Here is a 1,139,730-nt window from a genome sequence, read left to right as displayed (position 1 = left end):
CTTGAGCCGTGGGCACCCTCCTCGCTCCTCGGCCCCGGCCCTTTTTCCAGGCTCTTTCTGAGCATCCGTGGCCTCTGCAGATTCCAGCTCGTCAGACGTCAACTCCCCGTTTATAACTAGCTTCTCAGCCTCAACGGTTTTCTCCCTCTCCTGCAGCCCAGGAGCTCCTCTCCGTATAGATGTGGCTGTGTGTAAAGATGTCCTGGACGGCTCTAAGAGTGTGTCTGCGTTTTGTAAATTAGGAACTATTAGGGACACGCAGAAGAGTGCAGAAAATGATGTTAGCGACACCTACTCCCTGCACTATCAAGATTAAATGTATCAAAACATTTTGCTTCAGTTACTTGGTATTTATTAAAGAAATAGAAAATTAGACAGAAGTAAAACCCGACCCTTATTCTTTCTCCCTAGAGATTGTCACTGGGCTCAAGTTGGTACGTATCACTCACATTCATGTTTTTACACTTTTACTACATACGATGTACGGCTCCACCAACTGCATATGAAATACCAAATTTGGCTTTAAAATTTACAAAAACAACATCATGCTGAATAACCTTTTGCAACCTTTTTCATTTACTGTTTTTGAAATTCATTTGCATTGATTCATTTGTTTTAATTACTGTGTAGTATTTCATTGTAGTTTTCATATGTCTGAGTTTTTTTTAGAAAATTTAATATGAGAACATATCTCTATTAGCTAGAGGTTAGCTTGTTTTATTAAGCATAATTGGATTTATTTCTTCTGTTTTATTTTGTGCCATCTACCATCCTTTTTCTTTATATTTTATTTTCTGCTTTCCTGTTACATTGGGTTCAGTTTCAGAGAACAGAATTCATTCTAGATAGTTTAAGTATAAAAGGGTATAGGGTATAAAATGGCTTAAGGACTTGTTTGGAGGGCTGAGGAAGCAGACTCCAGGTTGAAAGGTTCAGAAATGACCTTGAGAGACATGCTGCAGAACCAGGGCACCAAAAGAGCCACTGCCTCTTCTAAAATCTGGAAGCCACCTACTGAATTGGAGAGCTGTCACTACACTTGCCACCTCCTGAACCATATGAGAAGAAGCCACTGTAGAAAAGTCCGACAGTCCTCACCAATAGAAACAGCACATACACAGTCTCAGCTTCACTGCCACCTTACAAATCCAATAAGAGAGAAAATTGGCTTGGAAGTGCCAAAACTGCATCCAGAATTCTAGCTGCAATAACATCTAGGAAGTGTAGCCTTTCAGCTTCTGAAATATAGGTAGGCACAGGAGGACACTGGAATGGGTGTTGAGCTAAATCCTCCATCTTCATCCACCAATTCACCAATGCAAGGATCTATCATATCGAATTCTATTGCACTGAATGACTGTTTTTTATTTCCATGTTTCTGTTATCTAATTTGGAAGATAGTCATCCTACTTCTATTCTTATTATGGTTAATCTAATCTTTCTCTATTTAATTTTTTAATCAAATAAATACATGTGGATTTTTTTTTTTTTTTTTTTTTTTTTTTTTTTTTTGCGGTAGGCGGGCCTCTCAGTGTTGCGGCCTCTCCCGTTGCGGAGCACAGGCTCCGGACGCGCAGGCTCAGCGGCCATGGCTCACGGGCCTAGCCGCTCCGCGGCATGTGGGATCTTCCTGGACCGGGACACGAACCCATGTCCCCTGCATCGGCAGGCGGACTCTCAACCACTGCGCCACCAGGGAAGCCCCATGTGGATTTTTTTAACAATTGTTTTACAAGGCATACAATTTTAAAAAGAAGTAATGCCCAATCCCACTGTAATAAGTTTTTCCTGCTGTTTTGTGATTATTTTTCAGTTTTAGATGTTGACTATTCATTTTCTATTATGGGAAAGGATGCTTTGGCTCTTTTGTGCCCCCAACAAAAATATGATTTTCCCTGCTCCCATTCTTTCAATGTAGTTATATGATAATTCTTGGTAAGTCAATATTAAGTGTTTACACAGTGTACTATAGTTCCATTTTTATACAACTTTTCTGAGTACTGCCTTTGTTTTTTATTTGCTTAGATTTCTCTCAACTCATTAGAAATGCTTTCCCAAACTCTGATTTATAGTATTTGGATTTTCAGCCCTGTCCCTCCCCTCTTCTGGTGTCTCTGGTCTTCTTTCTAAAAAGTTCCTGGAAATGTGAAAGACATTACTGAACCCATGAATGATCAGTTTTGGGGGGGAACTTCTCTCCTAGAGCACTTTGCCTTCCTGCTGCATCCTGGACTGGTTGCTCTCCAGGCCTGCTGCACTGCTATCTGCTGGCTGACCTCACCATCATCCTGAGGGCTCCCTTCATCTCCTGTCTTCTGACCTCTGCCTCCTGCATCCCAAGTTGTCCTCTTGCTCCGTGTACTGCTTCATGTTAGTGGAGGACATTCTCCAATAGTTTCCTGAGAAAGAAAGAATACATAAAAGATAAAATCCTTGAGAATTTGTGTGTATGCAGATGTTTTTATTTTTCCCTCAGACTTAATTGATATTTTGGCTAAGAATACTCTTCTTCATCGGAAATCCTTTTCATTTAGTTCTTTGAATGCGTTGCTTCACTGTTTTCTCATGTCCAGTGTTGCTGTTGGGAAGGCCACTCACATTCTGTTTCCCTTTCCTTTGTAGATGATCTGTTTGTTTCGGTTTTTTTTTTTTTTTGAGGGCTGTTATTGTTTATTTATTTTCATTCCCCCCGCCCCCCATTCTCTGAAGACTTTGTGTTCTGATATTTTATGATGCCGTGCCTTGGTGTGAGGATTTTGTTGTTTGTTGTTCATTGCACTGGCATTAGGTATGTGTGTGGAACCTGGACACTCATGCCCTTTAGTTCTGGGAAATTGTCTTATCTTTTTGATAATTTTTTTCTCTTTATTTTCTTTATGTTCTTTCTTTCTGGAAATTCTGTTGGTCAGTTAATGGATCTCCTAGATTGCTCTTCTAATTTTCTCATCTTTTCTCTCCTATTTTCTATTTCTGTCTTTTGTTGTTGTTGTTCTATTTCCTGATAAATTTTCTCAACTTTGTCTTTCAACCCTTCTGTTAAACTTTTATTTCTGTTAGTGTATTTTTAATTACTGAATGCTCTTTCCTGATTTCTGAAATTAAAAAAAATAGCATCCTGTACTCATTTCATGGGTGTGCTATTAATTATAGGTTATTTCTGTTTTTACATTTTCTTCTACTCCTTGTATTTTCTGTCTCTGTTTTGTCTGAGTTTATTTTTCAGTTTGTTTATTTTGGTCTCCATCTGGAGGTTTTCCTCAAACCTCTGGTGATCCTGACTCCATTCATAATTAAGACAGAGACACTAAATATGTATAGATTCCTTGTTTCTGGAAATTAAAATGTTTTTAAATAAATATTTTATATATTCTGTAGCAGAGATTGCTGATTGTCTCCCAATATTCATTCTTCCCTCCTTCCTTTATTAAAAGAAATACTGAGCTTTAGCTGGGTGCTTCACTGCCCAGCGAAAGTCAGCTAAAGACTACATTTCCCATTCTCCCTTGCAACTAGGTATGGTCATGTGACTGTGTTCCACCCAACAGATGTTAGCAGAAGAAATATAGGCAACTTTGGGATCATGCCCTTAAATGTAAAGGAGAATGGCCTTTTTCCTCTTCTTCTCACTGGCTGGAATATGGATGTGGTAACTAGATCAAGGGCAGCTATCTTAGACCATTAGATGAAAACTATGTGTTGAGAATGACAGAATGATGGTAGCAAAGGCACCTGGGTTCCCAGCCCTGGGGAACCACAATGTTAGCTCTAAACTGCTTCTAGACTATAACATCACTGAGAGATAACCATTGGTTTTGTTTAAAGCCCTGTTATCTTGGTCTTTGTTACAGCAACCAAACCAGTACCTGTTATACTTAAATAGAAAAAATTTTGTAAACATATCAAGATATGGTTAACAACAGTTGTCTTTGGGGATGTAGGGACTACTGGGAAACTTACCTTCTACTTTACACATTTCTAAATTATATGCAATTCTAAAGACAAGTGTGTATTACTAGTAAAATCAGAAAAAAGAAAGATGGTACAAATATCAATTATTTTTATTTTTTAAAAAATATTTATCTATTTATTTTTGGCTGCTTTGGGTCTTCATTGCTGTACATGGGCTTTTTCTAGGTGCGGCAAGCGGGGGCCACTCTTTATTGCAGTGTGCGGGCTTCTCACTGTGGTGGCTTCTCTTGTTGCGGAGCATGGGCTCCAGGCGCATAGGCTTCAGTAGTTGTGGCATGTGGGCTCAGTAGTTGTGGCTTGCAGGCTCTAGAGCACAGGCTCAGCAGCTGTGGTGCATAGGCTTGGTTGCTCTGTGGCATGTGGGATCTTCCCAGACCAGGGTATGAACCTGTGTCCCCTGCATTGGCAGGCGGATTCTTAACCACTTCGCCACCAGGGAAGTCCCTGGGGAGTTTTTAAAATTTGTTTTGTTTTGTTTTTTCTCTTGGGCAGTTCAGTTTCTCCCGCCTAAAGAATCTTCCAGTTGACTATCCAGGAGTATAAATAAACTGCTGGCATTCTGAGAGTCATGTGGGAAAAAAGAAGAGCTAAGGGTCTCACTATTTGATGTGTTGACTTGCTGTTACTCTCTCTGTTTTCAGACAGCACCTCACTCTAGCTTTTTCTTTGCCTCACCCTGAGTCCAGAACATCTCTGGCTCTGCTTCCCCAGAGTTAACCTCCTGTTTACACTCCTGGTGGAAAGGAGTCATCAGGTTGCTTTGAGCAGTTGGGGAGGAGATCTGTGTGTCTAACTGCTCCTCATATACACTTTTGACCAACATTTGTATTTTCAGCTCTATCCTTCCCCTCTTCTGGTGCCTCTAGTCCTCTTTCTGAAGTTCTTTGGTGTAAATCATCTTGCTTCTTATTAGTTTTTCCCCTTTCCCCTGGTTCTCAGGCACTTTGGTTTCAGCTTTTTATGTTCTGCTTTGTCAATTACCATTGGTCCATGGGATGGGGGGAGGGGAGCATGGCTAGGCCTGCTATGGGAAAGCCCCTAGCTGGACAAAACTTAAAAGTTATACATAGAAGTGCTGGGAGGGTTTAAAAAAAAAAATTAAAAGTAAAGGCACAGGCAAGGAGAGATTGCATAATTTGGACACACTAAGAATTTCAGGACCATGAACCTGGACCCAGAATCAGGACCCAAGTGACCTGGCTTGCAGAGTGGCAAAATTATTTCCCTATGTGCTACCGTAACCTAAGTTGGTTCCAAGCGCTGATATGGCAGCTCTGGCAGGAGTAGAATTTAAAACTGGGAGCTTTAAATTGAAGCTCCTCAGGCCTGTTGACCATTGCTACCGCCATCTGAGCATCCCCTAAGAGGAATAGAAGGGAAACTGGGAATCCACACTCACTGAGAGGTATAATTTGTCTAAGTCAGGGATTGGTAAACTTTTTGCTGTAAAGGGCCAGATAGTAAACATTTTAGGTTTTGCAGGTCATCTGGTCTTGTCCCCTTGTAACTACTCACCTTTGCCATCGTATCATGAAAGCAGCCATAGACAACACATACATAAATGGACATGGCTGAATTCTAATGAAACTTTATTTAACAGTGGGACAGATTTGGCCCATTGACTATAGTTTTCTGACCCCTAGTTGTCTAAGTTGTTCTCATACCTCTTCATTTTTCATAGAGATTGTAGGACTTCCCTGGTGGCCCAGTGGTTAAGAATCCGCCTGCCAATGCAGGGGACACAGTTTCGATCCCTGGTCTGGGAAGATCCCACATGCCATGGAGCAACTAAGTCTGTGCACCACAACTACTGAGCCCACACACCACAACTACTGAAGCCCACGCGCCCTAGGTCCTGCGTGCCGCAACTACTGAGCCTGTGTGCTGCAACTACTGAAGCCCATGCTTGTAGAGGCCATGCTCCGCAACAAGAGAAGCTACTGCAATGAGAAGGCCGCGCACCACAACAAACGGTAGCCCCTGCTCACCGCAACTAGGGAAAGCCTGTGTGCAGCAACAAAGACCCAACGCAACCAAAAAATAAAATAAAATAAAAAAATAAAGATTGTAAGAGAATTGCTCGTTATCTGTGAGTATCAGTTATTTTCAGATCAAACTCAGAACTTAGAGTTGTTTTTTTTTTGGTCTTCTGGTCTCTTTTGTTGCTGTTGCTCTTAGCTTAATTTCTGTTCCTTTGTAGACAATCTGTCTCCTCTCCTTGGTTACTTTGCAGTTTTGTAACAATATGTCAAGATATGGATTTTTTGTTTATCTTGTTTGGAACTCAGTATATTTCAATCTGAATACCTATATCATTTAGAATTAGATTTAGCTGTAACAGAAAACCTCCCCAAAAGTAACCTTAGACAATACAAAAATTTATTTCTCTCTTGTGTAAAAGTCAAGGTACTATCCTGTTGCTCTGCCATTCACACCCTCACCTTCATGATACAAGATGGTAGTATCTCCACGCTAAGCAGCAATACACAGGAGGGTGAAAAGAAAGGGAGAAGGGCACATGCATTCTGTATCTTTAAGGAAGGTTCTCATAAGCTGCTACATGAACTTCCTTCTATATCCATTCCATTGAACAGAACTTAGTTACATGGCCATACCTAGATACAAGGTAGACATGTCCAACTAAAAATCAGGATTCTATTATGATGGAACAGTGGTTCTCAAACTTTAGCATTCATCAGAATCAGTGGGGAGCTTCTTAAAACACAGATTGCTGACCACCTTCTGAGGCTCAAATTCTTCTGAGCTCAGAAACCTCTGAGTTTCTGACTCAGTATGTCTTGGATGGTGGGGAGAATTTGCATTTATTTAATATAAATTTATTTATTTATTTATTTTTGGCTGCATTGGATCTTCGTTGCTGCACACAGGCTTTCTCTAGTTGCAGCGAGCGGGGGCTACCCTTTGTTGCGGTGCGTGGGCTTCTCACTGTGGTGGCTTCTCTTGTTGCACAACATGGGCTCTAGGCACACGGGCTTCAGTAGTTGCAGCATGTGGGCTCAGTAGTTGTGGCTCACGGGCTCTAGAGCACAGGCTCAGTAGTTGTGGTGCACGGGCTTAGTTGCTCCGCGGCATGTGGGATCTTCCCGGGCCAGGGATCGAACCCGTGTCCCCTGCATTGGCAGGTGGATTCTCAACCACTGCACCACCAGGGAAGCCCAGAATTTGCATTTTTAACAAGTTCTCAGGTGATGCTGATGCTGCCTGCTCTGGGACCTCACTTTGAGGACCATAACTTTTAGATGCCAGGAGAAAAGATACTGAAGAACAACTGGAAGACCCTGCTACATGTCTTCCAAGTGTTCCAGAAATTTTTCTAAAATCTCTTTAAATATTGTTTCTTCTCCATATTTGTTCTTTCCCTGTAGAAGTTCAGTTAGATGCATATTAAACATTTCCATTCTATCCTTCATGTCTTTTTACCTCCCTTTTATATTTTTCTACTCTTTTTGTGTGTGTGTGTGTGTGCTACATTCTAGGTAATTTCATCAGATCTATCTTTCACTTTACTAACTTCTCTTTTCAGCCATGTCTAATCTGCTGTTTAACCTGTCCATTGAGTTTTTTCTTCCTCAAGGACTGTTTTCCCATCTACAAACTCCATTTAGTTCTTTTTCAAATCTGCCTACTCTTTACTCAGAGTCCTGTTTCTTATCTTTTTATTCCTTCTTTTATGCCTTTAGTTATACTAATTTTATATTTCCTTTCAGCATGTAGTTCTATTATTTCAAGTTTGGGGAGCTCTAATCCTGTTTGTTGTATTTGCTGGCTCTTGTTTATGATGGATTGTTTCCTAATGTTTTTAACTATGCTTTCATCTTTAGGAAGGTTCAATTATCTTACCCCATGGGGATTCTGGGTAGTGGAAATAGGACTCAAATATTGTTTTGTTTTGTTCCATGAGCTGCATGGGAATCAATTACTAGACCTGAGAATTTTATTACATAGAGACCATAAATTCAGCCCCTAAACCCATGTAGGGCCAAGTTTTTGGCTTTTCAAGGGGCTTCCCATCCCCAACCCCCCAGAGCCCAGACAGAGATAGTCAAGCTTCCTTATTAACTTTACCTGTGGTAGAGTTTACCCTTTCAGGCTGGGATTTTACCCTACTTACAAACTAGTACATTAACCTGTTACTACTTCATGGATGCTGGCAGGAGGCATGACATGCCTGGGTCAGAGACACTGCACAGCAAACAGCATGAGCATCATTTTTGTGTCAATTCCTCTTGCACACCAAGTCCCACAGGGGTGATGCAGAAGGGCCCAGATGGATGCCTACACATGCAGTGGCTTCTGTCACAAGAGAGGCACCAACCTGCTCTTTGATTCAGAAGAAGGCATTGCCTCATCCCTCAAAGTTGCTTGCTGCAAACACAGCCCTGAGAAGTGCCCCAGTAAAGAATGATCAGAGCTTTGTATTTGTGGCATAACCAGCCAGAATGTCCAGGAATGCTCAGGGCCCATAGAAGATCAAAATCACAGAAGGTGATTTTTATATAGGTGGTTTATGGGTCAAACCTTAAGAAATGCTGCCATTAAGAATGAAATCACAGACTGAATCAAAGAATTACTATGGGCTATGGTTTTCAAGTGGAAAGTAATCGACTTCTTGGTATGGCAAACCCTCCCTCCACTCTTCTTTCGCAGAGACCAGAAAGGCAGATGCCACTTCCAGGGCTCCCTCACAGATGGGCCTGGCCACATGACCAGCTTGGTTATTGAGACTTAAGGAAAAGGCAATTGGAAAGCTTCCCAGAAAACTTTGGTTTTCAGATAAAAGGGACATATTTAGCTGTAGCTAGCCCTTTCTCCTTTATACTTTGAATACAGACATGCTGCCTGGAGCTATGGAGCCTTCTTGCATCCATGAAAAGAGAAAGCATAAAAACAAATCCAATATTCAGAAAAATAGAAAACAACCTGATCAGTGTTAGTATTGTGAGTAGCTAAACAAACACTTGCAACTGTTTTCTTCTAGACTTATGTGAAACAAAGATAACCCTATTTGTTTAAATCACTGGAAGTCTGTTTTCCATTTCTTGCAGCCAATTCCTGATGCACTTCGGTAAAGATCCTCATTTCTTTTTTTCCTTTTTTTTTTAACTTTTAATGTTTTCATAATTTCAGATTCACAGAAAAGTTGCAGATATGTAAAGAATTCCCATATACTCTTTACCCAGATTCCCAAATATTAACATTTTACTGCACTTGCTTTATTATTTCTTTTTCTATATATATGTTCATTTTTCCTAAACCATTTGAGAGTAAGTTGATATGATGCCCCTTTATCCCTAAATATTTCAGTGTTTATTGCATAAAAACAAGGGTATTCTCTTACATAACCACAGTATAATTACCAAATCAGGAAATAATCTTTGATATAGCACTGTTATCTAATCTGCAGATATTATTTAAATATTTTGCAAACTGTCCCAATATAATATTATGGCAAAAGAAAATCTAGGATAACTCCCAATATTCAGTTGTCATGTCTCTTTAGTATCCTTTAATCTGGAACAGTTGTTCAGTTTTTGTATGTCTTTCATGATTCTGAAAAGTTTTGAAGTTACAGGCCAGTTATTTTGTGGAATGTCCCTTAGTTAGGGTTTGTCTTGTATGTCCTCATGATTAGTTTCACATTATGCATTTTTGGTAGGAATAGCACAGGAGCAATGTTGCATTCATAGTTTATCAATCAGGATGCACACGATGTCAACTTGTCCTATTACTGATGTTAAGTTTGGATCACTTAGTTAAGATGCTCTCTGCCAGGTTTCTCCACTGTAAAGTTTCTATTTTTTCCATTAGTAGTCAATACAACTCTTGAAGGGAGACAGTCTGAGACTGCATAAATATTTTGTTACTCAATAAACTTGCACCCAACTAGTTTTAGCACTCATTAATGATTCTTGCCTTTTCCCCATTTATTTGTTTATATTAGAATGGGCTCATGAATTCTTATTTTATCCAATTAGGTTATAATCCATTACTATTATTATTTTTATATTTAAATTATCCCAGCTTTAACCCTTAAGCTGGCTTCTGTATCCTTTTAATATGCCCCCATCCATTTTTTAGTATTTTTTTCTTTTTGGGCACAACAAGATATTCTGGCTATCTTGTACTTTTTCTTCCCAGCCGCAGATCCAGCCACTTCTCCAAGCAGTCCTGGTTTCTTTTAGTGGAAAAGCGTGTTTGGGCACTGGTTCTTTTTATTTTTGGAAGCTAGTCTTTCTGAGTTGGCTTTTTGTGAGAGGAATTATCCTTTAATTTCTGTTACATCATCCTTTCAGTTGTATGCCTTTTCAACCCCTACCTCCAGATTTCCCCTCACCGTCCAGATCTCAGTGCCTCTGTACCTATAGGAACTGGGAATGTGTTTCTCCAGGGACAAAGGCCAGTGACTGTGAGCAATATAGTGAGTTTAGCAAGCATACATTTTTACATAATCATATCAAATTTATTTTCTAGAAAATGGGGCTAATTTTAGAATAAATAACTGCAATTTAAGGCCAAAAGTGTTTCACAAATAATTTCACCAGACTCATATTGTTGAATGGGATCCAAAACTCTTTAGCAAAGGTGATATACAAATACATATTTTTGATTTTTTGTTTCCTAAGTAATATTTAACAGTTATTGAGAGCTTAAAGTCAGGTTCTATTCTAGTCTCCTCTTTTTCCAGCATTTCACAGAGTGTGTTCCATGGAACATGAGTGTCAGAGATGGCTAAGAGGAGCTTCCTGAAAAGTAGGAGGGGTGGGACTGCATAGTCAAATACATTTGGGGAAAGCTAGGCTACACAAAGTTAAGCTGGTCTCTTGACTGTGGGATTTCTGAAAGCTTTTTTATTTTTACTTATTTTTATTTTTAAAATTTTTGCTGCTCTGGATCTTCATTGTGGCGTGAGGGATCTTCATTTCAATGCGTGGGCTTCTCCAGTTGCGGCAGGCGGGCTCCAGAGCACATGAGCTCAGTAGTTGTGGTATGTGGGCTTAGTTGCCCCGCGACATGTGGGATCTTAGTTTCCTGACCAGGGATAAAACCCACATTCCCTGCATTGGAAGGTGGATTCTTAACCACTGGACCACCAGGGAAGTCCCCTCAAAGCTTTTTAATACATTCATGTGTGTTTTGACTTCTAAGTAGAATGGTGGGATACAGCATTTCCCAAACTTCCCTGATCATAGAATATTTCCTATAGAGCACTGGCTGTCCCAGTGTTCCACAAGGTTCCACTCTTCCAACATCCAATAAATCAACTCTGCTTCCTAAATATCTCTAGAATTTACCTACCTCTTTTCATCCTAACAACCACCATCCAATTCAGGCCACCAAATCTCTAACTGAGACCTTGATTGGTCAACTTGTGTATCAGTCAGGGTCCCAGCAGGAAACAAATGGCACGCTGAAACTGGTAATTTGAAGAAAAGTTAATAAAGAAACAGGGCAGTGTTTATGGATAATGCAGTACCTCCCGGGTCTAGTTACAGCAGGAATCATTAGCACTCTGGGCCTGAAGGGAATTGGGGAGGGATTGCTTACTGCAATAGGGAGAAGGTACTTATTTAGAGAGAGCAGCCTGATAGGAGCTCTGGCCTTTGGTAGGGAGAGGCAGCCAATTCACAGTGACCTGGAGGAATAAATCTTAACCTCACCTTATTTTAGACCTTTATTTTCCTTGTGGTGCCTGTCATTGGCCAAACCCAACCAGAAGCTGGAGGGAGACACTGATGCAGTCCATGAGGCCAGCTTCCCAGGGCACACAGAATGGAAGGTAGACGGTGGATCTGGAGGGACAAACAGGAGATAGCTAGCACAACCTGTCTTGAGTTTTGACTCCTTATCGCCATCCAGCTCCACATTTCTAAGGCCCAAATCTGATCATTTCTTGCTCTTCTTAAAATCCATCAATTGCTCCCTATTATTATTCTTGGAATAAAATCAGTAGTTTAGCACCGGCTCATGAGAGCTGCTGGTTAGCATCTTTTCCCAACTCTACATTCAGTGACCGATGGCGTCAAGCTTGAAATCAGCTATGGGGAGGTATTTACACCATGGAACTGGCAAATGCTACTAATCATTATTTTTTTCTTTCATAGAGCTGCATATTTTAGAATAAAAGCATTTTATTAAAAGAAAATAATGAATTCAGGAAATGTTCTTAAAAAACTATCTCCACTGAAAACACTCAGAAACAATGACCAACCTAATAGTGATGAGGGCTCCTAGCACCCAGACTATATTCTCTAAATACCCTTTCCCACTAAAAGTAACAAGGGCTCCTTGGAGAAATAGCTGATTCTGGGGTGATGGGGGTGGGAGGAATTGGGAAGTTGGGACTGACACACATATACTATTGATACTATGTATAAAACAGACAACTAATGAAAACATACTGTACAGCGCAGGGAAGTCTACTTAGTGCACTGTGGTGACCTAAATGGGAAGGAAATCCAAAAAAGAGGGGGTGTATGTATATGTATAGCTAATTCATTTTGCTATATAGCAGAAACTAACACAACATTGTAAAGCAACTGTACTCCAGTAAAAGTTAATTTAAAAAAAAAGAATTCTGTGGTGAGAAAAGTAACAAGATGTGGCTGGAACACTGGGGTCATGACAAAAGAACTCAAGAGTCTCCGCTAGAAGGTACTTCTACTGGCCCAAGAGGGGACAATTTGAGCATGTAAAAAATTAAAAATTAAAAAAATATATGTATATCTGCCATGAGTGGATTGAAAGACATCAAATATATCAAAAATCTAGGGCTTCCCTGCTGGCGCAGTGGCTGAGAGTCTGCCTGCCAATGCTCGAACACAGGTTCGAGCCCTGGTCCGGGAAGACCCCACATGCCATGGAGCAACTAAGCCCATGCGCCACAACTACTGAGCCCGTGCTCTGGAGCCCGCGAGCCACAACTACTGAAGCCTGCATGCCTAGAGCCCATGCACCACAACAAGAGAAGCCACCACAAGTGAGAAGCCCACGCACTGCAACAAAGAGTAGCCCCGCTTGCAGCCAAAAATGAATAAATAAATAAATAGATAAATTTTTATTTAAAAAAAATCTAGGAGTCATGTGATTGAAAAAAACAAAACCTCATTGGTCAACTTTAGTAGATGTTAGGGAACAGTCTTATTCTGAAAACTGGTAAATAAAGGGAGAGAAACAGCATTCATTATCTTTCCTGTATAGTCTTCAAGGTAACCAAATAATTAATGATAGGACATTCTTTTTAGAAAAATTCTGATAAATGAAGAAGGAATGATAGAATATCACCATTTTGCAACCCCTAATGAAATAAAAAATCTAGTCAGTCATTATCAGTGGCTGCCGAATCCATGTGATATATGATGAAAAGCTCATGGGAAACTTTATAACAAATGGGTCAAGCTGACATTTGAACCTAATGATCAGACTTTACATCTCAAAAAGATAAATCCCTGATGTGCTGTAACAGGAATTCTGAAATATTTTTGCCAAAAGGTTGAAACTGAGTCCGACCCACAACAATAATAAGAAACACCAGAATATAGAAATTCTATAGGATCAATATCAAATACATTACAAGACTTAAAAAAAAGAGAGAATTCATAGATTAAGGGATTTAAGAGACCTATCAACTAATAGATGTAATGTGGGGATCTTGTTTGGCACCTGACTCCCATATATGAATTGTTTAAGCAATTGTTAAGATGTCTGGGGAAATGTAAACACTGACTGCATATTCGATATTTCAAATTTATTTTTTAGGTGTGATAATGGTTTGGGGATTTTTTTTTTTTTTAAGTGTAAGAGTGTGATTTCTCACCCTTGGTACTACTGACATTTTGGACTAGGTAGTTTTCTGTTGATGGGGCTGTTCTCTGCATTGTAAGACATGCATTAGCAGGAACCCTCGCCTCTACCCACTAGATGCCAGTAGCACCCCCTTAGTAAGGACAGCAAAAAATATCTCCAAATATTGCCAAATGTCTCATGGGGGGGACAATTGCTCCCTATTGAGAAACGCTGTGTTAGAGATACATACCAAAGTATTTGGTACGTATACATACCAAAGTGGTTGAAATGATACTGTATCTGATTTGTCAAAATAACCCAAGGGAATGTGGGTGACTGTAGAGATATGAGTTTGACCCTGTATTGGTAATTGTAGAGGCTAGACAGCGGACACGTGGGAGTGCATTATACCATTCCTTCTGTTTGTACATTAGACGTTTTCTGTAATAAAAGTTAAAAAATTGTAGTGCCAAAGGAGTATTAAAATATTTCTATTTTTCCAAAGCATCATTAGCATATTAAGTTAAATAAGTTGTCTTTAAGTCAGAAGGTTTATGAGTATAGTTCATAGTCATTTGATGTCTTAGTAAAGCCCCTGGCCTACTTCCTAAGTCCCAAGTCCTGAAGAAGTGGATGATCTAAAGACTGGATAATAAACTCTTTTCCAAACTAGGTAACTTTTTTTTTTTTTTTTTGGCTTTCAACAAAACTAGAGGACCTAATCATGCTAATCATGTGATAATTTTTTATTATAATTCATTGAGATTTGGGAGCTATAACTAAGGAGTCCTAAGAAATGGGTGACATTATCACAAAACACCTTCCATTCCATATACTTATTATGACAGCAAAGGTTCTCAAAGCTTACATTTATAAAAGTGAAAAATAGGAAGAGAATTGGTCATGAGCCCTATCTCATTATAGCAAGTAATAATACTTATCCATAAGTTTTTTAAACCTTCACTTTAAGAACTTTATTAAGAAATGCATTTCATATGTCTTGGAATTCTTTGTCAAGATGATATATAAGATTACTTTGATCAAAAATGCATTAACAATAATTATGATGCAAAGTATGTTTCTGGATTGAGTTAACAGCCTTATGGTCACAGGAAAAAAAATATTTTAATTTTTTTTTCTGCGGTACGCACGCAGGCCTCTCACTGTTGTGGCCTCTCCCGTTGCGGAACACAGGCTCCGGACGCGCAGGCTCAGCAGCCATGGCTCACGGGCCCAGCCGCTCTGCGGCATGTGGGATCCTCCCGGACCGGGGCACGAACCCGTGTCCCCTGCATCGGCAGACGGACTCTCAACCACTGCGCCACCAGGGAAACCCTAGACACATGACTTTTAAAGAGAAAAAAAGATGTCAAGTTTCCAACCGACGAAGGGCTTTGTTCATGTGCCTTTTAAAATAGGGGGTTCCATTGCAGTGTTCTACTGAGGAGTTTCCTTCTCATACACAGTGGGGTGCTATCTTCAATTAATAATAATAACACACAAGTATTAAAAAATAAAATAGGGGGTTCCATTGGATACCTTTAAGAGTGAGGTAATTTTTACCTGGAATTTCACAATGTTGGCAATTACACATTATACAATTTAAACAAAAAATTTGGATGCCAAATTTAAAATGTGTGGAGGGGTGTACTCTTCTCAGATTCTCTTTGGTTTACACAGGTTTACAAGGCGTCTACAGCACTGCTGAGGCACCCCAGCTCCTTTCTGCGAGGCCTCACGGTGGCCACTCTCTTCGAGCATCACCCCAGGTGCTATCCACCTTTCTCCTCTTATTTTCCTCTCGTCCTGGTCTCCTTACTTAACATCGTTATACTTGATAAGCACCTTCCTAACTCCCTCGATTTCTCTGCAGGACAATGTAGAGCACGTTGTTAACGTGTATTTCAGGTTTCAGTAACACACGTACTCGATGGCATCTCCCCATTTCGGAATGAGGAAACAGGCTCCGAAGGGGTAACTTCCAGAAGGGCCCACTGCCAGGAAAGCCCAGGTTCTTACCACGTCTCTCTTCCTCAGAGGCCTGTGGGATCTCCAGCCATGCACACAAACCATCACCTCCAATTTTGCACTTATGTTTACTTTAGAATTATTCCGTTTTCCCCCCCTTGTTTCATATTGTCACTGATTTTCCAATATAGTCTGGCCACAATTTAAAAACACAACAGGATGGGACTTCCCTGGTGGCGCAGTGATTAAGAATCCACCTCCCAATGCAGGAGACGTGGGTTTGATCCCTGGTCTGGGAAGATTCCACATGCCGCGGAGCAACTAAGCCCACGCACCACAACTACTGAGCCTGCGCTCTACAGCCCGTGAGCCACAGCTACGGAAGCCCGTGCACCTGGAGCCCGTGCTCCGCAACAAGAGAAGCCCCTGCTCGCTGCAACTAGAGAAAGCCCACGCGTAGCAACGAAGACCCAACTCAGCCAAAAAAATAAAAACAAAACAAAAACACAACAGGATGTTTCCATATGAATTTGTATGTTAAGTAAGGGTGCCCCCCGGGGCCGTACTTAAAAGGAAACCATTTTTCCTCCCTTTTGCTGCTGTTTACTTTTTCCATATCCAACTTCCCCTAGTCTTTTCTGGTGACTTGTATGTAACATAGAAGTCCCCTGAGGGACACACTATGACCTAGGGTGCTACTGTCATAAAACATTTAATGCTGCTCTAATTTGAAACTTCCAGCCATTAGCTGACATTGAAGTGTCCACCAATAATGATTAAAAACAATTCTGGATTATTAAAAAAAAAACTAAGTGACATTATGTTAGTTCTCCACCTCCCCCCACCCCCCGCCCCAGTTCTTTTTATGTGGAGGCTACTTCAAGCATTTTACATTTAAGAAGGCTAAACTCACAAGTTAAAAATTGCTTTGAGATAGCTGACTTGCGTTTGTTCGTTCAAAAAGACTATGAAGGGGTTGTTTTTGTTGTGGTTTTCAATTATTAAATCTCACTCTAGTTAACACTGTTTTGCAGGAACTGCTAACAATGACACTGAGAAAAAGAAACACAAAAACGAACAAATGGCCTTTTATTTCATACAAAGATACAAAGGAAATTGTGTGCAGCAACAATCTGATGGGCAGTCCAAATTCTTGAGGGAGGAAATTCATGGTAAATGTCACGATGGCTGGTTGAAGAGAACGTCAAAGAAGGAGAGAGTTGAGACAGAGATTGCTATAGCTAATAAATTAAAATAAGAGCTACAAGGTGTCAATGCCATGACTTGAGCTCGTCTGGGCATCCTCAACACTGTTAACACGGTTAATTCTACATAGTTACCATCAAACTTCTTGAAGTGTATTTTGTGCTATTTTGCATTAGAAGTTGTGTTAAGGGAACTATATCCTTACAAATAATTGAAACATCATATTTTGTTAAAGGAGTTGTGAACTTTGCTCACTGTCTGTCATGAATGTGGCCTTTGGGGCATGACATGCATTTGGGATGAGTATCATCTTTTAAGGTAAAAGGGTTGACAATTTGGTTGGTCCCAGTTTTTGAGGCAATGCTACTTATATAACATCTTCTTTTAATCTGAGGAAAATATTTATTAAAAAATTGTCTTCCAAAATACAACAAAAAACAAGGTGAAGGTAGTGGAGACTCCTTCCGTGGCACTCCACACCTCACCTCTTCACCTGCCTGTGGGCTGCCTGGAGTGTGTAGACTCCTACAACTATTACATTTGCACCCGTGGACCTGACTGAGTAAACAGTCCGTCATGAAATCCACATTTCCAACACTTACATTTGTAATTGGGACACATCACATGATTTGTTATTAATGAAACAGTTTATTGGCTTTAAATATACATCAGTAAATTTTTATATGTTAGTTTATGTTTTACGATAAAAGAATACTGAACCAAAACATCAGAGAAAATAGAGGCTCAGTAGCATGATTTCAATATATTTTCCTGAATAAAAAGATTTTTTTTAAAAGCATATGACTTAATCTAAGAATGAAAGCTTCTTAAGCTCAATGTTTAGAATTGGATTGTTTGTGATTAAATTAAAAAACTGGAGTTCATAAAATAAAGGCACAGTGTGGGCAGCAAGAGAAAAGAAAAAGAAATAGGGAAAAATAGATTTTAATATCAAGTATAACATCAGTTGGCTGGTTTTGTTTGTTTTTGTTTCAGTCTATTTAAGGCAAGATTATCTCTCTGCAACCCTGCAGATAAATCCTAGTGTTTTAGCTATAAGAAAGTTTTAAGAGTTCAGATATACAGATAAGCCAATTAAAAAAAACCCTTTTCTTACAGTATTCTAAAGGCTTTTGAAGCATTATATAAATCTTTAAAATTCCTATCACCCACATTTTAAGAAATAAATCTACACTTTAATAAGACACTCTTAAGATATAAAACAGTTTTGAAAACAATTACATTCTACGCTAGAGCTTACCCATTCCTTTGCCACAGGGACAGAGTGGACTGTCTGAATCTAGTCAATCTCTGCACTAACACAAATGAGCAGGCGCTCAGACCATTCCGAATTTACCTAAATAGCTTAATTTTATCAGTGGGACTCTCCCATCCACTGAGGAGAGAGTTACACTAACAGAACTGCCCAAATTTAATGGTGAAACTTAAAAACAATATCCCCCTCTTTCTAGAAATGCTTCCTTTGAACACAGAACAGTGACTTCTATTAGCTCCCGCCCATAAAGGAAAACAGAATGGAAGAGAACCAATGACTCCCCGTATCCTTCCATTCTACGGATGAGACAGAAATATAAGGAACTTTACTTTTAAATGACAACCTAATAACTATGGATAACCTGACATTTTAATTATGTGTCTTATATGTATGCATGTTATCGGTGCTAATGGCTTCCACTTCTAAATAACAAGAATTCAAATCCCACCATCCCTATTGCTAATTGAAACAAACACGAAAGCTTACAATATAGTAATGCAACCTCTAAGACTGTAACAACATGAGAGATTTCAGGGGAGTTCTCACTCTTTCCTAAGGGACAGAAGAAAATGCAGGAATAAGAAGGGTCAGACTAAGCCTGAAATACAATTTCCCTACGAACAAGGGGCAACAAATGTCCCATTGAGCAGGAGGGGTTAAACATGTGGCACTGGGGGTGTATCAGATTGAGGCAATGGTGTGGGCTGGGTGTTTGCTTCCTATGAGTAGAGGAGCACCCCTAGAAAGGTAGCCGAGGGGTACTTCTTTCTTCATCCTTCTGGGCTGGCAGCAAATGATCAATTACTTCCCGTAGAACTTTTTGTTGAGAAGGAAGATCAGGAGGTTGACATTTACCTTCGCTCTATCAAATAATTTCATGACTGCGACGCCTTCATACTGTAGTTGCAGCAGGTCCTGTTCAAAAAATCATTCTGACAGTTAATCAGGTCTGTGGAACAAGAAAAGGAAGGACACAATGTAGGGAGGGATCCAGAAGGAATGAGGCATGCCTTGTGTGCCAGGTATGAACTGGGGTGAGAATCAAGTCCCCAACTATGGAACTGCCTGCCCGCAGCCTAGTTCGTCTAAGTGATGTGTCACCTGGAGAAGGTGATGGCATTTCAATCCGTGACGAAATATACTAACAATTGAAAACAAGATAAGGCCAGTAATGTCTCAACACCATCTACTAGAGTCTTAATTTCTATTTCAAATGACAAAGCTTTTATACCCTGAACGCAAGGGGAAAGAGAGGACTAAATGTTTTTTATGTGTTTACTATGTGTTCCACAACGTAGAAGCACGTTAGATAGTGTCTTTTCAAGTCCTGTCAAAAATCCTATCAGGTATGATTATCTCAAATTTAAAGATGAGGCTTCTGAGGCTCAGAGATGTTACATGACCTGCCCGACAGTACAGAGCTGGATGTGGTGAATCTGGATCTGACTGCAAAGCCCCTGCTTTCCCCACTACCCTCCACTGTCCAGAACAAATTGAGGAAATCTGAGTGGTCGCACCCCTAAACTTTGGAAGAGTGGTGATGACAAAGCAAGAGTCCAAGGGCTTGAAGGGATCCCGAAAGTTCAACCAATTCATCTTTTGGAAAAATCTTAGCAGCTCTATGAGGACGAGGACCCTGGTGCATCACCTGCACCTAAGACAATACCTTGCACCTGGCAGTCATTCTGCACTTAATGAATTTGTGCATGGAGGAATACACTACCTGAGGCAGACTGGGCGGCCTACATGAACTTGGTGAAACTGAGGGAATAATAGGATCTTTTCTGTGTAAGGACTTGAGTTATCTATGTGCATCACAAAATCATTTCAAATCTGTACAGTTAACGTGTTTTGAGGGTCTACTGGTCACTAAGAAGGAAACAAAGAAATACTACCTGTCCTTAAGAAGTCTGCAGTTTGGAAGTTAAGAGGAAAATAAGTCAATGCCTGTGGTGAACAGGGGTTGTCTCTACAGGTTATGGAAGTGAAGGAGAAAAAAACTGTGGCTTTGCTGGTGGGGCAAGCTTTAGGGGTTGTAACAACGTGAAAGTCCTCAATAAATGATGGAAGAATAAGAGGTTGGGGAGAGCCCCCATTTAAGGGAGATCAATGTGTGCAAGAGCCCAAATGCACGTTCAGAGAAAGGCCCCTGCCCAGCTTCATGGAGTGCAGCCCTGTGTGGGTACCAACGATGAAGCACTGTGTTCATAAAACTAACAGAGGCTGGACATTACCTAGGAATCCTTCTGATACCCTGACATTTTTCAATGCAATAGAGAGATTTCAAAATAAAAATTAGGGATAGTTATGTTACAAAATGATTCACTGCAGAATTCTTTTTGAATTTAAAATGGGATTCGGACGAATTCCCTGGTGGTCCAGTGTTTAAGACTCCGTGCTTTAACTGCCAAGGGCCCGGGTTCGATCCCTGGTTGGGGAACTAAGATCCCACAAGCCATGCGGCATGGCAAGAAAAGAAATATCATATTGCATAATAGTTTCAGATTGGAAATCCAGGTCCATCATTTCTTTTTTCATTCTGATGTAGCTCACGCTGTTGTTTGTTATTTGGTCTGTGATCCCTATTTATTAAGTCAGATTCCAGTAAAAAGTTGTTTTCTCTTAAAAAAAAAAATCCTCAAAAAATATATAAATAAATAAAATGGGATTCAGTTTTACAAAGATGCAATTTACACACATCTTGTCAGAAGTACACCTTTAAGCCCCTATATCAAACCAAAATGAGAGGGGAAAAAAATATATAAGATTTCAAGCTACTGAGAAGGTTTATAATTTTGTACTGTCAAGATACGTACCTAAGCATTTTGTTCAAGCCCGAGGTATAAGCTCAATTTAGTGGCAACCTTAAGTGTAAGCTTCAGATATGCTTTCTGAAGATTTACACATCTGCAAAAGCTCTCCAGCCTGTACCGCTCAAATCAGACACACAAAACTCCTCAGCTCACTCACTGCTGACTGTGGGCAGCTTTCCCCACATGGGTCTCCTTTTCAGCCATTCTCCTGACAAGAACACAACTACCTCACACCCAAGGCTTTCGGTTTTACCTGGTGCAAACCCACCTGATAATGTAACATAAACGTCTCCATCTGAACTCCCATGAATTTGGCTTTCACTTCAAAGTCTCCAACTTCTTCTGTTGGACTGATTTCAAAGATAACATTTTTAAACCTGTTGAAACACAACATCGTAAGGGTATGATTTCCGTGTTCTCATGTAAAAATATTCTGTGAAATGCAGAAAGGAGATGAATAAAGTCTTCAAGAGTGAAAAGGCATACAAAATAAAGGTGCAAAGTACTTCTGCAGGTGAAGCAGTGTGGGATTGCTACTCTAAGTACCATCTACTTTGGGATCTGGAGAGAAGGGTGGCAGCCTCTCCTGGCAGCATTTGCTTTCCACTGGAAGAGGAACCACTGAGGAAGGCCACAAATGGCCTCTGAAGGGATGATGTCAGGAATCCTGTTGGCCTTCCATGTGGCCACTGCTGAAACCTAATGATAAAAGGAGAATCAAGAGGAAATTGGGGGCTTCCCTGGTGGTGCAGTGGTTAAGAATCCACTTGCAGGGGACATGGGTTCGAGCCCTGGTCTGGGAAGATCCCACATGTCGTGGAGCAACTAAGCCCGTGCACCACAACTACTGAGCCTGTGTGCCACAACTACTGAAGCCCGCTCACCTAGAGCCCGTGCTCCGCAACAAGAGAAGCCACTGCAATGAGAAGCCTGCGCACCGCAATGAAGAGTAGCCCTGCTTGCCACAACTAGAGAAAGCCCACGCGCACAGCAACAAAGACCCGATGCAGCCCAAAAAAAAAAAAAAAAAAAGTAAATAAATGAGAGAACTAATTATGTTCTGCAAGTAAAATGTTTAAAAAAATAAAGAGGACATTGGGCTAGAAGGAGGAGGAAAAGATGCATGTTTGAATCCATGCATGTCTGAGGACTGGAAGAGGTAAGTAAACAAAAGGCGGGGGAGGGGGGGTGGAGTGGGGATGGTCAGAATGAAAAGAACCAAGAGAGGAGGTTTTCTGAAAGGAGTAGGTGCTACAGAATAAACATACTGAGTACCATCAAATATAAACTACTACTACTGAAAATATTTAGGGTATCAGTCACTCTGGACACCTTACATGCCCAGAAGTTTTAATACACCAGAAGGTGGGAGTATGCTGTTCCCCAGGTGATCAAAGTGTGTCACCCCAGATTTCCAGAACTCAACTACAGAGCAAACTGATCTATTGTGAACAGCGCTGAGAACCATGAAGGATGAAAGAGGGCCACTAAGAAGCTAAACGAGAGGTTACAAAATCCATGTACTAAAACACATGCATTTTACTCAATAGGAGACCCTTTATAAAGATGTTTATTTTATGTGATAAATAATTTTATTTTAACTGGTTTGGTTTGTCATCTGTTTCCTAAGCCCATGGTAGCAAATTAAAAAGAAGAGTCAAATAACAGTAGGCACTTGAACAGTAGTGGCAAATAATGACAAAAAAGAAGGGAGGAGATAATAAATTATAAAACAGATTTGAAAAATGGCATAAAGTGGTCAACTAAAAAAAAACCTCAAAAGACCAAGGTCCCCAACTGAAAAAATGATCAGAGAAAACATAGATAATAAGCCCTGTTTAAACACACACACACAGGGACTTCCCTGGTGGTCCAGTGGTAAAGAATCTACCTTCCAATGCAGCGGATTCGATCCTTGGTCGGGGAACTAAGATCCCACATGCTGCAGGGCAACCAAGCCCGTGTGCCGCAAACTACAGAGCCCATGCGCTCTAGAGCCCCTGCGCCACAACTAGGGAAAGAAAACCCACATGCCACTGCTAGAGAAAAGCCCCCACGCTGCAACTAGAGAGAAGCCCTCGTGCCACAACGAAGAGCCCACACGCAGCAACGCAAGATCCCGTGTGCCACAACTAAGACCCAACACAGCCAAAAATAAATAAAATAAATAAATATTAAAAAACAAATAAACACACACTAAAAAACTCAACCAGAATTCTAAAAAGTGCAAAATTTTAAAATGCTACCTTTTAATCTATTAATTCAAAAATATCAAAAACTGTTTTATTACTCAATGATGGCAAAGAAGTAGTGAGGTAAGTAAGCACTTTCATACACATTTTAGACACTGCTAGAAAATATATATATGAATTAAAAAATTTTTTCAACTGCTATGGAAAACAGTATGGCAGTTCCTAAAAAAATTAAAAATAGAATTATCATATGATCCAGCAATCCCACTTCTGGGTATACATCAGAAAGAACTGAAAGCAGGGTCTCAAAGAGGTATTTATACTTCCATGTTCATTGTAACATTATTCATAATAGCAGAAAGTGGAAGGAATCCAAATGTCCATCAATGGATGAATGAATAAGCAAAATGTAATACATGTACACAGTGGAAAACTATTCAGCCTTGAAAAGGAAGGAAATCTGTCACAGGTTACAACATGCATGAACCCTGAGGACATCATGCTAAGTGAAGGAAGCCAGACACAAAAAGACAAGCATTGTATGATCCCACTTATATGAAGCACCTAGGGAGTCAAATTCATAGAAACAGAGAGGAGAATGCTGGTTGCCCGGGGCTGGGGGGGGGAAGGGGAAATGGGGAGTTGTTATTTAATGGGTATAGTTTCAGTTTTATAAGATGAAAAGGTTCTGGATTGCACAACAATGTGAATATGCTTAACACTACTGAACTGTACAATTAAAAAATAGTTAAGATGGTAAATTTTATGTTTTGTGTTTTTTACAATAAAAAAATATTTTTATACTCTGACCAAAAATTACATTTTTAGGCATCTATGATACAAAAAAAAATAATAATAATCTGAGGCAGAATCAAAGATGTACATATAAAGGTGTTATCACGTGTGTAATAATGTAAAAATTAAAATCAACTTAAAATGTTCTACAACAGGTAAATGGCTAAATTAAAACTACAATATGGAATATTATGTGGTCATTAAAAAGGATACTTTCAAACTATGTGAAAAATGCTCACAATGTTATGAGGAAAAAGCTGGATACATGACTATAAACAGTATCATCCCAATTTATGTTAAAAAAAAGTAGGAAGGTAAGTAAGTAATCATAGATAATCTTTATGTGAATAGAGGCACAGAAGAAAATATACTAAAATGATTTCAATGGCTATCTTTGGCTTGTTGGATTATAGGTGCTTTTTCTTTTTCTTTATGCTTTACCACATTTTCAAAGTTCAACAGTGAATACATATTATTTTAGAATCAGAAAAATATAAAAGTTTTTTGAAGCAAAATTAAAAAAAAAATTTAAACAGACACAGTAACAGAAAGCTCAGCTGCCTGAGATCACAGGGTTGACTGAGCAGGTACTCAATAAAATGCTTGTTAATGGCAGCTGGGCCAGGACCTGAGGGAGGATGGTCAGGTCAGGTCAGGTCCATGAACCACATGTAAAACAAGCTGGTGCTTCCCAGAAAAGAAGATGAGGGTAAGCCCCTGGTTCATGCCTCAAGTGGAATAAAGTACACTCCTCTTCTTGTTATTCTTTATTTATCCTTGGTTTGGGCATAGAAAAAAAAAAAAAAATGGAAGGAATGGCTTCCTGCTTTAAAGAGGAAAAGTAGGATGTCCTGAGACAAATGTTCCACAAACAAGGAAAAGAAATACCTCTCTTCTATGACAGGCAAATTAACTGAGTATTAGGCCAAATTCTGTACATAATTAATTAATTACTTATTTTAATTAATCAACTATAAACACATATAAAATATAAAAATGATTATCCAGATAAGAGAAATAAAGTCAATAAGATGAAGATATGACAAATAAAAAAATCAACATATAAAACAAAGTTAAAAAGCAAATACTCACTGATTCACTTGCAGGTCCTCAATTTCCAGAAGAACTCCTTTTTCATGTAGTCTTGCTGCCGTGTATTTTAGAGAAATCTTTTTGCTTTTCTTTCCTTTCATTTCCCTAGGCTTTTTGGAGACCCTGTAAAAATCACATTATGTCATTTTCTATAGGTAACTATCTACTATGAATCTTTGTTGGTAACTCAAGGATATGAGGTCAGAAAACAAACTTCCTATACACAAGCGTAAGTAACAAACCAATTCTAAAATGGCAAATAAATGCTAGGATTCGCCTAAGCAATATCTCTGCAAAACAGGGAAACATTACTAAATTGCTTTTGTCTTTGATTTAAACTATACATTTGAGAACACAGGATGAATTTGACAGTGTCTGAATCCTTCTGTGTCCCTCTCAGAACCTAAGCACCTAAAGTAAGTGTGAGGGCTTCTAATGCCAGCCTGAGGGAACTGTACTGAACACCAAGGGAGTCACTCTAAGTCCCCTGGCTGTGCAGAGAAAAAATAAAAATATTTTAGAATACGAAATTTTTAAAAGCATTTAAGCCAGCATAGCAATTACAGAGGAATGGGAGCAAGGAAAAAGAAACAGATGTCAGAAGGCTGTTGGGATAATCAAGGCGAGAAATGGTAAGAAGAGTAAGCAAAGGAAGAATACAGATGAATGAGAATGGTATCTGGGACTCTCAAGGGAAGGGTCTCAAGAACTGGGGCAGAAAAGCTGGTAGTTGTGTAAAAGGTAATAAATCCCTATGGCTGGCAACTGAAATATCTATCAAAATCACAACTGCACAAAAATCTTAACCCAGCAATTACATTTCTAGAAATCTGTCTTCAAAAACATGCCTACAGGGGCTTCCCTGGTGGCGCAGTGGTTGAGAGTCCGCCTGCCGATGCAGGGGACACGGGTTCGTGCCCCGGTCCGGGAGGATCCCACATGCCGCAGAGCAGCTGGGTCCGTGGGCCATGGCTGCTGGGCCTGCGCGTCCGGAGCCTGTGCTCCGCAACAGGAGAGGCCACAACAGTGAGAGGCCCGCGTACAAAAAAAAAAAAAAAAAAAAAAAAGGAACCAGGGATGCTTGGAGAAATAGCTAATTCCAAGCCCAGGGAGGGAAAAGTACAAATTGAACCAGAAACATCTTGTGCCACAAAGTCAAGAAGTGCTCAAAGAATGATGGGGACATTTCAAAAGGACACAGGCACCAACTCTGCAAGACGGGTTAGGTGGACCTGATTTTCACCACTTCACAACAGCCCTGCCTCACTCCATGAAGCCTTCAGGGAGGGAGAGGAAAAGCACAGACACAAGAGTAAGCAAGCTATAGAGAGGGGAAGCTGATGTGGCAAAATGTTAAGTACAAGTGAATCTAGGTGAAAGGTATATGGGTGTTTATTGTTCTATTCACTGAAACTTTCTGGGGTTTCAAAATTCTCAAAATGAAAAGTGTGGAGTAAATAATAAACTAATCCTTCTAATACGCAGAACCTGTGCTTAATCACGTCACCTCTCTGGATTTTCAATTCCCCTCCCTATAAAATGGGCAGGCTGAATGGTTTGTGGCCAGCAACAAGGAGGCTGCATCAGATCTTCCTTGGCAGCTGAAAAAAAGTCATGGTCTGGGAGCCTGTGTCCAGGAGGTGTAGAGGCCAGGGAATCTAATTGTTTATGATGTTCCTTAAGTGATTTTTGAGGCACAACCTGGTTTGGGGGCCACTACATGATCCCTTTCCTAGATTCTTTAATTTCTAGAGCCAAGAAGATATTTTGGAACACAGGATGCTTAGAAATAGGCATCCTTGAAATCCTCCACACATTATTTATTTACACCATACCATAACAAATGGGACTAGGAAATTACACAAACAATGAGAAGAAAAATAAAGGACTATTGCAATAAATAGATCCAGTGTGTTGTAAATAAAATTTTCCTATGTCACTTCAGTTGCCTCTACTTCTTTTTCCCCTGACATTGACTCTTCAAAATAAAATACTCACTTGCCCTTGCTGGCTAAGTTATCCAAGCAGGTTTTGATGTAGCTTTTATAGTAGTCCACCTGCTCTCCATAAAAGGTGGCCTTAGAGTTCAGAGCAGCGTACGTCTGCTGCAGTTTCACCAGTTCAGCCTTTCTCCTCTGTCGGTATCTCCGCTGATTCCGAATATCCTGAGACATAATTATTAAAATTACAAAAATAATATCATGTGCTTCTTGAATCATTAACACTAGAACCCAGCAGCGCTCAACTTTGCCTTGCTTGACCACACATTTTTAATAGACAGCAATTCTTTTTTTCTTACTCACCTCGAAATTTTTTAAAGATTTTTGCCCATATATCTGGAGAAAACCATAATTCAAAAAGACACGTGCACCCCAATGTTCACTGCAGCACTGTCTACAATAGACAGGACATGGAAGCAACCCAGATGTCCATCAACAGAGGAATGGATAAAAAAGATGTGGCACATATATACAATGGAACACCACTCACCCATAAAAAAGAACGAAATAATGCCACCTGCAGCAACATGGATGGACTTAGAGACCATCATACTAAGTGAAGTAAGTCAGACATAGAAAAGCAAACATCATATGATATTGCTTATATGTGGTATCTAAAAATGTTAGCAATTTTATGTTCAAAAATTAACAAAGAAATTCAGATCTCATCAATTTTTTTCCCCATTTCTATTTAATGAGGCAGGGAAATGTGTTACTTTTACAGACCTCCACATTCTCATAATTGACTTGCAAAGCTGGTTTAAACCTCTTAAATATGTTGTTAGGAGAGGGAGAAAAAGATAACTTTAATATAACAATTACCAAGCTTGCAGTTGTGCATGGTGTGATTTTAGGGCGACAGCAGAGAATGCCTAAACTTCTCAGCCTGCGCCAGAGCCCCTTACTTGAGAAGATTCACACAAATCAAGATTTGATGATCAACTTGATGTTAATTTATATTTCACAGTAATCATTAAAAAGATCTGGAGGAATTCTTTAAGGCCAAAGACAAACTGAGACATAGGAAGCTCTAATTAAGGTTTTCTCCCTACTAATTTAATTTAGGCCATGGAATAAGCCATCAAAGGGCAGGCTAGGACCTCATGTTGGAAGAGTCAGAAACGATTCCCCAGAAGAGAGGACTCTAATCTCCTCTCCTGAAGGTACACTGAACTGAAGGTACGTTGTCACCGGAACAGCTACTGTCTCCTCATAAGCCTCTGAGACAGCTTTAAACATGGCCAGGCCGTCACTGTCCCCCAAATGCCGTACCCTGGCAATGTCGTTGATCAGTTCCTGGTATCTGTTCTTTGGGTCCACGGTGCCAAGCTCTGCTAGCTTCTTCAAGCCTGACTGGATCTTCTCCTTCTTCTCCTGAAGAGTGAGGTTGCTGTCTTCCTTTGCAGATTTTGACTTTTTCATCTTGTCAGGAGTTTTGGCGTCACGGATAGCACGTCTCTGCATGGCCCTCTGGTGTTCTGCTTCCTACAGTAAGAAAAAGAAGTTCGTGGCAAGGTCTCCACACTGAACCACACTTGAATTTATAAAGCTCTCAAACTCTATTCTGGGGGACTTCCCTGGTGGCGCAGTGGTTAAGACGCCACACTCCCAATGCAGGGGGCCTGGGTTCGATCCCTGGTCAGGGAACTAGACCCCATGTGCATGCCGCAACTAGGAGTTCACATGCCACAACTGTCTGACTCCAGTTTATGCATGCAGCAAAGGAGCCTGCATGCCACGACTAAGGAGCCCGCCTGCCACAACTAAGACCCGACGCAAGCAAGCAAATAAGTATTTAAAACAAACAAACAAACAACTCTATTCCGGAAATAGAGGGGAACAAACTTACCCCCACCCCCGACAACTGACAAAGAAACTGCATGAAGCAGAGACAGCTCTCTTTTCATCTAGAAGAGAAACATCTATGAAGTCAGATGTTGGCTTCTTAGGGCTTCTTTCCTGGACAGGAGATTGGACTCCACTGGGTACAAAATCCCTCGTTTTTTCCCTATCACACTGGGGACATGGAAATCATTTAATTTTATTTGAAACCCGGCTTGATGAACGTTATAACCACACCAATGCAACACCAGTGGTCAGTAAATTCTTGCTAATCCTTTTTGCTACCTCGTCCCAGTTGAATCACACTCAAGCCTTCCCTCTTTCAAACATGCTGCAAATGCCAGTAAAGAGACCCTTCTCATATCTGCTCTGTCTCCTAGTCACCAACCAACGTTTGTCTGTTATGTTCCCACCCAACAAACGATCCACACTTGTTGTTGCAGTCTTTCAGCACTTTCCTCGCAGTCTGGCTTCTCTCACCAATTCTCGTTACCATTCCGCCCATCCCCAATTCAGTGCCTTTTCTTAGTTGTTGCCTTGATCATCTTCTCTGCACTTTTTCCTTGCCCTAAGCATGCGCTGGTACCTCCAAGTGGCCCATGGTCATTTCTTTGTAAGTGTTCTCTCTCAAAACTTCAATGATCACCTCTATGCTGATAGATCCCAGCATATGGCTAAGGCTCTGGTACCACATTTTGAACTGTTTTGTACTGGGGATGTTTACATTTGGAAAGGTTTGTAGTTCAGACCTGTAATTTTTCCCGAACTGGAGCAATTCCTTTCCCAATATTCCCTTTTCTTCTAATGTCAAAATTACTCTTCATCAGATAACGCAAAGAGCAGAAACTGGAGTCAGACAGAACCCGATTCAAGTTTGGTTCTGCCACTACAAGTGAATGATCTTGGGCGAGTTATTTAACCTCTAGGGGTCTTAGTTTTGTCATCTGTGAAAGGAGGATGAAAAGACTCACCTCATAGGGATAGTGCAAGGATTACAGGAAAGAACACAGGTGAAAGCACCAAACTAAGCAGATTCTCAGTAAAGACCAGTTCCTTCTTCCCTACTTCAAATTTCCTTCCAAGTTTAACCAGTTGCAGTTACTGGTTATGCCTCTTTTCCTGCCCATCACACACAACTAATGAGTAATTAGTCACAGCATCTAAAAGCTGACAATTCATTTAAAACTGGTTTTCAAATAGTCCTCCCTGCAGCCTTAAGGGTTTCCCAGGGATGCCACGAGTCCTGGAGGGTGGGATTCCAAGGGCCCATCCCTGGGGCTGCCAGAGTAGCTCCAATTTTACCTCTTTTATATGTTGGGATTCCAAATACATTGTTACTTAATGAAAAGGATTCCCATGCTCAAAAAATTGAAAACGAATGACTTGACTTACTTTTCTCATTTTATAAACATGAAACAGAAGCCTTAAACGTGACCCATCCGTCCCTCCCCACTGCCGTGCCACCCCTCACCCAATTGGACCTGGAACCCTGTCACACACACAGATGACTCAACTACCATCTGCTCTGACAGCACTGCAAAATTAATCAATGTCAAATGGTCCCAAAGGTTACAAAGGCCCTTTACTCCTATCTCTCTGGTGCAAAATTCCTAAGTTTTGGGTTCTACATAATTTGTCCTCACGTTTAATTTCTCACTACTCACCCTCACCCACACCTTCATTCTAGATATGTAGGTCTGGTCACATCATGCTCTGCCCTCCCTTGTGCCTCTGTTCACGGGGACTCCCCGGTCTAGAACGTCCCTCTTGTCATACATGCATGTTCTTTGTAAGCTTGGTTCAAGTCCCATACCTCCCTGATGCTTTGCTCCTCACTGGACTCTTGCTTTAATTTCTAGCATTTTTAGGGCCAAAACCATAGTGAATTTTCAGTGGTTTTCTAACTGTTTCAGGGGCATATGTCACACGTCTCCAACTAAGTTCACAGAACTTAGGAGCCACATTCTATTCTTTTCTCCTATCTACCAAGGCACTTAACAAAATTCTAACTATATAGTATTCAATAAATTACTGGGCAGACTCACTGATTCTGCCGCAGGTTAAATTAAAGCACACACACAGACTGCATGTAAGTGCCAGTGAGCTCTGTGCCCTAGAAACAACCACCTCTGGATTTAGGAACCAACAACTTTCTCAATAAGCCCTAAATGCCACCACATCCAGGCCCACCTTCCAGTGACCACCTCTCGCCACCTATGTCCCACCTCCTCAGCCTTGTCACGTGCCTATCACAGGAGCACCTATGCATCTTACTGTGGTACCTGGTAAACCCCCAAACTTTACCTGTTCACTGGTGGCTGGTGTTTCTAGGATTTCAGTCAAGGTCTCTCCCGGCTGGAACCGGATGACATCCACAATCAAACGTTTTGTGCTGAAAGGAGGTGTGCGAAGCATTTAAACATTAGCAGGTGTCCTACTTCCTTCGAATGGACCTCAACAGGAGCAGAGCAAACACTACCTCACAGAGTCCCACTGGGCAGCCCTAATGCAAGGTACGCAAAGTCCCAGGCTTACTTACACAGTTATGACAGAGTGAGTACCAAGGTTAGGATTTCCAAGCTACAAATTCATTTCAGCATCTTATTAGCAAATAAGGCAAGTAAGCCCTGTGTCAAGTATAATACATGAGGTGACTGGAAATGTATGAGGCTTAAATGGCTGAGATGATCATTTTAGGGATGAACAAGAGGACTCATTCACCAAGACCAAGGGACAGAAGGGATCACTGGGTTACACTTACTCCGTTCCTCCTCCTTCCAATACTCACTTCAGTAAGATGGTCCGAGCGTCCATTTCTGCATTCTCATCTCCAGGCACATCAAACTTGTTGGTCAGTGCGAGGGACACTTCTGTCTTAGCGAGTGCCTCCTTATTTGGGTCATTTAAATTGCCAGAGCCTTCTCCTAAAGTTTTGGGACGGTAGAAAGAATCAATACCGTAAACAGAGGAGACATTGGAGAGCAGATAATAATTCAAGTAAAAGATAATGCAAGTTTAAGAAGGTAGTTGAATAAGCCTATACGTACACTGTGGTGAGGACACCTTTTACTGAGAAATAAAATATCATGCCAAATGGTAAAGGCAAAGGATCTATAATAAAATAACTTAACAAATGTTTGAGAAATCATTTCAACACTGTAACATTTCTCTCTCAAAATACTCTGTTCAGGGACTTCCCTGGTGGCACAGTGGTTGACATTCCACGCTCCCAATGCAGGGGGCCCAGGTTTGATCCCTGGTCAGGGAACTAGATCCCACATGCATGCTGCAACTGAGAGTTCACATGCCACAACTGCGGAGCCCGCCTGCCACAACTGAGGAGCCTGCCTGCCACAACTAAGACCCAGTGTAACCAAATAAATATCAAAAAAAATACTCTGTTCATTTCCTTTATAGGACTTATAAATTTCTAGTTACATGATTATATGTATCTATGCATTTAAAATGATCTCTTCCACTGGACTTCAGTTCCTAACAGATAGGGATCACATCTGTTTTCTTCCCTGATGTGTATTCAGAGCTTGAACAGTGTAGAAACAGAGAAGGTGACAATTACAGCACTCCTGCCAATCTCCGCTCTCAGCTTCTGGGCAGTTAAGTCAGAACTTTACCTATTAGGGACTCGATGGTGGGCACATCGCCAAGGTCATCCAGCAGCTCATGGATTGGATCATTGTGCTCCGGGGCAATGGCATCCTGGTGATCTAACAGGAGCTGCATCCAACATCCAGGGATCAATTCCATTTACACACTCAACCCACTAGCCCCCGTCCCCATCCACAATGCCTAACAGCACAAAAGAGGTTAGATAACAAAACTCCCATATTCAAAGCACTGAAAAACCAATCCTCAACAAACTAACCCAAATAAACAATATGATATATAAAGCAACACATTGGCCCGTGATGAATGACATATGTTACGACATATGAAGAGGAAATACTGGTACTCTCTCAACCTTACAGATATAAAGGATTTAAACGTAACCTATATTAGAAAGAACAAGGAAACTCACAGACTTCAATATCCAAGTCATCAATATTCCCTACAACCAGTTCAAATGACTCACATTCATACTTTTACTTAAAGTTTCCAGTATATAATATCTTTTAATTCAGAAAAAAAGTGCATCAGATCAACATTATCGTTATTTTAGGGGTATTCGGCAAAGCCTTAATAAGCTATTACCCCAGGTGACATCGTCAGAAATGACAATCCCTGAAATTTCATTTTATTTCCTTATTTCCTGTTCTATATGCCCCCAAGGGGGGATGAATTATAAAAAATTGGGGAGGGGGGAAGAAGTACCCAAGGGAAAATCACTCAAAGGTGACACAGAGGAAAAAGCTGGTATTCTAGATCATGTTAGAAAAGTAAGACAGAGGGCCAGGGTAAAAAAAAAGGACCAATAAAAACAGTATTTTATCAAGTCACTATATCAGGGGTCACAATGGAGATTCTGAAGCCCAGCCATGGGGATTTTGATTCAGCTGGCCTGTGGTGGGGTTCAGGAAACTTCATTTTTAATAACCAGCCCAGATGATTCTGATGCAGGTGGCCTGGGGATCACTTTAAGAAAGTTAAGGATAATAAGCAAAGGAAGATAAACAACAAGGCAGATGTGATGTCAGTAAGATCAAACTGAGATCTCTGGCTTCCAGATATAGCAGGCAGCAGCCGGAGAAGGCAATTAAGACAGAGCAATGAAATTAAATCATTAAAGAAAAATACTTACAGTGTGGGTGTTGATGATTTCACCAATGGAAATGTAGATCACAGGTTTGGTGAGGGTCACTAAATCAGAGTACTCATCCACATTAAATTTATCCTGAAGCTCTGGGACATCACAAGCAGTTTGGAAAAACCGTCTGAAAATAAACACAGGAGCCAGGCCCCAACAAGTGACACATGTGTGAGAAGTTGACGAAGGACATCCCACAAACCTCTGGGGCAGTGAGTTCAAAAGAAGCCAGTCAAGACAGTTAATTCTAGAGAAACTGCTGCATGTTCGTTGTGCTTGACAGCCTTGGGACTGGCTTGGTTCTGGTTGGTTCTCTTTCCACTTCGTTTTAGTTCTACCCACAAGAACTGCTCAACCATAATTTAAAACAGTTCTCAAACACCTGCGTTGTTAGCAGAACCAACTTTCTAAGACAACGTCCCGAACTCGAACTCTCAACTGAATGTTTAATTTACAAATATTAAAAGCACTCTCCAATTCTTCTCTGGTTACAAAGTAACACGTGCCTAACGCAGACCATTGTTTCTACGTGAAGTACAGTCTATTTCATAGGAATACATTTTAATAGCTCACACATCCTCTTCATCATCCCCTGGAGCTCTGAGCACATGAGATGTATACAACACTGCAGTCCAGGGAATGTTGGGTGTGGTATTTAATCTTGTCTTTACCTTCAGAGTTAGAAACACGCCCACAGAATCTTTCAAGTACCTTGTCCCTTTCCCCTTACCTGAATTTCTGGTAGGACTGGGAAAGATATTCGTTAATGATGCTTAAGTGAGCATTATCTCCCAGAAACATCTTATTGGAAGCTGCATGCTGAAGCATCTTTGCAATGGAGCCAAGATTTCGGCGTTGGTCTGTGGTAAGCTGGCCTCCTGCTGACAGGTCGATGATGTCAAAGGCATCAGGAGCAACAATGGCTGGATTCATGTATCGATAGTAAAGCAAGTTACCAATAATCTGGGAACAGAGGAAAAAGAAATGGGTGTTAAAAACCATTCCACCAAGTAAGCCATAAATGACTTTGCTAGCAAAGAAAACCAGAAAATGTGGTCCTGTGAGAAAAAATTAAACACTACACACACACACACACACAATTTCCCTCAAGGCCTGAAACTAAAATGACCAAACAGCCCTTGGCTGGATGCAGAAAAAAAGAAAATGAGAACAGAACTGAAAATCACGACAATGAAAGAGTAGATTCAGAAGGTAAAAATGATAGACTTAAAGTCTGTTACTGAGCATTTTAGGGCAGCCTTTGTTCACATACCATGGCAGCAAATAAGGCTGCTGTCAACCACATGCACTTTTCATTTTCAGGCAGATGGGCTTTCATTTTAAGAAGCTAATGAACATAGCTAAAATAAATCCTTGAACACGACCTAATTAGCAGAGCATAACCTGTCCAACCCCCATCATCCTCATGCTGAAGACTTCAAAGGTGCACAAGTTCATGCCTCTGAAATTAAAGTCACTCAACACACATCTCTTCCACAGAAGAATTCAAGGACAGTCACAGCATTTCCCCTAGAGTTTCATTCAGAAAAAAATAAAATTAATTCACCTGAACAGAAAGTCTAGAATCGAGGCCTCACTGTAGGAAAGCACAGAACTAGGAGAGAAGAAAAAAGCGTTCAGATTAAAAAAAAAAAAGAAGAAGAAGGAAAAAAAAAAAGGAGGGAGCATAGCTGAGTAAGAAAGAATTATCAGCAACAGCCTTAGTGGAAACAACTGTGCTTGCTACCATTCACCTGGCCACCAGCAGAGGGAGCAATTCTTCAGCGAAAAGATAGGACTCAAAGAAATGTATCTCAAGACAGGAAAATCCATCTTCTCTACTTGTTTGAGGTCTGTGTGCCATTCAAACAACACAGGAACTATATAGGAACTAAAAGAGGTATGATTTACTATTTACAAACACTTTCAAAATCTCACAATCAACGGCAAGCTACTGACAAAATCTAGGTTAAGGTCCTTAACGGAAGTCTAAGGTCAGGCCTAGTCTTAGAACTTTTTCCTCAAAGGGCTATTATTGGTAGGGCAAGAATGTGACAGCTTTCAGTCTTACCTTCAGCAGCTCATCTTCACCAGCATCAGGGAACTTCTCGTGTAATGAGTCCTTCAGCACTTTGGCAATGAAGCGCATCCCGTAACTGTGGGGTGGACAAAACGTAGTGAGAAGGGCCAGGGAGCAGAAGGCCACTAATTCTGGGCTCAACAGGGGGTCACAGCTGACAGCACTCACGGGATTTTGTCCACAGAGCTGATGATGGCTGACAGGAACTTGTCCGTCACGGCCCGCATGTTCCTGATGGAGTTGTCTAACCGTGTCCTGACTTCTTCATGAGCCAGAGCCTGCTCTGGGGTCACATCATAGGGTAGTTTGCTGGGAAAGCAGAAATTATCCCCATGTATGTTAGACCAACAGCCAGGAACAGCCTGAGGTGAGACTGTGTCTTTCATAAACAGAAAGACCCAGAGAGAGTAGATAATTTTGTTGTGCTCGTAGAGCTGGTAAATGGTGGGGCCAGAATTGGGGCTCAGGTTTTCAACTGTGAATTGGGTGCCTTGAACTATGTGCCAGGCACTTGGGATAAAAGGTATTGGAGACATGAAAGCTTCTCGAGTCTCTCACAGTCTGGTGGAAGAGACACACAAATAAGTATCTGTAAACACACTGCACTACAAAGAAGAAGCTGACCAGAAGTGCTACAGTGCCGCAGAGAAGAGGCTTTGATTCAGACTGGAGGAATCAAGGAAGACTTCCATAAGAAAGGGACATATGAACTCAGGAAAAAGGGAGAAGAAAGGTCTTCTGGGAAGGAAGGTCAAATGCGAAGAAAGGGAAGAGGAAGGAGAAATGAGGGTGGAAGAGTAAACAGGGGCCAGATCATGGAGGGCCCTGTATATGATGCTAAGAAGTCTGGACTTTCCTAGAAGCCACAGAGAGCTATTAAGAGACAGATCTGAATTTTGAGGAGGATTGCTCTGATCCACCATGAGAAATGAACTAAAGATGGACAGTCACAGATGAAAGAGCTGGAAGACTAGTGCTACAGCCTGATCAAGAAATGATGAGAGCATGGGACTTCCCTGGTGGTCAGGTGGTCAGGACTCTGTGCTTACACTGCAGGGGGCGTGGGTTCGATCCCTGGTTGGGGAAATAGGATCTTGCATGCCACGTGGCATGGCCCCCCCCCCCAAAAAAATATGATGAGGGCATGAACAAGGATGCAAGCAGTGGGGACCAAGGAGACAGATCTGAGAGATATTAAGGAGACACAATCAATGGGACATGGTGACCCTTTAGGTACTGGTGAGGGAGCTGACAGTTACATATAGGAACTGAAGACAGAGGAGCTGACGAGATCATTCAGGAGAAGGCCCTGAGTCAGAAGGAACTGACAAGAGAATAGTAGATGTGCTAAAACACTGGGCCTAGGCTTAATCAGGAAGGAAACAAGGACAGGAGGGAGCTGAAAGACAAAAATGAATTGCAGGGGTCCCAGTGTGGTACTTTCAATGAGGTCAAAAAGCAGTAATGATTATCTTGGTGGCCTAAATCCAATCACAAGCATCCTAATAAGAGAGAGGCAGAGGGAGATTTGGTGCACACAGAAGAGGAGGCAATGTGGCGACGGGGGAGGGCAGGCAGAGACTGGAGTGATACAGCCACAAGGCCAGGAATGCCAACAGCCACCAGAAGCTGAAGAGGCAGGGAATGGATTTTCCACTAGAGCCTCTGGAGGGAACACAGCCCTGCTGACACCCTGATTTCACCCCTTTAATACCAATTTCGGATTTCTGGCCTCCAAAACTGTGAGAAAATAAATTTCTGTTGTTTTAAGCCATCAAGTTTGTGGTAATTCATCCCAGGAGCAATAGGAAACTAATACCAGCAAATAAGGACACAACTCCATTCGTCATATGGTGGCTGAATTACAAACACTGGTAGACTATGAACACAAAGATTCAGCAAAAATTAACAAAAGCATTCTGTCTCAAACAATTGGCTGTATTGAATTTATAAGGGCATTTATATTTTGTAAGTTATGTACTTTACATCTTTTATATCAGTAAAATATAACTGTATACGTATATGACATTTTAAAAAAGGTAGCAATGAACAAAGAGAATGAAAGTGTTAAACTAAATGGGTGTAGTCAGAGAACAGAATATTAAATTTCAAAGATTTTAGAGGTGAACACTGCCAAGAGGGACAACGTCCCAGTTTGCTATGAGTTTCGTGGCTGAAGCTCAAGGATCCGTGATGCTTACATGCTGCATGGGCTCCACCACATACCACTACACCTCCCAGTTATCCACATTAAAAAAAATGTGTTAAAATCAATTTCCATTTTATGAAAAGCAAAATAAGACACGTTTCTGATAGGCACCTACAAGAAAAAATCTTGAAATACCTACTGGAATTTTGATCTAAAAATGACCAACTCATGGACCGGCAGAGGAAGTATTTTAGTACCCTTGAGCCTGTGTCCGTGGGGCTCCCATCTAGGGATGCCCTGAGCTTCAGTCAAACCTTCCCAGTCAACTACTGCAGTTGGCTGACCATATTCCAGGATTTGGGCCTGGTGCAGGTCAAAACAAAAATGGATTTTCCATCACACCCAGCAACGATCTGACTCTTGGGTGACAGGCTGACACAAAGCAGAGAACCAAATCAGGGTTGGTTCCCACACGATTCCCAATAGGGGATAAGCCCTTTGTAGGAGTGAGCAGAATTTTCTGTTCTCTATCCAGGGTAACCTCCCCCTTTGCCTGGTGTCCAGGTACGTGGAAAGCAGCATTATTCAACATGTAGACCATTCCACCAACCAGTCCAAGACAGGATAAGGAGCTTGAGCCAGAATGTAATCAACTTCAGAATGGATACTTCCTTCATTGAGAAAGTCTTGCTATGGAAAAAAATGTCAGCTGAACTAAACAGTGTGTTTAGCGACACTGATGATCTACAGTTACTGGCCCACAGATCAAACTCTGAGTAGCAATCATATGGAGAGCTACTCCTCCCCTGTCCTCACCCAAGCTGGATAAAAATATTTTAAACATTTTGGCCCTCTGAACTGTATTTTCCCAGCATTTCCCATATTCTACTGACACATTTTTCCTTTGGATGTGTTAACGCTGGTGGTGAAAACTACCGCCCTGGCACAGAACTCTCCTGGATTATGTTAATTTAGTTAGTCCAACTCTCAGTATTCCAGGGCAGCTCATCATTCGCCCACACCAACTCCTCTTCCCTTTAATGAAACACAGGGATCTCACTCAGATCTGTGCGAGTCTTCCCATCCAACTGCATCTCTGCTGATGCCCAGTGTCCTTCCAGGTCCTAGACTCTCCCAAGCTCCTTCCACCTGACAGCATCCAGACATGAAGACTCTGCACCTAGCTCTTAGCAAGGCTGGCCCCACTGTACCCTTCAGGCCTCCACCATGTGATGGTTCACCTTCTCAGGGAGGCTCTCCCTAACCCCTCTAAGTTAGCTCCCTCTTGAATTCTCCATTACAGTTCCCTACAAAACATCACGAAACTCCCCTCAGTTTGCAACTTTATTTCTATGTACCTGTGTGTCATCTCTCCCACGCAATAAACTATGAACAGAGGGCAGGGAGCATGTCTTCTTCATTCATTATTGTATGTCTCATTCATTATCGTATTATTGTAGGTGTATCTAACACAGTGTCTGGCACTTAGTAAGTACTCATTAAATATTTGCTAAATAAGTGAATAAATTACCAAGTCAACTACTTACAGAAGGGGTTTCTAAGGAAAACCTATTTAAGCAATTACTAATTTATAAATCAAAGAAATGTTCACCGTTTAAAAAAGAGAGAGAGAAAATAATAAAAACATGAAAGGTGTTGTGGTTACCATACCTTGCCTCTCCTGTCTGAGACTCCATCTGATTGACCCAAGATTTGTAAATATCCACAGGGTCAGTTTTGATATTGAGAGATTTGTCATCCATAATCTCCTTAACCACCGGGGCCAAGATCTGTCTCAGCGCATTCTGGCCCCTGGCCCCACGGTTGAAACTTACAACCATCTTAATAACTGTAGGATTTCCTGTCACGATTTCTTGAATCTGATCTACTTTTGACCTATAAAACATAAATACAAATTCAATTCAAACTAATCACAAATCTACCAACCTAAAGATCCTTCCTACCTAAAGATCCCATCTCCTAAAAACAGAAATATGATAGTTGGAAGGAAAGGGTTACAAGCTCTTTCTCTAGAAACACTCCCCAACGCTCATCTGAATACCGCACCTTCCTGCTGTTGTTGCAAACTCAATCATAGGAACGTGATCAGGTCCTTCACTAGCTAAAGATGTGAAATCTTCATGTTTGGACCAGCTTTTAAAAAATTCTATCTTAATACAGAATATTCCTAAAACTAATTTAGCGAATCTCTATCACCTCCCCAGAAACAGCGACACTTTATATTAGTGTTTATTATATTAGCTTATAATTAGCATATTAGTTTATATTGTGTATATATTATTAGTTCATATTGGTATACAGTATATATATAATTAACATATAATTAATTTGTATTTTCAGTATAATTAGTTTGTGTGAGTGCATAATCTATATTATTACATTATAAAAGGTAAATGCTTCTTTAGAGTAAGTATCTCACACATGTCACAGTATTGAGAAAAGGCACAGGCAGGCCTGAATCTCAAACTATGAGCACCTAGGACGGTGGGGAGGGGTCCCATGTATGCCCTGCAGAAATCTGTCCGTACTTGATTTCCTCCTGCAGTGCTGTCTTAAACAGCCGCAGGAGCAGGTACTCCTCTCGCTGGTTGGATGCATAGTTGTAGAGTGTGAAGATTACAGAGTCCATGAACTTGGTGGACTTGTTCTGGGGCATCTGAAAAATCAGCTTCGCCAGATAGGTGGGGTTGGTCTGAAACGAAAGCAAGCGATAAGTAATTTCTAGATGACATGAAGGCTGGCACAAATATTCAAGATTTTTCAGCTTGAAGGATTAGAAAGTACCTGAGTAATAAAGAAAAATAAGATAGCCCTTTGCTCATCTCTCAGTGGAAATCAGAAGGACTTTCACAGAGATCTATGCATAAGGTTTTCTTGAGAAAAGTAAATTAACTCAATTTTACAATACTAATTCCGGGAGCCACTCACCTGCAGTAAATAAAACAGGTGTTGATATGCTTCCAACTTCTCTCTCTTCTCCTTGCTCAAAGCCTTGAGACCTCCCTTCTGTTTATTTAACATCATCATATCAGACAACTGTTCCTTATTTTTTTTGGTAAGTTTTTTACTGTGGGAAACCACGTCCTATAAACAAACACATATACATAAATCAAAAAGCTTTCAAAGATGAAACTCTGGGCATTATGGAAAGGTCTTTTAGCACCTAAAAACTTTCATGAAGGTCTACTGCACTGGCAGATCCCCTAAATATTTTAGAATCACTACACTGTACCTTATTTTCAGCACATCAATCAAATCCATTCCTACTTCCATCTTCCTATAAAGAACCTCATCTATAAAAATGTCCATTGATTCAGGAAACCAACTTCTAGGAATCTATCTTACAAAGTCTTAAACACAATAAAAGCTACATATACATTGAAACATTAACTGCAGTGTTATTCCGTAATAATAAAAGTTGAAAATGTCAAATAGTCTAGAAAAAAAGAGGTAACTCAGATTATTTCCTGATAAATTATTACACTGCCACTAAAAATAATATTTATGATGACTTAACATATGGAAAGTATCTTATCCTCTATATTAAATAAAAATGTAGGATATAAAATGATTGTTAGGGTGGTGGAATTATGGGATGGTTTTTATCTACTTTTCTCTATTTAAAATTTTGTGATTAAATCACTTGATTTCTTATTTAACTTAAAAAAAAACAATGTATGGCGTTCGCTGAGAAGAAAGCCAGCCTCCTACCCCCTCCCTGCAAGTCACCTAGGGAGAGACAGGGGTACCAAGCAGGACAATGTACCCCAAGGCCCTTACTGGCACTGGACCATACCTGTAGTGTAATTTTATTTTTCACTAGCAGTCCAATTTTGATATCCATGAGATTGAGGTCATTCTCCAGCTGCTGGTTAGAACGGATGAGGGTAATGACCTCTTCCCTCATCTTCATAAGATCAAGCTCCTCCTGAAAATCCTGGTCACTTTGGTCGAGCAGGTGGACAAATTTTCGGACCACAACCATAGGGGGATCCTCAGCATTGACTGACAGAAAGAAAGCATGTGTCAGACAAGGAATGGAAGCGTCAATAAAATGGAAAACATCAGCACTGTCTTAAAAAAAAAAAGCTCTATTCACACGTAAGATATTTGTTTATTTTTGAGATGTGCAAAGACAACCACCAAGTGCAGTCTTCCCAGTCATGCTATTGCTATGTTGTTATGTGGAAGGCGAATACAGCAAGCAACAAGACATCAAGTCACAGGTGAGCAATGGGGCTTAAGTCACAAACAGCACCCTACCCCCCAAGCCTTGCCTGCAGGACAAGAAAAGAGATCCGTGGAGAATACTCAGAACCTGACGGCTCTCAACCACTGCCTCAACTGTCCTCTGCTGAGCCACAGTTACTCACTGAGAGTCTTGTAGTCATCACGAGCTTTGTTTGCCCGAATAAAAGCCTGGATTTTGATAATGTCGTTCATCTAAGGAACAAAAAAAAGAAATTCCTTTGTTCTTCTGTCCACCACAAACACAGCAAAACTAACTCTACTGGTCCTTGTTACCCAAGGGTACTCACATGGTCTCGGAAATACTGTAGGCGATCTCTGTAGCGCTTTCTAGCTTGATGCATCCTTGCCAAGGACTGAATCTGTGGAAAAGGAAAAGGCGGTCCTGGAAATTAGAAGAGCCCTTCATCTCCACACATATCATGCTCACGCCCCACGCTGAGAAACCCTGCCTGGGCTACACACCTTTATAACTTCATCTTTATGGGAGTGCAGGTAAGCTAAGCGGTCCTGATACGCCTTCTTCTGCTTGTATCCTCGCCACTGCGACTGAAACCATCAAACATTACATGCGACACATTATTTCCCAAGGGTCAGAGGAAGTTAAAAGATTCTGTCTTGAGATACCATCCAAGTACAATTCATGATGCAGCTTTAAAAAGGATCACGTCCACCAGTGACAGGGGAAGAGGGGCCTGGGCTGTACCTCTACCAGGAGAGCACACTGGCTAACTTCCACCTCCCTGATGTGAGCACAGCACTTCACACCTTAAAGTGCATCTGCACAGATGCTCTCATAGGCTCCTTACAACGAATCAGGTGAGGAAGGTAAGATAAATATTAGTATCCCCATTTATAGATGAGGACACAAACTCAGAGAAGAGGTTTACCACTACCTGGCAGTGCTGGAGCCATAATTCCTAACCCAGAATTGTTTCTGTGACATTGTGCTTCCCTGTCATTGAAGCAAAATCGCAGTTGCTTCTCTCAATATTCAAATCTGACACAAAGGAACAGTCTTAGAAGACAATGAGGTGCCCAAGAAGAACTGCCACTGAGCTGGACAACTCACCACACTAAACAGCAATGAGCACACATTGATTCCAATGGTAGGAGAGGAAGTGCTTGTCAGAAGAAGGACAAGACTAAGAGGTCAGAAGACAGAGGACATACTCAGACATTCGATCGTAGGAGCTGACTTTTTATTACCCCTGCTCTAGAAGCCCACTTGCTGTCTGCATAATAGGCTCTGAAATACCTGAATGCAGGTGATGGCAGGGATTTGTTTCTTTAGGAAATTTATCCTGGATCGGAATTCCTGCCGAACTAAGTATCCCCTGAAGCAAGCCTGCAGCTTGGTGATCAAGCCTTCGTTGGCCAGCCAAAGCTGTTCTCGGTTATACGCAGCAGTCACCCCAGAGATGGAACTCTGAAAAAGCAATGGTCACATGAGAAGACAAACACAGGTGAGAATGGACACAAATTTTTACACAGTATCACACAAACTAATGCTTAAGGCTTTCCAAGGCTATACTAGATCTTTAGCCAAGAAATGGGAATGCAGACTTCAGATCTATTTTTCAAGGCCAAGTTGTCCTCACATTCCCCCAAAAAGTCATAAACAAAAACTTCACCTTCTTTTACCTCATATGTTATTTCCTTTACTCACCTACCTAACACTGGCTGTACCAGGAAGTGTGCTTGCTGATCTGGGGTCATTGCTGACAAGAAGACAGAGTAACAGGTGACAACACCAAGGCCCAGATCCCCTGGAATGACACAGAGGAGGGCCCTGCAAGGGAGTGGACAGACTACAAATCGTCTTGAGAAGTAGCCTAGAGTGTTTGAACTGTTACTACAAGCACTGGAGAACCAGAAAACTTTCAAACAGGAATAAAGCCATCAGATTTATTTTTAGAAAAGCAGCACTGTTAGCGGAGTAGCTGACAGATTAGCCTGAGTGGATGAATTAGGATGCTGTTATCGTATAATCCAAGTGGGAGAGGACCTGGCTTGAATGAGGGCAGGAGTGGTGAGAATGGTTAGTGAGAACACCTGGTTACCCACCTAATATCCATGGTATATGGATATACCATGTATCCCCCCGTCCTTGGTATCAGAGCCTTGATTTTTTTTTTCCCTGGGCAACAACGTGTGCAGTTAAAGACTGCACTAAATTCTGGAAAGCACTGATCTAGGTTACATATTAGAATAATCCAAAAAATGAGAGGAGGTGGAGTACACGGTCTGCAAGGAACTGGGAGAGAATAAAATCAAGCGACAAGATAAATGCTAAGTTTGGGAAAAGAGACTTTTCTTTTGGGAAAAGAAAATGATGAAGGATTCAGTGAAAATCCAGATTCACTGAAAGGGAGGAAAGTGGAGAGTGGGAGAACCAATTTGATGGTCACTGTTTTTTGTTTTGTTTTGTTTTCAGGGAGGTAGGAGGTTAGGTAACGTGCTGAAGTGAGGTAACATCACTCCTCTGTTTAAAATTCTTAGGTCCAGGAGCCTGACTCCAGACTATACTACAAAGCTACAGTAATCAACACAGTACGGTACTGGCACAAAAACAGAAATATAGATCAGTGGAAGAGGATAGAAAGCCCAGAGATACACCCACACACCTATGGTCACCTTATCTTTGATAAAGGAGGCAAGAATATACAGTGGAGAAAAGACAGCCTCTTCAATAAGTGGTGCTGGGAAAACTGGAAAGCTACATGTAAAAGTATGAGATTAGAACACTCCCTAACACCAATACACAAAAATAAACTCAAAATGGATTAAAGACCTAAATGTAAGGCCAGACACTATCGAACTCTTAGAGGAAAACATAGGCAGAACACTCTATGACATAAATCACAGCAAGATCCTTTTTGACCCACCTCCTAGAGAAATGGAAATAAAAACAAAAATAAACAAATGGGACCTAATGAAACTTAAAAGCTTTTGCACAGCAAAGAAAACCATAAACAAGACCAAAAGAAAACCCTCAGAATGGGAGAAAATATTTGCAAATGAAGCAACTGACAAAGGATTAATCTCCAAAATTTACAAGCAGCTCATGCAGCTCAATAACAGAAAAACAAACAATCCAATCCAAAAATGGGCAGAAGACCTAAACAGACATTTCTCCAAAGAAGATATACAGATTGCCAACAAACATATGAAAGAATGTTCAACATCATTAGAGAAATGCAAATCAAAACTACAATGAGATATCATCTCACACCAGTCAGAATGGTCATCATCAAAAAATCTAGAAACAATAAATGCTGGAGAGGGTGTGGAGAAAAGGGAACACTCTTGCACTGTTGTTGGGAATGTAAATTGATAAAGCCACCACGAGGTTCCTTAAAAAACTAAAAATAGAACTACCATACGACCCAGCAATCCCACTACTGGGCATATACCCTGAGAAAACCATAATTCAAAAAGAGTCATGTACCAAAATGTTCACTGCAGCTCTATTTACAATGGCCAGGACATGGAAGCAACCTAAGTGTCCATCAACAGATGGATGGATAAAGATGTGGCACAGGCTTCCCTGGTGGCGCAGTGGTTGAGAGTCCGCCTGCCAATGCAGGGGACACGGGTTCGTGCCCTGGTCTGGGAAGATCCCACATGCCGTGGAGCGGCTGGGCCTGTGAGCCATGGCTGCTGAGCCTGCACGTCTGGAGCCTGTGCTCTGCAACGGGAGAGGCCACAACAGTGACAGGCCCGTGTACCGCAAAAAAAAAAAAAAGATGTGGCACATATATACAATGGAATATTACTCAGCCATAAAAAGAAACGAAATTGAGTTATTTGTAGTGAGGTGGATGGACCTAGAGTCTGTCATACAGAGTGAAGTAAGTCAGAAAGAGAAAAACAAATACCATATGCTAACACATATATATGGAATCTAAGACAAAAAAAAAAGATCATGAAGAACCTAGGGGTAAGACGGGAATAAAGACACAGACCTACTAGAGAATGGACTTGAGGATATGGGGAGGGGGAAGGGTAAGCTGTGACAAAGTGAGAGAGTGGCATGGACATATATACCCTACCAAACGTAAAATAGATAGCTAGTGGGAAGTAGCCGCATAGCACAGGGAGATCAGCTAGGTGGTTTGTGACCACCTAGAGGGGTGGGATAGGGAGGGTGGGAGGGAGGGAGACGCAAGAGGGAAGAGATATGGGAACATATGTATAACTGATTCACTTTGTTATAAAGCAGAAACTAACACACCATTGTAAAGCAATTATACTCCAATAAAGATGTAAAAAAAAAAAAAAAATTCTTAGATCCAGGGCTTCCCTGGTGGCGCAGGCAGTGGTTAAGAATCCGCCTGCCAATGCAGGGGACACGGGTTTGAGCCCTAGTCCGGGAAGATCCCACATGCTGTTGGAGCAACTAAGCCTGTGCGTCACAACTACTGAGCCTGTGCTCTAGAGCCTGTGAGCCACAACTACTGAGCCCACGTGCCTAGAGCCCATGCTCCACAAGAGAAGCCATCGCACTGCAACGAAGAGTAGCCCCCGCTCACTGCAACTAGAAAAAGCCTGCGCACAGCAATGAGGACCCAATGCAGCCAAAAATAAATAAATAAAATAAATTTATTTAAAAAAAAAATCTTAGGTCCATACACAAAACACCAAGTAGGAGTGTCTCTGTGGAGGTTAGTTAGATTCTCAAAGGTGTACACGACCCAAAAAGAGTTAAAAATCACTCTGCTGGAAGATCACCCTGGCTTCCTTCAAGTGGCCAGTCAGGTCCTTGCCTCTCTTCTCTGCCTCCTCCACTTCGCATGCCAGTCAAAGGACCACTCGTCCTCCCTGAAATGGCCCATGTTCCTCCAGTCCTTGATGTCCTTCCCCACACTGTCCTTTCTGTCCAGAATAGACTTCCCTCTGTTTCTCATCTGCTAAAATGTTATCTACGCTGTCTTTCTCCAGGATAGAATTAACTGCTTCCTTAATATTTCCTCTATTTTACTGTTATTAGAGCATCTATTTCTCTCTGTCTTACATTGCAGTACTCAGTTCTGTGCCTGCTATTTTTACCACAGTATTGTTAATAACTGGAAGGTAGAGACTCTGATACATCTTTATAGCCCCTCAACGCCCAACAGAGAGAGAGTTCAATGAGCTTAGTTAAATTTAATCACCTGTGAAACCATTAGCAGTGAAGATGAAACACTGGGAAGGTACGAGACTATAATTTCCCTCACAGGAGAACTTTAATAAACACAAGATAGAAACTCATTCCTCTGATAGGTGAGTTCTGAAGAAAGGGACTATTTCAGTTTTTACATATGTGAACGTTCCATTTTTTTCTATACAGGATTTGGGAATAACAGCCCAATGGAAGTAGATAACCTTTTTAAAAGTCCTTTACTGTCCCTTCTCTCTAGGAATCTTTGTGTGTATTAACCATGTGTCTAATCATGACCCACAGGAGCCTACTGAACAACTTCCCTCAATATATTTCCCTCTCCTTTCATGTACATTAGACAACTCCAGTTTGATAACCACGAGCTTAGCACCAGGTACTGTTGGAAGTGCTCAACAGCCCGTCAAGGACAAAGTAAGTGGCCATTACATACAAGGACTGCAAACTTAGTACCTCACCTTAAAAACTAACAGTGGGCATAAGGTAAGTACACACACGACTGAAACAAATCCAAGTTGGTTAAATTCTAAATGAATACAAAGACTATGGGCGGGGGGCTTGAAATGAAGATGGAGTGGGGAAGGAAAAGGAATTTTAATAAGCGTTGTAGAGGAGGTGACACTTTGAGATGGGTGTGCCTGGAAGGATAAAATTTTGACAGATGTAGATGGCAGGGGAGGGACATCTCACGACAGCAGGAACTTTGTTTCGTTTATGACTATATCTCCAGTGTTTAGAAGAGGGTCTGGTACATATAGGAGGTATTCAGGAACTGCTGAATGAGGAAATTCTAGTAAGAGTGAACAGCATAAGCAAAGACACGGGATGAGAAAGAAGCACTTTAAAAGCTGCTATAAGAAAAAACGCTAACTTTATGTGAAAGTGCAGGTTATATTCTAACATAGTACAGTTGGAATCTGTGGAATAGTCAGAAAAGAGATTAAAAATGTACACTGGGAAAGAGTAAGAGTAGTTGCATTTAATGAGAAGTCAGAGCAACTTTTTTTGTTCTTTGCTGGATCATCCAGTTTTCTTTAAAAAGCACACAATTCATCTGACTTAAGTCTATAATCCAGATGTTTTACTAATTTAGGCCTTAAGCACTCCCACTGGAAAAATTACTCCAAAGTAGTTTGTTATGTAGCCTTAATTTTAGTCTAGGGCTTCTGACCACATGCCCTGTTCCTCCTAAGTAATATTACCTCTAAAATACAGGTACTTTCCCTCAGCTTCTTCTTTTGTGAAGAAATGAGACCTACCTGGATCTCCTCCCGAGAAAGCTGCATAGAATTCTGCACAAAGTCTGGGGGTTCATCCCATCCTCCTGCCAGCGTCTTCAGATTGTGGTAATAATAATAGCCACCTTTTACCCAGTGCTTCACCCACTTGCTGTTATAATCTCCTGGCAGAAAATAAAGGAAAGATGAAAGAAACCCAGAGCCACACTCCCCACATTCACATGTCTGATACCACAGGATTGTTCTGGTAAGGGTTAACAAGCTGAATGAAGACCATTCCAAAACCTGTCCCTGGGTCTATGAGAGTAAAGAGCGATCCTAAGTCCCTCTTAAATTATGACTTTGGGGCTTCCCTGGTGGTGCAGTGGTTGAGAGTCCGCCTGCCAATGCAGGGGACACGGGTTTGTGCCCCGGTCCGGGAGGATCCCCCATGCCGCGGAGTGGCTGGGACCGTGAGCCATGGCTGCTGAGCCTGCGCATCCGGAGCCTGTGCTCCGCAACAGGACAGGCCACGGCAGTGAGAGGCCCGTGTACCGCAAAAAATAAATAAATAAATAAAATTTTAAAACTATGACTTTGTAATGTCTCATTTAGCTCATTCATATCCACAGTATAAAAAGAAAATACCTATGAAGTCCAAATGGGGAAATCAACCTTGACTGCCTCTGTTCCTTCCGAAGCCTATACCTAAGTAAGACCTTGTGTGTCAGAAAACTATTCTGATAAAAGACTTACAGCCATTCAGCCTCTCTAGTTAATTTTAAAAACAGGGCCATGAAACGGGATGAAAATTCTTATCTTTATTCCCCTCTTTTTGCAGATAAACTTTTAAATATCTACAGGCTTAGGTAATCAGAACTACTAACACCCTATGAAAGATAAACGTTTTCAGAAAACTGACCTTTTTATTAACATAGCCACCCTCAAGGGGAAGAAAAAGAATATTTTCAAAAATAGGAATATTATCTCCTTGGGTCTTTAAAATAAGCCTAATACTGTACTTCTGAATTTCCCTATAGCTTGTCCCTTTGCTCTACATCTGCCCTGTGATATTTTCAAGTTCTTACTTTCAGGGCACATATTTATTTACGCAAACTCACCTGCTGCCAGTTTTTTCTTCTTGGCTTCAGCAAGGTCACTCTGGTAAGTTTCACCACATTCGGGGATGACGCCATACAAGCCGACATCAGGGGAACGAAGGGCACTCAGTGTTTTTCCTACATTGCCCTTCTCCACTGCTTCATTAATGGCAAAGATTCCTAAGGCAACTATCCCAGAAGAGAATTGTTACTGGAATAGTTTAGAAGGTGTCTAGATTCACCTACTAGCAAACTGTTCCCCCTACATCTTTCTATCTTGGTCAAGCTGAGTTCTAAGATACGGAGCACCTCGCCACCCCCACTTTCCACCAGAGTAGAAATAAAACAACTGATACATACACTTTTGTGCTTCTTGGGTGTCTTTGTTGGACTGCCAGATTCCACCTTGAATTTCATCCAACCATAACACAGCTGACTCATCCTGGGTTTCCTACAAACCATTAAAAGCAAAACAATACTAGAGTTATCAAATCAGGGTACATGTCACGATGGCGGCTTCTGAGACTCAATTAGAGACAGAGGAAGAAGTTTCCAACATACAAGACACATGGAATAGTCAACTGGAAGAAGCCAGGCACCAAAAAACTGGTAAAGGGTTACAAGAGAAATATCACAGATGTAGGTGATGGATATAAGAAGATGGATTCAAGTTGTTCAGGAGGACAAGAGCTGCTAGAAGGGGCAAAACGTCCCAACTGGGAAGGGGCGTAGGGACTTAAATACTGTGACAAGCACCATGACATGAAGTACTTTTTAGAAAGCCTCCTTTGCCAACAATATTCAGAGGGAGTTAATATTCTCTATGACTACTGTTTTTAGGACTATCAAGATGTTATCACATGTGAAGCCAGGAGTCACTATAGGCAATTTAATCTTATCACCAGCTTATATTCTAAAACTTGAAAGTTATATCAGTTGTTGGAAACTTAAAAACACATTTTCACACAGAAACATAATAAATGGTGATTAGTTTTCTCAGCATGGCCAACAAAAGCCTCTCTAGTCCATAGTGTAGTTTGAGCTGAATACTAGGGACAGAGGTGAAATAGAAGTGGAGTCTTTTTCTCCTTCTAGACAAGGCACCTCAGGTTTTAAAGTGTCCAGGTTGAGAGTCATGTCTGAGGCAATCTTGACAGACCCAACGAAAGTAACTGTTTCTGAGGCTTGAGCTAATAGCAACTGGGATAAATAGTAGCTCAAAAATCCATTGAGACTACTTGATGTAAATATAATTTGCCAAGGCACCAATGAGGCAGCTGGGATCAGTAACTATAACTGTGTTGCCAGGTGAGGCAGGGTCTGGGCTGTGGGGCAAAATGGAAAGTTTCACTGCCTTCTGCAGGCCCAGCAGTTGAAGTGCAAAACCTTAGAGGAGGCTTGGTTTTCCTCCTGCATTACTGGGGAGAGATACACAATATTTCACTCAGCAGAGCCAAGCAGTCACAAACCCCTGCAATTTATAAAGCGCCTTGGAGACAGGGTAAGGCCAAAGGAAGGCATCTGAAATCGAAAGATGTCTCTGTAATTCAGAGTTTTAGAAAGATCATTTAACTTACAATCATAAGAGGCACCATCCCAACTTAAGAAGCTCATATCTTGGGAAAGGAAAAGAGTAACCCGATAAATAGAATGCAAGAACAAGTCACCTAATAGCTGCAGAACTTAGCACTTTTCTACCACTGGTCAGCTTCTGTTACTGAAAATAGAAAATGGCCACACACAATTCCCTAGAGTCATACGAATAAATACTGGCAATGCTAAGCAATAGTTTCAATACGAGACGATACAATGAGTCAGCAACAACTTAAAATGAGAAGTCATAAGCTAGACGGCTGAAGGTGCAGTCTCCAAGAGAAGTGGCATAAAAACCCTTGCACCCCCAAAGCAAGTATTTCCACAGAACCAGGCCACTTCTGGCTCAGTTTTAGGCTAATGCACGCGTCAGACGGCTCTGAGCAGAGTCTACTGTAAGCAAAGCTTGGGGGCTTGGCACAACCTTCCTTGCATCCAGAGAAAGGCGCAGCTTATCATGATTTCTGACCATTCAGAGTTCTGTCTTCTCTGCCCTGGACAGACTAAAGCAGAAGGATTAAAGCAAACACTTCCATACACACCCCCCCTAAGAAACAAGGTACAGAGCTGTGGTGTGAGAGGAGGAAAAAACAACAACAACAATGGAGCAGTACATCAGGGGAAAATGATATATAGAAATACCCCTCACCAGACTGAAGGAGGCAAGATCGGTGACATACACCTGCTCATCCCAGTGTGAGGAAAGAACAGGCTCTCTCTGCTCCAATTAGATCGAATAAGATGACAAAACCCAACGTCCTCCTGTTAAAGTTTGCTCTAAAGATTAACTCAAATCACTCAGTAGAGAGTTAAAACCCTGAACGACATATTGTGGAAAATACTGAGATAAAATAGATTTAATGTGAAGATGCTATATGAAGTATACTGAAATAACATCCCTAACAACTCTGACTGACACTTAGAAGCACACTGACTGCATTTTAGAAGAGGTAAAGAGATAGGGACCAGAGATAAGAACCAAACGAGTGGGCAATGACTAGAGGTAAAAGAGGTGGAGAAGCCACAAGATACGGCGAAAAGAAAGGGAAAAGAGATGAAAGAATGGCTACCATACATATATGTGTGTATATATTCGGAAAGCACAAACACACACACTTGCAAAGGGCACTTCTCACCCCTTAAAACCTCCTTAAAAGTCTCTCCTATTATATGTGGCATGGATGCGTGTGTCATGATTGATAAAATATTACACATATGTACTGATAATATATATGTAACATATTATAGATACATATATGTGTAACATAAATATAATGTTTTATCGCTCATCACATATGTAAACTATGCTATATATACATATAAACCACTCCATACCTACCATATACACATGTAAACACACACACATGAATCTATACAACATATTTATCAACACAAGCACTGATCAATCAGAGTGGAGCCGAGATCTCATGGCCCCTTGCTGGTTTAGGTGTTAATCCTCCAGTTGCTCATAGCGGAAGTTCAGGGAAAGAGCTAGAACTGGGGGTGGAACACATTTGGGAGGCCTGGGACAGGAGCAATGTACCAAACAAAAGTATTCAATATTCAAACAACTGGTACAGCCATGTCAGTGCACACCAGCTGATTTTTAGCTACATGCATGTATGCCTGTCTGTGTACACTCAGACTGTGGGGTGGGGGAGGAGAAGCCAGACTTAAAAATCATTCATATTTGTAATTATAAAATGAGTTCCTTGAGAATTCCTGATATCTCTGTCTTGGCATTCAAACAATACTACCCAGTGACCAGTAATCTACTTTTAACAAGTATTCCAAAGGCACTAAATTTAAATGAAGAGAGAACTGACAATGGTGAAAACAGTAGAGGAAGGACCTCTGAATATCCCCTCCTACATAAAAGCAACAAAAACACTGACAAAAGTCATCAGAATCAACTTTTTCAAAACTACAGAAATGAACCAAAGGCTTGCAGCAATCAGAGAGAGTTTATTCAAGAACAGTTGACTCTCAGTAAGAACAGTGAGGCCTATGGCACTTAAACTGCCCTATTCCCATTTGTGCTCTGCCCACCCCCCTCCGCCCCCACCCCATAAACACCTACCTCCTTCAAAGCCCTATCTATTCCCACAGAACTGTCATTAGTTGCCATGTTAGGTAGTTCCCTGGAAGACCACAGCTAGGCTGTCTTTATTTGACCTGACTTAGAGCTTGCCCAGTGCAAACAGCCTTTTCTCCAGGGGTATTTGTCCAAAACAGAGGTAACTGCTTCACATCACAGATGCCTGGGGCAGTGGGTAAAAACTTAGGCAAATAATAGGTTAACCAAAAAGCTTAAAAGGAAAAGCTAGAGAATGAGATGTCCACAGAGAGCTTTGAAAAGCTCTGACAAATTCCTGGGATGGGAATCTAGAAGGTCATAGTGCATTATGGGCTATGCACATGCTCAGAAGAGATCTGATAAGGCTGTAAGCTCTGACCTCTGGCTGACCTTGAGGCTCTGGGCAAGCATGAAGTGAAGGGTAAAGCAAAATTGTAAACTGCCTGGCTGAGAGTCGAGGGCATGCCCCAACACACACAAAGGCCCTCAGCAAAGGCTGGGAGCTTTATTGGTTCTAGGCATTTAAGGAAATTTCTGACTAATCATTAGCTGACCACTAGCTAACCAAGCAGAGACTTCAGTGGACACACATGACAAAGAATACAGACTTGAAAATCACTAAACAAACAACAGCAGAAACAAACAGGGACAACCATAAACCCTGAGGAGGGGGTAGAATCTGATTTCCAAAGTTGACCCATTATTATTAAAATGTCCAGCTTTCAACCAAAAATTACAAGACATGCAAAGAAACAAGAAAGCATGGTCCAAACAGGAAAAAAACAGACAACAGAAACTGTCCAAATTGAACTTAGTAGACAAAGACTTAAATCAGCTATCTTCAGTATGTTCAAAGAACTAAAGGAAACCATATCTAAAGAACTAAAGGGAAGTATGAGAACAATGTCTCACCAAATAGAGAATATACATTTTTTAAAAAAGAACCAGATTAAATTATGGAGTTGAAAAATATAATAACTGAAATGAAAAATTCACTAGAGGGATTCAGCAGATTTGAGTAAAGAGAAGATATATGCATAATGGAATTCCCTAAAGGCAAAGAGAAAGAGGCAGTTTACTTGAAGAAAATCTGAACAAACCTATAACAAATATAGAGATAGAATCAGTAATCAAAACATATCCCACAAAAACAAAACCAAAAATTCAGGACCATATGGCTTCAACGGTGAATTCTACCAAATGTTTAAAGAACTAATATCAATCCTCTACAAATTCTTCTAAAACATAAAAGAGGAAGGAACACTTCCCAATTCATTCATTCTATGATACCAAAACCAGACAGAAAGATATTACAAGAAAAACAGATCAAATTTAAATTAAGATCTTTTGCTTGCTAAATTTGGAACTCAGATGATTATTTTTAAAACTACTCCCAAGAGGAACTTAAAAGCTGAGCTGAGGCTTAAAAAAAGACAATTACACCTAAAGTATAGTCTACCCATCTGAGCACGGCACTGTTAAGCACATTTTCCTCTAACTCTCCCCTTCCTCTGCCTTTGATGAACTCTGAAAAGTTATTCCACAGCAAAAGGAAATGCTTCAAACTCTAGTCACATCCTCTAATAAAAGTTTAACTCCTATGATCCAAACAAAAGGAGCAGTAAGGCCCATCACATGCGTGAGAGCTGGTACAAATTATATCCTCAATCTACTTTCCTTTTTTAGACATGGACTCAGACCTAGCTTATTCTTTCAAAGCCCATTCCTCTGTCAGTTGGATTGGATATAAGACTCCTTTCGGACTAATAAGGCAGCAAAAAATAACACTACCACCACTGGCCTACAGAGAATCATAGCAGCCAGGCCCCAGGTTAGAGATTCTGAATTAGCAGAAATAGAATTAATGCTTAGGAATCTGTATTTTTAAAATGACTTTTCCAGCGTTCTAGTCATCAGTCAAGTTTGGGAAGCTCTGATCCAGTAAACTGATATCAAAGACAGGCCTCTATTTACAGCTTCCCTACAGCCAACCGCTTCTCACTTGAGTAAGTAAAATCAGTTAATGCCTTTGCCTAGATTTCCTCGCTACAAAATGGGGGTTGTGATTCAACCTTCACCACAGGATCAACTGACATGCAGAGCAATGACCCTCTTTTTTTTTCTTTTTTTTTGCTGTACGCGGGCCTCTCACTATTGTGGCCTCTCCCGTTGCGGAGCACAGGCTCTGGACGCGCTAGCTCAGCGGCCATGGCTCACGGGCCCAGCCGCTCCGCGGCCATGTGGGATCTTCCCGGACTGGGGCACGAACCTGTGTCCCCTGCATCGGCAGGCGGACTCTCAACCACTGCGCCACCAGGGAAGCCCAGCAATGACCCTCTTAAAAGGAACCTGGTACTTGCTACACTTATATGTTTAGGACACAGTAATGTCAACTACTCTCATGACAATGGAATCAAATGAGATCTATCAACATTATATTATCCACAGCTCCTCCCCCACAACCCAAACTTCTAAAGCCCACAAGGCTGTCGGTGTACAATAGCTCCCTTAACACAAAAGCCCTGATCTGTTTTACCACTTTTGGCTTCCCAGAAGGAATCTGACCCCCTGAATTAAGAATTTCTTTTAGGGCTTCCTAAAGCAACATGGCAACTTCCTATTCAGCAAGAGGACTAAAAAAGGAGTAAATCTCATCCATTTCCTCAACAAACTAGCTGAGAGGCAAGACAAACTTTTTAAAAGATGGGTTTGTATTACAATTACTTTGGAGAACAGATTCATAGCAGCATTATCCCTAATAGCCACAAAGTGGAAACATGATCACTGACTCATGAATAAATAAATAAAATGTGGTACAGCCATACAATGGAATATTATTCAACAGTAAAAAGAAAATACTAATACATGCTACAGCTTGGATAAACCAAGCTAAGAGAAAGAAGCCAGTCACAAAGGACCACACATTGTATGATTCCATTTATACGAAATGTCCAGAATAGACAAATCCATAGACAGAAAGTAGACTGATGGTTACCTAGGACTGGAGAGATTGAGAGAAATGAGGAGTGACTACCTACACAGGTTTCTTTTGGGAGTGACTACCTACACAGGTTTCTTTTGGGGGTGATGTTCTAAAATTGATTGTGGTGATGGTTGCACAATTCTGTGAATAGACGAAAAAACCACTGAATTGTATACTACAAAACAGTGAGCTGTATGGTATGTGAATTATATCTCAATAAAGCCATTATTTAAACTAAAAAAAAAGAAACTTTACGGCACTACCTACTAAAGCTTAACATATGTATTCCCTATGACCCACAAATTCCACTTCCAAATGTATACCTAATAGAAATGCATACATATATTTACCAAAAGACATGTGCTAGAATAAATCAGGATAGTGGTTTATTCCTGGGGAGTGGGGAGGTGAATAAGGATGTAAGGGGATATAAGGGGGTTTCTGTTAATGCTTTTTATAATCCGAGCACCAATTACATAGGTATGCTCACTTCTGAACATTTATACAACCGTACACTTAAATAACTGACACATTTTTCTGGATCTTATATTTCAATTGAGAATTTCTTTAAAGACACATAAGAGATGTGTCTATAACCATAACAACAAAGGACAACAAAAAAACCAAATATGTAAAATAGCATAAGCTTCTGGAGGGCAGAGTCTATGACTCTTATGTGTCCCTCCAGTGCTCTGAATCTAAGGGTGCCCAGGAAATAGTCATTGAGAGAACACCCCTACCTCTATCTCCGTTCTAGGAGGGATGGAGTTCTCGGAACAAAAAGGAACAATTTAGTGCCACTCACCTGGGCTTTCTCTCTCTTTGCTCTGATCAGCGTGTCTTGGTAATGCTGGGCCACTCCTGCAAGGACCCCCTCGAGTTTAGCTGCAGGAATCTGCAGGGCCTGCAGAGTCTTTTGGGCATCACCTTCATCCAGGGCTTCATTAATTAAACCAATGGCTAAAATCCCTAAATATGAGTGGACAAAAGGTTATTTTTTAGATTAAGAAATTGTATAAATAAAACAGTCTTTAAACATGGTAAGTGACCATAAATCCTCTATCCAAGAGTTACCATGATTCAAACTACAATTTGTCATCCATAATATTAAACAGCATTTAAATCTTTTTCCTTTAAATTTAGTGGTTTTTTTCAACTAAGTAAACTCCCTTATATCCATATTCCTATTGAAATCTCAAGTCCTTTTGTTTTATTTTTACTTGCCCTAACTTAAGAGTGATGAGGATTTTGATGAAACTGGCTTTATAAAGGATAGCTTTCAAGTATACTCCAATGTGTGATCAAAACCATTCTTGATTCACGAAAAGTCAAGAGTTCAAGGGATCTTAAAAGTCACCTAGTGGGACTTCCCTGGTGGCGCACTGGTTAAGAATCTGCCTGCCAATGCAGGGGACGGGTTCAAACCCTGGTCCAGGAAGATCCCACATGCCGCAGAGCAATTAAGCCCCTGTGCCACAACTACTGAGCCCGCATGCCACAAATACTGAAGCCCATGCCCCTAGACCCCATGCTCTGCAATAAGAGAAGCCACCGCAGTGAGAAGCCCACGCACCACAACGAAGAGTAGGCCCCGCTCGCTGCAACTAGAGAAAGCCCGCACACAGCAACGAAGACCCAACGCAGCCAAAAAAAGAAATAAATTAAAAAAAAAAAAAAGTCACCTAGTTCAACATTTTTATAGAAAAAAAAGATGAGTCTTAGGAATCTCCTCTCCTACACCACACAGCAAACAAGTAAGAGACAGAGAATCAAAGCTCAGGGTCTCCTACTCCAAGGGAAGACTCTTCCCACTAAATCACTGAATATTTCTCACAGGAAACACTAATTAAAACTAGAAATAGTCACTCCTCAGGTATCTCATCCAACTGGACTACTTTTGTAAAGACTCTGTTGTATAATAAAAAATTTGGCTGGTCTTTGTCCCTGGTTTCTGGAAAGGAGGCTCTAAACCCTTGGAATTTCCCAAGCGATAGGAGTATCTTCATTATCCATAGTGGGCCCCTAGGACCACACCTGAGTTTATGCCAACCAGGTGACTGCTGGTGGGCCCCTAGAAACTTTTGGGATAGGGGCTGGTCACGCTGGAAAGACCAACCATGTGATTAGAAGATTGGGGCTTTGAGCCATGTGATCTCAGAATATCAGCCCAGCTATTCCAGGGAGGAGAAGCAGACTGGAAATTGAATTCAATTACTTGGCCAATAGCTGGCCGTAATTCAATCCATTATTTGTATGGAACGAAGCCCCACTAAAAACTCTGGATATCCAAAGCTCAGGTGAGCTTCCCTGGTTGTGATACTCATCAATGGGCTAGGAGGGCAACACACCCTGAGGATACAGCAGCTTTGAATTTGGGACCCTACCAGACATTGCCCTCCTGTTCTCTTCTTTTGACTCATCCTGATTTGTATTCTTTACAATAAAACTATAACCGTAAGTATAGTGCTTTCCTGAGTTCTGTGAGTCATTCTAGCCAATTATTGAACCTGAGGGGATAGAGGGAACCCCTGAATATATAGCCAGTTTTTCAGAAGTGTGGTGACCTGGGAACTCCAGAGATTAAGGCTGGTGTCTAAAGTGAGAGGAGTCTTGGGGAGGACTGTGCCCTCAATCTGTGCAATATGACCTAACTCCAGGTAGTCAGTGTCAGAACCACTTCTTCTAATAGCATTTAAAAATAACAGATCATGTTCAATTCGCCTCCTGAAAATTTTAGTTCTTATTACATACTTATCTAATCATAGCAGTTGCCTGGTGTTTCGAAAACAATATACAACTGTAGCTTTTTGAGACAGATTTTTTTTTTTTTTTCCAATTTCCAAAAATCCTCCCGGGAGTAGTGTTTAGAACCAGCTCATGGAATCACATTATCTGTAACTGTGACATTATCTGGGGGGACGGGAAGTAGATTACTCACTCTCATGTTCCTCCTGCACCACAAGATTCACATGGTCCACACAAGCTTGGATGTCATTCCACGTAATAAATTCATTATTCTCTGCATCTGCTTGAGCTTTCAGTTTCATCAGCTCATCGAGATACCTGCTCCATTCCCCCAACAAAAGAGACAATGAAGTGCAACATAAGAAAAGGGACCTTCAGGATTATTTTGGTTGACAGGAATGAGAAGACATGGGGGCAAAGGATCCAAGGAACAGAGATAGCTAAGGAACCCCAACAGCTTGATGTATTCTAGAGGTCAGCTTTGGGACCGAGGAGTTACCTTGAGCAAAGTGTAAAAATGCAAGGATATCACTTATTCTTAACGGCCTATTTATATTACATGTTCTGAATTCCAAATAAGACCAACTCTGGAGTCAGTGGCAGCAGCTCAAGCAATCCCTCTAAAGACAAGAAAACAAGGCCATACACCAGCTAACAAACACAGAAGGAATGACAGATCAACAAATCACCATTCAGCAACTCTTACTGAAAGTATATGGATTTAGGCAAGGATTATCAATTGGGGTTAAAAATATTAGATGAATGGTTAATGGGGAACTGGACATTTTGATGCTGCAAAAGGTACAAAAATGATTATATTCTGGGGATTCCCTGGTGGTGCAGTGGTTGAGAATATGCCTGCCAATGCAGAAGTCATGGGTTCGAGCCCTGGTCCGGGAAGATCCCACATGCCGCGGAGCAACTAAGCTTGTGTGCCACAACTACTGAGCCTGGGCTCCAGAGCCTGTGAGCCACAGCTACTGAAGCCCGCAGGCCTAGAGCCCATGCTCCGCAACAAGAGAAGCCACCTCAAAGAGAAGCCTGTGCACCGCAACGAAGAGTAGCCCCTGCTCGCCACAAACTAGAGAAAAGCCCACGAGCAGCAACGAAGACCTGAGGCAGCCAAAAAAAAAAAAAAAAGTTACATTAAAAAAAAAAAATTATGTTCTGGTGATAAGGGAGAAAAATAAATATGCAATTGGAGGGATTAATGTCCCTTAGTATCTCTAATGGTGGGGACAAGCAGATTTTATATGCCTCTTGATATGAGAAAATATGAAACACACGTCGCCAAAAATATTTAATTGAATCTTGACAAGTCTTTAGACCTAATTTACAATTTACAGGAATAAACCAAATATTAGGAAGCAACCAGAACTGAAGATGGGACATTTTATAGGACAACTGGCCCCATCTCTTTAATATGTCAGTGTCATAAAGAAACGGACAATGCTAGATTAAAAGATACCAAAGGGACACAATAATCAGATGTTAACATGTGGTCCTGGATTGGATCCTGGTTTGAACAAACCAGCTGAAAAAACAAACAGTTTTGGAACAAGAAGTACGAAAATGGACTAGGTTTAGAAAGTATTAAAGAAGTACTGTTGATTTGTCAGGGTATAAGAGTGTTATTTTGGCTATATAATATCCTCATTGTTTTAAATAAGTATACTTATAAATTTAGGAGTGGAATGTTATATCTGTAATTTACTACAAAACCTTCAGCATAGTAAAGAATAAAATGTATCAAAATAGAAAAAATAAAAGACAATCACACTGAAGTCACAATGCCTGCAAAGAAAATAAGAGTGTTGGCACACGAAAGACAGAGGTGACAGCTACCTAACGGATTCAACCCAGCACTCTGGGCACCCACCTCTGGCAGTTTTCTTCTTCAATATTGGTAAGGCCTGTAACTGAACTGCTCAACTGTTTCCACACTGTATTCATGTCTCCGGATTCCAGCGCCCTGTTGATTAGGGCCACCGATGACAACATCTCCACTGCAACAGAGAGCTCAGGATGGGTGAGGCTATGCTGTACAGAAAGTGAGGGGGGAAAGAATAAGGAAAGACATTCTGGAATACCAAGGGAGGTCAGAAGTTTAATAAAACCATAACGAGTCTAAGTTTCCAGTAAAACAAAACAAACAAAAAAAACCCCTCTACCTAACTACACCAAGAAGTGGGTATTAAATTTTAAATTCACGTCCACTCTGTTTTGCTCACAAACAGCACAGGTTCAGTTAACTCACCTGAGGACTCTGTTGCTGCAGGGTAGCCAGTTCCTTCTGATAAAGATCGGCAGCAAATGGAAACACCTGGGGCAGCTGGGCTTCGGGATTCATTAGCTCCATAACAGTCTTCTCAGCAACACCCTTCTGGATTGCAGCATTGATCGCTGCCACTGCTGTCAGTCCTGGATAGAAAACAAGGAGGTCACAAAGGCAGCTGGCTTTGAGAGGCCCGAGGGGAAGCAGATGCCAATTTTCACAGAAGAAAGTTATATTCTGTGGATAAGCTATTAGCCATGACGTTTGAAGTAGAACTTTCATCTTTAGAAAACAGCCTCCTTTGTATGAGGGTGAACTGCATGGTATGTGAACTACATCTCAATAAATCTGTCTCTAAAAAGCAGCCTCCTCTTCTCCTCACCCCTTTTTTCTTTCCACTCCAAATCATCCTGCCTGCCACCACTACGCTCTACCTAAGACACCCTTCCCCTACAGAGGGGAGCCTGGCAAAGAACTAGCTTGTTAAGCTGCCATTCAAAGCTTCCCACAATCTTTCCAAGCCTTTATCTTACACAACTCAGCCTAAAACATCTACAAAAATTTTATTCTACCCACTGTTCCATAATACATCTTTCACCTTCTGTCCCTCTGCTCACACTTCCTCTTCCCCTGTTGCCCCATATTAGGAACACCCTTCTCTCCTGTCTCTCAACATACAAATCTTGCCAATCAATCCCTAGTCCTGTCTCCTCCAGATGCTTCCCTAACCAACCACGTAAGCACGAGCTTCCTAGCCAAAGTGAGCCTACGCTGACTCCGGTTCTACTTTTAAAACTGGAGGAACCCTTCTGCCACCAAAGGTACCTGGTAGTTGACTGCAGCTAGTAGCCTTGGGGTGGGGTGAGGAATGACAGAATCTAACCTCAGGTCCCTCAACGACACAAAGCCACTTTCCTCCCCTACTCAGGATCTCAGTGGACACGCAGCTGAGAGGACTCTTACTTCTCTGATACTGCTGGGCAGCAGTGTTTGCGGCATCCACTCCAGACTGTAGCTCCTCCTTCTGCAGGGCCTCAGCCTGACCACCATGAGAAAAGCAAAGAACACTTAGGTAAAGATGACTCCTGCCTAGGCCTCCGGGCCTTGTAGTTCTCATATCTCAACAGCAGTCACTAGGGACAGAGAGCCACAGGCATAAGAGACAGCTTCAGGCTACACACAGCCAAAGCGGCAGCCTGAGCGAGAGCCGAATGCCCTTGTCAAATCTCGGGTAGAGTGACTCTCCTGATATAAGCACATTAAAAAAATGTATTTTGTAAAGAGCATCAAAATGTTCTGAGATAAAATGTTTGTAGAATCATTGGCACATTAATGCTGCTTTCTCTGGCCAATGCTGAGGATTTGTAAAATGTATACTTGTCCTTATTTAGAAAAAGGAAAAAAAAAAAAGAAATCCCCTCATATTTGTTCTCAAAAAAGAAAACCATAAAGTCCCACACAGTCTACTCTTACTGCACATTAAGTACTTTCCCAGTGTTGGCCAGAGGAAACTCATCAGGTATGGTTTTTTAAAAGTGGAAATTCCTGAAGTAAGAATAAAAAATTTCAGGTTCTCCCCAATGGCTTTTAGTTGGGGATTTAAGGGACTTCAAGTGAAGGGGTGGTCAGATTCACTTGCCGGGATGGGCAATGTTTATTTTAAAAGACGATTTACAACTCTAAAAGCAAAAGAGAGCTGAAGACAATGTGTACTTTACCTGAGTATATTAAACAGCCTAATTCATCGAAAAAGTTATATTAGGGGGGAAAAAAAGCCCCATATATACCTTGACACAACAGCATGGGATTCAAAAGGATGTATATAAACTCTTGCAGGTGCAACTCAGGGTACTTTTACCTCTCTCTTCTGCTGTCTATCACTGAGGAGTTGCTTGAGGTACCAGTCACTATTCTGCTGCTGCAGTCCTTGAAGGCCCAGCGCTGGTGACTGCAGAATCTTGAACAAGGCCAGTGCAGATCCCTGCTTCAAAGCCAGGTCTATATTCGCTAACGCAGCAAACACTGAGGAGGAAAAAAGGCAAACGCTTAAGAAAAAACTATGTTAACATTATAGCCTAGAATATTTTTTCCTTCCTGAAAACCAATCCCAGTTCCAGATCAGGGAAATATAATTAGATAGCTTTTATTCTGGAGTATCACAGAAGCATTAGACTTTGGGGTTGGAAGAGAACCTTAAAGTCATCACATCCAGGGGTTCCCAGGTTGTTCAGATTTAACAGATTCCTGGACCACACCCCAGGCCTACTTAAAAGCTTCTAGATGCAGAGAGCTTGGCACCAATATGGGCAGCAATATAAGAGGCACCAATAACACATGCCTAAATTCCCTCTAAAATGCCAAGTCATTATCCAGACTAAACTACTATACAGGAGAAGGTATCCCACACAGCAATTTACTACATCTCTGGACAATTCTGTTTATAAAAATTGTTAAAGCTCCCACCCTAGAGTTGATACTTGAATACATCCAACCCCCTTCCCTGTGACTGTCTACTCCTGACTAAAGAACCTTAGTTCCTCCAACCATTTCTTATACAGCATCATTCTGAATCCCTTCATTATCCTGGTGTACTCTGGTGAATGTACTCTGCCCAAAGCAGTGCTTAGACATCAAGGCTGGTCTGACTGCGTGGAGTGGAAGGGGCTCTCTACACCACCTCAATATTCTCTACTTCTAGTCACAGAACCTGACGTCACACAAGGGCTTTATTATCCAACAGTAAAAATGCAGACTTTCCTTCATCTGAAAATGATAACAAAGATACCCTCCTCATAAGATTAAATAAAATCATATACATGAAAGTACTTTTATATTGTAAAATAAATAAGGTATTATTAAGTTGAAAGTCAACATATCGTACTTTCTGATTTCAGAAATGACAGCCACTGGAAAATCATAATTATTGTACTATTTTCAGCTTTCCTATTTTAGAAGAGAATATATAGAGTTCGCCCTCCCATGTCCCACCCAGGAATGACCATATGATTTTACCACCAAAGTAGCAAAAAAAAGTCAATAATAAAATACTAAAAATTAAAATATTTGGGGCATAGCAGTATTTATCAATTTTAACTGTTTTCATTAGTAAAGAAACAAAAAGAAAATTAATGTAAGCTGTTATAAAGAAACAAAACAGTGCAAGAGAAAACAAAGTCTCAAACTAGAACTAAAAAATAACACCAAGAGGTGAAAGGATGAAAAGGTTAGATTCCTAAGAGACTGTCTCCTTCTTCCCAACATTCCCCTGCAATTCAGCTCACTGATCACCACACGAAGGAGGTGAGCAGCTCCTTGAATCATGGCTGCAGGTCTATGTGGCCATTAGCCAACTAAACAAGCATTTTTCAACAACACAGACCAAGGCACCTGCTGCAAACACAGCCATGAACAAAGCAGACAGGTTATCTCCATCTTCAGGAAGTTTTTGTAGTAGTGGGGGACAGAAAACAAAAGCAATATAGGTAACAAGCAGGTTTCCTCTACGTATGCAATGCAGAATCTCAGACTATCCATCTGCAAAGGCATCTGGTCAATTATGCTTTTACTAGAAATGTAAACTTACTACTTAAATATGTAAATATTTAAATGAACATTTACTAATACTATAAAGTTTACAACATTATTTAAACACTTTCTCCCACTATGCTTTAATTACCTAACTCTAATTTTCCTTATCCTACTTAACAAAAAATAAAAACTTTTTCTCATTTTTAACTATCTGGCCTGCAGCTTTCTTCTGGGGCAGCGTGAATGGCTTCTCAAGCCCTAGGGAAAGAATCTTATCTGTTATTACATTAAGATGATTCCCAGGACCTAAAGTCCCTCTATCTTCCTACCATACAACTTTCCCTTGTCTCAGACTTTCTCTACTATTAGGAAAAGCTTGTCCCCCTATGGGGAATTCTGCCTTATCCTCACCTTCTTAACTACCCTAAGAACCCCAGTGAAGGTTCAGATACAAACCTCGAGGAAAAGTCATCATTCTTTTCTTTATTCTATGACTGTACTTCACACACCTTTGGTTGCCTTGAAATTACTCACTGTATTGTTCTAACCAAGTTGCCCTGAAATTATTCATTTGACTATTTACCTTCCTCACTATACTGAAAGCTATTTGAGGGAATTTTTACTATTTTGCTCCTCTGACCACATGAGAACAATATGCATGAAACACTTTAAAAATATATACATATGTTTCTCTCCTTATAAGTTTATAACGGACTCTAATACAATTAGCCAGGTAGGGCTATAAGGCTAAAAAATCCCAGACAACATGGTAGAGAAAAAATCCCTTAGTAAATAAAAGAGTATTTTACGCGGTGTATGCAGCAGGAAATGTGCTGGACTTTCTTCTCACACAGAGAACTAACTACAAGGGCATTCTGGTTTATACTTGCTGACTTAAGTAGTATTCATACAGATACAGCACAACAAATCACCCATACGTGAATGGAACTATCACTCTGTTCAGAAAGCTATTATCCTAAATGAGCCAGAATGGAACAGAATACAAAGACTCCTGGTCAGGATTTAGAACTCCCTATCACATGGAGTTGGTAAAATCTTATAAATTCACTCCAGTTATTCAGAGTATTAGTTCAAGTGAGAAACTGGGATCTCCAAAGGAACGAAGAGGACACTGATTACTTTTACTATTATTATTATCTTGATCAAGATAAGATCAAGTCTGGTTGAATCAAGCAAGGTTTTTTAGTTCTTTTGGTGAGTCTAACCCTATTATTCTAGGAATTATGAGGATTTGAAAAGCAGAACTCAGAAGTAAACTACTTTAAGTTTATAAATGTGTCAGAAACAAAAAGCAAGCAATTAAGACAATACATAATTAAGAACAAAATTGTGTGGTTTAGCATATAAATGCAGTAGGACATGTGAAAGGCAAGTATATTGTGAGCTAGGATGGGCACTGAGGTGAGAACTGAGCTGAATCTTGAATGATGGGTATAATGTGGATTAAGTAAGAGATGAGGCATGAGGGCATTACAATGGCGAGATTACATGATTAACAAAAGTGATAATAATATTGTTTACTGACTGCTTACTAAATACCAGGCAATTGACATACATTATCTCATCATTCTCATAATGATTCTATGCCACACGTACCCAATTCCCACAGCTATTAATACGAGGGCAAGAGATCAAATCCCAGTTCTGAACAACTCCATAGCCATTTTTCATGAGTCATGAAATAAACACAATGAATATGGGAGACAATTAGGCACATGAGTTTCTATAGAGTTATATGCATAAAATACTACATAAAGAACTCCACCAGGCTAGGGATCTGCCTTTTGTCTGGCAAGTAATAAGGAACTAATGCAGGTTCTTTTGAAGAAGAGTAACAAAATGAAAATGACACTTTCAAGAAATTAGTTTTTCAAAAGTGTGCAACATACACAAAATCAATATGAACAGTACAATCTCATTTTTGTTTAAATATATGTTTTGAAGGATATGTTAAAAATATCAAGAGTGGTTATCCTAGGTGATGGGGTCTAATTTTTTGTTTGCTGTTTATTTCTGGATAACTTGCATTACTCTTTAAAAGAAAAACAAAACTATATAGGAAAATAGGGACTTCCTTGGTGGTGCAGTGATAAAGAATCCGCCTGCTAATGCAGGGGACACGGGTTCGATCCCTGGTCCGGGAAGATCCCACATGCTGCAGAGCAACTAAGCCCGTGCACCACAACTACTGAGCCTGCGAGCCACAACTAGTGAGCCCACACGCCACAACTACTGAAGCCCATGTACTCTAGGGCCCGCATGCCGCAACTACTAAGCCCGTGTGCTGCAACTACTGAAGCCCATGCGCCTAGAGCCCGTGCTCTGCAATAAGAGAAGCCACCACAATGAGAAGCCCGTGCACCGCAATGAAGAGTAGCCCCTCTCACTGCAACTATAGAAAGCTCATGTGCAGCAACGAAGATCCAACGCAGCCAAAAATAAATTGTTCTTTTAAATTTAAAAATAAATAAATAAATAAAAACAGGAAAATGAAATCCCTATTCAGATTTAAGTGTCTAACACAGTGTGAAAGAGTGAAACTGTAGCCAAAAAATCCAGTTTGTAAGTTACAGTAGATGAATAGATGGAGGAGTGGGGGCCTGTCTGAGGGCAATGGTAGCCCAAAGAGAAGACGTATGAACACAAAAGACTTAAGTAAATGAGTAACAGTTCCTAAGCAAACCCATGAATGTCTGAAATAAACAAACTTAAACCATGCCATAGGTCCAAGAAGAGATCAACAGCTGCCACATTATTCTGTAACATTCTTTTAGGTGCCTGATGTGGGGACATACTTACTGTTGACTTTATTTATATTGCCTTGAATTTCAGCTTGAGTGAGCAGCTCCTCATAAACGTCCCTTTCTCTCTCAGAGCTTTCTGTCTGAAGATGAATAAGAAAGTGTAACTAAATTAGCTCAGGTCTCTAAGAAGACCACAGAAATATATTTGTGCTCCTCCCCCACCATTACAGAACCAACAGCAAGTAAGGGTGTGGCTTAAAATCCTTAATAAAGAACAGAGCAGAATGCTACACAACTGTAACTAAACACATAAAAAGCAGATCTGGGCTTCCCTCGTGGCTCAGTGGTTGAGAGTCCGCCTGCCGATGCAGGGGACACAGGTTCGTGCCCCGGTCCGGGAAGATCCCACATGCCATGGAGCGGCTGGGCCCGTGAGCCATGGCCGCTAAGCCTGCGCGTCCGGAGCCTGTGCGCCACAACAGGAGAGGCCACAAAAAAAAAAAAAAAAAAAAGCAGATCCACTTGTAAATAACAAGCCCAGGGGTTCTTCCAGAGTCAGGCAAGAGAAGGAAGCACTGGTGAACCCTGCCCTGCTCACTTGTGAGTCTGCATCCTTGCCTCAGACCTGAGCAGAACAGGTACATCCAGGGACTAGATCGCAGAGCCTGTCACTGGTTTGCACAAAACTCAAGAAGGAAGCAGAAGTCAAAATAGAATCTAATACCAAAAGACTACATACTGGGTAACTCCATTTCACTTATATAGAATTCTAAAAAAATAAACTAAAGTGATCGAAAACAGACTGGTAGTTGCTGGGGTCAGGGGTGGGGAGTACGAGGAGGTACAGACTGACTGCAAAGGGGAGACGTGGGAACTTTTGGGGTGGTTACACATCCATATACATTTGTCAAAACCCATCAAACTGTACACTTTAAATGGCTGAATTTTATTATATGTAAATTAATACCTCGATAAAACTGATTTTTAAAATGGAGTCATATCAAACAGTGAAAGAATATAAATCAGTTAGAAAGATCAAATGTTCCATTTTTACCCTGTTTTTAGCATTTGTCATTTTGTCCTGCTTGGCCTGGTAAAGTACATCCTGGTAAGTGGAAGCCAGGGGCTCTTCAAGGTTCACAAGCATGGCATTGGGATTTTTCAAAGCTGCAAACGTGTCAGCTGAAATTCTATGGTCAATAGCTTCATTAATGGCAATAACGGCAGCATGTACTAAAAAAAAAAAAATTCAAAACATAGAACACTAAGGTTATACAAAGTAAAGGATATACATTACACATTCAAACACTGCAACCCCCTATCACAGAAAGAGGCTCCTTTTCATAGATGGAGGGGTTAGAGGACCCCCAGATCTTTAAGCCCAGTCTTTTTCCTCTGATGCACAAACCCACAGCTCGGCCTGTGATCCATGTCTGGAATGCAGAATCTGAAATCTTAACAGGGAAATATTCATAAGAGACTCTGAAAGGAGCCTTTGAGCATTTGTTATGGAAATGTTCACCTTAATCATCACGTAAACACCATCAGAAAATAAGAAACTCCAAAAGGCACTGAAATGTAGAATTCACTTTCTAGTGCTTTTATTTTAATCAAAATCACTCACGTATTTCCAAATAACAATAGCATAGATAACTGTATAGTAGTGTTTAAATCTATATCTACTGACCTAAACTTGCTAGCAAAATTCCTAATGTCTAAGACCATCATTATAGTATTAATCATTAAAAGTAGTAGCAACAATCCCATTTGAACCCACAAAATTTCTCTCTTCTTACATGCGGCTTCATCCACTGACAGTTCATTAGCCAGAATGCCCCCGATCTTGCTAAAGGCAGGCATCTGGATCCCATACTTCTCCAGTTCAATCTTCATGTTGTTGATTTCTTCTTCTATAGGGAAAAATTAAGACCCAAACAAGCAAGTTAAGCACCTTTCCATAACACAGAGAAGGAAACATTCCTCAACTACAAAATGTATTGGATAAAATGACATCTACCTCTTAGGGTTGTTAGAAGGGTTTAAATAAGATAATATATGGAAAGCACTTAACATGATACCCGGTACATAACATGCACTCAATAGACACAGTATTATCAAGAGCATCAGAAATAACTATAACATGAGACTGGCTCTATTGAAAATAGTTCTGCCAAACTGCTACTTATGGCATTCCCTATGATGAACTTACGAATGCAGCAGCTTTAAAGGCAGCTCGAACAAGAAGTGAATCACAAGCCAGTTATCTGTCTTTACAATCCAAATCACTAGCTACTATTACACAATTTCGTTTCTAAGGCAGAAAGCCAAATGACAAAGAAAACAACATGTAAGGTTTGGCCCTTGCCCCAAGTCTGGGGAACAACTTCTCTGGAAGGAAAAATATCACAGATAAAAGTTTTATTTACAATTTTTAAAACTCCCCGGCCTACAAAAGATTTGACTCTATCTTACCCCTAACCAATATTATCATTGTTCTTTTTCTCCCCAAGCCCCCATCTCTTCAAGCATCTGACTATAGCAAACACCCACCCAAATAAGCTAAAGTTTTAAAATTAGTAAATTGTCATCTTTGTATCATCTCGCTCCCCTTCCCTTGCCTACAACTGGTGCTCACTGGAAGGGAAGGGGCAAGACTGTTATAAAGATTTTTCACTGTACATGAACCTTTAATGTTACATGTTAGTATTATATTATTTTTTACATACTATATGTTAATATTCTTTCTAACTTACATATAAGAAAACTGAGAATTATCAATCATACCCATGTCATAACTGAGAGAACAGAGCTTGAAATTCCAAGAAGAGGAGAAGCAGGAGAAGCAGGTTACTCATGCTTTTTTTTAATCTCTGTTGGCACAGTGTTTTTAAAGCCGTACGTCTTTAAGATTTGCACTGTTGACTCTCCAGGTTATTTCCACATAAATCAAGCACTTCCTGCCAAGTTTGTAACTTCTTACCTGTGAAGTCAACCTTTCCATATAGGTCTTGAATCTGAGGAGCCAGGCCTAGTTTGAACAGGTACAAACTAGAAGATATAATATGCAAAAGAGTCAGGCCTCGCAGCTGAACCTCCCTGTTGCTCTAAGTTCAAAGGGGAAAATTAGCATAAAGAACAGAAACACTCTGAACACAGAGACTCCCAGTACTCTACCATATTCCACATTGCAGTTACAATACTTTACCTCAGAGCCTTTTTTTAGTTTTACATAACAAGGAGGTCCTTAAAAAGTCACATAATGTAATGCAAAAAGCACTGGACTGGGAATCAGCAGATGCAAGTTTAAGTCCCAGCTCCAGCACAAATCCAATGTGTGATTAGATGTTAATATAAATGTTAACATAATAAATATAAGTGAAGTCTCTTCACTGTTTACCTTCCTGTGATCAGTAAGTTTTAAGTAACAGGACATTTTAGAAAAGTCTCATAAAAATGATTAAGACAGCAAATCTTACTTAAGCTGAATTCATATTACTGATGGAAAAGTTTAATTCAGGTACTTTAAGAGTTTTAAATAAAGTATATATTATAAATCTTTACTCTTTAAATAAAAATATCCTACACTCTAAGCTCCATGAAGGCAGGGACAATGAAAGTCTTATTTACCAATGCCTACCCAGAGCCTGGCATATATTAATAAATATTAATCAATATTTCACAGATGGATGGAAGTCTGTAACATGAGTTAGATTAACTGGATTCTAAGGCTCTAGCAGGTCAGAATCAATAAATTAGAAGAGATCAGAAGGGTGACTTCCCTCGTGGCGCGGTGGTTAAGAATCTGCCTGCCAATGCAGGAGACACGGGTTTGATCCCTGGTCCAGGAAGATCCCACATGCCATGAAGCAACTAAGCCTTTGCGCCACAACTACTGAGCCTGCGCTCTAGAGCCCGCGAGGCACAACTACTGAGCCCACGTGCCACAACTACTGAAACCCACACGCCTAGAGCCCGTGCTCCGCAACAAGAGAAGCCACCGCAATGAGAAGCCTGCGCACTGCAATGAAGAGTAGCCCTGGCTCGATGCAATTAGAGAAAGCCCGAGCGCAGCAACGAAGACCCAACGCAGCCATAAATAAATTATTTATTTATTTATTTATTTTTAAAAAAAAGAAAAAGAAATCAGAAGGGCACTCCACAGGGATTAACATGAGCAAGACACTGACAGACTATCAATAAGGGAGGAAATAAAAAAATATCTAAGAAATAAATCACAGAAACTCAATAGAGCAGTCTACAGTTTTTGCAGATAACCTATAAACCTCAATATTATCCAAATACAAATATGTATCATGCATATTGCATTCACAGAACTGATCAGAACCCAAACTGCATATAATAAACCCCAATGCATAATCTAAAAAAAAAAAAATCAAGTGTTCTAAAAATACATTAGAATATATACATCCACAATAACTAATCACTTTCTCAGATAAGTACAAATATAAATCATATGTATATGATTAAGGGCTTTTCTTTAGAATAAAATGCTCAAGATGGAAATACATGAAGTTCCTCTCTGCAAAGATTTTACATCTATTCAATAAAGTTTCCAAAAACAGCTAACAACTTTCTATACACATTTTACCTTATATACTTTCCCCACACAATGTTCCATCTGCATTCTAAATTAGTAGAAATATTTTTCTCCAGAAATTTCTTCCTCTTTTATTCCTACTTTAAAACAAGAAAGTGGCTGCCACACTTTAACAAAAGCTTGGGCATGTCACTTTCACAGCCCCAAGAACAGTGAGTTAGCTTTTAATGTCTTTCAACAGTAAATTAAAGGTGTTACAATGATATCACTAGCTGCTATAAAACGTAGAGGAGTGGTAAGCAGAAAACAGATGGGCATCATCTTTCTTTTATCTCATTTTAATTATTAGGAATATTTTAAGGATATGCTGGAGTTTTAAATGGAATCATAATGGCCACTTGGATCCTCTTATCCAGCATCCAAAGTATTTAACCTCACAGCTAAAACTTAAAACTCCTAACAATAAACACCACTTTCAATCTTTGTTCCTAGTCTCCTATGTCTGCTTACAAATAAGCTGTTAGGTACCTATAATAGTCAGCCTGTAATTGAGCTCAGATTTCTTTTTCTTTTCCTATCTAAGATATACTTTATAGCAATGAGGAAAAGGAGGTTGTGTTAGCCTATCTGGATTCCAATTACTGTTACTGATTGTAGAGTAACCTATGAAAGAAAGTTTTACAGTGTAAACAGCATTATAAAACACCCCCAACAAGCCTTGGGGAAGCACCCCTAATCAAATACATTACTTTTCTGCAAAGAGACATATGAATAATCATATTAAGTAGATAAACATTCTAAGTAATCTCAATTAATACTGATCAGATCTTGCCAACAAAGGAGTTTGAACTAAACCAAAACTCATTTTTCAGATCTTTCAGCATGTTTTTTTGAATTTAGGATAAAGGATTATGGGCCAATTTAATCCCAAAACCAGTTCTTAGAAAGATAAAGCATCAGAGGAAATGGAAAGGAAGTATACAAATATATTTGAAATAATGGAGAATTAGGGTCTTATCTGAGAGTGGAATGTAATCTACAAGAGTAATTTAGTCTCACTAAAGTACAGTAACTATCTCTGGAATAATGCCAGTCAAGACTGAGGGAGGAAAAAAAAAGATGGCAGGAAGGGAGAAAACAAGAAGATAAAGCTGCTCTATCACTGTTGATCCGAAAGGGAAACAGTGCCTCACCCAATACAGGTAAGTGAAGTGAAGAACCTGCCTTGAACACTGTTGCGTAAAGGTAAAGAAGAGGCTCAAGCAGTTACAAACACTTCCTACATACCCTTCAGGAAAAACACTGTAAGGGAGGAAAGAAATCATAAATCACCAACCAGAACACACTGCTGTGTATATACTTTCTAAGCACGAACTGCATATTGAACAGAAATGGAAAACAGTAGCAGGCTTCCTCCCTTTCTCATTTTGATTCCATCATTAGAAAGGCAGTTAATTCTTCAATCTGAGAATTTGAGGGCCTGGGACTCAGGTTACACTGCAGAGAGTAGTGGCTACAGAACTAGCAGAGAGGAATTCTGCCAGCTTAGTTGCTGTGCCTGCCAAGTTCAGATATCCATTGTAGGTACAGCCTTCACAAGGTTATCAACATAGACTTCACAGAACAGTAAGCCAATCACAATACTCAGAATTTAGCTGATTTTGGCTCAGACATATGCATCTGAAATTGCTACATTCTGAAAATTCTCCAATATATCACCTATTCCTAAACAATTTTTTTAAAATTCTCATTTTACCATTGTTTGTCCAATGTTATGTTATGTACCTTGGAGGGGGAAAAAAAGTAAGACATGACTTCTGTCCCTAAGATGCTAATAAATGTAATAGGGAGAAAAGATATGAAAGAAGCAATATATAACAAACAAACAACAAAACGAAAATCACACACACAAAACTAAACCAAAAAAAAAAACAAAACAAAAAAACCCCCCAGAGGTTTAGAAAAAGGAATGAGCTGAGGTCATTTGAGAAACTTCACCAAGAATGTGGGAACTGAGCTAAAACTTGATTGGATAAGCAGAGACAAACATGAAGAGCCCTTCGACAAAGTACCATTTCCTTTTTCATTTATAGGACAGAAAGTACCCCCTTGAGCTGGGGGAGGGAGAGGGAGATTTGTTATAATGTATAATTTTGACACACATTTATTGTGATTATAGGCTAGGCATCTAAGTGTTGATACTAAAGACACATGGATAAAGAACAAAGGAAATACTTCTTGTCCCTAAGGAATCCACAAGAAAGCAAGTTATAAGAACAAACAGTAACCAGAGTACAATGTAACAAGCACTATGCTTGAAGTAAGAGGTATGTTATAAAATGCTAAAGGAGCACAAAGATGGTAAGTAGCTAATTCTGCCAGAGAGGGAAAAAGTAAGAGAACATATTAATGGTAGCATTCTGAGGTGGCACCTGGAGAAAAGCATACGTTAAACCAAGGAGAAAAGGCATTTCAGGGCTTCCCTGGTGGCACAGTGGTTAAGAATCCGCCTGCCAATGCAGGGGACACGGGTTCGAGTCCTGGTCCACGAAGATCCCACATGCCGCAGAGCAGCTGAGCCCATGCGCCACAACTACTGAGCCTGCGCTCTAGAGCCCACATGCCACAACTACTAAAGCCCACGCACCTAGAGCCTGTGCTCCGCAATGAGAAGCCTGCGCACCGCAATGAAGAGTAGCCCCTGCTCGCCGCAACTAGAGAAAGCCTGCGTACAGCAACGAAAACCCAATGCAGCCAAAAATAAATAAATAAATAAATTTTAAAGAAAGGCATTTCAGGCACAGGAAACAGCAAAACCAAAGGCAAGAGTACATAGCCTGTTTGTTGAAAATACTAGAACATAGGTACACAGGAGAGAATGGCTGGAGGTGAGGCTAGAAAGGAAGCCTCAAAATATTTTATGAAGCGTCTGCTACCATTAGGGCTGTTTTGGAAAGAGCTCTGACAGCAGCATGGCAGATGGATCAGAAGGGAGAGAGCCTAGTGAGGGAACCCTCTAAGGAGGTTAATGCATTCATTAGTCCACACAAGAGATCTATTAGTCCTCAGTTATAGTCTCTCTTTTATGGGTTTCACACTGATTCCAGTGATACCAAGGATCTGGCAAACATTTGATCCAGAAACTGGATCTTGTGGGTCAATGTATATATTATACATTCATACATATAATTAACATTTATTAAGTACACATACAGGATGCTATATAAGAAGAGCAGCCCAAGAAAAAAATCTCATCCTCATGTCCCTTCTCATACTTACTTCTATCATCTTCTGCTTTAGGCCTACGGCCATCAAGTAAATTTGCACCACTCTGAAGTACTATACTACTAGCACCTACACCTCTCCCATCCCATCCTCCATCCAGACATATCACCTCTTCCCTCCAATTTAGTACTTCGTTCATTCTAAGAGCTGAGGACCTGAAATTAAGTCATCTTCCAAATTTACTATGAAGCTGTGATAAAATTATACCTTGTTTCAGTTCCTATTTATTATTTTTGCATTGACATAAAAATTACTTAATGAACAAATGACTTGTCAAGGTCCTAGATAACTTAATAAATTATCAATCAACCATTTGATATTTGCTGGTATTATTTGAAGATGTTGCCAAAATTTAACTGTACTACCAAAGAGTATCAAGACACAGTGTATTTAGTAAATCAGTTTATCAGCTTGAAACAAAATGAGAAACAATAAAAGTTTTCAAATGTATGTAGTTTTTATAATTTTTAAGAGACTTTAATTTAAAAGAAAGGGACTACATCTCAAGAGAAATGCATAGTTCACTGAAACACTAGATCAATAATGAAAGATTATATTATGTTTTTAGAGGAAGATTTTTTGTTATTATAGGAATAAATAAATCCTTTCTCCCTAGAAGAACACAGCTGTTTCTCACCATTTTGTTAAGATAATAGTGCTCTATTCTATTTGAAAATTCTGAAGCAAATGCAAAAACTTTTTCATCATACCCTGGACAACAAGCTACACACTCAATTCAGATGTGACTCCTAAACTGCTTTTTTTTAAAATTGAGATATGACTGACATATTAGTTTCAGGTGTACAGCATAATGATATGATCACCATAGTAAGTCCAGTTAACTTCCATCACCACACATAGTTACAAATTATTTTTCTTGTGATGAGAACTTTTAAGATCTACTCTCTTAGCCACTTTCAAATACATAATACAGTATCATTAACTGTAGTCACCATGCTGTACATTACATCCTCAGGACTTATTTATTTCATAACTGAAAGTTTGTACCTTTTGACCACCTTCACCCATTTCGCCTACTCCCAAATCCCCGCCTCTGGCAACTACCAATCTATTCTCTGTATCTATATACTGCTTATTCTACCAAGAAAATCTGATTACCTAAGTGCATGGATACAGTAGATACATCTTGGCATGTTCTTTCGATCATAGATGTCTGTAGTTTCCGGATAAAAAATCTAAAGAGAAATAAAAGAAGTAGAGTAAGGCATCCATCCACTAGAGTTCATTTAATCATTCAACAATCATGAATAATACAAGTAAAACTTTGGACAATTAGAAAACATTGTCAGCATTTGGCAAATAACCTCATTAGGGTGAACAGACATTTCATTATAAGTAATGTAAGGAACAAAATGATACAATACACAGTGAAAAGCACTACTTGGAAAAGACTTATTTGGGTCAACCCACTGAATTTTACTAAGTATGTGACAGTGAGTTACTTACTGCAGACACAGACATGGGCAAACAAAACTCAAGTTCCAGTCCAGCTTAAATCAGTGGCAAGTGTATGAGGCTCTGAAGGATTGCAATCTTCCTAGTTACTATCTAGCAGGCCTAGATTGAGTAATAATAGCTCAACAATGAACATTTACTAAGTGCTTCAGTATGTGTAAAATCACTACATTTAGACATTGAAAAAAACTACAAAATATTAAAATGTGTTATAATGCTTGGGGGAAGTAGAAAGATATACAGATAAAGTAGGTAGAATAGAGGATGTATATGGGAATGAGAGAGATGGGGAGTTTTCCTTGGTAGCATGTACCACAATTAATCAACTATGTGCACTGAAATTATCTGTCTGACTCCTCCAATAGACTATAAGCCACATGAAGGCAAGGACTAGGTCTATATTGTTCACTGCTGTATCTTCAACGCTAAGCCCAGAGCCAAGGTCATGGAGGGAGCTCTCTATGTTTGATGAATTAACGAATGAGGTAGGATAGGAACAGGGTAAGTTTAGATGGAGAATTGCCTTGAATTTCAAGACCTTTTCTCATGGTAATGTGGTACTATACAACTCAATCTGTAATTTAGAGGAATAAAGGGGTAACAGTGGATTAGAGAAGTGAGACTGGATTATGAAGCGATTAGAGGAATCTGGATGAGCAATAAAAGGCAGTGAGAAGAGTACTATAGCACTTTGTATCTAACTCTATTATAGAACTTAACACATTGTGTTTAATTACTTGTTTTTATGCTTGTTTCCCCCCACAATACCTATTGCTCCTGATGAGGAAGAACTGTGCACCCCCAAGAGAAATGGGGGTCTTTTTTGATAATTTTTCAAACTTTCCATGCTCATTTCCTAAGATTGAAATGTCTTCTCCTGAACGGTGAAAATCATGGTCAAAGTCAGTCACCCTCCCAAAAACAGTACAGAATACATTTTAGAAAGCAATAGAAAAAAAATAAGGTTGGGAGGGAGGATAGAGGCAGATTATGAGGACCTTGAAAGTCAGACAAGTTTGAACTTGATATTCAGGCTTTAGAGAAGTCCTAGCTTTGGAGCCAAGGCTAAAAACAACCTCAGGAAGATCTGACTGGAGACAAGACACAGGATACACCGAATAGTGAAGAGATTGAAGCTGAGAAAGCAGGCTGGGAGGTTGTTTCAACAGATAAAAGAGACATTGCAAATAACTGAGGAAGGCTTGGGGAATGACTGCATTTAGGAGTCCAAGGTAAATCCAAGGTTTTGAGACCGGATGACTGGGAACATAATGACATGGTACCATTTATGCAGAGGAGAGGAGGTTCACTTGGGGGAAAAGGTAGGTTTAGTTTTACATATGAGAAACTGTAGGAGATAGAAAGCTATCCAAGGGGAAATGTCCAGCAGCCAATTGAAGAAACTGTGTTTACCTTATAGCAAAGAGTCTTCAAAACAACTGAAACCATGAGAATGAGAGAATGTAGCTAAAATAAGAATTGCATCTTAAGGAATGCCTGCCACTAGGATGTAGAAGGCAGAATAATTGAAGAAAACAGAGGACTATTAGGCAGATTAAAAACAATTTTAAAAATCAAAACAACAAAATGTTTCATGTAGGAGTTGGCCAACAGCACCAATTATAATAAAGAGTCAAATGGATAAAAACCAAAAAATTATCCTATTAAGTCTCTATAATTTGTATGTACCATATAAAGAGATTAGGGAAGATATCCCAATAAATACTATTATTGTCAATTATCGATCACATGTTATATTATGAGCAAAAACACATTTTTAGGCTAAGTATCTTTAGTCTACATTACTCAGAAGTCTTCTGGACTTAAATCATATAGAGCAGACATTTCAAGGGTAATAGCCATAATAATCCTATTGTTCCTGATAGCCTCAACAGTTTGTTGAGATTGTGGTCCAGGACAATGCACCACTGTTAGTAAACAAAAAAGGTAATAAGATTAAATTATTAAAAAGGCATTTTGTAGTAACAGTACTATTAGCAATAGCAAATATTAACAAAGCTCTTAGTACCATTCAAAAGAGGTTAAATTGTTATTGCCCATTGGGCATACTATATAAAAAACAGGAACAGGAAGTTACAGGTGCATAGAAAGGCCAAGTAGCTGTAAGAACTTGACGTATTGCATTTCCTGACATTTGTGGGGCTTAATTCTCAAACATACCAGTGCAAGGAAGAGAACTTCAGCACTTTGCTCTGAAAAAAAGAGGACACAAGCTAGTCTGCAAAGACTTAGCTCTGAATTTACTCAGTTCAACAGGTATGTATGCAACAGTGAGCTGAGCACTCTGCTAAATGCCAAGTGTTCATTTCCAAGTGGTTTCAGCCGCTTTCTGATACTCCACATCTCATTTCTTTTTAATCTTTCTTTGGTTACAGAAATTTAGACTCCACAGAAACGTATAAAGAAAATAAAAACCACCCTTTAACCCCATCACACAGAAATGAAAACTATTTCTCCTTGCAGATTTTTCCCAAGAATACTCACTTTATTTTTAGACAAAAATAGTGATCTCATTTTAGCCAGAACACAAGCTCTTATAATCGTAGCCTGTTTTTTTTTTTCACTTAACACATCACGGTTATATATATATAGATTGACATCAACCTTTTCAACGGCAGCACTAGTATTTGACTGGCTGTAACACAATTAATACCCTGAGTGAAGGAATATGTGGTTTGCTATCAATTTTTTCTATCATATGCAATGCTGAAAAATCTTTACATATACATTTTTTGTGCTTGTCTAATTTTTTCTTTCTTTTTTTGAGCCGGTGGGGTGGGAGTGGGGATAAATTCCTAGAAGTAGAATTCTTAGGTCAGAGGATAGGGGGGAAAAAAAGCTGTCCATGCCTCTAACAGTGACACTGTATCAGGGCCTCTACGGATTCAAGGTAGGACTAGGTAGCTAGATGTATGATCAGGCCACCCAAGATGGCTATTCTCTTGCTCTCTGTACATCTCCTGCTCAACCAGTCCCTGCTTCACCTATACCCTACTCATATGGCTGACATTCCCTCTTAATTATACAGCCTAATCAGTAAATGTTAGTGATCTTTAGATCAGAATGGCTCCACTATGATAGCTTATCAAAGGGAAAAACTCTGCCCAAGGGGCTATGAGGGACATGCCCCTCTGCTGCTTTCCCTGGTAACTAACTGATGAGCCAAACTGACGTCAATTCCCCCATAACTGGTAAACTCCTCCTCCCCCTCATCCCCACCCCCCAGTAGCAAAGACTGCTGCCGTGTTCTGCTTGCTGTCTGCCGTCCACGGTAGGGTGTCACTCCAGAACCCTGACTCGGACAGCTGAGATCCCCTATCTAATAAACCAGTGATGTCTCTGTTGCTGTCTCCGGACTCCTCCCTCATTCTCAAGGCAACTACAAGGCTTGCAGGCCTGCAAGGTGCAGCCCAACACTTGAGATGGCAATTTCATTAAGAGAAGCACTAAATAAACTCTTGAGCAAAACACTCAAGGATGCACACTCCCGTATCAAAACTACAGCTATCATTCCAAACTCATTAAATTGTATACATTAAATATGTATGGTTTTTCTGTAATCAATTACACCTCAATAAAGCTGTCAAAAAAACAAAAACAAAAAACCTACAGCCACCTCCAAAACCAGATAAAAGAAGTAAATCTCATTATACTGCCTCTACAATTTGAAATGTAAAATAAACCCTTCATATTACCTACAAATTTGGTTATTCTGAAGCTGGAAGATGACATTTCTAAAATATTTCCTTATGTTTCCTAAAGTCAAACTTGAATGTAGCAACTTTGTGAATAAAATCCACTGAACTGTACTCTTTAAAATGGTGAATTTCATGGTATATGAATTTGTTTGTTTTGTGGGGGGGGAGTCACATTGCTCAGATTGCAGGATCTTAGTTCCCCAACCAGGGATTGAACCCAGGCCCTGGCAGTGAAAGTGCCGAGCCCTAACCACTGGACCACCAGGGAATTCCCTCATGGTATGTGAATTTTTTTTATTTTTATTTTTTATTTTTATTTTTGCAGTATGCAGGCCTCTCACTGCTGTGGCCTCTCCCGTTGCAGAGCACAGGCTCCGGACGCGCAGGCTCAGCAGCCATGGCTCGCGGGCCCAGCCGCTCCGCAGCATGTGGGATCTTCCCAGACCGGGGCACGAACCCGTATCCCCTGCATCGGCAGGCAGACTCTCAACCACTGCGCCGCCAGGGAAGCCCTGAATTATAATGTTTATAATTTGGTGTAGTAAAAGTAACTGACATCATAGGGAATTTCTCTAGGGTGAGGTGAAGCAGGGATGAGAAATATAAAAGAAAAAGAACAAAGCTATTTCCTAAAACAAACCGAAGAGATCCTTTAGTATTAAAATATAGATAGATAGATAGATAGATAGATAGATATATTACCAAAGAATCAATTGAGAATAATTTTACAGGTAGAATGAGAACTGTTATGCCAAACAGCCAGAACTAAGCCAGAACAATGAATATCACATAAATTACCTTAGGCAATCCAATCTCACCCATGGCATTCAACCACTGAATCACATTATCAGTGTGTCTAAAATGGAGGCCAGTTGCCTAGAACAAATAAAAGACCATTAGGCACTGTTTGGCAATATTGAAGCAAATACTAAATAAATACTCTGTATCAATAAAAGTTTCCCTGTAAGACTTTACATGGTCCCCTTAAACTTAAGGTCTGTCTGTATCATTACACATTCTAATCTCCAAAAGCCAAATCCACATCTCAGCTCTCCTCAGTTAAGAACCATCTGGAGAATCTTCCTGTGTACAGTGTGCTCAGCAGAACATGGTCTTTGGAATTCAATTATGTTGGATTCAATTCCTGACTTGGCTATCTATTGGTGACACTGGGCAAGTCACTTCACCCTACTGATTCTGAGTTTCCCCATCTTTAACACCTACTTTATGTTTGTTGGAAAGATTAACTAAGAAAATGTACATAAAGCACTCAGTGTGGTGTCTGGCAAGTAGAAGATACTCCCCAAATGAGGTATTTTCATACTACACATATAAACATCCCCCTCTTAACCTCTACACCTGTTGTTTTTTAGGAAGGTTTACCCTCAAGACGGTTAGAGGTGTAGGCTATTGTCTTTACTGTTGCTGGAGACTGCTCTGTCTGCCTGTTCTGCACACATTTTTTAGAGTCAACAGAACAGCTCAGGAGGTGTCTTCAGAATAACCACTTATTTAAAATTCAGCATATAAGTCTTTGCTTTTTGATGAAGAAAAGTTTCTATTTGGGATGTTAATTTTGGCTTAAGACCTATACTTTCCTTGTTTTCCTTTTAATTTAAATATTAAAAAGCCAAACAAAAAAACCAACTCTTTTGATTCTGTCTTCATCCTTAACTCATTCTGAGCTCTTGCCCAATTCTTACAGTTGACCCCTCTTACATTTGCTCTTGGTTTTGCAATCTTCCACTATCTTCTATACTCATCCTTTTTTCAGATAAGAGCTCTTAGGAAAGCTCCCCACAGAAACTCTGTGAGCAATGGGAATTCGGTCCTTGTCAACATCCCAACTTAATTAAAGCAGTCTTCTTTTTGAGGGCCCTGGGCCACAAGAATCAATCACGTATCTCAATTTTCTGAAATCGGATCACTGTCCCGTTTTACCTTAAACTTTAATATCATGGGGTGATTTTCTTCCCCCGAAGTTGCTATCGCTTTCAATTTGCCAACAAATCTCAGAGCTTGGTTAAAATTAGACTTAAAGTAGTAATTCCCCTAGTTACTTCCTCTACCTTCTAAGAAATAAAAAATTCATCAAGGACCATGAAAATTTCTAGATACAAATTACTCATTAGAATTGCGCCAGAAATACGGACAGCTGAAGTTCTTTTACTACTGTATCTTGACTTTGCACTAAATTTTCTCCACTCTGCCAGGTATTTTATTTTGTTGGAACAAACACACTTACACATATTTCTCAGTAACTCTTTCACAGGATAAAGTATGCTAAACTTCTCTCTCAAGTTTACAGAAATTTAAGCACCAAGCAAGGATGGACTCACCTTGTATCTGGTCTGCTCTCGATCATAGATCTTCTTCAGTGACACCACTTTAGGGGAGAAGAAGTTTCCTAGTTTGGCAAGATAGACCCCATTCCGAAGTCCCTCTTCCAGTTCTGTGGTGGGAGGCAGGTCTTCCCCCAGGCATGCTTCCATCCACCTGCACAGAAGGAGGGAGGACATGACAAAAGAGAGGGAAGGTATGAACCCCTCCCCTCTTCAGAGATTTCAAGCTTAATTTCCATTCTCCTTGGAAAAGTTTAAGTTGAACATAAGCAATAGTGTTTGAAGACTCAATTTCACACACATCCTTGTTCTGGCCCAGTCAGATCTCAGAGGCAGGGAACTTAGGAAAATTTCCAAGTATAAACGCCACCCTCTTCTCCACCCTACTTTCCTCTCCTGCAGCAAGAGAGCCAGCTGGCTCCCCAGGTCCTAAATGCCCCACGAGCCTCAGCCCAGACTGTCTCCCTTACTCCTTCAGTTGCGCCTTAAGAACTCCTAAGAAAAACCTTTTGTAACTGAAGCCACCATCTCTCAACTGTTCAGAAACTTACATTTGCAGCTGAGGTTCTTTTCTGGTTTGAGAATTCAGCATCCATAGTGAATTTCTAGGTTCAGATTTTAAAGTTGTTTTGGGGTTTCCAAAATAGTCAATCATCTCACCTAAAATACTTAAGGAAACTCCAATGGAAGCAGTAAAAGTGAATTCTTATGTGTTTTTTTAGAGGGGAAAGGAAGTTGTAACGGAAAACTATATTGTCCCCCTCGGACACCTCTCACAAGATTTCAGGGAATCCCAAGATAAAACAAAGCCAAGTTTATTTGCATGTATTTTCTACCAACAGAAATGTAGTTAACTAAAAAAGTCATTTAGGGCAATGGTTTTAAACTTTTTTTTGAATCACAGAATCGTTTGACTATCTAAGGAAAGCTACAGATCCTTCCCCCCCAAAATGTATATATACTTAAATTTAATATATAATTTCAGAGATTTCATTGACCCCGGTTTGAAAACCCCTAATTTATAAGTATGCTACTCAAATTTTACAAGGCTACTGTATCCCCAAATTCTTTACCATTCTTTATAGGGGTTGAGGGGGACCACTAGATGATGCCTGGTCTGTTTCCCTAGTAATAAATCTTTGAAAAGCCAAATGGGGAAAGAAAAAATCCAGAGATACAGGAGACTGAAGTAAAAGCTAGATTTACTGCCAAATGGGACAATACAAGAATGAAACATTTATAATGTTAATTGATACCTAAAATTTAAATTAAAAGACAAATAAAACTGAGCCACATTTAAATATGCCATATTTTATACACACACACACCCCCATGAAAATTTATAAGAAAACTCTAACATACCAATAGAAAAATAGACCAAATAATATATAAATGTATTTATAATCCCATTTATGTGTGTTTCTATATAATTCTTTACATTAATAAAATTGCCTGAAAAGATATACAATAGAGCTTGAATTTACATACTTTTAAAATTATTAGTTTTATAATTCAGAATAAAATTTCTTATATTAATTCTATCTTTTCAAACTGAGATTACCACTCAGAATCTTTAAAAAATAATGAGGGAACTCCCTGGAGGTCCAGTGGTTAGGACTCAGTGCTTTCACTGCTGGAGCCCGGGTTCAATCTGTGGTCAGGAGCTAAGATTCCCACAAAAAAAAAAAAAAAAAGGAAAAGCAACAATGTTCCTGTTTTTCTCAAGTTCTATAGAATAGTTAACTCAACCTCACTTTCAAGTCTATTCTACTTCTAAAGCAGCTAGCATACTGTCTGACACATAGTAGATACTTAAATAAATACTAGCTGGATAGATGAATGGGCCAGAGAATTTTCTGGTTATTTCCTACACCCAATGATATTAAGTTTTCTCTTCTGGCTTTTCTTTTAGGTAGTTGAATTGAAATGTCGTAAGGGGAAAAAGAAGAAACGAATTAATTTTCCAGAAGAGTTACCATAGTAACTAAATTAGATATCAATTTGTAGCAGCTACAAAATCCAAACTATGCTTCTCCAAGAGCCTACGACCATAGGACAATGTGGAAAAGAACATAGGTCAATGGTATGGAAAATAGCTGTAGTCTAAGGACACATCTCATGAAATCGTCCATCCAATATTTTACTGCTAAAAAGGATACAGCAAACAGCTCCTGGCAATCCCTGCTCTCAGGGGACAGTCTAACTTATGTTCTCATTAACAGGGACAAACCTAGAATAAATCTTAAGCCCAAAATATCCCTTTACCACATAATAGTATGAAGAAAAAGTTACTTATTTTCCTCTCAAAATGGGGAAGACTGTGGATAAACAACACAGTAGTGCTTTTGGCTTGAATCAGAGCCAGCTACCAGGGCTGTTTAGGTTCTCCTCTCCTCTGAGATCACTGGATTAAAATCAGAGTAAAAGGAGGGACCACAGCCACATCTCCCACAATCCTTTACCTTTGCCTTCTCTTGTCTAACTGCTATAAAACAGTCCTGACTGATGACAAGACTCACAAGCTTTCTATAGCGGAGTAGAATACCCTAAATATCACACAAGTGTCAGGCCTGAAGAAAAGCCACCTGTGATCTGGTGGAAAGGAATAAGCAGAGAGGGAGAGCTAGAGGAAACAGGCAAAGCACAGAAGTGTCTCTAAACAACCGCCGCAAGCCCAAAACTGCCCTCCAATTCCCTGTGTGGCTCACCCTCCATTCTAAGCTCTGCTCCACAGCAGAGAATCACCTGGTTTGTTTATAAGAATAAAGTTAGTTAAATTAGGACCAAACTGCTTGAAAAATTAACAGCATTAAGTAGGATGCTATATTACTAGATTCTTAATCTCAGCATCAGTTTGGATTCTACTATAATTCTGAGAAGATGCAACAAATTCTCCTGTCCTTCTCTACAGCCCATCTGAGATTCCCCCTCTGCCACAAACTCACAGCATCACAAAATGTGAGAGAAAGGAACTGAATGCACTTCTAGGGCAAATCCCTTTGGGGTTTTCCCCTCTATATAAAATCTATCCATTGAGGAAAATTACAAAACATTTCTCAACATTTTATGAATATTTTTCATGTTACTATACAGTTTCTCAAGACTTTCGAGTTACATTAAAATTCTACCAAATGCTAATCAGTCACCTATGTTGGGCATTTATATCATTTCTAAATGTTTTCAACCATTAAATAATTCTGCAAGGAACATCTCTGTACACAATGTTCTTCCTTATTTAGAATTAATTCCTTTGGAAACTCCAAAACAAAAAATGTTATTGCTCAAAAGCTTACCCAAAGGCTGTACCTATTTGTACAACTCTCTCATTTTACAAATAAGAGTAAGGCCTATCAAAGGTTACCTGCTAGCTAGTGACAAAGGTGCGATAAGAAGGCCCTGATTCCTAATTTAGAATCCTTCTCACTAAACCACTATTGCTCTTACCACATCACCCCCAAAGCCTAACAGAGCTGAGCTCCACAGGGCTGTCTAAACAGGACCAAGTTTCAGATATCCCATGCAGGAAAAAGGCTGGTATCTCTCCAAGTTCTGTCCACTTAATAGGGTTTTAAATATTTCAGTTTAACTGTAAGGCCACCAGTAATTCTCAACTCAGACACAAAGCTTCCTTATAAAACTTAAGCATTTAAATTAACTTTATAAATACACTTAAGAATAAATCTATGCATTGATTCTTATCTTACACCAGGCACAAAAATCCACTCAAAACGGATTAAAGACTTGAATGCAAGACTTGAAACCATAAACTCCTTTAAGAAAACACAGGGGGTAAGCTCCTTGACATCAGTCTTGGAGATGCGTTTTTTGGATTTGACACCTAAAGCAAAGGCATCAAAAGCAAAACTAAACAAGGACGATTATATCAAACTAAAAAAATGCAAGACTTGAAACCATAAACTCCTTTAAGAAAACATAGGGGGTAAGTTCCTTGACATCAGTCTTGGAGATGAGTTTTTTGGATTTGACACCTAAAGCAAAGGCATCAAAAGCAAAAATAAACAAGGACGATTATATCAAACTAAAAAAAGCCTCTGCACAGCAAAGGAAACCACCAACAAAATGAAAAGGCAACCTATGGAATGGTAGAAAATATTTGCAAATCATATATCTGATAAGGGGTTAAATCCAAAATATATGAAGAACTCATGCAACTCAATGGCAAAAAAACCCCTAACAATCCAATTTTTAAATGGGCAGAGGAACTGAATAGTTTTCCAAAGAAGACATACAAATGGCCAACAGGTACCTGAAAAGATGCTCAACATCATTAAATCATCAGGGAAATGCAAATCAAAACCACAATGAGCTATCACCTCACACCTGTTAGAATGGCTACTATCAAAAAGACAAGAGAAAGTGTTGGTGAGGATGTGAAGAAAAGGGAACCCTTGTGCACTATTGGTGGTGTAGACAAAGAATGTCCTCTGCCACTTCAGTAAAACAAAGAACGTTGAGGCCATCAAGCCATCAGCCACTGCAGCGGCCCATGACGGTGCACCCTAAGGGGAATTCAGGATGGAGAAAAACAGGTTGCCTGCCACCAAGCCATGAACCTCTACATCCAGCCCCAACGGTATATCCTGAGAGGATTCAAGAGAGAGAAAAAAAGAATACTGGCTCTACATAAGGTGAATATCAAAGGAATAATTTCAATAAGCCCAGACTCTTGCATCTTTCTGTAAGTAGAAAAGCACTTAATTCATTAACTTGAGATGTCTGGGTTTTTTGTTTTGTTTTAATAGCAGTAATCTTATGATGGTCTGACTACCTGGTTTGGGTTTTGTTTTTTGTTTTTTTTCTTAAAAAAACTCATTTATCCTGGTTCCTCCCTTACCTCTTTGGAACAGTCCTTCAGAGCTATCTGAGAGGCTGTCTCCTGGGCTTTAAGTCCTCATTAAAGCTGCCGAATAAAACGTAATTCTCAACTTTTAGGTTGTACATTTTTTTTCAGCCAACAGTGGGAATATAAATTGGTGTAGCCACTATGGAGGCAATATGAAGGTTCTTCAAAAAATTAAAAATAGAACTGCCATATCATCCAGCAATCCCACTTCTGGGTATACAGACATCCCTGGGTATCAACAGGGGATTGGTTCCAGGACCCACGTAGACAGGTACCAAATTCAAGGATGCTCAAATCCTGTACATAAAATGTCATCGTATTTGCATACAACCTAAGCACACTCTCCTGTATACTTTAAATCATCTGCAGGTTATTATAATACCTAATACAATGTAAACGCTATATAAATGGTTGTCTATATAATGTAAATGTTATGTAAATAATTGCTGCCAAGCAGCAAATTCAAGTTTTGCTTTTTGGAACTTTCTGGAATTATTTTTTCCCTAAATATTTTCAATCCACAGTTGATTGACTCCACAGATGCTGAACCTGCAGATATGGAGGGATAACTGTATAGTCAAAAGAAATGAAAACAGGATATCGAATATAAATCTGCACTCTCATGTCCACCGCAGCATTATTCACAATAGCCAAGATATGGAAACACTAAGTACCCAGGAATGGACGAATGGATAAAGAGGTTGTGGTATATGTCTACAAAGAAATATTATTCAGCCATGAGAAAGAAGGAAATCCTGCCATTTGTGACAACATCGATGGACCTTGAGGGCATTATACTAAGTGAAATAAACCAGACAAAGAAAACCAAGTACTGTATGTATCACTTAAATGTGGAATCTTAAAAAAAAGTCAAACTTTAGTGCTTGCCATGAGGTAGGGTGTGGAGAAATTAGGGAGAGGTTGGTAAAAGGATACAAACTTTCAGCTTTAAGATGAATGAGGTCTGAGGATCTAACATAAACCAGTGACTATAGTTGCTAACATTATATTGTATAATTAAAATATGTTAAGAGAGTAGAACTTAAATGTCCTCACCAAAAAAAAAAAAAGATAAACATGTGAGGCGATGGATATGTTAACTACATCCTTTCACAATGTATACATATATCAAATCACCACAAAGTACTTATTTTAAATATCCTATAGTTTTACATGCTATTTATACCTCAGTAAAGCAGAAATTTAACAAATAAATCAATCTATGCACAAAAGAAAAGTCACTGGTCAACACAATTCTCATATTACCAATTCTCATGTTTAAAACTGTCTTAATAGTCATAGAACTTCACAGTTGGAAGGCTCATTAAAGCTCTTCCAGTCTACCCCAACTCCTCCACTCCCCTCTCACCTTCCACTCCCTCCCCCACTTTAATGCCTGAATGCTTCCAAAACATCTTGGCCAAATCATGATGTAAGCTGACCCTGAACACTGATGCTGACATGGAAATCACACATTCAAGTTAACCCACTTCATCTCAGGATTCTAGTAGCCAAAAAGTTTTTATTAAGCCAGCAGTTAGCTCCCCATTGACACCCTAAGCTGCCTTCTGAAGCAAGACAACATATGGAATTAAAATATAATGTGACCAGTATTGGCCAGGGACTTTTAAAGACGTGGATTTATATCCTGTCCCTGTTACTTATCAAGACAGCAAGTCACTTACCCAGTTTCTTCATTCGTTAGAAGGGAATAACAATATTTTCCAAATAAGGCTGTTGTTGAGGATTAAATAAGATTACACGTGAAATACAGTGCTTAGCACAGTGCTTGGCTGGGTATTTAAAAATTTGTGCTTTTCCTCCTTTCCCCTCATATGATGAGTCACATGCTGACACTTTTGTCAGTAAAATGATTCCTTTTCCTTCAAGTACTCTTCATGAAAAGAGAACAGCACCTACCTCACAGGACGATTGTGAGGATTAAAAGAGATAACACACATAAAGAGTTAAGAACAGTGCCTGGAATAGAGTAAGCGCTCAGAGCGTTAGCTGATATCACTGCTAGTGTTAGACATGACTCCCTGCCCCTCACATCTTTCTCATTCATCTCTGAACACTATGCTCCAGGTGTGGTCTGACTGGCCTGAAATGGAACCGGAATATCACTCCTTCATTCTGAACACTCCAAAACCACAGACAAAGCCTCAATTAAATTATTTTACAACACTTTTCCACTCAACAGAGATTCTTAGTATTTTTTTCCCCAAATATGCAGCTGCTAAACCCGATCTCTACAGCTCCATATTAGATCCATTATTTGCACTCATCTCTACTATGTTTCTTCATGTTTGATTCAGCCCATTGTCCCGAAATGTCAACACCTTTTGGGATCCTAATTCTGTTACCCAAAATACCAACTTCTCTTCCAGCTTCACATTATCCACAAATATTAATGGGTTTTAAAGAATGACGAGGAGGAGTTCACCAAATGGCCAAGGCAGAGAAGGCCTCTAAGCAGAAGAAATACCATGTACAAAGGCAGGGAGGGCCGAGAAAAAATGGTGGGTTATGCAGTAGTTCAGCACTGTCATTGCTAGAAGGGAAAGTAGGAGGTGAAGATGAAAAAAAAGAGCAGGCTGGATGGTGCAAGGCCTGTTTGTCATGCTAAGAAACCTTTCCTTCTGTCACGAGAGACACTGAAGGATTTTAAGCGGGAGGTGATCTGATCAGATCTGTTTCAGAAAATCACTGTGGCAACAATGTGGGGTTTTAAAATTTTTCAAGTACGAATGTTTCTACGAGTACAAATGTTTTAACAAAGAAGTCACTTTAAAAAAAAAGTTCTGAGAATATTATACCAAGTGGTGAGACCAGCACACCCAATCTGTGAACAGGTCTCGCAGCCACGACCACAGATAGAACTCAGCAACAAAACTCTTATATGAAGGAAACGGAGAATAGAGTTGTTAGTCCTTCCTCCCACAAAAAGGGATTAAACTTTCAACATTTTCTCCTCCTCAAGTTTAACCCTAGAACTGCTTTAACAAATCTAACTCAAATGAAAATTACTAAAAAAAAAAAATTTTTTAAGTGACATCTGATCTGAAACACAACTATTAAACAGGAAAACAGTAACATCTGAATGGTTCATTTTCTATAAATAACACCAAAAAAAAAATCCCTAACACCACCTGGCAGATACTAAGTTAAATACTTTACATGTATTATTTCACTTGATCCTTGCAAAAACCCCATAAGGTAAGTAGTATTACTATTCTTATTTTACTGATATAAGAAAACTATGGGCTCCTCAAAGTAAAGTAACTTGTCCAAGATTACCCATCTAGTAAGTGGCTGAGCTCACACTTGAACCCAAGATGGTGTGATTCTAAAGTGCAAACTGAGGTGCTACATTCCAGCAATTTATTCAAAAATAATAAAAGCTACTACCCTCCTTAATACTAATAAAAGCTCAAGTTCTGGAGCTGGGCCTCCTGAAGCACCCTAAACCACAGTGCATGACCTCATTAACAACACTTACTCTACCAAGGACCAAGAGAGAGGCCTATAAAATATTAAACATTGAAGTTGACACAATTAGTGTGAAAAGTGCTTATATAAAAGTCTATCTTTAATATAATTGCATAATAATTCTTATAAATAGTCCTGATACAGCTTTCATATCTAGTGTATTTTGATAAAGCTTTGTTTTATTCATATTTTAAATCAATTTTCCAAAAAAAATCTACTCTGACAGCTAAATATCCATTTAGGAAACATTTCTAACGGCTCACTCTGTGCAACACTTATCAGTGGCATAAAATGCGCTAACTACCTGGAGATCACCCTCTGGGAACAGAGATGCTTAAACGACTAGCTACAATAGTAGATGATATTTGAACTAGGCTTTTAAGATAAATTGTATTTAGAAAGGTGAAAACGGGAAATAAAGACATTTAAAATAAAGGAGAACAGCATAAAAAAGAGGGCAAAAAGGCATGAAAACAAATGGCATATTTAGGGAATGACAAATCACTGTGGTAGAGGAGTAGGAGATGTACCTGGAACAATAGAATTTTAATCTGCAGGCAATGGGAACCACAAAAGTTTTTGAATAGAAGAGTAGCTTGGTCAGATCTGACACTTAGTATGGTAACTAGGACAACAGCACGGAAGATAGATTCAACAGAGCAATATTAGGCAACTACTTCAGGAATCCAGGTGAGAGATAATAAGGTCTCCAACTAGGGCAATGGCAGAAACAGAAAGAAAAATGATGAGTAATTTCAAAGGAAGAATTGACCCCATTTGACAATCTGTTAGATGGCTGGGAGTGGGGGTTAGAAGGGCACTGAGGAAGATGAGGTTTAACAGACAATTGGAAAAGAAAAGAAAAACAAAGTTAGCTCCTGACCTCACATTTTGCTACTGACTTTAAACATCAAGTGGATTAGAGATTTTAAAACATAAAAAAATGAAAGGAGGAAAAAAATATAAATGAATGGTTGTATAATCTTGAAATGAGAAAGGCCTTTCCAAACAAGACTGTGAGGCAGAAATCATTTTGAAAAGGGGGAAATAAACTGTCTACACAAAAGCAGTTGAACTTCTACAAGGAAATTAAAAAAAAAAAATTTGAAAGATAAGCTGGAGGGAAAATTTGCAACCTATAACAAGGGGCTAATAATCTCTCATAATCTTCATTTTTTAAAATTTTTATAATTTTTTGTCTGCACGGCATGCGGATCTCAGTTCCCCCACCAGGCATTGAACTTGTCCCCCACCCCTCCTGCACTGGAAGCGTGGAGTCCTAACCACTGAACCGCCAGGGAAGTGCCCTCTCCCATAATCTTTATTTTTTAAAAAAAAAAAAAATAAAGCTTTATTTATTTATTTATGGCAGCATTGGGTCTTCGTTGCTGTGCGTGGGCTTTCTCTAGTTGTGGCGAGCGGGGGCTACTCTTCGTTGCGGAGCATGGGCTTCTCATTATGGTGTCTTCTCTTGTTGTGGAGCACGGGCTCTAGGCACGCAGGTTTCAGTATTTGTGGCACCTGGGCTCAGTAGTTGTGGCTCGCGGGCTTAGGTGCTCCGTGGCATGTGGGATCTTCCCGGACCAGGGCTCGAACCCATGTCGCCTGCATTGGCAGGCTGATTCTTAACCACTGCGCCACCAGGGAAGCCCTCCCATAATCTTCAGATGCATATATATATATTTTAATGCTTGAAATAAATGACAAATATTTTCCTAGGAAAATGCACTAGAAACACAAACAGGCAATTCACAAAAGAATATAAGTAGCCAGCAATTATGGGAAAAAATCTTAATCTCACTACTAATCAAAGGAATGCAAATTAAAGTAACAATAACACCATTTTCAGCTAGCAGATAAAAAAGGCAAAGATAAAAAAGAATGATAGTAACTTATTATTGTCCAGTATGTGGGGAAACTCAACGTTCTCACACTGTTCCACAAGAAAATCTGGCAACACGTACCATCTATAGGAAACTTGCAAGAACTTCAATAAAAGGAAAAAGGTTGTTTTGTTTTTAAAAGATGATTTGGTGACTTGTGGCATGGATGACTAAATAAAAGATTATGCCATTAAACAAGGCTGGGAACACAAGAAGCAAGCCAGAATGATAAGTTCATGCCTGAAATATGTTCAGCTTGAAAGGTCAATGATACATTTAGGTAGAGACATCCTACCGGTTGTTGGAAATACAAGTCTGAAAAACTCAGGAGAGAGACCAAGTTTGACCAGGGACCCAGATTTGAAAAGTGGCACCAGGACTTCCCTGGTGGCGCAGTGGTTAAGAATCCGCCTGCCAATGCAGGGGACATGGGTTCGATTCCTGGGCCAGGAAGATCCCACATGCCATGGAGCAACTAAGCCCAGGCACCACAACTACTGAGCCCGCCAGCCACCACAACTACTGAGCCCACCAGCCACAACTACTGAAGCCCGCATGCTCTAGAGCCCATGTGCCACAACTGTTGAGCCCGTGTGCTGCAACTACTGAAGCCCGCATGCCTAGAGCCCGTGCTCTGCAACAAGAGAAGCCATTGCAATGAGAAGCCTGCGCACCACAATGAAAAGTAGCCTCCCTCTTGCCGCAACTCGAGAAAGCCCATGCACAGCAACGAAGACCCAATGCAGCCAAAAAAAAAAAGAGAGAGAAGAAAGAGAAGCGGCACCACAGGAGTGGACGAGCTCCCTAGAGAAAGACTGTAGAGACAAATTTTAAAGTTCAAGGACTGTGCCTTGGAAAAACACCAACACTTAAGAGGCGAATATTACAGAGAAAGAACAGTTACTATGGTAAAAAGAGAACTATGAGAGAATCACGTGATGGTAAGCAAGGAAGAAAAAAATTTCAGGAAGCTGGGAGAGGTCACCAATTTCAAATGCTGCAGAGAGATGGGTGGCAAAGAGAAAAGGATATGGCAAATAAGGAAGAAGGTCATCTGGGATCCCAATAGGGGGGAGTCTCAGTGGAGTGATGAGGCAGGAGGATCAGATTACTATAACTAGAGAAGTCACTAGAAGTAGGGAACTAGAGACAGAAAATGTAGAGTTCTTCTTCAAGAAATCTAAGAAGGGAAGAAGAGAAATTGGGGGGATAAAGAAAGGGTTAGTCTGAAGTGGCGGTATGTCTCTGTCTCTTTTTTTAAATAACTGAAGAATAGGCACATATTTGCGCCCTGCAAGAAAAGAATAAGGAAGAGGGACTAAAGACACAAGAAATAAAGGAATAAAAAAGAAGGTTCTGAAGAACACAATGGGCAGTTATCTATGAGAAGGAACATACCCACTTCTTCCTTGAGAAAGAGGGAAGGAAATAAGAATGAGCAAGAATGACGTACCTAACTAGCCTCTCTTGAGCTTCAGTTTCCTGTCTGTAAAACAGGATTAGGAACAGCACCTACTCTCATAAGATTGTTGTGAAGACTGAGATAACGTATAGAAGCACTAGTAGGCTCTAAATAATGGTAGCAACGTGTTTGTGTACGCGTGGGGGACAGCTAGATCCCAGAAATAAACGTACTTCTAGAGCCTGACACCCAGTAACTTGCGTAATACCTATCTACTTTGTCTTATTGATATCATTTGTCAAAGAGAGCATATACTTGACCCTACCCATTCCACCACTCAGCAAGACAAAAAATGACTATTCAGAGAACTCTAGTGTGATAAGCCTTAAAACAAGCCCAGACCAAGAGCATATGGAGAAAAGAATCAGGGTGGGAATCTGAATTAGGTGTCTGTGAAACCAGCTGAACAAGTCCTGCAGACCACACGACTTCAGTGGTTTCTCGGCTCTGTGCAATACAGAAGGGGAACATACCAATGCCGGAACTGACTACTCCAAACCACTGAGATTCAGTTCCTCCAGGAGCAGCTCCGCTGGCACCACACCCAGTTTGCAGAGCAAACGCCGCCCCCACCCCCACCCCCGCCGAATGTCAGCATTACTCACTGCTAAAAACCTCCCAAGTTGGGCCATCTTTCCTTGTAAATAGGATTTTACTAAGTCGCTAACACATTTGAGTACCATCTAGGCACTGGAAACAGCCTAGTAATTTCAATACAGTGCGGCAAAAACAAGTCTTGAGAAAAAAGACTTTATTATTCAATAAAGCATTCCTCACCATATGAAGAGGGAGGGGAATGAGAACTGGTTTCCCAGAGAAAATGACATTTATGCCTTGAAGGACGTGTGTGTGTGTGTGTGTGTGCGCGCGTGCATGGGGGAGAACATGTCAAGCTAAAGGAAGAGAATGTACAGACCTTTTGAAGGATTTCAAACAGGAAAGAAATGATTAGATCTGATTTAAAAGATCACTCCAAGCACAACGGATTAGGAGGGGGGACTATTAAGGGGTGCAGAGCTACTAAAGAAAGTACAGCAGTAACCCAGGCAAGAAATGACAAACGCTAGTCTTCCAAGCCATACAAGCAAAATGAGAAATCTTGATAGTATCTGTTTTAAAAGAAACTTCTGAATATGAATTAAACCAATCTGAACAGCTATAGGAATTGTGAGAAACAGAAGGGATTTTTTTTTCTTCGTCTTAAGTTAACTTAGTTAACCTCTGTGTTTCTTGATACCTAAAACAGACCTGTCCCTGAACAAATCATTTCACTCTGCTGAACTGGACAAGGTATGTCAAGTTTACTTGCCAATATTAAATGTCTAATTGTTATCATATTTCAAAAGGGTCCCTCGTCTTATTAGAGTGGTAGAAACTAGACTATGGTGATGGTTGCACCACTTGGTAAATTTACTAAAAATTGTTGACTTATACACTGAAAATCAGAGAATTTTATGGTATGTAAACGGTACCTCAATGAAATTTAAAAAGAAAAAAAAGAAGTCCCTGAGCGAATAGGATTAACTTACTTCCAGACCAAGTATTCAGAAGCAAAGCCTAGTGAAACATTACTGTGTTCAACCTATACACCCACCCACCTCTACTTTACCATAAATCATGAAGCATGAAACACCTTTTAACACTAAATGGAAAAAAAAAAGACTTCAACGTGAGCTCAAGTCTCAGCCTAGTCACTGCTGGTTGTGGGCAGCTCTTGAGGAAAAAAAAAAACAGGTGAGAGTCCTCTACTAGGTGGAAGACAGGCACATATTTCTTTGCAAAAAACCACTTCTCTGAGTCACTGCCTACTGCAGCAGCTGTCAGAGCCCAGGGGAACAAGGAGAGGCTGTAGAGCGAAAACATGCCAAAAAGTTAATTTTCAGATCTAGTCGTTAGTGAGAACGTATCAGGAGGCGGGTTAACTGTTGAGTATGAACCTCACTAAGGACATATAGCCCTTGCCCTCCAAGCCTCAGTCAATTAGGGAAGAGAAAAAAATAAAGCACTTACAATTTATTGTGAAAAGCTATACTAAAGATATGTGGGCGGGGGAAGGGGGACGATAGAGACACAAGAGAGGAGCATCTAACTCAGACCTGGGGTAAGGGTGGGTGTCCAAGTAAGCTTCTTGGAGGAGGAGCTGCCTGAATTTGTCTTAGATCGGCAATATATTGATACAGGTCAAAAATTTTTAAGTATAAAAAGATACCCAGTTAAAAGGAAGAAAATCTCATGAAGTGAATAGACAAAGAGTGTTGTATGCTGCATAGATTAAGTAAAATAAGTACTGAAAATTTTCCAATGGGCATAGCAATTAGGTCACTGGTGACCTGAGCAAGAGAAATTTCAGTGGGAGAAAGGAGGGCACACGAATCGCATCCATGTGAGTTAAGATTTTAAAAGTGTATATAAGGAATAAAGACAAGTTTTCCTTGAAGGAAAAAAGAAGGGACAATAATCCTAGACAGGGTCTAGGATTGAGGGAGTATATCTGGAATGGGTGAGGATGTTTATGTGCGAAAGAGAAAGAACTGGCAGAAAACAGCTCAAGTTATAGTTAAGAAAATAATACTGGACAAGAACCCTAGGAAACAAGGAGGGGTAGGATCCAGACCACAGAGAGAAGACTGAGTCTTAAGAAGAAAAATTGTTCTCCCGTTGCTACAGGGAAGGAGGTCAACATTGCATGGTAAACGAGATAAATTTGTTAGGGCCAGAAAAATGGAGGGAGTTTGTAGAGAAAATTGAGGTCATCAAGTTGTGATATGGGAAGCTAGGGATGGAGATGCCTACTAAGAATAAAGGTTGATAAAACTTTTGATCAGCCCCACCCATCTCTGACAATTCAAATGTTACTTCCAAAAGGCACCTCCTCCATGAACTCTTCCATAATCTACCACTGGAAATAATCTCTTCTTCCTCCAAATTTCCTCTAGACTTTCTTTTTTTAATTTATTTATTTTTTTTTTTTTGCGGTACACGAGCCTCTCACTGTTGTGGCCTGTCCCGTTGTGGAGCACAGGCTCCAGACGCACAGGCTCAGCGGCCATGGCACACGGGCTTAGTTGCTCCGCGGCATGTGGGATCCTCCCGGACCGGGGCACAAAGCCGTGTCCCCTGCATCGGCAGGCGGACTCTCAACCACTGCACCACCAGGGAAGCCCCTAGACTTTCTTTTTAATGGTTTTGTTTTTAGCTGCGTTGGGTCTTCGTTGCTGCACATGGGCTTTCTCTAGTTGCAGCAAGGCGGGGCTACTCTTCATTGCAGCACATGGGCTCAGTAGTCGTGGGCTCTAGAGTGCAGGCTCAGTAGTTGTGGCGCATGGGCTTAGGTGCTCCGCGGCATGTGGAATCTTCCCGGACCAGGAATCGAACCCGTGACCCCTGAACTGGCAGGCCAATTCTTAACCACTGTGCCACCACGGAAGTCCCTCCTCTAGAGTTTCTTACAGCACTTTGTATCTCTTTACCTCTTAATGTTACTTAAGGACATAAGGGTGGAATCCTTTTCTGATTTCTATTTGAAGCATGGTGCTCAATAAATAACTGCTGAATGACACAAACCATCCTTTCTCTCTTGCTTGAGGACCACAGTCCTGGTCTCAATTACAGCCAAATAATAAAAGAAAAAGAAATTACCCTAAATTCTCATCACCACCAATACTGAAGTTCTCTTAACCACCACAGCCCCCACATTCCACACAACTTTTCACGAATTCAGCAGAACAATATTCCTGAGCATCTACTTTGTGAAAAGCACTGTGGAAGGAGCTGCTGTTGGACACCAACAAGTAGAAAAAGACGGTCTCACTAAAGAGACTGTCTAAAGGAGCACAAAAAAGTAAGACAAACATACCTACAGTTATGCTGTCCCTTCTCTGCCATATAATTTCAGACTATACTGCAAAACTCAGCCATAAAATAATCTCTCCCTTAGATAAATTTTAACACATTAACTGCTTGCATCATTTCCTTGGCAATCTATATTGCCTTGTGACATTAGTTAGATCTTTCATCCTTCGATGGTGAGTAACTTTTCAAATGGTTATACCCTGACTGTCCAATTAATCCATAAGTCCCCTAAGGGCAGGATTGGGTTATACTTTCACATCTTCTCCAGTTCTACCAGAGGGTCCTGAACAATGGAGGAGCTCAGAAAATTTTTACCTGTTTTATTGTATTGGAGGTGTTTTTCCCGACTTTTTTAGCCGTGTCAGAAAAAAAAAAAGAGCAATGGAATATTATCAAGTCATTCAAAATAAAAATACCTTTTAATAACAGGAAATGAAAATAAAATCTATTTTAAGTAACTTGAGAAAGCACTTAGGTTAGAACATAATCTTCCATTAACCATTATATAGTCTATGCTTGAAAATCTGCAACATGGGTTTTCTCAAAGCAAGTTTTTGGGGAATTTTTTTGGAAACCTCTTATTGCTATAAAGTTCTTCCTCATATTAAGCAGATTTCCATTGCCTAGTTCTGTTCCTCTGGTACCACATATGATAAATTGAACCCCTTTACCATTTTTCAGGAATTTTAAAATAATATCGGCAAAATATTAACAGTTGAATAAATTCCTATACTGGATGAGAGGTTGATCTTCTTAGATTCTATGATTCTATATTCTCTCTAAATTTTTAAAATTTTTATTTATTTATTTATTTTTATTTATTTTATTTTGCGTTGGGTTTTCGTTGCTGCGCACGGGCTTTCTCTCTTGCGGTGAGTGCGGGCTACTCTTCTTTGCTGCGTGGAGGCTTCTCTTTGTGGTAGCTTCTCTTGTTGCGGAGCATGGGCTCTAGGAGCACGGGCTTCAGTAGTTGTGTTACTCGGGTTCAGCAGTTGTGGCTCGTGGGCTAAGTAGTTGTGGCTTGTGGGCTCTAGAGCGCAGAGTCAGTACTTGTGGTGCACAGGCTTAGTTGCTCCGCGGCACGTGGGATCTTCCCGGACCAGGGATCAAACCCATGTCCCCTGCATTGGCAGGTGGGTTCTTAACCACTGTGCCACCAGGGAAGTCTCAATATATTCTAAATCTTGTTTCCATATTAAATGATTTGTTCAATAATTCCTCATACCTCATAATCTCTAGACCCTTTTTAATCCTGGACATGCTCATCCAACATGCTCTAGTCCTGGAGCAACAACCAAGTCTCAACTAGTGGACCAACACCCACTGCCTGGAGTGGCTCCTCAGGTAAGGATTCTGATGTATCAGCAGTGCCTGCCATGGGTGTGAAGGAAGCCCACCACATATCTATCATCCCTGCTCTAGACTAGCAAGGTCCCTCTTAAAGTATGGCCTCCAGAACTGAAAACCAACTTCAGGTAGCCTCTCATCAGTACAGAGGACAATGGAACCATCGTTTCCTTTGCTGCATATACCACATTTCTATTAGTGAGTTAATAAACATCTCAGGTTTGTTTCATTTTGTTTTTTTTCCCCACTAATCCTGTCCCTACTAATGCTACTTCTCTCTCTATCCTGTATTTAGACACTCCATTTTTTGAACCTCAATGCAGGATGACACATTTCTCACTATTAAATATCATCATTAGATTCAAGGTATTTTGAAAGCAAAATCTTTCATGCAGTGTATTAACAATCCCAGCAACACAACTGAAGATTTGATCAACATACCACTGATGCATGCATAAGTCCCAACACAAATGTTTTACTTGTAACATGACCTACTGAGCTTTCTTTGAATTAAGGATCTAGCAGCTCGGGCTTCCCTGGTGGCGCAGTGGTTGAGAGTCCGCCTGCCGATGCAGGGGACACGGGTTCGTGCCCTGGTCCGTGAAGATCCCACATGCCGCGGAGCGGCTGGGCCCGTGAACCCAGCCCGTGGCTGCTGAGCCTGCGCGTCCGGAGCCTGTGCTCCGCAACGGGAGAGGCCACAGCAGTGAGAGGTCTGCGTACCACAAAAAAAAAAAAAGTTCTAGCAGCTCCTTTTTCTGAGCTAAAATGTATGTAACATAAATTCACCATTTTTAACATATTTAAAGTAAGCAATTCAGTGGGTTTTAGTATATTCACAATGTTGTGCAACCACCATGACTATCTAATTCCAGAAAATTGTCACCACCCAAAAAGGAATCCTTTGCCCATTAAGCAGTCACTCACCATTTAGCAGCTCTTTTTGAATATGATTTACTCATCTGGCTACAAATCTTAATTACATTACAGTCTAGTCCACATTTATCCAATCTGTCTGCAAAAGTATCACAAGACATACTTTCAAATGCCTTAATGAAATCTAGACATTACTCCGTTTCTCTGATTCACCAATCTGGTGAGTCTGTCCAAAAGGCAATGATGTTACTGTGACAGGGCCTTTCTCAGGGAGTCCTGGTTGACTCTTAAGCACCCCTTCTTTTCTCTCCATAAGCCATCTATTTGACAAAATACATGCTACAGAATTTTGCCAGAAACTAGTTCACTAGACTAGAATTTGTGGTATCTTCTCCTTTTTAATAACTAGTACATTTTCAATCCCCTATTTTAAAAAAAAACACACTCTTGTTCTTCACAATGTCTTAAGATCACTGGCGAAGTTCAGCAATTACACCTACCCAATTAATACAATAATGGCTTTAATTTAAGCTCTATCAACCAAGAACATGAGAACTCAATGGAGAAAGGAAAGAAACTACAGATAAAACATAAAACAGTTAATTTAAGAACTGACCATGAACAGGTCTCAAATTCTTAGCTGAAACAGTCCCACAGATCCAATATTCTGAGAGAGCTCCCAAACAAGTATACCCTGGAACACTAGTCCTAAGAAAGACGACCTGTGAGGAAAGAGTCTGATAGTAAACTAGGTTGGAGGAATATTGTTTACACTATCCTCTCCCTTGGAGATTCAGAATTTACAGCCCATGACAGTCTAAACAGTCCACCAGCTAAATAATCTGTTTACCTTGGTTTAATCCAGTATTTCTGAAACATATTTGACCACCAAAAGCTTTCCTCCTTAATGAGAGGAAATTAATAGAATATGCCTCAAAAGTGGTTAAGAATCCACCTGCCAATGCAGGGGACATGGGTTTGAGCCCTGGTCTGGGAAGATCCCACATGCCATGGAGCAACTAACAACTAAGCCCATGCGCCACAACTACTAAGCCTGCACCCTAGAGCCCGCGAGCCACAACTACTGAAGCCCGTGCGCCTAGAGCCCATGCTCCACAACAAAAGAAGCCATGCAATGAGAAGCCTGCGCAACGCAAGGAAGAGTAGCCCCTGTTCACTGCAACTAGAGAAAGCCCGTGTGCAGCAATGAAGACCCAATGCAGCCAAAAATAAATAAATAAATAAATTTATTTTAAAAAAAAATAGTGATACAGAAGTCAGCTACACAGTTTTCAAAAGTTCTTCAAAACTATACTCTCCTTTAACACAAAGAATAAATTGTTAGTTTGACAAGTCTATTCATCTCTTCACAGTATATATGTCAAAGTTGTTCATCCAAAACCTGTTTTCTCAATGCCAACTTCATTACACTATTAATCTTTTAAACATAATACAACTTGCTTGAAAGCACTCTGGGGACTTCCTTGGTGGTCCAGTGGGTAAGACTCCATACTCCCAATGCAGGGGGCCTAGGTTGGATCCCTGGTCAGGGAACTAGATCCCGCATGCATGCCGCAACTGACTCTGCATGCTGCAACTAAGAAGCCCGCATGCGGCAACTAAAAAAAAAAAGAGAGATCCTGCATGCCTCAACAGAGATCCCGCGTGGTGCCACAGCTAAGGCCCAGGGCAGCCAAAAGGAAGGGAAGGAAGGGAAGGAAGGGAAGGAAGGGAAGGAAGGAAAGGAAGGGAAGGAAGGAAAGGAAGGAAAGGAAGGAAAGGAAGGGAAGGAAGGAAAGGAAGGGAAGGAAGGGAAGGAAGGGAAGGAAGGGAAGGAAGGGAAAGAAGGGAGGGAAGGAGGGAGGGAGGAAGGAAGGAAGGAAGGGAGGAAGGGAGGAGGAAAGAACTCTGGAAACTTCTAGCTAATTTTTCTAAAAGGATATTTAAGCCATATGTTTCAAAAAATCTCAGAAGTTGAAGCTGCCTTGTTCTGAAAATAAAAAATTAAAAATTAAATCTCAGTTCATAGACCCAGAGAGTTTGGCAAATTCCAGAGCACATTTCATAAGAGAGCCATTGCTGGTGCTCAATATTTAAGATACTATCCAAACACCAACTAGAGAAAAAAAAATAAAGCAGGAGCTCTACCTCACTCTTCACACCAAAATAAATTCCAAATGGATCAAAGGGTCAAATGTTAAAGTTCTTTATATCCTAAAAATACTAGAAGAAAGCCTGGGGGAATGTTTTTGTATAATCTCAGTATAGGACTCTCTAAAAATGATACAAAGCCCAAAAGCTAAAAATAAAAGGAATAGAGACATAGATGTAGAGAACGGACATGCGGACATAGGTAGGGAAGGGGAGGGTGGGATGAATTGGGAGATTAGGTTTGACATAAATACACTACCATGTGTAAAATAGATAGCTAGTGAGAACCTGCTGTATAGCACAGGGAGCTCAGCTTGGTGCCCTGTGACAACCTAGATAGGTGGGATGGGAGGGAGGTCCGAGAGAGGGGATATAGGTATACATATAGCTGATTCACTTCATCGTACAGCAGAAACTAACACAACATTGTAAAGCAATTATACTCCAATAAAATAAATAAATAAATAAAAATAAAAGATTTAGTAAAATCAGATGTTTTAAAATTCTAAATTATTTTAAACACCTTAAAATCAAAAGTTAAAAGACAAGCTAGAATAATTATTTACTACACATAAATCCAAAGGATCAATCTCCTCAGTATAAAAAGAGCTTTTACATCAGTAAGACCAATAACACAACAGGGAATGAGCAAAGGATTCTGCCAAAACAGCTGACAGAAAAGGAAATACAAATAGCTTTTAAACATATGTAAAGATGCTTGGCTTCACTCAGAGTAAGATAATCTGAAAATGAAACTACAATTAAAATACCATCTTCACCTATGAAATTCATAAATATGACAAAAAAACTTATGATACTCTAGGTCAGTGAAATCATAGGGAAAGCAGCCCTCTCATGTATCATTGATGTACATATAAACTGGTACAACCTCCAAAGAGAGCAAACTGACAATATTTATCAAAACTAAATGTAGATATTCCCATTAACTTAGAAATTCTACTTTTAGAAATTTAACCTAAAATACTCACAAGTGCAAGATGGCACACATACAAAGTTGCTAACTACAACACTACTAATAAGAGAAGAAGCTGGGGTGGGGGGGAAACGTCCACTGATGGGTTAAACCCATACACTGAAAAACTATGCAACTGTGAAAGAAAAAAAATGAAGCGCTATAACATATTCATGTGGAACATGTTACAAGATGCAAAGCAGAATGTACAGTGCTATCATTTCTATAAGAGGAAACAAAAGGTATTTGTATTTAGATGCACAGACTCTGGAAGGATATACAATCATAACAGTGGTTCCACCTGGGAAGATCTGGGTGCCTGGGAAACAGGACTAGGGAGACTTTTTTCTTTTTTTTTCTTTTTTTTTTTTTTTTTTACTGAATATCCTAGCAGAGCCTCTGAATTAAGTGTCATATATCCATATATTACCTATTTTTAAATGATTAAGAGAAAGTTTTAAAAGTTGAGACCAAATCTACCTAAAACACATTTTTGTGGGTAATTCTCAAGTTTTTAAAGGAAAACTCCCAAAGTCAAGCCACTGTCTAGCACTACCTCTTCAAACTAGCAATGATTAAAAAGCACTCTCCAAAGTAATGACATAGTAATATGTCTTCAGGGCAGAAAAACATTTTGTTGTAATAGTCATGTAAGTGGTAAGTAACTTTTGTCTCCTTTTAGCTGTTTTAAAGATCATCTGAGATGTATGTTATTTGTAATAAAATGATCTGCTATACCACAAGACTTTTTCTATTAAAAAAAATTTTTTTTCAGCCACGCCTTTCAGCTTGCGGGATCTTAGTTCCCTGACCAGGGATTGAGCCCAAACCCTCGGCAGTGAAAGCTTGGGGTCCTAACAACTGGACCACCAAGGAATTCCCTTAAATTTTATTTTTATATCATTTTTCTATTTTTAATGATCATAGGTATTTTTCCTTTTCAATTTTTCCTTTTCTAATTTTGCCCCATTCCCTCTTTTTACACTTCAGTTCCTCTGCTTCAATTTTAAAGGAAGACTAATTAATCCTATTGAAGAAAATATCCTTAGTTTTTTATGTTGCTGATTAATGACTCCTAGCAACCGGCTGATACTTTCTACCTTATGGATAAATACCTATCACAACAATAGTATTTCCTTCTACTACAAAAGTCTCCCAATTTTTCTTAAAGCCAGAGTTCTCTCAGTCCGCAGACATCTGCCCCAACAGAAGCCAAGCCCTGGGCTGGCAGCTGCCTCTCCAATGCTCCTTCTGCTTTTTGTTATGATTTCCAATGAGTCAACAGGAAGGTATTCAGAATAAGGAAGAAATAAAGGCCTTGAGGCAGGCCTTTCCTCCACCCACAACACCAAAAAATACAATTCTTGCCAAACAATCCAAGGCAATTTCCAATGCCACTCCTGTCTGCATGAGGTCACTACTGAAAAAACAAGCAATTGGGAAGAAGGAATGCCTTTCTAAACTGAATCAAAAATAGGTGCTAGAAAGAAGAAAACCAACCAGGCACTCTCTAGTCTCCCCAGAGTCACTGTATGTAACCATATAACCTCTACTGCATCAATTTCCAACTCCAAGAGACCTCTTAGTGAGCAGGAGTTAGGTCAAAAAAGTTAAATATACACATTTATCACAGACCAGTTATGTTTCTAGACACCTATAAAAATCACTTAGATTTTATGTTTACTGTATTTCTTGTAAGCATTCATGCCCAAATTTTTCATCAATCAGTTAACTGTTACTTATTTATGTCTATCACTATCTTTAGCTCTGCAATGAATAAGAAAAAGTGTAAGACAGAGTCCAACAACTTGTTAGACACAAAAATACATGAGACATGGGACTTCCCTGGTGGCACTCCAGGGAAGTGGTTGGGACTCCGCACTCCCAATGCAGGGGGCCCAGGATTGATCCCTGGCCAGGGAACTAGATCCCACATGCATGCCACAACTAAGAGTTTGCATGCCGCAACTAAAGGAGCCCGCGTGCCGCAACTAAGACCCAGTGCAACCAAATAAATAATAAATAAATATTTTTTTTAAAATACATGAGACAAATCAGAGAACTGTCCTCATATAGGCAGACTGGCAGGTAAAAGAGACTGCAATTAGAAGCAGGAAACAGCTCACATTCCCTCACCCACTTGACAGCTAGGCAATTGTTTAATGTCTGGGAACTAGGTGACTTAACTTTGGAGTTAAATGCTGTCCCTTTAGTGCCTGTAGAGGTTGACAGCAGTAGTGACGGTGTCACACAGACCTGGGCTTGAATTCCACAGTTACATGACCTTGAAACACGTGATACTAACTCATTTTTTTCCTTCTTTAAAATAAAAATAATGCCTATCTCACCATAATGTTGTATGTAAAGTACATCATCGTTCTGTTTAATTACTGGTAGATACTGTTGTTGTAGTTATTATTTTTAGAAGCACAAGTAGTACTGCAGTGACAGACTGATCCAGGGAAGAGCAAAGGCTTTGGAGTCTTTGCCAAGCCTGAAATCTGGATCTATCACTTAAGAGATGGACGAGTCAACCTCTCTGAGCTTTGCTTTCTTTTCTGTTAAATGTAGATAAGAATAAGCACCTCATGGGACTTCAAGAATAGCTAATTAGACAATGCATATGAAGTGCTTAGCACAGTGCCCAGCACATGATAAGTGCTCAATAAATGGTACTGATGATGATGATGATGATGATGATGATGATGATGATGATGATGATGATGAAGGAGGAGAGAGGGGAAAGACACTGACCTTGGGTCAGACAGGTAATATTGTATATCATGATGTCCTTGCAAATCGCAGGGTTGGTTTTTGGTTTTGGGGGTTTTATTTTGTTTTGCTTCCTCTTAGCTGGTGTAAAGGTATTTGAAGTATTGAGGTTTATATAATAAAATACCTTATTGAAAAATAATTCTTCCCAATGTACAATTATATGGAAGAAAATTTTTAAACATTCAAACTTAAGCAAGTAGACTTTCTCTTCAACATAAACCATTAACCAGATCTTTCATTTATATGTTTAAGATTTTTTGATTCACACACTGTCAAAGCACAGGGATCAATGAGATTACCAGAAGCTCTGTCAGAAGAAAAATCAAACAGCAGTCCTGATTTGATCAGGTAGGCAATGGGACCTCTGCATTCATGTGGCACTTCACTCAGCTTGCTCAAAGATATGGTCTCTAGGCAACCAAGTCCCAAATTAAACAAACAACACCAGTCATATGAATCACTTCCGGATGGTCTCACTTTGCCTACTAGCACTTTTTTACATAAATACTTCCTGTGAAAGGGTTTATTTAGCAGCCACAATTGGAAACAACCCTGAGTCCATCAAATACCACATGGCTTAAAAATGTTCAAAACAGGTCCTGCTACCAAAAGGTATCCCCATTGCTAAACTGTGAAACTGAAGGAATTATACAGAAATCAGAGACAGATCATCACGCAAAGCCAGAAAAATCACATTCCTAGAACAATGCCAACTTAGGCCCTCAAATATATTTTTACTGTTTTTTCAATTAGGAACATCAAAATATATAAACAATTGTTGCTTTGACATTTAAGACTAGAAGAAATATATGCTAGATTAGGTCAAACTGATGGTCCACTTAGCCCACCCAGACTTTCCTAACCTTGACTGGTGGACAATCCAGTTAACACAGATTTCCTATGGTGACATCCACTCCAAGACTTAATGAAAATAAGGGGAATTGGTAAAGTAAACAACTCTCTTGGCTACAAGCTCCTTTTTTCCACCTGAAAAGGGTCCTGTATGTGTCACACTATTCTTCATGAGCTAATCAGAGACCGTTTGATCTATTAACAAGAATAGAGAGGGAAAAGGAGTTAATAGTCCAAAATAAAAATTGCAATAAGACAAAGCAACTACCATTAACAGAACCAAAGAGGAAAATCAAGTTAGTCAAACAGAAGATATATATGTAGGACACATATCTAGAAAGCTGACTTAAACAAAATGAAGATCAGCCATAAAACACTGTGCAGATCTAACCTACCAACAGGCACCCCCAAGACAGAACTACTGAATTAGAACCAATTATTAAAGATATAACAACTTCCTAGAGCTAAAGTAAACAAACAAAAAAGATATGTCAAAAAATAAAATAAAAATAAATAAAAGTCAAGCAGTATTAATAATCCCTTAAAAAAAAAAGATATAAATCAAGAAGAGTCTCCACAGTACAGGCTAAATTACTAAGCCGGTATCAACTCTAATATGTAACATGGGGAAACTTCTAGAAATAAGAATTTTTACAAGTTTCAAACTGTGAAAAAATATTTTAAAAATGTTACTTTTCATGGAAGTAAAAATCAAGCTAGTTTCAGATGTTGTTTCTCATTAATAAGTACAAGAAAATGAAGTCACACATTTCTTCAAGAAAAATGAAGGGAATTCCCCAGTGGGCCAGTGCTCAGGACTCTAAGCTTTAAGAGTGCTTTAGGGCTTCCCTGGTGGCGCAGTGGTTGAGTCCGCCTGCCAATGCAGGGGACACGGGTTCGTGCCCCGGTCCGGGAGGATCCCACATGCCGTGGAGCGGCTGGGCCCATGGGCCATGGCCGCTGGGCCTGTGCGTTCGGAGCCTGTGCTCCGCAATGGGAGAGGCCACAGCAGTGAGAGGCCCACGTACCACAAAAAAAAAAAAAAAAAAAAAAAGAGTGCTTTAAGTGCTTTCATTGCCGTGGGCCCAGGTTCAATCCCTGGTCCGGGAACTAAGATCCCACAGGCTTCATGGTACAGCACTCCCTACCCCCCCACCCAAAAAGAAATACAGTTCACCATAAAAGAATAAAAAGTCTAGAAACAGAACTTTATGTAATTTAATATTTAACATCCTAGATGTCAGTTGCTAATAGGTAGTAAAAGATTATTTTTAAGTAATATCAGAATAATTTAGAAACACCATGAAATTTAAAGACTTAGACGCTTAAAAAATTAAATAACTATATCATAGGAAAGTTAACAGAATATAAAACTTCAAATTTTAGCAAGGCCTTACAGAAATTAAACTATCTAGATAGAAGAAATTACAAAGAGAAAGATTAACACTTAAACTGCATAAAATTTAAAACTTCCATACAGTGAAAGAATAAAATGGAAAATCAAGAGAAAATGTTTGTAGCAATACCACAGGTTGACACCCATATTATAAGAGAGCTCACAAAAGTCAACATCATGACCCTAGAAGACAGACAAACGTCATCAACAACTTGCATAAAATAAAGATGGTAAACAAATATATGGGAAAATGTTTACTCTTTCCAGAAATCAAAGCAATACAACTTTTGGAATAAGCCTAAATAAATTATGGACATTATGTATCCATTGAAAATAGTAATTAAGATGACAATACAGCAATTTAAAAATCTAAATTCATGATAATCATTATCTAAAAATTATATACTAAGTTTTTCCTTTTTCTTAATCCATTCCTTTTTTATTATAAAATTCATGATTATTGTAAAAAGCATTTAAAATATACAGAAAAGCATTAAGTAAAAAGGAAAAGTCTTCTCATACCCTCCAATCCCTAGAGGGATTTCTGGTGTTTCCTTTCAGACAACAGCTTAAGTATGAAGTGAAAAAACTAAGAGCTACCAACATTTAGAATCTTGAAAATGCCCAGAAAATTCCCCAGAAAAGTTTATGAATGCCTCTTCATCTTCATATTAAATCTGCTTTTGCCCCAAGGACCAGGATAAAGAATACATTTATCGAGTGCCTACTGTATTTCAGACACTGTGCCAGGCACTTAACCCTCTCAGCAACTCCCTAAAATGCACAGTATCTCCATTCTGTAAAGTACAAGCTTAGGCTCTACTCCCTAAGGTTAAGTAACTTGCAAAACCAGAATCAGAACTTGCAGCTGCCAAAACTGAAAGTCCTCGTTCTTTTCACTTTGTGTATCTCAACAGTCAAGATTTTCAAAGACGTTTTATTCAGGCTTTTAAAATTTGTTTGACTTCATCATAAGTGTTATGAGATTACAGTAATATGACTTTTCTTAGTTATCACAGCAGCTACTAACTAGTTGACTGCCTAATATATACCAGAAACTGCTCACATTTCTCAGCTGTAAATTTTGCTAAGTGTCTCAGCTACACTGTAGAGTCGCTTTTCCTGGCTGCTAGGAACACATCCCCCCATTTGTAACACTGTAACAATATGAAAAAAGCACTCTTGGTTTGAATCACTTTTAACACTTTTAAAGACAACCCACTTCTTACCATAGAGTCTGTCCAAGGCAGTTGTACTAAGTTTCACAAAAAAGAGATTTTCTATTATTCAACATAGTTTTTGGAAGACCTAGCCACAGCAATCAAAGAAGAAAAAGAAATAAAGAAGCACAATTGGAAAAGAAGTAAAACTGTCACTGTTTGCAGACGAAATGATACTATAATAGAGAATCCTAAAGATGCCACCAGAAAACTACTAAAACTAATCAATGAATTGGTAAAGTTGCAGGATACAAAATTAATGCACAGAAATCTCTTGCATTCTTACACACTAATGATGAAAAATCTGAAAGAAAAATTAAGGAAACACTCCCATTTACCACTGCAACAAAAAGAATAAAATACCTAGGAATAAACCTACCTAGGGAGACAAAAGACCTGTATGCAGAAAACTATAAGAAACTGATGAAAGAAATTAAAGATGATACCAACAGATGGAGAGATATGCCATGTTCTTGGAAGAATCAATATTGTGAAAATGACTATACTACCCAAAGCAATCTACAGATTCAATGCAATCCCTATCAAATTACCAGTGGCATTTTTCACAGTACTAGAACAAAAAATCTTAAAATTTGTATGGAGACACAAAAGACCCCGAATAGCTAAAGCAGTCTTGAGGGAAAAAAGCAGAGCTGGAGGAATCAGATTCCCTGACTTCAGACGATACTACAAAGCTACAGTAATCAAGACAATATGGTACTGGCACGAAAACAGAAACACAGATCAATGGAACAAGATAGAAAGCCAGATATAAACCCACACACCTATGGTCAACTAATCTATGACAAAGGAGGCAAAGATATACAATGGAGAAAAGACAGTCTCTTCAATAAGTGGTGCTGGGAAAACTGGACAGCTACATGTAAAAGAATGAAATTAGAACACTCCCTAACCTCATACACAAAAATAAACTCAAAATGGATTAGAGACCTAAATGTAAGACCGGACACTATAAAACTCTTAGAGGAAAACATAGGCAGAACACTCTTTGACATAAATCACAGCAAGATCTTTTTTGATCCACCTCCTAGAGTAATGGAAATAAAAACAAAAATAAACAAATGGGGCCTAATGAAACTTAAAAGCTTTTGCACAGCAAAGGAAACCATAAGACGAAAAGACAACCCTCAGAATGAGAGAAAATACTTGCAAACGAATCAACGGACAAAGGATTAATCTCCAAAATATATAAACAGCTCATGCAGCTCAATATTTAAAAAACAAACAACCCAATCGAAAAATGGGCAGAAGACCTAAATAGACATTTCTCCAAAGAAGACATACAGATGGCCAAGAAGCACATGAAAAGCTGCTCAACATCACTAATTATTAGAGAAATGCAAATCAATGAGGTATACAACGAGGTATCGCCTCACACCAGTTAGATTGGGCATCATCAGAAAATCTACAAACAACAAATGGAGAGGGTGTGGAGAAAAGGGAACCCTCCTGCACTGTTGGTGGGAATGTAAATTGATACAGTCACTATGAAGAACAGTATGGAGGTTCCTTAAAAAACTAAAAATAGAACTACCATATGACCCAGCAATCCCACTACTGGGCATATACCCAGAGAAACCCATAATTCAAAAAGACACATGCACCCCAATGTTCATTGCAGCACTATTTACAATAGCCAGGAAGCAACCTAAATGCCCATCGACAGACGAATGGATAAAGATAAATGGATAAAGAAGATGTGGTAGAGATATACAATGGAATATACCTCAGCCATAAGAAGGAACGAAACTGGGTCATTTGTAGAGACGTGGATGGATCTAGAGACTGTCATACAGAGTGAAGTAAGTCAAGAGAAAAACAAATATCATATATTAATGCATATATGTGGAACCCAGAAAAATGGTACAGATGAACCGGTTTGCAGGGCAGAAATTGAGACACAGATGTAGAGAACTAGCGTATGGACACCAAGGGGGGAAAGCGGGAGGGGGTGGTGGTGGTGGTGTGATTAATTGGGAGATTGTGATTGACATGTATACAATGATGTGTATAAAATGGATGACTATAAGAACCTGCTGTATAAAAAAATAAAATTCAAAAATTTAAAAAAAAAGAGATTTTCATCTATGTCACCATTTTAAGAGTTAAGAATAAATCCCACCCCATACTTCTCCTTGATAATCATAAATACATGAATGCACCTAGCTTGTAGTCCCAAAGTACCATTAAAAAGCTACGTTTTTTGTGGCCCCTTAATCATACTGGGTCTCATGAAGCGATTAGTTTTCTCATCTGCAAAAGGAAAGCTTGGGTCAATCTAAAAATGATTCTCCTCAATCTCTTAGTGATATTCCTTCATTATTTGAGAATTCTAGAAGCTGGTGGGCAAGCTTCTAGTTAAACGTCTTTAATTTCTCTTTTCATGATCACAGTGTGCCAACCTAGATATATCCAGATGTTACTGGAATTCTGATTCCACTTAGAGGAGAGGAGAGCTGATGAGCCCATCCTGGAAAATGTTCGATGCCAACAACAAAGACATACGCACAAAAGAGAATTTGTTCTCAAGAGCTGATTTCTTTCCAAGATACTTTTTCAATTCCCCTAAATTACAGAAGGTAAAGTGCCTCTACTTAGTGTTAAGCTCTTGTTAACATCACATGGTTTTTGACAGTCTCCAGCCAGCCACAGGCTTCACTTTCCACCCCTTGTGGGGGGAGGGGTGTGCCCTGCCCTGTGAGCTGGGGTATGGACACTGAGCAGGAGGAAGGTGGCCCATGACAGGCTCAAAAGGACATACCAGCAAGCCTCTGAAAGAAGGAATCCTAAATTAAACTCGGGGAGTGCTAGAATTAACCTTCCTCCTGTGACCTTTAACCTAACTTAATTTTCTCCCATTTCTAGTACTACTCATACATTCTCCTCCTCTGCAGACTGCCCTCTTCTGCCCTGCCTGTTATGTTCTCTTCTTGGTTCTTTTCACCTGAACCTTCTAATCTTTCTTTTCTTTCTTTCTTTCTTTATTTACTTATTTATTTATTTTTGGCTGTGTTGGTTCTTTGTTGCTGCTCCTGGGCTTTCTCTAGTTGCAGCAAGCAGGGGCTACTCTTCGTTGCAGTGCGCAGGCCTCTCATTGCAGTGACTTCTCTTGTTGGGGAGCACGGGCTCTAGGTGCGCGGGCTTCAGTAGTTGTGGCTTGCGGGCTCTAGAGTGCAGGCTCAGTAGTTGTGGCGCATGGGCTCAGTTGCTCCACAGCATGTGGGATCTTCCCAGACCAGGGCTCAAACCCGTGTCCCCTGCATTGGCAGGAGGATTCTTAACCACCAGGGCAGTCCCTGATCTTTCTATTACTTCTTCCTGTCCAAGACCTGAGCACCTACCATATCTCACATATTTAAATCTCACCTCTTTCAACTGAGTGAAAATGCTATTTACCTCTACTATACAACTGCTCTTTAGCCAAAACAAATGTAAAGTCCAATCAGAACAGGCAAAAGGATAAAACTAAACCCACATTTAAGCATAAATACATAATTTAAGATGTCTTGCTTTATAAAGTCCTTGGTCTGCTCTGCAGCCCTTAGCATAAAACTCTGAATCCTTAGATGATACTTCATTAGACCAATAACTTAATTTCCATATTTAAACTACTCTCCAAACAATATAGAAAAGCAGAATCTCTATATTTTCTATTTCGCAAGCATTCGCAAAGTGCATACTTTTATAGAATCACTCCTAAATTTTCCCGCTTAACCTCTTAGGGAAACACAAATTCACAACACATTCTCATTTCTCTACATACACTCTTACTTATACTCCCTGTCTGCACACATTTATATGCTCTCCCTCTCTACACACTCTCCTCTCTTCCCACAAAAGAGCTGTTACAGGTACAGGAGAAAATGGAGTGCCCTAGGATACACAATGGGGCCACTGTGCTATAAGGTGGAGCTTTTAGTGGGAGGAGTAGCAGTATTATAAATAGAACTAAAGAGGGGAACTTTTTCTCCCTTGGATCTCTTCGATCTTTCTTCCTGGCCTTGGAGTGGGTGTAAATTCCAGACCTTGGGACTCCTCCAACTTGGGAGGGGTGGAGGTTATGAAGGAAACAGGATGGGGCCAATCCAAAAAGGCAAAATGGACTTGTGCTAGAGGGTAAAGAGGGGCCTCAGAAGCACACAAGGTACAACCCAGCTCACCAGGGTAGAAGACACAACTGGGAGCTGAAGTCGCAGCTAATAAGGAAGAGCATGTGATTTGTCTGCGGTGCACCTTGAACACTTTTTAGGGGTGGCAACAGCCACATCAGGTGGCCAGGAGGGACCCCGGTCTTCTTTTTTCAGTATGACATTCCCAGGCTTCTTTTCCTAGCCCTCTCTAGTTGTAAAGTCTAAATAGGTGCTTCCAAAGTTGATTTTCTAATCAAAGCTTTAAACAAAAACAAAAAAAAATATCACTGCATCCAGATTTTATATGATTGCCTCCATAAAATAAACCAGGCACATTTCCTTGATGCGAGGCCAAAGTGCAGATTGTACTAGGACAATATGCCGCTATTATGCTCTCCCTTATAACCAAAAGTATGGAAAATAAAGACTATCACAAATGTCTCACTGCCTTAGTCACTTCCTAAGTATGCAGAAGCACCCAACGAAAAAACGTCCCAGGGGATCATGGTCCCTGGATGGATTTTAAAGGAAATGGGATATTCTTCTATTCTGGGGAAAAAAACACCTGACAGAAAAGAATATGCTCTGGAGTAGATGGAAATGAAGTGCTCTTGTAGTACAGCGCTTGAAGAAGGAAATGTGATAAAGGACATCATCCTATTCAGGCTATCATAACCTAGCATAAGGTAGAGTTCTAAAATGTTTTCAATCTCATTTCTCTACTCGGGGGGTCCATCAGAACCGCTAGAAGCATTTAAAATATACAGGTATCTGGACCTTCCAGCCTAGATCTACTGAACCAGAATCTCTGTGGTAAGGCTCAGATAGCCTTTTTTTTTTTAAAGTTCCCCAGATGATTCTAATGTACACACCTGGTTAAAAACCATCGTATAAAATGATGAAAACTATTCTTCAATCAAGAAAACTACAAGTAGACTGTGGACACTCAGGCCTCAGTTTCCTCACTGAAATGAGATGGCTGAACTAGATTAGTAGTGGAACTGGGGAATTCCCTGGTGGTCCACTGGTTAGGACTCTGTGCTTCCACTGCCGAGGGCATGGGCTTGATCTCTGGTCATGGAACTAAGATCCCACAAGCCGTGTGGAGTGGCCAAATTAAAAATAATCATAATCATAATCATAATAGTGAAACTGAATTAGTGGTAGCAAGGGGATGTTAGCCAAGATACCCTCTTTAAAAAAGGGAATTTTACTGCGGAAACCCAATATTAAAAGCAGAAAAGCTTTTGACAGGGGGAGGAAGCCCTTTTCTCCCACCCCTAGGTCACCCCAACAAAGACACCAAGACTCCACAGAGCCCAAGATGGTCTCTCATACTAGCTACAGCTTTCAAATTGTTTACCTTCCAAAACTAGATCTAGTCCATAATTTAAGTAGCAGAGGACTTAATATTTTTGTTCACGGGATCCTTACAAACTTTGTATGAGAAACATCCCCCTTTCTACTAACACATTCACCTCCTTCGGTCTAACCTTCCATTTAGAAAAACAAGTGTTATTACCATTCTCTCCACCTAAATCATCACTAATCTCCTCACAACCCTCTCCCAATCTAATGGAAGGGCTTTAAGCTCAGAAAAGAAGCCCGGATTCAAGAAGATGCACCAAATGCATGTTAGTGGTATCCCCAGGAATGCAAAGGAGAATGGGACCAGGGAGGTGCACAAAGGGGACTCCAACTGTGTCTTTTGAGAGAAAAGGGAAAAAATCTGAAGGGTTAACATTTGCTAGTTTTGGAATACATGGATGTTTATTGTATTGTTCTCTGGACTTTCCTGTAGCGTTTAAGATTTTCAAAACTAAAAAGACAAAACAAGACAAAAAACACTCTTGATTACTAGCACCATTTGAAACATCCTTGATTTTCATTAGACTTTAACCACAAAATCTCTCATTATCCCTTGCTGGCCTTTTCCACCAAAGCTCACTCATAGGGGGCTTCCCTGGTGGTGCAGTGGTTGAAAGTCCACCTGCCGATGTAGGGGACATGGGTTCATGCCCTGGTCCGGGAGGATCCCACATGCCTCGGAGCGGCTGGGCCCGTGGGCCATGGCCGCTGGGCCTGTGCGTCGGAGCCTGTGCTCCGCAACGGGAGAGGCCACAACAGTGAGAGGCCCACGTACCGCAAAAAAAAAAAAAAAAAAAGCTCACTTATAGGATACATGATCTGTAATTACATCTATCTACCCTGGGACTTTGCAAAGAAACACAAGCACCAGAACAAAAGAAATGAACTACTGATAGCAAATCAACACTCTAAGAATAAGACCACAAGGTCTTCGAGCATCTGAAAAAAGAAAACAGCAGTTGTACATTTACTTCACAAAGAATGCAGAGGACGCTGCCTTTGGTAAACAGACTTTGAATATTGCCAAATGCATGGACCCATACCCAGAGCACTACCAAGTGGAGAATGGACCCAATTCATATATAAATCAAAACCAGTGAATAACTGGTGAAACATTAAGGCCAAAAACTTCAAACCTTAAAATTGCTTTTCTTCCCTATAGCTGGTTGTGCCCAAAACATGCACCATAAGCATAAAACTGAACAACACAAATCTGGAAATTTTTCAGTATACATAGGTGCCCATCAGACTGTTTCATGATAAACTGCCATCAAGGCTACTTGCTCCCATGAAAAAAATATCCTACCTGTACTTACTTATTCCTTCAAACTACCTGCCTCTCACAGTCACACCTACAACATACTCAGAGATCTTTATCTTTGTTCACACCAGATCAGCTCCCTTCTCCCAATCTTCTCTCCAGCCAACCTTTACCTCTTTGCTTCTTCCAAATGACAAAGGTACTCATAAGCCACATTCTGACGTCTCCTTTCATCCATCTCCTCTGCAGTAAGTCTCTCATTATCCAGGACCGCTAAAACATGAAAGAAAGAATGTAAGCGCAAGAATCTGTACCCTTCCTGAGAGATAAAAGAATGCCATAGCATCAAATTCCTGCTAGTCACCTAGAGAGTCAGGGTAACATGTGGACAGCCAGCGGTACTATCAATACAATGACTTTCCTAAGACAGGAACCATGGGGTTTCAACTATATTCATCCTAATCTTTGTTTAAAAGTACAATATTATGAACATGTACTAAATTTCAGTGTGACTTGAAAAATACTGACTTGAGATTCTGGTCCAAATTTGTGCTGGTCTATCTGCCAAACTCTCTCTAAATCCAGAGCTGTTCATGGTCTTTTTTTTCCCACTCTTTTATGAATCACTAAAGCCAGCAGTCATTGAGAACTAAGTGGCAGTAATTGTACTATGCATTTTACATGCATTCTTTCATGGAAGTCCCACAACAATCCTGTGATTATCACTCCTGTTTTACAAATGAGGAAACTGAGGCTGGTTGACCTTTGCCCCACAGCTAATAAATAAATGATGGGGCCTGGATTCAAATCCAGGCAGTCTGTATCAAGAGCCTATAAGATTAACTTCAAGGCAATCTGCTTCCTTTAATGGGCACCCAGGATATGGAATAAATTCCTAACTCCTGCGGTTGGCATTCAATGCCTTTCCCAATTTAGCCCCAACTACTTTTGGTAACTCTTCTCCCTCTCCCTCCTCCCCCTCCCACCACTGTGCACTCCACACCACTCAGTTCCCAACACACACAGTGCTCTTCTACTCTTCAGTACCTTAGTTCCTGCTCTTCTCTCCACGTCCTGTCTCTTGCCCCACCCTACCCTGTCAAACTACACAGCATCCTGCAAGGCTCTGATCAAAGGTCCTATCTGTGTTCCTACTGCCTTCCCCAAGCCCCTCCTTCTCACCCACATTACTGTTTAAGCCTAGTTAGTTCACACGGCATCTTTATTTCTATCCCTTCTTATTATCATTAGATAATACACCTGCCCGCCTCTCTGATTAAAACGTTCTTTGAAAGCGGGACCTGCTCTTACTAATCTTTAATGTCACAAACGTGACACAATACCTCGCATGTAACTGCTGAGTGAAATTATCCTAAAACATAACATCATTCGCAAGAATATAAAATAAAACGGAAAACCTCAAGACTCTCAAGGACTCTCCTTTGGCCAGTGGTAACTATCCCGCCTGCAGTTCAGTGATGTCCCAGGACAGGGACAGAAAATGAGGTTCGGAAAATGAGGAAGTCAGAGGTTTGGGTTTTTTTTTTTTTTTTTTTTTTCACTTTTGAGATCCTGACGAGGGAACTAAGCCCGAGAAAGCTGAAGTGACTTGTCCAGGGCCGCACCTCTCAGCTAGCCTAGGGCCGGGGAGGTCTGGACCCTGGGTCTACCTCGCAGGCAGCACTCGGGCAGCACCTTCCCAGGAAGCCCGAGCAGAGCCCGCGTCTCGGGTCTCCGGTCCCCGGGACACGCCCTGCACCGTCCTCCTGCCACCTCACCCTAGGCCGTCTCCCCAATCTCGGTCGAGCTGGGAGTCGGGAGGCGCTGGGTGAGGCCCTCCAGCCGCCGCGCCCGGGACAAGGCGGGGAGGCCGCCTGGGTCCTCCCCGCCGCCTCGGAGACCGAGAGGGCGAGGGCTGCGGGCCTCGCCGCCCGCCACCTCGCCGCACCGGCTCTTCCGGGTCCGCGCGGCCCACAGCAGCCCTGCCCCACCCGCCCGGCGAGCCCCCGGGAAAACGGCGCCTCAGAGGCAGCGAGCCCGCCCCGAGACCCCAGTGCCGCGGAGCCCACACTCACAGCCATAGTGTGGCCGAGCCACACCCAGTCCGTCAACCTCGTCCGCTGCGGACATGGCGGCCGAGCCCGGGTCTCTGCTCAGGAAGCCGCAAAACCTTGGAAGCGCAGGCGGCGGCGGCTGCAGCCCCTGCAGACTGCTCGAGCTGCCCCGGTCCCTGTGGCCCCGCCCCGCGCCGCAGGCCCCACCCTCAGACCCCACCCCAGCGGCCCCGCCCTGCCGCGCCGACCGCAGCAGACGGAAGGAGGCGGGGCCTGGGCCTCCTGACCCCGCCCCTAGCCCCGCCCTGCGCCCGCAACGCCCTCAGGAGGCGGAAGAAGGAAAGCGGAGCCTGCCCGCCAGTTGTACTCGCTGTCAGCGCCGCCCGACGGCAAGACCCGCCCCGGTCCTGGATACTTGCCCTAGCCGGCGGCCGTCCCATTCGCACCTCTTCGCAAAGACCGCCAGTGTCCGTAGCTTGGAGTAAAAAACGTGGGCACTTTACCTTCCCCTGCCTGCCTAGCCAAACTCTTCTGCACCAAAGGGCTCAAGGAAGGCCTCTTTTGAAGTGGCCCAGTGTGTTCTTGCGGGCACATGCAGGACCCAAACTCCCGTAAGGGGCCGCACAGCCTGGCAATCTGGACGCAGCCTTCTCCCGGATTCGCCAGCAGTCGCCAGAGTTGAACTGCTTAACCCCGCTAGCATTTGAGAAGTGGATATGCTAAAGCAGGAGAATTGTGTTTGTCCAAACTTCCTTCCCTTAGATTCCTTGCCACTATTCTTTGCAAGTTCTTCTTTTTAGAGGACTCTTTGCCCCTTTTAGGGATGCGTCTTCCCCTTGCAACTTGTGGCCTGCCCTTAACATATTGGTACTCAATGGAATTCCGTTCTCAGCCGTCTTCCGTTTTTTCTTTGCCCACTCTTTCTGAATAACTTTATCCACGCTCACCTTAAACTGCTGAAGAGCCCTAAATATATATCTCAGACCAGACTTTCTAGAAGCCCCAACTCATTATTTTCAGCCGTGTAATGGACATTTTAAACCTGTGAATCCCGCAGACACTTTAAAGTTAACGTGTCGAACACTGACCCTGTTCCCGTTATTATCCTATTAATAGTGCTCAGTTCCTCACGCCCTACATGCAATTGGTATTATTACTGAAGTGTCTAGCTTTTGTGTCTGTCTCCACTGTGATTACATCATCTCCGTTCTCCCTCTGCCAAACAACTCCCTGCAGTCACCCGCGTGTTCTTTCTAAAGTGCAAATACGGTCGTGTTCTTCCTTTTCAAAGTCTTTTCCTAATATTTCCTTCAGGATATGGTCCAAATTCCTTACCATGCCAAATAAGCCACTTCACAACCTGACTCCAGGCTGTTTGCTCTAGCAATTTTCAGTTTATCCATTCTTCCTTCAAAATAGTAAAGTGAAATACTTGAAAACCTGTAAAAACAAAACACCCCCATTAAAAAATGGTCAAAGATTTGTTACAAATTCAGAAATTAGTTCTTTCTTAAGCTTTTAAGTTTAGCTTGCAAATTTTATTATTCTATTTATAAGTCTAGCATATTTTACCAATCACTTTGCAGAAACTTAGAATAATTTTTGGTCCCATTCACAAACTTAGTTAATTCAACATCTTCTGACATTTAAAATTGTCTATAAACTTAATCTATTAGATTTTCTTTTTAATGTCTTCAGGTGTTTAGCCTAGAATCTTCTCAAGGCTTAGTAATCCTTACAAATCAAATATACTTACAAATATAATGAATTTAAAGTTTTCTTAGATGACCCAGTTCCATGTGTAAGCAGTAAAATTTCAACTCAAACCTTAAGTCTAAAACTAACTCAATTATACATTTAAAATAAGAGTCATAAGACCATCACTCTAATAAGCCAAATTTTCTTAAACATTGCAAGTGCCTAAAAAGTGAAATATGCACATATTTCTTCTAAACCCCAACATATTAATCACATAGTTTTTACCCCCATTAAAGCCTTTTTGTGCTTAATTCTAAAGCTTCTGAGTTGAAACACACAGAACTGCTAAGAAAGACAGTTTCAGCCTAGTTAATTAAGATTACTTTTGATCAGACGTTTTTTTGTTTGTTTGTGTCATTCCCCCACCACCACTCCACACCGAGCGGCTTGTGCGATCTCAGTTCCCTGACCAGTGAGAGCGCTGAGTCCTAACCGCTGGACCGCCAGTGAATTCCCTGATCAGAGGTTTTCTACCAAACATAAGTTCTGGAGCTACAGACTTTCAGAGCCATTCTTCTCACTATGCCAACTGATATTTTGAGCCCCTTTTAAAATTCTGTTATGGACTTCAAAACTCATTACCTCATCCTCTGACTACTCTTAGAAATCTGCAAATCCTACCCAGTTTATCTTTGGATTTTATTTTATATTTCTTGGCTTTTAAGATATATACATGTTTTTATTTTAATTCTAAAGACCTTTGTAATGGATGAAATTCAAATGTGTAAATGCATTTCCTCTCTAATCATAAAGGTTATGAAACTAATGGGCTCTTGCATTCTTTCTTATTCCTAGAACCATACAATTCTAACAGGTATTTAAACTAATATCCCATTGAGTTTCAGATATCTCAAATAGCTTTATCTGATTGTCACAAGTTAAGTCATTCTTCATAACTATAATAACTGAAATGTACTGAGGCTTTACTGGACTCTGTGTTTTGTATTTATTTTCTAATCTGAGCCTTATAATAATCCAACAAAGAACTATTATTATCTCCAATTTACAGATGAGAAAATGGAGAACTACATAACTCAACTGAAGCCACACAGCAAGAGGCAGAGCTGGAACTCAAACCCAGGTCTGTCTAGTGACAAAACCCACATGCCTGGTCAATAAATACAAGTTTCATAGAAATTCACATTAAGGTCATAACTGACATCAGAGTAGCAATGTTTTCTTTTGTTTTTTTAATTGATACTATTGGCAAAGGGGTGAAAAAGCAACCTTTCTCACGCACTGCTGGTTTGGCTATAAACTGGTATAACCTTTCTGAAGTCCAACTTTGTGTTATGCAGTCATCCTTCAAACAACAAATTTTACTTCTTGGAATATATCGTAAAGAAGTTATTTTTTAGTGTGCAAAAATTAGTGATGAAGATGCTCTTTGGAAATGTCTTAAATGCCTGCCACTGGGTTGTTTTTCTTTGTTTCTTTGTTTTTTACTCAGTGATGGCAACTCCACACAATGGAATTCTATACAGCCATAAAAGTCATGATTTGTGGTTCTGGTCAGGCTTGAATGGCTACAAGGAATAGAGACCCACTTTTCTTTTTCTTTTTTTTTTGCTGCCCCGCACGGCATGGGGGATCTTAGTTCCCCCACCAGGGAAAGAACCTGTGCCCCCTATAGTGGAAGAGTGGACTCCTAACCACTGGATAGCCAGGGAATTCCAGAGACCCACTTTTTTACCTCTAGAGGAAAATAGGCTGGAAGGGAGGTATTTATAATAAAGCTATATATGGACTAGAACTGGAGCAAGAAAAAACAGGACTAACAGAAGCCTGAAGGCATGGCTCTGTCCCTCTGGGCATCTCGGCTTCTCCACAGGTCTAATCTACCCTCTTCTCTTTGACAACCAGCTTCCTCCATTCTAATATTTTGTGCTCCCTCACAACTCTGCCTTCTATTTGGTGGAAGGCCATGGTATCCTTACACCATCAGCTCCATTGAGGATATCAGTTGCCCAATTTCATAATCCAGTGGCATCTGATTGGATTAGCTCATCCTTCCACCCCATGAGTATGTCTCTGACCACCTACAGGTGGGCTGTTCTTGGATCAGATGCCAATCCTTTAGTTCAATTAGCTGGGGTCAGGGAATCAATCAGTTAAGAATAGAAAACTGTGAGCTGGCATTATTTCCTTCAATGGGAGACTGGGTAGGCAAACAATGATCAGTATTTTAAATGTGATGGTTAAGTGAAAATAACATTATGAACTAATAAATATATTATGATATCACTTTTGCTTTAAAAATATAGATAGATATAGATGTACATATAAATAGAAAAAAGGCTTGAAGCACATACACCAGTATAGTAACAGTGGTTTCTCCAAATGGGGAATTACAATGGATTTGTGGCTTTGTGTGTGGGATTTGTTTATTTGCTTCTTTATATTTACCATACTTTCTAAATGAGCTACTCAAAATATTATTTTGTCAGTAAGTATATATATGAATAAAGTTAGTAAATATGAAATGAATAAACAAAAATTAAATGGCAAAATAATGAGCTAATGGGTCGCTTTGGAGATAGAATTGGTTCATGACCTCAACGAACTTACAGATTCATGGGAGTGGAGCAATATTAACAGAATAGCTTCAGATAAGCACCATAATAGAGATTTCTCTTGGCCTGGGATACCTTTTAGCCTCTTATCTGCCTGGGAAACTCCTACTCAACTTCCCAGACTCAACTCAAATGTCACCTCCTCCCCAAGCAAAATTAACCACTTCCTCATTTATTTTCCATAACACTTAGAAGCATATGTCTTCCAAAAAGATGTCCCAATTCACATTTTTAATACTTCTGAAATCAGGATAGTCTTACAACCAGTAATAAAAGAAACTAGCCAGGGCTTCCCTGGTGGCGCAGTGGTTGAGAGTCCCCCTGCCGATGCAGGGGCACGCGGGTTCGTGCTCCGGTCCGGGAGGATCCTACATGCCACGGAGCGGCTGGGCCCGTGAGCCATGGCCGCTGAGCCTGTGCGTCCGGAGCCCGTGTGTCCGGAGCCTGTGCTCCGCAGCGGGAGAGGCCACGGCAGTGAGAGGCCCGCGTACCGCAAAAAAAAAAAAACAACAACTAGCCAGCTGCCAGGTAGAGAAGTAGTTGGGAAAGTACCATAATTGTCATTGTAGATGTGTTAATTTAACTAATTTCTCAGAAAAGATCAGAGAATTTTCAGAGCTGGAATCCATGACGGATTCATGCTTTAGGAATGGCTAAGTGGATCCAAATAGAGTTAGACTCTTCACAAAAAGCTTGGCTCCAACTTTGATTTAGAGAAGAGGCTAGTAAGTAATCCCAGTGATAAATGTACGCTACTGTCAATCAAGTTTTTTAAAACATATACATTTGATAAGATATTCTCAATGTCCCAAAAAGCTGTTGGAATTTGATGGTGTACCCCACAGTCAAAAGTATCTTCAATTCCAGGAAGTGTGTACCTTTATATGGCTCTATTATAGCACTTAACTCATAGAATTACAATTAGTTATTTACCTGTCAATCTTCCCAGAGAGATCATTAACTTCTCAAAGACAGAAATTTGGGTAAATAAACCCCGTGTGAATAGTTAACAAATGTAGCATCCTTACTGTTGGAGTTTTAAGATTTGCTTTTTATATAGTTCATATAGAAAATTTCCAGAAGGATGGATTCCTTAGGACAGATGGCAACACTTTGGACTTCTTTGGTTCTTTGTCTTGTATGAATACATGTAGGGCTTTTGATACATATAGCCTCTTTTATAAAAGGCTGGAAAATCTGAGGTTATAGCTTCTCATCACTCTTAAAGATCAAATGTTAAGGAATTAATTTGAGGGATAGCTTTTCAGGAGGTTGTAGCTATGCTGGGGTAGGCAGAATTTTAAGATGATGCCCAAAATTCCATGCTTGGTTATCCATTCAAACACTAATCTAGGTAATGTTTTGAAGGGCTCTTGCTGGTGTGATTAAGGTTACTAATCAGCTGATCTTAAGGTAGGGAGATTATCCAGGTAATCACGTGAGCCCTTTAAAAGCAGAGAGTTTCTTTAGGTGGTAGCAGAAGAAGTCAAAGAGGCTCAAAGTACAGGAAGGATTTGATGGGCAATTGACAGTTTTAAAGATGGAGGGGGCCACATGGAAAGGACCTGAGAGCAGCCTTGAAGAGCTGAGAGTGACCCCTGACCAGCAGCCAGCAAGGAAACAAGGACTTCAGATCTACAAATGCAAGGAACTTTGACTCTGTCAACAATTTAAATGAGCTTGGGAGAAGATTCTTCCCCAGATCCTTAAGATAACAGCCCAGTTCAGAGAACGTTTTTACTTTGGTCTTATAAGACTTGAGCAAAAAATCCAGTCAAGCTTGCTCAGACTTCAATAGAAAACTAATACATATGTCCTAGGACATTTGGGTGTATGGAGAGGGGAATAAGGTTGTTCAAAGGTAGTATTGCCAAATATGCTGATGATAAAATTTTGCATTAGAAGAACTATGAGCTAGCTGGGCACTCTGCTCCGCTCTGACAAGTCTGTCTCCATATATTCAATGAGTCTTTTGAGCAGAAGTAGCTACAGGACTACATGGCTGGTGGTTGGTTGAATCCCTGGATGCTGAGGAACCACGGATACTGAGGGCTGACTATATATTACATGAAGATTAATCTAGGAGTTGTTCAAGGGTCAACTATAGTAGAATTCTCCAATTTAAGGATGAGGAAACTGAGACTCAGAAAGGTTAACTAATTTTCCAAAGATTACACACCTAATTAGTGACATAGGCAGGATTCGAAATGCGTTTGACCCAAAACCCATATATACTATATATAAAATAGATAACTAATAAGAACCTACTGTACAGCACAGGTAACTCTACTCAATACTCTGTAATGATCTATAAGGGAAAAGAATCTAAAAAAGAGTGGATATACGCATATGTGTACTGATTCACTTTGCTGTACAGCAGAAACTAACACAACATTGTAAATCAACTATATTCCAATAAAATTTTTTTTAAAAAACCCATGTATATGAACACTACTGTGCGCTGATGTGCCAATCCTTGTTCACGGTAGGGGCTACCTAGTGAGCTGAGTTGAGAGATTTGTGAGGCCCCATTTGCCAAGAACATGATGCCCAGACATGGCAAAGCACTCCCAAGGAACTTTTAGACATCAAGACAGATTAGGGAGTACAGATCAGAGAACAGTTGATTTTTACTAGGTGATATAAGAAGATTTTCTAGAAGAGGTGTCATGTAAGCAAGGCTTCCAGGGAAGGCCAGTGGAAAGGATGAGAAAGCACAAGTTGGGGAAACAATGTAAACAAAGTCAGGAAATTGTGAAAATGTATGGTGTATGGGGCATGTGCATGTGTGTATGTGCCCTGCTTACTTCCTAACTCACTTCACTGCAGCCTCCTCAAAGAGCAGAAGCCACATGATGCTTCAAAAAGTCCAAGTGGGGACTTCCCCGGCGATCCAGTGGTTAAGACTTCGCCTTCCAATGCAGGGGGTGTGGGTTCGATCCCTGGTCAGGGAGCTAAGATCTCACATACCTCGCGGCCAAAAAACCAAAAACAGAAGCAATATTGTAACAAATTCAACAAAGACTTTAAAAATGGCCCACATCAAAAAATCTTTTAAAAAAAAATTGTCCAAGTGGAACCTCTTTGGAAAGACACCCCATCTTTGCAGAGGGTATAACCTTCTCTTTCCTTGGGTACCACGGATTTTTGGTTGGGGAATGGGTAGACCCTTTTGGTGAGAGGGATTATAAATACCCTCTTCCTTTGTCACTCCTCATTCCCTCTGATTGGTATGCAGATGGCAGAATGCTCACCTCCTTTGTGGAATGCCACTTTCCTATGGGTTCCTCCAGAAGTGGAGTATGGAAAAATCTTCCTGGGCCTCTCATGAGATTACAGGCAAACTGGGGACATTTCTACTACCATTTGTATATACAGAACAGGGCAATGTAGAATACTGTGAGACTCCAAATATATGTAAACTATCACAGAAAAAAAATGGGAGAGACACACACATATGTAGCCATGTTTCTCCCTAAGACAACAGTCAGTTAACTGACCCATGTCCAGTCTGGTAGGAAAATGGCCAAGTTGGAACTGCCTCCTCACGATACAGAGATGGGCTTTCCAAATCATAAGTACCAATCACATTATTCAGTTCAGGAATCACTGGTAACATCCCATGAATCAGAGTGTCTTATGTGGCAGAATTCATGCGTGAAGTTTAAAGAAAGTTTAATTTCAAGATCATGCCTTGTATTCATCTACTCATTCATATACCAATTGCTCTAAGTGACATCTCCTCCAGGAAGTCTTCCTTGACTCTCAAGATAGCACTTCTGTGGCTCCCATATTCTTCTTTGTATTGAAAATATGTGTCTGTTATGTCTGTCTCCTTCAACTACTCTATGTGCTCCTCGAGAGAACGGTCATGTTTATATCTGTATCCCTAGCACCTTGGACTGAGCCTAGATGTAATAGGTAAATAATAAGTGTTTACTGAATTAAAATGAATCAGTTGGGAAAATGCAATGTGGGTTGGGCATGTATTCATATATTCTGTTTGTGATATGCCTCTGACTCTGAAGAGGTAGGACAGGCTGCATCCAGGCCTAGACTCTAGGCTAAGGTGCTGAAGTTAAGTGCTTTGGGTTTTCTTCATTTGAACCCAAGCCACCTAGATAAAGAAATGTATGAACTCTTAGTACACAAATGACAGATTCAGGGCAAAATCCCTGCTCATTAATAAAAGCAAGCTTCTAACTTCAGGATCCCTAGATTTTCTCTTATAATCTGATGGGCAGCTAAAACAGGTGGGATCAACCTGCCATCCTGACTGCAAGGAGAGAAGCCAAACATTTGAGTACTGGGACCTCATTGTGGACAAAGAACCCAGTATCTGGGACAGAAGGCAGGGTCATACCAGGAGAAGAGTCAGGAAAGGAAAGTTGCTGCCAGAGCCCACATAAGGGTCTTAAATTCTATACTAAGGAGATTCGACTCTCCCCTATAGACAACAGGAGACTAAGATTTTATAAGCTGGGAAGGAGTATGACTTGATTCAACAAAGATTTATGAAATGTTGTACTTAGGTACTAACGTGGTCATAAAGTTGAGTTAAACATAGTCTCTGCTCTTTAGACAAGTATACAAATGAGAGTACAAGATGGAATAAAAAGTGAGTGAAACCCAAGATATGGAAAGGGTTATAGAGATCCAAAGGAGAACTCATCTGCTTGATGGAGGAGATGTAGAAATATTTCCTGGAGAGGGAATGTTTTAAAGGGGAGCTAAAGAATGGGTACTTTATGAACATAGAATTCACTCAACAGCCAATAAACCTGTAAAAGTTGTTCAACTTCCCTACTAATCAGGGAAATGCATGTTAAAACCACAATGAAATGTTATTTCATACCCATCAGATTGCAAAAATTCAAAAGTCTGACAAAACTAAGGATTGACAAGAAAGAATAGTAATGGAAATATTTATATACTTCTGGTGAGAATGGAAATTAGTACTACCACTTTGGAGAATAATTTGGCAATATCTAGCTAAAGATGCACTCAGCCTGTGACTTCAGAATTTCACTTCTAGGTATGTATACCCAGAGAAACTCCTATCTATGTACACAAGGAGACGTACCAAAATACACAGAAATACCTGTGACAGCAAAAACCAGAAATGACCTAATAGCTATCATCAGGAAAACAGATGAATTGTGCTTTGATTATACACTGAATATTAAAGCAAGGAAATTAAGTATATGTGCCAACATGAATGAATCTCACAAACATAATATTTGGGGTGGTACAGGATACTTACCTTGATACTCATTCATATACAATATAAACAAGTTTATGCAAAATAATATTATACATTGCTTAGGGATCTAAATCAATATCTCCATACAAATATACACAGAGAGACAGAGAGCATAAATAAATATAAAGGCATAAGAGTGAGAAATACCAAATTCAGGAGAGTGAAATATGGGTTGGAGAAGGGCTATATTTGGGGAGGGGTTCACAGGAAACTTTAGTGTATTGGTGTAAACTTTAAGTGTAAAATCATTTTTCTTTCTTTCCTTCTTTTTTGAAATTTCTTAAGCTGCATGGTAGGTACATGGTTGCTTTTGCTCTACTCTTTATACCTTTTGTATATCTTTTTTTTTTTCTGGCCACACCACATGGCATGTGGGAACCTAATTCCCCGACCAGGGATTGAACCCTGGCCCATGACAGTGAAAGTGCTGAGTCCTGACCACTGGACCACCAGGGAATTCCCCCTTTTGTATATCTTACATATTGAATTAAAAAAAAATAAGTGAATACTTGTTTAGTCTGAAGAATTGAGGCAGCAAGTCATTCTAGAGAGAAGCATGTTCTGGAGAGGGCAGGCTACATTCAGGGAACAAAGTGTCACCGTTCTGTTTGGCAGAATAAAGGGTATTTTATGGAATAAGCACAGCAACTTGCATTTATATTTATATAACATCCTGCAGCATATAGATCATTTTCACATACACCAGCTCATTTAATTATCAACTTGAAGAAAAGTATTCTCATTTTATAGATGGGGAAACAGGCTCAGAAAGGTTATGTGATATGTTTGTGAATATCTTTGTTAGAGAAAAAGTTTAAAAGGATGTACAATAAACAGTAGTGATTATCTCTGGAAGGTGGGGTAATAGGTGATTTTACCTTTCTTTTTTGCTTAATTATATTTTCTGATATTTCTAAAATGAACATGTGTAATTTATGAAGTAAAAAAGTAATAAAGCAGGGAGGGGAAGGGAAGGGAGCAGGAAAAAAGTAACTTCCTCAAACAGTGGAGTTCTTTGATTCTGATCCTATACCCTAAATACAAGAATGACAAACAACAGAAGAAATAAAGAAGCTAACATAGGAAAAAATGTTCAACTTCACTGATAAAGAAATGTACATTAAAACAAGATGTAAGAATCATGTCTATTAAATTAGCAAAAATGTTTTTTGAGGGTGAGGGTGTGGTGAAATTGGTAGTCATTTATTGCTGGTAGCATTGTAAATTGGTACAGTTCACTCGGAAGATGATTTGGCAGCAAGCAACGAGAGCTGTAAAATGTTCACACCCTGTGGAAATAATCTAAAATGTGGAAACATTTTTTTCTGAGAGGAAAAAAAAAAGGATGTTCGCAAGAGCATTATTAATATAGCAGGGCATCCTCCATTCAGACAGCAGTATGAAGTTGGCTATTTATAGGAGGGTGGGCTTGTAATCTTCTGAACGGTCATTTGCACTACTTGATATACATAAAGGGATGGTTTGTTTTTTAGCTGAAGGAAAAGTGAGAAAGTGTGAGTGTGTGATTGAGAAAAAATGGAGGAGATTGGCCAGGTGTCTGTTCAGACCCAGGCATTTTGGATGGTCTTTTTTTATTTTTTTCTCTCTTCTTTCTTAGTGTAACTCAACTCTACGAGGTTTAAGTGGAAAAGGTCAGGGACTTCCCTGGTGGTCCAGTGGTTGAGACTCTGTGCTTCCAATGCAGGGGGTCCAGGTTCAATCCCTGGTCCGGGAACTAGATCCCACGTGCCGCAACTAAAGATCTCACAGGGCCGCACACGGCAATTAAGACCTGGCGCAGCCAAATAAATAAATAAATAAATTTTTTTAAAAAAAAAAAAAGTGGAAAAGGTCAGTCTCTGGAAGACTATTCTGTTTTCCTATTTGCTTTTTTCTTTTGAAATATCTTGTAAATAAAAAGTATATAAATAATGTATATTAAAGAATTATAATAAAAAGAAACTCTGTGTGCTCAGCACCCAGCTTAAGAAATAGAAACTTAGCATCCTTCTTCCCCATTCTAGTTAACCTCTACCCTGAATTTTATATTAATAAATCCTTTTCTTTTCATTACAGTTTGTGTGTCCTTATTACTTAAGCAATATAATATTTGGTTTTGCCTGTTTTAGTCTTTGTTATATTTTGACATTTACTGTATGTATTTTCTGTGTCTTATTTTTTGTGCTTAATATTGAGTTATTGAGGTGTATCTGTGTTAATGCTTATAACTGTAGCTTGTTCATTTGTCCTGATGTATTCAACATTTCCACTGTGTGAATTTACCAAATTTGCTGGAGGTGGGGCCACTAAATCTGCATTTTAAACAAGCACCCCCGAGTAGGACTAATGCAGGTAGTTTTGAGAAATATTCTTAGAGGATAAGTCCAAGCTGTTACTTTTTATTCTTCCAGCTCTCTAAATTTACCTTTTAATTTCATTTAAACTGCTTGTCTCTGCTTTTCCAAAAATATTTTCCCATCTTTCTTCACCTAGGTAATTCTTATTCTTCAAGTTTCCTCATTAACCTATAAACTCCTCCAAGGCAAAGATTATCATCATTATCATTGTTGTCATTGACATTTATAGAGCAGATACAATGTACCAGGCACTATGCAAAGAGTATTCTATGTATCATCTCATTAATCCTCATCCAACCCCATAAAGAAGGTACTGAGCTTATCCTCATTTTACAGATAAGGAAGTAAGTGTCAAAGAAAGTAACTTGCCCAAGTACAACAGCTTTTTAAATGTGGACCTCTTTCACTGTTTTGTCTTTGTACTTCCAGTGTCTGGTGTAGGACTTGGTACATAGCACTCAATAAATGTTTTTCAAGCTGAACTGAAGGGAAAAATCAAAGAGAAGAGGTGGAAAAACCATGCCTTTAGTTCAGATACTGGAGTGCGGATGGAAAAGAGGAGCTAGGAACAAGATTTGGGATGCCAGATTATCACAGAGTTGAAATCCGGGGAGTGAGGTTGTGGGAAGGAATGAGGAAAAGACAAGGCATTTCCATTTTTTTACTTTGGGCGCTTCTGTATTTTTTGGAAATTTTTACAGAAAGCACGTGGTGCTTTTACAATTAAGGGGGTGGGGGCAGTGTGGAGGCAGAAGCTACGTGACTTGGCACCAGCAAAATACAGGAAACGGGGAAAGTGAAATCTAAGCCAGAGGCACGCTGGAGGTGGGAAGCCTGATTAAAAGAGCCTAGACATGACAGCCCTGAGAATATAATATATATTAATATTAATGGAAGTTTGACAAAAAGGGGAGGGAAGGAATGTGACACTAGGGTTTAGGAAGAATTCTTCTGAGGTAGAAAGGTTTATTGATCTTGACTTTTTGTTCTGTATCTCCCAGTGCCTGCCACAGTGCTTGGTGATAACATTCATTTATTGGAGACTCACTATGGGTCAGACACTAAGCTCTTTATGTCATGGATTGAAGCAACGTCTTTAATTTTTCTCTCTTGAATATGACTTACACATGGCTGCCAAATCAAACTTCCTCAAATGCTGACCATGCTTCTCCTCTATTGGAAAACCATCAATGACAGACACTCCATTCCCCAGAGAATAATATCCAAACTCAGTTTGGCAACTAAGAGCCTTCTTGGTGTGACCCTCACTCACCTGTCCCGCTTTGTCTCACACTGCTGCTTTTCTAGCACAAGTTCCTTGCCTGTGAGCACGCCTTCATTAATTCATCCAATGAACATTTACTGAGTACCTACTACATAGCAGGCACTGTTTTAGGTGCCAGGGAAAGAATGGCAAATAGGAGAAATGGCTCCCTCCCCCCAGTGAAGTTTACCAAAACAAATAAGTAAACAAGAAAAGATCAGGAAGGTGTAAAGCCTTTGATGAAAATAAAAGAGGATAAGGGCTTCCCTGGTGGCGCAGTGGTTGAGAGTCTGCCTGCCGATGCAGGGGACACGGGTTCGTGCCCCGGTCCGGGAAGATCCCACATGCCGCGGAGCGGCTGGGCCCGTGAGCCATGGCTGCTGAGCCTGCACGTCCGGAGCCTGTGCTCCGCAACGGGAGAGGCCACAACAGTGAGAGGTCTGCGTATCGCAAAATAAATAAATAAATAATACATACATACATAAAAACAAAAATATAAAATCAAATCAAACCTGCGACGTCAGTTGGGAGGCCACTGCAGGAATTCAGACGAGAGATGGTGGTCCCCTGGGACAAGAGCTTAGTGGTGGAGATGGGACGGCTGACAGATGGGGTTGAGAGGAATCTGGGAGGTAAAGCTGATAGGGCTTGGTGATGATGTGGATTCTGAAGTGAGGGAGAGAGGAGGTGTGGAGAATGTGCAAGAAGCCCAGTCATAGGGTAGAAACAAAGGGAACTATGAAAAGTCAGTCATCTTGACTCTCGCCAATACCATTTAAGTATTCCCTGCTCATGGCTGGGGGGCGCGGGGTAGGGGGCAGGTAGCAGAGCCGCAAAGCAAGTCATGCATCGCCCCTCAAGAGCTCACATCTTATAAGGTAGACACATCTGTACAATATGAGAAACAGGGTGAAAGAAAAAGACTATTTATGTTATAAGCCAGTGAGCTGTCTGTTAAATACTACTAGGAAGTCTGCATAGGAGGGGCCAGAGCCTGGGGAGGGCCGAGGAGTGGGAGAGAGAGAGGGAGCCAGGCTATCGATGACCTGCTTTTATCCCCTCAGAGCTTGAAGGTGTCCGTGTGGAAGCGCTTGCTCTCGACGTGGACGATCCTAGGGTCTGTGAGAGCCCCAAATTTGTAAAGTGTTAGAGACAAAGATGTTTTTTCTGATTTCTCAGATAGACTGAAGCCTAGAGTGATCAACTGACCTGTCCAAAACCAGATGGCTAGTAAATAACCTCACCAAAACCAGAGGCTGGCTCTTCAGACCCTTGGTTCTGTGCTGCTTCCACACCCTGCCTCCTAAATCTAGGGTTGCTCACAGACCATGAGCACACATCACATTCCTAGCTGGGGTGAGGGTTATGCCTGCTTGTGCTAATAATGCAGCTTTTGTGTCCCTCCATGTCCTCTAACTGACTCCTTCTTGCAGGACACTCTTCTAGGACATTTCACATTAATCCAGTGCCAGATTCTCAGAATGTCCGAACTTTCTCATTCCCTGTTGTACCCCCGCCCCAGGCCGAAACACTTCCTCCCCTGGAGAGATGGTACCCCTGGATTTCACATGAATTACCCCGTACCTCTGCCTGCCAGTTTTTTTCCTTACCTTCTGATCTGATTGTTATACCTTATTGCTGTTATTATTTAACATACTGATCATATTTGATTTAGAACAATGCTTGGGTAGATAAGATAAATGAAGATGGTATACTCTCATATTACCATGAAAGGGATGTAAAACCATTCCCAGCTAATGGGAATGTAATTTCCTCTCCTGTTTTCAGGCCTGGATAGTATCGGGAAATATTAATTGGCAACTTAGCAAGTCCATCCCTGAGGAATCACTCAAGTATTTAGTGAGCTCTTCAGCACAATGCTTTCTGGCGAACCTAGACAAACTGGAGAGGGGTAGGCAGGAGAAAAACATCAAAGGCCATGAGAAAAGTTATTCTGAGTTGTATGCATGTATAAATGTCCTGTCAGAGAAGAGTCTCTCACTGGAAGGGGCTCCGAAATCTAAGGCATGGAGGCCAAAATTTATATAGTGATATTAAAAGAAAAAAATCAAAGGAGTCCTAATCAAGCAGCTGTTGAGCTGTTCCTATACAAACTGTACCTCAGGGAAAAACCAAATAGTTGATTAGGGGTAGTTCTCTTTATAGAAGTATTTCAACTAATAAATGAAGAAGGAGCGACGGATTTAAAATATCATCATTTGGCAAACCGAAGTGAAATCAGGGCTTATCGATGGCTGCTAACATTACAAGAAAAGAGACAGAAAAACGAAAACAAAAACAAAACGCCAGGTACCTCTTGATAGAAGTTACATAAGATCACTATGGAGTATTCTTGCCCCCCCTCTCCCAAATCTGAACCTGATCATGTTTACAGATCCAACTACCAATATTAGGAAAGCAGAGGATAGAGGAGCATGTTAAAGGACCCCCATAGGATGGAATTAGCCAAATACAGACCTGTGGGAGACAGTTAAAGGACAAGGTTTTTTTTCAACAAATGAAATACAAGAAAAAGTGAGAGAGAGAGAGAAGAGGGAGGATTTTGTGAGGAATATATCAACCAATTGAATGTAGAGACCTTATTTGGTCTCTAAAAAATAAAAACAGGGAATTCCCTGGCGGTCCAGTGGTTAGGACTCGGCACTTTCGCTGCAGCGGCCCAGGTTCAATTCCTGGTCGGGGAACTGAGATCCCGCAAACCATGCAGCAAGGCCAAAAAAATAAATAAATAAATAAAAACAAAAAACACAAGATAATTAGGGAAACGTGAATATTGACTGGAGTATTTGATGATTACAAAATCACTGTTCATTTTTGGTAGGAGCAATAATAGTACTGTGTCTACATTTAGTAGAAGAGCTACCTTTTAAAGCAGTGGTTCTCAACCTTGGGTATGCATTATAATCACCTGGAGGGCTTATTAAGCCACATATTGCTGGACCCCACCCCTAGAGTTTCCAGTTCAGTAGGTCTGGGGTGGGGACTTAGAATTTGCATTTCTAACAAGTTCCCAGGTGATGATAATGCTACTGGTCTGGGCTCACATTTTAAGAATTTACATCTCTGGATTAACCAGATTTTTTTTTTTTTTTTTTTTGCGGTACGCGGGCCTCTCACTGTTGTGGCCTCTCCCGCTGAGGCGCGCAGGCCCAGCGACCATGGCTCACGGGCCCAGCCACTCCGCGGCATGTGGGATCTTCCCGGACCGGGGCACAAACCCGCGTCCCCTGCATCGGCAGGCGGACTCCCAACCACTGCGCCACCAGGGAAGCCCCAGATTTTTTTTTTTCTGATAATTACCTATTAAAGAAAGAGTTTAGGTTATCAGCTGAGTTCTATCCCCACATGAGTTACAGCACTCAGGTGGTACTCCATATAATGGAAGAGAACTAGTGTTCCAAGGCTGATGTATTAATTTAGTCTGTATTGACACAGGAAAGCTTGAAAGAAAACACCTTCAGTCCCCCACTCTTCTCTCTGGAGTGTTCAACACCCAACTCCCTCCTTAACCACTTATATCTGCCATGAGGATCGAGGACCCCAGCACAGGACCCTATAAAGCTCTCGGGCATGTAGGCTACATCCCTCCATCATTTCCAAATTCAGAGTGGTTTGATGGATATAATATGGGTCCTCCAGGCCTGTGGTGTCTCAGAGACACTCTAACAAATCCTAGAGCTGGTCTGTTCCATGTTGTTGAAGAGGAGACCTGCAGAGATATCCTGGCTCTTCCGTTAGTTCATCACGTGACCCGTAATGAGTCACATAATGAGTTGAGCATTTGAAGGCCTTAGGTTTTCAATAGGTAAAAAAAGAAGTCCCTCAATATGAGAGAAAGTGGGACACCTTCGGAAACATTAGCCACAGCTCCTTGGAAGAAAAGACACTGGCAACAATACCGTAACATTAAACTTTACAGGTATTACACTTTATAGTTTAACAACAAAGTGCTTGCGTGTGTGTGCACGTGCGTGTATATATATCAGATCCTCACAGTAACCTTGTGAGGTAAGTAAGGTAGGGCCTGAGAGAAGGGGAAAGTCTGGCCAAATTAAGTGTCAAGGGGCCAAGACACAAACACCTCACCTTCTCAACGAAGTTGGTGTGCCTTCCAACACACTGCCTTCCCTCCATTTCTTCAATTAAATAGAGGACTATACTAGTGCATAAAATGAATGACCCTAAAAGGATCAGAGACTTGCCTTAACTTACAACTAAAGGGCCAGTGACCCAGCAAATTACAAAACAAGGGTTACATCCTTCAGCTAAATGCCAGGAAGGATCCCTGCAATATCATTTAACATTCTCAGCAACTTTGCTTCCAGAATTTTACAGTCCTCATCCAGGTTCCTCTGGACTGTTCATCACAGGATATTTTCTATGCCTCAGATGGCAGCAAACTTCCAGGGGGAGTACCTCATACACTGCTGTACAAAGAGCTTCTAAAATTCTTCTAGTCTCCAAGTCACAAGACTGCAGACATCCTCTATGATAATTCTGCCTTGTCATGGCAATGAGACATCTGGTGACTGCGTAGCACTGGATTAGGAGAGTGTTTTCTGTTTTATTAAATCTATGTGTTCACACCCCGAATCTTCTAGTTCCAGTCTAATTTCTTGCAAGTTCTGGGCTTGTGGGGCTGCAATAATAAATTCCTCATTGAGTAATAAGGCTGATGAAAGCAACCAACCCTGTACTGAGTGTCTTTTAAAGGCCAGGCATTGTATCAAGGGCTTTGTATAAGATATCAAATATGAATCATTAACGATGAGAATGTGACTACATTTATCTCACTTCTCTTTTAGTAACCAGGCATCAAGCATTAAACTCACATTTTTCTGTCCAAGAGTCAGTCAAAAACACTGAAGGAATGCCTTTTGTGTTTAGAACATTATTTGGACCCTGTAGGTTTATCCTCACCATTAAAGCACGGAAAAAGAGAACAGATCAGGGCCCGACTTGAGCCGCCGACACCCAGTTTCAGGTTTTCTCTATTTGGAGCGCTTAAAGATAATAGCAATGGAAATTTGAAAGGGAGGAGAAGAACCATTAAAGACTATCTCCTAGATCAAATGGGTGTTCTGATGGCATAAAAGGTGTGCCTTCTGTCGGAAGCTCTTGTCACATTTACTACAGTGAAACGGTTTTTCTCCCGTATGTGTTCTCTGGTGTGTGAGAAAATGCGAACGCTGATTGAAGGTTTTGGCACACTCAGGACAGCGATAGGGTCTGTCTCCTAAGTGGATTCGTTGATGGGTAATGAAGTGGGAGCTCTGATTGAAGCTCTTCCCACACTCGCCACATTTATAGGGTCTTTCTCCTGTGTGGATCCGTTGGTGCTTGATGAGGGCAGAGCTGTCGGCAAATCCTTTCCCACAGCTGTCACACTGAAAAGGCCTCTCACCTGTGTGTGTCCTCTGGTGCGTGACCAGATGCGAGCTCTGACTGAAACTTTTGTGGCAGTAAGGACAACTGAACGGCCTTTCTCCTGAGTGAGTGCTCATGTGAGCCACAAAATGGGAACTATCTCTAAAGCCCTTCCCGCACTCCGGGCACTTAAAGGGCCTTTCTCCTGTGTGGGTTCGCTGGTGCTTAATCAAATCCGAGCTCTGGCTGAAACTCTCCCCACAGTCATTACACCTGTAAGGCTTCACTCCCGTGTGGGTCCTCTGGTGGGTGATGAAATTGGAGCTGCGACTAAAGCTTTTATGACACTCGAGGCACGTGTAGGGCTTCTCTCCTGTGTGGGTTCTTTGGTGCATTATGAGGTGTGGTTTCCGTCCGAAAGTCTTCCCACACTCCGGGCACTCATGGGGTCTCTCACCTGTGTGGGTTCTCTGATGTTTGATGAGGGTTGAGCTGTCGCTGAATTTTTTCCCACATCCATGGCATTGGTAGGGTTTCTCCCCCGTGTGTGTTCTGTGGTGGGTGACAAGGTCTGAACTCTGTTTGAAGCCTTTCCCACACTCCATGCATTTATAAGGCCTCTCACCGGTATGGGTTCTTAGGTGTCTTATGAGATAGGAACTCTGGTTAAAGCTTTTTCCACATTCTGCACACATCGGCTTCTTTCCTATATATCCTTCCAGGAGCTTGTTTAATTCCTTCTCCTGTGAAAAGGGCTCCTGCTGGCCCTTTCCTAGAAGGGTTCCATGCTGCCCTTCTAATTCAAGACCCCTCTCCCAGTTTCCTCCCCAACGAGGAGCATGAGAAATATCTTTCTTGGCCCTTTCTGAGGATGTTCCACATTGTTCTGCTGTTTCAGAAATGTCCTGATTGAGTTTTACCACCTGATTCTTAAAGTCTGAAAAATTAACAGAAGTAACAGAGAATAAAGTTATCACTTATCAGGAAAGATCATCAGAAAGCAGCAAGAAAGATAAAAATTAGTGTTTTTGCAACAGACCACATTTAGTTTGACTACTCTCGTTTTCACTTTGTGAAAAGTTTATTGAAGATCATTGAGCTTACAGAAAACATGAATTCCTAATCCCTTTTTATTTTAAGATGGTCAGGTGAATCTTGAGGGGACCTTCATATCAAGAGTATACCATATATTGTCAAAATTGGGCAACTCCTTTCAAAGATGTTAGAGTCTAGACAAAAGTGAAATGTTTACTTAAAATGAAGACTTTATCTGGTCAATGACTGATTGCCCAGGAAGTCAAATTTAACCTTCTAACAGTAAGAACAAAAGTCTAGGGCAGCATTCCAAATTCCTCATTTAAACAAGGGCTGAAACGCTAGATTTCTGCCCACTGGGTAACACATCTCACCTGTGTGACTCTCCCTCAGTATCTTCCTAGTCTCAAAATTTTGGAGTGGTAGGACCCATGGCTCTTCCTTCTGCTCTAGCTGGGAGATTGCACTTGGTCTAGAAATCCTATAAGGAAGGTGAACACAGGATGTTAATGTGAGCCATCACACAAGGCCTGAGCAAAATGCAATCCCCCCTTCTTCCCTAGGTGGAGTAGAACACCCCAGGAAACTCTAATGTGTGTTAAGTCTCTTTAAAAGGGCAGCCATGATGAAGTGATAAAAAAGGGTGCTCTCCCCAAGAGGCTGAGAAAAAGCTCTTTTCCTCCCATTAAAAAAAAAAAATCAGACTTGGGTGATAGAAATTCTAGAATAAGCACAATAACTCATCTCTCAAGGCACAAGGCTAAACCCATGTGGAGATATAATTTGGTTTTGTTTTGTTTTGTTCGGTACGCGGGCCTCTCACTGATGTGGCCGCTCCCGTTGCGGAGCACAGGCTCCGGACGCGCAGGCTCAGCGGCCATGGTCACGGGCCCAGCCGCTCCGCGGCATGTGGGATCCTCCCGGACCGGGACGCGAACCTGTGTCTCCTGCATCGGCAGGCAGACTCTCAAACACCACGCCACCAGGGAAGCCCACGTGGAGATATAATTTTATCAAAACAAAGCTGCCATGACCTCCCCCTTAGAAAGAATCAAGGAAGTTAACTATAACTATAATGTTTACTTTTTATTTATTTTAAAAATATTTATTTATTTTTGGCTGCGTTGGGTCTTTTTTGCTGCGCGCAGGCTTTCTCTAGCTGCGGTGCGCGGGCTTCTCATTGTGGTAGCTTCTCTTGTTGTGGAGCACGGGCTCTAGGCATGTGGCTTCAGTAGTTGTGGCTCGCGGGCTCTAGAGCGCAGGCTCAGTAGTTGTGGCGCACGGGCTTAGTTGCTCCGCCGCATGTGAGATCTTCCCAGACCAGGGCATGAACCCGTGTACCCTGCATTGGCAGGCGGATTTTTAACCACTGCGCCACCAAGTAAGCCCCATGTTTACTTTTAAATTTTCCCAGAAGGGCAGCAGTCGGTATTGCCATGAGAAAAAGACAAACACTTGTAAGAAAAAACAAAAACAAAAAAATGGACAAAGAACATGAATAGGCAATTCAGAAAAGAAAAAAATACAAGCAGCTTATAAATATGTGGAAAACTTTTAACCTCAACATTAACCAAAGAAATTCAAATTAAAACAATGATACGGGCTTCCCTGGTGGCGCAGTGGTTGAGAGTCCGCCTGCCGATGAAGGGCACATGGGTTCGTGCCCCGATCCGAGAGGATCCCACATGCCGCGGAGCAGCTGGGCCCGTGGGCCATGGCCGCTGAGCCTGCGCGTCTGGAGCCTGTGCTCCGCAGCGGGAGAGGCCACGACAGTGAGAGGACCGCGTACCGCAAAAAAAAAAAAAAACAAAAAACAATGATACACTTAGGCAATATAGTGTAGAGGTAAAGAGTGCAAACTCAAGAGTCATATTGCCTGAATTTGAATCCTAACTCTGCCTCTTACTAGCTGTGTGACCTCAGGAAAGTTACTTAAACTCTCTGTGTCTCAGTGTCTTCATCTATAAATTAGGGATAATGATAAAACCCACCTTACAGAGTTGTCGTGAGGATTAAGTGATTAAGTCCTCAGTAAATGTTAGCTATTACTATTATTTTATCCAGACTCTTAGATTATGATACCTACCATGATAGAATATGAAGAAATGGACACTTTCATACAATGCTAACAGAAATAAATAGCTTGGTTCAATCTTTTTGGAAGGCATTTTTCAAAAACACCAAATACCTTAGAAATCTATTCTCAAACCCAGCAATTCTAATTCTGGGAATTCTAAGGAAATGAAAAAAAGTAAAAAAAAAAAAGAAAAGAAAAGAAAAAGAAAGAAAGTTGTGCAAAAGATATATTAGCTAATTATTAACTCATTACGCTTCAATAAACAATACTTTCAAAAAGACAATTAGCTAAGAGATCATCATCACAACATAGCTGAAAATTTGAAATAACCTAAATGTCCCTCAACGAAGAAATAATTACATTTGATTGAGCCATATGAAATTGGCAGTTTATAGGTAAAAAGTGGTCAAAAAATGGTCACATATATGGTTCAATTTAATGTAATTGCTGTATTCCATAAAACAAAATACTAAGTGGTTATTTTAAGTAATGTACAGATATTTATTGTCAAAATATATTCACAATACAATGTGTAAGAAAGTAAGATTTACAACTGAATATTCAGTATGATCCCAATTTTTTTCTTTTCTTTTTTTTTTAATTGTATATATGCTTAGGAAAATGGCTGGAAGGATCGTAACTCTTCAGCAGTGGGATGGATGACTGTTGTTTTCATTTTGCTTGCCTTTTTTTGTGAGTACGTATCACTTGTGTATTAGATATGAAGTAAAGCAGGGAGAAGGCATTGCCATGGTATTTTTTCCCCCCTTTTTTTCGTTTTTTTTTTTGGCCACACGGTGCAGCATGCAGGATCTTAGTTCCCTAACCAGGGATTGAACCGGCGCCCCCTGCAGTGGGAGCATGGAGTCTTATCCACTGGACGGCCAGGGAAGTCCTGCCACAGTATTTTAGAAAGAGCACTGGAGGGTTTTTTTTTTTTTAAGTGACAGGAAAAAAGCCATGGGGAGAGCTCCCCCTTTTCCACAAAGACCTGGGTTGAACTCTCACCTCTGCCACTTAACTTTTTGAGTCTCAGGATCCTGAGCTGGAAAAGGGGGATGAAAATATATCAAAGAGTTATGGTGAGATATCAGTAAGACAATAAATATCAAATAAATCTGCAAACTACTAAGTGCCATAAAAATGGAAGTCATTCTTTTTCTGCCAGGGAGGTAACAATTACTCTCACAGAGATCTGAAGCTCTAAGAGACCAACAACCCTCTCAAAATATCTAAGATAAAGGAGAGTAGCATCCTTACCCTTTGAGAGCCCATTCTTCTAACTGTGCTGGGTGGTATCCCTGAAGAGGACTCTCTAAGCAGTGTCCAGGTAATCCACTCGTCCCTGAAGTCCCCAGCCACATCATCAGTTCCTACAGCAAGAGACCTCAGTATGCATCAAGAGCTCTTTAGATAGTCTCACCATTGTCTCAAAACCAAAATACAGCCACTATGGCCCCAACATACCTAAAGAAAACCCGCTGACCAGAATAGATAGCTCTGAGGTAAATGCTGTCAACCACAGAAGGGATGCTTTCCTTATTCTGTTTTAACATAACCTTTCCTTTGGCCAACTTTCTCATCACAAAATGAGTCCTGGACCTCCCAAACACATCTGCAGAACGCTCAGTCTTTTGGAGACATTAACTTTTTGAGGAACAAATTGTCCATGATGGACAAGATAAACAGAGGAGAGAGTGCACAGGTATAACTCAATTTCTGGAAAGCTTTGGATTCTCTCCAACTACATTTTCCTCAGCTAGGTAGGAAATTGCGGACTTCATTAGACTCATATTAGTTATGAGAATAGCTGACTTTTCCTGGCTTGTAGATTTAGTGTCAACTTCAAGGGACAAACTATGCAGAAGCCCAAAAGGAACTGCCCTAGGTATCATTCTATTTCAAGGTTTAATGCAGTCAGAAATGGGACTTAAAAAGACATGGATTTTAAAAAACAACATGGATAAGCTGTAAAATTAAGTGAAATTCAATGGCGATAAGCACAAAACAAAATGCTTGGGGGCTGAAAACAATCATTAACACATTAATAAAATTAACATCACTATCATGAAAAAATTATTTGGGGGGAGATGGTCAGGTTACTGGATGGATCAGTAATTTATTCAATAATTAATATTCTGTTAGGCATTAGGAGTCACAAAGTAATATAGGATAATGTTTGTTTTTTTGTTTGTTTTCCCCCTTGAAGAGTTTCCACTAAAAACAAATATAGTCAGCCAGCTGATTGAATAGATGAACCTTCTACAAAGAATTCTGCATTTCAGTGGAGGATGGATCATACCGGGGTGAGGAACTTTTACTCTTTCACATCTTTTGTCTCACCAATCAGAGCACCTGTGCATTACTAGAATACACACACTTTTCATGGAAACATTTATGCATTCACACATATTGCTATTGGTCACTTATAAAGTACTGGGGTTTTAGGAGCCTAAAAGCCGTGGGAATACATTTCATCTCTCTGGTTTAAAACCTTAACAAACAAAAATAATGTCATTAGGAAGTGAAAACTGTAATGAGTTTTGAGCATACATTTTATTTCTCCGTTCATTACAAAACCCAACAGCAGGGCCCACCTGCAGGAGACAGCGGGATGGAGAGTTCTCAGCCAAGGTTAGAGAAACCCTGTTTCCCACCCGGTCTCCTGCCACCCGGTCTCCTGCCCCCCCGTACAGGAGACCTCAAAGGCCCTAGACCGCTGAGGTGCTGTGACTAAGTGCCATTGTGAGAAGCACTAGTTTGTTCACTGGGTTTATTAATAGGAACATGACCGCACGGGTAGGGCCGACACCCATTCTCCTCCCTCGCGGTGCTGTAGGCCCTAATCTAGGTGCAGCGGTCAAAGGGTCGCAAAGCTAAACTGAAACCAGAGGACCACCACCGAGGAGCAAAAAAATTAAGAGGATGAGCTATCCCGACGCCGGCAGAGAAAAGCGCAGCTACCTCTCCCCACTCCTCAGCAAGACCCGCGGGCTCGGAAAGGCGAGCGCGAGGACCCGGCAGAGACAACGCCGGGGCGGCGGGTGAGCCCCATCCACGCCCCTCAGCGGCGCCCGGGCTGCAGCCGCAGTCTCCTTCCCCGGATCACTCACCGCCCCGGGGCCCAGCCCGGGATGGAGCACGAAGTGAGAGTCCTCCACCGCCGAGCCGCACCCGGCCCGCAACGCCGTGGCAGTCCCGCCCAGAACCCGACTGGGATTCGTGACAGGGCTGTGGGGACACAGGTGGGACTCTGGACAAGACAGCCAGCAGCCGGAAAATACCGCCCCCGTCCTCTTGCCATTGGCTTCTCAGTTTCTGGGATGAGAAGTCTCCCCCGTCCATAGGCTGATAGAGCTTTCAATCACCGCGGAGCCTTTTGGGAAATGTAGTCCTGAGCAAGACCTAAAAGGACTGGGAGTCCCGGGACACCCAGTTCCGAGCGGTGACAAGGGCTAAACCCAGTTCACCCGAGATACCCGACCGCTGGAACCGCCTCTTCAGAGCTGAGAAGAGGATCCAAAGACTGTACACCCAAAGATGGATCTGCAGATGCGAACCTCCAGGCCTCACCTGACTAGCGCCGAGCAGCCTTTACCAACCACAGCATCTCCCGCGCTCTGGCACCTTCCAGAGCGTGGAGCAGCTCAGCGCTATAACCTTGCGGTGCAGTCGCCTCTGCTGGGTCCCCCGCCTTACCCCGGGGCGGCCAGAGCCGCGGCCAAGTTCCAGGTCAATTCAGACTGGGCATAACAAACCCCAATCAGGAGCCGTTAGTGGAAAACAGACGTTCTGCTTCCTTCTATTAGCAGCACAGTTCCCAGGCATATCCCTTTTCCATTATAGCCAGAGGAGGCCTGCGAGGGCGTCAAGTATTCTAGGAAATGTGGTGTTGGGTTCCAAACTGCGGAGACTCCTGGATCTTACGTGAGAGCCAGTGTTGGCTATCTTTGCGGGGGTGCTGGGGCAGAACCTAAAAAATAATAAAAGCCTTTCCTCACAATGAAAAAAACATGCCTGTCTACTCTTGATTCACTCCAACTGAAAAAAGGAAAGTACATTTTGCGATGAACTGTAAAAAGCTTAGAATTACCAGCCAATGGGCTAATGTATTAGACTCCTTTGATGCCAATTCAACCATTCCTTCAACAAACATGTATGGTGCATCTTCTAACAAATATTCACTGGGAATGTTCTGTACTCAAGACTGTTCTGGGCACTGTGGTTACCCACAGGAATCACACGTGATCCTTGCTTTCATGAAGCTCACAGTCCAATAGGGGAGATAAACCATAAAAGACACTAAATACGAAGTAATATTTTGTCTTTTCTTCTTTTTTTTATATAACCAGTGGCGTCTCAGTATTTGCTGTATAATTGTAGTCATCTGTGAGATAACCACAATCGCAGTTTAGGGAATTCTGTCCACTATAAACAAATGTCTGGTCTTGCTTTGCAGGAACAGCAAGGAACGTCCAGGAAACCTAGAGGTTTCCAGGCCTCATGTGACTGGAACATAGCTCAGGCCCTAGAGAATCAAAGGTATCTCTAGGCCTCTCAGAAATCTTTCTGGTATTCTGCCATCAGGGGAGATTCTGTAGTTCTTCAATCAATCAGCAGGGAATGTGGAGGGAAGATGAATGAAGAATCACAGAGTCTGGCTGATGCCTATCACCTGCCCCTTCTCTCTCTCTCTCTCTCTCTGGCTTATTTCTTTTGCCTCAGTCTCTTATTTACCATTATCAGGTGTGTGGGGAGAAGGTGGAAAGGGTGGGAAGGGGGGCAGAGAAGCTTGGTTTCCACAAGGAAGTCAGTAGAGAAAACAAGACCGTGTACCTCAGGTGGCCACTTGGAGAGAGGACCATAACCTGTTTTTGTTTTGTTTTGATCTTTATTTTATTTTATTTATTTATTTTACTTTTTTTTTTTTTTTTAAGGACCATAACCTGTTGGGATTTGGGTGCTTAAGAGTGTGGCAGAGAGGAACTTCCTTAGTGGTCCAGTGGGTAAGACTCCGAGTTCCCAATACAGGGGGCCTGGGTTTGATGCTTGGTCGGGGAACTAGATTCTGTATGCATGTGTGCCACAGCTGGGAGTCTGCATGCCACAACTAAGAAGTCTGTGTACCGCAACTACGACCTGCCGAAGCCAAAATAAATAAATAAATATTTAAAAAAAAAAAAGAATGTGGCAGAGAGGAGGAAGTGGGGGAGGGAGCGAAACTGTGAAAGGACCTCCTGGAGAATGAAAAGAGAAAGATTTTTGGCAGGTGCTATAACTGAAATTTTTATGAGAGGGAGTATATTCGTTATCTTTTGTTACATAACAAATTACCCCCAAACTTAGTAGTTTAAAACAACAAACATTTATTATCTTACAGTTTCTGTGAGTCAGATTAGCTGAGTGTCTCTAATTGAGGGTCTCTCATGAGGTTACAGTCTGGATGTCAGTTGGGGCTGCAGTTATCTGAAGGCCCTACTGGGGCTAGACCTGCTTCCAAGATCACTCATATGACTGTTTCCTCACGCAGGCCTGTCTTCATAACATGGCAACTGGTTTCCCCAGAGTGAGTGATCTATGAGAGATAGGAACCTCATCTTGGTAGGGATACGCCACCCCTCTGCCGTATGCTCTTGGTCACACAGACCAACCCTGGTACAGTGTGGGAGAGGGCTACACAAGGACATGAACACTAGGAAGCAAGAGTCATTGTGGCTGGCTCCCACAGGTCTAAAGCAGATTTTAGGACATTTTCCTTGTGACATAATGTCAAACTCCTGTGACACCTCTTTAAGGAAACTTATAGTAGAGATCTATATGTATGGGGAACTTGGGGTTGGGGGGAGTCACAATGCATACACTATGAGCCAAATGTACAAAAATTTTAAAAATATCTCTATAATTGAACTTAGATTTCTCAGGAGATTCTCTTTACTGGGCAGTTCTTCAGCTTACCAGTTAACAGTCTCTTCTGGGTTAAAAAAAAAAAAAGTCTACTTTTGGGTAAATCTTAGTCAATTTGAAATTCATATTCCCTCTGAAAGCTGTCTCCTCCAAAGGTCTTCCCTCCACTTACTCCCTTCCCAAGATGTTATTTAGGTGCAAGGAGAAAGGACCCTAGTTCTCCAGCTGATCTTCTCCACCAGCTCCTGCTCACTCCACTTGAGGTGCAGCTCACGCCTAACCAGATCTCTGCTCTGGCCTCTGTACTGGTCGCATCCCCTCCTTCCCCATTCAAGCCTGGTGGTCTTTTTTCTCTGGTGCCTTCTTTGTCTGCTACCCAGAAGCCTAGGGTCACATGGTGACGCTTTGGGATGCTTCCTAGCTCCAGCTTCAGCTACTTCCATCCCTCTCACTGGGAGCTCTTAGGGACTTCTGGAACCCTTCATGCTACCTAGCATCAGAGAAGCCTTGGGTACTACCTCTAACCCTCTTTCTGCTCAGTTCAGCTGTGGCTGCCATTTCCACCCTGCTGTAACTGCCTCAGGTTGACTCAGGGATGCTTTATGGGTCAGTTTCCTTTAATAGTTCAAAAAAAAAATAGGCTGTACTTTCCATTATTTCAGTTTCCCTTTCAACCTCTCTGGGGTTTTTATCATCACTGCCATCCCCCTTCACTGATGATAAATTTCCTGGCCTACTTTTAATGGCTGCCTGGAAGTACATTTATAGGGAACAGCACTTGACCACTGTGGTTTAGCCAAATCAGGTGTTATTTTTCTCAGGTATCAGGAAGTGTAGGACTTCCCTGGTGGTGCAGTGGTTAAGAATCTGCTTGCCAATGCAGGGGACACAGGTTCGAGCCCTGGTCCGGGAAGTCCCACATGCCGCGCAGGAACTAAGCCCGTGCGCCACAACTACTGAACCTGTGCTCTAGAGCCTGCGAGCCACAACTACTGAGCCCATGTGCCACAACTACTGAAGCCCGCGCACCTAGAGCCCGTGCTCTGCAACAAAAGAAGCCACCGCAATGAGAAGCCCATGCACTGCAACAAAGAGTAGCCCCCGCTCGCCGCAACTAGAGAAAGCCTATGCACAGCAACGAAGACCCAACACAGCCATAAATAAATAAATAAATGTATTAAAAAAAAAAAAGAAGTGTAGGGCTGGACTTCCCTGGCGGTCCAGTGGTTAAGACTCCGTGCTTCCAGTGCAGGGGACGCCAGTTCATCCCTGGTCAGGGAAGTTCCACATGCCCTGAGGTGCGGCCTAAATAAATAAATAAATAAACCAAAACCCAAAAAACAAGAAGAAGTGTAGCGCTGGTGCAGCGACTCTGAGATGATATCAAGAATCTAGGCGTCCTCTCTTCCTGCTCTGCCAACCTCAGTGTGTGGGTCTTGTCCTCATGGTCACTTCCAGTTGTCATGTTTGCATTCCAGAATAGAACACTATTCTGCCATTATATTCTATTATCATTGAAATTATGTTGTAGAACATGGAAAAATGAAAATTTTTTTATGAGTCACAAAACAGTTACTGAAATATAATCCCATTTGTATGTAGTGAGTATCTGTCATTTGTCTACCAGCACACTATCCTTCTAGGGACAATAGCACCCGATCTTTCTTTAGGAAACAACACCCAGTGGTTCAGATGGGAACTGCCATCTGATTACGTGACCGTCCCTCTGTCACAGGGTTTGGATTAGAGGTGGCACTTGACCAACACTGAGGCAATCACAGAACTGGGCCAACTTGCCCATGACAATTTGTCAGGGAGTATGCGAGTAACCCAAGCTGAGCCTATCAGGGACCTTCCCGGGGACTTTTTAAGCTAGAAGCAAAGGAAAAAGACCTTTTCCTTCTTGGAAGTGAAAATGGGAAGAGGTGAAGCTGCAGGCTACTGGCAGCCTTGTTTCCCACCAGCCGAACTGCAGTCTGAGAGAATGAGGTGAACGCAGAGAGAGGGAAGCAAAGAGCAGAAGCCAGGAGGCAGCCCCGAGAATACTTGAGTCTTTGGTCACTGAGGCCAGAAATAACCCTGACTTTTCTTAGGTTTGTTTTACAAGTCAATAAATATTCTTTTCTTGACTAAGCCAGTTTGAATGATACAGTTCAGGCACTCAAAATTTTAAAATTCCCCACTAATGCACCATTTCTATTAAAAAACATATCCAAGCATCTGTACGCACATACACACAGACACACACACGTGTATACACATAAACATAGAAATACTTTTTGCTCATCTGTATTTTAAATATTCCTCAGTGAACACATTTTTTTAATGCCATATTTTAGAATGACCCATTTAAACTTAGTGAAAAAGGTTCAGATAACTCACATAAAAGGGAATAAAATTAGAAACAAAATGAGAAACTTAAATTAACTTTGTTAATAATAAAGAATAGTAAAAAAATTTTAAGCCCTTTTAAGCCGAATCACTTCTAGGATAATTAACCAATTCAAATCCTTGCTAGAGATTCAAAACAAAGCATCTAGTGCCTAGGTCTATGTGATAAAAAGGATCAGGCATGGATTCTCACCAATTGGTGTAATAATGGGGTAGTTCTCTTAAGAACCCGCTCTTTTACTGAAGATAGAGTTCAGCATGTCCTCATTTAGAGGGAAGCCTGAGATTTCTAGAGGGCCTCCCCACCACACCTCCTGCCAAGATCTGGGAACCAACCTCATTTCCTGTCTCTGGTAACCCTACATCCCATATAAAAGACTTTTCTGTGTACTGTGAACCATATGAGGAGGGCTTTGTTACCCTCAGAGGCCAATTTTTGCAAGACAGAAATTCGCTACTTAAAAATGTATGTTGAAAACACATATTCCATCATCATGGGGAGTTTCTTATTTCCTCTAACAAAACACTTTATTTTTATGAGTATATAAGGAATATGCATTCATTCATTTTTGAAAAACTAGAAATATAGATAATTAGAAAGAAGAGAGACATCCTGTCACCCACTAAAAAACTACTGTTGATACTTTATTGCATGTCAGAGTGTGTGTGGGGGTGTGTGTGTGAGATAGAAAATTTTAGCTGGGCAGAAGCTAGAGTTCAGATATCTCAGGGGAGAAGAGGAGACTCCTCCCTTTCTTTCCCTACTCCATTGCTTATTAAGCGTGTGGGCATCTGGTGTCTTTTCCTTTTTTATTTGAAGGAGGAGAGAGGAGTGTTTTGATGCAGAGGTGCCTGGGGAGGAGGAGAAGAGAGGAAGACAATTTAGGGAATAGCGAGGTGTCTGCCTTATTTTTTCTGCCACTCCATCATGACAGTAGACCGAGAAACAGAGAACCATGTTCCACAGAGGCTGACCTTGACCTTGGCCACTGGCAGTGCTCTTCAGGGCACAGGAGAAGCCATACAATCCAGACCTGGAGCAAGGACGGTCCTCTCCTAACCCGTGGGCGATGGTAATGCTGCCTGGTGGAGCAGCTCTCTGACTCAGGGCTGTTGCAGACAGGCCAGGGGTAAGGAGGAGGACGTGGGATGCACAAAACAAGTGAAATAGTGCCACATCTGGGGATTCTGAGGAAAAAAAGGAAGAGTTTTCCGGGTGAGGGTGGGGAAGGACACTGAGGTCTTGCAGTCAAGGAGATGGGATTTAGAGCAATGTTTTCAAACTTGAACAGGCATATGAATCACCTGGGGATTGAGTTTTTTTTTTTTTTTCATTTTTAAACACCTTTTATTATTTTGATCATTTTTCCTTCAATGACGTTACGACAGCACTCTATTTATGGGGGAATTTTACTTTACATTCACTTACATGGAGGATCCAAAATAAATCCCAAAGGTTTCTAAGTTGTACTACTTGGGGAACAATAAATATCAGATGGCATTTCTTTCTAACATAATGATTTAAGCAGCATTTTCTTTTCCTATCCTGTGCGAATAAAAGGAAACAATATATGATTTTTTTTAAAGGTTGCAGGCAATGTGCTACATTTGGCTTCATTTTTAACACTTTTTGGAGGTAAAATTTATGTAACATAATATTCAAAAAATTTAAGTGTACAACTCAGTGGTTTTTAGTATATTTACAATGTTGAGCAACTATCACCACCACCTAATTCCCAAATATTTCCATCACCCCCAAAAGAAACCCCTTACCCATCAGCAGGAACTTCCAATGCCTCCTTTCTCTCATTCCCTAAGCAAACACTAATCTACTTTCTGTCTTATGGATTTGCCTATCCTGGACATTCATATGAATGGAATCATACAATCTGTGGCCTTTTGTGTCTGGCTGCCTTCACTTAGCATAACGTTTTCAAAGCTTATCCACATCACAGCATGTATCAGTACTTCATTCCTTTCTATGGCTGAATAATATTCCATGGTATGGATATACCACCATATTTTGTTTATCCACTCAGCAGTTGATGTGGGAGCTTGCATTTTATTTTATTTATTTTAATTGATTAATTTGTTTATTTTGGCTGCACTGGGTCTTTGCTGCGGCACGCGGGCTTCTCTAGTTGCAGTGTATGGGCTTCGCTAATTGTGGTGCGCCGGCTTAGTTGCGGCATGTGGGATCTTAGTTACCCGGTCAGGGATCGAACCTGGGCTCCCAGCAATGGAAGCGCGGAGTCCTAAGCACTGGACCACCAGGGAAGTCCCCGTGAGCTTGCATTATTTTTAAATACATATTTGGATTCAGCAGGTCCAGAGTGGGGCCTGAGATTCTGCATTTCTAGCAATCTCCTGGGTGTTGTCCAGTACTGCTGGTTCAGGGACCGCACTTTGAGGAGTGAGGATTTAGTCTCTAAAGACTACACTTTAGAGCATCACAATTTGGGATGTTAATATAAACACACACCTGGAACATAATGGTTAAACACACTCATACACACTTTTAAAAAAAAAAGAGTGGAGTCATGTTGTCACACTTCTTTTGTCAAGGCTAATGAGGTATTTATTAATCTTTAGCATGGAGTTCTGCCTTCATTAAAGCCATTACTCACCATGAACACATGAAAGAACTTCTGTTTCACAGCTCGGACTTGACCTAAGCAAACGTTTTCAGGCACGGATACCTATAAACAACGAATGGTCATATTAACCATAAGGACAGTTTATTAATCGACAATGGAAATTCGAGATCCCTGATTTATGAATTTGCTAATTGCTCTTCCCTGTTAAGGGTCTTTCCCATAGGAAGTGGGAGTGCCTCTTTTGTGAGAACATTTCTGGTCCCAGGGTATCAAGAGACGCATTGATACACATCAGCCTAAAGAAATTAATGTATTTCATCTAACCTGCCACTTATGTACTACCAAGAAAGGGAACAAAACTGCTAGTTACACTCAGACATGCTGTCAATTGTAAGACGCATCCTGATTTCAATGATGCTAAAAGGTTATAAATGTACATCCCAGGGTCAGTGAAATATGGCAATGTTCCCACCTGTATCAGACTCAGTTTATGTGCCATTACAAGTCCTGCATTTGCCTTGCTTTCTGGCCAGAACACTAGCAATGAATGACTTGCTCTGTGGCGGCTGTTCCATGTTCCTCATGTGACATGAGGGCATGAAACAACAATGCCAGGCCTCATACCAGCATCTATGCTTCTATCCTCTGCCGTGTGGGTTCCCTACTGCTGCTGATGTAAGAGACCCAGTGGACCACCTCAGAATCCACGGATGCACACTGACTCACCCGCAGAGTGGCACTGGCCACAGAGCTTGACCCTGCTGTCTTGGGTTCTAGCTTTCTCTGTGGCTGCCCGAGTAGTGCAGCTCCACTCATAAGAGAGGAAGAGTTGACACAATGAGGGGCAAACTTTGACCAGTGGGAGACGGCAGCCTATCGATCAGTTTATCCCTCCTCCTTGCCCCTCCTCCACAGGGTGCCCCCCACAGAATGCTCAGAGATGCAGAAGCTTTACCTGGCTTCTCAAAGATGTCTTGTGATTCCCAGGAAGCAAACTGTGCTTGCAGAATCAGTGGCTAGCACGGCGCTAACACGTGCTCTTCTATTTGCTCTTCCTCGTTCCTTCACCCCCTTTCCCCTTCACCCCTGTTTCCCTGGGATACACACCCTCATAAGGTGCCGGTATAAAAACTTTGCCTCAGGCCCTGTTTTCTAAGGAACCCAGGCTGAGACACCATCTCAGTGTCAGTTGAGGGATGGAATTGAGGAACTTTGTGGGAATGGAGTCATGTGCCACTGTGAACAGGGAAAGAAGGAGGGTGTGGAAGGAGAGAAGTAGCAGAGGCATCCTAGAATTTTCCAAGAGGTCAGCACCAGGACTTAATGACTTCTTCCTCACAAAGGGCACAGATGTAGATCTCTTTATGCTTAGGTGAACAGCTACTATCTGCCTTCAGAAAGGAAGAGTGGATCCAACATCTGACTTCTTAGAGATTAATAATAGTAATAATAATAATTAAAGATAATAATAGCTCCGTTGACCCAGTATTTCTACATCTAGGAATTTATCCTACAGACACACTTATGAATATGCACAAAGATGTGTATACTAGATAATATTATATTGTTTGCCATAATGTTTCAATTAACCAAAGACTAGAAACAACCCCAATGTCAATCAGTAGGAGATTGGCTAAAGGAATTATAAATCCCCAGACCAGGAAATACTATGTAATCATTAAAAATAACGAGGCAGATCTAAATGTTCTGGTGTGGAATGCCTTCCAAGATAGAGTATTGCATGAAAAAAAATGTTATCAGCAGAACAGAATGTGTAGTCTACTAACATTTATATTTAAAAAAGGATCAGTTGGGACTTCCCTGGTGGTCCAGTGGTTAAGACTCCATGCTCCCAATGCAGGGGTCCCAGGTTCAATCCCTGGTTAGGGAACTAGATCCCACATGCATGCCACAGCTAAGAGTTTGCATGCCACAACTAAGACCTGGCACAACCAAATTAATAAATAAAATAAATATTTTTTAATAAAAAAAAGATCAGTATACATATTCCTATAATTCACAGACTATCTCTAGAAGGATACACAAGAAACTGTTAAGAGTGGTTACTTCTGGGGAGGAGACCTGTGTCCTGAGGGATAGAGGTGGGAGTGAGATTTTTCTCCATTCATTGTATTTCTACTTTTTAATCATGTGTATGATTACCTAATTGCCTACTTTATTGAGTGCTCACTAAGTGCTTATTTCACTCTATGAGGTGGGAAATATTATTATTCTCATTTTACAAGGAAGAAACTGAGGTGTAAGAGATAAAGTGACTTGCCCAGTGTCACACAGCTATAGCAGCTGAGCCAGGATTCAAAACCAAATCTAACTCCAAAACCTAGGGGGCACAACTCATCCTGATTTGCTTAGAATTTTCCCAGTTTGAGGAGTGATTATCCCCCATCCTGGAAAACTCTTAAAAACTATCCTGGTTTTAAAACTAAAAGCCCAAATTTTGGGGAAACCGGGAGAGGTGGTCCCCCTACCAGAATCCCAGATCTTGGCTACTTCGCTCTGCTATCTCCCTGATGAACTAACATGTTCTATCAGATCCAGCATTTATAGGGCCTGTAAACGTGTAACTTGCAGCTGCAACTGTGGAGGCTTTTTGAGGCCCCTCCCCAGGTCACACCCTCCATCTCTGAGACACGCCCACCCTGCTGCGGTGGGGCCCGGGAGCCAGTTATGCACCAGGGGATCGCATTTTTCCCTTGACAGGTGGTTGAACGGGGAGAGGATATTTGGTCCAGCTCAAGAACTCACTGGCCACAGTCGAATTCTCTCTCCCAGAAATACCACTTACCAGACTCCTACTCGAGGGTGCAAGAGGCCACAGAAACCCCAGGCGTGAGCTGAAGAAGCAGGCTTACCAAGGAGAAGAATGAATCAAGTGTCAGAAAGCAGCAGATTCAGGAGGCCAAGGAGGCTGGCTCTGGGGCCAGGCCACATGGCTTTTAGCATTTACTTCTAGTCCCCTGTGGGCCTGGTTTCATTGCTGCCGCGGGATGCTACCAGATTGCTCCTTCCTACCAAATCCTCCTTTGGTCTAGAGCTGTTTTTTTGTTTGTTTGCTCTTGGTCACCCAGCATGTGGGATCTTAGTTCCCCGACCAGGGTTGGAACCGCACCCCACTGCATTGGAAGCGCAGAGTCTTAACCACTGGACCGCAGGGAAGTCCCGGTCCAGAACTATTTTGAGTGGGTTTATATTGCTTGAAAACAAACATTCTCTAAATAAGTAAAACAATGGTAACTTAAAAAGCAAGTTAGAGGCACTTCCCTGGCGGTCCACTGGTTAAGACTCTGGCTTCCAGTGCGCGGTTGGGGTGGGGGGGGGAGTGCAGGTCCCATCCCTGGTTGGGGAACTACATGCCACATGCCATGTGGCACAGCCAGAAACTGAAGAAAAAAAAAAAAAAGGGAAGTTAGAAATACAGATACAATCTTTGCAATCTAAGGCAGAGGGCACTAATACTGCCCAACCTCAGGGGCCACAGGAATAATACTCAGCCCTTTAATTCATAGGGCTTTTTTCCCTTTTAAAGTAGATAATATATAACTATACTTTCATGGCCAAGGTCTCAAACAATACAGAAAAGATGAAGACCCACCCCCTGCCTTCAACAACGCTATTCTTTTCCTCTACCCCGAGGTAACCACTGTGAATGGTCTGGTGGATGTGTATCTTTTCAGACATTTTTTCTGTTTATATCTGTACTTTTCTCATACATACTACCCCACACTGGGGAATACAATCTGGCAGCTTGTAGGCCAAATGTAGCCTATAATGGGTTTTGTTTGACTCACATAGAATTTTTTTAAATTTGAAATAAGTTGTCAACATTTTAAATTGGGATATTTCATGAAAATCCTTTCTTTTTTTTTTTTTAAGATTTATTTCTATTTATTTGTTTAGGCTGGGCCGAGTCTTACTTGTGGCATGCAGCCTTCTTAGTTGCAGCATGTGAACTCTTGGTTGTGGCATGTATGCGGGATCTAGTTCCATGACCAGGGATTGAACCCAAGCCCCCTGCATTGGGAGCAAGGAGTCCTACTCACTGGACCACCAGGGAAGTCCCATGAACATCTTGAAAACCTGGAAGATAAGGCATCACACTTCTTCTACCGGGAAAAAATTGACTATCAGTGAGCAGTGGGCTGCCCCCTGCAGGTGGGATGAGCTCTCCTCTTCCCCAGTCTCCACTCTTCCCAGATGTCTTCCCCGCGCCCACCTCACCATTTTACATTACCTGCATGGCTCTTTTAAGCATTTGCTTTTTTCACCTTTATACATGTTGTTCTGAAACTCTTTCTTCACTTAAAAACATACCATGGGCATCCTGCTAAGCAAATACAAACTGATCTTATTCTTTTTTCAAAAAAAAATTTTTTTGGCTGAGCCCGTGCAGCATGCAGGATCTTAGTTCCCCCACCAAGGATGGAACCTGCACCCCCTTCAGTGGAAGGACTGCCAGGGAAGTCCCTATCTTATACTTTTTAATAGGTACAGTTCATCCTCATTATCTACAGATTCCATATTTGTAAATTTGCCAACTCTTGAAAATTTATTTGTGACTCCAAAATCAATACTCATAGCACTTATGGGGTCATTTGCAGACACGTGCAGAGCTGCAAAAAATTTGAGTTGTTTGATGAGCGTATTCCCAGCTAAGGTTGAACAAGGCCATGCTCTGCCTTCCAGCTTCAGCTCCAGCTCTCGTACTGCAAATGAGTGTCCTTTGTGTGGTCTATTTAATGCCAGGTTTGTGTGTGTGTGTGTGTGTGTGTGTGTGTGTGTGTGTGCTTTTTGTTGTTGATTTCACTTTTTAAATGGCCCCCAAGCATAGTGCTATAGTGCTATGTAGTGTTCCTAGGATCAAGAAGGCTGGGATGTGCCTTATGGAGAAAACATGTGGGTTAGATAAGCTCCCTTCAGGCATGAGTCATAGTGTCCTTGGCTGTGAGGTCTGTGTTAATGAATCAACAATACCTTACACCTAGAAAAAGGAAGCGGAATTTGGCCAATCTGTACATGAGGCTGCTCCAAAAAGTGCTAAAGTATCATTTATAGTGTGTGATGAAGCTATGGAAAAGATAGACAAGTAGTTAAATTTATAGATTCATGAGATGACAAGCAATAAAATAGCATAATTGACAGCATTGTTGTGAGGCTTGAAAGACAAAGAAATTTATAGTCACGTTGAATCAGGAAAATGTTAAATCCTTTCAGCAAATGATGGCTGGTTGAAACATTTCAAAGGCAATAGGGCATGTTGCCTATTGCCTAAATGTTAAATTCACAGGCAAGGCTAGTTCTGCAGATCAGGAGGCTACGGAAGAATTTTTTAAAAACCTGCTAAATGTTATACAGCAAAAAGGTTATGTGGAAGAGCAGGTTTACAATGCTGATGAAAATGGCTTGTTTTACAAGGACGTTGGCAAATGAGCCCGTATAACTCAAATAGCCTCAAAAGCTCTGCCTCTAAATCATTGAAAGACTATGCAATCAATTATTTGTAAGAAATATATATTTAATAAGGTGTCTTTAAATAGAAACACACATAAAACAAGGTTATATGTTGATTAGTTGATGAAAATGTTGTGACTAGAGGCTCCAAGGAACCTAACCCTGTATTTCCGGTAGGAGAGATGGTTCTATATTTGCTAATTCAGTGTTTGCAGTGGCTTTTTAGAACATAATGACTGTTGTTAAGAAACAAAATTTGACTGAGTAAATCTTTTTTTTTTTTAATTTATTTATTTTTGGCTGCATTAGGTCTTCCTTGCTGCGCACAGGCTTTCTCCAGTTGCGGCGAGCGGGGCTACTCTTCGTTGCGGTGCGCAGGCTTCTCACTGCGGTGGCTTCTCTTGTTGCGGAGCACGGGCTCTAGGCACGCAGGCTTCGGCTCCGTAGTTGTGACTCGCGGGCTCTAGATTGCAGGCTCAGTAGTTGTGGCGCATGGGCTTCCTTGCTCTGCGGCGTGTGGGAACTTTCCGGACCAGGGCTTGAACCCTTGTCCCCTGCATTGGCAGGCAGATTCTTAACCACTGCGCCACCAGGGAAGCCCTGATTGAGTAAATTTAAAAATCAAATTGGCTTTATTCAATGATGGATGAATCAAGCAGCATCCCATCTAGCAAACAGAAAGGAGCTCCAAAGAGCTGCTGAAAAAGAAAGGTTGTTATAGACAAAAGGGGGTAGTGACAAGGAAAAAAGTGGATGACCTTATCTTTCTCGGGGATGGAAGGGGTCTACCAGGAGATTACCACACTACTGTTGACCAGGAAATTCCAAGAATTAATTAAATTCTTAAGACTGACCAGTTAAGATGACATTTCCGTGGGAGACTGAAATTGCAGTTAGGTTTGGTACTAAGTTTTGGCTTGGTGACTTGGGCTTAGCACAAGTAACTCCATTTTGGGTCTCTTTTTTAATACTGTAAATAGTGAGAATCGACTGTACTTAGAATCAAACAATATGCCTCTATCATAATCAAAGTAATCACTCCACTATTGAACAATATTTAGGTGGATTCCAGTTTTTTTTATATTACATCCAGTTTGTACATGTCTTTATATGCATGAATATTTTCCTATGATACCGAGAAGTCCAAAGCTGATTGAAGGGTTCTGCCCATTTAAAATATTGATAGATACTGCTAAATCATATTCCAAAGGCTCGCTCAATTTATACTTCTACCAACTGTCTATGAAAGTGCTTGTTGGGAGTTCCTTGGTGGCCCAGTGGTTAGGGCTTGGTGCTTTCATTGCTGTGTCCCGGGGTTCAATCCCTGGTTGGGAACTAAGATCCCGCAAGCCGTGTGGTGTGGCCAAAAAAAAAGTGCTTGTTTTTCTGAATCTTCATCAGACTGGGTATTACCAACATTTTTTTTTTGTCCAATATTATTGTCACATAATGATATTTCGTTTTAATGTGTATATTTGGATTATTGGTGAATTTGCATATCTTTTCATATGCTTAGTGACAAATTCATAAGGTTTTACTTGAAAAATGTAATAGCTGGATTCTCATATAATATCCTGACATTACAGACATTATAATAAACCTACATATTTATTGAACCATACACCTCACCTTACCCAGGGCTGACATGATCTTGCATTGGTCTTAAGGAAGCTCCAAGTTTGGCACGAGCAGTGGCTTACTGATGTCATCAAAGACCTAGGTTCTTTCTATTTTTCTGCTCTGCCATCTCAGGCTGGCTTCCCCTTTTGCCACAACATGGCTGCAACAGTTTCAGACATCACATCAGCTATAGAAAAGTCCATAGATAGAACAGGACCATCTCTCCAGATTATGGAAACCGTTCCCAGGAGCCCCCATGCCGATTACATTTCTCATCTCACAGGTCAGAATTGCGTCACTGTTCACCCCTTAAACCAGTCGCTAGAAAGGAAAATAGGACCACCACGATTAGCTTAGAGTCTTCAAATAGGCCAGGCCCTTGCACTTACAGTCTTCTGCCTGGAATGCTCTTCCTTCAGATATCAGCAAGGCATGGTCCCTTTCCTCCTTCCAGTCTTTTCCCACTTCTCACCTTATCAGCAAGGCCTTTCTTGACCATCTTGTTCACAATTACACCTCCAGCACCCTCCATTTCTCTCCTCTGTTTTAGTTTATTCTAACATACCACGTGCTTTACTTATCTTTTAAAATTTATTGTCCATCTCTTTCAACCAGAATGTAAGCTCGATGAGGGTAGGGGTTTTGCTATTTTATTCATTGCTGAATCATTGGCACATCCTGGCACATATAAATAATAATAAATATTTGTTTTGCAAATAGGTTCATCTGTACCATTTTTCTATATGCGTTAATATGAAATATTGTTTTTCTCTTTCTGACTTACTTCACTCTGTATGACAGTCTCTAGATCCAACCACGTCTCTACAAATGACCCAACTTTGTTCCTTTTTATGGCTGAGTAATATTTCATTGTATATATGTACCACATCTTCTTTATCCATTCACCTGTCAATGGGCATTTAGGTTGCTTTCGTGACCTGGTTATTGTAAGTAGTGCTGCTATGACTATTAGGGTGCGTGTGTCTTTTTTTTTTTTTTTTTTTGCTGCATGTGTCTTTTTGAATTATGGTTTTCTCAGGGTATATACCCAGTAGTGGGATTGCTGGGTCCACAGACACAGAAAACAAATGTATGGACACCAAGGGGGGAAAGAGGGAGTGGGATGAATTGGGAGACTGGGATTGATATATATACACTAATATGTATAAAATAGATAACTAATGAGAACCTACTGTATAGCACAGGGAACTCTACTCAATGCTCTGTGGTGACCTAAATGGGAAGGAAATCCAAAAAAGAGGGGATATATGTATACATAGAGCTGATTCACTTCACTGTACAGCAGAAACTAACACAACATTGTAAAGCAACTATACCCAATTAAAAAAAAAAAGGAAAAGAAAAAAAGCCTAGAAAAAGATAACTAAAAAATATTTGTTGAATGGGAGTAATCCATCTGAATGAATTCCTCCTGAATCCATCTCTCAATGAATGCTGAACTCAGGTGAGGGAAAGAGGGGAGTCGTTTACTGACCTCCCCCAAACTCCAGCAATAGTTACATATCAGCAGGACGGCTACACGGCCTCTCCATCGTCACCCACCAATCTTTGCCGCCCCCCAGCACTGCCATCTAGATTTGGGGTTGCAGCTGCTCCATGGATGGTGGCACAAGTCAGCTGAAGCACAGCTCCTGATGCTGGTTGTGCTGCCCCAACATTCCCCTCAAACTGATCTCAGGCGGCCTCGTCCTGCAGCGGCTTGAAGCAGAATTTTTGTTCCCGGCCAGAGACTGAAGTCAGGCCACGGCAGTGAGAGCGCTAAATCCTAGCCGCTAGACCACCAGGGCCCAGTGACCACTGACAAAGCCCTGGCCCATCAGCTGTGTAGAAATGAATTTCCACATAGAGACAGAAAGTAGTGAAACAAGTGAAGTGTTTATTAGAAGGAAAAAGAGTATGTGTGGATAGACACATGGGTGGGCTCAGAGAGAGAGGCGTGCCCTCATGGTAGTTTGAATCACTTATAGGGGGCATTTCTTCCAGGTTTCCTTTGGCCAATCATCTTGCTTTGCCTGATTCTGAGTCCACATTTGATTTATCTCAGGGTCCTCCCATGTGTGCATGCATCTCTTAGCCAAGATGGATTCTAGCGAAGAGGCCTAGGGTAGGTTGACGTCACTTACTATGGGGTGCTGCCACCTCCCTTTTGACCTCCAAGGAACCTTTCTGTGCATGTGTAGTCGGGAATGTCTTCCTGACCTCGAGAATGAAAAATATGTGCTCTTTTATCTCTTATCTGGGCAGGGGTCATCTCCGCTCTCGCTCCTCTTTTTTTTGAGTATCTGTCCACAGGGGAGAAACTCCAGCTGCTCAGCATGGGGCCCATCTATCTCCTGCCTCAAAATGACCACACCATGCCTGGGCACCACACCTTAGCTGAGAACCTCTGCTCCTGGCCTCTCTGCAGCCTTCGCTGATGGCTTTGGGACCTGGCTAGCCGGCTCCTCTCATCCCAGTGTCTTGCCCTCATCCTCAGTGACCTCAGATGCATGTTGATGACATTTCCACCACCTGTGCTCATGGTCCCTTGGCCTCCACTGCTCCAGTGACTTCCACCTCCTTCTACTCAACCTCCAAAGGCCTGGCCGCATCGCAACCTGCTTCTAGTTCAGGACCTCACCTCCGTTCTCCTTATTCCATCTCTCCCCCACCCTTATGATAACTGGGACCTCTTTTGCTTCCTTGCTTATTGTTCCCTTGCTGCCTCTTACTCAGTCTAGACTCTGTGGTCGGCTTTTTACTCATGTTCTTGCTAGTGCCCTGGAATTCCTGTTTTTCAACTTTCTAATTCACCCACATGCAGGGGGTTTCCTGCCTTTACTTGTGCAGCTCTCAGTCTGGCAGAAGTGGCCTCCACACTGCCTAGCCAGAGGGGCTTGTCTTCCTACCCCGGTTCCATCTGTCACTCTTTTTCCTCCTGTTGTGCTGGGTTCTGCCATCTGACTTGCCTGGGGAGTGGGACAGAGATGGGGAAGACAAGGGAGGGACAAACATCTGGGCCTAGTGCCCTGGGCTGTCCGCCTGTGGGGTGTGGGGGGAGAATCTTCTCTCTCCTTCCTCCTTGAGGCCCATCTGATTCCGTTACATAAAAACTTTCACATCATTAGGGAAATTGCTTAATTTCACAAATGTTTTGAGTCAACTGGGAGCTCACTACTAGATATGAATGAAAATAGTGCTTGCCTTCCAGGAACTCCCCAACAGCTCACTAGAGTTTTAAGCCCTTGAGAAGAGGCTGGGGTGAGAAACAAAAAACAAACAAACAAACAAAAAAGACTACAGTGTATGGACTTCACCTTGTTTTATTGGAAATTTGGAAATGTACATGAATACATTTCTTTATGTTTTCTAAGCACAAGAAGGAATTCTAGCTTTTGGTGATGATTCATAGTTATGAACTGTTAAGTCTTGTCCTAGCCTTTTTATTTTATTTTATTTTATTTATTTATTTTTTGGCTGCGCGGCATGTGGGATCCTAGTTCCCTGACCAGGCGTGGAACCCACGCCCCCTCCAGTGGAAGTGTGAAGTCTTAACCACTGGACCACTGAGGAAGTACCTGTCCTAGCCTTTTTAAGACTCAGTTTGACCTTGAAAATAAACTGTCTCCAGAATGAATCCAGGCCATAACCTATTAACCCATGCCTTGAATATGGATGATGTTTAAAGATAATTTTTTAAAGAGGGTGGGCTTCCCTGGTGGTGCAGTGGTTGAGAGTCCACCTGCCGATGCAGGGGACATGGGATCGTGCCCCGGTCCGGGAAGATCCCACATGCCATGGAGCGGCTGGGCCCGTGAGCCATGGCCGCTGAGCCTGCACGTCCGGAGCCTGTGCTCCGCAACGGGAGAGGCCACAACAGTGAGAGGCCCGCGTACCGCAAAAAAAAAAAAAAAAAAAATCAAAGACGTGTACATCAAGTCATATATACTTGTTGAAACTCTTTGTCAAGCAGCATCTTTATTTTTTTTTATTAGATATCGGATCTGTGCCTTTCATTGTATATAAATTTTATCTCAGTTGAAAATATTTTTTTAATCTTAAAAAATTACAAATTGAGAAAACTTGTGGACATTAAAAATATTGTTAATAAAATTAAAAATTAAGCAATACACTGAGACTGGTGGGGCTTGAAAGGGCTGGAACTAAGAATGAAGGCTTGGGAGCTGGTAAAAAACTCCTGAGGGAGTGGAATCCCCTAACAGGCCTGTCTGAAGGACTGGCCTGCAGGGTCACCTTGGTGGGAACCTGCACGGGCATCGGAGAGCGACACCTTGTGGTGGTGAGGAGCAATTGCAGAAACAGCCACCATCCAGAGCTTGGGACGTCTGGGCTTTTATCCCACTGGTGTTAGCTTCCACAGGACTCCTTTGTCGGTTACATAAACCCCAAGGCCCTGGGCAGTCCAAGAGAAGGGGAAGCTCCAAGAAAGAGGTGATGGGCTAATTCAGTAGTTAAAGGCTAGAGCTAGTTTTAGTTTCATTTACTTTGGAAAATGTTCAAAGACATCCTGATTGGCCACATTCATATGTATAGAAAAAAGAATGAAAGGAAATCCACTACAACGGTAACAGGTTATATTTGGGTTGAGATTATATATCATTTTTATTACCTTTTTAAAGGTTTCTGTATCTTCCAAAATTTCAACAATAATTATATATCACTTTGCTTTTTTGTTTTGACAGAAATATTTATTTTTCTCATAGAGGGTGAACAATGGTATGCTACTATAATTTTTAAATTTTTTAAAAAAGTATTTATTTATTTATTTGGCTGCACTGGGTCTTAGTTGCGGCTTGCTAGGGATCTTTTAGTTGTGGCATGTGGGATCTAATTCCCCGACCAGGGATCAAACCCAGGCCCCCTGCATTGGGAGTGTGGGGCCTTAACCACTGGACCACCAAGGAAGTCCCTAAATTTTAATTTTTTTTTTTGAAGACTTAATTTTCTAGAACAGTTTTAAGTTCACAGCAAAATTAAAAGGAAGGTGCAAAGATTTCCTGTATATGCCCTGCCCTCACACATGCATAGCCTCCCCCGTTATCAACATTCCCCAACAAAGTGGTACATTTGCTACACTTGATGAACCTACACTGACATACCATAATCACCCAAAGTCCATAATTTACCTTAAGGTTCACTCATGGTGTTGTACATCCTATGAGTTTGGATGTGTCCATCATTATAGTATCACACAGAGTATTTTATTTCTTTTTTTTTTTTCTTTTCTTTTTTGTTTTCAACACAAACTTTCTTTATTTAGGAAATAGATGGAATTGTTAAATTGCTGCTAGGATAGAATAAGATACTTTTGGCCTCAAGTCGCAGAAAATATAACTAGCAGTGACTTTACAAAATAGATGTTTATCTTATATAACAGAATTCTAGAGGTAGTAAGTTTCCAGATGAGTCCAGCGACTCTGTGATGTCAAGTTCTTTCTCTCCTAATCCACCATCTGTGTTGACTTCTCACCTTCAAGCTTTTCTCCTTCACATGCCAAATGGCTACTGTAGCCTTGGGCATCCTATGACCTCACAGGACCACTTTCAAAGCAGGAAGCCGTGAGGACAAGCAACAAGAGAGCTTTCCTTCTTTGTCTCTCTCTTTACCGTTTGTCAGGCAGCATCTTTATTCTTTTTATTAGTTATCTATTTTATACATATTAGTGTATATATGTCTATCCCAATCTCCCAATTCATCCCACCACCACTCCCCCACTCCTCGATTTCCCCCGCTTGGTGTCCATACGTTTGTTCTCTACATCTCACACAGAGTATTTTCACAGCCCTAAAAATCTTCTGTGCCCCATCTATTCATTCCTCCCTGCCCTAACTCCTGTCAACCACTGATCTGTTTATTGTCTCCATAGTTTTGCCTTTTCCAGAGTGCCAAATAGTTGGAATAATACAGTATGGAGCCTTTTCAGATTGGCTTCTTTCACTTAGTAATACGCATTTAAGGTTCCTCCACTGTCAACACTGCTGTGTATTATCACACATTTTCATGACTTGATAGCTCATTTCTTTTTAGCACTGAATGATATCCCATTGTCTGGATGTGCCACAGTTTATCCATTCACCTACTGAAAGACATTTTGGTTGCTTCCAAGTTTGGGCAATTATGAATAAAGTTACTTAAACATCTGTGTGCAGGTTTTTATGTGGACCTAAATTTTCAACTCCTTCGGGTAAATACCAAGGAGTGTGATCGCTGGATCATATGGTAAGACTATGTTTAGTTTTATAAGAAACCACCCAACTATCTTCCAAAGTAGCTGTACTATTTTGTATTCCCACCAGCAACGAATGAGAGTTCCTGTTGCTCCACATCCTCATCATTACTTTCATTTTAATACAAAAAGTTTTAAGAAGAAATAACACAAAATTCCTCAACATTTTTAGTGAAAAAAATAAATAAATGCACACACATGGTAAAATGTCAAACATTAGGAAACTATAAAATTAAAAGTAAAAAAGTCTCCCTCCTGTTTTCTAGTAACTCTTGGTAGAGCTACTCACCATTCACACTTCCTTGTATATGCAACAAGAAAAATTTCTGCATGTATAGTAAATGTTTCTTTCCTTTACATTTTTTTCCACAAAATGTATCATATTATGTGCACAGCATTTTGCGCCTTGCTTTTTTCACCCACCTGGAGATCTTTCTATGTTAGCACATAGAGATAAATCTCATTTTTAAAAGGCAATAGAATTCCACGGAAAGATATTCCAAACATTATTTATCTAGGCCTCTGTCTAAAAACATTAAAATTATTTCAAACTTTGTTATAAATATTCAGTAATAAACATTCTTGTATATACCTTGACATATCTTTATTATTATATCAATGGGATATATTCCTAGCAACAGAATTGTTGGTTCTCCTTCCAAAATGACTGTACCAATTTATACTACCACCAACAGTAGGAGAGTGAATTATTTTCCTCGCTGTCAACACTACTGTGTATTATCACACTTAAAATTTTTGCCAATACCATAGGAGAAAAATGGCATCTATATTTGTTTTGATTTGCATTTAAAAAATTATTAGTGGGGCTTCCCTGGTGGCGCAGTGGTTGAGAGTCCGCCTGCCGATGCAGGGGACACGGGTTCGTTGCCCCGTCTGGGAAGATCCCACATGCCGCGGAGCGGCTGGACCCGTGAGCCATGGCCGCTGAGCCTGCGCGTCCGGAGCCTGTGCTCCGCAACGGGAGAGGCCACAACAGTGAGAGGCCCGCGTACCGCAAAAAAAAAAAAAAAAAAAATTATTAGTGGGGTTGAGCGTGCTCTCTCCCTCTCTCTCTCTCTCCCTCTTTCTCTGTGACCTGCTTATTCTTATCCTTATCCTTTACCCATTTTCCTATTGAGTTCTTGGTCTTTTTCATACTCATTTGTATAAACTCATAGTAAATTAGAAATTAACCCTTGGTTTGTCACATGCGTTACAAATATTTCCCCCACTTTTTCATTTCTTTCTGACTTCATTTACGGCCTACTATGCCTTGCAGATGTTTTTATTTATTTTTTAATAAATTTATTTCTTTATTTTTGACTGCACTGGGTCTTCGTTGCTGCGCGCGGGGGCTACTTTTCGTTGCGGTGCATAGGCTTCTCATTGCCGTGGCTTCTCTTGTTGTGGAGCACAGGCTCTAGGCACGTGGGCTTCAGTAGTTGTGGCACATGGGCTCAGTAGTTGTGGCTTGCGGTTTCTAGAGCACAGGCTCAGTAGTTGTGGTGCACAGGCTTAGTTGCTCCACAGCATGTGGGATCTTCCCGGACCAGGGCTCGAACCCATATCCCCTGCATTGGCAGGAGGATTCTTAACCACTGTGCCACCAGGGAAGTCCTTCGCAGGTGTTTTTAATTTTGTGTTTTCAAATTTATTTTTCTTCCTGATTCTGAGTGCATTAGTTTTATAATTTACAGAAATTCAAGTTGGTTTTGTGTGTGTGTGTGTGTGTGTGTGTAAAGCATATCAAACACACAGTAGTAAAAGTCCATTAGGGGAAAGTCTATGGCACCAAACCATTCTCTGGGGATTTCTCTACCTCCCAGGCCATGTGGCTCAGTAAGTATCATAGTCGGTGGCTAAATAATTTTGTAAAGAAGTATCTAGGAGCAGCAATCTGATTTGACAAGCCAGTTAGACTCTGAATCCTCTTTTAGGTTCCAAGTGCATTGGAAGCTTTTACTAAAGGTCTCCAAAAAAAATTTTGTTTTCTCTTTCCAATGGTCAAGTAAGTATTTTAGTGATAATTTTCCTCCTATGAACTAGCCTAGGGATACACTAGTGTGTGTAGTGTGTGATGTGTGTATAGTATGTGGCGTGGTATGTGTGTGCACGAACATGCAGGTATTTAATTTTTTTCCTTTTTTCTTCCTGTTTTTTGTAATTAGTCTTTACTTGTAATAGCTTGGGGGACACTGAAGATTATGGAGCTAGATTTCCTCTAAAACACCTCTCAAGCCACCCCTGATGCCACCCGGGCCTCTGTGTCCTGGCAAGCACCACCCCACACTGAGGCCACCTCCCGAGTCATTATGTCCAGCCCAGAGCACACTTGTGTCTCCCCAGAAATATCCTTGAATAGAGCAGTTCAGAATAGGGCATGGGAACGGGCCGGAGGTTGTAAATCCATTTTCCTTCTTGGCACCAGCGGGCTAGAGGAGCCCAGGCCAGCACAAGACAGCTGAGAAAGAGAAAAGTCGGCATCCGCCGAGGGGCAACACAAGGTCCAGAGGGCCTCCCTCTGCCACACTAAATACAAACCATTCATAAAAAACAGGAAAAGATACTGGTCTTGGGGGTAAAAAAATTCCATTCTAAAAAAGAAAAAATCCTCCTCTAGCCCTTCTTTTTACACAGGTATGTGTCATGTGATACTTAATTTCACAATTGTTCGGTAACCCTTCCTTGGACCGAATTTCACCTTTCTCTCTTTAAAATAAACATTTCCCTGATCCCATTCTCTAGTTTCTCTTCCTGTCTGGGCATTCCTACGATGGAGCCCCTCTTTAGCCCTTTCTTTTTCTTTAGGCTGGTCTTACAGCATCCTACAACATTGTTCCTTTAAATGATCTTTTCCCAATCACACTTAGTGGCCGGGCTCTGTGGCCACTAAGTAACAATGAGACAACTAGCAAAAATGAGACACACCTTTCGCACAACCAGAGCAGTCTCCCTTCTTACTCTGTCACAGAGGGCAGATTAAGCAATGATGGGGGTCTTGGGTAGGGGGAGTTACTTCCTGCATCCTCAAGGCCCAAAGGCCCCTCTGCCTCACCTGCTCAGGTGTCATTGGCCCTGCTTTTTTTTATTATTATAAATTTATTTATTTATTTATCTTTGGTTGCATTGGGTCTTCGTTACCGCGTGGGCTTTCTCTAGTTGCGGTGGGCTTTCTCTAGTTGCAGTAGGCATGGGCTACTCTGTCGTGGTGCACGGGCTTCTCACTGCAGTGGCTTCTCTTTGTTGCGGAGCACGGGCTCTAGGCACGCGGGCTTCAGTAGTTGTGGCATGAGGGCTCAGTAGTTGTGGCTCCCGGGCTCTAGAGCGTAGGCTGAGCCATTGTGGCGCATGGGCTTAGTTGCTCCGTGGCATGTGGGATCTTCCCGGACCAGGGATCGAACCCGTGTCCCTTGCAATGGCAGGCTGATTCTTAACCGCTGCGCCACCAGGGAAGTCCCCACTGGCCCTGATTTTAACTAGGTGTTACAGAAAGCAGGATCTGCCCATCCCCATCTTTTTCACCTCCATCAACTTGAGATGAGCTGGGAGCTCCCAAAAGGCCTTAGGCCGAGCATTCCTTGGGGTGAGTTTCCTTCTCGCTCAACATCTAAAGACAAGTAGTGACACATGTAGTTTCTGCCTGTCCAGTTTTTCCTAGAGGCCTTCAATCTCCAGATTGGAGAACTCACCTTTGTGTGGGAGTAACAGTAACGAAATCTAGGAGCCAGACCCAATCCCCTCTCCCCTGGTGGGTCCAGGGAGTGAGCATGTGACTTAGACTCAGCCAACCAAATACTCTTTCCCTGGTCTGGAACCTTGAGAAGAAGGCAGGCAAACAGAGATGGCTGTAGCATCACTAGGGCTCATGGGGTGGGCAGACTGGGCTGTTTGTGCTAAGAGGTTGTTGCTGTGGTTTGGGGGGCCTTACTCTCCTTTTCTTGGCCCCTAACTATTTTCAAGCCTGATACTTTACCTCCCATTTACTCTGTAAGTTCCCTGATATTCTTTCAATAAGTCCCTTTTAAGTTAGCCAGAGCTGTCCTTTGAAGCTTTTAGTCAAGAGTGCTCACTAGTAGAACGGAGCCTCTGTCATCCTTGTGGTTTGGTGGATGGAGAAAGGAATCACTTGGAGGACCAACCCTACCCACTGAACTGGGCTGTGTTTCCGGGCTTGCTTGCTGCCCCAGGCTGGTCTTAGGGCACTGGCTTGGGTACCAGAACCATTATGCCAGGAATTTGGTCTTAAATGTGACTTGCTCTCTATCTAAATGTAGGGAAGTTCACACTGGCCAGGACCAACTTCTCAGAGAATCAAGCACAGGACAGAGATGGCTGGGTCCAGGATTCTCCTGTGACAAGATGGTGCCAGTTTCTTGTGGTCATGAGTTGGCTTGGGATAGAAGCAGAGAAAAATGAACCCTTAGGCTGCTGGGAAGTTTCAGCTGTATCCCACCCTCTAACCCCCCACCCCAAGCAAACAAATATTTTCCCTTTTGTGTAAATTTCCATTCCTCATGAGGATGAAAAAGTGGAGAAACAAACTTTGTTAATATAAGATCATGTCCAAGAATTATCATCCTCAATCATTTTGGAGATCTTGCTTTCTAGGAATGCTGACCACTGGAGAGGTGGTGGCTGGAAATTCTGCATCCGGGCACTCAGTGCAGACTTCTTAGGCCAGCCTGGAGGTGGGGCTGTCTGCATGTGGTCACTTTGGGCTAATAAATTAAGATGCTACCCTACCAGGGATGTAGCATTCAACAGCTGAACCTCACTTTGCATTTTTATACTTAGAGGGTTAATTACTGAAAAATGGATAAAATTCAAATAATCTTTAGAGTGGTGGACAGAACTTTCTACGAGTGACACAAAACTCAGAAGCTATAAAGAGACAAGACTGACAAATCTGACGCCATGTCAAAACATGTCAAATTTCTATATTAAAAAAAAAACAGCAAAAAGCGAACAGCAAAGTGAGAAAACTAGCAGCAACTTCTATGACAAACAAAGGAATCATTTTCTTAATATACTAAGAGCTTTTACGAGTAAATGCAATTTAAAAAAAGGGAAGGAGATAGGAACAGTCAGTTCATAGAAAATGAGATTAAAATCACCAATAATCATGAAACATGTCTCAAACATTCATGAAATGAAATTTTCATGAAAATGAAATTTAAATGAAAATTAAAACAAATGTAGTCATTTAATTGTGCATGCCCCCAGTAATTGCTCTGTACAAAAATACACCACTGTTCTATCACAGGCCGTTAAAAGTGTCTTTCTCTCTTTTCTTATATTTCTCCCTTGGGTTTCCAGGCAGTTACTCACATGCTGTCATGGGACAGCCATTTCTTTAAAAGCGCCAACCGTGGGAACCCCACAGTAGAAGCCAATTTCCTACTCTCACCTCCCTGTGCTGACACTGACAATAAGTAACACTGGGTAATTATTGATACTAAAATGGAGACTTCGAGCATGTGTGCTAGGGGCGGTGTCCCTGCGAGGGAGGTGATGATGGGGCGGGTTCCATGCAAGAAGAGATAGACGAAAGAATGGGAATTCTGCTGCAGAAGAGGCGGGACAGGGCTTTCCTCCAGACCCTGAAACACCACGTGCGAAAACAAAGGGGTGTGCAAAAGCCAGGTGCAAGTGTGGATCTGCAAGCTGTGGGAGGGGCGCCGAGCTCGGCGGGAAGGGACTTCTCCCGAGCGTATTCCTTTCCTGCTCAGGGACTACTTTCGGCCGTCGAGGGGCCTGACAAAATTACTTGCCTCACAGTTCACGGCTGAAAGGGAGCGTCCATTCAACTTTCCCTTTTCATAGAGAACTATATGGAGGACTTAAAGAAGTGAAATGACCCGTCCCAGGTCACAGCTCTGGCCCACACTGGGGTCCTGACTGCCAGTCGGCAGATTTTCCTTCCTTTGGCCCTACCGCACTGCACAGGGTATCAATCCCAAACTCTGCTCCGTGCCCCGCGGTCGGAGTCTGCTCGATGGACTACACCTCCCACAATGCCTTTGGCCCAGGCTCCCTCCCTCCGCCCGGCTGGGTCCGTATCCGCCAATAGGAAAGCAGAGTTTCCAGGGGCAGTTCTCGGTGGCCAATGAGCGCGGCGGAGGGCGGGCCTCTCCCGTCCATTGTTCTCGGTGCCCCCTCGGGCTTGAGCCACCTAGACTCCGGAGGTGCCGGGCACTGCCCGGGGGCGTTTTTGCGCGCGGAACGACCGCGGGATTGGCATCTGGTCTCTGGAGAGGTGAGCCCGGAGAGCCAGAGCTGGAGCCGCGCGGGCCGAGAGAGCAGCCCGAGGCAAGGGGATAACGGGCCTGGAGCCAGTGCGGGCAGCCCTGTTGGGGGAGGGGCGTCGGGGGCTCTGTCCCCGTCCCGCGGGCCCCCGCTCTCCCGGTTTAGGCGCCCGGTTAGCTCAGCGACCGGACATGGACTCTTCTCCCTAGCGGTGAGCTCCGTGTACATCCAACCAGGGGCGCAGAGTTTAGACTGGAAGGCACAGTGGACGACATCCCGAGCAGCTCATTTTACAGATGGGGAAACTGAGCTTCAGAGGGGGCGTGGCTTGCCCCAGGTGAGACAGCAAATTAACTGACTAGGAACGGTTTTCCCGGGCTCCCAGTTAAGAGTTGTGTTATACCTGTGTTTCTTTTAGCCATTTGGTGAATACATATTGAGAGCTTCGGTGTTTCCACTAGCTTTTCTTTTTTGTTCTTTTTTAAAAAAGTTTTTCCTTCCCTATTTTTTTTGTGTGGGGGGGTTATCTGAGTCTACGATGTAGTGACGATTTTTAAAAATAACTTTTCATTGCCTTTTAGTCTTTATTTTAAATAATTTGTCATTTCACTGCTCTCAACATTTTGTAGAATTTCTGTCCAGGTTTTTTTTTTCCTTGTGTATGTGTTCATTTTTAAAAGGAATTGGGGTCATACTGTGTCTGGTTTTTTTGCCTTCCTGGTTTTGTTTTTATCCATTAATTTTCATATTATGAGGATTATTTTAAATAATTAATGATTAATAATTATTGTCAGCATAATTTTAAAATTTTAAAAAATACATAGAGCAGAGTGCACAAATCTTAAATTTCATATGTATGCTCTTATGCAACCATTGTTAAATCAAGATATAGAACATTTCCAGCTCCACTGAGCCCCTTCTCAGTAACGGTCCCTCAAAAGGTAGCCATTATTACATTAGCACAGATTATTTAATTTTATTTATTTATTTATTTGTTTATTTATTTATTTTCGGCTGCGTTGGGTCTTTGTTGCTGTGCGCGGGCTTTCTCTAGTTGCTGCGAGCGGGGGCTACTTTTCGTTGCAGTGAGCGGGCTTCTCTTTGCGGTGGCATCTCTTGTTGGGGAGCATGGGCTCTAGGCGCGCGGGCTTAAGTAGTTGTGGCACACGGGCTCAGTAGCTGTGGCTCTCAGGCTCTAGACTGCAGGCTCAGTAGCTGTGGCGCACGGGCTTAGTTGCTCCGTGGCATGTGGGCTCTTCCTGGACCACGGCTCGAACCCGTGTCTCCTGCATTGGCAGGAGGATTCTTAACCAGGGAAGTCCCACATTAGCATAGTTTTTAATATATTTTACTGTATGAATGTGCCATAATTAACCATTCTCCTGCTGCTGGAATTTTAAGGTGTCAAGTTTTCTTTTTGCAATTAGAAACAATGTTATGGTTGTGTGTCCTTGCAAATGAATTTCTCTTTACAAAGATGGTTATTTTAAAAAATAAATTCCTGAGGGGCCAAGGCTGGATCTAAGAGTACAAACATTTTAAAACTTCATATTTTAAAATATGGTAATAATGCAGTTGAGGTATTTCCTTCCTTCCAGTGAGCGTCAAAGTGTCTTGACATCTGATCCTTTGCACATCCTTGAGAGGTCCCCTTCAGATAAGAAGGATAGGTGTTATTATCTCTACTTATTAGGTGGTCAGTGAGGTTGTGTGACTGAGTTGTATGTTAGGTCAAGGTCACTCTGCAGCAAGTCTGAACTGACTTAGGGCAGGATAACTCAGTCCTGGGTTCTTGCGAGGACTTTGAATTTCTGTTACTCATGCTTTGGTCTTTTGGAAAGAAAAATACTCTATTTTTTGTGCTTGTGATTCTTCTTAACTTCTCTTGCCATAGAGATGTTTTCAGGAATAAGCCATTTTTCCTTTAAGAGGGACAGGAAACTTCTGTTGATTTGCGGATGTAAGAATCATTTGGTGGCCTGACCTGGGCTGCTGTGAGTTAGATTGTTTTAGGACAGTTTACTTATTGATTCTAGTTCTCTTTCTCATTCTTAGCCAGACTCCTTGTTGAAATTTGAGGAGGGTGCTGTCTTCTCAGAGAGCCTGGCTGGAGAAGACTGAAGGTCAAGGTTAGAAGCCTGAGTGATTCCCCCCAGAACGTGGATCATGGCCTCGGAGGTGCCGAGAGTAACCACTCCCCTGAGCCCCTTAGTCCGTGTCCCTCAAGAGGAAGATGACCAGGAGGAGGAGGTCGCCACCATGATCCTGGAAGACGACTCCTGGGTGCAGGAAGCTGTGCTGCAGGAGGATGGCCCTGAGTCGGAGCCCTTTCCCCAGAGCGCCGGCAAGGGCAGCCCCCATGAGGAGGTGGCCGGAGGGCCACAGGGTGCCCTTGGCCGTCTTCGAGAGCTCTGCCGGCGCTGGCTGAGGCCAGAGGTGCACACCAAGGAGCAAATGCTGACCGTGCTGCCAAGGGAAATTCAGGCCTGGCTGCAAGAGCATCGGCCCGAGAGCAGCGAGGAGGCGGTGGCCCTGGTGGAAGATTTGACCCAGACCCTTCGGGACAGTGGTGAGATGCAGAACCTCGTAGGGAGAGGGTGGGAGCAGCCCTCTGAGATGGAAGAGTGTGGTGTTTGCAGAGGAGAAGGTGGTATCCAGGACTGAGTTCGGGTCAGCCCCATCCCTCTACTCTGTCTGCAGGTGATCAGCCCATTGTCACCCCAAAATGCCCTGGTTGTGTGCAGTGACAGTTCCAGAATTTCGGTATAAGAGGGGCTTAGAGGACTATTCTCAGAGCCAGATTTACGTAGTTAGCACAGTTTTTTTGTGTGTAGTTGGAGCGGTTGGGAAGCTGATGGAGGTTATGGGGTGAGGGGCTGAAGACCCCCATAAACCACCCCTTGGCACTTTCACCCAGTTGTGCAATAAACTTCCAAATATTTAAGTTCCAGCAATTAGAAAAACCAAATCCTGTTTTAAAAAAGTGATTATTTTTGTGAAATCAAGGTGAATGACGAGTAAGCCAGCTAATAACTAGGGACTTATCTGTGGTACAAAGTCATCCCAGGCTCTTAAAAGAGTAATTCCAAACCTGAGCTTTTTGCAACAGTTAATATATTTGTCTCTTGTGTTATTAATACGTTGTGGGACCCATGCACGCCGTTCAACCACTCTGCCTCCATTCTGGTCTTCAGTTGTAAACTGGACTGCCTTGCTTACCAGATATTTACTTCAGATCTACCTGTGCCCCTAGGACTGTTTCAGGACCCCCAGGAACCAATGGCTGCCTCTGTGAGGATGTTCAGGGAACGGAGTGGGGAGAGGAGAGGAGAGGTCAGAGAAGGCTTCACAGAGGATGTGACACTTGAGCAGGAGTTGAGCTGGAGGGGGGTTTGGAAAGGCGCAGGGCAGGGGGAGGGTGTGGCATCCCAGTGGAGCTGAGGCTCAGAAGGGTGGACCGGTGTGGGATGGGTGGGATGACCACATAAGGAAGGCTGGCTGATTGGAGTGGAAAGTGTGTTTTTAGGAAGGGGTAGGAAATAGGGTCTGGGGGAAGGGTGGGTGAGGCTTAGACCAAATGTCTTTGGCCTCAGCAAATTCTAAACTAGGGCCCCAGGGGCATGGGAGGAAGCTGAATTTAGCAACAGGATGCAGGTTTGATTACAGGAGGGAGATGCCAGAGGGAGGAGAGCAGCCAGGAAGCCGTCTGGATGCTGGATGGGCAGTGATAGGGGTGGGTCCAAGGTGGGGACTGCAGGGGAAGAGGAGGAGACTGGACGCATGTGAGAAAGAACTAACAGTAACCCTAGCCAGCACTGATGGATCCTTTTTGTGGGCCAGCCAGCGTGCCTAGCATCTGATATGCAAAACTCACGTAAACTCTCAGAGAGCCTGGCTGGAGAAGACTGAAGGTCAAGGTTAGAAGCCTGAGTGATTCCCCCAAGAACGTGGATGATGGCCTCAGAGGTGCTGAGAGGAACCACTCCCCTGAGCCCCTTAGTCCAGGTCCCTCAAGAGGAAGATGACCAGGAGGAGGAGGTCGCCGCCATGATCCTGGAAGACGACTCCTGGGTGCAGGAAGCTGTGCTGGAAGCTTGGAGACAAGCGGAATTATCATCACCGGGGAAGATAAGTGACTCCCTTAAGGTCGCGCAGCTAGTACGAGGCTGAACCAGGATGCCAGCTCAGGGGTCTGAGGACGTGGCTAATGTTCTTAAGCATTTCATCACATCTGATGCAAAGTCATAGTTGCCAGTGGGATGTTGGAAAGAGGGGCTGCAGATGAGGAGTAAGACAAAGGTGACTAACTCAGAGGCATCTAGTCTAGAGGATTCAGAAGGCTGGAAAGGGAAGGTGGTTTGGGGACAGAGTTGTAACAATGCCCAGGGACTTGGGAGATGTGAGTATAAAGCTGTCCTTTGGAGAAAAGGGTGGTCATGGAGGGCCACCTGTGAGCCCAGGCCTTCACTGAGCACCTCACATGTCCATCTTGCTGATAATCCCGTGAGGTGGGTGGAACTGTCATTTTACAGATGAGGAAATGGAAGTTCAGCAAGGTCAAGCTCTTCCTTGAGGTCACACAGCTGGTTAGTGATGGAGCCGGCCTTCAAACTCCAGTCTGTTTGCTTCCACGTGTGTTTGGTAGATCCCAGGTTTTATTTGAAGCAAAATACCTGATTTTCTTTGGCCCTGAAAAATAGCTTTTAATTTTACTCTTCCTACTTAAAAAAGCAAAAGCCTCTCATCCTGTTTAAAAACCTGTTTACTATGTAACGAGTTTGTGATGAACCTCAGGCTCTTCAGTGAGATGCTAAAGAGAGGCCAGAGGGGTGGAAGGCTGAGGAGAAACCTCTGGGGTTACTGTTCAGTTGGGGAAGTCACAAAGCAGGGCGTCAAGTCTCATCAGGTGTCTCTGAGGCAATGACAGGCTCCCACTGTGACAGCCCTCCCCACCTGGCTTGCTGGAGGGGCTTTGTGCCTTTCATCTTTCACGGAACGTCCCGGATGGGGAATGTCCCAGACTGAGTGGGTTTGTCAGTGCTCTCATTTCTGCCATTGAGATCGTCTTTGTTGGTTTTCATTTGTCTAACACATGCTCCTGACCTGCCTTATGATTACTCAGAGGAACCTCTTCAGTGATCTCCATCCCTTCTCAAACATTTACTCAACATAAGACCACTTGATCTCTAGTCTGTTTGTCTAGCTCGGGACCTTTGGTCACATTTACCCAGCACATTTTCAAGGCCTGGTTGGACAGTGGTGGTTTAATATTTGACTAGCAGGCACCTCTAGGTGTTCACAGTTAAAATATCTTACAATTCCAGTTGAGATTGGACCTATATTAATAGTTTAAGTGGTAAAGCTCATCTCTCTTTGTGTTTCCCAAGGGCATTTTGATCCCCATACCCAGCCCTATTTCAGGCTCTTGGTATTTCACCTGATCTCTCGCAGCAGCCTCCAAAGGGAACCTGCCTTCAGCCTCTTTCCCCTGCATTGCTCCACTCCTACCTGAGTGATCGGGCACTCTCCTGCTTAAAAATCTTCTTGAGTTCCCCAGTGTCTCCAAATCAACCATGACCTCTTTGTCCTGCTTGCAGCCCGTGGCCCTGTGTGACCTGGCCCAGGTGCCCATGGCTGTTCCTCCTCTGATCCCCTTGCCACAGCTCTTGCTTCATTCAGACCAGATCTTGCTGTTTCTTGAACATAATCTGTATTTGCTGGCATTCACCTGTGCTCCTGAGTTTTGACTTGGAATGGCCTTGTCCATCCCTGTGTGATAAAATCCTGGTCTTCCTTTGAGTGCACACCTTTGGAGACCTGCTCCATAAAGCTGTCCCTCCGGCCCCTGTTTCCTGTCCCCAGTTCCACCCGCCTGAGAGCATCTCTGATCACCTCTGCTAGAAGTCATCTCCCCCAGAACATTTGGATTCTCCTCCTCTTTTGGCTCTGTATCGTATTCTGTCTTGTTTTCTATTTGTATGAATACTCATCTTATTTCTTCTAGGAACCTATAAAATCCCCAAAGTCAAGGAACCTATCTTTTTCTTAACCTTTTTCTTTTTTTTTTTTTAAGCTCTCGCAGTACCCAGCACAGTGCCCTATACATAGTGGGGACCCAGTAAGTATTGTCGGGATGAGGAAATGAATCCTTCGAGCCTCCCTGCAGGTGTGGAGAAGCTCACCTGCTGGGTCCAAGAAGGAGGCAGATAGCTGCTTCCTTCCAGGCTTATCTGCCTCTCCTTGAGAAAGCCAAGCTAAGTTTTGTTTTAAAACAAAATGGGGTTGGGACTTCCCTGGCGGTCCAGTGGTTGGGACTTCGCCTTCCAATGCAGGGGGTGCAGGTTCAGTCCCTGGTTGGGGAGCTAAGATCCCACATGCCTCGTGGCCAAAAAACCAAAACATAAAACAGGAGCAATGTTGTAACAAATTCAATAAAGACTTTAAAAATGGTCCACATCAAAAATATCTTAAAAAAAGGTCAAGCCCAAAGTTGGCAGAACGTAGCCAGGTATATTTCCAAATCTAGAAAGGGAGACTAGGTAGGACTGCAGCTTAGACCTGGGAGAATTCTTAGGCTGGTAGGCAAGTCAAGCAGCTTAGTCCAGCAAGAGAGCACCTACTCTTAGGTTTTCGTTCTTGGAAGCTCTGTATTAATCCTTTGTTTATATTCAGCAAACTCAGTGAATATTATCATATTTATGCTGTTAACCAAGATGTTTATAAACATAGAGAACATGTTTCTGAGTATGGAGGTGGGTACTATTGCCGTTTCTCAAATTGCAGAGGCTCAAGGATATCTCCCTTCATGGCCTGAGAATAAACCAGTAGGTGGCCTTTTTCACCTCTTGTTATCCAGCCAAACTGGTAGGAGTAGTCCATGGGACTGGCAGCATTTACTTGAAGGGACAAGCTTTGGATTTGGAAACCTAAGGTATGGTGAATCCACACCCCAGGGAGGACAGTTGCCTGGAGGTCTCTTGCACCGGGGAGCTGGTCTTGGATGTGGCCACCAGCGCACAAATGCCAGAGAAAATGAAACTGTCGTGGGCTGGACTTGGAAGCCGCAGTAGGGCATCACTGGTCCTGTGGAGACCATCCATCCAGTGATGTGCTCTTTCTTTTTATTTTTTAAAAAATAAATTTATTTATTTGTTTTTGGCTGTGTTGGTTCTTCGTTGCTGTGTATGGAGTTTCCCTAGTTGCGGCGAGCAGGGGCTACTCTTCGTTGCGGTGCATGAGCTCTAGGCGCGCAGGCTTCAGTAGGTGTGGCTCGCGGGCTCTAGAGCGCAGGCTCAGTAGTTGTGGCGCACGGGCTTAGTTGCTCCGCGGCATGTGGGATCTTCCCGGACCAGGGCTCGAACCCGTGTCCCCTGCGTTGGCAGGCAGATTCTTAACCACTGCACCACCAGGGAAGTCCTGTGCTCTTTCTTTTTAGATGAGATTGGCCCACATGGTTCACGCCTGGCAGCTGTGTTTTTAGCCTGTTTCACAGGCCTGTTGAAAGACCATTTATGAAAAGCACTAGTTACCTGTGTTGCTGGTCACAAATTACTGATGTAAAACCCAATACACTTCCTTTTTTTTTCTGGTGACTTGGAGAATGAGAACCCCAGTTTTCCAGGGCAATCTTGAGTATTTGTCCTTGTAAAGCATCAAAATGTCTCAAATTCCAATAGCTGGCAGCCAAACCATACCTCTCAGAATGTCTCACATCGGTCTGTAAGAGGCCTGGGCCCTGGGGCCAGAAGTCGTTTCTCAAATTGTATGGCCTCATTTTCGGTTCAGAAAGTATAGTCACTAGAGTTGAGACAGCTTGTCCTTGAACTGTTCTCTACTTGCTCTACCCACCCTCATCTCACTTTCTGTATGAAGTAAGCGGAAAAATACCTTTAGAGCCCGGAGACCAGTGGACTAATGCCGCAGCAGCCTCCCCAAGATAACCCCAGACCAGTGTGGTTGCAGCATCAGGCTGAAAGGGGAAATGCTCCTCTCCTAACAGATTCTTTTTTTTTTTTTTTTTTTGGCCGAATAGCACGGCTTGCAGGATCTTAGTTACCCGACCAGGGATCGAACCCAAGCCCCCTGCAGTGGAAGCTCGGAGTCTTAACCACTGCACCGCCAGGGAAGTCCCTAACAGATTCATATTATCTCATAGAAGCCCCACCACCCGAAAAAGAAACTGCTGCCATCAGAGGGGAGCAAAGGGGAAATTATGGGGCTCAAAATTGATAGATTCGTGACATGTAAATCCTCTGACCATTAGTGTGGGGTCCCTGTGCCATCAGCATCATCTGGAAGTGTGTTAAAAATGAAATCCCCGGGCCTCCCTTCAGACCTACTGAACCGGAAACTCTGGGGGCGGCGTCCAGCACGTGGGTTTAACAAGCCCTCCAGGTGATCCTGATTCAGCCACCAGTTTGAGAACCACTGTGCTAGGCCTATGGTTCTCAGACTTCTCATTGGGGTCCTGGAACCCACTCCAGGGATTCTGATTTTCTCATTTAGTTGGCATGGGGGTGTGGCCCAGGCAAGGGAGTTTTGAAAGCTTCCCAGGTGGTTCTAAGATGCAGTAAAGTTTAAAAGCCACTGCTCTAGAGCCTTGTTACTCAGAATGTGGTCCATGCACCGAAAACATAGGTGTCACCTGGGAGCTTGCTAGAAAGGCATACCTCAGTCTCAGCCCAGCCCCACTGAAGCAGAATCTGCATTCACCAAGATCTCCAGGTGATTTCATATGCACTGTGAAGTTCGAGAAGCACTCCTCTAGACTAGTCAGGAATGGAGATTATCAACTTCAAACCTACTCTTGTCCAACAGGTGAGCTGAGTCACAGCTGACCTCTTCAGCCATCCTCAGCATCACACCTGGCTTTTGGTGGGCACAGGCAGCAGCTTCCCTATTTTGAGCTTGCTGGCCCAGCAAAAATGCTCCCTTGGTGACAGCAAATGAACAAATACTTTCATGTTTGTTAATAAGGGGAGTGAAGAGCGGTGCAGGGTTGTAAAGGTATATGTCTTTTTAAAGCCACAATTCTCAGTTTCAAGACAAAAACACTTTCAGTTCACTTAAATATTTGAAGTGTATACCATACAGAACTCTCAGAGAGATGTAACATTATAACCGTAACTGTTTGGCAATCATTCATTTAAACCAATAACATCTCCTTGCTGTTTTGACCAGTGCTTTGTCTTTCAGGCAGTCAGAGTTCAGGGGGAACAACGGTCTCAGTCACTCAGGCGCTATCAGGTTCCCGTCAGTCTTGCCAGGGCAGCGCCCCGATAGGGAGAGCCCCACTTGGGCATCAGCTGTATCAGAATTACAGACCCACTTCTGCATTTTAGACCAGTGGCTCTGACCATGGTGTTGAGACACAGCGGTATGTCACAATCAGGGGGGAAGGACCTTACAAGAATTCTGAGCTTAACACACATTAAAGCACCAAAGTTTGTGACCAGTTATGTCACTGTTACAGATAAATTACAGCAAATTCAGGCTTATCCCCATATTGACAGCAATTTTTCTTACACTTATTCTGGTACGCTTTGTAGCATGGGAGAGAAAGCAGAGGCCTCTGACCAGGCAGGAGGACACACGTGGCCCAGTTCAAGGACAAGCATTCCATGGGAATGTGCTGTGCATGTGAGTCTAGAGCCCATGTCAAGGGCAGGAAAATACAAGATCCATTGATTTAGACCGAGCTGCAATTGTCTAGTAACCAATAAGGGCCCTATGGCAATTCAGGAATCATTCAGTGGATGGACCGTTCAGTGGATGGTGTTTGGACAGTGTTCTGACCCTTTTGAAAAAACTAAAACTGGATCTCTACTTCACAAGTTACACAGAAATCAATTCCACATGAGTTATAGATCTATACTGTAAAAGATCTGGAATCAGCTATAGGAGAGGATTTTTGTAATCTTGCAGTGGGGTGGGACTTCTTAATCTTAAACAAGACAGAAATCGTCAAAGCTAAATTGAACTCATGGAAACAGAAAAAGTCTTTTATATTAAAAAGATACTGTGGACACTTCCCTGGTGGCGCAGTGGTTAAGAATCCACCTGCCAATGCAGGGGACACGGGTTCAAGCCCTGGTCCGGGAAGATCCCACATGCTGCGGAGCAACTAAGCCCGTGCGCCACAACTACTGAGCCTGCGCTCTAGAGCCCGTGAGCCACAACTACTGAGACCGCATGCTACAACTACTGAAGCCCGCATGCCTAGAGCCTGTGCTCCACAACAAGAGAAGCCACCACAATGAGAAGCTTGAACACCGCAACGAAGAGTAGCCCCTGCTCGCCGCAACTAGAGAAAGCATGTGTGCAGCAACGAAGACCCAACACAGCCAAAAATAAATAAATAAGATACTATGAACAAAGTTCAACGAAAATGCACAGACTGGGAGGAAATATCTGTAACAAAGTCTGCAGTGTAGCAGATAAGAGTCAAAATCTTGCTCTGTAAGAGCATCTATAATTCATAAGAAATTGTCAACCCAGTAGAATAGAAGGTAAAATATATGGTCCGGCAATTTAGAAATGAATAAAAACAAATTATATCCATATGAAAAGATGTTCAACCTTACAAATTACCAGGGAAATACCCATTAAAGCAAGATACTCTTCTTTTGCCTGTTAGTCCATCAGAAATTGAATAGTGTTTCTAAGAATTCTCTGCCTTTTTGAGCATTAACTTCATCTTTTAAAATTAATTCCAGAATTTTTCTAGTAAGGTATCAACTATTTTAAATTTGGTAGGAGTACATAAAATGATATATAAGGGCCATAAATTCTTTTTTCTTGTTATGGTGGTAAAATATATAACATAAAATTACCATTTTAACCATTTCTAGGTGTATAGTTCAGTGGCATTAAGTACATTCACATTGTTGTGCAGCCGTCACCACCATCCATCTCCAGAAATTTTTCCTCTTCCCAAACTGAGACTCTATACCCATTAACAGTAACTCCGGGCTTCCCTGGTGGCACAGTGGTTAAGAATCTGCCTGCCAATGCAGGGGACACGGGTTCGATTCCTGGTCCAGGAAGATCCCACATGCCGCAGAGCAGCTAAGCCCGTATGCCACAACTGCTGAGGCCCGCGTGCCTAGAGCCTGTGCTCCGCGACAGAAGAAGCCACCGCAATGAGAAGCCCACGCACCGCAACAAAGAGCCCCTGCTCACTGCAACTAGAGAAAGCCCGCGCGCAGCAACGAAGACCCAACACAGCCAAAAATAACTAAATAACTAAATAAAATCTATTAAAAATAAACAAAACACTAACTCCCCTTCTCTCCCCACAACCCCTGGCAACCACCATTCTGATTTCTGTCTCTATGAATTTGCTCTAGTAGTTTCGGGGGAGATCAAAACATTTAGAAAATGAGACCGCGTCTTTCCTTTTTCCTTAATGCCTGACTCATCTCTGAGTTTTCTCTACTGGAGATCTGGCCGTCCAACCGCTTGCTCACAAGCCTGCTTCCTCAGAAGCCTGCCTCCCTGTATCCAGTCTCATCCACAAAATATGCTCATTTTGAAATAGCAAACACTTTCTACTGGTGAAGTTCCTTTTTAAAGAAAATTCCCAGCTCCTACCATCTCATCCCATCTCTACTCATTAATATGTTGATATTCCCCTTTTATCTGACCACATCAGCTTCTGAGTTTTCACTTTCTTAATTGACCACCCACAAAAAAAGAGAATTGCCCGCAGTTGAATGTACTCTATACTCTTGATTTCACCAGTGTCACCTTTTCTTGAGGAGGAGCTTGGGAGGAACCAGGATCCCTCATCCTTCCCAGCTCAGTGATTTTTTTTTCCCATTTGGAGGCCCTCGTTAAGTCAGATCGTCCGAAGGGTGCTCTTTTCTGTCCTTTAGAAAGGCTCCCGTGCCTCTGTGTTATCAGAGACCAACCTTAAAAGAACTCTCAACCTTCCTTTGGCCTTCCCTGGAGTATAACAGTCTTGAATCTTTGTCTACGTAAAGGAGGATAGGACTGGTCCTTAAGCAGCAGACAGTGAGGGGGTTATGGGGTCAGGATTCTGCTCAGATGGGCCTCTGCAGTGAGGTGGCAGAGGAAGATAATCACACAAATTAAGCATCATGTCTAAAGGCTCCCAGATTATAAAGGAATTCTCGCATATTCTTGTCTAATAGTTCAGTACTAATTTTTTTCCCTTTAAATCTTTGATCTATTTGAGATTTGTCCTAGTATGGGTCCAACTGAAATTTTTCCATTTGACTTAACTGCTTGTTCCCAGCATCATGAATGCTGGTGTCTTTTGGATGTGGTGTCTTTTCTCCATGGATTGGAGAGGCTACCCTTATATTCAACATATGTGAAATTCCCATGGTCATAGAGATTATTTTTTTCTGTTCCACTGGTCTGTCTGTTCACGAGCCACCTGAATTAAGTTCTGAATTCACATGTATTAAATTCTGAACTCACATGTCTACTGAGTCTATTTCTGGAGGTTTGGTTTTGTTTCATTGGTCTGATTGTCTATTAATGTTTTAATTACAGTAAGTCCCCTACATACAAACAAGTTCTGTTCCGAGAGCATGTGCGTAAGTCCAGTTTGTTCATTAGGTCCAACAAAGTTAGCCTAGGTACCCAACTAACACAATCGGCTATGTGGTATTGTACTGTAACAGGTTTATAATACCTTTCACACAAATAATACATAACAAACAAACACAAAAAATAAAACATTTTTAATTTGAAAGGACAGTACCTTGAAAAGTACAGTAGTAGAGTACAACAGCTGGCATCCAGGGGCACGTTCATGTCTTTGAAAGTTCGTAACTTGAAGGTTCGTATGTAGGGGACTTACTGTATTGAGATTTTATGTTTTAACATTTGACAGAGAGAGTTGCTCCCCGCCTTACTCCCCTCATTTCAGTCAGTAATCTTATCTACAATAATGTTTATTTTTGTACTGTTAAAGACTCTTATACTTCAGTTACATGATTTGCCAGTTTTAAATAACCTTTGGACTCCCAGGTATACAGATGAGGCAGTTAATGAATATATCCTATATCCCAGTTTCTTCCCCACAACCCCAGTTTTGGTTAGCATGTCATTTCTACATGTCTGTGTAACATTTACATTCTCTTTTTTCACTCTAATTGCCACAGTACTTTTAGACGTTGTTCTAAAGTTAAATGTATCTGTTCAGCCCCAGTCCTTTTGCTCTGGCATTGCCTTTGTCTCGTGGTTGACCGAAATTCATCTCCCAATAGTTTCCTCAAGAAGGGTCATAGGAACAGTATTCTGCGAACTTGTGTATATTCAAAGCTGTTGGCCTGTAAACTTTATGCTTGAAGGACAGTTTTGTTGAACGTAAAATCCTTCACATCCGTTTTCTTTGCTTGCATGTCTTGTAGCTTTTGCTGTATGATCTGCAGGGATTGAATGTTACCGGAGAGAAATTTGAGATGGTTGATTTTCTTCCCCCATATAAGTGATTCGACCTTTTTACCTTGTTGTCCCCTGTCTCATTAGTAACCACCCTGGGTTAGTTTTCCTTGGCACACAGTGTACCTTTCAAGGGTTCCTCTTTTTTTTTTAAATGTATTTATGTATTTAATTTTTTGACCACGGGGTACATGGGATCTGAGTTCCCCGACCAGAGATCGAACCTGTGCCCCCTGCATTGGAAGTGCAGAGTCTTAACCACTGGACTGCCAGGGAAGTCCCATCAAGGGTTCTTCTATCTTTATAGATTATACTTGAAGGATTTGTTCTGTTCCTTTGGCTTAGTTTCCTTTTTTGAGAACTCTAGTTATATATTTATTGATTCTCCTTTTATCTCACTTTGGTTTCTGTCATTCTCTTTAATCTTTTTTTTTTGAACTTTATTTTTTTTTATACAGCAGGTTCTTATTAGTTATCTATTTTATACATATCAGTGTATACATGTCAATCCCAATCACCCAATTCATCCCACCACCACCACCCCGCCCCGCTTTCCCCCTTGGTCTTTAATCTTTCTAACTTCTTTCTTTGTTTCCATCTCACTCCAAATCTCCCTTTCCGTTCCTGTGCTTTCCAAGGTGCCTATTTTCCGTTGAGTTCCTCCCCGTTTTGTCTTCATTTCTCTGGATTTTTTTCCCTTCTTCCCAGATCACATTTCCTCTCTTCCTGTTGTCTCTTCTCAACTTCTACTTTGTGGTCTTCCTTCACAGAGGCGGTTGCTTCACTTAACATTCTTTAGGGATGAAAAATGGTCATTTTTCTCAATAACAATAATTCCTGTGATTCACTTGGGAGAGTCAAGGCTCTCTCCGCTGCTTTACAGAAACAGAAAGCTTCCTGCACACACAGCTCATCTGTGTGATTCTGTATAATTGTAGCCTCACCTCCCTTGCTTCTCCAAACCAAAGAAGCCAGCCCTGCTCACCCCAGTTCCCAAATGTACCGATGTACTTGAGGGTGAGTCCCTGACCCTCAGGAAGTGATTTTCTGCCTGAGCTTTTTGAGACACTGCCCCCAAGAGCGCACCCCTCCTGCTTTCCATGCTTGTTCTCTTCACGTTTTCCCTCCTTGGCTTCTGCCCGGTCTCTGCTGTTTTTGGAAGCCCTTACATGTATTTTGTTGTCTGCAAATTGATCTCCCTCCTGATCTCACTGAAAATGAAGTCTGAGTTTTTGTTTTTCCTGTTGCTTCTGAGCTCAGCCTGGAACATACCAGTTCTGATTTTAGGGCAATGAAAAACCTTATTAACTACTGTCCCTGTTTGGAAGAGAACAACTACAAAGGTCATCACAAAAGGGTTTTGGGTCATGTTAGCTTGAAGAAAATGAATCAGGGCCTCAGCCTGGAGGTTCTTATAGAAGAGATAATAGCAGAGCTCTGTGACAGAAACTTGCAAAAGAGCAGTCTTGCAGGATGTTGAGGAAGCACAGAATTTCTGGCCCTAGCCAGGCAGGAGCTTGCATGGTGCCCCTCATTCCTGTATCCATCCCCTGGAGATCTGGGGGAGGGGGGCCCGAGGGCACTTATAGGAGTCCACAGATTACCAGCAGCATGTATGTCAGTGTGAGCATGAAATGTAATTATATGCTTAATTGCAAGTTTAAGTAGATCTTATTTTGACTAAAGACATGAGTGGAACCTAGGTTCAACCTGAGAGATGTAGGCCACATTGTATCATGTTCATACACGGAAATTTACATTAACTTATAGAGACTAATAATCACTGAATTGAGCCTCTAACCTTGAACAGTTTATCAGCATTAACAATGGAAATGTCACTAGGACTTCGTGTAATTATTTTGCTAATTGTCTTCCTTGCTATGAATGGAACTACTTTCTTATGAGGTCTGATGTGTGATGTTAGGTCTTAGTAATAATCAGGCTATCACCTTTATCAGTAAAAGCATTGACTGACTTCTGTATACGCTATAGAATTTTTAAAAAGGGTTGAAGATAGCTTACAGAAATAGAGCACAAAGAAATTATAGTAAAGAAGAAAATATTGGGAAGGAAAAAATGAAAGAACACAAGTTGCATGCTGTAAAAACATCCAGTATTCCTGCTCTGGGCTTTTGGCTCCAAGCTTCCAAGCAGGCAAGGCAGAGAGGGAGCCACAGTCAGGGGCGTGAGGCAGACACAGATCACTCAGAAGAGAAGCTCCTTTTGATACTTCCATCAGAGAGAAATTTCCTCCTCTGGCCGATCAAGAGGATATTGTGTGGTATAAACAATGTCGTCAACAACTTCCTGGCAGCATTAATGTTCCTGACAGCTGCTGACTTAAAAAAATGCACAATGTGAGAGTTGAGGGTTAAGTTTTATTTGGGAGAAAATGAGAACTATAACTCGGGAGACAGCATCTCAGGTAGCACTGAGAAACTGCTCCAAAGACGTAATGGGGGAGGTCAGTATATATGTGATTTTGGTGAAGGGGGAGTATACACAATCAAGCACATATTTTTTTGCAGAAGGTTTCTGCTAGTCTCGTGAAGGTTACTGCTAATCCCGAGGAGCAGACGTCACCATGAAGGAATTGAGTGCTTTTCTAGATACGAGGGGATGCAAGAATTGGGCTCATAAAATGGTCTCCTGAAAATATTAACTATCTGAAGACCTGTTCTGCCAGTTTTTCCCAGAGCATGGAGGGCCTCATTTCTGCTCTCCACCCTGAACTCCTTTCAGGGGGAGTTGAAAGTCAGCAGCTGCAGCAGCATGTGATTTAGTCCTTGTAGAGGTAGATGGCAAGTGCCAGTTTGTAGCTGACACAGCCATTAATTTCTTTCTTTTTTTTTTTTTTTTTACTTTTTTTTTTTTAATATTGATTAACAATGTAATGTTAGTTGATAGAAGTTCATTTCTTTCTTTTTTTTTTTTTTTTTGCAGTACGTGGGCCTCTCACTGTTGTGGCCTCTCCCGTTGCGGAGCACAGGCTCCGGATGCGCAGGCTCAGCGGCCATGGCTCACGGGCCTAGCCGCTCCGCGGCATGTGGGATCTTCCCGGACCGGGGCACGAACCCATGTCCCCTGCATCAGCAGGTGGACTCTCAACCACTGCACCACCATGGAAGCCCTCATTTCTTTTTAATTTTTTACTTTTTGGCTGTGCTGTGCGGCATGCGGGATCTTAGTTCCCCGACCAGGGATCGAACCCGTGCCCCCTGCAGGGGCAGCACGGACTCTTAAGCACTGGACCACCAGGGAAGTCTGTGATTAATTTCTAATGACCCTTCTTAGAGTGTTCATCAGTGTCAGCCAGAGTCATTAAACCAACACACAGTTCAGTGAACACAGTTCTGCCAGTGTCAGAGCAGTGTGATCCAGGCCCACAGCTCTGCTGGCTTAATCCTGGGATAGACTTTAGAGTCTCTCATTTGAGGAAGGGCATGCATGTTCTTCCAGCAGTCCTCCCTCATGATTTGTTTCACCCAAATGTTTGATAAGTATTGGGCAGTAGTTTGGCAAGTTTCTGGAAGGTAGATATTTTGTATTACCGATAGGAGATCTATCTGTAGACTCTCACTGCAGGTAAATTTGAGGGCTCTTTTGGTTTTTTTTTGGCTGCGTAGCATGTGGGATCTTAGTTCCCTGACCAGGGATCAAACCCGTGCCCCTATAGTGGAAGTGCGGAGTCCTAACCACTGGACCGCCAGGGAAGTCCCCAAATTTGAGGGCTCTTTTAACTGCCCACTTACTTGTTTCCAGTCATGTGTATAGACACATAGAGTCCTTGTTGCTGGTGCCCTGTCATCTTGTCTGTATCTTACTTAAATGCCAACTAATAAGATTATAAGCATCAGACATTTTAATGCACAGAATTATTATATAAGCTCCATTTGAAAGGAGACTGAGCTTTAGGGGAATATCTGTGGTACCAATAAGAAACTCATTCATTCATTCATCAAATTTAATAGAGCACCTACTAAGCATCGAGCACCATGGTGAGTATCGGGGACTGTGTACCCTGTTGCTTTCCTTTGATCAGGAATTTGAAAATTCCCACCTGATCTCATTTCCCAGTGGAGAAACAAGTAGAGACCTGAAACCCACATCTTTAAGACTTAGAAATTCTGGGTGATCACCATAAAGATATGAGACCTGGCAACTGGATAACCAGTTAGAAGGAAATAAACCTGTCTTTTTTTTTTTTAAGTTTTGAGGGTTCTCTAGCCTTTTTATTTTCACTCGAAGTTTAATTCATTTTAAATTTCCCCTTTGGTTTTCTTTTCTCATCATTACAGGAAATTGAGTACAAATTATACAATTTTCTTCATTGTTTCAGATTTTGAGATCCAGAGTGAAAATGGGGAGAACTCTAACCAAGACATATTTGAGGATGTTGAATCACATGAAATGTTCTCTGAAATGCCTGAAGGGGAAGGCATTCCACAATCTGACTGGGAAAGTGACTTGGAGAGAGACTGCAGCTCCCGGGGGCCCCAGAGAAACACCCCGGGGGAGGACCATGGGGAAGTGCCACCCCAGAGCAGGGAAGTTGGACAGCTCATAGGCCTTCAGGGCACCTACCTGGGTGAGAAGCCCTATGAGTGTCCCCAGTGTGGGAAAACCTTCAGCCGGAAATCCCACCTCATCACGCACGAGCGGACCCACACAGGAGAGAAATACTACAAATGTGATGAGTGCGGAAAAAGCTTTAGTGATGGTTCCAACTTCAGTAGACACCAAACTACTCACACTGGGGAGAAACCTTATAAGTGCAGGGACTGTGGGAAAAGCTTCAGCCGGAGTGCAAACCTCATAACCCACCAGAGGATCCACACGGGAGAGAAACCCTTCCAGTGTGCTGAGTGCGGCAAGAGTTTCAGCAGGAGCCCCAATCTCATCGCCCATCAGCGGACTCACACGGGGGAGAAACCGTACTCATGCCCCGAGTGTGGCAAGAGCTTTGGAAACCGGTCCAGCCTGAACACGCATCAGGGGATCCACACGGGAGAGAAGCCCTACGAATGTAAAGAATGCGGCGAAAGCTTTAGTTACAACTCCAACCTCATCAGGCACCAGAGGATCCACACAGGAGAGAAGCCGTACAAGTGCCCCGACTGCGGGCAGAGGTTCAGCCAGAGCTCGGCCCTCATCACCCACCGGAGAACTCACACGGGAGAAAAACCTTATCAGTGCAGCGAGTGCGGGAAGAGCTTCAGCCGCAGCTCCAACCTGGCCACGCACCGGAGGACCCACCTGGTGGAGAAGCCCTACAAGTGCGGGGAGTGCGGGAAGACCTTCAGCCAGAGCTCCAGCCTGATTGCACACCAGGGGATGCACACGGGTGAGAAGCCCTACGAGTGCCTGACATGTGGGGAGAGCTTCAGCTGGAGCTCCAACCTCATCAAGCACCAGAGAATCCACACGGGTGAGAAGCCCTACAAATGCAATGAGTGTGGGAAAGGCTTCAGCCAGCGCTCCCAGCTGGTGGTGCACCAGAGGACCCACACGGGTGAGAAGCCCTACAAATGCCTCATGTGCGGCAAGAGCTTCAGCCGGGGCTCCATCCTGGTCATGCATCAGAGAGCCCATCTGGGAGACAAGCCATACAGGTGTCCCGAGTGCGGGAAAGGCTTTAGCTGGAATTCAGTCCTCATCATACACCAGCGAATACACACCGGGGAGAAGCCCTACAAATGCCCTGAGTGCGGCAAAGGCTTCAGCAACAGCTCCAATTTTATCACACATCAGAGAACTCACATGAAGGAGAAACTTTACTGAAGGGGCAGAGAGGGAAGGTGAGGGACTGGCCCAGGAGGGCACTTGCCACTCTGCCCCCAGACAGGGATGTGTCTGTAGAAGAGCCATTCTTCCTAAAGGCTTGTTGGGGATCTTTGCCAGAATCTTACCCCTGCTCACCCTCATTTCTAGGATCCCATCGTCTTAGTGGTCAGAGTCAAACCCCGAGAACAGAGCGTAGGAATGGAAGGTCGGAAAGCTGGGGCTTTTTCTGTCACGTTTCTCGACTTGATTGGCTCCTTCTCTCTCCATCCTCTGTGCCCCAGTTTCCTCTTCGGTAGAACAGGGGGGATATTTCTCTGTGTGGAACGGAAGACAGCATGGCCCACATTTTAGAGAAATACCAGAAACCTGTTGGTGTTGTCTGGTCGTTCTGCTGCCAGTTGTTGGGCTAAGGTGCCTTCACCCGAGCTGCTAGCATCCCAGGGCCCCTGCCATGGCAGAACTGGCCCTTCCTGCCTTTGTGTCCTGGGGTTTGATTTCGGGTCAAGGTGGAGGGGCTTCTCCCTTTCTGAGTCATCCGCATGAAGCTAAAGCCCTTTTCTCGTTCTAGAAAGTGTCAGGAACACCAGAACACGAGGGAGTCTGGCCCAAAACCAGTGTCCCAGTACCTTCCCATTGATAGGAGTTGCCCGGGGCCTGCCAGGGAAGGCATAAATGGAGGAGATGTATGTGTTTGCTCTTGTCTCTGCTTACTGTCCTGGGGTAAGTCGGCTGTGGGTCGGTGGGGACACATTTATTCTTGCAGGGGTTTAGTTTTTGAGTGTGAGGTGAAGTCAGAGCCGCCAGCTGCCTCCCCCTGGTGGGTGGTATTTCTGTCTTCTTCAGGGTGAAACAGTCCTGCACTCTGCAGGGTTGCCTTGTGTCTTTACCCCCCAGATACATGGCCCTGTAATCATCACTCTGTGCACTTGTCGTTTTTATCTTATATATGCAGGTCTAGAATTCTGTCTGGTAGCTTTTGTATACAAAGAACGTTATTTTTAAGGAAGTGTTGATTTTGAGGACACATCACCTGTACCCTGGAGAGATTTGGGCTTGAATCAAGAGTTGTCCTACAGATGTCGCCCTTGATCTTGGGATGCTACCAGGGCTTTGTTCTTGGGTCCTTGAGCTATGAAACAGTAAAGACAGGATGATAGCAGGTGAAGGGCTTTGTTAGGAGGGAAGAGGAGGGTAAATAGGCTTTTCTCTCTTAATCGTAGGGCCTGCCTTCAGAACGCACCTTGGTTCTTACAGGGTGGATGCTCCAAATTGCCTAATAAAGTACAGTCCCACTCTTTTCCTGAGTCTGTCTTTTCACATGTGTTAAAAACCCGAACTTGACAAACCCATATCTCACTTCCCCACCCAACTCACCTCCTGCCCCAGGCTGGAAGTGGTCCAAGACCTTTAGGGGGAAAGAAATCACTTGCTTCAAAGAGCACACCTTTGGGTGAACCTAGTCCTGTGTGCTTGACCAGTGCACCCACCTCTCCACTGCTCTTTGCTATCTCTGCATCCAGTCTGTCAGCCAACACTTGGAGAGGCAGCTTTGGCTAAGGTGCCAGATGATTCCCAGTGGTCTCCTTGGGAGGCCATCTCCACCCAGAATCAACCAAGTTAGACACAAGGAAGCTCTGGGCAGTAGTAGTAGTTGTTACACCAAACCACGTAGGCTGTGAAATCCCCGTCACCGATTCCATTCCTTCACTTACAGGGCAAACATTTACTGAGGGCGTGTGTACCATCACCATGCTAGGTGCTGGAGAAAGGTTGTGAACAAGAAGTTCCGTTACCCGTCGTCATGCCGCTTTACTAGGAGAAAGATTTCCATCTGTCTGGGAAGATACAAGAGCTGCCCTGCCTGTAAGGGAGAGTGGACAGGCGGGTTTCCTAGGTGGCATTCAGTTCTGGAATTTGGGTTGTAGAAATGGTGTTTTTTCTCTTTCCCTTAAGCTCAACTTGAGAAAAGAATTGGTATTAAGGTTTTTAAACCTTTCTAACTAAGTTTCTTTTTTTATTCCTCCCTACCTGGTATAAACACAAAATGTCCTGGAAAGAAAGGAAGCCAGATTAGCTGAAATTGCAGAATTAGACTGGAACCAGGTTGGGGAAATGACAAATGGTGGTTCTAGAAAGGTTGAGAGCCCATTGCTTCCTGTCCTGCTTGCACCTAGAGGGGGTCTGCAGAGGCAAGGAGGGGTCTTCATGCTGGATGTGTTGGATGGAAGGACACGGCCTTCTTCCCCTGAAAAAAGTCAAGAAGCCCCAGCCCCCTCGGCAGATCTGCCTCTGCTACATCTTTGTTCACAACTCAATTACACCTGTGTCTCTGTAACAAAGACTATTTCCCCTTCAAGGTACATATATTTAGGGACCGAGTTTTTGTTACCAGTTTGTTTCTAAGTTCATGGGAACAGCTTTGGGACCATTAAAAACCTACAGTAAGTGGTTTTTTTTAAAGGCATCTGCTTTACCCTCAGTGTGGCCCCCAGGCCCACCTCAGCAAGTCTTTCACGTGACTTTGGTCACTTCCCTCTCCCCGGCCCCGCAGTGGCCGCCCTGTACCCATTGCCCCTCAGACCCACGCCAGCCCCCAGGCTCTGCTCACCTCTGAGAACCTTGAGCCTGCCAAGCATGGCCTCCCTCAGTGTCCCAACCAGCAAACTTCTGTGTATCAAACCCTGTCACTTCCTTGCCTCTGGGCTCAGCCGAGATGTGTGCTTTTGGTTTAATAGTCATCTATCTCCACCTGTCACTTGTCTCCACCTCCCTCCAGGACTCAGGACCTTGCTCATCTGCTATTTCCTCTCTCGATTTCCAGTCTATCCCTCTCTACTGGCTTCTTCCTGCAACTTACCTCCTGCCCTTGTTCCTAGAGCCTCAAACTTGCATGTTCAGAACTCAAGTCCCCCACCTGCCTCCCTTGATCAGGGTGCTGGTTCCACAGGTGTGTTTCCTCGTTGTGAGTAGCACTGCCATCCACTCAGTGTCACCCAACCCAAAAACCTAGGAGTCGTCCAAGACTCTTCTTCCCTCGAATCCCTTAGAGCCGTTTGGAAACCAAGCCCTTCTCAACTTTTCCCAGACCCGACCCCCCTGGCCTAGTTCAAACCCCTGCCCGACACTGCAAAAGCCCCCTTCCTGGTGCCCCCCAAGCTCCCTCTGGCCCTGCTTCCCGCTACTCCATCCTCTTGTGTTGTAGCCAGAGTGAGCGTCCTTCCACAGCAAAGAACTGAGCCTGTCACTACCTAGCTTAAACCCTCCGGGGCTCCCCCATCCCCCTAACGAGGCCACAGTCCTTGGAGGGCAGATGAGGTCTTCCTGATGGGGGCCTCTGTGGAACCTTACGTTCATACCTGGCCTTGCCCTCGTCACCACACCTCTATGCCCTTGACCATCCTCGCCCCCTGGCAGCTCCCCTCAATGAGCCCTGCTGGGCCTCGTCTCTCTGCTCCCTCTGCTCCCTCTTGTGGATTGCTGGGCTGCCCTGTCTGCCCAGGGCACACCTGCACATCTTTGAAGACTCAGCCTGGGTACCACCCCCTTCGTGAGGTCTTCCCTGCACTTGCCTGGCGGACGTGATCCTGCCCACCACACCCCTGAGCTCTCCAATTTCGGTGCCTGTGACTCTCATTGCATTGACCTGTTTCGTGATTCTGCCCTGTCCCTCTTCGAGTTTTTATGCTCACACCCCTACTGAGGTTCCAAACTCTCTCTCCAGCACTCAGAGCAGGGCCTGGCATGTGATAGGAAGTCAATAAATATATGCCAGTTGGGTTCTCTCCATACAGTTGTATGTAAATGCAAGAGGCGGATGGAGCCCAAAATTCTGACCTGGAAAATGGGTTAGGTTTCCTACACTTCCCTTTGGTAAGATGATTAAGTTATTTTTAACTTCAGTGACCTTTCACCTCAGTTACAATTTATTGGTATCAGTGAATGGAGACACAGCGAAAGACATAAAAACCAACCCACCAACCAGAATCCTAACGAAAAAACTTTTGTTTTCAAAATGTCACAGATCATCAAAAGTCAGTGAAAAACATGCATCCCCTTTCTTATAGCTAAGTCCGTAGTACACCATCTATTTCTCTTCTCTCTGGGCAAGCAGTGAAGCTTGGAGACTATCTTACTCTCACCCTTTTAATCCCAGGGTATTCGTATAACTATATCCTGAGACAGTTCTTGTTTTAACTTTTTGTTGAAACATAACACACAGTGACTTCCCTGGCGGTTCAGTGGATAAGACTCCATACTTCCAATGCGTGGGGCACGGGTTCAATCCCTGGTCAGGGAACTAAGATCCCACAAGCTGCCCGGCACAGCCAGAAAAAAAAAAGGAAATATAACACATAGATAAGTGTACAGCTCATATAATTTTTACAAACTGTATACACCTGTGTAACCAGCACCCTGGTCAAGAAACAACTTAGCAGCACCCCAAAGTCCCCCCATCAGGTCCTCTCTGGGTCAGTAATTTGTCTCCTCCTGACCCTGTTCTGAAGTTTGCAGTGGGGCAGGTGGAGTGTTGGGAGCTGAACCGACCTGGCTCTAGACACACTTGTGCCACTTGTGTCACTTTTAATAGAGATTTTACATTTTGAGGCAGGTCATCATGAGACTTCCTCTTGTTTTTCATGGAATTTTATTTCCTTTTGGGTTGCATTTCTGGTTTACAATAAGCCATAGTAGCTTAGTGTAACACAATTTATGGTTCAGTATGGACCTTGCCCTGCACCTGTGGCTTAACACGCTACTCCTGAAGTCAATTAACCCCGCTGCATTATTACAGCCACGAGAAACACCTAAGGAACCAATGGAGAGAATAACAAAACACTAAAATAAAAACAGCATATTGGCTACTCCCCTAGTATCAAGATGATCCACAACTGTAACTGGTCCTTCCTTGCACGTGACTGGTGGTCGCCCTCCCCAACCCTTTATCCCTGATGGGAGTCCTGTCTCATAACCAGGGAGCTGTGCAGGGGCCCGGTGTGCTGGGCTTGCCCGTCCCACAGTCTTTCACAGACAGACCTGGAGTTTTTCAAAGGCAGGGCCATTTTAACCTCCCTGCTGCCTGGCCCTGTTAAGCTATTTCAAATCTCTGGACAGAATATTAGAGTCTTTCCTTTCTCTCACCCTCTTGACTTGATAAAATAGCCCGTGGCCACAGAGGAGGTGAAGGTGGAATCGCACGGATGATGCTCAGGTCGTGAGACAGAAGGTTGTAGAGCCCGGTGGAGAGTAGGGGCTGTGGTTAATTCCCTTTGGTGCTCCACCCAGCCACTGGTGCAACTGAGCTCTTGCCTCTGGCATCAGCAGAGGCTGTGGCTCCTGGGCCTACCTGCCCCTCACTCCCTCTCCCCTGCTCACTCTTCCCAGTGTCCCAACTCTGTGAATTTTCCATCCATTCAAAGGCCCACGGCAGCTGTAGAAGAATGGCTGCTGGGAGGAGGAAGGTCTGGCTCCGAGGAAACACTTTGCCCAGGCCCCTCACCGCTCACAGGCCTTGGCAGGCACAGTGTGTCTGCCGTCTGTTTACACTGTCGGTGTCGGGGCAGGAGGCCTGCCAGGATGCCTCGGGGTGGCACATCTTGGCAGATTTACCACTCACGAGTTCCAGTCCCCAAGTTTCATGGTGCAGGCACCCAGAGATGACCGGACACTGGGTGGGAGGCTCCTGGTAACTAAATTTCCAAGAGACCAATATTCCAGAAGCCCAATTATTATTCATGTACTTGGGGATCTCCAATCCCAAGCCACTTTCAGAGCACCCCTTGTTCCTGGTCTCCAGGGACGGAAAACCGAAATGGTGGCTTTGTGATCAGACAGTGGCTGGTGATGGGCACGGATTGAAAGAAAGGGGTCACGTGACGCACCCCCCTCAGGTGATGAATGCTGCACTTCAAAATCCCCTTCTCTTCCCTACCCCCCCAGCGCTGTCGGCTCCGTCCCCAAGATTGCCTCGTTAACTTTTTTTTTTAATTTAATTTTTATTTTTGGCCGTGTTGGGTCTTTGTTGCTGTGCGCGGCTTTCTCCAGTTGCGGCGAGTGTGCGCTGCTCTTCGTTACGGTGCGCGGGCTTCTCATTGCGGTGGCTTCTCTTGTTGTGGAGCACGGGCTCTAGGCACCCGGGCTTCAGTAGTTGTGGCTCGCGGGCTCACTAATTGTGGCTCGTGGGCTCTAGAGCACAGGCTCAGTAGCTGTGGCGCACCGGCTCAGTTACTCCGCGGCATATGGGATCGTCTCAGGCCAGGGCTCGAACCTGTGTCCCCTGCATTGGCAGGCGGATTCTTAACCACTGCGCCACCAGGGAAGCCCTCGTTAACACTTTCTTCCAGGTTTCCCTGATGAACACGCCCCCTTCCACAGACAGGTTAGTGTCACTGGTTAAGTTGGAGTTAAGTGGACGATCCAGTGGGCTTAGGAGACAGTGGTCTCCACTCAGTACACGTGGCTGTAATTAGTTGAATTCTTAGAGCATACGCTTATTTCTTTCATCTCAAAATCCTTGTCTCCTTACACACTGCTTGTAAATCCCTCTGTGCCTTGTTTTTCTAAACATATCAATGGTCTAGAAACCACCCTCTTGCTGAAGAGTTTCAGCACTATTGTCACTTGCCTCTCTCAGCTGTCCCATGTGATGCCGCCTTTCTGAGTCACTAGCACCTGCCTGTCTCCCTCCTGTTCCTGTCCTGAGATCTGTGGCGCAGCGGATGGGGTATTGGGAGCCAAAGAGACCTGACAGGCCTGGTTCTAGACACACCTGTGCCCCTAACTAGCAGCATGACTAGGGCAAATCACTTCTGGAGATCTCGTTTTGCCTCACCTGCTCAGCTGATGCCCGTACTTGCCCATCCCATTCCAGAAGGCTGCTCGAAATCACTCGGTGTGGCGGTGAACGTTGAAATCCTACTGTCTGTGGTAATATTGATAAGTCAGATCGAATGGAACCTGCTTTCACCAAAGAATGGACCTTTCTAGGTTTCTGAGACCAACTGTCCTCTGAGGAACCAGAAAGCTTTAGCTGGGAAAACATCTCATCTGTGTAGACTCTTCAGGGGCCTCTAGTCCCAGTCCTTGGGGAGTGTGGCTTGCAGCTCTAGGGCACGTATGCAAGTCTTCTCGTTTGGAGGACTGGATGTGGTTTTGACAGTGAAGGTGATAGGAGCTAGGTTTGGGACGACCCTTTCCAGGTTTGATTTTGCTTCCAGTGAAAGTTCCATTAGCTCAGGAGATCCCTGAGTTAAGGGAATGGCGCATGGAATACTTGGATTAGTCATTTTCCATTTTCTTTTTGTAACAGTGGAACCACTTTTTCAAGTGAAACCTTGAAATAATAGAAAACATGTAAAAGCAGAGATGCTCTGGTGACTGGACGGTGAGAACCCAAAGCGCTCTCCCGGGCTGGGTCTTTGCCCCACCTCACTGGTCCCTGAGGCAGCTCTCTGGAACTTCTGGGCTGGGCTGGTTTGAAAGCTAGCTGTGTGTGCATGCTGAAAGCGCTGGCCTGAGTTTTCCACATTAGCCCTCTTGGAACTAAAATCAAGAGGCTAGAAGGAATCTCCATGGCCCAGACTTGTAACTGGATTTAGGACTCTACGGAGAGCCCCTCTTGTTGTTCTGTCCTTCCCTTGCCCCACCGCAGGCTGCCCCTCCTGGGGGGGAATTGTAGCTTCACCCACCTTCTGTTGAATTTTAGACCTTTTATCTGTTAAATAGGGAGTGAGACCTTACTAGGCAAAATTTGTTGTCAGAAGCAAACCAGATAAAATATGCAAAAGTGAAGTATAGTTTCCTGCCCCCTTTCCCTGAGGGTGCACCTTCTTTCCTCCTGGGCTGTCCCAGCTGCTCTCCAGTATTTCCTTCCAGTCATTTACTTTGAAAGCACCTCCATTTAGCATTTACCACACTGCATTGGAGTTGTTCACCATTTCATTTTAGAAAATGCATCCTCTGCCAGACTGCACTCCTTAAGAGGAGTGCAGAGCAGGGGCTGCACTAAGAGGAGGAAACTTTTCACTTGTCCCAAAGTATATGCTCTACAATTGATTGTGAAATGAATAAGCGTCAATGATATTCATCTTGAATCACCCAGGACCGTGCACACAGGAAATAAGTGTGTGCGTGTGTGTGTGTGTGTGTGTGTGTGTGTTAGGCTAGGGGGAGGATAGTGGTGAAGTATTACCACAGTGGGCAACTATGCCAGAAAAGTACTTTAAGAGGCAAAACATCTGAATTGGAGTCTCAGCGCCACTCTAAGAGAGACCTGGGGTCCAAACTGCCTGGGTTTATTCACCTGTATAATAGGATTAAATACGGATTAACAGGGATAAACACCCGCTTTCAGCTGTAAGGGAAAACGCTTTGGAAAGGGTCTCTCTTTCAGTGGTCCCCGGGCGGAGTAAAGCGAGAAGCCGCCACCTCCCCAAATTATCACGGGGGTGGGAGAAGCGAGGCAAGACTACCCGCTCCACGTGCGACGATTATAGTTGCGGCTCCGCACCCCCAAATCCGGCGTGTAGGAAAGTCCCACCCGTCGTCAATGATTCGTCTGAAACAAATGGGCGCCCAAGCCATCCGCATAGATTACTGGTTAATCGTGCTGTCAGTCTGCAGGGCCTGGTGGAGGCCTATGGGAAATGTAGTCCGGCCAAGCCCCAGTCTTTCTGGGGCTCGCATTTCTGCTTCCGGTGTTTATGGCTTTCCGAAGGTCCGGACTTGGGCTCTGGTCTCGTAGTGGGAGTGTCGTGTGGGGAATTTGCGTGCCCACAGAGAAGGTACCGCGGAGTCGGGGCCCTCCAGTGGTCGCAGGGCCTCGGCGGACAGGAACGGCCCTCACCTCGGGCCTGGGCCCGCGCGGGTTGGGCGTGACCGGGCGGAGACCCCGGGTCCCGCGTCCCCGCGAGCAGACCCCAAGGCAGGATGCGCCCCTCATGTTGGCGGCGTCCTCCTTCTCCCTGTCCACCTGGCCCGGTGGGGATGACCCTGGCCTCGTAGCCAACGAAGCGACCCTGTCCCCAGGGCCCGCGTTTACCCCATAAAGCTTCTAAAGAAGGTCGCCCGCGGAGCAGAGTAGCCTTCCAGTGTAAGTCACGCTCTGCGGGCCAGTCACCCGGTCCACCGTCACCGGGCTGAGCCACTGCCCATTTCCTGCCAACTCTGTGACCTTGGGCAAGGTCCTGGGGGTCTCTGAGCCGTGACTGCCTCAGCTTTGAGGGAGTTGAAGCCTGACTATCTCTTAACTTTCGTTCCAACTGTAACATCCTGTGAGTCTGTGATCTTATTATCCTTGCTGTTACATCTTGTAACCTTAACCAGGGTAAATCTCCCTGTTTGGGAGAGAGTTATGATGCCAAGACTGAGGAATCCAGAGAGGGCCCGCCCAAATCTGAGAACCCACCCAGAGGCGAGGAGAGTTGAGGGTTGGAGCGGTTGAATCTCTGAAGCTTAGAGCGGGCTCCACTCAGGCTCTGCTCTCCAAGGTGCTGCTACCTTGTGTGCCGTCTGCCTCTTGTACTGCATGTACTTGGCAACACTCTGAAGACCAGTGGCTTGGGAGAATGAGCAGTTTATTGTCCCCATTATCTCCATCAGCTCATCCTCATTCTTCAGTATGGATCATTGGCATTTTCTTGGCGTTGAGTAAATCGCTATGCAAACACAGCTTCACGCTCCTCTGCTTTCCAACTAGACCACCAGACCTTGACCCCTACTGTCAGACTTCTGGAGCTGCGTCCCCAGTGACAGAGGGCCAGACTCCATGGGCATCAGGACATGGGGAGGGAGGAACAGGAAGATTTTTCTTCACCTCAATCCCACTGGGCTAACCCTTGTGATTTTCACTAGAATTCACTCTGTAATGTATGTCTCTGGCTCTAGAATTTAAAATTCTACTTAGACTCCTATCTAAAGGTGGCTTCCCAGTGAAGTAAAGGAAGAGGTTTGAACTTCAGATCACAGCTGCAAGGTTCTTCTCTGATCTGAACAATGGCTGTAGCTGTGGATGAACAAATCCAGACTCCTCAAGTACAAGAAGAGCTCCAAATAGTGAAGCTGGAAGAAGATTCCCACTGGGAGCAGGAAATTTTCTTTCAAGGGAGTATCCCTGAACCAGAGACCTCCTGCCAGCACTTTTGGTACTTCCACTATCAAGAAGCATCAGGACCCCGGGAGGCACTCCATCCAACTCCAGAAGCTCTGTCATCAGTGGCTGAGACAGGAGAAGTGTACAAAAGAGCAGATCCTGGAGTTGCTAGTCCTGGAACAGTTCCTGGCTGTCCTTTCCCAGGAGATCCAGATCTGGGTTAGACAGAAACATCCAGAGAGTGGAGAGGAGGCAGTGGCTCTGGTGGAAGACTTGCAAAAAGAACCTGGAAGACTGGGGCTGCAGGTGAGATATGGAAACTTAGTTCTGAGTAGTTAAAATAGAGGAATGTGAGAGACAGAGCCACCTTGGGTTGCCAGCAGTATGGGTGATGTGTACACTTTGCTGTTGGTGTCGGCATGGAATTTGCTTATTCCCTGGGCCTGGTAGCTGCAACTTTCCTTCCATTTTCAGACTGACTTTTCAGAGGACGCACAACATTGGTTGCTCTGAGTGTTGGTCCCCACCAGTAAATAAGAGAATTGTTTAAAATAGTTTGAGCACCACTCTGATCCAGGAGGAGCAAATACAACCTATTTTCTCTTTGGAGAACAGCTCTCATTCAGCAGCAGCCAGCCTGAAGCAAGGGGTTTCACTGGTCTTTATTGACATTTTTGAACCTTTAGGTCCTATTGCAAAATAGCTGCCTTGTTGCTTGCTCTCTCTGTATTGTTAGTTTTGCCTAGAGGTTGACAGGAGCAGCCCTGGGAGAGCTGGGTGGGCAGATTGCAGTGGGCCTGGGTTCCAGATCTTATCTCCATGGCATCTCCCACACATCCACACTCCTTACTGCCCCTGCAGTGATTTGCATAAGACTGAGTTCCCCCTTTGCTTCTTTATGTCTGGGGATGATTAAGTTTTAGTGCCTACAGAATTCTGACTATTTCCAGTCCTTGAGCAGGGACAGGAGGTGCTGTCAGAGGAGAAGGAACCCTCAGGATCAGTACTAGGTTCCCTAACCATCCATCTGAAGCAAACACAGGCAGAATCCATGTATCTGTTCCAGGCAGTGGTGAAGAACTCACAGCCAGAACCAGAAGACCAAATGAACCACAGCCCCAAAGTAAAACTTGGATCCTTCCACGAGAGCGGTAAGCAGCAGCGGTGTAGGGAGGGAGAAGGGACCCTTCTGTGGGGAGGGCGCGAAGCCCGCTCTGAGTGCAGGAAGTGGGGTAGAGGGTACAGCTCCTTTCCCTGGGAGGATGTGGCATATAAACTGGGCTGACCACATGAATCTGTGGAATCCTCAACAGGCACCTCCAAAGGGAAGAAGAACCTTGGTCGGCATGTTTTGTAAAACTACACAGCAGAGCTGGTGGCACCTCTCCTTATGTGAGTGAGACCTTACTGGTCCCAGGAGGTAAGGTGTGGGTACCAATTTTAGGCCTGGGTGGTAGGAAAGGCACAAGGTAGGGCTAAACTAGAGCGCAGTAATTCCCAAAACAGGTACGTGTCCCCAGACCAATTCGGATGATTTACCTGTGTTATCAAAACTGAAGAATAAAAGCATAAAACGCTGACTGTCAGTAACGTGGATGGATATGGAAGGGAAATCTGGAACTCTCCTTTGAGAAATGTGTTGTTTTGCTTTTTCACCAGTCCTTCTTTGATGGGACAAAGCAGACAATAAGAGGAGGAGGAAGACTCTTCTGTTTCCAAACCCGATGGGCTGGTCCCTGGTGAGGGGGGGGGCGGCCAAGAAGCGTTCCCTCTAATGGCTCCTTTCTCTCCCCCGAGGCCTGCCTGATTCTCAGGCTCTGGCTCTTTCTCCGGAGCACAGCTGTGACCGGGGGAGGCCATAAGCAGCTTCCAGGTGGGCCAGACATTCCTCTTACTCAGCACCTTCTACTACTGAGTGGGGCCCTTTGCACCAGTTCTCTTGCCTATCGGAAATTACAAAGGGATTTTACCCAGCGGGCAGGCCCAGTAACTTTATAGATGAGGCTCCAAATTTCATCAGCTTGAAAAATGTTGCCCAAATCTCCTTCCTTGTGTAAGGCAGCGCCACAGCTGAGGTAGTGAGGGGTTGTATTAAGTCATTCTTTCCTTGACTCTAAGATTGCTTGTTTGTCTTAAAAGTAATGGCTACTTCCTTCTTACGGTATCTGGATCTCGTCCTCATAGTATGCAGGATTGTGTAGTGGGAGAAAAAAGCTTCAGATTCAGACAGTCTTGAGTTCAAATCCCAGTTCTGCCGCATACTAACAGGAATTTTGAGCAAATGTGAAGTTTCCAGTGCAGTGCCTGGTGTTCAGTAAATGGTAGCTTAGTTTTTCCTTTGCTTTCTCTCCTCCCTGTCCCACTCATTGCATTTATTTATTTATTTTAATTAATTAATTAATTTTTGGCATGTGGGATCGTCCCAGACCAGGGCTTGAACCCATGTCCCCTGCATTGGCAGGTGGATTCTTAACCACTGCGCCACAGGGAAGCCCGCCCTTGGACTTTTTTTTTTTTTTTTTTGCGGTATGCGGGCCTCTCACTGTTGTGGCCTCTCCCGTTGCGGAGCACAGGCTCCGGACGCGCAGGCTCAGCGGCCATGGCTCATGGGCCCAGCCGCTCTGCGGCATGTGGGATCTTCCCGGACCGGGGCACGAACCCGTGTCCCCTGCATCGGCAGGCAGACTCTCAACCACTGCACCACCAGGGAAGGCCCCCCTCCCTTGGACTTAAAAAAAAAAAAAAATCTCCTCTCCCTGGCATATAAAGTGGTTGGGATTATTAGATTCACCCAACCATTATGTCTTCTTCTTGTCTCCCTGCAAACAGCCTTTCCAACCCACAGCCCCTGTGTGAGCTCCCATGTGGAGCAGGAGGAAGAGCCACAGAGCCCAGGTCTTCAGCGCTCCAGAGGGAAGGAGAGTGTGAGACTCCCTGGTGGGTTGGGGCAGAGTCAGGCCTGGCCAGGTGCCCATCTTGAGAAAAGCCAAGATGGGGGATGAGCTGGAGTGGCAGGGCCTGGAGGATGAGAAGGTGGCAGGGATGCATTGGGGCTACGAGGAAACCAAGATTTTCCTGGGAATTCGCAGTGAGTCCTGGATTCATGAGAAGCTCTGTACGTGCCATCGGAACCGCCAGGTGTACTGGATTGTGGCTGAGCGGCTGCGGGAACGGGGCTTACTGCGGACCCTGGAGCAGTGTCGCTACCGGTTCAAAAACCTCCAGACTAACTACCGCAAAGCCAGGAGCACCCACACTCCAGGCACCTGCCCCTTATACGATGAGATGGATGCCCTGATGAGTCCCTGGACCCTGGCCAACACCTTTGATGCCTTTGAGGTGGCAGGAGGCGTTCTGCGGACTAGAGGGGACTCCAGTGAGAACCAGAAGGCAGTGATGGGATGGTAATGAGGTGACAGAGGAGCCCCAAGAGGATCCCGGGAGCCTCGGCCCCCAGGCTTTGAGGGGGTATCCCAATGGTAAGCTCTCTTCCCCGAAGTGCACTTCAGAACAGTGGGAGAGAGGAAGCCCCGCGGGAAGATTAGGGACCGTGAATCAGGAGACATGCTTATGTCTTTCACTCTGCTATCACTAGTCTGTATCTGAATGGGCTTGTCAGGAGGAAAACTGTTGATTTCTATAGAGGAATACTATTTACAGCCTATCTTTAAATACTGATAGAAACCAATAGTCCAGGGTGACTCAGGAAGATGATTGAGGATTTTGCTCTGCTCGCCAGCAAAGGGATCTCCCTGCCTGCTTTTAGTAACAATATTAGAGAAACAGGAGAGTTACTTAAAGTTTCAGTTGTTTGTTTCCACCTAAAGTGCCCCATAGATGTGAACTCTGCATATATTATATGTAACAGTCTGCCACTTTAAAGACTTGTCTATTCCCGGGTACATTGGTTAAACACCCTGAGCCCCCATTTTCTTATCTGCAAAATGGACACAGTGATGGTAACTACCTCCCTGGGTTGTTACATTGTTTGCATTCAGCAAATGTTAGTTCTCATTGTCATCGTTATAATTATTGTTAAAATACATAAGCACATTGCCCTGTATGCTGAACTTAAGGGGGAAAATTTCCTAAGTCATTAACTTTTTCTTCTGAAAACTAGACCTTTCTGAGGCGTGCTTCCATTCTCATCCCACCTACCACTTCCACATATGAGAACAGAAGGCAAATTATGTAAGAACCCCATGTCCCTTCTTGCTTTTCCTTGGGCAGGACCTCCAGTTCCCCCATCAGATGGGGTCTCAAGTCTGGAGGGAAGTGAAGAACTTTGGAAGGACAGTCTCCAGGATTTCAAGGAAATTCAGAAAACTTCCTGTGCAGGTGGGAAATGAGTGAAAGCTAGTATCTTACCAACAAAGAAGTCAGACCTGGAATTCTGAACATGGATGAGCCAGCACTGGACAAGGGCGGGAGAGGAACCCAGGCACTTGATCTTCCCGGGTTATTGTTCTGTGGTGCTGAAACCACAGGAGTTGTGAGAAGAACAGAAAAGAAAGCCTGGTCTCTTTAGTTACCTTGGAATATGTAGCTATAAACAAAGTATTAGTGTTTATGATTTCTCTCTTAAATTTCTATCTGAATTATAATTTTAATTAACTATCACTTAACCAGGTTAGTAGAAAAAGGGAACATGGATGACCCCAAATTAAAACTACAGTCAACCTTAGATTATTGGAGGGGTGAATTTCTCATGATTAAGATGAGCTCCCTTCCGTGGTGGGGCTCAGTCATTTTGTTGGAATTTCAGGTGATCTGGTAAATAGAACTGTTCTCCTACTCAGGTTCTAGACTGACTGAGAGAGACATGAGTAAGACATTGAGATCAGAATGGTAGCTTTCTAAATGGTGGAGCTCTTGAGGGTGTGGCTTAGCTGTGGGGTCACACAGAGCCCCAGAACTGAGCCACAGGCAGCACTGGACAACCACCACCTCGCCCTGCAGGGATAGAGCCTTCACTGCTGATCTGAGCCACGTACACCAGCTGCTTGTTAACCAAGGAAGTCATTCCTCCCACCTGTAAGGAAGGGGATGGAGAATGGCCAGGAGAATTATTCTAAGGCACGTCTCTCTACCCAGAAGACAGTATCAGGAAGAGAAAGGTGGCTTTTTAGTACCGATTGCCAGTTCGTAGGTGATGGGAGGAGAGGGGGAGCTGAGCTTGGCGACAGAGCCTCTGAGGAGGGGGGAGCAGCTCTGACTGAAGAGGAAGAAGTGCGCCTGGACCTGCCTCCAGCCTTTCTCCACATGACCTTCCTGCTTAGAAGCTGGGGGAGTGAGTGAGGCCTGGATGTCTGCTGGTCTTGACAATGGTTCAGCCATATTCCAGCTTATTTGTTCCTGGTTAATGGAAAATTGATTAAGGTCTGTCACCACCAATAACTTGTTTTTAAGTGACCAGTAAGGACCTCTTTCACATTGTTTCCATTCTTCTGAATCAGAAAATAGGTAACCTTTGCAGTTTCATTTCATTCTTTCAGATCTTGAAACAAGGACAGAGAATGAGGAGGATTCAAGCCAGGACATTTCAGAGGCAGTAAAACTACCTGGGGTGTTATTAGGAAGATCCAGCATGGATGGTTCCCAATACCTCAACTGGAGGAAAGACTGGGAGAGTGAATATGGGGCAGAGAAGCAGTGGGAAATATCCTTAGAAGATGGACAAGAGTTGCTCTCTCCTCCAGAAAGAGACTTAGGTAAATTCATACGTCCTCAGGGAACCTATGTTGGAGAAAAACCCAATGTATGCTGTGAATGTGGAAAACATTTCAGCCTGAGCTCACACTTAGCTGTCCACAGATTAGCCCACACTGGAGAAAAGAAACCCTATAAATGTGGCCAGTGTGGGAAAAGCTTTGGCCAAAGCTCATATCTGGTTTGCTACCAGAGAATCCACACGGTAGGGAAGCCCTACAAATGCCCCAAATGTGGGAGAGGCTTCAGTGATAATTCTGACCTCATCACACACCAGAGAATCCACACAGGAGAAAAGCCCTATAAATGTGGGGAGTGCCGCACAGGCCTTATTATGCACCAGAGAATCCACACAGGAGAGAAACCCCGTAAGTGTAGTGAGCGTGGAAAGAGTTTCACCAACGGCTCGCGCTTGGGGACACACTGCTGAACGCACACTGGCGAAAAGCCCTACCAGTGCCCCGAGTGTGGGAAAACGGTCAGTAAGAGTTCCATTCTGACCAGCCATCAGAGGAGAGAAACCCTTTGAGTGTCTGGAATGTGGGAAACGTTTCATTGACTGCTCAAACGTCATTACCCACCGGCGAATCCACACTGGAGAGAGACTCTATAAATGTGGGGAACGTGGGGAGAGCTTCAATCAGAGCTCAGGTCTTATTACTCACGAGAGAATCCACACGGGAGAAAAACCCTATGGATGTGCTGAGTGTGGGAGCCAATTCAACAATAGCTCACGTATTAGTGCACGTCAGAGAGCCCACGCCGGGGAGAGACTCTAGGTGTAGGGGACCTATCTTGAAAACACTGCAGAATCTACCCCCAAAACGGGTTTGTATGGCCTTTGATTCTATACCACGACACCCACAGGAGAAGGAGAGAGAGCTCAAAACCCAGTCCAACAGACCGTATTTTGTTTCTCTCACTCAGTACCCACTGGGCTTATGAAATACCACTCAAGGCTTTCCTGTCCATGCTGTTAAAATGGAAGCTGATTTCCAGAGGTTTCAGAGACTAGTTCTGAATCTGACTGTATCACCATCTCAGTGTGTCTTCACTGTGATTCTGTGCCTTAATTTTCACAGCATGGTAATGTGAGGGTGAGATCCATATCCTCCTTCCAGGCCGGAGGCAGCTCTGCCCTCCCGTGGTGATGGCATTAAAGATGTAGAACCAGCAGTGGCTGAGCAGTTTCCTCCCGGCACTGGGCAGCTAAACAAGGATTTGTTTATGAGCTAAATACATTTCTAAAGGTCTTCCCCTGTTCTGCCTCTGGGAGGACTGGAGCCTCAGAACTGTCTGTGTTTCCCTACATCCCCTGTCTTAGATTTACATGGAGTTACTTGAGAGGAAAGCATTCTATTGGGTTATTTGGAGGAGGGAAGAGGAGGAAAGATCAATGCTAAAGTCTGACTTTCTAAACCATACCATACCCTACTCTTCCTCCAACATATTAGGTTGAACCATGGGAGATTGCCATTTTTGGTCTATAAAACTAGCGATTTCATGATTCAACCGAAGTAGAATTTTTGCATGGTTGAATTACTCCAAACTGCCAGCAGGGCTGCTGCAGAGCTTTAAAGCTTATACCGTATCCTACAAATGTGAGACCGGGTCGAGAAGATCGTGAACCAGGGTGATAAAGTGGGTGAAGTCTCTTCTGTTTGTAAATATGTCCAGAGCAATAACTAGGAACCATGGCGTTGATTAAGAAGACTCCTGGTTGGAGGAGTTACCGCTCTATCACCTGCCTCTGACGAGCTCACTAGTTCCCGTCTGTGCTCAGGTGTCCAGGTCCTACGGGGGAGGCCAAGTGCAGGTCAACAGGTTCTGGTGATTTGGGCATCTCTCTGGGAGCAGAGTCCCTGGAGGGCCTCTGACATACACAGCAAATGGTGCTTGGAAATAAATGGAACACAGTTTCTCCCTCTTAAAATAATTTCCTTGTGTGTTTGATTTTAAAGGATTTTCCCACAACTTTCCAGAAACCCATCAATTATAAAACAAAGTGCAATCTACACATAGTACAATTTTATCTAAGTAGATTTATAAAGTATGATTATGAAGTAATTAGTCTTTCTTTAAAAAAACATAAAAGAACTTATCTAAATAAGTATCTGTCAAAAGTAGTCATTTTGATGCACTGTGGACTTTATATGTTGTTGCCATTGTTGAAGACATCCTTTGGGTTTTCCTTTAAGAACTGTCTTCAAGCCACCTTAGAAAGCCTCGTGTCCGTGTATCTCCGGCACACAGAGATACACGTGGGGAAGGCTGGATAAACACTGACAGAAAAGACAGTTTGCTTATTGTCTAGCCTGATCACCTCCCTTATCCACGAGAGGTGACTCTGCCCAGTATCTCCTTTCCAAAAAGGGACTGACATCCCTTCAAAGCATGTCAATCTGCTGCCATCGAGGAGACTTTTCAAAGAGCCTTTTTTGGAAGATCGTTTTTCCAGGTATCCCTGGGAGTTCCCTGGTGGGCCAGTGGTTAGGACTCCACGCTTCCACTGCAGGGGGCACGGGTTCAGTCCCTGGTCGGGGAACTAAGATCCTGCAAGCTGTGCAGCATGGCCAAACAAACAACAACAAAGGTATCCCAGAAATCTGAGCTTAGAGTTTTTTGTATAGCCAGGAAATAAATCTGATATGGAATATTTTCAATAATTTCACTCTTTTCAATGAGAAAGTCTTCACTTAGGTGGAAATTCATCATACTAAAACCTAGTGTAGCTCTGCATTATAAAAATACTTTGGAAGTAACCAGATTTCCTTTTAGAAAATTTGCCATCATACTTTGGAATGATCCAGAAGATTCAAATATAATATCCATACAATTTCATCTCACATGTGTTTTCCCCTTAGCAAAATAAGGGAACGTTGAGCTGGAGATTGTAGATATTTCATATGTATTTTATCATCCTTAGAGCAATGTGACATGTTAGTTGCTTTAAGTAACGTTTGCTGTTAGTACTCCTACATGGAGTACTTACAACAGTGAGTTAAGCGTGGGTTAGTAGCCGCATGGAGATGTTTCCCAGTGAACCAAATGTAATATGATGATTTTTACAGTGTCCTAATTTTTTATTTGAAACTGTAGCCATCCATTCTCTTGCTCAAAAGTGTTTTGATTTACCTTTTCGCCTGCCACTGTGCTCAGCATGAGCTAAGCTCTGCAGGCTCTTATTTTTAACTCAATTCAAACTCATAATTATGCCTTTAAAGTATCTGAACCAGACAAGCAGGGTGGCTTTTGGAAGCTACTTGAAAATCCCTCAAGAAAAAAAACAAAAGTTATAACTGGGGATGCATAAAATTCACTTATTATAAAAGTTGCAATTAGGTGACACAAATTATGCATTGCCAAATTTTTATCGAAGAAACTCATAGCAAAAATACCTGTCCTTATTCTCATTTACAGATAGCAGGAAACACCGGAGTTGGGTCTCAGGGCACTGATCCTGCTTAGACAAAGCTGATGCAAAATATTAACCCATCAAATAAATGAATTCTAAGTGAATCCTGTGAGTGGAACGGTCAAAGGGAGAGACATTTTAATCAAATGTATTATGAGACTCGAAGCCCCAGGGCAGAGACTTGTGTGAGACTGATGTCTCCAAAGAGTATAAATAAGCCACGTGGGACTTGCAGACACGACTGTCTGGTGAGCGTGACCCAGGCCTCCCAGCTGACTCAGCCCAGGGCAGGGGGCTCCCACTCGCCTGCTTGGATAACTTTGCACCACCCTCAGAGACCATGACCTTCTCCCTTCACTTCTCTTCAACACAGCTATAATCAGTCCTCCAGTCAAGAACGCAGAGTGAATATTCTAGTAGGAGCCAAGTTTTCTGACATTTCTTGTGTGTCAGGCCTCTAACCACGTTATTGCAGGGGCTCATTTACCCATTTCAGCCACTTCATGAGGTGCTACTATGATTAGGCCCATTTTACAGAGGGGGAAACTGAACACAGAGCTGGGACTTGGGCCCTGAGCTGTCTGACTCCCAACCGTGCAAACTGTTGGTAGCTACAGCGTATGTGGGGTCGGGCAGTGAAGTCAGTACATAAGGGAATTATTGTGTATGGTCAAAGTTAGTCTGTGGACTCCCTTCCATAGCCCATGAGGGAAGGGCAGCCTCTCTCAGGCCTGTGAGGTGCTTGAATGCTGAAAGCCCATAGGACAAGGGCGCAGCCAGAGGAGGGCTGGAGTGGGGCTGGGCCTTCTGAAGCACAGAGCCCTGGCATCCACTTTTTAAAAACTGTGGTAAAATAAACATAATCTAAAATTTACCCTTTTAACCATTTTTAAGTGTGCAATTCAGGGGCATTAAGTACAGTTGCACTTTTGTGCAACTATCACCATTATCCAACTCCAGAACTTTTTTATCATCCCAAACTGAAACTCTGTACCCATTAAACAGGAACTCCCCATGCCTGCCTCCCCCAGCCCCTGGCAACCACCATTCTGTTTTCTATCTCTATGAACTGGCCTATTTTAGGTTCCCCATGTAAGTGGGATCATATATTTGTCCTTTTGGGTCTGGCTTAGTTCACGGCATCCATTTTGCCCAAGTCTAAGGGTGGCACTGGGCAGAGAAGATCTAAACCACTCATTGGCTGGCTACACTGAAATGAATCCAGAAAAGCAGATGAGCCATACAGGCAGGCTGCCGCAGGTGTGAGCGCTGTATCACGTGCCCTCGCTCTTCCTGCCTGGAGGAGGTCTCCACCCCCTCTTCCAGGCCATGGCCGCGGCCAGCCGCCCTCTCACGCCGAATCCTTGAGGGACTCCCAGCTCAGCGCCTGGGCACAGCACGCAGGGCCAATGCTGACCAGCTACGGCCCATTTTCTCAGCTGCAGTTCCAACTTCCTGGGGCTATGCCTTTTTCCACTTGTCCTTTCCTTTGATGTTTCCTCTGCCTGGAACACCCTACCCTCTCCTTGGCCTGAAGGAAAGATGCAACCCAAATATCACCTTTCCTGATCACACCTGGTCTCTAGCCAAGCGGAGGCGGATACTCAGCCCTCTGTGCTCCTACAACACATGACCCCTTCCCTCTATGGGTTTTCCCCCCAAACCCCCCACCAGTGGGGCTATATTTCTATATCTCTGTATCTCCTATCCCAGCATCCAGCATGGTACTCGGCGCACAGCAATACTCAGTAAATGCTAGTTGAGAGAATCAGAACCTATAGCATCACCTCCTTCTCCCACGGCTGTGGGAACACCTGCTTCCCTCCCTAACCTCCAGTGACTCGACTCGTTCACAATAACCAATCATGGAGATCATGTGTGGGAGGGGCGATTCATGTTTCCTTCATTCATTCAACCTGTGCTGTGCTCTGTCTCAGCCTGCCAGTTTCTTTCTCACCTCTGCTTTTCTCCACAGGTGTCTCAGTCTCTGAGGCATGGCCTCTTCCACAGACCCTTGTTCCTGCTCCCCAGAAACCCAGCCCCACCCACGCGGAGCCGACCCTGGCCCTGACTCCATTCTCCCTGGTGGACTGGAGTTCTGTGTTATGTTGTTCAAATTCTCTGAGAGAAGTTCAGATTGGCTCATCCTAGTGAAAGGATTTGGGTCCCTGGGTCACACGTCCCTCCCTGGGCCAAGCCGCTGTGGCCGGGCGGGGGTGGCTGACTCACACTTTCAGAGGACCTGGAAGAGTGGGAGGCAGTTCCAGAGAAGGGCCTGGGCTGAGGCCCTAAAGACACAGCCTTTAAAAGTATCCCTTGCTCCCCTGGACACGCCTCAACATGCCTCCTCCTCTGGCCTGGTGACACCCTTCTCACCTTGACACATTCTGTTCTGGAACACATCCTTCTGAGCACACATATGCAAGAGCTGCCCCAAATCGAATTACTCACCTTCTTTACGTTGCTATTTGCAGGGTTTCTTGCTTGCTCCTCTTTCATCCTCTCTAAATAGCTGCTTGGTCTTTCTTGTATCCTTGAGCTTTTGTGAGGCCAAAACAGTTCCTAAACTTTCTCTGCCGTCCATGCTGCTGAGTCTTCTGTCCCGCTGCCAGAGTGGATCCTGTGCTGATGTCAACGTGAATCGCTTATTTTCTTTCGGTCCCTTAAGGGGTTCTCTGGGGCATCTTCCTAGAATTGCTGAGAGAACCCCAGGAGTTCCTCCCTGTGGAATATGTCCGTTCTCAAAGAAGCATTTTGGCAGTTGGAGGTGGGGATTTGTGCTTGTCATAAAAATTGGGGGCACACCCGGTGTGCGGTGACGTAGATGCAATGCGATTGTTGAGGCAGTCCTGCACTAGAGTCCTGCCGGGCATTCTTGGAGGGCGGTGATCCTCAGCCTGGTCCACAGACTTGCAGCGTGCGCATCACCCGGGAGCTTATCTGAAGTGCAAATTCTCCAGCCCCACCCTCAAACTTGAGGTGGCTTTTTAATGTGGTGACTTGGCTGGGCGGAACCACATGCTCCAGAATTCACTCCCCTGTGTGTTTCCGGGTAGAGTGGACCACGAGAGACGTTTCTGAGTGAGACGTGGTGGGTGGAAGGGAAGCCGCAGCCGTTCTGGTTTTACGCTCGGGCGTTGGGGCAGGTGTGGCTGTGACTCACCGGTCAGTGTGGATTATCTACCTGCAGCTGCTCCACCTTTCCGTGACCTTCCTTAAGCTTCTCCCACCCCTAGGCCGGGGGCGTGTTTAGCTCAGTGATGAATCGTGCAGGTGACCTGCATCAAGACTGGAGACAGCGAGAGTTGACAGGTTCCAGCTGGTCCTTACCATCCCCTTCCTGCCTGCCGTGTGGGCCCCAAGCTCCAGCAGCAGATGGACAGGAAGACAGCAGCCTTACAGAGACTGTGGGCCCAGCTCCCACAGGTACCGTGTGTGTGTGTGTGTGTGTGTGTGTGTGTGTGTGTGTGTGTGTGTGTGTGTGTGTGTGTGTGTGTGTGTGTGTGTGTGTGTGTGTGTGTGTGTGTGTGTGTGTGTGTGTGTGTGTGTGTGAAGTAACTCCTATTGGTCTGCTTCTCTCACAACACCCTGGGTAACATTCCTACTGATCAGAAACTCTGGGAACGGAGCCCAGCAGTTTGTGTTTTAACCAGTCCCCTAGGTGATTCTTATGCATATTACAGTTTGAGAACCACTGATGTAGGGGAAAACCTTTTTACAATTATGTGTGCCTAGAACCTAACTTTTTTTCTCTCTCTTTTTAAAAATTTTATTTGATTTTATTTTTATACAGCAGGTTCTTATTAGTCATCAATTTTATACACATCAGTGTATACATGTCAATCCCAATTGCCCAATTCGTCACACCACCCCCACCCCCTGCCGCTTTCTCCGCTTGGTGTCCATACGTTTGTTCTCTACATCTATGTCTCAATTTCTGCCCTGCAAACCAGTTCATCTGTACCATTTTTCTGAACCTAACTTTTTACAAATACACAAGGAAAGTTTTGCACAGCTTTAATACACCTGAATTTCCCAAAAACTCAACTACTGCGTAAAACTGGAGAAAACAGTACTTTCTTTTGTTTAGAACTTTCCAAAGAGTTGTTCACCAATTCAGAAAAATCATGTTCTTGACTCTTGGGTGTTAGTCACAAATGCAGCACACCAGTCTGGCTGTATAATCATGGCTGTCCTGCTCTTGATGATTTTACTACATACATGCAAGCATCTGATTACCTCATTATGTGAAAGAATGAGCATTTACACTGAAATACAGAATCTTTTGTATTTTATTCCCTTATAGTGATTTTGATATTAGGTTTGTAAACAATCAATATTCCCTGTAAACTTTTATTTCAGGATAGTAAAGGGGTGTTTAAAATACTGGTTATATACCATACGACCCAGCAATCCCACTACTGGGCATATACCCTGAGAAAACCATAATTCAAAAAGAGTCATGTACCACAATGTTCACTGCAGCTCTATTTACAATAGCCAGGACATGGAAGCAATCTAAGTGTCCATCGACAGGATGAATGGATAAAGAAGATGTGGCACATATATACAATGGAATATAACTCAGTCATAAAAAGAAACGAAATTGAGTTATTTGTAGTGAGGTGGATGGACCTAGAATCTGTCATACAGATTGAAGTAAGTCAGAAAGAGAAAAACAAATACCATATGCTAACACATATTTATGGAATCTAAAAAAAAAAGGGGTCATGAAGAACCTAGGGGCAGGACAGGATTAAAGACGCAGACGTACTAGAGAATGGACTTGAGGACACGGGGAGGGGGAAGGGTAATCTGGGACGAAGTGAGAGAGTGAGAGAGTGGCATGGACATATATACACTACCAAATGTAAAACCGATAGCTAGTGGGAAGCAGCCACATAGCAGAGCTCGGTGCTTTGTGACCACCTAGGGTGGGATAGGGAGGGTCGGAGGGAGGGAGATGCAAGAGGGAAGAGATATGGGGATATATATATATATATATATATATATATATATGTATAGCTGATTCATTTTGTGAATAAAACAGAAACACACCATTGTAAAGCAATTATACTCCAATAAAGATGTTTAAAAAAAAAAGTGTTTTCACCAAAATCTTAATATAGTTTGTCTACGGGGAATAAACAATAAAAATGTTCCTGGTTTGTAATAATAAAAAAAAAATCCAGAATGAAGCCATTTATTTCCAATACATTAAAAGCTATTTGTGTATCCTTTCTTTTTAGTCTTTTTGTAGCTTGTGTCTGTTTCTAATAACCTATGCCTGTTAGGCTATTTTATTTAAAATTATACTATCTTTTGGAATTCCATTAAAATGAGTACATTTCTCCCCATTGAAAAAAAAAATATTGGTTATAAAAGGACCGTTGTGGAGTATAGTGTTGAGGCCACTGTCTAGTGTGAAAACCTGAGCTTAAGAGAGTGTGGTGTTGTGTTTGAGCACAGTTTCTTGGCCAAGTTTTGTTATTAGGATTACAGTACCTTCATAAAATGAGTTTTTAGATTTTTTTATGTGAAATAGTCTCTATAGCATGGGAATTTTCTGTTCTTTAAAAGTTTGAAAAAAAATTATTTACAAAATTGTCCCCCCTCCCCATATTCTTTTTGGTGTTATTCCTTGAGTAGTTTTTTCTTTCTTATTAGATAATTCAGATTCTCTACTAAAAAAAGAAATTTATAAAAATCAATGTATATTTTCAAGAAAATTAACTGTTTATCTTGAGATTTTCAAATTAATATTGTGCACACTATATTCTCTTATGATTCTTGTTCTCTAGATCTGTTGTGATATCCTTGTTCTATTTTCTTTATTCATTTTATTCCTTTTTCTTGCTTGAGGAGGTTTGGCTGTGGTGCCAGTCATTTGCCTGTTTGTCCTCAGATCCATCCTGGCCCCGTACCCTGCTTGCTGCATTTCCCAGGCTCCCTTGCTGACAAGCTCCTGCCAGGTTTGGTCCATGGCACAGGCAGGATGTTGGAGGGTGGAAGGAGAGAAGCCTGGGGACTTCGTTCTCTGTACTTCCTGTAGTCTAGCTGTTTGCAGTCTCAGATCCTGCCACGGCCCCAGCCACAGCCCGGCAAGATCACTGTGCTCAGTTCCCACTGGGAGGCCCCATTCCTGGGCTCTGGGCAACACACCCACCACCTCCTTTAGGGCCTCACCTTCCCTTGCATCCTCTTTCAGATTCCACATAATGAAATTCCCTCCACTGAATTATCTGGTGTGGATTCAGTCTTCCTGGCTGGACCATGACTGACTGATGTATCAGTATTTTTCAGAAAAGTAGCTTTTCTTCTTTTAAAGTTTTTTTTTTTTTTTTTAATTTGGCTGCGTTGGGTCTTCGTTGCTGCCCATGGGCTTTCTCTAGTTGTGGTGAGCGGGGGCTACTCTTCGTTGCTGCTTGTGGGCTTCTCATTGCGGTGGCTTCTCTTGTTGCAGAGCACCGGCTCTAGAACGTGGGCTTCAGTAGTTGTGGCTCATGGGCTTAGTTGCTTCAATGTGGGATCTTCCCGGACTAGGGCATTCCCTGCATCGGCAGGCGGATTCTTAACCACTGCGCCACCAGCGAAGTCCCTAGAAAAGCAGCTTTTCAATTCATGTATCAATTCTACTATTTTCTAAATTATTCATCTCTTTTACTTGGTGAAATAATATAGTTTAGCCAGTGCTATGCTGGTAATCCAACTCTCTTGAAAAAAAAAAAATCCCTGATTTGTCATATAGGTTTCCTCTTCTATCTGAAAGCAGAGCGTTCCTGTTAAGCTTAAGCCGAAATGGCGCACAGCAAAGAATTACCTTTTTCTGGAAATGAATCTATAGAATCAGTTCTCATGGGGCAATGGAGGGGAAGAAAAGGATTAGAAAGAAGACTCCAGACGATGGTAAGAAGGATCACATCTTGAGTCTGAAATTGTTTAATTACATCTCTCCAAAATGTAATGCTCGGGCTTCCCTGGTGGCGCAGTGGTTGAGAGTCCGCCTGCCGATGCAGGAAACACGGGTTCGTGCCCCAGTCCGGGAAGATCCCACATGCCGCGGAGCGGCTGGGCCCGTGAGCCATGGCTGCTGAGCCTGTGCGTCCGGAGCCTGTGCTCCGCAACGGGAGAGGCCACAACAGTGAGAGGCCCGCATACAGAAAAAAAAAAACAAAAAAAAAACGTAATGCTCATTCATTACATTTGTTAAATTAAAAAAATCATTTCATTGGAAAAATTATTAGGTTTTTCTTACTTCAAAATAATTCCTAAATGCTATGGGTCAAATTATACCCCCTCCCACCCCCATAACCCCCAATGTAACTGTATTTGGAGATAGAGCTTTTAAGAGGTAATTAAGGTTAAGTGATGTCATAAGGGTGAGGCTCTAATCTGAAAGGACTGGTGTCATAAGAAGAGGAACAGAGACCAGGGCTTTCTCTGCAGGAGCACAGAGAAGAGGTCATGTGAGCACACAGCAAGATGGTGGCCACCTACAAGCTAAGAGAAGAGGCCTCAGGATGAAACCCACCTAGCCCGCACCTTGATATTGGACTTCCCAGCCTCCTGAACTGTGAGAAGGAAATCTCTGTTGTTTTAGACCCCAGTCTGTGGCATTTTGTTATAGGAGCCCAGCTGAGAGCCAAAAAACCAGAGCCCACAATAGTCAGTTTGTTTGGGGTGATGAAAAGTTTTGGAAACAAATAGTGGTGCTGGTCATGCAACATTGTGAATGTAATTAATGCCACTGAGTTGTACACTTAAAAATGGGGAAAATGGCAAATTGTTAGATATATTTTACCATAATCTTTAAAAACTAATAAAGTAGTATACCAAAACCCATTAAATTGTACATTTTAAATGGTTGAATTGTATGGTATGTGAATTATGTCTCAATAAAGCTACTTTAAAAAAAAATCAGAGCCCAAACTGACTAGTAATCACATAATTTCAACAAGAAAATTGCTGAAAATCCTTTAACAAATGTGACAGTGAGGAATCACATGCAGGTACACTTTCATATTTGCTACGGGCCACCAAAAAGAAATGTCCTTTGGGCCTACTCCCCTGGGGGGCAGGGGTTGGAAAGCATCACCCTGGTGAAGGCCGTGTTCCAGTGAGAACCGCCCAAGAGGAGGGTGGCCAGTCTCTGCCTGAATGCCAGCTGCAGGTGGTACTGATGAGAATGCCTAGCTCCCCACCCTGGCTGTTACCACCTTTAAAAACAGCTGCCCCCAAAGAACTAAGATGCTCCTCTGTACCTTCTGAATTGTGTACCATGTAACCTCTAACAGCTGTTCAAGGCAAAAATGTTTTAAAATTTGGCAATTTAGTAGATAAAAATGGCATAACCTTATTTTAATTGCTATTTCCTTAATTGCTACTGGGGTTGACTTTTTTCATGATTATCTGTCACTATACATTTTCACTTCTGTAGAAAAGTTCACAGAACCTGTTTACATTCGTTGGCTCTTCAGATTCCATGATGTTGTGAATGCAGACAGGGGTAAAACGCTGCCATTTTACACTTGGGGGAAATGGGGCTCCCAGATCTAAGAGTAGCTACGAAATCTTTATTGTGCCATGAATCCTACCAGTTATTATTATTATTTTTTATTATTTATTTGGTTGTGCTGGGTCTTAGTTGCAGCAGGTGGGCTCCTTAGTTGTGGCTCGCAGGAGCCTTAGTTGCAGCACATGGGCTCCTTAGTTGCGGCAGGCAGGCTCCTTAGTTGTGGCATGCGAACTCTTAGTTGCAGCATGCATGTGGAATCTAGTTCCCTGACCAGGGATTGAACCCGGGCCCCCTGCATTGGGAGCGCGGAGTCTTAACCACTGTGCCACCAGGGAAGTCCCCTTACCAGTTAGTTTTAAATATGTTACTTCTAACTTTCCCAACAGTCCTACCAGGTAGTTATTACCAGTCTCATTCTACAAATAAAGAAACTGGGACTGAGGGGCTGGTTAACTTGCCCACAGCCACTCAGCTGGTAACAGGGCTCTGTGGTCACTTGAATCTTGAATCAATATCCTTGCTACACAGCAGCTTCCTAGGGCCTGGGCAGAAAGATGCTGGAGTCAGCGGGCAGCATGGAGGTCCACCCAGTCCCATACGTGCAGAGAGGCATCACTTGCTGCAGACAACAAAGTCCTCGGTTTGCAGGGGTGCCAGGTGTGGGTGGTGACCAGTGGAGCAGTGTCCATCCCATTGCCGTCTAGGAAGATGTGACCTTTGTGAGTGAAGAGAGGTTCTACTTGGCGCCCCATTCCACCCCAAGACGTGACGTCATAGACCTGGACCGTCCCATCAAAACCTGAGGAAGAACAAGAAAAGCGAGCATTGACGCTGAATCTCTGAATGCTCTACGGAACCAAAACAGGCTAGAGGATGATGAATCAAATAGCCACAAGATACTTAAAGGCCAACTGAGGGAATTCCTTGGCGGTCCAGTGGTTTGGACTCTGCGCTTTCACTGCTGAGGGCACGGGTTCTATCCCTGGTCGGGGAACTAAGATCCCACAAGCTGCGCAGTGCAGCCAAAAAAATAAATAAATAAAATTAAAGGCCAACTGAAGGGCACGTAACATCTGCCATCAATGTCAGCAGCTGATGACTCCAAGGAGCTATAACAATAAGCATCTGTTGTCCATCTATCACGTGCCAGGCCCAAGGCTAATCTTGCACTCTCTCTTTTAACCCTCACAACTGTATGAAGTAGGTACTATTATTTTCCCCAAGAAACGGAGGCTTTAGAGACTTTTCAAACCTCTTCCACTTGCCCCCAATTCTAATCCCTCCACATGTGAGTCCCTCTCAGCAGAGGGCCTTGTCTCCTACTTGATGGGGGAAAGAGAAGCCTTTAGAGAGAACTACCCAAGCCTGGTTCTGCTCTTCTGCTCTTTCTGGATCCTGCCGTGACCAATGACCCTCTCCTGCTCTCTCAACTATTCTTTCAACCTCTCCCCCCGTCAGAAGATCCTTCCATCGGCTTTCAGATACCTCATTACACACCCTCATTCAACTAGATACTGCCGGGCCAGACCCAGGAGCCTGCTGACCTAGCTAGCTTGCTGTAGTTCTAAAAGCGAGTAGACTGAGCGGCACCGCTGAGACCCTATCGCCTCTCCCTGGTGCAGCCCGTGGCTGTCCTAGTGTCTTACCATCCGCAGCCTCTCCACCAACCTCAGAACTGAATTCCTGCTGCGACAGGAAAGGCCTGCTACCAGCGTGGGGAAGTCTGGTAGCCAGGATGTGGAAGGGCCACCACTAAAGAACCTGGAGAGCTAATATGGAGCTTTTCTGTGAGCAACCTTAACTTCTGGGGCCAGATTTACTACAGGACTACGGGCTCCTTCCTGAGCACCCAAGAGTCCTCGGAAGAGAGAGATCAAGTGACAGACACAAAATCCTCTCAGCGTACCTGAAATGGCCAAGCAGTTGTCCAGGCCTGGAGCCCAAGTCACTCGCAGCAGCTCTGGGTCAGGGCTAGGCATGGACACTGGGCACTGGACCAAGCTCACCGGCTGGCAGAGATCCCGGGGGTCAAGAAGACAGAGCTGCCCGTCCGAGCCAAGGCTGGCAATGCTGGGCCCAGGGCCCCGGCCCCCAGCTTCTGCACACCACCTCCCTCCAGCGGACCCAGAGCCGGGCCTGAGGTTCTCTGACGGGGTCCACTTCTGGCGGGTGTCGACAAGCCCCAGGCGGCCCGAGGTGCAGCAGAAGGCAAAGGTGTCTGCATCCAGGACCTGCAGGCTACTCAGCAACTCGTCGTCACTGACACCTGGACGGTGGGGCGAGAGGAGAAAAGTGGCTGCAGTCAAATGGGTCCAGTGGTTTGGCGCCGTTGGCTGGTCCAAGCCCCTTCCTCTGGGCAGCTCCCCACCAGCCCCCCGCCGAGTGAACCACATCCTGCCGCCTTCTCATCTCACACGGTCCGCCTGGCTGGTTGGGTGCCGGTCCCGGGACTGCCTTCCCCAGCCCCAGAACAGGGGCCCCCGAGGCCTGGCCCTGCCTCTCACTCATCTCGTTTCCCCAGCAGCTGGCACACAGGGTTGGATTCGGTTTCCAGCGTGGCTGGGTGGGGCTGGTAGGAGCCGGCAAGGGGCTGCGGTACCTGAGCTGTAGGTGGTCTTCTGTGATTCCAGATCCACCACCTTCAGACTGCTGAGCCTGGCCCCGTGGAGGACTCCGGGCGCCGCCGACGAGAAGATGGCCATCCTGGGCCAGAGACGCCCCTCCTTCTCGTGCACATCAATGGTGCTGACAGCCTTAATGACATCTGGGGGAAGATGGAAGTGGCTGAAGTCCAGAATGTTAATGCAGGTTTGAAACATTCCATGGTGAAGGCCTGCCAGAAGGTCAGGGGAGACAGGGCCTCACGGCTGGTGAGAGAGGATGTGGAGACATCATCACTGTGTGTTGTGTTTACTTTTTGGAAACTGTCAGAAGCACTGTAGTTTCTCTGTAATTTGTCTTATGAACCGTTTTGCAAATGGGAGATAATGAATCATAGCAGCCATCTCAAAACCTCCCCAGCAGTTCTGGCTTTTTATAGTTTTGCAGAGAACAAATAAAGGAAGAGAAAAGGAGAGCACACGCCGATGATGTTATTTACCCCTTAACTGGAAATAACAGGAACGGAGTTCATGAAGTAATATTATTTCTTCAAAAACATGTCCCATGACCTCAAGCAATTGGACGAATCCTAACAGGTCAAGGTTATAACACAGATGTCTTTGTCTTCAAACGTAAACAGGGCAAGAAAGCCCACATCTTTTTTACACTGAACGTTAAAAAGACATACTTGCCCTCAGGTTAAATCAAATTTTAGCTTTGTTCACCTCAGTCTGCTTCGACAGCAGACAGGTTCCCATCTCTGCATTCTCCATTTATAACATAGTTCAGAACAAGTAGTTTGCTGTACAAACTACTTAAAGGGAGATGCATATTTTCCATTTTATATTTTCTTGCTCCAAGAGGGAGCTCACTGTTTGGTTTCACATTCTCTGAAGAAAATGGAGATCTACGTATTTTTAAATTCTAGAGGATAGGTAAGAGGATGAGGAAGGGATGGATGAGAGAAGGAACACTAACGCGGCTTATCAAGCGAGCACGCGGCAGTCAGTTCCCTGGAGACAGTTCACATACAAGGAGTCACAGAAGGTGCGGCCAGGCTGGGCTAGGATGCAGAGGCCCCTTGGGTCCTGCTCCCCAAACCACAGACTCTCAGTGCACTTTGTCTAGACTTGCTGAACATAACTGCTCTACCCTAGGAGCCGCGGAGGTCGGAGCAGACACAACAGCTGAGCCTCAGGACCGTGTGTCTCCGGGGAGTGCCAGTGAGGCTGCGATTCAAACCAGACCAGCACAGCTTGCCTCACTCCCCCGGGCCCCACTTAAGCGGCTCCCTTTTCCCTTTCCAAAGACTTAGGAGCCTGGAACAGATTCCCCAGGACCTGCTGCTCTGAGCCAGGGCTGGTTCTCAGGTGTGATTTGTCCCCTGACGGCGGGGAAGGAGGAGGTCAAGGGACAGCCTGCAAAGACCTATTTCAAAGATGCCGTAGAAAACAAAGGCTTCAGAGCTCCTGACTGGAGAGTTGTGCTCCGTAGTTACAACAGGAAAGCAATGCAGGTTCCTCCTCATCCCCTCTCTTGTCAGTGTTAAAATGCCCCCTTTAGGAAATCCACACCAACTAGCCAAATGAAAAGAAAAACTACTACAAAATCAAAGCAAAAGATGCAGTGAGGCACCTCCAAGAACTGGGCAATAAAAGAAAGAAGGCTGTCTGAAGATTAAACCAACAGAACAGGTCGGAGCTGCAGTGGGCACACTCCTTAAGGAGTCAGAATGGCTCCACACCTGCAGTACTGAGCTAACGTATTACCACGTCTAAAGGAAAAGTGGTGCCCATGAGAGGGGGCTGTTCTGCCACAACGGCAAAGAAAATGCTGGGGCCCGTCCACGGCAGAGAGAGCCACTCCAGACTGAAGTTAACTTCAAAGTAGAGGCTGCGGGAGACATTCAGCTGAGGCTGTTAGGTATGTCTCCACCTAAAGACCTTCTCAGTGGACTCCTCAGCCCCAGAGCTGAGAGGAGAGGCCACAGGCCCTCCCTCCAGGGGCCTGGAGAGCCAAGCCTTCACAAGTTCTATACCCTCTGCCTAAGAGAGCTTATGAAAACACCATTTGGAAGCCTCGGAGCTGATTCCTCTTGTTATGGTTATGTTTACCATGCAGGCTTTGACTAGGTTAGGTCTTCTATAGGAAAAGAATAAGGATCTGGAATATTCCACTTTTAGGGACACTTATTTTTTCATTATAAACTAATAAATCTGCGTTCTGGTTTATACAGCAGTCCTGTGAGTCTGGTGAGCGTGTCTGCCCCTAATAACAGATTAGATTTGTTCTGGGTGTGCTGACAGAATCAGGTTTCTGAGATACCAAAGCTGTGGGTCAAACCTGGACCTTGGAAAATTCACCAAGATAATGCTACATTTTTAGGCGTCTAGGAAAACAGCTGGCCAGCCTTCCCCAGATTCTGGAATATTCTGCACTAATATCCAGGGGAAGGTAACTATCTGATTTCCTACTCTCGTATGAGTGTCAGAGCAAGTCTCCTTGGGCCTAGCTCTCCTGGGCCTGGGGCTACAGGTTCTATACGGCATCTGGTACCCCAGGCACCGTCAGGACAAAAGAGCTCCAAGGCGCCCCCCTCATCTTTAAACCATTGCTGCCCCACGCAGCCTATTTTTAGGGAAAGATAAAAAACAACTATAAGTTACTGACATAAGGATAGACATAGAGATCACCGGAACCGAACGGAGAGTCCAGAAATAAATCCTTATATTCACAATCAACTGATTTTCACCAAAGGCACCAAGGCAGGTCAGTGGAGAAAGGCCAGGCTTTTTGACAAATGGTGCTGGGACAACCAGACATTCATACGCAAAAAGATGAACTTAGACCCCTCCCTCATACCTACCATACACAAAAGTTAACTCTAAAGAGATCACAGACTTAAATGTTGGAGCTAAAACAATAAAACTTTTGGAAAAAACACTGGGGAAAATCTATGGATTAAATAAAGATTTCTTAGATATGACACTGTTTTATTATTAAAACGGACCTCATCAAAATTTAAAACTATTATGCTTCAAAGGACACTATTAAGAAAATGAAAAGACAGGAAGAAAATATTAGCAAAACATATATCTGATAAATAACATGTATCTAGAATGTACAAAGAACTCTCACAAGTCAATAAAGACAAAACAGCCAATCAAAAACTGGGCAAAGTATTTCATAAAATATAAGCACCAAGAAAGCAAGGAACATCTATGTGAGTGCTTGCTGTTATATCCCCAGAACCTTGCCCAATGCTTGACACACCGGAAGCACACAATGAATAACGACTAAATGATGAAATGTTAGCTATTGCTACAAATAACAATAATAATAATAATAATAATTATTATTATGTGCCCTTTCATAAGTAGATCTTACTTCCAGGAACCAGATCTAAGCAAAATGGTGGCACAGACTATGTTGCCAGTCAGTAAATACCCTATGACCTTTTTTTCAGAGCCCCTACATACTATACTGAGATCAATTATTATCATCTAACTATAGTTACCACCAGGCAGAGTTATAAGCAGACTTTGAAGTCAGACTACATTTAAGTCTTGGTTCTGCAACCATCTTTGTGACTCTGAACAAGTTAGCCTCTCTGGGAAAGAGTTTGTTCTCAGACTTATGAGAATTTAATGAGATCACACACTGTGATTAGTACAGTGACTGGAATATTATATACACTCATTAATATTACTGTTACATCTTATAGATTGTTAATTAATCTGAACAAGTATCTATTAAAATGTACAGTGAAACTGGCATATCAAAGGCCCTGTGACAGCATGTTATCTCAGCCTGCTAGGGGGGAAAAAATAACAACAAAACACCCTTAGGAAGATTTGAATAGGCATTTTACCAAAGATACATGAATGGCTAATAAGCATATAAAAAGATGCTCAACATTATTAGTCATTAAGGAATTGCAAATGAAAGCCACATGATATACAATTTCACATCCATTAGGACTGCTTTAATAAAAAAGACAGATAATAACAAATGTTGGTGAGGACATGGAGAAACAGGAACCCTCATACACTGCTGGTGGGAATGTAAATGATGAAGCCATTCTGGAAAAGAGTTTGGGAGTTTCTTAAAAAATCAAACAAACAAAAAACAAAAAAAAAATAAAAAAAAAATCAAACATAAGTTTACCACATGATCCAGCAATTTTATTCCTAATGTCTATCCAAGACATATGAAGACATAGGTCCACAGAGACTTGTACATGAATGTTCTTAGCAGCATTATTCCTAATAACCAAAAATCAGATCCATCAACTGGTGAACAGACAGACAAATGTGATACATCCATAAAGGGAATACTGTTCAGCCACAGAAAGGAACAAACTGCTGATACACGTTATGACATTGTATGACAGGGTGGACCTCAAAAGTACTATGCTCAGTGAACGAAGCCAGATACAAGAGACCACATGTTGTATGATTCCATTGATATGAAATATCCAGAAAAGGCAAATCTATCACAGAGACAGAAAGCAGATTAGTGGTCGCCTGGGGCAGGGTGTGCGCACGGGGGTTAATCGTAATTGGCATGATGGATCTTACTGGGGTCATGAAAATATCCTAAAAGTGATTATAGTTGCACAACTTGTTAAATTTACTAAAAAGAAAAAAATCACTGAACTGTATACTTAAAATGGGTGACTTTCAATAAAATTATGAAAAAATAAACAATCATAACTACAAATAAGTATATACACACACCTGGAAGCTACAGCATAAGACAAGTGACAAGGAAGAAACAACAAAGGAAAGTCCACAGGGTCAGTGACCTCAAAAACCAAATGAGGACCAGAACCACATTCCTGCAGCAGTGAAGCTTGGGGAGAAGCCAACAGCTGCTACCGGTTTCTGGGAAGCATCCAAGTGAGGCAGAGGACCACACAAGCCAAGGGGCAGTTCCAAGAGCGGCTGCCTTTGCCTCTGAGGCCCGCTTCCATGCTGGTCAGCAATGCTCTAACCCAAGGAGGGATGGCAGGGGCTGGATCAGGGCTGCAGGCTTCGGTGCCTGCCTGACAGGGGAACCGCAAACCTCCTGCTGGAGGGGATACTATGAGGGAACTCCCCCGACTCCCAGAGGAACAGGACTAACGCTTCCTGCGCCTTTCCCAACTTTCCTGTTCCTGTTGGGCAGCAGAACTCTGTCTCTGAGTGGGAGACTGGTCAGCCCAGCCTTGTGCTCACTCACTGTTTTCCCTCCCTGAGAGCAGCATGCCTGCAGTGAGAGGTGACCTCCCTGCTGCCTTTGCTCTGCCCCTGCCTGGGGTGGGAGGGGCCTGAACTTCACCAGGTGCTCTGCCTCTGGCTGGGCTGGTAAACTCAATTCCTGAAGCAAGCTATAGGAAGCTCCACCTGGGGCTTGTGTGCACTGCTGTGGCTGCTAATTCACCTTTGCTGCATTAAAGTAGATACTGCATTTAAAAAAAATTTTTTTGGCCACACCATGTGGCATGTGGGATCTTAGCTCCCCGACCAGGGACTGAACCCGTGCCCCCTGCAGTGGAAGCACAGAGTCTTAACCACTGGACAGCCAGGGAAGTCCCAGTAGATACTGCATTTTAATTCCCACTGGCTCTGAGTCTGTTTCTTAACTGGCTCAGATTAGGGATTGGGGGTGTGAGAATAACAGGCTTTCCTACAAACCCAACCCCGCCGAGTCAAAGTCACTTACCGCTGTCCTCCGCAACCTGCCACACCTGCAGGTAACAACCGGGAAGGCCACTGGTCACCAGCAACCTATTCAGGATGGATAAGAAATCTCAGCCCAGAAGTGGGGAGCTCACCCACACAGCCCTCAGCCTCTCCCTCTCCAGCCCACTCAGCTTGGGATTCCTACACTCCCTGTATCAGGAGAGCTTACGCAGGGAGGGGGCATCAAGATCAGTCACCCTCATTTAACAGAGGAGGAGCAGGCTTGTTCCCCTTTAGGGACAGGTCCACAGCTCACAGAGAGTCGTGGGACTGAGCCCTGGCTTCCACGTGGCATGAAGTGTGCTAGAGGACCCAGCAGGGAGCCTGAACACAGAAGCCTCACCCAGAGGCTCTGGCCTCTGCCAACTGAGCTATTAGCCCCAACTACCCACCACCAGCTCTCTGAGAAGCTAAGAGCATCCCTTCTACTTTATATCTATTCCCTAGAGCAACACCAGCAGTCTGTGGGTTACCATTGTCAAGAGGTCTGTGAGGGACCATAAAGCCACCGAGCACTGGTTTCTTTGTATTCCAGATCTGTGTGTGCACATGCCCTCCCACGTGCCCCTGTGCTGAGGTGGGATGGGGAGGGGTGGTGATAAAGATACAGGATACCCCTAAAGTTCCAGCCACTCCATCCTGAATGGAAGGTCTGGGTCACAGAGCTGACCATACCTGGTGTCTGGCACATACTTCAGATCAAAGACAGACCTGTCTGAAAATCCTCCATGGCGTACCTTGAAATCTCTTTCAGGGAATAAGCCCTAAAATACAAAGGGGTGGCCAGTCAGATAGGGGACCGCTCTCCAAAGGAACGTTTCAGACAAGTTCTAGGTAAGGAGCCATATCGCAGCCTGGCAGGAAGCCATGGAAGCCGCTCAGGTGGCAATGATGCTTCTCTGGGCAGGGCCTCAGGGTGCTGTTATTTGCAAATATTGGTCTCAGCTGCTCACACAGATAGCTTCCTTTCTTTCCTGCACATCCAAAACCTTTCTTCTAACCTTTCACCACAGCACAAGTGTTATATTCCAAGCCTTCTTAGAGGAGTCACAGAGGCTTAACAGAGAAAGGTGGAATGTATCAGCCAACTAACACAGCCCCATTCCTCCCCACACCTCGCACTGGAAGTTAGGTGGGTTCTTCCAGCAATAAAAATACAACTGCCAGGACTTCCTTGGTGGTTCAGTGGTTAAGAATCCACCTGCTAGCGGTTAAGAATCCGCCTGCCAATGTAGGGGACATGGGTTCGAGCCCTGGTCCGGGAAGATTGCACATGCTGCGGAGCAACTAAGCCTGTGCACCACAACTACTGAGCCTGTGCTCTAGAGCCTGTGAGCCACAACTACTGAGCCTGCGTGCCACAACTACTGAAGCCCGCATTCTAGAGCCCGTGCTCCGCAACAAGAGAAGCCACCGCAATGAGAAGCCCACAAGCAGCAACGAAGAGTAGCCCCCGCTCACCACAACTAGAGAAAGCCTGTGCAGCACCAAAGACCCAATGCGGCCAAATAAATAAATAAAATAAATAAAATAATTAATTAAAAAAATACAACTGCCAATTATCCAGTGCTCACTGTGTCAGCCACCCTGTTTATATGACCTGGGCAGTATAATTATCCCTGTTCTAAAATGACAAAGCCAAGGCATAGGGAGCTTAAGCAACTTTTCTAAGGTCACAGGGGTTACGTTATACATCTGAACCCAAGTCTGTCTAACCGAAGGCCATGCTCTTAGCCACTAGACTCTACTATCTCCACGTGAGGAACCAGAGGCAGGGGAAGAGGAGGTGGCCACAAGAGAACAGAGGGAAAGCCAGGGGTGAGGCAGGAGGTAAATCAGGTCTCTCATCAAGGCTCAATTTTGGTGAGCTCCTGACTCAGCTTGAGGGGTAGGGATGAGGAAGATCAAGAACATTAGGAAGGAAATTTACCCAAGGGCAATAAAGGCAGGACTGATCTAGCCAATGAGCCTGAGTGATTTTATAGTAACATTAGGCAGCTATCAACTCTTCGTGACACATTCTTATCTCTTGGCTTCTGGATCACTGGCCTTTTCTGAGACTCCTCCTACTTCAAAGACTATTCTTTCTCAGTACTCCTTGTGGCTTCATCATCTTCCTCTACCCATCCATTTCTTTTCTTTTTTTCTGTTTTTTTTTTTTTTTTTTTTTGCAGTACGCAGGCCTCTCCCTGTTGTGGCCTCTCCCTGTTGTGGCCTCTCCCGTTGCGGAACACAGGCTCCGGACACGCAGGCTCAGTGGCCATGGCTCACGGGCCCAGCCGCTCTGCGGCATGTGGGATCTTCCCGGACCGGGGCACGAACCCGTGTCCCCTGCATTGGCAGGCGGACTCTCAACCACTGCACCACCAGGGAAGCCCCTTTCTACTCATTTCTTAAGTGTTCTCCCTGATGTTCTGTCTTTAGCCATCTTCTCCTCTTATTCTTTATATACTACACATTCATCCTAGGTGATCTTAACCATTCTAAGGTTTCAACCACCCTTCATACTCTAATTGCTCCCTAAACTTTCTTTTTTTCCGGCCGTCTGGCACGGCTTATGGGATCTTGGTTCCCCGACCAGGGATCGAACCCGGGCCCCCTGCAGTGGAAGTGTGACGTCTTAACCACTGGACCACCAGGGAATTCCCCCTAAATCTATTCTTGATAAAGTATAATTGACTTCTTGCTCTAGGAGCCCTCTGTAAATCACAGGATTTTCTGTACAACTTACCTCTGTGCACATTTGCCTCCCTTTGTTAGACTATAAGGGCAGGCCCAGGGCTTACAGTTTCTCTCTTTCTAGTATCCAGGACAATATTTAGTAGACAATAGGAGCTCCATAAAGATTTAATAAATGAGTAAAAGTAGACACATATACTCAGCACAAATATTTCAAGTTACCTGGTTTTCTTTTACAGAAAGTCTGAGAGGTAATATCAGATGAAGAATCTCATTTTTTTTCAGGCGTTCATAGCCAGCAACCAAGATTCCTGGAAAAAGAAGCAGAATAAGCTGTGACAAAGTGCTAGAAAGATTCTGGACCACAGCTGGGTCCAGACACTCTGCCAAATCTCCCAAAGCAAAGACAAACTCTTCTGCCATTGGTATGCAGCCTTGTACTGAGGGATGGAAGAGATCTAGATCTTCATAAGAGAAATATAATGCTGATGGGGCATGAAATTGCTACAAGTGACCAAGAGGCCCTCAAGCTCCCAGAAGAGGGGTTGGGTCCCTCTGGGCTGAGCTCCTGAGTTCCAGCTTGAGGATTGGTTCTTCAGGGCCAGGCAGGGCATATCACCTTTGTCACCAATCCATTCAAGGACTCGAGTGGCTCCCGAGAGGTCGAATGCATGGAAATCCTGGTACCTGCATGATAGGGACACAACATCACACGATGCATTGCACTTTACAGCTGTTAAAGAACCTGAGATGTTAGCATGGTTCGGCAGTTGGGGACCCAGGCTCTGGAATCAGGCAGAACTGGGATCAAGCCTTGTTACACATTTCATCCCCTGTGTGACTGGGGGCAGGCCAGTCACAGTTTCCCTGAGTCTCGTCCTCATCTGTAAAATGGAACTCCTAGAGTACTCAGACTTCCCAAGGTTGACGTGAGGAATCGAGATAATCTTTGTTTAAGGTTTAACCCAGAGCCTGGCGCAAAATAAATAGTCACTTATGTTATTATTATCCTCCACAAGCACTGCCCCTACTAGTACTTCACACAATTTGCGCACACAGGAAGGTGCCATTTCCCAGCTGCGGGAGTCGAGGCCCAGGTGGAGTCCTCCGTACAGGTCCCGCCCCACATGCCGCGGGTTTCCTGCGTGCTCCATGCCGCGCCCGTCCGCCCCCAAGCCAGCTCCACACCCGGATTCCACGTCCCAAGCCCACACGATTTACAAGCGCAAGGATTCCACCAGCCAGTCCTCCGCGGGCTCCATGGCAACTGTCGCTTCCGGTACTCCACTTCCGCCTCTGAACCTTCCTGGGCAAGAGCGGCCCTCTCGCGAGGAGTGCGGCGCGGCCTGGTCTGACGCGGGGGCGGGGCCTTAGAGGTCCCTTAGCGCCGCCGCGGACCTGCGGTACCCTTAGCTAGCTATGTGCGGGATTCTCCGGATAAACTCTGCTGGAAACAAGACGAAAATTCAGGGATTCCCAGGATGTCAGTTCCGGGCGGGGCCTGAGGGACCAAATACACCCTCGTTTTATGACCGGGTATTTGCAGATCAGAGGAAAAGGCCAGATAAAATACAGGACGCCCGGTTAAATTCCAATTTTAGGTAAACAACGAATAATTTTTTTCGTTTAAGTATGTCCATGCAATATTTAGGATATCTTATACGATAAGATAGGGGCATCCTGCCATTCCTAAGTGCTAGGCATCCACAGAGGTAGGCAGGGGCAGGCCCCCAGTGCCTTTCTCCCTGAAGGGCCTGGGAGGGGTCAGAGTAGTGGTTTTCTCAGAATAACAGCCTCAACCTCACAGAGTGGTCATGACAGTCAAAGGAGATCATAGAAGTAAAGTCCAAGTACCATGCCTGGCCCTGGGCCGGACAGTGTTTTTACTTCCCCACCTCCAGCTCTGCCCAAGACCTCACTTCTGAAGTCCCACCCCCTAGGGCTAAGTACTGCTTCCTCTGAGATTCTCTAGTTGGTCTTCATGTTTCAGGCCTTCGAGACCAGTGGCCCCGGAGGGGACATTGTCTGCCTTCAGACTCAGCCAGCCCGAGCACCTGGCCCTTACATCTGAGGTCTCCAGAGGCTGGTGGTTCTTTTTTTTTTTTTTTGGCCACACTGCGCGGCATGTGGGATCTTAGTTCCCCATGGGGCTGGGGATGAACCTTTTGTAGGGAATGCCCCTCCCTTCTTTCAAGATGTACATATTATATGCTAGGCATGGTGGGGGACACAAAGTTAAGTCAGCCACTGGTGCTGCCAGGAAGCTCACAGACTGGCAACAGCTCCTGTTTACTAAGTGCTTTCTATGCATTAGGCATCATGCTCAGCATGTGACACAAATGGTCTCATTTAAGAGGAGAGGGGCACTACTGTTCCCATTTTATGGATGAAGAAGATGAGGCTTGGAGAGGTTAAATGACATTTCTAAGGTCACACAGCTACTAAGTAGCTAGCTTATGAACCCAGCATGCTGTCACCAGAGCCCCCATTCTACCACATTACACTGCCTTCTTCACATAGCAACGAAGTACCAGGGAAGGTGGTGTGGGATGGGGACAGCGCCAGGGACAGAGAATGGAGGAGTTGCCCCTCTGCCAGGCTGGAGATGAAAGCTGGCTTGGCTTCAACTCTGGGGCCTTGAACCCCATAGGTCAGTGGTTTACAACCCAGGGTGATTTTGGCTCCCTCCCCTGTCCCCTCCCCAGAGGACCTCTGGCAATGTCTGGAGGCATTTTTGGTTGTCCTAACAGTATCTATCCATACTCTAGTGGATAGAGACGAGGGACACAGCTAAGCGTCCTACAATGCACAGGACAACTCCCACAACAGAGAATTGTCCAGCCCAGAATATCAAGTGCTGGCGTTGAGAAACCCTGCCACTGGTCACTGAGGCAGACGAGAGACTGGGAAGAGCACTGGTCAAGGTGAACAAGGTCTAGACTCTGTGTTAGCTGCTGACTAACTCTTTTCATCCCTTCTCTGAGCCTCAGGGTCCCAACAGGCACATACAGGGCACAGCAAAGGTGGACAGCTGGGGTGGGGCAAGTCTGTGTAGACTGGGGTGGAGGTAGGGGAAGGTCCTGCTGGATAATCCCAGGCTGTGACTTTAGACTGGGCAATGGGTGAGGGGAACGTCTTCCCTTACTTTTTGTTCCATGGGGTTTGCTGGGAAGGTCAGCTTTCTTTCTTCAGAATCCTCTCCGTTTGAGCTCTAGATCACAGGGAGAGCCTAGAATCGCTGACTTTCTTGGGTAGGCCTATCACACCCTGGCTGGGCACTCACACCGTAAGCCCAATGCTGGATCCAGGGGCAGCCCTGACTGAGCCTCTCCCGGGCCTGGCTCACCTGGGTGTGAGGTGCTGGGCCGCTGAGGCTCATGCCCAGAGCTTTCTTTTGCAGGAGGATCCTGAGCAGATCATGACTCAGCTGCAGTCTCTGGTCCCTCAGGGAGATGTGGGGAGCTGTCCCCAATAGGGATGGGCTGGGGGCTCCAGACTCTTCTTGCCCATGAAGTGACCTAGAAAGGAGGTGCCGAGGCACAAGGAAGTCAGGGAGCAAGGATCCTATCCCAGTGGGAAAGCTCCCCATCTCTCTCACTTTTCAGTTCTCATGGCAGGAAGATACACAACCTTCCTCCTCCTCGTCACCAGGAGCTACAAAGACCGCGGGTGGTAGCAAAGCCTGTACCTCAGCTTTTCCTGAGCAGGTAGATGGGGTGGAGGGGACGGCACAGCTGGAAGGAGGGTGGGATGCCCCAGGGCCAGGAAGAAACTCTGCCAGTTGTGCTGTCTGCTTAGAAGAGGGACGGGAACGGCAGAGAAGGAAGTGGAGAACAAGAGGTGTCTGGAAGGTGGAGGTGCAGAGAGAAGACACACCAGAGGTTAGAAGATTCAGTAAAGTCTTGTCTAAGAGAAGGGGCACGGCGGGCTGGCAGGTAGATTTAGGATCCAGCCCCAGCTCTGCTTTAAACTGGCTGGGTGAGTGATTTAACCGTCATTGGGTCTGGGTCTCAAGTTCCCCATCTGTTAGATGAGTTCCAGGGTCCCCTCTAGCCTGGACACTAGTGTCCATGGCTGAGGAGAGGCCAGAGAAGGAAAATGGGGTCAGAGCAGGGTGAGGGGCGCTTGCCCGTACCGCGAAGACTTACCGGTGGCCCAGAGATTGCCCCGCGGGTGCACTCGGATCTTGCTGGCCCGGCTGCGGGGCTCCGGGAGATCCCAGCTAAACGGGGCGGCGCCGGCAGCGAGCAGAGCGAAGAGCAGAAGGCCTCCGAGCAGCCGAGCGCCCCGCGCCCCGCGCCCGCAGGGTCATGGCTGTGTGCCGGCCGCGCCTCAGTTCAGGTGCACTTAGCCACGGCTCAGGTCCCTGACGCGCGCCTTCCCTCCTTTTAAACCCGCGCCCCTGGGGGCGGAGCCTGCCCCGAAAAGCCCGCCCCGGCGCGCTCGCTGCCGCTCCTGCCCCGCCCTCCTCCGACCCTCCTGTCCTCGCCAGCCCTTGGGTGGGGGTCTCGGTCAGGGGCCCCCTCCACAGCCCGCACGGCCGCACTCCTAACCCCACGTGGGCACCGTTTCCTCAGGGCGTTCGGGCCCAAGCCCACCACCTTCAAGCTGGGGACCTGGGCAAAGCCGGCTCCCCTGGCCCTCCCTCACCGCTCCCAAGGGCTTTCGGCCAACGAGCGGTTCCTTCACCTCTGTGCCTCTTTCTAAGGGTAGAAAAGGGGGCGAGGATGCCTCCTGTGTAACACAGGCGTTACAGTGCCCAGCATAGTGCCAGGCACTAGAGGAGCTCCATAAAATGCCAGTTGGCCCTTCCCTCCTGGGGAATCTGACCGGGTTCACCCAGCTCTCTGCCTTCTCACAGCCGGCACTCACCAGGTGCTGTGGAAATCACAGCAGGTGCTCAGGGTAGGAGTGCAGAACGATGGATGGCCGAGCCCTCCCCTCCCCCACCCTCCCCCCACAAATGGGCGCCCAGCTTGGGAGAGACTGGCTTATCAGTTGGCCAGGAGGCAGATCTTTGGGTCAGGGGAGTGAAAAGAGCACTGGACCAAGAGTCCGTATACAAGCTGTGTGACCTCACTGACCCTCACCTTCTTCAATTGTAAAATGGCAATAACCACATTGCCCTATTTTTAATAGTTTTACATTTTTTAGCCCAATTATTTTGTGGCAGGAAGCAACAGTCCTATAGGACTCCCTCTCAAAGTCAGCACTCTCCTCCTCCAAAGGAGCTGTCCAGACTTGTCTTGGAAATTTTGGGTCAGTGGCAGCACTTAATGAATAGAAGACACTGTGCTCCAAAATAATACATTTATTTTTGCTTAAATGTTTACTAAACACCAATGTTCAGAGCACTATGCCAGGCACAGGAGGGCAGGGACACAAAAGATAGTGCCCTGCTCCCACAGGAGTTTACCATCTCATCAGAGAGACAGAGTACAAAAGGAGTGAATGATGGAGGAGCAGGGTACTGACCAACCCCTGAGCCCTGGACTCTTCTCAGAAACACTGCACAGTGTGGCTGTGACCGAACCTACTCCCCAGTCTGGCTCAAAAACGGTACTTGCTATTATTATTCTTGCCATATCTAGCTCAGCAAGGCCTGCTAGCCCTGTGGATCACCATCTTAAAAGGGGAAGCGTGTATGAGAAGCTGGTTGTCATGCTGAGCTCCCAGAAAGCACGACACACAGGACAAGGACATTCCATTTCTGGCTTTTTTCCCAATCTCCTTCTCATCTCCCACCCTGGCATTTACACCTCTCTGTACTCTTGTCACTGCTTAGCCATGGTGTACAGATATAGCTCTTATCACCTTCCCATAATAATCATTCCCTTTTCAACCCCCTCCCTCTCCTCTGCATCAATCACAGCACCCATCCTATCTTCTCTGGCCCTCGGTCATAGAAATTAGGAGGTGGTACTGAGTGCCGCCTCACTTAAATGCTTGAAGAAATCTTATTTGGTAGGTTTATCTCTCATTTTATAGCTGGAAGCTGGCTCAGAGGTTGAGTCACTTGCCCAGACGTCACACTGGAATCAGACTTTGGGTCTGTTCAGATCACTCTGTCAGGCCCCCAGAGTCATCAGGGACAGATACTGCTTTCCCTAAACCACACCCACTCCCGTTTTACTTTCCCATTTAAATATCAAGTTGGTTTAGATTTCTCAAGGGGGAGAGGGAGCAGGCACTGAGAGTTTCATCTCTCTTCTGCAGGTGACCCTGGGACCTTGGTTCTGCTCTGACAGGTTCATTTATACTTAAGCAAGCCTCCCCTGACATAGCCTGCACTCGCAGCTCCAACCACAGCTGTGAAAATGACCCCAGATGCCCCTAGGATCATTTTATCTGTCAGCTTAGCACAGGAAAAAAGGGGCCTCCGAGGACCCTGGGGAAAGAATCAGGGCAGCAGGTCCACAGCCAACTATCAAACACTGTCCCAGGAATGTGAAGCATCAGGCACTGCAGAGAGGCGGGCTTGCCCAAGACAGCACTTCCAAGTCGGATCCCTCATGGAGTGCTAGGCTGAGTTTAGAATGAGGATCTCCACTGCAGACTGCCTGTTCCCCAAGTCCTCTCTCCCACCAGGAAGAATGACAGTGAATCACATGCACGTGCATGGAGAAGCTCTTCAGAGCTCACTCTTTTTAATAAATTTATTTATTTATTGGCTGCGTTAGGTCTTCATTGCTGTGCACGGGCTTTCTCTAGTTGCGGTGAGCGGGGGCTACTCTTCGTTGCGGTGCGCGGGCTTCTCATTGCCGTGGCTTCTCTTTGTTGCGAAGCACAGGCTCTAGGCACGCAGGCTCAGTAGTTGTAGCTCACGGGCTTAGTTGCTCTGCGGTATGTGGGATCTTTCCGGACCAGGGCTCGAACCCGTGTCCCCTGCATTGGCAGGCAGATTCTCAACCACTGCACCACCAGGGAAGTCCCCAGAGCTCACTCTTGACCCTCTGAGGTTTCTACAACATTCAAGGACATTCAAAGACGATGTAGAGAAGATTCAAAGGTCAACCCAAAAGATGATTAAGGGGTGAAAGATACACAGCAAATCTTCTTATAACCAACACCAACAAAACATTTAAACTGCACCATGTTTTTAATTAAAAATTGCTCGAAATAAAGGACATATATATTATTGTTTGCTATATTTCATTAAATTGGAATCAATTACAAATAATGTCTTTTCACAGCTGAATCTTTTTTGTTATTGTTTTCCAAAAGCACTTACATGCATGCTCCTTTGATCACCAACACTATTTTGATGTAGTAAAGACTAGTATTATGCCCATTTAATAGATGAGTTAACTCAAGTAAAAGCAAGTTAGCTGCAGACAAACTAAACAAATGGAGAAAACCAGAGTGTAGACATCAAACACATGAAAGGTACAGAGGACAAAAGAGAAAACAAAAAGCAGAAATTTAAATTAGACATAAATGAGCCTAGAGAAAAAGGATGACAAACCTGTTAGAGCTGCTCAGGATAGGATGGTGTAAAATCACTCTTCTGGCAAACCTCTGAGCACAGATCCCATCTGTATGGGTTGCAGAGAGAAAGAGGAATATCGTGGGGTATCTCAGGTCCTGCTCTTTAGTTTCAGAAAGGGGAAGGGGCTGTAGAATCGGAAGAAGAGTGTAATCTTTAAGAGAGGAAGAAAAGAATCAGGGATATTTGATGCAATTTCGCAAAGTCAGAGGGAACACATAGGAACTAGCTAGAATATCAGAACATTAACCATTGATAAGGAACTATTTCAGAAACTTAAATTGCCAAAATACAAAAAAAACCTTTTAAGGCAATATTCAAAAGAAAAGAGAAGATACATCTAATGAGAAAGTGATGACGATGCCAACAGTGGCTAAGCTAAGCAGCTGCTGCTCAGCTAAATGCCATAGACGCTCAGGGAAGTTATGAAAACCTAACGAAGTGAGAAGCCCCAGGCCCAGCATTCATAAGATTATTTGGGTTTAACAAGCAGGTACTTCAGGGAGGCATTTCAGTAACTGAAAGAAATAATCTTTAAACTCCGAAGAGGTTTAAATGCTTGGAAATCTACCTGAGAATCTCCCTATTTCTAGGAGATTTACTAATCTGAGCAAATCGATGAAAGAACAACCTAGGGCTTCTAAAGAAGAATACCCAAGGGCCTTGCAATTGTGGGGTTTATTCCAAATAAGAGAGTCTCATTAGATTTTACAAAGGTAGAAGAACTGGGTATGACAGCCAGCATTGTGAGGTGATAAAAGCAAGACTTCTGGCTCTGCCATCCATGGACCAGAAGATCCTGGGCAAATCTCTTAACTTCTAGTTTCTCTCTTTTGTAAAATGGAGTTATTCTGAGGACTAAAGGGGAAAAAATTAAAATCTGTTATAAATTCAAAAGCATTTAGCAGAGCACTGGAAACTTCTAAGTACTCAGTATTATTAGCTGGATCCTAGGAAAAGCAAAGCCTGCTTTAAATCTGAAGCCCATTACAGGGAAAAAAGATTCCCTGGATAGCAGCTAAGACCATGGTGTTGACACAACAGTCAACAAAATGCCTTGGCAAAATGCCTATTACATTGTGACTCATTTGATAAACTAAAATGCTGGCGTATCCACCTCGACTATTGACCAATTCCAAGAAACGTGTTCTATACAGCATTCTCTCTTTTCTTGCTTAAATAAGTTGTCAGGCTGACAACTCTGATCAAAGCTTCATGCTAGCTGATTTACTTCCTTGCCTGATCTAAGTCCTGAGTACAAATTATTTTAACTAGACTCCTTGAATTAAAGCTGGGATCCAGCTTAGCAATCTAAATAAACCGGCCAATTAAAGTAAGGGTTCTACAGATATGATTCTTGATGGAGAGTAGGTGGCATTCCAGCAACTCCTAAGATTAGTAGAACAAGGATCTATAATTTGAAAGTCATATTGAATATAACTGTATATGAGAGATGAGTAACTAACGTTTTTATAATGCAAACTTAAGAAAAAGCAAGATAAAATATTCTTGGCTGCTAAGGATAAGAGGTTGGATATAACAGACCTGAGAGGAGGTTTACCAGAATGGAGAAGAGGTATGAAATTTTGTTTCTTATAAAAGACCATGAGTTTTTAAAGATTAAGGAACACTGTTCTACAGGAAAACTAACTGAAGGTTCCTGGCTGATTAGATGGGTAGCTGATCTTTTGTGAGGTGGCTTTCTGCAGAAGTAGCCAAACTACACCTATACTAAAGGAACATTCTCTGAAACAGCTCTATGAAAATCATTAGGCTAATTAATATAGAGATTATTGCATAACATTACACAGTGTCCTTGCAGTGAGGTCCCAGAAGAGAAATTTCTTGATCTTCGGGTATCATTACAAGTTTTAAAAAATTTCCATTTTATATCCATTCCATGAAGCATAGACATTAGCCCCTAGGAGCTGAGAGCTGATGCTGTGGATCTCCTCCAGCAGACAACAGAATCTTTTGATGTGTCTTGCAGGTACTAATCTAACCTTTGATTTTAACCTTTTCTCCTCCCATGCTTATTTCAACACCAGATTCTTCAGTTGTTTTATGTTTTATCACATAGTACTGGATGTATCTTTATGAGCCACTCCAAATCTTTTTTGGAACAAAGCAGCGTATAAATAAATCTAAAATGTATAAAAGCACTGTGATAGGGACTAAGGGATATACAAGGATGAATTAGAGGCTGGCCCTGTCTTAATGCCTTCAAGGAGCTAGTTGTGGAGCAGGACACAAATAAGACAAACCACTCTGAGGGCGATGAACAAAGTACTTAGTAGGCAGCACCGAGAAGGAGGCACTATATACTTGAGATCTTGTTTGAGAATAAAAAAAAACCCTCTTTGAGCTCCCTGTGAATCTCTAACGTTGCACTTATGATCCTACGTGGAAAGATTTGTATACACGTTGCCCCTATTAAGGCACTGAGTTCCTGGCAGAGGAGGGACCCTGCCTTACTCATCTTTGTATCCCCAGGGCCTGACCCAAAATCTGGCAGAGCAGATGCTCAATAAATGTCTCCTGAATGAGAAAGCTTTTAGCGAGTAGAGAAGTGAGCAGGCACTCCAGGCAGGGAGACCTAGCGTAAGCAAAGACTGGATGTCTGTATAGTGAGACCAATATCAAGGGTATGAGAACCTGGGGTCTGCTGGGAGCTGAGGTTGGAAAATTCCTGAGGGCCTAGAATGCTACATAACTTGGAAGGCAATGTCCTCACTATTTTTTGATAACCCCTGCATATTCTAGTTCCTAACACCTCTTGGTTACACAGAATTCTTTCTACATCCAGACTCACCATAATTACCTGTGAAGAGTCATATTTGTTTATTTCTGAAACTTCTCTGGTATTACTTACGGTTATAGTAGGGGAGAATAGTGACAAAGATATACCTGGACAGAAAACAGCTTGAGTAGGCCAACCCGACTAAGGAGCATCTTGAGGAAGGAGGACAATCCAGTTAGTCAACTAGAATTTCTGAAGCACAACAGAGTGATAAATGTCATAACAAAGGTACCCTCAGAACCTGGGGTAGCTCCCACACCTGAGGAGTTATTAGGACTTGGTAACACCCTTATGCAAATGACTAAGAAATGCACTCAGGGATAACAGCCTTTATTCCAAGCCTAGGCTCTTTGAGAAGCCTGTCACTCCCTAAGAAAAGTGACAAATGCCAATATTTTTCCCACTGAGAAAGAGAACACGAGAAGAGACCAAGGACACACACAAAAGAAGAAAACAGGGTTAACATCAAAAATTCTAGAAAGGCAACATGCTGTTTTAGATGGAACCATAGGGAGATAAAGTTTTTAGATTTAAATGTGGCCAAGACCAAGATAAGGTACTTACTAAATAACAGGCAAATAAAAATCACGTTAATGATTCATACGCTCTGCTCCAGAATAACAGCACAACAATAATGCTACCCTTAGTTACTGCCTCTGGTTCCAATGCATGATTATACTGAACATTTAGTATATGCTGCTAGATGCTACTGGGAAAACAGAGTACGGTGTCTATAAAATGGGGCTCCTGCACTGGAGGAACTTACAGTCTGATGAGGAAACTTGAGTCCAGATCCACAAACTTAACACAAATAGCATAAGTCTGCAAATGCTGAGTGACAGAGAAAGAACAATTACTTTGTGAAGAAAGTGAGACTCAGACAAGCATAAATGAGAGTGTAAGATAATATAAGGGAAAACATAGTGGTATAGCAAAGGCTGCTTCATGTTAGCTGAATTCAAAGTTTGAACTTCAAATGTAGGTAATATGTAGGGTAAATACAAAACTTATGGTCCAAAAAGAGATACTTTTTAAAGGTGAAAGGAGTAGTAAAATGAACTAACAGGTGGAAATGATCTAAAATAGGTACAGACTGCCATGTTACAGGAAAACTGGGACATAAAGACACACAAGCAACAGGGAGCCCCTGAGTATGTTTCTGGATTCGGGGGATGGCAATGAGAATGGAATGACAGGGGTAGATGTTGGCTTTTAAGTGACTAAATATGGTAAGAAAATGAAAAAAATCTAGGTGAATACTCCTTCAAAGGAAAGTGGAAATTTGGAGGGGAAGCTTGCAGGAACTGCTAAGAGCTTAAGTTTAAAGACAGGACAATCAACTGGAAGTGTCCAGTGGGAACAGAGAGAATATAACTGAGGACAGGCACTTGGAGATAAGCTGTAGAGACTAATGAGAGTGGATGACTAACAGCCAACAGAGAATCCCATTATTATGTTCTCATTTGAAGTTTTATCAATTCTCATCCTCTTCCATTCCCTTCACTCACAATGGTTAAACCCTCCTAACTTCCCACTTGCCCTGTGAAATCTCAAAGAGCTTATAATTCCATTAAAACACCAAATTAAACATCTCTGGCATTTCTTACATTTCCAAAGAGCTCTGAAATACATTATATTTACTGGGACTTCCCTGGCGGGCCAGTGGTTAAGACTCCACACTTCCACTGCAGGGGCACAGGTTCAATCCCTGGTTGGGAACTAAGATCCCACAAGCCGCTTGGCATGGCCGAAAAAAAAAAACAACCCACAAAAACCACATTATAGGGCTTCCCTGGTGGCGCAGTGGTTGAGAGTCTGCCTGCCGATGCAGGGGACATGGGTTCGTGCCCCGGTCTGGGAAGATCCCACATGCCGCGGAGCGGCTAGGCCCATGAGCCATGGCCACTGAGCCTGCGTGTCCGGAGCCTGTGCTCCGCAACGGGAGAGGCCACAACAGTGAGAGGCCCGCGTACCGCAAAAAAAAAAAAACAACAAAAAAACCCAAAAAAAACCCCACAACACATTATATTTACTAATAAAATCTCCCAGTTTTAAGTCTTATGTTTTAGCACTAGACAATATAAAAACTGGGAACACAGTACCTGTCTCCACAAATAATCTTTTTATTTTTGGCTAGTAGAGTGATTGAAATATTTTTAAATGATCTGGTTACTTTTCAGAGAATTTAGCTGTTGCTTCAAACTAGAGCATCCAGCAAAGGAGGAAAAACAGTAATTTTACAAAACTAGGTGTGAAAATATGCAAGTGAGGAAAATATTAACATTTCTCTCCCAACAAGTGTAACAGGAGGAGAAATCTGGACAGCGGAAGATAGAAGCACAAGGATGTTTACCCTCTGGCAAGCTAGGATCACAAAGAACTTTGGGATCCCAACCTTTGCCAAGAGAACACACACTGCTTCTCTCCCAGAGAAGTCTCTGAAAGGCTGGTACAAAACCAGCCAGGGCACCATTTAGGCTGAACAATTAACCCCGTCATCTGCAGGTTACTAGGAGGGAAAAATGGAGGAAGCAGCAATTTTCGGCCACACACGGAGGTGGGAGAGGGGCGGGGCGGGGGGGGGCGCATTTCAGCACTCTCCTTGGCTCATGAGAAAACATAAGCACGATACAGACTTCAAAGACAGGTTCAAGAAGCACCTGTCAGCAATAATTTGCCAAGTTTCATACTCTGTTGATATCATTAAGAGCCCATATCCAAAGTTTGAAGGCTAAAGCCTGGATAATGGATTTAGGATGGCCCATCTCTACAGGGGAGGGTTTCAAAAGATTAACTGTCCCTATTCTCATTCCATTAGCATTAAAGTACGGGCTGATTTCCACCTCAGTTGAACAAATAATAGAAACCATTCATTTAGCCCAACATTTTGCTTACTTTGAGATTTCACACTAATACAAAAAGAGAACAGAGAGGATTAAGAGTATTTTGTGCTTTAAACACACTGAGTTACCCCATGCTCCCTATTTCCCTGTCTCAATATTAAAAGAAAAAACACAGGTGGGCTTTGCCTTTACTACTTTAAACCTTCCCTTCTTAAAGTCTGCATTAGAGAAAAGCAAAGTCAGTCACCTACAAGAACAGGTTCAGGCAAATTAGAGTCTAAAGAAAACAAGTAGCACACTTGCCCTCCAGCACCTTCCTCATGCCTCCCCAGATGCTAATACTCACTACCATCTTGTAGAAAGAGTTGAGAACGTCTCAAGTGTAGAAAAGGTTATGAGTCTACAGCAAAGTGAGATTTTCTGAACCTCTCGGCAACCAGCTGGGTTTATACATATCTGAGACCCCCTAATGAAGAATCAATTTTATGACTAAGATTTCCTACGAATATCAATGGCTACTTTTGCTTCACAAAAACAAAAACAAAACAAACAAAAACCAGTTGTCAGTATTAGGACAACCTTCTTGGCTGAAGAATTGTTCACATCAAAGCCTGTATCTCCCCAAGGGCGCTAAGAACCAGCACAGGAAAGCAAATATCAAAAGCTTTCCCAACAAACACAAGTCAGGGATAAGGGGTTTCGATATGCAAAGTCTTTTATTTAAAATTTTGAAAAGTTAAGACGACGACCACCTCAGTATATGCCATTCCCATTATAAGGAGGAATGACAGTTTCAAACTCGTGCAGAGCTGCATTTTCATTTACAGAACTCTGTAGGCACTTTAGAAGTGAAGCTTGGCTTCAAAATACAAACACTGGGGGCTTTGGCTCAATCTTTTAATATAAAAAATTCACTGATGTACAAAAATGCGAAAGTATGACAATGACAACTTATGAAATTCTGTGATTAGAAGTCCCCTCGAGTGCACGCTGTGGTGCACATGCACCCGCCCACACGTACTCTGGTGTGGAAACATAAACTAATGCAAACCAGTGCTACCAAGAAGCGCCAACATGTGTTCTCCATTCCACCAACCACAGATTGATATCTACTCCAAACATTCAGGAACAAAAAGTACAGCATCTTCCAGGAACAGCAAGGCAGACTTCTTACTCACGATGGACCAGCACAAATAAACCCAGCAAAAACAGTACTGCATACTAGAAAACAAACACAGAACCACAAGTCAGAGAAGCTTTTAAAAGCTCACAAATCCTCAGAGTTAATTAACAGACTGGTCTTTGTGACTATGATAAATCACGAAACTATCCAACTGGTCTTCCATCTTTTAACTGTAATCCATTTAACGGTTTCCAAAATTAATGAAACATATAGTACAGGATCTTACCTTAAATTTAGGATAGTCATTCATGAGGATCGTCACAATCCCAATGTAAGGAACGAATCTAAACAAACAAACAAAAAACTGATCATCACAGAACTTTCTAAGTAGCTGTTATCATTTACTGAACATTCTCAATATCTTCCATAGAATACTAATTTTCAGCTCACAAAATCCATTTGTATATACTGTCCTATTAGACACTTTCAACAGCCCATGTGATAGGGAAGTTAGGGGTATAGCCATTTTATAGATGAGGAAACAGTTGCTCATGCGCAAGGTACATGGTGGAACCAGTACCAGATCTGAGGTCTCTGACCTCTAGTTGGTGACTCTAAAGCCACCTGCTGATTCAGTGTTAGCGGTTGGGTTTGTTGTTATAACCTGTGTAGAGTTGTCAATCTAGTTGGGGAGACAAGGCAAACACAGCCAGAACATTACAAGGTACTTCATGTTAAGTGTCCAAAAAGTGAGTGTACAGCTCTATTATAGTACTTATGATTTCACCACCCTCTCATTTTTTAACCACGTGTAATCTGGCTTTGGCTCTCTTAATCCTGAAACTTCTTCTAGAACAGTTTAAATCATTGTATGCAGAAGACCAGTCTCAGCTCCTACCTTCCTTTTCATCTCTGCAGCACTTGACTTTGATGACCAGAAACCTGCCCTTGAAATCTTTCTCCTTGGTTTCTGTAACATACCAGTCTCTTTCTCTACCTACCTCTTGGCTGCTACACCTTTGCTTTTGCACTAGCTCTTGCTTTCCTCTTGTCCCTGAAGTTTGTCCCCTCAAACTAGGTAAAACCACTTGTTAAATAATCTCATATCACCTCATATATTTCCTTTGAAGTCTTCATCATGAGTTTAATTACAGAATTAGTTGCCTAACTAGCTGGATAGTGTCTGTCTCCCCTAGTAGACTCTAAGCTCTATAAAGGCAGAAACAGTGCCAATCTCTTCTCCACTGTATCTTCAAGGCCAAACTTGACACTTGGCACATAGCAGGCATCCAGTAAATACTGCCTGATTGAATGCTGGAATATCCAGGCCTCTTCTTTTCTCTTTCCCTTGGGGATCTCACTTCCTCCCAGGACTTCAATTCTCCCCGCAAAACAAAAGACTCTTCAACATCATAAGAATTCAGGGTAGAGAGAGATGTGGGAGGAAATAGCAGTTAGAAATATACAACTTTCTTCTTTCTCTTCCTCTTCTACTGTTGGATTCCAGAGTGGACTGAGTGATACCATCCTCGAGCCTGTCCTAGAGAAGGGAGGTTGACCTTTGCATACTTTAAAATATCCCAGATACTTTTATTCAGGGCACCCACGACCTTAGCACACACCGAAGGTACACAAACAGAAATTACCTCCTATATAACACCTCTAACCATCAGAGGATTTGGCAATCTTGAAAAACAGAAGCTTTGTCTTTGGTGCATTTTACTTCCTTTTAAGAGCTCTCTTACTTCCCGTCTCCTGTCCTCACCCCATCCTGCCCCTCTCCCTCTGGCAGCACTACCCAGACTCATCTCTCTCTCCCCATCCCCAAACTCCCATTCGCGTAAGTTGATGTTTCTTAAAACCTACACCTCCATTGTGAGAATCACTTGGACAGCTCATTAAAAATGCAGATTGCGGGGCTTCCCTGGTGGCGCAGTGGTTGAGAGTCCGCCTGCCGATGCAGAGGACATGGGTTCGTGCCCCAGTCCGGGAAGATCCCACATGCCACGGAGCGGCTAGGCCTGTGAGCCATGGCCGCTGAGCCTGCATGTCCGGAGCCTGTGCTCCGCAACGGGAGAGGCCACAACAGTGAGAGGCCCATGTACCGCAAAAAAAAAGAAAAAAATGCAGATTACGGACTTGCCCGGTGGCATAGTGGTTAAGAATCCGCCTGCCAATGCAGGGGACACGGGCTTGAGCCCTGGTCCAGGAAGATCCCACATGCCGCAGAGCAACTAAGCCTGTGCACTACAACTACTGAACCTGCGCTCTAGTGCCCGCGAGACACAACTACTGAAGCCCACACTCCTAGAGCCCGTGCTCCTCAACAAGAGAAGCCACCACAAAGAGAAGCCCGTGCACTGCAACGAAGAGTAGCCCCCACTTGCTGCAACTAGAGAAAGCCTGCATGCAGCAACGAAGACCTAACGCAGCCAAAAATAAATAAATAAATATTTTTAAAAGTGCAGATTGCTCTATCTTCCCAGATTTATTGAGTCAGAGCACCTCTGGAAGGTCGGGCCCAAATGACGCTTCTGCACATTAAAGTACAAGAAGCACAGTTCTAGCAAGCAAGATATATGGAACAGGCATGTGGTGACAAATCATATTCCCTTTTAGGGCCCATGCTTTATTTTCAACCTGTGGGACCTCTAAGAGCTGAAAAGTAACAGTCACTACAGAATGGCCTAGCTAAGCTCTAGGAGGGTAGATAAAGGTTTTCTATATTTTTAATACACATATTTTTTCTTTTTAATGCAACAACTCTATTTCTTTTGTCTCACTTATAACATCTTCATAAAAGCAACAGTTTCCAGTCCTTCAGAAGGAAAATCGTCTAAATTTAAGAACATAAAGGCAAATGCCTTACAGTAAAATGCAGATTAAAAGCTATAAAAGCATCTGTGACTTCTATTAAAACAACATCAGGGGCTTCCCTGGTGGCACAGTGGTTAAGAATCCGCCTGCCAATGCAGGGGGACACGGGTTTGAGCCCTGGTCTGGGAAGATCCCACATGCCGTGGAGCAACTAAGCCCGTTCACCACAACTACTGAGCCTGTGCTTTAGAGCCCACAAGCCACAACTACTGAGCCTGTGTGCCACAACTACTGAAGCCCGCGCACCTGGAGCCCGCGCTCCGCAACAAGACAAGCCACTGCAGTGAGAAGACTGCGCACCGCAACGAAGAGTAGCCCCCGCTCACCGCAACTAGAGAAGGCCCATGCATAGCAATGAAGACCCAACACAGCCAAAAATAAGAAAATAAAAATCTAAAAAAAAAATTCTGTTTTAAATAAATAAAACAACATCAGACTGCTAATTCTGGCCTGATGATCAATCAGCAGCCATGCTCATGGGTAGAGACTTTCACTGTTACCTCCATACAATGGTATCTATGCTCAAAGAAGCACAATGATCACATAGTCTGTTTATGGGTTATCCATGGAAACATATTCCCCCCCTACGGTGGTTTTTCCTTGCCCACCGTAAGTGTGAAATAGAAGCAACTTGATCTTTAGGAGTAATAGAAGCAAAACATAAGGTTGCCAGAATATGACAGGCAGTCCAAAGTCAAACAAAAGATTTAATTACCTATACTACTGTTTTCCTCCATGGACAAAGACAGTCAAGAGTCGCTAATCAAGTGCATGATGCTGCTATCATCAGTCATCTTAAATTCAAATCAGTTGCACTTTTTTCCTACTGAGTTCAGATAAACTCTGCTAAAGCAGAGTTGATAACAAGCAGAGGTTTAAAATAAGTAAAACAAATGCCATCCACAAAGCCAACCTCAACACCAGCCTGTGGCAAGTTAACATCTAGGAGGTACAGTAGGGGTAAATACGTGTCCCTGGGAGTTCTTGGAATCAAAGGTGCTGCCAAGAAAGGAGCCTCAGAAGGAAGAACTATCTGCTGATGCTCTGGGTGAAAATAATCTGTCAGATGTCAAAAGGGATCTACATCTGGGAAGTTTGGACCCCAGTAGCTGCCTTAAAAAGGAGCATTGTTTCTATCCTGGAACAGTCTGTTTCAAGCTAAGTAAAAAGTACATTGTAAAAGACTCCTCCAGGATTTCCCCGGTGGTCCAGTGGCTAAGACTCCATGCTCCCAATGCAGAGGGCCTGGGTTCAATCCCTGGTCAGGGAACTGGATGCCACATGCATGCCGCAACTAAGAATTCGAATGCCACAACTGAAGATCCCGCACGTGGCAACAAAGGTCCTGTGCGCCACAACTAAGACCAGATGCAGACCAAAAAAAAATTAAATAAATAAATAAAAGCCTCCTCCATAAAACTGATTTCAGTCAACAGACAGCTCAATTACTCTGCTCCTTCCTTTATTTTTATTCTTCTTTTCGCTGTCAATATTTCTCTATTCCCTGATCTTCTGCCAGGTTTTCATCCTCTTTTCCTGTTGCTTTCTACTCGTCTTCGACTAACAGGTTCTCTTGTGTTTTTCAACTACCTGAATTTAGAAAGAATCACCCCTATTCTTACTTGGTTCAGTATTAGTTTCACTTTCTAAAAGTGTTTTATTACATGCTATAACATGAATGAACCTTGAAAACATTACGCTAGGTGAAAGAAGCCGGACACATTGTAAGACCACATATTGTAAGATTCTGTTTATATAAAATGTCCAGAACACGCAATCCATAGAGACAGGAAGTAGATTAGTGGTTGCCAGGGGCTGCAGGGAGAAGGGGATGCGGAGTGACTGCAAATCAGTACCAAGTTCTCTTTTTGGGGTGAGGAAATGTTCTGGAATTAAACAGTGGTGACGGTTTTACAACTTTGTGAATATAATAAAACTCACTGTACTGTACACTTTAAAAGGGTAAATTTTATATCCTAATATATGTGAATTATATTTCAATAAAAAATTGTTTAAATTTGTTTTTATTTAGGGCTTTAGGCTTCAGTGTAAAATTTTTTAGTGTGCAGCTGTTTGAAAAAAAAAATTCCAAGGTTTGGGTACAGTCTGACTCTGAAATATAGTTTAGCATTTTATAAACACAATTTTCACAAAAGGAGATGATGTGCCTCATTATGTGTCAAGGTAAGTGGTGACATAATCAACGGAAAGTGAATTTGTAACAGTTAAGAGTCTGTGCTCCTGCTGTTCATGTCCCAGATGTTTATACTTCATGCAAAGTTATTTAATTAAGAGAGTACCAGACTATAACATTTTTAAAATTAATAGCCAGAAAAAGGCCTATAACTTTCAATGCTGGGATTTTAGAAATAACACTGTACATAGTTTGGGACTTTTAAAAAATTCTTTAGAAAAGACAAGTTACTTGAGTAAAAGAAAGCCTGGTTCCTCCACCCTTCCATAGGATGATGCATTTTTTACCCAAACAGGGGGCCAGAATGAGCAGACAGAGCTGCACTAAACACCTAAGAATCAAGATCCAGATAAAGGGACCCTCTGTGAGGAGTACAAATAAAACTGTACAACAAAATTTGTCCAAAGCCTTAAAATATGCTTATGTTTCACCAGGTCATTCCAAGTATAAGAATTTACTGTGAAGAAATGACTGGGCAGAGGCACTGAGATATATGTAACAGGGATGCTCATCATAACACTGCTCACAATCAAAGGCATCTGACAATAGGAGATTTTGGCTAAATAAAAATATGGTCTTTGCACACAGTAGAGTAGCATACAGATTTGAAAATGATGATATGGAAATAAATCTTTTGATTTATAGATACTAATAACATTGGAGGATAAAAAAGAGGTTATAAGCAGTGTGACCATTCTCTCCCCGTACACAAAATGTGTTTATGTATACACACTTACACATTAAGATCTGCATCTTTACACATATTGGCTAAAAGAACACAAACCAAAAAATTAAATATTTATGGAGGAACTGAAAGGAAAGAAGTGACTCTGCTTTTTGATGACTGTTATTTCCTTATGTTTCTACAAGAATCTGTACATTTGCAATTAAAGGAAAAGCAAAAAGACTCTAAGAGGCTGATATTAGCAGCACCTTGGGAACTGAGGGAAATGGGGACTATCACTTCTCAGAAGCACTGATAATCTAATTTGAATTATAAAAGTATGTTTAGCTCCATCATAGGAAATCAAGTTCCCTTGAACTGGAGGTGTGCACAAAAAACCCGGTCTGCTGAAGACAAAACACATGGGTGCTTTTTCTGATCCGATCTCTCTGGCCCCAAACTGAACATCTCTTCTGCTGTAACCAAGGCAGCTTTTACTTAATAACTTGAATTTATTTCTTTATGGGAACACAGCTCCTCAGCTCCACTGTTCACTAGTGGAATCACTGAATCCACAGTGTCTGTTCTAGGTTAGAAGGAGCAGGTGTTCTGACAGTGGATAAGAGTGCCATGTAGCATCTAAAGTGAACAAGCAGCTACCCATCTCAGAAGTGTTATACCAGTAATTTTGCTATGATGGTAAAAGGGTGGGCTCTGGAGTCAGCCAGCCACTTACTATCATCAGTGTGACTTAGATAAACAACCTAACATGTCTGTGTTTCCTCATCTGTAGAATGGAAATATTAGGGTTGTTCTCAGGTTAAAATGAGGTAATACTTGTAAAGAAAGCACTTAGAATGAGTCTCTGGCACAGAGTAAGCCCTAATAAATGTGAGTTATTGTTAATAGTATTAATAACATGAAGGTAGTAATAATCCCATACTTCCTCATACCAGTAACTTACAATTCCTGTCCTTCACTGATCTGTTCTCCTGATAAAATCTGAAATAAACAGGCTTAATATAACTTTTAAATTTCATTTGACCTCAATAATTTCAAAACTAGAAATAAAACAATATGGAATAAATCAACATGATGAAATTAATCTAGATGAACACTTTAAGTTGTTGACTCAGTAAACACTTAAGAAATGTAAGTTTCAAGAAGCAGGATTAATACCGCTCTGGATCCCCAGAGCCTAGCACAGTATTAGACGTCAGAGTACATGGAAGGTGCCCAGTAACATTTCTGAAATGAATTAAACAGACAAATGAATTTTTTAAATTGTCACTCTAATTCATCCTCATCACTAATATTCTGTTCTTTTATAGCACCCCATATCCTCCCTTCTGGAGCAGTAAACCTGAAGTTTCAGATGCAATTTAAGAAGCATACTTTTTCAAAGGACACAAGGTGATTTGGCCGAACCAGGACCAAGCCATTATATTCAATTGTGTATGATCAGACAATATGATCGAGAGAGCCAATGTTTCAGTAAATCTCCCCTCTATACTTACCCCCTCGCTCTCCCCACGACATCTTTTTTCTCTAGCCAATGTTGTCCTTGTTTATAGAGGCCTCGGTCATCAACCGCATTATTATCTCCTTTGGTCAAAAACTTGATATGTCCATTTTGCCTTAAAAGAGTAAGGGAAACCCAAGTCACCAAATACCTTCCTGCCATTTGAAAGTACAAAATTTGTTCATGTTAACTGAAAATTCCTGTGGAACTGTGGCATTTTATCATCATTCCCAATATCAAAATAATTATTTATTTAGCTAAAAGGATGTTCATAGCTATATTATTTACAATAAGAAAAAACTGGAAGCAAACAAAGTCTAACAGGAGTTGAAATCTATGCAAGCATTAAGGCCGGTGATACAGAAGAAAATTTAATGACATCAGAAGATCATACAAATTTTATTAAGTGAAAAAATATTACAAAATAGCATGTACAGTATAATATCATTTTCATATTAAAATAAACACAAACCACCAATATTTTGGAAATACAAAGCGCAAAGGAACACATTAAACTACTTCATTTGGATATAATCTTCCAAACGAAGACTGTGGGAAACTACAGAATGACCCAGTTTCTTCAACCAATAAATTGCAAGGGACAAAGAAAGTTAGAGAAGGAATTTACAGATTTAAATAAAAGACATTATAAAGCCATATCAACCAACTGCAACTGAGGACCTTCTTTGAATCTGGATTCAAACAAATTGTTAAAAAAAGTTAAGACACAATTGGAAATTTGAACAAAGATTGGAAACTTAATGATACAAAGGAATGATTGTTCATGTTTTTAGGTATAAGAATGTTAATTACAGTTATACTCTTTAAAAGCTCACTGGTTATGTTTTATAGCTATTTATTGAAATATTTACATATATACCACATGATATCTAGGATTTAATTCAAAATAATACAGGCAGGAGAAGGGGAAGAGGTGGCAATGTAGGCAGAATTGGCTATAGATTAATAATTATTGGAACTAGGTGACTGGTACATGGAAGTTCATTATACTGTTTTGTCTACTTCTGTGCATGTTAGAAATTCTCCATATGAAAAAAAAAGTAAAAAAGAAAAATATTAAACAAGGTCTAAAATGATAGACCAAGGTGTAAACAGCAGCTATCTATGGCTTTTTTTTAGCTGGCTTTTAGCTTCTCATTTTTTTTCTCCAACAAACATGCACTACTTTTACAAGCCAGGGTCTATAGAAACATCATCCTACTCGATCAGATAACTATTAATTTAATTCTACTAAAGAACCATGAGGCTTCTAGTAATCTTAAAATTTAACTGAAAGCAAAGTGCATTTTACAGTTGATAAAGACTATCTTAAAAAATTAACTCAAGGGCTTCCCTGGTGGCGCAGTGGTTGAGAGTCCGCCTGCCGATGCAGGGGACACGGGTTCGTGCCCTGGTCCGGGAAGATCCCACATGCCATGGAGCAGCTGGGCCCGTGAGCCATGGCCGCTGAGCCTGCGCGTCCGGAGCCTGTGCTCCGCAATGGGAGATGCCACAACAGTGAGAGGCCCGTGTACCACCAAAAAAAAAAAAATTAACTCAAGTGAGTTTGGGTTAACAGCTACACTAGAAAGAAGAAAAATAGCTTTAACTCCTACTGACTAATATCCACCTAGATTCTAAGCCAGAAAATGGCTCACTAGACACTAAATCATCGGCAGATAAAACTAAATTGGGAGGTGCTGCAACAACAAAAACAGTTAAGTGCAAACAGTCTCATTAAAAATGAGATTCCAATTAGAAAAAATGCTAATATATACAGAGAAAAATAATCTGTAGCTGACAACTCAGTAAGTGAAAGAATGTCTGAAAAATCCTGGAGGGTAAAAGAGGACAGGTGCCAAGGGGGGGCTAGCTGCAGAGTGAAAGTCAGCAGCAGCAGGAAGAAGAGTCCATTCAACCAGGAAATAACACCAAGAAAAGAGGCAGAAAAGTAAAGTATGAGGAAAGAAAAGCTGGGAAATGGGAAACTCCCCAGGAAAGGAAAGGGATGCTACGAGAGATCTGAGCTATTCCCAAAGACTAATTTGTCAACAAAACAAACAAACACAATTTCCCACCCTCTGGGATGTAATCAGGACCCACTATAGCTGAAAAAGCACAGGTTTCCTTCATCTACTTAATAGTGCAAGAGGGCTTCCCTGGTGGCGCAGTAGTTGAGAATCTGCCTGCCAATGCAGGGAACACAGGTTCCAGCCCTGGTCTGGGAAGATCCCACATGTCGTGGAGCAACTAGGCCCGAGAGCCACAACTACTGAGCCTGCGCGTCTGGAGCCTGTGCTCCGCAACAAGAGAAGCCGCGATGGTGAGAGGCCCGTGCACCACGATGAAGAGTGGCCCCCGCTTGCCCCAACTAGAGAAAGCCCTCGCACAGAAATGAAGACCCAACACAGCCAAAAATAATTAATCAATTAATTAATTAATTAATTTAAAAAAATTTTTAAAAAATAGTGCAAGAAATATTCTCTGGTGGCAACCAGCTCCTATTAAGCCTACTATGAAGACCTATTCTAGCACTTCACGACCCACGAGCACCGAATCCTGATTGACAACACATTTATATGGGACTTTTCCCTCGCTAGCATAGGGACCAAATATTTAGTATTATCTATCTCCAAGGAGCTCAAAGCACTTAAAATTCAACCATTACAATACTGTGATGTTAGGAGGGAGGAAATAACTTAGATAAGATAAAGTAAGACCCCAAGAGCCAAATGGGTGCAAAATAATGTATCTATCTGCACAGAAAAAGCAAAGCAAAGGACTAAGTCACCCCAATGGAGAATTCTCGTTCTAAATACTTGATCACATGCCAGTATTCAATATCATCAAATTATAATACTACCTATAGGCTGAACTTACTAAATACATATTAGAGTAGGCTATACAATAAGATAAAGTAGGAGTTTATATGTGGGGAAAATGTAAGTATTACGAATTTCTGACTAACAGGCTAATACGAGGAGCTATCCATGAAAATTAAGTCAACTGATAAACATTTAATAGCTATCTCACCTTTTAAATTAAAAAACAAACTTCACTATCTCTGCTTTCCTAACTCGTCCATTTTGGAAGAAAATGGAAAGCAAAAAATAGGCAAGGGGAGCGAAGGATTCAAAGAAGATGTTTTTTGCTGTTTGCCACAGTACATATAACCTTTCTGCATGCATATCTCATAGCCCTCCTTTTTTTACTTAATTAAAAATACAGTATTAACTATAATCAGTGCAGGAGGTGGTTAAGTCTTTTTTTTTTTTTTAAAATAACAATGCCGGGGGTAGGGATAAACTGGGAATTTGGGATTAACAGATACACACTACTACGTATAAAATAGATAAACAAGGACCTACAGTATAGCACAGGGAACTATATTTAATATCTTGTAACACGTTTAGTTTAAAAAAACAAAATAATTTTTAAAAAGATAAAATGATTAAGGGATAACACAATCTCCAAACAAAAACAAAAACTCCAATGCCAACCACTTTCTCACAATTTCCTATTGTCCCCAAATATCAGAAATTACTTAATGTTTCTGTTAAGGGAATTTTTCCTGAGCTCAGTAGTGCACTAGAGAGAAGCCCTTGATAACGTGCACTTTTCCATTGCCTAGTCAGATAGCTCAGGACACAAAATTAGTCTCACGTGCATAACAGGCAGGACTAGATGAACTACACTGGGCACAAAGAACAGATTCAGATTCATGGACCTAGTACCATCGTATTAAGTAGTACTTGGCAAGGTCATCTTTTAGTTCAGGAATTCTTTGCATATGTGGTAATACCAGGTATATTCTACCATATGCTCATGAGATAATCATGTTACAAAATAGTACTGAGGACACATCTGACTCCAAGTTTCTGGGAAACAACTGAGGCAAACATCTCATTGTTTAGGTTATGTGCTGCTTGGGGGGCAGATATTCTACAGCTGGAGAAGATGGGAAAAAGTCAAGTATGGATTTTTCCAGATAGTTGCACAAATAAGTTCTGATGTCATATCAGAGCTTTTCCCAGGTAGCTGAAGTCGTGCCCACAAACCTTGCCTGCCACGGTCACGGTGATGGAGAGCCAGTCAACGCAATGCCGTGCAGCTGACAGGGTCCTGGTGCTCCGGCCTGGTGTCACGCCTGAGCCTCTGAGGTGGGAGAACCAAGTTCAGGACATTGGACCACCGGAGACCTCCCAGCCCCACGTAATATCAATCAGCAAGAGCTCTCCCAGAGACCTTCATCTCAACGCTAAAACCCAGCTCCACCCAACGGCCAGCAAACTCCAGTGCTGGACGCCCCATGCCAAACAACTAGCAGGACAGGAACACAGCCCCACCCATTAGCAGAGAGGCTGCCTAAAATCATACTAAGTTCACAGACACCCCAAAACACACCACTGGATGTGGCCCTGTCCACCAGAAAGACAAGATCCAGCCCCACCCACCAAAACACAGGCACCAGTCCCCTCCACCAGGAAGCCTACACAAGCCACTGAACCAACCTTACCCACTGGAGGCAGACACCAAAAACAACGGGAACTATGAACCTACAGCCTGCGAAAAGGAGACCCCAAACACAGTAAGTTAAACAAAATGAGAAGACAGAGAAATATGCAGCAGACGAAGGAGCAAGGTAAAAACCCACCAGAACAAACAAATGAAGAGGAAATAGGCAGTCTACCTGATAAAAAATTCAGAGAAATGATAGTAAAGATGATCCAAAATCTTGGAAATAGAATGGAGAAAATATAAGAAACATTTAACAAGGATCTAGAAGAACTAAAGAGCAAACAAACAATGATGAACAACACAATAAATGAAATTAAAAAATTCTCTAGAAGGAATCAATAGCAGAATAACTGAGGCAGAAGAACAGACAAGTGACCTGGAAGATAAAATAGTGGAAATAACTAGCACAGAGCAGAATAAAGAAAAAAGAATGAAAAGAACTGAGGACAGTCTCAGAGACCTCTGGGACAACATTAGTTGCACCAACATTGGAATTATAGGGGGTCCCAGAAGAAGAAGAGAAAAAAAAGGGTCTGAGAAAATATTTGAAGAGATTATAGTTGAAAACTTCCCTAACATGGGAGAGGAAACAGTAAATCAAGTCCAGGAAGTGCAGAGTCCCATAAATCAAACTCTTAGAGGAAAACATAGGCAGAACACGCTATGACATAAATCACAGCAAGATCTTTTTTGACTCACCTCCTAAAGTAAGGGAAATAAAAACAAAAATAAACAAATGGGACCTAATGAAACTTAAAAGCTTTTGCACAGCAAAGGAAACCATAAACAAGACGAAAAGACAACCCTAAGAATGGGAGAAAATATTTGCAAACGAAGCAAATGACAAAGAAGTAATCTCCAAAATATACAAGCAGCTCATGCAGCTCAATACCAAAAAAACAAACAGCCCAATCCAAAAATGGGCAGAAGACCTAAAGAGACATTTCTCCAAAGAAGATATACAGACTGCCGACAAACACATGAAAGGATGTTCAACATCACTAATCATTAGAGAAATGCAAATCAAAACTACAATGAGGTATCACCTCACACCGGGTCAGAATGGCCATCATCAAAAAATCTACAAACAATAAATGCTGGAGAGGGTGTGGAGAAAAGGGAACCCTCTTGCACTGTTGGTGGGAATGTATATTGATGCAGCCACTATGGAGAATAGTACGGAGGTTCCTTAAAAAACTAAAAATAGAACTACCATATGACCCAGCAATCCCACTACTGGGCATATACCCTGAGAAAACCGTAATTCAAAAAGAAGCATGGACCACATGTTCATTGCAGCATTATTTACAATAGCCAGGACATGGAAGCAACCTAAGTGTCCATTGACAGATTAATGGATAAAGAAGATGTGGCACATATATACAACAGAATATTATTCAGCCATAAAAAGAAACGAAATTGAGTTATTTGTAGTGAGGTAGATGGACCTAGGGTCTGTCATACAGAGTGAAGTAAGTCAGAAAGAAAAACAAATACCGTACGCTAACACATATATATGGAACCAAAAAATAAAAAATAAAATGGTTCTGATGAAGCTAGGGGCAAGACAGGAATAAAGATGCAGACATAGAGAATGGACTTGAGGACACGGGGACGGGGAAGGGTAAGCTGGGATGAAGTGAGAGAGTAGCACTGACATATATACACTACCAAATGTAAAACAGATAGCTAGGGGGAAGCAGCTGCATAGCACAGGGAGATCAGCTCAGTGCTTTGTGACCACCTATAGGGATGGGATAGGGAGGGTGGGAGGGAGGTGCAACAGGGAGGGGATATGGGGATATATGTATACATATAGGTGATTCACTTTGTTATACAGCAAAAACTAACACAACATTGTAAAGCAATTATACTCCAATAAAGATGTTAAAAAAAAAAAAAAAGGTAGTTATTGAGCAGATCCCAGTGTTGCACGGGGAGGAAAACGTATGTTTATAAGACAAAAAGAAAATGACCCCCAACTTAACATTTTGTCTCTGGATGCTAGGATTACAGGCAATTTTGTATTTTCCAATTTCACACAGCATCATGTGTTAAGAATAATAATGTAATAAGAATGTTCATAAGATGGAGATTCAATACATGAAAAAAAAGTTTTATGTTATATTTCCAAATTTACATAAGAAGCAGATGGAACTTTTAATCTGAGGGCCCAGGGTTCAAGTCCCTGTCCAGGTTCCAAAAAAAAAAAAATTAAATAAATAAGTAAAATTTATTAGAAAAAAGAGTAGGGCTTCCCTGGTGGCACAGTGGTTGAGAATTTGCCTGCCAATGCAGGGGACACAGGTTTTAGCCCTGGTCTGGGAAGATCCCACATGCCACAGAGCAACTAGGCCCATGAGCCACAACTACTGAGCCTGCGCGTCTGGAGCTTGTGCTCCACAACAAGAGAGGCCACGATAGTGAGAGGCCCGCGCACCGCGATGAAGAGTGGCCCCCGCTCGCTGCAACTAGAGAAAGCCCTCACACAGAAATGAAGATCCAACACAGCCAAAAATAAATAAATAAACAAATTTATATTAAAAAAAAGTAGATGGAGAAGGAGGAATGAGACAAGAGAGAGGTTAGCTGAACAATTTCTACCTCTATATATATTTTTTTCCTACCTCTATTCTTAAAGCTCAGGATTTCATTTCTTAAAACAAGGTTCAGATGACAGAAACGTGTTAACAGTGCAAAAACCAGCTTGAAAACGTTCAGGACACATTTACTACAAAAACTTAATCCAGGGCTTCCCTGGTGGCGCAGCGGTTGACAGTCTGCCTGCCGATGCAGGGGACACGGGTTCGTGCCCCGGTCCGGGAAGATCCCACATGCCGCGGAGCGGCTGGACCCGTGAGCCATGGCCGCTGAGCCTGCGCATCTGGAGCCTGTGCTCCGCAATGGGAGAGGCCACAACAGTGAGACGCCCGCATACCGCAAAAAAAAAAAAAAAACTTAATCCATTTTGGTTGTCATTTGGTCCCATAGTTAAGAACAATGTTAATACTATTAAATCAAATCATTATTACAACCAGGTATTTTAGTCTTTCCCCCACCCCAAAAAAGGAAATTTGAAACTTCAGAAGATTAATAGGATCTGTTATTTAAACAGGCCTGCTAATTGAAGGCATCTCAAATGTTTAAAGTAAATGACCAATAACGTCAGATTACAAACACCATACAGTTTAAAATGTTCACAATTCTGTTAAATTTAAGGAATCTGTAATTGATATATCTGTCAGTGAACCTGTCCTGAAATAAGATAACTGTTTTAAAATAAAAAACTTGGGACTTCCCTGATGGCACAGTGGTTAAGAATCCACCTGCCAATGCAGGGGACACGGGTTTGAGCCCTGGTCTGGGAAGATCCCACATGCCACGGAGCAACGAAGCCCGTTCACCACAACTACTGAGCCTGCGCTCTAGAGCCCACAAGCCACAACTACTGAGCTCACCTGCCACAACTACTGAAGCCCGTGCGCCTAGAGCTGGTGCTCCACAACAAGAGAAGCCACTGCAACGAGAAGCACGTGCACCACAACGAAGAGTAGCTCCCGCTCGCTGCAACTAGAGAAAGCCCATGCGCAGCAACGAAGACCCAACGCAGCCAAAAATAAATATAAATAAATAAAAACCTATTCTAAAATAAATAAATAAATAACTCAATGTCAAAAGATCACACATAAAAATGGACAACTTCTGCTCTACCCAAAGCAGGGCGTGATTTTTTTCTGATAAATTCAGGGGAAAGTTGGTTTTGATTTGTTCACAACAGGTAGTGCTGAGAACAAACAACACAAATATACTTTGAGAATGTGGAAAACACTACCTGTACTGAATAACCTTCACAATAAATAAAAGTAAAATTAAAGAAAACTAAGTTATTCCTTCCTAGTCACTAATAGAATGCAATATAAAAATTATAATCTTCCAATATACTGAAGTATGGAAAAAAAAGAGCAGTAAGGTCTTTATTTATTTTATTGATTGATTGATTGATTTTTTTTGCAGTACGCGGGCCTCTCACTGCTATGGCCTCTCCCATTGCGGAGCACAGGCTCCAGACATGCAGGCTCAGTGGCCATGGCTCACGGGCCCAGCCGCTCCACAGCACGTGGGATCTTCCCGGACCAAGGCACGAACCCACGTCCCCTGCATCGGCAGGCGGACTCTCAACCACTGCACCACCAGGGAAGCCCAAGATCTTTATTTTATCAGTGAAGAAAGAACTCTTCTAAGCTAGAATGTTTACAGGGATTTTTCAAAAACACAGTTGTCAATTCCCTCTTCTGGAAGTGGAGAATGTAAACCACTTGAGAGGGTGGTAAACATGAGGTAGTATCTATTTAGGGCTTCCTCATACTCAAGAACCTACATCACTCCCACTGTTTTACTTCCCTCTGTATGTCCTCCAGGACACTCCCTTTTCCTTCATTTCTTTCTTTCCTTCCTTCTAAAAGTTTTCCTTAACTAGAAATATTACAGACTTGGAATGGAGGGGGTGAGGAATATGTAGCTGCACAGGGAAGCATAGGCTTAGAGCCCAGAGATCTTTTTTTTTCTGCATACTTTATTATTATTTTTTATTGAGGTATAGTTGATTTACAATATTATATTAGTTTTCAGGTATACAACAGAGGGATCCAAAATTTTTACAGATTATACTCCATTTGAAGTTATCTTAAAATATTGAACCCAGAGATCTTATAGTTCATCTTCCTGAACCTCTTTCTACTACAGACAGGGAAACTGAGACCCAGAGAGGTGACATTTTTTGCTCATCGTTATGTCCCTCCTCCACACCAGGGGATTCTCAAGGTTTTACATATATCCTTTTCAATTCTAAAACGCAAGAGTCTATATTTACAAGAATAACTTAGATTTCAGAAATTTTCTTTGGAATTTGAAAAAGTTGACAAACTTATTCTTATTTAAAATATCTGTGAGATTGCCTTAAAGATTTGTTTTTGAAAGGCTAGGGCTACCTCGTCCATTATATCAGAAGATTCTATTTGGGATCAACCTTTGTGTCATGTTTTTTCTGGGGCTATATACAAACAGGGTTACTGATCTGGTTGGGAAGTGGAAGGGAACCAAGAAAACCCTCCAGAAAAGCCTTCAGGGAAAAATGAATTACTAAATAAGTATTTAGTCTTCCAAATGTTCACCAAACCTTCAGACATTCATAAAAATGGACTGGAAGAAGGACCTAGGAGTTCCCCACCCTTTCTTAATCTTTAGGCTATCAAAATTAAATGCTGCAAACACTAAAACATAAAAATGTTTTAAAATAGAGAAGATATAGTTTGCACATACTTTTCATGAATCTTCAAGACTCGGTGAACTATAGGAATCTCTCTTCCTTCTATCCTAAAAACAACAATTTCTCCCACTCGTATGGGATCTTCAACTCGATTTGTTAGAAAGAGAAGATCTCCTCTATGAAATGCAGGTTCCATGCTGCCACTGGGAGGGAAAGAAGAATATAATAGCAAAAGAAAGCCTGAGATTAAATTTACTTTCAAAGTTAGATATGCAACAAACAATTAGAAGTATCACCTTTGGAATATACTTAATATCTTAACAAATATATCAACATAAAATGTGTATTGTCCTCCAAATATGGTTTCCTCAGACTAGTTATACTACAGGTTTCCTTTAGTTAATAGCCTTCATAACTAGTTCCATTTCAACCATTACTATTCAAAGGAGCTTAAATTTTGAAAAGGGCAATGTTACTAATTCTTTAACCTTTTAAAACTTCAAGTGACAAACAATATATAAAAGAGTGAACTTTATAATCACTGTCCTTATTCTCACTTCATCTGAAAACGCTAAAGATATTCAGATGAGAACTGGATCATCCTTTCCTGACATTTATAAAGATACAGACCAAGATGACCTTATGGTTTCAACCCAACAAGAAGGAAAACAGCTCATCAAGTCAAAGAACAGTCAGCGACAGAGATAATGCTTGCGCTATCAATTTATTTATTTAAAAAAGAGAAACAAGAAACAAAACCAAGGACAAGACCAGAGATTTTTGCCTAAGAATTTCAGAAACAAGCAAAGAATTCAATTCCATGGTAATTACTGATGACAAACTTCTAGAGTGTCTTCTTACCTTTCACCTGTTCTACCTTATACCAAGTTCTTCAAAGGTCCTAAGATATTTGCACTAATTAATGAAACTTTTCTTTCTATAAAGAAGTAGCCCATCAGTATTGTTTTCAGAAACTCAAGCTCCAGTTTTCATTAACAATAAATTTAGTAAGAAAAAACAGAAGACAAGGAAAAAAAATTCAATACAGCAAAAATGACAAAGTCCAAACACTTCTGTTTGAAGACTCTGGTCCCTCTACATACATAAGGGAATATGGCAGTGGTTCCCAAACTTTGGTGCACACAAGAATCACCTGAGAAACTTAAAAGTCCCCACGCTCAAGTCATATCTCAAACCACTTAAATCAGAATGTCTGTGGATGAGAGAAGCAGGCATCAGTATTCTGTAAAGATCCCAAGCGATTCTAATATGAGCAAAATTCGGGAACCACTAGAAATATGAATTTTCAGTACACGTTTATTCTTAAAAGTTTTGTTTAGGTTCCTCTTGGGGCAATGAGTTCCCTTTCTCAGAAGGTGTTCAGACAAAAGATAGAACATGTGTTTGGTGAAAATATTACAGAAGGTATTCTAGACATGAAATTTTCAAGTTTTTATTTTGGCTCTTTTTTAAAATCAGTGACATCCTTTGTTCAAATAAAACCTTGCTTGAAAATGATATAAATGAAATAGATAAAAGCTGAGTTGTTCTGGGTGAATGACTCATCTTTATCGAGCACTTATTATATGCAGAGTGCCAATTTTAAGAGTTCTTTTTTTTTAAAACTATCTTCAGAACAACTCTATGATGTAGGTACTATTATTATCCCAACTTTATAGATAAGGAGACTGAGGCTTAGAATGGCCTAGAGTTGTAAATTAAAAAAATGATAAAGGTGAGATTTGAACCAAGGAGGTTCACTCTCACTGTGCTAAACTGCTTCTGAGATACTCTAGAATTTTAGCAGAGAGTATCATTATCATATTTGCATTTAAGAAACATCACTTCAGAAACTACAGAGTACACAGAAGACATTCAAATATTTATTGAATTGATGAGTAAACTGAAAAAGATGAGAAGGTAAATTGGGAGACCAGTTGTCCAGGCTATTACTTACAAGTGAATACTTGGTAATTATTAAAAGTGTTATTAAAAACATGGACACTGGAGAATGATAAGGGGAAAAGATTGAGAAAAGGATACACATACAGAATTACCTCAATTATGTAAGAAATAATATACATGAAAAAAGAGACTAAAATGTTAATAGTGATTATATCCCAGAACTATGGGTGACTTAGTTTCATCTAGATTTTTTCTGTGATTTCAACATTTCATATAATGAAAGTATATTAACTTTTTTCTGATTATAAAAGCATTTTTTTAAAGGTTGTTACAACAGCCCAGGCAGGAAATGAGGGCTTGAAATAGAATAACAGCAGGGAGGACAGCTAAAAAAGGGTAGAATAGAGAGAGGGATAATAACAAATTCGATGGCCAACTGGCTATGACAGAAGAGGGGATCAAGAATGACTCCTAGGTTTTTAACACTGGCAACTGAGCAGATGGCTGTGATAGTCACAGAAATAGGAGGAAGAAGAACAGGTTTTTGGGAAAAGGAGATGAATTTTACTTTTATTAGGTGGAGTTTCAAATGCCTGGTCAACATCCAGATAGAGATGTTAGTGTAGGATGAAAACAAGAGTGTAGATTCAGGGAATAAAGTTGGATTAGAAAAAAAAAAAGATTTAAAAATTCAGATACAGGATTTCCCTGGTGGCACAGTGGTTGAGAGTCCGCCTGCCGATGCAGGGGACATGGGTTCGTGCCCTGGTCTGGGAAGATCCCACATGCCGCGGAGCGGCTAGGCCCGTGAGCCATGGCCGCTGAGCCTGCGCCTCCGGAGCCTGTGCTCCGCAACAGGAGAGGCCACAACAGTGAGATGCCCACGTACCGCAAAAAAAAAAATAATAATAGTAATTCAGATACAGATGGCAATTAAAAACAGATAAAAGCATGTGGTAAGAGGATCATTAAAGAAATAACCAGGGGAAACTTTTAAAAAATTAAATAAATTATTTATAAACATCTTACTGTTATGTGATTAAACTATACTTTCAAATTTAATACATCAATCATGATCAATTTTATAAGAAGTTATATATAAATAATTTATATATAAATTAAACTGGGGAATTCCCTGGCGGTCCACCAATTAGGACTCCGCACTTCAACTGCAGAGGGCCCGGGTTCGATCCCTGGTGGGGGAACTAAAATCCCACAAGCTGCGCGGCTTGGCCATAAATAAATAAAAATAAAAATAAATTAAACTGACTTCAGCTTCACAAAGGGGGAAAAAAATCAGTTTTCAATGTTCCCTGAAACTTCAGTTAATAAAATAAATAATAAGAAAGTATTTTTGTCTTTATCCCCAGTGGTTTCACGAAAGTCCTAAAAGTGGATTCTCAGTTGGCCTGAGTCCTCTGAGGCACATTTGGTTCCAGGTAAAAATTATATTCCTTGAAGTTTTATGAAATCACATAAATAACACCCAATCACATAAATTACCATTCTCTAATGACTACTCCCTCCAGTCTTGACCAGATTCTCTTCTAATATGACCTGTCTCTTTTCATTTTTTTTCTTTATTCCAAACCAGCAATCAGAAAAGTTTAGTATACAAATAACCTAGCTACCAAATAACTTATCCAAACACTCCTTTTAAGCCCCAACTGGTATTTTCAGGACCACCAAAATGTTCCACAGGTGCTTAGTCTAATCTCCTCTTCACTCCATCATTCCCAGTTTAAAGGTCATTAGATTGTACTTAAACATCTCCACTGAACAGAACTCACTCTGAAATAATTCCAGAAGAATCTTCAAAAGAAGCCTCCCTGGGCCTTCTCTCTACAGCTTTTCCCCACAGTGCCAATTAGTGTGGCTTCTCCTTCTGTTAGTGTTTGAACACTTCACAAATTGAAGCTCTCCACTGAGTTCAAGACTGGGAACTTAGGGCCACATAATTTTAAAACTGGAAAAGTCTTCTGACATCATCTAGGTCTAGTCTTCATTTTACAGATGAGGAAACTATGGTTCAGTCTATAAATGACTTGCCCAAGGCTGTAGTTAGACAATGAAAAAGCTAGAGACCCAAGTCTCTATACCCCTAGAATAGTACATTAAATGTTTTCCCAGGTAATAAACTCCAGACATTTCATTGTATCTCTAAAATCACAGTTGCATTTGATTACTAATAAATTCAGACCGAGGGTATGGGTATGAGTAAGGGAGGAGTAAGATACTGGGCACCCAGTGCTTCCAACCACTTGTTGCTGGAAGCATATCCTAGTATGAAAATGAAAGAGTCAAGTTCATCTTGTTAAGAAAAATGTACTATTATCTAGACTTTAGGTAATGTTAATGATTCAATTTATTTTATAGTTATACTCCATTATCTCCAGAAAAGACTTGAGATAGCTTACATAATTAAGCCCCAAATAAGACAGAACTACAATGATTCAATTAAATCACCAAGTGGTAATTCTCCAAAAATGAATTGCTAAATTAGGTTTTTAAATCCCTAAGAGTATGAGTACAAGGATAGGGAAGGAAGACAGTGGAGAAAAAAAAGCCAGTACTATTTGTCACTTTAAGAGATGGCATTAATATACTCAGAATTCCTTAAGTCTATTTAGAAGTGATATTTAAAGGTCAGCAGGAAACATGGAAATAATTAGTGATGCTTCTATACTGACACTGAAAACATGCTGTAGAAAAATTCTTAATTTGTAAAGATGATATATAATCTTGTAAATCTTGTAAATTAAATTTCCTGATATTCCAAAGTAAAGAATGTAAGAAGACAGAAGGATTTCAGGAAAATAAAGTATACCGAAATACTTTCTTAACAGATGTGCCAAAAATAAAGCTCACATAAACATTTCATAGAAAAGTCATGAGCCCTTTGGGATCTGAATGGAAAGTGCCTAACAAGGTTTAGAATTTCTCACAAGTGAGAAAGACTAACAAATTTTCTTCCAGGCCGTCTTCTGGGAAAGAGTAGTGTCTAAAGGAATGATACATCAGTTATTAAACATTTCAATTTTTCTCCCAAGTAATGCCATGCAATTCCATGCCTTGAAAAGAAAAACTGTTACCTGAGCACCACTACAATTGGACTTTCACTTCCAGTTATTACCATTAACCCCTTCCAGATCATTAGTGCCGAGGAGACAATCATTCCAAAATTTAGGACTTGATAATAGAGCTGTAAGAACAAGAGAAGATATCAGATCCATAATTATCCTCGCCTAGGAAAGCACTGAGTAGTATCAATTTTAAAGTTTTAAGTAGTACTATTAGGGCACCTGAAGTTCTAAGAAACTCTTTAAAATACTGTAATGATTACACCATCAGCATCCCAGAACATCCCCACCCACTCACCCAAAGAACCCTGCTGTTTTGTTTGTTAAAATACATTACATTTATATAACGTTTTTTCAGAACTTTTCACATAAATTATTTTACTTGGGCTTCACGACCATTCAGCTTAAATTCAATCACATACATGACACATACCAGCCAACAGCAACATACCTCTGCTTCTAAACTCTAATACTTACTTTTCTACAATACTTATCCCTTGATAATTATGGGCTATTCAATGACATTTAACTTGACCCCTCATTTTACAGCTGAGGAAACTTAGTCTCAGAAAGGAAATGACTTATCAAAGTTATACAGCTTGTCAGTCACATAGTTAGGACTTGAAGGCCACAGTTAGGACTTGAAGGCCAGCCTTATGCCCTACAAAATTTACACTGCTCAACAAATTGTAAAATTCTATGACTTAAATAAGCAAAGGTATTTCAAGTGAGGGAAACATATGAGCTAACTGTGTTGGACTAATGCTGGATAATGAATAAAAGTAGAGAGGATGACTGGACACCATGGCAGATAGTTCAGGAGAGGAAAAGATGGTGCTGGAGAGCAGTGACAGAAATCTGAAAAAGCATATTAAGCTCAGATTATGAAGACCTCTGAATGTACGAACGAAAATGTGAACTTATAAAGACAGTCATAAAATACTTTAAAGTGAAAAAGCAGAAGTTTCAAAAATATGTCCAATGTTAAGTTCACTTTCGTTATTTTAAAAAATATATGTGCTGGGACTTCCCTGGCAGTCCAGTGATTAAGACTTCATGCTTCCACTGCAGGAGGCGCAGGTCACGGGTTCGATCCCTGGTAGGGGACTAAGATCCTGCATGCCGCGTGGTGCGGCAAAAAAAAATTATTTACATACATATATATATGTATATATATATATATATATACATATATATATGCACACACACATATATATATATGAGTATATGGGCATTCTACAAGACAACTGTTACAGTCTTCAAAAATTCAATGTCACGAAAATAAAGGTGGGGTACTGGACTAAAGAGACGTAATAACCAAATGTAACGCATAAACTCTGGTTAGATCTTGGTTCAAAAGAACAAAATACATGTAAGAAAAAACCCTAACTATAAAAGACATTTTGGGGTCAATTGGGGAAACTCAAATTATGACTTAAATGATACTAGGAAATTAGTGTTAATTTTCTTACATATGATAATGGTATTGTGGTATGTAGGACACTGTCACTCGTAAGAGATGCATGCTTAGCAGTAATTAGCTAGTAGTAGTAGTTAAGGGTGAACTGTCATATCTGCAATTTGTTTCAAAGGATTCAGAAAAAATTATATATATATATACATATATATATACACACACACATACACATAAGTACATACAAAGCAAATATGGAAAAATGTTAAAAACTGTTAAACCTGTGATAGCTTACAGGTGTTTGCTGTACTATTCTTTCAAACTTTCTTTTTTTTTTAGCTTTATTGAGGTATAACTGGCAAAATTGTTAAGATAGTCAATATTCATAGTACAATGTGATGATTTGATATACCTTGTGAAAGAATTCCCCCAAGTTAATTAACACATTCATCACCTCACGTATTTACCTTTTTTTTTTCCTTGGGGGTGCGGGTGATACCTTTCAATTTTTCTTATTTTTTAAAGTATAGACAAAACTGGAAGAAAATAAACTGGTTACACCTGGGGTTACAATACCAGGCAATTTTGTTTCATTTGTTTATCCACATTTTCTTTTCTCCTTTTAAAATTAATTTTTATTTTTATCAAAAGATTACATAGAGTCAAGAGATACATATTTTTTAAAAAAAACCCTGCATATCCTGGCCATGGCAAGCCACCCCCAGCAATCCTTTTCACCTCTTTTAGCTATTTTACCCTCATGCTTCTAAAAATTAATTGCTTCTCTTTTCATAAATTTGGAACATCATCTATAAACTATTTATTATGATGAGGATTTTAGCTCTCATACCACTTTCTACTTTTTCCCCTGCAATTAACCTGTTTTTCCTGCATACTCTAAAAAAAGTTTCAGGTTGCATATTATTATAAACATATAGTTAATCTCTGGATGCACACACAAGAAACTGGGGACAATGGCTGCCTTTGGAAAGAGGAACTGGAACTCAAGGTGGAAGGAAAATTCTTTCCAATATACATGTGCACGTTTTTTAAGTTCTTACTAAATGCAAGTATCACCTATTCAAAAATAAGTTGTTTAGGTTTTTTTTTCTTAAGTCCATGCTAATGGCCAGAACATACTTCCAACGAAGTATGACATATTCTATCAACATAACATCATGCACAAAGGAAGAAAGAAAATATGGACGTTTTCTTGCGGACACTTAGAAATACCTGCTGTTCTTTGAGTAATATAGTAATATGACTATACAGGTGTGATTTGAAACCTAGTTTGACACTCCCATTTCTGGTGAGAAAACTGAGGCACAGAGAAGCTAAGCGATGCACTCATGGCTGCACAGCTCTTGGCAGGCAGAGTAGCAACTAAAACTTAGGTCTCCTAAATTCCATCTCAAGACGGTAGCTTTTTTGTTTTTTTAATAGATCTTTATTGGAGTATAATTGCTTCACAATACTGTTAGTTTCTGTGGCACAACAAAGCAAATCAGCCATATGCATACACATGTCTCCACATCCCCTCCCTCTTGAGCCTCCCTCTCATCCTCCCTATCCCACCCCTCTAGGTCACCACAAAGCAGCAAGCCGATTTCCCTCTGCTATGCTGCTGCTTCCCACCAGAAAACTACTTTACATTCCGTAGTGTATATATGTCGATGCTACTCTCACTTCGCGTCAGCTTTGCCCTCTCACCCCATGTCCTCCAGTCCATTTTCTATGTCTACCTCTTTATTCCTGCCCTGCAACTAGGTTCATCACTACCTTTTTTTTTTTTGATTCCATATATATTTGTTAGCATATGGTATCTCTTTTCTCTTTCTGACTTACTTCACTCTGTATGACAGACTCTAGGTCCATCCACCTAACTACAAATGACTCAGTAACTTTTTATGGCTGAGTAATATTCCACTGCATATATGTACAACATCTTTATCCATTCATCTGTCAATGGACATTTATGTTGCTTCCATGTCCTGGCTATTGTTAACACTGCTGCAATGAACACTGTGGTACATATCTTCTTCTGAATTATGGTTTTCTCAGGGTATATGCCCAGTAGTGGGATTGCGGGGTCATATGGTAGTTCTACTTTTAGTTTTTTAAGGAAACTCCATACTGTTTTTCATAGTGGTTGTATCAATTTACATCCCCACCAACAGTGCAAGAGGGTTCCCTTTTCACCACACCCTTTCCATCATTTATTGTTTCTAGATTTTTTGATAATGGCCATTCTGGCCAGTGTGAGGTGATACCTCATTGTAGTTTTGATTTGCATTTCTCTAATAATTAGTGATGTTGAGCATCTTTCATATGCCTCTTGGTCATCTGTATGTCTTCCTTGGTGAACTGTCTATTGAGGTCTTCCGCCCATTCTTTAACTGGATTGTTTTTTTTGATATTGTGTTCCATGAGCTGTTTGTGTATTTTTGAGATTAATCCTTTGTCTGTTGTTTCATTTGCAAGTATTTTCTCCCATTCTGAGGGTTCTCTTTTTTGTCTTGTGTATGGTTTCCTTTGCTGTGCAAAAGCTTATAAGTTTAATTAAGTCCCATTTGTTTATTTGTTTTTATTTCCGTTACTCTAGGAGGTGGGTCAAAAAAGATCTTGCTGTGGTTTATGTCAAAGAGTGTTTTTCCTATGTTTTCCTCTAAGAGTTTTATAGTGCCTGGTCTTACATTTAAGTCCTTAATCCATTTGGAGTTTATTTTTGTGTATGGTGTTAGGGAGTGTTCTCATTTCATTCTTTTACATGCAGCTGTCCAGATTTCCCAGCACCACTTATCGAAGAGGCTATCTTTTCTCCACTGTATGTTTTTGCCTCTTTTGTCGTAAATTAGGTGCCCATATGTGCACAGGTTTATCTGGGCATTCTATCTTGTACCACTGATCTATATTTGTTTTTGTGCCAGTACCATACTGCCTTGATTACTGTAGCTTTGTGGTATAGTTTGAAGTCGGGCAGCCTGATTCCTCCCCCTGCAATTTCCTTTCTCAAGAATGCTTTGGCTATTCAGGGTCTTTTGTATTTCCATACGAATTGTAAAATTTTTTGTTCTAATTCTGTGAAGAATGCCATTGGTAGTTTGATAGGGATTGCACTGAATCTGTAGATTGCCTTGGATAGTATAGTCATTTTCACAATATTGATTCTTCCAATCCAAGAACATGGTCTATTTCTCCATCTGTTTATGTCATCTTTGATTTCTTTCATCAGTGTCTTATAGTTTTCTGAGTACAAGTCTTTCGCCTCCTTAGGCAGGTTTATTCCCTAGGTATTTTATTCTTTTTCTTGCAATGGTAAATGGGAGTGTGTCCTTAATTTCTCTGATTTTTCATTGTTGGTATATAAGAATGCCAGAGATTTCTGTGCATTAATTTTGTATCCTGCGACCTTACCAAATTCACTGATTAGCTCTAGGAGTTTTCTGGTGGCATCTTTAGGATTTTCTATGTATAGTATCATGTCATCAGCAAACAGAGGCAGTTTTACTTATTTTCCAGTTTGTATTCCTTTTATTTCTTTTTCTTCTCTGATTGCCGTGGCTAAGACTTACAAAACTATGTTGAATAAGAGTGGTGAGAGTGGACATCCTTGAATTGTTCCAGATCTTAGTGGAAATGCTTTCAGTTTTTCACCATTGAGTATGATGCTTGCTGTGGGTTTGTCATATACGGCTTTTATTATGTTGAGGTAGGTTCCCTCTTTGCCCACTTTCTGGAGAGTTTTTATCATAAATGGGTGTTGAATTTTGTCAAAAGCTTTTTCTGCATCTATTGAGATGATCATATGGTTTTTATCCTTCAGTACGTTAACGTGGTGTATCACATTGATTGATTTGCATATATTGAAGAATCCTTGCATCCCTGGGATAAATCCCACTTGATCATGGTGTATGACCCTTTTAATGTGCTGTTAGGTTCTGTTTGCTAGTATTTTGTTCAGGATTTTTGCATCTATGTTCACCAGGAATATTGGTCTATAATTTTCTTTTTTTGTGATATCTTTTTCTGGTTTGGTATCAGGGTGATGGTGGCTTCGTAGAATGAATTTGGGAGTGTCTCTCCCTCTGCAATTTTTTGGAAGAGTTTGAGAAGTATCAGTGTTAGATCTTTTCTAAATATTTGATAGAATTTGCCTGTGAAGCCATCTGATCCTGGCCTTTTGTCTGTTGGAAGATTTTTAATTATGGTTTCAATTTCATTACTTGTGATAGGTCTGTTTATATTTTCTAATTCTTCCTGGTTCAGTCTTGGAAAGTTGTACCTTTCCAAAAATTTGTCCGTTTCTTCGTGGTTGTCCATTTTATTGGCATATAGTTGTTTGTAGTAGCCTCTTATAAGCCTTTGTATTTCTGTAATGTCAGCTGTGATTTCTCCTTTTTCACTTCTAATTTTATTGATTTGTGTCCTCTCCATTTTTTTCTAGACGAGTCTAAGGGTTTATCAATTTTGTTTATCTCCTCAAAGAACCAGCTTTTAGTTTTATTGGTTTTTGCTATTGTTTTCTTCATTTCTATTTCATTTATTTCTGCTCTGATCTTTATGATTTCTTTCCTTCTACTGACTTTGGGTTTTCTCTGTTCTTCTTTCCCTAGTTATTTTAAGTGTAGGGTTTACTTGAGATTTTTCTTATTTCTTGAGGTGAGGTTGTATTGCTATACACTTCCCTCTTAGAACTCCTTTTGCTGTGTCCCACAGGTTTTGGGTCATTGTGTTTTCGTTGTCATTTGTTTCTATGTATTTTTTAATTTCTTTGATTTCTTCAGCGATCTCTTGGCTATTTAGTAGCACACTGTTTAGCCTCTATGTAACTGTGTTTTTTACAGTTTTTTTCCTGTAATTGATTTCCAATCTCATAGTGTTGTGGTCAGAAAAGATGCTTGATATTATTTCAATTTTCTTAAATTTACTGAGGCTTGATTTGTGACCCAAGATGTGATCTATCCTGGAGAATGTTCCATGTGCACTTGAGAAGAAAGTGTATTCTGCCACTTTTGGGTGGAATGTCCTATAAATATCAATTAGATCTGGTCTATTGTGTCATTTAAAGCTTGTGTTTCCTTATTAATTTTCTGTTTGGATGATCTGTCCATTGGTGTAACTGGGGTGCTAAAATCCACTACTATTATTGTGTTACTGTCGATTTCTCCTTTCATGGTTGTTAGCATTTGCCTTATGTATTGAGGTGCTCCTATGTTGGGTGCATAAACATTTATGATTGTTATATCTTCTTCTTAGATTGATCCTTTGATTATTACGTAGTATCCCTCCTTATCTCTTGTAACTGTCTTTAATTTAAAGTCTATTTTATCTGATATGAGTATTGCTACTCCAGCTTTCTTTTGATTTCCATTTGCATGGAATATCTTTTTCCATCCCTTCACTTTCAGTCTGTATGTGTCCCCAGGTCTGAAGTGGGTATCTTGTAGACGGTATTTATGTGGGTCTTGTTTTCATACCCATTCAGCTAGTCTGTGTCTTTTGGTTGGGGCATTTAATCCATTTGCATTCAAGGTTATTGTCGATATGAATGTTCCTATTACCATTTTCTTAATTGTTTTGGGTTTGTTTTTGTGGGTCTTTTTCTTCTCTTGTGTTTTCCACTTAGAGAAGTTTCTTCAGCATTTGTTGCAAAGCTGGTTTGGTGGTGCTGAATTCTCTTAGCTTCTGCTTGTCTGAAAAGCTTTTGATTTCTCCACAGAATCTGAATGAGATCCTTGCCGGGTAGAGTAATCTTGGTTGTAGCTTCTTCCCTTTCATCACTTTAAATATGTCATGCCACTCCCTTCTGGCTTGTAGAGTTTCTGCTGAGAAATCAGCTGTTAACCTTATGGGAGATCCCTTGTATGTTATTTGTCATTTTTGCCTTGCTGCTTTCAATAATTTTTCTTTGTCTTTAATTTTTGCCAGTTTGATTATTATGTGTCTGGGTGTGTTTCTCCTTGGGTTTATCCTGTATGGGACTCTCTGCGCTTCCTGGACTTGGGTGGCTATTTCCTTTCCTATGTTAGGGAAGTTTTCTACTATAATCTCTTCAAATATTTTCACAGGTCCTTTCTCTCTCTCTTCTCCTTCTGGGACCCCTATAACGCGAATGTTGTTGCATTTAATGTTGTCCCAGAAGTCTCTTAGGCTGTCTTCATTTCTTTTCATTCTTTTTTCTTCATTCTGTTCCACACCAGTGAATTCCACCATTCTGTCCTCCAGGTCACTTATCCGTTCTTCTGCCTCAGTTATTCTGCTATTGATTCCTTCTAATGTATTTTTCATTTGTTATTGTATTTTCATCTGTTTATTTGTTCTTTAACGCTTCTAGGTCTCTGTTAAACATTTCTTGCATCTTCTCCATCTTTGCCTCCATTCTTTTTCCAAGGTCCTGGATTATCTTCAGTATCGTTATTCTGAATTCTTTTTCTGGAAGGTTGCCTATCTCCACTTCATTTAGTTGTTTATTTGGGATTTTATCTTGTTCCGTCATCTGATACATAGCCCTCTACCTTTTCATCTTGTCTATCTTTTTGTGAATGTGGTTTTTGTTCCACAGGCTGCAGGAATGTAGTTTTTGCTTCTGCTGTCTGCCCTCTCCTGCCACTCCCTTCTGGCCTGCAGAGTTTCTGCTGAAAAATCAGCTGTTAACCTTATGGGGTTTCCCTTATACATTATTTGTTGCTTTTCCCTTGCTGCTTTTAATATTTTTTCTTTGAATTTAATTTTTGTTAGTTTGATTAATATGTGTCTTGATGTGTTTTTCCTAGGGTTTATACTCTATGGGACTCTCTGTGCTTCTTGGACTTGGGTGACTATTTCCCTTCCCATGTTAGGGAAGTTTTCAACGATAATCTCTTCGAATACTTTCTCAGACCCTTTCTTTTTTCTCTTCTTCTTCTGGGACCCCTATAATTCGAATGTTGGTGCGTTTAGTGTTGTCCCAGAGGTCTTTGAGATTGTCTTCAATTATTTTCATTCTTTTTTTTTATTCTGCTCCTCTGCAGTTATTTCCACCACTTTGTCTTCCAGCTCACTTATTCATTCTTCTGCCTCAGTTATTCTGTTATTGATTCCTTCTAGTGTATTCTTCATTTCAGTTATTGTGCTGTTCATCTCTGTTTGTTTGTCCTTTAGTTTGTCTAGCTCTTTGTTAAACATTTCTTGTATTTTCTCAGTCCATGCCTCCATTCTATTTCCAAGATTCTGGATCATCTTTACTATCATTACTCTGAATTTTTTTTCAGGTGGACTGCCTATTTCATCTTCATTTATTTGGTCTTGTAGGTTTTTACCTTGCTCTTTCATCTGTGACTTTTTTTTTTTTTTTTTTTATTAGTGGGATTGTGTTCCTGTCTTACTGGTTGTTTGGCCTGAGGCTTCCAACACTGGGGTTTGTAGGCTATTGGGTAGAGCTGAGTCTTGGTGCTGAGATGAGGAACTCCATGAGACCTCACTCTGATAAATATTCCCTGGAGTCTGAGGTTCTCTTGTTAGTCCAGTGGTTCAGACTCAAGAGTCCCACTGCAGGAGCTTCAGCCGGACCCTGGGCTCGTGAACCAAGATCCCCCGAGCCGCCTGAGGCGTAGAAAGAAAAACCAAAAAACATACAAAAAACCAAAAAACAATAACAAAGTAAAAAATAAAATTAGACTAGGAAACTAATAGATAAGTTAGGAAGAATATAAAAATAAAAGTATAGATGAATCAACAACCAGAAGGTACATCAATACCACAATAGTAAAAAAGAGAAGGGGAAAAAGAAAAAGGCAGGGGGAGGCCTTGGTTGTGGAGGGCAGGGCCTAAGCAGGGGCGAGGTTTGGGCGGTAGGTGGGGCCAATGTTCAGGACCCACAGGACTGGAAAAGGCCCTGGGGGCTGTGGGGGGTGGGGCTCAGGCTCAAGGGACAGAAGGGGCCCAGGCGTGCCCCCACCTCTAGTCTCAGAGGGCAGGGGACCTCACCTGGGAGCCCAGCAGGCTTCCTGGTCTTGAGTGGGTAGGGCAATCGCCCTCTGCTCCTCTCTTGCTCCTCCTGGAGGGCCCCTCCCACTTGCCTCTCCTGATCTCCCAGGTCTCCTTCCTATGCCCTCAAGGACCCACATGGCCTGGAGGGGGCTTTGGAGAGCAGGGGACCCGCCTGGGAGCTTAGCAGGCTCCCTGTGCCTGAGTGGGTGGGGCAACCGCCCTCCACTCCTTGCCTGCTCTTTCCGGGGGCCCCTTCCGCCTGCCACTCCTGATCTCTCCGGCCTCAGGGGTGCTGATCCTGTCTGGCCTCCACTTCTCCTCCCCCCTCAGTCCCCCTACATCCTACCGGTTCGCTTTGGGGTTCCTTCCGTCTCCTTGGGCGTCAGAGTCCCCCACCAGCAGCTGGCAGGCACCCTAGTTGTAGGGAGATGCTAACTCCATGTCTTCCCACACCGCCATCTTGACTCCACCTCAAGACAGTAGCTTTTTAAAAGACAAAAAATGGTCTTTTATTCCAAAGACAGATTTGAGGAAGTAGAGTGGGAGAGGCTAAAAGCAGGAAAACTAGCTTCTAAGAAGTGATTATGGTCAACCTGTGGATCAGCAGTCAGGAATTCAGCTAAAGGCTCTATTTTCCAAACTTCCCATGCTAAGAAAGCCACCTATACTACTGGTTAGGACAATAGATTATGGGCCCCGATCCAGAATCACTGAAGGAAGGGCTGTGGGATTCCATAAAAACTATAAACTATAGTTTCATGATTCCTTATTTAACACCCTTGGGGGTCAGAAATGCTTCGTAATTCAGAATTGTCCAGATTTTGAAAAGGTAACATACCATATAGCACATAACACCCCAAGCAGGCAATATCCCATAATCAACCATATTAATATTTCTCCAGCAAAACATAAAAAATTCACACTGAAATAAATAAAACTAAAAATAGCTACATGTCAGCCAGTTCAAATCTGTTTTGTTGAGGAAAATCTTTCCATTTTCAGAAGGGCACAGATGTAGCATTGTCAGAACAGGTGTGCAATATCTAATAAAATAACTGTTCTTTTTTTTTTTTTTGGCCATGCTATGCAGTGTATGGGATCTTAGTTCCCCAACCAGGGATGGGACCCGTGCCCCCTGCATTGGGAGTGCAGAGTCTTAACGACTGGGCTGCCAGGGAAGTCCCTAAAATAACTGTCCTTTAAAAGAAAAATGAAAGACTTAAAAAATCGTGATTTTCTCTGTCCCTGCCAGGAGGTCACTATAATTACCCTTCTCTTTTTCTTCAGACATGTAATACTACTTTTTGCTATAGAATCATTGTTGTGAAATGCATCTAATCATCAAGATTATCCTCATCATTCTTATTAGAGAAAGAGGTTAAAAGTCCCTCAATACATGTAACTGGCAAATGTTCCTTAAAAGGTGCCTGTTTGAATACTGCTAAGTCAGTATGTGAGCCAAAACCTAGACAGAAGCACACTATTTGCTAAAACAAATACTCTACCTGAGCAAGTTTGAAAATGTCCTATTTTTCTCTTTCTTTTCTCCCCTTTTTCGTGACAAAAATCTTTACTGAAAAGACAAACATATTGCCTCCCTAGTCCCTGCTTTCTTTACCACTATATCTGAATGCTAATGAATATACAGAATCAATGTACAGAAAGAAGTGCTTTTTTGGGTATTGGCAGAAATAAGGTGGCAGCTACCTAACCTTCTCATACCATTTGGCCACATCAAGCTAACTATTAATAAGACATTGTGACATAAGTAGAATAATAACCACAGAATTGAATAGCCCCATTATTTTTTCTAAGAAGTGACTGGAACATTATATCCCTCAGTGTTCAAGGTGTAACTAGAAAAGAATGTTATTAAAACCAGTCAAAGCTCTATGTAATATCTTTCAGTAGCTATGGTATAGGGAGATTTGTGTGTGCTATTTTTCTTTTGCACTTTTAGGAAGTAGTGTGTGGAGACTTCCCCCAAAAGTTCCGTGACTAGAATAATCCACATGACAACTTAAAATAAACAGTAAGTAATAAATAACAAGAATTTAAGAAAAACCTACAACAGAAAATTCAGCAAAATAAAGCTGATAGTAAGTTTAAATATTATAATTTAACAAGCCACAATCTGGAAATTATATACTGTGCATTTATCCTTTAGTTATCAAATATACCATTATATTTTCTGTTCTTGTAAGAGGTACTTGAAGTTCAACATATAGGATATTTACATAGAAGTCAGACTTCTAGCCATCTCAAGCAAAGACAGAAGTGACCATGGAAGCAAAAATGTGTCTTAGAGCTACAAAATAGCCATTGGCCTAAGTCTTAAATTCCACTTACCATGCGACCTCAAACTAAGAGACTCATTAATTCATAACCACAATTCCACTGGTTTCTAACTCATAGAAGCAGCAGCAGAAGCTAGGGCATTAGAGGCAGATACACGGACAGCAGGTACAAGTGAAACTGATGGTGTTGGAAAAACTGAAGTGTATTCAGAATAGACACTGTTATTATGGTCCAATAAAGTCACTGATAGTCCCAGTGAGGATCTTAAAAGATTAACAACGATAACAAAAGTTCCTGAATAGTCTAAACAGGCATAATACCAATAAGATAATTTTCATTTTAAAAAATCCATTAAATCTTTTAAAAATCTGACAAATGAAAACACAACACATGTACAGCAGTTTCATTCGTAACAGCCTCAAATTGGGAGAAAAAAAAGACAAAAACCCAAATGTCCATCAACAGGTGAATAAATAAATTACAACATTTCCAAGTAATGGAAAACTACTCAGGAATAGAAAACATGAACTACTGAAACACACAACATAGATGAATCTTGAATATATGCTATTCAGGCCAAACTGGAGGAATAGGGACCAAATTTACCTCTGAAATAACTAAAACACTGGACAAAGTATATGAAACAAAGGTTTTCAGACACTGGACATGTGACTGTGTCCAGGTAGCATAGGACTATGAAAGGAGAAACAAGGTGAGCCCTACAATTGCCCCAATTTACAGAATGGATAGTTTCCAGGCCACAGGGCAAAACAGAAATGTAGCCAGAGCCTAGAAGTCTCCTCGACTTGAGGATAAAGAACTGGGAGTTGGGGGAAGTGAAGGCAACTTAAGATTGTAGGGCAGTACAGAAATGAGAACTACACAAAGATCTACAGATGGTCTCTCCTCAAGTCTTCAGCTGAGTGATGATCAGCAATGATCAGCACATGCATTTCAGGGAAGTACCAAGGACGGAAAAAGAACCAACTAAAAGGAGCAGATAGGACAATTCTAAAAGTTCATATGCGGCAGGGATAATTTGCTTCCACCAGCCAGAGTGGAAATGTTCATAACACATGGGCTTTGGATAGCATACTCAAAAGTTATTGCTCAGTTGTGGTGTAAAATTAACCTTAGACTGAAGGCTGCTCTGGACTTGCCTAACAAAGCCTTTTAAAAAAGCCTTGAGGGCTTCCCTGGTGGCGCAGTGGTTGGGAGTCCGCCTGCCGATGCAGGGGACATGGGTTTGTGCCCCGGTCCGGGAGGATCCCACATGCTGTGGAGCGGCTGGGCCCATAAGCCATGGCTGCTGAGCCTGTGCGTCCGGAGCCTGTGCTCTGTAACGGGAGAGGCCACGGCAGTGAGAGGCCCGCGTACCGCCAAAAAAAAAAAAAAAAGCCTTGAAACAGGAATTCCCTGGCAGTCCAGTGGTTAGGACTCAGTGCTTTCACTGCCGTGGCCCAGGTTTAATCCCTGGTCAGGGAACTAAGATCCCACAAATTGGGTGGTGTGGCAAAAGAAATAAAAATAAAAGGTAGGGGGAAAGACTAAGCACATTAAATAGACTTAGATGATAGAAAATATATCCAAGACCCAGCCCAAACCTCTGGAGATGAAAAAGAATATGTCTGAAATGAAAACCACACAGCATACCACCCTGAAAGCACCCAATCTTGTCTGAAAACCACACAGAATGGAATAACAGCAGATTAGACATCACAGAAGAAAAGTTTAGTGAAACTGAAGTCATAGCAATAAAAAACTATTTCAGGATGCAACTAGAGATTATCATACTAAATGAAGTCAGAAAGAGAAAGACAAATACCATATGATATCACTTATATGTGCAATCTAAAATATGGCACAATGAACCTATGTACAAAACAGAAACAGACTCACAGACATAGAGAACAGACTTGTGGTTGCCAAGGCGGGGAGGGGGAGGGAGAGGGATGGATTGGGAGTTTAGGGTTGGTAGATGCAAACTATTACATTAAGAATGGATAAACAACAAGTTTATGTATAGCATAATGTATACTACAGGGAACTATATTCAATATCCTGCGATAAACCATAATGGAAAAGAATAGGAGAAACAGAAAAATCCATAGTTATAGTCAGAAATGTCAACACCCCCTTTCAATAACTGATACAGCAGGAAGACAAAAAAATCAATAAGCATAGAGAAGATTTGAACAACACTACCAACCAATTTGACCTAACTGATATTTACAGAACATTCTGCCCGACAACAGCAGATACACATTCCTTTTAAGTACACAGAGAACATTCACCAAGATAGACCATATTCAAGACCACAAAACAAATCTCAATAAATAGAAAGGGATTTGAATTATGCAAAGAGTATTCTCCAATCACAATGGAATGAAAATAGAAATCAGTAACAGAAAGATACCTGAAAAATTCCCCCAAATGTTTAGAAATCAAATAACACTTCTAAATCACCCATGGTAAAAGAAGAAATCAAAAGAGAATAAAAATACAACATTTCAAAATTTGTAGGATGCACCTAAAGTAGTATGTAAAGGGAATTTTATAGTAGTAAAGGCCTATGTTAAGAAAACAGAAATGTCTCAAATTATATGTTGTGTTTTTGTTTATACTCAGTTCAAAATATTTTGCAATTTCCCTTGTGATTCTCCTTTGACCCATGGGTTATTTAGAAATGCACTGTTTAATTTCCAAATATTTGTGGATTTCCCAAATTAAGCTTCCACCTTAAAACACTAGGAAAGCCAAATGAAATCCAAAGTAACTCACAAAAAAGAAATACTAAAAATATGAGTAGAAATAAGTGAAACTGAAGACAGGAAAACAGTAAAGAAAAGCAAACCAAAAGTTGGTTCTTTGAGGAGATCCATTAGCCAGACTAATGAGGAAAAAAAGAAAGATATGAATTACTGATATCAGGAAGGAATGAGAGAGGTGACATCACTAGACTAATACTTATTAATTTGTATTAATATACAAATATCAAGAGGATAATAAGTATTGTGAATACCTTTATACCAATATATTAATTCTTGAAATACACGCTACCAAAGCTCACTGAAGAAGAAATAGATAGACCTGAACAGACCTATTAAAGAAACTGAATTTATGATTTAAAAACTTTCCCACAAAGAAAAACTCCAGGCTCAGACAGTATTCACTAATGAATTCTACCGAGCATTTAAAGGAAAAAATCATAATTCTATGCCAACTCTTCCAGAAAACTGAAGAAGAGGGAATACTTCCCAACTCACTTTATGAAGGCCAACATTACTGATACCCAAATCAGATAAAGATGTTACAAGAAAACCACAGAATGGTATCACGGATATAGACATAAAAAGTATCTGTAACATTTTAGTAAATGTTTAGACCAAACAATATATACCTTATGACCAAGTAGGATCTATCTCAGGATAGAAAGTTAGAGACTTCAACATCCTCTTCTTAATAGTTGATAGAATAAGACAGAAAATCAGCAAGGATATAGAAAACTTGAATACCTCAACCAACTAAACATCTATAGAACAGTCCACCCCACACAGGAGAATACACATTCTTTTCAAACAAACATGAAACATTCTCCAGAGACCAGGCTCTAGGCAAATTTTAAAAGGGGACTCAATTTTAAAACACTGTAATCATACAAACTATTCTCTTCAACTACAATATAATTAAATTAGAAATCAGCGCTGGAGAGAAATTTGAAAAACCCACAAATACATACTTAGAAACATTTTTTCCCAAATAACCCATGGTTCAAAGAGGAACCACAGGGAAATTACAAAATATTTTAAACTGAGTGTAAACAAACACAACATGTCAAAATTTCTGTAATGTAGCTAAAGTACTGCTTGGAGACAAATCTATAGCTTTAAATACATATATTTGAAAAGAAAGACCTTAATCCAATAACCCAAGATTCCACTTTAAGAAACTAGAAAATATAGCAAACTAAACACAAAGTAACCAAGGAAGGAAATAAAGTTTAGAGCAGAAATCAGTGAAATAGAAAACAAATAATGAGAAAAAAATTAATAAAAGCCGAATTCACAGAGACAGAAAGTACAATGGTAGTTTCTATGGGCTGGGGGAAGGGGAGAATGGGGAGTTTTTAAATGAGTACAGAGTTCTAATTTTGCAAGATAAAAAGAGTCCTAGAGACGGGTTGTTCAACAATGTGAATGTACTTAACATTACTGAACTCTACACTTAAAAAATGGTTAAGATACAACAAGGACATACTGTATAGCACTGGGAACTATATTCAATATCTCATAATAACCTATAATGGAAAAGAATCTGAAAAAGAATAGATACATATATATTTGTGTATAACTGAATCACTTTGCTGTACACCTGCAACTAACACAATATTGTGATCAACGACATTTCCATTAAAAATAAATAAATAATAAAGTTTAAAAAATGGTTAGGATAGAAAATTTTGTTATGTATATTTTACCACAATTTAAAAAAATCATGTGAAATGAAAGCAATCAGGGACTTCCCTGGTGGCACAGTGGTTAAGAATCCTCCTGCCAATGCAGGGGACACGGGTTCGATCACCAGTCCGGGAAGATCCCACATGCTGCGAAGCAATGAATCCCATGCTCCACAGCTACTGAACCTACACCCTAGAGCCTGCAAGCCACAACTACTGAGCCCACGCACCACAACTACTGAAGCCTGTGCACTCTAGGGCCTGACTGCCATAACTACTGAGGCCATGTGCTGCAAATACTGAAGCCTGTGCACCTAGAGCCTGTGCTCTGCAACAGAAGCCACTGCAATGAGAAGCCCCACACACCTCAACGAAGAGTAGTCCCTGCTCGCCGCAACTAGAGAAAGCCCGCATGCAGCAATGAAGACCCAACACAGCCAAAAATAAAAAAGCAAGCAACCAGCTACAAATGACTACATTTTATAGGATTCCATTTATATAAAATGATTTAATAAAAGCTAATTGTTGATAAAAATAAAATAAAAAAATAAAATGTCTAGTAAAGGCAAATCATAGAGATACAAAGCAGATTAGTGGTTGTCTGGGGCTGTGAGTGGAAACAGGCATTGACTGTAAAAATGCACGAAGGATCTTTCAGGGATGATGGAAATGTTCTAAAACTGGATTGTGGTGATAGGTGCACAACCCTATAAATTTGCTAAAAACCATGAATTATACACTTAAAATGGGTGAATTTTATACTTTATATGCCAATAAAGCTGTTTTTTTTTAAAGCACATAGTCACAAAAGTAATAGAAGAAAATAAAGTAGGAAAGGCCTTGAAGTAAAGGAGGTTTTTTAAACTGACCTGAAATCCAGAAGCCATGAAGAAAAGATGGGTAAATTTGGCTACCCAAAACAAAATAAAAGAGCAAATAACCAAAAAAATCTGACAACTATGCATGGCAAATTATACTATAAGCTAAATCAAAAGACAAACTGGGAGAAAATATTTACAATATATACGACAAAAGACTAATCTTCCTATAAACAGCTCCTAGAAATCAATAATAACAATCCAAAAGGAAAATAGGCAAAGGATTATGAACTGCTAGTTCACAGAAAATGAAATAAAAACAACTCCAAAATCATATGAAAATATGTTCAACCAAACTGATAATGAAGGAAATACAAAGTAAGACTGTCCTGAGATACCACTTTTCATTTATTAGAATGGCAAAAATCTAAGTCTGAAAACACACAATGCTGGCGAGACTATAGGAAAACGTCACTCTCACTTTTTTGTGGGGGTGGGGGAGAACAATGTAAATATATTACCTATTTAAACTATTCATTAAAAACCAGGAAGAGGGGGACCTCCCTGGTGGCGCAGTGGTTAAGAATCCGCCTGCCAATGCAGGGGACATGTGTTCAAGCCCTGGTCCAGGAAGATCCCACAAGCCGTGGAGCAACTAGGCCCATGCATCACAACTACTGAGCCTACGTGCCACAACTACCGAAGCCCACGCACCTAGAGCCCGTGCTGAAGCCACCGCAATGAGAAGCTTGCGCACTGCAACAAAGATTAGCCCCGGCTCGCCACAACTAGAGAAAGCCTGCATGCAGCAATGAAGACCCAACACAGCCATTAATCAATCAATCAATTAATTAATTAATTTTAAAAAAACGGAAGAGGGAGTCCATGAACTTATTTTAACTACCTTGTCTTTCTGAGTCACTTGACACTTGATTAACTTTCTTCTAACTCCCTCACCCCTTGGTTTCTATGTCACCGACCTCAGACCCTGACCTCTTCTCTGGCATTCCATTAAATACAAGTGTTCTAGCAGTCCAACCTTTGCCCTTTTCTCTTTCCATTCTGCATGCAATCTTGTCTATTCATGGTTTCAATTACAACATATATGCTGATGACACCCAAATCTCTTCTCCATACCAGACCAATTATATCCAATTGGTATGTATATCCAATTACTTACTAAAAATCACCTAGATGTTAAACAGACACCTTAAATTCAACACATCCAGAGCTGAACTCAATCCTTTTCCTCAAATCTCTTCCTCCTCCCACATTCTCTTGGTGATTAGTATCACCATCCACCCAAGTCCTCTAAATTTTATCTCCCCAACATTTCTCACATCCATCCCATTGGCTTTATTTCTATGACTATTGCCTTACTTCACATCTCATCTCCTCTTACACAGACTACTGAAACAATCTGAGAGTCCTACCTCTAGACTTGTATCCTTCTAATTCATCCACCTATATATAATTATTGTTCGCAAAGTGAAAATAAAATTATTGAGGTGTCTGCTCAGAAACTTCTCTCAGGGCTTCCCTGGTGGCGCAGTGGTTGAGAGTCCGCCTGCCAATGCAGGGGACATGGGTTCGTGCCCCGGTCTGGGAAGATCCCACATGCTGTGGAGCGGCTAGGCCCCTGAGCCATGGCCGCTGAGCCTGCGCTCTGCAGCGCGAGAGGCCACAACAGTGAGAGGCCCGCGTACCGCAAAAAAAAAAAAAAAAAAAAAAACTTCTCTCACTACCTATAGGATAAATTCTGAACCTCCGAGTATACAGGGCCTTCCATGATCTGGCTCTTGCTATCTTCTCCACTCCTATTTCTTGCTACAAGTGATATTCTAGGCTCAAACCATAATTTAGCTTGTAATGCAGAATATCATAGTCCTTAACAATGCTACTACATGTAGCAATAACTGCATAACCAATCAAAACTAAAAGTTACATATTCTTAATAAGTCTAGATGATTAAAATAAAAAGTTAGGTTCCCTGTCTTAGTAAGACAATCATCACCTTCTAGCAGTTCCAACTTAAGAGACTCATTCCGCGTTTTTGACAGTTTCCTATCCCTGAGGACTCCTATAGCAAGAGAAATAAGACCACCAGAAGCAGTATGCTTTTGGTGGCAGAGCCTACTTGAGGGCTCAATTAGCCCTAGAGCTTTCTATCATAAAGGTCCATGGGGACCTTGATTGGTCCAACATTCACAGAGTAAACATGTTCACTATATTGATGATATCACAGTGACTAGACTGGGTGGTTGAAGCTCATGACCTAGACACCTTGGTAAAACACATATGTGGCCAGAGCGTGAGAAATAAATCCCACAGAAATTCCTATCCCCATGAAAATTCTTGGGGTTCAGTGGTCCCAGTCATGTTAAGATATCCCTTCCAAGATGAAGAACAAGTTGCTGCATCTGGTTCCTGTTACTACCAAGAAACTTAAAGCCTAGTGGACCTCTTTGGATTTTGGAGGCAACATATACCTCATTTGGGTGTGCTACTCCAATCTATTGACCTAGTAAACCAATTTTGATCCAGTTTTGAGGAGGGCTGTGCAACAGGTCCAAGCTCCCATCAAGCTGTTCTATCACTTGGACGATAACACCCAGCAGATCTCATGGTAACTGAAATACCTGTAACAGATGGAGAGCCTCTGGCAGTCCTCTATGGGTGAACAACAGCACAGGTCTTTGAATTTGGGGGCAAAGCTATGCTATCCTTTGGAGAACTATTCTCCTCCTCTGTAACAGCTTCTAGCTAGCTGCTGAATTCTAGAAGAGACTAAACACTAGACCATGGATCACCAAGTTACCATATAACCTGAACTCCTCAGCATGAACTGGATGCTGCCAGATCCACCAAGCCATAAAGTTGGGCATTCACAGCAGTACTCCATCATCCAAAGATTGGGCTCAAGCAGGTCCTGAAGACACAAGTAAGTTGTATGAGCAAGTGACTCAGATACTCATGGCTCCTACTCATGCTACATTGCTTCTTCTCTCTCAGCTTACACCTCTCGCCTCATGGGGAGTTCCCTATGACCAGCTGACTAAAGAAGACTTTAGGCCTGGTGTTTAGATGATGGTTCTACATGAACCATCTAGCACCAACTGAAAGTAGACACCTGTGCCATGACATCCCCATTCAGGGTTCACCATAAAGGATTATGATGAAGGGAAATCCTCCCATGGGCAGAACTTCAAGTGATACAATAATTGTTTGCTTTTCCTGGAAGGAGAGATGGCCACAGGTGTGGATTTACACTGATTCAAGAGTGACCAGCAATTTGGCTGGATGGCCAGGGACTTGGAAGATATATCACTGGAAAGTTAGAGACAAGAGGTTTGCGGAAAAGGTATGTGGATGGAGCTTTCCAAGTAGGTACATAGAATGTGAAGATATTTGTGTCCCACCAAAGAATTACCCCAGCAGAAGAATATCTTAATAATCAGGTGGATAAAATTACCTGTTTTGTGGATGTCAGTGGCCTCTTTCCCTAGCCATCCATGTCTTACCCAATGGACTCATGATCAAAGTGGCTGTAGCAGCCAAGATGAAGGTTAGCAATGTGGACTTTCACTCACCAAGACCAGTTTGGTTCTAGCCAATGATGAGTGCCTAGACTGCCAACTGCAAAGACAACAATGCCACCATTCCTGATACTGGATCACTTCCAGCATGGAAGGGGCAGCAATTTCTTCTATCTAGAATAGACTCTGTATATGGATCTGTCTTCCTTGTCCTCAGTATTTCTGTCAAAACCACCATTCATGAACTTACAGAATGCCTTATTCCGCATCATGGTATTCCATACAACACTGATTCTGACCAGGGAACTTATAGGTAATTAAAGCACAACAGTGGGCACATGGTCATGAATTTCACTGGTCTTACTGTGTCCTCCATCATCTTAAGTGGCTGGCCTGAAAGAACAGTGGAACAGTAGGCATTATCAATTTATTGTCTCTCAGCACCAAATCCATCCTTCTTTGTGTTACCAGGCTGAGCCTATAAACAAGGGCACCTTTTCCAGTTGGCTCAATGATGTTAGGTTTTATTAATAAAGGGACTGCAGGGCCACAGCAAGGTGATAGAGTGTGGGAGGGGCTTCTCTTCCCATGGAGTGTTTTTATTTCACCCAGTAGCTAGTGGATCTGTGTACTGGAGGTCTCTTATTACTCACTTCAGAGACCATCACAGACTGACTCCTGCCCACACACACTCTGGCAAATTTCTCAACCTCCCAGCGGGCCACTTCTAAGGACCAGCTCCAGCTCACTGCTCTGGCAAATGTCATTGCAAGTCCCTGTGACAGCCACACCCTCTCCAAAGAGGTCTACATCTCAGGTTAAGAAGGGGTGAAGGGGGTTGGAGGGAGGTATTTTGCTAGTTCTTTCTTTGTTCACTCCCTTATCCTAGAAGGTAATAACTGTTTTCTGCATACGCTATTTCTGAACACCTTAAGAGTCCTCTTTTACACATTTTAGTGGTTGAGCATCTTTGCCAGTTAACAATTCTTTGTATTTAATTTTTCCCTGTTCAATTACTGGTGTTGTTTCTATCTTCTGAGTGATACAAATGGCCTTTTGAAGACAGCTACAGTACCAGCCAGAGAGCAGCAACACTTTGTTGGGCTGGGATAATGTCTAATGTCCTCCAGTATGTGGTATATGCTCTTAATCAGCAACCAATTTCTTCTGTAAGTAGGATTCACTAGTCCAGAATTAAAGGGTGGGAATGGAAGTGACTCCTCCCACTACTACTCCTAATAATCTGCTAGTGAAATTTCTGCTTCCCAGCCTCATAGTTTTGGCTGCTGGCTTAGAAGTTTTCATTCCTGGGAATTCCCTCGTGGTCCAGGAGTTAGGACTTGGCGCTTTCACTGCCATGGCCCAGATTCAATCCCTGTTCGGGGAACTAAGATCCCACAAGCTGCCCAGCGCAGCCAAAAAAAAGAAGTTTTCACTCCTAAAGGAGATTTCCTTCCACCAGGAGACACAGTGGTTCCATTAAACTGCAAGTTGAGTCTGCCCCCTTGCCACTTTGGGATACTCATGCCAGTGAACCAAAATGCAGGGAATGGGGTGGTTATTTACTGGCAAAGGGGATTGACCCTGACCATCAGAGAAAAACAGAGGTTTGTTACTACATAATGAGGGAAGTGAATATATAGGAATATAAAGAATCCTCTGAGGCCTTTCTTAGTACTTCCATGTCTTACAATAAAAGTTAGTGAAAACTATAACAATCCAGTTCAGGCAGGACTCCTCATGACATTACCCTTTAATAATCATGGTTTGGGTAAGGCAAGAAACTATGACCAACTTAGGATCCTGCTGAGAGCAAAAGGAATGTGGAATGGTTAAGAAGAAAGATGACAGCTACAACCATGTAGCCAATTACAGAAACAAAGGAAAGCTGCATATTAGACAGAAGTATAATCTTGCTTTTATGTTTATTTGAAAAGTGAAATATGATTAAAAGAGGTGTGTATAAATGCTGAGTTGACAAAGGGTAGACTATAATAGTTTTGAAAACTACAGTAGTTTTGCCAAATTGGCTTAGCTAGAACTAGGCTTCCCCAAACCCCCCTCCATGTATGGTTCTCAATTAGATTTAGCAAAGAGAAAGCTGCCCAAGACCTAGAAGGTGAAAGAGTAGCAGCTGCTATTATGCTGAAGGTCACTGTGGTTAGACATGGTGAGAGACAGACATTAAAGGCCTGGCAGAATCCAGTTTGTCCTCGCATTCCCCTGCTCCACATCCAGAAACGAGCTGTAGAGGCAACAGCCTTCCACAGACTTCATCTACTCTCCTTTGGTGTGATTCCACTCCATCAGCCAGATGTGGAATCTAGCCCCAGATTCCATGGCAAGCTTCCGTCTACCCACAACAGTGCTACAGAAGAACTAGTGACATTCTGTTTCTGCATCTCTGTTTTAGACTCCTGACTCATCCAGCTTCTCCTACAATTGTATAAAATCTTATTCCTATAATAAATCCCTTAATTCTAAAATATTCATAGTGGTTCTGCTTCCCAAACTAAACCCTGACCGATAAGCCAAATTTTTCAGACAAAGCATTCTATCCCCATGAACATATTCTGTGTTTGGATACTCTACCTCACCTCCTTCCTTGAAGTCAGAAAAGACAACTCTTTTTTTTTTTCTTTTTGTCTACACTGCATGGCATGCAGGGTCTTAGTTCCCCAACCAGGGTTCCAACCTGTGCCCCCAGCAGTGGAAGCACAAAGTCTTAAACCACTGGACTGCCAGGGAAGCCTCAAAAGACAACTCTTTTGAAGAAGAGTTATGGTCATAATTTCTGCTTAAGTGGAATTTGTCTTTATTGTTGGAGGCTTGTGCCATCTGGCATGAGAATAAATAATCATGCTTGTCTGTATGTCCATGGAGAGAATACTATGGGGGAAAAAAAACCTAAAAAATATGAAGTATCTAAGAACCATAACAAGTAAATGCCTTATCCTTACTATGGCACTGTATTCTAGATTTGCTCAAAGTTATACAGGATGAAGAATGATTTTTGGATGCTCAAGAAGAATATATTCGAGGACAGTAAGTGCAGTTTTTAACATAATTTTACTTGTGATTTCCTTGTGTATATAACAGAGACTGATGTTTCTACACTGAAACTTGACAATTTATTACTGAATTTTTATACCATGCCAGTGATAAAGAGTTTCCTGATCCTAAACAAGACCAGATTAGTTTTCAATAATCAAAAAAAGTAATGGATCTGTCCTCTGTGCTGTATATACCTCCTATTCGCAGCACACTTACTCATATTAGGTCCAAGCCTAGGAAGAATCTAGGCTTCTATGTGCTTCACCAGAGGGCCAATTCATTAAAAAAAAGTTACCAAAGATATCCAGAATTCAATCAGGTATCACTACAATAGCCATTAAGAGTTAAGTGAACAGGACTTCCCTGGTGGCTCAGTGGTGAAGAATCCGCCTGCCAATGCAGGGGACACAGGTTCGAGCCCTGGTCTGGGAAGATCCCACATGCTGCAGAGCAACTGAGCCCGTGCGCCACAACTACTGAGTCTGTGCTCTAGAGCCACTGAACCACAACTACTGAAGCCCGCATACCTAGAGCTTATGCTCTGCAACAAGAGAAGCCACTGCAGTGAGGAGCCTGCACACCACAACAAAGAGAAGCCCCGGCTCGCCACAACTAGAGAAAGCCCGCGTGCAGCAACGAAGACCCAATGCAGCCATAAAAAAATAAATAAATAAATTTATTTTTTTAAAAAAAGAGTTAAGTGAGGGACTTCCCTTGTGGCCCAGTGGGTAAGACTTCGCACACCCAATGCAGGGCACCAGGGTTCAATGCCTGGTTGGGGAAGCAGATCCCACATGCATGCCACAGCTAAGAGTCCACATGCCACAACAAAGACCCTGTGTGCCAAAATGAAGACCCAGCACAGCCAAAATAAAAAATAATAATAAGTTAAAAAAAAAAAAAAAAAGAGAAGAGTTAAGGGATCCTAAGAGACTGAAAAACATAAAAAGAGGGACTTCCCTGGCGGTCCAGTGGTTAAGACTCAGCACTTCTACTGCAGGGGGCAGGGGTTTGATCTCTGGTCAGGGAACTAAGATCCCACATGCTGTGAGGCACAGCCAAAATATTAAAAAATAAATAAATAAATAAAAAGAAAGGATCGTGCCAAGTCCTAGGGTCTTCAGATTTACGTAGGAAAACATACAGATAATTAAAATCCAAAGAAATGCAAAATTCAATCAAGTAATGCAAAAGGCCTAAGGAGGAGCTAATAAAGCAAATTCTGTCAAAGTCAGATTAGTCCCATCAGGGCTCAAACATGGATCTAGTCACATGCTGGCCAATATCCTCTGATCATTAAGAATTCTCAGCAAGCAGAGAATTACACATGAAAATAATATAAAAATTACTCGGCATGACATACTTATTTAGTGAATAAGCATCTTTTCACTCCAGGAAAATTCATAATTAAAAACAGAAATGCTTAAAGAAGATTATGTATAGTATTAATACTTTTATGTTAAGGGTACTGTGCATATTTGGTATCTTAAGTTTTTGTAAGTTTTGTAAGTTTTTCTTAAGTTTTGTAAAATTTAAGAGAATTTGGAATATAAAAGTAATAGGTCAGGTTTGTAATTCCAATTTAAAATGTACAATCAATTGTAGATTTATTATTTTAATCAGAAAGCTTACTATTTATACCTTATATTCAAATGTTGAAACATTTAGGAGAACCTAAGCTCCAGATTTATAAAAATTATATAAGTATGCAGTGGTGTTTGTTGAATAATCGATGTTCTTAAAAAGGAAATTCTTTAAATTTATAAGTTAAATTTAACGTTTTTAAGATGTCTGTTTATAAATTAGCCCAAATATTCAAAGGCCCTTAAAAGTGATTGTTAAAATTTGCTAGACCTGGGAATTCCCTGGCGGTCCAATCTGGCGGTCCAGTGGTTAGGACTTGGCGCTTTCACTGCCGAGAGCCCGGGTCCAATTCCTGGTTAGGGAACTAAGATCCCACCAACTGCTAGATTTTAAATAGGATAAGATTTGAAAACTGATTCTGAAAGGTTTAAGAACTTTGTTTTAAAATTTTAGGTTTTACAAATTGAATATTATGTTTTTAAATATAAGAATTCTAAACAGGCTTTTCTGCACACAAAGGTTACCTCAATGGGCATCAAGACACTAACCTACAACCAGAGGTGTGCTGGAGCCAACCTGCTAAATTTTCAGGAATCTTGCAAGCTGGTTGTTAAACACAGTGTTATTAAAAATTAGTACAATTAAATTACTTAAAAAACAAAGTCAATAAATACTCTAAATCAGTTTCTAACTATTTTACTACATTTTACTATTATCTGTGTTCTTGAGATTATTTTTTAAATTTTACCTGTAAGGTGGAAATTACAGTTGCATGCTACCACATTTCTTCCTAATTTCACATTCAGTGATGTCATGTTAGCAGCTTGAAATCAACCATGTTGGAAGTATTTACCACAGAAACAGGCAAACTACAAATCAGGGTTTCATGGATTAAGAAAAGCCTCAGGAACACTGTGCTCTGACACTACAGTAAAAGAGTCACACTGCAAAGGGGAGAAGACAAATAGAATAGTACATAACAGCTAAAAGGCCTTTAGAGATCACCTAATAGTCTAGGGCGGTCCACAAAGACTCAGAAATAGTAAAAGGGGAGTTCTGAAGACAGTTAAGTACACAAAGTTTGAATAGAACAATGTTCATATACACAGTGAAATGAAACAGGCAGGAAGAGTAAACTGGGACAAGACTGAAACAGTGAGAAACGGCAGACTGTAAAATGACTGGGACTTACTTCAAATGCCATTCTAAGGGGTTTGGACTTAACCTACAAGGCAATGGGATCTACTGAAGGTTGGAGGGCAGGAGAGAAGACATTAATCTGGCAACAGTGTATTGGATGCCACGAAAGTAGTGAAACACTTTAATTTTGAAAACTGTGAAGGAGACAAAAATAAAAATTACATACTGTAAACAAAAGTCTTGAGTAAGGTCTTAAAAATCAATTAAAACTTACAGCTCAAAAGAATACATACTCTGTGATTCCATTTCTATCAAATGCAAACCAGGGACTTCCCTAGTGGTCCAGTGGCTAAGACTCCACGCTCCCAATGCAGAGGGCCCGGGTTCGGTTCCTAGTCGGGGAACTAGATCCCACATGCCACAACTAAAGATCCCTCATGCCGCAACTAAAGATCCCACATGCCGCAATGAAGATCCCATGTGCAGCAACTAAGACCCAGTGCAGCTAGCTAAATAAATAAAATATTTTAAAAAAAAAAGCAAACCCATCTATACTGACAAAAAAGCAAATCAGTGGTTGCCAAGTGCTAAAGAAATGAACTACAAAGGGATCTTGTGGGTGACAGAAATGTTCTGTATCTTGATTGTAATGGGTGTATATAATTGTTTGTTTGTTTGTTTTTGGCCACGCCACACAGCTTGTGGGATCTCAGTTCCCAGACCAGGGATCAAACCCAGACCCCACCCAGTGGAAGTGCGGAATCCTAACCACTGGACCACCAGGGAATTCCCCTGGATGGAGTTTACTGTACTAAAGTATTCCTCTATGAACCTGATAGGAAAAAAAAATTACAACTCAAATTAATCAGACATTTGATGAAATTTCTAGTTTCCCTCTTTTCATCTAATTAGCTCTTGGTACCTACAGTCAGTATCAATTTTTTCCCCCAGATATTATGTGCAGGTAAAACCTCATTTCTAACTTTCCCTCATCCCATCCCCATGCTATCCAATCCTTCACATCCCCTCTTAACAATCTCTGGGAGGTTGCTCATTTTCTCCACTTGTATAATGGGAATAACATTATCTACCTCACAGATATATAAAGCATTTCACACATAGCAAGAGCTCAAAATAGTTACTGTTTTGCCTTAGTCATTATCTACATATTTATGCTCCTTGAAGGCAGAATCTGTCTTATCTATCTTCGCATTTCTCTCATTGTACCTAGCACAGGGTACAATAAACAGTAGGCCCAAAAGAAGAGTTTCTTCAAAGCAATGTCTCTGCACCTAGAAATTCAGATATGGATGAAAAAAAAACACTATACAAGTGAGAATCTAAAACGTTTTGTGCAATTTGGGGAAAAAATGATCAATTATGACTGAAGGAATTAGCAAACATGTCTAAGAAGAGGTCTGAAGGGGAGTAAGGGGAAGTTGTATATCTTCTTCCCTAAATGGTAAATATAAATAGTGCATAATAGAAGTCCAAGAGAAAAACCTTTAATAGTGACATCAGGACAATTCTTAACAGCAAAACACTGTAAAAAGGTCCGAGGCAAGCAAAAGTGGGCTCCACGGACACACTTGGTGTAGAAGACAAAAAGGAGCAACTTTTTCCAATGACTAAATAATTACAACAGTATTCCCAGTACCATTTGGAATATGATCTGTAAGTTCAAGACGGAGTAAGATTTAAGGACAAAATCAGGAGATGGAAGTTTCAGGATCCCGGTACCACTAATACTGGGAGGTATACCCGAGGATCCTGAGGTATACCTTAATGCTAAGCGGACTCAAGGACAAAGGGAGTAAACGTTTCAACTCTGAACTCGGAGGTGGTTCAAGGAAGTCAGGACAGCCCGCTGAGACCCAGCTGTACTAGAAGGGTTGTAACGGGCTCAAAGTAGCCAAACGGCTTTTGTGGGGCCTTACAACCGCCTTCCCGAGCATCCCAGAGTAGCGGTGAACTGCTAAACCTAGCTACTGGAATCCATCGGAAGTCGCTGCGACTAGAGAAATCACGAGTCTGCCGCCTTACTAAGCCTAAAACAATAAGCAACCCCAACTCCCACTTACAAAGAGCCCTACGGTTTCCACTTGCTTCCCTGCCACACAGCGGGCAATGGAACGTGAAGACCAGGCTTCCCGCTCCGCCCCTAGAAGGCCCCGTATCAGCCAGCGGCTAAAAATATGGGGCGGATAAAGCCACCTCTGGACACAGACCCCACAAAGAGATGGAATAATCCAGGCGTCAGACCCGCTCCGGCCCTCACACTGGGGCCCAGAGGTCCGCGGGGCACCGCAGTGGCAGCGTCGAAGGGACAGAGGGAACAGTGGGCGGCCAACCTCACCTGCCGCTTGTTCATCCGCCGCACATCGTCCAAAAAATCTAGAGACAGCATGGCGGGGCCGGCGAGGGGACACGGGCAGAAGAGACGGCGAGATGTGACCGGCAGGAGGAACGGCTGGCGCACGGTCCAAGATCTCACTGGACAGAACCTCAGGGTGCCCGCACTTCCGCTTCCGGGGCGGAACCGGGGCGGAACCGGCGCGGCTCCGCCCCTTCGCCGGGGCGAGCAGACAAAGGGTCTCGCGACCGTCCTAATCCAGCCTCCTCGCCTGACCTCGCTGTAGGAGGTCTCTCGTACCCCTAACCTCGTCTGCTGAGAAGAGAATGAAGCCCACTTCCCGCCCTCAGCCCCGTGGCCCCACACGGAGGCCGCCACTAGGGGTTAGATAGGAGGCCGCCCTGCAACTTCCAGAAGGCGGGCCCTGGTGCACGCCTGGCCAATAGGGAAACGTGTTTCTGGAGTCTGAGGGCAGAAAAGGCCCCTGAGCGGCCGGCGCGGGGCCCCTGAGCGGCCCCGGTCGTGGGTCTGGGTGTGGCCCTGGATGTTCCGACAGGCCTTGCTTCCTCTGCTGCGGCCGGTCTTCTGCGCTACGGGAAACTGACGGCTGAGGTGTTTAAATAAGTGCTGTTGGGTAAGGGCGGAGGATGTGACTTTCAAAGCACTGCCTGACACTTTCAGGAGTTTAAGAAACTCGTGGCTGGAGAGAAAACAACCCGGTACGATTAGAAAACTACCAAACCATACAACCGTGTGATGAGACCACCAGTAGTGCGGTTTGTGAGGTAGTCCCTTCCTCCCCGAAATTGACCTTGCTAACAGGATCTGATTGTCTACTAGACGTAAACCTCCTGGTTTTGTTACCTCGGGCACCATAATGTGACCCTGTTATCGCTGACTTCTGTCTCTATACAGCTCTTCCTTGACTTACCTCCCAATAAACCCATGGTAAATTGAAAATACCATAAGTCAAAAATGCATTCAATACGCCTAATCTACTGAACATCGTAGTTTGGCCTAGCCTACCTTAAGCAAGCAGAGCACACACTAGCCTACGGTTGGGCAAAATCATCTGACGCAAACCGTTTTTTGTTTTTATTTTTTTGCCGCACTGCTGAGCATGTGGAACTTTCCGGACCAGGGACCGAACCCGTGCCCCCTGCAGTGGAAGTGTGGAGTCTTAACCACTGGACCACCGGGGAAGTCCTACACAAGTGTATTTTATAATAAAGTGTTGAATATCTCATGTAATTTATTGACTACTGTACTGAAAGTGAAAGACAATGGTGGTGTGGCTACAAAAGGTTGTAAGTATACTGGTTGTTTGCCATCTGTGCTCATGTGGCTGACTGGGAGCTGTGGCTTGCTGCTGCCGCCCACCATCAGAAGACAGTATCATACTGGGAAAAGAAGTACAGTTTCTAGTGAATGCTTATCACTTTCACCATGGTTAAAGTAATACAAAAATTGTAACACACCTAACACACACCTAGGACAAGAAAACCAGAACTGGTCTCTGGCTATTATTTCTATCTTTTTCAAAATATTGATTATCTCACACCAGGGGAAGCTGAGTGAGGAAATATCACTGGAACTCTTTGTACTATCCTTGCAATTCTTTTTTTTTTTTTTTTTGCAGCACGTGGGCCTCTCACTGTGTGGCCTCTCCTGTTGCAGAGCACAGGCTCCGGGTGCGCAGGCTCAGCGGCCATGGCTCACGGGCCCAGCCGCTCCGCGGCATGTGGGATCTTCCCGGACTGAGGCACGAACCCGTGTCCCCTGCATCGGTAGATGGACTGTCAACCACTGCGCCACCAGGGAAGCCCTATCCTTGCATCTTTAAATTGAAAATTATTTCACAATAAAAAGGTAAGTATATTTGAGGATGGTTATAATAAAAAAGACAGTTTTTATTATGAGTTTGGGGGAGGATGGAACACTGGTGGTGGGTATGTAAAATGGTGCAGCCACTTTAGAAAATAGAGCAGTTCCTCAAAAGGTTAAACATATTAACTATATTACTGTAATTACTATCTTGACCATATTAACCAGCAATTCCACTCCAAGGTATATATCTAAGAGGACAAAAAACATAGGTCCACACAAAAACTTGCACATGAATGTTCATGAGAGCATAATTCATAATAACCAAAATGCACAAATAACCCAAATATTCATCAACTGATGAAGGGATGAACAAAGTATGGTATATCCATACAATGGAATATTATTTAGCAACAAAAAGAAATACTACAACACAGATGAACCTTTAAAACATTAGGTTCTTAAAACATTTCTTCTTAATGAGAGAAGCTAGTCACAAAAGACCATGAATTATATGATGCCATTTATGTAAGATGTCCAGAATAGGCAAATCCATAAAGACAGAAAGCAGTGGTTGCCTAGGGCTGGGAGCGTTGGGAGAAATGGGAAGTGATATTAATGGGTATAGGGTTTCTTTTTCTGTGGGGTGTTGAAAATGTTCTAAAATCGATTGTGGTGATAACTGTACAACCCTATGAATATACAAAAAAAACACTGAATTGGCACTTTAAATTGGTGAGCTGTATGGGATGTGAATTATATCACAATAAAGCTGTAACAAAAAAAGAAAAAAGAACCATTGATTTCTTGTTTGTTGTTAAATTCCCAGTGGCAAATGTACAACCTGACAAGTATTGGGCACCCAACAAATATTTGCTGAATTTAAAATACATGTGTGTGTTGGGGGGGGGTGAGGTATCCCTAACTGTTGCCCATAGGTAACCCACACTTACTGAGTTGAAATATGAATTCCTGATTTCTCCAAATTAGGAAGGCCTGTGGAGGAAAATACACATAAACTCTGTGAGGGCAGGGACCTTTTCCACCCTTCTACCCCCAGCTTTCTTAACAGTACCTGACTCTTTTCTCCATATGTTTTAAATTATACAAATACATGAGTACATTCTCACCATAAAAGATTAAAACATGACAGGCAACCTAGCCACTCCACTGCTGGGTATATACCCAAAAGAATTGACAGCAGGGTCTTGAAGAGGTTTTTGTACACCCATGTTCATAGTAGCATTATTCACAATACCCAAAATGTGGAAGCAACCCAAGTGTCCCTCAATGGATGAATGAATAAACAAATGTGGTATAAACATCCTATGGAATATTATTCAGCCTTAAAAAGGAATGAAGTCCTGACATATGCTACCACATGGATGAACCTTGACGATGTTATGCTAATTGAAATAAGCCAGATACAAAGGGACAAATATTGTCTGATTCCACTTATATGAGGCACCCAGGGTAGTCAGATTCATGGAGACAGAAAGAAAAACAGTGGTTAAGGGGTTAGGGAGATGAGATGGGGAGTTACTATTTAAGGGATACAGAGTTTCATTTTTTCAAGATAGAAAAGTTCTGGAGATTGGTTGCACAGCAATGTGAATGCACTTAACACTGCTAAACTCTACACTTAAAAACAGGTAAGACGGGCTTCCCTGGTGGCGCAGTGGTTAAGAATCCACTTGCCAGTGCATGGGACACGGGTTCGAGCCCTGGTCCGGGAAGATCCCACAGGCCACGGAGCAACTAAGCCCATGTGCCACAACTACTGAGCCTAAGTTCTAGAGCGGGTGAGCCACAACTACTGAGCCTGCGTGCCACAACTACTAAAGCCCGCACGCCTAGAGCCCATGCCCTGCAACGAGAAGCCACCACAATGAGAAGCCCATGCACTGCAACGAAGAGTAGCCCCCACTTGCCACAACTAAAGAAAGCCCGTGCAGCAATGAGGACCCAACGCAGCCAATAAATAAATGTTCCTTAAAAAAAAAAAAGATAAGCATATATAGAGTATAATGTGATGGTTCCCTTTGCTCTCCTAGCCTCTCCCCTCTCTAGACTGATCACCACTACACACTTTTTCCTTCTAGTGCTTTTTTCCTATGTACTTAAAATTTACGCTCACATTTTAACATAAATGGGATCACACTGTACATTTCCTTTTAGTTTTTGCTCTCCTTTCTCTTTTTCCCTTCAATGAGTCCTCTAGTCATCTGACTGCAATTTTCTCCCAATCTACCAGCACTTTTCCAACATGAAGTCCCTGAACCAGTGATCTATCAAGTTATCTACAGGATATTTTAGTGGGATGAGAAGCTTTTATTCACATCTACTTCATAAATTTTAAATGTCAGATTAATCATGATTTTCTCAAATCATGTAAAATCTCAATAGTCGTTTCATTCTTAAAGTTTAGGTTGCTCTATAGTTTGTCTCAGCTAATAATGTTCAGTTGATGTGATGCAGTTAATCTAAACTAATGTATTTTTTCATAATATGTGTTATTGTTTATGTGTTAAATTTTAAATTTCATTGTGTTACATTTTATTTTCAATTCACAAAAGTGGATCATTAATTCAAATCAGTTAGTTGAAAGTTAAATCAGGACGCTGAATACTTTCAAACTCAGAAAAAAGTTGTAACTGAAACATTGCCCAGGAATACAGTGCAAATACATATACTGGGTGAATCTGACTGTGCAGGGGCTGGGTAATCCACAAGTGTAATGAATTATGATGAAGAGCTGAAAAAGAAAAGTGCTAATTATGGGACTTCCCTGGTGGTGCAGTGGTTAAGAATCCACCTGCCAATGCAGGGTATGCAGGTTTGATCCCTGGTCCGGAAAGATCCCACACGCGCAGAGCAATTAAACCTGTGCGCCGCAACTGCTGAGCCTGCTCTCTAGAGCCACTGAGCCACAACTACTGAGCCCTCGTGCCACAACTACTGAAGCCTGTGCACCTAGAGCTGGTGCTCCACAACAAGAGAAGCCACCACAATGAGAAGCCCATGCACCGAAATGAAGTATAGCCCCCATTTGCCGCAACTAAAGAAAGCCTGTGTGCAGCAACGAAGACCCAACGCAGCCAAAAAAAAAAACCATTCTGTAATGACCTATACGGGAAAAGAATCTAAAAAAGAGTAGAGGGACTTCCTTGGTGGTCTAGTGGGTAAGACTCCATGCTCCCAGTGGAGGGGGCCCAGGTTCGATCCCTGGTAGGGGAACTAGATCCTGCATGCATGCCACAACTAAGAGTCTGCATGCTGCAACCAAGATCCTGCATGCCACAACTAAGACTCAATGCAGCATAAATAAATAAATAAATATTTTAAAATGTATACATTTAAAAATTTTAATAAATAATAAATTAATAAATATTAATTAAAAATAAATATTAATTAATAATATAAATTAATTAATAAATAAATAAGAGTAGATATATGTATAACTGATTCACCTTGCTGTACACCTGAAACTAACACAGCATTGTAAATCAACTATTCGTCAACAAAAATTTTTTTTAAATAAATAAATAAACTGGTAGTCTACTTGCCCCTGGTTCCTAGTACACTACATATGTTTCATTATATAGATTATGAAACTTGGTCAAATAGTGTCATACAGTCAATGAAGTTTTAGTGCCATTTTTTAAAAAGCACAGTGGCCAATCCGATAATCAAAAATATTTTTTTCTAGAGGAAGAAAAACCCACAAAATAATGCTTCCTAATGTAACTTTGATAAGATTTCTTCCCAAAGATAAGAGAAGGGATCAAAAATATAAAGCTATCGGGCTCAACCACTGGTGGCGCAGTGGTTGAGAGTCCACCTGCCGATGCAGGGGACACGGGTTCGTGCCCTTGTCCAGGAAGATCCCACATGCCGCGGAGCGGCTGGGCCCGTGAGCCATGGCCGCTGAGCCTGCGTGTCCGGAGCCTGTGCTCGTCAACGGGAGAGGCCACAATAGTGAGAGGCCCGCATACCGCAAAAAAAAAAAAAAAATTATATATATATATATATAGAGAGAGAGAGAGCTATCCTTTAAATTTACACTTTTTGTAGCCAAAACAGTGATAGGTCACATTCCGGCCAAAAAGCTTTTAAAGTCAGTCATAGTGTTAATGATTAACAGCTCAGTAAGAAAGCTAAATAAGATTTTGGAAAAATCCCTTTATCAAAAGATACTGTTGAAAAAAAAGATACTGTTGGACATTGCATAATATCAGTGGCATATGAAGTAGACAAACACATGGTCTGGAGTTGTCTAGGGCTGCTGGAGAAGTCATCCAACCATGCTGGGTCCTGGAAACCTATCACACCACTTTCCCCTCATTTTCATTGATCTGATGATTAGTTATCTATTTCTGTATAAGAAATTACCCCAAAACATAGCGACTTAAAACAAGAAACATCATCTCACAGTTTTTGTGCGTCAGAAATTTGGAGCTCCCTGGTGGTTAAGGTTCAAGGTCTCTCATAAAGTTATAGTCAAGCTGTGCAGAGGGGCTGCAGTCTCATCTGAAGGCTTAACTGAGGGAGGATCGCTTCCAAGCTCACTCATGTAGTTGTTGGTAGGTCTTGGTTATTCCTGGGCTGTTGGACTGAAGCCTCAGTTCTTACTTGGCTGTTGCTCATAGGTCTCCCTCAGTTTTATGTGGACCTCTCTTTTGGCAGCTTATAACATGGGAGCTAACTTCTATCAGAGTGAATGATCAAAGAGAGAAAAGAACAGGATCAAGCCTAGGATAACCAACTCATCCTGATTTTCCCATAACTGTCTGGGTTTTTACACTGAAATTTCTGCATCCCAGAAAATCCCTCAGTTCCAGGTAAATCAGGATGGTTGGTTACCCTATCAAGACAAAGGTTGCAGTCTTTTTTTATAGCCTAATTTCTGAAATGACATATCATCATTTCTTTCATAGTCTATTCATGAGAAATGAGTCTGGTACAGACTCAGAAGGAGGAGATTAAGTTCCACCTTTTGAAGGGAGGAGTATCAAAGAATTTGTAGGCATATTTCTAAAACCACCACATTTGGAGTCCAGTTTCATGGGAAAAGAAAGTATTAAAGAGAGATTCAACTTACTACCTTACTTCCTATCCAACTTATCCACTTCCATAAACATTCCTTTTCCTCATTTCTTCCTCTTATCAGTGAAAGAGGAAGGCCTCTTTCTAAAGCTAATCCCTTGTCTAAAGCTAATCCTTCCACCTGCTCAAAGCTTCTCTCTTCCACCTCCTCAGGACCTTTTCCCCTTAATCATCCTTTCTCTCCCTTAATTTCTTTCCCTCAGTATGCTCTTCTCCCAGCATATTTGATCACATTCAAATTTTCTTTCAAAATGTTTATGCTGAGTGCTTTATTGAGGTACAATTTACATACAATAAAATGCATAAATAATATGCATACAGCTTGATTAATTTCAACAAATATACATATCCATTTAACCACCATTTACATCTTTCTTCAATTCACTGAAAGCTCATTCGTGGCCCCATCCTGCGGCTAAAAGTCATAAAATAACTGATTGAAACCTCGAGGTCCATTAGGTCCCCTTTTCCAACTTGCCTCCTATCTCTCTGGCTTGTCATTCTCAGCCTCCATCATGGACTCTTTCGTTCACTCCTTTTTTTTTGGCTGTACCATGCAGCGTGCGGGATCTTAGTTCCCTGACCAGGGATTGAATCCGTGCCCCCTACATTGGGAGCATGGAGTCTTAACCACTGGACCGCCAGGGAAGTCCCATAGCTCGCTCCTTAAATGGTGAAATCCCGCACCATCTTCTCATCCTACACTGCCTCTGAGTGATCTTATCTGTTCTCATGACTTCAACTATCTTCTCTATGCATTCAACTCTCCCATATCTACAGCTCTGATCTCCTCCTGGAGGTCAGGCCATTATATCAACTACCTCTAGACAGCTCCACTTGGATGTCCAGCAGACACCTCAAATTCACTACGTCCAAATGTCTCCATCCTCACTATTCTCCATAAAACAGCTATTCTCCATAAACATCTTTCAGTAGATCCTCCTGACTTGTGGGATAAGGTTCCTCCTTTTATGTTCCAAATCTCCACAGAGGCACCACCCAATCACAGAAACAAGAAATCGGATAGTGGTGGTCCAGTGGCCAAGACTCCACGCTCCCAATGCAGGGGACCCGTGTTCGATCCCTGGTCAGGGAACTAGATCTCACATGCCTCACCTAAGAGTTTGCATGCCGCAGCTAAAGATCCCACATGCCACAACTAAAAGATCCCGCATGCCAATGAAGATCCCTCACCCGGTAACGAAGATCCTGGGTGCCTCAAGTAAGACGTGGCGCAGCCAAATAAATAAATATTTTTTAAAAAATAAAAAAGATCACAGTTTTCGTTTAAAAAAAAAAAGAAATTGGATTGTGATTCTTGATTCTTCCCTCTCCCTCAACTCCCAAATCCAATTAGTTACCAACTCTTATTATTCTACTTTCTTAATATCTCTCTTATCCGACCACTTTCTCTATTCCCACTGTCACTAGTTTGGTTCATGCTGCTGTCACTTATCCTGATTATTGCATTGAACTCCTAATCGGTCTTCCAGCTGCAGTCTTGTTCTATGTATTGCCTCACTCCAGTCTACTCTCTATACTGCAGCCAGAGTGATTTATCCAAACCATTAATTTGATGTTACCTCCTTACATAAAATCTTGCAGTCGATCCTCCTGACTTGTGGGATAAGGTCAAATTCCTTAGCATGCTCCAAAAGGCACTTTGTGATCTGGCCCCTGCCTACCTCTCCGACTGGTCTCATTCCTCTCGCATTTAAGAGCGTGTAGTTCCCTGAACGCTGCATACTCTCACTTTTGTGTAAGTTGCTTCCTGTGCCTGAAAAGACCTCCATCTCACCCCAGTGCTTTTTATTCTTCCTTGTCTTTCAAATTCAGCTCATGCATCACCTTCTCTGGGAAGCCTTCACTGCACTTCTCCTACCTGCATACTTACCATCATTTGTGTATTGTGTATCGTGTATCTGTTGCTCTCACCAGACTCTGAGTTTCCTGGGGGCAAGAGCCTTATTACTTATCTTTTTACTCCTGAAAACTTACGTGAAACGAACACATAAAAAAAGTTGTCAAATGAATGAAGGGAGGTCTTAAAGCCGAGGAGGTCCAGGCATTCCAGAGACAGATGGATCAAGAATAATTCTTCTTTTTTTTAACTGTTAATTTTATATTGGAGTATAGTTGATTAACAATGTTGTGATAGTTTCAGGTGTACAGCAAAGTGATTCAGTCATACATATACATGTATCTATTCTTTTTCAAATTCTTTTCCCATTTAGGTTGCTACATAATATTGAGCAGAGTTCCCTGTGCTATATACTAAGTCCTTGTTGGTTATCCATTTTAAATATAACTGTGTGTACATGTCAATCCCAAACTTCCAGTCTAACCTTCCACCCACCCCCAGACCCAAGAATGATTCTAAGGATAGGATTATCCTCACTCAGATCCACAGGGAGAGTGGCCCACAGTGTGTGCTCTAGGCTGAAAATGGATTTATCAAAGTAAAAAACAGAAGATATAGCCCTAGTTCTTGAAGAGCTTTCAGTATCATTTGCAGCAGAAAGAAAAAAAAGGTATCTTTATGAAAGAAAACTAGTTAAGGTATAACTGCTAGTCTATACATGCTGTTGAAACTTAGAGAAGAAAAGAATCTTTCAGGCATGCCTTAGTCAAAGGAGATTCCTGAGGGAAGCTGGGCCACAACTGGGCCATCTTTGCACTGTAATAGAGGAAGCATAAGCACAGATTAGAAATGGGGTTAGGTATGGGGAGATGGCTAACAACCAGGCTTCGTTCCTTGGAGCTTACAGTTTTGAAGAAAAGATAGGCTGAGTAAGAAATAATTGGGCTGAAAAGAATTTGTTAGGAAGGAATAGGACCTGGAGAGATTCATATAAACTGGGTGGATCTGGAAAGGCTTAAGGAGGTTTCCCTGCAGTGCTGGGGTGGAAACAGTATCTCTTATGAAAATAATTCAGATATTTAGGACAGGTGATCCCACACTAGATAGAGACGTAAAGACTAAGGAATTAACTTTTCCGAATGTGGGACTCTAACATGCTATTTTCTCTGCTCACTGGACTGCCAGTCTTTCCAAACACATAAGTCTTTTGGACCCCATCAATCACAATGGCATGCCTAGTATTTTCCTTTATATCAATATATGGCCTGCCTGAAGGAAGCATCTTACAGAGTGTGTCAGTCCCAGTTGACTTTGAATTACAGATCAACCACCCACTAGCTGTGTAATCTTGGGCCAGTCAGTTAATTCTTTTTATCCTCAGTTTTTTGATGTGTAAAATGGGAATAAAAATCATTTTCATCATTTGACGGTTAAACAAGATAGTACATGTTAGTAAAGCTGTTAGCACAATGGATGACAAATGGTAAGTGGACAATGAATGATAGTAATTATGAAAAATAGGAAGTGGGTTCAAACTGATGTCCAAATCCGCAGGCCTGTCATTATATAACTGAGCCCCAGTTAGTCACTTCTGTACAAATCAAGGGTGTCTACAGCAGAAGCAAAGTTGACTCTATTTTTGAAAACCCTATTCAAAAAATCTATGATCTCACCAGTTTCTCCTTGACCTTCCCAATGAAGGAAGTGGTAGGTGGAAGGAGAAGGACTCTTTATGACCCTGACAGGGAAGGAAGTGGCCCAGGCATATCAGGGAAGGCCAGTGCACGGACCACACTGGAAGCCTAGCTCTTCCCCGGTGCCACCTCCCAAAAGGATCTATCTGGGTTTGCTGGGAGGACCCATCCACACAGCCTCCCCAAGGTCAGGTCAGGGGCTCAAAAGATGAGACTTTCTGCCCACCAACCCAGTGGCTATGGTCATCAGAGACCATGGTTTTAAAAGATGCTGTAGTTTGGGACTTCCCTGGTGGCGCAGTGGTTAAGAATCCGCCTGCCAATGCAGGGGACACGGGTTCGAGCCCTGGTCTGAGAAGATCCCACAGGCCACGGAGCAACTAAGCCCGTGTGCCACAGCTACTGAGCCTGCGTGCCACAACTACTGAAGCCCGTGTGCCTAGAGCCTGTGCTCCGCAGCAAGAGAAGCCACTGCAATGAGAAGCCTGCACACTGCAATGAAGAGTAGCCCCCGCTCGCTGTAACTAGAGAAAGCCCACGCGTAGCAACAAAGACCCAATGCAGCCATAAATAAATAAATAAATAAAAGATGCAGTAGCTCTGTATAACATGGGGCGTCAGGAAGAAATATCATTCCTCGAAATCAAAGGTGCCTTCTGTGCAGAGAGATTACTAGAGTCACTCAAGTTTCCCTGGAAGATTTTTGGAGCGCTCTCTTTAAAAAATCCTGGACAGCTGCAAGGGCAGCTGGGAGAAAGAAGCGCCGGCTTTCCGGGTTGGTATGTGTGTACAAGGGGCCGGGGGGGTGGAGGGCACCAGTTTCCTGTTTGCCCATTCTACTTTGGCTAAAAAGAGAAAGGGGCCTTGCTGTTTGTTTTTTAGTTCTTAGAGAGGAAAGAGCCGTATTGTGAATGTGGAGGTCCTGTGGGTGAAGGGCCAAGAGTGGGGGCAACTGTAGCCTCTCCCCCTAACTTGGGCTTATACCTCCTCTGTCAATGATGAGTTGCCTTTTGAGCTTTTGCATCTTACAGCTAATGACAGGCGTTGGCTCTTCTTGATAGCTTAGGGATCCTGTGGGAATCTGTTGAGGCAATAATGAATCACCACTCGAAATGTGGTTTGTGTAAATCTGGATTTGAATATAATGTTCTCTTAATGTAACTACATTCAAAGATATGATCACTAGCAATCATTTATACATGCACTGAAATAGTAAAAAACATTAACCTAAAGGCTATTCTGAGCCTGTCTTCAAGGTGCTCGTGCTGAAACTCTGCATGGTTTGGCCACTGCCTCTCTCATCAGTCTGATCTCTGATTCTTTGTCAATGCTTCGCCATACAATCCAGGCATATGCAAACACCTGCAGCCCCAGGATGTGACAGAGGGGTTAATGAAGAGTTCTGGAGCAAACTGCTTTACCCTCTACAAACTGTGTGACTCTAGACAAGTTATTTTACTTCTTTGTACCTCAATTTCTTTATCTGTAAGCAGGGATTGTGGTATCTAAACCTTTTATGAAGATAAAGTGAGCTAAGAATGTAACCCACTAGAACGGTACCTGATACTTAGTAAATAATGGCTATTAAGTGTCATCTGCTGTGTGAAGCCTGCTCAGACCTCCCCTGGGCAGGATTAACACTGCTTCATTAGTTCCACTCCTGAATTTTATACGTACTTTTATTTGTCCTTTGGTACATGGAACTTCAATCATGTTCAATTTTCTGAATCAGAAATACAGTATCAAGGCCTGACATAATCTGAAAAGAGAATAATCACTGTAGGAGAAATTCTTGCTTTTATAAAGAAGAGCTAGTTAACCCACTTGAGTCTGTAACTAGTAAAGTTGAACTGAACTGGTGAAGGAATACTTTTGGGGTGGAGTACTTCCTGTGCTGGGCCTGCCTATTCCAGATTTGTCAACATCCTGCCTTCCAGCTCCCACTGTTAAATAGGCTGACCAGAGAAAAATGCATGATACCAGCCTTACCTCTCACCCTGGGGGCCCCAATCGCACCAAGCTTTTTTCAGTTACACAAAAAGCTTCTGGGCCTTCCCTACCTCTGCTCTTTCTGCCTCGAGCATTTTTTAGCCCTCCCTTCTCCCTTTTCTTAGCCACTCTTTAGGCAATCTTCATTCCCTCCTCCACTCCAAAGGCCTTCTCTTATCTCTCCAAGATGGGTCAAATTATTCTAAGTAGCCACTCAGCCCCTCCCTCATATCTCCCCTATCACAACACTTACTACATTTTATTTTACTTATTTGCCTGGATTTTCTGCTAAATTGTAGGTTTCACAAGCCAGGGAATATGCCTGTAAAACTAGCCCTAGGTGCAACTGACCCTTGGTTGGTGTTTAGTAACTGTTGTTAAGAGGAAAAAAATAAACGAACAAGTGAACAGAAGGAATGAACATTTGGTAGCAGGCACCTGCATCACATTCCCTGCCTTTTTAGCTTCCCAAGCGATTCTGTGCACCGTGGATCTAAAAACAAACAAACAAATAAAAAAAGCCATTTCTCAGGGATAGAAAGAAAATCAACTGGGAGTGCTGTACCTGAAACATTTAAAATTTCAAACTGGAAACTCTTAGAATATGAGAGTTTTCATCCACTTCTTCATAATTCAGTCCTACCCAATTCAACATGTTTTGAAAGAAAGAAAGAAAAAAAGAAAGAGGAGAAAAATATTTAGACAAAATAATTCAATTTTCTTTAAGCTTGGGCTGCTTGATACATGGTTCACTGAGCACTTGAAATGGGGCCAGTCTGAACTGAGATGTGTGCTGCAAGTATAAAATACATCCAAGATCTGGAAGATGTTGGATGAAAAAAGAAATGTAAACTATTGGCAATATTGGTTAGAAGTTGTAGTGATAATACTTTTGATATATTGAGTTAAATAAAATACATTAAATTTAATTTCACCTATTTCTTTTTACTCTTTTTAATATGGCTATTAGATAATTTAAAATTGCATTTGTGGGCATGTAGAGGTTAATTTGCAAGCTGGGTCAGGTGGCTACCTCTTTTCTGCTCAGATCTGCTTTTTCAGTCCTTTCCTGGTCTACTAAATACCCATGAACCCTGGCATTTTCTCCCCTGCCTTTGTTGTGACCTCTGGGGCTGGGACTTTGGTGTGGCAACAGGGTCTGCCCCCTGTGTCCTGACCTTAGGCCCTAGTTGCCCAGTTTGCTCACCAAAGCTCTGTTTCTATCCCTGGCCAGAGCCTGTGACCCGACCATAACACTACACAGTTCCCTTTGGACTATGGTTTGGTTTTGGTTTACTCTGTGTTCATTGCACGTGGGAGTTTAGCAAAAAGAAATGAGATCTGTTCTTCAGGCAGATATTTTGAAGTCACCTCTCAGAAAACATTCATAGATGAGAATATACTACAAAAGGTCTCAGGTTGATAATCGTAATAAACAATTTGTCAATATGTGAAAACTGTTTTCACCTCCATTCCCTTGAACTAGGAGATTGATGCTCCAATGAAGCAACCATTTGGGTAGAGGGTTGGGTGAATCAATTGACCACGCAGTTGTCCTGAGTCTTCAGCTGTAACTTTTTAGACCATGCCAACAAATCCTCTTACTACAGAAAGGTCACCTCAGTTCTCTGGCTTGAATTTTCTCCTATGTAAAGCAAGGCTTTCTCAATAATGCCAACTTCAACAGTCCATACATTTACATATGTGAGTGGGAAGGAGAGTAATTCTAAATAAACACAAATCATTAGTACACACATCTCTCCCAACTCTTTCTTCCTTCCCTCAGTCCCTCCTCCTGAGCAGTGCCAGCTTTTCTGCTTATCTGTGGTATACGAGTAGACAAGCATTGGTGCTTTAGAGCCATAAGACCTGGGTTCACATCCTGACTCTGCCCCATACTAGCAGTGTGATTTGGGGCAAGTGACTTCACTTTCTAAGCCTCAGTTTCTTCCTCTATAAATTGGTGATAACGTCGTCTTATGGAAAACATCTGGCTCAGAGGAGCTGTTTATTACCATGTTATGCTTGTATCATACCCCTGCTGACTTTGGGGAGCCCTAGTACAATTGCTGCCTTTGCCTTATTAAAAAATAGTAATTATTAGGGAATTCCCCCGCGGTCCAGTGGCTAGGACTCCACGCTTCCACTGCAGGGGGCTCAGGTTCAGTCCCTGGTTGGGGAACTAAGATTCCTGCAAGCTGGGCGGCGCAGTGAATAAATAAATAAATAAATACATACATACATAAATAAAATAATTATGTATACAAAGCTTTCCCGACCTTTAGAAAGAAAAATACACCTCACTGACTTAGTCACTTTCTTTGGTTAACGTCTTACTTTGCCCTTTCATTTCACAGTCAGTATTCTTGGAGTGCATGTGCTTTACTGCCCTGCCGTTTTTTCTCTCCATTCTTCTCTGCCATGTGTCATCTGCTTTGACACTACAGTGACCCTCCAGACCCTACTTCAGTAATGACCAGTCAGCTGGCAAATCCAGCGGTCCCCTATCCGTCCCCATTCTCCCCAACTTCACCACCGTGACATTTGGCACTCACCACCCCTTCTTTAGATGCTTCCCTCCTCCTGGAGTTCCCAGGACCACTGGAAGTTACCCAACCAGGCAGATCAGTACCCTTACAAATTTACCAGCTCCTGGCAGTCTAGTCTGCTTCCTCTAGTTTCTGACCATCCCATTTTTAAATGGTATGGCACAATTTTTTCTTCTCTCTCCTCAGACCTCCCACCAGCCGCCGCTCCTCGCCCCTCCCCCACTGGTGACATTCCTTCTCGCTTGCCTGTGGTTACTTCTGAGCCGGCACCTGCAGCCAGGCAACGCTCAGCGCCACTCCTCCAGCTCGCCAGCGGAAGTGGCTTCCTAGCTAAAGCCGGGCCTTTCACCTTTGCCAGAAAGCCCTCCCCTCCCGACATCTGGGTACCCTTAGCGGGAAGGAACAGATTATCAGTGTTGTGTCTTTAGCCTCTCCCACTCTACTACATCCTCCCTGTGAGCATTTAGGATATCTTTTCATCTTAAAAAACAACACAAACAAACAAAAAAACCTTCCTTGGCCTCACTTCCCCTTCTAGTCTTCTCTCTCCTCTATTTTAACAAAAGTTCTTGAAATCATGCCCTCTGCTTCCTCCTCTTGCTCTCCACTCTGGTTTCTGCCTTACAACTCTGCTGAGGGCTCCCTGCATGTTGTGAATTCTAAGTGCTTTATACAGATGTAAGATCCCCTTAATCACGAGGGTGGTGATAGGACTGTCTCTGTAAAACACCTGTGGGGTGTAGATGACTTCAGTAAATTAGCCAAGGTCCCAAACCTCTGGCAGGGGTTTGCAATCAGACCGTTGGGCTCAGAGTCTATGCTCTTGGCCACCATGCCATAGCATACCCCACGCCTCAAACTGTTCTCAGCACTCAGCCCAGTGCCTTGCATGTAGCAGGTGATGGATAAACATGTCTGAATGAATGAACACATCCTGGCCCCATAGTTCAGGTTCTTATTCTCTCACTCTTAGACTAACAAACCCAAGAGCAAAGGGTTCTTAAAAAGTGCATGGGCTTGGGTTTATGCCTATTTTTCTGACAGAAACATAGTTCTCATGTTTTTCACGGGTGCCTATGTCCCCCCAGAAGTTAATAACTTCTTGATTCATTCATTTTTCTGTCTTCAGTTTCATTTTCCCCAACCTCCTCCGCTTTACATCCTGTACATTGCCATTAGATGACTGGATTGTCAATGTTTTGTTCTAATCCTCTTGCTGGTAAAAACATAAGAACAAATAACTTCCCTCCACCTGAAAAGTCTTGAATGCCTCCCTGGATGACTGCCTCCAAGATAAAAATCAAACACTTTGGCCTAACGGCCAAGACTTTTGGTAATCAAGCCCTAACACATTTTACCACTGCTATCTCCCACTTTTACTTGAATCCTCTGTTCCAAACTGAAGTCTTCTTGTAACTTCAAATTTTCTGTTCTAACCCAACTTTCAGCAATTCATTCAACAATAATGTATTGCGTTCCAGGTCTAAACCAGGCACTGTGCCTGGGCCTGAGGATACAAAGATGAATACAACACAGTCCTTACCCTTGGGAAATTACCAGTCTAATCTGGGAGAAAGATGTGACAACAAAATCCTCAAAATATGGGATGGCAAACAATTCATGGGAATTATTCCTACTTGGAGGTGGGCTGGAGCTGACAGCAAGGAAGACTTTCTCAGTTAAACATGTCTGTACTCTTTACATGTTTCTTTTACAACAAGCATGCATTAATTTTGTAACCAGGAAAAAGGTAATATTCAGTGAAGATTATGGTTAATTTGATTTTGAGCTTCTGAGTTTCAAAGGAGAATAACCATAACTGTAAAAGAATTCGTAAAATTAATGAGGAAAAGACAGTCAAGCAATGGAAAAATGGGCAAAAGCTTTGAAGAGACATTTCCCCAAAGATGAAACATTTGTGGTCAATAAATATATGAATACATGTTCAACCTCATTAATCATCAAGAAGTACAAATTGAGACCACAATGAGATTCTATTCGATATCTATTTGAGAGGTGAAAATTAAGAAATCTGACAAAACCAAGTGTTGAAGAGGATTTGGATCAATAAGATCTTGTATACAATGTTGTTGAAACCATTAATTGGTAAAAACCACTTTGGTAAGCAGTTTGGAATTATCTTGTAAAGCTGAAAGTTCACTTAGTCTTTGACCCAACAAGTATACTCCTGTATAAATATGCAAGAGAAATTCTTGCACTTGTGCACCAGTGGGTTTTATACGAATATTCTTAGTAGCACTTTTGCAATAGCAAAAACCTGCAACAATCCAAATGCTCATTATCAGGAAACTGGTTGTATTAGTTTGAAGTCCTCAAAAGCAGAGACTGGGATGAGGACTTGGGTGCAAGTTGTTCATTTGAGAAGTGACCTCAGGCAGCAGGGGTGAATAAGAGGGTGAGATTGAGGCAAAGTAGCAGGAAACACCAACATAAGGAGTGTGATTCCATGGAGACCTCTGAGAAATATACAAAATGCCTCCCAGGGACTTCCCTGGTGGTTCAGTGGCTAAGACTCTGTGCTCCTAATGCAGCGGGCCTGGGTTCGATCGCTGGTCAGGGAACTAGATCCCACATGCTGCAACTAAGAGTTCACATGCCGCAACTAAGAATTCACATGCCACAACTAAAGATCCTGTGTGCCGCAACTGAAGATACTGCGTGTCACAACTAAAAGCCCTCATGCAACAACTAAGAGCCCATATGCTGCAACTAAGATCCCACACACAGCAACAAAGATCCCGCGTGCTGCAACTAAGACCCAGCACAGTCAAATAAATAAATAAATAAATATTTTTAAAAATCCCGTATTAAAAAAAAAATGCCTCCCAGAATTGTCCATCTGAAGAAAGGGAGCTTGGGGCATCTATCCCTTGGCTCACACCCCCCATTGGTTGAGGGTTAATGCTCTTTACTTTCAGTCTGTGTTTGGGAGAGGGCTGAGAAGGCTCTTGTGGCTTTTGAGAAGGCCTTAAAGCAGAAATTGGAGAGGCCCACGGCCTAGCACTTGCGGTGGGCATTGTCAGTAAATGGGAGGCCCCACAAAACTGTCTACCACATATTTGGCTAAAACCAGTTGTGGGCCAAAGGGAAGAATACAGGCCACCAAGAGCCTTTGCTGCCAGCAACAAAGTAACATTAGCATATTTACACATTGAAATAGTCGACAGCAGCAACCATAAATAAACAGCTCCAGGCAACAAACCTGAGATGGATCTTAGCAATACAACATGAAAAGTGAAAAAGAAGTCCCAGGACACACCACTATGTATAAAATATCAATACATAAAGAACAAGGATTTACTGTATAGCACAAGGAACTATATTCAATATCTTGTAATAACCTATAATGGAAAAGAATCTGAAGCTATACACCTGAAACTAATGCAATATTGTAAATCAACTGTAGTTAAATTAAAAAAAAAGTTCCCAGGTTATTATGTAGGGAATGATACTACTTTAATAAACAAAACAACTAAAATTAATAATATATGTTTTGGAAATATGTATGCATGTTCACACACACAAATATATACTTATGTATGTATGTAAATACATAGACATATACAAATTAAAAAAAAATTATTTATCTTTGGCTGCATTGGATCTTTGTTGCTGCACACGGGCTTTCTCTAGTTGCGGTGAGCAGGTGCTACTCCTTGTTGCGGTGCGCAGGCTTCTCATTGTGGTGACTTCTCTTGTTGCAGAGCACGGGCTTTAGGCACACGGGCTTCAGCAGTTGCGGCAAGTGGGCTCAGAAATTGTGGCTCATGGGCTCTAGAGCGCAGGCTCAGTAGTTGTGGAGCATGGGCTTATTTGCTCCGCAGCATGTGGGATCTTCCCTGACCAGGGATTGACCCACGTCCCCTGTATTGGCAGGTGGATTCTTAACCACTGTGCCACTAGGGAAGTCCCTCCACTCTTTTTTAGATTCTATTCCCATGTAGGTCATTATAGAGTTCCCTGTGCTATGCAGTAGGTTCTTATTAGTCATATATTTTATATATAGTGTTGTATATAGGTCAATCCCAATCTCCCATTTTATCCCTCCCGCCTCCCCGCCTTTACCCCTTGGTAACCATAAGTTTGTTTTCTACATCTATGACTCTATTTCTCTTTTGTAAATAGGTTCATTTGTACCATTTTTTTAGAATCCACACACAAGCAATATCATATGATATTTGTCTTTCTCTCTCTGACTTACGTCACTCAGTATGACAATCTCTAGGTCCACCCACGTCACTGCAAATGGCATTATTTCATTCTTTTTAATGACTGAGTAATATTCCATTGTTTATATGTACCACATCTTCCTTATCCATTCCTCTGTCGATGGACATTTAGGTTGCTTCCATGTCCTGGCTATTGTAAATAGCACTGCAATGAATATTAGGGTACATGTATATTTTCAAATTATGGTTTTCTCCAGATATATGCCCAGGAGTGGGATTGCTGGATCATACGGTAGCTCTATTTTTAGTTTTTTAAGGAACCTACATACTGTTCTTCATAGTGGCTGTACCAATTTACATTCCCACCAACAGTGTAGGAGGGTTCCCTAAAGAAGCAAGACTTTTTAACTTTAAGTTTTTATAAAGCTAGGACAGTTTTTAAAAAGAATTTTTTTGGAATTCCCTGGTGGTCCAGTGGTTAAGACTCCGCAGCTATCACTGCTGAGGGCATGGCTCCAATCCCCGGTTGGGGAACTAAGGTTCTGCAAGCCGCATGGTGCAGGAAAAAAAAAAAAATTTTTTTAATAAAATGTTTTCTGTTTTTTTAATTTTTTTAAATTTTATTTTTTTTAATTTTTGGCTGCGTTGGTCTTCGTTGCTGTGTGCGGGCTTTCTCTGGTTGTGGCGAGTGGAGGCTACTCTTCGTTGCGGTGCACAGGCTTCTCATTGCAGTGGCTTCTCTTGTTGCAGAGCACGGGCTCTAGGTGCGTGGGCTTCAGTAGTTGTGGCACGCGGGCTCAGTAGTTGTGGGCTTAGTTGCTCTGTGGCACGTGGGATCTTCCTGGACCAGGGCTCGAACCTTTGTCCCCTGCAATGGCAGGCGGATTCTTAACCACTGTGCCACCAGGGAAGCCCTAAAATGTTTATTTTTTACATAAAAGTATTTTTAAGAGCAAGAAAATGATAAACACAAGATTAAGCAATGGGGTGGTGATCATTCTGTAATGTATAAAAATATCAAATCACTGTGTTGAACATCAAGAACTAACGTAGTGCTGTAGGTCAGTTATACTTCAAAAACCCCCCAAAGAAACAAGCAAACAAACTCTAAGAAAAAGAGGTCAGATTTATGGTTGCCAGAGGCAAGGGGATGGGGAGGGGATGGGGAGAGGAAGGGGAATTGGATGAAGGTGGTCAAAAGGTACAAACTTCCAGTTATAAGTACTAGGGATGTCATGTACAACATGAGTAATATAATGAACACTGCTGTATGTTATATATGAAAGTTGTTAAGAGAGTAATCCAAAGAATTTTCATCACAAGGAAAACCATTTTTTTCTTTTTCTTTTATTATGTATCTATAAGAGATGATAGATGTTCACTAATCTTATTGTGGTAATCACTTCATAATGTATGAAATTCAAATCATTATGCTATATGTCTAAACTTACACAGTGCTCTATATCAGTTATATCTCAATAAAACTGAAAGAAAAAAGATTAAGCACTGGATGGGGGGATATATGTAAGTTGTCAATTCTAGTTTTTAGGTTGAATAAGTAACAAAAGATGGTCACACATGAACAAAAGAATATAGGGTCCCTGACCTATGGAACATATTTAACCCCATCATGTACACCTGAGCTCCAAGAACTAGAATTATATGGTATGATAAGTACATTTAGAGGTACCTATACAGTAAGATGTACTGATAACACAAAGGTGGGAACTGGAAGATACTCCCTCACACCAGGGAAGGTCAGGGAAGCTTGACCAAAAAGGTGGCAGTTAATGGGCTTAAAAGAATAAGAAGATTGCCAACCTTGGGAGGAGGTGGGAAGGTTCCAAATGGAAAGAGCAGTATGGACAATGGTACAGAAATGAGAGACAGTGCAGTATTCAATAGACTACAGACAATTACAGTTGATAGGAGAATGAAAGAGGTACATGCAAGTGATGGATCCAGAAGATAAGGTCCATGATAAGGAGGTTAGGCCTTATTCCACATGGTAAGCAAATAAGAGCATTGGAGGGTACTTTTTACTGATTATTTAAACAATCTTTTTAAAAATAAATTTATTTATTTATTTTTGGCTGCACTGGGTCTTTGTTGCTGCGTGCTGGCTTTCTCTAGTTGCAGCGAGCAGGGACTACTCTGTGTTGCTGTGCATGGGCTTCTCACTGTGGTGGCTTCTCTTGTTGCAGAGCACAGGCTCTAGGCGCATGGGCTTCGGTAGTTGTGGCACGCAGGCTCAGTAGTTGTGGCTAGCGGGATCTAGAGTGCAGGCTCAGTATAAACAATTTTTTTTTTTTTCTGGCGGTACACAGGCCTCTCACTGTTGTGGCTTCTCCCGTTGCGGAGCACAGTCTCCGGACGCGCAGGCTCAGCGGCCATGGCTCACGGGCCTAGCCGCTCCGCGGCATGTGGGATCTTCCCGGACCGGGGCACGAACCCACGTCCCCTGCATCCGCAGGCGGACTCTCAACCACTGCGCCACCAGGGAAGCCCTCGGCCATATGTTTAGATGGTTCTCACATTGCTATATGATCACATACCTGCTAGATAATCTGCTTCCAGATCCACTCCTCTCCGTCCTTCTCTAGAGGCTGACCTTGAAGGGCAGTGTCATCTGGGGTCACTTGCCCTTAGGCTTTCTCTTGGGTTCAGCCAGTGGGAGGTACCACAGGAAGAGAGAGAGAGAGAGAGAGAGAGAGAGAGAGAGAGGGAGAGAGAGAGAGAGTGCGCTGTATTCCTCAAAGTTCCTACTGGCCCTCCCTCTCCTTCAGCTGTTGCTCTGAGCACTGGTTCCATCTCTTTGCCCCTTCAGGCCTATGGTTGATAATGGCTTCTCAGCATTAGCCCTGGGGTATTTCATTATCCCTTGTTGGTTTCGCTCAACCCTGCCAGCATCTTTATACACTGTCCCTTCATTAACTTTCTTCAGTTACACACATTGAGCAGGCCATCTGTTTTCTGCTGATCTTGGCTGACACAAAAGTAAAAATGGAGAATTTTATCTTTTTAAAATAAATTGATATGATTCACAAAGTTCACCCTTTTATTTTTTTATATTTTTTTGACCACACGGGGATCCGACCAGGGATTGAACTCAGGCCCTGGCAGTGAAAGCACAGAGTCCTAACCACCGGACCACCAGGGAATTCCCAAAAGTTCACCCTTTAAAAGTATATAGTTCAGTGGTTCTCAGTATAGTTGAGCAAATTATATCTTTTTTCATTTAATACGTAATCAAATGTTTTCTGTTACATACTCAGTGGTAAGTTACACAATGTTGCATGCCGTAAGTTACTTATTCATATGTTTCAAACTTTCACTATCACAAATAAGGTTGTAGTAAATATTAGGCATGTGGCCATTCTCTTTTTTTTTTTTTGTGGTACGCAGGCCTCTCACTGTTGCGGCCTCTCCCATTGCGGAGCACAGGCTCCGGACGCGCAGGCTCAGTGGCCATGGCTCACGGACCCAGCCTCTCCATGGCATATGGGATCTTCCCGGACCGGGGCACGAACCCACGTCCCCTGCATCAGCAGACGGACTCTCAACCACTGCGCCACCAGGGAAGCCCGGCCATTCTCTTTTGGATAGAACTTTCTTTCTTTCTTTCTCTCTCTCTCTTTCTTTCTTTTTTCCTTTTTTTTTTTTTTTTTTTTTGCAGTACACGGGCCTCTCACTCTTGTGGCCTCTCCCATTGCGGAGCACAGGCTCTGGATGCGCAGGCTCAGCGGCCCTGGCTCACGGGCCCAGCCGCTCCGCAGCATGTGGGATCTTCCCGGAGCGGGGCACGAACCCGTGTCCCCTGCATCGGCAGGCGGACTCTCAACCACTGCGCCGCCAGGGAAGCCCTCTTTCTTTCTTTCTTTCTTTCTTTCTTTCTTTCTTCCTTCCTTCCTTCCTTCCTTCCTTCCTTCCTTCCTTCCTTCCTTTCTTTCTTTCTTTCTTTCTCTCTTTCTCTCTTCTTCTTCTTTTTTTTGGGAAAACTTTTATATTTAGAATTAGCCAGCTGGACTCAGTTTAGGTGATCCCAATTTTGTTGGCAACATCCAAAGCATCATAGTCAGGAGCCAGGCGAACATATGCCTTCTTTTTTCCATCAGACCTGGTCAAGTTGTCCACCTTGGCCACGTCAATGTCATAGAGCTTCTTCATAGCCTGTTTAATTTGATGCTTATTGGCCTTGCCATCCACAAGGACCACAAGTGTGCTGTCTTCTGTCTTCTTCATGGCTGACTTGGCGGTGAGGGGGAACTTGATGATGGCATAGCGGTCAAGCTTGTTTATCCTAGGGGTGCTCTTTGCAGGATATTTGGGCTGCCTCCTGAGCCTCAGTGCTTTGGGCTGTGGCAAGGTGGGTGACAGGCGAATGTTTTTTTTTTTTTTTCTGGCCGTGGACACATTTCAACTCTGCTTTCTTGGTCTTCAAAGCCTTTGCTTTGGCTTCGGCTTTGGGAGGGGCAGGGGCTTCCTTCTTTGCCTTTGGTGTCATCTTTGTGAAAAGGAGGGAGGACTTTTTCTTAAGGAAAAGTTTCTAGGAGTGGTACTGATGAGTCAAAAGAGAGTCACATCTCTGTTAAGGCTCTTTGCAAGTACTGTCAAATTGCTTTTTAAGAGAATTATACCAATTCCCATTGCCACAGCTTTCTCTGAATGGACCAATTGCATCATCTCATTACCACTGGAAAGTACATAAGGTGTGTGTATATATATATGTATATATATATATATATATATATATATATATACACATATATACTGTTAATGTAGTAGGTGGTATTGTGGTATTACCATGGGGATTTCTGTGATAGCCATGCCAATCCTAAGATATTTAAAGCCATTTTTTAGCTAAGTGGGAATGGAGGGACAGTGATTTTGAAGGGATAGAGTAGAGAGAAGGTAAAGGGATTTGCTCCTTAACATTCCTCCTTCTCCATCCTGCCTCTTCATCCTGTTTACATACCAGTTTCTTCCTTTTCAGTGAGCTGTGCTTCTTCAGGGCCTAGAATAGTGCCTGGCACTATCCTGAATATCAGTAAACATTTATAAAGTGGATACATAATGGAAGAAGAATGTTAAGATATATGCACCCAGAGTTGGTTATACTAGTATATGAGCATTAACCGGTTTTGTTTTAATGAACTCTCTGGAATCAACACTTTCCATTCCCTCCAAACAAACATATTGACTAATGCCCAAGCCTGCTAAATGCTTTGGATTAGTGAGTCCATCTCTGGAATATCTACATACTTCTTCCTACCAGTTTTGTTAGATGCCTAATAAGAATCTGTTGTGTTTGATCCCAAAATTGCTTATGACAGCTGTTTGCCAGAGTATAATTAATTTAATTAAAATTACATAAACTGATGACACATAAGCATGAAAAAGAAAGAGTTGTTTCTATGAAATGTCAGTTGAATGTTTTGGAAATATTAGATGGAGACCAGTTGAAAATTACTGTCAAACCAGACGTGAGTGAGAGAATTAAGAAGGAATTTTTTTTTTTTAAGAGGGAGCCTCTAGTTATATTGCTTTGCAAGAAGCTCTAAGTCCTCAGTCAACTTTATTTTTTTAATTTTTAATTTTTGGCCATGCTGTGGGGCATGTGGGATCTTAGTTCCTGGACCAGGGATCAAACCTGTGGCCCCTGCAATGGAAGCATGGAGTCTTAACCATTGGACCGCCAGGGAAGTCCCCCTCAGCCAACTTTAAAAAAACGAATTGGAAAGCATAGAAAATATATCATGGATATGAATTATGTAAGAAAGACAACTCAAGAATTCTAATCACCACTATTGCTCACATAAAAGGTTTGACCTCACATCAAAAGATTCGCAAGTGGGTATTCCTTATAGGTTTGAAATGAAAATGAAATATTAAGGTTTGTATTTGTCACTTTTTATAATTCACTGCTTTAATATACTTTTCCAATTAACTGACCAACTACTGGGCTAGGTCCAATTTGTTTGGGCAGGGATAAATCCTTATTCCCCATTCTTTTTTTTTTCCCCCCCATAGGAAGTCAGGTAGGAGAACTTGTCCTGGTTCTTCCAGGTGACCTACCTAATTGGTGAATTTGGATCTGCTTGCCCTTATAGAGAGGGCAGTCTTCTCTAATCATACATGGTTAAAGTTGCTAGACCTCTGCAAGTTGTAGGTTGGAGTTTGGGGGGAGAATATTTTAATTCAAAGAATAGTAAAAAGACTATTGGTCATCAACCAGAACATTCTTCAGCTCAGCTTTATTGGTAATAAAGTTGATATTTTCAGCTTTTCACTGGTTCCAAACTTCTAAGTAAGGATAAAATTTACTGTCCCTGTAGTACTCCAACAGCGTTGGATCAGATGGCTTCTATGTGTTGCCACTATCCAGACATATTATTTCCCTTTTATTTTAGTCCATGATTCTGTTCATTCAAATAAATAGTTGTCTCTGGTAGTCTGCAGGCAGTAGTCTAATCTTGTTTGAAGTTCAGTCTGTATCGCAAGCTAGACAAAGGAGAAAACATTTATGCCTCCTGAGAAATATTGAAATCAGGAAATATTTACTGAGAAGGGAAGAGAAACTCAAACATGGCTCCTGCCAATCCTTCTATTCTCTCCCCCACCACATCCTGAGAGAGTCTTGCCTGTCCTGAGGCTTTCTGGGACATGTAAACATGGCAAACTTAAGGTCACTGCCTGTATGGATATTTAAATGAGAACTGCAAACATAAGGAATAATAGTCTAGCCTTTTTTCAATGTCCTTTAAGGCATTTTGGAGCCCTATAATGGGTCATAAGATCAATGACCAGTATTTAAAAAGAAATAAAAATAATAAAGTTGAAAATATCAGAATGCATTGCATACAATGGTAACATTTCATGAAATGTTTTGTTTCAGATGTGTGTGTGTCTGTGTGCACATGTGTATATATTCTGGGTTGAGATGTGGAATATATTTCTTATGGAAGTTCAGAGTCAGAAAGAGTGCAAAGAATATTATTCAGCCATAGAAAAGAAGGAAATCATGCCATTTTTGAAAACATGGATGGATCTTGAGGACATTATGCTAAGTGAAATAAATCAGAGAAAGACAAATACTGTGTGATTTCACTTATATATGGAATCTAAGAAAAAGCTGACCTCATAGAAAGTTGTAAAAAAACAAAAAAGTTTTTGCAAGCATTGGTTTAAAATGCACATTTCTTCTTCCTTTCATTTTCACTCTTTGCTAATTTGTTCTCTGAAACTTCTGCCTTGTGAATAAAAATTGTAGTAATGAATAACCAGAGAAGCAAGGGCCAGTTCTCACTCTGTGAAAAGGGAATGCAAAAACTGTTGCCCCTACCGCTTCACTCTGAGTCAATCAGATGCCCAGATATCATTAGGGTAGAAGGGTTAAGATCTAGAATCTCATTAAGGAAGAGGATACAGGAACATTTATTTTAAAATTTATCACCTGCACAGTTCAAGCTCCAGGGTTCTCCCAGCTGTCAAATTACAAAGGGTTCAACTTGGCATTCAGGACTATTGCCCTACTTGTCCAGACTGATTCACCTCAATTTCTTCCACATGAATCTGTGCTCCAACCAAACTGACCTCTTGGTGTTTGCTGAACTTCTCATTCTGTATCATTGTACTGTTCCTTCTGCATAGGGCAGCCTCCTCAACTAGCCCATCTCTGCTTGTCAAAGTCCCATCCATCCTTCAAATATCCATTTCCAATTTCCTTTCCTGACTCCTAATATCTTTCTTCTGAATTCCATAAATATCTTTTAAAAATACCTTTCATAAAAATACACTTTAAAATATCATTTTTCCTGATTTCAAGGTAAATATTAATGTACTACTGTAAAAATAAGAAAATAAGAAGTCACAGAAGAAAATAAAAATACCATTTAAAAATCTATGTGTGATATTATTTTATATTACGTAGCTCAAAAGTACTATTGCCTCCGTTTTACCGAAGAGGAAAGGGATGATCAGAGAGATGAGGTGACCGGTCCAGGGCAGCACAGAGAGTTGGTAACAGAGGCTGGACTTGAAGCCAAGTCTCCTGATTCCCTCTGTGATGTTCTTCGATGGACACCATGCAGCCTCTGGGCACGGGAGGGGACTTTGGAAATAGCTAGGTCTGGGACTTCCCTGGTGGCACAGTGGTTAAGAATCCACCTGCCAATGCACAGGACACGGATTCAAGCCCTGGTCTGGGAAGATCCCACATGCCGCGGAGCAACTAAGCCCGTGTGCCACAACTACTGAGCCTGTGCTCTAGAGCCTGTGAACCACAACTACTGAGCCCGCGGGCCACAACTGCTGAAGCCCGCGCGCTCTAGGGCCTGTGCTCCGCAACAAAGAGAAGCCACTGCAAAGAGAAGCCCGTGCACCACAACAAAGAGTAGCCCCTGCTCGCCACAACTAGAGAAAGCCTGCACGCAGCAACAAAGACCCAACGCAGCCAAAAATAAATAAATAAATAAATAATTAAAAAAAAAAAAAAAAGAAATAGCTAGGTCTGCTGTCCAGAGCCCTGCTTTATTTTCCTGTTTATACCTGGTGATCCAGAACAGTACTAAAAAAATATATGCGTTAAAAAAAATTAAATTGCATTTATTTGTTCTTTATTGGTAAAGCACATAGTATAAAATTCAAAGGGCACAAAAGGGCATACGGTGATAAAAGGTCTCCCTCATGCTCCTGTCCCCCAGCCATCTAGTTTCCCTACCCAATCTCATTTGTGTCCATCAGATATGTGCTATGCTTGGATAAGCAAATATATATGTGTGTAAATATTAATTATATATATAATTTTTATAAAAAATGGAAGTATATTCTACCCTGCTCTCCACCTTGCATTTTAAAAAATTTGAAGGGAAGGGGCAATATTGGGGTAGGGGAGTAATAGGTACAAACTATTAGGTATAAAATAAGTGACAAGGATATATTGTACAGTATGGGGAATATAGCCAATATTTTATAATAATTATAAATGGAGTATAACCTTTAAAAATTGTGAATCACTATATTGTACACCTGTAACTTGTATAATATTGTACAGCAACTATATTTCAATTAAAAAAAATAAGCAGATTCTGGGATTAAAGATATTCAATATGGTGTTATCCAATAAACCCAATGCAAATAAATGTAAAAAAAAAGTCTTTGTGTGATACACGTTTATGTATATTTATATATTACAAGCTGGTATCATATCTTTTAAAAAAATATTTATTTATTATTTAGTTAGTTTTGGCTGCGGCATGTGGACTCCTAGTTGTGGCATGCATGTGGGATCTAGTTCCCTGACCAGGGATTGAACCCGTGCCCCCTGCATTGGGAACACAGAGTCTTACCCACTGGACCACCAGGGAAGTCTCGGTATCCCATCATCTTATGATGTGCTTTTTTTTTTTTTTTTTTTGCGGTACGCAGGCGTCTCACTGCTGTGGCCTCTCCCGTTGCGGAGCACAGGCTCTGGACACGCAGGCTCAGCGGCCATGGCTCACGGGCCCAGCCGCTCCGCGGCATGTGGGATCCTCCCGGACCGGGGCACGAACCCGTGTCCCCTGCATCGGCAGGCGGATTCTCAACCACTGCGCCACCAGGGAAGCCCCTATGATGTGCTTTTTAATTACAAGTATATACCATGTCATTAATCTTTTTCTTCAACATGATTTTTTTAATTTTTAAATTTTATATCGGAGTATAGTTGATTTACAATGTTGTGTTCAACATGATTTTTAATGGTTACAAATGAACTATAATTTAACAATTATATAACACTGGGCATTTTGCTTGTTTTCACAAGCATGGTACCGTATTTGGGGGGAATATACCTGGAGAGTATCCAGGGAATAGTGACAAATTTCCTAAAAGAGCACAATGGAGTATAATTTTGGAAATAAGAAATTGGGGCCAGTGATAATTTGAAGAAATGTTAAGTTCTCCCGTGAATCTTTGGAAATGTTGGCAGGTATGCTGCGTTTCCTACTCTAAGTGGAATAGGGGTTTGAGCCAATTGCACTTAAATTGCAAAGGGCAGTGACCCCCCAGCAGAATTATGGTTGACTTTGGGGGTCATCCAGGCAGCTGACCCATGGAAACATGCAGGGCTGAGTATGCATGCCTCCCCACCTCAAAATATTTCTATCTTTGTGTATCCTTTAAATCTAGCAGGAAGAGGTGTGCCTCTTCTCTGATTTCTTCCTCCCCCTTCCTCAGCCCTATTTCCTTTTTCTTTTCTGAGATCACGCATCATTAATTATCCTATCCCTTATCTTTTATTCTCCCCTCTCAGCTCCTTTGAGAGCTCGTCCTCAAATAGGAAAAAATAAAAATAGGGCCTCCCTGGTGGCGCAGTGGTTGAGAGTCCACCTGCCGATTCAGCGGACATGGGTTCGTGCCCCGGTCCGGGAGGATCCCACATGCCGCGGAGCGGCTGGGCCCGTGAGCCATGGCCGCTGAGTCTGCGCATCCGGAGCCTGTGCTCCGCAACGGGAGAGGCCACAGCAGTGAGAGGCCCGCGTACCGCAATAAATAAATAAATAAAAAAATAAAAATCACCTCTCTCTTTTACTACCCCTGGAGCTATAGGCTTACTCTTTTCCCCCTCTTCCTGCCAAACTTCTGGAATCATCACCCTTTACTGCCTTCATTGCTTCACTACCACACACCCCCTACCCAAGTGGTCAACTCAGCTTAGAGCCTGGCCCACAGCAGGCCCTGGCTGAAAATCAGTTGCACCCCTCGAGCAAATTGGCGTCTCTTTCCCGGTTCTTCAGAGGGCATTTCTCCGTGGTTAGCAGTGGGTGCTCACTGCCAGACACCAGGGCCTCATCTCCGTGCTCTCACACCCTCAACCTAGTTGCCACCTTAACACCACCAGTTTCCAGGTACTCTAGGTTCTTGGAAGGTCCTGCCCTGGCCATCTGCCCGTCTCTCCGAGTTCTCACCTCGCACAGTCATAGCTTCCCCTGTAACTCAGAGATGTTGCAGTCTACCCCTGGGAGGCACCCGTTGCCAGGCCTCCAACTCTGTTCGCCGCGGGTCTCACGGTCATCCCAGAGACAACATGTCAGAGCGCCCCGCACCTCCAGGCCTGCTTGCAAGTCCCTAGATCCAGCGATGACCGAACATTTAGGGCGCACCTACTAAGTGCCAGGCCCACGCCACCTCTGCTACCTTTCACTTAACAGCCTACTAGGCCCCACTAGGTGCCAGATCTGAGGGAAGAGGACGCCGTGCCGGCTCCAGAGGCGCTCGCTGTCCGCTGGGGCGACACAGCCGCGTAGGCAGATCGTGGCCCTCTAGTGGGGGACCTCGGCCCTGACCGAAGGCCCCTGCCCTGGAGGCCGGTCAGAGAACGAGAGGCCCAGGTTGCAGGGAGCGGCCGCCGGGCCGGAATCGCGCCGGGCGCTCGGCGGGGCAGACGGGTCAGGCGAGGGCGGGGGCAGGGTCTGGGTCTGCGAGGTCTAGGGTCCAGCTCTGCCCGGCACCGCCCCCGCCCCGCCCAGCCCGTCGCTGTCGCCACCGCCGGGTCGGTGCCGCGCAGCCCGCCTGGGGCGGGAGGCGGTAGACGGTAGGCGAGAGGCGAGAAGCCGGGCCCAGGCCGGGTCAGCCCCTCAGCCGCACCGCCCTGGGCGGGTGCCCAGGTCCGAGCCGCCTTCCGCCTGCCCCCCCACAACCCCCGCCCGCGGCCCCAGCCAGGTCCCGCCGCCAGGCCGGCTCCCGCCCCCGCTCCGCCCCCGGAGCCGCAGCCCCGCCCGCCACCGCCGTCGCCATGTTGTGGCTCCCGCAGCCGGCGCTGGGGACGCGCGCGGCCGAGCCCGGGGCCTGCAGCCGCCGCCGCCGCCAGGTAAGCGCCCCCCGCGGGCCGGGCCGGGCGGGGCTTGTGGGCCGGGGCCGCCGCCGAGGCCGCTCCAGCCCGAGCTGGGGGCTGAGCAGAGCCAGGGCCGAGGCCGAGCCCGCGCCCGCACCGCGGCCCGGCCCTGCAGCCAGGCGGACCCTGCTCGCCGCCTGAGGCGGCAGCCACTTCCCCTGACCGCCGCCTGGCGGGCCCCGGCCGCCACCCCACCCCGCCCCCGGCGGACGGGCAGCCTGCCCCTTCCGCCACCCCGACCCGCCGCTACCCCGCCGGGCGGGCACGCTGCTGTCCTCCCGGCGCGGGACGGGCGGCCGCCCTCGGCGTCGGCCCGCGGCCCCCCGCCCAGGCACGGATAACGGTGCCACTTTCCCCCGCTGGGGCGCCCTGTCAGCTGGACTGTCCCGGTCGCCCGAAGAGCTGGTGTCGTCACGGGACAGACATTTGGGGGATCGACCTTTTTTGGCGCCCCTCAGTCCTTCCCCCCACCTCCGCCCAAGTTCTGACCCTGGGGGAGGTTTTTTCGGGAGCAGACGGGTATTCCTGCTCCAGAGTTGGGGGCCCAGGGGGTGACCAGGCCTGTTGATCAGGGTGGAGATTGTCTTTCTACAGGGGCTCTTCCTGCCAACCCGGAGGGGAAAGGCTCAATGTGACCCGAGGGAGGACGGGGAGCGTCTGCTGGACAGATGGCCTCCTGGCCTTGGATCAGCGCATGTGAGGGGGAGGGGTCCGTACGACCTTAGGTATGTCTGCTTCTGAGAACCCCAGGATTATTCGAGCTGCTCAGGGATTTTTAACTTTTTTTTTTTTTCTTTTTTGAGTAGGCTAGAGGTGGCATTAAAAATCCTAGATTGGAATAAATCCATGGGCCCACCCAGGGTAACATGTCTGGCACCCAGGACTAGCCTAGAATAGGACTGGCAGTCAGGGAATGGGACTTGGGGTAAGGTGGTATTTGGCTTAGGGTTGGCCCACTTGCCTTCAGCTCTGTGTTCTGGAGGGCCTGTACAGTGCATTTGTTGGTGTGTACAGTGTGGCTGAGGATACAGGATGTGGACAGATAGATGCCTGGCAGGTGCTTGGTGGGATTTCAGGGGTCTGTTTCCTCAAACTCACAGGTACATTATACAGTGAAAGAGAAGAGGAAGCAAGGTGCTAACACATATTTTGACCATTTTCCAATTTTTCCACTGGTCATGGCTTTGATTCATTTAGTAAAATTTTACTGAGCACTTATTATGTGCTAGGTACTGGACTAGGTGTTGGGAGTACAGTGGGAAACCAGATAGACGTGTTTTAGCTTGAGCTCATAGACCAGTGAGAAGGCCCGATAATAAATAATCTTGAAATTTCATTCAACAACAGATATTTGTCAACCAATATGTGCCAGCCATTGTTAGATGTTGTGAAGAAAGCAAGCAAAAATAACTGCCCTTGTGGAGCTTTCATTCTAAGGGGCCAGACAATAAAATATATAATAAAAATATAGTCTGTTAATAAGTGCTAATGAGAAAAAGAAGATAGGGAAGGAGGATATGAGTTACTGGGTAGGGACTGAATTTATATTTGAGTGGTCTGAAAAGGCCTCCTGAGAAGGTGTCTTTTAAATAAAACTTTGAAGGAAGTGGTAAACTAATCATTTCAGACTGTGATGAATACAAGGAAAGAAAGGTGAAGAGAGTGGTAAGAGATATGGGCCTTGATTTGGGTTGGAGGCTCAGGGAAGGCTTCCCTTGAGGAAGTGACATTTAGGCTGAGACCTGAAGGAGGGTGAAGAGTTAACCATGTGTGGAGCAGCAGAGAGCTTGGCAAGTTGGAGGAAGTGAAAGAGGCCTGTATGGCTGGAGGGGGAAAAGGAGAGGGGAGATAAGTTTATAGAGAGGTGTGTCTGATCACTGGGGGCCTTGGGGACTGAATGCCTTCCCTCCTTAGTTTGGATTGTATCCCCGGTGTAATTAGGAACCTTTGAAAGGTTTTAAGTGAGTGACATGATGATATTTACATTTTGAAAGGACTCTGGTATGGACAGAGATAAACAGGTAAGGCAAGGCTTTCTGTGTTGAGTGGCCACACTACTTGATCTGCTTCGAAAAGCCTCACGCAGTCTGGGGGAGGATCCTTTTCCTCAGAGAGACTATTTTGCCCAGCTTTTATGAAGGGAAAGGAAAATAAATGAACATTTATGGAGTGCCTGTTAGGTGGGAGAATCCATTTTAGAGACTTTTGCAAACATTATCATATTTAACTTAATCCTCCCTGCACTCTAAGAGAAAGGGGTTGTCCTGCCCCCCTTACATATACAAGCTCGGAGGAGTTAGATGACTTATCCAAAGCCATATTTGTAACATAATCTGTATTAAAACCTAGATCTTCCTGATTCCAGAGCGCACTGGCTCTGGAGCCAGACTACCGAGTTTGTGTCTTGCTTTTGCCACTTACTAACTGAATGATTTTGAGTTATTTAAACCCTCTCGTGCCTCAGTTTCCTGTTTGGAAAAGCCTCAAGCTTTTCTCAGCTTAAATGCAGAAAAATGTATCTACCTCCTAGCGTTGTTGTGCTGATCAAATTAACTTAGTACAAATGTTAGCTGCTATTATTACTTAAAATTTTAAAACGCCCATGCTGCCTCCGTGCCCTATTGTCATTTTGGATGAGATTAAGTATATAGACAATTTAATTCTTGAATATTGTGAGACTCTTTTCCTCTAAATAACTTAATGCCAATGTTCCATGTGATCAGTCCTTCAAGGTTGATCTCTTATTTCAGTCTTGACACTGTGCTAGGGCTTATGGATACAATGTGAGTTCCTTGCCTCAAGAAGCTCAGGGTATCCAGGGGAGGTTAGATAATTAAAAGAATGAGCTACAATGTATTTAACAAATTCTCTAAAGCCTTTGTAGTTAGAGAACTACAGTTGGGGGCAGTAAGAACTAAATGCCTGGGGAAGTAGGGAAGGCTTTAGGGCCAGGTGACTTCTGAACTGGGCTTTAGAGGAAGAACAGAAGTTTTGCAGGCAAGCAAGACTGGGCAAAGGGCAGTCTATGAAGAGAGAGTCATGTGTGAAAGCATGGAGCCATGAGAGACTTGGCTTGTCCAGGGATGAGGCTGGGAAGCTGATTTGGGCTTGTGAAAGGCAGGCCAAGTTTGGATTTAATTCTGTAAGTTACAGGGACATATCAGAGACTATTGGGTGCTTCAAATACATATCACGTGATGGGTGTTGCTGTTAGTGGAGACAGATGTCATCCTGGGAGGTGACTTTAGTTTGGTGGGATCTCTGTGCTTCAGGATCTTGTTCTTAGTTTCATAAACCTGAAATTCAGTTTGTAGGGCACGCAGAGCTGATTGGATCCAGGGAGGCTGATTAACCAAACTTGGAAGAGACTGATGCATAAACTCAGGGTATTAACTAGCCTTGAGAAATGAAACTGCAGAATGACAGATGTTTCTCTCCTCTGGCCATGGCCCTCCCCACCCCCACTCCCTGACTTCTGGCCAGGGCTGGGACAGACTAACAAACTCTTGCTCCTCAATTCCCATTTGTTTTTCTCAGGCTCCATGAAAACTAACCCTTTTTGTTAACATAATCTTTCCTGAAGCTCTATACAGTATAGTTAACAGTGATTATTTAATTGATAGAATGAATGATTCTGTACTGTTTGGGTGGGATCCTGTGTTTGTGAGACTTAAGGAAAAGGAGGAATAACTTTTTTAGAGATAAAGTATTGGAAAAGGGGATTACTGGAGAAGGTATGCAGATACCAAGTGGTGTGGGTAATTTTGTGGCCAAGGGGTGGTTGTGGACAGATGCACTGGAAATTGTTCGGAGAGTAGAGGTCTGTGAACTCTTGGAAGAGGTGGGGCAGGGGTGGTTTCTTTTGGTTGCACTTGAAGGAGAGATTGGTTTAGGATTTTCATCTTCCCTACACATTGGAGACAGAAAAGAAGGTAATAATTCTTGCTCTCTATTCAGCGTGGTCATGGTGAGCTTTCCTGTTGGATTGCAATCTTCATGAGGTTTGAGCTTCGTCTTAACACTTCCTTCTGCTTCCACAAAACTGAGAAGAGTTGTGGACCCTCTAGAGTTTTGAATCTATTTTTCTACAGCAAAAAATAAAATCCAAATAGACCAACCTAGATTATGGATTAATTATTTTTCTTTTAAAACTCTAAAGAGCATTCATGTAGAAAATTTAGGCAATTCAGATAGGTATACAAATGAAATAAAACTGATAAATCTTATACCCTAGAGCTACTGTTTTAATATTTAGTGTTTTTATTAGATGTTTATCTCCAGCGCTGTCTTTATATACGTTTGTTTTAACTTTTTCTTTTCCTACAAAAATAGGAGCATCCTGAATAGGAGAGAGTTCCTAGTGTTGATGCCTGTGAAGTGGAGCAGTTGCATGTACCCACAGTCTGTGTATGTTTCCATTTGTGGGCATCTGGTCCATTGTTCTCTCCCTTCATGCTTTAGGAGTGTAGGATGGGATATCCATTAGCTTATTAATTTGGGGAAATGTTTTTAGGGATAAAAGTGCTACTTCAACCAACCATTCATTTTTATTTGACAGTGGGAAGTGTTTATGTATGTGTTGAAATGGCACATTGGATCCTTTTTATGACTGAAAGAAAAGTTAATGAACGCCTTTTGAGTTTGGTGTCACCACAGAGTCATTCCTCAAATCCATCAGCAGAGAATAGGTGTCCTCTGTTTGCTGCGTGACTTTGGGTAAAGTCACATTTACCCACATACTCCATTTCAGATTCTAAAGGTATTGTATCAAGAGGTAATGGTGTCCCCCTTCCTCTCATTTACATGCTCCAGGAGATAAAAAGTATGATGATGTCTATTTATGTGATTGATTGTAGAAAGACTTATGCTATGTTGAGTGAAAAAAAGGGGTATGTCTGCTGAACAGATGAACTCCTGGCCTCAAGGCAGTATGTGTGTGGGGCAGGGAGTCTTTATGACTTCGTTAATGTCCATTTGTGAGCTCCAGAAATATTGGAGACCCCTGAAATTTTTTCGAGTAGTTCAGGGGTGGCATTAAGGGTCTTCTGAAAACTAGATCCACAGACTTTTCCAGAAAAGCAAGAGCAACACCCTAGGTTTAACTCAGAATAGGTTCACTTCTTCTGCAGAGCAGAGTTATGTCAGATCTTACCTCTGAGTGGTGGGATTAGAGTGGTTTTTACTTTTTTCTTTATATTTTTGCCTGTCATTTGAATTTTCTATAAGCTTATATGTCATCATTACAAAAACAATGGGTAAATCTGTTTTTAATTTTAGAGACAAACATTGAATGCCCTAAAGCAAAAACTCAAACTGCCCAGAAATATGTCCCTCTAGAAGAGGTATGATGTTGGAACTGGCTATCTGTCCTTGGTAGGCAAGGAGGCTTGCCTTTGGTAGATATGCAGTAAAGACAGCTCTCCCCAGCAGGTGACTTAGGCTAGAAACTCTGATCGGGATAGTTCCTGAATTCAGGGAGCCACAGCTGCACCCATCTGGGAGGAGCTGATGAGCAGAATGAATTGGCTTCTAGCTTCATTTGTTGGGTGTTTTTTGGGGGCATGCTTCTAAAGAAGTCACTTCTTTGGGGCATGGCCCTGGGCCCTCTCCCATGGACCACAGCGCTCTTAGTCTCCTACACATTGACATGGGGGACGGTAAAGAGAGGGGTTCCTATGTACGAACCTCACATACATTCCTGGAATTTCCCTCCTACTGGAGGTTCAGCCCATCCTGGGAGTGAGGCAGGGAGCTACTTCATCCTTATATCCATCCAGTCATTGGGCATAGGAACGTTTACCCACACTGCCCTTAGCAAGCTGGAGCTGAATGTGAGCCAGTGGAGCGGGTTCTGGCTCCGCTTTTATTCCCCTGGTTTGCTGCAGTTCACAGCATTCTACTCCTGTCTGCCAATTCAGTTCTGAAGTTAAAGTTGTTCTTTAGCAAGCCAAGGGCAGAGTGAGACCTGAGAGAGAGATCTTGAAGGTAGGTGACCTTCAAGGTGACCATTGTAACTGCAAGCCTCTCAAGGCTATTCCAGGGCCCGAAAACACCTCTGAGGCAGAGCTTTGGCATTTTTGGAGGAGAAGGGAGTCCAGGGGTGGGCAGCAAGCAGCTGTTCAGATTCTTCTGGGGCTTGGCCCAGCCGAGGCTCGGGTGTGTGTGGACAAGGGCTGCTCTCTCCCTTTGCCTTGTTAGACAGACGCTCCAGACCTGAACTGAACTGGCTGAGGTTGTAAAAACTGCTTCACTGTCTGAGACTTCATTAAGGCTATAAATCTTCAGGCCCTTAAAAATATTAGGTGTGTGATTAATACTACTGTTGTTGTTAGTTAGAATGCTTATGTGTATTTAAAATCCTTTGGAAAAAAAGTCCTTTGGAGCCTTTTTACAGCTGGGCCATCAATGATCAATTATCTACAGTTGTTTATGAAAGGCCCACCCTGGGCCCAACACAGAGCTGGATGCTCTGTGGAGCATAAAAGAATCATGTGAGATGAACTTTGCCCTCAAGGAGTTCCCTCACTGAAAGCAATTGGAGAACAATTTGCTTCCAGACCAGAAGTGTCTTAAGGGGGCTTTTCTTTCTGATGGTGGTAGTTACTTTCACACAAGTCACCCCTCTGAGATGGCTGGGGTTACCTCTGGGGAACATTCTCTGGTACCCAAAATGGACTGAATGGCCATTTGGGAGGAGAGAGGTGGTGGCAATGACGTAATCTCATCTTTCATTACTTCACTTGTCTCCCTTTGACATTGCTTTTCTAAGCACCTGTACCCTTTAGGAGAAGGTAGCCACCTACCCACAAACTAGGCACCCCAGTGCCTATCGTTCCAACATTATAGCTGCATGCCTCTGAGTCTTAAGACGTTTGCATTTCCACTTAGTGTCCCCATTTAAAATATTTACACCTGGAACTTCCTTGGTGGCGCAGTGGTTAAGAATCCGCCTGCCAATGCAGGGGACACGGGTTCGAGCCCTGGCCCGGGAAGATCCCACATCCTGTGGAGCTACTAAGCCTGTGCACCACAACTACTGAGCCTGTGCTCTAGAGCCCACGAGCCACAAATACTGATCCCGAGTGCCACAACTACTGAAGGCCGTGTGCCTAGAGCCTGTGCTCTGCAACAAGAGAAGCCACCGCAATGAGAAGCCTGCGCACCGCAACAAAGAGCAGGCCCCTGCTTGCCTCAACTAGAGAAAGCCCGCGCGCGGCAACGAAGACCCAGTGCAGCAATCAATCAATCAATTAATCAATAAAATTTATTTTCAAAAACTGTATAAAGAATTTAAAAAACTGTATAAAGAATAAAAAAAAATTAACACCCCTTGAGAGGTCAGTCTTTTAGCAGTTCATCACTAAACTGTAACTTTAATTACCAGGAATTAATTAAGTTAATGGAGAGAAAGAGTGGGACCCAGGCCGGCACTTGGGGCAAGAGTGTCCGAAGGGACATGTTCCTGCATGACAGGAGAGAAGTGAGGGGAGCAGAAGAAACTTTCATGAAAATTAGTTGCTGTAGGCCGGTACTGCTAACACTGGGGCCACCCCAGTGGTCCTGATGGCCAGGGTCTAGGGTACAGCATGGCCTAGCACTGGTACAGGGGGCTTTGAGTGGAGGTGGCATTTGGGCTCAGTCTTAAAGGATTAGGAAGATTGTTTTTCCTTCATTTAAAAAATATGGTATGGCTACAAGGGGGTAAGGGAGTGGGGGAGGAGGGATAAACTGGGAGACTGAGATTGACATATACACACTATTATATATAAAATAGATAACTAATAAGAACCTACTGTATAGCACAGAGAACTCTACTCAGTACTCTGTAATGGCCTATATGGGAAAAGAATGTAAAAAAGAATGGATATACGTATATGTATAACTCATTCACTTTGCTGTACACCTGAAACTAATGCAACATTGTAAATCAACTATATTCCAATAAAAATTAAAAAAAAAAAATTGGGGCATTCCCTGGCAGTCCAGTGGTTAGGACTCGAAGCTTCCACTGCCGGGGCCCAGGTTCGATCCCTGGTCGGGGACCTAAGATCCCATAAGCTGTGTGCTGCAGCCTTAAAAAAAAAAAAAGAAAAATATATCTTCAGTTTAGAAAATTTTGGAACACTCAAGAAGAAAATAAGTCCCTCATAATTTTACTACCTGATGATAGACGACAGAGAGGAGTAATCCTTTTACAGTGAAAGTCAGAGTGTGTCGCTCCTTTACCCCAGGTCCTCCTATAGCCTTCAATCTAAGAGTGAAAGTCAGTCCTCACAGTGGCCCTCCATTATTTGCTTCCCACCCCCATCTCCTGTGACTGCCTCTGCTCTGGTTTGGGTTCCTTGAATGCATCAAGCATTTCCCTGCTTCAGGGCTTTTCTACTTGCTCTTCCCTCTGCCTAAAACCTCTTCTCCCCTGTATTCACGTGGCTTGCACTCTCACTTGCTTCAGAATTGAGAATGTAGTCGTTCCATTTTATGATTTCCTACTGAACTCCTATTGAGAAAGGCTGTATGACTACCTGACATATCATGAATTTGCTTGTTTGTGTCCATTTGTCTCCTAGTGGAATGTCAGCACTGCATGGGGAGGGACTTAGTCTGTTCTATTCACTGTGGTATCCATAGGACTAGGATAAGGCCTGGCACCTAGGAGGTGCTCAACTAATATTATCAGTTGAATGAATGAGCATGCATGTATGTGTGTAGTGTGTGTGTGTGTGTGTGTGTGTGTGTGTGTGTGTGTGTTGTGGAAGTCGAGTGGGAAAGGACAGTGTGGCTAGAAGCTGTTGTGGGGGGATGGGTATGGATGGTGTGGAGAGTGAGGATGCTTTGGGCAGGAATGGAGGTTGGAGATGTGGTCCAGTCTGTTCCAGGCTCTAGGGTCTCATCTCTTACTGGTGCTGTTGAAGGTGAAGGCAGTGATTTGGTGCTTTTAGACGGGTGAAGAAGCAGCTCCTGAAATTTAAAGTCTAGGCCTAGAGGACAGAGGTTCTCAAAAGTCTGGCCCAAGGGTTGGAGCTGATGTGATGGGCTACAGGAAATTATTGTAAGTTTTTGAGCAGAGTGAATGACCCGTGAAAATGGTGATGGGGAAGATTGGTCTTAGACATATAGGATGACTGTGGGAAGAGACCAGAGGTGGCGAGGAAAGCGGTAACAAGGACAAGGATGGAGACATGGAGCAGAACAGATGACATCTGTGAGACTTAGTAATGGCAGAATTCTCCCCAGCTGCTGTGTGGCCTTGATAAAAGCTTCTAGTGCTCCCGACTTGGTAGAGCTTAAAGTACTGTCCATGGTTTCAAATGAGTTTTGGAAGCAGGTGGGGAAAGCAGGCACAAGGGAAAGAGGACGGGTCCTCTCCAGGTTCATTAGGTTGATGGATCTGGTGGGAAGCGGGCCGTCGTATCCTGCACTGGGCCTGCATCTCACCGACTGTAACCCTGGATGGGAGCCTGTCCTTTCTGGTCAGCTGGAAACTTTCCTGTCTGAGAGTAGCTGTAAGTGCTCTCAGGTTTTCTTCTGAACCTACACATATACCAGGACAGTATCTGAAATCCATTTGTTCGATTACCTTCTTTCAACTCCATTTTCTGTCTCCATAGTTTTATCTGTTCCTCGGAACAAATTGTCTTTGACTGACAAACCCATTTGGATTGGATTAATTGACGGGAAGTACTTATTTCTAAATGGTTTCTGTTTCATTAGGCCTCTAGCCTGTTTTTAAAAAGGCTTCTGCCAAGATGAGATCAGTGGAGAAGTGATTTCGGTATAATCAGCTTCTTTGATCTTTTGGTACAAGTTATGTTTTGAGATTGGTGTTCCTGATGTATTAATTCCTAGAATAAATATTTCAGTGCCTGCTCTGTGCCAGGCACTATAGGCACTGGGACTATAACCGGGAACAAAATAAACAAAAATCTTACTTTCATGGAGCTTGTAATCCAGTGTGTGAGGTCTTATAGATAATAAACAAGTAAAACATAAAGTATGAGAGATGGTGAAAAGTATTACAGAGAAAAACAGCAAAGCTGGGATGGAAGATAGAGAGGTTTGGTGGGGAGGCAGATTTTCTGCTTTAAGTAAGGAAGCCTCACTGATAATGGACGTTTGAACAGAGTTCTGAAGGAGTAAGAGAGGGAGCCATGCATTTATCTGAGGGAAGAGCAGTCAGGGTGGAGAGAAAAACTGGAGTGAGGAGGAGGAAGGTATAGGAGAGGAGGCCAAGGTGGTCCCACTGGGCTTGTAAATCCTAGTGGGGGCCTGAACCGAAGCTCTGAGTGAGATGGGAAGCCCCAGGTGGCTGTGTAGAACCACGATGGACTCCAGCTCTGTTTTTGAAAGGTTTGCCACAGCTGCTGGTGATTGAAGCAGTGGGGCTTCTGCAGGGGCTCTTAGCTTAGAGTGGGCACCAGAGTCTGAATCATCTGGGAACCTTTCCCAGGCCAGCTACTGGGGCCATCCAGGACTCCAGGGTCAGCCGGAGCACAGGTGTGACTTCTGAGACTCACTCAGTGCCACTGCTGTAATTCTCTAACCACTGGGTGACTGTCACAGCTTCAGATTCCTGAGACCCACTTTCTTTCTTCTTTTTTTAAAAATTTATTTATTTTTGCTGCGTTGGGTCTTCATTGCTGCGCATGAGCTTTCTCTAGTTGCGGCGAGCAGGGGCTACTCTTCGTTGCGGCACGTGTGCTTCTCATTGCCATGGCTTCTCGTTGCAGAGCACGGGCTCTAGGCACGCGGGCTTCAGTAGTTGTGGCACGAGGGCTCAGTAGTTGTGGCTTGCGGGCTTAGTTGCTCTGCGGCATGCGGGCTTTTCCCGGACCCAGGGCTCAAATCCGTGTCCCCTGCATTGGCAGGCGGATTCTTAACCACTGCGCCACCAGGGAAGTCCCGAGACCCACTTTATTTCTATTGAGTCAGTCTGCAGGTGGACTTAGAAGTCTGCATCATTAACAAGATTTGGGGGTGATTTTTGAGGCCAGTGGTCCCTGGACTATACTTTGGTCTAAAGACTGTGGTTCCCAGCCCCAGACAACATCAGTCCTCTAGGTTGTTTTCTAAAAAATGCTCAGCCCCACCCCTGAAGATTCTGATTTAATTGGCCTGAGGTGGGGTTAGGTATTAGCACTGCTCCCCATGTGTTTCTAATGTGCTTCCAGGGCTAGAATCACTAGTCTGCGGGTTAATAAGCCTTATACTGGGTGTTTGATGGAGAGATTTGAATGGGTAACTGTGAGTAGGAGACTTCAGGTCCTCTGGGAAGCTAAGGCAGGGCCAGTCATGTTGCCAGGAATAACAGGAATCTTTCACAGTAATAAAAACTCTCCAGTTTATGTACTTTATCTCATTTGATTACCTCACCTCTCTGGGCCTTCATTTCCTTGCTTGTAGAGTTAGCAGCTTAAATTTAATGGTTTCCTAGAATCTCTTGGGCTCTTAATCTTTCTGGTGTTGGAAGAACCTCTAATCCAGAACAGTGTTCTAGTACGTTGTTTCCTAATCTCAGTCTTACAACACCCTAAGGTGTGTCATAATTGTGGCAAGGGCTGTAGTGAATGTCTCAATACCAGTTGAAGGAAAATGTGTGCCATATGCAGTAGCACCTTGGGAAGATGAGGATGTTGGGAAACTGAAATGTGAAGTCAGACCTCCTGGTTCAGAATTCCTGAGTGGAAGGGCAGTCTGGTTGTTGGAGGCAAGCAGGAGCCTCAGTATTAGTCTTGGTTCTGGCGAGTTCCCTGTGAAGTGGCAATAATGTTATATAAACTGTAAAGTTCCTATAAATCCACATGTGTGTATGTGGCCTGAGAGAAGCAGCCAGCCTGGGCCAATGGAGCCTGATTCTCAGGTTTGCCAGCCCCTCTCTGCAGCCAAACTGTGTTATTGGGCACCAGAGATGGTCTGAATAACCCTAAAGAATCCAGTGTCTGCAGGAACTGAGGTTACCCTGGAATAAATAATCAGGCACACTCATTGGAGCACCTCAGAACTAACTTATTTTGGACATCAGATCTAAGACACTCCCTACCCCATCCCCTGGTTTCTGACTTTATCCTCATCTGGACAGCACAGGGTCTGCTTGTTAGTTTATGTTTTGAAATGTGAAGATCCAAATAAGAAAAGGAAAAAAGTTTTCTGTATTTCCCTTCTATAGAATTGGAATAATGAGTTTCCTTCCATTCCCTTGTAAGTTTTTCCATTAATATTGTCTATATCTCTATTTAGAATCCAAATAAATGCTGGTCTGTCAAAGTTAAGACAAATGAAGTCAAGCGAGGGAACGCAGAATTACAGTGAGAGTGAGCGGAATTAGAAAAGAGACTCTTTATTCTGTCATTTGTGGGTACATGCACCTGATGGACTGTTAACTAGTTTCTCCACATGGGCCTCTAAAATTGGAATCTTGGGAGGTTATGGCCAAGCATTAGTAGTTTCCAAAGTTCCCAAGGTGATTCTGATGTCCAGTTACAATTGAGGACCACTTAGATTAAAAAAAAAAAAAAAAAAAAGGGTCTGCCAGCTTTCCCCATGTCTTCTCTTATTCTCATCCCCTGCTTGGTGCTTGTCCCTTCCCTGCCTCTCCCCCACCTGTGACTTTCCCCCAGCCTACCTGCCCCTTGGTCCCCTTGCTCACTCCTTGATCCTCTGCTTCTTCAGCCCTCCTGAGCACTGGAGGATGAGCTGTGAGGAGGGGTAACTGACCTTCACTTGCCCTGTCTCTGTCCCCTGTGCATGCATCCAATCAGCCTGACGTTTAGGGATTCAGTGGTCTGCAGGGGCACTCTGAAAAATTATGAGGTAAAGCTTGCTGGCCACTGAGGTTGGTGGCAGAATACTTAACAAACATGTGTATTTGCTATGTTTAAGGCAGTGTTGTAAGAGCTTTACAAATATTAACTCATTTAACCCCTATAACCCCCATTTTACTTATGGGGAAACTGAGACACAGAGGTGGAGGAACCTGGCCAAGGTCACATGGCTAGTAAGTAGTAGAACTGGGATTTGAACCCACGTAAAGTCTGGGCTCTGAACCAGCACACTATGCTAGGCGAAAGGGAGAAGATCTGGGACTGGGGATAGTACTATCTTTGACTACATTTGAGGCCCGCTTTGAATTAGGTTTGGAGATTCTTCTCAGGGTCTGACCTACACTTTATTATTATTAACTTACTTTAATTACATTTGCCTTCAGACCTATTAAAAAACATTTTATTTTTCTTCTTTCCTTAGGTGGTGTTTGGAAACTAGACCATGTGCCTATAGGTAGAAGTTATTCCTTTCTCCACAGCTGTACACTCCCAGCAATATTCACCACACCCTTGTTTTGAGAACCTCACTGAGGTATGATGTCTAGGCTGACCTGAGCTGGCCTTGAAGAGCTGAGAGTTTGGACACAAGTGGTCTTTTTTTTTTTTCAATGTTCCTTGGTAGTTATCATTATTTTTAAAAATTGTGGTAAAACATACATAAGAAAATTGACCATTTTAACCATATTTTAAGGGTATCCAAGAATTTTTTATTAGTGTTTTTGTTATTATTTTTATTGAAGTATAGTTGATTTACACCATTTTAACTATTTTCAAATGTACTGTTCAGTGGCATTAAGGACATTCACATAACCATCACCACCGTCCATCTCTAGAACCTTTTCATCATCCCAAACTGAAACTCTTCACCCATTATATAACAACCCCTTTTCCTTTCTCCCCTTTATCCCCTGGTAACCACTGTTCTACTTTTTGTCTCTATGAAATTGACTGCTCTAGGTACCTCATTATCAGTGGAATCAGACGATATTTGTCCTTTTGTATATGGCTTATTTCATTTAGCATAATACCTTTAAGGTTCATCTATGTTTTAGCATGTATCAGAACTTCATTCCTTTTTAAAGGCTGAATAATATTCCCTTTTATATTTATGTCACATTTTGTTTATCCATTCATCCATTGATGAATACTTGGGTTGTTTTCACCTTTTGGATATTGTGAATAATGTTGCTATGAACATAGATGTACAAATACCTCTTTGAGACCCCTTTCAATTCTTTTGGGTATATACCTAGAAGTGGAAGTGTTATATCCACTATGTGTAATTTTTCTTAGGAACTGCCATGCTGTTTTCCATAGTGGCTACAGTACATTCCCACCAGCGATTCACAAGGATTCCAGTTTCTCCACCACATTCTCACCAACACTTGCTATTTTCTGTTTTGTTTGATAATAGCCATCCTAATGGGTGTGATCTTGGTGGTTAGCTAGTTGCACCCATAGAGTCCACTATCCAAGAGTCTGGTTCCTAGTGTGCTGAAATGTGCATATGTAGAGAAAAATAACATGATAAACTCCCATGTACTCCTCATGCAGATCCAACAGTTATCATTTCATGGCCAATCTTGTCTCATTTATACATGCCCTCCCTGCTCTCTTCCTCCTGCCCTGTGTTATTTTGAGCCAGATCCCAGATACCACATCATTTTATCTGTGAACATTTCACAGATAATATCTTAAAAAGATATTCCATTTTTTCTGATGGTGGAAGGGCACATAGGGATGTCCTTTGAACACGTTATTTTCTGTCATTCCCTTGGATCACCAGGGACATATGCAGTGGGCACACATTGCAGATACCTGGATGTTGGGTCCGTTGCCATGCTGGGTTTTTGGTGAAAAGCTGCCGTGGCTGGCGCCCTGCTTTCCTGCAGGAGGCTGGCTGCACTTGGGTCTGAGCAGTCATGGTGAAAGAGCGCACCCAGATCTCTTTTGAGAGGGGAAGGAGAGAAGAGAGAGGAAGAAGGGGATAAAGAAGAACATCTGTGAGGGAGACAAGAGGGGGGAAGAGAGAAAGGGACGGAAAAATGGAGAGGGGCATGGAGGAAGGAGTAGGGGGAGAGAGAGGAACAGGAAGGAGAAGAGTGTGTGTGTGTGTGTGTGTGTGTGTGTGTGTGTGTGTGGAGGTGTGGAGGTGTGAGAAAAAGAAAAGGGGAGTGAGAGTAGAGTACCTGGGAGAGGCATCCTTTACCAGGCCCTTGACTCAGCAGCTCCTAAACTCCTTAGTGACCTAAGGGAACTGAAGAGACACCCCAATACTAATAGTACATTTGGCCCCCACCCCAACCTTTTAATTTCGGGATATTTGGGACTGTGGTTTGCCTGTGGTAGATGAGATTGGTGGCACACCCAGAGCCACCAAACACAGGGGTACCAGAGCTGGGGAAGGAGTGATCTGCGGAATGGCCACTTTTTCTTTTCTGGGGCCCTTTTATTTGGGGAGTGGAGGCTTGGTTCCCAGCAGGTCTGAGGCTACTGGCTTCCTACCTAAATTTGGGGATCCCTACTACCAAGAGATGATGCTTTTACAAAGTTCAGTGGGGGGAAACTCCTCAAGGATGGTGTGTGAACAAGAGGAGTCCTGTCTCTCTTTTTTCTGTCTCTGGGTCTTTTTCCCTTTTAACAAAGTGCAGTGTCCCTTAGTGCTGAGCTCTGTTTCAAGTAATGAAAGGAAAAGGGGGTACTGGTTACAAAGTATCAGTTTTTATCTCAGTTCTTAGCTCTGCTTAAACTTTGTTGCCTATGCCTAGTTTCCACTTGTATCATCCCAGTCAGTTGTACAGTCTTTTATAATCCCAATTCCTTTCAGTTCTATCCTCTTTTCTTCCTTTTTATCTTTTCTAAAAATCTAACAGCTTTATTGAGATGTAATTCACGTGCCATACAGTTTACCCATTTAAAGTGCGTAATTCAATGGGTTTTGGTATATTCACAGAGTTGTATCCTCTTGTCTTAAGACTCAAGACCACCTTGTGTTCTCCTCTTCCCTGCGGTTCTCAGAGCTAGCCTTCCCCCTCCACTGGCGTCACACTGATCCAGTCCTCAAGACAGATGACCTTATTGTGGGGACAATGGCCAGTAGGCACTTAACACCAATAAAATATAATATTTAACTTAGTCCTGCAGGGGCCTAGGGTTCATAGACAAGTGTGACTTCAGATAGACCCTTTCCCACTGGCAAGGCCCCATCACCACTCAAGGTCTCTCTATTTATAAAAAGTTTTCAAAAGCTAAATACAAACACTGTAGCAAATTTGCCAGCTGCTTGACTGGTAATAAACTTGCTTAGGAATCTGCGACTATCCTTGAACAATCTTCGTTCTGGACAGATGAGCCTGTCACATCATTCCCCCTTTCTAATGGTGGATTACCGTCTAGTAAACATAGTGGAGCTTACACACAGAAAATAAATAAATGAGCAGTTATATAATGTGTCAGATGCTATAAGGGCTGTGAAGAAAAACAAAGCAGACTAAAGGGACAGAGATTGATGGTGAGGGTGGGGATTGGTATCTTATGCACAATGGTCATAGAAGGCTCCTGACAAAGTGGTGTTTGAATAAAGACCTGAAGGAAGTGAGGAGTGGGTCCACAGAGATCTGAGGGGAAGAACATTCCAAGCAGAGGGGATAGTAAGTGCAGAGGCTCTGAGCAGGAGTATGCCCTGCTTGGTTGAGGAGCAGTAAGGAGTCTGGAGCAGACTGGCAACAGAGAGGTGTAGGAGACAGAGGGCGGTTAGATTGTCCTGGCCATGTAGGCTGGGGTGAAGACTGGATTTTACTCTGCGTGAGGTGGGACGGTGTTGAAGGGTTTTAAGGAGAGGAGGAACATGATCTGGTGGATGATTTAAAAGCAGCACTCTGGCTGCTGTGTTGCGAGTGAGTAGTAGAGGCAAAGAGGAGAGACAAGGAGACCAGTCATCAGGCTTTTGTGGGAATCCAGGAGAGAAAAGAAGATGGTTGGAGGTGGTGAGAAATGGTTGGATTTGGTTACATTTTGGAAGTAGAGTTGACGGGATTTGCTTATGGATTGGATTAAGGGTATGAGGGAAAGAGAGGACTCAAAGATGCCAAGGTTTGGCCCAAGCAACTGGAAGGACTGAGTTGTCATTTACTGAAATGAGAAAGAATGTAGGAGGAAATCCAAGAGTTAGATTTTGGACATATTAGATTTGAGATGCCTATCCAAGTAGAAATCCAAGTCTAGAATCGAGGGATACCAATTAATTAATGATTCAGTGAGTGCCTGTCGAGGGGCTTATGAAATAGCAGAAGAGAGAACATTTTACTGGTAAGCTACATTAAAGGTAGTTTAAAGGTACTACATTAAAGGTAGAAAATTATGAGGAGAAATAAGTAAAACAAAAGGGAGCACAAGGGAGGATGAGATGACTTCTGACAAGGGCAGTCAGAGAAAGTCCCTTTCCCTTCCTTGCTTGTAGGAAGCCTGTGTCCCCTTGATGAGCCTTTTTGGTGGCACTCACAGGTATGTGGTTGAGAGGTGTTTTCAGTGGGTTGTGGAGGGGAGGGCACTCAAAAACAGGGTCTGGGCCTTCCCTTTGTGTCCTCAGTGCCTGGCATAAGTCTTGGCATTTGGTAATTATTTGATGGATGAACTTCCCCTTTCTGAGCCTCAGTTCTTCATGTATAAAATGAAGAGGTTGGACTAGACCAGTGCCCTGGAATCAACTGGGAAGCTTTTTAAAAAAATGCAGGGATCCATCCGAGGCCTACTGAATCAGAATTTCCACAGTGGAGCCTGGGATTCTGTGTTTTAAAGTCACTCCCCATGTTATTCTTTTGCAGTCAGTCCAGCAGCAGTCTGCAGACGGGCATTTGGAAGCCACTGGACCAGGTCATTTCTGAGGTCCACTTCAGCTCTAACATCCTGTGAGTCTTGTTAGAATGCTTGCAATGCAATTCTGTTCTTGGGAAATGGAATTTTTGGTTGGGGTGGAAGGGCTTAGACAGGGAGAAGAGAAGCTGCCTCTGGGTGACAGACATCTTGGGCAGGGCAGGCAGGGACAGGTGTATCAGCCAGGGTTTGGAGAGGCTTCAAGGAAAGGTTCTGGGAGGGGTGGGAGCAGTGACAACCCCCATAACATTGGGAACTAGGTGTGTTAGGCCCTGGGCATAGAGGTAAAGGATATGACCCCAATTTTCGGGAGACTCACAGACTGATGAGAAAACTTAGGATCCCAGCCTACTGTGGGAAGTGCTGCCATAGAGGAAGGGAGGAAGGGAAGGGCAGAGGACTCAGAGAAGGCATCCAGGAGGAGGGGCCCTGGAACAGGAGCTTGGGGATGAGGAGTTCTCGGGCAGATTTATGTTTGGGGCCACTCAGGAGGAACAGCTCAAGCTCTGACACCAGTGACTGAAATGTACCCTGGGAAGTGGCTGGAGAGGTGGACACAGACCAGATGGGAATGGCTTCTGCACGCTGGAAGAAGAGTTTACTTACTGAAGGTGATGGGGATTTTGAACTGGGACGTCTCTGTGATCAGATAAGTGTTTTACAGCAACCATTCTGGCAAAATATGCATTGGCAGGACTAAGACCAGATAGAGGAAAAGACAAGTGAAACGCTTTGTTGTTTTGCCTGGGTCTGTTGGGGCATCTGTTTTCTTGTATACTGCTGAGAATCTCTTTGGGCTGTTCTTTGCTAATGATTAGAATGCCAGGTGCCTCATGAAATGAAGCATTGACCACTGATTGACTCAGAATGTCTGTGACTTGGGATCACTTAGACCTATAAGAAGGCCTCAGATGTGTATTCAGGAGGGCAGTAGTATGTATGTGGCAGAGAGTCTGCTTGTCTACTTTAGGACTTAAGTTTTATGTAGAAATCCAATAGTTCTAGATTAATTTGCCCAGCTGTTGTAGCCTAGCCTGTTCAAGGTCTCAGAGACCCTTCAGGTTAGTTTAATTTTACATATTAAACCAAGGCCTGCCTAAGATCCTTACATAGGTAATTGGTGACAGCATAGGGGTGAAAGCTAGTTCTCCGTGGTTCACAATTTCTTATTCTTTTAGCTCTACTATTCCCAGTCTGGGGCTTCATTCTGGGTCCAGGAAATCTTTTTTTCTGTTCCCTTTGATCCAGCTAAAGTTTCACTGAGCTCCCTTCTCCACCACCCATAGAAGCAGTGTCTCTTTCTGATCAGTGTTCCAGCCAGAGTCCAGATTGAAGTTCCTGCAAGTCATGGGAGTAGCAGCTTGCTCTTGTGCTTGCTTGCTCATTCTCTCTTTCCCCTTGCCCAGTTTCCATTCCTGGTACAGAAGTTCTCCCACCTGGGAACAAACTCAAGTACTTTCTTAGGGTCTGCTAAATAATCTCTCTCTCTCTCTCTCTCTCTCTCTCTGTGTCTCATACAGTTTGAGTTATTTTTTGCTTTATTATCCCCTGGGATGTTCCTTCTGAAATAGAAAGCTGGGGGAAATTTTATTTATCCATTTTTATTTATTTATTTATTTTTATAAATTTATTTTATTTTTGGCTGCATTGGGTCTTTGTTGCTGCATGTGGGCTTTTCTCTGGTTGTGGCGAGTGGGGGCTACTCTTCGTTGTGGTGCACGGGCTTCTCATGGTGGTGGCTTCTCTTGTTGTGGAGCACAGGCCCTACGTGTGTGGGCTTCAGTAATTGTGGTACGCGGGCTCAGTAGTTGTGGCGCGCGGGCTCTAGAGCGCGGGCTCAGTAGTTGTGGTGCGTGGGCTTAGTTGCGCCGCGGCATGTGGGATCTTCCTGGACCAGGGCTCGAACCTGCGTCCCCTGCATTGGCAGGCAGATTCTTAACCACTGCGCCACCAGGGAAGTCCCTATTTATCCATTTTTAAACTCTTAACTGTTATAACAATAATTGAACACAGTTTATGTCAGTATCTACGCCATATTCAGTCATGTGGGGCAGTAGGGTAAAGAGTTCACCTACAGGTTGTAAAACATACATACTCATCCTTCCTTCTAGTCCTCATCCAACAAGGTGGCAAATAAAAGGAAACAATTTTGTTGTTTCACAGCCCAGTGTTCCCTAAATCATGTGGTCTTTCATTTTCATCGTATAAATCTGTGATGTTATTTGTTTCCGTGTTTCATTAGACAGAATATACTGAATAGAGATCAGACTTTTCTTAAATTTGGAGTGTATCTGCCCCCTTGATGTTCTGTTATTGCTGAACTTAATATTATTAAGAAAAACAGGTGGGGCTTCCCTGGTGGCGCAGTGGTTGAGAGTCCGCCTGCCGATGCAGGGCACATGGGTTTGTGCCCCGGTCCAGGAAGATCCCACGTGCCATGGAGCGGCTGAGCCCGTGAGCCATGGCCACTGAGCCTGCGCGTCCGGAGCCTGTGCTCCGCAACGGGAGAGGCCACAACAGTGAGAGGCCCGCGTACCGCAAAAAAAAAAAAGAAAAAGAAAAAGAAAAACAGGTGACCAAGTTTAACGTTATTTGAAATTCAAAGGCTTCAGTGCTGAGGGAAAGAAAGCTCATGGATTTAGTGACAATTCCTTGTTTTTAGTTTCTCAGAGCCTTTAAAAAAAAAAATTATAGATTTGAATAAGTGTGGATGTTACTACATTTATATATTTTACCTTTAACAATATCAGTATATTTTCTGACTAATGGATTAAGTTGTTGTTGTTGGTTTTGGTCTATATCTTTTATTTACTTCAAACTTCAAAAATGCTGCCCTCTGCTCTCTAGTGTTTGAGGTTTGATGAACAAACCTATATTTCAATTATGTTCCCCCTTTCCCCTAAATCTTCATCTCTCTAGAATAAAATAGAGTTCTAATTTTTAGGCTCTTATTAGAAAGCTCTTCCATCTACTCAGTCTCATTTCTCAGGACCTTTTCCAACTCTCGTACATCTTTCTATTTTTTTTTTTTTAAGAAGATGTTGGGGGTAGGAGTTTATTAATTAATTTATTTATTTTTGCTGTGTTGGGTCTTTGTTTCTGTGCGAGGGCTTACTCTAGTTGTGCCAAGCAGGGGCCACTCTTCATCACGGTGTAAGGGCCTCTCACTATTACGGCCTCTCTTGTTGCAGAGCACAGGCTCCAGACGCGCAGGCTCAGTAGTTGTGGCTCACGGGCCTAGTTGCTCCGCGGTATGTGTGATCCCCCCAGACCAGGGCTCGAACCCGTGTCCCCTGCATTAGCAGGCAGATTCTCAACCACTGCGCCACCAGGGAAGCCCTGGTACATCTTTCTTAAAGTGTGGGGAGCCAAAACTGCTCAGCACATCTCTCTGTGGACACTGAGTGGTTGTGAATAAGGGCAGGATCACAAGTTTTATTTTGTTTCCAGTGTCCTTTCTGATAATGCCCAGTGTTTTCTGGGCCTTTTGTGATGAAACATACAACGTGGTGTCTTAAGGGAACAGTCTAAGCTGATGCTTCTTTATTGAACAGTTTAGCTTAGAACCCATTAATCTAACCATAACCATATATATTCTAGTATAATTGGAATTGCTTTTCCCTAAACGTTCCTTCACATTTGCTTTCACTAATGCTACTTTGCCATAATTTCGCCTATTCATACAGCCTCCTTAGAACTTGTCTTTTAATTTCGCATTTTCATTTCTGGAACAGCTTTTAGGCCATTTGCAGTCTTGAAGGTTTCATTTTATTGCTTCAACAAATATTTATTGACTGCCTAATGGAGAATGCAGTGGTGAATGAGACAGATAAGTCTCTTCCCTCATGAATCTTACAACCTAATGTTTTTCTGCTAGATTATTGGTTACCAAAGCATTGAGACCTCCTTTTCAAATTAATTTTTTCATGGACTCTCATTCAGTAATGGTGTTTTTAATGGCTGGTCATTGGGAACATATTTGTGGATATGAAGTTGGGTCCCCAATGGGTTGGGAACTATCATTCTAGGCAATTTATGAAAGCATTGCGCTCCAGTCCAGAACTGGTCAATGGGTTAAAAAACACCGTCGTTCATGGTTTCCCATAAATGACAATCACATAAAGACAAACATACATGCAACATGGAATTCAGTGTGTTGTTTTTTTGGTGGAATTTTGGCATTAGAAATTCTGCCTACTAGTTCTGCCATAATCATATTGTTTTTATCTCCTCAAAGAATTCGAATAGGTTAATTAGGCCTGATGAGGCCGTTTTAAAATTAAGGTGTTCTTCCCTCCCTCTCACCTAGTTGATATGTTTACTTAACTGGCAAAATTTCCTGGGCAGCTAGTAGACCCTGTAATAAATACTGGGTATTTATATTCACTTTAACATTTTTTTTAGTTTCCAGATCTTCCCTGAATAGAAACTTACCCTGAGAGGATACAGCGTCAGTCTGCCAGTTCACCCCCAAGGGGGTTGTATGTATCGTAGCATGGTTCTACCTTCTCACCTTTGAGTGAAATTTGCTCTTGGCCTAGGGCTCAGAGAACCGGGGAGCCTGCCTTGTCTGTTGACTAGGCCATTCTAGATCACTGGGTGAGCTCACCATGCGTGGCTCTAGCTTGTTCAGATGCTTCAGGGTAAACCCTGCTGAGTGCTCTGCAGGGTGAGCCATGGTTCCTAGGCTGGTATTTGTGGGCATGGGGCAGGGGCCATCACCTCTGGGTCCTGAGGACTGCCCCCAGGCAAGGTAGGCAGGCAGCCGTCTGTGGTTTGCTCTTTCCAACTTCGGCTGCTTGCAACAAGTTGCAGACACTGGTGTATGCTGAAGCTTTTTATTTTGACTACACCTTTAATTTTAATTAAGTTACTTCACCGATTTTTCTAGCTGGCAGTCCCTTGCTGAGTCATGCCAGATGTGCTTAAAGAGTTTTACAGTGATGATTTTTAGAGTCCTCTGTAAGAAGCTCCCCCAATTTTTTTTTAATATAAATTTATTTATTTTATTTTATTTATTTATCTTTGGCTGCGTTGGGTCTTCGTTGCTGCATGCGGGCTTTCTCTAGTTGCGTGGGTGGGGGCTACTCTTCATTGCAGTGCATGGGCTTCTCATTGCAGTGGCTTCTCTTGTTGTGGAGCTCAGGCTCTAGGCACGAGGGCTCTAGAGCACAGGCTGGTAGTTGTGGCGCATGGGGCTTAGGTGCTACGCGGCATGTGGGAATCTTCCCGGACCAGGGCTTGAACCCGTGTCCCCTGCATTGGCAGGTGGGTTCTTAACCACTGCACCACCAGGGAAGCCCCAAGTGCCTCAAATTTTTTTGGCCTGCCTAATTTCTTCTTTTCATAGGTTAAAAATATAATTTAATAAAATTACTTAAGCAATAAAATTTGAAATAAATCGTTTGAATAAATAATTTGAAAATGTAGATAAAAAGGAAAGAAAATAATTTCATTATCTGTTGAGATATTTTTGACATTTTAGAGTATTCCTCTAGGCTTTTTCATAAGAACTATGTATAGTAAAAAAATTTTTTTGTTTTAAATAAAGATTGTACTGTGTGTACACTTCAGTATCTTTTTTCTTCATTTTAGGAGCATTTCTCATAGTCGTAAATATTGATCTATAATGATGCCTAGTATTTAATTGTGTAAATAGACCATAATTTATTGAACCAACTTCCTATTGTTGGGACTTTAGGTTGTGTCTCATTTTTTGTTATAAAATAATTTTGTTATAAATAATTCTGTAATGATTATTTTTGTCACATGCATCTCTATTTCCTTAGGATAAATATCTGGAAGTGGAATTATTGAGCCTTATGTATGTATTGCTAAATTGCTCTTTAGACAGGTTGTATCAATTTCTATTACTTTCAAAATGCTTATTTTGCTACATCTCTGCCAACACTGGGGATTATTAGTTTTTGAAAACTTTGGTCAATTTAATAAGCCAAAAATGTTTCTCATTATTTCAATTTGTGTTTCTCTAATTTTTTGTGAGGTTGCAACTTTTGTTATGTATGAATTGTCCGTTTGTGGTTGTTCTTTTTTTAAGTGCCTGCTCATCACTTTTGCTTATTTTTCTAATATGTTGATTATCTTTTACTAACTACTTTTTAAGGGCCTTTTACATATTAATAAAGATATTAATGATAGTAATTATTATATGTTGCAAATCTTCCTTTTGGTTGTTTGCTTTTTAACTATGTGTTGGCAGGTTTTTGATGAAGAGAACTTTTTATTGGTAGTCTTTTTCTTTGCAGTTTCTCCTTTGCTTTTTTTTTCTACTTTGTTTTTTTTTGGCTGCGTTGGGTTTTCTTTGCTGCGTGCTGGCTTTCTCTAGTTGCGGTGAGCAGGGGCTACTCTTTGGTGCGTGGGCTTCTTATTGCGGTGGCTTCTATTATTGTTGAGCATGGGCTCTAGGTGCACGGGCTTCAGTAGTTGTGGCGCACGGGCTTAGTTGTGCCACGGCATGTGGGATTTTCCCGGACCAGGGATCGAACCTGTGTCCCCTGCATTGGCAGGCGGATTCCTTTTTTTTTTTTTTAACCTCTTTATTGGAGTATAATTACTTGACATTGTTGTGTTAGTTTCTGCTGTATAACAAAGTGAATCAGCTATACATATACATATATCCCCGTATCCCCTCCCTCTTGCATCTCCCTCCCACCCTCCCTATCCCACCCCTCTAGGTGGTCACAAAGCACCGAGCTGGTCTCACTGTGCTATGTGGTTGCTTCCCGCTAGCTATCTATTTAACATTTGGTAGTGTATATATGTCAATGCCACTCTCTCACTTCGTTGGCAGGCAGATTCTTAATCACTGCACCATCAAGGAAGTCCCTCTCCTTTGCTTTTATAACAGGGTACATTTTGATTAATTTCTACTTTCTACTTATAAACAATGCGATATTTACTTTAGAGCAGAGTTTAAAGAAATACAGACACTTGGGCACACTGTGAGTCTTTTTTTAAAAAATATTTATTTATTTATTTATTTGGCTGCACCAGGTCTTAGTTGCAGCGTGCAGGATCTAGTTCCCTGATCAGGGATCGAACCCGGGCCCCCTGCATTGGGAGCACGGAGTCTTAACCACTGGACCACCAGGAAAGTCCCCCACTGTAAGTCTTTTAACAGTTATCGATTGCTGCTGATTTTGGTTGTCCTTACTAGGGCTAAATAGAAAACAGGATTTGATCTTTGGCTTTTAAAAAGTATCAGCCTTGGTATTTAAAATTCAAAGGTTATAAAAGTTTTTCCTGCTGCTGATGTTGAGCTGCCACACCATTTATTAGCTCTGATTTTCCTAGCAAAAGATACCTTTTGCTCTGACCTCTGACCATTCTTGGCCAATCCCTGAGATTTCTCTGTGTGGAGAACATCATTACTTTCATGTTGTATCTCTCTGCTTCAAGCCTCTGTGACTTGGAGTTAAACAGTAGTAGGCTTCTCGATAATCCTTGCACACACTGCCAACTACTACCCCTCCTCCCCCACAGGCTTTTCCCAGCACCTTAAGAAGACTAATCTATTCCACCCTTCTCCCTCAATCTTTTTTTCCTAGACTGAAGGGGGGTGGGGGGGAGTTGGAGATAAGCTTATAAAGCAAATACCACATAGGTGTTTCCTTATAGTTGGGATCAGCCTGCAAAGTAGTTCACTTGGTATTGGGATGCTGATTGCTTCCAATGATATCCAGTATATTCCCCTCGCTTATGGGCTCCAACAGTTTTATTCCACCAAACAATCATTTGTTGTCCAGAAACTTTACATCTCATTTCAGCGAGATATTCTGCCCACTCATATTTAGTTAACTGGTATTTCACTTTATTAGTATCTACCATAATTAGATATCTTCCCAATGGGACGGTCTGTTTCATTTTCCGTGAGAACTCTCTTAAGAAGGCAGATGTGTTTTGTTGGGGCTTGGTGGGGTGGGACAAGAAACCAAACCTGCAAGCCTGTTGATCCCATGGGATGGCAATAGATATATCTCTGCCAGCTGTTCCCCTGTGGTTCTAATTTTTGTTCTTTTCTTTATTTTCCCTTTTTAAAATTATAAAGGCAGTCTACCAGCACACACACACAAAAGTTGTGAAAAATTAACACACCAGTGATCCCACCACCCTGCATAAATTACTTTTCTCTTTTAATCTTGGCTCAAGTGGATACTTAGTTTTACATTGTCATAGTTTGACAACATTTTTGTATGTGTTTTTTATTTTAATCTTAACACTGTAAGTAATTTTTCATGTTGCTACATAGATTTCATAATTGGGATTTTTAATAACTACATAATAGTCTATCAGTTACTTAACCATTCCCTGTCCTTGGACATTTAGATTCTTTGTGTGTATGTGGGTGTCTCCTTTTTGTGTTGTTTTAATAATGCTGTATACTTTTGCATATAGCTTTTGGGAATTTTTGTTCTTAGGATAAATTTCTGGCAGTGGGGTTCCTGGACCCAAGGATTTGCCCCTGACCTGGTTCTGTGCAGCTACTGTACTGCTTTCTAAAAGAGTTGTGTCAATCTGCATCCACAAAGGCTTTCAGTACAAACATGGTGTAGGAAATACTGAAGCAAATAAGGCTCTGGGATGCTGAAGCAGATGCAGGATTTATGGGCTGAACAAGGGAGATAGTGGGTTTTTTCTTCCTCTTTCCAGCAGGTTTGAGCCAGGCAGCTTCATGTCTTATCTAAGTGTGAGTATTTTAGTAACTTCCTAAGGGAAGGCCTCTTTCGTAGGGCCTTGGGTTTCCTCCTTTGCAGTAGTTTTTGTAGCTCTGCTTCTACAGATCATGAAGGAAACAGGTGGATTTTCTTTCCTTTGTGTATTAAGTTAAAATAAAATTTAGGGCTTCTCTAAAACTATTCTCTGGCCAGTTTGATAACTGTGTGTTTCTTTGAGAGTCACCCTGTCCCTCAGGTTTAGTATCCATTCACCAACCAATAACAGATTTGGGGTGAAAATTAAGGAATCAAGCAGACACTGACTAGAGAAAAAAATACCTAGGGGATGACATAATCTGTTAGAGTTTGTTTAATTCTGGCAGTGGTAAATCATTTTGGATTTGCTTGGATTCATGCAGCAAAAAAACAAGTTATACAAAGTTAATGATTAATTACTAAGTAAATTAGCAGAAGTTATAGCCAAGTCTCATATGAATCAGAAGTTTTCTAAAGAACGGAGGTGCTGAGCCATGCTTTTTTTTTTTAAAAGGGCTGAGTGATTGGTTTTTTGCTAATGCTTATGATCATCGAGTGATGATATTCTCTGAGAAATTGAGGGAGTGTGGTGTGAGTGTACCCTCTTTTTGGCTCTGGAGTGTGGTGTGAGTGTACCCTCTTTTTGGCTCTGCAACCAACCAGGAATTTCAAGGTATTATTGTGTAGAGCCTGCCAGGCAGACTTGTCACTACATACTAACTTTTCTTTCCACTCCTCCCGCAATGTCCCCAGCATTTTGGAAACCTGTTGGGGTAAAACTCAGGTGTGTGACTTCCCATAGCGTGGGGATTTGTGCATGTGCGTGCTGGCTGCATGTGTGTTAGCGAGATGGGTTTGTGATGAAGATGATGCTGGACAGAGCCCAGTGGGATCCTGGTGATCACTGATTCTGTTCTCTGTTTCTGTTACAGCCCTTGCCAGCATCCAGCCATGGGGGATATGAAAACTCCAGATTTTGATGACCTTCTGGCTGCCTTTGACATCCCAGACCCCACCAGCCTTGATGCCAAGGAGGCCATCCAGACCCCCAGTGAGGAGAATGAGAGTCCCCTCAAACCTCCAGGCATGTGTATGGATGAGAATGTGTCCTTGTCTCACTCAGGATCAGCCTCAGATGTGCCAGCCGTGAGTGTCATCGTCAAGAACACCAGCCGCCAGGAGTCATTTGAAGCGGAGAAAGACCACGTCGCTTCCAGCCTCCTACACAATGGATTCCGGGGCTCGGACCTGCCTCCGGATCCCCACAACCTAGGCCACAACTGTGGGAAGTTTGATTCCACTTTCATGAATGGAGATAGTACCAGGAGTTTCCCCGGCAAGCTGGAACCTTCCAAGTCAGAGCCCTTACCAACCTTTAACCAGTTCAGTCCAATCTCCAGCCCCGAACCCGAGGATGCCATCAAAGATAATGGGTTTGGGATAAAGCCCAAGCACGCTGACAGTTACTTCCCACCCCCTCCTGGGTGTGAGTCTGTGGGGGGCCCGGTCCTGGAGGCTCTGACTAAGTTTCCAGTCCCAGAGCTGCATATGTTTGATCACTTTTGTAAGAAAGAGCCCAAGCCAGAACCCCTGCCCCTGGGGAGTCAGCAGGAGCACGAGCAAGGTGGGCAGAAGGCAGTGGAACCTCACAAGGAGCTGGATACCAGTCGATTCTTTGGGGAAGCTTTGGAGTTCAACAGCCACCCCGGCCACAGTATCGGAGAGCCTAAGGGGCTTGCCTCGGAGCTAGGTACCTGCTCGTCAGTGCCCCCTAGGCAGCGTCTTAAGCCAGCTCATTCCAAGCTGTCCTCTTGTGTTGCAGCCTTGGTGGCCCTGCAGGCTAAACGAGTGGCCAGTGTCACCAAGGAGGATCAGCCTACCCACACAAAGGATCCCTCAGGGCCCACAAAAGAGGGCTCCAAAGGCAGCCCCAAAATGCCCAAGTCACCAAAGAGTCCCCGGAGCCCTCTGGAGGCCACTAGAAAAAGTATCAAGCCATCAGACAGCCCTCGGAGCATCTGCAGTGACAGCAGCAGCAAAGGCTCCCCTTCTGTGGCTGCCAGCTCCCCACCAGCAATTCCCAAAGTCAGAATCAAAACCATTAAGACATCATCAGGGGAAATCAAACGGACTGTCACAAGGATCCTACCAGACCCTGACGATCCCAGTAAGTCCCCTGCTGGGTCACCTCTAGGAAGCGCCATTGCTGAGGCCCCGAGCGAGGTGCAGGAGGATGAGGTCACTGCCCTGTCTGGGGCGGAGCACTTTCTTGAGGTGGGCACAAATTCAGGGAGCCCTCAGGGTGACAGGAAGGGGGATGAGAGCATGACAAAAGCCAATGAATCTTCAACTTCCTGCTGCAGCTCTGGGTCCCGGGGCCCAAAGGGGGCTGCCTCGGGCTCACAGATGGGCAAGAAGCAGCAGCAGAGCACAGCACTGCAGGCATCCACCCTGGCCCCTGCCAACCTCCTGCCCAAAGCCGTGCACCTAGCCAACCTGAATCTGGTCCCCCACAGTGTGGCCGCGTCCGTGACGGCCAAGTCCTCAGCACAGAGGCGGAGCCAGCCACAGCTCACGCAGATGTCGGTGCCCCTGGTCCACCAGGTGAAAAAGGCCGCCCCACTGGTTGTGGAGGTCTTCAACAAGGTCCTCCACAGCTCCAACCCCGTGCCCCTCTACGCGCCAAATCTCAGCCCGCCTGCGGACAGCAGGATCCACGTGCCGGCCAGTGGGTACTGCTGCCTGGAGTGTGGGGATGCGTTTGCCTTAGAGAAGAGCCTGAGCCAGCACTACGGCCGGCGGAGCGTCCACATCGAGGTGCTGTGCACACTGTGCTCCCAGACGCTGCTCTTCTTCAACAAGTGCAGCCTGCTCCGGCATGCCCGTGACCACAAGAGCAAGGGTCTCGTCATGCAGTGCTCTCAGCTGCTTGTGAAGCCCATCTCTGCGGACCAAATGTTCGTGTCGGCCCCCGCGAACTCCACGGCACCAGCAACCCCGGCTCCCCCCTCCTCCCCCAAACACGGCCTCACTTCAAGCAGTGCCAGCCCCCCACTCCCAGCTTTGCCGCTCTACCCAGACCCTGTGAGGCTCATCCGGCACAGTATCAAGTGTCTCGAATGTCACAAGCAGATGCGAGACTACATGGCTATGGCTGCACATTTCCAGAGGATGACGGAGGAAACCGAGGGGCTGGTAAGCAGACCCTCTCTGTGATAGTTGTCAGGCCCCTGGTTCGCACGGTTCCATGACTGGGCATGGAGAGAGAAGCTCATTGATGTGGGGCAGTGTGGCATCTTAAGAGTCCTAGAAGAGGAATCTGGCTTGCTGGTTAGCGACCCACCTGGATATTTAGTGCTTGGTGTTTATTGGGAAAAGCATCCTGCCCACAACTGAGGGGAGACCCTGAAGATTTAACGAGTGTATTTACGGACACTCCGCTCCCACTCCAGTGGGCTCTCAGGGTCCATTGTTGGGCCGGGGCTAGGGCTCTGCTGGATGGTCCCCTGGTCTCTGGCAGCTGTCAGCACAGTCCTTGCACGTGCCCAAAGAACTTGGGGGCAGAGGTAGGTGCATCACTGCCCTGCGCCTCAGTCTGTACTTCTAAGAACCTTGTCTTTACCAAGTTGTGCCCCACGGTGGACATAGCTGTTTTTGCAGAATCCCTTTGGGGAAGCTGTCACAGGGCCAGTAGCAGGGTTGATGTGGAAGGAGAGTAGACTGACATGTGGGCCCTGAGTCAAAGGCTTTGGGGCCTCTTCCCTTCATCTCTGTTCTCACTACTAAGAAAGCAGCTGCCCTTATCTCTTGTTCCGATTCTTGGTTATGCGTGATGAGAACTTGATGAGTGTGTGAGTGTGTGTGTGTGTGTGTGTGTGTGTGTGTGTGTGTGTGACTTAAGGCATTCCATGCTGAAAACACCCTTTGGCACCTTGTGTGTCGGTTGTTGTCTGTATTAGCAAGGTACTCTGAAGAAGCAGGCCTCCAGAAGGCTCTTCTCTTCCCTCTTCAGGTGGCTCCCTTAACAACTTAGCCAAGCCCAGCCCCTCACCAAGCCTCCCTAAGCCAGGGCCACAGAGGCCTGGAAGGAAAGCAGACCAGCTCTTTTTACTTCAGTTCACAGTGACCCACGCACCTGTTGGTGTCTTGATGAGCTCTGCCCTTGTTTATTGAGTGTTCCCCGCGTGCACAGAGGCTCTGTGTCAAGAGCAGGGTTGCCCGTAGGAGGAAGTCACACCATTCTTCCAGGAGCTCACGATGGCTCAGCAAGGGCAGGGCTCCCCACCCGAACTGCTAGAGTGTGCGGCAGGCTAAGGGCTGAAAACAGGCTTGTAACATAGTTGCATAGAGTTCCTCAGAGGGACTAATTCCTCGTGGTTCCAGGCATAGGGAGGGTGCCACGTGGACATGACATTTGAGCTGGACCTGCAGGGATGAGTTTGGAGGAGGGGGAGGGGCAAGGGGTGTTCCAGGTATAGGGCAAAGGTATGGGAAAGTGCAAAGTGGTTTGAGGAACAGGGAGTTGTTGGGAGGGAGACCAGCCTTGGGAGTGTTGGGGTAGAGACAGGAGGTAGAATTCAGTAGGCAGCCCCTGAAAGGGGCCAGCAAGCTGCTGTAAGTCCCTGTTGCCTCTCATCTTCACCTTCTCTGTTTCAGTTTGCATTTTCTTTCTAATGAGTCAGGTGGAGTGTGGGTCCCCCAGGCCCTTTCCTCTGGGGCTTCAGGTATTCCTGCTGTACCAGCATGATTAACTTGGACAGGATCACTTCTTCTGGGTCATCTGATCAGAACCTTTGCCAGTGAAGGTCTGATACCTGTGCCTGTGGTTTTTCCCCCACACTTTTCTTCACTCGCCTTTTAAAATCTGAGCAGGCTAAGGTCTGGGTGTAGAATCCCAGGCTGGCACCCTTCTCATCCTGCATCTTCTCTGTGTCATTCTCCTTCAGTGGGAGCTGGACAAGAGGGCCCCCCCAGAGGGAAAGGGAGGGGCTGCTGTGAGGCTTCTCTCAGTCCAGCTCTGTTCTCTCACAAAATCTCCTGCCAATAAATGTGGCCTCAGAGTCTCAGGGAAAGGGGAAGGCTTGAGTTCTGGGATCAAAATCTAACCTTGATGGCCGTTGGCTTTGGGTTTCCCAAGATGGTACCCAAGCTTTAGGCCATATGAGGGGCAGGCAGTGGACCAGTGGGTGGGGTTGGGCTCCACTCTGCTGGAGGGACTGTAGGACAGCATGTTTGGGCCTTTGACTTCTTCCTGGGAGTCTGAACCACTTATGCCTCCCTCTGCAGTGGCTGGAGGGGGTCCTTCCCCTTACATTCCAAGCCACCTTGTTGGGCAGATGTCAGCACAAAGAGATTACTTCTTCTTGTTCTTAAGCTTTTGTTTAACTATGTCATTATCACACCTAACAAAATTAATAACAGTTCTTTAACATTGTCTAACACAATTCATATTCAAATTTTCCATTCATGTCAAAATTGTATTTTTACAGTTGAGCTTGTTTTGAATCAGAATCCAGATGTGGACCAAGTGTTGTGTTTGTTTGTTATATCTTTGAAATTTCTCAATCTAGAGCAGTACCTTTTCCTACTCCACCCAACAAGGGCCCCCCGCCCCCCCTTATTTTTCACATCATTGTTTTGTTGAAGAAACTGGTTCGTGTGTCCTGAGAACTTTCCAGGACAATTCTGGGTTTCACTGATTGCTTCCTGAGAATTTTTCAGGATAATTTTGAGTTTGATTGCTTCCTCATACAGTTAATTTGTTCTATACCCCATATTTTATCTGTAGACTAGAAGTTAGCAATGAAGACTTGATTAGATTCATCTTGAGGAATGGGAAATCTGTGTTCTTCATAATTCATTACTTCAGGGAGGCACAATGTGCTTGATTGTCTCCGTTTTAATGATGCTAAACTTGATCAGTGAGTTTAGGTTGGTGATGTTCAGATCCCTTCCTTATAAAGTTTCCTATCTTTTTACCTAATGATTTTAGCAGCCGTTAATAATTGCTGCTTGAGACAGTAATTTTATTAGGAGTTGCAGGAGGTTGTTTTAAATTTTATTATTTCTTTCTCATTTATTAGCTGGAATTCTGTATAAAATCTTTTCCTCTTCCTTGAGGGCTATTAGGTTACGCTGAAATACAGTTTATGTTGGAAAAGTGGATAAATTTGTTTCCCTCAGTTAACAGTTTTCACAGTAGTGAATTGATGCCCCAACAATCTTAAATGGTGTTTTGAGAGTCCCTCCTCTATTATTTTTAAAAATTGTGGTAAAATACACGTAACATAAAGTTTACCATCTTAACCATTTTTTAAGTGTACAGTTTAGTAGCGTTAAGTACATTCACATTGTTGTGAAGTCAGTTTCCAGAACTCTTTTCATCTTGCAGAGCTGAAACTCTAAACTTATTAAATAACAACTCCCTATTCTCCCCTCCCCTTTCCCCCTGGCAACCACCATTTTACTTTCTGTTTCTATGAATTTGACTATTCTAGGTAGCTCACATAAATGGAATCATACAGTGTTTGTCTCTTTTTGACTGGCTCATTTCACTTAGTATAATATCTTCAAGGTTCATACATATTTTAGCATTTGACAGAATTTCCTTTCTTTTTAAGGCTGAATAATATTCTGTTGTTGTATATACCACATTTTGTTTATCCATTCATTCACTGATGGACACTTGAGTTGCCTCCAGTTGTATTATGAATAATGCTGCTATCAACATGGTGTACGGATACCTTTTCAGGACCTTACTTTCAATTCTTTTTTTGTGTGATCAAGTATTTTATTTTATTTTATTATAGTTGCTGTACAATATTATGTTAGTTAGAGGTGTACAATACAGTGATTCACAATTTTTAAAGGTTATACTCCAAAATTCATAGTTATCGTAAATTACTGGCTATATTCCTTGTGTTGTACAATATCAGTTCTTTTGGGTATATATCCAGAAGTGGAATTGCTGGATCATATGGTAATTCTATTTTTAATTTTTCGGGGAGCCCCCATACTGTTTTCTACAGTGGCTGTACTATTTTACATTCCCACCAGTAGTGCACATGGGTTCCAATTTCTCCACATCCTCACCAGCATTTGTTATTTTCTGTTTTTTTCATAGTAGCCACCCTAATCGGTATGAGGTGACTTCCTCTATTATTTTTAGTGGTAGTGTTATAATGAACTTATTGGTTTCTATATATTCAGTATGTTTATATGTTCAGTCATTCTTTTTTTTTCTTTTCCATTAAGGTTTTATTACAGGATATTGAATATAGTTCCATGTGCTACACAGTAGGACCTTGTTGTTTATCCATTTTATATGTGATAGTTTGCATCTGCTAATCCCAAACTCTCAATCCATCCCTCCTTAATCCCCTCAGCCCCTTGGCAACCACAAGTCTGTTCTCTATGTCTGTGAGTCTGTTTCTGTTTCATAATAAGTTCATTTGTGTCTTGTTTTGGATTCCACATATAAGTGATATCATATGGTAGTTGTCTTTCTGACTTAATTCACTTAGTATGATAATCTCCAGACCCATCCATGTTGCTGCAAATGGCATTATTTCATTCTTTTTTGTGGTTGAGTAGTATTCCATTGTGTGTGTGTGTGTGTGTGTGTGTGTGTGTGTACACGTGTGTGCATACATACATACCACGTCTTCTTTATCCATTCGTCTGTCCAGAGACATTTAGGTTGCTTCCATGTCTTGGCCATTGTAAACAGTGCTGCTCTGAACATAGGGGTGCATGTATCTTTTCGAATTATAGTTTAGTCTGGGTATATGCCCAGGAGTGCGAATTGCTGGATGATATGGCAACTCTATTTTTAGTTTTTTGAAGAACCTCCATACTGTTTTTCATAGTGGCTGCACCAATTTACATTTCCACCAACAGTATAGGAGGGTTCCCTTTTCTTCACACCCTCTCTACCATTTGCTATTTGTAGACTTTTTAATGATGACCATTCTGACTTGTGTGAGGTGGTACCTCTTTGTAGTTTTGATTTGCATTTTTCTAATAATTAGCAATGTTGAGCATCTTTTCATGTGCCTACTGGTCGTCTGTATGTCTTCTTTGGAGAAATGTCTGTTTAGGTCTTCTGCCCGTTTTTTGATTGGGTTGTTTGTTTTTTTGTTATTGAGTTGTATGAGCTATTTGTATATTTTGGAAACTGAGCCCTTGTTGGTTGCATTGTTTGCAAATATCTTCTCCCAGTCTGTAGGTTGTCTTTTCGTCTTGTTTATGGTTTCCTTTGCTCTGCAAAAGCTTATAAGTTTGACTAGGTTCCATTTGTTTATTTTTGCTTTTATTTCTATTGCCTTGGGAGACTGACCTAAGAAAACATGGGTACAATTTATGTCAGAGAATGTTTTGCCTACATTCTCTTCTAGGAGTTTTAAGGTGTCATGTCTTATATTTAAGTCTTGAAGCCATTTTGAGTTTATTTGTGTGTATGGTGTGAGGGTGTGTTCTAATTTCATTGATTTACATGTGGCTCTCCAGCTTTCACAGCACCACTTGCTTGAAGGGACTGTCTTCGCTCCATTGTATAGTCTTGTCTCCTTTGTCAAAGATTAATTGACTGTAGGTTTGTGGGTTTATTTCTGGGCTCTCTATTCTGTTCCGTTGATTCATGTCTGTTTTTGTGTCAGTACCATGGTGTTTTGATTACCGTAGCTTTGTAATATGGTCTGAAGTCTGTGAGGGTTATGCCTTCTGCTTTGCTCTTTTTCCTCAGGATTGTTTTGGCAATTCTGAGGCCTTAATGGTTCATATAAATTTTAGAATTATTTGCTATTTCTGTGGAAAATGTCCTGGGTAATTTGATAGGGATTGCATTAAATCTGTAGATTGCTTTGGGTAGCGTGGCCATTTTAACAATATTAATTCCTCCAATCCAAGAGCATGGGATATCTTTCCATATCTTTGAAACATCTTCGGTTTCCTTTATCAGTGTTTTATAGTTCTCATCACATAAGTCTTTCACCTCCTTGGTCAGGTTTATTCTTAAGTTGTTTTGTTTTTGTTTTGTTTTTTTAATTAATTAATTTATTTATTTGGCCGAATTGGGTCTTTGTTGCTGCACGTGGGCTTTCTCTAGTTGCAGCAAGTGGGGGCTACTCTTCGTTATGGTGCATGGGCTTCTTGTGGAGCACGGGCTCTAGGCGTGCAGGCCTCAGTAGTTGTGCCTCGCAGGCTCTAGAGCACAGGCTCAGTAGTTGTGGCGCACGGGCTTAGCTGCTCCGTGGCATGTGGGATCTTCCCGGACCAGGGCTCGAACCCGTGTCCTCTGCATTGGCAGGTGGATTCTTAACCACTGCTCCACCAGGGAAGCCCCCTGTTTGTTTTTTTTTAATGTGATTTTTTTTAACATCTTTATTGGAATATAATTGCTTTACAATGGTGTGTTAGTTTCTGCTTTATAAAAAAGTGAATCAGTTATACATATACATATGTCTCCATATCTCTTCCCTCTTGCGTCTCCCTCCCTCACACCCTCCCTATCCCACGCCTCTAGGTGGTCACAAAGCACCGAGCTGATCTCCCTGTGCTATGCGGCTGCTCCCCACTAGCTATGTATTTTACATTTGGTAGTGTATATATGTCCATGCCACTCTCTCACTTTGTCCCAGCTTACCCTTCCCCCTCCCCGTATCCTCAAGTCCATTCTCTAGTAGGTCTGCATCTGTATTCCCGTCTTGCCCCTAGGTTCTTCTGACCATTTTCTTTTCTTTTTTTTAGATTCCATATATATGTGTTAGCATATGGTATTTGTTTTTCTCTTTCTGACTTACTTCACTCTGTATGACAGTCTCTAGGTCCATCCACCTCGCTTAAATCTGTAGATTGCTTTAGCGTGGCCATTTGTGGCCTCACTGCAAATAACTCAGTTTCATTCCGTTTTATGGCTGAGTAATAGTCCATTGTATATATGTGCTACATCTTCTTTATCCATTCATCTGTTGATGGACACTTAGGGTGCTTCCATGTCCTGGCTATTGTAAATAGAGCTGCAATGAACATTGTGGTACATGACTCTTTTTGAAGTATGGTTTTCTCGGGGTATATGCCCAGTAGTGGGATGGCTGGGTCGTATGGTAGTTCTATTTTTAGTTTTTTAAGGAACCTCCGTACTGTTCTCCATAGTGGCTGTATCAGTTTACATTCCCAACAGTGCAAGAGGGTTCCCTTTTCTCCACACCCTCTCCAGTATTTATTGTTTGTAGATTTTTTGATGATGGCCATTCTCACTGGTGAGATGATATCTCATTGTAGTTTTGGTTTGCATTTCTCTAATGATTAATGATGTTGAGCATTCTTTCATGTGTTTGTTGGCAATCTGTATATCTTCTTTGGAGAAATGTCTAATTAGGTCTCTGCCCATTTTTGGATTGGGTTGTTTGTTTTTTTGATATTGAGCTGCATGAGTTGCTTGTATGTTTTGGAGATTAATCCTTTGTCAGTTGCTTCATTTGCAAATATTTTCTCCCATTCTTAGGGTTGTCTTTTCGTCTTGTTTATGGTTTCCTTTGCTGTGCAAAAGCTTTTAAGTTTCATTAGGTCCCATTTGTTTATTTTTGTTTTTATTTCCAGTTCTCTAGGAGGGGGGTCAAAAAGGAACGTTCTGTGATTTATGTCACAGTGTTCTGCCTATGTTTTCCTCTAAGAGTTTGATAGTTTCTGGCCTTACATTTAGGTCTTTAATCTATTTTGAGTTTATTTTTGTGTATGGTGTTAGGGAGTGTTCTAATTTCATTCTTTTACATGTGGCTGTCCAGTTTTCCCAGCACCACTTATTGAAGAGGCTGTCTTTTCTCCACTGTATATTCTTGCCTCCTTTATCAGAGATAAGGTGACCATATGTGTGTGGGTTTATCTCTGGGCTTTCTATCCTCTTCCATTGATCTATATTTCTGTTTTTGTGCCAGTACCATACTGTCTTTTTTTTTTTTTTTTTTTTTGCTGTACGCGGGCCTCTCACTGTTGTGGCCTCTCCCGTTGTGGAGCACAGGCTCCGGATGCACAAGCTCAGCGGCCATGGCTCACGGGCCCAGCCGCTCCGTGGCATGTGGGATCTTCCCGGACCGGGGCATGAACCTGTGTCCCCTGCATCGGCAGGTGGACTCTCAACCACCACACCACCAGGGAAGCCCCATACTGTCTTGATTACTGTTGCTTTGTAGTATAGTCTGAAGTCAGGGAGCCTGATTCCTCCAGCTCCGTTTTTCTTTCTCGATTGCTTTGGCTATTCAGGGTCTTTTGTGTTTCCATACAAATTGTGAAACTGTTTGTTCTAGTTCTGTGAAAAATGCCAGTGGTAGTTTGATAGGGATTGCATTGAATCTGTAGATTGCTTTGGGTAGTAGAGTCATTTTCACAATGTTGATTCTTCCAATCCAAGAACATGGTATATCTCTCCATCTATCTGTATCATCTTTAATTTCTTTCATCAGTGTCTTATAATTTTCTGCATACAGGTCTTTTGTCTCCTTAGGTAGGTTTATTCCTAGATATTTTATTCTTTTTGTTGCAATGGTAAATGGGAGTGTTTTCTTGATTTCATTTTCAGATTTTTTATCATTAGTGTATAGGAATGCCAGAGATTTCTGTGCATTAATTTTGTATCCTGCTACTTTACCAAATTCATTGATTAGCCTAGTAGTTTTCTGGTAGCATCTTTAGGATTCTCTATGTATAGTATCATGTCATCTGCAAACAGTGACAGCTTTACTTCTTCTTTCCAATTTGCATTCCTTTTATTTCTTTTCTTTATCTGATTGCTGTGGCTAAAACTTCCAAAACTATGTTGAAAAATAGTGATGAGAGTGGGCAACCTTGTCTCGTTCCTGATCTTAGTGGAAATGGTTTCAGTTTTTCACCATTGAGGACGATGTTGGCTGTGGGTTTGTTATATATGGCCTTTATTATGTTGAGGAAAGTTCCCACTATGCCTGCTGTCTGGAGGGTTTTTATCATAAATGGATGTTGAATTCTGTCGAAAGCTTTCTCTGCATCTATTGAGATGATCATACGGTTTCCTCCTTCAATTTGTTAATGTGGTGTATCACGTTGATTGATTTGCGTATATTGAAGAATCCTTGCATTCCTGGGATAAACCCCACTTGATCGTAGTGTATGATCCTTTTAATGTGCTGTTGGATTCTGTTTGCTAGTATTTTGTTGAGGATTTTTGCATCTATATTCATCAGTGATACTGGCCTGTAGTTTTCTTTCTTTGTGACATCTTTGTCTGGATTTGGTCTCAGAGTGATGGTGATTTTGGAAGAGTTTGAGAAGGATAAATGTTAGCTCTTCTCTAAATGTTTGATAGAATTCACCTGTGAAGCCATCTGGTCCTGGGCTTTTATTTGTTGGAAGATTTTTAATCACGGTTTCAATTTCAGTGCTTGTGATTGGTCTGTTCATATTTTCTATTTCTTCCTGGTTCAGTCTCCGAAGGTTGTGCATTTCTAAGAATTTGTCCATTTCTTCCAGGGTGTCCATTTTATTGGCATAGAGTTGCTTGTAGTAATCTCTCATGATCCTTTGTATTTCTGCAGTGTCAGTTGTTACTTCTCCTTTTTCATTTCTAATTCTATTGATTTGAGTCTTCTCCCTTTTTTTCTTGGTAAGTCTGGCTGATGGTTTATCAATTTTGTTTATCTTCTCAAAGAACCAGCTTTTAGTTTTATTGATCTTTGCTGTTGTTTCCTTCATTTCTTTTTCATTTATTTCTGATCTGATCTTTGTGATTTCTTTCCTTCTGCTAACTTTGGGGGTTTTTTTTTGTTCTTCTTTCTCTAATTGCTTTAGGTGTAAGGTTAGGTTGTTTATTTCAGATGTTTCTTCTTTGTTTTGTTTTGTTTTGTTTTGTTTCTTAAGGTAGGATTGTATTGCTGTAAACTTCCCTCTTAGAACTGCTTTTGCTGCATCTTTTTTTTTTTGATGTGATTGTGAAAGGGTTTTGCTTTTTTTTTTTTTTTTTACTTTCCCTTTCTGATATTTCATTGTTAGTGTAAAGAAGTGGAATAGATTTCTATATGTTAATCTTGTATCCTGCTACCGTGCTGAATTTGTTTATCAGTTCTAGTAGTTTTTTGTTTTTTGTTTTTTGTTTTTTTGCAGTACGCGGGCCTCTCACTGTTGTGGCCTCTCCCATTGCGGAGCACAGGCTCCAGACGCACAGGCCCAGCGGCCATGGCTCATGGGCCCAGCCGCTCTGCAGCATGTGGGATATTCCCAGACTGGGGCACGAACCCGTGTCCCCTGCATCAGCAGGTGGACTCTCAACCACTGCGCCACCAGGGAAGCCCAGCTCTAGTAGTTTTTGTGTGGAGTGTTTAGGGTTTTCTCTATATATTATCATGTCATCTGCATATAATGATAATTTTACCTTTTCTTTTTTTTTTGTGGTACGCGGGCCTCTCACCGTTGTGGCCTCTCCCGCTGTGGAGCACAGGCTCCGGACGCACAGGCCCAGCGGCCATGGCCCACGGGCCCAGCTGCGCCGCGGCATGTGGGATCCTCCCAGACCAGGGCACGAACCCGCGTCCCCTGCACCGGCAGGCGGACTCCCAACCTGTGCGCCACCAGGGAAGCCCAATTTTACCTTTTTTTAAAAAACTAAATTTATTTTATTTATTTATTTATTTTTGGCTGTGTTGGGTCTTTGTTGCTGTGCGTGGGCTTTCCTCTAGTTGGGGTGAGTGGGGGCTATTCTTCATTGCAGTGTGAGGGCTTCTCATTGTAGTGGCTTCTCTTGTTGAGGAGCGTGGGCTCTTGGCCTGCGGGCTTCAGTAGTTGTGGCACACAGGCTCAGTAGTTGTGGCTCATGGGCTCTAGAGTGCAGGCTCAGTAGTTGTGTCGCACAGGCTTAGTTGCTCCGTGGCATGTGGGATCTTCCCGGACCAGGGAATGTGTCCCCTGCATTGGCCCGCGGATTCCTAACCACTGTGCCACCAGGCAAGTCCCAATTTTACCTTTTTTGAAAACATTTTTATTTATTTTTAGTTTTTGGCTGTGCCCCATGGCTTGTGGGATCTTAGTTCCCCAACCAGGGATCAAACCCATGCCCCCTGCAGTGGAAGCACGGAGTCTTAACCACTGGACCACTGGGGGAGTCCCTATCTATTTCTTCTTGATTCGGTTTTGGTGAGCTGTATGTTTTTAGAAACTTGTTCATTTCTTCTATGTTGTCCAGTTTGTTGGCGTATAGTTGTTCATAGTATTCTTTTATGGTTTTTTGTATTTCTGCAGTATCAGTTGTTATTTCTCCTCTTTTACTTTTTACTTTGTTTATTTGGGTTCTCTCTCATTTCTTCTTGGCGACCTGGGCCAGAAATTTGTCAATTTTGTTTACCCTTTCAAAGAAACAGCTCTCGGTTTTATTGGGTTTTTCCTATAATTTTTTAAATCTCTATTTTATTTATTTCCTCTCTGAACTTTATTATTTCTTCTGTCTGCTGACTTCAGGTTTTTTTGTTCTTTTTTTTTTTTTTTTTTTTTTTGCGGTACGCGGGCCTCTCACTGTTGTGGCCTCTCCTGTTGCGGAGCACAGGCTCCGGACGCGCAGGCTCAGCGGCCATGGCTCATGGGCCCAGCTGCTCCGCAGCATGTGGGATCTTCCTGGACCAGGGCACGAACCTGTGTCCGCTGCATCGGCAGGCAGACTCTCAACCACTGTGCCACCAGGGAAGCCCTTGTTCTTCTTTTTTTAATTCTTTTAGGTGGTGGGTTAGGTTGTTTATTTGAGTTTATTCTTGCTTTTTGAGGAAGGCCTGTATCACTATGAACTTCCCTCTAAGAACTGCTTTTGCTGCATCCCATAGATTTTGTATGGTTGTGTTTTCATTGTCATTTGTCTCAGGGTATTTTTTTTTTTTTTTTTTTTTTTGTGGTACGTGGGCCTCTCACTGTTGTGGCCTCTCCCGTTGCGGAGCACAGGCTCCGGATGCGCAGGCTCAGCGGCCATGGCTCACGGGCCTAGCTGCTCTGCGGCATGTGGGATCCTCCTGGACCGGGGCACGAACCCGCGTCCCCTGCATCGGCAGGTGGACTCTCAACCACTGCGCCACCAAGGAAGCCCTGTCTCAGGGTATTTTAAAATTTTCTCTTTGATTTCATCATTGACCCATTGGTTTTTTAGTAGCATGTTGTTTAGTCTCCATGTAATCTTTTTTTCTCATTTCTCTTTCTGTGGTTGATTTCTTGTTTCATGCCCTTATGGTCAGAAAAGACGCTTGAAATAATTTCTATCCTCTAAAATTTGTTGAGGCTTGTTTTGCATCCTAGTATGTGGTCAGTCCTAGAGAATGTTCCATGGGCACTTGAAAAGAATGTGTAATGTGTGTTTTTTGAATGTAATGTTCTGAAAATATCAATTGGTCTACCTGTTCTATTGTATGTCATTTAGGATCTCTGTTGCTTTATTGTTTTTTTGTCTGGAAGATCTGTCCACTGATGTGAGTGGGATGTTAAAGTCTCCTACTATTATTGTATTCCCATCAGTTTCTCTCTTTATGTCTGTTAGTATTTGTTTTATACATTTGGGTGCTCCTGTATTGGCTGCATATATGTTAACAAGTGTAATATCCTCTTCTTGTATTGATCCTTTTATCATTATATAGTGTCCTTCTTTATCTCTCATTTTGGCCTTTGTTTTAAAGTCTGTTTTGTCTGATATATTACTACCCCTGCTTTCTTATTATTTCCTTTTAAATGAAATATCTTTTTCCATCCCCTTACTTTCAATCTTTGTATGTCCTTCACCCTAAAGTGGGTCTCTTGTAGGCAGCATATTATAGGCTCTTGTTTTTGTTTTGTTTTGTTTTTTAATCAACAGTCTGCCACTTTGTGTCTTTTGATTGGAGCATTTAGTCCATTGACATTTAAGGTAATTACTGACAGATATGTATTTATTGCCATTTTAAACCTGTTTTCCAGTTGATTTTGTATTTCTTCTTTGTTCCTTTCTTTTTCTTTTTGTTTTTCCTATTGTGGTTTGATGGTTTTCTTTTGTGTTATGCTTGTGTCCTCTTCTTTTTGTTTTTTTGTGAATCTGTTGTATGTTTTTGATTTGTGAGTCATTCTTTTTTTAAAAAATATCTCGAGTATTTATTTTATTTTTTTATAAATTTATTTATTTTTGGCTGCATTGTGTATTCATTGCTGCGTGCGGGCTTTCTCCAGTTGTGGCATGTGGGGGCTACTCTTCGTTGTGGTGCCCATGCTTCTTAGTATGGTGGCTTCTCTTGTTGTGGCGCGTGGGCTCTAGGTGCACAGGTTTCAGTAGTTGTAGTGTGTGGGCTCAGTAGTTGTGGCCTGTGGGCTCTAGAGCGCAGGCTTAGTAGTTGTGGCACACGGTCTTAGTTGCTCTGTGGCATGTGGGAACTTCCTGGACCAGGGATCAAACCCGTGTCCCCTGCATTGGCAGTCAGATTCTTCTTTTTTTTTCATTGTTGTACACAACATTTATTGTTTTTGCATTTGCTGCCAGGAATGTTTGCCACGAGTTCACAGCCAAGTTGTAGATAGTGATCTGTGACCCTCAAAGCATGATGGTGTCCACTCTTCCTGAGTCCATACCTGGACTCAGTCTCCACTTGGCTTGTTTGGGTTGGTTTAAGCTGTAAGCTGATTCAAACCTTTCTACACAAGCTGTGTATACATTCCAAACACAGACCATCTATCACCCTGGTCGTGAAGTCTGAGAGGAACAACATAAAGTGGTTTATAGCACTTATTGATTTTAACTTGGCTAATGTCCCAAACTAGTTAGGAGATAAGGCATTCCTCAGCAGGCAGGCAGATTCTTAACCACTGTGTGACCAGAGAAGTCCTGTGAGTCATTCTTTTTGATGCTCAATTGTCCCATCTTTGATCAGTGGGAGCCCCTTCAAGCTGGCTCCTATGTCCTTTTGATATGAACTCATTAAACCTTGAGAAGCTTTCTTACTTTGAGCCCCAACAAGATGTCCTGGGCACATTTCTTGTACTAAACCTAGAGTCAGTTGTTTTTCCAAGAAGCCGGGGTTTTTTTGTGTGCATGTGTGTGAGAAATGATATTTAGAGGCCACATTCTGGGCACCAGAGATGCTTATTCTGCTGGATATATCTGTTCCTAGGCCTTTTCAGTGGTCAGAGCTAAAAAGTATTTTTTGAAAAAGAGGAAAGGAAGATCATGAGTTTATGCAGGTATTAAAATGTAAGATTATCCTTTTTTTTTTTTTTTTTTTGCGGTACGCGGGCCTTTCACTGTTGTGGCCTCTCCCGTTGCGGAGCACAGGCTCCGGACGCGCAGGCCCAGTGGCCATGGCTCACGGGCCCAGCCGCTCCGCGGCATGTGGGATCTTCCTGGACTGGGGCACGACCCCGTGTCCCCTGCATCGGCAGACGGACTCTCAACCACTGCGCCACCAGGGAAGCCCAAGATTATCCTTTTTATGTAACTGATTTTATACTGAAAATCTTGGTTCCTAAGATTTTCTTACTACACACATAAACACAGACACACCCATACACACCAATTTTTAAATATCAAAATCAATATTGTTTCTAATGTTAGGACAACTGCATAAAGTTGAAGGTGTATTTGCAGTTCTTTTTGTCCTTAGAATATATCATATTAAGAATGTATAAGTCAAAATACTGTGTTTTAAAAGTCACTGGGGATAATTTTTTTCTCTACATGGTTATGTCACCTACTTGATACATAGTTAGGTTGTTTCTGTTTTTCAGTTTTTACGGAATGCTTTTGTTTATTTAGTTTAATTTTGTATATGTATTTGAAATTATGTAAAACATTTATGTGATTCCAAAATTACATAACAAGGTATATGCAGAAAAGTCTTGCTTCCATTCCTGTCCGTTTCACCCTGTTCCCTCCTTCCCCATAGGTAACCATTTTTTATTGACTTTTGGTTTACTGCTCCATTGCTCCTTTTTTGCAAATATGAACAAATGTGTGTGTGTATGTGTGAGAGTGATTATTTCCTCCATTTTTACACAAAAAATAGCATACTTGTTTACTGTTTTGCACCTAGAGCAATAGTGAAAAAACAACAACAAAACCTTTTATTATGGAATGTCCCAAACATATATAAAAGTGGAAAGAATGGTATAATGAACCTTCTTTTAACAGTTACCAACTCAGTGGCCCATCTTGTTTCATCTATGTTCTTACTCACCTCTCCCCCAGTGGATTGCTTTTAAACAAATTCCAGCATTATAGTATCTATTTCAGTATATATATCTAAAAGATAAAGTTTTATCCTCAAAAAATACCAAAACATAGACATAATATCATCACATCTTAAAATTAATAATAATTCCTTATTATCAAATCTTAATATCAAATGGCAGATGTCTCAGTATTGTCATCATTAAGTTAGGGTTAAAATATCTGATTGTCTCATTTCATTTTACACTTGGCTTGCTTGAATCAGGATCCAAATAAGGGCTATACATTGCAGTTGTATACACTGAAAATGTCTTTTAAGTCTCTTTTAATCTGTAAATTCCTCTTCCCTTAATCTTTTTTTTCCATTGAAATTTTTTTTGTTGAAAACGCTGGATTGTTTGTCCTGTAGAGGCCCTATATTCTGGATATTGCTGCTTAAAGCAGAGATCTTTTCCTGACCTCCCTAACAACTTATCCCTCTAAGCACTCCTCTGACCCCAGGTCAATGGCCCCCTTAGTGAGTAGTACAGTTGTCCCTTTTTTCCTAAGAAGGGCCTCTTCAGATGCAGGCACCAGATTAGTCTCTTGCTTTCCCCCTCTGGGCTGTCTGGGCTGTCCCCATTAGAGAGCTTCAATGAGTCTGCCTGTAGGACTTGTTAGCCTCTGGTTCTCTCCTGGGACTGAGAACAAAGGAGCTGCTACCTATCCTATGCTTTCCTGTGGGTGTATGTGGTCAGTTGTGGCTCAGGGCACCCCTCAGAGTGGGCTGAGGTTATGGAAGCTCAGTTAGTCTGCACTGGGGCTTCTGAGCATTAACCAGGGTAGGCTCAGGTCTACTTTGGAAGTCCCTGAGTCAGCTGACTAAAGCTGTTGAGTAGGAACCTGCTGAGCTAGGGTAGAGGCCCTGGTGAGTCTGGCAGTGTAATGAGGTCTTAGAATTCAAGAAGTGCCTTGGGCCTCTGAAAAGGAAAACGTGGTCCTCTGCTAAGCCAGAGGAAAGAAGTACACACAGTCCTACATGTAGGACTAACCTTTGGGAAAATACGGTCAGGTCTGTTTTTGATTAATAAGGTGAGAGACAAAGCTAGCTTGGGTGTCAGTGTCAACACTTCATGAGGCCTGGGGATTTCACTAGTGTCCTAGGAGAGCTGGAAGAGAGAATGGTTGGGGGAGGAGGTCATTCTGACCCATGTCCTAGGAAAGCCAGACAGCTCTGATTGGAGAGCTACAGGCCTGTGGCTCCTGCATGAACTGCTTTCTTGCTGTTCTTTCCTAGACTTGCCAGGTGTGCCAGATGCTGCTGCCCAACCAGTGCAGTTTCTGTGCCCACCAGCGGATCCACGCCCACAAGTCCCCCTACTGTTGTCCGGAGTGTGGAGCCCTCTGTCGCTCTGCCTACTTCCAGACGCATGTAAAGGAGAATTGCCTGCACTATGCCCGCAAGGTGGGCTACAGGTGGGTGCTACCTGACTCACTGTCCTGGGCTTGCCCAGTGGCTGGTTATTTTTCTGGACCAGAACTCATTTAAGACTTGACCTTTGGGAGTTCCCTGGTGGTCTAGTGGTTAGGATTTGGTGCTTTCACTGCTGTGGCCTGGGTTCAATCCCTGGTTGGGAAATTGAGATCCTGCAAGCCATGAGGCATGGCGAAAAAAAAATGAGTTTTGATCTTAAGAGGCCTGGGCTGCAGCCTAATAAGAGAAGAATGTTGATTGGTATGTGGACAGACATTTTTAATCTTGTAGGGAACCAGAATAGCAAGGGGAAGAATAAGGAGTTAAAAAGTTAAACATTTAAAAAAAAAAAAAGCAGCTTTGGGACTTCCCTGGCTGTTCAGTGGTTAAGACTCTGCGTTTCCACTGTAGGGCACATGGGTTCGATCCCTGGTTGGAGAACTAAGATCCCACGTGCCATGCGCGGCACAGCCAAAAGATAAAAGATAAATTAATTTAAAAAAAAAAAAAACTTTAAATGGGAAGATTTGGGGGAGATTAGAATATATATAAGCATTCACTTTGTCAGTTTGTTTTTTAAAAGTATATAAATTTGTTCACAAAGTTATCATGTTTGGCATATTAATTTTCAAGTACTATTTCAGTAATAAATTTACAACTGTCAATACTTTCAAATGTTCTCAATTTTTGTTAACAAATGGCAAGATGCCAAACTCAAAGGACTGTAGTATCTTTGTGTTGATTAGTTTTTGTCAGTTTGTGAGAAGCAAAACCTAAGCATGGAAAAAATCATTAGCTTCATGGTAAAACTGAGAAAACTCTTATTTTAATTAAACTGAATCTTCTCCATTGTGTTGAACAAATATAAGCAAGAAGTCATTTTCAGGAAAAAGATCAAAATGAGGGAGAACACTCCCTCCAAAACTCATTGATCCATCATTTTACATTGACGCAATCAGGTCTCCTTTACTGGTTTACTGGTTGCTCGGGAGTTTCTACATCTTCTCATGCTTTACTTGATTATTTTTACTTCAGAAACATAATTTTGCCCAAATTTATTAAGGTTTTCTTCTCTTTGGTATTAAATTTTTTTTATTGATTTAGTTCATTTAATAAACATTTCTTGAGTACTTACTGTTGTCTTTAGCATTGTGCCAGACACTCAAGATACAAAGATGATTAAGACCCAACTCCTGCCCTCAAGGGGCTTCAGTCTGATAGGTTACAGACATGCACACAAGTAATTACAATTCAAAATGGTAAGTCCCATAGTTGAGGAATGGTCAGGAAAGCTTCATAGAGGAGATACTAGGAGGTTTTAGGTAGAAGAAAGGCGGAGAGCATATCTGGCAAGAGCATAGGCAAGGGATACCAGCACACATAAAAGGGCTTACAGGAATGATGAGCATTTCAATAGATGTAGGTCAGGATGAACCGGAGGAAGGGTGAGAAATGAGACTAGGGAGTTGGTAGAGGCCAGGCCATGCAAGACCTTGTATTCCTTGGCAGACGTTTGGACTTTATCCAGTGGACAGTGATGAGCTACAGAAAGATTTGCAGCAGGGGAGTGATCCAACTGGATCTGTGTTTTAGAAAGATCATTCTGGAAAGCTGACATGTATATTAGAGGGGAGAGATTAGAGACTGGTTGTGTGGCAATCCAGATGAGAGACCGAGGGATTCAGCTAAGGCATGGCTGTGGGGATGGAGAGAAGGTAAATTTGAGAGAGATTAGGAAGTAGAAACATTAGGGCTTGATGATAGTTTGTATACTGGGGTGAGGGATGGGGAGTGGTTAGTGATCTTCCAGGTTTCTCTCTTGGTATAAGCATTTCCAAATGTAGACTGATTTCTTTTACATGTTATGGAGAATGGAGAAGCTAAAGTGTATGGGTCGAAAATAATCCAGAGATGGGGTTATACAAAGCCCTTGCCTCCGTGTTGCAGAAGAGCATTGCTGGGCAGCATCCCAGGCTACATTTTAAAACCAAACACCTGAACCTGTGTTTTTTGCAGTATTCATAAGTTTGAAAATACCTTTCTAACTTTGACTTAAGTGTATGCTGCTTGTTTCAAGATCAAATCGAATCCAATAGCAATGCAATCAACACTTTAATTTTTGTATTTGAATCTTGAATCCAAGAAATTTTCAATAACACAGATGGATTAATAGCATATTTTGTCTTTTAATTAAATATTTTACTTTCTTCTGTAAGAGTGGAAAGAAACCTAATGTCTCAAAAGGAATTTAGTTTATCAAGCCTTTGTAAGAAACGTCAGACAAAAAAGTATTATGATTCAGCTAGAGGTATTACTGAAGATATCGACATTAAAATTTTCAATGATCTGTGGTTGAACTCAGAAGATATACACACTAATACAGTATTCATTATACTTAAGATCTTCAACTATTAATGTGTTTTTCTGGTAACAGTTTTATTCAGATGTAATTCACGTACCATCCTATTCACCCATTTAAAGTGTCCTATTTGGTGGTTTTTACTATATTCACAGAGTTGTACAATCAGTCACCACAGTCAATTTTAGAATATTTTCATCACCCAAAAAGAAACCCTATATTTGCAATCCTCCCATCCCCCCAACCCTAAGCAACTACTTTCTGTCTCATAGATGTGTCTCCTTCGGACGTTTCATATAAATGGAATCATATAATATGTGGTCTTAGCCTAATGTTTTCAAGATTCATCCATGTTGTAACATATATTAGTATTTCATTCCTTTTTTGTTTCTACCTGTTGGCTGTTATGAATAATGCTGCTAATGAACATTCATGTACAAGTTATTATGTAACACATGTTTTCAGTTCTTTTGGATATATACCTAGCAGTAAAATAAGGAACTACCAGATTGTTTTCCAAAGTGGCTATACCACATTTATATTCCTATCAGCAGTGTATGAGAGTTTTGATTTCTTCACATATTTGTTATTGTCTGACATTTGCATATAGCCGTTGTTGTGGGTATAAAGTTGTATATCATGATTTTGATTTGTATTTCTCTGATGGATAATTATGTTGAGCATATCTTCATAAATTTATTGGCCATTTGTATATTTTCTTTGGAGAAATATCTATTCAGATCCTTTGCCCATTTAAAAATTGTGTTATTTGTCTTTCTGTTGTTGAGTTGTAAGAGTTCTTTATATATTCTGATTACAAGTCCCTTGTCAGATGTATGATTTGCTAATATTTTCTCCCATTCTCTGGGTATTAATTTTTTTTTTTTTTTTGGTACGCGGGCCTCTCACTGTTGTGGCCTCTCCCGCCGCGGAGCACAGGCTCCAGACGCGCAGGCTCAGTGGCCATGGCTCACGGGCCCAGCCGCTCTGCGGCATGTGGGATCCTCCCGGACTGGGACATGAACCCGCATCCCCTGCATCGGCAGGCGGACTCCCAACCACTGCGCCACCAGGGAAGCCCTGGGTATTAATATTTTTTAGGAAATTCTCAGAAGGTACCTATGTTCCATTTCACTGAGCTCTACTACAGAGTTTTACAATATTATATTTTTAGAATTCTATAAATTATTCTGCTCTTTCTTGAAAATTTGTGACCAGTGTCGTAAGGGAGCAAGTTTAGACTGTTTAATAATGTGTTATTTTCTTATTATTTGTGGTTATTGGCAAAGCTAAATATTTTACTGCTCTTTATCTTTTCTGAAACTGTATATGTTTGACAGCATATGGTTCTATAATTGTCTGTTTTCTCTTTTTCTCTTAAACAGTTGGTAAAGAGCTGTGTCATTGGGTTGGATTTCTCTTCTGCAGATTTTTTCATCAGTTTGTAAACCCTGCTTGATTCAGTCCTTCACTGAGGCTACTTGGCACATGTTCTTTTACCCCTTTATATTCTTACTTTCCATGAGGTTTCTTCCAGGAATGTCTTCTGGGTAAATAGAATGGATTTTCAGTTGCATTTACATTGCTCCTGTAGGAGTTTGGTCAAACTGCACAAATAAAACCACTTAAGAGATTCCTTACACGTCAGGTGTATTTGCCACTTTGGATGAATTTGGAAATATGTGGATTTTTTTCTCCTCATAATTACTTGTGGTATGGATGTACTTCTGTGTGCTAGGAGTTGGTCACTATTTTGTTTAGCAGGAGAGAAAAGAAAATATAATTTAAGTGTAAGTAGTTTGTATAGTTGCTCTAACACATGTACACATTTAGTAACGAATGCTCACAGACCTCAGTTGCGAACAGGCTTTGAGTTCTGTGCACTTCTCCTCATTGCTAGTTAAGTTTGCAAAAAGTGATTCTGTCCCCCACCCCCACTCCCCAACACACACAAAAGGAAGAAAAACAAAAAGGACTGGTCAGGATTCTGTGATGAGTTATGTGGATTGCAAAAATGGGCTAATGTATTGAAATGCAGGCTAATATTGGGAGTCAAAGAATTCTTAAGTGAAGGGATGTCCTTTCAGTAAAGTAACAGCCTCTCTACTAGCCTCTATTTAGCCTACTGGGATGTCAAGGTTATAGGAGCAAGCAATATTGCAACAAACGGAAAATAATAGTTAAGAGGAATAGCTGGGAGCAGGGAAGGTGTTTTCTCATGTAGGGGAGACCTGTGTGTGTTTATAGGCATGAAGAAAGACTGAACACATGAGAGGGTCTAGGAACCTGAAGAGATGCAGGTTAGCCTGGAGGAAGGTCACATCATTTTCTGATACTGAAGGAAGGAAACACAGTATTTATAGAGAGATATTCTGAAGTTGAAAGAAGAGTACAACAGACCTCAATTTCAGAAAAACGGTTTAAGACAGTTGATACTTTACAAAAATAATATATGCCCTAAACAAAACTCAGAGAATTTGAATTGGTAGGGAAAAAAAGAAAAATGTTATCCATAGTCCCACCAAGGAGACACTAGAACACTTATGAGCTGCACGGTCCAAAATGGTATCGGGGGACTTGCCTGGTGGTGCAGTGGTTAAGAATCCGCCCCCCCAATTCAGGGGACACGGGTTTGATCCTTGGTCTGGGAAGATCCCACATGCCACAGAGCAACTAAGCCCGTGCGCCACAACTACTGAGCCCATGCGCCACAACTACTGAGCCCGCACGCCTAGAGCCCGTGCTCTGCAACAGGAGAAGCCACTGCAATGAGATGCCCACACACCGTGACGAAGAGTAGCCCCCACTCACCGCAACTAGAGAAAGCCCGTGCACAGCAACGAAGACCCCCCCCCCAACGCAGCCAAAAATAAATAAACAAACAAAAAATACATTTATAAAAAAAAAAAGAAAACCCAAAATAGTATCAGGCACATGTGACTACTGAGCACTTGAAGTGTAGCCAGTGCAACTGGCCATTTTATTTTATTAATTTAAATTTAAATAGTCACATGGACAGTGCAATATAGAACATGTCCATCATCACAGCAAGTTCCATCAGAGAGTGCTGCTCTAGAGCATTTCTTCTTGGGCTTTGAGGGCTGTTTATTTTAATGTGGTTGTTATGGCGAGTGTAGCATTCCGTAGTTGTACATTTTATTCAGTGAACATCCCTGCCTGTTCGGCTCCAGCTTGCGGAAGACACAGGCTTTCTGCAGTCTCCTTCTGAGATTCCTCTTCAGTTGTTATCTCACGTAAATGGATACTGTTGATGTCATTTTTGAACCATTCTCTACCCTCTCCACTCCCACCAGATTCTCTTGGCTGTGTTCAAGTTTTTGGTTTGCAGAAGAATATTTTCTGGCCAGTGAGGGGAGGGGAGGCTGTCTTCCCCCTTTTCTACCAGGTTGGGTGTTGGGCTTGGGGGACCCTGGATGACTGCATTGTGCCAGGCGGCAGCAAGCAGGCTCTCGAGGTGTACATGTGGAGGATAGAAGACTGAGTGCATGAGGGAGGAGGAGAGGGAGGGTCCCTGAGATGGCCCTGTTCCTGTCTTCCATTCCTCCTTTTCCAACACTACTTCTCGGTCTGACATGCCTACTCCCCCCGCACCCCCCAACATCTGTTATCCAGGTGCATCCACTGTGGGGTAGTCCACTTGACCTTGGCCTTGCTGAAAAGCCACATCCAGGAGCGACACTGCCAGGTTTTCCACAAATGTGCATTCTGCCCCATGGCCTTCAAGACTGCCAGTAGCACCGCGGACCACAGCGCCACCCAGCATCCCACCCAGCCCCACAGACCCTCCCAGTGAGTGCAGCTCCAGGGCCAGCAGGCCTGTGGAGCAGAGCTGATAGATTGGGTGCTCTGTGGGGAGGTGTTGGGATGGACTGGGAAGCCTGGGCTAGTGGCAGAGATGCCTGGAGTCCTCTAAAGACATCCTGAGTCTGCTGAGTATCAACGTTGGCTCAGAGTATTGCTTCCCCAAACCTGACTCTGGTTCAGAGAGATCAGAGATGGGGTGGAGGGGCCTTGTGGTTCTGCCAGTGCAGCCTTGGGTACCTCACACGCTGGGGCTTGTCTCGTCAGGCTCATTTATAAGTGCTCCTGTGAAATGGTCTTCAACAAGAAGAGGCACATTCAGCAGCATTTTTACCAGAATGCCAGTAAGGCGCAGGTGGGCGTCTTCAAGTGCCCTGAGTGCCCGCTCTTGTTCCTGCAGAAGCCAGAGTTGATGCAACATGTCAAGGTGGGACGCCTTGGGGAAGGAGGCTGGGGAGAAGGGCACATGCCTCAGGCCGGGGGTCTGACTCTGTGCATCTTTCCCCTTGCCCAGTCAGTAATCGCTCTCCCCATCCCCAGAGCACCCACGGTGTTCCCCGAAACGTGGACGAGCTGTCAAGCCTCCAGTCTTCAGCAGACACATCTTCAAGCCGCCCTGGCTCTCGAGTTCCCACTGAACCCCCAGCCACTAATGTGGCTGCTCGGGGCAGCTCCCTGCCCTCTAGCCGCTGGGGCAGGCCAGAAGCCCATCGCAGGGGTGAGGCCAGGCCCCGGCTGAGGAACACTGGCTGGACCTGCCAGGAGTGCCAGGAGTGGGTTCCTGATCGGGAGAGCTATGTGTCCCACATGAAAAAGAGCCATGGTCGGGTAAGTGTAGCCACACGGGCACAGTGCAGCCCCAGATTCTCTGGACTTCTGTCCTGTGGGGTCATAGCCCCCTTGTATGGATGACTTCCTGGTGCTTTGGGCATGGTGGGTACTACAGATCTTGAGGTCTTGGGGCATCCTCGTTTCTGCCTTCATCATCTGAGAAGAAGGACGCACCCAGAACTGTCTTACGGTTCTGATGCTTTGCATCCTGTCATCTCCCATAGACGTTGAAGCGGTACCCATGTCGGCAGTGTGAACAGTCCTTCCATACCCCCAACAGCCTGCGCAAACACATCCGCAACAACCACGACACAGTAAAGAAAGTCTACACTTGTGGGTGAGTCCCTGGGGGCGGGAGCCAGGAGGCCTGAATTTATCAAGACTGTCCATAGTACCACTGGGGCTTTTCTCTGCTGTGAGATTAGGGCCCAAAGGCAAGAGATAAGCAGGTTTCTAACGGGAATATGCTGTGGCTAGGTCAGAAATGAGGGCATTCCGGAAATAAGCTGCTAGAGCCTGGTGGCTCTGGAGCCCTCCCCCTTCCCAACTCCCTAACCCCAGGCTGGCCTGCCAGTCAGCAGTGGAGGGCCCTGAGGTTTGAGAGGAGTGGTGGCAATGTGAGCATGTGCCCCGTTCGGCTGTGAGGCTGCAGCACCATCTGTCCGAGCTTTAGGACAGGACAGGCCACTCTTTCAGGCTGACCGCTAGCCCAGCAGTTGGGTCTCTGGACCCTGATACCAGAGAGTGGAGAGTGCAGTCATAGCTCAGGGCCAGTACAGATACTCTGATATGCTGTTGTTGTCTGCCACCTTGGCTGGCTTGCTGGCTAGATTTCTCTGGGGAGTACCCAGCACCACCCAGCCAGCCTGAGGGCCACTCTGCCTGCTCCAAACTCTCTCCCCGCTGGAGCCAGAAGCAGTTTTGCCTCTGCCTGCCTGCCAGACCTGCCTGGCCCCCCTGGGCCCCGGAGCCTGTCATCTTACATGACCTCTTTCGGCTGTACTTTTGCAGGTATTGCACAGAGGACAGCCCCAGCTTTCCTCGGCCCTCCCTCCTGGAGAGCCACATCAGCCTTATGCATGGTATCAGAAACCCTGATTTGAGCCAGACGTCCAAAGTCAGACCTTCGGGCGGACATTCCCCTCAGGTGAGTGTGGGGCCCCTGCCGACTGGAGCAGCTTGCCCAGTGCGGCTGGAGCTGGAGGGGCACTAGGAAGGCTACAGGGAGCCCATTTGTCCTTGTGGCCATGGAGCAGCCAGCAGTGACAGCGTCCCTCAATGCCAGTCACTCTCTAGTCTTGTGTGACCTGCCTGGGGACTGCACACAAAGAAGGGACAGGAACAAAGACCCACGAGGCAGCCCGTTGGCCGTGTTTTCTTTATGTTTCCCTGTCACTGCGACCCCCTTCCTTGGGTGTATGCTGCATTCTGTGGCCATCGGAGTACTTGCACACATACCCTCCTACTTCTGCCCCTCTGCAGTCCTAGGAGGCAGGGGTAGGCAGGGCTCACTGTTAGGTGAGGGTGGCCATGCTTGGCTGAGTCACCTCCCCACCCCCACCCCCAGTTACAGAGGAGCCAGACCTAGACTCCTGCTCTCCTGGACCTTCGTCCTCTGGCCTCATCCCTGTTTCATGCCCTCGTCCATTTCTGGTCAACTTCTGGAGCAGCCTCCTCACAGTAGGGTCTTCCCACTCCACGGCGAGGGGCTGCTCCTCAGAAGGGCAGGCATGTCTGGGAAACTGCCTGGATTTTGAGGAGTTTCTTTAATGGCTATTCAGAGAAGGGCCCTGGTCTGCAAAGGCCCTTTCACACAGCAGGAAGGGTGTCAATTGACATTTTGGCAACATCTGTTTATGATTAAAATGCATACCCTCCCTTCTCTGCCAAATGCATACATCCTCTGATCTAGCAATTCTGCTTCTAAGATTTATCTGTCAGATATCTTTGGCCTTGGGCATAAAGAAATGTGTCAATATATGTTTTTAAGTGAAAAAAGCAGGGTGAAGAGAAGTGTGCGTGTAATGCTATCATTTCATAAAAGGCAGTAGTTTTATTTCTGTGTACGGATAGAATATCTTTTGGAGGAGCCACACAGAACCCAGGTAATACGGTGTTCTCTGGAGAGCAGGGCTGGGGAGCCGGGTAGGAGGGACTTAATCTTTTCTGTACCCTTCCCATATCTTTGGAATGTTGTGCCACATGCATATGTTACATTAAACAAACAAACATAAGAAACAAACCAAACCTAAACCAGAATTTAGGGCTGCGGTGAGCCTGTCCTGGGTGGTGATTCTGTGAGTCCTTGGGCTGCGTTTATCCTGTTTGGGGGGCTCGTGTCTCGGGCTCACATCGTTTCCCCTTTCAGGTGAACCATCTGAAAAGACCAGTCAGCAGAGCAGGGGATGCTCCAGACACCAGCAATGGCGCGACTGTCTCTTCCACCAAAAGGCACAAGTCCCTTTTCCAGTGTGCGAAATGTAGCTTTGCCACAGACTCAGGGCTCGAGTTTCAGAGCCACATACCTCAGCACCAGAAGGACAGCTCCACAGCCCAGTGTCTCCTCTGTGGCTTGTGCTACACCTCTGCCAGCTCCCTCAGCCGCCACCTCTTCATCGTCCACAAGGTGAGAGACCAGGAGGAGGAAGAGGCAGAGGCGGCAGAGCCAGAGGAGGGCTCTGGGGAGGAGGTGTCCGTGGAGACCAGGGAGAACGGACTGGAAGAGTGTGCCGAGGAGCCTCTGTTGGGTGACTCAGAGGCCAGGAGGTCACTGGGCCTGGCCCCTGACGAGGATGGTGCCCAAGATGCTCAGAGTCAACCACAGGCCTCTCAGGACCGGGACAGCCACACACCGTCCCCACAGGTGTGACTGGAAGCTTTGCAGTGTGCAGTCGGGTGGTGCCGTGGTGTCCTCCGCCTGCCACGCGGACAGTGGGAAAGAGAAGGCTCCACCCCGGTGTGAGTGTGGCTGGCTGGGCCCTGGAGCAGTGTCTGCCCTGAGCTGCTGGGGGCTGGGTGTCCCCCAGCCCCAGGAGATGGCGGGGTCGTCCAGGACCCTCACAGCTCTGAATTTGCTTCTGTTATTTATGGCTTTGTGCTGCTTCCTGGTACCCCAACTTTTGTCTGCGTCCTTCCAGCCCCAGGCTGCTTAAGTGGCCCAACCCCGATGCTGTCACCTCAGCTAGAAACCCCTCAGCAGCTGTGCTCTTCTGGGAGGCTCCCCGCTCGCTGCCTTCAGCCAGGGGCGCCTGACAGCAGCTCTCTTTCTTGCCACTGGAGCTTGAGAAGGGGGATGAGGGTGCTGGCGCAGTCCCTCTCAGAGAGCTCGCCCAGCCTGGCTTGCAGAGGGCCCTTGGTCACCATGCCGTTCCTTTCTGTCTTCTCTGATTCGTTCCCCAAAAAAGAGTCCTGGAGAATTAATTGTCACACTGGCCCATCCTGTCTGTGTGGGGGGAGAAACTTCTGCAGCACACCTCTGTCTGGAACCCAGGAGAGCAGGAAACGCAGCCAAGTCAGGCAGGCACCGAGAGGCAGACCCCCTTCAGAAGGAGCTGTGCGTCCTTGTTCTGCTGCTGTTCTGCCTTTCCTGACGAGCGGGGTTTGGGGCACAGAGACACTGGGATATTTGTACTCTTGCTCCTGTGCCATTAGAGAGGCTGCTGCCCCAGGCAGGCCAGCCCCTCCTCCTCTCGGCTGCACCCGTGTTGCTCAGACTATATTTCAAATAAAAAAATCTTCTTACCATGCAGGTAGGCTCTTGTATTCCTCTTCCAGTGAGCCTGGCCCTACCCTACTCCACCTAAGACTTCCCTCACTGTCCCATCTCTGAGGGAGAACAGTGTTTCCTGCTTCCCAAGGACAGTCCTGTCTAGATTTTGGAGCTGTGGTGTGGAAACCAGGAGCTCAGTACTTCTGAAGGGGTGAGGGGAGGGTCTTAATGCTGGTCAAGAGTCACCTCCAAGTTCTCCCCTGAGCTAGCAGCCTTGGTTTTTAGGGCTTATTGAAATTTTCCTGGGCACCTCCATCTTTCCTACAAACGGTTTTTCAAACTTAAGAGAACCCTTTACTGGTGGGAGGAGGGAGAGGGATAGAAGGGAGGAATTCTGTACTTTTCTTGCACTGTTCAAGAGGCCTTCATATCACCCCTGCCACAGGGAACTCGGGCGTGGCAGAATTGGGATTAGACATGGGAGGCTGGGCTGTCTTTTCTCTGATGGCAGAGTTAGGACCTGACCTAGCACAAGGAGCCGGCTATGCGGAGGTGTCCTCTGACCTCTGCTCCGAGTAGCTGCTGCAGCCCTGCATGGGTGGGATGTGGGGCTGGGCCCAGCAGGATCTAGTGCAGCAAAGGGAAGTGGGTGCTGACTGCATTCTTAGAGGTGATCCTTCAAGGAAGACATTGAATATCAATGATAAATTATTAAGTCAGGTAAATATGCCTGACCTTTTCACAATTGAAAAAAAAATTTCTTCCTCTATCAAATGCCAGATTTTTAGTGGAAATGCTAATGGCATTGGGAAAGGTTAGCGCTTGCTTCAGTTTCAGAGAAACAGTGCTTCTTAATGATTGCCATACCTGGCAAGGCCACCATGTCCCTGCTTCCCAAGCAGGCAGCGAGGGCAAACCGGGCCTGATTCTGGCTGCATGCAGAGCCAGAGCTGGCCCCAACTCAGCTGTCATCCCTTCCTAATTCCAGTTGCAGGGTGCCTACCCTGCACCCGGAGCCATTCACAGGAACAGATTATAGAGGAGGCTGATAGAAGCGTTTGAAATGGATGGCCGAACCACTTTCAGAGACAGTATAGCTGGAGCTGGGGGAGAGGAGGTGGTGAAATCACAGGTTTGACCTGTCCTGACCTCAGATCTATCTCCTTCCTGGGAATGGTATGGAGTGGAAAGAATGTCGAGCCACTCACCAAGAATCCTGGGTCACAGCCTGGGTTCTGCCCTCAACCAGCTCTTAACAAACCCTCTTAACTTCACCAGCCCCTCCCCTTCAAGATAGACCTAGTATTTCCCATCCAACTCGATTCACAGGCTTTTGTGAGGTGATAAGTATGGAAGCATTTTCTAGTTTATGAAACACTATCAATGTCAGGGATTATTGACTATGAAACACTATCAATGTCAGGGTGGAGTGTACCTTGCCGGCTATTCAGACTTGATGCTGATGGTCAGTTATGATCGGTCTGGGACATCTCTCCACTGTTTAGTAAGAGTGATGATTAACAGCACTTTAAGTCCTGCTTGTGGGCCCAGCATCTTTCTAAAAACACTTTGCAGTGATTCTCACTTTGTCCTCACAGTGATCTCACAGTTAGCCTCCACTGTACAGAGAAGAAAACCGAGGCTCAGAGAGGTTAAATAAGTTGCCGGGTGACCTTGTAAGTCAAGCCCATCTGGTTCTAAAGTCCATGATGTCAGCTGCTGTGTTGCCTTAGTGACCCGGCTACTTTGGCTGGCTGCCAGCTTATCAACAGTTTGCAGCCATCCAGACAACTGCTTTCCTACCTCCCCTGCAGTTGGGGTGCCCCACTGAGCACCAGGTTCTCTTTGGAGTCAGTCTGTGCCTTTTCACCCCAAGGAGGGCCCTGTGCATCACATTTGCTTGTGGCGTTCCAAAGCACATGCAGTGTCTCTGTGACCTTTCATTCTCATTGGGATTTATCTTGCCATTTGAAGATCATTATTTTGGTGAGGCTATTACAGAAAAAGTGGCCCAACCCTCACAGGGAACATGGTTCCCTCAGGGTCCAATATCTTCTGATCTTTTTTTTTAAAGATGTTTTAAAATAGTTGTGCTATCATTTGTTATCAGAAAATGCTTGCTGTAACAAGCACTTATCTGCTGGAGTGAATGCTCTACTGATCAAGTTAAACAGATAAGATCCCCACCCTTGTAGAAACTACAATTTAATACACTCTAAGGCTTGACAAATGACTAGTATTTATTTTCCAACTCCTTTATCTCTGTAAAATGATATGCCGAATTACTATAAGCTAATTGGTGTAGAAAGAGCTCTTCCCTTAACTTATGTAAACAGTCTGGCTTTTGAAAACAGCTGTGGTTCAGCAAGTTCAACACACTTTGCCTTCCCCGAGACTGCAGAAAAACCCCTCTGCCTGCCCTGGTCATCACTGTGTATTCAGCTCTGGGCACACTTTCTTTTACTTGTTTTTAATTTTTTTTTTCATTTTTGGAAAAAATTAATACACATACATGGTAAGACGTCCAAACAATGCAAAAAGAGAATACAATGAAAAGTAAGCTTCCCAATGGAGGTCAGCCTTCAGTTCCACATCCCCCTCTCCAGAATTAATCACTGTTTCTATATCTTATGTATCCTTCCTGAGCAATTCTATGCATTTACAAGTTTTTAAATATGTATATTTATATATCTATTTTTAATACAAATGGTAGCATTCTATACACAGTGTTCTGAAGCTTGCTTTTTTTTTTCACTTATATAATGGAGATTGTTCTAAATTCATCCAGTGGGTCAGTCTAATTCATTAAAAGCTCGTAGTACAGTTCCTTGTATACACTAGTGGTTCAAAGAATGTTTGAATGACTGAATTAATGCATGTATGCGTGACTGAAAGAATCTGATTCAACTGGTAGCTACAAAGTTCTCTCAGGGTCTGATCTGAGACAGAATCTTCTGGATTCTGGAACATTTCTCCCTGTCTTTTCCAGGGGATTCAGGCTGTTGTCCAAAGCCTGACCTTTTCCACCAACAGTTGCCACAGCAGTCTTAGAAACTGGGAGCCTTCAGTCCCTCTGGAGGAAAGAGCAGACTAAGACTCAAGTCCCAGTATGGGTTTGTTTTTTTGTTTTAGGTCTCTATTTAAAATGCTTTTTTCTTGGGGAATTCCCTGGTTGTCCAGTGGTTAGGGCTCCATGCTTCCACCACAGGGGTCTGGGTTTGATCCCTGGTTGGGGAACTAAGATCCTACAAGCCGCGCAGTACGGCTGAAAAAAAAAAAAAAACAACACCGTTTTCTTATTGGAAAATGATATAGCATTATTAGAGAAATAAAAAACATGCATATTTATAATCCCATCTTTGCAGTTGTTTTCATTTTTGCATATCATTTTCCAGTCCTTGTTCTGTTCACAGCTGAGTTTATGGTATAATTATGATAATAACCGTGGTTAACATCAAACATTTCTATATGACAGACATTATTCCCACATTCCTTCTCCTGTTTAGTCTCATAACAATCCTATGAGATAAATATCAATACTACTATTATTCTTTTGGAGGTTCAGAGTGGTTGACCCTAAGGTCATGGAACTAGTAAGGGGCAGATCTGAGATTACTCAGGTGTGACTAGCACTGCACTGCCTCTGATTTTGTATCCTACTTTTTTCTACTTAACATTATGTCTGGACATTTTCCCTGTTTCTACATAGCCTTGAGAATAAACTCACCGGCAGTGTAATAGAAGGAAGAAATCCAGGGACTAGAAATCAAGAGCCCTAGGTTCCAGTCTGGATTCTGTAACTAAGTCATTTGATCTCTCTTGGCCTCAGTTCTTGCATCTGTCAAATTGGGGGTGGGGGGGGGCGGGAGTTTTAAATTCCTGGGGATCTAGAATTGAGCCTGGTTAGATTTTATCTTCTTGATCCTGTATATATTTATGTAAAAATAGAGGGGACTTTCCTAAAGGCAAGATCTCTTATTGAATTTCTTCCTTTGTTTAATTGTTTTATTTATGGATTGACTTTTGGCCTAGATATATACAAAAATGGAAGACCCACCCCACTGGCCCCCTCCCCCAAGGCAATATCACTTTTATTTGCATTTATTTATATTTAAATTTGCATCAGATTTCTGCTTTTTCAATTAGAATTCTAGTTCTTTTATGAGTAACTATTTCTTTTGGCTTTTGTCAAGCCTTTCCAAGTTTGAACTGTTTATTTTGTAATTCCAAAGCATCTTCAGATTCTTCTATTTCCCAGGTATCTATTCATTAGAGACCTAGGTCCAGATGAATTCTTGAACTAGTTCATTGTGTCATGTACTGGCCTTTTAACATGCTCTTATTTTTTATAATATTTACTATTATTTGCAAATTGAAATTGAGTTTTTAGTGCATGAATACTGAAAACTCAACAAATGTGTAAGTGATTGTATGGAAAATGTGTCAAAAGGATACGATAAAGCCATTTAAGTCAATTCTAAAATTGGAAAAGCCTCCACCGTAGTGAGTGCTCATGTGACAGTGGGTCAGTAGCACCATCTCATTTCATGGATGGGCATGGTATTATTTATAGATAGATAGATATAAATAGACTAAAGTCTACTAGATATTACTTGTAAAACTTAATCCCATAGTCTCTGCCTCTATTTTCTGTGAAAACGGAGAAAGTTGATTGTATCTTTGATGCTTGAAGTGAGTAATTTAGCTGCTCTTTGATATTTTAAACTAGGATCTCCACTGTTTCCAGGCCTCCCTTTTCAGTTATAGCCCAGGGCACACTGTATACAATTCCTATTTTCCTCCGGGGGTTTTCTAGTCCTTAGACCAAGTTGCTTGTAATTTTGCCCTAAGACCCATTGTGCATATAGACAAGGTTGCATATTTTTGGTATCTGAGGAGGAAGGTGAGTTCTGCTTTCTAAGAAGCTCTTCGCCTGAGAAGGAGGTGTCGCATTTCTACCCTCGGCTGGATCTGAGGAGGGTTTTGAATATGATTTTTAAATGGGGAAAAGGAGAACATGAGGTGAGGGGAGTGGGGAGGTGATGGTAAGGAAAGGCACAGAAAGTTGTGAAGGAGCAGGCAGGAGAGTTAGAACAGGCAGAGAGTTTAGAACCTGGAAATAACACTTGCCTTTTAGGATGGGTGATGATGGTGGTGGTGGGGTTAGAAAGTAGGAGTAGCTGATTAGAAGGAAGTGTGGCAGGTGCTAGCAAAAATGGAGGCAGTGGCTTGGTTTGTCAATGGCATCCCTTGGGTTGAGCAGTAATTGCAGCAACTATTGCCAGGAGGTATTGGCATGTTTTAAAGAATGAGAAGATATAGCTGTTGTGGAAAAGGAGGGCTGGCTGAGATACAGAAGGACCCTTAAAAAAAGACTTGAAAGGAAGGAAAAGGACCAGTTCACTCTGCAAGAAGACCCGGAGAGGACTGGGCTGGGATGGTGTCTTTCTAAGAATGTGGAGTTTGTGTCCTGGGCCTGACCACCTAACTGCTGCCCCCTGACCACAGAGTCACCCTCTCATGTAATGGTAACTTTATTCTGGAAGGGACCTACAATTTGAGGCAGAAATTCCTGGCCCCTCTAATCGGATGTTGAATCAGAATAGGTGGACTGGGGAGGGCACCTGGCTGGGGCAGCTCTACACTTGAGTCCCAAATTCCCTGTCCAATCAAACCAGAATCAAGAGTGGCTTCTTGTTGCCAGTAATCCTTTAATTGGTGTCCACTTACCCCAGCATGGCTGTGGCCACATCTCCAATCCCTGGAGTGCCAGAGTGGCCAGCTCATCCCAGAGCAGCAGGACCTAGAGTCTCCACCCTCCAGCATTAGGGACTCAGCTGCCTTGAGCTGGGAGCTGTGGGAGCTCTTGGAGGGAGGTCAGACAAGCAGTCTAGAGCACTGCAGATTGGCTGGCAGGAAGGGCAGCTTGCAGCAGAAGGGCAGAAGTTTCCTACAGGAGGGCAGGGCCAGCAGAAATCTAGGGCTTTGTTGAGCTCAGGGCTGAGACCTTTAAAACGAGTGGAATCAAGAGAAGGAAAAATAGAGCAAAGTGGGGGGATGGACCTGTGTTTGATTAACTTACTATGCTACTAATGACTTGCACTGAGATGGGCCATAGGTCTGGGGAGCTTTGATAACTGGTGTGGAAGCTGATGATGCTTCATAAGGAAGGTGTCACTGACCTCTGACCTCAATTCCTGTGCCAAAGCTTGTGGAAAAGGGTACTTGAGCCTGAGTCCACACAGGTGCCAGAAAAGCAAAATAAGATCTTGAAAGTCTACTGACCAGAGTGAGGTTGATGATAGTTGTACTTTCCCTTGAAGAGCTCACCTGTGAAGTGTGACATTCATGGCACAGTAGCTTAAGGTGGACATTGGCAAAGTGGACATGTTCAGAGGGGACCATCCAGCTTGGTGCGGGACCCTCAGTGCCATTTCACTCAAGGCGCTCTTGAAGGAACTTGAGGTTTCATCAAGAAAAGAGATGTTTCATGATCACTTTTTTTATACCTTTGCAGGGCTATTATATCAAAAAGGAGTCTAGATTTCCTCTGTGTGGCCTCAGAAGGCAGAACAGAATTAGACTCCATAAAAGGAAGATCCTCCTAAAAGTGAAATGGGCCACCTGGAGGAGTAGCATATTTCTAATCCCTGGAGATGTCCATACACAGGCTGGGGGGACCCCCAACAGAAGTGTCCTAGAGAGTGCTGAGGCTTCACAGTGGCAGGACAAGGCTAGAGGTAGAGGCCAAGTTCTCTTCCTGCCAACCCTGAGTGGTCCCTGCCCCCATTTCCTCCCCTCCTCACAGCTGGGGCCACATGTGCTTCCACTCAGACTTCTTCCTACCCCCGGCCAGGGACCTCTTCTGACCCCTAGGAGCTCCATGGTGACACTCAGGCACTGGCATCTGGCCACTCTTGTTGGGCAGGCCTGGCTCTGACGTCTGTTTCAGCTCTGGTCGTGGGGACGCTTCTGCTTTGTTCAGGAGGCCAAAGTTTGCACTTTATCACCCAATTCTGGTAACCCATTACTGCTTGAAAACGTGACTGGTTTCCTTTGATCTCTTTTGAGAAGTAAAGGTAGTAAAGGGAAGTGAAAGATAAGGTAAATATTTCAGGGAAAACAAACGTGATCATCCTCACAGGTTGTGAGGAAGGAGGCTGGGCTGGGGAGGACGGGAAGAGCTGATAGAGCAGAAGTTGGAGCGCCTTGGAAGGAACAGTATACATTTTGAAGCAGAGGTTAGTGCAACTCAGGAATGATACAGCTGACCTGTCCTCCTTCAAAGTGGAAGTTCTCACCAATGGTCTCACTTGTCCCTCTATTTTGAAGGAATAGTTGACCACTGCAAGCGAGGAAGGCGAGGGGAGGTTGGAATCTTGTTTGGAACAGTTGCTATAGGGAAAGGAAAAGGTCAGACTGGGGAAACGTCAAAGGATTGCCAAGCTGCCTGAGCTCGGACTCTGGTTGGAAACCAGAAATGTTGGCCAGCCTCAGAGCAAGAAGCCCACAGCCAGACTCCAGGTTAAGAACCAGCAAGGCAAACTTAGTAGAAGGTCAAGGGGCAAGTGAAATGAGATCCCTGAGGAAAGTATAGTTGTAGTTGAAGTTACTGTCCACTCTACACTGTGTCTGTGTGTAGATGGGGATGGGATGGGCATCATAAAGAAGTCAGGAGGGAACTCATGAGCGGAGAAGTTATGGGGGAGTTGGAGACTGGAGTTGCCCTAAAGCCGAAGGCAGGCTTGGTACATGGAAGGATAACAGGATGGCATTTGAGAGGTGGAGAAATTCCTCTGACGAGGTTCAAGTGGTGAACATTTGATTGGGTTGCTAAAGGGAGGGGGGGGTGAAGGCCTCTGAGAGGATGAAGTCCATGGACCTGCTGCCAGGTTGTTGGCTGAGTTATTAGAGAGGCAGGGGACCAGAGCCTGCTGCATGGTGGCACTCAGTGTGAGGTGGCCTGAATTCAATAAGTTCAGGTAGAAGATGATGAGAAATGTGGAATGGTGTCCTGATAGCTAATAAATATGAGGTAACGTATGCCCTTGGCCAGTGCTTCAAAGGAAGGTGGATTGTTCCCTTGGAATTTTGTTAGAAGAGAGAGAGCTGAGTAGGAAGGGCAGGGATGGGACTAATTCAAAATAAAAGTCATGTTCAAACTCATCCAGACCTTGTTGAGAGGAGCTAATGTAGTTGAGTCGGAATGTCCCGGGAGACCCTGTCGTAGTCTGAGAGTAGCTTCCCTTGTTACACTGAGCTAAGGATGTTAATTAACAGTAGCCCAAGATTTTCTTACCACGGGCACCCAGTTTACTCTGGGGCCCCAGGAAGTTCAAAACAATCGGGAGAGGGGATCCTGGCACCAGTAGCAAGTTCCTACAACGCTTCATCAGTACTCCTATTTAATAGCAAACACTGCCTGCCTTGTATTATGGTTATTTCCAAACACAGAACCACAGCACGCGCTCCTCTGTGCTCTCATGTGCAAACCTCTATTAGAGGATTGATGGCGATTCTGTTTTTATTTTCTGTCTTTCTTTCAGGCTTGAGAGGTTCTCAAGGGTAGAGACTAACATTCATTTCTGTACCCTCAGTACTGCCATAATGCCTGGCGTGTAGTAGTCAGCAGTGAGACTTAATAAATACTTGCTGAATCAACAGCTATGACCTTCAGGATCATAAAGGATCATGACCTCACTCCTGTTAACAAAGGAGAAAGATAAAGCTCAGGGATGGTGAGCCACTTGCCCAAGGTCACACAGCCACTCAGTGGAAGAGCAGGATTACAACCTGAGTCTCTGGATTTCTAGCCTAGTGCTTGTTAAAACAACACTTTACATATCCTCTCTCTCCTGCTAGGCAGTAAATCCAGGAAAGAGACTGTGCCTTTTCCATCTCTCCATCCTTGAATGCCTTGACACTCCTTACTCAGCTGTGCCCGTATCATCATGAAAGTCTGCTTGTTAAATTGGCATATAGCAAGAAGCTGGGAAGGACAGATTATACAATGGATGACAGGAGCAGAATTCAAAAAGAGTCAGATAAGAAGGAAAGGGAATGTGTGATGAAGAACATGAGATTTAACTTTAAAAAAAGGTGAAAGTTTGCACTTATGATAAAAAAAAGACTATAAGCAGGAGTGGGAAAGACTTAGAGGAACAGTGGTTCATGTTGAAACTTTACAGGCTCGGGATCAGTGAAATAATTTGGCTGCCAAAAAAGTTGTTGCTGGGACTTCCCTGGTGGTGCAGTGGATTAGAATCCACCTGCCAATGCAGGGGACACGGGATAGATCCCTGGTCTGGGAAGATCCCACATGCTGCGGAGCAACTAAGCCTGTGCACCACAACTACTGAGCCTGAGCCCTAGAGCCCGTGAGCTGCAACTACTGAGCCTGCAAGCCGCAACTACTGAGCCCATGTGCCACAACTACTGAAGCTCGCGCACCTAGAGCCTGTGCTCCACAACAAGAGAAGCCACCGTAATGAGAAGGCGGTGCACTGCAACGAAGAGTAGCCCCCGCTCGCCGCAACTAGAGAAAGCCCGCAGGAAGCAAGGAAGACCCAAGGCAGCCAAAGGAGAAAAAGAAAAGTTGTTGCTAATTGTGTGGAGCCCAGACCCAGAGAGGTGCTAATTCAATCGTGGGCTGCTCTGGTTTAACCTCTGTGGGGGTATGTGTGTAACATTTTCAAAAGGAAATTGATAAATTGGAGAGTCATTGGCGTAACTAGCAGCACCATATCCACTGTCGTGAGAAATGGCCTGAAAGGGAATTCTAGGTTCTTCGTTGTACTAGGCAAGGCCTTCAGGATCTGGCCTCTGCCTAATCCACTTCTCTCTCTGTTTGCTCAAATCCTTTACACTTGAGTGACATGAATGCCAAGCTGCTTCACACCTCCATATCTTTGTGCATACTAGTCCCTCATCTGGAAAATTCTGTCCACCTGCCCCCACCCACAAGAGTCTATTTGTGAGTCTATTTGTGATAATTGCCTACGCAATTATCAAAACCCTTCTTCAGCTTTAGTTTCTTCCTTGTAAACTGTCCTAACCAAATCCCCAGACAGAACTAACCACTCTTTCTTCTATACTTTATGCTCCCCTATGCATGGCTTTATAATTGTACATTTCACCTTGCATTGTATTTTGCTTATACTCCTGTCTCCCCTATGAGACCATAAGATTCTTGAAGGCACAGATCCTGTGACCCTTGCCTCTAGCACATGTGCTCTAGCCCGATACATGGGTAATCACTTAAACAAATGAACCAAAACTCCAAGCAGGCTTTCAGATATGTGCAGGACTGTCCTGTAGACAACAGAAGAGATTTTAATATGCCCACCTCCAGAGAGCCAAGAACAAGGATGAATGGGGTCATGTGGTCAAATTTGGCAAATTCGGGCTCATTAGAAGACGAGGCTTTAGTATTGGTTAGGACTCTTAGATTCCACTAATAGAAGCCTAACTTGAATCAGCTTGAGCAAAGGGAGAACTTTAGGGGTATGGATTCCAGGAAATGGTTGAACTGCCAAACTGCAGGAAGGCCATGGACAAAGGTGGATCACAGGAACACTTGCAACAAGGCACCTGAAAGCCATCAGGACGCTGTACCCCTTGCCTTTGCTTCTCTCTGTGTCAGCTTCCTTCTTCCTCACTGCAGACTGGCCTCCTCCACATAGCAAGAAACATGGCTGCTAAAAGCTGGGACCTTGCAGCTCACAGCTTTCCACCACAGAGGGACAGGTTTTCTTTCCCAATTCCAGGTGAAAACATATTGGTGAAGAACCTTGATTGACACAGCTTGGGTCTGATGCCTGCTTCTGTAGTCAGGGAGATGGGTACCATGAATAGACTGGCTTGAGTCAGAAGGGAGGGTGTGGGGAGTGGGGGGAAGGGAACATGTAGGATCAAGGCAGTTGCCATTGGAACCACACAGTGAAAGTGAAGGAAGAGCCATTTCCAAAAGGAGTGGGGATGTGAATGTAGCTTCTAGAACAGAGGGGTTGTACTCCTTTGCTCCAACTTTCTTTCTTTCTTTCTGGCTGCATTGGGTCTTTGTTGCTGCGTGCAGGCTTTCTAGCTGCAGTGAGCAGGGGCTACTCTTTGTTGTAGTACACAGGCTTCTCATTGCGTTGGCTTCTCTTGTTGTGGAGCACGGGCTCTAGGTGTGTGAGCTTCAGTAGTTGTGGCACTCGGGATCAGTATTTGTGGCTCATAGGCTCTAGGGCGCAGGCTCTGTAGTTGTGGCGCATGGGCTTAATTGCTCTGCGGAATGTGGGATCTTCCCAGACCAGGGCTCGAACCCGTGTCCCCTGCATTGGCAGGCAGATTCTCAACCACTGCGCCACCAGGGAAGCCCTCCAACTTTCTAATAATTATAACCATCCAGCTCCAGGTACTTTCTGGATGCTCTCAAGGATGTAGGAAACGAAAGAATGGGTAAACAGACTGTGGTCATTCCCAATATTTACAACCAGGTTTACACAGTGATTAGAATTTTGCTCTCAGAAATTGTTGAATGATTGTTTTTCTGGGCATTAGGACTCAGCCCATTTCCCCCTCGGGTGCTGGGAAATCGAGACTGAACAGGGTGGAGAAGGAGGTTCAATTATTCTAGAGGTGTTTACTGAACCCCTAATCTACTAGATAATGGAGAGGAACATTCTGAGGAGTACTGGCCTCCTCCTCCGGAACTGAGGTCACTTATGCAGGTATGTGGGTTTGGGTTTGTCTAAGTGCTGCATCAACAGCCACTGGCAAGGCCAGGGTCAGTCAGGGCTGCTACCAGCAAGAGGGGCGGGTCCCTGGCTCCCTGGTCTCCCACTGGATCCAGCACCCCAGGTTCCGAGCAGCTTTTCCGCCCCCTCGCGCCCCCCGCCCCCCGCTTCTTTGGCCTTCCAGGGCTTTGGGTCGCACACCCCACGCAGCTCCTTGGGTACTTCTGCACCTTCCCCTTGGCAAAGGCCGAAGAGCCCGAGCTTCCACACCTGCGAAACGGGGGCGCGAGCAGGAAAGGAAAGTTGGCAGGAAGCCTGGGTCCTAGGGACCTGGTGAAGGGCATATGCTTGGTCTCCTTTCAAGAACCGCACCCCCCTTTCCCCTCTAGCTCCGGGAGGCCTCCCTGGGCGGCTGGCCCCGACGCCAGGGCGGCTGCTGGTGCGGAGGGGGCGCTCCACACACGTCGGGCGGTGGGCTGAGGGAAGGAATCGACGGACCCTCGCGCACGGCCTGGCGGGGCTGGCGAGGCCCCCGCGGCCCGGCGCCCCCCGGCGCCTCGGAGGCCGCGCTGGCCGGGCCGGGGGAGGGACAGCAGCAGGTGACGACGGCCTGGCCCGCGGCTATAAATAGGGGCGCGCGTCTGCCGCGGGCGGGAGCGGCGGCCGGCGGCGCGGTCCTGGCGGGCGGGGGCCTGGAGAAAGGGCAGGGGCCGGCGGCGGGCGCGGGCCGGCAGCAGCATGGGGTCACGGAGGGCCCCCGGCCGCGGCTGGGGCTCGGGCGGACGGTCCGGGGCGGGGGGCGACGGCGAGGACGACGGGCCCATGTGGATCCCCAGCCCCGCCAGCCGCAGCTACCTGCTCAGCGTGCGGCCCGAGACGAGGTGAGTGGCGCCCTGGGGGCCTGGCCGGGCCGGGGCGGCGTGTGGGGAGGGCGGAGGCCTTCGGATGGGCCCTTGGAGCGCCCGCCCGAGGCCTGGGGACATGGTCAGGCCGGACCGGCCCTCACGGCCCCTCACGGCTCCCCTGACCTCTCATGGCCCGTGGGCCTCTAGCCTCCGGCAATGCGAGGCTCTGGGGAGGAGGAAGGCCCTACTTTGGGGTGATTTCACAGGGGCCTGAACGCTCTCCTTATCTCCCCTACCTCACTCTTGCCCCTCGCTCAGCTACTCCCGGGCCTCGGATTCCACAGCTCGCGATAAGGAAAGCCAGAGAGGCTGACATTCCTGCCGGCTGGAAGGGAGGGGGAGAACATTCTCGGGGGTGGGCAGGGGAGAGGGGGAGGTGGGGGGCGCTAGGGGCACTGCCCTGAAGGGGGCTGCTTCGCTCCGGATTCAGCGGAAAAAATAAACTCTTTAGAGAAGGGTCTTCCCCTGGGCCCAGGACTTTGGTCTTCCCCGGGATCTCGGTGGGAGCTGGTGAGGTGAAGGGGTTGCTCGAGGTGCTGGTCGGCCCGGCCTGAAGATTCAGAGCGTGTGGCTCTGAGGAAGCCAGTTTCCCTGCCCAGTCTGGGGGACTGGGATGCCAAGGGAAGGGGCCGAAATGATGAGCCCTTTACTTCTCTTCCAAGAATTAAAGAGGTGTGGATGCTTTGTTTTGGGAGCTAGGCTACCCACCCGTGTAAAGACTTGCAGACAATAGAGGGGCATTTTGGCACTCAAAGGCACCCAGACACACAGGAACACGTTCATTACCATGGAGGCGGACACTTCCTGTCCCCTCTGGACAGCTTCGTTTCCCTCCAACTCTGGAGTCTATTCCAAAGGGAATTGTGATGGTTGGCTATTGGGTTAGTGGTTGTGTCACAGCCCCAGAACTTGTCTTACCGTAGGTCACACAGAAAACAGCCAGTCCTCTGAGAAGCTGTCTGGAGACTTCTTGTCCTCCGTTCTTAAAACAGCACAAAAACAGGCATCAAGGACATTCAGGAAAAGTCCCAGGCACTTCCTCGTGGATTGGCTGAGTTCTGTTGACCTTGGAGTTGGAAAAGTTCAAATGTAACCGGAACCGGTTTCTGCATAAAACTCGTCAAATGGTGTCACATGTCTGGGACAGGGCTGAGGGCTGGTGTTAGTGATTGAGTCAGACTCAACAAGGTCTCTGGCTGCCAGAAAGAATGCCCCTTCCTCCTAGCCACTGGCTCTATGGAAAAACTGGAATGACATTTGTATATTTACTCCAGTCCATGGTGAAGCTGACTGCCTTCCAGGAGCCTCACGCTTGTCTCATACTTGTCACAGTGATTTGTCTGGGCTTTGCCTCCTGTGTCTGGCCTTTGTCAATACCAGTGGAACAAGGAGAAGCGGGAAGCAGGGCCCTTCTCAGAGACAGCATTGGGGTGGATTGAAAACCAGGCAGAACTGGGAGGGCAGGGGGTCTGGGCTGTTAGGAAAAAGGCTGGAGAGTGGACACATGTCCACTCTCCAGCTGCCGCCTGAGAAGTTGTATGGTAGATACAATTGCACATGTGATGAGTGCAAAGCAGCGTGTCAGCCTGAGAACTGCAAGTGGATTAGAAATGTCTGGCTTCAGTCCCTTTGGACCTAAGTGAGAATGTTCTTAAATGGAGACTCTTTTCATCAAGTGTTTGGAGAGGCAGGGCTGGGGCAGTGGGAGAGAGGGTTTTCTAGCCCAGGACTGTGGGCTGTGGTTTTGCCTCTGCCACCTGGCCACAGACCCCCGCCCCGTCCCCGGTCCTGAGAGACAAAGAAGGCTAGGTTTCTCTTACCTCTGGAAAAACCTCTGGCCGAAGAGGGGAGACTGTGAAAGTGAATGGGGCTGTGTTGGGTACTTGGGGCGGAGGCAGTTCACAGCCATCTATCAAGGCCTGATTCCTGTGTTAGAGCAGGCAACCATATAGTCTTCTGTCTCTCAGAGCAACCTGACTGCCTGTGGGTGTGGGAAGAGGGCCCAAGAGATGGAGGAGAAAGAGGGTCCCTTGAGGACTTTGCCAGTTAGCCCTGGCTCCAGCCTAGATGAGCCCTGACTATCCAAGAATTCTGATCAAGAGGCAGGTTCCGTCCCACTCACTCTTGACTTCAGTGTTTTCGGGTCTACCTTGATACACAGCTATCACAGAGCTTGTGAGTCATCATTCTCATGGGACCTTGGGAGGGTAGGCTGCCCCTGGGAGCCGATGGACAGCTGGGCTGTGAGCCAGGCCACCAGAAGCCTTGGCCCAGGTCTAGAACCTGTCTTCCCGTGCATACCTTTCCTTCCTCCAACCCTGGAGGGATTTCCAGTCTGTAGTCAGCTCAAGGGTATTTCCAGTACCCCTGGGGTCAGAGGTTCAACATGCAAGTAATCCCCCCAAACTGTAGGCCCTCCCTCCTAGGGCATCCAGCCTCTAGGACCTCACCCCTATAGGAAGGTGGGGCATGGGTAAGCTAGAGTAGGTTAAGGAACCACAGTCGGGTGGTTGCAGTTATTACTACCTTGCTTCCGAGGGACACTTAGAAGTTCCAGAAATCTCTGACCACTCATTTCTTGGACACTCTGGTCCAAGTGGGCTCGGAGGAGCAGCAGAGCCCATGATATTTGCTATAGCTTTGTGACACCTCTTCTGTTCTGCTTGGGTCAGGCAGGTTGTCTAGGGCTTTCAGGGAAACTGAGGCAACAGGCCAGGACTTTCTGAGGGCCTTTTATGTCCCAGAATATATGAAAGCCAGGAAGAATGGGAGGCCCCAGCTTCCAGGGCCAGTCCTGGTCCCCCACGCTGCCGCCCCCTCTCCCCCCAGGCCTACTTTTCTCCTTTATGAAGAGACCTTTCCTTCCTGGGCCCTGAATGTCCATTCTATAAAATGAAGGTATCATTAAGAACTCTTTTAGCCTTTCTACCCCAACATTTGATGCCTCTAATTCTGACCCACTCACAGTCAGTAAATGGGGAGTTCCCTTCCTGGGTGAGAGCCCTGAACCTACCTCTGGCCCAGTCAGCAGCGCACAGGCACCTTCTGAAGACAAGGTGCCTCCACAGCCCAGGACTCCTCCTGACATGGCTAATTATGTAAGGGTGAGGCCTAGAGAAAGCAGGATGATGGAGCCAGGGAGCAGAGCGTTACAACCAGCCCTAGAGAGAGCCAGGGAGGGGTCACTATCACAGTTCAGACCCTTGCCCACTTGCAGGTGGAACCTATCGTTTTCTGTCTGAATTAGAGAGCTGATTCTCTCCCTCTCCCTCCTAGGGAAGAAATCCAGACCCAACAAAGGAGAAATCTCTCCACTCTGAGGAGAAAGGCAAAGGAAGTTCATGGTCAGGAAAGGATGGAGTTGGCTAGTGCCTTGAAACCACGGGAGGTGTGCCCTCTTGGCCTCCAGAGGGTTTTTGAAGCTGTGAGCAAAGGCAGCTGCTTTCTGGAGCAGCAGCTCCCTCTGGGGGGCAGGACCCTTCCAGACTGAAAGAAATACTTCCCTTCTCTCCCTCCCTCCTCCTCCCTCTTTCTCGCTCTTTCTTCCATAAAACAGAGGTTGAAGACCCACTGTATGCCTAGCACTGTGCCAAGAGCTACAGAAGCTACAAGAGCTAGGTTTGAAGGCTGGGTAGGCAGGATTTAGATGAGCAGAAGGAAAGAGGGAGGGCTTTCTGAGCAGAGAGGACGAAAGTGAAGTCTCAGAGGCCAGGAATGGACCTGTCCATGCCAGTTAGGCGACAGGTCTGGTTACAGTGGAACCTGAGTATTGGGAAGTAGAGAACCGTGTGTGATGGGGTGCGAGTAGGTGAGGGAGGGCCTTAAGTGCCCAGTCAAGGAGTTGAGACTCAATATAATACACAGTGGGGGGATTGTAGCTTTTTTTTTTCCAGAGAGGTGGTGTGATGACGGGTGAAGGAGAAGGGGATTGTGTGCTCATCCAATATGGAGGCACGAGGGTCTAGATCAGAACACAGCAGCAGGAATAGAAAAGGAGAAAGAAGGGCCTAGAATTATGGACTAACTGGACTTGGGAGGGAGAAGGAGGAGTCCAAGATGGCGGATTTACAGCTTCAGGAGAGTGCTGGTAGTATCCACAAACCCAGGAGCCCTGGAGTGGAAGCCATGTTTTGGGGTAGAGGATGAGTTTGGTTTTTTTTGTTTATAAAGATACAGGCTGTCAGTGGTCAGAGATGCAGACAGAGTTCCACTGAGCAGACTGGACTGCTGATAACGAAGGGAGAGCTATTCTCATGGTGGGGACAGACTGAAGGGAGTGAGTGTGGTTGGGTGGCCCCTGAGATCTCCCAGAGAGCAGTGGGAGATGGTGGCCCTAGACTCCACTGGAGATATTTGTGTTAGGAAAACTGGAGGCAGAGGCAAAAGTTGACTCATGTCAAGTGGGCTGGATCTCCACTAAGGGGCAGCTCTGTGTGAGTCCTCACCCCCCAGTGGCCTACACAGCCCCTAGCTGGTGTCCGCTTCAGCTGCCCCGGGGCAGGAGGGATGATCAGGGCCTCAAAGTGTAAAGGGCCTTGGGCTGGTCTGACCGAATTGGGTGCCTCCTGGCTCCTGTTGAATTAACTGCTTTGTTCTTCTCCTGTTCTTCACACTCACAGCTGGTTTGCCTTGCGTGGTCTGTTTAACCGTACTTTAACATGTTAATGGGTGTTCTCCAAGCCACCTGTCTCCTTCCCAGCCTGTGAGGGGATTTCCAGGAACGGGGTCTCTTCTCCCCATAAAGGCCGAGGGTTGAAGCAGGAGCTGCCCCCAAGCTGGCATGCTGTGGAGTGGGGAACCGTGCCAGGAAGCTACAAGTGATTCAAGGACCTGGGACACACCTTTCTCAAAGCTCAGCCCCTGGGGGCCTCCTTCCTGCCTAACCATTTCCCAGGACTCTGTTGCATTTAACGAGCTCTTGGTTTCAGATACATTGTGTCGGGTGGTGAGGCCACTTGCTAACTGGAGCTGGCCAACTAAGACAGCTGGTCCCTTTTAATAGAAAAGCCCCTGGGCCCCAGATGGTGGCCGATTAATACTTTGCCGACTGTTGTTGATTTCTCCTCCTCCTCTCCTTGCTTTTTTGGCCTAATGATTCCATTTGCTGTTTTTGCTTAGCTTATCAAGCAACTGGTTGTCTCACCCCAGCTCTGGAAGGTAAACGCACCATTGCATTACATTTCTCTGACTGCTTTTTTTCTTGGGTGTGGGCATTGAGGGGCCTCTGGGTGACTGCTTTTGCACTAACCAGGCTGCATGGGGTGAGGGGAAGGTGGAGGGTGGTTGGGGAGGGTGTGAGAGGGCACTCACGTGAGCATGGGTCTCACAGGGGCCAGAGTTGATGCCTGCATGCACCATCCGAAAGGGGTGCTGGGACCCAGAAATAGGCCAGGGTCCCTGAGATGCCTGCAGCTGTATCTCTGTGCCCCTGGGAGAGGCACCATGGGACCAGAACAGAGAACCACCAGTCATGTGCCCCATTTCTCCCCCATCCTAGGCTTTCATGGTTTTTGTAACCACATATCTAGGTTTGACACCTTATTGTTTATCTTCTAACCATGGATACTTCCTTGAAAAAAATTTTTTTTCTCAGTCCCATAAGTTCTCCTTCTGTCATCTCTTTCTCCCAATTACCCTCTCCTTTGGCTCCTCTCCACCTCTGCAGGCTGTGAACCCTGTAAGGTCAGGGAATACCATGTTAGTGTATTCCTGCATTAACTTGTTCTCTGAATCTGCTTCAGAGACAGATCGGGGCCTGAGCAGGCCCACGGGCCGGGTTTGCCCGTTGAATGACTGTCCTCTTGCCTCCTTAGCTGGGGACAGCTCTCCACCCCTGGCAGAACTGACAATTATGATCAAAATGGGAACGTTTCCTGGCTACTTCCAACCACTTAGGCCTCATCCCCGACTCTGGCAGATTTGGGGAGAGTTGGCTACAGTTTCTTTACACAGAGAAAGATTTCTGCGTAGCTAACTGGTTTCTGAATAGCTAATAATTAGTGCCTACCATGTACGTTTCCTGTGATAGGCAAGAATACTGAGAGACCTTTGTTCTGGGTGGCTCACTGTCTGAAGGGGTAGAAGAGAGGGTATCACAATGAATTCAAAGCAGAGTGTGGTAAGTGCTAAAAGAGAGAGGGTCTTGGAAGTCTACTTAAAGCAAGGTAAATAACCAAACCTAAGGGCAGGGTTAGGTTCCTTTGAACATGTTGAAAACCAGTGGTGATTCTGGTGTTCTATAGAGACACATGATTAGGCTGTGATATCCTTATGAAGTCACAGAATTGGAAGGACCTGGAGGTGTCAGGGTGGGACCAGACCATTTTCAGATGCATGGACTTCCTGGCTTTCCAGGGGGCAGGAAGCAGCAGACTCAGAGTCCATCCCATGTCTGAGTGGTTTGGAAAATGGGAACAAAAAGTGGGTGACATTCAGTAGAATATGATAGTATATGCAGTGACTCTCCCTGTCCCCCCAAATGTACCCCAGATCCACTCTCCTAGAGGGCATTCTTCTAGCTATACTTTTCAGCAGTTAATATAGTTAATAATATAGTTAGGACCTAGTCTGGAAAGTTTGAGAAGATAAGCATTCTTTCTTATTCAAAAAAAGTAATGAAATAACATAACTACCTGTTGTTGAATATCTAGTGTGAGCACTGCAAATTTTCTTAAAGCATAATTTTCCTGTTTTCTCACTTACCCAGTAGCTTATTTTCTTAGATTTTTCCCAAGCAGCTTCATCCCTAAGAGCCTAAGCTGAATATGAGATCCAGGCTCATGTTCATGAGTAGGGTAGGATTCAGATTATGTAGGGAGGACATAATTAGGTATGTTTTGAATTAGTTGCAAAATCGTAGAAGTCTGATTACTTTGGGCATAGCACTTTCCTTTAGAAACTGTTGGTTGGGATCTGGTATTCCCCAAAGTCAGAAACTGCTGCTAGCATGAGAGCAACGAGAAACGTTTTCAGATGAAATTCCCGAGTGTCAGGGAGTTGATAGTCTAGATCCTGAAGGACCCTCTATTTTGAATGGATTAAAAGGGAAAGGAAAGGACAGTAAGTTGTAAGAAGACAGTTCTTACAACCATCTAATAAGTTACTTAGGTTCCAGGTGAGAGCGTGGCAGGGAGTGTTATGGCAGCCTTAACTGTAGTCCCAACTCAAACGTTCAGGCACGTGAGAAGTTGGGATCCCCTTTCTGGGTAGTCTTTGTGGGGGAGGACTCCTGTCAACTGCTCAAAGGGCCAGGCATCTGCATTCTGTACAGAAACCATGGCTGGACCCCCTCAGTCCAGAAGTCTTACTTGATCCCAGATACTCTTCCTGGGATGTGACCTTTCTCCTCAAACTCAAGTCCAGAATGATAACCACAGAAATGATAAATTGAACGTGGAGCCCTCCCCACAAAGTAGGATTTAGCTTCTATTTGCTTGTGTTCCCACAGACTCTTACCTGCCCCTGGTGGAGAGATTACAGGCAGACACACACTGCCGGCGGGCGACTACCCGTTCCTCTGAGGCTCAGAGAAAGGCAGCTCTGAGTGATTTGTCTTCCCCCACAGCAGTTTCTCCTGCTCCCCTTCACATTACCCCTTGCAGTCCTCCCTGCTGCTCACAAGAGGGCGTGTGATTTGGGAGGGGGAGGAGGGCTGGGCACGGCTTGTGCCCCACACAACCTGGCTATGTGGTTACACGTCACGCCTAGGGATGCATTGTGTCTCTGCTGGCCCATGGAAGGGTTTGGCATGGTGGTTTGCTCGTGTGTGCAGGCAGGAGAGGACTGTAAGTGCTGAGCAGTGCTGGTGAGTCTGTGCTGGACTCAGTGAGCGCACAAATGCCCCTGAGTTCTGGAAGATGGGCTATCACGAGGGAACTGAAAGCCCTGGCTTTTGCAGTGGTGTATCTGTTTGTGATGTGGCGGTCTTGCTGGTTGGTCCTGGAGCTGCCAGCCGTGTATTCACTTGAGCATGTGGATCTAAGGGGGGAGCAAGGGAGCCATGACTGGCTTTCCACTGGAAGTCCATAGCCCTCTTTAGGGTGAGAATTCATTTGAGTCTTTCTTTTCTGATACTCCTAGGAGCTAGAGGCCACCCTTGGATCTAGACCCCTGGCATTGACCAGCTTATTCTTTGTCTATTATGGGTCTATGCTCACAAATGCAGGGGCTTTTCTTCTGAGCCTAAGCTTTAGGAGAGGCCCCTGAGCTCCTAGGACCTATGTATACATGGGGTTGGCTGGCTTTTCCCTCTGTGGCATGAATGGAGGCTCTGCTGTGCTGGGGTCTCCATCTCTGAGGCTGGGCCTATCCATGTGTGTGTATCCCCCATGCACAAGCTTCCCTGAAAGGTGGAGTGTGAAGCAAGATTCCACAATAAGGATGGAATGGGGATGCCAGGACTGGTGGTCTGGCATGCTCAGGAGTCTGGTCCATGGTCAGATGCTGCCTACTGTAAGGGGTCTGGGTCAGGATCCCATTCAGCCCCTTGGTAACTTCCCTGCTCCCAGCCTGGCCAAGAGGCCTAGGCTTTCTGGAGGAAAGACTTGCCCAGGTGCTGGAGCCATGGCCACGAGATGACGGATGGACATGGTAAGATTTAAGCTACCTTGGGCACCAGGGTGTGGCATAATGCGGTGGAGGTGGGAGAAAGGCTGCTCTGAATAGTTCTTTGCCTTTCCTAGGAGCACCTTCTGCTCCGTCATTGCTCAGCTAACAGAGGAGACCCAGCCGCTTTTTGAGACCACGCTCAAGTCCCGGGCTGTGTCCGAGGACAGCGACGTTAGATTCACCTGCATCGTCACAGGTAATGAGGCCGTCTGTATGATCCATGCCAGGGTGCTGCACAGGTCGGGGTCTAAGGGGGCTGTGGGGACAGGCACGGAGAGGGGTTGGCTGTGTGCACGAAACTGTGCAAGTTGACATTTGTCTTCTTAGCTTTCTCTCCAGTTTCATCTCCCTGTGTGGGCTGGGGTCCCTTTCTCCTCCCATTCTGGAGCCACATATACACCCTGCTCTTCTTCAAAACCTGTCTTCTGTAAAGGTTCCTCACCCTCAGGCATACATACACGACTGATGAATCTTATTCCAAGGAAAGAAGCTCTCCAGTCGAAAGAGGTTTTCAAGGCTACTCCTCAAATATCCCCATTTTACAGTTGAGTAGTTTGAAACTTGGGAGTCTCAAGCCTGAGAGACAATAATGTAGAGTGATTCTGACCGCAGACCCTGGAGACAGACTGCCTGGCTTGGAATGCTGGCTTGTCCCCTTTCCAATTATGTGATGCCGAGCACCTCACCTGCAAAGTGGGGACGATAATAGTATGAATACATGCAAAGCATTTGGAATAATACCTGGCGTACAGTAAGTACCGTATAAGTGTTAGAAGTGAAGACTGTCATGTGTGCATTTCACTGAACTCCGAGATGGAATTTGAAGCAACAGTTTGGCAGAATAGGAAGCAGAGACATACTCCTTGGAAGGGGGGAATAAAGGGGTGAGGGTACTGGGAAGCTGGCCCTGGGCATTGTATCCCTCCCCCAAACCTCCCAGCAGTGGCTCCATTGCACTAACCCGACCTGCTTCAGGGCCTGCAGGACTCACCAATGGGTGCCTATCTCTCCCAGCTCTGCAGCCACCAGGTCAAGATTCCCTCCAAGAGCCCATTTTTTTCAGTAAATCAAGGGCGTTGGTGGTTTCCAGCTACGACATGTCTTGATTCTGGGGAACCTGTCTGCCCCAACCAGCTAAACATCTTCTCTGAGACTGGGTTCCCCTGGGCAGTTTTCACCTTGCCCAGAACCCTCTGTGCTCAAAGCTGAGAACACTTCCGAGGGATGCAGAGATGCGCCTGCATCCCGTCACTTTGTACAGCATAACACCTTTTGCAACGTGTATCTGTTTCCATTGTTGTCAAATTCTTACAAAACCCTGTGAAGTCAGTGCTATTATTAGTCAGATTTTACAAAGGAGGAAACTAGAATAGGTTAGGTGACTTGCCAAAGCCCACAAACCTGGTGAAGAGGAGAAGCTGCTTTTGCTCTCTGAAGCATCTGATGCTGCTTGCTTATGCCTGCATCTGCTATGTTACTGTGCTTCTCTGCTTCCCCTCACTTATCTCCTTTATTTATTTATTTATTGGGTCTTCATTGCTGCACACGGGCTTGTTCTAGTTGTGGTGAGCCGGGGATACTCTTGGTTGTGGTGTGCGGGCTTCTCATTGCGGTGGCTTCTCTTGTTGTGGAGCATGGGCTCTGGGCACGCAGGCTTCAGTAGTTGTGGCACGCGGGCTCAGTAGTTGTGGCTCGCGGCCTGTAGAGCGCAGGCTCAGTAGTTGCGGCGCACGGGTTTAGTTGCTCCGTGGCATGTGGGATCTTCCCAGACCAGGGCTCGAACCTGTGTCCCCTGCATTGGCAGGTGGATTCTTAACCACTGCGACACCAGGCAAGTCCCTCTAATAGCCTTTTAAAATAACTTTCCACAAGATCAATGCCATCGGTACCCTGTCAGTTACTTTCCTTAGAGACATCCCTATTCTATGTGAACTGGTGGGCTTTTAGGCCTAATACACAGCTGTTCTACTGGGTCTTTCCTTTGCCTTTCTTCTGGGTTTGATTCAGTTTCCTGGATCTCATGTCTTCCTTTTTCTTGGCTTACTCTCTGGCTTTATTGAGCTGCATCCTCCAGTGGCTTCATCAGGTCCCAAAGATGGTACAAGAGCAGAGGCATTATGATGACAAGCTCTCAACCTATCTCTCCTTTGAGTCATTCCGCTCCAGTATGACTTAGTTGTTCTCTGCGTCTGGTACACAGTCGTCATCCTAGGATCTCCCTTCATCATCATGCTGTGGATTTCCTTTTCCCCTCCTGTAATGGATTTCTTGTTTATTTGTATTCCACCTTTGTCTCTTTCTTGATTTACATCCTTGTTTTGGTAGCTTCCTAGGAGGAGTACATGGTAAGTAAATGTTAGACAACTTTTGTCTGAAAATGTCTTTTTTTCCTGCTTTACTCTTGATGGAGAGTTTGGCTAGGTATAGAATTCTAAGTTGAAAATAATTTTCCTTCAGAATTTTGAAAACATTACTACACTGCCTGCTTCCAGTGTTCCTGTTCAGAGCAGGAAGACGGTTTGATTCCTGATTCTGTGCATGAGACCAGCTTTCTCTCTGGAAGCTTTTAAGAGTGTTTTGATATTTCATAATGATGTATCTTGTTACGGGTGTCTTCATCCAGGGGCATGCTTGGATGCTTTCAGTCTGGAAACTGATGGCCTTTAGTTCTGAGAAATCTGAGATGATTTTGATGTTGATTTCTTCCCCCTGTTTTATCTGTTCTTTCTTTCTGGAACTCCTGTTATGTGCATATCTGCTCCCCTGGACTCATTCTCTTATTTTCTTATCTTTTCTTCCCTTTCATCTATTTGTCTTTTTGTTCTTTCTGAGATTTCCTCAGTGTTATATTTCAGCTTTTCTATTGGGTTTTTTATTTATAAGAGCTCTTTTTTAATCCTTTTCTAGAACATCCTGTTCTTTTCATGAATGTAGTATTTTCTTTTAACTCTCTGAGACTGGTAATGATAGTTTTCTAAACGTTTCCTGCATGGTTTGTGTTTCTTCCAGTTTGCTTTTTTTCTCTTTAATTGTTTTGGTCCTGAATCTCCTGCTTATAGGCTTTCCTCAGATATCTAGGAATCTTTGGTTGTCAGATAATGAGTAAAAGCAGGAGACTAAAAAGCGAATTGGAAGTTCTGAGCAAGTAGGAGGGGCCTGAAACCTTGGGTCTTCACTCTAGGGTGACCTGGCCACCACTAGAGTTGGGAACTGACAAAGTGAGTTTCTTTAGTTCCTTCCTCTTGGACTAGCCAGATTCCCTAGTGAGTATTCTTCTAGTGTCTTGCCTGAGTTTTCTGGAAGCTATGCAGATGAGAGAATTGGGTGGGCTCTCAGCATAAAGCATTTATTTATTTATTTTTAAAAATAAATTTATTTATTATTTATTTTTGGCTGCATTGGGTCTTTGTTGCTGTGCGCGGCTTTCTCTAGTTGCGTCGAGCGGGGGCTACTCTTCGTTGCGGAGCTCGGGCTCTAGGCACGTGGGCTTCAGTACTTGTGGCTGTGGGCTCTAGAGTGCAGGCTCAGTAGTTGTGGCACACGGGGTTAGTTGCTCCCTGGCATGTGGGATCTTCCCGGACCAGGGCTCGAACCCGTGTCCCCTGCATTGGCAGGCGGATTCTTAACCACTGCGCCACCAGGGAAGCCCAAACATTTATTTTATAGATTCGTTTTTCCATAGAATATTTATGCCCTCCACCAAGCTGGCTTACCCTCAGAGGATTAGATGAGATAATACATGAAAAATGTACAGGTCAGTTACTAAACTGCATCTTTGGACGTAGGGGGAAGGAGCAGTTAGTTACACAGTGGTATGGAGTGGGGAGGGGATCCAGAGATCTGACTGTTTTCCACACCTCTTTTTACCTTTCCTTCTTTCCCTTTACCCCCAGTTCCAGAGATATCTGGTTGCCAGTTCCTAGGCCCTTTGAGGATTTTCTGTTGTTCAGAGGGTAGTTCTCAGTTTCTCATTGGGTTAAGCTGTCTTGGGTCTGCTAAGTCAGTTTCTACTTGTCCATCTGCTTTCCAGCTTTCAAAATGTTGTTGTTCCTATTGCTCTCCTTCCCCTTATTCTCCCCTTTTTTAGTGGCTATATATATACTACATATACACACACACACACACACACACATTTTTTTTTTTAAATAAAAATATCTCATTAATGTAGCTTAGTGGTTTTGGGTGAGAGAGTGAAAATAGATGGTATGCTCATGCTGCCTTTTTACCTAGAAGCCTGGCAAGTTCCTTATCATCTTTCAAGGCCCAGCTCAAACAGCTCATCCTCCAGGAGGTCATCTCCAGCATTTCCACAGAGAGCTCTTACTCTGTCTTTCACAGTACAGCTTCTTGGTCCATCTCTCTCCCCAGTGAGCCCGTGAGATCTGGGGGGTAGAGCACACACCTGACACATCGTGCCTCTGGAGCAGGCACGAAGAAGGCACTCAGTACATATTTGCCAGTGTGACCACAGTGACCCTGACTGTGTGGACAACAAAATCAGTGTCTTTTCCACTTTCCACATTGCCTGTTCATTGCAGCTGCAGCTTCAGTGCCTTGACAGCAGCAGCTGCTGTGGGGGCCTCCCTCCTTTCCTTCTTCCATTCTGTCCTTTGTAGCCATGGACTCTGAGAGCAACATGCTGAAGCCGACATGAGTCTGACTTACAGAGTCTTGGAGTATTTTACTGGATGCCCCCAAGGTCATCATGGGAGTAAGCTTTTCCCTGTCTCAAGCCCAACTCAAAGGAACAAACTTTTATCCCCTCAATTGCTATAATACCCATGTCTCATGATGACCAGCCAGGCCCATGGTCTTCTGCTCAGGAGCACCTGCCATGATGAGATCTACGACTCTGCTGAGTAAGGCTGTAAGATTTCTAGGGCTCTAGCTATCTCTAACATCCACACCTTGGTCCACTGTCGTACCTAGTTCCCTCCTCCTCCCTCCTCATCCCCATGTATATAAAAAAAATCTCAGGTTACCTGAGTCTTTTGTAGCAGATTAAGAAAGAATTCTCTGTGATCACCATAGTACACTTGGTAAGTAAGCCTTTCCCAATTAACAAGGAGAAAAGGTAGACTGTAAGAGAGGGGCCAGGGGGAGGGGAAAGCATTATGCAGAAAGATCAGAGAACAAAGGAAACAGGGCTAGAAACTGGGTCTCCCCTCCGCCCCCATCTGGAATGGAGGATCGAGGATGGGTGTATGGCTCAGACTGGCCTTTGTATGAGACTGGTGTGGTGATCCTGGCTCGTCCCATGGAGATGGAGTGACCTCACTTCCTCCCACCCTGCTGGTAGCACTCCTTGAATGAGGTTGTGATGAGTCAGTCTAAGCAGGGCCCTGCCAGGAGTAGGTGATGCTTTCGTGGTGGGTCAGGATCTAGTCCAGGTGAGGAAGAGGAGTCTGTGCCAGTGCCCCTGCTGGCTGAGCTCTGAGGGAAGCCCTTCGGGACTTGGAGAAGTGGTATATGACCCTGGGGTTCTCCCCTCTCAGAGTGGGCATATGCGGGATAGCAGGCCTTGATTGGACCTTCTGGCTCCTGTCTCCCCCAGGGGCCCCTCTGGCCAGAGTACAACTGTCCTCCTTGAGGCTGCCCATCTCTGTCCAGCATGGTGACCCCTTTCCCCCACTCTCCTCAACTCTGTTGTAGATTCTGTGTTAGCCTGTGTATGTGTGTGTGTGTGTGTGTGTGTGTGTGTGTGTGTGTGTGTGTGTGTGTCAGGACAACTGGGCAGAGGGACTTAGCCTTTAGACAGAACCAAGTTCTTGAAGAAACTCGTTTTAGAGAAATAAGTCTAAAATAATGACTGCTGGGGGCAGAAACTTACATATTAGTCCCAGAGTCCCCAGGGGAAAGAGCAGTGGAATAAGGAAAAGGACACCAAGGGCTTTGTCATGTGCCAGCTGTGTGACCCTGAGTAAGTTATTGATTTCTCTGAGTCTCATCTTCCTTTTGTGTAAAAGGAAGGGATTGTGTAAAAGGGATTCAAACACCTGCCTTACCTGTTTTATAGAAGAGAGGGATTTGAATTTTGGCTCTTCTGTGTACCAGCTGGATGACTTTGGGCAGGAGCTTTAATTTCCTCTTCCTTAAATTGAGGATTAATAACAGTACATTCCTCATAGGATTTATGAGAGGATTAGATGAGATAATACATGAAAAATGTACAGGTCAGTATCTGGCATATAGTAAGTCTTCAGTAAATGTTCACAATTGTTTTCACAGGTTTGTTATGAAGACCAAATGAAATTTTATATTTGAAAGCTCTTTGAAACCTCTAAATTTACATTCATCATTATTCTTCTCCTGAATCTGAGCTTCTCCAAAATGGGAATGGTTAGGATGAGGCTGTAAGTCTCCGAGCTGAGTTCTGGACTCAGGCATGCTGGCTGTGGAGCAGAGGTGTCAGTGTAGGAAGGGGAAGAGGGAAAGCCTCAGGCTTCAGTACTGCTGTGGGCTCTCCTGGTCAGGGCCAAGTGTGTGTGTGTGTGTGCATGCGTGCATGCCAGCCTGTGGGCACACATACGGGCACACGTGTGTGTGCAGCTGGGAGTGAAGGACCTCCCTTGCTTTTGTGTGTTTCAGAATACAGTTCTATTACCCAGGGCACAAAGAAATGTTTTCTCCCCAAATAAAGTTGTTTCCAGAATCCATTGTTGCCGTGGAGCCCTAAGCTGTCAGGTTGGCCCCCACCTAGTGAAGAGGCACCAAAAGGTGGCATGGTGGCTGAAGCCCCAGCCTTGTGGCTGTGGGCTCCATTCAGCGTTCCCTTCTTGCCCCATCCCTGCCCTCTCGCTACAGCCTGACTGGACTCGGATGCCCTGGAGGCTGAGGCCTGACTGGGCAGATCATGGGGCAGGGAGGCTCTGAGCCTGGCCCTTGTAGGAATGAGATCATCCCATGGGATGGTGAGGACATGCACGGTGATGTAACCAGGGGCTTTAGCTCACTGTGGAAACATGGGGCTCGCTTTACAGTCAGGGCTGCCCAGAGTTTGTTCCTAGCTGACCCAGCTGCAGCCTCACCTCCCTTGCTCCCTACTCCTGTACACAGTTCCCCAGTGTGTCCTCTGCTTTCCACCCCACACTCTGCTGTTGTGGTTCCTTTGTCAGGCATGCCCTTCCCACTCACCTCTTGTTTGCTCACTTATTCCCTTCCTCATTTACTCACTCATCCAGCAGATTTTTATTTTTATTAAGTAACTACTCTGTGCCAGGTGCCATCTTAGGTGGTAGGGATACAGAAGTGAAGGAGAGATGATGCTGACTTACATGGGACATAAGTCTAGGAGGGGAGACAGACAAGGGGATAGTCAGTTACAGTATTGTGATTAGTGCTATGAAGGGGGGAAGTACAGGCACTGAACCCACGTTTTCTGAAATTCTACCCACCCTCACAGCCATTTCAAATGCTGCTCATGCCATAAAGCCTTTCCTGATTCCCCAGCCAGAGGTGCTCATTCCCTTCTCTGTACCCTGAGCCGTTAGTGCATTGCTTCATTCATTCACCTATAAATATTTAACGAGTGTTGATTCCATACCAGGCACTATTCTAGGAACTGGGGACATAGCACGAATAACACGGATGAGTCATGGAGCTGTTCTTTCCCCAGGGAGTTGGAGAAGATGGATGTAAACCAACAACCTCATCAGGGTATAATATGTCAGGCAGCAATGCATTCTATGAAGAAAAAGAAACATAGTAAGAGGGCTAAGAGTTTCCAGGGAGACAGAGTCGCTGTTTCACAGGGGCTGGTAGGGAAGGCCTCTCCAAGGAGGGAATGTGTGAACAGAGGCGGGAGGAATCCAGATGTGATTCTCACCTGCTTTTAGAGGCCAGCCAGCAGGGCCGTGTGGCAGGGGTACCGCAGGCAAGGCAGAGAACGGGAGGAGCTGAGGCCAGTGCGCTAGCGCGGCCCACGTCATGAGGACCTTAATGACATGGGAGCTACTAGGGTGTTTTGAGCAGAGGAGTGCTATCACTTGACTTTATTTACTTCATTTTAAAAGGTTCACTCTGGCTGTGCTGAGAATGGGCTGAAGAGAGGCCAGGATGGAAGTAGTGAGATCAGCAAGGAGGTTGTTGCAGAAACTGAGGTGTCAGATGATGGTGATGGACCAGGTTGGCGGTGGGGAATGGCAAGAAGTGATCAGATCCTGGATACAGTCTGGAGGAAGGGCCCATAGAATCATCTGATGGAGTGGACGTGAGGAAAAGAATAAGGGATTGCCTCCAGGTTTCTGGCCTGAGCCAAATTAGAAGGATGAATTTGCCCTTTACTGATATATGTGGGACTTGGCTTGGAGAGGGGAATACGGAGCTTGGTTTGGGACTTGTTAAGTTTGATCCCTATTAGACCTCCAAGTGGAGATGTCAGGTAGGCAGTCAGAAATAAGAACCAGGAGTTCAGGGGAGGTCTGGGCTAGAGATACAAATTTGGGAGTCAGGAAGATATAGCTATTTAAAGGCTGAAGGACAGGAGTAGATCCCCTAGGTTTTATGGCTAGAGAATGGAAAATTGTTCTGAGGCCTGAGCCCTGGCCTATCTAACACTTATAGTCTTAGGTGGTGATGGTGGGGGAGCGGTGGAAGAAAGAGATTAGGAAAAGTGGCCAGTGGAGTAGGAAAGGCTCTCAGAAGGAGTGGCATCCAGGAGCAAGCGAGGAAAAGGTTTCAAGAAGGGACGGTCAATGCTGACAGATCGGGTAGACGAAGCTTAAGAAACGCTAGTGGATTTGGCGATGTGTGACTCATGGGTGACCTTGCCAAGAGCAATTCTGGTGCAGCGGTGGGTACAAGAGCCTGATTGGAGGAGACGGAGTGAAGACAGTGAATACAGACAACTCTTTCAAAGAATTTCTCTATAAAGGAGAGAATAGAGAGATGGGGGCAGGAGCTAATGGGGGACATGGGGTCAAAGAAAGTTCTTTTAAAAGAAGGGAGACAGTACAGAGGCTTGTATGCTTATGGGAATGATGTAAGAGAGGAAAAGCTTGATGATGCAGGAGAGGAGGAATGATTGTTGGAGAGATGTCCTTGATGAGGCAAGAGGAGATGAGATGCAGTGAGGGTGTCTTTAGATAGGCATGGGGGTAGTTTATCCATAGACAGTAGGGAAGACAGAGAATGTGTACCCAGATACAGCTGCATCCCTCCCTTGTGCGGAGACCTGTCTTATCTTCTCTATAGTACAGTCAGTTCCCTGATAGCAGAGAGCTGTCTGTCAAGCTCCTATATCTTCATAACCCTTGCTTGGCAGTCAGCACAAACCTAAGGGAATATATGTTAGGAGTCTTTAATTTCTAATGAACATTACAAATTAATTGGAGTCAGCTTAAGAAATGAAGCAGAATTTTTTGGTAAGGCTTAGATGGGCTTCTTATGGAATTGACAAGTAGGAATGTACCTGTGCCCAGGCAAGGAATGGAGCCAGTATTTGGAAGGATATTGGGACTCCCTCTGTCTTCTTTTTTTAGTTTTGGCTGCACTGGGTCTTCATTGCGGCGTGCAGGCTTCTCTCTAGTTGTGGTGTGCAGGCTCAGTTGCCCCGCGGCATGTGGGATCTTAGTTCCCTGAACAGGGATCGAACCCACATCCCCTGCGTTGGAAGGTGGATTCCTAACCACTGGACCACCAGAGAAGTCTCTCTCTCCTTTTTCTTATTCTATCCTGAACATCAACTTCATTTTCCATCTCACCGTCGAGCAGCTTTGTCTGCTTCTCAGTCCATGTGGCAGAACATGGCTGTAACCCTTCCAAGTTATTTCCAGACACTAGGGTAGACCGTCTCTAGGTTCCAATTCCCAAATACTAGGTCAAAGAATTGGATTAGATTAACTGATTATGTGTCCATTACTGGACAAATCAGCCAAGTGTCCAGGGAGGAAGGGACATGTGACTTTTACAGTTGGAAGCTCTTTGTGAGTAGGGCTGGAAGTCCAGAGAGGAGGGGCTGGGAAAATACCTCAGTCAGTTTCACAGTAGTGAATGGATGGGAAAGTAGGTGTGGATGGGTGGATGGATGGATGGATGGATGGATGTTTTAGCTGTGTCATCGAATAATACTAACAGCTCAGGAACCTGGAATGAAAGAAGGAGGGCTCTTGGCAGTGGTGTTGATATTGGGTATTGGTGAGAGACCTTCGAGGATAGAGCTGTTACTATTGTTGAGGATGTAGAACAGGCCACTGAAGAAAGGAAGCTTATTACTACCAGCCAAAGCTTTCTGGAGACTCCTTGCTTCCCTTCTTACCAGAAGCTAGGCAGTTTCTCCTCTATATTTGCCTTCCAGCTGCTGAAGGGGAACAGTTTTAGGCTTTGACAGGGCCTAGCTTCTAAAAATAAACTGAGCCATATGATAGCCCTCTTCTTGCTACAAGCCCCGGGGGCAGGTGGGCCAGTCCAGTCTCTTCAGGTGGTCTGGGGAAGCCATGGCATCCTGTTCTCTCCTCCCACTATGTTGGAACTGGTCTCCCTGCAACCCAATCTCCTGCTTCCCTCTTAGGATACCCAGAGCCAGAGGTGACCTGGTACAAGGATGACACAGAGCTGGACCGCTACTGTGGCTTGCCAAAATACGAGATCACTCATCAGGGCAACCGCCACACACTGCAGCTCTACAGGTGAGGGAGAGGGGCCTGTTCTGCTCTCTCTGCCCTCCTGAAGGTCCTATGGCCCACGTCTGCCCTTAGAAATGAAGTCAGCTGGATGAAGACGCCCAGACAGGATCTGGGGGTGGAGGCGGGGTTCTGCGGCTAAGCTGAGCCACCTGCTGAAGCGTGTCTGCCTGCTAGTGTCTGGGATCTCCTAAGGCCAGGGCGGGAGTATCTCTGACAGCCAGAGAGCTGAGTGTAACCAGAGGGGGTCCTGACCCATAGCAACATTTTCCATGAGGTCAGCTTCCCAAAAAAGCTCCTGTGTCATCCTTACTTCACAAGGGGCTGTGTGGGTCACCTGCTTCTGAAGGGAGCTCTCCTGGGCCCCAAGTCTAATCTGTCCTGGAACAGCATGACCTTGGCCAGCTCCCACCCTCTTGCCAGCCTCAGTTTCCTCAGCTGTAGTCGGAAATTTTGGAGGTGGTGCTGTCGGAGGTGGGGCGTGGCACTCGGGGCAGGGCTGGCAGGGGGTGGGGCGGGGCGCTTAACTCTGCGAGGCTCTGGCTGCGAGGATTGTGGGCTCTCACCTCCCATCTCATGCTCCTGCCTCTAGGTGTCGAGAAGAAGATGCCGCCATCTACCAGGCCTCTGCCCAGAATGCCAAGGGAATTGTGTCCTGCTCGGGGGTCTTGGAGGTGGGCACCATGACCGAATACAAGATCCACCAGCGCTGGTTCGCCAAGCTGAAGCGCAAGGCTGCAGCAAAGATGCGTGAGATCGAGAAGAGCTGGAAGCACGGGAAGGAGGCCGTGGAAGAGGCCGACACCCTGCGCAAGCTCAGCCCCGACCGCTTCCAGCGGAAGCGGCGGCTGAGTGGGGCCGAGGTGCCAGTCCCCTCGGCCCCTACCCGGGAGGTCGAGAGCGGGACACCAGTGGCTTGGCAGGAGGGAGAGACGGAGCCTGGTCAGCTCCCAGGTTTGGGCCTGATCAACAGTTTTGCTTCCGGAGAGGTGACCACCAACGGGGAGGCTGCCCCTGAGAACGGGGAAGCTGGGGAGCATGGCCTGTTGACATACATCTGTAAAGCCATGGAGCTGGGGCCTCAAAGAGCCCCCAAAAAGGAGTCTGGGGCCAAGAAGAAAAAGAAAGATGAGGAACCTAAGCAAGGTGTGCAGAAGCCAGAGGTAGAGAGGGCAGCTCGAAGCCACCGTTCCTCTGAAAACTGTGTCCCCAGTTCAGACAAGCCTGACTCCTGTGGGACACAGGGGCCCATGGACGTGGAGCAGGTTCAGACCCAGCCCAGGGGCAGGGCCGCACAGGGGCCTGGATCCTCCGGAGCAGATGGCACCAGGAAGCCAGCCTCTGCTGTGGGTACTCAAGACCAGGCCCAGAATGCCCCTGTCCCAGGCCCAGACCAGGAAGTGTATTTCTCCCTGAAGGACATGTATCTGGAGAGCACCCAGGCAGACAAGCCTCAGGGGGAGGAGGGGGCCCAGGCCCCCAGTGGCAGGACACCTGGAGAGCTGCCCTCAGGGAAGGTATCCAGCAAAGCCAGAGGTGAGAGGGAACCTGCTGTCCCTGGCCAGCCCACGCCCTCAGCCCCCCAGCAGACTAGGCCCTTCAACAGGAAGAGATTTGCTCCTCCGAAGCCCAAAAGGGAGCCCACCACCAGCTGCAAGCCTGATTCTTCCCCAAGTCAAGATCCAGAACCTGGGGCTCAGAGCTCAGGGAAGGCACCGCCTCAGGCCTCTGCCCAAGTGCCCACACCCCCCGCCCGGCGGAGACAGAGCACCCAGGACAGCCCCTTGCAGGGGCAAGCAGGCCACAGGACTCCAGGAAAGGTAAGTGTGGGTGTTGGGTGCCTGGAGGCCTCGGGAAAGATGACCTCATGGAAACTGTTGCTGCAGCAGCTGGGCAGCCAGTGAGCAGTGGGATATTTATAGAAGGGGGTGGGGTGAGGTGGAGTGCTGGCCAGGAGCAGGGGACCACAGGCCTGGGCCTCGCCCCAGGCAGTCCCCAGATGCCAGGCGTGTGGGCAGCACAGCCTGACTGCGACCATCTCCTCTGACAACATGGAAGTTCACTGCCAAGGGGACTATGTCGCAGAGGGGGGCGGAGGAAGAGGATGTTCTTTGGGGAGGAAAGAGAATGGGGAGACTGAGGAGTGGTCTGTAGTGTGCAGTGGGTCTTGACCTGGGTGCTTAGAAGAAGATTGAAAAAATATCCACTGTCCAGAAAATTCTGACTTGATCTGGGGTTTTATCTAAGATTTCGGAGTCAGGTATACCTATGTGCAAATCTGACTATCCTTAACATTGTGCGATCTTGGGCAAGTCATAAAACCTTAATAAAAACAGTGCCTACTTCAAAGGGCTGCTGTGAGAATCAGGGTGCTTGGCCCAGGGCTTGGTGCATGCTAAGAACGAAATAAACGGCAGTAGGTCTGAGACATTACTGTGGTGGGAGGTAGAGGGAAACTGTTTTCCCTGAGAACAGGAGTGCTGGCATTCTTCTGGGGATCAGGTAGCCAACAGAGGACAGAGGTTTTGTGTGGAGACAGGGGAGGGGAGGGTATCCAGGTGGCAGCATTGAGGAGTTTGATGGGGGTAGGGGGCAGGGGAAGAGGGAAGAGGGGAGCGGAATTGAGAGGATTAACAGAAGGAAAACAGTTTATCCCGTTTGGTCAGTGTTTCATGTTTCAGAGGCAGAGGGCAGGCAGTATTTCACAGGAGTGTAGAGAGAAGGAGTGTTTTATGGTGGGGCAGAAGGAAAAAGTGTATCAAGACTGGGGGTGGGTTGGATAAAATAGATGGGATATACTTATACTAAGAAATGATTGGTTGTCTGTCTGAAATTCAGATTTAACTGGGTGTCCTGTATTTCTCTTTGCTAAATCTGGCAACCCCAAGTGGAGACAGCATTTTGGCGGGAACTAAGATGAAATTGTTTCTTGGGGCAGAGGAAGCAGGAGCATGGGTCCCAGGAGACAGGAGGAGCAGCTGAAAGCAGTGTTTCACAGGGGTCAAGGCAGAAGACAGACGGTTTCTTGGAACAGTGAAGGGAAACATGAGGGACAAGCTGCTGCAGTACCTCCTGGAGGGCAGCGGGAAAAGGATGCTTCCTGGAGGGACTGCCTTTCCCACACAGAGAGCTTTCATGGGGGCAGGAGGGAGAGACCAGTTTCAAGGGTGGCCAGGGGAGATGGTTTTCTTTCAGTGTGTGCTGAGGGTACTGAGGTTAGTCTGTGGGGACGGTAGTTCAGAGGTCTTTGGAGTGGGGTGAACCTCAAACCAGACTCTCTGAATCTGTTCATGACTCTCAGCCTCTCATGCCTGGTCTCAGGAGATTTCAGCAGCTGCAGTGGTGAGTTCCTAGGAGCCCAGATGGGGCCGCTCCACATGTGGACAGCAGGGCATATGGTAGGGATGGCCCTCATGGGCCCCTAGGGAGCACATTTGGGAAGAGATCAGGCTGGCGGCCAAGTCTGTGAGTGAATCTGGCTTCTCTGCCCACAGCGGTGGGGAATACCACAGCCAGAATGGCTGCATCCTCCTGACAAGGCCCTCCTTGCCTCTTGCAGGTGGGACGAATGGGCTGGGGCACTGCAGGCACAGGAGAGGCTGTCTGTAGAGGTTCTGCTGTTCCTGCAAAGAGCTTTTGTGGCTTTTTTTTTTTTTTTTAGTACTGAAAAAAATTGTGAAATGTATCATACATGTGAAAAATGCATTTAACAGCTATATGTATTTTTGAAGCTGTTGCTTTTTAGTAGCTGAATTTGATTGGTTTTTCATATTCTCATTCTACCAAATCTTTTTTAAAAAATCTTTTTTGATTATGAAAGAAACACATGACCATAGTAAAAAATATGGGGGAAAATTCTAAAAGCTGAAAGGAAAAAGTAAAAATTCACCTATAATTCTACCATCCAAAGACATCTTGATATATCTACCAATCTTTCTGTATACGTATTTTGTTATTTAAAAATTTGATTTACATTGTTATTCTGATTCAGTTTTATATTCTCCTTTCGTTACTTCTCATTATTTCGTGAGCAGTTTTTCATGGTTCCTGAAAATTATCTGAAAAACTTCATTTTTAGTGGTTATGTAAGATGCCACAATATGCATATTTTAACCATTTCTTCAATAGTGTTTATGCTTTTCTTCCTTATTCCAAGGTTAGTTAAATATATATCTGTATTTTTATAATTTTTGTTTGAATTTCTTCATTTGACTTTTAAATTAATCTGGAATTGATTTGTGTGTATAGCATAGTATCAGTCTCTAGCTCAATTTTTGGTTAATAAGTATTCCCCCAAATTCAACCTTTTCCTATTAGTTTGTGATTCTTTCTTTATACACTAATTTTATACCCACTGAAGCCTATTTTAGTTCGCATATATACATCGATCATAATCCGTTAATCTGTTTGTTGATTCTTACAACAGGATGATCTCATTTTAATTGTTGTAGCTTTAATTTCTGGCAGAGCAACCCTCTTATGCTTCTTTTAAACATGTTTCAGCTATTCTCTCTTGTTTATTCCTGTAGGAAAACTTTAGAATCATTGTTTGAATTTTTCCAAACTCCCAGATAACATTGTTTTTTTACCTTGTATCCTTATATTCACCATTTTAAAAAACTACATTTTCAAAAAGGGATGAATTATTTTTAACAAGATCAAAAGCATATTACATCCTTTCATGGAAGACTAGTCAGATTTGAATTTTGAATGGTCTTTTAGTAAAATTTGTTAGGTTTATATTTTTAAACAGCTTGATCGAGGTATAATTTATACACCAATAATAGTCACCTATTTAAAATGTACAGACCAATATACACAATTCACAGTTGTACAGCCATCACCACAATCCGGTTTTAAAACATTTCCATCGGGCTTCCCTGGTGGCGCAGTGGTTGAGAGTCCGCCTGTCGATGCAGGGGATGCGGGTTCGTGCCCTGGTCCGGGAAGATCCCACATGCCGCGGAGCGGCCGGGCCCGTGAACTATGGCCTATGAGCCTGCGCATCCGGAGCCTGTGCTCCGCAGTGGGAGGGGCCACAGCAGTGAGAGGCCTGCGTACCGCAAAAAAAAAAAAAAAATTCCATCACCCTGAAAAGATCCTTGTTCCTTTTTTGCAGCTAATCCTTGTTCCCACCCCCACGACCAGGCAACCACTAATCTGTTTTCTGTCTCTATACCATTGGTATTTTGATTGAGACTGCATTAAGTATCTTTACATATAAGAATTAATTTGGAAATATCAATATCTTAATATTTAGCTTTCTTATCCAGGAGCATGGTATTTTTTTCTATCATTCAAGCCTTCTTTCTTCTTTCTTTTTTTATTTTTAAATTAAAAAAAAAGTTTTGGCCCGAGCCACGCAGCTCGCGGGATCTTAGCTCCCTGACCAGGGATTGAACCCAGGCCCTCGGCAATGAAAGCGCAGAGTCCTAACCACTGGACGTTCCCTCTTATTTCTTTTTAAGCTCTGTTATTTTTTCCATATGGGTCCAGCATGCCTCTTGTTAGCGTTAGATATTTTAAAGGCCTCTGCTTCTGGGATCTGCTGCTGCTTCCCTACACTGCCTTGATTTCCTTTCCTGGAAATAAGGGGCATCTCTGACAGCTCAAGTTAGGCTTTCGTCTTGGATGTGGATGAGGAGCAGGTGCTAAAACTGAGGCCTCTTGGGTTGTTAAGAATGTCCAGGGACCCTCTCCTTGAACCCAGCCATGCTATTCAGGGAGCTCTTTCCCTGGGCAGAAGCAATCTTGCTTAAGGTACTTGGTGAATGGGAACTGGCCTTCAGTGTCCTCAAAGGCTGCTTTCTAGTGCCCTAACCTGAGATCTTCTCTGAGACTGGCTCAGATCTCTGGAGCTGAGGTACAGGAGCCTGGGGATATGGTGGAATGCCCCATCTGCCCAAATCCTCAGAGTGGGTGGTATAGACATGAGAGGGCTCTGCTGAACGCCTCGAGACCTCACAGTACTTTACATCCTGTATGTCCTGAGGATGATCGTCTCAATATGCGGAAACTCTCCTTGCATAATTAGGGTGCTTTGGTTTTCAGAGACTACGTGAATATAAGTATTTTCTGAGAGCTGTTGAAGGGAGGAGGGCTTAAGGAGAGACATGATCGTTGCCTTAAGAAATTATCTAATGAATTCAGGGTATTAGACTTGTACCAAACCATAAGCGCAAAGAGGCTGTGGTGAATGTTATTGCAGTAGGTTTCTAGGGACGGAGAGTGGGGTGGTCTGCAGTCACGAGAGAAGGCATCTGGGAAGAGGCCGGTTGGCAGCATGTATAGGGTTTATTACTGGAAATACCATAGTAGAAAAACATTGAATATAATTTTTTTAATATAAAAGAATGCCCAGGGCTTCCCTGGTGGTGCAGTGGTTGAGAGTCCGCCTGCCGATGCGGGGGACGCGGGTTTGTGTCCCGGTCCGGGAAGATCCCACATGCCGCGGAGCGGCTGGGCCCGTGAGCCATGGCCGCTGAGCCTGCGCGTCCGGAGCATGTGCTCCGCAACGGGAGAGGCCACAACAGTGAGAGGCCCGCGTACCGCAAAAAAAAAAAAAAAAAAAGAATGCCCATAATATCCCCAGATAAAAAGAAATTAGATAGGTTAAAGAGAGGAAGGAAGACATTCTGGGAAGGACAGATAGCATGAAGCAAGGGTAAGTGGTAGGTAGGAATGCACACCTGCCTGTCCTAATCTTTTTTAAATTAAAAAAACAAAATTTCTTTAAAATTTTTTTTACCATACCACACAGCACATGGGATCTTACTTCCCTGGCCAGGGATCACACCCATGCCCCCTGCATTGGAAGCACAGAGTCTCAACCACTGGACCGCCAAGGAAGTCCCCTGCCTATCCTCACTCCCAGTCTTGGGAGTGAGACAGAAAGGGGAGAGAACTAACATTTTTTGAATATCAGCTTCCAGTAATGCTGGGTTAGATAATTCCAACCAACTTTCCTACTGAGGGCAACTAATAAAGCTGAGCAAAATATTAAAATGGCTGCTTGAAGGCACTGGAGAGCTAACAAAGTGAAGAATCACTTGCCCAGGATCTGGGAAGAGATGGAAATCCAGAATGGTGAGCTCAGCCTTTGGCATAGCTTTTGTCCTGGGGTTGTTTGCCACTCCAGAAGGGGAGAATGAGAGACTCAGCAGTGTTGTAGACAGCCTCAAGGGACTTGGGAGACCAGAATTGGAGCCCATGGTCTCAAGAGTGGTAGCCCTGATAAACCCCCTTGTCTTTGGGTTGGGAACCCTGAAGGTTTGTACCATAGCATTAAGGGAACCAGAAGCAAATTACCCTCACGGGGGTTGAGGCTTAACTCTGAGTTACCTGGGTGACCAAGAAATATCTCAATCCTTGAAATCAGATTAAGGTGGTTCAAGATACCTTGCTCCCAAGCATCTGGAGGATGATAACATCATCTAAAGCCACAAATTATTTTTGAAAAATGTTTCAAATATAATATTCAGCACCTAAATGAAGATAACTAGGCACACAAAGAGAGGAAAACGTGAAAAAGGGGACTTGCCCAGCAGCCCAGTGGTTAGGACTCAGCACTTTCACGGCTGTGGCCCTGGGTCAATCCCTGGTTGGAGAACTAAGATCCTGCAAGCTGCGTATTATGGCAAAAAAAAAAAAAAAGAAAAGAAAAGAAACATGAAAAAGAGCTAGCAAAAACAGCAGACAATATATTCCAACTTTTGGAATTATCAGACATGAACTATTAAAACTAAAACTATACATTCTATATTCAAGAAGATAAAAAGGCAAGATTGAAGATTTCAGCAGAGAACTAGAAACTATAAAAAGTGGCAAAGACTTTAAAATGAACCAACTAGAAATCCAGAACTAGAGAATACAGTAACGAATGTTAAATTAGTTATCGTGGTTATGGTAGTTCCAGTTCTGGATAAGATGGAGTAAATACCATCCACCCTGTATCTCCCACTGAATGCAACTAAAAACTTGGGCTAAATGCATGGTGCAGCTACTTGATGACTTTTTTTTAAAATATATTTATTTTATGTATTTATTTTTGGCTGCGTTGGGTCTTTGTTGCTGTGCGGGTCTCCTTGTGGTGAACGGGGGCTACTCTTCGTTGCAGTGTGTGGGCTTCTCATTGCGGTGGCTTCTCTTGTTGCAGAGCACGGGCTCTAGGTGCGCGGGCTTCGGTAGTTGTGGCTTGCTGGCTCCTGAGCGCAGCCTCGGTAGTTGTGGCACACGGGCTCTAGAGCACAGGTTCAGTAGTTGTGGCCCAGGAGCTTAGTTCCTCCGCGGCATGTGGGCTCTTCCAGGGCTCGAACCCATGTCCCCTGAATTGGCAGGCGGATTCTTAACCACTGCACCACCAGGGAAACCCTACTTGATGACTTTGATAAGCAAATAGTAGCAGACAGACTGAGGAATTAGACCAGAATTAAATACCACTGATTCAGCAGTATTTACCCTTAAAAAAATCTAGTATTACCTGGCCTGGTCTTAATGCAATCAGAAACTCAGAAATAAGCATCAGGATGAACAGAGAGAGCTTTAGGAGAAGCCCTTTTGAACAGGCTTGAGGAATAGGAGAGGAATCTCCTGGTAGTGACAGTAGCAGAGGCCACAGGGGTCTAAAACTTTGAGGGAGGACTGGAAAAGGGAATCCTAGGGACCCAGAAAGTAAAGGGTAGATCATACACAGGAAGAAGTTTGGGAAAGTGACTTCATAAGCTGTTTATAAATTCCTGGGCTTATTCTCACGCTGTTCATGCATGGATCTGGTTCTGAACATTGTATCAAAAAAGAACTAAGAGGCCATCATCCAAGTCCCAGACTGGCCACTGGGTGGCACACACACAGGACAGATCTGAATAGCACTGCAAAGACTTTGAAAATGGAACTGACACTGAAACTACAACCTCAGAATGTCGAATGGAACTTGCAGCCTGAACACAACCAAGTAGAGTGTCTGCTAAGACAAAAATATTAACGTTCTCTATAGGATTTATATAAGAAACCAGAATCTCATAATATTCAAAATGTACCAGATATAGTATTATTTGGCATATGAGAAAATCAGGAAAATCTCAACTTGCATGGGAAAAGGCAGTTAAAGAATGCCAATGTCAAGACGGCAGATATGTTGGAATTATCTGACTTTAAAGCAGTGACAAAAAGTAAGGTTGAACACTCTGGAAATAAGTGGAAAGATAGAAAGTCTTGGCAAAGAAATACAAGATATAAAGAACAAATTGTTCATTTTAGAACTGAAAAATAAAATAACTGAAATAAAAAAGACTTGCTTTTTGGGCACAACAGCAGAATGAGGACAATAGGGAAAAAGTCAGTGCACTTTGAAGATAGGTCAATCAAAAGTATTCAATCTGAATAACAGAGAGAAAAAGACATGAACAGAGCTTCAAGGATCTGTGGTGCAATATCAAAATGTCTAACATTCATGTCATTGGATACCCAGAAGGAGAGAAGAGAGTATGGTGCAGAGAAAATATATGAAGAAATAATGGCTGAAAACTTCCCAAATTTGGCAAAAAAAACCCCACAAACTTACAGATCAAGAAGTTCAGCAAACCCCAAATAAGAAACACCCACAGAATTCCATGCCAGGGAACAGCATAGTCAAATTGCTGAGAACTGAAGACAACAACAGCAATAAAATCTTGAAAGTAGTCAGAGAAAAAACGACGCACTATTTATAGGGGAACAATAACTTGAATGACTGCAGATTTCTCATCAGAAACAATGGAGGTTAAAAAGGAAGTGAAATAATATTTTTTAACTGCTGAAAGAAAATGCTTTTCAATCTATAATTCTACATTCAGCAAACATATCTTTTAGTATTGAAGGTGAAATAAAGACATTCCAAGATAAAGGGAAACTAAGAGAATACAGTACTAGCAGACCTGTTCTAAAAGAATTGCTAAAGTAAATTTTTCAGACAAAGAGAAATGATACAAGGAATCTTGTAAATACCTGGGTAAACATAATAGATTATTCTTCTCTTCTTGAATTCTTTTTTAAAAATTATTTATTTATTTATTTATTTGGCTGCGTTGGGTCTTCGTTGCTGTGCGCAGGCTTTCTCTAGTTGCGGCGAGCAGGGGCTACTCTTCGTTGTGGTGTGCGGTCTTCTTGAATTCTTTAAAAAATGTTTGAAGGTAAAAAGTACAGATTATAACGTTGTCTGCTAAAGTTTTTAATGTATGTAAATGTAACATATAAAGAGGGAGAGGGTAAAGGGACCTATGTGGTGGTAAGATTACTACATTTCACTTGCAGTGGTAAGATGTTGACTCTAAGTAGACTGTGGGAAGTTAAGTGTATGTATTGCAGGCCCTAGAACAATAATTAAAATACAAAGAAATATAGTAAACATCACAATATGTAAATTAAAGTGGAATACTAAAAATTTTCAAATAATCTACAAGAAAACTGGAAAGGGGAAACAGGAAGAAATAACAGAGGGAACAAATAGAAAACAAATAATAAAATAATTGATGTAAATTCAAACGTATAAATAATTATATTAAATATAAGTAGTCTAAACACATGAAGTAAAAGACAGAGATTGTGAGACTGGATCAAAAAAAAAATTCCCAACTCTATACTTTTTAAAAGAAATTGACTTCAATTCCAATGGTATAGGTAGGTTAAAAGTAAAATAATAGAAAATATATACAATGCAAACACTAATCAACTGAAAACTGGACTGGTCATATTAATATCAGACAAAGCAGACTTCAGAGCAAAGAAAATTACCAGGGAAAAATAGTGAAGTACATAATGATAAAAGAATCAATTCAAGAAAATGAAAATGAGTTTGCCCCTAACAACAGAGCTTCAAAATACATGAAGAAAAACTGGCAGAACTGAAAGGAGAAATAAACAAATCAACAATTATAGTTGGAGACTTTAACACGCCTCTCAATAACTCAATAATTGAACTAGTAAACAGAAAATCAGTAAGAATAGAAAAGAACTAAATAGCTTTATCAACTAACTGGATCTAATAGACACATAGCATACTCCACATAACAACAAGAGAATACTCATTCATTTCAAATGCATATAAAACATTCACTAGAATAGATCGTATCCTGGGTCATAAACAAACCTTAACAAATATAAAATATTTGAAATAATACAAAGTATGTTCTCTGACAAAAATGAAATTAAACTAGATATCAGTGACAGAGGATAATAGGAAAGTCTCCAAACACTTTTAAATTAAATATCACACTTTTATGCGTCAGAGAGGAAGATCTTAAGGTCAATTGGGAAATATTTTGAACTGAATGAAAGTGAAAGTACAACATATCAAAATTTTAGATGCTGCTAAATCAGTGTCTTGAGGAAAATTTATAGCATTAAATATTTATATTAGAAAAGAAGGTCTGAAATCAATACTCTAAGCTCTCATATTGATAAACTAGAAAAGGAAGAACAAAACTAACCCAAAGCAAGCAGAAGGAAGGGGAAAATAAGAAAAGAGTAAAAAATGAAATTGAAAACAGAAAAACTATGGAAAAAAATTAAACCAAAATCTTGTTATTTGAAAAGATCAATAATATTGATAAACCTCTAGCAAGACTCACAAAGAAAAAAAAAATAAGAGAAGACACAAATTACCTGTATTCAGAACGAAAGAGGAGCTTGATTGTGGTGATCATTTCACAGTATATAGATATATCAAAACACAAGTTGTACACTTTAAATGTGTACTGTTTTGTCAATTATACCTCAATAAAGCTCTTTAAAAAAAAAAAGAATGAAAGGAGATATCACTAGTGACCCTGCAAGCATTAAAAGGATAATAAAGGACTATTATGGGAAAAAATGCACTCACAAATTCAACAACTTAGATGAAATAGAACAATTCTTCTTAAAAAAAAAAACTACCAAAACTCATGTAAAAATGAAACAAGATAATTTGAATAACACTATGACTGTTAAGGAAATTGAGTTTGTAATTTTAAATCTCCTCCCCAAAATCTTTAGGGCCACATGGTTTCACTGGAAAATTATACCAAACATTTAAAGATGATGAAGCCTCAGTATGAGCCCTGGGTCTGGGTTTCATCAAGGAAGTAGACTCCAGGTCCTTGACAATGCCCTGCTCCATCCCTGTTAAGCCCCTGGCTTTGTATCCTGCTTCTCCAAACCAGCACTCTCTCCTCTTAGAGGGTTACAAGCCATAGTACTTGCCATTCAGTGGCTCATTCCTGTGAACCTCCTATGTGCCTCGGTCTGTGAAGGATGCAAAGGTGATTCAGACTGGTTCCTTAATCTCAAAAATTTTACAGAGAAGACAGAAAGACAGGATGGAAAATTAAAACTGCTAATGTTCTTTGTAATGAAAAAGCCCACAGAGAACCAGATAGGTTCACCCCAGCTCACACAGTTTTTTATTTTTAAGAAATACATGACATTCCTCCTCACTTCTCCATACAGTTCCAGATGCAGACACACACACCCACCCCACAAAGTGTTTAGATAGGTCAGTCTTTATAGTTATTGCACACCAAGTCTAACCCTGGGCCTGTGCTGGGCCCTCTTTGAAAGGGAAGAGTTCACAGATTAGCAGGTGACACGTGCACAACTGCCACAGAGAATGAGGGTACAATAATAGAATTAGGTACATTTGCCATGGGTACATAGGATAAGAAGCCACGTACATTTTGGGGGGTGGAGAAGGGAACTCAGAAGTCTTCTAAAATGAGAAGAAACTTGAGTGAGGTCTTCAGGGAAAAGAAGGAGGAGTTCTTCAGGTGAACAATGAGAAGGCTGAGAATGTCCAGCAGAGAAAAACAAAGTGGTTATAAAATAGCACAGTAATCAGCATGGTACGTTAGTGTTGTTGGATGGAGGGACCCAAGAGATGAGGCTGGAGAGACAGACCTGGGTTCTCTGCTGAAGGACAGCCCTCACTGATCACACAAGGGCCTATTTACTTATGCATTTTCATTCTTAATTGGATTTTGTTAAATATGTGTCATAGGCACATAGTATAAAATCCAAAAAGTATAAAAAGTATTTAGAGAATATTAAATCTTCACCCTTTCCCTACCGCCACCACCCCATCCCTCTTCCTGAAATAAGTTGCCATAACTGGTATCTTGGGCATCCTTCCAGAGCTGTCTTCTGTACATTTACAAATATGTGTCTCTGTATTTTCCACATAAAGGTGGTATATGATACTTTCTGTCCTATACCTTGCTTTTTTATTTGGGTATTTATTTTATTTATTTGGGGTGTGGATATACCATAATTCATTGGATCGATCCTGTATTGATGTAATTTAGATATTTTCTAGCCTTTTGCTGTTATAAACTATGAGGCAACGAGTATCCTTGTATATATGTCAATTTGCACATGAAAGTATATCTTTAGGGTAAATTCCTAGGAGTGGAACTGTTGGGTCAAAGAGTATAAGTATTTTTAGTTTTACTAGATAATGCCAAATTACTATCCATAGAGGCTGTGCTGATGCCTCTATGATGCCTCTATAACAGCATCCCTCTAGATGCTGATGCTGATGGGGTTTCCCCATACCCTGCCGGGCAGGGAGTATTCTTAAACTTTTTGCTCTTTTAGGCTAGGGCTTTTAGGCTTTAACCTGTAAGTGATGATAAGCTGCTGAGAGGCTTTTAAGGAGGGGAGTGTCACAATCAGATTTATTTTTTATTTTTGTATTATTATTTTTAATTTATTTATTTTTGGCTGTGTTGGGTCTTTGTTGCTGCACGCAGACTTTCTCTAGTTGCAGCGAGCAGGCATTACTCTTTGTTGCGGTGCATGGGCTTCTCATTGCGGTGGCTTCTCTTGTGGAGCTGGGGCTCTAGGCACGCAGGCTTCAGTAGTTGTGGCACGCAGGCTCAGTAGTTGTGGTGCACGGGCTTAGTTGCTCCGTGGCATGTGGGATCTTCCCGGACCAGGGCTCGAACCCATGTCCCCCGCATTGGCAGGCAGATTCTTAACCACTGTGCCACCAGGGAAGTGCCCAGATTTATATTTTAGAAAGATCACTTGGGCTGCATATTTGGCAGAGGCAAAGACTAGAGTCACGGATACCAATTAGGAGGCTTTACTATAGTCCAGGCAAGATAGAATTGTTGGCAGCTTAGATTAGGGTGTTGGCAGTGGAGACAGAGAGAAGGGAATGGATATTGAGATACTGAAGAGGCAGGTTCAGTAGGACTCAGGGACTGATCAGTCTGCGGGTGAGGGGGAGTGAAGACAGCTTTAATCAAAAGTTCTGTTCACATGAGCCTTGTGTGTAAAGTCAGCATTTTCTTTGTAAATGTATAGATCTCATGTCCATATTAATACTTTCTAATCCTGGGACTTCCTTGGTGGTACAGTGGTTAAGATTCTGCGCTCCCAATGCAGGGGGCCCAGGTTCAATCCCTGGTCAGGGAACTAGATCCTGCATGCCGCAACGAAGATCCCGCATGCTGCCACTAAGACCCAGTGCAGCCAAATAAATAAATAAATATTAAAAATATATTTCTTAATCCTAGAATATCAGAAGTTAAAAAAAGGTTCTAATATATGCTGTTTGTTGGCTCCAAGGTTTTTTTTTTTTTTTAATTATTTTTAAAATTTTATTTTTGGCTGCATTGGGTTTTTGTTGCTGTGCGCTGGCTTTTCTGTAATTGCGGTGAGCACGGGCTTCTCATTGCGGTGACCTCTCTTGTTGCAGAGCAGGGGCTCTAGGCACACGGGCTTCAGTAGTTGTGGCACACGGGCTCAGTAGTTGTGGCTCGCAGGTTCTAGAGTGCAGGCTCAGTAGTTGTGGTGCATGGGCTTAGTTGCTCCGTGGCATGTGGGATCTTCCTGGACCAGGGCTTGAACCCATGTCCCGTGCATTGGCAGGTGGATTCTTAACCACTGCACCACCAGGGAAGCCCAGCTCCAAGGTGTTTTTGTACGTGTCTTACTGGTTCTCAGAGAAGTTGGAGGAGCGTTTTTACTAACATTCTTCGGTCAGTCAGACTTACATTTGATGGCTCCTGTTATTCACCAGACTCTTCTATTTCTTTCGTATTCATACCATTCATTCAGAATTCCATACGCAGTAAAGTAACTTTAAATTTTATATTTAATTTAAATATAATTTAATTAAATACATATTAAGGTCTCATACGTTCCGTTTGCTTTGGTTTTGTGTGTGGTTCTTCTGATACTTAGAAATATTTGTACGTAGTACTTTATAATTTAAATTTTATGTAATATCATCCATAATTTTATGTTTAGTCAGTGTGTTTTACTTTTTTATGATGAGCAGTGATCGTGCTTCCACTTCCTCCCTACCTTTTTTCCCTTTCATTTTCTATCTCCTATTTTCCCAAAGTTTTATTTCTAAGTGACTATCTTTGTATAATTGAATATGCTGTATTTCTGTTACCTGGGTTTTCAGCTTTGAGTCATGCCTTTGATTCCTGGCTTGTATAACTGATACAATTAAGGCATTTAACTCCACTTGTCATCTTCTTCCCCCTTCCCCTTCTGTGCTAGTTGTATCGTTTCTGCATTGTCAGGGCATAAACACTGACATTCTGATCTGCCACTCTAAACTTTTTTGGTTTTAGTCTTGGTTCTATGGTTAAATATATGTTCAGCGTTCACCATCAATTCTTCTGCTGTGGTTTCCCCAGTCATCTTTTGGTTGACCAAAGTTTGTTCTCCAGTAGTTTCCTCCAGGGCCACGGAACACTATTCCTTAAGTTCTCGTATGTTCAAAATCTATTTTCTTAGCAATTTTCCTGTATTTTTGCTCATGTTTTTTGAGAACTGCCTGCGGTAGGCTGCTCCACTGTTCTTTTCCTGACTGTTGGACGTCTCCCTTGTATGTCTTCTGCTTGATTTCCACCCAGTCCTCCATGATCCTACAGCTCTTGCAACCTCCCAGAGTTTCATCTATCTGCTTTTGGCAGTCCTTCCCTTTTTTTTTTTTTTTTGAGACTGTAGGTTTTATTAGCCTCCATTTCCACTAACAATGGAATTTGCTTTGATTTTTCTTGTTTACTTAGTTGGTTTTGATTATATCCAACATGAAAAGAGGCAATTTACTGTTTTATGCCAGGATGTTTAGATAGAAGGTCCTTTAATTATATTTAAATGTGTGACCATATAGTGTAACAACAAAGAACATGAGATTTGAAGCTAGACACACCTGGCTTCTAAACTAAACTCTACCGCTTACTCTCGGGTAATGGACAAACCATATTCCTTCTTTGACCATCAGTGTTCTTATCTCTAAAATAGAGATGATTCTTGCAAATTATTTGGTATTGTTGTGAGGAGCGAGGCAATACATATGTGATAAGTAGGGGCCCAGCATGGTGTTTTGCAAATAGCGGGTGTTCGGAAGGGTAACGTTATAATGTTTCACGGATCTCCTGGCACAGGTGTCATTCGTAATGACTTTAACCCTCTCTGGATGGCATTTTGTAATTGCCGCTCACTCAGCATTAATGATGATGCTGTCCCTGATGCTATCAAGGAGACCCCCTGGCACTCTCCCACTTCACCCATAATTCTATCCAGGACAGTTAGTGCCACAAGAGAGGGACAGATTGACTGCTCGGAGGCCCTGGGGAGAGGACACTCTCCTCCGAATGGCAGGGTTGAGGGGTGGGGTAGCACGTGATCAGGGGCTGTCAGGAGAGGCAAAATTTCTTCGGGGAGAGGTGGGGAGGGCCAGAGCTAGACCTGGATTCTGGATATTCCCTGGTGTAGACTCTGGGATCAGGGTTTGGGTGGGTGGGCTTGGGACTCTGTCACCCCCAGCAGGCCTGAGAAACCAGGTGGCAGGATTCTCATCATGGCAGTTCTGGATGAGGTCAGAGAAGGCTGGGATGTTGGATTGGAAAGAGATCCTAAGGCACGTGTAGTTAAGTTCTTGCTTCTGTCCATGTGTTCTCAGGTCCAGGAGTCCCAGGCAACCATGGCTCCTACCACATTGGCCAGCAGCAGCTCTGATATGGTCTCCGCTGGTTGCAGCACCTCCAGAAGTCAGGACATCATTGAGCCCATGGACACAGAAACCCAGGAGGATGGGAGAGCATCTGCTGATCAGAACACTGGAGGCAAGAAGAATACAGAGATGGATAGGAAGATGCAGGTGGATGGGAGGACGCAGGGAGATGGAACACAAACCACCCAGAGGACACAGGCAGATAGGAAGACACAGGTGGATGTTGTGACACAAGAAAGTGAGAGGTCAGAGTCAGGCAGGAATTCCCAGGAGGATGTGATGGCACAAGGAAAGGTGGGGACCCAGGCAGATAAGAGGACACAGGCAGACAGAAGGGTGCAGGAAGGCAAGGGGACATGGTCAGAGGGGAGCATTCCCACAACTGTGAAATGTTGGTCAGAGAAGGCATCCATGACCGGTATCAGCCCACAGTCCAGGGCCCCCAAACGCCCACCTTCAGAGGATCCTAGGTCCCCTCAGATTACTGAATGCTTTGAACAGACCCCAGAAGAGTTCTCCATCCCAGACAAACCTGAGTTTATGCTCAGATCTGACGAGGCAGCAGGAACGGCCTCCGGAAGCCGTGAGGAAACTGTGCCAGGTCCCCTGGCGGGGGGCCTCACACGCGGGGCACAGCTGCCTCCTGAGGGCAGTTTGGAGCAGGTGGGAGGAGAGAGATATCGAGGGCCAGAGCAGTCGGGTCCAGTTAAGGACAAGGCCAACGAGGGCCTGTCCCAGGGCCCCAAGCAGGAACAGCCGGGAGAAGTGCTGCCTGTGGATCTGGGTGGCTGTCCTTCAGCGGGCCTGAGCCCCCAGGTGCCCACTCTGCCCTCTCTTCCTGGGGCTGGCCTGACGGATAACTCACAGCAGCGGCTGCCCAGCACCCCGGCTTCTCAGCACATGAGCACAGCTGCCTTCCTACCCTCTGGGGACAAGGCCTCGCTGAGTTCTGCCCCCGCACTGCACCTGGGGCTGGGCGCCCCCAGCCAGAGTCACCCGCCAGGAACCAGGGCAGCAGACGCTGAGGGGGCCTGCGCCAAGGTGCCCGGTGTGGAAGGGAGGACTTCAGGCCCCCAGACCTGTGACCCTGGCCTCATAGACTCCCTGAAGAGCTACTTGCTCCTGCTGCTGAAGCTATCCAGCTCAGAGACGAGTGGCAGGGGCCCAGGGGCCCAGGAGGAAGCTGCCGCTGGGGATCAGGCACCCTCACCCTCTCTGGCCCCCACCGTGGAAGTGGCCGGTCTGAGTCCCCGGACGTCACGGCGCATCCTGGAGCGTGTGGAGAACAACCGTCTGGTGCAGAGCGCGCAGACTCTGCTGCTGAGCCCCTGTACCTCCCGCCGCCTCACTGGCCTCCTGGACCGCGAGGTGCAGGTTGGCTGTCAGGCCCTGGCTGCTGCCCGGTGCCCTGGCCCCAGCCCCCTCTCTGTCCCTGCCATCGTGGTAGGTGAGGAGGAAGGCCCCGGGGTGGCCTCAGGAGGATCCAGTGAAGGTGAGGGAGAGGTTTCCCTTGAGGGGCCTGGCCTCCTGCCGACCTCCCAGGAGAGCGGCATGGGTGGGCCGCTGGGGGGCGTGGGTGGACAGGCAGCCCCTGGGCAGGGACTGCTGTCAGCAGAGAGCAGAGCCCAGGAACGCTTCCGAGAGGAGGAGATCCCAGGGGAAGCTCTGACAGATCTCCCCGCAGCTACGCCCGAGGAACTGGCTCTGGGGGCCCGGAGGAAGAGGTTTCTCCCTAAGGTCAGAGCAGCAGGAGATGGGGAGCCAACCAAGCCCGAAGAAAGGGAGAGCCCCTCGGGTTCCCCCCGGGGGCCCCGGAAGGGCCTTGCACCGGGGCCCCCGGGGAGTCCAGGGCGGCAGAAACGCTCCCCTACTCAGGGCAGAAAGGCAGACCTGCTGGAGGTGCCGCGGGCAGAGGAGGAGCCGGCAGCAGGGGCCCTGGGCTCCAGCCCCAGAGCCAGCAACCTGGAAGCAGAGCTGGCCCTGGAGGAAGGCAAGCAGGGCACTCCGGCCAAGCCAAGGAGAGCCAAAGACCTGCTAAAAGGTGAGCAACAGGTACGGCTTCCCAGGAGCAGGGCCCTGCTGGGGTAACCCTGCTTGCTAGAGGTTTAGCGTACCTCTGTAAAGGGTGTTCTTACGTAATAATCCCGCAGGCTTTGGAATCGGAAAGGCCGCTTGGAGTTGGAAATAGTACCAACTTTGTAACATTGTGAGGGTTACATGGGATAGAATAAATCAATTACTCAGCACAGGGCCTGGCTTCAATAGTATCCTAGCTCTATCATCATCATCACCACCGTAATCTCCTTTTTGCAGACTTGTCCCGCGAGTACAGAGTGGAACGGACAGGATTCAAACGCAGGGTCTTAGGTTTAGGAGCCTAGGCTGCAAACTGAAGTTCCTCTCTTGACTGCTGTCTGCGGCCTCAGCTGTGAGGCTCTCCCTGGCCTGGAGTGGAGGTGTCATACTGTGTTCTTTCTAGCTAAGAGGTGTGCTTTGAAGTCAGGGCAAAAGCCTCAGAGATACAGGTGGGACTCAAGTGGGGGCTGTGTGGAGGCTTGAATCCTGTTTTCTCTCAGCCTGTGCCACCACGGACACCCAGGGAAGCAGGGGTAGGGCCAGAGAGGGCACACGATGGAGGGGAAGTGGCTTGTTCCTCTCAACTGTGCCCCTGCTTCCAGCCCCACAGGTGATCCGGAAGATTCGGGTGGAGCAGTTTCCTGATGCCTCGGGCAGCCTGAAGCTCTGGTGCCAGTTTTTCAACATTCTTAGTGACTCAGTCTTGACATGGGCCAAGGATCAGCGCCCAGTGGGCGAGGTGGGCAGGAGGTAAGCCAGCTGGGTACCACCTCCACCTGTCCTGGCTCCCTAATAAATTGTAGCAACAATACTGGGGGGGAGATTGTCCCAGCACTTTGGATCTACCTCCTCATTTAATCCTCACAAGAACCCTATGAGGGAGATTCTAGTATTCCCATAGTGAAGGGGAGAACATTGAGGCTCAGAGGTATTAAGTCACTTGCCCAAAGTCACACAGCTAGTGCAGTCCTGACCTGTGTGATGCAGGCCCAGCTCTTCCCAGAGCTCTCGGAGACAGGGCTCACAGCATTCTCTGAGAGCGGGATCTGCGAAGCCTCAGGACCACAGGGTGGCCCTGGGCTGTGCCATGGTGATGGCCTCACGGAGAGGGTCTCCTCTCTGCAGTGCAGGGGATGAGGGGCCAGCGGCCCTGGCCATCGTGCAGGCGTCCCCCGTAGACTGTGGCGTGTATCGATGCACCATCCGCAATGAGCACGGCTCGGCCTCCACTGACTTCTGCCTCAGCCCCGAGGGTGAGTGTGAGCTCTGCCCCCCCTCCCCGGGGTCTCTGCCTGGCCCCCACTGGGGGTGGGGCGGGGAACAGTCGTCTTTGCAGAGGTGGAGCTGTCTCTGGGCAGACCTGCCTGAGGATAGCGGCTTTCTCTTCTCTTTCTCCACACAGTGCTGTCAGGATTCATCTCCAGAGAAGAAAGTCAAGGTAGGTGCCCCTCAGGGGGAGGAATGGGTGGGCCTGTGTCCCTACCCTGCTATCTACAGGGGCTTCTTTAAAGACTTGGAATCTGTTCTAAATGCCATGTTTATCTCCACATACAGCCACCCTTTGCCTCCTAGTTTAGGATATGGTTTGTGGAGGAGGATGGGGGAGGACAGCTGTTTCAGAAGATGAGGGGGGAGGAGGTGGCTAAGGGGACGTCCTACAAGGAGTTCATTCAGCCTGTGCCCTTTGCCCATGTCAGAGCCCTTGATCAAGAGCAGGACTGTCCACTTGTCACCCTGCCAGCTCCCTCCCCGGAGTTTCTCACGGTGGTCTGTGGACTCCTGCATTAGAGTCACACAGGGAGCTTGCTGAAAATGCAGTTACTTGAGCCCTACCGCAGATACTCTTAATCACAATCTCTGGGGTAGGGCCTAACCCAATTGCGTGTCAGTAGATGCCCTGGTGACTGTGATATACCCCAAAGTTTGATAAGCATTTGAAAGGCTCAAACATTAGGGGAAGAGAGGTATTGCTCCTGCAGAAGACACACGGAGGATTAGGACCGTGAAGGCGGCTGGTGATGGCAAGGTTTCTGGAGCTTCATTTGCCAACTAATACCTTAATTCTTTCCTTCATTCACTTATTTACTCATTCATTCAACTAGTGCCTTTTGTTCAGTTATCAAATCAGATTTAATCAAATATAACCTCACCTAAAAACTAAAAAAGCCTAAAAACTTAGTAATAATACTTAATTATCATCAAATATCCAATCAGATTTTCCCAACTTTCTCATAAGTGTTGGTTTATTTCAATTAGGAACCACTCAGTGCTTTTGGCTAACATAATCTCTTAAATCTATCAAATGTATAATAGTTCCTCCTCCCTCATTTGTTTTCCCTCCTTGCCATTTATTTGTTGAAGAATTTCTTACATTTTGGATTTTTATTGATTATATCACCATTTAACATGTTGCTTCATTGATGTGCTTCCTCTAAACTGGTAATTAGCTTGAGATGCTTGCTCCAATTCAGGTGCAAATTTTGGGGGTGTGTGTGTGGACATTTCACAGGTGTGCTGTGTATTTCCTTTGCATCCTATCTGGAGGCATGTGATGTCTGACTGTTTTAGTAATGTTAAGAATGATCACTGGGTTCATTCAGGTGTTTTCTGCCTGATCTATCCCTTTTAAACTTTAAAAAACTGTATCTGATATAACCCCTGTCATCATCTAGGGGTTTTAGCAGTCACTGATTATCACCTAAGTCCTTTATTTCATTAAGGTTTGCAACATGGAGTATTTTAATTCTGTCATTTCTTCTTTATTCATTAGCTGAAATTTTTTGGAAAAGAAGAAATGGTTATTTGGTAATCCTGATACATATAGGTCCAACAGAAAATGAAGGAAAAAATACTTTCTTTTCCTCCTTGCTCTTATTAGATTTCAGAATAGTGAGTTGGTGCCCTAACATCCTCCAAAGGTCACGAATGAGGGTTTTTTTTCCCAGAGGGAAGGGTTTTTTTTTACTTATAATTATGAAAGTATGGCTTTTTAACACATTTGAATGTTCAATACTTTGCAATTATTTTGCTGTTGTTGGTGGTAAGATTGTCTCATTTTTTGCCAGTAGAAGCCTCTTCAGGTTGGCTCTTGTGTCCTTTTGACGAGTTGCCAATTGTTTATGATACCTTACTTGCTTTCTGGTCCAGAGATGTTTCAGGTCAATCTAGGACACTTCCTGCCCTAGACCCGGAATCAACCATTTCTTTAGGGAGTTCTGGTTCCTTTTAGTGGAAAATGGTATTTAGTGATCCCAATTTGAGCACTAGGAGTGCTCACTGCTACTGGATTTGTCTCACAAACTTTTTGTTTCAGTCAAACATGTTGGTTGACATGGAGTCATTTATTCATTTGATCAAAACACTGAATTCTAAAACAAAGTAATTCTGATATTCTGTATTGATTGCTGCTTCCTCAGAAAACCCCTGCCTTCCACAGACACTGGCTGAGCCCTTACTCTGCACACGTGAGCACTGTTGAACGACGGCGGTTTTACCAGATACAGTGTCTGCCCTCAGGAGGTCATAGTTCATAGGGCGCCCCCCACAAGTGCACACCCAAAGAGAAGTCATGGACAGAGTGGTGGGGTGCTACGGGTTCCACAGCAGTCGGGGGGGAGCTTCTAGTTTTCCACATTTCTCCTGTTCCCCCTCAGTTGGAGAAGAGATTGAGATGACCCCCATGGTGTTTGCTAAGGGTCTGGCTGACACTGGCTGCTGGGGGGACAAGCTCTTTGGGCGCCTGGTGAGCGAGGAGCTACAAGGTGGTGGACACGGGTGTGGCCTTCGGAAGGCCTCCCAGGCCAAGGTCATCTACGGGCTGGAACCCATCTTCGAGTCAGGCCTCACGTGCATCATCAAGGTGTCCAGCCTGCTTGTGTTTGGGCCCAGCAGTGAGACTTCTCTCCTGGGCAGAAACTATGACGTCACCATCCAGGTACTGTCCCATCCCCCTGCCCCATCCTTCCACTCTCTCATCCCTCCCCTTCCCAGCCTGGGTCCTACTGGGAAGCCCAGTATGGAGGAGGAAGCCACCTTAGTCTCAACTTTACCTCGACGAGAGCCTGAGATGTAGTCCAGGCTACATCTTTGGGGCCATAGTTTTCAAACTGTATTTTTCAGCAGAAAACTTTCTTCACTGCCCTCAAAGATATCTTTCGCAGAAGCCTTATTTGGGAGTTAAAAGGGGAGTGACTGTGGGCGGGGTCGGTACCTTGCTCTCCTGCAGTGGGGCCCCTGGGGCATTGCCATCTATCACTAGGACTCCAGGAAGCACACTTTGGAAACCACTTTGAAAACAAGTCCAGAGCCTCTTGTTTTACAAATGAGAAAAATGAGGTGCAGAGTAGGGAGGAGGGTAGGAATGAACCCCACCTCCCCCAGGGCTGGAATCCTCCCTGCAGCCTCTAGCAGATGGCCTTCCCACTAAGAGCCAGGCAGATAGAGAACCGGGATGCTTCCTTGCTGATCAGAGTTGCTTCTCTTCAATCCACAGGGGTGCAAGATCCAGAACATGAGTCGAGAGTACTGCAAAATCTTTGCGGCTGAAGCCCGGGCTGCACCTGGCTTTGGGGATGTGCCTGAGTAAGTGCACAGGGAGGGGGCCGTGCAGTGTGCAGACCGGTTGACTTGAGCTTCTGCAGAGAACCATGATTTCACAGCCTCCTGGGGGCCTCCTGCGTCATAGTCACGTGTAAATGGGCCCCCAGCTAACCCCATGCTCAGCTCAGTGGTTCCACAAAATCTAGAAATAAAGACCTCAAGATTCACTGCCCACTTTAGAAAAGCTTCTGCTCTGGTCTTCAGTCTCCTCCCACCCACCCTAATTCCCCACTCCTTTGCCCAGTTTTTGCTGATCGCAGGGTTTGGGCACAGCAGGTTCTGGGCCTCTCTGAAGGTGATGGGGTGGGCTAAAACTTCCAGGCAAACTGGTCAGGATTCTAATGTGGTAGGTGGGCAGGGTCCGTGTGGATTTTTGTAGGAGTCAGCTACACATGGAAACTGTTTTCATTTTGAGACTTGGAACTTCAACTCTTGAGTATTAGGGTCTAGCTGGCATTGAGCACAGTCTGGTTGGATCCTCTCAGAGGTATTCCTTTCTGTTTGGCACTTACAGGTCTTAGTCCCTCACTCAAGCACAGAGGCCTCCTGGGGCTATAGCAGGGTTCAGTTCTAATCCCACTGACCTCAGAGAATGGAGGAGGCCACCATTTCCTTTCCTGAACTCAGGGTGGAACCCCCCCTTCCTTGCTGTCCTCCAGGCTCAGAGCTGAGAGTTCTGTTCTTGGAAGGGCCTTCCTTTTGGATCCAAGAGTGTAGAATTGAGGTGGAGGGAGGAGCTCTCTGGGGCCATACTTCCTGCTCACTGCAGGGTGACACTATGTTTAGGATCATCCCACTGTATCTGATCTACCGGCCTGCAAACAATATCCCATATGCTACCCTGGAGGAGGACCTGGGCAAGCCCATGGAGTCTTACTGTTCCCGGGAATGGGGCTTTGCTGCGGCTCCAGCAGCATCTAGCAGCTCTGAGGCCGTGCAGAAATGCCAGACCTTCCAGCACTGGCTGTATCTGTGGACAAATGGCAGCTTCCTTGTCACAGATTTGGCAGGTATGAGGGTGTGGGGTGTGCATGTACATGTGCAGGAGAGCATGCGGAGGGGCAGAGTCACAGTTCTCGTTTACTAGTGTGCAGCGCACTTTTGCACATATTCTCCTTTGCTTTCACAGTAACCTTGTAAAGTGCGCTGGACAGGAACCACTTTGTATGCAGCGCTAATACGTATCAGGGCCTCATGGTGCCTAGTCTATAACTGCAGCTGTATCTAAAGGAGTACACTCCAGGCTTCACTTAAAATTAAAAAGGAATTTACTTCAAAGACCGTTCCATGGGATCTAATTCAAACCCGCAACCACGTTTTCAAAATCTCCCTTTCCTTCTTCCCTGCAGCTCTGCTGTGAACTTTCTTACTCTCTAACTTCCTAACCTCTCTCTTCCATCCCTGTACACATAGCTTTGCAATCTCCTCCTTCCCTGCTCCCCCCTCTGTCTTTGGTAGCTTTTTATTATGTAAACAAACTTAGTCTCTCTTGCTTCTTTTTAGTTTATTTCTATTTCTCCCATTACTCAGATTCTCCCCAACAAAGGAAGGCCAGCAAGCATGAATTCTCCTTCCTTCTTTGACCACTCCTCTCCAGGCCTACTCTCTGTAACCAGACAGGGCAGGGGAGAGGAAAAGATAAAATCCTCTCTACAGTGAGAGGACTGGAATGCTGCGAATATCACACACTATTACATTTTATCCCTGATGTAAATAAGTGACAAAACCAAGGGCCAGAGATAGAAAACTGGCTTAAATGTGCTCTGCATTGGGGTTAAAGAATAAATATTAATACAATAAATATTGTATATACAACTCTATATATTGAAGGGAGGGGGGCTAGTAACACATTAAACCATTATCATTCACTCTATTTGTTAACTCATAAATTTTTCTTTCCTTCCTTCTTTCCTTCCTTCCTTCCTTCCTTCCTTCCTTCCAACATTACTAAATATTGGGAAGATAAAAAGGTGAATTAGGAATAGCCATTGTCCTCAAGAAGCTATGATAAGTATACCAATTTCTACAATGAGATGATAACATAATATAGTAGAAAGACTTGAGAGTCAAAGAAATTCAAGCCTAGGTCTCATCATTTTCTAGCTGGGTGTCTGTTTTACAGAGAAGAAAACAAGCTCAGACAGGTTAGGTCATTTAATCTCTCCGAGCTTCTGTTTCCTTTCCCTCTCTAGGAATAACCATATCTTCCCTGCCTATCTCTCAGACTTGTTAAGAATATTAAATGAGACTGTATTTATGAAAGCCCTCTGCAAACCAAAATTCTGTGCAAGTGTAAGGGATCATCATTATTATAATGCAAAATGGAATGTGATAAATGCTGAAAGAGAAATAACAAAGAAATTAATATTTATTGCATAACTACTGTGTTTCAGACACTAAGTTATAGTCCTACACATACTGTGATCTTCTCAATTCCCCTGCAAGATGGGCAGCATTATCCCTACTTTTACTGTTGAGGATTAGAGATAGTAAGTGACTGGCCAAGCACACACAGCTCCAAAGTGACAGAGCTGAAATGCAAATCCAGGTGTGCCTGGTTCTCAAGCCCACATTTGTGCCACTCTATCATCCACGGGTACTCAGGCCTGTTAGTGAGAGGTAGGTTCCTGGAGGAAGGCAACCGGACGGTGTACAAACAGGGAAGGAGAGTCACAGACCTGACGCATGAATGCTAAGATGCTGGGGTGGCCTGGACGGGGTGGGAAATGCCTCCTTTGTCGCCACTTGCCTGGATCTGTCCTTCAAGGCTGTCTTAACCTAGGAGCCCATCTGGGCTTCTTGGAGTGCTTGCTTGCTGCACTGTATGAGTAGGTGGAAGCCAGTCTTATCCAGTGTTAACGTTTCTGCTGGCCCAGCCCTGAAATACCTTCACATTTCCACCTTTCTCCCTCTTGCCCAGATGGGCTAATCTGTTATGAGGAAGGAGAAGGTTTTAGCTCAAAGCCAGAGGCCAGCTCAGTTTGTGACCTAATCTCATCCAGTAGAGGCAGGATTGCACAGCTGGAAGACTTTTGGATCTAGGAGTAAGAAAGACTGAACTTTGATTCACGGTGGTCATTGCACACAGACAGTGTTCAATTATTAAATGAATGAATAAATGTGACTTTGCTACAGTCACTTAACTTTGAGCCTATCTCCTCACCTGTGAAAATGGGAATAGTATTACTACTAATAATACAGAGATACCCACACCACTCATGAGACAGGCCAGGGTGATGATGCCCAATGAGAGGGTACCTGAAGATGTGCCCTGCAATCTGGCAAGTTTCCATCTAAAGTGATATCCATCTTGGAGACGTGGGGGCCCTAGAACCAGCCCAGGATGCCCTCAACTCCCCACTCTCTCTCTTTTCAGGGGTTAACTGGAAAATGACTGATGTGCAGATTGCTACCAAACTGCGAGGGTGAGTGCTCCTTGGGGACAGAATGCCCTCTGAGAGTCTGCTCAGGGTGGAAAATGTCAAAGTTCTTCTGGTTCTCCATCCCTGAGGTGCTAGACCTGTGACCAGAGAGTCTCACTTGCACCCATGGCCATATAGTAATGTCTCAGGGGCCACTGATCCCCACCTGCTGTGCCCCTGACCCCAGACCTGGACCAGTAGCTCTTGACGCCCATGCACAGGACCACCTACATCCTGGGCTCTCAGTGTACCTGCTCCCCTTCCTTCTCACTTGTGAAAACTCATCAGGGTGCAGATAAGCAGGGCCCTGTGAGTAGAGTGGTGAGCTGGAGTCTGCTCTTATTTATGTTAATAAGGCAGATCGTCCTCACACCGAGTGACGTCCCACCCGATGAACTCCATGGGCCAGGGTGTAATGAGACCTCAGTTTAGAGTTGAGGTTTCGGATGCTGCCGTCTGAGGTGGCCCCAGGTGGACTCCCCAGCACCCCGAGGTAAGGTAGGATGGACCTTGGGCACCACACCCTGGTTGTGGCCACCCCACAGTCTGCCCCCCAAGGACTCTCTCTCTGGGTGGGACTCCTACTCAGCTCTCACTGTTTGGCTGCAGATACCAAGGCCTCAAGGAGAGCTGTTTCCCTGCCCTGCTGGACCAGTTTGCCTCTTCCCACCAGTGCAACACCTTCTGTGAGATGCTGGGGCTAAAACCTCTCAAGGGCCCTGAGGCTGCCCATCCCCAAGCCAAGGCCAAAGGCTCCAAGAGTCCATCTGCCGGCAGGAGGGGCCCCCAGCTGAGTCCTCAGCCCCAGAGGAAAGGCCCTCCCAGTCCCCAGAAGAGTGCCCCAAGCTCCAAGGCCACCCCTCAGGCCTCAGAGGCAGTCGCCACCCAGTTACTCGGACAGCCTCCCGTCCGAGATGGAGACTCCAAGGCCCAGGGCATGCGGTAGCCCCCACAGGAGGCTGGGGGCCTCCACCCAGCAGCAGACCGACAAGGAAGCAGCTCGAACCGATGGAGACGTTCCCAGTACGGGACTGACCGGAGCAGGTGCACTGAGGCGGCACCCCTCGGGGCCTCTGCCCGCAGCCTCTCCTCATCAGATGCTTGGTGCCTGACACCCAGCCCGGTGGCCTCTCCTGGTGCCATCGTCCCCGTGGCTCCCAGGCCCTACCTCCCGGGGCCTGCAGCCTAGCCCTCCTTGAAGTTTACACTGGCCACTGCTGGAGGCTCCCTGAGTCCTCTGCATGAGTTCTGCAACCAACCCCTTGCCCCAGGCCCTGCCGTGAATGTTGCACTCTGGGGGCACGCAGGCCAGCACCTACCCTTTTCCCTTCACTTGGCCCTGATCCCTCCCTATCCTCAGGGCTCCAGACTTCCTCTGCGGTGTCTGGCCTGGTGACTCTCAGGGTGTCTTTTCCTTCCAGTCATTTTGCGTCATTCATCCCAGCTTATCTTGCAACTAACCTGTCCCTGAGCCCGAATGGTGCCAGGGCCCTTCCAGAGACTGTCATATCCTTGTGCAGTGGTCTTTGGTGATGTGTGTTCATGCTCTTCCTTCCCCCATCACTCAGGCACTCAATCACCTGCCTACCATGCTCCCTTGCACCCCATCCCCCATCCCTGGCTTTGAGCCCAATTGCAGCCTGCTGCCTGCCTTTCACTGAGTTCTGTTTGTTCCCCTACCTGAGGGCTTCCCTAGCCTGACCCCCACCCTACCCACCATACCTAGGTGAAGAGCAGACCCTCTGGCCTCTCAGCCCACCCCAGGACACTCCTCCCCTACTTCTCCCAGGCCCTCTGCCCGTGAGGTGAGAGCTGGCATGAGGGTTGCATCAGCAGCTGTGGCCAGACGGAAGGTGTTGACTTTGTGGGACCTTGTGCTTCATACTGAAACGAGGTGGGGTCACAGTGAATTTCACATCCCCTCTTGACCAGGGATAGAGGGCTGGGACTCTTCTCCAGAGGGCGTGCACCTGGGAGCTGTGGGAAGAATGCAGTCCACCCATGTGCAGGGTGGAGGAGTGTCTCTGTGCCTGGGAATTAGGACCCCCTGCCCCTAACCATTAGCTCTTGACCCTGGGACTCCAGCTCTGGGCCTCAATATAGGCTCCCAAGGAATTGCTGTGCTCGGCCCAGCACCCTGGGCCCTTCCTGAGAACCCTTCCTTGAGGCCTGGGATGGGGTGGGTCTCGAGCTAGCCTGCTCCCCCTGGAATGCAATAAAGGCAGCAACTGTGTATCTTGCTCGCCCTTATCTGGTGTGGTTGTAGGTATATGGGGTCAGGGTCCCGTCTCCCCAGGCGGTTCTCTGAAGGCGTCCTGCAGTCCCTGGACCCACTGGAAAAGTGAATCCATGTTTTGGATCCTAGATTGGCATTCAGCCTCAGCCTTCTGTGGCCGCAGCTAGACAGTCTGTGCTGCTTGTACTAATGGAATGATGGCTTGTGCCCCTTACGAGGGCGCTTAGGCCTTTGGAATTGCTCATTCATTTGGAAGAGGAATGCAGAGGAAGGAACCCAGGAAGGAAGAGCAGAGCTGGGGCTCTGGGGAAACGCCCAGTGTCTTTGGCTGCCTCCACTGGGGCAAGACCAGCCCGGGGGAAGACCAGCTCCTGCCTCTCAGCTACTCACTGACTGTTTCCTGCCTCCCAAGCTGCAGAGGCTTCTCATTCCCAGCCCCACCCCATCACCCAGGCCTTTCCTTGCCTGACCTTTACCCCCCTCCGTTTGACATTTCTGACTTCTCTACCTCCTCTTGTGCTCAGGTGACTCTGCCCACTTTTTCCTCTTGCTCCCAACTCTCCCAGCCTGCATATCCAGATTGCCGTGGTGAACCGAGAGCTGGAATATTGTTGATTTGTTTATTCATTCATCCATTCATTCGGCAGACATACTGAGCAGACTTACTTTATGCCAGACCCTGAGCTGACCACTGCTGGGAGGCAAAGATGCATGAGGTGGTCTCAAAAGAGGTGCTTTCCGTTAGGTTTCTTGGGTTTTGAGCAACAGAAATGGACTTGGACCTTCATGGGAAGGGTGTTGGGGGTAGTTCACAGAACCAAAGGAATAGCTGAACAGTTGGCCTTTAGAAGGGCAGGAGCCAGGGTAGCTCCAGAGCTTGCCTCCCAGGAGCTGCTGCCGTTGCTCCAGTGGATCTCCCTCCACTCAAGGTTCAAATTCCTGTCCTGGAGCTCCGGGCATCGTGGACTGGGAGAGAGGTAGTTTTCCAAAGGCTGGGGATTCTTACCAGAAGAATGGTGGAGGGTGGAAGGGTAGAAAGGGCTTGGCAGGCAACCACAGAAGATACCCTGACACACACAGATACAGACACACACACACACACACACACACACACACACACACCTTTCTTCCCATCTGATGCACTACAACTCTCTTACATACAACCAAAAGCAAATCGCTCTCTGCTTGGGGAGACCATTCAAGGTAATAGTCAATGACTAAGTCCAGGGGTAATGACCAGGGCTACCATTCTCCAAAGTCCAGTGTCACTAATGATACTCTTTCCTCTTTTATCACAATCTCCTTTTGAAATTCTGCAACCTGTGGAAATTATATAACCCAACAAGAAGGGAAGTATGAGTAAAGGCTACGGTCCATTTCTATAACTGGTCATGAGAACTAGTATTTATGACTAGGGATTTTTTTGCCCTTTGGAGTGACCCAAATCTTCAGTTCCAAAGTCGAGTTCCTAAGCGGTCCTGCCTGTGTGGCAAGCATTAGCCACTGGACATGGCAGTACCAGGAAGCACTTTAGGAAACCCCCACGTCCATCTGTACCCTGCCCCCTTTTAAGTAGCCGCAATCATATTTTCCCTTGATAGAGTTAATCATCCCAGCTACTCCTACGTGTCACTATATTTACTCGTATCCTAGATATACTCCTATCCTAGCTCTGTGTGGCTCAGAGGTACATGCAACCTGAGACGGCCAGGTGCCTAGGCTTCTAATTCACTTGAATCATTACTATGAATTTTTGAAGAGGTGTTTTCTTGGGAACTAAAACCTCTACACCAGTCTGGTCCTCAACCTCAGATATGAGAAACGCATTGAGATGTCGTGATAACATGCCCCTCTTCACCCTGCTTCCTGGCCTGTAGGAGAAATAGCACCATGAACTGGTTGCCGGTTTGGAGCTTATGCTACATCTTGCAGGCCTTACCCAGCCTTGCAAGGTATTGTTTTCAGCTGGTGCCGTAGCTGAGTTTTCAACAAACCGTTTCACCATATTATCAAGCTAACTGCTTCTAGACTGTGGGGATCCTGAAAAGATGAGCAAAGGCCATAGGCATCAACCCATTACTTTGCTATAAAGTGTATTCCCTGGTTGAATGCAATATGTGGGGATACCGAAATGCTGTTTACAACAGTTGATAATTCCATGGATTTTTTTTTTTTTTTTTTTTTTTTTTTTTTGCGGTACGCGGGCCTCTCACTGTTGTGGCCTCTCCCATTACGGAGCACGGGCTCCCGACGCGCAGGCTCAGTGGCCACGGCTCACGGGCCCAGCCGCTCCGCGGCATGTGGGATCTTCCCGGACCGGAGCACGAACCCGTGTCCCCTGCATCGGCAGGCAGACTCTCAACCACTGCGCCACCAGGGAAGCCCAATTCCATGGATTTTGATGGGAGAGGCATGATGGGTAAGGAAAGCAAATCCAAATCCAGAAGAAGGGCCCCTCATGGTCAAGATAAGTTACTGCCCTGTTAAAGCCATAGCATAAGTGTAGACTGAGGCGAGCTCAGCCGTAGGGCAGGAGGAGGCATTATGGGAGAGTGAGTGATGCCCACACACAGCTTGCCTGTGCCTCCAGAACCCTATCCTGGAGCATTCACCTAATGACGGTGGCCATGCCTGATTTTGGCTGGGTGGATCCGACAACCCCTGTTCATAAGGGCCAGCATGGCCACCTGGTAGGCTGTAGCCAAGCAGTTAGACTCCCCAGAGCCCAGTGGCAAGTCAGAGGGCTGTGTGTCAAAAGGATAATAGTTACTTGTTGGCCAGCGTATCACTTGATTCCAAACTCTGGGTTTTCCTGCCATATTTTTAATTTTTTTTTATTTTTAATTTTTTAACATCTTTATTACAGTATAATTACTTTACATTGTTGTGTTAGTTTCTGCTGTATAACAAAGTGAATCAGTTATACATATACGTATGTCCCCATATCTCTTCCCTCTTGCGTCTCCCTCCCTCCTACCCTTCCTATCCCACCCCCTTCTGCCATATTTTTTAAATCAAGACTTGTCACAATCTCCATGTGCCTCCCCAATATGCCACAGACAGACCCCTCAAGCACCACTGGCTCTGCCAGGTCATGTGGCCTCGTGGCAGAATCATACGTGCTCAAGGCTTTTCCTGCTGGAGAGCCTTCACTTGCTCTGCGCCCTGCCCAAAGCTGGCAGTCTTCTGGGTCAGTCAGTAAACGGGTTGGAGCAAGATGCCCCAAACTGACAATTTTGCCTGGAATTGGGCCTTCGTGGTAAGGAATTCAAAATGTAGGAATTTGTCCTACATTAATGGAGGAACTATTCTGACCTCAACAGACCCCTTGATCCCCAGGAACTTTATTCAAGGAACAGACATTTGCATTTTCACATGCTTTATCTCCCACCTCTGACTCACATATATATGTCTTACCAAAGCATCTAGGGAAACTGTTGATCTCCAGACCCTATCAGCATGATGCCATCAGCGTGCTGGAACATTGCATTGCTGAGGTCAAGGTCCCTGTGAGGCAGTCTGTGGCACAGAGCTGAACAGCTAAGATAATATATATCATTCAGCAGGACAGCAGTGGAGTACTGCTACCCTGCCAGCTGAAGACGAATTGCTTCTGATGTTCTTTGCTCATGAAAATCAAGGGAAAAAATGAATTCACTGGATCAAAGGGTTCATACCAAATGCCAAGAGCTGGATGAATTTGCTTTAGCAAGAAGACCATTTCTGGAACAGCACCTGCAATTGGAGTTAACACGTTTTAAAGTTTACAACAATCCAAAGACCTCCTGGCCAGGCTGAGCTGTGGTAGGAATCACTATGACTTCACTCTTAAATCTGATAGTAACACTGATTTCTACAATTCCCTCCCAAATACGGAAGCACTTTTGATTTACCATTTCGGTCAGGAGCGGGAATTCTGATGGCTTGTGCTTCTCCTATCCTATTATAGTCATTCTTACCCCACTAATCAGAGCCATCGTGGGGGTTATGCGTGTTTCAGAATATATCCATTTCAACTGTACACTCAAAATAACCTTTCATTGGCTTTGAGATTCCACTGGGTCTACTGTGGCGCAAAATTTAGTCTATTAAACATCTCTATGGATTGGGAGACCACATGCTCTTCTACTGTACCCAGAAATTGGACTTGGCTTGGAGCCAGTGTCCTACAAAACCCCTCTCCCCAAGTCTGAGTACTTTCCTTTCCTTTCCGTTCCCAGATAAGTGAACACAGATCCCTTTGGGGAAGGTTGCAAGGAAGGTTAACAATATGCATCTAAGTGTTAAAATAAGGTTTTTCTTCAAAGATATTTGACTTCCTCTCCCTTGAAAGTCTGGAAATTAAGTGGGAGATTTTGACTCTACCTTGGCAGCTGAGACAGACCTCTTTGCCCAACCAGAAACCTTTGGTTACAGTAGTAACTAGCTGATATCTTAGGCACTGTCTGGTCTTTTTCATTCCTGGGGCCCAGTGATTAATTAACCACAGCTAGAGGTTTGGTTTCCATGCCCATGTCCATTATGATAACTCCTCTACTGTGTTCCTTCTGTCTATCTCTGCTGCTGAGATCAGGAAGTTCATTTCATAGGAGCTCTTCCAACCAGAATTCCAGGCCTAGAGAGGAAAGCCAGCAGAGCCTCGCCAATTTCTCATGGCAGGGAGTGAGACCATCTTCTGGGTCATGTCAGAGGCCAGAGGGCAGATGGGCTGGATGCATGTCAGGGACCCAATAAAGCATTCTTGTTTCCTAAAATCTGTGAGTTCCTGCCTTCCTTGGAATTTTGGTCTTTTGTTATAATTTAGCATGGGTCAGTATTTAGTCCAGATTTGTATTATCCACCCTCATCTATAGCCCCCCTCCCCCTGCACAAATGGTAAGAACTGTATCTGTCTGTATGAGCTTCTATAGAATCTCTGGTGAGTGAGAACATATCAATAAACAAAACCTGAATCAAAATTCTGTTCCGCTATCTTGGTCAAACAGCCTTAAAAAGTTTCCATAAATTTCCCCTATATTTTTTGGCAATGTATATTAGCTAGCTCATACAGTTTCTTCTGGGAGTAACTCTTATTTTTCCTGATTTGATTCTGCCTTTTATCCCCTGGGTTATGTTGACTGTGGATTCTGGTTACTGGCAGACCAACAGTGTTGTGTGGGACGGGGTCTGGGTCTCAGTTTTGTACCTTGATGTTGTCAGTACCCCTGAGCTGATCGCACTCAGGGAGCCTGTTTCATTCATTAAACGTACAAGGAAATGGAATTTTCACACTAAAAACCCACCTTGCTAATTTTTTATGAGACATGTAACCATCCAGAAGACTGGACACTTTACCTGACAAGGGAATTCTTCCCTTCTTCTGAAAGGAGAACTTCAAGGGAAGCCAAATTATCAGAAGGTTGTTTGAGCTGAGAACAGACAGACCTCAGTTCAAATCCACCTCTACTAGCCATGTGAGCTTGGGCTTGTTGCTTAAGCCCTTGGAACTGAGATGCACCTGAGTGATTGGAGCTAGCTCTAGGTAGGAGTGTTAAGAAAATTCAGCTGAGTAAAGATCTAATTGGCCTTATTCACGAATTGGGCAGCATCGCATCTGGCAAGTATCAATAGAAAGGAGCTCTGAGGAGGTGTACAAAGTGGAAGGTTTTTAAAGGCAGAAGGAGGGTGGGACCATAAAGTCATAAAGGAAAGAACGGATTATTTCAGGCAAGGTCACCTTCCCTTGGGGGAAAAGGGGAAGTCTATCATCATGCAGGTGAGATGACCTCACTGTGCTCATCAGGTAATTCCAGACTGATTGGTTAAAGGTTGCAGTCCTGGGAGTGGCTGAAACTATAGTAGAGTCTTGGTTTGCTCTCCTAGGGACAAGTGACTCCATTTTGTGCCTGTTGTTCCTTTTTCTAATAGAGGCATCCCCTACTGACACCCAGAGGTCCTGGAATCCACGAGGCACTGTCCTCAGACCTCAGAACTGATGTGGTTCAGAGACGGCTCTTTCCTATTATTTCCAAAGGGCAGCGAGAGATAACAGCTACCGTCTACTCAGCCTCAGGGGATGCATCACGCGTGAAGATGAAAGACCTTCATGCATGATGTACGGAGTAAATAACTCGAACGAGAATCCCCATCTCAGGCCAAGCAATCTGCTTAAGATGCATCAGGTGTCCTACTGTGTAGACTGTGTCACTGGCAGAGAAATTTCATTAGGGCTCTTGTTTTCTAACAGGGCAAAATGTATATTCTTGGAGCAGTTGGAGTCAAATTATTCAGATTATGTGGCTGAGTGCCCATTAAATCAACCCCTGTGGAATTTGTGCTGGGTCTTACTCAGGAAGTTGCTCAGAGACACAGTATCCCTGGTTTTGTGGAGTCTGACTAGAGAATACAATTCACAGCCATTAGGTCTAAGTGTGGGCCCAGAATCCATCCTGCCTGCCAAGCTGGGAGACCCTGGTGCTTCTCCCTTCCTTCAAGGTGGGGTGGCTAACGACATCTCCACCCCACCCCTGAAAACCGTCTTTCCAGCTCTCGTCCCGTGAGAAACAATCAGTACTGCCTCCTGACCCACTGGCTGGTCAGTGATTAGCCCCTGGGCTGGGTCAGGCTCTCCACGAGCCCCAACAGGCATAGAAGTGAAGGGACTGGGACACAGCCTTTGGAAGAGGAAACCTTGCTCCTAAGGCACAGTGGCATGGAAAGCAGTGTCGCACAGCAAGGCATGATACAGGCTTGGCAGGCCCATGCAGGAAGGAGAGTTGGTGCCAGTCGGGGAGGAGACCGTGCCTTGCGTCCTGAGGCACGATGTTACTGGTGGAAGCCCACCTGGGTGGAGGGAAGCAAGCACCTGGAGAGTCTCAGTGTCTAGATGTGACCCTCAGAGGCGTTCATTTTTGTTCTTCCTGACCATTGTATTTAACTTGTGATGCCCATTTGTCAGCACCTCCCCTATGACACTACTGGTCTGCGGTAGATTCATCTGAGCGGCTCCTCCCAGGAGGCCTACAGCCCTCCTCATGGAAACTTTTATAAAAATAGCTGGCTTTGTTCTAAGTGGGTGCTACATCAGACCACTGCCCCGACAGAGGGAAAAAATGGAACAATCAAGGAACTATCTTTGCCTATATAATTAACCAGCTTATCAACTGTGACTCCGTGTCAGGCTCTGGGCCAACAAGGCAATGGAGATCCAAATTAACAGCTCCCACAGCCCCTGCCAATGGCTGGCAGGAAATACTGTGCCTCCCAGAGGAGGATATAGCCTTTGGTATAAAACCCACAAAAACCACGGATATCATCCTTGAATCACGTCCTTCACAGGATGACGTGAATTAAGACCTACCTTTGTGGAACATCTTAACCTGCTTCAAACTGAAAAAGGAAGCATCTCAACCTCTCATTATATAAAAAGCTAATATGAGATGGAAAGGCAGGAGGGATAGAAGGTAAAACGAAAACAGAGACAAGGGAAATACACTTCACAGTGTAGCAGCCAGTTAAATATTTGGCAAGAGAGATCTCTTAGCTGTTTGGGGAAAATCCCCCTGCCTGGTGGCCATGGGCCCTCATGGGCATGGGACCAGGCATCTTACTTTACCAGCCCTTCACTGTTGCTGAGATAGATGAACCCCCAGACCCATTCTTTCATCTTGTACTGGATAATGGCCGTTTGTGCCCATCTGTTCCCAATGAATAGAAAGGGTCAAGGGGTGGACTCTAGCAGGAGACGCTGGGATAGTCACGGCAAGTAAGCTGGGGCAGGGGAGTTTGGCGTTTTGGGTGTTTGGAGTATTTCCTTCCTCTGTGAACACCTGGACTTGCTGTATAGGTGCTAGAAGAGCACTGTGCTCTCAGTCTCGTGAGGGTCCCTTCTTACGGAAAGTGTGTAAGAGTTACAAGCAGAGGGCATACGCGTCTAAGATATTTCCTCAGTTTTTTTTTTTAAATACATTTATTTATTTTTGGCCGCGTTGGGTCTTCGTTGCTGCGTGCGGGCTTTCTCTAGTTGCAGCGAGCTGGGGCTACTCTTCGTTGCGGTGCACGGGCTTCTCATTGCAGTGGCTTCTCTTGTTGCGGAGCATGGGCTCTAGGCACGCAGGCTCAGTAGTTGTGGCTCGCGGGCTCTAGAGCGCAGGCTCAGTAGCTGTGGCGCACGGGCTTAGCTGCTCCGCCGCATGTGGGATCTCCCTGGACCAGGACTCAAACCCATGTTCCCTGCATTGGCAGGCGGATTCTTTAACCACTGCGCCACCAGAGAAGTCCCCTTTCTTCAGTTTTTGTATTTTGCTCTGTGTCATCAGAATTTGTACACTCTTTCTAGTTTAGCATATTTCTTCTAGGACTATAGGAATCCCATCTTCCAATGCCCCAAATGAGAAAGGAACCATTGTATTGAATGTCCTTTCTGCTAACCGCCCAGGTGTAAGAGAGAGAGAAGCAGGTTTAGGAAAGAGGAATGACAAGCTCATGCTTACGGAACTTGACCAGGGAGGAGCCTCTCTTTTTAGTCACTGCTTGGACACATGAATAGGTGTGATGAAAAAGGCCTTATCTGTGAAGAGCCAAGAGGTGAGAGCAGGCAAAACTGTGAGAAGAAAACAAGGGGACTGTTGAACGTCCCTTCTGACGAGGTCTGCCTCTTACAGTTCTGAATGTTTCACTCACCCCTTGTAAAAATATCCTCTTCATTATATCAGAGTATGGCAAGGAGAAGGGACTCTCTACCACTCAGACCAAGAATTCCCCTGAAACAGGAGTGGCCCCAGAGAACTGAAGCCAGAAACAGGTAAGGGGTTGCCTCTGAGGAGTGGGACAGGGATGGGAGAGGTGGAGCAGCCTCCTCATTATAAATCCTTCTAAGTGCTTCTGTTTTGTTTTGATTGGAAGGGGGGAAAGATACACGACACACACACACACACACACACACACAAACACACACACACTGATATATATATATATATATAGCAACGTGCAGGCCTTTTTTTTTGTTTGCAGTTTCACATTTATTTTTGGCAGGAAGGAAATCATTGCAAACCTCTTGACTGACAATGTTCGCCCCCTGGAAACGTGCACATTCCACATGTAGTATTTCCCCAGTGATGCTGGATTGTTTATCACATTCAAATGTCCAACAGAAAACCACGACTACCCAGACACCAGCATCTCCACCACTTGGTGGGTGGTGCTGTTAGTCTACAGAGAAGCTCCCTGGAGAATGGAACAGGAACAGACACTATCAAATCTACAGTAAAATAGGAACAGAGGCAGCCACTTGATTTTGCACAGGCAAAGGCAAGCACTTCAAACCATCCACTCTTCTCGAACCCTGGCACGCCAGCTGTCCATCACAGCACCTTTAAATGCAGAGGCACAAATGTCACAAGTGTTTGACCATAGGGCTGTGTGGTTCTGGATTTCTTGAGAAAGCCATCTTTAATATACAGCGTTGTAAAATGTTGCCAAGTTATAGATTTACAGATTTCCTTTTTATACAACAAGTTCAGATGCTGCAACTGTGACAAGTCTGTGTCATTAGATATATATATATTCCTTGCCTCGCCCTGCTCTGGACCTAGCACCCCAGCCCTGGCTCAGTTCCAGGCCTCACTGTACCACCCCAGTGAGATCATCTCCTCAGGAAACAGGTCACAGGGGGTCAAGTGACACGCCAAGGTCACACAGCTGGATGGGGCACAGCCAGGACCCATGAAGTCCTCCGGCTCTTGTTCTTTCCCTGGGGGCTCATCCCAACCCACCCAGCCTCCCAACCGCCCAGCCTGTGGCTCTCAGCCAAATTCCACCTGAAAAGAGCACTTGGTTTCTGGGGGCCAGGATCGCTGTTGGCTGCCCCTCCTTCAGGGCAGGAGCAGGGGAGCAACACAGGGTCTCCTGGCCTGGAGGAGGGGCGCAGTGTGTCCAGACAGCCCTGAGATGGGACCTGTGACAGCGATGACACCGGCCAGCCTGATGGTCCCAGCCTCTCTGCCAAACACCTCACCTGCATTCGCTCATTTAATCCCCATCAATATTTATTTATGAGGTGCGTACTATTACCTCGCGTTTTACAGATGAGGAAACCAGTTAACTTTCAGAGCCAGGACTGAATCTAGACCTTTGGGCTCTAAGCTCCGGGTTCATTTCAAGACACACAGCCTATTAAATCCTTGTTTGAGAGATCAGGGCACACGAAGATGTCAAGGCTCTAAGGTGCAGCGTAGGGAATGTTTTGGAACAAGTTTGGCTCCTCCTGGATGTGTTGTGCCTCCTGGCTTCTCTCTGGGCACCAAGAGAGGAGGGGGAGGAGAGAGGAGAGGATGGAGGAGGGGGGAAGGGGAGGGGAGAGGGAGCAGGAAAGGGGGGAAGGAGGGGAGGAAGAGGTTAGAAGTGGGCAGAGGCAGGGAAGCAGGTACAGTCCCGTCTGCCCTTCACTGGGGCTTGATGAGGCCCCCTGCCAGGGCAGCTGCAAGCCCATCCCTGTGGAGGCTGCCCATGGTGGCAGGTGTTCTGCTCAGGATGAACCAGATGATGCCACGAACGTTTAGTTTATAATCAAGGCAGCACACAAGCCTCCAACAGAGTGAGTGGGGCACAGTGTGGATCTCCACCCAAAAGAGCAAATTGCAAAAAAGCTGGTATAGTATAAGTCTCTTTTGTAAAATGAATAACCCAAAAGAGTATTCACTTATGAAAAATGTCTGGAGAAAAATTCCACAAGCTCAGTGGTGGTCATATCTGGAAGGCTCAGATTAGAGGGATTTTTAACTTCCTGTGTTTTGTATATTTCTATAATGTTTAAATGTTTGCTGATGCATGTGTAATACTTTGGTAATCAGAATGACAAAAAAAATGTTTTTAAAGAGAAGGGGTACCCCCCACCCTTCATCCATCTTGGTTCCCAAACTTCCAAAACAACCAGCATGTGCTGGTAACTCCGCCTCTGTATTACCAGGAAGTGTTTATGCATCATAAAGGATTTTGTCCTGAGTGTGTATGATTAATTATTAAGGAGATGTTGTCAATCCTGTCAGATAAGTTTAATGTTTAGTTTGAGGACTGAAATGTTAAAGGCTTTGTCCATTGACTTTGCACACTGTTGCTTAGGTGTCAGTTAAAAAGCCATGGAACCAAAGGGCAAGCTGTGATTTTGTTTTGTTTTCAAGACCACTTAGACCTGAAACACTTTTATTATTTACAGCACTACACTGCTTTCCTTATCTTCAAGCTCAGGAAAATAGGTTGCTGTTATAATTACTGATCCAGTGAGGAAAGGGAGACTGTGTAAGATGCAAAACGAACGATAAAACACATGATCCAAAAAACTGAGTAGCACTGATGGCAGGTGGAAAAGGAGGCCCCTGGAGGGGATATGGGGAGAGTGAGAGTAATAAAGCTGAGCTTCCTGGAAGAGGTGGGCCTGTTTGGGAGCAGGAAAGAGTGGAGAGGAAGGCGTCATTGAGGAGGAAGGCAGATTCAGTTATGAGGCAGGAGCTCCGCAGGCCAGGCCTAGAGTGAGGCCCACTTGCCCCGTTTCCTCTTTTCCCTGAGAGAGGCCAGGGTCCCTGCCCCAGCCGTGGCCCTGGGCTCTGGAGACCGTGCTGGACAAAGCCAGGTGGGAGGCCCAGCCAACTCCAACTCTGGACTCTGCCCAGGAATTTCCACTGAGATGAGAAGACAGGCCAAAACGCAAGCAGGTTGGATCCAGCCCGTCCCCGTGGAAACGCGCTTCCGTCTCCCTGAGAGGGACTTGTTGACCACAAATATGTGAGTAGGAAGAAGAGCCTGCCCCTCTCCGTGCAGCTGTGTGTCTGTGTTTGCGTGTGTGCATGGGTGGCTGGGCTTTCCCAGGCTCTGCCTGTGTGAGTACTTCCCTACGTGGGCCTGCTCATGTGTGCCCTTGCATGTGTTCTCCTGGGTATGTGAGCTTAGCCAGTCTGGCGCTTGGGCAAGGTAGGGTGCTACCCAAGGGGAAGAAAAAGAGGGGGGACAGGAGTGAAGAAAGATGGAGTCGTTGTTAGGGCTCTTATTTACAGATGAGTTTAGGCCTATGAACTGAGCTTCAGCAAAGAACAAAAAAAAGAAAGAAAGAAAGAAAAAGAAAAAAAAAAAGGACTATATTGGCTCCTGTAATTGAAAAGCCCAGGGGTAGTACTGGTTTCAGGTATAGTTGGATCCAGGGACTGGAATGTTGTCTTCAGGATATTGTCTCTCCATCTTTCAGAGATGGGAGAGTGTAATACAATGAAAATATCACTTAATGGCAGTGGTTTTAACCTGTTGCGGTGAGTGATGAAAGCTAAGCCCTGTCTTCAGAAAAATGCCTTTCACATACATACACATGCTATACATAATTCCTTCCTTTCCTTCTCTATGAAGTGGGCAGACCTTGCCCTGTTTCAGCCTGACCTCCCAGATTTACAAGGACTTGCCTCTCACAGGTTCAGGAGTGCAGGGAGCGGGGGCCTTCCTCTGTCACTGGGGCCCCTGGCACAATGAGGGTTGAGCTCTGGGACGGGAGAGGCTATGCCAGGCCACTGCTCCCCGCTCCCCGCCTCCTCCCTTCCATCCTCTGCCCTTCACCCAGCCCCTCATCTGGGTCCTGCCTAGCCTCCCCTTTCAGCTTTGGGCCCTGACTTTGTCTTTCAGCTGCAAGGTCTGGCGCACGGAGGACGACACACCGAGCCTAAGAAAGGCCAGCTCTCTCACATCAGCGGCTGGTGGTTTGGAGAACATGGGGGCTGAGCTGTTGGAAAGCCTGGCCTGTCCCCTCCCCCACGCTGGTTTGGCCCCGCCTGGTGAGAGGGGCCTTTGTTCATCATCTTCCTCCCGCCGCCACCTCCTCCTCACCTCTTTGCTTGAACACTTATGACCCCCCGCAGTGTGTTGACCTCCTCCACACAGAGCAGCCCCCTTAATCACTCATTAAACATCTGTGCACACCTATCATGTGCCAGTAGAGCCTGCCCTCGTCAGAAAGGTCAGGGAGGGGCTCACCCAGGAAGTGACATTTCAGCTGTGATCTGAATGATAAGGAGGAAAGTACTTCCCTGGCCATCCAGTGGTTAAGACTCTATGCTTCCACTCTGGGGGGGGGGGGGGTGCGGTGAGGGGGGCGCGGGTTCGATCCTTGGTTGGGGAACTAGGATCCCACATGCCTCGCCGCACAGCCGAAAAAATAAGAAATTAAAGGATAAGTCCCCAGTCCACTCCCGAGGCGACTGTGGGCACACTGGTGGCAGCCTGGGTCTCTCCGCACTCCAGGCCCCCAGCTGTAATTCTCGCGTGAGGCGGGAGGCACACTCCGGTCCATCTCTGGTGGCTTTAGGAGGAAGGCCGGGATCCTGGCACAGTGACTCAAGCCCTGCAGAAGTCAGGGACAGCGGGAGCAAGGCTGGCCCGGAGCCCTCCTCAGGGTGGTAGGTCGTCTCCAGGAAGGATGTGGGCTGGCCCGGGGAGGAGGCCCCTGTGGGGAACCTGGCCTCCTGACAGGGAAGGGGCTCACTGGACCTTTGCTGAAGAAAGGAGTAAACGTGTTTTAGCCAACAGATGAGTCCTGCTGACCTCGGCCTCAGAGGTGAGCCAGGCCAGAGGTTCCCAATCTGCTTTGAAGCGGCCAGAATGAAAATCCCATGGGGGACCCCAATTTATACTGAGGGGCTGCTCTGGTTGAAGTTGGATGGGGGCCCTGAACCAGCCTGGTCCCCTCTTTACTCCCCATCTGCCTTCTACCCCATTCGGTCTCTGGGACACCTCAGGGAACCTTGAAGCTTAGTTTGAAAACCCCTAGACTGGGCCAGGCCCCTCCTTTCACATGGGGAGGCTGAAGCCCAGAGAGGGAGAGAGATGGACCCAGGTCACACAGGCAGCAAATCGAACCTAGAGCTTGGCCTCCTGACACCCAGGCCTACTGGGGGTGGGGGGTGGTGGTTCCTGACTGGCCAGATCCTGAGCTGATGAGAGCGTGTTGCCCAAAACTTGGCTTCTGCGCACCAGTGCCAAATCGAATCTCGGAGACAGAGTTTTGGGTGAAGTAGAAAAGCATAGCTTTATTGCTTTGCCAGGCAAAGGGAGACACAGCCGGCTCCCGCCCTCGAAAACTGTGTGTCCCCACCCAGGAGCATTTGGTGAGGAGTTTTATAGCAATGGTTCAAGGGTGGGGTGGCTGACAAGACTAGGGTGTGTGCAGGGCCTGCACCCCTTTACTTTTGTTTCAGGTAATCTTTTTTTTTTTTGCGGTACGCGGGCCTCTCACTGCTGCGGCCTCTCCCGTTGTGGAGCACAGGTTCCGGACGCGCAGGCTCAGCGGCCGTGGCTCACGGGCCCAGCTGCTCCGCGGCATGATGGGATCCTCCCGGACTGGGGCACGAACCCGCGTCCCCTGCATCGGCAGGTGGACTCTCAACCACTACGCCACCAGGGAAGCCCTCAGGTAATCTTCTTGATGAGCTTCTATGGTTCCTTTAATCTGGGCTCAGGTGGTCTTTTCTGGAATGAAGAACACTGACATTTCCCATCTGTTGGGTTTTAGTTCTGTAAAGAGCTCAAAGATATTGTTATGTGTTTCCCTTGAAGGGGACAAAGGGCCCTGCCCCAAGGCTGCACTATTGTTTCTTGGCTGTTCCTCCCTTGTCTCTGCATCCCTTCCCTTCCCTGATTAACCACTGTTTGAATCTGCCCTTTGGGACTCAGGGAAGGTCATGGAGGCTGGAGTCTGTTCCCTACAAACAAGAAACGGGGGACATAGGCTTCTGTGCCCAGAAGGCCCATAGGGTCCTGCTCGGTCTCAAGCATTGAGCCAGGTGGGGTTGCGGATTCCATCTGTCTGCCTTGGGATGAGACTGAGGAAAAATGCCTTACTTAGGAGGTGGGTGGTGGGGACAGAGAGAGGGGAGAGAGTTTCCTTTAAAAAGTGACTGGTGGCTGAATGAGTGTGAGTGAGCATCTCCTACGTGCTCAGCCAGGGAGACCTCAGAGGTATTCAGGTACCAGCCTTTCCTCCAGGGACAGACAAGTGACCAAGTGACCCGACAAGAATTGGCATTTGCACCGGGTCCGGAAGACAGTGGGGCTGTGTGACGGCTGCCAGTGGACTGTTCACACTTCCTCTCTCCGGGAGGTGCTGTTGACTCGGAGGATAATGTCCCACAGGAGTAAATGCAGAGCTGGGCGCCTCCCCACGTGGCTCCTCAGACAGTTGGAAATGGGACAGGGGAGGGGAGGCAGCCATCGTGGTTTGTGCATTTCTGTATGTTGGTAAGGTTCTTCCTTATTGTCTCAGTGGGTTCCTTCCCAAACCCTGGAGGCAGGATTATCACTGGGGTAGTGGTGCTCCTCCAGGCTGAGACACAGCTGGTACAGACAGAGGCCGGAAGGAGTGGACGGCCTGAGCCATTCCTTAGTTTGCTCTGGGCTAGGGTTGCCCTGTAACCATGTGGGATGTCAAGGCCAGTGCCTGGCTCGCCCCATGTTGCCATTTTACTGGGGACGTACCTGAGTGGCTTCTACCTGGAGGTGTTGAGAATCCCCACAGGGGTGGGAGTCAGGGGCGCCACTCATAGACCCTGCTGGTCTTCTCCCCAGGAGGAGCCTGCAGCCAGCCCTGAGGGTGAGACGCTTCTGCAGGGAGCACGCACAGCTGCTTCGATGGATCTGCACAGGCCTGCTATGTACTGGTGAGCTTGGGGCCCAGCCCCACCATGGAGACAGACACTCCTGCTTAGCCCCATGGCTCCCACCACCCAGGTTTCAGCCACCTCCACCCCAGCCATCCATGTCTCAGGGCAGGGTCATTCACTTACCCAATAACTCAACAAAGGTTTGTTGAGCACCAACTCAGGGCCAGCTCTTGTTCCAGAAGCTGGGGAATGAGAATTGAACCAGACCAGATCTTGTTCCCAAGGTACTCTCTGATCAGTAAGGGAGAGGGGAACAAATATTTCCACATGATGCCGAGAGCCATCTGGGAGCACCAAGGAAGGATGTGGGGGTGATCAGGGAGGACTTCCAGGAGGAGGTAACATTCCAGTCTCACAGATTGAACAGGAGTTAACCAGGTAAAAGGGGAAGGACAATAGGAGTGAGAAGGCGAGGAACACACAAGCAAAGGTGAAAACCTGCAGTATGTGGGCAGGCAGCTGATAAACATTCAAGTGTGGCTGGAGGGTAAAGTTCTAGACCGGGAGTGCCAGAGGATGAGGCTGGAGGGATGAGAAGGGGCCAGGTATTGGGAGGGAGTTGGAGAAACTTGGATTTTACCTCCAAGGCCAGAGAGAGCCATTGAAGGATTTAAACCGGGAAGTGTCAAGTTTGGATTCACATTGTGGAAACCCAGAAGAGGCAGGCAGGAAAGACGGGAGAAGGAGATGTTCAGGACCACGTTCCAGATGGGAGAAGATGAAGTGCTGGAGGATGGAAGGGGGCGGATCTGAGAAATCTTTGAGAAGCCACACCAGCCAGACTTGGGAGCTGATCACCTGTGCAGGATGAAGGAGGCCCTGGAATCCAGGATGCCTCAGGGTTCTGCTTGGACCACGGGGCTGGGTGAGCCAGGGAACAGGGGTGGAGGAGGGGATCTCAGCAGGGAGGGGGATGGCGAGTTGTTTCGGACAGTGTGTTGGAGGTAACCGCTGCCAGGCCCTCCAGGAGGAGAAGAGGTTTCCCAGGGGTGCGTGGAGAACGAATTGAGAGGTGGTTCGCAGATGGAAACCTGGGGACCGGCCACACGGAAGGAATTAGAGAGGGAGAGGAGTCCTGAGACAGCCTGAGAAGGCGTGCAGGTGGGGGCAGCAGCAGGACACCAGGAGCAGAGTCGGTGCAGAAGCCCAGGGAGCAAAGGGTTTCAAGAAGGAGGGGAAGATCACCAGCATCTCTGCGGTAAGGGGACCAGCGGGCCAAGGATGGAGCAGTGTCCGTGGGATTTAGGGACAAGGAAGTCATGGTGACTTAGGGTGGACTTGCAAAAGCTGGATGGCGAACAGGAGGAGAGACAGTGTAGACAGTAAGTCTAGACAGCTCTTGTGAGAAATTTTTTAATGAGAACTGGGCGGGAATATTAAAGGAAGGCTGTGGCAGTGTCAAGGAAGGGGGTGTGTTTGTGAAGAGAGACACTTTGACTGTGTTTCTGAGCTGAGGCAGGGAGTTTGTAGAAAGAGGGGGAAGAGCGAGGAGGTGGAGATGACCGGTGGAGCAAGGTCCCCTGGGCACGGGGAAGGAGGGGTCCAGGGCCCAGGCGGAGAGGCGGGTCCTCACAGCTGGAGGCTCGATTTGGCTTGGCAGGTGGGAGATCGACAGGGGAGGTGGGTGTGGATGCAGAGGCCTTCGTGGGGACTACACAGGGGAGAGGACATGGAGGCATGACAGCAGGGGCCCCAGTCTTCATGATGAAATCAAAAGCAGGATGCCCTGCTGCGATGGGGCTGGTTCATGGCCCTGGCAGCTTCCTCCTCAAGATGTCGGACACCACGAAGTCTTCCTTTGGCAGGAGCTGAGCAGGGCCGTCTTGGTTCCCCTTGTGTCCACCTTCACTCAGACTCAGATTTGTTTCTCTTGAAGAAATGATTGCATTCCTTCTAGCAGATAATGGAAATGACCTACCATGTCCTATTTCCACTTTTGTCTTGGCTGTCAGGAACTCAGTCTCAATCATTAAATCCTCCCTTACTTTCTCCATGTTCGGGATTTTGATTCCCTCCAGCTCTTTGATATCTTTGTTGTATCACGTCTTCTATGGCAAGGCTCTTCACGTACTTCCTGAAGTAGGTGTGGTAGAGAAATGAAGCTCATGCTCTCAGCACTTAGTCTGAGCCATAGCAATGGCTTCCTCGCCTTAGGTGGGCTTTCTCCATGGCTGACTGACAGGGAGGGCCTCAGCGTCCCCAATCTCAGAAGAGTGTACCTCTTGCCCATATTTCCAGCCAGGTCCCTGGAGGCCTCTGATGGGCCTAGCTCGGGTCATGTGCCCATCCCTGGGCCCAGGGGATGCTGTGGTCTCCCACCCCTGAAGTGGGTCAGACACCGCGGGACCACATGGGCTAAGAGTAGGGAGGGGTGCCCAAAAGGAACAGAAAATCCTATCACTGGAGAGGTGAATGGATCCTAGAAGGATGAAAGTACTTCCTAATACATGTCTCTCCCGTGTCCTGCCTGGAGGACTTGTCCACACAGCCCTCTCTCCTACACGATGTGCTGGTCCCTGCTGGCCGCAGACAGACCCAGGTTGGAATTCCAGTCCAATTTCCTCCCTGTGTGAGTCACTTCACTTCTCATCTCTAAATGGGGATCACCACAGTACCGACCCGTGAAATGGGTGTGAGGAGTAATTCTGGCAGTGCTATAAATCGTGCTGACCTTGGTGCCTGTCTCCCACCAGCTCCCCCTCCTTTGACTTCCCACAGCCCTATGCCTGCATCCCTGGCGCTGCCCTGCAGAGCCTCACCTGTGTGCTTCTAACTAACCCCCATACAGGTGTCCCAGCCCACAAACTTCTGCGTCAGAGAAAAGTAACTTTATTTTTCATAACTTGACTTATGGAAAATAAAGTTTCTATTTCAATTTCATTGTTCCAAGTGAGGGATAGGAACTGAACGTCTGTCAGTGTGGAATATGCCTTCACCTCTTTCTTCAGGAGTCCCTGGGGTTGATTATCCACGATCAGTTCTCAAGGGTCTGCTAACCTGTCCACTTCCCCAACTGGTCCTGGGTTCTCTGCCACTGCAAGTAGCCATGGAGACACCCCCATCTCCATCGTGGGCCTGTTCTGGTCTCCTTTCTGTCTGAGACACTCATAGAGATCATTTCCTCTGCTTCGGTGCCTGCTGAGGTGTGCGGAACCTTAGAAGCCTTCTGCCTGCCCATGCGTTCCATGCATATTCCCCTCCGTGACATTTTGCTGCCTCCCTGGGGCAGGACGCCTTTGCTTGCAATGCCACAAATATGCCTGGGCTTTTGACACCTCCCCTGGCTCAGAGTCCTCTTCTCTGGGACCCACGGGTATCCTCTAACTAGTTTGGCAGCAGAGGGGGAGGGGGAGGGATTACGCTTACTCAAAATGTCCCATCCTACATTTTTTATCCAATGGAAATGTTATAAGTCCTTTCCATTCTTCAAGGGCTTTGGCTCTTGAAATTCATAAGCCAGGGAGAGATAGTTCCCCTCTGCTATCTGCTATCATATTCCTCTCTTGAGGTATAGCACAGACTGGCCTAGCAGCTCAAATGGGGAGAAGGGCAAAGGGGGAAAAGGAAATTCCAGGAAGAAAAATGGTCACTGATGAATATTCAGAACGGGATCCTGACACACAAGTGAATGCCTTCCTGGAGCCACTGACTTATCCATCTCTGTCCTCCTCGGAACCTAGTGTGGCTCTGGAACATAGCAGGCGCTCCGTTGATGCTCAGAGATTCATGCTGTCTTGCCTCCTCCTTAAACATCTCCCTCAGCACTTTGGTCAGCACTTTATAGTTTGCAAAGCCCTTTTACACACATTCTGTCAATTAACTTCATAATGACCCTCTGACAAAATAGAGACAATGGTGCTCATTTCCAGACGAAGAAACTAAGGCTCAGAGAGCTCTGGCTGGAGGAAGGTGGAGCTGGAGGATAGGGCTGCGGGGTCCTGCAGCCGCCAGTGTCATTATGGATGACCCCGTCTCTGTTTCATCCTCCACCTACTCCCAGCATTTGCTGCCTTCCTGCTGATGGCCTGCCTCCTGGATTTCCAGAGGGCCCTCACCTGTGTGGTGAGGTGTCCTCACCCGTGTGGACCTCGTCTTCCTGGCCCACAGCCTGCTGAAGAGGCTGCTGGGGCCAAAGCTGCTGAGGTGTGTCAAGCCTCTGGGGCATCCCGGCCTGAACCTCTGGTTTAAGAGGTAAGTGAGGCCCCAGGGGAGTATGGGGGTGGGCAGGCACATTGGCAGAGGGCCGCTGAGTCAGCTGTGGGGTCACAGCCAGGGCTGGGTGGGGAGGTCCTTTGTCCTTGTCGCACCAGAGGGCTCCTGGGCCATGGAGAGCACATGTTACTTGCCTGCCTCCTGGGAGCCCCGGAGCAGGTGTTGCTGGGTGGCTTCAGAGGCATCTTTGTGCCATCTTTGTGGCATTTTGTCAGTTCCCACCTGATTCTCTGCTCCAGTTAAAACAGGTGCCTATGATACCTGAGGACAGGAATCAACAGTTTCCTAAATTCAGATATCCCAGCCCATTCAAGCAGGGAGGACCCATATCAGTGCCTCCTATCAGATCACCTGGAGCATGCGTGAGACATACAGCCGCAGGGGACCACCCCTGGAGTCTGATGCAGCAGTCTGAATTGAGGTCCAGGAATCAATTTTTTTTTTAACTTTTTATTTTATATTGGAGTATAGTTGATTAACAATGCTATGATAGTTTCAGGTGTACAGCGAAATGATTCAGTTAAACATATACATGTATCTATTCTTATTGAAATTCTTTTCCCTTTAGTTAATGTTTTTAGTTAGCCACCAGGGAATTCTGATGTAGCCGGCCATGTTCCTGAACAACAGTTTGGGATCCCCTGGTTTTTAAACTGGGTTCCTTAGAGCTCTGGAAACCTTGGAGGTACCACAGGGCAGGTGAGGGAGATTGGAGAGGGGAACATCAGACACCCTGCCTCCCAGTCTCCATTTCAACCAGACAGCTCTATTTTATCTGTTTTATAAACAGGTTTACAAAAAAAAAAAAAAATTAGCTGGAAAAAAATGTTTCTATGGCTTAAAAAAGGTACTCTTTTTTTGTTGATGAAGAAACTGGTGCCCAAAGATAATCAATGACTAAGCCAGGCAGGTGCAGGGCATAATGGTGTTTCCCAAAGTAAGACCCCCGTACCACAGCAAAATGCTTTGAGCCAGCCTATAAACAAAGTTTTAGTTTTATTTATACATAGATTTGTTTTTACATTTGCCTTCTCTTTATTAAATAGATTTATAAAAGGATTTATTTTTACAGTCATCTTCTGTTTATGACAAATCACTGATACTGGTTTTCCATTTGAGGTATTGTTATAAAGTTTCCTTTAAAAAAACATATGCAGGTAGGGAGTTCCTTGGTGGTCTAGTGGTTAGGATTTGGTGCTTTCACCGCCATGGCCCCAGGTCCAGTCCCCAGTTGGGGAACTGAGATCCTGCAAGCTGTATGGCATGGCCAAGGAAAAAAAGAAAAATACATGCAGATAAACTAGACTGTATAAAAACTAAAATGTTTTGATTCAGAGGACACCATCAACAAAGTGAAAAGACAACCCACAGAATGGGAGAAAATATTTGCAAACTATATACCAAAAAAAAAAAAAATCACAGCAAGATACCACTTCCCATCTACTAGGATGGCTATAACAAAAAAGATAAATGATAGCAAGAGTTAGCAAAGATGCAAAAAAATTGGAAACCCTCATAACACTCCTGAAAGAAATGTAAGATGATGCAGCTGCAATAGAAAACAATGTCAGTTCCTCAAAATGTTATACATGGAGTTACCATACCCAGCATTTCCACTCTTAGGTATATACCTAAGAGAAATGAAAACATATATCCAAAAACTTATATGCAAATGTTCATAGCATCATTATTCATAATAGCCAAAGTGGAAACAATCCAAATGCCCATCAACCATTAAATGGCTGAATAAATTGTGTCTATACATATAATGGAATATTATTTGGTCATAAAAAGAAGGTAGTACTGATAAATGCTACAATAATGACAAAGCTTGAAAACATTATGCTAAGTAAAAGGCACCAGTCACAAAGAACCATATACTGTAGGATTCCATTTATATGAAATGTCCAGAATAGGAAAATCTATAGAGACAGAGAGTAGAGTAGTGATTTTTTAAAAATATTTATTTATTTATTTGGTTGTGCCGGGTCTTAGTTGCGGGAGGTGTGCTCCTTAGTTGCGGCTCATGGGCTCCTTAGTTGTGGCATATGAACTCTTAGTTGCTCATGCATGTGGGATCTAGTTCCCTGACCAGGGATTGAACCCGGGCCCCCCGCATTGGGAGCTCAGAGTCTTAACCACAGCACCACCAGGGAAGTGCCGATTAGTGACTGACTAGGGCTGGAGGGGGATGGGAAGATGGGGGTGATGAGTAGAGGTGTGGGGTTTCTGTTTGGGCTGATGAAAATGTTCTAAAGTTGATTGCAGTGACGGTGTACAACCCTGTAAATATACTAAAAACCATTGAACCATACTCATTTTTTTTAAATTAATTAATTAATTTTCAATTTTGGCTGCGTTGGGTCTTTGTTGCTGCACCCAGGCTTTCTCTCTAGTTGCAGCGAGCAGGGGCTACTCTTCGTTGCGGTGCTTAGGCTTCTCATTGCAGTGGCTTCTCTTGTTGCAGAGCATGGGCTCTAGGTGCATGGGCTTCAGTAGTTGTGGCACGCGGGCTTCAGTAGTTGTGGCTCGTGGGCTCTAGAGCGCAGGCTCAGTAACTGTGGCACACAGGCTTAGTTGCTCCGCGGCCTGTGGGATCTTCCTGGACCAGGGCTCAAACCCGTGTCCCCTGCATTGGCAGGCGGATTCTTAACCACTGCGCCACCAGGGAAGCTCTGAACCATACTCTTTAAATGGGAAAATTGTATAGTATGTGAATTTTGTCTCAATAAACTGTTTTTAAAATACATGCATTTGATTTCGGCTTCCAAAATCAGGTCAAGATGGAGTAACAGAGACCAGGTTTATCCTCTCGCTTGAAGCAACTAAAAATCCAGAACAAATAGTATATGGCTCTTAAGAAATTGGGCATCAGGCAACAAAGGACAGTGATCCTTGAGAAGTAGGAAACAAATGAGATGAGCTCTATGATTGCCCCAACTTACTGCATTGAGGGGGTTTCCAGGCCACAGTGCAGGAAAGAGGGATTAAGGTGAGGCCAGTAGATTTCCTGAGTTGAAAAGACAGAGCTTGGACTTCAGGAAAGCCAAGGTGACTAGAGTTCACAATGCAGAGTACCAGAGGGGAGAGATCTGTTCCCGGGATCTGCAGAGGGTTCTCCTCCAGTATTCAACTGCGTTCTGATCAGTGAATGCGTATGAGGAAACTATGCAAGGCCTAGAAAAGAACCACTGAAAAGGATTAGAGAACAGTGCCCAGAGATCACACAGCGTCAGGAGTAGTGTTTGCTCTCAATAGTCAGAGTGGAAAACCTCATGATTCACCAGATATTGTTTAGAGTACTAAGAAAGATCTTGGGTCAGTAATAGGGAAAAATTAACCACAGAATAAATGCTGCTCAGGCTCTACCTAACAAATTTTTTAAAAACTTGAAAGAGTCAAACAGAGCATCAGTTAACCATGGCACATTAAGTAGGCAAACAGACAAGTAATTGAAATCTCCAAAGGAGAAGGAGGGAAGAAAAAATACTTGAAGAAATTATATCCAAGAAATTCCAAATCTGATGAAAATTATAAACCCAGACATCCAAGAAACTCTACAAACCTACAGCACAAGAAACATGAAGAAAACCACACCAAAGCACATCCTAATCAGAGAAAGCATTTGACAAAATTCCACTCCCGTTTCTGATAAAAATTCTGAGCAAACTAGGAATAGAAGGGAACGTCCCCAGTCTGATAAAGACCAGCTACCAAAAATCTACAGCTAACCTCATACTTAACTGGGAAAGACTGAGTGCTTACCCACTGAAATCAAGAACAAGGTAGGAATGTCCATTCTCACCACTTTTATTCAGCATTGTACTGGAGGTTCTAGCTTGTGCAGTCGGGTAGGAAAAAGAAATAAAAGGCATGTAGATTAGAAAGGAAGAAGTAAAGCTGTCTTTATTCACAGACAACAGGATTGTCTACGTAGAAAATCCTATGGAATCTACCAAAAAACTAGTATAACTAATAAGTGAGTTTAGCAAGTTTGAAGGATACAAGCTCAACATACAAAAAACAAAAGTATTTCTATATACTAACAACAAACAATCATAAATTAAAATTATAATGTTATTTAGAATAGCATAAAACATATGTAATACTTAAGGATAAATCTGACAAAAGACCTGCAAACCTGTGCATGGAAAACTACAAAACATTGCTGAGAGAAATTAAAGACAAATAAATGGAGCAAAATATCAAGTTCATGGATTGAAAGAGTCAATGTTTTTAATATATCAATTCTCCTCAAATTAATCTATAGATTCTAAGAGTATTCAATCAAAATTCTAGCAGACTTCTGGGATAGGAATCAAAACATGATTCTAGAATTCATATGGAAATGCAAAGAACCTAGAATAACCAAGATGACTTTGAAAAAGATGAACAAAGTTGATGAATTTACACTACCTGTCTTTAAGACTTATTATAAAGCTACAGTAATCAAGACAATGTGGTATTGGCATCAAGACAGACAAATAGATCAATGGAATAGAATAGAGAGTACAGAAATAGACCTACATATATATAACCAATTGATTTTTGACAGGGGTGGTAAGACAATTCAGTGAAGAAATAATAATCATCTCAACAAATTCTTCTAGAACAATAGGATATCCATATGTAGAATAAGAAGGAGGAGAAGAATAGGAGGAGGAGAGAGAAACAAAGGAACTTTGATCTATGCCTCACATTATATTAAAAAATTAACTGAAAATAGATCATAAACCTAAATGTAAAGCCTGAAGCTATAAAACTACTATAAGAAAACGTAGGAGAAAATCTTTGTGACCTTGAGTTAAGTAAATTTTTTAGATACAGAACCAAAATCACAATCCATTTTTTTAAATGATAAATTAAACTTCATCAGAATTCAGGACTTTTGCTCTTCAAAAAGACTTGGTTAAGAGAATAAAAAACGTAAGCTATGATTAGGAGAAAAGCTTTGAAAGTCATATACCTAACAAAGGACTTGCATCCAGAATGTATTAAGAACTCTCAAAACTCAAAAATAAGAAAACCCAGTTTAAGGGTGGGCTCAATATTTTAACAGATGTTTAGTTAAAGAAGATATATAAGTGGCAAATAAACACATGGAAAAATGCTCAACATCGTTAGTCATTAGGGAAATGCAAATTAAAACCACAAAGAGATACTGCTGTATGTCTGCTAGAATGACTAGAATTCAAATGAGTAACCATACCAACCATGTTGGCAAAGATGCAGAGGAACTGGAACGTTTACATACTGCTGGTGGGAATGGAAAAATGTACAATGACTTTGGAAAACAGTTTGGCAGTCTCCTAAAAAGTTAGATCTACCATATGAGTCACCCATTCCATTTATAGTGAGAAAAGAAAGCGTACTTCCACATAAAGACTTGCACATGAATGTTTGAATGTTCATAGCAGCTTTATCCGCAATAGCCCCAAACTGGAAACAACCTAAATGTTCATCAACAGGTGAATGTATAAGCCAACTGTGGTATATCCACACAATGGAACACTGCTCAGCAATACAAAGAAATGAATGCATGCAAAAACATGGATGAATCTCAAAATAAAATAATTACGCTAAGTGAAAGAAGTCAGACAAAAAAAATATGTACTGTATGATTCCATTCCTATGAAATCCTAGAAACTGCAAACTCATCTAGTGACAGAAAACAGATCATTTGCTGCCTGGGGATGAGGGAGGGAATTACAAAGGAGTATGAAGAAGCTTTTGAGGGTGATGGATATAATACGCTCACTGTGATAGTGGTGATGGTTTCATGGTGTATACATATGTCGAAACTATCAAATTATACACTTTCAACATGTTCTATTTATTATGTCAATCATACCTCTAATACCAGGCGGGGAAGGGTGGAGGGAAGGGATAGTTAAGGAGTTTGGGATTGACATGTACACACTGCTATATTTAAAAAGGATAACCAACAAGGACCTACTGCGTAGCACAGGGAACTCTGCTCAATGTTATGTGGCAGCCTGGATGGAAGGGGAGTCTGGGGGAGAAAGGATACATGTATATGTATGGCTGAGTCGCTCTGCTGTGCACCTGAAACTATCACGACACTGTTAATCGGCTATATGCCAATACAAAATAAAAAGTTAAAAAAATCATATCTCTAATAAAGCTATTAAAAACAACCCCCTTCCAAAAAAAAATAAAACCCCAAACATGCATTTCAGTTTTTATAAAATGAGTTAACTTCAAGGAAAATAGTACAGGTGGCACAGAGACAGGGCAGAAATCGTGCCAATGGAACTGGGATGATAGGAGTTTGGGAAACACACCAAAAATAAACAGTCAACTCTGGGGTTAGCCTGATGGATTTCAGGTCCTGGGTCCTCCTCTTACCGGCTGGTGAGGGTGTACAGAACTAGTTAAGGGAATAGATTTGCTGCCAGAGTGCCTGGGCTAAGATCTCAGCTTTGCTACTTTCTAGATGGGCAGCTGTGGGCAAGTCATTTAACTTCCTGGGCCTCCGTTTCTTCATCTCTAAGATGAGGACAGTTACTGGAAGTCTCTCAGCACCCAGCATAGTTCCTGGCACATAATAGGTGCTCAGTGAACCTTATCTGTGGTTATAGTACCCAGTGAGTTGAAGACTGGGTCGGGGCTAGACCTTGAACACCCAGTACCCAGACCTGGGCTCTTGAACGTTTCAGGCTGCCTCCTGGATAAGCAAATCCCAGCCCCAGGGAGGGAGGTGTTGCTGTAAAAGTTGCATCCAGCCCTAGGTCTCAGGTGCTCAACTCTGCATTCCAGACTGACACTACTGCTTCTGGGCTTTGGGAGAGCAGAGCCCATGGTCCATGGTGCTGAGTTCTAGCCCACACAGGCCCCACCTCACCCTGGCAAGGTCAGAGGCTGGGCTGAGCTGAGCATCATTGAGGCTTTGAGAATTCCTGCCTCTCGATGGGGCCATGTGCTCGGCACCATGCTAAGCTGAGTGCACACATCCCCTGATTTAGTCCTCTCGGCAACCTTGAGAAACGGGGTGTCTTTGGCTTTGTTTACCCAATGAGGAAACTAGACTCAGAGAGGCTATGTGGCCTGTCTGAGGTTACACAGCGTTCTCTCTCTGCCCTCACCAGCCCTGAGTACCCTTTCTCTGGGGCCCTGGGTGCTATTGTGTGGGGGTGAGGAGATGCTGACAGTGATGACTTTCTGCCCCTCTCCCGCAGGGAGCCCTTTCTAGCCCTTGCTGCTTTCCTGGCCCTGATCCTATGGCTGGTTCTGGACACCTCTCAGCAGCCTGAGCAACTGGTGTCCTTCGGAGGAATCTGCATGTTCATCAGCCTCCTCTTTGCCTTCTCAAAGCATCACCGCGCGGTGAGTGCTTAGCTATCAGGTCCAGAGTGGGCTGCAGTCCCTTCTCTCTCTGATATCAGGTCCCCCCACCACCATTTCACAGTGTGGTTAACACCTTCCCCCAGACTCCAGCCAAGCCTCCCAGAGATCCTGATGCACACCTGGGTGTAGGGATCACTGCTAAGGAGTCATTAAATGCTGAGAGGTAGCAGCAGCCCTTAGGAGTCCAGCTCCCTTCTGCTGGGGGAGGGGAGAGTGCACTGAGGGAGAGAGAGTGGGGTCAGAGTGGCTGGGAGCCCTGACTATATAGGAGGGATGGTGGAGGATCCAGACAGACAAAAGTTACATGGAAGCCGGACACTGATGCCACAACTCCAGCTCCACCTACCCCGTGATGACCCAGGACCAAGTGCCATGGCACACTCCAGGCTGGTCCTTGGTTAGATCTTGCCCTACCCCTGCCCACTTCCCAGGCGCATTGCTGCCAAGTGTGGCCTATTCTGAACTTCATGGGGAATGTAACCATTGGCAACTGGCCCAGAGCTCTGGCTGGGTCCAGCCCTCATCCTACAGACTGGCCAAATCTCCCATAGCCCCTCAGCAGTGCTGTGCCCTCTGCCCTCACCCAACTGTTCCCTGTGGATCTCCCGAGGAGCTGAGCTCACCAGGACCTTTCTATCGGGTGGCAGGTATCCTGGCGGGCTGTGTCCTGGGGTCTGGTACTACAGTTTGCACTTGGACTCTTCGTCATCAGAACAGAACCAGGATTTATTGCATTTCAGTGGCTGGGCGACCAGATCCAGGTGTGTACATGGGGTGCAGTTGCCCAGGGCGTGTTGGGTTTCCAGGGAATGGAGGAGAAGCCTCTCTGCTGGAGGGAGGTGGGCTGTGAGGACATAGAGAGGGACCGTGACCAGGATGGTGGGTGTGTATGGGGCCCCAGACCAGCTGGGCAGCTGGGGGCTGAGCATTGCAGCTGCTACTTCTCTCAGGCCTGGTGCCACCTGCCCAGACAGAGCAGTCCTTTCAGAGGCTGGGTCTGATGTGGAAGAGAATCTCAAAACAGGTAGGTTCCTTGTGGGAAAGCCCACAAGGCATGTGGCACTCAGTGGTCATAACAAAAGGAACTTATAATAGTCAAAAGTGCTTTAAAAATTGCAAATGATTTACTTTGTATGTGTATATGTGTGTTTAAAAATAATATTCATTTTGGGCTTCCCTGGTGGCTCAGTGGTTGAGAGTCCGCCTGCCGATGCAGGGGATGCGGGTTCGTGCCCCGGTCCGGGAAGATCCCACATGCCGCGGAGTGGCTGGGCCTCCGCGTCCGGAGCCTGTGCTCCACAACGGGAGAGGCCACAGCAGTGAGAGGCCCGCGTACCGCCAAAAAAAAAAAAAAAAAAATCATTTTGTTGAAGTTATACTTTTTTAATTCCATTTTTTTTTATTGTCATGAGTACACATAACACAAAATTTACCATTTTAACCTTTTTGTTTTCATTTTAACCATTTTTGAGTGTCATTAAGTTACTTCACATCATTGGGCAATAATGGTTTACTTTTTTCTTTATAAGTATGTTTCATATTTATTTATCTTTTATTTATTTATTTATTTATTTAGGTTGTACAGGGTCTTAGTTGCAGCACGCAGCATCTTTAGTTATGGCATGCAGACTTCTTAGTTGCAGCATGCAGACTCTTAGTTGCAGCATGCAGACTCTTAGTTGCAGCATGCAAACTCTTAGTGCGCCATGTGGGATCTAGTTTCCTGACCAGGGATTGAACCCGGGTCCCCTGCATTGGGAGCGTGGAATCTTACCCACTGGACCACCAGGGAAGTCCTATGATTTACTTTTTAAAATATAAATTATCAAGGACGCAAGGTTGATCCTATACTCACCCCTCTCTCACCATCTCAAATTTCCATGTGCTCTCTACAGGGAGAAGGAGGGGCACGCCAAGGGTATCTGCATGGGTGTCGTGCAGGAAAAGACAGTGGCTGCTCTGGGCACACCCCTCATTCTATAGATGAGAGCACTGAGGCCTGGACAACTGAAGAGACTTGGCCCTGCAGTCACAGTGCTTGTTCTGGTCCTAAATACAGGTCTCTTGTAGAAGCATAGCCAGATTGCAACACCAAGGCCAGGAGCCCGGGATGGTGACATCGGTGGGGAGGGGAGTGAGCAGACACAGCGGGCACCACCTTTGATAGCCTTCTCCAGGCAGCTCACTGTTTGCTTCCTCCTTTGTCTCTTCTTTATCGTTCTTGTCCTAACAACTCTCATCTCTGAGTATTTCTTTACAATTTATTGAAAATGTGTCTCTTCTGGAGGACGTGCTTGGAAGGAGCAGGCGCCCATGAGTGTGGCTTTAATGACACACGTGGTGCCCTGGCCCCTGTAAAGCCCACGACCTGGGCGGACTAGTCCTGCAGCCTCCATGTTTTGCTTTCTCCTTTCAGATCTTCCTGAGATACAGGTCCAGCTTCTTGTCTGGGGAGGCTCTGGTCAAGGATGCCTTTGCATTTCAGGTCAGCTTGACTCTTGGCCCGTAAAGCCTTTAACAGCCTCTGCCCTCCCCCTCCAGCCCAGGCGGAGGGGGAGGGCTCCTGCAGGCAGAGCCCTGCTACTGGAAGCTAATGAGGCTTAAGCCTCGGGGTCCTGAGAGGGGCCCCGGCAACGCACTCACCTGGGGGTATGTTTTCAGTATATTTTGTAAAACTTGCAAAAGTAAGATATATCTGTATTCTTTTCCAAAAAAAAAAATGAATCCCCAAATCATAGAATTGCTGGGAGGCTGAGGACAAGAAGAGAGGGTGAGGACATGGGGATAGCACCTGCTATAACCTTAGCCCCTGACATGCTGCAGGGACCTAGAACTGTAAAGGACAGTTTCCAGGAATGCTTACGCTCCAAAGATCCTCTCAGGGTACTCCTCCTTCAAGGCCCCTCACAGGTTACCTCTGCCAGGAAGCCTGCCCTTATTAGTCCAGCTGCAAGCTCTAAGTCGCTCCTCTGGACTCTCCTAGACCTACAGTCCCTCCCTCCTTCTTTCCTTCTTTCCTTCCCTCCTTCCAACAAAAATGTGTGCCTTCTGCAGTGCAAAATATTATAGGGGAAATTGAGATAAAGACTGAAAGACTTTGTTGTGTACTGGTAGAGCCCTAACTGTAATTTAAAACAAGGCAGGCTGTGCTGAGTATGCGATGGGGTGACTGCTTCACTGTTCTGGGGTGGAACTGTGGTTATATTTCTTCTTTCCCCGACTGACCGCCCAAGCACCCAAGTGCCTCCTTTAGTAAGATCTCGAGTGTAGCTCCTCTGCCTGCCTCACATCCACATTGTCTCAGGACCCTGCGGCCGCTCCAGGCTTAATGCCAGGTAGAGAGAGACGGAGACGTGGGCCCCACTTACCCAGTAGCTCGCCCCAGTTTCTGCCCTGTTACCATAGCAGCACAGATGGGAGTTGGTGCTGCCCACTCCAGCACGTCCTGGACCACAGTAACCATGGGGCTGCCGTGCAGGATCCCACGCGTAGGTTCCAGAGATTTCTGCTTTTCGCCATTACTCAGCCATCGTTCCCAGAGCCTCCCCACCCTGCTTGGGGGAGTTGGGGCCCAGAGGCTTCCAGCCCAAGCCATGGGTTTGGCATGGACTTCTGGGTGTCAAGCCAGTTCACGAGTCCAGACACCTCCAGCCCACCCCCAACCCTGAATCATGGTGAGGTCCTCTGGGAGCTTTGGTCTCTGTTTGCGCCAGCAACTCTCTGGGAAACATCCACTCCATCCAAGGGGTTCCAATAATGTCAGCCCTAGGAGGAAATGGGGAGAGACCAGGTTCCTGTCCTCTCAGGACAAATTTGTCCATCATGTTTTTCTGAGATCACTTCAGTGTAGGGAGAGGATCACTTCTGTGTAGGCCTCTGTCAGCCCCTCCAAAAGTTCCCTAACACCATTCTTGTAGGGCAGAGGCGGGGAAGGGCTGCTCCCTTTACATTTGCATTTCCAAGTAGGGGCCACCAAGGTTTCAGGGAAAAACAGTGAAGTCCTGCTCCAGGGTGGCTTCTTATGTCCACCAGACAGAGAAACAGTGGCGGTGGCTTCTCACACTTTACAAGGCAAACTACAACACTCTGTGATTCGACCTCCCCAGGCAGCCAGGTTCAGGTGTAACTGGCATGAAGGAAAGTGTCTGGGGAGTCCATTTAGGGAGACATTTTAAAAAATAAGGACAGTGAGGATGCCCCCTTAAGGAAGTGGCATTTGAACTGGAGCCTTAGGACAGGAAAAAATTGGAGGCACAGAGATAGTCAGGAAGAAGAAATGGCTGGGCAAAGGCGTGGAGGTGAGAGAGTTCTGGGCTGTCTAAGGTACAGGGTGTAGTTCAGTTCGACGGGCATGTAAGCTATTTGAAGGAAAGGATGGATTGGAGGATAAACTGCAAGTGTGGTGGGGCTGTCTCTTGAAGAGTCTTAAATGCCAGGCTGAGGCACCTGGATTTGGTCCCCAGGAAATGAGGGGCTATTGAAGATTTTTGAGCAGGGAGGGACTTGATTGGAGCTTTGGGACAGTTGTGATTTCAATAGTAGGTAGGAAGGGTTGTAACCAGGATGCTTGGAAAAAGGGACCAGGGAGGAGGCTGCCTCACACCCAGGTGATGACGCAGGGACCACCAGACTGCCACAGTCCAGAAGGGAGGCCACCGTGGGGAGCGAAGTGGGGGTGTGCAGCTGAGAGACCAGCTCCATGAAGCTCGTCACTTAGCTCCACACATTGCAGCTGTTACTTTTAGCTGTTTGAGGACACAGCCTGGGTCTTACTCATTCTGGTGTCGGTTAACTGACCCTGAGCCCAGCAAAGCCCTGCCCAGTGCCTGGTACGCTGCTTTTTGCTGAATGAATGAGATGGATAAATGATGGTTCTTCTGTGCAAGTGGGAAGTCTCTCTGCCTGCTGGGAACGTCTGGCTCTTTGAGGCCCTGGCTGTGGGTTGGGCTCCCACACAGCCAGCCTCCCCCTGGCTGGGCCACCGTTCCCATGACTGTGTGGTCCTGAGCAGCTTGTCCTTTGGCCCAAAACCAGGGCTGAGCTCTTCTTTCTCCAAACCTCCCCAGCAGAGGCCAGAGCTTCCCAACCTTCTAGAGCCAAAAGCTACACACAGGCTTTGCAGCAGGATCCAGGGCCCCCAGAAACAATTGTGTCCCCCTCTGACCTGAGATTCTGGTGGAACAGTGAAGAAAAGCTTAGGGAGAAGGAAGTCATAGTAACAGCTACTAGTTCTGGAGCAAGGACTCTATGCCAGGCACTCACTTCACCTTTACAACCCTATGGGGAAAAGAATATCATTATCCCCCTTTTTCAGGTGAGGATACTGAGGCTCAGAGTGGTTGTTGCTTGTGCAAAGCTCATAACGCTGGAGAGGGTTGGAATCAAGATTGGAATAAGCCCGATGCTCTTGCCTATTCACTTCTGTGCCTTGATATCAGAGCCCTTTCCTTGGTAGACAGTGGTAACGAAGGGGCCTCCAACCTTGGATCTTTGTTTTTCCCTTGGTTTAGAAGAAAACAGTATATCTTTGGTTCATTTGAAAGGGACAGAAACCCATTTGAAACTTGCTTTAAAGGGAGGAGAGAGGGAGGACTGTTTCTTGGCTCACAAGCTGGAAGGCAAGGTAGAACTGGTGCCAGCTGGAACCAGGGCCCCAGAGCTGCCAGGCTCATGGCCCTCAGCCTTGAATCTCTGCTCATCCCAGGGTGTTAGCTTCATTCTTTCATACCAGATCTTCTCCTGGCCCCCAGCAACACCAGATACTCATTCTTACATGCGTGTCACCCAGCACGGGGGAAATTCTTCTCTGCCTGCTCAAGTTAAAAAATCCCAGGGTGGGTTTTGGATTGGTCTGCCTTGGGTCATGTGACCATTCTTGACCCAATCAATCACTAAGGCCAGGGCAGGGGATACTGAAGTTGGAGTGACCGGAGTCTCATGTTCCCACCCAAAGCCAGGGAGTCAGTTGCTCTGAGTGAGTGGAAGCCACCCTCTGAAACTCACCATTTGAAGGATTATTGCCTAGGACCGGGAGGTACTATTAACCCCCCATTATAGAAAACAAGGCAGACAGCTCCCTGTAGGACCTGGATTAGCTCTGTTTTCAGGGTGCCCTTCTATTCTAGGTGAGCATCTGTGGTCTAGTATAGGAGCAGAGCACACGTGGCAGATAGCATACCTGCCTGGGAGAAACAGCAATGGCATGGACCCTTTGATCTGGAGTCCCTCCCAGCTGTAACGTGGGGCCACCTTTGGGAGTCTAGGCTATACTTCCTGATCGGGGTGCTTAGCTCCTGAGTTCATTGGTCGTAAATGACAGAAACACGGCTCAAATTGATTTAAACGAAAAGATTAAACAGAAAACAAACAAACAGAAAGATTAATTCTGATAACTGAGAAATCCAGAGGCTTCAGGTCCTGCTGGATCCAGGTATGCAACATCACCTGGGATTTGCCTTGCTTATATCCTGGTTCTGTGTTCTTAGACTTGGCTTTAGTCTTAGTCTTAGTATTGGATAGGCTCTCTTGAGGTTGTGATAAAGAGGTACCAGGCTTACATCCAACCAACTTAGCAACCCTAGCAGAGAGAGAGAGAGCCTGTTTTCCACTAGCTCCAGCAGGAAAACCAAAAGTAGGCTCTTTTTAGCCTGGCTTGGGGTATATGCCATCCTTGAACTATAGCCAGGGAAGATACCTCACTTTGATGGGCCAAACCTGGAGCCTCTGGGCTGAGAGTAGAGGAGGGGTGGTTTCCTAAAGGAAAGTCAAATTTTTTACCGAAAGAAGCGAGGGAAGGGGCATCCAAGCAGCTGCCGTCCACCAGAGCCACCACTCAACTTCTCTCCCAGTTCAGCAAAGAAAGTATCACCTGGCTTGCTGCTCTGTCCATCCCCTCGCCAGTGTTAGCTGTGTGTCTCTCCTCCCTTTCTAGAAGAATATGTACACACCTGCTACTTGCATCTCTCCCCGAATCACCCTTCAGAACCATGGATTCATAGACCGTTGGGCTAGGAGGGAGCTCATTGATCTTTGGGCCTCCTGTTGATATTACAGATGGTCAAACCATGCCCCAGAGAGGAGCAGTGACCTGGGCATAACTGCGCAGTGAGTTAAGGTAGAGGCAGGGCTAGAACCAGGTTGTTGGACTTCAATTAAGCGATGTTTTCTTCCTCATACTCTAAGTAGAAGTCAGTGACATCAGGTATCCCTTCCAAATACAAAAAGCATCCCTAATAATAACAATGATAAATTTAAAACCAGTGAATAGCTGCTAAAGACTTTAAGATTGGATGTTCAGTCAAGAGAATAAAAACAGGAGAGGTGAGTTTATCATTAACCAGGCTTAGCATTTCCTAGTCGAACGCCAACTATTCCCTGGCCCCGGGGAGGCCCTGTCCTCCTCTGCACAAATTCCTGGCCAGTGTATTATTAGCCAGTGGTCTCCTTAGCAAAGGCATGCCGGAATGAGGGAGGACTTAAGACAAATGCTCCATGGCCACAGAACTCCCTTTCTCAACAAGATTTACTTATCACAAAGTTTCATTCACACCCTGCACCCCTGCCTATCTCTCTCTCTCTCTCACACACACACACACACACACACACACACGCACACACTTGCCGAGCTTGGGGCTTATCCTCAAGCTGGGGGTAACTTTGTTAGTGCTGAGTCGAATGGAAGACTCAAGAGTTTTCTTTCCGTCCTTTCCATGAATCATGTGGCCCTAGTCCAAGGTCTTTGGCCCATGTCAGCCTGGGGAAATCTCTGAGCTCACTCAGATTTTCAGAATCCAAGCTGCTTCCTGCTGGGCCACAGTCCAGCTCATTGCTCCTCCAGGAAGCCGAATCTCCCTGGGACTCCTTCAGCCCTCAATGTCCTCTGGCACGGTCGACGTGGCAGCCACCTCCTGGCTGTATGGTCTCGATTAGTCATTCCACCTTGGCTCCCTCTCCCTTCTAGTAACTTTCCACCCACACGATCGCCTCCCACCCCCCCCCCCCCACTCCCACACCTTCCTGGGTCTGGCCGACCTGGGAGCACATGCTCACTCACTCACTCGTTCCTTCACTATCACTCCAGCCTCTGGAACACACACCCACTCACGAAGCTCAGCAGTGCTGATGAAATGTTCTCCCCGAGGAACCCCTAGGCAGAAAGTGTTTTCATCTCCCAAGGGTTTCGGGGTGTCTGCCTGATGCAGCCTCTGCAGTCCCCAGTGGTCATCAGCGCCAAATGTGGCCAGAAAAAAACACATCAAGTAAGATAAGAACTGACAGGTGCCCTTGGATTTAGTCATTAAGGGGTCACTGGTAACCGTAGTGAGCGTGATTTCCAGAGGAGGGAATGGAAGGGAAGTGGAGAAGGGGTGGGTGCTGAAAGGAGGGGGACGGGATGATGGAACTGGAGAGATCTGATGAGAATTTGGCATCTGCAGAGGCCTCTGAAGGAGACTTTGACAGGCAGAGATAGACAGGCATGGGGGCAGACTGGTGAGGTCACTCTGGGTGAAGGGAATGGCATAAGCAGGAAATCAGGAGGCATGCGGAGCTTCTGTGGCCTTGGAGTAAGTCCCTTCCTCCTTCTGCAAGGTCGGTGGACATTGCAGCAGTGTCCTCCGAGGAATTTTCCAGCTTTGGGTATTTTTGGTTTACTGTGGCCTGGGGCTAGTGACAGGGCTTAGGCCTTGGGGGCTGGGGGTTTGGGAGCTGTTGGGACAGCCTTAGGAGGGCGTCAGCAGCCCTGGCTCAACTCCCTCCATAGAGAGGAAGCGGCAGGACCAGGCCCTGAGTGGGTTTAGCCCTGCCTTCAGAGCCTGTTTCCTGGGAAGAAGATGGCGTCTGCTCGGAGAGTCTGCTCTACACTCTACAGCAGTGGTTCTTAGAGTGTGGTGTCCACGGGAAAGGACAAACTCTCAGGTGCACCCCAGATCTACTGAATCTGAAACTCTGGGGGTGGGGCTCAGAATGTGCATTTCTGACAAATTCCCAAGTGATGCTGCTGGTCAGGGACCACCCTTTGGGAACCACTGGCTTAGAGGCGCTATGCTTTCCTTTTCCCTTGAGTAAGGGTGAGTGCTGGTACTAGCAGGACCGGCCTGCTCTGAGTTTCCACAAAGTGGTGGTCAGGACTTACTCGAGGCTGCTACACCCTGGGCTGAGGCTCTGCCTGGGAGGGGATGCCTCTCCTGAAGACAAAGAAATGAGGTTCCAGGACAGGCACTAGGGCAAACCTCCTCAGGGTCATGGTAGGTCCTTGGCAACCTGCTTAGTGGTTGTCTCTTTGCAGGTGTGTAACCTTGGGCAGGTAACCAACATCTCACAGCCTCAGTGTCCCCACTGTGAAGTGGATTGACATCGACCTCAGTTGCTTTGAGGATCCGTGAGGCACCACACGTTGCGTACCTGGCTCCTAGCAGGACTGCATAGTGCACGAGTGGTAGGAATTAAGGGCACTTTCCTCCCCCTTCCCACAGCCAGCTGCCTGCCCTGTCTTCCGCCATCTCACATGCTACAGGGCCCAAGGGTATTTCCTGGACTGTCAGATCATATTGGCCTCAGGGCCCTTATTTAGTATTAAATGTCCCAGCTTCTCTTCCACCAAAGATCCCCATCTCCCAGCTAGAAAATGTCTCTTGGTTGCTGCCAGGAGAAAGTCCCGATTCTGCAGTCGGGTTCTGCTGCCCCGGGCCCTCTCCTTGCTGGCCTGAGCCATCTGTGCTAACCTGCCAGGCTGCCGAGCGGTCCCTCGCGTGATAAATTGAACAGGCAGTCTAGACAGTACGTGATCCTCTCTGCATTTTTCTCCCAGGGAGAGCAGGATGCTGTCACCACCCTTGTGTTGGGGGGTGTGTCCAGCACCAGGCGGCCTGGGGAGTCACAGGGCAGGAAGAGAGTTGCTCCACCCAGTGCCTGCATTCCCTGTCAGGTGACACTCCCATGCAGTGAAGCTGGTGACAGGGATGTCAAGTGGAGCAGATCCAGACAGAACCCGCGGCATTCATCTGGGACGGGAAAGGGAAAACAACCTCAGCAGGGCTTGTTTCTCTTCTCCAGGGGAGCTGCCTAGGCAGAGTCTCTGTTCTCATCAGGGACCACTCTGTAGTCCCGATTCATTTTGAACCAGAGCTTGAACTTGATTGCTCTACATTCTCCTTCTGAACAATGAAAACACCTCTTCCTCCACCCCTCACCCCTCTCGGCAGCCCCTCTTCCTTCCAGCACAGCTAAGCTTCTCCTGTTGTCTCTATACTTCCTCGGGTCCCACTCCCTCCTTGGTTCGCTGATACCCGGCCTCTGTGCCCATCCCTCCTGACACTGCTCTCACCTAGGTCACCAGGGAGCCCTGAATCGCTAGGAGCCAAGCATCCATCTCAGTCCTTACTGAGTTCTCTGATGCATCTGGCACAGCTGATGGACCATCCCTTCTAGAAAAGCTGCCCTCAATTTCCATCGCACCCCTTCCTGGAAGTCCTTCAACCACTCGGTTTCTTCTTTGTCTCCACCACGCGCTCCTCCTCCTTCTCTCACCCTTCAGGGATGCTCACCCCAGGGCCCTGTCCTCAGCCACTGCTCTTCTCTTCCAGGGCAGTTTCCTCAGTGAACTGCATCTGCCCCGTGGCTTCAACCTGCCCTCAACCGAGCCCTGGCCCAGAACTCTCCTCAGAGCTGCCGGCCCTTCTGCCCACCTTCCCAGTCCACAGTCCACTCAAACCCACAGGCATCTCAAACCCAGCAAGTCCAAAACTGCACTGATGAGGTGCCCCCAAAGCTCTCCTGTGCCTGTGCTCCTCCCTTGAGAAGTGTCCACCTCTTATAGAAAATTATAGGAGCAGATGAGAAATTAGAAATGGAGAAAGAAGAAAGCAAAGCTTCCACAGTCCCAGCACACAGAAGCAACTACCTTGACTATTTGGGTGTATGCGTCCCAGCCTTCCTTCTGTGCTTTTAATATTCCATTTTCCCCACTTAACATTCTAGCATAAGAATGCTCCCATGTTATTACTAATTCTGCATAACTTATTATTTTAAAGCTATTTGGAACAGATAGCACATTCCAACTGTACAAAAGGGGATTTGGTAAAAAGTAAATCTCCCTCCCACCCCTGACCCCCAAGTCATCCAGTTCCTTCCCCAAGGTAGCTGCCATTCCTGGTCATTTGCGTATCTGTCTAAGGATGTCTGTGCCCACACAAGAGCACCTGCAATGCCACCCGCACCTTTTTTACTCATAAAGTAGCACACCATGCACCCTGTTCTACACCTTCTCTTTTTTCATTTATTTTTAAAATTTTTTAATAAATTTATTTATTTATTTATTTACTTGGCTGAGTTGGGTCTTCGTTGCTGCACGCGGGCTTTCTCTAGTTGTGGCGAGCAGGGGCTACTCTTCGTTGCGGTGTGTGGGCTTCTCATTATGGTGGTTTCTCTTGTTGTGGAGCACGGGCTCTAGGCGTGCGGGTTTCAGTAGTTGTGGCACGTGGGCTCAGTAGTTGTGGCTTGTGGGCTCTAGAGTGCCGGCTCAGTAGTTGTGGCTCACGGGCTCTAGACTGCCGGCTCAGTAGTTGTGGCTCACGGACTCTAGAGTGCAGGCTAAGTAGTTGTGGCGCGTGGGCTTAACTGCTCCGCAGCATGTGGGATTTTCCTGGACCAGAGCTCAAACCCGTGTCCCCTGCGTTGGCAGGCGGATTCTCAACCACTGTGCCACCAGGGAAGCCCTCTTTTTTCATTAACAATCTATCTTGAAAATCATCCCCAAACTACTCCTAGTGAGTTTCCTCACTCTTGTTTCCTGACTTTGAGTGCACCACTGCACAGCCACACCATAGGTTATCAAACTAGTCCTCCACTGAGGGACATTTAAGTTGTTGCCAGTCCTTGTTATTCTAAGTCAGACTGTAACAAGGAAGTGCGGGGCAGGGAAGGGGAGGCCCTGGGGAGAAGGAAATGGACATGAGGAAGCTTTGAAGGAGAAATTGAAGAGGCTTGGAGTAAGTGAAAAGCAGTCATAAGCCTGGTAATAGGAAAGAGGGTGACAGGAGGAAATGCAGATGGCTGGTCCACAGTGAGTGTCGTTCGGAGCTCACTGGCACCGAGTGGAAGTAGAACACTAGAAAGATGAGGGCCTCTGATTCAGGCCCGAAGCACAGGAGGGAGGTTAAGGCCAGCGTCATGGGCCAAGGATTGAGCTCAGGGTGGAGGACGGACCCTGTGCTAGGAAGGTGCTGGGCCCTGAGCCAGCTCCCAAAACCCTCACAACAACCTGAGAGGTAGTCACTTCCTCCCCACTTTACAGACAAAGAAGCAGGTGATAAAAAGTGGTGGACTCAAGTCCTGCTTCTCTACCACAGCCCAAGGGGTGCCTGGGTGGATGGTTAATGTTTAGAGGGGAACAGAGAGGACAGCTGCCTCCAGAGAGGCCCCATATGCGATTTCATGCACTGAATTCAGAGCTTCTTCCCTGACCCCGTTGGGGCTCTGAGTGGCAAGCCCTTGGATGAAGTGGCTGTCTGGGGCCTCCGAGGCCCTGCGTGGTACCCTGCCACCTCTCTGCCTCTAACCCCAGGGTCTGTGCTCTTTGCTGGCAGGTTTTGCCCATCATTGTTTTCTTCATCTGTGCCATGTCCGTTCTCTACTATGTGAGCCTCATGCAGTGGGTGATCCTGAAGGTGAGTTCTCAAGGTCCCAGCCTGGGCCCTCCCAGAATCACAGGCTGACAGGAACCACACTCTCCCAGAATGCCTTGCTCCCAAGCCCACACCCTCCCCAAATCCCCTGCTCTGAGGGCCTGGACCTTCCAGCATCCCCTGCTCCCCAGCCTTCTCTCAGAGTCTACTACCAACAAAACAACTTTTCACAGAGTCTCTTGTCATGCTACTAAGGAGAAATGGCACCAAAATCCAGTGGGGTCTTTGGGGGAGGGAAGTTTACAGAACTGGGGCTGCATTGAAGAGAAGTGTTAGGGGAAAAAATAATTTATACCAAAAAGATCTTGAGAGCAGTGGGTCACGTGGGCCAGACTTAGCTGATATAAATGTCAAATCCTGTGCTTATGTTCATAAAATCTGCTGCACAAAACCAGGATGCAGGAGACAGACAGCATTGGACAAGAGATTCTGAGGTTTTTAGCTGATTGAGCTCAGAATAAACCAGTATCATCAGGCAGCTGCCAGAAGTGCAGCCTGTGGTTATGTTAAGAGTGCACAGTGCATGGCCTAAGGGAGACAATTATCCCCAAATCTGGAGAATGTGTTCAACCAAGGGGCTATGACAAACTGAACTATCAGTGGGTTCAGTTTGAAAGGGCCTGAGACCATACATTCCATAGAATGGCTGAAGGAAGTAGGGATGAAGGGCCAAAAAAGAGAAGGCCAGGGTGAAGAAGGTTACGGGTAGGATTCTAAACACTTATAGAAGGTTAGGGAAAAGGCAGCCTGAGAGGTACCTGCAGTGGAGAGAAATTCCAGGGAAGCAGATTTCATGTTGATTAAAAGAAAGAACTTTTTAATACAGTGTTTCCCAAAGCCTTTCACAAAACTCTAGTTTCACAGCAAGTTAATAAATGCTACTAGGTAAAGGGATCCCATGGTCAAATTATTTATTTTATTTTATTTTTGGCCGCGCCATATGGCCCAACCAGGTATCAAACCTGCGCCCCCTACAGTGGAAGCGCAGAGTCTTAACCACTGGACCGCTAGGGAAGTCCCTTGGTCAAATAATTTTATGAAGCTAAGCTAGACACCAGGCTAAACAAATTTAAACAAGTTTTGTGCAGGACTTCTCAGAGCCTTTAATAAACTGGTAAGTATTGGTCATCTCCAAGGTGTGTGTGTACAGCAATTCTCAAATATATTTGACCAGGGAATCCTTTTTTCATGGATGATAAGCCCCCATCAATGGAGGTGTGGAAGGAGAAGATGAATGGACCTTTGGGGAAATGTAGGTAAGGGAGTTCTACCTGGGTTGGGAGTTGGAAGGAAGACTTTTAAGGTACTTCCACCCCTGACTCTCTCTGTCCCTGGGGCTTGCTGATACCAATCCACAAAGAGCACCCTGCTTCCTTCTAGATCTCCTGGCTGATGCAGGCCACCATGGGCCCCATGGCCACGAAGACCCTGAGTGTGGCTTGAACCATCTTTGTGAGCCAGGTCAGTATTGCAGCCTCCTTCCCTCAAGGAGGGCGGGTGCCCTGGGTCCCTAGAGCTCTGATTCAGTCAGCAGAAGAGCCAATCAAACCTTCTCCCAGGGTCACCAAAGGCTGCTGCCCTAGGGATGCTCCATTTGGGGATACACTCCTTGCCTGGGTCGTGCCAAGGAGGATAGTATCTCCCTGGTACCCCTTCCCACCCTAGGTCTAGGCTGTCTTCATCAGCTTAGAGACTCACAAGTCCTACAGATGGAGTCCAATGTTCTCCTCTTAATACAGGCAGAAACTGAGGCTCGGGGCTGGGAATGCCTTGCCAAGATCCCACAACATAAGCCAGAACTTAGAATCCAAGTCTTCTTCTTCCTGGACAGGGTTCCTTCCACAACATCAGTTTGTCTTTTTTTCCCCCTCCCTCTTTCTGAAAATGTATTTTCCAATCTAAGTGTGACTCTGAAGGGACTATCAGTCCTGAGTCCCTTGCAGAAGGCCGGACCCTCCTAGGGGTAAGACTCTGGTGACTGTTCCAGAATCCCGGCCCATCTGCCCAACACGTAAGTCACCAAAAAAACATACTTGCCAAAGTATGCCATATTTCACTGGGCAGTTTAGGAAACTTTGGAGGATATTTGCATCTTTTTTGCTATAATGCAAATGTGTAGATTTCAAAGGTTTTTTTTTTTTTAAGCCAATTAAGACAGATGTGCTCTGAGATAAATAGTCCAAAATCCCTTAGTTGTTCAAAATGAGGCAAAAGAGAAAAAGATATTTCAGTATCAGCATTTATTTTATATAAAATGCTGCAAATGTAATCAATGGTTTTTGCTGAGAAAAGACAAATCTTAGGTGAATATGACACGATAACCGAAAGAGCTCCAAAGGTGAATTAACTTTCACGGGGACGGGGAACCTTCAAGGATTAGTGGTATCATTTCAAGCTCAGCGTTGGCAGGCCTGGGCCCTATTCTCTTCTCTCGCCACAGTCTGTCCCCAGGGGATTGCCCCAGCCCCATGGCTTAAATACTTCCTCTCCCCTAAACTCCAGTCTGATATATATCCAACTGCCCCCTTGACCCTCCACTTGGATATCCTTAGATAATTTACTAGGCAAGTCCAAACAAGCAGAACCCTTGATTCCCTCCCTCAACACACATGCACGTCTCCAAGATTTTCCCTTCTCAGTAAATGGCAACGTCTTCAATGAGGTTGTTAGACAAAAATCGAGGAGTCATCCTTCCTTCCTTTGCTTCCCTTGCTCCCAGCTGCATCCAGTCCATCAGCAAGTCCTGCCAGCTCTGCCCCACATCACATCCCAGACCTGCCCTGCTGCCCTTTTTCTTTTTCTTGCTATGAGCCACTCTTGTCTCTTACCTGGACACGACAATCACCTCCTCTCTGTTCTCCCTGCCACCATTGCTGCCCCTACCCATCCTTCACACACAGGCTGGAGTAGCCCTTTATTTATTTATTTATTTTTAAATTTATTTATTTATTGGCCGTGTGGCATGTGGGATCTTTTTTTTTTAATTTATTTATTTTTGGCTACTTTGGGTCTTCATTGCTGTGCGCGGCTTTCTCTAGTTGCAGCGAGCGGGGGCTACTCTTTGGTGCGGTGCGTGAGCTTCTCATTGTGGTAGCTTCTCTTGCTGCAGAGCATGGGCTGTAGGCATGTGGGCTTCAGTAGTTGTGGCTCATGGGCTCAGTAGTTGTGGCTCATGGGCTCTAGAGCACAGGCTCCGTAGTTGTGGCACATGGGCTTAGTTGCTCTGTGGCATGTGGGATCTTCCCGGACCAGGGCTCGAACCCGTGTCCCCTGCATTGGCAGGCGGATTCTTAACCACTGCACCACCAGAGAAGCCCAGCATGTGAGATCTTAATTCTCCAGCTAGGGATCGAACCTGCGCCCCTGCATTGGAAGCGCAGAGTCTTAACCACTGGACAGACAGGGAAGTCCCCCGGAGTGGCCCTGTAAAAACCCAAGTCAGATCATGCCTCTGCCTGCTGAGGTCCACTGCTTACCCTGCCTTGTCCATCTGCCCTCCACCTCCCCCATCTCTATCCCTATTCCATAGCACAGTCTGGAACATAGTATATACTATAATTATTTATTGAATGAATAAACGAATGGCTACAGGCTTCCCCACGTGCCCTGAACTAAACATGCCATCGAATGCCCCAGTTCCTTTCTCTCTGGCAACTCCCATGGCTTCACTAAACGTCAGGCTTGGAGTTACATCTGCTTCTGGTCCTTTGCACGAACAGAGGTAATTCTTTGAACCCCTCTGACCTTCTGCTCTCCTGGAACGTGGAGACGACCACTTCTTTCCTAGAAGGTTGTAAGTGATGTGTGTGAGGGGCTTAGCTGGGTGCCTGGACGTGGGAGGCACTTGACACAGGGGAGCGTTATCAGGCCCAAAGGAAGGGCTGGGGGTCCTTCCACAGAGCTGGGCTGATGCTGAGGTTCAGAGAGGCTCAGCCAAGTACAGACTCTGGTCCTCACCCCACCCTGCTGTCTCTTCCCCTGGGGTCCCCAGCCCTCACTGTGACCTGCTCACTCCCAGGTGGAGGGGGTACGCCCCAAGTGCCCGTGCTAGCCTGACCAGCGCTGCTTGTTTGACATCTTTCCCGTTTGCTGACTGAGGCTCCTCTACTGATCCGGCCCTACTTGGCAGACATGACACTCTCTGAAATCCACGTTGTCATGACCAGAGGCTACGCCACCATTGCCGGCAGCCTGCGGGACGCCTGCATCTCCTTTGGGGTATGTAGAGCCCTCCTTCCGCTTGCTGAAAACCAGGAACCTGAAACCCACCTTTGTGGGAGCCCCACACAGCTCCTGGCCAGAGCGACCTGGGGTCTTCTCTCATGGGCTACGTCCTAAACCAGGGCTGCTGTGATGGTGGGAGGAGAAGCGTCACGTGAGTAAGGCAGGCCAGGTGGGCTGGACCATTTGGGCTTCTCAAGTGGCTAGTGGGAACAAAGGTTTCCAGTATTCTGCTTACTGAGGCAAAGTGCTAAGTGTTTTAATATCCACATTTCAAGGATGAGGAAATTGAGACTCAGAGAGTAAGTGAGATGCCTAAAGCCAGGATTTGAGCCCAGACCTGTCTGACTTCAAAACTCAGACACACAGTCCCCCACCTAGGCCACCCCTGGAGCTTTGTCCTACTCTTCCTGTACCCCGTCCTGACACCTCCTCTCCTTTACACCCTCTCTGGGCACAAGTCCTTCCTCTACTCCTCAACGATTACTTGTGTCGCTTTCTGAGCACAGTACGTTTCTAAATCAAATTCCAGTGGTATGAATCAGGCCCTTAAACCAATCACAACACTAGTGCATGGCAAGCAGAGATGAATCTTCAATGTGTCCCCTACAAAGTGCCCGGTAATAATGCATTACATTTGTGTAAAACACTGTACTTGTTTGTGTTTTCACATGCAAGTCTTTCAAGATCTTATTTTTTTCCCCCTTAAATATCGAAGAAATTCTTCCTTCTTACAGAAGTGAATAAAGTAAAAAAAACAAAACACTTCACTCCCACTTCCCATGGATAACTGCTCTTACTAGATGAGACCAGCAGTGCTCAAAGTGTCCTCAGTGGGCCAGCAGCGACACCTTCACCTGGGAACTTGTTAGGAATACAAATTCTTGGGCCCCTCTGTAGACTTGCTGAATCAGGAATGCTGGGGATGGGGCCCAGTGTCCTGTATTGTAACAAGCCTTCCAGGTGATTCTGATACTCGCTCAATTTGGGAACCACTGACTTAAAATATGTCATTCCAGATATTTCTGTGTAAAAAGTCATTTAAGTACATATAACTGAATATACATATACTTGTTTTTTTGTTTTTTTTTTTACTAAAGGTGAGGTAATTCTATTCACAGTTTTCTGCAACTTGCCTTTTTCTTATAAAATTCTGAGCATGACATGAAATCCGAAAGTGTAAAGGAAAAAGTTGACAGAGCTAACTAATAAAAATGAAAAACCTCTGAAAGGTAAAAAATCACAATTTTTTAAAAGTTTAATGACTGGGCTTCCCTGGTGGCGCAGTGGTTGAGAGTCCGCCTGCCGATGCAGGGGACACGGGTTCGTGCCCCGGTCCGGGAGGATCCCACGTCCCGCGGAGCGGCTGGGCCCGTGAGCCATGGCCACTGAGCCTGCGCGTCTGGAGCCTGTGCTCCGCGGCGGGAGAGGCCACAGCAGTGAGAGGCCCGCGTATCGCAAAAAAAAAACAAAAAAACAAAAAAACAAAAAAACAAACAAAACAAAACAAAAAAAAAAGTTTAATGACTGATCAAGAAAGAAAAGTTCATAAATGATAAACAGATATTCAAGCTCACTGATAAATTAAAACAATAATAACTTATGTTTCTTCTCAAGGATATGCAAAATTTTACATGCCTCTAAACGGCAAGGCTGAGGGGCATTCATATACTCTTTTTTTTTTTTTTGGCTGCGTTGGGTCTTTGTTACTGTGCGCAGGCTTTTCTCTGGTTGCGGCGAGCAGGGGCTACTCTTCATTGCAGTGCGCGGGCTTCTCATTACAGTGGCTTCTCTTGTTGCAGAGCACGGGCTCTAGGCACGCGGGCTTCAGTAGTTGTGGCACTCGGGATCAGTAGTTGTGGTTTGTGGGCTCTAGAGCGCACGCTCAGTAGCTGTGGCACACGGGCTTAGTTCCGCGGCATGTGGGATCTTCCCGGACCAGGCCTCGAACCCGTGTCCCCTGCATTGGCAGGCAGATTCTTAACCACTGTGCCACCAGGGAAGCCCCACATACTCTTTATGCGAGTGCAATTTGCTCTAACCTTTTTGGAAAACACCTATCAGTCAATTTAAAAATACTCCTCTTTGATCTAGTTAGGAATATTATGATACAGAAATATTTTCACAAGTGGTCAAAGGATGCAAAATTCCAACATTATTTGTAATAGCTAACAACCCAAGAAACATAAATGTAGAGCAGTAAGGGAATGAGCTGGGTAAGTTCATCTGTGCAATGCACGGTCACAGCCCCTAGGGTGAGGTGGGCCTCCGTGCGCTGGTTTGGAGAAGGGCAGCCTGCCTCTCCCAGGGCCCAGGCTCTCCTGATGCTGTGTGTGAATGGGTCGGGGGATGAAAGAATGACCAGTATTGGTCTCAAATTCCACCTGTCTTTCTCATCTCTGTGTTTGAGGATGGCCAAGAGGATGAGCTAACCTGCCCCTCAGTCCCTCCTTCCCTCAGGACACCTGGGCCACACCAGGAGGCTCAGCTCCGCATACCCACAGAGCTGTCTGGGCAGGATGGCTGCTGCCTTGTGACTTTTCAAGAAGGACCCTTGCACTCTGAGGCTTTGTCTTCTCCGTCCAGCACCCTCCACCTAGAATTTTAGAGGTCATCTGGTTTGCACCTTTTCTCACCAAGGCCTAGGAAGGGCCCATCAGAGCTGATGCATGCCACACCCCTCCCCCATACCTCACCACCAATTGATTTTGGAAGGAATTTGATATTTCAAAAATGAAAACTTGAAACTTTGTTCCTGAAACTTTTTTCATGGTGGTGTATTGGGGGAGGGGTTGCCCTGCTATCTTCGGGACTTAGAGCCTTTAAATGTCTTAACCTTGCTTTGGGTCCCACAAGCCAGTTAAAAGAATGGTATTCTTTCTATCGCATAAGCGTCGTTGCCATTACTTAAGACTAAAGTACGGAAGAACTCTCTCCCTTTTCCACAATCGCCTTACAGCTCAGCCTCCTTTCCTTCCCTGTCCCAGGCCAGAGTCTAGGCCCAGCCCCAGGCAGGCGGGCCTTCCCACTGAAGGGGCCTGGTACCCACTTCCCTTTAGCTCTACAGAATGTGCAGAGGCCACCAGGATCAGCCTCGTGGTCGCGGGTCTCCATCCACAGCCTCTGGTACGGAAGCCCCAGGCTACCACCATAGCTGGCCTGGTGAAAGGCACCTAGTCCACCTTCCTTCCCTGGGCGTCTGGATCAGCCTCCAGGCTGGTCACAGAGAAGCTCTCTTCTGCCCCCGCCTGGCTCTTGGCCGCCACTACAGCAGCCCCCGGGCTTCCTCCCACAGCCCTTCCCACCCTCTCCCCTCTCTCCTTTCATGCCCTCTTCCAGGCAGTTCCTCACTGTATCTTGGGCTCTGCCCTTAGACCCTGAATTCCAAAGAGAATCCCCCCTTTCTCTCTCCTCCTTTCTCTTTGATGCTCAGCTTCTGGCTGGTTCTTCCCTGCACCCCTCCTATTGCTAAAATGTGGATATTTCTAGACCTGTGCTGTCCAACACAGCAGCCACTAGCTATTAAGTGGCTATTAAGCCCTTGAAATGTGGTCGGTCTGAAATGAGATCTGCTGTGAAACTTAGTATGGAAAAAATCAATATATTTTATTGGTAAGTTTTACATTGATTACAAGGGTAGAAAATAATATGTTAGGTATATTGGGTTAAATTAAATACATTAATGAAATTAATTTCATCTATTTCTTTTTACTTTTTTAATTGGCTCCTAGAAAACTTAAATCACAGTTGTGCTATATTTGTATCAGATGACACTGGTCTAGACCTTCTCCCTGGTCTGAGGTCCCAAGTGTTACTTGACTGAATCCTTTCACTGTGACCTCCACATACATGTCCCTTTTCAGTGTGTTTCCCAAACACTCTAAGGTAGGCACGAGCCCTCTCTGCTAAAACCCCAGAAACTGGTCTCCCTACCCACCCCTTTGGCTCGGGATCATTGTGAGTAGAGATCCAGATGTGTGCCTTGGGCTGTGAACACAGGATGGGTTGAGGGGATGGCCACTGATGTTTCTCAATCAATTGTGCGAGAGTGGGAGCCCCTGGGGCAGGGTCTGGGAGGCCCAAGCAGGGCCAAGTAAGAGTCAACCACATGCTTAGTTTCTACACCTGTAAAATGGGTGGAATTACTGCCCACCTCACAGCAGTCTAAGAATTAAATGCCATAATAAACAGAAAACACCTGGCAAGGGACTTCCCTGCTGGTCCAGTTGTTACGACTTTGCCTTCCAATGCAGGGGGTGAGAGTTCGATCCCTGGTCTGGGAGCTAAGATCCCACATGCCTCACGGCCAAAAAACCAAAACATAAAACAGAAGCAATATTGTAACAAATTCAATAAAGACTTTAAAAATGGTCCACATCAAAAAAAATCTTAAAAACAAAAAACAAAAAAACACCTGACATGGTGTTGAAAAAGTGGTTGTTCTTTCTCTGACATATTAGGGTCAGAAGTCCAGCCTTCTAAAACTGGCCCATTTTATGCTTTGGAGTGTCTGGATTTATTTCTTTTCTCAGTAAAGACCTTTTTGAAAGTTCAGATGGATGGCTCCTACCCTCTATCCCTCTTCACATAGGACACCTTTAGGTAGAGGAAGGAGGGCCTTGGGCAGGAGTGGGCCCTGTCATGCTGGGACAGAAGGCATTCCTGACCTGGTGTCTGGAGGCAGCGCTGGAGAATGTCATGGCCCTGAGGCATAACTGGCAGCAGAGAGGCCGTGTGTGGGCTGACCCAGTGCCCCCGGGAGCCCTGCCAGTGCAGGACTCAGCCCTTTCCAAGATGAGCAGGAAATGACTGCCTGGGGCATTTGAGGCAGTGGCCACGACTGGTCCATTCAAAGGACAGTGTCCATGAATGTGCAAGGTGTGCTCCCCACTGAGACTCGAGTTGACAAACCAGATGCAGCCTCCAAGCTGGAGGAAAGGGGAGGGTCCTGGCTGGTGGAAGGGAAATTCCCAAGATTCCAGATGTGGTATTGTGCCCGCTGGAGCTGGGTGGCTGAGGAGGAGGCCAGCAAAGTCCCAAAGCTTGGCCTGGAAGGTCCAGAGAGGACACCTGCCTGGGGCTGGCTATTTCCATGAGGAGCAAGGCCTGCACACCCAGTGGCTGTGATGGGGGCGCGTGGCAGGTGGGTGCTGGACCTGGTACACATCTTAAGTGGTTTCTGCTTACCGCTGAAAGGAAACAAAGGGGCTTTAAAAGAAGAAGGAGGAGGATATTACAAGGCTTTCAGAGCCTCAGAGGGTCTCTGAGGCCTGGTTCCTCATCAGTAGTTCCTGGTACTTCCTTGGGCTTCATTGGCCGTCTGTTTTATTCGCCTGAACATGTAGCTTAAACTTACCTCCCCTCCTTTAGTTCCTTTTTATTTAAAATTTTAAAACTGCAGTTGATTTATTACAAACTTTAAGAAGAAGTCTATTTTACTTTTTTGCTTATAAAGACAGTATATATCATGTGGACATTTAGAGATATACAGAAAAGCTGAAAGAAAAGAAAATCACTCTGGCCCCACTAGCCAGGGACAGACAACTGGTTGACATTTCAGTGTATTTCTTTCTGATCTTCTTTTTATGCATAGTTGTGGAGTTTGTTTTTTTCCCTATCATTGTGGGTATGCTCTATATGCAAGTATGCAGGCATTTCTCCACAGTATTGTGAAGCCTTGGTAACCATTGTTTTTGATGGCAGCTTGACAATGCATAGCCATCCCCCCATTGTCAGATGTTTGGGTTGGTTCTAATTCTCCCATTTGGTAAATAACACAGTGGTGAAAAAGTGTTCCATCTCTGTGAAGAGAACAGGGAAGCAGGGGGTTTGGGACCACAGTGAGAATGAAAATTCAGGAAGGGAGAATCCCGGGGGTCTGGCAGCTCCAGCATCTTGCTGTGAGGGCTTCTATAGCGTGGCTCCAGGAGACCGACCCAGGGTCAAAGGGTGGGTGTTGTATGTTGTAGGGGCAGATTTCCTTAGAAACAGCTCTCGGACCGCAGGAGTAGAGGTGATGGGCTGCCTTGAGGTGGTGAGTTCCCTGCCACAGTAAGTGACAGGAAGGATCCTCTAGAGGGAAGGCTTTCCTTTACTATGAGGTCAAGTTAGGTCACATCTTGGATCCATTCCAACTCTCAGGTTCTGTGAGCTTTGTCTGAAACCATCACAAACCCCTCAGCCAATGATGAACCAGCCCTCAGATCAGTGGTCAAATAGAGACAGCCTAGAAAGGGAGGAAGAACCTTGAACTTGGAGCCGAAAGACACAACGGGTCTAATTCCTTTCCTTCCTTTATTTTGGACAAGTCATATTTAACCCTTTGGGGCCTCAGTTTCCTTGTCTGTCAAGTGAGATAACAGTACTTGCCCTGCCTAACTTCCTGAAGTCCTGGGGGAGGTGTGGGAATAGAAGGTTTTGTGCATACAGCCTGTAACCCTCTACACATAAAATGTATTACTATTATCAGTGACAGTGACAGCAGTACTGATGATGGTGATATACCAGCAGGGTAGAGTACCATGTCCTCCTGCTGCCCTGGGCCACACTTCTTGACCTCCACATTTTCCTGACATCTCTCTATAACCCTCATTCTCACTCTTGCAGATCGATGCTGCCTCCTTAATTGCTGCCTCTGTGAAGGCTGCCCCTTGTGCCTTAGCCCTCTACACGGAGGTGGAGGAGTCCAAGTTCAGGGGTGAGGAAGGAGTGAAACTGACCTACAGGTGAGCACAGCAGGAGGGTCTGCAGAGAGGGGAGTGGGGGGGAGGGGCAGAGACAGGAGCAGAGGTGGGGGCAACAGCAGGTCCTATTTTCTCTGCCCATCTCTGTCTTTCACCAAGCGCAGCCCACTTCCTCTCTCTCTCACTGCCCTGGTCGCAGCTTCACTTGTGAAGATACAGACTCCAGTTCTCGCTTCTTATTTTCCAGTCTCTGACCAGCAGGAAACATGGACTAGTCAAGGCATGGGCAAGTGACCTGGTTCTTGGGGATGTGCCTGGTGTGTGTGTGTGTGTGTGTGTGTGTGTGTGTGTGTTTGTGTGTGTATGTGTTGAGGAGGGTCGTTAAAAAGTTCCACACCACTTTCTCTACATGCCTTGAGGTCTGATCCCCAGTGTCAATCGCATTGACGTGTTGAGCACTGTCCTTGATTTCTCTCACCTCCTAACATCTCTTTATCATAGTCTTAGCAACCTTTGTGTAACATTTAATTCTTAAAAAATGTTGAAAGACACGACTTTTGACAAATGTGCTTGTGGATACAACGGGCATCCCCAACCGCACAACTTCCTGAAGGTCTAGAGCAGCACTGCCCTAGAGAAATATGAGTCACATCTATAATTAAAATCTTCTAGTAGTCATCTTTTAATAAGTAAAAAAGAAGCAGGTGATTTTAATAAAATGTTTTATTTAACTAAATATATCCTAAGTATTGTCATTTTAACATGTAATCAATATAAAAATTATTAATAAGGTATTTCATATTCTTTCTTTTTTTTTGGACTCAATCTCTGAAATCTGGTGTGTATATTTGCAACACATTTCAATTCAGATCAGCCTCCTTTCAAGTGCTCAAAAGTCACACGTGGCTTGTGGTTTCTGTCTCGGACAGCATCTGGGCTAGGAGTCTGGGTCTTATCCTAGTGCTTGGGCCAGGCTCTTTCTGTCTCTGGCCTCAGAGGGAAAACAAGGACCACTGGCTCTGAAATGCTCTGTCCAAGGTTCCTCTTTGAGCCTGTAGGGTGGGGAGCCCTGCTGTTTGTGGAGATAGGCCAATAATGATGGCTCTTGATCCCATCAACAGAGATGCTCAAAACCTCTTAGAAGCAGCTAGCAGTGGGGCTGCCATGTCCGTGAGGGTCGTGACCAACATCGCAGCCAACCTGATTGCTTTTCTGACTGTGCTGGCCTTCATCAATGCTGCCCTCTCCTGGCTGGGAGACGTGATGGACGTCCAGGGGCTCAGCTTCCAGGTACAGTTCCGGCCACCCCCGCAGCCTGTGGAGGTGGTGGTCCTGGTCGGTGGGTGATGGTGGGTGGACACCCACAGAGCCCAGGCCAACCCCAGTCCCAGCCACTCCTCTTGCCTCATGCCTAGGCTCATCTGCTCCTACATCCTGTGGTCAGTGGCCTTCTTGATGGGAGTGGCCTGGGAGGGCTGCCCGGTGGTGGCTGAGCTGCTGGGAATGAAGCTGTTTCTGAACGACGGGCGCCGAGGAGTGGGCCGGTTCCAGGAAGCAGTGGATCTCTGTGAGTGTCCCTGTCCCCTCCCTGGGGCAGGGCGTGATGCAGCGGCTCCCCTGTGGGCCCGGCTGAGACACACTGAGGGTCTGCTCAACCTCCCACATCCCGTTGCCCTGGGCAACAAGACAGCTTCAGAGGCCATCTTTCTCAAGGCCTCTTAGGAGGCTGAGGTTGAGAAAGAGCCCCGTTGGAGGTATCTGAGCTCCAGCTGTAGACAGGCCACCATCCTGTGCGGCCCTGGGCCAGCCGCTGCACCTTGCCTCTTCTGTTGGAAAACAAGTGTAGAACCTGCCACACCTACCCCGAAGGAATGGATGGCAGCATCTCATGAGCTAAGAGAGTAAAACGGGGAGACCTCACCACCACATTCATCTTCAATATATTGGATTCAGTTCAGGGGTTTGTTTCTTCTGTTAAGACTTATTTGTTTATCTATCTATCTATCTATCTATTTATTTAGTTAGTTGCAGCACGCGGGATCTTTTTCTTTAGTTGCAGCATGTGGGATCTTTTAGTTGCGGCATGCGAATTAGCATGCAAAGTCTTAGTTGAGGCATGTGGGATCTAGTTCCCGGACCAGGGATCAAACTGGGCCCCCTGCATTGGGAGTGCGGAGTCTTAGCCACTGGACCACCAGGGAAGTCCCTGTTAAGACATTTAAAAAAAGAAAAAGACTATAAAACTTTCTAAAATGAAACTCTCTAAAATAATAACAGCTGTATGTAACATGATTGAGAATGACAAAATTACCCATCATCTTATCATCCCCAAATTACAGCTATTATAATATATAATATAATTATAATTACTTATATTATAATAAATGTACCAATATAATATATAATTCCATTATCTGGCTACTACCCACAACGCTGAAATGAACAGCCTTTTGCACAGGACTTCTCCCTCCTCTCCGAGCACTTCCTCAGGAGCTTTCCCAGATGTGGGATGACTGAATCCCATGGCACGGATCCTCGTGTGGTTGCTGCCAGTATCTTTCCCGAGGGGTTGTAACAACTGAAACCGCCCCAGCTGTGCCTGTGAGCATTGATTTTACCACACACTGAACAGGGCTGAGTAGCCTCTTAAAAAAAAAAAAAAAGTTTTGATACGTTAAGGGGCAAGTAATAGTTCATTGTTTTCATTTGTTACTGGGTTACTAGGAACTTTTAATAAAAAAATTTTTTCTTGCCTTTTAAATTATTTTTTTAATTGTAAAGGAATGTACTCTTTAGTTTAAAAAAAAAAAGTTTGTATGGAGTAAAAAGCCCAGGTTTCCCCTCACTCCTCATTTTCAGCTCCAGTATCACTCCCTTCTCTAGAGATAGTGGGTGGTATGTGCCTTCGGGATCTTTTTAAATGAACTTCATTCCTTCAGCAAGTATTTGTTGAGACCTCTGAAGTGCCAGGCCCTCTGCTGGGTACCAGGGATAAAAAGGGGAATTCGACAGACATGGTCCCTGGTGACATGGAACTTACACGTAGTGAAAGACACGAGCAAAACGCAAGAAAGCAAAGGAATAAAAAATTTTAAAACCACAATTTGTGGTAAGTTCTCTGATGGAAACAATAAGAGGAAACAGGGAGGGGGTCTTCCTTGACTGAGCTGGTCAGAAGAGGCCTCCCTGAGATGTGGTTATTAGGCCAAAACTTGCAGGGAGGAGGAGGGGCCAGGAGAAATTGGGAAGAGCATTCCAGGCAAAGAAAGAGGCACGTGCAAAGGCCTTGAGGTTGAAAAGCACTTGTTTGGAGAACTGAGAGGAGAGCAGTGAGGTTAGAACAGGTGGTAATTGTAAAAGAGAGTGACACAGGCCAAGGAGCAGTAGGAAGTTACTGAAGATTTGACTTTTGACATTTTAAGATTACTTGGGCAGATTGGGAGGGTGATTGTAAGTGAGTAAGCAGAATGCAGGTACCTTAATATTTTTTCATCAATTTGTATAAACTCTGTGTGTTATAAAGATATTAACCCTTTTCTGTTACATGTTCTACATATATTTTTCCTAGTCTTTTTTTCTCCCCTTCATTCTGTATTCAGAGATTTTTTTAAACACAAAATTTACACCAAATCTTTGCATTTCTGCTATAATATCTAAATTTAGAAAGTTATCTCCATTCCAAAAATCTGGCAAGGGTTAAATTCCTGAAACAATATGGTGAAGTAGTTAAAATCATGAGCTTTGGAGTCAGACAAAACTGAGTTCAAATTCTGCCACAGCTGCATTTTTGCTGTGTGAACTTCCTCAGTCACTTCTGTGAGCCTCAGTTTGCTCCTCTCCAAAATGAGAGTAATAATATTATTTTGTAACAATAATAATTATTCGATATTTCCTATTATTTGATGTTTAAAATATTAATCTGCTTCAGTGATTTAGAATTAATTTTTTATATGGTGTGAGGTATGGGTCTAAGCCAATCTGTTTTTCCAAATTGTTCCATTTTGGCTCTTAACACTTCTAAGGAATTACACAACCGTTCAGAGCAAAAGGGAAGGAGAATTACCTTGCTTAACTACCTCCCCTGTGCCTGGTACTTCCTGTACATTAGATGATCGTTATGACAGTCTCTCCAGGCAGCTACTATTACTCCCACATTCCTGATGGAGAAACTAAAACTTAGGAGGCTATCGACTTGCTCAACCTGAAATAGGCCGTGACAAGCCTGGAACCCAAGCCGACTGGGCTCCGAATCCCTCCCTCTCTTCACTGGGCCACCATCCTGCTCTTTGGGCATGACAGCACCTCAAAGGACCTCAGCCTGAGCGCATTCTCCGTAAACAAAGGTGTGGGGCTGCAGCATGTCGGGAAGGGCCGTTCGCCCACTGTTCCTGGGTACAGAGCTTAGTAGGGCCAAAGTGAGAAGACTGGGCCAGGCTGAATCATACCCAGAAAGGCTGGTAATTAAGGAGATTCAAGGGCAGATGAGGAGGGGGCTATGTTTGTGAGGTTGTGCAGCTTGAGGTGACTTGGAGGTAGGTGTGGAGGGCTGGGAAAGGGCAGCACCGAGTGCTTCAAAGGTCAAAGGCACATAGGCAGTGGGTGAAATTAAGGCCAGGGTACGGGGTGGTTTGAGCAAACTCCCATCCCATCTGAGGGAAGCCCCTCCCCGCTCATCTTCTGTCTTCTCAGGTCAGAGCAGAGATACGTTTGCCCTCTGTGGATTTGCCAACTTCAGCTCCATTGGGATCATGCTGGGAGGCCTGAGTGAGTCCTATAGGGGCCTCTCGGTATCCTGGAGAGTTGGGGATGGACACTAGTCCTGCTCTGAGATATTTCTTGGGGATCTGTAGGTCTCAGTTCTCCCATTAGTCTAAGGCAGAGCCTGAACAAGGCGGCCATGGAGCTTCCTCCCAGCCCTGGCATTTCATGATTTCTCTGCTGCTGGGGTAGCCCAGGAGGTTAGCACCTTGGCCTTGTAGGCCAAGCCTGGCTCAGGGCTCTGGGGAGGGTCGGGAGGTGCGGTGGTGACCTGCCCTCTGAGGCTTTAGTTCCCGTACCCACAAGGGACAGGCAGGCCTGGAGGGGCCTAGGGGAGAAGGCTCTGCACAGCTCTCAGCTCTTTACAAAACACATTTCCACCCCTGCAGTTCCCTGCCTGGTGGTGTAACCATCCCGTTTTGCTGAGTCTTGCAAAAGTGAATGATGGCCCAAGTCACTCAGCTAATAAGTGGCTGAACCTGTGTTTAATCCCAGGTCTGCCTGACTCCAAACTCACGTTCTCTTCCTACAGTTGCCACTGATGGCATGTGGGGGGGGCGTGGAGTGCTACCTAGGGGCCCGACTCAGGCCAAGGAGGACTCCCAAACTCAAAAGCGTCAGGAGGACAGCGTCTGTCCCTCTGGCCACCCAGAAGAGAAAGGGGTGTCAGCAGATGCAGCCGGAGGCACAGATACAGGCAGAGGGGCATGCTGAGTCCTGGCCCTGAGCACTCCTGTCCTCTTGCAGCCTCCATGGCCCCCCAGCAGAAGAGCAACTTCTCCCAGATCATGCTCTGGGTGCTCTGCACGGGGGCCTGTGTGTCTGTCTCTGGTGAATGCCTGCGTGGCAGGTGAGTGCAGCCCTGGTGGGCTCAGGACTCAGAGCCCTGATTCTCCAGCTGGCCCTGGTCCAGGGCCAGGCACTGGGGCTCTGGCCTCTCTGGAAGTCCTTGGGTGAGGTTGGAGGGTAGTGAGGGGCTGGGCCCTGCCCACCAGCTGCTTTCCCTGCGCAGGGATCCTGTACATGCCCGGGGGGCTGAGGTCGACTGTGTGTCCCTCCTGAACACGACCCTCAGCAGCAGCAGTTTTGAGGTGTACCAGTGCTGCCGCCAGGCCTTCCAGAGGTGAGAACCTGGGCCGTGGGGCGGAGGGACCCTGACAGTGATGGGGTGCATGAGGCCCGATTTCCCGGCGGAGGCCTTTGGCACCAGGGCAAGGGATAGAAATGTCATGGCTGTGGCTGATGTGACCAAGGGAGGAGGAAGTGGGGCTTGAGGACCAAACTTAGAGATGAAGTTTGGACCAGAGACATGGAGCAACTTCCCCAAAGTTGCACAGCCTTTAGTGGCTAGCAGAGCCAGGCCTAGAGCTCAGACTGCAGCCTTTGCTTCTTTTCAGCACCGACCCGGAGTTCACCCTAGAGGCCCTGGACAACTGCTGTTGATTTTATAATCACACGATCTGTGCATAGCAGGGACAGAACATCTCTATGCCTTCTGGAGGCTATTCTTCCCCAGGAAGCAGCTGTCCCCATCTCTCTCTCTCCAGGCCCACCCCCTTGGGGAAGCCGCAGGGTTTAGACCCACCTCAGTCATAAATTGGGAAGGGTGACAGGGTGAGTGGGCAGAGTGAGTACATAAGTAAATGAGGGTTGCCCCCCCACTCGTCACCACATTTCTGCTCTCCCATTTCCTACCTCCCCAAGTGTGAATTCTCAGGGTCACCTCTGCCTCTTCTCTCCTCTCTATATCCAAACAGCTCCCTGCTCTTCCCTATACCCCCTGCCCTGGGTCTCCCCCATTCACCCTTCCCTTCTGCTCCAGGGCCCTCAGCCCTGGCATTTCAGCTGATTCCTTCCCCCTCCTCTCTAGGTGCTGGAATCTTGCTGTGGTTTAGCCCCTGCCAGGCAGCTTCTCCTGGAGACCCCTTCCTCTATGTCCAGAGACTCCCCATGGCCTTCCTCCATAGCACTTCCCACACTGGTGTCCTGTGGAACACTGTCCCACAAGGTATGCAGAAGTTTCCATGATCCACTCCGTTTGGGAAACACTAAGCTAAAGAAAGTTAAGGGTTTATTGTTTGTTTGTTTTTTGTTTACTGTGGACTCATCAGTTTGATGTGGGTATAATAGGAGACATTTTTCAAATTTGGCTATAAGAATCTTGTTGATAGAAGTATCTCTTAGTTGAGGATTCCATGGAAAACAATTGGGGAAATATTGGTTAATGTTCAGACTGCTTTACTCTACATAACTGTAACACTTGCAAATGTAACAGAGCACTGTGTGTCAGTGCACTGTTCTCAGTGCTTCATACTTTGTAACTCAGTCCCTACAACAACCCTGTGAGTCAGATACTATTATTATCCCTAGTTGAGGAACAGAGTCCCAGAGAGGTTAAGTAACTTGCCTAAAGTGGCACAGCTGGGAAGAGGAAGAGGCAGAATCCCTGCCATCCAGTTCCACAAGCTGTGGTGTTTCATCTCTCTGCTAGGCTGCTAACGTTCAAGGAGCTCGGTTGTGTGACTTGCTCTGACCCCCTCTGCTTGCCTTTTCTCCCCAGCCCAATCCCTCTCCTCCAGTAGGTCAGGCATCTGATGTGTTTTCCCTGCCTGTAAGCCTTTGTTTCTGGAGTTCCTGTCACCCAGCACATCCTGCCCTATGCTCCTCCCACCTCTATCCTCATTTCCCCAGCAGCTATGGCTGCGGGGAACTGCAGTGCACCTGTCCCTGAGGCCACAGGGCACCTGTTCCCTCACCCACCTCTGTTGGATAATGCTTCCCAGCTGGGGCCTGAGGCAGAGGGAATATGGAGCCTGGTCAGCAGTTACCCTGCTCGGTCAAGGATTTGGGCTCTACTGGGCACTGGTCTTGCTCCTTGTGACCCCCACAGGCTAGCCCTGGGTCCCTTCCTCAGGGCCTGAGTCCTTGCCCTTAGCTCTGCACAGCAGAGTCTTGGCCTGACTCCCATACCCCATCGCTAGGCTCTTGCCTTGTAGCTTCTGAGTCAGGATTGGCCCAGATACTTCCACTCACCCCACCCACAGCCGTGACAGGCATTGCTAATCAATCACAGGACTCCTTGCACTGAATCCAAAAGGGGCTTCAGAATCCATATCAGCTCAGTGCTGGATGAGCCCACCTCCAAGTAATTCTAGGTGCCTTTTCTAGGTGGCACACTATTTGCCACTCCTGTGCTAAGAAACAGACCCTAAGAACCCAAACTGCCATTGATTTTGTCTCGCTGGCCTGTGAACGTCTAAGGTTTTTGTCAAAGACTAGAAATCAAAGGGGGTTGGAGCAAAGAGGGATCCTTGCAAAGAATGAATCCTGTGTAAGTGGTTTGTCCACTCCGGGTTTATGTATTGTTTATTTATTCAATCAAGGGATATATATTGAGTACCTACTTTATTACTTGGCTTGGGCCACCATAACAAAGTACCACAGACTGGGCAGCTTAAACAACAGAAATTTATTTTGTCACAGTTTTGGAGGCTGGAAGTCCAAGATTAGGGTGCCAGCATGGTCGGTTTCTGGTGAGGTCTCTCTTCCTGGCTTACAGAAGGCCACCCTCTCACTGTGTCCTTTTATATGGCAAAGAGAGAAAGCAGCTCTCTTGGTGTTTCTTTTTTTTTTGTGGTATGTGGGCCTCTCACTGTTGTGGGCTCTCCCGTTGCGGAGCACAGGCTCCAGATGCGCAGGCTCAGCGGCCATGGCTCACGGGCCCAGCCGCTCCGCGGCATGTGGGATCCTCCCGGGACGGGGCACAAACCCGTGTCCCCTGCATTGGCAGGTGGACTCTCAACTACTGTGCCACCAGGGAAGCCCTGGTGTTTCTTTTTATAAAGGCAATAATCCCACCACCCTCCTGACTTCTTCTAATCCTACTTACATCCCAAAGGCCCCATCTCCAAATACTGTCACATTGGGGATTAGGGCTTTAACATATGAATTTAGGGGGCACACAGTTCAGTCTGTAACACCTACTATGTGCTGGACTCTGAGCTAGGCAAGGGGACAAGCAGTGAACCAGACTCTGTAATGAGCTAAAGAACTGGAAACTTCCTTCAAGAAGAGGGTCAACTGGGGAGGAAAGCCCCAACAGAGACTGGATGGAGGTGGCTCCTGGCAAGGATTGCTTGAGAGGAGGGAAGGGGAAAATGACTCCAGCAGGGCTTGTGGGGCACCCATATGTGGCCTGGCCAATGGATTTTTTGAGGCTCTTAGTAGATTAGAAAGTGAAAATAATGCCAGAATAGGATTATACACATTGCCATTTAAACTGTTGTATATATTAACACAGAATACACTGTAGTATCAGGTTATCCACTAGATAATGAAAAGATGTTTTTTTCAAGGAAAGCCCAGTTCAATCGTTTAAAAAGCCATTTTTATTCATATTTGAATATTTTTATTTCATATTTGAAAGCGCCAAATCCTAGTCACTAGACCACCAGGGATATATCAAATATTTGAATGTGACTGCGTGTTTTTACATAAATTAGTTTTCTTGAAATACATAGATTCTGTGTTGTTCTATATTTAGTGTAATAACCATCAACATAAAAGATATATTCATCATTTTAAAAAAAATTATTTTATTGAAGTATAGTTGATTTACAATGCTGTGTTAGTTTCTGGTATACAGCATAGTGATTCAGCTCTACATATATATATAATAGTTTGCATCTGCTAATCCCAAACTCCCAATCCATCCCGCCCCTACTCCTCCTCTCCCTTGTTTTCTATGTCTGTGAGTCTGTTTCTGTTTCATAAATAAGTTCATTTGTGTCATATTTTAGATTCCACATATAGGTGATATCATGGTATTTGTGACGTACTTTTTGTTTTACTCTTTCTGACTTCACTCACTATGATAATCTCTAGGTCCATCCATGTTGCTGCGAATGGCATTATTTCTTTATATTTTATGGCTGAATAGTATTCCATTGTATATATATGCCACCTCTTCTTTATCCATTCATCTGTTGATGGACATTTAGGTTGTTTCCATGTGTGGCTATTGTAAATAGTGCTGCAGTGAACATAGGGGTACATGTATCTTTTCGAATTATAGTTTTGTCTGGGTTTATGCCCAGGAGTAGAATTGCAGGATCATATGGTAGCTCTATTTTTAGTTTTTTTGAGGAACCTCCATACTGTTCTCCATAGTGGTTCCACCAATTTACATCCCCACCAACAGTGTAAGAAGGTTCCCTTTTCTCCACACCCTCTCCAGAATTTGCTGTTTGTAGACTTTTTTTTTAAAACAAATTTATTTATTTTATTTTATTTTATTTTTATTTTTGGCTGTGTTGGGCCTTCGCTGCTGCATGCGGGCTTTCTCTAGTTGCGGCGAGTGGGGGCTACTCTTCATTGCGGTGCATGGGCTTCTCATTGCGGTGGCTTCTCTTGTTGTGGAGCACAGGCTCTAGGTGTACGGGCTTCAGTAGTTGTGGCATGCGGGCTCAGTAGTTGTGGCTCGCAGACTCTAGAGCACAGTCTCAGTAGTTGTGGCGCATGGGCTTAGTTGCTCCGCGGCATGTGGGATCTTCCCAGACCAGGGCTCGAACCCGTGTCCCCTGCATTGGCAGGTGGATTCTTAACCACTGCGCCACCAGGGAAGACTGTTTGTAGACTTTTTAATGATGGCCATTCTGACTGGTGTGTGGTGGTACTTCACTGTAGTTTTGATTTGCATTTCTCTAATAATTAGTGATGTTGAGCATCTTTTCATGTGCCTATCGGCCATCCGTATTTATCATTTTAAATTAAGCCCTGGCAGGATGGCCTGGTCATGGACTCCTTTCAGTCACATGACTATATGAATGACCTCATTTGGAGAGATTAGTAAAAGTCTACATTGTAAAAGTCTACCCCTGTCCCCCTCCTGCTGCCCTCTGCTGCCCCCTGCATGTGCCTGACCATGAGCAAAAGGAATTGGAAGGGCTTCACTCATGGAAAGGGCTGGATGCCCAGAGCATGGTGAGAGTAGGGCTGGCTCTTTCCCAGGCAGGGCTGGCTGTGGCTGCCCACGGAGCTGACCACAGACAGGCTCAGAGCAGCCAGAGATGCTGCCCCTGGGGGCACCGCAGAGGGGCTGTTCTGCCGGGGCGACGGGGGGAGGTAAGAACAATATGCCCTGTAGGGAAGGTCACTGTCATAAGCTCAGTGGGATGAGGCCCAGACAGGAGCCCATTGGTGGGTCCGGGCTTCACTCTGATGTCTGGGAGTGAGGGGTACATGCAGAGCGGGTGTGGAGAAGGGAGCAGCCCAGAACACCAGAGCCTGTGTTAGGCCACACCCAGTGGGGTCCACTCTGTGCTGAAGACCGTTTCCCCCCCAATTCGTCCTGGACCAATACTTGTATAAAGGACAATACAAGTGAATTACTGGGAAAATAATAATAAAGGCATCTTTATTGTTACATTCAACACACATAAGATTACTCTGTCAAATTGCTATGCAGTTTCTGCATGTCACTTTCAATATTGATATTTACATTATTATAGATCTAGAAGCAGATGTGGACCACACCAGTCCATGCTGTGAATAGCTCTGTCCTATAGCATTTTCTGTTAATGAAAACTCTTCAGAGAATTGTTTCCTCAGATGATTTGTCCTGCATTTCAGATTCTCTAAGGGGAATTGGGAAAAGGCCATGGAACTCTGGTTGGAATCTATGAAACCTGCCTTTCATATGAGAGAATGCATGCAAAATTGCAAGGACAATAGCAGAATTCCAAATAATTTATGCAAATGCTCCCCACTCAAGGAGTGAAGCATAACTCCCCATCTCGTAAGTGTGTGCTATGCTTAGTAACTTTCTTCCAAAGAGTACAGTATGGAAATGAGGGAACAAGAAAGGAACTTTGCTGTAGAGAAGTCTGGTAAACACTTCCTTAGCCAGGTGGTCATGGTTAACCTCATCAGTGGTAAGTCCAGTTGCTAACACATACCCTTGATATGTTGTGTTGAGAAGGGGACTTCACCTCTGTGGTCCTCCTCCCTGAAGCCCATAACCCCAGTCTAACCATGAGAAAAACATCAGGCAGACAAATTGAGACACAGTCTACAAAATATTTATCCTCAATAATCCTCAAAACCAGCAGGGTCATTAGAAGCAAGGAAGGTTTGAGAAACTGTCACAACCCCAAGAAGCCTAAGGAGACATGATGACTAAATGTGTATTGTAGGGCTTCCCTGATGGCGCAGTGGTTAAGAATCTGCCTGCAGATACAAGGAACACGGGTTCGAGCCCTGGTCCAGGAAGATCCCACATGCCGCGAAGCAACTAAGCCCATGCGCCACAACTACTGAGGCTGCACTCTAGAGCCCATGCTCCGCAACAAAAGAAGCCACTGCAATGAGAAGCCCGCGCACCCCAACGAAGAGTAGCCCCCGCTCGCCACAACTAGGGAAAGCCCGCAGGCAGCAACGAAGACCCAACGCAGCCAAAAATAAATAAAATAAATTTTAAAAAATGTGTATCGTAGTGGGTTGAATTTTGTCCCCCCCAAAGCTATGTCCATAGAGAATGGACTTGAGGACATGGGGAGGGGGAAGGGTAAACTGGGACGAAGTGAGAGAGTGGCATGTACTTATATATAATACCAAATGTAAAATAGATAGCTAGTGGGAAGCAGCCGCATAGCACAGGGAGATCAGCTCAGTGCTTTGTGACCACCTAGAGGTGTGGGATAGGGAGGGTGGGAGGGAGATGCAAGAGGGAGGAGATATGGGGATATATGTATACGTATAGCTGACTCACTTTGTTATACAGCAGAAACTAACACACCATTGTAAAGCAATTATACTCCAATAAAGATGTTAAAAAAAAAAAAAAGCTATGTCCAAGTGCGAGCCCCCAGTACCTGTGAATGTAACCTTAGTTGGCAATAGGATTTTACAGATGTAATTAGGTTAAGGATCTCAAGATGAGATTATCCTGGATTTAGTGTGAGCCCTAAATTCAATGACTGGGTGTCTTTATAAGAGAAAGGAGAGGGAAATTTGAGGCACACAGGCACGGAGATGCACAAATAAGGCCATATAGAGATGGAGGCAGAGATCAGCACTATCAGCTCCAAGATATAGCCCACCCCATGGTGACAAGCCAAGGAGCACCTGGGGACACCAGAAGCTGGAAGAGGCAGGAAGGCTTCTTCCTTGCAGCCCTTAGAGGGAGTGTGGCCTACACACTTAGGACTTCTGGCCTCCAGAACTCTGGAGAGAATACATTTCTGTTGTTTTAAGCTACCAAATTTGTGGTAATTTGTTCCAGAAGCCCTAAGAAACGAATACAGGTATCTTGGATGTGATCCTGGAATGGAAAAATGACATTAGGGAAAAATTAATGAAATCCAAATATAGTATGGAGTGTAGTTAAAAACATATTAATAGCGGTCCATTAGCTGTGACAGTATACCATGGTAAATGGGTGAGGGATTTATAAGAGCTCTGTATTATTTATGCAGCCCTTCTGTAAATCTAAAACTATTCTAAAAGTTACAAGTGTATTTTTAAAAGTACATGGGGAAAAAAGCCACATTTACTCCCTTTCCACCAATTCTTCCCACGGCGCTGATCTCATCTCTCCCGACCCCTCACTTTATTTCAATAATGTGCCTTCAGCTGAATATGGATTAGTCCTGGCCTCTTTACAACCCCATGAAGAACATCATCTGCTTGAAATTACTTTTGACTCAGAATTAGTGAGCCCTGAGTTTGGACAGGACCCTATATATCATTTTGAGGGTGTTTGCCCCTCCCAACTTTTCTGAGAATTTTTATACCCACTGCATGGATGATCTCTGTCATCATGCTTTTATGTTTGAATCACAAGACTCCACACCCATGACTATCGTTGATTGAACAAGTACTGAATACCTGACTCAGGAGAAGCAAAGCTACAGTCTTGCCAATGGTCTTTCAGATTCTTGGGAAAGAGTTCAAACTGAAAAAAAAAAGAAAAAGAAAGAAAAAGAAACAGAGCTGAAAGCTGAGTCACCACAGTGGGCCTGGCTTGGAGCTGATCTCATTCCCACCCTTCCTACAGCCTAGTTGCTCAATTTTTCATCTGATTCAATGAGAGCTGAATTCCTTCCAGAATCCCCTCTAACCTGAGCTAATGTGAGAAGGTTCCTTTTACTCTGCAAGCAAGAGAATGCTGCCTAGGAGAGCCACATTGTCAAACTCCCCATTCTGCTTGGAATCAAGTGGTCATCATCATTTCCTTGAATACCATCCAAACAAGAATCTCATTACCTCTCTGTGCAACCCATTTCATACTGGACAGCTCCACTTCTTAGAAGGTTCTTTTTGATTTTGCATCAAAAAGGGTTTGCTTTTGATCCCAGTTTTGCCATTCTCGGATACTCAGAACAAGTCCAATCTCGTGTGTGTGTCTTTTTTTTTTTTTTTTTTACCAAAGTAATACTTGCTCATTGGTTTTATTTATTTATTTATTTATATAAATTTATTTATTTGTTTTTATTTTTGGCTGTGTTGGGTCTTCGTTGCTGTGTGCGGGCGTTCTCCAGTTGCGGCAAGTAGGGGCTACTCTTCGTTGTGGTGCACGGACCTCTCATTGTCGTGGCTTCTCTTGTTGCAGAGCACAGGCTCTAGGCACGCGGGCTTCAGTAGTTGTGGCACGTGGACTCAGTAGTTGTGGCTTGTGGGCTCTAGAGCTCAGGCTCAGTGGTTGTGATGCATGGGCTTAGTTGTTCCGTGGCATGTGGGATCTTCCCGGACCAGGGCTCAAACCCATGTCCCCTGCATTGGCAGGCGGATTCTTAACCACTGTACCACCAGGGAAGCCCGCTCATTGGTTTTAAAAAGTCAAATTTTGGGACTTCCCTGTCGGCCCAGTGGTTAAGACTCCGTGCTTCCAGTGCAGGGGGCATGGGTTCAATCCTTGGCCAGGAAATTAAGATCCTGAATGCCGTGTGGTATGGCCAAAAACCAAACAAACAAAAACAAAACAATAATAAAATAAAATAGCATTAAAAAAATAGTCAAATTTTATAGAAACCTTGTGGAAATGTTCTACTTCCTCTTCCACAAGACAGCCCCTTCAACTGTTAGAAGATGGCAACCATCCAGTCTTCCTTTCTGTGAGCTGGGAACCCTGAGTTCTTTTAGTTGTTACTCACACAGCATATAATAGTTTCAAAAATTGCCCCAGATCTGATCCGTAGTTGTTCTGTACTCATATACAGACAGTTCATGAGTCACGAGCAAATCCAAGGTTGAAGCCAGAGCACAGGGTGGTAAATATGGGTGTAACCAAGATGGTGTGTTGGGACTAAAGACTAGATATAGCCTTGGGGAGGTATTTAAAAGAGGCAGACCTATTAGGAAGGAAGAGTGTTAAGAAGCTACATGCCTGCTTCAGAAATCCTCAAAGCTGATGGCTTGCGTGTTGAGAGTGAAACACCAGGAGGAGTTGTCATGGATGGAGAGAATGGAAGAAAGTCTTGGCCTAGATCGCAAAGGGGACCAGAGATAGGATAAGAATGGTGTGGATGGGACCTCATCTATTGGGACATCTATTATAACTCCTACTTACCCACAATCAAGGGTACAACAAGTTCCTAACTTGCCTGGGAAGTGATTTCCATTCCAGACGTGGAGGGAAATTGCTGCTTTGGACCAAGTTCTGATGAAGATGTGGAATGGTGAAGTGGGAGTAACCATGCCAACAGGGACTATGTGAGTGGAAGTGAAGGAGGGGCTGACATAGCCAGGCACTTATTCCACACTTGAAAGTACAGGCATTCAAGAAGATGGCTCTGAGTGAAATGTCAGAATGGAACTCTAGTTCTGCTGTAGTAAAATATCCCAATGAGGAAGGGAAGGCAGAGATGACAGAAGAAATCAGCACGGTTATAGTGAATATCAGGAACCCGGCTTACAAGACTTTCAAAATAACAGGCACCAAAATCTGACCGAAGGACACATGACCCAGCATAGGAAAGATGGTTGGTTGTCCTCCAATAGTCATTCTCCCCTTTTTCCCTTTAGTAATAACTACATATCTAACTGAGCCAATGGCCTACCTTAAAGACTACATTTCTCAGTCTTCCTTGCAGCTAGCTGTGGCCATATGACTAAGGCCTAATCAATGGAGTGTGAGAAGTCCAGCAGGCAGCTTCCAGATCATGCCCTTAGAGAAGGGGCCAGCAAAATTTTTCTTAAAGGGCCAGATAGTAAATATTTTGGCCCATATTATATCTTTTGCAACTACTCAACTCTGCCCTTGTAGTTTGAAAGCAGTCATTAGACAATACTAAACAAATGAGAGTGGCTATGTTCCAATAAAACTGGGTTTTCAGAAACATGGCCTACGTGCAGTCTGTAGTTTGCTGAGCACTGCCTTAGATGAAGGGATTCATCCTCCATATCCCAGGTACATTGCATAATTTTGCTCCATGCCAGTTGGAGCACAGATGGGAAGGTGAGCCCACTTAGGCAATGGAGACAAAGGCAACACTCTAGGGACAGGGCACTCACCAGTTAGAAGGAGCTTGAGCCCCAGAGGTCTTTGTAGAGCAAGGCTGCCGTGACCATGCAGACTTTATGTGAGTGAAGAAGAATGTCTATCTATCTTGTACATATTATGTGGGATCTCTGTCACACACACCCTGCCAATGGACAAGAAGAGCAAGACAGGCAGGTAGAAAGAGCAGGTTTGCTGCTCTGTGGGGTTCTTGATGAACAAATGGGAAACAACGAATGAGAACCAGCCATCAACCCTGGCTGGTTCTCTGGCAGTGTGGGGTGGGTGCAGTCCACTGGAGCCTGAAAAATGACCACTCCCACCAATAAAGTCCAAGTCTGAAATATAACACTCACTGGCCACCCAGACTTAAAAGAAGAAAGAGAGAAAAGAAGAAAGAGAGAGTCCTGATACACATGTGAGAGGAAATGGAGAGAGAGCTACGTGGCCAAACTGTAAAGTTTTCCAATTCAGCTTCATGACAGGAGAGCATGAGAGAGAGAGAGAGAGAGAGAGAGGGAGGGAGAGAGAGAGAGAGAGAGAGAGAGAGAGAAAGGAAGGAAGGAAGGAAGGAAGGAAGAAGGGAGGGAGGGAAGGAGGAAGGAAGGAAGGAAGGAAGAAAGAAAGAAAGAGAAAGAGAGAAAGGAAAGAAAGAAAGGAAGAAAGAAAGAAAGAAAAAAGAAAGAAGGAAGGAAGGAGGGAGGGAAGGAAGAGAGAAAGAAAGAAAGAAAGAAAGAAAGAAAGAAAGAAAGAAAGAAAGAAAGAAAGAAAAAGAAAAAAGAAAGAAGGAAGGAAGGAGGGAGGGAAGGAAGGAAGAGAGAGAAAGAAAGAAAGAAAAAGAAAGAAAGAAAGAAAGAAAGGGTCGTGGTAGGGTCATACCAACTCTGCGCCTCAGGCTTCGGGAAGCAGGCAGTGGAAAAGAGGCCAATCAGCTGTACAGAACCTGTGACTGTACAGTGACCTAGCCCACTAGTAAACGTGGCCTGATCCATAAGGTAGACTCAAACCAAATAGACCTGCATTCCCTCCTCTTGGAGAACAGCAGGATGGAGCTAGAAGAAGGGCATTCCTCCCCACTCCTCAACCAGCTCCCCTCCTGCCCGCCAAGTGTTGCAAATTGTGTATAGAGCTTAAAAGAACAAGGAAGAGGTAAACTCACAAGGACTGTTTGGAAGAGATTTTAAATTCTCATACAAGTTTATGCTGCCATCTGACTTCTCTCCAAACAGTCACCTTCCATGTCTTTTCAAGGTGGGGCTCTTTTTTCTTTTCTTTTTTTCTTGGCCACACCTCGTGGCTTGCGGGCATCTTAGTTCCCCAACGAGGGATTAAACCTGGCCCGGCAGTGAAAGCACTGAGTCCTAACCACTGGACCAGCAGGGAATTTCCAAAATGGGACTCATTTTTCATCTGTAAGTAAGATAGGTAATAACTGACGGATCCCGACCAGCACCCAGAATGCTACAGCTCTCCCAGAGGTCAGTACACACTTTGCATCCAGTGACTGCATGTGCTTAAACCAATGGGAGTGAGTCTGACGAGGCTTGGGAAGCTACCACACGGACTGCTTCTGTCATTCAGCTCCAACTGACAAAGGACACATGTTTTCCCAAGCAAAAATTTTGTTTTTCTTTCCAAGAAAAAAAGATAAGTCATTTAGGGTTGGGATGGGAAACTCACTTTGTAAACTAAAGATTGCTTTTATCTCCTGAAAGTTAGTTTCTCAATAAGATTCTTTTCTACTTTTAGAGGCATCACTTATTTATATTCTAACCAGAACTGGTTTTTTTCAAAGCCAACTCCTCAATTAGAAGAGAAATAAACTGTATCAAAGCACACAGCTCTCAAGGGATCTTTTCTTCCCAGTGCCCTGAGGGCAAATATCTCTAATCTCCTCTAATCTCCTTTGTTGGGGCCTGGGGCAAGCTGGGTTTTGCAATGTCAGCTGCTCTGAGCCAGAGTGTGGCCAAATGCCGGAGGCAGGGACCAGTGTCATACTGGTGAGAACAGATCCCATAGGTGAGAAAATCTGGTGGCTCGTTTGGGAAAGGAGGTGGCCCTCCAACTGAAAAGTTTCATCACTCAGTGAATCAATTTCATCTGTCTAAACTGGAATGAATTGCAGGCAGCTCAATCCAGCAGCTCTCAACACCCCCGTGGGCTTTATCACTTGGGAGGTGTGTCACAGTCATTTATTTGTTTCCCTATAGCAGCGAAAGTACTGGAGTTTATGAACAATTTAACTTTTTAATAAAAACTATATAAGTCAGAGTGGTATTTTACTCAGAATTCTTTTGGTTGTAAATGACAGAAAACAAATCAAATAGTTTAGGAGAAAAGGAAATGAGGGGCTGTCTAACCAGGAAGTTGCAGGGGGACAGCTCCAGGCAACGGGACTCAGGGGTGGGTCCAGGCCTCTCTCTGTACCTCTCAGTCCCTGCTTTTCTTTGGATTTGTTTCTTCCTGTGTACACAGTGACCTCCTGCTGTTGACCTGGCTTTCTCCCTAAGGCTGGGATCCTGGCCATCAGAAAATCATGGATTCACATGGGAGCTCACTTCCCTGACAGCTAGTTGGGAAAAAAAAAGGGCAAATCTTCAAGAGTGTGATTGATCCTCTGGGGTCATAGGCCCTCCTCCAGAGCAACCACTAAGGCTTGGAAGGTGGGGGTGTAATGGTGGGTCCAGTCTGGCTCTTTGGTCTGCTCCCCGATCTATCACTGTGACCCAGGAGGCAGAAGATGGTAGCTCCTGTGGGACAGCATGGTTGGAGACAAGGGGTTGGACAATTCCCTCAAAGAATGGGGGTGTTGTCCCCTGAGGAAAGGCAGCTATTTTTTTCTATATATCTGTAAAGACTTGCAATGGTAGCACATCTTTTAAAAGTTTTGAGATAATAGAAATAATGGAAATTCAGCTTTTGAAATCACCTAGAGAAAAGGGACTAACCTTTTCTGAATGCTTACTGTGGCATAAGTTATTTGCATATGCCATCCTGTGTAATCCTCAAAAACAAAAACAAAAACGAACACAACCTATGAAGGAGATATTACTCTCCCCATTTGGCCAGAGAGGGAACTGAGGTGCAGAGGAGTGAGGTGGTGTCCCACAGCTCAATTTTTTGAACTCAGTTCTGTTTGACTTTAATCCCAGACTCTTAACTATCATAATGCTTTGGCTTCCTCGTTAATCTACCCAACGAACGGATATATGTGTAAAATACTTTAAATTATTCTCGTTCTGGTTAATAGTATTGGACTTCTGTGGCAGCTTACAAAGACGGCTGCACATTCCCTTTCAGAGGCCACTCTATGTCCCCTCTCCTTTCATCTGGGCAGGCTTGTGACCACGTTGACCAATAGAGTCTGGGGGAAACAATGCTGTGGGACTTTGGAGGCTGGGTGTCTCAGTCAGCTTGGGCTGCTATAACAAAATACCACAGACTGGATGGCTTAAGCAACACACATTTATTTCTCACAGTTCTGGAGGCTGGGAAGTTCAAGATCAAGGTGCTGGCAGATCTGGCGTATGGTGAGAGCCCTCTTCCTTGTTTACAGACGGCCACATTCTGGCAGTGTCCTCCCTTGACTGAGGCTGGGGGGCATGCTCTGGTCGCTCATTTGTCTTCTTATAAGGTCACTAAACCCATCATGGGATTCTACTCTCATGACCTCATCTAAACCTAATTACCTCCCAAAGGCCCCACATCTAAATACCATCACATTGGAGATCAGGATTTCAACAAACGAACTTCGAAGGGACACAAACGTTCAGTCCATAACACTGGGTCATAAAAGGACAGGCAGCTTTGGCCTTGTTCACTGGGATATCCGCTCCTAGCACCCTGATCTACCAGATAAGAGGTTTCACGACTCTGAGACTACCATGCCTTGAGGAAGCCCAACCCACAAAGAGGGGTCACATGGGGGCACTAAGCCAGCCATCCCAGCTGAGCCCAGCCTTCAAGTCATCCAGCCGAAAACGCTAGATATAAGTGAAGGAGCCTCCAGGTGGTTCCAGCCCCCAGCCATTTGCATCTTCCCAGCTGAGGCCTCAGACATCATGGAATAGAGAGACAAGCCAACCCTGTGGAACCCCATCCAAATTCCTGACTCACTGAATCCTAGAGCATAACAGACAGTGGTTGTTTGGTGTGACTATGTTTGGGAGGGTTTATTATACAGCAGTGGATAGCTGGAGCAGCTCCGGAGTAGGAATCAAAGATGTTTGGTCACAGAGTGTTTGAATTAAGAGGAAGATGAAATTGAGGACTAGTTTGTAACAACCAAGTAGCAAAGTAGTGCTTCTTCCCAACAGGGAAACTTGCAAAAATCCTGGACTCCGGGCTGCAATCTCCCTTCCTCCACCAGGTGGAGTGGGTGCATCTGCTGTTCCCTCCCGGCCGGTGCCCAAGGCACTGTAAGAGAACAGGTCGGTGCTGCCAGACTGTGATGACCCCACCCCAGCCTGGATCCCTGGCTCCAAGGCTGCAGAGAGCAGAACCCCAGGAGGGCCTGGGTGAAGCCGCTGCTGGGAGCCACCTCCTTCTTTTGAGGAAGTCAGCGCCTCTAAAGGAGTGCAGGACCTGAAAACAAAATTCTCCTGGCAGGATCTACCATCCCACTACAGGAGGGTTCAATCTCCCCATAATGGGAGCCCCTTCCAATCGCTCAGTTTCCCCTCCCATCAATCGGATTTCATAAAGGGGCATCGTCCCCAGCCATCCTGATTCAAGGCTGGGATCCATGGAGAATTCCCGATTTATTCCCTCCTTCCCTCATTTCCTTTTTTCATTCCATCCAAACCAGAGTACTCCATATACATGATTTAAAATGCCAGACAGTACCATAAGGTTTATAACAACAACAGAAAAGAAATTCCAGCAATTCCCTACCCCACTTTCCCCATCCCTGAATCCCTCCTTCAGACTCTCAGTTGCTTCTTCCGGTAGTTACCTACATATTTCTAAATAATGTACTCATATTGCTTTTTTTTTTTGAAGTATTGATTTTAGATGCTGTATTTTTACTCCCCATTATGGAGGATGAATCATTGACTATTTTATACCACTCATGCCCTACTTTTCCTTCTTTCATCCTCCCAATATGGTAATATCACAATTTTTGGTAAAGACCATATTCCATTAATGCTTATTTACCTCATTATGGCTATATGTCTTGTTCATTCATGAACCACTATAATTACATTTCCTTCCTTGCACATCTTTTTATCCTTCTGGAGATATCACTATAATTCTCTTAATCTAATATTGTAAGATGCACCATTATTTATGTACCACGAAGAAACTAAACTGTGACACTCCATAGTTTGCAGGATGCATCTCAGTATCAGAAATGTTATAATGTGTACATTTTCAAGTTCATATAATACAATGTTTGCCTCCTCTTTGTTGCTGAGTTTTCTTTGCAGTTATCATTAATTCTTCCGAAATTTTTAAAGAATACTTTTTTTTTTTAAGCCAAAGACCTTGAGACCTAGTTTCTATAGGGTCAAACACATCAGACACTATATCTGATTCACCTTTTATTTTAAATTAATTAATTTTATTTTTGGCTGCGTTGGGTCTTCATTGCTGCACATGGGCTTTCTCTGGTTGCCACGAACGGGAGCTACTCTTCGTTGTGGTGCGCGGGTTTCTCATTGTGGTGGCTTCTCTTGTTGCGGAGCACAGGCGCTAGGCTCGCGGGCTTCAGCAGTTGCAGCATGTGGGCTCAGTAGGCGTGGCTCTTGGGCTCTAGACCACAGGCTCTGTAGTTGCAGCGCACAGGCTTAGTTGCTCTGCAGCATGTGGGATCTTCCCGGACCAGGGCTCGAGCCCATGTCCCCTGCATTGGCAGGTGGATTCTTAACCACTGTGCCACCAGGGAAGTCCCTGATTCACTTTTTTCCTGGAGATATTCCTTTTGGAGCCTTCCATCCACTGACTCCAGCCTGCTGTACAGCCGTCACCTGGGACTTTCCTACACCTCCCTCCGGTGTGGATCAACTATTTTCTTGTCTTTCTCATTTTGGTGGAGAATGCATACACAGGAGATAACATTTTCTGAGGCATCGCTTACCTGAAAATGTCTCTCTTCTATCATTATGCTAGGTTGCTAGTTTGGCAGGGAATGGAATTTAAGTTTGGAAATAATTTTCTCTTACAGTTTTGAAGACTTTATCCAGCGGTATTCTGGCTCCCAGTGTTGAGGCTGAGAAAGCTGATGCCATTCATGCTGATTTTTGATCATCTCTATATGAATGGCTTTTTCCTGCCTGGAAGCGTTTAGAATCATTTCTTTATCCTTGGTGTTCTAATGTCATAATGAATCTTTTTCCATTCATTGTGCTGGGAATTAGGTGGGCCTTTTTTTAATTGATGTATAATATTATATAAGTTACATGTGTACAATATAGTGATTCACAATTTTTAAAGGTTATACTCCATTTATAATTATTATAAAATATTGGCTATATTCCCTGTATTGTGCAATATATCCTTGTAGCTTATTTTATACCTAAGAATTTATATCTCTAATTCCCCTACCCCTCTATTGCCCTTCCCCCCTTCCCTCTCTCCACTGGTAACCACTAGTTTGTTCTCTATATTTGTGTCTGCTTTCTTGTTATTTCACTAGTTTGTTGTATTTTTAGGTTCCACACATAAGTGAGATCACACAGTATTTGTCTTTGTCTGACTTATTTCACTTAGCATCATACCCTCCAACTCCATCCATTTTGCTGCAAATGGCAAAATGTCATTCTTGTTTATGGCTGACTAGTATTCCACTGTGTGTGCGTCACACACAGTGGAATACTAGGTCTCACATCTTCCTTATCCATTCATTTATTGATATGGGTACTTCCATATCTTGGCAATTGTAAATAATGCTGCTATGAACATGGGGGATATGTGTATCTTTTCAAGGTGGGCCTTTCAATCTGCAATTTTGTGTCATTAAGCTCTGGGAAGTTTTGTTTTGTTTTGTTTTGTTTTTAAATTTATTTATTTAGTTTTGGCTGCATTGGGTCTTTGTTGCTGCGGGTTTTCTCTAATTGAGGTGAGCGGGGGCTACTCTTCATTGCGGTGCGCGGACTTCTCATTGCGGTGGCTTCTCTCGTCGCCAAGCACGGGCTCTAGGCGCATGGGCTTCAGTAGTTGTGGCTCACGGGCTCTAGAGCATGGGCTCAGTAGTTGTGGCGCACAGGCTTGGTTGCTCTGCGGCATGTGGGATCTTCCCGGACCAGAGATCGAACCCATGTCCCTTGCATTGGCAGGCGGGTTCTTAACCACAGTGCCACCAGGGAAGTCCTCTGGGAAGTTTTTTTTAATCATTCCTTGATAATTTTCTTTCACTTCCTCTGTTGTTTTTTTCTGGAACTATTATTTGGCTGTTGGACCCTCTGGATTTATCGTCTACTTTTCTTACCTTTCTTCTGTGGTCTCTTTGTTTGTGATTTTGTTTGTTTTCTGGAAATTGTCCTTAAACTTATCTTCCAACTTCTCTCTCAACTTTTTTCCTGCTGCTATGATTTTAATTTTCAAATTTCTTCCTTATGATTAGATTTTCTTTGTTTTTAACATCTTGTTTCTGTTTCATGGGTGCAATACCATTCCCTATGTCTCTGAGGATATTAATCATTCTAAGGCATTTTTCTCTGTCCATCTGTGTTGTCTCTGGGCCCTCCATTCCTTTTTGTTTTGTTTTTTTAATTTATTTATTATTTATTTATTTTTGGCTGTGTTGGGTCTTCGTTGCTGCACTTGGGCTTTCTCTAGTTGCCGCGAGCTGGGGCTATTCTTCATTGCGGTATGCAGGCTTCTCATTGTGGTGGCTTCTCTTGTTGTGGAGCACAGGCTCTAGATGTGCGAGCTTCAGTAGTTGTGGCATGTGGGCTCAGTAGTTGTGGCTCGCAGGCTATAGAGCACAGGCTCAGTAGTTGTGGCGCACGGGCTGAGCTGCTCCGCGGCATGTGGGATCTTCCCGGACCAGGGCTCAAACCCGTGTCCCGTGCATTGGCAGGCAGATTCTTAACCACTGCGCCACCAGGGAAGTCCTCTAGGGTCATCTTTATCCAGTCCCATACTCCCCTTCAACTCAGAGAAGTTATGAGTGACACAATGAAGCATTTCTTTGAAACAAGAACTGATGTCCATCACTGCGTGAAGGGCTCACGCAAAGGGGTAAAGGGGTATATGGTGGGAGAGAATGCAGCAGCTTGGGGTCCTGGCTCCACCACACGCATGGTGTGGCCTTGGACAAGTCCCCTCTTGCCCCTTTGAAAAGAGGAGCTGGATCACAAAATGTTAGATCTAAAAAGGACAGGGAAGTTCATCGGGTGGCCTCATATGTCAGGTAGAAGGCTTTGGGCTGCAGATAACGGAAGGCCCAACTAAAAATAGCTTACACAATGAAACTGTTTTACGCCACCTAACAAGGAGTTCAGATGTTGGGCGGTTATGGGATTACACTCAGGATAGCGAGGACACAGGTTCTGTCCATCTTTCCACTCTGCCGCCCTCAGATGTTGGCAGCTCTCCCTCACGGTGGTCAGGTTGCTGAAACAGCACCAGGCATCCCTTTCTTGCCCAGCCATTCTGTAGGCAGAAAGCAGTCAGGTGTCTCTCTCGTGTCTCTATTTTCAGAGTGAGGAAAACCTTCCCAGAAACCCCTTTCCGCACCATCCCCCAGAGACCCCCTACATCCCATTGACCAGGGGTGTGTCGCGAGCTCATGACTAAACCAATCCCTGACACGGGGAAAGGAGTGACTGCGATTGGCTGGAACCCATCAAGCATCACCCCATGGGCTGGGAAGGGCCTGGGAAGCAGGTGAGAGGAGAACGGCTTCCCAGGCCCTTCACAGTGTGTTGGGGAGGAAACACACCGTGTCTGCCATGGCTCAGCTCCTCCTTTCATAGGTGGGGACTGGAGGGGGAGGGGGACTTTCTCAAATCAGGTCACACAGGAGCTGGTGGCAGTCAGGGGTGAATGCAGTTCTGACTCTTGGGCAGGCTGTTTCATCACAACCTGTTGGTCCTGGCCTAGGTGATCTCGAGTCTGGAACTAAAAATCTGATTTTCTCTGAAAACTTTTCTCTCTAGAGTCACCTTAAGTCCATGGCCAGCCTGGGACATAATTCTCCAGAGTTAACTCAAGCCCTTGATGTTTGGCTCAGTAGGAGGCAGACAGGCTTCCCTGCCTTAATGAGAAGTTGCTATGGCTCGGTACTTAAAAGCTCTGAAGGCAGGCAGAGCAAGATCAGACCCCATCCCTGCCATCCCTGCCTTATCCGCTGTTTGTTGAGCCCAGCGGACTACCCCGGCAGCAGCTGGCAGTAACACCTTCTGCCAGTGAGACTGTTCATAACAGTCACCCCATCAATGATTACATCAATCCATGGCCAGCCAGCAATATACAAACCACTCGAGATATCTCAGGCAAAGCAGTGTTGATGAGAGGAAGTGGCTAAAAGGTGTTGGAAGAGCTGGAGACACAGAAGCATGACAAGGGTGTTTCCAAAGGGATCAGGAAGCTGCCAGGCTCCAGGAGGACACACACCTTGCTGCTGAGCTGCTAGAGGTGCCGCCCCTATGCTCACCGCCAGCTACTGTTGCCACCAACCCAGCTGCAGCCACTGCCGTGATGCTGCCAGAGCCAGACTGGCTTTTCCCTTCCTCCTGCATTCTAACCTCTTCTGTGCCTCCATGGGCTGAACCCAACTAGAAACCAGCTGGTCAGAGGAGTGGGATGGAAAAGAAGGGACGGAGGTCCCGTTAGATCGTATGTGGGACAGAAACACGTGAGATGAAGGTCAACAGCGTGGATCTCAGAGTCAGAGAGGCCTGGGTTGGTGTCTTTATTCTGTGACCTGGAGCAGGTCACCTCCCTGTGTGAGTTTTAGTTTCCTCATCTATAAAATAGGAATGGTAATACTCATCTCAGAGTTCTTGTGAAGGCTCAAAAGGAAATGATCGTAAGGAGCTTCAGAAAAGTGGCCAACAGCTTAGAAGGGGCTAGTTCCTGAACCTACCCTGCTCCTGCCTCTCACTTCAGGGCCTTTGTACTCTGTGCTTTCTCTTACCTCTGCCTGGAATGTTCCTTCCTATATACTTTTTAATGTGATTACTTTGTAGCCCAGATAGGACATTTTTAATTGCAAGAGACCAAAATTTAGACCCAGAGAGGCTTAATCAAAAGCAGAAGTGGTTAAAGCCGAAAAGGCCCAGCATAGTTCGGACTTCAGGTATGGCTTGATCAGGGGTTCAAGCAGTAACATCAACACACATTAACTCTGGATTGGATCACGTGCCTATCTCGAAATCAATTTCTGTGGCTGGGGATGTGGTACATACTAAACATTCCACCCAAATAATTTGAGTTGATACTAGGCGTGACTGTGGTATCCCAGAGGAAAATTAGGTAGCTATAAGGATGAATGGGTGCTGGGCAGGAAAAACAGCTGTCCATTCATATTTCAGCTCAGGGAAAACATCCTGGTGCTCACTCTCCTCTGTTCAAGGTTAAGTCATTTCCCACTGTGCTACACAATCAGAGCTCCTTGGACGTCACAGCATTCATCAGCTTATAATTATACTCTGATGGAGTTGAATGAAGGAGCCTGCCTTCCACCCCAGATTATGAGCTCCATTGATAGGCAGGGGCTATTTGGCCATCACTGTATCGTCAGTATCCAGCCCAGTGCCTACACTTGCTAGACGCTCAACAGAGTCTGTACATGAAGGGATGAATCTGGGACCCCGGTTATTATGAGGCCCAGCCTGCTACTGTGACTTTTTCCAGCTGCACTGCTTCTTAGGCTGGAGTCTTTCCCCTCCAAAGTCTTCTCTCCCCTGCAAGCAGGCTTGGGCACACTTATACAGGACACCCCTCCCGAGAGAAGGGAATGACAGTTTTCCCATGGGACCTGGGAGGCCTGAGACCCAGAACTCAGGGCGGGTGATTCAGGCCATCAGAAGCAACTTGATGAATCAGGAGAGAGGCCAGAGGAAAAAGGAGGGTTACTTTGGATCAAGAGCTTTAAGAGGAGTGATTCATGATCGTTGCGGCTGACATTTAAAAAGCCCCAAATACTTTTGGTGAACAGTGTGCTGCTTTGCATTTTGCCTCCCGTTTATCCTGGGACTGAAGCAGCCCACAGTCGCTCTGGGGTGTATCATATTTCACTTTCTGCTTCTCAACCATCAGTGATGTTTGGCTCCTCAGTTTCCCATGTGTAACTTGCTATCGCCAAAACTTACTTTCTTGGAAGTGCTTGCACAGTAGAGACAGGTTGGGCTTTGGCGTCAGTTAGCGCACAGTGTGCACCCAGCTTCCGCCATCTGCTCTCTGTGTGACCTAGGACAAGTTACTTAACCTCCCTGAGCCTCCATGTTCTCTCCAATAGCGAAAAGATGACCACATCAACCTCTCAGGCCTTTGGGGATATTTAGACGGGGATGCTTCTTTGTAGTGCAAATTCCAGGTTTAACCAAAGCTGTGGCAGGTGGATGGAAGGGGTGGGAAGGAGCATGTACGTCAGGGGAGGGAGGAGAACGGGGAAGCCGCAGGGCTCTGGGGTCTCCCTGCTCTACCCAGGGGTGGGCGTGAGTCTGAGTCCCCAGTAGAAAATCTGTGAACTGACGCTGGAAGGGCTCTTTGCCCAGATATAAACTCTGCCAGACACAGGGCGCAAACAGCATGCCTTCAGGGCCTAGGAGACAAAGTGAGACACTGTGTGTGTGCACACACGCGTGTGTATGAACGTGTAGGGTGACCGGTCGGCCTGGTTTGCCTTGGACTGAGGGTTTCCCAGGGTGCAGGACTTTCAGTGTGAAAACCTGGAGAGGAGAGTCTTGGGCAACCTGAGACGCGGCTGGTGACCCTGTAAGTGTGTCTTTTCCCCGACTTGTGCCTGGAGCCCAGAGGAGCTTCAGCACCCTGAGGACTCCAGGGCCTCAGCTTTCACAGCCTCAGGATTCGGTGCCAGGGCCCAGCTGTTAACATGGTGTGGGGTGCCAGCAAAAGAGAGAGAGTGGGGGGTGATCTCACTGCCTCACCCCAGACCCCCTCAGACACTCCCAGAAGCAACTGGCTGAAACGTTGCAGGAGGCTGGAGGCCTGCCTTAGTAGAGGGGGAGAGAGCCAGCAAAATGTGGGTCATTACCACCATGGTGACCAAGGTGAGGTCTGGGGAAACATGGGTTCCATATAAGGGCCGAGCCAGAACCTGGCACTTAGTGTGATTTTTGTCATTATATTTTCTATTGGGCCATTGATAGTCTAGAGTACTACTTTTTACTTTTAATCTGGTCACTGTAGGGAAACCTTTCATGTTGGTAACTCTTGAATTGATTTCTGAGTATCCTGAGTATAAAGCGACATTACTTGCCATTAATGATCAATTTTATCTCCAGTTCCAATATCTGTGCTCTAATTTCTAAGCCACGTCTCATTGCACTTCTCAGACCATCTAGATAGCATTGGCTAATAGCAGCGCTGGTTGTTGCCTTTCGTTTTATTTCTGAATCCATTAATTATGCTCTAGTCAAGTGCTTCTTGGTCTTGGGGCACTCTTTAGAGTAGACCCGCTGAGTCCCAGCCCTGGGGAGTGTTCTAGTGCTTCACTATTAAATATCTTGAAAGCTCTTAGCTGGAAATAAATATGCTTCATTGTATTAAAGAAGCATCTTCTGTTTTTAAGAGCCTTTGTAAAGGGTGGGTATTGGGTTATTAAAGACCTGCATCAGCTCTCGTTCTAAAAAAACCTCAGTGTCTTCGTCTGTAAAATGGGGGCAGGGGTAGGGGAGCGGGAGGAGCAATAGTAACCACTTCATGGGGCCGTTTCGAGGAATACGTGAGCTCACACACGTGAAGTGCTTGTCACACAGGCTGGCCGGTGTCATCGCTGTCACAGGTCCCATCTCAGGGCTGTCTGGACACACTGCGCCCCTCCTCCAGGCCAGGAGACCCTGTGTTGCTCCCCTGCTCCTGCCCTGAAGGAGGGGCAGCCAACAGCGATCCTGGCCCCCAGAAACCAAGTGCTCTTTACAGGTGGAATTTGGCTGAGAGCCACAGGCTGGGCGGTTGGGAGGCTGGGTGGGTTGGGATGAGCCCCCAGGGAAAGAACAAGAGCCGGAGGACTTCATGGGTCCTGGCTGTGGCCCATCCAGCTGTGTGACCTTGGCGTGTCACTTGACCCCCTGTGACCTGCTTCTTGAGAAGGCCATTCCTGAGGAAACCTGAGGCCGGTCCCACCTACCCGGGAGGTGGAGTGAGGCCAGGGACGGAGCCAGGGCTGGGGCACTGGGTCCAGGGTAGAGGGAGGCATGGACTGTTGTTATTAAATAACAACATGACCTGCAGGGCAGACCCTGTGAATTTCCCCCAAGATACCAGATTCCTCCCCTGCACTGCCCCATGTCTCCCCCTGCACACACCTGGACAGTGCACTTTTCAGAGGAGGAAGGCAGAACTGGTCACAGAATTTGTGGGATCCAGTGCGACATGAAGAGAGCTGAGGTGTCAGGACAGCGAGACGGTCCTAGTGGCATCTGGGTCCCTGTATTCTTCCCTTCCGGTATTCTTGGGAAATGAAGCAGTAAGTACCTACCCTGGCTGAACTAGTGGAGTTGGTCTCTGACATTTACAAACAAATACAGCAGTGTTAGGAATTTGGGACTTTCTCCAGTAGGTGGGAGAGTATATGACCCACTGGTGTGGTGGGAAAGTGTGGATGGAGCCAGGGAGCTGGCACTGGGGGCAGAGCTCCTTGTTGGGAGTGGAGGAGTCTGAGACGGCCGGAGCTAATAAGGTCGTTTTGAGGAAAGGGGTCCACATTAGGTTGTCAATCCTGAGCTCCAGGAGAACCACGAGTACCAAGGTCTGGAGCCAAATAGAGGAGAGAAATGCAGGTGTACGTCTGAATTCTGTAGCAAGAGGACAGCATCTGGGGGCTTCTCTCTACTGTTCTCACCTATAGGAAGTGCTGCTCCCTCCTTACAGTTCTGGCCTAGGGGCGGATCATCCAGTCCCTCCCTTATCTGAGAAAGGCTGGAACATTCAAACACTTTACTAAAGGCTTGGGAGTACAGACAGAAATAAAGATAAGGAGGCCAGGGGCCTGGAGAGGATGATCAACAGAGGCCTTGCATCTGGGGGTGGCTGGATCCCCCTTATCCAGGAGCAGAGGGCATGTCCAAAGAGCTCCCCCTTCTCAGTCCCTCAGCTCAGCCAGGCTCTATGTTTTCATTTCCCCTCATCCCTTCTGGAGCTGCGGTGGGCTGAGGGGTACATAACTTTTTCACCAAGCAATTCAACTTTTAGGAGTCCACCTTACAGAAAAAGATACATTCAAGGATGTTCACGGCAGCCCTGTTTGTGATATCCTAATAGCTGTGTGTGTGTGTGTGTGTGTGTGTGTGTGTGTGTATAATATTTAACATAGAAACAGGTCTGGAAGCATATGGTCCAAACTGTTAACAGTAGTTACCTCTACGGAAGGAAGGGAGTGGGAAGGAAGAGAGACTCTCCTTTGCCTCTGCACACTTTATATACTTCTGCTAAGTTTGATTTTTTTTTTTTACTATTTTTCTAGCATGTATTAATGTGTAAATATAAAATGTGTAATTTTAAAACAATTTAAAAATTACATTGTAGAAACCTAGGGCAGGACAGGAATAAAGACGCAGACGTAGAGAATGGACTTGAGGACACGGAGAGGGGAAAGGGTAAGCTGGGACGAAGTGAGAGGATAGAATTGACATATATACACTACCAAGTGTAAAATAGATAGATACCTGGGGGAAGCAGCCGCATAGCACAGGGAGATCAGCTCGGTGCTTTGTGATCACCTAGAGGGGTGCGATAGGGAGGGTGGGAGGGAGATGCAAGAGGGAGGGGATATGGGGATATATGTATATATACAGCTGATTCACTTTGTTATACAGCAGAAACTAACCAACATTGTAAAGCAATTATACTCCAATAAAGACATTAAAAAATTACATTGTACAAAATTTTGAAAGCTAGAGAAATGAACCTGGTGAAGTCTGATGCCACAGATTTGTAGGGGTATTGAACCTCGGGGTCATTTCATTTCCTCCAGCAGTTGCTGGCAGTCTGTGGGGAGGCCTGGAGGAAGGTGGTGTGGAAAGGACCCAGGAGAAGGTGGGAGCTAAGTTGCAGGCGCTCAGTTATTATTCTAGGCACCTGATGTCAGTTAGCCCATTTAATCCCTGAGAGGTAGATACCCTTAATCCCAGATTTACAGTAGAGGAAAGCAGCTTGGAGAGGGGATGTATGGCAGGGTTGGGGTTCACACCTCAGGGTGCAGGATCTCTCCCACTTGTGGCTGCTTCAAGTCCAGTTCAATGGGGAAGGTGAGGAGATGAGTAGAAAACTGAGTGCCAATAGCAGTCTTTGTACGCTGACTCCTGGGTGGAGGAGGAAATAAAGCCAGGAGGGAGCATCGGTTGTAAAAAGGGTCAGCTTAAGTGTAAGAGGTGTGGAAACGGAGTCGGTTTGGGTTTTAGATAGAATAAAGCTGTGTGGGACCCTGCATCTTCATGTCTCTCATGAACTGGTGAAGCGGCCATGAGGACTGAGGAGTCTCCTGGGAATGGCCTGTGCTAGTGGGTGGGTGGGGGCCCAGGCTGGCCTCTGTCCCTTGGGTGACTTCTTTCCCGGCCCCACTGACCTCATGCCTGAGACCTCAGAGTAAGAACTGCTCGAGGGGACTTCCCTGGCGATCCAGTGGTTGAGACTTCGCCTTCCAGTGCAGGGCTATGTGGGTGGGGTGGGGTGGGGTGCTGGTTGGATCCCTGGTTGGGGAGCTGGGATCCACTTGCCTCCGGCGAAGGAGCCAAAACACAAAACAGGAGCAATATTGTAACAAATACAATAAAGACTTTAAAAATGGTCCACATTAAAAAAAACAAAAACAAAAACCAAAACCAAACTGGGGGCTTCCCAGGTGGTGCAGTGGTTGAGAGTCCGCCTGCCAATGCAGGGGACACGGGTTCGTGCCCCGGTCTGGGAAGATCCCACATGCCGCGGAGTGGCTGTGCCCGTGAGCCATGGCCGCTGAGCCTGCGCGTCCAGAGCCTGTGCTCCGCAACGGGAGAAGCCACAACAGTGAGAGGCCCGCGTACCACAAAAAAAAAAAAAAAAACCACCAAACTGAAGTTGACCTCCAGCTACAATTCTGAGCCTGGTGGGCGTCAAGCACCTCTGCTTGGGGGAATGGATTGGGGGTGGTGGAGGAGTATGTTCTCCTGCGTGCCATGGAACTTCCGGGTACCCACATGGCTGGGGGTGCCTCTCCTGCAGCAGGAGTGGGATGGTTCGTGAGCCCCCTACATACCGCACGGGCTGGGATTCTTCACAGGGAATCAGGAGTCCTGGGTGAGCCAGTGGGTGGCCCATGCCACTGAGGTTTGGGTTAGTTCTGTCATTGTGACCCCTTTTGTGTCCCATGTCACTGAGGTCTGGGGAAACTGGGTAGAGAAGTGTTCAGGGACCTCAAGGTGCAGATTATGGCCAGGGAAGGAGGGGTGGGGTGGAACTGATGTTAGGCAGTTGAAGCTTAGATGGGGGGTGGCAGGGAGAGACTGTGACTTCCTGGAGTGTCCCAGGCTGAGTTCCAGAGTATGGATGAAAGTGAGTGGGCGGTTGTTCCTTGTGACCCCAGAAGTGGGCAGAGGACTCCTACCGTTGCTGTCTGCTCCTGCTTTGTTCTTAGCCTTAGCTTTCTAAGTCTAGAGTCTCCAAATTGCAGAGCTGGAAATCAGTTAACGCTGCTATCCAACAGGTCTCTGGCAACAGAGAGGGCAAGCGTTCAGCTCAGGACAGCAAAGGGCAGCGCAGGAGGCCAGCGAGGCGGGGCTGGGGATAAGGGTCCTCACCCCGAATTAGAGCAGGGCTCAAGGATTTCCAAGGTGAGCCCAGGAAACCGAGGTCCTACCTGCGAAGGGGAGCCCAGAGGGCAGCCTGAAGCCCCTGGAGGAGGCAAGGTCAGTGCCGGGAGTCATCAAGGCCCGGCTTCTCAGTGAGGTGGGGAGGGGAGGACAGAGGGCGTGAGATAGACTTTCAAGCACTCTGACGGTTCAAAGCGTTTTCTTCAGCAATTACTGTTTATTTAGAAGAGTGCAGATTCTGCCTGGAAAAATTACGTTCAAAACCCAGCAAAACAGAGGCAGAAAACACTACAATTGATGGTAAATTTCTTTTTCTGTGTCTTTCAAGACATCTTCTTTGAGCCGCTGGTACTTTTATAAGGCATGGAGGCACACATAAGATTGCTAAATGTGCTTATGCTAAATGTGCTTAAACTTGATAGTGTAAGTCAGGTGCCAGTGGTTTGGGCCCGCTCGGGCTAGTAAAGAGGGCCAATAGCACAAAACTGCCCTCGGGTTACCCGGCCTTTGAGCTCTGCCGCCCTCGGGAAACTGCCCGGTGCGCACCTCCGGCCCGGAATATCCCGGCTCGAGGGGCGCCAGGGCTGTGGACCTTAGGCTCGTCTTGAAGCCCTAGTCACCGCAGGGAACCCGCCTCCCGAGCCCGTCTGGCAGTCTCAGCGCTGCAACAGGGACTCCAGCCTGGAGCACGCGTCCGGGTCTTTACAGTAGCCGGGCTGGAGGCGAGAGCCCTGGCACCTCAGGGTCGTGCCAGGGCCGCGCTAGGAAAGGTGTGGACGGCGGGAGAGGAAAGGGACCCGTCGCGTCGGGGTCTCGGCTGACCGGGAGCCGCAGGGAGGGCGGGAGAAAGGGCGGGTCCGAGGTGGGCTGCTCCGGGGTCCTTGATGGACGCCCAGGAGTGCCACCCTCTAGCTGATCGTGGGAGGAGACCCAGGCACAGAGAGGCTAAGTGATTCGCTCAAAGTCACACAGCGAGCCGCTGGCGATATGTGTGGGATATAGTTCTGCCAACGCGTGTCGCGTCATCACAGGCCGCGCCCGGCACGGCGGACGCCTGGTTCTGCTCCCGCAAGCAAGGAGCCTTTGGGGCCTTGGGCGCCCCGTCCTTTGGTTAAGAGGAGAGTGGGACGGCGTCCCCAGCTTGCCCCTAAATGTAGCTTCTTAGCATCCCAGCATCACAGCCTCCCGGTCGCCTGTGTAGGCGGGGATGGTGCTCCAGGTCTTGGCGCCAGAGGGAACGCACAAGGACTGCGGCCCCCGACAATGACGCCCGGACCCCACCTGCCTGGGACCACCCGAAACAGAGGTCCTTCCACCGGCCTTTTTTAATGGCTCCGAGATAGTGACCGTTATCTCTACTGATGTATTAGTCATGCAGCTGCTAAGTTACAAGCCGGAGCCGGTTTTCGAACCCATTGGTCTGGGTTTTGGTGGCCGCAGGCCCGAGATCAGAGCCCACCGGCCCGGGGTGGCTGTGTGTGGCCTTGGGCAAGTCTTTCTCCCCGCAGCCAGGCAGCACCCGTCCCGTTGTGGCCGCGCCTGCTCAGTGGCGGGAGGGGCCCGGGAGGAGTCGGCGGGCGCCCCAGCTGCTTTGCATTGACGCCAGCACCCGCTGGAGGTCACAGCTGGGGGCTGGGCGCGGCGCGCTGCCGGGAAGACCCGGCCCGGCAAACGGAGCCGGAGCCGCTCCGCCCGCAGCTCCCGGGTGAGCGCCGCCGCTTCAGCGCTTCTCGACGGCACGGCTTCAGATCCGACTGGAGCCGAGGACTCTCCTTCCCTACCCGGGCGGACGCTGCCTCGCCGCCCCGACCGGCTTCCTCCGGCCACTACCCCTCAACGGCGAGAGATCTAGGCTAGCTTTCTCCGCCACCAGCCCTGGGACCAGGAGCATTTATTTATTCGCGGGGCGGCAGGCGGAGCGGCGTGGGTGCCCGAGCCTCGAGAGTCGGCTGCTAAAGCGCCGCGGAGCGGGAACGGGCCGTGAGCGGGCGCAGCAGGGAACTCATCTCCCTCGGGGGTCGTGCCGCCCCACGGCGCGGACTCGCATGCTCTCGCGTCCGTAGAGCTCAAATCTCCTCCCCCGAAATTCCCCGGAAGCGCGGCGCGGCCGAGGCGAGCGCGGCGATGTGAGGGAGGAGGCTAACGGCTCCTGCTTCAGGAAGGGCACGTTCGGAGGGGCGGCCGCGGTGTGCTGCCCGCCCCACCGCCCCCTCCCCACCGGCCCCTCCCCACCGCCGCAGCTGCTGCTCCCGCACCGCGATAAAAGGTGCGGCCGCACTTCCTGGCGCGAGACCGGCGCTTGCCGCCGCCCGCTCAGGCGGCTGCGAGGCGCCGGGCTGGCCGTTTACTGACCGTTTCGCGGCTACCCGCCAGCGTGTCGGCGACGCCTCCTCCAGCATGGGCTGTGCCCAGAGCATTCACGCTTCCGAGAGCCGGGTGGTGTACCACGGCGGCAACGAGGCCGAGGACGCGCCGGGCCCCGCGGCGCCGCTGTTGCAGCCCGGCGGGCCGCGCCTCCCACCCGGCCAGACGACGGCTGCCTCGGCCCGGTCCTGCGGCTCCAGCCTCGTGGAGTCCGAGTCAAGCGTTGGCAGCAGCAACGGCAGCACGGTAAGGGGTGCCGGGCGGGCAGGGGCTTCGAGTCTTTGGTCCGCGGTGAAATTCGGGCTCCGTGGCGCGGCAGCTTTCCCACAGGGACGGGTGGGGCTCCCTCCCGGGCCGCGGTGCCCTGTCGCCCGGCTTTGGATGACTTTGACGGACGCCAGCGGGCCGTCTTGCCAGGGCAGCGACTGGAGGCGGACCAACCCTAGTCCTGGGCACCGTGCTTAGTAGAGTTGTGCTTAAGACGCTTTCCGAGCCGCGGCTTCGGTTCCTGGGACACATCCGACCCGACGTGTGGAACAGGAGGGACCTCTGTGAACTTGACCCAGGCTCTTGAATCCATTACCTCCCAAACAGCGGGTACAGAGGAACACCCCCCCCCCCCCGCCCCAGGATATTATGGAGCGACCCTGAACGTTAAATCAGTGTGAACTTTGTTCCTTTGGTTCTCGTGGTGGAAAGGGAAGGTCGGCTAGCACTGTGAAGCCGGGGTACTGGACCCTACCACCGTGTTGCGTTTTCCCTCTGTCAGCTTTGCACAAGCATGCAGTTGCAGTTTTCCATTTTCTTTGGGACTATTAAAATGTAATCTGGAACATCAGCTTTGCTTCATTGCACATGTATTTGAGGTTCACTTTCATTAGCATGCATGTTGTACCTGAAGCATATGTAATTAGAAAATAGTATCAGAAACGCGATTTTTGAAGCGTTCAGCAGAACAAAGTTAATTTTTTATTAAGCGGTCTTACTGGGACAGTTTGTGACTGTTTTTAAATTGCATGTCTTCTCCAGCGCCTATTGCCTTGCCTATGTTTTGTCAGAGTTTCTGGGCTTAGTCTTTGTTAAGGTTTTCTAAAGGGAAGGTATTTTTCCTTTTTAAAAAAAGGAAAACAATGTTCATGAAGGCAGACTGCAGCAGCTTTCGGGTTCTCTGATTTGAAATGTTAGAGCTGGAATTCACGCGTTTGTTTATGTGTTGTTAAACTAGGGGAAAATATTCCTGTATGAATGGCTGCAGATTGTTGAGGATCATCCCTCTGGTTGCTGCTGTGTTTTAAAAGAGTCATTTGCAAAACTGTCTTGATTTTCTTGCTTATTGAGTACTGCTAGACCTCCCAAATTAGAGGGATAGAAATTGGTTCATTTTCTGTCTTAAATTACTAGCAGTCATCATGCCTTTTCTATAAAAGTGAAAAGTCTTTTTCAGTGTTGCATAACACAGATGAAGTGATTACTCCCCCTGTCTTGCGCTATCTAAAAATTCAAATTCATTCTGATGATCAGATTTGGATTCCTTCTCCTACAGAGTCTTTGTAGAAACCTGTGATAGTTTTAAACTATTAACCTAAGCTGCTCTTAATGTCACTGTAATGCTTGTATGTTAAGCTGCCTAACTGGCTTAAAAAAAAAAAAAAGACGTCACAGGTGAAGTTGAATCTGGAAGCTTTAACAGCTTTCACGTGTTTGACCCAAATCTGATATTGGTTATCTTGCATTAAGTAATATCAAACTTTTAGTCACTAACATAGCTTTTTAAGAAAGAGTCCTGGGTCCTGGGTCCCGAATTCACCCAGGTGTCTTGTAAGCATTTCCAGTGTAGCAGCTTGCTCTTCTGCCATCCACATTGCCTAGAGGTCCCCTGTGTTTCTAAGAGTCTCAAGTATTCTGCCCATTGTCAGACCATTGTCTTGAGTTGGGGTCCAGAAAAATACATTCATCATTACAGTGCTTAATCCACTGGTATGCGTATAGTAGGTGTTAAATAAATGTTTGTTGAGTTTTATTTTTGTTGTTAACTGAAGAAAGTTTTTCAGTCCCTGGAATTGGATTCCATGAAACCTCCAATGTAGGCTTTAAGGTTAGGTTTTTCAGGAGGAGGAGTCAAATTATAAATATCCCCACAACCATAGAAATAATAGTCCCATGCTTGTTATTCATGAACTATATATGTTGATACCACATCTCAGTTACAGATATTTGTAATTAGGCATATCAGTTAATAGGCAGAGGTAAATATCAGCATTCTTTTAGTTCAGTATTTTTTCTTTAAGGAAATGAATCTTTTGAAATTAAGATATTCAATATACTTTGGAAATTTAAAAACCCATGTTTAGGGAAGATAAGTTTTCAGCAGTTTAGCAAAGTCAAATTATTGTATAATGAATTTGAATTCCTTTATATTAACATATCAAGATCCAATTTTAGTTCATTAAAAATATTTTTCTTAAAAATATATTAAGTTAGCTTATTGTTGAGTGAATTCCAGTCAGAAATTCATTGGGGAAGTTTTTGTATTTCTGTAGCATATAGTAAACTCCAGTTCATCAGAATGCTTGGGAGTTGATAATCAATTGCGTTCTCCGATTAATCATCCCCTACACCTGTAGCGTATCCCACATGTGTTCCATGAAGCAATTTGTGGACTGTTAATAAGTATTAAATGAATAAAGTGTCCGTGGTCAAATTAGTTTGGGAATTACTGGCTCAGACTAAGTTTGGCAGATTTCTTTCATACAGGATTTGTCAGAAAGCTTAATTTCCTAAAATGCACTGTGAATCTCCAAGTGGTGTTTAGAGTGTGCAACATTTCCCAAACGTGTTTGATTATGGAGCCCATTTGTTGAGGTATATCTTAGGCCACATGTTAAGACACGATTCCTAACATGAGATACCGATATTCAAAGTACAAGAAATGTACTTAACAGTAAAACTCAATAAACATAATCTGCTTCTTAATGATTCCAAAGGTACTTTAGGATCTTGTAATACATTAGACTGGGTCATCTTTATGAACGTATTTAAGTATTACTAAAAAATACTCTGGCTGTTTATCCATTTCAGGAGTTACAGTCTATGTGGTTACAGATAATGAATGCTGTGTTCAGTTTGAACACTTACAGTTTTGTATCAGGATGCACTCTAAACTGTAACATTTAATATTTTCTTGTCAGTCTTTAGATTTACTCCGTTTTCCCTTTCCTTAGCTAGGACTTTGTGTTGCCCTTGAAAGATTTATGTGAGTATCCGAGGAGACCCTACGCTCACCCTCCCTCCCTTTTTGCGAACACCTAGTGCACTGCTAAAGACGGATGCCCTCCCAGTGTGTCACTGATCAGCTCTGTGAGGGGCAGTCACGTCTGTTTTGTTCCCTTTTGTGTCCCCCCACACATTAGGCCTTCCACAAACACTGGTTGAATTGGAGAATTGTGTGGACTAGACAGCCAGCCCATATAAAGGAGAAATAGAAACCAGTTGTAACTAGAGTGGAGGCTGTAGATTTAGATTTGGTTTTTGGAAGTCTCTGGTACTGCTCTTTCAGAGCATTTGTGCTCAGGGAATAATGTATTTCCACCCTGGTAAGCCCAGTAGATTTCCCTATAGAAATTTAAGGATTAGGGCAGCTGGGTGGGCAGAACACAGCAGGTGACAGATGATGGCGTGGTCACACGCTAACCTCTAACCAGGGGTTACTGCCTTCAGCTCTCAGACCGATTCTCCATTTGTATATCTCTAGTATTTGCTCGTGTCATTTTTTTCCCCCACGTAGTTTTCTCTTATTTTTCACCACCTTCCCCTTCTTCCTAGTCTTCCTCCCTCCTTTTCCCTGGCAGCCCACCATCCTCCACAAAACTGGTGAAATTACCCACCCTAGTCCACCAAAGTTTAGTGGTTTCTTGGTGTTTCCTAGCTATGGAATAAAATTTGTTGCCTGCTCTTGACATACAGCGTGGATTAATCAAATTTTTATATTTTCCTAAAAGAAAGTGAATTTTTCTTTGTGTGTGACCTGAGTGACCCCCACCCCTGCAACTAGGGGTCACCGGCCCTTCGTAGATTATCTGGAGTTACTGAAAGTTTCCCTGTGAAAGTGTGGTTGAGAAAATGAGACCCAACTTTCTGTTCCTGAAATAGTGACTATAATTTTATCTTGAGCTCATGGGCTGTGAGTTCTGTCATCATTGTGTTCTTATGCCTTTTGGTGTATAGAATCTCATTATCTTGCCAGGCCTAGCTATGAAGATAACTGCTTTTAAAATTTTTCTTGAATGCCTATTATATACATAAAGTGCTTTGTATTTTATATATATATATATATATATATTTTTTTTTTTAGTGCTTAATATCATTGCCACCATAACTCTAAGTTTGGTTCTTAAGAGTGATGTTATGAATGTCACAGCTCTATCGGCTCAGACCTGCCCTGGGCTGGCCCTGACCCTATCCTTGCTGAAGCGAGTGTTGGGATGGGACCTGTGGTCCCTTCTGGCACAAATGTTCCCTGTGAAGTGGCTTATGACACTGGTTTTCCCTTGGACGGCTTGCCTGTTTGGATTGAGTTCTTCAGTAAGGGAAGGTTTGTGATGTGAGACCGCAGGGTGAGGCAGACATCTCAGAATAACCTAAAATGCCTTAATGGGCAGAGTATTTTTAAAAATTAACATAAAAAGAAATCAAAGAACAGAGGGAGAAGTTGCTTAGGACATGCGTAAGCCCTTGGTGGTATCCAAAGTCAGTGGCTTCAGCCTGGTTTCTCAACACGGTGGGATGGTAGGAGGCATTGGACTCTGAAGTTCTTGGAGAGTAGACTGTTCATATGAGTAATATCCCCCTTTCCTTGATGCCTCCCACGTGGTAGGCACTGTGCTGGATGCCTTTCAGATATAATCTCATCTCAACCCTGTGAGGTGGCTAGTGTCATTTCCCTTTTGCAGATAAGGCGCCAGAGGTTAGAAACTCACCCAAGGCCGTACATTAAGCTGGGATTCAAAGCCATTGCTCCTGGTGCTTACCTCCTGGCTTGTTGCTCTGAGAACCACCTGTCTCTATTACATCTACCATTCTGTGGCCTTCTGCTAGGCAACAGACATCGCAGGTCCACCTGGGTTTTAAGCAGGCATCCTGAATCTGTGTTATTAAGATTTTGTTAAGTCTTGACTTACTGGGGCAGTTGGTTCCAGCCCTACCTTAAGGTTCCGATGTTTGTGGAAGTCGCAGCCATATTCAGCCCTATCCCAGTTAATTCCTCAAGTAAGGCATTTTGTGAGGCCCTCTGATCTGTCCTCTTCACTCTCTAAAATGAGTTGGCAGGCATCCCTCAGGGGTACTTTTTCCTCTCCCTCGTGCTCAGGCTGCAGGTAGCCTTCCTTAGCCAGGACCTCTGTAGGAGCCAGCCTGGAGTGCAGCCCCTCGCCCCCTTCTTCTGCCCACAGTTCTGCACATACATATCCTCCCAGACTTAGGCCCAGCTGAAGTCTTTCTTGAGGCCCTGGTTATACTTGCACTCTCTTTCCCCTGCTCTTGGGACTTTCTCCTGTAGCCCTTGTGGGCTCGGTTTTCTCTTTCGAGCCTCCGGCTGGATTATAGGCCACTTGAGGGCAAGGACTGTGTCCTAGTTTCATTACGGTTCCCCAAGTGTCTGGCATACTAAGTAAATGTTCGGATAAATACACCAGTCTCTAAGGCTGAAAGGGCTTTTATTCATATTCCACGGGTCTATCTCACCTGTTTAAATTTAACCAAAATTATTGGAGTGTGTTGTTAAATGTTTTAATAAAAAGCCAAAATACCCTGAAGCCAGTGATTCATCTGTGGAGGGATTAGTAAAGCTTTTGCCTCTCATTTTGGCCGTGTCAGGGTTGAGCAGTGTTCCTGGGTCTCGTCCTTCTCTTCTACTTTTGTTCTGCTCTGGTAAGAAGAGTGGTGGAATATCTTGTCAGAGAGCTGTTTTGACAAGTTTTGTGTTGCAGTTTCTTAGCTACAGGCCTCGTATGCAGTTTGCCCATCTATATAGACAGGAAAGATATCACAGATTTCCCCAGACTTTGGGGATGGCCTTAAAGAACTCAGCAAGGGGGGCTTGCCAGTTCTTTTATTCTGTGTGGGTTGGAAGCACACCTTCAGTCTGTTGAGTTCATGCTCATTTACTGTCTGCGTGCCTCTCCCTTTCATGTCCTGCTAGTGTAAGTACAACAGCTGCTTCAGCCTTGTCACTCTGCTCATGGGACAAGCAAAGGGCTGGTGGCACATCAGCAGTTTCCACGTGGTCTTCAAATGTTTGCGGTTGCCGGCAGGTCCCTCGTGAGGTGTGGTTTGAAAGAACGGAGGTGGAGGAGCCGGAGGTGTTTGTTTTTAAGTCCAGCACTGTGAGGTACCGGCTGTGTAATATTTGGCAAGTTCTGATCCTAAGTTTTCTCAAGCATAAAATGAGACTAGAATACCTGGGTTTTGGTGAGGATCACTTAAAATAATCTGTGTGAAAGTGTTTTGTAAACTCCAAAGCACCAGTACATGTAAGGATTGATCTTTTTCTTTCAGTTACCTTTTTCAAAGGCAAACTTCGCTCAAATATATATGCTTCTTTTTGTTTTTTGCTAAATTTTTTAAAAGATTTTTGGTTTTTGATGTGGACCATTTTTAAAGTCTTTATTGAATTTATTGCAACATCGCTTCTGTTTTATGTTTTGGTTTTTGGACCGCGAGGCATGTGGGATCTTAGCTCCCCTACCAGGGATCGAACCCACACCACTTGCTTTGGAAGGCAAAGTCTTAACCACTGGACCACCAGGGAAGTCCCTATCTGCTTATTTTTTAAAGCACATCTCTTCCTTTTTAAAATATATTTTTGTCTTTTCCCTAATTACCTACCACCTAGATTCTGCTGTTAACACTTTCTTTTATTTGCTTTACCACTTCTCTCTATCCCTTTATCCACCCAGAAATCCATTTTACTTTTGGAGTCATTTCCAAGTAAGTTCCACATATCAGTATATGTGACTCCTGAACACTTCAGTATGCATATCACCTAGAATTAAAACTTTACCTTTTTTTTTTTTTGTACAAGTGTGTATGCTCGTGTAATGCAAATCTCTGTCAGGATACAGAATATTACCATCACCCCAGAAAGTTCTCTGTTCCTCTTGCATTCCTAACCCCACCCACTAACAACCACAGGTTTTTTTTTTTTTTAACATCTTTATTGGAGTATAATTGCTTTACAATGGTGTGTTAGTTTCTGCTTTATAACAAAGTGCATCAGTTATACATATACATATGTTCCCATATGTCTTCCGTCTTGTGTCGCCCACCCTCCCTATCCCACCCTTCTAGGTGGTCACAAACCACCTAGCTGATCTCCCTGTGCTATGCGGCTGCTTCCCACTAGCTATCTATTTTACGTTTGGTAGTGTATATATGTCCATGCCACTCTCTCGCTTTGTCACAGCTTACCCTTCCCCCTCCCCATATCCTCAAGTCCATTCTCTAGTAGGTCTGTGTCTTTATGCCTGTCTTACCCCTAGGTTCTTCATGACATTTTTTTTTTCTTAACTTCCATATATATGTGTTAGCATACGGTATTTGTCTTTCTCTTTCTGACTTACTTCACTCTGTATGACAGACTCTAGGTTCATCCACATCTCTACAAATGACCCAATTTCATTTCTTTTTATGGCTGAGTAATATTCCATTGTATATATGTGCCACATCTTCTTTATCCATTCATCCGATGATGGACACTTAGGTTGTTTCCATTTCCATCTCCCGGCTATTGTAAATAGAGCTGCAGTGAACACTTTGGTACATGACTCTTTTTTCGAATTATGGTTTTCTCAGGGTATATGCCCAGTAGTGGGATTGCTGGGTCATATGGTAGTTCTATTTGTAGTTTTTTAAGGAACCTCCATACTGTTCTCCATAGTGGCTGTACCAATTCACGTTCCCACCAGCAGTGCAAGAGTGTTCCCTTTTCTCCACACCCTCTCCAGCATTTATTGTTTGTAGATTTTTTGATGATGGCCATTCTGACTGGTGTGAGATGATATCTCATTGTAGTTTTGATTTGCATTTCTCTAATGATTAATGATGTTGAGCATTGCTTTCATGTGTTTGTTGGTAGTCTGTATGTCTTCTTTGGAGAAAGGTCTATTTAGGTCTTCTGCCCATTTTTGGATTGGGTTGTTTTTTTTTTGTTATTGAGCTGCATGAGCTGCTTCTAAATTTTGGAGATTAATCCTTTGTCAGTTGCTTTATTCGCAAATATTTTCTCCCATTCTAAGGGTTGTCTTTTGGTCTTGTTTATGGTTTCTTTGCTGTGCAAAAGGTTTGGAATTTCATTAGGTCCCATTTGTTTATTTTTGTTTTTATTTCCATTTCTCTAGGAGGTGGGTCAAAAAGGATCTTGCTGTGATTTATGTCATAGAGTGTTCTGCCTATGTTTTCCTCTAAAAGTTTGATAGTTTCTGGCCTTACATTTAGGTCTTTAATCCATTTTGAGCTTATTTTTGTGGATGGTGTTAAGGAGTGATCTAATCTCATACTTTTACATGTACCTGTCCAGTTTTCCCAGCACCACTTATTGAAGAGGCTGTCCTTTCTGTACTGTACATTCCTGCCTCCTTTATCAAAGATAAGGTGACCATATGTGCGTCGGTTTATCTCTGGGCTTTCTATCCTGTTCCATTGATCTATATTTCTGTTTTTGTGCCAGTACAATACTGTCTTGATTACTGTAGCTTTGTAGTATAGTCTGAAGTCAGGGAGCCTGATTCGTCCAGCTCCGTTTTTCGTTCTCAAGATTGCTTTGGCTATTCGGGGTCTTTTGTGTTTCCATACAAATTGTGAAATTTTTTGTTCTAGTTCTGTGAAAAATGCCAGTGGTAGTTTGATAGGGATTGCATTGAATTTGTAGATTGCTTTGGGTAGTAGAGTCATTTTCACAATGTTGATTCTTCCAATCCAAGAACATGGTATATCTCTCTCCATCTATTTATATCATCTTTAATTTCTTTCATCAGTGTCTTATAATTTTCTGCATACAGGTCTTTTGCCTCCTTAAGTAGGTTTATTCCTAGATATTTTATTCTTTTTGTTGCAATGGTAAATGGGAGTGTTTGCTTGATTTCACTTTCAGATTTTTCATCATTAGTGTATAGGAATGCCAGAGATTTCTGGGCATTAATTTTGTATCCTGCTACTTTACCAAATTCATTGATTAGCTCTAGTAGTTTTCTGGTAGCATCTTTAGGATTCTCTATGTATAGTATCATGTCATCTGCAAACAGTGACAGCTTTACTACTTCTTTTCCGATTTGGATTCCTTTTATTTCCTTTCCTTCTTTGATTGCTGTGGCTAAAACTTCCAAAACTATGTTGAATAAGAGTGATGAGAGTGGGCAACCTTGTCTCGTTCCTGATCTTAGTGGAAATGGTTTCAGTTTTTCACCATTGAGGACGATGTTGGCTGTGGGTTTGTCATATATGGCCTTTATTATGTTGAGGAAAGTTCCCTCTATGCCTACTTTCTGCAGGGTTTTTATCATAAATGGTGTTGAATTTTGTCAAAAGCTTTCTCTGCCTCTATTGAGATGATCATATGTTTTTTCTCCTTCAGTTTGTTAATATGGTGTATCACATTGATTGATTTGCATATATTGAAGAATCCTTGCATTTCTGGAATAAACCCCACTTGATCTTGGTGTATGATCCTTTTAATGTGCCTTTGGATTCTGTTTGCTAGTATTTTGTTGAGGATTTTTGCATCTATGTCCATCAGTGATATTGGCCTGTAGTTTTCTTTCTTTGTGGCATCCTTGTCTGGTTTTGGTATCAGAGTGATGGTGGCCTCGTAGAATGAGTTGGGGAGTGTTCCTCCCTCTGCTACATTTTGGAAGAGTTTGTGAAGGATAGGTGTTAACTCTTCTCTAAATGTTTGATGGAATTCGCCTGTGAAGCCATCTGGTCCTGGGCTTTTGTTTGTTGGAAGATTTTTAATCACAGTTTCAGTTTCAGTGCTTGTGATTGGTCTGTTCATATTTTCTATTTCTTCCTGATTCAGTCTTGGCAGGTTGTGCATTTCTAAGAATTTGTCCATTTCTTCCAGGTTGTCCATTTTATTGCCATAGAGTTGCTTGTAGTAATCTCTCATGATCTTTTGTATTTCTGCAGTGTCACTTGTTACTTCTTTTTCATTTCTAATTCTGTTGATTTGAGTCTTCTCCCTTTTTTTCTTGATGAGTCTGGGCTAATGGTTTATCAATTTTGTTTATCTTCTTAAAGAACCAGCTTTTAGTTTTATTGATCTTTGCTATCGTTTCCTTTATTTCTTTTTCATTTATTTCTGATCTGATTTTTATGATTTCTTTCCTTCTGCTAACTTTGAGGGTTTTTTGTTCTTCTTTCTCTAATTGCTTTAGGTGCAAGGTTAGGTTGTTTGTTCGAGATGTTTCCTGTTTCTTAAGGTAGGGTTGTATTGCTATAAACTTCCCTCTTAGAACTCCTTTTGCTGCATCCTATAGGTTTTGGGTCATCGTGTTTCCCTTGTCATTTGTTTCTAGGTATTTTTTGATTTCCTCTTTGATTTCTTTGGTGATCACTTCATTATTAAGTAGTGTATTGTTTAGCCTCCATGTGTTTGTATTTTTTACAGATCTTTTCCTGTAATTGATATCTAGTCTCATAGCATTGTGGTCGGAAAAGATACTTGATACAATATCAGTTTTCTTAAATTTACCAAGGCTTGATTTGTGACCCAAGATATGATCTATCCTGGAGAATGTTCCATGAGCACTTGAGAAAAATGTGTATTCTGTTGTTTTTGGATGGAATGTCCTATGAATATCAATTAAGTCTATCTTGTTTAATGTATCATTTAAAGCTTGTGTTTCCTTATTTTCTTTTTGGATGATCTGTCCATTGGTGAAAGTGGGGTGTTAAAGTCCCCTAGTATGAATGTGTTACTGTCGATTTCCCCTTTTATGGCTGTTAGTATTTGCCTTATGTATTGAGGTGCTCCTATGTTGGATGCATAAATATTTACAATTGTTATACCTTATTCTTGGATTGATCCCTTGATCATTATGTAGTGTCCTTCTTTGTCTACAACTACAGTTTTTTTTTCCCATTGTAAATTATTTTTGCCTGTTCTAGGTGTCATATAAATAGAATCTTAAAGAATGTATTCTTTTGTGTAAGGCTTTTTTCATTCAGCATAGTTTTTTTTTTAATAAATTCATTTATTTATTTTTGGCTGAGTTGGGTCTTTGTTGCTGTGTGCAGGCTTTCTCTAGTTTCAGCGAGTGGGGGCTACTCCTTGTTGCGGTACATGGGCTTCTTATTGCGGTGGCTTCTCCTGTTTCAGAGGACGGGCTCTAGGCACGTTGGCTTCAGCAGCTGTGGCTCGAAGCGTCTAGAGCGCAGGCTCAGTAGTTGTGGCGGACGGGCTTAGGTGCTCCGCAGCATGTGGGATCTTCCCAGACCAGGGCTTGAACCCGTGTCTCCTGCATTGGCAGGCAGATTCTTAGCCACTGTGCCACCAGGGAAGCCCCAGCATAGTATTTTTGAGATTCATCTATGTTACTCTTTTTTCTTGCTGAGTATTATTCTGTTGTGTGACTAGATCACGATTCACTTATTCATTCTGTTGTTGAGGGATGGTAGGGCCGCTCTTAATTTTTGGCTATTAAGAATACAGCTGCTATGAATATTCTAGTATAAATTATAATGTGGGCATATGCTTTCATTTTTCTTGGGTAACTACCAAGAAGTAGAATTGCTGGGTCATAAGATAGCTATTATATTTAGCTTTTTAAGAAACTGCTTTACCTCTCTCCAGGGTTATACAATTCCACACTCCTGCCAACAGTATATGACAAAAATGCTGTTGGTCTACGTCCTTGCCACCATTTGGTGTTATCAGTCTTTTAATTTTAGCCATTCTGGTGGGTGTGTAGTAGTATCTCCTTGTGGTTTTGATTTTCATTTCCTTGATGGCTAATAATTTTGAGTATGTTTTCATGTGCTAATTGATTGTTTATATAACTTCCTTTTTGAAGTTTTTATTTTAACTGTTTTTTATTAAAAGGAAATATAAATATTTTCATGATCTCTGGGTAGGGAAGGACTTATTAAACAAGTTACACAAAGCAGTTACCATAAAGGAAAGGGTTAATAAATTCAACTAAGTTAAAATAAAGAACTTCTCATCGAAAGAGAGTGAAAAGGAAGGAAACCATAAACTGGAAGAAGATATTTGCAACACATAACACCAGTGAAGGATTGGTATCCAGAATAAATATAGAACTCTTACAGTAGATAAGAAAAGGACAGCCCAGTTGAAAAATACACAAAGACTTAGGGAGCTTATCAAAGAGGAAACCAAATGGCCAATACATGTGTGAAAAGATGTCAGCCTCACTGGGGAAATGCAAATTAAAACCACAATGAAATAACATTTTACACCCACCAAATGGGCAAATGTTTAAAAGCCTGACAGTATTTTTGAGGAATTCTTCAACACTGTAAGTAAAAGCATAAATCGGTTGGAAAACCAATTGGAAAACCATTGTCATTACCAAGTAGAGTTAAACATGTGACCCTATGACCTTGCAATTTCAGTCCTAGAGACACATATGTGTATTGAAACATGCATAAGAAGGTTCATAGGAGCATTGCTTTTAATAGCAAACTTTCTGATAAAACCCAAATATCTCTCAGCAACATAATGGATGAATAAGTTGTGATATGCAAAGGAATGCTTTTCAGCTTTGAAAATGAATGGCTTAAAAAAAAAAAGGAAAGAAAATGAATGGCTTATAGGTACAGATATGAACATAGATCAATCTCAAAAACAATGTTGAAAGAAAGAACTTATAGAAGAATTTATAAAGTATAATTCTTTTTATTTAAAGTTTAATAGCTAAATTGTATGTTATATAGGAATATATGTGATGTACCTATAGATATTAAAACTATAAAGAAAACTAAAGAAATAATTACAATAAAATTCAGTTAGGCAGAGAAAGTTTATTTTACAGACTAAAATGATTAGCAGGTTAATTTGAGTGCCTAGTACAGAAGATACAGGAGCCAAGCAGGAGGCCCTGCCCTCAGGGCAGAAAGAGTCCTCTCTGGAAGTGTGGGGCAGGCCTCTGACCTGGAAGTGAGGATGACGCCTGAGGGATGGAGTGGGTGTTCAGAGAACTGGCAGGAGCTTGGTCTCACTTGGTCAGAAGATGCAGAGGGAGGAAGGGAGGGAGGGGTTTGGCCTGGGCTAAGAAGACTGGGAGGACCTGGCTGGGTAGAGAATGGGGGTGTGTATGGGGTGGGGTGGGGTGGGGGTTGCTGGCTTGTTCCACAAACAGCGAGGAGGTTGACCAGGGATAGGAGGGAAGGCTTGAAAGCCAGGTTAAGGAGTTTGAAGTCCATCCTGTAAACTTCAGAGAACTTTCATTTTCAGCATTGTAGTTACAAGATGAATGTATTTTATGAAGATTAAATTTTAGGAGGAAAGTGCACTGGGTGGGGTAAGGAAAAGTTAGAGGCGGGGCATCACCCAGGGGGCTATCATGGTGGTTCAGGCACAAGATATGACCAGGTGTAACTAGGTAGTACAGTGGTTTGGGAAAGGAAGGAAGGAAGAGCTGGCAGGCTAGGGAATGGATTGGATTTGGGGAGTGAGGGATGAGGGAAGTGGAGGGTGACTCAGAGGTTGGGATTTACCAGCTTAGAAGGACTGTGATAACATGCTCAATTTCTACAGTGCCGTATAGTTGACTGGGCGCTATTTTTTTTTTTTTTAACTGAAGTATAGTTGATTTACAATGTTGTGTTGATTTACAATGCTGTGTTTTCTGGTATACAGCAAACTGATTATATATATATATATGTATATATATATACACACACACATACACACACACATATATATTCTTTTTCATATCCTTTTCCATTGTAGTTTATTACAAGATAGTGATTATAGTTCCCTGTGATATACAGTAGAACCTAGTTGTTGATCTATTTTATATGTAGTAGTTTGTATCTGCTAATCCAGAACTCCTAATTTATCCCTCCCCCCTTCCCCTTTGGTAGCAGTAAGTTTGTTTTCTAATGTCTGTGAGTCTAAGAATTGTTTCTCTCCATGGAAATCTTTAGTAAAAGGCGAAAGATTTATTTGATCTGAAGAGAAATCAGAGTATACTGAGTGCAATTTTTATACATCATCTCATTTGATGCTCACCAAACTCCTGTGAGGTAGGAAGGAGGGATTTTATTTTCCCTGTTGAAGACTTAAAAGAAGCAGAAATTTAAAGAGATCAAATGACTTGCCCAAGTTTGTGGTGACTGCTTACAGAAACAGGTCCACTATAATAGCATAGGGTAGAAGTCAGAGGAAAGAGAGGTTAGGGAATTTTTAAAAGCCTTTCTTGTATCTTGGTTCTGGATTTATTTTATAAAAGTAAACTTTTATTACTTTTTCTCTTACAAAAGTAATGTTCATTTTAGAAAACTTGAAAAGAACCTTAAATTGCATAATCAGGAGATAGCTACTCATAAAATGGTAGTATGTTTCCTTCCATCCATGTAGATCACTTTAAATAACTGTAATTAAAAACTATTTTTTAAAATGGTTTTATTCTTTTAGTTCTAGGAAACATTTAATAGTTATTTCTTCAAATGTTGTCCCCCCCTTCCGTTTCCTCCCTTCCCTTCTGCAGGTTCCTCCAAATGATCGGATTTAGGCACATCTTTGATCTGTCCTCTGTATCTCTTCAGTTTTCTTCTACTTCCCATCTCTGTGCTATAGTCTGGGAGGGTTCTTTAGCTCACTCTCCTAGCTCATTGATTCATTCCTCAGGGTCTACTCAGCTATCTAGCCCTTTGAGTTTTTGTTTTTTAAATTTATTTTATTTTTGGCTGCACTTAGCCTTTGTTGCTGCGTGTGGGCTTTGCTCTAGTTGAGGTGAGCAGTGGCTTCTCTTGTCGCGGAGCACGGGCTCTAGAGCGCAGGCTCAGTAGTTGTGGCACACGGGCTTAGTTGCTCCGCCGCATGTGGGATCTTCCCGGACTAGGGCTCGAACCCGTGTCCCCTGCATTGGCAGGCGGGTTCTTAACCACTGAGCCACCCTTTGAGTTTTTAAATTGGACAGTTTTTGTGTTCAAGATTTATGGTGTGTTCTTTTTATAACTGCTTATTCATGGGTTTTTTTGTTTTGTTACAGCATACTCGTTATCTTTTTGAGTATATTAATTATATACACTTTTTTTTTTTTTTTTTGGTGGTATGTGGGCCTCTCACCTTTGTGGCCTCTCCCGTTGCGAAGCACAGGCTCCAGACGCACAGGCTCAGCGGCCATGGCTCACGGGCCCAGCCGCTCTGCGGCATGTGGGATCTTCCCAGACCGGGGCACGAACCCGTGTCCCCTGCATTGGCAGGCGGACTCTCAACCACTGCGCCACCAGGGAAGCCCCTTAATGAGACTTTTAACTTTACCATACCCAAGTTCCTCACTTTATGGAGGAGGGAAGGGCAAAGTATTCTCTTGTCTAGCGGTTTTATTGTATCAGAAGCAATAAAGAAATTGAACACTTGAAATTTCTGGTATCATTTGGTTATCAGAATTTGGATATCATTAGTGAAGTTGCTTGATTATTGCAAAATGGTTATTTTTTCATTTTAAAGTCATATACAGATACCTATTTTTTTCTTCTAGGTTTGTAACCCATACATTTGGAGTTGGAGTTATGCAGTATTTATGTAGTCATTCACTACATATTTGACTGGCTTCCTTTACTGCCCTTTTATTTTTTATTTTTTAAGAATCAATCAATAAATGAATACTTATTTATTGCTGGTGTTGGGTCTTCATTGCTGACTGTGGGCTTTCTCTAGTTGTGACGAGCGGGGACTACTCTTCTTTGCGGTGTGTGGGCTCCTCATTGCGGTGGCTTCTCTTGTAGCGGAGCACGGGCTCTAGGCGCGCGGGCTTCCGTAGTTGTGGCACACAGGCTCAGTAGTTATGGTGCACGGGCTTAGCTGCTCCGCCGCATGTGGGATCGTCCTGGACCAGGGCTCGAGCCCGTGTCCCCTGCATTGGCAGGCAGATTCTTAACCACTGCGCCACCAGGGAAGCCCCCCTAACATTTTTAGATAAAAGCAGGAAGTCTTGTTCCTTTTGCCTCCCGAAGCATTTATGCCATATCTTTTTGTTATTCTAGTGTTAAGGGTCCTAACACTAGGGTCCTGAAAAGCCAAAGATTCCAAGTGAGGTGAGGCTTTATTGCAATAAAGCCTTGCCTGGGATGAAGGCAGGCATGAGGTTGGCCTGGCACTGCGGTCCAGCAGTATTATCAAAAGTTCAGAACACCATTATGGGGGTAACTGATAGTTGACGGTATGAGCCAACATATACTTGTTTTTAATACTGACAAAAATCAGTACTTCTATTAGACACTCATCTCTACAGTGAGATTAGTTTTCAGAGACTGAGTTAGAAAGTGTTTTAGAGGCCTTCTAGTCTCACTTCTCCCCATTGTAGGAATTCACGCATCAACTTTGCATCTACACAGAGAACTCTGGTTTGGTAAGTTTACGTGATAGTCACCGATTCTTTATTAGACAACAAAGTATTGTATCACAACAAAATCTTCCTTCATTCAAGCCACATTTATTTAGAGCTTACTGTGCACTAGGAACTGCACTAGGCATTTGCAGGTAATGTGAGATGAGTGACGTAGCCTCCCCTTTTAGATGATACGCTTGTTAGGGAATAGGCTTGCCTCTATTTGTATGTGTCTCCCTGACCCGATTCTCCAGTGCTTGTTCAGAAATCTGAATATACCATTGCTGTGATACAAAGAGGGCAGGAGAATTAGCATCAGACTTGGATTTGAATTTTGGCTTTGGTACTTACTCAGCTGTGAGCTGGGGCAAGTCATGGAACTCATCTGTGAGCCACAGTTCCTTGTATATAAAATGAGCGTATGGGGACTTCCCTGGTGGCGCAGTGGTTAAGAATCTGGCTGCCATGGGCTTCCCTGGTGGCGCAGTGGTTGAGAGTCCACCTGCCGATGCAGGGGACGCGGGTTCGTGTCCCAGTCTGGGAAGATCCCACATGCCGCGGAGCGGCTGGGCCCGTGAGCCATGGCCGCTAAGCCTGCGCGTCTGGAGCCTGTGCTCCGCAACGGAAGAGGCCACAACAGTGAGAGGCCCGCGTACCGCAAAAAAAAAAAAAAAAGAAAAAAAGAATCTGCCTGCCAATGCAGGGGACATGGGTTCGAGCCCTAGACTGGGAAGATCCCACATGCCGCGGAGCAACTAAGCCTGCGAGCCACAACTACTGAAGCTTGCGTGCCTAGAGCCCGTACTCCACAACAAGAGAAGCCACCACAGTGAGAAGGCCGCACACCACAACAAAGAGCAGACCCCACTTGCTGCAACTAGAGAAAGACGGCGCACAGCAACCAAGACCCAACGCAGCCAAAAAAAAAAAAAAATGAGCGTATGAGAGAAGGTGTGAGAAGATACCTGTCACGCACCATAAACATGACAGATTTTTCTGGTTTCTCTTTGCTTATTGATCAGAATTGTGTTTTCTCACCAGTAGGTCAGGAGAGAAGGAAGCTCTGTTAAATCCTTTCAGTGCTGCTGAATATACTGATAATGGAAAAATAAACAGGGGTGCAGTGGTTTTCTGGCCTGTAAACCAAAAAACAGTTTTCAGTGCCAAAAGCTATGTTTGTCTTGAGAGGCCAAGAATATTTCTGCAATGTAGGACAGCTTCAGATCCCACATGAATCTCTCTGGTAATGGCACCGTTTTGGTTTGGGTTCACTTGTTTACAAGGCTAGCTTTGCTACAATGTCAAGTTTTGCTTACTGTGCTCAGTTTTTTGCTGGAGTAAAATAACGTAGGCTGGCTGGAGAGGGTCTCTGGTCAGGGCTAGTAGGAATTGAACTTGTTCTTCCAGTGGGCAGTCTCTGGCCAATCGGAGCAGCGTGCCTGTCCCATTGCCAGGCTCTAGAAAGCCCTGTGAGCATGACACTTTCTCTGGGCCCTGGCTCTTCCCCACCAGGTTGCTTTGGAGTCAGTGGTTTCTAATCGGTGGCATGAGGGCTTTCCCCGCTCCCAGTATTCTCAGCCTTCCCTACTACTCTAGAGCCAGGTTGCTAAAATGATCTACCTTCTTCTTATTTCTCCGTCATGAGGAAAATTTCTGGAATTTCTACCCTACCTAAGCTATTCTTCTGAAAAACATGTCTTCAGACCTTATTTCTCTGGTTCCCAGATAAGCTGATCCCACATGTAGACGTCTGAGACATCTGCTACCCTGCAAGCAGAGGTGCAGAGGAGGTGCAGGGTGATCAGATGCAGACCTGATTATGCCATTCCCTGCTTCAAACCCTTCCCACTGCCAGATTCAGACTCCTTTCCATGATCTCAAAGCCCAGCCTGATGTACCTTCTGCCCGCTTCTCTAGCTTTATCCCATGCTTTTACAGACTGAATGCTTCAAATACTTACTTATACTTCTAGGCACTTAAAGACCTCTGGGCTTTTGACTGTGCAGTTTCCATGAAAGTGCTCTGCTGAGACTTTCTCCCCAACTTAATCAGCAGAAATAGCAGAAGAACTTTGGCGAAGGTAGAGCTCTGTAGGAAGTATCGTGTGTCTGGAAAAAATGCCGTCAACTTTTTGTGTTTGTGAAATTCCATTACTAAAAAAAAAAAAAAAAGACAAGCCTAAGATGGGGCGAAGGGTTCTAACTGTCAAGGTCATGCATGCTCAGAAGATGGAGAGGTCCCTATAGGCTGCGCTGGGGCAGCATTTACCCTCCTGCCTGTTTCACTGTGGCCCTGAGGGCCCGGGGAGTTGAAGGAGGTCGGAGAGAATGGATGTCCTAGGGAGCAGAGGAGCGTGCTGGTGGCTGATACAGCTTATCCTTGCTCACCTCCTGGAGGGGTCTGAGACTGCCGAACTGGTCTTTCCTTGGTGGGCCCCTGAAGAAGTCCCTTCATTACAAATGAAAGAGCATCTGGATTTGATGGTGCACTGCTGAGGGTCAGGTTGTGTGGGACAAACATGCTTTTTCTCTGGTCAGCACCTATTTTCACCTGGCTGGTTCCACCTTGACTTACTGAAAATCAGCTCAGATTGATCAAATGTAACAATAAAACCATCATGTATTGAATGTTTACTACATACCAGGTACTGTTCTAAGTACTTTATGTGTATTAACTAATTTAATCTTTAAGAAAACCCAGTGGGCTTGGTGTCACCCTAAAGGTTCACCTTTAAGAGTAAGAAAACTGAGGCAAGTGGGAGGTTTAACAATTTCCCCGAGGTTTCCTGGCTAGAAACTGGCAGCACCTGGATTCAATCCCAGTACACTGATTTCTGAGTCCATACTCGACATTGATACTTCTGTACTTTTCATTTTACTTTTGGAGATTTGTGAGATATTGTGAATTTTTTTGTTTATCTGTTTTTTGAGGCAATTTTCCTGATTCTGTTGGTCAGGATTCTTTTGATTGCAAGTTACATCAACCTAATCTAAACAAGCTGAGGCCCAAAGTGAAATCTGTGGGCCACCATGGCCTGGCTTACGTAACCAAACCATGGGAAGGACAGGGGTGTGCCCGCCTCTGGGCCACGTGAAACCAGGACCCTTCTCCATCTTTCCCTTTCCTGTGGTGTCATCTTCATTTTCTTGGGCTGCTGCTTTCTGCTCAGCAAGAAACAGTGCCCACCAATAGCTCCTGGCCTCATATTTCACAGCTTCATTAATGGGGAGGGACTGAGCCTCTTCCTCTGATTCCAATTTAAGAGTCCCTGGGAAGAGCCAGGACAGCCTGGCTTGGAACACCTGCCTGCCCAGCGGCCCCTGGTGGCTTCTGTGATGAGCAACAGCTTTCACAGAAGTAGGTAGTTGGATGGGGAGCAGCTCTCAGAGGAAGGGAGGGTGCTGGTCAGACAGATGGTAGCTGCCCCTGCACTGGGGTTCAGCCCAAGCCCCACAAATGCTTTTCAGCTTGAGAATTAATACTGCTTTTTATGTGTAATGACAGTTATTATTCCTAATTCTGACTCTGAGGCAGTTTGCACTCTCAGTTATCAGAGAAACTTTCCAGTAATTCTGTTTGCTAAGAGAAGAATGGATAACTTGTGGGAGATAACTTGTGGGAAAATTTCCACAAGTTTTGACATAGAAAGGGCTTTCCAGTTGACCCGCTTCCTTACTTGTGCATTCTGCCTAAAAGATACTTAGTGATGCTGTATTGCTCATTACGTCTCTTTTTATCCTGTGGTTTCATAACTATTACTTTTTCTATTCTGTTTTTGCATTCCAGTGGCAAGATCACTGCATTCTGTGTTTTTGTGTTTGTTTCGTCAGTTAACTGTATCTTGGGCAAGTCATCCAACCTTGTGGACCTTAATTCCTTCAACTGTTAGGATAGGCTGACTGTTGTAACAAACCCCCAAATATACAAAAGTCTCAACTTGAAAGAAGTTGCTCAGTCACATGAAGTTTAAGATAGGTGTTCCTGATCAGTGGAGGACTCTTCTCTAAGTGGCGATTCAGGGACCAAGGCTCCTTCCATCTTGTGGCTCTGCCATCTTCAACACATGGCTCCCCAAGATCATTGTGCACGTCTGCACGGACAGCTTGCAGAAGGGGAAAGAGCATGAGGGACTGTGGGTGAGAGGTTTTTAGGGACCAGATCTGGAAATAGTCCATGTCTGTTCCATTGGCCACTTGGCCACACCTGACTGCCCTGGAGGCTGGGAAATGTGATCCATCTGTGTCTGTTTGTGCCCAGGAAGGAGAGGAACTGTCTTTGAACAGCCAGCCAGTCTCTACCACTTCTCTTTGGTAACTTTTGTAATTCTTCTCCTTTTCCCCTCTCCTGTGCGTAGCAGTTGTGAAGTTTGGGTGGGATTGAGCCCACCTCCAGCGCCAGGGTGGTCCCTCATGTCCTTATTGCCACAGTTATTTATTCAGTAATAGATGCATAACCCAGGCCTAAGTCAGACAGGACATGAAGTCCTCTGGTCCCAGTCACTGGTTCAAAGGCAGGCATGTGATATAAACTGTCTCAATTGGACTGGAGTGGTTATGGGATAGATGTCCCCACCCCCACCCCACCCCCCAGTGAGGACAACGCCAGCTCCTGGGCAAGAACAAGCTCGGAGAATTGCAGAGTCCCAGAGCCAGAGTCCCTACCGAACCTCTCATGAGGCTCGAAAGATCTCACTCTGCACTTCGTGTTTGCATGAGTCGATAAATCGACTTTATCACACAATAATTTGAGGTTAATTTTCCTTACTTGCAGCCAGAAGCATCCTGACTGATAGAACTTAAGAAAGGGAAGGGGAGCAGGGAGAAAGGATAGAGTCTGGATGTCTAAGTTCTGCTTTGGCTGGTTGCTACCACGTCTGTGATGTTTCTCCAAATACTTGAACACCCAAGCAGGCTCCGAATGGATGTTATCCTAGTTTGACTTCTGAGTTCCCTGGAATTACAGCTGAGATAACTATTTTTTAACATTCTTCTTTTTTCTACCTTTAAACAATAATTTCTCTCTGGATTGAATGACAGTTTCATTGAAGAATCAATTTGGACATTTTATTTGTCTTCTACCAAAGTGAACAGAGCATAGTTCATATGCTTTCTTTTCCCATGTTTTATTTCAGCAACTTCTCTAAAGTTTGCCTTTTCATCAAGAAAATATATGGAATAAATGTACACATTGCAGAAGACATTTGGTTTATATAGCTGGGTATTATCTCTGTATTATATAGGCCTTCTTTATTTCTTGAGTTGAAATGTTCCAAGCCCTTTTGAAATTTGAACAGTTTATCAAATTTGTTGTTTTATAGCACCTCCATCTTGAAAAAGAATGCCACATGGTGTTCCTGAAAGAACATTTTGAGAAAATTATATGATATTCAATAAGGCAGTTGAAAATAACCTGTTAAGTATTTAGGAATTGTTGTTCAAGAAACTAACTTGCACAGCCAGAAGCCATTAGCTCAGTGCACAGACACCTCATACTGCTGTGGTGACAAATGTGAACCTGAAGGTCCAACCTGACTCATTCAGAGTATGGAGAACAGCAGAGGGCTGACGACCTCTTCATTAGAACTGCCCTCCTTTGCTTATTCAAAGAAGATTTGAGGTAAAGAATACTTACTGTAGGATTAAAAAGGAAGCAGATAAAGAGAATTGGGGCCAAGGGAACACAGGGGTAGACTAATCAGTTGAGTCAGGTGTCAGGTCGTATGTGGCAATGCACGCCACAGAGACTTGCATGGTTGTCAGGGGGTGGGTCACACATTTGGCTCTGAGCTTCTACAGCCTCAACAGATAGGAAAGCAGCCCCAGAGTTCCTGCGATTTAACAGAAGCCAGTGACTCAGGAGAAGTGTAGTTTCTGAGCCTAGGCCTGAAGAAATCACTCTCCCTTTTTAAGGGTCAAGGCTGTCAACAATGTTCCCATAATAAATATGGTGGTGAGTGTCCCTCAGTGTAAGCTGAGGGCGTGATAACTTGTGGACTCCAGGTCAGGCCACAGCAAGTGGACCCAGGCACCCTGCTAATTGGATTCAGGAATTAAAATTTAGTCTGTTTGGGAGAATGTGACATTATCAATTTTTAATCTTGGCCAATTTTATTTACATTTATTTGATTAGAAGTGAAGATCAGTCTTTTTCCAAATGTTTATCAGCAATTTGTAATTTCTCTTTTGTGTATTGTCTGTTACTTTGGCGATTTCCTATTGGAGAACTAGAGGGTTTTTTTTTTCAATTTGTATGTCATTTTTTTTAAAGTTACGAATATTATGAGTCCATTTGCCACTTATGGTTAATAACTTTTTTTTTTTCCTAGTTTGCCTTTTAAATTTGCTTATGGCAAATGTTTCTAGGATTGCTTACTGAAATGGGATAAGCAGTTGTGCTGGGAGTGGGAGGATGGGGTTAGGGAAGCTGGCCTGAGAGGGGGAACGTTTGGAATAGCCTCTCTAAGGAGGGGAGAAGGTGTGGTCGGGGGCGTGGAGAAAGCACCCTGGGCAGCACGTGGCACCCAGCTGCCTTTGGACGTCACGCATTTACATTCCATTCTGCAAGGTCGTGTTACTCTCCAGCAGGGCTCTGCCACTCTTGTGTATGTGGGCATGAGCAGGACAGTTGGGCTGATCTGGAATTGGAGTTTTGCATTTCTCAGAATGTCCACTAGCTATTGACAAGGCACACAAGAGAGCAAGGGTAAGGGCTGTGAGTTTGGGTTTGACAGAAGTAGCTGACCCAAGAAGAGGTCTGGGAGTTTAGGATAACAGGTGAGCTAAGGCCTGGTAGTCTCAGTGAAAGGCACACAAGCCTCGTGCTCAGCACAGCGCCTGCCATGTAGAACTGCTCAGTACCACTAAGTCTCCCAGCAGCGTGCGCTGGTGGTGAGCAGTGAGGACGACAGAAGAGGCCAGCCACAGAGGCCCAAAGACGGGTAAACAAATCCTGCTGTCGGAGGGCACAGGGTGGCACTGGAAGGGGGGCCCAAGGAGCTTCCAGTATGCTGGTAGTGTTGCTTCTCCATCTGGGTGCTGGTTATACAGGGGTCTTCAGTTTGTGAAAATTCATCTGTTTGTACACTTATGATATATGTACTTTTCTCTGTGTTCAATAAAATGTAAAGAAATGAAAGAGAGAGCGAGTGCACACTTCGGTGCCAGGCCACCTGTTTTCAAATCCCAGCTCTTTATAGCCACTTTATAGCTGTGGGACCTTGGGAAAATTACTGAACCTCTCTGTGCCTCAGACTTCAAATCATGTAAAATGAGGATAATAATAGCACTTAGACCCTAGGCGTGCTGTGAGGATTAAATGACTCAATACGTGTCAAGCGCTCTGAATAGTGCCTAGCAAATAGTAAACACTCCCTATTATTAGTTATTTTGGTTAGTAATGGTTATTGCTATTATAAAGCGAAGAGGTATGAGAGAGAACTGATGAACTGGGAAGTTGTGGTCAGAGAAAGCTAGTGGACATTCTGTCAGATGATGTCCTGAGTGTGGCCATGCAGTGGTGCCTGAGTGGGGTTGGGTGGACCGGACCGGGGGTCAGTCAGAACTAAACGGAAGGAACTGTCGTGGGGTGGCGTCGCCACGTGAACCTTGACCTTGCCTAGGACGTGAGGTGGAGAAGACTGATGTCAAGTCCCAAGGCCCCTAGTGAGTGTGAGTAGCCGGTGGCCTCGCGGGGTGATGTGAGTCTCAGAGGGTCAGAGCTGGGGTGGCTGTCTGGGAGTGACAGTGGGGGCATCAGGAGCAGCCTCTCTCTGACAGAGTGGTCTGGAGGCGGGCAGCTGTGGGCTTTGCGGAGTTTTATTCCAGGGCTTTCCCAGCAGTCTCTCTGTTGCGTAGTTATGGTACAGAGAGGTGTCAGAAGCCAGGTGACATTCGCTGTGTTGTGACAGTGAAATATAGGTTAATTACATCTGCTCCAGTGTATTTTCTGAATTCCGTTCTCAGTCGGCTGATACCTGTGGTGGTCTGCCTGGCTCCCTGTCACTGCCTTTCTCCTTGGACCTTGGCTAGATTTGTTTTGACCCACCAGACAGACCCTTCCTCCTCACTGTGTAATGCCCCCCCCCCCCACCAATTTAGTTGCAGGAAATTAAAGTCATCCTATTTCCACGCTCTGGGACAGTCTCATTTCTAGTAACTGGCCCTTGTTGCTGCGGACACACTGCCATCTTTAATTCCACTGCCGGGTATGGGTCTTGCTCTTATATTCTATCCTAGTTCCCTGCCAGTGCCCTGGCTTCCCCACAGCTGAGGCCTCCTTTGCATTTGGCCATCCCCCTTTTTTGACTGTAGGCCCCAAGGATGAGATCCTACCACCCAACCGTGACTCTCCGCCCTCACTTGACTGTCTGCCCGAATCCATGGTCAGGGAACTAGATGCCACATGCATGCCGCAGCTACAAAAAAAGATCCCACATGTTGCAACTAAGACCTGGTTCAGCCTAAATAAATAAATAACATAAAATATTAAATTAAATAAAATAAAAATGTTTTCAGTTAGCATGTTTGACTTAGTGGGTGACACAAAGTAGAGTCAATAATCATCAAGCTACCTTAATCTTTATCCTCTGACAGAGTAGGTATACTTCCACATTTAAATAGATGTTTCCTTTTTATAATTCAAGTCGCAAAGTTACATTTACATACATTTTGTGATTGCAGTCCATTAGGAGTCATTTAATTTCATAACAGAGTTGATTTTTATCACATCGAAAATGAAAAAAAACTGCATTATTTCATTGCAAGGTTGGAAGCATAGTATGCTAAACATTATATGGTTGTAAACCACTAAGACTCTGAGTTTGCCTGTCACTGCAGCATAATGTAACGAAAGCTGACTAATACAGCAGCAGCCTAAGGGGGTCCGAGTACCCCAGGATGATGTTGGGTGAGGGAAGCTCCAACCAGGGAAAGTCACCAGGTAAGACTGGCAGATGACAGAGCCAGGAAGTGTGTGAGACTGACAACAGCAGTACCTGTGACAGTAAGAGACGTGCCCTTCCTCATGCAGAAGAGGCCAGATGATTTGTGGAGATATTAACTTTGTATTCCTCCCTCCCCTGGCTCTTTCAAGCAGGGAGCCAGTCTCTTGGTATTTCCTTGCTTTGGGTATTTTGGGTGGTCAGAGCACAGAAGCTTCTGGAAGTCGATGGCTCTCTTTTGTAATAACCTTGGGTCTGTGGAGATTCTGTGACACATCCTAGAAGAGGAAGAAAGGGTGGGCTTTTAAGAGCTAAAAGGAGGGAGAGAGAGAGATTTCTACCCAAGTCGGGAAAGGGGCAGAGTGTGATTAGGGCAGGGAAGGGTAGGGAGAGTCCCCACGCCTTGATTCTAGGCAGTGTGCAGAAGGTGACAAGGCCTTGGAGGGAAAGGCTGCCAGGTACACTCAGGGAGGGTCCGCTAGACGCAGAGTGCACACCTCTTGCCTGCAATTCCCACACCCCGAGGGGCACCCCAGATCAGCTGAGTCCCCACACCTGAGGGGGTACAAGGGCTGGGATAGGGGACAGTCCTGCAACCACTGGTATGACCAGAGGGGTCACCCCAAGGGTTTGGTACTGTCTAAGAAGACCCCTGGCACCTTGACAAAACATTGGAGTTGGGGGAGGGAAGCTCAATGATATGTCTGAGATTGAATTTCTTACCAGCTCAGTGGGATAGTGATTTAGAGTCAGCTTTAAATTGAATTAGAAAAAATAAAGAAGTATGCCAGACCGCTGCAGCTTTGCAATCCCTCAGGCAGTCCCTAACCCCACCGCTCGCTCCCATGCCCGCCAGCAAGCAAGTGGCTACCGGACGGGAAGCTCCTTGCAACCCTCCCCCCAGGAGTGGAGGCCGACCAATTGCATGTCCCTGGGCGAGGGGCCCCCAAATCCTCCATCCTGAGGTCCTGCTAGAATGGGCTGTCAGAACATTTCCTGACCAGAGGGAGGTGGGGAAGCAGGGCCCAGGTCTGGGAGCAGGGGAGAGGCTAAACCACCCAATGGTGGGCATGGGGCACAGGGTGGGACATCTGTCACCCCACAGCGTGGCAGTGGGCAGGGCTGGCTCATCTTCAGCTCTGGCCTGACCAGGCAGGATACCTTCCTAGGGGTCCAGCTACACTCTTGTCTTCTATCAGCCACTGCCCACCAGGCCAGTTCATGATGGGATTGACCCAGGACAAGCCCTGGATGACAGCTGAGAGTACAAGGGCAACTGGGTGGTTAAGAGGCAGATGGCCCAGGTGGTCCTTTCAGGCAAAGTGCCAACTCCTCATCATGGCTCATGAGGACGGTTGTGATCCAGCCCCTGATGACCGCCCTCATTTCATCTCTAGCCACTTCCCAGCACAGCCCCTCCCTTCTCCTAGTTCCAACCTCCCTGAGCTGCTTCCAGTCCCTTGAAGGGACCACATTCTCTCCTGCCTTGTGGCTTTTCTACAGGCTGCCTCCTGTACTGGAACACTCCCTTCTCCCACTTAGCTCATTCTACTCATCCGTCAGGACTCAACCCCTACTTGTCCCTCAGGACCAAATTTGGTCTTCTGTTCTAGGAAACCCTCCGAACCCCCAAATCTGGATTGGGGATCTGTTCTAGGCACCCCACAGCACTGGTTTTCTATCTTGGTCCTTGTCATACCTGTTATACAGGATTGTTTCACTGTCTGTTCCATAGGCTATTGTGTAATCTCTTGGATGCAGGAACCGTGTCTGTTTCATTTATCATGGTACCTTTAGTACCTGATGTCTGATAAGGAGGATGGAAAGGGAAAGGGAAGGAAGAGAAAGAGAAGGGAGGGGAGGGGAGGAAAGAGACCGCTGTTTTTGCCCTTCTTGCCTTGCTGACGAACCTTGAGACTTCCTTGCCTTTGAAGCTCTTCAATAAGGAAGCCTAGCATCCGGCCTGGGTGGCAGTTTAGTTGAGGTGGTTCAGGAGGCTGTGACTCCAGCAGTCCAGTCTCCGGCCTGGATTAAGCACAGGCTGGGGTGACGATACCCAGGGCAGCTGGGAGCCACATTGCCGGAGGGAAATTTTAACTGCAGCCAAGCAGAAAAATAAAAGTCAGAGGCAAGGGGAAAGCCTGCATCTGTGTGAGGTGCAGCAGCAGGACGTGCTCAGAGGGCGGGTTGGGATGAAGGAGGGACACCAGCAGGGACTGCTTGTTGATCCCAATATCTGTTTCCCCCTCTTTTCTTATATTAAGTGTTTAACTGAACATATGGCCACCAGAATAAAATCGCCATTTCCCGGCCTCCCGTGCAGCTAAATGGGGCCACGTGATTAAGTTTTGGCCAGTGAGATAGAAGAAACATGTTGTATGACTTCCACAAAGTGTCCTGAAGGGAGGGTCCGTGCCCTTCGTCTAGGGTGACCCACTCGTCCTGGTTTGCCTGAGACTCTCCTGGTTTTAGCACGGAAAGTGCCACGTCCTGGGCCATCCCTCTGTCCTGGGCAAACCAGGGGAGTCAGTCACCTCCTTCTGGCCAGCATGTGAACGTGAGAGAAAGCGGCCTGGAACCATGAGACGCAGCCACGTGCTGGGGATCGAGAAGGCTGGGCTGCTAGACCGGTGCCTGCACAGTGAGTTCCGGCCACTCAGATGGTCCTGAGTCTGGATCACCTGAGCCTGCATCTCTGATTACTCCCTTTGGGCTTTGTTGACCAGTGAGAAAAATCAACGTCTGTGCTGTATAGGCTGCTGTTAATTAGGCTTCTCTGGCACATGAAGCTGCACCTAATCCTAATGGTAGGGAAACAGAACTAAAGCCTTGACAGATGCTGGTTTGTTGCGCTGCCAGTTGTGCAGGGGGTGGGGGCTTGGTGGGCAGTCCTGAAAGTGCTCACTGTTCTCTGCAGAGCTGCCTCGGGGGCTGCCCCTGGGAGTGAGGGACTGATGAGTGGTCAGGTTTCTACTCCCATCTCGCCAAAGGCTTCAGTGCTTCCTGCGCTTATATCCTTTGACAAAATTGTTCCCTTCCTAAGAAGCAACTTGAAAGCCACTGGTTCTCCAATGAATGGTGACAGCCTGCCCCACTGTCCTTCTCCGACCCTACCGCTCCCGGCTGTTTAGCTACTTCTTACCCGCTTACATAGGAGTTGCACAAAACTCATTCAGACACGGGCATAGTAACGAACATAGAGACCAAAAAAGAAAAAGGAAATTAAATCCTAGAAAGAGTTGCATAAGCCTAAACCCCCAGGAGAGACCTGGCACCAGACGATGTCGCTGGCAGCAGCCCTGTATGGGCCTTGCTGTTGTAGGGACCTCCCCGAGGGCCACTTTGGGATGGAATCTACTCCTGGGGGTGCTGCATCATGCCTCAGGTGGCCTTGTTTCTAACAAAGCATCGCTGTTCCTGGACATACTGCCTTCAGGAGCACCTGTGCAACCCGGGAACTGTCTGGGTTTGTGGATAAGGCTGAGGGTGAGTTGTCAGCTCGGGGATGCACAAGGCAGGGGTAAGTGCAGACATGGATTCAGCGAACCTGGGAGTAAAGATTTCCCACTGGCCCCACCAGAAAGCTAGGCAGTTTGGGAGGTACTAGCAGAGCCCTATACTGGAGGAATAACTGGGGTCCAAGACACCCAGGGCAAGTGGCCTAGAACAGGGGGTCCCTGAAGTGCTACAGTTAAGCAGGAGATGGGGCAGCTCTCCCAGCCTGACCCCTAAAGGGAGGGCTTTGTCTTATCCTATCTCAGCCACCTCCTGGTTGTGCCGTTTCCTGCTCTGCAGCATGAGGAAAATAATAATGCCTACTGCATGCACGTGGTGAGGGTGATGTGCAGAAACTCAGTCCAAGGCCCAGCTTGGTGTGGCTAAGCCGGTGGCTCCGGTCCGGTTCTCTCACAAGGTTGTGGTCAAACTGTTGGTCGGGGCTGCAGACCGTCGAAGGGCTGATCAGGCCAGAGGATCCACTTCTAAGATGGCTCACCCACGAGGCTGTTGGTAAGAGGCCTCAGTTCCTCTCTACATGGGCCTCTCCTACAGCTGCCTGAGTGTCTTCACCCCACAGCAGCTGGCTTCCTCCAGAGCAAATGATCCAAGGGACAGAATGAGGTGGAAACCACAGTGACTTTTACCATGTAGCCAGCCTTGAAGTCACATGCCGTCATTTCTGCAGTGTCCTACAGGCCACACAGCCCTGCGCTATTTTTTAGTATGTTTTTTTTTTTTTTGCCGCACCGTGCAGCACACGGGATCTTAGTTCCCCAACCAGAGACGGAACCTGTCCCCCCTGCAGTGGAAGCCCAGAGTCTTAACCTCCAGACCACCAGGGAAGTCCTCACAGCAGGGCAGGGGCTACACAAGGGTGCAAGTACCAGGAGGTGGGGCTCGTCAGGCTCTGTTGGGGGTTGGGACCACGTGACCGCACAACCGCTGAACCAGTCCTGGAGCATCTGTTGCCTGACTTCTTGTCATGTGACATAAGAAGTCCTGTTGTTATTCTGCTGCTTACAGCCCAAAGCATCCTGATAGCCCTTCCCCAAAAGTCCTTCGTTTTTTTGCTTAAAACAGCCAGTGTTGGATTCTGTGACTTACAAACTAAAGTCCTTGACTGATACCAGAGAGTAAGTTTAGACCATCAGCCTTGAAGAGGGAAAGGTGGGCTCCTGGGCTGCAGGCATCCTCTGTGACTGTCACTCCAAACCTCACAAATGTGACCTGGTTGTCCAGGGTCTAAGAATAAGCACTGTGAGGGGAGAGACAACCCGGCTTTTCTCTGCCTAAATAGTCATAGTTAGGTAAAAATACTAAAGAAAAATCCTTGCTGCAGTGACACGACTTTGATTCTGCCTGATTCTCCAGCTAGCTCTGTGGCTGAGTCTCTGTGGAGGGATGGAATCCTTCTCCTTTCTCTCCGGGCTGAGATTCCCTGCTTCCCTTTGGGATGGGGCTGATTCCAGCAGAGATTCCCAGGTTCTATCCCTTGGGTGGCCAGCAACCAGGAGGATCTCACAAGTTGCCACCGTGGGCCAGGAGAACACTAAATTTACACAAGTCTGGTCTCCTACCAAAGGGAGGCAGAAATCAGGATTCTCTGAGCTCTCTGTAGCCTTCATGTGGGACTGGCAAGTTTTCACATTTCAGAAGGAAGAGGAGCCTCTTTGAGCTCACCCTCTCTGATCTTCTGGATCAGCTGCAGCTGGGAGCACGGTAGTTGGGTGGCCCATGGACGCTGGCAGCACCATCACTGCCAAGCTTAGTAATTATGTGCTGGGAAAGAGTCAGACCCCACCCAGACTTCTGTATTCTGCTGGGTCCCAAGGGCACCCATGCAGAGGGACAGGCTGCAGGGTGGCAAATTATATAGGGTCATCTTTTTTCATTTTAATAAATTTATGTATGTATGTATTTATGTATGTATGTATCTATTTATTGTTGGCTGCGCTGGGTGTTCGTTGCTGCGTGCGGACTTTCTCTAGTTGCAGCGAGTGGGGGCAACTCTTCGTTGCGGTACACGGGCTTCTTATTGCGGTGGCTTCTCTTGTTGCAGAGCACGGGCTCTAGGCATGCAGGTTTCGGTAGTTGTGGCGCAGGGGCTTAGTTGCTCTGCGGCATCTGGGATCATCCTGGATCAGGGCTTGAACCCGTGTCCCCTACGTTGGCAGTCAGATTCTTAACCACTGCGCCACCAGGGAAGTCCTCTAGGGTCATCTTTATCCAGCCCCATACTCCCTTTCAACTCAGAGAAGTTGTGAGTGACAAATGAAGCATTTCTTAGAAACAATAAGTGATGTCCATCACTGCGTGAAGGGCTCGCGCAAAGGGGTAAAGGGGTATATGGTGGGAGAGAATGCAGCAGCTTGGGGTCCTGGCTCCACCACACGCATGGTGTGGCCTTGGACAAGTCCCCTCTTGCCCCTTTGAAAAGAGGAGCTGGATCACAAAATGTTAGATCTAAAAAGGACAGGGAAGTTCATCTGGTGGCCTCATATGTCACGTGGAAGGCTTTGGGCTGCAGATAACAGAAGGCCCAACTAAAAATAGCTTACACAACGAAACTGTTTTACGCCACCTAACAAGGAGTTCAGATGTTGGGCGGTTATGGGATTACACTCAGGATAGCGAGGACACAGGTTCTGTCCATCTTTCCACTCTGCCGCCCTCAGATGTTGGCAGCTCTCCCTCACGGTGGTCAGGTTGCTGAAACAGCACCAGGCATCCCTTTCTTGCCCAGCCATTCTGTAGGCAGAAAGCAGTCAGGTGTCTCTCTCGTGTCTCTATTTTCAGAGTGAGGAAAACCTTCCCAGAAACCCCTCTCCGCACCATCCCCCAGAGACCCCCTACATCCCATTGACCAGGGGTGTGTCGCGTGCTCATGACTAAACCAATCCCTGACACGGGGAAAGGAGTGACTGCGATTGGCTGGAACCCATCAAGCATCACCCCATGGGCTGGGAAGGGCCTGGGAAGCAGGTGAGAGGAGAACGGCTCCCCAGGCCCTTCACGGTGTGTTGGGGAGGAAACACACTGTGTCTGCCATGGCTCAGCTCCTCCTTTCATAGGTGGGGACTGGAGGGGGAGGGGGACTTTCTCAAGTCAGGTCACACAGGAGCTGGTGGCAGTCAGGGGTGAATGCAGTTCTGACTCTTGGGCAGGCTATTTCATCACAACCTGTTGGTCCTGGCCTAGGTGATCTTGAGTCTGGAACTAAAATTCTGATTCTCTGTGAAAACTTTTCTCTCTAGAGTCACCTTAAGTCCATGGCCAGCCTGGGACATAATTCTCCAGAGTTAACTCAAGCCCTTGAAGTCTGGCTCAGTAGGAGGCAGACAGGCTTCCCTGCCTTAATGAGAAGTTGCTATGGCTCAGTACTTAAAAGCTCTGAAGGCAGGCAGAGCAAGATCAGACCCCATCCCTGCCATCCCTGCCTTATCTGCTGTTTGTTGAGCCCAGCGGACTACCCCGGCAGCAGCTGGCAGTAACACCTTCTGCCAGTGAGACTGTTCATAACAGTCACCCCATCAATGATTACATCAATCCATGGCCAGCCAGCAAAATACAAAACACTCGAGATATCTCAGGCAAAGCAGTGTTGATGAGAGGAATTGGCTAAAAGGTGTTGGAAGAGCTGGAGACACAGAAGCATGACAAGGGTGTTTCCAAAGGGATCAGGAAGCTGCCAGGCCCCAGGAGGACACACACCTTGCTGCTGAGCTGCTAGAGGTGCCGCCCCTATGCTCACCGCCAGCTGCTGTTGCCACCAACCCAGCTGCAGCCACTGCCGTGATGCTGCCAGAGCCAGACTGGCTTTTCCCTTCCTCCTGCATTCTAACCTCTTCTGTGCCTCCATGGGCTGAACCCAACTAGAAACCAGCTGGTCAGAGGAGTGGGATGGAAAAGAAGGGACGGAGGTCCCGTTAGATCGTATGTGGGACAGAAACACGTGAGATGAAGGTCAACAGCATGGATCTCAGAGTCAGAGAGGCCTGGGTTGGTGTCCTTATTCTGTGACCTGGAGCAGGTCACCTCCCCTGTGTGAGTTGTAGTTTCCTCATCTATAAAATAGGAATGGTAATACTCATCTCAGAGTTCTTGTGAAGGCTCAAAAGGAAATGATCGTAAGGAGCTTCAGAAAAGTGGCCAACAGCTTAGAAGGGGCTAGTTCCTGAACCTACCCTGCTCCTGCCTCTCACTTCAGGGCCTTTGTACTCTGTGCTTTCTCTTACCTCTGCCTGGAATGTTCCTTCCTATATACTTTTTAATGTGATTACTTTGTAGCCCAGATAGGACATTTTTAATTGCAAGAGACCAAAATTTAGACCCAAAGAGGCTTAATCAAAAGCAGAAGTGGTTAAAGCCGAAAAGTCCCAGCATAGTTCGGACTTCAGGTGTGGCTTGATCAGGGGTTCAAGCAGTAACATCAACACACATTAACTCTGGATTGGATCATGTGCCTATCTCGAAATCAATTTCTGTGGCTGGGGATGTGGTACATACTAAACATTCCACCCAAATAATTTGAGTTGATACTAGGCGTGACTGTGGTTTCCCAGAGGAAAATTAGGTAGCTATAAGGATGAATGGGTGCTGGGCAGGAAAAACAGCTATCCATTCATATTTCAGCTCAGGGAAAACATCCTGGTGCTCACTCTCCTCTGTTCAAGGTTAAGTCATTTCCCACTGTGCTACACAATCAGAGCTCCTTGGACGTCACAGCATTCATCAGCTTATAATTATACTCTGATGGAGTTGAATGAAGGAGCCTGCCTTCCACCCCAGATTATGAGCTCCATTGATAGGCAGGGGCTATTTGGCCATCACTGTATCGTCAGTATCCAGCCCAGTGCCTACACTTGCTAGACGCTCAACAGAGTCTGTACATGAAGGGATGAATCTGGGACCCCGGTTATTATGAGGCCCAGCCTGCTACTGTGACTTTTTCCAGCTGCACTGCTTCTTAGGCTGGAGTCTTTCCCCTCCAAAGTCTTCTCTCCCCTGCAAGCAGGCTTGGGCACACTTACACAGGACACCCCTCCCGAGAGAAGAGAATGACAGTTTTCCCATGGGACCTGGGAGGCCTGAGACCCAGAACTCAGGGCGGGTGATTCAGGCCATCAGAAGCAACTTGATGAATCAGGAGAGAGGCCAGAGGAAAAAGGAGGGTTACTTTGGATCAAGAGCTTTAAGAGGAGTGATTCATGATCGTTGCGGCTGACATTTAAAAAGCCCCAAATACTTTTGGTAAACAGTGTGCTGCTTTGCATTTTGCCTCCCGTTTATCCTGGGACTGAAGCAGCCCACAGTCGCTCTGGGGTGTATCATATTTCACTTTCTGCTTCTCAAGCATCAGTGATGTTTCGCTCCTCAGTTTCCCGTATGTAAGTTACTATCGCCAAAACTTATTTTCATGGAAGTGCTTACACAGTAGAGACAGGTTGGGCTTTGGCGTCAGTTAGGGCACAGTGTGCACCCAGGTTCTGCCGTCTGCTCTCTGTGTGACCTAGGACAAGTTACTTAACCTCCCCGAGCCTCCATGTTCTCTCCAATAGCGAAAAGATGAGAACATCATCCTCTCAGGGCTTTGGGGATATTTAGACGGGGATGCTTCTTTGTAGTGCAAATTCCAGGTTTAACCAAAGCTGTGGCAGGTGGATGGAAGGGGTGGGAAGGAGCATGTGCGACAGGAGAGGGAGGAGAACGGGGAAGCCGCAGGGCTCTAGGGTCTCCCTGCTCTACCCAGGGGTGAGCGTGAGTCTGAGTCCCCTGTAGAAAATCTGTGAACTGATGCTGGAAGGGCTCTTTGCCCAGATATAAACTCTGCCAGACACAGGGCGCAAACAGCATGCCTTCAGGGCCTAGGAGACAAAGTGAGACACTGTGTGTGTGCGCACACGCGTGTGTATGAAGGTGTAGGGTGACCGGTCGGCCTGGTTTGCCTGGGATTGAGGGTTTCCCAGGGTGCAGGACTTTCAGTGTGAAAACCTGGAGAGGAGAGTCTTGGGCAACCTGAGACGCGGCTGGTGACCCTGTAAGTGTGTCTTTTCCCCGACTTGTGCCTGGAGCCCAGAGGAGCTTCAGCACCCTGAGGACTCCAGGGCCTCAGCTTTCACAGCCTCAGGAGTCGGTGCCAGGGCCCAGCTGTTAACATGGTGTGGGGTGCCAGCAAAAGAGAGAGAGTGGGGGGTGATCTCACTGCCTCACCCCAGACCCCCTCAGACACTCCCAGAAGCAACTGGCTGAAACGTTGCAGGAGGCTGGAGGCCTGCCTTAGTAGAGGGGGAAGAGCCAGTAAAATGTGGGTCATTACCACCATGGTGACCAAGGTGAGGTCTGGGGAAACATGGGTTCCATATAAGGGCCGAGCCAGAACCCGGCACTTAGTGTGATTTTTGTCATTATATTTTCTATTGGGCCATTGACAGTCTAGAGTACTACTTTTTACTTTTAATCTGGTCACTGTAGGGAAACGTTTCATGTTGATAACTCTTGAATTGATTTCTGAGTATCCTGAGTATAAAGCGACATTACTTGCCATTAATGATCAATTTTATCTCCAGTTCCAATATCTGTGCTCTAATTTCTAAGCCACATCTCATTGCACTTCTCAGACCATCTAGATAGCATTGGCTAATAGCAGCGCTGGTTGTTGCCTTTCGTTTTATTTCTGAATCCATTAATTATGCTCTAGTCAAGTGCTTCTTGGTCTTGGGGCACTCTTTAGAGTAGACCCGCTGAGTCCCAGCCCTGGGGAGTGTTCTAGTGCTTCACTATTAGATATCTTGAAAGCTCTTAGCTGGAAATAAATAGGCTTCATTGTATTAAAGAAGCATCTTCTGTTTTTAAGAGCCTTTGTAAAGGGTGGGTATTGGGTTATTAAAGACCTGCATCAGCTCTCGTTCTAAAAAACCTCAGTGTCTTCGTCTGTAAAATGGGGGCAGGGGTAGGGGAGCGGGAGGAGCAATAGTAACCACTTCATGGGGCCGTTTCGAGGAATACGTGAGCTCACACACGTGAAGCGCTTGTCACACAGGCTGGCCGGTGTCATCGCTGTCACAGGTCCCATCTCAGGGCTGTCTGGACACACTGCGCCCCTCCTCCAGGCCAGGAGACCCTGTGTTGCTCCCCTGCTCCTGCCCTGAAGGAGGGGCAGCCAACAGCGATCCTGGCCCCCAGAAACCAAGTGCTCTTTACAGGTGGAATTTGGCTGAGAGCCACAGGCTGGGCGGTTGGGAGGCTGGGTGGGTTGGGATGAGCCCCCAGGGAAAGAACAAGAGCCGGAGGACTTCATGGGTCCTGGCTGTGGCCCATCCAGCTGTGTGACCTTGGCGTGTCACTTGACCCCCTGTGACCTGCTTCTTGAGAAGGCCATTCCTGAGGAAACCTGAGGCCGGTCCCACCTACCCGGGAGGTGGAGTGAGGCCAGGGACGGAGCCAGGGCTGGGGCACTGGGTCCAGGGTAGAGGGAGGCATGGACTGTTGTTATTAAATAACAACATGACCTGCAGGGCAGACCCTGTGAATTTCCCCCAAGATACCAGATTCCTCCCCCGCACTGCCCCATGCTTGTCTCCCCCTGCACACACCTGGACGGTGTACTTTTCAGAGGAGGTAGGCAGAACTGGCCACAGAATTTGTGGGATCCAGTGCGACATGAAAATATGGGGCTCCTCATTCAGCACTTATTAAGAATTTTAAGATGGTCACAGCTGAGCATTAAACCGAGATTGGGACCCTTGTAAGCATGGGGCCCTGTGATGGGGGCCTGGGATTAGGGACATAACAAATTAGGAACTTGGGACAAGGAACTCCCTGTGGTGTGGAAAGCAACGGTGTTGCTGTGGGGCTGTGGAGGTAGAGACTAGGGCTCCCAAAGGCCATGCTCGCAGCATCACAGCAAACTGCATCTGGAGACTGAGGTGTCAGGACAGCGAGACGGTCCTAGTGGCATCTGGGTCCCTGTATTCTTCCCTTCTGGTATTCTTGGGAAATGAAGCAGTAAATACCTACCCTGGCTGAGCTAGTGGAGTTGGTCTCTGACCTTTACAAACAAATACAGCAGTGTTAGGAATTTGGGACTTTCTCCAGTAGGTGGGAGAGGATATGACCCCCTGGTGTGGTGGGCAAGTGTGGATGGAGCCAGGGAGCTGGCACTGGGGGCAGAGCTCCTTGTTGGGAGTGGAGGAGTCTGAGACGGCCGGAGCTAATAAGGTCATTTTGAGGAAGGGGGTCCACATTAGGTTGTCAATCCTGAGCTCCAGGAGAACCACGAGTACCAAGGTCTGGAGCCAAATAGAGGAGAGAAATGCAGGTGTACGTCTGAATTCTGGAGCGAGAGGACAGCATCTGGGGGCTTCTCTCTACTGTTCTCACCTATAGGAAGTGCTGCTCCCTCCTTACAGTTCTGGCCTAGGGGCGGATCATCCAGTCCCTCCCTTATCTGAGAAAGGCTGGAACGTTCAAACACTTTACTAAAGGCTTGGGAGTACAGACAGAAATAAAGATAAGGAGGCCAGGGGCCTGGAGAGGATGATCAACAGAGGCCTTGCATCTGGGGGTGGCTGGATCCCCCTTATCCAGGAGCAGAGGGCATGTCCAAAGAGCTCCCCCTTCTCAGTCCCTCAGCTCAGCCAGGCTCTATGTTTTCATTTCCCCTCATCCCTTCTGGAGCTGCGGTGGGCTGAGGGGTACATAACTTTTTCACCAAGCAATTCAACTTTTAGGAGTCCACCTTACAGAAAAAGATACATTCAAGGATGTTCACGGCAGCCCTGTTTGTGATATCCTAATAGCTGTGTGTGTGTGTGTGTGTGTGTGTGTGTGTGTATAATATTTAACATAGAAACAGGTCTGGAAGCATATGGTCCAAACTGTTAACAGTAGTTACCTCTACGGAAGGAAGGGAGTGGGGAAGGAAGAGAGACTCTCCTTTGCCTCTGCACACTTTATATACTTCTGCTAAGTTTGATTTTTTTTTTTTACTATTTTTCTAGCACGTATTAATGTGTAAATTATAAAATGTGTAATTTTAAAACAATTTTAAAATTCCATTGTAGAAATCTAGGGCAGGACAGGAATAAACACGCAGACGTAGAGAATGGACTTGAGGACACGGAGAGGGGAAAGGGTAAGCTGGGACGAAGTGAGAGGATAGAATTGACATATATACACTACCAAATGTAAAATAGATAGCTAGTGGGAAGCATCTGCATCGAACGGGGAGATCAGCTCGGTGCTTTGTGATCACTTAGAAGGGTGCGATAGTGAGGGTGGGAGGGAGACGCAAGTGGGAGGGGATATGGGGATATATGTATATATACAGCTGATTCACTTTGTTATACAGCAGAAACTAACCAACATTGTAAAGCAATTATACTCCAATAAAGACATTAAAAAAATTACATTGTACAAAATTTTGAAAGCTAGAGAAATGAACCTGGTGAAGTCTGATGCCACAGATTTGTAGGGGTATTGAACCTCGGGGTCATTTCATTTCCTCCAGCAGTTGCTGGCAGTCTGTGCGGAGACCTGGAGGAAGGTGGTGTTGAAAGGACCCAGGAGAAGGTGGGAGCTAAGATGCAGGCGCTCAGTAATTATTCTAGGCACCTGATGTCAGTTAGCCCATTTAATCCCTGAGAGGTAGATACCCTTAATCCCAGATTTACAGTAGAGGAAAGCAGCTTGGAGAGGGGATGTATGGCAGGGTTGGGGTTCACACCTCAGGGTACAGGATCTCTCCCACTTGTGGCTGCTTCAAGTCCAGTTCAATGGGGAAGGCGAGGAGAGGAGTAGAAAACTGAGTGCCAATAGCAGTCTTTGAACGCTGACTCCTGGGTGGAGGAGGAAATAAAGCCAGGAGGGAGCATCGGTTGTAAAAAGGGTCAGCTTAAGTGTAAGAGGTGTGGAAACGGAGTCGGTTTGGGTTTTAGATAGAATAAAGCTGTGTGGGACCCTGCATCTTCATGTCTCTCATGAACTGGTGAAGCGGCCATGAGGACTGAGGAGTCTCCTGGGAATGGCCTGTGCTAGTGGGTGGGTGGGGGCCCAGGCTGGCCTCTGTCCCTTGGGTGACTTCTTTCCCGGCCCCACTGACTTCATGCCTGAGACCTCAGAGTAAGAACTGCTCGAGGGGACTTCCCTGGCGATCCAGTGGTTGAGACTTCGCCTTCCAGTGAAGGGCTATGTGGGTGGGGTGGGGTGGAGTGCTGGTTGGATCCCTGGTTGGGGAGCTGGGATCCACTTGCCTCCGGCGAAGGAGCCAAAACACAAAACAGGAGCAATATTGTAACAAATACAATAAAGACTTTAAAAATGGTCCACAATAAAAAAAACAAAAACCAAACTGGGGGCTTCCCAGGTGGCGCAGTGGTTGAGAGTCCGCCTGCCGATGCAGGGGACACGGGTTCGTGCCCCGGTCTGGGAAGATCCCACATGCCGCGGAGTGGCTGTGCCCGTGAGCCATGGCCGCTGAGCCTGCGCATCCGGAGCCTGTGCTCTGCAACGGGAGAGGCCACAACAGTGAGAGGCCCGCGTACTGCAAAAAAAAAAAAAAAACAAAAAAAAACCCACCAAATTGAAGTTGACCTTCAACTACAATTCTGAGCCTGGTGGGCGTCAAGCACCTCTGCTTGGGGGAATGGATTGGGGGGGTGGTGGAGGAGTATGTTCTCCTGCGTGCCATGGAACTTCCGGGTACCCACATGGCTGGGGGTGCCTCTCCTGCAGCAGGAGTGGGATGGTTCGTGAGCCCCCTACATACCGCACGGGCTGGGATTCTTCATAGGGGATCAGGAGTCCTGGGTGAGCCAGTGGGTGGCCCATGCCAGTGAGGTTTGGGTTAGTTCTGTCATTGTGACCCCTTTTGTGTCCCCTGTCACTGAGGTCTGGGGAAACCGGGTAGAGAAGTGTTCAGGGACCTCAAGGTGCAGATTATGGCCAGGGAAGGAGGGGTGGGGTGGAACTGATGTTAGGCAGTTGAAGCTGAGATGGGGGGTGGCAGGGAGAGACTGTGACTTCCTGGAGTGTCCCAGGCTGAGTTCCAGAGTATGGATGAAAGTGAGTGGGCGGTTGTTCCTTGTGACCCCAGAAGTGGGCAGAGGACTCCTGCCGTTGCTGTCTGCTCCTGCTTTGTTCTTAGCCTTAGCTTTCTAAGTCTAGAGTCTCCAGATTGCAGAGCTGGAAATCAGTTAACGCTGCCATCCAATAGGTCTCTGGCAACAGAGAGGGCAAGAGTCCAGCTCAGGACAGCAAAGGGCAGCGCAGGAGGCCAGCGAGGCGGGGCTGGGGATAAGGGTCCCCACCCCGAATTAGAGCAGGGCTCAAGGATTTCCAAGGTGAGCCCAGGAAACCGAGGTCCTACCTGCGAAGGGGAGCCCAGAGGGCAGCCTGAAGCCCCTGGAGGAGGCAAGGTCAGTGCGGGGAGTCATCAAGGCCTGGCTTCTCAGTGAGGTGGGGAGAGGAGGACAGAGGGAGTGAGATAGACTTTCAAGCACTCTGTCGGTTCAAAGCGTTTTCTTCAGCAATTACTGTTTATTTAGAAGAGTGCAGATTCTGCCTGGAAAAATTACGTTCAAAACCCAGCAAAACAGAGGCAGAAAACACTACAATTGATGGTAAATTTCTTTTTCTGTGTCTTTCAAGACATCTTCTTTGAGCCGCTGGTACTTTTATAAGGCGTGGAGGCACACATAAGATTGCTAAATGTGCTTATGCTAAATGTGCTTAAACTTGATAGTGTAAGTCAGGTGCCAGTGGTTTGGGCCCGCTCGGGCTAGTAAAGAGGGCCAATAGCACAAAACTGCCCTCGGGTTACCCGGCCTTTGAGCTCTGCCGCCCTCAGGAAACTGCCCGGTGCGCACCTCCGGCCCGGAATATCCCGGCTCGAGGGGCGCCAGGGCTGTGGACCTTAGGCTCGTCTTGAAGCCCGAGTCACCGCAGGGAACCCGCCTCCTGAGCCCGTCTGGCAGTCTCAGCGCTGCAACAGGGACTCCAGCCTGGAGCACGCGTCCGGGTCTTTACAGTAGCCGGGCTGGAGGCGGGAGCCCTGGCACCTCAGGGTCTTGCCAGGGCCGCGCTAGGAAAGGTGTGGACGGCGGGAGAGGAAAGGGACCCGTCGCGTCGGGGTCTCGGCTGACCGGGAGCCGCAGGGAGGGCGGGAGAAAGGGCGGGTCCGAGGTGGGCTGCTCCGGGGTCCTTGATGGACGCCCAGGAGTGCCACCCTCTAGCTGATCGTGGGAGGAGACCCAGGCACAGAGAGGCTAAGTGATTCGCTCAAAGTCACACAGCGAGCCGCTGGCGATATGTGTGGGATATAGTTCTGCCAACGCGTGTCGCGTCATCACAGGCCGCGCCCGGCACGGCGGACGCCTGGTTCTGCTCCCGCAAGCAAGGAGCCTTTGGGGCCTTGGGCGCCCCGTCCTTTGGTTAAGAGGAGAGTGGGACGGCGTCCCCAGCTTGCCCCTAAATGTAGCTTCTTAGCATCCCAGCATCACAGCCTCCCGGTCGCCTGTGTAGGTGGGCATGGTGCTCCAGGTCTTGGCGCCAGAGGGAACGCACAAGGACTGCGGCCCCCGACAATGACGCCCGGACCCCATCTGCCTGGCACCACCGGAAACAGAGGTCCTTCCACCGGCCTCTTTAATAGCTCAGAGATAGTGACCGTTATCTCTACTTATCTATTAGTCATGCAGCTGCTAAGTTACAAGCCGGAGCCGGTTTTCGAACCCATTGGTGTGGGTTTTGGTGGCCGCAGGCCCGAGATCAGAGCCCACCGGCTCGGGGTGGCTGTGTGTGGCCTTGGGCAAGTCTTTCTCCCCGCAGCCAGGCAGCGCCCCTCCCGTTGTGGCCGCGCGCCTGCTCAGTGGCGGGAGGGGCCCGGGAGGAGGCAGCGGGCGCCCCAGCTGCTTTGCATTGACGCCAGCACCCGCTGGAGGTCACAGCTGGGGGCTGGGCGCGGCGTGCTGCCGGGAAGACCCGGCCCGGCAAACGGAGCCGGAGCCGCTCCGTCCGCAGCTCCCGGGTGAGCGCCGCCGCTTCAGTGCTTCTCGACGGCACGGCTTCAGATCCGACTGGAGCCGAGGTCTCTCCTTCCCTACCCGGGCGGACGCTGCCTCGTTGCCCCAACCGGCTTCCTTTGGCCCCTACCCCTCAACGGCGAGAGATCTAGGCTAGCTTTCTCCGCCACCAGCCCTGACACCAGGAGCATTTATTCGCGGGGCGGCAGGCGGAGCGGCGTGGGTGCCCGAGCCTCGAGAGTCGGCTGCTAAAGCGCCGCGGAGCGGGAACGGGCCGTGAGCGGGCGCAGCAGGGATCTCACCTCCCTCGGGGGAGTCGCCTACACTCGGGTCGGGAGAGCTCAAATCTCCTCCCCCGAAATTCCCCGGAAGCGCGGCTCGGCAGAGGCGAGCGCGGCGATGTGAGGGAGGAGGCTAAGGGCTCCCGCTTCAGGAAGGGCATGTTCGGAGGGGCGGCCGCGGTGCGCTGCCCGCCCCACCGCCCCCACCCCACCGCCGCAGCTGCTGCTCCCGCACCGCGATAAAAGGGGCGGCCGCACTTCCTGGCGCGAGACCCGCGCTCGCCGCCTCCCGCCCAGGCGGCGATGACAGGGCGCTCGCGGCAGCCGCGAGGCACCGGGCCGGCAATTTACTGACCGTTTCGCGGCTACCCGCCAGCGTGTCGGCGCCGCCGCCTCCAGCATGGGCTGTGCCCAGAGCATCCACGCTTCCGAGAGCCGGGTTGTGTACCACGGCGGCAACGAGGCCGAGGACGCGCCGGGCCCCGCGGCGCCGCCGTTGCAGCCCGGCGGGCCGCGCCTCCCACCCGGCCAGACGACGGCTGCCTCGGCCCGGTCCTGTGGCTCCAGCCTCGTGGAGTCCGAGCTAAGCATCGGCAGCGGCAGCAGCATCGGCAGCGCGGTAAGGGGTGCCGGGAGGGCGGGTGCTCCGAGGCTGCGGTCTGCGGTGAAATTCGGGCCCTGCGTTGAGGCAGCTTTCCCACAGGGATTGGTGGGGCTCCCTCCTGGGCCGCGGTGCCCTGTCGCCTGGCTTTGGATGACTTTGACGGACGCCAGCGCGCCGTCTTACCAGGGCAGCGACCGGAGGCGTACCAACCCTAGTCCTGGGCACCGTGCTTAGTAGAGTTGTGCTTAAGACGCTTTCCGAGCCGCGGCTTCGGTTCCTGGGACACATCCGACCCGACGTGTCGAGCAGGAGGGACCTCTGTGAACTTGACCCAGGCGGTTGCATCCATTACCTCCCAAACAGAGGAACCCCCCCCCCTCCCCGCCCCAGGATATTCTGGCGCGACCCTGAACGTTAAGTCAGTGTGAACTTTGTTCCTTTGGTTCTCGTGGTGGAAAGGGAAGGTCGGCTAGCACTGTGAAGCCGGGGTACTGGACCCTACCACCGTGTTGCGTTTTCCCTCTGTCAGCTTTGCACAAGCATGCAGTTGCAGTTTTCCATTTTCTTTGGGACTATTAAAATGTAATCTGGAACATCAGCTTTGCTTCATTGCACATGTATTTGAGGTTCACTTTCATTAGCATGCATGTTGTACCTGAAGCATATGTAATTAGAAAATAGTATCAGAAACGCGATTTTTGAAGCATTCAGCAGAACAAAGTTAATTTTTTATTAAGCATTCTTACTGGGACAGTTTGTGAAGTAAGCCTTTCTTCTTCCTCCCCTGGAAAATTACCCCAAGCAACTAGGAGGGGGAAGAAAAACCCAGAAATGAAAACTCTGTCTTTGAAGAAATTAGGAGATGTCTGAAACCCCAAACCAGAAAATAAGTGGAAAGGGTTTTTGAAAGATTGGACCAGGAGTATGAGAGGAAGTAGACAGAAGACACTTGCAGCTGCAGAACTTAGGAAAAGAAAACTCAAGTAGCAAATAGTACTTTCTAAGGTGAGGGATGCACCCTGGGGTTCAAAACCAAAATGTTTAGTTTGAAATGGTGGAAATGAGTGCACAGGCTGGTGGCAGAAGCTTCACCGGGTGCAGTTTGATACCAAGATGCAGAGGAGCATGGACTGAAGGAGGACTTATCTCAAGTAACATTTGTGGGGAGCAGGCTGAGCTGTGACAACAGGAAGGAGAGGACTCTGTGCTGTGAACAGCCCTCACAGCTGCCTGTCTCTTTGGAGAGAGAGAGAAGCTCAGGAATACCCGTCCCCATTCTGTGTGTCCACGTATACCATCCCGCCAGAAAAAGAAAGAACACTCCCGTTCCTCTGAACATGGCTCTGGCTCTTCTCCCAAGTGAGTCTTCTTCAAATAACTGGTCTAGAATAAACCACCTTCAAAAATGAGTAATCAAAAATGGACCAGTTCAGGATCTAGTCAAACATAATTACTTAAAAGAAGATGAAGAAACATGAAAAAACAGAAAGATGATGATGACCAGCACTCACTAGAAAAACACTGGCACAGAACAAGTGAAATTATGATGAAATATTTCACAAATTAAAGAAAAATGTCAGTTTACTGCTGTAAAGAGCTGGAGCACAAATCGGAAGTACAGGAGCTCAGGGAAGAAGTGGCAAGTCAGTAGGCAAAAAAACCTAAGTTCAAGAAAGAAAGTGAAGGGAAAAATAAAACCCATCAAAGAAATGAAGGCAAGTTAAAAGTTAACCAAGACAGGGCTTCCCTGGTGGCGCAGTGGTTGAGAGTCTGCCTGCCAATGCAGGGGACACGGGTTCGTGCCCCGGTCCGGCAAGATCCCACATGCAGCGGAGCGGCTGGGCCTGTGAGCCATGGCCGCTGAGCCTGCGCGTCTGGAGCCTGTGCTCCGCAACGGGAGAGGCCACGATAGTGAGAAGCCCGCGTACTGCAAAAAAAAAAAAAAAAATGTTAACCAAGATAGTGTATAGAAAACAGAAAAGGAGTGAGCAAAGTGAAAACAGAAATAGTTTAGACTTATGAATGAAAAGTACAAAAATTCCCTGAAGAAGGAAACAAATAATAGACAAAATAAAAATTTAAAGGTTTCCAGAAAGGAGAACTTGAATCTACAGTTTGAAAGGGCGCACTGTATACCCAGGAAAAATTAACATAGAACCGTCAGCATTGCAGTGTATCCCAGTAAAGTTATTGGACTTAAATTAAAGAATTTAATTTAATTTAATTCTTTAAATAATTAAAGAATTATTTGGACGGCCAGGCCAAAAGATCAACTAACTTATAAAAGGGGAAAATTTGGCTGTTCCTTATCATCAATCAACATGGGAGAAGACTGACAAAATCCTTAAGAAGAGTAAGATTGACCCAAGGATTTTATATTCATTGAAATTGTATTTTTTTAAAAAACAAGTTTTGGGCTTCCCTGATGGCGCAGTGGTTGAGAGTTCGCCTGCCGATGCAGGGGACACGGGTTCGTGCCCCAGTCTGGGAGGATCCCACATGCCAGGGAGCAGCTGGGCCCGTGAGCCACGGCCGCTGAGCCTGCGCATCCGGAGCCTGTGCTCCGCAATGGGAGAGGCCACAACAGTGAGAGACCCGCGTACCGCAAAAAAACCCCACAAAAAAACAAACAACAAAAAAACCCAAGTTTTTAAATATAAGATCTTGAGAAAAAATATCCCCATGAACTCTTCTTGAGGAATCTAGTGAAAGACAAACTTCAGTCCACCAAGCGGTAACTGGAAAAACTCCAGCAAAAGAACCGTTAAAAGCATTGATCAAGTCTGTTTACCTGTAGATTAAAACAAATTTGGAGATTAGTGCAATAGAACAGAATGTGACAGTTGTATGACCTGACAATATGAAATTATCTAACCGAATTTGAGAGGAGAAGAGGAAAGAAGATGGTAGTAAATTTAGAATATTCTTTCCTCATCTTTAATAGGTAGGGTTCAAAGGGTATCGTTTAAAGCTAACAGACAAACTACTGGAGGTTTAGGTATATTTAAGAGTACAAAGTTAAACAGGATGTAGTATGATGGACTAAAATAGGACAGTGGAGGGATGGTGCAAGAGAAGAAAATACCTTAATTTTATTATTTCTCATGGGGGATTAAATAGATACTGTCTAAAGAAATAAAGGCTTTCAGATATTAAAAAAGTAACCAATAGATTAAAAAATAAACCATCTGAAATATCAAAATATACACACAAAGGAAAATGAACAGTCTCTACAAAGGATAACAAAAATAATTGATAGAACTAAGGCCACTATCTGTCATATCAGTAAATATAAATGGAAATTGGAGGTCATCAGCTTGGTCATCAGGAAGTCGAATCACATACTCCACTAATATGGTTCCCTAACAGAAGAGGCACTGCAGTGGGAGGGACACAGCAGGACACTCCAGAGAAACCACAAAAATGCTCCCTCCATAAGAGGAAAAGCTTTAAAAATCCATCAGGCTCCTAGAGTGAGAAATCGTCTAATAGAACCAGTCGCATGAGACCTTCTCCCTGGTCCTTTCTTATGCTCCCTGCCGCAGAAACAGCAGCTGGCAGGTAGGGGAGGAAGTGAGGGGGAGAGAAGCAGCACCTGCTTCTCCAAAGGCGTGCTGCCCCGCAACTGGCCCTGCTGGTGGAGAGAGAATCTTCTTCAGATGAAAACTGAAGTGCTGTTAAGCTACTGGACTGATCGTTTTCTTTTTAAAGTACCTAAACTCTTTTTGAAAGTTAATGCAGTTAATGCATAACTCATCAGTGTACAACTCGATGAATTCTTGTACATGTAACTAGCATCCAGACCAAGAAGTAGAATATTCCAGGAACCTATAAGTCTTCCTGATACTCTCTTTCAGTCACCTACTAGGCTACCCCCACCCCCGCCAAAATATGCTGTAGATTAGTTTTGCCTGATTTGAACTTTATGTAAATGAAGTAGACTGATCACTTTTAATTACTAAATTGAGGCTGTATTTGTGACTTAATGAGTGTACGGGGTTGAATAGTGTCCTCTCAAAATTAATGTCCACTGGAACCTCAGAATGTGACTTATTTGGAAATAGTCTTTGCAGATGTAATTAGTTAAGACAAGGTCATACTGGATTAGGCTGGGCCCTAAGTCCAGTGACTGTTGTCCTTATAAGAAGTTCATGCCATGGCAGAGGCAGAGATGGGAGTGATGCAGCTACAAGCCAAGGAAAGCCAAGTATTCCCGGCAACCACCAGAAGCTGGGAGACAGGCGTGAAATAGCTTCTCCCTCAGATCCTACAGAAGGAAGCACCCCTGCCTACACCTTGATTTTGAACTTCTGGCCTCCTGAACTGTGAGAGAATAGGTTTCTATTGTTTTAAACCACCTAGTTTGTGGTAATTTGTTACAACAGCCTTAGGAAACTAATAAAATGCAACTCTAGGACTGAGTATTAAGAAAGAGAGGGCAGAAAATTTATGAGACTTGTCCTCATTTTAGGAGTGGAGGAAGCACTACTTCCATTAAACAGGTTTAAAGCCGGAAAATGACTTAAAGACCCTTTTGTTTACCCTGCAAGAGCTTTGCATATTCAACGTACCAATTATAGAAGCAAACTATTGGCTCACTGGAATATCAGACTCTCAAATGTTCACCTTCCAGAAGGGCAGTGGAGATAAGACTTTCCCCAGATTTATTTCATGCATTGCATTCACTACCAGGCTCTTTATTCTGAGTCCCATGTTCCCAAGCACATTCACCTCTGGAAGTGGGTTCTGTGAGAAGTTCTTCAGGGATTCCTGATGGGGCCCTGTCCTCAGACCCACCACAGGTCACAAGCCCGCAAGTTCACATGCCCTCTCTGCCATGCAGTACATAAAGCTAATCCAAGTTAAAAGGTCGTAAAAACAAAACCACGTATTCAAACTTTTTGTTCTCTCCTGTTAAAAGTCTTTCTTCAAACCACCTGTGGTATGGTGGGTTAAGCCAGCCCCATGGACCTGTCCCACAGTGTCATTCTCTTGAAAAGTCTTCAGTGTGCTAGGAATCTGTATGTTTCCTCAAGTCCTCAGCTACCTGTTTACTGAAAACTATTTAGGAAAAAGTAACATATAATAGGTGAAACTAGCTACTTACAGAAGTCATCTGCCCTAATTTCATTTCTGAGGATAATTCATGAATATAGCTTCATGTTTTAGATTTATTCCTTATCACTGCCATGTATGTTTGTTACGTTATCTAATACTTTCTCTAATAACTCTTTTAAAAATAATTAATTTTTTTGGCTGCTTTGGGTCTTCGTTGCTGCACGTGGCTTTCCTCTAGTTGCAGTGAGCTGGGGCTACTCTTCCTTGCGGTGCACAGGCTTCTCATTGCGGTGGCCTCTCTTGTTGAAGAGCATAGGCTCTAGGTGTGTGGGCTTCAGTAGTTGTGGCAAGTGGGCTCAGTAGTTGTGGCTCATGGGCTCTAGAACGCAGGTTCAGTAGTTGTGGCGCATGGGCTTAGTTGCTCTGCAGCATGTGGTTTCTTCCTGGACCAGGGCTCGAACCTGTGACTCCTGCATTGGCAGGCAGATTCTTAACCACTGTACCACCAGAGAAGCCCTCTAATAACTCTTTTTACTGGAAAAATTTTAAGTCAGCATGATAAAATTAAAGTTTCATTTAGCTTGATACATAAAGATATTTTGAGTATATATAGATATACATTCAAAATTTATTATTAATCTCCAAAATAGTTTTGCTGTTATTTGTTATTGGTCTTACAAATTTTTCTACAAAATCACGTGGTCACATCCTAACCTTTTTTTTTTTTTTTGGGCCGTACGCCGGCCTCTCACTGTTGCGGCATCTCCCATTGCGGAGCACAGGCTCTGGACGCGCAGGCTCAGCGGCCATGGCTTACGGGCCCAGCCGCTCCGCGGCATGTGGGATCCTCCCGGGCCGGGGCACGAACCCGTGTCCCCTGCATCGGCAGGCGGACTCTCAACCACTGCGCCACCAGGGAAGCCCACATCCTAACATTTTTATATGAGAATTGTGCCTTTGAATGAACTAGAGAAGGCTTACTTCCAGTTTTTTGTATATCATGCTTTCTTTTGAGATTCAATTACGTGTGCTCAAAACCAGTGCTGTTTTTCACTTATTATATGTTATAATTTAATGGCAAACAATTTTTCAAAAAGAGGTCAGGCACTTTCTATGATATCTAAACAAAATGTTGACAATAGCAGTTGACCTGGGGAGCCAAAATACCCAGAGTAGCAACAAGATAAGAATCTAATCAAGCAGAACTTCTCTTGAGTATTTGGCTAATTGAGAAGACACTCAACTGTAACAAAATTAAAGATTGGATCATTTCTTTGGAGACCTTTGAGAGAGAGGTAGAATAGCCATTCAGCTGGAAAGATCTCACAGTGAAATTGGAAAGAGAACAGAATGATATAATATAAGCCTATCAGGAAACCTAGGCAATCTTGATTTTACTCTAACAGCTGGGATTTATTCTTTTCTTTTTTTCCTTAGGTATTTCCTTTAGGAACATTTATTATGAAAACATGGGGAAATGTTGGGGATTATAGTTATTTAGTAATTGAATTCAGAATTCAGTAATTCATTCAGCAGTTACTGAGCACTGTACTTTCCTAGGTTCCAGTTTTATGAAAGTGAATAGAACTCAGAAGCCAGTCTGGTAGGTGGGGAGACAAGTGCATATAATCCCACTGTGATGAAGATAAACCCAGGATGCCTTGGAAACACATAGGTGTGGCAGCTCATCCAGATAAGGGTTGGGGCCAGAGGCATAGGTAGGGTTTCCCCATGATTGGGTTTAGAAAGATGAGGAGGAATTAGAGGAGAAGAGGAAGAAAGCAGGAGTGTGCCACACTGAATGAGTGACGTGGCCACGGCAAGCGACGTGGGCTTTCAAGGAGTTCTAAGTGGTTGGGGCAGCTGAAGCTTAGGCTTCAAGCACTACAGGAGCCTTGAATGCTATATCAGAGTGTCCAGGCTTTATGTAGGGCAATGTGGAGCCCCTGAAGGATTTTACATGTACTATATTTATGGGTCATATATTTCCCTCCTTTTGAAACGTAACATTCTGATGTTTTTCTGCTTTGGATTAAATGCATTCCTCACCCCCTCCCAACACCGACAGTATACAGTTTATCTATTAAATTCAGGTAGTGATGACAGAAGGAAGATAGAACTGACTTTTTTGTCTTGCTGTTCACACCGTTAGTACAAGAGACTGTTTAAGTGTAATAGATATGAAATGAGCAGAAAGATATTTTGAAATGTTCTGTGTTAGTTCTTTATGTATTTTTGTACATCCTGTAAAAATGTCATTCCCTATATGTTTTCAGGCACTTGTGAAACTTTAGGGGTATGAATTCCTTTTTAGGACTTGTGTGGATGTATTCTCATTATTAATTATTACTGAAGTGAAGAGGAAATGATATCAGCAGATGTGTGGAGCTTTTATTCGCACTGAATACACTATTCATTTAGACAAAAGGATCATTTCTCAATTCAAATCGGAATATTCTAATTTAAGGCCTAAATCAGTTGTGTCATAATCTCTATGGAAACAAAGCTTTCTACTGTGTAGTAATTGCATAAATAACTCATTTCCCCTGGTAGATACACAAATTGTAGATGCATATGCTTCTTTTTCCATTCTGTCAAGAACTCCCTTAAAATAGAAGAGACTTTAGCCAATGACATTTGTTTATATGTTTTATATATAACTTTAAACTTTATATAAAGTTTAAAATAACTGTTCAGATTTCCTGCTTACATGGATTTTTGTAAAATTGTTAAGACTTAAAAATTGTTGATGAGCTCACTTTCTTTTCCTGGTTGAAATTCTGACGCAGAGGATTGAATTATCCTTCTTAGTTCTTAGCGTATTAACATCATCTGCCTGTGCAAGGCTCTCTCCAGTTGGGTTGTCTAGTTTTGTCTCACTGATCTTCAGGCATTCATTATATATTATGGGTATGAGTCCTTTGTCGGTTATATGTTTTGCAAATACGTTCTCCCATTCTGTGACTTACCTTTTTAGTCCCTGACTGGGGTCTTTTGATGAACAAAATTCTTAATTTAAAAATCTAGTTTATCAATCTTTTCCTTAATGGTTATTGCTTTTTGTGTTTAAAAATCCTTGCCTACTTCCCAAGATTCCTCTCTTTTTTTGTTGTTTGGTTTATTTATATCTGGTTCTCCACTCCCTCCGTGCCCACCATTCTAATGTGTTTAATGTATGTCATTTTGTTTTTATGTGTTCTTATAAAGTATGTACTGTTAATGTGCTTATGTATTTTGATTTATGTAAGTGGTATTGTATTACAGATCCCATTCTGTTTTCTTTTTTCACTTAGCATATGCTTTTAAGATCTACCATATTGGAATTCCCTGGTGGTCCAGTGGTTAGGACTCTGAGCTTCCACTGTAGGGGGCACGGGTTCAATCCCTGGCTGGGGAGTTAAGACCCCGCATGCCACATGGTGTGGCCAAAAAAAAAGAAAAAAGAAAGAAAAGAAAAGATCTACTATATTACTGTCCCCCAGTTAGACATACCCATATTGCTTGCAATTCCTTGCCACCACTACGCATAACCCTGGACAGGCATCTTTGCTCATGTCCCCTTAAAGATCTATGTGAATAGACCCAAAATTCTCACTTCTGGGACATAGGGTATGCATAGGCAGTTTTGGCGTAACCTTAGTGATTGGTTCCTGAACATCACATACTCTAAGTGAAAATTTCAACTAGGAGTCATTTCTTACTGTTTTGAATGGGAAAAATTACAATTCATTATAAGTCAACTCAAAACCCTGAACTTATTTCCTAAAGCATAACTGTAACTTACTAAACCACTGTACATGAATAAGTCTAGCATATTAGAATGTAAAATGCTTAAAATAACACTTTTTAATCACCAATAGTTATTAACAAGTGGTTGCTCTGAATGCGCTAATAAGGTCAATTTGCCTGCCCCCCTTCCCCTCCCCCCCATAACCTGTCAAAGGAAGCAGAGAGCGGTCTCAGGGAGGATGGTGCTGGGATGCTCTCTGCACCAGTTTCAGAGATGACATTCCCTTTGACACTCCCTGCTTTCCAGCACTCTTATACAGTTATGACTACTATGATCTAACAAGTATATTCGGACTGTAAATTGAGACTTCCTGCACATAATTTTGTTCAAAATGTATTAGACTTCTGGTTTCCAGTTCTGTACATAAGGAGCTTGGAAGTCAACACTCTGTCCTAACAACAATTAAAGCTGAACAGACTGAAAAGTTAACAACTGTTCTTAAATCCATAATAGAGGGGAAGGCACAGGGTAAACTGTTGCCCCCGAGATTGGATAGCTAGGCAAATACAGGGAGTCACTGCTTACCAGAGACTCATGCAGAGAAACCTCCACACCAAACAGTGCCAGGTAGGAAAACCTGAACTGTGACTAGTGAATTGCTGGCAGCTCAGTGCAGGTAACTCAGAGTTAAAATCTCCAGGGGAACCGTGGCATGGCGGCCCCCACGACATTGTGAGATTTATCTGCAGGAGCTTGAGCAGATTCCCACAGTAAATAGCAGAAAAAAATGTTATCTACAAGAAATCCACTTTAAATATAAAAGCGCATATACATTAAAAGTAAAGTGGATAGAGAAAGATGTACCACGCTAACACTAATCAAAAGCAAGCAGACTAGCTACATTAATTTCAGACAGGGCGGACATCAAAGTAAGGAAAGTTATCAGGGATAAAGAAGGGTACTACATATGACAAAGAGGTCAGCTCTCCAAGAAGTCACAACAATTCTTGATGTATATGCACCCAACAACAGAGCATCAAACTGCATCAGGCAAAAACCATTAGAACTGCAAGGAGAGATAGTGGATTCTTCTATCACAGTAGGAAACTTCAGCACCCCATTTCAGAAATGGACAAATCCAGCAGGCAAAACTATGGAACGACATAGTTGAACTCGACAGTACCATCAGTTAACTGGATAAAATTGACATCTATTGACTACTTTATCCAGCAACAGCGGAATGTACATTTTTCTTAAGCTCATATGGAACCCTCACTAAGATAGACCACATTCTGGGCCACAACACCTTAACAAATTTAAAAGAATAGAAGTCATACAATGTCTGTCCTCAGACCACAATGGAATTAAACTAGAAATCAATAACATAAAGGTAACTGGAAAATCCCAAAATATGTGGAGATTAAACAGTACACTTCTAAATAACACATGGGTCAAACAAGAAATCTCAAGAGAAATTTTAAAATATTTTGAACTAAATGAAAATGATACAATTTATCAAGATTTGTGGGATGCAGCAAAAGCAGTGCTTAGAGAAGAATTTGTGGCATTGAATACATATATTGGAAAAGAGGAAAGATCTAAAATCAGTAATCTAAGTTTTCACTTTAGAAAACTTAGGGAAAAGGAAGAGCAAATTAAATCCAAAGTAAGCAGAAGAAAAGAAATAATAAGAATTAGAGCAGAAATCAATGAAATTGAAAACAGGAAATCAGTAGAGAAAATCCTTGAAACCAAAAGCTGGTTCTTTGAAAAGATCAATAAAATCTATAAGCCTCTATAGAAGGCTAACTAAAAAAGAAGACACAAATGATTAATATCAGAAATGAAGGAGTAGACTTCACTGCAGAGCCCACGGAAACTGAAAGGTTAGTAAAAGAATACTGTGAACCAGCTCTGTGCCCACACATTTGATTACATAGATGAAATGGACAAATTCCTTCAAAGACGCTATCTGCCAAAACTCACGTGAGAAGGAATAGATCTGAATAGACCTATATCTATTGAAGAAATTGAGTCAGTAGTTAATAACCTTCCACAGCAGAGAGCACCAGTCCCGTATGGTTTCATTGGTGAATTCTACCAAACATTTTTTTTAATTTGTATTTTCTATTGGAGTATAGTTGATTAACAATGTTGTGTTAGTTTCAGGTATACAGCAAAGTGATTCAGTTATACATATACATGTATCTATTCTTTTTCAGCTTCTTTTCCAATTTAGGTTATTTCAGTATATTGAGCACAGTTCCCTGTGCTATACCATAGGTCCTTGTTGGTTATCTATTTCAAATATAGCAGGGTGTACATGTCAGTCCCAAACTCCCAGTCTATCCCTCCTCTCCACCCTTCCCTCCTGGTAACCATAAGTTTGTTCTCTAAGTCTGTGAGTCTGTCTGTGTTTTGTAAATAAGCTCATTTGTATCGTTTTTTAAATAGATTCTGCACATAAGCAATATCATATGACATTTGTCTTTGTCTGACTTACTTCACTTAGTATGATAATTTCCAGGTCCATCCATGTTGCTGCAAATGGCGTTATTTCATTCTTTTATTTATTTGGCTGCACTGGGTCTTAGTTGCGGCTGCTGGGCTCCTTAGTTGCGGTTCGTGGGCTGTTTAATCGCAGCTCACCAGCTACTTAGTTGCAGCACGTAGGCTCCTCAGTTGTGGCAGGTGGGCTCCTTAGTTGCGGCTCGCCACCTCCTTAGTTGCAGCATGCGGGCTCCTTAGTTGTGACATGCGAACTCTTAGATGTGTCATGCACATGGGATCTAGTTCCCTCACCAGGGAGGATCGAACCTGGGCCCCCTGCATTGGGAGCATGGAGTCTTATACACTGCGCCACCAGGGGAGTCCCATTATTTCATTCTTTACAATGGCCGAGTAATATTCCATTGTATATACGTACCACATCTTTTTTTTTAAATTAATTTATTTTTGGCTGCATTGGGTCTTTTTTTTTTTAAACATTCAATTTTTATTTTTATTTATTTATTTTTTTGTGGTATGCGGGCCTCTCACTGTTGTGGCCTCTCCCGTTGCGGAGCACAGGCTCCGGACGTGCAGGCTCAGCGGCCATGGCTTACGGGCCCAGCCGCTCCACGGCATGTGGGATCTTCCGGGACCGGGGCACAAACCCGTGTCTCCTGCATCGGCAGGTGGACTCTCAATCACCGTGCCACCAGGGAAGCCCTGCATTGGGTCTTTGTTGCTGCGTGCGGGCTTTCTCTAGTTGCAGCAAGAGGGGGCTACTCTTCGTTGTGGTGCGCAGGCTTCTCATTGCAGTGGCTTCTCTTGTTTTGGAGCACGGGCTCTAGGCGCTTGGGCTTCAGTAGTTGTGGCACACGGGCTCAGTAGTTGTGGCTTACGGGCTCTAGAGCGCAGGCTCCGTAGTTGTGGCGCACAGGCTTAGTTGCTCCACGGCATGTGGGATCTTCCTGGACCAGTGCTCAAACCTGTGTCCACTGCATTGGCAGGTGGATTCTTAACCACTGCGCCACCAGGGAAGTCCATGTACCACATCTTCTTATCCATTCATCTGTCAATGGACATTTAGTTTGCTTCCATGTCTTGGCTATTGTAGACAGTGCTGCAGTGAACATTGGGGTGCATGTATCCTTTCAAACCGTGGTTTCCTCCGCATATATGCCTAGGAGTGGGATTGTGGGATCGTATGGTAGCTCTATTTTTAGCTTTTTAAGGTACCTCGATAACTGTTCTCCATAGTGGGTATACCAGTTTACATTCCCACCAACAGTGTAGGAGAGTTCCCTTTTCTCCACACCCTCGCCAGCATTTATTGTTTGTAGATTTTTTTTTTCTTTTGCGGTACGCGGGCCTCTCAACTGTTGTGGCCTCTCCTGTTGTGGAGCACAGGCTCCGGACACGCAGGCTCAGCGGCCGTGGCTCACGGGCCTAGCCACTCCACGGCATGTGGGATCTTCCCAGACCGGGGCACGAACCCGTGTCCCCTACATCGGCAGGCGGACTCTCAACCACTGCGTCACCAGGGAAGCCCTGTTTGTAGATTTTTTGATGATGGCCATTCTGGCTGGTGTGAGGTGCTCTCCCATTGTAGTTTTGATTTGCATTTCTCTAATAATTAGCGATGTTGAGCATCTTTTCTTGTGCCTCTTGGCCATCTGTATGTGTCCTTTAGAGAAATGTCTATTCAGGTCTTCTGCCCATTTTTTGATTGGGTTGTTTGTTTTTTTGATATTAAATGGCATGAGCTGTTTGTAAATTTTGGAGACTAATCCCTTCTAGGTTACATTGTTTGCAAATATTTTCTCCCATTCTGTGGATTGTCTTTTCATTTTGTTTATGGTTTCCTTAGCTGTGCAAAAACCTTTGAGTTTAATTAGGTTCCATTTGTTTATTTTGTTTTTATTTCCATTACTCTAGGAGACGGATTGAAAAAGATATTGCTGCGATTTTTGTCAAAGAGTGTTCTGCCTATGTTTTCCTCTAAGAGTTTTATAGTATCCGGTCTTAAATTTAGGTCTTTAATCCATTTTGAGTTTACTTTTGTGTATGGTGTTAAAGAATGTTCTAATTTCATTTATTTTTAAGTGTAGCTGTCCAGTGTTCCCAGCACCATTTATTGAAGAGACTGTCTTTTCTTCATTGTATAGTCTTGCCTCCTTTGTTGTAGATTAATTGACCGTAGGTGTGTGTGGGTTTATTTCTGGGCTTTCTATCCTGTTCCACTGATCTGTATTTCTGTTTTTGTGCCAGTACCGTACCATTTTGATGACTGTAGCTTTGTAGTGTAGTCTGAAGTCCGGGTGCCTGATTCCTCCAACTCTGTTTTTCTTTCTGAAGATTGCTTTGGCTATTCAGGATCGTTTGTGTCTCCATACAGATTTTAAGATTTTTTTGTTCTAGTCCTGTGAAAAATGCCATTGGTAATTTGATAGGGATTGCATTGAATCTGTAGATTGCCTTGGGTGGTATAGTCATTTTGACAATATTGATTCTTCCAAAGAAGGACACTACATAATGATCAAGGGATCAATTCAAGAAGAAGATACAACAATTATAAATATATATGCACCCAACATAGGAGGATCTCACTATATAAGGCAAATATTAACAGTCATAAAAGGAGAAATCAACAGTAACACAATAATAGTGGGGTACTTTAACACCCTACTTTCATCAATGGACAGATCATCCAGACAGAAAATAAATAAGTAAACACAGGCCTTAAATTACACATTAGACCAGATGGACTTAATTGAGATTTATAGAGCATTGCATCCAAAAGCAGCAGAACGCACATTTTTCTCCAGTGCACATGGAACATTCTCCAGGATTGATTGCGTGTTGGGCCACAAAGCGAGCCTCAGGAAATTTAAGAAAATTGAAATCATATCAACCATCTTTTCTGACCACAGCACTTTGAGATTAGAAATCAACTACAAGAAAAAAGCTGTAAAACCCACAAACACATGGAGGCTAAACAGTATGCTACTAAACAACCAATGGATCACTGAAGAAATCAAAGAGGAAATCAAAAAATACCTAGAGACAAATGAAAACATAAGCACGATGATCCAAAACCCGATGGGTTGCAGCAAAAACAGTACTAACAGGGAAGTTTATAGCAATACTGTACAATCTTATCTCAGGAAACAAGAAAAATCACACATAAACAAACTAACCTTACACCTAAAGCAACTAGAGAGAGAAGAAGAAACAAAACCCAAAGCTAGTAGAAGGAAAGATATCATAAAGATCAGAGCAGAAATAAATGAAACAGAAACGAAGAAAACAATAGAAAAGATTAATGAACTAAAAGCTGGTTCTTTGAAAAGATAAACAAAATGGATAAACTTTTAGCCAGACTCATCAAGAAAAAAAGGGAGAGGGCTCAAAGCAATAAGATAAGAAATGAAAAAGGAGAAGTTACAATGGACACCACAGAAATACAAAGGATAGTTAGAGACTACTACAAGCAACTATATGCCAATAAAATGGACAACCTGGAAGAAATGGACAAATTCTTAGAAAGGTACAACCTTCCAAGACTGAACCAGGAAGAAATAGAAAATATGAACTGACCAATCACAAGTACTGACATTGAAACTGTGATTAAAATACTCCCAACAAGGGAATTCCCTGGTGGTCCAATGGTTAAGACTGCGGTTTCAGTGCCGAGGGCCCGGATTCAGTCCCTGGTCGGGGAACTAAGATCCCGCAAGCTGTGTAGCAGCACAGCCAAAGAAAAACAAAAGCCAAAACCTCTCAACAAACAAAAGTCCAGGACCAAATGGCTTCACAGGCGAATTCTATCAACATTTAGAGAAGAGTTAACACCTCTCCTTCTGAAACTATTCCAAGAAATTGCAGAGGAAGGAATACTCCCAAACTCATCTGTGAGGCCACCATCACCCTGATACCAAAAACAAAGATACCACAAAAAAGAAAATTATAGGCCAATATCACTGATGAACATAGATGCAGAAATCCTCAACAAAATACTAGCAGTGTGAATCCAACAATACTTTAAAAGGAGCATACACCATGATCAAGTGGGATTTATCCCAGGGATGCAAAGTTTCTTCAGTATTCGCAAATCAATCAGTGTTACACCACATCAACAAACTGAGGAATAAAAACCATATGATCATTTCTACCAAACATTTAAGGAAGAAATTATACCAGTTCTCTCCAATCTCTTTCAGAAGATAGAAGAAGAGGGAGTACTTTCTAACTCATTCTATGAGGCCAGCATTTCCCTCATGCCAAAACCAGACAAAGACGTTACAAGAAAAGAAAACTGTAGACCAACATCTCTCCTGAAAATAGATGCAAAATTTTTCAACAAAGTATTAGCAAATCAAATAAAAAAGATATAAACAGACCCAGGTAAACAAGACTGCTCCTACATCAGAAAATTAATCCACAACATCAACTGACTAAAAAAGAAAAATCACATGATCATATCAGTAGATAGAGAAAACATTTGACAGAATCCAAAACCCATTCATGATAAAAGTTGCTCAGCGAACTAGGATTAGAGGGGAACTCCCTCAACCTGATAAAGAATATCTGCAAAAAACCTACAGCTCATATCATACTTAAATGGCGAGAAACTTGAAGCTTTCCTGTTAAAATCAGGTACAGGGTAGTGATGTCCCCTCTCACCACTTCTTTTTAACATCATACTGAAAGTCCTTGCTAATGCAAAAAGTCAAGAAAAGGATATAAAAGGTATACAGCTTGGGAAGGAAGACATAAAACTGTCATTGTTCACAGATGACATGATTGTCTGTATAGAAAATCCAAAACGACAGACAGAAGAACTCCGGAAACTAGTAAGTGATTATAGCAAGGTTGCAGGATACACGACTAATATACAGAAGTCAATTGCTTTCCTATATACTAACAATGAGCGAGCACAATTTGAAAATAAAAACACAATACCATTTACATTAGCACCCAAAAAACAAAAAAAAAACTTAGGTATAAATCTAACAAAATATGTGCAAGATCTATATGAGGAAAACTAAAAAATTCTGAAGAAAATCAAAGATGAACCAAGTAAATGGAGAGATATTCCATGTTTGTGGGTAGGGAGGCTCAATACTGTCAAGATGTCAGTTCTTCCCAACTTGATCTATAGATTCAATGCAATCCCAGTCAAAATCTCAGCAAGTTACTTTATGGATATTAACAAACTGATTAAAGCATTTACATGGAGAGGCGAAAGACCCGGAATAGCTATACAATATTAAAGAACAAAGTTGGAAGCCCAGAAATAGACACACATAAATATAGCCAACTGATCTTTGACAAAGGAGCAAAGGCAATACAATGGAACAAAGATTGTCACTTCAACAAATGGTGCTGGAACAACTGGACAGCCATATCCCAAATAATGGATTTAGATACAGTTGTCACACCCTTCACAAAAATTAACTCAGGGTGGATCATAGGCCTGAAAGTAAAATGTAAAACTATAAAACTCCTAGAAGATAACATAGAAGAAGACCTAGATGACCTTGGTTATAGTGATGCTTTTTTAGATACAACACCAAAGATGTAATCCATGAAAGAAATAATTGATACACTGGACTTCATTAAAATTAAAAACTTCTGCTCTGTGAAAGACAATATCAAAAGAATTAGAAGACAAGCCACAGACTGGGAAAAATATATGCAAAAGATGTGTCTGATAAGAGACTGGTGTCCAAAATACATAAAGAACTCTTAAAAACGCAACAGTTAGAAAATGAACAATCTGATTAAAAAATGGGCCAAAGACCTTAACAGCCACCTCCGAAGAAGATATACAGATGGCAAATAAGCATATGAAAAGATGCCCAACATCATGTGTCGTCAGGGAAATGCAGATTAAAACAACAGTAAGATACTACTCTACACCTATTTAAATGGCCAAAATCTGGAACACTGACAACACCAAATACTGACAAGGATGTGGAGCAATGGGGTTGGAGGGTGCAAACAGTGCTAGGGGGAATGCAAAATGGCATAGCCACTTTGGAAGACAGATTGGCAGTTTCTTACAATACTAAACATACTCTTATCATACGATCTAGCAATTGCTCTCCTTGGTATTTACCCAAAGGAGTTGAAAACATATCTATACAAACACCGGCGTAAGCATGTTTATAGCAGCTTTATTCATAAGTGTCAAAACTTAGAAGCAACCAAGATGTCCTCCAGTAGGTGAATGGATAAATTTGGTACATCCAGACAGTGGAATATTATTCAGTAGTAAAAAGAAATGAGCTATCAAGCCACAAAAAAGACATGGAACCTTAAATCCGTATTACTAAGTGAAAGAAGCCAATATGAAAAGGCTCCATACTTGTATGATTCCAACTATATGGTAGTCTAGAAAAGGCAAAAAACTATGGAGACAATAAGAAGATAAATGGTTGCCAGTGGTAGGGGGTGGGGAGGGATGAACAGGTAGAGTACAGAGGATTTTTAGGGCAGTGAAAATACTCTATAGGATATTATAATGGACACACATCACTGTATATTTGTCCAAACCCATAGAATGTACAACACCAAGAGTGAACCCTAAGGTAGAGTATGGATTTGGGGTGATTATGATGTGTCAGTGTAGGTTCATCCTTGGTTAAAAAATGTATTGTTCTGGTGAGTGATGTTAATGATGGCAGAGGCTGTGCCTGTGTGGGGGCGGGGGTATAATGGAAATTTTTGTACCTCCCTCTTAATTTTGTTGTAAACCTAAAAGTACTCTGAAAAAAGTCTTAAAAATATATTTAGTTTGGTGGATGTAGATATACATTTTAGAAACATAAATACCAGACAACTTCTGGTCAAGATTTTACCTTAGGACTTCCCTGGTGGCACAGTGGTTAAGAATCCGCTTGCCAATGCAGGGGACACGGGTTCGAGCCCTGGTCCGGGAAGATCCCACATGCCGCGGAGCAACTAAGCCCGTGCGCCACAGCTACTGAGCCTGCACCCTAGAGCCTGCGAGCTACAACTGCTGAACCCACACACTGCAACTACTGAAGTCTGCGCACTCTAGGGCCTGCGTGCCACAACTGAGTTTGGAAACCCACTTTCTGTCAAAACCTACGTTTTTAGCTTCCATACCTAGTAAGGATTTCTTCATTGCTCTAGAACCAAACCAGGGGCATCGTGAATGCTCATGCATCCCCTTTCACTAGTGATAATGGCTGCTCGCTATGGAGCACTTAACTGTATGCCAGGCACCATGCAGAGAGCTGCATATCTGTTACTCATTTCATCTTCACAGTCACTAATTTCCAGGTGAGATTTAGCAAAGTGAAGAAACTTGCCTAAAGTTACAGTTTTTCAGGGGAGAGGAGTCAGAGTTCAAACCCATATGTGTCCCACCTCAGGAGTACTGGTGAAGGGAAGTTTGGATGATTCTGGATAATTCACTGTGTTGCGTGGGTTGTCATTCTCAGTGTAATCCCCTTCAGACAGCACTGCGGTCCATTAAGCAAACCCAGTAAAATCTAGGCTGGGGCTTGCAGTCGGGTTTGAGGGAGTGGTCATGTGGGCGGGCAAGCAGCTGTGGAGCCTTCTGAATAAGGCTCACTGCTGTCTGAGTGTGCAGGGTGTGAGATAAACACGACTGATAAATGTAAATACGCCTGAAATAGACTTGTCCCAGAGAGAGGCAGGATGCTAATTTATTAATTTATAAGCTAGGAATATTCCTTTTGATATCTAGATCATCCATGCCTGCTGGATTCAGTTTTTCTCTGGGAGGGAGCTGAATCAATAGCACTGAGTTCTCAACCTCTGGCTTCCCTCTGCTGGGCTGCCTGTACACCCTCCTCATTCTGACGGGAAGATCCAAGTGGTCAGTCTTCTCTTTTTGGAGGGGGTGGGGAAGAAGTAGATTCTGGTCTTGCCTCCATGATGTTATAGCTAGATTTCTGCAGTTGGATTTGAGGATTCTTAAATTTCACTGACACAGTGAAAGAGAGGCTCATGGGTTGGGTTAATCCTTCAGTTGGCTATCCTCAATTTTTCTGGGTTGATTCTGTTTTCACCTTCCGAGGCAGTCTCCTTGCAGGGTTTCTAGAAAACCTTTATTTGTCCCCTGTATCAACTACATTAACATAATATTTAAGAAGTGGGTCCTATTTTGTACAGTATTTCAAGGTACTGTGATGTTAATGGTTCTTATTAGAGATTACCTAAGTGCTCTGAAAGAAATAGCTCTGTGTGTGTAAAATTATAGTTTCATAGCAAAAACTTCTTGGAAAACCTTTTCTGTAGATATTTAGAATTTATTGGGCATTTGCTTACTGTCAGGAATTGTGATAAGCTCTTTATTTTATTTATTTATTTATTTATTTATTTATTTGCCTTACGCGGGCCTCTCACTGCTGTGGCCTCTCCCGTTGCGGAGCACAGGCTCCGGACACGCAGGCTCAGCGGCCATGGCTCACGGGCCCATGCGCTCCGCGGCATGTGGGATTTTCCCAGACCGGGGCACGAACCCGTGTCCCCTGCATTGGCAGGAGGACTCTCAACCACTGCACCACCAGGGAAGCCCTGTGATAAGCTCTTTAAATAGTTCATTTAATCCAGACACCATTTTTTGCCCAGCACTATGGGTTTGGGAAAAAAGGACCTGAACTGTTTCACCCTAGCATGTGACTTGATTTTGGCATCCAAGGTAACATAAAAGCCTTCTTGTAAATATGTGCTGTTTAAATTGACTGAAGGGCATATTAAGACCAGGTAAGGGGAGAAAAAAGAGACTGGGACATTGAGGATGGATAATGGAGTATTTTGCTTGCTCTGGGAGAAGGACCAGGGGAAGCGGCTAGGAAGGAGCTTTGCCTCAGGGTAGATCTTGGTGCCATCTTGTGGGTGGATCTGGAAAGGACCAAGCAGATCCACACCAGCTTCTACTAGGATGCCCTGCAGAACCCCAAATTTCCACACAGCACTGACGTAAAACTTCAAGTCAGATATCAGAAGTCTGGTCTTGGAATCGGTGGATTTGGTTGTGTTCTGTCCATTAGCAAGTCCTGATCACTCCACCTGCAAAACACACCCCAGATTCATCTACTCATCTCCGTGGCAACTGCTAGGCCAGGCTACCATCGTCTCTCACTTGGACTACTACAGAAGCTTCCTTACTGTCTCTTTGCCTCTACTCTCACTCTCTCACTGACTGTTTTCCACAGGTAGCCAAAGGGATCATTCATTCATTTATTTTATTATTATTATTATTATTATTATTGGCTGCACTGCACAGTATGCAGGATTTTAGTTCCCCGACCAGGGGTGAAACCTGGGCCCCCTGCATTGGGAGCGTGGAGTCTTAACCACTGCACTGCCAGGGAAGTCCCCAAAGGGATCTTAAAAGAATAAAAATCAGATCATATCATTCCCTTGTATAAAACTTTCTAGTGGCTCTTCATGAAATTTAGAATAAAACCCAGTTTTCTTGTTCTGGCTTAGAAAGCTCCGCATCTTACAGCTCCTGCCTAGCCGTGAGCTCATCTCGGCACTCTTCCCTCTCCTTTCCTCAAATGTCCACCCTGTTCCCACCTTCAGTCCTGTGCTCTGCCTGGTGCTCCCTCCTCCACTCCTGGCGTGGCTGACTCCTCGTCATTCAGATCTCGCCTTCCACAGTTCCCCCTCAGAGAGGCCTTCCTTGACTCTGATTCAAAACAGTAACCCAGTTACTCTCCATCAAACCCCTCCGTGCTGTGTAGCAATATTATCTGTCTTGTTCTCTGTTGAATGCCCAGTGCCTAGGAAACCATCTGATACATAGTGAGTGTTCAACAGAGATTTGTCAAATGGATGGATGCTGCTTTCCAGGTTCTTGGTCTTATTTCAGCTAGATACAGGTTAGGGTCAGGTAACTTTAGGCCTTTCACAGTGAAGCATGAAAAGACCACAGGGGGCCTCCCTCGTGGTGCAGTGGTTGAGAGTCCGCCTGCCGATGCAGGGGACACGGGTTCGTGCCCCGGTCCGGCAAGATCCCACATGCCGCGGAGCGGCTGGGCCCGTGAGCCATGGCCGCTGAGCCTGCGCGTCCGGAGCCTGTGCTCCGCAACGGGAGAGGCCACAACAGTGAGAGGCCCGCGTACCGCAGAAAAAAAAAAGAATCCACCTGCCAGTGCAGGGGACACAGGTTCACACCCTGGTTCGGGAAGATCCCACATGCCACGGAGCATCTAAGTCCGTGTCCCACAACTACTGAGCCTACACTCTGGAGCCCGCGAGCCACAACTACTGAAGCGCACGCGCCTAGAACCCGTGCTCCGCAACAAGAGAAGCCACCGCAATAAGAAGCCCACGCACCGCAAGGAAGAGTAGCCCCCGCTCGCTGCAACTAGAGAAAGCCTGCGCGCAGCAACGAAGACCCAACGTCTTTTTAAAAAAAAAGACGACAGGAATTAAGTTCCTGTGAATTGGGCCCAGTTCCCACCATTGCCACTTACCAGCGCTTTAATAATACGGCTCTGAGCTTCAGTTTGGTCATCAATAAAATGGAGTTAATGAGCTTCCCTTACTCATAGGGTAAGGACTAAATTGGATTTAAATATGTTTGGAAGCAAAGTCTTTAGCACATACTAGACACCTTCTTTCTATATTAAATCTGCACCATGTTGTCATAATTTACGTTTTCCCCTTCTCCTACTCAGGACAGGGTAGGCATTTGGTCTTTGCACTCTCAGTACCTACCTCTGTGCTTGGCTTATAACATAGTAAGTAGGTGGTCCCCAAATGTCTGGGTTAATTTTGACTCTCCCCACCTAAGAACTGGTGTCTCCTGACTCTTGTCCAGGCTGTGCCCCTTTGATCAATTTACCACTCTTTGCCCAGAGAGAGACAAGATGGCCACTGGCTGTACAGGGAAAGCCTGGAGGGACAGTATGGCTCAAGACAAAATCTGATTTATGTCTTTGCTATAGTTCCTAGGTTTGTAAACAATTAATATAAATTGATCCCAGCATAACTTTCTGTTTCTAATAAAAGGATGTAGGAAAAAGATCACATGATTCATTTGTGGTTCCTAGTGCTTAGGCTTTTCCTAAGATTGCTTCCTTCCTTTCTGTTCCTTTACAATATAAAATATATATGAAAATACTCTGAAAACTGGAAGTGCTGTATTATATACATGTGTATATGTATAAGCTGGTATGAGTATGATTTTTAGATAAATGATTGGTTCAAAAAGATTAGCTCATTGTAAAGCAATTATACTCCAATAAAGATGTTAAAAAATAAATATATTACATTTTCAAAAGACTTAATAAAATAAAAATTTAAATACAGAGATAAAAAAAGATTAGCTGTTGGGCAAACATTCATTCAGAAATATTTTTTGAATGTCTGCCATGTGCTAGGCACTGTTTTGGGTATTGGAAATATAGCAATAAATAAAGCAGATAATCCCTGTCTTTGTAGAACTTGCATTCTCATGGGAGAGACACTCCTTTAATAAGAAGAGAATAAAATATGTAGTGGGGCAAATGGTAACTAAAGCTGCAGAAATAAAAAAGCAGGCAAGGGATAAGGGAGGGTCAGAGGAGTAGAATATTTAGACAGGTTGGAATTATATATCTCTTTCCTCTCCTACCCCCACTGGTGATCAAGATTGGTAACATAGTAACTTTGCCCCGCAGTTAGGTCAGTTAGGCAAACAAAAGAAAACTGATAGGTGGTTCATCAAGGTGTCTAATAATAATGTATTTCAGATTTCCATCAGCCATTAACAAAAAATTACTTTAAAATAATAAAATACAAACAGACATCATTCTTATCTGATATCCCAATTTAACAGTCTTTTTTTAACAATAAATCTTAATAAATATATAAATATTTAAAAACCCAAAAGACTAAATTCAACAACTTGTATAATTACTGATATCAGTTCATGAATATATTATTGCTCCTGTGTTACCTAAAAATATCAGTTGCTTTTGAAGCTGAAAGCTGTTATTAAAACTGATTTGAAAATGACTATTCCCTTCTAAATATTAATGTGAAAAATAAATAATTATTAAGAGGGCTATGGCCTGAAGCATTAGGTCAGTTTGATTCTGATTTTCATACACAAAGAAAGGATGAATGCACGAATTCTAGTAGTTCCGATCCCCTTATCCAGAGCAGTTGGGAAGTTGTTTACTCTTTGAGGGCCCACTGCTGACGTCTGCTCACTGAGTAATGTCATCAGATTTCCTGGTGGTGGTTATTTTGGGGGGGGCAGTGGTGTAAGTAATTGTCCGGCTCTGCTGGGACACCGCTTGACAGAGGTCCTGAGAGCCGGATATACCCCGTAGACAGGATGTAAGGTTAAAATGCAATCTAGTTAAGTAAATAAAGAAAGTATTCAATGGTAAAATAGAGTTGCTGAAACATTAATGTTTTAAAATGATACTGCTAAAATTATACTGAAGTAGAATCCATGCTCTTTAAAAAAATTAATCTATATCTTCTTTTATTTCTTAGAATTAATGCGGCGGTGAGTTATTTTTACAAGTTGAGATCATAAAGTTACTCTGTCCTTTGTTTGTAAAAGTTATTTCACCCACTTTGGGTGTAGACCATGTACTCAGAATTGTTTTCCCAGGAAGAATGAGACTTTTGCCCTTAGCTGTCCATTCTTTTTATTTATTTATTATTTATTAATTTATTTAACATCTTCATCGGAGTATAATTGCTTTATGTTGTTGTGTTAGTTGCTGCTGTATAACAAGGTGAATCAGCTATACGTATACATATATCCCTATATTCCCTACCTCTTGCGTCTCCCTCCCACTCTCCCTATCCCACCCCTCTAGGTGGTCACAAAGCATGAGCTGATCTCCCTGTGCTATGCAGCTGCTTCCCACTAGCTATCTATTTTACATTTGGTAGGGTATATATGTCAGTGCCACTCTCTCACTTCGTCCCAGTTTACCCTTCCCCCTCTGTTTCCTCAAGTCCATTTTCTACATCTATGACTTTATTCCTGTCCTGCCCCTAGGTTCTTCAGAACCACTTTTTTTTTTTTTAGATTGCATATATATGTGTTAGCATATAGCTGTACATTCTTTTATCTCGTCCCTCAGCTTGTGACCGACACTATATAGTATGTGTTTTTTAAAATCAAGCTAGTCGTTAACATTTTAAAGTTTTATTAATTATTATAGCCTTTAGCTTATTTTTCTCCTCCTGGTTTCCTTAAGTTTGTACTGTTGACTTTCTCAAATTTAGTGATTTGAAAGCTTAGTATATTAATTCTTGTTTCATGACAGAAAGATCTAAGACTGTGAATTTTGCCTCTGAGTAAAATTTACTAGTATCCTGTAGGTTTTATTACATGACATTCTCATTTTTATTATTTTCCAAGCAATCTGTAGGCATAGTTTGCATTTCCCTCTCTGATCCGGCAGTTACATGAGTTTAAAAATTTCCAAGGAGGGGGTATTTCTTCTGTTTTTAATTTTGGTTTGATTGCCTTATGGTTGGAAATAAAGGCTGTACAAGGAATATGTTTTAAAGTTTTCTTTGTGACCTAGTATATGTTTTTACGATATTTATAAATATTTCCTTTCTGTCCGTTCAGACTTTATCTTTTGTCTTCTTGATCCTTCATAGCAAATTTCATGAGTATCCTCTGTGAGAGGATACTGCAGCCGCCGTTTCACACAGAGGACCCAAGTGCTGTCCAGCAACCGCTTCATCCTAGGCAGTGGCACAGCGCTCCTGTTGATGGGTTTTCTGGTTTCTTTTGTGCAACTCCACCCTGCCCCAACACTGTAGAAAATCAGCAAAATGATTTCCCTTCTTTTTCCTGTCATTTTCTTCCTTCTCTTTCTTTTTCCTGAGTAGTTTCACTGTCTTCTCCAAGCAGTAGGCCTGTATCATTTCTTGTTCTTTCATTCATTCATTTCTTTAAACTTTGTTCATAAAAACCAACAAAATAGTCATTGTTCAGATTGGTCTCTCTCGGTGCCTCTTGCCTTCCTTCTCACTGCACTGTGGGAGTATGATTACGTAGAGCACATCTCTCTCTTTTAAGACTCTCTTGGACCTCCTGGATCATATTCCGTCAGAAATTCTGGCTTTGGCATCCAGCTGTGCCTCTTGATGAGGCCGGTGACTGCCCAGCTCTGGAGGATAGACGGTGTTGTGGGATGTCTGTGCTCACCCTTCCACCCTACTGCAAAGCCCTCCTCCTCAGTCTCAGGTCTAGAGTAGTAGCGACCCTCATTCTACACCTTCTGAGAGATGAAGTTACTACAAAGCAAATCAGAAACTGAGCCAGTGTCCCATAATTAGTAGATATCAGCTTCTAGCAGTTAAAAATATACATGGACTTCCTCCATCACTAAGCAGGTTTTGTTGCATGTGTTTACTGTAGGAGAGATCACTGCTTGAGGGGAGAGATGGGAGGTGGCAGGCAGTTAGGAAGTATCTTGTGGGAAGGTTTATAGATCTAGTTCTGCTGCTGCTGTGTTTTAGGTATGAAATCACACCCGTCACCCAGCGGCCTGGAGTAGGATAGGGATCCCCTCAACACATATATACAGTGTTTCTGGAAAAATTGCAAAATGTGTCTCTTCCTCCAGGTAGCAACCCAAGGCCAGGGTTCATGGCTTGGGGCTGGATTTTAGCTCTCCATTCTCCCTCCCTTGTGCTCCTTTGTGCAGTGCACAGACTTCCCAAACCTTCCAGTGGCCCTGGGTTTGCAGCACAGTTTATAAAACTAAACAGACTGGTCAGTGGAATCCCAGATGCCACTTGCTGCTGTGTGGCCTTAAACAAAGTACTTGGAACTTCAGCTTTCCAAAGTAAACTCTCAGCATGTTGCAAAGGTTCAGCGAGATAACGTATGTTCAGCCCTTAGCACAGTGCCCAGTATATGCCGAGCCCTCCATTGGCGCTATGATTCTATTACTTGTTGGGGTTTGGTTATGACACTGTATTTATCTTTGTGTGTTGGTGTTAAGTTCTCAGATAGATAAGCTTTTTTTTTTTTTTTTTTTTGGCCGCACCACGAGGCTTGTGGGATCTTAGTTCCCTGAACAGGGATCAAACCCGGGCCCCCCAGCAGTGAGAGTACAGAGTCCTAACCGCTGGACCACCAGGGAAATTCCCAATAAGCATTTATTGATAAGCACCGTGCTTGTCTGTAAAATGAAAGTGTTAACCGTTTCTCAACAAGGAGTCTTTGAGGTCCCATGGTTCTGATAGCTGGATTTCTTTTTTGTGTGTGTGCCATTTTAGATGTAAGATTTCATTGTCCATCAGGGGAAAGATGGGAGTAGACGTGGAAGAAACCAATGTTCGTTCAGTGTCTAATCTTTGGGGGCTCTTTATATTGTAATCTCACGTGATCTCTTTAACACATGAGGAATTGAGGCTGAAGGTTGGGTAATTTACTTAGAGTCACACACAGCTAGGAAAAGAAAAGCCGGGATCAGACTCATTTTATGTGTCCTTCTCTGCTCTCCACCTTTCCTGGGGTTTATAAGGAGATAACTGAGATCCCTGTGTCTAATAAGTATTTACATAATTTTTCTCTAGAGTAGAAATTTCATTTTCATCTGTGGCACTGATGAGAGAAAAATTTAAGCAAGCTTATCTTTTTTTTTTTCTCTTTTCATTTTTAAGCAGATCTTTTTCTTGCAGGTAGCAGTAGCTGATATACAGTTTGGCCCCATGAGATTTCATCCAGATCAGCTCCAGGTAATAATATACCATGCTGTAATTTTCACCTTGATTTTCTTTAAAGACGGGGAGGGAGAGGATCTAAATTTATACATTGAAAATAATCTTCTGTTTTAGATAAAATATTGGATCAATATTGAATTCCCTGAACTTGATAGCAGTACTACAGTTATATCAGGGAATGTACTCTTCTTAGAAATACACATTGAGGTATTTAGAGGTGAAATGTCTGCAACCTACTTTAAAAGGTTCAGCAATAAAATAATATGTATAATTGTGTGTGTACGTACGTGTGTAGTATGTATGTGGAGAGAGAGAGAAAGCAAAGGTGGCAAAATGTTAACAATTGATGAAACTAGAAGAAGGGTGTTCTAGCATTTATTGTCATTCATGACTTTTTGTAGGTTTGAAATTTTCCAATACAGAGAGTAAAAGCATGGTCTCCTGTTACTGAATCAGCTTTAGCAGAGAGAAAATATCTATAAATTTTCTAATCCAAAATATTAAAATAACCAATTGAAATTTAGCTCCAGTGTTACTTGATGCTTCCTGTACACAAGCGCATGCTCACTGTTACATTTTTTAAAATGTGAAAAGGACTGGCAGAAATGTGCTCTTGGGACTTCCCTGGTGGTCCAGTGGTTAAGACTCCACAGTCCCAATGCAGGGGGCCTGGGTTTGATCCCTGGTCAGGGAACTAAGATCCCACATGCTGTGCAGCACAGAAGAAATGTGCTCTCTTAACTCTTTGCACTTGTGGTATTTATGCACCTGGGTAAGCTTAGAGGGACTGAGTCTTGGGGAATGGGGTTTCTGTCAGCTTTGCAGTCTCTTTCCCTTAGGCTGTCCCACCTTGACTGTACAACGTACCACAGTTTCCCCCTGCTAGTCAGTCTGAGTGTGAAGGGATGGAGCAGTGCGCTCCTGCCCCAGGTTTGGCGTGGTGGCTTGGCTGCGCAGGGGAAAGGGCAGCAGACGCAGGCCTCGCCCATCCAGGCCAGGCGCGAGGACAGCCAGCTGTCTCTTGCACCTGGTTCTATTTTTGTGTCACTAAACGGGCAGTTTTTGAGTTGTAACGTTTTGGTCTACTTTAAGTTTCCTCTCTTATAATCAAAGGAATTTTTTTTTTTAACTTGGAATTACATAAAGTCTTGAGTCAGAATACTTAAATGTATTATTTAAAGTATTAAGTATTCTGGGAGTTTGACTGAAATATTGGTGTTTGCTATCTAAGGACTTACCTAGTTAACTTACTGTTAACTAAAATAAATATTTGTGTTTTTTAATTGATTCAGTTTTAAGATAAAGTACTTAATCAAGTCTTTGTTGAGTTCTTCCAGTGGGCTTATTAGCAAAAGAAATAAGCCTGTGATCCATGCACTGACTTCCAGACTAAGAACAGATAGGATAGCACTCATTTCAGGGAGCTGAGTGATAACGTCCCAGGGTTACATGTAGGAAAAGGATTTACTCAACACATCGTTATGCTCACATCTGTGTACTTGCCTTGAAAACACTTGGGAGTTTTCTGTGGCTTGTTAAGAAATGACAATTCTAACGACACCTTTCTTTTTTTTTTTTTTTTAAAAGTGTTCATGCTTTTTTGATTCAGGTACTTTTAGTGTTTCCCAAAGAAGATAAGCAGTGTAATGGATTCTGTAGGGCATGTGAAAAAGCAGGGTTTAAGTGTACAGTTATCAAGGAGGCTCAGACGGCCCTTGCCTGTTTCCTGGACAAACATCATGACATCATCATCATTGACCACAGAAATCCCCAACAGCTGGACGGGGAGGTGCTGTGCAGGTAAGCCTGAGACTCAGGCCTCAAGAGTCCCGCTGGCATTTGTGACAGTAAACGCAGCCCCAAATACATTAGGTTAAATTCAGTGTCTTTTAAGTTGCCTTCCATGCAAATAAAATAAGCAAGACATTAGAATATTATTATTTCTGGGAGGGATCTCTATCTCTTTTGTTTTGTTTTGCTTTGCTTAAAACAGTAAGAAAATCTGAATGTGAACCGTTAAGGGTTAAGATGAAATCCTGTATGTAATTAACCACAACTGTCACCTGCATAGTACTGCAACAAGAGTTATTATAGTTTTCTAGATGTTTTTAAAGTTATAAAAATTTTGAAAATTGTCTTCTAATGTTAGGTGTATGTGCCTTGTTTCTCATACTTGCAGAATATCAATATCATGAGAGAATTTGGGTAGCAGACATAAATCTAAGAAAAGTACTTTCTAAAGAAAGTCATTTGCTGCTGATGGAAGCAAGGCGAAAGTGAAATATCAATTTTATTTGAAAGAAAACTTTTATGTTGGGGAAGACAAATCATAATTTCAATATAATGTAAAATTTTATAATGTATTAATTTTAAGGACATTTAAATGTTGACTTTTAGGAGATAGAAAAGGTTGAAAACCAAATATAACAGGAGTTAAAAACTGAGCTGACAGGAAAATGACATCCTCTCAGAAGGTTGTTTACAGGTACATGGTGATTTCCATGTACTTGAGAGTTCACCTTTCAGGTAGTCAGATGAGGTGGCTTTTACCCAGGTGCAATCCACCTCCAGTAAAGCTTCGCTCGGGCCTTGCTCTGTGTTGCCTGCCATGCTGCCTGTGTTCCTTTCCTGTTTCTGTCTGGTTGATGGCAGTTAGCCATTGTCACTGTAGCCCAGACTTGTTTGACGTGTTATCTGACAGCACACCCATGAGGGATGTGGAGATGTGGAGAGAGCTCTGACCCTGGGTCCTATGCTCGGCTCTTCCCTTGCCCAGCTGCCTTTGGGTAACTCTCTGTCTTCTCTGAGGATGTGTTTTCTCAGCTGTAAATTTGGAACACTTGGTTTCCACGATCCCTTCTCTCTCTAGCATTTGATGGATAGCACTCAGAGGAAGGGAAGAAAATATCTTAGTTACGTGGTGCTTTTAGTCTCGGTAGACTGCTGCTAGGCCGGAGAAATATCTAAGGAGAGCCAAAGAGCCCAAACAGAAAAGGTGAAGGGGGGTGAGGTGCTGAGGACAACTTGGCTTCCTTCACAGTCTTGTCCTGGCCACAGGTATGTGCTGGACAATGACATTCATACTCATAAAGATGGCTCTGCTAGACCGTCCTGTGTTATAAAAGAAAAACTAAGTTGTGGTAGTTATGGTCTACTTTTTTTTTATTGTGGTAAGGTACACATAACATACAATTATGCTCCACTTTTTGAAGGAGGAGAAAGTACTGTTGTTACACATTTTGGGAATATTCTAAACAAATAGGGTAACTCATTCAGCAAATTTATAAATTTACAACTTATACAGTTTTAAAACAGAGAAAGTGACCTGGGTTGCTTAACGTGCGGTTTTAGAGAAGCTTAGCCTGTCATGAGTGCATGTCTTCTACCAAGTCCCCACCACCCTCCATCCAGCCTCTGATGGGGGTTAGGGTTTCCCAAGGGAGAGTTCTGAGTTTCACAAGTTCTCCTCCATGTTGAGTCCAGCTCTGTCCATATTTGGCCCCAGATTTCCAACATTTGAGGACAGGAGTGGTCTTTTCTGGTTGGAGCACATCCTCACTGCCGTCAGCGGCTTCTCACAGAGTGTGGTTCATATTCCAGCCCCATCAAGGAGGCCTCCTCCGAGTACCTTCTTCCAATCAAGACCTCTTGTAGGCGTGGCTCCCGAACCGAGAGGCTCGCGGGTTTGGGCAGGTGAGCGCGGAGTAAGCAGAGCCGTCACCCCGTGTTAGCCAGAGAGCAGACCTCTACAAAGGCACCCCGGTCACGCTCCTTTCCTGACAGCTGTGTCACACCTGGCCAGGAATCGGAAGTCTTTCTTGCTAGCTGTGTTCTGCCACGTCACTTCTGTCTTGTTGGCTGAGGATTTGGAGGACAAGGGGTGGGGGGAGTCCTTGTGCCATTTGTAGTGAGTTTTCTAGAGGCAAGAGTGGGCCCTGATTTACTTTCCTAGTCAGTTTCATCTCAGTTCTGGCCCTTACCTGGTTTATCTCCCTTAAGATCATCTGCCCACTGTGGACTGTTCCTTCAAGGAATCTTTCCAGGCCGTCCCTCCTGAACCTGCTCGCCCTCTCTCTCCACTTACACTGCTCACTAAGAGACCTTAGCCCTGGCAGAGCCCCGTCTGTCCCTTCTTCTTCCTTTTGGGATACCTGATCAACACCCCCTGTGAAGGGTTTTTCATCAGTTGCTGATGTGTCTAAATGATTAGCATTCAGCTGTATCTCTCTACTGGGGGCATGTGGAACTCCTTACACTCCTTATCAGATGCCTTCCTAGAGGTTAGATATTCTGTGTCTGCGATATTTTCAAACTCACCAGTTGAGAGAACCCTACTTGGCAGGTCTTCTTGGTTCAGGACACTGTGCTTGTTACCAGAGCTACACAGGTGAATAAGACATCGTTCTTGCCTCTGAGGAACAAATGCTTTTGTTGGCAGGGGCAAGCGAGCGATTTCAGCACAGCTCATAGATGCCCACAGAGGAGGTATGCTGCGGGTGCCTGTGTCTCAGAGGGCTTCACAAGGGGGTGTTTGAGTTGAGTCCCAAAGGATAAGCGGGAGTTCTGAAAGGAAGGATGGTGGAGAAAACATTCTGGGTGGAGGAAGCAGCATGTGTAGGACCGGGCAGGGTGTCCAGGGCTCCTCTGCCTGGTGTCAGGTGGCTGCTAGATCCAGCAGGTACGGGCCCTGCCTCAGGGTGAGGCTGGAGCAGCAGATGAGCCTGATCTGGAGGGCCTTGTGTGCTGAGCCAAAGGCTTTGGAGTCTGCCCTGTAGGCAGTTGAGACCCTGGGGTAGTCTGCGTATTCTATGCAGGGGAGTGTCCGGAGTGCACTGCCAGAGCACTGTGGCTGCCGCCTGGAGAGTGGAGAAGGAGATGGAAGGAGTGGAGGCCTGTCAGCCAGCTGTGAGGCTGAGGTCAGGGCCTCCTCCCAACTTTCTGTAGAGACAAAAACTGACCACAGCAATGAACGAACCAAAGATAAGATGACAGATATGTCAGAAGTTGGGAGACTGAAAAGGACAGGGATTCTCACTGTATCTCTTGTGCTATGGGGACCAATAAAGAAGCCTGTTCCTGGAATGTCCTCTGCATACTTCAGCCTCTGAAGCTGAAATTCCAATGGCCCTGCAGGAAGGAAGTGGGAAGAGGCTTTGCTTTACTCCCACTGTGTCCTGAGCCTGCGAAGCTGGAGTTGCACCGACCAGAGCCGAGCACCATCACTTCTGTGATTTACTTTCTACATCCACTAGGAACCCAAGACAGGGAGCAGAGGGAGATGGACAAAGACGTGGTTTTTCCTACCATGTTGTAAGAAGGGGCAGAGGCATAAGGAGCCTGGGAACATTCCTTCACATATTGCAGTTTCAAAACAGCAAACTGCATCAGTTGTCAGGTTTAGCCAGAGAATGGCAGAGGGCAGGCCAGGAGTCCCCTCTGTGCAGCAGAGCCGTTCATGCCTGCTGGCAGCGCTCTCTGAGCACGAACTTGCACCTGTTGACCTGATCTGCAGGTCCAGACCTCAGAGGAGGACGGCTGCTAACCCCAAGGGGGGTGCAAGGGAGACTCCTCTGACCATCTCTGCTGCAGACAGTCTGCCTGGGTGGATGTTGCTCCCGTTCAAGGATAAAGAAGGGGACCAAAAAGCTGCCAAATTATGGAGGGGGAAAGAACAGCCTGAAGACAAAGAAAATTGTTTTCTATAAGAAACTGAAGAACCTTTTAGTAGACATATGCTTAGTGTACTCAGAAGAAATGAAGAGCTAGTCCTCTGTGCAACAGGAGCAGGGCTCTGTAATGAAAGGGAAGATTTTTATAAAGGGAGATGGAGGAAGTAAAGCACTGCGTAGAAACCCAACATAAGTTAACAGAATTAAGTCTGTGTTGGCGTGAAAGGATGCTCAACATCACTAATCATTAGAGAAATGCAAGTCAAAATTACAATGAGGTATCACCTCACACCAGTCAGAATGGCCATCATCAAAAAATCTACAGACAATAAATGCTGGAGAGGGTGTGGAGAAAAGGGAACCCTCTTGCACTGTTGGTGGGAATGTAGATTGATACAGCCACTATGGAGAACAGTATGGAGATTCCTTAAAATACTAGAAATAGAACTACCATACGACCCAGCCATCCCACTACTGGGCATATACCCTGAGAAAACCATAATTCAAAAAGAGTCATGTGCCACAATGTTCATTGCAGCACTATTTACAGTTGCCAGGACATGGAAGCAACCTAAGTGTCCATCAACAGATGAATGGATAAAGAAGATGTGGCACGTATATACAATGGAATATTACTCAGCCATAAAAAGAAATGAAATTGAATTATCTGTAGTGAGGTGGATGGACCTAGAGTCTGTCATACAGAGTGCAGTAAGTCAGAAAGAGAAAAACAAATACCGTATGCTAACACATATTTATGGAATCTAAAAAAAAAAAAGGTTCCAATGAACCTAGGGGCAGGACAGGAATAAAGACGCAGGTGTAGAGAATGGACTTGAGGACACGGGGAGGGGGAAGGGTAAGCTGGGACAAAGTGAGAGAGTGGCATGGACATATATACACTACCAAGTGTAAAATAGATAGCTAGTGGGAAGCAGCCACATAGCACAGGGAGATCAGCTCGGTGGTTTGTGACCACCTAGAGGGGTGAGATAGGGAGGGTGGGAGGGAGACGCAAGAGGGAGGAGATATGGGGATATATGTATATGTATAGCTGATTCACTTTTTTTTTTTTTTTTTTGTGGTACGCGGGCCTCTCACTGCTGTGGCCTCTCCCGCTGTGGAGCACAGGCTCCGGACACGCAGGCTCAGCGGCCATGGCTCACGGGCCCAGCCGCTCCGCGGCATGTGGGATCTTCCCGGACCGGGGCACGAACCCGTGTCCCCTGCATCGGCAGGCGGACTCTCAACCACTGTGCCACCAGGGAAGCCCCTGATTCACTTTTTTATAAAGCAGAAACACAACATTGTAAAGAAATTATACGCCAATAAAGATGTTTTTTAAAAAAAGTCTGTGTTGAATGCAGAAGCAAGATTGAACGCAGAGTGCTGGGTGCTTTCATAACAATCTCTGGATTTACCTTGGTCTGAACATCCTTTTTACTATCGTAAATTCCATTCTTTTCAATGTGAAACTCATTCCACGTGGCAGAGGGAACAGTGGCATAGTACAAGTAATGGAGTTGTGGTTTTGTAAAATTTAAGTCGTTGAAGAGCTTTGCTATGTTCATACAGTAAGCCTCCAGCATGTGGCCTTTTTTCCAGTTTTGTATCAAGACCATCATCAGAATTACTTGTAGTTTCCTAGTGTATCTGGAGACTGGTAGTTGCCCCCCAATATCCATTTCTACTCTTTTCTTAATAGCAGAATATCTAGTGTTTAGGTGGGAATACGACCACCTAGAAAATATACTGCATTCCCTAGCTTTTCTTGCAGCTGGCCAATGGAAGTGTCATGTGCATCTTCTGCAAAGTGTCCATGAAGGGAATATGCATGTCCTTCTTCCTGCTGTCTGGAATGTGGATGTTATGGCTAGAGCTCAGCATCTGTCTTGGACTATGAGGAAGAAACCACGTACAGACAATAATAGAGGAACGTAAGACAGAAGGAGCCCGGTTCCTGATGCTGCAGAGTTCCATTGCAGCTTGGACTGCTCACCTCTGCCCACCTTGCATGTGGGAGACAAGTCTTGTTTAAGCCACTTTCTCTGGAGTTTTCTGTTGTGCATAACCAAATCAAATGCAAATGTTTCACCAGGTAGCATGGTTCTGAGAGCTTCCCAGTATGCTTGTGCAGCCTTTCAGAATCTCATGCTGTAGACTCATGGCCCATCTTTCTATTTTTACTCTTTTTTTAAGATTTTTTTTTGATGTGGACCGTTTTTATTTTTTTTTTAAGTCTTTATTGAATTTGTTACAATATTGCTTCTGTTTTATGTTTTGATTTTTTGCCCAGGAGGCATGTGGGATCTTAGCTCCCTGGCCAGGGATCGAACCCACATCCTCTGCATTGGAAGGCAAAGTCTTAGCCACCAGACCGCCAGGGAAGTCCCTCACGCCCCATCTTTTTTTCTGACTTCTTGAAATCTTCCTTCCGAATGTCCGGGTGTATATTTTGATGACGCCATGTCATTTCTTTCTTAGTTTTCATGAATTCTAAAGTAAAGGATGTTATTTTGCAACCCGGGTTCCTGACATTTCTATTTTCTAGCCAGTTCTTCCTTCTTATGGACCAGAGAAAGTTAAGAGTACACCTCTGCCTTTTCATACCGTGTTAGACCTCCTTTGCAGGGACCTGCTTGTCTCCAGGAAGCATGGTCTTTCCTTCTACTTTGTCCTAGCCCAGTGCCCCTCATCTCTGTATTCAAATCTACTTAACTGAGACCATCTACGTGGTTGCGTACTTGCTATTATACCACTCAGATCTCTGTTTTTCTTGTAAAAAGATGAGAGCTAGTTTGAAATGGCTGGCTGCATACTTAAATTGCCTTTTCTCCCTCTAAATCTTCGTGATATGATAGAAGTATAAATGTAAGAACAACTACAGTGTCCTAAGAAGTCATGGAAGTACCATTCGTGAGTCCATGTCTTTCATTCCCTGTCTAAGATTAGTGCTAGGGTGAGTATTAGCCAACAGGTTTGAAAAGTGACCTGGCCTTGTCTGTTGTGTGAGGGTCTGCCATGCCAGTCACCCTCCCGAGCCGAAACAGCCCTTCCCATGGCTCCTTCTCCAGGAAGGTGAGCTTGGCTATTTTCTAGGCAGGGAGACCATGTTTGGACCAGGGCCTGGCACCTGGTCAGCAGGCCCTTCAGCGACCTGTCAAGAGGGCTCTTCCGGTAGAACCAGGTAGCCAGTGCCCTTTAGGTTGGCTCCCTCTGGAGATGGTAGGCAAATAGAAGCTGGAGGAGTACAGTGGACCCTAGGAGAAGCAGAAGTGTTGACACAGAGAGAGAGAGAGCGCGAGAGAGAGAGTGTTACGAGCTACGTGGTCCAGGAGAGAGACTGGCTGGTCCCTAGGGCTGCTTTTCCATCCCTGAGCAACTTCCCAACCCCAGAGCTAGTCTGCATCTGTCATTGGACTTCAGCCTTTCTCACCCTGAGCTCCATGGGAAAATTAAGCCTCAGTGCCCTGAGGCAGGGATAGGCAAAGGGGAACACAGTCAGGCCCATTCGTTTACGTATTGTCTGTGGCTGCTTTCGTGCTACAATGGCAGAATTGAGTAGTTGTGACAGAGTCTGTATGGCCCAAAAAACCTAAAATATTTATTATCTGGCCCTTTACAGAGAAACTTTGCCAAAACTGAGGCATCCATTGTATATGATGAATTGACTTTTCTCTTATGCATCTGGAATTGTTATGTTATGAACCATCCTTGGGAGAATTGAGAAATAGTCACTCAAATCAGTTTCCGTGTTTAGTGATTCAGAAGTGACACAAGTGATTCTTGAACCAGCAGAACTGAAGTAAGGCAGTAAGTCTGGGCTACTCTCTGTCCCATCCCGGACACATTGTCCAGGGGCCAGCGTGCTTCTGACTTGGCTGGGGCAGTCTGGATCCAGTCCTCTCCATCTCCTCTGTCTGAAGTCACCCTCCGGTGTGAGTCCTCTTCCTTCCCGGCCAGGGGCCGAGTTCCTCCCTCCCTCCCTGTGGCCTGGCTCCTCTTCTCCGGATAGATCAGCTTTCTTCCCCAGGGTAGGATGGGCCAAAGCCATTGCATATCTCCAGTGGAGCAATTTCTTTTCCTCCTGCTCCTCTCTGTCACATTTATCTCTGCCCTCTCTCATCTTTTGGCTGGATTTTCATTCCCCGTGACTTTCTGGGAAGCTGCTTCTCCGGAAGGTTAAATTCAGTCCCTGCGGGCAGACTCATACTCCGTGGGTCATTTAAGTGGAGCAGTGTCTTCTACTTTTCTCAGCCAGTCTTCCATTCTTAATTTTTCCTGTCAGGTGTTGATTCTCCTCTTTCTGACTGATAAGAATATCTTGCATTTCCAAGCTTTGAATATTTATTGTTACTGTTTTTGCCTGCATTCTACTTGGGAACCCTTCTTTGCACTGCTTAGAATACAGTGGAGAGCTGACCCTTGGGCTTCTTCACCCCCACTGGACTTGTCGCCATCAGCTAGTGGTAATATACATAAACTTGCATTTTCCTTTGGTAGGAAGAAATGAGTAACCCCTTTCATGTAAGCCCCAGGTAGGGAAAATTTTCCGCCTGAAACAGCTTAGGTTAACAAAGAGCAGAACAAGTAGAAGGCACATCATTTGCACTATCTTCACACTCCATAATTGTTAGGGTTACCATAGGCCACTGGTTAGGAGTTTGTCCTCCAAAGAGAGAAAGATCAAGTAGCTAAGAAGGTGACTCCAGCATATGAAGGGATCTTTTGCTCTTCCTTCTCCCTCTCCCCCAACTTTAATTGGTCTACCAAAATCGTTTAGGTATATTTAGTTTTTAAAGAATTGCTTTAAATTTATTTTAAAACCTTTTTTTAAAGGTCTATCAGATCATCAGAACTCTCAGAAAACACAGTTATTGTTGGTGTAGTACGCAGGTAAGATACTTCCTTCTTTCCTTCTTTTTTGATGTTGAAATTCAGGTGTCAGTGTAATGTTTGCTTTTAACAGAGGCCCAAATAACAGCTTGTGGGCCGTGACAGGCCTCACCCTTTTTAGTTGGGCCTTTTTTTTCTTTACTCTTTCTTATTTTCTTTCATTTTGGCAGTTAAATTCATGGCTGGAGTTTGTACTCTCATACTAGGTTTTGTGATTTTGGACTGCCTTTCCCTTTAGAAATAGGCAAACCACGAGAGAATTCCATTCCTAAAGTATGAATGTTTTCCAGGCATATTTCCTAGGGACTTCAAACTCCAGATATCTATGAAGATTTGAATTATACATAATTGGGGGAAATCTTATATTTCATTTTAAAATTGGAGGTAAGGAAAGAACAGAAGTAATTTAGTTTAAGTTAAAAGTTTTATGTATTAAATAGATATACAGTCACTCCTGTGTCCTGGCTGTTAGTGTAATCTCTGTATTTCAGGCATTAATACACACTGCCAAAAAGCCTAGTGTGAAACTAAAACAGAAAACTGTTTTCAACTTTATACGTTTGATTTGTATGTTAATCTAATTCATCTAAAAGGGCTCATTATGTGACAATTATAATATTATGTAAATTAATGAGTAGTTAAAGATGTGAGATGTAATTGATAAAAACTGTCTCTAACCATTTACTATATTCTTTTGAAGGGCGGTTAGAGAAGAGTCATCTGTAATGTCCCTCATTGAGGCTGGCTTTACAAGGGTAGGTACCCACTTTTTTGTTATACAAGTGTAATTCAGCATGAGAAGGTATTTTATCTCAGTTTAGAGCCCAGCAATAGTTTTGAATTAATTTGAAGAAAAAAAATTGTCCTTATGCTGTGTTACAGTTTGGTTTAACTTTATAATCTGGTAATCTCATAATCCACAAAACTTTGCTTTCTTAGTCTCTCAAAACTATGCCTGCTAAAGTCATCTAAACATATTAAAATCTCCTTTAATGGCTTACTCATTAAAAATTATACCATAGGGTGTGTTGTTATAATGCTTACATGTATACATGCAACTTTAAAGCCAGTTTAAGGATTCTGGAAGTAAGACCTCCCCAACGTGGCTCCCTTTCTTTCCACCACTGGCTCCAGTCTGTTGGTTTCTCTTAAGCCAAAAAGCTTCTGAAGGCTTTGGTCAGCTGGTTGGCAATGAGCCTTGGGAATCATGATGGAGAGAGCTTATGTAAGGCTGATTGTTGGGCAGATTTGTAGCCCAAATTAATATTATCAGTGAGGTAGTCCAGAGACCTCAAGCCTTGAACTTAGTTTAAAGTGATTCTGGGGCTTCCCTGGTGGCACAGTGGTTAAGAATCCGCCTGCCAATGCAGGGGACATGGGTTTGAGCCCTGGTCCGGGAAGGTCCCACACGCTGCGGAGCAACTAAGCCCGTGCACCACAACTACTGAGCCTGCGTCTAGAGCCTGTGAGCCACAACTACTGAGCCCGTGCTCCACAACTAGTGAAGACTGCACGCCTAGAGCCTGTGCTCCGCAGCAAGAGAAGCCACCACAGTGAGAAATCTGTGCACCGCAATGAAGAGTAGCCCCGCTCGCTGCAACTAGAGAGAAACCCGTGCGCAGCAATGAAGACCCAACGCAGCTAAAAATAAAATAAAATAAATGAATGTATTAAAAAATAATAAATAAGGTGATTCTGGATGGTAGCACTCCCAGGTATTTGGAAGAAGCAAATTACAAATCCTCCCAGAGAAAGACACCTTCTTCTTTGGCCTCAGAGAATCTCTGCAAATAATCAGTCAAGGGCAGCAGGCAGCACTCAGCATTAACCAGTCCACCAGGAGACAAGGCATTGCAAGTGAGAACTAGCGGGGGGAGAAAGACAGCAGAAACAGACCCTCACAGTCACAAGGAATAAGAAAGTATAAAAAGTGACAGTACATTTTAGGTAGAACGTAATTGAATTTTGAGAAGTGTACATACAATAACTGAAAATTTGAAAACTTAGTAGGTCAGAAGAAGTTATCCAGCATGTAGCACAAAGTTAAAAAAAATAGAAAATAAGTTACAGAGGTTTAGAAATGTGGAGGGTAGAATGTACGGTTTAGCATATATATAACTGGAGTTCCAGAAGGACAGGAGAGAGAATGGGGCAGTGTATTTGAAGAGAATTCTCCAGCAATGATGGAAGACTTCAGTCCACAGATTCCAAAATTCCAAAGTAGAGTAAATAAAAAGAGAGGACACATCATAGTGAAAAAACAAAGAGAAGATCTTAAAATTAGCCAGAGAAAAAAGATTAACTTTCAAAAGAATAACAGACTAACAGCTAGCTTCTCAGCAGCAATAAACGGAAGATAGAAAACAGTGGAATAATATTTTCAGTGTGATAAAAGAAAATAACTGCCAACCTAGATTGTTATACCAAGCCTAAATACTTTCAAAAATGAAGGTGTAATAAAGACTTTCAGAAATATGAAAATTGAGGCAGTTTGTAAGTAGCAGATTCTCACAAGGAAATTCGTAAGGAGGTACTTCAAACAGAAGCAAGGTAAATCCCAAGTGGGAGGCCTGAAAGGCAAGAAGGAATGAGGAACAAGAAAATGTGAATGTGGGGTCATTATACACACATATTTACTGTATAAAACAGTAATAATGTCTCATCTGATTAGAGATTATGGTGAGAAAAGGACTGTAACCTGAGAGTCACACACCCAGCTCAGTTATTGTTCGTGCCCTTTAGGGCAAAAGAGATATTCCTTTTGGGGGATATACATAAAATTCAGAGATGTATTTCCCCAGTAGCCCTGTCTGAGGAAAATAATTGAGTAAGGACTTCAACCATAGAACAAATGAACTGGAACAGAAACTCTAAGATGAGGGAGAGAGCAGTAGAGAGAAGTGATGGGAGGTGAGCCTGCCCTGCGCACATGCTCCCCTACTCCTCCCTCCTTCTCGAGCCCTCCTTCTTTCTGTGTCTGCGTGTGTACATACACAGGTACGGGTATGTGTGTGCAATGTAGAATATATATGTTTAATTATCATTACATAACATCCAATAATATCTCAGTATTTAAATTCTAGACTATCTGAACAAACCCTAGGTGTCTTCAAGGTTTGGGGGGAGGAAGTAGAGGTAAAAGGATTCTCGTGACCTCACCTAGCAGACAGGGAATGGGGGTGGGCAGTGAAAGTATTCTGAAGTTTGCTTCTTTATGGGAAATGTGCTGGTGGGAGATACTTTGTTCTGGAGGTAATTGGTATTTTGTTTTCAAATAATAGTAAAGAAATCTATGTCTGCTTTTGAGATAGGTGAAAAGGAAAGCAACCATTAATAGAGAAGTTTAAGTAAACTTCCAGATTAACAAAACATGGAATTTGCGGGAATTCCCTGGCGGTCCAGTGGTTAGGACTCCACGCTTTCACTGCCGAGGGCCCGAGTTCAGTCCCCGGTCAGGGAACCAAGATCCCGCAAGCTGCTCAGTGCGGCCAAAAAACAACAAAAAAAACCATATGGAATTTATAGCAACTTGATCAAATTGGCAGATCCAAGGAAGGGGAAACAACAGTGTGAAAGCAATCATAAACACTAAGATAAGAGTAAAATCGAGTGCATGGGAATGGGCTGAATTCTTCCATTAAAGGATAAGCCATTAGATTGGGTTACAAAAGTACAATTATATGATGTTTATAAGACAGTGATAAAAGGAGCTTAATAATAAAGAAACAAAGAGGTAGCAAATAAATGCAGACAAAAGGAACAATATTAACATCAGATAAGGTGGAACTTAAGACCTTGTTTTGTACACACATAATTTTATATAAAAATTTTAGATTATTATTATTACATAGTTTTTTGGTTCTCCCTTTTTGACACTCCCACAACATTCACACGTATCAGTGCCTGTTCCCATTCCCTGACCTCCAGTAATCCACGTGAGCTAGTATGAGAAAAACCACATCAGCCAGCGTGAAGGTGAGCATTCCTTTAAGAATCCCAGGTTAGAAGTTGTGGATCACCTATTCCCAAGAATCGTTAGGTCATCCCTCCTTAAACTGCTTAGGGAAGCATTCACAAGAGGCAAAAAACTTTCCCAGATAACTTTGAAGATCTTTATATTATTACTCTTAAGCTGCAGAACTGGCTATCCTTTTTTTTTTTTTGCGGTACGCGGGCCTCTCACCGTTGTGGCCTCTCCCGTTGCGGAGCACAGGCTCCGGACGCACAGGCTCAGCGGCCATGGCTCACGGGCCCAGCCGCTCCGCGGCATGTGGGATCTTCCCGGCCCGGGACACGAACCTGTGTCCCCTGCATCGGCAGGCGGACCCTCAACCACTGCGCCACCAGGGAAGCCCAGAACTGGCTATTCTTAACAAAGACCTTCGATGCTTCCACTTTGCAGTGAAACTAGTGAAACTTGTGGGATAGATTATTCATCTTGCCTTGGGTTGTTTGCTTACCTACAGCCACCAGCAGTCATTAAGCTTTTTATTTGTACGAGGTCATAGATGCAGTGTTAGAAATTGTGTGTTTGAAATTCTGCACAAGGAAGTCCATCAGCACAGCTTCGTGGACTGGGAAGCGTGTCCTGGTAGAAAGTCTAGTTAGCCATGGACTTTGTATTTTCCTAGTATAATTGAGTTATCATGAAACTAATTTGAAAATTCAAAAGTAACCGACATACACACTTTGCCTGCCCCTCTCACCCGTACAAGTTAATCAAGGTGTCCCCCCGAAGCGTTTGCTGGGAACCACGGTTAAGTGCATGTCTCTGCGAAAACACTCCCATGCAAAAAACACAAAGGGTTTAATTTAAAGTAGTCATTTTAGAGGTCTGTGACTTAGGAAGTATGGAGATAGCAGCAGCCTCACCACTTTATAAGTGACGAATCCAAGTCAGTGACCAGTCCTCAGAGACTACACGTGCTAACTCTTCTCATGCAGAGTCCTGTACCCTCAGGTAACAAAAGGATAGTGAGGTGACAGAGGGCACGGAGACAGAGCAGAGCATCCAGACCTGGAGGGAAGGTGATTCTCCAGAGTCTCATGGCTGGGAGGCAGTGGGGCCCATGCTTGAGCCCAGCCCTGGACCTGAAAGCCATCACCACAGTGAGAACTCTGGGATTCAGGGGGCAGTCAGCTCTTCTGTGGATTGGCCGTAGTTCAGGAGTTCAGGATGGATGGATGGATGGATGGAGACCTACTTGCCTCCTCAGTTGGACTTGGCAGCTGATCTTTTTCTGACTAAAATCTCGAAGGTTAGGGTTTGGTATCTCTCAACTCTGGTTGTACGTTAGAACCCCCTGAAAGGCTTCCCCGGAGACCCTGTTTCAGTTGGTGTGGGGAGGAGCCTGCACGTTGGTATTATTTTTTAAGATTGCAGGGAATTCTAATATGCAGCCAAGGGTTGAGAACCACTGGGTGGGGCCCAGCAAGGTGGGTGTGGTATGCTCTGGAGAAAGCAAGGCCCAGTTGTCTCAGGAGTCTGCAGGACTTGTGGCCCCGGCCCCTCTTGTGGGATGGGTTGGGGAGGGGAGACCAGCTGCTGTTCAAGCAGAGGGAGCAGCAGCCTGATGCCTGAAGATCCCTGGACCTGCTGCCCTTCTCCACCCTCCATGCCCTGTGGAATCCTTGGGACATGAATGGAAGGTGGAGAAGGGCAGGAAAGACAGGATATTTAGATACACAGAACAAAGCAGAGGTAGTGAGGGGGAGGGGCAGATAGCAGGAGCAAGATGCTGTACTTTTAGTCACATGTGCTTGTTTTTTAGCCATGATGTCCACCTTTGGGGTAAAAAAGTTTGGATATGTACATTCACACCCAGTGAAAACTCTGGTTGCATGCATGGGAGGCCATGACACATAATACACATGGCTCCGTGTCCCAAGATGTCGCCTGCAGAGCAGGTGAAGCCAGGCAAGTGCATGGACAGCTGGAGACACCTGTCCCCCACCCCTTGTCTCCTGGAGTGGCACAAGCACTATACCCGGAAATCTCTCCTCCCTATTCCTGCCTGGTCCGCAGTGGGCGCCTCTGTAGGTGGGCAGTGTTCCTGGATGTGCCTGAGGGGTCATGGCTGATTGAGGAGGGAGCGGCAGGGCCAGCACTCTCCTCCCCTCTCAGCAGTGGGGAGCTGGTAGGCATGTCACCTCTCTCAGACTTCTGTGGGTAAGAAGGGCTGTGTTTGGCCTGCAGACCCGGGAACCATCATGCCCATGGCCAGCAGGCCTTGCCTTCCCTCCCAGGGGACGGCAGTCCCTGTGCTTTATGTTTGTGCAACAGTTTACAGTTAGTGCTTCCTCATGGTCGTCTGTGGTGGAGCAGGGTGTCTTGTTTTGCAGGTGAGGAAGCAGGCTCAGGTACCAAGTTGAGAAGCCTGTTGGAAAGAATTATTTTTTATATATGTATTTAATCATTTAAAGGTACACATTTGTTTATCCACAAAATCCTCTTTCTGTTTGTAGAGGTATGTAGAAAACCCCAGCGCCATGGCCTGTTACAATGAACTGCTCCAGATGGAGTTTGGATTGGTGCGCCCACAGCTGAAACTCAGGTAATTCTGCTTCTTCTGGTAAGCCGCCCATACCACACAGAGCATTGTTGCAAGTGAGGACTTCGGTTGTGGGCGGCTATATTTTGGCTGTAACTGACCTCCTGCTAAAATGGGATGGGGTGGTGGGAAGGCATCTCTCCTCACAAAATGCTTTTGGAGTCTGCCTGGATGTCTAATAGGTGGTCATGTTAGTGATTGGAGACTCAGCATTTAAAGATGGGGCTCCAGTGGGGACTTCCCTGGCGGTCCAGTGGTTAAAACTTGACGCTATCACTGCCGGGGCCCTGGGTTTGATCCCTGGTTGGGGAGAATAACACAAGCCACATGGCGTGGCCAGAAAAAGAAAGAAAAAGATGGGGCACCAAAATAATAGCAAATGAAAAAGCAGGATGCGAAAGTATATATCCTGAATTATCTGTTTTGTTTTTTAATTAAAAAATTACTTTTAATATACACATACACCCAACCCGTTAACATTATTATCTCTGGTAGGTGACATGTTTTCTTCTCTACAATAAGCATTTTGTAATTTGCCCTTGCTCAACAGTTTTTTGTTTTTTTTTTAACTGATGAGTGGAAACCTAGCTCTTTGTAGAGTGAGAAAAGCAGAAAAATTAGTAAAATTATATGAGGTTGACAGAAGTGAAAAAAATGTCAGTATCTCTGTATCATCCTAGGTCTCTTCCTTGGGTGGTCTACTATTCTTTAACATTTCCTTTACCAGGATCCAAGAGAGAATGAAATCATTCTGTTTGTATGTGCCCAAGGCAGAGATAAGGGGATTAGAATTTGGGGTATTAACATTGGTAGGGACCAGCACAGGGTATCACATGCAGAGAAGAAAATACTTCATAGACAAAATGAAGTGTGATGTAGCAAAGAAGTGCTACTGAGCAGAGATGTTTCAGGGCTAGTGAGGTCTACAGAAGAGCTCCTTTTTATTGCCAGAGTTTTCAGGGAAACTTGAGATGGATAGTTGGCCTTGGGCCTGCCTCCTTCTCATTCCTGGGTCTTCCGCAGCCTGGCTGCAGCACTCCCACAGTGAGTTGGGCTGCTGCCCTCTCTGAGAGGAGAGCGGAACTGTGGAGCAGGAGGTGATGTTAGAGCTTATTTCATCAAATCACGAGTCACGATGCAAAAACCGAGACCCAGGGAGGTTAACTGACTTACATCCAAGATCTCGCACGCGGCACGTGGCAAAGGTAGTCCTTTAGGTTGTAACCCCCATTTTCAAAACTGCACTCATGGTCTCTCCTCATGCTCTACTTTGTTCTCTGTGTGCCAGCTGACAGCCAGAGGGAGACGTCCACTATGAAGGGAGGTATGAAAATATTGATAATGAAGAAAAGGGGTAAATGTGGGGCTAGAGAATTGGGAGCAATAGAGAAAGACTTGTTCTGAGAGATATTAAAATGCACTAAAAAGCTATAACAAGCATCTTTGTGTTACTGGTAGATCAGTAAACTAGAATGTAAAGTCTAGAAATAGACGTGCGTGTATTTAAGAATTAGGAACATAAGTATATGTGTTCAACATGGCAATTTAAATCCACACAGGAAAGGGTGGACTTTTCAATGAATAGAATTGTGACAACTTATTAACTGGAAAGAAAATTAAGTTATATCCCGATCTCACACCCAGTCCCAAAATAAATTCCAGTGTGCATAATGTTAAAAAGTGTGGCCACATAAGTACTAAAAATGTAAGTGAGCATATGTATTTGGATAATGAAGTCTTTTTAAACTCAGCATGGTGTGAAAGCCAGATTTTATAAAGAAAGAGAATCAGATTAGACAACATAAAAATGTTAAGCTTGTCTCATCAGTAAGTATACCTTAAATAATGTTAAAAATTTAGACAAATAACAAACTGGGAAAAATACATTCTTAACATACAGGACAGATAGGTTAATATCCTGAATATGTAAAGAGCTTTGATGAATCAGTTTAAAAATGGAAACACCCAGTAGAAAAAATTTAAAAGGACATGTTGTGAACAAGCAGTTTGTAGGAGATATTAATGGCCAATAAACATGAAAAAAAAGTTCAGCTTCACTAGTAACCAAAGAAATGAAAATGATATACCATTTTATATTTACCACATCTGCAAAAATTAAAAAAGAGTGATAAAACCCAGTAGGGCTTCTCACAGATCCATCTCCTCCAAGCTTGTTATATCAGAGGTGGGAACTTACTTCTCGTTGTTTTTTGGTTCTTGTTTTTTTAAATAACAGGTTTATTGAGGTAATTCACTTGATTTTTATATGCCAAGTAAGAAGAGCTAATTTTTATTGGCTAAAGCTGCTTTGTCGTATTTAGCTAGACAGGTTAGTAATACCAGGAATAAAGTAAAAGCATTGTAATTATTGGTTTTATAAATGTAATCTCTGCACTTTATGAACAAGTAGACAGTTGCTTTCTCTTTTTCATCTTCTGAGGCATATACAAGAAAAAAGCTGAAAGCATTCCCCAGTTATGGGGAATTTGTTTGACTAAATTATGGTATAATTTTACAATAGAATATTATATAGTTATTAAGAGTGATGCTAAGGAACTAATTATTGATATGGAAAGATGTTAATGTATATGGTTCAGTGGTATAAGCAGATGATAAAACTGTCGACTATGATCCTATTTTTATAAGTATATGTATTACATGTATATTTACACAAGAAATTGCCTAGAACACCAGTTGATATGTGTAGGTGTTGGGATTTCAGATGATTTAATCTCACTTATTTTTAAACAGATTTATCGAGATAAAATTGACATTCTATACAATTCACCTATTTAAAGTGCACAGTTCAATGGCTTTTAATGTATTGTGCAACCATTGCCACAATTTTAGAACATTTTCATTACCCCCAGCCCTAGATAACCACTAATCTAATTTCTTTCTATACATAGATTTGCCTCTTCTGGACATTTCATATAAATAGAATCATACAATATGTGGTCCTTTTAACTTAGCATAATGTTTTTCAAGGTTCATCCATATCTTGGCATGCATCAGGGCTTTATTTCTTTTTATATCTGCATAGTATTCCATTGTATGGCTATACCACATTTTATTCATCCATTCATCAGTTGATGGACTTTAGGGTTGTTTCCACCTGTGGGCTATAAGTTTTTGTGTGGATGTATGTTTTCATTTCTGTAGGGTATCTACCTAGGAGTAAAATTGCTAGGCCATATGGTAACTCTATGTTTAACAGCCTGAGGAACTGCCAGACTGTTTTCCAAAGCAGCTAGCTGCACCATTTTGCACTCCCACCAGCAGTGTATGAGGGTTCCTCACCAACACTTGTTTTTATCTCTGTTTTTGATTGTAGATATCCTAGTGGGTATGATGTAGTATCTCATTTATTATTATTTTCTAATTTTTAAAAAATAAACCTTTAGTTACCTGTGCAATTTAAAAATGTTTTCAAACACTGAGGACAAGGGAGAATGCTCGCAATATAAGGCTAAGTGGAAGCAGAAAACAAAGCTCATGATCCCGATGATCCCAGTTTTGAGCAAAGGATTTGTTGAAAGTGATAATAGCTACAGATGGTGGGCCGCCTCCTTTCTACCCGGCTTCGTGTGGGCTTCTTGACTCCATTTTCTCATTGAGTCCTCACGCGGACCCTTCAGATGGTGAGAAGGCAGAGACCCAGGGTGGTTCAGTCATGTCCCACAGCCAGCGAAGGGCTGTGATCAGACCCTGGGGTGTGTTCCACTGGGTCCACTTGTCCTTAGAATGAAGGAAAGGCACCAGATTGTGCATAGTCATGATCCCAAGTACTGAGGTGGCAGGAGGTGCTTATTTCTTCCTTATGCTTTTTAGTATTTCCCCCTACTTTTTCTTGAGTTAGCATTAGTTACCTTTATAATCAAAGAACACATTTAAGTAAGTTAATGTAATATTCCAAGATTGTATTACATTTTATAATATTTACATTAAGCAGTCCTTTTTCTTTTCCACCCATAAAGGGCTTGTAACTCAATGTTCACTGCATTAGAGAAAAGTCAAGAAGCAATTGAAATTACAAGTGAAGACCACATTGTACAGGTTTGTTGTTTTGGAAGCTTGTCCTGCTGAATTTCTGGTTTGTTTGCATTTTTAAGACTGAACCCCTTCAGTATGTTTTTTTGTTTTTTTTTTTTCCTCTCTTTGAAGTTCAAGGGACCAGTTTTTCCTTAGAGGATTATCAGAACAAAATCTATAAAATATATAATTTAAAATAAGTTCCCTATAGGTAAGAAAAGGTTCCAATAATTGCTTAATGTGCTAGAAAATATTCTGTAAATGCAATTTACATTTGTTATTTCTCACTTTTTTGTATATTTATTTACTTAGCAAGGAGGGACTTTTATCCAGAGGATGGTTTCTGCGGCGGAGTGGGGTAGAGAGAGACTGCTGCAGCAAGGAGAGGCTCTGCCCATAAGGGCTGCACGCTCTCACCTTTCTTACTGTTTTTGAAGATAGTTTACACCTATAGGAATTTACTAGAAGCTACTCAAAATTTCAAAAATAAACTAGGAATTACTTCACAAATTATCCATTATTAGAAAAGTGGCTTCATATAAGTGACTGAAGATAACATGGCTTTCAGATAACAGCAAACAGGTAACATGTATTTTCATATAACAGCAAAAGAGGGAGTTGTGCCAGGGGAATGTGCCTTTTGTCTGAGAATGAGCCCCACTTTGATTTTAGTTCTGAGCACTCCAGTTCTTCACTTTAATCGAACTAGTGACTTTCTTGGTAAAGAGTTGATGATGTTAGCATTCAGGATGGTGCCCTGACAGGCGACATTGGCCGGTGATTGAGGGCACAGGCTTGGTATCAGTCAGGCCTGGCTTCCAATCAGCCTCGGCCCCTTCCTAGCTGGGCATCTTCGGGCAGGTGACTTAATCTGTCTGAATTTGCTGTTTCATTTGTACAAATGGGAATAATATTAACGCTAACAACGACTTACCTTTTGTAAGGATGTTCTGAGGATTAAATGTGTTACTGTGTGTGAAGTGCTTTTACTACAGTGCCTAGCAAGGAAAACAGACCTTAAACAGTATGATTATTGTTTTATCATCGTCATTATTTGTTATTCCTATCAGCACATGCACAGCTTTCCCATACATTTTCTTCTAGTCTTACAGCCCTATTTGAAATTTAACCATAAAGCCTTGCATTTGTAAACACTTCCTAGTTCACAGCCTGCTTTCCAAACTCATTATTCATTTGCATCATATGAGAGAGGCGACATAAGTGTTTCATTCCCATTAAACAGATGTGCAGACTGAGACTTGGAGGGGTTAAGTGACTTGTGGGAGTAGACCCTGGGTTTGCAGACTCCCAGTCTGGTGCTTTCTTCCACTGTATCATAATCTCAACAGCCCTTTTGTAGCAGCCCTGGGTCTGTCTCCATGCAGCTTCTTTCCTCTGCTGGTGTTTAAGTGGAATGGGCCTGCTGCCCTCCCTGCAGCCTCAGGAGAACAAGGCAGCAAGCCCAGCCCGGTGTCATCGGAGCAGAGGCTTCTCCAGACTCCAAGGTTTTTCTGGGGTTGTGCTCTTGTGGCTTTAGAACCGTCGTAGTGAGCGCCAGGCTCCTGGGCTTTCTGGGGGGGAAATATGATGGTTTAGGTTGAACATCTCTGATTGTCCTCTTTTCAAAATTTCTTTTAATTCACATGATGTTTTTTCCTTTGTCTCCCCCCAGTATGCAAATCCAGCATTTGAAACAACAATGGGCTATGAGTCAGGTGAATTAATAGGGAAGGATTTAGCAGAAGTGCCTGTAAATGAAAAAAAGGCTGATTTGCTCGATACTATAAATTCATGCATCAGGATAGGCAAGGTAAGTAAGAGGTCACTACCCTTGTTACTCTCACATAACAAAGAGGGAAGGAAGGAAGGAGACCTAGCGCTCACTGAGCACTGCTAGAGCCAGGTGATCTCAGTCTCACTCTTCCCAAAAGCCTGGGGAAGTGTAGGTAGTGTTATCTCTGTTATGCCCATTTTGCAGATGAGGAAGTTGAGGCCAAGAAAGTATATAAATCCTGACCAGCCAATAAGAGTAACTTTGACACTTAACATCATTGTTTTCATTTTTGTAATAAGTGAGTAAGTTGATCTTTCTAATAATTGATCTTCTAAGTGGTAGCTGTTGGCAAATGGTCTGGGTAAAGGATTGCCAGTGAGTTAACACATTCTCAGAACACATTGGAGCCCATCAGTTCTCTGAGCCTCGTTCATTCATTCAGCATTTTTTGAACGCCAGGTGTGCTAGGTTCTGGTATAGAAAGAAGGGCAAAACAAAAATCCCTTAGAGAACTCATTCCAGGGTGCAAAACAGACAGATAAAAGTAGTCATTGCATTGTGATGTGAGAAGTTACAGCACCCTGGTGCTGAAGGGGTAGACAAAGCAAGGCAGGGTCAGTCTGAAAGGTTATTTCTCTCTCTGAACTGTGGCTTCTGACAGCATCTCACTGTTATATTAGGTTTTAAAATATGATGAGAAGGAAAAGGCTACTGCTTTCCATAGTCATTCTTAGGCTTTTCTGCTGGGCTCTTTTTAACTTTTAGAAGTTGGGACTGTGAATCTGATTATTCAGAACATTTGAAAAATTGGTGACCTGCTCTCTTGCTGGCTGTCTGGAGGCCCTGCGGAAGTGATGCCCTTTCTCTGTGGCATTTGACCCGTGCCTATCCCTTAGCACACAAGGGCAGTCTGCCAGAGGGGGCAGAAGGGCTATGCAAAGCTTATACCCCCACTTGGCTTGGGCCCCTCGAAGACACCGTGAGTGGGCTGGTGTCCTTTGCTTTCCCGCGGCTCTGAGCACACGAGATGGCTTTGCAGTGAGAACAGGGAAAGAACAGGCCAGCGGCGGGGCCCGGGGATGCACTCTCAGGGGAACCACAAAAATGGGCACTGCTTGAATCCTATTTTGCCTTCGGCTTTTCTGTCAGGATGATGATTTTCTTGCTAGAGAGAGTGGCAGGTCCTCTGGATAGAGAAATGAAGGCTGAGATGAATGAAGAGACAGACCCTTAGGTGTTCAGGCCCACCAGTGTTCCCTGCCTGGGCCGAGAGGGGCGTCCTCGGAAGGCAGCTCCAGAACGGCAGCCATTCCAGACCCCCGCAGCCTTTGAGGGGCTTTACCATGGCCTCCCCAGTCCTGGCGGTTTGGTCCAGTGCTGCCACTGGGTCAGCCAGCAGTTCTGCTGTGAGGTTCAGCAGGGTGTGAAACAGATGGTGGCTCTCATGCTCCTTGATCTGGCAGCTGCCCTTGCAGTGAGGAGAGCAAGTTGAGATGGGGGTGGGGGCACCCAGTGGATTAGCTGTAGGCCCTGGGATTCACCCAGATCCCTGTGAGCAGCATCTTGCCTCCTGAGGTATGCCGCTGGGCACCAGGTGCAAAGGGCCTCGACAGCCGGACACCTGTTCTCTAAAGTCTGTATTTGCTATGAGCAGAGAATACGAAAGGTTATCACACTGTCAACCTCTGTACTGCTTTATTTCAAAAAGAAACCAGGTGGGAATATATGTATATGTATAGCGCTGATTCACTTTGTTATACAGCAGAAACTAACACACCCTTGTAAAGCATTTATACTCCAATAAAGATGTTTAAAAAAAAAAAAAAAGAAAAGGAACCAGGGCATTTGTTTTGCATGATTGCAAGTTCTTGGGGAGAGTGCAAAAGCTGCTGTTTGTCCTTTGTTGGTACCCTGCTGGTTCACGGGCAACACTGCCGCAGGACAGACCACTTAGCTGGGCAGTTTTTTGGGGAGAAAGATATATGGCCTTTCTAATCAAGTCTCCCTCGGGAGAGGGAGGGCTTGTTGAGAATCAGCCAGCCCTTGGCAAACAATGGTACCATGGTCAGTGGAGAGAGTTCAGACACGTGCTGGGAACCAGGATGGAGCCTTTGGAAGTGGTCAGATGACCGGGAGGGGCCTTGGAATGTCAGATTCTAGGTGTCCAACCAGTTGGATATTCTTGGGGGCAGAGGAGAAATTCTGATGATGTTCAAACAGAGAACACTGCGAACACCACTCTCTATAAACCTCCTCTGCCTGCTGTTCTCAGCCACTGGCTCCCCTTTCAGGTAAAACTGATACTATGAGGCACCTTGATTTTCAGTCCCACACTCCTGCTTCCTTCCTCCCTTTATGTATCCTTCTTGGCTCTCCTCCTGTTTCTTCTTCCCCAGGTCTTCTCTGTCAGGGCCCTAGAACCCCTGGCCTCCTATCTTCTCAGATACCTGAGCCTTATATTGCCTCTTCTCTTTTAGAAATTTTGCATTTTTTTCCCCTCAGAAACTGTCTTGCAGGTGCTGAAGGAATGTTGGCTGCTCGGCTGGCTGCCTCCGATAATGATGTGCAGTCGCAGAGCCCTTTAGCTCTTCGCACCTTTTACCTTCCCCAGCTCCTGGGAAGCCAGGAGCCTTCCTCCCTCGCCGCCTCCCCTCTTCTCCCACTTTTCCCCCATCTCTTTCCTCCCAGGTTTACCAGGGCTCTTTGTCCCCTGCTGGTTCCTCAGAAAGCTCCCTTTGTTGTTGAGCATCTTTCCTGCTCTGCGTAGATGTCTCCCACCTTCCCAGTTTTAGCCACAGTGTCTTTTCCAAGGTCTGTTTCAACATCCTGCTGTCATTTTGGTATCACCTTATATAACGGTGATTTTCTCTCATCCCCCATTAACAAAAAGCCCGATCCCCCTCCACCTCTTCTGTCTACTGCTCGTTGACCGTCCACACAGTTGCCTGGACTTTGATTCCTGGAATAGTTTTGGTTTCTCCCTACCCTTTAGCCCCCTCCATCAAATCCATCACCAAGGCTTGATGTCTGTTAAACCCCTGCCTTTGAGGGTCCACTGCCTGGGCCTGACTGTGTTCAGGGCCCTCTTCCCACACCCTGAGACTGCGGTGGCTGAATGTAGTTAGGCCTCCCTGTCCCAGGACCCTCCACTTCTGGCCAGTCCACCCTACGCTACTGGAGATTTGTCTCACCAGATCACCACTTTGATCATGTCACTCCCTCTGTGTAGAGCTCAAGTCCCTTATCCTGGGTGCCAGGATTCCGTGATCTGACTTTGGCCTCACTTTTCCATTCAGTAAACAAAAGCCCCAAGTGTTCTTTGACTGTTTACCACCTGCCAGCACAGTGCTAGCCCCTGGGATAGGACAGCTGGATGATGATGATTTAATTCTTAAGCCAGTGGGCACACACCAAGAAGGAACTGTCTCAGTAGTCAGCGAAGTCCAGCTCGGTGCTGAGCTTGCCCCGGAGTAGAAGGGAGGTGCACGCCTCAGTGTAGTTCTGAGAGGAGCTCAGCCTGAGAGAGACAGACAGACACCTGTGCGAAACCAAACAGGCCACATACTGGACATTTGCCGTGTGTCAGGACTTGGCTAAGAGTTTATGTGTGTTACCAGATTTATTCTTCATAACAGCATGCTAGGTAGGACTTTACTATTTTTAGGAACTGAAACTTCGATTTTTGATGTATTTTTGATAAGAAATATGATCTGTGTTAAGTGAATATTTTTTGTTTCCATTGTTGACTGGAAGACTTACAGGCAACTCTGTTATCTAAGCAAAGTCATTGGCTAAGTTGTCCTCCATTAGCTGGACCGTCCAGCGCTGGCTGACGTGGCTTCTTACACCTTGACTTGGGGTCCGGCAGCCACCCACTCTGTTCAGAAAGGATTGAAGGAGAAAATCCTGAATATGTGTTTTGAAGTGCTGATTGATTGACCGAATCGGTCTCCCGTATTTTCCTTCTCTTTTTATGTAACAGCTCTGTTGAGAGATAATTCACATGCCATACACTCCATCCATTTAAAGTATACAGTTCAGTGGTGGTTAGTATGTTCACAGAGTTTTGCAAATATCACCTCAGTCAGCTTCCCGTATTTCTCTTGATAGTGAGCTTCAGAAGTAACTCTTAGACCTGTCTGCTGAAGCCTTCTCTGGTGGCTGCATGGGGCTGTGGACGTGGAGGACAGGCTCCAGATTCCTGCCCAGGGATCCCTGTCTAGTCCTTGCCCGATTCGGGCCCAGGCCACTCTCCCCTCAGAACTGGAGTGAGGAAGGCCCACACCTCCCTTCTGCTCCAGGGCAAGTAAGCACCTAGCGGGCTCTTGGGCTGTTTTTTAATTTAGTCCTTTCTTGGCGCCCATTGTTTTCAGAAGGACGTCGGGAAGCCCCAGTAACCATCCTTTGCTTCTGTCAGTGTCCTGGTTTCTCTTGGATCCACTTTGCCAGAGGAGTCTGAAGATGGGATTTTACCATTAGCATTTGCATGCAGGTCACCACGCCCCAAGCACAGATTCCAGAATTGACTTTGTGTAAGAGTATGGACAGGAGACTTGAGCCAGGCTGCCATGGTGTTCCCCTTCCCACCTGGGTCAGCTTTAGCCCCTGTGGGACTCTGGAAGGTCGAGAAGGGTATGAAACGCCCTGGGAGTTCAAGGTCCTACAGAGGGTTTTAGGGATTTTTCTAGCTTAAGGACCTTGGTGACTCTTGGAGAAATTCAGAACGTTTTAGGTGGTCACAAAACCCAGCTCCGTCCCACGCTTGTCTCCACCACCCTCAGAGTAGGGGAGCCACCTGTAGCCCCTGTTTGCTCGCTGTGGTCATAGCCTGGGCACACCTGCTCTCCCAGTGCAGCTCCATCCTGAAATGGCAGCTCTGGCTTCTAAGGTCTCACTTGGTTATTCTGCCTGAGCCCAGTCCTGGCTGTTACCTCATCATCCCCACCCTGCCTGCAGAGGGTACACAGCACAGAGGGTGGCTCCTTCTCTGCCCCAGTCTGAGACTCTCCCCCTCCCAAATGCAGGGGCAGAGGCCACACTTCCCCCCTCCACTGCGGCAGGTAGCAGCTGTGAGAGGAGGAACCTGGACGAGAAGGGTGTTCCTCATTCATGGGCCCAGGGCCTCTCTTGCCGGCAGAAAGCCACTGAAAACATATGGCCATTTAGACTGTGGTGACCTGGCTTTTGTTGTCAGTCTAGGGAGGAGATGGACTTGGGAGGTTGAGAAAGAATTGTCCGATTACCCAAAATTGCCTTTGGGGTTGGGATGATTTTATTATCCTAATAGCTTTAGTGGCCATGGTAAAGGTGTGGAAACCTGAGGTGGAAAATGCTCTTGGGTTTATGTTTTGAACACAATGTATAATGATGTCTACATTCCATTTATAGGAATGGCAAGGAATTTGCTCTGCCAAAGAGAAGAACGGAGATAATGTACAACAAAATGTGAAGATACTACCTGTCATCGGGCAGGGAGGGTAAGTGGAAAAAACGAGTACTTCAGTCAACATACCATGTTCGGCTTATTGCAAAATGTGTTTTGAATACTTAAGTAAGTTGAGAACTGCATGCAGAAATTTATAAGAAAGACTTGTAACAAGGTCAGGTACCATCAAAGGATGGCCTTCCAGGGTGGCTTCCTCATAGTCACAGCCTGACCCTCCAGCTGGTGACCCAGAGCCGCCACACTCCGACAGTCTTAAGCTGTGTGAACACATAAGAGACTAAAGTATTTCAATCTGAATGCCACTTTACTGAGCTGTGTGCTAAGAACACTCACTGGTGGACTCCCTGTGTTTAAAAGATTTTTATCTAATTTGATAGCCTATGTGTTATTTCTGCACAGAACTATCAAATTAGATAAAAGTATTTTAAATACTCTCATTTACGGAAACGCACATGAAGCAGATGTGACCACAGATTGGAAGGCAGTGTATATCAGGAGCCTGAAAATGTCATATGGTTTGTCTCAGAATCTATCTTAAATAATACGAACAGTGGAAAATTATGAACGTGAACTGTAGAATACCCAACGATAAAATACGCAACCATTAGAAATGATGATCATAGAAAATTAAATTATAGGGGAAAATGTTTTTGATAAATGCAAAAGTCAAAATGTAAAATCGTACCTAGTGTACGCTCTCAGTCATGAACGTGAACGAGGGACAAAAAGACCAGGAGGAGGTGTAGCGATGATGATTGTAACAACTGCCGCTGTCCGTGAGCCCTTCCCTCCCTGGGCAGGCTCTCAGTGCCTGGTAGGTGTCACTTCATTTCATCCTGGCCACAGCCCCATGATGTCGGCACTGTGACCGTCTCTGTTTGACAGACGAGGAGCCTGAGGCTTAGAGAGGTGAGGCTGGCCCAGAGTCCGGCCGCCAGCGCTCAGCGGAGCCGGGCTGCAGGCCTCTGCGTTGACCGCATGGCTCACGTGCTTGGTCACCAGGCTCTGCTGCCGGCTGGCGATTGCCTCAGGGAGACGGCTCTGTGTGGGCTCTCTGTTCTGATTCTCTGCCTTTTTTGGCCTTTCCAAATTGGGGGAGGATAACTGTAGGGATTGGATTATCAAGGGGAAAAGCTGAAAAATCGAAAATAAGTGAGGAGAGTCAGCATCTTCTGAGATAAGCCCCAGTTGCTTTGTTCTAGACTCGCACATTCGGCCCCAGTGTGGCCTGTGGCTGTTTCCATGAATGACTGTGAGCAGATTGTTTGCTGAAACTTCAAGAAGAGCATCAAAAGAGAGGGCTGTGAAACTGTGAAAACATGTTAAGGAATTAGAGGCTTTGGGTTGGTTAACATGTAGTACATTTTTAAAACCTAGTACTTTTTATTGTGTGTCGTGATGACTCAGAAGGATTTTGTTGTTTTTACTGAAGAGTCAACTTCTCTTCTACAGAGACACCAGAGGATGCTTGTAGACTCTTGTTTGTTTATTGGTGGCCTTGGCCACACACAAATAGAACTGCTGTCCTCCAAGCATTGTATGTATTGTGAAAGAGAGATGCTCCTTTCCTGATGAAAAATTAGCTAGATATCCACCAGAATAGAGAGCCAGGAGAGAAATAATACATTGTTTTCTACTTGCAGAAAAATTAGACACTATGTGTCCATTGTCAGAGCGTGCAATGGCAACAATAAGGTATGTAAGGAGAGCCCTTGGGACCCCAGGGACCCAGCAAGATTTCCCTGACTGTATAACTAGGCACTCAAAACTAATGTCTTCTAAAATTCATTTTTAGGCTACGAAAATAGCTGAATGTGTTCAGTCTGACACTCATACAGGTATGGTGCCCCATATTCATTCTTAGGGTTCACTGAGCTTTTGAAAAAATAAAAAAATAAAAACAGGCCCTGCCTCTGACGAGCTTGTCTGTTGCGTAGGTGGGACTGTATTTTCCTAGCACCGTGGCAGCATTTCTCTCCCTGACTCCCAGGCTGGTTTATGAGTCAGAGGACCTGAGCACAGGTGGGCGATCTGACAGGTGTCCTGGGGTGGGTCTCAGCCTGTGGGGAGAGAACTGGTCACCTCCATCGCATGAACTTTTGTGAAGATGTGTTGAGTGGAGTGTGGTCTGTTGGCATGATCTGTGCTCGAAGAGGCAACTGTGTTGGTTTCAGACTACAGTGCTTTAGCAGGGATGCTTTCACCACCAGCCTACGGGGAGGTAGGTGGACCCCATCAGACCTGCCTCACGTCGTATCCGTCTCGTGAGGACTTGATGTGCTTTGGACACCATCCGCTCACCCCATGTCTATGTTTTTCCCTGGCCTGGAATCACCTGTTTCCTTCCAGCATATATCATGGCTTCAGCAAGCCACTTTCCTACTCTGGCCGTTACCTGTGATGGTGCGGGTCCTCTCCGGCTCCATGCCAGAGGCTCTCCATCCAGCCTGTGTGGATGCTTTATAGCACCCTGCCATGCCCAGGCAGTGCTCTGGTTGCCCAGCTGGTCTGTAAGAGCCTCCAAGGAGAAGACTTTGTCTTCCATACCGTCAGCCGTTGATGGTGTCCTTTCAGCAGTACTGGCACAGTTCACTCATTCATTCTAGGAATGTTTCCCACAAGTTTTTCTGAGTGTTTGTTGTGTACAAGGCACTGTGCTGAGTGCTTAACTTACGGTGTATTTAGTTGAAGCCTTGCAATAACCCAGAGGGATAGACGCTTAATAGATGAAGTTCCCTTTTTACAGATAAGGAAACTGAAAGGCTACCTAATTTGCCCAGGGATATCCATCTAGGAAGTGGGAGAGTTGGCACTCAAATCCAGATGGCCAACTCCAGAAGCTCTGAAGCACATGCTGGAACAGTTCTTGTGGGCGCCCCAAGAGTAATCAGGCTTGAATCGGAAAAGAGGAGAGACATACTGACACGAAGGGACACATAGCAAGTGATAAGAAGTGATCATTAGTGGGTGAGAAAGGCAGAGGAAGAGGGAGGGGGACGTTCCAGACAGGGAGAGGTGGATTTGAGTAAGAAGATGGGTGTGAGAGGAAAAGCATTCCAGAAATACATACAGTTACTGAACAGGGAAAGTACAGAGTGTGTTCTAGAAAGAGCAAGAGCAGGGTTAGAATTCTGACTGGTATAAAAAAGGTCAGTGTGGAAGGGAGTTGGGATCGTGAAGGATCCTTAGATGCTAGGTGGGAAATCAGGATTTTCATTGGTAGACAGTGGGAGTTTGAGGATTTTTGAGCAAGGGAATAGTATAATGACGCCTGAGCTCTAAGCTTTTAGAGCCTGTATGTAACAGATTACATGGAAGGAGGGACCAGAGACGAGAATACCAGCATTGCCATCGTGTAGAGGAGAGAAAACAGGCCAGGGCATAATTCATCCAAAACAGTGCACGGGCACCACGTGCCAGGCCAAGTGACTGTCTCTGCTTGGCGAAGCCTGCTGTCTGTGCTTCTTAGCAGGGGGATGGGTAGCACAGGGGAGGAGGAGGGGGTCCGGAAGGGCCTTGCCAGCAACGTGCCAGGTTCCGGGTCGGGTGGTGCGGAGCAGGGCTTCAGCGTATTTTACAGGTGTCCTCGTGCGCTGCCAGGGTGGGGGCTGGGCAGACCTGAAAGGAGTGTTACTCTGGATCTGGAGAAAGTGAGCTTTCTCGGGCGCAGGAGGAGGGAGCTCCCCGTGTGCGAGGCCGCAGGGAACCCGCGGTTGGGCAGCGGCTGGAGGCTTGGCAGTGTGGGGTCGGTGAGACCCCGAGGCGGGGGGAGGGGGTGTCCCGGTGCAGGGCAGGCCCTCCTTAAAGGCTTGGACGGTTGAGAGTGTCTGAGAAAGTTCTCTGAAAGTCTGTTCCCAGCAGAGTGACTTTGGGGCAAGTCATGCAAGAAACCTGGTTCTCTGCTTCCTCCCCCCCGGGGGACCACGGTGTTGGTGTTGGGATGGAGGCTGCCTGTTCGCGGGGCTGCGGGATGGTTCCTGTTCCTCACGGCTTCTCCAGGGTCTCCTGGATTTGCCCAGCAGGCCAAGGAAACCCTGCTAACCTTCCTCTCCTAAAAAGATGGGCAGTGCGAAGGATCGCAATTTTCTGGAACAGGAAGCTGAGTGCAGACACGTGAAGTCGCGGGCGGTGCTGACAAGGCCTGTTGAGCGTTCCCTCCTGCGGCGCGCGGCTGCCTCAGGTCTCGGGTCATTCGTGGGCGCGGAGCCCTCTCGAGGCAGGAGGGCCTGTGCGCGGGCTCGTTCAGGCTGTGGGCTGGTTGAGAGGTCAAGGTCACCCTGCTGCGAGCCCCTCGGCCCTCCCTGCAGGAGCAGCAGCCCAGCAGGTGGAGGTACCTTAAGAACCAGCTGCAGAGCTCTGCAGGGACTCAGACAGAGGAAGAGAAGCAGGCTGAACACGGCGGTCACAGGAAGGTCTGGTCTTGCCTTAGGGGAGTCACTTAAACGCTGAGTAGAAGTTCAAGCCTGCTTCGCCTCCCTCCACACCTGCCACAGCCCTGGCCTTGGGACACGTTGCTCCTTGCTTCCCTCCAGCCAGCTCTGCCCCGTCTGCGCAGGCAGCGTCCTCCAACAGGAAGTGCCTTCCTCCTCTGCCGGCCTCCCGCTGCAAAACATGCCTCATCTCCTCTCTGCCCCCCTCCCAGAGGAGACCTGCCCCTTCCTCCTGGGGCTCCTTTTGCTCCCCAGCATCACGACTGTCACTCTTAGTTCACCCGTGTTTGTTCCCCTCCGACTACCCCCTTTGAGGGCATGGACCCTACTATATTCATCCTCACACCCCTAGCGCCTGGCTTAGAGCCTGACACGTGGTAGGTGCCCAGTAAATGTTTGTTGAGTGCCCTCGTGTCATTCACAGCTAGTGAGGAAGTCAGTCAAGTCAGTAAAGCAGGCGGTTACCGGCAATGTTGGGGGTGAGGCATTAGGGCAGGATTTCCCAGAGGTGATGATACCTGAGCCGCATCTTACCTGCATCTTCAAAGAGGATCGAGAGTTAACCAGGTGAAGGAGGCGTCAAGGGAGGGGTGCCTTCCTAGGTGGGGGTAAGCAGTTTGCACCAAGGCAGAGAGGTTTGGGAGGTGAACTAGCACATCATAAATAGTTCATGATGGCTGGAGAGAGGAGGTCCAGATATCACAGGACTCTGGGTGCCACACTGGGGAATTTAAATCTGATCCTAAAAACAGTGATGAACCATTAAAATGTTTTAATTGGGAGAGTGATCTGATCAGATTTTTGTTTCAGAAGGATCACTTGGCTGCCTATGGAGAATGGGTTGAAGGGGGCAAAGTTGGGGTCGGTAGGACCAATGAGGGGAGGCTGTCATTATAATCCAGAGGTGGATGACAGGTGTCTGAGCCAGGACAGGGACAGAACAGGGGTAGATTAAAGAGGTGTTTAGGAGGTCGAATCCATAGATTTATCTGACCACTTGAGGGCAAGGAACAAGGAGGAGTCATGGATGACTTGTCTCCAACTTAAGCAAAAAGGTAGATGCCGTTCAGCAGCCTGGGATAAGCAGTGATTTAGGAGAAGATACTGAGTTCATCTGGGTAGTGAGCTCGTGTGAAATTCCCGAGGGTGTCCAGATGGAGGTGACGAGTGGCCAGTTAAGATGTAAGTCTGGAGCTCAGGAGAAAGGCCTGGCATTAAGACAGCAACACAGGAATTGGGAAAAGCTGTAGAAAAGGATGAGGTCTCCTGAGGAGATTGCGTTGTCTGAGAGGGAGGGCTAAGAGGACTGAACCTTTGGGAACACCAGGGGTGCTGAGGAAGAGAGAATGAATCGTGATGGAAACTAGGAAGGAACAGTAAGAGGTGCAAGGAAAGCCAGCGTTGGACTTGTGCAAACCAGGAGTCTCCAGGAAGCATGATCAGTTGTGTCTAGTACCACAAGTCAGGTAAGAAGTGAACGGTGTCCTTCAGATATAGCAACAGGGAGGTCATCAGTGACCTTGACAAGGTCACTGCCAGTGCCCACATGGAAGAGAAGGTAGCAGATAGCAAGTGGAGAAGGTTCCGGATGGTGGGGAGGAGTACCAAGGGCCTGCCTTTGGATCCTGTTTGTGAGCAGGAATCCAGATGAGGAAGCCGGGAGAAGGCAGAGAAGACAGAAGCAGCTGCAGGTGCGGAGAGCTGAGCTCGAGCGCCGGCTGTGTGCTCACTTGTCCGCACAGCGGCTCCCAGTCTCCTCGTCTGTGAAATGGGGACGGGTTGGGGAGGCTTGCCACCACGTGTGACACGTGGCAGGTGCACAGAGGAGGGCACGAGAAGGAAGGTCAGCTTTGCCTTGTCATTGATTGGCGTGGAGTGAGGGAGAGAGGAGTCAAAGACAAGCCCTGTTTGGGCCTCGAAATGCAGTGGTGCCATCCACGGGAGGAGGGGCAGAGAAGTGCGCCCCGGACTAGTGCTCCTGTGCCACCCTCCCAGAGAGAGGCACATTCCTCCCAGGGACATTTTAGAGCTTGTATTGTAGGAAAAAAATACAAAAAAAGATTTTTGTTTTTTTTTTTCCCTTTGGGGCAAGGGTGGATGGAGATGAAAATTTTCCCACCACTTTATTCAATTACATAGAAATATAATAGGTGAAATTCTCTTGAGTTCATTTCTGCTAGTTTTTGCATCGTGGGACTCTGTGATTACATAATCTGGAAACTGAAAAGCACTACTTTATGACTGTACCAGGTGGGACATTTTGAGAAAGTCAGCGTCCCTTAAAACGTAATTGTTCACAGCCTTTATCTCTGTGCACTCCGTTGATTTTTGTGGCTTCCTAAATGGTATTCTAATGCTTAAATTTTGTTTTTTAAAACCTTTATATTGGTAAGTTTCCTAATATGTTGTTAAAATCCCTTTGCAGAGGTAATGTATAATTTAATTGTTTCCACAGATCATCAGTCAGGCAAACATAATGACAGGAGGAAAAGCTCACTAGATGTCAGAACTGCTGCCTCTCGAACAGGCAAAGGTAGGTGACAAAGACAAGAGGAGAAAGCATGGTCCTGTGAGTATTGAACCCATGGAGACGTGTGACACTCCCTCCCCAGTCTGATCTCTGGGTCACTGCCCCCCTCCAGCTCAGGAGAGGGAAGGGGACCCTCTAGCAGTCTGTGTCCATTTCTCCCTCACCCCCAACTCCTTTGCCAGTGGGTTCCATTCTGACCGTTTTGATGGAGTCAGGGAATAAAGAAAAAGAAAAAGATACATTTTACCGTCTGTTCTCTAGTTGATTTTTTTTTTAATTAATTAATTTATTTTTGGCTGAGTTGGGTCTTCGCTGCTCTGCGTGGGCTTTTCTCTGGTTGCAGCGAGTGGGGGCTACTCTTCGTTGCGGTCTGTGGGCTTCTCATTGCAGTGGCTTCTCTTGTTGTGGAGCACGGGCTCTAGGCACACCGGACCTTCGGTAGTTGTGGCGCGAGGACTGTAGAGCGCAGGCTCAGTAGTTGTGGCGCACGGGCTTATTAGTTGCTTTGCAGCATATGGGATCTTCCCAGACCAGGGATCGAACCCATGTCCCCTGCATTGGCAGGCAGATTCTTAACCACTGCACCACCAGGGAAGTCCTCTAGTTGATTTTCTAAACTGTAACAGCAGATGTCAGTTTATCTGTTGTAATTGTATGAGTAATGCATTTGGAAGTTCTCAGCGATATATTCCATTGTGGGTTGCAGTTTGCCATGGAAGCTTACCTTTTGGTGGGGAAGTAAGTGAGCTGCATTTGGGGATGTGAAAGACTTTTCATAAGCAAATATTATTTAAGTTCTAAGTGGAATATAATTTTTTAACGGTTATGTAGATATGTGGCCTGAATGATCTAGAAGTTTTAAAAATGCAATGGAAATTATCTATAGATAGTGTGGAGGCAAATATTACTGCTAGCTATGTACTTTCTTTGACTCAGAGATGAATTGGGAAGCAATAGGGAGCTGATTGTTACTAGATAAACAGCGAAAATTTTGCAGATGTTACAGTGGAGATCCAGTGCCTCACTTCTCTCATGGGTTGGTCGTGAGGACTGGAAAATATGCCGTGTGTCCCTTGCACTGAAAAGACGAAACGGATCCCACCCCTGCTGCAAGGGCAGGGAGCAAAGTGGTGTTACAGGGAAGAGTATGGACTTCGGCCTCAGCATTGCTTTGATTCAGGTCCCAGCTTCATCTACTTTCTGTGCAACCTTGGGGGTAGACCTTTGTGCTTCCATTTCCTCATCATCATATGGGGATCATTATGCTGTCCACAGAGGACCACGTAAGGATGAAATGAGTGAGCGTGGTGCCTGGCCAGGGTCGTGGCAGCAGCTGTCACCGTCCTCACTGTGGCCCTCATGGTCACGGCCCTCGGGCACAGCAGAGCAGAGGCGAGGTCACTCGTGCCCCAAACTGTCTTTACCGCCACACTCTGACTTCTGTTCATCCTTTGGATTACTTTGTCCATTTCTGTATTTTTGAGAGTTAAAACACTTTTCTTTTAATGTTTGTGGGTTTTAACCACTGTTCTTTTTAATTGACTTATAATTTACATATAATACAATTCATATTAAGTGTTGAGTTCAGTAGGTTTTGACAGTTCTGTACATTGAACTGTATAGACTGTAACCACCCAGCCCAAAATAGATACAGAAAATACACACGTGCAGGCCTGCACTTGCGCACATATTTCACCACACAGAGGCATCCACTGATTTCTTGCACCATAAGTTAATTTGGCCTCTTCTTGCGCTTCATAGAAATGGAGTCGTATAGTATGCACTGTCTGTGTGTCTGGCATCTTTCACTCATTTTAGTGTTCTTGAGATTCATCCTTGTTGCTAGGTGCTACCGTTCTTCTTTATAGCTTGGTAGTACTCCACTGTATGACTGTGCCACAATTTGCTTATCCATTCTGTTATTAATGGCCCTTTGTGTTCACCTTTTCACTTTGGGGCTGTTCAGAGTAAGGCTGCTGTGAATATGTTTATGCAAGTATTTTGTGTGTGTGTGGACATGTGTGTTCATCTCCTACCTGGGAGTGGAATAGCTGGGCCTTTGTGCAGCTGCAAACAATTCTCCAGTGTGGGTGGTACCATGTACCATCACTAACCTATGAGAGTTCCAGTTGCTCTGCATCCTCCCACACTTGGTTATACCAGGGTTCTAAACTCTAGCTATTCTACTGGATGTGGTTTTAACTTTAATTTTCCTGATGACTAATGAGGTTGAGCACTCCTTTCGTATGCTTACTGGCCATTGGATATCCTCTTTTGTGACGTGAATGTTCAAATATTTTGCCCTTTTTTTTTTTTTTTTTTTTTTTTTGCGGTATGTGGGCCTCTCACTGTTGCGGCCTCTCCCGTTGCGGAGCACAGCCTCCGGACGTGCAGGCTCAGTGGCCGTGGCTCATGGGCCCAGCCGCTCCGCAGCATGTGGGATCTTCCCGGACCGGGGCACGAACCCGTGTCCCCTGCGTCAGCAGGCGGACTCTCAACCACTGCGCCACCAGGGAAGCCCCTTTTGCCCATTTTTATCACTGGGTTGTTTATCTTTTTCTTGTTGGTTTGTAGGAATTCTTTTTATATTCTAGATATAGATATAAGTATTCCAAATATACTGTTCTTAGTCTGTGGATTGCTTTTTCACTCTCTTAATGGTCTTTTAATGAACAGAGGTTCTTAATGAATCTTAAAGTTCATTTTATCAGTGTTTTCTGTTATAGCTAGTGCTTTTTTTGTGTCCTGTTTAAGAAATCTTTCTCTATGAAGAATATTCCCCCATGTTTTCTTCTAGAAGCTTTATTGTTTTATCTTTCACTTGGGGTCTGTGATCCATTTCAAATTAATTTTTACATCTAGTGAAGGTAGAGATCAAAGATTAATATCCCCCCCCCACTGGGAAACCCAGCTGGCCCATCACCATGTTGAAAAACCATCTTTTGCAGTAGTATCATTATTGTAAACCAGTTGACTATAAATATATGGCCTGTTTCTGGACTCTATTTCATTGTTCTGTTAGTCCTTGCTTACACTGATACCACGATCGATTACTACAGTCATACGGTAAGTATTGATATCTGGTAGTATAAAGTTCTTCAAGATTATCTTGGCTATTCTAGGTCCTTTGCATTTCCATATAACATTTAGAATCAGCTTGTTAGTTTACACACACACAGCTTCTTGGTAGTTTATTTGGGAGTGTCTTAAATCTATAGAACAATTTGGGGAAAATTGAAATCTCGGTAACACTGAGTCTTCCAAAACGTAAACATGCTCTTTGTCTTTATTTAGGTTGCCTTTTATTTTTTCTCAGCAATGTTTTGCATTTTCAGTGTATAAATCTTACATATCTTTCCATTAGATTTATTCCTAAATTTTTTTTTTTTTTTTTTTTTTATAAATTTATTTATTTATTTTTTTTTGGCTGTGTTGGGTCTTCGTTGCTGTGAGCAGGCTTTCTCTAGTTGCGGCGAGCAGGGGCCCCTCCTCGTCGCGGTGCGCGGGCTTCCCATTGCTGTGGCCTCTCTCCTTGCGAAGCACGGGCTCCAGGCGCGCAGGCCCCAGCAGTTGTGGCACGTGGGCTCAGTAGTTGTGGCTTGCGGGCTCTAGAGCTCAGGCTCAGTAGCCGTGGCGCACGGGCTTAGCTGCTCCGCGGCATGTGGGATCCTCCCGGGCCGGGGCTCGAACCCGTGTCCCCTGCATTGGCAGGCAGACTCTCAACCACTGCGCCACCAGGGAAGCCCTATTCCTAAATATTGATTTTTATGATGCTGTCATAATGGTGTTTGTTTATTTCCGTTTCCAATTGTTTGTTGCTAGTATATAGAAATATAATTGAATGTTTATGTATTGGCCTTGCACCCAGTAACCTTGATGAACTAGCTTATTGATTATAAGAGCAGCGTTTGTAGATCCTTTCACTTTCTGCATACACAGTCATGACAATCTTTATACCTTTTACTTCTTTTCCTTACTTTATTGGAGTCACACTATTGTTTGGTCTTTGTAAGTATATGTCACTTTCATTATATTTTTAAATGAGAACAAGTCTTTTTATGACATAGTGATAGAAGAGTGGTTTTTATTTTTGGTTTCATGACCTTGTTGGGTAAAATGGCAAGATGGCAACCATGTGCTGATCACCAAAATTAGATTTAAGGAGTCCGTTGGTCTCTGAAATTTAGAGCATTTGAGAGCCCCCGAGTTGGTTAATCTTGGTTGTTTCTCCTTGGGCCCCAGTTTGGTAAAATAAGGCTGACGCATCAGGCTGTGGAACAGTCTGTGGTCCTTTAAGACCTTTGGTAAACAGCATTTGGCCTGACAGTGGGGCTCTCAGGGAGAGACACAGAACACTATGTGAATATGTTTTCCTGCCAGTTCACTGCCCAGGCTTCTCCCCACCCCAAAGGAACTGGATCTTGACAGGAGCAACAAAAAAATTAACAAACTTTAGAGTCTAAGATTTGCTGCCTGCCTCACTTAAGATATTTACCTAACCCGTCTAGATTGAGCAGAACAGTGGAAAGCACCAAAGGATGCCTCGAAAAATTGAACCAGAAATTCATGTATTTCAGTTAATTGAGTTGTATTTATTGCTCCCGCCATATATGAAACAAGGAGCCTCTGTGGCATTGTCTTTCAGAACATTTTCACTCCTGGAGAGCAGCAAGCTGAATAATTATAAAGCCTTATTGTTAGAAACACAAAAAGAGGCTAACTGTTTGGCCCTGACTTGCTAGATTGTTTCCTCTGTTTTCTCCCTGGCCTGTGACCTCAGAACTTCAGTCTGTGGGTGCACGTGCAACCTAGTGCCTAGAGCTGAAGGAAGCAGGGTTGGTGATGCCAGAATCCCAGGCTTGTTAGGATGGGAAGGAAGCTCAGCGACCAGGTAGCTCTGGTCCTACCCCTTCATTGTGCAGCTGAGCACGCTGGGTGGGGCCTGGGGCGGGAAGGGAGACAGATACCCAAGGCTGTGAACACCCTGATTTCTGTATCACGTGATCTCTCCACAGTTTCCAGCCAGAGACGACGCTCCTCCACGGCCCGGATACATTCCATGAAGATCGAGGCGCCCATCACCAAGGTGAAACAGTTTGTGGTCCGTCTCCATTGAGCATGGGAGTCCCTTGTTCTCCTGGTTGATTGTTTTCAGCAAGAAGAACCACCAAGGGACCCACAGCAATAACGATGCTCCTAGTTGTATGGAGCTGCCTCGTCTGAAGAGAGAGGATGCATGACATGAGCACTTTAACTAGCCTTAAGTTAGCGTTGAGCCCTACTGCCAGCCTGACTCTCTGGATTGCTTTCCCACTGTCTTTAAGATTATGAAACTCAGGTCGTTTTCTTTCCGTATTATAGGCAATCAATATCATCAGTGCTGCCCAGGAAAGCAGTCCCATGCCTGTGACAGAAGCCTTAGATCGTGTGCTGGAAATTCTAAGAACCACTGAATTATATTCACCACAATTCGATGCTAAGGACGATGATCCTCATGCCATCGACCTTGTTGGGGGCTTAATGTCTGTAAGTATATTTGACCAGGCTGCTGGCTAGATCCTGCTGTTCTCATTTGTTTTCTCAGAGGTTATTTGTTTACGTGCTGGCCTACACAGCGCTCTTTGTGTGGGGGGCTCAGTCAAGGCCTAAACCCTCCATTGCTGCCCTCTGGCCGAGCCATCACCCACCTGCTGCCTGCCGCCCAGGGGGACCTCAGCTTGAAGCAGAGAAGGGAGGAGCACATTCTAGACAGCTAGCTAGTTTTAAGATTTTGAAGATGGGCAGAAAAGAAAAATTTATGAAATATTTCATACCATAGTACAAAACAGAATGACTGTCTATGTCTAAAGAGGCACCAGGGGGACTTCCCTGGTGGTCCAGTGGTTAGCACTCCATGCTTCCGTTGCAGAGGGCATGGGTTTGATCCCTGGTCCAGGAACTAAGATTCCCACAAGCCGCACAGCGTGGCGCCACCCCCCAACCCCCCCACCCCCCCCCCAAAAAAAGAGGCACCGGTGAATGGGGCGTGGTTTCCCTCTAGAGCATCCTATACAGATTTGGTGACTTCATGGGAAAGAGGGCCTTGGAACCATTTCATTAGAAGGAGGCTTTATACCATGGGCTCTTGAGGGGTCTAGATGCCTCCTCCACCCCATCTAGTACAGAGGCCTTACAGGGGAAGAACAACTTGTGGAAAACAGATCATTCCATTGCCATCTGTCACCTTTTTTGTCTTGGTGACAAAATTCAGAAGTAAAAATTCATCCCCCCTCCTAATTCCTGCTTTCTAAAGTCACTTGATTTCATAAAAATAAGGTTTTAAGCAAACATCAGTTGGGTAGAGGGTTCCCAGCGATGATGATGTCTAGTTGTGGTCTTGTCTGTTTGAGACAGAGGCTCCTCCAGCCTGTAGGTGAGGGGGTGGGGAGAAAGGATGAGGGGCGGGGTGGGATAGTGCCCGGGGGTGAGGGGTGAAGAGAGGCAGCATGGGGAGAAAGCACCGCAGGGCTGAGGAGAGGGGCCGCTCCGGGGCTTGGGGGTGGAGCAAGGGTGCTTAGAGAGCAGGGAAGAATCTAGTTTTCCTGAGGAAGGCTGGTGTCCACGAGCGTTGAGGAGGGTGGCAGGAAACGGGGGAAGGGGTTGAGGGCAGAGGGGCGTCATCCGGTCCTGAGTGCCAGCAGGACGCTGGGCTCTGGGGAGTCTCCCGAGCTCGCCGTCCTGGTGATGCCCCTACCCCCGAGTTGAGCAGGTCCGTGCAGCGTCAGGCTGTGTGCTCCTGGGTGAGTGACTGAGCTCGGGGTTGGCCGCAGAGGTGAGCACAGGGAAGCCTCGGCACGGCACGCACTGACGGGGAGGGCTGCCCGCAGCGTCCTCTGGGGCCCGCTGTCCTGGGGTTTTCAAGGAGTACAGAAGAGCTGTGACTTCCCTTTCTCTTCTTTCCTTGATTTTTATCAGGACGTTTTTCGAAGACCGTCCAGGAATGAGTATGTTCTTTCAACAAAAAGTAAGTTTCTCCTTTTTAGTTTTTTGGACCACTATTACTATTATAGCCATGCTTAAGTGATGAAAATAATTTTTTCAGGTAAAAGTTTTAAGATAATTTTTTTTATCAGTAAGAAGTTTTTTGGTGTATCATCAAAAATGAGAAACAAAGCAACCACCCCCTGAAGCAGAACTGTTCTCCCTAAGGAACAGTTAATGCTGTAAAGCCTCTTAATTTTGTTCTCCGAATCACATCACTTTGCAGACCTTCAGCAGGCTTCCAGCAGTGTGATCACCCCCACCTCCCTTCACGACATCCCATCACAGATAACTCAGGCCATGGAAAATGAGGAATCCTGGGACTTTGATATTTTTGAACTGGAGGCTGCCACTCATAAAAGGTGAGTCCACGTGGAGCTCGGCAGACAGAGAGCTTGATTCCAAGGGCCGGTGTGGAGAAAGCCACCCAAGGAGTATGGTTTCTGCACAGAGCCAGTCCCCGGTCAGGGAGGAGGCTCAGGAAAGCGCAGCAGGGCAGCAGGTGCCCTGAGTCACCAGGGCCTAGGCCTCAACGAGGGGATCAGTGAGAAGCCAAGGGGAGCCTGCCTGGCTGTGACTTCTGCAGAGAGAGCAAGCGTGAGATTGAGCAAGTGATTTAACCTCTCCAAATAGCAGAGGTTTTTTTTTCTGTAAAATATGGTTATTAATTTCTCCTGTAGGTAGTGGTATGTTGAGATAGCAGCAAAGAGCCCCACTCAGAGCCTAGAACTAAAAATTAGAAATACACAAACATACACATTGTTAAGAGCTGTCCCCAGATCTTGGTTGCTGTGTTGGTGACAGGCATGGGGACACCCCAGACTCCAGCCATCCTGATCTGAACGTGGTCACCGAGAGTAGGGTGGGATTGGGATTTTACCTTCAGTTTTGTACCTTGCTGGAGAAGAACGGTCAAGCAAAGGCGTGTGGTTGGCTTGGCACACAGGAAAGGGTGTCCCGGCCTGCTGCCAGCCAGCGTTAACCTTCAGGAGGGTGAGGTCCGGACCCTGGCAGACAGAAGGCCACTGCAGGAGAGGGGTGCTCTGCTGGCCGTGGGATAACTCATCGGGTCTCATCCCAGTCTGGGTGACGGTCCCCGAGCCAGCCCCTACCCTTGGCTCATATGCTCACAGTGAGTCGACCCTCTAAAACATTCTGCGTCCAGGTACCCCACACAGCCAAGGACTGTAGAAAAGAATATGCCCGTGGCAAACAGAGCTTTGGGTACCTGGTTTACATACTGGTACGTTGTATTCGTGTGAACCTGGGACAAGGCAGGTCTGTTCAAGTCCTGTGAGCCCGACCACCTCTGGATACTGCCTCAGCAGAGCCAAGTTTCTTGATCTTCCAAGCAAAGGCCAGGTGCTGGATGAAGGTGACTTCTCAAGGAAGGGCCTGATTTGCTGGCCAGTTCGTCACCTTCTCTGGGGAAACCTCCTCATACTGTAACACCCACTTCCAGATTGTCGAGACCATCACATGACATGTGACAGCCTCTGGCTCACAGGCTGTCATCAGGAACTGTTGTTTTGTCCCATACGGGACATCTGGCCAATGACATAGGTCCAGCAGGTCCAAAGGAGAGGATAGGGTTTAAGGTGGAACAGGTTTAGCCTGGCAGCATGTTGATTTGAAGACTCTACTAGTGTCAGTAGGAGTCTGCATCAGGAAGGGCAGGGTGAACAAACCTCGCCCCAGCCAGTGGGGCGCACCAGGTGAATGAATGCTCCCAGAATTGGAGCTGGGCCCCACCCAAAGGTTGGCATTGGCTACCAGGAGAGAGGACAACAGAGCGCCACCCGTGTGCCACCCATGTGCCACCTGCACAGGCTCCACTCTGCTGCCCTGCACACCCTCTGAAGCCTGGCTCGGGTTTGCTTGTTGGATCTGAGTAGATCCAACACTTTGCCTGTTTCTTTGCTTTGTTTTAACACTGTGGATGTTTTTCTCTGTAGGCCTTTGATTTATCTTGGTCTCAAAATATTTGCTCGCTTTGGAGTCTGTGAAGTCTTAAAATGCTCTGAGACAACGCTGAGATCGTGGCTGCAAATTATCGAAGCCAATTATCATGCTTCTAACCCCTACCACAATTCTACACATTCTGCCGACGTGCTTCATGCCACTGCCTATTTTCTCTGCAAGGAGAGGATAAAGGTGAGCTGTGTTTGTGCTCCACGCCTAACAGGCAGGAGCAGTGGGGCGGGCTGCTGTGCAGTGTCACTGCTCAGGAGGGCCCGGCACGGGTGCAGCCTGGCCCGGGAAAGGGACGGCCACAGGAGAAGTCAGGCAGGAGGCCACGCTGTGGCTCTGGGGAGTTGATAATGAATTCATGACATGACCCCAGCCATTCCTGGAAGAATAAGGAGCAGGGTTCGTTCTCCAGGGAGGAGGCCAGCAAGAACAGGAGAAGGCTGTTTTTCTGAGGGGTCTTAACTCTGACCCTGCAGGCAAGGTTGGATATGGCCCCTTTAGGGCCCCCCGCATCCCTCAGAGTCAGCGGGGTTTGAGACCAAGTTCATCATCTTTGCCCAGCACTGCTCCCACCCAGGGTCACCTGCCTGGCCCAGAGTCCCATCATCCCAGCAGATACCCATGTCAGAAGCCTGGGGTCATCTTCAGTTCTCTCCTCTCCTCCAGCCCCCAGCACCTGGTAGGTCATCTGACCTTGCTGACTACAACCCCTAAGTGTTCTCAGAATCGTCTTCTCCTCGCAATGCCCCTGCCGCCGTCCCGGTCAGGGCCCCGTCATTTGTCGTCTAGATGGTGCCAAACAAGAACTCCTGGCTGCCCGGCCTCCTAGGGAACTCGCTCTGACCATGTGGGTCCCAGGAGCAGCCTCCCATCTCCCACAGGATTTAAGCTTCAAACCCCACAGATGGTGTGCACCGCTCGCAGCACACAGGCCATGTTTGGGCTGTGCTGAGCCACTTTAGTTTCTAACGCTCCTGCCCTTGACATGCCGTTCCCTTTGCTGGTGCTGGCTTCCCTCACATCTCCCCCTGCCCTTCAGGAATCAACACCAGCCTTCATTCCTCTAGGAAGCCCTCCCTGGGGCACCCTCCTCCGTGTCCCCACACCCTCCTGGGTACCCTCCTGATTGTACCGTCCACTTCATTTGGACGGGTGGCTCCTTTCGTAGCCCAGTGCCTGTCCTGCGCCATCTCGTCTGCACAGGGGAGGAAGGGCGAGGCTCCTAGCATCAGGTGCAGTGGCCACTGGCACCTACTGGTGGCCGTTCACAACTGGCCCAGGGTCTGCCTGGGGGCCATGTAGCAGCTTTAGCTCCAGCTTTGAGGCCATAGGGGGATGGGAGTAGGTCCCAGTAAGGAGGGCGTCATGGGAGAAAGGTTCCATTCAGGGAATGTTACTCACTGCCCACTCCCAAACCAAGCTTCCTTAGAAAGCCTTTTCACGTTGTCAGTTATTTCATTGGGGAAATTTTCGAAGCAGCAACTAGACCTTCACTGATTTGCCAAAGTATTTATGTTATTTCCTTCAGCATCCATCATAAAATGGCACAGAGGGTCCAGGGAGCTCTAGTGCGTGGCCATTTCACTTTCAGAAGTATTGTATACTTGAGAGCAGATGAATCAAACTGTTGGTTTTGTACCTAAGGAAACAGGGCCTCGTGAGGAATGAGACAGCGAGGCATCACTGCCTGATGTCCTGGCATCTGAGGAAGGCCACATGGTGGCCAGGACCAGCCCTGGCAGTCAGCAGAGTGAGGGCCAGTGCATCCCGGTCCCACTACCTCATCTGTACCTGCGACTAGTTAGTTGTAGGGAGGAGAGCAGCGTGCGGGGATGATTCCAGCACGTGGTTGTGTTGAGTCACTCCCCACCCTGAAACCCTATCTTCTCAGAGCTGGGTCTCTCATTTGCGCTTTCTCTTTCCCTCTAGTTTGGTTTTTCGGGTTTTGTTGTTGTTGTTGTTGTTTTGATAACAACAGACTGTAGGCATAATAAGAGTCCAGAGAGAGGGCTGTTTTTATAAAGCATGAAGACAAATGGCAGAGGAGAGATGTCTGTGTCAATATGGTTCAGCATATAAAGACAACCTAGCTTTTGCTGTAATTTATTGATTTTGAACTCCTCTATAGATAACATACAAATATATATTCAGAAAGCTAAATTATTAATTTTTAATAGCATTTATTGATATAATTCACATCATAAAATTCACCCATTTAAAGATAAAACTGTTGAATTTCAATTTAAATAAATTTTACAAGACTGATTTATTAGGTATACACCTTGTTTTCAAGTGTTTGTAGAATATTTCCAAAAATGATCTTATACTAGGACACAATTACTGTCTTGATAAACTTCAAATCTATATTTTCTAACCACAACAAAAACTAGAATTTAATAACTAAAAGTTAAATAAAAAATGTCAGTCACTACAAATGAGAAAATATTTCAAACAATTTAGGGATAAGCAAGGAAATAAAGCCAAAAATAACAGTTTAGAAAACAACAAACTGAGAAGCCTATGTATCAAAACCTGTAAAATGGGAAGAGCAAAGTGATAATCCAGAATGATTCTATGAAACAGCAAGAGAATTAAGTTCTAGCCAAACTAATCAAAAACACAGTAAACACAGAAATACACACATTTGAAATGGAGATTAATAGAAGAAAGTACCATACGCTTCTGTACTTAGAGTTTTAAATCAAATTAATGCTGGAAGTAGAAAACCAAGAGAGAGGTCAGTACCATGGGAGTTGTTTTTAAACTATCAACTAATTTCTTCAAAACCTGGCTCCTGACCCAGATGGACAGGTGAGTTCTTTAGCCCTTTAAGGAATTTTTCCATGTTACATAAACCGTTTCAAAGTCTTGAAAAAGACGGAAAACGTCCAGATCATCTTATAGAGTCACGAAACCCTGAAATCAACCTGACAAAGGTAGCAGCAGAAGGGGGGAGAAAACTATAGACCAATCCCCAGTTAATGTAAGAGATGCATAACTTAAAAAATTATTTCTCTCTTTTATTCAGTAATACTAGTTTATGTTGGTCTAAGTCAGTATCTCAGACTAAAGGCCTTTTTTTGTGACGGGTCTAGAGACAGACTTTCTGAGGAGGTGACTCCTGTCTGTTGAGGACACCCTGTGTCTTGGTAAGTCCTTAACTTGTGTGAGACTGAGAATCAGATAATGTTTCCTAATAAACATGCAAAGATGAAACCGTGTCTGAGTGGAGATGGGAAAACTGAGTTTGCTCAACATTATGCTTTTCTCAGAAATCCGAAATATCCTTACCTTAAAGTAATAGGGCAGAAAGAAAACTACTACCCAGAAGGCTACCTTGCTTTCAATGCCTTGCCCCAATTTTTAAATGATCTCTTGTTTTCAGCAAACTTTAGATCCACTTGATGAGGTCACTGCCCTCATTGCAGCCACTGTCCATGACCTGGACCATCCCGGGAGAACCAACTCCTTCCTGTGCAATGCTGGGAGTGAGCTGGCCATTCTGTATAACGACACTGCTGTGCTCGAGAGACACCACGCGGCCTTGGCCTTCCAGCTGACCACTGGTGATGATAAATGCAACATCTTTAAAAACATGGAGAGGTAAGAACAACGAGTTGGAAAGTATGTTTCCTCTCTCTTTTTTTAAAAAACAATTTTATTAAGATATAATTCACGTACTCTACAGTTCACCCGTTTTAAGTGTACAGTGGTTTTTCTTCTATTCAGAGTTGTGTGACCATCACTACAGTCGAAATTTAGAACATTTCCATCACCCCGCAAAAGAACCTCGAGCTCATTGGCAGTCTCTCCCCATTCCCCCCTCAACTCCCACAGCTCTAGGTCTACTTTCCCTCTCCATAGATTTGCCAGTTCTGCACATTTCATATAAATGGAAGCATCCCCAATATGTGTCTTTTGTGTCTGGCTTCTGTCACTTAGCACGATGTTTTCAAGGTTCAGTTCCTTTGTATCTTGACATTCCAAGACGACAAAGTATAAGGCAGACACCTCGAGAGACCCAGAGAAGCTGTCACCTTACATCTCTGCCTGGAAGACTCCACTCTGCCCAGCAGACGTCTCGTCGTTGTCTCTTTTCACACGTCACTTCTTTGCGGAAGCCTTCCCTGACCCCTCACATTAATTGTTCAGTCCCAGGTTCCTTCGTCTGCCTGATTCTGGTTTGACTGTTAAGCGCTGTAAGATCACAGTGTCATATGTCTTCTCTTCCTCACTGTGCCCTCAGTGTCTAGTGTGGGGCCTGATAACTGTTAGGTGGAAGAAGTGATCTGTCATGAGGAACACTTACCAATTTGGATTTTTAAGGAAGGCTTTTAAACTTCTAAGGGATTTAAAAAATAACTCCCTTTTGCCATGTTTTAGAATTTCATACGTGGACTTAAAGTTAGTTTATTCATAGTTGCCTGTATATATATCAGTTACCTCTGGAAAATTCACAAGACCCTGATAACTTTAGTTGTCTCCAGGGAAAGGAGCAGGGTAGCTGGGGCTGAATGGAGGTTGCAGTTTATGTACCTTTTGAATTTTTAATTATATCATTTCCATCCTCAAAAAATAAAAATTTTAAAGTAATTAAATAAAAACAAGGGCTGGAGGAAGAGGTAATCAAGTATGCCCTGTGATTCTCTCAGCTTTCAGAAGGTCTGCCCTCTACGTTTCTGGGCACTAAAATTATTGGGTCTCAAGGTTCCTCTGTGTAGGGTACATTCTTCATAACCCAGACCTCCGTCTTCATTCAGAGAGCTGGCTTTGGTCACCCCTGCTGCATTCCATCTTTTTTTATCTTAAGAACTATGTGCTTTTTACTTCAGAACGACACCACCATGAACATTGTGTCTATAGTCTTAGCCATAAGCTTCTGATTTTAACTTCTGTTCAGGTTCCCCTTGCTAACAGCAATCTAGGCAGTAAAACCTTTAACTTCCACATTCTTTTAAAGTGTGCCCTGCCACTGACTTCCAGTGCATTAGAATTTTAGCCACAGTGGACATGTGTCCTAGATAATAGCTTGTTTTCAGGAACATCTGTCTGGTCTGGATCAGTAACCGGCAGCAGCCTCTCTCGTTTGTTGTCTGAAACAGGAATGACTACCGGATGCTGCGCCAGAGTATTATCGACATGGTCTTAGCCACAGAAATGACAAAGCACTTTGAGCACGTCAACAAATTTGTCAACAGCATCAACAAGCCCTTGGCAGCATTAGAGGAAGATGGGGTAAGCGAGCTGGTTGCAAAGGGAGCCTGTGTTTGGGGCCCTTATTCCTATGTGTTGTGGGGAAGCATGGGCCTAGGATATCACAAGTGTTATCATTACCCCCATTGGGCTCACTGAATTTAATTTCCATTGGTTAAAAAGTTAAAGTACAAAAACTTGGAAGGAAAAAAAAATAGGATATACAAAAATAGATATGAAAACTCTGAAAGGAGGGTCAGGTTTTAGATAAACTACCTTTAGATGGGTGGGCCATTCCTGAGCCCTTTCTCAACAGTCGCCCCCTTCCCCTCTTCTTGCGCATTTTGGGGTCCGTTGGAGCCCATGAGGTCTCTCACCAGCCACGCCCTGCCGTGCATGTTCTGTGGTAGCAGCAGCTGTCCTCTGTTGGTCTGTGTCAGAGGAGGGTGGGGTTGGGAAGGATTCGGTATTTGGACCACAAGGGTGACATTATCGTTGCTCCTCAGTTTTGGATTTGAGGCATGGAGCCCAGAACAACTTCCTGGCAAGGAGAACATTAACCCTTTCCCCAGGCAGGAGACCACGGCTGAGGAAGCAGCCCAGTCTGAGTTCTCATCCTAGTTCTCCTTCACCACTTCCTTGTCTGTAGAATGGGTATAACAGGTCTCAAGGCATAGGACTGATGGGCATGGCACAAGGTAGGCACTGAATAGATGGTATCTGTTATACTAGATTCATGGTGAGAGCAGCACCTAGAGAACATGCTCTTCTCATGAACCCTCTTCCTTTGAGGCCCACGTGCCTGCCCTACCACCCCATGTGCACTGAACATCTCGGCATCAGCTCACAGCCTTTTCCACATTCCTCCTCCCCAGCGCCTGTCACCACGCACAGGGATGACTTATCCTCAGGCTAGGATGACAGCTCCTTGAATTCTAACTCTACTTCTGCAACTCATGTGTTAGGCCATGGCTTTTGACTATCCCTGGCTTTCTAGCTTATTACCCTTCACCCTTGTTCCTGTTTCACCTGATTGGAAACCTGTTGAGAACTCTGCTCCCTTCACCCTTCCCTGTTCTCCAGTTTGTCAGTCTGCCTTTGACTTCACTCCCTTCCCAAGGACTTGCAGAGCAGAGGCACCCACACCAGCCTCTCACTGACTCATGCCCTGCCATCCTGGAGAGGGCTGGTTATTGCCTGGGCTACTGCTCCTGGCTGACCCCATTCCCCCAGAAAGAAACCACATACCTCGTAGACTTGGGTTTCCTCCATCTATTCTGGGAAGTTCCTAGACTTAGCTGAGTCTTCCATTCCACTTGACAGTCAACGTTTCTCATCTCTTTTGTCGGTACTTGGAGTTACTTCTGAGAGACTGGAAATCAGTATCCAGTGGGTCAGAGCAGGGACAAAGTATCATGAAAGAAAATAGTTTCCAGCTGGCAGTACTGTAGTCAGTGTAGTCACACACCTGAAGAGAAGAGGGGTCAGCACAAACCTGGTTGGCAGTGGGAAACAAGGAGAACTACTGAGGACACTCGCAGTGTCCACTCTGGCGCTCTCCAGGAGACTAGGCAGCCTGGGCTCGGGATGCCTCCTACCCATCTGGATGGTAGGTCTGTCCCCACTGACATAGGATCATCAGGCCTTCTTAGACTACTGTGACTACGCACAGAACTCACATGACTGACTCCTCTGGAAAGTTGCCCGATGGGCACAGGATCAGAATGAGGAGATGCTTGCTCATGCCTTTTACCATGTTCTTTGCCCCAGGTCTCCCTCTTCCAATCTGAATTTGCTTCAGGGGGCCAATAAGCAGAGAGTCCCTCACACCCTGGATTGAGATTCCATATCCAGAGGAGCTCCTTGTGAATCAGATAGCATGTGGTACTGTGAATAGACAGAATCCAGGACTAAAGGCAGAACTTAGGTTCTTATCCTGGCTCAGCTGGGTAGCTTTGGATAAGTTTCTTCACCTCTCAGAGTCCCAGGGTTCTCATCTGTAAAATGTAATAGTGTAAATAATACTGATTTTCATGCCTACCACAGGACCTTTTTGTGAGTGCAGACCAAAAGAGAATGACTAAGTCCTCTGTACACCATAAAATGTTAGGGCAGTGTTGAGGACGTATCACTATATCTGACACAGCCTTGGTACACGGACAGCTAGTTCCCAAGATCATACCTCTCACAGAGCTAGGTGATTGGAGATTGGCGTGTGAGAAGCAGAGCCCCTGGTGGACTATAAGATGCTTTGTTACGAGGGCAGAGAAATCTTTTATTTTTCAGTTCACTCTGTTTTTTAGTGAATATAATAAAAGATAAAGCCAGTCTTTTGAGTGCTTACCAAGGGAGCATGATAGACATAATAGAACAGAAAGAAAAGGTAACTGTGAGAAACAGAGTGAGAGGAAGAGCCAAAAAGAAGAGGAAAGGCAGATACGCCAACCTCCAGCGCTACCCTCTACTTCTGGGTCCTGCTGGAATCTCACTAGGCCTTGGTTTTCCCGTTTGTAGAATAAGGGCCAAGCTCAATCCGCAGAGTATCCTCCGCACTGTTTGTGAGATCCTAACTTGTAGATCCTGGAAAGTGCCTTACCGTGGTTACAGTGGGACCGCAGGAGTAAACCAGCTTGGTACCTGGGGCTCCATTTTGATTGCTTTGAATTCCACTCATGTTTTAGGAAACTGATAAAAATCAAGAAGCCATAATCACTATGCTCAGAACTCCAGACAACCGCAGTTTGATCAAACGAATGCTGATTAAGTGTGCTGATGTGTCCAATCCCTGCCGACCCCTGGAGCAGTGCATTGAGTGGGCCGCACGTATCTCAGAAGAATATTTTTCTCAGGTAAGATGCAGCTTCTTAATTCCTTAAGTTAAAGAGAGAGAAACACCATAAGGACCGTAAGAAGTAATGGACTTAAAACTAGGAAGTAGAGTTCTAAATGCAATTCTGTCCTTGAAGAACACTGCCTGTATTACAGGCTTACTGGTTATAATTCTATTAGTTTTCCCTTGTCTGAAAATGTATTTTATTTTGCCTTCATTCTTGCCAGATATTTTCACTGCATATTTGACATTTTCTCCTAATAGGACTTTAAAGATGTTAATTACACTGTTGTCTGCCCTTCATAGTCTCTCTGGGTAGGAAAAATTTCTTGTGAGGCAGAAAAAAATTTAGAAAATATAGTGGCTAAAATTTTTCCAAATTTAGTGAAAGATACATACATACAGATTTAAGAAACCCAACAACTCCTAACCCATGCCCAGGCACGTCACAGTCAAGCAGCTACAAGCCAAAGATACAGAAGAAATTTTGAAACCACCCAGAGAAAAATGATAGATTACTTATAAAGAGAACAGTGATTCTCATCTTTTATAAATTCATGTCAGAAACTATGAAGGCCAGAAGACACTGTGGAACAACATCTTTAAAATGCTGTTAGGAGAAAACTGTCACCCTGGGATTCTGTATCCAATGAAAATATCCTTCAAGAATGAAGGCAAAAGAAACACATTGTGAGACAAGGAAAAGCTAACAGAATTCATCACCAGTAAACCTGCAATGTAAGAAATGCTAAAGGAAGTTCTTAAGGCTGAAAGGAAATGATACTAGATATAAACTTGGATCTTTAGGAAGGAATGAAAAGCACCAAAAATGGTAACTAGCAAAACCACAATGAAATATCACCTCATATCTGTCAGAATGGCAATTATCAAAAAGATAAGAAATAACAAGTGTTGTCAAGGATGTGGAGAAAAGAGAGCCCTTACGCATTGTTGGTGGGAATGTAAATTGGTGCAGCCAGTATAGAGGTTCCTCAAAAAATAGAACTACCCTATAATCCAGCGATTCTACTTCTGGGTATTTATCCAAAGAAAACAAAAACACGAACCCCAAAAGCTGTACACACCCCCATGTTCATTGCAGCATTATTTACAATAGCCAAGTTGGAAACAACCTAAACATCTACTGATGGGTCAAGTGGGTAAGAAGATATGTGTGTGTGTGTGTGTGTGTGTGTGTGTGTGTGTATGTGTATGTGTATGTATACACACACACACACACGCAGTATTTAGCCGTTAAAAGAGAATGAACTCTTGCCATTTTTGACAACATGGATGGACCTTAAGGGCTTTATGCTAAGCGAAAAAGACAGATACCATATGATCTTACTTATGTGTGGAATCTTACAGAGAACAGATTGGTGGTTGCCAGATGAGTGAGTTGGGATGCAAAATTGGTGAAGGGAGTCAAAAGGGTACAAACTCCTAGTTATGAAGTAAATAAGTCATGGGGTTATAATGTATAACATGGCAACTGTAGTTAATACAGTACTGTATATTTGAAGGTTGCTAAGAGAGTAGATGTTAAAAGTTGTTATTACCAGAAGAAAATTCTGTAACTATATATGGTGTCAGGTGTTAACTAGGTTTATTATGGTGATCATTTTGCAATATATGCAAATATTGAATCATTATGTTGTACACCTGAAACTAATATAGTGTTGTATGTCAATTATGACTAAATAAAAATAAAAAGACAAAACACTTTAAAAAATGGTAAACAGCTGGGTAACTATAAAAGATTTTTTCCTCCTTTTAGTTTCTCTAAATACATAGAACTATTTTAAGCACAAATTATAACATTGCATTGTGGAGGATAAAATAATTGAAATCATACAGAATGTGTTCTCCAGCCGCAGTGGAATTAAATCAGAAATCAGTAACAGTTAGGTATCTAGGTAAACACCGACTATTCAGAAATTGACAACACATTCCTATATAATCCATAGGTCAGATAAAGGAAATTAGAAAATATATAGAATTAAATGTTAATAAAAGTATATTAAAATTGTGGGATGCAACTAAAAGTGATTAGAAGGGACATTTATAATTAGAGAAAAAGCCCTAAAGTTAATGACTTAGATTTCTCTTTAAGAAACTAGAAAAAGAAGACAAAGTAAAGCCAAAGTAAGTAAGAAATAATAAATATAAGAGCAAAAAATGAGGAAATAGAAAACAGACAGTAGAAAAAATTACAGGAGAGAAGATGGTGGAGTAGAAAGGACTTGAGTGCATCTTCTCTTACGAAAACACAAAAATCACAACTGACTGCTTAACGACCATCAACAAAAAAAGACTGGAACCTACCAAAAAAGATATTCAACATCCAAAGACAAAAAGCCACAACGAGATGGTAGGAGGGGCACTTTCACAATATAATCAAATCCCATACCCACCAGGTGGGCGACCCACAAACTGGAAAATATATATCATGGAGGCTCTCCAACAGGAGTGAGAGTTCTAAACCCCACGTCAGGCCTCCCCAGCCTGGGGGTCTGGCATCAGGAGGAGGAGCCCCCAGAACATTTGACTTTGAAGGCCAGTGGGGCTTGAGTGCAGGAGCTCCACAGGACTGGGGGAAACAGACTCCACTCTTGGAGGGCACACACAAGGTTTCACATCCACTGGAACCCAGGGCAAAGCAGTGACTCCATATGAGCTTGGGCCAGACCTACCTGTGGGTCTTGGAGGGTCTCCTGAGGAGACGGGGGTCATCTGTGGCCCACTGCCAGGGCAAGGACACTGGCGGCAGAGGCCCCTACGGGATATTCCTTGGTGTGAGCTCTCCTGGAGGTTGCCATTTTGGCACTGAGACCTGGCCCCACCCAATAGCCTGCAGGGATGCCTCAGGCCAAACTACCAACAGGGTGGGAACACAGCCCCAGCCATCAACAGACAGGCTGCCTGAAGCCACCTCTAGACACACCCCTTGACATGGCCCTGCCCATCAGAGGGACAAGATCCAGCTCCACCCACAAGTGGGCAGACACCAGTCCCTCCCATGAAGAAACCTGCACAAGCCCCTGGACCAACCTCACCCACCAGGGGGCACACACCAGAAGCAAGAAGAACTACAGTCCTGCAGCCCAAGGAACGGAGCCCACAAACACAGAAAGTTAGACAAAATGAGATGGCAGAGAAATATGTTCCAGACAACGGAACAAGATAAAACCCTGGAACAACAACTAAGTGAAGTGGAGATAGGCAGTCTGCCTGAAAAAGAATTCAGAATAACAATTGTAAAGATGATCCAAGATCATGGAAAAAGAATGGAGGCACAGACTGAGAAGATACAAGAAATGTTTAACAAAGAGCTAGAAGATTTAAAGAACAAACAGAGATGAACAATACAATAACTGAAATGAAAAATACAGTAGAAGGAATCAACAGCACAATAAATGAAGTAGTAGAACAAATAAGGGAGCTGGAAAACAGGTTGGTGGAAATCACTGCTGCAGAACAGAAAAGAGAAGAAACAATGAAAAGAAATGAAGACAATCTCAGAGACCTCTGGGACAACATTAAATGCACCAAAATTCACATTATAGGGGTCCCAGAAGGAGAAGAGAGAGAGAAAGGGCCTGAGAAAATATCTGAAGAGATAATAACCGAAAACTTCCCTAACACAGGAAAGGAAACACTCAAGTCCAGGAAACGCAGAGAGTCCCATACAGGTTAAACCCAAGGAGGAACGCACTGAGACACATATTAATAAAACTGACAAAAATTAAAGACAGAGAAAAGCAACAAATAGCATACAAGGGAATCCCCAATTTTTCAGCAGAAATTCTGCAGGCCAGAAGAGAGGGGCAAGATATATTTAAAGTGATGAAAGGGAAAAACCTACAACCAAGAATACTCTACCCAGCAATGCTCTCATTCAGATTTGATGGAGATATCAAAAGCTTTACAGACAAGCAAAAGCTGAGAGAATTCAGTACCACCAAACCAGCTTTACAACAAATGCTAAAGGAGCTTTACAACTACAAACAATTACAAATGGGAGAGCTCACCAGTAAAGGCAAACATACAGTAAAGGTAGGGAATCATCCACACACAAATATGATATCAAAACCAGCAAAGAGGTTTTGAGGAGAGTACAAACACAGGATATTGGAAATCCATTTGAAACTAAGAGACCAGCAACTTAAAACAATCTTGTATATATATAGACGGCTATATCAAAACATCATGGTAACCGCAAACCAAAAAACTACAATAGATAAACAAAAAAGAAAAAGCAATCCAAACACAATACTAAAGATGGCCATCAAATCGCAAGAGAACAAAAGAGGTACGGAAGAAAAAAGACCTACGAAAACAAATCTAAAACAGTTAACATACATATCGATAATTACCTTAAATGGATTAAATGCTCCAACCAAAAGACATAGACTGGCTGAATGGTTACAAAAACAAGACCCCCTATATATGCTGTCTACAAGAGACCCACTTCAGATCTAGGGACACATACAGACTGAAAGTGAGGAGATGGAAAAAGGTATTCTATGCAAATGGAAATCAAAAGAAAGCTGGAGTAGCAATACTCATATCAGACAAAATAGACTTTAAAGACTGTTATAAGAGACAAAGAAGGACACTACAGAATGATCAAGGGATCAGTCCAAGAAGAAGATATAATACTTGTAAATATATATGCACCCAAGATAGGAGCACTTCATGATATAAGGCAAATTGCTAACAGCCATAACAGGAGAAATCAACAGTAACACAATAATAGTGAGGGACTTTAACACCCCACTTACATCACTGGACAGATTATCCAGACAGAAAATCAGTAAGGAAACACAGGCCTTAAATGACACATTAGAGCAGATGGACTTAATCGATATTTATAGAGCATTCCATTCAAAAGCAGCAGAATACCCATTCTTCTCAAGTGCACATGGAAATTCTCCAGGATAGATCACATGCTGGGCTATAGAGCAAGCCTCAGTAAATTTAAGAAAACTGAAATCATATCAAGCATCTTTTCCAACCACAAGGCTATAAGATTAGAAATCAACTACAAGAAATAAAAACTAAAAAACACAAACACGTGGAGGCCAAACAATATGTTAGTAAACAACCAGTGGATCACTGATGAGATCAAAGAGGAAATCAAAAGATACCTAGAGACAAATGAAAACGAAAGCATGACAATCCAGAACCTATGGGACATAGCTAAAGAAGTTCTAAGAGGGAATTTTATAGGTATACAATCTTACCTCAGGAAACAAGAAAAAAATCTCAAGTAAACAACCTAACCTTACACCTAAAGCAACTAGAGAAAGAAGAACAAACAAAACCCAAAGTTAGTAGAGGGAAAGAAATCACAAAGATCAGAGCAGAAATAAATGAAATAGAAATGAAGAAAACAGAAAAAAATCAATGACACTAAAAGTTGGTTCTGTGAAAAGATAAACAAAATTGATAAGCTTTTTTCTTGATAAAACTCATCAAGACAAAAAGGGAGAGGGCTCAAATTGATAAAATTAGAAATGAAAAAGAAGTTACAACTGACAACACAGAAATACAAAGGATCATAAGAGACTACTCCAGGCAATCATATGCCAATAAACTCGACAACCTAGAAGAAATGGACAAATTCTTAGAAAGGTACAACCTTCCCAGACTGAACCAGGAAGAAATAGAAAATATGAACAGACCAATCACAAGTAATGAAATTGAAACTGTGATTAAAAATCTTCCAACAAACAAAAGTCCAGGACCAGAGGGCTTCACAGGCAAATTCTATCAAACATTTAGAGACGAGTTATTGGAAAAGGTACTTTGTATGATTTTGATCTTTTAAAATTCATTGACTTGTTTTGTGGCCTAACATACATATATTCTATCCTGGAGAATGTTCCATCTGCACTTGAGAAAAATATGTTCTGTTTTTGGGTGAATGTTCTCTATGTCTATTGGGTCCAGTTGGTTAACAGTGTTGTTCAAGTCCTTAATTCCTTATTGATCTGGCTGTTCTATCCATTATTCAAAGTGTGTTATTGAAGTCTCCAACTATTACTGTAGAAGTGTCTGTTTCTCCCTTCAGTTGTCAGTGTTTTCTTCATATATTTTGGAACTCCAATTGTTTGGTCCATATGTGCTTATAATTGTTAAATCTTCTTGGTGAATTGACCCATTTATTAATAATGTCCTTTGTCTCTTAGAACCATTTTTGACTTAAAGTCTTTTTTGTCTGATATTACCAAAGCCACCTCAGCTTCCTTTTGGTTATCTGCATGGAATATCTTTTTCCATCCTTTCACTTTCAACCTATGTCCTGGTATCTAATGTAAGTGAGTTTTTGTAGACAAAATATAGTTGGATCATGTGTTTTTATCCATTCTGCCAGCTGTGCCTTTAGATTGGGGAGTTTAATCCATTTACATTTAAAATAATTACTGACAGAGAAGGACATACTTTTGCCACTTTGTCTTATGCATGTCTTATAGCTTTTTTGTCCCTCATTTTTTCCATTACCGCCTTTGTGTTTGATTCTTTTTGTGGCACCATGTTTGATCCACTTCTCATTTCCTTTGCAGATACTCTATGGGTAACTTTTTTTTTTTTTTACTGTTACCGTAGAAATTACATTATAACATCCTGAAGTTCTAGCAGTTTATTTTAAGTTGATACCAGCCTATATTTCAGTTGTATACACAAACTCCTCTACAGCTCTGTTTCTCCACCCCACCTTCTTTTTTTTTTTTTTTAATACATTTATTTTTTGGCTGCATTGGGTTTTCGTCACTGGGCACAGGCTTTCTCTGGTTGCGGTGAGCGGGGGCTACTCTTCATTGCAATGCGTGGTCTTCTCATTGCGGTGGCTTCTCATTGCAGAGCATGGGCTCTAGGTGCGCGGGCTTCAGTAGTTGTGGCTCAAGGGCTCTAGAGTGCAGGCTCAGTAGTTGTGGCGCACAGGCTTAGTTGCTCCGCGGCATGTGGGATCTTCCCAGACCAGGGCTCGAACCCATGCCCCCTGCATTGGCAGGTGGATTCTTAACTACTGCGGCACCAAGGAGGTCCCCCACTTTGTTCTTGATGTCACAGTTTATATATTGTATGCCTATTAACACAGATTTGTAATTTTTATGCACTTGTCTTTTAAATCCTGTAGAAAATAAAAAGTGGAATTTCAAGCCAAAATTGCAATAATACTCTTTTTCATGTGTGCTATGTATTTACCTTTACTGGAGATCTTTATATCTTTATGACTTTAAGTTGCCATCTAGCTTCCTTTCACTTCAACCTGAAAAGACTCCCTTTATCATTTCTTGTAAGCTAGATCTAGTGGTAATAAATTTTCTCTGCTTTTGTTTATCTGGGAATGTCTTCATTTCTTCCTCATTTTTGAAGGACAGTTCTGCCAGATGTAGAATTCTGGGTTGACAGTTTTTTTTTCTTTTAGCCCCTTACATAATTATCCCAGTGCCTACTGGCCTCCAAGGTTTCTGCTGAGAAATCAGCTGATCGTCTTATTGAGACTGTCTTCTTGTGTGTATGTGATGAGTCACTTTCCTCTTGCTGCTTTCGAGATTCTCACTTTGTCTTGGCTTTTGACAGTTTGGTTATAATGTGTTTCAATATGGTTGTTTTGGGGTTTATCCTACTTGGAGTCGTTTACCTTCTTGGATTTGTAGATTTGTGTTTCTCTTCAAGTTACGGCAGTTACAGGCTATTATTTCTTCCTCTTTTTTTTGAATTTATTTTTTTTTATAAAGCAGGATCATTAGTTATCTATTTTATACGTATTGGTGTATATATTGTCAATACCAATCTCCCAGTTCATCCCACCAACACTATCCACGCCCCCGCTTTCCCCCCTTGGTATCCATACGTTTGTTCTCTACATCTGTGTCTCTCTTTCTGCCTTGCAGACTGGTTCATCTACCATTTTTCTAGATTCCACATATATGCGTTATTTTTCTCTTTCTGACTGACTTCACTCTGTATGACAGACTCTAGGTCCATCCACGTCTCTGCAAATGACCCAGTTTCGTTCCTTTTTATGGCTGAGTAATATTCCATTGTATACATGTACCATATCTTCTTTATTCATTCGTCTGTCAGTGGGCATTTAGGTTGCTTCCATGACCTGGCTATTGTAAATAGTGCTGCAGTGAACACTGGGTGCATGTGTCTTTTTGAATTATGGTTTTCTCTGGGTATATGCCCAGTGGGCTATTATTTCTTTAAATAATCTCTGCTCCTTTTTTTTTTTTTCTCTTTTCTCTTTCCTACACTCTGATAATGCATGTATTTGTTTGAGGTTTCCTGTAAATTACTTAGGGTCTTGTCACTTTTATTTCTTTTTTTTCTCCTCTTCAGACTTGATAATTTCAAATGTCCTATCTTCAAATTTTTATTGATTCTTTCTTCTACCTGCTCAGATCTGCTGTTGAACCCCTCTAGTGAATTTTTCAATTCACTTTTTGTGTTTTTCAGCTCCAGAATTGTTATTCGGCTCTTCTTTATAATTTCTGTCTCTTTATTGATACTCTCATTTTGTTCATATATCATTTTCCTGATTTCCTTTAGCATTTAATCCATGTTTTCTTTTAGCACTAGTGCATATTTAAGATAGTTGTTTTGAAGTCTTTAATAAATCATTGCAGGTACCTCTTTAGGGATGGTTTCTGCCAATTTATTTTCTTCTTTTGAATGGGTTATGTTTTTCTGTTTCTTTGGGCTTGTGATTTCTTTTGTTGTTGAAAATTGGACGTTTGAAAAAACAGCCACCTCTCCCAGTCTTTGCACTTTGGCTCTGTGCCAGGAAAGTCTTTCGCTAATTATCTGGGCATGCTCTGAGTCTTGGGGTTAGCCCAGTGTGAAAGCTTATGGTCTCTTCAGGTCTTTTCTGAGCATGTCTTCCCCTCTATATACAGCTGCTTTTGAATATCTTAATTTCCCCAAGAGCCTTTTCCTTGGGGCCTTAAATGGTGCATTTGTTTGTCTCCACCTGTAATCTCTTACCCCAGGCATCTGTGTGTCTGTCATCTCCATGCAGCTTTCCCAGGCAGTAACCATTGCTTTTCCACCTGAGAGCTGGATTAGGTGAAAATGAGGCTAGTCCTTTAGGCAAACTCCAGACAGGTTGTAATGTTGTAAATGAGGTCAGCTCTACACTCCTTCCAGTTCGATTTAAACAGTTGAGAGCTGGGCTGCTGTCTCATCCGGACCAAGACTGTGCTAGGGAGGAGTGGGGCAAGGGTGAGTAAAAATACCATGACACTTCCTACCATTTTGAATATGACTTTTTCTTGATTGGAGATTCACTTGGTTACTGTAGAATCTTTGACTGTCTCCCAGGCATGGAGATCTCATTGGTGGCCTAGAAGTGGGGCATGGGCACGGAGGACTTCATTGGCAAACAGTGGTCTTCAAAAGCGAATAAGGGCCTGAGAAGCTCCATGTACCTGTCACATTGGGCCAAAGAGAAGAAATACAAGCATGAGCGTTTTCATTGCCCTTCAACAAGGCAGCTGCTTCCATGTGGAGGGGAGGGCAGGCCTAGAGTGCAGCACTGACAGAAAAGCCTCTGGAGCCATGAACTGCTGAGCTCAGTGAGCCTCTGCTATGGCTTTCCCAAGAGAGCTGGTTCATTATCCAGCACGACGAGGGGGGTGTGCCAGGAGAGCACCCACCCTGTGGTACTGCTCTCTGAGCCAGACAGGCCAGTGGGCTGTGAACCTGAGGCTATTCCTGCACCCTCCACCCCTTCCCATACACACCAGGGCAGAGACTCACGTAGAGCTAACCCTGCAATTTTCTGCGACAGCACTGGGGGACGGGGCTGCCAGCCTGTGGCCTAACAGCAGAGGCTTCACCAGCCAGCAGAGGCCAAGACTTGTCAGTATTCCCTACTTAGTCTCTTCCCAGAGCACCCTCACCCTACCTTCCACACCTCCTGGAGTGTGTTCCTGGCCGGACAACTGGTGTAGATGGTCTCTGCCCTGCCTCTCAGGGCTCCCTGGCCTGTACAATCCTAGTCAAGCGTGTGCGACTTGGCTCCCTGGCCTGGAGCGGCAGGGGCTCTTACTGCTGGCTTCTGCCCTGACCCATAGTCTAGCACCATCCACCTGAACACAGGGAGCACAGGCCTCTTTCTTAGCCCTGTCCCCGGCACCCTCAACACCCACCTAGCATAAGTACATCTCTGCAGCACAGTGCTAGGTACAGTCCCTCCTAGGAAAACCCCCAAAGGTTACCTGCTGCCCCCAAGTGGCGATTCCATGTTGAGAGCTGTAGTGAGTCATTGTCACTTCCAGGGAAAGTCACCTGCCGTTAGCTGTGGGGCCTAGTTCTTCCAGTCGCCCGGGCCTCGGATCCACCTTTGTGCAGGGCAAGGTGACTTCTAACCAGTCCCTGCGGCCCTGCTGGTGATTGCCAGGCCTCGGCCAAGACAGCAGACCAGAAGTGGAACGGAACAGGGGAGGCAGCTGCTGGCCAGTTGTCAAGGTCAACAAGGGGGACTGGCCCAGTTTGCCCTGTGAGAACAGTTCCAGGGGTAAGAGTTGGATGGATAGGCTCCCAAGCCCCAAGAGTAGGTTTTCTTTTTGTCCCGCTGAACACCTGAATTCTTGTCCCAGTGCTGGCCGCTCAAGAAATGTCCTCCACTCTCCCACAGCCCCAGATGGCCCACAGAGTTCAGCCACCAGAGTCAGGCTACTGGCAGATGGCCGAGCACACCACGTACCTCCTGTCCTCAGCTCTTGCTCTCACTGACCGGCCCTCCACAGGCCACGACTGGTCAACAATTTATCTCGTCCCAGGATCGCCACCCCTCTGTCATCTTCTCACTATGCCTGGCCCAACAGGGCAGCCTGCCCGGACCATCAGGAACAATGATCCAGGTGCCCCTGAGGACAGCTGTGCCTTCCAGAGCCAGAGGATGGCTCCAGCCCTTCTAGCCAGGCCCGCCCCGGCCTTACTTGTCCTACACTCAGTCCCCCTCATCCTGCCCCTCGTGTGACCGTCTGCTTAACTCTCAGCCCTGGTTGCCTGCTCCAGCAGGGACCTCTCGGTGATTCTAATCGCACCTCATTCCCACCTCGTTCCAGGAAGACCTCCTGCTTCATCATCACCCTCCAGGCATCCCCTCATCCTTTTCTCCAGGACCCTTTGATGAAAGCAACCTTATGAATAAAAAGAACAAGAAACTCCTTTATATCTTTCAAGATATACTTGCCTTTCCCCCCAGGATCTTAATTATATTTTCAGTTTTTTACAAATCTTTCTGGAATCCTGAAGATGTTCTGGAAGCGTCTATCAAAGTGCATAAAAAACTCATCCCAGAGCTCTTTTTTACCTCAAGCATGTTCATAACTTTTTCAAGTAAAATAATGTGGCCCAAGATGAGAAGCAGCCACTTGTCCCTTCTCTGTGAAGGGGGCTGTTTCTCACTCACCATTGCCGCCGTGGATCAGGCCCTTGAAACGCCTGCTGGGTGGGAGGATGGCTGAGCTGACTAGGTGCTCATGCACCGCGGGTACCATTTGCAGTCGTACCTCAGGAGCTTCAGCAAGAGGGTTCCAGATGTTGAAAATGTGGGTTGGGTTGGGGTGTCCTTGGTGCCCCTGGCATAGAGCAGCCCCCATCGGGGACGACGTGGTATGTAGTGGCAGATCCGGGTTGTTGGCTGGTGCTGTGATCGGCTTCTCCCCACGAGCACTCTGGGCTGCCAGGAGAGGCTTTTGGCAGAGGGGTTGCTGCTGACGGGGAGTGGAGCCAGATACTGGAGTCTCGTAATTCTAGCATTTTCTGCTTTGCAGACTGATGAAGAGAAGCGACAGGACTTGCCTGTGGTGATGCCAGTTTTTGACAGAAATACCTGCAGCATCCCCAAATCCCAAATCTCTTTCATTGACTACTTCATCACAGACATGTTTGCTGCTTGGGACGGTAAGAACGCTTTGAGCATATTTCCCTCAGTAACGGGGAACTGCATATTAAGTAGTGCATAGTGTAGTTTTTGACTGTAGATATATGGTTGGGGGCTCAGACTTTGAAGAAGGGCTGAGGAGAAGCAGTGAGCTGACACCGAGGGCCGTGAGGGCGGGGTGCTCTCTGTACTCCTCCTCCTCAGCGGCCCCTGGCCCCAGGGGCTAGACGTTGTTGTGCCGGTTTCATAGATGAGAGGATTGAACTTGGGGCTGCACAGCCGGTGGTGGAGAGCCCAGGATTCAGAAACACTTATGTTGACTCCAAACGCCACGTCGTTCTGTGGGAGCCCTTTTGCCACCTGCTCCCCCAGCTTCTCCCGCCTCACGTGGTAGCCGACCCGAGAGCAGGCTAGTCTCTGACGGGTACACGTCCCTCTTCTTTAACCTCAAGTGCCTGCAGGAGCCTGTCACGTAAAGGACTCTCAGGGAAGGGGCCCCACTAATACTCCCTGTCCAGATCCATGGGCAGGAGACAAACCCGCATCTCAGGGTGCTGGGAGGTGGGGGAAGGATGACTCAGACGGTGGAAAGAGCTGCAGCTTTGGGGCCAGACTGCAGGCTCTGCAGCTCCTTGAGTCCAGATTCATGGCCTCTCCCGGCCCCATTTTCTTCGTATGTAAAATGACTTGCTCCCCACTCATGCCCTAGGGCATGTGCTGCAGGTGGAAGATGGTGGTATAAATTGGGGGGGGGGGAGCAGGGAGACACACCCAGGAGAGCCAGTCAGGGCCTAGGGCCTGGCTCCTGGCACCCTGGGCCCCAAAGGTGCTGATCAAATGGTGAGTATGCAGATGAGCTCCCCTTCTGCTTCACCTACCAGTTGTCTGCTCACCAGGTGGTTACAGAGGAGCTGCTGGCACTGAGCACAGGACTTGGCTTTAGTTCATTCCGGCCACTGGGTTTGCTGTGTCTGCTGAGCACTGTGCAGTTGTCTGCTCCTGTCTGCCCCTCTTCCGTAAAATGCTCTCTCCTTAGAAAGCCTCAAAGTCTAAATTTACTGAGGCTGTGAAAGGGTATCACAGTGCCATCTTTTTTCTCTAGCCTTTGTAGACCTGCCTGAGTTAATGCAGCATCTTGACAACAATTTTAAATACTGGAAGGGACTGGACGAAATGAAGCTGCGGAGCCTCCGCCCACCTCCTGAATAGTGGGCAGCACTGCCTGGGGCCCTGACGCTGTGTCCCTCCAGTCACTTGGGATTCCTGAGGGCAGTCAGATTTCCTTGGTCCTTTCGTCCCCCGGTCTGCAGAGCCTGTAAGAGCACACAGGGACGTCGGCAACCTTCTGTAGCCACCATCTGATGCCATTGCCATAAAGTGAGACTTAGTCCACTCAAGGTACCTGGGCCTGCTGCGGGGGCGCTCCAGAAAGTCACGTGAGAACCATGGTTTGCATTCACGTCCGTTAAAACATGAGCTCGGGACTGCCCCCGCGAGGGACGGTGATGGATTTCCTGCCAGTGACAGAGGGTGTCTTGTTGCAGTTTCTCTGTTATGTTCAGCACTTAAGAACAGCTAATGGCAATCGGATCTTTTTTCACATCGTAGAAGGTGCAATGACTTCTCTTTTAAAATTGAACAGAAAATGCAAAGAAATTTTGAAGTTATTAATATCAATTATTAAAATGTTTTATTTATTTTATTAGAAGTTCAATATTTTCTATGAATTTAAAAATACTTCAAAGCCAAAGCCAACTTTTAAATGCCATAACCAAATTTACATGATTCATATTCATTAAATATGTATTACTTTGTGTACAGACTTATTTTCATAATGCAAATTTAAAATACAAAATGACACATTTTTACTGCACTATAGAAATATTTGTGTATGTTAAACTTTCCTGATTGATGCTAATTGGGAAAAGCTGTTTTGTGGGTGGGTCTGATTCTAGAAGCACTCAACGAGAAGGGCTCCTGTACAGCAACCAGAGCTCAGAAACTGCTCTAGTTGTCTGACGGGCTCTGCAGGTGACTCCCCAAAGTGAAAGAAACTAGGACTTCACACTTTTTCCCTAAAATTTTATAATTGAATTTCCAAAAGTCTGCCTTATTTTATACAGTGTTTCTATGAAATATTCTCCATAAAAACAGAGAAAATGCAGTATTTAGTGAATTGACATTTTATAACCAATCTGTTTTCATCTGCATTTTGCTTCCTGAAATTTATAAAGGTTCTGTATCTTCACATTTTGAACAAAAGTAGTACCATAAAAAATGACACATGATGACATGTCAAAGCGCTTGCTGTTTCCTTTTAAACTTGTTTTGTTCCAGATAAAAGTGCAATTAAACTATTTGTTTTTAAGACAAAATGTGCCACCTTTTCTTTGAAGTTTTATACTACTTAAAATACTTTTTTTTTCTCCCTGTAAATAAAGAAGATACCTTTATTTTACAGAAAAAAGATGAATGGTTAAATGACTTTTTCAGGGTCACAAAGGGCCAGGTGAATATGTTGACAGATTCTCAGATACCTTAATTAATTCACCAGTTGGTACCCATTCAGAGAGATCATGCACCCTGGAGGGGCTCTCAGGGATGGGTCCTGGGTACCTGATGCCCATTCAGAGATGTCAGGGCACTCTGGAGGTCTGACAAGGCCAGCCCCTCAGGGGTCTCTTTGTCTAAAGAAACAAAGGCCCCTTTTTCCTGTGTGGAGACATGTGACCTAAGTTGATAACTGTGGACTGATGTGGGAAGAAAGCCCTCTCCGCTCCTCTAGGTGCCAGGAAAGAAAAGGAAATGATCCCACAAGGAACTCAACCATCATGAGGTAGAGACAGAAAAATCAGGAGACTTTAAGTATCTTAACATGTTTGAAGAGGTACAAGAAGCAATAGAAACCATAAGGTAAACCAAAGTAGTTTTGAAAAAAATAAGATTTGAAAAAGAACCAAAGAGACATTCTAGGTATGAAGGATACAGTCATCAAAACAAATGGAGGGACTTCCCTGGTGGTCCAGTGGCTAAGACTCCACTCTCCCAATGCAGGGGGCCCAGGTTCCATCCCTGATCAGGGAGCTAGATCCCCCATGCATATCGCAACTAAGAGCCACATGCCACAACTAAAGATCCCACATGCCACAACTAAAAGATCCCTCATGCCACACCTAAGACCAGCACAGCCAAATGAATAAATAAATAAATAAATGTGGTTTTTTTTTTTTTTTTTAAAAAGGAAAACTTCTGTACAGGTTTAACAGGAAACCAGACATAACTAAAGAGAGAATTAGTAAATTGGAAGACTTAAGGAAATGACTCAGCATGCAGCACAGAGATTAAAAATGGAAAATGTGAAAGCAAAGTTAAAATATGGAGGGTAGAATGAAATGCTTCAAAATGTGTCGAAACTAGGTGATCCAGAGGGGAGAAGAAATGGGGAGAAGCACTATCCAGTGAAAGCCTGCGAGTCCCCCAGGACTTGACAGATGCAAGTCCGTGTATTTACAGGGCACATCAAATCCCAAGTAGGAGGAATAAACAACACAGTAAAACTGCAGAGCATTGAGCTCCCAGAGTGAAAGCTGTGAGAGAAGACAGACGGCTTACAAAGGAGCTAGTGTTAGACTGCCGTCAGACTTCTTCTCGTGTGCAGCAACCAAAAGACAAAGGAGCGATACACTGTGGAAAAAACTGCCGGAAGATACACTTCTTTAACATGAGTCCAGAAGAAGTAGGGTATAGAAAGCAGTGGTAAACAGACACTGGTAAACATCCAGACAAAACTAAGCAGGTATATACTGAGTGGGGGAAAAAATAACAGCAAGAACTGGGTCACATCCTGAGGTTCCAGGGTATCTGAATTTTGGGGGACACTATCCAGCCCATTACAGACAGTGATATCCATCTTGTGCACACACTCTTGTTCTTAGCTCCCTGCTCTGATGAAGCAAGCTGCTGTGCTGCGCGCCGCCCCGTGGAGAGGCCTAATACATGGCAAGGAAGCAAGGGCAGCCTCCAGCCCACAGCCACCATGGAACTGAGTCATATGCCAGCAACCACAGGAGTGTGTTAGAAGCAGATTCTGCCACAGCTCCAGCAGACACACTGACCACAACCTTATGAGAGACCCTGAGCCAGAGGACCCAACTCCGCCACACCTGGGTTCCTACCCACAGAAACCGTGAGAGGGTAAACAGCTAATTTTATGCCAGTAAACTACGGTAATTTGTTACAGGGTAACAACTAATACACATACGATACACAGCAGTTAAAAAGAATGAAGCAGAGCTACAGATGTCAACTGGGAAAGGCTTAATAATAATATTGAATGAAAAGGCTAAGTTGCATTATGACAGCATTTGCGTGCATTTTTTGAATACCCAAAACAATACACTATTGTTCATGGAAAAATTAATAGTAGGAGCATTCAAATGTTCAGGGAGTTTACAAATACTGTGAACTGGCTTGTGCGACACTAAGCCCCTGGTGTACACACAAACTAGAAAACCACGAAATTTCCCTCCACACTCCCTTGCACCAGGTTTCTGTATCTAATTTAGGTTCCCCTGTCAGATGCAAGGCTCTGATTTAGAAATGCGTCAACAACGGAGAGCACACGTAGAGGCATCGGGTTTTGAACTTTCTCTCCACCAGCAGCTCTGACTGCAGTAGAAGCAGTGAGCCTCTGGGGCTGCAGCAGCTGCCTGGGCGTCCCAGCCCTCAAGTGTGGTTTAGGGAGACTTTCCAGGAAACTCAGTCACGAGTCTGTTTCTTTAGCCCTTCCACTGATAAATCCCTTCCACTTCAACTAGCCAGAGGGGGTTCTCCAGTCTCAAAGGCTCTTGACCATGACCACTAGGACACACACTCCAACTTCACGAAGGCAGTTACCTCAGGGGCAGGGGAGGCACTGGTACTAGGGAGACGTTCAAAGGGAACTATCTGTACCTTTTGGTTTCAAAGGCAAAAAATGTAAAGCAGACACACCAAAATATTAACTAATTCTGGTGATGGGTACATCAGTTTTTAAAAAATATATCACTATACTTTTCTAAATGTTGAAATATTTCATAGTCTTTTTTTAAATGTGGAGATCATGCCTGGTGATAAGATGGCTAGGAGAATATTTTATCTTTGACAAAGTCTAAGTAGTATACAAAACAGGGAAACCATATGAAAAAACAATAATGAACTCAATTATAAAATAAACATATTCTAGATACCAACCACAATAAAAGAAACAGGGATGTGACCAAAGACTGAGTTCTCCACTGGATATAATAGTAACTTGATAGTGCTATGTTTTCCGGATGGAGATACAAGCCACTCATACCCATGATTAGTGATGTGGGAAAGTAAAAATAAATTTAAGTATCTTCCAACTTTAAAAAAAAAAAAAGAAAAAGAAAAAAGAAACAGGGAGGGGCTTCCCTGGTGGTGCAGTGGTTGAGAATCTGCCTGCTAATGCAGGGGACACGGGTTCGAGCCCTGATCTAGGAGGATCCCACATGCCGCAGAGCAGCTGGGCCCGTGAGCCACAATTACTGAGCCTGCGCGTCCGCAGCCTGTGCTCCGCAACGAAAGAGGCCGCGATAGTGAGTGGCCCCTGCTTGCCACAACTAGAGAAAGCCATCACACAGAAACGAAGACCCAACACAGCCCTAAATAAATAAATAAATAAAGTTTTAAATAAATACTCCTGTTCTCTGTTAAAAAAAAAAAAAGGGAAATGTTTGTAATTCATTTTACAAAAAGCTTACTTCTAGAATACTGATTTTTTTTTTTTTTTTTTTTTTTTGTGTTACGCGGGCCTCTCACTGTTGGGGCCTCTCCCGTTGCGGAGCACAGGCTCCGGACACGCAGGCCCAGCGGCCATGGCTCACGGGCCCAGCCACTCCGCAGCACGTGGGATCTTCCCGGACTGGGGCATGAACCCACCTCCCCTGCATTGGCAGGCGGACTCTCAACCACTGTGCCACCAGGGAAGCCCTACAATACTGATTTTTGGAAACTTTTAACATAAATAGTAGGAAGAAATAGGATATGATATGAACAGAAATGACATGAACAGAAAGTTCATAGAAAAAAGTATAAAAGATTCTTAACGTTTATGCTAAATCTAATAGTAATTGAAATGCAAATTAGAACCAATTTGAGATATTTCTCACTTTTAAGATTAGTAAGGAACAAAGAGCTTGATAACAGTGTGTTGAGAAAGGTGTGGACACAGGCACGCTCATACATGGCAGGTGAGTGTAAATTAGTACAACCTCCATGGAGGGCAACGTTGCCAAATCCAGCCAAATCACAAATATATGTGTGTTGTGGCCCAGCAACTCTACTTCCAGAAATCAATTTCCAGAAATATCTTCCAAAGATATACTCACACATGGGAAATGATACGTATACAGAATTATTTATGGCAGCCATGCTTGTAATAGTAAAAGATTGGAAACAGATGTCTATCATTTAAGAAGAGTAATTACGTAAATAAATGATAGTATGTCCCTACAATAGAACCCTATGCTTTTTTAGGTATGAAAAAGAATGAGAAGGGGACTTCCCTGGTGGTCCAGAATCTGCCTTCCAATGCAAGGGAGGCGGGTTCGATCCCTGGTCAGGGAACTGAGATCCCACGTGCCGTGGGGTGACCAAGCTCGCACAACACAGCTACTGAGCTCGCGCACTTCAACTAGAGAGCCCGCATGCCACAAACTACAGAGCCCACATGCCCTGAAGCCTGTGTGCCACAATTAGAGAAAACCCACAAGCACAACTAGAGAGAAGCAGCTGTGCCACAACAAAAGATCCTGCATACCTCAACGAAGATCCTGCGTGCCGCAACTAAGACCCAACGCAGCCAAAAATAAACAAATAAATAAATAAATAAAGAACGAGAAGGTTCTTCGTGTGCTGACATTAAGAGATTGCCAACATATATTAATACGTGGAAAAAGAGCATAACACGGAATATACATATATGCTAGCATTTGTTTAAATGCTAAATAAGCTTAAAATCTCTGGATGTGCACACAAGAAACAAGTGACATGGATTGCCTCTGGTGACTAGCAGTCATAGCCTAGGGGAAGACTCTTCATTCTATGTCCATATGTGAATTCTGAACAGTGCTCCTGAGGAATACAAAAGGTTTGAATAAATGAAAAGGCGCAAACCCTATTTTCACGAGTTAATTTTGTAAAAATGTCAATTTCTCCCTAAATTATTCTATGAATTCAGAATGATTCCCAATTTTAAAACAATCTTTTTAATCTAGCCGTCATTCTAATGTTCATCTATTGTATGAAGGAAAGGAAAATTCTGAAAATGAAGAGTAAAGAGAGAGGACTAGCCCAAGACATGCAAACATATCATAAAGCTGCCATGATTAAACCACTGAGACACTGACCCCTGCAAATGAGTAAATGGAACTGAATAGAGCCAGAAAGATAACCAAACACACCCAGGAGTTTAGTAGAATATTAAAGGTGCTGCTTCACATCACTGGAGGAAAGATGGATTTATTCAATAAATGGTGTTGGGATGACTACGTGGCTATCTGAGAAATTGATTCTTAATGCACCAATGCTTTAGAAGTGAAAATTAAACATAGAAGTATTAGAAAAAACCATGAAGAAACTATCTTTATCATCTCACAGTGGAAAAGGCATGATATAAAATCCAGAGTTTAATTCACTTTGTTATACAGCAGAAACTAACACAACATTGTAAAGCAATTATACTCCAATAAAGACGTTAAAAAAAAAATCCAGAGTTTATTTCAAAACAAAGCAACGAAACCCTGCTAATTTCACCCGAGTTTAAGAGAAAAGACAGTCTGCCCCTGGGCCAGGGCCAGCAGTGGGCAGAGAGAGATGGTGAAGTTGGCACACGGCACTAACTCAAGCAACCATGGGCACCATGCAGAAAACTCATGGGTGTGCATTACAGCTGTTCATAAGTTTGGAAACAACCAAAATGCCCAGCAATAGGTGACTATTAAGAAAAGTTTGGTATGATTCCAAACTGGAGTTCTTTGCAGCCAGTAAAAAATAATGATTTAGAAAATTATTCAGTGAAATGGGGCAAACTCAAGGTGGTATTATTAAGTGAAAACTCGTTGAAGAATATGGAATGACCCATTTTGGAGGAAGAGGGGAAGATACATGTGATTAGGAAAAAAAAAAAAAGACTAGAAGGAAATGTACCGGCATGTTTGCAAGGGTTGTTACCTCTGGAGACTGGGGTTACTGGGGCTTCATTGCCCACCTTGTGCTTTTCCGGGTTTCCCCAAACTTAATACATGTGATTATTTCTACCCTAAGGTTTGAAATCTGAATGACGGAGAAGGTGGTGTGAGTCACGTAACTAGGACTCGAGAGGGGAGACGGCCAGTCCAGACTTGGACGTAACCGCTCTGATGGCCTGTGGACACCCAAGGAGGGAGCCAGCTGGAAGTGAGGCCTGGACTCTGTAGTGAAGCCTGTGTCGTGTTTAGCTCTGTGGACATGACACAAGCCTTGAAGTAGTCAAGGGCAAGGTGGGGAGGGAACAGCTGAAGGGCACAGCTGTAAACCCTGCTGTCAGGGTCCACAGGGCAGCCACAGATGAGGCCTGAACCCCCAGGGCCTCCCAAGGCTGGAGAGGAGCAGAGCAATGACAGTGTTCCAGATTTTTCACCTCCTGTCTGAGCAACCTCACAGAGGACTGTGGCCTCCCAGCTGGAAAGGACAGTGGCGAGTGGGCTCTGCTAGCATGTCCTTGGGGGCAGAGAGGGGCCAAGCAGTGAAGCAAAAGTTACCAACCTGGGAGGAGAAGGTTTGTGTGCCCACCTTGTTTGAGCTGAACCTTTCCATAAAGGAGAGGCCAGAGAAAAGTAAGAAGTAGTTTTGCTCCCCCATGTTCTTCAAAGAAATAATTTGATGTGGAAGAACTGGCTTCTGAGTCACAAGGAAACCTTTTCCCCAAGGATTGGGATCAGAAACAATGGGGAAAGGAATTATTAAAACCATCAGTTCACAACAAGCTCAGGAAGAAGCTGAATAACCTTTGAACAATTTGTCTCATCCTGCTATAAAAAGAGGAAATTTCGGAAAGTTAAGAACTATCACGCGTGTACAGTTACACGCCCTTTCATTCCACTGACACGGTCTCGAATCACGAGAGAAACGAGAATGTCTTCACTCCTTCCCAAAGGCCTATGCGCAAGAAAACAAAGCCCTCAGCCCCTCACCTCTCACAGTGGGGGCAGTGCACGGGCAGTGTGGGCGCTGGCTGGACACGCAGCCCTCTGGGCCCACAGACCTGCTGCCCAGAACCTGCATTTCAGCAGTCTGTCTCCCTCGGTCCCGAGCACACTGATTTTGAAAAGCGTGGTTTAACAGATGCTCTCTGTGCAAAATGAAAAGCACCCTGCAACAAGGTGTTTTCACAAGCCACCCTTCCCACTTCCTCTCACCCCCACTTCACCAGCGCCTCAAACCCCAGCTGAAAGGCCCCATTCTTGTCCCAGGGAATAGATCCTATTTAATCTAGAAAAGGAGGAAACACACTCGGCCATCAGGAAGCAATAGCGTTAACTTAGGGGCCAAAAACAACACTGCAGACGGAGAACAATGCAAGAGGCGGCGTGGGGAGGATCAAGGCAGCTTAGCTGGGCGGTTTTGGTCACTAAGACAGAAAGGAGGCCCGAGTGCAAATTACATGTGGAGGGTGGACTGGGCAGTGTTTTTATAAAAATAGAAATAATGGTTTAAGAACTTATCTGAGGATTTTCAGATATTAAAAATAAGTTTCCTTCCAGACAGAGAGACTGGCCTCACATGAGGCACTGGTTTCTCACTCTATTGTTCAGCTCAAATTATCCCAAAGTACCTAGCAATTTGGCCACAAACCTGGTTTAAGGCCATGGCCTGTAGGCGGGGTGGAACTCTCAAAAAGAAAATGATTTCAGAAGGAAAAAAGTGATTTATGTTCGAAATGATTTTATAAAAAGACTCAAGTTTCCCTTAAGATTAACTTTTAAAAATTGAAAATTAAGTATTTTTTAGTATGCTCCATTCCAAAAATGTATAGTTTCCAGAATTTCACACAAGATTAAAAATGAAGATTAAAACAAGCTAAAGGGAGGATAAAACATGCTACAATGTTTCATAATTGCTACAAGTAGCAGCAAATTTAGCTTGGAGTTTCCTAGCAGCCAAAGTAACAATTAGAACAAGATCAGTTCAAAATTGATAACAACACAATAAGCAGGAAACTCTGGAAGTCTTTTCTTAGAGATTTGAGAAAATTTCTCCTGTGGGATACTCTGTAAGGTAGTTCTGGTACTTCTGACTAAATGCTGTACTTGTACTATGACATCAAGACCTTAGAACAGGGGACTTCCCTGGTGGTCCAGTGGGTAAGACTCCCTGCTCCCACTGCAAGGGGCCCAGGTTCAATCTCTGGTCGGGGAACTAGATCCTGCGTGCATGCCTCAACTAAGAGTTCACATGCTGCAACTAAGAAGCCTGAATGCCACAACGAAGATCCTGCATGCTACAACTAAGACCTGGCACAGCCCAAAAATTAATTAATTAATTAAATACACACACACACACACACACACACACACACACACACACACACACACACACACACACACACACACTTTTTAAAAAGACCTTAGAACAAAAGCTCCAAGTTCAGGTTTAATGTTGACACTCACTGCCTGCAGGAAGTCCACCGTCTCTGCTTCACCGACACTGGGGTTACCTCTCCCACCAGATGATTACCCTCTATGTACCGCTGACTGCTCCAGCAGTGGACAGGTGACCCTATTCTGCCCAATACGCCACAAAGAGAAGTCTACAAGGATGATTCTGAATCAAGTCCTCACTCCCACCAGAGAGCTACAGGAAAAGACCATCTCCTCTCTCTCTAGGTGGGCTGGGTCTGGATGTGACACTTGGGACTGCTGCAGCCATACTGCAGTCCAAGGATGAAGCCACCTCCAACAGTGACAGTGCTGAAGGATGGAAGAAACCTGGGTCAGTGTTTATCAACCACTCCCGGAACCCTCAAAACTCTAGACTACCTGTTCAGTGAGATAATTGCCTGTCCTTATGAATGAATGAATCCTGTTCATTCCTGTTCATGAATCTTGTTTCCACTAGATTCATTCAGGGTTTTCATTTCTATGGAAACAAAATGTAAAAGCCCAATTTTTAGAGGGCAAATACAGAATCAGAAATGGGAATTTTCGACACACAAGAGAAATCTTGCATAAATAAGACTATTTCATCCCAGCATTATCTGAAAGAGCAGAAGACTGGATATAATCTTAAAATACATCGTTAAGTGAGTGGAGACAGATATCCATCATAAATCATTAGTCAGATGCATGCACAGTGGAATCTCAAAGAGCCATAAAAAAGGAATGGGATAATCTCCAAAATATACAAAGCAGCTCATGCAGCTCAATATCAAAAAAACAAACAACCCAATCAAAAACTGGGCCGAAGACCTAAACAGACATTTCTCCAAAGAAGATATACAGATTGCCAACAAACAAGTGAGGATGCCTAACATCACTAATCATTATAGAATGCAAATCAAAACTACAATGAGGTATCACCTCACACCCGTCAGAATGGCCATCATCAAAAATCTACAAACAATAAATGCTAGAGACAGTGTGGAGAAAAGGGAATCCTTTTGCACTGTTCGTGGGAATGTAGATTTGATATAGCCACTATGGAGAACAGTATGGAGGTTCCTTAAAAAACTAAAAATAGAACTACCACACGACCCAGCCATCCCACTACTGGGCATATACCCTGAGAAAACCATAATTCAAAAAGTCATGTACCACAGTGCTCACTGCAGCACTATTTACAATAGCCAGGACATGGAAGCAACCCAAGTGTCCATCGACAGATGAATGGATAAAGAAGATGTGGCACATATATACAATGGGATATTACTCAGTCATAAAAAACGAAATTGAGTTATTTGTAGTGAGGTGGACGGACCTAGAGTCTGTCATACAGAGGGAAGTAAGTCAGAAACAGAAAAACAAATACCATATGCTAACATATATGGAATCTAAAAAAAAAAAAACAGGTTCTGAAGAACCTAGGGGCAGGACAGGAATAAAGATGCAGACGTAGAGAATGGACTTGAGGACACAGGGAGGGGGAAGGGTAGGCTGGGACGAAGTGAGAGAGTGGCATGGACATATATACACTACCAAATGTAAAACAGATAGCTAGTGGGAAGCAGCCGCATAGCACAGGGAGATCAGCTTGGTGCTTTGTGACCACCTAGAGGAGTGGAATAGGGAGGGTGGGAGGGAGATGCAAGAGGGAGGGGATATGGGGATATATGTATACGTATAGCTGATTCACTTTGTTATACAGCAGAAACTAACAACAATGTAAAGCAATTATACTCCAGTAAAGATGTTTTTTAAAAAAAAAAGGAATGGGAAAGAAACCAGTATTCACTAAGTGAAAAAAGTGTAGGGCACTGTGTATAGTGTGCTCTAATATGTATTTAAGGGACTTCCCTAGTGGTCCAGTGGGTAAGACTCCACACTTCCAATGCAGGCGGCCCAGGTTTGATCCCTGGTGGGGGAACTAGATCCTGCACACATGCCACAACTAAAGATCCCGCATGCTGCAACTAAGACTTGGTGCAGCAAAAATAATTAATTAATTTAAAAATAAATAAATATTTTTTTAAATAAAAAGAAATATGGGGACTTCCCTGGTGGCGCAGTGGTTAAGAATCCACCTGCCAATGCAGGGGACATGGGTTCCAGCCCTGGTCCAGGAAGATCCCACATGCCGCAGAGCAACTAAGCCTGTGCACCACAACTACTGAGCCTGCGTGCCACAACTACTGAAGCCCACGTGCCCAGAGCCCATGCTCCACAACAAGAGAAGCCACTGCGATGAGAAGCCCGCGCACCATAACAGAGAGTAGCCCCTGCTCACTGCAACTAGAGAAAGGCCGCGTGCAACAACAAAGACCCAAGGCAGCCAAAAATAAATAAATGAATTTATTTTTAAAAATGTATTTAAAAAGAGAGAAATATATGTATTTTTTTGCTAATGGTATTAATAATCCATTGCTACATAATAAATTACTCAAACACTTAGCAACTTAAAAGAACAAACATTCATTATCTCAGTTTCTGTGGGTCAGGAATTTGGGAGTGGCTTAATAGGTGTCTCTCATGGGATTATAGTCAAGATGTTGGCTGGTGAGTGATACCAGTGAAAATGGAGTAATAAGGACCTTCAAAAATTATAACCTCCATAAACGCAATAAGAAAACTGACAAAAATTGTCAGAACAAATTTTTCAGAACTCTGGAAGTTAACCAAAAGATTGCAGCAATCTGAGGAGTTTTAATCAAGAAAAGTATCCAAATCTCAGTAACAACAGCGAGCTTTGTGGCAATTTAACTTGTCCTATTTTCATCCCCCTCTCTCCAGCTCCATGACAGCCTTGAAAATCAACAGTCACAAGTGAAAAATAGCAGCCTGGCAGACAACAGAAGAGGTGAATCAGGGTTGGGAGCTACTTAAAAGCTTCATTCCCGTAGAATTGTCATTATATGACCTGTCTGGTGGCTCCCTGGAAGACTCTACTTGCAAGGCCGTCTTTATTGATTAGACTTGGAGCTTGCCCAGTGTGAAAAGCTTTTCCCTGGAGGTGTTGGTAAAAACATTTCAATGCAATTGTTTGATTTTACGGCTGCTGTAGGCAGTGGATAACAATTGGGGCAAACAACAGGCTACCCAAAAAGCTTAAAAGTTAGATCTAGGGAAGGAGATGCCCATAAGGGCTGTGAAAATCTGACATACTCCTCAGAACCTATAAGGTTAAGGTATATGTAGGATTGTGTGCATGCTCAGAAGAGAACTGAGAATGCTGTCACCTCTAGCCGACGTTGAGGCTCCTTACAAGGAGAGAGTGAAGTCTAAGGCAGAGTTGTCAAGTGTCTGGCCGAGCGTTGAAGGCATGCCACAACAAGCATACAGAACCCATTGGCAATGACTGGGTGATTTACTGGTTCCAGATATTAAAGGAAATCTCTGACCAGTCATTAGCTGGCCACTAATCTAACTAGGCAGAGACTTCAGTGGCCACACACAAAAAAGAATACAGACCTTACAAAAACAGTTCAGAAAAATCATTAAACAAACAACCCCAACAACTACAAAAAACCTTTGAGGATGAGGGAAGAACCCGATTTCCAGAGTTCCCACATTATATCAATTTAAATGTCCAGTTTTCAACAAAATGTTACAAGACATGCAAAGAAAAAAAAAGTGTGATCCATATGGGGCAGGGGAAGCTATCAACAGCAACAGTTCCTGAGGAAAACCAAAGACTGACTTTATTTATTTATTTTTTGGCCACACCACATGGCTTGCAGGGATCTTAGTTCCCCGACCAGGGATTGAACCTGGGCCCTCGGCAGTGAAAACCTGGAGTCCTAACCACTGGACTTCCCGGGAATTCCCCAGACCAAAGACTTTAAATCAGCTATTTAAAATATGTTCAAAGGCTTCCCTGGTGGCGCAGTGGTTGAGAGTCTGCCTGCCGATGCAGGGGACACGGGTTCGTGCCCCGGTCCGGGAAGATCCCACATGCCGCGGAGCGGCTAGGCCCGTGAGCCATGGCCGCTGGGCCTGCGCATCCGGAGCCTGTGCTCCACAGCGGGAGAGGTCACAACAGTGAGAGGCCCGCTCACCGCACAAAAAATAAATAAATAAAATAAAATAAAATATGTTCAAAGAACTAAAGGAAATACTATCTGAAAAACTAAAGGAAAGTATTAAAAAAATGTATTACCAAAGAGAATATCAATAAAGAGATAGAAATTATAAATAAAGAACCATATAGAAATTCTAGAGTTGAGAAGTATAATGACTGAAATGAGAAATTCACTAGAGGTGCTCAACAGCAGATTTCAGCAGGTGGAGGAAGGAATCAGTGATCTTGAAGATAGGTAAATTGGGCTTACCAGTCTTGAGGAATAGAAAGGAGAAAAAAAATAAAGAAGACTGAACAAAGCCTCAGAGACCTCTGGGACAGCATCAAGTGTACCAACATATGCACAATGAGAATACTAGAAGGAGAAAAGAAAGACCAGAAAGAATATTTAAAGGAATAATGGCAGAAAATTTCCCAAATTTGATGAAAAACATTTTCCTACAGACCCAAGAAGCTCCATGAACTCCAAGTAGGATAAACTCAAAGAGAGCCATACCAAGACACATTGTAATCAAACTATTGAAAGCTGGAGACAAGGAGAGAATCTTAAAGGCCACCAGAGAGAAATGGCACATATCATGTGCAAGACATCCTCAATAAGATTAGCAGCTGATTTCTCATCATAAACTGTGGAAGCCAGAAGGCAGTGACATGACATAGCAGTGAGATGTGGATGGGCATCCAATATATAAAGATTTAATGTGGATGATAATAACACAAAGGAAGGGAGAAATAGAGCTATATAGGAGCAAAATTTTGTATATTACTGAAATAAAATTAATCTTAACTATTGAATAGATTATTATAAATTAAGATATCCAGAACAACCACTAAGAAAATAACTCAAAAGATATTATATAATAAAAGAAATGACAAGGTATTAAAATGGTGCACTAGAGAATATGTACTTAACACAAAGAAGGCAGTCATGGAGAAACAGAGGAATAAAAAAGACATAAGACATACAGGAAACAAATAGCCAAAAGGAAGGCATAAGTTCCACCTTTACATTGAGTACACTCAATATAAATGGATTAAACACTACAATTAAGGTGGAGATTGTCATAAGGGATTTTTAAAAAACAATCAAACCTTACGCTATCTACAAGAGACACACTTTAGATTCAGACACAAATAGGTTGAAACTAAAAGGAGAGAAAACAATATACCATTCAGACAGTAACTGAAAGAGAACTGAAGTGGCTATACTAATATCAGACAAAATACACTTTAAAACAAAAATTGTTACTAGGGACAAAGCAGGACATTTTATCATGATAAAAGGGACAATCTCTCAAGAAGATATAACAATTATAAACATATGTACCTAATAACAGAACACCAAAATACATGAAGCAAAAACTGACAGAACTGAAGGCAGAATTAGACAATTTAACAATAATTGTTGGAGTCTTCAATACTCCACTTTCAATTATGGATAAAATGAGTACACAGAAGATCAACAAGGAAACAGATGATTTGAACAACACCATAAGGCAACCACTTAGAATGCATCTATAGAACACTGCATCCAACAACAGAAGTATACACATTCCTCTCTATTATACATGGAACATTCTTCAGGATATGCCATATGATAGGCCATGATGTAAGTCTCAATAAGTTTAAAAGAACTGAACTCATACAAAGTACTTTCTCTGACCAAAATGGAATGAAACTAGAAATCAGTAACAGGAAAATTTGGAAATTCACAAATATGCGGAAATTAACACAATCTTAAATCACCAATAGATCAATGAATAAGTCACAAGAGAAATTAGAAAATACTTTTGAGATGAATGAAAATGAAAACATAAGAGGCTAAAATTTATGGAATGGAGTGAAAGTAGTGCTTACAGAAAAATTTACAGCTGTAAATCATACAATAAAAAAGAAGACAACTCAAATCAATAGGTTCTTAATACGTTAGTGTTTGGGTTGGCCAAAAAGTTTATTCAGATGTTATGGGAAAACCCCAATGAACTTTTTGGCCAACCCAATAAAAGAAGTGCAAACTAACCAAAGCAAACATTAGGAAAGAAATAATAAAGATTATAGCAGAAGTAAATGCAATAAAAATAGGAAAACTATAGAGAAAAATCAACAAGACCAGAAGCTGATTCTTTGAAAGAAGAACAAATTGAAAAACTTCAGGCTAGACTGACAAATAAAAAAGAGAAAAGACGTAAACTGTTAAAATCATGAATGAAAGATGGGGGGGGTGTGGTCACACTGCTACCAACCTTACAGAAATAAGAAGTTTTATAAGAGAATACTATGAATAACTATTTAACAACACATTAGATAACCAGGTGAAATGTACAAATTCCTAGAAAGACACAAATTAATGAAACTGACTCAGTAAAAAATAGAGAAGTTGAATAGACCTACAATAAGCAGAGATAGAATGAGTGATCAAAAAGTTTCCCACAAAGAAAAACTCCGGACCAGATGGCTTCACCCCTGAATTCTACCAAACACCTAAAAAAGAATTAAGACCAATCCCTCTCAAATTCTTCCTAGAAACAGAAGAGGAAGGAACACTTCCAAACTCATTTTGTGAGGTATTACCCTGATAGCAAAAGCAGACAAAGATATCACAAGAGAACTATAAACCAATATCATTTATGAATATAAATGTAAAAACCCTCTACTAAAAAACAGCAAACTGAATGCAGCAACATACAAAAAAGTGATATTTATCTCAGGAATGCAAGATTGGTCCAATGTAGGAAAATCATTGTAAAACATTTTATTGATAGAATAAAGAATAACTACATGATTGTCTCAATAAGCACAGAAAAAGCATTTGACAAAATTCAACTCTCTCTTATGATAAAAACACTAATAAACTAGGAATAGAAGGGAACTTCCTCAACCTGATAAAGGGCATCACAAAAAACCCACAGCTGACATCATGCTTAATGGTGAAATACTGGAAACTCTCTCCCTAAGATCAAAGATATCTGCTCTCACTACTTCTATTCAACACTGTTCTGAGGCAATGTACTGGAGGTACTCACTAGGACAAATAGGCAAAAAAAGAAAAAAGAAAGAAAGAAAAAGCCTACAGATTGGAAAGGAAAAATTATGTCTATTTGCAGATAATATAATCTTGTATATAGAAAATCTTAAGGAATACACACACACAAAAACCCATTAGAGCTAGGGTTGGGGCTCAGAGCAGGCCACCACAAGGTATGTCACACGGCATATTCATTTTTTTGAATTAAAATTACTTAAGAAACAGCTAGCGGAAAAAATGATATAAAAAATACTCTGACCTATTTCCCCCTGAAAGGGGGGGAAAAATCTCCCATGTGTAAGTATCCTCCCTATACCAAGAAGATAGAAAGCATCCTTATCATCAGAGCTAGAGAATTCAAGGCTAAGAAAGCTGTATAAACACATTTTGCTAACTTCTTTCTTACTCTGCAACCCCAAGCACAAGACCCTTTTTTAAATTTTCACAAATAATTGTTTCTTTGTTTAAAAATAATATATAAACAGCCTGCTTTGGTCACTTTGAGGGTCCCATTTCTATGAGACCTCCACGTGTACAAATTATTTTTTTTTCCTCCTGTTAATCTGTTTTGTGTCAATTTAATTATTATACCAGCCTGAAGAACTCAAGAGGGGTAGGGGGGAAATGTCCTTCTCCCCAACAGTAGCAAGGATGCAAGATACAATTTCAATAATATAAAAATCAAGTGTAGGGACTTCCCTGGTGGTCCACTGCCTAAGACTCTGTGCTCCCAATGCAGGGGGCCCAGGTTCGATCCCTGGTCAGGGAACTATATCTCACATGCGGCAACTAAGAGTTCACATGCTGCAACTAAAAGATCCCGCATGCTGCAAATAAGACCTAGTGCAGCCAAAAAGAAAAAACGTCAAGTCTATTGCTATAGAATCAAAAATTGAAGTTAAGGAACTATATTCAAAATCTTGTAATAAACTATAATGGGAAAGAATCGAAAAAAAGAATATATATACACACACATATATATGTATAACCGAATCACTTTGCTGTACGCCCGAAACTAACACAATATTGTAAATCAACTACACTTCAATTTTAAAAAATGAAATTAAGAAAATTCCATTTATAATAGCATCAAAAAGAATAAAATTACTTAGGAATAAAGAAGTACAAGGCTTGTATACTGAAAACTACAAAATATCACTGAAATAAATAAGTTGAAAAATATCCCATGTTCATGCATTGGGAGACTTAATACTGTTAGGCACACAGTAGTCCCTGTTAAGGGTTGAACTGTGTCCTCCCCAAAACGATACGTTCACATCTTAACCCTAGTGCCTCAGAATGTGACCTTATTTGTAATAGGGTCATTTGTAAATGTAATTAGTTAAGATGAGGTCATACTGGAATAGGGTGTGCCCCTAAATCAATATGGTTGGTGTCCTTATAAAAAGATGCCAGGAAGAGACAAGAAAGGATTCACCTATAGGTTTCAGAGGAAGCATGGCGCTGAAGACACCTTGATTTCAGACTTCTAACCTCCAGAACTATAAGACAATAAATTTCTATTGTTTTAAGCCACCCAGTTTGTGGTTTTTACTATGGCAGCCCTAGGAAACTAATAAAGTCCACAAATTGATTTACAGATTCAATGCAATCCCTTTTCAAGGCCCAACTGCTTTTTTTTTTTTTTGCAGTAATTGACAAGCTGATCCTAAAAATTCATATGGAAATACTGAAGACCTGAATAACCAAAACAATCTTGAAAAAGAATAACGAAGTTGGAATACACACAGTTCCTGAAACTTTCTATAAAGCTACAGTAATCAAGACTGTGTAATACTGGCATAAGGATAGGCATAAGTTAATGGAATAGAATTCAGAGTCCAGAAATAAACCCTTACATTTATGATTAACTGATTTCCTACAAGGGTGCCAAGACCTTTCAATGGGGAAAAGAACAGTCTTCAACAAATGGGGCTGGGATAACTGTATATCTACACACAAAAGAATGAAATTGGACCCACTACCAAAGAATGAAATTGGACCCACTACCTCACACAACATACAAAAATTAACACAAAACAGGTCAAGAACCTAAACATGTGAGCTAAAACTACAAAACTTTAAAAAATATAAATTGGATTTCATCAAAACTTAGAACTCTGTGCTTCAAAGGACACTATCAGAAATGTGAAAAAACAACTGATAGAATGAGAGAAAGTATTTGCAAATCATGTATCTGATAAGGTCATAGAAATCAGAATATATAAAGAATTCTTACAACTCAACAATAAAAGATAAATAATCCAGTTTTTAAATGAGCAAAGGATTTGAATAGACATTCCTTCAAAGAATATATACAAATGGTCAATAAGCACATGAGCAGATGCTCAACATCCTTAACCACCAGAGAAATGCAAAACAAAACTACAATAAGATACCACTTCACACATATTAGGATGGCGTCATCAAAAAAGGCAGTTAATAACAAGTTTTGGTGAGAATGTGGAGGAACTGGAATCCCCATACATTGCTGGTTGGAATGTAAAATGGCGCAGCTACTTTGGAAAACAGTTTTGCAATTTTTCAAAAAGTTAAACATCAAGTTACCATGTGACCCCAACAATTGCACTCCCAAGTAATATACTCAAATGAAATGAAAACATATGTTCACACAAAAATTGTTATACATTTCATAGCAGCATTATTCACAATAACTAAAAAATGGAAACAACCCAAATGTTCATAAACTGATGAATATATAAACAAAATGTGGTACTATCCATACACTGGAGTATTATCCAGCCATACAAAGGAATGAAGTACAACATGGATGAACCTTGAAAACATTATGCTAAGTGAAGGAAGCCAGACACAAAAGGCCATATATTATACAATTCCATTTATATGAAACTTCCAGGCAAATCCATAGAAATTAAGAGTAGATTAGTGGTTGCCATGGGCTGGGGGTGGGGAAATGGGGAGTGAATTGGTAAGAGGCTTCTTTTGGAGGTACTGAACATGTTCTGAAGTTACACAGCAGTGAGAGTTGCACAATTTTGTGAATATACTAAAAACCACTATATTTATACTTCAAAAGGGAAAATTATATGGTATATGAATTGTATCTCAATTTTTAAAAATAAGATGTTGGGACTTCCCTGGCGGTCCAGTGGTGGGGACCCCATGCTTCCACTGCTGGGGGCACGGGTTTGATCCCTGGTTGGGAAACTAAGATCTTACAAGCTGCACGGCGTGGCCAAAAAAATAAAATAGAAACCCGGGAACTCTTTAAAAAGAAAAAAAAGGTGTTATCCAGGCTGCAGTCATCTGAAAGTTTCACTGGGGCTGGAGGGTCTGTCTACTTCCAAGATGAGTTTCTTACATTGCTGTTACCGGGAGGCCTCAGTTCCTCAGTGTCTTTGCAACATGGCAGCTGGCTTGCCGCAGAGCAATTGATCCAAGAAAGAGCAAGGAGGAGGTCACAAAATATATTGATGACTTAGTCTTGGATGTTAGACACTATCACTTCTGTCATGTTCTATTAGTTATAAGGGAGTCACTAAGTCCAGCCCATAACCAAGAGGAGGGATGAAACCTACACCTCTTGAAGGGAGGGGGCCCTAATAATGTGTGGACACACTTTAAAACCCATCACATGTACATGTAACATATCTAGGACACAAAAGAAACTGACAACAGGGCTCCATGTGCAAAGGGGGAACCAGAAGCCTGGAGGACATGAGTTGGATGGAGATTGCTCACTGTAAGCTCATTTTTATCTTTTGAATTGTGAACCATGTGACGTGCTGCCTGTTCAAATAATTAAAAACAATCTTAAAAATTAAAAAAAATTCATTTTCTTTTAAGAAGGAAAATATCTTGCTTTGCTAGCTGAATTTGTTAGGTTGAAGTCCTAAATCAAATTGCACTTTTATAAATAAAAATACATTTTTATATATTTATATTCAACTATCCATGCATACATACACATTTTCTCACTCCCTAGCTCCTAATAGCCAAGGTTTAACAGAAGAAAAAACTGGAGGGCTTCCCTGGTGGCGCAGTGGTTAACAATCTGCCTGCCAATGCAGGGGACACGGGTTCAAGCCCTGGTCTGGGAAGATCCCACATGCCACAGAGCAACTAAGCCCGTGAGACACAACTACTGAGCCTGCGCGTCTGGAGCCTGTGCTCCGCAACAGGAGAGGCCGCGACAGTGAGAGGCCCGCGCACCGTGATGAAGAATGGCCCCCACTTGCCGCAACTGGAGAAAGCCCTTGCACAGAAACGAAGACCCAACACAGCCAAAAATAAATAAACAACAACAGCAAAAAAACTGGAATCCTTCTTTGGGTTCTAAAATTGGATAACCTAGATGAAACGGACAAATTCCTAGAAACACGCAAATTACCTATATTGACTGAAGAAACAGAAAATCTCACTAGACCTATAACAAGTAAAAACATTGAATCAGTAATCAAAAATTTCCCAACAAAGAAAAGTCGAGGACCACATGGATTCACTGGTAAATTCTACCAAAAATTTAAAGATCAATTAACACCAGTCCTTCTCAAACTCTTCAAAGAAATAAACTAGGAGAACACTTTCCATCTTGTTCTATGGGGTCAGCATTTCCCTAATACCAAAGCCATATTAAGACCATCACAAAAAAGAAAATTACAAATCAATCCGTTATGAGTATCAATGCAAAGATCCTCAACAAAATACTAGCAAACCAAACTGAGCACATTAAAAGGATTATATACCATGACAAAGTGGAATTTATAATAGAAATGCAAGGGTTCAACATAAGAGAAAAATGAATGTAATATATCACAGTAGTAGAAGAAAAAAACAACATACTGTCATCTCAATTGATACAGAAAAGGCATTTACAAAAGCCAACACTCTTTCATTATAAAAACTCTCAGAAAAACTAGGAATAGAGAGAAGATTCCTCAACATGATAAAGGGCATTTATGAAAAAAACCACAGCTAACATTATGCTTCACGATGAGAGATTGAAAGCTTTTTACTTGTAATTTCATGAATGAGACAAGAATGCCTGCTTTCACCACTGCTATTTAACACTGTACTAGAAATTCTAGCAGAGCAATTAAACAAGAAAAGAAATAAAAGGCATCCAAATTGGGAATGAAGAAGTAAAACTATCTGCAGGTGACATGATCCTACACATGGAAAATCCCAAGGAATGTACAAGAAAGTTACTAGAGTGAATCAACAAATTCAGCAAAATTGCAAAAATCAGTTGTTTCTATATACCAGTGATGAATAATTAGAAAAGAAAACTGAGAAATCAATTCAATTTACAATAATATCTATGTGTGGGTTTTCCACACCAAGCAATTTGCCAGTTCTCTGTAGACACCAACTGGGTGCCCTACAACTTATTTCACTTCTGACACTCACTACCCAGAGTTAGCACAGACCCCACAGATTAAAATCTCAATCCCCCTACTTCAGAGGCTAGTCACAAGTTTTGAGTCCCCAGGTTACCCATACTTCTGTCTGATTTGGCTACAAACTGGGGGTTCCCATGACTCCAACTCAGGTTCAGTAATTTGCTATAACAGCTCACAGAACTTGGAGATAAACTTTACTATTACTGGTTTACTATAAAGGATACAAATGAACAGCCAGACCAAGAGGTACATAGGGTGAGGTCTGGAAGGATCCTCAGCACAGGATTTTCTGTCCCCAAGGGATGTGCCACCCTCCCAGCACACATTCACCAACCTGGAAGCTCTCCAAACCCCATCACTTAAGAGTTTTTATGGAGGTTCAAATATGTAGACGTGATGGATTAAATCATTGGCTACTGGTGATTAACTCAATTTCCAGCCCCCTCCCCTCCACAGAGGTCGGGGGGGGGGTGCTAAAAAGTTCCAATCCTCTATTCACATGGTTGGTTCCTCTAGCAACTAGCCCCCATCCTGAAGTGATCTACAGCCCACCAAGAGTCACCTCATTAGCATAAACTCAGGTATGGTTGACAGGGGCTTATTATGAATAACACTCAGGAAATTCCAAGGGTTTTAGAAGATTTTATGCCAAGAACTGGGGAGAAAGACCAAATATATATTTCTTATTATACCACAATAGCACAATCTAAAAGAATAAAATGCCTGGGAATAAACTTAAGCAAGGAGTGAAAGGCTTGTTCCCTGAAAATTACAAAATATTCCTCTAAGAAATTAAAGAAGATCTAAGTAAGTGGAAAGACATCCCATGCTCATGGACTGGAAGACTTAATACTGTCGAGATGTCAATACTACCCAAAGCCATCTACAAAATTCAGAGCAACTCCTATTAAAATTCCAGTGGGCTTTTTTTGCAGAAATGGAAAAGCTGATTCTCAAATTCAGTGCATGGAGTCCATGTAATAGGCTGAACTGTATTCCCCAAAATTCATATGCAGAAGCCTTAACCTCCAGTACCTCAGAATGTGACTATATTTGCAGACAGGGCCTTTAAAGAGGTAATTATGTTACAATGAGTCCATTAGGGTGGGCCCTAGTCTAATCTGACCGGTGTCCTTATTAGATGAGGAAATTTGGATACAGAGAGACCAGGGCTAAGAGCATGTGAGGACATAGCAAGAAGACAGCCAGCTCCAAGGCAAGAAGAGAGGCCTCGGGAGAAATCAAACCTGCTTACATCTTCATCTTGAACTTGTAGCCTCCAGAACTGTAAGAAAATAAATCACTGTTTAAGTCTGTGGTATTCTGTATGGCAGCACTAGCAAACTTATACAGCCCAGGTAGACAAAAAAAAAAAAAATCTTAAAAAAGAACAAAGTGGAAGGACCCACACTTCGTAGCTCACTACAAAGCTACAGTTATCAAAATGCTGTGGACTGACAAAAGGACAGACTTATAGACCAATGGAATAGAACTGAGAGTTCAGAAACAAACCCATACATTTATGGCTAACTGATTTTTGACAAGGGTCTCAAGTCCAATCAATGGGAAAGGAATAGTCTCTTTAACAGATGATGCTGGGACAACAGGACTTCCATATGCAAGAGAATGAAGTTGGACCCCTACCTCATACCATATACAAAAATTAACACAAAATGTATCAAAGGATTAAATATAAGGGCTAAAACCATAAAATTCTTGAAAGAAAACATAGGAGTAATTCTTCATGCCTGTGGATTTGGCAAAGGATTCTTAGATATGACACCAAAAGCATAAGCAATAAAAGAAAAAAATAACACATTGAACTCCATCAAAAGTTAAAACTTTTGTGTATCAAAGGACGTTATCAACAGAGAGAAAAGACAACACACAGAATGAGGGAAAATATTTGCAAATCATATCTGATAAAGAATTAATATCCAGAATATACAAAGAACTCCTACAACTCAGTAACAACCAATTTAAAAACTGACAAAGAACTTGAACAGACATTTCTTCATAGAAGATATACATATGGCCAATAAACACCTAAAAAGATGCTCAGTATCACTAATCATTATGGAAATGCAAATCAAAACTACAATGAGATACCACTTCACACTCACAAGGATGGCTATTATCAAAAGAACAAAATCAAAACCAAGAAAAACCCCAGAAAGTAACAAGTTTTGGCAAGGATGTGGAGAAACTTGTACACTGCTGGTAGGAATGTAAAATAGTGCAGTTGCTGTGGAAAATAGTACGGCATTTCCTTAAAAAATTAAACATAGATTTACCACATGAACTAGCAATTCCAGTTCTTGGATATACTCAAAATAACTGAAAGCAGGGATTTAAACAGATATTTGTACACCCATGTTCATAGCAGCATTCTGCACAACAACCAAAAAGCAGAAGCAACCAAAATGTCCACCAAAATATGAATGGATAAACAAAATGTGATATGGGGAATAGGGAGTTATTGTTTACCGAGTACACGGTTTTTGTTGGGGATGAGGAAAAAGTTTTAGACATAGTGATGATGGTTACCATAACACCGTAAACATATTTATTGCCTCTAATTATACAATTATGAATGGTTAAAATAACAAATATTATATGTTAAGAAAAACTTTACCACAGTTAAATACAACTACCAAAATTCATGGAACTGATGATGGTCAACTCTATGAGAGTAAAATTCACTGCTAACAGTACTGGTTCAATAATTGAAATTTAGATATTTTCTACAGAATACGTATTAATGAGTAACATAATGAATAACACAGGTTTTAAACACTTTACGTTTCTGCAAGCTTTGAAGTCTGTCCAAATAAGCCCTTTCTGCTCTGCATGTATTTCTACCAAAATCAGCTGTAACATTAGCTCAGCCAATCCCCACTTCAGGTTATACTGAATCAGTGATTTCTCATCTTTAAAATTATTCTCACCTGTAGCTGTTCTACGCAGATTATTCTAGAGGCTAATTCTTTACTCTTCAAAGTTGGCATTGACCCTTGCATAACAGCTGAGCAGTATTGGTAACATTTGACTCATCAAGAACCAAGGAAAACCATTCCAAATCATTTGCCTTGTTTTGAATTGACTACTGATATTGCTCCCAATGTTCTCAACCCTTTAAGCAACGATTCTCACCCCTTTAAGCAACCATTCTCACCCAAAGGCTAATAGTTTTAAATAAGTTTACTTACTCTGCACACGTTTCTTCCAGAGAAATTAACTCACCATTGGTAAACAGCTTCCCTTGCCTACCGAATGAATGGGTTACTCATACCTTAAAAACATGACATTTAAAGCCCAGTTTTCTTTTTCTTTTTTTTGATGACACAATTGCATATATATTGTTTAAAATGAAAACAGGCGAGTTCACAAATTACTTCGGGACACTGAAAAATGAACTCTGGTTGCTTTTCTTCTGGGCAGCACCTAAACTCTGTCTGCTTTTCTTCTGGGCAGCACCTAAACTCTGGCTTTGCAATATTTCAGGTACATTACAGTCTTCTGAGAGAGGCCCAGTACTTCAGAATCCCTGGGGTGGCCAGAATGCCTCTGGTTTCTTCCGCATCCCGCAAAGGGCTCTCTCCGTACTCCTCCTTCAGCCACTGGCGGAAGTGATGGACCTGGTGCTCCTCAAACTCCTGGAGCTGCCTCTGGAAGCCCAGGTTGGGGTTTGCACAGGACCTCCCTGCATGCACAGTGCACAGGGCATCTTCCCAGCCGAAGTCGGTGACCGTCATGATGTATGCAACCACCAGACTCACACTCCTGGAGACGCCGGCCAGGGAGTGAACAAGGCAGCCCTCACCTCGCAGGCGGCACTCGTGGATGAATTTAACACTTTCTTTGAAATGTCTTGTCAGGTTTTGAGATGGTGAATCCGCTGCTGGTATGCACAGGTATTTAACCCCCTCCAATGTTGGCCTGGCGCCGTCGTGCAGAGACAGAATGTGTGTCATCTTGTTCTTCTCTGGCATCTTTGAAGTTGCCGATATACAGGCCAGACAGGATTAACCATTCCCCATGGCGGCCGCGCGGTCTAGCGCCTGGGGGCGCAGCGGCAGGCGCACTGAGGGCATGTTGGAGCCGACGGGGGAGCAGCGGGCTGTCGGGCGGGCGGGGGCACTGCGCGCCCGCAGCGTAAACAGCAACATGAACCGGCGGCGCCCAGGCCTCTCTGTCCGCTGCGCTCCTGTCCCCCGCGATCCCCAGCCGCCGGTCCGCGGCACAGGCGCCCCAGCGGGAAGGGGCTCGCAGCGCCTGCCGCCTCCCGGAGTGAGCCCAGCACCTGCCACGCCGGCCCCTGCCACGCCAGCCCCTGCCACGCTGGCCCCCGGGACTTGTAGACACGGTTCCTAGGGGCCCAGCCGGGGCGCAGGGATTATGTCTCCCGGGGGCCGGGGCGCAGGGACATGACTCCTGGGAGCGGGTCCCTCCAGGATTATGGCTCCCGGGGGGCCCGGGCCCAGGGCACACGCGCACCCCCACCCCGGCCGCCGTCGCCCTGCGCGTTCTTAGACCGGGGGGGGGGGGGGGGGGGCTCTTTTTTAACGTTAAGTATGCACCAATAATTTTTAAAAAATTAAATGTCACGATATGGTGATAGGTATGGCCCTCATAACACTATTGAGTTATAAATGTATAACTGCAGTCTGTACTGCAAAGTGATAACACTGCTGCGTACTGTCTCTGTGGCAACTATTTAATTCAGCCAGTGCATCAGGAAAACAGCCATCTACAATTTGTAAACAAATGAATGTGGTTGCACCCCAAGGAAACTCTGTATGTAGACACTGATTTGAATTTCGTATAGTTTCCACAGCCCACAGTATTCTCCTCTTGTTGTTGCTATTGTTTTAAAGCATTTAGAAATGTGAAAAACCATTCTTAGTTCATGGCTTACCCATAAACAGGCAGCTGCGCATAGTTTGCTGACCCCTGCAGTTGAAAAAGAAAATGAGCTTTACTCACATTCCTCACAATTGAATCCATGTTTTTTCCAGTATCTAATGAGGAAAGTAAAAGTAAAGTAAAAAGAAAGTTACACCTCCAAGTGCTAGTTCTTTGAAACTATGGATAAAATAAATATCTGACAAGTTTAGTTTAGAAAAGAAAACAAACATAACATTTAAAATGACACATAACAACGGAGTTTTCCTAATTATGAGAAAACTATAATTATATACTAATAAAATTAAAAATATTAACAACGTAAGCAATACAGAGAATATGAATTTACAGATAGAGGGGAAAATTTGTGCTTCAACTGGTAAGAGCAACAACCTGGGTTTTGATTTGGATTCTATAGAGAGGCTCTGCACCTTTCACTGCCTTGGAGCTATTTTACAACTCTGTAAGTTATAGATACCTGATAATACAAATAATTCTTATCTATAGACAAATGCAAATAAATAAATTCTGTTGGGTAGAGGTTCAGCTGACTTCCCTCCTGTGGAAGAAGTCAGTCTCGTGTCCATTTATAAATTCATTTCAACGTTCTTTTACTCCAAATTTGTCCTTGACTTCTCCTTTGAACTGACTGTAACATCTCAGTTCTTTGAGTTTTTAAAAATGCTTAACGTGTTCATTTTATATCCATCTGTATGAGAGCCATTTCACTTTGTTGAAAATTATACTTTAACACAACTAAGGGCAATATAGAAAAAAAGAAGATAATTACCTCCAAAACTTTCCTGGGGCCTTTCAAATCTTGAAGAAGCAGAATCTGTGACACAGAAGGCAGAAGACTCTCTTGTCTATTTTACACGAAGAGCATTATCTGACCCCAAACATGGGAGACTGCACCGTGGGCCAGCCAGTGCTAGTTGCTAGGCTGGCAGTTTCCAAACCCAACTGGGATTGGAACTGCCAGCAAGTACCTGTGGAACACCCACGCAGGCCCCACCCACCTCCTGAACACACAAATCACGGCCCAAATCAGGGGCAGGGCCTGGCCACCTGCTTTTAACAAGCTCCACAGGAAGTTCTAATGAGCACAGGTCTTGTTTTACAGATGAAAGAACTAAGGCCTAGAGAAGCTCCTCAACACTGATGGAAGATAAACAGCTGCTTCGTGCAGCCCAAGTCGGCTCCCTCCTCCTCCCCCAACCCTTCCCATCCCTCATCTTAAGTTATCTAGAGCACAGGGCCTAGAGGTAGAGCCAGGCAGATGTGGAATAGCAATGACACTGCCTCCTAGTAGGCGAGTGTGGCAAACATCACAGCAAACGGCCTTGTTGCTGGTTTGGCGTTTTGTTAATTTTCTTACCCATTGGTAATTTTAACCCAGCTCTAATTTCTCCCCCCATACAGAAAGCCCACCCCTTTCCTCATCATTGACACCAAAAACCAAGAGGAAAGGCTTCTTTATACGGAGCTGTATTTAGAAGGCAAGAGTATTTGCTGAGAATGCCCGACTCCACATCAAAAAACGGAAAGAAAAAGTTTTAAGAGAAAGCTCTTCCTTACTGTACATACTAATAAACAGAAAGGTAATAATGGAGTTAAAATATTAATAGATGCTATTAACTAGTGAGTGAAAAGTTTAAGAACAGGATATTTAGCCTCGAAATACCTCCTTATAACTTACAGTGGAGAAACTTGACAGATGCCCCTTAATCCAAGTGCTCAAAGTAAACATCACTAAAACTCACCAAGTATTCTGTGCCTCCCAATATGATGCATCAAGTACACAGTATCTCCTCTGTGGTACACATCTTCCTTGACTTATGATGGGGTTATGTTGCAATAAACCCATCGTAGATTGAAAATACCCTAAGTCACAAATACATTTAATACACAACCTACTGATCATCATAGCTTAGCTGAGGCTACTTGTAATGTCCTAACACATTAGCCTACAGTTAGGCAAAATCATCTAACACAAAGCCCATTTTATAATAAAGTATTGGGTATCTCACGTATTGAATGCTGTACTGAAAGTGAAACAATGTTTGTATGGGTACAAAAAAAGAGTTGTGTATTGTTGGGTTTACCTTTGAGATCACATAGCTGACTAGGGTCTGTGGCTCACTGCCACCGCCCAGAATCATGAGCCCTACCACGTATCACTAGCCTGGGAAAAGATCAAAATTCCGTATTTGAAGTAGTTTCTACTGAATAATATCACTTTCACACCATCCTAAAGTCAAAAAATCTTAAATCGAACCATTTTAAGTCAGGGACCATCTGTATTCCTACACAAAAAAGCTCAATTAAATCTAATTGTGAGCCGACATCAAACCCAAATTGAAGGACATTCTACAAAATCAGCCAATACTTTTCCAAGACAGACATGGAAAGAAGGCTGAAGGACATGAGAACTAGATGTAGTAATTCTGGGTTGGATTCTGAACCAGGAAAGAAAACTATGGAAGATATTATTGGGAAAATTGGCAAGATTTTACAGTGGACTATGGATTAGGTAACAGTATGATATCAATGTTAGACTTCCCGATTATGATCATTGATCTGCAGTTATGCTTGTTCTTAGCAAACTGACAATAAAATATTTGGAACAAAAGGGCCCATCTCTAACTTGATCCTAATGGATCAGAAAAAAAAAGTGTGTATAGAGACAGAATTAAAGCAATTGGGGCAAAATGTGAGCTGAGGTCGGGTAAGAGTATTTTAAAGTTCTTTGTGCTATATATTCTTGCAACTTTTCAAGTCTGAAATTGAATCAAAATTGTTACAATTTTTGTACTGCTACAATACACATTTTTAGGATGTTTGTTGCACGTATCTGCCTCACAGAACCAGATGTGCAAGGATCAATGGAGAGCCAGACTGACCTAGGTCCTGCCACTACCTTGCAGAGATCTTGACATGCACATGTACACAAACAGGCCCAGCTCAGCCCAGGACAGTCAAGCAGAGGAGCCTGTGCTGCAAGCTGTCCTCCCACTGCTCAGCAGGGACCAGCCCAACCCAGCACTCTCCACAACAGAGTTGGACCCACAGCCTCAGCAGCTCCCCAAGCTCAGATCCACCCACCCGGGATCCACCCACTGAGCTCAGCCTCCCTTGAACTGACACATCCCCCTTGTGTTTCACTGATCCTCCCCCACACATCCATTCACACTCATTCAATCTCCTATGCTCCAGGTACTGGCCTCCACACACGTCCTATCTCCCACCCACAGAAAGCCCAACCCTCACACACATGAGGAGCGTTACCCTTTCAAGACCGGCAGGTTCATTAACCCAAACTGCATGTACTCGGAGGAGGCTGAAGCAGGGCCTACAGGGTGAGGAGGGAAAAGCATCTCCTGACTTTTGTCTGAAGCCAGAGTGCGTGCTCAGGGCCTGGGAGGACCAAGAAGGGTAGAGCTGGCAACCAAAGAAGTGATGCAGGTGTCCAGGCTCAGGCCTCCTACCACATCCATAATCTGTATGGGCGCTGCCCATAGGCCACTTACAGATGCGTCACACTGCAGACCGCTCTTCTTCAGGATACATCTCCCTTGAGAAAGAATTCCTGCCCTTAGCTCCACCGGCACCCAACCCCACAGATGACACAGGCACGGTTGTTGTCCGAGGTTTATTGAAAATATTACAGCACAGCAGAAAGATTCAAACGGCTCCACGTGGTGTTTTGAAATTCATCCCAACTGTAGGCTGAGTGACCTGCAGGTTGGACAGACTGCCAAAGTCCTGGAACAATAAAAAGGGGCTTAGTGTGGCTGTACTGGTGAGATCTGTGTCCAGAGCCCCGGCACCACCATTAGGCTATGCTTCTGTCAGCCTCCACAACCTTGGGGTCAGATTGGTGGGACCCTGCAGAAAACCAAGAGAGCCTTCTCCTCCCCACCCCAGAGCAATAAAACTCTGTAGGGGGTCTACCTGCGATCTGAAGGATCCTCCACAGTCAGCCATGAAGGAGCTGTCCTGTGCACTTTAAGACGTTTGACAGCATTCCTGGACTCTATGCACTAATGTCTGCTAGTATCCCCCAGTTGTGACAACCAAAAATGTGTCCAGATATTACCAAATGTTCCCTGTGGGGTGCAAAATCTGTCCCTTTGAGAATCACTCCTCTAAGGCATATACAGTGCCACTTCATTTCCAAGACCAGCCCTCAGGTAGGAGGCATCACTTATGCAATCAACATTTGTGAAGGGCCCAGGTAGAATAGTGGTAGGACAAGGTCAGGGCCTGCCTTTAAGGTGGCTCAATCTAAGTGCAAAGAACCCAAGAGCATGTGTATAGCTGATTCACTGTTATAAAGCAGAAACTAACACACCACTATAAAGCAATTATACTCCAATAAAGATGTTAAAAAAAAAAAAAAGAACCCAAGGGCCCACCATATAACCAGAATTTAATTCCTCATTTTATCCTCAAAAACCAATTTTACAGTTGAAATTAAAAAGATGCATTCCAGAGTAGTATTTCAGGACAAAATGATCTGTAGCAGGCGTTAGCTGTACTGGTTATGTTTTTCTGAGACCAGGTGGTAGTATATGGGTGTTCACTCTATTCATTATCTTTCTGAACGTCTTAAGACGTTTCATAATCATAAAAAGGAAAAATAAAGTTGCTCTAAATCACCAACTGCCTCCTGGACTTTGAAGCTCTTGCTTTCACCAAACTACTAAAGTACTAAGATATGTCACAGAAGAGACACTTATCAGATTGTATTGAAGATAGCTGAACTACCCAAGTAGTGCCCAGTTAGCAACTGGAAATGAGACCACAGCTCATTTGAGTGATTAGCATACAGATATAGAAGTAAGGAGGCAGACTGAAAAGAGAACTAAGGATGGAACCAAGGGGGTAAATGTGAGAAGCCAGCCACAAAATCGAGAAGAGAACAGAAGGAACTGAGAGAAGGGGTGTTCTGGAAGTCCTGGAAGAACAGCCACTGGATTTGGCAGTTATCCTCGTGTGGAGAGCAAAATGAACCTTCACTAACTAGCTAAACCCACTTTGAAGGCAGTCTAGGTTAGTGGTTAGAAGGGTGGATGGATTCCCATCCCTGCCACCTACTCACCTTGAAATTACCATTTCATCATCTATAAAATGTAAATAACAGGATGTGCCTCATGGGACACACTGAGGAAAAGGGAAACGCCATATAGAAACATTGAGATTACTTGATATATTTTAAAGACTCAGTAAGTGTTACCTAGAAGTATTACCCACAGTAGAAAGCTACTGATGGATGGCGACCAGGGAAGCCCTACTTTAGGAATTCAGCAAACACTTACCAAGAGCTTCAGCATTTCCTTAGTGTCAGGATCTACTTCAATGATTTCCTGATCCAGGGCTGAGACCTGTAAGGAACAAGGCAGGCCCCAAATAGCAATGAGTTATCTCTCACCTTCCCTGCCTTTTCTCTAAGATTCTTAAATGAGGAACAAAAAAAGGGGGTGGGGGACGGGGATGGGTGGCATAGAGAGGATACAGTAGGATCCCACGAATCCAGTATTTAGAAAACCTTAAGATTGGGTTTATACTGCAGAAATACTATGCTAGGGCAAATAATCAAACCAGAAGACATAAGTCACCAAACATCATTAAAAGGCTCTCATGTATAAAACAGAATGGACTTACATGATCCCAACAGGGCAGAACAGAACCTAACATACAGGCAAGTAAATTATAGGCACCTACAGCTGGTCAAAGGGTATATGAAGACTCAGCTGAGGTCCCTTTGAAAACCAGGTACCTGAAACGGTTCTCAGGAACCTGCTTTATCTTTCAGGATGAACAAGAGATCCAGAATAAGACCCAGAAAGTTTACCTCAGGCACGTAATTATCCCTCCTCTCTCTCTCCTCCTCCTGCAGCTTGATGGAGATACCTCTCACTGGGCCTCTCTGAATCCGCTTCATCAGATGTGTGACATAGCTACAAAGAACAAATGCCCAAGAACACACATTGGCTCCCACTGGTACCCAGAACGTCTGGATGTATATTTTAGTTCTCTTCCCGCAGTGAGAAGGGAGAGGATTCACCTTGGGGACCCTGACTCTGAACCTCCTACATACACAAAACCTCCACACGCAGCTCCACTTACCTAGGCATGCCTGTCCCTTTGGTGTCGCACATCCTCTCTATTCAAATTCGCTTTCAAAGCTATCAAGTACTCCCAACAAACCTTCACGACCCCTCCTCCCAACCTTCATTTCCTTTACTTCGAATTCCAGTGTACATAAGTTAGCATTAAATCGAGTACACCCTTACTTAACGTTAGTCTTCCAGAGGTCGACTGTGGCTAACCTCGTCCAAGCGCCCCCGCCAGTCAAACCGCCAAATACAACGCGAACATAAGACAACCCCACCAAGAAACCCGGCAAAGGCACACCTCCAGCGCTCTTCTCGGAGCAGCGGGAGACTAGTGCTAACCCAGCTCCCACGACCCACCCGCGGGGCCACGACTCTCCGTCTCCCAGCAGGCCCTGGAGGCCGAGCGCCGGCTGAACTCACCCTGCGATCTTGTTGCGGAGCTTCTTGCTGGGAATGATGGCGATCTCCTCGCACACGCGCTTGTTGGTGTGAAAGTCGTTGCCCAGGCGCGTGTAATACTTCTCAATGATGACCCGGGCCGCCTTCTTCACGGTTTTGGTGCGAACGCGGCCCTGCAAGTGGAGAACACAGGGTCACTCGCGACTCAGGAACCCCCTCCGGGGAACAGCACGGCGTCACGCCCTAACCGGAGCGGGGTTCGTGGGCTGGGCCTGAGCCCAGGAGGGGGAGAAGGCCGGCCGGGCAGTGCTGGAGCGCGGGGTCAACGCGGAAGCCAGCGGCCCACGGAGGCTTCGGCCTCACAGGGTACTGCGCCCCTCCTCGCGGGCTGGGGGCCGTGCAAAGCGGCGGATGGAGGACGATTGTGGGGGGTACCAGATTGGAAACAAAAACACCTACCATGTCGGCGGGTCCTTGGTAAAAGAGGAAACAGGAAGCACGAGAGGCCTATAAAGCGCAGGCCAGAAAGCCGCTTCCGCCTAGTCTGAAATGCGCTGAGCCGACTGTAAGCGCGGCACAGCGACCCCTAGAGGGGCGGGGCGGAATGGAACGGAAGTATGGCCAATTGCCATCCAGTGGGCGTAGCGAGTGGCTGACCCGCCCCACCCCGCCCCAACTAGGGTGGTCTTACGCAGGTTTCTCTAGACCCTTCTTCAGTGGTTAGGTAGCCCATTAAAGTGCCCTAGACTAAGAGCGGCGGCGTATCTCTCCCACACATGATGCGGAGAGGGATGAAGGCTTAAGAGCCATCAGGAAGGCGGGAGCGCGGAAAAGTGAGGAAGTAGGGGATGGCGCCGTGCACAGGATCCCCACCCAATCCATGGGTCACAGACTTGTGTCTAGCCTGGTGGAGACACAGGTACAACTGGGAAAGAATTCTCTCACTTCTTCCGAGTCTTTGCTCAAACGTCACCTTATCAGAGGAACTTTCCCTCCAATTTATACAAAGTAACACTGCTATCCTTTTATCATTTTTTTAGCATTGCTAGCCTTTTAAAGTTGCTCTAGTATTTCTTAGCACGTCACAGTGACTTGTCTCAATTTTCTCAGCTAAGGATGAGTTCCATGGCAGTATTTGCCTTGAACAGTGCCCGGCACAAAGCAAGTTCTCAAATGTTTAAGTGAAGGGCCCAGTTCACCCGTAGCGCTCCCAGCTGAGGCACTCTCTCCAACCACCACCGTCATAAGGCTGTTCCTGCTGTACCCATCAGCAAACCAGGTCCTTCTGAGGCCACCAGCACAGGCTACCCCTGGTAGCCTCATTAGCCTCGGGAGTGCCCTGCTCCTTATCTCCAACTTGGCTTAAGTGGGTTCCAAGTCCCCGCCTGACTTAAAGAAAGACTGGGCTGCCCAGTTTGGATGAGTTAAGGGGCACCAGGCTGTGCTTCATCCCCCAACTCAACTCCTGGTCACCTTGGACAGTCCAGTCAGTCTCTGAACTGACTGAGAATGGAAGGCTGAAGGACAGGAAGCCCTTGCCCTGAAAGTAGCACCTGGACAAAAGAGGGACCAAAGGGGAGAAGAGATGACTCTCTGAATAGGATAGGACAGGACAGACCAGGACACCAAAAGGGAGAGTCAGACTCTCCTTCAAGAGAGATGCAGTTTACTTTACCTGCACACTTCAAACTATGCTGCTGCCATCAGGCCTCAAGGGAAAGATGAGGCCTCTCATTCTTTGCTGAAGGGACTCCCCACCCCCTAAGATAGTGACTTCTTGCACCTCTCACGGAACGGATGCTTCAGTGTGCAGGTCTCCCTCCACCGCAGACTAAAATGGAATCTTCCAAAGATCACTCCAGCAGCTGGGCCCAGGAACAACCTACCTGAAAAAATCATCAGCAGACCCTTTCAAAAATCCTGGCATCCCGCCTGTGAGAAAGAGTCCAGATGACAGTCCTGAAGAACAGCAAAAATTTACTCCCACTCAGTAAAGAACTGGGTCAGCACAGCTGACTCCAAAAGATAGGAAGCCTCCCAAGAAGAAAAATCAGCTCTGAGGCTTACAGGAGAAGCTGAGAACAAGTGGCTCATGCCGACCTCTGGGGAGCTATGCCTCCAGTTCCTCCAAGCTGAGTCTAGGATTATGAAAAGAGGAGCCCCAAGAAGTTTATTTGTGAGGGCTTTTTACATACCTAGACTAGAGGTACCCACTTACTAGAGAGGCACCTCCGAGGTGCATTTGACCACGGAAGTGACCAAGAAGGACTTACAGGGGCAAGTCCCCACATGGCCCCACTATCAACCTGGGCTGGAATCTCATCACAGAAGATCCAAGGAAATGTGGGTTTTTACTCTGGAATCTTGGTGTCCCACTGCCCCCTTTTTCCCACAGCTCAGACACAGAGACAAAACCAGAACTCTGCTGCAACGTGTTTATTATGTGCCAAAAAAACTACACCACAGCTTACTCCACACATCTGTAGGAGAGTGCAGTCTTGCCTGCATATACTACAATGAGGTAGAGACTTCACACACAGCTTCACAAAACCCACAGAGTAGCTGGGATATGCAACAATGCAACGTCAGCTCAGCAGGAGGGAGGAGGGGGGGTTATGACACTGGTTCTTTGGCACACAGCTTCCCAAAGAGGGGCAAGTCGTTTTTTTAAAAAAAAAAAAGAAAAAAAAGAAAAAGTCAAGTTTTCAAATTCCAGTAGCATTTCAGTCAACTGCAACTGTTGCTTCATACATTTCTCAAATGAAAGAAGTAAGGGAAGGGTACTTGTCCCCTCTGAGAGAAAGGGCTCCTGTGAGCCTTCATCTGCCCCCACCAAAAAGCAGCCCTTTTTAGCTCAGTTACAAAAGAAAAAAGTCCTGTGACTTTGTGATTAAAAACTTCTATCAACCCTCCCCCCCCAAGTAAGTGCAACTTAAGAAGGTGCAATAAACCATTTAAAACTATATACAGCAGCCACTCAAACACCGTTTATCCGGTCCAGTTTCAAATCCAAAAAAATTTTTTTTTCTTGGTTGCAAATGCCTTGATTTGCAACTCTGAGAAACAGTGACCAGCAGTCCCCAGACACAAATTTGCTATAATGTTAAAAGCTGCCAGGAAAGAAAAAAAAAATCTCTTGTTCCAAACGACTTAAAAACTGTTTTAAGGAGTGTAAAAAGGAACCGGTAAAAACCCTCGAGCGTAAAATATGAAATATGATTTTGGTTTAAATGAAGAGCAAAGTCTCCTTGTTGTTTACAGTAAAAAACACCAGCTGAACACTCAGTTTATGCCGTTCAGGTGGGGGTTAAATAAATGGAAAGGCACTGTATGGCAACTGCAAGAATGAAACCAATGAGACCTGCACATCATCACCATCAGTATTGCAAGGAATGTAAAAAAGCGCTTTTAATAAATAAACCTAGATGTAGGCATCGTGTCAATACCTTCTGGACACGTAGTTCTTTTTTGCTTTTTCATCGGCAAAATGAGGAACTAAAATCTGGGAAAACTACAGAGTCGCTTGGAGGGTGAGCCTAAGGGTCCTTGCCCTGGTACACCCCCTGAAAACAAAATCCGACAAAACTCATTGTGCATTAATTAGTGCAGAAACAAAGACAGATTCAGCAAGTGCAAAGGTGACTACGATTTTCCCTTGTCCTCGGGAAGCCAGCTCCCTGGTGGCCAGTGGCAGCAGGGTGGTGCAGGCTACTGCCTGACCTGCCAGCCTCAGGCGCCACAGGCCACTGGGCAAGGCCAGCTCCTCTAGCTGGAATCTCGGTTCTTCTGGTTCCGCATCAGGGGGCTGTGATGGCGCAGGCCCTCCATGCTGTGCCGCCAGTGCCAGCAGCTCCGGCAGAAGTACTTGAAGCACACCTGGGTGGAGCGGAGAAAAACAGAGAGAAGCCAGGCCTGTGTCAGCACCAGCCAGGGGGGCAGCTGCATGAGCTGCCTGCTCTGCCCAAGAGCAAGTGGGGGATTCCCGATGGCCTCTGTGGGGTTAGAAGAGATGGTCCTGGGGATCCCTCTCATCCCCAACAGAGGCCTGACCAAACCATGGCAAATCCACTGCCTGTTTCTATGGGTGCCCAGACTTAATCCAGCATGCTGGGCTCCTATTGTGTAGAGACTGTGCCAGCTTCCCTCATCTCCTCTTAGCACCACAGCTGCTCTTCCAGTCCCCTGCCCTTCCCACCTCCTATGGAGCAGCTGTAGCACACGCCTGCTAACATGGGAGAACATTGAAAGACAGTGACTCCAGATCCTAATGCCGGGCAGCACGGCTCCCTCGTCACACTAAGTGAGGAGAGGTCACTGGGCACTACCTCAGTCCCAGGCCCACACTCCCGCTGGCTGTGTAAGCCCGGGCAAGCCACTAAACTTCTGAGCCATTATCTAAAAATGGGGATCATCTGTGGAAGATACACACACACAAAAGCCTGCTAGAAGAGGCTATTCAGATACACTTATTCTCCGGCTTTACCGAGCAACCCAAACTTACTTCATATCCTCATTCTGCAGCCTCAGTTTAACTACTGTCTACCCAGAGACTCCAAACCTGAGTGACAGCACCACTGCAAAAATAACTAAGTATGGATGCACTGCTAGTATTCGAACACATCCCAAACTTGTCTTGTTGCCAGCAACACTGGCACTACTTGGAAACTTGTCAGAAACAAGGCATCTCAGGCCACACTCCAAACCTACTGAATCAGAATCTGCATTTACACAAGATCCTTAGGTGATGCGTATATACGTTAGACTATGAGAAGCACTGCCCAAATACATCCAGATCTGTGCTCCACCACCCAGAAACACTCAACAAAAACTGCCATGCTGCTTTCTGCCTGCTTGTGACAACTGGGTACAAACCAGGTACAAATATCAAAACAGTCCAGAGGTTCAGAAGTAAAAAAAGCAAGCTTCCATGCATAGGGGAAAATCCATCTAGAAGGCCTTAGACTTAGAACAACAGTGCCTGGCTCATAGGTACTGCTGACCACGCCCAGCAGGTTCCTATCATCCTCAAAAATCACCATTACCAATAGTGCCACACTGAAAACCAACATCCCAGGCAAGGAGAAGGCCAAAGTATCAAGACTCAACAAGCTTTCCCAACAAGTTTTGGGTCAAGTGTGTCTCTGGGTCTAATCATCGGCAAACATTACTGCTGCCTCTTCTATGCTCTTAAGACAACCGTGAGGCACCTGAGAACTCCAACATTCCATGTGACAAATGAGACATGACAATCTTTAACTGAAGGCGGGGATTTTATAAACATCTCAAGTGCCCAGGGGACTCACCTGATCTCGACAGAAAAAAGGACCAGGCTGAGAACTGCAGATATGACACAGAGAATCTTCTAAGTAGGGGTCAATCTGAACCTGCACAAAGCAAAACAGGATAATGAAGTGGTTGCTTCTCACCAGGAGGCCAAATGGGCCAGAAGAGAAGGGCATGTCATGGGCCATCCATATGAATACAGGGGGCTTCCTGTTTTAAGGGGGGCCCAGAGAGAACTATAGGCAGAGAGTACAGAGATCCTTGACGGTAGGTGCCCAAACTGCAGAAGCTGCCAGGCTGGCTCTACAAAGTGTGTGCAACCACACACACTACTGCCTGGTCTTCTCGGCAAACCGGACCATGGCACTCTATCATCCAGCAACAAGTAAGCAATCAGAAAATGCAGGTCAGGCTGGAGAATAGAAGTCAGGCTGCCTTGCAAAGCTGGCCAAATAACACAGCACAGGAAGGCACCCCACATGTTGAGGAGGCTCAACAGTCCCAAGCTCCCATCCCCCCGAGTGGACCAAGACCAGGCCCCTCCCAAACCCAAACCTCACCTCAAGTGTGTCCTCAGAAGCTTGGCTCATTCCCCAAAGCATATCCAGCACAGGGACAGCTTCCGTCTCAGGCCTGCCCTGGGTAGTGGCTGGCCCAGACCCCTCTCAGATGGCCCAGAGTGAGGGTACAGACCAGCCCACTCACCTTCTTGGTGAACTTGGTGGTTTTGATCTCCACAAAAGCAGCACTGACTGCTTTCAGGTAACTACGTTGGTTATTGAAAGTCACGCGACCAGACCCTAGGAAAAACAGGAAAACTTACCTTCCAGCCAAATTCTCCCAAACGCCACTTGTCAACGCTCAGGAAACCCTGTTCCTAGATCAGTGCTGTGCTGTCCAATAGAAATATAATGTGGGCTACTTAGGTAATTTTAAGTTTTCTAGTAGCCGCATTTAATGAATGTAGTGGAATGAAGAAGAAAAATGTAGTGGAATTAATTTTAATTAATTTTCTTTACCCCAATATATCCAAAATATTATCATTTCAACATGTGGCATTAGGCACACTTCAAGCACTCAGAGTCACATTCAGCTGGTGGCACTGTATCAGACAGTGTAGCTGTAGACCATGATGGCCCAACCCCCTCAGGAATGGGGGGAGGACTTGCTGACCACAAGGAGGAGGGAAGAGACTCCTCCGTGTAAGCAGATGCACAGGCACGGTTACAAGGGTTCAGAGTGGAAAGCAAGATGCAGATAGAACACCTCTCTGAAGGCAGGCCCAGCAGTCAAGGCCCTTCTGGCCTGGAGGTACTCCAGAGCCTAGCAGGGGAGCCGGAAGCAGCCTCATCCTGCCAAGTGCCGCCTCTGCCCCTGCAGCCTCTGAAGTCCCTGTTCTCAATCTGCGGTGCGGCACTGAAAGGCACAAGATGCTCCTTCCTGACCAGATTCTGTGTGGGTGGGCAGACGAAGAGGCATGTGGGAAGGTGGATTAGCCATGTGTTGATCAGGAAGCTGAGGCTCTGCTCCACCTCCAAACCCCACCACTAAGATTATTCTACCACGACTGGGAAACTGCCCTCCTTTCCCAGTGGGGCTGACCAAAACCCAGTGGTTAGGCCCCCAGACTCCCCTACACTAGGACAGCATAGGCCATGACCATACTCTGTTGGCTGAGTCACCCAGAGTCTTCCTTCAGCCTCATGTGGTCTCTGACCCTAGACAAGGCCGCTTTTCAAGGCCTCTTAACAAAGGAAACCAAGCAAGTTCAGGAAAGTCCTGGCCTTTTAATGAAATATTACCTGTTGTCTGTCTCAGACTGGTTTGGCTGTTAACTCTGAGCTTCCAACCAAAGTTCCTGTTTCATTTTCACCTCCTATCAATTTTTCTCCCCTTCAAGGGAAGTGGTGGGAGAGGGATGGGTACAGAGGGGTCAGTACTGGTGGCTTATCTAGAAAAAGATGCTATACTGCTGGTATATGCTGATCTGCAGGTCTGAGTCAGGTCTCCCCCTCCACTCCCATAGGGAAGTATCACAATCTTGGTCTACATCCCAGGGGCCACCCAGCTTTCCCACACCGAAGTGGGACACTTACCAATGGGATACTTGTGCTTATCTGTGTCAATCCCAGCATACACCACACCACCAAATAGGTCGTTCAGAATGGCTGCCAGGGCCTCGGCATTCAGCATCCCGTGCAGAGCACCAACAAATACCGTCCTGCTGGGGTCAAGTCTCTGAGATGGGCTCTGAACAAAGTTGCTGTCGGCCAAGACCCAGGGGATCACTTGTACCTAAAAACCACCCAAAGGTATATCAGCCCTGGTAGGGAGCCAGAAAAAGGCTCTCGTATGGAGAGGCACATGCTCTGGAGATGCTAAGCTGAGCCCCATACAGTCCCAGGCACACAGGTACTCGGCAAGCCACCCTCACCCCAACACAACTAGACTTGAATTTTACTGAGTCCGTGAGTCCAAAATGGTTTTTTAAAAAAATGGTAGAGTAGTAGTCTACCCATTCTGAAGAGTAAGCAAAATAGTCCCAAACTGTCATACCCAGGAACCTAGCACTGTTACAACCTTCAACCATGTGGTTCCAACAAAGGACCATGGACACTGATGAACAGACAGCATGGTCTAGAGTCCTTGGGACAGGAAGGATTCACAGAGAACGACAGGATAGGAGCTTGAAGGACAGAGGGTAGGGTTGCTGAAGGTATCTGTGTGAGATGGTTACTGGCCCAATGTACTCACTAGAGGGCTTGTGACAGGAGCAGTGGGAGTAACTGGAGAGAGGTAGTGTGAAAAGTCACACACAGGAAAACACTGAGGTTCTGCAGGGCAGAGTGACACTAGGGCAGGAACTGACCATGTCCTCTGCTTCCAAATCCTGAGCCTAGAACAAAATCTGGCATAGCAGACAGAAGGCTCCAGAATGAAGTGAGATGACAGATGATCAGTTAAGTGTTTTTGGAAGATTAATCTGTGAAGATTTTTTTTTTTTTAAAAAAAAAAAAAGGCCTCAAAGCAGGAAGAGACCTGAGGCATAAACCAGCAAGGAGGCAGAACAGTAGTTCACAGGACAGCTGAAGAAGACCTGGAGAAGGCTGGTGGTACTGGGCAAAGAACAGGCCAAGATCAAGAAGATTCTTCAACAGGAGAATCTGCAGAATTCAGACTGCCTGGGCATGGTGGGAAAACAAGAATCAGGTCTGATGGGTTCTAGACCTAGATAACCTTGAGATGAGAGAGCCTGGGAGAAGTTACCGGGGGAGCCAATTTCATTGGAAGATGCAAAAGCCCATCTTGCTTTTTCCATTACCATGGGAAAGTATCACAATCTTGGTTCACATCCCAACAGCCACCACGCTTTCCAAGCTTTCTTAAAAGTAGGAGTTTATAATTATAGGACATGCCAAAGAAAGGCCCCACAGGAAGGGGGGGCTCAAGTAGGACATGAGACTAGAGAGGTGAGTGTGGTCTAAAGGTAAGAGCAGAGCCACACAAGTGAGTAACTTGTCTGACATGGGGAAGAAGAGGGGGGGGAATCAAATACCTACTACTCTGGTGTGGAGGGGGAAACACAAAGGAAATAGAGGGTCAGAGAGAGATGAGAACCAGAGCTGCCTACAGCCCATGCATCAAAGAAAGCTATTCAAACACTGTGCGATGCGGTGACGAGGGACTAGGAGCAGGAAGGTGTCTGCAGGGCACTGAGGAGGGTGAGGGCCTGTGGTGCTGCAATGGCAGCCTCTCACTGTGAAAGCAGGGGATAGGGAAGAAGGAGCATGTTGTTAAGTCCCAGAGCATAAGTTGTGATAACTACATAAGCTCCACACAGCAAGAAAGAAGGCAGGGAAACTGTGGGGCACCGTGCGCAGCCAGAGGACAAAATCAATGTGAACTAACACCAGGAAACATCGTAGAACAAAGAGCCAACTTTGTCACATGCATCATTTATTTTAAATCCAATGTGACTATCTCAATAAAACAGGCATTTTCTCTATTACCCTACAGATTTTAGTAGACTTTACTTTCTAGAGCAGCTTCCAGTTCACAGCAAAACTGAGCTGAAAATGTGGGGTTCCTATATAACCGCCCCCCGCCTCCATACACGAACAGCCTCCCCCACTCTCAACACCCCTCACAGGACTGGCACACCTGCTGCAATCAGGAAACCTACCCTGACACGTCAGTACTGTCCAAAATCCATGGTTTACATTAGGGTTCACACCTGGGGTTTGTTTTACCACTGTAACTCTATGGGTTTTTGGCAAATGTATAATGGCATGTATCTACCATTACAGTATCACAGAGAGTATCTTCACCATCCTCAAAATCCTCTGTGCTTTGCCTATTCATCCCCTCTACCCTCATAACCCCTGGCAACTGCTAATCTTCTTACTAAAAGAGGCATTTCAATTTTCCATTTTATAGATGAGGAAATGAAGTTTCATGATATTAAATATCTCATCCAATATCACAAAAGTAATGTACTCTGGAACCAAATTTTAAAAAATAACACTGATTCCTGAGTTCAAAACTTCCTTTGACAAGTGGTTCTCAAACACCACCCACTAGCACCACTGGGGAACTTGGTTAAAGTGGAGATTCTTTTTTTTTTTCTTTTTTTGGCGGTATGCGGGCCTCTCACTGCCATGGCCTCTCCCATCGCGGAGCACAGGCTCCGGACGCACAGGCTCAGCAGCCATGGATCACGGGCCCAGCCACTCCGCGGCATGTGGGATCTTTCCGGACCGGGGCACGAACCCCAATGCGTCCCCTGCATCGGCAGGCGGATTCTCAACCACTGCGCCACCAGGGAAGTCCTAAAGTGGAGATTCTTAAACTCCACCCAAACTGACTTAGTAAGCCTGAGATAGGGTCCAAGAATATGCAATGAGGCTCCCAGGCAGGATGGCTCTATGCTAGAGACTCACGATGCTGAGGTTGATACCAGAGACGGCCTAAGGAGAGAGAACCAGATGGAGGAAACTAGATAGTAATAAAGCCCTGAATGGCAGTGAAGAAGTCATCCATGGATAGATGTGGGCTAAAGAGGGGTCTACCCACCACAGATTAGGAGGTGAGAAGGCACATCCTGAGAGCAGGACAAGGGAGAAACAACTGTAGATTTTCAGTTAAGTCCAAGCAGAGAAAGCTGCTAATTTCAATTTCATTTCTAAGACAAGAGGTCTGGGACAGAAGCACTGGCTAGAATAGAAGGAGATCTGGGAGACAGTTTGATTTCCATGGGCAGAAGCACATACATACCATTATGGCCCAAAGGTGCGGGGTGGGGGGTTAATGCAGCTGAGAGTGTTCTGTTGTATTCAACGTGGGGCAAGAGCAGCAGCCCTCTTGCCTCAGTAGGGATACTTGTCTGTAGCCTGTGTATCCACCCACCCCATGAAATCCACTGCCTCATATGCCAATCACCCGATCCAGAAAGGACGCTGTGCCAACTCACCTCCTTGCAGCGCATCCTCCGGCTGGACATCTTGAAGTAATATTCACTCAGGCCATCTGGGCTCAGCGGGTCATGAGAGCAAGCCTGAAGCAAGGCCCGGACAGACTTCTCTAGTTCGAAGACCAGATATACATACCCTATATCCAATGGAAGGAGAAACTGCATTAACATCCCTCAGGTGGCTAACTCCTCAGCCTTGGTTTTGTGGCAGGGAGTTTCTTCCGAGAAAGATGCCTTATGGGTGAAACACGTTTTTGTCCTACTCCTGAAAGTCTTGTTGAATGGAAGCATTTGCTATGCTGGACAACCAGGCCAACGGAGGGAGAAGCACACCATCTCCCACCCTAGTAAGGGAAGGGATTGGCAAAGTAGGACAGAGGATCCTATCATTACCACATAGCTCTTTATCCCACAACACAAAGCATGTTTAGGTCAGCAAGCCTGGCTTTCCTGGGGGCAGGAGCAATGACAGGTCTGGGGCCAGGGGATGGAGGTATTCCTTTAAAAGCCTAGTTAGACCACTGGCTCAGTTCATCGGAACACTTTCAGTAAAGATGGGGCAGAGTGAAAATAGCACTTGCTCCTTTCTACAGGGAAGGGATCTCATTTCAGACCAGTGAGAAATCAGATGCTTGGTCCTCATTCCTGCTAACTCCAAAGGGAGCTCAGAATTAGGTCAGGCAACAACGTAACTGGGAAGGAAAGGCAAGTAAAGGAAAGCTTTTCAAACGCCTCATTTTGAGAGGTCAGGAACGGCTGGGGTTCAGGTTTGGAGGGAAGTGCACAAGGCCGTTTCACAGGGAGCTCCAACTGCAGTGTGAGTTTGGACAGATGGAACATTGGCTCAGAAGAAACAGAAGGATGTGTGAGGTTGAGAAGGAGTGCCGAGAGCTGAAAGTTCTGTGCTGTGGAGTGCCCAAACCTTGTTATCATCATGCAGCTGTGACACCCCAGCGTCCCTCAGTGCAATTACATACTAAGGAGGGAAAAAAAGCTCCTACCATGTCTTTATTACCTTTAGGCATATTACCTTTGGGAGGACACCGGGGGTGCTTGCCATCCTTACCAGGCCACTCCACACTCAAAGAGCCAAAAACACGGAAGGTGTTAACCAATCCAGCTGCAAAGAGATGAAAAGAATGACAGAAACTGAGACACCATCCTCCCGAGGAAGGCACAGGGCCACTAGTATTCTCTTGGGCTCATCCTCCTTGACAGACAACTCAGAATTGACCTTTGGTCTCAGGTGACAACTGTATGCAACAGACACAGAAGCACTGTAGGAGTCTATGAAGTGCACCTTTCCCATCACAGTTGCTCCTGTAATACCCTGTGCCCAGGCAGAGGTTCAGTTCTTGGCCTCAAGTCCAAGTCTCTTGTTCCTGAAAGACATGCCCCACCTTCAACACTTGAAGCAGAAGGTCTCAGAGCTCACCTTCCGTAATATCCCAAGGGACACCTCCTAGGAACACCTTGCAAGAGTAGATGGGGTTCTTGTAGTTCCGGGGAGGAAGCTGGCCACTCCAGGTACAGGTGGCTTCATTCACAGCTTTGGCAGAAGACAAAGAGAAACAGGAGTCAAAGAATTAACAAAGTCACTGCCCTTCTCTGTGGTGAACTTTTATCCAGGAAGGGAGGATAGAGGCCACAGTCCTAGTCTGGCTGCCTGGGAGAACATCCATGACTACTCTGAAAAGCAAGAAAACTTACACCTCACCAAACCAGTCAGCCCAGTATGATAACCCTAATTCACTAGTTCTGACTCCACTAAAACTGAGAGGAATAGCAAACCAGATGTGTAGGGTAAAAATGATCACAACTCAAGCTATTTTCATACATATAACATATAACCAGAAAGCAGTTTTATCTAGTCATTGCTTACAATACTAATTAATTTAAATTTGTAATTATAGGCACACCTCAGAGATACTGCAGAGTTTTGTTCCAAATCACCACAATAAAATGAATATTGCAAGAAAGCTAGTCACACAAATCTTCTGGTTTTCCAGTGCATATAAAAGTTACATTTACACTATACTGTAGTCTATTAAGTGTGCAATAGCATTATGTCTAAAAAAACAATGTACCTACCTTAATTTAAAAATACTTTATGGCTAAAAATCGCTAACCATCATCTGACAACACAGGGTTGCCACAAACCTCCAATTTGTATATAAAAAAACCAAAATGCAGTATCGATAGATTGGGAGTTTGGGATTGACATGTACACACTGCTATATTTAAAATAGATAACCAACAAGGACCTACTGTATAGCACAGGGGACTCTGCTCAATATTCTGTAATAACCTAAATGGGAAAAGAATTTGAAAAAGAATAGATACATGTGCATGTGTAACGGAATCACTTTGCTGTACACCTGAAACTAATATAACATTGTAAATCAACTACACTCCAAAATAAAATAAAAAAATTTTTTTAAATGCAGTATTTGTGAAGTGCAATAAAGTGAAGCTCAATAAAACAAGGTATGCCTGTACTTGAAAGTAAACAGGACAATTTTTCATACAACATCCTAAATGCTTACTGGTCCAAATGGACCTTCTCCCCAAATGTTCAAATAAGGAACATTATACTGTTTCCCTGAACTCATCACTCACAGAAGTTAGGACATTGCCAATAAAAACCAGCACCAGCAACCCAAGATAAGAATGTCACAACTGTTCCAAGTCAGAACAATTCCCCATCATTTCCAAAGCTATCGTTATGGTACCTAAAGAGACACCACCGGGCCTTCTATCGTATCGGTCTTTAATCCTGTCCCCACTCAGTCCGTGCCCTTCCAGATCAGAGACTGACCTTAGTGGGAACTGGCTAGTCCTCGCCTATTTTACTCTCCTCCTCCAGCACTGGAGCAGACAGCTAATGAAATGAACCACCATTTTCATTCAGGACAATAACATGGAAGGTCATTCTCTAAAAGGCATAGGCCCAATGTGTTGCTACAGCAAGAAATTAGGCACCATCAGCAATATTTTGCAAACAAAAACAGAAGTCGATATAATGGCCTCATCCAGAAGCACAGTAAAGTCATTTCACAGGAAAACAATGGCAACAGAGAAAGTACAAACACAGATTGCCGAAACCATTAAAATAGGGCAGGAGCACTGCTAGGGAGAATGAGATCAGGTCTAGCTCTGTGAGTAGAAAGACAGACATATTGAAACCTATGGAAACAAAGGGAATGGAGAAACTGAACATTCATTTAATCAATCCCAGAACCTTACAATAGTGGTCAGTGAGCATCTCCCTGAAGCACTAGTAAACAATGACATATACAGCTCATTTGCTTCCAAGTACTGGTATAAGATGAAGAACAGATTTAATAATGGATTTTAAGGTAACTTAAACGACAGAATCTAAGGGTTCCTGAGAGACCAGTACACCTGGGGACATCCCTTACCTTGGAGGTTGACAAATGGACCACCCACCCCCAGTGCATCCCTGTGTATACCAATCAGACAGCCCTGGGGAAGAAAGCTTCAGCGTGGGTTGTGCGTGACCTGTCTTTGAATTAGAAAGGGGGAGGGAGACAAAATTCTAGGCACCATTTCCAGGGTTTCTCTTGAACACATGCACCTGTGAAAAGAATCAGAAGCGAGAGCAGTGCACAATCTCCACAGAAGAGCAGAAGTCAGAGATGGATCCGACCCCTAATAGGCACAACCCAGTGTGCCAGATTATCTATTGTTCCTCTCTGCTCAGCCTCAAAAAGGTTACCGAGTGTGTCCGCATTAGCACTCACTCCTCAGAATAGACCACTCTGTGCAGACGCAGACTTCACCATGCAGTCAAGTCCTCTTGTGGACAGTTCCCCTGTCTGTGAACTAAGGTCACTTTTATTCACTGCCCGAGAACGAGGCCCCAGGCCCCCAGCAGGCCCACAGCCACACTCACCTGCAGCTTGCCTGTGTAGCCTGGCCTCTCTCTCTATGCTGAACGGGTCTTTGGGGGCTTCAAGGAGGTCCCAGGACGGCCACACAGAAGCTCCTGGCCATCTCTTTGATGCGCTGGTTGGGGAGGGCGTGACTGCAGCCAGAGCAGCTTGCTCTTGGTCCAGCCGGGACCCAACCCCCATCTTTAAAGGGTCTCTGGGACCACCCCCCGTCAGAGACAGGAAGGGCAGGGGAGGAGAAATTCGTAGGCTTGACTAGGGAAGAAGAAAGGAAGATAGGTTTTTAAAGGACAGTTGTTACAAAAGTAATAATCACACTATAGAAATTATGAAAAATACCAATATTTGATATATTTTCGTTTAGACTTTCTTCCTATGCGTTCTTAAGATTAGCTGTCCTTATACCATAATTTAAACAAATTCTTTTCTCCCCAGTTCAGTCTTTTTCTCCACGTTGCCAGTCTTCATAACCATTTTTAATTAATTTATGATATTCTATTTCGGGAACAAGCTACACTCCACTGACCTATTCCCCCTACTGTTAAACATTTAGATACTTTGCAAGTTTTCAGGATTATAAATAAAAGCTTTAAACTTTATTTAAAAAACATTTAAATAAAACGTAGCTTCTTCATATTTTGTGTGTTCTCTGGTCAGATTCCTAGACGTAGAATGCCAAAATGCTTTCTATGAAGGTTCTGTGTTCTATTAGAAATGTATGAGAACACAAGTTTCTAAAAACAACAAGCTTGTGTCAAGGCTCTAAATTCTACTAATTTAAGTGGGTAGAAATGATACCACATTATCAAAAATAAACTAAAATAATCACTCAATAGAGTATTTCCTGTAAGTTCAAATACTGCCTCTATTTCCTCTTCTGTGACTTGTCTGTTCATACCCCTTCATCAATTAACCTTTGGGGTGGGAATCAGAGAAAAGTTCTTTAAACGAAATCCCAAAACATTAAAGCTGGTTATGAGGCATATTTCCAAGACTAAGGCCCATATAAAGTAATGAAAAGAATTATAAAAATATATATATATATATATAAGCATCCCATCTAATCCCATTTTATAGGGGAATAAAAACTGCAGCCCAGAGAATCAAAGGAGCCCTGCTTATAGTTACCTTTCTGGAAACACATCCTGAACAGATAAAACCAGGGAGTAGTGGGGACACCAATGCCAGCTTTCATATCCTACGACAGACTGGCGGGAGGCAAGGTGGGACCTAAGAGGTCATGCTATGAATGGGACATGGCAACAACCAGCGTTGCCAGTCTTGGATACGGAAGAGAAGGGGGAAGGAAAATAGCCATTATATTCATTGAACAGTCAGCTCAGTGGCTTTGGTAGTAGAGAAGAAGGCTCAGAAGGCACCTTAAATTGAATTTTACTTTAGGATGATTTCTCCCTGCCATTCCTATATATTTACTTCTAATATCCCCTATTCCTCGTCTATCGTAATCCACTTTCCAACCCCCTTTAGCACGAGTGCCACACATGTCACACGTGGCTGTAGATGCAGAGTAGGAGATGCAAAGATTAACTCTGAGACATTATTTCATGGATTCGTCATGGCCTCTGAAAAAGAGCTGGAGTCAGATCTGGATTAAAACCCTAGCCCCACTGATTACTAACTTGTGATTCTTAAAATCATCAGTTAAAATATTTGAGGTATCATACATAAAGGTACATAAATGATATTGTTTAAAGGCTAAGAAAACACCCATGGAGGTCAAGAAACAGAACACTGCCAGGACTCCCGTATTTATTTTTGAAACTAACTTTCCCAAGGGCTCTTGGAGTAACCTGTAGAGTCCTCAGGTCAGGTCCTGAAATGTACTGCTCAATGCGCATAATGGGTATACGAGGCACCCTCTATTCTGTCGAGGACGGAAAGTTCTATACATGTCTCCACACCTCCCATCATGCCACCTCGCGGCCTGCGTTCTAGTGGACATGCATCCCACCTCCAGCTCACGTGCTCTCCCCACGCCACTCTGCAGCAAGTTACATACAATCAAATCTGAGAGATGATCTGATCCAGAGCTGAAGCCACTGGTGTCTGAGTCAGAGGGGCTGCTAGAACGGGAGTCCAGGATGGGCCGGGTGTCCAGGCGGGATCCTCTAACGGAGGGTGCTGGAAACTTGTCCACCAAGTCAGATCCAAGGGGGTCCAGAGGCAGGAAGCTCAAGGGGGGTTTCCCCAGGACACTGCCCAATGGATTGTGGAGCATGCTCAATACTAGGAAGAGAGAAAAAAAAAAGGGAGGAAATAAAAAGGAAGTCTCATGACCTCTTAGTTTTCTTTCCAGCCAAGAGCCCTTGCCTTTCCCTCCCACAGCCACCCAGCAAGATGGACCAAGCCACGACCACCGAAAGCATGACAGAGCCGCAGTTAAGAGTGTAACGAGCAGACAGACACCCGGGGTCCATGAGCGGAAGGGACAGGATGGCATTCTGAAGACCCAAGTTCCTGCTGCAACAGAAGCAGCAAAACTCCTGCTCTCTGCCACCCAGGCTTGCGGGTCAGGGCCAGCATCTGGGAACCTGTACCACTGGGGACCCTGGTCACAACTGCTATTAATGTCTGGACACACATGCCCGTGTTGCCATAGGAGATGCCTTCAGCACAATTAGGAAGCCCAAACCATACTCCTTCCTTACTGTGTTTATTAGAGGAACTCCCACCTTTCTAACACTACATAGCTAAAATACAGAACTTCATGGCACATCCCAGAAGTCTGGTAGAGCATGACATACCATCTCATCTGAGAGATTCCTTTATGCAAAATTCTAGCATATGCAGATTCTCTTCTATGCACCCTTGGACTTCACACATTTAGGATGGAAGCAGAGTGATGCTGTGGTTAAGCCGGCTCTGGCTTACGACAATCTTGGGGTGAAACCCTGGGTCTGACGCACCTTTATATGGCTGCGTGCTCTGGGAAGCTCTCTGAGTCTCCATTTTCTCATGGCATCTTGGGTGGAATACCAACTATTTCATAACATTGTCAAGAGGGTTCAATAATTAAGACAGCAGATGGAAAGTGCTCAGCACAGCAGTACCCAGTGCACAATATTTAAATATTAAACATCAAAAAAGAGTGAAGCAGAGGCCAGGAAAGATAAGGGAGGTAAAGAGGACGGCAAGGGAGAGCAGCATTTTCCCACACTTGGCCTTGGGGAAATAAGGAATCCAAAGCAAAGCAAAACACCCTTTTATCCATGAGGAGGGGGTGGAAGAGGGCTTTGGCCACGGAGCTATGGTGGCACCAAAGCTAGGTAAGAAAGAAGCCATATTAATCTTTGTTTTTTCATCTGGAGAAAGGGGAAAACATCCCCCTCAAAAAGGCTGTGAGGTGAAACCAAAATAATGCGTTTACATATGAAAGTGCTCAATAAACGGTGGCTGTGACTGGCTCTACCTCACAATTACTCACCAGTACCTGAGTGAGACACAGGTCACCAAAGCTGGTTTTCTTTCAGGGTCCAAGTCAGCCTGAAAGTCAGCCTGAATGTCTGGCTGGGGCTGTGGTGAGCCCCCTGAGGCAGGAATAAACCTCTCTAAGCATGAAATCAAAGTGAAAGCATTCTTTCAGGGTATTCATGACAGAGGGTATGTGCAAGATCAGACCAACCTGCTCTCCGTTGGCCAACCACCTCCCTCTCAGCTCAAAATAAGGCAGGTGTATTAATTTTTTTTTTTTTTAATGCAGGGAATAGTGTGGATGTGTTTATTTTATTGTGTTTATTTATCCTTGATTTTTAAAGAAACTGTCCTACTGTTCTCCAAAGTAGATGTACCATTTTACCCTCCCACCAGCATTGATGAATTTCAGTCCCTCCACATGCTGGCCAACACTCAGTAGGGTTGGTTTTTTAAATCTAGCCAGTCTAACATGTATGTGTGCTGGGGAGGGGGGAGCTTTACCATCTTCAGCAAGGAGTTTATTACCTAGTTTATGACTTCCTTTCTTAAGGAAACATTCTTTTAAAACTAGGACTTTCAAAGCAGTTTCCCAAGCACAGGCACTGAATATGCACAGGTATGCTGAAACTAAGTGTCCCTCAACGCTTAGATTCTGACACCCATCAGAAATACTTTTGTCAAATTTCTCAAATACTCCTGACAAACCCCTACCTCAATGAAACACCGAGCCCAAGCCCCTGGAATTCACGCCCTGAGAGGGCAGGAGATGTGAAGATTTATTCCAGGCTCCTACTTGGTGCTGCAAGACGTGTCAAAAAAAAAAAAAAAAGCACTGTGAAAACTAACATATCACATGTATTGGTCTTAAAAGTGGTACCATTGCCCTAAGAGGGCCTCATCTTTCTTCACATTTTACGGAAACAAGGTTAGAGCGGTGAATGATGAGGTAACAATCACATCACAGAGAGCTTCGAAAACCAAATTAGGGTGTTTAGATTTTATCCTGAAGGTAAGTGGGAGATACTGGGGAGCTGCCATGGGGACAGCCAAGGAGGCTGAGCAGGGACACTGGGGAGGACAGTGCCAGTACCCAGTGCCCGGCTGGGACTGAGTATTAAATCAGACTTGGGTGACTCTCTCCAGCAGCGTCGGGAACCTGGGTGGACACTGCACCCATACAGGGCTGCGGGTTTTTCCCAAAGAGGGTGTGAAGGAGGAAATGAGACAACAGGGTTGATGGTCCCAGCAACAGTGATGAAGAAGGGGTCATGCATTACAGGTGAAAGACAGGAGAGAGTCAAGATGCTGGAAGCAAATGGAGAAGCAGCAATGGCCATGTGCTGACAGCTACCAGAGGAGGGGAGGGGCAGACAGGAGAAACAGGAAGAGGGGAACAGTGAAGTCCAAAGTCCTGAGGACGGTGCGGTCCAGGGTGTGCGACCACAGGTGGTTGAGGTGGACTGTGTGGAGGCTAAAATACTGGATAGGTCATTCACGTGGACGTTAAAGGGACCCACAGTGACAAGTGGGCCTGGGGTTAAAACAAACAAAAAACACATATTGAGATCTTCAGAAAAGGGAAAGGACTGGGGAATTGGTAAGAAGAACAAAAAGAATGACCCTGAGGTAGATAAGGCTGGGAGAACATGCAGCCTCCACTTGAGAAAGTGACATCCTGAAGGAAAAAACCTTCAGCGGAGGCAGAAGTTGGCAGAAGCGTTCGCCAGAGACAAACAAGATAAAGGGCAGTTTGTTAATCCTAGGAAGGGTGGCACAGCAGAGCTCCAAGAGTTGTCAGGGAAACACAGCATTAAGCAGGATGCAGAAAAACGCTCAAGGAGATGGCTGGCCCAAAGGACTTGTGTCAGGGGGGCATCAAGGAGCATAAATATGGGCCACAGTAACTACGTCTTTACCCAAGATTTTAAAATAGTGTATTTGAAAGAGTCAAAAAGCAATATGGGTGCCAGTGTAGACCACCTTTCTCATTTACAACAACCTGTATTCATGACTGTGTTGATACATCTGTTCTGACACCCACAAATCCATCTACCTCAACTAACGTACAATTTTTTTTGACATGCCCACAAAGGTATATCTTGAGGCTTTGTCAAATTCCTGTGTCAAAGCTAGCGATTATGTCTGTAACACTCCTCTAATCTGATAATAAGCCTGTCTAAAAAGAAAATGGCATGACAACCCACAATGGCCACTAATGAACTCCACTTCCTTAAGTGCTCAGAGTTCATGGTCAATCAACTGTTCTCCAGCCTGGAACAGGTGCAGTCAAGCTCCGACCATTCACTAATAGCAGCTTCCACATGCTGCACATCTAGTATATGCCAGATACTGTGTCAGAAGCACTTTAGGTAAATAATCTTCCCTGCATCCTAAGAAGTGGGTATTATTACCCCATCTTAACAAAAGGAAACCAAGGCTTAAAGGGCAAGTGTTTGTAGTGAGTTTGTCAGCTAATTAGTGACAGAGTGGGACCCAATTCTTTCTGATTCCTTGCTTTATCCTTTGTAACACACCATTCCCTACTTTTTTTTTTTTTTTTAATACTCAGGACTTTACATCTTCTTGTCTTCATGTTCTTGACACCTCTCTTTTGTTCAAATTCCTGTAAGACCATCAACTACAGACAAGCCATCTCGGGTTCCAGAGGTCAATACCTTGGGATCTAAATCATCCAGGTCTTAGAACTTCTCTAGGACCTTGCTGCTCCAGGAACTCATTAAAAATGTATCTTGGGCCCCACTCCAGACCTACTGAATCAGAACCTGCATTTTAACAAGATCCCCAGGAGATTTGTGTGCACATTAAAGTCTGAGAGGCACTAATCTAGAAAAATCTGAGGCTTGCTACTTCAAGCTTCTAATCAGTCCCCTTACCACACCCCAGAACCTTTCGTATGTAATTATTTCCTTGACTTAAAAAACTGTAGGTTATTCAAATACAGCTCTTAGAGCACGATGGTAACTAATACACAGGAGGAAAAAAGAACCCAAGGTGGCTATGTAGGACATTTGCCAAAGAGTCTGATCTCTGAAACATGCCCCCCAACCCCCCCGACCCCCACCGGCGTGGGGAGGGGGTGCTGGAGGAGAGGAGGGAGGGAAAGAGAACCAGGAAAAATAATTAATATTAAAAAAATTGGCACGGACTGTGATAATTTCAGGAAAAGTGACAGCCAGAAAGAAGCTGAACATTGTGAAAAACATTCAAGACAAGAACTCTGTAAGCTTATATCAAGCAAATACAAAGAGAGCGTGGGCCTACTGCTTGAGGCAGACAACTGCTAAGAGACAAAGGAGAGAAAAGTGCTATTAAGGACACTATTGGGTCACCAGAGAAAACTGGAATATGAACAACAGTTTAATGAGAGTATTATATCAATTTTAAGTTGACTGAAGTTCATAGCTTTTGCTATACATGAATGTACGTTAGAACATTATTCTTTATGGTACAGAAAGAAATTATAGAGAGAGATATACATATAGAGAGAGAATTGCAAATGATAAACCAAATGAGGTAAATGTCAACAACAGGAGAATCTGGATAAATGAAATACAAAATAAAAATTATACAAAGGTTACTTGTATTTCAGTTATCCAGATTCTCCTGTATTTGTGACTTCTGTAAATTTGAAATTTTCAAACAAAAAAATTTTTTTATGACCGAAGGAAAACCAGTCAATGCCCATTTGACTTTCTTCACCTTCTTCAAGGCAACTGATCCGACCAGAAAACAGAAATCAAGCACAACCAATAGGGACTAGAATCCCAGGGGAAAAAATGGTAACTGAGTACCTTTGGAGTCTCTACCTACAAGAGAAATCATCTTCTTTTAAACAAGCTTTTTAAAGCATCAGAAACACTTGCACAGATATTTGCAGACACACATAGGTACAAAGTTCTGCCTTCTCAACCAAGCACACCAAGGGCCATCCTTACCACCCCACTCCAGCAGTAATTAGCTCAACACCTGGCAGAAAGCAGGTGATCAACGCTTGCTGAATATGAATAGTACTGAAAGAAAGGGAGTATCATATCCCTAGGAGCCAGTATGCTCACTGAGGCTACTCCCCTTCTATCAAGGTTATTCAATTTAAGGACACAGTGCTGACTGAGATGCTATTCAGAATTAGACGGGAAAAAACCTTAGTTCATCCCAGCCCAGCCCATCACCAAAACAGAGGCTGAAAGTACTGTTACTTGCCATACCAAACTTGTGACAATATTCCTTCCACTAGTTTCAAATACTTTCTTCAAAGAGAACTAAACATATATAGATACAGGCTGAAGAGAGTCACTCTCCCTGGGATCCTCACAACCACTGAAATATACTTCTACATTCAAATACAAGGAGCAGGGAAGAGCATCCACTGAACACTAATTCCAACCACAAAGGAAAACGGGAAAGGGGCAGTGCTGTCAGACAAACATGAAACATCAGAGTGTACCAGAATTAACACACCTGGGTCACATCAGCACCTCCACATCAGTTTTCTGCAAATATTAAATTGGAAGAGGCCAAGAATTCAGGAGTTTGACTAGAAGATACAGGGAAGACAAGAAAACCTGTATCAAGAGGCCAAGGATTTTCTAGGTGGTTTGATAGTTTCTTCAACCCACAGAAGGAGCCAAGTTCTGGAAACTGTCACTCATGGTCAGATGCCCTACAGTGACCTGACTGCCCCTCTATATAGCCCAACCTCACAAAGGACCTGGCTATGTAGTTCTCTGAGTATCTACAGATCAAAGGGAGGAAAGCAGCAGAGACAGTGGGCTTCTTGGAAAGGTGGGACCTCGTTTCAAGAGACAGAGCCTGTCTTGCTCCCAGCTCAGCCCATGAGACTATCTATATTCCCCTATATAAGGTTGCTGAGTAAGGAGCATTGATTCCCACCAGCTGGGAATCAGGAGGGAAGGAGCAATCACGTCTTCCTAACTTGAAGTATAAAGTATACCTCCTGGGAAGACACACTCTTCAAGCCATATAACCCAAAATCCAGTGGAAGTGACAGGTTCCTTATGCTGTAGGCCAGTGACCGATCTCAAACTACACTCCCCATCGTACGGCATAGAACTTCATCAAAGTCAGATGTCGAGTATTAACCTAGATGGACTAAGCGGGGGGAGAGTGTGGGAGAGAAGTCCCATAGTCCCTTTCAATGGTGGCCAAGGCCCTGACCTCTTTGCTCTGCTCCTATCTTGACCTCTACAACTCAGGGATCAAAGGAAGTCTGAGGTTTACCAGGTGCCTCCAGCCCTGGTGGCCAAGTGTACGGCAAATCCTTATCTTCCAAAAGTGACTAAGAAAAACAGTATGCTCTCCCTGGAGCACAGACACCCATCCCCACTCACATGCCGGCAGGAATCCGCATCAGCTACAGACAGTTCTAACGGAAGTCACGGGGAGAAGAGGACCTGGCAGAGGGTTCCAGCTCATTAATGCTACCTCAGAGGGTACAAGAGACCAAATCAGCAGTAATATTTTTAGACTGATTGTTAACTTTCTCCACTTTCACCCTTCTGTGCCAGCTCCTGTGGGTTTTACAGCTGAGTCACTGCTGGAATTTTCTGAAGCCTTCCCCAAGAGTACAAAGGCACCCAAGAGTGATGGTGGCAGCAGCAATGGCAGCAGGAGCCAGGCACCGGATGCCTGCACTGCAAGACACTGAGCTTGAGCTCAGCTCAGGGAGAGCCCAGGCCTGAGACATCATAGTCTGTCTAACAGGAGTAATCATGGGAAAAACCCAGACCAGGAGCCCTTATTTCCAGCCCAAGACACAAGGCTGCACCTGGAACCCTTCTTCCCTAACCCAACCCTTGGTCCTGGGTTGCCTGCTCAAAATCTACCTAAAGGCATAAGTGAGGAGCACTCATTGCAGGTATAACAACGCTCTCTGCCTATGACCCCAACCCTGCAACTCTACAACACACCCCAACTCAGGCGGTGATCCTGCGAGTCTGAACTCCCTCCACCAACTCTGGATCCCACAGGTCCAAGGTGGTACCCGACATAGCCTTTCTCCCCGATCTTGATCACTGGACAAGTTTCATTAACCTGAAGAAATGACATGCTCAAGTCCCACGTAAGGTCAGCAATACTCGGTCCCTGGACCCAACCACCTCAACTTCTTTCTCACCTAGGAGGTACCACGTTGTCACACTGCTCCTCAGGCCCTCCCTCCTCTCTGCACTAAAAGCTATTCTCCTCAGTAGACTACCTGACTCCGTGACAGAATTCATGCTCCGGTGTGTGAAAAAAACTTTCTGTAAATGCATCATCATGCCCTAAAAGCTATGAGGGCTCAGAGATACTGATCACTGAACCATCTGTCCGTCCAGATGATCAACACAAGTAGGAAGCAGAAGAGAAAGAGACTTTGTCTGAACTGTGTAGTTCAAACTTACCCGGAATTAACTCAGCACTCATCATTCGCTCAGTAAATACTTACTAAAAAGACAGGAGCCAGGCTCTGTGCTACATACTGGGAATATAAGCAGTGAAGACTTGGACAGCTGAGGTAGACTTGCAGGAGAACTTGTTTGGGCCCAGAAGTCCATGTTCCACAGAGAAGGAACCCAACCCTACTTTGAACGTTGCCTCAGAAAGGTTATTTGGAAGTAGAGCAGCAGCAGAAGCAAAATGCTGAAGCAGAAGCAAAATGCTGAAGACTCCCCTCTCAGCCCAGGCTGATTCAGCCTGCAGACCAACGGAGAGCCGGTAAGTGACAAAGCACAGGGAACATCCTCTTCACTGGTTAGGGCAGAAATCAAAGAGGGTGAACAGGTTAATCTCCAAGGGACTTCTAAGGAGAGTGGGAGGAAACAGGACATGTCCTCTGGCATCCTTAGACTGAGCGTCTGGTCTGCCCACTGGGCTTCTGCACAAGGCCTTCATTAGGAGTCCTTGTTTCCAGGTCCCCTAAAGTAGGTTCTCAGTCACCCCACTTCCTGCTGAGTAATGCTGCATGCAAGAGTCACCGGGGGAAGGCAGGAACACAAATGCATCGGGGGGCACAGCCGATGAGCTGAGACTCAGGGTGAAGAGGGAGTCAGAACTGTCTCGTGCCCTAGCCTTGAGGGACCCTCGGCAAAGGAAAACATCATGGCTGAACAGCCCTGGAGTTGTATATACAGAGATACCTTCCCGGAAGTGTTCTTGCTCAGAATGTTAGGGTTCTGCCCACAGGAACACAGGTGTGATAGGAAGCATAAGAGGCTTGGAATCAAAGAAACCCAGGCTCGAATTCTGGTCGTTGTTTCACCTTTGGCACTTCACGAGCTCTGTGAGCATTATTTCCTCATCTTTCAGACAGGAACAATAATAGTACCCATTTCACAGGATTGTGAAAGCATTAAATCATGTGATATACTTCACATAGGAAGTAGTCGATAAATGGTGATTAGTCACTCTCTCCCCCATCCCAGGACATTGAGGATAGCTTTCATAGCCCTCCTGTTCCATTACAAGACTTAGGACACTGCAAGTAAGACAAAGGTAGCCCCAGACACATGTCACTGGGGTCACCTCTAACATTCATCTTGCCCTGATGGGAAGAAGGCCTCCTTTCCCAGCGTGAGATGAGGCCTTAGGGGTAGGCAGAGTCTAGAAGGGAGGGACCTCACAGAGTTCCACACCCAAACCAATGCTGGCCTTACAGGCACAACTCTCGAAAACAGATTACACCCCAGGGTCTTCCTGCAGGCCTCCCAGGCCAATGAAATCCATGTAGCAGAAGGACCTTAGCCCCTGGAGACAGGTCTCCATGTACCAGTCTCATGCTGAGAATCCAATGAAATGTTGCCCCAATGCCAAAAAAATCCTTAAGGGAGAAAATGAAAGCCCCCAGGCACAGCAACTATCATGCTGCATTTGGTATTTGTTCTCATCTATTTCCCCTTGATAGTTAAGGGGATTTTTAAGGGCAATAATTTTATTCGTTGATGTATCTTCAGTGCCTGGCACACAGCCAGTGCTCAAGTATTTGTTGAATGAATTTAGCCAAGATTTTTCAGGCAAGAGCCCTGCTATCTCCAACCTTGCCCCCTACACATTGCTGAAAACTTAAAGAGTTGTGGAAAATGGTCAGATGTAAACCCATAGCCACATGGGGCAATATATCCCCCAGCAGGGCCAAGGAAGAAGCTTGCACCAGGCGCTCCATGCAGAGACAGCAAGCTACCAGGCTGTCTGCAATGATGACTCCCAGACTGTCCAGAGCTGTTGAAATACCTCCTCCCTCCCTGAAGAAACTGAGCTAGTTGGTCTTCAGATGGGGAGGCAGTGTAGGCACTGGAATGTGGGCTGCATGTTCCTGCATTGCTGGCAAGGGTGCAGCTGGCTGGTGGGAGGGCTGCGTCCTACTCCAGGAGGCGGCACCCTCATGTGGGCTTTCCAAGAAGGCCCAGAGCTCAGAGAAAGGAGAGAGATGGCCATCACCACAGCTCCCAAGGATAACGTGGGGATCAGGGATGGCTGCGCCCTCAACCCTCGGAAAGGAAGACATACACACACTAACCCTGCCCTGGGCTAAGTCACACCTCTGGGGCAACTCTCTGGGTTCCCATGAATGCCAGGGCCACAGATTACAGGCCCTCCCTGATCCAAAAAATCATGTAGTGTTTATTACCTAAGTGCCTGACACAGAACATGGAGAAGTAAATCCGTCCCCACTTCAGAGACAAATAACTACAAACAGGCCTTTCAGGTGGTGGGGAAACTGAGGAAATTATGGCTGGGCCCAAACATTTTTTTTTTTTTTTTTTTAACAGCCTAATTTCAGAATGACTTTCAGGCCCTCTCCAAGCCCCAAGTTGGCCCCTCCTGCATTTCTATTTGTTATAATACATTTCAGAAGGACCCCTGCAGCTAAGAGAAACCAGAGCCAAATAAGGGCCACACCCAACGTGATGCCAGTGAGAGACACTGTCTTGGTCAAACAGTGATCACCACAGACACGTGCCTGCCTCCTGGGTGGGCTCCCCTGTCTTTTGCTCAGATACAGCAGTGAGGGTGGGGACAAGGTCAGCTTCACAGGCCCCCCACCCCACCCCCGGCTGGCTTTGGAATACCACATAAAAGAAACTACCACTACCTCCAAGCCAAGATCTCCAGGCACAGGATACCAAACAGTGACACCACACTTCCCAGCCCAGGGAAAAACCTGAGTCAGCTAAAGGCTGGTACTTCAAGAAATTCTACCTCAACTCAACTAAGGTGAAGCTCTTCCCCACCTGCAGCCAAATAAAAAAAATCCACCCTCTACCCCCAATCAAATGGGATTTACCAAAAAACCGGGCATTAAAATGCCAACAGACACAACAGTCCCAGGCTCTGCAAAGCATTCTAAAAAAAGACCTGCGCCAAACAGGGTGGAGGCCAGAGAAATCAACAAGACAGTACCTTGCTGCCATGACTGCCAGCTTCCGGAGATGGGAGGCAAGGAAGGATGGCAGGCTCTGTGAACCCCACTGTCAGCACCAACAGCAAATGGCCGCCCCCACCCCCCCTTTCCATCTTTTTAAAGTACCTGCTGCCAATATTCTTTTTATTAAGGTGTAATTTACATAAAGCGAAATACATAGATTTTTATGTATAGTTACAGTATTTCTTAAGTTCACATTTCTTCCTGAATACTCCAAGCCTTGCATCTGGCCAACCCTCCCCCTTGAACCACAGGAGGGAAATAAACGGGCAATGGGAAGGTCTGAGCAGAAGCAGTTCAAGGGGTTGCCAAGAAGCCCCTTCAACTTGTCCCCATCGAATCCTTCCAAGATGACAAGGGATCCTAAAGGGGAGTGGTTCTTCCTTCATCTACTTGGTCACCCTTAACACAAAGAAAGAAAAAAAAAAAGCCTCCGCAGCTGAGAGTTACTCCACCCCACTTACCCTGCTTACCCCTTTCCAGGATCAATGCTCTTAACCTTATGTTAAGCCAATTCCAATATCCCAGTATTACCCAGCCTCACTTATGGTTAAAATTCTTCCCTTGCCATGATTCAGGGACCATACATCCTTCACACATAGCTCCCTAGTTTTAAAAGCCACTGAGAAATAGAATCTGGACATCCAGTAATCAGCCCCTTAAGTCCCCTCCCCCACCTAAAAGTGTTTTGCTTCATCATCTCCAAGACAGGCCTGGGCACTAGGGGGTTAGCTGGATCTTTTCTGCATAAGACTGTCACCTTGTGGACCCTTCTCGGGGCCACCTCAGGTACAGACTAACAACTCCAGGGAATTTATCAGGGTAAGTGGAAAAGCCATGCCTGCTTTTACAAGCAACCATCTGTCCTGCCACACTCACAGCCAGCATTTCCATCTTTTGCAAAACAGCTCCATGTTGTATGGGGAGGGGGGGAGATGCAAAGGTGAACAGAACAACTGTTGCTGTGGATATCTTCACTCACTACCCCATACACCACCACCACCACCCCAAGCCAACTCATTTTCTGGCACTCACCTGAGTGTGTGCTGCTCTGGGCTGAAGAATCTGAGTCCTGGGTGCTCCAGGGTCGGTCCCAGCCTGTGAGACTGAGGGACTGCAGGCCAAGGCACAAGTCATTTGCATCTGGGAGGCCACGGGAAGAATCTTGCGCAGAGGTGGGGAAAAGCATCCTGCTTGTAACTGTTTCTTCAGAGTCCTGGAAGTCTGCTTTGGACAGGAGGACAGCAGAACCCCAGAGTTAAGGGCTGTTTTCCCCAGTATTATCAACAATAAATAATATTAATAATAGTTTCCTTAGGCTCAAGGACCAGACATCCAAGCTGGCTGGATGCTGCAGCCGCTGCCCCTGCACTTCTGGGGGTATCAGAGGAAGAGCAGTTGCCATACAGCCCCCCTCCCCACATACACACCCCTATCCCGTCTGCATTACAGACTGGGCCAGCATGTGATCAGGCTGCTGATGCTTCCCGCTGCCAGTGACATCAGCCGGCTGAGCCGTGCAATAGAGAGCGGCATCATCCCTCACAGAACGGGGGAGGAGCAGGAGGGGACGACAGGGAGGAGACTTGCCTCCCAGGGAAAAGACAGCACAACAGCTACTTGGAACAGTCCGGGTGCAGTGCCGGTAAGTCAGGGTTGCGAGGCAGCGCCCTCCGGTCTACAGCAATAGTGGCCAAGCGGCCCTCAGGCACGACTGAAGTCCTCTCTGCCGACAGCAAAGCCAAAGCAGCAGACTGCCTGCTTGTGTAGCTCTGCCCTACTGCCCCTCCCTTTCCCTCCCTCTGCTCTCCACCCCCCAAACCCAAAAACACTCTAGTCCTGGACTCTCTCCAGCTGCTTGCTCAAGCCCTGGTTTTGCAGCCCGATGCAAAGCTTCACAATTCTGCTAGCAAAAATCTACGTGCTCCAAGTGGCCCCTGAGCAGTACCCTGACACAGCAGTGTTTACCACTGAGGATGGGACAACCTTCAGAAAAACACTGTACACTCAGACCCTGGGGAACAACACTTGGTGCTCCAGGCCTGTCAGGAGCAGCTGATCAGAGAAAGGGGGTCAGCTTCGGCAGGGGGAGGGGAGTCACTGGGCAACCCACATGCCAGAGTAAGATCTGTCCTGACTAGGATACTCCCTGCTCCCAAGTTCCCTCACCCCAAAAAGGATGGGCATCAATCACGAGCAGGTACAGCAGGACCAGCTCCTCCCTCCTGCAAGTGTAGGTATAGACTGAGGAAACACTCCCAAAACAGTGTCTGACAGACCAAAATAAGAGAAACAGTCTCAGAAGCAGGACTATGCCTTATCAGAAACCCCATGTGCAGGAGTTCACATCACCTGTCTCTGTCAATACTGTTTCTCCTGCTTTTTTCCAGGAGCACTCAGGATACACTGGCCAGCTGTAAGGATCACTGATGCCTCTGGCTGCCCAGGCCCCCTCTCAGGGGTGCTGCCCAGGACCAAAGCCCTATTTCGGTGACCACTCACAGCTCCAGCACCAAGTCCAGCTCTGCCCAGAGCTTCTGGAAACTGCCATTTCCTGTCTGCCAACATACTCTCCTGCATCAGTCCTTTTCCAACATGCCCTCCAGTCACAAGGCTTCTTCCTCAGAAAGGAGGGTAAAGCGAAGGTCCCAGCTTCAGCAAGCAGGCCGCTCGCACCTAGACCAGGTAGGCAGCACTCCACCCTGCTTGTTTTCCCATGTTACAAGAAGAAGTAACCAGATACGGGAAGCATGCCCACCTGGGACCGCCCAGGACAGGGTTACGAAGTGGGCAGAGTGGAGGATAATGCTGTTATCCACAGGAACAGCTGGCCAGAGCCTCCTGAGTATACCCTTCTGTCCACAGGCACTCAGGCATAGCCTAGAGGGGGAAAATGGCCAGGCTGTGGGAGGGACTCCTCCCCTTGGTTTTTTTTTTTTAAGAGCTTTGCTGCTGTGTCATCCATCCACATTATTCCTGTCTGGCTGTAGATACTCTGCTTGCTCCCTGTCTGTGTCTATCAAAGCCTTCTTCACCACTGCACAGGCTGAGCAAGAACTCACCCATGCTGGTGTTGCCCCCACCCCAGACCACTCCCTCCTGCTTCTCTGTCCACCTTTCCCCTAAGCTAAGGATATACTTTAAAAATAATCCATAAGTATTAATTATAAAAACACAATGCTTCCTTTAAAAAATCCATATTTAAGTACCTATTCCCCACCTACACCAGCTATCTATGTAGTCCCTTCCACCACAATGTGAGCACATCTACAACTAGAAGCAATCGTTCCTCCCTTCCCCATCTAAAATCAGGGCATTTGTGGATATGGGTACCCTCATGCCCCAGGCAGAGAGAATCTAATCAACTATACTCTTGCTACCCAAACTACAGTGTGGCAGACCAGCAATATCAGCATCACTAGGTGCTTGTTATAAACACAGAATCTCAGACTCCACTTGAGACCTATGGAATTGATCTACATTTTAACAAGACTCCCAGTTGATATTAATGCACATAAAAGTTTGAGTAGCACTGATCTATACAACTACCATGAACTTCCAAACCCAAGCAGAAAGACCCCAGGCCTGAGCAGCACATCAGTTTAAGTCCATTTAGAAACAAATGGCTACAAGCATCTAGGAGCCTGGAGATCTAAATACAGTGTAACTCTCTCCCTTTAATCCCAGCATTGCCACTAAGACATCACCGTTTTATCTTTATCCAGACATTCTCCATTCCACTGTTTCTTTTAGGTAAAGGCTTGCACTACCATTGTAGGATTCTTTCACTAGTTCCTCAAATTAAGAGAAGACCCTGTTAACCCCTTGGTGTGGCAGGCTGGGAAAAATTAAGTCGCTTTAAAAGTCTGATAGAGCTTGCTTTACTCACCAGGTCTGCCACCGTGTGATCTTGGTCAAGTTACTAAACCTTTCTGAGCATCTTTTCATCTGTAAAGCAGCAACAGCAGCTACCTTTCAGGTGTTTTGCAAGGATTACATAAAGCATTTGGTACAGTGTCTGGCACAAAGTATTTTATCAGTATGTTGCTTTTAGTAGATGACCACATAAGTTATCATCCAAACGAAGGCACTTTTGAGAGAGAAAGGGGGCAAATATTAATAATCATACCAGGACAGCAAGCTTGAACAGAGACAGTCCTAGGTGAACTGGTAGGCATGATCACTCTTATCTGCGGCCATTTGTGTTCAAAAACATTTTACCCCAAAAAGCCTCTTTTCTAATGGCTTCCTGATCCCAGCTCTCCAAACATGCCCATTCTGTTCTACCTCTTCGATCTACATTGACAGGAAGTCTGAGAAGTTAACTGTCAACACAGGATAACACTCAGTAAGTTGAAAGGTCTGAAACACAAAGCCTGATTTTACTAAGTAAAGCCCATCTTTGCTTCTCAAACTCACACCTGATGCTGGACAGGAACTTGACCCTTTTTATGGGAGGATATTCTTTATAACCTTTAGCCAAGCACAAACTAGACACTCCGAAGATACTAAAAACTGGGAACGAGCACATGATGAAGTGAGACTTCTCCTTCTAAGGATATCTATTTGAATAATGTCTCAGCTTAAATGCTTTCTACATCAACCCTAACCCTAGCCCTACACGTTTCTCTATCAGTACCTACACAACATTTCCGATTTAAGTTTCTTAATTTGGTTCAAAAATTTAAAAGCATCTCCCTTTGAAAATATCAGTTATCTTCTTTATAGTTAATCTCTCAAACTTCTTAGCAACTGGACAACTCATGGAAACAAGTAAACTGACCCAAAGTCTGCCACAGTCTAAAATACAGTAACCCCTGGCAGACTCAAAATGCAGAGGTGACCCAGGGGCTCTGGCTCTAGGGCTCAGAGTAGTATAGCCTCAACTCTAGTCATTTCCATCCTCAGCATAAGAACATGTCTGTCCTCTGATGACTCCTATGCCAACAAAACTTAGCATGAAGCTGCTCAGGGTTCTCTGCAGCTATCATTCTTGAGCATCTGCCAAGTAGGGAAATGAAACAAGAGCAGAGCAGTAAGCCCCCATTTATGAAACCATTAAGTCAGGTTCCATTGTATAAAGGTAGATGGTGACTGCAAGAAGTCTGTTGAGGCCCCTGGGAAACCAGAGATGGCTTCACACAGCAGATGCATCAAGAGCTGATCCTCGGCAGAAAGGGACCTGGTTCGGAGGAGGTAATAGGGGAGAAGGTAATAAGCAACGTGTGTTTGGGCTAGCCAAGCCAGGAAGAACTGAGAACTGAGGAATATCAAACTGATGCTCAGGCATGCAGTGGAAAATCTCTGTACACTCTTAAATAAGAAATAATGTGGGGCTTCCCTGGTGGCGCAGTGGTTGAAAGTCCGCCTGCAGATGCAGGGGACGCGGGTTCGTGCCCCGGTCCGGGAAGATCCCACGTGCCGCGGAGCGGCTGGGCCCCTGAGCCGTGGCCGCTGAGCCTGTGCGTCCGGAGCCTGTGCTCCGCAACGGGAGAGGCCACAGCAGTGAGAGGCCCGCGAACCGCAAAAAAAAAAAAAAAAAAAAAAAAAAGAAATAATGTGGTAGAGGGCCCAAGATGAACCAGAGATCCAAGCTAGGGAGGCCAGCCAGGGAGGTAAGGGATGAGAGGAAAGAGAAGGAAGAAGACGGCAGAACAGCTGGATAAGGAGGGAAGAGGAGGAGCTGGGGAGCAGGGTAATATGTTAAATGACGTAAAGCAGACTACAAAGTTGCATCTGTATCATGATTATATAACTATGTGAAAATTTTGTATGTTGACAGATGATGGTGGTAAAGGAGTACAGAAAAATACAAACAGTTTATGTGTGAGGGTAGCAGGCTGCTAGTGGATTTACTGTACTTTAGTTATTGCACAAACTGTACAACGAAAGCCGTCTTCTCCTTTCTTTCTCTTTAGACTTTCAACAAGCGCACTATTACAATTTGTACAGCAACCACACTTGAAATCTTCTACAAAATCTCAACTTCATCTCCAAATTCCAGTCCCTGGGAATAGCAAAGGACATTGAATCACTTGTCCCCATTAAATTTCTTTTAAATAACTGACCTTACAGTCTGTTGAGGCTACTTAAATCAACGATATATGGTTCCTGAAGTTTTAAAAAGCCCATAAAGTAGCATTTCTAAGAATGTATTTCTAAAAAGACTGTTTGAAAGACTATTCCCCTGCCCCCACACCGCCAACTCAAGAAAACAGAAATGATTCTAAACATCCATTTTGACAATCTAAAGAGAAAGAGCCAACATGCAAGAAGTCAGACATCTGCCACGATCATGTCAACTGTTGTGTGCACTGGGGCCCTTTAACCACTCACACCAGGGGGACTGAACGTTTCCCTAAAGCAGTACTTCTCAGACTTTCATGGGCATAGGAATGACTTGGGAATCTTTACAACACTGACTCTAACTCAGTGGGTGTGGGTCAGGTCCCAGAATCTGCATTCTTAACCTACTCCCAAGTGATATCTTACACTACTGGTTTGCTGAGCACACTTTGAGCATTAAGAGTTTAAAATGGTCTTCCTGCCCCAGACTCTCTCTTCCAGGTAATTCATCCCATTCTTACACAACACCCCCTCTTCATGGTGTTCATTCTCCTAAACAAGTGCCCTTCAACGGCTCCCTGTAGCCTCTCAGATCAAAGCCAATCTCCAGGCTTACTAACTTTCTCTCACACTATTCATCAAACTTTAAAGGCTGAACTTGAGTCAATCACAACTCCCTGGAAGTTCACACTCTAAGAGAACCATGTACTGTTAACCTGTGTGTTAATAACAGTAGTTCAGAAGAGAGGGAATGCATGATGCCTAGGATGTTCAAAGAAAGCTTCCTTATAATTTCAGCTATACTTTAACCACATTACAGATTAAGGTATGAGAGAATATTAGGTTTACTTTGTACTTCCCACCATAAAAATATGATCATTGGCTCATTTTAGTCTCAACCACATTAATGATCTTCAAATGAATTCTGTAATTTATTTCAAAGCAATTTCTATAATGTTTCTGAAAATAAATATTAACAATGTTTAGATTTTAAAATGGCATATAACATGTTTACATACCGGAAAATTCAATATTATTATTATTATTATTTTTTTTTTTTTTTGCGGTACGTGGGCCTCTCACTGTTGTGGCCTTTCCCGTTGCGGAGCACAGGCTCCGGACGCGCAGGCTCAGTGGCCATGGCTCACGGGCCCCGCCGCTGCATTGGCACGTGGGATCTTCCCGGACCGGGGCATGAACCTGTGTCCCCTGCATTGGCAGGCAGACTCTCAACCACTGCGCCACCAGGGAAGCCCTCAATATTATTAAAAAGTCATTTCCCACCAAATTGATCCACATACTCAATGCAACCCCAGTAATATACACGCCTTCAAGCAATTCAATGACGACATTTTTAACAAATGGTGCTGGAACAGCCAAATACCCATATGCGGTGGGGGGGGGGAATGAACCTTGACCCCCCTACCTCACACCATTTACAAACATTAATTTAATATTAATCAGAGAGACCTAAAAGTAAAAGTTTTAACTTTTTAAAGCTTCTCTAAGAAAATACAGACTATCTTTCTGACCTGGGGCGGGGGGGTCAGGGGGATGCATAGCAATGTTTCTTACGGAGGACACAGAGAGCAACGATCATTACAGAAAGTTTTGATACGCTGGACTTATCAAAATTAAAAACGTCTGCTCATCAAGACACCATTAAGAAAATAAGTAACCTACAAAATGGTAGAAAGTATCTGCAACCATACCTGACAAATGGCTAGTATGTGGAGTATATAAGAAATATTAACAACTCAAAAGTAAAAGAAAAAATCAATTTTTAAAAGGGCAGACAAATCTTCAAAAGGCATTTCACACAAAAATACAGAACTGGACAATAAGCACTAGAAAAAATGCTCAATACCATTAGTCATCAAAGAAATGCAAATTAAACCACAATGAGAAACTACTACATACCCACCAGATGGCTAAAATTAAAGACTGCTCCACAGTTTGCCAACATTTGGTGTTGCCGATCAGAACTTCCATATATTATTTTATGATGGTACAATCACTTTTGAAAAAGCTCTGCCAATTTCTTATACAATTATACATATACTATCCTATGACCCAGAAATTCTACTCCTAGGTATTGAACTAAGAGGAATGCAAGTGTATGTCTACAAAAAGACCTGTACGTGAATGGTGATAGCAACTTTATGCATAATCACCAAAACCTGGAATGAATCCAAGTGACCATTAACAGAAGAATAAAATGTGGTGTATACATATATATACTAGAAATTACTCAGCAATAAAAAAGAATAGACTACTGATACATACACCAACATGGATGAATCTCAATTACACTGAGCGAAATAAATATGACAAAATGTTGACTGCAGAGTCTAGGTGATGGGTATTATGGGTGTTCACTTTATAATTCATTCATGTTTTCTGTATGCTTGAAAATGTTCAAAATAAAACGCTGGGGGAAAATGAAGTTAGACTTTTTCTGACTAAAAGCAGTAACTGGTTTGATGATAAAAACCAACTTCATTAAATTAGATTTTATGGTTGACATTTTCCATAAACAGAATGAGTTAAGATCTACAGACCCAAGGTTTTGACAAAACATAAAGCAAGTGATAAGATAAAAAGTATTTTAAGGGAATTCCCTGGCGGTCCAGTGGTCAGGACTCCACACTTTCACTGCCAAGGGCCTGGGTTCAATCCCTGGCAGGGGAACTAAGATCCCGCAAGCCACACGGCACAGCCAAAAAAAAAAGCATTTAAAAACACTGTATTCGTAAGGGCATATTTTTTAACTTAACAGCCTTTTAATTTTCTCAATCCTTCAGGTAATGAGTTAAACAGGTCTCTAAGTGAAAGAAAAACACAGTCATCTGAAATCTCCATAAGCATTCTTGGAATACTTCCAAAAAACTGAGAAATTGAATGACTGATGCCTCAGGTAACAAATCTTTTCACAACTTAGATGGTTTCCAGTTCCTTCTTTTCAACAAATATGAAGGAGTGAATGGAACTGCTGGCAAGTAAATGACTGAAAATAATGATGGATGACTGATTTTTTGCATACAAGTCAAGGAGTTCAAACAACTGAATGACACTGCTCTATAACAATACCTTCATTTCCCATCTACTTATTTATGTGAACAAGTTTACTCAGTAGGGCACAGATCTATAAAAACAGAAAAGAGGAATGTATTTGGTGTTGAAAATGCTGAGTCATTCTGGCAATAAGTGAGTCATCCAAAATTACATGAGTTATAAAAACGCCTCATTTCTCTCATTAAAAAGCATTTCCAATAAAGTCTTAATCAATTGTCCTAGCAATCAATGGCCACAGCAATCCAAAACACTTACAGCCTTTTAGTCACAGGAAATAATTTAAATTTTCAATTTATGTAGTTTTTGTTGCAGAGAAGTATAACACGTGATCAACAGAAGACTAAAACTGTAAAACATTTCATTAGTATAATGTTCTGTGGGAGAAGTAGACTAGAAATACAAGTAAAGGAGAAAAGGAATAATGAGAAATTTCCCACTTTAATTAAAGAGCTTTAACTTTAATTAAAGAGCTAATTTACAGTTTTTTAAACAGATATTATGGATAAAAATCTCTACAAATTTTGATTCCACTGGATACATTTTTCGATGAAATTTTAGATACCAAGTTAAATGTGCAAGGAGTACATTGTATTTTTTTAAATGTTTTTTATTGTGGTAAAATATATCTAACATGAAATTTTACCATTATAACCATTTTAAAGTGTTCAATTTAGAGGCATTAAGTACATTCACATTTTTGCGCACCTATTACCACTAACCATTGCCACAACTTTTTCATCTCAAATTAAAACTCTGTACCCATTAAATACTAACTCCTCACTAACTCTTCCCCCAGTCTCTGGTAGCCATTTTCTGCCTCTGAATTCCATTATTTCAGGTACCTCCAAGAAGTAATGTCATGCAATATTTGTCTATTGCGTCTGGCGTATTTCGCTTAGCAGAATATCTTCAAGGTTTATCCATACTGTAGCATGTATCAAATTTTCCTTCCTTTTTAAGGATGAATAATATTCCACTGGATGTATGTACCACATTTTGTTTATCCATTTATCTGTCCATGGACATTTGGGCCATTTCTTTCCACCTTTTGGCTACTGTGAATGAATAGTACTGCTATGAGTATCAGTGTACAAATATGTGTTCCCGTCCTGAGTTCACTTCTTTTACATATATATACTTAGAAGTGGAACTGCTGGATCATACAGTAATTCTATGTTGAATATTTTTTTAGGAACCACTGTATTATTTACCACAGCATCTACACCATTTTGCATTCTGCAAAGCGTAAGTGTTTCAATTTCTCTACATCCTTGCCAACACTTGTTATTTTCTGGTTTGTTTGGGCTTTTTTTTTGTGGAGGGCAGGGGACAATGACCATCCTAATGCGTGTGAACTGGATCTCACTGTGGGGTACATTGTTTTTTAAAAATTGGATAGATACAAATGTTTGAAGACTGCTGCTGCTTAGTCCATGAAACCCCAAGATCATGTTTTTAAAAATTTCCAACACCCCAGGTTTTTGTTGAACTGTTTTTCTTTCTATACCATCCAAGTGGTCCTAATGGCAAATGCCATCTTCTTGCTGGATTCTGCATCACTGATTACAGTGATGGTCCACAGATGGGCATCTGACCCAACCTGGGTCATAATAACTCATCCCTATGACTACAGAGACCAGTCCTGGTATGGGCATAACTCAAGCCAAGCTAATTGAGACTTTTTCCCTAAGATTTTTCTAACTGGGTATTGGAAAGAAAGAATCATTTCCTGACTTCATGATGCCAGAGGATGTGAACACAGCCCCTTCCTTAGATAACAGAAAATTATGCAAAAGGAGAAAATGAAACTCACACTGGAAGAGAGGCAGCAAAGAGATACAACCTCAACAAAATTTCTTCCTGTTCTGTGAGCTATATACCAACAGCCTTCCAACACATCCCACGTTTTGCTAAAGTTAATTCTAATTAGGTGTTTGATCATTTGCAAATAAGAGTGTTCTGTGTAATTCAAGCCCTTCAGCAAGGACTGACCAAACAAGTAATTACTACAGGCAGGATGAGTATCTCTGGACAAAGCCCCTGATGCCGGCACCAGATGAGAGAGTCAGCGATAAAGGAAAGCAAGAAAGGAGCTAAAAAGACCACCTGGTTAAATCATCATCTTCTTTTTTTTTTTTAAAACTAGTGAGCCAACAAGGATCAGATAGGACCAAAGCAAGAAAGCTACTAAGTGGTAGAAGTGGGATCCAAATCCAGGGACCAACCTGCTTTCCTGCCTCTCCCCTGCTCCAGGGCACTTTCTCAGGTCCAGGTCTACACTCATACTACCCCAAATCAGACTTGCTTTATCAGTAAATTATTAATGGATTCTGTTTTCTCCAGTTAGGTCCCTATGGAGCTCTGTTCTAAACCTATCCCATCCTACCAGGAGTTCAACTCTCAATACTAGCTCCTCCCCCTTCTTATCATCCTTCCCCTAAACACCCACTTATTCAGTAAAATGTCAATTTCACATTCTGGTGTTTCCAAGATTCCATTGCCATGTACATATATAGTTTTTGAAGGTGACAATTTCTTCCTCATGGAGAACAAAAACGAAAACTGCAGATTTAAGTCTAGCTCCACCTCATCTATGGCTCTGGTGTGGGAGTTCCTGAAGCAGAATGTTTTGAAGACTCTGGTACAGAGTCCTGGAATACAACATGCTGTCCAGGTGGTGTCCCCAAGTTGTAAATAAAACTAGCATAATCTAAACACAACAAAATGTTACTATGCCTGATGCTATACTGGTTCAAATGTTGGGATCTGCAGAAGTTCCTTGAACATTACACCAAATTGAAGACCCATTACAGTGCCAATCATAACAGATCTAGAGAATATAAAAGCTAATGATTTAGAAAGAACTGGGTGCTTTCAGATAGTTTAGTAAGAGAGTAAACTAATACAACATTTCTGGAAGCCAATCTAACTAAATGCTTTAAAAGTACTTATCTGATGAAAAAATTTTGCTTTTAGAGATTTATCCTATGTCCAAATAATCACAGATATAAGCAAAAGTTTAACTTCAGGTACTTCTACTAGTGTTTAAAATAGACACCTATTTAAGCAAACTATCTCCAACAGTTTGAAATTCTTAACTTTTCGTTCCATGAACCATTTGGCAATGTGCTAAAGCCTATGAATGGATACCTTCTAAAAATAATGTTAAATATGTAAAATAGTGATCATAATTTTGTAGTGATGAATGTACAACACCTCAAGATATGTACAATGACTATAAAGCAATCAGACAAGAAATGTCTAATCATCCTACTGATGATTATTATTATTGCCGAAGAATTAGGTCCGGCTAATATTATTTTGACTTTTTGTCCACATTTAGAAGGAAATGCTACATTTCAGTTAAACGCTGGTGAAAATAAATATCTAAGTGTTTCCCTGCCCAAGATACTCGACTCCCTGAATTCTATCCACAGACTCAGGTTAAAAATCCCATAATGCGTCAATCTTACAAAGTAAAATGCTATGTAACGTTGCAAAAGACATGGGAAGTTAGTGACACAAAAAGATAAAAGAAGAGAAAGAGGCAAATTACTACATAGTATGTTCAGAAAGCTTTCTCTTTAGTAAATATAAGAAAAATACTGGAGAGATACACTAAAATGTTAACAGTAGTTGTATCTGGGTAGTGGGATTACCTATGATTTTTTTCCTTCTAATTATCTGTTTTCTTCAAAATTTTTACAATGCACATATTATGATAATAAGAAAAAAATACATGTTACTAAGAAGGGTAACTCAGACTTAACATCCCCTAAATAAATTTGAAAAATTAAAAATTTCTACAAAGAAAAGTTCATGTAGAGAGATTTTAAATTTGACATTAGGAGTTCAATGACAATATAAAATTAGGATTAAAATTCAATTAAAGTAAAATAAACCACAGAATATTAAAAATAGAAGAGACTTTGGAGTCTACTTAGTCTAAGCCCCTCAACTCACAGCAGAAACACCCTCTCTTGGATTGATTCCAGAAGCCTTAATCCTTGACGTTTCCCTCTTCCCCCATTAATAGTACTCATTTCTTTTTCAGTCAAAAAGATGTAAAACATCTACATTCAGAAACTAGAATGCACACACTAAAGTGGGAGTAATCTTACTTGTGATCAAGACATAATCAAGCCTTAGGCTTTTAGTGGCAAAGCCCCGACATTGCAACAGATGGGGATGGTACTATGCAGACCAAGGATATCAGAAATTAAACATCACATTCCCTACTTCAAAAAGTGAGAAAAAGAGGAGAGTCTGTGGAAAGGCTCTAGAACAATCGCACAATTTTCACAGATTGGCGTCTTAAGGTTGCACACACACACACACACACATCCCTCCACTTTCCACTGCAGCTCTTTCACACTTGTACTCCTCAAGTCCAAGTATTGTTCTGTCCCGCTCTCCACAGGGAACTGTGCCTGGAATTGGCTGAGAAAGTAAAAGAACATCAGGTCGGCAGCGCTGACACAGTGAGGAACAGACACTGAGACGCTGGCAGGTTCCAGCTCTGCTTGTTCTCCTCCACTCCACATCCAACTCCTCCACCCTACAACAGGCCCTGAAGACAAAAGCAAGCCCAGGCCCACCACCAGGTGCAGTGGCAACAGCCTTCTACAGACTCTCCACCAGCAACCCTTCAGGCCTGACTCTAGCAGCTAGATGGGCCTGGCTTTCTGGAGTGCCCTGTGGGCCCCAACTGTCTACCTATGCCAGTGCTTCAGGAAGGCTGGTTAGTGCAGCTTCCCTGATCTTCCAAACCCCGCTCCTCCCTCAACTGTGTAATGAGTTAAGTCCTATAATAAATCCCTTAGTCCACAACACTCATTGTGGTTCTGCTTCCTGATCAATGTCTGTCGGGACACTGGCGCAATGGAAGTCATCCCTACAGTAAATATGGTAGCTGGGAATTTCTCTTAGAGAGCCAAGGACAAGAGCAAACCTGGATTGAAGAGCCCTAGCGAGAACAAAAGGACACACCACTCACTGTCCTGTCAATCTAATACATATTCCTCTGGAATTGTCATGTCCAATTCGGAACCCACTAGCAACAGGAAGCCACTGAGCACTTAAAAAGTAGCTGTTACAAGTGGGAAATGAATTTTAAATTTTAACTGATTGAAATTTAAATTAAAAATCTGGTAATTCTAGTCTGTTACTGGAAAACTTTTAAGTATGGTTCAGAACAACCTGAATACGTGAATCTACATTTTCAACATTATGACACCTAAATACGTACCATCTACTTCAGATGAAAACTTATAGTTCAAATCAAGATGAGCTGTGAGTATAAAATATAACGCGTATCAGGAAAATAAGCTGTATATCATTTCACAATAAACATGTATACAATCACTATGTTGTACACCTAAAACTAATACAATATTGTACATCAATTATAATCTCAAAATTTTTTAATTTCTGCATTTTGAAGACTTAGTATAAAAAATCAAATCATAAAATACCTCAATTTTTATATAAATCACATTTTAAAATATTTTATATTAAATAAAAAAATGTTTCAATTGAAGTACAGTTGATGTACAATATTATATAAGGTATACAAACAGTAATTTACAATTTTTAAAGGTTATATTCCATTTATAGTTATTATAAAATATGGCTATATTCCGTGTTGTACATCCTTGTAGATTATTTTATACATAATAGTTTGTACCTCTTAATTCCCTACCCCTACCTTGTCCCTTCCCTCCCCCACCCCCTGCGCTGGTAACCACTAGTTTGCTCTCTGTATCTGTGAGCCTGTTTCTTTTTTATTAGCAACCTAAGTGTCCATCAACAGATGAATGGATAAAGAAGATGGGTAGATATAAACAACGGAATACTCCTCAGCCATAAAAAAGAATGAAATTTTGCCACTTGCAACAACATGGATGGACGTGGAAGGTATCGTGTCAAGTGAAGTAAGTCCGACAGAGAAAGATAAATACCGTATGATATCACCTTTATGTGAAATCTAAAAAAAAAAATAATAAATTGATGAATATAATAAAATATACTATTAAAAATTTAAAATACCATATGGAGAAGGCACTACATCCATTTTACAAGTATTGATACCAAGGCTCAAAAGAAGTAAAGCAATGTGAGCAAGATGACACAGCTAGCACTCAATGTAGACGTACACTTTATGTGTTAAAAAAGAATAAAAAAGGTAAAAATCAAGACAACACACAGTAAAAAGGAAAAGATCATTTTCACATTCTTGTAGCACTCCTCCATCCTCAATCTTATAGTCTCCTCTGAATTAACAGTTTAATATATATTCCTCTCATACCATTTTCTATGCATTTGTGAACACCTTTATCAACACTGATAATATCCAACGTTTAAGCTCTGCCAAAATAATAGGTTAAAAAAATATTTACCTATTAAATGAGAGTCTCATGTGTCAGGCACTAGCTAGGCAACAGGAATATGATAAGTAAGGATAACCAGCTACAGCTCTTGCCTGTATTGACTGACAATCTAGTGGCAAAGACAATCTAAATAATCATACAAGTGATAAACTATAATGTGAGTGAAGAGCTAGGAAGGAAAGAGATATGATGATATTAAAGTATTAAGGGGGTTCCTGGCCTAATGGGGGAATGTCGGTTAAGATTTCCTTAAGTATGCTTTTCAAATATCTTGTTAATCTAATTTACAACATCTGATTATTAGACAGTTGAAGCATTTTTTTCCAAACAAGAAAAAAAACAGCCAGTAGCTATCAATTTCATTTCCTCTGCCCTCTTTTCTTTGACGATGAGTTCTTATCCAGTGGCCTTTCCTCTACATTAGCAAGCTGGTATTATTGTGCTCTGTAAGGATTAAAAAAAAAAAAAAAAAGAAGAAGAAGAATATTCTAAAAACATTATGACTACATTTTTCTAAGCACTTGGTAAGACTTAAAGCACTTTAAAACTATGGCACTGTCTGTAGAGGTCTCTGGTTTTAAATATTACCTCCCTTTGGGATTCCCTGGTGGCGCAGCGGCTGAGAGTCCGCCTGCCAATGCAGGGGACACGGGTTCGAGCCCTGGTCTGGGAAGATCCCACATGCCGCGGAGCAACTAAGCCCGTGCGCCACAGCTACTGAGCCTGCGCGTCTGGAGCCTGTGCTCCGCAACGGGAGAGGCCGCGACAGCGAGAGGCCCGCGCACCGCGATGAAGAGTGGCCCCCCGCTCGTCGCAACTAGAGAAAGCCCTCACACAGAAACGAAGACCCAACACAGCCAAAAATAAATTAATTAATTAATTTAAAAAATATATTACCTCCCTTTAAAAAAAAAAAACGGGCACATTAAATAAATTTGATCTCTCCCTCTCTGGGTTTTGGTCAGAACAAAAAGTTAATTAAGTTACATTTTGTCTAGGATAGCCAGATTGCTAGTAATAACCAAACTGATCCGCATAAGAATAAATAGTACCACTTATAAGTTAGTTTGTACTTTTGTGTTTATGGGGAAAGAATCTAAGGACATATGTTCAAACTGGTTTCACAGCTATTCTAAATTTGGATTCTCCCCTGTACACACACCTTTGTACACAGAGATATAGAACTACACAGGTGTTAATTTAAGATGATTACTATTCCTAGCCATCATTAACATTTCAGAGTTAAAGCTGCCTGTAAGGAATATTTGCCAGTCTAAACCCATTTTAAAGCATTTCCCCCTGGGATTTTATTCATTAGAAATTATATAACAATGAATTAAAAAGCTACATATCTTCTTTTAACTTCACTACAAAGGAAGGAATCACAACTATCTTTAAGGTAGTCTGATTTTTCAGATTGCCTGTGGAGTTTCCACCCCAACAGGAAAAAAAAAAAAAAAAGGTCTGGGGGCTTCCCTGGCAGTGCAGTGGTTAAGACTCCCTGCATCCCCTGCAAGGGGCGCGGGTTCGATCCCTGAATCCCTGCAAACCACATGGCACGGCCATAAAAAAAAAAAAATGTCAGCAGGAAATTCAACAAGGAAAAAGATACAGGACTTGTAGTGTTTTTCTAAAAAAATTTTATTCCACTTTGTAAGAAATGGATGGGCTTCTCTGGTGGCGCAGTGGTTGAGAGTCCGCCTGCTGATGCAGGGGACATGGGTTTGTGCCCCGGTCTGGGAAGATCCCACATGTCGCGGAGCGGCTGGGCCCGTGAGCCATGGCCGCTGAGCCTGCGCGTCCGGAGCCTGCGCTCCGCAACGGGAGAGGCCACAACAGTGAGAGGCCCGCGTACCGCACAAAAAAAAAAAAAAAAAAAGAAAGAAATGGAAATTAAGAATTCTGGTTACCAAACTAGGAAAATTAAAGGTATAATATTCAACGGTGCTCAGTCATTTTGATAATTTCCTTCTCTGCATATATGGTGAGATAAGCATTCTAACCTACTAGAGGGATCATAAAAAGAGAGCATTTCCATAAATCATCAAAAACGTTAAAAATATTAACTGTTCAACCTAGTAACTTTACTGCTAAAAATCTCTAATTAAATACTCATAAATGCAGAGAAATATCTACCTATAAAGATATCTGTCACAAAGCTATTAATGGTGAAAAACTATTTCTCTCATAATGGAGTAGGAACTTATACATTAAAATTCATATCTCAGTACATGATAAAGAAGAATGCTCAAGTGTTGGGGAAAGAGATCACAACTGCATGAAAATATCCAGAAATATGTAGAAAGACACTCTAACAGCATCTAAACAACTGAAGTAGACTATAGGTAGTAGGATATATCTGTACTTGAATTTTCCAAATTGTCTATAGCAAATGTAAATAGCAAATAGTCTATTTGCTATTGTCTATAGCAAATATAAATTACAAAAAAGAATTCAGAAAATGGTTTTAAGAATTTAAAATCTGGGTATGGCTCTCTGACAAAGGAACTCACAATATGGTAAAAAAAAAAAAAACAGAAACAAAAACAAAACAAAAACCACACACAGAACATTTAAATAAAAACAAACCGCCTTCTTTAAAAAAAAGAATTTGGTAAAACTTTTGGGATGCTCTTCATCTCTTTATGTTTATATCCAGAACAAATGTTAGTAGTCTAGTACTTCTAGGATTCTATTAGGAGAATGAGATACAAAGACTTACAGGGAAGTTCACTGGCACATTAAAAGTTACTGATAATAGCATGCACAACATCATATTTTCCTTTCTTACCTGAAGTGAGAATCATCTCCTTCCTCAAATTCCCCAGCCCCAAGGTGCCTTTTGAAGATTCTTTCATACACACAAACATGTAAATGCACAGTTTCTTTAAAAAAAAAAACAAAAAAAAACCCGGGACTTCCCTGGTGGTCCAGTGGTAAAGAACCTGCCTTCCAATGCAGGAGATGCAGGTTTGGTTCCTGGTCGGGAAACTGAGATCCCACAGGCCACGGGGCAACTAAGCCCAAGTGCCACAACTACTGAGCTCACGTGCCTCAACGAGAGAGCCCACATGTCACAAACTACAGAGCCAATACCCTCTGGAGCCCATGTGCCACAACTACAGAGCCCACAGGCCCTGGAGCCCATGCACCACAACTAGAGAGAAAACCTGCACGCCACAGCTAGAGAAAAGCCTGTGCACCGCAGAGACTGTGTGTCATAACGAAAGATCCCACACGCCTCAACGAAGATACTGTGTGCTGCAACTAAGACCCAATACAGCTAAAAGAATAAGGAAAATAAATACTAAAAAAAGTTTAAAAATATACACCAAAAGTCAAATATACTATTTCACAATTTTTTCAAATGATGTATTTTGGATATCTTTCCAGATGTGTACATAGAGATCAACTTTCTTCTTTTGTGACAAGTAGTCCATTTTATGAACATAATAAATATATTCAACTATTTCTCTATTGATGAACGTTCAGGTTGTTCCCAGTAGTTATTTCTTCTTCTAAAATAATAGGGCAAAAAATAATTATAGGAGTAGTAAGATCTCATGCTTCAGGAGGTTAGCAGATAACCCAAGATGATATAGGAAATTGTTTCTTTTGTTACTTCCATGTTGGTCTACCTGAAACACTGTAAATTCCATTTACAGTCTTTTAAAATACTAGACCCTAAGGGCAGGACTTCTGCGTTAACTAAATTGGTAATATGATTAGGTGTATGGTAAAAACCATTTGCTCACAGAAGCAAGTTATTTAATTACTATAAGTCATAAAATAATTGCATAATGAGGTATCATCTGGAGTATTTTCAATGTATCAAAGGTGGGATTAGAATTTATAATAATGGTACCCCAATTTCTCAAATCTATTTGTTGGGAAAAATCAAATTTTGGTATCATGTTATTGCCACTCCAAATCAAATAAATCATGTGTCTTTGGTCATGTTCTTCAAAAAACTAAATAAATAAATAAAAATAGGGCAATAAACATCTATTTATTTTTGACTTTCTCAGGCAAACATACTTGATAAGTGCAAATACCTCATGATCCAATAGGTTTAAATCAATAAGACATTGGCCAAAACTGCCCCAAGAGTCATAGCAGTTTACATTTCCAACTACAGGGACTTCCCTGGTGGTGCAGTGGTTAAGAATCTGCCTGCCATTGCAGGGGACACAGGTTCGAGCCCTGGCCTTGGAAGATCCCAAATGCCGCAGAGCAACTAAGCCCACGTGCCACAACTACTGAGCCTGTGTACCACAACTACTGAAACCCATGCCTAGAGCCCATGCTCCACAACAAGAGAAGCCACCACAATGAGAAGCCCACGTACCAAAACAGAGTAGCCCCCACTCGCCGCAATTAGAGAAAGCCCGCATGCAGCAACGAAGACCCAACACAGCCAAAAAATAAATTAATTAAAAACTTTTTTCCAACTACTAAGGACTATTTCTCCACACCCTTGCCAAACTTTACTTTTTATGAATCTGACAGGTAAAAAATAAAATCCCATTGTTTAAATTTGTGATAAGATTCTGAGACTGAATGACAAGGGTCTACCATATCTCCTTAACTTACTTTTACAAAATTCAGCATTCTTTCATTTGTTATTTGTCCCCATTTCCCCCAATAGTTCCCATTTCAGAAAATGGATCCACTTAAGTTTGCCAGACAAAATTTGATTCTGCTCTCCTTCACCCCCCACAACTGGCAAGTCTTATTAAACCTACTTCTGAAATTCATACTAAATCTGTCCACTTACCTTGTCTCCATTATTACCATACTAGTCCAAGCCAAACACACTTTTCACCTGGACTACTGCAGCAGTCTCCTAACCGTTCTCTCTGCTTTATCACCTCCCACACCCTTAAAAGCCTTGCCACCCCTTAAATATACCAAATTCAGGCCCATCCACCCACTCCAAGGCCTTCCTGTTCCCTCTGCTTATAACAGTTTTATCCTGGTGTTAAACCAGTTTCTCTACATGGCTGGCTCATCGTGCAGGTCTTCAGCTTAAATGTCACCTCCTCAGACAGAGGCCTTCCCTCAATAATGTGTGGAGAAATAATTTATGTAACCACTAATCCCCTACCCCAGTCATTCCTTATCACGTCACCTTGTTTAGTTTCTTTCCTATTACTTAGTGTAACCTGAAATATTATTTGTTCCTATTCCCCACCATACTTCTGTAGTTACATATAGTTCACACCTCTTTTATAGGAGCGTATCTGTTCACAACTGTATTCACAGCATCTAGAGCAGTTTATTATACGCTGACTAAAAGAACTGTCTCTTCGTGTGTGTTTTAACTTTTTACAGGGTTGTTAGTCTCATTAAATTCGTAAGAATACTCTAATTTAAGAAAGTTAATCCTCTGTTATGTAGTACAAATATCTTTTCTCCTTGATCACATATTCACCCATTAAAAGCATACAATTCAATGGTTTTTAACATTTCCACAGAGTTGTGCAATGATCACAATTAAATTTAGAACATTCCATCACCCCACAAAGAAACCCATACCCTTTCAGCAGTCACTTCAATTCCCTCCTACCTCTCCCAGCCCTAAGCAACCCATTAATCTCTGTATTTGCCTATTCTGGGCAACTCATATAGGTGGAATGATATAATATGTGATCTTTCTTAACTAGCTTTTCTCACTTTAGCATATTGTTTAAGGTTCATCCATGCTTTAGTATGAATCAGGTCTTCATTCCTTTTTACTGCCAACTATTCCTCTGTATGGATACACCACATTTTGTTATACCACTCATCAACTGACATCTGAATTGTCTCCATGTTTTGGGTACTATGAAAAATATTGTAAACATTCATGTACAAGTCTTGCATGGACACATGCTTTCATTTCTCTTAAGTATACTCCCAGGAACAAATTTCTGGGTCATACAGTAACTCTGTGTTTAACCTTTGGAGTAACTGCCAAACTGTTTTCCAAAGCGGCTGTAATATTTCACATTAGCAATGTATGAGAGTACTAGTTTTTCAATAACGGTTATTTTCTTTTTTTTTTTTTCTTACAGCCATCCTACTGGACGTGAAGAAGCTCAACTGTTCAAAGACTAGATAATCTGAGCAAAAAAGGATGACTGCAATGGATCAAGACACATCAAACACACTAAATCCATGAGTCCACAGTGACACTGAAAAACAATTTACTGGTCAGCTTTGAAGAACTCTGGAAAATCAGGTCAATATTATGAAAGAAAATAGAGAATAATCATCAAGCGTTTATCTGCCTTTTCTAAGTGTCCTATTTTTCAGGTTAACCAAACAGTTGATGAAAGTAAGTTTACTTCTGTAAAAGTATACCAGCTAATAAATGAAGGCATGAGAATTAGAAAACTGCTATTTGGCAACCCCTAATAAATTAATGCAACTAGGTAGTAATGATCAATAGCTGCTAAGATCAATTTACAGAAGTACCCAATATCACCTATGAAGTATTCTTTCCATTCTGAGGGCAGGCTGGAGTAAACTTACACAGTGCATGCAAACACACCTTCAGGCAATCTCAAATACAAAACCCATTTTAAAATACAAATTACAACCGGTACTGACCAAATATTTTCAGAAAACCAACAGATTCAATGAGGCAGCAAATCTTAACATAAAACCTATACTTGACGGAATAAAGGAAAATAAAGCCAAGAACAAGACTTTAAAATAAATATTGTATTCCCAGAAAGATCCTAGAAGATCCACTGGAGACACTGAAAGTTAAAATGTGATTATGTAAGTAAAGTCAATATGTGGTCTGACTGATAGAAAAGATAGAGCCTGAAAACTTAATAGTGAGGTGAAAAGACAAAGCAGTTTTCCCAGAATTATATTAAGCAGGAGGACAATATATGTTGAAAAATGAAAGAAAACTGCAAAACTACCATTCAACTGGACACTTCCTAAGCTCTTTACATGTACGATCTCACTTCTCTTTATAGCAACTGTTCACAATAGGTACTAGTACCAGAGGACAATTAAAATAAGAGTTAAAAAAATTTTAAACCATTCAAGTTTCATCTGCGGTAATGACGAGGTTATTCAGATTAATCTTCTTCCTAAAAATAGAAAATCCTGAATTAATAAAAAAGACATCTTAGATCTTAGAAGATAGTGGAAAACCAGTCTAATTCTGGGGAAAAAAGAAAAGCCGAAATCCAGAAGAGAAAGCAAATTACCAGAGCACCAAAATCACTGATCCTATGAATGTATCTGCCCATTCAGCAAAGTTGGGTTTTGGTTCTAAGGCCTGGAGAGGCAAAGGGAGAGAAGATTCAAAGCATGCCCCAGCAGGGAGTCTAATAGGACACTGTATCTATTGAGCTGAGATCCCCAAGAATACCTCAAGGTAAAAATGAACCAGAATGAAATCAAGGCCCAAAACCTCTGCCAAGATACTGGAAATTTAAATCTCAAAGGTGGAGTTTGGCAGCAAATGAGGCACAGTTTGGGAAAAGAAGTGAACTAGAACATAGCACCAAAATATTCAAAATGAAGGGGAGAAACAACAAAAAAAGAAAATACCAAAGAGAGGATGCGAGAAGGACAGAATGAGAAAGTAGAATAAATGAAAGTAGACTAAATGTTTAATTAGAGTCACAGCAAAAGAAAACAGCAAAATGAAACAGAGGAAATATATGAAGAGATAATGGCTGTAAACTGAGTACCGAAGATACCAATCCATACATAAAAGAAGACCAAGAACTCATAAGCAAAAAAAAAAAAAAAAAAGGTATCACATGTAGACTAAGAGTGAAATAGCAGAAAAAACACAGGGAAAATTAAAACAAACAGAACAAGAGACAAAGACAAGAGATCTCAAAAAAAAATTGATTTGTCAACAAAACCTTGAAAGCCTGAAGATAAACAACAAATACAGACTGAATGATAAATGCCAAGCCAGAATTCTACAACCAGCAAATATAGCCTAAGAAAGGAAGATGAAATAAAGACATTTTCAGTGAAAATAAAAAAGAATTCATTACCAGTACACTCACACTAAAGATGTTCCTCAGCCAGAAGGAGAATGAACCCACATGAAAGCACAGAAATTCAGAAAAAAAGAACAATGAAAACAGGAAATATGTGAGCAAGACTAAGTAAATAATGATTATATAAAATAATTCCTTCTGGGATTTAAAAAATATATATACAGGGCTTCCCTGGTGGTGCAGTGGTTGAGAGTCTGCCTGCCAATGCAGGGGACATGGGTTTGTGCCCTGGTCCGGGAAGATCCCAAATGCCGCGGAGCGGCTGGGCCTGTGAGCCATGGCCGCTGAGCCTGCGCGTCCGGAGCCTGTGCTCCGCAACGGGAGAGGCCACAACAGTGAGAGGCGCGCGTACCGCAAAAAAAATATATATATATACACACACACACACATATATATATATATATACACACAATTAAAATGCTTAGTAACGACAACATAAAAACTGTGGGGACAGGCTAACTGGAGTTCTATAAGGTCTTCACATTTTCCAGAGGTGATGAAAGCACTAATTTGTGAGATACTAATAAGTCAAAGATGTGCGCTGTAATCCCTAGGGCACCCAGAAAAAGAACAGTAAAAGAATGTTTAATCATACAACAGGGGTCATGCGCGAGCGTCCTGCACCAGCCTCGCGGGCTTCTTCCGTGCGCGGCATGAATTCGACAGCCTTTCCCTCGCACCTGACTGGGCCTCTGCGGCGAGGAGGTGCTGCACGAAAGGAAATCTGAGGCACAGAGAAGTTAAATGCCTGGTCCAAGATCACAGAACTAAGCTGTGAGACTTGAGTTGGTGTCCTTCGTGCATCACATCTTCCCCATCACTTAAGAAGCCACTGAGATACTTGCATATTTAGCTGTCTCCTACCTGTGGGAGACTTCCGGGAAGATGGCGGAGGAGTAAGACGCGGAGATCACCTTCCTCCCCACCGATACACCAGAAATACATCTACACGTGGAACAACTCCTACAGAACACCTACTGAACGCTGGCAGAAGACCTCAGACCTCCCAAAAGGCAAGAAACCCCCCACGTACCTGGTTAGGGCAAAAGAAAAAAATAAACAGAGACAAAAGGATAGGGACGGGACCCGCACCAGCGGGAGGGAGCTGTGAAGGAGGAAAAGTGTCCACACACTAGGAAGCCCCTTCGCGGGCGGAGACTGCGGGTGGCAGAGTGGGGGAGCTTCGGAGTCGCGGAGGAGAGCACAGCAACAGGGGTGCGGAGGGCAAAGCGGAGAGATTGCAGCACAGAGGATCAGGGCCGACCGGCACTCACCAGCCGAGAGGCTTGTCTGCTCACCCGCCGGGGCGGGCGGGGCTGGGAGCTGAGGCTCCGGCTTCAGTCGGAGCGCAGCGCCGGGAGAGGACTGGGGTTGGCGGCGTGAACACAGCCTGCAGGGGGAAAAGTCTGGACCTGCCGAAGAGGCAAGAGACGTTTTCTTCCCTCTTTATTTCCTGGTGCGCGAGGAGAGGGGATTAAGAGCGCTGCTTAAAGGAGCTCCAGAGATGGGTGCGAGCCGCGGCTAAAAGTGCGGACCCCAGAGACAGACATGAAACGCTAAGGCCGCTGCTGCCGCCACCAAGAAGCCTGTGTGTGAACACAGGTCACCATCCACACCCCCATTCCGGGAAGCCTGTGCAGCCCGCCACTGCCAGGGTCCCGGGATCCAGGGACAACTTCCCCGGGAGAACGCACAGCGCGCCTCAGGCTGGTGCAACGTCACGCCGGCCTCTGCCGCCGCGGGCCCGCCCCGCACTCCATGACCCTCCCTACCACCCCCCCCACCCCCCACCCCATCCCCCACCCCCCGGCCTGAGTGAGCCAGAGCCTCCGAATCAGCGGCTCCTTTAACCCCGTCCTGTCTGAGCAAAGAACAGACGCCCTCCGGTGACCTACACGCACAGGCGGGGCCAAATCCAAAGCTGAGCCCCTGGGGGCTGTGAGAACAAAGAAGAGAAAGGGAAATCTCTCCCAGCAGCCTCAGAAGCAGCGGATTAAAGCTCCACAATCAACTTGATGAACCCTGCATCTGTGGAATACATGAATAGACAACGAATCATCCCAAATTAAGGAGCCGTGTGGATGAAAGGCTCTTGGTGCTGCAGCCAGGAGTTAGTGCTGTGCCTCTGAGGTGGGAGAGCCAACTTCAGGACACTGGTCCACAAGAGGCCTCCCAGCTGAACATAATATCAAACGGCGAAAATCTCCCAGAGATCTCCATCTCAACGCCAGCACCCAGCTTCACTCAACGACCAGCAAGCTACAGTGCTGGACATCCTATGCCAAACAACTAGCAAGACAGGAACACAACCCCACCCATTAGCAGAGAGGCTGCCCAAAATCATAATAAGTCTACAGACACCCCAAAACACACCACCAGACGTGGACCTGCCCACCAGAAAGACAAGATCCAGCCTCATCCACCAGAACACAGGCACTAGTCCCCTCCACCAGGAAGCCTACACAACCCACTGAACCAACCTTAGCCACTGGGGACAGACACTAAAAACAACAGGAACTACGAACCTTCAGCCTGCAAAAAGAAGACCCCAAACACAGTAAGATAAGCAAAATGAAAAGACAGAAAAACACACAGCAGATCAAGGAGCAAGATAAAAACCCACCAGACCTAACAAATGAAGAGGAAATAGGCAGTCTACCTGAAAAAGAATTCAGAATAATGATAGTAAAGATGATCCAAAATCTTGGAAATAGAATAGACAAAACGCAAGAAACATTTAACAAGGACCTAGAAGAACTAAAGATGAAACAAACAATGATGAACAACACAATAAATGAAATGAAAAATACTCTAGATGGGATCAATAGCAGAATAACTGAGGCAGAAGAACGGATAAGTGACCTGGAAGATTAAATAGTGGAAATAACTACTGCAGAGCAGAATAAAGAAAAAAGAATGAAAAGAACTGAGGACAGTCTCAGAGACCTCTGGGACAACATTAAACGCACCAACATTCGAATTATAGGGGTTCCAGAAGAAGAAGAGAAAAAGAAAGGGACTGAGAAAATATTTGAAGAGATTACAGTAGAAAACTTCCCTAATATGGGAAAGGAAATAGTTAATCAAGCCCAAGAAGCACAGAGAGTCCCATACAGGATAAATCCAAGGAGAAATATGCCAAGACACACATTAATCAAACTGTCAAAAATTAAATACAAAGAAAGCATATTAAAAGCAGCAAGGGAAAAACAACAAATAACACACAAGGGAATCCCCATAAGGTTAACAGCTCATCTTTCAGCAGAAACTCTGCAAGCCAGAAGGGAGTGGCAGGACATATTGAAAGTGATGAAGGAGAAAAACCTGCAACCAAGATTACTCTACCCAGCAAGGATCTCATTCAGATTTGATGGAGAAATTAAAACCTTTACAGACAAGCAAAAGCTGAGAGAGTTCAGCACCACCAAACCAGCTCTACAACAACTGCTAAAGGAACTTCTCTAGGCAAGAAACACAAAAGAAGGAAAAGACCTACAATAACGAACCCAAAACAATTAAGAAAATGGGAATGGGAACATACATATCGATAATTACCTTAAATGTAAATGGACTAAATGCTCCCACCAAAAGACACAGATTGGCTGAATGGATACAAAAACAAGACGCATATATTTGCTGTCTACAAGAGACCCACTTCAGACCTAGAGACACATACAGACTGAAAGTAAGGGGATGGAAAAAGGTATTTCATGCAAATGGAAACCAAAAGAAAGCTGGAGTAGCAATTCTCATATCAGACAAAATAAACTTTAAAATAAAGACTAATAGAAGAGACAAGAAGGACACTACATAATGATCAAGGGATCGATCCAAGAGGAAGATATACCAATTGTAAATATTTATGCACCCAACATAGGAGCACCTCAATACATAAGGCAAATACTAACAGCCATAAAAGGGGAAATCGACAGTAACACATTCGTACTAGGGGACTTTAACACCCCACTTTCACCAATGGACAGATCATCCAAAATGAAAATAAGGAAACACAAGCTTTAAATGATACATTAAACAAGATGGACTTAATTGATATTTATAGGACATTCCATCCAAAAACAACAGAATACACATTTTTCTCAAGTGCTCATGGAACATTCTCCAGGATAGATCATATCTTGGGTCACAAATCAAGCCTTGGTAAATTTAAGAAAATTGAAATTGTATCAAGTATCTATTCCGACCACAACACTATGAGACTAGATATGAATTACAGGAAAAGATCTGTAAAAAATACAAACACATGGAGGCTAAACAATACACTACTTAATAACGAAGTGATCACTGAAGAAATCAAAGAGGAAATCAAAAAATACCTAGAAACAAATGACAGTGAAAACAAGACAACTCAAAATCTATGGGATACAGCAAAAGCAGTTCTAAGAGGGAAGTTTATAGCAATACAATCCTACCTTAAGAAACAGGAAACACCTCGAATAAACAACCTAACCTTGCACCTAAAGCAATTAGAGAAAGAACAAAAAAACCCCAAAGGTAGCAGAAGGAAAGAAATCATAAAAATCAGATCAGAGGGCTTCCCTGGTGGCTCAGTGGTTGATAGTCCGCCTGCCGATGCAGGGGACGCGGGTTTGTGCCCCGGTCCGGGAGGATCCCGCATGCCGCGGAGCGGCTGGGCCCGTGAGCCATGGCCGCTGAGCCTGCGCGTCCGGAGCCTGTGCTCCGCAACGGGAGAGGCCACAACAGTGAGAGGCCCGCATACAGCCAAAAAAAAAAAAAAAAAAAAAAAAAAAAAAATCAGAGAAATAAATGAAAAAGAAATGAAGGAAACGATAGCAAAGATCAATAAAACTAAAAGCTGGTTCTTTAAGAAGATAAACAAAATTGATAAACCATTAGCCAGACTCATGAAGAAAAAAAGGGAGAAGACTCAAATCAACAGAATTAGAAATGAAAAAGAAGTAACAAGTGACACTGCAGAAATACAAAAGATCATGAGAGATTACTACAAGCAACTCTATGGCAATAAAATGGACAACCTGGAAGAAATAGACAAATTCTTAGAAATGCACAACCTGCCAAGACTGAATCAGGAAGAAATAGAAAATATGAACAGACCAATCACAAGCAGTAAAATTGAAACTGTCATTAAAAATCTTCCAACAAGCAAAAGCCCAGGACCAGATGGCTTCACAGGCGAATTCTATCAAACATTTAGAGAAGAGCTAACACCTATCCTTCTCAAACTCTTCCAAAATATAGCAGAGGGAGGAACACTCCCAAACTCATTCTACGAGGCCACCATCACCCTGATACCAAAACCAGACAAGGATGTCACAAAGAAAGAAAACTACAGGCCAATATCACTGATGAACATAGATGCAAAAATCCTCAACAAAATACTAGCAAACAGAATCCAACAGCACATTAAAAGGATCATACACCATGATCAAGTGGGGTTTATTCCAGGAATGCAAGGATTCTTCAATATACGCAAATCAATCAACGTGATACACCATATTAACAAACTGAAGGAGAAAAACCATATGATCATCTCAATAGAGGCAGAGAAAGCTTTTGACAAAATTCAACACCGATTTATGATAAAAAACCCTGCAGAAAGTAGGCATAGAGGGAACTTTCCTCAACATAATAAAGGCCATATATGACAAACCCACAGCCAACATCGTCCTCAATGGTGAAAAACTGAAAGCATTTCCACTAAGATCAGGAACAAGACAAGGCTGCCCACTCTCACCACTCTTATTCAACATAGTTTTGGAAGTTTTAGCCACAGCAATCAGAGAAGAAAAGGACATAAAAGGAATCCAAATCGGAAAAGAAGAAGTAAAGCTGTCACTGTTTGCAGATGACATGATACTATACATAGAGAATCCTAAAGATGCTACCAGAAAACTACTAGAGCTAATCAATGAATTTGGTAAAGTAGCAGGATACAAAATTAATGCACAGAAATCTCTGGCATTCCTATACACTAAGGATGAAAAATATGAAAGTGAAATCAAGAAAACACTCCCATTTACCATTGCAACAAAAAGAATAAAATATCTAGGAATAAACCTACCTAAGGAAACAAAAGACCTGTATGCAGAAAATTATAAGACACTGATGAAGGAAATTAAAGATGATACAAATAGATGGAGAGATATACCATGTTCTTGGATTGGAAGAATCAACATTGTGAAAATGACTCTACTACCCAAAGCAATCTACAAATTCAATGCAATGCCTATCAAACTACCACTGGCATTTTTCACAGAACTAGAACAAAAAATTTCACAATTTGTATGGAAACACAAAAGACCCCGAATAGCCAAAGCAATCTTGAGAACGAAAAACGGAGCCGGAGGAATCAGGCTTCCTGACTTCAGACTATACTACAAAGCTACAGTAATCAAGACAGTACAGTACTGGCACAAAAACAGAAATATAGATCAATGGAACAGGATAGAAAGCCCAGAGATAAACCCACGCACATATGGTCACCTTATCTTTGATAAAGGAGGCAGAAATGTACAGTGGAGAAAGGACAGCCTCTTCAATAAGTGGTGCTGGGAAAACTGCACAGGTACATGTAAAAGTATGAGATTAGATCACTCCCTAATACCATACACAAAAATAAGCTCAAAATGGATTAAAGACCTAAATGTAAGGCCAGAAACTATCAAACTCTTAGAGGAAAACATAGGCAGGACACTCTATGACATAAATCACAGCAAGGTCCTTTTTGACCCACCTCCTAGAGAAATGGAAATAAAAACAAACAAATGGGACCTAATGAAACTTCAAAGCTTTTGCACAGCAAAGGAAACCATAAACAAGACCAAAAGGCAACCCTCAGAATGGGAGAAAATATTTGCAAATGAAGCAACTGACAAAGGATTAATCTCCAAAATTTAGAAGCAGCTCATGCAGCTCAATAACAAAAAAACAAACAACCCAATCCAAAAATGGGCAGAAGACCTAAACAGACATTTCTCCAAAGAAGATATACAGACTGCCAACAAACACATGAAAGAATGCTCAACATCACTAATCATCAGAGAAATGCAAATCAAAACTACAATGAGATATCATCTCACACCAGTCAGAATGGCCATCATCAAAAAATCTAGAAACAGTAAGTGCTGGAAAGGGTGTGGAGAAAAGGGAACCCTCTTACACTGTTGGTGGGAATGTAAATTGATACAGCCACTGTGGAGAACAGTATGGAGGTTCCTTAAAAAACTAAAAATAGAATTACCATATGACCCAGCAATCCCACTACTGGGCATATACCCTGAGAAAACCATAATTCAAAAGGAGTCATGAACCAAAATGTTCATTGCAGCTCTATTTACAATAGCCCAGAGATGGAAACAACCTAAATGTCCATCATCGGATGAATGGATAAAGAAGACGTGGCACATATATACAATGGAATATTACTTAGCCATAAAAAGAAACGAAATTGAGCTATTTGTAATGAGGTGGATAGACCTAGAATCTGTCATACAGAGTGAAGTAAGTCAGAAAGAGAGAGACAAATACCGTATGCTAACACATATATATGGAATTTAAGGGAAAAAAATGTCATGAAAAACCTAGGGGTGAAACAGGAATAAAGACACAGACTTACTAGAGAATGGACTTGAGGATATGGGGAGGGGGAAGGGTAAACTGTGACAAAGCGAGAGAGAGGCATGGACATATATACACTACCAAACGTAAGGTAGAGAGCTAGTGGGAAGCAGCCGCATAGCACAGGGAGATCAGCTCGGTGCTTTGTGACCGCCTGGAGGGGTGGGATAGGGAGGGTGGGAGGGAGGGAGACGCAAGCGGGAAGAGATATGGGAACATATGTATATATATAACTGATTCATTTTGTTGTAAAGCTGAAACTAACATACCATTGTAAAGCAATTATACTCCAATAAAGATGTAAAAAAAAAAAATCATACAACAGGAAGGCTAAGTATGAATAAGGAACACTTGATTAATCCAAAAGAAGGCCACACAGAACATGAAGGACAAAGACCCAATAAAGGTGATATACTTAATATTGTAAGTATAGTAATAGTTCAACTACATGTTTTTTAAAAAAACCCAAACTGCAATTAAGACACATACTGGTAGAATTAGTTAAAAATCAAAATTTCAACTATATGCTGCTTTCCAAAGTCGTGTCTTAAAAACAGAAGGTTACTGATAGGTTGAAAAATATGAGAAAAGATACGCCATGCCAAAACTAACCAAAGAAAGCTGGTGTAACTAAACAAATGTCAAACAAAATAATGTTAAGGCAAAATCATAAGAGAGGGCTTCCCTGGTGGCGCAGTGGTTGGGGGTCCGCCTGCCGATGCAGGGGACACGGGTTCGTGCCCCGGTCCGGGAGGGTCCCGCATGCCTCGGAGCGGCTGGGCCCGTGCGCCATGGCCGCTGGGCCTGCGCGTCCGGAGCCTGTGCTCCGCGGCGGGAGAGGCCACAGCAGTGGGAGGCCCGCATGCCGCAAAAAAAAAAAAAAAAAAAAAAAAAAACCATAAGAGATAAAGAAGGGCATTTCATGAGTATAAAGGGACCAATCCCCTAGAGGGATAATTCTAAAACTCAACAGTCTATAAAAATCTATAACAGAAAAAAAAATCAACAAACCTCAAATGAGAGATAGTCAAGACTACAATAAAAGCTAGTGATTTTAACACATTTCTCTTGGTAACTGATAGAATAAGATAACCACAAATAAGAATATGGAAGATCAAACATAAAATTAACAAACCTGACCTAACTGACACAAACACAACACTGCATTGAACATGTGGTCAACACACTTTCTCCACAAGTGTACATACAACCTTTAACAAAGCAGGGCATAAAGAAGTCTCAACAAATTCTGAAGACTAAAACCACATGGAAGATTTTCTATGAATATAGTACAATTAAGGTAAAACTCTATTTATAAAAAGACAACAAAAAGTCCCAAATGTTTTGAAGTTAAACCACACACTTCTTCAGGGATCAACAAGACATCCAATGGAATTAAGAAAATATTTTTAACTGAATGGTAAGTAAAAACACATCACAGGTCACAGTATGCACTTAAATCCATGCTTAGAAGGAAACGTACAGCCTGTGGTGCATGTATTCGAAAGATTACAAATCAATGATCAGGATGATGTCAGTGGAATGGCAGAGCAAGGACCTCTCTCCTCCATAAAAGAAGTGAGAACACCAGCAAAAACTGTCAGACTGAACTTTTTCAGAACTCTGAAAATTAAACAAAGGCTTGCAGTAATCAGGAGTATTTAAATCACAAAGTAGCTGAATCCTGGTAAAAACAGTACACTTTCAGGCCTTTTAACTTGCACTACTCCCATCTCCTCTCTAGCTCTGCAGTAACCTTAAAAACCAAAAGCCCACAATCACAGTGAAAATTAGCATCCTGGAAGCCACCAGAAGGGGCAGAACAGGATTGGAGGTCAAGTCCCATCCCCAGAGACTGTCATTACTTGATTTTTGCAGTGGTTCCATGGAAGCTTCCATTTTTCTAGGCTGTCTCTGTCCTGCCTTGGAGCTCACCCAGTATGAACAGCCTTTCTCTAGGAGAGAAGTCTGTTAAACAATCAAAGGCAAGCATTAAACATCTGGTGCCTCAGGTAGTAAGTAACAGTTTAGGCAAACAATAGACTACCAAAAAAGCTTAAAAGGAAAAGCTGAGGAATGAGATACACACAGAGGGCTTTAAAAAGTTCAACATATCCCTGTGAAACTAGAAGGCCCTAAGTTCTCACTTCTGATTAACCATGAGCCTCTGCACAAGCAGGGAAGAGAAGGCTACTCAATAAGCTGTATGGATCAGCATGGAAGGCATCGTGGACCCCTTGGCAAAGGACGAAAGACTTACTGGTTCCAGGCATGTAAGGAAATCTCTGTCCAATCGTTAGCTGACCACTAAGATAACCAAAGAGAGATTATACACTATTGATAGTATTATAAAATAAACAACTAATGAGAGTCTACTGTATAGCACAGGGAACTCTACTCAATGCTCTGTGGTGACTTAAATGGGAAGGAAATCCAAAAAAGAGGAGATATATGTATATGTATAACTGATTCACGTTGCTGTACAGTAGAAAGCAACACAACACTCTAAAGCACCTATACCGCAATAAAAATTTTTTTAAGAAGTAAAAAGAAAAACTTTACAGAATTAGTTGAGAAAAGTCACTAAACAACAACAAACAGAAAGAACAAACTCTGGGGAAAAGGGGTAATATGATTTCCAGACTTGTCATATTAAACTATTTAGTGTCCCCTTTTCAACAAAGTATTTACAAAATATGCAAAGAAAAAAAAACCAAGAAAATATGACCCATTCACAGGGGGAAAAATAAATCAATCAATCAAAAGAAATGACCTTAGATTAAGCATTTCAAGTACTAGACCAAGACTTCAATCAGTTGTTTTAACTACGTTTGAGGAGCCAAAGGAAAAAATGTCTAAAAGACTAAAGGGATGCATAGGAACAATGTCTCACCTGTGAAAGGAAAATCAAAATCGAGTCAGTACTACTAAGGGAGCCTCTAAAATGGAGCCAGGAGGCCACTGAGAAGTGTGACTTATGCATGCCTCAGCCTGGATGGAACGTGGCCTTTTGACCACTTATTGTCTTAACATGGGCATCCAGAACATCTGCTCAGTGTTCCAAGAACTCAAGATCCTTACTGAACGTTTACCCTAAAATAACTCATTACAGCCTATCCCTTAAGGGCAAACATCTCCTTTCTTGTATCAGAGCCAATCATACCTTTTTTTTTTTTTTTTTTTTTCCTGGTACGCGGGCCTCTCACTGCTGTGGCCTCTCCCGTTGCGGAGCACAGTCTCCAGAAGCGCAGGCTCAGCAGCCATGGCTCACGGGCCCAGCCGCTCCGCGGCATGTGGAATCTTCCAGGACCGGGGCACGAACCCGTGTCCCCTTTATCGGCAGGCGGACTCTCAACCACTGCGCCACCAGGGAAGCCCCAATCATAACTCTTGCCAGACTATTTTGACAACCTTGTAGCCCTTGTGGCTTTTGCCATTATAATCCCCTGACTGCTACTCTTCCCTGAACACTCTTTCAGTTTTACCTAAATCTGTGTCTCCTGAATTGCAATTACTAAGACTCCAAGTAAACTCTGATTTGTAGACTTCTGTTTTTCGTGGTAGACATGCCAAACAATATCAATGAAGAAAGAGAAATTATAAAAAAGAACCAGTTAGAAATTGTGGCACTGCAAAGTACAGTAACTGAAATGAAAAATTCACTCCAGGGTCTCAGGATTTAAACAGGCAGAAGACAGAATCAGTGAACCTGGAGATAAGTCCACTGAGATTATCCAGTCTGAGAAAGAGAAAGAAAAAGTAATGAAGAAAAATGAGCAATCTCGGATACCTCTGGGATACAATCTAGAAGTTCCAAAAGGAGAGGACAGAGAAAACAGGGGAAAGAAGAATATGTGAAGAAAAAAATGACAGAAAATGTCCCAAATTTGATGAAAACCATCAATCTATACATCCAAGAAATTAATGAACTTCAAGTAGGATAAATTCAAAGAGAGCCACAATGAGACACATCATACTCAAACTGTTGAAAGCCAGAGACAAGGAGAATCTTGAAATGTGCAAAAGAAAAGCAACCCATCATATATCCTCAATAAGATTAACAACTGATTTCTCATCAGAAACCATGGAGGCCAGAAGGCAGTAAGATGACACATTCACAGTGTTGAAAGAACAAACTCAACCCAGAATTCTATGGCCAATAAAACATTCCTTTGAAAATGAATAAATTAAGATATTCCCAAATAAAACCTGAGAGAGTTTGCTGCTAGCAAACTTGCCCTACATAAATACTAAAGGTAGTCCTTCAGGTTAAAACGAAAAGATAAACTAGAAAGTTACTTTAATCCACACAAAGTAACAAAGACACCAGAAAAGCCAACTACACAGGTAAATATTAAAGACAGCATAAATGTAGCTGTTCATAATTTTTCTATCTTATTAAAAGATAAATGAATACAGCAGTAATTATAAATCTGTGCTGAAGGGCACACAATGCACGTAATGTAATTCATATGACATTAACAGCACAAAAGAGAGAGGGAATGTAGCAATACTGGAGCAAAGTTTTTATATACAGTTGACCCTTGAACAATGCGGAGGTTAACCTTATATAACTTATACTCGGCCCTCCATATCCATGGTTCCTCCACACTGACAGAATTCAACCAACCACAGACTGTGTAATACCGCAGTATATACTACTGAAAAATACCTGCATATAAGTGGTTCCATGCAGTTCAAACCCACATTCAGGGTCAACTGTACTACTGAAATTAAATTGGTATTAATCTGATCTAGACTGTTATGAATTAAGATGCTAGTTGTAATCTCCAGGGCAGCCATTAAGAAAATAACTAAAAATATTCTAAAACAAAAGACAAGGAAATTAAAATGGTACACTAGAAAATATCTACTTAAAAGAGTTAATGAGGAATAGAGAAAGAAAAAACATACGATAAATGTAAAACAAACAGCAAAATGACAGATGTATATCCTACCTTGCCATTAATTACATTAAATATAGGTAGACTAAACTGTCCAATTAAGAAGTCAGATTTTTAGGGACTTCCCTGGTGGTGCAGTGGTTAAGAATCCGCCTGCCGATGCAGGGAACATGGGTTCAATCCCTGGTCTGGGAAGATCCCACATGGCTCAGAGCAACTAATAAGCCTGTGCGCCACAACTACTGAGCCTGTGTTCTAGAGCCCATGAGTCACAACTACTGAGCCCGCATGCCACAACTATTGGAGCCCATGCACCTAGAGCCCGTGCTCCGCAACAGAAGAAGCCACCACAATGAGAATCCCACGCACTGCAACGAAGAGCAGCCCCCGCTCGCCACAACTAGAGAAAGCCCACGCACAGCAATGAAGACCCAACGCAGCCAAAAATAAATAAATAAGTCAGATTTTTTAAAATGGATTTTAGAAAACCATGATCTAAATATATGTTGTACAGAAGAGACAAACTTTAGACTCAAAGACACAAATAAGTTAAAAGTAAAAAGATGGAAATATATATATCCTGCAAAGAGTAATCAAAAGACCACTGGAGGGGCTATACTAATATCAGACAAAATAAACCTTAAGACAAAAATTGTTATTATAGACAAATAAGGACTTTTTCTAATGATAAAAGGGTCAATCCATCAAGAAGACGTAACAATTATAAACATAGGTGAATCTAAGAACAAAGCACCAAAATATATGAAGTAAAAACTGACAGAATTGATAGAATCACTAGATATTTCAACAGTAATAGTTGGAAACATCAATACCACAATTTCAACAATGAACAGAACAAGAAGACAGAAGATCACCAAGGACACAAGATTTGAACACTAAAAACCAACTAGAACAGATACCTATAAAACACTCCATCCAACAACAGCAGAATACATATTTTTAAGTTGATACTGAATATTCTCCAAGACAGATCATATGTAATTCCATAAAACAAGTCTCAACAAATTTGAAAGGCCTCAAATCACACAAAGAATGTTCTCTGAACACAATGGAGTTAGAAATCTATAACAGAAGGAAAAATGGAAAATTCATGAATATATAGAAATTAAACAATCAGTGGCTGAAAGAAATCACATGGGAAAAAGCAAAATGAATGAATTGAATAAAAAAACAAAATACTAAAATTTATGGCATATAGTGAAGGCAGTACTTGCACGGAAAGTTATAGTTGTAAGTGCCCATATTAAAAAAGATCTTGAATAACCCAACATGCCTTAAGGAACTAGAAAAACAGCAACAAAACAAAACAAAGCAAGCAGAAGAAAAGAAGTAACAAAGGTTAAAGCAGAAATAAAATAAAGACCAGAAAAATATAGAGAAAAATCAACAAAACCAAAAGTTAGTTCTTTGAAACATCTGCAAAATTGACAGACCTTAAGCTAGACTGATCATGAAAAAAGATCAAAGACTCAAATTACTAAAATCAGAAATGAAAGTGGGGACATTACTACCAACCTTACAGAAATAAAAAGGGACTACAGAAACTAAAAGAGATTACCATCTCTTGTAAAATTGTATAACTGTAAGTCAAATTAGAAAACCAATGTGAAATAAATTTCTACAAAGACACAAACTACCAAAACTGACACAAGAAGAAACAGGCAATTTGAATACACCTATGATAAGCGAAGAGCCTGAACAACAACTTCCCACAAAGAAAAGTCCAGGACCAAATGGCCTTACTGGTGAATTCTTCAAGGCTTAAAAAGAAATTACACCAATTCTTCATAAAATCTTCCCCCCCAAAAAAGGGAAGAGTGAACACTTTACAACTCAGTCATAAGGTCAGTATATCCTGATACCAAAAGTAGATAAAGACATCACCAGAAAAATCAGACCTATATCCCTTATGAATATAAACACAAAAATCCTTCACAAAATACTTACAAAGCAAATGTAGTAGCACATAAAAAGGATTATACACCATGACCAAATGAGACTTTTCCCAAGAATGCAAGGCTGATTCAACATGTTAACCAACCAGTAAAATACACCATACCAGGACAAAAATTACACAATCATCTCAACCGACCCATAAAAAGTATTATATTTGACAAAACAGAACACTCTTTCCTGATTTAAGAAATTCAATAAACTAGGGACAGAAGGGAACAATCTCAACCTTATAAAGTGCTTCTACCAAAACCCCATATCTAACATTATATTTAATGGTCAAAGACTGAAAGCTGTCCCCTATGACTGGAACAAGACAAGAATGCCTACTCTTGTAATTTTTATTCAAAATTGTACTGAAGGTTCTAGTCAAGGCAATTAGGCAGGAAAAACAAATAAAAGACATCTAGATTGGAAAGGAAAAAGTAAAACTCTATTCACAGAAGACATGATCTTAGATATAGAAGGTCCTAAGATATCTACAAAAAAACAATTAGAGCTAATAAATGAGTTCAGCAAAGTGGCAGGGTACAAAATCAATATACAAAAATCAATTCTATTTCTATACACTAGCAATGAATAATCTGAAAATTAAATTAAGAAAAAAAATTTCATTTACGACAGCATCGAAAAGAATAAAAAGACTTACACAGTGCAAGACTTACACACTGAAACCTATAAAACACTGTTGAAAGAAATTAAACTTAAAGCTACCTCATGTTTATGCGAAAATAGCAACAGTCTCCAAATCGATCTACAGATCAAAGTCGCAACTGCCTTTTCGACAGAAATTAACAAGCTGATCTTAAAATTCATATGGAAATGCAAGCAACCATGAATACCCAAAACCATCTCAGTGTTGGAAGAATCGTATTTCCCAATTTCAAAACTTACCACCAAGCTACAGTAATAAAGACTGTGTGGTACTGGCTTTATCAATGGGATAGAACTGCGAGTTCAGAAATAAATCCTTGTATTGATGGTCAACTGATTTTCTACAAGGATGCCAAGATCATTCAATGGGGAAAGAATATTCTTTTCAACAAACAGTTCTTGGACAACTGAGTATCTACATGCAAAAGAATGAAGTTGGACGCCTACCTTACACCACATACAGAAATTAGCAAAAAATGGATCATAAAACTAGCGTGATAACTAGAAAACTTTTAGAAGAAAACAAAGGGATAAATCTTTGCAACACTGGATCAGGCAATGGTGTCTCAGATATGACACCAAAAATACTAGCAACCAAAGCGGGGCAAAAATAGATGAATAAAGCTTCGTTAAAATTAAAAACTTTTGTGCTACAAAGGAGGACACTATCAAGAAAGCAAAGAGACAACCCACGGAATGAAGAAAATATTTGCAAATCATACATCTCATCAGGGTCTAACATCTAGAATGTATAAAGAACTCATAGCTCAACAGTTAAAAAAAACACCTCATTATGAAATGAGCTAAGGATTTAAAGAGATATTTGTCCAAAGAAAATATAAAAGAGCCAATAAGCTCAACATCATTAGAGAAATCAAAAAAAACAATGGGGGACTCCACTGGTGGCGCAGTGGTTAAGAATTCGCCTGCCAATGCAGGTGACACGGGTTCAATCCCTGGTCCTGGAAGATCCCACATACCTTGGAGCAACTAAGCCTGTGTGCCATAACTACTGAGCCTGCGCTCTAGAGCCCACGAGCCACAACTACTGAAGCCCACGTGCTCTAGGGCCCGTGCTCTGCAACAAAGAGAAGCCACTGCAGTGAGAAGCCCAAGCACCACAACAAAGATCAAAAAGATAATTAAAAAGTACTGATGAGGATATGGAAAAACTCAAACCCTCATACATTGCTGGTGGGAATGTAAAATGGTGCAGCTGCTTTGGAAAACAGTTTGGCAGTTTCTCAAAAAGTTAAACACTGAGATACTACACATGATCCACAAACTCACTCCAGGTATATACCTAAGAAAACTGAAAACATATTTCCATACAAAAACTTCTATATGAATGTTCTTAACAGTGTTTGTTATTCATAATAGTCAAAAGTAGAAACAACCCAAATACCCATCATCTTAATGGATAAAGAAAATGTAACATGTCCATATAATGGAATATTATTCAGCCAGAAAAAGGAATGATGTACTGATTCATGGTACAACATGGATGGATCTTGAAAATACTATGCTAAGTGAAAGAAGCCAAACTTGAAAGATCACATATTACATCATTCCATACGTGAAATATACAGGGTAGGCAAATCCACAGAGACCAAAAGTAAATTAGTGGTTGCTAGGCAATGGGGGAACTGCAGATGGGAGTGATGTTTAATGGGTAGGGGTTTTCTTTTTGGTGTGATGAAAATGTTCTGGAACTAGGTAGTGGTGATGGTTTCAGAATTTTGTGAGCACACTAAAACCACTGAATTGTACATTTTAAAATGGTGGACATATTATACATGAATTTTATCTAAAATGTCATACTCTAAGCACCTCCACTTCAAGAAGTCAGAAAAAGAACAGTAAATAAAACCCAAAGAAAGCAATAGGGAAAAAAGAAAAAAACTAATGCCATATAAAAGTATGAGAGTGGGGTAAGAAATTCAAAGCCAAAAGTTCATCTTTAAAACAATTAATAAACCTGACAAAGAAAAAGCACAAATTACCAATGTCAAGCATGTCAGTAATTCTACCACCAACAAAATGAAACAGCAATCTACTGAATGGAAGAAAATACCTGCAAGTCACATATGTGATAAGAGGTTAATATTCAAAATATATAGAAAATTTATACAACTCAATAGCAAAATAATAATAATAATAATTAAATGAAAAAATAAGCAGAGGATCTGAATACACATCTTCCAAAGAAGATATACAGATGGCCAAGCAGTATATAAAAAGATGCTCTACATGCTACTAATCATCAGGGATATGCAAATCAACACCACAATGAGATTATCACCTTACACTTGTTAGAATGGTTATTATCAAAAAGACAAAAAGTAATGAGTGTTGGTGAGGACGTGGAGAAAAGGGAACCCTTGTGCACTGTCGGTGAGAATTTAAATTGGTGTAGCCACTACAGGAAACAGTATGGCGGTTCCTCAACAAATTAAATCTAGAATTATCATATGATCCAGCAATTCTATTTCTGGGTATTTATCTGAAGAAAACGAAAACACTAACTTGAAAAGATATATGCACCCCCATGTTCACAGTGGCATTATTTACAAGAGCCAAGAAATGTAAACAACCTACGTGTGTTTACGGACAGACGAATGGGTAAGTAAAATGTGGGGGGGGTGTGTATACAAAGAATATTATTCAGCTGTAAAAGAAAAGTGAATCTTGCCATTTGTGACAGCATGTACGGAGGGCATTATGCTAAGTGAGATAAGTCAAAGAAAGACAAATACTATATGATCTCACTTACATGTGGAATCTAAAAATGAAAAAAAAAAAGTTACCACCAAGCTCGCAGATACAGAGATAGATTGGTGGTCGTCAGAGGTGGGGTGGGGGGAAGTGGGGAGTGAGTGAAGAAACTCAAAAGGTATAAACTTCCAGTTATAAAATAAATAAGTCAAAGGGATGTAATGTACAGCATGGTGACTACAGTTAATGGTACTGTACTGGGGGCTTCCCTGGTGATGCAGTGGTTGAGAACCCGCCTGCCAATGCAAGGGACACAGGTTGGAGTCCCGGTCCGGGAAGATCCCACATGGTGCGGAGCAACAAAGCCTGTGTGCCACAACTACTGAGACTGTGCTCTGAAGCCCGTGAGTCACAACTACTGAGCCCACGTGCTGCAACTGCTGAAGTGCACCTGGAGCTGGCGCTCCACAGCAAGAGAGGCCACCGCAATGAGAATCCGCGCATGACAACAAAGAGTAGCCCCCGCTCTCCACAACTGGAGAAAGCCCATGTGCAGCAACGAAGACACAACACAGCCAAAGATAAATAAAATAAATATTTTTTAAAATTCAATGTTAAAAAAATATATATATATACTGGGCTTCCCCGGTGGCACAGTGGTTGAGAGTCCGCCTGCCAATGCAGGGGACACGGGTTTGTGCCCCAGTCCGGGAAGAGCCCACATGCCGCGGAGCAGCTAAGCCCATGAGCCATGGCCACTGAGCCTGCGCTTCCGGAGCCTGTGCTCCGCAACGGGAGAGGCCACAACAGGGAGAGGCCCGCATACCGCAAAAAAAAAAAAAAAAAAAGGAAAAACAAATCAATAAAATTGTCCCTGAAAAAGACCTAATGGCAGATATGCTAGACAAAGAATTTAAAACAATGGTCTTAAAGATACTCAAAGAACTAAAGGAAGATGTAAAGTCAAGAAGACAATGTGTGAAATGGAACAATGGAAATGTCAATAAAGAAATAGAAAACCTAGGGAATTCCCTGGCAGTACAGTGGTTAAGACTCCACCCTTTCACTGCCAATGGCCCAGGTTCAATCCCTGGTCAGGGAACTAAGATCTCACAAGCTACACAGTGCAGCCAAAAAAAAAAGACAGCCTAAAAAAAAAAAAGAAATTCTGAAGCTGAAAAATGCAGTAACTGAAATGAAAATTTCACTAAAGGGATTCAAAAGAATATTTGAGCAGGCAGAAGAATTAGTGATCCTGAAGATGGGACAATGAAAATTATAAAGGCTGATGATCAGAAAGAAAAAAAGATTTAAGATATGTGAACAGAACCTCAGGGACCTGTGGGACACCATAAGTAGACTAACAAATGCATCATGGGAAGCCCAAGAGAAGGAGTGGGGTGGTGGGGAGGGAAGTGGAGAGAATATTTATAGAAATAATGGTTGGAAACTTCTGAGATTTGATTTAAATGAATATAAATACTGAAGGTCAAAATACTCCAAGTGAGGTGAACTGAGAGACTCACATCAAGACACATTATATGGGCTTCCCTGGCGGCGCAGTGGTTGAGAGTCCGCCTGCCAATGCAGGGGACACGGGTTCGTGCCCTGGTCCAGGAAGATCCCACATACCGCGGAGCGGCTGCACCCGTGAGCCATTGCCACCGAGCCTGCGCGTCCAGAGCCTGCTGCTCCGCAACGGGAGAGGCCACAACAGTGAGAGGCCTGCGTTTCGCAAAAAAAAAGACGCATTATAATCAAATTTTTAAGAGACAAAGACAAAGAGAACCTTGAAAGGAGCAGAGAGAAGCAAATCATCACTTACAAGGATCCTCAGTAAGATTATCAACAGATTTCTTATCGAAAGGTTTTGATGCCAGAAAACTGAGGGCTGATACAGTCAAACTACTAAAAGAAAAAAACTGTTAACTGAGAATCCTGTATCCAGCATAACTGTCCTTCAAAAGTGAGGGAAAAATCAAGACAGCTCCAGAAACAAAAGCTGAGGGAGCTCAGGACCACCAACCTGTCCTGCAAGAAATACTCAAGGGAGTCTTGAAAGGTGAAATGAAAAGACACTGGACAGGAACCTGATGCTGCATGGAGGAAAAAAGATCTCAATAAAGGTAAATACACGGGCCAATTATAAAACCTAGTTTGATTGTAACATGGTTTGTAGCTGTATCCTTTTTCTACATGATTTAGGCTATAAGGCATATAGGAAAAAAACAACACAATGACAAATGTCAATCTTCTCCTTATCAGCAATTAAATGATGTAAATGGATTAAACCAGGGATCCCCAACCCCCGGACTACAGACCAGTACCAGTCCGTGGCCTGTTAGGAACTGGGCCACAGAGCAGGAGGTGAGCGGGGGGGCAAGCAAGCGAAGCTTCATCTGTATTTACAGCCGCTGATTCTGCTTTATGGTGAGTCATACAATTATTTAATTATATGTTACAATGTAATAATAATAGAAATGAAGTTCACAATAAACGTAATGCACTTGAATCATCCCGAAACCATCCCTGCCCCGTCCGTGGAAAAATCGTCTTCCACAAAACCAGTCCCTGGTGCCAAAAAGGTTGGGGACCACTGGATTAAACTCTCCAATCAAAAGACAGATATGCAGAATGGATAAAAACATATGACCCATATATGTCCTGTCTACAAGAGACTCAAGATCCAAAGAGACAAACAGAATGAAAGTGAAAGGACATAAAAAGATATTCCATGCAAACAGTAACCAAAGGAGAGCAGTGGTGGCTATACTAATGTCAGACGAAATAGACTATGTCAAAAAAGGTTAAAACAGACAAAAAAGGACATTATATGTTAATAAAAGACTCAATATAGCTAGATGATATATATACTACTTATAAACATTTATGCACCTAATGACAGACCATCAAAACATATGAAGCAAAAACTAAGACTTGAAGGGAGAAATAGATGGTTCTACACTAATAGCTGGAGATTTAAATATCCCACTCACAATAATGAACAGAACCACCAGACAGAAGACATTTAAATAAGCAAATACAAGACCTCAGCAACAAAATAAACCAACTAGATCTAAGAAACCTATATGGAACATTCTACCCAACAACAAATACACATTCCCAAGTGCATATGGGACATTTTCCATATGTTAGGCCACAAATTAAGTCTCAATAGATTTTAAAAGATATCATACAAAGTATCTTCTCTGACAACAACAGGATGGAGTTAGAAATAATAACGAAAGTAAAACTGAAAAATTCACAAAACCGTGGAAACTGAATTAACATACTTTTAAACAACCAATGGATCAAAGAAGAAATGAGAACGGAAATCAGAAAACATTTAGAGACAAATGAGAAAAACACAACATACAAAAACTTAAGGGATGCAGCAAAAGTGAAGGAAATTTATATCTATAAAAGATCATATTAAAAACAAGAAAAAACTCAAATCAACAACCTAACTTTACAACTTAAGGAACTAAAAAAAAGAACAAACTAAACCAAAGCTAGGAGAAGGAAGAAAATAATAAAGATTAGAGCAGAAATAAACAACATAGAAAACAGAACAACAACACAGAAAAGTCAATAAAATCATAAGTTGGTTTTTTGAAAAGATCAACAGAAATGAAATTTTATCTAGATGGACTAAGAAAACCTGGAGAGAAGACTCAAATTTCTAAATCAATAATGAAGGTGGGGACGTTACTACCTATTCCACAGAAATAAAAGAATTAAAAGAGTACTGTGAACAACTATATACCCCAAAATTTGATAACCTAGATGCAGCGGACAAACTCCTAGAAACATAACTTACAAAGACTAAATCACAAACAAATAGACAATCTGAATCTATGTATTACTAGTAAGGAGATTGAATCAGTAATCAAGACTCTCCCAACAAAGAAAACTTCTGGACCTGATGGTTTCACTGGTGAATTCTATCAAACATTTAAACAATAATTAATACCAACTCTTCTCAAACTTTTCCAAAAAACTGAAGAGGAGGGAACACTTCCCAATTCATTCTATGAAACCAGCATAATCCTGATACCATAAAAAGACACTACTAGAAAACTACAGACCAATACCCTTTATGAACACTGATGTAAAAATCCCCAACAAAATACTAGCAAACAGAATTCAACAGCACACTAAAAGAATTATACACCATGACCAAGTTGGATTTATTCCTGGAGAGCCAAGGATGGTTCAACATACAAAAATAAAAACACACACACAAAAAAGACAAAACAAAAAGCCAGTGTAATACACCACATCAACAAAATGAAGGGAAAAAAACCACATGATCAACTCAGTTGATGCAGAAAAGCATTTGTCAAAATTCAACACTTTTTCATGATCACTCAACAAAATAGGAATAGAAGGAAATTACCTCCACATAATAAATGCCATATATGTAAAACCCACAGAAAACATCATATTCAATGGTGAAAGACTGAAAGCTTTTCTCTAAGATCAGGAACAAGGCAAAGATGCCTGCTTTCACATTTCTTTCAACACAGTACTGGAAGTTCCACCCAGAGCAATTAATTAGGCAAGAAAAATAAATAAAAGGCATCCAAGTTGGAAAGGAAGAAGTAAAATTATCTCTGAGGAGAATACACTCTTATATGCAGAAAATCCTAGACTCCACAAAAATACTGTTAGAACTAATAAATGAATTCAGCAAAGCAACAGATAAGAAGCCAACACACAAAAACCAGTTGCAATTATATACACAAATAACGAACAATCTGAAAAGGAAATTACAAAAACAATTCCATTTATAATAGCATCAGAAAGAGTAAAATACTTAGGAATTAACTTAGCCAAGAAGATAAAAGACTTGTACAATGAAAACTACAAAACACTGCTGTAAGAAATTAAAGATGACATAAGTAAATGTAAACACATCCCATGTTCATGAACTGGAAGTCTTAATATCGTTAAATTGTCAATACTACCCAAAGTGATCTAAAGATTCAGTGCAATCCCTATCAAAACCCCAATAACGTTTTTTTGCAGAAACAGAAAAATCCATCCTAAAATTCATATGGAATCTCAAGTGACCCGAACAGCCAAAACAATCTTGACGAAGAACAACAAAACACAAGGACTCACGTTTCCTGGTTTTAAAACTTACTACAAAGCTACACTAATCAAAACAGTATAGTATTAGCATAAAGACAGACATATAGAGCAATGGAATAGAAGGCCTGGAAATAAAACCTTGCATATATGGTCAAATGATTTTTAACAGGAATGCCAAGATTATTCAATGGGGGAAAGTACAGTCTTTCCAACAACTGGTGCTTGGAGAACTGGATATCCACCTTCAAAAGAATGAAGTTAGACCCTCACCCAACACCATTTTACTCTAAGTGGATCAACGACCAAAATATAAAACCTAAAACAATAAAACTCTTGGAGGAAAACACAGGACAAAACCTTCATGGCACTGGGTTTAGCAATGATTTCTTGACTATGACTCCACAGGCACAAATAACAAAAGAAAAAACAATCAGATTTCATGAAAATGTAAAAACTTTGTACATCAAGAGACACAGAGTAACAAGTCAACCCACAGAACTGGAGAAAATATTTGCAAATCATACATCTAATAAGGAATTAATATCCAGAACATATAGAGAACTCCTAAAACTCAACAAGAAACCAAACCGCCCAATTTAAAAGTGGACAAAGGGCTTGTAACGGACACTTCTACAAAGAAGATACAGAAATGGCCAATAAGCACATGAAAAGATGCTAAACATCACTAATCGCTAGAGAAATGAAAATCAATACTATAAGATAACACCTGGGCTTCCCTGGTGGCACAGTGGTTGAGAGTCCACCTGCCGATGCAGGGGACACGGGTTCGTGCCCCGGTCCGGGAGGATCCCACAAGCCGCGGAGCGGCTGGGCCCATGAGCCATGGCCGCTGAGCCTGCGCGTCCAGAGCCTGTGCTCCGCAACGGGAGAGGCCACAACAGTGAGAGGCCCGCGTACCACAAAAAACAACAACAACAACAAAAAAAGGTAACACCTCACCCATTAGGATGGCCACATTAAAAAAAAAAGCAAACAAGTGTTGGTGAGGGTGTGGAGAAACTGCAACCCTTGTGCACTACTGGTAGGGATGTAAAACAGTATAGCCTCTGTGGAAAACAGTATGGCAATTCCTCAAAAAATTAAAAATAGAATTACCATGTGATCCAGCAATAACACCTCTTGATATATACCCAAAAGAGTTGAAAGCAGGATCTCAAAAAAAATATTTGTACATCCATGTTCATTCACAGCAGCGTTGTTCACAATAGATAAAATGTGGAAGCAACCCAAGTATCCATCGATAAATGAATGAATAAGCAAAATGTGGTACATATGTACAATGGAGTACGTTATTCAGCCTGAAAAAGGAAGAAATTCTGCTAAATACTAGAACATGGATAAACCTTGAGGACATTACCCTGAGTGAAGTAAGTCACAAAAAACAAACACTGTATGATTCCACTTACCTGAGGTAGTCAAAACCATAAAGACAGAAAATATAATGGGGGTTGCCAAGGACTGGGGGGAGGGAAGAATGGGGAGTTATTGCTTAATAGGTATACAGTTTCCTTTTTACAAGATGAAGAGAGTTAGGCAGATGGATGGTGGTGACTTTTGCACAACTATGTGAATATATCTAATACCACTGAACTGTACACTTAACAATGGTGAAGATGGTAAATTTTATTTTGCCACAATAAAAAAGAAAAAACGCTTAGATGTTATCAATACTGAATGTGGGAGCAGACTTTATTTGAAATTTTTTTTTTTTGGCCACACCACACAGCAGGCAGGGATCTTAGTTCCCCAACCAGGGATTGAACCCACACCCCCTGCAGTGGAAGCGCAGAGTCTTAACCACTGGACCACCAGGAAGTCCCAGTAGTTCAACTTTTAAAAATACATGACCCCAGGGCTTCCCTGGTGGCACAGTGGTTAAGAACCTGCCTGCCAATGCAGGAAACACAGGTTCACGCCCTGGTCCGGGAAGATCTCACATGCTGCGGAGCAACTAAGCCCGTGCACCACAACTACTGAACCTGCACTCTAGAGTCCGTGAGCCACAACTACTGAGCCCATGTGCCGCAACTACTTAAGTCCATGCACCTAGAGCCCATGCTCCACAACGAGAAGCCACCGCAATGAGAAGCCCGTGCACCGCAACGAAGAGTAGCCCCCACTCGCCGCCAACTAGAGAAAGCCTGCGCACAGCAACAAAGACCCAATGCGACCAAAAACAAATAATAAATTAATTAAAAAGAAAACAAAACATGACCCCAGGAATGCTCTCATGACTGCATTCTTCATATACACACACCATCATAATCACTGCCACCATTTAGTAAGTGCAGTTATAGGCATTATTCTAGGTACTCAATACACGTATCTTAAGCTTCACAAAAATCCTATAAATGGGTACTATTACTATGCCTGTGTTACAGAAATTTAATCTCTATGGTTAGAGCAAATCAGTAACACAGCCACCATTTGTTCTCAAGTAACCTGCATCCAGAGCCTGCACTTTACTTTGTGTAGGTTTATCATGAAATGGGCAAATTTAATATGCTTTTTCAAAACTATACTTTAACCTCCCCACTTCAGAATACGTGTTTACATTTATACCACCATATAGTGGGTTAACAAACATTCTGGAAGAACCAAGAATGGCTCTATTAGATGGAGCAAGATCAAACAGACAATGGAACACGTTAGGCAGAAGAATGTGAAAAAGTTTTCAGAGGTGATAACCAAGCCAATCTTGAAAAAGGGTAGGATTTTTTTTCTAGGTAGAGAATACTCAATTAAGTATTCTGCTTAACAATTCTTCTATGTACCAGAATAGCATTCCCTCCATGATTTCACCTAACTCAGTGATTTTAATTATATACTAATATATAAATCTCAAGAAACGCACCAGACAGTATAAAGGAAAAGAACCCTGGGGCACAGTTCTAGAGACCTTTTTTGGGTTGACAGCAGATCATATATGCTACATGTATTCTTTTAACTGAAGAAAATATTTTATAATATGAACAAAAACAAAATTAAGTTAGCTTTATACCCTGATTGACTGAAATTTTGAAGTGTGACAATAATTAAGGTCTGCAAAGATATGGAGAAAAGCTCTCATGAAATCCTGACTGGATTGTAAATTGATAAATTCACTTTGAAAAAGAAGTCAGCAACTTAAAGTTTAAAGATAGTATACCTAATTACCCTGCAATTCACATCTAGGCACATATGCTAAAGAAATTCTTGTTACATGCACACAAGGAGATATAAACAAGGATGTTCACCAAAATACTGTTTACAACAGCAGAAAACTGGAAGAGACCTAAACATCTACCAGCAGAGGATCAGGTAAATAATGTATATATTTATGTAAAATACTAATACACAGCAATTCAAATGCACTGGTTTGACTTAAATATTGATATGGACACAGTGTAAATGTAATGATACACTGGGGGTGGGTAGCATATACCAGAAAGACAATATATGTTATACTATTTATGTAAACCTTTAAAGCAGGGGTCCCCAACCCCCAGGCCTCGGGCCAGTACCAGTCTGCGGCCTGTTAGGAACCGGGCCACACAGCAGGAGATGAGCAGCAGGCAGGCGAGTAAGCTGCTGCTCCCCATCGCTCACATTACCGCCTGAACCACCTCCCCTGACCCCATCCGAGGAAAAACTGTCTTCCACAAAACGGGTCCCTGGTGCCAAAAAGGTTGGGGACCGCTGATTTAAAGCACGACATTTAGATAGAGGTATAAGGGGTCTTCTTAGGTGCTGGTAACATTCTGTTTCTTAATTTGAGCTATGGTTACATGGGTGTTTCTTTGTGATAATTCACCCCATTGTATACTTGTGTACTTTCCTGAATGTATGTTCTATTTACATAAAAAATTAAAACACACAAAGCAATGTTTATGGACAAATACGTAAAAGTATAAAGGAAATACACCAACTTTAGGAGAGTTGTTATCTCTAGAAGAGAGAGTAGGGGGACTTCCCTGGTGGTCCAGTGGTTAAGCACCCGTCTTCCAAAGCAGGGGACGGGGGTTGGATCCCTGTTCGGGGAACCAGGATCCCACATGCCACGGGGCAACTAGGCCCGTGAACTCTAGAGCCCGCGTGCCCCAACTAGAGGGCCTGCATGCTGCAACTACTGAGCCCACGCACTCCGGACCCTACATGCCACAACTAGGGAGAAGCATGCACACCGCAACAAAGAGCCCTTGCACTGCAACAAAAGATCCCACACGTTGCAACTAAAGACCCGACTCAGCCAAATAAATAAATAAATATTTTTTTAAAAAGATGGCGCTGGCCTCAAGGAGACTAGGGGAAACAGACAAACACAACAAACACAAAGTTTTATTTGATGTTTCATGTTGCCTCAAAAAGTTTCAAACATGTCAAAATCTTAACACTTGTTAAAGATGGGTGGTAGATACACAGAGATAATTGATTTTCTACTCGTTTCTCTATTTTGAAATATTTAACAGTAAAAAATTCTCTACAAAAGCAAAACAAGTACATTTAAATCCCACCATTCAGAGATAACTGCTGTTTTTAAAATGTTGACAGATCTACTGAGGTATAATTGACTTAATAAACCGCACATATTTAAAGTGCAAATTTTGATGTTTCAGTATGTTACTTCCATGGAAGCACCACCACAATCAAGATAATGAATATATCCATCATCCCCAAGTTTCCTCATGCCCCTTTGTAATCCCTCCCCTTCCCCGTCCCTGTGCCCCTTTCCCCAGCAAACTACGGATCTGCTTTCTGTCACTACAGACTAGTTTGTATTTTCTAGAATCCTATGTAAATGGAATTTTAAGTATATTCTCTTTTTTGTCAGGCTTCTTTCACTGAGTATAATTATCCTGAGATTCATCTATGCTGTGGCACACAATGATAAATAATATTCTTTTGTATGGACATGCCACCATTTGTTTATCCATTTCCCAACTGATGGACATTGGGGTTGTGTCCACTTTGTTGGCTATCACAAATAAAGAGGTTATGAACGTTTGTGTACAAGTCTGTCTATGGATATATGCTTTCATTTCTGTTGAGTGTGACTAGTACTGCCTAAAACTGTCAAGGTCGTCAAAAACAAGGAAAGTGAGAAACTGTCACAGTCTAGAAGAGCCTAAACAGACATGGGACTAAATATAATATGGGATCTTGGTACAGAAAAAGGACATTAGGCAAAAAATAAGAAAATCAAAATTAAATATGCACTATAGTGTCAACACTGTTTCATTAGTTGTGACAAATGTGACAGAAATTCACCATACTAATGTCAGATGTTAACAACAGGGGAAACTGGATGGGAATATATACAAGAACTCTTTGCACTACTTTTTAATTTTTCTATAAATCAAAAACTATTCTAAAACAAAATTTTCTTTAAAAAATCTATGAGTAGAACTGCTGGGTCGTATGGTAGGTAAGTGTTTAACTTTTTAGGAATCTACCAAACTGTTTTCCAAACAGTTGTACCATTTTGCATTCCCCCCAGCAGTTTATGAAAGTTCCAGATCTTCCACATTCATGTCATTCTCGGCATGGTCAGTCTTCTTAATTTCAGACATTCTAAAAGGTGTGTACATCATTAATATTTTAATATAAAAAATTTTGGTGTACATTTTGCCAAGATATGTGTGTACACGCACATGCATATTTTTTTCAAACAAGATCAGCACGATCAGATTTCCTGGTTCCTATTGGAAAATGGGCAGCTGCCTAAATCCAAATCTCTCCATATATCCTCCAAAAACCACATGGATCAACAAAAGTGAATAAAACCACTCACAGACTGAAACTACAGAACATTTAGAAAACAGAATACCATAAACTTAAATTTGCATGTAAGAGGGACTCAAATTTCCAAAACTCAACAGTATGTATATCCAGCTCTGGAGCCCACATTAGAAAAGACCATCAGGCAGCAGCAACTAAACAGAAAACGACACACACAAAAATCATTTACAGTAGCATTAGACAGACACCTACCCAGACCTAGAGATGAACCTAAAAAAGGACGTCCAAGATGTCTATAAAACATTGAGAAAAAGTAAAGACCTGATAAATGAAAGGATACACCAACTTTATGAATTCAAAGATTTGTCATCAACATACCAATTTTCTACAAATTTATTCATAGATTCAATGAAATCTCAATCAAAATTCCAGCAGGGTTTGGGAGTGGGGGTTGGGGGGGGTGGAACGACGTGATACTGACAAGCTAAATCTATGACCATGTGGAAATGCAAAAATCCAAGAGGAACCAAGAATCATGAAGGACAAAGCCAGAGGACTTCACTACCAAATATCAAAATCTACTATAAAGTTGTAGTAACTAAGACAAGGACAGATAAACAGCTCAATGGAAGAAAACCGATATGCACATACAACATATATACTTGATTTATGAGAAAGGTGACAGCAGTGCAATGAAAAGGGATTTTTTTTTTCAACATAGTACTGGGTCAACTGGCTATCTATACAGAAAAAAATGAATCTTGACCTTCCACCATGTACAAAATTAATCCCAGATGGGTTGGAAATCTAAGAGTGAAAGGTAAAACAATAAGTTTTTAAAACGAGACACAAAATATCTTCATGACTTTGGAATAGGGAAACATTTCTTAAACAGGACACAGAGCATTAACCATATTTGAAAAGTCGATAAACTGGACATCATTAAAACTTAAATTATGTTATTCAAAATATACCAATTAAAAGCATAAAGAGGGCTTCCCTGGTGGCGCAGTGGTTGAGAGTCCGCCTGCCGATGCAGGGGACACGGGTTCGTGCCCTGGTCCGGGAGGACCCCACATGCCACGGAGCGGCTGGGCCCGTGAGCCATGGCCGCTGAGCCTGCGCGTTCGGAGCCAGTGCTCTGCAACGGGAGAGGCCACAGCAGTGAGAGGCCCACATACCGCAAAAAAAAAAAAGTATAAAGACAAGCTACAGGTTGGGAGAAAACATTTTTATTCTATATATCAAAGAACTCATATGCAGAATATATAAACAGTAAACAGGAAACAGCAACAAGTAAACAGGAAAAAGGCAGGTAACCATAAAGAAATATTAGGGTAAGACCTGAAAAGGCACTTCAGGAAAGCGGATATCCAAAGGTCAACAGACATATGAAAAGGTGTTCAACTTCATGAGTCATCAGGGAAATGAAAATTAAAACCGCAATAGAGATGCCATTACATACTCACCAAAATGACCAGTGAAAAAGACAATACCAATTGTTAGTGAGGATGTGGAACTAACCCAAACCATCTGACATTGTCACAAGTGTAAACCGGTGCACTTGCTGTGAAAAACTGGCAGCATCTATTAATGCTGAAATCACACATACCCTATAAGCCAACACTCTCCTAGGAGTACACCCAAAAGAAATAAGTTCACCAAAAGACATGCTCCATAGCAGCACTATTCATAATGGCCCCAAATGTCTATTAACAGTAGAATGAATAAGCCAGAATGAATATTCATACAACAGAATACAGTATAGCAATGGGAACAAATGATCCACAACTACTGGCTGTGATATGGATGAATTTCACAGCTGATGAGTACATATTTATGATTCTATTTATGTAAGTTCAAAACCAGGCAGATCTAATGTATGCATCTAAAAGTCAGCATGGTGGTTTACCCTTCACTAGTTAAGAGACTGCAGAGTTTCTGGGGGTTTCTGGTCTATTGCCTCTATATATGAGTGGATATATACAAGATGGGTTTGGTATGTGGAAATTCATTGAATTTGCATATTTATCATAGTAAAAGTATCATACATACTTTTCTGTATGTATGTTATACTTGGATTTAACTGCTAAAGCCATATATTAAGGTTCTACAAAATATTTATTTTGTGGGAAACAAGACTTCCCGAGAGTAATTTCAACTGTCGCCTGTTAGCTGGGGCTGAATATAGTAAAATTATTATTGTTTGTTTTTTGGCTGCATGAGATCTTTGTCGCTGCACACGGGCTTTCCCTACTTGCGGCAAGCGGGGGCCACTCTTCGCTGCAGCGCGTGGGCCCCTCACCACGGCGGCCTCTCCCGTTGCAGAGCACAGGCTCCAGGCGTGCGGGCTTCAGCAGTTGTGGCACACGGGCCCAGTAGTTGTGGTGCACGGGTTCTAGAGCTCAGGCTCAGTAGTTGTGGCACACGGGCTCAGTCACGCTGCGGCATGTGGGATCCTCCTGGACCAGGGCTCAAACCCGCGTCCCCCGCACCGGCCGGCAGATTCCCAACCACTGTGCCACCAGGGAAGTCCCTGAATACAGTAAAATTTATTTCAGAATAGCTTTTCAGACAATTTACTGATGATACTCCAGAATAAAAAAGGAAACCATCTCAGTCAGAAATTCAATACATCTGTACAATTATACACTTCTTTGGTCCTAAATTGAAAGTCAGCAGTTCATCTAGATCTGGGTGCCAGTTACATGCTTGTGTTCAGCTGGAGACGGTGTGAGCTCTTCACTTATGATATGTACTTTTCTGTATGTGTATTACACTTAAATAAAAAAATCTTAATCAGTGTTTCAGTCCCACACCTTACTGTGAACTACTTTGACTAATCTTTCCCTTTTCTCAGGGAGTTAACATGAAACTTTTTCCTCCAGTCACTGCCTCCAGCCCATCCAGTAGTTAAGATGTGCCTTAACCTCATCTTACCAATTTTCACACTTTACAGACACTAAATAAATACTCAGTTCATTTATGCTTTAATCACATGTCCATTTACAGCCCATTTCCCTCCTTCCTCAGAGTTTAATATTGATAGATTATGGTTTAAGGGACCAGGGAGTGGGGAAAGGGCCCTCTAGGTAGCAGACACCCCTCTCATGACGAGTTGCTTGTGTAAGGGATCCGGCTCTAGCCTACCCTTCCAGCCCCATCCCAACTCCTACCACCCCATACACAACAACAAGGGCCATCTTGGTGGGATGCTAGCCCAAAAGCTCAGGCCTTCTGCAATTTCTCCTGAACCACAGAAAGTCACAACTTCCCTGTGTGTCAACTGGTGGGAATCAGACAGCTCCAGCCACCCTCCACCCTCCTCCCTCCCTGCCCCACATCTTCTCTCAATTTCTCTTTCATCTCTACTCAGTCAAGGACAGAGAGCAAGTCTGCTGCCTAACAATGGGCTCAACCTTGCCTTCCTTCTTGGAAGCCCCCTCAACCTATACAAATGCTTCTCTTGGAAGACACTTCCAAACTCGCTTGGCTTGACAGCGGAAGCAGCATTGCGCCCCACTGTGCTCCACTAAGAGGGGAGGGAATCACTTCAAATGCTGCCCTCCCTAAGCAGTCTTCTTACACAGACCAGGGAAAGGCTGAGATGATGTTTGTGGTAGTAGGGACAGCTCTGTGACCTCTTCGTATCTGGGAAGCCAGTGAGGTGTACCTGGCTCCAACTCTTGGGGACTGTCATTGTACCACAGGTCATTTAGCAACACCTCTTCAATTTCAGCTTTGGACCCCAATGCTAATTCTGAAGCGACAGTAAAAAAAAAAAAAAAATCTACTCAACATCCAGTTACAATGAAATGGCTTTCTCTTCAAGGCACGTTTCAAATGCTACTTCATCCAAAAGTGTTTCCTAGTTCCCTAACCAGTACAGTCTCTCCTTCCTTTGACCCTGCCACAGCACTTTCCCAATAATACCTTATCAACTGAGCGTGTAGTTCTGATACTACTCTCACTGCATACTATATGTAATGAAATTTTGTCACAGCTAACACACAGCCTTGCAAATGACAGTGCAAACATTTGCTCAAATGAAAAAAATAAATGGTACATAACTATTGCAAAGTTAGGTATACCTACACGAAACAAGGTGTGCAATTAAAATTAAATTTGCCTACGCAAAATTCAAACAGCAATGTGAAACACTGTGCCAACATACACCATTTTTAACAAGTTGTTTTTATTATAAAACATGTTTGGGGACTGCCCTGGTGGCGCAGTGGTTAAGAATCTGCCTGCCAATGCAGGGGACACGGATTTGAGCCCTGGTCCGGGAAGATCCCACATGCCGTGGAGCAACTAAGCCCATGAGCCACAACTACTGAAGCCCATGCACCTACAACCTGTGCTCCGCAACAACAGAAACCACCGCAATGAGAAGGCCACGCACCACAATGAAGAGTAGCCCCCGCTTGCCACAACTAGAGAGAAAGCCCACGTGCAGCAACAAGGACCCAATGCAGCCAAAAAATATAAATTAATTAATTTATTTATTTTTTAAAAACCCATGTTTGTCACAGAAGAACCAGTAGGGGAAAGCACACAGAAAACAAATTACCCATTACACCTTCACTGCTACATTTATGTCTTGTCATTCCAGTCTTTTTCTATACATATATACATACCTGAGACCATACTGTTTTGCACTTTGCTTTTTCACTTCAGGTACTGTGATTATCTATATCATTAAGTAGTCTTCTACAAACATCATATCAATAACTGCAAAGCATTCCACTGCATGGTTACTTCAGCTTTTGTTGTCATCAAATTGTCCCTAGTTATAATACTGTGATAACCAATCTTGTTCTTAGGTTTGTTTTTGTTTTTGTTTTTTTTGCAGTACGCAGGCCTCTCCCTGTTGTGGTCTCTTCCGTTGCGGAGCACAGGCTCCAAACGCGCAGGCTCAGGGGCCATGGCTCACAGGCCCAGCCGCTCCGCGGCATGTGGGATCTTCCCGGACCGGGGCACGAACCCGCGTCCCCAGCATCAGCAGGCAGACTCTCAACCACTGCGCCACCAGGGAAGCCCTTGTTCTTAGGTTTTTATCATTCTGATTATCTCCTTAGGTAATAGGATTACTTCTGACCAGAAGCTGCAAGTTCACGTTGAAGTTCCTCATGGAAAATACATGCCCAAGTTTACTTGCTCATTAACCACAAGGTGGGTTTTCCTGCTGGGGAAACCTGGGAAAGCTGCTCTCTGCTCTAGGCCAGGCAGCCCTGCCTCACCACTCAAGACCAAGAGCCCACAGCCCTGCACCAACATCTCAGGTGGGGACAAGGAGAGAGCTGACCATACCGTCGGGGCTAGATATGTGCGAAGGACAGCCCAGAACACCTTGACCAGAACCTCTCCTACAATCCTTTGAGGTCCCTTCAAACTGCAGTACTGCTTTCCTTATTGAGCCCCCCAGGAGGACTCTGTGAGGCATTTGGGGAGGTACCATTCTGCCCTACAGCTGGAAAAACTATCTACTTTATCTCACTGCCCAAGGGCAACCTTACAAGCCAGGTTTCCCTATTTCTTCAAGGTACTCTTCTTGAACCCGTGCCCTGAGAAGACCCTGAAGAGGCCAAGAAGTCTGTACCTTGTAGTCTGGCCAGTCAGTGACCTGGGCAGAGTGGGATGGTAACACTTTCACCAGCACCTGGCATCTTGCCAGCGAGGCCACCTGGCGCCCTGGCCAACTGCAAACATACACTCCTCAAAGCTCCTGTCTCACTGACCAGGAGCCTTCCCCTCACACAAGTCAACAACCTAGCATTAGCTGAAAAATACTTTGCTATAAACCATAAAAGTTCCAGCATGTCTGAAGCAACCCAGTGAAATTTAAGTCATTGTTGAGTGTCATTCTTATTGGAATATAACTCATGCAACTTTCTGAAAAGGAAAAAACAACGCATACATAGCAAGCAGGTTCTCTGAATTTTTAACTCAGCATAAGCTAGAGAATAAGGGTTAGCTCACAGCTGACTCCAAATAACAGAAAACATCACATGTATACTCTTTTGGAAGTTAGAAGAGACAAGACCCACCGATGTCTCCCAGCCCCCATGCTCTTCTCTCATTTCCCTTCCAGCACAATTTAATAAATATAAATTCCATGCGGCCATCTCCTTCCTAATGGACTTCTCCCTTAAACATTTAGCTACTTTATGTTCACATGCTCCTACATCTTTGTGGGAATTATTTCCAAGGCCAAGTTAAAAATAAATCAAAGAATTTGTAACTAAAAAACAGCAATTACCAGTCCTTGTTCTGAGAATCTGTGTTTTACCAAATATTTTCAAGGTCCGTTTACAAAATTAAAAACACGTTCACTTTCATCTAAAATAATTCAAACAAAAAATATTCCATCAACATTCCTATAATATGTGCAACTCCCACAAAAAGATTATGAAACACTGTTAGGACACCCAAGCCTCCTTGTGAAGAATCATCTTCAGGAGATGCTCCCCTCTCCCCAACTATTCTGTGGAATATACTAAATATCATAAAAATCAAATGCTTGTTGACTTGCACTCATTTTGAAAGAAATTAAAACACTGAAGAGCTGCACCATCCCATACAGTAGCCACTAGTCACATGTGGCTACTGAGCACTTGAAATGAAGCTAATTCAAATTGAGCTGTGCTGTAAATGTAAAATATACACTGGATTTTGAAGTCTTACTACTAATGAAAGAATATCTCATTAAAAGTTTTTTATGTTGATTACATGTTGACACGATATTTTGACTATGCTGGGTTAGATCAAGTATTACACTTTTTTAAACTTTCCTAATGCAGCTATTAGAAAATCTATCTTAACATATGTGACTCTACTGTAATTGTATATATAAATAGCCCTGTCACTTTGACCTTTTTCACCTAATCGTCTTGTGAATCATAAAAAAGATTTCTGTATTATAATCGAAGGAAGTCTTCACCCCAAAGGGGACCCAATCCACAAGGCAAACTACAAAAGGGGTAAGTGTTGTCAGAGATTCAAGGTCATTCTTCATAGGCGTCACCAGGAAGCTGCCTAGAAACAGCTGTGTACACATGCCTAGCACATCCAAGTTTTCAAATCTAAGTCACCTGGCAAATGATCATGGATTCCTCGATTTACAGGTGTAGTGCAGACTCTACTGAAATCCAGAGAATTATCCAATATGGCATTTATCCTTCGAAAGATATTGGCATTGCTACACGTGGAGAGCGCAGGTGCTTCCTGATTGTCCCAGCAATCTTTTATCCTTCCTGCGTCTTCCTCCTAGATGCAGAAAAAAGATGTTTAGATTTTCTACTCTCCCTTTTTCTTTTTTTTTTTTTTTTTTTTTTTTGCGGTACGCAGGCCTCTCACTGTTGTGGCCTCTCCCGTTGCGGAGCACAGGCTCCGGACGCGCAGGCTCAGCGGCCATGGCTCATGGGCCCAGCCGCTCCGCGGCATGTGGGATCTTCCCGGACCGGGGCACGAACCCGTGTCCCATGCATCGGCAGGTAGACTCTCAACCACTGCGCCACCAGGGAAGTCCTCTACTCTCCCTTTTAATAGAGACTTCACACCTCCTTTCTTCTAATCCAACACCACAAGTTAAAGTTAACAAGGACTTGGGTTTCTTGCCTATATATTAAAATACTTCACTCTAAGCAAGGCACCCTGAGAGAACCATAAGAGGGAGAAACAATGAAATGTAAGATGCTGCCTCAAGAACCTTCTAACATAATGGGACATGTATAGGAAGTAGAATGGCATGGTAGCAGCAACATGAGCTTTAAGAACCAGACACACCTGGTTCAAATCTTGAATTTATCTACACAATAGATTATTTGGCAATAAAAAAGAATGAAGTACTGATACAAACTACAACACAAGTAAACCTCAAAAACATTATGTGAAAGAAACCAGTCACACAGGACCACAGATTATATGAGCCCAATTATATGAAACATCCAGAATAGGCAAATCTAAAGTAGATTAGTTGGGGCTTCCCTGGTGGTGCAATGGTTAAGAATCGCCTGCCAATGCAGGGGACACGGGTTCCAGTCCTGGTCCAGGAAGATCCCACGTGCTGCGGAGCAACTAAGCCCGTGTGCCACAACTACTGAGCCTGCGCTCTAAAGCCCACAAACCACAACCACTGAGCCTGCGTGCTGCAACTACTGAAGCCTGTGCACCTAGAGCCCGTGCTCCACAGCAAGAGAAGCCACCACAATGAGAAGCCTGTGCACCGCAACGAAGAGTAGCCCCCACTCGCCGCAACTGGAGAAAGCCCGCACGCAGCAACAAAGACCCAACACAGCCAAAACTAAAATAAAATAAATTTATAAAAAAAAAATAAAGTTGATTAGCTGCCTTCAACTGGGGATGTGGGGAGCAGGTTAGAAGGTCGTGTCTAATAGGTACAAAATTTCTTTTTGAGATTATGAAAATATTCTAAAATTAGACTACGGTGATGGTTACAAAACTGTAAATATATGTATGGAAAGATGGTGTATATGCTTTGGAGTACAAATACTAAGTTTACCACTTAAGTATCTTCTTTGAGCCTTGGTTGCCTTAGGTACAAAATGGAGTACCACCTACTTTACAGTTGAAAGGTGAACTTTACGGTTATGCAAATTATATCTCAATACAGTTGTTTAAAAAGTTTGGTTCTGCCATTTACTGGCAGTTATTAATGTCTGTGCCACAGTTTCCCCATTTGTGAAATGGCAGAAGAGTACCTACCAACCTTCTGATGAGATGTTTACAGCACTTAGGATGGTGCTGGCATATGGTAGCTACCATTTTTACATCTGAAGATATAATCACAGGAAAAGACATGGTCAGGACCAAGAGTGGTACAAACACCACCCAAAGGGAATTGTTTAAATAAGTTATACAATTCCACACGATCATTAAAAGTACTTACAACTCAGGTAAGACATTACTGAATGAGAAAAGCACTCCCAGATACATAAACATGCACTGAACCCCCACCCAAGTGATTCTTTTGGTATTCTCTGTCTTAGCAAATAACACCACCATCCTCCAGGTGCCCTAGACAGAAATCTAGGTACCATTCTTCACTTTTCAATCTCCCTCACTCACCACATCCCATGCCTGACATTTAAGCAATGAGATACTGGCTGACAGACTGAATCTTCTAAGGGGAGCCTGACTCATCAGTTATATCATTCCCAATTACCTTGGGGCGGGGGGAAACAGACCAAGTAAGGAAACTAGCACCTAAGATCTTGTAGGTGATAACTTCAAAACAAAATTTAAAAAGCCTGGTGTTATTTTGTTTAACCTATTAAAATCCAGGTATAAGCATGAGAATGACCAGAAACATTCACAATTTTACAAACTCTGCAGGATGGCCTTAAAGGGACAAACTTGAGTTCCGTATCATTTTCAAGCTCCTGAAAGAGTCCTGCAAGGTTGTTTTCCCAAGCCCTCCAGAGAGGTCCCACCGAGAATGGTTAAATCCACTGACACAAGGCCCTTTTCACAACTGTAGATTTCTAAGATGATTTTCAACTTCGTTAAGGCAACTTCACAAGGGCTAAGATAATAAGCACTTATAATCAATCTGCGGATCTTAAGGCTACATGCTTCATTCATCCCCTGCCTAATGACCATTAACCAATTGCCTGCTACCTACAGCAGCATTCTAAGGGTAGGCAGGTTAGACAGAGACTCAGTCAAAAAAAATTTTTGAAGTCTAGAAAGGGAACTAAGACCTGATTATGTCGTGAACAATCACAACACAAGCTACAATGTGCTGTAAACATACACTGTCCTCTGAGCCGAGGGGACTCAGAGGAAGAGAATGTGCCTGGAAGTGAGGGTACGACAAAGGTCTGAAGAACACAGAGAACAGAGCAGCATTATCAAAAGTGGTCCAGCATGGCGGAGTGTTAGGTATGGGAGAAGAGAGCAGACTGGAAAGAAGGTCTATATGCTTTGGAGTACAAATACTAAGTTTACCACTGAAGTATCTTCTTTGAGCCTTGGTTGCCTTAGGTAGAAAATGGAGTACCCACCTACCTTGCAGACTTTGTGGTAATGAGAAATTTAAGTGCCTGGATACGCTCGATAACTTATTAGGGACAAATGTCTCCCAACTCCATCACTGTTACTCATAAGTATGCTTTCAACTTATCCTAATCAAGTTCACAGAGAAGCTTACAGCACATAACTAGAGGGTTTTTTGCCTTAATGGTTTGAAACTACCACTCATAATTCTTTAAAATCTGAACCCACACCATGCAGCTATGTTTGCTAGTTCAGGAATAAGATCCTAAAATGTTATACCTATTTATATGCCAGAACAAATCTAGATTTGCCCTATTTTAGAAACCCTGGCCTTGTCTTCAAATACCGTATAACCCGGGATCAACATGGTGATGAAATGGCCATTCCTTTAGGTCAAAATCCTGGTTTGTGGATATTTGTCACAAATGAATGCCAACTCTACCACCTTCTGGGTTTGTTTTCATTAAGTTTGCCTTTAATCAACAACAAAATATCCACACTGCAGACCACTTCAAGACTATTACCTGAGTCCTCAAAAGCCAGCTGAAAGATTTATGGAAGACTGTCTGAATGGGACACAGTTTATCTACTCCTCCTGATGGAGTTTTAAGCCTGGGGTTCCATGGATTGGAATTCACTGACTCCCTTTGCAAAACCGTTCATGCTAAAAATTTTTCTGAGAATAAAGTTTTCTAATTAATCAGATATTTTTAGTTAATAGCACTGGTCTTGAACATTTTGGTTTTTTTAACCTATTGTACAGCAAAAGAAAGTAATATACTTAGGTATCCCAAAAAAAGTGGTTCTGAGATGTACTTTGGCAATTTGGTCTCAATTTTTTAGTAAGTAATAATAAAGCTGAATAAAACCTCTTTAGCATGTACACTCGGGATTTTGAGGATACTGTTTACCACAATTTCGAACAGCACTTGTATGACTACCCACTCAGAAAAATGTCATTCAGACCAAGATAAGGAAATGTTACAGTTTCCCCTAAGGAATTGATGTTTTCCTTACATTATGGGAAAATGTAAATCTAGCCAAGTTTCCATGTTTGCTTTAGTCTCCTGGTCACTCAAAGCCAGTTTCTGTTTGAATTTCAGTGACTCTACAGCTGTTAAGAAATGCTTCTCTAACTTTCTCCTTGGTCCTTGCTTGTCCATTCTTAAACTTCCACCTCAAGTCTTCTGTGCAAGAATGTAAGGAATAAAAATTTATTAGGTTGATCCATATGAAGTTGTCAATATCCTACCTTTTCTACCAACAAAATGACAGTGTCACATAGTCTAATATTTCATAAATACTAACCTGCTAGGTCAGATGTTGAGATTACTGAAATATGTAAAACATAATCCATGCCCTAGGGAGAACGAGCTACGTGGGAGAAAGACAGACAACCAGCTAGGTAAGTGGAGATCAAGGTAAGTACAAAATACTACAGAAGGGATGAGTATATTTAAGGTACCTAGGATGGTTTAACAATTCAGACTTTTAAGCTAGGGATTAATGAAAAAGCAGAATTTCAATAAGCAAGTCTGAAGAACATAATAGACAAAGAACAAGCACAGAGTGGATACAGAACACAGTAAATTCAAGGAAAGGGAGTGCAGGAACAAGACTGGGCAGGGAGGCTCACCAGGAATAAAGGAGATAAGGCTGCAGGTCCTTATCTGCAGAAAGAGACCAGATACAAGACTCAAGATACCACCTCCTCTTCATTCATGATCTCACTTCCCTCTCTGTTCTCCACTGGTTCCTTCCCATTAGTAAGTATGCTCAAGGCTCTCTCATCTTAAAAAAAACCACATCTTCCTTGATTTAAAACATTCTGTTAAGCCACTGCCTTTCTTCCTTTTGCTCTACCACCAATCTTTTAGAAAATATGCCATATTTACTTCTGAACCTCCTGTTCATCCTTCCTCTCAACCCATAATATCCTGCCAGCATGTCCTTCTCCCCCCAAAAGAAACTACATTAATGACCTGAGTTGCCAAACCCAACCGATACTTCAAATCTATCTTACTTGATTGACATCTTTGGGTATCTGATCCTCAGCTACTCTCCACTCATTTAATTCAGGAACCACTTTCTCCTGGCTCTCCCTTTACTTTTCTGGTTATTCTTCAGTTTCTACAGAATGCATTTAATGCCCAATATTCTTTTCGCTCTATAAACTCAGTCTGGAAAAGGAAATACTACAATTTCCAGGACAGGTTTATGAGAACATTAAGGGAATATTTAATACCAAGACTGCTCAAGAATACGTAAAACACATGGTCACTATAACTGTAGCTCTTGTCACACTTACCTGTCAAACTGTTTGCTGTATGCATAGTTAGCTCTGCATTTGATAAACTGTAAGATCGTTCAAGGCCTTTATCAAAGTAGCACCCAACATAATATCTGCTAAATTTGCAGGCACTCAATACAGATACCACAGGAAAAGCAGACCCATATTATATTCATTTCATAGGTATTTTTACCACCTCCATCACAACCTCCATAAATTGTAGTGACTCCTTTCTTAATTATTAAGACAAGAACAAAACCAATATTCACTCATCAATTCTATCTCTTTTCACTGTCAAAGCTCTTGGCCACTCAAAGTCATTTCAGGATTTGGGATTTTAAGTTTGGAGCAGAGACAATTCCACATGAACAAAAAACAAGGAAGCCATGAACAATATGACCTCGTGCTTGGGGACCCAAAGATTACAATTATATTTACTGATTACATTCTCACCATACACCAGGAGCTATTCTGGGGAGAGAGGATAAATAAGACAGCCCCAGCTCCCAAGGAATTAGTCTAATGGGAACACAAGCACATAAACAATTAAGTTATATGCTATATCATAAGCCTAATAATAAACATACATAGAAATTAGAAAGGATAGTAGGTAGGTAAAAAGGTTAAAAGGTTTTGCCAAACAGGCATATTACTATACCTAAACCATATTGCTATACTTAAAGCCAATGATTTACTATACCTAATATAGTTTATGTAGAGTAAATCATTCTTAACCAGTTCTGGGAATGGTGGCAACTCAAAATCCAAGTTCCCAGACACCAGCCAAAGGACAGCAGTGAGATCTGCTATGTTAACTCTTTTCTGCACACCCATAAGCATGTCTAAATTGTTCACATCTGTAACGTGTAAGATGGATAATTATTCACATCTCTAATGTAGTACTATACAGCAAAAACAAAACTTCTGTACTACACTGCAACTTACAGAAACCTCAGAGAAACTGAACTGTGGGGGAAAAAAAAAGGCCAAACTCAAGAGTACATGCTACATGATTTCATTTATAAGAAGTTCAAAAACAGGCAAAGCCAACTGATGACAACAGAAATCAGAACAGTATTTAACTCTGTGTGTGTGTGTGTGTGTGTGTGTGTGTGTGTGTGTGTGTGTGTGTGGAGAGGGGAAGGGATAAAAGGCACAAAGGAACCTTACAGAGTGTTGGAAATGTTCTGCATCTTGATTTGTGATATATAAAAATAATAAACATAAATAAGTAAAAATACATAAAACTATATAAACATGTAAAAATTGATCAAGCTATACACTAACACTAGTGCCTTTTACTGCATGTATGTTACTACCCAATTTTTTAAAAGTTCAAGGAATAGACCAGCAAGGGCTCAAACGTGGCCACTAAGCTGAAGTCAGACCATGAGAGACTTTATACACTAACTAAGGAACTTGACCTTATTCTGTGGCAGTTGTTCTCAAAGCAGAGTCTGGGTACCCACCCTTTCAGAGGTCCATGAAAACAAAACTGTTTTCATAATTCTAAGATATCAGTTTATTTTTTCACTGTGTTGACATTTGCACTGATGATACAAAAGCAATAGAAGTAGGTAAATCTGGCACCTTAGCAGAAATCAAGGCAATGCCAATAAACTGTAGCAAAATTTATTGTATTCCTTATGGTATGAATTCCCAGAAAAAGCCAGATTTACTATGTCCTTGGGTAAACAGTAAAAATTTTATTAAATCTCAACCCTTGAGTACATGCCTTTAATATTCTCTGAGACAGGGGACTTCCCTGGTGGTGCAGTGGTTAAGAATCCTCCTGCCAATGCAGGGGACACGGGTCGAGCCCTGGTCCGGGAAGATCCCACATGCCGCGGAGTAACTGAGCCCGTGAACCACAACTACTGAGCCTGCGCTCTAGAGCCCATGAGCCTAGAGCCCGTGCTCCGCAACAAGAAGCCACCACAATGAGAAGCCCATGCACCGCGAGGAAGAGTAGCCCCAGCTTGCCACATCTAGAGAAAGCCCAGGCGCAGCAACGAAGACCCAACACAGCCAAAAAATAAGAATTTAAAAATAAAAATTTTTTTTAAGTATTTGTGTTTGAGTTTCAAGAAGAATTAGCCTCTTTTTTTTTTCCATGAAATAATTTTTGTAATACTTGAAGAAACAACTGACATACTATGGTTATCAATTTTGGGTATTTGGCAAACATTCTCTTGAAAACAAAGTTAAGCCAGTAGCTTCAAAAGATAAATCATTGTCAGTATCTGTTGCTAATGATAAAATTTGAACTTGGAAGAAAAAAATAAGAATTCTGGAAAAACTGTATTTGCCACCACTTGAACTTGACACCTTCCTCAATACTTTAAAAGACTTTTCTGATGAGACTGGTGGTGCTATTAACCAGTATTTGCAATACTGCACAACTCAGTGAACCAACATTTGTCAAATGATTAAAACATGATGTTACAAAATCAGACATGGGTAGATGACATCCAAAGTGCAAGACAGACCAATGCATTTTAACATAACAGAGCATGAAGAGTACATCCATACGGCTTCAGATTTCATGTTGCAACTACAGTTGGACCTTTATATCCTTGGGTTCCTCATCTGCAGATTCAGCTAACCACAGGGTAAAATTATTAGGGGAAAATATTCCAGAAATTTCCAAAAAGCAAAAGCTGATTTTGCCACGCACTGGCCAACTACTTAACTGGCATTTACGTTGTATTTACAATTACTTACATAGTATTAGGTACTATAAGTAATCTAGAGATGATCTGAGGTATATGGAAGGATTGCGTGGGTTATAAACAAATACTGTGTGTTTTACATAGGGAACTAGAGCATCCCGGATTTTGGTATCCATGGGGGGTCCTGGAACCAATCCCCCATGGATACTGAAGGACAACTGGAACCTTTAAGAAGTTACCACTTGTTGGCGCCAAAGAGGAAACGCCAAATCACCTGAAAAGGCTATTAAAATATTTTTCCTCTTCCAACTACATATCTATGTGAGACCAAATTTTCCTCATATACATCTACCAAAACAACGTATGGCAACAGATTACAGAGGCAGACAACAAAATCCAGCTTCTATTAAATCAGATACTAAAAAGGTTAACAAACATATAGAAAAATGCTTACTTTTCTCAGTTTTTTTTTGTTTTGGAAAATACAATTGTTAGTACGTAATAGATTTGTTACTTTTAAATGACTAATGGATAAATTTATTTTCAGTTTAAATTTCTAATGGGTAAATACTGACAGATATGATTCACATGCGTGAAGGCTCCTGAGGTCCTCAAAATTTTAAGAGTATAAAGGAATCCTGAGATGAAAATGTTTGAGAACCACTGCCTCATAGAATAGGTGATCAAATTTGCACTTTTCAAAGATCTTATAAGAACATCTCAGCAGGAATGCAAACATCCTGAAAGGCTCAAGATACGTCTGTAAGATTTGATAGGGCAAAATGAATTTGCTAAAAAGAGTTTCAGAACAGAATGTGTGAGAGGGAACAGGATCCTATGATGTCAGATCTCAAGGATTTAAGAGATGAATGAAGGGTGAGGCAGTAAAGACTGGGGGGGGGGGGCAGGTTACTCTGTACAAAAGCTTGATGGGGAAGCTAAGAAAAGCCAGTAAGGCTAGTTGCTGGAGGGGCTGTTGTACTAGGAAAAGTCTAAACATGAGAGAGAGATGACCATGTTTACAGACAGAGATAAAAGATGTGGCAGGGACAACTGACCAAGAGGTCCTGAAGGTATGAGAGAAGATGGACACCAAGACACAAAACTGCTCTTTGAATAGGGAGGAGGACAATCCTTCAATAACCGGAAAAGAGGGATGGTAAAGGAAGCTAAGTCCAACTGGAGAGGGCAAGAAAAGGGCCTATATAACCAACCATCCAGACCCTCCAGTTTCTTTGTTCGTCACAAAAATTTATGAGCTTGTCTGAGTCTCATTACAAAGAAAAAGACATGCTTAGCAAAACTGAAAATCTTTCCCCAAGTCAACCAGGTTAACAGGGCACTAGTACTCAAGTCAGAATCCCAGCCTGGCTCTCCTCTTCCTTCTGCATCAAGGCAGCCTGAAAAACAAGAGAGGAGGAGAGGAGAGACCAGGTCAGGGAACTGCTCTGTGCCAACTCTGAAGCTGTGGGGGGAGCCTCTTCCAAGGGCAGGGAAATACTGTTCTCAGCTCCATCTGACACATTCAGAAATTTTAGCATTAAGAGAGCCTCCCAAACTCAGGCAGGGCAATATGAGCAGGAAAAGCAGCAGGGTGGTGGAGCTGGCGTAAGCTCCTGACCGGCAGAGACAAATTCAGCCTCTTCAAGTCCAAAAATCCAAAGGAAGTTTGACTTTCATTTTAAAATTCCTGTATTTAATCAGCAACACCTCACTATTTGTTCCGTGGAGAGGTGTGTAGGGGATGAGAAAGGGGATGAGAAAGGATACAGGAAAACACCCTCTCATCCAGAGCTCACTATTCAGCTCGGGAGATACAACCACCCATTAAGACCCAAGGACCAGGGCTTCCCTGGTGCCACTGTGGTTAAGAATCCGCCTGCCAATGCAGGGGACACGGATTCGAGCCCTGGTCCGAGAAGATCCCACATGCAACTGTAAGATTTGAGCAACTAAGCCAGTGCGCCACAACTACTGAGTCTGCGCTCTAGAGCCTAGAGCCTGTGCTCCACAACGAGAAGCCACCGCAATGAGAAGCCCGCACACCACAACGAAGAATAGCCCCCACTTGCCACAACTACAGAAAGCCCGTGCGCAGCAACAAAGACCCAACACAGCCAAAAATAAAAAAGACCCAAGGACCGCGGGTCTGAGGAATGTGTCTGGGAACAACAAGACCATTACATTACTATGACACAGCTCCACACAGAGCCGTAGATGTTGAACAGGCAGGAATAACTGAGGAGGAAGGTAGGAAAAGCAGACTGAAAATATTCATCCAAGGGAGACCTGAACTAGTGGTAGCAATGGGAATGGAGAACGGATAAAAGGATACACAGGAGTTAAGGGAGACAAGAGTTAGATAACATCAAGGCTTTATCGTTACAGAAACTGGGGAGAGGTTTCCGAACGAAAGCTACAAGTACGTATTTACCTAGCATCCATCTGTACTGGGGCCTTCAGGGTTAAAAAAAAAAAAATTAAAACAAAAAAACACCCAAACACAGTTCTTTCCCCCAAGAGGACACTAGACCCTAGTCAGAAAAAAACTGACTAGTAATTGGGTGGAAGGGATATAATTAGATTAGCCCCAGAAGATGAGGAAAAGGAAGAAATTGGTAGTTTTGAGACCTTCTAGGTTTAATATGCCTCAGATAGACACATTCATTCAGTAAGCTAATCAGAACTATGGTTCTTGAGAACAATCAGGGCAAAAAGAGCTCAACCTAAAACGTGACCTGGTGCTATAGGAACACACGGGCCCTCTGTAAAAGAGAACAAAAATGAGCCAACAGAATGAGCCACGAGGAATGTGGCATCCACGGGGAGGAGGAGGAAGCCTGTGAGTGCCAGGACGAGAAAAGACCAGAGAAAAGAACAAAAACTAGGAAACCAGAGTCTTATGAACCAAGTGGAAATTTTAAGTAAAATGAAAGATAATGAGAGATCAATATAACAAAGAGCAAGGTGTGTGAATTCCAGAAATAACACTAGTCTGGAAATAAAGAGACCTGGGTTCCAGTTTTGGCTCTATCATCCTCTCACTGTATAAATAACCATTTTTCATGCTAAGCTTAATTCTCCTCATCCGTGAACATACTGAGACACTATAATCCAGGCTTGGTGTCAACTCCAAGTTATACCTGGGAGGCAGACAAGTCTCCAACACCTCCTGAGCTTCAAAACAATTCCAAACGTACAGCTTAAAAAAGTCTCAGGAGAAAGGGCAGACTCAGGAGACAGATGGTGTCAGAGCCAGAAGCCAGGAGCACAAAGCCAGAATGCAGAGAGCACAGGTGTTAAGTAGTAAGAGATTAAGTGTTCTGTCAAAAGACACAAAGAAACCCAACCTGCCCTTCAAGGTAAATGCTTTCCTTCAACAAGAGGAGAGCTACTCCCACACCTTTATCAAAGAAAACTTCAGGCCACGGCGCTAAGCCTGTCAGGATGATAGTTTGTCAGCATATTATGCTGGCCAAGAATAAAGAAACCAGTCACACTATTATAAGTCAAGTTACTCCCAGAATCAGCAGCTACACACAACTGTGACCCATTTTTAGCACACAAATCAATCTTTAGACCTGCCCTCTGGGAATTCTCCAATTACCTCAAGGAAAGTCATCACAAAATGCCTTAAAAATCAAAAGGGTACTCTACCCATACAGGAATATTGAAAAGTGAAGTAGAATTCAAAAGCTATCCATGCCTAAGCGTTCTTCTGCACCGCTGAAAGCAAAGCTCAACCCTATTTAATCAGGAATATTTCCCCCACATCTGTGTTACTTAAAAACACATTATATACTGAGTAAACAAAATAGTTCCTAACAGGAGTCTTTTTAAATCTCAGTAACAAAACTCTGAAAATTTTGTCTACAATGTAAATTTAACACTCTCAAATTTGGATACTGACTTCTTATGCAAAGTCAGGTAATTTCCCTATGAAAAATATGAAATATTATACATATCATGTATTTTTTAGTTCAATCTTTTCAGCCAGTTTACTGTAACTGAAAAATGCCTTGTTTTGGGGGGTCCTATCTTGAACATAAAAACTTTCAACACCTGGAATCTGTGTGCTTCCAGAAGATGACAAGCTCTCATACACAGGTATAACTAAAATCAGGCTCCAACAATGGCAGGAAAGAAAAAGGGCATTTTCAAAGCTGCAGTATGTGGGGCAAAGGAGGCAGGGTCAGCAGTATCCAAATACTGAAAGGGTGCAAGCAATGCATCTTGGTTTTAACTCAAACAACAGAGAGAAGCAAAAATTCTTTATGTAAGTTCCTCCACTCCAACCTGTTAAGTCCAACCCTCTTCCTATCCCTCATCCCCTACCCCCAGGCTTTCTGGCAAGTTCTCCCCAGAGTCAGTACAGCTTAGATACTGCCTAGGAAAAGCAGATTTGCAGAACAGAATGGGATTAGTAGAGCTCTTCCATATGAGAGAAAATAATTTGCTATTTGAGCCCATGATTCTTCTACTGCCTCCACCACTAGCTACTGAAGACAGCAGCCTAAACACTAATATCTGGGTTTGGTATGCATTTCTATCCCAAACTTCAAGCCAGAAGTACTACCCACTAATTAATCTGCCCTTTAAACAAACAGCTAACAATTATAGGGAACATTCAGCTGAAAACAATGAATGAAAAACTTTGCACAGATATTACCTAGCATATAAACACTAAAATACGAGCAGAGAGCTACTTTAGTCATCTCACGATTCCCCTTCACCAAATTCACAAACACTGAACTCGCAGCTGAGACCCTGGCCTGTAAAGGTAGCTAAAGCAGCAGCTGGGGACAAGTAACATTTTAAAGTTTCCATCTTTCCAAAAACTTCCCAGACCACAGGTAAAAAAAAGTTTTCTGGTGTGTATGGGAGTCTGCATTCTCACTGAAATATTCCTTTGACAACATCTCAGAATATGCTCTTCACTTCCTTATGCTTTAAATCCTTTGGGAATAAGATACAGAAATAAAGGTACATATCCCTTTACATCTGCTACCGTGGATTATACACTAAGATTCTAAGTGTTGCCCAGAATGAAACGCCAGCTCCTTAGTCCTGGTGCAGGGCTCTTTTATGCCCTGGGAGCTTATCCCAGATTTTACCACATACTGCTAAAACCCTTATTAATTCTGCCTGGAAATCTAAAAGACAGAATTATGGAAATTTTAGCTAAGAGAAAAAAGGTGAGATTTAATAAGCCCCATTCTACTTTCACAGGTCTTACAAAACCATAATTTCAAATATGCCTAGTCTCAGAAGGGAAATGTTGCTGAAATTTAACTGTCCTGAAAGAGGACAGTCTTTTGTGTAGAGGTTTGGGAGGGTCACCCCCACAGTGGGAGGAGCCTGACTTCTCCAGACCTCTGGCTCTCTCAGAATCAGCTAACTGCTCTGACACACATTATGGAATGATAGACACAGCACATTCCTCCTGACATCAACACTGCTGTGCTAACGCTCGGAAGACCCACACTGACTTCCACAGCAACCAGAGATTCCCTCCAATGCAGTTAAGGCTCACTTTGCCTATGAATGTGACCAGCCCATAGACCACTGCATTTCTATACAATGCACACCACCAATAACCCCTTGACCCCTCTGACATACAGGAATACACATAATACCATAGGTTCAGCTATGGCACCAGAAAGACCTAGGTTCACACACTGGTTTTATCACTTGATAGCCTCCTGACTTGATTTCTAAGCCTGTTTCATCATCTGCAAAATAGGGAGAAAATCTAAAAGGGATGTTTTAAGACAAAGACCCCAAACTAGCCCTCAGGTTGAATCCAATCTTCAGAGACTTTGAACCATCCAGTGTTCTCAATTTTTTAATTGCTACATGTAAAAAACAGAGATTGGCAGCTTAACTAGGAAAAAAGTCAAAGATCCATGAACTCTGGGCCCACACTTCTGCATGGCCAAGCCAGGCTACTGGCTCTCCTTTAAGCAAATTCTGTAGTTCAGTAGGCACTACTCTACTTCTTTCCATTTACTCATTTCTGTTACCTCAGGCCCCTGTAGGGATTTGGGTTTGTAACCCATTTTAAGGATTAAAAACAAAATAAGTAGCTTGGTCACCCCTGAAAAAACTTACAAAGACAGCTATTATCATTAACCTCTTAACAAGTTGGGTGTTGAGCATGGAGCCGTACTACTTTTATCACCTTCCTCCACTTACTGACTCACAGACACTGGTACTGGGACCGCAGGAAAGAAAGACAAGACCACAGAAACATTCCTGCACCAAGTGCCTAAGGCTCAATCCAAACTGCTCATGTTTCCATGGTCACTCGACACACGCATTCGCTCTCCAACCTCCTGCCGGCTGTACAGGCCGGCACAGTTCCCCTTCCCCACAGGGGAGCCTGGGCCAGCGGGATGTTTATAAGACAACCCTCCGGAGGCGAGATGGCAAGTATTTCTATACTATAAAGACTGACTTTATAGGGTAGTCAACTTCCTAATCCTAGTTCTATAAACCGAGCACGTGCTGCCAAACCACTCCTCAAGTTTAAATTACATCGCTGTGGCAAAAGCCAAACTGCAGCAACGGGAATACAGTGCAGCTCAAAGCGAGCTCAACGAGGACGCTCCAAGACCCGCGGTCAGCCCTGAACTCTACTCTCCTGAGGGGCTCCGACAGCCCTGAGCTCCACGGAGCTCCAGAAGCAGAACTTCCTCCCACTTCCCTTCTACCTACGACAAAAACCAATCAACCAACCAGGAAAACCACCACCAGCCTGAAGTTTCCAAGGTTTCCTTCCGCCTGTTGCGATTTATTTTTGTTTTTAACCCAGCCTGTGTCCCTAAGCTCAAACAGAACCTGAGCCTAAGGGTGCAAACTATGCTCAGGAGACAGACACTTCCAGCTGGCATATGTCAGCACCGTCACCTGAGGGGCAGACCAGAGGCAGGCGGTACACCTGTGGATACCAGCGAACCCCCCCCCCCCCCCCCGCCCCTCGCCCAGCAGTTTACTCAGGTGCCAGCGAGAGAGCAAGGCAGCAGATCGGTAGCCAGGGAGACCAAAGGAGGCAGCTGCCAACGAAATGCAGCGCTAAGCAGAGCCGGGCTTGCGGGGTGGGGTGGGGGAGGGGGTCACAGCCGGCACCCCCGGCTCTGAGCGCTGTCGTGGAGTCTCCGTGCTTCCCACTTGCTTCGCGAGCGCAATCATAGCGCAGGACTGCTTGCACCGTGCGAAATGCCACCAAAAAATAACCCGTGCACGCGAGGACGTGCTCCAGAGCGCAAGTATCCGCTCGGGCTTTCTCAGTCCTGTGGGCGGCGCTGGGCCACTTACAAGGACCCTGGCCTGCCCGGGTCCTCTGGGAATGACGCAAGAAAGTCAGGGTCGACTTGACTGCAGACAACACTCACGCGAAGAAAAAACCGGGGAATGACGCCAAGTGGGACAACCAAAGGTGAGTAACCTTTTCCTGGTCTGAGTACCCCCCCTCCCCGCCCCGGGGGCTCAGTGCAGGCACAGGCCTGTCTAACCTGCGTGCTGACCAAGCGAAGCAACCAGGCTGTGCCCCCAGCCACTGCTCCGCCAAACCCGAAACCAGCGCTGGGCCCGCGCCAACACCCACCCGAGTCTGGGAACCTGGTCTGGTCTTGGGCTGAGAGAATGACAAAGCCAAGGCCACACGCACGCTTCTCCGCGGTCAGAGAACTCGGGGTGGGGAAAACCGAAGCTGGCGCGGCTTAGGTCAGCTCCACGCCTGGGGCACCTCCGCGGCCTGCAGGACCCCCGCCCATGCCCCCAGGACCTACCTCTGTGCCGCGGGGCTCCCCAGCGCAAAGCCGCTTTGCACGTGCCGGCCACCCTCCAGAGCCCGACCCTACCTAGCCAACCCCGCCCCAGAACTCCAGCTCCTGCGCCTAACGAACGTGTGAAGCCACGTGACCTCACGGGCCAAAGAAGCGCGCGCGGACGGCACGAGGGGCCTAATCCCTCCGCCTTAAAGGAGACGCGCCCACTGCCGTCGTGGCGCTCTCCCTTGACCCGAGGCGCAGCGCAAAGGTCTTCGCCGCCAGCAGCCCCGCCCCGCCCCGGCCGCCCTTCCCCGCTGCCCACTGGGTACGAACGAGATTCGCGGGGGTCGCTGCCAGGCGCGTGAGCTCCCAGGAGCGCCTGTGGCTTAGACTCTCACGTGCGACGGCTGCGGGAAAAGGAAATGTTCCGGGCGCGGGGGCGCCCTTCCGTCCGGTCTGCTCCCGTCTGGACAGACACTCGAGGCCAACGGGCGTCTGCAACGCAGCTCGGAGGCCCCACCGGCCGCCCCCGGAGGGCCGCGGCGCCTTTAAGCCCAAAGGCCCTGAGTCACGAGGAGGCTCCCTACCCCCCCCTTCGCCACACACCCCTCCACGAGGCCCCACGCTCGCGGGCACGTGACCCGCGCCCCGCCCGGGACTTGCGCGCACGGGTGGGGGCGGGAAAGGAGGGTACCGCGGACCGGCCGAGGTTGCGCGCGGACCGTTAGCTGCCGCGACACGGACCGCGGCCCCGCCCGGGCGGGCGGTGAGCAGCTCTTACCAGCGGGAACGCCATGGGGCTGGCGTGGCCCAGCGGGACGGACGGACCGGCCGGCAGGCGTCTGGCCGGCGCGGCGAGGGACGTACAGACACGTGGGCACTATTTTTGCAGCGAGCCGCGCACAGCCGTGCACCCGGGGCCGCTTATAAAGCCCCGCGGAGCCGCCCCTTCCCCCCCCGCCGGCCGTATGCGGAGCACCTGTGTCGGCCCCGCCCGGGGCCCCGCCCCTTCCACCAGGCCGGGCGGAGGGCTCCACCGCCCACCCGGAGCCGGGCTCCCGAACGGAGGCGGGCTCCCGAACGGAGGCGGGCTCGGCGGCTGCAGCCGTTGCGGACCACGGCTTACACACGCACACACACGCACACACACACGAGAGCCAGGGGCCCAAGTGGGGCATGCCACTCACCTAGTGACCCTGGTCAAGTCATTTACCTCTTTGGGGCCTCAGTTTAACCCTTATGAAATAGGACGCGATTCACAAGCTCCTGCGACGGGGCGGCCATGTGCTTTGTCAGTAAAGCCGTCTTTACAGCGTCCACGCTCCTTTTATTCCAAGGACCCCTCCAGGGCAAGAGCCCACCCTACGCGCCCATGTCCAAGCCTTCACTCCCAGGCTCCAGCAGGCACACTCACTCTAGATTGGCTGCTCCGTGTGCTGGAACGGGAGTGGGGTGGGGAGTTGGGTGCGCGGGCGTCTGGGGATTCCGGAAAGTTCCAAAGACACCAGGGGTCCTCTCTGCACCACAGTTACCTGACGAAACCGCTTCCGACGCTCTTTCCAGGCTGCAATAGGAAACTTCTCGGAGAGGGGACAAGAGACAGCGGGGGTCACAGGGCGAGAGAGACCACCGTGGGTTGGGCTGTTGTCAGGAAAGGCGTCCTGGGGTAGCCGGGGCGGGAGCGGACCGGAAGCCCCAGTCAGGCACAGAGGCGGAGGTGGCGTTCCAGGCAGGGAGATCAAGCAAAGACTGAGAAGGAGGACTGAACAGAGTGGCTCAATCTGCCCAGGATGGAGGATAATGCGTGCCGATACCGCAGGAGGGAAGCTTGGGCCCACTTTGTGAAAGGCCTTTATTTTGCAGACAGCAGGGAACTATAAGAATTGTAAACAGGGGAATGGCAGTATCAGGTCTCAAAATTTTGAGATGTTACTAGAGACTTAGTAGAGGTTTGACAGAAAAAAAGGGGGAAACAAGGGATTGGGGTGGGGAGGAAAGGAATCAGCGTTTGTTGAGCATTACCAAGGGTTGTACATGTGTTACCTCATCAACATAATACTATTTTATAAAGCACTTACTATGCTTAAGGTTCTTCCTGGAAGTTGAGAGGACAAGTCTGCTGCCTTCCCGGCAGGCTGGTGAGGCTGGCCTGGATCTAATGGCTAAGGGGAGGGAGTGCAGAGGCAATGGAAGGAGAGGAAGGCAAGGTCTAGCCTACGATTGCAGGAGTATTACAGTAATGGGAGAAGGTGAGGGTAAGAACAGATGCTGGAGGGCTTCCCTGGTGGCACAGTGGTTGAGAGTCCGCCTGCCGATTCAAGGGACACGGGTTCGTGCCCCGGTCCGGGAAGATCCCACATGCCGCGGAGCGGCTAGGCCCGTGAGCCATGGCCGCTGAGCCTGCGCGTCCAGAGCCTGTGCTCCGCAATGGGAGAGGCCACAACAGTGAGAGGCCCGCGTACAGCAAAAAAAAAAAAAAAAAACAGATGCTGGAGTAGAAGTCCACAGAAGGACCCAGTGTTAGCAATGAGAGTTGGCCAATCTCATCCATAGAATATCCCCGTTCAGGAGCTTCCTTGGGTTGCTGAGGTCATGGGCAGAGAGGTGATGGCTGCAGGGGCAGAGCAAGACGGGGCCCCGGCACCCCTTACCCACTTGCCCTCCCTCCTCAAGATGGCCCATTTCAGCTGCCCAGGAAACCACACCTTCTGGTTTAGCTTCCCTGGAACCCTCCCACTCCAGGCCCTACCTGGGGCTCTTCCTTCTCTAGGAGCAACCCGCCCACAAGTCTCACCCTGGCCCACAAACAGCATAGGACAACTCATCAGAGGTAGTGTATCTTGCTTGTCCTCTCAGGGGGTGCCACACCCAAATACCTACAGCCCAGGAGCCAAGTGAGGGTGGATGACAGCACCAAGAAGGCCCAAGGCACATCTAAAAGGGCAGTTATCTGTTGGATACCGTGCAGGAATGATGTCCCAGCCCAGCCAGATCTTTCAAGACAAGCTGGAAATGCAGTTTTGTTTTCTTTTTTAATGTGAAATCTTCCTAATTTTAAATTTGGTCACTAATTCAAATTAAAAGAGTCAAGCCCAGCATGTCCAGGGGCCTCATGCAGCTCATCCTTTCCATCCCTTTCTCTTCCCTGACCCAAAGCTGAGGAAGATAAGAATCCGAAACCTGGAACAGTGCCCAAGGGAACAGTATCTGGGAGCTCTTTCATATTTTAAAACTCCCAGCCAGAAGAAAATGATCTTTCAGGTGACGTGGAACAGAAATTTCTGCTGCATAAAATCCCTCTTCCTAAACTTTCTGTTGCAGGTAATAGTAATAGCTGATCTTCACTGAGCACTTACATGTGCTTGGCACAGTTCTAAGTGTTTTACCTGTTAACCCATTTGCAGACAAGGAAACTAAAGCTTAGAGAAATTAAGTAACTAGCTCAAGAATTCCCAGCTAGAAGTGGAAGAGTGAGGACTCAAACCCAGGCAGTCTTCTGGCTTCAGTGCCTGAAGCCTTAACCAGTTAAGTACAAAATGTCCAGCACCCTGGTGTGTGCACTTCTTTCTGACTGACGCCAGCCCTCACCAGACAGTGAAGGAAAGGGTGGCTGAGTGCACATATAGTCATGTGTTTGGTCAGTCCTGTCTCCCTGCCCTGACTTGGCCAGGCTTGCAGGTTATACAGGAAGAACAGTACCCCTGACTAGAAGATGTCCATGATCCACAGGGAGGGGTGTGGAAAGGGGCAGAGGTGGAGGCATTAAATGACTTGGTCAGGTCCCCACAGCTGGTCACTGGCAGAAGTAGCAGGAACAAACAGGCAGCATTATCCATTCTCCCAGTCAACAAATACCCTTTGAGCCCAGCTATGCCTGGCACCATCTCTGCAGTCAAGCCCCAGATTTACAATACAGGTTTTAAGTGTAACTGTAATTGGCTGGACTAAGTTTTAAATGCATGTACTAGGGGGGACCCTGTATTCTTTTATATTCTCAGGTGTTCAGTGCCTCCACAGCAGGCAGAGAGCTAAAAGAAGAAAAGAGACTGCAGGGAGAAAATAATTTTCCTGGTTGGAAAAGCTCAGAAGGGAGATTCATTTAGGAACTCAAGACCACAAGGTAAAGTGAGCACATAGTGTCTACTTGGCTTTTGCCAAGCTCTGTGCAGAAGAAACCATGTTGTTCTTTTTCCTGCTCATTTAAGTGGGATAAAAGAAAGTAGATCAGCGCCACCTTTCATCATACACAAATGTAAATTTTAAGTGGGTTAAAAATACAAATGTATACAGCATTACTTGGAAATTTTTTTAGAAAACAGTATTAGGAGAATATTTTTATTACCTCATAGTGCAGGCAAATTCTGTAAATATGGAACAACAAGCACAGAGTATAAAGGAAAATTGATAAATTTGATCACATTGGAATTTAAACCTTTGGTTTATCAAAAGATGTTTAAAACTTGAAAAGACAAGTCATACACTGGTAGAAGGTATATTTGCAATACGTGATCTACAAAGGACTCATTTCCAAAATATATAAGAACTTTACAATGAGGCGAATAGAAAAATGGGCAAAAGATGGGAATGGCTCACCAATAACCAGGGAAACATAGTAGGATACCATTTCACACCTCCTAGATAGGCAAAATGAAAAGTCTCACTATCCTAGTAGCAGGCTCACGGCCAGTGAGGGTGTAAACTGGTTCAGCCACTTTGGTTGTGGCTTTTGTTTTCTACATTTTTGAAATTGAGGGGTAACAACCCACATACAGAGAGCACACAGAGTGCACAATCTTAGGTATACAGCTTGATGTATTTTACCTACATACATACCCAGGTAACCACCACCCACGTCAAGGCATGGAATCCTTCCAGAAGCCCAAAGGGTTCCATCATACCTCTTCCCACTTCATCCACCTCTCCCTGAGACAACTGATATTCTAACTGCTTTCCTCAAAGACTCATTCTGCCTGTTTTAGGACTTCATATAAACTTTTGGGTTCTTTCATTCAACATAGCATCTGTGAGATTCATCCATGTTGCTGCAGGTAGCAGTAGTTAAGCCCTTTTTATTGCTAAGTAGTATTCCATTGTATGGATATACCATATTTGTTTCCCCATTCTCCTAGTGATTGGCAATGTGAACTGGACTATTATGAATGAAGGTGCTGTGAACATTCTTGACTTGAAGTACAGCTACTCTGGTGAGCAATTTGGCAATGTTGTTAAGTTGCAGGTATGTATACTCTATGACCCAGGAATGCCACTCCCAGGGAAATGTGTTAGAGAAACTTTTGCACATGTTAAAAGAGGCAGGAGTTTAAAATGTCGACAGATGTGTTATTCAAAATTGCAAAAATAAAAAAATAATTTTTTTAATTGCAAAAATAAAATATTGTGTTGGCCAAAAGGTTCTTTGGGGTTTTTCCATAATATCTTATGGAAAAACCTGAACGAATTTTTTGGCCAACCCAATAAAATACCTTAAATGCCTACCAACAGGAGAGTGGATTGATAAATTGTGGTCTAGTCATACAGTGGAATATACTGTATATAAGTAAAAGTAAATGAAATAAAGCTAATCATATCAACATGGATGACTCATAAACAACATTGAGAGAAAGAAGTAGGATGTCAGAGAACACATACTCTACAATGCCATTTATATAAAATTTTAAAACATGCAGTACATTACTACCACAAAGGACAATATATTGTTTAGGAACACATCTGTATGTAGTAAAAGTACCCAAAAATGCATGGCCTTGATAAACATAAAATTCAGAGTAGTGATTTACTTCACGTTGGGAGGGAAGAGCTTGTGAAACTAGGGATACAGGGGGTGTCTGCTGAATTGATGAGTGCTTTAGTTCTTAAAATGGGTGATCAGTACACAAGAGGTTGTTATTTTATTCTTTAAACTTGAAATATATCATAATTGTTTAAAGAGATACAGGGATGGAGACAAGGGCAGTGGTGTGCTGATAAATGTTTGACAATTGGCTGCAAGAGAGGAGTCATTTACAGTAGTCACCTATTTCTGTGGCATAAATACTTCTGCCGTGGCTGATTTCACACCATCAGTATGATACCAGTCGACGCTCACGAGCCAGCATGAGCCAGCTCCAGCACGCCACTGACACTGAATGTGGGAGCAAACTGCTCTGAAGGCCAGAGCTGGGGGCCCAGGCTTCCTCTGAGGACTTTTTCAATACCCTAGGACATAGGTCAAGGGCTGGATTGTATTAACTTATGCTGTTAAGTTACCCCAAAACTAAGCAGGCTAAAACAACAAATATTTATTCTCTCACACAATTTCTGAGAGTCAGGACTCCAAGACTGACTTAGCTGGGCAGTTCTGGCTCAGGCTGTCTCCTGAGGTTGCAGTCAAGCTCTCAGCCAGAACCGCAGTCATCTGAAGCTTTGCCTGGACCTGGATCTGCCTCCTGGCTCCACCTCGAGCTCACTCAGTTCCTTGTCACACCGACCTCTCCAGAGGGCTGCTGGCTTTCTCCAGAGCAAATGACCAGAGAGACAGAGACAGAGACTGAGATGGAGGTGCATTGACTTTCATAAGCTAATCTCAGAAATGACATACTCTCAGTGTCTACAGTATCCTATTGTTTACACACACCAGCCCTGATAAGATGTAGAAGGGGATGACACCAGGGTGCGAATGCCAGGAAGCAGTGATCATTGGAGGTCGGCTACCTCACTGATCGCAGTTGAAGGTGAGTGCCAGTTGTCCTGAAATGCTTGTAAAGGGGTTACAGGATGCCTAGGGTCTCAGCGCAAGGAGGGACGTGGGAGCCTGAGTGTCCCTCCCCTTTGTTTTGCAGCTGAGGAAGCTGAAGTTTAGGGGTTTACTGGAGAGTATGCAGCCAATCTTGTCAGGAGCCCAGGGTCTCAGTCTTGCCTTGGTCTGAGTGAGAAGGACCATGCCTCACCCTCACCCAGCCTCACCCTCTCCCAGCCTCCTGCCTTTCCTCTGCAAGTGCAGATGCTGGGGTCTGGCACATCAAGACTTCGATCAAGGTCACCTTGCCCAAGCCCTCAAGAGTTCTTTCTTCCCCAGAGCTGTTTCCTCACATTTTTCCTTCAGTCAAAACAAGAAAACAACACCACTTATTTCCACACACCCTGCCCCTGCCACAAGGGTTGTTGGTAACACATCCCCAGTAGCCCCAGAGAGCAGCATATGCCACCGTGTTGGCATTGCCAGACACAAGTCTGTGTCGGCCTTCTGGGATCCCATTGCCATTTGCAGACTGCTGTGGAACCATTTCAGAGCTCTGTGATCGATCTTTGAGTGAAATACAACACGGCCCCAGACGGGAAGGGGGTACGAGGGAGGGAGGTGTGCTATTGCTCTCTGTTTCTTGACCTGGATGCTGTTGTTGTTCAGGCTATGAAAACTCATCAGATTGCACGCTTGTGATTTGCACAATTTACTGTATGAATAGTACACTTGAAAGTTTTTTTTAAAAAAACAGTCCCAAAGACAGGGACATACGTGTCTGGGAAGATCCCAGAAAGAAGAATTTTTCTGAGCTGTTGGCAACCTTTATTCTCCAGGCACCATTGGGAAGCTCCACTCAGGTGGACTCATGGGTGGAAGATCTGAAAAGGGGCTAAAGTCAGAGGGTCCTTGGCAGCAAGATAAGAAGTAACGTTCGGGGTGAAAGTGGCATTCAGATAAGAAGTAATCCCCAGCATTGCTTACCTTTCTCAGCACTATCCCAAGCCTCAGTGACCCCAAAGCATCCTCAGCTGTAATGGGGCAATCAGGGTGGGGGTGGGTCAGGATCATGGTCAGGATCAAACAGGGCAGCCCTAAGTGCTTTTCCTTAGTGGACAGGTCAGTGGGATGGGGGAGAGACAGTGGGGTAGGAGACGACGGGATCAGGCAGCACCATCAAGTAGAAGACCCAAGAAGGTGCTCACTGCTTTTCCTTTGGATGTGCCCCACTTTACCCCCTGTTCTCCAAACCCCATCCTGGGCTTCACCCTTTTAGGCGCTGGTTCACCATCTTTCTCTTGACCCTTGGAGACAACAGTGATCAGGCCATCATAGAAGGAAGACCCAGCTCACCTCCTTGAGGACCCAGGTCCATGCACACCCTCCCTCAGCCGCTCTCCTGCCCCACCCCTGAGCTGGGGCTTTCCCAATCCAGCAGGCTCTGCAGCCAGTTGCAGGCTGGTGGAATGAGACAGGACCTACTGGGCTGAGCAGTCCCTCCACGGTTCACACCCCAGTCCTGGTTGGTCATCAGCCCATAGCTTCTTTGCCACCACGGTACCCAGCACTTGTTGGCTGTTCAAATGCTTGATGAGGAAGGAGGGGCCTAAGGCAGGCCTTTCCCCACCCCTACCCCCAGCATGTGGAGCCATGGTAGGAATTAGAGTGACCAAGAGGGACGTGAATGTGCTGGGGAGGCAGGGAAGAAATTGGTGGTGAGGATCCTGGCTGTCCAGGAGCCAGGCCTCGGTGGAGGGGGGCAGGGGGAGGGTCCAGCACTTTCCTATTTTTCCTTCTTTGCCCAGTAAGGCTGGGGAAAATCCTGTCACAGCGAGTTACATACCCAACACCCACCCCTTTAATCTGCAGGCTATGCTGAGAAGTGACCTTCAAGATGCCCAGCAGAAGGTACTGAACTAGCCCAGGGACTTGCCCTGGGGCTGACAGGCTGGGGGGTTCAGGCACGGGCACAGCTAATGCCCCCCGCTCGGGGTCCTTGTAGTAGCTTCCTTAGTATCCCTAGATGGATGTGTTCCCCAGTCATTGCAGCCAGCTAGCTACAGCAACCTGGCCAAAAACTGAAGTCATTCCTTTTAGCCACTTGCCGGAGCACCACCTGGAAGCCATCCTGGACTGGGCTCCTGTTCTCACCCCTCACTGTGTTCATTGTCCTCTGACCTGTCAAGGCCTGTGGTCAAGCTCAGACCACACTTGGACCTCCTGAGTCCTCACTAATGCTCTACCTGACCCTCGCCGGGGGCACATTCGGCCTCAGTGCCAGTCCCCGTGCTTCTGTCCATATCTGGCCCTCTCCCCCGAACCCTCCCTGTGCACCAGCAGAGCCCTAAGAGCCCTTCCTAGTCTGCTCTGAGGTCCTGGGCCCCACATGAATCCCACAGCTCCATGGTTGCCCCTCAGTGCTTCTCATGGGACACATTAAGATCCAGGAGGCCTGTGACCACAGTGGCAGAGACTTGGATCAGTGAGAAAATACAGGCTATGATATGGGTTGGAAAGAATGTTCTGGAGAGAAGTGAGGTCCCCCTCAGGTCCTGTATGTCTGATCTGTTTCCACCAGTGTGTCCCGGGCAGGCCCTGTCTTATCCCTGCAGAGACTCACTCGGGGATGCCGACGTGGCAGGGCTGTGGAAGGTTCGGCCATGGACCTAGAGTCCAGGAAGATATGGGCTGGGCTGGGCTGAGGTGGGGGCAGCTACTCTCCCTTCCCCTCTGACTGAGGTTTTCTCCCCACAGACCATTCCCTAGAAGACAATGGGGTCCCTTCCCCGTCCTGGGTTGAAGATTGCTACTTCTGCCTGTTGCCACAGTCCCAGCCTTCCCAGCTGGGCTCCTTCTCCTGACCAGCTGCTGACTCGGACTCTCCCTGCTTACACCTCGCTCTCCTGCCTCCTGCCTCTCCCCTGAGACAACCTCACGCACGAGAATCATTTTCTTAAGAAGGGTTGTAATTGCTAACCCCACAGCCTGGGACACGTTCCAGAGAAACCAACACAGGGCTATGACTAAGGTTCCCGTGCTCTGGACTCTCACCCAGGGTTGGAGATCCTGGTGCCCTTTCCAAGAGGTTCTGGGAATCTGGGCTGTAAGCTCCTTGAGAGATGTTAGAGTTCATGCCGTATATACTTCTGGTTCCTACAGAATCCACTCTGGGGCCTTTGCTGCACAGTCCAAGTTGGTAAGGAATTCTCTAATGATGGATTTCCCTCGTGGCGCAGTGGTTAAGAATTTGCCTGCCAAAGCAGGGGACACGGGTTCGAGCCCTGGTCCAGGAAGTTCCCACATGCCGCGGAGCAACTAAGCCCGTGCGCCACAACTACTGAGCCTGCGCTCTAGAGCCCGTGAGCCACAACTGATTAGCCCGCACTCCACAACTACTGAAGCTCACGCGCCTAGAGCCCGCGCTCCGCAACAAGGGAAGCCACTGCAATGAGAAGCCTGTGCACCACAACCAAGAGTAGCCCCCGCTCGCCGCCACTAGAGAAAGCCCGCGCGCAGCAACTAAGACCCAACGCAGCCAAAAATAAATTAATTAATTAAAAAAAAAAAGAATTATCTGATAGTCCTTGTTCTAATTTCTTAGAAAATCGCTCCCACCTTCTTTCTTCTGTTGCGGGCAGTGCTGGTTCAGAGACACAAGTGAGAACAAGTCCACCGTTCGAGTGACCCATGACTGGTGGATCAGTCCCATCTCAGAACCTGCAGCAACAAAAACAGTGATCCCAGGGAGACTTTGGGGCCCCAAGGCTCTCAGTGAAGCAGTGGCCCCAGCTGCTGTCTGGTGCCACGGAGCCCAGCAAGTCCCCGGAGTTGGAGAAAGGGCTGTCCCCTGGCACTGCCTTTGTTCTCCTTCCCTGAGAAGAGGGCCACACCTGCTTCACCCTGTCTTTCTCTAAACAGACTTGCTCAGTGACAGGGCTGTGGGGAGGTGTGGTCAAGGAACTAGAGTCTTGGTTACAGAGGATCAGGGCTGAGGCACCACGTCTCAAACTATCACTGGAGTGTGCATCCTGTAACACAGTCAATCAAGGTGTCCTGGGACAAAGGCATCCCAAGGTCAAAACCAAGTAAGGGTAACACTGTGAGCTGTAGCCCTTCTTAGAAGGAGTGGTGGGGTGGGGGTGGGGCTTACAATGCACATTAGCATAATAAAGGCTCTGAGAAGGCCTGTGGGAAATAAACTTCCTGTATGCCAGTCCACGGTTCCTGAATGTACGTGATTACAAACTTTTCTTTTTTCTTTTGGCACAACACATGCTCATGGAACACCTTTCACACCTTTAGGAACCACTGCTGCTCAGCCTCTTTCCTCACCAGGAAAGGTATCAGGGAGGGGCCCTGACCCTCACTGCCACCCCTAGAGGGCTTGTCCCAGGTGTGGAGGCTCCACATCCTCACCACTCAAGTGTGTCCGTGGAGCAACAGCATCGGTCGCTGACATCTTGTTAGAAATGCAGACTCTCAGGCCCCACCTCAGACCTACCCATCTGAATCTGCATGATAACACCCCCCCAGGTGATCTGATGAACGGCAGTTTGAGAAGCACAGGTCCACATCTCCTGTTCTTCCTTCTTCAAGATGGCCAGGTGGGTCATCTCCCCAGCTAGGTGGGGCTCTAGGCCCCATATCTAGATGTAGTTGACGTTATTTTGAACCTTGCACCTACGTTTGAGAATCCCCCACATTATGAGTTCTCCTTCCCAGGGGCCCATGAGGGGAACCAAAAGGGACTGCCAGATGTCGAAGAGGCGTCTTTGCAGAGGCTCCTAAAAAAGGACCAGGGAGTTCTTCCAGCCTGACCTCCCCATCCCCGATCGGACGTCTCTTACACAGAGATGCCTGGAGACTCGAAGATGGTCATCTTGGGGGTCCAACCAGAGGCACCTCTTAGAGTCAGTCACAGCCTCCCCTAGAAGGTCGGTGGCGATCATTCACAAGGGTCAAACACAGTCACTCTTAGGAGCTCTCCCCCCGCCCCCGCCAACCCCCTTAGGCAGAACCCACGAGCAAGGAAAGGTGAGCCAGCATCTAGGGAGAAGACATTTTATTGAGATTTTGCCACATAAATAGCCACACAAAGCTGGGAGGACCAAATGGAGCCCTGCCATCTCCCTCTGCACAGGTCACTAAGGAACCCATGGGGAGGAGAATTGGGAGGGAGCCTGGTCATGACCAGAGAGAGAGAGGACCCCTGGATGCTATCTGGAATGAGGAGTCTGATATGAGAGAGAGGAAGAGAGAGAGAGAGAGAGGCTAACAGCGTAGATGTCACGAGGGAGGGACAAGGGACGGTCAAAGAGGTCACAGCACTTAGGATCACTGGGTCAGAGCCTGTACCACGTCCTTCACCAGCATGGTGCCGATCACCATCTTCTCACTGTTGACTGTCAGCTGGGCAGCTCCAGTGGGCTGGGCATCCAGGGTCAACAGGACCAGGCTCCCGCTGGTCAGCGTCCTCCCTGCAAACCTGAGGTGGGGGTAGAGGAATGAGTTCAACCCTGAGGCACGGGGCCCCTCCTTCAAATCAGGACCGAGAGCCCATCTCGTCCCCCTGCTGGTGGTCAGTACCTATACTCATCAGATGTCCCACAAGGGACACGACCCAGGTTGGCAGTGGCAGTCACTTTCTGCACCACAACGTGGTCACTCCGACAGGTGTCTGGCAGCATGAGCTTCTCTGTGATCTCATTCATGCCCGACAGCTTTCCTGCGGACAGAGGTTATGATGAGGGCAAAGGCCACGGGGGGTACCGCTGGGTCTGCCCACTGAGCACCCTCACCAGGTTCTACTCAGGCGGGGCAGGTCTGAATCTCCCTCACCAGTCTTGAGGAGGGGCTACTTCCCTCTCGGACCTGGCCCTCCCTCAGAGAGCCTTGGTCAACCTCCCACCCCACCCAGGGCTCTATCCATACTGCTGAGCAGAAACTGACTGGGTGCTTCCCCACTGTCAGACATCTGGGCCACCAGCCCCTTGGGAGTGGCCAGTGGACTTGGTGGCCAGTCAGTACTTAGAGGTTTCCTCCACCTTTTCGTCTTTCCTGGTTGGCCCTCCAACCCAAGTGCAACTCTCTCCCAGCTCCTGGAGACCGAGTCCTCACAAAGAGATCACTGGTGGTCCTCACCCGACAGGCCAGAGTCCGGTTGTCACATGCAGCCCTCACAGGTGGACCCCTAATTTCACATGTGGCAACAGCTCCAAACCTGTCCAGGACTCGTCGTGTCCCCAGGCACTCACAGCATCCCAAGAAACCCTCACTCTACGGGTCTGACCTCTCCTCTCCACTCACACGCTCTACCCAGCCATGCGAGCTCCTCCGTCTGCCCTCCTGCCCACCTTCTCCTCAGCCCCTCTCTCCTCCTTCTGCTATTTCCGCCATTCTTCTCCTCCTTTTGAGAACGGACATCCCTCTCCTGTCGCTGTCATGCCCTCCGCTCCTAACTAGTGACATTTTCTTGTCCCTGTACCTTTAGTCTCTCCATATCAAGTCTCCTCGATCCTAAGAAGTCCTCTCTAGAAAGAGGATACGTCATCATGCTAGTGCTGTGTCTCCCTCCCCAGTGACCGCCAAGGTCCTCCAAAGAGGACTCCATTTCCCCAAGCCCTGGTCTCCTTCAACCCACTGCAATTGGCCTCTGCCCCCCTTTCGCAATGACCCGCTCTCTCTGACGTTGGCAGCAGCTTCCTATCTGCTGGATCTGAAGGTCTTTGGTCATCTTGGCCTGCAGACCATCCAAGGCACTCTTCAACCTCCTCATCTCTCGTGGATCTCCTCCCACCTCTCACTGTTCCTTCTCTTTTCCCTCCCCTCCTTTTTCTCCCGAAGAAGGCAGGTTTTCCTCAGGGAAGGTCTCTGACCTTCTTATCTTCCCACCCATCTCTCTCCCAGGGTGATCTCACTCATATTCACAGCTTCAGTTATCACCGCTATGCTCCTGACTCCAGCCTAGAAGTGTTTCCTGGGCACAGACCCACATTTTCAGTTGCATATTAAACACCTCTTCCTGAATTTCCCAAATGTATTTCAAAAGCAGCCTCTCCAAAACTGTCCAAGATCGTCGCCCCCTTTCCCTTGCCCAATCCATTCTTCTTTCTTCCAGGTCAGGGGTTTGGCAAATTACAGCCTGAAGGCCAAATACAACCTGCCACCTGCATGGCCCAATGGTTTGTTTGTTTGTTTGTTTTTAATATTTTTTAAGTGCTGGGGGAAAAATCAAAGATAGATATTTCATGACACATGAAGACTGTATGAAATTCAAATTTGTGTCCATGAATAGAATTTTATTGCAATGCAGCCACACTCGTTCATTTATGTATTATCCGTGGCTGTTCTTGGGTTACAACGGCAAATTGCAGCAGAGATCACATGACCCAGAAAGCCTGAAACATTTGCTTTATGACCCAACATTAGAGAAAAAGTTGGCTAACCCCTGGTCTAGGTCAACGGCACTGCCATTCTCCCTAGTATCTAAGCCAGACATTCTAGAGCCAGCTTATATGTCTCCCTCTCCACTTTCTTAGGGCAAATGCCCATGGCTTCCCTCTCCCCCACCTCAGCCTTTCATTCTTTTTGCTGTGGTTCTAATCCTGGTCACCATCTCTCATCAGATCTACTGTAATAGCCTTATAACTAGGCACAGAATTTAGTCCAAGGTCACATACCAAGCAAGTGGCACGTTCAGAACTTAAAGCCGGGACTCATGAAGCCCCATGTTGCCTCCCACTTACGCTGTTCTGCCTCTTTTTCCTGCTGCAGATTCTCTCAATTCCAGTCCTAGCTGTAAGTGTTGCCAGACTTCTCCTTCTGAAGCAGGAGTCTGAACCCGGCCCCGTCTTTGCTCAGAAACTTCAATGACTCCTCTACTGCTAGGAAAACAAAGTCTACAGTCCTTACCTCTCTAACGACGGAGTTGGACCCAATAACCTCTGTGACCCCTTCCAGCTCTGAAATTTTGGGACCGAAATCCTTTAGCATAGCGTTCAAGGCTTCCAGAAACTAGACCAAACGTATTTTCAGCTTTGTTTTCACTACTCACCATTGCTAAGGGCTCCTATGCCCTAAAGCAAACTGCTCCCCTCCTTTCTTCCTGTAAATTTTCACTAACACCTACTCATGATGTTTCCCCCAGCTGGAATTCTGGCCTAGAATTTTCTGCCTGGCTGAGTTGAGACCGTCTCCAAAGCCTCACTGAAGTGTCCCAGGCTCCGTGAAGTCTTTGCTGGAGCCACGAGCTGTGAGGCCTCCCTCCATCTGCAGGAGCTGAGGCTCCCTCAGCATGATTGTATGGTGGAGCTGAATGAGCCCCTGTGGGTGGTCCTGAGCACCCTCCCTGCCCACCTCCAGGGAACACTCACCCTGTTCCTTCTTGAACTCATTTTCGCTCATGAACACAGGGGCCATAAGCTCCCCAACAGGTGGCTGAATGGAGACGTAGAACTGTCGGGTTTGGGTGCTGGGAAGGGTAGGAGGAGACAGAGGGAGAGGGAGTGAGGCCAGCATCTCTCCCCTCACCTCGCACTGTGTCTGAAGGGAGGGCTTGGAGGCAGCAGGAGAGGGAGGTAAGAGACCTGAGGTCTTGGGATGCCTTCCAGACACACCAGATCATGATGTGGCCACACCTGACACCACCTCCAGCTCCAGTTTATTTTGACCCCACCTCTCCCTAGCCATCCTCCTACCGCTCCATGAGTTGGAAACATACCACAGCTGGAAGTTGGCCGCCTGGGTCGAGTCACAGAAATTAATGCCCATGACAGCAGTGGCAGATTCTCCGGGTGCCAGGGACTCTGCAGCAGTTTGAGGCAGGGAAAGGGGGAGAGAAAGACAGCATCACCTGATAGGTCTGGAACCCTGACCCCTTCTCCCCTCCACTTGCAGAGCTGGCCACTCCTCTATGGAATCCTGGCCCTCTGAGCCCCTGGAGAGACTGTTCCTGAGTTTCTCCTGAAATGTCAACACCCTTCCCCCACTCACCCTCACCCCCTTTAAGTCAGTGCTGAAACAACCAAGGCTCAAGCACCTCTTGCCCTGAGACGCACTTGCTCATTTCCTAGTCTGTCTTGTCCGTGGATCGTGCTAGATGCTATCTCCACACCCCCATAGCCTAGACCCTGGCCTGGCACAGAGGGGGGCTTCAGAAGCCACAGAAAGACCAGCTCCACCCAGGAGCCTCCTTCTCCACCACGTCCAAGGCCCTTCCGCACCGATTTCAGGAAATTCCTGGATGCTGATGCCAGCGGGCAGTTTGGGGGTGCCCACGTGTAGGCCCTTGATGGGGGTATCAGAGCTGTTGGAGAAGTGGATGTGCACAGACACCATGTGGGGGTCCCCGGAGAAAGGTTGGCGGCTGAAGGTGTAGTCCACAACCAGCCCCTCGCCAGCTACACGGTGCAGCAGCTCCTGTCTCCCGACACCCAACACTGGACTCAGCAGCTGGAGGGGAGGAGGAAGAGGGGAAGTACGGAAAGGAACAACAAGGCGAGAGCCCATCCCAGCCTTGTCCCTACTTGTGGTCACAGCAACGGAGGCTCAAAGCCATCCCTCCATCACACCCCCTTCACACAAATCCATACCGTAGGATGCGGCACAGAGATGTGTCCCTGCCCCAGCCCTGTCCCTCCCCATCCCACTCACCGAGGGCACCAGGGGGGAGTCTGTGAGCGTCAGGCCCTCCAGGTCAGCAGCCAGGCTGGTGGACACAACCGTGGGGGGAGACACAGGCTGGACACTGGGAGGGGTGACTGTGGGAGTATATGAGAAACATTATGACGAGGGAGAGGCAAAGTGGAATTGGCTTGGATCGAGCAGGAGCCCAAGGCCTAGGGAGTAGACGGCTCAGCACCACGGACAGTGAGGCACGTGGCAGCCTGGTGGCTCCCTGGAGATATCCATCCTTGACCCCAGCCCCACACCTGAAGAGGTTGTCCTGCTGCCCTCTCAGGCCCAAAGATGGATTCTGTCTGCTCCTCCCACCCCAAACCCCCGAGGAACCTAGCCCAGAGCGCCCATGGCCCTTCCTAAGTCATACTCCCCAGGCCTCCTTCCCCCTGTGGCTTCTACCACCCAAACTCACAGTCCTCTAGATCAAGCAGGGAGATCTCCTTGGCTGCAGGGGCACTTTTGCTGCTGGGAGGCTGGAAGAGAAAAGCGGGATGTGAGTGTGGAAGGGGAGCACCCAGGCCCGGGATGGGTTATGGGGAGATGCCTGGGCCTGGCCCAGAGGCTGGGGAGGGCCCCGGTCCATATACCCATCCTGTTCCTGCCCCAAGGCGCTCACTGTTTTCTTCCTCCAGGAGGCAGGTTCCGCCTGCTCCTCCTCTGTCTCTGATGTCATCTCAGACTCTGAGGAGCTGCTGCTGGAGTCACTGCCCTCCTCTGAGGACGAGCCGCCTTCTTGTCCCTCTGGCTCCTTCTTCCTCTTCTTCATCTTCCTCTTCTTAGCCTCCTCCTCACTATGTTCACTGGAGGAAAGGGGCAAACAGGGCTTGGGCCCAGCCTGGATGACCCCTTCTTGCATCACAGAAGAGCAGGGAAAGCCTTGGACATTGGGGGTGAGGGTGGGGAGCCTGGGCCAGTGGACTCCACACCTGAGCTCCTATGCCTGGGTCGCAGTGAGAGCTTTAGACCACCTGTGCCAGCTCGGGCCCCTTCCCTGACTGCTTCTTCATGCTGCGCCCCACGCAGAGACCTCCTGCAGCCATCACGTGAGCAGAACAGCTCCTGAGGAGGCTCAGGGACTCTCAGGAGACTGGCTAAGGCTGGGGGTTAGCCCTTCGTTTCCAAGGGAGAGCCCTGGAGCCGCCCAGTCATCTTACCTCTCACTGCTCCTCCCTTTCTCCTCGTCCTCATCCTGGTCTTTGTTGTCGGACTCACTGCTGGACTCCCCAGAGCCACTCTCGCTGCTGCTCTTACTGTCCGATTCACTCTCGGACTCAGGGTCTGTGGAAGGACTGTCTCAGGCTTCCCTCCCTCGTGTGCAGGCCTCCTGGGGAGCCCTGGACACCCAGCTTCAGACTCTGCACTGAAGCAGCAAACTCACCTCTTCTCCCTCCAACCCCTCGACCTGCTCCCGGCCCCAGACACCAACCAGACCGACCGGAACACAGATGGACCCGTGTGGATAGAGACCTACACAAGCACACACACATCTGGGACGTGCAATCCTCAAGTGCATAAGCACACATATAGGTGCACACAAGGAGGCGCACACCCCCTTGGACACGTGACCATCTAATACAGGAGCACACACGTGTGCCAGATGGTCAGCCACAAGACACACATGCAGGCAGGAGCACAGGGCCCTAGCTCTGCCCATCTCCTCACCGCTGTCTGCAGACTCTGTGGGCCCTGACTCTCCCTCAGAGTCTGAGTAGAAGGGTTTCTCCTTCTCCTTCCTCTTCTCCCTGTTTGAGCACTTGGTCCATTCAGGTACCTGGAGATTGTGGGGTGGAGGGCGAGGAGCCGTTAAATCATGGATGGGGAGGGGGAAGGAAAGCACAAGCCCCTCTTATCTTTCACCCTGGCTCTTCTCAGGGCCCCACCTGGTCCTGTCCCCAAGAGGGAATAATGGGGGGAGGGAAGGGACCCTGCCCACGCAGGGGAGGCACTCACAGAGCAGCAATGCCAGCAGGAAGGAACAGAGTGTAGGGACGGCACAGGGGTGCAGCATACAAGGGGGAGGGAGGGGGCAGCACAGGCTGGGAGAGAGCACTGCACACAGAGCAGAGGGCACACAGCACACAGGGCGGGGGGACCTTGGTGTATTCGCCCAACAGGCCCACATGGGTCTCAATAAGGGAGAGATCTTCTTCCTGCGTGTGGGGAGGGTGTCAGGAGGGCCAGGCTGGCACTCCCAGGGCTCCCTGCTGTCTGTCCTTCCCCACACACAGCTCCACCCTCCACCCCTGCTGACCTCCACATTGCGCACAGATGGGTCTGGGGCTTCCTCTGGCCAATCTGGGAGCTCCTGGTAGCCCGTGGCCTTGGCATTGAGCAGGTGGGACAGTGAGCCCAGCTGGAAGTGGTCCCGGTCTGGGGACAGGGTGAGAGGTCAAGTCAGTAGTGGCTGTGAGGAAATGCCCTGGGAGTTGTTTCCTAGGTGGGGCCGGGTGGCGATTCTGGTGGGAACTCCCTAGCTAGACAGAAGAGACGGGTGGACACGTCCCCTAATGGCTCTTCTGCCCTGACTGAATCTCCAGGCCCACATGCTGGAAAAAAGATTGTATAGCTGACTAGAGCAGGGGCTGAGGGGTGGGGGGAGCTAGGACCACAGAGGAGGGCAGGAGGGGCTTCTGGGCCCAGAGCTACTGCTGCCTGTCTGCCCTGGTGCCTGTTGGGGAAGCAGAGATGCGGGTGTGGCTTCTCTCCCAGGGCAACGGGGGTGGTGCTGCTGCACAGCCAGGCTCAGGAAAGAGGCCTGCTTGGGGCGAGGGTAGCAACTATGAGTAAGAGGCTGGCCAGGCTGGGTCAAAGGGCAGGGAGGTGTGTCTGGTCAGGCTGGGGACTCCGTGGGGAGGGGTGAGTCCAGATGGGAGCAGGAGGGAGTCAGAGCCAGAGGAGGGCAACCCAGAGCCTTGTAAGTGGGGATGGTGTGAGGGAGGAGAAAGGGACCGTTCCCCTTCTTCCTGGGAGGTTTGCACATCTGCCCCATCCCTCAGAATCTCCTTGCTCCTGTGGTCCAGGGAAAGACAAAGCAGAACAAAAAGATAGGCAGAAGAACCGAGCTTTGTGAAGGAAGTTCCCCTCCTGAGTAGGTTCCTGGGTCCAGAGAGTCAGCTGGGGGACCCTCCCCTTCCCACATCTCTCAGAGCCCTTGTCACGGGAGACCAGACCGAGAGAAGAGGCAAGGCAGAGGGCCTGGGGCTGAGGATTTGGGCTGACCTCCAGTGACAGCCCAGTGAGTGCTGGCAGCCGCCTTCTCAGGACACTTACAAACATACACCTCGCCTTTGTTTTTGCTTTTTTAAGATTTTTTTGACGTGGACCATTTTTAAAGTCTTTATTGAATTTGTTACAACATTGCTTCTGTTTTATGTTTTGGTTTTTTGGCCACGAGGCATGTGGGACCTTAGCTCTCCAACCAGGGATCGAACCTGCACCCCCTGCATTGGAAGGCAAAGTCTTAACCACTGGACCGCCAGGGAAGTCCCTACAGCTCTCCTTTGTACGGAGTTCTACTTCCTGCCTTCCTGGGCCGTTGGTAGGTAAAATCTTGATATATATAGTGCCTGCTCAGGGAGTAGGATGGAAAGGAGAGCCCGAGAGGAGTGAAACCAGACGCCCATCCTGCCTGGGAGGGCAGAGACTCAGGTGAGTTGACGGTGGTGGTGGTTGTGGGCGGGTGAAAGAGCAAGCCCTGGATGCTGCAGGATGAGCAAAGGGTTAGGCCAGGGGCACAGGACTGGCGTTTCTCCAGAAGTCCTGCCCACCAAAGGCTGGGACCTGACTGAGACTGAGACCTCAGGGGGAAGGGCTGGGCCCGGGTTGCTGGCCAATTCTCCCCTTCCCCCAGGAAGGTTACTCTGGATTTCAGCTCCCACCTTTGAAGGATGACTCCAAGACTGGAGCTGGTTTGGGTGCCAGGAAGAGCTTCTTGGCATGACGGCTGAGGGCCCCACCCTGCTCTGAAGGGACGATGAGCTGCCGGGTGAAGCGTGCTCGGTCTCGGATATCGTAATTCTGGTCATACTTGGCCAGACTCAGCACATACTGGGTCAGCAGCTTGGTCTGGGGGACAAGAAGTGGGTCAGTAGCCATCACAGAGGGTGGGGACACAGGAGGTCTCTGAACCAGATTCTTTTTTTGTGTGTGTGCCATGCCTGTGGCTTGTGGGATCTTTGTTCCCCACCCAGGGATCGAACCTGTGTCCCCTGCAGTGGAAGTGCGGAGTCTTAACCACTGGACCCCCAGGGAAGTCCATGAACCAGATTCTTCTGGCCAACAGCTCCAAGCACTGCTGCCTCACCTGACTTTCCCTCCCAAGCTGCCATTGTGCCTGACCCTGCATTTTCTCCCTCCTCCCCGGCCCTGACTCCCAACGCCAACTCTGACAACTGACTTGGCCAGCAACAGAGCTTGCGCTTTTGGAAACCTCCCTCTTGGCCCTGGGTGCCATTCTTCCTCAGGCTTGTGGTCCCCACTGCCCTAGGCCCACTCCTACACCACCTAGTCCAGGCTGGGCCAATCTTTCCACCCTGAGGTGCCAGAGTGAGTGAAGGTCTGGAACATTCTGCTAGACCTCACATTTTCTAGGCTCCATCACCTGGGGGGAACTAGGTGACAAAAAGAGAAAGGGGGAACACATAGGAATCCCCCTGGCAGGGGCTGCCCTCACGCCCCATTGACCCACATAGTAGATTCTGAGCAGCCCAGGGGTCTCAGAGGCCATGATCCTCCCTGGAAGGTCCTAATGAGATCAGAGCCAACTGCAGCGATCCTATGGGTTTGCTGAAGTCATATGGGGTTCACAGACTGTCAAGGTAGCCATATCCCAGGACCACAAGTCTCAGTTTCTGCCCTGATCCTGACCTAGTCTAACCTGTCACAAAATGACAGTGGTAGCCACCATGTACGGAGTGGCTTCTAGTGTCAAACACTGTGCTAGGTGCTTCACTACCTCATGTCATCTCCATAACCCTTCTGAGAGGTGGGCGCTACTGCGCCCATTTACAGGGGAGAACCAGAGTCATTAAGTGACTTTCCCCAGGTTAAGGAGCCAGTCAGTGCTGCATCCAGGCCTGGACCCTCATCTCCTTGGCCTCAGTCTGGGCCGGAATCTGGCATGCAATGGATGGCTCAGCAGGTGGCAGGGATGGCTGGGATTCTTGTGGCCTTGTGGCAGGTCCAGAATGTCACCCTTGGTACTGGGATGGGGGAAGTATCATCGCTGTTTTGCCAGGATGGACATGGACACATCCAGACCACCTCTCTCCTAGTGTGCCAAGAATTCCCCTTCCTCCACCACTCCCAGAACAGGCTGAGAAGAAAGAAGAGAGAAAGATAGGGAGGGTAGGAAGGAGGAAAGCTCTCGTTATCGAGTCAAAGAACCATTCTAAGGGGCCTACGCCTGGAAGGACTGGCCTTAGGGTAAAGGGTGCCTGGAGGTTCCATTTGCCTGAACAGCCTACTCTGGGTGGCCTGATGGGGGCTGGGACCCCTGTGTCCTGCCTAGAAGAGGCGTTCAGCTATATATATACCCACAGCTCTCTGTGCCAACCCTGACTCCAGCCCTTATTGCTCTGCGTTTTGTGCTGTTTCCTCTACTTGGCTATGAGCACTTGCAGGCCAGTAAACATGTCTCGCTCATTGTCATCACCCCAGGACATAGCTCAGTGCCAGGCATAGTGGGTACTCGGGAAATGCGTGTTAAATAAATTCATGAATAAATGTGCATGTAGCTAACAGTGACAACTTGGGGAAATGCCACGTGAGCACACCAGGCTAATGAAAACATGCCAACAGCACCACTCTGGCTCAGTCCTGAGCCTTTCAGACGCCCCCTCTACCAGGGCGCTACCCACCCAGGCTGCTTCATCTATTCAAATGTTCCTCCAACCTGCTCCTTCCTCCCACTTGAATAAAGGAGGCACACAAATATTTGTTTGAAGGCTTCCAGTGGTGTTCCCTCTAACTTCTCTGTCTCCAATCTGCTTCTCCCACAATACTGATACCCACAGATCCAGCCCCTCATTGCTTCTACACAACTGCTGTCCTTTCCAGCTCCTGACAAGAGTCCCGGCATGTGATGGCCCTGCCTCCCCAGCTTGCGTCGCTGGGGCCCACTCTAGCCACCGTGGATCAAAGGAGCCACAGAATGGGCTTCCCTGGTGGCGCAGTGGTTGAGGGTCCGCCTGCCGATGCGGGGGACGCGGGTTTGTGCCCCGGTCCGGGAGGATCCCACATGCAGCGGAGCGGCTGGGCCCGTGAGCCATGGCCGCTGAACCTGCGCGTCCGGAGCCTGTGCTCTGCAACGGGAGAGGCCACAACAGTGAGAGGCCCGTGTACCGCAAAAAAAAAAAAGGAGCCACAGAAGACACACAAGTGCCACATCCAAAGACTCCATGGGACGGCAAAGAGGCCACCTTCAGGCCAGCAGGGACGCCACAATCTACAGGGTACGGCCCAGGTGCTTTGCTCCAAGGGTTGGCAAGCTCTGTCTATAAAGGGTGCGAGTAACTATTTCAGGCTTTGCAGGCCATATGGACTCTATCGCAGCGACAACATCCACGGACAATAAACAAATGAATGAACGTGGCTGCGTCCCAATAAAATTTTATCTACAACAACAGGCAGCAGGCCAGACTTGGTCCATGGGCGGTAGTTCTGAGTGTGGGAACTGTCAGGGTGCTTGGTGTCCCCAGTACCTTGAGAAGCTCTGAACATTACACTTTGTTTTTAGCAGAATCTCCTGGGACCATCTCAGAGGCTGCTGGACACTCAAGAGGTTTTTAATATCCTGATATTCCAGCTCAGTTGAGCCATGTCCTTGGCTATGGTGCCCCTCATAACCTTTCACCTTAGTAATGACAATGGCTGCCAATACCACCCAAGCCTGAGCAGTGACTTGCCCTCTCATCCCCGGCATAGACTGGCAAAGCATCACCAAGCTTTGGGAGGAAGCAGAGACCACATCTCCTGGGACACATATTCTCCCATCAGTGCCTATCACTGCTGGGCCCTCCCCCTGGCCCCAGTGTTCCAAAGGCAGCAGGTAGGGACACACCCACTGCCAGACTGGAAGTCACAGCCCCATAGAAGAGCCTCTTCAACAGTGGTCACCATCCCTACTAGGCCCTTGGGGCCCTGGAGTAGCTGTGGACACTGGGGGAACACTGGTCACCTGGGCAGACCAGACACCTGTCCTGAACTCCCTCTTCAGAAAGAGGCGCTGATATATGTATAACTGAATCACTTTGCTGTACAGAAGAACCTAACACAACATTGTAAATCAACTATACTGCAATAAAAATTAATAGAAATAAAATAAAATACGAAAAAGAAAAAAAAGTGACAAAAAAAGAAAGAGGTGCTAAAGTTCATGCCTACCTGGTGAGGGCCCACAGAATACTGCCTGGGCTGTTTCTGGGGCCCAGAGTGTTTTAGGAGGCATCTCTCAATCTGTACCTGCTTAGAGTTGGTCAGGTAGAGCTTGGCTGCCAGGTTGATGACCTGCAGCTTGACGATGTCCTCCTCGGCTGTGAAGGACTTAGCCATTTTTCTCAGGACGTCAGGTGCAATCCTGGGGACGTGCTCACAGTACTCGCCAATGAGCCACAGGATGCTGGCTCGGGCCATGGGCACCTGTGGGTGTGGGAGAGGAGTCAGGTCTGGGGTAAACGTGGGAATGTGGGTGGGCACCTGGTCTGCCAAGGAATCGGCACTCCTCCCATCTGTGCTGGCCTGTTGTATCGTGGGCTTCTCTGGAAATAGGAGTGGGAGGTGATGGGAGAGAGATTAAAGGTTGGGTATTTCCCGGGCAGCATCTCCCCTCTTCCCTAGGGTTTCATTAGCATGGGCAGAGCCTTCAAGCCCCAAATTCAGTCACAGTTTAGTATAAAAGACTGATTTTCTGGATCCATCGAACCCTCAATGCTTTACTGCCTTGTTATTCTCCCTGAATCTTCAGGAATGCCTTTGCTTGAATGTTTCAACTTGGCAGTGTGACACAAAAACACAGGACTAGTCAATTGGCCACCCTTGGCCAGAACTTTAGAGAAAACCTGAGTGGTGGTACAGGCTGAAGCTCAGCAAGGGATCCCCAAAGGGAAGGCGAACCAGGGTCACATGGTCTCATCTTTCCCCTCCTCCCACCTTAAGACCTTTCGAGCCAGTAGGGAAGGTTTGGAAGTTGATTTTTTTATTAAAGCTAGTGTTTAATTATAGGGTCTTAAAATCATGAGGAGGACACTGGGTTGAGAAAGGAAACGGGGTCACTCCCTGACCTGGATGTTGTCTGTGAGCTTTGCCAAGTGTTTGATGATCTCTCCGTGCTGTGCTGGCTGCATCTGCAGCAGCTTCTTAATGACGACCACTGACTCTGCAACCACAAGCTCTGTAGGACAGGAAATGAGCCCGGGACAGTCAGATGACCACACACAATGAACAGGCACACCTGCAATGCCCTCAGCCCCTTGGCTGTGTTCCTCAACCCTCTGTACTTCTCCAGTGGCCCTCAGAGACGTGAGAGCACTTGGATACTAATTGAGCCAGACAGACAGATGAACACACATTGTTCCTGGACAGACAGGTGGATACCCAATGGCCATCAGAGTCAGACATGCAGGCAGCACCCACTAGTCATCAAAGTTGAACATGCAGACAAACACTGACCATCACGGTTGGACAGCAGCTGCACCAGGCCGTTGAGACAGGTGTCACGGACTCGGCCTATGTTAGTTGCACAGCGCCCAATGGCCTGGATCGTGGCTGCCACAAAGTCCTTGTCCATGCTGCGAATGTAGGTCTGTGGACACCACAACAGAGTGACCCCCGGAAGGCAGTGATCCCTCAGACTTGACTCGGCAGTGACTCTGCAGGCTTGAGGGTGGCCTTCCAGAAAGCTGTTACCCCTCATTCAATGACTCATCATGTCAGAGACTAAACTCTGGGAAAAGGAATGACAGCCTTACCCGTCACCCAGTGATTCCCTAACCCAAAGCCAGTAGAAGGCGGTGGGAGGGGACATAAAATAAATTTCTCCACTTTGGGCTTTTAAGAGAAGGTTTACCCCACCAGGCCGATTCTCATAAGCACAAGGAGTTGCAGGACAACTCTCGTGGGCCTCTCTGACTATAAGCCCCTGGCCCGTACCTGGAATTCCCGTAGGACAGTAGGGATGTTGGTCTCATTGGCGAGGTTAGTCAACACTTCCAGCTGCAGGGAGTCAGAAAATGGGCAGGGTGGCCAGTGGGCTTTCTGTGCTTTCATAAACCTTCACTCCAAACACACACTTCACCAAGCAGAAAACATTCCTCAGGTGGGACAGCCCTGCATCATCCTTAGATTGATGAGAGAACTGACAGATCATGAAACTTATCCAAAATGCAGGAGGACTAGTTTGCTTCTTAAATGGACTCCCTGACAGAGTATGCTTGTAGTACGATCATGTCACCTCTCTACCTTCAAGGAAAAGTTAAAGCCTCCAGTTGCTTTTAGGATAAAGACCAACATCCTTTCCATGGTCTATAAGTCCTTGATCTCCCACCATTCTCCCCCTTACCCTCTATGCCCCAGTCACACAGGCCTTTAATCACAACCCTCCTGTTGGCCTTTACATATGCTGTTTCCTCTGTGTGGAGCACCTCTTCCCATTCTTGTCCCTGCATTTACCTAGAGAATTCATGTTCATGTCTCAGTCCTCAGATCAAGCCTCCCCTCCTGAAGGAAAACTTCCCTGACACCAGACTAGATCAGGTCCACCTATTTTTGCTCATACAGCTCTCTGCACTTTCCTTTTACATCCTGTTTCACAAATGGATTTTTACCTGTGCTGTGTGATTAGCTGCCCAATGTCTCCTCCTCACCCCAGCGAGATTTTGTAAGCTCCACAAGGGCAGGGTACCTGATTGGTTTGTTCTCTGTTGTACCCCTAGATACCCCTAGATCTAGCCACGAGATGCACAATAGGTGCTCAGAAGGGTTAGGAGGATTAACTGTTGCTGAAGGAAGTTACTCAATAATGAGGCAGAGCAGGGATGGAACGTGGGTATGGGCTCCTGCCGCCTTTTCTGTGGTGGTATGTCTGCACGACAGCCTGAGGGCGTAGGTGTGTGAGGGTAATTACACTGTGGGTAGAAGACAGAGACTGCAGCAGGGAAAGTATGAATTCTTTTTTTTTCTTTTTTTTTTTTTGCCTGCACCACACAGCATGTGGGATCTTAGTCCCCCGACCAGAGATTGAACCCTAGCCCCCTGCATTGGAAGCGCGGAGTCTTAACCACTGGACCGCCAAGGAAGTCCCAAGGGAAAGTATGAATTGGGAGTAGCAGACCTGACCTTCGGTAGTTACCTCATCTCCTTAAGTCTACATTTTTATAAAATAGAGATAATGTACACTTCCTGAGGTGATTATGAAAATCGAATTACTTCATATGTGAAAAGTGGCAGGTGTATAACAGGTACTGGGCAAAAGGCAGCTCCGTTCACCCTGTCTCCCCAGTATCATTAGCCTGGCTTCCTGAGCAAACACTTCTGGCTGGAGCAACGGTGGGCTCAGCCCCTGAAACAGGCAGGCACCAAGGTGGCCACTGTGGATATTCAAGTGGGTCATGGGGGTGGGGGACAGAAAGTCCACAGGCACGTCTGTCCATCACTCACCTTCAGGATCTTGATCTGGGTGGGGTCGGTGGACCTGATGTAGAAGCTCTTCAGGTACGGCTCAAACATACCCTGGCACGAGAGAGGCAGCCCCAGGGAGCTCCACCTCAGCCTGAGACCTGCTTCTCCTCCAGAGCACCCCTCCTCCTCTCCTGACCCAGGACCCAGCATCTTTCCTGCCCCTCACTGTCCTCTAGTCCTGGATTCTTCCCTCCTTCTCAGATCTAACCCGGTCTTTCTTCATCAGGCTTTCCTCCCTCAGCGGCCCTCGAGATCCAGGCCCTGCTTCTCCACCTGCATTTGGGGTCTCTCCTTCCCACACTCTGCACAGCCAGGGCATTCCCCCCATCCTGCCTTTCCCCAGTACCCCTAGCCCCACAGGAGACACTCCTCGGACCGCGAGGGCAGGCCTTGGTCTCTTGCTCACCCGGCGCTTGATGGACATGGTGGCCACGTTCTGGAGCACCACGTACTGCACCTCGCTGTGGAGAGGAGGGGTCAGAGGTACCTGGGCCCCTCGGCTGGGGCAGCAGGTCGGGAGAAGGGAGGTGGGCAGAATAGGAGGGAGGAGAGGACCTGTGTGGGGAGGGCACCAGCGCGGGGAGGGCAGGACTGGGGTCTGGGCGGGGAATAGGTGGGCTGGGGCGGAGGGTGTCAGGCGCTCTGGGTCGGGGGGAAGCGGGGCGAGCCGGCCCCCGGGCGTGGGCGGGGGCGGGTGCGCACCTGTGGCTGCGCAGCAGGCGCACGAGAGCCTTGGCGATGACGCCCACCTCCGCCTTGGGCGCCAGGTGGAAGTAGAGCTGCGCCACCGCCATGACCACGGCGGCGCTGCGGCTCTGCAGGAGCGGCTTTGTGTTGCGCAGCAGCAGCCGGTGGTCGGGGTCCATGACGTAGGGCTTTCGGGCCGGCACCGCCGTGGAGGCCGCTGCCTCCGACCCCGGGCCCTTGGCCTCGTCCTCCTCGGAGCCGTAGAAGGCTTTCTCGGGGTTCTCCTCCAGCAGAGACTCCTGGAGAGGGAGACAGGCGGGACAGTGGGCACCTCCTCCCGGAGACCCGCCTACCCACTCTGCTAGGGCGAGGGCTGGGGTCCCGCCTGGGGGTCTGGGCCACTCACGTTCTGGGTGGGGCTCAGGAACTGCGTGCGGGCGTAGCGGGTGAGCATGCTGATGATGACCACCTGGCCCCACTCCTCCACGTCGATGAGCAGGTTACAGAGTTTCCGGTAGTTCTTGTGGATCAGGTCGATGCGCTCTGGGCACACCTCCTCGAAGGCCATCACCACGCTGCCCGCCACCAGCTGGGGAACCGACAGAGGCAAGAGCACATGAACAGGAAGGACAGAGGGGCCTCTTCCTGGCTCCTTTTCACCACCCGTCCCTGTGTGTCCACATACGCACCGTGGTCTTGTCCGCCAGAAGCTTCTCAATGACCTCTATCAGCTGGTCCTTCTGGTCAGAATCCAAACTGAGGGAGAAACTGTTGAGCGGGATTGCCCCTCCCCCGTCTCCAGCCTTCCCAATATCCGCCCAAGCTGTGCTCACCTCCCTCACCCCAACCCTATTCATAAAGAGGTATGAGCCACTGCCTTCAATGTCCTCCATCTCTGTCAGTTCCCCAAACTGCCTTAAACCATCTGAAGAGAAAAACAAAACAAAATAAAAAAAACAAGCAAAACCAAAAGCAGCCTGCAAGACTTGGGAGAGGCCAGGGATGGGCGGGGGCTTGGGGTATACCTGTAGAGCTTGGGGATGGCGTGGGCAGCTGTCTTCCGCACATAGGGCGACATATCCGAGGCAGCTTCCTTGATGGCTAGCATCATGATGGGCACGATGATGGGCACACGGATGCTAGACAGGACGCGGAGGGCGCTGGCACGAATCAGCTGGTTGGGGTCCTAAGAGTAGAGGTGGAGGCGGAGCCATAAGAGCGCAGCAGGTGGCCTGAGGGCAGAGGCCACGCCTGTGGAACTCACTGTCCCTAGTCGCCACCAGCTCTTGCTTCCCTGCCTCCTCTCTGGGGCCTGGATGATGTGCTAGTGCTGGGTACCTGGGGGGGAGCTGCCTGAAGGCACCAACTCTCGGCCCTGCTGCAGAAATCTGACACCTGAACGTATGTGGCATTGGCTGCTTCACTCTCAGGAAGAGTGGCAAACTTTCAGAACACCTAAAGTTCTTGTTCCTTAGGGGAGTGTGTGGAGGGGGAGGGTGTCTTTGTGTTTATGCTGGAGGGGACTGCCAGCAAATGCAACCTGGTCTCCCTTTCTGAGGGTTCATCCTTACAGTCCTCTCTCCCAGCAACCTCTCAAACCTGCCCTTCTTCCTCTTCCTCCACAGTGTTTAAAAGAGAATAGGTGTGGGGTTTCCCTGGTGGCGCTGTGGTTAAGAATCCGCCTGCCAATGCAGGGGACACGGGTTCGAGCCCTGGTCCGGGAAGATCCCACATGCCGCGGAGCAACTGAGCCCGTGCACCACAACTACCGAGCCTACGCTCTAGAGCCCGCGAGCCACAACTACTGAAGCCCGCGCACCTAGAGCCCGTGCTCCGCAACAAGAGAAGCCACGGCAATAAGCCCACGCACCACAACAAAAGAGTAGCCCCTGCTTGTCGCAACTAGAGACAGCCCGCACACAGCAACGAAGACCCAACGCAGCCAAAAATAAATAACAAAAATGGTATTACACCATTGTTGATTGCTTTAAAAAAAAAGAGAGAGAATAGGTGTGTAAGCCCCTTCTCTTTGCTCTTATTGCATCCTATAGACACCTGAGAAGAGCCTTAGACAGTGTATTGTAATCAGGAGATTACAAGAGCAGCAGCAGCTGTAAATTACCGTTAATCTTGGAGGACGGTGGACAGTGGGAGAGGTGCTGGGACACTAAAGGGTAGATGCTACCCTGATTTTCTAAAATGGAGAAAGAGAAGAGCCACAAAATTACAGGTGAAAATTATGGTAATCCCTGTTAAAATTCTGGAATTAATTTTTAAACAGATGGTTTCAAAGCACTTATTTTAAAAGCAGGAGTCTGTGAGTCAAATCATATCACATCCACTGCTAAAACCTATTTTCCTTTTTTATTTAACACTTTATTTGGAAATGATTATGGATTCACAGGAAGTTATCCCCCAAAATCCCTTTTTCGTTTTGCTAGGGTAACTAGGCTGGTAGCTATTAACAGTATGTATCTTGATTTCAGCAAAGCATTTGTGGGAGTCTCTCATGGCGTTTCCTGGATTGCCATTTTTGATGTAGGCCTTTTGTTTCATTTAATACGTAAGCATTTTAAGAGCAGAATTCATGTCTATTTTCTCTCTGGATAACCACAGCCCTTTGCACATGAAAGGTGTTAAGAAATTTTCTTGCTGCTAAAATCCTTCCTAACAAGATGGGAAAATACCAGCTGATTGCAGTTAGGTGGATCCACAGTTTGGTAAAATGCGGGAAGATTTACTAACAGATGAGTGTCATCCTGGAAGCATGATATATGGGATTCATAGTCTGTTGCCCTGGTCTGAATAGCTTATCAGCATCTTGGAGGAAGACACAAAATCAGGAGGACAAAATTAAGATTCAGAATCACTCTGGCTTGGATCCTGTGCTAAACTTATAAAATGGAATATAGTAGGGTTTCATAGGAGATTCAAGGAACCAATTGCATAAAGACAGGATATAGGGAGACCTAGATTATCTGCTTGCCAACTGGAGGTTTGTCTGAAGTGAGCCAACATTAGTGGGCTGCAAAGCAAACAGAGCCTCAGCCTGGGCTGACAGAAAAGGCTGGTTCTAATGTGCAGGAAAGCCCCCGCTAACAGTAGTAATAACAAAAACAAAGTGAGTGTTAGAGGAACACATATAAGATACTGCTTACAAAACAATATTATACATTATTTAGGAATGCAATAATAAGTCATAAAAGAATAAAGACATGTATATGAATAATAAGCAGGAGAAGATACATAGGGGACTTTGGCTGTTTGATAAATCTTTCATTTCTTATGCTGGGTATATATTCATTATATTATTCTTTATGCCTTCTGTGAGCCTGAAATAAATTTTTAAAAATTATGGTGATGGAGGTTTCAAAACAATATAATGGTTTTAAAAAAGTTGTAATCCACACCTAAAACTAATATAACATTGTAAATCAACTATACTTCAATAAAAACAAAAAACAGTTGTAGTTGTCTTAAGAAGCAGCAAGTTGCCTTATGAAGGAGTGAGGTCTGTATCACTGGAGATGACCTGTCAGAGATGTTCTAGAGCAAAGGTTGGCACACTACAGTCCCCAGGCCAAATCTGTCTTCTGCCCTTTTTATAAATAAAAATGTATGCAAACCCAGCCATGCCCACTCATTTATGGCCGTTTTCATACAAGGGCAAAATCGAGCAGTTGCATGGTTGAGACTGGATGGCTTGCACAGCCTAAACTACTATCACCTGGCAGTATACAGAAAAGTTTGCTGACCACTGTTCTAGAAAAATCACTGCACTGAGATGGACTAAATGAGCTCTGGTTTTCCAAAAAGGGAAAAGGGGCAGACTGTAGAAACTCAGGTCAAAGTAAAAATCTGTGCAAAATTTCCAGAATGTTTCTTATAAAATGATTTAACCCCGAGTCAAGCCACTCTGATAGATTGTATGGTTTTGACTTCTTTTTGGCCATGCCACGCATGTGGGATTTTCCCCAACCAGGGATCGAACCTGTGCCCCCTACACAGGGAGCGCGGCGAAGTCTTAACCACTGGACTGCCAGGGAAGTCCTGGTTTTGACCTTTAAAAATAACCTAGCACAGTGTTTGGCATAGAAATACCCAAGTGTTTGCTGAATGAAAGAATGGTATATGCAAGTGCCCATGCTTTCTGCCCCACCTCAGAGAAGCAGACTCTGTCATCCCCTCCTGCTGGCCAGAGCAGATTGAACCAGGGGCGCGCGCGCCCCGGGTTTTGGCAGTCAACTCTCAGTCTGCTCAACGGCCTACAGCATCAGCTGAACACGACAAGATGAGCTGGACCTTTTAGAGTCCCTCTCACAGGAATTTGAACTAAACGTGTGGAAAGACTAGAGGAGGTAACGGCTGTAATCAGAGCTGAAGAGTCTGATTGGGGAGAGAATAGAACAGCAGTGATTTTGCCTTCTTTACCCAGAAGAAATCTTATCCTAAGCAGAAAACCACCCAGTGGACACTATCATGCCTGCATTTAATATACAAAACGAAAGGCGAGAATATTCAGTTTAAATAGTGTGGGGGGATTCAGCCTCCACTGCATAATTTTTTTAATTAATTAATTAATGGCTGCATTGGGTCTTCACTGCTGCACGCCGGCTTTCTCTAGTTGCGGCGAGTGGGGGCTACTCTTCCTTGTGATGCGCGGGCTTCTCATTGCGGTGGCTTCTCTTGTTGCGGATCATGGGCTCTAGGCACGCCGGCTTCAGTAGTTGTGGCACGTGGGCTCAGTAGTTGTGGTGCACAGGCTTAGTTGCTCCGCGGCACGTGGGATCCTCCTGGACTAGGGATCGAACCCGTGTCCCCTGCACTGTCAGGTGGATTCTTAACCACTGCGCCACCAGGCAAGTCTCTCCACTGAATTCTAAGGGACTTGAATTCTTCCCACTGTCCCTTCCCTTGGGTGATTTCAATTTCTGCCTGCCTCAAAGAGCATTTCACCACAACAAATGTGATCCAGGTCTTTAAAGGTGGATATTTTACATACACTGGGGCATCTGAGACAAGTCAACTACTTCTTCTGGTGCTAAACAGAATAATCAATGTGTCCCAACGCTCAAGGAATCATTGGCCGTATTGAACTTACTGAAAATGGAATGGTCTTATCTTTATGTTCTCTGTGCTGACCGTGGAACCCAGTCTCCACATCTGAGGCTGCTCTCCTGCTCGGTGAACTTTGTGGTTTTCCTCTCCATGGAGCTCATTTGTTTTCAATAAACCCTTTTGTCCTCCTCACCCAGTTCCAGGTGAAAAGGTTCCAAAGCCATTGTTCTCCACAGATAGATACACAGACCAGGTGAACCTGCCAGTGCCAAGGCTCCAACACCCAGAGGTGAGGAATCCAGGTCAGCAGCTCCCCGCACACAGCCCTGTCCTAAGAAGGCAGACTTCCGCCTGGTTGTGGGCCTCAGTCCCTTTACATCAATGGGGGTGAGGGCCAATGTCAGGGGCTCAAGTGGTTCACGTTTGAGGCAGCCATCATCACAGCCTCCTCTGACTCTCCCAACTTTAGGCAGGTAGGAAAAGGCCTCCAGAGCCTGTCCCCCCATGCTCAGACGTCTCCCTGGGTTCACTCCTCCAATACAGCACCCACAAGGCCCAGACCCCAGGGAGGCAAACGGAGACCTCTGACCTTTAGGCCACGTTGGAAGGTGGAGATGGACAGCAGGGCTAGGTCTTGCTGCTCCTCGGCGTAGCGCACCAGGTACACGTAGACAAGCTTCTTCACCTGGGGGGGAGTGGGCTTCTCAGCAGGGACTGGTGCCCCCACCCCGTGAGAGGTCATCACCCCAGCTGGCTGTGGTCCATGGGGAAAGCACCCTGGGTGTACCCTGGCTCCTTTGCTCTGATCCACATCTAGTTCAGGGATGTCTAGATGGTGTGTCTTTTCCTGGACCAGGAACTTTCTGAGCAGATTGCCCCCCCCACCCCAAGGACTGGATTGTTCCCTTCCTCACCCCCAACCAGCTCCAGTTTATTTATGCCCACCTGGTGGAGGTGGGCATGAGAGACCCCTCACCAGGTAGCGCTCACCTCTATGTTCTTACAGGCCACGTTCTTCACCACGGCAGGAAACAGGTCTGAGGCATTCTTTCCCCGGGCGATCATCTGGTGGTGGGGTCAAGGAAGGGGGAGAAGAAGGATGCCGGCTCTCATTAGGAGAAGGTCCACAAGGAGCCGAGGAGAGCTGCTCTTTGATCCCCAGGCCCCTCGCCCAAGGGAGGCCCCTCCTTCCCCCCTCACCGCCACAATCCTCTTCATGGCCTCCAGCTTGAGGGAATCCTTGTTGGTGTCCAGCATCTCCTTCAGGTCATCATGCCTGGTGGGAGAAACAAGAGGTCAGCTGAGGGCACAGCAGGGGGGGTGGGGCTATCAATCAGTAGGGTCCAGGCAGAAAGAAGGGACCTGGGCAGGGAAAGCAGGACTCGACCAGAAGGGAAGGTGGTAAAATACACATCAGGGGACTTAGGGGTGGGAGGAGCATGTGGGCCAGCCAGTGCTATGGGCTGAGTTGTGCCCCCCTCATAAAAGATATGTTGAAGTCCTAACCCCAAGTACCCAGAATGTGACCTTATTTGGAAATAGAACTGTTTGAGCTGTAATTAGGATGGGGTAATACTGGAGTAGGGTTGGTCCCTAATTCAATATGTCTGGTGTTCTTTAAGAAGATGGCCTTGTGAAGAGAGAGATGCAGGGAGAACGCCTTGTGAAGACAGAGGATTGGAGTGATCCATCTACACGTCAGTGAACATCAACGATTGCCAAACTATCAGAAGCTAGAAAGGGGCAAGGAAGAATTCCCCTACAGGTTTCAGATGGAGCAAGGCCCTGCTGACTCCTTGATTTTGGACTTCTAGCTTCCAGAACTGTGAGATAATAAATTTCTATTAAGTCACCCAGTTTGTGGTTACAGCAGCCCTGGGAAACTAATACAGCCAGGAGGTGACAGGATGGATTTGGGGTGGGAAAGGTAGGGACCCTTCCCAGGAAACGGCCAGTTGGATAGATGAGAAGGACCTGGAGCCAGTGAAAAGGAGGTGGGTGTCAAAACAAGAGCAAGATGCCCTTGTCCTCCCCGAGTGTGGTCCCAGGCCCTGACCCCACAGAGTGAGCTGATTCCAAGGACTGGACGGGTCCCAGATTCTCCAGAGTCTGTTGAGGTGGTCTTACCACAAAGGCCAGACCTGTCACATTCAACAGTCATTCAAGAAAGTTATAAAACCCTAATGGGGGCTTCCCTGGTGGCGCAGTGGTTGAGAGTCCGCCTGCCGATGCAGGGGACGCGGGTTCGTGTCCCGGTCCGGGAGGATCCCGCATGCCGCGGAGCGGCTGGGCCCGTGAGCCATGGCCGCTGAGCCTGCGCGTCCGGAGCCTGTGCTCCACGACGGGAGAGGCCACAGCAGTGAGAGGCCCGCGTACCGCAAAAAAAAAAAAAAAAAAAAAAAAAAAAAAAAAAACCCTAATGGGAGAGGTAAATGATAATTTAAATAAATAACCCCTCGCACAAGACGGAGGGGAATAAAGGTAGTCTCCAAGCCAATATACAAATTTCATACCATGGCCATTGAAATTTCAATGGAGGCCTTTTGTCAAACTTCCTGAAGTGACTGCAGAATTCATCCAGAAACAAAAATCAATTGGTAAGAACGCCAGAGAATTTTGGGGGGAGAACAAGAGAACAATGGAACAATGACAGACAACTCCCCCTACCAGAATTCAAAACACAAAACAACATGACAACGATAAAAGCCCTATGGTACCAGGTTAAAAGTAGAAAGTCAAGAGTCATAGGGGGGAAATTTCACAAATGAATCTAAGTTGATACATTAGGAACAAATAACTCACCAATGGGAGAAAGAAATTTTCCTCCCCTGAAATAAATGCTGTCGGGACAACTGCTATGTAGCAAAGAATTTAACTTGTACGTATATTTCACACCAAAATTAATTCCACATTTGTTTAATAGTTAAATTATTTCAATATATGGAAGAGGGGGAAATTTTAATTTCCAAGGTCATAAAATTATCAGTAATAATAATTTTTTATTATTACTAGGTTTATTTTTTTTTAACTTTTGTATGTAAACTAAATTTAAGAAAGTAAAAAACCAAGGCAACTGTGTTTCTTTGCTAGGGCTGCCGTAAAAGTAACACAGACTGGGTGGCTTAACAATCTAAACTTATTTGCTCACAATTCTGGAGGCTAGAAGTCTGAGATAAAAGTGTCAGCGGGTTGGTTTCTTCTGAGGCCTCTTTTCTTGGCTTGTAGATGGCTGTCTTCCTATATCTTTACATGGTCTTCCCTCTGTGGGTCTGTGTGTCCATATTTCCTCTTCTTATAACAGGTGAATTATATTTGATTAGGGCCCACCCTAATGACCTCATTCTAACTTAATTATCTCTTTAAAGGCCCTATCTACAAACACAGTCACATTCTGAGGTATTGGGAGTTAGGACTTCAACATATGAATTTGAGGGGGCCACAATTCAGCCCATAATAGCAACAGAAAGGAAAATATTTGGGATATGGTGAATAAAAGTTTAATATTCAAAATAGATAAAGTACTGATATAAATTTAGGGTCTATATTCAGTATTCACTGTCAGGGCTACTGCAAGCCCTTCTGCCACCCGCTTGCCCCACCAGGTAGACACAGCCCTGTGCTGCTGCTCCCCATTCAGTGGGTGGAACATTGTTTGGTATTCCTTGGCCATGTGCCCTTGAGCAGTGAACAACCTGCCTGACCATACTCAGAGATCCAGGGGCTGGTGGTCAAAGAAGTGAACAGAGAAGTGTGAATAACCCCGTGGAAAAATGTGTCTGCACACAGCTGATAGAGCAGTGGGACCACTGATGCACTCATATATTGCCCAGGCAATTCCAAAATGTGATGAGCGGTTGTGTATGGAGAACTGTACATTCTCTAATCTCCCAGATGATACTCAGATAATCCATAGCTTTGACCTAGGCATGAGAACCCAGCTGGGAGAGGTATCACCAATGGTAGGAGTTAAAAAGCAGTGTGCGCAAAGTTAGTCACAGAAGTGAAACATTTAGAAGCAACAGAGAATCAGAAATTGGAGGTAGCAATATCAGGAGAGGGAAGAGCATGATAATAGTCATAAAGAGGCAAGTGTGACTGGTGCTGATGCTGAGAAATGAGTAAGTGCTAAATGCTAAGAGGAAGAAAAGAACCTGACATAACATGCACCTAGTCGTAGGGCTGCATTTTGCAGAAATGTGTGAGTGCTTAACAGAACACAGAGGACTTGCTAGCTGTCAGATGAGGGCAGGAGAAGATGTCCTGCCCCACTCAAGTTGATCTAAAACGCCTCCATTCAGGAATACTACTCAGCCATAAAAAAGAATGAAATAATGCCATTTGCAGCAACATGGATGAACCTACAGATTATCATACTAAGTGAAGTAAGTCAGAGAAAAACGAATACCATATGATATCACTTATATGTGGAATCTAAAATATGACACAAATGAACTTATTTACAAATCAGAAACAGACTCACAGACATAAAAAACAAATTTATGGTTACCAAAGGGGAAAGGGTGTGGAGGAGGGATAAATTAGGCATATGGGATTAGCAAATATAAACTACTATATATAAAATAGACAACAAGGTCCTACTGTATAGCACAGGGAACTAGATTCAATATCCTGTCATAAACCATAATGGAAAAGAATATGAAAATTATATATATCTCTATATATCTGAATCACTTTGCTGTACATCAGAAACTAACACAACATTGTAAATCAACTATACTCCAATGAAAAGAAAAAAAAAGATCAAAACTCCTCCATTCAGGAAGATGTCCCCCCAAACCAGAGGACATTTTCTACTCCCTATGGCCAAGCCAGGGTCAGAAGACAACCACCTTGTCACCCTCCTAAACACAAACCAGGTGGTCAATTCCTAGGTGTGTTGAACTCAGGACACATGGCTGTAGACAGAGATACAGACCATTCACCTGGGCCTGGGCAGCACTGAGGGTGTGGGAAGAATGACAGAGCTGGGTGTCACCTTCCCAAATAGACGCACACCACTGCACACCCAGGAACCTCCATACATACCCCCGCAGGGATATGGTACCAGGGATACCCTCCCACATCTCCCCGCAGACATACCTGTACCCCATACACATACCCAGACCCCCAAAGACACACCTACAACCCCCAGACACATAAAATCTATACATAAACCCACACACACCCACAAAAAACCCTGCAGACACACACCCACAACCCCCACAGAAATACACACAGTCACAGACATATATACCACACATACAGACACTTCCCACAAAAACACACTCTCAACACATAAACCCACACACCTATGGACGCACACACCTCACCTACAAATCCCTATAGACGCCCACAGACACATATCCACCACGACTTCCCCCACCCCCGATCCAGACATGCACATACCCCACACACGTCCCTCCACAGACACACACACACACACACACCACACACACCACACACACCACATACACATGCACCTTTTTGACAAGACTGAGTTACTCCAGTCTCATTGGACAAAATGGGCTGTGGGCTCCCATTTGAGATTCTTGATGATAAATACAGGCTTTTAAGGGATCAAATACTCCAGCCTCATGATCCTCTGACCTCCTTCTGAGGGGTCACGTGGGCGTCCTCACTGGCCAGCCTGGGGTGACTTCACTGGGACCTGTCAGAGTTTGCCCAGCCCCTTTAACTCTGGGAGTTCTCTAAAGCAGGCTTCCTCGCACCCGGGTGTACTCACCACCCCGACAGATGCCACAGGCCCGTGTCCAATGCACACACCCAGGGCGTGTGCTGTGGCACCCACAGTTCTCCCACCCACCCAGCCTAGCGCACACCTTCCAGGCTCCTGAAGGCTCTAGGGCCCTAGGTAAGGGGAATCGAGGGAGCGGAGGGACTGGGGGGACATAGCGGACATAGCACAGGTAGGATTGTCAGCTGCCCCCTGAAAGACAGCAGCTCCCTCCTAGGGTGTAACCACCCTGGTCCCTCATCTTCACTCCCACCAGCTTATGTTCCCAAGAGGGAGAAGAAGGGAGAGATACACAGCAACACTCTAAGGCCATGAAACATTAATCTCCCGCAGTCCGATCCCCTTATACTGCTCTCACTGTGACCTGACCCCTGGCCTGAGGGACTCTCTGGGGCGAGGGGCACTGGAGCCAGCTGGTGGGTAAAACATGGCATTTGAGGCCAGACATACTCATCTCACCTGATATCCACTTTCCTCCCTTCCCTCACAACCCAAGTTCCAACCCACTAGACAGGAGAGGGTGGCCAAACGCTTTATCCTGTCTCCAAACCTCACCCAGAACCCACTCTAGCTAGGACCTGGGGGGAGGAAAAGGTCAAATATTTTACTCCACCCTCAAATATTTTACTATCCTCTTCCCCTCAGAGCTTCCAGGGAGTTAGGCTTATCTCCCCCAACTCAAACTCTCAGTCCCCCATACAGTACCCCTGATGCCCCCCGCTTCCCACCTAGACCCTAAATGCCGGCCCAGTCCTCCTGCTGAGGAGGTGGGACTTAAATGGGTCCTGGCTGAGAATGGCAGCTTCCCACCCCTTGCCTTCCTGGCTGTCTGGGTGAGGGTCTCTGGAGGCCCCTCTGTACCGTAGTGGCTGCCTCTGGCTGTGGCCTTGGCCAGGCTCTAGGCAAGGTCCTTCCAGGGACGTTTCTGGGGTCGTGTCTTCCTCTGGCGCCTGCAGCCACCGGAGCTCCTCCGGCTGCAGGGCCTGGTACCAGGGTGGGGGCCCGCCTTCAGGGGCCAGCACAGGGCTGGCAGCCTCCTGATCAGCTCCATCAGCCCCTCTGCCCCCTGGCCTCACCACGGCCCCTGGGAGCTGCAGGAATCGCTGCATTGGGCACCAGGTCCTGCTCCAAAATGGGACTGAGCTGACCAGGGAGCTGGGGATGCCTGTCACTGTCACCAGACGGCCCGCCCCGAAACTCAGAAACTGGACACTGGCGGGGAGGGAGGCTCTGGTTTCCTCTTCACCGCTCAGAGACAAGGACTCACGAGGGGGAGGAGGGCAGGGACTGGGGACAGGGCCAACCCCCAATCTCCAGGCAGGGGACTAGGGGGCAGGAGAGCTGATCCAGACAGAGGTGGGGCATCCCCCTCCTCCACTCTCAGGCCACAACTGGACCTCTGCCTTCCTCAGAAATCTTGTACACCCTTCTCGCTCTGACCCTAACCATCTTGATCCTCACCTGTCTTTCCAAGGCCATTTCCTTGATTTTTTCCTTCCTATCAGCACTCTCTTCTCTCTCCTTCCTCCATACTTGGCCTAGGCCCCCCAGGTCCACCCCTCCAATCTGCTTCTTACTCACATCCTTGGCCCTCTTGTCCCCTCAGCCCCTACCCTGCCAGGAGTGGTTAGTTTATTTGCTCTATTTCAAACCCCCTTGATGCTCCTCAAATTCCCACCCACAGCCCTTGCCTTTGCAGCTTCACTACTGGCTTCTCACAGAAAATAAAGGCTTTAGATCAAATCCCCCGCAGCTCCCAAGCATCTGCATCTACTCTCTCCTCTCCTGTCCTCCTCCCTCTGGGCAGAGCTGGTCCTCCTTGAGGCCAGGCCAATCCTCCCACCCAGCTCTGTAAGCCTCCCCTCCCCTCTCTCCTTCAATTCCTTTCAGCCTCTCCCACACGGCTGGCTCCTTCCCATCAGCAGTTAAACTTGTTCTGGGCTCTCCCATCCTAATAATTAACAAACAAAAATAACAACAAAAATAAAATAAACAAACCTTCTTGAACTGATGTTCTCCTCTGGCAACTCTTTCCCTCTCTCCCCCTTACAGTCACACTTCTTGAAAGCAAAATTCCCATCCACTGTGTTTTATTTATTTACCTCCCCTTCACTCCTCTATTCACTTTAATCTGGCTTCCCATGCTGATTAGAATTTAGGGCTGAGGCGCCACGATGTCTACAAATTATATGGCTCAGCCAAAAATATAGACAGATGGTTAGATAAGGCAAAATGGCAGAATGTCATCAATGGTTGAATCTAGAGGGAGGGCACACATTCATTGTATTATTCACTCAACTCTTCTGTATGTTTAAAATTGTTCATCATAGAATGTTGGGGAAAAATAATCTAGCCCCTCCTCTTCTGACTTTGCCAGAACTATTCTCCCAGGGCAGAAGGTGGGGAGTAAAGCAGGAAGGGGTTGACCTGCTCTTTGTCTAACCAATGGTCATGATTGCTTTCCTTGTTTGAGTTGACCTCAGTGGGCATTGACACTGCTGATCGCTTCCTTCTTGAAACTACATTTTATTTTTCCTCCTTCCCTTGGCTTACTTTTTCTCAGTTACTTTGAAACACTTTTCCCCTGCTCTCTGGTCACTCTTAATTCCATGTCTTCAGGGTTCCTACCTGTGCCCTGTCTGAACTCATTTTATATTACATGCTCCCTAGGTTCTCTTGGCTTCCTTTTGTGGCTTTGATGGATATATATAATAATCTCCTGGACTCCAAATCCTAACATCCAGCTACCTACTAGACTTGAATGTATTATACCTCAGAGTCTACAATCTCAGCATGTCAAAAGCCATTATTTTCCACAAATTTGCTTGTAATGTCTTTTTCCCCAATTACCCTGTATGGCACCACCATCTATCCAGTTACAAGAACTAGTAACCTGAGATTATCCTTATCTTCTCCCAGCCCCTTCCTCTTACCTTTCCCCCCAGTTAATCATCACATCTGGGGCTTCTACCACCTAAAATAGCCCTCAAGTCCTGTGCCTCGCCCATAGTCTCGGCCACCATCATGTCCTCCCCCCTAACTTCAGCCCCCTTCACTTGTCTCCTGCTGAATCCAGCACCCCTCCAATCTCTTCTCCACAACCCAGCCTGGGATCCTTCTAAAATGCAAATCTGCTATTGCCTGCTTAGAACCCTTCAGTTGCGCCCCCCCCCCCCGACCTTGGCATCTCCCCACCTTCATTTCTGGTCATTCTGGTGGCTTGCACAGAGATTCTGCCCTCACCGTATTAGCACCTACAAAACCTGTGATCTAGCTCTCCTTCACGTCCACACCTTGCTAAAAGCTCTTTCCTCTGCCTGAAACATCCCTGGCTCTCCCCTGTCCCTTCTCTCCTGGCACAGGGACCAGCTCCTCTCACCGCTCTGACAGCCCCCGCTACCCTGAACTGTCACTGACAGCTTCTTCCCTGTGTCCCCCTCTAGAGCAACTTGAGGACAAGGACTGTCTCATGTTCGTGGCTGCATTCACAGTGACTAGGACGAGACTCGATACAGTAGGCCCTTAAAAAGGCTTGTTTCAAAATTTACGAATAAACGAACGAATGAGCCAAAGGCGGAAGGGAAGAGTGGGAAGTTAAGGTAGGGCTGAACTATAGGGGCAATGTGGGGAGCAGGAGTGTGAGCGCTAGATGGGAGATGGGGATGAGAACATGGGGACCAGAATGAGGGAAAATGGATTTGTAGGAGGGGCCAGGCCTGGGAGGTTCTGAGTCTATTCCAGGACGGGCCTTCCTGGACAGGCCCCAGGCTCAAGCTTGCTGGTTCTGACCCCTCCCCCACGTTATTTTGGAGTCAATTTGCCACACGCGAAAAAAGGCGGAGAACGCGTGTAATCCAAACCTACTAACAGGAGAAACACCTGGGGCGAGAGGATTGGTCCTCCAGAAAGAGAGACGGCTGGCCCATCCCCCACCAGCCTCCCACCCCCTTCCCAGGTCGCAGGCCGGCCCCTCACTGCGGGATGCTGCCGTTGGGGACGGGCGTAGCGAAGGCCCGTGACCGCGGCGGGAGGGGGCTGGGCAGGCTTCCGGTGCGCGCCGCCGGGGCCCGGCCTGGGCGCGGCCGACTGGCCTGTGCGCTGTCCATGGTACCGGAGCGCATGTTTCCAGGCCGGCCCGGGCACAGCCACCCTCTCGGCGGGCTCCCTCACCGCTTGTAGTCGGAGGAGAAAATGCCGCCGCTCGCCGGGTCGTGGCCGTACTCGGGCTCCCCGGGGCCAGCAGAGCCGCCCTTGTCTTCGCTGTAGGCGGGGGCGGCCGACATGGGGCGGCAGGGGAGGTCGCGGGCTTCGTTGGGATGGTCGCGGCGCCTCCGGGATGCGGCAGGGACCGAGGAAGGGAACGCAGGCCGGACAGGCGAAGTCGGCTGCGCGGCCTGGGCTCCGCAAAGGCCGCAACCTGCGGTGGCGGAGGCAGCGCGCGGATTTATCAATCTGGGATGCTCGCGTGAAGATTCTTAAAGGTACCGGCGCCTGCGGAACGGAGGGCGTGTCCGAGGAGGGAGCAGGAGGGGAGGTGTAGCAGGGTCTGGCCCCGCCCCAATCCCTCGGAAATCCCTCCACCCCCCAGTAAGGAAGGTTCCTGCCCTTTAAAGGGACTGATGCAGCTCCAGGTCTGGGGGGGGGGGGGGCGGTGGAGGTTGCTGGACTGATTATGGGACAGCCTTCTGGGGATGCAGAACGTCTTTACCTACCACAGACCACCGGGTCTCGGTGGAACGGCCTCTAGGGGCTCCACTCATCCCAGATACTAGCGCGGATGCTCGCCCACGCTGTGGAAGGAAAGGGCGGGGTGGGGGAGGGGTAAGAGAAAGCTGTGCAAAAGGGTTTCTTGGAGATGTTGGAATTTAAGGAAGGTTGGTCCAAGAGCGCCAAGGAGCCTACAGCATGCTGCTGTAGATGTAGATGCAGATGTAGAGAAATGGGGACAGAATAGAGGGGAATGTGAACCCCGAATTCAGCTTTGGAAAATAGTTTAATAACCATTTCTGAAGCCCTCATGCCCACCCAGGAGTGCCTGAGGTCATGGCTAGTCCACGGTCAAGTCCACATCCACCGAAACCTAGGAAAGAAGGGGAAGGGAAGAGGGTGGGTTAGGGTCTGGTGTGACTGCCAAGACTCTTGGATCATGTGAGGCCTTCAGCTCCTCCCCCAAGGCCCAAGGTACCCCAAGGAAAGACGGCCTGGATCCAGAGGGAAAGTGGTGACTGGGTTGGGGGAAGGGGTGGGTTCTAGTTGACTTTGGGGCATCAGGTTGAATAGCTGGGGTCTTTTGGCTGGACTTCAGGGAGAAGGTGAGAAGGCCTGGATACGGAGTGTGGAAGGGTCCATAGGGCTGAGTCTTGATCTATAGATTAGGATACAGGTGTCTCCTGAACCAGAATTGGTGGGCCCGGGTGGAAATGGGCAGGGCCGGAAAGGTGGAATTTGTCTCTGTAGGTGGGTTCCATTGGAAAATGGGAATAGGGACTGATCAGGACCATGGTAGCACCTGGCTGAAGTAGGCTGAAATAAATAGATGTGCCCAGTATCTGTGAGCTGGGATCTTCCTGGAGTGGACCCAAAAGGGTTTCAGAGGAGTAGAACCTTGATGAGTTAGCAGGCCTAGTTTGCTTCTGGGGGCTTTGGGTCTGCCAGAGGAAAGTGGATCTTGAGTTTGAAGAACGTGGCCTGGGTGGGGAGGGAGGGCCTGAATTTTCCAGGAACTCGTTGGTTAGCTGCATTTGTTAACTGGCTCTGGAGGTGACGTGGGGTCCTGCATGGGTAGCTGGGCCGTGCACACTGAACTAGTGGGACTCTGGGCTATTTGTAGGGGGTCCAGGTTGGGCTCTAGGCCGAGCAGTGCAGTGCAGAGTGCACGCAGTTGCTGTGCGTGGGGTGATAGGGAGGTGGGTCAGCGTCCAAGGCTTTGCATATGCGGTGCTCCAGCCGCCCTGTCTACACAGCACCCTCCAAAGCGAGTGGGGGCGCAGCAGCAGTCGCTGCCGTTGTTTGGACACAACGCCTTTGCAGGAGCCGAGAAACATGAGCGGCCCGCGGCCACCAGGATTCTTGCATGCAAGGATCACCAGACAAGTGCGGATCAGAGCCAGGTCAGGTCCTGTGACTCCAGCCCCAAGATCCAGCCTGCATCCCTATCTCCCAGGATCCCGCGGCCCTGAGCCCCACACCCTGGGTGCCCAACTGCCTGTCTTCAGAGACTCACACCATGAGCTCAGGACCTGCAGTCTTCATCCCCGTGAGGCCCACCCACTGGTGGAGCTGGGCTTGATGGGTAGCCTCTGTTCGAAGACTAAGGCCTGTGTTCCAGATGAGATACTCACCCTCAAAGTGGATGATCTCTCTGTGGCTGCAGTACACGCCCACGTGGGCCCCGCACCAGCATCCAGTGGGTGACACCAACCTGACCAGGAAGAGGTCTCCTGGCTCAGGTGCTACACGGCCTCTAAGTGTTGACCCAGGAAAGCCTCAGACAGGAAGAACTTAATGGTGCTGACTGCCCCAGTCAGGGCCTGGGAGGAGAAATGGACCAGACCACCGGGTGTTTGCAGGCTGGGATGAGGGAGAAGCCACTGATCATTGGGTCAGATGGGCCACCCAGGGCTCAGGGAGACTTGGCTTGGGGCTAAGCCTGAGGTGAATGTCTTCGCTACCCCACACATGCCTCCCTGTGCTGAGGAACTTCAGAGGCCTGGATATCATGGATAAATTCTGCCCTGAGCCACCCTTCAGTTTCCAGCAGTTGAGACCTCCTCCTTATGCAACGTTTTCTTCTCATCTCAAATTCCAACCTCGCCATTCCCCTCCCCTCCTCCTCCTTTAGGACCCCCTTTCCCAGTCATCTCCCATCTTGCCATTCCCTGGAGGCAACACCAGGGGCATGTGAACCTGAGAGGAGCAGAAGTCCTGAAGAAACAGAAACCTGGGGGACTTCCCTGGTGGTCTAGTGGTAAAGAATCTGCCTTCCAATGCAGGGGACATGGGTTCGATCCCTGGTCGGGGAACTAAGATCCCACATGCCATGGGGCAGCTAAGCTCGCGTGCCACAACTACTGAGCTCGCGCGCCTCAACTACAGAGCCCACGTGCTCTGGAGCCCAAGCGCCTCAACTACAGAGCCCACGCACCCTGGAGCCCGCATGCCACAACTAGAGAGAGAAAAATCCACATGCCACAACTAGAGAGAAGCCCGTGTGCCACAATGAAGAGCCCTTGCCACAATGAAAGATCCCACATGCTGCAACTAAGACCCAATGCAGCCAAAAAATAAATAAAAATAAAATAAATAAAATAAAATAAATATTTTTTAAAAAAGAAAGAAACAGAAACCTGGGTGAGATCTAGACCCAAGACAGGCATCTCCTGCCAAGTCTGAGAGGAGAAAGACCCTCCCACAATCTCAGCCACCAACAACATCTATTAAGCTGCTGCTCATTGATGCTTCATACAATCCCACAAGATGGGAACATATCTGCATTTTCAGGATAAAGAAACAGGTTTCCAAAAGTTACACTTTGCTGGAGTACACACAGCTTAATGCATGTCTGCATGACTCTTTCGTGTGCCCTTTGACCTAAACATCAGTCACCTCCCTTACCTTCTTTTCCTCTATAAGGAAGTGAGAAATACATTAGTTCAGGTTTCTCCTATCTTTCCTGGGAACAAAGGGCTTTTGGGACCTGGGAGGATGGCCTGCATGGTTGTGCCTGAGCTTTGGTCTCAGAGAGAGCCTGGGTAAGGGGATGAAAGTAGGGCCTGCCTCCCCTGTCCCTGACCCTTCCCTTCCCTCCTGGCCCCAGTCCATAGTATCCTCTACATATTCCGGAGTGAATCTCAATTTTCCCAAACTGGGAGCTGTGGAAGACTCAGGGGACCACCTCATCCCAGTTTGCCTGGGGCTTTCCAGGGTTTAAAATTAAAAACCCTACATCCCAAGAACCCAGGAAAACTTGGACAGTTGGTTACCTTAGGCTGAGGTCTCCCCTCTCCCATCTCTCTTGACCTCGAGACCACAGGGAGGACCCAGTCATGTGAACAGCCCTTTGGACTTTGGTCACACTCTCCTGAAATCCACCAGCAGCATCTCTTGCTTCCCACTCCCCCCATACCCACTGGGCCAAGCAGAGGTCACAGCTGTGGAAGAGAGTGGACTGTCCTGGCCCCTACTGGGGCAGCAGGAACCCCACCTGGAGAAAAGATAAGCTGAGGATTTCTGCTCCAGTTACCTGGGATGTGAAGCTTATCTAGGGAGGGGAAAAAACCCAAACAAACAGCTGTCACCACCTGGCTCCTGAGGAGTGAGGGTCCAAACCACTGCCCCTCTGGCCTCTCCCCACTCAGGCTGTGCACGGTGCATGTGGGACTGTCTGTCTGTGCGTCAGTGTGTAGCTATGCATTTGGCGTGCCCATGAGTCTGTTGCAATACTGGATACAGGACTGGGAGACCAAGTCCGGGCTGTGCCACTTCTCTGTATGGGACATCAAATAAGCCACTTCTTCCCTCTGGGCCTCAACTTCCTCATCTGTGAATTGGGGATAATAAGCTTGGAAGGCTGGGCATCACAGAACCATTGGGAGGCACTGAGAGCTCTTTGTGAGCAAGACAAGGAGAGACGGGCAGCTTTTGTTTATCTTTGGCCTGCACCTGAGCATGCAGAGCTGGGCGTCAAGGGAGGAGGGGTGGGGAGAAAGTGTCTTTCTCATCTCACAGGAGAAAAACAATGGGCCCTCAGAAACTGGCTGCCTCTTTGTGAGCCCTGCCCCAGAGCTCTTAGGAAATCACGCAGCTGGAAAGGCTCTGGAGAGCAGGGCCCCACCCCTGACTCTCCCTCTGAAAAGTTCCCCAGTGGTGAATTCTCTGGCCACCATCAGCTGGGCCCCTGGACTTTGAGTCAGGGTCTGGATGAGGAGGTGACCCTTCAGTTAGGGGATCTAGGCCTATATGTGGGGCTCCATCCATAATGATAATATTTATTGCCAGAAACTGTGCTAAAACCCCACTTAGCCCTAACAGTAACGTAATGAAATAGATACTGTTGTTATCCTTCCAATTTAACAGAAAGGGAAACAGGCTTGGAGAGGTTGCCAAGGTTACAAACTAGTAAGTGGGGGAACCAGGATTCAAGCCCAGGCGGTCTGGTTCCAGCGCCCATGACCTTAACCACTGTATAGCACTGCCTCCCTCATGCTGCTGGCACACGAGCACCCGCTTCCCCAGACCCCACCACCAGGAATTACTGACCCCCTGTATTCTTCCTGACCTTCCCCTTGGCTTTCATTGAGCCAAGCTGCCATTTTCTTTGTAAGAAAGGAGGAGGAGCAAGGTCCCAGAGCTGTGAGCAAGAGCCCAGGGGACAGAGCATCCCATTCTCTGGGCACCTGGCCTGAAATGCTGCCCATCCCATTGGGGGTCCTCACTGGGGACCTGATCTCTTTCTCCTTTCACTCTGATGGAGAATTTCAGAGGAACAGCGGTGAGAGTGGCCCTGCAACTGGGTGTGGAGTGACAGGCAGTCTCCTTGGGGCCCTGCCCTTCCCCCAGAGATCCCTGAAGGACCTCACCCAGTCAGGTCCTACCACTGAGCACAGGGCTTGTGGGGTCATTGTGGTGGCCCTTGGTGGTGTGGCTATGGCCTAGCCCCTCCTGTCCCCCTTCAGTCTAGCCCTGGACAAAGGGTTCCTCTGTGGGAAGCAAGGTTTTGGGGTCATTGCTCTCAGCCGGCCATCTCCAGCCAGAACAAGGGTTGGGGCTCCCCACTGGGGCAGAGCAGACCCTTCCTTTGAGCCCCCAGCACACCCTGGGCTGGCCCTTCCTTCTCTTACAAAACCTTTGGTCCCCACCCCCACCTTGGCCCAGTGATCCCACCTGAATCCTAGCCCCGAGCCCAAGCAGCTCACCTTGCAGTCGTCACCTCTGTACCTTGCTAGGTGCTCTCCTTCTGTGGCCAGAGCAGGGAAGACTATCTGTCCGCCCCTGAGGCAGACAAAGGAGCCAAGCAGGAAGCCCAGGGGCCCTGTTATGAGCATCACCACCTGGGCCATTCTGATTGCAGCACTCCCTCCTCCTGGCAGCTCTGGGGACAGGTGGCAGCCAGAGACCGTAAGGCTGGGGCCTGGGGTGGGTAACTGGTGCCCCCACCCAGCTCTCTCCCCTCCTCCTGGTGTTCAGCCCCTACTCCATACCCGCTTGTGCTTGCAATGCCACTTGTGCCTGCAATCTGAAACTACCTTTCTCCCCTTACTGGCCTCCAGGGTACACAGATGCCCCATCTTCACCTTATTGTGGTCAGAGAGCAAACTTCGTATGATTTCAGTTCCTTTTAATTTGTTGAGACTTATTTTATTGACTAACCTATGGTCTATATTAGTGAATATACTATATGCACTTGAAAATGTTCATTTTGCACATTTAGGGTACAGTATTCTATAAATATTAGTTAGGTCAAGGTGGTTGATAATGTTGCTCAGATCATCTATGTCTTTACTGATTTCTTGTGTAGTTTTTCAGTGAATTAATAGAGGGATTAATTGTCCATTTCTCCCTTCAATTCTGCCAAATTTTGCCTTGTGGATTTTGAAATTCTATTATTAGATACATAAACATTTGATTATTGTTATGTCTTTCTGATGAATTGAACCTTTATGGTTATGGATGTCATTCCTCATCTTTGCTAATAATTTTTGCTTTGAAGTCTATTTTATCTGATATGCTCACTATTTGTAGCTATATCTTTTACCATTCATTTACTTTTGATCTATCTGTGTCTTTATATTTAAAGTGCATCTCTTGTAGACAGAATATAGTTGAGTCTTGCTTTTTTATTCATTTTGGCAATATCTGCCTTTAAATTGAACCATTTGTTGTTCCATAGATATTTAATGTAATAATTGATACGGTTGGATTTTGAGCTACTATTTGTTTTTTTCTCTTCTGACTTTTGTTCCTTTCTTCTCCTTTCCTGTCTTCTTTGGGCATATTCAATTTTTTTTTAAAGAATTTCACCCAATTAAAAAAAAAAAGAATTTCATTTTACATATCGACAGCTGTACCTCTTTGTCTATATTTTAGTAGCTTCTCTAGTACTGCAATGTAACTATGTACTTAAGTTTTCACAATCTACTTAGTGATGATATTGTACGATGTCACATAAAATGTAGAAGTCTCATAATCAAATAGGCCCATTTACTACAATCCTTGCCCTATCCTTTATGCTTTGTTTGTGTATCATATCTACACACATTAGAAACTCCACAAGATGATGTCATAATTTTTGCTTTAAACTGTCCTGCATTTTAAATAAAGTAGGAAGAAAAGAGTCTTTCATATTTACCCAGATATTTACCATTTCTGATCCCTTCATTCATTCATGAAGGTCTAAGATTTTCCCTGATATCATTCCCCTTCAGCCTAAAGAATTTCTTCCAGCATTTCTTGTGGTGCAGATCTGCTGGTGGATGAATTCTCTTAGATGAATTCTTTTATCTGAAAATAACTTTATTTCAACTTCATTCATACTATTGGATGTAAAATTCTACATTGACAATCTTTTTCTTTCAGCAGTTTAAAGATTTTCCTCCACTGTCATCTGACCTTCATAGTTCCAGGTGAAAAATCAAAGATAAGTCAAATTATCGTTCTCCAGTACGTCATGTATTGTTTATCTTCACTATTCAGATTTTATATTTGTTTTCAGCAGTTTGACTATGATGTACCTAGGAGCGGTTGTCTTCAGTTATATCTCATTGTGGTGCCCTGAGAATTTTGAATATATACATTTTTGTCTTTACCAAATTTGGGGATTTTTGCCATTATTTCTTCACATTTTTCTGCCTTGGTTTCTCTCTCCTCTCATTCTCTAACTCCAGTTAATACCATCACCTTAATATTGTTTGATATGTCATTTTTTTTTCAGTCTTTATTCTCGTCTTTTGACTGAGATGTCTCCTGGTATTTCTTTACTTTCACTGACCCTTTCTTCTGACAACTTCAACTTGCTGTTAAAATCAGTCTTTTTTTAAAAAATAAATTTATTTATTTATTTATTTTTGGCTGCATTGGGTCTTTGTTGCTGTGCGCAGGCTTTCTCTAGTTGCGGCGAGCGGGGGCTACTCTTCATTGTGGTGTGCGGGCTTCTCATTGCGGTAGCTTCTCTTGTTGCCGAGCACAGACTCTAGGCGTGCGGGCTTCAGTAGTTGTGGCATGCAGGCTCAGTAGTTGTGGCTCACGGGCTCTAGAGCGCAGGCTTAGCTGTGGCGCACGGGCTCAGTTGCTCTGCGGCACATGGGATCTTCCTGGACCAGGGCTTGAACCCATGTCCCCTGCATTGGCAGGTGGATTCTTAACCACTGTGCCACCAGGGAAGTCCCAAAATCAGTCATTTATTTGTTTACTTATTTTCAGTTTTAGAATTTCTATTTTCAAATATAATTTTCTTTTTTCTTAAGATTCTCCATCTATTTATTTGTTATGATTATCTTTTGCATAAAGTTTTTTGTAGATATTTATAATAAGTGCTTAAAGGTTTTTTTCTCCCCCCAACATTTGGGTGGTGTAGGTATCTACTGACATTGTCTGACTTTCCTAATGATGTTGAGCTACATTTTCCTTTTTTGCATGTCTAGAATTTTTTAAATTTGTATAATGGACGTTGGAGATGATACATTGTACAGATTATGGATTCTTTTATCTTCTCCTGAAGAACATTGATTTTTGTATTAGCAAGCAGTCAAATTAATAGCTTGAACTTGACCTGAAGCTTGTGGAGTTCTGGTTCAACCCTTTGTTACAGCGAGTCTGTTTAAGTTTCACCATTATTATTAGGGTGAATTCCTTAGTCCTGCCCCATAGTCTTCTAAGGCATAGCCCCTATGGAATTTCAGTGGGCAGTCTAAAGGCATTTACCAAGCCCCTTTAAATTTGTGGAAATCAAACTACAAATTTTGTCTCCCTTGCAGTACACAGCAGCAGAAATATCTCCCTTTCAGCTGTTGTTTCCCACTAGGCTCCTTGGAGTCTCACCCAGTGGATGTGCAGTAAGGAGTTATCCAAGGATTTGTGGGATTTTTTTAAAAATAAATTTATTTATTTTATTTATTTATTTTTGGCTGTGTTGGGTCTTCGTTGCCGTGTGCAGGCTTTCTCTAGTTGTGGTGAGCGGGGGCTACTCTTTGTTGTGGTACGCATGCTTCTCACTGCAGTGGCTTCTCTTGTTGCAGAACATGGGCTCTAGGCACACGGGCTTCAGTAGTTGTGGCACACAGGCTTAGTTGCTCTGTGGCATGTGGGATCTTCCTGGATCAGGGATCAAACCCGTGTCCCCTGCATTGGCTGGTGGATTCTTAACCACTGTGCCACCAGGGAAGTCCCTTGTAGGAATTTTATGTGCAGATTTAGGGGATCCCCTCTCTGTAGATACCTCCTTTCTGGGGTATTCTCCCCTCAGTTTCCAGCTGCTCCACCCTGAAATTTATCCACTGATGTCTTAAGCCAAGAAGTTCTGTGGCTTTCTGCATGAGGTTTAGCCACACCACACTGTACAGATGGGGGAGGGCCCTAAGGGGAAAGCTTTGGAAAGACAGAGCTCATCCAGTGTGGTTCTCTTCACTCCAGGGTCAAATCGCCAGGTTCTGTTGGCTCTTGATTGCTCCAAATAATTTTTAATTTTTTCTTTTAAATTAACATTTAGGGACTTCCCTGGTGGTGCAGTGGTTAAGAATCCACCTGCCAATGCAGGGGACACAGGTTCGATCCCTGGTCCGGGAAGATCCCATATGACGCAGAGCAACTAAGCCCGTGGGCCACAACTAGAGCCCATGCAACTACAGCCCATGCTCCGCAACAAGACAAGCCACCGCAATGAGAAGCCTGCATACCACAACGAAGAGTAGCCCCCTCTCTCTGCAACTAGAGAAAGACCGCAAGCAGCAACGAAGACCCGATGCAGCTAGAAAGAAAGAAAGAAAGAAAGAAAGAAAGAATTGGCTATTTTTGTTGTACATTTATATGAATTTTAACACACTAGTAGATTCATCACAACCAACATAGAACAGTTACACCATCCCAAAAAACTAACCCTTTTAACATCTCATATTAGTATGACCCACATGGAACAATTAATGAACCAATATTGATATATTATTATTAACCAAAGTCCATCCTTTATTCAGATTTCCTTACTTTTTTTTGCTGAGGTCCTTTTTCTGTTCCAGGATTCCGTGCTAGATGCCATATTACATCCATCCATCCTAAATACCAAATTACATATTACCAGTTACATATTACATATATATAATATCTCCTTGGGCTTCTCTGGTCACAATAGTTTTAATCTGCATTTCCTTAATATGTTGAACATATTTTCATGTGCTTACTTGTTTTCTGTATAATCCCTCTGGTGAAGTGTTTGTTCAAGTCTTGTACCTTTTTTATTGAGATAGAATTCACATACAATAAAATTCACCATTTAAAAGTGTACAGTTCAATGGTTTTTAGTATGTTCATAAGTTTGTGCAACCATCACCACTATCTAATTCCAGAACATTTTCATCACCCCCCAAAAACATCCCATATCTACCGAGCAGTCACTCCTCATTCTCCTCTCTACCTTCCCCCAGCTCCTAGTAACCACTGATCTTTTTGTCTCTGGATTTGCCTAGCCTGGACATTTCATATAAATGAAATTATACATTCTGTGGCCTTTTGTGTCTGGCTTCTTTCACTCAGCATAATGTTTTCAAGATTCATCCATATTGTAGTATATATCAGTACTTCATTTATTTTTATGGTCAAATAATATTCCATTGTTTGAATATACCATGTTTCGTTCATTCATCAGTTGATGGACATTTGGGTTGTTCCCACTGTTTGAATATTATGAATAATGCTTCTATAAACATTCATGTACTGGTTTTTATTTGAACTTACGTTTTCACTACTCTTGGGTATATACCTAGGAGTGGACTTGCTGGGTCATATGGTAATTCCATGTTTAACTTTTTGAAGAACTATCCAGCTGCTTTCCAAAGCAAATGCACCATTTTACATTCCTATCAGCACTGTTCCAGTTTCTCCACATTCTTCCCAACACTTGTTGTCTTTTTGATTACAGTCATCCTAATAGGTGTAAAGTGGTATCTCATTGTGGTTTTGATTTGCATTTCTCTAATGACTAATGATGGTGAGCATTTTTCATGTGCTTATTGGCCATTTGTATATCTTCTTTGGACAAATGTCTTCAATACCTTTGTGCATTTTTAATTAGGTTGTGTTTTTATTATTAAGTTTTAGAATTCTTTGTATATTATGGATACTAGACCTTTATCAAATATATGGTTTACAAATATTTTCTCCCATTCTGTGGATTGTCTTTTCACTCTTTTGATAGTATCCATTGACACACACAAGTTTTTTGCTTTGATGTAGTTCATCTATTTTTTTCTTTTGTTGCTTTTGTTTTTGGTGTCTTATCTAAGAAACTATTGCCTAATACAAGGTCACAAAGATTTATATCTATGTATTCTTCTAAGAGTTTTTAGTTTTAGCTTTTGCATTTAGGCCTCTTATTCACTTTGTGCTAATTCTTGTTTATGGTATGAGGTAGAGGTCCAACTGCATTCTTTTGCATGTGGATATCCAGTCATCCTAGCACCATTTGTAAAAGTAGTCTTTTTCCCACTGATGATTTTAGACTTATTGAAAATCAGTTGACCATAGCTGTATGGTTTGATTTCTGGACTCTCAATTCTATTCCATTGATCTAAGTCTTATGCTAGTACCACATTGTCTTAAATGTGGTAGATTTATAGTAGGTTTGAAACTGGGAAATGTGAATCCTTCAATTTTATTCTTCTTATATAAGATTTTTTTGGTTATTTAAAGTCCTTTACAATTCCATATGAATATTAGGATCAGCTTTTCTGTTTCTTTTTTAAAAGGTAGTTGGGATTTTGATAGGGATTGTGTTGAACTTGTAGATTGGTTTAGGGAGAACTACCATCTTAATATTAAATTTTCCAATCCATGAACATTGGATATCTTTCCAGTTATTTAATTCTTAATTTCTTTCAACAATGTGTTGTGGTTTTCAGTATACAATTCTTGCACTTCCCTGTATAAAATGAATCCTATGTATTATTTTTGATACTATTGTAAATGGAATTGTTTCTTGAATTTCATTCTAAGATTGTTCATTGTTAACGTATAGAAATACAACTGATTTTTGTGTATTGATCTTGTATCCTGCAACTTTGCTGAACTTGTTTATTAGCTCTATTTAGTTTTTTGTGGATATTCTTTAGTATTTTCTAAATATAAGATCACATTACCTTTAAATGGGACAGTTTTACTTTTTCTTTTCCAACCTAGATGCTTTTTATTTATTTTTCTTTCCTAACTGCCCTGGCCTGAACCTCCAGTACTATGTTAAATAGAGTTGGCAAGATCATACATCCTTGTCCTGTTCCTGATCTTAGAGAGATTTTAGTCTTTCATCATTAAGTATGATGTTAGCTGTGGGTTTGGTTTTGTGTGTATGTGGGGGGGGGGTAAATTATACATAATGTAACATTTACCACTTTAACCATTTTTAAGTGTATAGTTCTGTGTCATTTAGTATATTTACACTGCTGTGCAACAATTATCACCATTCATCTCCAGAACTTTATCACTCCAAACTGAAACAACTAGTAATATCTGTCACAGTCCCCACTTCATTTTATGAGGCCATTGTAACAATATATAAAGCAGACAAAGACCGTACCAAAAAACCAAAAAAACAAACAAACAAACAAACAAACAAAACCTTATGGGTCAATCTTTCCTATGAACAGATGTGAAAAGCTATCTTCTAAAACATTAGCAAACTGAATCAAGAAATGTATTAAAAATTATGACCAAGTTGGGTTTATTCTCAAAATTCAGGCATGGGTTAATATTAGGAAATCTATCAGTATAAATCATTGCATTACTAGATTAAAGAATAAAAGCCATATATTAAATCTTGTTAATTATGTAAAAACATTGAACAAAGTTTAACATCTGCTTACGATCAAAACCTTTAGCAAATTGGGAATGGAAGAGAACTTACTTAATAAAGGTTATCATGGCAAATATATTTAATGGTAAAATGTTAGAGCTTCTGTTATAGGTTGAATTGTGTCCCACAAAAATTCATATGATGAAGTCCTAACCAGTATTTCAGAATGTGACCTTATTTAAAGAGGGTCATTGCAGATGTAATTAGTTAAATTAATAATAGGTCATCAGTGCTCGCTTCGGCAGCACATATACTAAAATTGGAACAATACAGAGAAGATTAGCATGGCCCCTGCGCAAGGATGACATGCAAATTCGTGAAGCGTTCCAAATTTTAAAAATAATAATAATAATAATAAATAGGTCATCAGGGTGAGTCCTAATCCAATATAACTGGTGTCCTTATAAAAAGAGGAAATGTGGACACAGAGGCAGATACAGACACAGAAAGAATGCTCTCTGAACATGAAGGCAGAGACTAAGGTGATGTGTCTACAATCCTAGGAACACCAAGACTGCCAGTAAACCACCAGAAGCTAGGGAAGAGGCATGGGACAGATTTCCCCTCACAGTTTCAGAAGGAACCAACCCTGCTGATACCTTGGTCTCAGACTTCCAGCCTCCAAAACTGTGTGGCAATAAATTTCTATTGTTTAAGCCACCCAGTTTGTGGTACTTTGTTATAGCAGCCTTCAGAAATTAATACAGCTGGCTTTCAAAATTAGAACAAGACAAAGACGTCTGCTATTACTGTTTCTATTCAACATTGTACTGAAGGTATTATCTAGTATAGGGGAGGAAAAAATTCTCTACCCTTTTAGGGTCCCTGGCTGGGCCTAAGAATTAAACGGACATAGGACAGATTAACAGGAGAAAAGTGTGCACATTTTATTAAATCTTTACATGTACATGGGAGCCTTCACAAGAGAATGAAAACCCAAAGAAGTGACCAGAGCAGGAAGCTTTTATACCTTTTAGACAAAGAAACAATACATTTGTGAAAAATTGATAAGACAAAGGGGTTTGAGCTCAGGATAGTAAATGGTGAAGAAGTCTGATACAATAGTAAATACATAAATTGATCTCTGCCCCTGGTTCCTGGCACAGAACTCCTAAAACCCTTGTAATTTCCTATGTGATAAGAGCACTAGGAGCATCTTTTGTTCTAATATTTGGTCTTTGGCTCCAGTTCCTAAATGTCTTGGGATTTCTTGGGTGCTGGCAGTGTCTTTTGTTCTGAGGTGACTCTGGGTGGGCTCCTGGATGGAGGCTGGTTACCAGAAAGATCAAGCCATGATTAGAAGCTTGAAATTTTCAGCCTCACTTCCCATTCTCCAGAGCGGGGAGAGGGGCTGGAAATGGAGTTAGTGATACATCATACTTACATGATGAAGCCTCCCTAAAAATCCTCAAAGTATACAGTTCAGAGAGCTTACAGGTGGAGGTGCTGAGAGGTGCTGAGAGAGTAGCATGCCCAGAGATGGCATGGAAGCTCCAAACCCCTTCCCATATACCTTGCCCTATGCATCTTTTTCATCTGGATGTTCATCTGTATCTTTTATCATATCCTTTTATAACAAACGGTGTTGAAACAAATAGACTGACAGATATTTCTCAGGCAAAGATGGGTTTATTTAGTATCCACAGAGAACTGCAATTCAAGGTCTGCAATCCTGGGAGAGCCACATGAACGTTCTCAAAAGGCAAGGGAAGGAGGATGCTTTTATTGGGAGGGAGAAAAAGGAAGTTGGGAAGGCTATAGTAAACAGAGTCCATGGCTTTTCACTGGCTGAGTCCTTGCCAGGAAAGAAGAGCCAGCTTTCTTCCTGTTGGGCTCAGCTACCATTACAGGGCATGAGAGCTCCCCCTTCTGTTTATTAATTTTTTACAGTAGTAAGTAAACTGTTTTCCTGAGTTTTATGAGCCATTCTAAAAACTAAATGAACCCAAGGTGGAGACAGGGGAGATCGTGGGAGGCTCCAATTTATAGCCAAGTCAGACAGAAGTTGTAGGTAACCTGGGGACCTAGTACTTGAGGTTGGCATCTAACATGGGGGCAGTCTTGTGGGACTAAGCCCTTAACCTGTGGGGTCTGAAGCCATCTCCAGTTAGATAGTTTCAGAATTGAGTTAATTTGTAGGATACCCAGCTGGTTTCAAAGAATTGCTTGTTGTGGGCAAAATTCCACACAGTCTGTTGTCAGAAGTTTTGTGACTGTGGTACTAGTGTGAGAGTAAAGGAGAATCACACAGGAGGAAAAGCAAATTTTTCCATTCAAGATGTAACTAGGAAGATAAGGGTTAGTTTAATAAGGTTTGTTTGTATAGATTTCTCAGCCCCAGATTCCCCATCTCTGATGACAAGAATGTCTTCCCTCCTTCTGGTACAGGGAAAGTACTTTTCACATGGGAGTTTTAGCTCCTGCTTTCAGAAAGAAAAGGAGGGTCAGAGTGTCCTTCTTACACCTACTATTTCTTCTTGCCTTTAATTCAAAATCATCAATATACTAAAGTGGCATGTCTTGAGGTGACATAGTCTGGTTTCCTTCACTAGTACAGTAGGAGAAGAAAAAGAAGTAGAAGGCAAAACAAATAAAAGGCATGGTCCAACCTCCCTTGGAGGTTACAGTCTGGGACTGTATCAGCACTTCATGGAGAAAAGGGAAGGAAACAAAGTGAAAGATGTGTCTTGACTCCTGCTCCATTCACCAAGGCTGCCTTCAAGAGAGTGGTTTCTCGGGTTTATAAGAATGGTCTTTCTCTGTAGATATTTTCTTTTAGATACTGAAACCTAGTATATTCCTCAGTCTAGGAAATGTTTCAATGAATTTTTAGCCTACAGCTACTGTTGTTGTTATTATTTCACCATACCAGATATATTGAATTCTATGTGTCAGACATTATATAAACTTAATGTTTAAAACAACCCTGAAGGGGCTTCCCTGGTGGCACAGTGGTTAAGAATAGCCTGCCAATGCAGGGAACATGGGTTCGAGCCCTGGTCCGAGAAGATCCCATATGCTGCGGGGCAACTAAGCCCGTGCGCCACAACTACTGAGCCTGCGCTCTAGAGCCCGTGCTCTGCAACAAGAGAAGCCACCGCCAATGAGAAGCCCGCGCACCGCAATGAAGAGTAGCCCCCACTCGCCACAACTAGTGAAAGCCTGCGCGCAGCAACGAGGACCCAACGTAGCCCAAGGGAAAAAAAAAAAACACCTGAGAAGTAGATTGCAAGAGACCTCATATACTGTGGAAAGAATTTGATCCATCCTGTAGTCCCCTGAGGAGCTACTGAAGGTTTCTAAGCCATAGGAATTTTGTAATTAGGTAAGTTTTAGAGAATAACTAGTGGTCAGTGTGAAGGATAACAGAGACAGGGTAAGCAGGTTTTTTGGGGTGGCTGGGTGAGAGCACAAGAATAATTAAGAGATGAATGTGAACTAAGGTGGTAGCAGGCAGAATAAAAAGTTGGGGACATAGGGCTTCCCTGGTGGCGCAGTGGTTAAGAGTCCGCCTGCCGATGCAGGGGACACGGGTTCGTGCCCAAGTCCGGGAAGATTCCACATGCCGCGGAGCTGCTGGGCACGTGAGCCATGGCCGCTGAGCCTGCGCGTCCGGAGCCTGTGCTCCACAACGGGAGAGGCCACAACAGTGAGAGGCCTGCGTACTGCAAAAAAAAAAAAAAAAAAAAAAAAAAAGCTGGGGACATAAAAAGAGATCGAGGTAACTGATACTTGAGAATCCTTTTAATTGGGTTGTCCCCAGGCATCCTTTCAAATCTCCTTTCCTAACTGAAGTAGGTTGAGAGTTAAGGTTTCTTCCACCCTAGTTCTTTATTCGTGTTCACTTTATACTTTCAAAATGCTCTAACAATTTATTTGATGCTCTCAAAACAAGTACAGGTAAGCATTATAGACAGAATGATTTTAAGTGGTCTTTTTCAAGGTTCAAAAGGCACAATCAAGACCAGACTCCTGATGTTCTGACAGTTGAACCCCAGGAGTAAATACGGAGGAACTGCAGTTTGTTTGGCTGATAGGCTATTGAGAGAATGTTTTATTACAGATAAAGCTCCTTCTCTCATCTTTATTCAGGGTCATCCTGAGGGAATACATTTAGAGGTCTTCACATCAGGAAAATCATCACCAATGTCTTTCTTGTCTATCTTGTCTATCACCTATCTTCCCCAGTGGCCAGGTGGGACTTCTCTCATAGTGTCCAGACAAGATGGTGGTGTTTCACCAACTGACCCTTCCCACAGCCTAGGAAAAGCATAGTGGACCTGTTTATCCCTTGCTCTTGATTATGTTACTCTCCCCACCCCACAGCTGGTTCCTGCCTGCAGTGGAATGCTAAATTGGTTGGTTGCCCAACCAACAAACAGGCTGTAACAAATAAGAACCACTTTTCCTCTAAAATAGTGTTTTATCACAGATTATTGCCATAAATTGGTTTCTTCAAAAGATAATGAGTTTCTATCTGTATGTAACCATAAATGAAACATTCAATGTTTCAAACATACAATGAAGACACATATAGGTGAGAAACGACCAAACTGAAGTTTGGAAAGTAAGCAATAGAGCCATATGTGAGCCTGAAATGGAGAAGCCTATGAAAATCTCAAAAAGACAAACCTAGGATCAATAAAGGAGCTTATAGTACACGTACACAATTTATTTGCTCCTAAGTGGTAGTTTAAGCAGAAAATTTTGCTTTTAATTCTGATACTTATACAATTCACAAATTCACCTTTATTTTTAAAACTTTTGGTGAACCAAAGTTTTAAATTTTGTATCTCAGAGTGAAGAGAGAATTTGTTCATTTCATAACCACAGAAACAAATGAGGTGAAACACTGAAAACAAATTAAGAAAACAATCTGCCTCCTACTGCTATGTACACTCCAGGTTAGTGAAGAAATGGATAATGACTAACAAACTGTTGGCTAAAGTCACAGAAATGACTTTTCAGATGTTTTTGCTCAGTCAAGGGAGCTATAACACAGGAGGGAATGATCCATATCTAATTCCAAGCAGAAACTGGAAAAACATAATATCTTAACTCTTTCTTTGTTTCAGTTATGTAGTGTCATAAGAACAGAATAGCTCTTCCTAGGAACAGGTTGTTCTGTTTGAGAAAACATATACCCATCCATGTAATTATCATTGCTGATGTGCTTCATTTCTTTGAGTAGATCTAGGTTTCCATCTGGTACTATTTTCCTCCTGCCTGAATGGCTTCCTTTAATATTTCTTGTAGGGAGGGTCTGCTGCTGCTGAATTCTTTTAGCTTTAATAGGTCTGAGAAAGTCTTTACTTCACTTTTGCTTTTGAAAGAGGGTATAGAATTGGTATACCTTTTGTTTTGAAAGAAGGTATAGAATTGGTAAAGAATTCTAGCTTGACAGTTTTTTCTTTCAGTATTTAAGACTAGAAGTCTGAGATCAGGGTGCCAACACAGTGGAGGCCTGCTGAGGGCTCTCTTTCTGGCTTTTAGACGACTGTCGTCTTGCTATTTCATAACATTAGGGGGGTGGGGGGAGAACTCTTTGGTTTCTCTTCTTATAAGGGCACTAATCGCATCATGAGGGCCCCTAAATTAGGTTTAGATGATCTCATCTAAACCTAATTATCTCCCAATGACCCCACCTCCAAATACCATCATATTGAGGGTTACGGCTTCATATATAAATCGGGGGGGGGGCACAATTCAGTCCATAGCATTATACCTATCCAGGAGTATTCCTTCTTATAATTGTCGCAATGATAGTAATAAACATAACTTAAGAGTTTTTTATGTACCAGCACTGTGTCACATGCTTATATGGATAGTTTCACATAGTCCTTATTACATAGATGAGGGAAATGAGTCTAGTTCATTAACTAGACTAAGGTTACAGACGTTGTTGTACAGCTAGGATTTGAGCTCAGGCAGTCTGGCTTGAAGTCCTGAACTCCTAATTCCCTCCCTATACTGACTCAACCAGAGGAAAAATCATTTTGAAATCTGATGAATTCAGGAATTTGTTTTAGTTGTCAGATTTTTATGGACTCAGAAAAGAAGGGCTCCAAACATTTAAGTGGTTCTTTTGATAACTACTCATAAGAAAATAAACCAGACAAAAAAAAAAAAGTTGACATAAAAAGAGTTAAAAGCAAAGAAAAACTTTGGAGAGTGTACAAATAACAGTTTGAAAAGGTTAACTCCTTGAGTGCTATTCATATGAGGTGTGCCTTGTAGAAAGCACCAGAAGTGATAACCTATCTAATTGGCTAACAAGGAAAAAATGAGTGAAGACCTATCATTCCTTGGCTCCAATAGGGTCTAGGAAACTAGTACTGTCAAATACTGCTGGTAAATATATATTTGCATTCTTTCTGGAGAGAATATTTGAAAATATGGATTTAAAACTTCAAATAATGTATTCTCCTGAACAAATAATTTAAATATGGGCACTTGGCTTAGAGAAGTCAAGACATACACAAAATTTTATGTATACAGATAGTCATCACTTCAAAAATAGATTTATATATATTCTGGTTATTAAAAACACACTAATTGTTAAAAATTCAGAAAATACAGAGATGTCTAAAGAAATAAAAACATAATTTTGGATATTACCTCTCAGATTTTACCATTGTTAATGGTAGCAATGAAACATTATTCACTAAATAAATTTGATGGCTCCATAGAAAATACCCTGCCTTCTTCCATTCAGAATGTCAGCATTCCTGTCCCATCATCTTGGCCCAATGACACATCTCACCGAAGTACAGAGAGCTCATTGCTAGCTCATTCTTAAATATGCACAGTCAAGATCCTCCCAGACAGCTGAAGAAGCTTCTAATGTAAAGACTGAAAACAGCAATTCAGGGAACAGGAGAGAACATGCATGCATATGCGCACACACATGCACATAGACACACAGAGTGAGAAAACTGCACCCTTAAAACAGTAACAGGATGTTATGAAAGAGTAACAGAGGACAAAACCTCCTGAAAGTTAAAACTAGTGCTGAAATTAAATCAATAGAATGGGAGAAGATATTTGCAAATGATATATCTGATAAGGGGTTAATATCCAAAATATACAAAGAACTCATACATATCAAATCAAAAAAACCTGATTAAAAAGTGGGCAGAGGACCTGAATAGACATTTTTCCAAAGACGACATACAGATGTCCAACAGACACATGAAAAGATGCTCAACATCGCGAATCTCCATGGAAATGCAAATCTAGACCACAGTGAGATACCACCTCACGCCTGCTAGAATGGCTGTTATCAAAAAGACAAGAGACAAGTGTTGGCGAGGATGTGGAGAAAAGGGAACCCTCATGCACTGTTGGTGGGAATGTAAATTAGTGCAGCCACTATGGAGAACAGTATGGAGGTTCCTCAAAAAAACTAAAAATAGAACTACCATATGATCTAGCGGGGTATTTATCTGAAGAAAAAGAAAACACTAATTAGAAAAGATATATGTTCCCCAATGTTCACTGCAGCATTATTACTCTCCAGGTGAGGTGAGGCAGGAGGAGGCACTTGCCGAGAATTGTACATCCCTTTCTTTAACATCACGCATTTAAGTGATTCACCCAAGAATGCTCTTCCAATGTACTGGCAGCACCTGCTGTCAAAGTGGGTCTCCTTTCTCTTGTCTCCCTAACGCCCTTATGTTCACGCAGGTGTCGAATTGATTTAAAAACCATCACACACCAAGCATCCAGGAGTTGTCCTCTGTATTCGTCACACGGGAAACCTGTTATCACCTCCTCTTCTCGTCAAGGTGTCACTCTTGCTCTCAGATTCAGCTTAGCATTGAGAGAAATCAGAGTCCAAACACTGACTAAAGCGTACAGATGACGAATGATGGGAGTTTCCACGAAGCTCACACAGGTAAGACAGTAGAGATAACAACACTCTGCTTTTCTGTTTTGCTATCTGTAAAGCAAGACTTTCGACCTTGATGCTAAGGTTTCTTTCACGACTCCGAAATTCTAGGAGTTACAGAGGAGGAAGAAAGGGAGGTGTACTAAGAAAGAAATGGAAAATTTTATTCCAGTCAACTTGAAGATTATAACCTGAGAGTCTTTGAGAAATCTCTGAGGACTCGTCCACCTGTTAGAGGTCAAAGCACAGTTATATAAGTTTTTGAGACAAAGGGGGTTATACATCAAATGATGTATAATTTACAGTTTACACAATCCAGATGTACACATATAAAGTGAGCAGTGGGTCATGGGTCATTGTGACCCCTTGCAAGATTAAGGAGGAATGTTATCTCCTAAGGGGGTCTGGTTAATGTAGATGCATAACACACACTAAAGGGAAGAGAGGATGCCCAAATGGGCAAAGAAAAATTTTATGTTTAAATTATTCTCATCTTGCCGTAAAATATGGATTTTATTTCATCATTACAAAGTTCTTTCCCAGGACACCTGAAATATATAAAGAAGGAACATAATCTTTACCACTGGAAAATCCATGACTCCAAGCAAATTTCCTTGTGACTCCTTAGAATACAGTTCCAGCTATATGCTAAACTGTTTTTGCCAAAGTAAACTGTGAAATCATAAATACGATGTGAGGGGCTGCCTGTACATTTAGACCTCGGTGTCATTAATCAGTATATGTAATCTTAACAAGGTTATGCAGAAGAGGATGTGGAGAAAAGGGAACCCTCATGCACTGTTGGTGGGAATGTAAATTAGTGCAGCCACTATGGAGAACAGTATGGAGGTTCCTCAAAAAACTAAAAATAGAACTACCATATGATCTAGCAGGGTATTTATCTGAAGAAAAAGAAAACACTAATTAGAAAAGATATATGTTCCCCAGTGTTCACTGCAGCATTATTACTGTCCAGGTGAGGTGAGGCAGGTTTTTTTTTAAAAACAAAAAACAGGGCTTCCCTGGTGGCACAGTGGTTAAGAATCCACCTGCCAACGCAGGGTACACGGGTTCGAGCCCTGGTCCTGGAAGATCCCACATGCCGTGAAACAACTAAGCCCGTGTGCCACAACTACTGAGCCTGTGCTCTAGAGCCCGCATGCCACAACTACTGAGCCCACGTGCCATAACTACTGAAGCCTGCGCACCTAGATAGAGCCTGTGCTCTGCAACAAGAGAAGCCACTGCAATGAGAAGCCTGCACGCAAGGAAGAGTAGCCCCCCACTCACCGCAACTAGAGAAAGCCTGCGCGCAGCAACGAAGATCCAGCGCAGCCAAAAATAAATAAATAATTTTTTTTTAAAAGTAATATAGTAAAAAAAAACAAACCCAAAACTAAACACATAGTTCAGCCTGAAAGCAGAAGGCTTTAAGTATAGAGAGAGTTGGTTCTCTCTCTCTCCCTCTCTATCCTGATTGCTTCCAATATATATATATCCCGACTGCTTCTATTTTATATAAATGTAAATAAATATTTATTAAAACATGTGGGGGCTTCCCTGGTGGCGCAGTGGTTGAGAGTCCTTCTGCCGATGCAGGGGATACGGGTTCGTGCCCCGGTCTGGGAAGATCCCACATGCCGCAGAGCGGCTGGGCCCGTGAGCCATGGCTGCTGAGCCTGCGCGTCCGGAGCCTGTTGCTCCGCAACGGGAGAGGCCACAACAGGGAGAGGCCCGCGTACCGCAAAAAAAAAAAAAAAAAAAGTGTGTATGTGTGTATGTATATATAATGTATATGTTACCAAACCAAACTTGGATCTGCTGGCCGCAAGGCAGTAAAGCCAATCTATCACACCAGATTGCAATGAAGGAAAAATGCAGCATTTATTACAGGGCACCAAGCAAGGTATCCAGGTAGCTAATGCTCAAAAGACCCAAACTCCCCGATGGTTTTCAGGGAAAGGTTTTTAAAGACAGGGTGAGGGAGGGGGGTTGCGGGGTGCGTGATCAATTGTGGACATTCTTCTGATTGGTTGATGGTGAGGTAATTGGGAGTCAACATCATCAACCTTCTGGTTCCAACCGGTCTGGGGTCTATGTGCTTGTGTTCAGCATACAGTTAACTTCTTCCACCTGGTGGGGGTTTCAGTATTTGCAAAACAACTCAAAGGATTTGGCTCAGAATATTATCTATAGACCTTGAGGAAGAACTAAAGGTCCTTGACTTGGTTTAATGGCTAAACTATTATTATTTTGTCTTGCTTGACTGTTTTCTTTTTTTTCTGCATTTTCTCACTTCTCTGATTAAATTTATTTTTTGGAACTTGGGGAAGGTGTAGGAAGCTAAAGTTTTTCTACAAACAAGAGGCAGCTGGAATAATGGGGGGGGTGCTGTCTGTCCCCCCTTATGGGGGAAAGCCCCATAAGGTCCTGCTCAGAGAGAATATTCAGGTGCCCTAAATAAAGAGGCTACAACAATGAGAATTGAAGCCCTGTGATCCACAAAGTAACTGAACCAAATATATGCCTTAGGGATTGTGTTTTAACACCTGAGGCACAGGCTTGTGCCAGTGGGAAAGCTGAGACTGAGGGAGGTGCCAGGAATGGGCAGCCCCTTCCATGAACTAAAACAATAAAAGCTCCAGAAAAGGCAGATTTAACAAATAAAAATACAAGACACCCAGTGAGATTTGAACTTCAGATAACAAATATTCAAAACATACATACTAAGTAATTATTGTTTCTCTGAAATTCAAATGTAACTGAGCATCCTGTATTGTATCTGGTAACCCTACCTCAGAATGAAGTGAGGGGCAAGTCACACATACATTTTAGGGGGTGGTAGTTCCAGGCAGAGAGAATAGCAAGTACAAAGTCACTGAGGTAGGAACACAGTTGGCATATCTGAGGAATAAGAAAGCTAGAATGGCTGAAGTGGTGAGAGCAAAGGGGACAGTAGTAGGAGATGAGCTGGAGAAGCAGACTGGGGCAGAGATCTCATTGGGCCTTGAAGCCCATGGTAGGGACACAGGATTTTATTTTAAAGTGTGATGAATAGTCACTGGGCAGTTTGGGACAGTAGAGTGACTGGTGATTCAATAGGATTATTCTGGTTTCTGTGTGGTAGAGAGAGATGAGGGTAGAAACAGAGAGTCCAGTTAGGATGCTCAGCCAGCAATCCAGGCAAAGATGTTGGTAGCTAGGACTAGGTTAGTAATTATATTGGGGGAAAAAAGTGATCAGATTCAGTATATATATTTTAAAGTAGAACTCATTTGCTGATAGGTTTGATGTAGAATGTGTCTGAAAAAGAGGCATCAAAGATGACTCCAAAGTTTCTGGCCTGAGTGACTGGGTGAATCCTGGTATCATAAGATGACGAATACTATGGGAAAAGCAGGTTTGAGAGTGGTGGAAGTCAAGAGTTTAATTTTAGACCTGATAAGCTTGAGATATGTATTAAACATCAATCAGAGGGACTTCCCTGGTGGTGCAGTGGTTAAGACTCCACACTCCCCAGTGCAGGGGGCCCAGGTTCAATCCCTGGTCAGGGAACTAGATCCCACATGCATGCCGCAACTAAGAGTTCGCATGCCATAACTAGGGAGTCCATGTGCTGCAACTAAGGAGCCCTCGAGCCGCAACTAAGAAGGCTGCCTGCTGCAACTAAGGAGCCTGCCTGCCGCAACTAAGACTAAATAAATATTTTTTTAAAAAACCATCAATCGGAGAAGTGAGGTTAATGTCTGGATTATGAGTGTAGAGTTCTAGGGAACTGCCAAGACTAAAGAGTTAATTTGAGGTGCACTAAAATAGAGACGATTAAAGTCATTACATGGGAGGAAACCAACTGGAATGTCAGTGTAGGAAGGAAAAAGGACTGTACCCTGGGGTATTCTAAGATTAAGGGTTGGGAGGAAAAGGAGGAGGAGAATTAAGCAAAGGAAACTGAGAAAGGGCAGCCAGCAAGGTAGGAGAAAAACGAGGAGAGTGTGGTGCCCTGGGAACAACTGAAGAGAATGTCAGGAAGTGGGAGAGAGATTAGCTGTTTCAAATGCTGCTGGGAAAAGGAATAAGATGAAGACCATGAATTGTCTGTGACACTTTTCAATGTCAAGATTAAGAGATTATGGGAGCCAGACTTCCCTGGTGGCACAGTGGTTAAGAATCTGCCTGTCAATGCAGGGGACACGTGTTCAAGCCCTGGTCTGGGAAGATCCCATATGCCGCGGAGCAACTAAGCTCGTGCACAACTACTGAGCCCGTGTGCTATAACTACTACTGAAGTCCGTGCGCCTAGAGCCTGTGCTCCGCAACAAGAGAAGCCACCGCAATAAGAAACCCGTGCACCGCAATGAAGAGTAGCCCCCGCTCGCCGCAACTAGAGAAAGCCCGTACGCAGCAACGAAGACCCAATGCAGCCAAAAATAAATAAATAATTAAAAAACAACAAAAAAAAGAGATTATGGGAGGCATAACAAGAATGGTTTGCTATGGTGGGGATGAAGATCAGATGGGAGGGGGTTAAAGACAATAGAAGATGAGAAAATAAAGACAATGAACTATAATTTCAAGGAGTTATTGCTGTAAATGAAAGCAGAGAAATGGAGTAGGGGCTGCAATAGGATATTGGGTCAAGGAGGGATATCTTTGTAAATGACAGCAGTTATTATAATCTATCTGTAAACTAACAGGAATCATCCAGTAGAAAGGGAAAAGTGGACAATTCAGAGAAGAGAGGAATAATGGTAGGATCACAGTCTCCTTGAGTGGTTGAGAGGAGACGGAATCTAGTTTGCAGATGGAGGGACTGGGTGTAAATAAGAGCCCAGACTGATACATACTAACGGGAGAGATTATATGGGACAGATTTGGGAAGGTAGGCAAATGGGGGCAGAGGGGGGACTGAGAGTGTGGAGTTATCTCCTGATTGCTTCTATATTATCAATAAGAAATCAAGGAGGTGGGGAGAGTTCTGAAGAGACAGGGGAAAGTGTGAAATGTTCTCCTGGAAAATTGATATGAGCATAATGAGAGTAACTGATAAAATGAAAGTAATTGATAGAAAAAATATTGCAGTATCTTCAGGAGAAATCACATCTTTATAGTATTGAATCCTCATGTTCAAGGCCTTGATGCACCTTTCCATCATTTAAGCCTTCCTTTTTGTTTTTCAGGACTTTCAACAAGTTTTCTTCATATAACTCTCTGTCCTTTCAAATTCAGCAACAATGTCTGGGTGATGGCTTTTCAAAGCTAAGTGATATGGAGGGTACAGAGTTTTTCTTTAAAAAGCCAGATTTTTGTCTTCAGGGGTCATAGCATCTGTGAGTGAGTCTAGATGTGTCCATTTACGTGGACAATTGCAAAGGAATAGAATGCAGGGGGCTGATTAGTTTACTGTGAGAGTTCACAGTGGGCAACAGCCACTCAAGAAGAAGAAGAAAAAGACGTCCAGTCACTTTATCAGGAGCATCTATGCTCCTGCAGTCCTGCTCATTTACCTAGCACTAGAGGGCACACATGTGCAGCTGTTGGAGTCACAAGGAAGTCCTGACTGGTTAGCAATTCTGTTTGATTTGGCTGTTCTACTTGAGACATTTCTTGATCTCCCCTTTTTCTTTCAGAAATATATCTAAAAGGAGCTAGCTGGGTGTTTTTTTATAGCATCAAGCTACCAAATGTATTGAGATAAAGGGGAGGGGGTTGTGAGCATTGGTACACTGTTTCTAGCTAAGGAGATGACAGGCTTTTGGTCCTTGGTCAATTCCATATAGCATGTAAATAATCCTAACAATAGTGCATTTGTTTTTTATTACTGAGCAGCCTGAGAAGTCTGTTGTCAAGATTTTGATGGCTATATTTCTAGGCTATTTTTTGTACTTAATGATATTTTACAATAGTGATATCACAAGCTAAACTGTAAACTACTGTTTATCTTAATATAAATTTTTTTTTGCAACAGAAAAGTATCCCAGCTCTAAGCCACCATGGATCTGATGATCTGCTCATCACAATAGCTGGCTTCTGCATGGCAGCTTAACTCTCTAGGTGAAAAAGAAAATTCAAATTGCTCATTTGTTATATCTATAATTTTTTTTTTACTAGAAATGAAACAAAGTAAAATGAAAGACTGAAAATAAAGAGGTAAGCCATGAGAAATCAGACAGAGGTAAAGAGAAGCAAGAAGGAACAGTAACATTAACCTCAGATAAGGGTATATTGGTTAGATATAAATTGAAAGCACTAAATAGGATAAAAATTAATTTATAAAAGGCACAATTTACAAAAAGGATAGAGTAGTCATAGTCCTGTACAAACCAAAGACATAGCAATTGAATACATAAACCTACCTTTTGGAAATGCCAGAAAAACTAGTTTAAGATACATTTAAGTTGGAATTTTCAATCATACCTCTTTTAGAATTAGACTGATCTAGGAAATATATCAGAGAATTGAATTCTGCAATCAATAAATTTGAATACTAAAACCAGTACACCTGATGTAATAGAAACACAGAATTTTCCAAATATAAGTAGAAAATATGCATATTTTAAATGTCCATGGAATATGTAAACGTTGACTATGTTCTTGACAAAGAAGAAAATCTTAATTTAAAAAGTACAGAACCTAATTCTCTGATCATAATAAAACTAGAAAAAATAAAAAGATGATTGAAAAAAGACTTTTTTAATGATACCAAGTCCTGGATAAACCTTGGATCAAAGAGAAAATTACAACATATGTAAAGAGGAATGAAAAAGAGAATACTTTAAACTAAAAGCTATAGAACACAACACAAGCTGTATTCAGAGGCACATTTATGGCCTTAAGATGTCTTCATTAAAAACAAAATATTAAAGGGACTTCCCTGGTGGTCCAATGGGTAAGACTCCACGCTCCCAATGCAGGGGGCCCGGGTTCAAGCCCTGGTCAGGGAACTAGATCCCACATGCGTGACACAACTAAGAGTCAGCATGCCACAACTAAGACCCAGAGCAGCCAAAATAAATAAATACATATAAAAAACAACAACAACAAAAAACAAAAGATTAAAAATGAAGGCACTTAGAAAAAAATAAAGAATCTTAGATCCATATTTAGAAGTTAGAAAAGAACAACAAAAGAGAGTAGGATGAAGAATTATCACAAAAACTAAAACTGAAAAATAGAACAGCAGAAAAACAAACTCCAAAGCTGGTTCTTTGACAAGTTCAACAAAATAGACAAATCCCTTGTGAGCCTGACTTAGAAAAAAAGAAAGCAAAATTATGTAAGGTTAGGAATGAGAAAAGTAAACAACCACATGTGCAGAACAGATTTTTTAAATCATAAGAGAATTCTATGTCTAACACAATGACAACTAATTTGAAAAACCTTCTGGAAATGGATGACTTCCAAGCAAATTATAATTGATCCAGAAAACGTAGAAAAGATGAATAATTCAATTATCATAGAAGAGAGTAGACACCTTGTTTAAAATTCACATATAATAATGCTTCATGTAACATAGTTTCACAACCAAGTTCTCTATTCAGTCTTAAAAGAGCAGATAATTCTAAAGTTACTTAAATTATTTCAGACCATAGAAAAATGTGAAATGCTCCCTAATTTATTTTAAGGGATCTCATATAATTTTAAATACCAACATACAATTAACATAGTACCAAAAAAACCTACATACCAATCTCACTAATGAGATATATTCTAAATAAAATATCAATAAATGACACTTAGGCGTGTATCAAAAGAATAATATACTTTGACCAAATAAAGTTATTTGAAGATCCTATCAGTATTTTGATAGGCACTGTTTCAAAAATTTTTGTCATAAACTTTTATCTTTAATACACTGAATTTTCTCATCCTGGAACATGAAAATCTCCATTTACTTAGGTTTTTCATGTCTTTCAATAATATTTCATATTTCCCATAAAATTCTTGTACATCTTTTGCTCAGTGTATTCTGATAGGTTCCTTTTTTTCTATTTTATTACTGGTATGTAAGAAAATTTTAAGTTTTTATATGTTGATTTAGCCACTTTGCTGAACCATTTAATTAGTTCTAACAGTTTGTCATTTCATTCTCCTGATTTTCTAGAGAGAAAATCACATCATCTGAAAATAATATTTTTGCTTCTTCCTTTCCTAATCTTTTTTATCTTTTTCTTGTTTTGTTGCGTTGGCTAGAAAATCTAACACCATGCTGAAATTAGCAGTGAAAGTGGGTATCCATTTTTCCCTGACTCTAATGGGAATTTCTCTAATGTTTCATCGTTCTGTACAATATTTACTATAGATTTATGGTGCCTTTTATCAACTGTTATTTTTCCATTCCAATTTTGCTGAAAGTGTTTTACGTAGATACTGAATTTTTTCAGAAAACATTTTATCAGTTGAGATGATCATACAGTTTTTAAACCTCTAAACTATACAAATGATTTATAGCAACAGATTTTCTTTTCCTTCTTTTTCTTGTTGTTTTCAGTTTTTGGCCGCACCCTGCGGCATGTGGGATCTTAGTTCCCCGACCAGGGATCAAACCCATGCCTCCTGCATTGGAAGGCAGAGTCTTAACCACTGGACCACCAGGGAAGTCCCAGATTTTCTAATATTAAATCATTTCATAAGTGCTTTCTTGTTCCAAATGAAGTGCAAGATTGAATTTGCTAATATTTTACTTTAGAGCTTTGTATCTATGTGAGTTTGGTCTCTAGTATTTTTTTTTTCTTCCCCTTGTGCTGTATTTATCAGGTTTTTCTATCAGGGGGATGCTAACAATACAAAATAAGTTGAACTACAATGAGGTATCACTTCACATAGGTCAGAATGGCCATCATCAAAAAGTCTACAAATCATAAATGCTGGAGAGGGTATGGAGAAAAGGGAACCCTCCTATACTGTTGGTGGGAATGTAAAATGGTGCAGCCACTATGGAGAACAGTCTGGAGGTTCCTTAAAAAACTAAAAATAGAGTTACCATATGATCCAGCAATCCCACTCCTGGGCATATATCTGGAAAAGTCAAAAACTCCGATTCTAAAAGATACATGCACCCCAATGTTCACAGCAGCACTATTTATAATAGCCAAGACATGGAAGCAACCTAAATGCCCGTTGACAGATGAATGGATAAAGAAGATGTGGCATATATATATATATATACACACACACACACACACACACACACACACACACACACACATACACACACATATACCTATGGACTATTACTCAGCCATAAAAAAGAATGAAATAACGTCATGTGTGGCAGCAACATGGATAGACTTAGAGATTATCATACTAAGTGAAGTCAGTCTGACAGAGAAAGACAAATATTATATGATATCACTTATATGTGGAATCTAAAAAACTGATACAAATGAACTTATTTACAAAAGAGAAATAGACACAGACATAGAAAACAAATTTATGATTACCAAAGGGGAAAGGGGGAGGAAGGATACATTAGGAGGTTGGGATTAACATACACACTGCTACTATATATAAAATAGGTAAACAACAAGAACCTACTGTATAGCACAGAGAACTATATTCAGTATCTTGTAATGACCTACAGTGGAAAAGAATCTGAAAAAGAATACATGAATATATATATTAATCACTTTGCTGTACACCTGAAACTAACAGAACATTGTAAGTCAACTATACTTCAATTAAAAAAATTTTTTTAAAGTTGAACAACTCTCCTCCCCCACCTCATTTCACACCACAATTTCCATGACAAAAAAAAATCAACAAGCAAAAATCATGCAGCTTGAAAGTAGCACTCCAGGAATAAAGGACAGCATGATCAGGGACACCAGGATGAAAAAGCACAGGATATGCTCAGAGGATAGGGTATACGACTTCTTAAACTGGAATAAGTAACACAAAGTAAGTCTGGCCCAAGCTGCTAATTAATCTTCAAATCACAACTCCCCTGCACTCAATTTATTCATTTTGTATACAAAACAGACTCCAAACTCCAGCCTGTATTCAAGATCCCTCCTGCTTTAACCTAACTTCTTTTTACATTCCAACCTGTGCTTGTCTGTGATGTCTGTCTGCCTAGCATGCTGTCTATGATGGTCTATGATGGCACATCCAAATCATACCCACCTATCAAGGGGATAGACCAAATGTCCATGAAAAGTTCTCAGATCCAATGAAATTATATTTGAATTCACTTGTACTACAGCTATTTATCGTCAGCGTTTGGCTTGCCTACTTCTTAAGCTCTTTGACAGCTATACTGGGTTGTACAGTGTCACATTCCCCCCACCCCCACCCCATTCATGTCCTTCCTGGACCTTAGAATGTGACTTTATCTGGAAGTAGTGTCATTGTAGATGTAGTTATTAAGATCAGGTCATACTGGAGTAGGATGGGCCCTTTATCCAACGGGACTAGTGTTCTTTTGAGAGATGAGACACAGACCACAACATGAGAAAAGAGTTAAGAGACTGGAAGAAGGCAGGTACAAGCCAAAGAACACCAAGGATTGCTGGACAGCACCAGAAACTAAGAAGGGGCAAGGAAGGGTTTTACCTAGTCTCAGAGGAAACATGATTCTGCTGACACCGTTATTTCGGACTTCCAGCCTCCAGAACTGTGAGAAAATAAATACCTGTTGTTTTAAGGCACCCAATGGGTGTCACTCCGTTATGACAGCCCTAGGAAACTAAGACAACAGCAATTTTAATTTCTAATTTACCTTCCCAACCCAAAGACTGCCATATCCATAGACCAGCCCAGGACTACGTAGGCGCTCAATCCCGGCGGTGGTAAAGGAATGAGTGAGCTTCAACAGTCCTACTAATCAAGAATTACCAGGCGCTTATGAGCTACTGCTGTGAGATGCACAGCCAACGTTCAGCAAATGGTAGCCATTAATGCGGCAAGATACGGGGCTACACAGATAAACGAAAGACAGTAAGAAACTAAATACAGCAAGGGGCAAGTGGAGCAAGGCCAGAAACACGGGCAGTTGTGGGGGGTAGTGGGCCTCGATTCCCCGGAGGATCCCCGTGGGAGAAGTGGGTTGTTTTCTGAATAGATGGAGTCTCCAACCCGCTCTCTCAAGCCCCACTGAACGACTCCCAGGCCTCTCCGGCCGTGGACCCAGCAACAAACACACCCCTCCCCCAACCCGCGTCCCTAGCAGCTCTAGACCACCCTACCGGGCGTACGGCATCCCTCCCAGAAAGCGTCAACCACTTAGTTCTCTCCGCGCCTGCGCACGGCGCCTCGACCCGACGCACCACCCCACGCTACTGCGTGGGGCGGGACTTCCTCCCGGCGCCCCGGAAAGCGGAAAGAGGTCTTTTCCGCCGGAAGAAGAAAGGAGTTGCCGCCGAGATCGGACACCGGAGAGCAGGCGTCTTCTGTCACGTAAAGTAAGGCCGATCTCCGGCCACCCGGCGAGGCGGATGACAACAGCGTCCTTGTAGGCAGGCTGGCTGGAGTGTCGGGCTTCAGGAGACGCGGAGGGGAACCGGAGTAGAGGTGAGGGGTCGGTGTATCTGTCGCCGTGTCAGCGCCACCGGCGACCTAGGTCTCATTACTAAGTCATCGTCCTCCGCTTTCTGGACTTCGTCTGAAAAACGAGCTTGGTAGCTCACGGAGCTGTCGTGGGGATAGATGTGAAAGGGAGAAATCCACACTCAGTATGCAGTTTAAGAAAAAAATTCAGTAGGTGAAATTTCCCATGGGCGCTATCCTGTGTTGAGGAAGGTATGCAACGTGAAGGTCTATACAAACCCAGACTTTCATAATCGATGATTCCTGCTTGAGGCAGCAGCGCCTGTTGCATTAATTTGAAAAAGTACACTCACAGTTGGTAATTTTTAAGCTTCCTGAATCGGCCAGCAGAGTCACTTGGTATTAGAGGTAGAACCATACCCGTTCTTTCATCTTTTATTTATTTATTTATTTGTTTGTTTGTTTGTTTTTGGCTGCATTAGGTCCTTCCTGCTGTGCACGAGCTCTCTCTAGTTGCGCGAGCGGGGGCCACTCCTCCCTGCGGTGCGTGGGCTACTCAGTGAAGCGGCCTCTCGCTGCGGAGCATCGGCTCCAGGCCCGCGGGCTTCAGTAGTTGTGGCTCACAGGCTCCGGAGAGCAGGCTCAGTAGCTGTGGCGCACGGGCCCAGCTGCCCCGCGGCATGTGGGGTCTTCCCGGACCAGGGCTCGAACCCGCGTCCACCGCACCGACAGGCTGATTCCCAACCACTGCACCACCAGGGAAGTCCCCCCTCCTTTCATCTTAAATTGAAGCTCAGTCTTTGAGAGGAGACAGGCTGAAAGTAACACAGGTTGTTAGTGATAGAGATGGGACTAGAAGTGACATTTCTTCATTTCCAACCCAGAATTCTTTCCTCCACACCATACCATCTCTTTGGATTGCTGAACAAGTCTTTTTGGGGGGAAGTGAGCAGGAGTGAAGAGGGTGGTGGTGTACATTTAGGTGCAGTATGAATCCATCAAAGGCAAAGTCACTATGTGTCAGGAGTTAGAACTGTCATTTATTTACATTTTAGATACTCTATAGATGTAGATGCATCTATCATTTCCTATTCAGGAACGTATGTGTGGTAACAAAACGTGAAGATGAAACTTTGCGTACCTCTTACATACCTTTACACAGAAAGGCCTGGTGTTCATAGGTATATGCTCACCTTGGAAGACTTATCACTAACTATTTGAGTTCTCACTATGAATATTTACTGTAACAATCTGTGGAAGTGTTTACTCAAAACACTGTCTGAATCAGAAACTAGCTATAAAGAACTTGTAAGTTGCCCGCAAGTCCAGGGCAGATGCTGTAGAGGGCATTGCAGTCACACCTCAGCTGTCTGCATAAGTAATACTGCACTTAGTGCTCGTGCTCTTTAAAAGTATTGTGCGTTCTCTCTCATCTTTTCCATATTATTAGGTGGAAATGTCTTGTAGGAACGTGGGAAAGCCTAAGAGGTCTAGAAAACAACCTGAACATTAGCAAATATTGAAAACTGTTAGCATCACACAGGGGAAGTCTTTCCACTGAGAAACTCATTCAACTAGATGTTCATTGTGAGGGACCCACTGTTACTCTATATAAATGATTTTCAAACTTTTTGCTCTCGGGACTCCCTTACAAATTATTGAGGATTCCAAAGAGCTCTCATTTATGTGTGTTATATATATATCAGTATTTATGGTATTAGAAATTAAAAACTGAGAGGTGTCTTTAAACACAAGAATATATAAGCACACATTCTGTTGTTAGAGTGAAAGGATCTCAGGGGCCCTCACAGGGACCAGACTTTTAAGAGTAACTGCTCTATACAAATGTTTCAAAAAAATTTTAGATGATTGCTGTAGCAAGTGATTGTGACATAAGCAGAAGTATCACCTTAAAAATGGAATAACAAGGGGCTTCCCTGGTGGCGCAGTGGTTGAGAGTCCAACTGCCGATGCAGGGGACACGAGTTCGTGCCCCGGTCCGGGAAGATCCCACATGCCGCGGAGCGGCTAGGCCCGTGAGCCATGGCCGCTGAGCCTGTGCGTCGGGAGCCTGTGCTCCGCAACGGGAGAGGCCACAGTGGCGAGAGGCCCGCGTACCGCAAAATAAAAGGAATAACAGGGACAGTCTTATATTTCTATAATTTCTACTGGAATTATACTGAGTTCATAGTTATTACATAAGTAGGTAATTGGTGTTTAAAACACCTTCTCTTTTGCAGAAATCTTTGACAGTTATATGTGGTTATTTTGGGGAAATTGGCTTGAAGTTCTCTGAAGGGCTGGGAACATATTTTTCTGCTTTAAAGGAGTGAAACATAGGATCCCACCTGAAAATTCTAGCCAGCCATCAACTTTTTAGGAAAGGATGAGATTTCAGTAATGAGGAGTGCCTCCTTCTGATTTTTCACCCTGCGGGTATTACATAAATTTGGCCAAGGTTGTCTCAGGGAGTGGAGCTGTTGTTTGGCATTGAGCTACTGTAATTGTTACTTTGTATTACTTGTGAGGACATCTTTCCCATAAAATGGTTTTTTAAAGACACTTAAAGGAATTTCCTGGCTGTCCAGTGGTTAGGGCTCCATGCTTCCACTGCAGGGGGCACGGGTTTGATCCCTGGTCGGGGAACTAAGATCTCACAGGCCGTGCTGCATAGCCAAAAAAAAAAAAAGTATTAAAAAAAAAAGACACAACATTTGAGAAGGAATCGCCTGTGATCTTTGTAAGTCCCTAAATTTTTCATTACCTCAACGGCATATAACTTCCTCCATCAAAGTCTTAGATTCTAAGACCAGCAGAGAGCCAGAGTCTTGTGCTGTGATATCAGAACATCTGTCAAGCTCGGGGCCGAGGGGGTAGCTTCCACTCACCAGCCTCCAGAGGATATGAACCAAATTTATGTTTCGGAGCATTTTAAGTAAACATATTGTAGACCTTTGGGCTCTCTTAATTAAGAGTAGTCAAAACTATAATATTAAATGTGTCAAAGATCTCTTGCAGTCATGGGGAGGAGCTTTCTAGGCCACACACATCTTCCCCACCCCCTAGATTCTTCTAAGCCCCTCCCACTCTGCCCATATTAGAAGTCACCATGGCGCACTGCTAACTAATGGGATTATGTATTAGATCCCTCAGGTGTATTGGAACAGAAGAAAGGTTGAGAAGTACTCCCCCCTGCTCCTACTAGTACACACAGATTTGAAAGCTACTTTCTAATAAAGAGGCTTTTCTTTTAATTTGGAAGACAATTTGATGTCTCCTTTTCTTTTCAGATATATAAGCTCTTTGAAAGCAGAACACTGTTGTTTCCATGTTCTGATCATTCAGAGATTATGAAGGCACAGTTCCTGCCTTTGATTTGCTTACTGTCAAGCGGAGTAGACACAGGTCATGGTGGCAGTATAGCCACTTAAGTATTCTGAAGGAGGTGAGTATGTGGAACTTAGCCTGGGAGAGGGAGGAATTAAGCAGTGCTTCTAAGAAGTAACTTTTATACAGGCATTACTTGGGTGGGCCAGGAGCTGGGGGTGGGGGTGGTGTTCATTCCAGATTCCCAGGAATCTGTGGCTGGTTTATAAATTGTACAAAAGACACTATCAAGTGTCTTTTCCAGAGCTCTTTCCTTATTTTTGGATCGTGCTTCTCTTGTTTTCCTTCTCTCACTGCCCCCTCCCCCTTAATTGGATGGGTATTTGGGATATGAAGGGAAGTCAGAGGGTAGAAATCTTTCTGTGTGGCCGAATAATAGGATGGCTTTACCAAGAAGTGATGTGTGTACTCAGTAAATCCATTTGTAAAAAGTAAGTTCCTGCTTTGTTTAAATGCATAGCTGGGAAATCTCAGCTATGTTGGTTGGATTCTTTCCCAGTGAATGGATTATATTCTTGTCTCCAGTCCAGTCTATTTGAATATAAGGACATGTCGTAAGCTGCTTTCAAAGAAGAGACCCACATTTAGGCTTAGGAATGAGCACAGGGGAGACAGCAAGGTTAGAATCCAAGTTCATTGTATAAAAACATTTTTACCGGTTATGTCTGAATGACTGCATGTTGTTTTAATCAGCTGCTGACTGTTTAGTTGAATTTGCATAACTCAAATAAATGATAGTTTAATTCTACCAGGATTTGAGTGAGGTGGAAATAGAGCAGAAAAACCTGAATCTATCAGTGTGTGGGAAAAATGAAGAAAAAGCAATTAATTAGTTGGGCTTAATTTTTTTCTGGGATTGGAGAATAGCAGAAAACAAGCCCTGAAGTAGAAAGACATGAACTAGCCCCTGTTCAGTAGCATTTCTAAAATATTTGGGACATTTTACTAACTTGGGGCATAGCTGTGCCCAACTCATGGTTACGCTCCTTCCGGGAGACTTCCTAACTGACAGAAAAGATGCTGACTGGGTACAATCTTTGCAAATCACAAACTGTTATCTTTTTTTTTTTTTTTTTGGCTGCGTTGGGTCTTCGCTGCGCGCGGGCTTTCTCCAGCTGTGGCGAGCAGGGGGCTACCTTTTATTGCAGTGCGCGGGCTTCTCATTGTGGTGGCTTCTCTTGTTGCGGAGCATGGGCTCTAGGCACGCAGTCTTAGTAGTTGTGGCTCACGGGCTCTAGAGCGCAGGCTCAGTAGTTGTGGCGCACGGGCTTAGTTGCTCCATGGCATGTGGGATTTTCCCAGACCAGGGCTCAAACCCGTGTCCTTTCATTGACAGGCGGATTCTCAACCACTGTGCCACCAGGGAAGCCCACAAACTGTTACCTTGCATTTAGATTCATTAAGCGTTGGTTGCCATGAAGCAAGCATATGCAAGAGTTCAAATCTCTTAAAGCTTGAAGTTATAAAAGTAATAGATTACCATTCCCTCAATATCTTGACATGCTAGAGGACAGTGTTTTAAAAGCTGGACTTGTCATGTTCTTCTGGAGACTAAGAAATTAGAGTCCTTGAAGTCAAGCTGACTCTGCTTTTAGCCTCCTAAATGAAAAGGTAGATAGAACAGGTCTTGTTTGCAAACTGAACTCAAGACCTACTTATCTACCAACAGCAGTTATACACTTTCTATTGTCTTACTATAGAAAATAGGAGTAGTGAATTTATAGATGAGTCAGGGTGAAGAAAGACATTGTGAACCCATGAGAATCTTACTCTAATTGATAGGAAGGTGACTAGAAGTTGGAGAAGTTGGTTAGGAAAGTGGAGGAGAGGACCTTTCCTGTAGTACAGTCTTCATAGGGTCCAGGAAGTCTTTTTTTTTTTTTAATTAATTAATTAACTTTTGGCTGCGTTGAGTCTTCATTGCTGCATGCAGGCTTTCTCTAGTTGCGGCGAGTGAGGGCTACTCTTTGTTGTGGTGCATGGGCTTCTCATTGCGGTGGGTTCTCTTGTTGAGGAGCACGGGCTCTAGGTGTGCAAGCTTCAGTAATGGTGGCACGCGGGCTCAGTAGTTGCGCATGGGCTCAGTTGCTCCGCGGCACGTGGGATCTTCCCATACCAGGGCTCGAACCCTTGTCCCCTGCATTGGCAGGCGGATTCTTAACCACTGTGCCACCAGGGAAGCCCCAGGAAGTCTTCTGGTAGCTAAACCTTGGATAGAGACCAGCCTAGTCTCATTTACAGAGTGCCACATCATGGTGAATTGTGCTGGGGGCAGCTACCACTGTGTGAGCCACGTAAGATTTTAACACATTTTGGAGGATGAGAAGAGCAAATTGATGACCAAGCACATGCTTCAGAAATTACTTTATTGCATGTGTACAAGTGATTGCATATTGTTTGAATCAGCAGGAAGTCAATTATTAAACATACACTTTTCCAAATAAAAGGCAATTTAATTTACCAGAAACCAGTGTCATTTTGTATCCCAAGTCTAACCAGCTTTACAATCTCATCTAATAAAGGTGCCTTAAATTCTGAGTATTTTGAATTATTAAACCCGTGTTACTTTACACCAGGATTCTGTGGTGGTTTTACATATTCTCTTTCCCCTTTGTTAAGGTGGGGAAGCCAAAGATTATGTTAATAACTTGCTCAAGAGTTATAAAGTGATATAGGTAAAGCTAAGAAAAGAACAGATTTTGGTATCTTTTGCCCAGTATGAGGGATTGTGGCTACAATGGTCTGATTTTTTTAAAAAAATCTTTTTCTGTTTTGTTTTTTAACAGATTTATCAGCAGGTTGCAGGTGAACATGGCCTTGAGGTAAATCCTGCCCCTTATTGAAATTTAGTTCCAGCAGATTGTTCTTGGCATTTTAAGGAACTAGAATATGTTACAAAAAACAAAAGTTTTGTTTTGGTTTTTTTCTAGACTTTTTTTTTCTTGTGGAAGATGAGAAACATGTTTAAAGAAAGGTTCTTTATATTGAATAATTGTGATGCTTGAAGTTGGTCATCTGCCTTATTTAGATTAAGTGGATTTAAAAAATCAAAGCTATTTCTACACCATTTTTTTCTTGATCAGATAAAATTTTATTAGAACCTTATAGGTGCCTAGTTTTTATCCATGTTATATTACATGTGAAATAAAGCCTATTAGAATCCTGAATTCAAACTTTATCTGTGATGTCCTACTTCCTACTCAGTAGTTTCTTTTTTAGTAGCTGATAACATTTTTGATAATACACACATATATTTTAATTGTTTGTAACTTGAACCATCTCTGTGCTTGCTTTGGTTGTATCTTCCTTATATAAGGGTAGTGATCCAGGTTGGCAGGGCAGAGGGGTGTGTGTGTGTGTTTGTAACGAGCTTTAAGGTTTTCAAGTTGAGTTGTGAATTCAAGAATCTGAACTTCTGTTTATACCAATAGGCAGAGTTTTGAGATAGGAGACGAGGTGCTCCTTGTGTCAGACTTTGAGTGTACTGGGAAACATGAAAGTGAAAATCTTTAAAGTGAAAGATTTTTCAGTTAACATAAAACTTTAAGTGATGAGATCAGGGGCATATATGTTTAGAGAAGCATCTACAGGGCACAATACTAAATTGTCCCTGAGAATTGCTTTACAGGTGGAGTCATTTACTCTGCATCTTGACTGGTAAGCATGAAAATGCTGTGTGTGCAGAGCTTTAAGTGGCAACTGGAAACTTGAACTGGAGAACCAGAAATGCAGCCAAGGGAGCTGGGCATCGAGGTCACAAAATGGCATGAGACCAGTGAGGCAGGATGCCCAAAGGTGCTGGCTAGGGACCACCTCTCCTACCAGGGCTCAGCTTTGCACTTGGTGGACTGATGTTTTCTCTTAAAAGATTGTTGTGCATTTGCTGTATGTCATACACTGTGATGCATTCTCATGTTTGTCATTAAATCTCCCATCCTAGAAGACAAATATTATTTTTCTCTTTGTTTAAAGAGAAACAGAGCTCAGGGAGATAATGTGACTTTTCAGTGGTCGCAGAGTCACTACAAAATAGCAATCAAACTCAGGTCTTCTGATTTCAAATCTGGTTCTCCTTACATTATAGGACAGTTCCTAGAATCAGTTGCAACTGTTGTCTATTTTTTACCAGACCTTAGCCCCCCTACCCCAAACGTGCACATAGTGAAAGCAACACATTTATTATTATTTATGTGTAGGCTGCTGTGTGACACCAGGAAGCATGTAGTAGTAGATAATGTTGCATTTTTACCAGTCTTGCCATCTAGCCACAGTTGCCCCTCTCTTCCTTCATACTGCCCCCCCCTCAGGTTTGTCCCTCTCCTGCCATAGGTCTTCTGCTATAGTTTGAACAAGCCCTGCCAGCCCTCACATGGAGAACAGTGAGAGGCCGAAGAGCAGTGGCTGGATGAAACAAGTATTTGGTGTGCACGTGTTAGCCCTTGGGGATTGAGTGATGAACAAGACAGATACTGTCCTGCCTTCATGGAATTAGGTGTTACAAAGATCATTTCAAAATTAAAGAGGGTAAGTACCATGAAGTAGAGGAGGAGGTTTTTAGAAACAGTGTTCGGTGGGAGAAACCTCACCGGAGTGCCACTGACTACTGGGAAAACAGGAGAGGAGAAGGCTGCTGAGCACGGCACGTGGCTACCCTGGTTCTCTTTGTGGGTGGCCTCCTGCCTTCTTACGCCTGTTCTTGGCTGACTAATGAAATGTCACAAGTGCTGGGGCGCCTGGAGCCAGTAACACTTATGTATCACTTCCCTCCTTCTCCCCCAAGCTCTGTAGGCCTTGGGGACTCAGATACTTTGCATATACACAGATAGACCAATACAGTTTGACAACCTGAGAGACCTTTGAGTTCATTTAGTCTGAGCCGTCATTTTACAGCCAGAACTGACTAACCTAGCATCACACAGGTGGCAGCACACAGGATCCAAGTCAGGTGAAATGAATGCCCCCACAACAGTCTGGCAGATAAACAACATGAACCATAAATGATGAGCTGGGTGCATGGTGCTTGAATGCCAAGTTCAGGCAGCTGAGGCGTGAGTGGCTGGGAGAGGGGTAGGTACAGAAAAGAGACAGGAAGCTGGGCATCCGAAGGGTCTAATAGAAAGTGACGTGCTTTGGCATTGAAATGCCATTGTGTATCTTTAGACATCCAGGCTTTTCCAAAGAAAAACAGGGATGCACAAATAGGTGAAGCTGACAACTGAACGTGTACAGATGCTGAGAAATGTCCACGTTGAAAAATGACAATTTTGAATTTTCATAGTCTAATAGAATTCCAATCTTCCTTGGGGAAACCGTTATCCTTATATCTGGAGTCATCTTGTTGTGTAGAAATTCATACTTATGCCTAAAGATTAAACGTTGATATAACAAAGCTTCAGAAATTCTGTAGATGGGCTGTTTACAGAACATTTTCAATTTTCAAATACTCCTATAATTATATCATTTTCTTTTATTAAATGACTATCAAAGTAACAGGCCATTTCTCAAACTATATATCTCTTTTCTAAAACGTGTCCTAAGAAACTTATATTTCAAAACTCTGTTTTTGAGCAGCCACTTAACCGCAGAAACTTAACATACAGTATCATAAACTCATATTGCATCAAAATTTGTATAGAAATACGTTTAAAAATGTGGATTTCAAGGTTCAGATGTGTAAATCCCTTGTAATAAAGACATTTGAAACAGGAAACCTCATGATCTTTCATGTAATAAATTGGGGCTTTTGGTATAATCTGTGCACAAGTACTCTGAGCCATCCCTTTCCTAAACTTTCAAACTAAGGGGGGCACCTGGGGGCCTGTCACCACTCAGTATTGTATAGCACCAGCACCTTCTCATGAAGGGAGGGAACTTCTTTGTGCTTTGAAAATGGCTGAAACCAAAGGCGGCCATAGGAATTTCCTAGCTCTGCCCCCTATGGATGTTTGAAGTTCTGTGTGCCAGCATGCTGGTCCACATGGCTGGGGTGAACGCTTAGAATATGATCCAGATGTGTCGGAACAAACCAGCCTCTTTCCATCCCAGTTCACCTTGTTTTTTTCTTAACTGAGCAGTCAACAGAAACTGAATGAGCCCTTCCCTCTACTTTCCCTCTCACCACCAATAGAGTCTAAGACTATGAACCAAAAAATACGAGTCCTCCACTGTTAAGAGACACACACAAATACCACCACCCACCCCCCTTCCCCGGACATCTTTCCAAGGTGGGACTACAAACTTCTGCTCTAGCACGGGGCTTTTCGCCCTTCCTTTTTCACTCTGTCTTGTGTTCCCACCCTTCTGTCTTTTAACCTCACCTCTCCCACTCCACACAGACTCCTCCTCATCCTGTATGCGCCTTCAGTTGTTCCCTGCCCCTTGTTCTTAACCGACTAGGAGAGGAGACTGATTTTTTTTAGTATTACTTCAGGCAGAATATCCAAAAACAGTATGTGGCTCAGTGAATGGGATTTCTTTCATTCCTCAAGCTGGGTCTGAGGTTTAGCAGAGCTGATTTTAGTCTTAATATCTTACAGGAGGAAAGTTGCTCTTCTCACCTTTGCTTAGGCATGACAACATTTAAACTAACCACGATGGAGGCTCCTGGGCACAAAACATTGGATGAAACATTAATAGGATTCAGCAAGTCGAGGATCAGAGGCCCCATAGTACCCACGGTACTGGGAAACTGGTGTGGTAAAAATTTTTGCAGTTTTTGAGATGGAGAGTGGTTGCACCCATGGCCTTCTAGTCTGAAATGTCTACTGGCCTGGGCCTCATGGATTTTCCCAGCTTTATGGAACTACTCCAGTAGAGGATAGAATGCTTAGCGACAGAAGCAAACCGGAATTAACCATAACCATTAAGCCTCTGCCCACATCTACTAAAAAAGATGGAATTGGGGCTTCAAATCAAACTATTCATTTAGTAACAGTGAAGTTGAACATAAATGCAGAACCAATCACTTAGTGGTGAAGAATGCTGTCTTTGGAGCCAGACTGCCTGGGTTTGAATCCAAGCTCTGAATCCATGCTGGTTGGATTATTGAACTGCTGTGGGGCATAGCTTTCTTATCTTTAAAATGGGATAATACAATTGTGGGAAGTAAACGAGATAGTATGTGTAAGAGTGTAGAACAGTGCTTAGCGTAGAATAAGTACTCCATGAATTTTAGCTATTTTATTGGAAGTACCCAGAGCTGCTTTCTCTTTCCATCTGGACTTTAGGGAAGGGGGCTGGAAATGAGTCCTGAAATACCTTAGCATATTTTAGAAAACATAACGTGGGCCTTAGTTACTACTAGTGGAAACCTCTCGCTCTGTTCTTTTCAAAGCACCTTTTAATCTTGGGTATCCAGATTTCACCTTACCTTGATGATGCAAATGTGTGCCTCATGCACCAGGAGAGGCGGTTTGCTCCCAGGTCTTCCTGTTTAGGGACATCTTCAAAGGCCACACCCACCGTGTAATCCAAACACTCGTCCACCTCCACCTCCCAGTAATGGCGCCCTCGGACTGGAATTAGGTTTCCCAAGGCAGCAACACACCTGGTTTTAGAAAGTAGAAGCATCTGTGATTTGGGGTGACCCAAGCCTGGCTGTGCAGGTGTGACACCACCTGCTGGGGTCAGTCAGTAGGTGGTCTAGAAGCGTGGAGGCAGGTGTTTGAACACCCACTTGTAAAGCAGCACGGCCCTAACTATCAAAGCTCACTTGACTGACGCTGAAGATTAGAAGAGGATTATTATACTGCTGTTATAGGTGAGGAGGAGACAAGCCAATAGAAAAGGTTCTGTTTGCTTTTTACAGTGATTGGGCTTTTATAGTAACAAAAAGGTTTGGTTCACTTGTTCATGAAGAAAGATTCTTGGATTGAGGACTTCCCTGGTGGTCCAGAGGTTAAGACTTTGCGCTTCCACTGCAGGGGGTGTGGGTTCGATCCCTGATGGAGAACTAAGATTCCACATGCCACAAGGCGTGGCAAAAAAAAAAAAAGAAAGGGACTGAAACCTAACAGAACACAGCACGGTCGATGGAACCATATGCTTGAGGTTCACGAGCTGGCCAGCACTTGCTTCTGGTCTCCTTGTTCCCCATCTGCCTCTCCCCCTCCCTCCCCAGTTCACACTTCTTTTTTTTTTTTTTTTGCGGTACGCACAGGCTCCAGACGCGCAGGCTCAGTGGTCATGGCTCACGGTCCTAGCCGCTCCGTGGCATGTGGGATCTTCCCGGACCGGGACACGAACCCGTGTCTCCTGCATTAGCAGGCGGATTCCTAACCACTGCGCCAGTAGGGAGGCCCAGGGACTATCTTTGTCTCTTTACCCCCAGCACACAGCACATTGTTTCATGGGTCAACAGATGTACTGGTAACAGGATATTAAAATGGGACTCTAACTCAGCTTGGCTGGAACCCCAAAAGCCAAGACCGGAACAGTAGGTGGTAAGTACTCCCATATTACAATATGAGATGCTGGACCACCTACACAGGACTTTCAAAAGACATGGCCAAAAACTGGTTTTGCAACTTTTAGTGCAACACCAAAGGGTTGAAGCTGAAGATGCTTGAGGCTGTGTCTACCCAGAGAGCTGTCTTACAATCCACACAAAGAGTGAAGTAGCAGTGGCCTGGTCAAAGGTGTGCGTTTTCAGAGGACCACATATGAAGGAGACCCACCATAGAAATGCTGTAGACTAGAGGCTGCCCAACTCATGAATTATTGAAAAAAAGCCAATAAGATCTTTAAGATTTGATCAGTTGCATTCTGTTTTTTTAACGCAGGTAAGGACTTTATTGCTTTTTAATCCTCTCTGTGCCCCCCAACCCTGGGTTGAGTGGGCAGAGGCAGGAAAGGGTAAAGTTGTGTTCCACTGTACTGTGTGCTGTTCTGCTGTCACACGCTAACACTTACATATAGTAGGTATGTAACACACATGCAGTAAGAAGGCCAGCAGGGAGCGAGTGTCAGAGGAAGTGTAGGCTGCAGGACAGTCCAGGACCCAGGCAGGGAGGCTGGATGCAGTTTTCCATCGGTGGCCCCTCTGGCCCCCCTAAGAGAGTCCTTTCCTTCCTTTTAAGATCCTCCTGACTCTAAGACCAACCCACTGAGAATTCTTTTAATCCTGATTACCAGGAAGCTAAGAGCTGTGTTTAATGTTTAATCTTGGAAACAGAAATTAGCCCTTGAAGTTAAGCTGCGTTCTTTTTTTTTTCATCTATCGCTGTGATTTTTCTATTTCAGTAGGGCATATTTGCCCCGTTTTTTTTTTTTTTTAGATTTTTTTTTTGATGTGGACCATTTTTAAAGTCTATATTGAATTTGTTACAATATTTTTTCTGTTTTCTTTATTTCTTTTGGTTTTGTTTTGGTCACGAGGCATGTGGGATCTTAGCTCCCCAATCAGGGATCGAACACGCACCCCCTGCATTGTAAAGTGAAGTCTTAACCACTGGACCGCCAGGGAAGTCCCTTGCCCCCTATTTTAAGTCTTCTTTAAGCATTTGGAAAGAAATGAGTTACAAATACATCATTTTGATCTTGAGTACTAAGCTCTGGAGATAGCGCAGATCCAGACAGACAAGGCGCATCTTTGATGGACGGCCCTCTCTCAGGTCGTGCACTAGCACGACCACCATTCCCTCCACCAGCTTTGGCCTGGTTTTTCACCAGGGCTTTTGTTAGATAGTATCACAGTGTGGGAGAGAGAGCTCTGGGCCAAGCACTGGGGGACCTGGGTCCTTGCTGCCCTCTCACGGCCTGACGGTGTGACCCTCCAGCCCTGGGAGCCCAGGACTCCACCTCAGAGGCCACAACACGTCTCCTCTGCTGGCACCAGCCAGACCCCCTACTCCCCTCTCCCCAGCCTCCGCTCCCCACCATCCCCTCCCCCTCACTCATTTCTTGGAGTGAGCCTGAAGCCCCCTTCAAGGCTGCATGTGTCATAATCCAACTTTACCCGAATAACAGCATGTGTTAGGCTGGTTCACAGACTGTTCAGGTGGGTGAGGGGCTGATACAGTACCTGGTAAAGCGGGTGTCGCTGGGGAGTGGCTCCCTGGCGGGGGCTTTCCTCTCACTTCGTACCACTGTAAGCCCATCTTCAGAAACGGTCAGCCAGGGATGGCAGGTGTGCTCGTTCAGGCGAAAGTAGCTGCCTGCGAGGGGAGGAAGCACACAGACACACACACCCCCCAACAGCCAGTCACTCCTCTGCTTTCTCCACTTTGTGCTCCGTGCGGGCCGAGGCTTCACCACGCATGGCCGGCTCAGCTTCCTGCACGATACACGTGAGCCTGGACTTTGCGTGGTAGTGACCCGCATGCTAATAATGGTGGCGGTTAACATGTGTTGGGGGCTACTGTGAGTCTAGTACTGAGCTAAGCGGTAACTCTTATCTCATTCACTCCTTACGAGTACCCAGGGGTTAGTATTTCCATCTTGTAGAGAAGAAAACTGAGGTGCAGGGTGGTTGAGAAGTCAGCTGGAAGATGACAGAACTCAAATTCGAACCCCAAGCCCCTCTGATTCCAGTGGCTGCGCCCTTAAATAGGAGGCTGTAAATACTTGCTGGTGAACAGGAATTTCTAACCTACTTGCCAAGAGGAATAGCAATTCAGGAAATTCTTGACGATCAATTTGACAAAGGTTAGCAAAATTCCACATTCAACTTTCAATTAGGGCAGCTGGGGAGAAGGAAGGAGATTATGACCCTCTCCAAGTCATGGTTAAAACAAAGCACATCCAAAAAAAAGGTACCGAATGGGTTTAATAAGAAATTAGTTTTTTAAAAAATCCTTTGTTTAGGGACATAGTAACTCATTCTCCATCATTGTCTCTTAGTCAAGCTCCTCAGTTCCCATTCTGTCATGTTCATTGCTTCAAATTCTACTTCAGGCCTCGCCATCAAGCTGTTCACTTTTTTTTTTTTCTTTTTTGGCTGCGTTGGGTCTTGGTTGCTGTGCACGGGCTTTCTCTAGTTGCAACGAGCGGGGGCTACTCTTCATTGTGGCGCGCGGGCTTCTCATTGCGGTGGCTTGTCTTGTTACAGAGCACAGGGTCTAGGCGCGCGGGCTTCAGTAGTTGTGGCTCACGGGCTCTAGAGCGCATGCTCAGTAGTTGTGGTGCATGGGCTTAGTTGCTCCGCGGCATGTGGGATCTTCCCAGATCAGGGATCGAACCTGTGTCCCCTGCATTGGCGGGCAGATTCTTAACCACTGCACCACCAGGGAAGCCCCAAGCTGTCCACATTTATTTCCACAATTCGATGCTCCTGGAAATTTCATTTGCTATCTGAGCGGACGGACCAGGGGGAGGCAGGTTCCCACCTTGCAGCTGACAGGCATGGCCCTTACTGCCTGCTCTCTAGGCCTAAACAAGGATCGTTTTTTGAACGGATAGATATGTCTTTTGCTGATTCATGTTTATTCAAGTTTTTTGTAAATACACTCTTAACAAATTATTTGAACAAAGGAATTCAGAGACAATAATAACCAAGGGCTGACTGTACCTTTTGCTCTGTTCTCTTTTATCGAAACAGCCAGAATTTGACATTTCAAAACACCAAGTCAGCAAAAGAAATTAGAAATGCCAATCAACCAAAGGAAAGTTCCATCACAATATAAAAGAAAAACCTGAGTCCCAATCCCAGCCCTAACCCCTACCGCCTTCGGCAGCCACGTAACTTGTTTTTCGCATTTCTGTGGAAGGAACATAAGTGGGGACTAATCGCATACCTTTCCTCCTGGTATTGGAAATGAGGACAAAATGACCCTACATCCCTCAGTGAAAGATCCCAGCCAAAGGAACGATGTCCCCTGAGCCCTGGGCCCAGGCTCCCTCCTTCTGCTTCTTACCTGCCTGTCACCCAGTCTGCAGCTGGCCTGAGCTGGGCTTGCTCTGTGAGGTGTGGGAAGAGCCACCTGGCTTTAGCGCACCTTAGCAAAGCTTAGAACCCAGAGCCGTGGTAGTGCTGGGATAGCAGGAGATGCATGGAATGTTTCTAGTGATATCTCTGCTGACTCAGGACTTGAACATGAGATGTGACGATTCCATGACGTGCTGATGGCAAGTGCGGGCAGGGGGTGGGAGCTGGACGTGGATGTGGGCACCCACTAAGGCATCCAGAGCTACATTGGGCCTGTGGGTAAGGAGATGTTTGGGCCGATAGCAGGGAGATGATCCATGGCCCATGGCTCTTCCTGGGAATTTCATAAAGACCATGTCCCAGGGGTGGTGTTCAGCCTGTGTGAAATGTGCTTTCTGGGCCACCCAGGTCCAGTGTGACAAGCCTCTAGTCCACCTGAAGGTCATGGAGAAAAACCCTGAGTTCTAATGCTTGCTCAGCCACCCCATTGCTGTATGACTTGGGCCTTCGGTCTCCCCTTCTGTAAAATGGGACCCCAGGGCTTTGATCACCCCTGAGCCCCTTCCCAGCCTGATTTGCCATGTGTTCATATCAGTGAACATTTATCGATTTAATAATGAAGTCATAGCAGCCCTGGGTCTGCTACAGGGGGGTCACTTTGGGCCCAGAGAGTATGCGGCGGGGGTCACAGACCTGTGGTGTGGACTGTAGCAGGCTCGCTCCTTGCGCTGGGGCCCCCCACGTTGAGGGCTCGCACGTAGATGGTGTAGCTCTGCCGGGGCTGTAGCTGCACCAGGCACTCGCAGGTGGGAATGCCCACAACAGACCTGAGCAAGGAGGCAGCTGAAGTCACCCTGGGGCCGGGGCAGCCAGGCCCAAGCACCAGGCCTCCCTTTCAAAGCAGGGATTTTTAACTCCCCCCGCCACCACCCCTGTTCTCTGACCTCCAGCAGCGGTGCAGGCAGGAGTGTTGACCCCCTCAGTGCTCCCTCCCACTCAGGTCCACTTTCCTCATTTCTTTGTATTCCTTCTGTCTGTGGCTCTCTCCCCTCCAAGCTCCCCACCCCGTGTCCCAGGCACCTTGTCTAACGCTGCATGGCAGGGGCATGCATGCAGTTGAATCCAGTGTGTCTCTGTCTGGTAGGGCCACAACCTCTCTGAGGGCAGGGGTCAAGTACCACTTACATAAGCACAGCGCTGGGCCCCTAGCAGGCTCTCAGTCTGCGTTTATGAACAAATGATCTGGCTAGAGCTGAAAGGCCCACAGAAGCCCACTGCTATTAACCTCTTTGAGGGCAGATACCTACTGGGAATAATCCAATTTATGTAAGTGGTACAATACAGGATTACAAGCCCATGGTTGCCACTGTCTGTACTCCTGCAGCTGCCAACCCCATTTCAGTTCAGTAGGAAAGAGAAGCCTTCAGGGTGATGCCCATTTACAGATACAACACCCACACCTGGCGAGGCCGGGATGTCCAGGTCACTCTGAGGCTACAGCTCTGGGCAGAGGGGCACTTTTACATATTCATTCCATAAGTATTTTTTATTTTATTTATTTATTTGGTTACTCTGGGTCTTAGTTGCGGCAGGCGGGCTCCTTAGTTGCAGCTCGCTGGCTCCTTAGTTGCGGCTCAAGGTCTCCTTAGTTGTGGCATGCAAACTCTGAATTGCAGCATGCAAGTGGGATCTAGTTCCCTGACCAGGGGTCGAACCCTGGCCCCTGCATTGGGAGTGCAGAGTCTTAACCACTGCGCCACCAGGGAAGTCCCTTCATTCAATAAGTATTAACTAAACACCTTAGGTTTCAGAGACTGTATAGGGAGGCCCTAGGGAAAATTAATGTTGTCCCTGCCCTCATAGAACTTACAGTCTAGAAGAGAGGCATTTCTCAAGTCATCACTGAAAGAAACATAAGATGGTAACCATGACAAGTTGACAGTGTACTATAGAAGGTATGTAGGGGAGAGGTGACTTTTGAGCTGAACTCTGAAGAATGACGAGGAGGTAATTGGATAAAAAGAGAGTAGAAGAGTCTCCTACATAGAAGAAGCATGTGCAAAGGTCCTGTGGCAGGAAGAAGCATGGAAAGTAGGAGGAACTAAAATATGACCAATGTGGTTGGGGCTAGAGAGGGAGGGAGAGCTGGTGTGGTTAACCTGGAGAGACAGGAAGGGGCCAGAGCCTGTGAAGGAATTTTGTCTTTTCTCCAGAGCAACAGGATGCCATGATTAGGTTTATACTAGGAGAGCCAGCACCATCCCAGATCACCTAGGTCACTGACCAGCCTTCTGATGACCCCAATCATAATGGACTGGTCCCAGGTATCAGGTGCCCTTAAAGTATCAGCACAAGTTGCAAAGGAAATCCAAACCATTCAGGTGGCCAGACCACTGGACTCACTGCCCTGCTTCTGAGGATCCCCAGAAGTAGATCAGCAGCCAAGGTCAGCAGCCCTGATGTTCTTGTGGACATATGGATTCTACCTGGGGCAAATGGGTGGGTGGGATAGATGGCCACGGCCCAAACCCTGAATTTAGCATGGAAGAATCTGTTGACACCAAACCCCTCTCTTCCATTTCTCCAGAGCTGGGTAGGTACACAACAGGGCAGCCCCTGGGACTTGGTGGCTGGTACCGGGCTGCCTGGTTCATTGCCCTTCCACAAGCTTCTGCACTGCCTGGTTGTAACCCAGAGGTACATCCATGTTTCCTCCACTGTACACAGCTGTAGATTCGTAGGATCTGCAGGCCACTGTGGTCACTGACTACAGCCTTCTTTTATCTGTGAACCCCTCCAGATCTCTGCCAATCAAAGGGGAATGTGAGCCTCCAGACAGCCTTCTACCATGGACATGATGTTCTTTGTACATTGAAATCTAATCTCTTTTACTTCTGCCTCTCACAGTCCTCTCTACTTCTTAAATTCCAGCCAGGTGGGTCTCCTGGTTCCTCCAGTACAGGAAGCTCACGCCTGCCCAGGGGCCAGGTGCTGCCTCCATCCACTGTCTCAGGCCTCAACCCTTCCCATGCATCAGGTCTCAGTTCAGACGTCTACTCTTCCAAAGTAAGCCCCCACCTCCACTGCATTCCCTATTTCATTGAGTTTCTTTTCCCTTCATAGCACTGTGTATTTTAAGCATTTGTTTTCTTGGTTTTGGTTTATTTCCCCCCACTCGACTGTTAGCTCTGGAAGGGTGGGGAATTTGTCTGTCTGGTTCACCAACGCCCAGGCGCCACCTATGCGCTCAATACTTGTTGAATGAATGATGGTAAACCTTGGTTGTGCTAAGAAAGCAAACCTGAGGTTTACCATTTATTCACTCATCCATCATTCACCTTCAATGGTAGCATTCCAGCTATTTCTCACAAAATTAAGTTTCCTGTGTGACACAAATTCTGACCGTCTCTCCAGACTCCACACATTTCCTAAGCTGTGTCTCTGTGTCAAGGCCTCTGGTGCCCAGCCAACGCCCCTCATGACTCACTCAGTTACGCCCGAGGCTCCCGGCACTTCTGCCTGGGTCAACTCCACCGTGTATGAGTCCACAGGATTCAGGTTCCCAGACTCCCAGCAGATCAGCGCAGCCTCTTCACAGCTCCTTATCTCTTTGCTTTTCATAATGGGGGGACAAGGCGCTAAATGCAGGGGAAAGGGAGAGATGAACAAACCTGTTCACATCCAGCCCTGTGGTCCAGAGCATGGGCAGACATTGCAAGCACTCTCTTCCTACAAGAGATTCAGTGCAATAGAAAGCTATAGACTGAACATTTGTGTCCCCATCCAAATTCATATGTTGAAACCTATTCCCCAATGTGATGGTATCTGGAGTCTTTGAGAAGTGATTAGGTCATGAGGGTCAAAGGGGTTTATTATACAAGAAAACCCAATGAGCTCCCTTGCCCCTCTCTGCCATGTGAGGACACAGCAAAAAAGACAGTTGACTCTGAACCAGGAAGGGTCCTCACCAGACACTGAATCTGCTGGCACCCTGATCTTGGACTTCCCAGCCTCCAGACCCATGAGAAATAAATTTCTGTTGTTTATGAGCCACCCAATCTGTAGGATTCTGTTATAACAGCCCAAATGGACTGAGACACCAGGGAATCCCTTTCAGATGTTCCTGGAATGGAGGATGGTTGCAAGGTTCAAATGGTACTGTGTCCAAGAGCAGTACTTTTTGATATTTTGAGACCAACTGTGAGAAAATGTCCCTGCCATATCAGGCATATAGATTTGGTGTATTAAATGAAAGAAAAAAATGCAAAGGTATTCCTGCCCTTCCAAGTGAAATCAAGAGCCCTGCCATGTCAAGGAAGCCGTGACTCTTGTGTCCCCTTCAGTGAAGGTCCTGCTACAGAAACAAATGGCCTCCTTACCTGTCATGTACACTGCACACTCACTGGCGGGGCTGAGGCCAGCCCTGTTCTGAGCTGTGACCAAAAATTCATACTGGGTATTTGGCACAAGGTTTGTCACTGAGCAATATGTTTCTTTGACCGTCATCGTAAACTCTGGGGAAAAAATAAAGACAAGTATTCAACCTTAAAATAGGCCAACTGGCTCCAAGTTCATTGTGCTGTAATCTATTTCCCCTGTAATGGATACAGAACTGGCCACCAATTCCTCCCATCTGTGTATGCATGCCCCTCGGCAGCGTGACTTGGCTGATCCTTCCATTGAGAGGTCTGGTCCTTCCCACTATGCCTTGAAGCTGGGCTTAACCATGTGACTTGCTTTGGCCAATGGGACTGTAGCAAACATGGTACAAACAGAGATTTGGGAGGTGCTGGTGCATAGGGGCCTTGTCTTCTTCCTGCCAGGAATGCTTCCACTTCCATGGGAACAACCTTCAGCCAGCCTCCTGGAGGATGAGATCACATGGACAGAGGCCTCAGCCGTTGCAGCTGAGGCCCTAGACATATAAGCAAGGCCATCCTAGCCCATCCAGCCCTACCAAGCTGACCCAGACCAGAAGAACTGTCCAGCCAATTCAGAGAATTATAATAAATCATAAATGCCATTTTATTTTATTTTTAAATTTTATTTATTTATTTTGGCTGCGCCAGGTCTTAGCTGCAATACACAGGATCTTCACTGTGGCACACGGGCTTCTTAGTTGTGGCATGCAAACTCTTGGATAAATGTCATTTTAAAAATTGAAGTACCTTTGATTTACAATGTTAGTTTCAGGTGTACAACATAATGATTCAATACTTTTATAGATCATACTCCAGTTAAAGTTATTATAAAATGTTGGATATATTCCCTGTGCTGTACAATATAGCCTTGTAGCTTATTTATTTTATACATAGTAGTTTGTACCTCTGAATTTTCTACCCCTGTTCTGCCCCTCCCAACGAATGAATGTAAATATTTGTCATTTTTAGCCAATGTGTTGTGTACATGTGTGTGTTTGGGGGTGTTGTTATACAGCAAAAGCTAACTGATACACGTCCAAACATCCCCAGACTCTTGAAAGGCAGTAATAAGTCATTAATCCACTCTCTGATATCAGTTCCTTTATAACAAAGTGATCCATTAAAGATCTTTATTGATCCCCAGGACAAAGCCCCAACACAATGGCCTCTTCTGCAGAGGGTACTAACAGGATTGATTTGTGGCAAAAACTGACTGATCGATCAGATCTGACTTTTTGGTCCACAATCTCCCTTTTCAAATCTCCCCTTCCCCCGCCCCGTCCCACCCCCACCCCCGCCGCAACGCCCTCTTTAGTCCTTATTCTGACCACCCTCACTCTCCCTCATCATTGCTTAAACTTACTTTTCTCAAGGATTCCCCTTCCTTCCAAATCCCTGGGCAGATAAACCATCCTCCCCTTCAGCACATAGAACCCTCCACCTGCACGACCCGGTACAAGGAGAAGAGCTCTGGGCAGGGAGCCTGCGGACTTGATTCTCATCCTGGTTCTGCCGTAACTCACGGTGTCCCCACAGACAGCTCATTTCTCTAGGTCCCAGATTCCTCATCCATAAAATGGAGATCTCTAAATCCCTTTCCAGCAATCTCACTCTGACCCCATGCACACAGAACAGGCCCTCCCAGGCTGGCCCTAATCCCTGATTCCTTCAGATGCTCAACTGGGGCTCCTCTGCTCTCTCTCTCTCTTTTTTTTTTTTTTTTTTTTTGGCTGCACCATGCGGCTTGTGGGATCTTAGTTCCCTGACCAGGGATCGAACCCATGCCCCCCTGTGTTGGGAGCATGGAGTCTTAACCACTGGACCGCCAGGGAAGTCCCCTCCTCTGCTCTCTTGACTCTCCCTTCTCAATAGGAGACTGGCTTATCTATTATGAGGGGTAGGCAGGTATCTCAGCCCTAACCCCAGGCCTGCCAGCTCCATTTCCCTGGGAAGAGAATGGGCCAAGAGCTGCCCACAGTGGAGGCTGGGGGCCATTCCCAGCAGCTCGCTCCATCTGGGAATGTGGATCAGATCAGGAGCAGCCCTCCCAGGCTGCAGAACCCCCCTCAGCCCCCATGGGGGTCTGCAGACTAACCCTCCAGATTCTCCCAACACAGGGTTGCTCTGAGGAGAGCCAGCCCGCGCTCACATGCCAGGACCTGCTAGAACCCAGCCAATCCAGCTGGGCCTCTTCAAGGAGGGGTGTCCCCTCCCCTCTTGCACACAGTGCAGCCAGAGACTTATCCCAAGGACAACTCTGACCCGACGGCGGTAGATACAGTCCATATACCTTAGCCTGCCTTGTGATCCTCCCCAGTCAGGCCCCAACTTGCCTTCCTATTCCTTTCTGCCATGCTCACCTGCCTGCATCCCATCCTCTGTGTAGTTCCCAGATCGTGACAGCTCCAAGGAGCCAGGTGTGCAGGTTCATCCCATCTCTACCTTCCCAACCTCCAGGAAGGCAGGGCCCTGGCCTCTGAGAGGCCTTAACTGTTCTGGAGCGTGGTTCTGTTCCTGACAGAGCCTCACCTGCTCGGTCCTTCCCAGGTGAGCTGTCCTGCACTGGCCAGTAGGATAGCTGATAGCTCTCCACGGTGTCATCGGAGTATAAGCTCCAGCACACTCGGACTGAGGAACCTGTGGCTGAGTTGGGGGCCTGTGGGTTTATCACTGGAGCAGAAGGAGCTAGAAAAGGAAAACAGAGAAAAACAAAACAAAGGAGGAGCCTTAAGTAGAGGTATGAATTGGGAATGGCCCCTTTTACAGGACAACCAATCCCTCAATGCATCCTTGGGCTTTGGAGATGGAAGAGGCAGCCCAGAGTGGACAGGGATGGGAAGGCCAAACCCCCCAACCGTGAGCCTGAAGCAACCAGTATGTCCGTTCCTGCTTTGACCAATCCACACAAGCTAGAGGAGGTGGGGTTGGTGACAGCAATTCAGGCTGGGGTATGGTTTGTAAGTCCTGACCTATCCAAACGTCTCGGCATCCAACAGTTGAGGATTAAGTAAACAGATTAAGATATATAGCCATCAGAGTGATGTTGTAGAATAATTTATCAGTGCGAGAAAATATTCGTCACAATTGTTTTGCTAAAAAAAGAAAGCAGATTACAAAACAATTCCATTTTTATTTTTTAAAAATCTGTATAAAGGAAAAACAAAAATGATATACAAAACATGGTTCAGAATGTTGCTGGGTGTTGGTGAGAAAGGAAAGGTGAGCAATCAGTAAAAGCTAAATTGTAGTATCATTCTTAAAAATAAGTTATCACAATAAGATTTTTAAGAGCTACCTGGCACCATGTGACATGCTGTACATACATTACCTTATTTGTTTCCTACCATGTCCCCATGAGTCATGATTATGTCCATTTTACAGACAAGGAAACCAAGGCTCAGAGAGGTTAGGTAAGTTGTCCAGGGTCACACAGCTAGGAAGTAGCAGGGCTGGGATTCTCACCAGCTCCATAGGATTCCAAAGCCCATCTCTTAACCCTATGCTAAAAACAGCCACCTGGGAGGAACATAAATACAACAGTCGAGGAAATAAAATTTGGGATACTTGCTTGGAGTAAATTAGGCTTTCTGGGGCCAGATGTTGGCACCCTGGAGAGTGAGGGTGGGTATTTACCCCAGGAAGGTCAGCCTCTGTTTTCACCCTTACAAGTCATAAAGACAAAACCATGAAGCTTATGCAGCTGGTGGGGGGAAAATGCCTGTTTCTAAATCTTTATGATTTTTTTTTAGCCATCAAAGTTTCTAACTCAAAGCTCAGGGAAACTGGTGTGAAGTATGCACACAAGTGAGATATGCACCTGGGATGGTGTTAATGGAGCCCATAAGCTCCTCCACATCAGAGAAGTCCAAGGTCTGGTCTTCAAATTCAGGCTGCGCCGAGATTTCCACATCTGTTTTTGTTTTCAGGAATTTTCCAAGTCTGTGAGTATAAAGACACACTAACGAGAATGGAGGGGCATTCTCCTCGGGGGTCACTAGTGATAAGCAACGAGGGCCTCTTGGATGAACTTTTATTTCCTTATTTTAACATGCTGCGGGCTGCCTGCTGGCATCTGCTTCAGTGACTGACCTACAAGGTCACCCACGGGGATGGGCAGGTTGGTTTACGCCTTTGAGGAGAGGAGAAGGGGTGGGGTGATGTCAGAGGGTAGGGGGCGGGAGGATGTCCACCTATGAGCCCCAGATCCACACCATCTGGAAGATCCTCCGATGCTGACCTGGGAGTTCCCACCCCACATCACCCCAGGCCCCAAAGACATACAGCCCCTCTGGGGCTCCCTCTCCACGTGGTCAAGTGCCCTCAAGTCGATGACCATGGACCGGGGCTCTGGGTCTCCTGCGCATGCTCCTGGCCGTCACAGGGTTTGTAAGTAGCAGAGGCACAATTTGTAACCATGTCTGTCTTTTGCCAAAACTCATGCTCTTAACCCTTATATTATTAAGCTTCAGTGTTCGTGTTGCTTTACAGACATTGTCTGATTTTATTCCCATAAAGCTATCCCTGTTTGTAGGTAAGGAAGGTGGGTCCTAGACTGGTTGGACTTGCCCAAGGTCATGGGGGTAGCAGGATCTAAACTCCAGTCTGACTCTATAACGTGCATGCTTTCCGCAGCACACGGTCTGGGCCCTGGCCCAGCTGGGGGATGCTGGGGATGATCTCTGTTCCTCCTGCTGAAAGGAGGGGCTCAGAGAGGAAATCTGACCCTGGGCTTGCAGGCTAGGCCTCATCATATGCTCCCTTCCAGCTCTGAGATTCTAAGATTTGGTACTAGAGGGTCCCTGTGATCCCATACTGTCCTTCCAAAGCCAGTGCTATTTACTCGTAGGGGCAGACACAAAAGCTGAAACTGGGAGCATATAACCAAGTGGAACTGATATCTAGTTGGATATCTAGAGGTAAAAGGAACAGAAAAAATACATGTCAGAACAAAAGTATTACCTGTCAGCCATAGCCACAGCATCCTAAAAAGGAGGAGAAAGAGAAAAAATATTGAATTGAATTTGGAAATAAATTTCTTTTTCAAACTATATAATAATATAAACATATGTTAAAACTTGGAAATGAGTAAAAGAGAAAAATCAGCCATGTCCCAAGCCCTAAGAAAAATGACTCTTATGACACCTGTATAGTTTCTTCCCGTTAACATTATGTGAGCACTTTCCAGGTTACAAATGGTCTTCTGGATCATCAATTTGAAAGACTGTGTAACAGTTCATTGAATAGAAACTCCATTGTTCACTCTACTGTTGGACATTTTGGTTGTTTCCAATTTCTCACCATCATAAATAACAGAGAAGACGTCTTCATATATATCACTTTCTCCACATTCTGGATTATGTCACTAAGCTACAGTGATATTGAGGAACCATTGGTTCAAAAGGTCTGAGTAGTACTGAGGGCTCTGATGGTGTCTGCCCACCTGCTGTCCAGCTTGGGTCACGGCTCCCTGGCTACCCCAAGCACGGCAGGAAGGAGGCGCTGTTGGGCTTGGAGGGACCCCTGTGGCATGGCCAATGTAAAGGCTGTATTTGGTAACTAGGAAGCTCTGGAGGCTGAGGGCCCCTCCCTCACATACTGGACCCCACTGCTGCCCCATATTCCTGTGGGACCTTGTAAAGAAAGGAGACCCCAGCTCTGAGCTTGAAATTCCCACAGTCTGGCTACATGGGGACTTGGGGTCAAATTGAAGTGGATTTCAAGGGTATCAAGAGATGGATTTTTTTTTTTTTTTGCATGTCTGAGCTTATGAAGTGAGATGTATAATGGCTGCACTTGTAACTGGGAAACAGGAGGTGCCTTTTTAGCCTGGAGATCTTTCTCCCCAGACCTCCAGGAGGCTGTCTGAGATGGCCAGAAAAGTTTCAGAGCACTGTTTTTTGTTTGTTTTGGTTTTGTTTGTTTTAATTTTTGGCTGCGGTGTGTGGGAACTTAGTTCCCCAACCAGGGACCGAACCCGTGCCCCCTGCATTGGGAGGCGGAGTCTTAACCACTGGACTGCCGGGGAAGTCTCCTCAGAGCACTGTTTTTGCCCCATTTCACGATGAGGGCACAGATCTCTGGGTAACCAGGACAGAGGAACAAAGACTCTGGTGTTAGCCAAGCAATGGTGGAGGGAAGGGTCAGGGGTGTATGAGCCTGCTCAGCCACTCATGGCGAAGCTGTGCAGAGAGACGAAGGATGTATCATCATGGTGATACATCCAGTGGAATCAAATGGATGCTGACTGTGAAAGTTGGTTCCAACATCTCCAGGCAGAGAGGGGACAATCTAACCTACTCTAATCATAATTGTCATTGCAGTTCATTATTTCACTTCATTACTGACCTTAATGAAATCAACTTTCTCTTCATGACACATCTCCTCTATTGTTTCCATCAGTTCTTTGCAGGTTTCAAGATTTTCTCCACAGCTGACCAGCTGTCCATACAAGGCTTCCAGCTTCTCTTGCTTTTTCTCCCCTAGAGCTTGTATTTTTTCTTCGTATTTTTGAGCAAGTGTTTCCAAGATCTCATTGTAATGTGACTCAAAGTTTTTTTCTTGTCTTCCAAAATTCTCCTGCAAGGTATAGTTGATCTCAGCCATCATTTCACTGCATGTATGTTGACTACAGAGTTATTTGGGGCATGAAAATGTATCTATCCAGAGATGTTTTAATCCCTCCCTGTTGTCTTAACATCGCTTGCCAGGGTGCTGAGGTGGACAAAAGGGTAGCTAGGACCAGGAGTCTCCAGCTAGAACCCCAGCAATAATCTTAACAAGAATTACTGCTTTCTCTGCTGGCCGCATTTTGCAGTCCTCTTCCCCATACCCCACCCACTTCTGTTTTAGCCACCTCCCATCACCATGACAACCGACCAGGAAGATTGCCAGTGATGAGTCAGCCTGCCACTGGAACTTTGGACCTTAACATGGAGATGTCTGCCTTGGGAGAATCCCACCTATCTTTCCCTCCTGAGCTCTCAACATCTCGTAACACTCACCTCCACTCCCTGATGCTTGGACTATACAAACGTCAGGATCACCCAGATTCTCATATCAACTAAGAAAAAGGTGCAGGGGAAGGGGAACAAGCCGGGTGGTGCTGCCTAATAGATGAGAAAAGGCAGGAAGGCAGAGAGAGTGTTGTGCCAGTACTCAATCCTGGAACGCAGTGGGTAAGAAACATTAATTAAAGCATATCAAATCCTGGTCCCCGTAAAGTAGATTGGAAGCCCAGGAGAGCTCTGCGGGTTCTGATTTATACCATCCTTATTAGATAACAGAGACATTTCCAAAGAAGAGGCTCTTATCAATCATTCAGGGAGTATTTACTGAGCACCTACTGTGTACACATTCTAAGACTTGCTCAGAATGGTGGAAGAGAGGGGAAAGCAGTAGGTGACCCCCACCAGTGTTGAGTGTAAAAGGAAGAGCTTAGAGTCCTCACTGAGGGTGAAGCTGCTCTGATCTGAGAGTGAGCTGGCAGTACAGAGGGTAGGGAGTTCTGTCCTGGCTGTTGTATACTTGCCCTCCTACCACCCACCACCCTATGCTTAGATGTGGAAGGGCTTCTTGTCCCTTCTCTGTGCCTTCCATAGGGAATTAGTGGAATAGCTGCCCTCCCTTTTAAGACTGGGGGTGGGGAGGAAAGTCTAGCTTCACGGGAAGGGGGCCCCGGGCTTAGTTCATTCCTATGAGTTGCTCCTGTTGATATAATCTGAGGCTGCATTAATAGAAGGAGAGCATCCACATGAAGAGAGGGGACACAGGAAGTCCTCTGGTCCTTATGTCTGGGCTACCTCATCTGGATGGCTAGGTTGCATGCTGGTATCACAGCAGTGGACTTCACACCTACTAGGCACACCCAGGGGACCGTGACATGTTTGGTGACAGGCACAGAAACTTATTGATCTTGTGAGAAATAGGTAACAGCCGAGGAACACTTATCAATGACAGGATGGGTGTCTTGCAATGCCTTATCAGGCTGGCCCATGAAAGAGTCCTACCTTGTAGTAGGACCGGAGCTATAAAGACACCGAAGACCCAGCCCATGAGAGCTAATAGTTCAGTAGGGAATGCTGCCAGGTAATCATTTCCACAGCTGCATGCCCACTGTGCTACGGGAGGGCAGAAAGAGGGGTGAGGGAAGAGGAGCAGTACTGACACCATATGTTCCAAGAAAACAGATTCCCTAACTCATACCAGACACAGCTGATGGAAGCAATGTGTATCTGACTGGGTCATCGAGTGTGCTCTTACCTCCACCGTGATGAAAACCTCTTCCAAGTGACTTGCAAAATTTTCCATCTCAATAATCTGCTTTTCCAATTTGTACATGTTTTTGTGAATTTCATCCTATCAAACAAAGGATCCCAAGAAGACATTAGTGCTATGTTTTCTCTCTCTCTCTCTTTTGTAGAAGGCATTTTAGATTTATTCCCTGCCTACGTACTTGAGATTCAAATGCAATATCCAGAGAAAGGAGGACTAGGGCGATCTATTTACCTTGGCACTTTCCAGTGCTTTACCGAGCGGGGTCACCTCATGCTCCTTGTGCTCAACAAGAACCTTCCCCGACGCTCTTACTGGAGTTTTGCAAGTGACACAGAAGACATCGGCAGCTTCTTCCTCGTCCTCCTCCTCTGGGATAACGTAGCACTCATACTCCTCACTGGCGTGGCCGTGGGTGTACCGATAGGCTTCCCGCAAGTCCCGGCAGTGGCCTGCAGAGCCCCATGCCCCGAAGCCCAGGTCCTCAGCCTTCGCAGCCTCGCCACTAAGTCTCCAGTCTCTCTGCTCCCTCAGTGGCTCTCTCCCCATCATCATATAAGGAGCATACTCTGAAACCTCTATTCTGGGCGTGCTTTTGTCAATAAACTCATCCCCTAATTCGTGATCACCTTCAAGTCCATATAGATGGACAAGTTCATCCACTTCCTCTCCAAGGTCTCTCTGAGCCTTCCCTTGCATGGGCTGTCTTGGCTCATTGGTCATTTCGGCTTGAACTACTTCTCTTCTCATCTGAGTGTCTTCTTCTGGGAAGATCTGCAGTCTGTCTTCAGAGTCATACAGATCCATGTGACGAAAGTGGAAGTCCTTGGAATCAGCGGTCCTGCCCAGCCCTGGTGCTTCTCCCGCCTCCCCCTCCATCGTAGCTCTGGGCAGCACTTCTGCACAAGCAGGATTCTTCCTGGACAGTTCTTAGTGGATACACTGGATCCTAGAACACAAAACCCCATTTATGAGAAGGTCGTTGCAGTAGATGGTCATTAAATTGGGCTCAACTTATTCACAATTTAAAAAAAAAATCATCTGAGCAGCTCAGTTGTAGTTTCACTTTAAACAATCTGTAAAGAAAGGTTTGCTTTCTACAGGAGGATGGGCTTTCTAAGCTTAAAAGAGACAGGAGAAATTATGAAAAAAAAACGAACACATAAATTGATTTGACTAACAAATGACCTGAAAAAACCTAAAAACCTAACAAATGACCTGAAAAAACCTAAAAATCTCAAAAGGCAAAATAATAGCAAGTGTTTCAGGCAATTATTATTAAACAAATTATATGAATTAATTGGAAAGAAAAATCTCAGTAGGTTACTGAGCAATGAGAATTTACAAAATAATTTCTTTTGCATATAATATTACCTGTACAAAAACATTTGGAAAATAGTTCATCCTTATGAGTAGCAGAGAACAAATAAGTCGATGCCATTTTGCCTTTTGATACCCAAGGCTGGGTAAGGGTCCAGTGAAGTGAGTACTCTTACAAGTTGTTGGTTAGAATATGCACGGCCCCACCTTTCTGGAAAACAAGTGTGACAGCATGGATCAAGAGCCTTGAAAATGCTGGGCTTCCCTGGTGGCACAGTGGGACACGGGTTCGTGCCCCGGTCCGGGAAGATCCCACATGCCGCAAAGCGGCTGGGCCCGTGAGCCATGGCCGCTGAGCCTGCGCGTCCGGAGCCTGTGCTCCGCAACGGGAGAGGCCACAGCAGTGAGAGGGCCGCGTACCACCAAAAAAAAAAATACAGTGGAAAAAATTATTTCTATGTAAAAATGTCCACCAAAACCTTTTTTTATAGTAGCCAAAAAAATTGTAAAGCGCTAATGATTAGGAGAATGGTTAAGTAAAGTAGGAAATGTACACCCTGTAGAATATAATGTAGCCTTTAAAATATTAGGAGAGCAAATGATAGCTTGGAAAAAGACTTACTATATGATACTAAGTAAAATAAACAGAGTACTCATTATGTATAGACTATGAGGTCCACTATTTTAATGGAGGTACACAAAATCTAGAAAGAAAGAATAATAGTAGCAGTAAACACAATATTAGTAGTAGCTACTACATATTGAGCACTTACTGTATGCTTTTTCTGTGATATAATATAATTGCTTTACAATGGTGTATTAGTTTCTGCTTTATAACAAAGTGAATCAGCTATACATATACATATATCCCCATATCTCCTCCCTCTTGCGTCTCCCTCCCACCCTCCCTATCCCACCCCTCTAGGTGGTCACAAAGCACCGAGCTGATCTCCCTGTGCTATGCGGCTGCTTCCCACTAGCTATCTGTTTTACATTTGGTAGTGTATATATGCCCATGCCACTCTCTCACTTCGTCCCAGCTTACCCTTCCCCCTCCCTGTGTCCTCAAGTCCATTCTCTAAATCTGTGTCTTTATTCTTGTCCTGCCCCTAGGTTCTTCAGAACCTTTTTTTTTTTTTTTAGATTCCATAAATATGTGTAAGCATACGGTATTTGTTTTTCTCTTTCTGACTTACTTCACTCTGTATGACAGACTCTAGGTCCATCCACCTCACTACAAATAACCCAATTTCATTTCTTTTTATGGCTGAGTAATATTCCATTGTATATATGTGCCACATCTTCTTTATCCATTCATCTGTCGATGGACACTTAGGTTGCTTCCATGTCCTGACTATTGTAAATAGAGCTGCAGTGAACATTGTGGTACATGACTCTTTTTGAATTATGGTTTTCTCAGGGTATACGCCCAGTAGCGGGATTGCTGGGTCATATGGTAGTTCTATTTTTAGTTTTTTAAGGATCTCCATACTGTTCTCCATAGTAGCTGTATCAATTTACATTCCCACCAACAGTGCAAGAGGGTTCCCTTTTCTCCACACCCTCTCCAGCATTTATTGTTTGTAGATTTTTTGATGATGGCCATTCTGACTGGTGTGAGGTGATGCCTCATTGTAGTTTTGATTTGCATTTCTCTAATGATTAGTGATGTTGAGCATCCTTTCATGTGTTTGTTGGCAATCTGTATATGTTCTTTGGAGAAATGTCTATTTAGGTCCTCTGCCCATTTTTGGATTGGGTTGTTTGTTTTTTTGATATTGAGCTGCATGAGCTGCTTGTAAATTTTGGAGATTAATCCTTTGTCAGTTGCTTCATTTGCAAATATTTCCTCCCATTCTGAGGGGTGTCTTTTCATCTTGTTTATGGTTTTCTTTGCTGTGCAAAAGCTTTTAAGTTTCATCAGGTCCCATTTGTTTATTAAGAGAGTAGATCTTAAACGTTCTCACCACACACATAAAAGAAAGGTAATTATGTGAGGTGATGGAGGCTGTAACTAACCTTATTGTGGTAATTATTTTGCAATAAATATGTGCACCACATCATCACATGTATACCTTAATCTTACTTAAAGTTATATGTCAACTATATCTCAATAAAGCTGGGGGTGGGGGAAGAAGAACCCCATTGCATAGAAGTAGTGTCTCGCCACGAACATTTGCTTTGAGCTCTAGTACAACATCATGGGGGCAGGGGAGGGGAATGAGATGGAGGGCAATTAGATCTGGAAATAGAAGCTGAGAGGATGAGAGGGTCACACTTCCAGGGGCTTCTTACAGGCCTGCAGCAGCAGCAGGTCTTCCGAGCTTAAGAGCACTTCTGTATTCACTCCTAGCTCCTGGCTGCTCTCTCTGCTCCAGGGGTGTTACAGGTCCCACCTGGTCAGGCCAGAGTCTCAGAAGTCCTGCCCCAGCACGCTGTGGGGCAACACGGAGTGACTTGGGAGTCTGCACTCACAGAGATCACAGGTGACCCCACCATGTTCAGAGACTGTGGCGCTGGGCATCATCCTTGACACCGGCCCTGACTGTTCATGGGCCTGGAGGAGTGTGGATTCAGGTGGATTCAAGAGAACAGGACTGGAACTTCCCTGGTGGTCCAATGGTAAAGAAGCCACCTTCCAATGCAGGGGATGCGGGTTCGATCCCTGGTCAGGGAACTAAGATCCCACACGCCGCAGAGCAACTAAGCCCACACTCCACAACTACGGAGCTTGCACGCCTCAACTAGGGAGCCCGCATGCAGCAAACTACAGAGCCCACATGCTCTGGAGCCCACGTGCCACAACTAGAGAGAGAAAAGATCCTGCATGCCTCAACAAAGATCCTGTGTGCCGCACCTAAGAGCTGCTGCAGCCAAAAATAAATTAAATAAATAAATAAATAATAAAATAAATCTTTTTTTAAAAAAAAGAGAGAGAACAGGACTGCTGGATGCTGGGGGTCCAATGAATAAGACATGATTCCTGGTGGAAAGGAGGCCCCGGACAAGTGAATAAGTGATTGACCCATCTGGGCTGGTGCACAGCTTCTCAGAGACACCACTTGCCTCTGTCCTGGGACCCCAGGATACCTCCCCCTCTTAAAGCACGGGCTCTGGTCGCATGGACCAAAATCACACAGTTTCCCTCTGTGGCTCCAGTATCACACCTGAGTGTCACCTTGTAGGCAGGAATCCTCCTTGAAACCATTTTGTCTCTATGGTCCACTGGCTGTGCACGCCATGGCTCTCCTCAGGAGAGTTCCTGCCTAGTGTAAGCACAGCACCATGCTGCTTTGCCCAGGAGGATGTGGAAAGTCTATATGTCCTGTATTCTGAGGGCTCCACTGCTGGCAAGTCCCAAGTCCCCTGGGTATCAGGGAACTTATCCCCCACCCCTCATATCCTAGCTCTACCTCCCCACACAGCCTGGCCTTCTCCAGTGGACATTGCTGTTCCTTCTGACCTCTCTCAGTATCCTTTCATGTAAGTCCCACACAAGGCCCTGGCTCAGGCTGTTCTTCCTGCTGAGAGCTCCCCGCCCATCCACCATGGGGAGGACCACTGTGTTCCTAATAGCCATTAGTAACCCACTCCCATCAGCACCCAAATCAGAGACCGGGAGCTCATCCTTGACATCCTGAAATCTAACTAATGTCCAATTAACTCTGATTCTGGTTCTGTCTCCTCAATCTCCAGGTAACATCCCTCTACCCGCTCCCCTTACCTCTCCTTGAGGTCACTTTGGTCTGGATTCAGAAAGTCCTGTGTTTGCGTTGTCTCTGCTACTTCCTAGCAGTGTAACCCTGGGAAAATCCTCTCTCTAGGCCTTACTTTCATGAGTCCGTGTAATGGGTTTATTAATAGTTTCTACCTCATAAAGTTGGCATTCAGAGGAAATAACGTGTGTACAGTGCTCAGCACAGTACATGGCTCAAAGTAAGTCTTCAATAAATGTTAGCTGCTGTTATTGTTGTTACTGTTACTATTATTGTTTTTATTACTAGGACCTCAGCGTCTCCCACCTGGGCTAGGTTAGAAGTCTCCCACCTGGTCACTCATGGAGGGGGAGGGCTGGGGTCAGAAAGGGAAAACCCACAGCGACCAGAGCAGTGTAGCATCACCTGTGGCCACAGTGGGATCATTCTGTCCCTTGAAGACAGCTGAAAATGGGAGAAGGCACCAAAGCAGAGCAGCCTCACATCCAGACACGGGCACTGGCTCTGAGATCACCCCTTCTTATAGCAAGAGCTTCCAAGGAACCTGGGCAGAGATGTGAATTCTAAGGATGGAGGGTCCCTTGGAAAGCATATAACTCAATTTCCTGACTCTATGATGGCAAAACTGAGTCCCTGTGAGGAAAAATGGCTTACTGTGGCTGATGTCATTTAACAAGGATTGATCTGGGGCTACTCAGTATCCAGCGCCGTTCTGAGTGCTGGACTCAACCCAGGCAGGGAAAGAGTTGCATCTGGACCCATTTTCCCACAAAACCATACCACCTATGGGCTGAGGAGCAGCCCAGCTAAAAATAACACTTACATTTCCATGTGCTTCCAAAAGGGAGAAAACCAGAATTCTGTGTTAGCAATAAATCATCCTGAGAAACTCTTTCAGCCTGTTGCTGGAATGTGAAACACTAAATCAAAGCGTTAAACAGGCAAGAAGACTGGAAACCACTGAGCACAGATGCTAATAAGAACAAATTCTTCCAGGCCAGCATCTGCCCTGTGAATAAACCGATACAAACTGGTCTGGGACCTGGGTAGCAAAGGAGGAGTATTGCAACATACCCCACGGTTGACACTCCCTTTTCCCCTCAACATCCAGGCTCTTTCCATGTCTTAACAAAATGTTCACAATTGGGGGAGAAAGGAATATTAACAATAAATTTTCATTTTATAAATGTAAAGCCAAGGCTTAGAGAAATGTAATAAATCAAGTCTATAACGAATATATTAGCTGGGTAGCTTCTACTCTATGCAATTGATCCACAGTTTCAAAAAAAAAAAAAGACTTTTGCCTAAGTCTTATATGGGAGGTGTGTTCCTGTGCTTTAATTAGAAAAGTCACCCCCCAAAAAGTTTTTTAACCTTTTATGGGTCATGGATATCCCTGAGAATCTACTGAAAGCTGTGAATTCTCTCCCCAAAAGTGAGCCCATAAGGGCACAAACATAATTTTGCTTACAATTTTAGAAGCTCACCAATGTAGCCCCTGGCAATTTCTCAGCCACAGCTAAAGAAACTTGCTTTAAAGTGTTAGCTGTATAGTTTTGCAAGATGGCTCAAATCAGCACAGCCCACACCTGAAGACTTTCTGTAGGAGGAGGGGGTATGCATAACAGATGAAAACTGATTACAAAGCTGTTTTTCAGTATTTGAATCAAAGCATAAAATTATCATTTGTCAGCATGCACACGCAGATTCAAATAAAAGGTATTTATCAACCCGATACCATAGCCAAATGGTATCAACATTTAGGGTTCCAAACTGTTCTAACAAATGGACCCCTGTACTAAAAATACCCTAAAGACACACTGCAAGAATCACCAGCCTCTCTCTATCTGCATCTGAGGCTTTCACGTCCCATACCAACACCACATTCTTGAATCCTTGCTCCAAGAAGGCACAGGAAATGTTCGCACTGTTTATTGCAATGTACACATCTGTCATTTAAGATGATATCTCTTCCCACCTAAAGGAAAGATACTGCATTGACACTCTGGTACTAAGTTACTGAGCTTCTAATATACAATTTGCATTTGAAGAATGCCTATCCAAAAACTTGCCTGTTAATTTAAGGATCCATAAATTCTTCTTTTAACTCGGAGGCTCTGGATAACTGCTAGAAAACTGCATCCGTGCTCAGCAGGCTTTCCCTCCCTGTGACCTCTGCGTGCCCCGCGGGCTACCCCTGCCTGTTTTAGCCCAGGCTTCTACAAGTGGGGCAGCAAAGGCAAGGGTAACACGAGCTGGCTCCGGCTGCAAATAGCAACAGGCCTTTCATGAGTGAAAGCCCAAATATAGACCTGCCCGCTGCTGACTGCTCAAGTGTCACCAGGAGAGGTTACATGCTGTCCCCTGAGTTACTTCATTTACTGTGGGGATTGGAGTCCGGTGGCTCCACCGAGGGCCTGATGTATGGTCATGAATAGAGGGCTGGGGGCTGTCACAGCAAGGGCAGGGGGGTGGCTGCAGGCCACGCAGAGAAGGAGGACTTCTGAGAGTCCCCAGGCTGTGCACCTTCCACCTGGCCTGAGGGGCTTTTCCCAGAGTCTTTTGAATAAGCACAAATCTGAAGGTAGTCAAATGCAACTTAATTTTTTTTCTCCCACTATTCCTTGAACGTTTACTCATTTATTCCCCTCTCTGGATAAAAATCGAGCACACCCGTGACTTTCTGCTCCCTCTTAGGTAACACAGAGTCCTGGGGTCGCTTGAAGGCATAGTCTCCATTCAGTAAGGGAATGTACAGTCCAATACGTTAATTAAAAAGTCAAACTTAGAGGACTTCCCTGGTAGTGCAGCGGTTAAGAATCCGCCTGCCAATGCAGGGGACACGGGTTCCAGCCCTGGTCCAGGAAGATCCCACATGCCGCGGAGCAACTGGGCCCATGCACCACAGCTACTGAAGCCTGCGTGCCTAGAGCCCATGCTCTGCAACAAGAGAAGCCACCGCAATGAGAAGCCCGTGCACCGCAACAAAGAGTAGCCCCTGCTCACCGCAACTAGAGAAAGTGCGCACGCACAGCAACAAAGACCCAACGCAGCTGAAAATAAATAAATAAATAAATTTTTAAAAAAGTCAAACTTAGTTTAGCCAGCATCAAAATCTTCTCCCCTCCCCAGCTGAGGCCTCTGTAGCTGGAAGTCTGCCCTGGGAAAGGAGGGGATGAGGTCGGCCTCTTGTTCCCACACCTCCTCCCTTAGCTGCTGGTTTGTTTGCCAGGGGCAGGAGGCGCTAAGGTGATAAGACAGCTCCTATCTGCGTTGGTGCCACAGAGGGTGGGTGCTAGCTTCTGGCTCTCTGGGGCAGGCAGGTGCTTAGAGCACTCTCTGTCTCTCTGAGCTTTTGTATATCTCTAGGGTTTACCATGATAAGCCCTTTCCCCTGGAGTTCCCACGACCAGGCTGAGAACCCCTCTATTCCAGGGGGTCCCTTGCACTCCTCCTCCAGGCCCTGGTGGGCCACCTCCAAGATTTCTCAAATGAGGTCTCCTGACCCATGCAGCTGGTTCTCTCAGGCAGGATCTAGGTGACTCCTTGCTGGCTCTGTCGTCCTGCTGGCCCACATCTGGATATTGGGATGTAGGCTCCATCCTTGGTCCTGGCAAACTCTGGGGTGCAGACAATTCCAATGCAGCCACTCCCCCTGGCTCTGCCACCAAAGCAGCCAATCTTTTCTCCTCAGGCCACCATTGGCCCACTTGCAGGAAATACAGCGAGCTACCTGAAGGGTCCCTTTGAAGACCCCACACTGGGCTTGGGGATAGAGGGTGGGGCTTCCAACTCTCCCCATCCAGTCCAACAATAGCTCTCTCCAGAAAAATCGCTCCACCAGTCTCCCTCTCAAATACCCTCTTTTCTTCACTCTGATCCCTTTTTATTTTCTTCCACTGGTGGAGGGCATGAATTGGGTTCTGGACCATTTCCTTGAAAAGTTTGCATGTGGTGATTCGATCTCAGAATTTTACATCTATTGCTTTTTGAAACCTTAATCAAAATTTCATTTTTAAAACACTGTTACTGCCAGTTATCTATACAATAAAAATATTGGAAGCCAAATAAAATATCAAAAGCAAACAATTTGAAAGAATAAATTATGCAAAGATATATGTACAAGAATGTTCACCACAGCATTATCTATATTGGCAGAAAATTGAGATTAATCTATTCCTACCAATATAGAATTCTTTAAATAAATCACAACACTGTCAACTCAGTTTTGGCAAGTATTAAAAATAATGATGTAGATACCTTTTTAAATTTATTTATTTATTTATTTTTGGCTGCGTTGGGTCTTCGTTGCTGTGCGCAGGCTTTCTCTAGTTGTGGTGAGTGGGGGCTACTCTTTGTTGTGGTGCACGGGCTTCTCATTGCAGTGGCTTCTCTTGTTACAGAGCATGGGCTCTAGACACGTGGGCTTCAGTAGTTGTGGCACACAGGCTTCAGTAATTGTGGCACGCAGGCTTCAGTAATTGTGGCTCGCGGGCTGTAGAGCGCAGGATCAGTAGTTGTGGCGCACAGGCTTAGTTGCTCCGCAGCATGTGGGATCTTCCCAGCCCAGGGCTGGAACCCGTGCGCCCTGTATTGGCAGGCGGAATCTCAACCACTGTGCCACCAGGGAAGCCCAATGCCTTTTTTTTTTTTTTTTTTTTTTTTGCGGTACGCGGGCCTCTCACTGCTGTGGCCTCTCCCGTTGTGGAGCACAGGCTCCGGACGCGCAGGCTCAGCGGCCATGGCTCACGGGCCCAGCCGCTCCACGGTATGTGGGATCCTCCCGGACCAGGGCGCGAACCCGTGTCCCCTGCATCGGCAGGCGGACTCTCAACAACTGCGCCACCAAGGAAGCCCCAATGCCTATATTTTTAATGTGGAAAATGTCCACAATATATTTGTAAGTAGGAAGAGTATGCAAAATATTATTACAATATAATTATATATATATACACACATATATATACACACACACACAAAATGAAAGCAGGGTTTATCTTTTTTGAGTTATTTTATTTATAGCTTTGATTCGTCCATTTTATAATAATTATATATGCCTTTTATTACTTTTTAAAATTATTTTTTATTGTAAAATAATATATAATACTTGGCTGAGAAAAAAGCAAATACTACAAAAGAACCATAAAGTAAATGTAAACCAGTCATGCATCCTGGTAACAACAATTATTAGGTTTGGTGTATACTTTTCCACATTTTTTCTAAGAATATATACATTTATTCCCCTTTCACAAGAAATAAAATTTTCTTTTATAATTAGAAAGCCTGCTATTTTCATTTTGAAAAAGCAAATAATTTAGAAAGACTAATAGAAATAAGATTATAAAACAAAACCAGTAAAGACATACTGTAAAGAATATTCAAAGATATTAAAATAGACTATTAAAGAATTATAAGAAATCATATTAGATAAAATGATATATTAAAAAACAGTTTGAGGAAAAATAAATCACTTCAGCTAGAAGGTTATCTCTCCAGGAGGACTGGGTGACAGCCAGAGTAGCTATTGGGAATCCAAGAACCCATAGCCCCACCTCTCCTCGACATTAAAGGGAGGGACCTTCAGATAGAGGAACCTTTAGACCTTCAAGCTACATTCCACAGAGGCTGCTAGATGCCTTGGGATTATCTTGGGGGGGGGGGTGTAGAGATGCCCCTAACCAAAGCTTCAGCCTGGCCCTGGTTTTTTTCTTTTGGGGGGGTGAGGGGGGTTGTTGTTGTTTTACCTTGGGCAATAATAGCAAGTACAAATCTGATTCCTGGCGTTCCCAGCTCAAAAACTTCAAAAGCCCTTTCACTAGTTCCTGAATCAAGCCCTCACAAACCATGTTTTGATGAAGGGTTCCTTCCCCGCTCCCTGGGCTTCTCGCTCCTCCCCCCTCGGTCCTCCAACCCCACTACCCCTCTAGCAGTGCTCTCACAGGACGGGAGCTGACATGTACTGTATTTCTGTCTACACTGTACATTTCCTGGGTAGAGCCCTGTGCTGCCTTATACCCTGTTGTATGAACAGGTTCAGCTCCAACCCACACTCCATCCCTACCTGCAAACTACACCTCCTGATCTCCGTAAACAGGTCTTCAATAGCCAGGTGGTCTGAAGTGTCTAATTGCCTAAGTGTCTGTGTATCTTTTTTTTTTTTAACATCTTTATTGGGGTATAATTGCTTTACAATGGTGTGTTAGTTTCTGCTTTATAACAAAGTGAATCAGTCATACATAAACATGTCTGTGTATCTTAAGAAACGTTTCTTTTCTGGGTCTCAGTTTCCTTATCTCTAAAATGACGTGTTAGAACACCGATTATATTTAAACATGTTGGTTGGGAGCTGGGATGCTTTGAAGGCGGAGGGACTGTACGTTTTTTGTATGCCCCCTCCGCGCCTAGCCTCCCAAAACAGGCACACAGCAAACATTCCATAAAAGCTTGTTGAATTGATACCAATAAGCTTGTGGCTTCTACCCAGTAATAGAAGACCAAGTCAGCTAGCTGGGTTTGCGTTCTCAAGAGGTTCACAGTTTAGTGTAGGAGGCTAAGACAATAACTCGTTCATTTAACAAATATTTTTTTCAACGTCAGTGTGTACACAGGTGGAAAAGGTGAGGCAAGAGTGATCATTCCGGGCTCCAGACGAGGTTGCGACATTGATTGATTCGGAGCGGCGACCTTCTGACCTTTTCATTGGTTGTCGCGAACCCTCCCTTCTATCACCCAACCAATCCCGGAAGCGTGCTGGAAGCCTCACAGGCCGCGGGCAGCCAATCAAAAGTGCCGAGGGTTGCGGCAGCTGGGGTGCTGACGCCGATTTCAGTTCAGCGAAAAATGACGCGGTCCGGACAGTCCAGTGGCTGGGGGTGCAGGGAGACCAGGCTCCGGCGAGCCGAGCTCTCCGGGCGCTGACCGCCGGCGGTCATGGAGGACGAGCAACCCGACAGCTTGGAGGGCTGGGTGCCGGTCCGCGAGGACCTCTTCGCCGAGCCCGAGCGGCACCAGCTGCGCTTCCTCGTGGCCTGGAACGACGTGGAGGGCAAGTTCGCTGTGACTTGTCACGACCGCACGGCGCAGCGGCGGCGGCGTAAGGGGAGCCAGCCCGGGCCCGAGCTGGTGTCCGAGCCCGTGTCTGAGGCCGCCGCGCCCCCGCCCAGCTGGGCAGGCCTGCTCTCGGCCGCCGGGCTCCGCGGCGCGCACCAGCAGTTGGCGGCGCTGTGGCCGCCGCTGGAGCGCTGCTTCCCGCGGCTGCCGCCGGAACTGGACGCGGGCGGTGGCGGGGCCTGGGGCCTGGGGCTCGGGCTGTGGACGCTGGTATGGCCGGCGCGCACGGACCTCGGCGAGGCGGCGCTGCAGGAGCTGTGCGGGCAGCTGGAGCGCTACCTGGGCCAGGCGGCCGACGCCTGCGGCGGCGCCGCGGTGCGCGACGCGCTCTTCCCCGCCGAGGGATGCGCGGCCGACTGCGAGAGCCTGCGCGAGTTCCGGGAGCGGGTCCTGCGCGCGCGGCGGGACGAGGCGGGGGCGCGGCTGCGCCAGGTACGCGCCCGCCGGGCCGTCGCCCGGTCCTTCTGCCTCTCGGTTGAGCCTCGGGCCCTTTTCCAGGTTGGGACGAGTGCGAGAGGGGGGTCCTTCCGCAGACCAGCGCGGGGAAGGAGCAGGTTAACAGCGTGATGCGCGGAAGGGCTAGCAGCCTCGCAGGTGCTCTTCACCTGTCGGGGAGCATCGAGGGGAATTCCGCGGAAGCCCCGTGGGGCCTATAGCGAGAGGACTAAGTTAAATCAAAGTTTAATCGCAGTTAGGAGCCAGGGTAGGCCCTTAAACCTTTCCCCTGAAGATGCTGGTGGAGCTGGCTGTTTTGACAGGAAGTGCCAGAGAATACTGAAAGCAAAGCTAGAAATATCCCATCCGTGTAGGAAATGACAACACAGACTGAAGGTAAACACTGACAGGTTCTGTGTATGAGGGAAGACCGATAATGGAGACAAAATGTTTTAGAGGATGAAGGTGCTTCTAGGACACAGGTTTTTTAGGTGATAAAGACTCGGTCAAGTGGACAGCCGACAGGATGTGAGCTGTCTTCATCAGTGTGGAACAGCAGCAACATGAGTGCAATTTTAAGCTTGAAAGAGGTAATTAGCGAGATGGAACAATTCATTTTTTGAGTGGTAAGCTTACAGAACTGAAGGGGATTCACAAATTCACCAAAGGGTTTAAGAGAAAAATATGGCTCATATATCCACAACCAGCTGACTCTCCTGAGTCAAGATTTAGTGCTCTATCCCACACCCTGACATGCCTCTTGCTCGCCTTTTTCTCATTATACGCTGTACTTAATCTGAATGATTTTTCTCTGCCTTCATTTGAGGAGGGGGAGGTGTAAGAGAACAATCCAGCCACATTTCAAAATCTTAATTATATCCTCTCAAGCTAAATATAGAATGAACTTTTTTTTTTTTTTTTTTTTTTTGCGGTACGCGGGCCTCTCACTGCTGTGGCCTCTCTCGTTGCGGAGCGCAGGCTCCGGATGCGCAGCCTCAGCGGCCATGGCTCACGGGCCTATCCGCTCCCCGGCATGTGGGATCCTCCCGGACCGGGGCACGAACCCACGTCCCCTGCATCGGCAGGCGGACTCTCAACCACTGCGCCACCAGGGAAGCCCTTAATCAGTATTTTAAATTGACGCATTAAAGTTTAGAACATTCAGGTTTCTTTAGCTTTGTTGGTTTGGTATGATCTTATAAATACTGTCCACACGTGAGCTTTATTTACATTTTGCCTTCTAGGTGCTTCAAGGGCATGAAAAAGCCAACACCATGGTAGCATTAATGAAAGTGTATCGAGAGGAAGATGAAGCATACCAGGAATTAGTTACTGCTGCAACCATGTTCTTCCAGTATTTACTGCAGCCATTCAGGGATATGCGAGAACTTGCAACTTCATGTAAGCTTGCTATTTTGGTACGTTTTCTTTATATTTTTACTTTATGAGATTTATTCTTTATCGTATACTATTTCTTCAGTTGCATTTAAGATTCAATCTGTGTTTCCACTTCGGGTTTACTCTATATTTAGTTATATTGTAGATATATTGAATTTATTATTTTTTAAATTGATTTCAGATGAAGACATTTTACATCGGTCGTCTTAATACATTAAGATTTCTGCAGATTTTCAAGGGTTACACACTTTCTTTGCTGATGACTTTTTTTTTAAATTTTAATTTTAATTTTTTGGCTGCATTGGGTCTTCATTGCTGCACGCAGGCTTTCTGTAGTTGCAGCGAGCGGGGGCTACTCTTCATTGCGGTGTGCGGGCTTCTTATTGCGATGGCTTCTCTTATTGCGGAGCACCGGCTGTAGGCACGCGGCCTTCAGTAGTTGTGGCGCATGGGCTCAGTAGTTGTGGCTCGTGAGCTCTAGAGTGCAGGCTCAGTAGTTGTGGCGCATGGGCTTGGTTGCTCCGTGGCATGTGGGATCTTCCTGGACCAGGGATCGAACCTGTGTCCCCTGCACTTGGCAGGTGGATTCTTAACCACTGTGCCACCAGGGAAGTGATGACTTGTTTTTGATGTGTTGCTTATTTACTTTAGCTTATTTTCAGCCTCTAAGGACACATGCAGACTTCTGAGAAATAGGATGAAAATTTAAATAGCAAGGCCCTGGATTGTAATTCAGTAAATTAAACTTTAGTAAATGCTGTCATTGCTCTTATTTCATTGAGCCATGGAACACTAGTTAGAATAAGCATTATCATTCCAGTGTTATAAATGAATCTGGAACCAAGGTGGGTGGGGAGGTTCAGTAGCTTTCTCTGGTTCTAAACCAGCTGGAATCAGAAGACAGCAGAGATCTCTTGATCTCTGCCCCCTGCACTGGGCCATCCTTCCACACATGCACTCATGGCCACTGCCGGGCTACCATAAAAATGGTATCATGTTTAGATGAAACTCATGCCAGCCTAACCTGTGGAGAAAGTTGTTCTGTTCATTATTTTGCAAATCTATTATTTGGATTGTCTTTACTTCCTGTGTATATTTTTTCTTTCTCTAAATAACAGCTGTACTGAGATATAATTCACAGACCATATAATTCACCTATTTAAAGTGTACAATTCAGTGGTTTTTAGTATATTCAGAGTTTTGCAACCACCAGCACTAATTCCAGAACATTTTCATCTCCCTGAAAAGAAACTCCATATGCATTCCCCATTCCCCCCCAACTCCAGGCAACCACCCATCTGCTTTCTGCCTCTAAATCTCCCTGTTCTTGACATTTCATATCGTATGGAATGATTTGTGTCTGGCTCCTTTCATGTAGCATCAGGTTTTCAAGTTCCATCCATGTTGTAGTGTGTATTAGAACTTCATTTTTTTCATTGCCAAATAATGTTCATTATATGCACATAGCACATTTACATATCCATTTAGCAATTGATGGACATTTGTAACTTTCCACTTTTGGGCTATTATGAATGTTGCTATGAATATTTGTGTACAGGTTTCTATGTGGACATATGTATTCATTTTTCTTGGATATATGGATATGCTGGACCCTACAGTAACTCTGTTTAACCTTTTGAAGAACTGCCAGACTATTTTCCATAAATGCACCATTTTACACTCCTACCAGCAGTAAATGAGGGTTCCGATTTGACCACATCATCGTCAACACTTGTTATTGTCTGTCTTTTTGATTATAACCATCCTAGTAGATGTGAAGTGGTATCTCATTGTGGTTTTAATTTACATTTCCCTGATGGCTAACCTGGGTATATTTCTTATGTCACTAAATTATGCTTGGTAGAAGAATTGGATACTAGATGACGTAGTATATGTCACGATCATTCATGTTTTAGGTTACTGTATTACTTTTGCCCTTCAGAAAAGAATCTCACTATTGAAAAGCTTCCTGCCATGTCCCTAAAAGAAACCACAGCAACAGCTAACACTTGAGTGTCATGTACCAGGCTTTTGCTGAGTGCTTAACAATACAGATCTCATTCAAACAATCGAGTATCATTATTAATAGAGAAACATAACTTGACAGCATTCCCTTACAGAAAAAGTTATTTGAGTAATACAAAGTAAAAGTAGGGTTTTTTCCCTTTATACTTCAGAGTATCCCTTTGTCATCCAAAGGATGCACCACTTAGAGCCTTATTCATACTCAGTAAGGAACTGATGAATGAGTGAAGTTTAATTGACTATGTAGTAGTAATAAAAGTAGCTGAAATAATCCGTGTGACCAATTTCCTTTCAATTTCCTAATGGCTCTACGTTACTATTCCCTTTTACTAATACAACTTTCCCTTCTTTCTATAGAAGTCCTTGGATGAGGATGGTCTGGGTCCTAAAAGGATAGTTGCCCTGCAGAAGGAAGCCCAAGAATGGACCAGACGGGCTGAAGAAGCTATAGTCTCGATTCAAGATATTACAGTGAATTATTTTGAAAAAACAGTAGAAGCATTAGCAGGTAATAATTTAAAATGCTATACTAAGATACATGTAATTTTCATTTTATTCGGAGAACATTTGAGTGCCTCTTAAGCACCAGGTTCTGTATTTTTTAGGTACTGGGGATTCAATATAAGGAAAAGCGTAAACAGCCACTGTACAGTCAGGTGAAGGGAGAAAAACCTTAATTATATTAATTATATATTCATTCAAACACATGGAAAATGGCATTGGCAACAAGCCACATGAAGAAGAGAAACATGGGGCTCTGAGAGCTTAGGAGAGAGAAATTAGGCCCAATCAGAGTGGCCAATGAAGGCCTCTGAGAAGTGGCACTTGCCCTGATATCTGAAGGGTAAATGGAAGTGGAGAAAGCAAAACAGTGAGGGAAGAGTGTTCCAGGCAGGGGTAGCATTTGCAAAGGCCCTCTGGTTTTTGGGAGCTTGACAAGTCTGAGGAACTTGGGAAGTATGCCAAGTGTGAGGAAGCCATGGGCTGGAGCACAGTCCAGGCACACCTCATGTCATAGCTCACTTCACTGCACCGCACTTTACTGCACTTCACAGATGTTACGTTTTGTACAGATTGAAGGTCTGTGACAGTCCTGCACTGAGCAAGTCTGTTGTAAAATAGCAAGTGCTGTTTTCCCAACAGCAGTTGCTCACTTCATGTCTCTGTCACGTTTTGGTAATTCTCCTAATATCTCAAACTTTTTCATTATTATTATATTTTTTATGGTGATCTGTGATTAGTGATCTTTGATGTTATTATTCCAAAAAGATTACAACTCACTGAAGGCTTAGATGATGGTTAGCATATTTTAGTAATAAAGTATTTTTAAATTAAGGTATGTATGTGATCTCAGATGGCCTCAGCCTGCAGCAGCTTGACGCAGGATTTCGGTTCCCCGGCCAGAGATTGAGATCAGGCCGTGGCAGTGAGGACGCTGAATCCTAGCCACAAGACCACCAGGGACCAGTGGCCAGTGACAAAGCCCTGGCCTTGTCAGCTGTGTAGAAATGAATTTCCACATAGAGACAGAAAGTAGTGAAGCAAGTAAAGTGTTTATTAGAAGGAAAAAGAGGACAGTGACTGTGGATAGACACACGGGTGGGCTCAGAGAGAGTCGCACCCTCGTGGTAGTCTGAATCACTTTTACGGGGCATTTCTTCCTTTGACCAATCATCTTGCTTTGCCTGGTTCTGAGTCTGTATTTGGTATATCTCAGGATCCTCCCGTGTGTGTGCGCATCTCTTAGCCAAGATGGATTCTAGAGGCCTAGGGTAGGTTGACATCCTCCCTTTTTGACCTCCAAGGAGCCTTTCTGTGCATGTGTAGTCAGGAAGTTCTCCTTGACTTTGAGAATGAGGAATATGTGGTCTTTTATCTCTTATCTGGTAAGGGCCCAGACTCCTCCATCATCCTGCTTTTTTTTCAAAAAATTTTTAAATTTTTGGCTGCGTTGGGCCTTTGTTGCTATGCACGGGCTTTCTCTAGTTGCAGCGAACGGGGGCTACTCTTAGTTGTGGTGCACAGGCTTCTCATTGCAGTGGCTTCTCTTGTTGCGGAGCATGGGCTCTAGGCATGTGGGCTTCAGTAGTTGTGGCACACGGGTTTAGTAGTTGTGGCGCACGGGCTTAGTTGCTCCGTGGCATGTGGGATCTTCTTGGACCAGGAATCGAACCCGTGTCCCCTGCATTGGCAGGTGGATTCTTAACCACTGTGCCACCAGGGAAGTCCCCATTATCCTGCTTTTATGGAGTTTCTGCTATTACAGAGTTTCTGTCCACAGGGGAGAAACTGTGTAGTCTGGGGCCCGTCTATCTCCTGCCTCAAGTATACATTGTTTTTTTAGACATAATGCTACTGTACACTTAATAAACCACAGTACAGTGTAAACATAACTTTTATATGCAATGGGAAACCAAGAAATTCATGTGAATCACTTTATTGTGATATTCGCTTTATTGTGGTGGTCTGGAACTGAACCTGCATTATCTCTGAGGTATGCCTGAATGGAGAATGTGGTGTGAGATAATGCCAGCAAGACAGGCAGGGATGAGACCATATGATCTTGTGGGCTGGGTGAAGGACTTTGATCTTAAATCATTGTTGATAGTAGACCCAAATAGCAACAACTTATTGTCTGTCGGTTTGTTGAACTATAGTACATTTATAAAATGGAATGCCATGTAGCAGTAAGCATGATTCTCTATAACTATTTTTATGAATAGCAAGAGTTCCCTGATATATTAAGTGAAATAAAAAAGATATAAAGCAGAATGATGATCCTGTGGGGGGGTTTTTTGTTTGTTTGTTTTGGTCAAACTATATCTTCCTGTCTGTCTAGCTAAACATAGAAATAGTCTAGAAGTATATGCACCAAAATATAAGAAGCAATTGCTTTAAGTAAGTGAGATTCATGATTTATTATTTTCTTTTTTTAAATGAAGTTATCTAAAATTTTATACCAATAACCATGCATTATTTTTATGACAATAAAAATTCACTAAAATCCAAGAATTTTTCTTTTAAAAGGGATGTTTTGCAGGTAACACGGGAGGCAATAAACAAAGAATTAGTTCAGGATAAATTTTTCTGTTTTTAATGAGTTGTAATTATGTTTTATTTTATTAATTACAATACAACAGGAATGCAGAAACAAATGGCACAGGATGAGAAGAGATTTGGCCAGGCTGCCTGGGCCACAGCAACTCCCAGGTTAGAAAAACTCAAGCTGATGTTAGCTCGGGAGACTCTGCAACTCATGAGAGCCAAAGAGTTGTGTTTCAGTCATAAAAGAGCTGAAATTCAGGGAAAGGTGAGACAAAGATAAGTGAAACTTTCTTTTAAAAATATACTTTTATTTTAGGTAGAATCTTTCTTTCCAGGCATTGTGAAAGAGCTTCCTTTCTTTGCTTATTCCATCTTCCAGTAGATAAGAATTTGCAGACTGTGGAAGGTTGGCCGTGAAGTTTCCCTTTGGTCAAAATGTTTGTGAAATATTATTTTTTTTTAATTGTTTATTTATTTATTTGTTTTTGGCTTTGTTGGGTCTTCATTGGTGCGTGCAGGCTTTTTCTAGTGGTGGTGAGCGGGGGCTACTCTTCCTTGCGGTGCGCTGGCTTCTCATTGCGGTGGCTTCTCTTGTTGCGGAGCACAAGCTCTAGGCCTGTGGGCTCAGTAGTTGTGGCTCACAGGCTCTAGAGCGCAGGCTCAGTAGTTGTGGGGCATCGGCTTATGCTCCACGGCATGTGGGATCTTCCTGGACCAGGGATCGAGCCTGTGTCCCCTGCACTGGCAGGCGTATTCTTAACCACTGCGCCACCAAGGAGGTCCCTGTTTGTGAAATATTATATTGTAGGATTCACTTGACGATAACATCAAACTCAGTACTGATGTAGTACTTTAAAATCAATCAAGTACTCAGTAGTTTAAAATCAATCAAGCCGTGTTTTCAGCACAATTTTAGAATAATCAAAGAGGTGCTTTATCCTAGAAGCATAGTCACTTAATTTTTTTCCTGTAACATTATGACTTTAAAGCAGAAAACATTTGTAAATACCTCATTGCCGTTTATTTTTCTCAAAACCTAAATGTTTTCATATATTTCAGGGATGAGATAAAGTATTTGTGACAAACATTGAAGAAGGCATTTTTATCCCATTAAATGAAATGGAAAAGTGTTTCTTCTCTATTTGCTTTTTTTATATTTGATATTGAGCAAGGAATAGAAAATAACTTGAATGCTTGTAAAGTTTGCCTTTAATGTACTAATTATTTTAACTTGCTCTTATTTTTTTCATGAAAACAAGATAGAAGATCTTCCAGAACAAGAAAAAAAAATAAATGTTGTAGACGAATTAGAAATACAATATTATGAAGTTCAGTTAGAACTATACGAGGTTAAATTTGAGATATTAAAATATGAAGAAATACTGCTTGTTACACAGTTGGACTCTATTAAAAGACTTATAAAAGGTAAAACATATATTTAAATGTATATATGCTTAAATTACACATTCAAGGAAATACAGATCATATTATCAATTATTGTATATTGTCTAATATATCTGAAATTTTCTAACAAAGTTTCCCTTTAGTACTTTATTATTCAAATAATATATTCATTGGTAAACACACAGCAAAACAAAGGGAAACTATTATTACCCCAGTTAAATCGTTTAGAGATACTTAGGCTCTATAGCTTTGTAGCCTTTTTTGTATGCTGATGTTTATAAATCTTTCAATTTCTTAAACCAGAACTATGTATCCTGTTCAGTAACCTCTTTTTCACTTAATACATAATAATCATTCTTCCATTTCAGTAAGTAATAAAACCATCAAAAATTTTAATGGCTGCATAGTATTCCATTGTATAGACATGCAGGGATTTCCAGTTTTTCACTGTTGTGAACAGCATTGTAGTGAAGAACCTTCCTTTACACATGTCTTTGTGTATACAACAGATTATTTCCTTGGAATAAATTTCTAAAGATGGAATCAGGTCAAGGACAATGCATGTTTTACATTTTGACACATACTTGTTAAAAAAAAAACTACAAGAATCATTTGATATGCATTTTTCTGCACCTCTATTATTTTCTAAATTTCTAAATTTCATTCTACATAATGGCCCTCTAGACAGGTTGTACAAAATGATGCTCCCATCAGCTGATTATAAAATAGCTTTTTCCCCATACTTATTCATTTAAATTCTCACCTACTTGAGAGCAAAAAATGGCATCTTCTAATTTTCATTTATTTAATCACAAGTGATGTTGAACGCAATTTTGTATGTTTACTGGCCATTTGTATTTCATTTATTCATGGCCTATTCATGGCCTTTGACCATTTTTCTTTGGAACATTCCCTTTCTATATTAGAGATGTTATTCTATTATCTGTCATATGTTGCAAATAATTTCTCTGTCATTTGCTTTTTCTTGCCTTGTAGGAATATTTAATTATTATGAAGTCACCTCTATCAGTCTTCTGCTTTGGTGTTATACCTCCTTATCCCAAAATTATATCAGTATTTACTTATGTTTTATTTCAGTATTCTTATGATTTTGTTTTTAAAAACATTTGGCTCTTTAACCCAGGTGAAATTTATTTTGATGTGGGGTAGGAATCTAACTTTTCCCCCCAAATTGTTAGCAGTCCCAATCACTAGTTTTTAAAAACATTTTCCCCTGTTGCTTTGCTTTGAGTTTTACCTGTCTCATATCCAGAATTATCATATTTGTTTTGATCTATTTATGAATTGTTATTTTCTTTCACTGATTTGTGAGTGGCTTCTGGTGCCAGTACCATGCTGTTTCTATTATTGTACCTTGGAGGTACATTTTAGTATCAGGTAAAGCAAGTACTTCCCTCATTACTCTACTTTTCCAAAAATTTTCTGACTTTTCTCACTCCTTTATTCTTCCAGATGAACTTTAGAATCATTTTGGCAAGTTCAAAACAAAAAAACCCCAAAAACTCGGAATTTTTATTGGGATTGCACTTAACATTAGAGATAATTTGGGGAGAATTGTCATCTTTTCAATTTTGAATCTTCCCATCCAAGAACATGGTATGTCTCTCCATTTACTTAAGTCTTTTTTTCCCTAAAGTTCCTCCAAGTTTAGTTATTTTCTTCATATAGATCCTGAACATTTAATTTAATCCTAGATATTCAAAAAACTTTACAGTAGCTTCACGTTATAAGCATTTTACATATTTAGGAAAAACTTCTATTAGAAAAAAGTTAATCTGGAAGGATGCATGCCAAACTGTCCATGTTTTCCTCTGGGAATAAGATGCCAAAGAGTTGGTGAAGGAAGAGGGAAATTTCACTTTTTATTTTGTGTACTTCTGTAGGGCTTGAATTTGTTACAGTTAGCATGTATTTTTAAAAAATCAATATGTAATTAAGATTAAATATCATTAAGGCACCTTAATGATATACTGCTGGTGGAATGTAAGTTGCCTTTCTGGAGGAGGGTGATTTGACAAGAGTCATCAAGAGCCTTAAATATTCATCTGCTAAGGAAGTAATAAAAAATGTACACAAAGATTTATATTCAGATGTTCATCACAGTGAAATTGATAATAATAGAACACTGGAATATTCTAACAACAGAGAGTGCTTAAATTTGAGAATACTGTGTTGCCATTAAAATTATATTTCCATCACATGGAAAAGTTTCTCTAAGAATTCTGTTTATTGATATGTGTAGCTATATAAGTTGTGTGTGTGTGTATGTGTGTACACATAGATATACATATACATAAATGTTAATCATAATTACAAGGATATTTAACTTTCCTTACATTAGAAAAAGTATGCATTATTTTTAATAATAAGACATATTTTTAAGAAATCATTAATATGTTTCTAGATAAACAGGATGAAGTTATCTATTATGATCCATGTGAAAATCCAGAGGAACTTAAAGTCATGGATCATGTAATGGGGCTGCAGGATGATAAGAATCTGGAGGTGAAGGAACTCAGCCGGCAGTGCCAGCAGCTGGAATCTAAACGGGGCAGGATCTGTGCCAGAAGAGCCCGTCTCAGGAACAGAAAGGTAGGAGTGCCCAGGGCAGCTTTCTTTTCTTACCCCTTCTAAGGGTTTCTTCTTTTATGAAAGATAAAGAGGTATTGAAAATAAGGCTTTTTATCAATGATTAATTTTGTGTGTGTTTATGTAGCTATCAGTGGATACAATTAAAATACATTTAAAATGTTTTTCTTAAGATTCTTTTTCCTTTTGGATTTAAGCTTTTGCCATCATCTTTAGATTTTAATTAAGTCTTTCAACAACTATTTATTGAATGCCTATTACTTACACAGGTATTTTAAAAACCACAATAGGTAGAAACTTCTAATCAGCTATAATAAATGCTAAAATTAATTTTATTGTGAACTGTTGATTATAAAATATCAGTCAGATAATATTCAGCTCATTTCAGTCCTTATATGCGGTGAGTGATTTTTTTCTTAATTTTTAAACACTCCGTGATTACATAAAAAGGTAACATACTAAGAATGGCTAAGCATAATTGAGATGTAGTTCTTAATATAATTTTTCAGGTATTGTAGGTTGGATGTGTTACGTAGGTATATTTGGAGATATCACTTAGAACATTATGGGGAAATGTGTTTAAAATAATTGCATTGAAACAGATCCTTAGGACACATCCCACTTAGGAATGTGGGACTGCCTGTATGTCCTCTCATTTCCACTTGTTTGGAGGATTTGCTTTTTCATCTCTCAAAGCACTAAATCCCAGCCGTGGCCCTCCTACCAGGAAGGAGGGATTCCCGTAAGCAGCCCACTGCCCCGTATCACGTGACCGAGGAGAAGGCAGAAGCAATGAGCCACACCATAACTCCTATTAATAAATGCTTTATACTGCAGCCCCAATGCAGTGCTTTTTTCTTTTAACCTTTTATGCTATAGCCCATGGTAATATTAAAAACCATGTGGCGTTCAATTTATAACCAAGTGAAAAACAGATCTATGAAATTATATTATTCCCCTAGGATCAATGCAAAGAAAATCATCGACTCAGATTGCAGCAGGCTGAAGAAAGCATAAAATATTTTCATCAGCATCATAGCGTTCAGAGGGTGAGTGGTTGAAGAAAAATGTTTTATATTTGCATAACATGACACACGGGCTTAAGTTTGTGCAAAGTGGAGCTCCGCTGCCCCGTCAGCCTTGATCGTGAGGGGACAGTGCTGTCTGGCCCTGCAGCGTGGGGGGCAGACGTGGGGGCCAGAGGAGGCAGTAAGGTCAGGTGACAGTCCCTCTCTTTCTCAGAACTTCTGAGAAGTTTACAAGTATGTGTTTGTTTAAATACAGAAAAGAGACCAGAAAAAAGAGGAGGAGCAAAAGAAAAAAGAATGGATAAACCAAGAGCGCCAAAAAACACTCCAACGATTGAGAGCATTTAAAGAGGTGAGTTCTAGAAATAATCACTTCGCCTGCATCGTCTGGAGAAATAAACGAAGATCACCCATCCTAGGAGAAAAGTATAAAGTATTAGGAACAGAAATTTGGGACATAAAATGTTTCCCAAATGCCATTATTTGTAGTCTATAAATAAAAATCAAAAATATTAGAAATATGATGTTTTTGACCTTGCCGCACACTAGGGTTCCTGCTCTGCCCCCTGACCAGGTGGTGTGACTCTGCTCACCATGGTGTCAGCTGGCAGGGAAAACTGAAAATAGTTAAATTGCCCTTAGATTTAGCTGTTTCCTCATTTGTAATAAAGAAGTCTTTAAAATTTGGTCAAGGAAACATTGTGATGTAAGTATAATTTTGCGCCCTATTAAAAGTGAATAGGTTTTAAAAAAAAAAGTAAATACTTACTTTAAAGTAACATTAAATTCGTTGAATGTAGAACATAAACCTGTTCTCATCACACACCTGCAACACACACCTTCATAATGACCCAAAAGAGAATACCACCCACTCCCAGACATAATTCTGGGATGAGGTACTGAAGGTGCACTGTGTGATACCAACAAGATACCTTTCCCCTTGGGCATCCATACATTTGTTCTCTATTTCTGCTTTGTCTGTGTCTCTATTTCTGCTTTGCAAATAAAGTCAACTATGCCATTTGTCTAGATTTCACATATATGCGTTCATCAGAACTTCTTTAATTCACATTTTTAAATTATAAAATTTGCTCGAAACATAAAAATTAGAGAAACATCCATAATTCCTGTTTTAACTGTCACTTTGAGGTCCACCCTGCTGGTATTTTTCATACCTCTGTTTTTTACCTGGTTATACATTTAACACCAGATCATCTGCATTTTTTAAGGATGTTTTGGACTTTGCACTACTTATGATTTTTCATGGCTGCCTAATACTTTAAATTCACCATAATTTTTTCCAGCTATCGTTGATACTAAGTTTCTGATTTTTCATACTAAAGATATGATGAATGTTTTCATCTGTATATATCCTTTCATATCTTTATTACAGAGAAAGTATTCTATGAAAGGATATAAATGCTTATTCCTTAATAGATTTAGTAGCAAGGGTGGCAGTACATGGTGAGAAGGAGCCTCTCTGTGAATTAGAATAATCCACGCACAGAAATGCTTCAGTGTTCACTTACAGAAAGCTTCAGCATTTTGACGGTTTGTGTCTGTAGCAAGTTTCTCACGGCAGTTTTTCATTTTCAGAGATGTCCAGGTCGCTCTGTCCTAAAGAGCTCTCGCTCGCACCCTGTGGCTGCACACCTGCCGAGTGGACCTCCCCGGCAGACGTCCCCACCGACTTCTCAGATGACGGCGGTGATCCATCCGTCCTCTAGGAAAACCAGAAGCGCTCCCTTAGCCGAAGTTAGTAACGTGAGAACCCCTGAGCATGAAGACTGTGCTAGAAACATCCCTGTTCAGACTTTTGTTCCAGTTGGTGCCCATACACACTGCAGATCAAGTGAGGAGTTGTCACTGCCGCCACCTCCGCCACCGCCACCGCCACCGCCACCACCACCACCACCGCCCCTCCCTGCTCCGCCCTTTTCTTCTCAATCTGCAAATCATCGGAATTTACACTTCAGGACTTCAGCGAAAGATGATCAGCCGCTTCCTCTAGTGTGCGAATCGCCCGCTGAGAGCCCGTGTGGTTCCTCAGACAGTCTTAGCTGCCCAGGTAATCTGCCGAAGTGTCCCTGCTCACCAGGGGTGGTTAGGTGGTTGGAGCGTTCTAGCTTTAGGAGCCTGCATCTTCAAATCAAAATCGTTTTTAGAACTCTCTACAATCTTAAAATATTTCAGTATTTGTTTGCCTTATCACTCTTTCATTGCAAAGTTAGCATAGCCTAAATCTGAGTTTGATAAATGCGGCGGGAAATCTTTCTAACAGGAAGCGGTCAGAAAAATAGTAGACGACTTTTTTGCATTTGCAAGTATAGCACAGTGAATACACTTGACTATTTCTGTCTAATGAGGGCTATCGTTCTACTCGTTATTCTAATTATGATTTACACATTGACTATGGAGGAGACGGGCTGAAATCTGCCCAGACTCAGAGCCCACCGCTCTGGAGTGTGTTTGTGTCTGTGTTTAAATTCTACCAAAATGCTGTGTACATTTGTTTTACAGATTATGCCTGAGTACCTATGCCTAGAGCATACAAGGGGACTGTGCTAGGTGATGTGAATTATACAAACAGAACAGTTCCAAACTGTGGTTCTGGTTAATGCGGATTCTGGTTATTCTGAGTTCAAGGTTTCTTTGCACCTGGAGCCGGGTACAAATGAAAATGTGCATGCTCTTAGGTAGAGACCGGAGGCCCATTTCCATGGGGTCTGTGGCAACATCGTGTAAATGAAAGCGAGAGCTCACGTGCCTGGGCCTAGACGAGAGATGGGACGTGGCAGGGCTTTGTGGGGGGGAGCGCTGTTTCCGGCCTGGTGTAGCCCACAGTGTAGGAAGCCCTGATCAGCTCACACACTGCCTCAGTTCACTGGAAAGAATAATAAAATGCCCTCGATGGTGAAACTTTGTCTTATTACTCCTAGAAGGGAAATGTAATAACAAGTTATAGGTTAAAATCCAAAGTGTCTTGTTAGCCACGGCATGGCCTTTCAATTCTGAACTAGAAATGACTGTTCACCTTGAAGTCTCATATAGAAGAGCCCTAGATGAGTGGCTACAGTCATGCCCCAGTCTCCAGCAGGTGGTAAAAGATTTTACCTCCGCAGGGGTCTCAAGGTGCCAGAGTGAAAAACAGCTTCTCTTCACCAAGGCCTTGAAACTCTGATCTAATCTGTGTTTTGACAGCATTTCACACCCTCAAAAGTAGAGCACGTAAGTTACGTCAGGGTAGTGTAGGTGGAATTAAACACACTATATACAGAGAAATGTGCCAGTGCCACCCACTCTGGGTTCATTGAGCTACTGATTAAAGTTTTGCTTTAAGCCTTTTCATGCGTAGAAACCTACTCGCTTCATTATCACAGAACGAGTCATCACTGACTAATATCCGAGACTGAAGTTGGAGAAATACAGTGGGGTACGTTAAAAAAAATTCTTAAGTGGGAAGGGAAATGGAGGAGATACAGTTTTAGAGCTGTCAATGCACATTGGGTTGGATTACTTTAATACCCCAGGAATTCATAACTATCTTCAGGGTTACACAAAAGGATGATAACACCTGTGTCTTGAGAAACAGAAGGTATGTTGACTTTTGACTGTGCCTGGGAGTTGCTATGGATTTGAAGAAGTACTGGAAAATAAGTGGTCAGGGTAAAATATTAGCAATTAGACTATCCTGGATTCAGAAAGGGAGCTGACGGTCGACCTCTCTAGCAGATAATCAAAGCATTTGTTTAATGGAATGATGATGATTTGTTTACGTCATCACATTAACTGATGGGTGACGTAACCCTGTTAACGAGTACAAAAATGTCTCGGCATCTCAGGGAGAAAGGGTATGATTTCGTGACTCCTTGCTCTGTTTACTCAATTTCAGGGTCGATGGATGAAGTGCTGGCCTCCTTAAGGCACGACAGGGCCCCTCTCCAGAAGGTGCAAGCGCCCACTTTGTCCCCTCCCCGTGCCTCGGTCAATGAGCACATTCTGGCTGCCATAAGGCAAGGGGTCAAACTGAAGAAAGTTCACCCTGACCCTGGCCCGAGCCCCAGCAATAAACCCACCAGCGACCTGGAGAGGAGCATCAAGGCGGCGCTCCAGAGAATTAAGAGAGTATCTGCTGACTCGGAGGAGGACGATCATGATGAGCAGAACCCCGGCGAGTGGGACCGTTAGCCTCTTCGCCAAGGCCCACGGCTCGTTCTGGAAAAGCATGTGCATGGGGTGCTGGTAGACTGGCCACATAACACCCCGAAAGATCAGCAGGGCTGGGTGTGTGACGTTGCAGCTTTATTTAACGCTGCAGCTCTTAAAGTCAGGGAAGGAAGGAGAGACGTGGTGCCTTTCACGCATCTAAGAACGCACGGTGAGCACTGCTGGCATAAGAAAATGGTAGTTATTGTTCACCACGGATAATCTAGAATCATTCCCTTATTCTGAAAAACGTTTACACTGCTATGGTAAACAGCACTACTGACCGTTCCTCCCGAGTGTGTGTAGTGGTTTCCTGGGATTGAAAGGTTTGAATGTGAACATTATCTTAACAATAATCCGAATAAGTTGCTTATAAGCAGGAATTATTTTAAATATTTTAAAGGAAATGTATTTCATGTATCAGGCAGTATATAAACTCATAATAAAGAACTATTTATAATGCATCAGTGTCACTCATGAGGAAATGAAACATAATATCTTAACACAGCCATCCCTCCCTTGGCTGGGTTTAGCTGAAATCTTATTGGAAACATTAAACGGGACTTCCCTGGTGGCACAGCAGTTAAGAATCCGCCTGCCAACGCAGGGGACACGGGTTCGAGCCCTGGTCCAGGAAGATCCCACATGCCACGGAGCAACTAAGCCCGTGCATCACAACTACTGAGCCTGCGCTCTAGAGCCCACGAACCACAACTACTGAAGCCCGCGCACCCTAGGGCCTGCGTGCCACAATTACTGAGCCCGTGAGCTGCAACTACTGAAGCCCGCGCGCCTAGAGCCCGTGCTCTGCAACAAGACAAGCCACTGCAGTGAGAAGCCCGCGCACCGCAACGAACAGTAGCCCCTGCTCGCCTGAACTAGAGAAAGCCGTCGTGCAGCAACGAAGACCCAACTCAACCAAAAACAACAACAACAACAACAAAATCCCCAAAACGTTAAACGTTTATTTAAGCAACTACTAAGGGTGGGGGAAGAGTGTTGTCTCCCTCAGGCACTCATGCTGGAATCATTTCTCCTCCTTGCTTTGTGTTAAAATTAGGAAAGGGGAAGAGACCCATACAAGGCAGTCTCCTCATTTCTCAAATTGTCCAAAGCATCCCCACTAATGTCATCACCCTCACTCTTGCCATGGCAATCCTGGGTTACAAAGAACAAGATGAATCGACCCTCCTTTTCCAAAGAAAAGTTATAGACCCAAACCCTTCCTACTTAGAGTTTCTTCTTAGCTAACTCCAAGGGGCCTCAGCTGGCATAGCTGGGAGGGGTCTGGGTCCTTCAGCAGCTGCAGCCTAGACCTCCGTGCATGGCTGGAGATCCTTCAGTGTGGCCACTGCCAGGTCACCCGTGGCTCCGTCAGGTGTCCTACTTTCCCTGACCTGAAGTGCTGCAGACCCAGATCCAGCTCCTGTACACGAAGGTGCCTCACTCTGCTCCCGGGGCCCAGGCCTTGGTGCCCTGACCCGGCATTAGCCTCTGTTCCCACTGTTCCCTTTCCTTTTTGCAGGTTCCCGGTGCGTGTGTGTGGGGGGGCGGTGCTGCAGCACGGGGGACAGTCCCTGCTGGCTACTTGCCAGGCCTCAGTCGCAAATCCCAGAGGCAGGCCAAGTGGCAGCCTCCCAGGCCTCTTTCTCCACCATAGACAGGCCAAGCTCAGCACAAAAAAGTTTCTCTAGAAAGAATCTGGTATTTTTAAAAATGGCAACATCAGAGCTCTGCTGGACTTTCTTATGCTTATTATGCAATTTGGTATTTTTATTTTAATTCTTGTAATTTCAGTATTTTGAGACACCAGTGAGCTTACTCAGACTTGGATAATTCTCAGAATTTGCTTTCTAAGGCCTGCCAAAGATGAGAAGACTCAAAAAAAAAAAGATCCTTTTCCAGAGAGTTCTCCAATTGAAACCCCTCGCCCAACTGTCTAACGTGCACCCAAACTTCTCTGGAATCCCCTCTCCCTCATTTCTCCATTTCCCCCCTTCTTCCAGCCAAGGCTTAAGTCCAGACTCTGGCCTCAGGGGATCCAGAGCCGAGGGGAGGGTCAAGTATTGTCTGCTATCGTCCAGCTTCAAACCTGTGCAGTCCACCCGCTAAAGTGCCGTCAATCCATCCCCACCTCCCCCCTCGACGTCCCGCTCCACTCTCCAGCCTGCCCCTCAGAAACCTGGCTGCTGCCCCTCCGCCCCTTCCCCACCACAGGTTTTACTCCAGCAATACCAAGCAGGCTGCCCTCAAATGGCCCTGCTCTCCTAAGCCTCAGCGCCCGGGGCATCCCAGCCCTCTGCCACCCGTCCGGCAAATCCACACCCACTTCTCAGTCTCAACTCCATCGCGTCCTCCTCTCCAAAGTCTTCCCGGGCCCTCCCCCACTCTAGGACCACTGCCCCTTGTCCTGGACACCAGTCACAACGCCTCCCCCAACCCACAGCCCTGGCTACAAGGGCAGCCCACTTTGCCCACGTTTTAGAGCCTGAGTTGGGCCCTCTGGCTAAAGCTGATGCTAGGACAGCCAATCCATAAGTGGAAGCCTCCTCTGGCTTGTCCCGGAGTGAAAAACCATGAGCTGGGCTGACCAGACTGACTTACTCATTTGTGCATTCATTCCCTCTCCCGCATTTGAATTGGGGAATCAAGCAGGTAGTAGCAGGAGCCAGAATCAAGAGGTTTTTGATGAATGGCCACCCGTCATGTGAAACCATGTAGCCGAGTGAATTTTTACAGTAAGTCCCCTACATACGAACCTTCAAGTTGCAAACTTTCAAAGATGGGAACATGCGTTCGCAGGTCCAATCATGTAAGTTAGTTCACGCGTCTGGCGTACATTTTCATGCACATGCATCTACTACAAGTGGTTGTGCTTTTGTGTACTTTACCGTACAGTACTATTTTTGTGTGTGTGTATTTGTTTTTTATGTATTACTTGTGTGAAAAGTATTATAAACCCATTACAGTACAGTACAATATAGCCGATTGTGTTAGTTGGGTACCTAGGCTAACTTTGCCGGACTTAACGAACAAATTGGTCTTAGGAACGCACTCTCGGAACGGAACTCGTTTGCATGTCGGGGACTCACTGTACAGCAGAGTTTCTCAACTCTTAGATATGTAAACTCATGGGAGGAGCGTATCGGGTTTCTATTGCTGCCAGAACTAACTACCACAATTATAGGGGCTTAAAACAACACAAATTTATTATCTTACCGTTCCATAGGTCCGAAGTCCTACATGGGTCTCACGGGGCTAGTATCAAGGTGTCAATAAGGCTGTGTTCCTTTTTGAAGCTCTAGGGGAGAAGCTAGAAGCTTTTCCGGTTTCTAGAGGCTGCCTGCATTCCTTGACTTGTGGCCCCTTCATTGATCTTCAAAGCCAGCAACATGGTATCTCTTTGACTCTTCTTCCATCACCATCTCTTTCTGACCCCAGCCAGGAAAGGTCCTCTGCTTTTAAGAACTCATGTGATTAGATTGGGCCCCCCCCCAGATAATCCAGGAAACTCTCCCCATCTGAAGGTCCATCTGCAAGGTCCCTTCTCGCAGGTAAGGTAACACATTCATAGGTTCTGGGGATTAGGATGTGGACCTCTTGGGGAGCCATCATCTTGTTGTCTAGCACAAGGAGCTTCTAGAATGCATACTGCAAGGCCTGGCCTGCAAAAATGCTAATCCAGGAGGTTTTTCTGGGAAACCCAAGATAGCTCTGAAGCAGCTGGTCTGCAGACCATCCTTAGAAAAACACGAATATATACAAGTCAGACAGGAAATGAGGGGGCTGTGAAAGGGAAGAGTGAGGCAGGCATACTTAGAGTCATTGCAGGTTCCTTCCAAGACGAAAAGCCTTGGAGCTGGATGTCTCACAAAGTCTTCAGAGTGGCCCAGGGTCACCCCAGCTCTGGAGAAGCAGGATGTACCCTGACTCCTGTTCTTGAACACCTGTGAGAGCCCTGCTTGAGGGGAAGTCTCACAAATCCTCCCATCAGCTGAGTTCCATTTGCACCTGCAATGTATCACCTCACGGTTCCACTGGAACGCAATAGATTTGCGGAAAATATGTGTGTCTTTTCACCTTTGTGTTCCCAGGGCCTGGGGCATAAAGGTGCTCAAGAAATATTTGTTAAATGAATACACGAATTAATGATTTAAGAGCTGTACGTGCGTAGGGAGGGTGGGAGGGAGATGCAAGAGGAAGGAGATACGGGGACATATGTATATGTATAGCTGATTCACTTCGTTATAAAGCAGAAACTAACATACCATTATAAAGCAATTATACTCCAATAAAGATGTTAAAAAAAAAAAAGCTGTAAGTGTGAAAAGAGCTCTCTAAGAAGCATGAGAAGTCCCCTGGAGTGGCTGATTTTAATCTGGAGGGCCTAGGCCTTTGAGCTGGGTCTAAGAAGAGAAATGGGGTTGGAAACGGGAAAGGATTCCCGGCAGCGGGAAGAGCAAGAACTAGAGCACAGAGAGGATGCACCAGCAAGGCCTGGGCAGGACCAGGGAAGGCGGTTAGTGTGACCTCATGGGGGGAGGATGGAGAGAGGGGGCTAGAACCTGATGACTCAAGCTTTAGGAAGAGGCCTCTGGCAACTTTACCTAAAAGGCACCAGACGATGGAGGAGATCCTGGAGTGAGGGGATCAGGAACAGGATAGGGACTGTCTGGTGAGAGAAGCAGTGATGGAGTGAAGAGACTGGGATAACCAGAGGAAGAAGCATAATATGGTGACTCATTGTGCAGGTAGCAAGGGCAAGGACACAGATGGTGCCAACACCTGGAGGGGGGAGATGCCACGGTCAGGGATCAGGAGGTGGATAGGGGGCAGCACTGGACAGAGGGAAACTGACTCCAGGAGGCTGGGACAAGGCGGAGTGGGGAAGCCTTGGAACTGCCAGGGGAGAGTGTCACAGGAAGGTGGCCCAGGCCGGATCCTTGGAGACCCCGACACTACAGGGCAGGAGGAGGAGGGGAAGGAAAAGGAGTAGTCAGGAGCAAGACAAGAATTGGGAAGGAAAGCTTCATTCACGGGACGATTATTGCAAAAGAGCGAGGTCAACTTTCCCAAGTGCCCTGGAGAAGGGAAGCCTAGGACCCGATTGGTGTAAGGAGGCCCCTCTGGGAGGTGGTTGATGTGGGGATCTGGGCCAGAGCCCCGCCCCCCACAAGTGAGCTGCAAGGGCCTGCAAAGCAAGCGGGCATGGGTGCCCACAGAATCACTTCCGCTCACTAGCGTGCTCTCTTGTGCAAACACGCACTGGCCTATCTAGCAGTCCCTCTAAGTTAAATCACCCTCCACCCGAAACCTTTGCTGCCAGACATGGGATGGCTGCGTAGAGAGAGGGCCTCGGACAGCCTCATGGAGATTTCTGCAGCACAGGAACCTGTGAGGAATTCTTGTGACACAGCGGTAGTGGAGTGAGAGGGCAGGAACAGGGGACATCTCAACAGACATAGACCCCCTGACCCCCACCACCCTGGGAATATGCAAGCCCTCAGCCTTCGAAAACTCACGTCTGGAGAAAAGGGAGTCCTGGGATTGACTGAGATCCAACTGCATGAGCCTGGTAGAACGAGGGCCCAAAACAGAAACTTACTTGAATGAAGGGAAAATAGAGAAGGTGGTATATCTTTCACTCCTGAGCTGTGGGTTGAGATTCACACCTCCTCCACGTGTTTGGGAAAAGTTGGTTCGCTGCCGGGCACAGACTTTGCCATGAATAATCTGCTTGAATAGCTCTGGAAAAATCTTTTCCGGTAGAATGAGTCTCCGAGATTAGCTTTTCCCCCAACAGCCAGGAACATAAGCATATACCCTCTGCTGCCTTCTGCTAAGAAGGCCAGCCCTGCAGAAGAAAAGTGCCTCTTGGGTTAAGAAAAGCTTCAGTATTGACCCCATCGAGGCAGAAGGTGACCAGCTGGAGGGCAGGTGACCCCTAACCATACCAAGCACGGGGCTGCCCTGAAGTGGACACTGGAAATGTTGGCAAACCACCCCAAACCCTAATTCTGTTCCAAAGGCTTACGTGCCTTAACCCGCACTGCCTTCCTTGCTTTGACTCAGGAAGTCACCCTAGAGAACATCAACCTACCCTTGGGGAGATCCAGAGTTTCCAAAATATCTTAAGACACAAAGGGCTTCTGAAAGATTTTTGTTGACTTAAAAACAGACACAAACATTTTACTGAACTATGTATTTCTACATAAACAACTCTATTACAACAAAATCAGGTAAAATCCACAAAGGTAGACAAGTCTTTAAAGGAAAATATTTTTTCCCTTAAGTATAAAAAGATAATTTGCCAAATAACGTCATACGGAAACACATAAAGCAAGAACTGTTAGAAACACAAGAGAAATAGACAGAAATACAATAGTAGTCTGAACACACTTTTCTTAGTCTTTAACAAAACAGGTAAGCAAAAATTAAAGGTCCATAAGATTATAATTAATAAGGTCAAATTAATACATACAGATTTAATTTTGTTCCCTTCCAAGAATATATCTTCTTTTCCAGTTTCCTGGGAATACTGATTAAAATTAACAATTTATTAAGTCCCAAGAAAACATCAATAAAGTCCAAAATGCAGAAATTGTACAGGCCATACCCTCTTTGACAACACTTGTAACAAATGTTAATAACAACAACAAAAAGTATCAAACTATCTAGAAATGTAAAAGTTAATTTCAAATAACTCAAGTAAAAAAAAAGTCAAATATGAAATTACAAGTTATTTATAACTTAGAACACCATAGCTAAAAATTTAACAGAAATGGATAAAGAAATATTCAGAAGAAAAGTCATGTAGCCTTATGAGCGCTAGTAACTATATCTACTATTAAACAGGAAATAGTTAAAATGGCATTCAACTTGAGAAGGTGAAAAAATAATAAAATAAAGGAAATTAATAAGAACAAAAACAAACCAAAAAAAATCATAAAATGGTAAAACAGTAAATTAAGATTTAAAGTCCCAGAATAAGAAGGGAAAGCACAGACACAGAACATTATGAATGAGAAAAGAAAATACGACAGCTCCAGGCTAGCAAATTTGAAAATCTTAACAGAATCATTACTTTGGAAGTTTAAGTTGCCAAAAACTTACAGAAAGGGAAGAAAGTTTAAAGAGACTAATGAGCATGGAAAAACATTGAAAAAATTGTCAAAGAATTATTTCCTAAAAAGGCACTAGACTTAGACAGATTTATACATGTTATAAAAACTTCAAGGAGCAAAAAATTCTAAATATTATTTAAACTGTCCAAGGGCATAGAAAAAAAGAGATAGAGCTTCCCAAGTTCTTTTTTTTTTAAGAAGTTAACACAAACCCAACACCAATACCTGATAAAGACAGCAGAAAAAAAAATTACATAACTATCCACCTAAAATTTTGAAAAATTCCAAAATAATAAGAGCAAACCAAATCCAGAGTAATTTTCTTATTTTAAAGCTCTTACTATTATTATACAAGTAATATGAGAGCCATGTAGAAAAATCAGAAAATACAGATAAGAACAAAAAATAAAAGTCTACCATAAACCAACCCATCATAAATAACCACTGTTAACATTGAGTGGAGACATATATTGAAAGAATAATATACCATGACTAAATCAGATTTTTCTAGAAATGCAGACAGGGTCTGACATTAGCAAATCTATTTAAATGATTCATATTAAGTTATGATAAAGAAAAACCGGGCTTCCCTGGTGGCGCAGTGGTTGAGAGTCTGCCTGCCGATGCAGGGGACATGGGTTCGTGCCCCAATCCGGGAAGATCCCACAGGCCCGTGTACCGCAAAAAAAAAAAAAAAGAAAAACCATTTGATCATCTTGACAGATGTGAAAAAAAAAGGCATTTAATAAAATTCCAACAACCATTACTGATAAAACTTTCAGCAAACTAGAAAGAGGAGGGCGTAACTTTAATATATAAATTCAAATATTAAGAATATCTCATACTAAGAGTCAAATTTGTACTTTTGGAGGAACACTAGAGGTATTCTCACCAAGTAAAAAATATATATAAAGAAGAATGTACAATACCGGCACAATTTATATAGGTGTTATTTACCATTGTTCAAAAGTGCTGGTCAGTGTGATAAGGAAGTGAAATAAGATTATTAAAAATATGGAGGTAAAGTTATCATCACTACTCGGAACTATTAACTACATGAAAAAGGCAAAAGAATTAACAATAACAACAACAAAACTATTAAAACGAAAGGAAATTCAGTAATTGGCTAGCTACAAAATAAACAAATAACCAATTGCCAAGTTAAACAAACTAGTAAACCACCACAGAACTCCCTATGCAGAGTTAAGAAGAATGAGGTAGATTGATATGGTACCAACAGGAAGATGTCCAAGATCTATTGCCAAGTGAAAAATACAAGCAGCAGAAGGGTTCTATCATACGGTCAAAATGATAAAACATACTTTAGGAAAAGAAGATTTGAAGACTATGTGTTGACTGTTTATCTTGGGGGCAGAGGGATTTTAATTATGGGGGACTTTCAGTTTCCATATTATGTTTTTTCACAATGCTACCATTTACACAGCTTTTGTTTAATATTTTAAATTTAAAAAATCAATGGATTTAATTTTCATTAAAAAAAAAGTAGTCATGTACCTTTATACTAACAATAAGCAGTTGGAAAATATAATGGACAAAAGAGCTTATTTACCACAGTAACCACAACTACAAAAAATTACCTGTACTAGAAAAAACATACTGAGGAACATAATACTTTATAAATTTACTGAAATGAAAGGTTAAATATTATGAAGATGTTAATTGTCTTTATAGTTACCTATAAATTTTACACAATCCAATTTCCAATTCTTCTAAATGCTACAAAATGATCCCGAATTTCTTTTGGAACTGTCAATATACAAAAAGTACTAGGACATTTTTGAAGACGTTTAATTAATGGCGACATTTAGTCTAAATCTGAGATGATCAAACTATGTGGTACCAGTGCCAGAATGTACACAATAGAAAGTTCAGAAGTACGCTTAAAGAAATATAAGGATTGAGGGCTTCCCTGGTGGCGCAGTGGTTAAGAATCCTCCTGCCAATGCAGGGGACATGGGTTCAAGCCCTGGCCTGGGAAGATCCCACATGCCACAGAGCAACTAAGCCCGTGCGCCACAACTACTGAGCTTGTGCTCTAGAGCCCGTGAGCCACAACTACTGAGGCCCATGCGCCTAGAGCCCGTGCTCCACAACAAGAGAAGCCACTGCAATGAGAAGCCCGTGCACCGCAAGAAGAGTAGCCCCTGCTCGCCGCAACTAGAGAAAGCCTGCGTGCAGCAACGCAGCCAAAAATAAATAAAATAAATAATTTTTTAAAAAAAGAAAGAAAAGAAAATGCTTTCTAAAAAAAAAAAAAAAAGAGGGGCTTCCCTAGTGGCGCAGTGGTTGAGAGTCCGCCTGCCGATGCAGGGGACATGGGTTCGTGCCCTGGTCTGGGAAGATCCCACATGCCGCAGAGCGGCTGGGCCCGTGAGCCATGGCCGCTGAGCCATGGCCACTGAGCCTGCGCGTCCGGAGCCTGTGCTCCGCAACGGGAAAGGCCACAACAGTTAGAGGCCCACGTACTGCAAAAAAAAAAAAAAAAAGAAATATAAGGATTGGATATATACTGAAAATGGGATTTTGTATCAGTAGAGAGAGGATAGATTTCCCAGTAAGTGATGTTGGGGTAATTTAAAAAATAAATTCCACATGGATCATAGATTTAATTGCTTAAACAAAACAATAAAAGTACAAGAATAAAATACCGGTGAAAATTCATACAACCTTGGAATCAGAATTCCAAAGATCTTCAAAAGCATGACAGCAAAGGCAGCAACCATAAAGGAAAAGATAGATTAGACTAAAAAAAATTTTTTTTCAATCTAAGCCATATATTGAGCTTTTTTAAAAATAAATGATTTATTTATTTCTGGCTGTGTTGGGTCTTCATTGCTGTGTGCGGGCTTTCTCTAGTTGCAGTGAGCAGGGGTTACTCTTCCTTGTAGTGTGTAGGCTTCTCATTGTGGTGGCTTCTCTTGTTGTGGAGCACGGGCTCTAGGTGTGCGGGCTTCAGTAGTTGTGGCACACAGGCTCAGTAGTTGTGGCGCACAGGCTTAGCTGCCCCACAGCACGTGGGATCTTCCCAGACCAGGGCTGGAATCTGTGTCCCCTGCATTGGCAGGCGGATTCTTAACCACTGCGCCACCAGGGAAGCCCCAAATACATGCAACTTTTAAAAAATAATATTTATAGGGAAAAAAAAACTTCTTAGAAATCAATGAGACACACAAACACCTTGTGAGAAAATTGGCCAGAGAAGACGAATAGGTAAATGACAAAAGAATATAGTCTAATAAATATGTTGGTTAGGAGGGTCACACTGTCATCAAAAAAATGCATATCAAAACTAGCCCCCCCAGTCCCCATGGGAACACCACTGTGAAAGAGGGGAATCGGACATTCTCACACATTGCTGGTGAGAGCATAATTTGGTATCATCTTTCTGGAAGGCAATTTGAGGCAAGATATATTAAAAGTCCCCAACATGTGCGTACCTTTTTGTTAGTCAGGATATGTTATGCTGCAGTAACAAAATAACCCTGACATCCCAATAGTGTAACACTTAAAGTTTATTCTTTCTTCACAGTACAAATCCACACAAGTGGGGAGGGGGGTGTCATGACGGGAGAAGGGGAGCTCTCCACACAGTCACTCAGGGACCCAGGCTGACAAAGGCTCCAGCTGACATAGGCTCCAGCACTGGGACATCACCACCTCTGGGGCAAGGCAACAGAAAGACTGGAGACCTGCATGGGGGCATCTCACAGTCTCAGCCTGGACGTTGCACATGTCACTTCTGCTCACACTTTATTGGCCAGCATTAGCACCAGGACCCTGAGTGACTATAGGGGCTGGTAAGTGGCATCTCCTGTGTGCCCAGGAGGGAGAGGAGGAGACGGAGCAGTGCTTGTAGCACCCATTACACTTTTGAGCCAGCAAGTCCAATTTTAGCAAGTTATCCTAAGTAAATATTCTGAAACGTACATGAAGGTGTTAGAAGAAAGGATTTCCGTCATATCCTTGAGTACAACAGTATAAAACTGGAAACAAGTACCCAAGGTACAACATACACAGATGTTAAAAATGATGCTGTTACATATTTACTGACATAGAAATATATTTACAATATAGTGTTAAAAGGGAAAAAAGCAAGTTATAAAACAGTATATGTATAATATGATTGTATCTCATGAAAAAAGTAATAAAACTGCTATAGATGCATAGAAAAGAAGTCTGAAAAGATATATACCAAAATGTTAACAGTGGTTATAATCAGATGGTGTAATAACAGGTGATTTTTTTCATTTCTTCTTAGAAAAGTATATATTATTTATGTACCAAAAAGGCATTTGAAAAGGGAAAAGAAACAAAAAAACAGTATTCTTGGGAGAGTCCATTTATCCACCTCATGCTAATCGTTAAATTCTTACCTTTGATGCAAGAAGTGCCTAACTGTCTGTCACACCATAAGACATTGCTACAACAATTTATTTAAAGTCAGGATTTTATATTAAAAGTGGTCCATAGGGTAAGAACAGTGACACATTCCCCACAGCTGCATATCATTGGACCTGTCAGTCATCCGCCAAAATGTCCCACAGTCTGGACTCCACCGTGGTTTCTCTGGGCTCCTGGCAGGTGCACCCGGGGTCTGTGTGGCCTGGGGGTGGGGGCACTCTTCACAAGGCTCTGCATTCGTCAAAGAGAGTAGGGCACTGTACAATTCTGCTCAAAACAAAAGACCCACAAGCTCTTCTCAAAGACGGATTCCAGAACATATAACATCACCGCCAGGGTTATTAAAGACTCCTCTTAGCTATACATATATTTTTTAATTGAAAACCCTTCCTTGTCGTTTCTCCTGCTTCCCCCTGCTGCTTCCTCCCCCAATACACATACACACACACACACACACACACACACACACACACACACACTCACACACACTCCAAAAGTTCACTAGACCATATCATCTGGCTGCCAAAGTCTTACCATAATCACCTTCTTCCTGGCTGGTGTTTAACGAGGAACTGGAAAAACCCATATTCTTGAGATAGGTGTATGAAAAAGACACGTAAAACAACACACATTTCTATACAGGATTCTCTCTCCATGCCGTCACCCCCACCATCCCAAGAATATATATTTATTTGGGGGAAACTATGTATGCAGAAATTGGAATTCTTTTAAACCATGCATGTCATTTAAGAATATGTATGGATGTTGATTTGCAGACTTCTAGTTTAAATCACCAGTGCTTCAAAATCCAGTGATCTTTCGCGTGAATAAAAGAACCCATAGCTTTTAGATGGACACATGGCACAAAGAGCCACTTTCAGCAATGAGCGGAATGCAGCGGCCGGCTCTGTCTTAAAGGGAAACCTCTGTCAAGCGCCTCTGCTAAGTCCCATCCCGGCTGCCTGCCTTCTAAGGGCACAGCTGGCCACACCTGACGTCCCTGGCACTCCCTGCGGTTGGCTTTGGCTCTCACCCAAAGTTGCCCCCGATTTCTATTGAAAAGCAGTCTTGCCTATAGAAAAGGAGTCCTTTTACAACAGGCCGATCGTGACGCCTCTGAGTAGCACTATATCCCACACCCTTTATTTGATGTCTTATGTCCAATGTAGTAAATACTGGCCAGGCATTAGCCAACCACCGTCCAGGCTGTGCCCGTGGGCCGCCCAAATCTAGAGATGTCTATGATGAGACTGCAGGATGGAGACCAACTACCCGCTGTGGACATTCCTCCCGGGGCCCGTCAGGTGCCACTCAACCTGCTCTAACCACTGGCTGGTCTGTTCCCTCCCCAGTGCTGGCTCCTGTCTGGGAAGGGGCTGGGCAGTGATGGGCAATCCCCCCACACCCCACCTGCCCCGCCATCACTCTGTTTACTGCTCTGCCATTTGGGGGCCTCCTGCTTGTTTTGAACAAACTGCTTTGCCTCCACAAAAGCCATCAACAAAGAACTCAAAATGTGTCTCATCGCTCTGGCCTCTCAAAGCACCAACATCATTTTAACCAACAATCTCTTGGAAAGATCCCTACAAAAGCAGAATCATTCAAAAGTGGAACTTACTGCTGTAATGAATGTAAATGTAATTCTGATTCATTCATTTATAAGTTGTCATTTGCTGGGGACATATGTTAAAACAGTATAACTGCAATGTGCTCTTATCAGGACACAAGAGAGTTTTTTTTTCCTTGGCACCCAAAGGTCACTAAAGGGAGAAGAGAGCATGACTCGTAGAAAGACACTGGACCAGGGTTCAGGAGACCCAGATGCAGCCCGCGCTGCTGCTCACTAGCTGGGTGACTCAGGGTGAGTCACCTGTCTCTGCTTCCGCTGCAAAATGGGGAATGATCTCTGCCCCGTTCTCTCACCCAGCTGAGGTCTAAAGTGACGGCATGCAGGGGAGCGTGGAAGGGAGGGTAGTGTACAAGTTCTGGGTCTCATGTGGACGCTGGCTCTCTTTCAAGGCCTGACCACACTGTCCCAGCCTGTCACTCAGGTGGTTTTCTATTCCCGAGGCACTAGGAAGACTTTATCTCCCCTTGCTGCTCGCAACTGTATCACGCATCCAGTGGGTCTTTACTTGGAATGAAAATTATTTTTAAGGATCATTATGGTTAAAGGATTCCAAATTTTCCGTTGCTTTTTTTAGGCCCCAGGTTTCACAGATGCAGAGGAAAAAAAAAAAAGCTAATTGAGGTTCAGGCAGCCAGTCTTGGAGATGTCAAATCAGGAGACATCACTTGGAAACAGACGCAGTCCTAGCTCTAAATCCTCCAGCAGCACGACTGGGATGGGGTGTTTGTGAGGCAAGGGTTAGGCCCTGCCTGCACTTGGCTTCAGATCACGCCAACCAAAGGGCATCAGTGCTGAGACTGGAGCTGGACGTCCTAACAAATGAGGGCTTGGCTCAAGGGAAACTGGGATGAATTCAGCAGGTCATTCTCCTTCTATCCCGAGGCTGTTAGACAGGGCTAGCCTCTCCACAGACTGTCTGGGTTGTCCCCAGGCCTTTTTTTTAAAAAGAAAGTAAATGAAGAAAGCTTAAGACCTTTAGAGAAAAGCAGAAGGAACTGAAAGTCCAGGGCTTTTGTAAAGGTGTGCTTTCCCTGCTGAGCCCAACTTAGCTTCTCCTTTAGAGGAGCCCCTACTGCTCTTAGCTCCGGGGCTGATGGTGTAAAGCTGGCTGGGGTCACATAGCGTGGGGCTCTCAGCTCCTCACCTACTGCCTACAAGCGCTCACCAAACTCTTCCACGGTTGGTGAGCGGGGGTCATGGGTCTCAACTGCACAGGGACACAGCAGCCCACCGTGGTAACGGCTCTCCTGCTGCCACTAGTTTCTCCAGTCACTGCCCGGAATGTGCAAGCAGCTTTGACAACTCTATCCTCCGATGAATACGTCACCTGAGCATGTCCAGTCAGTCAAGACAGCTCCTTCTGGATGAATAAGCTGCCGCATAGACAGGGGTGGTGGGCATCAGAAGACCCAAGCGGAGGTTTCAGAATCCCAGCGTCTGCTGCTCCGGGGCAGGTGGACTGGCCTAGCCTGAGAAGAATCCTCTTGAGCCCCTGCTGGGCCACAAGGCCAACTCACGGCCAGCCCAGCTCTCTGATCTCCAGGTCAGTAGAGCTGCTACCACTGTCCTGAGAGCCATCTGGAGCTCCAGGGAAAGGGCAGGGCCAGCAGCGCCCAGTCACAAATCAGCAGGAGGGCTGACCACGCTTTCCATTTCCATCTGCCACCAGCCCAGTGAACTCCACCAGAGCTGCCCCACTCAGCCTGCGGGTCTCCCCTACATGTCCTGGTGCTTTCCCCATCCTAAATAAGACCTCCCTGCTCAGGGAGATGGTCTCAGCTACACGAAAGAGAGCGGCAGGACTTGTAAAGTCACCCTGGGGCCCAGGTCACATCCCTGTGTACCCTACCCACCTCCTCAGGCTATTTTATCGTTTATCTGAACAATTCAGCAGGGAGCAATTCTAATGTGTGAGAAAATCCTTCTAAAGGGGGAAGTTATCTTAGTGGTTCTCAAAGCAGGTAAGGGGGCGGCAAAGCCTCCCCCTCCTTCAAAGGGATTTAGAAATGCCGACGGCCAGGGATTCAGACCATCTTGCCATGCGTGGGGCAAATGAAATGTCCACTGGCCCCACTGAGAAACTCAGTAAGAGAGAAGAGGTCCATGGCTCTGGTCCCTTCCTTAGCAGGAACAGGGGGAGGCAGACCTGGGCAGAACTCCTCTAAGGCCAAGGCTCAGCCACTTTGAGCCCACTCCTTCCCTCACGGGCCTGTGTGATTTCTTTTTCAATTGTCTAAACCCAACAGAGGATCCCACCCTAGATCCCAAGCCCTGGGCAACCCCTATACCAGGGACAGTCAGTGGTCCTAGAATCCCTAGGCCACAGGCCTCACTCCTGGAAAGGAAGGGTGATCTCAGTGTCAGAGGCCCCCAGGGGCAGAGCACCATGGATGGGCTGCTGGGAGAGGGGGGCCTCAGACCAGCTCCTGCTGCTTCCACCGCCACCCTCCTGGCCCCAGGGCCACCTGAGCCAACCCACGAGTCTGTCCACAAAGTCACATACATGCCTGATAACGACCCAGTGCACCAGGACGGTGGACTGTCCAACAGGGGCTTGATGGGGGATGTGATGAAAACACTAAATTCTGTTTATACGTTTAAATGAATGAATATTTATTAAGCACCTACTTTGTGCCAGGCACTGTGCTAGGCACCCTCGCTGCATGCTGTCCCCACAGCACAGTAACCTGCTCAGAAATTAAAACCAAGAAAAGGAGCATTGTCGCAACCGTACAAACTGGGGGCGGGTGGAAGTGGGCGGAGTGGATGCAGGCGATTCCCCTGCCAGAAAACGCCTCCACCAGAAGTGCGTTTTCTCTCCTGGGACAAGTCTCTACTCAGTGGTTGCTTTAAAGCATCTCTGTATATACTGAGAGGAAAACTGCTATCACCACGCCCCACGCATTGGTGCCTGGTGAACATTCGAACACTCTGAACGCTACTCAAAAAAACAGGAGTTGGAAAGGGTATTCATACTTGAATTAGAAAATACTTTTCCAGTTCATATGGTTGCAACAGCCCTTAAGAAAGTTATAAACATCCCTGCCCTGACTGCGTAAATGTTTAAGGTAGACCTAGTTCTGGATTCCTGAGTCAGAATCGTCCAGTTGTCCATGACCTCGCAAGGCCAGAGAAGCAAGGGGAGGTTTCTATTCTGGAGAGGAGAGAGTGGACGGCACCCCTGGTTTGGAAACGTGACAAACCGCGCCTGCATTTACAGAAGCCACGTGAACGGGAGGACGTCCTAGTGCTACTCTGTGTCACACACACCCTGGGGACTCACGCGCAGCCCTAGTTGTCGGCGCCCAGCTTGGAGAGGCCCCGGCGGAAGTTGTGCAGGTCATCGATCTTCCCGTCCAGCACCTCCAAGAAGCTCTTCAGCTCCACCTTCAGGTGGCGCTGGCGGTACTTGCTCTCCTCCATGTCCGTCTTCAGGGAGCGCACTTTGTCTTCCAGGTTCTGATTGTCTCTCTCTGCCGCCTGAAGCAAAGCGAGAGAGAAAGAAGGGTCTGGGGACAGAGCGGGAGGAGCCCCGCTGAGACCTGAGACAGCCAGACTGTCCGTCCCCCTCGGGCGGGGCTGCCTCCCTGGAAGTGTTAAGTGTCCTGCCCCCACCCCCCTGGCATCAGGTGTGTGCCCCTCCTTCCTGCTGTTCTCTGGCAGAGGTACCAACGGCCAGCATCTCGCCTTAATACGATGCCCCCACAGAGAACACAGAACTCAGCATCCTGCCCAAGGGAGCCTGGTGCTAAGTGATGCTTTCACAAAGTGCCCAGCAGAGGAAGCCTGAAATCCCAGCACATGGGGTTTTCAGCCCCAAGCCCAGTGTGGTCAGCAGAGGCCCCCTTTGGGTTCCATTCTGGGAGAGAGTGAGAAATAGCACAAATGGAAGAGTGACTTGTTTCTCCCGGTTCCACTGAGAAGGCGAGGTCTCCTTGGCCCCAGGCCAGCCTCTGGCCGTCAGCGAGGGAGGACTGGCCGTGCCAGACGCAGGGACAGTAGGTCTGTGCTCTGTCCGTCCCGTGGTGTTGCCATGGAGACGTTGAAGCTCCCAATGGCGGGACCGCTGTGAGTCCAAATAAGAGCTTTCATCTTACGGGCATAAAATGAGAGTTTTTGAATGGGTGTACAAGAACCAGTTACTAATACCAAGGTTGTATACCTGAACAAAGAGCTCTCGAAGTGAGGAGAACCTCGGAGGTGAAGGAGGACCTGAAAATGCTCCTTCAGAAATGCAGCAGGTGGATCAGAAATCTGAAGCCAGCAGGGTGGGGGGGCAGGGTGGGGGGGGCTGTCCAAGGTCATGTCCAAGGTCACTGGCTGGGGAGGTGCAATAGCCCCTGGATCTTAGGCTCTCAGCCCTCCTTTCTGTCCCCTGCTTCGCACCCTTCTGTGGTTCTGTAGGGACTTCTGTGGGCAGGAAACAGTCACCTACACTATGGTTATGCACAGGACACCTTCGTATAAGTGGAGAAAACAGAAGACAAACACTGCTGAGTCTGCACCCGGGAGGAAAGCTGGCATCTGGCATGTAGTTACGCTGGCTTTCTAGGAATACAAAGTCTCTTTTCTTTACCAAGCCAGGCGTGAAAGGGAGAGGCCTCGGAGAAATGGGTAACACAGTGGATGCCTTCTCATCTGAGCCCAGGTGGACATGCTCCCCGCCCTTACCTCTAACTTCTCAGAGACGTATTCACACTCTGACATGAGCTGAGGTATGATTTCACTTTGTTTTCGGAGGTCTGTCAACTCCTACAGGAGACAGAAATTGGAAAAAGAATGTGAAAGCAAGTCAGATAAAATGTATTCTTGAAAATCCCCAACTCGTGCATACAATAATGGAAGCAGCTTTTGGAACCTGTGTTGTCTGCGTAAATAATAATGGCGATGATGTTATACTTAACACACGAGGTAATTCTAAAGGCTGAGTATGTTCCATGAATTAATGCATGAAGGCTGAACGCCACCATGAAAAGAGAAGTATGATTCCTGTTTCGTAGACGGGGAAACCGAGGCTGAGAGAGGATTGGTAACTTGCCCACGGTCTCCACCCTCTGCATACAGTAAGTCCCCTACCTATGAACCTCCAAGTTGCGAACTTTCAAAGATGCAAATGTGCGTTCACATGTCCAGTCATGTAAGTCAGTTCACGTGTCTGGTGTACATCGTCACGTGCGTGCATCCTCGACAAGTGGTTGTGCGTTTGTGTACTTTACTGTACAGTACTGTAGAGAGTGCAGTACTACAGTGTCTTTATTTCATGCCCAGGATGTCCGGAAGCAAGCGTAGAAGCAGCAGTGATGTAGCTGGTACTACTGTACTTTTCAAAGTACTGTACTGCAAGGTTAAAAATGTTTCCTTTGGTTTCTGTGTCTGTTTTTTATGTATTATTTGTGTGAAAAGTATGATAAACCTATTACAGTACAGTAGGATACAGCCGATTGTGTTAGTTGCATACCTAGGCTAACTCTGTTGGACTTACGAACAAACTGGACTTAGGCAAGTGCACTCTTGGAGTGGAACTCGTTCGTGGGTAGGGGACTTGCTGTACTTAGCTGTCCCGTCCCCCAGAAAATAAATGACTGTGTGACAGGGGGTTCTCGCTGCATTAATTTGATGGCAGAACGCAACTTCTGATAAAAGACCACCTATGAAAGTTTCCGAGTGCTTTTGCAAACGTTCAGCTCCCTCTTGGACCTGAGCGACTGACTATAGAATAAGTACAACAAGGAGGCTGCAGAGGGTAATGGTCAGGCCTTTGCTCTGGACTATCTGTGCCCTGGTGTAGCTTTTGGCTCTGTCTCTGTGCTGAGATCCGGGCAGCTGCCAGGGCCGGTCACATGCCCCACAGCTGCCTGCCGTGTCCTTGGGTGGAGATCACCCGCCAAGGCCCAGGGGACGCCAAGCAGCACCGCTCGGAGCCCCACGACCCACCGTCTCCTTTTCTCGGAGTTCCAACTCCAGCTCCTCAATTCTTCTCTTCAACTGGGTATTCTTCTCCTTCTCTCTGTTTATCTCGCTGCACTGCTCTTCCAGCTCGTCAATCTTTAATGAATCACATGTTTATCACATGTTAAAGCAGGGATGCCAGTTTACTGTCGTCATTAAACAAAAGATCACCACAGCTCTTTTAAAGTAAACCATAAATTAACCCACTTATAAATTTTTCCTCGTGGCTACAAACAAACTCCATGGGGCTCCCCCTGGGCTGTTTGCTCCTGTGGGCACAGGATGCCCTCATTTAACACCAACAAAGCCACAGAAGTCACAAAACCTGGCTTCAGTATGCTCTGGGCCTCTGGTTTTCTCTCACAGTCACAGGACGGTAGCTTTAGGTTTGCTTTAAGGATCTGTCACAAGTCGGGGCCAGACGTCCCATGAATCTATCTGCTTCTTCGCAGAATGACCGTCACATCATTTTAATCATGCCCTGAATGATTCTGTTGCTTTTCAAGGGGTTAAGAGAGCAGGGTAGAGAACCAAGCAACTCTGTGAGACAGTGGCTACCAACTGGGACTCAATGACATTTCAAACGTTTTAAATCAAGATGACCTTTCCCCACTGATGCACGCAGAAGGGGCCTGGCCCGTGGGCCTCTTCCTGGAGAGATGACAAGAGCAGGCTGAGGTACATCCCCAGAGTGCATCTTTCTCTCCTTCCCAAGCCTGACACCTCTGACACTGGACATTTCCCAGGGGCCTAAGCATGGGTGCAGAGTGGACGGCAGGGGTGTAACCAGCAAGTAACACAAGAGCAGCATGTTGATGGGGTTCCCCACAACAGGCGGCGGCAGTCCTCAGGGTGCAGGGCACTAGGTGGTCAACATGAGGACAATTCTTAGAGGTGACCTGCACCAGCCCTCAGGATCTGAACCTCCAGCCACAGGAGCTGCCGGAGATCCCACCAACGTCCACATCCCGCCCTGGGAATCAAGTTCCCAGTGCTTCCCGCCCAGGGAAGCTGACGCTCCGCACGGGGAGTAGGTTCCACTGCACGTACTTCCTCCACGCCCCCCCCACCCCGACCCCGCACGGCTCTTTGGTTCTTACACTCAGACGCGAAGTGAGAAACTCAGCTCTGCCCTTGGAAAAAGAAACAAAGGGCGATCAATCCCTTTGCCAAGCAGATGAGCCCAGCCTCAGAAGGGAAGGTGCAGAGTCAGCACTTGGCCTGCGCCCCTCACCATCAGCACTTTATGAAAAGATGACACGAGGCAGTTTCACATGCCACCTGCTCCGAAGTAAGACGTGAAGTAGGGGAGTGGTTTCCAGGGGCTCCACTCAGAACGGGTGGGCGGGTTATAAACGGGGGCAAGGGGAGCGAGTACCAATCTCAATGCAACCCGTACCCTGAAATCCTGCATTTACGGAGCAGACTGTGTTCACCGACTGTGGGATAAAATTGCTGACCAGCAAAACAGCACAGCAACCCCAGGACCTCACCTGGGAACCCTACAACAACCGCATCAACTCAGCCCAACAGCAGAGCATGAGCGACTAATTACAGGGAAGGGCGTGGGTGAATTCTGAAAAAAACTGAAAAGCCCCCATGTCAGGGTAGGAGGGTAGAGGGCACACGAGGCCCGTCCGCATCCGCCCACCTCACACGTCAAGGGCTGTATTCCTTTCCTTGCTGCCTATCTCACATTTTTAGAAAGAGCAGTTTGCAGGGAAGCAGGGTTTCTGAGCAATCACGCCTCACCATCTCCTGAATCTATTTTCTTCACTCACCCTCTGGATCCCTTTTCTCTACCGAAGATCACGGAACCACAGAAAATGCCAGAGGGAGGCCACCCACGAAAGGCCAACCCACAGCTCGCATCAGAGGGTGATCTTTGCGAGAGACAAAGCTGCAATCTCCCATTGATTTCTCTTCTCCTTTGCGATTGCAATTTTAAAACTTGGTTCAGGAAAGGTAATCAGTCAGTTCTGAACGTAGTAGCGTTCCCACTAAGGCAGGCAGGGAGGCGGAGGGGAGGACAAAGGGAGAAGCAGCGGGTCTTCCTCCTGCCCCTGGGACATGGGACCGAAGGCCAAGCGGGAGGCAGCGGGGAGAGGAAGGTCACAGCCACCCCGGCCCTCCCCACCTTGTTCCGGAGCCGGTCATTCTCGTCGTGGCAGAGGGAGAACTGCCTCTTCCACTGCTCCACGCTGGCCGACGAGTCCTGTAGTGCCGTGGTCAGCCGGGCGTTGCTCTCCCGCAGGGTCTGCAGCTCGATCTCCCATTTCTTCACGTTGGCAGCGCTGCAGGGCGGGGGCCAGGCGGTGACCGGGAGGGTGGGCACCGTCCACCCGGCTGCCCTGTGGAGGGGGCACCCGGCCACCCCCTCAGCCCATGCCTCGGGGCCACACCCTCTCTCGCCGGTGGCCTGGCAGCGAGAACCACGTGCTGAGCGGGCCTGGCACCTCCCTTTAGTGGGAACATGCTGCCTTGTTGGGTGATTTTCTCAAGGCATCACTTCAGAAGAGAACAGAATTCTCAGAGAAGGAAGAGATGTAACTTAGAATGAACTCAGCCATAAAAAAGAATGAAATCATGCCATGTGCAGCAACATGGGTGCAACGAGAGATTATCATACTAAGTGAAGTCAGTCAGACAGAGACAAATGCCAGATGATATCCCTCTTATGTGGAGTCTACAATATGACACAAATGAACTAATCTATGAAGCAGAAACAGGCTCACAAACATAAGAGAACAGGCTTGTGGCTGCCAAGGGGGAAGGGGCTGAGGGAGGGATGGATTGGGAGTTTGGGGTTAGTAGATGCAACCTATTATATACAGAATGGATAAACAACAAGGTCCTACTGTATAGCACATGGAACTATAGTCAACGTCCTGGGATAAACCATAATGGAAAAGAATATAAAAAAGAATTATATATATATATATATGTATAACTGAGTCACTTTGCTGTACAGCAGAAATTAACGCAACATTGTGAATCAACTCTACTCCAATTAAAAAAAAAAAGAAACTAAGAATGAAGCCACAGACTGTGGTAGAGACCCCTTCCCCGTCTGCTCCCTACTGACCCCTGGCCGCAGGACTGTTCTCTCCTGCCCCATGTCCCTTCCTTCCTGAAATGAGCCTCACGGATGTAGGTTCTGAAGTGCTGGGGTGGACCCCGGGCCCTCTGACACTCTCATGAAAGCGGCGGACACTTTCAACAAGCTCCTGACACCCCCTCTCTGGAGCCCAACAACCCAGGTTTAAACGAACAGTCTGGGTCCAGATTTGAGAGCTGAGGACTTGAGGACAGAGGAGACAGGGGCTGGGAGTCCCCTGAGGGCAGAAGAACTGGGGTTCCAACCGCAGGATGTGTGAGGGAGCCCTGGCCGACCCTGGGTCACCTCAGGTCCGAGGGACGCCTCCACACTATCACCAAACCACATGATAATCCTCTGTGATCAGTGAAGTTTGAAAAAACAAACTGGAATCAGGTTGCCCTCAGTTGCCGGTCCCATTCAACGCTGCTTTTGTTTCCTGTTTTGGAGACCCGTGTTCACTGCAGCACTGTTGACAATAGCCAGGACATGGAAGCAACCTACACGTCCATCAACAGAGGAATGGATAAAGATGTGGTACATACAGACAATGGAATATTAGCCATTAAAAGGAACAAAACTGGATCATTTGTAGAGACGAGGATGGACCTTGAGACTGTCATACAGAGTGAAGTAAGTCAGAACGAGAAAAACAAATATTGAATTAACGCTTGTATGTGGAACCTAGGAAAATGGGACAGATGAACTTATTTGCAAAGCAGAAATAGAGACACAGACGTAGAGAACAAACATACGGTTATCAAGGGGGTGAGGGCGGCGGGGTGGGATGAATTGGGAGGTTGGGACTGACACATATACACTACTATGTATAAAACAGATAGCTAATGAGAACCTGCTGTGTAGCACAGGGAACACTACTCAATGCTGTATGGTGACCTAAATGGGAAGGAAATCTAAAAAAGAGGAGATATATGTATAGTTGATTCACTGTGCTGTACAGCAGAAACTAACACAACATTGTAAAGCAACTAAACTCCAATAAAAATTAATTAACCAAAAAAAAAAAACCACCTCAGACTTAGCCACTCTGAAAAAAAAAAAGCAAGTTTTTGGCTTCTAATCAATACTGCCTGGCTAAGGAGAGTTGTGTCTCTCAAGGCTTCTTTTTTTTCCTTTTAATTTTTTAAAAAGTAAATACAACTGTATTTTAATAACCTGCATTATCTTTCATCCACCTCGAGGTCCTAGAACTGTGATTGGAAAATATATACTTTTGGTTTCAAACACCACAGACTGAAAACATAGCAAAATATTATTATGTGATTAATTTCAGAGTTAATGATTGAGCTGATTTCTGGGAAATGGCTTCACACCCATTCCTGGAATTCACTCGTCCATTCAACTGGGATTTAAAAACATTTATTTTTAGGGGTGGAATGTTTTCATCCAGGCAGCCCACCATGACTCAACCAAAAATAGTCTTCAAGATCACCTGATGAGTAAGAGAGGCTGGCCACAGTTCTGTCCTTTGAAGTACCTGACAAAACCCAGGGTCCAAAGAAGGGGGCTGAATCTAAGGGTCCTATGTTCTTTCTGAAATGCCTTAATTCCTGTCAGATCACAGGAATTAAGCTCCACGCACTGGTCAGGCTGGCTGGGTTGCAGAGGTGGGTGCCTCTGGGAAGATTTACCAGCCATGTGACCTCGGGCAAGGACTCACTGTACCACCTGGGACTCAGTTTCCTTACCTGTAAAATGGGGGAATGAATATGATAGAGTTCTTACACGGGGCAGGTCTGAGGAAAGCAGCTTCTCCGCCACAGAGAGGCTGGGGGAAGCCGGCCGAGTCCCCTGCCAGGTGAGCAGAATGACCCCCAAAGACAGCAGTTCTGAAGGTGCTCATGGGGCCAGCCTTACACCGTGAGACCCAGCCTAGCCTTTGGGAAACGGGCCACATCCTCAAGATATGAAAACACAAGCACAGGGCTTCCCTGGTGGCACAGTGGTTGAGAGTCCGCCTGCAGCTGCAGGGGACACGGGTTCGTGCCCCGGTCCGGGAAGATCCCACATGCCGCGGAGCGGCTGGGCCCGTGAGCCATGGCCACTGAGCCTGCGCATCCGGAGCCTGTACTCCGCAACGGGAGAGGCCACAACAGTGAGAGGCTCGCGTATCGCAAAAAACAAACAAACAAACAAACAAACAAAAAACAAGGAAAACACAAGCACAGCTAGTATAGTCATTAAAAGTTAAAATCTTGTTGATATCGTCATGGGGGTTGTGTTAAATCTGTAGATCAATTTAAGGGAAATTGATACTTTTTAAAATATTGAGGCTTCCTACCACTTCCCAATAGACTTTTTCTATTTGTTGAATTATTCATGTATGGCCCTCAAAATCATTTGAGTTTTCTTCACAAAGATCCTGTACATTTCTTAAGCTTATTCCCATGTATTTTATGGTTCTAGTTCATATTGTAAAGGAAATCTCTTCTTCAAATATATAGTCTACGTGATGTTTGTTTGTATATAGAAAAGCTACTGATTTTTGTGAGATTTTATTTTCAAGATAGTTTCTTAGGTTTTAATGTTTTTCAGTGTTATCATATATGAATAAATGATAAATTTGGCTTCTCAAAAACCAAAACAGGGACTTCCCTGGTTGTCCAGTGGTTAAGACTCCATACTCCCAATGTAGGGGGCACGGGTTTGACCCCTGGCTGGGGAACTAAGATCCCTTATGCCGCATGGCACGGGCCACCCCCCCAAAAAAATGAAACGTAAGCACTGGGACAGGGACTTCCCTGGTGGTCCAGTGGTTAGTACTCCATGCTTCCATTGCAGGGGACCCGGGTTCCATCCTTGGCTGGGGAATTAAGATCTCACAAGTCTCGTGGCATGGCAAAAAAAAAAAAAAGCACAGGGACACCTCTCTCTTTCTCACACACACACATAGATGCTGATGTGCACAGAGAACAACCATGAAGGCAGCTGGTCTTCCTTTGGTCAGGAGTCAAGACCGGACGCTCTGAGCAGGACCCAGTCTCCTTTCCCAACTTCCTGAAACCCTGCCCAGTGGGAAAGGCTGCAGGGAAGTGCTGACCTGGGAGACAACAGCACCTGGATTTGAACATGCTCACCTCTGTGTCAGAGCGATCTTCAGCTTGTTGTTCTCAGACTTGAGGTGTGTGTTGGCAGGACCCGCAGAAGATGCCTTTTCATCGTCCGTTCCGTTGATGCTGGATGCCTGAGTGGAAGATGGGGTTTCACACCCAGATTCCTGGCCAGACTGAATCACTTGCACACCTTATCGCTTGTCCTCACAGCGGAAGCAAATCAGGCATGATGAGGAACTGTGCGGTTATGAGTTTGGGAGAACCAACGCATCCAACCAGAACGCAGCAAAGACTGACAAGTCCACAGACTAATAACAAGACTATCCGTGGAGACTCCACTTGGAGTCCAGACAGTCTGTGCATTCTACCCACAAGACAGCATACAGGACCGTTACGCAGAACCTTTTCACTCAAACTTTACAGGTAAACCTAACAAGCCCGGATACCTGATCTCCTTAAATAACACAGGACAGAAACCACAGATTAAAAGAGGGGGAGAGTTTTAGGGACTTCCCTGGCGGTCCAGTGGTTAAGATGCCGTGCTTCCAATGCAGGGGGCGCAGGTTCAATCCCTTGTTGGGGAACAAAGACCCCACATGCTGCAGGCCATGGCCAAAAGAAAAAAAAAAGAAAAAGAAAGGGGGGAGGAGGGTTTTATAATAAGAAACAGTGAATGAGTTAAGAGAAAAAGTATAAGAAGCTGAGATGACTTAAAAATCCCGGGGCTACAGAGAGATGAACACACTCATTTGAAAAAAAAAAAAAAACAGGAATCAGATATGGGTGTCTGCGACTAGTTAGCAACGTTATGAATATTCTGAAATGTTTGCTGTAATAAGCCATTCTACATGGAGGTGAAACCTCATCTGGTCTTGGAGAAGATCTTAGAAAGATTTTATTTCGCCTCCAAGAAGAATAAAGGCAAAGGAAAGACAAGAAGGGAATGACGTATTACTAAATTTCTACATCGCAAAAAAGTGCATAAACTACATCAGAATGTAAGCAACGATGTGGGGGAAATATTTTCAATGCATACTAAAAACAAAAACGCTAATACTATTCCTATACTAAAAAACCCCTAGAGTCCTCAACTTTTAGAGTGACGCTCTGAAATATTTATGAATGAAATGATGTCTGGGACTGGCTTTAAAATAAAGACGGAGGGAGAGGCGGGTGTAGATGAAACCATTGGTCATCGAGTCCTAATTGTTAAAGCTGACTTATGGGCCCATGCGGGTTCATTTACCCAGTTCTGCCTAGTTTTGTATATATTCAAAACTAGCCATGTTAAAAATAAAGTTCTTGGAAATGAACACAAAAAAGCGGAAAGGATATGCAATTGACATTTACAGAAGAAGAAATACATAGAATTAATAAACAAAAAAATTTAATCTCACTAGTAAAGAAATACAAAATTTAAAAAGCCAATAAAGTACACTTTTCTTCTGTCAAATCAACAAAGCTTTGTTGGGGAGGGAACGGGAGGGAAAAACGCTCTCATTCACTGCTGGTGGGAGTCACAATTGTACATTTCTGTAGGGATGTTTGCAGTGTGTGTCAAAAGCTCTCAAAACGTCCTACTGGGCTTCTCTGGTGGCGCAGTGGTTGAGAGTCCGCCTGCCGATGCAGGGGACACGGGTTCGTGCCCCCGTCCGGGAAGATCCCACATGCCATGGAGCGGCTAGGCCCGTGAGCCATGGCTGCTGAACTTGTGCGTCCGGAGCCTGTGCTCCGCAACAGGAGAGGCCACAACAGTGAGAGGCCCGCGTACCACAAAAAAAAAAAAAAAAAAAAGTCCTACCCCTTGCTGGGAAAACTGGACAGCCACATGTAAAAGAATGAAATTAGAACACTCCCTAACACCATACACAAAAATAAACTCCAAATGGATTAAAGACCTAACTGTAAGACCAGTCACTATAATACTGTTAGAGGAAAACATAGGAAGAACACCCTGTGACATAAATCACAGCAAGATCTTTTTTGATCCACCTCCTACAGTAATGGAAATAAAAACAAAAATAAACAAATGGGACCTAGTGAAACGTAAAAGTTTTTGAAAAGCAAAGGAAACTACAATACAAGACAAAAAGACAACCCTCAGAATGGGAGAAAATATTTGAAAACGAATCATTGGACAAAGGATTAATCTCCAAAATATATAAACAGCTCAGGCAGCTCAATATTAAAAAAACAAACAACCCAATCAAAAAATGGGCAGAAGACCTAAATAGACATTTCTCCAAAGAAGACATACAGATGGCCAAGAAGCACATGAAAAGCTGCTCAACGTCACTAATTATTAGAGAAATGCAAATCAAAACTACAATGAGGTATCACCTCACACCAGTTAGAATGGGAATCAATCAGAAAAGCTACAAACAACAAATGCCGGAGACAAATGTGGAGAAAAGGGAAGCCTCTTGCACTGTTGGTGGGAATGTAAATTGATACAGCCACTATGGAGAACAGTATGGAGGTTCCTTAAAAAACTAAAAATAGAATTATCATATGACCCAGCAATCCCACTACTGGGCATATACCCAGAGAAAACCATAATTCAAAAAGACACATGCAACCCAGTGTTTACTGCAGCACTATTTACAGTAGCCAGGTCATGAAAGCAACCTAAATGCCCATCGACAGATGAATGGATAAAGAAGATGTGGTACATATATACAATGGAATATTACTCAGCCATAAAAAGGAACGAAATTGGGTCATTTGTAGAGACGTGGATGGATCTAGAGACTGTCATACATAGTGAAGTAAGTCAGAAAGAGAAAAACAAATATTGTATATTAATGCATATATATGGAACCTAGAACAATGGTACAGATGAACCAGTTTTCAGGGCAGAAATAGAGACACAGATGTGGAGAACAAACGTATGGACACCAATGGGGGATAGTGGCGGGGGTGGTGGTGGTGGGATGAATTGGGAGATTGGGATTGACATGTATACACTAATATGTATAGAATGGATAACTAACAAGAACCTGCTGTATAAAAAATAAATAAAATAAAATCCAAAAAAAAAATTGTTGACCAGAAAAAAAGTCCTACCCTTAACCCAATACTTCCACTTCAAGAATTTATCCTGCAGAAACCATCAAATGCACAAAAGGTGTGCAAGAATGCTTAGCATGGTGTTATTTATATTAATGAAAAATAAGAAACAACATCGATGTCCCAAATTATAGGAGGTTAATGGAATAAGTTGTGATGCAAACACTGGAATACTATCTAGCCATTAAAATAGTTTTGAAAAGGGATATTTGAAAACACAAGGAAAGGATCATAACAAATACGTTTTTTAAAAAAAGATTAAAAAGAATAACACCAAGATATACTGCAAAGCTATATTAGGAAGAAACACACCAAAACGTTAACAAAATATCTTTGGTAACTCTTATGGTATAATAATCTTAGCATTCCAAAAAAAAAACACAGAGAAAGTCCTTAGACTATGGACCATTTCAAGTGCCCAATTTTACAGATCCTCAGCGATTACTCAGTACAGTAATTAGTATACTAAATTAACAGTATCATTTAGATGTCATTGAAGATTATTTACAAAGATTCAGGAAAGTTCCTGCCCACTTGAAGTCTAATACACATTCATTTCCATAAATCCGTAGGGGCATCTTTTATAGGATTCAGCTTCAGCTATTGCTGACGGCCAAGTCTAGGGTGTTGATCTTGACCGCTCAGGATGCCCATGTCTCCTGTTCTCTTTCCACAAGCTGCCCCGACATCCATCCATGGCTGGCCTGGCCTGGCCATTCTCCACCCCACAGCCTCCTCTCCGATCTTCCTGCCCTCAGCTCCTCCCTGACTTCCTCACCACCCGCATGCAACCTTCATGTCAATTCCTGATCAGTAGCTATAAAACATCTCCAATGTCTTCCCATTATCCAACAATAAATAATTAAGAATGGTCCACTAATGAAGAATTCCAGGTCCTCCACAGTACCTCCAAGTACATCTCTGTTCCTCCCACTGTGCATCTCACCCCCAGGCAGGCAGAACCCTGGCTGCCTTGCATTTACATCATGCTTATCCCTAATCCCAGACCCCAGCTCCTACGTCTCGTCAGGCCTCCCTTTCCCTGTCTCTCTACACATAACTCTGTCACTAGGTCAAGGTTTCCACCTACCACTACACACCCCAATCCAGATGTCAGGAAGGCAGGTATTTTTATTTCAGGTTAAAATAGGTCCCTTTTAGTCAATTATCACACTTTTAAGTACACAGATAACTCAGTTCCTGGCAAAGCCACATTTACGTTGGCTAAACCAGAGCTGTTGGAATACCACCTCCCACCTGACTTTGTTATAATAGGGAGACAGACGATGACTCTCTGGCATCGATCAAGTTTTCTCTGTCATGGGCACAGGTACCTGCATTTGTCCATGAGCATCCTTCATGCAGACCTCACCTCCCAACACAGAAAGAAAACACTTCACCTTGGCATTTTTTTTTTTTTTTTTTTTGCGGTACACGGGCCTCTCAGTGTTGTGGCCTCTCCCGTTGCGGAGCACAGGCTCCAGACACACAGGCTCAGAGGCCATGCCTAACGGGCCCAGCCGCTCCGCGGCATGTGGGATCTTCCCGGACCAGGGCACGAACCTGTGTCCCCTGCATCGGCAAGTGGACTCTCAACCACTGCGCCACCAGGGAAGACCATTGATATTGGTTTTTAAACCGTGACCAGAGGACATCCCAGACCAGGGACATGCATTAACTCTAATCTCATCAAACGTTTTCCATCCAAAATATATCACCACATCCTGAAAAGTTCAAGAGTCTCTTACATGTCACATTCATCTCACTGTGAGCAGGCTAATAGTTGAAAAAGTTTTCAAAATGCCCTACTGCGAAAATTTCTTATTTCTTGTCAAAAGTGACAGGGAACAGAGTCTCAATCACTGATCACAGTCATTCATCTTACGGACAAATTACTTACTTGGGAATGATTGCTCGAGGTCTCGATTTTCTCCTGAGATTTGTCTCTGGCTAGTCTGGCAGCTTCTTTCACCTCCTGGAATTTCTCTGCAAACTGAACGTGAAGAAGAATTATTAGGGATTTCCTTAACCTTACACATGGCTGATATTCAGAACCTACCTTTATTATTTTGCATTCCTTTTAAGCCAATAAATCCTGTATAAATCCAGAAGAAGGATTTTATTTGAGATTAAAAAGAAATGAATATAATGAATGCTTTTGCCAAAAAAACCCACTATTGGCCAAGGTCAGATCTGAACGAATTTCTAAGACACTGAAGCTAGACTTGATGGCGAAATATTAAAAACACATACCTCTGGCTAACAGCACCTAATACAAATGCAACAAAAGAAATTTAGCTACAGTGCGAAAGGAATCCACGAGAAACTTCATAATCCCTATTGAAAGATCCAAGAACTCTTACAAGTCAACGTCATGAAACACAAAAACATCCAAAAAGTTGAAAGGAACAGTCCTAGATTTTTTTTTTTTTTTCAGTGCGCGGGCCTCACACTATTGTGGCCTCTCCCTGTTGTGGCCTCTCCCGTTGCGGAGCACGGGCTCCGGACGCGCAGGCTCAGCGGCCATGGCTCATGGGCCCAGCCGCTCCGCGGCATGTGGGATCCTCCCGGACCAGGGCACGAACCCGTGTCCCCTGCATCGGCAGGCGGACTCTCAACCACTGCGCCACCAGGGAAGCCCAGTCCTAGATTTTAAAAGCCTAAGATATAAAATAGCAAAATGCAACGTGCAGCCTAGGACTGAGTCCTCTTTTGAACAGACCAAGTAGAAGACTTCTGGGCAACAAGGAGGGAAATGTGAGCATGGACTGGATAAGGTGACACCAAGGAGTTACTTTATTTATTTATTTATTTATGGCTGTTTTGGGTTTTCGTTGCTGCATACGGGCTTTCTCTAGCTGCGGCGAGCGGGGGTTACTCTTCATTGCAGTGCACCGGCTTCTCATTGCAATGGCTTCTGTTGCTGCGGAGCACGGGCTCTAGGCACATGGGCTTCAGTAGTTGTGGCACATGGGCTCAGTAGTTGTGGCTTGCGGGCCCTAGAGCACGCAGGCTTCAGTAGTTACAGCGCTCAGGCTCGGTAGTTGTGGCTCGCGGGCTCTAGAGCACAGGCTCAGTAGTTGTGGCGCACGGGCTTCATTGCTCCGCAGCATGTGCGAGCTTCCTGGACCAGGACTCCAACCCGTGTCCCCAACATTGGCAGATGGATTCTTAACCACGGCGCCACCAGGGAAGTCCAGGAGTTATTAATTTTGTTAGAAGTGCTGATGATGTTGTGGTTGTTGGGGAATGTGATTCTTTAGAGATCAACACTGAAGTATTTAGGCGTGAAATGTCTCGATGTCTGTAATTTACTTTAAAGTACTTCAGCAGCAATAAAAACAGATGAAGCAACGTGGCACAGCGTTCACTGTTAAATCTACGTGATGCGCATATGGGTGCCCATTATACTATGCTCTCTGCTTTCAAAAATGTTTTAATATTTTCTTAAAAGAAAAAAATTCTTAAAATCCCAGGGCAATCATATCAATCACTGCTTTATAGTCACTGACAAGGCAACTGATTTTAATCAGCCAATACGTTGTTTGAACAGAGAACATTCTATGATAGCTAATGCTGGCATCACACAGCAAGAGAGAGCCAAATGTTGCTGAGAAACGAAAAACAGCTGGCCAAGTGGCAAGGCCACCAACAATTCTGTGGCTTTTGCTGAGAACTCTATTTCTGAGCACAGGCCGCCCTCTGAGTGCTTCACAAAGCCAACAACAATGGTCTGCTTTGGGAAACCTTGCCGGGTGATAGCCGTTGGTCCACCAAGCACCCAGTAGAGGCAGAGAAGGTCAGTGTGGCAACGCTGGCCTGTGTTGCTCCCACAGGCCTGTAAATAAAGCCATAGCTACAGGGCTTCATTTAACCAACCTAGAGCTGTCAGAGAAAAATCACATTACCTGTTGCTTAAAAGACGTGAGGTCTAGCAAGGATGGACAGAGCACCCGCCTCCCTTTTAGGGGCCCCGTAAGTAAAAACATCATGTCATGAACTCCTTGACGGCAGGGCCCACGCTTTTCCTCTTTGCACCCTCCCCTGACACCTGGCAGAGGGCAGGCACAAATAAGTTTGTTCAGTGAATGAACAGGCTCTGGGTTCTAGATTTGCACACCTACGCCCACTTGAAAAAAAAAATCATGTCAAAGTACAGGCCAAACCTAAGGACTTAAGAAGGTACTGTGGTAAGTGTCTTGGGAGTATTCTGCCCCATCTTTCTGCTTCCTAAGCTTAACTGATTGGATCAACCTAGGAACTAGATAGAGTATCACTTGGAATATGAACATTATCCCGGAAGAGATTTTGTGCAGGCACTATAAATGCCTTTCAATCTTATTAAGACATTAAAAGATGCAACTTTTAAACGGTATGATATTAAATGTTTTTGTGCCCCACTATCAACTAAAAGTCAAACGTGACTTGAAGAAAACGGTAATTCATGTGGTTCTCAGACACACCTGCTAATGGAGTCTCCCCGTGCTGTGCTTAGGAAGGTGGGGCTGGCTGTCTCCCACAAGCATCTCAATTCACCAGGTTCCCAGACCAAAAGCATTGTTCTTTACAGACGGTCCTTGTGCCTGTCAGGGTCTCTTTCTCTCAGGGTCTTATTCGAAGTTGCTTGTAAACTAGATTGGACATGTCATCAGCCAGGGTCATGCTTATTCAGTCAACAAACATGGTCTGAGCACCATTCACACCTTCAGCAAACAAAAATTTTCACCATGAGCTGGGCCATGCCCTAGGTTAGGTGCTGGGGTGTGAACGCTGTGTAAGTATCAGATAGAGGGCGAGACTTGGGTAGCAGGAGATAGTGGCAAAGAAGTCAGCAAATAAAGCCCTGCCGGGCTTTGACAGAACAAGTTGCCTCTGGATGGAGCTTGGGGGCCTCCATTCTGTCTGTCTCCTCCTACCTGACCCTGAACATCTGGGATGACCCTCAGCTCAACTCTTGGAGACTCAGCCCAGAGCACAAACCTTCAGTTCCAATGGGCCCTTCTCTCTTTGTCCCCTGACACCCATCATGGTGACCCCTCCAGGTGTCCCACAGTTTTGTCTTGGGTGGGCCTACTTAGTACCCTCTTCCCCTAGACCCTCAGCATAGGCACGTCTACAAGGTAAGGAGTTTAATGGCTTCTTAACACACATTCTCTTGTTTGCTCCTCTCCATCCTCTGTAGGACAGGAATTCTTTTTTTTCTTAATATTTTATTTATTTATTTGGTTGTGCCGGGTCTTAGTTGTGGCAGGCAGGCTCCTTAGTTGCGGCAGGCAGGCTCCTTAGTTGTGGCATGCTCACTCTTAGTTGTGGCACGCATGTGGGATCTAGTTCCCTGACCAGGGATCGAACACTGCATTGGGAGTGCAGAGTCTTAACCACTGTGCCACCAGGGAAGTCCCTAGGATGGGAATTCTTATGTATAGTTTCCTGAAAAGAAAATGGAGTCTTAGAGAGGTTAAAATTTGCCCATGGTCACATGGCTAGTAAATAATAAACCTGAACTTGAGCCCAGATCTGATTTCCACACAATCATCCACACATCCAGTTACTTTCGGGTGTTTATAAGAATGCCGAGAGTCTTGTCCACAGCAGTTGCTAAACACTTATCGACTGGATTTTCCATTTGCAAAGAAATGCCCTTACCTTAAAATAGAATTGTACTCACTTCCTCTTTAAAAGAAAATTCTAAAAGCTGTAACTCCAAAACAGGCCATGGGAACCTTTAAGGCAAAGACAAGGCCTGAGGATTAGAATAGCAGATACAGAATGAGGGGCCCGGGCGACAAGTTCTGATTTTACAGCTCTCCTCAGCTTCACTATTTAGCTGTTCTTTTTCTCAGTTACAAAAGAGGGGCAAGGAACAACTGTCACATATACGTCAAAACACACATCCTTACAGGACCTCAAGGTGACAGTGCTACTACACAGGCAGACCTCACTTTATCACATTTCACAGATACCGTGTTTTTTACAAATTGAAGGCTGGTGGCAACCCTGCATCAAGCAAGTCTATCGGTACCATTTTTCCAACAGTATTTGCTCACTTCGTGTCTCTGTCACTAATTCTCACAATGTTTCAAACTTTCATGGTGATCTGCCATCAGTGATCTTTGCTGTTACTAAAATTCAGTGACGCCTCAGATAATGGTTAGCAATCATTAGCCACAACGTATTTTTTAAATTTAGGTATGTACATTGTTATTTTAGACATAATGCTAGTGCACACTTAATGGACTACAGTATAGTGTAAACATAACTTTTACATGCACTGCGAAGCCAAAAAATTTGTGTGACTTGCTTTATTGCAAGATTTGCTTTATTGCGGTGGTCTGGAACCAAATTCACAATATCTCCAAGGCACGCCTGTGAACAGTAACAGCCTAGAACATCTCAAAAAAGGGGAAAAAAGGACATGTATTCTCGACTCCCAGGAATGAGATAAGACACTCGGTTAGAATGTACAGTCTTACTATGCACTCACAGCTACCCTGAGGTCTTCTTACTACTGTCAGTATACAAATGGGGCACAGATGGGTTTCGAAACTGGCCAAGTTCACACTGGGACTGAACACAGGCCATCTGAAGCCAGTGCTGGACACTCCGGGGCCCTATGATTTACCTGATTAACTGCTACCTTAGCTAAGATGCCCAACTCTGACACTTAACAGCCTTTCAAACGCAGGCAAATGAACTGCTCTGCACCTTGGTTTCTTTATCTATGAAATGTGGATACTAATACACGGATCACTGGAGGATGAGAGATGGGGCTTTGCTGGGTGTACGATAGGGGTTCAACAGAGAGAAGCACAGCTTCTCTGGCCTTGACTGGACTTAATACCATGAACTTTAGTAAAAGAATGCCACAAAAGGGTGAATTCGTTCATTCAAAAGTATTAACTAGTTATCTCTATGTGCTAGGGACTGTGCTGGGTACACTGAAATACCCAAGAAAGACTTGGTTACTGTCCTCAAAGGAATTCTGAGTCTGTAGGGGATTTTGTTTTATATTCAAATGGGTGAGAATCAAAAGAATTTTTATCAGAAAATAAGCTTAAAATGTAATGAAGTAGGATAAGCTCTATCAGATACATTTTAGGTAAATAATCATTTAAAAAGAGGTGGCCTTATGGGAATAGGCCCTACCATTTATATAAAAATTAGCTATGACAAAGGAGGGATCATAAATTAATGGAGAAAATTATTCAAAAATATGATTGAGATAATTTTGGTAAACTGAGGGGAAATGAATTTAAATCCTTAGGCGAACCAGTAGCATGATAAATCAACGATGGTTAAAGGGGTAAGTTTTTTTTTTAAATCTGGATGCAAGCAGAGTTGAACATTCATCAGACTTCTGCTTGAGGGGTGAGAGGGTAATTTTCTAAACTTGTAAGAAACAAAAGAAAATCACAAAAGTGACAGACTTGACTGCCTAACAATTCAAAGCTTTTGAATATAAAAAGAAAAAAAAAAAAAACTAAATCAGAAGGGAAACAACAGCCTGGGGGAAATATCTATAGCTAGGCCAGTACAACAGAAAAAGGGCCATTATCTTTAGTATAGAAAGGGTTTGTACAAATTGAAAAGGAAAATATGAAAACCCCAATAGATAAATGGCAAAATTCAGGAATAAAAAATACAACAAGTGGGGCTTCCCTGGTGGCGCAGTGGTTGAGAGTCCACCTGCCGATGCAGAGGACACGGGTTCGTGCCCCGGTCCGGGAAGATCCCACATGCCGCGGAGCGGCTGGGCCCGTGAGCCATGGCCGCTGAGCCTGTGCATCCGGAGCCTGTGCTCCGCAAAGGGAGAGGCCACAACAGTGAGAGGCCCGCGTACCGCAAAAAAAAAAAAAAAAAAAAATACAACAAGTAAATAATTTATAGAGAAGATCGTTCAGCCTTGCTGGAAATGCAAAGCAAAATACTGAGGCACCATTCTTTGCCTGCTGAATTAGCAAACGCTAAAAACAATTATAATATCCTGTGCTGGCAAAGGTATTCCTGGCAGCATTGTGACTGGTACAGCCCCACCGAGAAGCAATTTGGAAATATGTATCGTAAGAAAAATATTTTTCTTACGAGAAAAAAATGTTCCTACCCACTGACCTAGTGAGATCACTTTTGGGAAACTATTCTTCAAAAATAATTGGGAATATGAAAAAAAAAAAGGCCTTCAATATAAAGATGTTAATCCTAGCATTAACTATAATCATGAAAACCTGGAAGCAATCCAGGGCACCCTGGGAGAAGGATGGGAGGTTTCCACTCACAGCCTCCAACTGTTGGAATGAAAGCAGTCCTCACTGAGCGAGGTGCCAAGATGACCGTCCTTTGGTGAAAAAGCCCCTCTCTCCAAGTCTTAAGCTTTCTCATATTTCCCCCCTTATTATAAAAAAAGCACACATGCTTGTACATTTAGTAAGTATAATTTAGGAAAAAATATCTTTTTAAAACCTATAGTCCCATCACCCAGAGATAAGCACTAACCATATAAACTTTCGATTTTTTCCTATCTGTATACATGCATCCACTACACATATTCGTTAAAAAACAGAATATTGTACATCTGCTTTTATAGCTACTTTTGATATTAACGATATGACAATACTTCCATGCACTTATATGATCGTCTATTACATTACCTGAATTGCTGCACAATATCACCCTGAAGGATATACTGGAGTTTATTTAGTTAATTTCCTATGGCTGGACACTTGGGCTGGTGTTTTTGTCTTTTTGTTTTTGCTATTATAAATGATGCTGCAAGGAAAATTCTTGTAGCTAATTCTCTGGATGCAGTTACAATTATTTCCTTAGAATAGATTCCTGTAAATAAAACTCATGGATCAAAGGACATTCAAACCACAAATGTTTCTTAATATATGCCAAATTCTCATGTCTTTACTTATTAGGATCATTTTCTATAGTTTTTGAATGTGTGGTAATTATTTTGTAATCAAAATCATCATCATCATATATTATGATAGAAAATGAAAGACTGTTGTTTTATTTCATTTGTGGCTTTTTTGGCCTGGGTCTTTGAAGACCCTAGGGCAGACGCTACCTATTTGCTTATTCAAAATCCATTGCTTCTTTTCCCTTAGCTTAACAGAATCTCAATTTGTCTAGAGCAGGACATTTCCCAGGTGGTAGAGAATGAGAACTCATCTAAGCTGACCATGGTAAGACATTTGTCTGCCTCTATTTTTTTTTCCTGAAGGTGGGTGTGGGAGGGTGGCCTAGGGACCCAAGACTGATAACAGTATCCCAAAAAGAAATCTGCCAAGGGAGTTTACAGGGAGAGTTGTGGTACCACCCTCCTGCCACGAATGCAGATGTGATGGATAGAGCTTAAGAAGCCATTTTATCATCATGAGGAAAAGGACAGTCAAAGAAACAAAACACACAGAGCCCTACACCCGATATCACGGAGCCACTGCACTAATGCTGGCAACTGCCTGCCTTAGGACTTCTCTTTTGTATGAAAAGCATAAGCCCTCTTTGTTACTTGCAGCCAAAAACATTCTAACTAAAACATATCAAAAGAATGATCAATATCCCCCACTGAAAGAACAATTAGCCTTTTAAATCACAAAGGTAGGAGATAGAGCAATGCTCTCACAACTACACTGAGTTAATGAAGTGAGCATAAGAACACAAATTTGAATTTGAAATGACATAACTGAAAAGGGTCAAAAGCAAATGCCACGTATGGGTCAGGGTTTAGATGGACCAATCACAGAGCACTAGCAAGTCCACCCTGGATCACTCCGCTTCGTGGCAGAATGTGTTTCCTTCTGCCTGCAATGAATGAGATGGAGACAAACATCTCAAGGTCATATGCCAGAAATCATCTACACTTTAACAACTGGTTCATGCTTACACTTGGTTCTCCTTCCTTTGATCTCTTCAGGAGCCCTTCCTTTTGTCAGAACACGTAAGTCCCTTTTCAACATTCTTCAGTAGGCTGAGGCGTTATGCCCTCTTCAGCGGGTGGACAGAGTCCCAGCTTACCTCTGGGAAAATGTAGCTCCTGTCATTTTGGAAAGCCTATGTAAAGAGCAGAAAGTGTCCCTGTAATACTTTCTGGATTTTGGTGTGAAGTGGTCCTTATAAAGGGAGCAGTAAAGACAAACGTATCTATCTATTTTCCTCCTGGGGGGAAAAAGAGAAGTGTTCTTAAATGAAAACACCCACACTGGGGTCCCTTTTTCTAGCCTAGTTATAGTGTTTGATGACCAATTCCCCTTTCAGGTCTGTGGGTGGCTGCTCTGTGAAGTCCAGAACATTCAGCCACAGCTGTCCTCTCAGCAACACACCTCGGGAACCCGTTAGGCCCAAGTTCCTCTGTGCTAATTGCCACTTGTCGAGAGTGCCAGCCTCACATCATGGTAATTTATCAGTGTGTGGTTAATAGCTCCCTTCAAAGGGAAGGGGACAAGTTGATTTGAAACATTCTGAACAAAGGAGACATCTGAGGGCTTCTTTGGTACGGCTTTGTGACAATGGCAGGTCACAGTCGCAAAGCGGGACTCCAATGCCGCTGGAGGAGGCCGGGTAACTCGGGAAGACAGGGCACTCCCCTTTAATGATAGGACATCTTCCGTCTGGGAAAAATTAGGAGTGGCCACACCTGGAAGCACGTGCAGCCCAAGGTCTCTTCAGTTCTCAGGGGCACAAAGAATGGAACTTTAACAACTGGTTCTCATTTTTGTGCTGAGTTCTCCCTCCTTTCAACTCTTTTCATTGATATGTTACCCCTTTATCCTTCCTAGCTACTTTGAGTCCCCCAAAGATGGAAGAAATTGTTCCAGGCAGCTGAGCGTAACCCTCAAACCATCCCAGGCTTCCGTGAAGAACTCCAGCCCTGCGTGGGATCAGGGGCCATTGAGCCAAGGTGGGCCCAGCCAGGACCCTGTCGCTGACAGAAGCCCCCCATCTGACCCTGCCCAGCAGTCTGAGGCTTCCAGGCCTATCAGTCTGGATAGGAGACACTTGGCAGGGGAGGCATGGCTCCCACCACCCCTCTTCTCCCCACCAGGAACTTCTTCAGAGGGAAAAGGCAGGCAATCCCCAAGAGCCGCTTCAGACAGAGGCTCTGCTTAATTATTCTTTCAACAACTCACCATCATACTTGCTTCCACCTTATAGAAATTCACTCCGATCCTCACAGCACCTATTCCTCTTCCTCATTTCAAACAATGGCGTCACATCATCCACCCATCCCCACCCCAGTCTTTGCCTCCCACGTCGGCTCACCGAGTGCCACCCGTTTAGCTCCTCAGTATTTCTTAAATCTCTCCAACTCGTACACAAGCCCTCATCATCTCTGATCTGGACTAACACAAGTGAATCTGTCCTGATGCCAGAAAAAAAATCCACCTAAAATGAAAATCTGATCATTCTTTTTCTTGGCTTAAAATCTTTCACAGGCCATAGGATAAAGTCCAGAAACTCTGGCATGACACAGAAGGCCTTCCAACAGCTGGCCTCTATCAGCCTTCCCCACCCCCAACGCCTGGGCACCCTGTTAACAGTGAACCGTTTGCAGCTTCCCTCACACAGTGTCAGGATTTTGCTTGTGCTCCTCCCGTCGTCGGGAGGATGATGGAAAAGGGAAATCCTCCCTGTGGCACGACGTGGAACATCTCATTGTCCGGTGTGCACTGGAGAGGTGACCTGGAGTTGGAGTCTACACTGAACCCTGGGGAAATGGTAAAGGGCCTAGCTGCATGGGAGGGATTGGGAAGAAATCAAGCTGGAGGAGTAGTGACAAAGAGATCTGGGAAATGGCTACAACAATGGTCCCAAATCGAACCAGAGCCTGGAGATATTCACGTTCCCCATGAATGCTTGCAATGGACTGAAAGTCTGTGTCTCCCTCAAATTCATATGTGGCAATCCTAACCCTCAGTGGGATGGGCTAGGAGGTGGAGCCTTTGGGAGGTGACTGGGTCATAAGGATGGAGCCCTCATGGCTGGGAATAATGCCCTTATAAAAGAGACCGTAGGGCTTCCCTGGTGGCGCAGTGGTTGAAAGTCCGCCTGCCGATGCAGGGGACGCGGGTTCGTGCCCCGGTCCGGGGAGATCCCACATGCCGCGGAGCGGCTGGGCCCGTGAGCCATGGCCGCTGAGCCTGCGCGTCCGGAGCCTGCGCGTCCGGAGCCTGTGCTCTGCAACGGGAGAGGCCACAACAGTGAGAGGCCTGCGTACCGCAAAAAAAAAAAAAAAAAAGAGACCGCAGAGACCATTCTTGCCCTCTTTTCATCATGTGAAAATACAATGAAAAGCTGACAGTCTGCAACTTGGAAGAGCGCCTTCACCTGACTTGACCATGCTAGCTCCCTGATCTCAGGACTCCAGCCTCCAGCACTATGAGAGGCTGTCCACAGCAAAGGAATCCATAAACAAGACAAAAAGACAACCCTGAGAATGGGAGAAAACATTTGCAAACGAAGCAACTGACAAAGGATTAATCTCCAAAATATACAAACAGCTCATGCAGCTTAATATCAAAAAAAAAAAAAAAAGGGCAGAAAATGTAAACAGACATTTCTCCAGAGAAGACATACTGATGGCCAAGAGGCACATGAAAAGATGCTCAACATCACTAATTATCAGAGAAATGAAAATCAATTCTACAGTGACGTATCACCTCACACCGGTCACAATGGCCATCATCAAAAAATCTAGAAACAATAAATGCTGGAGAGGGTGTGGAGAAAAGGGAACACTCTTGCACTGTTGGTGGAAATGCAAATTGATACAGCCACTATGGAGAACAGCATGGAGGTTCCTTAAAAAACTAAAAATAGAATTACCATATGACCCAGCAATCCCACTACTGGGCATATACCCTGAGAAAACCATAATTCAAAAAGACACATGCACCCTAATGTTCATTGCAGCACTATTTACAATAGCCAGGACATGGAAGTGACCTAAATGTCCATCAACAGAGGAATGGATAAAGAAGACGTGGTACATATATACAATGCAACATTACTCAGCCATGAAAAGGAATGAAATTGGGTCATTTGTAGAGACGTGGATGGACCTAGAGACTGTCATACAGAGTGAAGTAAGAAAGAGAAATACAAATATCATATATTAACGCATATACATGGAAACTGGAAAAATGGTATAGATGATCTTATACCATTTTTATGCAAAGCAGAAACCAAGGCACAGATGTAGAGAACAAATATAAGGATACTGAGGCGGAAAGCGGGGTGGGAGGAACTGAGAGATTGGGATTGACATATATACACTATTGATACTATGTATAAAATAGATAACTAGTGAGGACCTACTGTATAGCACAGGGAACTCTACTTAGTGCTCTGTGGTAACCTAAATGGGAAGGAAATCCAAAAAAGAGGGGATATATGTATATGTATATGTATAGCTGATTCACTTTGCTGTACAGTAGAAACTAACACAACATTGTAAGGCAACTATACTTCAATAAAAATTAATTATAAAAAAAAAAAGAACCGTGAGAGGCTGTTGTTTAAATACCCAGTCTATGGTATTTTGTTATAATAGCCTGAACAGACCAAGACAACGCTCTTCTGAAGCCTCCACCCTCCAGCAAAAAGAATCCTTAGAACTAGGGGCAGGAAGGCTGCTCTATGGGTACCCAGTCATTCTCTTCCCCAGGCAGCCTGGCCCTTGCTCAAAAGGCTTAGGGACACACTGGCCTTGGTGCCGGGGAGAGAATGTGGCGTGGCCTTGACAATACCTACTCCTGTCATGGCCACCCTGACCTCTGGCCCGGTTGAGTATCAACTGCCAACAGCAGTGACCCACCCTGAGGCCCTGATTCTGCATCACACTCCTAAGTGACCAGCCAGCTCCCTGGTGGAAAGCTGATTACGCAGGGCCCTTCCTCCAGAGCACACAGTAATTTACCCTCACCAGGACAGACGTATACTACGAACTGTCATGCCTCCCGGCCCCCCGACTCACAAACTTACTTAATGCCTTCTGTACCACACAGCACCACCTCCAACCAACCAACCAACTTCTCTGCAAATGAAATGAAGCAAGGTCTACTCGCCACGGGATTCTTGGTCCTCCCACAAACCTTATCAGCAGAAGCAGCAGGCCTTCCAGAGCTCTGCTGTGCTGCCCGCTAGAACACCACATCTGGCAGAGTTGTGGGACGTGATGCTTCTCCTCAGAGCCGCAGTCCAGGGACTGAGGGATCAGGGATGGGGATGACATCTCCCATGTTTATGCCCCGCGAGCTACCCTTAAGATTTCTGCTTCCTGCCCCATGTTGCTGAGCCCTGGCGATCTGGAGATTCTAGTACCCAGGAAAGGATGCTTCTAGGAGTGGGTGGCCTAAGAGGATGTGTGGCGTGCCACCAGGCCATTTTGGGCTTCTAGGGAACAGCATCCTCATAGGTGGAGATGCAGAGGAGGACAGACTGTCGGGTACCCTTCCTTAGGGGGCTTGTTTGTGGCTGGGTCTGTGGGCTGGAGGCCTCCTTGGAAATGTGCGTGTGTGGGTATGTGGTGTACAAACACACATGCACACACACTGGACAATGAAAGATGCGTTTAGCAAGTTCCTGCCAGGGTGGCTGCCTGATTCATCCTGATCCCCCTGTGAAAATAGTCCTTAGTGTACACAGGGAACCCAAGCAACCAAGTCTGTACTAAGCAGCTCTGTCAATTCCCCAGGCGTCTGGAATTCTGTAAGGCCCTCTGGGGACGGGACCACAGCTCTGCATCCTTGGTGCCCAGCATGGTGTTGGCACAGCAGGAGCTCAGTAAACACCTGCCCAGCAGTCAGTGGGACGGTCAAGGCAATGGTCTAGAACTCCTTTAGCCAAGATTCCCAAAGCCAGCCTGGCTCCAGCCCTTCCTGGATTTTCAACTCTCTCTTGGATTCCTTGAGATACTCTGATGGTCTTCCAGTAAGTTCTTGTGTCACATAAACTAGGCAGTCTTGCTTTTTGTTTTTGTTTTGTTTTTTTGGCTGCATTGAGACACGAGGGATCTTAGTTCCCCGACCAGGGATTGAACCCGGGTCCCCTGCAGTGGAAGCACGGAGTCCTAACCACTGGACCGCCAGGCAAGTCCCTAGTCAGTCTTGCTTTTAACCAGTACATTTTCAATACCTACACAGGACTCTCCACCATCCTAAAAGGAAGCCTATTCTCCTAAAACAAGCTTCTGGCCCCTTCCATCGGCCAGGTGAGGCCTCTCAGAAGTGGTCAGTTTGTTTCCTCGGTCCTTGGGCTTCTCCAAGTCTGTGGTCAGTCATGCTCTGCTCCTTAACACCTTTTTAACTATCCACAGAGCGTGTCCCAGACCCCTTGGAAAGCAAAGCAAAGCTATAAACGCTCTCCCTAGAAAAAAAGCAACACACACACAAAACACTGTGTGACATTTTAAGGGTTGTGGGGGCTCCAAGTTAAGAACTTATGATCCTGTGACATATAAGAAATATATATCTTGTCTTCCTCCACGGTTCCTGGCTCACAGCTCCTGAGCGCTAAGAGCAATGCGAGCATCTTTTGTCACAGTATTTGGTCTCTTGTCCTCAGTTCTGAGTTCAGAGCCATAAAGGTGAAATGGGTATCTTATTATTCATAACAAGCTCCTTTCTGTCAAAACTGGGTTTATGTCAATGAGGTGACTTTTGTTTGCAAAGGACCTAAGGATGGGGGGGCTGGTTTCCAGGGGAACCAATCATGAATAGAGGGGAGGGGAGAGGGCTGGAGGCTGAATCAATCACCAGTGGTCAGTGATGGAATCAATCGTGCCTAATTAATAAAGCCTCCATAAAACCCTAAACGGATGGGTTTGGAGAGCTTCCGGGTGGGTGAACATGTAGAGATTTGGGGAGAGTGGCAGACTTCAGCAGGGGCGTGGAAGCTCCGTCCTTTCCCCATACCTTGCCCTAGGTCTCTTCCATCCAGCTGTTCCTGAGTTATACCCTTTATAATAAACTGGTAACCTAGTAAGTAAAATGTTTCTCTGAGTTCTATAAACAGCTCTAGCAAATTAATTGAACCTTAGGAGGGGGTCACTGGAACCTCTGATCTATAGCTGGTTAGTCAGAAGCACAGGTGACACCCTGGGCTTACAACTGAAGTCTGAAGTTGGGGAGATCCTGCAGGACTGAGCCCTTCACCTGTGGGATTGGATGATTCCTCCAGGCAGGCAGTGTCAGAATCGAGTTGCATCACAGGACACCCATCTGGGGTCTGAGAAGTGCTTGGTGTTTTGGGGTACCCCTCCCGCCCCCCACATGCATGTTGGAAATCGGGAGCAGAAACCTTTTAAAACTCTTACTGAGCGTGAGTCACCTTACTCCCCCTCTCTGAGGGCTCCAACCAGAGTCAGTGACACTGATGGCTGTCAGACACACCCTGGGTGCAGGGGCCGGGCGGACACCTGGGGAAGGAACGACTGGCAAGGCTGCGGCCGGAGGCTACACCTCAGGCTGTGAAGCAGCATTGTTAGAGATGTTTTCCTTCTCTAAACAACATCTCCATTTTCAAGGAAACTGACGTTTCTAAAAGGTCATCTGGTTTGGCAGCCCTGCAGTGCCAGAGGGGAGGAAACTGAAGGCCAGAGAGGAATCTGCTCAACCAGTAGAAGCAGCACCGGATCCCTCAGCAAGCAATTACCTACTGAATGAGAAGAGCATTGGACGCGGCACCCACGGCGCTGCGGGAAGGACCACATTACCTTTGTCAGCTGCTGCTCCGAGGAAAACCCCAAACCAAACACCGTGTTGGCTCTGCTGTCGGCCCACTGCCCAAATTTCTGCGATGTTTTGGTGAAAGTCATATTGGGTGTGATTGTGCTGTTTATGATCACCTGCAGTGAAACAGCCCAAAGAGGCGACATTTAAACACTGAATTAGACACCAGAGTAACTCCTTAAAAACTCCTCTGTTGGCAAAGCTAGTAGGTAAAGCCTGCATCCCCACTGTTATATCTGGTCCTGAGTTCTTCCTCTCCTGGCACATCCCACGCTGAGTCATATACACACAACCATGATAACAGGCAATTGCAGAGACTTAAAAACAGAGAGTCAGCCTAAAATAAGATCTCACAGGTTATCAGTGGGAGAAAGTCTCTCCTAGGTAGAGAACAGTTTCCAAAACTGCTACTTCTTTCCCCAAAGCTGTCGCACATCCGATTGCCCTTAACGGCCAGCCATGTCACACATCCTCTGAAGAGCCATGCTGTCCACCTTTTTAAGTGCCTGGAGCCCCCGGGGTCCAGCTCAAACCATTTAAAATTTCCATGAGCAATGGGGGCTGGCTGCTTCCCCACGGGAAAGAAAAGGTACACTCTAATTGGGATAATTTGTGGAGGGTTAATTTACAGACTAATTAGACAGGTGTGAGCTGGGTGTATGGACAGTGCAGCGACCTGGTGCTAGCTGCTGCCACCTCTCCTTGGCTTTAAAGGATGAGGGGGTGAAGAGGCTATGGGATGTGGAAGGAGAGAGTCATGGAGCACAGGCTCCCTTAACGAGAGAGGAGACCTTCTGTTGAGGGACACACCAGCACATGGTGACCTCACAAGAGGGGGAGCCAGTGGGACAAATGCCCTCGCCTCTGCCGTTCTGACTTCCCGCCACTGGCCAAACCCAACCAGAAGCCAGAGGCCCCACAAGCCCACTTATGTCCTCTGCGGGTCAGCCCCTCAGGGACCAGAGCAGGGTGAAGAAGAGTAGAGGATGAACGTGGAGGTAAAAGGATGATATCCAGCACACAGTACATTCATTCATTCAACAAACACTCACTGAACATTCACCATATGCCTGGTATTCTGCTAACCAAAGACACAAAGAGGAAGGAGTCAAGATTCCTGGTCTTCAAGTTGCAGGTAGTCACGAAGAGGGTAGAGACATGTAAGTAATCACTAAACAATTGATCAGTGTTATAAAGTATCAATAACAAGCTCACTTGGCAGAAATCCTTGGCAGCCTGAATACTAAATACTAAATTACTGAAGACTAAAAAACTACTTAGATCAGCTCTTAAGCCTTACAACAAGCCTATGAGGTATGACTACCACCTTCACTTCACAGGAGAAACTGAGTTGGCAAGTAGCAAAGCCTAGAGGTAAAACCCAGATTGTCTGACTCAAAGTCCTGTATTCTGAACTTCTGTATGACGTGCTTCTCCTGTTCTTGCCCCAGCTATGAAGCACTGATGCCTTCACTGCACTCCAGGTTGCTTTTCCTTCCTGTGCTAGTTCCTCTAATTCTCAAGACTGTGTGAGCTAAGACACTTTTATCACACGTTTTTCAGATAACTGAATGCAACAGTTAGTAAAGAGCTCTGCCTGCTGTCACCGGACACTATCAAGAAATGGAGGCAGGGCTTCCCTGGTGGCACAGTGGTTGAGAGTCCACCTGCCGATGCAGGGGACACGGGTTCGTGCCCCGGTCCGGGAAGATCCCACATGCCGTGGAGCGGCTGGGCCTGTGAGCCATGGCCGCTGAGCCTGCGCTCCGCAACAGGAGAGGCCACACAGTGAGAGGCCCGCGTACCAAAAACAAAACAAAACAAAAAAAGCAGCAAGACAGACAGCTGGGGCAATCAAGCCATTAAAAAGTGGTCAATCCCAGGACCCTCTTCTTTCACTTCCCGCTAACATGGAAACTCTGTCCTGTGCTACCCTTGGCTCAGCCCACCAACACCAAGTCCTCCTGAGAAGCTGGGCAGATCGAAGCTTCTAAGGACACATTCCTTCTGTGCGTGTTCCTCTTGGGTTCCCAAATCATTTCTGGCTAACTGCGCTTGCACCTGGAATCCACCTTATTGCCTGTTTCTCTTTGAGGCTCTGACTCATTTCTGACTTTCACCCTCCTCAAGCATGCAAGAAGAAGTGAAAGGAAGTGGACACATAGGACCTTTTGTCTACTCTGGGTCTGCTACGGTTGAGTGCCCAGCGCGGTTGTGTGAATGGGAGGGATATTCTGGGGGTGGGGGTGAGGAGATGGGACCTGAGGGAGGCTTAGTTCTGGGCAGGTGAATGGAATCCGCTCTTGTGAGACTGGAGAGAATGAGGTAGGTTGAGTTTGACGGACATAAACTACAAGCTCAATGTCACTAGGAATGTGGAAACTGCATTACCATTACTACTATATACTCACCAAATTCAAAATATGTCTGATGATACCAAGGGTGGGGGTGAGGATGTGGGGCAATGGGTGCTCTCACATATTGGCAAAATCACTTTGAAAACTAATGTGGCTTTCTCTGATAAAGTTTAAAATGCACATTCCCTACCACCCAGCAATTCCACTCCTAAGTATATATCTGAGAGAAACCTTTGCATAGGTACACAAGGAGAAATGCACAAGGATGTTCACAGTAGCAGTGTTTGCAAACATAAATGTCCACCACCAGCAGAATGGATAAATTATGGTATATTCATACAACGAAATACTACCTAGAAGTGAAAATTAACCAAAGCTATAGGTATCAGCACGGATGACGACAAAAACTTAAGTTAAAAAAAAAGTCACAAAAGAAGACATACAGTATAGGTCTCCGTATGATTCTATTTATGTAAAAATCAAAAACAGGCATAACTAAATAATATATTTAGGGCAAGGGTCAACAATTATAGCCCTCAGGCCAAATCCTGCCTGTTTTTGTAAATAAAGTTTTATTGGTACACAGCTTCACCCATTCATGTACATATTGGCCTCTGGCCATTTCCTTGCTATTGATACAAAAGAAAAGTTGAAGAGCTGTGAAAGAGATTGTACAGCTCATAAGAAAATTACTGTCAGGCCCTTTAGAGAAAAAGTTTGCCAACCTCTGGCTTAGGGATATATACACAAGTGGCAAAAGTATAAAGAAAGGCAAGGGAATGTTTAACACGAATTTCAAGAAAGTGGTAACCTCTTGCAGGGTGGACGGCAGGTGCCTCTATTAGGGAGAGGTCCAGAAAGGGACTTCTGAAGGACTAGTAAAGGACAGACCTCCTCAGTTGGGTGTTGGGTACATGAGTATTTGCTTTGTTATCAGACATTAAATGGCACAGATAAACAGTTAAAAATAAAAAACATGCAAAGCTATAACAAAGCTCTCAGGGAGACGAATTCCCCGTGTGAGCAGAAGCTTGTGAAAAGGGAAGGCGGTGCCCTGTGCATGGGGACACTGGAAAACTGTGCTGGGGGCAGAGGAAGTGGCTGGACCTGTGGTTTCTGGCCTCAGGTAAGCAGGGGGAGGCTCAGCAGACTCTGGGGTCACAGGAGTGGAGGATGTCACCCAGCAAGAGGGGACAGAGTTTCAAGGGAAGAGGCCTGGGTAGAAAATGACTTTAGAAGCACGAAGGCAGGGCCTGAGGAGTGAAGGCATACAGAAGGGACAGTCAGGAGGGAACAAGGAGGAATGAGGCCTTCGGTGTGGAGAGAAAGGGCACGCGTGGGTGTTCGATGAAGCAGACGGACTCAGCAGGACCAGAACTGGTGCCTCCCTGGGGACTTGGGAAGGCCGGGGGTGGGGGGCGGGGGGCAGGGGAGCACCCTTAGAAAGTGAAGCTCAGAAGGAAGAAGGGGCTGCTTTAAAGCACAACCTTTAATATGGGCTCCCGACCCCTATGCCCACCCCCTTCCTCTTTTTCGTGAATTCTCTCTGAAACGTTCATGGAGAAAAAAGAAAAAGAGACTCCCCAGTAAAAGACTCAGTTCCTGCAGATCACTGGAACCCACTTCTCAGACAATGCACAGAGCACATGCAACCAAGAGGTACCTGGAAGAAGCAAAAAGCTAAGCTCCTCCAGTCCCTAGTGCAGCTCCGGCTTCAGAGGAAGCTGGAGGCAGGCCCCCTGGTTCCTATTCAGGGCAAGTCCCCAAATCCACGGAGATGGAAGTCAGAACGCAGAAGAGGCTGGGGATGTTACACCAATTAAAAGACTTGTTGCCTGCTTCCAGAAAAGGTATTAATAGATGCTTTTATTCTTGTTTTTTAAAACCATAGTCAGGGAAGAAGAGAAACCAACATTCATCGAAAATCCTACTGTGTGCTGAGAACCTTCCATATGTCTGCTCCTTTAACAGAAGGTGCTCTGTATTTATCCAAAAGGGGAAACTAAGGACTTCGCTGGAGGTCCAGTGGTTAGGACTTCACCTTCCAATGCAGGGGGTGTGGGTTTTATCCCTGGTTGGGGAGCTAAGATCCCACGTGTCTCATGGCCAAGAAACCAAAACATAAAACAGAAACGATATTGTAACAAATTCAATAAAGACTTTAAAAATGGTCCAGATCAATGAAGTGAGAGAGTGGCATGACATTTACACACCACCAAACAAATGTAAAATAGATAGCTAGTGGGAAGCAGCTGCATAGCACGGGGAGACCAGCTGGGTGCTTTGGGACCACCCAGAGGGGTGGGATAGGGAGGGTGGGAGGGAGTCGCAAGAGGGAGGATATATGTATATGTATAGCTGATTCACTTTGTTATACAGCAGAAACTAACACACCATTGTAAAGCAATTATACTCCAATTAAGATGTTAAAAAAAAAGTCCACATCAAAAAACAAAAACCAAACAATGACCAAAAAAAAAAAAAAAAAAAAAGAGGAAACTATTCTGATGGGTGGAGGAGGAGGGGACCCTGACTGTGTTCTTGAAAGCAATTTCACATTCCCAGACAAAACACCAAACAAGTCAGAGTTTCAGAGGCTTATATCCTCCAAACCGTTGTGATTAGGCAGAACACAGTGGGTGCTGCTAAATATCTGTAGAATGGATGACCTCTAAGGTCTCTTCCAAGATAGGCTTCTGTGATCCTATAAATAACTGAGAACCCAGGGCAGGGGAGCCATCCAGAGCACCCGGGAGAAGCACCTGCTCCAGGCAGGTCTTGTCCACAGGTGCAGGCAATTCCTCACGAGGATGGCAATGATTAACTCAGTCTGTAAAGAGTGCCAACAGCACAATGAAATCAAGTGCTGCGACGGCTCAATTCACAAATGCTCTGGAAATGGAGTTGGCTGTTCTGCACAAAAACTCACCATCAGTCACACGGCTGTTGGTTGCGGCTGTCGGTGATGTGATGGCTCACATCAGCGCTCTGGGAAGCTGGGAGACCCCTCATGTGGCTCCCACCTGTCCATGCACAGGGCTGGCCCTGGGTGACATTCTGAGGTTTTGGTCCTGGTTCCCTCTTGGCGGTGATCCTACTCTTGCCCACTGTCCCGCTGCGGACACGGCACACCTCCTGCAGGCCTGGAGAGGATGTGGCCAGGCCTGACCTCGTCACCCACCCATGTCTATGGCGTGGCCCACTCTAGCTTGATGCTGAGACTCCAAAGATGGGCCAGGCCCGTTCCTCGAAGAGCACAGTCTCCTGGTAGACCCCACACACACAGACATGGATCCACAGAACCTCCAGGCAATGCTGGAGCTACGCACCACAGTATTCCCACCCACGTACGTCTTGAGCAGCAGCTGCGACTGACACATGAAATACTTTCCTTGGAAGAAGGAAGAAAAGGTCTGCACACAGATTTTTCCTACGATGAGCAGCACCAAAGGCTCTCAGGGGGAGGAGAGGGCTCCTCCGCATCCTTCCCCAAGTAGAGCACGACCAACGCTCGGACAGGGCAGAGGCGCTTGCTATGCCCGGTGTGGAACGACAGCTGCTAAAGCTGCTGGCTGCACCTCCTCCCTTCACGGGGGGCCCATGCTCTGTGGGCTGCCCGCGGTTGACTCAGCGGCTGAGTCCACTGTGGTCTTTGCTCGCAACCACCTCCAAGTCCCTTCCACACCAGCAACCTGTTCCTGAAGCACATCTACTCCTTCATTTGGGAGGGGCAGAGCAGGCTCCCCCTTCCAGACCGCAGCAGCCTCCCGCCTTGGGAGGGACAGCTGGCCCAGAAGCACCAAGCAGAAGACGTGACATGGCCAGGCCAGGAGAGAGAGGCAGGACCGGGGGTCCTAGAACTGCCCAAGGTCAGAGGTGTAGCCAAGACACCACCCCAAAGGCTAAAAGCATCTGACCATCTGTCATCTTAGTTCCTTTAACATTTGGAATCGAAGGCCTAAAACAAAGTGGGGTTGTCCCAACGTGGTGGAATGCAAGGATGAGGATCCAGAGGCAGGGGTGGGATGCAGAGGGGCAGCGGACAAGGGCCCTGGGACAGCGCGGCACTGGCATCAGGTCAGCAGACGGCGCCCTACTCCAGCCCCTAGGGAGGAAGGAGATCCATCTGGATTATTGGGGCAGGGCAGAAGCTGGGGCTGGGGGGATCAGGAACTCAGCTGTGGGTGGGGAGCAGGAAGGTGCAGAAGACCGGGCAGTGTCAAGAGCTGCTACCACTCTGGGGAAATCACCATCCGGGGGTCCTTCTCCCTGTCTCACCTGACCTGTGGAGCGGCTGGAGGCACAGGATCTGACCTAGACCCGGCCTGTTGGTTTTGCACATTGTTGCTGAGCAGCTCCAGGCAAGGTCCAGCTGAGCTGAGGAGGCCTGGGGACCACTGTCTGGTATTCTGTGCTCCAGTTCTCAGGGTGGAACAGTTGCCACCCACCCGCGGCCCCAAGTGCCAGGCACAGGGACTAAACAACTAAGGCTGGTCCCTACCCACTCCCCTGGGCCTTATGCTCTGTCACAGGACACTCCCTTTCGCTGAACAAGGCCCCGTCACAGTGCCTGTGCCCCGCTAGTAAGGCAGGAACTCTGGGTGGGCTCCTGGAATGCCAGGTGGTGTGGCGCTTAGGAGGCGTGGCCAGAGGGCCGCAGGCTCCATTGCTGGATTCCAGTGGCACCCCACAGCCTAGGTTCCCAATTCCCACTTTTTAAGTGACTCCATAACTTGATGGATCCCCCGCACTGAGCCGGAACTAGCTCTATTCTTCAGCTGGCGGATAGCCCACCCTCCTCCACCCACCTGATTTCTCAGAGCTAGCTCGTTTGGCTCGGACCCCACCACTGTCACAGACTTCAGGAGCTGCAGACCCGTATAACGCAGTGGCTGACACATTGACAAATTACTCAAAGCCCAGCTAATAGGACTAAAGCGCTTCCTCTAAGAAAGTGCATTTTATCTGTATTTAAATACAGATAAAATGCACTTTATCTGTATTTAAGCCCACTCTGTCCTGGGATAACTCAACTGACAAAAGTGCAAACCCATATCAAGGGATGGCAGATGAACTCACAGAATCTACAGATAAAAGAAAGCAAGTCGGCTTGATTCACCACTGCTAGCAGAACATCCTGGCAAGAGGTGAGAAGATTCCAGCTCAAAAGCACAGAGAAGGAGAGTGGTAATACAACCGCCAGATCACCATGTCTCCCAGAAGAAAAGAAATAATAAAGGCATCTCTCAGATAGTCAATCCTCAAACACAAGGTGCCTATCTACTATGCGCCAGGCACTTCTACCCTTCCTGAGCGCTCATCAGAACCCTGGTCAGCGGAGGCTTCCCATGCCTCCTGCTCTGTGGTTGTGGGGTTGTGGAGGGAGAAGCCCACAGCCAGGCCCCATTCTACTACCCAGCCCTGACCCAACTCCCCAGGAACGCTGACCTAGGGGCAGATTGCAGGCGAGAGGAGGCCATCAGAAGGCTACTGCAGCAGTCTGAGCAAGACTGTACCAGGACAAGAGTTATGGCCTTGAAACAAAGCATTAGGTATAAATGTGACACACTTCAAAGGCAGATTCATTCTACCAACTAAAAAGGGAATGACTGTGCTTTTCCATTTCCTTCTTTCTTTCCTTCCTTCCTCCCTCCCTCCCTTCCTTCCTCCCTCCCTCCCTCCCTTCCTTCCTTCCTTCCAGCAACAAGTGACTGGGAAGTGAAAATGGAGAGGTGGTTTAGAGGGCAAATAGGGGAATTCAGCTTCAGATACACTGAATTTCAGGTGAGAGCAGATTATCCATGTAAAAATGTCCATCAGGATGAACACAGATTAAAGACAGAAAAGAAACTATAAAGCATCAAGTCTACTTTTTTTTTCTTTTGTAAACTTGGTGATACATCTACTGATAATCCTTCTTTATTCTGCTCCCATCATAATGTGGCAAAAATATTGAGGAAGACAGCAGAATAATGAAAACACCAGGAAAAAAATTATCTCAAGAAATACTCCAAAACCATTTAATAAAATTCAATTCCCATGCCTAATAACACCAAAACCAGACTAGTTACAATACCCAATGCTGTCGGGGGTGCAACAAACTGGCATTCTCATACATGCTGGAAGACAGAACTCTTCGGAAAGCCCTTTGGTAATAACCATCAAGAGCCATAAAGCGCTAATATCTTGACCTATAACATTACTTCCATAAATCTATCCTAAGGAAATATCCGAAAAGCAATAGGCATGATGACCAAATGAGGTTATCTGTTTCATGAAGATGCTCATTATCTATAATAGTAAAAAACTGGAAGCCACTTCAGTCGCTAACCATAAGGGGAGAGATTAAGGACATTATAGGTCCTTGGTGGAATTATTAAAATAGCATTAAAATGCTAGTTATGAAGACAGCGTGCTAACAGGGAAATTTTTTTTAATTGGCCATAATTTTAAAAGAAAAAAGCGGGATCTGTGATTATAAAGACATGATAACAATAACATCTCTGTTAAGGTGGCAGGTTTGGGGGTGCACCCTTTTCCCTCCACTTTTCAAATGTATCCTATTGCTTTTGATGAAAATAAGTGACTTCAAGTGAGCCGGCGAGATGGTACCTTGGCTCCATCCACACTGATGATCCGATAGCTGTTCCTTGTGACATCGTAGAAGTAGGAGACTGTGACGGCCTGCTTGCTCGCAGGCACCCAGTTCTTCTTGGTGTTGGGGTCGATCTGGAAAACATGGGCTCGGGTGGTGAAGATGGGCTGTTCTCTGCAAGAGGAGAGATGGGTGAATGAGTTGATGGAACTTTATGTATAATTTATGATTTCTAAGCCACCTAAGATTTTAATCATTTATGGAGAAAGATACATAAGCCTGAGAACAATTAAAATAAAAAAAGGGAAGAGAGGAGAAAAAAAGAGACACCAGCGGAGTAGTTACTGAAACCCAACACCCTGAGGCTGCGGGGCAATTGGCCTAATGAGAAATTTGCTTAAAAGGCAACTCCCAATCCAAGAACACGTATATCTCTCCATCTATTTGTATCATCTTTAATTTCTTTCATCAGTGTCTTATAATTTTCTGCATACAGGTCTTTTGTCTCCTTAGGTAGGTTTATTCCTAGATATTTTATTCTTTTTGTTGCAATGGTAAATGGGAGTGTTTTCTTAATTTCACTTTCAGATTTTTCATCATTAGTGTATAGGAATGCCAGAGATTTCTGTGCATTAATTTTGTATCCTGCTACTTTACCAAATTCATTGATTAGCTCTAGTAGTTTTCTGGTAGCATCTTTAGGATTCTCTATGTATAGTATCATGTTATCAGCAAACAGTGACAGCTTTACTTCTTCTTTTCCGATTTGGATTCCTTTTACCATAATTCAAAAAGAGTCATGTACCAAAATGTTCATTGCAGCTCTATTTACAATAGCCAGGACATGGAAGCAACCTAAGTGTCTACTGACAGATGAATGGATAAAGAAGATGTGGCACATATATACAATGGAATATTACTCAGTCATAAAAAGAAACAAAATTGAATTATTTGTAGTGAGGTGGATGGACCTAGAGTCTGTCATACAGAGTGAAGTAAGTCAGAAAGAGAAAAACAAATACCATATGCTAACACATATATATGGAATCTAAGAAAAAAAAAAGGTCATGAAGAACCTAGGGGTAAGACAGGAATAAAGACACAGACCTACTAGAGAATGGACTTGAGGATATGGGGAGGGGGAAGGGTGAGCTGTGACAAAGTGAGAGAGTGGCATGGACATATATACACTACCAAATGTAAAACACGTAGCTAGTGGGAAGCAGCCGCATAGCACAGGGAGATCAGCTTGGTGGTTTGTGACCACCTAGAGGGGTGGGATAGGGAGGGTGGGAGGGAGGGAGACGCAAGAGGGAAGAGATATGGGAACATATGTCTATGTATAACTGATTCACTTTGTTATAAAGCAGAAACTAACACACCATTGTAAAGCAATTATAATCCAATAAAGATGTTAAAAAAAAAAGAAGGCAACTCCCGGTGCGGTGTTTTTGCATCTCCGTCAAGTGTCCTATTCTTTTTCTGACATCCTGTTGGCATTTTTAGGATTTTGCAACAAATTCACTGGGGAGCGGGGAGGATTACGCAACAGTTTTAGGATTTTGCAAACCATTTGTGACTTCATATTATATTTCTACTAAATACTTCTCAGATTTGCAGCATTTTATGAATGATGCATTCATTTATAACTGACCGAGCCTTAAAGTTTTATGTTTCCAACTTATAAATCTTTGGGTTTTATGTAATGTTCATCAAATCTCTCTCTTTTGTTATTCTTGCCTCTGTATTGTTGTTGCTTTCTCACTCACATGCCTGTAAATTCTTCATGCGATTATTAACCGAATTAGCACAGTATCTATGTTTCTTTCTGTTGAGTGAGGAATTAATTACATCTTGACAATAAGCACTAATAAGGCAGGTGGATAAAAATTGTAATGGATTTCACTGCATTTCATATTTTAAGGTATCTACTTCACAGAGTAACACAAAATAAACCATAGACTCATTACAAAATATAATTTTTTTAATATAATTATTTTTGAAGAAAGGGTCTTCAGGCAAACTGGCTCGAAAATCCTTTTAAGTGGTCCAAAATAAGACAAAATGGGTGGGGGGAAGCCAGCAGGATGTGAAAATAATCCCATCATTCATAAAATACTATAGATTTAATAAGCACTTATTAGAGGTATAAAATTAAATCAAAATCAGAAAAATTAAATTTTTTTAATCCTCATAATGTCAAAGAGATGACATAAGAGGACACCCAAGCAGAAACAAAAAATAAAATCAAAAGGAAAAGTGAATTTTAAGTGTTCCCGTCTCTCGATGGAGTGGTTTTAGGTAAAGCTGTCTTTCAACCCATCCTGGCTATAGAAGGCTCATTAAAGAGAGAAACTTTTCCCTAGTAAAGCAAATTACTATTTATTTGAGCCTCATGCAAGGAATACTGAATAACACCATGAATACTGGCATTAACCATCAATTGTGGATGTAGATAAACGCAGAAACTTTTTCATGACTATTTCTCTGAATCAATAAAAGCCCAGGGCATGCTCTCTTCCTGCTACCTCAATGCAGCTGTTTCTAGAATCCAGCCTTCCAGACGGACACAGCCCAGCATTCCTAGCCCCCTGAAGCTTCCCTTCTAGGTCCCAGGAGCTGGGCAAGCGCCTCTGCGGTGTGGATCACTAAGCCGTTTGTCTTCCCTCAACAGTGACCAAGTTCACCCACCCACTCAATTCTAAATCAACACCCTTCCAGCCGCAGGGTAACAGCTGTAGAAACAAAAGGAATATTCTCACTGTAATTTCCTGCATCTGTTGTCGAGAGGGGCCAGCCCGTGGGGGAACGTGTGTGCCTGCGAATACCAGCCCTCCTAATCAATCCACGTGGGGAAGCCTGACATCTGCATCCCCCAGCTGTGCTACTGCAGCCCTGGCACCATGTTTTGCTAATCATCCAAGTACAGCACCATAAAAGAAAGCACTTGCTCACATGGAATTCTTCTGCATATTTAAGAGGAGGGAGCAATTGAAAGGGCAGGAATACAGAAGAGGTTTTTAAAAGAACCGAATTATGCAATGTGTACAAATATTGAATCATTACGTAGTGCACTTGAAACAAAATAATGTTAATATGTCAATTATACCTCAATTTAAAAAAAAGAATTGAATTATGCTAAAATCTCTGCCTCTCTTTTACAGAGCACTACGAGCTGGGCAGGGACCCATGGTCACCCAGGAGCCCTCCCAGGGGAAGGAGCCAGACTTTCGGTTCTTCCCTTGTGTCCTCCACACCGGGGAAGAGGGACTGGGTCTACGTTTTAGGACCTTTAGACCAGTGTTTCCTCAACCTCTGAGAGGAATTAGCTGGGGCATTTAGTAAAAATACAAATTCCTGGGCCCCAATCTATCCCGGCAGGAACCTGGCTGTCCAGGGATGGGGCCTGGGTAGCTCTATTTTTAACAAGAGCTACAGGTGATTTTTATCCTCTAGGAATCTGGGGAGATACTCACATTAGACATTATCAGACACTCTAGAAATAATGGAAGAAGTCACCCCTACAGCTGTCATCTCTCCTCCAGAATGACGGAAACGACTCCAAGACATCCTTCCACAGCGTGAAGGGGACAACAGAGGGACAGAGAACAGGATCTTTGGGTGCAAAGGCTGGGGGGAGGGGCATGGAGAGGCAGAGGTGCTCTGGTCAGGACAGACAGCAGCCTGTGGTGGTCAAGCAGCGACCTTCTGAAAGTGCTCTGTGTGCCTGAGGCCTACAGGAGCGAGGGAGTGAGGAAAGCAAGGTGGAGAGGGACGGTGGGGGAGGGACAGGGAGACAAGAGAAGCTGGTAGAGATTTCTGACCACGGATAAGCCAAAGCCACAAGTCATCTGCTTGGCATGATTCAGGTCAAGGTGAGCATGTAGACAAGAAGGACCCCATCTCCAAATCTGTCCGCTCAGCTCTGGGGATGGAGTGACGCCATGGCGGGACCCCAACCAGAAATGCAAGGACGTTGGGAGACACGGTTGGCTCAGCTGGCCATACCCTCAGTGGCTGCAGCCCTGGTCCTGTGGTCAGGCCTCTGCAGGGGAAATGGCTGCTCCAGCGTGGAGACAGCACAGTGACCCAGGAAGGGAGACCCACAGACCCCATGCTGAGGGTGGGCACTATGGGAAGAGCCACAGCCCTTCTGAGGTCAGAGACCTGCGATCCTCAGGCCTGGGGACCTGGAGGCCAGCTTGGCACAGCTTTGGGTCCAGAAAACTACCCACAGTACTGGGATTTCCATGTGAATAACCAAGTCCTTGGCCACTGGAGAGTTCTATTTTATTCTTCTAAAATTCAAAACTCGAATGGTATTTAAAGAAAAAGAAAAAAAGAGGGGAGATGGAAAGAAAAGCCTGTTAATATTTAGCTGATATTTAGTTTAAAGCCAACTAATATTTACTGAGTATTTACCATCTGCCAGGCTTCACATATGAGCTCTCATTTAAGATCCCAATGATCCTATGGGGATCCAGGTGGGGAAACGGGGCTCAGAGAGGCCAAGGACCTTGGCCTTGGGTTACACAGTTAGTAAGTGGCAGATCTGAGCTTTGAAGTCAGTTCTAAGTGACACAGACAACCCCCCCCCCTTAGCCATTATACTCTCTTCCTAAAATAATACCTGTCTGTAGTAGGCAGTTCTGATGTGACTCCTGGGATCCCCTGTGTAATCCCCTCCCTGTGAGCATGGGTGGGACCTGTGACTTGCTTTTAACCAACAGAATATGGTGAAGGTGACAGGAGGTCACTTTGAGCAAGTGACAGAGGACTGTGACTTCTGTCTTGCTAGCAGACTCCCCTGATTGACTCTCTTGCTGGCTTTGCTGAAGCAAGTTGCCATGTTGGGGAGGACCATCCCACAGCAACTCCAGCCAGAGAGGGTGACCTTCAGCCAGAGGAGAATGGAGGCCCTTAGTCCAATATCCTTGAGGAACTGAAATTCTGCCAACAACTGCTTAGAAGCTTATCTGTCCACACTCGAGCCTTTGGATGAGACCCCACTCCTGGCTGACACCTCGATGACACCTCCTAAGAAACCCTGAAGCAGAGGACCTAGCTAAGCCATTCCCAGACTTCTGACTCACAGAAATGTGTTTTTTTGTTTGTTTTTGTTTTTCTGTGAGTAGGAATCAGGTCTCCTATTTTTTTATTAACAGTTTTTCAATAGATAATATGTGAACATGGTACAAAATTTCGATGACACCAAAGGGCATACAGTGAAAGGCACAACTCTCTCCTGTCTCTATGCCTTCAGTTCTCTCCAAAGGAAACATTTATGTAGTTTTTGAATATATCTTTCTAGATGTACTTTATAAATATCTACTGGCACTTATGGGAAGTGCTTGAAGTAACCTACCTTTGTCTCTGAAATCTTGGCCTTCAGCCTGCTTTCAAACCCATTGCCTATAAATTCCCTTTCAGGTCATAACCACTCTGCTTTCAAAACCAGGTAAAGGCAATGCAGATATATTTTATCCTTTTTTTTTTATTGCCAAAAGGGGTTATAATGATGAGAGCAGACCCACATATTTTGATTTAGACTACAGCCCTCTAACCCGTTAATTCTTTGTTTCAACAATTGTCCAGGATATACACAGAAATGTGTTTTGTTTTACGCTACTAAATTTGTAGCACTTGATTACACAGTGATAGGTAACTAACATATTGACCTTCACAGAAAATTTACTGCACCCCAAGCAGACTGTATATGTTCTCAGAGGGTTAAAACCCTCTGGACAGAGCTGTGAGTGGGCAGCATTCTCCACGTAGAAAACTGAAGGTCACAGGGTGATTTCAGGCAACGTGCATAGCAAATCTTTACATCTTTATGAGCAAAATCAGAGAACAAACCTCACCACAAAATACAGAAAAGCAGACCCCAACTCTGAAAGAGCACCTTGCCCTACCTGAGAAACTAAAAGAGCTGGAACTAGGACACAGAAGTCAGTTCCTGGAAGTGTGCAAATCAGTATAAATAGAAAAATTCAAGAGAAGCAGAACTTTCCAAGCCAAGAGGGCACCTTTCCTTCCCAGCAGGGAAAAGCTGAAGAGAGTGTGTATCAGAGAACAGAAATTACCTTCATACCCAATTTTATTCTCCTTTCTTTGGTGTTTGATGCTTAGGGAGTATATTTCAAATATACTCCCATTCCTTCTTCAGTGCTTTAAATAGAAAGCAGATGTTTCCGGATGGCAGAACGTTTCTTTAGGCAGACAATAACAACCTACCGTTCCCTTGCATAGTCTTTTTAGAGCTGAATAAACACCAATTGTTGCTCACTGAACACATTTTGGAACCTGACAGTAATTGTCCCCAAGAATAATTAGACACTGTGAAACAGACATATGCCTGGAATATGAAAAACACTCGGCAGACAGACCACTCCCCCTTTGAACGATTTCTGGCTCCATGTGAAATGATTCTGCAAAGAACTGGCATGACTACTTTTTGCAGAAAAAATAAAATAAAAATGATAGTTTAATTTATGATAATCCCTCACTTGCAAGGTTCACCAGGCTTTTCCTGACAGGAACCTGTAAAACCTCATGATTCTTATTATTCCTGCTTCTACCTGCTTTGAATTAAAACAAACCGTTCAGACATTACCTTACAGACATTTAGACATGTTTCAGAGTCTCAGAGGATGCCCTAATGAGCTTACCTGGCTTGACTCTTGAATCCTTCCACACACCATGCATACAGCACAAGAGAAAGGAGCAGCCCCAAGCTCGATGGGCGTGGCACTGCCCACCTGGCTTCAAAGACCTTCCCTGGCTCTATGTCCCACAGGACCAGCTCCAAGTGCATCAGAATGATCCACAGACGCCTGAGCACCTGTCCCTGTCCCCTCACCACACAGGCTCTCCTGCTTTTCTGCTAGCACTTCCAAAGCACCTGCATTTTCACATGACCATGCACACGCCCTTCACTGGGGCTAAAATATCCTTCCCCCCTGACTCGCCAGAAAGGCTCCCACTAGTCCTTTGAGTTCTACCATAGCATCTTTTCTTCTTTTTTTTTTTAAACTTGGGCAAGGTAGTTATCTTTCTCTCTCTCTCTCTTTTTTTTTTTTTAATATTTATTTATTTGGCTGTGCCAGTTCTTAGTTGCAGCACGTGGGACCTTCACTGCCTCAGGCGGGATCTTTAGTTGCAGCCTGCTTGATCTTTTAGTTGCGGCATGTGGGATCTAGTTCCCTGACCAGGGATCAAACCCAGGCCCCCTGCATTGGGACCACGGAGTCTTAGCCACTGGACCACCAGGGAAGTCCCCTACCATAGCATCTTGAGACGTCTAATTTGTGCTCTCAGGATGCAGGCCCTGGACTGAGCACCTGTCACGAGGGAACAGAAGCATGGGCTCATCAGGCTGTCAGCCCTCATTCTAGATGCTCAACAGGCCCCTAGTTGGCAGGGTCAAATCCCTGAGCCTAGGAAAAAGATCTGGGGGAAAAAGGAGATAATGGACAAAAGGTTTAGCACAATTCTTTCATGCAAAGAATCTACCAAACTCACAAGTATATTGTAGTTCTACTTTCACACAAAAGCCCCATAATAAAGTTACCATTATTTGCAGATAATAGTATCACACATCTAGAACACCTAAGAAAATCCATTGAAAAAGTGAATAGGAATAATGAAATCCAGTAAGGTGACTAGGTACAAAATTACTAACAAAAAAAATAACATCAATAGCCTTTCTATATATACAAACAACCAGAGAGACAATATAATAGATTTTAAAAGATCCCATCTAGAGTAGCAGCCAAAAAGATACAATTTCTAGGAATCAATTTAAAAAGTAAGCAAGATCTGCACAGAAAAAGTAAAGATAACTTCTCAGGCATACAAAAGAAAACTTTAATAAATAAGACATCCTGTTCTTAAGTGAGAAAAGTAATATACGCAGATGTCAATTACCCCTAAATACATACATACATTTAACAAAATACAAATATCAACAGAATTATTTTTAGAGCTAGACAGGGTTATTCATGTGGAAAACTCAACATGAGAGGACAGCCAAGAAAATTCTGAAGATGAAGAGCAATGAGGAGGTTTAGCCATAATGTAGGCAGATATTGAAATGTATTATTATAAAGTTACAGCAAATGAAATGAAGAGCTATGAGCAAAGAAATAGACAGACTAATGGAACAGACAGAATCTAGAAGCAGAAGTCCAAGGAATTAAGTATATGATGTAGGCAGTATTACCCATCAGTGGGGACACAGAAACCATTCCATAAACCCTGTTAGAACAATGGACCAGCAACTCCCTGGGGAAAACCTGCACCTGCTGGACCTTAGCCAGAAGTCCATCTCCTTGTCTGGTCTCCTTGTCTGGTCTGAGCCCCTTGAAGGGGGTCACAGCAGACCCATTCTATTGAAGTGATTTCCATCTGCCCCAAAACTGCCCAGATTAACAGAGCTGATAAGTGAGAGATATCACATAAGTCACATTTGTCACAAATCTTCGTACTCCACTGACTAGGGATTCCCTTTTTGGGTCACATTTACATCACGGAACAGAATGAGGAAAGTACCCCTGATGAACACTGACAGGCTTTCTTGATGACACTACCTTTATCATAGAGGGCTTGACAGTTTTTCAGGAGCTCTCAACCCACGTTCTCCTGCGGGTTTCCTGTGATGTGGGTTTGCATAAGTTCTGGGACTGGTTCACAGGCTGAGGGCTGCCCCAGAGGGCCCATGAGGTCCATTGCCATGTGCTTTGGAAAAGGGTCCGTACTCTTCAAAAGGGGTGGTGGGCCCAGAGCAGTGGGTGAGGATCCCAGTGGTCGGGGAGGGGAGAGGCAGAATTTCAGAAAAGCAAATCTGTGATGGAAGGCAAGTATTTGTATGGGGTAGGTGAGGGGCTTCTCTGAGGATGCAGGATAGGTAAACATATGATGGGAAGATGAGACCAAGGACGGGATCAAGGAAGAAAATAAAACTCACCAGCAACACTGCAAGACCATCTCGTGTTCAAACAGCACCCTTCTACCCCTGCACAGAAATTCCTCCCCCTCCTCCAAACGTCCCCCTCTACCCCGGGCCCAGAGTCCAGCAAATCTTCTGGGTTTAGCAGGTGAGGGGAAAATGACTCTGCAGACATGAGAGGTGTGCTCAGAGACTGGCAAGTGCTATTTGTGGCTACAGGAGTGGGTGGCAAGAGATGAGGCCTGAGGACTTCCCATGGCTAAGACTCCATGCTCCCAATGCAGGGGTCCCAGGTTTGATCCCTGGTCGGGGAACCAGATACCACATGCACGACGCAACTAAGAGTCTGCATGTCGCAACTGAAAGATCCTGCATGCCGCAACAAAGACCCGGTGCAGCCTAAATAAATAAATAGGTTTAAAAGAAGAGATGAGGCCTGAGGGTGGGCTGAAGCCAGATAGCCATGGATTCTGAAAGACACGCTAAGGAAATTGGTCTTTATCTTGGGGGCCACCGTCTCCAACTGTGCTCAGTGGAAAATTTATGTCAAAGCTATTTTCTCTTCCAAATACAGTCTAAGAAATATATATGTAGGAAAAATGTTAAATGCACTTGGATAGTTGTTCTCATAATGATGGGATATCATCATTAAGAGATTGTGTTCTCTACCCAAGACTGCTGGGTCACAGGTGATGCACCAATGCCCGCCTTTTGAGTTGCACATGGGCGTGTCACCTGCACTTACAAACCAGCCACCGAATCAACAGGCACCTTCTATGCATGATATTTCATCTATGGAAGGTATCCTAGGATTTCAACATACATTTGTGATTTTACTCTATATGTGGTATATCGAACATTTATACTAAAAAAAAGTCATTCCACCTGAACCTATGGTGATAAATGGGAGTTTTAAAACAAAAAGCAGAGTTTTATGATTCACCTGCTATGAACACCAAGAGCCAAGAACCAGAAAACATTCAAGTGATGATTTCTAAAAAGTCAGGTGGCAAGCAGCCAAGTCGTAACGATTAATGATTCCTGGGACGGCTAATTCAAGAGAGTGCAAAATACTGCCGAAGGAGCAGTTTGCGTTCTTCCTTTTGCTGTAACACATCTGTGCACATAGATTTTCCTGTTACACTGCAATGCAAACAAAATAGAGAAGACTTTATCCTGCGTCTGCTATGAGGGTATGACTTGGCAACATCATTCCTAATTAAGCAGATATGATTTTCTTATAAGACTGGAAAAATAATGTTCTCAATTTTAAATGTTGAGGGCTTTTGTATTCATCTACAGTAAACATAAAATGGGGGGAATGGGGAGTGACTGGTAACAGGTTCTTGGTTTCCTTGAGGAGGGAAAAATGTTCTAAAATTAGACTGTGTTGATGATTGTACAAGCTCTGAATATAGTAAAAAGAAATCAACGAATTGTATATTTTATATAAGTAAACTGTACGGTGCATGAGTTTTATCTCAGTAAAGCTGGTTTTTTTTAAAGATCAAGTGTAGAAAAGGATAAGAGGGAAAAAGACCCAAGTTTTCTGGCTTGGGCAGTTGAGAGGAAACGTGAGTCATGATGAGTGGACCTTGCCTGTGGACCATCTGGAAGAGATGTTAGAAAGCAAATGGGGGACTTCCCCGGTGGTCCAGCGGTTAAGATTCCACGCTGCCAATGCAGGGGACCTGGGTTCGATCCCTGGTCAGGGAACTAGATCCTGCATGCCACAACTAAAGATCCCGAGTGCCACAACTAAGACCTGGCGCAGGCAAATAAATAAATAATTTTTTTTTTTTTTAAAAAAAGAAGGCAAATGGGACCCCTTTTCAGGGTGACTCTTCAAGGTTAGAAGACTAGACTGGGGAACCCACTGCAGCAGCTGAGCAGAAATCACAGGTGGATGAAACCACGCAGGGTGAGTACACAGGCAGAGAGGAGGAGAGGGACAACCCAGTTGGGGGACACCCAGGACAGGGGCAGGAAGAGGACCCACCCTTAGAGATGAAGGACAGGGGTCAGGAAAGCAGCAGGGGAGCCAGGAAAGAGCAGCGGAGCTCAAGAATCCTCAGGGTCATTCAGGCTGACAGAGCTTTCCAAAAATCCAGTTGGCTTCGTATCATATTGGAAGCCACCATGTAGCCCAAACTTTAGAAAGGAAAACAAAGTGATGGACATATGAAATATATACCAAAACGACTTAACAGTCCTTATTTCGTGTCAGGAACATAACAGGGTTTGGGTTTGATTCTAGTTCCTTTCTTGGCTCTTTTTACCTGTCAGAGACAAAGCTGAAGAAGGGGAGGGAGGCTCCACAAAATCGTGCTGCTTCTCTTTGTTGAGAGTAAGCGGGGGGCGTGGTGGTGGGACAGCGGGGACCTCCCTGGTGGCGCAGTAGTTAAGAATCCACCTGCCAATGAGGAGGACATGGGTTCGAGCCCTGATCCGGGAAGATCCCACATGCCACAGAGCAACTAAGCCCGTGCACCACAACTACTGAGCCTGCGCTCTAGAGCCCGCGAGCCACAACTAATGAAGCTCACATGCCTAGAGCCCGTGCTCTGCAACAAGAGAAGCCACCGCAATGAGAAGCCCGAGCACCGTAACGAAGAGTAGTCCCCGCTCGCCACAACTAGAGAAAGCCCGTGCACAGCAACCAAGACCCAACGCAGCCAAAAAATAAATAATAAATAAACTTATAAATAAATTTATTAAAAAAAAAAAAAGAGTAACGGGGAGACTAGTTCAGACTGTGGAACAGTACATGTTCCCTAGGAGGACCTGATCATCTGTGTAACCTTGGCCAAGTCCCTTCCCTCAACGTTAACAGAACCACCTCAAGGGACTGTTTAGATTAAATGTGATAATATATGCAAAGTGCTTTCTTTCTTTCCTTTTTTTTTTTTAACGTTTTGGCCACACTGCACAGCATGTGGGATCTTAGTTCCCTGACCAGGGATTGAACCCATGCCCCCTGCATTGGAAGCACCGAGTCTTAACCACTGGATCGCCAGGGAGGTCCTGCAAAGTGCTTTTTTGTTAGTAATAGCAGCCAGTTAAAGGAATATTATGATAATACATTAATTACACACGTGAGACATCACTGCAGGGAAGACAATCCCCTTTTCCACCTTAGACAGCTCAATATGCCCAAAGAGACCTAGTTCTCTGTCCCTGTTATCATCAGCAAATTAAACAAAAGAGAATCTTCAAAAAGAATAACTGTGCACTTTCACAATTAAAAAAAATTTATAGCTTAAAAAATTTAGAAGTCTGGGATTTATTTTTTCCTTTACTGGCAAATTAGTACTAACTATGGCAAACTGGTTTTGTGGTTCATTTTTGTCTTTTGGGTTCCTGGTTAGCAGCAAGGGGGATCCTAGTACCAGTTCTAGAAACCAACTGCAGTTAAGTATATAGCTTACCACTCTGAATTTGGGTTCAGGGGGAAAAAGCTCTTTTTGTTTTCCTAGGAACCACTCGTGTAAAATTAGAATCGCATGGTGTGAAGAGGCTGGTAACTTGCCAAGTCAATTGCAAAAGATGTAAAATACAAAACCAAAGGTGCAGACATACCTCAAAAAAGCACTTCTGATGTATTCATTTACACTATCTATCAGTTGGTCTCTCAGGCTAATAGATATTTTATGTGTGTATTATAATACACAATTTTCTACAAAAATAGGCGGCAAGTATAGAGTCACCAGATTTGGTGCGTGTGCACGCACACACAGACACACACGTACATATACGCAAATACAGAACTGGCGAAATTTAAATTTCATGGATAATTTAAAAATTATTTTCATTGCGCTATATAATTCAGATATCATAAAACTCACCCTTTTAAAGTGTACAGTTCAGTGGTTTTCAGTTTACTTACAGCATTGTGCCGCCATCACCACTATTTAATTTCAGAGCATTTTCATCATCCCCAAAACCCCATTCATACTCATTAGCAGTCACTCCATTCTCCCCACCTCCAGCCCCAGGCAACCCCTGATCTCCCTTCTGTCTCTATGGGTTTGCCTGTTCTGGACATTTCATATACATGGAATCACAGTATGTGGCTTTCTGTGTCTGGCTTTTTTCACTGAGCACCATGTTTTCAAGGTTCATCCCTCATGTAGCATATATCAGTACTTCATTCCTTTTTATGGCTGAATATTAGTCCATTGTACGGATATCCTACATTTTGTCTCTCCATTCATTAGTTGATGGACACTTGTACTGTTTCCACCTTTTGGCTATTATCAATAATGCTGCTACGAATATCTGTGCACTAGATTTATGTGGCCATGTGTTTTCTTGGCTCTTGGGTTTATACCTAGGAGCGAAAGAGTCATATGGTAACTCTATGCTTAACTTTCTGAGGAACTGCCAGGCTTATTTCCAAAGAGGCTACACCATTTTGCATACCCACCAGCACTGTCTGAGAATTCCAACGTGCCTGCATCCTTTCCAGAACTTGTTATTGTCTGTCTTTTTTATTACAGCCCTCCCAGTGGGCATGAAGTAGAGGCTAACAGATACCTAACACATCTCTAGCGGGACAATGGTGTACTTGATGAAGGTGACCTACACCCTAGGTAGACAGACAGAATGTGTGCCCACTCTGCACCTCCACTGTCTTACTTGGGTCATTGCTGTCCCAGGGAGGAACCCACCTCACACTAGGCTGCCTATTTCAGGGCCTCTTATGAACAGGAGAATTTTTTTAATGCTTTTAGAAATATTGAAAACACAGAAAACGGAGGTTTCGAGAGAGGCAAGGAAGGAGTTCAGTAAATACCGAAGCAAAGGGTTTTCAGGTAAGGCAACCTTGGGAGATACAAGCAAAGCTGTAGACTGTGGGCAGGTCATATCTCAAAGACTAGGAAGATGTTCTCCTGGGCTCTGCCATTCTCCCCTTGTCTGGAGTGGCCTGGACAGAGTTGAAACTCAGCATCCCTGCGGGCTGGGGAGAGGTGGTTATGGAAGTCCCCAGTGCCTCAAGAGCATGTCTACTGTTCTTGCTTTGCTTCCAAGCTACTCTGACCACCTCACAGAGGCTTGAGCTACAAGAAGAGAGCTCTGGATCCTTCCAGAACTTCTCTTGTGCAGCTGGAAGCCCCTTGACTGCTTCCGGACAACGGTGCCTGCTGGTAGAGACTGAGAGTCTACCTACAGCCCAGAGCCTTCCTGCCCCCTTGTCTTGGCCACTGTCTTTGCTTCTGTGCCCAACAGCAGCTCTCTCTCAGGCTACCTTCTTTAAAAAGCTACAGAAGCCACTGCTTAGAAGAGTAAACTACGACAGGCAGACAGTAGGTTACACAGTCAAGCTCTACATGCCTTAGGGAACGGTTCTTGTCCCAGTCCCCCTGCCTGAATCCTTTTCTCTAGACTCTCAGGTCCAGGTTCCCTGCAGGGCAGAGTCCCTCAGCCTGGGGAGCCTCAGGTGCCATCTCTTCTGGTCATTTATTCAAAAAGTGTGCTGGGACTGTGGAAAACAGTTGGCAGTTCCTCAAAAAGTTCAACACATAATTACCGTATGATCCAGCTATTCCATTTCTAGGTATATACCCCCAAAGAACTGAAATCCGGGGCTCAAACAGATACTCGTACACTAATCTTCATAGCTGCCTTATTCACAATGGCCGAAAGGTAGAAACAACCCAAATGTCCACCAACGGATGAATGGATAAACAAAATGGGTTACATACATATAATGGAATATACTATTCAGACATAAAAAGGAATGAAATTTTGGCATATACCACAACACAGATGAACCCTGAAAATATGCCGCTAAATGAAATAAGCCAGACACAAAAGGACAAATACTATATGATCCCACTTATATGAATCAAACAGCCGAATGCATAGAGACCGAGAGTAGAATGATGATTACCAGGGGTTGGGGGCCGGAGAGAATGGGGCGTTACTGCTTAACAAGTACAGAGCCTCTGTTTGGGACGATGAAGAAGGTCTGGAGAGGGGCAGCAGTAACAGGCTCACGACACTGTGAACGTTCTACATGCGACTGAATTGCAAACACACTTAGAAGTGGTTAACATGCTAAACTTTGGGATTTCCCTGGCAGCCCAGTGGTTAAGACTCCGAGCTTCCACCACAGGGGGCGAGGGTCGGGGAGCTAAGATCCCACAAGCTGCGTGGCGTGGCCAACAATAAATAAATAAATAAAATTTTTTTAATGCTGAACTTTACGTTATGTATATTTTCCAACAACAGCGGCAGAGTGTGCTGGGATGGAGCAGGCCTCAGGAGGACGGGGCAGGGAAGAGCAACCCTGAAGAACAACAGCTCAAAGGCAGCAGAGGGAAAACTGCAAACTGTGCATTGAAAGGGCAGGTGGAGCAGAGGTGGGCAAGCTGGGCAAGCTGGGTAAGTGGGAGGGAAGCCAGGGAAGACGGCCAACACCAAGCCCGGGAGCTCAAAGCTTCAAGGAGGGAGCTGTCCAGAGCCTCTAGCGGCTCCGAGGACGCTGAAGACTGCAGAGAGCACAGAGACACAAAAGTGTCCACAGCACTTGACAGCAAGTTGCACCTTCTCAGTAAAAAAGAACTGTGAGCTAAAACAGTGAGAGGTTTTTCAGCATCAAACTGCAAAGACTAAAAAAACAAAAACAAAAACAAAAACCACTTGCCTGCTGAAAAAGTTCTGGAGATGGATGGCAGTGATGATTGTACAACAATGTGAAAGCACTTAATGCCAGTGAAGTGCACACTTAAAAATGGTCAGGGACTTCCCTGGTGGTCCAGTGGTTAAGACTTCACCTTCCAATGCGGGGGCGTGCAGGTTCAATCCCTGGTCGGGGAGCTAAGATCCCACATGCCTCACGGCCAAAAAACCAAAATAAAAAAAAAATAAAATTTAAAAAAAGATGGTACATCATATGTTGTGTACATTTTACCACAATAAAAAAAAAAAAACATTAAAAAAAAAAATCCAGCCTGCTAGAGTAGAACGCATCTGTCTCTTTTACACTACTAATGGGGTATGACCAGGAGAGCTCTCTGGGAGGCAATTTATTGAATCAGTAATAAATTGATTAAAACTGCATTCTCCTGGGACTTCCCTGGCGGTCCAGTGATTAAGACTCCGCACTTCCACTGCAGGCAGCATGGGTTCAATCCCTGGTGGGAGAACTAAGATCCCACATGCTGCATGCGGCCAAAAAAAAATGCGTTCTCCTGAAGCCAACGACTCCACTTTTTTTTTTTTAACTTCTTTATTGGAGTATAATTGCTTTACAATGGTGTGTTAGTTTCTGCTTTATAACAAAGTGAATCAGCTATACATATACATACATCCCCATATCCCCTCCCTCTTGCGTGTCCCTCCCACCCTCCCTATCCCACGCCTCTAGGTGGACACAAAGCACCAAGCTGATCTCCCTGTGCTATGCGGCTGCTTCCCACTAGCTATCTATTTTACATTTGGTAGTGTATGTATGTCCATGCCACTCTCTCACTTCGTCCCAGCTTACCCTCCCCCCTCCCCGGGTCCTCAAGTCCATTCTCTACGTCTGCATCTTTATTCCTGTCCTGCCCCTAGGTTCTTCAGAACCATTTTTTTTAGATTCCATATATGTGTGTTAGCATACGGTATTTGTTCTTCTCTTTCTGACTTACTTCACTCTGTATGACAGACTCTAGGTCCATCCACCTCCCTACAAACAACTCAATTTTGAACAACTCCACTTCTAGGAACCTATTCAAGGGCAATAAATGAGGACGTGCAAAGGTATGAGGGCAAAAGGACAGTCACTGAAGAGCTGTTTATTACACACACCTCCCCTGACACACACACAATCCTTGTAAATAACCTAAATGCCCCAAAGTGAGGGACTGTTTAAATCAAGTATAATATAACCATGCAAGACATACCACTCAGCCTTTAAAACTTGTAGTGCTTACTAACATGGACAGATGTTCTTTTTTCCTTTACCCATCATGATTTATTCTTGACTTCATTAAATTATCATTCAATGATTTACATCCAGAAGTTACTGAATAAGGAGGCCAACAGGTGCTGCTGAGTACAGTCTGTGTCCCCTTTCCTTCTGAACAGAACCAGCTAGGACTTGAAGGGCTTCAGTGTCACTCAAAATCTCTTCTTCAAAGAAAACAAAACAAACAAACAAACAAGAACTCATAGGTTCCAGAGTTCCAACAAAAGCTCGCCAACACTAGGACTATAGATGTTACTAAGGTCATATAGTATTAAAATGAAAAGATTAAAAAAAAAAAAATGAAAAGAGCTTACAAAAAAGCATCCTACTAAGATCTCATTCTTATAAATATGCATACTAATAAAAATATATATTAACTTAGCAAATATCTACTCCACAGCTCCATAGGAGAGCTATGCTGACCATTGGGAATACCCCAGAACGAGACCACCACGGCCTCTGCCTCAGAATCCAGGGAGCTCTGGAGCCAGCTGTGTGTGCATGAGGAAGACCAGGGAACGGTGACGACAGAGCTGGGGTTTTCTCTGGCAAAGGGAGAAATGAGGGTTATTGAATGCATGTGAGGTGAAGACAGTGAGCCTTGCTACAACCTGAAACTGTGTCTGGGCAAGAGAGAGGCCGGTGTCGCTCGCTTCCCAACCGAGAGGTCAAGCGTAGAACCACCTGGACCAAATAAGACAGGTGTGAGAGGACCCCAAACACCACGGTTGACAGAGGCAGAGGGGTAGGTGCTCTGAAGAAATTTATACAGGGACTTCCCGGGCGGTCCAGTGGTTAAGACTCCATGCTTCCACCACGGGTTCAGTCCCTGGTCAGGACACTAAGATCCCCCATGCCGCGCAGCCAAAAAAAAAAAAAAAAAGAAAAGAAAAAAAAAAAGCACGATGCCAAGAGTTAACATTATATCGTATACTTACCATTTTGCAAAGATCTTCTGTTAAGTGTTCTTATGTCACACACACATATAATAAGCAAGAAGGGCAGGAAGAAGCTTTTGGAGGGAATGGATTTGTTTATGGCATAGACTGTGGTGATAGTTTCGCAGGTGTGTTCTTATCTCCAAACTCATTAAGTTGTGTACATCAAATATGTACAGCTTTTTGTATGCCATTTATACCTCAGTAAACTGTTTTTTCTTAAAAAGTTTAGCTAGCAAGGGAACAGAAATGACAGAAGCTGGAGAGGGACTTGGCACCAACAGAACTGAGACCCAAGGTGCCTTCTAAGTGCCCAGGAGCTGGGCTGGATATCTCCAAGCCACGGACTGCCCTGGAAAGAGCCAGAACCCTCGTTTTCAGTGGTTGTTTGGGCTTGTTTCTGACTCACAGTTAATCCACTGGTTTCCAACCTACTGACCGAGAAGTGGCCATTCATTATTCGTATCTTCCCTGTGGACCCCACTGATTGAAAGATGTTGACCTTCCAGGCAGTATTTATGAAAGAATAATTTTTCTCACTTCTTTATGACTGAAGTCATGTATAACCCCCAAATAGCTTTCTAATCAGCAGGATTTCACCAAGGTGGCCTCAAGAACTGATAGGATTCCAGCCAAAAAGGAAGGTACGTTAGTTACCTGCCCAAGCAGCCTAAAGCAGAACAACTGCCCTTTGTCTTGGGGAAATAATAAAATAGCCTGGACACTGGTTCCTACCCTCCCAGGCCCCTGGGTGGGAACTGCTGGACAGCCATTTCCTTTGCACCCAAGGACATTGCACATGACGCCAAAGACACACGGGAAGGCGCAAGCAGAGAGGACCTGCCCCCGTGGGGACAGCAACAAGTCCCAGCAGCACGTAAGGCAGAAGTGACATGTTTAGCGGTTAACATTATGAGGCTGAAACACTGTATGTCTTAAGAGAAGGAAGCCTAGTAAATAAAAATAAATCCCTTGTTCTAGAGCCACCGTGAGTTTACTCTGACATGCAGAAACAATGCACCTCTCTCCAGCCTTTTATTTGCTGCAGTCCCATGCACACAGTTGGGCCAAACTATTTGCTGAACTAAATGATTTGTCTTCGATGTAATGTGGAAATTATATCGGATGTGCCCAACGAAGCAAAAATTCCTTTCTATTATTACCCACAATGTCAAGGGCAAATGTGTAAACAGCTCATCTGGCCCAAGAGTTCAGGTGTGGGGGCCCCAAAGCAGGCCTCCTTCAGTTCCGGAGAGCGTCCCTGGGACAGCTGGCGAGGCCAGAGCTCTACAGGACTGGACCCTACACTCCATGGAGCAGCTCAGAGTCAAGAGTTGTGGAGAACACCCGGGCAGTGGATTCCCAAGGACACCCGGGGCCAAGAGCAGGCAGGGCTACTGGAGCCCTGCATCCTCCAAGCAACCGGGCCCAGACCTCTATCTACACTCCTAAAAGCCCTTCAAAAATCTAACACTTGGCCCTAGGGACAGAGAGATGAATGAGACGCTGTCCCAGACAGCACATACTGGCAGTGACACCGAGTGAGTACCGGGTGAAGAAAGCCAGCACCTAAGGGTGCAGACCTGAGGGCTCAGGTACGGCAGTCAGAGGTCTTTGCCAGGGATCCTCGATCTGGTTGGGACAGTGCCCAAAAGCCATGGGACAGGACATCACAGTGCTCAGATTCCCCTCCCACTGGGGGCTCATTTCCATGTTCTACTTGAATATCAGGCCCCACCTTAGCAGGGGTGCTGGGTGATCCACAGGGGCTTACTTGCTTGTTCCCAAGTTCTTCTCCATGGAGCTTTTCCAGACGCTCGCTTCCACAGCTTCAAGAACCATCTCCTCGTGATGATGCCGAGATGTCTGCCTACAGCCCAGGTGTCTCTCCTGAACGTGGCGCCCACACCTCACCTCCCTGCAGCCCTATTTCAGGTGCTCCCGCCTTCGGCTCTGTCAGCACGGCAGAATCCTGAGGAGTCTCATGCCAGCACACAGCAGGAACATCTCTGGCCTCTGTCTGCTCCCCTGCAGCTCAGGCCCTTAACCTTCTTCCTAGCAGCGTCCTCAAATGGGCCACAGGTGTGCTGAGCCATGAGTCTGCACGGCACAGAACTGGGAGGGCATCCATCCATGGCGGTGTGGCTCATAAAAGCTCTGCACACTGACTCTGTCAACTGCCTGGCAGAAAGCAGGCGTCTGGAAGGTGTCTTGAGAAAGAAGTGGCTTTTTTCTCATTTGTACAAAGATGTCATGGCGTTGGGAGGAAGGAGCTTGTTGACAAGGGGATCTCCTCAACCCTCGGGTGCACAGCAGAGCCGGGGACGACTGGAGTGCCCGGGCTGGTCACTTCTGACCATGAGCAGTCTCGTCCGTTTACCCATGAGCTGTACAAATATTTTCTGTGTGTCCATGACGTTAAGAAGATTGGGCAACTCTGGCCTTGCTTACAACCACAGCCTCTCTCTGTTTCTGGATCCTTTCTTTTGGCATCTAAACAAGCTCAGGTTTCTCCCGTTTGCACCACCTGTAAGGCCGCGTGCCTGCCCCACCCAACACCCCCTTCTGCCCACAGGCCACTGCTCCGGGAAGCAGCACCAGGCTGCTCACCAGGAAAGGATCCAGGAGGACCAAGGCCCAGTAATGGGGACAGTCTAGGTGGGCCACGAAACCACCTCCGTCCAGAATCCCGCCATCACTCTTCCACCTGGGGCGCCTCAGGTGCATGATTACACATGACTAGCCTAACAATTCAGTTCTTCAACTCTCCCCACTGAGAGGTTTCATGGGTCAAACTGACCTCAGACTCCAGCATTAGTTACAACAACAACAAAAAAAATCAAAGATTCAACCAGGAATTAAATGGAATGTCCAGGAAGAGTTCAGTTAATACATTACCACAGTAGAGCACTATATCACCATTTAAAAAGAGAACATTATTATGACTATATAAATATTGTTCCCTGCAGAGCCAAGAAATGTGCCAGGAATTCTAGTTCCTTCTGTACAGTTCCAATGTCAAGAGCCAAGTGCTCCTCCAAGGGAAAAGTTCCCAGCATCCAGGTCAAAGAGAAGCTTCTCCTCTCCAGCTCTCTCCCCACTGTTCAGAGCAGGTGGTGGTGGTATCTTAGTGTGTTTCACATTTGGATCACAACAGGCTCGCGGTCATTTTTCTTTTTTGTGGCATTTTTCTATTGCCTTCTTTTTCCTATTGAGAAAAGAAACACAGCCCACTTCCTATAACCCTTGTGGTCTTCCAGCTTCTTGTTCATTCTGAACATTTCCTGGAATCCATTCCAGTCTCTGTCCTGGAGATATTATTCTTGGAGCTGACGACTTCCAGTTCTAATTTGGACTGGGTGCTTCTGAGGCCCACTCACAGCCGTCTGTCTGGAAGTTCTTTTCTTCAGGCTCCCAGAAGCTACCAATTCTCTTTCTGCCCCCAACTGCCTCCTTCATAGGCTTCACCCTTGTTTGGCTGGTGTAGACCCTCAGAATGAGTGGGAAGTAAACGTTTAAGTCCTTGCATACCTGTAACTGCCTCCACTCTCCCCCAGACACTGGATGAATTGGGCTAGGTGTATTTGCTTCCCAGGGCTACACATGATCACCAGCTGGGTGGCTTAAAACAACAGGATCATTCTCTCACAGTGTGGAAGCCAGAAGTCCGAAATCAGTTTCACTGGGCTAAAACCAAGGTGTCAGGAAGGTCAAGCTCCCTCCAAAGGCTTGAGGGGAGAATCCGACTCCTGGCCTTTTCTAGCTTCTAGGGTTGCATTCCTTGACCTCTCCCTCCATCTTCAAATCTCTCTCTGCTGAGGTCTTCATGTCCCCATCTCTCTTCTGTATCTGTGTATAGTAAAATCTCCTTAGGTCTCTCCCTCATAAGGACACGTGTGATTGCATCAGGGCCCACCAGGATAATCCGCCATAATCTCCTCATCTCAAGATCCTCCCCTTAATCATATCCACAGACCCTTTTTTTTACCTTATAAGGTAACACTTACAGGTTCCAGAGATTAGGGCCTGATATTTATAGGGGACATTTTTCAGTCTACTCTGCAGCATATAAAAATTTTTTCCAATGGTTACAAAATTATTTTCCCTCAGTGTCTTGAAGGCCTGGCTTTACTATTGATTGTCTTTCATCCATGTTATCTGATTAGACGTTTATTTTGCTGCCTCTTCCTCTCTCTGATTCCTCAGCGTGAGAGCACTCCTCGTTCCCTCCCCAGCTAATCTAACTGAGTAGGTACCATGGCTTCAAACACCATCCATTGACCTCAGATCCACGCCGGACGAAGGAAGGCTTTGTTCTAGAAGGCCAGCACCCACACCCCCAGCCTTGCCTCTGCCAACGAAGTTCACCTGTCCTCATTTTCCCCTGAGACCTTCCATTAAAGTCCCAGCTTTCAGCACCACATTCATTTCTGCCCTGGGATGGACCTGCAGGCTTAGTTGAGAGGCTCTCTGGGGTTCTTGGGCAGGGCAGACTGGCCCGCTCCACTCGGGCCCACTGGGCTCTGGGGCTTCTCTGCTACATTTCTGAAGTGGCCATACCTCCATCTGCTTTCTATCGTCCAGAAATTTGTTGCAATCTCTCAGCTGCTGCTAATCCCCTCCCATTCACTTTGCTGTCATAGGATTATACTTTTAATAATCTCTTTATTATCATTTTAATGGGTTCTGGGGAGGAAGGGTAGACAGAGGCACATGCGCTGAATCCTTCATCTTGGACTCTAAGTTAATCTCATTACCTTTTCAGTTATAACTTGCATATGCCGCAAAGATAACAGACGTTCTATTCTAAGCCCCTTGTCCGTGGGCTCCCATTGGTGGGAAGTGGGAGTGGGGACGGCAGGTTTCGGGTTCACATCCCAGCTTGTCACCTCCCACCCACCTCCGACGCACACAGACCCTCCTTGTCTGAGCACTGCCCCTCCTGACACAGATCTGCCAGTGCGAGTTATGAGACTGGCAGACTGCATGCAGGTTTCCTCTTTCCAGGATTTTTTTTTAAAAAGCAAATTACTTCTGTGGCTTTCCCTATAAGGCCGGAATACAGGCACTGGGACATGAAATGAAGAGAAGGGACAGTGTTAAATGGGGAACATCTTTTGCAGGTTCCATCAGCCCAAGAGAACCTTTTCACTCAAAAGCGAAGCCTGCATGACACATCCCTGCCTCACCAAGGCTCAAGTTTAAAAATAAACACGGGCATTTGAAGGAGCACAAAAATAATTCGTGCCCGAGGCTCCGCAGAACCGCATGGCACCAGGTGTATGCTGACCCCGCAGGAGCTGAGACAGGTCACGTTCAATAGAAAGTCAGCCCTTGTGGACCTCAAACGAGCGATACACGAGTAAAGGGAGCCTTTTTGTGCTGGATTCCCTTGTACTACAGAGCGTCAACTGCACCCCATTCAGACCAACCACGGGCGTCTGCTCTGTCTAGCTATTCATACAAGGGCTGTGAAGGCAGCCCCCAGCCCCAGCCCCGGAGCCCAAATCCAAGACCTCACCCAGCCTTTGTCTCCTCTTCCCTATCAACCCCTGCACCAATGTACAGGATTAACAAAACAGAAGTTCCTCTCACCCATACCTGTGCCTTCAGAGGAGCTGTGCCTTCCCCCTGGAATGCCCCCTTGTTCACGGCCACCCCCCACTTAGCCCACCCCCACTGGTCAGGATCCTACCATCTTTCAAGACAAAGTGCAATTTGGTCACCTCTTCCATCAGGGGCACCTGGGTCCACCACCAGACTGGATTCTCCCTCTGGAGCCCAGCTTTGTGTGTCTCCTCTGTGGCCCTCATATTATTCTGACTTGTCTTTGGGTAGCTATAGGTGTGCTGTACCCCCCAAATTGGACTGTAAGCCCCCTTGGGCAGGAATCAGGTCTTCATTTCCAGAGCCCCTGCAGCACCTTGATAGAGGAAGTGTTTGAAGTTGTGGACAGAGCTTTGAGTGAACCCAAGTCACAGAGGGCCCAGAGGGACTAGTCGCTGGCTGGTGTGACCCCTGTGAAATTCCACAGGGCAAACAAGCAGACCTTTGTTTGAAAGCAGTGGGAACCCCTCTCTACAGCAGAACTGCTAGGTAATGTTTTCCTTCCAGGCACACATACACACAAGCACACATACACACGTGCATGCACACAGACACACACAGAGGCATGCAGAGATATATTGACCCTCTCAGCTCCAGGCCGCAACAGGACAGCTGGAGGCCCAGCTTACGGCTTCCACCAGCAACTCCTCCCTTTATCCCAGGTGCTGCACAAATGACCTTTCCCGATGCACTCTGCCTGGCCTGAAAGCACAGCTCTACCGGGGTGAGCTTAAGGGCCAGGACTACGTTTTATGTGCCATGTTACAGCCAGAGCCTGGCACCCAGAAGACATGTCTTCACAAAGTGGTGAGAGAATTCCCTGGCAGTCCAGGGATTAATATTCGGCACTCCCACTGCCGTGGCCCAGGGTCCATCCTGGTCGGGGAACTAAGATCCTGCAGGCCGCATGGAGCAGCCAAAAAACAAAACAAAAAAAACAAGGGGGTGAGACGGAAGGGTGCAGAGAGAGAACAAAAGGGTCCGAGCAAACAGGCAGTCAAGTTCCATTTATACTTCGTTAGGTTTGGAAGGAAATGTACACAGCATTGGTAGGTCTTCAGCAGACATAAATAAGTGACTATTAGAAGAATGACATGTTTTCCTATCACACTGTGCTCTGGTTATGATGAATCAGATGGGGGCTATTTATCATACTGGATCTTCTACAGGTTTTTCTCCCTTTTGGAAAAGGTCTGACACTCGACTTTTAGCAGACCCAGGCAGCTAGCAGGTGTCCAGACAGTTGGGGCCTACGTGTGCCCAGAACAGCCCGTGCTCCTTCCCATATACCAAGGACATACTGCCCGTCCCCTCCAAAGGCCCAGATGGCCTGTGTGTAGACTTCTCCCCACTTCCTTTTTATCTCCTCCAAGCGCTCTGCATCAAGCTTCCATCCTCAGAGTCACGGGTTTCCACGCACACTCACATTTGCAGCGCAATTCGTGTGCCTCTCCTAAGGCATCTGGTCTTTAAATAGGAAATGCCTTTCCATGTCCTAGAGCAATGCTGAGATCCACTCACCAGATCTCGGCAGTACCTCGGAAAAGGTATTTCCTAGAGGTCCTGGCATGTACTGATCACCTGTCGGTGTCTGGCATCGTGCTGGGCACTGACATACATAGCTCACCTCATTTTCCCAACAACCTTGAGAATCAGTGTCTGTGTCTTCATTTTACAGAGGAAAACAGGGGGAAAAGATTAAGTAATGCACCCAAGGGCACACAGAGTTGTCAGGCGGGAGTCACCTGGGTCACCTAAACCCAACACACCCCTCAGGCTCCCTTCCCACTTGTCCCAGGAGGCCCCACACCTGTGTTCCCTGACCCTCCTCCCCAGGCTGCCCCCCCTGCCACCATGTTCAGGCAGAAGCCCTCCTGAGGACCTCAGCGGGTCTCTGGGCAAACAGGTTCATCCTTATCCATCTCTTACCAAGGCTGTCATCCCAGGCCTTAAGGAATGATCCAGAAATCCAAATCCTGCTCACCAGCAGCAACCCCACAGTCCTTCCCAAAGTCTCCACAGTCAGGAGAAAACCCAGAAAATACCTCCTGAGTCCCCCAAACCTTCAGGTTCCTGGCCAAAGGCTCACAACTCCTAGAGGTGCCCCTGGGGCCTGTCTGGACCACCCACCAGGCAGTAAGATGGGGCAGCAGGCAGCAGCTGGCCCACCTGGTGCTTCAAGAGCTGGCCTCCTGGGCGGCCACAGACAATGTCCATCTGGCCCACCTGGGTCTCTATGCAGCCACCTGTCACCCAAACAAGTCTCTTCCCACTGCAGCCCTAAACAACTAACTCAGGAAACCCCCTTGTCTCTCCAGCTCCTGTCCACACTCACCCCTGATCTGTGAGGCAGGCCTCCTCCTGACCATTCCAGAGTCCGTGCTCCCTATTGACCTTTCTGGACCACATCCACCCACCCACCACCCTCTCAAACAGCACTTCCCCTGGGAAGCTAAGATTCTGCACTCGATTTCTTTTTTTTTTTTTTAAGGTTTTTTTTTACGTGGACCGTTTTTAAAGTCCTTATTGAATTTGTTACAACACTTCTTCTTCTTCTTCTTCTTTTTTTTATGTTTTGGTTTTTTGGCCACGCGGCATGTGGGATCTTAGCTCCCCAACCAGGGATGGAACCCACATTCTCGGCGCTGCAAGGCGAAGTCTTAACCACTCCAGGGAAGTCCCGACACCCAATTTCAATGTGTGGGTTTCCCCCCACACCACCAAGCAACTGTCTGAGACACCAGCTGGGTGTCCTACAATCCAACTCAATTCTGACACCATCCACCCGCAGAGAGGGTCAGATCCCACAGGTTACAGGTTCAGTCCCACAAGACCCCCGCCCGCCCCCACTTCGTATGTCAATCACAAGTCCAGTTACCACCTGCACTTCTCACCAGCTGGCGACAGATTCAAGGTCTCAACAGTTCGATTCATTTGCTAGAGCAGTTCACAGAATTCAGAGAAACATTTTACTCACTAGATGACTGGTTTATTATGAAAGGATATAACTCGGGAACAGCCAGATGGAAGAGACACATAGAGCAAGGTATAGAAAAAGGACTCAGAATGTCCCTGCGCTCTCTGAGCGCCACTCGCCCCAAATGCCCACGTGTTCACGCACCTGGAAGCTCCCTGAACCCTGCCCTTTCGGGCTTTTATGGAGGTTTCGTTACAGAGGCGTGACTGATGACATCATTGGCGATCGATTCAACCTCCAGTCCCTCTCCCCTCCCCAGAGGTGGGGGAGCGTGGCTGAAAGTTCCAACCCTCTAATCATGTGGTCGGGTCCCCCATCCTCAGGTGCTTTCCCAGTCACCTCATTAACATAACAAGACACCTGTAAGGCTCTCTTCACAGGAAATTCCAAGGGTTTGAGGAGCTCTGTGCCAGGAACAAGACGAAGATCAAATATATATTTATTATAAATTATCACAGAAGCCTTCCCCAGCCTCTCCCTTCCAGGCCAGACACCCCTACCATCTGCCCTCGCGACACCCTGTACCTCTCCTGCAGAGCACAGCTGGATGACCAGGCTCCTCTCTACCTCTTCTTTCCTCCCTCAAAGTCCCAGGTCTTCAATCTCTTGTCATCAGACTCTGTCATCCTCTAGCCCTCACTGCTGCTGTCAACCACCAACCCCGTGTCACTCCCCCTCGTTTCTGGATGATATCAGGATCACAGGCCCTCTCTCTCCCGATTCTCAGTCATTTCGACCCACACATACATGATCTTTCCAACTGGCCTCCTAACTGCTTGAACCCCCCTCAGCCTCTCCAACTCCCTGTCAAAACCTGTCATTTATCAATAACTCCAAACCCGTCTATAATCTTCATTCCATGCGTCCCACCCTCTGCAACTGGCACCCAGTCACCCACCGTGCCCGGTTCCTACTCCCAGTCACCTTTACCTGCTCTATTGCTCATGGCATTTCTCACCTCTAATATGCCATAAAATTTACTTCTTTGTTACAGTTTGATTTATCGTGTGTCTCGTTCAAATGTAAGTGTCACAAAGGCAGGGATTCTTGTCTGGTTCACCACGTGCAGCACCTGGTATACGAGACACTCAACAAACACTTGTTGAATGAATGACTTCTACTTTTGTAATTATTCAACCTCCATCTCCCCTGCTATACTGTAAGCTTTACAAGGACAGAGGTCAGATCCATCTAGGTCACCCCTGGAAGTACTCAGTAAATACTACGTAACTGAGGGAACGGAGGAGCAAAGTTCATATTCAAGAACTGCATTGCTGGGCTAAACCCGCTGCTCGCAAGGGTAACTTCTACCCAGACTGCTTGGATGCAGCTCTGTTCCCACTGGCTGCCACCTGGATACAGGTGACCTAGATAAAGCTGTTGATTCTGATAAACCCAAGCATGAAGCATCAGAAGCCCATAGGCACGGAGATCTGAGCATAAACAGTGCTTCCTGCTGCTGCCATGCAAATATTTGATCCCATGGATGTGGGGGAAATTCGTTTTACCTGTTACCAAGAAGAGTTTCAGAGGCTACCTGAAAAAGTTCATTCTAAAAACAGATTACCTAGAAGACGCTCAACCATGAACTTCCTCCCAGCAAAAGACACTTAACGAGATCCTATCTAGGTTTCAGATCATAATTTCAGTCTGTGACTTCCCCTTCAAGCTGCACTCATGACTCACTAGGTTAGTTTAGCCATTCGTGGGTAAGGGATTTGCTCTAGGAAAAAAACATACAAAGAAACCAAACGATTTTTGTAAGATGCACAAACAGAACCAAATGTCACTACTTCAGACTTAGTCTGACCTCTCACCTAGGATGAAGGGGCTTGAAAAGCACTCCCATTGGTGGAGATAAAGTGCTGACAGGGAAACCAGTCCTGAAAATCACATCCCTCAAGCACCTTCCAGCTCCGGTTCCTGACAGGCAGCTCCTTCTATTACAGCCAGGAGAGGCCCAGCTACAGCAAAGCTGCCAGGACACTTGGGGGGAAAAAAGTTCTCATGCATCTTTCAGACAAACAATGCAGGCAATCAGCTAAAGCTTGAACCCCTGGCAAGTGTGGGCGAGATCCTGATTCACAGCCAGAAAGCAGGTGAGAGCAATGTGGGCTTTGGCGAGCTTACCACCCTGCTCTGTGTCAAGATTAATGTCGACATAACTCATCCGACATAGACCCAGCCTAACAGGTTTACTTACTGGGGACTCAGATGCCTACTACGTGATCTGAACATTGTCTTAATAGATGTGATTGCAACATACAACTCAAGAAGACTGAAGAATTAAGTCATTCTGAGAACCTCGACTGAAATCTGAGAAAAAGGACCAGGGAGAAACTGGAAGAGAGAAGGATGAGAAAAGGAGTGGGTTCGGTAGATTCAGGGCAAAATCTGTAGAAAACTCAGCTGCATTCCGGTGGTGATGACTTCCCCACGAGAATACACCTCTTGCAAAGGATCTCCTTCATCCCTCTCCAGAGGAGGAGAAGAGGAAACACAAGAAGAAGCGCCTGGTGCAGAGCCCCAACTCCTATTTCATGGATGTGAAATGCCCAGGATGCTATAAAGTCACCACCATCTTTAGCCATGCACAAACAGTTTTGTGCGTTGGCTGCTCTACTGTCCTCTGCCAGCCTACAGGAGGAAAAGCAAGGCTTACAGGAGGATGCTCCTTCAGACAGAGGCAGCACTAAAAGCACCCTGAATCAAGATGAATGGGAAACCACCCCAATAAACACATTTTGGATTAAAAAAAAAAAAGGAAGGAAAGAAAAAGAAAATTCAGCTGCATGAACAGCCATGGGTTCACATCAGACTAAATGCCTGTTTATTACCCCTGCCCTTTGGAAGGTGTGCTAACAGAGCTTCCTTAAACACATCTCTTTTCTTTTAAACCTCAAGTGGTACTTTTGAAACAAAGATTGTTTTTGTCATGGAACTGTTAAAAGTCTCAGAGTAATACAACGTATATAACCACCAGCCCACTCAGAGTCCTGGCTGTGTGACGTTAAACAAGTAACTTAACCTCTCTGAACTCGTTTCCTTATCCATAAAACATGAAGCTTAAATGAAATAATGCCTATAGATAATCAACAAATATTACTTCCCTTCCTCCTGGCAGAACTCAATCTTCTACAGAATCCAAGTAAGACACCACAATGACCGTCTGACATGACCTACGTCTGTCCAGCAGACCATTCTGTGGCCTCACAGATAAAGAACCTGTGTAATTACAGAACAGGAAGAAAGCTGGGAAATAATCGGCCAGTTCTGAGATGCCACCATGGCTCCTGAGGGGAGGGTCATCCGCCAGAAGATAAAGTAGCCTTCTCTTCCCTGCAGAGTCTCCAGAAATCTCCACCAAGTACATATAGAAACCAGTGCCAACACTACAGTGGTTGGGAGGATGCAGATGTGGCCCGAGGACACGGTCATCTCACGTGTGCAGTCACGTGGCAGTGAAGGGACAAATAAGACCAACTAAGAATTCACGGGGCTGATACAAACAGCTGATGGATGCAGCCTCTCAGGGGAAAACTTGCATTATATCACATGACACCTTCATCCGCTTTCGTGACATTTCCAGGGCTGTGCCAATTTCGCCGGGTGCTTGCAAGGCAGCTGTTTGAAGCTGCATCCCTTTCTCTATTAGGAGAACCTCCTTGGGCACCCAGCCAAGCTCTCCCCCTGAGAGGCTCCCAGAGGTACAGTATGACCAGGCCTGGGCCACACAGCCATGCTTGGTGTACTCTACTTAATTATTTAAGGAATGAGGCATTGTTTCCTTTGTGGGCAAAGCTTTCAGAATATTTAAAATTCACGGGAGAAGCCAAGGAGTGGGTTTTTTTTAGCTCCCTCCCTTGAAGTAAGGGATATGGCTTTCAATCAGGTTGTGGGATTCCAATTCCAATTTTCCAGAATATTCCATCCTTGGTGAAACATGCCTGCTTTAAAAAAAAAAAAACCAGGGATTCCCTGGTGGCGCAGTGATTGAGAGTCCGCCTGCTGATGCAGGGGACGTGGGTTCGTGCCCCAGTCCGGGAAGATCCCACATGCCGCAGAGCGGCTAGGCCCGTGAGCCATGGCCGCTGAGCCTGCGCGTCCGGAGCCTGTGCTCTGCAACGGGAGAGGCCACAACAGTGAGAGGCCCGCGTACAGCAAAAAAAAAAAAAAAAAAAAAAAAAAAAACAGAGAAGAAAAAACAGGGAGGAAGCCCTGACAAAGGCCAAACTCGATTAATCATCAGTTTTGTCCCATGGGAGTCACTTTCAAATTTAGCGGATCAGATTCTGTTGGTGCCAAAGTCAGGTAGGAGCCCAACTATTGCTTGGGAACACGCTGGTTGCAGGGAGGTACAGGGCCCCCCTAAGACAGGAAGCACTGCTCAACCCCAGGTCCAACTCAGTGCTCGTCTCACCCAACTCCATATCCTGGAAGAGATGCCACAGGCCATCTAGGTGGGCACCTGAGGGCCCACAAAGGTGGGCTCACAGCCCCGGATAAGACATGGGGAGGGACTAGGCACACTCCATGGCAATGCCCAAGGAACACGTCCCCACACCTCAGAGGGGTCACCTGAGGCCCCAGGATGGGTGGAGGGCCCACTCCCTAAAAGGAAAGTTAATGCACTGTCTCCAAAAAGGCAGGCACGTTTCCAGGGGGCCTCTGCACCCCAGAGCCGCACACCTGAGCATGTGCAGGGGGTTCATCTCTCCCAGCAAAGCTCAGCCCACAACACGGTCTTCCCGAGGACAGGAAAACCTGGCAATGCCCAGAGCTGTGTGCTCCTCAGAACAGGAAGGTCTGGACAAAGCTTTTGCAGCCATCACAGGCCACCTCCTTCTGTCCCTGCCCGGTGTATATACCCAACCTGTAACAGGTGCCCTCAGGCTCCCTCAGACACCCAACCGGCTGCCTGTGCCTCCCTCCCACTGGCCGGAGTTCCCCCAGATGTGTCCACAAGAGCAAATCCCCCTCCTCCAAATGGCAGTGCTCACCTACATGGAAACAGCTCTCTCCTCCCCCTACCTCTTGGCCCATGTTCTCCCCTCTCTAAGCTGAACATGCCCAAATCCTTTAAACAAGTGGTTCTAATCTCTTTTTGAGTCAAGGACCCCTTAGAATATCTGATTCAAAAGCTATGGCAGGGCTTCCCTGGTGGCGCAGTGGTTGACAGTCCACCTGCCGATGCAGGGGACACGGGTTCATGCCCCGGTCCGGGAAGATACCACATGCCGCGGAGCGGCTGGGCCGGTGAGCCACGGCCACTGAGCCTGGGCGTCCGGAGCCTGTGCTCCGCAACAGGAGAGGCCGCAACAGTGAGAGGCCCGTGTACCAAAAAAAAAAAAAAAACTATGGCAAAAAAACACAAAAAACTATGGCCATCCTCCCTAGAAAAGCACATGCACATACACAATGTTCATACAGTTTGTGGGGAGGGGTGTTCACAGACCCCTGAACTGCATACAGGGACTTCATTTTAAGAAAACTTCCTCAAATCATCCTCAGGAAACATGTGTCCAGACCCCTCCTGCTCTGCTCTCCCTTCTAAATTGGATGAACTCTGACACCCAGAACCAAATACAACATTCTAGATGCAGAGTGAAGCAGACCCATCACCTCTATTATAGCTATTTTCATACTTCGACTGAGGTCTTCAAAGTTTTAGCCAGCCTTCGAGACAACCACACCACCTGGGCGGACTCACATGGAACTCACCATCAACTCAAAATCCCCAAGTCTTTCACATGCTCGGGAAGATCTGCCCCACTTCCCACCCCTTTACCTCGGGGAGAGCTAGGAGGCCACACCCTCTGAGTCACCCAGCATCATCCAGGCTCTCGGTCCTCCCTGCTCTGTTCATCTCCAAATCGGAGCCAGTCCTTCGCTCCTCCCTACACTCTCAGATCCTCTGTGGCCTCACTGAAGTCCTTGAAATCAGCGGGCACCAGCTGTCCAGCCAGAATATTCCCTTCACCTTCATGCCTTAACTGACACTAGGCTGGTCCCTGAGGATAGCACTCCGCACACCACGCACAGCCAGTCTGCTCCTCTCGCCTCCCACAAAAGCAGAACACAAGGGGAGACGGGCGACTGGTGTCCTTGTGGCCCCCCCCCAGCACGTGGCTCTCTCTGAGCGCTTGAAGGCGAGGCCATTCCAGCCACCTGCCTCCCCTCCCCACCCTCACCAGCCTCCAGGTGTTTCCGGTCATTGATCAGGGGCTTCAGCTCCGAGCCCAGCTGCTTCTTCCAGCCACCTCCTGTCACCACACGGATAGCCCCCAGCACCCTGGACTCAGCCCCTTGACCTCCGCCAGTCCAATGCCTTCTTCCCCATGCCCTTCAGTGACTTCCCTTCCTTCCCTGAATGGCCCCTACCCTTCCCACAGGCTATCACTGTTCCCAACCCCATGGGAATACCCTGCCCCTCAGCCTGATGCGTCCTGCCATCCGCTTCCCATGCCCACATCCAAGCAACCGGGCAACATCACAAAATTGGGTGGACATGTTTCACTTTAAAGGCATGTTCTCGGACCTCAAACTGTCACTCTGCAATGGCCCACAAAGCCTGGGTTTCTCTGGGAGGCTTACCACCTGCTCCCAATTTCACACCTTTTTCTTCTTCTCAAACTTCCCACACCCATTCCTCCACCCTTTTTTTTCAATTAATTAATTAATTTGTTTATTTATTTTTGGCTGCGTTGGGTCTTCGTTGCTCCGTGTGGGCTTTCTCTAGTTGTGGCGAGCAGGGGCTACTCATTGCAGTGGCTTCTCTTGTTGCAGAGCACGGGCTCTAGGCGCGCGGGCTTCAGTGGTTGTGGCGTGGGCTCTAGAGCGCAGGCTCAGTAGCTGTGGCGCACGGGCTTAGTTGTTCCGCGGCAGGTGGGATCTTCCCAGACCAGGGCTCGAACCCACATCCCCTGCATTGGCAGGCGGATTCTTAACCACTGCGCCACCAGGGAAGCCCCTCCACCCTTTCTGTGAGCTGATGACCTTGTCTCAAACATCATGGAGAAAACAGGAGGCTTGGAGTGGAACTCATGCATCTTCCACCCCACCCAGACCTGCCTCTATCTGCTCCCACTGTGGCCTCCTTCCCTCCTTTCCAGGAGAGGGTGCCTCCCTCTCCCCACTCCAAGGGACAATTCTTCCCCTGATGCCCTGAGCCCCATGCCTGTCATCTTCTCAAGGCCTGGGCTCCTCTGTCACCTCGCTTCTCTTGGGCAGCATTCCTGCATGCTGGAGTTCTCCTATCTTAAATACCTTCCCCCTTTACCCACAGCCTCTCATGTTGTCTCATTCCTCTGCTCCCTAAACAGTCAACTTCTTGAAAAAGTGGTCCACGCATCCCCCACGCAACCCTTGTTCCAGCCTCCCATTCAACTTCCAGCCCACCTGGTGTCCGGCCCCACCTCGTCGCTGACTGGTTTGAGGTCAGGGCCACCAGCGGCCACCATGGCACCCAGTCCCAGGCCACTTCTCAGCAGCGCTTGACACTGATGCCCAAGCCCTCCTCCTGGAGGCACGGCCCCAGTTCCTCCTCCCTCCCCGGGGCGTTCCTCCTCTGTCTTCCTTGCTGGCTCCTCCTCTTCTACTGGCTCCTCGACAGTGGGTGTTCCTGAGCCCTCCCCCCCTCTGCCTACCCTCCCGATCCATCGTGACCTCACGCAATCTACCTCCAGTGTGACCTCCGCTGAGCCCAAGCTGCGTACAATCCACTGCCTTCTGCCCAGCTCCACTCACAACCTCTGGCTCAACATGATGCAGTTACTTGACCTTGACTCACCCACTCCACACCTAACCTGCTCCTCCTGTAGGCCTCCCTACACCTACTATTTGCTTAACCCCCAAACCAAATGGGTCCTCTTTATTTCCTCCCTCTCCCTTAACCTGAGCCCATATCCAATCCCTCTGAAAGTTCTCCAAACCATCTGTGGAATCTGCCCACTTCACTCCCTCCCCTCTGCAACCTGAGGCTCAGCCAGCATCCTCTTTGAACTGGAACCCAGGAACCCGATCACTTCTTCTTGCTCAGGGCTCATCCTCTTCATTCCATTCTCCACAGAGCACCAGAAAAGTCTTCTTAAAAATTAGGAAGGGCCGTGTCGCAGGTCTGTTAAAACCCTTCAGTCTTGGACTTCCCTGGCGGTAAGGTGGTTGTGATTCCATGCTTCCAATACAGGGGGTGCAGATTCGATCACTGATCAGGGAACTAAGATCCCACACACCACGCAGCGCGGCCAAAAATAAATTTTTAAAAAAACCTTCAGTCTTATCCAATCTCACGGCATCTCAAATAAAAACCATAGTCCAGGACTTCCCTGGTGGCGCAGTGGTTGAGAGTCCGCCTGCCGATGCAGGGGATGCGGGTTCGTGCCCCGATCCAGGAAGATCCCACATGCTGCAGGGGGGCTGGGCCCGTGAGCCATGGCCGCTGAGCCTGCGCGTCGGGAGCCTGTGCTCCGCAACGGGAGAGGCCACAACAGTGAGAAGCCCGCGTACCGCAAAAACAAACAAACAAACAAAAAAACACCATAGTCCATGCCACAGCCTATGAGGTCCCGTCCACCTTCATTCCTTCCTACTTCTCTCCAACCTCAGACTGGGCACCCTCCCCTCACTGCTGCCAGCCAGCCCCACAGGTCTGATTTCAATTTCTCAAACATTCTGGGCAGCTCCTTCCCACGCTGGGTCTTTACACCTGCTCCTCCACCTAGAATGGTCTGCTCCTGTTCTTCACGTGATGTAGCAGCTTAAATGTCACCTCTTCAGAGGCAGCTCATAAACATACATTCTAAAGTCAGTCTCAGCCCTTGCTTCTCTCTCATGGCACTGAGCATGACTTGCAGTTACTTTATTTGTGGATGCTTTTAAGAGGTTTTGTTGTTGTTGTTGGGGGGAGGCGAGGGCTGGGAGTGGGCAGAGACAGGAGGAATCTGTCTCCCTCACTAGAATGTAAATTCCATGGGAATAAGAGGAACCATGTCTGATTTAAATCATTAAATGTTAAAATGATAATATTTTGGATGTATTTGTTTAAAATACATTAAAATTTATTTCACCTGTTTCTTTTGCTTTTTTTTAAATGGACAATAGAACATGTAACATTACATATGTGGCCTTCATATTTCTATTGGACTGTGCTGGTCTGGTTCGCAAGGACTGGGGGGAAGCAGATTATGATATTATGTTGATATAACATTGTATTATAGGGACTTCCCTGGTGGTCCAGTAGTTAAGACTCTGTGCTTCCAATGCAGGGGGCGCAGGTGCGATTCCCTGGTCAGGGAACTAAGATCCCGCATGCCACAAAACAAAACATGCCACAAACAAACAAACAAACCCATTGTCTTATAATCAAATGTTTTATGTGATAAACAATATAGAGGGGCATGGCCCAAGTATTCAGGTACACAGAAGACGGGTAGGCCAGGCTAGGTTAGAGCAGGCTGGAAACGCCAAACTAAAGAAGATGAAGTCATGAATCATTGCTACTTAGCTGGTCGCCCTGTGAATTGACCCACAGTCTAGATATTCTTGTCTGCGTAAGACTCAGTGCTCCCATGCCCTCCCTTCCCCTTCTCATACTTAGAGAATCAGACTCATCAAAAGAAATGAGGTTTTGTTACGGTCTGGTTTTTCTTACCATCTCAGCTTTGGGCCACTGCAAGACTCAGAGTGAGGTCAAGGAGACAGTGCTGTGCAGAAGCACTCAGTCCATCTTCCATGGGACACACCCTACATCAGATGGTGGGGGAGAGGGCACAGATAAGCCCTCCCCACCCTGCCTCTGCCCTCAGGTGTCGAGCTGACCCTGCGGGTCACCACATTAATGTTCATTCCCTCCAAGAGATTATCTGCTCCCCTGGAGCAAGGAAATCCACTTCTCACAGAGGTTAATAAACTTTCAGATCTCATTACTCAAAGAGGTCATGCTGGCAAGAACTTTAATGCATTTTTTAGAAAAGTTCTGGAAGAATTATTAACAACAGAACAGTGACTGGCTACCCAGAGAAGCGAAAGCAAAAGGGGGACTGATGGGGATGAAGCAGGCTCTCCCCTCCTCCTACGCAGCATCCCCGACAGCTGCGGAGAGCAAAGCACCTGGAATCCAACCAGGGTGGCCGTCTCTGACTGCCCATCATCTGGGTCTGGGACTGCTTGTCTCTGCTCCTGCCCCCAGGTCGCTTGGATGTTGGCAAGTAGTCTAGCTGTGGCAACTGGCACCTTTGCAAACTCACATTCTTGAATTTCCAACTAGTCCCTCAGGTTGCTCACAAATCTGTATTTGCCCCAGCTAACTCCCTGCCCCACCCCCGACAACCAGCTGTACCAAACCATTTCCTCTGTTCCCAAACTACCGCCTGGTTCTCAGATCAATTCCTTAGCTCACACTGAGAAGGAAAAGCCAGTTGGGACTTCCCTGGTGGCACAGTGGTTAAGAGTCCGCCTGCCAAGGCAGGGGACATGGGTTTGAGCCCTGGTCCGGGAAGATCCCACATGCCGCGGAGCAACTAAGCCCGTGCGCCACAGCTACTGAGCCCATGTGCCGCAACTACTGAAGCCCGCACGCTCTAGGGCCTGTGTGCAGCAACTACTGAGCCCACATGCCACCACTACTGAAGCCCGCGTGCCTAGAGCCCGTGCTCCGCAACAAGAGAAGCCACCGCAATGAGAAGCCCGTGCACTGCAATGAAGAGTAGCCCCTATTCGCCGCAACTAGAGAAAGCCCACGCGCAGCAACGAAGACCCAGCACAGCCCAAAAGAAATTAAATTAAAAAAAAAAAAAAAAAGCCAGTCGACCCAGCTCCCTCATTCCCCTTTCCACCACAGCCTCAAAATGCCTCCATACCTGTACCTTGCCTGGTCTCTAAGGATGACTCTCCCAGCCGAAAGCTCTTGTTCTAGTTCCCGCCTGCCTCCAACCTCACTGCCTCTCATCTTTCTCTAATGCCTTCAACCTCCTCCTTTCCCTTCCCCCTCAGACTTGCAACATGCTCAATTATGAAATAAAAATCAGCCTTCCTTCTACCCTGACTCATCCTCAAACTCACCTTCACCTTCAGCCAGACTTCTCTATTCCCCTACCACATGCTCACTCCTTAAATCACTGCAGATGGATTTCTGCCTTCACACTTGGCGGAAGCTGCTCTTAAAATCCATCAGTGCCCTAACACTCCCACCCTCACAGTGTATTTAGCAGCATGCACCTTGGGTCCCCACCCAGCTTTCTGAGGTTTTCACTCCTGTTGAGTACACCTCCCTTTTCAGCCTCCTCTTCCCTGGCTTCCGCGACACCTCTCTCCTCCAGCCTTCCTCCAATGTCTTCACCTCTAAGACTCACCCACTGGCTTCTTTTCCTTCTCTTCAACTGTTATCCTTTCCCAGAGTTCCATCTTCACCTTCTTGACCCACTCTCTCCTTGGCTGATCAAATCCATCTCAGAGGTGATGGCTCTCAAATCTGTACCTCTGATTCTATCCTAATTGCTGTACCTCTGATTCTATCCTAATTGCTAAGTGCATTGCTAAGTGCTAGGGCTGAATTTCTACTGACAGAGGCCACTCCATATGACACACCACAAGTGGAAATTTACCATAATCACCCCAGACTAAACCCTCATCAATTCCCTCCCCAAAACTGCACCTCCTCTTGTGTTCCCAACCTTGGTTAATGGCACCACCATCCACTCAGCCATACCGTCTAGAAATATCCGAACTGCTGGCAGCTCTGCCTCTCCCTTTCTCTCATTCCAACAATCAAGAGCTGTGTGTCCACCTCCCACCTGACTCTCAGGGCGTCTCTGGCCTCCAGAAAGTGCATCTCAAGAACATGGATTCTGCTTCTCAAACAGGCTTGAACTTGGTTTCCAACTCTGCCACTTCCTGGCTAGGAGCTTGAACAGATTACTGATTTCTCAAGTCCAGTGTCTCCAACTATGAAAGTGAGGGTTGTTGTGAGAATTAAATGAGATATTATATAGACACACTCTGCATGGTAACTCCAACCCACTAAGTTCTCATTAAATAATAGTTTAATTTGTGTCCTAACTTAGCGACTCTATAGGAAAGACGTTCAAGCTTTCTACCTCTCACCTCCAGCAAGGTGTCTTACATATATTTTTCTATTTTATTGTATTATGTTCATTCCTAGAAGCCGTCTCAGATCTGGAACAGAACAGGGCAAGGTTTACGTTACATAAGTCTGTGCCATATCTTCTTTCTGCTCTCAACATTTCTTGCCTGACTGTGGCTAGTTCCTATGAGGTCTCTTTCCTCTAATCTCTTAACTTTCTATGCAACCCTTCATTACCATCTCTGGAATAATTTTCCTAACGCAAGTAACATTCTTCTCTTCAGAACTGAAAGTGTTCCCTCATTATGTATAGACTGAAGTCCAATTCCATGGGATACAGCATGTTTCTGCCTCCTACCCCAAGTCACCTCTTCCTCTCTGAGCCCACTGCCTGCCACTGCCCTGGGGGTCAGGCCTCATTCTCTGGTTCCAAGACTAACTGCTCCCCCCACCTCCAGCCTCACCCATGGCTGGCTCCCTGCCACCCACAGGATGAAGTCCCAACCACTTGGCACAAAGGCCTTTCCTTCATGTCTATACCTTCCTGACCCCTTCTCCACACTCACCATGTACTTCACATTCTTTCTCACCTCCCTGCCCACTACTAACAGCTAACACACATCACAATGTGTATTTCATTTAATCCTCACAACCACACTATGACGTTGGTACTATTATCATTCCCATTTCACAGATGAGGAAACTGAAGGTCAAAGAAGGTCAGTATCTTGCTCCAAGTCATACAGCCAGCGAATGGCCAAGCCAGGCCTGAGTACAAGGTTTCTGTTCTTGACCTCCATACTCCACTGCCTCCTATGGGAAGCTCTCTCCATCTAAATGCTTCGCCTTGTCCTGCCTTTCTGTCTGCCTGGGAAACTCCTACTCGTCCTTCAAGACTCAGTTCCAAGGTCATCTCCTTCAAGAAGCCTTCTCTAACTTCTTGCAGAGTTAAGCATTTCATCCTTGTTCATATTTCAATACAAGGGCTAATCTCACTGCCCTAATTAGCTGCCCACCATCCATCTGCCTCAGGAGGGCAGGGACCCTGTTCTAACAACCTCTGTCCTCCTGGAGCCTGGCCCAGAGAGGGTGCTCAAGAGCTAGGGGACGGCCATTGGTCAAAGAGTCAAGAAAGCTACAGGATTGGCTTCTCTGGTGGCACAGTGGTTAAGAATCCGCCTGCAAATGCAGGGGACACAGGGTTGAGCTCTGGTCGGGAAGATCCCACTTGCCGCAGGGCAACTAAGCCTGTGTGCCACAACTACTGAGCCTGTGCTCTAGAGCCCGCAAGCCACAACTACTGAAGTCCGCGTGCCTAGAGCCCGTGCTCGGCAACAAGAGAAGCCACTGCAATGAGAAGCTCATGCACTGCAACGAAGAGTAGCCCCCACTCGCTGCAACTATAGAAAGCCCGCACACAGCTACAAAGACCCAATGCAGCCAAAAATAAAATTAATTAATTAAAAAAAATTTTTTTAATTATAAAAAAGAAAGCTACAGGAGCTGAGGAACAGATGAAGGGTGATGAGAAAGGAGTTCAGATCCATATAAGTGGGTGGGAATCAGAGATATGAGCCTCTGAAACCAACTACTGTCTAGTCCACATGGCCCCTGGTCCAATATCCATCCCATGTTAGTCCACTAGGTAATGTTTGGTTGATGTCCACCTCCCCACTAGACTGCAAGCATCATGGGACCATGAATGGTCATCATTGTGTTTGTTCCCAGCACCTACAACAGTGCCTGACACAAGGTAGACGGCCACGATTCCTTGAAAGAATAAGAGAATGAATATACAATGAAGGGTTCCCTAACCAGCAACACAAATCCCTAGTCTGATGCCCACAACGGGGAGAGCTCCTCGGGTTTTTTGTCCACACTTGCACCTCCCCATGAGAGCAACTGGTTGGTAGACTGGCTTTCTTGCTGGGATGGGTGGGTCAGCTTCCTAACCTTCCGTGTCCACTGACTGGTAACATTCCTCCACCCGCACGACTGGAGAGGCTTTAGTGATATGAACGAGAGCTTCAGAAGGCAAACCGCATATTCTCCGGGTCACCCAGTGACAGGGAACCAACCTTGGCAGTACTCACGACTGGCCAGCAGCTGAGGACTCAGGGGAGCGCCCAAGAGGATTAAAGATGAAGAATGGACCATTCCCAACCATGTACTCCATAAGGTACCTCAGGAGTACCTTGAGGAGTACACCTGCCAACCTCCTACCCAAAACAGAAATGATCATGATGATCACGGTGAATTTGGCCACCACTGATGAAATATTTATGTGAGACGTTGTGCTAAGTGCTTTACACACATTTTTCTCATTAATCGTCTCAGTCCTTTAACAGCTGAAGACAGTGAAGCTTAGAGAGATAAAATGACTTGTCCAAGCTCACACAGCCAACCAGGGGGGCTGGGGTCTGTACTGAGCCCCCCTGAGTCCCCCTGACAGGTGGCCTTCCATGACAATGGACTCATCTTGCTGAGACAGCCAGTTTTTTTGTTTTCTTGTTTTTTTGTGGTACGCGGGCCTCTCACTGTTGTGGCCTCTCCCGTTGCGGAGCGCAGGCTCCGGACGCGCAGGCTCAGCGGCCGTGGCTCACGGGCCCAGCCTCTCTGCAGCATGTGGGATCCTCCCGGACCGGGGCACGAACCTGTGTCCCCTGCATCGGCAGGCGGACTCTCAACCACTGCGCCACCAGGGAAGCCCGAGACAGCCAGTTTCATCTTCGGTCTGCTCGGAGGGGTTACAGAGCTCATCCTCAGGCCCATGACCTGAAATCAGCCTTGATGCCGCCTCCACTGAGACCTCCTTTTCCTGCCCTTTGGAGCCTCCCAAAACAGGCTCCATTCCTCTTCCCCAGGAGGACCTTTTCTCCATCACCCCACGCCCCCCCAGGACAAACAACTCTCCTGTTCTCCATTTATCTCAACAACCCCAATTAAAAGCTTTCCCAATTAAAAATCCCAAAAGGGATCCAATGCCTGGGCAGCAGGGTCTACAATATTCCTCATTAATTGGATCCCTGTGGACAACCCCTACCCCAAAACCCACAGACAAGATTTCCCCCAGAGCACAAAGGGAGGAAGGAGGACAAAGGGCTGGCTGGGCAGTTCTGCCCCTCACTGGTGATCTGGACCAAGATCTCCCCAGGACAAGGCAACAAAAAAGGGACCGTCAGAGCCCCCCTGGTAGCTGGGCCTCAGCCTCAACTTGGCTGGGAGGCACCTGGGTACCAAAGGGTCTCTTACTGCACAGCTCTCAAGCTAACTGCTCTGGCTGGTGGCGATGCCTTATCCTAAGCTTTTCTGCATGGGGTGAGGGGGCGCCACGGTCCCCAATTCCTCAGAAGAAGAAGAAGAAGACAATCAACCAGGCTTGTGAATAAAACTGTTTAAAAAGAAAAAAAAATCTCTAGTCGTTGACAAATGTCTAAATGTGTTCCCCACACGTGTATTTTTATTCTAACAAGCTAATTTGAAATATAATTTAAATAAATTCTACCAGAATGATACCATATGACTAACAGCACCCGGCGGCAGAACTTCTGGAGGCTTCATCGTACATTCAGCAGAGGTTTCCAACCTGACACTGTTCCCACACAACGCACACCCGCTATAGGACACCGGCTCCTGCTGCCAGCGCGTGCCTCCAAGCCTATAAATACGACTTGGGGGCAGCCTGCGTGAGCAATACCTGGAAGTGCAGACACAGAACACACGGGGCTTGGGGACCAGCGTCTCCAAACCCATGCGAATTTAGAAAGAAGCTCTTTGCCTCAATTCCTCTTGAGGCTGCTTTTTGCTTAATTTATCTTCATGCTAGAAAAAAACCAAAGTCTAACCCTCAAGACCCACAAGGTCAGGACCTGTTACACCTGAGAGTTCGAATACTCTGAAAAATGCTTTTTCTCCAAAATTTGGATTTCTCCAAATCTGTTTGGGGGCTGCTGTTCACTTTCATCTGACCCAGGTGAAGGAAGTTTTTCTTTTCAAAGGGAAAAGGAGCTCCCAGCCCCACTCCATATGCCAAAAGGAAGTCTTTCTCCAAAGGTTTTAGACGCCAATGCTGGCTGAGTAACATGTCACAGGATTTACCCAGGTGTTTTTCTTTAATTGCCTGACAACTGAAGCAGGGACTGTACCCGTCCCTCCTGTATGTGTGTCCCTGCCAATCCCCTCGCCAAGGGAAGCCTCTCTGCAGGAGGGGCCTGATGCCCACCAGACAAAGGGCTTTGCAGCAGAAGGGGTGCTCAGGGGTGGGCACGGGTGCTTTCTGCTTGTAGAGCGCCTTCTCCTCCAGGTCTTAAAGCAGAATTACTCTGCCCTGATATTTCCAAACAAGCAGAAACAGTTTGAGCAGCTGGGTCCTGGTCCACCAACACCCTTAGCAACAACGACGAATCCTTGGTGTTCTTACCAAGATTCACTAAGGAGCAGTGACTCACTCAAAATTACACAGTCACTGCAAATTACCCAACGTTAATTGTGATCCTGGTTTCCTCTACCATTTCTTTCCTTCAGCAATTCATTTAAAGCAAACAACTGCTTTAAAAGATTATCAAAATGTCGTTTTTATTTTTTAAATTATACCCTGCCTTGTTCTAGAAAGGACTTAAGCAGGTTTGCAAGGATGTATAAAATTCAGCAAAATGACAAATCAGAAGTAGTTTTGGATTTAAATGGTGATGTATATTTATAGTGATTGGAGTGGAAAGATGTCCATTCAAGGTATTTTAAGTTGAAAAACTTATGTTACAAAACAGATGTATGATATGATTCCATTTGGATAAAAATATACTTGTTTTATGTAGACATAGATCTAGACACGGAGACATATATATTCCAATACATGGAAAAGTCTGCAAAGACAGACATACGATTGCTGATGGAGGTTATCCCTGCAATGTGGGATGACAAGTAATTTTCACTTCCTCCTTTATGCTGTTATTTTTTAGTAGGAACATGTAACATTTTTATAATTAGAAAAAAGCAAAGCTATTTACATTTTGTTAAAAAAAAAAAGCGGTAGATGAAAAAGGGTGAAGGTAAAACAAGGGCAGGGCCATACAACTGAATGAGGAATAAAGGTAAAGGATGAGGTCTGATAAATTTGCTAAGGGGGACCGCACATCTGTCTCTTAAGTTCCCCAGAAGCCATTACAGAAAAGAAACCTAGTAATTTACACAAATCATTGAGTCCAGCGGACAAAAACAAACCACCTGCTCTGCTCTGGGTCCTCCTTCAGGGGACTGTGCACAGGCAGCAAACGTGCCCTCAATTCCATTCTAAAACCTTCAAGGCCAGGTGTTTCAGGACTGTTTCCAACAAGAATGATGGCATCTTCCCAAAGTGAAAGTCAACCCAAAGTGAGGATTCATTTATTCCTATTCACTCATTCGTTCAGTACATATTTACTTAGTGTCTACCCCATGCCAAGTACTGTGTATTTTTCCATCTCTGACACTCAGGGTGACGCTAAGGGCTTCTAAATAATGAGGGTGATCCTACATGCTAATGGTCTCCCTAAGCATCTCCCCATAGTGTACTGGGGCATCTTTCCTAAGTTCCCCAGATAGTTCCTCTGACACCCTATGGATTACAATAGTTTGTTGAAACTCACACATAAAGCTGGTACTTGTATATGTGGCTTATCTCCTCTTCCTCAAAACTCCACAAGGGCAGGAACTAACTAGTAGGTTTGCTCATCCCGGATCCCCAGTAGACTCTCCAACTGCCTTACAGACGAAGAGACTGAGTGAACCTCAAAAAGCTTAAAAAACCCACAACAGGGGACTTCCCTGGTGGTCCAGGGGTTAGGACTCTGCATTCCACTGCCGTGGGCCTGGTCGGGGAACTAAGATCCCAAAGCCGCGCCGCGCAGCCCAAAATAAATTAAAAAACAAAACAAAACAAAAAACCCCACAATAGGACCAAGAGAAGACAAGTTTCCTCAATATATCTGAGAGGCTGTTATCTATTTTAGTCAACACAAAGCCCAAAGAAAAGTCTGTAATTTGTAGGAACTATGTAATTAGGTGTGATTCAGAGGGAGTGGAAAATGAAAGGAGAAGGAATGGTCATCAGAAGAAAGCTAATCGGTATAGATTACCAAAAGAAGGCCCACGGTGTTAGATAACCAAGATGGTTACATCGCAACGTAATCTTGGCTGAACAAAACAAATGAGTGTAAACTGAAGCCAAACAGAAATACAGTAGATCTTGTTTGTAAACACTGACAGAATCATCCACAAGCCACGACAGCAGACAAGCTGGCTTTTCTGTTAGCCTTCTGCAGGCGGGTAAAAAGGTAATTTACAACCCCAGTGATCGGGTGAGAGCCGACAGCCTGAAAATGAACCCAAGTCACAATAAAAGCTAAATGGCTTGCTCTAGCATTAAAAGAAAACTGCATCCAAATGTGATTTCTTTCTCTCTTGGCCCTTGCAACTCTCAATTTAGTGTGCTATATAAAAGGTAATCCACAGCTTCCAGGCCATAATCCAAGCAAGGCTGCCCACGACATTCAAGCATTAACTCAACCAAAAAATTTATTGGGGACCTATTAGGTGCTAGACACTGTGCTAGCTGTTGGGATTCACTGGTGAAAAACAGAAGACCCTGTCCTCTAGGGATGCTACTGGGGAAGGCAGATGATAGACAAGGAGGTAGAACTCAAACGACAGCAGGTGTGCTGTGGTGAGCAGTTGTGGGAACAAAGTGTGGCTACTGTCAGCATTTAACAGGGGTGGTCAGGAAAGTTCCCTGAGCAGGAGATCCTGATGTCAAAATGCCAAGGATGAGAAGGAGGAAGGTATTTGCAGAGTCAGGGCAAGAACATTCCAGGAAGAGGGAAGAGCAAGTTCAAAGACCTCCCAGGCAGGGCAAGAAAAGAAAGGAGGCCAGTGTTAGCAGAAGGCAGTGAGGGATGCCCAGAGTGACTGGGATGGCGGGGCACAAGCCAGCTGCCTGTCGGCTGGAGGGTGCTTAAGGAAAAGAGTGATGTGACCTGATTGAAAAGCCGATCACTCGGGCTCCCATGTGGAGAATGGACTGGAGACACCCCAGAGTGGAAGCTGGGGGGACTGTTAGGAAGTTAGTCCAGGAAGGAGGCTACAGTGGCCAGGACTAGAGTAGGAGCTATGATTCTAGGGAGAGGAGAATGCACCCCAGATAATATCCCAGAAGTAGAACCCCTGGGGCCCACTGACAGCCTGGATGTCAGGGGTAAGGGAGAGAAGAATCAAGGACGACTCTTGCAAATGGGTGGACGGTGGGGCCATGGACTGGGATGGGGAAGAAAGAGGCAAGGAGAGATCCGGAAGGAATATCAAGAGCTCCATGCGTGGACAAGAGCAGGAAGCCCTGAGAAAGGGCTGTGTTAGAAATACAAACATGGGAGTCACCAGCATAGAGAGAGTATTTAAAGCCATGGGGGGACTTCTCTGGTGGCACAGTGGTTAAGAATCCACCTGCCAATGCAGGGGACACGGGTTCGCGCCCCAGTCCGGAAGGATCTCACGTGCCGCGGAGCGGCTGGGCCCGTGGGCCATGGCCGCTGAGCCTGCGCGTCCGGAGCCTGTGCTCCGCAACGGGAGAGGCCACAACAGTGAGAGGCCCGCGTACCGCAAAATAAATAAATAAAAATTTAAAAACTTAAAAAATTTTAAAAAGCCATGGGGGGTGGGGGTGGGATAGGATAACATTACCTAGGAAGAGAGTGTTGACAGCAAGAAGGAAGCAGGACAAGTTCCTAAACAACCCACCCCATCACACTGAGGTCAGACAGAGGAGCAACCAGCAGCGAGACTGAAGAGGAGCTGTCAGGAAGGGAAGGGGAAACCCAGGAGAGCGTGGTGGGAGGGAGGAGGGAGTGGCCATGGCGGAGGAAGGCTGCTGAGAAGGGCAGGAAGACAATGACAAGGTCATCAATGACCGAACAGTTCTGGTGAAGAGGTGGGGACAGAAGCCAGACTGTAGACTGTGAAGGGCTAACAAATGGTAGGTGAAGGAAATGAATGGAGGCAGTGGGTTTGGACATCTCTTTTGAGATGTTTTCAGGTGAAGGGGAGCAAAGAGGTGGAACAGAAGGATAGGGATGTAAAACGAGAGATGCTAAAGCTGTGCTGTCCGATATGGCGGCCACTAGCCGCTTGTGGCTATTTAAACTTGAATTAAAAATTCAGGTCCTCGGTCGCACTAGCCACATTTCAAGTGCCCCAGAGCCACATGTGGCTGGTGGCAGCGGTACTGGACCATGCAGATACAGAATGTTTCCATCAGTGTGGAAAGTTCTACTGGACAGCACTGAACTAAAACATGTTTGTGCACTGATGGGAAAGACCCTGGAGAGAGAGGAAGGTGAGAGAACAAGAAATGTTCCCTGACAAGGTGAAAGGGGATGGGATGAATGGTCCACCAGGAGGGGTGAGCCTCTGGTAGGACAACAGGTGGGAAGGAAAACACAGGAGCAGCTGCACACGGGACTGTAGGCGTGGCAGGAAGATGAGGCTTTTCCTTGGACTGTGGCTCTATTTTGTCAATGAAAAGGGACGCAAGGTGTGCATGGGGAGGAGAGAGAGGTCTGAGAAGGGGAGAAGGTATGAAGCAGCTTCCTTGGGAAGTGAGAACACAAACTTACTGGGGAAACCACACACTTAATGCAAAATACTTCTCAGAAGAGAAGCGGGAAATAGCAGTGAACATCTGAATGAGGAAAAGCATCTTAAGTGGGGAAGAGATAAACTCAGGGTTTTTTTGTTTTTTTCCCTTAAATCTTGGTCATGTCTAGACAGTAGAGCCATGACAAAGCTGTAGGATCACAGCAAGACTTTCTACTGGCTGCCCTTTCTTGGTTCATCCCCCTCCATCCTACTCAACTCTCGGAAAGGATGACATTGGTTCTATTTTCGGTTAAAATGGCTCCCTCCACCCTCCTCTGTCTGTACTGCTTACCCAGCCCTTAGCTCCATCTCAACTTACAGCCATGGTTTGTACGTTCAAATAAATTATAGAAGAGGTGGATATATTAAAATGGCAGAAGTAGGTAGGAGTTACAAACCAACCGTTACCTACAAGAAGTGAGTAATAGATATTTATCAGATGATGTTAAAATTACATGAAAGGCATATTCAATGTTTAAACAAAATCTCCAAGCTACTCCTCCCTGCTTCTCTACAAACAAAAATTATTTTCTGACATTTTCTTTAAGCTTTTATGAGTAAACGTTTTCATTTCCACAGAAGTATTTGTTCTCAACCACAGAACTTAAATATTTGTTTTTGACCATGCAAGTGTGTTGGGTTGGTTTTGTGTTGGCTGGGGGGAGGGGGGAGAGAGAGTGTTAAAATTACCCAGATCCCTTTTATCTTCCATCTTGAGACCTACATCTGCGAACTCCTTCTTCCCATACTTTTTTTTTTTTAAAGTATGAAATCTGAGAGCCTCAAAGCTTCCCACTGCACAAAGAGCAGCCCTTTCATCGCTGACCAAGAGGTCACTGGCAATGTTACAGAAAAACTGCTTCCCAGCCAGGCTGCCTCTGGTAGAATCACTCACACCTTCTGCATGTGTGAAATCTGGATCCGCACCAATGTCTTAAGCAAATCTCCTGGCCCCTCTCTGTCCCCCCTGACCTGCCCATGTTGGTCTGGAGTTCTCACACTTCCCTTCTCAAAATTCCTCTTGACCTCCCTCTGTTTCCTCCAAACACTTTACAGACCACACAGATAAAATTCACTCGGTAGAATTACTCCAGAAACTTACCTGGAGTAAAGTAAGGAGTAAGGTGCAACAAAGCCACTGACCCATGAGAGCTGGGTCAGGCCACCAGGACAATCCTTCCCCTTTCCACTCCTCACCAATCCCATACAGGAAAGCAAGCTCTCTAGACCCACCCAGCAGCAGTCTTTGGGTCTTGAGAAGCTGTTTGAAGGCCGCTAAACTTAGCAGCAGGGGACACAGAGACTCAGGAACTCTGGCTCACTTACCCACCCCCCACTCCCAAGCCCACAGTCAGGCTGTGGCTTCCCCTCTGCCGATGCGCTCAGCGTCCTTCTACAAACACTCATCAGCTGCCTGCCCAACCTGGGAGAAATCACCCCACCACTTCAGGCCTCAGTTTCCTTATCTGTACAATGGGAATAGCACCCGTTCCCTGAGTGTGCACAGCACATCATCAATATGGGCTCACATCGGGTAAGCAGATGTAAGGAGTTAATTTTGTGATTAGCACAGCGGCTGCCTGACTCACAGCGCCTACTGCTCAGAGAGACGCCAAGGAGAAATCAATTCTGCTTTTTAAATTACTTTATATACTCAGAAGCATTAGTCACTTCGACAGAGTACTTCAACTTCTCTCCTGAGCATCAACTCAGTTGTTTCAAAGACTGAAGCCTTATCTACACATCCTCAGTCATCTCAAAGCAGACTCAAAGTCCACTATTACTACACTGGGGATTATTATTATTTGGTGTGTTCCCTTTCCAGGAAAACTTCGATTTTCATTTTGTTTGTAATAAACCCAATCGTGCAGAAAGACTAACTGCTTCTTAGACTCCAAAACACAGGCCCTGGAGTTGATCGCGCCCGGAGCGAGGGGACCACGGAATGGCCGAAGCACGGAGGCCGGCCAGGGTGCCTGTCCCCGCCCGGTGCCCCCACGCCCGTGCCCGGGCTGCCTGGGAGGGGAAAGGCCACGGACGCGGAGCTGAAAGTCCGCGCCCAGGCCGGGGTGCCCCTGGCCGGTGTCCGCGCGCCGGGCCGGAGGGCGCGGAGTCAGGCGGCCTCAGGCTCTCAGGAGCCGACTGCTCGCTGGCTCCAGGGTCCCGGCGCGGGGTGTAGGGGCGCGCTCGTTCTCGGGGCTCCGAGCCCGGGAGACGCGAGCCGCGGCCCCGCAGCCCCTCTGGGGTTGCGCGCGGGGCGCGCGCGGCGCGGTCTCACTCACCCCATCTCCGGCGCTGCTCCGGCTGCCGCTCCGACGGGGCCTCTCGTGTTCGCTCTCCGCCCGCTCTGCAGCCGCTCCCCGCGCGGCACATGCGGCAGCCCGTGCGCGCCCGGCTCAGCCCCGGCGCCGCTCCATTCCGCGGGGCTGCGCGCCTGCCGCCGCCGCCGCCGCCGCCGCCGCCGCCGCCGCCGCCGCCGCCGCCGCCGCCGCCGACACCAGGCGCGGGCGGGCGGGCGGGGTCTTGGTCGCCGGGGGCTGGGCTGCTGTGCTCGGGCGGTATCCGCCCCGCCCCGCTCCCGCCGCCCGGCTCCTTACGTAACCTCTTGGCCCCCGGGGCCGGCGCCCAGCCGAGGGGCTGGGAGCGCGGCCGTGTGTGCGGCGTCCTCCCGGCGCCGCCCCGCGGTCTCCACCCACCTCCTGAGCACACCCCCTTACCTTTGAGATTCGGCATTGGCTCGCCCCCGCCCCACGCCCACCCGGGGGCTTGGCGCAGTGCCGCGAGCAAGCATCCAGCCTGCGGGGATATAGAGGCCCGCTCGCAGCTGGAGGGGACTTGGGGCGACCCTTAGTGTGCAGATGCTGGAACGAGGCCCCAGGAGAGGAAGTGATTTGCCCAAGGTCACACATTCAGATCTGAGCTCAAGGCCTTCAGAATCTGTGATGGGCACGGCTATGTCCCTCCTTATAGCCCCCTTTCATCTTGCCGTCCACCGCCAGGTGGGTGGCTCAGGGTACCCCCACCATGAAATTCTGGAAGCCAGCAGGGCAGGGAGGATCCTACACCCGCAGCAGGTGTTCTGGGCTCTTCCCTGGGTAAAGATGGGATGGGGGCTTAATCAACTTGGCTTAGAGCAAGGGAAATGGAGATGGCAAAAGTGGAGCTTAAAGAAGGGCAGTCTTAATCTCCTTTCCACGTATCAGGTCCGGATCCCCTACTAAAGGCCGACACTGGGACTAACCTAATCTTCATCCCCCCTCTGGGCCTTTCGCAGGATCATTTTCTGCTGAGAACATACTGCCCACATGAGCCTGGGCAGGATTTTTTTTACTCAGGACAGTAAAAAAGTCAAGGAACAAGCATATAGAGGAGGGCCAACACCCCAACCCTACCCTCATGTCTCCTGGGACCACAACTTTACCTGCTAACCCTCAGGGTCTTCTCATGTGGCTAGCGACTCCCTGTGAGTAATTTTCTCAATTACAAATCAGATCATACCACTCTTCTTAAAATGCTCCAGTGGTTTCCTTCCCACTGTCCTTGGGATGAAGACAAGATACTGAACATGGCTGTAAGGCCCTGCCGCATTGTAACCCCATTGCCCTCTCCAGCCTTTTCTCCTCTTATTTTCTCCCCTTGCTTTCTGCACTCCAGCCAACTGGCCATCCTCCCTTCAGCCCATGCCATTCTGTCAGTCTGGGAAGATTTTGTCCTCTCTTGTCTCTGACACCCCAGCCCCTTTGCCTAGTCCATTCCTACTCATTTTCAGATCTCAGTTAAACTGTCACTTCCTTGTGGAACACTTTACCTAATGCCCCAGACAAGACTGTGAACTCCTGTACTTTTTCTTCATTGAAATTATTGTTTGTAATTTATATTTGTGAAATTATTTAGTATGTCTCCCAGGCACATCTGCACACTCTATGAAGCCATATCTTTTTGCCCATCATTGTCTCTCCAGTGCCTCGAACTGTACCTGAAAGTCCTCTATAAATATTTGTTGAGGGCTTCCCTGGTGGCGCAGTGGTTGAGAGTCCGCCTGCCGATGCAGGGGACACGGGTTCGTGCCCCGGTCCGGGAAGATCCCACATGCCGCGGAGCGGCTAGGCCCGTGAGCCATGGCCGCTGAACCTGTGCGTCCGGAGCCTGTGCTCCACAACAGGAGAGGCCACAACAGTGAGAGGCCCGCGTACCACACACACACACACACACACACACACACAAATATATATATATATATTTGTTGAATGAATGAATTAGCAAATAGGTTGGGCCACAGAAACACAGAATTGGCCAGGGTCTGTAAGCACAGGTAAGTCTGTTTAGAGCCAGGACTAGATAAGCATTTGGTCCTGGAGGAAACTTATCACAAGCTGAATTCCAAAGGCCAGGTGAAGCTGGTTAGGGGTGCGGGTTTCTGGCAGTGTCAAAGGGAGAAGTCAGCAGAAGGGGGATGAATGGCAGAAGCAGGATCGGCTGGAATAGAAGTACCAGAAGATAGATTCACAGTGCATTGGGCCAAGTAGTATCCCAAACCCTGAATGGGAGTTTCCTTTCTCTCCACTGATGGAAAGGGCACACCCAAGTTACCTTGGGAAGATGTAGTGAGGTGAAACAGGTGGGGCTGGTGAATCACTTGGGCTGCTTCACACAGTCAGCGGAAAGCAGGGCAATGCTAGAGGTGTGAGCCCAGGGGAGGTTAAATCCTCCATGATTAAAGTGGCTGTCACTCTGGGCAAAGGCTTCCCTACGGGCAGAGAAAAGGGTGGATCAGACAAGATTTGGAAGTGGATGCCCCTCTTTTCCTCCAATCTCGGGCTGCTGTTCCCGTAGGGAGCAGCCTCCTCTCCTTCAACCCCAACTCCAGGCCTAGGACGGGTCCTGCCTCTCAGGAGCTTTCCCAGACACCCAGAGCCTTGTCTAAGCTTCCGGTTCTTGTCAGTAGTATTCCACTATCTTGGAATCTTCCCTAGAGAGAGGCCACTTAATTTCCCTATCAGTACCTCCTCCCTCCATTGAAGCCAATACAGTCACCCTTTTTCTGTGGAAAATCTCCCATCAACGTGGTCTTCGTGGCCCCAGTTGTCAAGGGAAATGATTGGTGAAGTCTCTCCTATCAAGAGGCCTGCAGTCAAGGGGATTCCATGGTGGCTGGAGGCTGAGGCGAGGCCGAGGAGACTCTTTTAAGGGCAAGAGATTTGAGGATCCTTTTAGGTTGAGCAAAGAAGAGCCAGTGAGCGGGGACAAGACTGAAGATGTGAGAAGGAAGGGGAGGTCCTGGGGAAACCGGGAGAGGATGGGGTCCAGGCCCAGGCGGAGGCGTTGGCCTTGGAGGGGGGAGAAGGGTCCACAGGGGAAGGTGAGAGAGGTGGAGGGAACACTTGCCTGGTGGGCTCCTTTTTCTAACGGAAGCAAGGACACCTACTGAACGTGCATGAGAGAGAGGAGGTGGGGTAGAAGCCAACTTTGAAACAACAGCCTTGGGAAAATAAAAACTGGCATTTGGATAGACCCAGAGTTGGGAATGAGCAGGGCAGAGATGTCCCCAGAAGTCTGAGAGGCCAGACCTTGACCAGCACAACCTCAGGGACCTGGAGTTCCTGCCACTCTGTGTGGGCAGCAGAGGCTCCAGAGTCTGATCGCCCGGCATGAATAGCAGGTCTGAGGGACATTCTGCGCTCTAACCGGGGCAGATGGAATAACCGTGGATGGCTCACCAGAGAGCTATACAAACCTGTGAAACTACGGAAACAGGGAGCGGCTCCACCTGTACCGTTCCTCTGTATTGCCAGCAAATCTCCCAAGCACCCCGGGCAGATAAGCACTGTGCACCCTCTGTGCCTAGGAGGGTAACATTCCACATCTCTGCTTCTTGTATCTCAAAAGTTAGCTGCTGGAGAAATGGCTGAGTGTAGTCTGCGGCAGGGAAAATACAAGACCAATATAAAGCATCTTGTAGTACCAGAAAGTAAGGAGGTACTCAAAAAACTGAAGGGATGGCAGTATGTTTTGGGGTTTTTTTAACATCTTTATTGGGGTATAATTGCTTTACAATGGTGTGTTAGTTTCTGCTTTATAACAAAGTGAATCAGCTATACATGTACATATGTTCCCATATCTCTTCCCTCTTGCGTCTCCCTCCCTCCCACCCTCCCTATCCCACCCCTCTGGGTGGTCACAAAGCACCGAGCTGATCTCCCTGTGCTATGCGGCTGCTCCCCACTAGCTAAGGGATGGCGGTACATGGAAGGGATACAGGAGCTAACTGAAAGAGCTCCCAATGGCCAAAGCTGGAACAATTTGAGCAACACAATCAATGAGTGAAGTAAGTCAGAAAGAGAAAGACAAATACCGTATGCTAACACATATATATGGAATTTAAGAAAAAAAAATGTCATGAAGAACCTAGGGGTAAGACGGGAATAAAGACCCAGACCTACTAGAGAATGGACTTGAGGATATGGGGAGGGGGAAGGGTAAGCTGTGACAAAGTGAGAGAGTGGCATGGACATATATACACTACCAAACGTAAGGTAGATAGCTAGTGGGAAGCAGCCGCATAGCACAGGAGATCAGCTCGCTGCTTTGTGACCACCTGGAGGGGTGGGATAGGGAGGGTGGGAGGGAGGGAGATGCAAGACGGAAGAGATATGGGAACATATGTATATGTATAACTGATTCACTTTGTTATAAAGCAGAAACTAACACACCACTGTAAAGCAATTATACTCCAATAAAGATGTAAAAAAAAATCAATAACGTTGTACAGGATTATAATGCAAAATATAAAATAAATACATATGAGTCCATATTAATGTAAATCATTAAATAAGTGGGGAAGAGACACATCTTCCCTACAGAAGAATCTCAAATAATACGTGTAGATACTCGCCCCTCCAGGAGGTAACGTTTAACGCTCCCCTCCTCCACCTCCTTGAGAGTAGGCTGGTCTTAATGTCCTAATGTTTTGCTTCTAAAGAATAGAGAATGGAAAGGGAAAAACAGTAACTTTACAGTGGAGAAACCTGGCAGGCACTACCTTAACCAAGTGATCGAGGTTAACATCACCAGTGAGAAACCATGTTGGTATCACATACCCTCTGATAGGATGTGATGAGAAGTATACTTCACCTGTATGTTATTTTCTCCCTAAGCCCATAACCCAGTCTAATCATGATAAACACACCAGACAAATCCACATCAAGGGACATTCTACAAACTACCTGATCAGTACTCCTCCAAACTGTCAAGGTCATGATAAGCAAGGAAAGACTGAGAAACTGTCACAGACCAGAGGAGACTAAGGTGACATGATGATTTACTAAATACTGTATTAGATCCTGGAAGAGAGAGAAGAAAAATCTGTGAAATCCAAATGAAGTCTAGAGTTTAGTTAATAGTAATGTACCAGTGTTGGTTCCTTCCTTATGACACATGTTCCGTGGTAATGTAAGATGTTAACAATGGTGGTCGGCGGCGGGGACTTCCCTGGTGGTCCAGTGGTTAAGACTCCGTGCTTCCACTGCAGGGAGTGCGGGTCTGATCCCTGATCGGGGAAGTCCTGTATGCTGCTTGGTGCGGCCAAAAAGAAAAGAAAAAAAAAAAAGACTGAAAATTAATAAACTAAATTTGTTTGAGGATTCTGAAACTGTATGGAAACAGCTCATGCACTTCCTGCCTGGTAACATTTTGCCAACCTGTGTCCAAAGCTCTTCATAGCTTCAGGATTTCTCTGAAGGGCACCTGAGGGTCAGAGAAGACTATGGACCATCTCGTTAAGATGCCAGGCCCAGCCCCTCTGTTTCCAATCTGACTGAGGGCCTGCTCTTGGAGAGATGAGCTCTAAATGGCTTCCAACATCCCAACTGTCCTCTACTCTTTTCATCCAGGGCTCTCCTAAGTCTATCTGTCCTAGATGCCTCTGAGGATTCTGAAAGCATTCATTCATTCATTCAACCTTAACATAGCGCCAATTCTGACATAGATTGAGGACAAATCTATGTCCTCAAACAACCTAATAAGCAAAATATAATGTAACCAAGGTATGAATAAAGTCCCATGAGATATTGACTTCATCTGGGGAAGGCTTCAGAAAGGGGACATCTCAGCGGGATCTTAAAGGATGTATGGGAGAGAAGGCCAATAAGCTAAGGTATGGGGGCATTAAAGGGTATGATTCATACAGGGAATGATAGGGAATATCCACGTGTTTAGCTCAGTAGTGTGTGGTAGGAAGTGACCAGGCATGAGAGGTAAGTTGGTACCACATTGTGAAAGACCTCAGGGACATGTTAAGGAGTTTGGACTTGATGCTGAGGGCCACAGGGAGCGAGTGAAAATTCTGAAGTAGGAGGCTGGTGTGATCAGATTAGCATCTTATATTCTCTAGCAGCAGTAGGGAGAATGGTCCAGAGAGGCAAAGGCTGGAGGCAAGAGAAATTTGTTAGGAGGATATAAGTGAGGTTTCAGCCAAGGCCAGAAAAGGAGAGGAAGTGTCTTTTTTTATATATAGTTAACTTTTATTGGAGTATAATCGCTTTACAATGTTGTGTTAGTTTCTACTGTACAGCAAAGTGAATCAGCCACACATATACATACATCCCCTCTGTTTTGGATTTCCTTCCGATTTAGGTCACCACAGAAGAAGAGGAAGTGTCTTGATCAGCCTCCCATAAGGGATGGGAGCCTGAATGAGGAGGGAGGAACCAGCGACCTCCTGCGACGCAGGGCCCTGGGAAGCTGCAGCTCCTGGGCAGAGGGGTCAATCATCAAACAACCCAACGGCTTTGAGGAGAGGCTGGGCCTCACTGGCTGCCTCCCCACAGAATTTAACTACAAGAGGCAAAAATAGAAATGACCCTATGGGCAGTCTAGTGCCCCCCAGGGACATCCAGGTCATGCTGCTCTACTGCCCTGAGGTAACTCACTGATTATCCCTTTACTGCTCCTTTGGGATGTGTCAACAGGTGAGTCTCCTCCACTAGACGGTCGAGGGCAGGGTCCCTCCCTGGGTTTTCCTTGCTCTGTTTGGGCTCATCCTCAGACAAGTTCTCTTCTTGGCTCTGGTCTCACATTCATATGTAGCAAGAAATGAGCAAACCCCCAAACCAAAGTCCCAGAATTGAGTTGCACTATGCCTGACTGGCCTGACTTGGGGCACGGGCCCATCCCTGAGCCAATCGCTGTGGCCAGAGGATGAAACACCCTTATTGGCTTAGTCTGGGCCACATGTATGTAGCCCTGGAGTGAGCTTCTCACAGAAGGCCATGGACTGGAGTAGGAATGAAACAGACAGCCAAAGGAAGACCAAGGGTTGGGAAAATCAAAGTAAATGGACACAGGATGGTGCCCCCAAATAATAGATGCCCACTCTAAGCATGTGGTTATATTTGTTTCCCAGTGCCAGGTACAGAATAGATGGATGAATTGTTGGATGAAAAATAGTCAAGGATGTAGCAGAGTCATTCCAAGTTAAGCTGCTATTCCTGGAGAAAAACTTGAAAGGGCCAGGCTGCAAAGCTGGAGAGGGGGCGTAATTCTGAGACCCCAAGGCAGAGAGAGTGGAAATAGATGTTTCAAACCGGTCGTTCACAGCCTTGGCTGAGGATTAAAATCACCTAGAGAGCCGTGACAAAATGCCAGTGGCAGGGCCCCACCTCCAGAGAGAATGATTTAATTGGTTTGGTGGGTACCCATGCATCAGTAATCGTCCCCAGGTGGTTCCAATGTGCAGCCAAGGTTGCCAGCCACGGCTCTAAGCCTCATAGTGCCCCCAAAAGAAGTGGATGTGAGACCCAGAGCCCCAGGAGCTCGGGAACTGGTAGGAACAAAAAGGAACACACTCTCCCTAGCTTGTTGGCTAGGCGTTCTTGAGACTTAGAGCTCCGGAGGGGAACTAAGAAACCCAAGAAATCTGTGGAGCCAAGGAAGTTCTGTACCTCCTTTGAGCACAGGGCAGAAGGAATCAATTCTAAAGCTTGCTAGATCTCTCTGAGAGGGGCTGGAGCTGTATGGATGAATTGCCTCTGATGGACACCCGCAGCAGAACAGAGAGGTACCTGTTTGTATCTGGAATAGCTGGGATGGGGCAGGCTTGGAGAGGTGAGGTGAGATTCCAGAGTCATGTCTGAGGTAGACACAAGACTGAGGATGAATGAAGAAAATGGTGGAGTCATGTGTGGCACTGAGGTTTCCAACTCGAGATGTTGTCCACATAATGACATGTCTCAAGGATACATGGAATCCTGGAGGGAGAGGGGCAGCAGCGAATCAGAGAGGAGAGATGACGAGTGCAATTTGGGACATGCTGAGATGCAGGATACTGAGGAACAAGCAAGCGGAGATGTCCAGTAGGCAGTTAGATACGGCAGGCATAGAGCTGGGATGGGAGACTTGGGAGCCATTAGCAAGACAATATCTGAACACAGGGAGAGCGTGTCATGGGAGCAGAGGTGGGATGCAGGAAGGCATAGGGGAGGAAAGGGAGCCTGTGAGGGTGAAAGAGTGGCCATTAGCAGCGCCCCCGGAGGGGGCGGGGGGCGCCATTCTGTTCTAGATGTGGATCCACCCCCTTTTAGCTGGATTTAGCTGAATCAAATATCTTCTCTTTTAAAAAATGTCATAACTCTTCACCAGAAAACTAAGAGCAAAACGAAGACAAACAAAAAGCAAATACGGAATAGAAACAAGTGGGTTTTCAATTCATTTCAATGTAGCAAATATTTACTGAACGCCTACTATGTGCCAGACCTGCCCCAGATGCCTCGAATGGCATGCTGAGATTATCAGACACAGCCCCACTCCTAACCTCTTCCCCAGCCCCATCTGGGAGGCCACAGTGGCTCCGGTTCGTAGCATCTTTGCCTCCAATAAAGCTCAGCTCATCCGCCAGTTGTTCTAAGTGAGGTCCCCCTACAAATCTGGGGTGCTCCTCATAAATAACACCTTTTAGGAAAGCCACCTGTTTCATATCAGCTTCCCAGCAGGTTTTTGGCTCTGTTCCACAAATCCCTTGACCATGCTGGGCTCCCCAGTAAGAGCCGGCTTCTGCTCCCAAACCCACCTCCAGCTCTTTCCCAGCTCCTGCACAGGGCAGAGATACATGGTCGGGCAGTGGGCCCAGAAATGAGTACACCTTTTCTGGCCCTTTCTAACCGTCTCTCCAACAGCTCACTCCTCAGGGGTCTCCAGGAGTTTCCTTTCAGTAACTTCACAGTAATAATACCAGAATACTTAGCAGAAAGTCACTTTGAATCAAGACAATACCTCTCTACTCACTCAAAGCAAGGGGCTGGTTGATCCCTCATAGTCACCAGCCACCTGCGGAGACTTCTCCTTTCACCATTTTCCCTGCGATTCCTTATCACCTCATTCCTCCAGCAAACACTTCCCAAGCCCAGGTTGGTCAGTAGTGTGAGGGCTGCCTTTCTGACAGACCCTCCCCTTTAGAAACTTGCTTTGTATTGGATCTGATCTATTGTTCTCCTTGCACACGCCATCTCTTTCATTGTTATAATTCTCCAATCTACCGGTTCTTTACCTCCTTCAAAACTAGCACAAAGGCTGTTTCAGTGTTTGGTCTACTTTACTCAAGTATCCCTTTAAATTCATGCACTCCATTACATTTGCTGGTTTATCACTTTGTAAATGTCTTCCTCAGTTGGTTTTAGGGTGTATTGTTGCCTGAAAAGTTTTTTCCCTCAATTGTGGTAAAACATACATAACATAAAATTTACCATTTTCATAATTTTTTATTGAAGTACAGTTGATTTACAATATTATGTTAGTTTCAGGTGTACAGCAAAGTGATTCGGTGAGATACACACACACACACACACACACACACACACATATACATATATATTCTTTTTAAAATTGTTTTCCATTATAGATTATTACAAGATATTGAATATAGCTCCCTGTGCTATACAGTAAATCCTTGTTGTTTATCTATTTTACATATGGTAATGTGTATCTGTTAATCCCATACTCCTGATTTATGCCCCCCCTTTGGTAACCATAAGTTTGTTTTCTATGTCTATGAGTCTGTTTGTTTTGTAAATAAGTTCATTTGTACTATTTTTTAGATTCCATATATATGCAATATCATATAATATTTGTCTTTGTCTGACTTACATCACTTAGTATGATAATCTCTAGGTTCATCCATTCTGCTGCAAATGGCATTATTTCACTCTTTTTATGGCTGAGTAATATTCCATTGTATTATATATATATACCACATCTTCTTTATCCATTCCTCTGTCAATGGACACTAGGTTGCTTCCTTGTCTTGGCTATTGTAAATAGTACTGCTATGAATACTGGGGAGCACGTATCTTTTCAAATTAGAGTTTTCATCTTCTCTGGATATATGCCCAGAAGTGGGATTGCTGGATCATATGGTAATTCTATTTTTATAGTTTTTTAAGGAATGTGTATACTGTTTTCCATAGTGGTTACACCAATTTACATTCCCACCAGCAGTGTAGGAGGGTCCCCTTTTCTCCATACCCTTTCCAGAATTTATTATTTGTAGACTTTTTGATGATAGCCATTCTGACCAGTGTTAGGTGATACCTCATTGTAGCATTTCCATAATTTTTAAGTGTACAGTTCAGTGGAATTATGTACATTCACATTGTTGTGCAAATATCACCACCATCCATCTCCAGCACTTTTTCTTTATCCCAAATCCAAACATGTCCCAGAAAGTAGAGACATGTTTAATGTACTTTTTATTCCTAGTTCTGCACATAGCATGTGTTCCAAAAATACTCTTGGCTAATTAGAGATAATATAAAAGAGGAGGTTTAATATAAAAGGCACCAAATGGGCACCAATAGCCCACCAAACCACCTCTTCTAAAATTAATTCTTATTAAAACAAGAGGGGGAATGATAACCCAAGAAAAGGGAGAAAACATATAAACTTATTCTAGCTGGGGCCCAACAACAGGCTATGACCTGGCCTCAGCCAGAGGGGCTAGAAGTCCAAAGTCCCTGAAGAAGATGAGAATGAGAAGGATAAGATCCTTGTCATCTCTTCTGAGAGAACACAAGACCCTTGTGGAATCCCAAGTCAGGCCAAAAAATTAATTGACAGTGTAGGGGCAGAAAGCTTTTCCCTTCTTCCCTTCTAGGTTCTTTGGCTGGTCTAATATTTAAATTGACATACAACAGATGAACAGGAGAAAAACAATCATATGTATGGGAGCCCCAAAGATATGAGACCCAAAGACAGTCAGGCCGTTGAGGCTTCCATGCCATCCTGAGCTAAGGAGAAGCGGGTGGGGGTCAGGGGCTTCAAAGGGAAGACAAATCACAGGAAGATGAGAGGGGCAGATGTTCAGTAAACAGATGTTTGCTGTGCCATGCAGATAAGTCTTCCTGATATAAAAAGTTGACTTTGGTATTAGCTATCTTCCTGGTACATGCCCTCTATTTAAATTCTTTTAGTCAGGCAAGGGAAGGTAAACAGCTTTTTCTGAGTCTGTTGGGTCTTGATTGTCTTCAGTTCAAAATAAGGGGCTTCCCTAGTGGCGCAGTGGTTGAGAATCTGCCTGCCAATGCAGGGGATACGGGTTCGAGCCCTGGTCCGGGAAGATCCCACATGCCACAGAGCAACTGGGCCTGTGAGCCACAACTACTGAGCCTGCACGTCTGGAGCCTGTGCTCCGCAACAAGAGAGGCCGCAACAGTGAGAGGCCCGCGCACTGCGATGAAGAGTGGCCCCCGCTTGCCACAACTAGAGAAAGCCCTTGCACAGAAACGAAGACCCAACACAGCCAAAAATAAATAAATTAATTTATTTAAAAATAATAATTCTCATGCCAAAGTGGCATATTTTGGGGTGGCATATTCTGTTCCTCCTCAACAGGAAAAAAAAAAAGCACTTTGAGGAATGGACTGAGTCCATTACTACTGAGCAAGATCCCTTGAACAACTACAGCAGTGTTTCCCAAACTCATCACACAGATCACTCAGAGCATTTATTAAACAGACCAATTTAGTATTTCTGGGGTGGGGTATGGAAATCTGCATATTTAATAAGTGTCTGGAGTTATTCTTTATTTTTTTTAAATAAATTTTATTTATTAATTAATTTATTTTTGGCTGTGTTGGGTCTTTGTTGCTGTGTGCAGGCTTTCTCTAGTTGCGGCGAGCGGGGGCTACTCTTTCGTTGCGGTGCGCGGGCTTCTCTTGCAGTGGCTCCTCTTGTGGAGCATGGGCTCTAGGCGCGTGGGCTTCAGTAGTTGCAGCATGCGGGCTCAGTAGTTGTGGCACACGGGCTTAGTTGATCTGCGGCATGTGGGATCTTCCCGGACCAGGGCTCAAACCCGTGACTCCTGCATTGGCAGGCGAATTCTTAACCACTGTGCCACCAGGGAAGCCCTGGAGTGATTCTTATAAAAGGCAAATTTGGGAAAGAATGAACTAGAGTGTTCCATCAGCAAAGGGGGTCCAACCTAGCTGCCTGGGGCTGTGTAGGTAAAGGCTCCCAGCCAGACTTACTTCATGCTTCCGGAAGCTACTCAGACTACTTTCCCAAACTCTTGCAGGTCCAGTGGGCCCCAAGACTCCCGTGGGCCTGCTGCCCCTGCAGACTTGGCCCTTCCTCCCCCGACATCCTCCAAGCAAGGTCCACGTGCTGCCTCTTACTTGTATCACTACTGCTGAAGACCTCGGCTGATCCCAAGTTCTGGCAGCCCTGTCCCTGTCCCCTGGCTTGGTTCCCCACAGTTGAGGGATGACAATGAGATGTAGTCCCAATTTAGAACAAAGAGTCAGGTATTCATTGGCCACGTATTAATTAGGGAGTGACTATAGATAGCTGGTGACATCATATCCTACCTTTAGACCCAGCTGGGTCATTGTATGGAAATAAGTCGGGAAGCTTATATCTACCAAATCCAAGGTCAGTTTTTACAGACAGAGACACTGGATACCAGCTACACCGTCTGAGCTGAAATTTCACCTTGAGGCCCTTCTGATACAAGCCTGGGAGGCTCATTCACGTTCTGGTTGCTCCAGTGGGCCCCCCCTACGTACAGTGCAACTGTAATGTGACATCCTCCCCACTCTCAACAACTACCCCACCGTACAATGAGTCAGAGAGGGTTACGGCAAAACAGGCTAGAAACTCAGAAGTGTCTTCCTCTTAATAAAGCTGGTAAGGCTTGAATTAAAACACAATTTCTGAAACAGCTCCTTGTTATCGTCACTCCAGAAAGTTACATAAAGCAGTGTTTCCATGGAATATCAACAGGTGTTATGCAGCAGGGAAAGGTTCCATATTTCACAGGTTTGGGAAATACTGGGCTAAACAAATTGAAATAGGTTTCTTTACTGGTTTGGATTTTTTTTTTATATTTATTTATTCATTTATTTATTTATTTGGCTGAGCCGGGTCTTAGTTGCAGCATGTGGGATCTTCGTTGCAGCATGCAGGATTTTGAGTTGCAGTATGCAGACTCCTTAGTTGTGGAGTGTGGCTTTCTTTTTTTTTTTAAAGAACTTTTAATATGTCAATGTAGATTCAGGAAACTCTACTAAGTGAATACAGTGCACTGTATTTCCTAAATTAAATGAATTTAACAATGAAACCTTAAGTAGTTTTCCAAAGGACACATTTTTGAGAAATGCTAAAGTAAAGGATATTGTTAGAAATAGACCCACAGATATAGAAATGGTTACTAAAGGGGAAAAGAGGTGGGGAGGGATAAATTAGGAGTTTGGGAGTAACATATACACACTACTATATATAAAATAGATAAGCGACAAGGACCTACTGTATAGCAGAGGGAACTACACTCAATATTTTGTAATAAGCTGTAGGGAAAATAATCTGAAAAAAAAATGTATATGTATAACTGAATCACTGTGCTATACACCTGAAATTAACACAACTATACTTCAATAAAAAAAATTTAGAAAAAAAATTTTTTTAAGAAAAAATAATAGGGCTTCCCTTGTGGCGCAGTGGTTGGGAGTTCGCCTGCCGATGCAGGGGTCACGGGTTCGTGTCCCGTTCTGGGAAGATCCCACATGCCACGGAGGCCCGTGTACCGCAAAAATGAAAAAAAGAAAAAATAATAAAGGGTACCGTTACCCAGAGCCAACTTGACCTATAAGAAATAAGCAGTTGGGACTTCCCTGGTGGTGCAGTGGTTAAGAATCCTCCTGCCAATGTAGGGAACGTGGGTTTGAGCCCTGGTCTGGAAAGATCCCACATGCCGTGGAGCAACTGATCCTGTGCGCCACAACTACTGAGTTTGCGCTCTAGAGCCCTCGAGCCACAAACTACTGAGCCCGTGCGCCACAACTACTGAAGCCCGCTCCGCAACAAGAGAAGCCACCGCAATGAGAAGCCCACGCGCTGCAAAGAAGAGTAGCCCCCACTTGCCGCAACTAAAGCCCGCGCACAGCAGTGAAGACCCAACACAGCCAAAGAATAAATTAATTAATTAAAAAAAAAAAAGAAAGAAGCAGTTGCTACTTTGCTTGATCTCAGGTGAATCTCTCCTCCCTCTGAGGTACTGGTCTGTGTAACCACAAAAATCACTTCTTAGTGTTAAGCGGTAGAGCATAGCGGTTAAGTAAGCAGGCTGTCTGGAGTTTTACCTGGGCTCCCCCACTTATTAACCTGAGACATGTTGCCTAACTTCCCTGTGCCTCAAGTTTCCCCAACTGTAAAATGGGTGATATCGGTACCTCCTTTTGAAGGTATTGGTGAGGATTAGATAAAGGCACACATTGAGGTGCTTTGTTAAACGATAGAGGCATTGTCTCCTAAAGGAGGGTGGGTCCTCCAACCCACTTCTGGGCTCGATTTTCCAGCAGGTAAACTAGCGGTCACTTTAGAGGGTACGGCACACATGGCATTAGGAGTACAGGAGAACTGAGGGCCGAATGAACGGATAAGAATAAACTGAAGAGAGATGTTATGTTAAAACTCAGAGCAACTGGGAGGCAATATGGAGGAACAGGCCAGGGTGATGGGCCCAGGATGAATGGGAGGGTTCAGTAAAATGTAAGGGGAAAGGAAAATTTAAAAATTAAAATTATTAAATTAAATTTAATTTAATTTAAAAATTAAAAAATCAAATCACTTATCACTTATCTACAAAACAGAAATAGAGTTACATAGAAAACAAACTTATGGTTACCAAGTGGTAAGGGGAGGGAGGGATAAATTGGGAGATTGCGATTGACATACACACAGCACTATATATAAAATAGATAACTAATAAGGACCACTGTATAGCACAGGGAACTCTACTCAATACTCTGTAGTGGCCTATATCAGAAAAAATTCTAAAAAAGAGTAGATATATGTATATGTATAACTGATTCACTTTGCTGTACACCTGAAACTAACACAACATTGTAAATCAACCATACTCCAACAAAAATTTTTAAAGAAATCAAATCAACCTTGAAACAGGTTATATAGAAATATGTACTTGTGTGGGTCAATCAATGCATTATAAACACAAAAAAAGAGGAGAAAGTGGAGGAGGAGAAAGAAAAGAGTCAAACCTCACAATTTCTTTTAAGACAGTGTTAGCTGTAACCTATGATACCCTAGAGTACCCCATCACTCCCTGACTCTCTGATCCTAGTTTGGACAATGTAGAAAAGTTAAATTTACTAAGGAGTCTCCAGAGGGAGGAGGGTCATGCAGAACTCTAGTAAATAAAGATGGGAATTGTTAAGATACTAATAACCAAGAGGGAGAATGAAAAGGTTCCTGCCGGTGAGTTCCAGTGCTAAACTGGGGCCTCTCAAATTAGGATTTCAGTCATCTCACTGGCATTTCATGACTGACATCTACTGCCACACAGCACTGTGGGCCACAGCAGGCAAAGGACTTCGTCAGAAACTCTTTAGAAAATGTTTGATTATGAATGGAACTTTAATAGCATCTAGTCCAACTTCAGTCATCTTCAGATAAGAAACTAACTTCTTCCAGATCTCATTATGGCTAAGAATGAACTTACCAGGTCAGTTCTGGGAAAAGGAGATTGGTCTTTTTAAAACAACAAAGCAAAAAGTCAGCTCTAAAGAGGACATTTGTGAGGCAATCTGGGAAATGTGAACACTGCTCTTTGATGATATTAAGGAATAACTTAATTTTTTAGGTTGATAATGGATTGTAAGTAAGTTAAAAAAATCATTAGCTTTTAGAGATGCATACTGAAATATCTACAGATTGCTTCAAAATAATCCAGTAGGTGTAGAAGGCAAGTGCTCAGGTATAAATGGAGTTAGATTTGCCATGAGTTGCTAATTGTTGAAGCTGAGTGGTAGGTAAGTGGGGTTCATTACACTGTTCTACTTTTGTATAAGTTTGGAATTTTCCATTAAAAACTTCACAAAGCAGAGGTATCTCATTGCACAGAGGGGCCATCTAATATAAATCTATAAATATAATAGGCATTTTACTCATTCATTCACTCATTTAAAAAATATATATAAATATAATTATGGTAAAATTCCTGTAACATAAAATTCACCATTTTAACCATTTCAAGTGTACAGTTCAGGGGCATTTTGTACATTCATAATGTTGTGCAACCAGGACCACTATTCACTTCCAGAGTATTTTTTATTATTCCAAAAGGAAAGCCCATACCCAACTAAGCAGTCACTCCCCATTCCCTCTTCCTCCCAGCCCCTGGCTGCCACTAATCTGCTTTCAGTCTCTGCAGATTTGCCTATTCTGGATATTTCAAATAAATTCAACATATTTTTTTCATTTAAATTTTATTTATTTATTTTTATCACTAAAACATTCAACAGGGTTAAAATTCAAAAGGTACAAAAGGGTTTGCAGCAAAAAGTTTCCCTCCTACCTTTCTTCCCTCAGCACACAGTTACCTTTTCAGAGGCATTCAGTTTCTTATACATCCTTCTAGAGAGTAAAACTTCCTTTCCCCCCTTCTCTACCCAAATGACAGTATTCTATACACGCTGATTTGCAGTTGGCCTTTTCTTTGTCCTATAACATAATAAAAAGATGTCCCTCCTTCCTTCTACAGCTGTATAGTATTCCACTATTTCAAACTGCTTCATACACTGTGGTAAGTGCTTTAGGGTTACAGATATGAATAAAATATGTCCTTTTCTCAGGCAGCTCAGTCTAAAAAGTACTTTGTTTTCAGAAGTGGGGAAAGGCAAACTAAGGGTCGAGGTTCAAGGCTGATGATCACCTCAGCTATTTTCACAGCCAGGTGCTTGGAAGGGAAAGGAGAAACCCAAACTGAAGGGTTCTGAGAAATCTTTGGGGATTAGCTAGGTGTGGCTGCAAAGGTGACAGCAAATTGCTGTCGCCCTTCCACCTTCCCCTGTAAGACATAATTGATCATCTCACTTGTTTCCTCTCTTACTTCTTTCCTGTAGGAAAAGAAAGGGATTCTCATTGGGGGAAGTTAGAAAGTACATAGAGAAGCAGAAATTATCCATAGTTATTTGTAAGCATTTTTAATAGCTGCTTAAAGCTGCATTGCATTGATACACCATAACTTACTAAATTATCTCTCCATTCACTTCTGCACTTTAGATATCCAGGAACCAAAGCCACAACAGATGTTTATTTTAAGGAAACAAAAGGACATCTAAGTGCATGCACTAAATGAGACAGGTAAGATATTTGGAATCAGATATGCATATTTGAAAATTATCTCTGTGAAGTTGAAACTGTACTAATGAATAATCTTAGGGAGGATGCAGGGAGAGAAAGAGAAGAACAGTAGCTGATAGTTCAGACTTCAGGGATCCCTACAATTACTGGATAGTAAAAATAAAAATAAAGAACACTGCAGGACTTCCCTGGTGGCGCAGTGGTTAAGAATCCGCCTGCCAATGCAGGGGACATGGGTTCGATCCCTGGTCCGGGAAGATCCCACATGCCGCGGAGCAACTAAGCCCATGCGCCACAACTACTGAGCCTGTGCTCTGGAGCCCGCGAGCCACAACTATTGAAGCCCGTGTGTCTAGAGCCCGTGCTCTGCAACAAGAGAAGCCACCGCAATGAGAAGCATGCACTCTGCAACAAAGAGTAGCCCCACTTGCTGCAACTAGAGAAAGCCCGTGCTCAGCAGTGAAGACCCAACACAGCCAAAAAATAAATGAAATTTTAAAAATAATAAAAAAAGAACACTGCAAATTAAATAGAGGAAACTTTCACTTAAATAAAATGGAACCTCAGTATCTTCGACAACTACAGAAGATCCCTGCCAAACATATGCAATGAATATTTGTTGAACTGAACTGAACAGGCAGCCTGATGAAAAGGAATCTGGGACGTCCAATGGGGGATGCAAGAGGACTCATGCACAGAAGTCCAATGGGGGATGCAAGAGGACTCATGCACAGAATACACTGATGCCTAAACACAGTCAGGGCCATACACCATAACTGAGGGTCAAAGGCTCCAGCACATAAGTGGCAGTGGAAGTCACAGGAATAAATACAATTCACATGAGAAGCATGGAGAATGAGAAGAGGTCAAGGGTTGAGTCCTGGGCACACTGACTTCAGAGAGAGTAATGTCGTGGCAGCTAAGAGTTTTGAGCAAGACCTCCTCAATCTCAAACCAGAAACTCTTCCCGCCTGAGGCAAGGGGAAAACAGGGCTGTCAGGAGGGTCTGGGAACCTTCAGGAGAATCTACATCAGCAGAGGATTTGAGAGGGCCCAAGAGAAGGGGAAGCCTGTTTGGGGGCCCGAGAAGAGGTCCTTCTCCCCAAGGACCATAGTACCAGGGTTCTGACAAATGGACAGGACTCTTCTTTCCCTAACAATATAATTTTCCCTGAAAATTGACCTAATAATGTGCCTCACACTACCATCAAGGCTAAATTGGACTCCACTGACTCAAAAGTCTTTTTATGTCTTCAGCTCTGATGCTTGCTTCCCATAGAACTTGGTAAATGACAGCACTGTTGTTCTTTCTACTGAAGAATCTATTTCAGGGACACACAGTGGACAGTCTATAGTTGTGTGTGCTATTATTATCAGTGGCACAGTGGGATCTTTTATAGCATTCATTTCAAATGTAAAGGAAAAGAGAAAACACAAAATGAAGTAGAGTGATATCTTGCTAGGTAAATCCCCTGAGATGAATTTTCTTTATGATGAAGTCATTTCTGTGGGGAAAAAAAAAAAATCGAACAAATGGCTACTTCATAAATCTTGCCATGCAGTGTTTGCATGGATCCTTGTGGCTCAGAAACAGCATTTGACTAAGCTAATATGTGGGGTAAAAATATCTTCAGGTTTTGTTTGACTAAAAATGGCTGAAGATACACACATCTAATCCCTGGCAAAATTCAATTCAGCTTGGCAAATATTTATCAAGCACCAACTGTGTTCCAGGGATGCAGGGGCGGAAAGCCATAGTCCATGGCCCCAAGTAGCACCCGGATACCCAGACACCAGGAAAGGGGCACCCTGAATCACTGATGGGAAGGAAGTAGCCCATGCAAAGGGAAGGTGTATTTCTCATTGTAAATGAATGAACTGGTATCTGATTTAGTGAGAAACCAGTATGGTAGCTTAGTTAAATAAGCTTGGTTAGCATAGCCAATCCTTGATAATGAGCAACTCTGATTTCTGGATTTTTCAGCTGAGGCCTGGGTGCCGGATCATGCCGCAGCTGCAGGTAATTAAAATCATTCTGGGAGGGTAGAGGAAGCTTAAGTGCTCCTTCCTACTGTTCCAACTCCCCACAGGGCACTAGGGCATAGTTCTTGTTTCTAAAGCTGGTGACTCCTGTCCCTCCTCTCTTAAGAATTCTGAATAGGTGAGGGAAGAAGTGATGGTCAAAGCAGGAGGGAAAGGGAGGGGGTGGTGGTGGTGGAGAGAAAGTGGCAGACACACACACACACACACACACACACACCCCGAAATGGATAGAGGCTGTTGGGAAGGCAGAGCCACTAAGGGTACCATTTCTTACTTTGACATCATTTTCAAACAAATTTTACTAATTCTGCCACTGAGGGCCCCTAGCCAGTGGCTGCGTGGCTAGCCGGCCTTAACCTGACATTTTAAATGCAACAACTTACTGTGGGGAATTTACTTTAAAATTCAAATAGATTTTAAAGAATTCCTGGAAGGAAAAAATTAAGGCTCTTGCTATTAAACTTTGACTCTGCTAAAGTCAGTCCCACTCTGGACCAGTGCCTCAAAACCCTCTCTCTACCGTGGAAGAAAAAGAGAACAGATATGAGGGTGAGAGAGAACCAGATGTTTCTGCACAGCCATTATTAATATTACGATGGTCACCTTTCCAAGGGGTACATCAGGAAGGCAGATACTCAAAGTTAGATGTTTGGACACAGAGATTTTAATTATTAACTACTGCCTTTAACATTTCCTAGGCCAAAATCTTCTCATCTGTGCTCTATGGCCAGTTACCCTGGGGCTTCATGGAAATTCTAGCCATATATTCAAGCAGGTTCAGAGCTGCTTTTTTTTTTTTCCCTCCCTCTCTCACATAATTTACATACCATAAAATTCACCTATTGTGAGTGTGCAATTCATGATTTTTAGCAAATTTATCGAGCAACCATCACCACAATCCAATTTTACAGTATTTCCATAACCCCCAAATGATCCTTCATGCTCATTTGTTGTCAATCCCTTTCCCACTCCAAACCTCAGGCAATCACTTATCTGTTTTCTGTCTCTATTTCAGCTTCTTTTCCGAACAAAATTTTGGCCATAACCATCCATGAACTCTTACACCTCTACTTGAAAGCAGGGTGGCCCTCTGGGTAAGGATACAAATTGCATTCTTCAGTTTTTACAATAGAATATAATTTTGTGCTGTGTGTCTGTAGTAGGCCATGGCCAGGCCTGCCTATGGAAAGTACCCAAGTGGACATAAATGGAAAGTTCTTAGGCCTTGCAGTATAGGTGCAGGGAAAGGGAGACTGCTCCAAATGCTGGCACACACAACAGGAATTTCAAGGCCTATGATGACGTTGCCTTCTCTTGAGTAGCAGAATGATTGCTTCAGATGGAGGCACAGTTGTTTCTGGGTGCTAAGCACTACACCCAGAGTTTTTTATGCTTTGGACCTGGGGACATCTCACTTTGTGTGGGCCCTCAAGATACACCAGACTTTGGGTACACCTCCACTGGATACAAAAGAGGAAGGCATCAGGGAGCCTGCTGCCTCATTTATATTGCTTGCACTGTTTCTCTGCTTCAGGAATAAGCCAAAGTAAAAGTAACTGTGAGCTGAGTCTCAGCTGTCACTTCAACCCTGACAGACTCCAAGTTCTGGTTCCAGCAGTGTCTGATATGAAAGCAAATGGATCTTGCTTCAATCAATGCCACGGAACATTTGCATTCTACTCTCTCACCACAGAGGGTAATCTTGACTAGCCTGTCATACAGGTTTTTCTCAAAACTCCAGCTCAAATATGTTGTTCTTCAGGTTCTTTGGTGTCTCTTCTATAGAAAGGAGAGTCAGTTCAAATCTCATTTCTCCTGCTTGCGTGTGTAACCTTGGATAAATTACCTGTCATCTCTAAGGTTTGCTTTAAAATGAGATAATACCTACCTAGGGAATTTAGAAAGTACATACAAAAGCAGAGGAAAAAATGAGGTAATATAAAGCATTGTCCAGTGTCTGGCATGTAGTAATGCTCAATAAATGGTAATAGTAGTAATGTCCACATTTTGACATGGCTGTTTTCACAGGACTATTGCAAAATGTTTGCATCAGAACCTCTCCCTACTATTCAAAACGGCCAAATCAAGAGTGTTTTACTTTGGTCTGGAAAACAGTGAGGAACAGGAGGGGGAACTAACATTTGTCAATTCTTATATTGTGGTGGTAGAAATAATCATTATAATCTCATTTTAGAAATTAGGAAACTGAACCTCTATCTTGGCTAAAATCACTCGGGTTGGCCTGCAGCTAAAGGCAATACGCTTCGCACCTGAAAATGCTGAAGATTTCTGTAGAGATCTCAACAACCTGTGGGAGGGGGCCTGACTCCTACCTGCCATGGGGAAAAGAGAGTCAATCCTCAACAGTGTCTAACTGGAATATGCAGGAACCCGAAGAGAGACATGCATTTCCCCAAGTGAGCTGGGATCTCAACTCATAGTCCAAATATGACAGGGAAGATATTACACAGGGGGTCCCTGAGGGGACTTGGGAGAGAGGAGTAGTAAAGAGCCCTGCGAGGTGGCCTGAAGGGAAATGCAGCATCTTCCGAGTCTTTCTCTGAAGAGCATTCAACAGAAGAATGGCCAGTCTGCATCCTCTATACCCCAAAATCCAGATTACGGCACAGGTCCTACTGCTGGCGATCCATATATTTTGTGTGTGGATATGTGTTATTGGAGATTCACCTCCTTCAGTAAATTTCTCCTGTTAATTTCACTTTGAGCTGATATCTTCCTCACTCTGAAGCCTCTCTGTACTTAGGTGTCCAGTCTGAATTACTTTTTCCTGCACTCCATTAGGCTACCATGCACAGTTTTATATTATGCATATGCTTCATCATAACTATCTTCTGCTTGACTCTTCAATTAGATCTTAAGATTTGTGTTCCGCATTTTTTGAAATCTCTCCACTCCCCCCAACACTGAGCCTAGAAATATATTGGATATTGATAAATGCTTGTGGAGTGAAAAAATAAGTCACAAATCCTAAGAGTCTTTAGATTAGGGTTTTTTCCTAGAATTCTATCTGAACAGAAACAAAACAGTAAGTAAATGACTAAACTTGGTGTTTAGTTTACAAAAATGAGCAAATTAAAATAACATGCTGAAGAAAAAAAATAATTTTTGCTGCAGAGAAATAATGTGCCTTCAGCTCCTTTCTAGTAGTGGGGGTTTAGTCATAGGGAGGTGTCAACCACCCTCCTGAGAAGCTCTCAAGGCATATGTGTCATATGCCTTGAGGGGACCATATGGAACCCACCATCAGATGCAAAGAGGGTGTCTGTGACTACATGGATGCACTGTTTTGCCAATGTTCTTGCTCCTTTTGGAGGATTCACCTTCATTCTGGCTCACTTTCTTAAATGTTTACCTTTATATTTGCCAACTGTTTGAATTGGTGTTTCAACTGTTCTGACCATCTGCTGGGAGAAAGCTCTGAGATTATGTCACAGTTTTTGGAACCTCAAATCATATAGGTTTGGAGTTGAAGGAGAACTTAAAAATCAGCAAGTCTAACTCCTTCATTCATATGTTCACAACGCTTCTCCACTGCCTCGTGTGTGACAGTCCCAGTGCTAGGTGTTGCCGGGGCAGACTCCTGGCACTTATACTCTAGTTGGGAAGATGGACATGAAAACAGATAGACTCAATAAAGTGATGCAGGTGCCATGATAAAGGGGTGTCCAGGGAACACGTGCTATGCACAGGAGGTAAGCTGAGTCTTTATCTAGGTAGAGTGTGTACTGAGAGGGGAGGAAGTGGGAAAAGATTAGTCAAACATAGAACTGGAGAAGAAGGCAGGGGCCAGATCAATACACATTTACTGAACACCAATTACATATCGCGTTGCCAGACTCTATGCTAATTGCTAAAGACGTGAAAGATACAGCCTTACTCTCAAGGAGTTTATAATTTAAGTGCATGTAAACCAATTACAATACATTGTGATAAATGCATTGATTACATATGTTAAAGATATAAAGGAAGAAATAATGAGTTCCACTTAGAGGTGGGGGGTGTATGTGGACGACCACCTGAAGATGATGTAATAGTCTAAGGTTTACCAGAGTGGGGAGGGCACTTCAAACAGAAGGAACAACATGTGTACAACACAGCATGAAGTATTCCAGAAACTTTAAGTAAACAGTTTGATATGGCTGTGCATTTAGTTCACTGAGGGGGAGTGGCAGGAGATGCGGTTGAACAGATAGTACAGAACTAAATCTTAACAGGCTGTATTCCATGCCAAGGAGCTTAGAGTGCATCCTAGGAACCACTGAAAAGTGGACAGATCAAGGGATAAATGGAATCAGTTTGTGTTTTAGAAAGAGCCTTCTCTGGGCTGGTTGGTAGATACACAAGAATCGGCTACATTATTATCATCAGTTCTTTTCTGTACATTTCAGGATAGTAATGGAGCACTCTACTAACGGGGTGGAGAAGGGTCTAGAGGGGAGCAGAGCTGCATACAGGGACCAGTTAGAGGCTATCACCATGGTCTGTATGAGAAGTGATGAGGGTCAGAACTAAGACAGTGGTGGAAGAAAGGAAGAGTGAAAAACAGAAGAGACGGTCAGGAGCTGAAGTCCACAGGACTTGGGGAGGGACTGGGTGGGTAGGATGAGAGAGAGGGAGGAGTCCAGCATGACTGCCAGGTTTCCGATGTGGGTAACTGGGAAGAATCATTCTCCAAAAACAGAGATAGAGGCAGATGGACAGGTTCAGGAAGAAAGATGAACTCACATTTAGATATGTGCTGGAGATGCCTGTTGGACATCCAGATACAAATATCTAGCATGCAGGAGCTCAGATATGATGGATGGCTAGAGGTATCCATTGTTGAGTCATCAGCACAGAGCAGGAAGCTGAAGCCATAAAAAGACTGAGTCTGCATAGGCAACACAAGGAGAGTAGGGACAGGGTCATGAGCAGGGGAATGAGAAGTCAGCCAGGGAGATAGAGAACAAACAGCAATCCAGGGCAGAAAAGAATCATGAGAAATTTGGAAACAAAGTGAGAAGAAGGTTTAAGGGAGGGAGGAGATAAAAGTGTCAAATGCTGCACAGATACTAAATAAACTGAAGATTTTAGACGGGGCAGTAGTTGAATTTTGCCCTAGGTCAACCCTGTCCTAGGGAACTTTGTCAGAGTGGTTTCAGTGGCGTGTCTGTGGGCAGAAACCTGACTGCGGTGAATAGAAAGGAGGGGGAGGTAGAATGCTGCAGCTGTGGGCACTCTTTGTAAGACACTCCCCATGAGGGGAAAGGAGATCTGAGATATTCAGAGGTGGACACAGGATTGAGGGCAGGGTATCAGTTTTGTTTTGAGACTGGAGAAACTTGAGCAAGTTTACACAGTGCGGTGGGTGTGGGTGTGGGAGAAGCCATTAAAGAGGGAGAGCTGAAAACAGAGAAGAGAGAAGGAATAACTGCAGGGGCGATGTCCAGAAGAGCAGAGGGTGCACTGACCAGAGACACAGAGGCAAGAGACTGGAAGACAAGAGGTCAAGGGGGCAGAAAGAGGTCACACTGTAGGTGTGAGATTGGGAAATCAAGGGAACCGATGCTGACGCTCCAATTTCATCTGCAAAATAAGAAAGTGAGAAAACTAAGGCCCAGAGAGGTGGTGACCTGCATGATAACCCACAGGGAGTAAGATTTTAATTCAGGTTTCTTGACTCCTTGCCTGGTGCTCTTTCTACTCCCTAGATTTTACTCATTTGTTTTGAAGATACCTGCATCACTTGAACATCTGTTTTAAAATGGGGCTTTTCGTACCTTTCTTTTGAAAGATTACTAGGCAAGGCCAGCTTCCAAAAGGGCAGAATAAGCTACCTGTCACCAAGGACAGTAAGCCTGCCAAAACCCAGGATTGGGGCCTGGGAGAAGACTCACCCTCTTAAAATGGGTAAGAGAGCAGAAGTTCACCCTCGGACAGGGATCCTGACTTACTCATGCCACTTTCCAGTGCTTAGGAAATGCGTCTAACACTCAAACTGTGGTTATTACTTCACTGAAAAGTATTCTGGAAAAGCCCCTGGAGGAGACAGTATGGTGTTATGGGGGAAGGAGCGGTTCAGAGTAATCTCTGGACAAGTCTCTTGGCCTCTCCACACATTTCCAAGGTCCCTTCTGCGGGTAACACACATATTTGAGGAAGAGGTGGATAGGACCAAGACGCTAAAGTAGATGACTAGGGGGAGCCAACGGAGCATACAGAGAAAACAGTCACCAAAAAAGCAAAGGAAGGATAATAAAGATTAGAGCCACCATTTAGCCCTTGATGGGCCTGTCAAATGGAATAGAAATAGGCAGATATTTTGCAACTCGAGTCCAAATTAAGTCCACTTAGAATACATAGTTTGTGCTCTTATTTATATAACATTAGGAAAAAGGTGAGAAAACACCTTCATATCACAATCACACATTTTAGAATTGGAAAAGACTTTAGTCCAACCTATTAAGACCAATTCATAGTTTTTTCATCCCCAAGATTGCTTATCTTTCCTTCTTCTGTGATTTCTTTAACAATATCAACTGGCTTCTAAGGTAAACAGAAATACTCAGGTAGTAAACTTGCAACGAGCACTGGCTTGCTTTCTGCGGTCTCCTGAAAAAAGGCCCCTACACGAAGACTCCTTATGTGGGAGGATGACACTGAGGTGGAGGACTAGATTAAGGTTTTGTAATCTCTGATCAAAACAATTTCATGTAATTAAAGCCACAAGCGTACAGATGTGAATCTAAACCAATGCCTCATATAACTTGAAATTTTTTCTTCTTGGAGATTAAACATTTATGTAACATATAACAACTCTAATTATTGTTAGAATTTACATAGCATCTTTCTTCACTTGAGCCTAAAGTGTTTTATATATGCAATAATTAATTCTTACAATAACCTTATGAAGCAGAGAAGTAGCACGAATTATCATTCCCATTTTGCAGAAGATAAAATCAGGGCAGGGAAACCTGCTGAGATTTGCCCAGATCAGAAGAAGTGAGTGGAAGGTTGTCACTTTTCAATTCTCATTTAGGAACTTACTTATTGAGTTCATGTGCTTTGCTTGTGAATGATGGTGTGCTTGTGAATAGAGTGGGATGGGTGGGGTGAAAAGGGGGAGATGGTTTGAATAACACAATATAAAGACAAAACAACATTTGGGAGTCTGTAATTCCAACTCAAGCTATAGGCACAGAAGTTCAATTGTGTCACTGGGCACAGTCTAGGAAACTATAAACTCAGCAAATCTGCCTTGTCCCAGAAATGAGAGAGATATTCTTTTTTTTTTTTTTTTTTTTTTTTTTTTTTTTGCGGTACGCGGGGCTCTCACTGTTGTGGCCTCTCCCGTTGCGGAGCAACAGGCTCCAGACGCGCAGGCTCAGCGGCCATGGCTCACGGGCCCAGCCTCTCCGCGGCATGTGGGATCTTCCTGGACTGGGGCACGAACCCATGTCTCCTGCATCAGCAGGCGGACTCCCAACCACTGCGTCACCAGGGAAGCCCAAGAGAGATATTCTTTTACTCCCTTATGAAGGGTATGGATGTTAAAGATAAACAAAGTATTCAATTTTTACATTCCTGACAGGAGGGAAGAGTGAGGGACTCCACCATATAAGGAAATGGGCTGAGATGAAAACTATGATGCACACATGCCCTGACCATGCTTTCCAAAGCAGCAGCCTGTTACCCTCTGTGCTCTTACTCTGCTTAATTACTCTTCATAGCACATACATATTCACTTTTTTAAATTGTCTATCTCCTCCACTAGAAAATAAGCTCCGTGAGAGCAGGGCTTTTATACTTATTCATTGATGTTTTCATGGCCTAGAACAGTACCTGGCATCTAAAAGATATTCAAAAAATTAATGAATTGGGCTTCCCTGGTGGCGCAGGGGTTGAGAGTCCGCCTGCCGATGCAGGGGACACAGGTTCGTGCCCCGGTCCGGAAAGATCCCACATGCCGCGGAGCGGCTCAGCCCGTGAGCCATGGCCGCTGAGCCTGCGCGTCTGGAGCCTGTTGCTCCGCAACGGGAGAGGCCACAACAGTGAGAGGCCCGCGTACCGCAAAAAAAAAAAAAAAAAAAAAAATTAATGAATTAATTTAATTCAAAATAAATGAAGAATGCCTGAAGGTTATAGTTCTAGCTCTGCCACTAATCAATTTTGTGACCTTGGAAAAGTGTCTTGGAGAAGTCTTTTTAATCTCTTGGGGAATTTGTTAAGAAAAAAAAGCATTCAACCAGATAATCCCATTCAATGCTTCAATACTGTGATTTTATGTATGTAATGAACCATAATACAAGGCAAAGTGTGATGAGTGGTAAACTAGAGTACAGTGGATAACTGTCACATTTCCCGGCTGCCCAAGCATCTTTCGAATAGCCTTCTTCTGTTCAGACAATTTACTACCTCATGAGTACTACCTCTCCAAGAAGGATATTAGAAGTTCACTTGCCCAGCTTTCCTTTTAGCTAGGGACAAGTCATTTGACTTGGGTTCTGCCTATGAGATACACCTTCAAGAGATTTTTTTTAAGGTAAGCAATGTGAGGAAACAGGTACTGTGTAGAGTTCACTTTTTGGTGGGGAGGCTGCAGGAGTTCCTGCTTTCTGGGGCCTCATATCAACCATGGAGTGGAAGAGTGTGGGTTGCGTAGCAACAGCAATGTGGTTTAATGTGGCTCAAGATCTGTGGAGTAGGGAATGAAAAGGAGAAAACAGTGATTCACTGAAGAAAAAGCAAGGCCTTCTGAAGTATCACAGACTTGGTCCAAATCCTGCTCTGCCACTTACTGGCTGTGCATTTGAGTAAATTATATAACCTCTTGGGCCTCAGTTTCATCATTTTTAAAATGGCCACTGTCTAAATTCACTCACAGCCTCTGAAATCTCTTTTGATGCCACAATTCCCCAGGGATTTCTGCTAGTATGTTTGCCTCTAGATCAAACTGGGTCAAAGTTAGGCTTTAAATGATGGGTAAAATTAGGTCAATTTATAAAGCTGCAAGAAGATAAAACACTGAGATACAACAGTAATAACAGAGACAGCAAAGTCAACTAATAAAAGGCAATCTTTTCCATATGTATCAACAGGCCCAAAGACATTACTATCCAGCAGAATATAATAATTGATGCTATAACAATTATCTTTAGTTGCCAAGCAAAGATTAAATTACGGCCCATTTACTCCGGTTATGGTAGGGAAGTAAGTACTACATTTTATGTATATTTCTGTCAAAAGCGGTTCCAATGAACAAGTTTTGGTGCTTAAAGGCTTCTTAGTGATGCCAGAAAGTGAAATATAATAACTGATAAGATATCAGAATATGAGAAAACATTATGGGCATAAATCGTTTCATTTCAAAATTGGCTAGAATAACCTAAACTTTTTTCACAGAGACTCTCTGAAGCCTAGGAGCTCCTAAGTGCCACTTTAGAATTTAAAGAAAAGAAATATACTCTTTTCTATGTAAGTCTTCATTACCCAGAAATAACACCATAATAAAGTCACAAGGAAACCAGCAAGCTGGCCTCAAGAACGCTTTTCCCCAAAATCCTCCCTGACTGCTGATACCAAGTAGGCAAGCATTTGCCTGAGTTTTTCAACTGTTACATTGATACCCATATTTATTCCAATTTCCTCTTCAAGTTTACATTTCTTTTTTTCTTTTTTTCTTTTTTTGCAGTACACGGGCCTCTCAGTGTTGTGGCCTCTCCCGTTGCAGAGCACAGGCTCCGGACGCGCAGGCTCAGCGGCCATGGCTCACGGGCCCAGCTGCTCCACGGCATGTGGGATCCTCCCAGACCGGGGCACGAACCCATGTCCCCTGCATCGGCAGGCGGACTCTCAACCACTGCACCACCAGGGAAGCCCCAAAGTTTACATTTCTTATTCCTCCTTCCTAAATATGGGTATTTCCTGAGGCACAGGTCTTGGCCTTCTGTTCTCTATAAATACTTTGTCCTTTGGAAAGATCATATACACTGATGATTTCAACTGTTGTTTCTTCTTGGATGACTCACACATTTGTCTTTCATCAGCTTTAGTCCTGTATTTCTAACAACCGCCTAAAATTTTTCTTTTGAATATTTCCCTACTAGCTCAAATTCTACAAATCTTTTTTGAGCTCTGAGCTCATTTTTGCTTTAAAACCAACTCATGCTATAGATATCCCTTCTCAGTTGCAATTTTCCAGACTTGAACAGGAGTCTTTCCTGATTCCTCCTGATCCTTGTCTCCCATCATCCACTTGGTTACTATACCACTCAATTACTGTAACGCTGGTCTTTCTGCTCTCACCTTTACTACCCAACACCAAGATTATCATATCTTCCCATCCATACTATCCTATACACTTTAGCTAGGTTAATGTCTCTAAAACGTGGCTTGGAATATTCATAGTTCATCATTCACTCCACAAATGTTTACTGAGTGCTTACTTTATACAAAGTACAATGTTACTCACTCCAGGATGTAGAAATGAATGTAGAATGAATGTAGTCTAGTAGGGGGAAAAGACTTCCACATAAATAATTTAGTTCTAACTTAGAAAGTGGTAATAACTGAATGAATAGATGAAAAACGGCTCAGAAAGCATAATGGACATTCAGTGGAAGGAAAACTTATTTCTAGATGGAAATGTTACTTCATTCAGCTTTAATGGATAGAATTTCAACATCCCGAGACGATGGGGAGGGAAGAGTATTCCAAGCAGAAAGAGACATGAGCCTCTACAGAAAGGTAATGGGTAGTTCATCAGTGAGGCGCTTCACATGGTCTGGTTTGATATGGACAAACGGAGAATGAAAGAGGGACAGCAGAAAATAGTTTTGAATCCAAAGTTAAAAAATTTGGCCTTTAATCTACAACAGGGAGCCGATGAAGATTTTCTATCGTCTTAAAGATGAGTAAGCCTACAGCATTGATGTGTAAGATGGGCAGGTAGGAGAGTGACGCTAGAGGAAGGGCATCAATGAGAAAGGTATCACATTCCCACTGTCCAGGGGGTGATAATGACAACTTTGGCTAGGTGGAGGCAGTGGGTACGGAGAGTGGATGGATGCCAGAATTAATGTAGGGTAGAATCGACAGAACTTAGCAACTGACGGGAGCAAGGGAAAGAAAGAAATGGCATCAAATGTAGACATCGATGTTTCCAAGCTGGAAACTCATGAGAGTATTAACCAAAAGGGGTACCCAGTCTGGAAAGCAATTTGGGAGGGAGGAGGCCAAGATATATTTGGGAATATGCAGCGTTTATAACACCTACTGAACATCCCAGAAGTAATGACCAAGACTCCTGGAAGGTAGCTAGATACTGACGACTTAGGCTGGAGCAGAGCGGGGCTGTGTTTTGGCAAAAACACGTACAAAACAGACTACAGAAATCTTACTACCGAAGTTTGCCTGGACAGAAGTGAAAGGTGTAGCGCCACTGAAGGAATCCACTCGAGTCTACTTTCCACCGCCTGCCCTCGCCTCGCATTCCTCACAAAGACTCCCGGCGCAGGCGGCCGGAAGTAGCCTTTCCCTCCCCGCTCGGCACAGAAGTTCCAGAACTTCCGTCCCTACCCGTCACCGGCTCCCAGTCAAGGAGGCTCAATATACAGCGATGCGTCTCTTCCTGTACAGCCACCAGGCAGACTGAAAGCGCACGCTGGGCAGCATCACCTTTATCCCGCCAACCCACCACCCTCGCAAGCTCCAGGCCAGCCACCAGCGTTGGAAGAATTGGGAAAAATCCACCCGGTTCGCCGAAGATACCGCGAGACTTCACAGGCCCGCCTCGGCCTTAGCGCGCCGGAAGCGGAAGTCAGGCCGTGGTCGGAGTCTGGCCAAAGTGGATCTGTTACCTTGGAGAGCTGAAGCGGTCCGGAGGTCCTGTGACGGTGTTCTGGCTCGGAGGTAGGTTTCCGTGAGCGGCCGGCCGGCGGGGTCCGGCCCGAGCGGGAGAGATACAGCCCTGGGCGTGGGGTGGGGGGTGTCGCTCATTCGCGGCCGCGGGGAGGAGGGAACCGGGCGGGCAGAGCTGAGTGGCCGGCGAGGTGTCCTCTGGCTCTGCCGTTACGAGACTAGACCCTTTGGCGAGACCGGAAGCCGCTTACTCCTCGCGGCCTCCAGTTTCCCTCGCAGCTGGGACCGAGGTGCTTCAGAAGGAGCGCATCAGTCAAAGCCTTGATAGACAAGCGCTGGTGTGCTGTGAGAGAGGACTGAAAAAAGCAGTGGTTCTCAGTCCGTGTCTTCGTCGGTTAGTTCTCTGGGTTCATCTCCCAGGGCAGCTAAACCCCATTCTGGGTAGTCATTTACAAGGTTAGTGGCCTGCAGCGAAAGTTCTGTGTGGTTTTATTTAGGGTCAAAAAACTAGTAGTCTTCGAGTACATATCTGAAAGGCTGTACCCTGTGTTTTCCAACAGAAAGGAACATACTTTGTGAAGTTGTTATTCATGCTCGAACTAGCTCATTGGTTTTGAGTAGCATCTTCTAGCTCTTCGGTGGCACTTTAAGCTCCAATTCCCTCTTTGGAATTAACGTTGCAAGTCTTTAGAGTACTATTAATCCTACCACTTCATTAACCTTTATGGTCCTGTCCCCACGACACACACCTTTTGAGGGTTTCTTTCAAGGGAGTCAAGTTTTGTTTTGTTTTGTTTTGTTTTTCTTCCCATAGATCTAAACAATCTAAACATTAAACGGTACAGCTGCCTCAAATCCCTGGGGTAAGTAAAGCTTGGATCAGTTAAAATTCTATTTAAATTTCCTTCTCACCAGTAATTATAAAGATGATACACATTTGTTTGTTTGTGGGAGGGGGATCCTGGAAGAACGTTAGAATAGCACATTTGCCTTGGCTCATGATTTTTACCGCCCCTCTGGTTAGGTATGGGTCATCTTTCTGGTGATTTCTGTGATTCCTATAGGAATCAAGGCACGCCTTTAATTTGCTGAATTTATTTTAAACCATACCCTGGATTTGAGAATTTGATGTCTGTTTGCCAATCCCAGACACATTGGTATTTAATAAGACATACTGTAAGAGAGCAGAGGAAGGTAAGACATGTAGATACTGTTTCTTGCATCCAAATAATAATCTTTAATTTTCTTGGGACAAGGGTAGTATTATAAATATTTGCATATGTTTTGAGGGATTTGGGGGAAAGGAAAACTAATGAAAAAGCTGTCTTCCAGTATCACATCTCTTTGACAAAAACTTTTTATTATAAACTGAAGTAATACAGGAAGAAGAATAATTTTAGGACATCAGATAAGGGAGATTTGGTTTTAAAGTTTTAGCATGATGTCACATATGCCCCAAATCACAGAACAGATTTTAGTGGTCTTGAGGCAAAGAACAGAAAGATGGGGTTTAGGTGAGGAAAGGTAGGGGATGGGACTACATCAAGGAAGGACTGGAAATTGGGGGCTACCTTCAAAATACTGCTAGGGCTGCCTTCCAGGTCTTGGGTGAAGATGAAAAGAAGTGATTTCCCCTGGTTTCTCAAGGATTGCTGCTGCAGCCTAAGTCAAATCTTTTCTCAGAGGTAGAGGGCTCTCTGAAAATTTGGGTGAAGAAATACTGCTTCAAAAGTGAATCCATAATTGCCCTGGAAAACCCAGCTGATAGAGATTTCAGTTTTCATAGCCATTAGATAATATTTTATAGTAGTTTTTTTCATATGTCACAGAACCTGGAATAAGAATATATTGAATACCATTATAAAGTAGTTACCCTAGACCTTAGTAGCTGTGTGTTTAAAGGCCTTTTTATTTGCCTTTCTGTTTTCATGTCTTTACTGTATTTACAGTCTTTCTTTTTATTGGCTCTTTTATTTTCCTACAAACAACTTCAGGTGTTGTAGCCTGGGGAAAAAAGAGGTAACCTTCCAGTAACCCCTTAGCTACTGCCCTTTGTGTTTTGTCTCTGTTTCCAGCCAAGCCTCTTGAAAGCTTGGTCTTTAATCAGTGTAGATTTCTACTTCCTTACCTTCCAGTTATTTCTTAATTAATTGTAGTCCTGTTTTAATCTCTGATACTCTAATCATCTCCTAATGGCTAAATCCAATTAATTTTCTCTTCTTGGTTCTTCCTATTACCTTACGATTCAACACTGATGATATATTGATGATGATATATAACAACAATCATGATACATCGTTCATCTTTGTATCCCAGGCTCCTAGTTAGCACAATGCCTGTACTATAGTAATCAAGAAATACTGAATTGAATCTAGTCTATCTTAGGTTTAAAAGTACACAAGGACTTTTATGAATACCCTGCCTAAAAGTATTTACTTCTTGTTTTTCCACTATCTGGTGAAGATAGTGTTACTTAAAAAAAAAATTCTAATAGAAACATATTAAAAACTGTACAGAATTTCAGAATGACTGACACTTCTGAAGCTATTCCAAATTTTGAAGAGATGTTTGCCAGTAGATTCACAGAAGATGACAAAGAGTACCAGGAATACCTGAAACGCCCTCCTGAGTCCCCTCCAATTGTTGAGGAATGGAATAGCAGAGCTGGTGGGAACCAAAGAAATAGAGGCAATCGGTATGTATTACTTCAGAACAGTAAATGCCAGTGGCTGATCTGGGAGAGGATAGCTTGAATCTGCTAGCCCACAAGGCCAGTGAGGGCAGGAATCAGTGTTTTTGTGCAGTGTGGTATACCGAGTGCCTAGTAACTGCTTGGCACACAGTAAGTGCCTGGTAAATACTTGCTTTTAATATTTTGTCAGCACCATATTTTTTTCCCCTTGCTATGCAATTGTGTGTGTGTGTTATAATGGTTTCTTAAAAAATATTCTTTCTCTGGACTAATATTTTATTTTCTCTGCAAATATGCTTTAAAAACCTAGAGTCTTTTACAAAACTTTTGCATTAAATTCCATAAAGAAGATACTGTTTTTGGTTTTACTTTAGAAAGAAGTTTATACAATGTAAATTACTTCTATTTGATACCTCAAAATAGATCAAAGGAATATTACCATACTGCTTTTGAACAACTGAATAGGTTTCAGAACCATCCTATTATTTGGGGTTTGGTGTTGTAGTCTACCTCTTCCCTGCAAAGTATTAAATATATCCAGTATAATACTGGATCTGAATCTTAGGAAAGTTTTGAATAACTAGTGCTATAACATTCTGTAGAGAAAAATGTTTTTTACTCTTTTGTATACTGAGTATTAGATTGAGAAATGAAATGCACCAGGATAGATTTGTCATGTGTTGTTTTTTTTTTTTTTTTAAGGGAAGTATAAAAATCTTTTTGTTTTGTTGTTGTAGGTTGCAAGATAACAGACAGTTTAGAGGTAGGGATAGCAGACGGGGGTGGCCAAGTGACAATCGATCCAATCAGTGGCATGGGCGATCCTGGGGTAACAATTACCCGCAGCACAGACAAGAACCTTACTACCCCCATCAATATGGACACTATGGTTACAACCAACGGCCTCCCTATGGCTACTACTGATAGAAATGTCAGCAGCTTTTAGTAAAACCATTTACTCTGTTAACATGATAAAAGTTTATGTTGTATTTTCTGTTGGTCATAGTTTTACATCTGATTGTAGAGAGTGGATTGATGTTTTGGAACTTGAGACTTTTTTAAAATTAGATCTTACTGGAGAGAGATGATGGCTGCTGGAAATATCAATAAATACTCCCCTAAAAAGGTTGTGGATTATATTGCTTGACTTCTACCTCAGATTCTTCTTTATTTCATGACTTAATAGTGCTTTGAATGTTGTGAATTTTTTCCTTGTTTGACTTTCAGGAGTTCTTTGTTTTACACAGAAATAAAAATTTTACATAGAAAATGCTTGCTTTTACTTTGTAAGGTAAGGAAGTATCCCTGTACTCGGATGTGCTCATTCCTAATATTTTACAGAAGTAGTACAATCAACTCCTAAATGCACAACTATGCTTACTTGTGATATATTGTACATAGTAGTTGAAAGGAAAACAGTTATAGTATATTTTGTTTGGCTTTTGTTATTATGTGACTGTGGTACTTTAATTACTCTATAGGTATGAATCATCTTCACAATCGTTTTGGTCTCTTTTTAGAGGGATATCAAGAATAAGCCTGTAAAATCAGGAAGGAATCATTCTCAGTTTCAATATCTTGATCTAGTGGTAGGTGGAATTAAGGCACACAGTAATTTTATACAAACTCTAAGGTTTCTTGCTAACTTAAACATACCAGGTCAGAATTCACACATTATACAAAAGTTTAACCCTGCAATGTTCCCTTCCTTTTCAATCATATGTAAATAATGCTGCATTTTGTATTTACTTTTATGGTATTTAATGTGGGTTGATTTTACAATGTTATGTTCACCTCCAAATGTGCACCTTTGCTGCTTCCCCTTTGTAAATCCAGTGATGCTGTAACTTCCTTTCAGAGTGATCATTGTATTTCACATCATTTTAATGGCCATTATAATGGTTTTACTCAAATAAAATACTTGTAAGTATTCTCTCAAATTTTGGCAGGTAGCCCATTCACTAGAGATGAGCTTTTTGATTTTTTATTACTCTGTTCTCCTATCTGTTGAAAAAGATTTAGTGTAAGAATAATATTAAGAAAGAGCACAAGTTTCGTCATAGGTCAAAGGTATTAAAAGGCAACTTCCTGAATCTGCCTTCTGCTGCCTTCTCTCTTAGCACTCCACTCTAGGCCGTTGAGGTTGACATCTCCAGGTACTACTTCTACATGCTCTGGATCCAACTCTCCCCTCCACCCCCACTTCCTGAAGAGCTATTCTTTGAGGTAACTTTTATTAGAAAGGATTTGATAAACCAAGTACTCACACTCAGATGTAAATACAATTTTAAGAATAAGATAAGGGTTTTCCATGTACCCTTGTAATTACATCAATAGGCAACAAGCCAGTGCTGGTACATTAAGATAGGCCTTGATACTACAGAATATTTAGCCCAGAGAGTTAAGAATGGCTTGACTATACCCCAAGATCTTCTCTGAAAGCAGATGGGTTATTAAAAATATCTGTCAACTGATAAAGCACAGCCACTGACCAGTTGGGACAATAGCTGACCACAACTTTAGAGCAGGATCCTGGAGGCCCTCTGCTGTGCCAGCTGTTGACACTAATTAGATATCTGGATCCAAGGGACAGGGTTGGAGCGAGGGATGCCTCTCAGGAAGCTCAGGAGAAGAGTATTTTCTAACAGTATTTAAATATTTTAACACTGTAACAGTAGGGTACATATGGTCTGAGTATCAACTCTACTTGAAAATATGAGAAGAGTCCTCCTTTTAACATGAGTTATTTCTGCATTCTGCATGAGTAATCTATGTGGTGGTGGTTTTTGTTTTTTTTAAGCAACAGTCATCAGACTGCTCCCTGTGTGCTTAAAACCAGGAAGAAATAAAGGCATGGTTTCTGCTTCATGTGGGAGAGACAGAAAAGCACATCAAACCAACTTAAGGATCATTTAAAAGTGGAGAAGAAAGAATTAGAACTGTCAAATGGAATTAATCTCAAATAGGTAGTCTGTTATAATAGCATATAGATTGAGCATAAGGAATCCTGGCTCCAAGATATCTCACCTTGAGAAACTCACTTAAACTTTGAGCTTATTTGCTCACCTGCAAAAATGGGGACAACACCTTCCCTTGTCACTCTCACAGGGTTATCATAAAAATAAGTGACCAAACATATGAGAGCTTGAGAATAGAAACTAAAGCTCGTGACCATTAAAACCCCAGTGGTACATAATTGGTGCTGCATAAACATTTGTTTAATCAATGGCAGGGAAGGATTTGATAAATTGTAAAGCATAGTGTTGATATAAAGTATGTAGAATAACTGATAGAAAATGAGGTAGGCAGCTTGAGAATTAAAGATTTGCGATTGTTTCCTTATGTGAATTATTATATGAATTAGCAAAAGAATAAGACATTATATCCTTCAGAAAATAACAAACACTTCAAATATGGAAGAAAGAGGGGAATTCCCTGGCATTCCAAGTGATTAGGACTCGGCACTTTCACTGCTATGGCCTGCGTTCAACCCCTGACTGGGAGGCTAAGATCCTGTGGTGTGGCCAAAAAAAGAAAGAAAAAAACAAATATGGAAGAAAGAAAGTTTATATAAAAGTTGAGCCAAAATTACTGGCATTTGCTGTTTGGAAATTGGCACTGACTTGAGAATGTTGAATGTTCATTATGGAACACATCAAATTAATATCCATTTGAGACAGATGCTAGAGACTTAGAGAACTGTTGTTTTTTTTTTTCCTTGAGTGCTAGAAGGATTTGAGGTTATCCAGAGTGTAGTAACCTTGTGTCACTGCTCTAAGAATAGTTTTTAGGTTCTTGAAACCATATAGGAAAAAGACAGCCAGTAAGATCTCCAGCATGGTTTTGGTTTCCAAAGCTGCATTCCTTATAACATAATGCTCAACAGACAAGGATGTAATTTTCCCTTTGTATTTTATTCTCCTAAAGGAAAATATAGAACATTATGACAGTATTAAGGGTAATGAAATGTCAGTTTTAAGTTCAGAATACCAAAAAGGAAAGAAATGATCTTATACCCTGAAGATTACTGATATCGCTGATTTTGAACTCTAATGAAGGCACTACACTTTGTTTTTTTAATTTAATTTTTTTATACAGCAGGTTCTCATTAGTTATCTATTTTATACATATTAGTGTATATATTGTCGATCCCAATCTCCCCAATTCATTCCTCCCCCCCCGCCGCCCTGCTTTCCCCCCTTGGTGTCCATACGTTTGTTCTCTACATCCGTGTCTCTATTTCTGCCTTGCAAACCGGTTCATCTGTACCATTTTTCTAGATTCCTGTTTCACAGTTTTTTAACACCTTAAAAATTTTCCTAGACTTTGTATTCTGTTTGATTCACTCAACCTAAACAGATTTGGCTGTGTATGGAAATCTATGCTCTGGGCCTTTGACTTCTTTTAATTAGCACTGTTTTTTATAGTGAAAAGGAATTTTTATTCTTTTTTTTTAAAGGCTATAATTCTTTTTTAAATTTATTTTTTTGGCTGCGTTGGGTCTTTGTTGCTGCGCACGGGCTTTCCCTGGTTGTGGTGAGCGGAGGCTACTCTTCCTTGTGGTGCGCGGGCTTCTCGTTGCAGTGGCTTATCTTGTTGCAGAGCACGGACTCTAGGCGCGCGGGCTTCAGTAGTTGTGGTGTGCAGGCTCAGTATTTGTGGCTTGCAGTTTCTAGAGCGCAGGCTCTGTAGTTGTGGCGCACGGGCTTAGTTGCTCTGCGGCACGTGGGATCTTCCCGGACCAGGGCTCGAACCCGTGTCCCCTGCACTGGCAGGCGATTCCTAACCACTGCGCCACCAGGGAAGCCTGGGAATTTTTATTCTTGTTAAGAAATGTAGGAAATAAATATTCCCAGCTTGAGGTGGCTTGTTGGATAACTTCAGTTAGCTGGAAATGTTACTTGTGAAAGCGTTTACTCTGGTAATGTTAGACAAATTGAGGTATTATATATAAACTATTCACTGAAAAGCTTGTTTGGGCTTTGTCTTTCAATGTCTTGTGTTTTAACCAAAGAAGCATATTTGATATATATATATAAATGGGAACTTTGAAATACATTAGGCTTTGGCTAATTCTGTGTGAAAAACCTAATTATATAGGTCACTCAGAGAATGTTTCCTCTATTTATAAGCTTAGGTAAGCTTTTAAAATTCTCCAGTTTTTAATTTAGAATGAATTAAGACCAACAGCAGTACATATTCTTGACATTTGTAGAAATTAATGATGTTAATTTTTAGATTAATACTTAAGAATTCAGATATATTCAGATGTGACATTCTATTCTATCTAAATGGATATTTTCCTGGGTCCTGCTACATCAGATTATTTTGGAGCCAAATCAACAACTAGATTCAAGTAGTAGATTATACTGTTGGACTCTAAGGTAGCCTTGAGAGCAAATATTTCCTCCTTTCTAGAGGTCTGACTGACCTCTACTGGGACTAGCTTTTGGGAGAAATAGGGATGGGAGCAGAGATCCCATGACCTGTGGAGATGGCGGGGAGAGAGGGCCAGGCCGGCTCCATGGGTCTCAGTCAGCAGGGCTGCTGTATTAGGATATGCCAGGGCTTAAGAGGAAGTGACTGAAGCTGGTGTGACACAGCTGAGGCCCGCATGTGCCAGAGATACGTTTGTATCTGAGTAGCTTGTTATCAGTGCTGTCAGACTGGAAAACGGGATAAGCTGTGGATAATACCCCTTGGATTTTAAGATTTACAGGATGGCATGGGAGGAGGTTAACGAGGACAAGTCATCCTCATCAAAATTGCTAATATGTGATTTGACTGCCCCCTTGAAGGATTAAGTGAAAGCATTTGCATAAAGTACACATCACTGGGCTGGGCACATACTCAGTGCCCATTCAGTGTCAGGTTTGTGCCTCCCCAAGTAGAGTGGGGTACCTCTGGGCTGACTTGGGTGCAAAAAGTGCAGCTCAGATCTTTCACCAGTCTCCATGTGCTGATGGGCCAATTCAGTTGTTTTCATTCCTGTCCCTAAGGGATACAGAGAGCCCCAAGTATTAATTACCGGTTAGATTTTCTCCGGGTTTCAGTGACTTCTCCTGAGACAGCTTCAGGGGACGATGTGATGATGATCTCATGGTTTTTTTCCATGAAGGCCAGTGCCTTCAACTCCCTAAAGGATCACCAGCCTCTTTGTCTGAATCAGGTAAATAAAGCTGCTGTAATTGCTAAAGGCCAGAGCTTTCGCGCGCGCGCGCGCGTGTGTGTGTGTGTGTGTGTGTGTGTGTGTTTCTCATTTTAAAGTTTCCTTCACTATATGTTTTGTGTGTATACAAAATAATACTGTAAAAAGTAAAACTAGACAAATATGAATAATCTGCATCCAACCAGTGACTTTGGCCTGCTGTGAATGCTTCTGTCTCTTTCACCATGCCCACACAAATATATATATAAATTTGGTATATGCATGTTTTTCCTTTCCTACTAAAGTGAGGTTATATATATAAACCCACACACATATGTGTATATTATTCTTTGTTCACACAACATATTATAATAGGCATCACTCCAGGTCACTAGCTATAGATTAAAAATTAATGACTTAATTTTAATAACATGATATTGTATAGCATGGATATACCATTGATTATATGATCATTCTCCTATAGGTAGACACTTAGGTTGTTTCCTTTTTTGCCCCTACTTAACAATGCTATATTGCTTTTGTCCATATATCTTTTGAATGCTTTTATTTTATGTCTTCTGTGGGGTAGTCTCAAAAGTAGAATTGTTGGGTTAAAAAAAACCTGTATTATTTCATTTTAATAAATGCTGCCACATTTTCTAAAGCATTGTAGCAATTTACATTCCCATCAGCAACATACGAGTATTCATATATGTGTCTCCTCTCTCCCTATGACTTCAACGTTTTGTCTAGATGGCCACAGGCTTTTTTACTTTAGGAGAACTTCACTAGGTTGTGTTTCATTGTTGATGATCACTGTCAGTATTTCACCTAGGACACTGCACCTTTCATTATGTAAGTTTATCTTCTATTTCTCCAATGTTTTCTTTCTTTTTTGGGGGGGGCCGCAATGCGCTGCATGTGGAACTTCCCTGACCAGGGATCGGACCCATGCCCCCTGCAGTGGAAGTGTGGCATCTTAACCACTGGACCACCGGGGAAGTCCTCCAATATTTTCTCGATTATATCTTTAAATCTTTGTTCTTCTGTTCCATTTCTTTGGTTCTCTTCCCCAGTTATGCATGTGTTGGTTTTCCTTTGTCTGACTTCTGTGTCTGTCATTTTCCTGTCTTTGCTCACCTTTCTCTAGCCTGCTCTCTAAACTCCATGTCATATATTCAGCCTCTTCTCTGTTGTGTTGTTCCCAGCAGGGCCTTTATTTCTATGATGCTTTTATTTTTTTACTTTAAAATTTGATGAGCCACATTTCAAGTGCTCAGGAGCCACATGTGGCCAGCAGCAAGTGTATTGGCAGCACAGTTCTAGAAGCAGACTAAAGGCTTGGAGTTCTGTTGACTTGCTCCCTTATTCTCCACAGCGCTCCAATCCCCCAGGTATCTCTGGGGAAACCTAAGACTCTGAAACAATTCCAGAGACACTGTGATAGTAAAACCACATCATGGATGAGATGAGTTGCATGGAGAAATGCCCACAGACTGTACCTCGTGTTGCACAGTTTGGGGATTCACCCCTGCCAAACTCTAATAAGGGGACTAGATGGACCCTGTGGCACACAGCTAGAATAGGATTATAAAATGCTGAAAACTTGTATTAGTTGAATTATAAGGATTATCTGAAAAAAGCCTATGTGAGCAGAGTTAGGTGGTCTTCTGGAGCCTGGAAAAAGGGAGCTCCTGTGCCATGAAGCATCAGTGTTCAGTGTTGTCCCAGGAAAGGGGCTGGTAAGATAAACATGTCTGTCCCTGCAGCAGAAATGGGAGCTCTAGACAGTCATAGCTCCCTGCTCCTGGCCCCAAGCTCTCCAAGCTTCAAATGATGACTGACTTCTGGACGAGATTTCCCAAAGGGACAGAAGGTGCTGAGGATCCCACTATACAGGCTATTTGGCAGGTACGTTCTTCATTCAAATTAATAAATTGGCATCCTTTTAGAAATTAATTCCTTGTTAATTTTCCAGCCCAATTCCATTTTCAAAAACACTGACTAAATGGGATTTCTGAAATTTGCAAAATTAAGGCACTCAGGACCTCGCTGGCTCCACCAAAGTACTGACCCGAGACTCCTGAGTACTCAGCCAGCCCTGGTTAATGCCACACTCTGGCCTATGCTAAACTCAAGGTATGAGGGGACTAAGTCTAAGGAATGTCTCTGAGAAGACTAGACAAGAAGGATAAGAGATTGTGACATTGGTAGTCAGGCACTACAGAAGGGATTTCCTAATAGTACTGCTCACTTCAAAAGGAATTAAGAGTCCGTTCCTTTCTTTAATCTATGTGTGGTTTTCTGCTACGGCAATATGGTGCCACCTCCTGGATACAAATTGAAAATCTAGCTTTAAAAATTTTTAGTCTCCAGTCACATGCATTAAAAAATTCTGAACTGGGAGGCCATGATGGGTTCTAAAATTTATATTCTGCTCTAGAGTTAAGGAACTACTTAACCAAATCCCTAGAATCTGTAAGCGGGGGGATGCTGGTAGCCTGCAGCCCAGAAAAGAACTGCCTCCTCAAGTGAGTTTTTAGCTGTTCGGAATTTTAAACAGTGCAAAGGTGCCACCTACATGCTCTGGTTCTCTCTCCATACCTAGCTGTCAAACAAACAAGTGAGGAATGGCTCACAGGAATCAGGAGTTCAAGTTTCCTGTTTCTGCCTCCAACTGTCAACATATAGTGTAGGCAAAGCAGTGTCTGGCAAGTAGCAGGCACCCAAGTTATTAAATTATTCTTAAATCATGTTTGCAGGAGTAATTATGTATTAAGGTGGGGAATGATAGATTACAGATGCAGTGCTAGAACATCACCATGACACTAGTCATCAGAGTTGGAAAAGTATCATTCAAACCTTGTTCATGGGCTGCCTGAAAGGCTGGACCCTCAGGACAGCACAGGATGAGAAAGGCAGTGTAATCAGGTCACTTTGTAGACCGTGTAAGTATTCACTTAAAGTTAACAGGGGTAGGCAGGGCTATAGTCATGTTATTAGACAACTGTTATAGGGGTTGGGGATTTTGTGTCCTTGTCCTAGGTCACTGGGCCTGTCTTAATATCCTTGGGGGAAGAATAGGGCCAGCTAAAGAAAGCTGCATTAACTAAACTTCCACAGCAGCTCAAGGTGCCCAGGCCTTAGCTGTGATTGTTATTAATGGGGAACAGCCCTGTGTGGGTCAAGAGAGCATCAGACTGCTAAAGGCAACCTCATTTGCTAAGAAAGAAAGGGAAACATGTCCTCAGACACAGCTGCTGAACTAGTTCCTACCTCTGCCAATAGTTTTTTGGTGACAAAGTAAGGATGTTCTTTTTAAAAAGATACTGTGTGTTTCTCAAAAGAAGTGATTAGGCAAAAAAGTCCCTGTTAAAATAATGGCCATTTTAAATGAAGTAAATAGATGATTGTGACGGGTATTTGTTGACTCCTATCCAGCATCCATTTCTCTTTCTCTAACTTTTCCCAATTTGTATTCAAGTATCTACCTCTCTCTGCTCACTCCTTTGCTTCCAAGTAGGCTGAGCCCATCCCCAGCTCTAGGATGGGGCTTGATTAGTCTAAAACAATTAGAGTAACTTCTCTTTTCTCTAGTCACTGGTTTAGGTAACCTGTGTTATAACATGGCATTCCCTGACAGTAGGGGCTGGTTTAGAAACTTTGTGTGACCTAATCTGGGCTGAGATACAAGGAGGAGCTGATTGACAGCTTTTGGAAAAGAAATACCACAGCTCTTCTTAGAGGCCTTTTTTTCTACTGGAGGGGGTGACAGGTGGACAAGAAGCCTGGAACTGCTGCCTTTTTGCCTCCATGGGGGAAACAGGCCTGAGGATGAAGCTGGCACTGCTGAAGTAAGTCAGGGGAAGGAAAGAAAGTGGGTCCTTTATGACATCACTGAGCTGCTGAGTCAGTAACCTCTAAGTAAACCCTGCCTCTGGACTTTCCAGGTATGTGAGCTAATAAATCCCTTTATTGTTTGAGCCAGATGAGTTAGGTTTCTGTTACTTATCAAGGAAAGCATCCTAACAAACGAGTCATGTAAAAAGCACAAGTAAAATGCCTGTAGAGCACACACCAGAACAATGCTGAAAAAAAGAAAAGGTTCCGAAGCCAAGACCATGTAAAACAGAAGCACATTTGGAGGCAATGTGGCATAATGGCTTAGAAGAGAAGGCAGATGGGCGTAACCCATGCTCTGCCCTTCATGTTTACTCTGATCTTGGATGAGCCACCTAACTTTGGTTGTCCTCGGTTCCTCTCAACAGAGTAAGCTGAACTAGATGAGTGGCTCCCAGTTCTTTTACCATCCGTAATTTTTATTATTGGTCCTTTTGGTGGATTTTATATTTTTAAAGATTTTTGTCTGTCAATAGATTTTTCTCATGTGCTTAGACAAAGTACACAACTGCAGATCGGCTCTTCTATCAGCAAAGGTAATCGGGTTAACTTATTCACCTTAACAAATTACTATAATTTGATTGAACATTTATTTGAAGTTCAATATAGATATGACTTCTGATAGGTTTTTACAAATACTGAAAATAGCTTCCAGATCTTCTATCTTCTTTTGAGGATCTTAGGAGATTCATAAGAACTACCAGATTTGATGACTGCAGTTACCATCCAAGGAGGAAGAAAATTCAGTGACTTCTCAAAAATGAAAATTAACATTAAATTACAAGTCTTTTTTTTTTTTTGGCTGCGTCTTGCGTGGCTTGCGGAATCTTAGTTCCCCAACCAGGGATTGAACCGGGGCCCTGGCAGTGAAAGCGCTGAGTCGTAACCACTGGACTGCCAGGGAATTCCCTAAATTACAAGTCTTGATTATTCTTATTTACTTTCTAACAAAATGGTCAACAGAATTTTTAAAAAACACAGAAAAAAATTTTGCATTTTACATAATACATAATCATTTTAAAATACAAAGTGACACTATGAAGCAGTGACAGGTCTTCCTCTGTCACTTGTAAACTGGATTAGAAGGCCATCCCCAGAATTCCAGTAGTGCTGTGGAAATATTTTAATTTACAATTGGGATAAACTGCATTCAACTGGAAGCCAAGGGATCTAGGTTCTAGTTGCCATCTTGCACCATGTGATCCTGAATACACTCAAATTCTGGACATCAGAAGCCCCATGACGAAATGAAAGGGGCTCAGTCAGGTCATCTTAAATATCCTTTCCAGCTCTGTTATTTTGTAACACCATGAAATCAGAGTAACATGTCCCAAGCTGTTTGGGATCAGGGATTTTAGAACCTAAATTCAACATAACAGTACTTTTAACCTTCATACTTTTTTTGTGTGTCCTGTTCTTAATTAAATATATGTGTATTTCCACATTCTGTGTCTTTAAATATATTTTCCTTTTTAACAGTCTTTTCAGCATTAGCAATAAAAAAGTTTCTCAAGGGTGTACTTTTCATTTCTTGCTTTTATTTTTTTTCAACTTGCTTTTGCAGTTTCTCCAAGATCTCTTCCGGAGTTGTGGAGGCCAAAAGCTTTACCACTTTTTCACGAGATTTACCACCCTTGACCAAAAGGAAAAAACAGTGTCAGGATAACACACTAAACCTTCTAATGCTATTAAGAGGCAGCAGACCTCAGTTGCTGAGGGGTTGTTACAAGTAGGCTGGTGTTTTCCTGACAGCTTAGTGCCCACTTTCTCCTAGCCATTTCTGGTCTAACCAAAGGCTGTCTCTTCGATTCCACCTTACTACAATATTTTTACAACTCTCCAGAGTTTTTAACCTTCATACATCAATTTCTGTAATAATAAAAGCTAGGCATTAAATTTTCAAAATGAATATGGAATCCAGATGTACAATATTCTGGTTTCAAGTAATACTTTTGTTTAAATTATTTTTTAAATTACCAAAACAAATATTGCAATTTTATATAAACTTTGTATAAAAATAATTCCAAATGTAAAACAAATTGGTATTCTCTATACCGTTACACATTTCTGAAAATTCTGAACAAAAAGCAACCACATATCCAAGTGCTATGATTCCACAACTGCTTAAGACAACTATAAAAAGGTAAACACCCTTTAAAGAAGGTAAATTTTGAGCAGGTATTTATCTAAATGGGTAGAAGCTGCACAGGTGGAAGAGTGGGTAGTCCCTTTCAGGCAAATGCCAGAGCACGTGCGCTGGAAAAAATCCGAAATGACCTGCCGCAGGGGCGACGGTGAGGGAATGGCCTGATCAGATGGACGTTTAGGTACAGCCTACTAACCAATGACTCTGAGTGCCCGCTGGATCCTGGGTAGGAGCTACAGAGTATAGTATAGCAGTGGAAAACAAATAGAGCTTTAAGAAGTATAAACACGAGTGGGTCTTACTCCTACAGATTCTATTTCAGTTAAGTCTGGGGTGATGCCCAGGAACCTCTGTTCTAGAAATCATTTCCAGGTGATTTTGATATCCACCCCTAGTGCAAACCCATGGTATTAATGACTTCACATGAGTCCTCTCTCTTCCTAATAAGCTTCTAGTGAGCAAGGATAACATGGGGGACCAGGTATGCTTGATGAACTCACTAATGGAGATGACAAGAGGAACCATTTTAGATTTTTCTAGTATGGTGATGACTTGAGGGAAAAGACAAGCAAGATTAATCTGACAGAGCAGGTACAGGAATGAACTTACGAGAAAATGCTGGAAATGATGGCAATTAAGGAATACAGGTATAGCGTTTGCACAGTCTGAAGGAGTGAGGCATTAGGAGTGAAAATTAGGAAGAATTCACAGATTTTAGTGATTAAATGATTATGAGCATTAAAAACAACTGGTTTTTCAATTATTTGGAAAAGAAAAAAATTGGTATTTTAAAAGTAATGACTGATGTACTCAAAGATGTTGAGAGAGAGAGAGACCTACCTTATCCAAAACCACATCACTCTTCCTGAGTTCTAAGACTTTGGAAAGATACCAACAAAGCTCAGCGTTAGCCTCTCCTTCTGTCGGAGGTGCTGCAATAGCTACACTCACAGCCTCGGCTGTCAAATCTGCAATGAAAACAGTGTGGACTTGATCCTCATGGAGTTCTTTTTCTTCACGCAGTGAGCATATTTTGTAAAAGTGTTTGCATTTGTCTGGCATGTTGTAGGTTTTCAATTAATAACTGCTGAATGAAGAATGATTAATCACAGTTAAGGGAACATAAACACAAATATGCCTCTACCATTACAGAAATCCAAAGAAAGCTGATTTTTACCCCACCCCACCCCACCCTGCTGACCAAAATGGGCCTACAGAGTCCTGGGCAATAACCTGGATTTAGGAGCTGGAAACTGCACTTGGTCTAACAGGAAGAGCCCAGGCAGGGAGTCAGCGGAGCTGGGCTTTAGCCCCGCAATGTCACGGAGGAAGTGGATTAACCAGGCAGCTCACGAAACTGTAGAGGGTTGTTCAGGGTCTCATCAGGAAAATGGGAGCACTGGATTAGATTCACCTCTTATGTGAAATGTCTCTTTGATATTTTTAAAATGTAGTTTGTAGGGCTTCCCTGGTGGTGCAGTGGTTGAGAGTCTGCCTGCCGATGCAGGGGACACGGGTTCATGCCCCGGTCCGGGAGGATCCCACATGCCACGGAGCGGCTGGGCCTGTGAGCCATGGCCGCTGAGCCTGCACGTCCGGAGCCTGTGCTCCGCAACGGGAGAAGCCACAACAGGGAGAGGCCCGCGTACCGCAAAAAAAAAAAAAAAAAGTAGTATTTAGTTACCATCTACACAGCGCTTACATACACTAATTTTAAGGGCACACAAACATGTTTTAAGGGCTTTACAAATATTAACTTGTTTATTCCTATAATTTTATGAAGATATTAATACCTTTATTATCTCCATTTTACAAACGAGGAAATTGGAACCGAGAAGTAATGTGTCCAAGGTCACATGGCTAGAAAGTGGCATTGTGATTCACAAATAAATTTGAATTCATGCTTTGAAATCCAGGGACAATGAACACTGCTTTTTGAAGAGTGGTCCAGACTCCCTCATCAATACAGCCTTTATAAAGAGCAACGTGTCTGCAATCCTCCACTGTTATTTCTGAGAGAGAAGTATACACTCAAAGCAGTTTGCAAATGAGCTTGAGCTGGTCCTGCATCTGGGGTTACTTAGGGATTTCCACACGCTTACATCTTGCCTGTGTAAACACGGCTACAGAATCCACAGGAATGAGATGGTAGAACAACCTTCCTCCTAGCCTGTCACTGATTCTATGATGCAGTTTTTCACATTTTAATATCTTTGAAATCCTGATGTATCATAATAAATGGAAAAGAAAGTTTAGTTGATGTGGATTTTGTCTTACTGGTACATAAAGTACTTCTGCACCTTATACATAGATGATGGCCAGTTAGATCTGATGAAACATGGTATTCCAACAGCAGTGTCCACAGTGACTACTTAGAAAATGCTGGCCAAGGAGGGTACAGCCAACAAATAGCCAAGCTAACATGGCCATCAACACAAACCGGGCCTAGCACCCCAATTTTGAGGTCTTGTTTTAAAAATATTTTAAAAATTGGAATACAGAGCTTTAGCTTTAGTGGGTGAAAAAGACCGTCAAGATAACTCAGATCAAACTTTTTTCCCAATCAGAAGCCTCCCCACCCCACCCAATCTCTCCTGAAGCCCCAGCATTTAAAACAAATGTAAACAGCTACTCAGGAGTCCTGTCTGCCAACCTCCCCTTTGCCCACCGCAGATTCTTGAGGCACCTTTTGGACTCCAGGGAATAGCTTAAAAGCTTCTATCTCATCTGACAGATGAAAGAACTGGGCCCAGGAATATCTTGTAGAGTTTTGATTTGAAATAAGCTCACACAGGTGTTGATGATCAGGTTCACAGATCTGAGGTTTTCTCTCCCTCCTTGGACCAATGGTCATTTAAAAAATCAACCAAAACATCTTTCTCTGGCCAATGTTTCCACTTTTGGAATAGGACAAACTAAGAATCATCTAGGCTACACGTTTCTATGTTCTTTCTAAAATACCTTTTTAAATTTTGAGGTATAATTGACACATAACAGGTGTACAACATAACGATTCGCAGTTTGTATTTTGAATTGATCACAGTAAATCCTGGTTCATAAAATACCATATTAAAAAGGACAATACACAATGGTTTTTTCATCTAACTTGGTATGCTTTAAATACGGTATATTTGGTTTTAAACACTAGATTACACCTTTACATTAGAATCCAGAATTTAAAAATGGAGAAGCCTCTAACTGCAGGTGTGAAAAATATACTTGACCACACAGGATGAACTTCCAGCAAGCCAAGGCAAAGGGAGGATGGAGAGGAGACAAGTGGTGCATACAAGATTCCCACCCCAGTGGCCAGGTATACCTGTCACAGCATTTTGTTTGGAACCAGGTTTGGCATGGATGGCTATGGTGACACAACCTTTGGGATCAACGGCCACAGGACCTGAGGGAGGAACTGGTCTCTCTGCTTCCTTGCTCTGGCTTTTACCCTAAAACGACAACAACAATCACACTACAACTTTACGGTTACAAAATACTTTCCCACACATGTGATCTTTCCATGATTCCTTTTCACCCTTAACCAAGACAAACTAGGCTAATGGGTCACGTCCAGGGAGTTCTGGCCACCCAGAATGGTCTTCCAGCAGCCTTCATGGCTCAAATCAATTCTTCCACGAAGCCTTCCCATCAACCCCACAAAGTGCTTTTTTCCTGCCTTGGAAAACCTGACTTAGAACTGGTTCCTACTGTCGGCTTTGTATTTCCCATTCCTCAGGGAGCAGCGATTATTCATTATTCATCTTTGTATCTCAAGCAGCACAAGTTAACAAATGTTTGTGAACAACTATGGCTGGACGGTGTATATCCATGTGTTCTGGGGGGAAGGGGAGGAGGAAGGAACAAGAGTGGTATTTAAAGGACTACTGTGTGCCAGAAGCTGTACTCGGAACTTTCCATTGACCAAACATGAACTGCGCACCAAGGCAGTATGTAGGCAAAGGAGATGTAAAGATGAATAAGGACACATGGAGCTCAAGGAGCTAGGACTGCAGCGAGAGAAAAAGAACAAATAATCACTCTAATACACTGTGCTAGGAGCGCCGACCACACACGCACAGGGCATCACGGCGCAGAGAAAGGGAAGGCAGTCCCGCCTTGGGACACTGGGGAAGCTCCCGGCAGGAGACAGTCTTAGAGCCGGGTCTTAGGAACCGATTGGAGTCAGCCCTGCAGAGACGGTGGAAGGGAAGTGTGGGAGTGGTGCATACTTGATGGAGGGGTGCGAAGACCAACCAAGGGAAGGAGACAGAACGCTAACTAGAGCCTCCCAGGGAAGCACAGGCCGCACGGCGCTGCCGGAACACGAAGCGCGAGCCTGAGAGTGTGGGCGCAAGGCCGGCGGGGTCGGCAGCCACAGCTCAGGAACAGCCTCGCGCGCCGCCGGCCCGGGCCCTCCGACTTCCCCGGTGGGCGGCAGCGCAGCCGAGAAAGACGGGGAGCGGGAGGCCCGAAACTCAGAGACAACAAGCAGTTGGCGGAGCTTCTACCCACCCACGGGTCCCGCTTCTCTCCCGCGCTCCTCAACCAGCATTCCTGCGGCCCACCCTCCAACTGCCAAGGGACTTGCCACTGGCCTTGTTCACTGCACCAGCTTTCTTAGGCATCTCGGTGCCCACAGGGAGCCGGGCAGCAGCCCGAGCACCAGGTCCCGTCCCCAGCTGCCTCACCCCGCAGCCGAGCCGCAGCATCCACGCCAAGGAGGCGGCAGGAAAGGCGGCCCGACGCCGGAAGAGCCCTCTGCACCTGCGCACGCAGCGGGCGGGAGCGGCTTCTCTGGCCTGCGCCTCTGCTGTGGCACGAGGGCGACACCTTCCGGCTGGCGGGAGCAAGACCCCTCGTTCTTCCCGGACCTACGCGGGACCCTCGCCACCTAGAAAAGCGGCTCAGGAGACCGAGAGATGGGGAGCTGGGCTCTGGTCGAGTCGTGACCACCCCCAACCCCCTCTGGTCTTGTTTCCTCATGGGAAGAAAGGATTGGAGTGAGCGGCAAAGAGCGCACAGGGCCAGGTGTCTTCTCGCTGCTGCAGCCAACCAGCAGATGCAGAGCTCCACGCTGCTTCCTATGGCCCTTAAGTGGATGTAGAGTATCCTGCTGCTTTAGCCTTTGGGTACCTTCCGTGTACTGATGGAGCATCTACCTTGTGCCAGGCGTTGAGGATGCCACAATGTAAAAGGAGAGGAAATATATTCTGATGTGCGAAGTGGCAAAAGATGAAACTGAAGAAGGCGGAGGCAAGATCAGAGTCATTGAAGGGTTTGAAGCAAAGGATTGGTAGAGTCACATTTGTTGTGATTAGAAAGATCACTGGCTGCAATGTGGCCAATAGAGGAATACAGGTAGGGAGACCTCCCTCTTAAATGGAAGATGGTAGCCTGAACCAGAGTAGTAGCAGTGGGAATGGAGAACTGAGAGCTGATCATTTCAAGCATACTCAAGAACTAGAATGATCGGAGCTTGGGGAATGACTGGATGTGGGAATGAGAGTGAAGAGTCAGGGAAGATGCCCAGGTTTGGGGCCCGAGGAGCAGGTTTGGGAGTCTGAGGTGAGTTGTTCAGTCCGGGACATAATGAGTTTGAGATAGCTGTGGGACACTAAGTAGAAATATTAAGGGGGTAACTGAATGTCTGTAACTGAAGCTTGAGAGATCTGGACTGATGATGGATTCTGGAGCCCTCTGGAAATAGATGGTAATTGAAGCCATGCACGTGGATGAGATAAAGACTCAGAGAGTGTGCAGAGCATGAGGGCCCAGGACAGAACCCTAAGAAAATGTAAAGAGAAGGCACCAAATGACATTGGCCAGATGTAGGAGTACGTAGCAGCCAAGAAAGGGTACTTCAAGAGGGAGTAGTCAACAGGGAGTAGTGCCACAGAGAAGGCATGTAAAACAGAAATGAGCGGTGTTAGTGACCTGGGTGCTAGCACTTTCAGTGCAGAAGAGGAAAGAGATATGTGTAGAAAATAATTCGATTTCACTGTGAAGGAGTAACTGGTATTGCAGGAGCACATGACGTTAAGATGTTTTTTCTTTTTTAAACTGGAATGAGAATTAACCACATTTGAATATTCATAGGAATAAGCCAAGAGAGGAGACATTACAATAGAGGGAGGAGGTGGGGTTCTGAGCACAGGTGGAGACTGACCTGTCTACAAGAAGCCTTACTCAGACACCCCTTCCTTCACAAGAGAAGGAAAAGTTTAGGTGCACATGTAGCTGTGTGTATAGGTTTGATGCGAAGAGCTGGAGTTCTTTCATTAGCTGAAGGAGAGGAGGTGTTGAAGATGTGAGGAGAGTGGAACAGATTTAAATACTCTGGAGAATGTCAAAGAGCTAACTGTTGAAACTCACTCTGCAACACTGATGGTCTAGCTGAACTTGGAGACCATGAAATCATCATGACCCCTGTCTTGTACAGTTATATCATTTTTAAATGCCTGGACCCAGCAGCCAGGAAGTTGAAGATAAGGCAGACAACTGGTTTCATCCAGGTGGGTATGAGAGGGTTGAGGGTTACTGAAATGGTTAATGGTGATCAAAGATCAAAAGTGGAGAAGCAAAAAAACCAAAAGGTTGAAGGTGGAGTCTACTAGAGTAGGGAAGGAAGAGGGTTGACAGAAAGGACGGAGAGGTCAAGGGAATGGCAGTCTTGAGGTGCAAGGACACATGTATGGGAGTGTGTGTGAGAGCTGAAGAGGCATCGAAGGTTGTGGTCAGAGTGTAATGTCTGAACTTACCATTTCAGAGGTAGTGCGAGTCCATATGACAAGGTACATGGTGTGGTCATGAGCAGGAGTGATTGACGTGAAATGGTGAAGGTTACTGGAGGTTAGGAAGAAAATGGAAAGCTAGGTTTGGCTGGGTTGTCCACCCACTTGGATACTGAGGCCACTCAGTGTGAAGGCTTTGGTAGAAGTGAACCAGGTGTTAAACCAAAGCCATATTTTCTTTGTTTGAAATCAGTTAAGAATTGGGGCACAAAAGCTGAATCAGCATTATATAGAATTAGTTTGGGGTGAAGTCATGACAGCCTCAGTTAAAGCTTTGACAGTTTAGATGGAAATAAAGGGGCCACTTGCAATCGTGGATTACTATGTTATCTGGCAGTTGACTAGATGAGCGAAGGCAGAGAGAGGGAAGAGGTGCCCTGCAAGGACCATTCAGGCTTTCCCAAAGGTCACTCAGGAGTGGGGGGTGGAGAAGGGGGAGGGGAAAAGCCATCAGCTCCATTTGCCACCCAAACTGTACATCTGTTGTTGCTGCTGCCCCAAATCTTTGCCTCTGGAAAGGAAAGAGTTGGAAAAAATACTGCCCAATGGTTAAAAAAAAAAAAAAAAAAAAAAAAAAAGGGCCTATGATCCAAATGGCAGAAAACCCATTATAAATGTTTATACAGGTTCCTATTTTCTTTTACATTTCTTTCAGGTTTTAGTAAAGTTCGATTTAGAAACTCTCTTATCGTAGGCTTTGCCAATGGAGAAGATGGAGTTTTTAAGTGTGCAAACTCGGCAAAAGACTAAATGAGCCATGTAGCTCTTGGGGCTGGGATTACTATACCACCGTCCTCTCTTATGAATGATGCATTGTCTAATTCAAGGGACAATTTTCAGGTTTTGAATCTGGATAACTAGAACAGGGAAGCAAAAAGGAGGAGACTGAAGGAGACAGGACTTGAAAGGGAACAATTTTTTGTCTAAAACATATTGCATTTAACATACTGCATTTGAAGACCTGGCTCTCTCTAATGCCCTATAAAGTTGTCTGTTTCCCGATAAATTTTTTTCTTGCAAATTAAAAGTACTGCTTATGTGGGCCTTAAAGAAGCAACACTTTGGGGGCTTCCCCGGTCCGGGAAGATCCCACATGCCGCAGAGCGGCTGGGCCCGTGAGCCATGGCCGCTGAGCCTGCGCGTCCGGAGCCTGTGCTCCGCCAACGGGAGAGGCCACAACAGTGAGAGGCCTGCGTACCACAAAAAAAAAAAAAAGAACGAACACTTTGATAATGCAAACAAATAATCACAATTTGTTGGGTAAATACTGGAGTAATCACTCTTCTAAAAAATAGAAATTGCTTATATTCTACAGTAAACACAGATTAGCCAAGTATCTTTTTGGATCTCACTATAAGGTTTGAGAACGGTGGCATTTTGGGACCCAGCAAAATAATATTTTCCCGCTTTGTAGCTTGGGAGATAGATCTGGGTTTAAATTCTGCTTCCAACCACTTGACCTTTTAAAACATGAATTTCTGGGCCTGTGAAATGGGTATTATCATAGTACTTCCCTCATACTGATGTTGTGAGAAGCAAATGAGAATGTGTGTAAAGTACTCAGTGCAGAGCCTGGTACCCAGGAGTCACTCAGGTAGCTCTATTAATAAACGATGGCGAGATGGTCCTTACACTATATCAGAGTAAATAACAAGCACAGTTTCCTTTCTCTCACCTACTGAGAGTAGAACAGGGGAGAAAAACCTGAGACTGAAAAAAACTGATGAAGCAGCAGACGACAACAGTTGTTGCTGCTATAGTTGCTTTAAGGCAACAGTAAGGCATTCTTACTATGGGTTGCATTACTTCCATAAATTAAAAATAAGGTTCAACCTCAATTAATTAGAAGCTTTGTTCCAAAATGGTGTCTTACACTCAACTTTTAGAAATGACAAAAAAATAAATAAAAGTACAATAGATTATTTATTTTTTTAAAATTCCAGGGGATGTCCCATGTCAGTAAATGGTTCCATTTCTTGTCCCTTGTATGACTACCTTCAGTTACATGAGACCTCTGCCACCACCACACCTCACTACCTTCTTGAAAATATCAAATACTACTTTAGATGGAAAATTTTTTTAACCTAATTACCATTTAGAAATAATTCTTAAGTTGATACTTAAAAGAATTGATTTCTACACATCTTCCACAACTATTTGATATAGCTTAATCACACATATATTTTTAATGAGATAATCATTTTGAAGGGAAAAAGAATTTTATATAAAAATTTTGTTTTATAAAAGTGTATAAATGTCATTCTGCCAATATACTTCCTATCCCCTCCTTAGGCAGCTGTACCTCTGACAGTGAGGTCATGAATGTTAAAACATATTTTATTTCTTGGATAGGACTGTGTAGGTGACAGAAAGTATACTTTTCAGGAGTGATTCTGTTGGGTATCTTTAAAGTTTCAAAGCAGCTGTTAGAGATGTTAGTATTTCATTCCAGTTCTTGCTGCGTAAGATTATCGCCACAGAGCTGAACTGATGTCTGTTTACTCCGCCTCCATCAGCACCACCGCCATCATCTCAATCTTGGGAATTCTCAACTGCATCCCCCGCAGAGAGAGACACGTACAGTGGTGCAGCTTAGTGATAAAGAAGCCAGTCTTGGAGTACACCTTTAGATCCTTTGTTTATATCACATTATTGTGAATTCGTACAAATTTCATTTATCGTTTAAAACTGTACTATGTAACATATTATACTATTATAAAATATCCTTTTCTGTAAATGCACTGAAGATTTTCTTTGGCATTTGTTAAGCCTATTTCTAGCAATACTGCAAATGCTAACCACCAGATAGTTAGAAACTCCAAAGATGAGGTCAGTTTTCTTCATTTTCTGAAATTAGTTATTTGAGTTAATAGGAATTCTGTAGGAATACTGACCCACCTCATCTTATGTAACCTTCAAAAGTTAAAACAGGAAAAAAAACAAACCAGCTATATAAAACAAGAATCTTTCGGTTATAAAACTGCTGAAAGATCATGAGTCAGCTAATCTATGAAATTATGCAAGATAAACAGCTGTTTTTTTTTAAACAATTAAACCGGTTCTTTTTCCCCCTAAGGTTATAAGAAAATGGAAAATCTCCCTTTAAATCATGCAGAGATTTAAGTCAACACTTATCTATCTTTTCTAAGAAATTAAAATGTCTCTTATCTTACAGTTATATTCTGTGGCCAGTTTTTTATGCCTTTGAGACTAGGCTGTATGGTACTATTTAGCCATTATGTATTATAATGCTGTATTATGTATAAAATATTATTTCTGGTATTTGTCCATCTTCTATGGAAGTGCCATTATTATTGCCAGGGGAGCTAAAAAAGAAAAAAACAGTCTTGCTAGCAGCAGGTGTTTCATGCACTACTTTCTTCAGTCCTTTTGTGCCATAGTGGGAATCTGGACCCTAAATGAGAACAAAAGGTTCATTAGTAATTTTCATTTAATAAGCAATTTAATGTGGTATTTTAATTATATTACCGATCTACTGTATTTCGTTATAGCTCTTGTATAAAAATTTATGCCAAGTCATTTAAGGAAAAATGTAGTTTTTGCTACAAGCTAATTAATGACTAAAAATAATGAATGTAGAGCTCAACTATTAGAGGACAGTGAAATGGTTTTAAGGAAATAATTGTTTTATTTTATCTTCTGTCAAACTTACAATCTCCTACTCAAACAAAAGGCTATTTCTTATGAAGAACTATTTCTTTCAGAGCAGAGTTCTGCTGAGAGGCACTGCTCTTCTCAAAGCAGTGGAATATTTTAGCTCCCACCTTCCCACCTTCTCTGCTTCCGACAAGGCTGTACTGTTAGTGACTCTCAGCTTCTATTGAAACACGCTCTCTATAACATGCAAGAGGAAACCGTGGGCCCCGCCAGCTCACCACCTGGAACATTCGGGAAGACTCTTACTTTGAGTGTTGCGCATGCTGTGTAGCACACGTTGGGTAGGATCTCTATGGGTTCTTTGAACATGACCCTGAATGTATTAGCAGTCCCATCACAACTAAATCCAGTATCATTTTGTCCCAGGGTTTGTTTTTTTTCATATTCAATGATCTGTAATTTTTAAAAGAAAAATTAAATTTAAGTTAAAACAAAGTTTCGTAGAAGAAAGTATGAAGCCCTTAGGCACAGCAAAATAGACTACTACATCTCTCTGCTGTAATTTTTCTCTACTGTCTCTAACCACTAAAGATGGCTTTAAACACGCTGTCAGAAAATGCATTCACTGCAGTAAGGATGGGGAGGATGTCAGATAACTGGGCTTTGGCTGCAGGAGAGAGGAGCTTCTAAAAAAGACACATGGCTTGGGAACTGGTGTTTAGGCTGTGTGGATTTTAGACACCTGAGGGAAACGAGCCTCTACTCCTTGCTAGCCTATGTCTTGTTGCTGGGAAATTCCTGTAGCATTTCCTATGTGGATATTTCAAAATATGAAAATTCCGTCTTTTCGATTTAGTTCCATAACCTGTGCCAGGCACTGAGGGACACCCTCAAGGAGCTTCTAGTCATTAGAGAAGACAAGTAAACAATGACAATTCAGTACAGCACCTGCAGTAGAGAGCTATGCATAAGATGAAGTGGAGGAGGAGAGGAAAAACTGATTTTGTCAGGAAGGGGGGAGGCTCCACAAAAGAGTTTTTAAAGCTCAACTCAGAGGTTACCAGGTTATAAGAGAAAAGTCTTCATGCAAGGGAACAGTATGTGTGGAGGCCAAGGCTCACAAAGCCATCTTTTTGCATACATCAGGTAAAAACGGTAATAGTAAAACAGGCTGAACCAGTACATGCAGCGACAGATCAGGACAGTGGCCACCTCAGGCGGGATAGTGACCAGAAAAGATCACAAGGGGATGTCTGGGGTGCTGTAATACCCTGTTCCTTGATCAGGCTGCTGGTTACACAAGTGTGTTCGCAGTTTATGAAAAGGGAGCCATACGTACCACTTATGTCTACTTTTCTGTATGTACAGTTGGCCCCCTGTATACGCGGATGCAGAACCTGTGGATGTGGAGGACTGACTGTATTACGTCATTTTATATAAGGGGCTTTGAACATCCATGGATTTTGGCATCCACAGGGGGTCCTAGAACCAGTCCCCTGAAGATACTGAGGGACTACAGTATATCACAATTCAATTTAAAAAAAAGACATGATGATGCCCTGGAAAAGTAGTAAGACAGGATTTCGTTGTGGTAGTGTAATCTAAAGTAAACCACTTCTCCGAGCCTCAGTTTTATCTTTTAATCTTGGAAAAAAACTTGTTTGCCTTCTTCCTAAGGCTATTGTGAGACTCAAATTATAAAACTACAGCAACAACGACAGCAACAGACTATGTTCCAAACACTTTACATGCATCATCTCAACCGCTGCTCACAAAAACATAATGGAGGTACCACTACTGTCAAAGTAAACAAGGACACTGGGGCTCAGAGAGGTTACCTAATTTGCCCACAGACACACCCTTGAGATGGTAGAGATTCAAACCCAGGCAGGTCTATCTGGTAGTGTTATCTAGAGGGTGCATGGGACTAGCCACCGGGCGGAAGAAAATAAAGAGAAGTCCTACTTCTATTCATTTTATATTTTATCATTTTAATATACCTATAACCCCGATGCCCTCCCTCAGACTGTACACAAGGAATCTGGTGTCTCATGTAATATGGGAGGGGCACTGAAGGAAGACAGGGGTTCCACAATTGAAGAGAATGCCTGTGGGGCCCTCACTCCTTCCCAGGCCTGCAGATTACACAGCCTGCTTAAGGGGGCTTATGGATCCCATGGATAGGATCTTAACAGTATATAAAGTAAAACGGGGGCTTCCCTGGTGGTGCAGTGGTTGAGAGTCCACCTGCCGATGCAGGGGACATGGGTTCGTGCCCCAGCCCGGGAAGATTCCACATGCCGCGGAGCGGCTGGGCCCATAAGCCATGGCCGCTGAGCCTGCGCGTCCAGAGCCTGTGCTCCGCAACGGGAGAGGCCACAGCAGTGAGAGGCCCGCGTACCGCAAAAAAAAAAAAAAAAAAAGTAAAACGGGGAGTGATCATGAAAATCTTTTATACCCCTAAGAGGTCTGCTGTGGCTTTTTTGCATAAAAAATTATAGAAAAAAAATTTCCTAACCTTTAAAATCTTTCAAATAAACAATCTCAGTGGCTTTGGTTTGTAAGAGCAACGAAATGACATGAATGATTTAATTTATAGCTGAATTTCACTATAAACGTTAGTGGATAGAATTTAAAAATGAGCATGATTTCATTAGCACAGCCAATAAAGCAATTCTTCCATTTGGAACAAGGTGTATTTGTGAGGTAGTAAAGTATCTTTTTTGGCTGTCATCAGACCAGACCTTTATTTTTGTCTGTGTAGGGCCCTCCTTGCTGCACACGGGCTTTCTCTAGTTGTGGCAAGCGGGGGCTACTCTTCGTTGCAGTACGCGGGCTGCTCATTGCGGTGGCTTGTCTTTGTTGCGGAACACGGGCTCTAAGCACAAGGGCTTCAGTAGTTGTGGCATGTAGGCTCAGTAGTTGTGGCGCACGGGCTTAGTTGCTCTGCGGCATGTGGGATCTTCCTGGACCAGGGCTCGAGCCCGTGTTCCCTGCACTGGCAGGCAGATTCTTAACCACTGCGCCACCAGGTAAGTCCCCGGACCAGACCAGATCTTTGAATTGTTGTGTATCTTGAAAGTCAATGATGCATTTTGATCACAAAGTTCACCAATGTTTTTACTATTAAAAATAGTATATTAATTAACATTTTAGAAAGGGTAGTTTTTTCAGCTGAAAGAAGTCTGAAACATTGTTTACTTCCTTTTTTCATTTCTATTTTTTGTGTTTTAATTTATGTATAATATAAAATAAGTATAGTATTGCATAGGTATATGTGTATAGTAAATAACGTACAATGTAGATGTGTTTCAAAAATAATTTCACTAACTGGGATGTACAATCAAAAGTGTGGAGAACACTGGTTGACTGGAAGGGAAGGAGAGAGGTGCTTCACTTTCTTCGAGATTAAGTAATCGTGTCATATCTGAAAGAACTGAGGTGGAGCAGACCTAAGAATGGGGCAGGGTATGGTCAGACAATCAGAAATCAGAGGTGTAACCAGTAGTTATAGGAAATTAGACAGTCTCAAGCCTTAGAGTTCAAAGTATCATGAAAAAAGCAGGTGGGTGTTTTGAGACAGTCAGTGCACAGCAGGATGAACTAATAGAAGGGTTTCCTGGACAAAGGCGAGCTCCTTGTATGTTAATGCTTCTGTTAAGGACCCCAGGACCTCAATTTTCTGAAACTACACTTTTTAGATCAATTGTAAAGTGGAACCTCTAGGCTTAAAATACTAATAGGCTTTTATACTGAAATTTGGATTTTGCCGAAACAATATCTTATCGTAAAATGACACTTGTTATGTATTTCAGATGGTATACAGTGGGCAAAAAAAGTGTACCTGTATATTCACTTGATAATCCGTGGGACCATGAATAGATCCATATAAACCAAATCCGACTATAGAGATTCTTCTATTAACTGTGAACCTGAGAGAATGAGGCCAAATATAAAATAACATACATAATTCAGTAAGCATTCATACTCCAAAGGCTTATACATTTTTAAAGTGTTACTCAGAACATCTAATTTTGCTCATAATAAAGAAAACTATCAAAAATTAAACATCCTTGGAAATGTCATCTGCTTACCAAAAAACTCTTGCTAGAGTAACTTATTGGAAACTTAAGTAGAATCTGTTTTCATTTTTTTTTTTTTTTTTTTTTTTTTGTGGTACGCGGGCCTCTCACTGTTGTGGCCTCTCTCGTTGCGGAGCATAGGCTCCAGACGCGCAGGCTCAGCAGCCATGGCTCACGGGCCCAGCCACTCTGCGGCATGTGGGATCTTCCCAGACCGGGGCACGAACCCGTGTCCCCTGCATCGGCAGGCGGACTCGCAACCACTGCGCCACCAGGGAAGCCCTCTGTTTTCATTTTTGAGCCAAGCAATTTATTTAACCTAAATACCCACTTTTGTTGTGATGATAATTTTAGTCCAAATCTGTCTGCACATCTCCTTCATGAACAGAGATGTGTCAGCCATCAGACCTGATGTGCAGCGTCCCAAACTCTGACAATTCTTCAGCTCGATGAATACTTACTGGGCCTGGCACTGGGGAAATAATGGTCAACAAGATAGTCTCTGCCCCTACTGCACTTATGGCCTAATGGAGGACACTGATAATAAATAAGTAAACAAAGGGATAAATCGTTAATTATAAGTTGTGATAAGAATTGTGAAGGAAGCAGGCTGCTGTAACAGAATTGGTGGTGGAGGTCTGGGGACAGGACCTAAGTTACACAGGTGGATCAGAATGAGATTTCACACTAGAACAATAAGCAGATCCAGTTTAGTCACCATAGTTAAGAAACAGACCCACCTTACTCCATGTTATAAATGTATAAAAACTAGCATCAAGCACAAATGGCACTAAATGACTGTATAATAAGAGATAATCTATAATATAAAGCAGTTATCCTCAACATTTCATACTTTAAGAACTGAAGTAACAAGTTTTATTATTATTACTACCATACCATTGCCACTTTATGAGCACTTCCTGTGCCAGGCACCGAGCTTCAGTTCTTTACATGAATTATTTCCTTTAGTCATCATAACAGCTCTATAAACTAAGTAACACAGTATGATTTTTATCATCCTGTTTTTATAGCTGAAGAAACTGAGATTTAGAGAAATTAACTTGCCTGGATCAAAATGTGTAGCAGAGCTGGGACACAATCCCAGGTCTGCATGGATCAAAAGGTCACACTCAATCACTATGCTAAACTCCCAGTATGAGGATCACGTTAAAATTTTTAAAATATATTATTTATAATTTTTTATTATAAAAAAGCAATATATTCTCTGTTTAAAAAAAGTCAGAAAATGCAGCTAAGCAAACAAGAGGAAAAATTTAAAGCATCTCTAAATCTACCATCTAGAGATAACTTCATTTTCAATTTGGTGCACTTCCTTTTCAGACTTTTAGTTCTGTTTTTAAACAATACAAAAACAGACTTTTTTCTATGAACATATATGTATTATTTTAAAAACCATGTCAGAATATATATATTTTTGTAACTTCATGTAAAAAGGTAAAAAACTACTACTGATTCATTATATTTAAACAATTCCTACTTGTTAAATAATCTAGGTTATTTGCAGTTTTTGTTATTATACAACAATGCCATGATGAACAGTCACTTCACAGTGCCTTCATTATTTCCTAGAATAAATTCCTGGAAGTAGATTTTCTGGGGAAAATGAAAGGCATATTCTTAAGGCGTTAGATGAACTTTATCAAATTGCTTTCTGGGAAGATTATAAAACTTTACACCCAACAAGGAATGAAGATCATTTCTATCTCACTCTCAACAACCACAAGTATTCATTTCTTTTTGCTGTTGAGAAACTGATGATTGACAAATTCTATTTATATTTGATTACTGAGTTAACACATTTGCTCATATGCTTACTATCTACTGGATTTTCTCTTTAATGAAAAACCCACTCACATTCTTTTCCCATTTTTCTCTGCTGATGAGTGTCTTTTTCATGTGGATTTGAAAGACCATGTTATATAGTTATTATATGCTTTGTCAGTAACATCCATTACAAAAACTTTCCTATTTGTCATTTATCTTTTAACTTTATGGTGGTTTTGGATGTAACATTTTGAATTATTTGTAGTCAAATTATGATCTATGCCAAGTTCAGAGAGGCCTATCTCATCCTCATAATAAATATTCTGTTCCGGCACCTTCACGGTTTCCTTTTTTTAACGTTAAAATTTTAATTTATACAAATATTGGAAGATGGCATCAGTAAAGATCTAACTTTATTTTCCCAGTGGTTAATCCTTCCTCACATTCTAAATGTTCATTTATATTAGGTTGGTTTCTGAACTCTGTAGTATGTTCCGTACAACATTCTCTTACGGCTTTACAATATTTTTCATATTTGATTAATACCACTCTTTTAAAAAAGAAACCTTTACTTTTGCAAATTAATTTTAGAATAATTTTGCCAACCCACTCCTCCCTACCAAAAACATGTGACTTCTACAAGGAACTGCCTAACTCAGAAAGGTTAGTTTGGAAAGACACTGTCTGATTCCAGTCGAAGTTTTCCAATTCTTTATAAAGATACCATACCGTACATTTCCTATAGGATTTACCCCTGCTACTTTATGTTATTTGTTACTATTGCAAGTGGGGTCTGTTTTTACTCACCATTTTAACTGAAAATTCAAACATTAATTTTATTTATTTATTTTTTTGCTGCATCGCATGGCCTGCGCAATCTTAGTTCCCTGACCAGGCATTGAACCCGGGAAACCACCCTGAAAGCGCCAAGTCCTAACCACTGGACCGCTAGGGAATGCCCTAAAATTTTTTTATTGTGGCAAAATATATAACAAAATGTACCATCTTAAGCATTTTAAAGTGCACCATTCAGTGACATTAAGTAATTCACACTGTTGTTAACCATCAACACCACCCATCTCTGTAAATGAATTTTAATGACACAGGAACATCACTGGGTTTTGCACATACGTTTTATAAGTTGCCACTACTATGCATTGGTTCTAATAGATTTTTACTGATCCTGAGGCTGTCTGGGTGGACTAGTTGTTCTCAAAAGGAGTTCTGTGCCCAGGGAGGCAGGCTCTATTTTCACAAAGGATATGATGCACCACTGACAGGGAGCCAGGGACACCAGATTTACTGCAATACTTAGGAAAGTCTCCCAAAACAAAGAATCTCAACCAACTTTCAAGTGTCCTGTCAGAATTCATGTAGATGAAAAACTTGTTTCTAACTATGAGACTTGAACTTAATCCCTTTTTAGTAATAAACCAAGATTTTTACAGCAATTTTAACATTCACTGACTTTTACAAGAGGTGACTACTATACAAATCGAGGAAATATCATACAGTCATTTCTCATTATTTGTGGTAGTTATATTTTATAGTTGGCGCAAACACAGAATTAGCAAATACTAAACCACTGCTCTTAGGGGGAATGTACACACACACACACACACACACACACACACACACACACTCACACACACTCACACACCACTCATGTGGATTATAATCTTAAATCCTAAGAACGACTCATTCTAGTATACCCCATTTTCTGTGTTTCACAAAAGAGAAATGGAATTAAGGAGTGTTAAGTGACTTGCCTGAGGCCACCCCACTAACAGATGCCAGAGATGGGATTCAAACTGTCCAATGGCCACAGAGCTGTAGTGTCCTGCACTGCACTGCCCCCTACCATCTCCATCTCTGTATGAGCGCTGAAATAAGAAGGTAGAGCATCCTCCTTGTTTGAGCTCACACAGGAGCATGCTCCCAGGCAACTAAAATCTTTTCTGTGAATGACTAAGAAAGCGCTGCTGGTATTGATTTGGGGGTTACAAATAAATTCTAGCGAGTAGATGAGTTCTCAAATACGGAAACTAGATAAACAGGATGGACCATAGTTTGCTTTAGTTGAAACTTTTAAAGAAAATGACAAAATTGGCAGCAGTGCTACTCATGGTATTTGGGACATGAGTATAATACACCTGTTCCCTGCACCTACAGCTGTCTCAGTGTGCTGGTGCATACAGGTACTATCTCTGATTGCTTGTTTGTCTTCTGGTGCTGCCCAAGTGTCTACATATTGAAGTACACATTTGATTTTACTATCAGTTACATTTACTGTCCTTTACATTACAACTAGGCCATTATATCATTTTAAAAAAATGAAACACATTATCTATGAATTTCATTTCAGGTTAATAAAGGGGGAATACAAAATATTTATTACAAAAAAAGGGAGAACTAGGTCTGATGGAGTGAAGAACTACTAACATAGACGTTATCTGAAAAAAATGAAAAACACCTCTTCCTCTCCAATATTTCTTTTTCTGTTTGTTTATATTGAAGTATAGTTGATTTACAACGTTGTATTAATTACGTATATTTCTTTATCTTTATACCTACATCAATCAGAGTTTTAAGAACACTACTGAAAAACAGCAAGGTTACCAGGCATCCCTATCTTGAGGTTTCAATAGCCCATCATGTTAAAGGAGTATTCTTCTAGACCTAGCCTATTAATGGTTATATCTGGATCGAGGGTAAAATTTTATCAAAAGTCTTTGTGGTACGCAGGCCTCTCACTGTTGTGGCCTCTCCCGTTGCAGAGCATAGGCTCCAGATGCGCAGGCTCAGCAGCCATGGCTCACAGGCCCAGCCGCTCCGCGGCATGTGGGATCTTCCCGGACTGGGGCATGAACCCGTGTCCCCTGCATCGGCAGGCGGACTCTCAACCACTGCGCCACCAGGGAAGCCCCAAAAGTCTTTTTGACATCTATCAAAATAAATTTTTTTCCTTTGATCTGCTACCATGGTGAATTATAGTAATATATTTCCTAGTTTTGCGCCATTCTTTCAATCTCCAAACTCTTATCTGTCTTTTTTTTTTGCACTCCTTTTGCACTGATGGACGTTATTAGGAATAGCCTTACAAAACTCAGTTGGATGGATGTTATTTTAAATGATGTTCATTGCACTGCTCAGTGTCCCCTTTCTAAGAAACCACAGGAGAAACTTCTCTAAAGTCTCTGTATCTGAAACAGCCACGCTTCTCCTGAGCAATATGTGTCCTTTTCATGTGATAAACTCTTCAATTTCTGTAACTTTATAGCTTTAGAACCAAACTTAAGATGTCAGGACATGGATCTTGCATATTTATCTCCACTGGATGTATTTTTCCGACCCTAATTTATCACTGTTTTTTAAAAATTGGACTATAGTTGATTTACATCTATTTGCTGTTATAGTATTATTCTTTTAAGGTACTGCTAGATTCAATATGCTATTTTATTTCTTTTCTATGTAAGTGAGATTGACCTAGAAAATTTTTTGCCTTGTCAGATTCCTGTATAAGGATTATGCTTCTTTCAATAATTAACCAAAAAGTATTTTCTTCTTTTAATGTTCAACGAAACAACCTGTTCCCTGAATGTTTGATAAAACTCACCTGTCAAAACCACCTTGTGAAGGGACAGTTCTTTGATAACTTTTAATTTCTTCCATGGTAATTGGTCTATTCAGGCTTTCTTCTTCAGTCAATTTTGATAATTTATATTTGCCTATAAAATGATCCATTCCATCAAGATGTTCAATTTATTAGCACAGAGTAAACCCAGAATTAAAATAAAAATTTCCTCAGTATATTATTATATTCCATTATTTGTAGATGTAAGTATGTTTTATTACCTTTGCCCAAGGTTTGCTTATTTTATTGGTCTTTTTCAGGAACCAGCTTATATTTAACAATTCTACTATTTTTAATTCATTAATTTCTACATTTACCTATTTCCTTTCTCTTTTCATATGGTTCTTTTGCTATTCATTTTCTAGCTTCTTGGGTTAATGCTGAAATCATTTATTTCTACTCTAATTTATTTAATAAAAGTAGTTAATTATTGCTAATTCTCTGTGTGACACTTTGGCCTCATCCCCTAAGTTCTCACATATAGTATTCTCATTGTGAATTATTACTAAATAGTCTACAAATGCATTTTTATTTCCATTTTAACCCAATATTTGTAAGAGTCCTCTCCCTCTTGGAGTTCTAGTTTTAAACAAACTTCTTGTTAGTTTCTAGTTTTACACCAAAGTGCTATTAATATTAAATAAATGAAAATTCAAAAGGCATGTTTTATGAAAACAGGTAAATATTCGATTTTGACATTTAACCTAAGGAAACACGGTAGAGCAAATATAAATTCCAAAAGGATTATATGCATGCATCTTTTAAAATTAAAAAAAAATTTTCCCAAAGTTGTTACAAATGTATACTGAGATATTTTCCATGCAACATCTATGCAAATAAAAATCTCACACTAAACCAAGTAAGATTAAATGTATTAAATTATAGCCCTAAGGCTGTAAAAATAATGTTTGATCAATTAAGGTCTAGACTTCAGCTCACCAGCAGTGGCAATCCAAACGAAACTCACAAAATAGAAGGCCCAAGTCAATCCTTTCTTACTCTACTTGTTTCCTAAGAGATTCCCTCACTCATAATTCAGTGGAGAGACCAGTAAGCCTGACTTCTTGACTGTTGTATCAAGTTAGAAATGTATTAAACAAAGTATAAAATAAAATGTGGTTAATTATCTCCCACAATATGAACATAAAAGCCAAATGCGAGCCGCTGCCCCGCCCCACCCCACCCCCAAATCTACAATATGCAGATACCTGATTCGATCACTCGTTCCACTGTAACCCCACCGGCTCTCTACTTGCTGGAATCTATTGATGCAGCATTCCTTTCCTCTGAGGCAGCATCTTGGTCGATCAATGTATTCAACTCGGGGCTTAGGATTGACAGTAAAGTGAAGAAAGAGGTTTACCACTTCACGATCTGACAGAATTCCAGACTGAGCAGGACCTGTAGAAATAAAAACATAAACCTCAATAAAGGTAACTTCACTGCAATTCCTAACTTTGTAACTCTCCCCATAATAACGTGAATTCAAATCTGAAAGATGTAAAGTAACAATGAGGTAGAAAAATCTCAGTATATATAATTTTAGCATATATATATATATATATATTTAATTTTTTTTTTTTTTTGTGGTGCGTGGGCCTCTCACTGTTGTGGCCTCTCCCGTTGCGGAGCACAGGCTCCGGACATGCAGGCTCAGCGGCCATAGCTCACGGGCCCAGCCGCTCCGCGGCATGTGGGATCTTCCCAGACCGGGGCACAAACCCGTGTCCCCTGCATTGGCAGGCAGACTCTCAACCACTGCGCCACCAGGGAAGCCCCTAATTTTAGCATATATTTAATTTTAAAGTTTTACTAAATTCATCCGAGGTTAACCTAATATGTAAGTGTTAAAATCATTAATAAATCAAAGCTTAGATGAAACCCTGAAATCACAGAAAGATCCCTGGATTTTTCTATCCATTTGCCCTGAGTGTTCCGTTTCCCAGAAAGAGGAGAGTTGGAGAAGTGCTTACAGTGGCAGCCAGAGCTATCGTTACCTCTCCATTCCCCATCTGTCTGAGGCTGTAATCAAACAATGGAATATTTAGAGGTAGAAATAGATGGCACAGTGCTTTCATTGTGGGATTTTGAAATCAGCAGAGGTCAGGAGCTAAGGAAGAGCTGTGGAAGCAGCATATCACATGCTATAGTTTTCTCATTCACTGTTTCTGGGAAGAGAAAATTCCAAACAGCTTAAATTTAACCAGGAATAAATGCTATTCCTCATAAAAGATGCCAGGAGTTTCCTTCCAAGGCTGGTAAAAACAATCTAAATAAGAGACTGCAAAACACTAGAAATTTGGTTTAAGAAACTATAAATCAGATTTTAACGTAAAATGCCCTAATTTTTAATATAAATTTTTAAAATATCACAAACAAAATATATCAACCTGCCAGACCTGGCCCCGTGGTTCATTTGCAATCTCTGGATAAGTAAAGATTGTAAAGAAGAAAAAATACAATTACAAACTTAAAACATGTATTTTAGAGAAAAAAAAAAAGAAAAGAATGTAACTGGAACTGCATAAGATCAGAAGACAGATGGGGGTGAAAACTCATGTATCTTTCTCAGAATGACAAATAAGACAAAAGAATTAAAATGTTAAGGTGATTAAAATGGATGATAAAAAGCAGAGACCAACATACAGGTAACTAGTGTTCCTGAAGAACTAACAGTAAGAAATAGGATGATGCAATAATTCAAGACTACAGGTATACCTCGCTTTATTATGCTTCGCAGATACATTTTTTTACAAATTGAAGATTTGTGGCAACCCTGCATCAACAAGTCTGTTGCTGTCATTTTTCAACTGCATTTGCTCACTTTGTGTCTCTGTGTCACATTTTGGTAATTCTCTCAATAGTTTAAACTTTTTCATTATTACTATACTTGTTATGATGATCTGTGATCAGTGACCTTTGATGTCACTACTGTAATAGTTTTGAGCCCCATGAACCACACCCATAAGACAGCGAACAATTAAGTTATGCAGGTATCTGCATAAATGTTGTGTGTGTTCTGACTGCTCCACTGATCAGCCGTTCCCCATCTCTCTGTCTCCTCCTGAGACACAACAGTATTGAAACTAGGCCAATTAACAACCCTATAGTTGGGCTTACCTGCTGGCACAGTGGTTAAGAATCTGCCTGCCAACGCAGGGGACAGAGGTTTGAGCCCTGGTCCGGGAAGATACCATATACCACATACCACATACCACGGAGCAACTAAGCCCTGCACCACAACTACTGAGCCTGCACTCTAGAGCCCACAAGCTACAACTACTGAGCCCGCACGCCTAGAGCCCGTGCTTCTCAACAAGAGAAGCCACCACAATGAGAAGCCCGTGCAGCGCAATGAAGAGTAGCCCCTGCTCGCTGCAACTAGAGAAAGCCCGCACACAGCAACGAAGACCCAATGCAGCCAAAAATAAAATAAATAAATTTACCAAAAAAAATGAAAACAACAGCCCTATAGTGGCCTCTTAAGTGTTCAAGTGAAAGAACAGTCAAACATCTCTCCCTTTAAATCAAAAGCAGAAATGGTTATGCTGAGTAAGAAGGCTTGTCAAAAGTTAGGTCTCTTGCACCAAAGAGTAGCCAAGTTGTGAATGCAAAGGAAGAGTTCCTGAAGGAAATTAAAAGTGCTACTCCAGTGAACACACAAATAATAAGAAAGCAAAACAGCCTTAATGCTGATATGGAGAAAGTCTGAGTGGTTTGGATAGAAGATCAAACCAGCCACAACATTCCCTTAAGACAAAGACTAATCCAGAGCAAGGCCCTAACTCTCTTCAATTCTATGAAGGCTGAAAGAGATGAGGAGGCTACAGAAGCAAAGTCTGAAGCTAGCAGAAGGGGGTCCAGGAGGTTTAAGGAAAGAGGCTGCCTCTGTGATGTAAAAGTGCAAGGTGAAGCAGCAAGTGCTGATGTAGAAGCTGCAGCAGGTTATCCAGAAGATCTGGCTAAGATAATTAATGAAGGTGGCTACATTGAACAACAGATAATTCAATGTAGACAAGTGTAGACAAATAGCCTTCTAGTGGAAGAAGATGCCATCTAGGACTCTGATAGTTAGAGAGAAGTCAATGCCTGGCTTTAAAGCTTCAAAGGACAGCCTGACACTCTTGTTAGGGGCAAATGTAGCTGGTGACTTTAGGTTGAAGTCAATGCTCATTAACCATTCTGAAAATCCTAGGGCCCTTTAGAATTATGCTAAATCTACTCTGTGTTATAAATGGAACAAAAAAGCCTGGATGACAGCACATTTGCTGACAACATGGTATACTGAATATTTTAAGCCCACTGTTGAGACCAACTGCTCAGAAAAAAAGATTCCTTTCAAAATATTTTTCCTTGACAATGTACCTGGTCATCCAAGAGCACTCATGAAGATGTACAGTTGTTTTCATGACTGCTAACAGAACATCCATTCCATAGCCCATGGATCAAAGAGTAATTTAGACTTTCAAGCCTTATTATTTAAGAAGAACATTTTGTAAGGCTATAGCTACCATAGACAGTAGTGATTCCTCTGATGCATCTGGGCAAAGTAAACTGAAAACCTGGAAAGGAGTCACCATTCTAGATGCCATTAAGAACATCCATGATTCATGGAAAGAGTTCAAAATATCAATATTTAAAGAGAGTTTGGAGGAAGTAAACTGTAACCTTCATGCTTGACTTTGAGGGGTTCAAAAACTTCAGTGGAGGAAGTAACTGCAGATGTGGTAGAAATAGCAAGAGAACTAAAATTAGAAGTGGAGCCTGAAGATATGACTGAATTGCTGCAACCTCATGATAAAACTTGAACAGATGAGGAGTTGCTTCTACAGATGAGCAAAGAAAGTGGTTTCTTGAGACAGAATCTCCTCCTGTTGAAGATGCTGTGAAGACTGTTGACATGACAACAAAGGATTTATAATATTACATAAACTTAACTGATAAAGCAGTGGCAGGGTGAAAGAGGACTAACTCCAATTTTGAAAGAAGTTTTACTGTGGGTAAAATGCTATCAAACAGCATTGCCTGCTACAGAGAAATGTTTCCTGAAAAAGTCAATCACTGTGGCGAACTTCATTATTATCTTATTTTAAGAAACTGCCACAGGACTTCCCTGGTGGCGCAGTGATTAAGAATCCGCCTACCAATGCAGGGGACATGGGTTTGAGTCCTGGTCCGGGAAGATCCCACATGCTGCAGAGCAAATAAGCCCATCAGCCAAAACTACTGAAGCCCGCGTGCCGCAACTACTGAGCCCATGTGCCACAACTACTGAAGCCTGCACACCTAGAGCCCATGCTCCGCAACAAGAGAAGCCACCGCAATGAGAAGCCTGTGCACTGCAACAAAGAGTAGCCCCTGCTCACCACAACTAGAGAAAGCCTGCGCACAGCAGTGAAGACCCAACGCAGCCAAAAATTTTTAAAAAATGAAAATAAAAAAAAAGAAAGAAGTTGCCACAGCCATATTAACCTTCAGCAACCACCACCCTGACCAGTCAGCAGCCGTCAACATCAAGGCAAGACCCTCCACCAGCAAAAAGATTAGGACTCGCTGAAGGCTCAGATGTTAGTTAGCATTCTTTAGCAATACAGTCTTTTTAAATTAAGGTATGTACTTTGTTCTTTTTAGACATAATGCTATTGCATTTAACAGACTATAATATAGTGTAAACATAACTTTTATATGCATTGGGAAACCAAAAAATTTGTATGGCTCACTTTATTGTGATATTCAATTTATTGTTGTGGTCTGGAACCACAATATTGCCAAGGTATGCCTGTATTATAAAATTTCCTTAGTTGAAAAAAGAAGTCTTCAGATCATGAAAAACGTTCTCAGATATCTACCGTATACCTATTTAAAGAAAGTAATCAAGAATAAACTCATCAAATGAGTGAATCAAAATAAAGAATTCAAGAAGGTGTATCATAAAAGAACTGGTGATAAACACTAAATCCAATACAACCTATAATTAAGTCTAATACAGTTGTGTCTTTGTAGTATGTTGAGTGTATAATCAGTTACCATAAAGTGTGCTAGAAAGGTTGAAAGGATGGAACACCATGCTAACATTCTTATCTTAAATAGGGAAGGTCAATAAATATCATTTTATTATGAAATGAATTAAGAAAATTGGAGGGGAAAAAGTAAATGCAGAATTATTTCCTAATCTCTAGACAGAAAACACACACACACACACACTCAACAGCAAAATAGAGAACATAAAGGGAGCTCTCCCTAAAACATTTTTGAAAAATATAATACAGAAATAATAAGCATAACAGAAAAGAACATACATAACAGCAAAAACAGAAACATTATTTCACTACATAAAAATATTAGTAAGTCTGTAAGATGGAAGAGCCTACGTCAGGGAACAACTATACATGAAACAGTACATAAAATAGCTATTTCATGTTAACAGAGAACAACTGAGGCAGTCAGTGCTTGAGAAGGGAAATGTATTGCGATGAAGCCCTATATCTGTCACCACTTTTCCCCTTGGGATATTTGCTGATTTGCTTAACAGGGCATAAATGCCACGTAGAAACTGGCAACCTAGAAATTGTGGTAGTCCTCAACTGACTGAAGAGACAAAAACTGTAATTCAAAGCTACCAAGGCAGCCAGACAACAATCCGGAAGAGAATACTTAATAGACAAACAAGACCAACATTTTGCGCATAATTTCTCCTTGAAGTATTTGTCAACTCCTGGGCTTCCCTGGTGGCGCAGTGGCTAAGAATCTGCCTGCTAATGCAGGGGACACAGGTTTGAGCCCTGGTCCAGGAAGATCCCACATGCCGTGGAGCAACTAAGCCCGTGTGCCACAACTACTGAGCCCCTGTGCTGCAACTACTGAAGCCCATGTGCCTAGAGCCTGTGCTCCACAACAAGAGAAGCCACCACAATGAGAAGCCCACGCACCGTGATGAAGAGTAGCCCCCGCTGGCTGCAATCAGAGAAAAGCCTGAGCACAGCAACAAAGACCCAACAAAGGCCCAACACGGCCAAAAATAAAATTAAAAAAAAGTATTTGTCAATTCCTAAGCTATGCACAAGCAAGAGAAAACTATGAGACCAAAACACCAGGCAGAAAGACGCTGCTAAGAGACTAAAGAATTAAACAGAAATTTCTGTCTTAAAGCTAGGAGAAAAATTCCCAAATATTTGAAAATTAAGCTATATACTTAATAGCCCATGGGTCAAGAAAAAAATTACCATGAAAATTAGAAAATACTTTTTATTGAATGACAATGAAAATACAACATATCAAAACTTGTGGGGATGGGCTTCCCTGGTGGCGCAGTGGTTGAGAGTCCGCCTGCCGATGCAGGGGACACGGGTTTGAGCCCCGGTCCGGGAAGATCCCACATGCCGCGGAGCGGCTGGGCCCGTGAGCCATGGCCGCTGAGCCTGCGCGTCCGGAGCCTGTGCTCCGCAACGGGAGAGGCCACAACAGTGAGAGGCCCGCGTACCGCAAAAAAAAAAAAAAAACACCTTCCACAAAGAAAACACTAGATCCAGACAGCTTCACTGGTGAATTCCCCTAAGCATTTAAGGAAAAATAGCACTAATTTTACATAAGCTCTTGAATACAGAAAAAAGATATATTCCTAACTTTTGTATGAGACCAGCATAACCTTGATAATCAAAATCTGACAATTTCATTACAAGAAAGTAAAAATTATAGCCTAATTTCTCTCATGAAGTAGTCCTAAAATATTTTTTAAATCTGGCAAATTGGATCTAGTAATATATAAAAAGAATAATGCATGACAACCAAGTCTGGTTTATGTAAGGAATCCAAAGTTTTAACTTGGAAAATCAATCAATGCTATATTAAGCTATACTAAGAGAACAAAGGGGAAAACCATATCATTATCTCAAAAGAAGAGAAACATTTGGTAAAATTCATGATAAAACTCTTACAAGACTAGTAATAGAAGGAAACTGCCTTAATCCAATAAAGAGTATCTACAAAAAATTGACAGCAAGCATACTCTGTGGGGAAATACTGAAAGCTTTCTGCCTAAGACTAGAATAATGCAAGGATGTTCACTATCCATACTTCTTAATATGCTCAAGGTCCTAGGTCATACAATAAGGCAAGAAAAAGAAATGTCTAAGGATCAGAAAGGAAGAAATAGAATTATTATTGTTTGCAGATCACGATTGTACATGTAGACTATGCACAATCATCTACAAATAATTATTAGAATTTATAAATTTAGCAAGATCACTAGATACAAGGTCAATACAGGAAAAGTCAACTGTATTTCTATATACTGGCAATCAATCAGTTAGGACATGGAAATTAAAAAAACTAATCATTGCAATAACATTTAAGAAGTAAAATACATAAGGAGTAAACCTACCAAAAAATATGCAAGACCTCTACCAGAAAACTCAAAGTATTACTAAGAGAAATTTTAAAAAGACTTAAATCAATGTTCATTGATTGGAAGACTCAATATTATAAAAATGTCAATTATCTCCATACCAATCTATGGATTCAATGCAATTCCAATCAGAATCCCATGACTTTTTTTGGTGGAAACTGACAAGCTGATTAAAACATTTAGGTATATGAAACTACCAACACAAAAGACCAAGAACAGCCAAGGTAATCCAGAAGAACAAAGCTAGAGGATTTTCACCACCAGATTTCAAGGTTCAGTTTAAAACTACAGAAATGAAAACTCCACAGAATTGGTTCAAGGATGCACAAATATACAGTAGAGCAGACTAAACATTCCAGAAATAGATTCATTCATATACAGTCACCTGATTTACAACGAAGTTAGCACTGCTGTGTATGGGGGCAAGGATAGTTTTTAATACATAGTCACGTGGGGGAAAAAAAATGAACCTTGACCTCTACCTCACACCATACACATGTGTGAAAAAAACACCACAAAAAAATAAAAACCCAACTGGATTACAGACCAAAAAGTTAAATGTAAAACAATAAAGTTCCTAGAAGAAAACCTAAGAGAATATCTTCATGACCCTGAGGCAGGCAAAATTTCTTAAGACATAAAAAGCCTTCACCTTAAAGGAAAAGACTGATAAGTTAATTCATTACAATTAAGACCTTCTATTTATCAAAAGACAGCATTAAGATAATGAAAAGACAATCCACAGACTGGGATATTAGCTATAAGTATATACATTATATGTATCTATAATATATTCTGGATACAAGTCTTTTGTCAGATTATATACATATAATGGAGAGGATGTGAGGCAACTGGAATGAACTCTTAACTCTCTTAGTTTGGCAGCTGAGTGTGAACTATTACAACTACGCTGGGCAACTATTTGGTAGGATCTACCAATGCTGAACATATGTATACTCTATGACTTTGCAATTGCACTGCCACCTGCTCAACAGAAATGTTCACATATGTACACCAAGTGAGAGGTGTAAGAATGTTCTTAAAGGCCCCAAACAAACAACCCAAATGTCCAACAACAGTAAAATGGATAAAGAAATCATGGCACATCCATTCAACAGATTATACAGCAATGAAAAAGAATGAGCTACTGCCACACACAACCACACAGATGAATCTAAGACATAATGTTAAGAGAAAGAAGCCACACACAAAAGAACACATGCTGAATGTATGACTTCCTTTATATTAAGTTTAGAAACAGACAAAACTCATTTACAGAAGCCAGAAAGCAGTCACCTTTGGAAGGGAGATTAAGGACTAGGAGGAGCATGATGGAGACTGGTGGGGTATGGTAATGTACTGTAAATTGATATGTGTGGTTAAACAGGTGCGTTCACTCTATTTGTTCACTTTATTATGTACATGTTATATTTTAATTTAAAAAGTTTACAAAAAGAAAAAACAAACATTGATTCTGATCAGCAAAAACAAAAACAACTTGTGAGAATACTGGAATATATATAATAAATCAAAAAGAAAAATTTGTATACCTCAAAAGAATAAAAGTCATGAACAAATACCCAGAGAAAACCATAATTCAAAAAGATACATGCACCCCAATGTTCACTGCAGCACTATTTACAATAGCCAGGTCATGGAAGCAACCTAAGTGCCCCTCGACAGATGAATGGATAAAGAAGATGTGGTGCAGGTGAATATATACAATGGAATATTACTCAGCCATAAAAAGGAATGAAATTGGGTCATTTGTTGAGACGTGGATGGATCTAGACTCTGCCATACAGAGTGAAGTAAGTCAGAAAGAGAAAAACAAATATCGTGTATTAACACATATATGTGGAACCCAGAAAAATGGTACAGATGAACTGGTTTGCAGGGCAGAAATAGAGACACAGATGTAGAGAACAAATGTATGGACACCAAGCGGGGGAAGTGGCGGGGGGGTTGGGGTGGTGGTGTGGTGAATTGGGCGATTGGGATTGACATGTATACACTGATGTGTATAAAATGGATGACTAATAAGAACCTGCTGTATTAAAAAATAAATAAAATTAAATTTAAAAATTCAAAAAAAAGGAAAAAGAAAAAATACAAATGGCCAATAAACATAAGGAAATATAATTTTAAACCATTATGAGATTTTTTTTTTTTCTTTTAGATCAATCTGGCCATGACTTAAAAGCAGATGATACTCAGTGTTGATATGGGAAACAAGAACTGGTCATAGAACTAAGAAGCATCAACCCTAAGAGTCAGAAAGATCTGTCATTGTAACTTTAGGTAAGGCACTTAACCTCTCTCAGGTTCAGTTCTTAAACCTATAAAATACCACATAATTTTTATATATTTATAATATACAAAATATTTTAAAAGATATAAAATACATATAATTTTAAAATACATAAATATATAATCTACAATATTATCTTGAAGGGCTATTGGGAGAATTGAATGAAATTATACACACAAATGCACATACATAAACAGCTTCTTTTCCTCTCTCGCACAGGGAGACTGACTGCCCATTAAAATAGTTTCAAGTAGATTTTGGACAAGTTACAGCCTTACCGGCTGCAAACTCCTCAATGGTCATCAGCGGGAACCGGATCAAGGACAGTGCTTTCCCTAGAACTTTCTGTTTGTTTCCAAAAGTCACAGGCAATTGTTGTCTTTGACATTCCGCTTCTGCCCACCGTACAACAGCTCCAAAAAGTCGACTTTCTCTAATACTAAGAGTGTCTCTTTCTAGAACTGCACAGAGTGTGTCTACAGGTAAAATACAAAAATATATCACATTAGTAATATTTTGCTCTTTAACAAAATACTGACAAACATGCTTATATAAAATTTTCAAATCTCAATAAAAATAGGATACTTAAAACTATAGAGTCTACACTTAAAAATATTAAAGAATTAAAGGAATTAAACAGCAAAGTTTTCTTTAAAAAATTACTATAAGGTTAACATTTAACTTATTACTTACCATACATGGAAGCTTAGATACAGTATCTCCTTATATATTCATGCCATTCAGCAAGCAAACTCAAATATTCAGAACAAGAATAATAAGTAAGTCAGAGAAAAAGGCTCCCAATCAGTAATGAACAAATTCATAAAGTCTACAGATTACAATTCATTCATTTATTCAGCAAATATTTCTTATTAACCACTCACAATGTGCCAGGCACTATTCTAGACACCGAGGATATATCATTAAACAAAAAGTTAAAAATTCCTTGCCTTCACGGAGCTTACATTCTAATGGGGGAAACAGATTCAATAAACATAAGTAAATTATACTGTGTTACATAATAAATGTAGGAAAAGATAGCAGGGTAAGGGGAATCAGAAATGCAGCTTAAAATAGGATAGTTTGGATAGGCTCACTTGAGTTAAGACCTGAAGGAGGTCGAGGGGGGTGGGGTCAGTAGGTCAAACACACCTCGAGAGAAAGAGCGCCCCAGGACTGGCCAGTGCGAAGGCTCTCTTATGAGAGTGTGCCTGGCATATCTGAGGAACAGCCAGGAGGTCAGTGTGGCTGGAGGAGAGTGAGCAAGAGGGAAAATTAGTAGGTGACGAGGCCAGAAACATGGTGGGAAGCGGGGTGCAATCATGTAGCACCCTGTAGATCATTTGGCTTTTACTCTGAGAGAAAAAGGGAACCCCTGGAGGGTTTTGAGCTGTGACATTTTATGTTCTAAAACAACCACCCTGGCAGCCGTGATGAGAAGAGACAGTAACGGAGGCAAGAGTGGAAACAAGATCAATTAGGAGGCTCTTGCGCTGATCCAGGTCAGAGGTGATGGTGGCCTGGACCAGGCGGAAGTGGTGAAAAATGATCAGATTCAGGGTATACTCTGAAAGGAGACTGGAGATTTCCTAACAGATTGGATATAGGGGGTGATAGAGAGCATGAGTAAAGGATAATTCCCAGGTGTATAGTCTAAGCAATGGAGGGATGACAGTGGCATCAACTGAGATGAGAAAGACTACTATGTGGAAGCAGGGTGGGGGGTGGTCAGAGGGGAGATCTGAAGCTTAATTTTGGACATATTAAGTTTGAAAGCCCTATCTGACATCCAAGTATAAATATCATGACCATAACTCAGGCCCTCACTCAGAATCCTTTCCCCTCTTATCATAGGCAAAATTAAAATAGGCTGAGTTATTTTTAAACTACAGTAGACCAGAAATCAATGAAAACATTAAAATATAATTAAATTGCCCAGAAACACACACCTAAGAAAAATTTATTAAAAACAAAATTCTACTATGCAATGGTCTACACATTCATACCAGAACCAAATATTAGTTTAATAACAAACATAGGTATCATTACAGCAAAGATATCACAGTCCCTGGAACACAGAAGGGGCCCAACAATATGTTAAAAATGAAGAGGTTAAACATAATTTTTTTAAAAATCAAGCTTTTTCCTTCTCTTGTAACTGAGCAGATGAGTATAAACTAAGGTCCCAGGAAACCTTTTCAAAGATAAATGAATGTAAGTCAACATACCTCAATACTTGTAGGATTAGGAATATACTATGATCATAATATTTAATCATTCAATAGAAAAACAGACAACTTTGAACCTCCATTTCTCTACCTTGTATGCTAAAAACTTAAGTAAAGGTAAACATAGAAACTTAAAGGCTAAAAAACAAGCACGTTATACTGCCCCTGGCATAATGTAAATTAATTCTGTTCTATCAATGTGACATATTATCTTTTTCCTTTGGCAAAAACCTACAAGAAACAGTATCTCTCTACTTGGAAAAAGGTAAGCATATCCCTCTGGAGCACATATTCAAATGCCAGAGGAGAAAAAGCACCCCTAGAATCTAAAATAGCTGTTTGAAAAAAGCTCCTGAAGCCAGGTCTTTCTTTCAGATCCTAGAATTCTCTTTCATTCCCAATTTTTAACAAGTACATTTGTGACAAACTAGACTATGAGGTGAAAACACATAGGTCCTCTATAGATAGATGTGTTATAATAAGAAATGACAGCTGAGAGCCTAATGAAGATCATAAAAACACACAGGATTATATTTATAAACATCATACAATACTGGGTTTTAATACAAACCACTGCAAATCAAATCAAATCAACAAATATTTATAGGGTTTTCATCCTGTGCAAGGTACCTACTTCAAGGTTCCCAAGGAGATACATTCAGTAGATTACTTTCTGCCCGTGGATGCCGCTAAGTAAGCATCGTTGACGTCTCCCCCACCTCCACTGCTGTCATGTCTAAGTCAGAGTCACCCAAAGAGCCCGAACAGCTGCGGAAGCTCTTCTTCGGAGGTTTGAGCTTTGAAACAACCGATGAGAGCCTGAGGAGCCATTGTGAGCAGCGGGGAGCGCTCACAGACTGTGTGGTAATGAGGGATCCAAGAACCAAGCGCTCCAGGGGCTTTGGGTTCGTCACGTATGCCACTGTGGAGGAGGTGGATGCGGCCATGAATGCAAGGCCACACAAGGTGGATGGAAGAGTTGTGGAACCAAAAAGGGCCGTCTCGAGAGAAGATTCTCAAAGACCTGGTGCCCACTTAACCAGGTGAAAAAGATTTTTGTTGGTGGCATTAAAGAAGACACTGAAGAACATCACCTAAGAGATTACTTTGAACAGTATGGGAAAATTGAAGTGACTGAAATCATGACTGATCAAGGGAGTGGCAAAAAGAGAGTCTTTGCTTTCGTAACCTTTGACGACCATGACTCCGTAGACAAGACTGTCATTCAGAAATAAAAAATGTGAATGGCCACAACTGTGAAGTAAGGAAAGCCCTATCTAAGCAAGAGATGGCTAGTGCCTCACCCAGCCAAAGAAGTCGAAGTGGTTCTGGAAACTTTGGTGGTGGTTGTGGAGGGGGTTTTGGTGGGAATGACAGCTTTGGTCGGGGAGGAAACTTCAGTGGTCGAGCTGGCTTTGGTGGCAGCCGTGGTGGTGGTGGCTATGGTGGCAGTGGGGATGGCTATAATGGATTTGGTAATGATGAAAGCAATTTTGGAGGTGGTGGAAGCTACAATGATTTTGGCAGTTACAACAATCAATCTTCAAATTTTGGACCCATGAAAGGAGGAAACTTTGGAGGCAGAAGTTCTGGCCCCTGTGGTGGTGGAGGCCAATACTTTGCCAAGCCCCGAAACCAAGGTGGCTATGGTGGTTCCAGCAGCAGCAGTAGCTGTGGCAGTGGCAGAAGGTTTTGATTACTGCCAGGAAACAAAGCTTAGCAGGAGAGGAGAGCCAGAGAAGTGACAGGGAAGCTACAGGTTACAAGAGATATGTGAACTCAGCCAAAGCACAGTGGTGGTAGGGCCTCGCTGCTACAAAGAAGACATGTTTTAGACAATACTCATGTGTATGGGCAAAAAAACTCGAGGACTGTATTTGTGACTAATTGTGTAACAGGTTATTTTAGTTTCTGTTCTGTAGAAAGTGTAAAGCATTCCAACAAAGGGTTTTAATGTAGATTTTTTTTTTTTGCACCGATGCTGTTGATGGCTAAATGTAATAGTCTGATCATGACACTGAATAAATGTGTCTTTTTTTAAAATATGCTGTGTAAAGTTAGTCTACTCTGAAGCCATTTTGGTAAACTACCCCAACAGTGTGAAGTTAGTATTCCTTTAGGGTGATGCCAGGTTCCATTCAAAATTTATTTACAACCTGCTCTGGTGGAGAAGCGATTGTCTTCCGAAACCTTGGTGTAGTTGAACTGACAGTTTTGCGTTGTGACCTGGAGTTCACCGCGAAAAGGGTCACCCAAGCAAAGTCATGGAGTTTTCTGATTATTAATATATGATTGTTGGCACATCCTATGCACTGTATCTAAATTGGATTATGGTACCAGATATAGATGGGAATGAAGCTTGTGTATCATCCATTATCATGTGTAATAAATAAATAATTTAATACCCTCAAAAAAAAAAAAAAAAAGATTCCCAGGATCCAATGGCATGCCTAATGGAGGAGCTATTTACAAAACAACTTCTCGGAGTGAGTCACCCAGATGCAGGCAGTATTATTTCAAATGACAGTAGACTGAAGTGGAGCACTTGATAGCTCCTTAAAGGGAAGGACACTAGGATTAAGCAATGTTTCATTACCAACGTGGGCAGTGCTTAGGGCTCTCAAACATCCAGTAACTCAACAAAAATTCAATAGCACACAACGTGCAGGTGCCGGGGGGGAACCAAATCTAGTCGCTGCCCTTCAGGATAATGCAAGAAGAGCACAAATCCTTCCCAGGGTAATGTGCAGCAGACAGGCAAACTAAGAAAGGGATGTTATTGAAACAGGAATATATTAAATTTCATGGAAGAGGGGAGGGCAGCAGTTCTTAAGAAAGTTATAATTTGAGCCAAGACATTAAGACTGAGTGAGAACTAGCCAAGGTGGGAAGGAAAGGCAACATTCTAGACATAGCCAGTCAGCCCAGTTGGTCAACAAATATTAACTGAACACATACTATGTTCTACTACTTTCAGTGCTGGAGATACAGTGGTAAACAAGACAAAGTCTCTGCCTTTAAGGAGTGTACAATCTAGGAGGAGGTAGACAATCAATATATACATATTCAGACAAAGACCAAGATAAGATTTTCAGAGAGTGATACATATTAAGAGAAAAATAAATCAGAGTAACAGAACAGGGATTGTTTAGGGGAATATGGTACTTTACGTAGGCGTGAGATGGCCTGTCTCAGGTCTTGTTTAACCTGAGATCTGAATGATTAAAAGGAGGTAGCCACACAAAGATTCATGGGGAAAAGGATTCCAATCAGAAGGAACAGAAAATACAAAGGCTCAAAAACACTGAAATAACTGTGGCCAGTGGATATGGAACATAGTGAATGAGAAGCAGAATGGTAGGAGACAAGGTCAGATACAGAAGGAGGCAGGTAGTTACTGCCAGCTCTTTACAAAAATTCTGTTTTCTCTTCTTCCTGAGATGTGAGTAGTCTGCATCTCCTAGCCTCCCCTTAAGTTAGGTGGCATCTGGTGACTGAATTCTGTCCAATGAAATAAGAGGCAAAATGAGGGTGCCATTTCAAGGTCAAAGCTTTTAAGATGTGGGTATTTTCCTTGCCCAGGCGTTTTCCCAATTGCTAGCAAGATACAGATAATAAGCAGGCTGTAGGAAATGTCAGAGCCACAAGATGGAAGAGAGCCACTCCCTGGCCGGGAACACTTCCTTGGACTGCGTGAGTGTAAAAAAAATTTCTATTGTGTTGGAGCAGTGTGCATTTTGGGGGTTTATTTGTGCAAATGTGTTGAGCTTGCATTTTGGGGTCTATTTGTTACCACAGCCAAGCCTAGCCTACCCTGACTAATATAAGGCTTGATCACATAGGATCTTGTAAGTTTTGCAAGCAGTTAGAATTTTATTCTAACTGCAGTGGGACAACACTGGAAGCAAGGATGTGATACAATCTGCTGCTGTGTAGAGAATGGACAGTATGAAAGCAAGGGTGAGTGGAAGCAGGGAGACAATAGGAGACCACAGAGGTTATCCAGGTGAGAGAACAGTGGCTTCGACTAGGTGGGAGCATGGATATGGTAAGAAATGGTCAGATTCAGGATACCTTTGTGTTTTTTCTTTTGGCTGTGCTGCGCTGCTTGCAGGATCTTAGTTCCCCGACCAGGGATTGAACCTGGGCCCCGGCAGTGAAAGCACCGAGTCCTAACTGGACTGCCACGGAATTCCCCCAGGATACATTTTGAGTGGAGAGCAGAGAGCATGTGCTGATAAACTGCATGTGGGATATGAAAGAAAGAGAGTAATCAAGAATAACTTCTACGTTTTTAGTTGTGCATGGTGGTGCCATTAGGGAAGAATGAGGAGAAAACTGGAAAGGAACAAAAAGATTTAACAGGGAGTTGGGGGAAATCAATGGCTCTCTTTTAGCTGTGTTGTTGGAAATGCCTATAAAATCTCCAAATGAAGATGTCAAGTAAATAGTCGGGTATATAAATTTGGAGCCCAGAAGAAGGTAAGATTAAAGATAGATATTATGGGTTCATGATGGTGATATTTTAAGTCATAAGCCTGGATCAGCTCTCTCTGCTCTCCTACACGACAAAATTCAAACTCCTCAGCCTGTCACTGCACTGTTCTCCACAAACTGGCTTTCACCTGCCTTGCACCGCCCTTCCTCTACACACACTTCTTCGTGCAGTTCCACTTGCCTCTAATGCCCTCCCCTCTTCATTAACCAAATGTTATCCATTCTCTAAGGCCCATGTCAGAACCTTCTGGGTCAAGATTTTCCTAACACTCCTATGTGAGGTGCTCTCTTCATGTTCTGGATTTGCATAGTAATTATTTTCTATGTATCTAGTTCAGAAAAGGCGTAAGTCACATTTTGCCGTATGTCATCTCTTCTATTTAATGTCTTAAATCTTAATCTTCACATATTTGTTCCCTGATTCTCCAATTAGATGATAGTTTCCTTAAGAAAATGCACATCTTACCCTTCTTTGTATTTCTTATAGGACCCTAGTACAATGCCGTGCATATGGTGAGCATTCAATGAATATTTGTTTGATTTGACATCTTTTAAAAGGCAATGAGGTAGTTAAGACTTTTAGGAATATTTCAGCAAAATAAAGAAAGCAAAACTCTTAAAGAGGTAGACTTAAATCACTTGGAAAACCCACTAATTTAAAAACAGCTTGTCTGCCCACAAGGCTGACTAGTAAGGCATTACTGTACTTAAAAGGTAACATTTTAATTCACAGTGAACTTACCTATATCAATATCAGTAAACCCTTCTGCACTTATTGCATCCATCGTGCTTTTGTCTATTGTGTCTAGACAAAGACTAGCAAGCTGAGGTTCATCAAATAATCGAGCCTAAACATATAAAAAGCTAGTTATTTTCATAGTTATTTTACCTTCAGGCTGTACATATTCAAAGCTAATACTGTAAACAATTATAATTGCTAATTATATAAAAACACATACTTAAAATACAATTATAATGTCTATATGTGCTTAAAACTTTTCATTCCACAATCAGAAATAAAAGCTAAAAGCAAAAATGCCCTGCTGAGATAACAATTAATTCATATTACCACTAACAACCCTGTTATTTTTATTTTCATATGCCTATATATGCATTGCCTTGTTTCTTATACATCACTTATGTCATCCTTAATGAAACACTCTAGGTTAGATAAGGCAGACATTATCCCATTATCCAGATGAGGAAACAGAGGCTCAGAGAGGTATACTGACTTGCCTAGTAACATCTAGCTAGTTATGCTCCAAAGCCAGTACTTAAGTCCAAGTCTTAAGATCTTTTCACTAAATGGTAATATCAATTGTCAAGCATACCAGTACCAACAGATCAGGTTTTTTTTTCCATTTCCTATTTTGATTGGGGGAAGAGAATAAAGTACAAGAATTTTACAGCATGAAAGTTCTGGGAACCTAAGCAAAAACTAGGCCTGACAACAGAGGAGCAAATAAGTAAATTCACGTGATGGAATATTACACAATAATGAGAATGAACGATCTACAACTACACACAACAATATGAAGGAATCCCACAAACTTAATGGTAAGCAAAAGAAGGTACTGTATATATTGAGCAAAAGAGTATACAGCTGACCCTTGAACAACTTGGGGGTTAGGGGCACTGACCCTCTGTGCAGTCAAAATCCACATATAACTTATAGTTGGCCCTTTGTATCCGAGGTTCCTCCGTATCCTTGGATTCAATCAACCACTAATCATGTAGTGCTATAGTATTTACTACTGAAAAAATTACACATATAAGTGGACACACAAAGTTCAAACCCGTGTTGTTCAAGGATCAACTGTATACTGTATGATTTTAGCAAAGCTAATCTAGGCTTTAAGAAGTCAGAAGTCAAACTTACAATATGTGCTTTATCAGGATGCATATTATAATTCAAAAAAGTTTAAAAATGGGGGCGTTCAAACTCAATTGAAATTTTTTAAAAACTGTAACACTGAAAAAGGAGAAATGAAATTCTTTTTTTTTTTTTTAACATCTTTATTGGGGTATAATTGCTTTACAATGGTGTGTTAGTTTCTGCTTTATAAGAGAAATGAAATTCTTAAAAAACCGTAACACTGAAAAAGGAGATACAATGATAGGTGTGCCAATGACCAATTTTCCTTCTGACCTAGGGTCAGCTCTGTTTACATTTAATAGCATGGACAAAACAGAAGTCTACTGTCTGTATTTCAGTTTTTTCAATTGGCCCAATAATGCTTTTTATAACACTGTTCCTTCTAGCATGGGATCCAGTCTAGGATCATAGTTTTTGTATTTTTAAAATATGAAAAATAGTACATTTTAAAAATTCTAACTTCAGCAGATATTTTAACTGGCCAACTCAGTTTTTATAGGTGAGTTAGTGTTCATAAAAAAATTGATATTTTACTCTAGGAAAAACAATTTTTGGTAAAAATTATTTAATTCAGAGTAGCAATATTTCAGTCACTCAGATACAGTATCAAGTTTCCTTTAGAATCTACTGCTGCTACTTAAGAGTAAAATAAATTTTCTCTAAATTTAGTTTGAGTCTGGCATTACCTGATAAAATAGCACTATTTTTAATGATTGTATCACTTCACAGAGAGTGTTTTTCCCTCTGTAATCTATGCTGGTACAGTATACTGGCTCTTTGTTTTAGAGGGAAGCTAGCATAGGTCCTCTCAAGTAAATGAACATGCTCAGTTCAAATGACTCACCTGGCAGGAACAAGACGTTCACATGACAATTTGTGGGCTAATTCACATGACCCCACCATGAAAACTTTGGAGTAATGTTGAGTTCTAAGACCAATGAGACACTGAAAAGTTTCTTTTTCTCAGTGACATCTGTTAACCCTTGCTACTCAAAGTGTAGTCCAGAAGCACCAGCATCATCTGAAAGTCTGTTAGAAATGCAGACTCTCAGGCCCCGCCTTGGCCTCCTGAACTAGAAAGCGTTTTTTTGTTTGTTTTTTTTTTTTTGCAGTTTGCGGGCCTCTCACTGCTGTGGCCTCTCCTGTTGCGGAGCACAGGCTCCGGAAGCACAGGCTCAGCAGCCATGGCTCACGGGCCCAGCCGCTCCACGGCATGTGGGATCTTCCCGGACCGGGGCACGAACCCATGTCCCCTGCATCGGCAGGCGGACTCTCAACCACTGCGCCACCAGGGAAGCCCTAGAAAGCGTATTTTAATCATCAAAGTTTAATTTACTGGTTTCTAAATTTTTTTTTTCTTTTGGCCATACCGTGCAGCATACGGGATCTTAGTTCCCCGATCAGGTATGAACCCGTGCCTCCTGGAGTGGAAGTGCAGAATCTTAACCATTGGACCGCCAGGGAAGTCCTATTGGTTTCTAAATTTTATGACTGAATTTAAAAAAGAAGAGTAGTTAAGTGACCCTCTCTACATACAACAAAATTGTTTAGACAATAAAGAATCTTATGACTATCAACTTCTTTATTGGATTTTCATCACAAATTCAAAAGAGGAAAAAAATGCAAGGAGACATCACTTATTAGTTATATAATCTTGGTCAAGTTATTTCACCTCCCTGTGCTTCAATTTCCTTGTCTATAAAATGGGGATGATAAGAAAATCTTCACCTAGAATAGCTACATCTCCTAAAGTTATTGTGAAGATTAAATGAATTAATGCATACCAAGTATTCAGAATGGTACCTGGCACACAATACTCACTCAATACATTTTGCTATTATTATCATCAATATCACTGTACCTTACTGGTTTAAGGTTGAGACCTTACTTTTACCACTTGCTGTCTCATGTTATATAACATATTTACCTCTTTACGCTTCCATTTCTTCATCTTTGAAATGGGGATAATAATAAACAACAGCACAGCTGTAATGAGGAGTAAATGTGATAATATATACAAAGGGACTAGCTTAGTGTCTGGAATACAATATATACAGACATGGAGTTCTGTGATTATGTCTAAGAAGAGGTGACATCAGCATGTTCTTTCTTCTATAACTATAAATACTTAACGGCCAAAGATTAAAAAAAAAAATGCCATCAGTCATTTCTGGTATGACAAAATGGATGTAGAGGGTTTCCCTGGTGGTGCAGTGGTTGAGAGTCCGCCTGCCGATGCAGGGGACACGGGTTTGAGCCCCGGTCCGGGAAGATCCCACATGCCGCGGAGTGGCTGGGCCTGTGAGCCATGGCCGCTGAGCCTGCGCGTCCAGAGCCTGTGCTCCGCAACGGGAGAGGCCACAACAGTGAGAGGCCCACGTACAGCAAAAAACAAACAAACAAAAAAATAAAAAAACCAAAAATGGATGTAGAACTGGGAAACTTGAGCTCTGGGCTCTGGCCCCACCTAGCCTGTTGTGAGACTTTGGGCAGGTAGTTAACTAGCCAGGTTTTAGATTTTTCATTTGGAAAATGAGACGGTTAGGCTAAGGAACAGCCATGATTATTTCCATTACTAATATTCAGTAGGATTATATATTATCAGCTTAGACTTTTTCCCCCCTCATTTTAACTTGCTTAACTCTGTGAAGACCCTATTTCCCCAAAAGGTCTTATTCTGAGGTACTGGGGATTAAAATTTCAACACATGAATTCTGGGGGACACAATTCAACCCCTAGCACAGGGTTATACAGACTAGTTTAGGATTTTGAAAACAAATTTGTAAAAGGGTATCATAACATTGTCTAAAAAGAACAACAACAATTTATTTATATCTCAAGTATGGAGCTCAGGTTACAGGCATTTAACAGATGCTAAATAGTATAAGTTAAAGACTGGTTAATGGTTCCATAGATGTGTTCAGTTTGTAAACATTCATCAGACTGTACACTTATGATATGTGTACTTTTCTGCATGTATAGTATACTCAGTGAAAACTTTTTTAAATGTCAAAGTAAGGATATTCTTAAATTCTAACTCCTCCAGAAGTGGGTCAGCAAGCTTAAAGACAGAAGACAGTAAATCTTACAACTTTTCCGGACTTGAAATATTCAATCTTAATTTCAGACCCAACGCAAATCAAGAACAAAGATGTCCAGAAAGCTTCATGCTATCATACTCTCAATCATAGCAGGAACAATGCTGGATACTAACCTCAACTCCAATCCTAAACAGTTATATAACTTGGAGTCATAATGCCCTATTTATATAAGGCTTCAGTTTCTTTACCTATTATATGATATATTAACTCTAATTTGCTTTTCTATTCTAAAATTATATGACTCTGATGTATTTTCCTGAATGATACCAGAAGATTTCATATGCTTTAAAATAATAATCTAGGACTAATTCTCCAGGAAACAGTAAATATTCATATATAGTTGTACCCACTTTTTAAAGCTAAATGATACATACCTTAGCTACATTTACTTACCTGAGTAAGTAACATAAAGGCATTATCTGCCCTCAGATGTTTGGTGAGAAATTCCACACAATGTGCTTCCAAGGCTGGGACTGCATATTTCTTAGCAGTATAAAGAGTGGTCATAACTGTTTCTGGGCCAATTTGAACTTCATCTGAATACAGAAATCTGGGAAACAAGTGGAAATTGCAGAGATGATCAGTAGGGTTTTAGATAAGCAATCCATCAGTGTTAAACCTCTGAGGAATATTTTAAAAGATAATGAGCAAAGTGAAAAATAACTTGAAAAGTACATCAAACTTTCCAGGGCTACAAGGGCATGTGCACACACATCACCTCATTTTATTCTGACTCAATCCTGAGAGGTAGGCAGTGTCCATTTATAGAGGAGACTAAAGTTAAGTGAAGATCATGGGACCTTCATGTCTCCAAGTCAAATTTTTAGAGGTCTTTTAGCACCTACAGCAGCTTAGGATGAGTGGTTCATTTATCTCTCCTTCATCAAAGGATGTTCATGTAAGCAAATCTACAGATGGCTTAAGTTCACATCTCTAAATGTCAAACATCCATTTATTTCCTGATAATGGTGTCTTCTTATTCTGGGCATTTTTTAACCTTTCTTTGTTATCCCAGAATTAGCATTATGACCAAAGACTAGAGTACTGGGGCTTTGGAGGAATAAAACAGTTTAATAGTGTATTAAATGACCCCATATTGCTATGTGCTTTTGAGTATTTAGATCCAACTTTCTTTCAAAATACTATCAAACCAATACCTCCTTCCCCACCCCGGTTGGCTGCTTCTAACTGTTAGGTCACTAGATAAATCAGATTCCTAGAAGTGCAGATAAAGCATAAGATTCTCAGAGAAGGCCTGGGCAGTTCTTGCTGAACTATACTGAAGCTTCTGCATATCCACTTCAGGGCTCCTTTGTGGTTCCTCAGAGACCTTTGTGCTTACTGCCCAGTTCTCAGCTACACTCAGCATAGCTGAGGGTGCTGGAGAAATAAGGCATTAAGAACAAGTATTTCATTTTAGCAATACTAAAGACTTAGAAAGAACACTTATTACACTTATATTCCCAGGACCCAAGTCGTAAAATAAGAGTTTAAGAGAATCCATTAGGGGGCTTCCCTGGTGGTGCAGTGGTTAAGAATCCACCTGCCAGTGCAGGGGACACAGGTTCAAGCCCTGGTCCAGGAGATTCCCACGTGCCACGTAGCAACTAAGCCCATGCGCCACAACTACTGAGCCTGTGCTCTAGAGCCCGCGAGCCACAACTACTGAAGCCCGCGAGCCTAGAGCCTGTGCTCTGCAACAAGAGAAGCCACTGCAATGAGAAGCCTGTACACTGCAACGAAGAGTAGCCCCTGCTCGCCACAACTACAAAAAGCCCACACGCAGCAACGAAGACCCAATGCAGCCAAAAATAAATACATTTATTAAAAAAAAAAAGAAAACCCATTAACATCTTTCAGAACACTCTATACAGTAAAGTGAGTGAGGAAAGGCAGTTCTATTTCATGTCCCTATCCACTGCTTTTCAATTTCTTCTTTTATTCTGGTGGGCAGACTCACCGCCCAAGATGAAATTCTAGCCTGTTGCATCCCCCTAACATCCCACCCTAACCAAATGCTGGCATTCCTCTAATAATATCATTATCCTTACAACTACCTCCAGTGGAGGCTGTGCATTCTCATACTTCCCTATGTCTCAGGTTCAAAAGTGAAGGCTGCTGTTTTTCAAGATTACACGGTTTTCAAACATTTTTTCAAAAACCTTTCAAGTCAGCCATCTGTATCACCCTCATAATACTCATTTAACATCAGGTGCCACTTGGTGATGAGTACAGGGAATGAAAAAACCACTTAGTCCCTTATAGTCAGGGGTAGGGGAATGAATAAAAAGGAGAAAGAGAAAATGAACATTTGTTGCGTCGCTACCATCTGACAGATGCCAATTCATTTAATCCTCCCACAAGGAAGGTAGGTGCTGCTACCTGCATTTTAAAGATGAGGAAACAGAGGCTGGGGAAATGCAAGAGCTGTCTACCATAACACGCCATTTCTGGGCTTCTGGCTGCTCTCAGTGCTAGACTATCAGGCCCGTCAGGTGAGGGCTGTTTTAATTTGCCTGGACTCAGGGAGAGATGGCTTGGGTTTGAGCCTATTCCATCACCTGACAGCTATGTGACTTTAAACGAGTTATCATTGTGTTCCTCTCTGAAAAGAGATGTGGATAACAGTAGCTACTTCATAATGCTCTGGTGAGGATTAATATCAGTTAAAATACACAAAGTGTTTTGAATAATGCCTGACAAATACTTAGCCTCAGTAAATGTTAGCTGTTTATTTTTATATTGCTTCATTTCTATTTTCCTCTGCATTTCAGAAGGTTTCCTTGCCAGTCTTCTAGCCCTTCTATTTTTCTCCCCAGCAATCACATGTTTAAATTTCTAAGAATTCTTGCTTCTTTCTTGAGTGTTCCTTTTTTTTTAACTCCACAGCACTATGTCTCCTTTTTATGGATGCAAAAATGTTCTCAAGTCTCCAAGTTTTAAAAGTTCCTTTCTGTTCCCTGAATTACCTATTTCCTCGAGGATCAGCTGTTCTTGGTCTTTTTCATATTCTGATTTTCCTTATATGTCAAAAGATTAATGATTATCTCCAGTTGAATATCCTGGTAGCTGGTAAGTTTTCTTTGCTGCTGTGTAAGTATAGGACTGCTTTCCAGCTAAAACCTTCTCCCAAATGGAAAGGGTGGCTGGGAGCTGTGCATGTGGGAGGCTTGCTGACTGGCACCTTGCATTGGAGTGGGAAGGCAGCCTTTAGGTTAGAGATCAACCGCCCCCCCCCCCCGCCGCCACCCATGCCATTACCCTGGAGTCCCTAAACCAAATCAGCACCCTAGTTCTCCCCAGGTGGTTTGTCTAGTTTATTTAAAGAGGAGCCTGTCAGATGTCACCAGGAGTTAGCATACAAGAGGGGGTTTGAGGGGATGGCCTATAAACAGGCTTTAAATTAATGCCCATGTTTTAACCCTACCTTCTCATTTTCACCCTCTTCACTACCAACTCTCCACCTAGAGCCGTGCTGGGGCTCAGCCAGGAAAGGCAGCTCCCACCACCACTGTAGTTCCTCATGCTCTGGATTCTGGGCTCCAGACCTGGCCACTCCATTTCATCAACACACTTCCAACTGCTTTGTTCCTTTTCCACATTGGCTTCCAATCTCTCTCCTTTTTTTTTGTCTTCACTGTAATGGATTTATTTTCTTTTGTATTTCTTTACAGTCGGTTTAACTGGGGCAGAGAGAAGGCTAACATCATGCTCAGTTCCCTTCCTAAACTAGAAACCTAGGAAGTTTTTGTTTTAAGGGCAAGATAGGAAGAAGTCTTTACATCTGCCTTAATCTTTTTTCAAGCAAAAATTACTAGAGTTATAAAATACAGAGCTGAAATGTGGGGCCTTTATTATCATTTGTTTGAGTAGATTCAAACTTAAGGAAACCAGCTCCACAAAGTTGAAGTACGTGGTTCTTTAAGAATCTATAAGTGGGGCCCCCCGACAGGGAGATCTGGAAAAGCTTCCTACAAGAATTTCTACCTGAGATCTAAAAGATGAAAAGAGGGCAGGAGGAACATCCCAGGAACCAAAGAATTGTGTTTTTAGACTATTCTATATGGTCCAAAACCCCATTCAAATTGCTTTTATGAAATTATACCTCAGTAATATACCTTTGGCTCGAATATATTTAAGAAACATCTACATTTATATCTAAAGACATAGATTGAGGATACTACTGATGTCAGTAATGCCTTCATTTATTTATTTTTTTGGGCTGCGTCGGGTCTTCGTTGCTGTGCGCAGGCTTTTCTCTAGTTGCATTGAGCGGGGGCTACTCTTCGTTGTGGTGCGGTGGCATCTCATTGCAGAGCGTGGGATCTAGGGCACACGGGCTCAGTAGTTGTTGCTCGCAGGCTCCAGAGCGCAGGCTCAGTAGTTGTGGCGCACGGGCTTAGTTGCTCCACGGCATGTGGCATCTTCCTGTACCAGGGCTCAAACCCGTGTCCCCTGCATTGGCAGGTGGATTCTTAACCACTGCACCACCAGGTAAGTCCCAGTAATGCCTTCTTTATGAGGGGACTGCATCAGGAATTTTTTTTTTAACTGATCTTATTGTCAGACAGAGTTGTGCATCTCCTAAGCAGTTGGTTTGTTTTTAATCTACAAACACTATGAATTGTAACTGACTAGCCAGGTTTCTCTTTTTGTAATAGTTGCTAAAATTATCAAAATTAAGTTTGTAGAGTACCTATAGCATGCATTTTTGTATTGGCTTCATCTTGGCTCTGTTTTATTTCTTATCCTTGTGTTTCTTGTATGACATTTTAAATTCTTTTTGGAGCAATGCAAGTTATAAATAAATACTAGACTATAAACAATAAGAAAGGGAACTCTGTGTTTCTTATATTTTTCCCTATATCTTTCCTACAGCATCGGACACAGTGTGGGCACCTGGCTAAGCCTTAATGAATACATGTGCGCCGACTAGACAATTCAGTACAGGTTTCTAGCTATCATTGATAGGGAAACCATTTTCATTTCTAATAAGAAAAAAGGCTACTTGAAAATCCTAGAATCACCTTGATTCATATTTTATCAATACATCCATGTTTTCTCTACATTCTATTTAATTACTAAAACTGCTATATTAAACAAACTATGTAAGCCAGTGTTTACAAAATATAAAAATTAAACATATTAGCACAATACTTTGTATTTTAAAGTGAACATTTCAGCTCTGATACACTACCTCTAAGGACAAGAGCACAGAGAAATAATTACAGGTCATCAAACTATTTCTGATTTCTCCCCGAAGATGAATGGCTTTCCAAAAGATAAAACTTAGGTTACATTTAATCTAATTTAAAAATTAAAAGACTAAGGTAAAAATTTCATTTTAAATTAGAAAAATCACAAGATCATGTACAAGAAACTGTGTATCACTACTGATTCTTTCATTTTACTCAAAAACATTTATTGAGGGACTATATAATAACAAGACACTGAGACAGGTCCTAGAAATACAAATACGAGAGCGATAGCTCTGCCCATAAAAAGCTTATGGTATGGTAATAAAATGATTAAAAAGTAATGTCATAATTACAACAGAATTATGCATTAGGCATGGTTTGATAACTAATCTCTAAAGATGGCACCAATAAACCACGCCTCCTACTATCCATACCCTTATACAGATCTGTCCCATAAGGAATCTGGGCTAATCCTGTTTGCCTCTCGTTAACTAACAGAATGTGGCAGAAGCTAACACAATGCCAGTCTGGGACCTAAACTTTGAGGATGCCTGGCAGCTCCTACTTTTGTGCTTTCTGGAGCCATGGGCTGCTGTTATCCAAGAAGTCAAGCTACCCTGCTGGAAAGATCAGCTGGAGAAGACATGGAGAAAGAGAGAAAAAGGTTCAGCCAACTCAGCCTGAATCAAACCTCCAGATGACTCCAGCCCCAACTGCTATCAGACTATGACTGCATGGGAGACCTGAAGAATATGCTATAAGAACCTCCCACACAACCCTGAAAGATAATAAAACCATGTTTAAGCTGCTAAGTGTTGGAGCTGTTTGTTGTACAGCAATAGATACAAAACTTGCTACAAGAGATTAGATGAGGCAGAGTGCAAAATTAATGATGTTTTATAGAGGAGATAAAGCCTGAAGAATATCTGAAGGGTGGTAATTAAGTGTGGAAATCTTCTAGGCAGAAAGACTAAGTACAAAGGCAAGGAGGCTTTAGAAGGCAAGTATTAAAATAAGGGAAAGGCCATCAGTAGAGTTGGGGCACTGAGCAGATGGAGAGGAAGGGGAATAGATATCAAATCATAAAGGTCTTGTATACCTGCTGAAATGTTTAAACTGCATCCTGTATGCAAAAAGAAGACATTAAGAGATTCAGGGGAATTGTGATAATGTCTGGATGTGAGAGAAATAACTTTGTTAACAGTGTGAAGAGTGGAGAGAGCTAAGTCTAAAGGCAGTGGTCTGTCTGAAGCAATGCTGGAAAAAATTAAGAGAAAGGGGCTGAACCTTCATGACTGGTCCAAACAGGATAAGAAACACATGGAACAGACTGGAACCAAACTACAGCTTGGAGCCAAGCCCACCTGAGTCAATCCCCAACCGACCCACAGAACAAGAATATTCAAAGGAAGAATAAATGATTGTCTTTTTTAAGCCCCTGAGTTTTGGGGTGCTTTATAGCATTATTGTGGCAAAAGCTGACTGAGACAGGGCCTAATAAGCGTGCCTGCCTCAAAGACTGTTCTGAAATTTGAGTTCCCACAAGGTGGTTAGGAATAAACGGTAAGCGGAACGTGGCAAGCACTCATTAAGTGTTAGATATTTTTACTGTTAACATGTCCATCTGTATGGGTACTAGACATTCGTTTGTGATTGTCCAGTTGGAAATTGGGTTCGGGCCGAGTACAAGTTTGGCAATATAGCTGGGGGAGTATGTAGTGCCATGGGTTAATGGGAGAAAGGAAGAAGACAGCTGAAGACAGAACCTGAGGAATAGTTGTCACCTGAGGAACCCATGTCTCCTTCCAGCCACCGCTCCATTTCTCTGTTCCTCGTTGCAACAAAACTCCGAGAGGATTATTTATACTAGTGGTCTCCAGCTCCTCACTTCATATTTTCTCCCCAGTCTACTCTAATCCTTTTGTTGAAATCACTCTTGCCAGGGCTATCAATAGCCTCCATGTTGTCAAAACCAATAATCAATTCAATGTTCTCATTTTACCCAACTCTCAGCAGCATTTAACATAGTCAACAACTCCCTCTTTATTGGTGCACTTTCTTCAACAGGACTTTCAGGACACCACGTGGGCTCCTTGTTTTCCCTTCTAATTCCACTAACAGCTGTGGCTCAGTCTCATCCCATGCTCCTCCTCCTCTGCTACATCTCTACATGCTGGAGGGTCCCAGAGCTCATCCTTGTACCTCCTTCTCTTCACAGTCTATTACACATTCCTTCCCTAGGTAATCTCACCTGGCCTCATGGTTTAAATACCATTTACTCTTTTTTTTTTTTAACATCTTTATTGGGGTATAATTGCTTTACAATGGTGTGTTAGTTTCTGCTTTATAACAAAGTGAATCAGTTATACATATACATATGTTCCCATATCTCTTCCCTCTTGCGTCTCCCTCCCTCCCACCCTCCCTATCCCACCCCTCCAGGCTGTCAGAAAGCACCGAGCCAATATCCCTGTGCCATGCGGCTGCTTCGCACTAGCTATCTACCTTACTACGTTTGTTAGTGTGTATATGTCCATGACTCTCTCTCGCCCTGTCACAGCCCATTTACTCTTAACTTTCAAATTTATATTCAGCAAGCAGCTCTTCCCTAAACTCCAGGTTCGTATTTCTAACTGGCTGATCTTATATCCCTCCTTGGATGTCTGGTAAATCTTCTTGGTTCTACCTTCAAAATATATCCAGATTTTGACTACTTCTCATCATGTCCATCACTACCACCCTGGTATATATAACCCACCATCAGCTCTTGCCTGAACTACTGCAAGAGCCTCTTTTATTCAATTCCCTGCTACTCATTTTACTCCTTCCACAGTCTAATCTCCAAACAACTGCCAGAATGAGTTTTTAAAAAATGTAAACCAGATCATATCGCTCCCCTGTTCAAATGCTTCCCACCAGACACCAGAGGGAATCCAAGTCCTTCCACAGGCTCCACAGCCCTGCATGACCCTGGCCAGCCTATCTTTTTGACCTTATCTTCTACCACTTTCCCCTGTATTCTATCTGCTCAAATCACACTGGTTTACTCTTGCAATTCCTCTAACAGGAGAAATTTGGGGCTTTAAACATGTTTTTCCTTGCTTAGAATGCTCCTTCCCTCATGACTTGATCATTTTTCCTTAAAATACTTACCAGTACTTGACATTATATCTTTGTTTCTCCCTACTGGATAATAAGCTCCACGAGGGCAGGGACTTTCTCTTGTTCACTGCTGTATCCAATATCTAAAACAGTGACTGGCACAGGGAGGCAGTATTTCTTTTTTCTTTTTCTTTTTTTTAGACAGGTCTCAGATCAGACAGGGCCTTAGAGACCACATTAAGGATTCGGATTTATTTTAAGAACAATCAGGAGGCATTGGGAGGGTTTAAACTAGGAAAAGAATATAATAAGGTCTGTATAATTATAAAGTTACTTCGGCTATTGTATAAAGAATGATCGGAAGGGATTAGGGGTACATGTGGGGAAATAAAAGAGGAGATTTTTACAGCAGGTGGCTCAGCTATGGTAAAGGTGCTTGGGATAAAGAGAAGATTCAAGAGATTGCTAAATAGATGGAATGAACAGGACTGGATATGTGGATTTAAGAGAGAAAGAAGACGAAGTCCATAACAAGGGAGGCAGTATTTCTCAAATGAGCAACTAAAGAACATCACGTAAAGGTCTGGCAGATCAAAGTGAGCAGTTTCTTAAAGTGCTTCAAACTCAAGTTCAAAAGCCTTTAAGTAATATTAACTAATTCAAATTGTAAACATAAAAGTATGCCCAAGCTAACCTGCTTTTCCACCTCAGCAAGTACTGTGAGACATCTTTTTGTCACGCAATAATAGGTAAGCACAGCACCTATGCTTCATAACCAGCCGTTAAATAACCTAAGTTTAAAAATCACTTTCAAAAAAAAAAAAAAAAAAATCACTTTCAGAATAGAACAATGACTAGAACCTGAAGGACAAATAACATGACTACGCTGAAAATAGGAAAATTTCAAGGACTCAGATTAATTCACTTATTTTCTATTGATGGGAAAGTATTGACTGATCAACAGCTTCAGTGAAAGTATGAAATCAGCATTTTCCCTCTACATTCTTATCCTAGCAATCTCAATGTTTTTTAAAGGAAAAAGCTACCCAACAATATTTTTAGATCAGTGGCTCTCACGTATCAGTATTTAGGGAGAGTATTAAATATGCTCTCAAGGTCCCACCTCCAAATATTACAATATTGTAAGGAGGGAAGAGACCTACAAATTTAACAAGTACTCCAGGTGATTACAATGCAGGTGGACCAACAGCTCATTAAAGAATACTTCTAGTTTAGAAAATCTAAATGAGCTATAACCAATCCTCCCGGTTGACTTCAAACCAAAAACCAAAATGATCTAGATCCTAGCTTTTGAGTTGTTTTTTCCCCCTTTATAAATGTAATTGAACTAAATTGCAAAAAATATGAGAAACAAAGAGAAAAAAAAAGTCAACATCATCTTACCATTCCAACACAACTTTGGTTAGCATTTTGGTATATTTCCTTCTCTCCTTTTCTCTAAGTATACATTTGCTGTTTCTTTTCCCAGTTTTTAATCATAGTGAGCACAGTTTCAAATGCTAATTATATACATTTTCCACATTAATATTATTACCTAGTCTTCATGAATATCATACTTAGTTGCTGCACTACATTCCATCAAATGCACCTATCACTGTTTATCTAAGCATTCTCTCTGCTTGACTACTTCCTCACTACTATAAATAATCCTGCCTTAAATATTTTTGTGGGGAACATTTTCAGTACTTGAATACCTCCTACCTGTGGGGAAAACAATCTACAGTGCCAGACTGTTTTACCACCACCTCTGTCAGAGAGGGCTCCCCAGATGTTATCTTAAAAAAAAAAAACTGGAGGGTTTAATGGAAGAGGAAAAGTACATTTTTTAATTTGCACTTCTTTAATTACTATCGAAGTTAAACATTCATTGTTAATTATTATTTTTTCTTTCCCTAAGTTATCTATCCTGTCTTTATCCACTTATTAATGGGATTTTAGATTTCTTTTCTACCTGTGTTGTGTTAACTTTGTATTCAATTTCCTTGATCTTCCTGAGAGCTGTGAGCCTTTGTGGAGTATTTATCTCTTCCACTGACCTACCTGTTTTTGTCTCAGTACCACCCAAGACTGCTATTTTAATGATACATTCTACTCAGGCAGATAAAACCATCTTGGTATAATGAAACACACATGGCCTCTGGTATGACTTGGCTCTGTTACCTCTTCAAGTTACTTGACTTCTCTGGGCTGCAGTCCCATTTGTAAAATTGTAGCAAACAATACCTATACGTTCCGAAACGGCCTTTCATGAATAACAGCTAATAATGCCAAACTATTAGCTCCCTTCCATTAAATAAAATTAATCAGAAGTCAATCTTCTATCCTCAAGTAATCAAAAAGCAAACTCTTAACATCGAAAGGGAGATTCGTTTTTAAGCAAACATAACCTTATCTGCAGGAACAAAAGGTAGCTAAAGCCAAACTTACTTGTTTGATATTCACTGTCCTGGATCATGACAACTAACACGAATGAAAAAGGCGTAAGAGGATAAAAATAAAATAAAAGTAAAAATAGGGGCTACCCTGGTGGCGCAGTGGTTGAGAGTCCGCCTGCCAATGCAGGGGACACGGGTTCGTGCCCCAGTCCGGGAAGATCCCACATGCCATGGAGCGGCTGGGCCCCTGAGCCATGGCCGCTGAGCCTGCACATCCGGAGCCTGTGCTCTGCAACGGGAGAGGCCACAACAGTGAGAGGCCCGCGTACCAAAAAAAAAAAGTAAAAATAAATTTTAAAAAAATTTAAAAGGTCATCTCGTCTACAAAACTTCCCAAGTATCCCTCTTCCCCAACAAAAACCTAAAACGTCGCAAATGGGCAATCAGGACAACCTGACCCATACTCTGTCCTCACCACTTCTCTAATTCCCAAGCGTGGGCAACAACCCGCTACTGGAATGTGAAAACGCACGCTAATTGGCCTTAGACACTAATATTTACTCTCACAGCCAGCGGGCAGCCGTCCCGGCCGACAAATTTCGGTTTCGCCCTTCCCGAGCATCACAGACTCGGGAGGAAACTGAGGCCGGGAGGGTAAGGAGGGTAAGGAGAGCGGGGTTGGGGAGGCCGGCTCGGTGCCCGCCGCTCACCTCAGCAGTGCCAGGAAGGCGGCGGGCTCCACGTCGGGCAGCTCGATCTCGGCCGACGTGGTGGCCATGCCGCCGTTGAACATGGCGTCGAAGACTGCGCTGCCGGCAGCCAGCACGAAGCGGTGGGCGGGGATGCGCTGCGGGCCCCCAGCGGCGGCGGCGCCGCGGCCCTTGCCCAGCACGAAGCGCACATCGCTCAGCAGCTCCGAGTTGAAGAGGAACGCGAAGCGCTCCTTCAGCGACGCCTTGGTCGCCTGCCAGTTGTACAGCGGCTCCCGCTGCAGGGGTAGCAGGGGCCCCAGAGAGGACGGCGGCGGCGGTGGCGGCGGCGGCGGCGGCCCCGCGGCGCCCGGCTCCGCCTCAGCCCCCGGGACCTGCTCGCCCGTAGCTGCCGGTCCGAGCGAGGCCATCCTCCAGCGGCGCGGCTCTGCGGGCTAGAGACAGCGCTCCCGCCGCCCAGCCGCCATCGCCGAGGCCGCCCCCCGAGGCCGGCACCGCCTCCCTGCCTTCCGGGAAAGGCGCTTCCGGAGGCCGCGCGCCTCCGCCGGCCCCGCCCTGAGCTGCCCTGCGCGCGTCCCCGCTGGGCCGGGAGGCGGAGGCGCGCGTGGTCGCCCAGGCCGGACCTGGAGGGGACGGTGACCCCTGCGGCGTCTGGGCCGCCCTGGGCGCACCGAGCTTACCCGAGCCCCGCGCTCCGGGTGGTGGGACTTCGGTGGGCTACATGCGGCCCGGCACGGGCGCCTCCTCAGACCTGCGGGCCCCGAAGCCCTCGCCCCTCCCTACCTTCAGGTCCCTCGTCACCAGCTGCAGCGCACCCCACTTGTATCTAGGACAGGTCCCTAGGCTCTCCTTCTAGGAGTCGTAGGCCTGGAAGTGGAGGGGGCCCGAGGGCATAGCCGGCAAAGCATGTGGGAGGGGACGACCTGATTCCACGTAGCCCCCTCCCCCAGTGTCGTCCAAGTCACCGCTCCAGAGGGCCGCTGCTCCTGTAGTACCCCTGGAGCACAGCTTGGAGACCCTCTGCATCTAACAGCCTTCCCTTTCCTCCTTCTTCCTGTTCTGTCTCTAATTTTGGTATCTGTGTGGACTCAGGCATTTTTTAAAATGTATTTTAACCCATTACCAAAAATTAACCGTATTTTGAATCTCAAAAAAACCGTCAAAGGTACCAAAGCAAAAATAATACAAGTAGTATAGGCTGCATTATCTGGTACGGGACAATAAAGTCATAATTTAACAGCCAAAAAAATGAAGACACTGCGTTATCAAAACTTGTGGAACACAAAAGTTGAGCTCAAGGCTAGGGCATAGCCAAAAGCAGTTGTTTACCAAAATGAAAACAATGAAAGTAAGTGAAATAGAGGATCTGGGAGGATGGCAGAGTAGGAAGCACCAGGAATCTGACTCCCCACCTAAATAACAATTCCACTAGCTGAATCTGTCTGATGTACTTATTTTGGAACTCTGGACTCTGTTGAAGGCTGGTAACTTCTAGGGGAAGACTTGGACAGTAAATCGCTGTTAATTTTGGTCAACTTGAGCTCTTTGCACAGTAGCAGCTACCCATCCGTCACCACCAGCTGCATGGCCGTACCCGTGTTCCCGGAGCAGCTTGCACACAGCTTTGTCACCTACAAATTGGCACTTGCCATCTACCTCTATAAGGATCAAATTATGAGCCGCTGCAGCTGCTGACCTTCAACACCCCCTGAAAGGAGTTCAGGGTGGAGATCGGGAATGAGGCACTCTGTGCTCTGGGAAAAACTGGTGGAACAGGTCTTCGGATAGTTAGATATTTTCAGGAGTCCAATTCTTGTATCTCCTCATATCTAGAAAAGCACTAAAATCCTTTACGGTGATGTCTGCTCCTTGTGACTAGCAGTAAACTTCACAAGACTAGCAGAAAACTTCAAAAAATATGTGCTTGATAGCATGTACTCCCCCTTCACCAAAATCACATATATACTGACCTCCCCACTCTTTGGAGCAGTTTCTCAGAGCTATCTGAAATGCTGTCTCCCAAGCTATAGTCCTCATTTTGCCCCAAATAAAACTTAACTCACAACTCTAACGTTGTGCATTTTTTTTTCAGTCAACAGCTTGTAGGAGGAACCAGGGAGGGCAAAAAGGCACCTATCCTCCAAACACTGGGGATCTGTGCTCTGATTTCTGCTTCTGAACACAAATGTACAAAGAGGGGGCAGCTATTGTTGTTGTAGTACCTCTCTCCATTGTTGCAAGATGCTTTAGCTGAAGTGACTTCCCGAGGATTTAAAGGACCAGCACCTTCCCTCCCCCCCACCCCCCCACCCCCGTCCTTCATTTTCACTTTTTACCTTTTGGGGAGCCAGGTATTAAAGACTAGTATATTAAAAAGCAACCGTATTCATGGGGAAAATTAGCAAGTAACCATACATGCCCAAAAGGCTGAGAAAAGACCTGAGAAGACCTTAAGTTTATACCTCAGTCTGATCCTTGGCAAAGAGACAGATTTTACAGTAATCAAAACAACAAAAATAGCAAATGCTGGGGAAAAGGGAGACTCTGATTTGCAAAATTACCACATTACTAGATTCAAATGTCCAGTGTTCAACAAAAAAAATCGCAAGGCATACAAAGAAATAGGAAAGTTTGACCCATTCAAAGGAAAAAAATAAATCAGCAGAAACTGTTCCTGAAAAAGACCTAATGGCAGATATACTAGACAGACTTTAAAACAACTCTCTTAAAGATGCTCAGCTAACTTAAGAAAACGTGGAGAAAATCGAGAAAATGATGTGTGAACAAAACAGACGTATCAATAAAGAGATAGGAAGCTTGAAAAGAAACCGAAAAGAAATTCCAGAGCTGAAAAGTACAATAATTGAAATGAAAAATTTGCTAGAAGAATTCAAGGGCACACTTGAGCAAGCAGAAAAAAAGAATCAGCAAACTTAAAGATAAGATAATAGAAGTCGTCAAGGCAGAGAACAGAAAGAAAAAAGATTGAAGAAAAGCAAACAGAGCCTAAGAGAACTACAGGCCCTCATAAAAGAGACAACACTGTGGGAGTTCTAGAAGGAGAAGAGAGAGTGAAAGGGGCAGAGAGAACACTTGAAGAAATAATGGCTGAAAACTTATGAAGCAAAAACTGACAGAATTGAAGGGAGAAATAGACGGTTCTACAGTAATAGTTGGAGACATCAATATCCCACTCACAGTAATGGATAGAACAACCAGACAGAAGATGAGTAAGGAAATAGAGGACTTGAACAACCTGATAAGCCAACTAGATCTGACATATACAGAACACTCCACTCAACAACAGCAGCATGCACATTCTTCCCAAGTGAACATGGGACATGTCTTCTCTGACCACAAAGAGATGAAGTTAGAAATCAATAACAAAGGGAAGATGGGGAAATTCACAAAATTGTGGAAACTAAACAATATACTTTTAAACAACCAATAGACCAAAGAAGAAATCACAAGAGAAATTAGAAAATACTTAGAGACAAATGAAAATGAAAATGCAAAATACCAGGGACTTCCTGGCGGTCCAGTAGTTAGGACTTTGCCTTCTAATGCAGGGGGTGTGGGTTCAATCCCTGGTCAGGGGGCTAAGATCCCACACGCCTCGTGGCCAAAAAACCAAAACATAAAGCAGAAGCAATATTGTAACAAATTCAATAAAGACTTTAAAAATGGTCCACATCAAAAAAAAAAAATCTTAAAAAACCCCACAATATACGGGCTTCCCTGGTGGCGCAGTGGTTGAGAGTCCGCCTGCCGATGCAGGGGATGCGGGTTCGTGCCCCGGTCCGGGAAGATCCCACATGCCGCGGAGTAGCTAGGCCCGTGAGCCATGGCAGCTGAGCCTGTGGGTCCAGAGCCTGTGCTCCGCAACGGGAGAGGCCACAACAGTGAGAGGCCCTCATACTGCAAAAAAACAAAACAAAACACAATATACCACACAACATTGTAAATCAACTATACATCAATTTAAAATATATATATATACCAAAACTTAGAAGATGCAATAAAAACAGTGCTAAGGGGGAAATTTACAGCTATAAATGCTTACATTAAAAAACATGCAATATCTCAAATCAACAACCTAACTTTACAAGTTAAGGAACTAGAAAAAGAAGAACAAACTAAACTCAAAGCTAGCAGAAAGAAGGAAATAATAAAATATTAGAGCACTGATAAATAACATAGAGAACAGAAAAACAGTACAGGAAATCAATGAAACCAAAAGTTGATTCTTTGAAAAGGTCAACAAAATTGATAAACCTTTGGCTAGGTAGACTAAGGAAAAAAGAGAGAAGATTCAAATTACTAAGATCAGAAATGAAAGTGGGGACACTACTACATGCTACAGAAAT

The 1,139,730-nt window shown here is 44.3% G+C and overlaps 20 protein-coding genes, 8 long non-coding RNA genes, 3 other non-coding genes and 3 pseudogenes across 91 annotated transcripts; 15 read left to right on the top strand and 19 right to left on the bottom strand.

Moving 5' to 3' along the window:
* Positions 1–16,813: 16,813 nt before the first annotated feature.
* Positions 16,814–119,200, bottom strand: IQGAP1 (IQ motif containing GTPase activating protein 1). The gene is made up of 38 exons (XM_012536205.3): positions 119,040–119,200; positions 117,138–117,237; positions 83,039–83,195; positions 81,498–81,575; positions 76,624–76,700; positions 70,642–70,709; positions 69,458–69,571; positions 68,716–68,894; positions 67,717–67,801; positions 63,227–63,390; positions 62,332–62,407; positions 61,351–61,514; positions 60,973–61,133; positions 59,287–59,411; positions 57,154–57,317; positions 50,056–50,146; positions 49,717–49,884; positions 48,638–48,780; positions 43,476–43,646; positions 42,683–42,766; positions 42,508–42,579; positions 42,343–42,412; positions 41,766–41,974; positions 40,898–41,053; positions 40,498–40,661; positions 39,620–39,844; positions 35,968–36,108; positions 35,791–35,875; positions 34,450–34,682; positions 33,714–33,846; positions 32,590–32,692; positions 31,746–31,881; positions 31,262–31,349; positions 28,388–28,600; positions 27,114–27,280; positions 25,116–25,238; positions 21,305–21,413; positions 16,814–19,138 (listed from the first exon to the last, which is right to left on the bottom strand). Exons 1-38 carry the CDS (start codon positions 119,092–119,094, stop codon positions 19,025–19,027), a joined length of 4,965 nt encoding a protein of 1,654 aa, XP_012391659.1. The 5' UTR covers positions 119,095–119,200; the 3' UTR covers positions 16,814–19,024.
* Positions 119,201–119,238: 38 nt separating this feature from the next.
* Positions 119,239–133,810, bottom strand: LOC117195994 (uncharacterized). 2 transcript variants are annotated; one of them, XR_007475475.1, is made up of 3 exons: positions 131,038–133,810; positions 120,354–120,458; positions 119,239–119,493 (listed from the first exon to the last, which is right to left on the bottom strand). It is a non-coding gene; the product is annotated as an uncharacterized LOC117195994 (long non-coding RNA). The 2 variants fall into 2 exon arrangements; XR_004475959.2 differs by having other exon boundaries at positions 132,746–133,810.
* Positions 133,811–136,153: 2,343 nt separating this feature from the next.
* ZNF774 (zinc finger protein 774) lies at positions 136,154–144,719 on the bottom strand. Of its 6 annotated transcripts, none has more exons than XM_004278287.3 (4): positions 143,847–144,008; positions 141,994–142,106; positions 139,031–139,137; positions 136,154–138,558 (listed from the first exon to the last, which is right to left on the bottom strand). In XM_004278287.3, exons 2-4 carry the CDS (start codon positions 142,098–142,100, stop codon positions 137,318–137,320), a joined length of 1,455 nt encoding a protein of 484 aa, XP_004278335.1. In that variant the 5' UTR covers positions 142,101–142,106; positions 143,847–144,008; the 3' UTR covers positions 136,154–137,317. The 6 variants fall into 6 exon arrangements, 2 of the variants coding, with proteins under 2 accessions (XP_004278335.1, XP_033258784.1); XM_033402893.2 differs by having other exon boundaries at positions 143,698–144,007; XR_007475468.1 differs by adding an exon at positions 141,742–141,778 and having other exon boundaries at positions 138,545–138,558; positions 141,994–144,012.
* Positions 144,720–149,647: 4,928 nt separating this feature from the next.
* LOC125963456 (uncharacterized) lies at positions 149,648–212,191 on the bottom strand. Its single transcript, XR_007475477.1, has 3 exons — positions 212,071–212,191; positions 151,656–151,727; positions 149,648–150,216 (listed from the first exon to the last, which is right to left on the bottom strand). It is a non-coding gene; the product is annotated as an uncharacterized LOC125963456 (long non-coding RNA).
* TRNAW-CCA (transfer RNA tryptophan (anticodon CCA)) lies at positions 153,444–153,516 on the top strand. Its single transcript has one exon. It is a non-coding gene; the product is annotated as a tRNA-Trp (tRNA).
* Positions 170,004–191,705, top strand: ZSCAN2 (zinc finger and SCAN domain containing 2). Of its 7 annotated transcripts, none has more exons than XM_033402898.2 (4): positions 170,004–171,545; positions 173,264–173,777; positions 188,964–190,422; positions 190,977–191,705. In XM_033402898.2, exons 2-3 carry the CDS (start codon positions 173,375–173,377, stop codon positions 190,403–190,405), a joined length of 1,845 nt encoding a protein of 614 aa, XP_033258789.1. In that variant the 5' UTR covers positions 170,004–171,545; positions 173,264–173,374; the 3' UTR covers positions 190,406–190,422; positions 190,977–191,705. The 7 variants fall into 7 exon arrangements, with proteins under 7 accessions (XP_033258789.1, XP_033258787.1, XP_033258788.1 ...); XM_033402896.2 differs by having other exon boundaries at positions 170,005–171,218; positions 171,418–171,545; positions 188,964–191,705; XM_033402897.2 differs by having other exon boundaries at positions 170,005–171,218; positions 173,268–173,777; positions 188,964–191,705.
* On the top strand, positions 201,862–208,140 carry LOC117195995 (uncharacterized). The gene is made up of 2 exons (XR_007475470.1): positions 201,862–202,368; positions 203,325–208,140. It is a non-coding gene; the product is annotated as an uncharacterized LOC117195995 (long non-coding RNA).
* LOC125963455 (uncharacterized) lies at positions 211,596–214,736 on the top strand. The gene is made up of 2 exons (XR_007475476.1): positions 211,596–213,086; positions 213,175–214,736. It is a non-coding gene; the product is annotated as an uncharacterized LOC125963455 (long non-coding RNA).
* Positions 214,737–216,333: 1,597 nt separating this feature from the next.
* On the bottom strand, positions 216,334–233,526 carry WDR73 (WD repeat domain 73). 4 transcript variants are annotated; one of them, XM_033402902.2, is made up of 9 exons: positions 233,289–233,526; positions 232,829–232,984; positions 232,487–232,658; positions 229,363–229,827; positions 227,137–227,225; positions 226,442–226,506; positions 220,734–220,898; positions 220,041–220,400; positions 216,334–218,933 (listed from the first exon to the last, which is right to left on the bottom strand). In XM_033402902.2, the coding sequence occupies exons 4-9, from the start codon at positions 229,561–229,563 to the stop codon at positions 218,698–218,700; spliced, it is 1,116 nt and encodes a 371-aa protein (XP_033258793.1). In that variant the 5' UTR covers positions 229,564–229,827; positions 232,487–232,658; positions 232,829–232,984; positions 233,289–233,526; the 3' UTR covers positions 216,334–218,697. The 4 variants fall into 4 exon arrangements, with proteins under 4 accessions (XP_033258793.1, XP_049561766.1, XP_004278433.1 ...); XM_049705809.1 differs by lacking the exons at positions 232,487–232,658; positions 232,829–232,984; positions 233,289–233,526 and adding an exon at positions 230,196–232,278 and having other exon boundaries at positions 229,363–229,451; positions 229,760–229,827; XM_004278385.4 differs by lacking the exons at positions 232,487–232,658; positions 232,829–232,984; positions 233,289–233,526 and adding an exon at positions 230,362–230,587 and having other exon boundaries at positions 229,363–229,451; positions 229,760–229,827.
* Positions 233,527–242,966: 9,440 nt separating this feature from the next.
* SEC11A (SEC11 homolog A, signal peptidase complex subunit) lies at positions 242,967–294,451 on the bottom strand. 5 transcript variants are annotated; one of them, XM_033402904.2, is made up of 7 exons: positions 294,043–294,291; positions 265,431–265,540; positions 260,487–260,636; positions 250,645–250,764; positions 250,092–250,129; positions 243,679–243,736; positions 242,967–243,490 (listed from the first exon to the last, which is right to left on the bottom strand). In XM_033402904.2, exons 1-6 carry the CDS (start codon positions 294,091–294,093, stop codon positions 243,711–243,713), a joined length of 495 nt encoding a protein of 164 aa, XP_033258795.1. In that variant the 5' UTR covers positions 294,094–294,291; the 3' UTR covers positions 242,967–243,490; positions 243,679–243,710. The 5 variants fall into 5 exon arrangements, with proteins under 5 accessions (XP_033258795.1, XP_049561770.1, XP_049561769.1 ...); XM_049705813.1 differs by lacking the exon at positions 250,092–250,129 and adding an exon at positions 275,147–275,283 and having other exon boundaries at positions 294,043–294,191; XM_049705812.1 differs by lacking the exon at positions 250,092–250,129 and adding an exon at positions 267,300–267,368 and having other exon boundaries at positions 294,043–294,190.
* A 22,781-nt stretch (positions 294,452–317,232) lies between these two features.
* On the bottom strand, positions 317,233–317,756 carry LOC101278744 (60S ribosomal protein L23a-like; annotated as a pseudogene).
* Positions 317,757–319,489: 1,733 nt separating this feature from the next.
* Positions 319,490–324,717, bottom strand: LOC117195996 (uncharacterized). The gene is made up of 2 exons (XR_004475965.2): positions 324,199–324,717; positions 319,490–319,753 (listed from the first exon to the last, which is right to left on the bottom strand). It is a non-coding gene; the product is annotated as an uncharacterized LOC117195996 (long non-coding RNA).
* A 178-nt stretch (positions 324,718–324,895) lies between these two features.
* Positions 324,896–384,603, top strand: ZNF592 (zinc finger protein 592). Of its 14 annotated transcripts, none has more exons than XM_049705765.1 (12): positions 324,965–325,100; positions 338,364–338,474; positions 342,766–342,849; positions 343,304–349,939; positions 352,458–354,720; positions 370,986–371,164; positions 377,155–377,331; positions 377,611–377,770; positions 377,884–378,171; positions 378,399–378,511; positions 379,186–379,321; positions 380,543–384,603. In XM_049705765.1, exons 5-12 carry the CDS (start codon positions 352,477–352,479, stop codon positions 381,041–381,043), a joined length of 3,798 nt encoding a protein of 1,265 aa, XP_049561722.1. In that variant the 5' UTR covers positions 324,965–325,100; positions 338,364–338,474; positions 342,766–342,849; positions 343,304–349,939; positions 352,458–352,476; the 3' UTR covers positions 381,044–384,603. The 14 variants fall into 14 exon arrangements, 13 of the variants coding, with proteins under 13 accessions (XP_033258798.1, XP_049561721.1, XP_049561724.1 ...); XM_033402909.2 differs by lacking the exon at positions 343,304–349,939 and adding an exon at positions 342,402–342,445; XM_049705768.1 differs by lacking the exon at positions 324,965–325,100 and adding an exon at positions 325,729–325,849.
* A 9,643-nt stretch (positions 384,604–394,246) lies between these two features.
* ALPK3 (alpha kinase 3) lies at positions 394,247–447,808 on the top strand. Of its 3 annotated transcripts, XM_033402922.2 has the most exons (14): positions 394,249–394,484; positions 399,627–399,665; positions 403,190–403,311; positions 413,623–413,740; positions 414,327–415,554; positions 430,671–432,762; positions 433,400–433,547; positions 433,923–434,050; positions 434,200–434,235; positions 436,451–436,731; positions 437,290–437,378; positions 438,183–438,406; positions 440,773–440,821; positions 441,428–447,808. In XM_033402922.2, the coding sequence occupies exons 1-14, from the start codon at positions 394,342–394,344 to the stop codon at positions 441,762–441,764; spliced, it is 5,034 nt and encodes a 1,677-aa protein (XP_033258813.1). In that variant the 5' UTR covers positions 394,249–394,341; the 3' UTR covers positions 441,765–447,808. The 3 variants fall into 3 exon arrangements, with proteins under 3 accessions (XP_049561713.1, XP_033258813.1, XP_049561712.1); XM_049705756.1 differs by lacking the exon at positions 438,183–438,406 and having other exon boundaries at positions 394,247–394,484; positions 441,428–441,498; XM_049705755.1 differs by lacking the exon at positions 399,627–399,665.
* Positions 447,809–453,445: 5,637 nt separating this feature from the next.
* Positions 453,446–506,481, top strand: SLC28A1 (solute carrier family 28 member 1). Its single transcript, XM_033402923.2, is given in 27 exon segments — positions 453,446–454,811; positions 455,694–455,805; positions 456,373–456,393; positions 456,396–456,463; positions 457,909–457,911; positions 458,628–458,719; positions 462,723–462,790; positions 462,792–462,913; positions 470,134–470,281; positions 470,950–471,063; positions 472,719–472,787; positions 482,887–482,967; positions 484,366–484,446; positions 485,140–485,145; positions 487,084–487,203; positions 493,813–493,931; positions 495,011–495,184; positions 495,305–495,412; positions 495,414–495,462; positions 495,669–495,679; positions 498,589–498,653; positions 499,395–499,471; positions 499,473–499,497; positions 499,660–499,674; positions 499,677–499,770; positions 500,045–500,655; positions 505,841–506,481. Coding segments are annotated over 26 exon segments (2,013 nt in total). The 5' UTR covers positions 453,446–454,713; the 3' UTR covers positions 500,118–500,655; positions 505,841–506,481.
* Positions 506,482–528,685: 22,204 nt separating this feature from the next.
* On the top strand, positions 528,686–665,943 carry PDE8A (phosphodiesterase 8A). Of its 2 annotated transcripts, none has more exons than XM_033402924.2 (22): positions 528,686–529,670; positions 599,277–599,333; positions 600,928–601,118; positions 609,827–609,883; positions 610,584–610,638; positions 616,349–616,437; positions 620,412–620,490; positions 622,139–622,276; positions 627,629–627,717; positions 629,330–629,381; positions 629,482–629,524; positions 634,572–634,649; positions 639,662–639,732; positions 640,008–640,172; positions 641,601–641,649; positions 641,893–642,028; positions 643,622–643,820; positions 647,023–647,240; positions 648,740–648,872; positions 651,512–651,679; positions 663,459–663,588; positions 664,671–665,943. In XM_033402924.2, the coding sequence occupies exons 1-22, from the start codon at positions 529,458–529,460 to the stop codon at positions 664,775–664,777; spliced, it is 2,517 nt and encodes an 838-aa protein (XP_033258815.1). In that variant the 5' UTR covers positions 528,686–529,457; the 3' UTR covers positions 664,778–665,943. The 2 variants fall into 2 exon arrangements, with proteins under 2 accessions (XP_033258815.1, XP_012391637.2); XM_012536183.3 differs by lacking the exon at positions 528,686–529,670 and adding an exon at positions 571,400–572,350.
* LOC117196034 (uncharacterized) lies at positions 543,541–543,631 on the bottom strand (annotated as a pseudogene).
* Positions 647,240–663,459, bottom strand: LOC117195997 (uncharacterized). Of its 3 annotated transcripts, none has more exons than XR_007475472.1 (3): positions 660,927–663,459; positions 650,079–651,701; positions 647,240–647,905 (listed from the first exon to the last, which is right to left on the bottom strand). It is a non-coding gene; the product is annotated as an uncharacterized LOC117195997 (long non-coding RNA). The 3 variants fall into 3 exon arrangements; XR_007475471.1 differs by lacking the exon at positions 647,240–647,905 and adding an exon at positions 648,870–649,261; XR_004475969.2 differs by lacking the exon at positions 647,240–647,905 and having other exon boundaries at positions 650,813–650,827; positions 651,427–651,701.
* Positions 665,944–690,100: 24,157 nt separating the features above from the next.
* On the bottom strand, positions 690,101–690,774 carry LOC101279488 (dual specificity protein phosphatase 22-like). Its single transcript, XM_049705814.1, has one exon. The coding sequence runs from the start codon at positions 690,742–690,744 to the stop codon at positions 690,262–690,264; it is 483 nt and encodes a 160-aa protein (XP_049561771.1). The 5' UTR covers positions 690,745–690,774; the 3' UTR covers positions 690,101–690,261.
* Positions 690,775–695,294: 4,520 nt separating this feature from the next.
* RPS17 (ribosomal protein S17) lies at positions 695,295–698,779 on the bottom strand. Its single transcript, XM_004278299.4, has 5 exons — positions 698,638–698,779; positions 698,200–698,351; positions 697,515–697,620; positions 696,979–697,044; positions 695,295–695,422 (listed from the first exon to the last, which is right to left on the bottom strand). Exons 1-5 carry the CDS (start codon positions 698,638–698,640, stop codon positions 695,342–695,344), a joined length of 408 nt encoding a protein of 135 aa, XP_004278347.1. The 5' UTR covers positions 698,641–698,779; the 3' UTR covers positions 695,295–695,341.
* A 1,820-nt stretch (positions 698,780–700,599) lies between these two features.
* CPEB1 (cytoplasmic polyadenylation element binding protein 1) lies at positions 700,600–802,052 on the bottom strand. 9 transcript variants are annotated; one of them, XM_049705791.1, is made up of 12 exons: positions 801,915–802,052; positions 785,068–785,242; positions 726,755–726,943; positions 714,866–715,092; positions 712,848–713,100; positions 710,367–710,480; positions 709,947–710,051; positions 708,932–709,068; positions 705,558–705,756; positions 704,167–704,261; positions 703,482–703,562; positions 700,600–702,054 (listed from the first exon to the last, which is right to left on the bottom strand). In XM_049705791.1, the coding sequence occupies exons 3-12, from the start codon at positions 726,906–726,908 to the stop codon at positions 701,944–701,946; spliced, it is 1,476 nt and encodes a 491-aa protein (XP_049561748.1). In that variant the 5' UTR covers positions 726,909–726,943; positions 785,068–785,242; positions 801,915–802,052; the 3' UTR covers positions 700,600–701,943. The 9 variants fall into 9 exon arrangements, with proteins under 9 accessions (XP_049561748.1, XP_049561750.1, XP_049561751.1 ...); XM_049705793.1 differs by lacking the exon at positions 801,915–802,052 and adding an exon at positions 801,061–801,276 and having other exon boundaries at positions 726,755–726,946; XM_049705794.1 differs by lacking the exon at positions 801,915–802,052 and adding an exon at positions 801,061–801,276.
* Positions 800,105–811,574, top strand: LOC117195998 (uncharacterized). 3 transcript variants are annotated; one of them, XR_004475974.2, is made up of 4 exons: positions 800,143–800,393; positions 804,726–804,847; positions 807,057–807,458; positions 810,221–811,574. It is a non-coding gene; the product is annotated as an uncharacterized LOC117195998 (long non-coding RNA). The 3 variants fall into 3 exon arrangements; XR_007475473.1 differs by having other exon boundaries at positions 800,105–800,393; positions 804,726–807,458; XR_007475474.1 differs by having other exon boundaries at positions 800,106–800,393; positions 804,726–807,458; positions 810,626–811,574.
* Positions 811,575–812,513: 939 nt separating this feature from the next.
* On the bottom strand, positions 812,514–875,551 carry AP3B2 (adaptor related protein complex 3 subunit beta 2). 3 transcript variants are annotated; one of them, XM_049706820.1, is made up of 31 exons: positions 874,977–875,399; positions 874,811–874,871; positions 853,512–864,487; positions 845,660–845,848; positions 844,031–844,108; positions 843,489–843,809; positions 834,764–834,839; positions 834,554–834,628; positions 834,153–834,248; positions 829,531–829,691; positions 829,195–829,261; positions 828,912–829,094; positions 828,521–828,804; positions 828,225–828,279; positions 827,798–827,869; positions 826,292–826,354; positions 825,812–825,944; positions 825,424–825,533; positions 824,606–824,782; positions 821,023–821,209; positions 819,396–819,514; positions 818,807–818,915; positions 818,299–818,422; positions 817,761–817,944; positions 817,557–817,617; positions 817,118–817,224; positions 816,688–816,916; positions 816,186–816,270; positions 815,839–815,936; positions 813,053–813,191; positions 812,514–812,951 (listed from the first exon to the last, which is right to left on the bottom strand). In XM_049706820.1, exons 6-31 carry the CDS (start codon positions 843,599–843,601, stop codon positions 812,801–812,803), a joined length of 3,258 nt encoding a protein of 1,085 aa, XP_049562777.1. In that variant the 5' UTR covers positions 843,602–843,809; positions 844,031–844,108; positions 845,660–845,848; positions 853,512–864,487; positions 874,811–874,871; positions 874,977–875,399; the 3' UTR covers positions 812,514–812,800. The 3 variants fall into 3 exon arrangements, with proteins under 3 accessions (XP_049562777.1, XP_049562776.1, XP_049562778.1); XM_049706819.1 differs by lacking the exons at positions 845,660–845,848; positions 874,977–875,399 and adding an exon at positions 875,443–875,551 and having other exon boundaries at positions 829,195–829,273; positions 853,512–853,579; XM_049706821.1 differs by lacking the exons at positions 843,489–843,809; positions 844,031–844,108; positions 845,660–845,848; positions 874,977–875,399 and adding an exon at positions 875,443–875,551 and having other exon boundaries at positions 829,195–829,273; positions 853,512–853,579.
* LOC117196035 (U6 spliceosomal RNA) lies at positions 856,598–856,704 on the top strand. The gene has a single exon (XR_004476013.1). It is a non-coding gene; the product is annotated as a U6 spliceosomal RNA (small nuclear RNA).
* Positions 875,552–875,601: 50 nt separating the features above from the next.
* On the top strand, positions 875,602–932,446 carry WHAMM (WASP homolog associated with actin, golgi membranes and microtubules). Of its 8 annotated transcripts, none has more exons than XM_004278304.4 (14): positions 875,607–875,767; positions 879,034–879,188; positions 881,917–881,952; positions 893,925–894,059; positions 915,319–916,263; positions 917,511–917,684; positions 920,047–920,197; positions 922,830–922,999; positions 923,994–924,159; positions 926,564–926,751; positions 927,711–927,797; positions 928,033–928,128; positions 929,373–929,844; positions 931,669–932,446. In XM_004278304.4, exons 5-14 carry the CDS (start codon positions 915,652–915,654, stop codon positions 931,962–931,964), a joined length of 2,412 nt encoding a protein of 803 aa, XP_004278352.1. In that variant the 5' UTR covers positions 875,607–875,767; positions 879,034–879,188; positions 881,917–881,952; positions 893,925–894,059; positions 915,319–915,651; the 3' UTR covers positions 931,965–932,446. The 8 variants fall into 8 exon arrangements, with proteins under 8 accessions (XP_033258827.1, XP_004278352.1, XP_033258820.1 ...); XM_033402929.2 differs by having other exon boundaries at positions 915,319–916,329; XM_033402934.2 differs by lacking the exon at positions 915,319–916,263 and adding an exon at positions 883,460–883,654 and having other exon boundaries at positions 875,608–875,767.
* Positions 880,675–880,801, top strand: LOC117196033 (small Cajal body-specific RNA 15). The gene has a single exon (XR_004476012.1). It is a non-coding gene; the product is annotated as a small Cajal body-specific RNA 15 (non-coding RNA).
* FSD2 (fibronectin type III and SPRY domain containing 2) lies at positions 883,546–904,564 on the bottom strand. Its single transcript, XM_004278303.3, has 12 exons — positions 903,920–904,564; positions 903,674–903,769; positions 901,760–901,990; positions 900,374–900,396; positions 899,232–899,353; positions 897,944–898,099; positions 895,373–895,507; positions 894,481–894,631; positions 891,687–891,820; positions 889,152–889,284; positions 886,500–886,676; positions 883,546–884,492 (listed from the first exon to the last, which is right to left on the bottom strand). Exons 1-12 carry the CDS (start codon positions 904,562–904,564, stop codon positions 884,240–884,242), a joined length of 2,256 nt encoding a protein of 751 aa, XP_004278351.1. The 3' UTR covers positions 883,546–884,239.
* Positions 923,022–929,443, bottom strand: LOC117196000 (uncharacterized). The gene is made up of 2 exons (XR_004475975.2): positions 929,306–929,443; positions 923,022–928,191 (listed from the first exon to the last, which is right to left on the bottom strand). It is a non-coding gene; the product is annotated as an uncharacterized LOC117196000 (long non-coding RNA).
* A 10,175-nt stretch (positions 932,447–942,621) lies between the features above and the next one.
* HOMER2 (homer scaffold protein 2) lies at positions 942,622–1,035,668 on the bottom strand. 3 transcript variants are annotated; one of them, XM_033402938.2, is made up of 10 exons: positions 1,035,484–1,035,652; positions 986,047–986,203; positions 977,062–977,193; positions 962,248–962,340; positions 957,303–957,409; positions 953,245–953,458; positions 951,093–951,203; positions 949,830–949,910; positions 948,442–948,638; positions 942,622–943,759 (listed from the first exon to the last, which is right to left on the bottom strand). In XM_033402938.2, the coding sequence occupies exons 1-9, from the start codon at positions 1,035,486–1,035,488 to the stop codon at positions 948,450–948,452; spliced, it is 1,089 nt and encodes a 362-aa protein (XP_033258829.1). In that variant the 5' UTR covers positions 1,035,489–1,035,652; the 3' UTR covers positions 942,622–943,759; positions 948,442–948,449. The 3 variants fall into 3 exon arrangements, with proteins under 3 accessions (XP_033258829.1, XP_004278354.1, XP_033258830.1); XM_004278306.3 differs by lacking the exon at positions 942,622–943,759 and having other exon boundaries at positions 947,742–948,638; positions 953,245–953,401; positions 1,035,484–1,035,668; XM_033402939.2 differs by lacking the exons at positions 942,622–943,759; positions 951,093–951,203 and having other exon boundaries at positions 947,742–948,638; positions 1,035,484–1,035,656.
* LOC105748434 (40S ribosomal protein S27-like) lies at positions 1,014,561–1,015,186 on the top strand. Its single transcript, XM_049706822.1, has one exon. It carries the CDS (start codon positions 1,014,999–1,015,001, stop codon positions 1,015,152–1,015,154), a length of 156 nt encoding a protein of 51 aa, XP_049562779.1. The 5' UTR covers positions 1,014,561–1,014,998; the 3' UTR covers positions 1,015,155–1,015,186.
* A 30,851-nt stretch (positions 1,035,669–1,066,519) lies between the features above and the next one.
* On the top strand, positions 1,066,520–1,071,379 carry RAMAC (RNA guanine-7 methyltransferase activating subunit). The gene is made up of 4 exons (XM_004278309.4): positions 1,066,520–1,066,798; positions 1,067,562–1,067,610; positions 1,069,264–1,069,442; positions 1,070,177–1,071,379. The coding sequence occupies exons 3-4, from the start codon at positions 1,069,273–1,069,275 to the stop codon at positions 1,070,361–1,070,363; spliced, it is 357 nt and encodes a 118-aa protein (XP_004278357.1). The 5' UTR covers positions 1,066,520–1,066,798; positions 1,067,562–1,067,610; positions 1,069,264–1,069,272; the 3' UTR covers positions 1,070,364–1,071,379.
* An 8,700-nt stretch (positions 1,071,380–1,080,079) lies between these two features.
* C2H15orf40 (chromosome 2 C15orf40 homolog) lies at positions 1,080,080–1,086,385 on the bottom strand. The gene is made up of 4 exons (XM_004278307.4): positions 1,086,226–1,086,385; positions 1,084,953–1,085,079; positions 1,082,474–1,082,601; positions 1,080,080–1,081,120 (listed from the first exon to the last, which is right to left on the bottom strand). Exons 1-4 carry the CDS (start codon positions 1,086,337–1,086,339, stop codon positions 1,081,025–1,081,027), a joined length of 465 nt encoding a protein of 154 aa, XP_004278355.1. The 5' UTR covers positions 1,086,340–1,086,385; the 3' UTR covers positions 1,080,080–1,081,024.
* Positions 1,086,386–1,090,343: 3,958 nt separating this feature from the next.
* BTBD1 (BTB domain containing 1) lies at positions 1,090,344–1,135,878 on the bottom strand. 3 transcript variants are annotated; one of them, XM_004278310.3, is made up of 8 exons: positions 1,135,364–1,135,878; positions 1,124,351–1,124,507; positions 1,119,723–1,119,828; positions 1,112,534–1,112,731; positions 1,102,749–1,102,941; positions 1,095,884–1,095,971; positions 1,092,346–1,092,492; positions 1,090,344–1,091,836 (listed from the first exon to the last, which is right to left on the bottom strand). In XM_004278310.3, the coding sequence occupies exons 1-8, from the start codon at positions 1,135,771–1,135,773 to the stop codon at positions 1,091,678–1,091,680; spliced, it is 1,458 nt and encodes a 485-aa protein (XP_004278358.1). In that variant the 5' UTR covers positions 1,135,774–1,135,878; the 3' UTR covers positions 1,090,344–1,091,677. The 3 variants fall into 3 exon arrangements, with proteins under 3 accessions (XP_004278358.1, XP_033258833.1, XP_033258832.1); XM_033402941.2 differs by lacking the exon at positions 1,090,344–1,091,836 and adding an exon at positions 1,093,379–1,093,436 and having other exon boundaries at positions 1,092,351–1,092,492; positions 1,135,364–1,135,876; XM_033402942.2 differs by lacking the exon at positions 1,095,884–1,095,971 and having other exon boundaries at positions 1,091,671–1,091,836; positions 1,135,364–1,135,875.
* On the top strand, positions 1,115,106–1,116,412 carry LOC101279327 (heterogeneous nuclear ribonucleoprotein A1-like; annotated as a pseudogene).
* Positions 1,135,879–1,139,730: the final 3,852 nt, after the last annotated feature.

Source organism: Orcinus orca, chromosome 2 (genome assembly GCF_937001465.1).
Source record: "Orcinus orca chromosome 2, mOrcOrc1.1, whole genome shotgun sequence".
NCBI classification, from domain to species: domain Eukaryota; kingdom Metazoa; phylum Chordata; class Mammalia; order Artiodactyla; family Delphinidae; genus Orcinus; species Orcinus orca.
The sequence above is the reverse complement of the archived record's forward strand: the minus strand, read 5'-3'. Positions and strand labels throughout refer to the sequence as shown.

Coding starts and splice junctions, on each gene's coding strand:
- IQGAP1 (XM_012536205.3), bottom strand. CDS start 119,094: ATGTCCGCAGCGGACGAGGTTGACGGACTGGGTGTGGCTCGGCCACAC. Junction 81,576..83,038: donor GAGAGCAGACCAGATACAAG/GTGAGTCCATCC, acceptor TATTTGTTCTAG/GCAACTGGCCTCCATTTTAG. Junction 67,802..68,715: donor TGACAAATGCTAAAAACAGG/GTAAAAATGGAA, acceptor ATTCATCTTCAG/ACAGAAAGCTCTGAGAGAGA.
- ZNF774 (XM_004278287.3), bottom strand. CDS start 142,100: ATGATGTGGCTGGGGACTTCAGGGACGAGTGGATTACCTGGACACTGC. Junction 139,138..141,993: donor GAAGAATGGGCTCTCAAAGG/GTAAGGATGCTA, acceptor CCTTCCTTATAG/GATTTCTAGACCAAGTGCAA. Junction 138,559..139,030: donor ACTGAGGGAGAGTCACACAG/GTGAGATGTGTT, acceptor TTAATTTTTCAG/ACTTTAAGAATCAGGTGGTA.
- ZSCAN2 (XM_033402898.2), top strand. CDS start 173,375: ATGGCCTCGGAGGTGCCGAGAGTAACCACTCCCCTGAGCCCCTTAGTC. Junction 173,778..188,963: donor CCAGACCCTTCGGGACAGTG/GTGAGATGCAGA, acceptor TCATTGTTTCAG/ATTTTGAGATCCAGAGTGAA.
- WDR73 (XM_049705809.1), bottom strand. CDS start 230,269: ATGTGGGGCGGGACCTGTACGGAGGACTCCACCTGGGCCTCGACTCCC. Junction 226,507..227,136: donor AAGTATGTGCCAGACACCAG/GTATGGTCAGCT, acceptor CATCCTGAATAG/GTTGCTGGTGACCAGTGGCC. Junction 220,401..220,733: donor GAAGACCACCTACAGCTCAG/GTACCGCAGCCC, acceptor CCCACCGTCCAG/GTGTCAGTGACGACGAGTTG.
- SEC11A (XM_004278290.3), bottom strand. CDS start 294,093: ATGCTGTCTCTAGATTTTTTGGACGATGTGCGGCGGATGAACAAGCGG. Junction 265,541..294,042: donor GGCGGATGAACAAGCGGCAG/GTGAGGTTGGCC, acceptor TTGTTCTTACAG/CTCTATTATCAAGTCCTAAA. Junction 243,491..243,678: donor ATGACTATCCTAAATTTAAG/GTAAGATCCTGT, acceptor TTTGTTTTCTAG/TATGCAGTACTGTTTTTGCT.
- ZNF592 (XM_049705764.1), top strand. CDS start 325,026: ATGTTGTGGCTCCCGCAGCCGGCGCTGGGGACGCGCGCGGCCGAGCCC. Junction 325,101..325,718: donor GCAGCCGCCGCCGCCGCCAG/GTAAGCGCCCCC, acceptor GTCTTTCTACAG/GGGCTCTTCCTGCCAACCCG. Junction 325,850..342,765: donor AGGGGTCCGTACGACCTTAG/GTATGTCTGCTT, acceptor ATTCTTTTGCAG/TCAGTCCAGCAGCAGTCTGC.
- ALPK3 (XM_033402922.2), top strand. CDS start 394,342: ATGGGGTCACGGAGGGCCCCCGGCCGCGGCTGGGGCTCGGGCGGACGG. Junction 399,666..403,189: donor TCTCACCCCAGCTCTGGAAG/GTAAACGCACCA, acceptor TGCCTTTCCTAG/GAGCACCTTCTGCTCCGTCA. Junction 436,732..437,289: donor ACTATGACGTCACCATCCAG/GTACTGTCCCAT, acceptor TTCAATCCACAG/GGGTGCAAGATCCAGAACAT.
- PDE8A (XM_012536183.3), top strand. CDS start 572,132: ATGGGCTGTGCCCAGAGCATCCACGCTTCCGAGAGCCGGGTTGTGTAC. Junction 642,029..643,621: donor GAGGCTGCCACTCATAAAAG/GTGAGTCCACGT, acceptor TTTTCTCTGTAG/GCCTTTGATTTATCTTGGTC. Junction 643,821..647,022: donor TCTGCAAGGAGAGGATAAAG/GTGAGCTGTGTT, acceptor TCTTGTTTTCAG/CAAACTTTAGATCCACTTGA.
- LOC101279488 (XM_049705814.1), bottom strand. CDS start 690,744: ATGCCAGAGAAGAACAAGATGACACACATTCTGTCTCTGCACGACGGC.
- RPS17 (XM_004278299.4), bottom strand. Junction 697,621..698,199: donor CTCCGCAACAAGATCGCAGG/GTGAGTTCAGCC, acceptor TGTTCTTTGTAG/CTATGTCACACATCTGATGA. Junction 697,045..697,514: donor GGGATAATTACGTGCCTGAG/GTAAACTTTCTG, acceptor TGTTCCTTACAG/GTCTCAGCCCTGGATCAGGA.
- CPEB1 (XM_049705791.1), bottom strand. CDS start 726,908: ATGCTTTTCCCCACCTCTGCGCAAGATTCTTCCCGTGGCCTCCCAGAT. Junction 705,757..708,931: donor GGAGGATGCGCTGCAAGGAG/GTGAGTTGGCAC, acceptor GGTGGTTTTTAG/GTACAAGTGATCCCCTGGGT. Junction 703,563..704,166: donor CCACCAAGTTCACCAAGAAG/GTGAGTGGGCTG, acceptor TGCTTTGTGCAG/GTTCAGATTGACCCCTACTT.
- AP3B2 (XM_049706819.1), bottom strand. CDS start 843,601: ATGTCGGCCGCCCCCGCCTACAGCGAAGACAAGGGCGGCTCTGCTGGC. Junction 821,210..824,605: donor ACCTGACCAACTCTAAGCAG/GTACAGATTGAG, acceptor CTTGTCCCCCAG/ACCAAGCTGCTGACCCAGTA. Junction 819,515..821,022: donor CTTGGAGTCATCCTTCAAAG/GTGGGAGCTGAA, acceptor CCCTGTCCCCAG/ACCGGGACCACTTCCAGCTG.
- FSD2 (XM_004278303.3), bottom strand. CDS start 904,564: ATGGAGGGGGAGGCGGGAGAAGCACCAGGGCTGGGCAGGACCGCTGAT. Junction 894,632..895,372: donor GTGTGCAGTGTACATGACAG/GTAAGGAGGCCA, acceptor CCCTGCATTTAG/CGCCTTGTCCCCCCATTATG. Junction 886,677..889,151: donor AGCGACACCCGCTTTACCAG/GTACTGTATCAG, acceptor TTCTAAAACCAG/GTGTGTTGCTGCCTTGGGAA.
- WHAMM (XM_033402932.2), top strand. CDS start 915,652: ATGGAGGACGAGCAACCCGACAGCTTGGAGGGCTGGGTGCCGGTCCGC. Junction 926,752..927,710: donor CCCGTCTCAGGAACAGAAAG/GTAGGAGTGCCC, acceptor TTATTCCCCTAG/GATCAATGCAAAGAAAATCA. Junction 928,129..929,372: donor GATTGAGAGCATTTAAAGAG/GTGAGTTCTAGA, acceptor TTTCATTTTCAG/AGATGTCCAGGTCGCTCTGT.
- LOC105748434 (XM_049706822.1), top strand. CDS start 1,014,999: ATGGATGTGAAATGCCCAGGATGCTATAAAGTCACCACCATCTTTAGC.
- HOMER2 (XM_033402938.2), bottom strand. Junction 957,410..962,247: donor CCTCGAGCAATCATTCCCAA/GTAAGTAATTTG, acceptor TCTTCCACTCAG/GCATCCAGCATCAACGGAAC. Junction 951,204..953,244: donor ATGACCGGCTCCGGAACAAG/GTGGGGAGGGCC, acceptor GATTCATTAAAG/ATTGACGAGCTGGAAGAGCA.
- RAMAC (XM_004278309.4), top strand. CDS start 1,069,273: ATGACTGACACTTCTGAAGCTATTCCAAATTTTGAAGAGATGTTTGCC. Junction 1,069,443..1,070,176: donor CAAAGAAATAGAGGCAATCG/GTATGTATTACT, acceptor TTGTTGTTGTAG/GTTGCAAGATAACAGACAGT.
- C2H15orf40 (XM_004278307.4), bottom strand. CDS start 1,086,339: ATGCTGCGGCTCGGCTGCGGGGTGAGGCAGCTGGGGACGGGACCTGGT. Junction 1,085,080..1,086,225: donor AAGCTGGTGCAGTGAACAAG/GCCAGTGGCAAG, acceptor TTGTCGTTTTAG/GGTAAAAGCCAGAGCAAGGA. Junction 1,081,121..1,082,473: donor GTGATGTGGTTTTGGATAAG/GTAGGTCTCTCT, acceptor CTTTTGGTCAAG/GGTGGTAAATCTCGTGAAAA.
- BTBD1 (XM_004278310.3), bottom strand. CDS start 1,135,773: ATGGCCTCGCTCGGACCGGCAGCTACGGGCGAGCAGGTCCCGGGGGCT. Junction 1,119,829..1,124,350: donor CCTTTATGTTACTTACTCAG/GTAAGTAAATGT, acceptor TTATATGTTTAG/GCTCGATTATTTGATGAACC. Junction 1,112,732..1,119,722: donor GTTTACTGATATTGATATAG/GTAAGTTCACTG, acceptor TTTTACCTGTAG/ACACACTCTGTGCAGTTCTA.